Here is a 1,063,867-nt window from a genome sequence, read left to right as displayed (position 1 = left end):
GGAAATCCGCCGCTTCTCGGCTGGTGTTGCAGATAAATGTCACAGATTTCGGGGGAGAGTCATTTCCCTTCCCCGGGGAGGTGAGCAGTTGTTACACCCCCCTGTCCTCAGGTCTCTCTGCCTCTCTTGCACGGTGCTGGATCTCTGCCCCTTGCCTTTCGCTACTGTATTCACTCACATCTGCAGTTCACAAACCCATGGCAGCGCTTCCTCCAGTGAGTCTCTCCCCCTTTGCCTCCCCACCAAAGCAAAAACAACATCCAGGGAAACTGGACGCCTCTGAGTCGAGAAGTATCCAAGTGGTGCGAGTGCGCTCTGTCCCGCAAGGTTCAAATTGGTTTGAGCTCAGCGTTGGAGGAGGCTGCCTTTCACTCTCGCCCCAGTAATGCATTCCATCTCTGCCTTCCTTAAATTCAAATCAACAACAGCACCGAGTTTTTAAAAAAAACAACCGCGTTTGCACATTTTGAGCTCTCCTGCAGTCAATCACGATTCACTGAGACTTTCGCTGGGAAAATAACTACTACTTGCAAATGTTAGCATTTTAAATTTGTTTAAAAAAATTGTTTCTCTTGTCTGTCAGAGGAAGTGGTCTGCGAGTTTGGTTATAAACTTCCCGATCTTCGGGTCACAACATATTCCCATGGGTTGAGTAGTTTTTCGATTGGGCTAATCTGGAAAGTTTGAGATAGTTTCGGTCGGAGACAGGATTGCAAACAAAGCACTTTTCTGCTCTCGTGTGCCTTTGGCTGATAAGGATTAGCAGTGAGCGATGAGACCGACCCGGCCACCACACGATGCCACAATGTACCTTTCAGCAAATTGAAATTGGAACAAAAAGTATTAGAATCAAACGGCATTCAAAATATGTAGGACCCCTTCACAAAGGTTAATTTCCGCCTTAACCAAGTGCCAATCACACCACTGTGTGTGCCCAGGAAGTTATAATTTCAATGCCACAATTGAATACTGCACTGTTGTAGATGACACACTTTCTGCAGTAGATGACAGGCAGCCTCACTCACTCCCTATTCATTTACACCAGGTGGCAGGCACGGCAGCACAGTCCCTATTCAATTTACCATGTAGCCGTGCCAATTTAGTACATCATTCAATGGAATGAATGGCTGTGCCAGTCGTGGCTGCATTCAATTGAAGAGGTAGCCATGCCAACCTTGATCAGATTCATCTAACTAGGTGGGCAGTTTTCCACAAGTCTGCAACATTAAGCATGGAACCTCCCTCGGTTGCATTTCAATTAAGTTTTACTTAACCGAGAAAGATGTCCCTTTGTAACCTTTTCCTGGTTTGCACACAGTTGTTCAGACACGCCAAATCCATTCACATTTTGTTTCTAAATCTGGAATTATATTCCTACATTCCTCTCCTCACCAAGGGGATGCAATCATTTTTTCTTCACACAGCATTTGTTCATCTTTTTAGACAATAGACAATAGGTGCAGGAGGAGGCCATTCGGCCCTTCGAGCCAGCACCGCCATTCAATGTGATCATGGCTGATCATTCTCAATCAGTACCCCGTTCCTGCCTTCTCCCCATACCCCCTGACTCCGCTATCCTTAAGAGCTCTATCTAGCTCTCTCTTGAATGCATTCAGAGAATTGGCCTCCACTGCCTTCTGAGGCAGAGAATTCCTCAGATTCACAACTCTCTGACTGAAAAGGTTTTTCCTCATCTCCGTTCTAAATGCCCTACCCCTTATTCTTAAACTTGTTCTCGTTCTTGTTCTTGAACCAACACATTGTGGTATGATGCTATTGCGGGACAGCTAATTTTGAGCCTTTAGTTGAGAAGGGCAGCAGGGATAAGTCAGAAAAACTACAGGCCAGTGAGCCTTTCATTAGTGGTGGGAAAATTACTAGATGGGACTCTCGGACAGGATTCATTCACATTTGGAAAGGCAAGGACTGATTAAGGATCGCCAACATGGCTTGGCACTGAGAAGTGATGTCTCAACAAACTGATTGAATGTTCAAAAGTCTTCCAGAAAGCAGGATTTCCTTCCGCCATATCAGAGCGGGACAGATGTTCAGACATTCACCACTTCTACGCTGATGTTGCAGATAAATGTTACAGATTTTGATTGAATGTTTTTAAAGAAATGTCCAACAGGATTGATGAGGGCAGGGCAGTAGACGTTATCCACATGGACTTTGGAAATGCCTTTGATAAGCTCCAACATGGTAGGCTTGTCTGGAAGGTTAGAACACATGGGATTCAGGGTAAATTAGCCAACTGGATACAAAATTAGAATGGTGGTAGGAGGCAAAGGGGGGTAGTGTAGAGCAGCTTGGTCAGGAAGTTGAGGACCCAGTTGGGGAGATGAGTGCTGTAGTACAAAGTTCACTTAAAATGGGAATATAGGTAGATCGGTTAGAGAGGAAGGTGTATAGCTTAAAAGGACACAGAGTGCTGGAGTAACTCAGGGGGTCAGGCAGCATTTGTGGAGAACATGGATAGGTGATGTTTTGAATCAGGACCTGAAACATCATCTAGCCATGTTCTCCAGAGATGCTGCCTGACCTGCTGAGTTGCTCCAGCATTTTATGTCCTTTTCTGCAAACCAGCATCTGCAGTCTCTTGTTTCTACATTTTGACTGCTCCACAGCAAAATCTCTCCAAGATATGTCTACTTTGAAGAAATTTTGGACCAGTCTGAAGAAGAGTCACGACCTGAAACGACATCTATCCATGTTCTCCAGAGATGCTGCCTGACCCACTGGGTTACTCCTGCAATCTGTGTCCGTGTGTAAACCAGCAACTACAGTTCCTTGTTTCTACAAGGTGCATAGCTTGTTTGCCAACTGAAGCATTGAGTACAAGAGTCGGGTTGCATGTTACAGCTGCATAAATGTCAGTTAAAAAGCGTCTGTCCCACTTAGGCGTTTTTGTAGGCAACTGCCGGCGACTGTCATAGTCGTAGCAGGTCGCCGAAAAAACGGTGACTGGATCCCCCCTACGACAATGTCTACGACAAGCGACAACAACCTACCACCTAGTCGACGTCAAGTTACGGCAAGCTACTGACAACCAGCGACCCAATCGTCGCGAGCAGGACGTCCACCTGCGACCGCACCTACGACCACACAGGCGACAACCTACAACAACCGAAGTCAACCTACGTCCACCCGTGACAAACTACAACAAGCTAGGACCCTGTCGGCGACAACTGAAGACAATTCACATCATTTTCGCCTCCGGATTTGACGCCGGTACCTGTCGCCAGTTGACCTAGGTTGACGTAGGTAGTCGCCATTGGAATTCACCGAAGTCAGCACCGACGACCACTTACATCACCTGGCGACAACCTGGCGACAACCTACGACAGCACCTATGTTAGGATACGTCAAGCTACGATTATTGGCATCAACCCCAATGTCGCCAACATTTTTTCAACATTCTGAAAATCCAGCGGCGACCAGAAAGACGCTACAATTCTTTGGAGACTACTCATGACCATATAGGCGACACCCCGGCAACCATGTGGCAACAGCCTAGTCACCTATAGTCGCCTAAAAAATAGCCTGCCTGAGTGGGACAGGTCCCAGGCTGCACTGGATTATTGCATGCAGTTCTGGTCACAACACAATGCAGTTCACAGAGCTGCAATGTAGTGATATATTAATGTGGACAGCTGGAAAAGAAAGAACATCTGGATGTCAGTTGGTGAGAATGATAGCATGGCGATACTTTGAGTTTAAACGCAGTTTAACGCGTATCCTAACCAGTTTATTCACACGTTTTTTGCTAATATCTAAAAGAACTATTTGATATTATCGTCTTGACATTTGTGAAGCATAACTCTAGGTAATTTATCTGTTGCATTCACTATAATATAAGCTTGATTGAACTCCTGAATCAGAAGGGAAAATAGAAGGACATATGGATGAACATATATTAATGAAGGAGAGTTGTGTTGACGGTAAACGACTGCATTGACCTGCTGGGCTGAATGATCTGTGTCTGTGTTGTACATACTGTACAATGTTTAAATGGCCGTAAAAGGTACAGGGATATTCTGAGGTCATGAAAGACCCTCTGAAGAAGGGTCCCAACCCAAATCATTACTTGTCCATGTTCTCCAGATTACTGTGTTGCTCCAGCACTGTATACATAATTTTTTTTCTACTTCATGTTCTTTTCATGCTCCACTCAGTACACAAAGTGCCAGCCTTTGTTACTGAATGTCATTGGAACATTGTACGTGACACTCAATTTATTTTCCTTAACAATGCCGTGTCACATTGCTAATTGTTAACCCCTGTTGACACACCCAAATATCTTTCTCCCCTTCAATTCAATTATGTTAAGTCTTTAACTATTTTAGCACCAGTGTGTTTAGCTTCTATTTCTTGTACCCAAGTATTGTTTGTCATCTACCTACCAAATTGCTGAAGGGGCTGTTTATTGCTTCTGAGGGTTTAGTTTAGTTTAAAGATACAGCAAGGAAAAAGATGCTTCGGCTGGAGAAAAACAAATAATAGAAAAGTACCCTTTTAATGCTAAATTTACTTTAAAAATAACTTCCTTCATACCGAAGGATAATTCTTTTTCCTATACTATTTTAACATTTAGGTGAATTAAAAGGTGAAATGTTATTTATAGGATCTTTAAATGCAAATCAGCTGATGAATGTGAGGTTATGTAGATAAGTGTGAGGTTATTCACTTTGGAAGTAAGAATAGAAAGGCAGATTATTATCTGAATGGTGTCAAGTTATCGAGATCTGGGTGTCCTAGTGTATCAGTCACTGAAAGGAAGCATGCAGGTACAGCAGGCAGTGAAGAAAGCCAATGGAATGTTGGCCTTCGTAACAAGAGGAGTTGAGTATAGGAGCAAAGAGGTCCTTCTACAGTTGTACCGGGCCCTGGTGAGACCGCACCTGGAGTACTGTGTGCAGTTTTGGTCTCCAAATTTGAGGAAGGATATTCTTGCTATTGAGGGCGTGCAGCGTAGGTTCACTAGGTTGATTCCCGGAATGGCGGGACTGTCGTATGTTGAAAGGCTGGAGCAATTAGGCTTGTATACACTGGAATTTAGAAGGATGAGGGGGGATCTTATTGAAACGTATAAGATAATTAGGGGATTGGACACATTAGAGGCAGGAAACATGTTCCCAATGTTGGGGGAGTCCAGAACAAGGGGCCACAGTTTAAGAATAAGGGGTAGGCCATTTAGAACGGAGATGAGGAAGAACTTTTTCAGTCAGAGAGTGGTGAAGGTGTGGAATTCTCTGCCTCAGAAGGCAGTGGAGGCCAGTTCGTTGGATGCTTTCAAGAGAGAGCTGGATAGAGCTCTTAAGGATAGCAGAGTGAGGGGGTATGGGGAGAAGGCAGGAACGGGGTACTGATTGAGAGTGATCAGCCATGATCGCATTGAATGGCGGTGCCGGCTCGAAGGGCTGAATGGCCTCCTCCTGCACCTATTGTCTATTGTATTGAATGAATGCAATAAGAAAATGACCATTTAGTACAAATAAGTCTAAACTTCATTTCATTTTGACTCATTTCCATAGACACATAGAAAATAGGTGCAGGAGTCGGCCTTTGGGCCCTTCGAGCCAGCACAGCCATTCAATCTGACCATGGCTGATGATCCCAAATCAGTACTCCGTTCCTGCTTTCTGCCCATATCCCTTGATTCCGTTAGCCCTAAGAGCTGTATCTAACACTCTCTGAGCAACACATTAGGTATTGCTGGAAGTCATTGGAAGAGCACGTTTCTCTGATGGATCCTGACAATGTAGAGAGAGCGAGAGAGAGAGAGAGACACTTGGGCAGTTTGCCAACTGAATAGAAAACAAGTTTGTTGATGGTGACTCCAACTTACCTTTAGATTTTATAGTACTTTCAACTGTTTTTGTTTAAAGTGAAGTTTTAAGTTGATCCACTGGTTGTTCTCCTGGACTTTTCCCTCAGAAGACATTCCTTAAATTTGACACTGGGTTTTACAAAGAATATTGGGGTTGAACTGACACATGACAATAACCTTAAAGGTAGACCTTATTCTGCAGAGGATGTGTGATAAATGGTATTATTGTATTTACATTGGAATTAAATCAATTCTCGTCAATAAAGCAAAGTTTGACCTGGTGACTACCTAATTGCTATATACGTGAGCATTAACTTAGGCAACTGTTTTTGTTGCAGATAAATTTATATTTACCTACACCACAAATGCGTCTTGAAAATAACTTTGAATTGTTTTCTTTTCAAGACCTGGTAACATTTATTTATATCACGAGGGAACTATCCGATAATTGTTCAGCTATCCTGTTCAGTAACAACTTGTAAGCTCACAGAGAGATTCAGCAGAGAAACAAGATCCTTGGCCCGAGTTCTCACTCATTAATCCTACATTAAACCCATTGCTCTATCAGTCACTGCACACGAGGAGCAATTTACGGAGGCTAATTAATCTGCCACTCTGAAGATGTACAAGTGTATAGATTAATTGGCTTTGGTAAAATTGTAGATTGTCCCCAGTGTGTAGGATAGTGTTGGTGGTTGGTGCAGACTTAGTGGGCCGAAAGGCCTGCTTTCCGCTGTACCTCTAAAGGTCTGTAGAACTGTGAGTCAGCAGCACTACCAGCTGATACTGTGCATCCCGAGACTGACAGCCAACAGGAATTACCAATGTTTGATTGCTCATAACATTGGTAGCATTTCCATGGCACCTCCAAGTGAATGAAAAGTTGTCACAACATCAAACCCACTAGAGAGCAACAACGTTCCCTTATGACAGCAGAGAAGACAAAAATATTTGACTAAAACAAAACTGATCGTCTTTCCCCTGGTCGACCATAACTTTGCTCCCTGTTAACATACAGCTGTGCATTGCTGAGTTAAAGCTATTCTCCTAACGTCTAAAATTAAAATTTGGCACAAAACAGTTCTCAGCTGTAGAGTTCTTGTGCTCAAACTGTTATTGAGAAGGAACTAACACCCTCGATGAAAAATTGGCAGTTTGGTTTGCAGCATGCAAGAACATTCCGGTATAAAAACCTATCCACACGATGCTGGTTTATTTGGCACTCCCTGATTGAAAATGTATTTCTCCTCAAAATGAAATGTGATATCATTATGGACAAAGCAGCCTGACTTAATTCACACCCCATCCAGCACCATAAACATCCATTCCCTCTATCATTGCAGTGTACACATCCACACATGCAAAACCATTACTCAGCCAGGCTGCTCCAAAAGCATCTTCCAAAGCCACAAATGTTATCTCCAAGGCCTAACATGTGATTCAAACTATTAAAGATCTGTATGTTCCTCTCCAAGTGGCAAACAATCCTGACTTTGAAAGGCATTGTTCTTTCATTAACACTGGATCTAGATCCTGGAAATCTTTACCCAACAGTGCTGTGGAAGCTTCTTAGACAATAGACAATAAGTGCAGGAGTACGCCATTCGGCCCTTCGAGCCAGCACTGCCATTCAATGTGATCATGGCTGATCATTCACAATCAGTACCCCGTTCCTGCCTTCTCCCCATACCCCCAGATCTTCTCTGGGAAGGAGACATCTGTTCAAGAAGGCAGTACACCACTACTTTCACGGGTTAGTATGAAGGGGCAATATGTACTGGTCTTGCCAAGGACACCCAAATTCCAAGAAATAAAATAAAACTTCCTATATCAGGCTGGAATCTCCAATAAGGTAAATCACATAATCCAATTGGAGGTGTGGGTTCGGATCCCACTTCTGACACCGTGCAACAAAGTACTTAAGTATATGCTAAGATACAACGCATCATTTTATTGAAGCACTTACAGCATAGGACCTGCATACATTACAGCTCCGAGCTGCTACATCTATTACCTGACGTAGGCGAGTTCTTAATATTAAAAAGCACGTACCAGGCGGGACTACTACTAACAAGCACTACGATTGGTTAGCATGCAATAGCCCATCTACACTTATCTTCTATCCTTTCAGACAATCTCTGGCCAGCCATCAATGTGACTCACCACAGATGGCATGTCCTCAACTCCTTTAACAACCTTGTTGCAGGCACAATCATTCCCATGCACCCTGATGAAACTCATTAGTCCAGTTTAGTGTATTGTTGTCACACGTACCGGGGTACAGTGAAAAGCTTTTTTGTTGCATGCGATCCCGTCAGTGAAAAGATTATACACGATTACAATCAAGCCGTCCACAGTGTACAGATACAGGATAAAGGGTACAACGTTTAGTGCAAGATCATTTGACTGACAATTATTTGACTGAGGCATCAGCCTTCCCACTCCCAATCCCCAAGGGTCCCACACACCAATTCTAATACCATCAGCATTCAGTCATCCCGGCGTGGACAAAGTGATATGGAGAGGATGTTTCCACTCGTGGGAGAGTCCAGGACCAGAGATTAGAGCCCCAGAATAAAAGGGCCTTCCTTTGGGAAGGAGATGAGGAGGAATTTCTTTAGTCAGAGGACGGTGAATCTGTAGAATTCTTTGCCACAGAAGGCTGTGGAGGCCAAGTCAATTGATATTTTAAAGGCAGAGATGATAGATTCTTGATTAGTACAGGTGTCAGGGGTTATGGGGAGAAGGCAGGAGAATGGGGTTGAGGGGGAGTGATAGATCAGCCATGATTGAATGGCAGGGTAGACTTGATGGGCCGAATGGCCTAAATTTGCTCCTAGAACTCATGAACATGAAATATGACTCTGACCTGGATCTCCTGACCCTCTGACGGGCTTGATTTCACCTTACACTCGAGATTATTTTCTTCCAATGGCCGAACAGACAGCCAACTTCCATCCGCCCGTCTCCCACTGTCCAAATGATCCGGATTCTCTCCTGGCTAATCACTTCCATCCAACCTCAAAGTTTTCTCCACCCTAAAACCCAATCTCCCAGCAGCTGACTAGACTGTTACAACCCCACGATCCTCATTTTCCAGCAGCTGGTCCAATCCACACTGTTGAGTCCCCGGTCTCCTCAATGGTCAAATGGACCATTGACCCTGCATGCTTCATTTGGTTTCTTGTTGCCATCCTTGGGAGTTAAACAAGCAAGCAAAAGGTGATTGGCATTCTACACTACACACATAAAGCAAAGCTGTTATGGACCCTTCTCTTGCAGCTGTTAACTCAAGTTGATAGTGTCTCATACGGATGGTCCAGTGTCAACACAACTGGGCAGGTTGGACTGGATACGTAGTATTTGACCTTTTGTCAATCTTATACATTTGTAAACTTACTAGAGCTTTGGCAAGTGGAAGCAAAAGATGGCACCATGCAGTGTACTACAGGTCAGTCATTTATTTGAATCAATTTGTAGCTGCTTCTGGTGGCTGCTCAAACCCCCTTCTTGAATGGAGACCATTCCTTTGTGCTCCAAGGGAGCCCAATGTTTCGTTTCAAACAAGCAGGCCCGACCGATCCAGCCCTTTGCTTTTAATTAGAAGTCAAGAGTAGGGAATCATCTCAGCACACTTACAGTGTCACCAACATGGAGGCAAGAGGCAAAGATTCACTCTGTTCTCACCTTGCTGCGAAGGTAAACAGGTGGAAATTGCAAACATAATAAATACAGGTGCACAGATATCAGGACAAGTGAGCAATGGAGATCACATCCTATGTTTAAATTTGGTTTATTATTGTCACTGTGAAAAGCTTTTGTTTGCTTGCTATACAATTAAATCAGATAATACTATACGATTACAATCAAGTTCACGAACAATAGGCACAAGAAAGACAAACGTACTAGAGTGCAGAATATAATTTTTCAGCATTGTAGTGTCATGGTTCCGGAGAACAAATCCTATTTCCCCAAAAGAGGTAGGTTGGAAAGTCAGGACTGTCACCTAGGTTTGGTTTAGTTTAGAGATACAGCACGGAAACAGACCTTTGGCCCACTGAGTCCACACCGACCAGTGATACACGCACACTAACACCATCCTAAACGCACTAGGGACAATTTACATTCATACCGAGCCAATTAACCAACAAACCTGTACATTTTTGGAGGGTGTGAGGAAACCAACAATCTCGGAGAAAACCCACGCAGGTCACGGGGAGAACGTACAAACTCCGTACAGACAAGCAGCCGTTGTCAGCATCGAACCCGGATCTCTGGCGCCGTAAGGCAGTAGCTCCACCACTATGCCCCATGGTTTTGGAAGACCGTCCGGAGGTCTGATAACACAGGGAAAGAATCACTCAGCGTCTTTGGTCAGCCACAGCTGAATTCTTTGTTGGTATTGATAGAATAAAACCTGCAGACTCACTAAGATGCCTTGCTGGACAAGGAATCATAGCTGTTGCTCCCTTTACAGAGAACCCGCTGACATTGGAGAGCCACCAGAGAATAAGTATTTCCCCGAAAAAATGTCAGCACTGTCTACCGGAGCCACTTTCATACCTCTGATCCAGTGTGTTGCATGTTTGGAGCTGTGGAAAAGTGAGGAATATGCAGGAGAATGCACAGATGCTGAATAAAAGCAAATAGAAACACCGTCAAGAGAAAGATGTGAAACAAGGAACTGAGGATGCTGGAATCTTGAGCTTCCTCTTGGAGCAACCCAATGGGTCAGGCAGCATCGGAAAGGGAATGGAGAGGTGATGTTTCACATCACGACCTGCAGTTACTTTTGGCCTATCCGCAATTCAATTTGGATTATTAATACAAGGACACTGCCATTTTATACATCTCATTTGATGTTTTTGGCAATTTCAAGTTGCACATGAAGTTACCTCCTCCGGCAGGTCGTTCCATACATTTACCCCCCTTTGCGTGAAGGTTACCCCTCAGATTCCTATTCAATCTTTCTCCCCTCACCTATGTCCTCTGGTTCTCGATTCCCTTACTCTGAGCAAGCGACTCTGTGCGTCTACCCGATCTAATCCTCTCATGAGTTTATGGTGGGAGATTAGGCTATTTGGTATCGAGGAAGTAGTGAGGCAGAAATGACACAGTGATCACATGAAGAAAACAAATAACAATGAGCCTGCCTGTGACGTGTTGTGTTGGCTGTTTGAGACAACAAAAGACCATATCTGGGTTCTGTACCACAGATGGAGCATTTAAAGCAGCATAACACAAACGTTTTGAAGATTACAGGCAACACATTAGCAATGTCTTCTCTACTTCATGTAAAATGCCACAGAAGGATTGACTTCGTACAAGACACAATGATCCAGAAACAGGGAACATGCAGACCTGAAAGGCCTAAGAGAGAAGTTCTGATAGTGTATAAGTAGTTGTTTAAGTACATGAAGGGAGAATGATCAAATATCTATTTGCAGTTTAACAACTTTTCTGAAAGAAGTTTGTTTGCTCATTAAAAGATTCGTTGTATTCTTTGGGAATTATTTCAGATGCTCTTGATTATCCAAACCATACATTATAGGTATTTATGACCTTAGTTTAATATTTCAATTTGTCTCATTACTAGGATCTATTACATTCCCATCATTTCTATGTAGTTACCAAAGCTATGTTTTAAAAAACAGCAATGTAAAAGTGCATATTACATTAGAAAAGGTCATCCAAGAAGTACTTTGAGTTACAGTATTCTAAGATCTTTAAGAGCCAAAGCTACATTTTGTGAAAAGTTTACACAAACTTTATTTTAGAAATGACAAAACTTTGAACTTATGTGAAAATGAACCTTGGGGATTGGCGAGTATAAGACCTGTGTTGTACCCTCATTGTGATTACAAAGAAAAAGCTTCAATGCTGACTTCTTTGGACACCTGAACTACTATACGAATGAAACCCTGCAATTTTTTGGCAAGAATCTAAACATGCTAAAAGGCAGCACAACTGGTAGAGCTGCTGCTTCAAGGCACCAGAGACCCAGGTTTAATCCTGATCTTGGGTGTTATCCGTGTTGAGTTTGCACATAGGGCAGCATGGTGGCACAGTGGTAGAGCTATTGCCATACAGCACCAGAGATCCGGGCTCGATCCTGACTACAGGGGCTGTCTGTATGTAGTTTGTACGTTCTCCCCGGGACCCGCATGGGTTTTCTCAGAGATCTTCGGTTTCCTCCCACACTCCAAAGACGTACAAGTTTGCAAGTTAATTGGCTTGGTGTAAATGTAACATTGTCCCCAGTGTGTCTAGGGTAGTGTTAGTGTGCGGGGTTCACTGGTCGGTGCGGACTCGGAGGGCCAAAGGGCCTGTTTCCACTCTGTATTGCTAAATTAAACTAAGCTAAACTATAATTCTTCCTGTGATCTTGTGGGTGTCCTCCAGGCGCTCCGGTTTCCGTCCACATCACAAAAGCATGCAGGTTTGTAGGTTAATTGGCTTCTGTAAGTTGTTACTGGTGTGGAGGGAGTGGACGAGAAAGTGGGATAACATTGAACTGGTGTGAATAAGGGGTCAGCGTGCACTCTGTGAGCCAAAGGGCCTATATCCATGTTGTATCTCTGAACAAAACGACCAAGCGTACTTACAAAGAGCAGATGGAGGAGACCAGTCTCACACGCAGCCAAATGAGATCCTGATCCGTACACACAATGCACATCGGTAGACACTTTCATACATCTCTGGCTTAACAAGCACCACCTGTCATTACTTAATTTAAATGGCCACTCGCACAAGTAATTGGGGCAGCAATTATGTCAACAGATGAATGCATTTAACTTTAAAGAATTAGATTAATCTCTGCACAAAATCAATAATCTTTTGAAGTGGCTGTGGTGATTTTGTTTATTAATCATTTATTCACAATATATGTAGGCGTCATTGGCCTGGCCCACATTTCATGCCCTCCCCCCCCCCCTCCTTGTGTACTTAAGTATTAGAAGCAACCTACATTTGCAACATTCATTTATTTCCATGTAAGGATGAGAGGGGATCTTATTAAAACATAAGATTATTAAGGGATTGGACACGCTAGAGGCAGGAAACATGTTCCCGATGTTGGGGGAGTCCAGAACCAGGGGCCACAGTTTAAGAATAAGGGATAGGCCATTTAGAATGGAGATGAGGAGAAACTTTTTCAGTCAGAGAGTTGTAAATCTGTGGAATTCTCTGCCTCAGAAGGCAGTGGAGGCCAATTCTCTGGATGCTTTCAAGAGAGAGTTAGATAGAGCTCTTAATGATAGTGGAGTCGGAAGGTATGGGGAGAGGGCAGGAATGAGGTACTGATTGTGGATGATCAGCCACGATCACATTGAATGGTGGTGCTGGCTCAAAGGGCCAAATGCCCTACTCCTGTACCTATTGTCTATTGTCTATAATATTAAAATTAAATATTACACTTTAAATAATTTTCCTTCCATGTTGTTGTGGCATATGACAAACATTAATTTTTGAAAATTGTCATACAGCACAAACTAATTCAGACAACATTATTTGTATATGTAAAGGTGGGAACAAATAGTCAGGGGAATACTGTCTGGCTGATTTGTCTGAACTTATCAGGTCTCACCTTGATCACCTGAAGAAGAGAATGTTAAACTTTAAGTGATTGTTTCTCCTGATCGTAATGGTTTATAATGAGCATTAATTAATTAGTCATTAGGAGAGAAGGAATGGGTGACGTTTCGGGTCGAGACCCTTCTTCAGGCTGATGTCAGGGGAGGGGGCGGGACAACGATAGGATGTAGACGGAGACAGGAAGACTAGTGGGAGAACTGGGAAGGGGGAGGAGATAGAGAGAGGAAGCAGGGACTACCTGAAGTTAGAGAAGTCAATGTTCATACTGCTGGGGTGTAAACTGCCCAAGCGCAATATGAGGTGCTGTTCCTCCAAAGTGCGCTGGGCCTCACTCTGACAATGGAGGAGGCCCAGGACAGAAAGGTCAGATTGGGAATGGGAAGGGGAGTTGAAGTGCTGAGCCACCGGGAGATCAGGTAGGTTGAGACGGACTGAGTGGAGGTGTTGAGCGAAACGATCGCCGAGCCTGCACTTGGTCTCGCCGATGTAGAGAAGGCATCTGGAACAGCGGATACATTAGATGAGGTTGGAGGAGGTGCAGGTGAACCTCTGCCTCACCTGGAAAGACTATTTGGGTCCTTGGATGGAGTTGAGGGACAGGTGTTGCATCTCCTGCGGTTGTTGGGGACAGTACCTGGGAATGGAATGGTTTGGGTGGGAAGGGACGAGTAGACCAGGGAGTTTCGGAGGGAGCGGTCTCTGCGGAAAGCGAAAGGGGTGGAGATGGAAATATGTGGTCGGTAGTGGGATCCCGTTGGAGGTGGTGGACTAATGTTATACTAATTACTGCATGCTTCATTTCTGACAATCATTCAACCAAAGACTTTTTAAAACCTTTTTTTTTTACAAACAAAAGGTGGGGCAGCACTGTGGCGCAGGACTAGAGTTGTTGCCTTACAACACTGGAGACGTTCTCCCTGTGCGCTGCGTGGGTTTTCTCCAGGAGCTCCGGTTTCCTCCCACATTCTAGAGACATACAGGTTTGTAGGTTGACTGGCTTTGGTAAACTTGTAAATTGTTCCAAGTGCATGTAGGATATTAGTCAATAGACAATAGGTGCAGGAGGAGGCCATTCGGCCCTTCGAGCCAGCACCACCATTCAATGTGATCATGGCTGATCATTCTCAATCAGTACCCCGTTCCTGCCTTCTCCCCATACCCCCTGACTCCACTATCCTTAAGAGCTCTATCTAGCTCTCTCTTGAATGCATTCAGAGAATTGGCCTCCACTGCCTTCTGAGGCAGAGAATTCCACAGATTTACAACTCTCTGACTGAAAAAGGTTTTTCCTCATCTCTGTTCTAAATGGCCTACCCCTTATTCTTAAACAGTGGCCCCTGGTTCTGGACTCCCCCCAACATTGGGAACATGTTTCCTGCCTCCAACGTGTCCAACCCCTTAATAATCTTGTATGTTTCGATAAGATCCCCTCTCATCCTTCTCTAGTCTTTCAAGTGTGTAAATGTGCGAGGATCGCTGGTCGCCACGGACTCAGTGGGCTGAAGGGCCACTGTATCTCTAAACTAAACTAAACACATTTCCCCACACGAATGAAAACAATAAAGGATGCCAACACCAGTCCCTTTCAGATATTACTGCCTCTGCTGTGAGACATAACCACTTTCCTTGCATGGCAATCCTACCATCGCTGAATTTAGTCGAGTGACTCTGCCACATTTCTACTCTGTCAAATCATTCTTTCTTAGATAAGGAGATTATGCTGCTAAACACAATGCCCCTCTGACCTATCGTGGAATGAAGCTGGACCTCAAATTTTACATTCTATGATAACCTGGAGGAATCAGATGCCACAAGTAGGACAAGGGTCAACTTGGTCTCCAAATATGTAGGAAGGAATTGCAGATGCAGTTTTACACCAAAGATAGACACAAAATACTGGAGTAACTCAATGGGTCGGGCAGCATCTCTGGAGAGAAGGAATGGGTAAAGTTTCAGGTCGAGACCTATCGTCAGACCCTATTTCTTCGTGAAATAGATAGGCATAGTGATTCTACCCAATGCAATGTAGTTAAGACCTTTATTTATCCAAAGTTAGCAAACAAGTTATAAGGTAATGGTTATCAACACTAAAACAGATGATATTTTACGCAACTGCCAATGTTGAGCAGAAACCAAGCAGTGCAGCAAGGTCTAGAAACATAGAAACATAGAAAATAGGTGCAGGAGTAGGCCATTCGGCCCTTCGAGCCTGCACCGCCATTCAATATGATCATGGCTGATCATTCAGCTCAGTAGCCTGTACCTGCCTTCTCTCCATACCCCCTGATCCCTTTAGCAAAAAGGGCCACATCTAACTCCCTCTTAAATATAGCCAATGAACTGGCCTCAACTACCTTCTGTGGCAGAGAATTCCACAGACTCACCACTCTCTGTGTGAAGAAATGTTTTCTCATCTCGGTCCTAAAAGACTTCCCCCTTATCCTTAAGCTGTGACCCCTGGTTCTGGACTCCCCCAACATCGGGAACAATCTTCCCGCATCTAGCCTCTCCAACCCCTTAAGAATTTTATATGTTCCTCAAGGATGTGACAAGCAGAATTGATAAGCAGGATGTGGTGTGTTTGGATTTTCTGAAGGAGTTTGATAAATTCATGCCGAGATGGTATGTAAACAAGGTTAGAAAATAGCCATTGAGGGCACAATACTAACATGCATTGAGAATTGGTGATCGGAAAGAAACCTAGAATGGGAACGACAGATCCTCCTCAGGCTGTCTGTCAGGGACACTCGAGGTACTGCACAGATCAGTGCTTAGGCTCCGACTATTCACAATCTACGTCAACAATTTGGCTGAAGGGAGCAAATGTCATATAAAGATAAACTGAGTAAGTGTGGGGACATGGCAGATGGAATATATTGCAGGAAATGTGTGGTCATCCACTTTGGTGAACAAGAAAGCAAAGTATTTGTAAATGTCAAGAGGTTGGCTTGTCTGGATATTCAACCTGGGTGTCCTTGTGCACAAATCATTGAAGCTCATCAAGCAGGTGCACCAGGCAATTAGAAGCACAATTGACATGTTGCTCTTCATAACAAGAGGGTTTAATTTGAGAATTAAGGAAATCTGATTGTAATTCTGCTGAGCCTTGATGAGACTGCACCCGAGTATTGTGTAGAAACAAGGAACTGCAGATGCTGGTTTACGAAGAAGAAGAAGACACGAAATGCTGGAGTAACCCAGTGGGTCAGACAGCGTCTCTGGAGAGCATGGAAAGGTGACATTTTGGGTCAGGACCCTTCTTCGGACTGATTGTAAGTGGGTGGAAGAAAGTTGGAAGAGAGGAGGGGCAGGCAGTAGGTGAACACAGGTAGGTGGGTGGGTGGGGGTGATAGGTAGTTGGTTGGACAAAGACCAGAGATGAAAAAAAGGTAGGTGTGGGGGACAAGGGGGGAGAAAGGCGAGCGAAGTGGTGGGGATTTGTTAGAGGTTACCTAGAGTAAAATTGGAGAATTCAATGTTCATACCACTAGGTTGTAAGCCACTCCTCCCGGTGTGTCTGGCCCCACTCTGGCAAAGGAGGAGGCCCACGATAGAGTTCAGTATGGAAATGGGAAGAGGAGTTAAAATGATTAGCAAACGAGAGATACAATAAGCCTTGGCGGACTGAGCGCAAGTGTTCGTGAAGCAGTCTCCGAGTCTACGTTAAGTCTCGTCGATGTACAGGAGGCCAGGGCAGGAAGAGCAGATGCAGAGGATGAGGTTAGATGTGGTGCACGTGAACCTCCGTCTCACCTGGAAGTGCTGCTGGTGTCCCTGGATGGAGGTGAGGGAAGAGGTACAGGGACAGGTGTTGCATCTCGTGCGGCTGCAGGGGGTGATTTGGTGGGAAGGGATGAGTTAACCAAGAAGTTGTGGAGGGAGTGGTCTCTGCAGTAGGTGGAAAGGTGGAGATGGGAAGATAATACTGGTGGAGGGATCACGTTGGAGGTGATGGAAATGTCGGAAGATTATGTGTTGGATGAGGAGATTGGTGTAGTGGAAGGTGAAGACCAGGGAAACTCTATTCATGTTGCTTCTGGTGGCAGTGGGAGCGAGATCCGAACATCGAGCCATGGAGGAGACATGGGTGAGGGATCCATCAATGACAGCAAGGGGGAAACCACATTCACTAAAGGAAGAATTATTCAATATTTTTTTTAATTTACTCAGAAATAAGGTGTGCTTCCCCCCCCCCCCCCCCCCCTTCAGACTGATCAGAAAGACCCACCACAACTCTGCACATCACCCCACTCTGCTAAAGTATATTAGTAGGGGAATCAAAATCCAGGGGACATAGGTTTAAGGTGGGAGGGGAAGGTTTTCTTAGTAACACGATGGACAACGTTTTCACACAGTGGGCGGTGTGTATGTGGAATGAGCTGCCAGAGGGGATGTTGAGGCAGGTACTATAATTATATCGATAAAGCATTTGGACATGTACATGGATAGGAAAGGTTTAGAGGGATATGGGCAAAATGCGGTCAGGTGGGACCAGCGCAGATGCGGCATCTTGGTTGGCGAGGGCAACGTGGGCCGAAGGGCCTGTTTCCGTGCTGTATGCCTTAATAACTATTTTCCCCACCTCTCCACCACATCCAGTGGTTATTAAGCGAGCAGACATTCAGTCTGCGTTCCAGCTGCCTTAGCATTTTAAACTTAGCTTCTCTGTTTCAGCTTCCCAACATTCCTCTCAGTTGTCTCTTGTATTAATGAATACAAGATTTTTCCTCCATATTTTTACAATCAAAGACACATCGTCCTATCCACGAGAATGTCTGCAATCCCTCCTTAACATGTCATGGCAACCCTTCTGGAGGCAAATACTTTATCAATGCAACTTCAATTGGATGAAGCTTGGAAGACCTGTTGAGTTTATCAGAATACCATACAAACACATGGCACCAGATCTAATACGGAATTTTAGTTAAAATCTGCACATACCTTGGGAGATGTAGACACCTACAGTCATGGAGTGATACGGTGTGGAAACTGGCCCTTCGGTCCACCTTGCCCACACCGGCCAACATGTCCCAGTCACACTAGTCCCCCCTGACTGCGTTTGGTCCATATCCCTCCAAACCTGTCCTGTCCTTGTACCTGTCTGACTTTTTCTTAAATGTTGGGATAGTCCCAGCCACAACTACTTCCTCTAGCAGCTTGTTCCATACACCCACCACCCTTTGTGTGAAAAAGGTACCCCTCAGATTCCTATTGAATCTTTTCCTCTTCTCCTTAAACCTTTGTCCTCGAGTCCTCAAAGGACCTGATGGGCAAATGTGCAACTGTGGCCACACAAAACAGAACAACTCGATCCCGGTCCATAAACATGAAGGGTAGATGGCAGCGAAACCATGGCCACTCCTGGCATAATTATCTAGCCCAGCCAACTCAATGTAAAGTTAGAGTTAATGTTCTGTGTCTACATGGCCATGTGAGAGGTGAAGGATTCACATGAAATCTTGTGACCCAACTCAGCTCTTCAGACGCAAGTTGTTGGCCTCATGTGGTGAGTTTATTCGCAGGATGTGGCTAGAGAGAGCTGAGTAAGAACATAGTTTGTCAGCAGATCTGCCTGGAGGAAAAGAAAACCAGGAAGAAAAGTACAGGAAGGAACTGCTCGATGCTAGTTTAAACCAAAGATAGCCACAAAATGCTGGAGTAACTCAGCGGGACAGGCTGCATCTCTGGACCCAAGGATCTCGACCCGAAACGTCACCCATTCCTTCTCTCCAGAGGTGCTGCCTGTCCCGCTGAGTTACTCCAGCATTTTGTGTCTATCTTCAGGAAGAAATGTACCAAATTCTTGGACACAACATGTGGATGAATTCATATAATAATATATGTTGGCTTGATTCATCCACATGTTGTGTCCAAGAATTTGGTACATTTCTTCCTGAAGATAGACACAAAATGCTGGAGTAACTCAACATTTAACATTACTCTTTAACATCACCCTTTAGCATTACTGTAAAGTACCAAAAGCTCGGTTTCCTCTTCATTTGCTTGGAATTATGAAAGTATTTCTGCTTCAGCAATCCACTACCAGAGCTGAAGCCCAGATCACTGCAGGCATTTTGTTCCGAGCCATCTGGCTGTTTATGGAGGGCAATCTGACGACATTGTTCTGAATTTCATCCAACTGCATTGTAAATGTCAACAAGACATTGCTGAAGAAAGTTTAGCTGAGATGACCAAAGTATGGTTGTAAACCACTTCTTAAAATGTGTCTTAAAGGGGGAAAAAATTCAAAGTTCAGACCATAAAACATAGAATACTACAGCATCGGAACAAGTCTTTCAGCCCATGATGTCTGTGCCGAACATTTTGCCAAATTAAATTAACTCCTTCTGTCTGCACTTTAGTTTTATTTCTCCATTCCCTGCATTTTCATGAGTCTATCTTTAAGCTTTCTAAACACAACTATCGTATCCGGGAACCCACCACTATGTAAAAGAAAACCCTGCCCACACTTTACCTTTAAACATTTCCACCTCCCCCCCAAACTCCCCCCCAAACCCCCTCCCACCCCCCCCTCCCTCACCCCCCCCCAACCCCCTCCCACCCCCCCCAAACCCCCTCCCACCCCCCACCATCAACTTAAAGCTATCACCTCCAGAATTTGACATTTCCACCCTGCGGAAAAAAAAAGATTCAGACTGTCAAGACTATACATATGCCTCTCATAATTTTATAAACTTCTATCAGGTCTCCCCTCAGCCTCCGATGCCCCATAGAAAACAATCCAAGTTTGTCCAACCCCTCCTCCTACAGTTGATTTTCTCTAAACCAGGCAGCATCTTGGTAAACGACCAAAGCCTATGCATCCTTCCTGTCATGGGGCTACCAATATTGTACACAATACTCCAAATGCAGTATGATTAAAGTTTTATAAAGCTGCAGCATGACTTAACTCTGGTCTTCAATGCCCTGACTGATGAAGGCGAGCATACAACAAGTCTTCTTTACCATTCTATCTGCCTGCGTTGCTACTTTCAGGGAGCTACGGACCCCAAGATTCCTCTGTACATCAAAGACGTTAAGGATCTCATCATTAATGATATACTATCCCTATACATTTGACCTCCAATGTGCATCACCTCACACTTGCCAAGATTAACACCCCCCCCATGTCTGTAACTGATCTATACCCCAATGTTATCCTTTGTCAGCGTTCTTCGCTGACTGCAAATTCACCAATTTCTGTTTTATCTACAGACTTACTAACCAATCCATCGATATTTTTATTCGTTATTTATATATATATATATATATATATATATATATATATATATATATAATATATATATATACTGATGAGCCAAAACATTATGGCCACCTGCCTAATATGCTGTTGGTCCTCCGTGTGCCGCCAAAACAGCGCCGACCTGCCGAGGCATGGACTCTACGAGACCCCTGAAGGTGTCCTGTGGTATCTGGCACCAAAACATTGGCAGCAGATCCTTCAAGTCCTGTAAGTTGCGAGATGGAGCCGCCGTGGATCGGACTTGTCGATCCAGCACATTCCACAGATTGAGATCTGGAGAATTTGGAGGCCGGGGCAACACCGTGAATACTTCATCATGTTCCTCGAACCATTCCCGAACAATATGTGCAGTGTGGCAGGGCGCATTATCCTGCTAAAAGAGGCCACTGCCATCAGGGAATACCATTGCCATGAAGGGGTGTACCTGGTCTGCAATGATGTTTAGGTAGGTGACACGTGTCAAATTGACGTCCACATGAATGGCCGGGCCCAGGGTTTCCCAACAGAACATTGCCCGGAGCATCACACTCCCTCCATCGGCTTGGCTTCTTCCCACAGTGCATCCTGGTGCCATCACTTCCCCAGGTAAACAGCGCACGTGTACACGGCCATCCACGTGATCTAAAAGAAAACAGGACTCATCAGAACAGGCGACCTTCTTCCACTGCTCCAAGGTCCAGTTCCGACGCTCGCGTGCCCAATGTAGGCGCTTTCGATGGTGGACAAGGGTCATCATGGGCACTGTGTGGCTACGCAGCCCCGTACGCAGCAGGGTGCGATGCACTGTGTATTGTGACACATTCCTCCCATTAAAATTTTCTGTGACTTGTGCCACAGTAGACCTTCTATTGGTTCGGACCAGATGAGATAGCCTTCGTTGCCCTTGCAGATCGATGAGCCTTGGGCACCCAACACCCTGTCGCCGGTTTGTGGTTTATCCTTCCTCGGACCACTGTCGGTAGGTACTCACCACTGCTGACCGAGAGCACCCCACAAGCCTTGCCGTTTCAGAGATGCTCTGACCCAGTCGTCTGGCCATAACAATTTGGCCCTTGTCAAAGTCGCTCAGGTCTTTACTCCTGCCCATTTCTCCTGCATCCAACACATCAACTTCAAGAACTAACTGTTCACTTGCTGCCTAATATATCCCACCCCATTGACAGGTGCCATTGTAACAAGATAATTAATGTTATTCACTTCTCCTGTCGGTGGTCATAATGTTTTGGCTCTTCGGCGTATATATGTACAGAACAAAGGTCCCAGCACTGATCCATGTAGAACAGGCCTCATGTCAAAATTACACCCTTCCACACAACCCTCCATTTTCTGAAGCGTATGAAGAAGGGTCTTGAAGAGTATGAAGAAGGGTCTTCACCTATTCCTTCTCTCCAGAGACGCTGTCTGACCCACTGAGTTACTCCAGCTTTTTGTGTCTATCTTCGGTTTGAACCAGCATCTGCAGTTCCTTCCTACACCTTCATCTTCTAAGACAGTTCTGAATCCAAACTACCAAGTCACTGTGGGTCCCCTGCTTCTTAATTTTCTGGGTCAGCCTGCCATGAGGGATTTTATGCCTTACTAAAGTCCGTGTAGACAACATCCACTGCACTACCCTCATCAATCACTTTTTGTCTCCACCTCAGTGTTTCAGTGAGTTTTCAGCAACAGATAGACTACGGAAGGGACAGATTCAATAATTGCTGCAGAGGTGACTTCTGAACCATAATGGCATGAGATTACAGTATCGTTAGGAACGTACTCCATTCCAATATATTACTTTAACTCCTTCGCAATGCAGCATGCATCTATCTGTATGTAGAATATCAAATAAATAAGTACCATTTGGTTCCACTTAACTTGATGTCCATATCCACTGTCCAATTAATTGGTATGAATCAGAGCTTTGAATTTCTTTCTGAAGATCATTACCAGCAGATAAGTGCAGGAATGTCAGTAACGATAAACAATTGTGGTTCCTTAGAATCAAATACAAGGATATTAACGACCAAGCTCTTAAATAAGGAAATCCTTTTATATAAAATAAAGAACTCACACAGTTTCAAAGGAAGAAGTGAACATAAATGTATACAGAGTTTTTTCTACTTTGCAAATTGCAATATCATCTAATTTTATTTGAGGCTAAAGATTTGATTACTAGAACCAGGAGGAATCTCTTGCAACTCAAAGAACTACAGATGCTAGAGATCTCCACCGCCCTCACCAGGTGCTTTCCTCAGCAACACCACTTCCAATCCCCTCCCCCCCCCCCCTCACCTCGATTCAGGGACCCCGATAACCCTTCCAGGTGAGACAGTGATTTACGAGCATGTCTTCCAACCTTGCCTATTGCGTTCGGTAATCTCGACACGGTCTCCTCTACATGTTCGCAATGGCCCGTTGGAGCGGCAGAACGTTAGCCATTTTAACTCCTCTTTAACTCCCGGCAGGCCGCTGCGGCAGATGCCCCCCGGCGGGCTGCAGAGTAGCCCCCGTGGGTCGGAGCCCGCGGCCGAGGTCAGAGCGTGTGGCTGTCGGAGCACGTGGCTGACAGAGCCTGGGTCGGAGCCACAGAGGCATCCGCAGATGAACCCGGCAGTGATAGTGGAGAGGTCGGCGCGGCGGTCGATGATGGCGCCGACCGACGGACGAGGACGGACCACGTGGAGTGAGGACGCCGCTGCCGGGGGAAGGAACTATGGAGGACCCGGCATGAGGGGGGGGGGGGGGGGAGACCGCCGTGAGGAGGGGAGGGGGAGGGGGAGGAGAAAGGGGGACCTGGTGCGGTTACTGCGTGTACTTTGCAACATTGTCAGTGCCCTTATGTGGAGAGTATTTGCATACCTTGGGTATGCAAGCAAAGAATTTCACTGTGACTTATCACATGTGATAATAAAGTATTTATTCATTCATTCATTCATTCATTCATTCATTCATTCTTCCCCTTCCCTTACCAAACTGTCTGTCCTCTGCCCCCTCCATCACCAGAGTGAGGCCACATGCAAACTGAAAGAATGGACCATATTCCAGCAACCCAGCGGCCCGAACATTGAATTGTGCAATTTCAGGTAAACTCTTCCCCCACCTCCACCCCCATCCACCCCTCACCTACCCAGCCCCCCCCCCCCCCCTCGCCCCATCCCACTGTGGGCACAACTTTTTCTCCACTCCCCATCCCCACATCGACCAGTTCCATTTCCCTCCATTATCCATACATCTCCCATGCCTCCCGACTCCATTCCCATTTGCCAATCCCACCTCTCCTCTCCCTTCCACCCACTATCCCTCACTCTGGTTTTACATTTCGCTCCCCATCTTCCTTCTTATCGTATTCTCCACACTTGCACCCTTTGTCTCCACTTCGCCTCCAGCCATGATTACTATTTCACCCATCCGCCAAATCACCTTGCTTCATTTGAACCTGGAGTACTGTGTGCAGTTTTGGTCTCCAAATTTGAGGAAGGATATTCTTGCTATTGAGGGCGTGCAGCGTAGGTTTACTAGGTTAATTCCCGGAATGCCGGGACTGTCATATGTTGAAAGACTGGAGCGACTAGGTTTGTATACACTGGAATTTAGAAGGATGAGGGGGGATCTTATCGAAACGTATAAGATTATTAAGGGGTTGGACATGTTAGAGGCAGGAAACATGTTCCCAATGTTGGGGGAGTCCAGAACCAGGGGCCACAGTTTAAGAATAAGGGGTAGGCCATTTAGAACAGAGATGAGGAAAAACTTTTTTAGTCAGAGAGTTGTGAATCTGTGGAATTCTCTGCCTCAGAGGGCAGTGGAGGCCAATTCTCTGAATACATTCAAGAGAGAGCTAGATAGAGCTCTTAAGGATAGCGGAGTCAGGGGGTATGGGGAGAAAGCAGGAACGGGGTACTGATTGAGAATTATCAGCCATGATCACATTGAATGGCGGTGCTGGCTCGATGGGCCGAATGGCCTACTCCTGCACCTATTGTCTATTGTCTATTCACTTGCCTTTTCCTGACCCATCCCTTTCTCTCACCTCTTTCTACCAATTATCTCCCCTCCACTTCATCAGTCTAAAGAAAGGTCCTGACCCAAAACATCTTCTGTCCCATATCCCTTCGCAAATGCTGAGTTCCGCCAGCGCCGTTTTTTGCTGACATCACTCAGCAGGTCAGGCAGCATCTGTGAAGGAGAAGCGGAATTAATGTTTCAGGTTAAAGACCCTTCCTCAAAACTGAAAAGTGAGAACAATTATTGGGACATAATAGGGAGGGTGGATAAAGCAAAAGGAATGTCACTGATAGCATGAGGCCAGGGTTGATGTATGGTTTATGAGGTGAGAGGGTGATAATAACAAACACAGAGATTGTGAAATGCAGGTCAGAGTTGTTGCAGAGAACTGAAACCAAAAGGAGGAGTTGGATCAGACAGTGTCTGTGGAGAGAGTAGACATTGTTAAATGTGACAATAAGTCCTGAAGGTTGCAATGTGCCCAGATAAGGCATGTTTCTCAGGCTTACGTTAGGTCTCGTTAGAATTGTCCAGCAGCCAGAGATAGTCAGAAGAATTTACCTGATGGCCAACTGGAAACTCAGAGTCTCCCTTGTGAGCTGAATATCTCTCATTACCCAGCAGGCCAGGCAGCATCTCTGGAGATAGACACAAAATGCTAGAGTAATGCAGCGGGACAGGCAGCATCACTGGAGAAAAGGAATGGGTGACGTTTCGAGTTGAGACCGTTCTTCAGACTGATTGGGGGGGGGGGGAGGGGGAGAAAGCTGGAAGAGAGATAGTGGCAGGACCAGGTCTGGCAAGTGCCTATCAACAACACAATGCACACTGTAATCATTAGCATACGTCAACCAACATTGGGTTTTCCAGGTAAGACTCAGGAAAGATAGATCAACCATGATTGAATGTCGGAGTAGGCTCAATGGGACGAATGGCCTAATTCTGCTCCTCTGACTTATGAACATGAATTTCCACTGCTGAGTTTGGAGCAAACTCTGTCTGGTGCAAATAAACTGATCCTTCTGGGTGATCTCCATGTACTGAACAGAAAGGACATAAACCTCTGGGGAAGTAGGTTTGGCAAGTAATAAAGAGGCAAAGCTCACTCCTCCTGGAAAACGAGCTTATCATCCAAAGCCAAAACAGCCAGGGGCCCAACCATCTGGGGGTCATGAGGTGGAGAGTTTATCAAGATAACAGAGGCAGTCAGCTCTCACTGGAAGGAGCACTTTGAAGAAGAACACGATGGAGACAGAGTTCTTAATGTGGGCATCTTAGCCACCATTCCACGCTGTCCAATCCGGCCAGGCCAGCAGCCGAGAGCTTGATAACCCCACATGCCAAGTAAAAAAACATGAAGGCCTCCAAAGTAATTTTGAGTGTCAAAGAGTGTGCTGGGCAACAGTTATGACTCGACATGACACCAGAAGGTCACTTACACCTCCAGATAACATTTAGATTTAGATTTAGATTTAGAGGTACAGCGCGGAAATAGGCCCTTCGGCCCACCGAGTCCGCACCGCCCAGCGATCCCCGCACATTAACACTATCCTACACACACTAGGGACAATTTTTACATATTACCCAGTCAATTAACCTACATACCTGTACGTCTTTGGAGTGTGGGAGGAAACCGAAGATCTCGGAGAAAACCCACGCAGGTCACGGGGAGAACGTACAAACTCCGTACAGACGGCGCCCGTAGTCAGGATCGAACCTGAGTCTCCGGCGCTGCATTCGCTGTAAGGCTGCAACTCTACCGCTGCACCACCGTGCCGTCCTAAAGCGTGTTGATTTGCAGCAAGAACAGTTTGTTACGCCCAGAGTCCACACGGTATGCTCGATGGATCAGCAGAGAATCCTGACAGCTACTTCCAAGTTTCTGTGTTTCAAGAGTCAAGAGTGTTTTATTGTTAATTACTGCGCACTTATACTCCAGAGGGTTCTGCCATTTTCAGGGTGTAATGATAACGAACTATGATCATGATAACCTCACAATCCTGGCCAAAATAGATCCTTTTAAAATCAGAAGCAGCAGGTAATTACTATTCCCATTAGGCATTAAACTCACAACTGAAATCACAATTAAAACCTTGTCAAAGGTTCAAGATCGGACAAATTATTCGTAGGGGAGCCGCACTTGTTATTATGGTTGATGATGGAAGAAGGGGCTAGGGTTGGGGTGGAGGAGGTTAGGGGATGGGTGGCTGAGTAGGATAGGATCGAGGGAATGGCATGCAAACACCTCGTGAGTTTACTTTTGCACTAAATCATAAAGCTATTTGGAAAATCATTTCTGCTTGGAATGGGGGAGGGAGAGAAAATCAAAAGGAAAGAGTAATCTGGTTTGTGGCAAAAATTCCAATGTTATTGGTCATTTCAAACAGATTTGTATAATGACAGGACGTTATTACGAAATATGGCCAAGTTTAAATTTCAGGGATAGGATGCAGCATTTTTGGTGCCATTACTATAGTTGCACAAACAGTACCAGACATTAATTAGTCACGGACCATGAAAGATTTTATTGTGGACTGTCTCTTCTTATTTTTCACTTTCACATGCACATTTAATATGGTGATTATTGAAATCGGCATGACTTAACTGCCAAAAAAATGCCATTCTACAGAATTTCTGAATCTTGTAATCTGCTGTGTAAAGGAATTGAATCTAAATCCTAAATACTGCTGGTGATCGGGCTCTTTGCATGTGGGCCATGCGGTTTGCGAAATCCTTTACAATTCATAGGATCAGAGGAAATTTGCAATGTAGACGGTGGCCACTCGGCCCATCTGTGTCATATCTGTGCCACTGAAAACAATAACAACTCTGTCTCTTTGCACCTTCAAGCTCTCTGTCCACAGCCCTGTAGGTCACTGCTTTTTAAGTGCACATCCACCTATTTTAGGAATTTGGAAATATCATTTCTGCCTCTGCCACCCTTTCCCGCAGTGAGTTCCAGACTCCTATCACCCTCTGACTGAAGACTTTCCCCCCATCCCTCCTATCATCATGACCAAATAGTTCATGGGCCTTGACTTTTGGCTCATCTGCGAAGAGAAACAGGTTCTTCATAAAACGCTTCATTCCCGGCTCTGCGTAATTTCAGTTGAGTCTCACTCAATTACTCCTGTTCTCAACAACAACCCCCGTCTATGCAAACATTCCTCTCAGCTGAAATCTGCCAGTCCTGGCAACATCCTGTCCTCAATAGCCTCTCCTGTGTAATAACACCTTTCCTGTAATGCGGTGACCAGAGCTGTTTGTAGTAGTTTTTGTTTGAGCTTTGGAGAAACAGCATGGAAACAGGCCCTTCAGCCCACCGAGTTCACACTGACCATCGATTGCCCATTCACACCAGGTATCACAAAATGCTGGAGTAACTCAGCAGGTCAGGCAGCATCTAGGAGAGAAGGGATGGGTGACGTTTCGGGTCGAGACCCTTCTTCGGACTGAAGAAGGAGGGAGGGGAGGAGGGAGGGGGGGAGGGAGGGGGGAGGGAGGGGGGAGGGAGGGGGGAGGGAGGGGGGGAGGGAGGGGGGAGGGAGGGGGGAGGGGGGAGGAGAGGGTGCTGCACCAATGCAGGAGAGGTTTGAGCCCAACAGGTCCACTTGGCCTAGTCTATTATAAAATGTAGCTAAGTATTGAGCTTGTGGAACTCAACTCGGTGGCACGGTGGCGCAGCGGTAGAGTTGCTGCCTTACAGCGAGTGCAGCGCCGGAGACTCAGGTTCGATCCTGACTACGGGCGCCGTCTCTACGGAGTTTGTACGTTCTCCCCGTGACCTGCGTGGGTTTTCTCCGAGATCTTCAGTTTCCTCCCACACTCCAAAGACGTACAGGTATGTAGGTTAATTGACTGGGTAATATGTAAAAATTGTCCCTAGTGTGTGAAGGATAGTGTTAATGTGTGGGGATCGCTGGGCGGCACGGACTCGGTGGACCAAAGGGCCTGTTTCAGCGCTGTATTTCTAAAAAATCTAAAAAATCTAAATCTAAACTGGGAATAGTCTTTCAGACACACGAACACCAGCCATCTATTATTCTTTATCTCCTCTCACTGAGCCAAGTTTGGATCCAATTTGCTGTTTTCCTGTGGATCTCATGGGCGGCACAGTGGCGCAGCGGTAGAGTTGCTGCCTTGCAGCGCCAGAGACCCGGGTTCGATCCTGACTCCTGGTATTGTCTGTATGAAGTTTGTACTGTTTCCCTGTGACAGCGAAGGTTTTCTTCGGGTGCTCCAGTTTCCTCCCACGCTCCAAAGACGTACAGGTGTGTAGGCTAATTGTAAATTGTCCCCAGTGTGTAGGATAGCACTAGTTCATTCGGCATGGACTCGGCGGGCTGAAGGGCCTTTTTCCATGCTGTATCTATAAAGTCTAAAGCCGCTATTATAGATTAGTCTCCTGAGTTGCAAGAATTTCTCCTGCTGTTAACTTCCAACCAATGTACTATGGCTCCCTCCCCTCCCTCCCCCTCCACCCCCCTCTCACCCCCACCCCTACCCCACCTTCACCGCTGAGGTAGATTGGGACCTCTGTACATGCTTCCAGGTCTACTTTCCCAGATTCCTAGCCACCTGCCCAATTGTATCTCCAAACCTCCATCAATATGAACCCTCCACCTCCAGCCAGTCCCTTTCCCAGGATGCCCCCTCCACATCCAGCACCAAATGCTGGCCCTCGATCGAATCACATTTGGGACTTAAATCCCTGAAACCACAGCATGGTACGCAACACCCTCGGCCTATTCCAAACGACCCCAAGGCCCCCAATCGTCACGATCGATCCACAACCAGTCCACTTTCACCGAACCATGTGCACAGTGCAGCCATTTTGCTCCGTTACATTAACAAGGTCTTCTCAAGAACTACTCATTCCCTGGGCTTTATTCATCAACAATTTCCTTCCAAAATTAAAGGAGATGGAAAGACATCATTCACACGCTCTGCGTCACTGTAAACGCCAGCACAAAATTGCCTGACAAAAAATGCTAGAGGAACTCAGCGGGTCAGCCAGCATCTCTGGAGAAAGGGAACAGGTGACATTTTGGGTCAAGACCCTTCTTCAGACTGAGTGTCATGGGCAAGGGAAACTAGAGCTATGGAACTATGAGGACTTTAGTCATTGGTGCCAGCTCTGATCTGTTATATACCTTTTTATACCTTTAGTTTCCCTTGCCCCTGACTTGCAGTCCGAAGAAGGGTCTCCACTCGAAACCTCACCTCTTCCTTTCCTCCAGAGATGCTGTCTGACCCCCTGAGTTACTCCAGCATTTTGTGTTTATCTTCAGTGTAAACCGGCATCCACAGTTCCTTTCTACACAAAGTTGCTTGACACCATCGTCTGCTTTCAGTGACTTATCTGCCCACTAAGTGTCTAATCACCTCTCCACTCTGTAAATCTTCCACAACCACCCTGAAGTAAATGGATGAAAATGAAAAGCTGAAGCTCACAGGGTCTCCAGCAGGTGGAGCTGTTGCACCAGCTAAAAGAATTTCACCAGCAATTGTTCCAGGAACCAAAGTAGATGGGTTGTGGAACCAAGAAAGGGCACTTAGATAAATGTGGATTCGTTTTACTCTTCCCAACAGCTGGAATATTTTGTAACCAGGAAACAAATATTGAAGAATGAACTTTGACATTGCAGAAAAATGCTTTGTTAAAATCAAATCACAGAAAGTCTTTGGAGAGCAAGGTTCTGTTTGGTATCCCAGGCAGAGAGGAAATGCAATTCCCTCTGTCAATAAAAGCTCGACCTTCTGCTAAAGCGCACTTCAAAATCCTCAAGAAATTAACTGATCTTTACATCATTGTTGAGAAACTCACATTTAAGGGCGGGACTGTGCCTTAGTGATGAAGCTACTGCCTTACAGCGCCAAAGATCTGGGTTCGATCCCAAGCACGGGTGCTGTCTGTACAGTTTGTACGTTCTCCCCGTGACCTGCGTGGGTTTTCTCCGAGATCTTCGGTTTCCTCCCACACTCCAAAGACGTACAGGTCTGTAGGTTCATTAGCTTGGTATAATTGTAAATTTGTCCCTGCTGTGTAGGGTGGAGTTAATGTGCGGGAATCATCTGTGCGGACTTGGTGGGCCGAAGGGCCTGTTTCCTCGCTGTACCTCTAAACTAAACTACATTTTCTTTTCAGAAGAAAGGAGGTCAGGTCGGTGGATGGGTGAACTGCAGCTTGTTGGTACAGGGGATCAGACGAGGTTGTGAACTTGAGATTTGTGAGGCTCCGGTATAAATGAATGTGAGTGAAACCTTTGAGAAATGTGCACATCATGTAGTATGACTTTTGAGACATTGTTGGAACAACCATAATAGAGAGACTGTAGAAGCTGGAATCTTGTGCAGAAAAACAAACTGCTGGAGGAACTTAATGGGTCAGGGAATATTTGTGGAGGGAAATGGACAGACAACGTTTTGGGTCAGAACCCTTCTTCAGACTGATAAGCTGAGTTCTCCCGGCAGTTTGTTTTTCACTGCGAGTTGAAGTTTCTTTGGCTATTGTATTCCAACTGACTTCCAAGAGGATTTAGTGAACACGCAGTTGCATCAAGTTTCACTTCTAACTGTTTATGGCTTCATGGTTAAGGTTGGTGCAGAATGGTTTTATTCATCTGAAGCAGGTTATATGGTAGTTATGGAACATGACTATTGATTCAGTGCACTTTTAGTCCAAGCCCCATGACAGACCTGAAGTTGAAATGGTGAGCTTGACCAGAATATGTTCATCATGAAACTCACTGAGTTGTAATGGAAACCCAATCATGTGACTGGTGACATCCATAAAACGTGAAAATGAATTATCTTGTTTAGTTTAGTTTAGAGATACAAATCAGAAACAGGTCCTTCGACCCACCGAGACTATCCTACACACTAGGGACAATTTACAATTTTTACCGAAGCCAATTAACCTACAAACCTGCAAGTTTTTGGAGTGTGGGAGAAAACCGGATCACCCGGAGAAAACCCACACGGTCACAGGGAGAATGTACAGACAGGCAGCACCCGTGGTCAGGATGGAACTCGGGTCTCTGGCGCTGTAAGCCAGCAGCTCTACCACTGCGCCACCATTCTGTGTCTAGGTTTACAGTCAATGGCAACATTGAAGTACAGAGGGATCTTAGGATCCGAGTCCATAGCTCCCTGAAAGTGGCAAAATAAGTAGAGAGTGGTAAAGAAGACCTATGGCTTCATTGGTTGGGGCATGGAGTGTAAGAGTCAGGAAGTCATGTTGCAGCTTAATAAAACTTTGGTTAGGCCCCATTTTAAATATTGTGTTCAGTTCAGATCGTCCCAATATAGAAATGATGTGGAGGCTTTGGAGAGGGTGCAGATGGGGTTTACCAAGATGCTGCCCTGATGAGAGGGTAAGGAGAGTTTGGACAAACTTGGATTGTTTTCTCTGGAGCATTGGAAGTTGAGGAGAGACCCAATGGAAGTGTATAAAATCATGAGAAGCATATATAAGGTAGATTGTCTGAACCTTTTCCCCCAGGGTGGAAATGTCAAAGACTAAAGGGCACAGCTTTGAGATGAGAGGGACAATGTTTAAAGAAAATGTGCGGGGCAAGTTTTTTCTTAAAATGCAGAGAGTACATGGAACAAGCTGCCAGGGGTGGTGGTGAATGCAGATATGATAGTGGTGAGTAAGAGGCTTTTAGATCGGTATATGGATATGCAGGTAATGGAGGGATATGGATCATGTGCAGGTAGAGGAGATTATTTTAGCTTGGCATCATGTTTAACACACACACATTGTGGGCTGAAGGGCCTGGTACTCTACTGTTCTATGTTTTACGTTTTACCTAATTAGGGTGCATGTAACTCTAATCAACAATAAATGTTTGATTCCAAATGCAACCCCCCTTAATGACATGATTATACAACACAAACTGAAGCCACTCTGCTGTTACTCATTTGAAGATTGCTTTGATTAACACGAGCCAGGATGATTTTTTTTTAAACCAGTCTGTGCTCAACCTCAATAATCATTTTCAGCAGTGACAGCTTCCAGATTTGAACCACCGAATGTCGGATGCAATGGAACCAGAGTGCAGGGCAGCCTTGTGGTAGAGCAAGTCAGAACGGTTGCAGATGGAGGATAACAGCACGCAAGTATTGTCACGTCCAATCGTTTTTAGCAACTCAGCAAGTAGGAATCTGAAAGACATGAGTTAACACTCGAGATATCTTTAAGGTAAAATGTTAAACCAAGGCCCTCCGCCCTGTGTAATTGGAAAAGATTCCACAGCTCTATTCACAGGACAGCAGGCAAGTACTTCCTAACCAATATTTATTCACCAGTAAACATCATAAACAAAGGTTATCTGGTCATCATCTCATTACTGCTTGAGGAAGCTTGCTGGTGGAAACAGTCTTATACTGTATTAAAGGTGCACTGTGGATAGAATAATGACAGAATGTGCCAGATCTTTTCCTGGTGGATGAAACAGCACTGAATAAAGCTTGACAACAAATGGATACAAAGACATTTCATTTCTGTATAAATTCCATCATCTTACAAAAAGTCCAGTCCAGCCCCTGAACATAAATGGTGGAAAATCATGAGGACGAGAGGGGATCTTATTGAAATTAAGGGATTGGACCCGCTAGAGGCAGGAAACATTTTCCCGATGTTGGGGGAGTCCCGAACCAGGGGCCACAGTTTAAGAATAAGGGGTAGGCCATTTAGAACAGAGATGAGGAAAAACTTTTTCACTCAGAGAGTTGTGAATCTGTGGAACACTCTGCTTCGGAAGGCAGTGGAGGCCAATTCTCTGGATGCTTTCAAGAGAGAGTTGGATAGAGCTCTTAATGATAGCGGAGTCAAGAGATATAGGGAGAAGGCAGGAATGGGGTACTGATTGTGGATGATCAGCCATGATCACGGTAAATGGCAGTGCTGGCTTGAAGGGCCGAATGGCCTACTCCTGCCCGTATTGTCTATGAGCAAAAACAAATTCACGTAAAAAATAATCCTGAAACTACCTAGTGTTAGTCATCTTCAAGCGAAGATCTCAAGCAAAAAACATTCAATCTTTTATGCCTTTTAGTCAGATTTTTTATCTGAATTTATGACTGTAATTATGATAGTGGTATTCAGAAATTTTGAGAATTTATCCACAATAAAAATGTTTTATGTTGAAATGACAATTGATTTTATTTTCCAACTACTTCTGTGCCTCATAATGCCAAATGCCATAGAGCTCAGAAGACTATCGGAACACAGCTACCAGCCTTGAAGGGCATCTACAACACATGATGCCTCAGAAAAGCCACCAGCATCTACAAAGACTCTTCACACCCCTGCAACAGTCTGTTCGAACTTCTACCATCAGGCAGACGATACAAGGCCTTCTATGCCCGCACCTCCAGACTCAGGAACAGCTTCATCCCCAGGGCCATAGCTGCCATGAACCGGTCCTGCTGAGCCGGATGGTCACATCGCACAGTGAGCCGGCACAGATCTACTTGCACTTTATTCTGTTTTAAAACTGATCTAATTTGTTTCATTGGGTTGTTTAAATTAATATTGATTAGCTCATTGATTTATTGCATCGTATGGGAGGCGCATTCCCAATCTTGTTGTACCCCTGTACAAAGACATATTGTATATTGTATGTTTTACTATCAGGGCTTTAAATGAATATTCACTCTTAGCCCCAACAGCACAACCATGTTGACTTGCCTCTGCTTTATCTCATCAGTCTGGTGAGAGGATGGGGTTGACAAGGACCAGGGTCCAAGATACCCCCGCCCCCATAGACCGAACATGAGTTTCCATGCCGGGGGGGGGGGGGGGGTCCTGAAACAGTACAAAGTAAAAATTGAAAGTGGAAATTGGTATTACACTGAACTCCATCTCTTTCTCCTACCCCAATGCTCGCTGCAGGTCAGGATTCACGTCTGCCCAGATAAATGGCACAACGTTAGCTGCAAGGTTGCCTCTATAAAGCAGACAGCCAAAGGCAAGAACCAGTTTGGACGTTCACTCGTTGACTTTAAGCCAAATGGTTTCCATCTTTGTTGGCGCAGCTTTTCGAAGCTCCGATTAGACTTCCACGTCACCAGAGCTGGGAAACAACGGGAGTACGGCCAGTTGGAGTGTGGATTCTCCATGGGGACCCTGACCAAGCACAGCTGATAGGGTTAATACGCGCAGAGCCCACAGAGCAACACAAGCACATGTCAGACTGCACTGCTTGACAGGATGTGCGGTGAGAGCCAAAGAAAATGATCAGTAAGATTGTCCTTAAAGGCGAAGCGGAGGAGGGGGAGGAAACACTCTTCCTGTTTTTCTGTTGCAAAAGGAATTTTTTAGCAGGCAGGGAAAATCAGATGTTTTTCTGCAATAACAAACCAAAAGGAATTTATTTATATTTTTGACATTTCTTTTACTGAAAAGTTGGACCACTTTTAAAACTTCCGACATTGTTGCTTCAACAACGGCTGTGATCCTTACCGGGTTGCACCATGACACCCATTTTAAAGTCATCTTTTGGGTAAACATTCTTGTTCCCAGGCCTGGTGGTGTAGATGCTGCACAGCCTCCCGGGAGCACAGAATCTGGCTTGGAACCTTTTCGCTAGATCTGCGTCACTTCACAACAGTGCAACTTTGCAACAGGACATTTTTTGACTGACTTGCAGTGATCTGGCTGAACCCATGCCAATTCCTCAGTTATAATGTAACAATGTCGTGAAACAACGCCCATGTGGCTTTCCAGCTGTTTGAAATGAATGGAAAAAGATGTCCCTTCATCCATCTTTAAAGAGACCACTGGCACCAGCAAAACCCTAAAGAAGCCCAATGACATTTTATCTTCCTTCTCGTCCAGATTTTCAGTCATTTTCTTGCTGTTATTTTTAATTTTTTTAATAAAGATGTTTTTACCCGGGTTTTCTGCACTTTGTACAGAAGCTCAATTAAGTTATTTACTGACCTGAATCTTTTTCTCTTATTAAAAAAATTACAAGACTTCAGTCTCTAAATGAGGCATTTACAAGACTTCAGGCGGACAGAAAATGCTGTGGAAAAGGATAGTCGATGATAAAGGAACTCTAACGAGGCCAGGCAAGACATCGGGTGGGGCTAGGAGAGCAAAGGAAGTATAACCTGCCAAAATTAATCTTAACACAGAGTTGAGAGTGTTAATGATCAGCCTACTTCTGCTTTTCATGGAATCTACCACTAGGCATTGGAAGCCAGCCCGTTTCAAGGTGTCAGCCTCTTTTTAAAGTCAAATCATAATCCTACAGCATATATAGGATCCAAATCCAATTTAAGATAAGACCAATCAGAATGTGTCTGACCAGCCAGCAGACCTGGTGGCAGTGACTAGCATGATATGAAGCCCATCCACAAAACTCTAACACAGATACAAAATGCTGGCGTAACTTAGCGGGATTGGCAGCATCTCTGGAGAGAAGGAATGGGTGACGTTTCGGATCGAGACCCTTCTTCAGTAAACCAGCATCTGCAGTTCCTTCCTACACTAACACAGATAATTTGGCTACCCACTTAGAAGGTTGCTATGTTGTAATGATGCCAGGTTCACATTTGTAGCCAAACTGTGTGAAAAGTAAAGGACAGCATACAGAGAGGATCTGAAAGTACTGTTGCCTTGCAAATGGGCAGAAGGCAAGTTGGGGTAGGAATCAGCTCACTGAAGGATAGGATTTCACAGATAATTCATGAGGGTATAGATCACAAAATGCTTGGTGCCAAAAAAATGATTGTTTTTTTAAATATTTGTTTTTGAAGTTCAGCAAATCATTGGCTAGGATGGTTTAATTGTTCATTTCTAATTGTCCCTGAGGAGCTGATGGTGAGTTGCCTTCTTGAATCATTATGGTCCTTCAGGTGATGGTAATCCCAAAGTGATTTTGGATGGAAAGCTCCAGGATTTAGACCCAGTGAGTATGAAGAAACAACAATATACTTCAAAGTCAGGATGGTGTGGATGAGTGACGGTCTAACGCACCCACAAAATTTAGCAGTAGGGTAAGTAGCTTGTTTGATTGGTGCCCCGTCCAACACCCTAAGTGTTCATTTCTCCTCGAGATGCAGTGTGGATGATCTACAAAATGCAGTGCAGTCACTTGCCCAGGAGATTCTGAGAGCACCTCCCAAACCTGTAACCTCTACCCTCATGAATGATTTGGGCAGCAGGATAAAGGCATCACCAACTCTTGAATGTCTTTCTTTGAGCACAGGAACGCAAGAGGTTGCAAAGAGTGGTGGAGTCGGCCCTTGTCTACCATGGACAGTGGCCTCACCATCAACAGCCTCTACATTTGGGCTGCCTTACAAAGGCAGTGTCTATAATCAAGGATCCCCACTATCCGAGCTATGCCTTCTTCTCGGTGCTACCATCGGACAGAAAGCCTGTAGCTACACACCACACAGCTACATTCCCCCAACCACCAGGTTCTTGAAGCAGCCTGCAAACCCTGATCCTTCCTCGGCAACAGAACATGATAGACAATCGCTTGCACTACCATGGACTTGTCTGGCTGCAAAACTCTAGAAGTTCAACAGTTCAACAGTTCAACAGAGCTTTATTTGTCATTCGGTACCGAGGTACCGAACGAAACTACATAGCAGTCACACAAAAAAGAACACAAGACACATAACCCCAACACAAACGTCCATCACAGTGACTCCAAACACCCCCTCACTGTGATGGAGGCAACAAAACTTCCACTCTCTTCCCCACGCCCACGGACAGACACACAGCTCGTCCCCGACCAACCCGCACAGTCCCCGCAAGGGGGTGGAAGTCCCCGCGGCCGAGTCGCACCGGGCGCTGAAACGTCTCGTGGCCGAGCCGGGCGATGGAAGGCCCCGCGACCGAGCCTTGCGCAGCTAAGTCCCACGGCCGAGCCGCACCGGGCGATGTTAAGTCCCGCGGCCGAGCCACACCAGCGATGAAAAGTCCCGCGGTCGTGCCGCACCGGGCGATGTAAAGTCCCGCGGCCGAGCCGCACCGGGCGATGTTAGGCCCCGCGGCCGAGCCGCACCGGGCACTGTTAAGTCCAGCGGCCGAGCCGCACCAGCGATGAAAAGTCCCGCGGCCGAGCCGCACCGGGCGATGTAAAGTCCCGCGGCCGAGCCGCACCGGGCGATGTTAGGCCCCGCGGCCGAGCCGCACCGGGCACCGTTAAGTCCAGCGGCCGAGCCGCACCAGCGATGTAAAGTCCCGCGGCCGAGCCGCACTGGGCGATGAAAAGTCCCGCGGCCGAGCCACACCGGGCACTGTTAAGTCCAGCGGCCAAGCCGCACCGGGCGATGGAAGGCCCCGCGGCCGAGCCGCACCCCGCGCCGTGAGGAAGAGACCTAAAGAGAAAGGTTTCCCCCACCCCCCCACCCTCCCCCGCCACCCCCCCACCCACCCCCGCCACCCACACCACCCACACCACCACCCCCCACACATACACAACCAAAAAAAAACCAACAAAAAAACAAAACAAAAAAAAACCATCCCAACACCGACACACAACAAAAAAAAAGGAAAAAAGACGAACAGACTGCTAGCGAGCTGCAGCCGTTAGGCGCCGCCACTTCCGCGATTACATTGCCAGCTCATCTCTTAACTCAGCTCTGGTTCCCTTCAAGATTAAACAGGAAATTTAAAAGCCCAGCTATCAGCAAAGAAAGGACTAGACAACGTAGTCCGAAGAAGGGTCTCGACATGAGACGTCACCTATCCGTGTTCTCCAGAGATGCTGCCTAACCTGCTGAGTTACTCCAGCACTTTGTGTCCTTTTGTGTAAACCAGCATCTGCAGTTCTATGTTCCTACAAGGCAAGGAACATAATCACCTGACCAAGTTTTACATTCTCAGCCTGTGATGCTGTTCCACAGAAATTTAAATTTATGAAATCCTGCGAGTTTTGCATATATGCATATTTAAAAGAATGTGTCACTTTCGAAAGAAACCACAAGTCCTTCAAATCTCAGAAAGGATCTTCATTTCAGGTTGCTGTCTCTATTATTGATTGTCTTATAATAATTCAACCAAGTTTAAACAAGTTCAGTCATACTTTATTGCAAAATATTCAATCCTATTTTACCACAAGGATTCAATTAATATTTTACTGGAAGAATTGAATTTTTATAAAAAGAATCCAAATATTTTTACTGCAAGAATTCATTCAATATACTGGCACCGTAACATTTTTAGTTGTTCGAGACGAGTGGCTCGAAGCAGTGAGATTGTGCAATTGCCTGTGATGGCATCCTCATGTGTGGAACAGGATCCAAACACTTATATCCAGGATGTTGCTCAAATCCAGTGTGAGCTATAGGGAGAGGTAGAGCAGGTCTCTATTCCTTGGAGTGCAGGAGGATGAGGGGTGATCTTATAGAGGTATACAAAATTGTGAGAGGAATAGATTGGGTAAATGCACAGAATCTCTTGCGCAGAGAAGGAGAATCAAGAACCATCGGTTTAAGTTGAGGAGGGACAGATGTAATAGGAACCCGAGGGGTAACCTTTTTACACACGGGGTTGTGAGTGTAAGGAATGAGCTGCCGGCAGAGTTAGTTGAGGCAGGTACTACCGCAACGTTTAAGAAACATTTAGACAAGTACATGGATAGGACAGCTTTCAAGCAATGTGGGCCAAACGCAGGCAGGTGGGACTAGTGTAGATGAGACATGTTGGTCAGTGTGGGCAATTTGGGCCAATGGGCCTGTTTCCATGCCCTATGACTCTATGTTAGATGCCAACTAACACAAAGCCATGTAACAGTGCAAAGCAATATATTTCCGTCAACATTAGAGAGAAGCAACACAACACATATGGGTTGAGTTTAGATGGAAGATTGGTCGTATTTGTCTACATTTATTGTATGAAAGCCCACAAAGAAGGCCATTGTGGAAAATGACAACGATGTGATAAGCTTGTTCTTGTGAAGATAATAAATTTATTCAGCAGTCAACGATGCCAAAAATAATTACAAATAAATCAATGTTGACACTGTGTGAAATGTATTACTCAAAGTTTCCAGGTTTCCAGGTTAATGTACGGGGATCACTGGGCGGCACGCACTTGGAGGGCCGAAAAGGCCTGTTTCCGGCTGTAGATATATGATATATGATATGATATGATACAACTCCACCCACACATACCCACCAACAGTTGCACAACATATCATTCTCGCTGGTAGAAGGTTTCTTACAGTAAACACAAGGCCAGAAGAATCATTACCCAATGGGTGATTCACTGACTTGTCACCGACACTCATAGTCCAAATTTTAAAACTCATCAACAACATTTATTTTCAAGGATTTTATACAACAGCATCCTTTAGACTTACTTGTTGAAGACCCCAAGGACAACTGTGAGTGGTTGACACTGAATTGTGAAATAGGTGATTCCCTGTTCGGAACACTTTGAAATTGCTGTGCACAAAAATGCACATGCTGACAGAAATACTTCCAGATGTTCCAACAGTTAGTTCCACACTTCTTTTAGTACATATTTACGTTTTGTATAATTAGTTATTTGGCAGGTTCAAAATCCTTTGATCCTGAAATTCCATCTGGGGCATTGTTTGACATGGTGTGGGCTGGATTGGTAAATTTAAGGTCCCTGCACACTCCAGCTGGTGGATGTCCATGGAGACACAAGAGAGACTGCAGATGCTGGAATCTGGACCGACAAACAAACAGCTAACAAACACTCAGCAGGCCAAGCAGCACCCATGGTGGCAGTGGAAATACTCAACATGACCTGATCCAGGATCACGACCAAAATGTCAACCACCCCTCCGCTTCTAAAGATGATGCTTGACCCACTGAGTTCTTCCAACAAACAGTTTGTCCTTTTGCCCACGGATGCCAATTGACATGAGACGTCACCTATCCGTGTTCTCCAGAGATGCTGCCTAACCTGCTGAGTTACTGCAGCACTTTGTTTCCTTTTGTGTAAACCAGCATCTGCAGTTCTATGTTTCTACAAGGCAAGGAACATAATCACCTGACCAAGTTTTACATTCTCAGCCTGTGATGCTGTTCCACAGAAATTTAAATTGATGAAATCCTGCGAGTTTTGCATATAAGCATATTTAAAAGAATGTGTCACTTTCGAAAGAAACCACAAGTCCTTCAAATCTCAGAAAGGATCTTCATTTCAGGTTGCTGTCTCTATTATTGATTGTCTTATAATAATTCAACCAAGTTTAAACAAGTTCAGTCATACTTTATTGCAAAATATTCAATCCTATTTTACCACAAGGATTCAATTAATATTTTACTGGAAGAATTGAATTTTTATAAAAAGAATCCAAATATTTTACTGCAAGAATTCATTCAATATACTGGCACCGTAACATTTTTAGTTGTTCGAGACGAGTGGCTCGAAGCAGTGAGATTGTGCAATTGCCTGTGATGGCATCCTCATGTGTGCAACAGGATCCAAACACTTATATCCAGGATGTTGCTCAAATCCAGTATGAGCTATAGGGAGAGGTAGAGCAGGCCCCTATTCCTTGGAGTGCAGGAGGATGAGGGGTGATCTTATGGAGGTATACAACATTGTGAGAGGAATTGTTGTCAGATCATTGCAGTAAACGGTTTGAGATGCAATCTGATGCTGAGGGGAGTCCAGTTTAATTTAATTGATGGAGAAAAGTTCTTAAAGGCAGTGAGAGACATCCAATGGACACACAGGAGAATATCCAACAGTGGCCTAGAAAAGACCAGCCAGAAATCTATAGCCTATAATTCAGCTCATTTGTAGGTTTAGTTTAGAGATACAGCGCGGAAATAGCCCGTTCGGCCCACTGAGTCCGCAACGACCAGCGATCCACACGCATGTACACTATCCTGCACCAGGGACAAATTTTTACATCTATACCAAGCCAATTAACCTACAAACCTGTATGTCTTTGGAGTGTGGGAGGAAATTGAGGTTCTTGGAAAAAACCCACGCAGGTTGCAGGGAGAACGTACAAACTCCCATAGCCAGGATCGAACCCGTGTCTCTGGCGCTGCAAGAGCTGTAAGGCAGCGACTCTACCGCTGTGCCACCGTGCTGCCCTCATCTCGGACCTCTGCATGTTCAGTCGGACGTGCAAGTCCGGGGCAAGTCAGAGGACATCCACTGTCCTGCTCCACCCCTGGTCCACCACTGAACCCAGTGAGGGAGCACAGAGGCATAGAGAGGGGCCAGATGTCCTTTGCTCGTTTACTCCAAGTAATAGCTAGTTAGATGTCTTTTATTAATGAACTGTTTAAAGTGCAGTTCAGTCAGCTTTGAGGCCATCAGTGTGGCCTGGTGGTAAAGCTTCAGCATCTGGCACCCAGGCCTTGTACAAAGTACTCCATCTTGGGGAATGCCTTTCAAGTGCAGAGTCTCTGTCTTCCCTCCACATTCAAAACAAGTTCGCACAGGCAGGTTGGCACGGTGGGTGGTGAATTCAGGCCGTGGCCTGGAATCCACAGCAAGCCCCCAGAATAATCCTGCCCGATTTATTTTACAAACTAAAATCTACAGTATCAATCTCAACCAAATTTTCAATAAAACGATTTGCAGTAAACATAACTTCATCCTTATCAACAGAATCTAAATGATCACCAGCCCAACAGGAACTTGATTGTGATTTGACATTACCTTACTGTGAACCATTTCTCGGGTGGCACGGTAGACTTGCTGCCTTACAGCGCCAGAGATCAGTGTATGATCCGGACTACGGGTGCTGTCTGTACGGGGTTTGTACTTTCTCCCTGTGACCGCGTGGGTTTTCTCCGGGTGCTCCAGGTTCCTCCCACACTCCGAAGACGTACAGATTTGCTGGCTAATTGGCTAGGTTTAATTGTAATTTGTCCCTAGTCCCTAGTCGCCACTGTGTGTGTAGAGTAGTGTTAGTGAGCAGGGATCGCTAGTCGTCATGGACTCTGCAAGGAATGGTCTGTTTCCGCGCTGCATCCAGGCGGCAGGGTGGCGCAGCGGTAGAGTTGCTGTCTTACTGCGCTTGCGGCGCCGGAGACCCGGGATCGATCCTGACTATGGGTGCTGTCTGTACGGAGTTTGTACGTTCTCCCCATGACCTGCGTGGGTTTTCTCCGAGATCTTCGGTTTCCTCCCACAATAGGCAATAGACAATAGGTGCAGGAGGAGGCCATTCAGCCCTTCGAGCCAGCACCGCCATTCAATGCGATCATGGCTGATCACTCTCAATCAGTACCCCGTTCCTGCCTTCTCCCCGTACCCCCTCACTCCGCTATCCTTAAGAGCTCTATCCAGCTCTCTCTTGAAAGCATCCAACGAACTGGCCTCCACTGCCTTCTGAGGCAGAGAATTCCACACCTTCACCACTCTCTGACTGAAAAAGTTCTTCCTCATCTCCGTTCTAAATGGCCTACCCCTTATTCTTAAACTGTGGCCCCTTGTTCTGGACTCCCCCAACATTGGGAACATGTTTCCTGCCTGTAATGTGTCCAATCCCCTAATTATCTTATACGTTTCAATAAGATCCCCCCTCATCCTAAATTCCAGTGTATACAAGCCTAATTGCTCCAGCCTTTCAACATACGACAGTCCCGCCATTCCGGGAATCAACCTAGTGAACCTACGCTGCACGCCCTCAATAGCAAGAATATCCTTCCTCAAATTTGGAGACCAAAACTGCACACAGTACTCCAGGTGCGGTCTCACCAGGGCCCGGTACAACTGTAGAAGGACCTCTTTGCTCCTATACTCAAATCCTCTTGTTACGAAGGCCAACATTCCATTGGCTTTCTTCACTGCCTGCTGTACCTGCATGCTTCCTTTCAGTGACTGATGCACTAGGACACCCAGATCTCGTTGAACATCCCCTCTTCCTAACTTGACACCATTCAGATAATAATCTGCCTTTCTATTCTTACTTCCAAAGTGAATAACCTCACACTTATCTACATTAAACTGCATCTGCCATGTATCCGCCCACTCACACAACCTGTCCAAGTCACCCTGCAGCCTTATTGCATCTTCCTCACAATTCACACTACCCCCCAGCTTAGTATCATCTGCCTTTCCATTTGCAGAGTAAAACTTATCATGTTGTGATCACTGCCTCCTAATGGCTCTTTTACCTCTAGTCCCCTTATCAGATCAGGATCATTACACAACACTAAATCCAGAATTGCCTTCTCCCTGGTAGGCTCCAGTACAAGCTGTTCTAAGAATCCATCTCGAAGGCACTCTACAAACTCTCTTTCCTGGGGTCCATTTCCAACCTGATTTTCCCAGTCTACCTGCATGTTGAAATCTCCCATAACCACCGTAGCATTACATTTGTGACACATTTGTGGCGTGTGTGGCGAGTGTGCGCACGTGTGTGTGTGTGTGTGTGTGTGTGTGTGTGTGTGTGTCATAGTGTCAATGTGCAAGGATCGCTGGTCGGTGCGGACTAGGTGGGCCGAAGGACCTGTTTCTGCGCTGTATCTCTAAACTAAACTAAAAATCTCAAAACTAAACTAAACTATATTGTAATATAATTCCATTCAACGTCCAAAATTGCAACCTGGTTTAATTGATATTTGATGCATCTGTGTACATTCCTGGGAAACTGTGGGACTGGCCCGCAGCTACTAACCAAATCCTGGACCCTCCTTCAATCTATCCCTCTCAATCTTCAGCAGGTTCCCCTGCAATTGTTACTCCTTGATCTGCATTTCTCCACACAAAATAGCATTAAGTGCAGAAGTTAACTCTGTGACCTCTCGTGGGTGCTATGCCATTAATTAAGATCATGGCTTATCTGAATGTAACCTCAACACCACATGCCTGTTTATTCTCCTGTACTATTATTAATTATTAATTAATTATTAATCATTAATTATCAATTAATTATTAATTAATTAATTATTAATTCATTATTATTCTCCTGTGCTATTCTATTGTTAAAATCCCCTGAGAAATTTCAATCACTCTCACTTTTCTGAACTCCAGCAGATACAAGCTTAGTCTATCCGACCTATCTTCGTAAGACAACTTGCCATTCAACTAGACCTCCTGAATAGTTCTAGTTCGACTAGTAGACCAGAACAGCCTCCCTCTAGAACCTTCAGAAGGGCAGCATTTTTCATCAACCTTTGAATTGTTTCCAATATATTTATAATAATAATAATAATAATAATAATGCATTACATTTATATAGCGCTTTTCAAACACTCAAAGACGCTTTACAGGGATTACTAGAACATAGAGAAGAAAATAAATAGATAAATAAGTAAACGAACAGAAAAAGGAGACAGAAGGTGAGGTGACGGTCAGTGGTTGAAGGCAGTGCTGAACAGGTGAGACTCCAGTGATGTTTTGAATGTGGTGAGTGAGGAGGAATCTCTTGACGGTTTGGGGTAGTGAGTTCCAGAGGGTGGGAGCAGCGATGGAGAAAGCCCTGTCCCCCCAGGATCTGAGTTTGGTCCGGATGGGGGGGGGGGGACAGGAGACAGGGGACAGGATATGTTATATCCTTAACATCCACAACACCATTTTTCCTCCCAGCTAATTTCCTAGCATCTGGTCATTTCTCTTTATTCCTCCCTCATCCAGATCCATCTCCCATCAGCCCCACAGTCAGCAAATAGGAAAACTGGACGCGAGGTGCAGTGTGGTCACAGAGGGTCAGTAAGTCTGTGATCTAACTTCACGTTCAGGAGAGGAGGTCTGGGCAAAACACACAGAGCTTTGATCAGTTGAGAGAACAGCCAAAACAGCAATTGCCTCACAGCATCTACACCCTGCCTAACATGCCCCAGTATTTCTAGACATTTACTTCAATAAGATCTGGATTGTACTTATAGAATAAAATATGCAAAGTGCTGGAGTAACTCAGTGGGTCAGGCAGCAACTCTCGACAACATGGATAGGTGATGTTTAGGGTTGGGTCCCTATAACCAGTGTGAAGAAGGGTCCCGACCCACTGGCTAGCTGCAGCACCACCACCTGGCCATTCCTGGGAGTGCAGGATTACAGCAATCACTGGAGGTCAAATATCAGAGCCTCTGACATCTCATTCTAACCTTGGACTCACCACAGTTAACTGCTGCATCAAGGGACTGGATACACTTCATACTGGATCCATCAGCCTTACTTCAGCTGTTGCTGCAACCTCTAGTACAGCCCTTCCATTTAGTGACGTTTGCCATCCTTCATGAAGAGATAAGCCAAGCTTTTTTGTTCATTTTTTGTTTAATCTTTAAATTATTATTAGGTCAATTTTGAATTACTTCAATCAATTTCAAATGTTCTTGGTTACAACAGGCATTGAAAAAACAGGTTAACAAGTTTTTGGTAGCATGATGGGCCTCAATATGTGGTGTCTAGAGGCCCAGATGCCACTTGTGGCTTGCTTCACTCAAAGGAGTTGGATGGGGGCAGTGTGTGAGAGTGTGAGTGCGAGTATAAGTGTGTGAGAGAGTGAGTGTGAGTGTGTGAGTGTTTGTGTTTGGGGGAGGGAGGGAGGGAGGGAGGGAGGAGGGTGACGGGGGGATCAAATGCAAATGACAGTGTGGATGAAGAATTATTTGACCCCAGAACTGAAGTGCATTGCTTGCTGAACATAAACAGCCACCTGTGTTTTCCGATCACCACTGAAAGTGAATCAGCAGCTGTAAACACTTAGTGACAACTGGACTTAGTATACATTGCACTGCAAATATCGGCTTACACTATTATAATCTAGTTACCAAATACAACTGAAAAATCATTGCATTAATGTATATTTATTTGTTGTGCTGTTGTGTTAATGTGTCTGTAAAGCTGCAGCAAGTAAGAATTCCATTGCCCCATTCCAGGTGCACATGACATTTAAACACTCTTGCGCTCTGGTCTGTGAGAGCCCCTATGAAATAACAAGTCGTTCATTCTCGCTCCTGCAATGGTCATGCCGTGTGTTAAAAAACACGACCAAACGATGGCGCTAGCAGGCAGGAAGAATCACTCTACAATGCTTTTTAAAGAGGTTTCTACCAGTCACCTGCAGGTTTGCCATTCGCATAACCTTTGGATAACATTTTTCTGACCATGAAAACTTCATTCACAACTGACTGCGAGGAGGATTGCCTCATGCTGCCCAGCTTTTGACTTTCTTTCGCAATACATTCTCAGCAGTGGTGGAGGTGATGTCAAGGCTTGAGAATTAAATGAGGGGCTAGTGACCTGCCCTAGCCCATTCAATGAACCGGACAGGTTCTTATTGTAATCTAGTAACCTCCTGATCACCATTACTCAGGTTTTTAAAAAATGTATTAAATCTCCTTTTCCCAGCTGCTTCAAACTAGTGTCTCAGAATTAATAGATCGGAACACAACAACAATGCTACCACATCAATCCATGCACTGTTGGAGTCCCAATGTCCAAGATGCACCATATTGTTCTGCATGCTCCAACTGTAGCCTGGCCTCTCAGTCAAGGGATTTAACTCCCACAGTGTCCAGCTGTCCCATGCCCCCCAACAGTACACCATTCACATCCAGGCCTGATATCCTTGCAGCAGCCACAAGTCAATGATTGATTCCAATAGGCTGCATTGATCCAAATGAGTCTTCATTTTAGGCAGACCACCAGAACAAGAGCTAACCATTCAGACTTGATTCCTGATTCTTGTCAAGAACCTGGTTCATATTTGCCATCTGGCTTACAATGACATCCATGGAATCTATGCTGCCAACAAGAACATTGTTCAGCAGTTGCCCAACTCGCACTTGGACATCTGAGAGAAGTGTTGTGGAACGGCTGCAGATCTGTGCATACCTGTTGCATGCTCTACAACCTTTCTTTGACTATGTTCCCCCATTCAATATGGCGGATCATCCGAATTCATAAATCTGTCTGGTTTCTTGCCTTAAAGCTTGCTCTCTTTAGTCTTTAGAACTCTACCTGCAGTAGTTCTTTCTTGAATCTTGTTAATAATTTGGTCACAACGACCGGTGTATAGAATGCTAGAGGTTCACCACTCATTGAGTAAAGACATTCCCCCACATCTCTGTCCCTGAATGACTCACCCAATTAAACCCGTAATTGAACACTAATCTCCAACGTGGGACTATGTTGAAACCGTTCTTAAACCTCAAATACACCACATTCACATCTTCATTCCATAGGACTACACACTCTTCAAAAAATTCCAGTGGATTTATCAAGTGCGATTTCCATTTCATTAATTCCAGCTGACTTAGACTGATTGTAGAAACAAAGAATGCAGATGCTGGTCAATACATAAAAGGACACAAATGCTGGAGTAACTCAGCAAGTCAAGCAGCATCTCTGGAGAACATGGATTGGTGACATTTTGGACCTTGGTCTTCAGTCTGAAGAAAGGTCTCAACTTGAAATGTTACCTATTCATGTTCTCCAGACAGGCTGTATTACTGACAGTGCTGAGTTACTCCAGCACTTTGTGTCCTAAGACTGATTGTCATTGTTTTCCGAATGGCTCTGGTGTTACATCATTGATAATGGTCTCTAATAATTTCCCTGCTTCTGTCAGACCAACCAGTCTTTAATTCCCTGTTTTCCACATTCCCTCCTTGTTTACATAGTGGGGATTGGTTGGCTATTCGTCAGTCCAAAGAATATTGGAAAATGGTCACCAATGCTGTACTATCTTTAGGTTTAAGGTGAAGTAAGATGCAAACTATTGGGCATTGGGGAACTTCAATCCCATCAATTTCCCCACTGATCTTGATTTCCACCAGTTCCTCTCTTCCATTAGATCTTAGACTTTAGAGATACCACATGGAAACAGGCCCTTCAGCCCACCGAGTCCATGCCAACCAGCGATCACCCATACAATAGCACTATCCTACACGCTAGGAACAATTTACAACTTACAGAAGCCAATTAACCTACGAACCTGTACGTCTTTGGAATGTGGGAGGAAACCAGAGCACTCGGAGAAAACCCACACAGTCACCGGGGGAGCGTGGAAAGTCTGTACAGACAGCAACCTCAGTCAGGATCGAACTCATGTCTCTGGCGCTGTAAGGCAGCAACTCTACCACTGCCCAGGTGCCGCTCATTAGCTTTCTAATATTTCTGGGAGGTTATTTGTGTCCTATTTTGAGAAGTCAGATCAAATATGTTTGTTCAATTAGTCTACTATTTCTTTATTTTCAATTATAAATTCCCCTATTGCTAATTGGAAAGGGTCTACATTTGTATTCAGAATAAGCATGAAGGAGAGCCTTTTAGGACTGAGATATGGAGAAATGTTATTCCCCAGAGAGTGGTAAAAGCTGTGAAAATCTCCATCACAAAAAGCAGTCGAAGCTACATCAATAAATATATTCAAGGGGTTAGGTATTGTTCTTAGGACGAGGGATCAGGAGATACGTGGAGAGAGCTGCATCAGGATACTGACTATCCAGTCCTGAAGCAGGGTCTGGACGTGAGATATTAGCAATCCCTTTGCCTCCTCAGATGCTGCCTGACCAGCTGAGTTCCTCCAGCAGTTTGGTTTTATTCTTTGCTCCAGAATCCAACATTTGCAGTGTCTAGAATCTCATATCATAAATGATAGGAGTAGAATTAGGCCATTTGGCCTATCGTCTGCTCCACCATTCAATCATGGATGATCTATCTCTCTGCCCTAACCCCATTCTCCTGCCTTCTCCCCATAATCTCTGACACCCGTACTAATTAAGAATCTATCTATCTCTGCTTCTCCACTGAACTTAGTTGATCAGCACTGGAGATGAATGGTCTGTGTCTGCTTCTATTTTCTATGACTCTACATTTCTCTCTTTACATATTTTAAAGTAATTATTACAGTCAGTTCTTTTTTACCTTCTCCGCAAGCTTACCCACATGCTTCCAATTTTCCCTTTGGTCTTCCTCTGCTGAATTGTGGGCGGAACACTGGCGCAGCGGGTAGAGCTGCTGCCTCACAGCACCAGAGACCCGGGTTCAATCCTGACATCAGTTGCTGTCTGTGTGGAGTTTGCACGTTCTCTCTGTGAAATGTGTGGGTTTCCTCCAGGTGCTCCAGTTTACTTCCACATCACAAAGATGTGTGGGTTTGTAGGTTAAATGGTCTCTGTAAAGTGCTCCCAATGTGTAGGGGGGTGGGTGAGAAAATGGGACAACATAGAACTAGTCTGAATGGTGATCAACGATCGGCGTGGACAAATGTGGGCCGAAGGGCCTGTTTCCAGGCTGCATCTTTCAATCAATCAATAAATTAGAAACTGTTCCAGTCAGAGGTTTTCGGCTTTCTTGGGGCTATCCAAGTGCCTCTTCCTTGGATCTAACACCATGCATATTTCCCGTTAGCCAAAGACGAGCCATCTTTCTTGTTTCATTTCTAAGTCAGGAAGGAAGGAACGACTATTGCAGTTTTGTCCATGTGCTCCTTGAATGTTTGCCTTTGCTGATCCACCATCAATTGCAGAAGCTAGCATTGCCCAATCTATCCCAGCTAATGTTTGCCTCATAAATCATCCTGACTGTTCGAAAAGTGATGAGGCATCCGTGGGTAACCACTCGTCCCAGAGCAGACAGCGATGGCTCCACACTCAAGTGGTATTCGACATTCAATAAACAATACTTCAAAAGCTATTGGCATAAAGTTGCAGACGGACTCAAAACATCTTAGCTTCCTTGCAACTGCTTTGTATAATGATAGGTTAAACTAATGATATCAGATCAGACTGCAAGAGAAACTGGACATTACCACGTCATTATCTGGTCGTATAAACAGCAATTATTTTGAAAAATGGAGCTTAATGATAAGGCTGGTGATCTTTTACAGCCAAGTATGCAAAATGTTTCCATATAAAAAATATCACTGTTCGCCATATGTAACAATTTGTGCCAGTGCCACCTCAGAACTCTTTTACCTCAGGGTATATGTTAGCAAATGTGCGTGTGAAGTCGATATCCATCTAATGTTGTGAGAAAGATCATATAAACCAGAAGGGGAAAAAAAACATGTCACTCATTCCCACCGAAAAAACATTTCAGTATGTTCAACGCCAGATGTAACACTCAGCTGGAAACAATTAGCAGTTAAAGTTACAAAACCAACTTCTGATTACTGAAGCCATCAACCTCCTCTTTGGAAACGTTTATGTAATCTCAAGTTCTCTGAACGCAACAGTAAAGAGACTTTCACTCACACTGGTCACTGAGAGTGAAGTTGGCATCTTGCAGTTGCTCACATTGTCCGTTCAGTAAATTCATTGAATTGAAGAGGTTCTTAGACATTGCATCGCAGGGATGCTATTGTTGGATTTTGCCATTGGGAGATATTTTGTATTGTATACTTGGCTGTGAATAACTCCCTCTGAAACCTAGTAATCGCCATGACATAACAGCTGATCACATTGATGAAAGGAGGGCCTGGCACAGGATACTTTGTAACTTTGTCAGCGCCCTTTAGGTGGCGACTCTTTGCATACCTTGGATATGCAAAACAAAGAATATCATTGTGACTTGTCACATGTGACAATAAAGACCTTTTTTTTCCCATGCATCATTCATTCATTCAAATCATGAAAGAAGCAGCACAATTTTAAGCGAATATTTTCAAGAAGATAAAGAACATAAAGACTGGAACACGAAAACATAATTTTAGCTCCCACCTAATATCATTACTTAATAACGAATGAATTCTTAAATCCATTTTATGTTGGCATATTTATTGAGGCAGTTGTAAACCATATAGAGTTGAGACTGATAGTTTTTCAGGGTTAGAGAGTTAGTTAAGCAGTAACTATGTTAGTTAATTAAACATAAAATTGACTCTAATTTTTTTAAGTTATTTCCTCAGCAACTAAGTTGTAAACGCCTTAAATTGTTATTAGTTCATTGATTTTCCCTTGTAGATGATGGATAAGTTGGCAAAGAGGAATGCTTTAGCACAGATAGTTATTGTGGGATGCTCATGTTAAACTGAAATTACTGTCAGTGTCAGGGTGAACTCAGGGCAGCACAATGACTGACAGAGATGCTGTCCCACTGGGCCAGAGACCCAGGTTTGATTCTGATCTCGGGTGCTGTGCGTGCAAAGTTTGCATGTTCTCCTTGTGACTGCATGAGTTTCCTCCAGGTGCTTCAGTTTCCTTCCACATCCCAAAGATTTGGAGGTTAATTAGCCTCTGTAAAGTTGTCCCTAGTGTGTAGGGAGTGGATTAGAAAGTGGGAAAACAGAGAACTAGTGTGAACAGATGATTGATGGTCAACGTGGACTCGGTGGACTGAAGGTGCTGTTTCTAAGCTGCATCTCTAAACTAAACTAATGGAAAACATTGATAGTCTTGCCATCTCTCAAGCTGCAAAATCGAGGTAAAAATTTCCAATCAGTGATGAAGTGTCAGCATTTGTTGCTCATAGAGTCATCGAGTGGTTCAACACGGAAGCAAGCCCCTCGGCCCAAATTGCCCATGCCGACCAAGATTCCTTATTTATGCAACTCCCATCTACCCGCATCTCCCTATAAACCTTACATATCCTGAAGAAGCAGCACAATCGTGAAGGAACCTGTCCCCAAAATATCTGTGGTTAGCATCCCCATTTTTTAAAGCATGATTTTATGAAGGAGGCCTCTGATGTCCAGAAGCAGTGAAATGAAACATTGAGAGGCAACCCAATAGCTTAAACAATTCTGACAGATTGTAAAAGCATTCTTTTAAAAGTGTCTCATTTCACAAACTACTGATAATCAATGCAGTTTGTGAAATGAGACAACAATGAGGTGAAGGATGAAATATTGTAAACTTTAAAAATATTATTTCATGGTATCTTGAGATAGTTATTCCAAGGAAATTTCCCTCCACACAAGATTTTCAGAGACAAAGAGGTTGTTCATCCAAAATTATAACTTGATACTCAATATAAAGCAGTCAAATGCTATTCAAGTGTAATTTTTTTAATCTATTTTAAGGTGTGTAAACAATGAACTTCTTGGCAGATATCTGATTATGATGCTGAATTGACCAAAGAGGGGAGCCACAGGACTGCTTGTGAAGCAGCCCATATCATAGCCAGAGGTGCTGGAGTTCCCTGTTTAACTGCAGATGGCGTACTGCAGGCAATGAAATTAAATTTGGCATCTTTATCCAGTCTGGCCTATATGTAACGCCAGATTCACAGTAAAGTGGTTGACGCTCAATGGTTTCCTGAAATGGAAACTTTGAAACATAGAAAAAAAGATGCAGAAGTAGGCCATTCGGCCCTTCTAGCCAGCACCGCCATTCAATATGATCATGGCTGAACATCTAAAATCAGTACCCCTTTCCTGCTTTTTCCCCATATCCCTTGATTCCTTTAACCCTAGACTAAATCTAACTCACTCTTGAAAACATCCAGTGAATTGGCCTCTGCTGCCTTCTGTGGCAGAGAATTCCACAGATTCACAACTCTCTGGGTGAAAAAGATCAGCCATGATCACATTGAATGGTGGTGCTGGCTCGAAGGGCCGAATGGCCTACTCCTGCACCTATTGTCTATTGTCAATGTTAGCAGTGTTATATTTGCCTGAATTATAGTACTAGATAAAAATGTTTCCCTCGACCTGTTGTATGAAGTTACCTTTAAGATATTATGTGCAGAGCTGGTATATGATTCATGCTTGGTTTTTCAATGGAAGTGGGGAGGCACCTCAAGATCCTATTCATAGCCCCAACCCTTCTTACACCAAGAGCATGCAATAAAACTGCATGGTGTGGAACTGAAGATAGTGTAGGATATTGCAGGATCAGGTGGCAACCCCTACCTGGCTGAGCTTTTAATGATAACCTCGCATGTTTTGTGATCATTTACACGTTGTCAGATTCTCAAATTACCATGGCTAGATTCAAAATCAGAACCTCTCATAACCACCTTGTGCTTTAGCTCACTGCTATTGTACAGCCTTTTACACTACAACGGTCTCCCAACATTACCTTGTTGCAGACTAACAACTATCTTTCAAAATTAGAATGTATATTTATGGTACGTTGATAGTTGTCCACCCTCTGCTACTAAAAAAGGTTCCAATGGATTACAAGAACATTGTAACAGGAACAGCTCCATACATTTCTTCACCATTCAACAGCTAATCAACTCTACTTCTTGAAAGTCTTGAAATTTTCTATTGACCCAATAGTTCAACGTACTTTTGGATACTTTTGACATTTGAAAACAACCATAGCTGGGTAACAGTAAGGATGCACATACTCTACCTCAGGTGTTTGTTGAAGGACCAAATCTATTAAAGGACCTACAATAGATAGGTTGCACCTTCACTCATTATCACAACAAAGGTAATTTTACTAACTCTTGCTGTTGTTCAGGGAAAGCAGTAAAATCAACTTTGCATTTTTTCTTTTTATTAAAAATATGTGTGCATGTTAATAACCCTGTTACTTCTATCAGGTATGCAACTATAAACTTCCATTTTAAATGTGATGAATGATTTAAACAGTGTGTACTGCAAAGTTAGAATGGTGTTCTGTGATTTATTATGTTGTTTGCTCAGTTTCCAGACTAATATTGTTGCCAACGCTATATTTAAATTTGTTATGAAACTATAAAAAGAAATCAGTAGTTGTTTATTGCTTAAAAAATTCTGTTTTCTTGAAAAAAGCAAAACAGGTGAATTGTAAAATGGAAAATAGTTACATATCCACCACTTTTCCACTATTTCAAGAGTCAAGAGTGTTTAATTTTCATATGCGCTAAAATGGAACAAGTAATTTCTTACTGGAGCAGCACAACAGGTTTATAAATACTGTAGTCAATAGATAACGCTATAAACAAACAAACAAAAAAAGTCCAATAAATAAAAACCCCCAATAAAGTGTTAATCAAAACCAACCCAAAGTCCACAGTGTAACCAAGACCGTCATAGTGCAAAGTTTAGTTAGTGTTTGGAGTGTTCAGTAGCCTAATGGTTGTTGGGAAGAAGCTGTTCCTAAACATGGAGGTCACGGTTTTCAAAATGAAACACAAATTTCACAGTATGACAACTGTTTGAAGATATGTTTTGATTTTTAAGAAATGAGAACTACACCATATTTGGATGCCAATTGTATCTTCTATATTGTAACATACGAGGCGGCTCTGTTTCAAAATTAGAGCCCAACCCGCATCAAACCTGACGCAGCCAATCCAGACCCAAGCCAAGTGCAATATAGCCTGGTTCCACCAGGACCTCTATCCTAGAGTGCATCCTCATTTTATGTCCAGGCTATAGTGTGACATGGTGGACTACCAACCCGACTTCCTAACCACATATTTTAGGTAAAAAAATGGGAAAATTAAAGTAACTGTTTTTAATCATGGTTTTAAATTAATAAAGGGAGGACATGTTATTCAAAGGATTGCAAAATTGTTTTTTGGATACTTTCTGTATAAGAATGTTTACTACATCATTTAGAACGTTAATGACAACATTGGGTGAGTTGGTGTAACATTTCGATTGAAACAGAATTTGTTGTGTTTCTATTCACATCTTAAGATTTTCTATGTAATTCTAGAAAACAGACAAAATGTGATATCCATGAATTCATGCCATAAGGTAGGATGTTAATCAATACAAACAAGTTAACTAGGTGGATAACTTTATATTCACACAAACACTAGTTTTGCAAACAAGCTATGGTAACCATTTTTAAAAATTAAATCCATTGACTTATAGAATCTATCAGAGCTGTAGAATAAATGAACACCAGTTCAAGAATCTGGAATCAGTAACAAGTAAATTGCAACAATTATCAGCAAACCCATTAATGGTGCCAAAATCTATGTTTATAATAATAAATGCTGGTTTTATATATTTGTTTGTGTAAATGCTTCTTCTAACTAATGATCTATTTTTTTCAGTATAATTAATTATAGAATTACAATTCAATCAATAATCAGTTGCACAGGGCAGCTGATGATGTGGAGTCTACTTAATATTTATTTAGAGGCATTTTTTTATTAAACTGCTAATTTCATCTGAAGAACGGTCTCGACCCGAAATGTCACTGAATCCTTTTCTCCAGAGTTGCTGTCTGACCTGCTGAGTTACTCCAGCTTTTTGTGTCTATCTGTGGTTATAACCAGCATCTGCAGTTCCTTCCTATACAAATGTTATCCATTGTTAGCTGGTCCTATGCCATGGGGTGTGCCTTTCCCCATGAAACAAAATAAGCTCCTGAATGCTTGTATTGAACGTCACAGCATGAGTTTTCTATGGTTTATTGTGTTTTACTGGAAGCCTAAATTATTTTTATTTGGAAAAAAAATCAGACGAGCGAAAAGTATTCAAAGAATTCTCTGAAAGCAATTACAATTTCATTTTATTTTCAAATAGTTGGCCTCCAATGGCACTTTTAATTTTAGTTTCAACAGTGTCTTTGTGTACGTTTCTCTCTGATTCTGTGTACCCTCAATTCTTTGTTCCAAGCAGTACTGTCTATTAGCCTCTCCCTTTCACATCCCATACTACCAACAATGTTAACTCTTACATCCCAAAGACATGTGGATTTGTAAGTTAATTGACTTTGTAAAAGGAAAAATTGCCCCTTGTGTACAGGGAGTGGATGAGAAAGTGGGATAACATCCAACAAGTGCGAATGGGTGATCAATAGTCGGTGTGGACTCGGTGGGCCGAAGGCCTGTTTCCATGGTGAAACTCCCATTCCCCCAACATTTATGCCTCCACAACTTCCCCAAATCACCCCCTGCCTCGAGCAGCCAAAGGGCCACCGCAGTGGGTTCTGTCACCAGATACATCTACCATCACCTCTATTTTCAGCATCCTGAAGAGGCTGAAAATCCCATCACAATTCTTTGGTTCACTCTTGGTTCTGCGCCATCCACTCCCCTTCACATAACACTTTATCATGCAACCATGGGGAAAGTGCAGTTTCACCTCCTCCCTTTCTACTATGCAGGGATCCAAATGGTCTTTAAATCTAGGGTTTGGAAACAATGTTTACAATATGACCTCCTCTGCACTGAAGAGATAAACATAGATTGGATGACTACCTTTCAGAGCAACTGTACTCAGAATTAAGGCATGATCCTGAGCTTCTGGTAGCCATTGAACCTGCCACTATAATTCTCCATCCTACCTCCTTTCTGACCTATTTGCCTGTGGCTCCAAAACAGAGCTAACTATGTCCAATGCAAGCTTGAAGAGTGAACCTTGTCTTCCACGTAGGCACATTGGAGCCAACCTAACAATATTGTTTTTTACAGTTTAAACTGACTAATTTTCTCAGTTTGATCAGAATGGATCAGTTCTCTATATGTTATCTGCCTGCCACTGTATGTTTCTTTTTTTCCTAGTCAGATGTGCAGCACTTTGGTCAACGTGGGTTGTTTTTAAATGTGCTATACAAATAAATTGACTTGACTTGACTTGACTTATCTACCAGTAATATAATGGATGTTCTCGATCAGTTATATATCAGTTTTTCTCTCTTCAGCAATACCACCTGACCTGATGAACATTTCCAACAGGGCTGGCCTGAATTTCTCATGTTTACTTGCTTATTTTCTCTCCATCTCTCACCGCCCATATTCATCCGTCAACCACATAGCTTCATCAACAGCAGTATACGACAACCTAACAGAAATATTCCATTTGACTATCCATCCCTTCTCCACTCTCTCTGCAACTTAACTCTATCTTGTTTTTGCTTTTTCTCAGTTCTTATGAAGAGTACTTGATTGGACACCTTAACTGTTTTACTTTCCACAAATGCTACCCAAGTTGCAGAATGTTTCCAGCATTTTGTGTTTTTATTTCAGAATTCCAGCAACTGTAGTATTTTTAATTGTCAACCTTCCATGATGAACTTTTTATGGTTTACAGTGGGAGTGCATCACGTTTCAGGGTCAGGTGAGAAAAGAATTACACAGGCAGACCGAAACTGAATGACCTAAGTTAAGAATGTATGGAAGAAAAAACATTGTGGAGTATTTTGGAAACTTGAATAAACAGGACACAGGAGTCTAACAATACAGCAACAACAAAAGCAGCATGTAAACATTTTTTTTCCAATTAGAATAACAATGAAATAAAGTATGTATAGGAAGGTGCTGATGCTGATGCTGATTTACACTGAAGACAAACATAAACATAACTAGCGGGTCTCAACCTGAAGCGTCACCCATTCCTTCTATCCAGAGATGCTGCCTGTCCTGCTAAGTTACACCGGCATTTTGTGTCCATCTTCAATGAAATAAAGTAGCAGGAAACAAGTGGTGTGCAGAATGGCATGTTTTGTGTTGTAATTTCTGTCCAATTTTACCTAACCCACCATAAAACGTAATATTCTTCAGAACAACTGCCCCTTGAGAGCAAGCATGAGGCAAATAGAGGAAAAGCAAAGATTCCACTCACCTTGGAGTCCAAGGCCAGCACAAACCCCTGTCAAATTCCTTGGCTCACCACGGCGCCTGGTACCAACTAAGAATCCCAGTAACAATGCTCCAGGCTTCATGAAGTCTCCAGGCCAACCATTAGATGGCACAGCTGCTGCCTCACAGAGCCAGAGACCCAGGTTCCATCCTGACCGCTGGTGCTGCCTGTGTGAAGTTTACACATTCTGCCTGTAACTGTGTGGGTCTCTTTCAGTTGCTCCGGTTTCCTCCCATGTCCCAAAAGACTTGTGGATTTGTAGGTTAATCGCCCTCTGTAAATTGTTCCTGGTGTGTAGGGAGTGGGTGTGAAAGAGGGATAACACAGAGCGGGGTGGTCGATGGTTTGCATTGACACGGTGCATCTTTCAATCAATCAACCAGTTACCATTTGCCACTCAATCATATATTATTGCTGGGAAACAAATGAAAAACTCTTGCTAACTTTTCAGGTTTCCTCATATTATTATGGACATCGTTCATTTGGGACAACCTGCTACAAACTAGGAAGGGCACTTCCACACTTATGTTCTAATGTGCAAGAATTACTCTAAAATATCAACACCACTCACAAATATCTCCATCATTTAAAAAAAATACCTTTCTTACTTAGCAAGGTCCAGTCTGGATCTTCTAGTCTATTTATTCGCCACAAATATCAAACGTGTGAGTTCTTGTGCATATTTAGGCAATTAGTGGCAGGGGATCATATTCCTCGATTGGATAATGGTACAGACCCAAGAAGAAATGAATGGATCGTCTAACAGCGAATAAAGGCCATAATCTATTCAGGGGATTTTAACTTTAAACAACAAACAAAATATATGGTTTAGTCATTTTGCTGTCCATTTGGCAAAATGATATTTTAGAGAAAAAATAATCAGTCCTTTGGGAATGTCAACTCACCTAGAGTTCTGCTTTGGTTTATCACACATTCCGATGATGGGAACGCCCCAGCCAACCTGAGAGTGTGGTGGAAGTGTTTAAAAGCTGTTTGCATCAAGCCGGGAGAATCATCCTCTCAACGGTAGATCGTGGAGCTTCGATGTTTCTCCCTGAAAAACAAAATAAACGTTGTCCACTTCATCCTCACGATGAACGGTGTCCGGATGGTCGTTTACCTGATGCTGTACGTGCTGAAGCCAACTGCCCAAGGACTGCTGCTGGGGGCAGATTTAAGTAAGTTTGGTGAGATTTAACATTGATGTAACGCTCCGAGTTCAAACAAATGTGGGTGTAATCGCTAATTGCGGGGGGCTCCGTTTTCAAGTACAATGAAGCAAGAATCTTCACTTAACCACGGCGATAATGCACCTGAGACCACTTTTCTGATCGCTGGCATTCGGTATTAAGGCTACAATCGTTCTGACGGGTTGTTGCTGTTGCAAATAAAAGCCTATTCCCAAAGTAGCAAAGTTTTAGCTTTTTTTCCGTCAATAGGAAAACAAAGTTTGGCTCCCCTGTACAGTAGAGATTGATTAAAAGCAGTATCGCCTGCGGTAAGTAGTTAATTATCGCAACAATCTCCGCCGTTACAAGGATGCATTCACATGAGGGATGCCTTAACATGAAGGATACATTCACATAAGGGATACATTCACATAAGGGATGTCCGAACTTCGATTGCACTCATTAGTCTAGTCAGGACTCTTCTTCGGACTGGACAGGCGACGTTTTGGGTTGAGATGCTACTTCGGACTCAGTAAAAGGGTGAGATTGGCTCATTGTGAGAGACCTCTATAACAATTATTGCTTCTGCAATGTACTGCTGTGAGCAATAACAATTCATTGCTCTGTTCCAAAATTGCAATGATAATTTGGTTACAGGTTAATAACTCCTCATTTATACTTTAACTGGCTGAGGAACTGGTAATATGAAGCAGGCTTCCCGCTACCTTTAGGTTTTCCCTCATAGCATACAAGGGTAAGAAATCTCAGTAAATGTTTAAAACATATTTAAGCGTCTTTCTCTTCAGAGTAAGATATATAGACTAGTAATCTTACCTGTGTTAAGCCATCCATATTTTTGGAGTTATTAGTTTTTAGATGCTTCAAAGTTTTTCTATCTTTACCCCATGCAAGAGAATGAAAATGTCAGAGAATAGAGGGCATAGCTTTAAGGTGAGAGGGGCAAAGTTTAAAGGAGATGTCGGTGCAAGTTTCTCACATAGGAACGGACTGCCAAGGGTGGTGGTGGAGGAAGATACGATAGTGGTATTTAAGAGGCATATAGATAGGCCCCTGATATGCAGGGAATGGAGGGATCTGAATCATGTGAGCAGATGAGGTTGGTTTATCTTGGCATCATGTTCGGCACAGACATTGTGGGCCGAAGGGCCTATTCCCATGTTGTAGTGTTCTATATTAAGAGGAAACGATGGGGGGAAAGGGGACATTTAATCAGAGATGGATTTGAGAAAGCAAAGCATTGGGGTTCATGGAAGGAATGTCAGTTTGAACACCCAATCATCTGAAAGGCAAGAATATCACTCTCACTCAGTCAAAGGGAAAAGTACCAGTCTGAAGAAGAGAGAGCAGGAAGGTTTAGCGGAAGAGAAGTTGAAGATGTATGAAGGGATAACATCATAAAGGTTCACTTGTAATGGAGAATAGTATTAAAGTCAGAGCTCACCGTGTGATCAAAAAGATATGGAGTAAAGTCACAAAAGTATAGAAGACAGATGCCAGGAATTTAGCAAAAAGAAAACCAAGGTAAATTCAGAGAAAAATACAAAAAATGGAAATGTGCAAGAACACAAAAACAATGACAATAAACATTAATGAGATTCCAAAACTATTTTTTTAGGTCTGCAAATGCAACAGGTTACAAAAGAAGGGTGGCAAATCGGAGACCAAAAAGCACATTTATTCAGAGACTGTGGGTACAGAGAGGTAATTAATGAATAGTTCACATAATGAGAAAAACACAAAAATCTACACAGTCTATTCATGAACATGCTGTTGCATAAACACTAAATCATTCCTCACAAAAAGGTTAGGAGCCGAGAAAAATAAATTAAATATGAGACCGGTGCTGCTAAATGAGTGGAATAACTAATTTCTCATGTCAACGTCCACCGCGTTCAAACCCCTGGGCCTCAAGGGAACAAATTCTCCAAAGATATTCCTGAGCCGAGAAATTAAAGCTTACGTGAGGAAAAAGGCGCCAAACCACAAAGAAGCAGCGAAAAGTAAATATTATCATTGAGGAATGCAAGACAGAGTGAAAAGATGACCAAGAACATTTGAAACCAGAAATGCATACAGTTTGAGACCTATACAATTAATTTGTAGGCTTTCATTTAAGTATTTTTTTAGATACAATAACTAAAATAGATAAAAGAAAAACAAATTTATGGTTGTTTATTAAATCACACCATGTACATTAAGCATAAAGACTAATTGGCAAAGGGCCTTAGCTAAAACTTGGGCTGGTGTGTTTTAAATGGCACGTTTTTGTTTAGTCCTGATTCATTTCTGCTGCTTTCTGCACTGCCACGCTTCTATATTCTCTGTTTAGAGGATGATCTTTTCTGTCGATGACATTACCACGGGTCAGCATAAAGATCAGAAAAGGTGAGGGATTCATGAGAGTTTCATGTGATGATGATTCAAATCTCAATAGAGAGCCATTGCATGTGATGCCCTAGCTGCAATCAGGTAACTACGTGTGGAACCAAGTGCAGACAGGCGGTCAAAACTGTGGAAAGGAGAGATGTTGCAAAACGATCCTGTGATTGCTGCACCAAATTCAACAGAGGCTTGATCACAGAACTGGAGAATATTATTTGACACAGTATTAGTAATGACTGTTTTAATGTTTATAATACTTGCACAAAAATTATAATGTTGTATAGATTACAAAGCAGACATTGGTCAAGTCGAGTTTATTGTCATATGCAGAAGTATGATGGGGTGCAGGTACAATAAAATCCTGCTTGCAGCAGCATCACAGGCATATAGACTCAGACAGCACGCAAAACATACATTATACCAGAGTGAAAAGAAAAAGACTACAAGGACACCATAGTGCAGAATTTATTTATTCGTGTCATTACGAATAAATAAATTCTGCACTAATGTGTTGTTGCAGTTAGAATTAGAAAACAAGTCAATGAAAGTGTAAGAGGTGGTTAATACAAAAGAATCAATCTTTAATGTATTCATGGTAATTGTGTTATTTCCAGTAGAATGGCAACTTGTTGCAACAAAATGTTCTTAAAATGTGGACAAATTCCTGTAAAATTGCACTGTCCCAGTTGGTCATAGAGTGATACAGGCCGACATGTCTAGTCCCACCGCGTTTGATCCATATCCCTCCAAACCTGTCCTATCCATGTAACTGTGCAACTGTCTCTTAAATGTTGGGATTGTCCCTGCCTCAACTATCTCCTCAGGCAGCTTGTCCCATACACCAATCACCCTTTGTGTGAAAAAGTTACCCCTCAGATTCCTGTTAATTTTTTTCCGTTTCACTTTGAACCTGTGTCCTCTGGTCCCCGATTCACCTACTCTGGGCAAGAGACGCGGTGCATCTAAATGAAACCTTGTACGCAATGGTGTTGGGTAGACTGATGGGACTGAAGGCTGATAAATCCCCAGGGCCTGATGGTCTGCATCCCAGGGTACTTAAGGAAGTGGCTCTAGAAATCGTGGATGCATTGGTGATCATTTTCCAATTTTCTATAGATTCAGGATCAGTTGCAGTGGATTGGAGGGTAGCTAATGTTATCCCACTTTTTAAGAAAGGAGGGAAGGAGAAAACGGGAAATTATAGACCAGTTAGCCTGACATCAATTATAAAAGAAGAAATTGCGGAGCATTTGGATAGCAGTAACAGGATCGTTCCGAGTCAACATGGATTTCCGAAGGGGAAATCATGCTTGACTAATCTTCTGGAATTTTTTGAGGATGTAACTAGGAAAATGGACAAGGGAGAGCAAGTGGATGTAGTGTACCTGGACTTTCAGAAAGCCTTTGATAAGGTCCCACATAGGAGATTAGTGGGCAAAATTAGAGCACATGGTATTGGGGGTAGGGTACTGACATGGATAGAAAATTGGTTGGCAGACAGGAAGCAAAGAGTAGGGATTAATGGGTCCCTTTCAGAATGGCAGGCAGTGATTAGTGGGGTCAGGTTGTGTGAGTGGCAGATGCATGGCAGATGCAATGTAACGTGGATAAATGTGTTATCCACTTTGGTGGTAAGAACAGGAAGGCAGATTATTATCTGAATGGTGTCAAGTTAGGAAAAGGGGAAGTACAAAGAGATCTGGGTGTCCTTGTTCATCAGTCACTGAAAGTAAGCATGCAGGTACAGCAGGCAGTAAAGAAAGCTAATGGCATGTTGGCCTTCATGACAAGAGGAGTTGAGTATAGAAGCAAAGAGGTCCTTCTGCAGTTGTACAGGGCCCTAGTGAGACCACACCTGGAATACTGTGTGCAGTTTTGGTCTCCAAATTTGAGGAAGGACATTCTTGCTATTGAGGGAGTGCAGCGTAGGGTCACTAGGTTAATTCCTGGAATGGCGGGACTGTTGTATGTTAAAAGACTGGAGCGACTAGGCTTGTATACCCTGGAATTTAGAAGGATGAGAGGGGATCTTATTGAAACATATATAAGATTATTAAGGGATTGGGCACGTTCAAGGCAGGAAACATGTTCCCAATGTTGGGGGAGTCCAGAACCAGGGGCCAGTTTAAAAATAAGGGGTAGGCCATTTAGAACGGAGATGAGGAAAAACTTTTTCTCATTGTAAATCTGTGGAATTCTCTGCCTCAGAAGGTAGTGGAGGCCAATTCTCTGGATGCTTTCAAGAGAGAGTTAGAGCTCTTAATGATAGCGGAGTCAGGGGGAAGGAACGGGGTACTGATTGTGAATGATCAGCCATGGTCACATTGAATGGCCGTGCTGGCTCAAAGGGCCGAATGGCCTACTCCTGCACCTATTGTCTATAATATCTGGGATTTTTAATTCTCCTCAGCCCAATGTACACCAAATCTGGTGGGGAATCAGTGGCACGAGCCACCATCACTGGGTTGTAAAATTTGCCGCTGCTTGCAACTGGGCAAACATCTCTTCCAAGAATGTGAAACGTGAGTAACTTTTTAAATGCTAACCAGGTTGAACTAGTGTTGAAATGTAAAATCCAAGTAACAAAATTTCTTCTAAGGTCAAATATTACCTTTTGCAAATCTTCCTACGATTTCATAATTTGCAATGATATAATGCTCTGTGAAAAAGATTCTGATCCTCTTACAGGGAGAGTTGGGATAGTGGGGTCTACGTGATGGAGGAAAACTCAATAAATCACAATACCAAAGTGATCAGTGAGAAATAAAGTCCCAAAGACACAGGATGCTCTGAGTAAAAGTACTTTACCTCATCGACTTAAGTAGGCAATCTGTAACTTTGGAATTGTCAAGGGAGTGCAGCCCCTAACTCTAGATTCTTCAACAAAGGAAAACATCCACCTGTCAAGATGCCTCAGTGGGGTTGCTGGGGTCCCTAAATGAATGCAAGGGGGGTGTAAAAACAGGTGTAACTTCTCCAGCTGATGCAGGGAAAAGTACCTAGGGAGGAGGTGGTTTGGGTGGGAAGGGATGAGTGAACCAAGGAATTGCAGAGGGAGTAGTCTATAAAGACAGCAATGGGATCACGTTGAAGGTGGCAGAAATGTAGAATGAGGAGTTGAATGGGGAGGCTGGTGGGGTGAAAGTTAACAAATAGGGGAACCATCCTTGCTCTGTCTGCGGAGGGGGAAGGGGAGCAAAAACAGAACTATGGGACACAGAAGACACGGGTGAGGGATCCATCTATAACAGAAGGGGAGAAACCCCATGTTTACAAGAGCCTCCTCTTGGGAGCAGATGAGACAGAGATTGAGAGCAGGGGATGGCGTCTTTGCAAGAGCCAGGATGGGAGGTGTAGTCCAGATAACTGTGGGAGGATCAAGTAAATGGAACCTATACTCATTAGAGTTTCCATCTCATTGGAGAGGAGGGGCAGGAAGGGGAAAAGGAAAGGGAGAGATCTCGACTAAGGATCCTGCTTTCAGAGTAAGGGCGTCACCACTGAGATTGAAATGAGGGGGGAGTCGAGTTTGACAATTTTTTTATCTGCAAGACTGGAGGATTATAAAGGTACAGATACATAAGTATAAGATCTTGATTTCAACTGCATGATCTTATTGAATTACAGAGCCGGTTCCATTGATGTAGTTCATGTTCCTATCTCATGCCCAAAAGCTTTTTGCAAGTAATGGGCTATTGATTAATTGCGCATGAATCAAAAGAGAAGATGGAGGGAAGGATTGAGGTATTTGAAGCTTTATTGCCACCAATTGAACCAACAGGAAAAATACACGATATCTGCATTACAAAACCACGGGTGTGGTAAAGGTCACCATTCTGACACCAATAATTTTTTATCTATTCCCATTTCTCTTTGCTTCATCTGGACCACTTAACTTTTAAATTTGATTAATTGAAACACTTTCTCAGTCTCCTTCCTTCTGATTTTTCATGCCATGATTTTCAGCCTCAAATCTCCAAAGATAGTTCCAAAAAATGCATACAATTAAGCCAGTACTAACGTGAAACTTAAATCTCTCTAAGGAATGCTTCTATTGACCTCCTTTCTCTATCCTCTTAAGTATTGTGTGCTGCTTCATCCATAGGTTTGTACATTCTCCTTCTGTGCTCCAATTGCTATAGCTATCCATGTTTATCTCCATCTCTGTTACCTTTTGTGTATTTATTACCAGCAGGCTTGTTTGCTTTTGCATTTAGTATTGGAATCTGCTCCTAGAATAAGGTAGCTTTGGAATTAATTTGCTTTATTTTTTTTGCTCCACTCCAGCCAAATATATTCTATTAATAGATTGCAAACTAAAATATACACTTCAATCAACATTATGAATTTGTTCAAACAGGGAACTGCAGATGCTGTTTTACAAATAAAGACACAAAGTGCGAGAGTAACTCAGCAAGTCAGGAAGCATCTCTGAAAAAACAGGGATAGATGGCGTTTCGGGTACCTTCCGCAGTCAATATGATGATTTTTTAAAAACATTTCTGCATATCTTCATTCAAAAGGCACTCCTTGATTAGTACATGTGTCAGAGGTCATGGGGAGAAGGCAGGAGAATGGGGTTAGGAGGGAGATAGATTGAACGAGATAGCCATGATTGAATGATGGAGTAGACTTGATGGGCCGAATGGCCTAATTCTACTCCCATCACTTACAACTTTATTTTTTATCAGGTGGGGTTTAATTCAAAACTAATAAATGAGGACTAGTGTGTTATTTGCAAATCATATTTTTTAGATACTTGATCCATTGTTTCTTACAGACCAATGAGGCCTTCGGCCTGGCCAATTGGATGTGAAAGGGTACGTGTTGGCTGCAACTACACAATAGCAAGAACAAACAGGCCTGACATTCATTGCCCAGGGTGGTCATACACCAGTTACAAATACCTGATCCGAGTGACTGGGTTTGTTTGGGATGCAGAAACTGGCGTGATTGGCATTCCAGGATATAAACGACGTGACTTTACACAACAGTTCATGTCATCAAACATCGAAAGGCAGGAAGAGATCCTGAACACCAGAAGCCCAACTCAGTTAAACAGCATCAAGAAACAAAAAAGACTGCTGAAAGCCAAGTTAGATAATAAAAATGAGAGGAATTAATAGAATCTTTATCAAGAAATCAGATTGTATATAGCTTTACAATTGTTTTATTCACAAAATGCTGGAGTAACTCAGCAGGTCAGGCAGCATCTCGGGAGAGAAGGAATGGGTGACGTTTCGGGTCGAGACCCTTCTTCAATTGTTTTGTTTGCCTTGTACGAACTGTATATCAGCATAACTATGCATATTTAAATAGTTCATTCATACTAAAGAATTAAATACACCTAGAGGCAACCATAAACTTGGCATCATTCGCCAACACTCATGAAATTGCATTTGAAACGGTCGTCCTTGTGAGAGATAAATATGGAAAATACACAGCCAACTTAGCTAGAGTGAATGGATGGGGATGCCTTTCGGTCAGGCAAACTGTAGCAACATGCATGGTAGTGAAGTGGTTGAGTTACTGGACGTATTCATAAGCCAGTACTATAGAATCTTGCATTTAAATTATTTTAGATCTTCCACACCCCACCCCCATTTCCACAGATGTTTGCAAGAAAAGTGACACAATTTTGTTCTTTTTTAGTTTTTACAGGATGTTTAGATAGTCCAGTATACAAAAGGTGTGATATGGTATAAATCAGCTCAAACAATATAGAATATAATAGAACAGAATGAAACAGTTCCTCTACAAATGCCCTTGTGCTTTTACATAATTAAAATTACAGGCTACCCCAGGTTACAAGTAGGCTCCATTTTTACAGGTGTCTACAAGTAGATTTTGTCAGCAAGTTGAAAAACACATAAGTCACTCTATAATATGCATACTTTCTGTGTTTTACTGAATGTCATAATAGAATGAGAGAGAGGTGTCCATATGTGAGGTATTTGTAACCTAGGGATGGCTTGCATACAGCTTTTCCAACCTCAGGAAGATAGATTTAACATGCTCAACTCAAGTTCCTAAAATTGTAAAGGAAGAAATCATCAGCTAATCCACATAGTGAAGTGAATTTAGTCAGAACATATAAAATAAATTGGGATGTTTATCATCCTGACATAGCAAAAGGCAAACATTCTTCTGTTAGAAAGTAAGCTAACCAGCTGAGTCAGGCAAATTCTTGCTGAGCTGGTTGTGATGGAAAATCATTTGCAATCATCTACATGACAGAAGATTCAGGCATAATTCTGTTTGTTTAGGATGACATCCAACTACATTCCAGTGGCTTCAAATTGACAAAGCATAGCAGTGTCCCCCTCCTCCCCCCCCCCCCCCCCCCCATAGGATACTCACATCCAAAGTAGTGCTTTGGTTTGTTAAAACATTGTCAAGTGCAAAGCAGGTTCCATGACTTCAGCCAGAGAAATCAGCAGTCTCCTTCAACATGTCAGAAGCACTATTGTTAGTTCATTGCAGGCAATAAAAGCAACCCCAATGCCTTTGATTTAATTTATCAGTCCAGATGGTGTATAGAGTGGACAGATGAAGTTAAACAGAATTACAGGAGAGAACATATTGTAATAATACTCCAAAAACCAGTAAGTTTCAGTAAAGTTCCTCTTTTTTTAAAAAGTATCTAAGACCAACAACTTTATTTCAAATTATAGCAGCATACGAGAGAAAGCTGTCCATTAGATACAAGCATTATATTTGACATTTCAAAACATACAAGCATAACATGCAATAATGACCTTTTATGTACAGTTTACATTGCATAATATAGCAAGATGCTTCAGTATAAGTATGTGTTCATGTAAAAAATAAACTTTTAAAAGCCCTAGACATCAAAGAAACAACTGGTCTGACTCCCATGGTAGTTACAAGTTCCCCAAGAATGCTGTACATATAACCATTTACGATAAGTACAACTATTATAATTTGCAGGCCATGCTTGGCAACAATGTTAGCCTGTAAGCTCAACTAATAGTTCTCTACTGCAAAGCAGCTCCCACTGTCGAGCGAGCAATGCAATCAGCCTTTCACGACTCTCAGGACTGGCTACAAAGAGGCACCACTGAACTTCATTGTTGGTGCCGCAGTGATTTCTTCTATCTGCAGAGCAGGCATTAAGTGGATGTTCAAAATGGTCGAGCATCATATTACCTATGAAATCCTGATTCTGTACATCATCAAACACAAACGTGATGGCCTGTGGATAGGTCTGGTAACCCATGAGCACTCGATCCAGATCACGAATTCTCCTTGTGTCAGTTAATTGGTATTTGTCCCTCTGTGGCGGTTCTTTTGCAAATTCTGGTAATGGATAGCTGACATAATCTTCTTCAAATAGAAGCATGTTGTAGCTTGTCAAAATTAATGTTTTAGGTTGCAACGGTGGTTTGCAGGAGTGTAAAGAATTCTCCAGAGACTCAACTTGAAATGGCAAAGCGTACAAGAGGATGTTGGATGTCTGGAGATTTAGTTCTTGAACATTTTCTGCGATCATAAATGTCAGATCACCAACTTCCTCTTCACTGGGATAAATAAATTTCACTCGACTAGAGTGAACAATTTCATAATTTTCCATTTGACCTGTTCAGATAGATAAATACACACATACGTGTTAAATATATTCCTTGGGATATTTATGTTTTGCAAATAGAACACTAAGAGGCAGTAGTAGATTAAAAAAGCCATGCAAGTCTGCTGTGCACTGATTCAGTCAGATCATACCTGATCTGATTGGAGGCCTGAACTCCATGTGACTATTTTATTTTTTGTCGAAAAGTAAACTCCTCGCAATACATACTAGAATTAAGTAGTATCTTAAGATCCAATGGGGAATTTTTCAGTAATCTACTTTTGCATTCTGGCTACAGCAAATTTTCAGAATAGGAAGAGACAAGTATGAATAATTCTGCTGTAGCCATTAACAAAGAAGATTTATGAAAGTTACACCAAGGTTGAAGTACAGCATGTTGAATGAAGCATAATGTGCAGAATAAACGAACATATTCAAATTGCTTATTAGTGATGCCCGAAGGAACAGATAACAAGATTTTTCCCTCCCATCACTGAGAAAAATATTGGCTTAGTTAAGCATTCACTATTGGTTCACGAGCAGCTTTGGTAGAACCAACCCTGACAAATTATATCTATTGCCAACAAAAGACAAATTAACCTGAAACAATCAATGTCATCCACATAAAGTGTCCTTTCCATATGCAATACACCTAGGGCATTTGGTCAGTCCATCGATTGAAAATTATTTAGTAAGAGCTTTACAAATTTAATTATATTAATAGTGGCAAACAAATTGCACTGTGGACCCAAGAAATTTGAGATGCTGGAATCGTGAGCAAAAGCAAACTCAGCAGGTCAAACAGCATATTTGGAAGGAATGGACAGACGATGTTTCCGGTTAGGACCTTCAGACTGGATTGAACTGTATATTATCTTCAGGTCTTGGTATTAAATCCAATATACCCAAATCAGTCTTTATTGGTACATTTGAAATGAATGGAAATAGGCACTATTCAGCAGACTGAAACACTGAATATTCTTTACTCTTGATGCAATCTATTACTTTGGTAATGATTAGAAACCGAGAAGAGCACATCACTTAACTGACACTTCTGACAATAACATTTGCCTGCCCACTTATATTTATTTCTAAACACAGTGCAGTAAGACATTAGAAATAAAACCAGATTAAATAGAGAACCACTGAGAACAACCAAAAAGCCTGATGGTAATTTTCAAGTAATGCACCCCACAGAAATTCTGACTTTATTCTAGAACCTCAAATTGAGAAAAGTAAACTAGCCAAAATGTGATGGCAATGTTACCTGTATTTTTCTTTCCAAATTCTGTATAGAAGTCTAGCTCTACTGGCTCTGGTGAAGGTGTTCGTTCCAACAAAGATAATACACCCATTAACTGCTGTACAAACGTATGTGTTGTATAACTGTCCCTGGTCAGGCAAGCAATTGTTTGTTCAGCAGATAGACCTATAACAAAAGTAGAATGGAGCATTTCTAATTAAAATTAAAAACAATTTCTTAGGTTTGTGCTAAATTTGCTAAATCTAGGAGTGCATAATTTGCCATAATTATGCGAGGGTATACATTATTTCCTAATTTTCGAAAACAACTTTAGCAATAGTGAAGTTCTACCTCACACTTCCAACTTGTTAATTAAATCTAAACAGGATTCTCGTGATATAAAGAATGATCAGCACATTGCTTTATGTCTGAGCTTAGATTTTCAAGAGGACATTTTGAAAAAATCCTCAAAAATAATTTGACAGTAACAACTACATAATTAAGGAGCTATTCTACCCATAATAAAAATAAAGCAAAAATAATATTACTGATGGCCAGCTTTTATGCCACTGCACGTACTAGCTCCCAGACAGGCTGCTAAAATGACATAACGTAGCACGTGAAGAGAAAACTGTTTATTAGAGAAGCTAAGATTACTCTCCTTGGAGCAAAAGGAGGGGAGTGGGAGATCTAACATTGTTCAGTTATTAAATAATTCCTTCATAAAGAAGCATGAACATGATCAGAATAGCTCTAGTTGAAAGCAACATCAGAAAGATTTGTAGGAACATCGTCATATCCTAACTTACTAAAGGGTACTGATAAAAGGAAAGAGCAGGATGTGGGTCTAATTTGGAAGTGTTCAAAGAGCTGGTCCGGGTATAAAGGGCAAGTTCTAGGTTAGCAAAATTAAATTAATTAATTAATTAAGAATTAATTTGTTACCATGTCAGAGGAGAGTTCTTAGTACCACTGTACCTCCTAATAGCATAGATTCTCAGGTACCCATGATAATAAATTAAACTAATATTGATTTGTAGCTGCACTAAAATATCCATCAGCAATTTGCTGGTTGGCAAGATAATGTCCACAAATCCAAGGATTCTTAATACAAGTTTCCTGTTATTGCATTCTTAATGCAAGATTCATAAAACAGCCACATAGATAGCAAATATTTTCTAGGAAGCTGGTAGATTGCTAAAGTTAGGAGGGGCGACTCACCAGTGATGCGAAAATACTGATCGAAAAGGCCCAAGTGTATGGACTGCAAATCATTTAATTTCAGGACAAAGCAGAAGGAAAGCAGCAAACCATCCTGCTCACAGTTTGAAGATGACTTTTCTTTCCAACATCCTAATAAAAATTTATGAAACAGACCATCAAATATTATTTGCAACTGGCAAGACACTTGCATTTCCAAGATTATTTTAAAGATTAAATGTTACACTTGCTTGGTTTAAACAATGTATTCTGTACTCCATGGAACCTGCTAAAATATTCAATTACATTGAGCACAACAATTTGTGAGCAACATTAATAGCCACCCAAAACAGGTGCTAAGTTCCACCCATTAAAAATTGCCCAGTGCCTATTTTAGGCTTAATGGCAGAGATTGTTTTGGGATTGTAGGACCGAATTGTTCTGGTCAGTATTCTTCAGAAAATGCTGCAGTTTAATCATAATCATGATTGTAATTTATTAGCCAAGTATGTTTTGCAACATACAAGGAATTTGGTTTGCCATACAGTCATACCAAAAAAGCAACAAGACACACAACTACATAAATATTTGACATAAACATCCACCACAGCGGCTCCTCCACATTCCCCAGTGTGATGGAAGGCAATAAAGTCTTATCTTCTTTCCTCCTTTCCTCCCGTGGTCAGATTAAAGGATGTTCTTTTTAAAAATCAATTTATTTACAAAAGAATTCCCAGAAACAGATATGCTCACAATGATCATGTTAATGAAGTTCATGGCCCAATTATAGTTATAGCTTGGGAGGAGATGAATTTCTACATTTTGAACACTACTTTCATTTTATAATCATCAAATCATTACAGTACAGGAAGTCATTCAACCCACTGAGCCTCTGGCAACTTCTGGATGATAAATTCCATCTGTCCACTCTTTTCCCAATAACTCTGGTAAATACTTTCTTAGAGTACCCATCCATTTCTATTTTGAAAGTCATGTGGACTTCTATTAAAAATTGAGGGAAAATTCGACATATACCTTCTTCTTAAGTTTCTATTCATTCTGCTTCCACCATTTTTACAGATAATCTGTAGAATACTGAAAGTAGTGTTCACATCCACCTTTTACTTTTTTTTACACATTAAATTTAGTATTACAGTATTCAAAGTTCCAGGAGGCTACAATTCACACTTGCAAAATGCATATTAATATAATTGCCCCCACACAAATGCAAATAATACTTAATCAAAAACAAACTTGCCATACCAGTTTGTTCAGTGCCCTCACCGATGGTGTCATCCAACACAAAATATAATGCTTTGGTCGAGAGCATTACGCAGGCAGTAACTTCAAGCTCAGAATTTTTGTAAAATATGACTGAAGACCAAATTAGATGCCTTAGTTCTTCATTTTCAACCTGGAATAGCACAAGAATAATGAAACAACATGGGGAGATAACATAAAATGAGTGCATGTCAATTTTCCGTTCAATTTTGATGTTAGACAATGAGCAGCCTTCCTATGTATTGCATTTTTAAAGTCAAATAGTACTAAGGTATTTCATATTGAACTTCACTTTAACCAAAATGCTGAATTAGTGTGACTTCTTGTCTAACCAAAATTCAATTTTGAGTACTAGATCGACATTTCAAAATAGTTATGATTATACAAACTACAAGGAAAAATTAATTTGTTCAAAAATGTGAAAAAGATTTTTTAAAGTTTGTGAATATCTAGAAGATAGACACAACCAGAGTAACTCAGCGGGACAGGCAGCATATCTGGAGAGAATGGGTGGCTTTTCAGGTCAAGACCCTTCTTCAGACTGAGAGTCAGGGGAGAGAGGGGTCTAGAAATATAGATGGGGCTAGGTTTGAAAGCGACAGATCTTAGTTATAAAAAACTAAGAAAACTTAGTTATAGTCCAAGAGAACATTCAACACCAAGCATACTTCTAAATTGTTTGGTTAACCTGAATCCAATAACAGGAAATCACTCAGTCACCAGCAGGAGTAGCACCAGAGTTAAAAGAAAACAGAGTTAAACAAACATGAATTTAGGCACAGGTCTAAGAATAGTACAACAATCCATGCATTAATTTTTTTTTTTTTTTTTTTTTTTTTTTTTTCATACTGGATTTCTCTTTTTATTCACAACTGTATCCATTCAAAGAAAACTTAGACAAAGAGAAGTTTACAGGAAAAAAGTAAACAGAAGGCACTATAATTTCTTAGAGTGGAACCAACATCATTTTGACTCCCAGCACTTTTTTTAAATACATCTCACAGCGGTCTAAACCCACTGTACCACAATGAGCTCTATTGCTGTTTAGAATACAGCCCTTACACAGATATGAATGAATTTGTACAATTTTAATGTATTCACTGAATACTCCATGCATTAATTTTAATGAGTTAAATATCTCCATGATTTTGAAGTTGAATATTTAGTCAACATGACATAATGGCAGGAACGATTTCATGACATTTAGACCAGTGAAAACTTTGTTACATGTTAGGCAGTTCTCAACATAAGCATTCACTCCAAAAGAAAAGTAGTTCCATGCTTCTTCCCAATTCAAATTGAAAACTTTAATGCATAAAATTATTCCCATCTGTGGCCATCAGTCTATCTAACGAGAAAGGAACCCCCAGGCTATCAAGATTAACAAAACTGACATTATCAGCACAACGACCAGAATTAGTAAAAGTGTCCCACCTCGATACATTTAGGTCAAGTTCGAATTAGAGTTCTACAGCTAATTATGTTAGCTCAGAATGAGGCCCTTCAACAACTGTATATGCGGCACAAAATAGACTAATCCTATTTTGCAGCACTGGGCTGGCAGTTTTTACTATCATGGCATTTCAAGTGCTCATCTCAGTACTTTTTAAATGTTGTGTGTGAACCTGCCTCCATCACCGTCAGACAGAGCGTTCCAGATTTCAACCGCCACCCGAGTTTTTAAAAAGCCTTCCCAAATTCCTTCTAAATCTCCCAGCCCTTGCCTAAAATTCATACCCTTCCATCATAGACATCTGTGCCAAAGGATGTTTCTTTATCACCGGCTAGGCATAGTGAGAGTTAGCATAAAAAGACACCCACCACCAATAAATATTACCTCAGCTACATTATTGTGAAAACATTCCACAATAGCTCTTCCTTTCAAACCTGCCAGGTAATGGAGAGATGGGGAGGTGGAAAGATGCAAAGGACACTGGTTCTCTTCAGTCAGTTTTTGCAGCAATGTCTCAGAAGGATACTGTAGAGAAAGGCTCAAGTCCGATTTGAATTTTTGCTGGTTGCTACATAGATATAAAAGAAAAGATAAAAACTTAAATTTGCATCCCAGGAGAAAGTTGTTAAATCAATGGAAATATTGGGAAAATGTTTATGAAAACCATTTTTACAAGCAACTTTTACAACCCATGTGCATAGGAAGACAGTTCTCTCACGCCAACCGCCACCCCCCCCCCCCACCCCAAATACTTTGGTATTCTGCAAGCATCTGCTGCTGCAATTTGCCATTTAATTTCATTTTAGATTACCATAATAAATTGTTTGCCTTATATTTAACCAAAGTTGATTTCTCAATTCTCATTGATAATGAACAGTTAAGGGGTTAACATTAATAGAAATGAAGATGATGTATGTGCACTCAATTGTTTGTTACCGCCTTGTGGCTAGTGGTAAAGGGCATAAATACAAAAGCGAATATGGTAGAGAAAATATTTTTACTGTGAAGATTATTGAAATTTTGTTACAAATAGTTGTTGAAACAACAAATATTTTTCCGTATGTCGAGATTGGGAGATAAAAGAATCAGATTTGGTGGCTCATAATGCAGCAGCAATGTGGATTAACTTCGGTTATTTGGTAAATTAATAATCCAAGTTATATTTCAGGGGTTAAACATAAGCATTTTGTCACAATATAATTGTTATTACATATGATTATCACAATTGTCTTGGAAAATTCAATTAACATTTTAATTTTGTCAATTTCTATTACTTTACAAATATAAATCATAGGCAGACACCCGGCCACCCCTTTAAAAGAATGTCAGCTGCACAAGGATTAAAGTATTCCAAAACCAGGGACCTAATTAAAAATTAAAGGGTTACTCATTTGAAAGAGAGGAAGCGAAGCATTTTCACACAGGGGAGCCACAAGTCCTTGAAACTCTTTCTCCAAAGACAGTCAATTCAGAGTCTTTGAAAATGTAAGGCAAAATAAGAATTATTCTTGATCTGTCAGCAAAATAAATTTCCTAAAAGAGTGGGGGAAGTGATTAGTTTTTACGCATTTTGATACACAGTAGAACAGAGCTGATTAAGGGAATACTTGAAAGAAGTAAGCAAAACTATTAACTTCCCCTAGTGTACAGGTGAGTGGTAGAATCTGAGAGGAATCGTTGAGAATACGAGGAGAATAAAATAAAATTAATGTAGGATTAGTGTAAATGGGTGGAACTTGGAGGGACAATGGGCCTGTATCTGTGCTGCATTTGTCTATAGTTTACTGCCACTAGACAGAAGTGTGGAATTGTGGTTACAATCACTTCAGTCGTGATCTTGTGAAATGGCAAAGCAGGCTTGAGGGCCAAGAAGCCCATTTCTGCTCCTGTTTTTTTGTACGTTGTAACAACACGCTCTACCAAGAAATCATTACATTGGTGTTCTGCATGAAAATTAGCTCTTTGATTGAAAAGAAAACATGATAGCCATAAACTTACATTAACTGTAGTAGTAACCACACATGACACAAAAAAATAGACTATTATTGTATGAACCACCAAATATAATTGCCAGTCACATACATTGTAAATATTTAATTCTTAAGTATCAAATACAGCATACTGAATATTATATTGGTAATTAATCAAATACATTTAGAAGCTTCAGATTTCACACTGTGCACAGATGTCCAAACTAATTTTAATGTGCCTTATCCATTCCATCAAGTCTAAAAGTTTTAGAATTTGAGATACAGCATGTAAATTGGCCCTCAGCCCAGCGAGTCCACACCGACCACCAATCACCCATTCACACTTGTTACGTTTACCCCAATTTTGCAAGCACTCCCTACACACTAGGGGGAATTTACACAGGCCAATTAACCTACAAATAGATACAAAATGCTGGTGTAACTCAGCGAGACAGGCAACATCTCTGGAGAGAAGGAAAGAGTGACTTTTCGGGTCGAGACCATTCTTCAGACAAACCCGCATGTCCAGGATGTGGGTGGAAACCTGAGTACCCAGAGGAAACCCACACGGCCACAGGGAGAAAGTGCAAGCTCCACATACAAAGCACCCGAGGTCAGGATTGAACCTAGGTCTCTGGCACTGTGAGGCAGCAGATCTACCAGCTGTACCACTGTGCTACCCCTAAAGACAGAGCACTAGGCAAAAGGTGACTATTAATCCCATTTACCGGCAAGCAAAATTAATTAAATAGCTGCGAGAGATCCAAAGAGCCAATGAGACTGCATATGCTAGAATCTGGAGTGAAATAAAACCACTAGAAAAAGTGAATGGCTCAAATAGGATCTATAGAGGCAAAAGATTGCCGTTTCAGCTCAAGACCTTACAGATGCAAATAAATGCAATCCCACTGGTTGGCAGCTAAGAGTTGGGGAAAAATGAAATAAACTTTTGGATTAGACTACCAGCTGTGCTATGTTGGTATTACCTTTTAGTTTCTGGAGAGTGACCAGTTGCATCTGTGTTATGCTTCGTCAAGTAGCAGCGATCTGGACAACTTCTGTGCACTATAATTGATTTGACACCCTGAAAGCTTCCTCTCAGTTGACTAAACATTCGCAGAAAGTGGAACTTCTCATGGGGTAGCACAAAAACTGCTGTCGTGAGTTGGTATCCAATCAAAAATTCAAGTATATGACCATCACAAAATGCCCCTGTTTCAACAGTATGTGATCCTTGCTTTGGATTCAAAAGCAGTGTGGCTAATGAAATTTGTTCTAACTTAAATGGACATCTTGCAATCTCTTCAGGATGAAGACACTTCTTTGTAGCTATGTAGAAATCTATTCTTATGAAATAAAGATACTGGGCTGTCAAAATCAGAAGACAAGGTACACATACAGGTTTTGAATTCTCTTCTTTCCCTGGACGAGTTACCGAACAAACTTCAGAATGCAGAGTGTTCGTGTCCTTTAATTCTGTACCACTGACCACCTCAGTGTGTGAAGCCGAAGGTTGCAACTCTTCTGACCAATCCCATGGTTTGAGGTCATCTCGAATCAAAATATATGCTGCAAAACTCCCTTTAATGCCAGTGTCATTTAGTGCAAGCTGCTGATGTTGTAAAAGCTGAACAATGAAGTCTTTCAGAAGGGGCTCTTCATAACCAAGCTTAGGCAAACTTGATGTAGATGCAGAATATTTATGCAAAACAGCCTTTAAATACGAGCTAAAGTCTTTGAGGTTCTGAGAATCAGATATAAAGAAGAAACATCCATGCGTTTTAATTTTCATTGAAAGGCACATTTCTGGCACTGCAAAGAACACTTCCAAGATGTCTGAATAGGGAAGACAGAGAACAAGCTGCATCTGAGAAATGACATTTTGCATGTTCCGTGGGAGTTCACAGTGAGGAATCTGAAATACAGCTACAGCACTGTCAGTCAGCACAATGCAAGATATAAACAATTTTAATCCCGTGTTCACCTGGACACACAGAGTCCACAGTACCTTCAATATCTCAGCTTCTACATTTGCAGAAATATTGGCAAAATCAATGTTTGAACTACATCTCAAAATACAATCACCTTGATCTGGACCCATTTCAAAATATCCAGCTTCATTACTGCAGACAGGATAATTAACAAGATTTCCTTGACGGTCGAGTATGGTCTCAGTGCGATGCAGTTTCAATACAGCTTGATTAATTATTCCAGATAAATGGGCAGCAAAGTCAACATTGGCGGTATTGTATGACACACACGAAAAAGGCAGCACAAGAGTCACTTCAGGATCGTGTCGTGACTTCAGCACATCAGCTCGAGTAATTGCACGATCCAAGGCCGATCCAAGCCTTTTTTTTAAACGGAGAAGTGGAAGGGGAGAAGACAAAATAGATTTAAAATTAGTGAAAATTGTACAAGTAACACCAATCTAAATTTCATTTCGCCAGAGAATTTCCAGATACCTAATGGCCAGAGTATTGAGTATTTCACAGTCCAGCATATGCTTTCCATCTCCCATTTATCTTGTGCCCATTTTCACATTTTCTCCAGAAAGATCAGCTGATTATCAAGCCTCCAACACCCTCTCTAACCAAGCACCATAATTTGTTTTAAACTGTGTTGGTTGCCATTCTGCTACAAATATTCTGTTTGTCCTTTATATTCCACCCCACCCCCCACCTTCTTTGCGCATTGTTTTCCAATGTCTAATCCTGATTAAAGATCATTAAACTAACATATCAACTCAGTTTCTCTTTCCATAGATGCTGGCTAAACCTGCCAAGCATTTCTAGCATTTTCTTTTGCAGCACTAGACGGAGTCTTTCAGAACCACAAGTGTGCGCTGGCTTTTTGTGGAGCAGTTTGATCAGTCCCGGTTTCCCCACTTTATCTTCAACTTAATTTTCTCTTAGGACTTGGAAGCATTCCATCAATTATTTTCTGCAAACTCTCCAGGACATTTACACCTTTCCTAAACAGTCATGTCAATAAACACAATATTCTAGTTGTGGACTAACCAGTAAGATGGGTATCTGATAATTCAATGCAAAGAATGCATTCCATCTAGGCAGCTTGGAACAGGCCACAGTTCTCAAAAAAATTGACTGCATAATAGATGCGCCTTATTGTGGATATTGGATTTGATTGTGTTTTGGTGGAAAAAAACTAGCTTTGTATTGCAGTTAAAAATTACCTATTCACGTGTACACACGAAAATACAGTGCCCTCAATAATGTTTGGGACAAAGACCCATCATTTATTTATTTGCCTCTGTACTCCACAATTTGAGATTTGTGATAGAAAAAAATCACACGTGGTGAAAGTGCACATTGTCAGATTTTATTAAAGGGTATTTTTATACATTTTGGTTTCACCATGTAGAAATTACCGCTGTGTTTATACACAGTTCCCCCCATTTCAGGGCACCATAATGTTTGGGACATATGGCTTCACAGGTGTTTATAATTGCTCAGGTATGCTTAAATGCCTCCTTTATGCAGGTATAAGAGAGCTCACAGCACCTAATCTTTCCTCCAGTCTTTCCATCACCTTTGGAAACTTGTATTGCTGTTTATTAACACGAGGACCAAAGTTGTGCCAATGAAAGTCAAAGAAGCCATTATGAGACTGAGAAACAAGAATGAAACTGGTAGATACATCAGCCAAACCTTACCAAAATCAACTGTTTGGAACATCATTAAGAAGAAAGAGAGCTTACTAATCGCAAAGGGACTGGCAGGCCAAGGAAGACCTCCAAAACTGAAGACAGAATAATTCTCTCTATAATAAAGAAAAATCCCCAAACACCTGTCCGACAGATCAGAAGCACTCTTCAGGTCAGGTGTGGATTCGTCAATGACCACTGTTCGCAGAAGGCTTCATGAACAGAAATACAGAGGCTACACTGCAAGATGCAAACCACTGGTTAGCCAAGTTACAGTTTGCCAAGAAGTACTTAAGAATAGAATAGAATAGAATAGTTCCTTTATTGTCATTGTAACATGAGCCATGTACAACGAAATTGTAAAATGTCAGCCAGTCAGTGCACCATTCAAACATTTCTAAAAGCTAACGATACATACAAGGTAAAATATTTTAAAAAAGATAAACAACTAAAATAAATATCATGAAAATAGCACGCATAAACACCCAACCCTACATCCTTCTGTCGATTTCACAGTCTCTTATTATGTATCGCCCCTGCGTTCCTTGGCGGCTACATTTAGTGCCTTTATAGCAGTGGGGTAAAAACTATTTTTAAGTCTGTTTGTCACACAGAGTAACCACAGTTCTGGAAAAAGGTCATGTGGACAGATGAGACGAAGATTAACTTATATCAGATGGCAAGAGCAACGTATGGAGGAGAGAAGGATCCAAGATCCAAAGCATACCACCTCATCTGTGAAACACGGTGGTGGGGGTGTTATGGCCTGGGCATGTATGGCTGCTGAAGGTACTGGCTCACTTATCTTCATTGATGATACAATTGCTGATGGTAGTAGCATAATGAATTCTGAAGTGTATAGACATATCATATCATATCATATATCTACAGCCGGAAACAGGCCTTTTTCGGCCCTCCAAGTCCGTGCCGCCCAGTGATCCCCGTACATTAACACTATCCTACACCCACTAGGGACAATTTTTACATTTACCCAGCCAATTAACCTACATACCTGTACATCTTTGGAGTGTGGGAGGAAACCGAAGATCTCGGAGAAAACCCACGCAGGTCACGGGGAGAACGTACAAACTCCTTACAGTGCAGCACCCGACATATCCCATCTGTTCGAGTTCAAACAAATGCCTCAAAACTCATTGGCTGGCAGTTCATTCTACGACAAGACAATGATCCTCAACATACTGTTAAAGCAACAAAGGAGATTTTCAAAGCTAAAAAATGGTAAATTCTTGAGTGGCCAAGTCAATCACCCGATCTGAACCCAAATGAGCATGCCTTTTATATGCTGAAGAGAAAACTGAAGGGGGACAGTCCCCAAAACAAGCATAAGCTAAAGATGGCTGCAATACAGGCCTGGCAGAGATTCACCAGAGAAGACAACCAGCAATTGGTGATGTCCATGAATCGTAGACTTCAAGCAGTCATTGCATGCAAAGGATATGCAACAAAATACTAAACATGACTACTTTCATTTACATGACATTGCTGTGTCCCAAACATTATGGTGCCTGAAATGGGGGGACTATATATAAACACTGCTGTAATTTCTACATGGTGAAACCAAAATATATAAAAATACCCTTTATTAAAATCTGACAATGTGCACTTTAACCACATGTGATTTTTTTTCTATTACAAATTTCAAATTGTGGAGTACAGAGGCAAATAAATAAATGATGGGTCTTTGTCCCAAACATTATGCAGGGCACTGTAGGAGTTGTCACCCGGCCCTGCCAGGCCTGCCTGTCATTCAATATGGCAATGGCTGAACTACTTTTCTGTGCCAGATCTCCAAAGCAATAAATTATTTTAGCTTTCAAACATTTCAAACATTTATCCATCTTCACTTTAAATATTCTTCTATCCTTCACCAATTTCTGGTGCAGAGAATTTCCGAGATTCACTACCCCATCCCAAAGAAATGTTCATGCATCTCAATTTCAAAGCTGTTCCTTATCTTGTAATATATCTGTTTGTTCAAAACTCTCCCACTAGTGAAAACATTTCAGCATCTACTATATCAAGCCCCCTTAGGATCTTTTATTTGAATAAAGTCACCACCCGTTCTTCCAAACTCCCAGGAATACAAGCCTAAATTGTTCACTAAAGGTCTCATCCCAGGAATTGGCTTACTTAATCCCCTTCGGATGTCTTCCAATGTAAATAAATTGTTTTTTTAAGTTAAGGGGACCAAAACTGTTTGCAAATCAAAAGAAACAATCTATACTGTTCCAAGGTTAGAACTTAACGTTTCACTAAACTAAAAAAAATGTCACAAGGCAGTACAACACGATATGTTGGCATTAGTTTCCTCTTCATGGTCTAATTATTTATTTAAACTCTACTTTCATCTTTAGCCAAGGACAGAAAAGGGACACAAAAAAATATCTACATTTGCTGTTGAAGAGCAGAGCCATACTAATTACACAGAAAATTCAACAAATTAAGGATGTCATGCACGTAAAGGAAGTGTTACGTTATATTTCAAACAGAATCTTGAGTTTTAAGATTCGTGAACGATTAATCACCCTTATCCATCAGCAGTTATACAGAAATGTCATACCTTGTTTGTGGGCAGTCAGAATCTTCAAGTGATTTCTTCATAGATTTTAGCTCTGGGTTTGGAACCTTAAATATAATTGTTAGTGCTAAGAAATCAAATTTGATTTTAAATTACACATTTTTCCTTCAAAACCTAGTGATATTTACCACTTTTCTCAACAAACCCTCAAGTGCTTGAAAGGCTATTTAATCAATTTGTTATAAAAAAAAAATTCTCAAGGAGGAATATTACAAAATGATCTTAAATAATGATCTCGATAAGCAAATTACTCTTCTGTCTTACAAACAGCTTTTAAGCTGTTTATAAGATAAGGCATCTTTTCATGACCCAGGAAAAGCCCCAGGAAAGTTGCAGATCTGTTCTACTCAAGGGAACAGTAACACCCTGAAGATGTGGATTTTCTACCCCTGCCACAACATATAATTACCCGTGCTCTGTAAAGAGTCATTAAATCCAGGAGAAGTCAAATGAAAGAGGATTGATTGGAGGTATGAAACAAGGAACGTGCTACTGGAAAGCAAAGGTTAAGGGATCATTACATTACTTTTTCAGTCAGAGAGTTGTGAATCTGTGGAATTCTCTGCCTCAGAAGGCAGTGGAGGCCAATTCTCTGAACGCATTCAAGAGAGAGCTAGATAGAGCTCTTAAGGATAGCGGAGTCAGGGGGTATGGGGAGAGGGCAGGAACGGGGTACTGATTGAGAATGATCAGCCATTATCACATTGAATGGTGGTGCTGGCTCGAAGGGCCGAATGGCCTCCTCCTGCACCTATTGTCTATTGTCTATTAATATCACAAATTTTGATAAGGCGATACAAAAGATCAACTGAAAACAAACATAATAAAAACTAAAATCCTTATACAAAATTGGCAACATATATTAAGAAAAAGACAAACAGAGGCAAGGGAGAAAAACACAAATCAATTGTGTACCTGTTGGAATTCTGTGTTCAGTATCAGGAACTCAGGAAAGATGTAGAGATCATTGAGAGGGTACAAAAAGTTCATGACAATAATACAACATTGGGTTTTTATTAAAGTGGAGAAGCAGGCCACCTTTTGTGAAGTTTGAACAGAGAAAAAAGTAAGCATAATGAGATAATAAAGTGAAAGGAAAACAGCACAGCAGGGAGTGATCCAGGTTTGATTCTGATCTGATGTGAAAGAGCACAATTTACATGAAAATAACCGATGAATGGGATTGATATGAAAGGCCTGGTTCTTTAACAGGAAAATAAGAATTATTAATACGAACTATAGAGAGCAGGAAGTGATAAAAAGATCAGAGATCAAGAGCCTCAAACTCCATTTAGAAAGGCTTTTGAGAAACAGTGATGGAACAGGGTTGAAGGGCATTTTTAAAAACAGTGGCAAAGATAATTATGTACATTCGTTTGTGGTGAGGGGAATAAGGTAAAAAGGAAATGGAAGGGTTTCAATCATTGAATGTTCACAAGCAAATCTTTATATCATTTTTAGGAGGAAGCCAATTGCCCATCAACATCTGTGCTGGCGCTCATAACAATTAATGTATTCCGATGGATTGACACACTCTAAGTTCAGATTTTGAATCCTTGCAGATCCTATGAGCCTTTATATAAATTTGACATTAGTCCTCATGTGACCAAAACCCAATGCCTAATATTCAACTGTAACATCAAAACCATAATTCCTACCATAACTAAACCTACAATTTCAAATTAGCCTTAATCTGATAGTTTCATTTTGGCAAATCTGTGTCTTCACTAACATTTTCTCAGAGATGTGGCAGTTTCATGAGAAATAAATAGATGAAAACATAAATAACACACAATGCAACCAATATTTAAAAAAAGTATAGACAAGATAACTGGCGTTTTTCCATTTTCCATTGGTTATCAACCAATTTTGAAAGGTTTATAATTACCTTGCTCTTGTTTTTTTTGAGATTTGTTGCTTCAGAGTCTCCTGGGGTAATTGTCGAAGCCATAGGAGTCAAACTCTCACTTTGATGTAGATTGATGAGTAGGGCTGATTTAGTATTTATTTCTGAAATAAAGTTTCATCAATAACAAAATTGGCTTTGATATATTGCTCATAAACATTTGGCTTTTTTTCTCCAAACAGAGAACTATCTTGTCTGCACTACCACATTCTGAAAATGTAATTGTGTCTGGTCACAATAACCTGATTTTAGCCCAAATAAAAGTTCAATAGGGATAGCTTTGGAGTGGATGTGTGCCATTGATGAGTTTGGGAAAGTCAGAAGACCAAATACTCCAGATATCCTGAAGATTTTAAACTGCAGAATTTAACCAGAGCTTCCCACTGAAAGTCCCCGACTAGGGACTGGCGTTTCCAACAGTAACTAACTATTTCACACAGGTAAAGCTAGTGTGAATAAGTAGGCTTGTATTTTTATGAGGGGGGGGGGGGAGGAGGTACCATTGAAAAGATCAAAAGGAGTGTGTTGTGGAATTTGTGGATATATGGATATAGGGTTCCACCCTTCGTCAGCACTGACATTCACAAGTACTGATGTCAAATAAAATCATCATTTGCGGCCATGTAGTCAGGGGGGGTTCCGAACCTGTTTTTAAATTTTTTTTTAAAACAGATTTAATTTTACAGCTTTTCTAGCATTTTGTCCTGTAGTTTTTGATTTTCTTTTAAGTTAAAGTAGTACCAGAGGCATCAGTTGTTTTACGGAATACATATTTTTAAAATGGAGGTGAAAAGCACCAGGCACATTTTCTTCAAAAAGGACAAATTAAACTCATAAATTACCATTACTATATTTTTTAACCAGAAAATCTAAATCATTCCTTTTCAGCAACAACCAAGCAAAAACAATTTATTCTACCCAGATTCCAAATATTTCTTACATGCAAGATCCAGAATAAGGTGACTTTCATACAGTTCCACGTAACATAAAGTAAAATCACCACAGAGAACGTGAGGAGGATATGCAAGAGGCCCAAAATTTATGAAAGTTTTAAACAGTAGATAAACAAACTGTTCCACTGACAGTAACCACAGCACCAAAGATTTAGGGAGAACGAGCAAGAAGAATTATGTGGCAAGTTGCACTGATCTGGTCTGGTCTGAATAGTGGTGGAAGCGTATTTGAAGATGGTTCTTTAAAAATGAACACATTGACAGAAAATGGGAAAGAAGCATACCTGCTTCACACACACACATGTTGTTATTTAGCTAATTCATAAGCAAGGATCTAAAAAGTTAGATGCTCAGCTTTTGAGAACCTTGTATGTCAGCCAATTTTGATTTAAAGAATAGAAGGAATGGATCCAATAACATGATGAGTAAGAGGTGGACAGGAGGCCTTATGGTATTTCTAGAAAATATTGCTTTAAAAAAACCCTGGAAACCTGGAAATTTTCAGACATCCACCAAACCCATGATTTTGAAATTATCTTAAAAATACTTGATAAAAGTATTCCAGTTGCAGATATTTTGTGTACAAGTTAGAAATGGCAGTGGTCATTCCTTTAATGCGCACACACATCAATGCAGATAAGCAAGCACTAGAACTAAAGAAAATGGTCCACACCAGCAGCCCGATACATACATGATTACCTTGGCTGGAGCTGGCAGCGTGGTGTAGCAGAGGAGAAGGAGGACAAGCAACATAAGAAGAGTAGCTGGGTTTGGACCCTTGAGCAGCAAGTCGTGTTTCCTCACTGATCTAACAAAAAAATGTACTTATTTAAGAAACACACATTGCCAGGTTTAACAAAGTAGAGTCGGAGACTACTGTGGCAAGCAAGCAAGAAACAAGGGCGGAAAGCATAAAAAAGATCCTGAAACATACCGTTACCTTCCTAATCAAAAGCATTTTGCAAAATAAATTCTGTAATTTAAAGAACATTAGTTTGTCGACACCAATCAAATGCAAGACTCCAAAGTAATTAGATTTCAGGCTCAGTAAAGGATATCAAATCCATTCAACATTATATATAACACTGTTGTTCACTGGAGCTAACTCAGTATTAATTATTCTATACTAAACACCATGATAATTCCAAATTTAATCAGGAGTTTTAATAAAGCAATCTCACTTTTTTATCTGTACTATTCATTCGATCCTTTGCTTCTTTGGCTTTCTGAATTGCCTTCAGCACCTCAACTGTATCAAGTTCTTTTCCTGTTGTAACAGTATTATCCAGACAGACCTATGAGACGATAAGAACATAAGTAAAATTAGAATATGGCAATGCCTCATTCACCATGTCAACAATGTCCAATCCTCAGATTCTCTTACTGGCGTCAAGGATTTTCAAGGATGTGTACAAAATAATATTTCACGTCATCCCATTACCAAGGAAGCTATGTTACCCCAATTCCACACTCTTGAACCAGAATGAACAGCCTCTCAAAACTACCTTGGCAATTCCTGACAGAAGTTTTGTCTCAAAGAAAATATACAACACAAGAGCATAATTGGCCTGTTATATCTGTGCCGGTGGTCACAGAAAAGCTACCAACGTAACCCAACTTCAAGTAATAGATCTGCAGCTCTATAGTGGGGTCAAGGAAAGAACATTCACGTTGCGGCCCTGTTTCCACTAATCTTTCCACCATTATGCACAAGAAGCACAAGACGCCATTGTATGCAGATGCCGTGAAGTGTGCTCAGCTCTGGCTGAACAATTTCTAATCTTGTGATGTGGACTCGATAAGAAGCTCTATAGTTACGGCCATCAAGTATATATCTATATATTAATTTAGTGCAATTTTACACCTTTAACTACTCTTTAGTTATATAAATTAACCACCCATTTTACCGTATGTACGGATGGTGCTACCATTCACTGCAATTAGGGGCGGGCCCTTTTCCCCCACTCGAACTTCACAGTCATAGGGGGGCACAATACTTACGACCGCTCCCGTATCCACTAGGAAAACGATCCCGGTACTCTGATCCGTAGCGTAGAGGCGGTGGTTACGGCCAACCGAGACTGCCTCTACAGTCGATCGGCCCAGAGCCAGCGGGCTCTGAAGCTCCTCCATTTGCCAGACCTGGGGCAGCGGCTGCCGTCGGAGCTGATGTCCGAGATGCTGGCTTTGGCGGGCGACCATCAGCCGTGCATGATATTCGAAGCGGCCTTCCGGGAGAAGCTACCTGGGGACGTCAGGTTGGTGTTGGCGGACGTCCCTTTTGAAGATCCGGTAGCGTTCGCCGAGAAGGCAGACACGCTCGTGAGGGAACGCAACGCCCGAGACGGCTCCGTTAACCGGGTCTCGAGGCCCAGCGGCAGTCGGGGGTGCGGCCGGGAGAGCGACGCATCGGCCGCTATTGCGCAGCCGGCCCGCCAAGAGAGGGCGGCAGCGCCTGTTCATTGGCAGCGGGCTCGACCAACAGAGCCGGATAGGCGTGGCTGGTGCTCTTTCCATCGGCGGTGGGGCAGCGAGGCCCGAAGCTGTAGATCCCCGTGTTCGTTTCCGGGAAACGCCTGGGCCGATCGACTGTAGAGGCAGTCTCGGTTGGCCGTAACCACCGCCTCTACGCTACGGATCAGAGTACCGGGATCGTTTTCCTAGTGGATACGGGAGCGGTCGTAAGTATTGTGCCCTCCTATGACTGTGAAGTTCGAGTGGGGGAAAAGGGCCCGCCCCTAATTGCAGTGAATGGTAGCACCATCCGTACATACGGTAAAAGGACCATGTCCCTGTCCTTCGAGTCCAGGACTTACCGTTGGGAATTCATCGTTGCGGATGTGGGCCAGGCCATATTGGGGGCAGATTTCCTATGGGCGTTTTCCTTGGTCGCAGACGTCCGAGGGAGGGGCCTACAACCCTCGGCTGATGTACGGCCTCGGGATACTGGGCCAGAGGCTTCTACAAGCGCCGCCCCACCCAGCCTAGTCATCCAGTCCATTACCACGGCTCCCGGTCAGTTCGATGCGGTCCTGGCCGACTTCCCGCAGCTCCTCGTCCAGCGTTTTGATTCACCTTCGGAGAAGCACGGGGTCGTCCATTTCATTCCAACCGAAGGGCCGCCGGTTTTTGCCCGGGCACGGCGCCTCCCACCCGACAAGCTGGCCAGGGCGCGAGAGGAGTTCCTAAACTTGGAGAGGTTGGGAATTATTCGGCCTTCGAGTAGTCCGTGGGCCTCCCCCTTGCACATGGTTTCCAAAGCATCTGGGGGGTGGAGACCATGTGGTGACTTCCGTCGACTCAACGCGGCAACACGGCCGGACCGCTACCCGATTCCACACATTCAGGACTTTTCAGCTAGCCTGGAGGGGGCGACAATATTTTCAAAAATTGATTTGGTGCGGGGATACCATCAGATCCCGGTCCACCCGCCGGATATTCCGAAAACAGCGACCATCACCCCGTTCGGACTGTTTGAGTGGTTGCGTATGCCTTTCGGCCTTAAAAATGCAGCTCAGGCATTCCAGCGTCTGATGGACCGGGTGGGTCGAGGGTTGCCGTTTGTCTTTATTTATCTAGACGATATTTTGATTGCCAGCCGTTCGGTCCAGGAGCACTTGGTCCACCTCCGCACGGTGTTCCAGAGGCTGCAAGACCATGGCCTGATTCTCCATCCGGACAAGTGCCAATTCGGCCTGTCCGCGGTGGATTTTTTGGGTCACCGGATTACTCCGGCCGGTGCCATTCCCTTACCAGCTAAGGTGGACGCGGTCCGCTCTTTCCCCCGCCCGACTACCATCAAGGGCTTGCAGGAATTTGTGGGCATGGTCAATTTTTATCATCGGTTCGTGCCTGCAGCAGCTCGGGTTATGCATCCCCTTTTTCAATGTCTCGCAGGTAACCCCGCGGAGTTGGTATGGTCCTTAGCTGCAGAGACGGCTTTTGTTGCGGTAAAAAACAGGCCCTCGCCAATGCCACCATGCTGGTGCACCCGCGCTCCTCCGCCCCCACAGCTCTGACGGTGGACGCCTCAGACGTGGCGGTGGGTGGGGTTTTGGAGCAGCAGGTTGACGGTGAATGGCAGCCTCTTGCGTTTTTCAGCAGGCAGCTCTCTCGAGCGGAGCTCAAGTACAGTGCGTTCGATAGGGAGCTCCTGGCCCTTTATTTAGCAGTCCGGCACTTCCGTTACTTTTTAGAAGGCCGTTCTTTCGTGGCCTACACGGATCACAAACCTTTGACATTCGCTTTTGCTAAGGTTTCTGATCCGTGGTCGGCTCGCCAGCAGCGGCACCTAACCCTCATTTCGGAGTTTACGACCGATGTCCGTCATATTGCGGGTAGGCTGAATGCCGTTGCTGATGCCCTGTCCCGGCCGGCCATTCCCTCCGTAGCCGTGGTTGGTAAACATGTGGATTTCCAGGAGCTAGCGGAGGCTCAGCGCCTGGAAGGAACTGCCGCGGTGTACGCCTCCACAACCTCGGGACTGCGTTTAGAGCAGGTGGCGTGTGGCCCCACAGGTACCAAGTTGTGGTGCGACGTTACTCTCCCACGCCCTCGCCCGGTGGTGCCTGCCGCTCTGCGGCGTAAGGTTTTTGAGGCCATTCATGGCCTGGCACATCCGTCCATCAGGGCGACTTCAGCCATGGCGGCCGACCGGTTTGTCTGGCATGGCCTGCGAAAGCAGGTGGCAGCCTGGGCACGCGCCTGCATTCCGTGCCAGACCTCCAAAGTCCATCGTCATGTCCAGCCCCCGCACCAGACATTCGAGGTTCCCCCCGCCCGTTTTTTCCACATCCATGTGGATTTGGTGGGTCCATTGCCCTATTCTAGGGGTTACACTCATCTACTGACGGTGGTTGATCGGTTCACTCGTTGGCCGGAGGCGCTCCCGTTGTCGGACACCTCGGCGGCCTCCTGTGCACGGGCCCTGGCGTTGCATTGGGTGGCTCGTTTCGGGGTCCCGGCTATCATCACTACAGATCGGGGAGCCCAGTTCACCTCGTCTCTCTGGGCCGCGCTGGCGCAGCTTTATGGTGCTCGATTACAGCAGACCACCGCCTATCATCCCCAAGCCAACGGGATGGTTGAGCGTTTCCATCGGCAGCTGAAGGCGTTCCTCTGTGCTCGCCTGACTGGCTACGATTGGGCTGACCAGCTGCCTTGGGTCCTCCTCGGCATCCGTACGGCCCCGCGGGCTGAGCTGGGCACATCTTCGGCCGAGCTCGTCTACGGTTCGCCCCTGCGGGTGCCGGGCGATATTCTCCCTTCCACTCCCGCCTTGCCGCCATCCGTCACGTCAGTCTTGGGCTCCCTCCGGGAACGGGTGGGTTCTCTGGCTCCAGTCCCCACCTCTAGTCACGGAAGCACAGCAGTTCACGTTCCTTCGGAATTGCGGAGCTGTGATTTCGTGTTTCTTCGGAAAGATTGCCACCGTCCCCCTCTTCAGCCGGTTTACCAGGGCCCGTTCCAGGTGCTCAAAAGAGGGACTGTAACCTTCACCTTGCAGGTAGGAAATCGTCAGGGGCTGGTTTCAGTGTCCCGTCTCAAGCCGGCCCATTTAGACCAGGACCTCCCCGTGTCGGTGGCTCAGCCGCCGCGCCGGGGCCGGCCTGTGGCTGCTCGACTGGTCCCGTCAGCGGCGCCCAGTTTACCACCTCTTGGGCCTCCGCCGCCTATGGTTGGTCCCGGGCTGCCGTTGTTCATCAAGTGCCCCACGTCACCTGCACCCTCCGCTCCAGTGGACCCCCCATCGCCTCCAGCGGCGGCGTCCCCCCCGCCTCCTGTCACGCTGGGGGTATCGGTTTCCCCCATCCGTACACGTTCTGGGCGGGAGGTTCGGCCGCCCGTGAGGTATGGTTTCGAGGGTTCTGGGGGGGGTCATGTAGGGACATAGGGATTGGCCAGGTAATAGAACCCTCGGATTGGGTTACGGTCACGGGGTGAGGAAGCGCGGGGTATTTAAATGCTTGGCGCCAAACGTTAGATTAGAGATTAGATTAGTGAGTGAAGTTAGTGTTTGTCCAGAAAGAAGTCTGTCGCGTTTGTTACGGGTTTTATACTAATAAAGGATTTAGATAATACCACTCGTCTGGACTCACTACAATGTAACCTAACCACAACCCTTGTAACCCTTCAAGCAATTATTACAAATCTAATGACACAAGGAACTGCAGTTGCTGGTTTATAAAGAAAGATACACAAAATGCTATGTAACTCAGTAGGCCAGGCTGCATTTCTGGAGAACTCAGATTTCAGCTTGGGACCCTTCCACAACCCTGAACCACAACACTTCTATGGTCACTCTACATTGTTTGTTGCACTCTCATGGATCTGTCTACTCATAATAACTTAGAACTTATTGTATATTAAATTGTTGTTGTCTTGGGGCTGCAAAGCTGCAGCAAGTAAGACTTTTGTTATTCCAGTTCATATCCAATGCATATAATGTAAAATGACACTTAAAATTGTTGATACCCAATCTTGTGAATTTGCACTTTGCTTCCGCCTAGATAGTCAAAATAACTTCAGTATGGATACCAAAAGTGTACACAGTAAATTAATTCTTGCTAATTTTCATATTCCAACTCCTTCACAATAGGGCCTAATTGCTTCGGGCTCTGCAGGATCCCATGGGCCAAGTTTCTAGTCATGTGAAAATAATGTTTTTCTACTCATCCTCAGCGCAGCACAGTGGAGCAGCAATAGAGTTGCTACCTCACAATGCCAGAGCCCTGGGTTTGATCCTGATCTTGGGCGCTGTCTGTATGGCATTTGTACATTCTCCCTGTGACCACGTGGGTTTTCTCCGAGTGCACCGGTTTCCTCCTACATTTCAAAGACGTACAGCTTTGTAGGTTAATTGGCTGTGGTAAAAATTGTAACTTGCTGCGAGTGTGAAGGATAGTGTTAGAATACGGGGTAATATCTGGGCGGTGCTGACTCAGTGGACCAAAGCGCCTGTTTTCACACTATATCTCCAAACGGAATGAAAATAAACTGAAGTAATTTTACTTCGTCTATTCCCTTCTTTCTCACAGTTATCTGTGCACACAATGCAAACTTCGTGTCCACCATTTAACTCACTATTGCCCTTGGTTCTATATAATTGCAAACATCCTAGTCAATGTGCAGCTTGAGCAGTTATGTTGAGACTCTTGAGGGAGAGAATGGAGGAATTGGGGGGGGGAGAAGAACTTTTTATTTTGCCGCCCCTGCAATCAGTCCGAAGAAGAATTCCGACCCGAAATGTCACCTATTCATGTTCTCCAGAAATGCTGCCTGACCCACTGAGTTACTCAAGCACTATGTCTTCTTTTGTAAACCAGCACCAACAGTTCCTTGATTCTACATTTATAACAGTTAATATCAGATTTTTCTGAACATGACCAGTTTTACAGGGAAGGACTTCTCCACGTTTACATGACAAGAGTATCTCCAAAATGCATAGTAAAAATGTTCCAATAAACTTAATGAAAAGTTTGCCCAAAAATACATTTCTCCAACATTTATGTTGGATTTCAAATAATCAAAAAACCCAACGGTAGAAAATTCAGATTGGCATTAAATGAACAAATTTTACATATTTCTTCTTTCAATTTAACTGATATTGTATTTCTGTTACCTCCGAGGCACGATCTCCAAATTGTGCAAGCACCTTTGTTCTGTAATCAGGAATGATACTCAAGGGGTTGTTAATTAGAACGACCTTCTCCAGACATGGCAAGCTTCCAATGTTTTTGATTTCTTCTATCTGAAAAAAACATTAACCTCTTTTAAGTTATTTGGCATTAAACACTAGGAAACATTATTTTATTACTCTGGACAGTACCTCTGCAAAAAAAGGGCACAACACATATATAGACCAGGATCTTCACCAGGTGTAATATCAAATGCTGAAGAATCAGCCATTAAACTGGATGGTTTAGATCTGGCTCAGGTGTGCAAACCATTCTGTTGGATGGACAATACAGTTATTGAACCAACAGAGATAGTTCTAGACCATTGATCGAGAAACAGAAGTCTGAATGGTAACTTTGCAATTGGGAATTTTAAATCTGTCAATTCCAATGTATTCAGTAATGGTAATCATGAAACTACCAGATTGTTTAATAATAAATACACATCTGATTCAATAATGTTCTATAGGTAAGGAAATGCACTACCCTTACCAGACTTGGCCTAAAAGTTACTCCAAACTAAATGTGGTCTGGAATCACAAATATAGGAGCAATTACATTCAAATGTAATTAACTTTGGACAATAAAGCAACATCAACATTTTAAAAAGGCATTATTAAAACAGTGCTGGAGGGCCTCAGCAGGTCAAGCAGCAACCGTGCAGAGAACAAAGAGACAATGTTTCGGATTGGATATATTCATCAAACTGAAATTATTTTGCTCCTCCTCTTCCTTCATTATCTGGCACCCTTCCCTCTCCATTTAACTTTTAGCCTTTGTTGCTATCTCCATCTGTTAAATCGCCCTTCCTCACCTGCATCCACCTATCCTGTGCCAATTTTTCCATCCTCTTTAATAGCTTTTTCCCCCTTGACTCCATCCGCCTGAAGAAGGGACCAGACCAGAAACATTGTGTTGATTTCCCTCCACAGATGATGCCTGACTTGCTGAGTTCCTCGAACACTGTACTTTGCTCAAGATTCCAGTATCTGTAATCTCTTATGTTTCCAACATACTAAATAGAATAGACTCAGAAGTGACTGTACAAAACTGGGCATCCATGAAATGTTGAGAGTGCACAACAGCAGCAGAAAGGTACACTACCACAATCTGTTACTTCACAAAATGGCAAATCCCTCACTCCACAGTTTCTCTGATCAGCGTGGACCAGTTGAGCTGAAGACCCGTTTCCATGCTGTCCGACTCAGTGCCATCTATATGGTACAAATCACGAACATGATAGAATACTCCCCATAGTCTGGATGAGAGAAGTAGCACAAATCTCAAGCAGCTCCACACCATTCACGACAAAACAGCCCACTTGACTGGCACCCCACCAAATCACCCAAAACATTCATTCCCTCCACCATCTATGCCCAATGGCTGCAATGCATAGCATTTGCAAAGATGCACTATATTTAGTTACCCCGGCTGTTTTGACAGCACCTCCCAAATCCACAATCCCTACTATCAATAATGTTAGCAGGTGCTTTGACAACAACCCCTCCAAAATAAAGCATCACTGTGGCTCAGATATTCTATGCCAGTTCTTCATTGTCATCGGATTTAAACCCTAGAACTCCAGCCCCAATTTCACCATGACAATAACTTAACTAGAACAAGAGTTGCTGCATAAGGTGGCAGCTCACCACCCCCTCCAAGTGCAATTAGGGCCAAGAATAAATATTGCCCGTGTCAGCAAAAAACAAAATCATGAAAGTGAACAAAAAATCTTCAAACCAATTAACCATATTTTTTCTCCGTTTCATTAGTTTCTCATCCCAGAGTAATAAACAACGTTTTTCTGCTACTCTCCAAAGACTTGACATTCTTCCTAAACTATGGTGGCCTGTTTTAAACATAATATTCCAGCTCAGTCCAAAAATTATGACACGAAGTTGAAGGAGTATTTTAAATATTTTACACAAATAGACAAAATTACCCGTGATACTTTATTGGTGCTGAGATCCAAGTTAACCAATGAGTAGAGTTTGTTAAGCCCAGTTAGACTTTCCAATTGGTTTCCTGACAAATTCAAAGTTTTGATATTTCCAAGTTTTGTATGTACACCTTGCAATAATGTAAGCTTGTTGAATGATATATCCAAATGAATGAGATTATAAAGATGCTGAAAAGAAAGAAAACCACAAGAGAACATTAGAATGAGATTATTAATTAACTTGAACTTCTGCTTAAAGTACAAAGTAAGTTTAGTGGCTTTGCTTCATTTCAAAATGTCATATGCACAAGTAGTTCTAATTAGTAAAAAGAAAAACTAACGACCAGTTATACTGCTAAACGTCTTATCCTTCTTGTGTCACTGGCAAAGAAGGGAATGCAATAATGGAGTATGTTACACTGTCAAATAAACCTCAGTTCATGTACCTATATTCCAAATTCCCAGCATTCTTCCACCATTCAATAAGATTACAATTACTGGCCCAATATACCATGAACTCATAATTACATATCTATTCTTTTACCTAGTCTGACTTACATACAACCCCATATATATCAAGGCCAATATCGACTATTAACTGCCCTGTTCACCATCAATTATAGAACTGTTGTGCGGCACTACCCTTGTGCTAAATGGTAAGGGCTCAGAGATCTTATAGTTCAAAATTTGCAGTCGTAAGGCAATGAATGTCAACAACAGCTGCAAAATAAACTCAATGCCTTTGACAAATTATAATCAAAGTGAAGCAGTATCATAATAGTTAACAATATAACTCTGAAGTATTGTGCAGCAAAGAAATAAACAAATCACATGGGCTAGTTAAAGTACAAGTAAAAGCCCAACAAAAGGTAATCCACATTTACTAAAAAAAGACTTGAAATCTTGATATTCCCATCAGCCAAATTCCCGAGATTGGGTGAAAGTGACTTTCTTCAATATCACAACAGCTTCTAATGGAGCGTAACATCAAGGAGCCCTGGTAAAACTGAAGATAATGGACAATGTACTCTGGTTGCAGTCATATCTTTCACCCATAATGAGGGTAGCTGGACGTCAACCATCTAAGCACTGGAACTTCACTGCTGGAGTTTGTCATGACTCTGTCCTAAACCCAACCATCTTCAATGATTGCCCCTGTTCTGCCATCTTAATAGAATTATTATCACTGGTAAAGCAGCAACATTTAATTTCATTTGCAACTCCTCAGCAAAGGAAGCAGTCTGCATGCAGCGAGATCCAGAGAACATTCATGATTAGGCCAATAATTGGCAGGTAACATTCATGGCACATAGATGTCAGGGAATGCCCAACTACAAGAGTGTCTAACCACCTTATTCTTGACATTCAATCGTATTAGCCACATTTTCTGGGTATGCTATCAACGTGCCTTTTCTAAGGCTAAATTTTGGAATGCCCTCTTAAATTGAGCATCTTTCCATCTTCATCTTCCTACAAGTTTCTCCAAAAAACCAAAGATGCTGAATAAATTCAAGATGGTGTAGTAGTCGTTTTTTAAAATAAAGTTAATCATATTGTGCAGTTATCCATTAAATAAAAAAAGACTGCCTGTTAATAAAACAATTCACTGGCAACTTTGGTGGTTAACTGCCGTCAAGTGCAAGTAGTAATTAGCAGTTTTGGCAATTCTCAGAAGACACTCTACCTGTAAATTCTCCATAACTGTTATTTCATTGTAACTTAGATCCAGAAATTCCACTTTAGGTATTAGTCTCTGTAAAATAAAATATGAAATTATAAACTAATATGCAACAGCAAATCAAAAACTAATAGGTTCTATGCATTTTATAGCAAAGTTTGCTGTACATTATTGTGATGCGTGTGAACTCTGGTAAAACCACTTAGGAATGCTTGAAAAGGCTAAAGAACAAATGCAAACAGTTTTACGCTGGGAAACGTCAACAAAATGAATATATCAGAGAATAGTCAACCTGATATTAGAACAGCAACAGAATCCTTGGAACAAGCCCTATACTTAATTGCAAAATGTTTCACTGATCACTCATTGGAATTATTCTCAACAGATGAAAGGGCTATAATCTCGACTTCCTTTTAACAATATTAGGATAGATGAGGCAAGGAAGAGAACAAAAAATTGCTATTTATTTACTATTCCACAACATGATGTGAAATTGTAGTTAATAGGTGCTTCTTCATTTATATAATGGGATCATCATTATTTAATCAAATAATGGCATAATCCGACATTCCTTCATATATTTATATTTCCTTGAACTAGTACATGTATCTGAATTTCCAAATCTCCTTTGGAAAGCCCAATACAACCTTGCTTTCACCTCAAATGATGCTCTACTGTTCATCCATATCTCAGTCTAACCCTTTGCTGTATCTTACAATTTTGCATTTTAAGTTAATTTACACTTCTACCCTGACATACCTCATCAAGCCAAGCCTATCTTAGTCTGCTACCTGCTAAATGTACACAAGCACATTTTGGCTAGTTATTGACAACTAAACCAGCAAGTTCCATTTGGTTACCCTGGATGATGATACAAAGAGACATCTGTCAGCAGCCCAGAACTGCTTAATGTAAATGGTAAGGCTTTTATATATTGCCCTCCAATTCCCACTGGTTTACAGTAGGATCTGTTGAACAAATGGAATAATGAAAATGTCATATCGTAGAAGTAAGCTTTGCAACTTAAGGTCATAAGGAATAGTAGAATTAGGCCATTTGGCCCATCAATTCTATTCCACCATTCAATCATGGCTGATCTATCTCTCCCTCCTAACCCCATTCTCCTGCCTTCTCCCCATAACCTCTCACACCTGTACTAATCAAGAATCTATCTATCTCTGCCCTAAAAATATCCATTGACTTGGCCTCCACAGCCTTCTGTGATAAAGAATACAGATTCACCACCCTCTGACTAAAGAAATCTCTCCTCATCTCCTTCCTAAAGGAACGTCCTTTAACTCTGAGTCTATGACCTCTAGTCCTAGACTCTCCTACCTGAACTCCTGATGTAACCTGTACCTTATATCCTGGCTACTGTTTCTTGGCCTGTAAATAACTCCCATTAGGGTCTTTTTATAGACCTCCCAACATTTGATTTTACAAATTCATCATTTTGACGTCCAAAATTCAGAATTTTACATCAAAATTCATAATATGGCACGTAATGCAACTTTTCAGCAAAAATAAAGTATGCACGCCAAATGCGCATACATTCATGCGTGAAAAACGACTATTATTTCCAACAGTCGGTAGTTCACAATGTCAGGCCTATCATGAATATATTCTGTTATTTATAGAAAGGTTATTGAACAGAGATACTTTTTGCAACACAAAGAAACAATTGTTGTGTTTTGTTTTTTCCATTTTGCTTTTTCCTTACACACCCCAATTCGCATGGTATTGAATAAAAGAACAATGGTTATAAAATGTATGACTAAGTTATGAAGAAAGAGTTGGTATATGTGACTCGACTAAGCATACGGAAGTACTTGTTGAAGTAAATTCACACCTTAATTGATGATCAGCCCAAAAAGGTCGTATCTGGCTTTTCTGCTATGTTATATATTTTAACCCCCTTAATTAATTAATTAATATAGTTATATAATCTTGCAATTAAATTTAATATTTACTCATTACAGTTCCACCACTGATTTTCTGGCACTCTTGGTTCCAGAGCTTTGCTGGTTTATCCAACTGGCCAAGGAAGTCAGCTATGGGGATAGATGTGCTGACCCCAGCTGGGCTAGAGTTCCAGAGCCCCGGCCGCAGGTTTCAAATTCAACCCACCGATCAGCCGTGGAAGTCCCGATGAGGTTGAGCCGAGGTGCCACATTTTCGGAGAGGCTTCCAGGGCGCGGGGGATTTCTCGCGGAACCCCTAGTGACCTCTAGCGGCCGAATTGACAAATTGGCCATGGAAGTCCTGATGAGGTTGAGATTGCCTGCCTTGCCCAGCCGAGGTGCCACATTTTTGGGGAGACTTCCAGGGCGCAGGGGAATTTCTCGCGGAACCCCTAGCGACCGAATTGACAAATTGCAATTGCCGACTGTTTTGCAGAAAAATGTGAGGCGCAATCAGAATGGCGGAAATGAAATAAGAAACAATCCGCCAAATTCGGAAGGGTTGGGAGGGGTGTTTTTTCCGTTATAATTTCTCAGCTCTCCCTACAATGGCTCTACATCTTCAGGTCCTATGTCGCCTCTCTCTAAGGACTGAATTTCATTCCTATCTAACAGAGCTACCCCACCCACCCCACCTCTGCCCACCTTCCTGCCATTCTGATATGATGTATAACCCTGAATATTCAGCTCCCGGCTCCGATCCTCACAGCCACGCCTCTGCAATTCCCACTACATCATACCTACCAATCTCTAACTGTGCTACAAGTTCATCTACTTTGTTTCTTATACCAGCGCATTCAAATACAACACCCTTAATTCGGTATTCACGCACACCCTTCTCACACCGGTCCCGATTTTACCCGACCTTACTCTCTTACCCCTTCTTGAACTTTCCGTCCTGTTAATTTGGGAGACCTGTAACATTTCCTGCACCCTCTTTCCCTTTATCTCCACCCTTACACTTTCAGTTTTCTGACCCCTGCCCCCCACTATTTAGTTTAAAGCTGTATCTGCGGCCCTAGTTATACGGTTTGCCAGGAGTCTGGTTCCAGTCGGGTTCACGTGGAGACCGTCCCGTCTGAACAGTTCCCTCCTTCCCCAATACTGGTGCCAATGTCCCACAAATTCAAAACCACTTCTTCCACATCAGTCTTAGAGCCATGCATTCAACTCTGTTATCCTCTCAATCCGAAGCCAATTTGCACGTGACTCAGGTAGCAATCCAAAGATTATTATCTTTTTGGTTCTGTTTTACAATTTGGTGTCTAGCTGATCAAATTCCGTTAGCAGAACCTCTTTCCTTGTTCTACCTACGTCATTGGTACCCACATGGACCACGACGACTGGGTCTTTCCCCTCCCACTCCAAGATCCTCTGCAACCTTCCTATTATAACATTACAAATATTCCAGTGCATCAATGGATATCTTAACAAGATATGTGGGTTTGATTTTGGTAGACTAGCCTTCAGAAAGTCAATTTTACATATAGCCTGTTCGAGTAAAGTTGTCATAACTAGGGAAAATTTCAATCTTGCACACACCATTTTCCTCTCATCAACTTCAACTTTTAAAAAATGGAAAACATAATTTGAAATCTAGTCTTCAAACAATTCTATTTGTAATAATTCATGGTTAAAAGTGACATGCATAGACCATCAGCATAGCGACACTGCTTGCTTATTAATGTGCAAAATGCTGGAGGGAGATTATTGAAAACTCCAGATTGCTTTTTTGCAGGTATAGGAAGAGAGAAAATGAAAATGAATGGTAGATTACAGAAAATGCAGTTAGTTGAAAGTCAAAGGCAACTGAAACACAAGAATAATGTTTTTTTCTTGGACTGGATGTATACACATCTTTCCTTACCACAGATTCATCAATGTTAGATACTTGATTATGACTCATATCAAGTGTAGTCAGCATATTCCATCTTGGGATAATAGCAGCAACTGGATGCTCAGATGCCATCCCTTCTACCTCCCAATGTTCAAATTCAGAAGCTTCTGGCACAAGAATATCCTGGTTAAAACAAAGCAAGCTCATCAATGCATTGATTCAAAAGAAGTTGAGCACCATCACAAGCAGTAAAGCATTCACAATACTAAATACGTTTGTTGAAAACAAAGTTTATCATGTTAATCATGTTTGTCATGTTAAAAAAATATTGTGAATACAGATTTTCTAAAAGGTCTCACCACAACTCCAAAGTTACAACCTAACCCATGCTCAATGACCAATCAGGAACGATGTTTGAAATAGGGAAGAGGTGATGTGCTATAGGGGATATTCTGAGAAAGATGACTTTCCTCCCCTTCCTACCGCCCCCAAGCAAAATTTTCTGAATTGGGAAAGATTAGGTATTGAGAAACAATGTCAATTTAGCTCAAGGTACCATCTTAATTAAAGAAAAGCATGGTTAGAACATCGAGGAAAATCAATAAGGTGGCAAGTTCTGAACTCATTTTCAATAAAAGAAGAGTTGCTGGCAATCTAGTTATCCATCTCTTTTGAAAGCAATTAGCTGAATTAGAATAAACAAGTTGTCCGTGTCTCAAGCTCTGCTGAAATCATAATCAGCTTTCCTTCCACACTGCTGTACTTTTTGAGACATCTGGAAATTCTGCAAATCCTCAGCCAATTTCTCCCATCAATTCACTTGCTGATTACCCAAGGAGCAAGTGAAATGCCATACTTCTTCTTAGACATTCCCTCGTGATCCAAGACAAATTGCTTCCACTCTAGTTCTGTATTTTCCCGTGGCCAATATGAAGCCATATTGGAATGCCAGAGGTGGTGGTGGAACTTGACAGGCTGGCAGGTGGGTGGCTTGGTAGCTAGTGTTCTCCTTTATTTGTGCATATATTGGGCTGTGTGATGTCAACAGACTATTCTCAATGTCATCTTCCTTCATTCTAAGTGGTCATGGGCCAAGGACTCCCACAAATTGATACAGATGTTACTTTCCAAAGCTTTTAGAATATCCTTTTCCTTTAACCATCTTATAATCTCTTGTGATAGTCAAAAATATTTTATGTTTTGGAAATTTAACATTGAGCAGGCTTCTTGCCCATCAGACATCAATAGGTTAATTTCACTGGGAACATTGGTTTATTTATCCTACCAGTGGATTTGAAGGATTTTATTGGAGCAACATTCATAGTCTTCCTGCCATGCTGTCTAACAGTGGTCACATTGAACAAAGATGCACAATGATTTTACCCAACTATAAGTAGTTCCTTTCGCAGAAACATTACAGAAGGACAAGAATCAACTTCTGCCTGGTAGATCATGACTAGATTTAAGATCAAACTCTATTGCTCAGACAACCAAAGGATCTATTGGCTCATTGAAGGAGATGGTAAATTTCATAAACATTGCCTTTGATCCACAATGGATTTCAAAAATAGTGAATTGCTTCATATTTTTCAGGATCATTATTGATCTTTATTCAAAGTGGCCACTGTTAGACAGTAAGGGACAGGTTCATGGACAAGCAGAGTCTATTGGTTATGATAACAGCGTGCATACTATTGCCTAACAAAGACAAGATGGAAGTGAATCTTTATAGATTCATTTGATAAGGACAACAATTTGATAAGAACAATGGGATTTTGAGAGATCAGAAAGGGTCATTTAAAGGTTAATCCAGCATTTTTGGCATTATCACACAATGAAGATCAAGGTCACGGTACTACTAAATACAACAATCCACAAAAGTGATTAAGAGAAATTCTTGACTACAAGAAGGATGCTCGTATCCATAGTGAACAGCATGGAGGCTTCCTATTAATTAATGCAAAGCAGATTTGCTTTCTGTCTTGAAGATGTTCATGGGTACATGATCCGAGATCCCGTTGTTGGGGAATGAGCTTTTGAATTTGTGATCGAAAAGGTTACAAAAAATGGACTCGATTAACTTCAGCAGCTATACTATGGATTCCTAAGACATTCTTATTTTTAAGTTATTATAAGTCTTTTGACATTTTAAATCAGGAGCGGCAGCGAGGCTGGACTGAAGTATTTGGTGGAGAGCACCCACATCAAGGACAGAATTACTATTGGGGATGACTTATGAAAAATGTCTTCCAGTGAGCAGTGACTGCTTCTGTTCTGATATTTTCAGCTTTTCTTTGGCTCTCAATGGAGCAGGCTTGGATACAGTTGGCCACGGCCAAGTTGATGAATCCCATGTTCGTCATGATTATTTGCAAGTTACTTGACCTCTGGCACTCTATCCATCATCTGTTCCTCAAGTTAAAGGGTGTTCATTAGATATCAACCTTCAAATGTCTATAAAGCCAGGCACCTCCGTCCATCCCCAGGCATGGTTGAATTTTCAATATAGAATGCCTTGGTTTTGTGCTCAATTAATTGTTGAATTTCCTGATCATTCTCATCAAAGCAGTCCTGGCTTTAATGGTCGAGAAGCAAAGGGTTTTCTTCAAATATGGTGCAATGCATTACAGCTCTGACACAGTAGACACCTGGGAGCTCCTGAATGCAGAGTTGTCAGATTGTGCAAAACACATATCAAGAAGAGATAGGTAGACACAAAATATTGGTGCAACTCAGTGGGCCAGGCAGCATCTCTGGAGAGAAGGAATGGGTGGCGTTTCGGGTCGAGACCCTTCTTCAGACAAGGCTGGGTCTGAGCTATAGGGAGAGGTTGAGTAGGCTGGGACTCTATTCCTTGGAGCGCAGGAGGATGAGGGGTGATCTTATAGAATCTACTTTCAAGAAGAGATACTTTTGTGGGATCCTCAACACCATCAGCTTTGAAGTTCTTGAAGCATTTTGGAGCCAGGCTGATGGAAATAACAGATTAATTCATGGTCAGTGAAACTGCCAGTTATCACTTGGTGAAGTGGACATTCTGGCAGTCTTTCATTGTACAAGGACAGTTTATCAGGAGCTAATGCTAGGATTGGGCTTGTGTTCATTTCTCAAGAAAAAAAGGGCGATTATGACAAGCCCATGCTCCAAGCATTTTATCTGAAAGACATCATTAGAGTTAACTTTCCTTCTTTCTTCCTTGCCAATTTACACCTTGTTGGAGGATTGCAGTTTTTCTGAGTCTGGTGCAGAAGTTGCTCAGAAGGATCAGTTTGTCTCTCTGTGTTGTAGGCTGAAGTTGTCCTCAAGCACATTGGTAACTTCCAAGGTTGGTGTGTATGCACTGATAACCATAGCCTGCTGGTTGCAGTTTTGAAAGATCATGAAGTGCTTACTTATCCCACAGGAATCGTAATACCGGAGCAGCCAAGTGTTGATGGAAAACCAACCACAATGGCATTCCTTTACTAGTTCCTTTACCACAAATATGTGCATGTACATGTGTGTGCCTGTGCATCTGTGTCAATGCAACATATATCATTCTGCAAAAATATTGTTCCTAATAATTGCTAGACTGCTAAATATACAGCCAATCATGTTAGTACCTAAAAGTACATTTAAAATTCATGGCTATCAATTACCCCATATTATCCAGACTAAAATCATATTTTTTAAACAGGATATAGGCTTAGGGTTAGGGATTCCACCCATTTGGTGCTTATTTTCGTAATTTCAGAAAGCCAACACCCCAAATTATAATAATGTTATCAACAATGTATCTAAATTCACCCTGCTGCAAAATCCAAGGTGTCAAGAATACCAACAATACAGGTGTTCCTCAGCTTACAATGGGGTTCCGTTCCGAGAATCCCATCGGAAACCTAATATATCGTAAGTCGAAATGCATTTAATACACACGATCACGTGGCCGGAAGCAAGCTGCGCATCGCTACCGTTTGCACCATCGCAAAGTTGAACTATCGCAAGTCGAAGTATCGTAAGTACCTGTAATCATGGATCATCTCAATATAACAATGTACCTTTCAAAATAAATTGGAAACATGACAAATATATTGAAATGTTACCTTCATTGAAGCAGTTGAAAAAGCCACCGTCATTGTAGCCAACGTGTTCTTCAGGGAAGGAAGCCCAATAATTTGTTCAGCTTCACAATTACTTATCTAGAAGACCACAATGTAAAAAAAAAATCTAAACTTACCACCAGGTATCAAACACAATGAAAGTTAGATTAAATATTAAAAATATCATTTATTCTGTAATTATTTTTCAAATAAACTGAACTGTGAAGAAAGATTGTCAGCCATAACAATGTTAAGCATGATATTTAGTCAATTCGAGCGAGGAATCCATTTGATAGAAACTTTGTTTTTTAATGTACATTAAAACGGTGTCATACAATAATTAAGTGGAAGAATATAAATTAAATTGACTCCACCATCAAATCTATTCAAAACTGAATAGAGTTATGAAAGAGAATTCACAGGCAATTGGAATTTTTAAATATAAGTGGAGTCCGGCTACTTCCACAAATAAAAACGATAAGGGATCATCACATAAAATTCATGAAGCACATGGTTCCAAAATGTCTTGGTGCAACAGTTAATATTTGCGTTTGGTTTGTTAAATTGGCAAAAAGATTCTGCCACCAAAACTAGCACATCAAAATTACTAACCTCAATCTGATGAACAGACTTGAAAATTGATAAATCAAAATTAAGGAGATGTTCCTGAATATTGGTGTTACCCACAGATCCTCTAGTGCCCGTGATCTGTTAAAAATACAGACTTTTAGATGAATGGTACTCAACATGTGAATACTTGAGTCTTTAATATTCTTCTGAAGTGAGCATTGATTGTTCAGCATTAACATGATAAATGAAAGTGTAGCAAAGCAGACCCTTTCCGAGAGGTTCGGTTTCATGTTCAGGTAAGTCAAGTCAAGTCAATTTTATTTGTATAGCACATTTAAAAACAACCCACGTTGACCAAAGTGCTGCACATCTGATTAGGAAAAAAAAAAGAAACATACAGTGGTAAGGAGACATTTGGAAAAAGCATCAAACAGCATCAAAGTCAGATAGCAGAACTACAATGAAGGAGAAAATACAAAATGAACTGATGTGGTTCTCTAAACTGCCTAGTCAATAGATGAGCCTTTTGATTTAAGTCCTGTTAATCTATTCTATTCCTCCACATAGATAATTTTGAAGTAAATATTGAAGTAAATGTGAACACTTGTTGCACCTGAGCAATCTTTAGAACCAGCAGATGAAAATTGCAATTGTCCTAATAAAGTAACGGATCAAAAATGTGTCAGTTATAGGCTTTCAGAGGAATAGAAATGTTACCTTCAAATATTTAAGTCTACAAGCAAAGTCCAGGACGTGGCCAAGATCAGTCTTTGCATCTCCACTGGCACAGGTGGGACTGGCTAGTCTCAGTTGTTGAGTGATTGCATACAACTGCAGTGGTCTCAGACAGAATGCTTCGCCAGCTAAGAGCAACTGTTCACCTATTTTAAAAAGACACATTTTAAAGTTGGAAAAGTTTAAAAGATGTATAGATAAATGAACTTGGCAAAATACATGCTAGATTACATGCATTTGGCCAAGACATTAACTTTTGCCTCATGGTTAACTAACAAAATTCTTCAAGACCTTTCTCCCTCTTTTTCAGACAACTATGCCAGAAACAAACAACCGTCCCCAGAACAGAATGCCAAATTAGAATATCAGATAACAAACTCATCTTCCTCCCTTTTTAAAGATATCTGGCAATTAGAGTAAAGTGGAACTGAAACCAAGAGGACTGAAAGTTAGACTACACTTAAATGTTACAGAAAATATTTGGAAATTACATCAATGTATAAACTCCCGATAGATTTTTCATCTTATGTGCTAAAAGAAAATAGGTAGCACATGAATTGTTTTCTAGAATTTCAAAAATTACAATGTACAGCTACAGAAGAAATCTTTTCATCTTATCTATAAGTTTCTTGACTTCAGTAAATATGTTGCTTCATAGATTAAGTGGATTATTGCAATTTTAGGGTAGACCACAGATGATACTTTAGATTGTCATGACAAATGTCAAGAATTAATTTCAAGAACTAAATTTCAAGACATAAAAAATTGAAAACCATACCTTTGTGAAACAGTTGCTCAGCAAGGGCAGCCGTAATGCCATTTATCTCCTTTAAAAGAAATAATGATTGTTAGCGGGGAAAAAAAGGATTTGTATCTATGCATTCCAGATCAATACGAGATTACTTTTATACAAGTGTGTCGGTCATTTTCTTTTGAAAGAAGGTTCATTCTTTTTCTGCACTCTTCAAGTAGGGGATGGATTTAGGCACAATTGACTGGAAAAATTGACTCATGTTGTTTGAGGTTTAAACATCAAGCGGCTGCTTCTTTGCTATTGTAGTTTAAGATTACCATAACAAAGTAAAAGAAGAGCAGCTGATTGGCTGCTTCCTGCCCCTAAAAAATTTCTCTCGATCTCCTTCGAAAAATGTTTTATTCATAGTTCAATCTGATGTCTGACATTTGTGTCACAAGATGAAAATTAATAATGTGTGCCTTGGAAAAATGGTGCTCTTCATGAAGAACTAACAGTGGTTCAGGAAACAAAATCTGCAACTTATGACCACTCAGGTGACAGAATGAGCAAAACTCTGGAATGAGGACCCTTTAACCCAATGTTCCCAATTGGAATGGTGAAAAAATAAGTACAATTATTTATGTTTAAGTAACATTCCCATTTGCTGAGAATGCCAAGTATTGTTCTCAACCTAGAACAACTTGGCTTCATGTTGCAGCTTTATAAAACTTTGATGAGGCTACATTTGTAGTGGCATGTGCATTTGTGGTTGCCCTATAGCTGGACGGATGTGGAGGCTTTAGAGTGAGTGCCGCAGACGTTAAACTGAATGCTGCCAGAATTAGAGGGTATTACCAATCAAGAGAGGCTGGACATACTTGGATTGTTTTCTCAAGAGCATCACAGGTGAGGGTCATCGTTGAGATGCCCATAAGTCAGAAAGTGCATCTGTTCGTACATCTATAAGCACAATACCCGTGCAATGCTTGTAAAAAATCGCAAACACTGCTCACAATATGGCCTTCTCAATATGACTGGCTGGCCTTGGTGTGGGAAACTTGAGATGTGTCCGATCGAGCATTCACAATTAGGAAATTGCTACCTACAGGAACAAATGTGTGTACATATGTCAAACATTTGAATTGATAGGAACTCAATTGTACGTTTGAGATGTCTACAAGTTGGGAGTTTGTAACCCAAGAATGATCAATACTTTTTGCGAAAACAAAATACAAAAAGGATTTCTGAAACTTGTACTGTTTTGTTTTTTTTTAAATGGAAGGCAAAGAGCTTTATCCGAAAAAAAGTGAATGAAAAAATCATGCAATATGCCAAGTTACTGCTATTCCAAATAGTGAATGAATTTCACTTTGTGTATACAAGCTGGACATAGGATAAATTTGTTTTACAAGTAAATTGGGACTCTTGACACAGCTAGGTTTGTGCAGATGAGCAAAAATGATATTGGATATAAAAATACAGTGGACTAGTAATCCAGAAAACACACATCAAAATGTCATCTAAACATGTTAATAATTTGAAATTCTTCTTTTCGAAACAAAAGGAATGTATTTAATAGTAACTAGTTCTAAAACAGATAAAGCCATCAGATTAACAAACATAACCAGCTCATTTTTGAGATGACAATTACCGTGATCACTCCATTGGAGCGTGTAGGATCCCAGCTGAATCTGAATATGTGCTGCACTCTTACCCGTCCTCTGATGTTGCCAAGCAAGCCATTCATTTGTACAAATTGTTGCATCCCGCAGTTCAAACAGAATAACTATCATCATCTATTTACAACAACCAGAGCGGGCTTGTTTCAAGTGATGCCAACATTCATAAAATTATCTCAAGGTTGCGTTTACTGACATGCCATAACCAGCTAGGGTGAGGATTATCAGATAAATCATCTGCCATTCAACATTGGTGACTGAACAGATGTAAGCGGCAGACTGATTTTATTCGTATAATTTAAGATATTTTTAAAACTACACTTTTCTTGAGAAGTTATTCTGCTTTTACTGGGAGCCGGTCCTAGAATTGATTTCCTTCACTTAGCACATTAAATGTTTACTGGTTAAATTATTTGTTGTGTCATAAACCCAGCACCACTTCGCAATACTAAAAAAGAATGACTTTACTTTAAAAAATTGCATAAGGCTTTCTATTGCACGAGAAGGAATGTAAATACTCTCAATGAGGCTTCCTTTACATCAACAAGACCGATGGCTAGCAAATATTTTGCTGAACACTTGCCCTCTGCCTTCCAAAGTCTGCTGGATCTCTCAGTTGCTAACTATTTTAACGCCTCTTCCCAGTCCCATATGGACCCTTCTGTCCTGGCCCCCCTCCATTGTCAAAGTGAGGTTACAGGCAACCAGGAGGAGCAGCACCTTATATTCCACTAGGTAGCTTGCAACCCAATAGTATGAACATAGAATTCTGATTTTAAGTAACACCCACTTTCTTTCCTGTGCCCCAACTCCCCCTCCCCCCCTCCCACCCCACCTCGATGCATACCCATTTTCACCCCTCTCCTGCCCCTTTTCCTTCCCCTTCCACCTGTACACCACCTTCTGGCTTTATATTTCACTCCTCTCCTTATTCAACATCCTTTCATCTCCAGCATTTACTCCATCCATTTGTCAAGCAAGCCCCCCCCTGATCTGTATCCATCTATCACTTGCCAGTCTTTGTCCCAGCCCCACATCTTTTTCAGCTTCCTCCCCCTTACTATTATCAACCTGCAGGGTCCGAATCTAAAACATCACATATCCATTTCCTCCACCGGTGCTGCCTGACACACTGAGGTACTCCAGCACTTTGTTTTTGTCAAGATTCCAGTATCAACAGTTCCTTGTGTTTCCACAAATCTTATTTTTTAATTTCTATTTAATTATCATTTAAATTCCTAGTTTTTAATACATTAATTACTGCATTTAAAAAATGATCACAGAACATTCAATATCTATTTAAAAAAAAACATACTTGAGCATGCAAAATATATACTGCAGAATATATTTTTTAACTTACATATAGATCGAAGTGCAGAAAATGTGACAAAACATTTGGGGCAGCATAAGGAAACTTTGCCAGAAGAGTTTGCAAATAGACTTCCAATTCTTTCTGCCTTTTTTCTACAAACAATTTGGATTTTTTGCCAATGATCTTCTTTGGTGGAAGCAGATTTTTATCTATCTTTTTTCCTGCAGTCAGCTACATATTTTAAAAAAAGGAGAGATGTTAAAGAACAAAAAAAAACATCAGGCGATTCATATTTCAATACATTGCATAAAACACAAGCTACTAGATAGTGGTTTCTAATTTGAATAAAACTTTTCACTCCAGGTACAAAGCATTTACTAGAGAAGGGAGAAGTGTTGATTTGATAAATTTTTCATATCATGGTTATCTTAATAGACTGGGAGAGCAGAGGAAGAGGAAAGAGCATATCAATTATAATAAATCTTTCAAATTGCAGATAAAGAACAGCATTAAAATGATGACAATGGCTCATTTCCTTTATCATCGTTACCTTTTTGCATATCTTTCATTCATTTGTTCTATATCTCTCTACATCACTGTCAAAATCTCTTGTTTCCCTTTCCTCTGACTAGTCTGAAGGGTCTCGACCCAAAACATCACCCATTCCTTCTCTCCAGAGATGCTGCCTATCCCGCTGAGTTACTCCAGCATTTTATGTCTATCTTTGGTTTTAAACCAGCATCTGCAGTTCCTTCCTACACTAAAATGATGACGACTTCTTCAGCAGAGTCAAAAGAAAAAGGTAAAAAGCCAAATTTTGGAGATAACTAGGTATTTAATTTATTTTCTGTGCTCCACAATTAAGAGGTGGTGAGTAAACAAATACGAGATGGGGGAAAACAGATCTTCCTGTGATAAAACGTCCAATTATTGACATCTAATCCATGGAACATGCACTGTTGTTTTTCTATTTACTTCAGTGAAACACAGATAAAGCTATGATGAACTAAAAACGTACAAAGGCCAGTGTGGATAGTTTGATTAATGGCTTTCCCAATATGAATAAAACAAGGCTGTAAAGAATACACCCAAATCTTATACAAATTGAGCAGAGCATCCCACACATTTAGCGACTTGAAAGAATCTACAACACCACAAATGTTTCATAATATGAAAAAACTTGCCTTTTCATGCAGCTCATGAAAATCGCTGTAACGGTGTTTAACTGTCCATTGGTGATTCCCAACTTTCACTTCTATGATATATACCTATAAAAGTTATACTTTCATTAATAAGAGCAACCAACTGCAGCAACAATTTAAATACGCAGGAAAACACATTTTACACTTTGTTAACTATCTAAAATGTAATTAACTTTGTAATGGATAACTCGGAATTACATTTCATCTCACTTATTCTCAATGGTTCAATAGGCTGGTAAAGATACATTTCAGAAAATCATGAATAAAATAAAGCATACTGCTCAAGTAATAACATCTTAGCCTGCTATAGGCTCTATGCTGTCCTTCCTCCTCCTTCTGTTGAAAATTGAGGTCACTGAAAATGCAATCCTCTTTCTTAATGTACACCAGGTCAAATTCACACAGCATTAGCAAAAGCAATCTAAAACGTTGCAATTCGGCTTTCAAATCTTTCTCACCTCTACTATCCGCCAACCCCATAATGCTCCTATTATCTGTGCTCTTGCAATTCTGATCTCCAAATTTCCTTTCTCTACCATTGGTGACTGCGCCTTGAACTGCAACAGTCCAAGTTCTGGAGTCACCTCGCTAAACTTTTATATTTTTCTTTACTCCTTCAAGATGCTCCTTAGAAGCTTCATCTCAAAATAAGCCTATGGTCATCAGATGAATTCCTTGAATAAGGGACGTGTGATGGGGGTTGCAAAATAAGGACAATTAGGCAGATTCTGTTGTAAAAGAATGGGATGTGATGTCAGAAATATGTACATTTAAAACAAAACAGGGCACTACAATTTAAGGATGATGTTTCTTGTTCTGATGAATCTAGAACCAAATGAAAATCAAACAAAAAACTGCTGATGCTAGAAATTTAAAACGAGAACAGAAATTATAGGAAATACTCAGCAGATCTGGCTGCACCTTTGGAAAGAGAAATGCATTAACGTTTCATGCCAAAGACCCTTCATCAGGTTCTAATAAGTTGTCTTTGACCTAAAACATTAATTCTGTTTCTCTTTCCAGAGATGCTGTGTGATTTGATGTATTTACAGCATTTGCTACATTGCTGTCTAGAACCAAGAGTATCCTCAAAATAAGGGGCTTGTGATTCAAGTCAAAAATAAAAATAAATTTCTTCACTTATGGGCATAGTGAAACTTTGAAATTGTCCACCAAAGACAGCTGTGGAAGCAAGTATATTCAAGAGAAAACTAGATTTTTGGATATTAAGGGAAGTCTGCAATACAAGGTAATTGCAATAATGTGGCTTTGAAGCAAAAGATTAGCCATGATCTTGTTCAACCACAAAGCAGATAGGAGAAACTAAACATCCTACTCAAGATTCAATTTTGTTTGTTCTTGTGTTATACCAGAGGTTTGCTTCTATACGGTCTGCATTACAACAATATCACTTTATAAATTCTGGTTTGCCTCAAATCCAAAAATTATCCATGAATAGGACCAAATACAGAAATGTGGAGTTTGAATTTTCATTCTTCATCTCCCACATCCAGCAAACATACATGGATATAACTCAATATGGATGCCATAGAAACAAAAAAAGATCAGCAAAGTCAATACTCTCAAAAATAAATGTATAGATTGCAATCTTCTTAAGCCACATCCTACAGAGCTTCCATGCACATCTGCAAACTTAAAATGCCACTTAATAATGTGATGTTGATTTCCAAGATATAATTTCACCTAACATTAGGTTTGCATGAAACTTTAAAATGTCAGCTTTCTGTCCACCAAAATCCCAAAATGGCCGTCAGGGCTGGCAATCAGGCTATAGGGCAAGAGTGGAGCTGGAGACAGGGTCTGGATGTCAGCGTGTTTTGATAAACCAAAAAAGTATGATAGCAGAATGTTAATAGAAGTGACAGCCAATAATTAAGAAAATCCACTAATTCAGTTTCAACAAAGTCCTGAGAATGCTCTTTTGCTGTTCTCCAACAAGCAATATATCAAAGACTGTCCCAGTTGTGGAGCCAGAAAATAAGCCAACTGGTAAATGGATGATCATTGGTCAGCTTCAACTCAGTGGACCAAAGGGCCTGTTTCCAGGCTCTGTTTTTTATTCAGCAGTGCCAGAACCAGAGAACACTCTTTCCTAATCATTTCCATTAATGTAACTGTATATCTGATAATTGCAGAAATTGCACATAGGGAAATGGCATTAACTCAGGAGGCTACGTCAAATTAAGACCTTCCTTAATTATATTATATTCAAAGATTATATTATATCCAATAATTCAACACTGTATTGATCAGTAAAGTAATTAAACGACTCAATGGAATACACAGATGTGGCCAAATCCCATCCTACATGTCTGCAGTCTGCATTTCATTCCTGGAAAATGAAATGGAGAGAAAGGCAAAGTTATGAAAGAGGTAGTAGGATATGATTCAAACTGAACTCATTTCTTCATTTCGAGACAATACATTAGCCGAAACACTGTTAGGCTAATGTCACAAAATGTTGCTACCAACAGCCCTTGACAATTTGCAAAATATTAAGACAGAGTTAATACAACTGTGACCTGTGGTCATAAACATTAAGAAGATCATGGAAGGGCAGTAATTCATTTTGGTCTTCTCTACTCTCTTTTCATCTGATCTTCATCCTAGATTACTTGCTCCTCTGCAGGTCAAAAAATTTACCAATATTATTAAGAAAACGTTTTTGAGTAGGATTCAGAGAGTGACAGTGCAGAGGGATCCTCTCAGCTTCCAATCCTGGAATACATCCATTTGCTCTTTCCCTCTGGCTCTCCATTCCATCATTTTCTACCTCTGTGCTTTCACTCTTTCACCGTGATCGCCCTCCACCACCTCCCTCATCCTTCCACCATCTCCCTCTCCCCTCCATCACCCCATCGTGATCGCCCTCACTCTCCACCCTGGCCCTCCACTCCCCCCCCCCCCCCCCCATGATCTCCATCTTCCCTCAACCCCACCTCCCTTTAACTACCCCTGGGATCACTCCCTCATTCCCCTCCATGAACTCTCTCACCCTCCACCTCCTCTATGATCTCCATCTCTCCTCCAACCCCACTCTGTTCTCCACCCACCCCATGACTTCCCTCCCACCTCCACCTTCCCACCACTTCACCTCCCTCCCCTTCCATCCCTCCACCTATGCCCGCAATCTCCCCCTCCCCTCCATCTCACCCTTCCACCCCTAAACCCCTTGATTTGCCTCCATCTCCGCAAGTTCCCCCACCCTGCCACCTCCCTACCCCCGATCTCTCTCCACCTTTACCCCCTGATCTCCACCCCCCACCCTGTGGTCTCCCTCCACCTCCCCCCCCCCCCCCCGTGATCTCCCTCTCTCCTCCACCATAACAACCTCCCCTCCTCCCCCACCACCCTCCCCTCCTCCCTCTTCCATCCCCGTGATCTCCCTCTCCCCCACCACCACAACCCCCTCCATCTCCCCGTGACCCTCTCTCCTCCACCACCCCCTCCTCCTCCATCTCCCCATCCTCTCCTCCACCACCCCCACCCCCACCCCTCCTCCTCCATCTCCCCATCCTCTCCTCCACCACCCCCCCCCCCTCCTCCTCCATCTCCCCATCCTCTCCTCCACCACCCCCCCCCCTCCTCCTCCATCTCCCCATCCTCTCCTCCACCACCCCCCCCCCTCCTCCTCCATCTCCCCATCCTCTCCTCCACCACCCCCCCCTCCCTCCTCCTCCATCTCCCCATCCTCTCCTCCACCACCCTCCCCTCCCCTCCTCCATCTCCCCATCCTCTCCTCCACCACCCTCCCATCCCCGTGGTCTCTCTCCCCATCGTCCGAGGTCCGCCGCGAGATCGCCCTCGGCCCTCGGCTCCCTCTCCTCCCCTCTCGCACCCCGACCCCTTGCCCTCCCGCCTAGCCCGAGCAGCCATGAGCTCTCCTCTCGCTCACCGTGTAGTTTTCCACCAGCTCCGACCCGGTAATGCGGATCTCTTTCCGCTCCATGAGCCCTCCCGCAAGTCGTGCCGACTCCTCCATCCCGCTCCCGTCAGTGTCCACAAGGAGGAGGCGGGGAATGGCGGCACGCTCCGCCGCAGTAGCACCCGCTCTCCTACAGTCGCTCAGCCGCGGCTCCGAGCCGCCACCATCTTGTGGCCGCCGCCATGGGCGTCGAGCCACAACAACGCGCGTCATCGCTTTCCCCAATCACGTGCTCCCGTAGCCGCCCCCACGTGATGTTGGTGAAGGGGCCGCTCATTGCTGGGCCCATCTTTGTTGGATGTCAACAGAAAGGTGGTCTAGTTTAGTTTAGGAACAAAAAAACTGCAGATGCTGGTTTAAATCGAAGGTAGACACAAAATGCTGGAGTAACTCAGCGGGTCAGGCAGCATCTCTGGAGAGAAGGAATGGGTGATGTTTCGGGTCGAGACCCTTCTTCAAACCTGAAGAAGGGTCTCGACATAGAAACATAGAAAATAGGTGCAGGAGTAGGCCATTCGGCCCTTTGAACCTGCACCGCCATTCAATATGATCATGGCTGATCATCCAACTCAGTATCCCGTACCTGCCTTCTCTCCATACCCCCTGATCCCACAAGGGCCACATCTAACAACCTCTTAAATATAGCCAATGAACTGACCTCAACTACCTTCTGTGGCAGAGAATTCCACAGATTCACCACTCTCTGGGTGAAAAAAAACGCTCACATCTCGGTCCTAAAAGACATCCCCCTTATCCTTAAACTGTGACCCCTTGTTCTGGACCTGAAACGCCACCCATTCCTTCCCGCCTGAGTTGCTGCTTGACCCGCTGAGTTACTCCAGCATTTTGTGTCTAGTTTAGTTTATAGCCTCGTATACCAAGGCACAGTTAAAAGCTTTTGTTGCATTCTAAACAGTCGGCAGAAAGACAAGTCTGAAGAAGGGTCTTGGCCCAAAACGTCACCCATTCCTTTTCTCCAGAAATGCTGCCAGTCCTGCTGTTACTCCAGCATTTTGTGCCTATAGCAGAAAGATAATACATGATTACACTCAGATCTATTTACAGTGCACGGATACGTGATAAGGGACTAACATTTAGCGCAAGGTAAAGACAGCAAAGTCTGATCAAGGATAGTCCAAGGGTCATCAAAGAGGTAGATAGTAGTTCAGGACAGCTCCGTAACCAGAGAGCAGTCAGATGTTGCTCTCTCCGTGGAGATGGCATTGCCTTGTCCCATGAATGCTGTTAACCCTCGCCTCAGGATTATGGTGGAAGCTATAGCTGCAGATGTTTGAGCCCATGACACTGTCCTGAGAAACCAGTGTTGTCCTGGGGCTGATCTTCAAAAACAAAAGCCATTTTCCTTCGTGCATGGAGACACAAGGAACTGCAAATGCGAGAATCTTGAGCAAAAGACAAGTGCTGGAATCTACTTGATCAAAACACAAAGTGCTGGAGAAGCAACCTTTCTTCTGAAGTAGGGTCACAACCTGAAACGTTACCTATCCGTTCCCTCCCCAGATGCCGACTGACCCAACGAGTTACTCCACCAAAGTGTGTGTTCCTTCACGCAAGTCATGACTTCAATATTTAGACATTGTTTTCCCCTTGATGCCAGTTAATTTAATTGTCACTGAAGCTTCTTGATATCATACTGGGTTGAATACTGCCCAGATGATTCAATGATACTTTATTGTCACATGTACCTAGGCACAGTGAAATCCTTTGTTTTTTGCACACAATCCAGTAAAATCATACAGCAGACCTCACCTAGGCAGTACACGAGTTGCCACGTTTCTGCCGCCGACTAAGTTACAAAAAGTTACTCAAACAGACATCCTCGCAACAACGAACCCGGGGTGCAGCCATACGTGACCACAGGCCCCCTTCGGATCCCCCCTTCATTCTCGCTGACCCCCCCCCTTTGTTCTTGGTGGCCCCCTGCCAGGTACCCCATCATTCTCGCCGGGCCCCCCCTCCGTTTTCGCCGGCCCACCGCTCTTTTAGAAAGGAGATGAAGAGGAACTTCTATAGTCAGAGGGTAGTTAATCTGTGGAACTCATTGCCACAGAGGGCTGTAGAGGCCAAGTCAGTGGATATTTTTAAGGCAGAAATAGACAAATTCTTGATTAGAACGGGTATCAAGGGTTATGGGGAGAAAGCAGGAAAATGGGATTAGGAGGCAGAGATCAGCCATGATTGAATGGCGGAGTAGACTCAATGGGCCAAATAGCCTAATTCTACTCCTATAACTTGTGAACGTGGGTATTATTGTTGATGCTTCTAATGTGCCTGTTAAGCTGCAGTCGATAAGAATTTCATTGTAAACACAAGGAACTGCAGATGCTGGTTTACAAAAAAAAGACACAAATTGCTGGAGTAACTCAGCTGGTCAAGCAGCATCTCTGGAGAACACAGATAGGTGACATTTTGGGTTGGGATCCTACTTAAGGGTTTAATTATTCCTGTTCATATCCAGTGCATAAGGGCTCTTGAGTCTTGACACAATGTGAAATGAATCGAATTGGCCAAGGACTGGAATCTATGATGGTGCAATTTTAGGGAAAGCAAAGATACTTCACAACATCTGGCTGAATGTGATGCTTCAACCTCATCTTGAACACTCACATACTGATTTCCCCCCATCATTAAGGTTGGGGATATTCTTGGGGCATGCTCCTCTTCTTAAGTTTTTAATTATCCACCACTGTTGAAAACTAGCTGTGGCAGGACGACGGAGGTTTGATCAGAATGCTATGTTTTAGAATGGTTTAGAACAATATATTGGATATCATTCCTAATGCTTGGCCTGTACATAGTCAGAATGGTACAAAATGTGACACACAGTAGGCATTTGTCCTCTCATTAAATCAGGATTGGTACCCTGGCTTGATTGTAACAAAGCCAGGCCACCAAGTTACACATTGTAATGATCTACAATTCTGCTGCTGCTAATGAACCTCAGAGATATCCAGTTTCAAGACACTCGATCTGTCCTAAATCTATTCAATTTAACACAAAGTTGGTGTTACACAATACAATACAATACCCTGACAATCTGGATAAAAACTCCACACCACCCCATTCCACCAATACCTCTCTTCATCTCTTCCAGGCAAAGTTCCACAGGAGCAATACTCTGAACACATTGGACCAAAGTGGAGGCAGTGTGACACAATTGACTAACCTGCAGATCTCAAAATTAAGGTGCGTGGCCCCTTCACAACTGTGATCCAGGACAGGGCAGATTCTCATTCCATGCTGAAGTGGAGTAAATGACACCGGGTACATGGAACAGTACAGCACAGGAACAGGCCCTTCCCTCCACAAAGTCAGTGCCAAACATGCTGCCATGATTAAACTAATCTCTCTGTTTGCATGTGGGAACTTGCTGAGTGCAAATTTGCAGTTGCAATTCTACTTCACCATGACTGCACTCAGATACACCAATGAAGTACTTTGGGACGAGGATGTGTAATAGAACCAGAAAATGCTGCAGGCATTCAGCAGCTGATGCAATATCTGGAGATCGACTGTTACTGCCAGATGCGGTGTGTTTCTGCATTTTCTATTTTTAGACTTACAGCAACAGCAGTATTTTAATTTTATTTAAGGTAGTGAAATACATTTTATAAATGTTAATGTTTCACTTCCGTGATCCTTATGAATGTTGGCCAAACATTAACCAAAATGCAAGAATCAAAGCTAACAATTTGGTAAAATTTTATGGGAATAAAGATCCTGTCAACCTGATTGAGAGTTGAGAGTTGGGAAAGTGCATTGCCAAACTAGTGTTGTGTTATGAATATTTTGAAATGATTGTTTGGAGAAATGGGAAAACATATGCATCAAATCTATTTACCTAAACTGTTCTTTATGACAGTGGGCTTCATTTCTTGTGACTCCCTTAAATTATGTATTTAATTTGTTTGTACCTCTTTTTCTACTCTATTACAGAGTTTTGTCATTATAATCTTGAATCCTCTGTTTGTTCGTCCCATTTTCTCAAAGAAAGATTCCTACCATGCATTCATTCTCTTAATATGCATATCTGTCTGGTTCTGGTATCATTCTGGTTAATCCATTGACATCATCTCCAGTGATTTAATGTCTTATTAAAGCCAGAATTGTTCACAATACACTGTATGTAGTCAAACTGAAGTCTGTTGGAAGCTTGACATGGTTTCAATTCAATTTCTGCAGTTTGGAAGTGAAACTGATTTGTATGTACATTTTTTTCTATATGGCCTTATTATCCTGTGTGTGTAGAATCATAGTCATAAAATCATGCAGCACAGAAATAGACCTCCATAAAGTTACTCCGCAGCCTCCTGCGTTCTAGTGAGAATAAACACGGCATATTTAATCTCTCTTTATAATTACAGGCCTCTGTTCCAGGCAACTTCCTGGGAAATCTCTGCCAGTATTTTTTAAAATCTCTGCATTGATAATAGATGGTTAGTATAAACAATGTTCAGTTCCATTCAAAGTCCACATGTAGTGGCACAGAATGTACTCATATGAAGCAAGACCTGGACAACATACAGGCATGCATTGGTACGTGATAATGGGGTTACATAAAGGCTGGACATTGACCAGAAGATACTGCAATATCAACTCTTGACATTCAGCTGCCAGTCTGCTATCATCAACATCTTGAGTCCTATCATTGATCAGAAACGTAACAGGGCCAGCAATGCTAACTCGTTGGCTGAGACTAAATTAAAAGATTGTAATCTGTGGTTAATGAAATCTCCAGACTTTCAAAGGATTTTTTTTCTCCCCATTCCCCTCCCCCTCCTCTTCTGCCTCCCCTTCCCCTTTCCCTTCCCCTTCCCCTTTCTCTCCCCCTTCCCTCCTTCCCCTCCCCCTCCCCTCCCCTTCCCTCTCCTTCCCTCTCCCTCCCCCTCTCTCCCCCTCTTCCTCTCCCTTTCTCTCTCTCTCTGTCTCTCTCTCACATAAAATGACAAAAATCAAGACTATGATGGGATATTGTCCACTTGGCTCAGTGAGTACAGCGACATATAAACTCAACAAGTCTGATACCATCTAAGACAATGCAGGTAACTAATTCTCACTGCATCCACCAACATACAGTGTTCACTCTCTTCACCAGTGACACATGGAGGTCACTGTCCATCACGGAAGGCATATTGGAAAGCCACTACCTGCAATTTTCTCTCTGATCTCATAGACCATCAGCATTCCTTCACCTTGATTGGGTCAAAATCCAGGAATTCTCTTCCTATTAGCACTGTTGGTATACCATTATGATAAGGAACACTGCTGTTTGATAAATTACTTGATCCATAACTGGTTGTGCTGAACTTCAAGAAACAATGTTAAATTCTGGTCATTTCACTATAGGGAGGACTCAGAAAAAAATTATGAGAAATGGTTCCTGGAATTAGGGACATGTTAAAAAGATATGATTAGAGAGAATATAATTATTTTCTTTAGGGAACAGAAGGCTGAAATGAGATCTGATGAAGGAATGGACAATTATGGGGTCTGGATTTTTTCAAAGGTACTTTAGCCTTCCTGGTCATTGGGAACTGGAATAATGTAGGCTCATCCCTGACCCACATGCTTTCCAGATGAGCTTGACTAAATCAGCAGAAACCAAAAAACAAAATCAAGTGTGCACATCTTATTATCACACCTGATTTTATCACTCAGTCTGCAGTGAATCACAGCAGAATATTTTGAAGACATATTTTCACAACTCTTACAGATCAAAATCTTTGTGCAAATGCACCTGCACAAATTTGTGATATTTTCCAATGTTTTACTGAACCTGGAGATTGTAATATTTTACATTAGTTGTTATCTCTGCTTTTTGTAATACATAATGGACTTTATGAAACAATCAAGTTGAATTATTTATAACCTGTAATATAAAAATTCAGGAAATACTCGTGTTTCCTGTGAAAGGAAGAGCCTAAAGATTTTGAAGCTTCTTTTCGAAATGACAGATGCTTTAACAGATAAACCAAATATAATGTAGGTAATACTCATACAATTACAAAGGATATTTCTGAGATGTAAAATATTCTACTGTGATTAATTGTAAATCACAGTTTAATCTGAAATGCTTCCTTTTCTTCAGAAAAAAAGCTTTTGCTTGTATGCTTCCTTTAAATTGCTTCCCTAAGTGAGAGAAGCAAAGTTTAAAGGAAATGTACGGGCAGGTTTTTTTTTACACAGAGGATGATGGGTGCCTGGAACATGCAGCCAGTGGTCATGACAGAGGCAGATCAGATCAGATAATGGCATTTAAGAGGCTTTTAGAAAAGCACATGGATATGGAGGGAAATGGCAGTCTTTAGAACAGGCAGAAGAGAACTATAGGTTTATCTTGGCATCATGTTTGGCATAGACATAGTGGGCAGAAGGGCCTATTGCTGTGCTGAAATGTGCTATGTTCTACATTCTAGTTTTTTTGCCACTCCTTTAATTACTAGTTTTGTTAAATATTTAACTAGTGGAACTTATTTCTTTTGCTGGTATAGCTTTGCAATCAACGCACTATTCCCATCACTATAAATGCCAATTAATCATTCATGCTGGAATATAGCCAATTTATGCACCCCTAACAAGTCCAAATATTCTGCCATTATTATAAATTATTTTGAAATGATTAAATGACTTGATTAGTGATAAATACATAAGCCCATAGAGTTACAGCAATGTGTAAATAAATATTCAATGGATAAACAATACAACAAATTCTGCCAAACGTTATGTTACAGTTATATAAGATGTTGGTGCGGTTGCACCAGGTTCAGTATTGTGTTTAGGTTTGATCAACTACTATAGGAAAGATGTCATTAAGTTGGAAAGAGTGCAGGGAAGATTTACGAGGATGTTGACAGGACTCCAGGGCCTGAGCTACAACAAAAGGTTGGGCAAGCTAGAACTTTCTTTGGAGCGCAGGATGCTGAGAGGTGATCCTTTAGAGGTATACCTCAGGGTTTTTTTTTCACACAAAGGTAGGTGGGTATTTGGAACAGGCTGCCAGAGGAAGTAGTTAAGGCAGACACAATAACAACATTTAAAGGACATTGGGACAGGTACATATTTTTGAAAGGTTTAGAGGGACATGGGCCAAATGTAGGAAAATGGGTTAGATGGGGCATCTTGGTCAGCATTGTTGAGTTGGATGAAGGGTCTGTTTCTGTGCTGTATCATTCGATAACTAAAACATTGCTCTGAGAAACTTCTACAGTGACATACCGGGGCAGTGATGGTTGACATCCAACGATAATAACCATCTTTAAATGTGTCTCAGCAAGACTCAAATTGCTAGGGGTGTAATACCTATCTATGCATGGGTATGAGTGTGGATTCACATACATGCATGTTTATATTTGTTGTGAACCAGTCACCTTTATGTCTGTGTGCACTTTGTGTCAATATCTCCCATTATTGGTCCCTTTGCTTCCCAAATGATTCCGACATGTCACCTGTCACATCTCAGTCTGAAGAGACCTGATCCGAAAACATCACCTCTCCATGCTCTCCAGGAATGCTACCTGACCCGCTAGTTGCTGCCTGTTCAGCACGTTGTGTCCTATGCAAGATTCCAGCATCTGCAATTCCTAGTGTTAGAAAATAACTGCAGATGCTGGTACAAATCGAAGGTATTTATTCACAAAATGCTGGAGTAACTCAGCAGGTCAGGCAGCATCTCAGGAGAGAAGGAATGGGCGACGTTTCGGGTCGAGACCCTTCTTCAGACTGCAATTCCTAGTGTCTGCAATTCCTAGTGTCTACACCCCACATTTCAGATATAGACTTACCCAATAACGGCTGCTCCCAATTTACTCTCCCGTGCTCCTACCTAATAATATTGTTATTTGTCCTCTTCCAATAATCGCTTCTCTGTGAAATAAAAGAGATGGTATTTGTTTTAAAAGAACCAAGATAATCTATTCTTTACATAATGTTGAAAGCTTCCTCTGGCTTATGGCCCAGAACAGATACCTCAGGCCATAAAGTCCACGCCACCCACATACAACCATTTGCACTAATTCTATATCAATCCTATTTTTTTATTCTGCCAATGTTCTTATACACTCCCCGAAGATTCCACTCCTCCCCCACTCGGGGTAATTTACAGCTAGCATCTAACCTACCAACCTGCACATCTTTGGCATGTGGGAGGAAACTAGAGCACTGGAGAAATCCATGTGATCACATGGAGAATATGTAAACTCCACACAGACAATACCCCAGGTCCGGTTTGAAACCAGGTGTCCAGCACAGTGAGATTTAGGTTTATTATTGTCACGTGTAGAGTCATAGAATCATAGAGTGATACAGTGTGGAAACAGGCCCTTTGGCCCAACTTGCCTACACTGGCCAACATGTCCCAGATGCCTGCGTTTGGTCCATATCCCTCCAAACTTGTCTTATCCATGTACCTGTCTGTTTCTTAAATGTTGGAATAGTCCCAGCCTCAACTACCTCCTCAACTACCTCAATCCAGACCAGTTCTCTCTCTCCATACCTACCCCTTCCCAGTTCCCCGACCAGTCTGACAGTTCCTGATTACATTTTATTTCCGTTTGCTTTGTTGTCACCTTCTCCTAGCTAACAATGATCTGTTCTACATTTTCCTTGATCACCACCCCCTTTGATGTCTCTTCTCACTCCTGGACCTTATCTCTGTATCTCCCCCTCCCCTGACTGAAAAACGGTCACGACCCAAAACGTCACCCATTCCTTCTCTCCAGAGATGCTGACTGTCCCGCTGAGTTACTCCAGCATTTTGTGTCTATCTTGGGTTTAACCCAGCATCTGCAGTTCCTTCTTACACATCCAGTTGACATGAACGGTGCAACAATTGATCCATTAGATTCCAAACCAAACTTCATTTTTGCAAAAAAAATGTAATTGACATTAACCCTAAAATTACATTTTCATTGCCAATAGCCACATTTACCAAACAAAAAATAAACTGTGTATTTATAATTAAGTGACTATTTTATTCAGTAGCATTATATAACAAAACCTCTAACCTCTGAATTTTGAGACATCATAATCCTATTTTAATCACAAGGCAGCACTAAATAAAATGAGTCTCATCTCTTCAGCTCAAATGCATTCCATTATGACCCCGAATATTTTGAAAATAGCTTTCTCTTGCACCCAATCGTCAGTAAAACTTTAGCAGGACTTTTAAGGTTGCAGCACCTTGCATTGCCTCCAGTGAAATATGCATGGTGGGCAAGGGGAGGTGAAAGGCCAAGATGCCAGTTTAATTATGTCCAGACATTAGCGTTGCTGCTCTGCCGCTTGTGGCATTCGATTGGTATCTGGCAGGTCGTCAGCGCTGCTGGGTTTGAATGGAAAGCCTGGCGTGTGGTCATCGTGGAATTCGGACCTCCTATAAAAGATGGTGCGGGACTATTGCCTCTCCGTCCATCCACAGCGCTGCATCCATCCTCGACCATGGAAGATATTTACAAAGCGGCGGTGAGTGTACAGTTTCTTTAATTTGCTATCAATTTACTCCAGCCCTGGACAACAAATCGTTTGATGGAGAATCCTTGTGAGGAAAAGATACAAAATGTGATTTATGACCAGCTTGCTTATTTTTGGGCAGAATTTAAATTTATTAGCGGGTCAGACGTGTCGCAGAGAATAAGTTTGTGTGATAAGGCTACGGTTTATAAACAATCCTCTCAATTGAAATACCGCAATAACCTAAAATGTTTAAAATTACATTGGTTTTAACATTTTTTAATTGTTGTAACTGATTTAAAACAATTGTTTACGAGCATTTTGTGAAACTAGTATTTGCCCAATTCACGATGTAATTTGATATTCAAATTTTAGATTTAATATGTCAAAAACAATCAAAGATAAAAACATCAGTAGTTGTTCCCTCTTGATCACATTGCAAAGGATGGCAGGAACTTACCAACCCATTCTCCAAGGGTTTCAGACCTTTCCAGTCTCTACATGTCATATTTAAAAAGTTGCCCAATATGGGTTAATATTTGGAGAATATTTGAGTCTAAAGAAGGGGACCGACCCGAAATGTCACCTATCCTTTTTTTCCCACAGATGCTGCCTGACCCGCTGAGTTGCTCAGCACTTTGTGTCTGTCTTTAAAATTTGGATTCATTGATTGAAGAACTATAATTTACGAGCAGCTACAGCCTCGTAGCATTAATAAAGTGATGATATATCCAAGCGTAAAGTGTGAATGATTTCCAGCCTCGGCGTTGCCTTGTTCCAGTTGGGAATATAAAACAATCAGCAGGTGGCTCTACATTTTGTGCCCTCAGTTGACCTTTGTTGCAAAATCATCTCGCTTACTTATAAAGCATTCTGAAACGAAGAAAAGTAAGAAAGGATTGGAGGAATTCATTCAAAAACGTTAGCCGGAATTGTGAAAGTCTATTGCGTTCGATTTATTGCTGATCCGTGTAAATACAAAACCTTTACACTTTAATTTAGTGGAGTTTATAATTCATTAATTCGAGATGCTCTTTGGTTGTAGTCCTTAGACGTCGCCACGAAGGAATGCGAGGAGATGTTGCCTCTGGATGAAGGCTAATTTTGGGTTGTGCGGAGGCGGTTATCTTGTCGATAACTTCCCCTACGGCCACAAGGGACCCAAATACCCAGACAAAGATTTCAAGGATATATGTGCATGTCAATCAAAGGCTTGGAACAAAAGCAAACTATCCGTAGTATTTGCCTTCGTTCTCCTCAACAGTTGTCTTGTCTTTTACACTGTTAAAAATAACAAGGAGTAGTATTACCAAGGCCACATGCGAACAGGACTTTAAAGGAACTAGTTTCGTGTCAGGAACCCATTCATGCCTAAAGCATCCTGACTTAGATGTGCTGCCTAACAAATGCAACAGCTGCCCCTGCCCCCCCCCCCCACACACCCCCCTCCTCCGTGTGCTCGGAGTTTCACTGAAGGTTAAATGAAGGTGAAAACGTGACCAGACATTCTAATATCTTGCAGCGTTCATTTTGTTTCCTGCTGACAATATATTGCAATGTGTTGCAACTATTTTTTTCTTGTGATTTATGTGACAAGCGCCATCCAAGGGTAAATATGCAGCAGTTGCTAACATACTAATTTAAGAATAAAAAATAAACATGCAAATCTGGGCTATGCTAATAAATAACTTGGATTATTTGGTCTCGACCCGAAACGTTACCCATTCCTTCTCTCCAGAGAAGGTATCACAAAATGTTGGAGTAACTCAGCGGGTCAGGCAGCATCTCTGGAGAGAAGGAATGGGTGACTTTTCGGGTCGAAACCCTTCTTCAGACTGATGTGAGGTGACGTTTGGGATTATTTGGTAGTTGTGAAGTGGTTGAAGGGATAGGTCTCTGCCCCTATATAAAATAATCCAGAAGCTTTAAAACAGTTAGGATCTTAGAGTGGTGGAAAGAATGTGCATTTGTTCCTGAGATTACCTACAGAAGCCATGAGTAAGGGCAAAAGCCATTTAGATTAGTTTATTTCATATACACCAGGGCCCTATGAAAGTCATTGTCCACATGAAGCTCACAGAGTAAACAGTGTACTTACAGTAATTATAAATACAACAAATACAACACAGTCCATTAGAATGACGTTCTATGCACCATTTTAAGCATTCACCCTGTCCAGATTCACGAGATGTGGCTGCAGTGTTACAGTCTACAAAATACACTACAGCAATTCATTAAGACTTCTTCACCAAATCCAAAACTTCCCCTATCGAATAAGACAAAGACAGCATTGGAAGCTTATCAAGTATGTTCCTCTTTAATCCTGCATTAAAACATATCTGCATTGCTTCATTGTCACTTGCTGGAAATCCTCAAATTCCTCACTAATTACATTGCAAGTGAATCTTTATCAGACCAACTGCAGCCCGCTCACCAGTAACCACTCAATTATGGATTGACGATAAATTCACCACCTCAAATGTGGACAAGTCAGTGATATCCACATTTCATAAATGAATTAGAGAAAACAGAGACAGTTGACAATTTGACTCAAGAGAAACACAATGAACTGGAGTGATAAATAAGGTGGAAATGAAATAGAGAAAATGAAAACACCAGAGGTGTGTGGGGAATAGAGGTATGTCAATCATGTGCAGGCAGAGGAGATAACGTCACGTTTTAGCAGGTGATAAATATGTTGACCATATCAGTGCTTGATTTCCTACCTGTCTTAAATGTTGTTTAGAAAATCAGCCGCAGCACATGCTTGTATTTCTGGCACGTTGCTGACAGCTGAGGATCCCCATCAAGAGTGCAAAGTTAAAAATAAATTCCATGTAGGCTATTTGTTCTGTATGCTGTGAAGTCGGGACATAGAAGGGATATGAATGAGAATGTGTGATAAATGAAAATGTGTTTTAATACACAGTTGATGCTTTCCAATAAAGAATCTTTTAATTTCTAATGCAATCTGCAATACCCATTACTATCACTGCTGAGGATGGATTCAGTCTCAGAATATAAAGTACATTTATTGTTGTTTTAATAAATCTTGCAGAATGGCTTTGGTTATTAAGTGTCACATTCCTCTCACAGATGTTTACCAGTGGATGAAATTGGTATTAATTTCTTACCTAGGAAGTATTTCTGTGAGTGAGTAAGTGTACAGCAATTTAAGAGGCTTTTAGAAAGGCACGTGTGTATGCAAGGAATGGAGGGAAATGGATCATATGCAGGTAGAGGAGATTAATTTAACTTGACATCATGTTCGGCACGGATATTGTGGGCTAAAGGGCTGTACTGTTCTATGTTCCATGTACATAACTGAGTATGTAACTAAGCCCACAGCAGCAAAGTAAATAAACACAAAGCCTGCAAATCCTTACTCATTATCTTCAAGTGCTGTACAGAGAACATGGATCAAAGTGCAGGCATGCGATGCTTGGAAAGAAAATTGTGCAGGGAAAGTCTCTAGAAATGTGTCATGTGTCATAGGACTATTGACTATTAGGCCATTCGGCCAATCAAGTCTACGCCTACATTCAATCATGGCTGATCCAGTTTGCCTTCCCAACCCCATTCTCCCACCTTCTCACATAACCTTTGGTGCCCTTACCAATCAAGAGCCTATCAACGTCCACTTTAAAAATACCCAATGACTTGGCCTCCACAGCAATCTGTGGCAATGAATTCCACAGATTCACCACTCTCTAACTAAAGAAATTCCTCCTCATCTCCATTCTAAAGGTACAACGTTTTATTCTGAGGCTGTGCCCTCTCGTCATAGACTCTCCCAATACTGGAAACATCCTCTCCATATTCACTCTATCTAGGCCTTTCATTATTTGGTAAATTTCAATGAAATCTCCCCTCCCCTCATCCTTATAAACTCCAGTAAGTACAGGCCCACAGCCATCAAAAGCCCACCATATGTTAACCCAATACGTTACCCAGGGATCATTAAACCTCCTTTGGACCTTCTCCAACACTAGTACATCCTTCCTCAGGTATGGGGCCCACAACTACTCCCAATATTCCAAATGTGAACTGACCAGCGCCTTGTAAAACCTCAGCATTACATCCTTGCTTTTATGAAATGAATGATAATATTGTATTTACCTTCCTTACTATCGACTAAACCTGCAAATTAACCTTTTGGGAATCCTGCACCAGAAATTCCAAGTTCCTTTCCACCTCTGACTGCTGAATCCCCTCCACATTTATAATATAGTGTACACCTTTATTTCTTCTACTAAAGTGCATGACCATACACTTTGCTACACTGTATTCCATTTGCAACTTCTTTGCCCACTCTCCCAACCTGTCTTGGTCCTTCTGCAGACTCCCTGTTTCCTCAACACTCCCTGCCCGTCCACCTGTCTTCGTATCATCTACAAACTTGGCCACAAAGCTGTCAATTCCATCACCCAGATCATTAACATATAATGTGAAAAGTAGCAGACCTAACACCAACCCTTGCGAAACACTACTATCCACCAGCAGCCAACCAGAAAAGACTACCTTTATTCTGTCAGTCAGTCAGTCAATCTTCTATCCATGCTGGTACCTTGCCTCTAATACCATGGGCTCTTTTCTTGTTTAGTAGCCCCGTGTGCGGCACCTTATCAAAGGCCTTGTGAAAATTCAAGTAAATAACATCCACAAACTCCCCTTTGTCTATCCTGCTTGTTACTCCCTCTAAGAATTCCAACAGATTTGTCCAGCAAGATCTCCCCTTAACTAAACCATGCTGATTTCAGCCTATTTTATCATGTGCTTCCAAGTACCCCAAAACCTCATCCTTAATAAAGGACATTAAAGTTTTACCAACCACCAAAGTCAGACCAACCAGCCTATAATTTCCTTTCTTTTGCCTTGCTCCCTTCTTAAACACTCGAGTTACATTTGTGATTTAACAATCCTCTGGAACCATTCCTGACTCAATTGTTTCTTGAAAGATCACTAATAATGCCTCCAAATCTCAAATCTCCAAATCTACCTCTTTCAGAACTAGGATGCACTCCATCTGGTTCAGGTGACCTATCCACCTTCAGACCTTACAACTTGCGAAGCACCTTATTTTCAGTAATAGCAGCTGCACTCACTTCTATCGTGTGACTCCCTTGAATTTCTGGCATGTTGCTGGTCTCTTCCACTGTGAAGACTGACACAAAAATGTATTCAGTTCATCTGTCATATCTTTGTCATGTGAGTTTATGTGTGTTTCTCACATACTAATGTCTCACCCTTCACCAATCCTGTCAGATGGAAGGTTCGACAGCTTGAAAGTGCTTACCATCAGACTCTTTCCCACTGTTATCAGACTCTTGCACAGCCTTTCATACACTAAGGTTGAATACCTAATATCATATCATCATATCATATCATATATATACAGCCGGAAACAGGCCTTTTCGGCCCACCAAGTCCGTGCCGCCCAGCGATCCCCGTACATTAACACTATCCTACACCCACTAGGGACAATTTTTTACATTTACCCAGCCAATTAACCTACAAACCTGTACGTCTTTGGAGTGTGGGAGGAAACCGAAGATCTCGGAGAAAACCCACGCAGGTCACGGGGAGAACGTACAAACTCCTTACAGTACAGCACCCGTAGTCAGGATCGAACCTGAGTCTCCGGCGCTGCATTCGCTGTAAAGCAGCAACTCTACCGCTCCTATCTACCTCATTGTGTCTCTAGCACTGTTTTTATCTGCACTTCCTCTGTAGCTGTAACACTATATTCTGCATTCAGTTTCTTCTCTCTTGCATTACCTGACGGTACTTACATATTGTGTGATTTGCCTGGATAGCATACAAACCAAGGTTTTTACTTTCAATAGACAATAGGTGCAGGAGTAGGCCATTCGGCCCTTCGAGCCAGCACCACCATTCAATGTGATCATGGCTGATCATTCTCAATCAGTATCCTGTTCCTGCCTTCTCCCCATACCCCCTGACTCCGCTATCCTTAAGAGCTCTATCTAGCTCTCTCTTGAATGCATTCAGAGAATTGGCCTCCACTGCCTTCTGAGGCAGAGAATTCCACAGATTTACAACTGTCTGACTGAAAAAGTTTTTCCTCATCTCCGTTCTAAATGGCCTACCCCTTATTCTTAAACTGTGGCTCCTGGTTCTGGACTCCCCCAACATTGGGAACATGTTTCCTGCCTCTAACGTGTCCACTCAGGTTTCATGTGCAAAGTCATGGTAGCACTATCTCAAGATTTTGTGAGAATGCTACTTGCATAATGGTAAAGGCTTTCAAATACATGCACATTAACTACTTCAGTGTTAAACATATGTTTTGCTTCTTCAAGGTTCCAATTTCCCTTTGAACATGCACTAGATGGCAATGTGCTTTGTTTTGCAATGTTTCATTATCTAACATGGAATAATGCAAAAGCAATCTCCATACAGTACAGCCACAACTCTCAAATGTAATTTGCTTTGATCCACTATTTACAAATGTTGTTTCAATTAAACAGAGCAATATGCACAGAATTAATTGTCTAATTACAATTTGATGAAAGGATTAATTGAAGTTGTTGGTGAGAATCTTGACATTTTTGGTTGCGATTCATATTTTGGTCTAATTGTGTACATATCAAAGAGATGTTTTATGTGGAGAGTTAACAATTCCAATTGAATGCAGCATCATTTGTTAAAATTTGCTCCACTATTTGAACATCTCCTAGGCTAACTTAGAACAGCTAAGAAATAATGTAGTAGGAAGGGTCTCGACTCGAAACGTCACCCATTCTTTCTATCTAGCTGCCTGTCCCACTGAGTTACTTCAGCATTATGTGTCTAGCTAAGAAATAATTTCCAGTTCTCTGCATAGTACCGTTTTGGTGTAAATGTTTTTCTTACAAAAACCTAACTGCTAAGAGAAGCGATACTCAGAGTGTCAGTAGAAAACCTCTGGATACTTAATCCAAATTTTCCACATCATTCTGACATAACTTGCAAAAAATTGCTCTTTTCTAATGAGCCCAACGACTCGCGCTGGCCGTGTACAATAACACAGGTTTCAGTCAGAGAAATGAGGCCTATTCATTGTTCATTAAAGGCTGCTTAACCTTATTTGTGTCCAGAGACTCTGACGTACCCTACTTCTTCTAGATAGGACCTCCTTAAAATGTTCTTTCTTAGTGATTGTTTACAGATAATGCTCCAGATGCTTTAGAGGTCTAGACAGTTGGAGGTTAGGCTGCCAGTGCTGGAACAAAAGCTGGGATACACAAAAATCTAAAGATGGAAGATCATAAAATTACTGGAGGGTGGCAGAACTGGAGGAAATGACATACAAAGGGAAGCCACATACAAGATTTTAAAATTTGAGATTGTTGGACCTGGGTTCAATGTAAGTTATCATGGGTAAAGTTGTCTGATGATTAGCTTGTGTCAAGTGCAATTGAACTTTACATGAGCTGAAATCTATAGACAGTGTGATTAAGAAGAATAAACAGGAGACCATTAAAAAATGTTGTGTTAGAAAATAACTGCAGATGCTGGTACAAATCGAAGGTATTTATTCACAAAATGCTGGAGTAACTCAGCAGGTCAGGCAGTATCTCAGGAGAGAAGGAATGGGTGACGTTTCAGGTCGAGACCCTTCTTTAGACTGATGTCAAAGGAAGGATATAGGTGGAGACAGGAAGACAGTGGGAGATCTGGGAAGGGGGAGGGGAAGAGAGGGACAGAGGAACTATCTAAAGTTGTTTTTTGTGTTGTTAAGGGTAAGAACCAGCTCTGCTAGGCGGAGGACATTTTTTTGTGTTATTAACTTTAGATAGTTCCTCTGTCCCTCTCTTTCCCTCTCCCTTTCCAGATCTCCCACTGTCTTCCTGTCTCCACCTATATCCTTCCTTTGTCCCACCCCCCTGACATCAGTCTGAAGAAGGGTCTCGACCCGAAATGTCACCCATTCCTTCTCTCCTGAGATGCTGCCTGACCTGCTGAGTTACTCCAGCATTTTGTGAATTAAAAAATGTTGAATATGGACTTGACAAAGACATGCCTGAGAGTCTCGGTAGATGATGGAGTGAAGCATTTAGCTTTCAGTTTTTGCTTTAGTAGTGGTTTGTGGAACTCATTGTGTCTTTTCACTACAGGTCGAGCAGCTGACCGAAGAGCAGAAGAATGGTAAGGAGCCATAAATCATTTTAGAAAATTAAGAGCAATTTGAAGAATTTGGTTAAATTTGCTGGAACTGAGGTATTTCTTGTTTTTTTTCTCCAGAATTCAGGGCAGCGTTTGATATTTTCGTGCAGGATGCTGAAGATGGGTGCATTAGCACCAAGGAGCTGGGTAAAGTGATGCGCATGTTGGGTCAGAACCCCACACCGGAGGAGCTGCAGGAGATGATTGATGAAGTGGATGAAGATGGTACAGATGTGAATTATTGTTGTATCATCTGTTAGAATTATTTGGCACCGTAAACATGTTAAATCTTAGAGTCTGAAGAAGGGTCTCGACCCGAAACGTCACCCATTCCTTCTATCCAGAGATGCTGCATGTCCCACCGAGTTACTCCAGCATTTTGTGTCTATCTTCGGTGTAAACCACCATCTGCAGTTCCTTCCTACACATTAAATTTAATGTGTACGATATAAATTTAAAACAATGCCGTACTCAACCTGCATCCTAATACTTATCGAGGAGCATATTTGTATCCTTTATAAGCATTTAGGATTCAATTACATCCTTTTTGTGAATTATAACAAAGTATTATTTGCTTTTGGAACAACAGACATTTGAACTGTTGGCCTCATGAACATTGGGGTGTATTCCATCTAAAACCTCGGTGCTGGTTTCATAGAAACATAGAACATAGAAAATAGGTGCAGGAGCAGGCCATTTGGCCCTTCTAGCCAGCACCGCCATTCATTGTGATCATGGCTGATCATCCACAATCACCAATTTCAACGTGGTACATTTCTCATCTCAGCTTAACCTCCATGAGAATGCCCAGGTATTCATCTTGGAGAAGAAAAAGCAATGGATAATCACCCTTTGGGTGCTCATTTAAAAAAATAAAAAATAAAATAAAATAAACTAATTCAGAGCTTTGGTGTGTAACCTGCAAAGTTTCTGGAAGAAAAGTTTATGCTGCCCCTAAAAATATATTTATCCAAAACCTGTACCCTTTCCAGGACTTTTACTTGCAAGATAACTGTCAAAATGTACACACAAATTGAAATCCCATGTCAGACGAAGGCATAAATGACTGAGGAACAATATGAAGTTATTCATCTTGTAGTTAAGAGTCATTCAAAGCAATCAATGTTCACTATCAATGTTGCATGAAATTAAAACTAACTTGCTGAGTTTGCATCTGCATTGCTTAAAATAAAATACCAGAATGTAAGTGCAGTGAGCCAAGCATGGACACGGCAACCATTTCGCCGATTGCGCTTGGTCCACCAAGGCCGACGGGATCTCCCGGTTGCAAACCATTTTAACTCCCCTTCCCATTCACTGACCTTTTTGGAAGCTATTGCCTTAGTGAGTCCACACGCAAACTGGAGAAACAGCACCTCATATTCCACTTATGTAGTTTACAACCCAATGATATAAACAGTGAATTCTCCAATTTTAGGTACCTAACAAACCCCTAACCCCACCCCCCCAGTGTCCCACCTAGACTCGAACCTATCTCTTCTCCGCACCTCCACCTCCAATCCGTCCTCTGGCTTTACAATTTACAACTCTTCAATCCTTCAGTCTTTTTTTAAATCTCTGGCCTTTGTCCAACCTTCTGCCTATCTAAACCCCACCTTGGCTGCCATGCTTTGTCCTGCTCCTCACCCCTCATAGCTTTCTTTCCCTCCCTTCTCCATACAATCAGTCTGAAGAAGAGTCCCCATCCGAAACGTCACCTATCCATGTTCTCCAGAGATGTTGCCTGACCCGCTGAGGTGCTCTGGCACGTTGTGTAATTTGTTGTAAACCAGCAGTTCCTTGTTTCTGCAGTAATTTCCTAATTCCCCCACAGAGCATTACTCGTTTCAATCTTCTCCAGAATAATCTTGAGAGAGTCTTGATCTGTTAACAAATCAGGTGTTTACCAGCAATTCTTAGTGTAAAATATCACATCTATAAAATGCAAGTGTTTAATGGTCTGAACAGCATTCCGCTGAAATAAGTAAAGAGAATGAGATGGCATTTCCGTTGAGTTATGGAGTTACACAAAATTCCAATAAATATTGTTAAACTAAAAAATCAAAATATTTATCAATTTGAACTATATTGATCATTCTGCATGATTTTTTTTTTTTAAACTAGATTCAAATAAATACAAAATTACTCAAAGTTACTTGCGGGAACATTATCTGTTTTGAACATGTATAGCGACATTTTCCTACAAAATCTGAGCTGCTATATTTCCATGTGTGGGTTAGCCTGACTAACCAAATTCAGTGGTTATTAGCTTTGTTGGCATTTGATGAGGTCCCGCATGGCAGGCCGCTCCAGAGGGTTAGATCGTATGGGATCCAGGAAGAGTTAGTTGACTGGATGGAGAATTGACTTCATGGAAGGAACCAGAGGATGATGGTGGAAGATTGTTTTTCAGACTGGAGGCCTATGCCTAGTGGGGTACCTCCGGGAACAGTGCTGGGCCCATTGTTGTTTGTGGTTTATATAAGTGATATGGATGCGAATGTGCAAGGCATGATTAGTAAGTTTTCAGATGACACTAAAGTGGATAGTATCATAGATAGTGAAGATGGTTATCAAAAATTCTAGCAAGATCTTGCTCATCTGAGCAAGTAGGCTGAGGAATGGTTAATGAGTTTAATGCAGACAAGCGTGTGGTGCATTTTGGGAAGTCAAACCAGGGCAGGGCCTTCACAGTGAATGGCCGGGGGCTGGGGAATGTTGTAGAGCAGAGGAATCTAGGAGTGCAGGTAGATAGTTCCCTGGAAGTGGCATCACTGGTAGACAGGGTGGCCAAAAAGGCGTTCGGTACATTGGCCATCAGGGTACTGATTGGTACTGAGTATGTCTGTAGAAGGGTCTCGATTCAAAACGTCACCTATTCCTTCTCTCCTGCAGAGATGCTGAGTTACTCCTGCATTTTGTGTCTCTCTACTGAGTATAAACGTTGGGATGCAGTTGTACAAATTGTTGGTGAGGCCACATTTGAAGCATTGTATTCAGTTTTGGTCGCCCTGCTATAGAAAGGGTGTTGTTAAGTTCGAGAGAGTGCAGAGATTTACAAGGATGGTGTCAGGAATTGAGAGCCCGAGTTATCCGGAGAGGTTTGGCAAGGCTCATTCCTTGGAGTACAGGAGGCTGAGGGGTGATTTTATAGAGGTGTCTAAGATCATAAGGAAAACAGACTGGTTGAATTCACATAGACATTTACCCAGTGTTCGGGAATCATTAAGCAGAGGACATAGATTTAAGGTGAAGGGGAAAGATTTAATAGGAATCTGAGGGGCAACCTTTTCACACAGAGAGTAGTGGGTATATGGAATAAGCTACCAGAGGAGATCACTGAGGCAGGTACTATAACAGCATTTAAAAGACATTTGGACCACGTACATGGATAGGATAGGTTTAGTGGTATGTGAGCCAAACATGATCCCAGGGGACGAGCATAGATGGGGTATCCTGGTCAGCATGGGCAAGTTGAAACAATGGGCCTGTATGGCTTTATGACTTTTGAGCATTTAGTATTGTACAAAACATATTGAAATATTTTAAAACATTTTAGATAAATTATAAACATGAATTATATAATTTGTATTCATCCTCCACAGGTGTTCTCCATTTAATGGATACTGTAAGTGCCCCCTGAGGTTGGTCCAACCTGGAACAGACTATTTGTGTGCTTGTGTTGGGAACGACTGGGGTGGCACATTGGCACAGCGGTAGAGTTGCTGCCATACAGCGCCAGAGACCCTGGTACAAACCTGAACTCAGATGCTGTTTGTATAGAGTTTGTACGTTCTCCCTGTGACCTGTGGGTTCTCTCTGAGTGTTCCGGTTTTCTCCCACGTTCCAAAGAAGTGCAGGTTTGCAGGTTAATTGGGTTCTATGAATTGCACCGAGAGTGCAGGATGTGAAAATGGGATAACATGGAAGTATGTGGGTGATCGATGGTTACTAACTACTACTACCCACCAACACCCTGACATGATATTGTCCGGGTCTTGCTGTATATAGACATAATCTACCTCTTAACTAATAGAAGATGTGGTGGTTCATAGAGACCAGTGATCTCAGTTTCATAAATGTTGCAGGAGTGTCTCAGGACAGTATAGACAGCATCAGCATGCGCTTCATGAAAGCTCCTCCCTTAAAGATAAGGTCAGAAGTGAGATTTTTCACTCATGAACGAACAGTAATCTTTTTCAATGTAACCTGCATTATTATGAGGTTGCTCTGCAGAAGCATCGACCTATTCAAGTCAAGATGTTAAAAAGCTTAAGTATGATATTCAGTTATTTGTTTGCTAACTTTTTTCCATCTTTAACTACTTTAACTAGTTTCTTAAAAAAAATGAGTACAGGCCCACAAAAATCTGCAGGCAGTTCTGCAACCACTTAGTCTTGTGATCAAATGAACTTTGTTTACATATGCCAACTTTCTGATAATCTCTTTGACCACGGTGCCTTAGAATCACATTCCCGCCCTTTGCAACCACAATGTGCAGAAATTGATTTCCAGTGGCTTTATTCAATAATAACAAAGAATGGGATCTTTATCTCAAGGTGTGTAGCCTATTTTGTTTTTAAGAAAGTGGTATATTTTCACCCTAAGTAATCTGCAACTCACCCACTAGCCTTGCCCAGTGCTGCTGGAGCTCACCGGAGCACCACTCCGGCACCCAGTGACAGCTCCGGCATCTAAAAAATTAGCACTGCAACACTGGCCTTGCCCCAACCCCACCATGAAGTACCCGTAAGGTTAAGTAATTTTCACCAGATGGGATGGAAGTAATGTTGTACTCCATTGATAAACTCACAAATTCACAATTCCAACCTTGCACACTCAAAATCTGTTCTTAGCTCAGTAATCATACTGCACTGGAATTAACTCAACATATCTCCTAAAAACTCAATTGGAAAAATTAAAAACATTGCCTAAAAATATGAAAGTTTTTATTCATTAAACTTCAATACATTCAAAACTCCGCTGCCCGTCTACTCACCCACACCCCGATCCGTGACCATATCACCCCCGTCCTTTACAAACTCCACTGGCTCCCCATCCCCCAGAGAATCCAGTACAAAATCCTCCTCATAACCTACAAAGCCCTCCATAACCTGGCCCCATCCTACCTGACCGACCTCCTCCACAGGCACACTCCCACCTGCACCCTCCGCTCTGCTTGCTGCCAATCTCCTATCCCCCCACATCCGGACCAAACTCAGATCCTGGGGGGACAGGACTTTCTCCATCGCTGCTCCCACCCTATGGAACTCACTACCCCAAACCGTTAGAGACTCCTCCACACTCACCACATTCAAAACATCGCTGAAGTCCCACCTGTTCAGTACTGCCTTCAACCACTGAAGGTCACCTCACCTTCTGTCTCCTTTCTCTGTTCGTTTACTTATTTACTTATTTATCTATTTATTCATTTCCCTATGTTCTCTAAATCTCTGTAAAGCGTCTTTGAGTATATGAAAAGCGCTATATATATATAAAATGCATTATTATTATTATTATTATTATTATTATAAACTTCAGCACATCAATTATTCCATAGTGTCTTACTTTTTTTAACAGCTTATTGTTTTACCTATCTATCGACATCTTCAGCTATTGCTTTGAGCCAAATTGGGAAAAAAATAATTCTGTTATCTGTGTGTTGAAGGTATCACTGAGTTAAAATACTTCTTGTAAATATGTTATTTTAATATGCTTGGGAACAGGGTAAGTATTCAATGCAAAGTAGCAAATTGATACTGTTCATTTTTAGTTGTAAATTTCACTTTTTAATGAAGCAGTAATAATGTATTTTGTAGCCTTTATTTTTTTTCTTCAATACGTTAATTGAAAATATTTCCAATTTTTGTTTTTCATTTAGGCAGTGGTACTGTTGACTTTGATGAGTTCTTGGTCATGATGGTGAGATGTATGAAAGATGATAGTAAAGGGAAATCAGAAGAAGAACTGGCAGACCTGTTTCGAATGTTTGATAAGTAAGTATTCTTGGCTTGAAATATACATGTAAACTCCCTTTTGCTTTCCTGGGTTTTCCTTTCCTCACTCCTATGTGCAATTATTAACTTAGGTAATAAAATGAAAATGCTGTTCACAAAATCATTTAAAATCAACAGAAAGTAATCTATAGATTTTCATTCATTTAAAACCAGCTGGTTCGGTGAAAAGGGATACTCATTATGCATTTTAGAAATAATTGGCAAACTACCAGTGGATTAACATGCAAGTCAGTTAATTTCTATCTTTGTAAACAGAAATTATGGACTGTAATCCTCCATTCCACCAAAATGTGCGCTTGAGTGAAACATTAAGAAATATGAAGTACTAATGCACAAAATAACATTCAGTTGAAAAACGTCCTTACAATTTATTTTACAATTGTAATGTCAATGCATACAACTGTCAATTTCATTGTCGGTAAGTTTTAAACATAGCTAACTAAATCTTAATTATTTTAATGTCCTCTGACTCACCCTGTAGTAATGAAAATAAACTTCTCTGATGTCACATTTCTTTAGATTTTAATTATGATTGAAAAATATTAAAAATACTAACTGTCCGTGGCACTTTTCTCCTTCTCCCATCACCTCTCTCTTAATTTAATTCTTCTCCATTCCTCTTTGTTGATTTCACTTTCTGCACCCCTAGTTGGAAATGAAATTAAATATTTGAACACTTCCTGGGTCAATCTGTATTGTTCATTAACAATTCTTCCGTCTAATTGTTTAGAGACACAAAGGATAAATTTGCCTCCGTTTGCAATGCTATATGGGTGTGAGAATATTGTCAGTTATAATCATTGCTTTCCTTTCTGTTCTATTGACTTCAGTGGAATAGTGTCAACACTTAGTGCTGGGACAAAGGCAAATCTCTCTGTCACATCCTGCAGTTGTTATGCACACAGGCCACAGACACCTTGTTAGAGGAGCAAGATTTTAATTAATTGTAGTGGTCAAAGGACTTGCAAAAGTGCAATTAATGCTTGGTGCCTTCAAAACCCAGCCTTGTTCGCTCCAGGTTGAACTGAGAATGTGATACAAGACATCAGAAATGAATGGATCATAAATTATACCAACTGTTGTGTTGAGATCTTTTATGTACAACATAATGAAAAGTCTTCATAGACTCATTGCCAAAATCATCCTGGTGCTTCCAAGAATCGACTTGGAATAATCCATGTACAGCAACTCAACATTTAGTTTGCAGCATTAGAGCTGCCAACAGTCTAACATGATGGGAAGTAAATGGAGCAGTCTGGATAATTGTCTGGAAAATGGCTGTTCTCTAAATCACAGGAAACTGCAGTGGGGGGGGGGGGGGGGGGGTAGTTGGGTAAACAATGACTGCTAGTGCCAGACTGTGGCGTTTCCTTATTTGTGCTTGTACATTGAACTTCGTCTTCCGTTCAGACTTGCAATAAAGACAAAAACATTCAATAATTGGTGGGAATGTGAGGAGAATCAAATGGGTGAGGGAAGGATTGGAGTAAAAAGGGGTGCTTGATGGTCAGTGCAGCTTTGGTGAACCAAAGGCCCTGTTTCTATAGTGTATCTCTATATGACTATGAATCAATGAGGTCGGGTAACATCTGTGGAAGGGGAAATAATACATCTTAAGTTTTAAGATTCTTTTTCCATTTCTCCGGTGGATGTTGCCTGATCTGCTGAGATGTCTCCAGCATTTCCTGCCTTTTATTTTAGTTTTCCTGCAGCTGCTGATTTTTGATTTTCCATTCAGACGTGCAATAGAGTTTTCACCAAAGATACTCAAAGTGCTGGAGTAACTCAGCAGGTCAGACAGCTTCTCTGGAGAAAAAGAATGGGTAACATTTCGGGTCAGAACCCTTCTCTCACTGCTCCCCCTCTGCGATTCTTACATTCCTTCCTACACATATAGTTTTCACGTTTAATTTGAATTATGGAATCATACAGCAGAGATGGTCGTTGTTTGGCTGTTCATTCCTGTGCCAGATCTTTGAAATACCTACCAGATTAGCCTTATTTCTAAATTCCATTCACAAGGGCCTTATAAATTTCCCATGCCAAAGATCTATGCTATTTTCTTTTGGAAGTTTCTGCTGAATTTGCTTCCACTGTCCTTGGAGGCAGTGCATTCTGGATCACATTGCACACTGTATTAAAAAAAAACTTTCATCTTATCACAATTTCTTTTGCTAATCTCCTTAAATCTGGCCACTTTGGTGACCTTTGCTAATAGAACAAGGTTTACCTTAGTTACGCTATTAAAATTTAAAAAGATTTTAAACAACATTTCACTAATTTTATTTGTAACATAAGAGTTAATGTTAAGCTTTGGCACCTATTCCCCACCCCAACCTCTCCTCCTCTCTTGAGACTAGGATAAATAACTTGAATATTGGTATTGATTTCACTCACATACTACTTCTATTATTGATTCAAAATAGTTTGAAAACAAACCTTATCTCAAGACATAATCAAAGGTAACGAGCTTAAAGATCTTTTCATAAAAATGGCAGTACAAAGTAATCAAACAATTAAGAAAATAAGTGCAGGAAAGAACTGCAGATGCTGGTTTAAATCGAAGGTAGACACAAAATGCTGGAGTAACTCAACAGGACAGGCAGCATCCCTGGAGAGAAGGAATGGGTGACGTTTTGGGTCGAAACCCTTCTTCAAACTGATGTCAGGGGAGTGAGCGGGACAGGGATAGAATGTAGTTGGAGACAGTAAGACTGGTGGGAGAACTGGGAAGTGGGTGGGGATGGAGAGAGAGGGAATGCAAGGGCTATTTGCAGTTAGAGAAGTCAATGTTCATACCACTGGGGTGTAAGCTACCCAATGTGACATATAATAATATGGTCTGACCTTATACTCACCGATATGTTAACAGAAATGCTGATGGTTACATTGACATTGATGAATTAAAGATAATGCTGGAGGAAACAGGTGAATGTATTACTGAAGATGACATTGAAGAGCTAATGCGAGATGGTGATAAAAATAGTGATGGAAGAATAGATTATGATGGTAAGTTACATAACCAATTATCTCTTTACAGGACACAGGCTTTTACTTGTTTGACAACTGAAATAATTCCTTAGATTTATTTTGTACTGAATATTCCCAAATTTTTGAACAAGCAGCATTTTTGCTTCCTTCCCAGAATCTTGGGTCATCCCAGGCAGGGATTTGATATTCAAGCAGATCTGCACAATGATTAATTCAGAACATGTATTGTGATGCGATCTCATCAGCAGCCTATCTTCTCTCCCTAACGCCTGCTTTCAGCAGGAACTACTTTCTCCATCCCTATACCTCCTCCCTCATCTCTATTCAGGGACTCAACATCTCTTCCAGATGAGACAGAGTACATGCACCTCCACCAACCTCGTCCATTGCATTCGTAGTGGTGAGACCATGCGTAGACTAGTCGACCGCTTTGCCAAACCATTTGTGTTCTCTTTACCAGGGCTAGCTGGAGCTCCCGGTTGCAAGACACTGCGATTTTCCTTCCCACTCCCATGCCAATTTGTCTGTCCGCAGCCTCCTCCACTCTCGAGACTGAGGCCAAACACAAACTGGAAGAACCCCACCACATTCCACTTAGGGAGCCTACAAACCCTACCGTATGAATGTGGAACTCTCCAATTTGAGGAAAACCATCCCACCTGCGGTTGCAGCTCCTAGACTGTGGAACAGCATCCCTCTCCCTATCAGAACTGCCCCCTCCATTGACTCCTTTAAGTCCAGGCTCAAAACCTATTTCTACTCCCTAGCGTTTGAGGCCCTTTGAGGGGGCGCTGTGAACTGTTTATGTATGTGCTGTTATGTTTGTGTGCCATTGTATGTTCGTTCTTAGTACCTGAACTGATGTACAGCACTTTGGTCAACGTGGGTTGTTTTTAAATGTGTTATACAAATAAAATTGACTTGACTTGACCTTCCCCTTCCATCAGATTCCACCATTTGCAAGCTTTTGTTTTCTCCACTTATCACCTCCAGCCTAGGTTACTTTATGTACCCTCCTCTACCCCATATGACTCATCTGCTGATCAACCTCTCTTTACCGGGATCCACCGAACAGTTGCCAGCTCTTGTTCCACACATTTTTCTACCAGCTATCTCCCCTCTCCTCAGTCAATCTGAAGAAGGGTCCTGATCCTGAAATGTCATCTGTCTATTTCCATCCACAGATGCTGTCTGACCCACTGAGTTCCTTCATCAGTTTTTTTTTTTACACATTTCGTACTACTTGTATGACACAATGATTTAAAATGTTCACTTAAAATTTAGACATGGTACTCAATACCTTGCAGTATGGAAAGATTTTTAATGTGGGTGGCTGAAGGCAACTTTGTCCTTGAGGATCAGAAGCGCCCTGGAGTTGGCTCCCGACAACAACTGTCCCTAAGGGGAAATCCAGACAACTGAGATCACTGGAACTCTGTGGGCAATATTCTTAGAGGTCAGCAGAGGGTGCTATTGCTTTGCCATTGACCACAAAATCCAAGCTTAAATATGGAGGAAAAGTATGAAAGTATGAAAACTGAAGCTATCCTGGGCCGAGGATTGTAAACACAAAAAAACAGCCCTTTTCAGAAAAGAACTCCAGAACTGAGGGCTTGGAATCAAAGGGAAGGTTGCACTATTTATTGAGCTAAATAATAATAATAATAATAATAATAATAATATAATAATAATAATAATATTCATTTATTGTCATTGCAACGAGTACAACGAAATTAAAAAATAGCCAATCCTGACGGTGCGTACAAACATATATGCAATAAATTCAAAAACAAATAAATACATAAATACAATTATATTAAGTACAAGATTTTTTAACGGTGTTGCCTAGTGCAAAGGTAGTGTTCAGTTCTCGTATGGCCCTGGGGTAAAAACTGTTCTTAAGTCTGTTTGTTCGGGATTTGATCGACCTGACCAGAGGGCAGATGAACAAACAGACGGTGGCCGGGGTGGGATGGATCTTTTATTATTTTGCCTGCTCTACCTCTCTCATCTTCAATTTATATTCTTATTCCATAAATATTAGTGTAGATCGATGCTGACGGACAGTGTAGATGCTGGGCTGTAGAGTATGTTACTGTGTTCCATGGCTATAGACAATAGGTGCAGGAGTAGGCTATTCGGCCCTTCGAGCCATCACCACCATTCAATGTGATTCTACACTGAAAATTTAAAGAAAAAATGAAAACTGGACTTTAATATTTTACACTCTTCTTTTGCAGAATTCTTGGAGTTCATGAAAGGTGTCGAATAAAATTTTATAGAATTATTGTCAGGAATCCAGTTACTTGCTTTGCTGTGAACCCTTTTTAGTCCATCACTAACAAGCATGAAGAACTAAACAACTGATTGACACTACCCTCAAGCCCAAGATTTTTACGGTCATTCCAATAAATATAGAACTTTTTCATTATTGTACATAATTGGATGCTTCGTGTAGCCTTTCAAAATAAATTTATGACAGTTGTTGAAGGCGAAATAAAGTTGTAATCACTGTTGCATGGTGTATTTTTGGATAAACCTACTCTCCTCATATAAACCTCTTGAGAATTGAGTCGCAGCAGGCACTTTATCCACAACTGCAGCAACATAACATCTGAAGCATGGACAGGGTCAACTCAGTTCTCAAAAGCATCACTCATTTGTTTAGTCAGTGATTTCATTCGTCTTTTTTTGGGGGACTGATGGGGCAACACTTGTTATTTAATCACCCATGATGTAGATTTTTTTAAAATGTCATAGTCTACAATGCACCATGGAAATAAAAGGTTCATTGTGGTGAAAAGATGTCAATTCAAATATCAATACAGAGGGAAATAGTAATAGGGGCAACTGCATTTTCATAGAAAAAAAGACACTTGTCAATGTAAAACCCAAAATTCTCAGATCGACCTTATTAAAAAAAGATCACCTCTACTTAACACTCATATGCAATTTTTAAAAATTACTAATATCTATCCAACAATAACTCAGCAATTTAAAAAAACCTTCAGATTTGGAAATTGTGTAATCTGAATAAATTTTAACTGCCATATCGTGACCTGCATGCCGCAGAACTAGTATTTGCATCAGATAAAGCAGTCTTGCAAGGCTAGGCCGAGCAGTTAGAAATTGAGAAAAAAAATGATATTGTAATGACATTTTGCAACTTTATCTGAACATTTTTAGTCCACCAAATCCATACCAAGATTCAATTAATTAGTTGGAATCATAATTCCATCAAATTCTGAAGAACTCGCTGGGGAGCAACTGAGAGCAGCAAAGTGTACAATTTTCCACTCACTGATTATGGGTATGAAGACCACCAGTGATACTCCCATGACTGCTACTACATGGCGATAAATGATTACCAGAGCTTCGGACGCAAGAAGCTCCGTTTTATGCACATGCAAATCTGAAGAAAGAAATCTCGCCAAACACATCTTAGATTCCAAAATTAGGACGGATTGTATCCTGTGGACTTATATAAAAATGCAAACAGTAAACAGAACTCCTACATTGTTTTGTGAAAATTTACATCACCCTTAAAAATTAACTTTGAGGTTTGGCAGTTGGGTGATTGTTCTATTTGGGAGATATTGCAATGAAAGGTCATCAGCCTAAAATGTTGTTCCTCTCCCCACCAACCCTGTCTAATCTGCTGAGTATTTCAAGAATTTTCTGTATTACAATGAGTAATCCTGTAACTGAACCCACCATGTTGATTCAGTTGGCTTAACCCAGGATCCAAGCTCATGGGACCTATCCGTGCTAAATAAAGATGGCACATTGAACAGTTGGCAACATGGACAGTTCCTAAATCCTGATAAATCATGATGACTGATGGAGCACATTCACCACTTTCCCAGTAAAGTTCATTCTTATGTCATTTTGGTACTTATGGGTGGTACCTCACATTCAGGATGCTTCATTTATTCTCAGGCTCTTTGATTATAAATGCTAAATAGCATCCTCAGTTGCAAGTATACATAGCACATAGAACAGAAAAGCATAGGAACAGTCATTAGCTAATCCTGTAGGCAGCAATGTCTAAAGCATGGCCTGATGTCTATTTAAACTACTGGGTATAAGCAACAAAGTTCTATTTGTTCTTTGATATATAAATTATGATTTCTTCCATTGCATTTTGAGCTGGAATGTTTGTAGAGCTGTTCTTAGTTTTCCAGTTTCAGTGCTAGATCCAAAATCAGAAGACCAAGCTCAAATTGTACCTGTGATTAAGGGACACTGTATTTAAACCAATGAACCGATCTGATCTGCTGTATTTAGTATAATACGAGACAAAGTGGACCCGTTGTGCCCAAACCTCTCGTGCATTGGTGCAGCATCCTGTCCTCTCCCCCCCCCTCTCTCCCCTCAACCCCCCCTCTCTCTCCTCTCAACCCCCCCTCTCTCCCCTCAACCCCCCTCTCTCCCCTCAACCCCCCTCTCTCCCCTCAACCCCCCCTCTCTCCCCTCAACCCCCCCCCTCTCTCCCCTCAACCCTCCCTCTCTCCCCTCAACCCCCCCTCTCTCCCCTCAACCCCCCCTCTCTCCCCTCAACCCCCCCTCTCTCCCCTCAACCCCCCCTCTCTCCCCTCAACCCCCCCTCTCTCCCCTCAACCCCCCCTCTCTCCCCTCAACCCCCCCTCTCTCCCCTCAACCCCCCCTCTCTCCCCTCAACCCCCCCTCTCTCCCCTCAGCCCCCCCTCTCTCCCCTCAACCCCCCCTCCCATCTCCCTTCTCCCGCACTCCCCACTTCCCCCCTCCCTCCCTCCTCCCCTTCTTTTAAACTTAAAAATGTGAATAACTTTAAAAATATAACACCGATTTCAATAAAACTACTTGCATTATCACTAAAGTGATAATGGTGAGTAAGGTGGGCCTAAAATTGTTGCGCTATCTTGTACCTTTTTGGCTGAAGTTCAGTCACAAACAAGATAACAAACGAGAGTTTTAGTATATAGATTGCACATTGGTTGGATAGCAGAAATAATAAAACAGAATACGCTGGAAACACCCAGCACCTAAGGCAGTATCTGTGGATGGAGAAATAGTAATGTTTCAGGTCAAAGACTCAAAGTTTGAACAAAGGGTCTTTAACAATAACTTTCCTCCTTTCCCCCCGTTGCTGGCCGACCTACAAAGTGTCGTTTTTATGTTCGGTTTTCCTGCAGATTTGAAAAATTTGTATGAATAGTAAAACAGTCTCATTCGCTGACACTCAGCTTAAAGTCATTTCGAAGAACAGTGGAAATTGGAGGGGGAGTGGTGAGAGAGCGCTCACAAAACTCCTGTCAGAGATGGCGATTTTTTCAGAGGGCAGAACTTGAAGAGATCTCACAGCAGAACACCTAAATAGAGGCATGAAAGACACCAGATGCTGGAATCTGTAGCAAAAAAAAGAGAGCATGTGAAGGAACTCAGTGGGTCAGGCGACATCTGTGGAGGGAAATGGACAGTTGGCGGTTTGGGTCAACACCCAAATGATGCATAGAATCTCTTGCCCAGAGTAGAAGAGGACCAGAGAACATAGGTTTAAGGTGAAGGGGGAAAGATTTAATAGGAATCTGAGGGGTAACTTTTTCACTAAAAGGGCATGGGTGAATGGAACAAACTGCCAGAGGAGGTAGTTGAGGCAGGGACTATCCCGACATTTAAGAAGCAGTTAGACAGGTACATAGATAGGACAGGTTTGGAGGGATATGGACCAAATGCTGGCAGGTGGGATTAGTGCAGCTGCGGCAAGTTGGGACAAAGGGCCTGTTTCCACACTGTATCATTCTGACTCTCTGAACCTACATCTGGACTAAAGGTCCCCTCATTGGGACTCTGTCTAGATGAAGTGTCTCGACCTGAAATGTCAACTGCTCATTTCCCTCCACAGATGCGGCTTAACCCATTGCGTTCCTCGAGCTGTTCTAATATTGGCACTTGATCTCTTCCCCACAATGACAATGCAGTCTGAATTAGGTTACATTGTACTGTGCTGTACTGTGTCACTACAACTATTTTTGTACATGTTATTGTTTCCTTTTATGGGAAAGTATGCCATCTGTAAGCATGGAGTTTATCTTTGATAAGGTGCCTTCCAGGGTAGTGCAGCAAAGGGAAAAAAAAAAACACCATCATAGTCAGAGGAAAGCAATACTACAAGTTATAACCTAACTAAGGTAAAAAAAAATCCTTTCAAACAAACTTTTATTTATGAACTTTCTTCAAAAAATAATAGACCTCTCAGAAATGTCGTTGAATTTCACAAATATAGTGACTTTTGAATATCTCAGCCAACACAATAAAAGTACTCCGACAATGATCACAAAATCATCAATTCTTAAAAAAACCTTGCTCTCCCCCCCACCCCCCTAAGAAGTGGACGTTAAATAGCGGTGGTCGATGGAATTTAATCCAGACAAGTGTGAAATAATGCATTTCAGGATGTCAAATACTGACAGTATATAATACATGAAATAACAGAGAGCTTAGGAGTGTTGATGTATCGAGATATCTTGGGTTGCTCATAGTTCCCTGAAATTTCAACACATAGGTCTTGTGCCATTTGCTATGCTTGCCTTCATAAGCCGAAGCATTAAGCATCAAAGTTGGGCATCATAGTTATACAAAACATTGGATAGGCTGCAGAGTATCGTGTAGTTCCGGTTACCATACTACCATGGTAGAATGTGGCTGCAAGAGAGAATGCAGAAGGGATTTACCAGGATGTTGCCTATAATGATCCACCGGGTTGCGCCAGCAAGTGGCTGTCTCACCAACAGTCTGTCCTTTCTTCTGTATAAGTATTTGTTAAAGAGTATGTTTTAGTGTTCCTTGGTTTGTTTTTTTGTGGGGGGTGGGGGGCTAGGGGAAACTTTTTTCAATGTCTTACCTCGATGGAGATGCAATTTTTTTCCGTATCGTATCTCCGTCCCCACTGCGGTCTAACATCATGGAGTGGCTCAGCCTTTCCTGGAGACCGACCCAGCGCTTCAACCGCGGGCCTGGCACGGACTTACCATCGTGGAGCTTGCGATCCCTTTGCCGGGGATCGACCATGGAAAGCTCCAACCGCAGGCCTGTGGACTTTAACATTGTGGAGCCTGCGGTCCCTGGTGAGAGACCGATTCGGGAGCTCCAACCCGTGGAGAGTTTCAATTGTCCCGTTGCGGGAGTTTTGATCACCCCGACACGGGGGCTTGGGATCGCCGGCTGCGGGAGCTTTGATGGCCCCGACTGCGGATGGTTCGACAACCCTGACCGCGGGAGAATAAAGATGGAGAAGATTGGACTTTATTACCTTCCATCACAGTGAGGAATGTGGGGAGCCGCTGTGGTGGATGTTTATGTTACCTTTTATTTTATGTGGCTGTGTGTCTTGTTGCTTTTCACTTAGTATGGGTGTTTGGTAATTCAAATTTCACTGTACCTTAATTGATACATGTGACAATAAACTGACCTTGAAACCTTGAGACTGGAGACTTTAGTTACAAGGAAAAATTGGATAAACTGTGTTCTCACAGGGACAAAGGTTTGTAAGATTTTGAGAGGCACAGATAGGGTAGATGGTCAGTTTTTACTCCCCAGGTCGGAGAGTCTAAAACAGTGCATAGGTTAAAAGATGGGAGGGAAGAAATTTAGAAGATCAGAGGCAAATTTCCACACAGAGGGCAGTGGATATAAACATAGCACAAAAAGTAAGGACATTTGTGTTTGGTAGATTATTTCTTTGTTGTGACAATGCTTCTTGGCAATAAATCTTATACCGTTGGAAAGCCTGTTTATTTTCCTTTTAAATGGTGCCACATTTGTAAGGAACATGCATTTGTGGGATGAGCAGCAGAGCATGGGTTGCGCCCATGAAAAATTTGCCAAATCTTCTCTGGCAATGCCAAACAGCTTATTCTGCTGTTGCTATTGACTCTTGTTTTGAGCTTCTGGTACCCCCAGGTGCTGACAATCAGGTGCCTGATTGGCACCTGATTGGCAGCATCTGTGAGCATGGGCCCTGCTACAGTGGTCAGTAGGTGTCTGCTCCAAGAATCGGCATGCCACGTTTGACTGATCTGGATAGGGCCCGTGCGATAGGGCAACTTCAAGCTGGTGTTCCGCAAAACCAAGTTGCGGCATTATTTGGAGTGAGCCCTAGTACCATCTCCAAAGTGAAGGCCAAGTTCCATATAACGGGGGATGTCAGAGACAGGCCGCGAAGTGGGCGTCCCAAGAAGACGACACCCGAAGAAGACCGTTTCCTCACCCTGTCAGCACTTAGGAACCGTAGGCTGTCTTCTACAGATTTGCAGTCAAGGTTTGCAGGACGATATGGCCGACGGCTATCTGCCCAGACAATTCAGAACAGACTGCACGCAGCCGATCTCCGGTCTCATAGGGCTGCCAGGAGGCCTGCCATGTCTGCCCTTCACCATCAGGCCCGTTTGCGCTGGTGTCGGCAACACGTGCACTGGAACCTGAACATGTGGAGGAACGTTATGTTCAGCGATGAATCCAGATTCTGCCTATGGCAGTTGGATCATAGGGTCAAAGTGTGGAGAAGACGCGGAGAACGCTATGCTGATTGCTGCACCGATAGAGTAACATCTTTTGGTGGAGGCAGTGTGATGGTGTGGGGTGGCATCTCCCTCACTGGAAAAACGAGGCTTGTCATCATTGGAGGCAATCTCAATGCAGAGAGATGTCAAGATGAGATTCTGCAACCAGTGGCAATCCCATATCTCCACAGTCTGGGACCGAACTCTATCCTCCAAGATGACAATGCTCGCCCCCACAGAGCAGGGTTTCTCAGAGACTACCTCCAGAATTTGGGAGTGGAGAGGATGGAATGGCCTGCCAGCAGTCCTGACCTCAACCCCATTGAACACTTGTGGGATCAGCTTGGGCGTGCTGTTCGTGCCAGAGTGACCAACACAACCACGTTGGCTGACTTGCGACAAATGCTGGTTGAAGAATGGGATGCCATCCCACAACAGTGTGTGACCAGGCTGGTGACCAGCATGAGGAGGAGGTGCCAGGCTGTTGAGGCTGTGTATGGTTCTTCCACACGCTACTGAGGCTCCTGTTTATTAAATGAATAAATTGTTAAATTGCCAATATGTCTTGTTTCTTCAGACTTCAATCATCCAATCCACCCAACAACACCGAACAAGAGTCAATGGCAGAATAAGCTGTTTGGCATTGGCAGAGAAGATTTGGCAGATTTTTCATGGGCGCAACCCACATACTCAGCTCTGCTGCTCATCCCACAAATGCATGTTCCTTACAAATGTGGCACCATTTAAAAGGGAAATAAACAGGCTTTCCAACGGTATAAGATTTATTGCCAAGAAGCATTGTCACAACAAAGAAATAATCTACCAAACACAAATTTCCTTACTTTTTGTGCTATGTTTATGTAAAGGACTGCTGGAGAAGGTGGTAGAGGCAAATATAATTACAATGTTTAAGACGCATATGGACTCAGAAGAGAAAGTAGAGGGATACAGGCCGATTGCAAGCAAATGGCATTAGCGTAGAAAGGCATCAAGGTTGCCATGGATCTTTTCTTACCGAGTACCAACAGGTTTTTTCCCTCATTTTGAACAACAGCTCAGGTTAGTGTTGAGCAATAATTTGCAAAATGTGTTGCAAATCAGAAAACTGAGAAAGGGAAAAAGAAATGAGAACAACTTTACAAACTGCCCATTCCACAGTAAAGACACCACATTTGATCCGTTAGTTGTGCAAAACCTTCTGGATGAGTCAATAAGTTGTGGATCCCAGCCAACCCATTGCATCAATAAGGAAGTTCATAATTTTCATAGATGCTGTTCTTTCGGAGGAGGAATTAAACCAAGGTTGCTTCAGTTGCTTGGGTGAATTTTAACGAGCAAATAAGTATGTCCAATGCCATAATCAAGCAATAACAAAAATACAGACCAGTTTTATTGCTACCTTTGAGATATTGGTTACCCTACGTTTCAATAACGGTTACTGCTCAAAATGTAATTATTTACAGAGGTGGTTATTTGAAAAATTGCGCACACATATTTGTCCATTCTTCAATAGATTTCATCACAGAACTATGAACAAAAATAATCCAATGCATGGATGATTTGCTTCCTCATTAAAGACAGTTTAATTTTGCGTAACAGTCATCAAATTTCTATTAATTTTTTACATATCTGGAAATAATGGACTTCAGAGACATTTATGTTCCATGTAACACCATTCATCTTGAAGACAGGCACAGAATGCTGTAACTCAGTGGGTCAAGCAGTATCTCTGGAGAAAAGGAATAGGTGACGTTTCGGGATGAGGTACTTCTTCAGACTCCAGACTGAGTCTGAAAAAAGGTCTCGATCCGAAATGTCACCTACCCCTTTACTCCAGAGATGCTGCCTGACCCGCTCAGTTTTTCTCCTGTATTTTGTGTCGATCTTTGGTGTAACCTGCATCTGCAGTTCCTTCCTACACATCATTAAAAGGAGTCAGTCAGCCAATGGAGAGTTTTAAAATGAATAGTAATTATTTTTCAAATAGTCACAATTTTTTCAATGATAAATGGGTACCGCAGTGTATATGAGATACAGGGCAGAATACTTATACATCTCATTACATTGTGGTCAAGACTCAAAAGCCAGAATCAATATCTAGAATATTGCACTGGTGGTAAGGTTAATAACCAGAAGACATATTTAAAAATAACAAGAATAGGGCGGTACGGTGGCGCAGCGGTAGAGTTGCTGCTTTACAGCGAATGCAGCGCCGGAGACTCAGGTTCGATCCTGACTACGGGTGCTGCACTGTAAGGAGTTTGTACGTTCTCCCCGTGACCTGCGTGGGTTTTCTCCGAGATCTTCGGTTTCCTCCCACACTCCAAAGACGTACAGGTATGTAGGTTAATTGGCTGGGTAAATGTAAAAATTGTCCCTAGTGGGTGTAGGATAGTGTTAATGTACGGGGATCGCTGGGCGGCACGGACTTGGAGGGCCGAAAAGGCCTGTTTCCGGCTGTATATATATATGATATGATATGATAATACATATTTATGCGTCATTATGACCTGAAATGTACTTACATGCATTATGAAAGTAAATTATATTTCTATGAAGCCTTATGTATTTAACTTGAAGCCATCCAACTTAATAGTTTGTTGCAAGAATTAAATTCAATAGGCCATAATCAAAATTAAAGGTAGCTGATATGTTGAAGATGTAATATATGACAATGTAATTCCATTCATTTTCCTGCAAATGTGACATTCAGAGGTAATTTCAAAATTACATAAAACATTTCTAATAGAAAAATGTTATTATGCTTCGTCCTAACCACACTCCAAAGACGTACAGGTATGTAGGTTAATTGGCTGGGTAAATGTAAAAATTGTCCCTAGTGGGTGTAGGATAGTGTTAATGTACGGGGATCACTGGGCGGCACGGACTTGGTGGGCCGAAAAGGCCTGTTTCCGGCTGTATATATATGATGATGATGATATGATATGATGATATGATAATAGGTGCAGGAGTAGGCCATTCGGCCCTTCAAGCCAGCACCACCATTCAATGTGATCATGGCTGATCATTCCCAATCAGTACCCCGTTCCTACCTTCTCCCCATACCCCCTGACTCTGCTATCCTTAAGAGCTCTATCTCGCTCTCTCTTGAATGCAATCAGAGAACTGGCCTCCACTGCCTTCTGAGGCAGAGAATTCCACAGATTTACAACTCTCTGAGTGAAAATGTTTTTCCTCATCTCCGTTCTAAATGGCCTACCTCTTATTCTTAAACTGTGTCCCCTGGTTCTGGACATCCCCAACATTGGAAACATGTTTCCTGCCTCTAACGTGTCCAACCCCTTAATAATCTTATATGTTTCATGTAGAATGATGTATTACCTCAAAACAGATTTACAAAACACCATAAATGGTTTATAATTTTACATTTATTGTAAACTAAGTTATACAAGACATTAGGAAAATATTTTACATATCAGATGATACAGTGATCCCCCACATTCGACTGGCACAGGACAAATTAATTCACCTATCAATGTATTCCTTTTGAAAATTATGCTTTTTTATTCCTTAAGTATGAATAATCAATCAATGGTACTTCTCAAATCATTTTTGGACTGTTACCTGAGCTATCAGCTGACGAAACCATCACCTGTCAAATATTTTAAACAAAAAGAAATGCTGAGAAGTCTAAAACAGAAATGGAAAATGCTGGAAGCACTTGCACCGTCGAAAAAAAGGTTGATTCTGAAACAATCTTTTTCCTTACTTTTTAGATGCTGCCAGACCGTCTGAGCAATTTTAGAATTTTCCATTTTTGTTCCATGCTGCCTGCAATGTTCTGAAGTCAGTTGGCACAGCATTATTATGGAATCAAGAAATAATGCTTTCAATGCCTCCCTTTCCTTGATAAATCACTCAAGCACAAAAGCGTAACAGTGCACCTTTTTAAATACATTTAAAAAATGCAAATAAAACAAATATGGAGCTGAGGTTCTGCAGTTTACCAGAAAAAAATAAACCACTTGACAATTACATCATTGTAATTTAATGTTCCTGATGCACTTAAGAGTCTAGTGTTAACAAACTGCCAAACTCTACTGTATGGTCAACATTTTTTTTAAAAATTGGATATCTGCAATTTAGAAAGTAAAATATGACATTTGAATGACATTTTGGCAGTGATCGTTGTGACAGATATTGATGTGTTATTAACCAGAAAGTTTTTCCTTTACCACTTGAATCAATGTAAAAGGCATACACAGCTGTGTCCATTGCATCTTCAAAACTATCTAAACTACACTTTAAAAGCAGTTCATTATGATTTCTGTGACTTTCTGTGAAATTAACTTTGCGAAAGATCAACTCAGTTATACCGTGCGACAAATGAATGCACTTAAGTGTGCAATTATCTGTGCTTTACTGAAGGTTTATTTTCCATTCTTGTCCACGGTGCTCTAAGGTCCGTCAGTTTCTACTCCCTGATACTCAGCTTCAGGCTCAGGAGAACACAGCTCTTCCAATGCAATTTCTGAAATAAGATGGCATAGAAATGAGAATGAGGATATTTCAAGCCAAAGGAGTGTTCCAATACCATTTAAAAAAATAGCATATAAACCATTTCAAATAAAATAGAAGGGGTTCAATCTGTGTTACATTTATTCAAAAACCTAATTAGTAATTTTATGGGAAAAGAAACTATGATTCCAAGAAAGATAGTGAAATAAAAGTGATGACATAACAATCGCCGCTCCATTCCACTAACATTCTGATCCTAACAGACATGCCAATCATGTCCAGATGCTATGAGAATAAGGTGACAAACACTGACTAGTTCTGCCTGCGGCACTTGTAATTCCCCCCCAAAAATAAACACATTATATTAAAAAGAGTTAACATGATAAAACATCTCTCACCTTCATTTTCTTCTAGATCTGCTAGCTTTTTAAAAATGGCTTTAATTCCATGCATAACTTGATCATATAGGTGCAGTACAACAAAACAATGGTCTGTAAAATTTTTGTCCCTCTGTGAAAGGCAGTGCAACAGCAGAACAGTTTCTCGTAGGAACTGCACCACAGCTTGATTACCCAATGAAGAGAGATTCTGTGTGGATAGTCGAATGGTAAGCCATTGTCGGTGTAACATAACTATTAAAGTCTTCAAGATCTGCAGAATAAGAAAAATGCATATGATAAATACTATTTGGCCACAAAGTTCAGCCAATATCATGGAACTCGCCAACCAAACTTTCAAATTCAAAATACAAATGCATACATTCTGAAGTATGAAGGAAGAATATCCAGTGCCATGAAACTTCTATATGTCCATCAATATATCTGCCTGTGACAACTCAATGAAGGGAAAAAACAAAATTTGCATTCCAAATGCAAATAAGTCTACGTCTTAAGCTCTGTAAATTAATGTTATAAATGGCTCGCAGGAAATCAATTACACAACTATAAGAGAAGGCACTTAAAAATTGCACATGCAGTAGGATGGATTTTCAATCGCACCATTCACGTTAAGAACATTTTGAGATCATGTTTATACTACAGATGTAACATCATATTTCTGCTTGTGTCATTATCTATTAGTTCCCCAAATCTAGAGTAAAGTCCCGATAAAGGGCATTGTAGCTAGGCCTTAACTTTGAAATAATACTTCAAAACTGTTGATTCTGATGCTCTTCATTCTGATTCTGGACATGCACTGGGTCCGAAAAATAAACATCATTAATTTTTTAATTTGTGAACAATTCTCAAATCCGTTTAGTTAAAAAATCAAAAAGACAGATGTCGAATCTTGTCAATAGAAAAATCAACAGCATTTAAAAATATATACACTTGTTACCTCAGTATTGCACAGACAGTCTGATTCTACTAACACGGCACTGGCACCAGAATGGGACAAACCAAATTTGGCGATGAATCGAACAATCTATCAAAATAGAGAAATAAAAACATTACTCTTGTTTTATAACTGACTAAGCAAAAAAGAGTATTCTATATGCCAAGTAGGACAATTTTGCAATTGTCCAATTTCAAAAAATTATATTCATTTTACAACAACAACAAAAATCAGAGTCGGGGATTACCTCTTGTTCAAGCTGGAGCCAGAGTCCATCTCCAGCAGAGCTGTCAGGTCTGGAGGAAGCATATGTGTATAGATTAAGAAACAGGCACGTTGCTGGAAAGAATAAAAAGTGCATTTATTAAAATTACCGACAACGATGAAAATCAACATAACGCATTACTGCAGGAACATGTCCTGTCAATATTGAAATTCTGAAACAAGAACAGAAATGCTGGAAATACGTAGATTAGTTTGGATATACAGCATGGAAACAGGCCGTTCGGCTCGCCAAGTCCATACCAACCATTGATCACCCATTCACAAAGTTCTACGTTATCCCTTTTTCGCATCCACTTTCTACACACTAGGGGCAATTTATAGAAGCCAATTCACCCACAAATCTGCAGTCTTTGGGATGTGGGAGGAAACCATAGTGCCTGAAGTTAACCCTCATGGCCATGATAGCATTTTAAAGGAAGGAAAAAGTAGTTGATTTCAATAAGACACTCGAACTTGACGAGACACTGGGGTTAGTAGGGATAGATAGATCAGCCAGTGGAGTAGACTTGATGGGCCGAATGGCCTAATTCTACTGCTATCACTTATGACCTTAACTACAATGGAGTTGCAATTGACACAGTTGGTAGTGCCAGTAGCACTGCTTCTAAAATTATGTGCTATTCAATTTCAGAAGCAGAGTGAAGCCCACCATCTTTAAAATATACCACATTTAGAGCCATCAACTAGGATAAAAATCCAGGAATATAAGCTTTTGAATATGGTCACAATGAATTAATTAATATGTGACATAGTCAAATGCGGGAAAGATTAAATAATCAAAGAGTGGTCATGGAACAGGCAACAACAGATGGGACAAGGGTAGGAGAAAATGACAACAGGAGAAGAAACACGACTGATAACCGGAAAATGCTGTCCAAAAAATAATTGGAATGTGTATGCATTGAAATTCTTGAACACAATGAAAGACTGCAAAGCGCTGAGTAAAGGGTCAGAGTACAATTAGAATGCAGCGGAAAATTAAAATGACCACCTACACGAGATTTAGATTTGCTCTTGAGAAATAAACAGAGGTACAACACAAATGATCGTATGGGCTCGTTTGCTTTGCCCAGTGTGGATAATAGAGCATTATGAGCAATGGAACAGGATTAAAAAGTGCCCTCCACAATGTTTGGGACAAAGACCCATCATTTATTTATTTGCCTCTGTACTCCACAATTTGAGATTTGTAATAGAAAAAAATCACATGTGCACGTTGTCAGAATTTAATAAAGGCCATTTTTATACATATTGGTTTCACCATGTAGAAATTACAGCTATGTTTATACATAGTCCCCCATTTCAGGGCACCATAATGTTTGGGACACATGGCTTCACAGGTGTCTGTAATTGTCCAAGTGTGTTTAATTGCCTGCTTAATGCAGGTATAAGAGAGCTCGCAGCACCAAGTCTTTCCCCCAGTCTTTCCTTTGGAAACTTTTATTGCTGTTTATCAACACGAGGACCAAAGTTGTGCCAATGAAAGTCAAAGAAGCCATTATGAGACTGAGAAATAAGAATAAAACTGTTAAGAGACATCAGCCAAACCTTAGGCTTACCAAAATCAACTGTTTGGAACATAATTTTTTTTAAAAGAGAGCACTGGTGAGCTTACTAATCGCAAAGGGACTGGCAGGCCAAGGAAGACCTCCACAGCTGACGACAGAAGAATTCTCTCTCCAATAAAGAAAATTCCCCAAACACCTGTCCGACAGATCAGAAACACTCTTCAGGAGTCAGGTGTGGATTTGTCAATGACCACTGTCCACAGAAGACTTCATGAACAGAAATACAGAGGCTACACTGCAAGATGCAAACCACTGGTTAGCCACAAAAATAGGATGGCCAGGTTACAGTTTGCCAAGAAGTACTTTAAAGAGCAACCACAGTTCTGGAAAAAGGTCTTGTGGACAGATGTGACGACGATTAACTTAGATCAGAGTGATGGCAAGAGCAAAGTATGGAGGAGAGAAGGAACTGCTCAAGATTCAAAGCATACCACTTCATCTGTGAAACACAGTGGTGGGGGTGTTATGGCCTGGGCATGTATGGCTGCTGACGGTACTGGCTTACTTATCTTCATAGATGGTACAACTGCTGATGGTAGCAGCATGATGAATTCTGAAGTGTATGGACACATCCTATCTGCTCAAGTTCAACAAATGCCTCAAAACTCACTGGCCGGCAGTTCATTCTACAGCAAGCCAATGATCCCAAACATACTGCTAAAGCAACAAAGGAGTTTTTCAAAGCTAAAAAATGGTCAGTTCTTCAGTGGCCAAGTCAATCACCTGATCTGAACCCAATTGAGCATGCCTTTTATATGCTGAAGAGAAAACTGAAGGGGACTAGCCTCCAAAACAAGCAAAAGCTAAAGATGGCTGCAATACAGGCCTGGCAGAGCATCGCCCAGCAACTTGGTGATGTCCATGAATCGCAGACTTCGAGCAGTCATTGCATGCAAAGGATATGCAACAAAATACTAAACACGACTACTTTCATTTACATGACATTTCTGTGTCCCAAACATTATGGTGCCCTGAAATGGGGAAAACTATGTATAAACACTGCTGTCATTTCTATGGTGAAACCAAAATGTATAAAAATGGCCTTTATTAAAATCTGACAATGTGCACTTTAACGATATGTGATTTTTTTCTATTGCAAATCTCAAATTGTGGAGTACAGAGGCAAATAAATAAATTATGGGTCTTTGTCCCAAACATTATGGAGGGCACTGTAAATTTAAAGGGATACAACATTTCACCTGGAAGCAATATTTAGAGGATTGGAAAACGAAAACAGCAAGTTACTTAGATGTCCATCATTTTTAATTGTTCCTTTCTGCACATAGAAACATAGAAAATAGGTGCAGGAGTAGGCCATTTGGCCCTTCGAGCCTGCACCGCCATTCAATATGATCATGGCTGATCATTCAGCTCAGTAGCCTGTACCTGCCTTCTCTCCATACCCCCTGATCACATTAGCAAAAAGGGCCACATCTAACTCCCTCTTAAATATAGCCAATGAACTGGCCTCAACTACCTTCTGTGGCAGAGAATTCCACAGACTCACCACTCTCTGTGTGAAGAAATGTTTTCTCATCTCGGTCCTAAAAGACTTCCCCCTTATCCTTAAGCTGTGACCCCTGGTTCTGGACTCCCCCAACATCGGGAACAATCTTCCCGCATCTAGCCTCTCCAACCCCTTAAGAATTTTATATGTTTCTATAAGATCCCCCCTCAGTCTTCTAAATTCCAGCGAGTACAAGCCCAGTCTATCTAGTCTTTCCTCATATGCAAGTCCCGCCACCCCAGGGATCAATCTGGTGAACCTTCTCTGTACTCCCTCCAAGGCAAGAACGTCTTTCCTCAGGTTAGGAGACCAAAACTGCACACAATACTCCAGGTGCGGTCTCACCAAGGCCCTGTACAACTGCAGCAGAACCTCCCTGCTCCTAAACTCAAATCCTCTTGCTATGAATGCCAACATACCATTCGCTTTCTTCACTGCCTGCTGCACCTGCATGCTTGCTTTCAATGACTGGTGCACCATGACACCCAGGTCACGTTGCATCTCCCCTTCTCCCAATCGGTCACCATTCAGGTAATACTCTGCTTTCCTGTTCTTGCCGCCAAAGTGGATAACCTCACATTTATCCACATTATATTGCATCTGCCATGCATTTGCCCACTCGCCTAATCTATTCAAGTCACTCTGCAGCCTCCTAGCATCCTCCTCGCAGCTAACACTGCCACCCAGCTTCGTGTCATCCGCAAACTTAGATGTTGCATTCAATTCCCTCGTCCAAATCATTAATATACACTGTAAATAACTGGGGTCCCAGCACTGAGCCTTGCGGTACCCCACTAGTCACTGCCTGCCATTCCGAAAAGGACCCGTTTATTCCTACTCTTTGCTTCCTGTCCGCCAACCAATTTTCTATCCACCTCAACACTGAACCCTCAACATATATTACCTGACATCAACATTCCCAATATTGTTTCTTTTTAACTGTAAAGCTTTTGTATTTGGAGTTAGCCACCGATTGTGTCAAGTTTAAAACTCTAAATATTCTATGGCATCACTAGAAATACTTCAGCTAATGAAATCAAAATACAATATTAACGACTCAAATAACCAACATTCTTGCTGGTAGGCAGCATTGTGATAGGAAAGAAAACTGTGTTGTTATTAGCACCTCCTATCGTTATTAACAGTACACTTACAATTAAAATATTCACTTGGTGCATTGGCATGCTGAGGTTTGAATGCATTGAACCGGGAGCAAAACTTAAGGCAGCAACTCACATTTTGTGATAATGATAATTTCTGAAGAATACCCTTCAGAGGTTAATCTCTTTCAAAGGGATATTTGGGGGCTGGTTATTCTGAATATATGCATTATTCACATCAGATCTCTATTCCTTACCAGCTGGGAATAGGAGGAACGGAAATGAACCTAGAATCTTGTAAAAGGGTTAACAGACGTACAAGGTTTAATTGACAGAGTACAGCTGACTCGATGGATCAAAACGTCGACGATCTGATATCCAATGTTTTTTTTATTACTCAGGAAGACAAGTAGATTTACATCTGGCTTTCTTGCATCAGATCAGAGTTGCAATCTAAAAAGTTAACTAACATTTTAACAGTGATCCAACAAGTTGTGGTAAGTAACATACCCAAATAAATGAGGATCAGAGTCATGCCTGACTAAATAGTTATAACTAGCAAATCACCATCAATCTCCCAATGCAAACTGTCATTTGTTTCAGATGGCAGATAGTAACTGAAGACAGACATAAAAAGGTGGAGTAACTCAGCAGGACACAGGCAGCATTTCTGGAGAGGAATGGGTGATGTTTTGGGTCAAGACCCTTCTTCAGACGGGGTCGACTTGAAATGACACCCATTCCTTCTCTCCAGAGATGCTGCCTGTCCCGCTGTGTTACTCCAGCATTTTGTGTCTATTTTCGGTTTAAACCAGCATCTGCAGTTTCTTCCTACACATTTAGTAACTGAGGTTCATACAACTTTGAAAAAAGTTCCAGACTAAAACTATATTACCAGGCCACAAGAAAACATATTTTTAATTCATATACTCTTCAAAAATCAAATGTTTTACAATAATTGTACCAAATTTGAACTCTGAGAGACAATAGACAGTAGGTGCAGGAGTAGGCCATTCGGCCCTTCGAGCCAGCACCGCCATTCAATGTGATCATGGCTGATCATTCTCAATCAGTACCCCGTTCCTGCCTTCTCCCCATACCCCCTGACTCCGCTATCCTTAAGAGCTCTATCTAGCTCTCTCTTGAATGTGATAATGATCAGAGCAGTCAGCCAGATCAATCTCTTTCACTGGCACCTAGTGCAACATAAACAGCAATTCTCACTTCCCAGTAATTCAACAGGATGCAATATATGCAGGCATAAGATAACAATTCTTGGTACATATTTATACAAAATTCTTGATTAGTTCCCAAGATAACACAGGTTCTACACAAACTTTGTAACCAGCCAGCATATTATTGATAACTGAATATAGCACACTATGCGACTGCATAGCTGCTTTCAAAAATAAATTCAAAAAGATGGAATCCAAAAGGTACTCAATATGTACGTTCTATCAAATCACAACTTGTCTGTAATGACCTGCAAATTACAGAAATGTGGGTAAATGGAGGTTTCAATGACAACTTGCACTTTGAACACATTGAATTCCCAAGCATTCCCAAAAATCAGCACTTATTTTGACTTTTAGACAATATTTTAAACAACTTAAAAGATTATTAAAATATTACAAAAAGGTTTTTTTTGTATTTCATATTTCCTTGTTGCACAGAGGGCTGTGTCTCTGCCAGCTGTCCATTCACCATCCCACCAACCTATTTCCCAGTAAACTATTCTTTCACATGGATATCAACTCCCCCTCCCAATTCTCCCACGAGCCACATGAAAATGAGGAGCAATTCACAGTAGCCAATTAACTTAAAAGGCCAGCAATATTGGAATGTGGAGGGAAAGCAGAGCACTCACATGGTCACAGTGAGAATATGCAAACTCTACATAGACAGCACCAGAGGTCTCAATCAAATCCCTATCATTGAGTCTGAAGAAGGGTCTCGACCTGAAACATCACCTATTCCTTTTCTCCAGAGATGATGCCTGACTCCCTGAGTTACCCCAGCTTTTTGAGTCTATCATTGGAATGGCTACATGTATGTCTGAGTGCACGGAGGACCACACATTCAGTCCATTATTTCTCACTTTATATCAGGTATGATACTACAAATTTGAAGTCCTCAATATCTTCACATCAAATAGCCTCCTCGCAGAATATGGAAAAGGGGAAAATATGCTTAAATCCAGCATTCATTGTGCAAATTATACTTGGCTTACTAAAAGTAATTTCTGGGGTTTATACTTATCATACCAATAACATGTCTCGGTAGAATATAGCTAAGAATGCTGTGAAATATATTTTTCTACTAAATATACCTTCAAAAATTGAAAGATTAAAAAATGCAGCTGACCAAGGAACATCTATCTAATCAATGTTTTAAAGACCCACAAACATTCATCCAATGTGCTCATAAACAGGACATTTGATTTTTAAAAAAAATCATAAACTGATCAATTTGTTGAGAGCATTTTTGTTTTACCTGACTGGGAGCAAAACCTTGAAGCCAATTCCACGTGATCTGCAAGATTTGCCAGGAGCTGGACAACAAGTAGAACGATGGAACATGAAGAATCTGGAGAAAGGCATCGCAATAGCACTTGGCTGCTTAGTAAATGATGAAACCTGACAGAAAATCCAAATAAAATGTAAGTAACTACTTGAAGCAGTATCTAAATCAATATTTTGTTGATGAATACACTTTTTCATAAGGTCTTCTAAGAACAGATGATAAATTAGCAAGGGTTTTTTGTCATTGGCTCAAAAACAAACTTTAAAAAATAGGGAAAAAAAGCATTTTTGTCTCCTCTTGTTGAACGTTATTAGCTCATCTTTTCACACTCTAGGTCAGTGCTTCTTAAACTCATTCACCCGTGAGCCTTTATCACAAAATTTCATTCACCCTCGACTAAATTTTCTTATGTTTTTTGGTAATTTTCATCTTATTCTGTGTATAATTTTATATATATTAAGTCATTCACCCTTCATGCACCCCTCTAGTTTCATTCACCCGGGTGAACCATTCACAAGTTTAAGAAGCACTGCTCTAGGTTACAATCTAAATCAGTGTAACTCTGTTATGGCATTATTTTAAAACAGTACTGGTACGGTAATGGCGTAGCTATTATGCTACCTCTTAACTCCAGATACGTGAGTTCAATCCTGACCTCTTATTTTGTAGGGTTTACATATTCTTACTGTGACAACCTAGCTTCTTCAGGATGCTCATGTTTCCTCCAACATCCCCAAACAAACTTGCGCGTTGGTAGGTTAATTGACCATTGGCAATAGGGTAGGTAAGTGGGAGAATCTTGGAGACTTTAATGGGAATGTGGAGGAAAATAGGGATAGGAATGGATCAGTGTTTAAAAAAAAAGGAGTGCTTTATGGATGGTGCAGACTTAGTGGGCTAAAGTTTAGATATATAGCATGGAAACAGGCCCTTTGGCCCACTGCTGAACACCCTCGCACTAGTTCTATGCTATCCCAGTTTCGTATCCTACACCCTAGGGGCAATTTACAGAGGGTCAATTAACCTACAAACCTGCATATCCTTGGAATGTGGGAGGAAAGCAGAGCACCCGGAGAAAACCCACACGATCACAGGGAGAATGTGCAAACTGTATAGACAGTACCCGTAGTCAGGATTGAACCTGGATCTCTGGCACTGTAAAACAACAGGTCTATCGCTGCACCGCTGAGCCAACGACTGAGGATTGTTTTGAAATTGGATAAATGATAGGATTCAATTTGGCAGTCATGGGCAAAAAGGACCACAGAGAAGAGAGTATTTTCCAAATGAAGAAAAACTCACAGCAGAGGAGATGAGAATGAATGTCCAATAGGTAGAACATTTAAAATTATGTAGATAGGTAAAAAAATAAATCAAAAAGCGAATAGAACTATGAAATACAAACCCCTAAATGAACTCCATCTGTGGTTCTGCGCAAATCACTCAAAGGAAACACTGTCCTTCGAGGATGTACGACGACATACTCTCAGGACCAGTGGAGGCCATTTCCCATTCAAGTATGTACTGCCATTCGCTAGTTCATAGCTAACTGCAATCTAACTTTATTTACTTGCCTTCCCCTCAAATTTCTCCATTATCAAAAATTTCTTATTATTCCTCCATTATCAAAAGTCAGAATGAATCCCAGGCTTCAAGGATTAAATTATGCAGAGAAGTTAGACAAGTCAGGATTCTGTTTAATGGAAAGGGTGACTGAGTCTTCAAGATATTATGTGATGTCCAGGATAAGGACGTGTAGTCTAATAACTAAGCCAGGCTGCCACGATTTAAGTTAGAAAACATTTCTGCATGCTGGGAGTTGATTGAAATTGGAACAAATGTTCCTTAGGTTGACAGATTTTTGATAATGGAGGAATTTGAGGGGAAGGCAAGTAAATTAAGTTAGATCGTAGTTAGCTATGAACTAGCGAACGGCATTACATACTTGAATGGGAAATGGCCTCCACTGGTCCTGAGAGTTAGAACAGGTTCTAATCATCTTACAAGTGCCCACGATTTAAACTATGGCATAACTAAGGTTAGTCTATAACATCTTGGTTCCAATGATTATTAAAGTCTTTTAAGGGGACTTCAGCATTGGACACCAGCAGTCTAAATACAACCAAAGAGTCAATCAGAAAAATGAATGTAAACTCACCAGATAACAGGCCTGATAATCTACTTTTACAAAGCATACTTAATATAGATGATTGCAAAATCCCGATGAATTAAAGAAGTACAGAAGCGATAAATACCATGTGCAAAATACCCAATTATGTTCAGGAATACGTAGGCCAGAAGCCAAAACAGTTAACTGTTTTCCATATAAGCAATGAAATAAACAGATACACAATGTAATTTAATGCTTGAAGCACAGTTACATTGGTTTATTGTGTAGTCCAGAGCCTTTGGCTCACAAAGTTCTAGAGCATTGAACAGGAACAGGCCTTTAGGCTTATGGTGTCTATGCTGAACATTGTGCCAAATTAATCTAATCCCTTCTGCCTATTAAAATGATGTTCATGAGCGACCTAAAAGCATTTAAAATGTTGTGAGCATATCTGCTTCTATCACAACCCCTAACAGCACGCTCTAGGCACAACACTTTGTTTGAAAAAAACGTGCCCCACACATCCCCTTTAAATTTTCAGCCCTCAGCCTCCGATGCCCCAGAGAAAACAACCTATGTTTGTCCAACCTCTCCTCATACCCTCTAATCTAAGCAGCATCCTGGTAAACATCTTCTTCACCCACTCCAAAGCCTCCAAATCCTTCCTATAATTAGGCAACCAGAAATGTACACAATACTTTCAACGTGGCCTAATCAAAGTGTTATAAAGCTGCAACATGACTTCCAACTCTTCTACTCAATGCCCTGACTTATATTCAATGTCCTAATGATTGAAGACAAGCACAGCGTACGCTTTCTTTACCTCTCTACCTACTTGCGTTGCAAATTCCAGGGAACCATGGACTTGGACCTCTGTACATCAATGCTGTTAAGGGTTCTGCCTGTCACTGCAGCATTACTTAATAAACAATCAACGAGGTAATTTCACAAATCTTAGTTGTAATAGTAAATAAATAAAATAGCTACAAAAATTGTGTTACATAATCCTTTGAAAATCTATTAGGTTATAAAAACATATTAGACACCATAACTTTGTGAATCATCTATGGAGAAAGATCTAAACCAAAGATTACGAATGTAAAACATCAAAACAAAACATTTATTCCGATTCTCTCACCACAGGCGGCACCGCTGTAAAGTTGCTGCCTTTCAGCGCTTGCAGCGTCAGAGACCCGAGTCCAATCCTGACTACGGGTGCTGTCTGTACGGAGTTTGTACATTTTCCCCATGACCTGCGTGAGTTTTCTCTGGGTGCTCCGGTTTCCTCCCACATTCCAAAGACGTACAGGTTTGTAGGTTAATTGGTTCAGTATAAGTGTAAATTGTCCCTAGTGTGTGTAGGATGTGTTAATGAGCAGGGATCTCAGGTCGGTGCAGACTCATTGGGCCAAAAGGCCTGTTTCTACGCTGTATCTCTAAAACTAAAAACTAAAGTCGTTGCCTGACCCGCTGAATATATCCAAAATTTCTTCTTTTAAACTTCCAGCATTTGCAATTTTTATTATTGCTGTTTAATGTGACTATTATGAGACAATGCAGCAACAATCCTTACTTGAATGATGTACATAGATAAATTTTTACTAAAACCCAAGTCTAGACAATCAAATCATTCACCAAGTTAGGTGTCCAAGCCAGAAACTGTTTACAAGTGTGTAATTTTTGACGAGGGCCAATGGATAATAATTAGCAATAAAAAGCAGGGCTCAGAGCCCTGAACAAATTTGCTAGTCCAGAGAAACTGAAACTATTTAGATTATTTATTCCTACTCATTGCAGATTAAGGAATAAAACTGCAACCTTTGTCCAGGAGATGCAAGGAACTGCAGATGCTGGTATACAAAAACCAAAACAAAGTGCTGGATTAATTTAGCTGGTGAGGCAGCATCTCTGGAGAACATGGATGGGTGACGCAGTGTAAAGAAGAGTCCTGACCCAATACGTCACCTATCCATGTTTTCCAGAGATGCTGCCTGACTCGTTGAGTTACTCCAGCACTTTAGGGTAAACCTTTATCCAGGTTGATTTTCAGACAGTCATCTAATAATATAATACATAACCTTGGCTCTTCTTTACCTGTGCAGGAGCGCAGCACTTGCACTTTCAGCAACCTTACCCAAAACTCTCAAGCTTTGGTACTGAACACTCTCTCTTCGATGAGAGATGTTTATAGTCACTGTGTCAGAAAGCTGGAGCAACTTGTTGAACAAGTGATTCGGAGATTGTTCTGAGTCAGCTGATTCCTGCAACTTTACTTGATCCTTATGAAGCCTGGATGAACCGGCTTCTTCTTTGTCATGTTCGACTGGTGGTGTGCTTTTGTGATGTACTTGTGCAGCTGAGCATATGCCACCTCCAGTGCTCTGACTGGAGGGATGGGCCAACAAGGAATTTCCAACCGTTTGACTATGTGAAACAAGATGATGTAGAACTCCAAGTGCAGTAAGTGCAAAGTCTTCCAAATTATGTAAACAATCATCCACATTTGAAGTAGTGAGCTCCCTGGAGTTGGATGAACAGCAATTTCTGCTTCTAGAAGGACTTATTTCTCCCTTTTCAGTTTGCAAAGATTGACAGTAAATATCAAGGTAATATTCTATTAGTGGTAATAGATGAATTGCACCAGGCAAGTCATTGTGTTTTCTTAACTCACGAGGAATTTCTGTGATGTCCAACTTTTTTCTTGATAATTCCTGGTCCAAGATGAGCAGGTTAATGCCATACAATGCTAACTCTTGAAGCTTATGTAGATTAGAAAACATTTCTTTTATCCTTTCTTCAGATTTCTCAGTTGATGAAGAGTCACTGCAAAAATGGAAAATTATTACTACACCAATTTTTTTATTCTCTGCCTTCTCAATTTGTGCGTTATAATAATAAACCAGATAAATTTTCCACAGCAATTACCGTCAATCCACAGGCCGTTGGGTGTGTGAACTGAAAGTATTCATTATCCTATAATCCCATCTATTAAACATGCATGTGTGGGGCCAATTCCAAATATGAATTCAGCTCAGGATTAAACTTTACGTTCACTAGTTGTATTAAAATGCTCTTTGCTGTAGTTATTAGATACTATAGCAACATTTGTGTCGAACAAAAATGCTGCATCAATCACTATTTTAGTTGAATTACTTTAAAATAAGTTTCATTGCATTGAAAGGTTAACACAGATATTCCCTTTCATCTCTCCAGCCTTCTCTGTTAAGTGTAACTAAAAATGATTGATTAATTCTATCAATCATTGGCCATTGTCCAAAAAGAGTGTTTGTCTCTTCACATGATGAGATGATTATCGTCACTGTGTCAGAAAGCTGGAGCAGCCTGTTGAACAAGTGATTCGGAGATTGTTCTGAGTCAGCTGATTCCTGCAACTTTACTTGATCCTGATGAAGCCTGGATGAACCTGCTGAATTTTATTTTGGCATTTTCTGATTTAATTGCGACGCGATGTTGTAACGATTCAATAAAAGGTGTTATATGACAGTTTAAAAGCAAGCAAAAAAGAGACAGAGATATCTTTGATGGACAGAAGGACAAAGAAACATGTATGGAGCAAAGTGGTTATATAATAAAAGCATTTTAAATGCATGGACTGGACAGAAAAGTGTCAGGGTTAGAGAGATACCATTCTCTTGGATTCCTGGTCTAGAATCAAATTTACTCGCCGATCAAACTATGGAAATATTTACAACAAAACCTTGCCTTAAATGGTGTTAGTTTTCTAAAAATACTTCAGGCTGAGAGCATTCAAGCACCATGTATCTCCCCAGAATTCATCTTATTTTCTGAACTAAACCCAACAAGGCAAGTTATACGCTTAAGAAACTTTTGTTCTGTTGAGTAAATTCTAGAAGAAAAATACCTAAAGGGCAACAAAAGAAATTCGGAGTAGAAACAAGGAACTACAGACGCTGGTTTACAAAAAAAAAGACACAAAGTGCTGGAGTAACTCAGCAGTACAGGCATGAAATCAACGGGCCAGGCAGCATCACTGGAGAACCCGGATAGGTGATGTTTTGGGTCAGGACCCTTCTTCAGACGGATGGACAGAAGGACAAAATAAATTACTTCGGGAGCCACGACGTGCAGCAGCAGCGGCAGCGTCTTCGCCCGCCCCGGATCGTGGGGCTGGGGTCGGCCCGCTGTGGACCTTTCACCGTCTGGCGCGGCCTGGAACGTGGCATCTTCAACAGCCTGACCGCGGGAGAAGATGGCAGGGGAAGAGAAAAGACATTCTGGCCTTCCATCACAGTGAGGAGGGGACTGGAGGAGACTCACTGTGATGGATGTTTCTTTTTTTGTGTGTTTTGTGTTGGTTGGGGTTGTGTAGTTTGCTTATTTTATTGCTCTTATTGTTGGACTGTGGGTGACGAAATCTCGTCTAAAAAACTTGTTATTTGGATGACAAATAAAGATATCCTGAATCCTGAAAAGGCCAGATTATGCTATTTTAATTCTATTCATCTATTTCACATTCCATTCCATCCACAAATGGCATATAGCTAATCATAAAAGCAGTTTATGTACACTCGGTTTTATCCCACGAAACAGTGCTACTCTCTAATAAAATAATCAGCAGATACAGCACAAATATTTCCAAAATTTAAAAATTAAATTAACAATTATTTAATAAGATTTGCTTGCATTAGTCACAATAAAAATCTATCAAAGTTCAAGTAGGCATTTAACGATTATTTTACTTCGGCAGCGGTCCGTGGAATTCTATTAGCATTGATAACGAGTTATACTCACGCGCTGCTGCAGAAATTCTGGTGTTGGACCATTCCAGTGAAAGCTTCCGAACTGCAGTGGAGGAGATGGCTCAAACCCAAATTCCGAGGACCAACTGGCTGGCTGAGCAGCATAGTCATCAGTACAGCACCTTAAAAAGTACAAATTAGACACCAAAAATAAGCGTGTATCTAATGCCTGCAACTAAACAAAAGATGAAGGATAGAGGCTTGGATAGAGTGGATGTGGAGAGGATGTTTCCACTAGTGGGAGAGTCTAGGACTAGAGGTCATAGCCTCAGATTAAATGACATTCTTTTAGGAAGGAGATGAGGAGGAATTTCTTTAGTCAGAGTGTGGCGAATCTGTGGAATTCTTTGCCACAAAAGGCTGTGGAGGCACAGTCAGTGGATATATTTAAGGCAGAGATAGATAGATTCATGATTAGTACGGGTGTCTGAGGTTATGGGGAGAAGGCAGGAGAATGGAGTTAGGAAGGAGAGATAGATCAGCCATGATTGAATGGCAGAGTAGACTTGATGGGCCGAATGGCACTAATGAACATGAAATTATGAAGGAAGAAGTATTAAAAGATAATTTATCATCTGCACGATTAATGTCTCATGTATTCAAGTAGGATGGGTGGTCTGTTTTCATCTAATTGTTTCCATACAATTAGACAACTGAGGCAGAAGAGTTGAACCGGTACTTTGGATCTGTCTTCACTGAGGAGGATACAAACAATCTCCCAGATGTTCTAGTGGCCAGAGATCCTAGGATGACAGAGGAACTGGAGGAAATCCACATTAGGCAGGAAAAAGTTTTGGGTAGACTAATGGGACTCAAGGCTGATAAATCCCCAGGGCCTGATGGTCTGCATCCCAGGGTGCTTAAGGAGGTGGCTCTAGAAATTGTGGACGCATTAGTAAATATTTTCCAATGTTCTATAGATTCCGGGTCAGTTCCTGTGGATTGGAGGGTAGCTAATGTTATCCCACTTTTCAAGAAAGGAGGGAGAGAGAAAACGGGAAATTATAGACCAGTTAGTCTGACATCAGTATTGTGGGGAAGATGCTGGAGTCAATTATAAAAGACGAAATTGCGGAGCATTTGGATCGCAGTAACAGGATCGTTCCGAGTCAGCATGGATTTACGAAGGGGAAATCGTGCATGACTAATCTACTGGAATTTTTGAGGATGTAACTAGGAAAATTGACAGGGGAGAGCCGGTGGATGTGGTGTACCTTGACTTTCAGAAAGCCTTCAACAAGGTCCCACATAGGAGATTGGTGGGCAAAATTAGAGCACATGGTATTGGAGGTAGGGTACTGACATGGATAGAAAGTTGGTTGACAGACAGAAAGCAAAGAGTGGGGATAAATGGGTCCCTTTCAGAATGGCAGGCAGTGACTAGTGGGGTACCGCAAGGCTCGGTGTTGGGACCGCAGCTATTTACAATATACATCAATGACTTGGATGAAGGGATTAAAATTACCATTAGCAAATTTGCCAATGATAGAAAGCTAGGTGGCAGTGTGAACTGTGAGGAAGATGCTATGAGGTTGCAGGGTGACTTGGACAGGTTGTGTGAGTGGGCGGATGCATGGCAGATGCAGTTTAATGTGGATAAGTGTGAGGTTGTCCACTTTGGTGGTAAGAATAGGAAGGCAGATTATTATTTGAATGGTGTCAAGTTAGGAAAAGGGGACGTACAACGTGATCTGGGTGTCTTAGTGCATCAGTCACTGAAAGGAAGCATGCAGGTACAGCAGGCAGTGAAGAAAGCCAATGGAATGTTGGCATTCACCACAAGAGGAGTTGAGTATAGGAGCAAAGAGGTCCTTCTGCAGTTGTACAGGGCCCTAGTGAGACCGCACCTGGAGTACTGTGTGCAGTTTTGGTCTCCAAATTTGAGGAAGGATATTCTTGCTATTGAGGGCGTGCAGCGTAGGTTTAGTAGGTTAATTCCCGGAATGGCGGGACTGTCATATGTTGAAAGACTGGAGCGACTAGGTTTGTATACACTGGAATTTAGACGGATGAGAGGGGATCTTATCGAAACGTATAAGATTATTAAGGGATTGGACATGTTAGAGGCAGGAAACATGTTCCCAATGTTGGGGGAGTCCAGAACCAGGGGCCACAGTTTAAGAATAAGGGGTAGGCCATTTAGAACAGAGATGAGGAAAAACTTTTTTAGTGATAGAATCGGAGGGGCAAGAGGTGGGGGTGTTGCATTGCTTGTCAGGGAGGATATCACAGCAGTGCTTTGGCAGGACAGACTAGAAGGCTCGATTAAGGAGGCTGTTTGGGTGGAACTCAGAAATGAGAAAGGTTTAGCAACACTTATAGGGGTGTATTATAGACCGCCAAATAGGGAACGAGAATTGGAAGAGCAAATATGTAAGGAGATAGCAGATATTAGTAGTAAGCACAGAGTGGTGATTGTGGGTGATTTCAATTTTCCGTATATAGACTGGGAATCACATTCTGTTAAAGGGCTGGATGGTTTGGAGTTTGTAAAATGTGTGCAGGATAGTTTTTTGCAGCAATACGTGGAGGTGCCTACCAGAGAAGGGGCAGTGTTGGACCTCCTGTTAGGAAATGAGATGGGTCAGGTGACGGAGGTATGTGTTGAGGAGCACTTTGGGTCTAGTGATCATAATGCCATTAGTTTCAATATCATTATGGAAAAGGTCAAATCTGGACCAAGGGTTGAGATTTTGGATTGGAGAAAGGCTAATTTTGAGGAGATGAGAAAGGATTTAAAAGGAGTGAAATGGAAATTGTTGTTTTATGAAAAGGATATAATAGAGAAATGGAGGATATTTAAAGGTGAAATTTTGAGAGTACAGAGTCTTTATGTCCCTGTTCGGTGGAAAGGAAAGAATAATAATTTGAAAGAGCCGTGGTTTTCCAGGGAAATTGGACACTTGGTTCGGAAAAAGAGGGAGATATACAATAAATATAAGCGGCAGGGAGTAAATGAGGTTCTTGAGGAATATAAAGAATGTAAAAGGAATCTTAAAAAGGAAATTAGAAAAGCGAAAAAAAGATATGAGGCTGCTTTGGCAAGTAATGTAAAAGTAAACCCCAAGGGGTTCTACAGATATGTCAATAGCAAAAGGATAGTGAGGGATAAAATTGGTCCATTAGAGAGTCAGAGTGGACAGCTATGTGCTGAGCCGGAAGAAATGGGGGAGATATTAAACAATTTCTTTTCTTCGGTATTTACCGAGGAGAAGGATATTGAATTATGTGAGGTAAGCGAAACAAGTAGAGTAGTGATGGAAATTAGGAGGATTAAAGAAGAGGAGGTACGGACACTTTTGAAGAATATAAAAGTGGATAAGTCTCCAGGACCTGATAGGATATTCCCTAGGACATTGAGGGAAGTTAGTGCAGAAATAGCAGGGGCTATGACGGAAATATTTCAAACGTCATTAGAAACAGGGATGGTGCCGGAAGATTGGCGCATTGCGCATGTTGTGCCTTTGTTTAAAAAAGGTTCTAAAAGTAAACCTAGCAATTATAGACCTATTAGTTTGACGTCTGTGGTGGGAAAATTAATGGAAAAGATACTTAGGGACAATATATATAATTATTTGGATAATCAAGGCCTGATTAGAAACAGTCAACATGGATTTGTGCCTGGAAGGTCATGTTTGACTAATCTTCTTGAATTTTTTGAAGAGGTTACCAGGGAAATTGATAAGGGCAAGGCTGTGGATGTTGTCTATATGGACTTCAGTAAGGCATTTGACAAGGTTCCACATGGAAGGTTGATTAAGAAGGTTAAATCGTTGGGTATTAATAGTGAGGTTGCAAGATGGATTCAACAATGGCTGAATGGGAGATACCAGAGGGTAACGGTTGACAATTGTATGTCAGGTTGGAGGCCAGTGTCTAGTGGAGTGCCCCAAGGATCTGTGTTGGGTCCACTGTTGTTTGTCATTTACATTAATGATCTGGATGATGGTGTGGCAAATTGGATTAGTAAATATGCAGATGATACTAAGATAGGTGGAGTAGTTGATAGTGAGGTAGATTTTCAAAGTCTACAGAGAGACTTGGGCCTTTTGGAAGGGTGGGCTGAAAGATGGCAGATGGAGTTTAATGCTGATAAGTGTGAGGTGCTGCATTTTGGTAGGACAAATCAAAATAGGACGTACAGGGTAAATGGTAGGGAATTGAGGAATGCAGTGGAACAGAGGGATCTGGGAATAACTGTGCATTGTTCCCTGAAGGTGGAATCTCATGTGGATAGGGTGGTGAAGAAGGCGTTTGGTATGCTTGCCTTTATAAATCAGAGCATCGAGTATAGAAGTTGGGATGTAATGTTGAAATTGTACAGGGCATTGGTGAGGCCGAATCTGGAGTATGGTGTGCAGTTCTGGTCGCCAAATTATAGGAAGGATGTCGACAAAATGGAGAGGGTACAGAGGAGATTTACTAGAATGTTGCCTGGGTTTCAGCACTTAGGCTACAGAGAGAGGTTGAACAGGTTGGGTCTTTATTCTTTGGAGCGTAGAAGGTTGAGGGGGGACTTGATAGAGGTTTTTAAAATTATGAGAGGGACGGACAGAGTTGACGTGGGTAGGCTTTTCCCTTTGAGAGTGGGGAAGATTCCAACAAGGGGACATAGCTTCAGAATTGAGGGACAAAGGTTTAGGGGTAACATGAGGGGGAACTTCTTTACTCAGAGGGTTGTGGCTGTATGGAATGGGCTTCCGGTGGAAGTGGTGGAGGCTGGCTCGATTTTATTATTTAAGAGTAAATTGGATAGGTATATGGATAGGAGGGGATTGGAGGGTTATGGTCTGAGTGCAGGTAGATGAGACTAGGTCAGGGAGAATGGTCGGCGTGGACTGGTAGGGCCGGACAGGCCTGTTTCCATGCTGTAGTTGTTATATGTTTGTTATATGTTATAGTCAGAGAGTTGTGAATCTGTGGAATTCTTTGCCTCAGAGGGCAGTGGAGGCCAATTCTCTGAATACATTCAAGAGAGAGCTAGATAGAGCTCTTAAGGATAGCGGAGTCAGGGGTTATGGGGAGAAAACAGGAACGGGTACTGATTGAGAATGATCAGCCATGATCACATTGAATGGCGGTGCTGGCTCGAAGGGCCGAATGGCCTACTCCTGCACCTATTGTCTATTGTCCATACTTTCCAAACAAAGATTGGAACTCAATCCAGGAAATATCTATGTACCATGCTATGTGCAACTCGGGCACCTCCAGAATCAACAATAGTGTTGTCTAATGGGCCCGATCAATACAATTGAATTTTGGCACTTTCTAACTCTGCCTTACATCTGCAATTAAAACTACCAAGTTATGACCATAAAAGGAGAATGTCAACGATCACATTTGTTTTAGCAACAAATGGTGGAAATATGCTAATATTGAAGACACCGATTCTAAGTCGTCAAAATCAGTGAATCACCTTCAACCCGTCCTCTGCATCTTCTGGATGCCTTTGAAAGATCAGCTTTGGACCAGGCTGCTTGCTTTCCTGCACCAATGCAAATGGAATGTGGGCTAGCAGAACCTAAGGGCCAACAATTTAAAACCATATAAAATATACTGCAAATGTGTCAAATCTGCAGTATAAATGACAAATTTAAATTGTATCTAAATATAAGCAAGTGAGCCCTGTAATGTTAAAAAATGAGAAGCTCAATAAAAAGCCAAATCTAACATACATTTACACTTAACCTTGCACTTTCCAAATCCCCCCAAAACAAAATTAGATTACAACAAACAGCACATTTCATTCCATTGCAATTTTAACTGTGACAACTAACCACACATTTATCAAATCCATGCAACTAACCACAAATCCATGCAATGAAAAGCCCTAGATGAAATTCAGACATTGATAGCAAGAGATGTTTAGGAGTATTCATGGTGAGGAATATGAGTCAAAATGAAGTCTCCAGTGGGCTCATCTAGTGACACATCACGCCTGGTTGTTCTTGAGACATTCATACAGTAGAAAATTACAGTTGAAAGAAGTTACAAGTGTTATTGACTATTCCCCATTCACAGACCTAACCACTTTAACAATTTAACCATTCCTGTAAAATCCAATGCCATTTTATGATCTTGTCGACTGAGGTGTGGACGTGGATAGTTTTTAATTCTCCAAACCCAAAACCCACAGAAAGGCAAGTTCTTCAGAGGCTCTCCTGACAACACACCATATCCACACTGTGTATATTGACCTTGTCATACCAGAATTAGCCTTAAAACCTATGAAGGATAATTTTTGCCACATAAGTGTCACATGGTGGCACAGCGGTAGAGTTGTTGCCTTACAGCGCCAGAGACCTGGGTTCGGTCCTGGCTACAGGTGGGTTGTCTATATGGAGTTTGTACGTTCTCCCCATGGGTTTTAACCGAGAACTTTGGTTTCCTCTCCCACTCCAAAGACATACAGGTTTGTAGGTTAATTGGCCTGGTAAAAATGTGAAATGTCCCTAATGTAGGATAGTGTTAATATGCAGAAGTCGCTGTTCGGTGCAGACTCGGTGGGCCAAAGGGTCTGTTTCCGCGCTGTAACTCTAAACTAAACTAAACAATTTATACTTAAACTATAAAATGTGTTTTTAGAGATTTCTTCTTTGACTAGTGAAGTAACTCCAGTTCCCCAAGGGATGACAATGCCTCCACAGTTTCAGAAACCTATAGAGCTCATACCATCATGACTGACTAGCGTCGAAGAATTCCACCCAATATGTGGAGACTGAAAAAGCTTTACTTCCATTATCTGCCCTTTTTGATGCACTAAGCACCTTTTAATTGTCAAGCACTTACACAAGGAACCTTAAAAAAATGTTTGCCTAGTAAAAAAACTGGATCAGGTGCATTTGTGTTCCATTAATAAAATTGTTTACTCGGCTAAAATAGGCATTGCTTGAAATGGACTACACAAAACATTTTTTTTTTGTTGCAGACTCCACTTTGTGCTGTGCAATAAAATTCAAGAATTATTAAACATAGGCAAAACAATAAAGAAATACTTGATTAAACATTAAGGGATATGCTTATTTAGTTTGGAGATACAGCGCGGCAACAGGCCCTTCGGTCCGTGCCGTGCCGACCAACGCTCCCCGCACACCATCGCTATCCTACGCACACTAGGGACAATTTACAATTTTACTAAGCCAATTAATCTACAAACCTCTACGTCTTTGGAGTGTGGAAGGGAACTCGAGCTCCCAGAGAAAACCCATGGACGTAACGGGGAAAACATACAAAAATCCGGAAGCAGGATCGAACCTGGGTCTCTGGTCCTGTAAGCCAGCACCTCTGCGTCACCGTGCAGCCTATATGACTAAATTTATAATGAAGTAAACGTTGATTATTACGGGTGTCCGGGGTAATGGGATGAAGGCAGGAGAATGGGGTTAAGAGGGAAAGATAGACCAGTCGTGATTAAATGGCACAGTAGACTTGATGTGCCGAATGGCCTAATTCTGCTCATACAACAGGAACTGTAAGGCCATGCCCAGTTTAACAGCATAAACATTATCACAAGAACATTCCATAAGCATGGGTGTACATTTTGCCAATTAATTATATCATGTGTAATTATTTCAAGCACATTAAACTTCAATAATCATTTACCTTCAGAATGTCTGTGGAAGAATTTTCCCTGGATGGAATTAAGCCAAGGACCTTTTTGGGACATTTCCTTCTTGGCATTGTGGAATTCTTTCAAATCTCTTGTCTCTGTTAGTGTAAGAGTTAAGTCAGAAATAATTAATAGTTCCACAATATCACCAATTTCTTTGTGGTTCAGTCACTGTAATCCTTTATTTCCACCTCTAAATCAAAAGCTCTCCTGCCCAGCATCCCATTCTTTGCTCTGCTTAAACTTAAATTTTCAAAACAATTGGCTATGTCCTAATCAGTATACAAATCTCTGGTCTCCATGCCCAATTGTCAAACATCAATATTTGCTTCCAAATGCCTATTTTTCCAAATAAGTCTGTGCCTTCGGGCTTAAAACCTTTTATGGCCTCACCCCCACAACATCTACTCTTCTGATCAGCATCTGCACCTTTAATTGTGTTGTTGTATCCTGGTATTTTATATTAACTGCAAACAGCAGGGGGATCCAACAAAGAGTCTGGCAACACTCATTCACTTGATACATTTCCTCAGGCTGACAAACTATTCTTTCAGCAGAGTTTCATTTTCCAAAATACCCAATGTTTTTTTTAATTTGTAGAGTAAACTTGACCAGGATTTCATTGAAGGCTTTTTCACAGAAAAAAAAAAAAAAATCCTGCTCTGTCAAATGAATGCCACAGTATTATCTATTCTTGACATTGTACTTCAATGAAAGGATTCAATAATTGTCACTGTTGTCGTAACATGTATCCATGAATAGTGGGAAAAAATAAGATAACAATTGTTTGAAAAGATAGTAGATAGAGAAGGCACTCAATCAATGTTGGCTGCAAAATTCTAAACATCGTAGAGCAAAGGCATGATACACTGATTATCCATACCTCCAGGCCTTTAACTATGTTCGTCATGTTCAAGTCATATGCTTCAGCAGATGCCCAATATACAGAGAAGCAATGGCACTTAAACTATCCTGTCTGTCTCTGCATGATCAACAATGATAATAGACAATAGACAATAGACAATAGGTGCAGGAGTAGGCCATTCAGCCCTTCGAGCCAGCACCGCCATTCAATGCGATCATGGCTGATCACTATCAATCAGTACCCCGTTCCTGCCTTCTCCCCATACCCCCTCACTCCGCTATCCTTAAGAGCTCTATCCAGCTCTCTCTTGAAAGCATCCAACGAACTGGCCTCCACTGCCTTCTGAGGCAGAGAATTCCACACCTTCACCACCCTCTGACTGAAAAAGTTCTTCCTCATCTCCGTTCTAAATGGCCTACCCCTTATTCTCAAACTGTGGCCCCTTGTTCTGGACTCCCCCAACATTGGGAACATGTTATCTGCCTCTAATGTGTCCAATCCCCTAATTATCTTATATGTTTCAATAAGATCCCCCCTCATCCTTCTAAATTCCAGTGTATACAAGCCCAATCGCTCCAGCCTTTCAACATACGACAGTCCCTCCATTCCGGGAATTAATCTAGTGAACCTACGCTGCACGCCCTCCATAGCAAGAATATCCTTCCTCAAATTTGGAGACCAAAACTGCACACAGTACTCCAGGTGCGGTCTCACCAGGGCCCGGTACAACTGTAGAAGGACCTCTTTGCTCCTATACTCAACTCCTCTTGTTACGAAGGCCAACATTCCATTGGCTTTCTTCACTGCCTGCTGAACCTGCATGCTTCCTTTCATTGACTGATGCACTAGGACACCCAGATCTCGTTGAACTCCCCCTCCTCCTAACTTGACACCATTCAGATAATAATCTGCCTTTCTATTCTTACTTCCAAAGTGAATAACCTCACACTTATCTACATTAAACTGCATCTGCCATGTATCCGCCCACTCACACAACCTGTCCAGGTCACCCTGCAGCCTTATTGCATCTTCCTCACAATTCACACTACCCCCCAACTTAGTATCATCTGCAAATTTGCTAATGGTACTTTTAATCCCTCCGTCTAAGTCATTAATGTATATCGTAAATAGCTGGGGTCCCAGCCGTAAATAGCTGGGGTCCCAGCCGTAAATAGCAATGATGGCAATACGACCAACACACAAACAAGCAGGAAATCACAGCTTCAGCTCGCCTTTATGGAGCAATTTTAAAAGCAAGATCTGAAGCAGGCAGAAACAGTATTCTTCTGTTTCAGTTTTTGCAATGCAGGATTGTTCTGAAGATTCTTTTTGTTTCTTTATACTCCAACAATGGTTCTCTTGTTTCCTCTACTTTTGAGGATTATCCTCATTGGTTATTTGATATTCACATGCTGACTGATCAAACTATGTAAAAGTTATCTCTGATTTTATACTGTTTGTTTCAAAAATGAACATTTCATTAATCTGTTTTCATGCTGACATGTGTAAGAACAACATTTTATGATAATATATTAATAATATTTTAATCTCAGACTGAAGAAGGGTCTTGACCCAAAACGTCACCCATTCCTTCTCTCCAGAGATGCTGCCTGTCTCCCTGAGTTACTCCAGCATTTTGTGATCAACGTTCGATTTAATCCAGCATTTAAAGACATTACTCAAAGAAAGAAATGCAGTTTCTATATTTTGTGCCAATATTGCGTGCTTTATAACATACAAACTAAACATGTCAATTGTGCCAGTTAGATTTCATTTGGACACGGGTATGGATGATACAAAATTCAACGGGTAAAAAATTTAAAGAAAAATAATATTCAGAATACTCTATGCAAAAATATTGTAACTTGAAATACGCGTACAATATTTAAACAAGCAAAACGTTTAATGCTAATAACAAATTTTAAAATACAAGCTTAAAAAAAAATCACCTTTATCAACTGAGAGTTGGTTAGTTGTTGAAGCAGATAAAACAGAATGCACAGGGGACATCTCTGCAGCAAACGACTTTTTATCAGGAAAATAATTTCTTCCAGTTTGAGGAGAACCACTGGATCTGGACAAACTTTCCCTAGGGCTAAAGATATATATTTTTATATAGCTATATTTGAGAGATTAGTATTTATTACAGAATGCATAAATGCATAGAAACGTTGCCAACAATTTGAAGTTAACATCTTCAAACATCTTGTACATAGAGAATTTATGACATCACAAATTTTGATACAAAAATTGTATTCGCCTTTTTTTGAAGATAAATTTATTAATTAGATATTTGATGCTTGAAAAATGCTTAAACAACAGTAAATAAGACAGGATAACAAAAAAATGTCAAGCTATACAAGTTAATCCTTTTTCCATGAAGAGATAAATATCTAGATAGCAACAAGGCTGACAAGGTCAAAGAAAGTGACCATTGTTATTTCAGACTTTATAGACAGTGGGAATGAATGATAAAAGCTTAAGAAGCAACAATAAAGTGTTACAGTCCTGAAAGTAAATGGTCAAATACATGCAACACAGAACTCTCAGCATTTCCCATTATTGGTGGTCAAATTACACACTTTCTTTGAAAGAACAGCCAGATCAAATAATTCCATAAACTAGAGAAAAAGCAATTAGATGAACATTTGATGTCCTGATTCTTCTAATTTGGAAATTTGAACATTGGTAAGATACAAAATACATCATTAATGAATAAGATTGGCTAAAATAAAAGTGGCAAAAAAGCAAAACACACACTGATACACACAATTTAAGTTGTTATTTATAATAGTCAACGATAAAGGTTTCCCCAATTTGAATAAAATAATGAACGATTCACAGAAGCTACAGAAATTCAGTATACAAAGATTTAATGAAAGTTCAGCTGTATGAATTAACATTTTCCTCATGGGAAATAAACTGATTATTCTCAAGGACTAAGGTTTTCAAATTCCATGTAGATAATAAGTATTGCAGAATTTACATTCCTGAGCTGTTTTATCTATCCTTACATACTTATTTCTGGAGGAAAACCATCCAAATAAGTCTCAAACTTAATCTCTAGTCTTTTGCATATAATAGGATGTGGATATTGTGTAGATATTATGTATTAGCTAACTTTTTATAAAATATTAAAAGGAAAGACCAAAAACAAAAAAAAGTTAAATCAGAAGAATTTATTTTATCCAATGCATCTGGCTGCCACATTTTAAATACATGTCACATACCTGACTTTAGCAACACACGGGATTGGAGACTTGGCGGTTCTTTCACAGCTTTTGAGTTTTGTACGCAGCTCATTCATCTCTGCATCCTTAAATTGCAGTTCAGATTGCAATGACTGCACCTTCAATTTACAAAAGTAGTCAAAGTTACAAGAAATATAATTTACTCAGTGAAGTTAGCTGATTGTCAATTTAAGTTGAGAAAGTACAGGCTGAAATGATCTGTTTATTTGATTATTTCACTAAAAAGATAAAGCAGCAAAAAGCCATAGCTGCTGATTTAGGTAATATCACACTGTTACCATGAGCTTCAGCAGTCCTTGTGGTGGGAATTACCGATTATAACAGGAGTGGAAGAAAATAAAAAGAAAGTGTCTGGGGGTAATGCTCTTTAGTTCATCGAAAGGCGATCTGTAGCAGTATTCGTTCACATTAAGGGGAGAAAAAAAATGATGGCACAAATGTGATAGCCACCGTTACCTATTGATATTCAACACCTTGAAGAATAATCCCATCAGCTAGAGTACTGCCTACAACACGACATAGCACATTCAAGAATCAAGGGAAAACTTAAAAACCAAAGTGTCCTTCATAATAAAAAAAGTGTATTTCCTTTTTGAAAGATGAAAATGCTCTTAAAACAGTGAACAGTGTTAAAATTGTATAAATCCAATGCATTTTAGTAATTGCACACCAGGTGCCATTCCATTTTCTTTATATATGTTTTGTATGCTAACAAGGTCAGATACAGAGAGGTGAGATGATGTTGGTGCAAAGCATAACGCTGGTTCAGCAATTGGGTGGAATTTCTTAGTTATAAGTTATTAATTATTATTATTAATTATTAGTTATAAGGCTCAATGTTACTTAATACAAGTTCCAAATTTAGGCAAGCTGTTAACACAGCTAATGAAGTTTTATTCACAGATAACAGGAAATTAAAAACATTCCGTTATGTCCCTTCTCAGAGATTATAGAATAGCACAACAGAGAAAAGTATGGTGGTGCATAGTTATATACAACTTTTTCTCAGAAATAATCGAGAAATATTCCAGTTTTTGGTCAGAAGCAGAGGTTAAACAAGTTTAAATAGTAGACACAAAATGTTGGAGTAACTCAGCGGGACAGGCACCATCTCTGCAGAGAAGGAATGCGTTTCGTTTCGGGTCCAGACCCGAAACGCCACCCATTCCTTCTCTCCAGATATGCTGCCTATCCCAGCTGAGCTACTCCAGCATTTTATGTCTATCTTCAGTTTAAACCAGTTCCTTCCTACAAGTTTAAATAGAAATTGGTCTTTGATCCACAGTTTTGTGCGCCTCATACCTTTTTGGAGAAGTCCTTTTCTCTTTGGTTTTGTGTTTCACTTGTCTCCTGCTCACTGAGTAAACGCAGTCTTTTCTGTTGATCGTGCTCAGATTCCACACGCCGTAAACAATCTCGCAAAATTTTGATCTCACCTTTTTTAATCTGTAGTTCTTCTTGTACTTCATTAAACTACAGTAATAAGATTGTTTTTTAATGTACAGAGAACATAAAAAACAATAATTAAATAAAACATTTTATATACCAATATTCATTATTCATTAAACATTAAACAATGGTTAGGATACAACAAAAATAATAATTGGTTCAAATGCAAATATTCAAAGACTGAATGAAGACTGCTACTTGGGTACATGCAAGATTTGTTTTAAACTGCAATTGAAGTATATTAATCTCTTAAATGCAGAAATTTAAAAAAAATATTATGGTAATAAACAACTGTATTAATGTACAATTCCATATTGTCACAAGGGAGGACACAGAACTCTAAAGAATCAAACAGCCCAATAAGATTCATCATGAACGCTCCTGTATATCGCATAAACGTGACAATTATATGAACTTGGGCAGGATTGAGCACCTCATCAGACAACAATTTGAAAATCTCTTTGGGAAATGTTGAGCAGAATTTAACAATGAAATGTATAGGGACATTATTTCAGTTCAGTTGATGGAATTAAAAAACGTGCATTGCCAAAATTAATTTTGAGATTCACCCACAGTCATGAACAGTTAAAATAGCGATTAGATTGAAGTTCAAGAAAAAAATAAGATTCAAGACCAATACATAAACCCACAATGACTTAATTTTAAAAGGTTTTTTTGCTGCACTGAATACAAAAACAAAACAAACATAATCTAGCATCAAAGCTTATTTTGCTGTTTCTTGCAATATCTCTGAAATCTCTGAAAATTGAGGTACAGGACTTTCTTTTTGTTCTTCTAATTATTGATGAAAAACACAACTCCTTTTAAGACATGCAAGACTAACCAACAAGGGCTTTTTTGTTCTAATAATAATTGTACATTTCTGATCATTTGTACTCAACCAAAATAGAAAAGGTCCATAGGGGAGAGTGGGGGAAGAATAAGTAAAGCCTTGTTAATAAATGGATCATAAAGATCCAAAACATTATATAATTATACCCAGCTCACAGGATAAAACAATGTGGCTGAATACAATGAAAGTACTATAAAAATTAAAGCCTCTGGCTGTTAAGTAGACTTCTAACTCAGAGATAACAAATCTCTGAAAATGCACTGAAGGTTTATGAATGTTGAAACCAAAGAACATCTGGTTTGTCTTACTGCAGACCACGTCAATTGTTTTGACACAGCCTTGAGATCAGAAATGACTCAATAAATGCATACAAACCCGACATAAACAACAAAATACTTTTAAAATTCAAGCATTTCAGCTTTGCCAAAATCAGTGTAATGACAATTTGAGATCGAACAAATTGCCAGCCACTAGTACAATATGAACACAAGCAGGAATAGTTTAAACATGATCTCTAAGATCTTGATGACAGATCAATTAAGACAGGTAGTAAACAAGCAAATGGCATTCAAAGACTGGATACCAACTGTGGTATTTATCTTCATTGTATTTGCCAGCTTGATTCGCTAAAAAACATAATAGTAGAAAAGCACAATGTACACCACCTGCTCCCTCAGCTTGATGTGTTGTTCTTGAAGAACTTCAAAGCCAAATGAATCAACATTTTTACACACAATGAGACCATTCTCTGTGGAACAAAAAGGAACGGAGTCACTTGCTTATTAAATTGCAATGTGCAGACAAGATATGTAGACTCAACTTGGACATGCACCAGGTGCACATATACAATATCGTTCGTGTCTTTTTCTCTTTACAACTTTCTTAAAATGTGAAACAAAACTCTCTCTTCATACCTTTCTACCCATAACGAATTCAGATTGTTGCCTCACTATTTTCAACCACTCTCGATTTTATTTTTCCACTTTTTTTCCCTCACGACCTTGGTACTAAATTTGTTCCTTTTATGAAAAGCAGGACAGGCAGCATCCCTGAATAGAAGGAATGGGTGACGTTTCGGGTCGAGACCCTTCTTCAGTCTCGATCCAAAATGTCACCCATTCCTTCTATCCAACGAAGCTGCCTGTCCCGCTGAGTTACTCCAGCATATTGTGTCTGTTTTCGGTGTAAACCAGCATCTGCAGTTCCTTCCTACACTTGTTCCTTTTATTCCTCTCTAGGGCCTCCTATTTTTCATTTATCAACAACATATTAATGTTCTCTTTTTACTGCCTCGTTTTAGTACTTTCTCAGAACTCATTTCCATTTCCTACTTTTAGATTATCTCACTTGACATCTCCCACACTCGTACTTTGTTTGTAACTCTAAATTACATCCCCTCTAATACTGTTTTTCCTTTCTCCTCTAAATATACAAAAATGCAGCATTGGTTGATCACATTTGTTCAGCTCACTACACTTGTTTCTTTAACCCTCTAATTCAATTTATAATTTCACTCACACTTGGAATAATACCAGTCTTATAATAACTGAAGGCTATAATTTATTGTATTGGAGAAATGAACTTTGTCAATGGGTGCTTTGCATGCATGCAAATAATAATGACAGAATTATTCATTACAATCCACAGATATTGGTACAAATTGCGACAAGTACTATGGATTGTCAATTCATCACAAAAGAGTAGTCCCAATTATTAACAGATGAATGATGGACCATTACTTAAAAAATAATAAAACCCTGGAATAAAGTTTTATATTATAAAAATTTAATTTAATTATTAGATCCACACTAAACAGATCTGTGGATGACATCCATCTCTATTTCTTCAACACTGCCATTTTTTAAGCAATGTATATACTCTTGGATTGCCTACCCAATTAAAAAAAAATGAATGAATTATTCGATAAACGTTAAGCCATCCGATTCAGTCACCATCAGCTCAATCTACCTACACATCGAGTCGCTAGGTCAGTTGAACAATCTTAAATGCAAATTAAACCTTTACTAAACCACAAACTACCCAATGTTGCTCTTTCAAATTTGTTGCCTCAAGCTTCACACATTTTCATGTCTTTCATTACCTCCTAAGTTCTAAAGAATTAATTTCAAGATCATGTCGAAAGTAGAAACTACTCACTTGAAAATGTGTAAGAATTTTGATTGGTTACAAAATCAATTTCACTACTTTGGGTGGTTACAATATTATTGTGCTACAATACTTAATGGCATACCATGACAAAAAATCGTTCATGGAAGTAGTGCCAAAATAATATGGGCACAGTAGTAGAGCCTTGTCACTGTCATTACTTCTTCTTGTGCCTGCCTCAGTTTTTGCAACAACTCCCTTCCTCAACAAGAACACACAGCCTGTAAAACTACTGCCTCACGGCTGCAGTTCCTGGCCTCTAACTATGTGGCTTTCCTTCTGTTTCTTTCCACATTCAAAATACATGCTAAACTATCAGGTGAATTGGCTCTGCAAATTATTCTTGGTATAAATGGGTGGTTGGAGAGTCAGTGTACAATTGGTGGGCACCTGAAAGAGAATAGGTTACAGAGAAAGAGTGAGAATGGGATAGAGGGGTTGCTCAGAGCCAGCAGAGAAATGCTGGGAAGCAGAAGACTGGACTTCGAGGGAATTTTAAAAAAAGAGAATTAATATATATAATGCTTCACATTTACTATCACAAATACCACAATTTTTTTTAAAAACACATTACCATGAAGTTCCTTTGCTGTATTTTCACTGTTTAATGCTTTTGTGGAAAAAGAGGTATCTTTTGCATTTGCATCATTTTTTACTACTGTCATTTCTTTTTTCTTCTTGTCAGTCACTGATGTTGTTGGAGCATTGGACCCAGGCTTCGTTTCTTGAATTAAAACTTGTGAAGCTAGAATATCCAGTTCCTCCAAGTCATCAGCAGTGAAATCTTCATTATCCCCAAAGGGATCTTCATTTGCTCTTGCATCTTTTGTTTGTTCTCCCTTGTGACGTTTGTTTGGTGGAAATCCTTCACTCCCATGACTTATATTCTTTTTTCCTCGGTTTGACAATCCCGAAAAGGTTGAAACTGGAACTTGTGAAGGCAAATTTTCCACACTATAAATAATAGAAGTGTTTCGTTTCTTTCCCGAGTTCATAAAGAGAGAATTTGATGACATTATTCCCACATTTAACTCTGCAAGACAGAACGACCAACAAATAAAGCATGCATAATCTACTCAAAAGGAAAATACTTCTTTCTTTAAGTCAATAGAAGATCTCTTCATCTCACTCAACAAAATACCAAGAGAAAACATGGAATTCTAAGGGACAAAGTTGATCGCCACATAGAAAGGCAGGGAATGATTAGGGATGGACAGAAAAGTGCCCAACAAATTTGACTAAGAAGTAACTAAGCATATTGATGACAGCAGTGTGGCAGATATCATTCTACACGGACTATAGAAAGGGTTTTGATAAGTCCCCGCGTGGTAGTCTGGTCCAAAATGTGAAAGCCCACAAGATCCAAGGCAGGTACGCAAAATAGTTCTGAAATTGGCTTGGTATTAGGAAACAGATCATTTTTGGTTGCTTTCCTGTTATCAGTGTCTATCACAAGAAATGTTGCTGGAACCCTTAACGTTTGGAAATAACGACATTAGCAACTTGGATGTGAATGTATGAGGCACATAAGTTAGTTTGCAAGATATACCAAAATTGTTGTTGTGGATTTGGGCTGTGAAAAGGGCAGGATATATGCCGTGTATGATATGGCTTTAGAGAGTGTTGATAAACAGAGGGGTAAAGGAATATGTTGATAAATCCCTGAAAGTGGCAGCGCAGGTCAATAGAGTGGAGAAAATATTAATGCCATCATTGGCTGCAGCATAGAAAGTTGGGACATTTTGCAACAGTTTTATAAAACTTTGGTAGGCACAAAATGCTGGAGTAACTCAGTGGGACAGGCAGCATCTCTGGAGAGAAGGAATGGGTGACGTTTTGGGTTGAGACCCTTCTTCAGACTTTTGATTAGGCCATACCTTGAGTATTATGTGCCGGTCTAGACAGCACAGTGGCTGCCTCACAACGCCAGAGACCCAGGTTCGATCCTGACCACGGGTGGTGTCTGTACCGAGTTTGTATATTCTCGCTGTGATCGTGTGGTTTTTCTCCGAGTGCCCCGGTTTCCACCCACATTCCAAAGACATGTAGGTTAATTGGCTTCTGTAAAAATTGACCTCTAGTGTGTAGGATAGAACTAGTGTGTATGAACTAGTGATAGATCACTGGGTGGTGCAGAAACAGTGGGCCGAAGGGCTTGTTTCCCCACTGTATCACTAAACTAAACAAAGCACGCTATAAGAATGGAGAAGGAGATTTGACCAGGATATTGCGTAGATTGAAGCATTAGGGTTGTCGGGAGACTGGATGAGCCAGGTTTACTTTTCCTGCAGCAGAAAAGGTTGAGGATTGACTAGGTAGAGGTATATAAAATAGTGAGGGAGATAGACAGGATAGAAACAGAAACATAGAAAGTAGGTGCAGGAGGAAGTTATTTGGCCCTTTGAGCCAGCACTGCCATTCAATATGATCAGGGCTGATCATCCAGAATCAGTACCCTACTCCTGTTTTTACCCCATATCCCTTGATTCCTTTAGTCCCAAGAGCTATATCTAACTCTCTCTTGAATACATCCAGTGAATTGGCCTCCACTGCATTCTGTGGCAGAGAATTCCACAGATGGGCCATTCTTAGTCACGTGTGTGACCCAAAATGTGACAAATTGTGGAATACATCTCTTCTAATTCTGAAAGCATTACAGGTATATTGCTTTGTACTTGTATATATGACTTTTATATGTCGAAGTTTATCAAGTTAAATTTTTATATGTTATGCACACCTGACCAGTCATATTTGACCTCTCACCCTGAACGAACATTGTCAGCATAACATATAAAAATTTCACTTGATAAACTTCGACATATATAAGTCATATATACAGTACAAAACAATATACCTGTAATGCTTTCAGAATTAGAAGAGATGTATTCCACAATTTTGGTCACACACGTGACTAAGAATGGCCCAGATTCACAATTGTCTGGGTGAAAATGTTTTTCCTCATCTCAGTCCTAAATGGCCTACCCCTTATTCTTAAACTGTGACCCCTGGTTCTGGACTCTCCCAACATTGGGAACATCCTTCCTGCATCTAGCCTGTCCAATCCCTTAAGAATTTTATATGTTTCTATAAGATCCCCCCTCATTCTTCTAAATTCCAGTGAATACAAGCCCAGTCAATCCATTCTTTCAACATATGACAGTCCCGCCATCCCAGGAATTAACCTAGTGAATCTACGCTGCACTCCCTCAATAGCAAGAATGTCCTTCCTCAAATTAGGAGACCAAAACTGCACACAATACTTCAGGTGCAGTCTCACCAGGGGCCTGTACAACTGCAGTAAGACCTCCTTGCTTCTATACTCAAATCCTCTCGCTTTCTTCACTGCTTGCTGCACCTGCGTGCTTACTTTCAGTGACTTATGTGTAAGGCCACCTAGGTCTCGTTGCACCTTCCCTTCTCCTAATCTGACACCATTCAGATAATCTGCCTTTTTGTTCTTGCCACCAAAGTGGATAACCTCACATTTATCCACATAATCCTGCATCTGCCATGCATCTGCCCACCCAATCTATCCAAGTCACCCTACAGTCTCACAGCATCCTCCTCACAGCTCGCTCTGCCACCCAGCTTTGTGTCATCTGTAAACTTGGAGATGTTACATTTAATTCCTTTGTCTAAATCGTTTATATTGTAAATAACTGGGCTCCCAGCACTCAGCCTGGCGAGTTGATAGTAAATTGATTGCAGATAGATAGTGAAAAAAAATTCTAACAGAGGGCTGATAAAGTGAGGGGTTAGAATGGATCTGAGGGGAAACTCAGATGGCGGTTGGAGTCTGGAACGCACTATCGGACAAGGTGGTGGAGCCAGATACTCATACAACATTTAAGAAAGATCACAATAAGAACTTAAATGACAGAGGTATAGAAGGCTATGGAACATACACAGAGAAAAGGAGTTAGTGTACACAACAGATGGCATGCATATGATGGGCCAAAGTGCCTATTTCTATGCTCTATGACACTATGTCCCAAGCAGATCAACAATTATCCTAAAATCCAGTGACTAAAAACCTAATTTGCTCAATTCTTTCTTATAAGACAAAGATTTTGTTCCAGGAATCAACCTGCTGAACCTTCTCTGAATTACCTCTAAATCCAGAATATCCCTCCTTAAATAATGTTCAATACTGTACCAAAGGTCCAGGGACTTGCAAAGAGTGTGTAGTTACAGCAGGACTTTCAAGCATTCAAAGTCTTCAATTCCCTTTGCATGTAAGTAAAACATTCCATTTGCCTTCCTAAATATTTGCTATCCTTCACATTTTTATATATTTTTACAACATTGAAAGCTGTTTGGCCCATTGAGTTATATGCTGATTCTCAAAGCAAATACATCAATCCTATTTCCCCACTTATTTTTCTCCAACCTATTCTCTTTCTAATGCCCATCAACTCCACCCCAATTCTCCTTCTACACAAGGGATAGTTTACAGAAACCAATTAATTCTACCAATCAACATGCCTTTGAAATGTAGGAGGAAACCAGAGCACCTGGGAATATCCACAGGATCACAAGAAGGTGGAACAAACACCAGACAGACAGCACGAGATCAGGATTGAACCGAGGCCCTAGAGCTGTGCACCAGTACTACCTGCTATATCCACATGCTAACTTTCAATATTACTTATACAAAGAGATCCTTTGCACAATTCTACAATCCCCACATATTCTACAATCTCTCTCCATTCAAACAGAAGTCTTCCCAAGTATAACAGATAACCTCACACTTCCCTATATATATTCTGTCTGCAACTATGTTCTACTACATCCCTTTGCAGACAATTTGCATGCTTCTTCGACCTACCTTTGCTTCTGGTGGAACATGCCTTTCTTTTTCCCCCTTTTTGCTTTCATTCGAATATTCTGGCATGCTCAATGTATCTCAGTATACCTGAACATACTTTACAATATTTGCAACTCATTACATATAGCTTAACAGTCCATTCAATGTCTACCACCATATTGCTCCTTTGTTTCAGCTTTTGCCAACACACCCACCTCCTCCCACCTTCTGTTTCTCAAACTAACTTACTTTCTTGGTGTTCAAGAGTCTTCAAGTTGAAACATTAACTGGTGTCTCTTTCCATATTTTCAACATCACTTCCCGAGTTCCAGCATTTCTTCTTTTGTTTCAAATTCCTGCATCTGCAGTTGTTTTCTTAATTTCTGGATCTATTTCTGCCAGCATGGCTCAATAACAAATTAAAATTCACACAAGGCAAGGATTCTAATGGAAAATAAACACTGCAAATAGAGAATTTATACTATTCTACGTTATCACATCCCAATCTCCCTTGCTACATACAGCACAGGAACAAGCCCTTCAGGCCACGATGTTTGTGCCAAACATGATGCCAAGACCAAATCTTATCTGCCTGAACTTAATTCATATTCTTATGCCTCTCTATCTCTATGTTGTTATGGTCCTTATATTTTTTAATCTGCACTTTCTCCGTAGGTGTAACACTATATACTGCACTTTATTTTTTCTTTTGCACTAACTGATGTACTCAAATATGGCATAGTTTTGGTGGATAGCATGCATAACAAAGTTGTCCACTCTATCTCAGTGTCCTCAGCCCATCACATGGTCAGGGTTAAAGAATCAGGAACACAAACCGTCAATGTCAAAAATCAGGAGTGCACAAGTTGATGAAAAACGACCAATTGTTCAGGCAGAACTGGCAGAAAAATAAGTTTCTATTTCAGCTTGATGCCACTGCATAAGAAGAAAATATTGCAGACTTTCACTTTTTCTTCTTTCCCACATCCTCCCTGGTAGATATGCTGCTTGCCCCGTTGAGTTACTCCAGCATTTGTGTATCTATCTCCCTGATACTTGATTAAAACATGTAATGCCTGTAAGACTTTTCTTATATTCCACGAGACCACGAGAGCTCAATGTTTTCACCAAAGAAGGTGCCAAGCCGATTGAGCGTTTCCAGCGTGTTCTGGTTAATGTACAGGTAGGAAAGTGCGTGTCTATCTTAAGAGTTCGCATTGAAAATAGACACAAAATGCTGGAGTAACTCCGCGGGACGGGCAGCATCCTTGGAGAGAAGGAAAGGGCGACGTTTCATCCATTCCTCTCTCCAGAGATGCTGTATGTCCCGCTGAGTTACTCCAGCATTCTATGCCCATCGTGGGTTCCAACCAGCATCTGCAGTTCTTTCCTACACATTAGAGTTCGCATCTCTTTATTGTACAAATCAATGGCTGGGACAAGGTGGCTTGTGCATGCACCGCGTCGCTGCGAGGAATTGAAAGGCTGCAACGTTCCAGATCCAATACTCACCGGCTCTTAAAACGCCAGAAGCCAGTTGCCGCCAACCATGTTGTCCGCAGCTGGCAACGCGACCTCGCCACAGCCAATCGCCGCTTCACTTCTCCCCGGCACCCTCCCGCTCACGTCCCTCCATCAGGCGCTCCGATTGGTGCTCCGGGCGCCCACGGTCTCCTGCAAGGTCCAAACGGGACGGTCCTGCAACGCGTTTTGAATCACTGAGAATAATGCTCTGTGCAAACTATTTTTTAAACTTGTGGAGAATATATATATATATACACCATATATATATATATTTTGTGTCTATCTTCGGTTTAAACCAACGTCTGCAGTTCCTTCCTACAACAAAAGGTCAGTGTTTGGCAACCGGGAGATCGCGTAGCCCAAGGCTCAGCGAAAACGCTTGGTCTCACCGATATACAAGAGTCTACACCTGGAACAGCGGCCTGTAAAACTCTATCACCTAGCCTACAGCAACAATGGACCATTGTGGGCTCCACCTTTCTTTGATCATCATTACTTTATGCATATCTTTCATTCATTTGTTCCATATCTCTCTATATCACCGTCTATTTGTCTCGTTTCTCTTTCCCCTGACTCTCAGGCTGAAGCAGGGTCTTGACCTGAAACGCATCTATTCCTTTTCTCCAGAGATACTGCCTGACCCATTGTCGTTACTCCAGCTTTTTTGTGTCTATCATCAGTTTAAACCAGTTCCTTCCTGCACAATGTTAACATTGTTGTGTTCATATTTCTTCAGTCTCACTTTTCCCCAACTCTATAATCTACTCCAGTCCTTTTATTCTCTAATATATATGGTTTCATTCCCAAATTCTGGTAGCTTGTGTTGCAACCGACTTCAAGTATCACTGATGCTGTAGTTCCCAACTAAATCCTCTGTCACTCTCTTCCTCAAAACCTAGTTCTTTGACCAAACTTTTGAGCATTTACTCTGATATCCTATGGGATGAGCATCATCAGTTTCCTTTTGATAATTGTTCTGGATAGTTCTGGTGCATCCATACAATATCAGTTCTGTACTCAATTTCCTATTTGGGCTGCACTTTATCAAAATCTATCAGGGCCAGGTCTTAGGAAGAATGACTGCACAACTATTCTCAGCAGACACATACCAACAATAATATTGGTTTGCCTCAGATCCGAAGATACAGCTCAACTGTGCTGGTAGCTGCAGTTTACCAAAATGGAAATTTATTAGATGAAACCAGTTTTATTCTCGTCTAGACCTGCTCGTAGTTTAAGATTCTGACCCTTGTTGGAAAAGTCTCTGTCCTGATCACTAGAATATCCAGCTCCGTTGTGGGAGCAGTAAACTAGAGGTGGAAAATGTCCAGCTCGTATCAGCAGAATTCTGTTGCTGTGATTCAGAACTTGATATTTCTTCATTTGGATAAAGTTAATGCACATTTTATCTAACACCATCCACTGCTGTTTCCTATTTTGTGTCATTATATGTGAACTTTGTCAGAGTCTGTCATTGATTGATAAAAAATTTCAGCTCTGCACTCAATTTCCTATTTGGGCTGCACTTTATCAAAATCTATCAGGGCCAGGTCTTAGGAAGAATGACTGCACAACTATTCTCAGCAGACACATACCAACAATAATATTGGTTTGCCTCAGATCCGAAGATACAGCTCAACTGTCAAAAAATTAATAGAGCACAGCTTTGTGTCCTGATGGCAGTGGGCAGTTTTTAGCTAGAACGGTTTGGGTTTAAATTTCATTAGTTAAGTACTTATTTATGTAGAGCTACATTTTCCACAATTCACAGCAGTGAAGTTACCCCATTTCTGATACCACAGAGCTTGATGCACACCTGCTCACTTCAACTAATTTTAATGAAAATTTGTAAATTTACTCACTTTACCAAGTTTCCCCTTTTTATTAAATATGATCCTTTAGTTATTTTGATGAAAAATGAAATCACTATTAATTTCATTCCAGATATTTGATTGAAATAAACAATAGATTTGTGTCGTATACAGTGCTGCCAGTTTGACCCACGGAAAGCTTTTGGAACCTCACTACACCAAATAAGCATTGCAGGTCACTTGATACCCAACACAAATCCCACTTTATCAAGTTAAATATGTGGTCACTCCAAAGGCTGTTAAGGATCATTGCACAAAAAAAGCAGGCTAGAATGTCCTAGGAATTATCCAGCCATGGCACAGAGTTTTCTGAAAATTTCTAGAGACTAGAAAAATGCAGAATCTGGAATATTGAGCAAAATACAAAATGTTGTCCATTTCCTCTACTAATGTTCCCTGACCTGTCAAGTTACTACAGCACTTTGTGTTCTGAAAAATACTGTCTTCATCCAGAACTTAGATCACTGATACATGCACTCAACATCAGCCACTAGTGACCTTCCTATAATCATATCACACCCTACATTCTTCTTTTGTACGTTCAGGAATTTAGCACAAGGTTATCCAGTCTTTTTGTTTTTTGTTGTTCTTTCATGAGATGTGCCCATCATTGTTAAGGGCAGAAACATTTGTCCATCCATAATCTTTCTGATAAGATATTGGTGAGCCAGCAACTTTTGAGACTGTCTGTGAGTGGAAGATAATCTCAGAGTGATGTTTCGTAGAAGAGAGGGACTGCCCAACTACACTTGGAACCTGAAGACCAAGAGATTTGAAGGTAATCTTCTTGGAAAGTTCCCAGATATGCAGGAGATGAATTCCAGTGTCCTGGTCGATATTTATGTGTTAATGGACATAACTAAATGTATACCTACTTAGTTTATACTGACTACTAAATACTATATTTAGACAAATAGAAATAAATGCCAAATACAAGGGTCCCGACCCAAAATGATACCTATCCATATTCTTCAGGGATGATGTCTGGCCCGCTCAGTTACTCCAGCACATTGTTCTCTTTTTTTGTAAACCAGCATCTGCGGTTCCTTGTTTCTCCAGGTTACTTAATGTGATGGAATGCTTTCCATTTAGAATACTTAAAAGGTGAACATAACCTCAGACAAATCAGTCCATCCATTGGCACCCATAAACCATTTTAAGCATTTACCCCTTCTGCCCCACCATTTCTTTGACTGCATCTTGCATTCATATCCTCTCCTGCCATAGAGAGAAAACATTCACTGCAAGCTCCCTCACTCGGTACATACCATACCAACATGGACATATATAATTCATGGGTCAAAATCCTGGAAACCTTAACAGAATATCACCGTAAGATTACCTTAAACTCACAGTGTAGCCATCAAAGCTGGTGGGTCACCACTATCTTATCAAAAGTATTGGGGATGGAATAAAGTTGTTGGCTGTCGCTGGCACATCTCATGAAACAGCAACAGAAAACATAAAGGCAACTATAACCTTGTGCTATATTCTTGAACTTATAAAAAAAATGTGGGTTATGATATGATTTCAGGAAGGACACCACTGCCTGAAAAACAAACATTTAAATTCTGATAAATTGAGGGAGGCAGGGAGTACAAGTATACTGAATATTTCCGGAAATAGATATCTACCAAAATATTAAAACAAAGCCATGAATATGGTTCTAAATAAAGTAAGGAATAAAACTGGAGCATCAAACCATCTGCTACAGAAACTCAAGGGGGTTGAGCAGCATCTGTGAATCAATATAAAGTTGTCACTGTAATAAGTTTCAATATGTGTCTTCTAACTAATCATACACAACAGAAACAGGCCTCTTGACCCACCATGTTTATGCCAGCTGTCATGTGTCAATCTATAGGGCGGCACGGTAGCGCAGCGGTAGAGTTGCTGCTTTACAGCGAATGCAGCGCCGGAGACACAGGTTCGATCCTGACTACGGGTGCTGCACTGTAAGGAGTTTGTACGTTCTCCCCGTGACCTGCGTGGGTTTTCTCCGAGATCTTCGGTTTCCTCCCACACTCCAAAGACGTACAGGTATGTAGGTTAATTGGCTGGGTAAATGTAAAAAAAAAAAAATTGTCCCTAGTGGGTGTCGGATAGTGTTAATGTACGGGGATCGCTGGGCGGCACGGACTTGGAGGGCCGAAAAGGCCTGTTTCCGGCTGTAGATATATGATATGATATGATATACTAATCCCACTTACCATCCTTACCACCCACAGATGCTGCTCGACCCATTGAGTTCCCACAGATTGTTTGTTCCTCAAAATTCCAACATCTACAGTTACTTGTGTCTCCAAGGAATAAAACTGATTGTACATACTCAGTTTACAATTTTTGGTATGTAGCTTACCAGAAAATAAACCAGAAGGAAATTTGAAGCCATTTTATTATTTTTGGAATGAATGTTTAAAAACAAATACTCGATACAAGTTGATTTTCTTGATTCTAGCTTCATCTAAAACCTGATTTAAGTATATCAAATCTCTTACCTATCAAAAATGGAACTACATTTCAAACTGATTAATTGAGTGTGCCGCATATTTAGAAAGTGCAGGGCTGTTTTTTGAGGATGCAAAAAAAGCACTACATAAGCCTTAAACATTTATTATATTATTTTTACTGTCCATCCTGGGCATTTGAACTTTCCAGCTAGAAGTACAAGATGTTGTTTAGTATTCTGAAGCCTTTTGCACAGGGAACCAATACTAATCAACAGTACTGTTCTAAAAAAAACAGTCTATTTGCTTCAAGTGTTTCACTCTGCACAAATAGCAAAAATATCACTTGCTAGTTAATTAGTTTCTGGAGAAGATGAACGGCGGCACGGTGGCGCAGCGGTAGAGTTGCTGCCTTACAGCGAATGCAGCGCCGGAGACTCAGGTTCGATCCTGACTATGGGCGCCGTCTGTACGGTGTTTGTACGTTCTCCCCGCGACCTGCGTGGGTTTTCTCCGAGATCTTCGGTTTCCTCCGACACTCCAAAGACGTACAGGTATGTAGGTTAATTGGCTGGGTAAATGTAAAAATTGTCCCTAGTGGGTGTAGGACTAATGTTGGTGTGCGGGGATCGCTGGGCGGCGCGGACCCGGTGGGCCCAAGGGCCTGTTTCTGTGCTGTATATCTAAATCTAAATCTAAATCTAAAAAAAAAATCCCAGAAACTACAATACACAAATCAGTCTGGATGTTTTACTTTTAATCCAGCATGTGTGGAAACATATTCTAACTAAATTGCTTGTTGATGTGCACTGTGGAAAATTAGATGTTATTTTATTCTGTGTTCAATAATCCCAATACACTCCCAATTCAATGTATACCTAGAAAGTAGTCTCTCCAGCAAACAACTATGAACATAAATGTGATATTTCTACATTATATATTTGTACACTGTGTTCAAGTTTTGCAAGAAGCAACAGTATTCTGCAATCCTCAACAACAGATGCATGCTACTAACTATATTCCATTTAAACGAATAATTTCACAGTCCAGTAAGATGTAAACAGAATTATCAACATCGGGAAATATTTGAAGTGGGATGTCTGTGGATGAAATGCTACAGTTTATAAAGCCTATTCAATTTCGTGACAGAGTCAAAGTATCTTTCATAAAATTATTTTCAAACTATCGTTCTGCTCATTGCTGTTTTGTAAAGACTTGCTGTGCACAGGTTGCCTGTCATGTTTGCCGACAGAACCACAGGGACCACACTTCAAAGGTGATTAATTAGCTGTGAAATACTGTTGAATATCCTCAGGACCATAAAGCAGTATAGTACTGGAATGTATTTCTTTTCTTGTATCTATTTTGAATTGTGTGACCAATGGATTTAGCCTCATGATCTGGACTGAGTATTTCTGTCTTCTCCACATTCTTTCCTCTTCAATCTCACTGCAGCTGCTACATGAAAAGATTTGAAGAAACAAACCCATTGTACAAAACAATGTTGTTTTATTGCACATGATAATGCCAGAATGCATATACATGCTGTCTTTAATGTTAGAAATTGAATGAAAGAAGATATTAGCACAGGTATCAAGAAGGATGTTGTGATTTACTTTTGTCACCGGATAAGTTTCGATGTGTATCTCATAAAGTAATGAACCATAGAAAGAGGGCTTTTGCACCACCATATTTATACTGGCCATCAAGTACCAATCTATACTGATCTCCGAGACCAGAATTTGTTGCATAGCCAACTTTCTTAGACGATTCAAGTATTCACCCAGATGCTTCTTTGGTGCTCTGAGAATACCTGCCTTCAACATCTTCTCAGGTTGTTGAAGTTTGAAGTTCCAGATTTCAAACACCTTCTGGGTGAAAAAGCTTTTCCTCAGATCTGCTCTACACTTCATACACCTCATGTTAAACCTATGTCCTCTGGTCTAAAATACCTCTGTCGTGCTGATTTTTAAAAATCTATCCAATCTATTGCCTTTCGTTATTCTGTACACTTCCATCAGATACCCCCACAGCTTCCTCTGCTCCAAGAAAATCAAACACAGTTTATTCAGTCTCTACATAAGTGAAACATTTCAACCCATGCAACATCTCCTCTACACCCCCTCCAATTCAATGCACCTTCTTCTTTCTCAAAGAAGGAATTTCAAAGCCTTGGGCCTTGAATTTGTATTAAAAACAGTTAGCAATGTTTTAGAGGCCAGAATTAGTGGAACATGGAGTTCCAATTTTGGTTCCAATTTCACAGTGTCAATGCTTAATATTTATTGAGATAATTGTAAAAATCCTTTCTCACTATTAATGATCTTAATTTAAAAGGCAAAGGTTAAAATGTATTTACAAATTTGTTACAGTTAGCTTGGGTACATAATGTTCGAAAGAGTGAAAGTATGTTGAAAAAGAAAATTGCACAATACTAAAAAAAATATGATAAATGATTGGAAAAACACTAGACACATAAATATTATGATGCACATAATGAGTACACACTGCTGTATCCAAATATAAATAAGCTACGAAATGAAATGACTCAAAATGCATTAAAACATAAGATATAATTATTTTCTCAAGCATGCAACATGATTTGATAAAATCACTACAAAGGTAATTACATATGCTATTTTATATCATTTGTAGGAGCCATTTTGCGTTTATTAGCTATCTTAGCATATTATTATATTCCTTGCATCCTCTGTATTAATTTCGGACACCAGGGGGTTGTCGTGAGATAATACTAGTATTACATATATGGACTGGGAGGAACCATGGGAGGGGCCAGAATTATGAGTATAATTTGCCCAGTACTGACGTAATGCTTCAGTGTGACAACGAGGAGTCTGCTGAACAAAGGATTTGGCGGCCCATACAAGTAACATCAGGAGCTGCTAAGATAATAGGGTCTTAGTAGCCATGCAAGTCAAGCCTACTAAACATAGGGTTTTAGTAAGTTTACTAGACCAAGTGGACCCGTTGGGCCCAAACCTCTCCTGCATTGGTGCAGCACCCTCTCGTCCCCCCCACCCCCTCCCCCTCCCTCCCTCCCCCACGCACCTCCCCCTCCCCCCAACTCCATCCCCCTCAACCCCCCTTACCCTCCCCCTCCCTCCCTCCTCCCCCCTCAGGAGATAGATTTAAACTTTAAAATGTGAATAACTTAAAAAATATAACACCAATTTCAATGAAACTTCTTCCATTAGCACCAAAGGGATGACGGTGAGTAAGGTGGGCCTAAAATTGTTGCGCTATGGTGTACCGATTTGGCTGTAGTTCAGGAACACAAACAAACAAATGAGAGTTTTAGTATATAGATATAACAAGATACAAAGGAGTGATGGTGAGATACTAAGTTCTTACCAAACAAGTCAAACAAAGAAGTTAACGACGGGAGATATACTAATCTGTTTTGTATTATTACTTCAATAAACGACGAACTAACTGCAAGTCGTGAAGATCTCTCTGTTGCTGTTATTTGCGTCAAGAACCATCGCTCCTCTCCTTCGTCAACGGTAAGCTTAAGGACTTTATTGGGAAGGACTAAGTTGCCGCTACATCATTAGTCTAAGCTACTCTTTAAAATTGTATTTGGGACAATAAATAATCACAAATGCACAACAAACTGATCTTTTTAGTTTGTATTTGACTTTGGATTTTATGTATTTCAAAAGAAATATGAAATTAAATTCAAAGAGCATACAGTAGTCTCATCAATAATATAAATGTTTAAAAGACTACCATGGTATTCAAACTTTGCTTCCACGCTGCAGTCTGAAGAAGGATCTCGACCCGAAATGACACCCATTCCTTTTCTCCAGAGATGCTGCCTGTCCCGTTGAGTTACTCCACCATTTTGTGTCTACTGCAGCCAAAGTATTCATTCTAAAGAAGTTCAAAGGAAAGTTTTCTGAATCCAAGCTCATGGCAAAGTGTCTTACATATTGTGAATGGGCTTTGTAGAATTTAAGGGGCCCGCTGTCAATGAGCTTCCAGCTATTTAAATGATTACATTTCGGTGTAATTGACATAGAGCATCAACTTTCAAACATTAAAGAAACAATTGGAAAGTTTATTCGCACAAATCACTCTCTGTACTTTGCCAATCATGTGCAAACTTTCAATAAAAAAGCAAAAAGCCAAAAATTTGCACCATTCAAACAGACTTTTCCAGTGACAGATTAAAGAAAGGCAGTCAAACTACTTCGACCAGCACCTTGTTGAAGCTTGAAATTTGTATGATATTGCAGTCTTCTATCAATAAAATCAATTAAATCTTGACTGGTTTTACTCTGTATATTTAAATAATAATTATAACCTGTCGTCTTAAAGCTTCACTCCAGCAGCACAAAAGAACATAACATTATTTTTCTTTCTTTCATTATTCAACATGTCATCTTCTATCCATTGAATGAGAATTCAAAATGACAGAAACACTAATTAGAAAGTTGGCAACCTATATCCACTCTCCACAATATCCTGTGTGCGTATATTAAATACAATGTATTTCTCTGAAAAGGACAGCATTTTTGCTCATTATTCATTTCTACCAAGCAAAAAAACAAACTGCTAGAGTAACTTGTGTAGGAAAGAACTGCAGATGCTGGTTGAAATCGAAGGGACAGTGCCCCCCATAATGTTTGGGACAAAGACCCATCATTTATTTATTTGTCTCTGTACTCCACAATTTGAGATTTGTAATAGAAAAAAAATCACATGTGGTTAAAATGCATATTGTCATGTAAATGAAAGTAGTCATGCTTCGTATTTTGTTGCATATCCTTTGCTTGCAGGGACTGCTTGAGGTCTGCGATTCATGGACATCACCAGTTGCTGGGTGTCTTCTCTGGTGATGCTCTGCCAGGCCTGTATTGCAGTCATTTTTAGCTTATGCTTGTTTTGGGGGCTAGTTCCCTTCAGTTTTCTCTTCAGCATATAAATTTAAAAGGCATGCTCAATTGGGTTCAGATCGGGTGATTGACTTGGCCACTCAAGAATTTACCATTTTTAGCTTTGAAAACTCCTTTATTGCTTCAGCAGTATGTTTGGGATCATTGTCTTGCCGTAGAATGAACCGTCGGCCAATGAGTTTTGAGGCATTTGTTTGAACTTGAGCAGATAGGATGTGTCTCTGCACTTCAGAATTCATTATGCTACTACCATCAGCAGTTGTATCATCAATGAAGATAAGTGAGCCAGTACCTTCAGCAGCCATACATGCCCAGGCCATAACACCCCCACCACCGTGTTTCACAGATGAGGTGGTATGCTTTGGATCTTGAGCAGTTCCTTCTCTCCTCCATACTTTGCTCTTGTCATCACTCTGATATAAGTTAATCTTCGTCTCATCTGTCTACAAGATCTTTTTCCAGAACTGCGGTTGCTCTTTTAAGTACTTCTTGACAAACTGTAACCTGGCCATCCAATTTTTGCGGCTAACCAGCGATTTGCATCTTGTAGCGTAGCCTCTGTATTTCTGTTCATGAAGTCTTCTGCGAACAGTGGTCATTGACAAATCCACATCTGACTGCTGAAAAGTGTTTCTGATCTGTTGGACAGGTGTCTGGGGATTTTTCTTTATTATAGTGAGAATTCTTCTGTCATCAGCTGTGGAGGTCTTCCTTGGCCTGCCAGTCCATTTGCGATTAGTAAGGTCACCAGTGCTCTCTTTCTTCTTAATGATGTTCCAAACAATTGATTTTGGTAAGCCTAAGGTTTGGCTGATGTCTCTAACAGTTTTATTCTTGTTTCTCAGTCTCATAATGGCTTCTTTGATTTTCATTAGCACAACGTTGGTCCTCATGTTGATAAACAGCAATAAAAGTTTCCAAAGATGATGGAAAGACTGGAGGAAAGACTAGGTGCTGAAAGCTCTCTTATACCTGCATTAACAAGGCATTTAAACACACCTGACCAATTACAAATACCTGTGAAGCCATGTGTCCCAAACATTATGGTGCCCTGAAATGGGGGACTATACATAAACACAGCTGTATTTTCTACATGGTGAAACCAAAATATATTAAAATACCCTTTAATAAAATCTGACAATGTGACATGTGATTTTTTTCCTATTACAAATCTCAAATGGTGGAGTACAGAGGCAAATAAATAAATGATGAGTCTTTATCCCAAACATTATGGAGTGCACTGTTCCTTTGATTTCAACCAGCATCTACAATTTTCTTACCAATTTGAATTAACTTATTTATCAATCGTACTATTTTTCTGTCCAGAAAATGGACCGAGGCATTAGAAGCATTGTTTTCTGAAGATAACATACCAGCTTAACTAAGGTATGTGGCCAGAAAATATTGGCGTGAAATCAATTCAAAGACGTGTGAAGTAAAGAAAATAATAGAGCAAACAAGGGCGTTTGGTCAAGTACTGAGATCATTGGAGGATCAATGAATCGTGTATGTATGTCTACAAATGCTTAAAACAGTAAGTCTTGAAGAGAAAGGTTGAAGAAGGCATAAAAGAGATTTTCCATTATTACTCTAATTTTAAGAGCCAGGAGATTACGTTAGAACTGTATAAAACATTAATTGAGCCACAGCTGGGGCAGCAAGTGCAGTCCTGATTACCAAATTTCAAGAAATATGTGAATGTTCTTCAGATGATACAGAGAGGTTTTATGAAGATGCCACAAGAGCTATGGATATGGGTAAAGATTGCATTGCGGAGGGTTGCTTTCATTGGGACACAGCAAAGTTGAGGTGTATAAAGTTATGAGGTTGTGAAGAGGATGGAAAGGCCACAACAAGATGTAAACAGGTTAAGTGAGGAGCAAGTGCTGCCCCCCCCCCCATGGATAGTGTGACAAATTACAGAAACTGACTATCCATAATGTCCACGGGTATCCAAATGAGTAAACCCTGAAACTGAAACTGTCCCTATGAATCTTCCCCATTAATTTCCCTACCACTGATGTAAGGCTCACTTTCCTATAATTTTTTGTTCCCTTTTTGTTCCTCCTCTCTTTTTAAACAAAGGAACAACTATAACAATTTTACAGTCTTCTGTGACCTTGTCCAGTGGTAAAGAGGATACAAAGGTCTCAATCAAGGCCACAGAATTCTCTTCCCATATCTTGGATAGATCCAAGCATGCCCTGTGGACCTATCCAACCAAATGATTTTTCAGAACATACAATACCTCCTCCTTCATAATATTGACATGCTGAAAAATATCAACATACCCCTCCCTAATCTCACCATCATCCTTGTCCTTCTTCACGATGAATACCAATGCAAAGCACTCATTAAAGACCTCACCCACTTCCTCTTTCTCCAATAAATAAATTCACTCATTGTCCTTGAATGGAACTACCCCTTCCCTAGTGGCCCTCTTGCTACTAATATACTGAAGTGCCTTGGGATTCTCCTTAATCCCACTGTCCCAACAGTTTTTAGGCCTCCTAATTCCTTATTTGTTATTTTCTGCTTTCTTTATATTCCTCAAGGGCGTTGTCCCATTTTAGCTTCCGAAACCTTTCAAATGCTTCCTTTGCTTTTTGATGAAATTCATGACATCTCGTCATATCAGGATCCTGAACTTTGCAATCCTTAACTATCTTCCTCAGTCAGTGACATGCTGGTCATGAACTCCAACCAGCTGGCCTTTAAAAGACTCCTACGTGCCAAATGTGAATTTATCCTCAAACATCCATTGCTAAACTACATATTCCACCTCCTGCCTAATGCAATTGTAATTAGTCTTTCCTTAATTTAGCATTTTCAACTGAGGACCAGTCTTGTCCTTATCTTTAACTATAACTGTCTGAAAACTAAGCAAATTATGATTTCTATTCCCACTCTGCACTGGACCACTTGGACAATAAGAACACATAAATCCAGCAACATCGAATACAGCCTGTTTAGGAAGGAACTGCAAGATGCCGGTTTAGACTAAAGATAGTCATAAAATGCTGGAGTAAGTCAGCCAGTCAGGCAGCATTTCTGGGGAGGTGACGTTTTGGGTCGAGACCCTTCTTCAAACACTTGGCTCTTCACTCTTCAGAATTATGTACTATTAGTAGAATCAAGTACTATTCTGTTTTCTTCAGAATGCAGCATGGCGTTCAACACCATCATCCTCTCAAAACATATTTTCAACCACAGAGAACTGGGTCGCGACTCATCCCTATATAATTGGATCCTGAACTTCCTCAGACCAGAATCAGTAAAAGGAGGCATCAAGACATCCTCCTTGATTACCATAAAAACAGGAGCATCTCAAGGCTGTGTAGTCAGTGCCCTTCTCTACTCTCTCTATACCCATGACAGTGCAGCCATCTTTAACTTTCTCAACAATACCGTTATTGGATGAAAAATGGGTAATGATCAATGAGAGTACAGGAGGGGGATTGAAAATTGGATTAAACAGTGCTAGAACAACTATCTTCCTCTCAACATCAGCAAGACCAAGAATCTAATTGTTGACTTTAGGAGGGAAAAACTGAGGGTCTACGAACCACTCTTCATTGATGGGATGGCAATGGAGTGAGAAGTTCCTTGATGTGTATATCTCTGCAAAATCAGTCCTGGGCCGAGCATATCAGTGCCATCGCAAAGAAAGCTCATCCATGCCCCACCCTCCTATGACAGTTGAGAAGATTCAGTATGTCGATGAATTCATTATATTGATTTCAAACTTCTTCAGATGTACGGTGGACAGCATACTGATTGCTTGCAGCATAGCCGGGTTCGGCAAATCAAACGTCTAGGAACAAAGGAGAGTGGTAGACACTGCCTGGTCCATCATGTACTGAGCTCCCACCATGGAAAGGATCTATTGTAGGCTCTCCAAAAAAAGCAGCCAATATGACCAAAGAATGACACCACACTCTCATTTTGCAGTTACCAACGGGAAGAAGGTGCTGGATCCTGAAACGGTGACTATCAGGTTCAAGAAAAGCTTCTTATCAGCAACTATCATGCTCTTGAACCCTACACAATGTTAACCTCAGCAAATATGATCTTCCATTGACTGTGTCCCTACAATGCAACCACTATGGGCTTCGTTTTTTTTTGTTGCACTATTATGGTTAACTTGTATTATGGTTATTAATTTATTATATTTTGATTATTATACATTATCTATGTATTATTGCATTTACAGGCCTATTAAGTTGCAAGTAAGAATTACATTGTTCCGTTGTCAAATTATATGACAATTAAAACACAAGTGATTTTTGACTCTCTTGAATATATTGCCTCAATGAAACTATGACCACCTGGCCTGATTCATTCCCAAGTTTCTGGTCTTTCATGGCCCTTTGCACAGTTAAATCTTCCACATCTTGTTATAAGAAACCCAACTGAATGTTCTTAATAAAGTCTGCCTCTTCTATGCCTCTGGCACCAAGGGAGTCCCAGTTAATATTGTGTTAGGTCAAATCACCCACGACAACAACCCTGTTCATTTTATGTATTGGGATTTGTGGGTTTGCAAAATTCTGGTTTGCAGTGCAGCAAGTAATTAGAAAAGTTAAAGGGATGTCGAAATTTATTGCAAGGGAATGGAACAGAAAACGAGGGAGTTTATGCTCTAATTATATAAACCCATGGTGAGATTGCATCTGGAATTGTGACTTCAGCATCAGTCTCTTCTTTAAAGGAAGATTTATTAATTGAAACCAGTTTGGAGATTACTTTCTAGGTTAAAACCAAGAAAGTAATCTGGTTATATTTGTAGAATTCTCTGCCACAGAAGGCAGTAGAGGCCAATTCACTGGATGAATTTAAAAGAGAGTTAGATATATCTCTTGGGGCTAGCGGAATCAAGGGATATGGGGAGAAGGCAGGCACGGGTTACTGATTGTGGATGATCAGCCACGATCACAATGAATGGCGGTACTGGCTTGAAGGACCAAATGCCCTCCTTCAGCACCTATTTTCTATGTTTCTATGTCATAGGGAAAGGTTGGAAAGCTAGGTCTGCATCTTCTGGAGTTTTGAAAAAAGAAAGGATACTCTATAGAAACACACCAGATCATGAGAAACCTTGACCGGGTGAGTAGGAAAAAGAAGTTTCTTTCTACTCACTTGTGCGTGAATTGAGAACTAGGGGGCCATTGAAGTAAGCGGTCATCCATTTACAATAGAGATGACGTGAAAGATTTCCACTTGGAAGATTGAGTTCTCAGAGCAGTTAAAACAGTCTTTAATATTTTTAAGATGAGGTAGATTGATACTAAAAAGGCTACTGCCAGGAGCGAAAGGTTATTGCATCCAGAGAGGCATGGAGAGTTTAGTTTGTGTTCAGATCATCCACCTGGGTGGTCAAATGACCTCCCTTGCTCCTAATTCATATATATGAGGGACCTTGGTGAAATGACGAGGATGGATTGTTACTCCTTTATAGAGAGATTAGTCAATGGCCAAAAAAGTAAAGTCATTGTTTGTGAGAATTAGACAGATTGAGGGTGCGAGTTTAGAATTCAGTGTGGTTGAGTAGCAGAGGCAGAAATCCTCACATAGTTAAAAAATACTTGAAATGTTGCAACTAACAAGATTAAGGACTTAAACTCAGTCAAGAGTCTGTTTTTATAGGCCACCATTCCAGGCCAGATGGCCTCCTTCTGCACCAAGAATCACTACAAATTTCAAATGATTATTGAAAAAAACGATTTAACAGCATGAGGTATCGTGTGTAATCCAGATCTCATCACTTTACTTCACAGAAATGTGCTCAAATAAATGGGGGAAATCACTGAACAAAAACAGGAGCAGAAGCTTTTGATGAACTTCACTTATTACCCCTCATTCAAAACCTTCAGTGCAGAACAGCTGAATGAGCTCAAAGTTGGGAATTCCAAGGTTTAATAATTGGGTTGGGAATTACCCATGTCCTACAAAACAGCCAAAATTAAGTTACTGACGTTTACACAAGGACAAAAGCATCCAAGGAAAAAAAATATATACAAAGATAATGTTACAAACCATTGAACTGGCAAGCTTTCTGGAAAATAAATAGCAAAGTCCAAATTATTTGTGTTGCAATAATTTCTGAAATCACTGTTTCTCATTAGAGGACATTATAGATCAGTACGAAATCACTTTAGAGAACAGGGTACAACACAGGAATAGGCCCTTCAGCCCACAATTTATGTGCCAAACGCAATGCCAAGGCAAACTCTTATCTGCCTGCACATAATACATAAAACATAGGAACAGGATTAGACCATTTGACCCATCGAGTCGATTCCACTATTCCATCATGTATGACTCATTTTCACCTAGCCCAAAGCTAACAATGTTCCTTCATCTTCATTCCTTTTTTGCATATCTTTCATTCATTCGTTCTATCTCTCATTTTCCTTTCCCCCGACTCTCAATCTGAAGTAGGGTCTCGACCCAAAACGTCACCTATTCCTTCCCTCCAGAGATGCTGCGTGACCAGCTGAGTTACTCCAGCATTTTGTGTCTATCTTCAGTTGCAGTCCCTTCCTACACATTCCATCGTGGCTGATCTATTTTTCCCTTCTCAACCCCACTACGCTCCTGCCTTCTCCACGCAACCTTCTACCACTAATCAAGAGCCTATCAATTGCCGATTTAGACAAGAAACTTCCCTGTATATCTAGAGAAAGAAAAGGGGGTGGAAAATATACACGTGCAGAGTAGGAGGAGGCAGCATCACATGTGGCACAGCACTGAGGGGCCTGCTGAAGCTCTGCTCACACCTGTCCCTATATGTCCTCCCTCAACTGCGTCCAAGGACCCCGACAGTCTTTTCAAGTGAGGCAAAGGTTCACTTGCACCTCATCCAACCTCATCTACTGTATCTGCTGTTCCAGGTGTGGATTCCTATAAATAGGCGAGACAAAATGCAGGCTCAGTAATTGTTTCGCTGAACACCTCCGCTCAGTACTCCTAAACCTACAATAGACAATAGACAATAGGTCCAGGAGGAGGCCATTCGGCCCTTCGAGCCAACACCGCCATTCAATGTGATCATGGCTGATCATTCTCAATCAGTACCCCGTTCCTGCTTTCTCCCCATACCCCCTGACTCCGCTATCCTTAAAAGCTCTATCCAGCTCTCTCTTGAATGCATCCACTGCCTTCTGAGGCAAAGAATTCCACATATTCACAACTCTCTGACTGAAAAAGTTTTTCCTCATCTCAGTTCTAAATGGCCTACCCCTTATTCTTAAACTGTGGCCCCTTGTTCTGGACTCCCCCAACATTGGGAACATGTTTCCTGCCTCTAACGTGTCCAACCCTTAATAATCTTATACGTTTCAATAAGATCTCCTCTCATCCTTCTAAATTCCAGTGTATACAAGCCTAGTCGCTCCAGTCTTTCAACATATGATAGTCTCGCCATTCCGGGAATTAACCTAGTAAACCTATGCTGCACGCCCTCAATAGCAAGAATATCCTTCCTCAAATTTGGAGACAAAAAACTGCACGCAGTACTCCAGGTGCGGTCTCACCAGGGCCCGGTACAACTGCAGAAGGACCTCTTTGCTCCTATACTCAACTCCTCTTGTTATGAAGGCCAACATTCCATTGGCTTTCTTCACTGCCTGCTGTACCTGCATGCTTCCTTTCAGTGATTGATGCACTAGGACACCCAGATCTCGTCGTACCATTCTAACTTGACACCATTCAGATAATACTCTGCCTTCCTATTCTTACCACCAAAGTGGATAACCTCACACTTATCCACATTAAACTGCATCTGCCATGCATCCGCCCACTCACACAACCTGTCCAAGTCACCCTGCAACCTCATAGCATCTTCCTCACAGTTCACACTACCACCCAGCTTTGTATCATCTGCAAATTTGCTAAAGATACTTTTAATCCCTTCATCCAAGTCATTAATGTATATTGTAAATAGCTGCGGTCCCAGCACCGAGCCTTGCGGTACCCCACTAGTTACTGCCTGCCATTCTGAAAGGGACCCATTTATCCCCACTCTTTGCTTTCTGTCTGTCAACCAATTTTCTATCCATGTCAGTACCCTACCTCCAATACCATGTGCTCTAATTTTGCCCACTAATCTCCTATGTGGAACCTTCTCTCCCGAGATGCTGCCTGACCTGCTGAGTTACTCCAGCTTTTTGTGAATAAATCGATTTGTACCAGCATCTGCAGTTATTTTCTTATACTATTTGTCAAAGGCTTTCTGAAAGTCAAGGTACACCACATCCACCGGTTCTCCCCTGTCAATTTTCCTGGTTACATCCTCAAAAAATTCCAGAAGATTAGTCAAGCATGATTTCCCCTTCGTAAATCCATGCCGACTCGGAACAATCCTGCTACTACTATCCAAATGCTCCACAATTTTGTCTTTGATCTCTCAGTTGCTAAACACTTTAACTCCCCCTCCCATTCCCACACTGACCTTTCTGTCTTGGGCCTCCTCCAGTCAGAGTGAGGCCCAGCGCTGATTGGCAGCACAGCACCTCATATTTTGCTTGGACACCCCAGCAGTATGAATATTGACTTCTCTAAGTTCAAAGTAACCCTCTGTCTCCATTCCTCCCCCTTCCTACTTCTCTAACCAGTCTGACTGCCCCCTGATTACATTTTATCTCTGTATGCCTCGTTGTCATCTAACAATGACCTCTTCTAAAGATAGACATAACCAGCATCTGCAGTTCCTTCCTACACTTGATCTCCTACATTTTCCTTGATTTGGCATCCCCTTTGATGTCTCGTTTTCACACCTGACACTTGCTCTATCTCTGTGTCTCCCTCTCCCCCTGACTCTCACTCTGAAGATGGGTCTCGACCCGAAACGTCACCCATTCCTGCGATCCAGAGATGCTGCCTGACCCGGCGAGTTACTCCGACATTTTATGTGTGTCTTCAGACGACTGACTGAGTTGACAGTGGAGGTGGAGGTGGAGGAGGAGGAGGAGGAGGAGAAACAGCGCATGTGCGTGGTATGCAGATGAGGCATTGTGACGTGGGTGAACCCGGTGATTCGATTGGCTGTGAGGCGGCGTGTGTGAGGTCACAGAGGGGCTGCGCTGCGCTGGCGGTGTTTACAGCTCTGCTGCGGGGTTTTGTGTTGCTGGAGATTGGCCGCGGGTCGCGTCGTTGTCGTCGTCCATGTCTCTTCACCCTCTCCATTCACTCGGCTGTGTGTAAGAAAAAAAAAGTATCTCCCTTAGCCGAGTCTCGTCGTTAGAAAAAAAAAAAACACACAACACAAAAAAAACCCACCCGCACACACCGAAGAGACGCTTTTGTAATCAGGAAAAAAACCCCAGAAAGAGCAAAAAGAAAAAAAAGTCGAATTCGTCGCCTTGATCCGAACAAAAGGGGGAAAGAAAGTCCGTCGTGTTTTGTTTCTGGGCCCAGAGAACAAAACCGAGTAAGAACAAGAGGAAAAGCCTGCTCCGTTCAAAACAATAATTAGTTGCCGACATTTGATTGGACATTTTCTTTGGGTGGGGGTGGGGGGAGAAAAAAAAAGTCGATTGAAGAGAAAGAGAGGATCGTTTTTTTCCCCCTTCTGTTTGAGCCAGCTGATGAGTCCTGGAGAAGAGTTGATCAAAATGAAAACTGAAATCACAACTGCCGTGGGCTTTATCACCAGACTGCTGAGGACGACAGGGCTCATTTCAGACGAACAGCTCCAACATTTCAGCGAGTCGTTGGAGAAAGCTTTGGCAGGTAAGGGGGAAAGGGAAGCGCACACAAGGGTTTTTTTTGGGGGGAGAGGAGTGAGTGAGGGCTGGTGGTGTTTTTGTGTGAAGACCTCCAGAGCGTTGTTACCACAACGTCGACCATTTGCCAAACACCACGAAGGAACCGAAATTGTACCCTTTAGAGGAATATAAATCATGAAAAGTGTGGTTCTATTCTTCCCCTCGCCCCCCCCCCCCTTCTGTCTTACAGAAAGGAACAAAGCGCAGTTGGGTTCACAAAGAAAGCAGAGCAGAACGAATTTTGCAGGTCATTTGAATATAACGTTTGTTGTCTTTGTTTGACAGAACACTACCGACACCACTGGTTCCCCCACATGCCCTGCAAAGGATCGGGCTATCGATGCATTAGGATCAACCACAAAATGGATCCTCTGATAGCAAGGGCGTCCAACATCATCGGGCTCAACAGTCAACAACTTTTTCAACTTTTGCCAAGTGAATTGACTCTGTGGGTCGACCCGTTCGAGGTGTCCTACCGAATAGGTGAAGACGGGTCCATTTGTGTTCTTTATGAAAATGTACCCAGCAGCGCGATCTCCCCCTTGGATAGTATGATAAGTTGCAAGGATGAATTTAGAATTGGCAGATCGAGTCCTTCTAAGAGTTACATGATGACTGTTTCAAGTTAATAATCCATTTACACATACAACTGTTATTGTACAGTATGCAGGCCCCTTTGATAATGTAGTGAAATGTTGATCCCTAGTTAACTTTTAGTGCGACTGCCAAAACCTTTGTTTGATGTGGCCAGTGGCTATATGCAAAACTGTTTTTGCACCACATTAAATTCCTGGATTGTATATTGTAAAAACATGTACAGTCAATGGATAATTGTGTTTTACAGATTTATATTTTAAATATAAACCATGGCTGTTTGTAATAAAACATCAAAATGAATCCATATGATGTGTTCAGGATGTCTTTTAATGACTATGAACTGATTTGATAAAATATCTGCACAGTCTTTGAATTGATACTTTAAACATTGCCGTTTTTAAAAAACTGGTCAGCATAGATGTGATCTCTGAATTTAGAGATGATATATGTGGTCCACTTAATGATTGCATGGTACAGTTTACTGAGTTTGACTTTCCTTTTATTTCTTATTTTGGTATGTTGCAGGAACAGTACTGTACATTTTTTTCTTAAATAATAAAGTACTTTGTTCCACCTAATTTACCACTTTTTTAAAAGTGTTTTTTTAAACATTTTGTAGTGAAACTACAAAACAGGGCAATTTCTACATTCCAGGATTATCTGGAAGTCAGGTACTATGTCAAATGAGATGGTAGTTTTATTATTTGACCACATGAGTCATGGAATGGATGAACAAAAGGATCAAGAATGTAAAAAAAGTAATGGATCTGCAATGGATGCAATCAAGAAGGTAAGTTTAATAAACAAGTAATTGAGTTCCTTAATTTATTCAAAGGTTGAAGGCAACAGGAAGAAAATAGGCATTTGCATTTGTGATGCTTTGAGGTTTTTGCACTAATAAAATAGCTGTTTAAAGTGCAATCAATAGTCTAAATATTAGCATAATTAAATCAAGAGTTGCATGCCAAACACCTTCCTACACCAATTGGGGTTTATTTTCATATTTAACAGATTAGGATTTTATTTCCCTTGTTGCCATTTTGAACATTAGCCAGATATTTCAAAGGAGACACAAGTTCTCAATATAATTTCAATGTGGATTCATTATTCATTTATTACTTGCCAAATTATTTCTGTTCTGAATATGACATAAAGATGTCACGCAGTCGACCTCAGTTCATCCATCCATAGAAAGGAATAGGCTATTCAGTTCCTAGAGTTGGAAGTTGGAAAATTGGCTATTATTACAGCTGGAAATTGGCTATTTCAATTCTATTTACTGGTCTCGGATACATAACCCTTAATATCTCTGCTGAATACATTGCTATCCATTTCACTTTGTAAATTGAGAGATGCTCCATAGATCCCTCCAATTTCATTCTTAAGTAATTCAACAGATTTTTTGCCATTTGGAAGTCTATTCCATTTGAAAGTTAGTACATGAAGTACTTCTTGCTATCAGAGTCTTGCTTTTACTATTCTTATTGTTTTCCATTAGTTGGATATATTGAAAGTCTAATCTCTATAAAGATTTAAATGTCTTTATTTTAAACAAGTTGAAAGGTTTTTTTCCCTGCCAATTGAGTTTTTTAAACTCATTTGAATTAAATGTAACCTATTTTTCCAATTGCTTCATACTATTCTTCTCATTCCAAGTTGACACTTTATGTACTTCTAAAATAATACAATACATTTTTCTAATCATGCATATTCAATGAATGCATGTATCATTCTACATAAAGCAACCTTTAAGCAATGGAGTACAAAGGCCTTAAGGGTATCACTGAGTACCATGTAGCAAGTCTGCATTTCTCATCTGCTGAGGCGTAACATAAGCAACCGAGGCAATACTCCACGGTGAAGAGAGTTCCATATTTTACAACGCTATTTTGCGATATCAGCAGAAGTAAAATAGATATTGTGACTACTGAAAAAAATGAGTTAGGTGTTTCCTTAATTAACAGCAGTTCCTTTGTCATTGGTGTAGCTCAGAATTTCTGTGCCATAAAACAGCATTGAGAAAGGAATGATATGTTCCTGTCACAAGATGACACTTAATTGACCACATAGATTAAGTCTGTTTTGTTGGCAACACAAATGGCTGACTTGTACCATTGGGAGTTCCATTGGGAACCACTAACACTCAGCTGTTTGATTCCCAGGCCACAAATACAGGATGTTCACTGCTTGCACTCGCTTTAAGACCAAGATGTTCTGAATCTTTTACAATTGTTTTAAATTATGTATTTTAATCTTTTGTTTTGCTTTTTAAATTTTGAACTGATTCATTTGTCTTGATTAATCAGTTCATGGTTATGAATGATTGGATGTTGCAACATTATTGGATGTTGGAACATTGGATCTTACGTGTTATTCCTATTGGCATATGAAATACGCACCCACTATCACTATGTAATTTATCGCTCCTTGTTCTCATTTTCTCATGCAACTGATTATATATTATTTCCCACGATTATTCTTACAAAGACATATGGAGTTGTCCTCTTGTCAATACTTTTACTGAAACTACGGTCTGCCTTCATTAATAATCAGTGTAAATTTCCTTGTGTTACCATATACATTTGGATATGTCAATTTAGGGTGTCAAAGGTTACAGGGAGAGGGCAGAAGAATGGGGTTGAGGTAAAAATAGATCAGCCATGATTGAATGGGCCAAATGGTCTAATTCTGCTCCTTTGTCTTATAAACCTGTGGGGGCTGAGGTCCAGATCACTATAGAATGCTTTTATGCAGTTTGATAGGATAAAGATGAGATAATTAGTTACTTTGGGGGATCATTTTTCTCCATGATCTGGTCTGGCAGATATTTCTTTGTCTTTCAGATGCAATGTGAAGCAAAGGATCTTTCTGTAGAAACAAGGAACTGCAGATACTTGTTTACAAAAAAGACACAAAGTGTTGGAGTACCTCAGCGTCTTTTCTGTCTTTTCAAGTGAATTCAACAGATCTCATGTATCCTTTTGAAAACGAGCAGTGATTTTTTTCTGCTATCCGGAGCACATTCTTCCCTGTACCAATACAATAAAATGATTACTTAGTCATTTATTCATTTTTTGTTTGTGGTGCTTCTAGATGGCTCTCCATATTTGGCCAGAAAATAATACTGACATCATTGACAAAGCAATCCATTACTTTCAAGTTTCTTGGGATGTTTCTTAAGGACTTAACGTGGAATTTACAGAGGGAATGTAAAAAAACTTTGTGGAAAAATCCTTGAAGGAAGTATTGTTAAATTTACCTTGCTGATGGGGGGCATATTATAGAGAAATGTAGTCTGTTCAGAGAAGTGAGTTGATTTCACTGCATTCAGCAGATTGAATAATGTCATCCATTCAGAAATACAAAATCTATATACTAAAACTCTCGTTTGTTCCTGAACTACAGCCAAAACGGTACACGATAGCGCGACAATTTTAGGTCAAACTTACTCACCGTCGTCCCTTTGGTGCTAATGGAAGAAGTTTCATTGAAATCGGTGGTGTATTTTTAAAGTCATTCAAATTTTAAAGTTTAAATCTATCGCCTAGGGAGGGAGGGGGGAGGAGAGAGGATAAGGGGGGTTGAGGGGAGGGGGAGAGGGAAGGGCGGGGGGGGAGGAAAGGGTGCTGCACCAATGCAGGAGAGGTTTGGGCCCAACGGGTCCACTTGGTCTAGTAATCAATAGATCCCTCAAGGGATATGCTGATGCCAGGAATAATATCGGGTCCTGCTTGGAATATTGTGTTCAAGTCTGGAACACGAATTACAGAAAGAGTATAACTGAGTTCATAAGTGATTGGAGCAGAATTAGGCCGTCCAGCCCATCAAGTCTACTCCGCTATTCAAACATTGTGATCTAACTCTCCTCGTCATTCTCCTGTCTTCTCCCCATAACCTCTGACACTCGTACTATTCAAGCATCTATTTATCTGTGTCTTAAAAATATCCATTGACTTGGCCTCCACAGCCTTCTGTGGCAATGAATTCCACAGATTCGCCATCCTCTGACTGGAGAATTTCCTCATCTCCTTCCGAAAAGAACGTCCTGTAATTCAGAGACTATGACGTCTGGTCCTAGATTCTCCGACCAGTAGAAACATCCTCTCCACATCCACTCTATCCAAGCCTTTCACTTTCCTGTAAGTTTCAATGAGGTCCCCCCTCATCCTTCTCAACTCCAGCAAGTAGAGGCCCAACGCTGTCAAACACTCATAATATGTTAACCTACGTATTCCTGGGATCATTATAAAACCTCTAGACCCTGTCCAGAGCCAGCACATCCTTCCTCAGCTATGGGACCCTAGTTTATTCGCAATATCCAGATGATGCCTCAGCATTACATCCCTGTTTTTGTATTCTAGTTTTCTTGAAATAAATGCTCGCAATGCATTTGCAATCAAGTGCAAATTAACTTTTTGGGAAACCTCTCTCCATTTAGAAAATAATTTACGCCTTTATTCCTACTACCAAAATGCATGACTCCACACTTTGCTGCACTATATTCCATCTGCCCACTCTCCCAAACTGTCCAAGACCTTCTGCAGAGTCCCTACTTTCTCTACACTACCTGTTCCTCCACCTTTCTGCGTATCTTCTGCAAAAGGCCACAAAGTCTTCAATCTCCTCAACCAAAGCATTGATATACAATGTGAAGAGTAGCAACTCTAGCAACAACCTTTGCGGATCTCAGCTAGTCACTGGCAGCCAACCAGAAAAAGCCCCCATTACTGCCACTCTTTGCCTTCTGCCATCCAACCACCCTGCTATCCATGCTAGTATCTTCTCTGATACCATGGGCTCTCATCTTCTTTAGCAGTGTCATGTGGGGCACCTTATGAAAGGCTTTCTGAAATCTAGGTAAACAACATCCACTGACTCTTCTTTGTCTCTCCTGCTATTTACTTCCCCAAAGAATTCCAACAGATTCCCCAGGCAGGATCTCCCCCTCACATAACCATGCTAACGTCTGCCTATTTTATCATTAATTTTAAGTACTTAGAAACCTCCTACTTTATAATGGACTCTAAAATCTTACAACCACTGAAGTCAGGCTAACCGGCCTATAGTTTCCACTCTTCCGCTTTGCTCCCTTCTAGAACAACGGGGTAATATTTGCAATTTCCCAATAGTCTGGAACCACTCCTGATCTAGTGATTCTTGAAAGATCACTTCTAACGCCTCCACAATTTCTAAAGCCACCTCTTCCAGAACCCTGCAGTCCATCCAGTCCAGGTGACTTATCCACCACCAGACTTTATCCACCTTTAGCCCTTTCAGTTTCCCAAGCACCTTCTTAGTAATACCCACTCCACTAATTTCCACCCCCTGACACTCTTGAATTTCAGGCACGATGCTGGTATTTTCTACTGTGAAGACTGCTGCAAAAAAAGTTATTTAATTCCTCTGCCATTTCTTTATTCCCATTATCACTTCTTCAGCATCATTTTCCAGTGGTCCAATTGGCACTTTTACCTCTTTCTTACTCTTTATAACTCTGAAGAAACTCTTGCTATCCTCTTATATTATTGGCTAGCTTACCTTCATATTTCATCTTTTCTCCCTGTACTGCCTTTAGAGTTACCTTCTGTTGTTTTTTAAAAGCTTCCCAATTCTCTAGCTTCCCACTAATCTTTATATGCCTTCTCTTTTAATTTTATGCTGCCTTTGACTTCCCATGTCAGCCACGCTTGCCTCATTCTCCCCCTAGAATCTTTCTTCCTCTTTGGAATGGAAAGATCCTGCATCTTCCAAATTGTTCCCAAAAATTCTTGCCATTGCTGTTCCATTGTAATTCCTGCTAGGGTCCCTTTCCAGTCCACTTTGGCCAGCTCCTCCCTCATGCATCTGTAGTCCCCTTTGCTCAGCAGTAATACCGACATATCCAATTTTGTCTTCTCCCTCTCAAATTGCAGGTTGATTCTTATCATATTATGATCGCTACCTTCTAGTGGTTCCTTTACAATACAATACAATACAATATATCTTTATTGTCAACGAGATTGGGAATGCGACTTCTATTCAATGCAATAAATTAATTAGCTAATCAGTATTAATTTAAACAACCCAATGAAACAAATTAGAACAGTTTTAAAACAGAATAAAGTGCAAGTAGATCTGTGCCGGTTCACTGTGCGATGTGACCATCCGGCTCAGCAGGACCGGTTCATAGCAGTTATGGCCCTGGGGATGAAGCTGTTCCTGAGTCTGGAGGTGCGGGCGTAGAAGGCCTTGTATCGTCTGCCCGATGGTAGAAGTTCGAACAGACTGTTGCAGGGGTGTGAAGAGTCTTTATGGATGCTGGTGGCTTTTCTGAGGCATCGTGTGTTGTAGATGCCCTCCAAGGCTGGTAGCTGTGTTCCGATAGTCCTCTGAGCTCTATGGACTACCCGCTGAAGAGTTTTCATCTCTGCCTCTGTGCAGCTGAGATACGACACAGGGATGCCACGTGTTAGGATGCTCTCTATGGTGCAGCGGTAGAAGTTCCCTTTATCAAATCCAGTTCATTACACAACACTATCCAAAATTGCCTTTTCCTTGGTAGGCTCCACTACAAGCTGCTCTAAGAAACCATCTCGGAGGCACTGTCCAAATTCCCTCTCTTGGGGTCCAGTACCAACCTGATTTTCCCAGTCAACCTGCATATTAAAATCCCCCATGACTTTCTTATTGTATCTCCTGATGTAATTTGTACCCTATATCCTGGGTACTGTTTGGGGGCCTATAAATAACTCCCATTAGGGTCTTTTTACCCTTGCAGTTTCCCTTGAGCTAGAAAAATGGACGTGGAGCTTTGAGATAAAATATACAAAGGGGTGGAATATTACTGATTTCAAAAAAGAAATGGAAATTTATATTTATGTCGTTCTTTCTTCATCCTTTCAAGATGTCTGCAAGTAGGTCATAGCCAAGAAGCACTTTATGAAGTATTGTGTGAAGCTAATTTTAATTTAACAAGTTACATTAAATGGGAAACATGACCAGAAAAAACAGTTTTAGTAATATTGAGTGAGTGATAAATATTGGGTGAGAGACAACAAAGAAACTTACTTGAAAGTGTCATGGGGATCTTTAACATTTACCTAAGAGAACGGTACAGGTCTTGGGTTAAAATCACATTCAACATCTTCAACATGACAGCATTCCTTTAATACCTAGATTTTCTTGTATAGATTATGAAAATGAGCCTTGAGGCCATAACCTGTGTCTCAAACATGAGGATTGTGTCGACTTTAGGCAAGTGGGGTGTACACTTCAGCCTTACCTGATTGAAATCTTGCAATCAGATTTGACATATTAATATTGTTTTTCCAGAGTGTTAACCCCTTCAGACAATACAATGGACATCATAAAAATACTCAAAATTACTCATTTGCCCACAGGACTCAATATTGTTATGATCTAGCCAGTGTAAGTTCTAAATTTTAACATGCTTTTGGCTAATAAGACCTTACTAAAACTGGTCAAGAAGGCACAACAAAGACTGTTCTACTTAAGAACACTGAAAAAGTCTGGTCTACCCCAACAGCTGCTGACGACCTTCTACCGCTGCACCATAGAGAGCATCCTAACGCATGGCATCCCTGTGTGGTACCTCAGCTGCACGGAGGCAGAAAGGAAAGCTCTACAGCGGGTAGTCCATAGAGCTCAGAGGGCCATCGGAACACAGCTACCAGACTTGGAGGGCATCTACAACACACGATGCCTCAGAAAAGCCACCAGCATCCACAAAGACTCTTCACACCCCTGCAACAGTCTGTTCGAACTCCTTCCATCGGGCAGACGATAAAGGCCTTCTATGCCCGCACCTCCAGACTCAGGAACAGCTTCATCCCCAGGGCCATAGCTGCTATGAACCGGTCCTGCTGAGCCGGATGGCCACAACGCATCGATCAACTTGCACTTTACCCTGTCCAAAACTGTTACAACTGTTTCGTTGGGTTGCTGCTGTCTAAATTACCTAAATTATTGCATCGTATGGGAGGCGCATTCCCAATCTCGTTGTACCCCTGGGTACAATGACAATAAAGATATATTGTATTGTATTGTTATGTCTATCCTTTAGCTAGGATTATTCTGCACCTGTGACAGTATTTATGTTGATGTCTTGATTATTAATTTGCCCTCTAGTTTTGAAATCACTGTTTTTCTCGTGACTAATATAATATGTTCAATGTAAAGCATATTCCTCGTGTTGCTCAAATGCCTCAATATTGTGTAGACCTCCCTTCTCTGCTATTTAACTGGATTTGTTTTCTTTCCATTGCCACAATGCTTGACCATCATTGTTTAGGAGTGCTGTTCTCAGTCTTTGTATACAGTCTTAAACCGTGTGTCATTGCTTTCTACAATAAAAAATGTCTTGTTGGTCTGATTTATATTGAATGATTCCCAATGCAGTAGCAGCAGGATTTCCCATCAGACCAGTGGGTCTTTGCCTACACGTCACATGGCTTGGGCAAGATTAGGTTCTCTTAATTGGTGTTCTGCCATCTTGCAATCTGGAAGTATACTAAAATTGCAGTACCATACCAATCTTTCAGGGTAGTTATTCACCGCCTGAATTCCAGTTATGGGGTTCACCCTTGTAACTTGGCACAATCTCTGATGGGACCAGTTTGAAATGATTTTGTGACTTTGCCATTTCTTTGTTAAATGAGACATTGGTTGCTCCATGATGTGCCAATAAGTTTCCATAAGTTTCTATCCCCTTTTCCACATAGAATAGAGCCTTCTCTTATTCTCATATGTGATTCATTCCAAGCATATTCACCCATGCTTTCCACTTCAGTAATGTTATTCATCAAAGACATTTCTAGCCTTTTGATTTATCAACTGAAGGGCTCCATCGTCTTGATGAAACAACTGAAATCTCCAATATAACTAGTGTCTGACAGGCCTAGCATTTTGTCTTCAACAGTTACTGGGCTTGACTTTTTATTCACACTCGACACTGCATTAAGTGCCTTTGTTTCAGATTTCCTATGCTTAATCATCTAATACGTAATGTAATTCATCAAGTCTGAAGAGTGCTGACCCAAAACCCGTCTGCCAATTTCACTCCACAGATATTGCCCAGCCGGCTGAGTTCCTCCCACGCTGTTTTTTATTGATTTGATTAATTGTGAATTCCACAAACTTATCGTACCAACACAGTTATGTTGTCACCGCTATTGATCTGAAATGTGAATTATGCTACATATGAAGTCTATCTGTTGAATATTTCCAACTCTTTCTGTTTTTATTTTAGAAGAATTATTACAAATATTTTCAGCAGCCTTTTGTGAAAGGACAGATAAGAAAATACCTATAATGTTCCTGAGAGTTTGGTGCAAGTTGCTTTTATATATGAAAATAAGTGGTTTACTTGCCATTTGAGGCCCATCTATAATCATTTATGATGATGTATAAAATTGAAAATGGTGGAAATGCTCAGCAGGTCAGACAGCATCCATGGCGAGAAACAGTCGCCATGAATGACTTTGTCACATTTTATTATCTGTGATACATCACTATCCTCACCACTAATGAACCGTTGGTGGGTTCTTAGCCGGAAACAACATCCATTTAATGAATGAAGCACTAACACCCTCAATCAGGATATGTGTAGTTTATTCAAAGACTTTTCATAGGCTGCTTCCCTGGAATTTCTATTAAACATTGTTGCAATCCAAAGAACACGTGGTATAATCTTTAAAGAGGTGATGGCCTTAAAGTTACAATTATTGTTCCCATCGAACATTATAGAAATCCGAGCTTCAATTCAGACCAGTTCTGAAATTAGCACTCCTAAGTTTTAGCCAAACGAGCTTATACATAAAAGTTACATTTCCCCTCACATCTGTTATTTTATTATGGAAAGGAACTTTAAAATCCAGTTTGTATTCTTTATCATAAGAAATTACACCTTTAGTTATTTCCCCACAGTATCTTGTTTCTCTACTTCATTTAATTTCTTGGTGGAATAAAAACGCTATCTTATAATCCTCCCAAAATACAAAATTGATTTTACTTTTCCATTCACTTGCCATCTCTGCGTGCATTTTTATGTCGTCTGGTAACCTGGTTCAGATATTTACCTTATCAACCAATGCCACTAATATGTTGATCTATTTCGTAGACCACTTAAATGCAAGTTAATCTGGGATAGACCTAAACAATCATTTAGCCCAGGGACAGCTGCAAATAACCCAGAAAGCAAACTAAGGTTCCAAAATACAGATTCTGGTAAACAGCTCAACTAGAACTTGACCTAATTCCCAAAATAGAAAATGAACAAATTCAATAACGTAATTCATATTCCATGGAAAAAATTAAATCACTTCATTAAGTATAACGTGTGGAAATCTTGTCCTAGTTAAGCTGTTGTCTCACAGGTATTTTTTATTTAAATGTCATAATGCATATGTAATGCTCAAATGGTACCTCAGTGTCTTAATGAGCACAGTTAATTCAACCTTAAATCCTGCGTCAGAATAAAAATATTAAATTATTATCAATCTTAAAGTGGTAATTTTGGTTTCTAAATCAATTGAAGGAATATTATGCGCTTTAAATGTTAATGTAGATGAACATTGGAATTATAAGAAATCATAAAATGAAAGCAGTGCATTTCTTCAATTGATTGTTTCATCTACCACATGAGAATTCTACACCATGTATTCAATCTTCAGAATATTTTTGCTCATCTACAGGCATTATCAGTATCTTTATAAAATGTTCATTTATGCTTATAAATTCACTGCCCATGACAGATTCACCAAATTCAGAACTATTCGGTGTGTCAAAATCAAATTATTTCAGTGGTATTGTGCAAATTCATGACACTTTTTCCTCCTGCTGGCTGTTAACATTTCTCTGAATATGTTTCTTTTGAATGACTTTTCAGCAGAACCTCCCACCCCATCCCCTGCAATGTTTAATTCATTTCTTTTCTCATGTTTCCAATTCTGAAACAGGACAATTGAACTGTAGATTTAACTGTACTTCTCTCTCCTCAGATGCAACCTAACTGCTGAATATTTCCAGCTCCTACTGTTTTTATCATGGAAGGGAAAAAAGTGCATACAATTCCACCTGTCTGCAACCTATTATATTTTGAAAGAACATATAAGAGAACACCTTTAATGTTTCTGAAGTTGGTGTAAGCTGCTTTTGTACACAAAAGGTGGCTTACTTTCTATTAAATATACGGTATAAAATTATGTGGGAGATGACACAATCCATTGAAGAGAAACACTGCTTTCAATCTTGACTTCAAATTTCAGCATTTGCATTAATCTCATTTTTCACTTCTTTCATCTGAAGATCTCACTGACTGAAGTGAAGTAAACTAGCACTGGGAATGCACTGCATAAAATGAATATAGATGGTTTGCTTGAGTATGGGCACTCATACTTTTCAGGCACAGACCTTACTTGAACAGGCGCTTCTGATCAATGCCAAGTGTAATTCCCCATGCTCCCATGTACCATTGACCTCCCAATCCCTGGTAAATCTTACCATGTTCTGTCCCTTGGTCAAACCACCCCTCTACATGCTTACAATATTCCACCCCATAAGGAACTCTTCCCAGACTGCTCCAGACCAACATTTTCACCAGATACACTATTCTGGTCCCAGAATTATCTACTGGTCTCTAACTGGTTCCCTTGCCCTCTTCTCTTGGCACATAATTCCAGACTCCAACCTCTTCTACTGATTGAACAGATCTCCAGTGCGGCCACATCCACAATCCCAATCCTTAGGCAAAACACCACACTCAGCCACTGCCTAATCTGATGATGGAATTTCTGTAAGATGCTAACAATAGTCTCATATTGACACCAACCATCAATTGCTCACTGTATGATTACAACTCCTTGTGGATGTCAATTGTCAAGTAGTGTTGACTCTCTTCATTGACATTAAACTAGGCATACGCTGAGACAAATCCAGTTTAGAGAAAACTCTGCAGAAATGGGTGGAGATGGGAAGATGTGACTGTGGGATCACGTTGGTGGTGGAAATGTCAGTGAATGAGGTTATGAAAGCGGAGGCTGGTAGCATGAAAGATAAGGACCAGGAGAACTCTATCCTTGTTCCATCTGTGGGGATGGGGAGTGGGAACAGAACTACTGGACACAGCGGAGACATTGGTAAGGAATCCACCTATGGCAGCACGGGAGAAAACCACAATTACTAAAGGGACATCTCGATAGGACAATATATTGTTCTCTTGAAGAGGACAATGATAAGTTTTAATCTGCAATTTGAGAGGGAGAAGGTGAAATTGGAAGTGTCGGTATTGCAGCTTAACAAAGGGGACCACAGAGGCTTGAGGGAGGAGCTGGCCAAAGTTGACTGGAAAGGGACCCTAGCAGGGATGATGGTGGAACAGCAATTGCAGGAATTTCTGGGAATAATCCGGAAGATGCAGGATCTTTTCATTCCAAAGAGGAAGAAAGATTCTCGGAGGGGAAAAAGGCGACCGTGGCTGACAAGGGATATCAAGGACAGTATAAAACTAAAAGAGAAGGCGTATAACATAGCAAAATTATTGGGAAGCCAGAGGATTGGGAAGCTTTTAAAGAACAACAGAAGGTAACTGAAAAGACAATACGGGGGGAAAAGATGAAATATGAAGGTAAGCTAGCCAATAATATAAAAGAGGATAGCAAGAATTTCTTCAGTTTTATAAAGAATTAGAACGAGGCAAGAGTGGGCGTTGGACCGCTGGAGAATGATGCAGGAGAAATGATAATGGGGATTAAAGAAATGGCAGAGGAGTTTAATAACTTTTTTGCGTCAGTCTTCACGGTGGAAGACACCCACAAAGTGCCTGAAATTCAAGTGAGTCAGGGGGTGGAAGTTAGTGGAATGGCTATTACCAGGGAGAAGGTGCTTGGGAAGCTGAAAGGGCTGAAGGTGGATCTGGATCGGATGGACTGCACCCGAGGGTGCTGAAAGAAGTGGCTTTAGAGATTCTGGTGGCATTGACAATGATATTTCAAGAATCACTAGAGGCAGGTGTGGTCCCAGATGATTGTAAAATTGCCAATATTAACCCACTGCACAAGAAGGGAGCAAAGCAGAATAGTGGGAACTTTTGACCGGTTAGTCTGACTTCAGTGGTTGGTAAGATTTTGGAGTCCATTATAAAGGATGAGGTTACGGAGTACTTAGAAGTTCACGATAAAATAGGTCAAAGTCAGGGAGGTCTTGCTTCACAAATTTGCTGGAATTCTTTGAAATAGCAGGACAAAGGAGAGTCAGTAGATGTGGTTTACTTAGACGTCCAGAAAGCCTTTGATAAGGTGGCGCATGTGAGGTTGCTAAGGAAGATGAGACCCCACGGTATCAAAGGGCAGATACTAACATGGATAGTAGGTTGGCTGGATGGCAGAAGACAAAGAGCGGCAATAAAGAGGGCTTTTTCTGGTTGACTGTCAGACTAGCGGAGTTCAGCAGGGGTCAGTGCTGGGGCTGCCACTCTTCACGTTGTACATTACTGATTTGGACGAGGGGATTGAAGGCTTTGTGGCCAAGCTTGCGGAGAGAAAGCAGGGTCTCTGCTGAAGGACGTGGACAGGTTGGGAGAGTGGGCAGAGAAGTGGCAGATGGAATATAGTGTAGCAAAGTGTGGAGTCATGCATTTTGGTAATAGGAATAAAGGCGTAGACTATTTTCTAAATGGGGAGAGAATCCAGAAATCGGAGGTGCAAAGGGTATTGGGAGTGCTGATGCAGGATTCTCAAAAAGTTAATTTGCAAGTTGAATCGGTAGTAAAGAAAGTAAACTCAATGGTAGGATTAATTTCAAGAGGGTTTGTATACAAAAATCGGGGATGTAATGCTGAGGCTCGAAAAGACACTGTTAAGGCCGCATTTGGAATATTGTGAGAAATTTTGGGCATCATATCTGAGGAAGGATGTGCTGGCTCTGGAGAGGGTCCAGAGGAGGTTTACAAGAATGACCCCAGGAGTGAGTAGGTTTACCTATGATGAGCATTTGTCGGCACTGGCCCTGTACTTGCTGGAGTTTAGAAGAATGGGCGACCTCATTGAAACATACAGGATAGTGAAAGGATTGGACAGAATGTGGAGAGGATGTTTCCACTAGTGGGAGAATCTAGGACTAGAGGTTATAGACTCAGGATTAAAGGACGTTCTTTTAGGAAGGAGATGAGGAGCAATTTCTTTCGTCAGAGGGTGGTGAATCTGTGGAATTCTTTGCCACAGAAGGCTGTGGAGGCCAAGTCAGTGGATATTTTTAAGGCAGAGATAGATAGATTCTTGATTAGTACAGGTGTCAGATGTTATGGGGAAAAGACAGGAGAATGGGGTTAGGAGATAGATTAGCCATGGTTGAATAATATAAGAAAATAACTGCAGATGCTGGTACAAATCAAAGGTATTTATTCACAAAATGCTGGAGTAACTCAGCAGGTCAGGCAGCATCTCGGGAGAGAAGGAATGGGTGACGTTTCTGGTCGAGACCCTTCTTCAGATCTTCAGCCATGGTTGAATGGTGGAGTAGACGTGATGGACCGAATGGCCTAATTCTACTCCTTTCACTTATGACCTTATGATTTTGGATATCTGAGCAAAGGTGGAGGGGATGGAGACATTGAGAATGAAGGATAGCATATTTGCAAGAGGCAGGGTGGGAGAAGGTGTATCCAGATTACTGTGTGAGTCGGCGGATTTGTAGTAGATGTCAGTCTATAGTCTGTCCCCTTTGATGGAAATGGAGAGATGAAAAAAGGGGAGAGAGGTGTCAGAGATAGCCCAAGATAGCCATAGCTTTTATAGATATGTGAAGAGAAAAAGATTAGTTAAAACAAATGTAGGTCCCTTGCAGTCAGAAACAGGTGAATTCATTATGGGGAACAAGGACATGGCAGACCAATTGAATAACTACTTTGGTTCTGTCTTCACTAAGGAAGACATAAATAATCTGCCGGAAATAGCAGGGGACCGGGGGTTAAATGAGATGGAGGAACTGAGTGAAATCCAGGTTAGTCGGGAAGTGGTGTTAGGTAAATTGAATGGATTAAAGGCCGATAATCCCCAGGGCCAGATAGGCTGCATCCCAGAGTGCTTAAGGAGGTAGCCCCAGAAATAGTGGATGCATTAGTGATAATTTTTCAAAACTCTTTGGATTCTGGAGTAGTTCCTGAGGATTGGAGGGTAGCTAATGTAACCCCACTTTTCAAAAAGGGAGGGAGAGAGAAAATGGGGAATTACAGACCAGTTAATCTAACATCGGTAGTGGGGAAAATGCTAGAGTCAGTTATTAAAGATGGGATAGCAGCACATTTGGAAAGTGGTGAAATCATTGGGCAAAGTCAGCATGGATTTATGAAAGGTAAATCATGTCTGACGAATCTTATAGAATTTTTCGAGGATGTAACTAGTAGAATGGATAAGGGAGAACCAGTGGATGTGTTATATCTGGACTTCCAGAAGGCTTTCGACAAGGTCCCACATAAGAGATTAGTATGCAAACTTAAAGCACACGGTATTGTGGGTTCAGTATTGATGTGGATAGAGAACTGGCTGGCAGACAGGAAGCAAAGAGTAGGAATAAACGGGTCCTTTTCAGAATGGCAGGCAGTGACTAGTGGGGTACCGCAAGGCTCAGTGCTGGGACCCCAGCTATTTACAATATATATTAATGATTTGGACGAGGGAATTGAATGCAACATCTCCAAGTTTGCGGATGACACGAAGCTGGGGGGCAGTGTTAGCTGTGAGGAGGATGCTAGGAGGCTGCAACATGACTTGGATAGGTTAGGTGAGTGGGCAAAGGCATGGCAGATGCAGTATAATGTGGATAAATGTGAGGTTATCCACTTTGGTGGCAAGAACAGGAAAGCAGACTATTATCTGAATGGTGGCCGATTAGGAGAAGGGGAGATGCAACGAGACCTGGGTGTCGTGGTACATCAGTCATTGAAAGTAGGCATGCAGGTGCAGCAGGCAGTGAAGAAAGCGAATGGTATGTTGGCATTCATAGCGAGGGGATTTGAGTATAGGAGCAGGGAGGTTCTGCTGCAGCTGTACAGGGCATTGGTGAGACCACACCTGGAGTATTGCGTACAGTTTGGGTCTCCTAATCTGAGGAAAGACATTCTTGCCATAGAGGGAGTACAGAGAAGGTTCACCAGATTGATTCCTGGGATGGCAGGACTTTCATATGAAGAAAGACTGGATAGACTCGGCTTGTACTCGCTGGAATTTAGAAGACTGAGGGGGGATCTTATAGAAACTTACAAAATTCTTAAGGGGTTGGACAGGCTAGATGCAGGAAGATTGTTCCCGATGTTGGGGAAGTCCAGAACAAGGGGTCACAATTTAAGGATAAGGAGGAAGTCTTTTAGGACCGAGATGAGAATGGGTTTTTTCACACAGAGGGTGGTGAATCTGTGGAATTCTCTGCCACAGAAGGTAGTTAAGGCCAGTTCATTGGCTATATTTAAGAGGGAGTTAGATGTGGCCCTTGTGGCTAAAGGCATCAGGGGGCATGGAGAAAAGGCAGGTACGGGATACTGAGTTGGATGATCAGCCATGATCAAATTGAATGGCGGTGCAGGCTCGAAGGGCCGAATGGCCTTCTCCTGCACCTATTTTCTATGTTTCTATGTAAGTGAATGTGAGGGCAGGGTGGAAGTAAGTGGTAAGGTTAATAAAATCAATGAGTTCTGCACAGGAGCAGGAGACAGCCCTGATGCAGTCATTGATGTAGAGGAGAAAGAATTGAGGGATGGTGCCAGTGTTCATTTGGAACAAGGACTGTTTAAAGTGACCAACAAAAATCAAGCATAAGATGGGGCCCATCTTTATCTTGAGGAAAGTGAGAGGAGTGAAAATAAATTGTTGGGGATGAGGACAAATTCTGTCATATGTTAGTAGAGGAAAACTGACTGGGTCTTTGTTCCAAGGAAGAACCAGAGGGCCTTGAGACCTTCCTGGTGGGGGGTGGAGGTATAAATAGACTGGACGTCCATGGTGAAGATGAGGCAATGGGGACCTAGGAGTTGGAAGTTATTGAAGAGTTAAAGGGCATGTGAGGTGTATTGGATGACTGGGCATGGGGGGGGGTGGATAGGATGAGAACATGGTATTTGGAGATTATTTCTATGGGGCAGGAGCAGGCAGAAACAATGGGTCTTCCAGGACAGTCCTCTATGTGAATTTGGGGTCGGAGATCGAAGTGGGTAGTGCAGGGCCTGTGGACTATGAGGTTGGAGGTGGTGGAGGGGAGATCTGTGGATCGTGCTCAAGGGGAAGGTATGAGCAGGTGTCTGAAGCCTGGTGCCTGGCCTCACCATGGCAGATGCCAGCCTGCTAGACTACAACGGCACCTGCCTTGTTATGCGGATGTAATAACAATGTTGGGATTGTTTCTGAGTGAGCAGAGGGCTATGTGTTCAGAAGGGGCAAGATTGGAATGGGTAAGGGGAATGCAGAAGTCAGGATATTTGGTGTCATGGTGAAAATCCGGGTGAGACCCAAGCTTTGAGGATGGCAGAGGTGTGGAGGGAGGCCCAGGAGAGGTACTTGGGTGAATCAAGGAGGCTCAGAGGGGAGGGGGGTGGTGGGTATTGGAAGTTACATGGCTGGCTTAGGGGGAAGGGCAGCAAAACCCTGATGGAAGGGTTTGAGGTCCCCTGATGGAAGGGGGTAGAAGTAGGACCCAGTATCGTCAGTCAAAGTGAAGCTGTTGGAGCGGCAGTGAGGAAGTCCTGGGCCTGGAACCCAGTTGAGTTGACAACCCTTGTCTGCTGGCAGCAGGAGGGGAGGTGAAGGTCGGCAGAATCAGTGACCCCGGTTTTCTGGGCAGTTGGGGGGCAGGTAAGGAACTGCAAAGACAGTGGCCCAAGGCTTGTTGGAACGCAGGGTTACCAATCATTTTAATTCACCTCTCCACACCCATACTGCCTTTCTGTCCTGGACATCCTCCATCGTCAGAGTGAGGCCAAACATAAACCGGAGGAAAAGCATCTCATATTCCACTTTGGTGGCTTACAACTTAAAGGTGTGAACGTTGAATTTGTCCATTTTAGGTGACCAACCTACAACTGCCCCCCTTCCCCTCCTTTCTTCCCCTCCTTTCTTCCCCTTCTTTCCCCTGTGCCCCACCTGGATACACACTAATTTCCCCTTTTTCCCCTTCCCCTCTGCCCCTTCCATCTGTATTCCTTACAACCTTATGGCATGAACATTGAATTCTCCAATTTCATTTGTTCATTAATCAATCAATTAATTAATTGCTTTATTCATTCATTCATCTATTTTTTATGTTTTTGTCAATTTATTTATCTGTCTATAGTTATTTATCTGACTTTTCATTCATCCATTCATTTATCTATTTACTTCTCTATCTCTCTCTCTATCTATCTGTTTATTTATACCTCCCCCCCCCACCCCCACCCCTTCCCTGTTTCCTACCTGGATTTGCTCCCAGTCATCCCCTTCACCCTCCACCTATATTCCGTCCTTTGGCTTCACGTCACTCATCCATCCTTTTCTCACCCTTTTTGCCTTTTTATCTCTGGCCTTTGTTCTGGCAAATTGTCAATCAACACCCCCCACCACCACTTGTATCCACCTATCACTCATCAGGTTTTGTCCTGACCCTACCTCTCTTCAGCCTCCTCCCCCCCCCCCATAGTGCCGCAACACCACACAGTCTTATCTAAACTGGAATGCTCTGGAAGAAGGGTCTCAACCCGAAACGTCACCCATTCCTTCTCACCAGAGATGCTGCCTGTCCCGCTGAGTTACTCCAGCTTTTTGTGTCTATCTCTGGTAGGTATTGTCTGATTCTCTCCCCCTCAACAGCTCATCTTCATTATGGATATACAATCTCTGTACACCTCCATATCCCATCAAAAAGATCTTAGGGCCCTCTTTTTGGGCACTATCGCTGGCAACAAAGCAACACTCGTTGACAAGCTCAATGCATTCTACGTTTGTTTTGAACTGAAGGTCAGTGAAATGAAGTTACTACCCCAAAGCCTTGGGTGCATTTATACCCACGGTTACCATTGCATACATTAGATTGGTCTTTTTGAGAGTAAACCCATAGAAAGCAACTGTCCCATTACCTCAGAACCTGCATGGACCAGCTGGGTAATTGTGGTCATACAATCTGTGGTCATATTTAATCTCTCCAGACTCCATTCTGAAGGTCCCACCTAATTTAAAAAGACCACTACTATCCTTGTGCCAAAGAAAAGCAAGGCAGTGACCCTTAATGACTACTGTCTGGGGGCTCTCATAACCACTAACATAAAGTGCTCAAGCAGCTAATCATGGTGCACATTGACTCCAATCTCCCAGAGATCCAATGCATTTCACCAACCATTGCAACTGATCCATGGGAAACGGCAGTTCCCTGGCCTTAATCTCTTCCCAGGAACATCAAGATCACACTTGAGACTCCAATTTATTGACTATAGTTCCACATTCAACACCATAATTCCAGCCAAACTAATTTCCAAATTCCTGGACCTAGGACTCATCACTAACACCCCTTCCCCCCCTCCCCAACCCACTTCAACAGGAATATTGATTTCCTGACCCATAGATCGCAATTAGTAAATGTAGATGGCAAAGCATCCTTCATGATAATTCTCAACATTGTGAGCAAGGTTGTGTGGACAGCCCTTTAACATACTCCCTATACTCACAACTGCATAGCCAAATTTTGCTCTGACTCAATATACATGTTTGCAGATAAAACCAGATCTTGTACATTGACAAGACAGAGTACAGAGAGGAGAAAGAGAGCTTAGTGACATGGTGCCAAGACAACTCCCTCAATGTCAGCAAAACAAAAGACCAAGTCATTGATCTCAGGAAGTGGGGTATGGGACATGCCTCAGTCTGCATCAGGTGCTGGAATGGGGATAGTCAAGAGCTTCATGTTCCTTTGCATAAACGTCACTAACAGTTTGTCCTGGTCCAACCACATTGACGCTATGGCCAAGAAAACACATCAATGCTTCTACTTGCTCAAAAGGTTAAGGAAATTTGTTATGTCTCCAATGACTGCAACCGATTTCTACAAATGCACCATTGAAAGCATCCTGTCAAAAAGTGTTTTTGCTTGGTTTGGCAACTGGTTTATCCAAGAGTGCAAGAAATACAGAGAGTTGTTGCACAGCCCAGTCCATCATGTAAACCAGCCTCCCCCATCGACTCCATCTATACTTAGAGTTGACCTGGCCAACAAAATCAGGGATTATTTACACCCTGATCATTATCACTTCCCCTCTCTCATGTTGGGCAGAAGATATGCACACAACAAAGATACGCATGCAACAAAAGCTTTTCACTGTATCGTGGTACACATGACAATAAAACTAAACTCAAACTAAATCTATACAGAAGCTTAAAAGCACATACCACTAGATTCAAGAACAGCTTTTTCCCAACAGTTATTGATTCTTGGATATTTCTTCATCAGATAAGGATAGATTCCGATTTCCCAATCTACTTTGTTGCTGCCTTTGCATTTTTATTTATCTGCGCGTTCTCTGTAGCTGTAACATTATATTTTATACTCTCTTTCCTTTCTTGTTTTGCACCACTGTCATAATTGTTCTCGTGTATCATATGATAGAACACACAACAAAGTGTTTACACTTTTACGGTATCTTTTTAAACATGACACTAATAAACCAATACCAACACCTAGTGCACACTTGGCAATCATTTTGTGGAGCACCCACACTCTGCCTACAATGGCCATCTTGAGTTTCCTGTTGCATTCATTTTCACTCTCCTTTCTATTCTCACACCGATCTGTCCATCCCTGGCCTTCTCTGAGTCTAAACACAAATTACAACCAAATGGTCTGAACAATGAATTTTCCAAAATTCACACCAACTGTGTTCTTTCACATGCACTCATCTATGCACCTAGTTTTCGTCTCCCTTTTCTCGTCTTTCCCATCCCTTCCCCTCACTTGGTTCCATCTCTCCATCATCCACTCCCCATCTCATTTCACCTCTTACTGGTCTCTATTCCACATCTCCTTTAGATTGCTAGAGACTGGCAACCTTTCCTCTTTTCCTTCAGTCCTGATGTAGCTCCATCTGAAATGTTCACTAACACCTATTGCCTCTACAGATGTTGCTTGATGGGCTGAGGTCTTCCATTGTTATGTTTCCTGTTGCAGATTCCAGAAACTCATTCTCTTGCGTCTTTATATTTCACCAATATACTGTACCTGTCATGATGGTAGGTAATTACTTATGGTGCTAAAAAAGGCTTTATAAAGGTTGCAGTAAAATATTTAAATTACCACCATCAGATCTTTTTTGTTACCATTTTATTTATCACTCTATAGAGGGCTGTAAACCACATTACTCTGAGTGCCATAAACCTCTCAATTTCTGTTGTTTAAATAATTTAGAATGATTGGATGATTGAATTGATATTAATAACTAGCTTGTCAACAAATGATTCAATACTGAATTGTTGCCAAAAAATGACTCAACGTCAATACATCTCAAGGTACAAGTTAATATTTTGTAACTTAAGAAATCATAGAGATATATAAACAATTTGTTTATATAATTTATCATATGCATCACCAATAACTGTAAATTTGGTTATAAATGCTCCACAATAGAAAATATATTCCAGCATTTGCAGCGTTCACTTCCTCTTTCATAGTGCAAAATTTGTAAACGCCTTTAAGCCTATAAATTATGTTTTTATAAAAGAGGAAGGAACGCTATCAGGACAATTTTCCCTGGGTAGAAAAATACAGCAGTGTACAGATTAACTTCCTTGGCCTTGCATGAAAAAACAAAATAAAAAACTGCACAGATAACAAAAGGGATTAATCATTTACAGTACATTAAGATATTGTGAAAGAGATGTTTGATGGGGTGTGTATGTCTGGACTACTTGCCCAAAACATTGTTTAAAGAAGTAGGTCAAATATTTGTACATGCAATAAGAAGACTCATCTTCAAATTCAAAGACATTGATATTGCTAAAAAAGTAACTTAAAAAAAAGACTGAGGTGCAGTATCAAGAGAAATAGTCATGGAGCATAGCCACAATCCCAGTCCACTTGCATATGGTTTGGGTCTCCAGATTGATGTTTTAAATGGAGATCGTGTATATGTTGCCAATACCATATCAATTCTACATTCAATCTGTAAGTCTACCCCAGCATTAACCAGTTCCTTGGTCAGCAATGATTTCAATTCTTAGTGTCCTATTGTGCAATGTGCATCACTCAGAGCACCTACTTCGGGATATTAGGAACACGCTTCCAGGATAGAGCATGAAAGGGAGAGTAGCTGATGCCACCCGCTGAAGTATTGGTTGGGCTTATCTTTCCCTGAAAGTATTCAGAGGGTGAAAAGGGAAAGAGATGTTGGTATATTTTTTCATGACTAGAACTCACTTTGTTTTTTGAAAGGAACATTCCATAGTTCTGGAGTAACTCAGCGGTTCAGGTAGCATCTCTGGAGAACATAGAGAGGTGACGTTTTGAGTTGCGTGAAGGATCCTGACATGAAACGTCACCTATCTACGTTATCCAGAGCTGCCTGACCCGCTGAGTTATTGCAGTACTTTTATGTGTGTATTTTTTGGCAAAACAGCATCTGCAGTTCCTTGTCTCTCCATTGGCATCTTCCATCATTGGTGCAAAGTGACAATAAAGTAGAGCATCTCTAAAATGTGCCGTAGTAACTAACCAAGTCTTATTCAAGTTGCTTCTCAAATGTCGTGATTCTGCCAGTTAAAAGGACAAGGAAAAGGGGACGCCACCATCTCCAAGTTACCATCAAAGTGTTGCAATATAATCACCAATCCTCTCAATCAGTTAGTCAAAAATCTGAACTCATGACCCTGCATCAACACACCATCCACTTTAGCAGTTCTCACTCATTTAAAAGCACATAACCAAAAAAAACCCCAGCAGTTCCTTGTAATTACATACTCACTCTGTTTTCACTGGGGATATGGGTATCGCATGGTCCAGACAATTAGTGGCAGGTGCAATAAAAAGCAAGCAAAATGTTTTGACGAATTCTTGATTAATGCATCCTTTCCTATTTTGTTGCTTCCAATATCCTCCTTTTTTTTCTTGTGGACAATGAGGATTATTCCCTGAGGAAAAGTAGGTGCTGGCAAGGCCATAATCCATATCGGCCATATATTTCATCCCTGATTGCTCTTGAACTGAGCCCATTTCAGACAACGGCGTTGTTTTGTCACATTTGTTGAGAAAAGTAGGGATTGACGAGACCAAGTGAAGACTGGGCTATCGTTTCACTGAACACCTTCACTCAGTCCACCTTTGCCTACACGATCTTCTGGTTGTCAAACGCCTTAACTCCCCTTCCCATTCCCATACAGATCTTTCTGTCTTGCACCTCCTCCATTGTCAGAGTGAGGCCTCTATATCCACCCCCCCCCCTATTCCCAGCATAATCTAAAGGCCTCTTAAAAGCCACCATTGTATCTGTCTCCACCACCATTCCTGGCATCGTGTTTCAGGCATCCACCAACCTGAGTAAAAAACATCTCCTTTAAACTTCGCCTCTGTCACTGTAAAGATATGCCCATTATATTCCATCTGAATGTATTCCGAGTCATTACTCTAATTGTATTCCAAGTCAGTAATCGTACAAGAGTTGAAATGGAGTTTATAAGCCCACAATGTTTAGTTTGGTTATTGTGCTAATAAGTGAGTTAAAATATTTTGGATTGGACTTTGAATATGAAATGACTGAAATGAAATTAATTTGACAGCCTATCTAATTTCTGTTTAATTGGTCTGAATTATTATCATTATTATTGTGTGGTTTACACCAGGAAGAGGAGAAGAGGCTTGATTTACAGAATGGAAATAAAGGAAACTGCTGACGCAGGAGATTAGAAATAAAACCAGGGTTTGGAAAATTGAGTTTCAATTTTGGTTTTATTATCTTCATATATATGAATCAATTGCATGTGTAATGAATAAAAACAGTTTGGACATGGACCTCAAATGTTAATTGTTGTTTCTTTTCTTAATGTACTGAAGGTGGAAACGGTGCATATAATAAATTTGAAAAGACCCAACAAATTGTCACAAAAATAAAAAATAAGCTATAAATGGGTAGTTTCGGGATGTTGCAACAAAATAGGCAAGTCAAGTCAAGTTAAGTCAATTTTATTTGTCACATACATATACAAGATATGCAGTGAACTGAAAGTGGCAACGCCTATGGATTGTGCTGAAACTACAAAACAGAATAGAATTTTTTTTTTTAACACAAAAAATAATTTAATACAGTAAATTAAATTAGTCCCTGGTGATATGAGAGTTAACAGTCCTGATGGCTTGTGGGAAGAAACTCCGTCTCATCCTCTCTATTTTCACAGCATGACAGCGGAGGCGTTTGCCTGACTGTAGCAGCTGGAACAGTCCGTTGCTGGTGTGGTAGGGACCCCTTAATGTTGCTGGCTCTGGATTTGCACCTCCTGATGTATAGGTCCTGCAGGGGGGCGAGTGTAGTTCCCGTAGCGCGTTCAGCCGAACGCACTACTCTCCGCAGAGCCTTCCTGTCCTGGGCAGAGCTGTTCCCAAACTAGATTGTGATGTTTCCGGACAAGATGCTTTCTACAGCCCCAGAGTAGAAGCACTGAAGGATCCTCAGAGAGACTCTGAATTTCCTCAACTGTCTGAGGTGGTAAAGGCTCTGCCTTGCCTTACTCACCAGTGCGGCAATGTGTGTTGTCCATGTCAGATCCTCTGTGATGTGGACTCCCAGGTATTTAAAGCTGCTCACCCTATCCACAGTAATCCCATTGATCTCCAGTGGCGTGTACGTCCTCAGATGTTGAGCCCTTCTAAAGTCTACAATCAGCTCCTTAGATTTTGTGACATTCACGAGGAGTCTGTTGTCCTGACACCAGAGTGCCAGATCAGCCACCTCCTCCCGGTAGGCTTTCTCTTCGTTATCGGAGATTAGGCCCACCACCACAGTGTCGTCGGCAAATTTGATGATGGAGTTGGAGCTGAACCTGACCACAATAGGAAAATGAAACAAATTTATACAATTCATACCTGATTACTCATACAGTGCAATTTATTCATTAAATATGAAGATTATACAACCACAACTGGAACTCAATTTTCAAAATTCCTGGGAAAATCAAGGCTAATCATTTCACTGCAGGCTTATAGGGTGCCTGTTTCGATCGTACAAGGATACTGATTTAATATCAACAGGAGTCCAAGTAAAACAGTTTGACTACAGAGTCCTTTTTACTGGGGCATTGATCACCTTATATTGGGATCAAGATGGCGGCGCGCACGGACGCAGCGGCTCACAGCTCTCCCTTTCGGTGCGTTTTATGTGTGTTATCTGTGTTATGTCTGTTAGTCAAATTTAGTCATTCAAACCAGGAAAATCAGGCAAATCCTACCTACAACCGAAAGGACCTTCTGATCATCGGATTCCAGTGCAATCGGGACCTTGTGCGCGAATTTCCACACCCGCGAAATATACCGGAAGAGATTGCCAGGACACCGGGCGCTCCGTGGATAGTTGTCGGCGCGAACAGGCGTCGCAGACGGAGGAGAAACAGGAAGCAAAAGCGAGGATGCCGGTCCGGTATACTTGCCAAGCTAAAGAGACAGCCACACAAACCACCGCTACCTAGCATGTTCCTCACCAACGCCAGATCCATCATCAACAAAATGGACGAACTTAAACTACAGATATCAGCAAACAAACTCGTGGAGGACTGTTGCATTCTCTTAGTAACAGAGACATGGCTTCATCCACTTATCCCAGACGGAGCCATTGAGCTAGCCGGGCGCACAGCGTTTCGTTGGGACAGAAACATCGACTCCGGTAAGAGCAAGGGGGGGGGGTTATGCATTTATGTGCACAACAGCTGGTGCACTAATATCCAAACCATAGATAGCCACTGTTCTCCTGATCTGGAGTCCCTAACAGTTAAATGCAGGCCTTTTTACCTTCCTCGCGAATTTACAGGGGTTATAGTAACAGCAGTCTACATCCCACCGAATGCTAACGCTAGCACAGCTTTAGGCTACCTGCTAGGTGCAATAAACTCACAACAGAGCACATATCCAGAAGCAGCCCACATCATAGCCGGGGACTTCAACCATGCAGACCTAAAGTCAGTTCTCCCGAAACTTGAACAACACATAAGATGTGCTACCAGGGGGAAAAACACACTAGACAAGGTTTACTCAAATATTAAGAAGGGGTTCAGGTCAGCACCACTACCACACCTGGGGCAGTCAGATCACCTGTCCATATTCCTAACCCCAGCATACACCCCACTCAGGAGGAAAGCTCCAGTCACCATAAAGACTGTGAAGACATGGCCTGAAGGAGCTTCCTCGCAGCTGCAGGATTGCTTCGAAAGGACCAACTGGGATATTTTTGAGGATCAGGACTTGGAGGAGTACACATCAACTGTACTTTGCTACATCAAAAACTGCGTTGACAATGTCACCGTCGACAAACGCATCCGGTTGTACCCCAATCAAAAACCCTGGATGACAAAGGATGTCAGGTCTCTCCTCAAGGACCGTAACACCGCCTTCAGGTCTAGTGACAGAGCTCTATACAGTGCTGCTAGAACCAACCTGAAGAGAGGCATCAAGGATGCCAAAGCGTCCTACAAGAGGAAGATTGAGGACCACTTTTCCAACAATGACCCACGGCGGGTATGGCAAGGCATCCAGCACATCACCAATTACAAGACCAGCAACCGCACGACTGCCGACGGCGACGCCTCGTTGGCTGAGGAACTTAACTGTTTCTTTGCTCGTTTCGAGGTGAAAGCTACAGTGGCAGACATTACACCCTCTCCAGCACCTGAGAGCAACACCTTCACTGTGCAGGAGTATGACGTTAAGCGAGTGCTCAGAGCAGTGAATCCCAGGAAAGCTGCAGGCCCCGATGGTGTGACGGGCAGAGTGCTGAGGGAATGTGCAGACCAATTATCTGAGGTCTTCACAAAAATCTTCAACCTGTCCCTTTTAAAATCCACCATCCCTCCCTGCCTGAAGTCCGCCATAATCATCCCACTGCCGAAAAAGCCTGTCATCAGCGGTCTTAACGACTACCGTCCGGTAGCACTCACACCGGTCATCACAAAGTGCTTCGAGAGACTGGTCCTGCAGCACATCAAAGCCAGCCTCCCACCCACCTTCGACCCATACCAGTTTGCCTACAGAGCAAATAGGTCTACAGGGGATGCCATCGACACTGCTCTTCACACTGCACTGACCCACCTTGAACACCAGGGGAGCTATGTGAGGATGCTCTTTCTCGACTTCAGCTCTGCCTTTAACACGGTCATCCCGAGCAGACTGGTCACCAAACTTTCCGACCTTGGATTTTCCCTAACCATCTGCAAATGGATCAAGGACTTCCTGACCAACCGCCCCCAGACAGTCAAAATAGGCCCTCACCTCTCCTCCACCATTACACTGAGCACCGGCTCACCACAGGGCTGTGTGTTGAGCCCCATCCTTTACTCCCTCTACACTCACGACTGCGCCCCCACCCATCCCACCAACACCATCATCAAGTTCGCGGATGACACGACTGTGGTTGGACTTATCTCAGAAGGAGATGAGACAGCCTATAGGGATGAAATCCAAAGGCTGGCAGCATGGTGTTCAGTGAACAATCTGGTCCTGAACTCCTCCAAAACAAAGGAACTTATAATTGACTTTAGAAAAACCAGTGGAGATTACGACCCACTCTACATCAATGGGGTCTGCGTGGAAAGGGTACCAGCTTTCAGGTTCCTGGGTACGCACATCGCAGAGGATCTCACCTGGTCTACCAACACCATCACCACAGTAAAGAAGGCACAGCAGAGACTCCACTTCCTGAGGATCCTCAGGAAAACCAACCTGCAGGAGAAGCTCATGTTGTCCTTCTATCGCTGCTCCATCGAGAGTGTGCTGGCATACTGTATAACCACATGGTATGCCAGCTGCTCAGAAAAGGACAGGAAGGCCCTTCAGAGGGTCATCACGACGGCCCAGAAAATCATCGGCTGCTCACTGCCCTCCCTGGAGCACCTGTTCAGCCTGCGCTGCCTCAGTAGAGCAGGCAAAATAATAAAAGATCCATCCCACCCCGGCCACCGTCTGTTTGTTCATCTGCCCTCTGGTCGACGTTTCAGGTCAATCAAATCCCGAACAAACAGACTTAAGAACAGTTTTTACCCCAGGGCCATACGAGAACTGAACACTACCTGTGCACTAGGCAACACCGTTAAAAAATCTTGTACTTAATTTAATTGTATTTATGTATTTATTTGTTTTTGCATTTATTGCATATATGTTTGTACGCACCGTCAGGATTGGCTGTTTTTTAATTTCGTTGTACTCGTTGCAATGACAATAAATGAATATTATTATTATTATTATTATTATCAAACGCACTGAAGTCATTAATGTGAACACTGTTCCTACTCAAGCATAACATAATTCAATGATGCAAATGTGCCTATATTTTTTCTCGATTCCTTTGTAAAGCAATTTTAAAAAATCATGTATAAAATAAGGACTTTCTCTTCAACATTTGCACAAATAGAAAAATATATATGCCCGTTTTGTAAGGTGTAATTATAATAGATTTTCCATGGTAAATGCATTACAGTGTTCAAACCTCTTCATTGGCACTCATAAGGATTTTAAAAATTTATATATAGATGTCAACGGTTCAGTTTTTCTCAGTTTTTTTTTGATCAGCAGTTGTGTTTTAAGGAAGTTCCATTTTCAATGAGGCGTATAATTCTCAAAAAAATGTAGCATATTATAAAAACTGAAAATGAAAAAAAAAGCTTATTTCGAAACAAGGTAGGAAAATATCTGACCATCATCCACAACTCTGAGTTCAGGGGAAAAACTAACGACTGGGAAAGTCTTCCGAGTACCATTGTGCAACCAAGACAATGGAGGCCATCAAACCAACATGAGAGGAACCTCTAAAGCAATGATTGTCCTCAAACTGTTTCACGTAACAAAAACATTTTGGTTGCAGATATAAAAATCCTACCATTTGGAAATAAGATTAGCTTTGCTTCAAATGCTGATATGAAAACAATGGAAATGTCTTTTTTATTGCCTTGTATCACATTTCAAGATTTTAGCACAGAAAGAATTTGGAAAAAAGTTACATCTAAGGTTTTCTTCAAACAAACTATATTAATTGACATTTCTTTCAAAAGACACGGGGGGGGATAACGAGGTTAAATTTCAAATAATCTCTGTTTATTGTCTATTAACAATAAACACCACATATCTCACACCCATTGTAGTAATAGCTACTAGATGTGAGATTGTGGCAGGGCAAATTTGGAATAGGCCTTGCACTTGAAAATGGTGCAGACTTGGTTCCTAAACTGCTTCCCTTTGCACCATGTATTCATTTGTACTCATGTATTGTGGTCATGCATCTCACATTCGGCTTGTGAGATGTGAACTTTCTAACAATCATTCTCTGTCTGGCTTGCTGAAATTCTTTTGTTCCCGACTGCACCATCTCATTCATCCTCAACTGCAAAACCTAAAACCGGTTGCTGCTGAAACACAATTATTCATTGAATAAGTTGTCCTGACCATGATTTCATTCATTTCATTATTCTGAATCCAAACATATGTGATTATATCCAAAGCTACAAGTTATGATGACTAACACCCAGAGTTATGATGTTGAAAAAGTGCTTGATATTCACTCAAATTTATGTTTTGACCAATGAAAGAGGGATCAATATTTTGATCACTGAAATGGATCAATGGTATAAAAACTGTTTTTCTGCTGCATTGATTTGGTATAAAAATGGTATTAATGCTTTGTATAAAATCAATAATAATAATGAAAGCATTAATAATAAAATAATTTTGAACAGTTGATGAATGTAGTAATTGCATGAATTAAATGTGAGTTGAACCCAGATTAAAATGTTTAATTATGAGATTATTCATGTTATTTTTCTAAACCATTTTGATAGCTATAATTATAAATTAAAAACAATATATAACTATAATCTCCCCATCATCGAAGGGATCGATAAGAGGTGCTGTCTTCAAAAGGCAGCCATATCTTCAGGGACCCACACCACCCTGGCCACACTCTCATTTCACTCCTGCTATCGAGAAGAAGGTAGAGAACCCTAAAAATTAACAATCAGGTTCAGGAGCAGCTTCTTCCCAACAACCATCAGGCTATTGAACACTATGAACTCCAACTAAATTCCGAACTACAAACTGGCTTGTTTGCACTAGGGATTTGGCGGCATTGTTTTTGTCTTTGCACTATATTGTTTTTTTTGTTTTTATATATTGAACATCTTTTTGTTGTTTATGATGGTGTCTACTGAGTACTGTGTTTACACATATGTTGTTCTGCTGCAAGTAAGAATTTCATATTCTGTTTTGGGACATATGACTCTTGATTCTTAAACATAAAAACAAACATGGACGCATGTACTCACATTTATGTGACCTTATGTGTGACAAACATTTTTAATATCCTGTTTTTTTTCTTCTTCCCAGGCTATCCCTTGTTATCAAGGATAATATACTTGCACTCCACTTTTGTGCGTTGTGAGGTGGCTAATAAGGCCAATGTAGGAATCACAGATACCGCCACAGGTGGACTAACGGTGGCTGAAGGGCTGGAAGGGTGGGTAGTTTGTGAGATAGTTCACTACTTCTGCCATTTATGCAGGAGCTCTGTTTGGTCCCGATGCATGGCCATGCCATCTCAATGCCCTCAATAATCTTTCTCCATTTTGAACAGACAAAGGCCGGGTGTTCCTAGGAGTCAGTGGGGAAGTTGTATTTTTAAGGAAACATTTAAAACATTTCCCCTGTCCTCCTGGGAATACCTTCCTATGTAGAAATGGGAATAGAGTGCTTGTTCCAGGAATCTGGCCATCAATCATCCATTCATTCTAGTTCTATGTTATCCCACATTCACAACTTACACACTAGGGGCAATTTACAAGCCAATTAACCTACAAATCTGCTCGTCTTTGGAATGTGGGTCGAAACCACTGGTAGAAAACCCACACGGTCACAGGGAGAATGTACAAACTCCGCACAGACCCATAGTCAGGATTGAACCCAGATCTCCAGCGCTGTGAGGCAGCAAGCTCTGCAGCTGTGCCATAGGAACTCTGTTTGGTCCCGATGCATGGCCATGCCATCTCAATGCCCCCAATAATTCTTCTCCATTTTGAACAGACAAAGGCCGGGTGTTCCCAGGAGTAAGTGGGGAAGTTAATTATTCTGGCAAATTTCAGTGGAGTGTTTCGTGTAGCTGCAGTGTAGTATTTTTATCTTGTAATTTAATTTGCTGATTTAAAGTCATAGACTTGTTGTATTGAATGAATCTAATTTATAGTGTTTTAATTGTCCTTTCATTCTTCCCCAAACAAAAAATAGTTGCAGTTAATAGGCTAAAGATTTAGGTAAATGTAGATCAGTGATTTATATGTGTTTATCTGGATTCATTTCTTCGGTCTGAGAAAGGAAGACTTGCCTTCCTCTTACCACCTCTCAGTATCCAATTAGATTTTTTAGGCTTATGTTATAGAACATCCAGGGCTTTTGTTTTAACATCCAGTTGTGCAACTCTCCCCTTGTCCAGAACCAGACTGGCCATCTGGATTTTAATCTTGGAGTTTGAATCACCCTCATACCTGCAAGATGTGATTTTGAATTCCAATTTTGCTAAGCTTATTAAAATTAACCATGCATTTTCATAAGACGCAGGACAATTTGAAATAATTTTAGGCCCGGGCTCATTATCCAGTGAATTTTGGAAATAATACATTTTAAACAAGATAACTGTCCGGCAATGACAGGAGATGTCTAATTCTATAGTTAGCTGGAGTTTTGTTGGACAATTTTGCCTTTGTGTGCAATCTCCAACATTGCAAAGGTACGTACATAAGGCTCAATTCTTCTGCTTCTGGCAATCTGAGTAATCAATTTCTACAAATAATCAACATCCTTACTTTCAATACTGGAAATCTTTCACCTCCTCTGAAAAACCAAAGCTTTTGGTCACAGTAACATCTTCGCTTTTCCTTTTGCCTTCATGATCTACTCACACACACCTCGATCCATGACCATATCACCCCCGTCCTTTATAAACTCCACTGGCTTCCCATCCCCCAGAGAATCCGGTACAAAATCCTCCTCATAACCTACAAAGCCCTCCATAACCTGACCCCATCCTACCTGACCGACCTCCTCCACAGGCACACTCCCACCTGCACCCTCCGCTCTGCCGCTGCCAATCTCCTATCCCCCCACATCCGGACCAAACTCAGATCCTGGGGGGACAGGGCTTTCTCCATCGTTGCTCCCACCCTATGGAACTCACTACCCCAAACCGTTAGAGACTCCTCCACACTCACCACATTCAAAACATCGCTGAAGTCTCACCTGTTCAGTACTGCCTTCAACCACTGAAGGTCACCTCACCTTCTGTCTCCTTTCTCTGTTCATTTATTTATTTATTTATTTATCTATTTATTCATTTCCCTATGTTCTCAAAATCTCTGTAAAGCGTCTTTGAGTATATGAAAAGCGCTATATAAATAAAATGCATTATTATTATTATTATTATTATGATCGTGTCCATTGAAAAAAAATACTCACAGCTCCTTTAAATTCTAAATAAAAAGCTATGCAGCTTAATGTGCCCAGAGCTATCTCTTTGTTTTAACTTTGAAAAGAATATCAGAGTGACCACATTATTTTCCCATAAACCTAACTTTAAATAAAGAGGGTGGCTAGGAGCAATGTGGTCCCATTGAAGACAGTTAATGGTGATGTTGTAGGTAAAAATAAGGAAATGGCATCATTGTTTACAAAAGAGGAAAAGGATAGTGTGCTGCAAATCTTGACAAAGGTAATAGTCACTGAGTCCACACAGATCAGTGATCACCCCGTACACGAGCACTATCCTACACACTAGAGACAATTTACAATTTTACTGAAGCCAATTAACCTACAAATCTGTACGTCTTTGTAATATGGGAGGAAACCGGAGCACACGGAGAAAACTCACATGGTCACAGGGAGAAAATACAAACTCTGTACAGACAGCACCTGTAGTCAGGTTCTAACCCTGGTCTCTGGCACTGCAAGGCAGCAGCTCTACCACTGTGCTGCCACGGCACCAGTTTCTGATAAATGCACTTGACCAAATGGTTTTTATCCTTGAATTTGAAAGGAAAGAGAAGAACATTACAAATGCCTGAGCTACAATCTCTTAAAAATGAAATATTGCATCTGCTGAAAATCTTAAATACAAGTAGGAAGGGTTTAGAAATGTTTAGAATGTATATATATAGAAAAACTGTGTAATATTCCAAGATTATGAAATCAGAATTAGAAATCGTGAGAGATAAAACAAAATGCTGGGAAAGAGAACAAAAGGGAAGGTTTATCAAAGGGAGTAAAAGAGCAGTTTAAAGAAGAAGGGTCTCGACCTGAAACATCACCCATTCCTTCTCTCCAGAGATGCTGCCTGACCTGCTGAGTTACTCCAGCATTTTGTGATACCTTCGATTTGTACCAGCATCTGCAGTTATTTTCCTACACAAAGATTAAAGAACAGTATGTGTGATTATATTAAGTAAAAGGAAGTGGTGATAGAAAATCAAAAGCCGAACACAGTGTAAACACAATATAGCTTTCAATCCTGTCCACACCATGAATTTCCAGTTACTTTTGATTACATACAGTATTCTTTCATTTTGCTTATATAACGATTCCACCCCATTTTCCCATTCTCTGTTTTTTGACAGCAACTTCAACAGTTTCCAATGTATACTTTTTTCTTGATTGTGGATTCACTCAAAAGTCAATGAGATCTTTAATTGTGTCCATTGCAGAAAAGCAATGATCAGTCTCCAACTTTTAAGCTATTAAGATTGCTTGTTTATGAGCTTATGAGCAATGGGAACATTTGGCGTTCAATCACATCTTCTAATATTTCAATTAAAATAGATTAAATAATATTGACATACTTATCTTGTGCCATTTACAGATTAGTGTGTAAAAGAGACTGAAATTAAGGTAGATTATAGTATGTGAATAATAATAATATATTCCTTTATTTGTCCCACACCGGGGAAATTTATCCATATATAACTGGTCTCATCTTGTATGTATAAATATTTGTATGTATGTTCCCGAAAAACAGTCAAGACGATACACGATAGCGCAACTATTTTAGGGCCACCTTACTCACCATTCGCCTGCGGTGTGCAGTATCAAGTTTCGTTCAAATTGTTGCGCTCTCGTGTACCGTTTTGGCTGTATTTTGGACATTTCCCCATAAAATAAACATCTCCGCTGGATCCGCGCGTGCGCAGTTGTGGGAGGGTGCCACGCAGCGTCAGAGAGAAGGTCAAAGAAGATAGCCGCCGGCAGGACGAACATGTGGCAACGCCTTGCGGCCGCTCCTTCTGCTGCCGGCCGCCACGATGGCTGCCCGGGGTCGGGGTGAGTGGCTCCCTCTCCCCTTTCCTCTCCCCCCTCGCCCGCCACCTGCCCCGGGGGAGACTCCCCGACCGACAACGGGTCCACGGGTCGTCAGTTGGGGGAGGGTTGCCGGGCCCGGCAGCGGCCCTCGACCCTGGGATCTTGCTGAGCACTTTTGGGGTAAATTAAATTGTGTTTAGAAGTTTATCAATGCAGGAGAGGTTTGGACCCAAAGGGTCCACGGGTCGTCTAGTCTATATATTACTAAAACTCTCATCTTGTATATTTGTGGGTTTGTGGATAGATTTGTTCCCGAAATACAGCCAAAATGGTACACGATAGCGCAACAATTTTAGGCCCACTCTACTCACCATTCCCTTGCGGTCTCGATTGATCAGGTTTTGTTACGTTTTAAAACCAATTAGCTTAATAAACTTTAATAAATGTGTTCCCCCCCCCCCGTTGGAGGGACTGGCGCCCGTCCCGGCGTGCTCCGCGCCTGACCTTCCTCCCGTGGTGCAGCGCGGTGGCAGAGGGTCAAAGAAGAAGGCCGTCGCCGCTGAGCCGCCGCTGCAGGAGAGGATTACACCCCACGGGTCCATGGCACGCTCTGGCCGATGCGATGGCCGCCCGGGGCCGAGGTGAGTGGCTCCCTCTCCTCTTTCCTCTCACCCCTCGCCCGCCCACGGCCCCAGGGGACACTCCCCGGGAGGCAACGGGTCCATGAATCGGGGAGGGTTGTCGGGCCCGCAGGAGAGGTTTGCACCCAACGGGGGTTGTCATGCCCGCAGGAGAGATTTTGACCCAACGGGTCCTCGCCTGTCTAGTATGCAATAAAATTGCTTGGAATAAAACCTGTTTTGTTAGATGTTACATTGTAGCAAACTATAAGTTTGATACAACGTATCTTCTTTCTTACCAACTATAGGTTTCTTTGTGTTGCTTTATGCATAAGCGAGTAGACAAAGGTTGCATTATAAAGAGAACATAGTTCATTGGCAGTAATTCTCAACTAAACAGCTCTCTAGTACATTGTATCAAAGTTATTCAATAAAGTACATTCAGTTCCTAAAGGCACCCTAAGATTTATTTACACTAACCAGTTTCCCCTTTACAAGAACTGAAACCACACAAATCCACAACATTATACAGTGAGGAAGTGAGATATTTATATATACATGCACTGTTATAAATGTTTATGATATTAAGTTAAATATTTACATGTTTGCACAGTTATAAATTCAACTAGCTATAAACTTAATTGATTTACTTAACTGCTCAATCTCTGAGACCTCAAGAATTACATTTGCCATCCCGAACTTGTGCATTTGGGTACCCTCAATTTGAGTGGATCAACTGTTTATGTAAACTGTGTGTCATTCATTTGGCTGCATCACAGAATCCTGTAATTCACATCTGCACTCATTCTATATTTTATATTCTTGAACACCATCTTCTTAAGTGTCAGTGCATGTAATTTACTTATGTGACACTTCCAACATCTGCCATACATCTTCATATATAAACCCTGAATCCTCGTACTTACACAATTTCCTCACGGCTCCATCTTACTATTATTGCATGTCCAGGAGGTTTCTTTCACATTCTCCCAGTTGAATATGGCCCTCCTGGCCCTCCAGCTGCCTCTCCAACTCAGCCACATTCTCAAGTATCGGCACATCAACATCTTAGTTGGGGAACATCCTGTTGTGCAGCTGCAAATAAGAAGAAATAATGTAAGTCAATCACTTATGTAACTAGTTAAACACATTGTTCAATATTTGCTATTTCATTGATTCTATTTATTCACTCTCCCAATAAAATGGTGAATGGCAGAAGATGTTAAACCGTGCCAGATTCCATTGCAGTGTGGCAAACTGTGCAAACATGAGCAACCAGTTCTTCAGGGAAGCTGTGGGTTGCAAAGATTGGCGTCAGAGGACTACCCTGTTGAGGTGCACAACCCAAATTCTTACCACTCCGAATGGCTCTTGATCTGCAGGAGGAAACACTTCATTCTCAACAGAAAAAGTAGTGGGTGGCCTCTGGGAGGGCTAAGCTAGTCATCTCCATGTTTGTGGGCAACGATGACCTGCAGTGCTGACATGCCAAGCAGGACTTCACTAGATTTTCAATGTCCAGAGGAATCATAGGGCAGCACACAGAGCCTCTTGCCAGTGTTTTGATGTTGACAGGTCCTATATGCTCTGTACGGACAGCTTTCAACATGCATACATGAAGTCACTTTAGAATCACCACAACCATAACTCTTCAATATTTTAATGGCATATAATTTATTTCACATGCAGGAACATGCAGAATCAGAAACTTGTAGCCTGATTCCACTGTGTGAGTAATAAGTGCACCTACTCTCTCACAAGACAGTCTGAAACGACAGTATGAGAACATAAGAAAAAGGCAGGAGTAGGCTATTTGATCCTAGATACTTTCGTCCATGACCTTTTATTGCATGAAATCGCTAATATAGAAATATCTGTTTATCTCCATGTTGAAAATACTCAAAAATGTTTTCTTATGGTTATCAAAAATGGTTAGGAAGTTCTTGATCACCAGGGCAAGTAGGCAGAGGCATGGTGAATGGAGTTTAAAGCAGATAAGTATGAGGTGTTGCATTTTGGGAAATCAAACAAAGGCAGGACCTTCACAGTGAATGGCAGGGCCCTGGGGAATATTGAAGAGCAGATGGATCGAGGAGTGCAGGTACATAGTTCCTTGAAGGTAGTGTCACAGGTAAATCGGATGGTCAAGACAGCTTTTGGCACATTGCCTTCATCAGTCAGGGTATTGGATATGAATATTGGGACATTAATGTACAGTTGTACAAGATGTTCGTGAGGACACATTTGAAGTACTGTGTTCAGTTTTGGTCACCCTACTGTAGAATGGATGCCATTTAGCTGGAAACAGTGCTGAGAAGATTTACAAGGATGTTGGCAGGACTAGAGGAGTTGAGCAAGAGGTTGGGCATACCGAGACTCTATTCCTTGGAGTCTTTTACCCAGGGTGGGGGAATCAAAAACCAAAGGACATGGGTTTATGATGAAAGGGGCAAGATTTAATCAAAACCTGTGGGACGACCTTTTCACAGAGGGTGGTGGGAAAATGGAATGAGCTGCCAGAGGAGATTGTTGAGGCAGGTACTTATAACAGCATTGAAAAGACTCTTGAACAGATACATGGATAAGAACGTTTATAGTGATATGGGCCAAATGAGGGCAAATGGGACTGGCTTCGATGGGGTATCCTCATTGGCATGGCTGAGTTCGGCTGAAGGGTCTGTTTCATTGCTGTATAACTCTGTGACTTGGCCTCAGGTCTGAATCTTTGATCTTTTTCTTTTAATGCAGTGATCCTTGTTTTAAGGCACATTAGGAGTGGAAGCATCAACCCTGCATGTTTCCTGTTAATTCATATTCGAACATAGCATAAATCATAGAACAGAACAGCACAGGAACAGGCCTGTCAGCTGACAATGTCTGTGCTGAACATGATGCCAAGTTAATCTCCCCTGCCTGTATGTGATCCATACTTCTCCATTTCCTGCATATCCATAAAAATCCAATATTGTACCTGCTTCCACCATCACCCTTGGCAGTGCATTCCATTCACCCACCACTGTCCTGGTAAAAAATACATTCCCTCTGTTCTTAAAGCTATGCCCTCTAGCCTTTGATATTTTTACCCTGGAAAATAGGTTATGTCTTCTGTCCTATCTATGCCTTTTATCATTTTATATACCTATCAGGTCTTTCCTCAAACTCTGATGTTCCTAAGAAAATAATCCAAGTTTGTCAACCTCTCATTGTTAATAGCCTCTAATCAAGGCATAATTCTGGTAAATATCTACAGGACCCTCGCGAGAGCCTTCACGTCCTTCCTGGAATGGATGACCAGAATGTATATTGTACTCCAAATGCAGCTGAACCATACTGTATGCCTTATTTATCATTCTATCTATCTGCGTTGCCTCTTTCAGGGAACTATGGCCTTGGACCTCTAGATCTCTCTGTATATCAATGCTGTTAAGAATCCTGCCATTAACGGCGTACATTTCCCTTACACTTGAACTCCAAATGTGCAGCAGCTCACACTTGCTTGGATTAAACTCCATCCACGATTAGATGTGGTAGGAATGCAGCGCTTTGATTGGATCTGTTGGTTGTGAAATCTCTTTGCTGTGTCTGTTGGATTGCTAATTTTGCTATCTAGCGTGCAAACAATCCTGTATGCCACTTCACTAGTTTGACACCTCATCATTTCAGGTGTGCCAGGAGCTGCTGTCAACATACTGCATTCCTTAATGAACTAGAGTTAATCCCTTGGTTCGATTAGATATGGTAGGAATGCAGCGCAGAGTGAGGACTTTACCAGGCTTGAAGTTAAAGATTGCATTGGTGCACATTTTTGCTGCTGCAGTGCCTCATGTATACCCACTTTAGAGTTAGGAGAAATGTTTTGTGCTGAATAATACCATGAAGGCTATCTTCAGAATGATGTCAGAAGTTTCCACAAGGACTCTGTGGTTGTCACTTCTACTAATGCCATCGTAGACAGTTGCATTTGTCACATGTAGTTTGGTGAAGAAATGGTCAAGTAGGCTGAACCCTTGTATTTATTGTTGTCTCTATCTTGTGTTTCTTGCGAACGAGGAATTCCATTGTGACATGATGTATATTGCAATAAACTAATTTGAATCTGATTCACAATCTTCTACAGACCTTGTATGATAGCTACGTATTTCAGAATTTGACCAGCTTGGTTAGTGTTGGTGCTACTCTGCCATTGGTGATGATGGACAGTGGAACCCACCAGCCTCCTTTCTGTGCCCTTGCTTCATTTAGTATTTCCTCCATGTGTTGTTCAACATAAAGGAGCACTGATTCATTCGCTAAGGAAGGATGGTAAGTGATAATCAGGATGAAGTTTCTTTGCCCACATTTGACATGATGCCTTGGGACCTAACAGGGTCTGGAGTCTGTTTAATGCATTGTCACAAACCAATTAAGACAACCCCTTCACCTTTTCCCGTCAAACAACATTCCTGTACTGCTACTCGTTTCAGGAATAATGTTACAAAATCAAAGCCAATTTCTCCTTTGCTATTTTTTTCGTGTTGTTGGAAACATAAATGATTAGATACAAGTACTGATGTACGTAGAACATTCTTCCTGCACATTCCCTGTTGCAAATTTAATGAAAGAAGGAACTAAAGAATTAGACTCCAATTCTTACCACCTTTTCATTTTCACTATGCTTGTGATGCATGCAGTCAATGAGAACAAGGAGCACCCTGAACGCTCTTTATGAAGCTAAATGAAGCATGGTCTGTATTTAGTTTAAAAATTGTTTTATTTTAGAATCGAATTTCACTCAGATAAAAGTAATCTTTTACTTCGATCTTACAATCGAAAGATCGAGAGATTAAGAGGAGAGGCGCAGTCCATTGCTGAAGAACATACCCACAAAACCCGCAAACACTAAACCTTGGTTGGGAAAAATAGCAGATTTCGGTTCTGGTGATAAATCTGATGATAGGGCAAGGTAAGGATCTGAAACATTTGCTCTGTTATTCCTCCACACACGCTACCTGATTTGCTGAATGTCTTTGCAGCACTTGCTGGGAAAGGTTGCCGCAACGAGGGAGACCATTCGGCCCATCGTGAAGGCGACGTCGCGGCTGGTGACAGTTGCAGAGGCACCGCCGACCGGTGTGGGCGGGGCGGCGCGGGGCCGGGGGCGGGGCAGGGCGGGGCGGGGCGGGGCGGGGCGGGGCGGGGCGGGTCAGGGCGGGGTGGAACCAGCCAATCGCGTTGCGGGAACCGCCGAACCGGAAGCTGACCGGCACTACTGGCGATGCTGCAGGCTTGTTTTTTCTTCTCCTTCCTGTATGCGCGAGGGAGGGAGAGAGGCGGACAGACAGACAGATAGAGGCGTCGGTGCGAAAGAGACGGAGGGAAGCCGGCGGTAAAGGGTAGGAAATCGCCACCATCACCGCATCTACTACCCAGCCGACGGGAGGTTATGGAACTGAAGGAACCGGATGAAAACGAGTGGAAGTACCACGGAGAGGGCAACCGAAGTTTGGTCGTGTCTCATGTGCAGGTGGGTGTGGGCGCGCCGGGCTGCACGCGCTCGCTGCTCAAGCCCGCCCGCGCGCACACCTGCACCCTGCCTGGGTGCAAGCAGCGCCAATGCTGCCCCTGGGCGGGCAGCATACCCACAAACCTGCGGCTTCCTCTCCCATTGCACACCCCTAGCCCAGCCCAGTCCCGCGCAATGATCAGATCGGCATCCTGCTTTTTTTTTCTTCTGCGCACCAAGCCAACATTATTGCACCCTCGGGGTGTACGATGGGCCCTTAAAATCGTTGCAGTATCACTTGCTGTTGTGTTGAATGGGTTGCTATTCAAGCTTCCCGAGAGAGCAAATGCACATTCATTGAGCTACTTGTAATGTGTTACAATCTGCAAAAAACAATGAGGGTTTAATGATCAAAACTATTTTAACACTGCAAAAATCAGTTGAACAAGCCAGGGGGAACCATTTGCAGGAAAATGGTGCCCTTCCTTGAAATAAACCACGGTGTGTCTACTTCCTCTCTGCCCACTCTAAACAAATATGAATTGAAACGAATTGCACTTTGTGAGCTTTCCTGATTTTAATGGTCCCAGGAGGAATTTACTAATTGGCGATGTTTTGCTTTAATGTTGCGAAAGCAAAACACGACAGATGCTTTAAAATTGGGATATAAAGATAGTAAGGTCGCATCTGTCGATAGACGAGCAGTTTGCTTTTGAAACTGGTGGCCTTTTTAATGTGTTTACTTCAGTTTTAATGTGTTGCAGTCTTGTAGAACAACGAGGACTTAGTGGGCAAGCTGGTAAATCGTCGCGCATAGAAGTAGAAACTGGTGTCTCTACAATATCCAAAGTGTCTCAATATTTATTTCCCAATCTTTTGAAATTGTAGTAAACAACTCTGAAAATAACCAACTGCGGATACTCGTACTATGAGGTTGATGTATTAGTAATTATGCAACATGTAGGTATATAACATTATGTTACACCTTGTGTTTTAAAACTCCAATAAATGCAGATCCAAATAGTCTAACCTGTCATGAAAGGACAACACTCTCATTCCTGGAATTAGCTTGGTGAATCACCTTTGGACTGCCTCCAATACTGCTATATCATTGTATTTCACAAAATGCTGGAGTAAGCAGATCAGGCAGCATTTTTTGGCAGAAGATGGAGGCGCAGGCAAGATCCAAGAAAGCAGATGCGAGTCTGTGTCAAAATGTGGTCGTAGAACAGGAGGGCAGGAGAAATAACAGGGGGAGCAGCGAGAGAGCATGTTGCTAAACTCTCGTCGAAGAGAGGAGGATAACCTCTTCAAAGTAGACATACCTTGAGGAGAAATCGCAGTGGAGCAACGGGTAGTGTAAGAATATAACTGCAGATACAAATCGAAGGTATTTGTTTCACAAAATGCTCGAGTTACTCAGCAGGTCAGGCTGAGCTATATCCTTGTATGTAAGGGGACCAAAACTGTACATAGTATTCCAGATGTGCCCTCACCAACATCCTGTACAACTCTAACAAAACCTCTCTGTTCTTAAATTTCATACAGCTTATCTTTTCACCAAGATGTGAGATGTGTCTGTTATCTTTCTGTGATTCACGAGAACATTCAGATCCCTCTGACCTTGACTCATTTGTATGTCTTTCTCCTTGTAGATTCTTGTGTCCCATATAATCACAAGGGGATGCCTAGTGCTAGTGGAGCCAGCATTAGTTTGAAGGTTGTAGATGGATTGAAGAGGGATATCAGTTGGCAACTAGAAAAATCTAGCAATTTTAATTACTGTTAGTCACAACAGTAGTAAAGAATGCAAATGCAATGCTCGCATTTATTTCTAGAGGCCTAGAATAGGTTTCAAGGTCAGTTTATTGTCAAATGTACCAATTAAGGTACAGTGATATCCGAATTACAAAAACAGGGATGTAATGCTGAGGCTCTTCCAGGTGCTTGTCAGGCCACATTTGGAATATTATGAGCAATTTTGGACACCAGGAAGAATGTGTTGGTCCTGGAGAGGGTCCAGAGGAGGATTACAAGAATGATTCCAGGAGTGAGTGGGGTAACATATGATGAATGTTTGACGGCACTGGGCCTGTATTCGCTGGAGTTTAGAAGAGTGAGAGGGGACCTCATTGAAAAGTACTGGATGGTGAAAGGCGTGGATGTGGAGAGGATATCTCCACTAGTGGGAGTGTCTAAGACTAGCCTCAGAATTCAAGGAAGTTCCTTTAGGAAGGAAATGAGAAGGAATTTCTTTAATCAGTGGGTAGTGAATCTGGAATTCTTGGCCACAGAAGGTTGTGAAGGCCAAGTCAATGGATATTTTTAAGGCCGAGATAGCTAGATTCTTGATTAGTACGGGTGTCGGGGGTTATGGGGAGAAGGCAGGAGAATTGGGTAAGGAGGGAGAGGCAGATCAGCCATGATTGAATGGCGGAGTAGACTTGATATGCTGAATAGTCTAATTCTGCTCTTATCTCTTGTATTTGAATTTCTCAAGTATTCTGCTTGTGTATATTAAAAAAATCGCCCTTTTTGAAGTCTGAAAATTCAACACCTGCTGAATGAGATTGTCTTCAATACAGTCACAGGAGGTAACTTGTTAGCCATGTTTTTCCTTCTCTCCCTGTGCAGTTTCCTTAAGAATCCATCGGGAACTTATCTTTATCATATCATATCATATATATACAGCCGGAAACAGGCCTTTTCGGCCCACCAAATCCGTGCCGCCCAGCGATCCCCGCACATTAACACTATCCTACACCCACTAGGGACAACTTTTACATTTACCCAGCCAATTAACCGACATACCTGTACGTCTTTGGAGTGTGGGAGGAAACCGAAGATCTCGGAGAAAACCCACGCAGGTTACGGGGAGAACGTACAAACTCCTTACAGTGCAGCACCCGTAGTCAGGATCGAACCTGAGTCTCCGGCGCTGCATTCGCTGTAAAGCAGCAACTCTACCGCTGCGCTACCGTGCCGCCCTGAACTATTTTAAAAGGTTTTGTTAGGCACTAGACTGACATCAGTGTTGTGAGAGCTGCTCACATAGAACGTTGACATGAGTGCACAAGGAAACAAACCACTGCTAATTGGTATAATTGATTATTAACTGATTATTGGGCGCATATCCCTTTTGGTTGTAGTAGAATGCTACCCTTGCAAGTGCTTTACAAATGGCAGAGATTTTATAATGAAGAGAATGAAACAGGATTAAGCATATGACAAGAAGATTCAAATCAATGGCATGTGCCCTGATGATCCAAAATAAAGTACGATCCATATGGCAAGACTTGAAAGAAAGGGGTGGTGGAACTTTTGAAAATGCCGATATGTTCAAGGCCAACTGTGGCTAGTGTCAAAATGTCATAACAAGTGTCTAAACCTAAGGTAGACACAAAATGCTGGGGTAACTCAGCGGGGCAGGAGCATCTCTGGAGAGAAGGAATGGGTGACATTTCGGGTCGAGATCCTTCAGACGAAACCTTAAAGGTTAAGTGTCTAAACCTGCATGATATACATCTTGTGGGGAAGTGGTATGTACAGAAAATGTTGGCGGATTATATGCTGAATGTGATGGCTGATGGGGCGGAAGGTGAGGACAAGGGGGACTCTGCCCTTGTTACGAATGGGGGGAGGGGGAGCAAGAGCGGAGCTGCGGGAGATCGAGGAAACCCTAGTGAGAGCCTCATCTACAATGGAAGAGGGGAACTACCGTTTCCTAAAGAATGAGGACATCTCCGATACCCTGGGATGGAAAGCCTCATCCTGGGCACAGATGCGGCGTAGACAATAGGTGCAGGAGGAGGCCATTCGGCCCTTCGAGCCAGCACCACCATTCAATGTGATCATGGCTGATCATTCTCATTCAGTATCCCATTCCTGCCTTCTCCCCATACCCCCTGACTCCGCTATCCTTAAGAGCTCTATCTAGCTCTCTCTTGAATGTATTCAGAGAATTGGCCTCCACTGCCTCCACTGCCTTCTGAGGCAGAGAATTCCACAGATTCACAACTCTCTGATTGCAAAGGTTTTTCCTCATCTCATTTCTAAATGGCCTACCCCTTATTCTTAAACGGTGCCCCCTTGTTCTGGACTCCCCCAACATTGGGAACATGTTTCCTGCCTCTTAACGTGTCCAATCCCTTAATAATCTTATACGTTTCGATAAGATCTCCTCTCATCCTTCTAAATTCCAGTGTATACAAGCCTAGTCGCTCTGGAGTAGATGGAGGAATTGGGAATGGGGATAGTCTTTACAGGAAGCGGGGTGGGAAGAAGTGTAGTCTATGGGAGTCACCAGGGTGTTGCCTGCATTAGAGGACTTTGTCGGGTGAGGTTAGATAGGCTGGTCTACATTGCTTTACTCTATATCTAGTATTACAAAAACTTAGTTTCACTATTGCCACTGCAGTGAAATACTGTTTTTGAGTCCACGCAGTTGGCAAGTGTAGAGTCATACAGAAACAGCCAGAATGCTTCTTCGAAGCTAGATCCATTTATCTGCATTTGGCATATATCCCTTAAATGTTCTTATCCATGTACCTGTCCAAATGTCTTAAATGTAATTGTTGTACCTGCCTCAACTACTTCCTCTAGCAGCTCGTACCTTATTTACCCACACCCTGTGTGTGAAAATGTAGCCCCTCAGGTTGCCTTTTAATCTTTAGCACTTTGCAGTCCCTCATTCCATTTCCGACCTACGACATTTATGCCATTGTGTACAATGACTTTTCTCTCTTCCCTTTGGCAATGTTCTGTCAGTGCTCCGAGATATCCTGGACCCTGACACCAGGGAGGCAACGCACCATTCAGGATTTCTCTTTGCAGCCACATAATCTCTTCTCTCTCCATCTAACTATCAGGTCTCTTCTATCACTATTGCTATGTCTGCTTCACCCTTCCTTGCTGTACTTCAATGTCAGTCCAAACAGCGCATCCAAAGTCAGTAACCTATCACATATTCTCTACCAAGAATGTCACGGGTGACATGTACATGAGATTTCCACCATTGCCATGTTCTCTCCCATTTGGCAATACTTATTATTGGAAGTACTGGATTAAATAGTGGAGTTGCCCTCTAGGCACAGTGTATGTGCCTTTGCTACAAGGATTACGTTAGTTGGCAGTTGATCACTGTCTTTTGGGGGCAGATTAAGATAGGCAATAAATACTGACCGTGATAGCGATATATCTAATAGATATATCTAGATGATCTAATCTAGATTATATATGTATCAAGATTACCATTGAAAGTTGAAGATTTCTTTTGAAATGTCAAGGAGATTCCTACAGTAGGTCTGAAAGGACACACCAGTATTTATTCTTTTAAAAACACATCTTTGCAACTATTTTTTTACCAGCCATTGATTGTATCCCTTGTTCTTTCACTTACGCACAATTATCAGTAACATCAAATTTTAAAAATTGTTGCTGTCTGGTTTGAAGCTATTATCTTTCATTACCTAGAAAGTTGATTTAGTGATGCCTAACTGATATGGCTTTTCAGCAATGGAGATTTTCATTGAAACGCTAATAAAATATGGGGGGGGTGGGGGTGGGGAATGAGCTGCCTTAATGTGAGATTGTTAAAAATTCTCTAATATGTTTGGTGTGTATTTTCCAGTTTTCACACCATCCATGGGGAGAAAATAAGACAAAGGAGCAGAATTTGGCCATTGAGCCTGTTCTGCCATTCGATCATGGCTGATCTATTTTTCCCCTCAACCCCATTCTCCTGCCTTCTCACTAACATTTGACAAACTTGATAATCAAGAACAATCATTCTCCGCTTTAAGAATACCCAATGATTTGGCCTCCGTTGCTGTTTATGACAATTAATTGTACAGATTCACCATCCTCTGGCTAAAAGAATTCCTCTTCATCACCATTCTAAAGGTAGTGTAGGAAAATAACTGTAGATGCTGGTACAAATCGAAGGTACCACAAAATGCTGGAGTAACTCATCAGGTCAGGCAGCATCTAGGAGGGAAGGAATGGGTGACGTTTCGGGTCCGAAACGTCACCCATTTCTTCTCTACTAGATGCTGCCTGACCATTCTAAAGGTATGTCCTTTTATTCTGAGGCTGTGACCTCTTGCCCCAGACTCTCCCACCGCTGGAAACATCCTTTCCATAATCCACTCTTTCTAGGCCTTTTGTTCTTCTGTAGGTATCGACCATATTTCTGATAACTTCTGTAATTAGTACTTTACATGAAACTGAAGGCTTAATTTTAATCTATTTGACATTTGCTTTGTCTATTGACATTTGGCAAAATCTTCATAGTTTCTTCCCCAGCCTTCTCAACTGATGCTGGAAAATCCTATTTTTAAGGAAGCTGAGTTCAAAACTGTGTACTGCATTAATGTTTTCTGTGAATCCTACTCTGTTTAACATTGGTATTGCTAAGACATCTGACTGGGGAAATCTAATACAGAAAGAAAATTTGAATAATATCTTTTTGATCATTTGACATGGTTCGATAGTGAGATTCTATTGTTTCATGACTTGCATTTAAAGAAAGGAGCAAAATTGAGAATTTAGATTATATTTTCAGGATTGCTTTCCTGATTATAGCTTGTTATTCAGGTATACTAACTGTAATCAAACCAAATTATTGTAGTTTTATAAAAGGCAAAATTTCTGGAATTCTTTGACAGCTACTCTGCTTGTTACATTTTCAATATAGTGTATGTAGTTTTTTGAAGGCATCTGACAAGGTGTCACTTAAAAAGTTAGCGTATAAGATCATGGATCATGGAATTATTGGAAGTTTATCATGAATTGATGATTGGATATCACAGAGAAGATAATGGGCTCTTTCCAGGTTGGAAGAATGTAACTGGTGGGACAAAATTTGGTCACGAGTTATTTATGATTTGGAGTGAGAAGATAGATTATCAAGTATCCAAATTGGCTGGAAGACAATTGCTGATGAGGGAATTGACGCTTAAAGACTTCATAGATTGGTTGAGTGGGTGGGCAAAAACGGAAAATTATGGCTATGCACTTGGGTAAGTCTAATTTAAAGGCAAATTATAACCTATGGAGAAAAATTACAGTAGAGCAAAGTACATAGTGATCCGAGTGTTCTTGCAAAAAATTAGCTGGCAGGTGCAGCAAGTGGTTAGAAAAGCAAATGACATATTGGGCTTTTATTGTAAGAAGGTTAGAGTTAGAAATGGCGGAAGTGTGGTTACAATTTCAGAGTACTAGTGAGGCCACACCTGGAGCATTGTGCACTGTTTTGGACTCTTTTTTGAAAGGAAGAATATACCTATATTGTCTAAAAAGATTCACTTGGCTAATTCCTGGGATGAGAGGGTTATCCTGTTGCGTGCGCAAAAGTAATTTGTTCTGTACTCTTTGCAGTTTAGAAGAATGAGGATTGATGTTATTAGACAACAGGTGCAGGAGTAGGCCCTTCGAGCCAGCACCACCATTCACTATGATCATGGCTGATCATCCACAATCAGTACCCTGTTCCTGCCTTCTCCCCATATCCCTTGACTCCGCTATCTTTAAGAGATCTATCTAACTCTCTTGAAAGCATCCAGAGAATTGTCCTCCAATGCCCCCTGAGGCAGAGAATTCCACAGATTCACAACTCTCTGGGTGAAAAAGTTTTTCCTTATCTCTGTTCTAAATGGCCTACTCCTTATTCTTGTACTGTGGCCCCTGGTTCTGGACTCCCCCAACATTGGGATCATGTTTCCTGTCTCTAGCATGTCCAATCCCTTAATCTTATATGTTTCAATAAGATCCTCTCTCATCCTTCTAAATTCCAGCGTATACAAGCCCAGTCACTCCCTTGTTTTAACATATGTCAGTCCCCCCATCCGGGGAATTAACCTCGTGAACCTACGCTCCAGTCCCTCAATAGCAAGAATGTCCTTCCTCAAATTTGGAGACCAAAACTGCACACAATACTCCAGGTGTGATCTCACCAGGGCCCTTCACAACTGCAGAAAGACCTCTTTGCTCCTATACTCACCTTTTGTTATGAAGACCAACATGCCATTAGCTTTCTTCACTGCCTGCTGTACCTGTATTGTAACATACAAGGTCCTTAAGGGACAGGACAGGTTAGATGTTGTTCAAAAATAAAACTTCTTGAGGAACTCGGCACGCCAAACAATATTTGGGAGGGTTTGTGGTTGGGGGGAGAATGTGGAGGAGGGAGACACTAAGTGCTGGAATAACTCAGTGTCAGGCAGCATCACTGGAACACATGGAGAGGTGAAGTTTCGGGTTGGGACCCTTCTTCAGACTGATTGTAGTGGGGGGGGGGGGAGAAAGCTGGAAACGAAGTGGCATCAGTGCCAAGATGATCCCTGGGCAGAGCCCATGTGTACACACCAAGTTCCTGGTGAGCTACGGCCTTACCCCTGACAGCAGCCCTGGCTCACCTGCCGCAGAACCGGGAAAGTGAAGCTGCCGAGCACGGCCCATGTAGATCCCTGAAGACTGGGAACTGGTGAGGCTGTGGAAGGAGTCAGTGACGGTGGTGGACTCTGGATAAAGGGTTGGTAAAAAGGAACCGGTAGTCTTACCTTCTGTGCCCTCAAGGTCAGCTGCAGTAGGCACCACTTGGGCACGAAGGTTGAAGATGGCCGAGCAAGGAGAGGGACAACGGTTCGCGGGTCGATCGGATGGAGGTAGAAGCTGCAATGGGCCTTGATGGCAAGCTGCAGTTGGGACTTGAAAATGGTGCCAAAACATGGTGAATCCTGCATATAGACTCAGTGGACTATTTCTATGTACTTTGTATTTGTGTATAGCCCACCGTGTGCAAAAAATAATTTCACTGTACTTTGGTGCAGGTGACAAAAAAAACCAATTGAACCACTTGTCACAGCCAATAGTTACACAGGTAATGTACCATACATGCATACATCAACAAGACAAGGCTCACTCTCAGGATGCTTTCTCCTTTAACTTTATCCTCTCTTCCCCATATATATTCATATATTGTCTTCTATTTGCAACTTATCCTTATAGTGTAAGCACCATATTCTGAATGAAAATTAAGTTTATCCCCAAGTGATACATTTCTCTATTGGGAGAAATCAAATCCATGTTTGCAGAACACCTATGTTTGTTCTCTGGAGTGATTCTGATTTTTCCAGTGGCCTGTCACTTTATTTCTCATTTCTCCTCCCTTCTGATTCTTCTATCAATGTCTTCCATCCATTTTTGTATGGCGACGCCCCACAGACTTAACGTTAACAATAACATGTTGCATAGACAAAGAAACATAATGTGATCCTACCAATAACTTGTACCACGTGTGATTTTGTATTGCCACGCTGAAGATGATTCAGTATGTATTCTCTTTGTTCTACCATTCTTCTTCCACCTTCTGTTACTGACAACTTGTTTTCTTTTTCATCAAATGCCATTTGATCCACCGAGTGTTTCCAACATCTTGATTTTTGCATGTTCTTAATCATCGTCTCGATAGAGCAAATCTCGTCAGTTTCCCTTAATCATTTTGTCACAAAGTCACATACCACATTAAAATACTTGGTTTGCGTCAAGAGTTGACGTGATTCTAACGATCTCTAATGATTAGTGTTTTTCTTCTTTAGATGAAAGAAGAAATTCATCCTCTTTCCTTTTGAATTGTATTTTACGAACCCTCTCTTTTTGTATTGCTGGTCTTGTGTTAAAAGGCTTGTTATAAGCTAAGGTTATATAGCTTGATAACGTTGATCCCCGAGAAATAGAGCCTAATGCTTGGTTTGTTTCTTTATACTTGTTCCTTATACTTTGCTATTTTTAGTATTTTGTGTATTCGTTTGCAGGTCCTTTTAAATCTCTCTGGATTTTTGGTTATGTGACCCATTTTTTAACCAGATGTGTTTTATTAGTTCACTTACTGGTGCATTTCTACAGTTCTTTTTTATTTTTTATTTTTTTATATCAAAAAATACTTTATTCAAGTAATAAATATTTACAAAACATCTTCTTTTTAACAACCCCATCCAACATTTCCGGAGGTTACATATTCAATAGTTACTCACTTCCAAATTTACAGACATTTACACAGTATCCCTTATTTGGAGGGGCATCTCCACCAGACCCTGCCCCCCTTGTCCAGCAGCGGAAGGACCCTAGACTGTGGTCCTCCCCCACAGAGCCTTGGCGTTGGCTGCACCAAGCTTCAGTGCGTCCCTCAGCACATACTGCAGTCTGCAGCGGGCCAGTCGGCAACATTCCCCGACGGACAGCTCGCTCCGCTGGGAGGTTAACAAAGCTCGGGCAGACCAAAGAGCGTCTTTCACCGTGTTGATGACCTTCCAGCAGCACTCGATGTCAGTCTCTGAATGCGTCCCTGGGAACAGTCCGTAGATCACAGAGTCCTCTGTGACGGAGCTGCTCGGAATAAATCGTGACAGGGACCCCTGCAAACCTCTCCAGACTCTCTTGGCAAATCCACACTCTGTGAAGAGGTGGGCCACCGTCTCCTCTCCATAGCAGCCGTCCCGAGGGCAGCGTGCGCTGGTAGTGAGGTTCTGGCAGTGCAGGAAGGATCTGACTGGGAGGGCTCCCCTCACCGCCAGCCAAGCCAGGTCTTGGTGCTTGTTGGCGAGTTCTGGTGATGAGGCATTTTGCCAGACAAGCTGGGCAGTCTGCTCTGGGAACCACGCCACAGGATCCATGGAGTCATTTCCCTGCAGGACGTTCCGTGCTGACCACTGCCCGATGGACTTGTGGTCAAAGGTGTTGGTCCGGAAGAACCTTTCCACGAGCGACAGATGGTGCGGCAATGTCCAGCTGACTGGCACATTGCGTGGCATCTGCGCCAGGCCCATCCTTCGCAACACCGGGGACAGGTAGAACCTCAGCAGGTAGTGGCACTTGGTGCCCACGTGCCTTGGCTCTACGCTTCGCCTGATGCAGCCACACATGAAGGTGGCCATCAGGATGAGGGCGACGTTGGGCACGCTTTTACCCCCGTTGTCTGCTGACTTGTGGCTCGTCGCACCCGGTCCATCGTCGACCCCCAAATGAAGCGGAAGACGGCCCGGGTGATCCTCGTGGCGTAGGAGGGAGGGACGGGCCACACTTGCGCCAAGTACAGCAGCCCCGAGAGCACCTCACACCTGATGACCAGATTTTTCCCTGTGAAGGAGAGGGAGCGCTGCTTCCACAGCTCCAGCTTCTTCCCCACCTTGGCTATCCGCTCCAGCCAATTCTTGTCACACGCCTCAGCCTTACTCTCATTATTGCAGTACTCAGTATAATTATCCTTTTCACAATCTAACATCTGCAAAATGTGTTTTAGATTCTCTCAATACAGCCATGATGACACCATGTTCCTGAATTCCATTAGGATCTTTCCCCATTATGCTATATCTAGAATCATTCTGCAGCAATACCTCAGTAGAATATATTTAATTCAAGCCATATTCCAAAACATTTTTACATATTCAATACTTTAGCATCTTTACAGAACGATGCACCAGATGAACCATACCCCAGAGGGGCACATTCCTGAAAATGCCCATATCCCAGTTGACCCATACCTAAATAGAATTGTATCCAAGTATGAACAGGTTATGTATCCAGTGTATAACCCAATTGTCATACTTCAAACTGGAATTATGGTTTTAAAAGAAATAACATTGTTACATAGAAGGTGAATTAGGACAGCATCAGAGGATAAAAAAGCAAAAGTCTACTTTTGTTTGGCCCTCAAAGCATGATTACAAAATTGAATACCATTTATATCTGGTATTCCTTATGATTAAATGACTTCTCATTGAAGTACAGTCTGGGATGAGAAGGATGTGAGTGCCGAAAAAAATAGTTCTTCATTCTTTGAAATTTAGAAGAATGTGGGATGATATTGAAAAATACAAGATCCTTGCGACGCAAGACAGGATACAATCTGTTGGAGGAATTCACTAGATTGAGCAGAATTTAGGTGGGAAGGAATTGTATAAATTTTTGGTTGAGACACTGCATCAGACTGATGTCTGTGTTTCCATTACAGGTGCTCCTCAGCTTCCGATGGGGTTCCGTTCTTGGAAACCCATCGGAAACCAAAAGTATTGTAAGTCGAAATGCATTGAAAACGCACGATCACGTGTCCGGAAGCGAGTGGCGGCCTGTTACGGGTCGCTGCCGTTTGCACCATCGCAAATTCGAACTATCGCAAGTCGAAACATTGGAAGCTGAGGAGTACCTGTAGTACCATTGAATATAGATGTTGGGATATTATGTTACAGTTGTAAAAGATGTTGAGATTGCATTGGTGTATTTGTGTTCAGATTTGGTCACCCTGTTATAGGAAGGATGTCGTTACACTGGAAAGAGTGCAGAGAAGATTTACAAAGATGTTACCAGAACTTGAAAGCTCCAGAGGGAGGTTGGGCTGGCTATGACTTTATTCCTTGAAGCGCAGGAGACTGAGAGGTGATTTTATAAATGCGTATAAAATCATGAGGGGAATACAGTGAATGCATAGTCTTACCCAGGGCGGGGAATCAAGAACCTGATGACATGGGTTTAAAGTGAGAGGGTAAAAATCTAACATGAACATGTTACACTCTGAGGGTGATAAGTATGTAAACTAAGCAGCCAAAATGGGTACAATTGCAGCATTTAAAAGACCCGTGGGCAGGTACATAGGAAAGGTTAAGATATGGGCCCAACACGGGAGATGGGACTAGTGTAGATGAGGCATCTTGGTTGGCATACACAAGTTTGGGCCAAAGGGCCTGTTTCCATGCTATATGACTCTAGTAGGGGAATCTTGAAAGTGGAGAACTGATGGCTAGTGTTCAGGAAAATGGGAACATCAGTGGTTCTATCAAACCTCCATCATGCAATGTTGGTTGATGTTTAGACAATTCAACCTCAGATGTTTATATTCACTTCAATGTCTTGACATATTCTGATTCCCTTCTATTATAGACAATAAACAATAGGTGCAAGAATAGGCAATTTGGCCCTTCGCACCAGTACCGCCATTCACTGTGATCATGGCTGATCATCCACAATCAGTACCCCGTTCCTGCCTTCTCCCCGTATCCCTGAACTCTGCTATCCTTAAGAGCTCTATCTTACTCTCTTGAAAGCAACCAGAGAATTGGCCTCCAGTGCCTTCTGAGGCAGAGAATTCCGCAGATTCACAACTCTCTGGGTGAAAAAATTCTAAATGGCCTACCCCTTATTCTTAAACTATGGCCCTTGGTTCTGAACTCTCCCAACATTGGGAACATGTTTCCTGCCTCTAGTGGGTCCAATCCCTTAATAATCTTATGTTTCAATAAGATCCCCTCTCATCCTTCTATATTCCAGTGTATACAAGCACAGTCGCTCCCTTCTTTCAACATATGACAGTCCTGCCGTCCCGGGAATTAACTAAGTGAACCTACGCTGCACTCCCTCGATAGCAAGGATGTCCTTCCTCAAATTTGGAGACCAAAAATGGCAAAAATAAGATAATAAAATAATTAGGATCTGTCAAAGGATAGGGCAGGTTGCAGATCAATTGCATACATGGGCAGAGACATGGCAGATTAACTTTAATCTGGGCGAGTGTTAGGTAAGGTGCTCTGGGAGGCCAAATGTAAGGCAAGCATTTAGAGTTATGGCAGGGCCCTTAACAGCATTGACTTACAGAGGAATCTTGGGATACAATCCATAGCTCTGTAGCAACACGTTGATCTAGTAGAGAAGGCACTGTTGCACGTTACACAGTTGTATGTGTCGGGAATGCACTGCAATGGTGGAAGCAGATATTTAAGAGGCTTCTGAATAGGCATATGAACATGCAGAGAATGAAGGATCAAGAGGCAAGAGTGTTTAATTGTCATTTGTACCAAAACTGAAGATCTTGCAGCAGCTTCACAGGCTTGTAAGTGTGATACACACACAATAAATAACTTAAATGTAATAACTTAATACAATCGTAAATGCCCAAAAAACAAGTTTGTAGGGCAACCAAATGCATAGTCTATAGAAATTAATAGTTGCTGAGATTAGAATTGTGCAATATTCTGGAGTTTGATGGGTGCTGGGAAGAATCTGTTCTTCAACATGGTGATCACAGTTTTCAGGCTTCTTTACAGCCTTCCTGACAGAGGGTGGCCGAAGGGAATGTGGGGTGAATGGGATTCGTGTATGGCTAGTGTAAATGGACAGTGACTGTGTGTGATTTCTATTTGTGTACTGTTGTCTGCATTAGATTTCAACTGCCTTTTCATTCTCAAGTACCATGACTTCACCACCTATTTTCCACTTCAATTTATTCTGTATGTTAAATCTTGAATTATACAGGATTTTTTTTTTCTGCAGCTGTAATTCCAGTAATCCTTAATATATCAGGACTTTTATGATGTTTTATTACTTCCAGTCCCATTTATTATTGCGTGTTCACTTTAAAGAAATAAAATTACGCTAGGTAATTGGAAAATAATGATTACCCTTTTGTTTAGGGATTCAACAGATAGAGCTGTTTGTCGTCAGACAATTTTATTATTTCTCCAGCTAGTTATTGATGCATTGCTTTGCTTTGAGCTCAAGGTGTGTAGAAATAGAATTATTAGGCTCTGCTTTACCTTGCAGATAGCTTGTTGCGATTATTGTTGAGCTGCTGCTTAAACTATTGGTATATAAATAATATAACTTAGGAAGTTAGTTGAAATCAGGTCATTTGCTTTTTAAACTGAAGCCTGTTAATTATGGTGGATGCTCCAAACACCCATTTTTACAGTTTTTGCATCAATACAGAGCTGCAATATGGATGGTTAATTTGAATTGCTTGTAATTTTTATGGGCAGTATTTCAACCTGTTAGAAGATAGTGGAGTCAAGGGATATGGGGAGAAGGCAAGAACGGGGTACTGATTGTGGATGATCAGCCATGAACACAGTGAATGGCGGTGCTGGCTCGAAGGGCCTAATGGCCTACTCCTGCACCTATTGTCAAATAGCATTAAGCGAGCATGATGTTATTAGTCTATGACTAGCATGGATAGAAGATTGGCTGAATGGCAGAAAGTGACGAGCGGAAATAAAGTAGGCCTTTTCTTGTTGGCTAACGGTGACTAGTGGTGTTGTGCAGGTGTCTGTCTGTGTTGCGCCACTACTTTTCACGTTATGTATTAATGATTTGGATGATGGAATCGGACATTGTGGCCAAGTTAGCGGCTTATACGAAGATAAGTGGAGGGGCAGGTGCTGTAGAAAGTAGGGAATCTGCTGGTTGGTTGCTGGGAAGAATGTATTCTTGAACCTGGTGGTCACGGTTTTCAGGCTCCTGTATAGCTTTTCCAATTGTAGGAGCGAATTGAGTATGTGCAGGCAGAAAGGATATTTATTTTAACATTGTGTTCAGCGCAGGCGTCGTGGGCCACAGGGCTTGTTCTGGTGCTGTATTGTTCTATGTTCTAATAGTGGGAGAGCTATTAAAGCATGGGTGAATAAACATGGTCAGGTGTATCTGCTTCCCAATTATGAGATTAAACAGGTTATTTGCGTTCTTTGGATTTGGAAACAGCTGATTGCAATATGAGACCCTTAATGGGCATGACAAGGTGGATGTAGAGCAAAGATACTAGAGGAGCAAGATAGACCACTAGACCCTAAAAACCATAGTATGTCATGGCCCCATTTAAGTAGGCAGAAACTTGCAGAAACATTTAAAAAGAAAAATAACAAAAATCTGTGAATTAATATATGAGAGATATTCTGCATTTTAATGGTATCACCACACATACTGTTCCCCCACAACACTGATTACACTGCGAGAGGCATAGTCTTCTTGGAAAGTGGTAAAACTCCTGAATTCTTCATCAGAGTTGTGGATGCTAGCTCATTGGAAATATCTAATGTGGATAGGTAATTTTTTGAAAGATGAGGACTATTGAGCGCTATGGGGGGTCGGGCAGAGAGGTGGAGTGGAGGCTTGCGATGCATCAGCAATGATTATATTGAATGACAGTGGAGGCTTGGCAGGGGACAACAGCCAGCCTATTTTCTTGTGCAGGAAAGAACTGCAGATGCTGGTTTAAATCGAAGGTAGACACAAAATGCTGGAGTAACTCAGCGGGGCATGCAGTATCTCTGGAGAGAAGGAATGGGTGACGTGTCGGGTCGAGACCCTTCTTCAGACTGAAGGGTCTCGACCTGAAATATCGCCCATTCCATCTCCAGAGATGCTGCCAGTCCCGCTGAGTTACTCCAGCATTTTTTGAAAGCCTTTTATCTTGCTACTTGCTGTCCGAGTGCAGTAGGGCCAAGTCATCTGCGTATCCATACTGGCACGAGGTCGTGCGTGGCAGATTGCTGATATAGAGGTTGAAGAGCATGGGGGCCAGTACCGAGCCTTGGGGGACTCCGTTTCTTAGGCATCACAGTCTGCTAGATTGTCCTTCGCTGGTCTTGAGTACAAAACTGTGTTTGGCAATGATGTTGGCAAGGAACCTCACTAAATGACAAATCTGTGAGGAGGGCAAAGGAATTAAGTGTTCTAGTCAAATGGTCTTTTGTCAAAACTCGTGTACTGAACAGCAAAGGTCACTAATTTTAATGTATGCAGTCCTTTTAAAAAAAAAAAAACGTATTCGGATAGGATTTGTGCTTGGCTATTTTGCTAAGATCTCCATTTTTTTCTTTCTAATACATTTTGAATGAAATGGTCTTCCTCATTCTAATTAACTAAAGTACAAAAAATCCGTTTGAAGATAGCTGGAAGAAATTTTAATTGATGTCTTTGCATTAATTTGTGAATACTGCAGATTCGTTGGTGCTGCTAGGTATTAGTTTTGTGATACTAAATATCATAAACATTTTATACTTTTAACTTAAAATTTAAAAAGTGGCAAGTTAAGACTTCTGTTTTTTTTTTCAGCATTGCCAAGTACTGCGTTTTCTAAAGTTTCCCATTGAACTACCACAGCCAAACAAGGTAGGATAATTTCTGTTAAAGTAGTTTGCATTGAGAAAGAGCTTGACTGTTGCACAGTTCAACAAACATCACATTACAATACAATACAATACAATACAATATATCTTTATTGTCATTGTACCCAGGGGTACAACGAGATTGGGAATGCGTCTCCCATACGATGCAATAATTTAAGTAATTAACAGCAACCCAACGAAACGAAACAATTGTAACAGTTTTTAGACAGGGTAAAGTGCAAGTTGATCTATGCGTTGTGGCCATCCGGCTCAGCAGGACCGGTTCATAGCAGCTATGGCCCTGGGGATGAAGCTGTTCCTGAGTCTGGAGGTGCGGGCGTAGAAGGCCTTGTATCGTCTGCCCGATGGAAGGAGTTCGAACAGACTGTTGCAGGGGTGTGAAGAGTCTTTGTGGATGCTGGTGGCTTTTCTGAGGCATCGTGTGTTGTAGATGCCCTCCAAGTCTGGTAGCTGTGTTCCGATGGCCCTCTGAGCTCTATGGACTACCCGCTGTAGAGCTTTCCTTTCTGCCTCCGTGCAGCTGAGGTACCACACAGGGATGCCATGCGTTAGGATGCTCTCTATGGTGCAGCGGTAGAAGGTCGTCAGCAGCTGTTGGGGTAGACCAGACTTTTTCAGTGTTCTTAAGTAGAACAGTCTTTGTTGTGCCTTCTTGACCAGCGCAGCAGTGTTTATTGGACCATGTTAGGTCCTCCAAAATGTGAGTGCCCAGAAACTTGAAGCTGGACACTCTCTCCACACTGTCCCCGTTGATAGAGATCAGGGCATATTCCCCGTTATGTGACCTACGAAAGTTGATGATCAGCTCCTTGGTCTTGGTGGTATTTAGGGACAGGTTGTTATCCGAGCACCAGTCCGCCAGGTTCTGCACCTCCGTTCTATAGTTTGTTTCATCCCCGTTGGTGATAAGCCCGATCACTGTTGTGTCGTCTGCAAACTTGACAATGGTGTTGGTGTCGAATGCAGGAACACAGTCGTGTGTGAAGAGGGAGTAGAGCATGGGGCTCAGAACACAGCCCTGTGGTGTGCCGGTACTCAGGGTGATAGTGGAGGACAGGTGCGGGCCCATTCTCACTGCCTGCGGTCGTTCCAGCAGGAAGTCCAGGATCCAGTCACATAATGACGAGCTGAGGCCTAGCTGGTGGAGTTTGGTGATGAGCTTGGTGGGGATGACCGTGTTGAAGGCGGAGTTATAGTCTATGAATAGCATCCTCACGTACGTGCCCTGTCTCTCTAGGTGAGTCAGGACAGTGTGAAGAGCCAGAGAGATGGTGTCCTCTGTGGATCTATTTGCCCTGTATGCAAATTGATGTGGGTCCAGTGAGTCAGGGATGCTGGATTTGATGTGTGAGAGGACCAGCCTCTCAAAGCACTTCATGACTATCGGCGTTAGGGCAACCGGGCGGTAGTCGTTCAGGTTGGAGATCTTTGCTTTTTTCGGCACCGGAACTATGATAGCCGACTTCAGGCACTTGGGGACCGTAGCTAGAGATAATGACAGGTTAAAGATCCTGGTGAATACTGAAAACATCCAACTTTCCCCTTATACAAACATACAAATGGGGTGCAAAAGTACCACTCTTGGCCCCTGACACAAAATCCAATAAAATCACAGATCATCTGATTAGAATCTCATCTCTGCATTCTCAAGGTTGCCCAGTAATCTTTTAACTGCCTTGCCTATCAAGTGTCTGCCCACTTCCTTTAAAAGTATTCAAGGACTCTGCTTCCACCTCTCCCACCTTGAGGAGAGTTTAAAAGACCCACCCTCGAAAGAAAATGTTGCCTGTGATTTCATTTATTAGCAGACCCATAGTTTTAGATTGTTGGATGTATCCTCTCCATGTCAATCATGTGAAGACCCCTCGTGTTTCTATCAAGTCCTCTTTGACTTTTATAAGTCGCAATAGAGAAAAACCTAGCCTGTCCAACTTTTACTCATGCCGATGTAATCCAGTTAACACTTCAGTATTCTCTGAAACGCTTTCCTATAAATAGTCAAAAAAAGGTGTTAAGTAATTTCACTTCAAAAATTTACACCCTCTGAGATTCTTGGCAATAAATTGAGAACTATTACCAAGAACATCTGCTTAAAATGAATTAACTTCCAGTCAACGAAATTAGTGTTTACCTGGTAAACAAATGTTTTTTTTATGGACAAATGATGCAATTGAATGCTTTGTGTACTCCATGTACATCTGTTACATTGACAATTCATTTGTAGTTCAGTTCAATTCCAGCCCAAACTGAGCTTCCTTATTTTCAAATTGCATTGTGCTGCGAAACTTGTCTTCACAAATATAGAAAAAAATATTTCATTGTGAACCACAAGGGAATATTTTTCACACTTTAACTGGAGAACAAAATCTGACTGAACATCATACTCATCTAAGAAGTGTGTGTAGGGGTGGAATAGTTGATCTGATAAGTTTTTTGCAAGAAAATTGCTTCTTGAACACATTGACTTCAAAGCATGAGTTTTATTTGGTAGCTATTTGGAGATAGTGCGAATCATAGCAATAATTCTCCTTTTATTTATGGCATGCTTCATTGTGTTGTGTCCCAATATTGTCATGCAAATTGGGATGGATTCCAAAACTAGCAGTTCTGAAATGTACTTCCCTGTGTTGCTGTAGACCATCAGCACCAGAAGATTTGTATCCTACCACAATTTGTAAACTTGTGGCCTGCCATATCCATGATATTATCATAGATTCATTTATTTCATGAAAGGGCAAGCCACACCTGCACAATGGCAATTTCTGATTCCAAAATTCAAATTTAATGTGTTATGAATGTTTAAAATGAGACTGAATTGCATGTGCTGCACCATGCTGATGTAATAAGATAACCATAGATCAATATTGCTTTTCAAAATGGATTAATGATTTTGACAATGTAAGGGTGGTTATTTTAAATTTGAAGAGCACTGAGATAATAGACGAAATTAAAAGCATGGTAGAGAATTTTAATGTGCATCAAATGTAAAAAACAAGTTTTAATTGAAGATTGTCAGATGATACTTTGAATATTAATACACAATTTTATATTTTAGGCCTTGGAAGAAGTTCCCCATCGGCTAAACAATATTGTAGAATTTAGTAAACTTGTGATGAAGCCATTATTGGGAGATAACCTTGTGCAACCTGGGGTAAGAGAATTTCAATTTATGAAAGCGTGTAAACATAATAATTTTGGCCAACTGATAAAATCATGTCTGCAATTTGTACAAAAGGACAAGGGCAGATTAAATGAACATTTCACTTATCATTAAAAAGATCTAGCTGCCTTAGGGTTTCCATTCTCTTTCAATTCCCCCCCACTCCCAAAAAAAGTTTTGACCATTTGTGACCACGAGTAGCCACTCCTATGAAAGCCGGCTTTGCAAAGGAATGCTTTATAAACCCCAGAGAGTATTTTAATTCCTTCTTTCCATTTTTGTTGTAACCCTCACTATAACGAACCACGGGGATGGGGGAATGGTGTCCGCTATTCCCAATTGCCCACTATAACCGAGTAAGGGGGGTAAAATACGTATTGGAAAAAACAGCCAAGTGTTGGTGAACAGCCAATAAACATAGATTAAACAAGACACCCTGTAAACAGGATGAGCACACAACAACATTCTGACACTGAGTGGTGTTAAACATGGACTGAGACAGTATTCGCTCCAACCACCTAGTGGTCACTGCATAACACAATGAATTTGGTTCTCTGTTCTGTTCAGAGCACTGTGTGTGGGACTGAGGACTGCAGCTCCCTGATCTGTGCATTCTCGCTTGTTTAACCCCCCCCCCCCCCCCCCACAACACTGCATTTCTTCCCTCCTGGCCTTGCCTTAACATTTACCCCTCTTCCCCTCCCCCACCCATAGCAGACAATCGGCAATAATAGACCCTATGTTAGGAATTTCTATTTTGATATTCATTTATAATTGTGTTCATGTTAGAATTGGACATATTTATTGTTATGGAAGTAAACGGCAAAGGTGAGTGAGTGATTTGGCCATATGTGTAACATTTGTGGGGTGGAAACAGATACTACAAAACAGATTTTAAGGGTTGTACTTTTGTAACAGGAAGAATGCAGAGAAATGAGCAACACATCACTTCTGATGAAAAAGTGACAAGTCTCTGGCGGCAACTTGCAAATAAAAGGTCATTCACACTGTCCAGATTGCCTTACGTGGGACAAACATTTACACAAAATACATTTTGAAAATAAATTACTTGCCAATTAGAAAATTCAGCACATTAGCTGTTTTTGATTAATCTAAATTATTAAAAGACTTGTGACTTTAGGAGATTACTCAACAGTCCAAAGTCAAAACAGGAGGATATTTGCTTTTAAATTGGGTTGCTTGAAATTAAGTTGTAAAGTGATACCAAAATGAGTTAAAAATATATAGAAATATAGTCCTCTTTCTTTTTAGGAGGTTATACAGCTACCACTGGACTTTGTAAGACAACTGGCATTGAAGATCCAGCCAGAAAGGCCAGGTATGATGGAAATTAAATAACAGTTTTTGTTGGGAACTCGGTGGGGTGGAGCAGTCATAATTTAAAAACAAATTATTATCTTGTATGGTGGAAGTCTCTGTTTTCTTCGTAACATTACCAGGGTTAGTTACATTAAGTTTATATGGATTGATACAGGACACTTTGCATTAGTCCCTTTCCCAACAAGGTCGTTCCATTTGGCAGCTCTCTGAGTACCATGCCACCGATTCCCAGGAATCCCCAAGACGGTTCAATTCCTTTAAAAGTGGCCAATGATGTCAAGCAGATGGGTGCTATGGAGAGCAGCGAACATGGAATTACTGCATAAATCTTGCCAGCACTACAGTCCACCAAAGTCGGGGCTGACACTTGACCTATGACCTGCGGTCCATATTGGATAAGAGTCCAAAACCTGGTCCATAACTCTGGTTTTAGAAACAAATGTACAGCATGGGTGGGTACAAATCCACAAACATTTCATTAAAAAAATATTTTGGCTCGTAGAAAGGTACATTTTTGACAAGATTTTCACCGAAAGTTCAAGGCGTTTCTAATATATACATGATACAATTTTACATTCATTGACAACAAATTCAGTTTCATTTATTTCAATCTAGTTGCATGAGCTAAAAATGGTGTCAAAGATGGGAAGATAGATTAGCAATGATTGAATGGTGGACTAGACTTGATGCGCAGAATGGCATAATTCTACTCCTATGACTTATGGACCAAGCAGAATATCAAGAGGAAGACTGGCTCAATGTTTTGTTTTCCCCAAGGACCTCAACTTTTTCAATTATATTTATTAATGATTTGCACTGCTTTAGGAGACAATGTATGTAGAGCTGTCAAGTAGAAATCTAGGGAGAAATGCAAGAAGATGGCCAGTGGGCATAGTGAACAAATATGAGATGACCTTTTTGAATCATGAAAGATAAATTATTAACTATTTGCCAAATGTAGAGGTAAGATTGGTGGTTTGTGAATGTCATTAAAAACAAGCGGACAGCTGCAGAGGATTACATATAAGGCGTGGTGCTGACCTGGGCCATTCTAAAGAATCAGTAGGCCCTTAACATTATCGGGATTTCTCTTGGATACATCAGTGAAATTAGTCTTGATTCTTCCTTAAAATACTACGTTCCACTTTCATCATTATCTGGCTAGAACTGCTTTTAGTGACACTTTTATTAGATTATTATTGATTAGTGTTTCTATAATGGCACTGTTTTGGCTAACCATGCAAGTGAAAGTATTTGGGTACATTCAATAAAACCCCTTAAGAATCATAAAGTCCTCTATTTGGTCCCCTTCACTTTACTGAAGAAAAGAGCTCTGTCCTGTTAAAGTAGTTGCCAATTCTCATCTCAACCATATAAAAATGCTGGTACCATCTTGGGTGTCAGTCTGCTAAACAGAGAAGAGAGTTCTGCAAACTTGCATCTATTTCCATATAATCTCCCCTTTCGTGATAATGCATTGAACTTGACAAGCAGTCAAGCTTTTATTGACATTTGTGCAATGGTTAAACAATGTAACACACAGCTGTAAATATTTTTAGCATGCAGGAACGAAAATAAATTTGCAGCCATCAAAATAAATTATTTTTGAAAATCCCTTGGGGGAAAAATAACTTTGTTATTGCAAGCCTGATGCTCTCTACCCCCTGACCACCTTTTCCCCCATTGAGACAATCGTCTTTATGAAGTGGTTATCTATAACACAAGTCATAGTCATACAGTGTGGAAACAGACCCTTTGGCCCATCTAGACTTGTCCCACCTGCCTGCATTTGGCCCATATCCCATTAAACCATGTACCTGTCCAAATGTTTCTTTAATGTTGTGATAGTACCTGCATCAGTTGCCTCCTCCGGCAGCTTGTTCCATATACCTACCACCCTTTGTGTTAAAAAAAAAGAAGAAAATTGCCCCTCGGGTTCCTATTCAATCTTACACCTGTGTCCTCTGGTTCTCCGTTTCTTTACTTTGGCTAAGAAACTCTGTTCATTTACCCTATCTATTCCTCATGATCTTGCACACCTTTAACATCATCCCTCAGCCTCCTGCGCTTCAAGGAATAAAATCCTTGCCTGTTCAATCTCTCCCTATGTCTCAGGCCATGTGTCCTGGCAAGATCCTGGTAGATCTTTTCTGTACCCTTTCCAGCTTAACAACATCTTATAACAGGGTGACCAAAACTACACACAATACTTTAAATGTGGCCTCACCATTGTCCTTCACAACTGTAAAATGACTTGCTCTGACTGATGAAGGCCACGGTGTCAGAAGCCGCCTTGACCACACTGTCTACTTGTGATGCCACTTTCAAGGAACTCTGTGTCTGCACTCCTAGATCCCCAACACTCTCCAGAGCTCTGTCATTCAATGTGTAGGCCCTGCCCTGGTGTGATGATACAAATGCAACACTTCTCTGTATTAAACTCTTTTAACCATTCCCCAGCCCACCTGCACACCAAATGAAGACCCTGTTGCAATTTTTGACAACCATCTTCGTATCTACAATACCAACTGTTTTAATGTCATCTGCAAACTTACTAATCATGTTCATGAATCATGTTCTCGTCAAAATCATTGATATATATGACAAACAGCAATGGACCCAGCACTGAACCCTGAAGCACGCCACTAATCAGTGTTGTGATGAAGGAATTGAGTCACTTGGAGGCAAGGAAGTGGTGAATATGAAAGTCACTCGTGAAGAGAAACAGACATTCCCATGGAGATCTCCTGCAGAATCTTCAAACCCAATATCCATTGAGATTTTATTTTTTAAGTACAAAGACGACAAATGAGTAACTAGAGTTTCAATGGCTATAACTACCTTCTTGGCTGTAACATTTTAAGTGCATATGGGTAACTTTGCAGAATTGCATATTTACAATGGGAGTACATTGAAGCTGTCTAAGTACCTCTGAAAATTTAAACACTTGCTGGGTCAAAGTAATTCATATGGTTTTGTTAGTGTTGAACGATGGCTCCCTGGATAAACACACAACGGAATATTAAGTGGCAGGGATATACCTTTAATACTATGTTAACACATGAGATGGCCATCAAATGTTTTCCCTGATCTCAAAAAGGTTTCAATGAGAGCCAACTAACATGCACAATCATTTATTGGGGGAAAAAAATGCAGATACTGGTTTAAATCGAAGGTAAATGCAAAATGCTGCAGTAACTCAGCGGGTCAGGCAGCATCTCTGGAGAGAAGGAATATGTGACGTTTCGGGTTGAGACCCTTCTTCAGACTGATGTCAGGGAGGGGGCTGGACAAAGATAGGATGTAGTCGGAGACAGAAAGACTAGTGGGAGAACTGGGAAGGGTGAGGGGATAGAGAGGGAAAGTAGGGACTATCTGAAGTTAGTGAAGTCAATGTTCATACTGCTGGGGTGTAAACAACCCAAGCGAAATATGAGGTGCTGTTCCTCCAATTTGTGCTGGGCCTCATTCACACAATGGAGGAGGCCCAGGACAGAAAGGTCAGAGTGGGAATGGGAAGGGGAGTTGAAGTGCTGAGCCACTGGGAGATCAGGTTGGTTAAGACGGATTGAGCGGAGATGTTCAGTGAAACGATCGCTGAGCCTGCACTTGGTCTCGCCGATGTAGAGAAGTTGACACCTGGAACAGCGGATACATTAGATGAGGTTGGAGGAGGTGCAGGTGAATCTTTCCCTTACCTGGAAAGACTGTTTGGGTCCTTGGATGGAGTCGAGGGGGGAGGCAAAGGGACAGGTGTTGCATCTCCTGCAGTTGCAGAGGAAAGTACCTGGGGAGGGGGTGATTTGGCTGGGAAGGGACGAGTGGACCAGAGAGTTTCAGAGGGAATGGTCTCTGCGGAAAGCAGAAAGGGGTGGAGATGGGAAGATGTGGCCAGTAGTGGGATCCCGTTGGAGGTGGCGGAAATGTTGGAGAGTATAATATGTTGTTTGTGACGGCTGATGGGGTGGAAGGTGAGGACAAGGGGGACTTCATCCTTGTTATGAATAGGGGGAGCAAGAGCTGTGGGTTATTGAAGAGACCCTAGTGAGAGCCTCATCTGTAATGGAAGAGGGGAACCCCCGTTTCCAAAAGAATGAGGACATCTCCGATGCCCTTATATGGAACACCTCATCCTGGGCGCAGATGCGGTGTAGACGGAGGAATTGGGAGTAGGGGATAGAGTTTTTACAGGAAATAGGGTGGGAAGAAGTGTAGTCAAGATGGCTATGGGAGTCAGTAGGTTTGTAGTAGATGTCAGTCACTAGTCTGTCTCCTGTGATGGAGATGATGAGATCCAGAAATGGTAGGGAGATGTCGGAGATGGTCCAAGTAAATTTAAGAGCACGGTGGAAATTGGTGGTGAAATTGATGGTCAGTGAATTCTGCATGGGTACAGGAGGCAGCACCAATGCAGTCGTCAATGTACCAGAGGTAGAGTTCGGGGATAGGGCCAGTGTACACCTGGAACAGGAATTGTGGGATTCTTCGACATACCCTACGAAGAGGCATGCATCGCCAGGGCCCGTGCGAGTGCCCATAGCTACGCCTTGGATTTGGAGGAAGTGGGAGGAGTAGAAGGAGAAGTTGTTGAGGGTAAGAACCAGCTCTGCTAGGCGGAGGAGAGTATTAGTAGATGGAAATTGGCTGGTTCTGCGGTCGAGGAAGAAACGGAGGGCTTTAAGACCCTCCTGGTGGGGGATGGAGGTGTGGTGGGGGCCTGAAAAACGGAAGTTATTGAGGAGACGGAGAGCATGTGAGGTATCTTGGACATAGGTAGGGAGGGATTGGACCAGGGGGGATAGGATGTAGTCGAGGTAGGTGGAAATGAATTTGGTGGGACATGAACAGGCAGAAACAGTGGGTCTGCCAGGACAGTTCTGTTTGTGGATTTTGGGGAGAAGATAAAATCGGGCCGTGCGGGGCTGGGAACGATAAGGTTGGAGGCTTTAGAAGGCAGAGAGCTGGAAGTGATGAGATTAGTAATGGTGTTTGAGATTAAGGCCTGGTGCTCGTCTGTGGGGTCATGGTCCAAGTATAAGTAGGACGAGGTGTGTGAGAGTTGTCGTCTGCCCTCGGAGGTCAGCGCGCCAGACTACCACGGCACCTCCCTTGTCAAGTGGGATGGAGTGAGGAGGGGGGTGAGTGTGGGGGGGGGAGGGGGGGTTCAGAGGTGGGTGAAGGGGATAAGGGGGAGGGGAGGAGGTGGGTTGAGAGGAGGAGGATTTGAGGGGGCGATGGAGTGGGTGAGGAAGGGGGTTCATGGGGAATGGAGTGGGTGAGGGAATGGGAGGGTGGAATGGGTGAGTGGAGGGTGGGGATAAGGAGGGTTCGAGTGGGGGTCGAGGGGCAGTGGGGGAGGAGAGGATGCTGGACCAATGCAGGTTTGGGCTCACTTGGTCTCATTTTTTTAAAAGCTGTTTAATTTAAGCAGACAACGCTTTATTTTAAAGAAAGATTTAGCCACTTTCATTTACATTTTTTTAATTAAAAAAAGTTAATTTAAAAAAACAAAAAAACCTCGTTTAATTTAAATTAAAAACGCTTGGCGACCGATTGGTCCAGGTACCCGGTGGGGGGGAGCGCCGTCGCAGGCTCTTCCTGCTCCAAGTGCCCTGGTTGTCCGTCGGGGCTTCATTGCGGTTTTCATTGAGATTTATTTTTTCTTAAAAGCCATTTATTTTAAAGAAAAAATGTGATTCTCCCACGTCACAATGGGAACCCAACGAGGAATGGGCCCAACGGGTCCACTTGGTCTAGTACTGTATAAAGTTATAAGAGAGGTAGATAGGTTGGATAATCAGTCGTTTTTCTCAAAGTGGAAATGTCAAAAACTATAGGGCATAGCTTAAAGGTCAGAGAGGAAAGTTTTTAAAGGAGATATGAGGCAAGTTTGTGAATGTGCTGCCAAGGGGAGTTATTGGAAGCCAATACGACAGCAATGGTAAAGAGGTGTTTGGCCAAACACATAAACAGGCAGGAAATAGAGGGATAGAGACTATAATTAACATGAACATTATGGGCGGAAGGCCCTGGTTCTGTTCTATACTGATCTATGTTTTAGTTTCGAGATGCAGGATGGAAATGGACCTTTGGTCCACCGAGTCCATGCTGACCATGCTAGTGCCATGTTATTCCACTTTCGCATCGACTCTCAACACATCAGAGGCAATTTAGTAGCCAATTAATCCAAAAATCTGCAGGTTTTTAATTTAACATTCCCATATTACTGCCTTTGTGCTTTTGAAGATTTCAGAAATTTAGTTGAAGATTTACTTTTCTTTCTCTCCAAGATTGGATTCTACATAACTTTGAACCTTTTTGTCCTATCATGAGCAGCAAAAAGAAAGTAGTTCTACGTTGTTTCAAGTGTTCAGGAATGAGGGGTGAACCTATTGAAACGCAAGGCCTTGTTGGAATGTAGATTTTCAACTGTCGGGAGAATCTTGAATAGAAATTTATAGCTGAAATGCCTAAGAATTTCTCATGGGTGGTGAATTGCTGGGATTCTCTAACCACAGGGATGTGGAGTCTGGATCATTAAAGAGGAAGTAGAATTTTGAAAGGTAGGGGATTGAGGGCTAGGGGTATGTTGTACCCAGCAAGTGTTTGGATTCATGCAAATCATCTATATTATATTGCGTAGCATAGGAGACTGTGGGACATAGGACACAGAAGGCTGTGGCCTTCTGATCTTATTTCCATGTGCTCTTAGAGAGTCATAGAGTAATAGTGTGGAAATAGGCCCTTCGGCCCAACTAGTCTACACCGGCCAACATGTCCCAGCTATGCTAGTCCTACCTGCCCATGTTTGGTCCATATCCCTCCAAACCTGTCCTATCCATGTACCTGTCTAACTGTTTCTTAAATGTTGGGTTAGTCCCTGCCTCAAATACCTCCTCCGGCTGCTTGTTGAATACACCCACCACCCTTTGTGTGAAAAAGTTACCCCTCAGATTCCTATTAAACCTTTTGCCCTTCACCTTGAACCTATGTTCTCTGATCTATGTCTGAGAATAGCCAGATAGTTTGTGGTGTAGTCATGATCATGGAGGGATATGGATTAATGTCAAATGGGATAGGTATAATGTTTTTTTTTTTAAAGTGCTGAAGGAACTGGGTGGGTCAGGCAGCATCTGCAGAGGGTAATGGACAGATGCCATCTTGAGTTGGGACCCTTCCGAAGGATGGGTATAGATAGGCATGATCAGTATGAACATAATGGGCTGAAGAGCCTGTTCATCTGCTGCTCAATTGCATGACATGTTCATTCTTCGTGTATACTTTGTTCAATGGAGAATCAACATTTTGGGTTTCTAATTTTAAGATTGCATCAATAATTACAAAATATTTATGTACCATATAATCTAAAATTATAATTTTATTTTATTTTGTAATTGAAAATGCATCTTAATCTTACTTTGCAGAATCACGTTGCAACAAAGTAATGGATGCTTTCAGTGGATATACATTATGCCTTCCGGATCTCACTAAATTCCAAACCTCCCCTCAATTGGAAAAACGACCGCCACTTTGTATAGAAATTAAGGTAATTGCTGTGGAGGAACACACAATTATCTTCAGTGAGATGTTAATAAGTAATGCTGGTTAAAATGTTCGAAAATCTGTTTTTTTTATTCCTGCTAAGAAATTGTATTTTTGGGACATTGTTTCTGAATATCAATTCTGATATTTTTTGTTCCACTTTTTCCATTTTTTAACTTTAATGTACATTCAAGCAAAATGTGGCATCTGCCATTTATATCCACGTTATTGTGATGTTTTGCATTTCTACTACTGAAAGTTAAGTTTGAGCAACAATTTAAAAATTAGCATAAAAATTCCTATCAAGTAGTTAACAGTCAGCCGTACTCTAGTTCATCAAACCATAACTGTGTACAGTATCCTATCCAGAAGTTTAATTCAGGATCTAATTGAAGCACTTTGATCACCTGAACAGACGTGATTTGAGAAAGTGACTGCTGCCATTTTGTAGCATCTTGTGATGCTCAATACAATAACCCCTCATTTTAACAGACTTCTTTATAACTGATTTTGGATATAGCAGACTGACCTGCTGATGCCACCCCCGGCTCACACTGTCTCCCTGACTGTTAAACCCCCGGCTTCCGACCCGCCTATGACTCGTAGTGCACCAGCGAGTCTTTCTTTGCCCACCGCATGGTGTGGTGACACAGCTATTGTGGCCCGTGGGGATAGCGCTTTGATCAGGCCACTGACAGGACACACTTGATCACTGTGGCTCTCACCTGCTGCTTGTTGTTGGCAGTGGCTTTGTCTACTCCCCGCTCAACCATCGCTGCCACCTCCTACTCTTAACCTCTCTGCTTCTTATCCCCACCCCCCCACCCTCACCACTGACTCCCCCAGAGTCACCAGCGTACTCCACCTTGGAAGTGACAGCAAGTGAGAGGGGATGAAGCCCTACAGTGACCAAGCACGTCTTGTCGTTGGTAGCGGCCTGAAGAAATCGCTGCTGGCAAGGGACTACAGCGTGAACTGCAACAACAGCCACATGAACTGGTGAATAAGGGCTTGCTAGTAGAGACCTAGTTTTAAGCTGAAATGACAGTGCTGGAGCAACAGCAAACTGAATCAATCTGAAGAATGGTCCCGACGTCACCTATCCATGTTATGCTGCCTGACCCACTTTTCAGCATTTTGTGTCTCTTTTGTGTATTAACCATCATCTGCAGTTCTTTGTTACAGCTACATACAATGATAATACCGTACTCAGTTATAACGGACAATTGGCAACTGTCCATTCTTCCTCTGGCCCTCTGTTATAACGAGGGTTTACTGTATATGCAGGCTTCATTATTACACACATCATGAAATTTTAACAAGTAATCATTTAAGTTTTGCACTTATGGTAATCGATGAAGGCTTAAAGTAATTTCATGTTTAGTTTAGTTTATTATTGTCACTTGTACTGGAAAAAGTACAGTGAAAAGCTTTTGTTTGTGTGCTATCCAGTCAGAAAAAAAGCTACATGAATACAATCAAGCAGTGCACAAAGAGTAAAGGCTACATCATTTAGTGCAAGATATAACATTGAAGCCAGATTAAAGATAGTTCAAAGGTCTCCAATGAGATAGATGGGTGGTCACTGTTAAATATCTGATAACTTCAGGACAGCTGTGCTAAATACCAAATTGGGAAATAGTTTTTTTTATTTAGTGTTAATTTTTTTTTTGGTTTCCTCAGTGACATTTGCCATTTGTATGTATTTTTAAGATAGACTTGGTGTGGTCTTGCTTCAAATGCATCCATTTTTTAATGAATAACAATGACATGGTTTGGTCTATTGTAATTGTTTAGTTTTCATTTTATTTTCAGCCTAAATGTGGATTTATCCCTTTCTCAAGTCACATTACCAAGGAGATTAAACGGCATGCCTGTCGTTATTGCATGCATCAGCATCTGAAGGTACTTGCAGATTTTTGATGTATTATATTTGAGAAATATAATTGGATTCATATTTGTGTAGTGCTGTTTTCAAGTTTAATATTGCATGTCTAGTTAAGTTTTAAATTCTTTTATGGAGTACATTGTCAAGGTTAAATTTGCATATTTGTAATATCCTCCTTGGTCAAATTCAGGAACTTCATTTCTATAACCCAATCCTGCTTACTGAAAACTAAGGCCCTGCCTACATAATGCGGAGGTAAAATTATAAAAGTATTCAATATGATTGGCTACTCAACCAATGATGACATCGGAGTCAAACATTTATGTCAGAGTTATGGGTTCAATTGAAAATAACTCCAGATGCTGGAAGTCAAATAAACAAAACATTAACAACATTCAGCAGGTAAAGGGCCTTCAATTTAATATGTTAATTTATTTTGTCATGGATGCTGCCTGACCTTTTGAGTGTTTCCCAGCTATTCTCTTTTAATTCTTGGGGCACTGGCATCAGTACATGAGAAAAAAGGATGTATTTCCCTTGGGACAAGTTATACTTAAACCACTGGTTTCCCAGCAGATGGAGCAGTTAAGGTCATAGAGAAGATGCGGGGAAATTTAGAAAGTCAAAGAGCACGGTGGCACAGCGGTAGAGTTGCTGCCATGGCGCTTGCAGCGCAGGAGACCCGGGTTTGATCCTGACTACGGGTGCTGTCTGTACAAATTTGTGCGTTCTCCCCGTGACCGCGTGGGTTTTCTCCGATCTTTGGTTTCCTACAACACTCAAGACATACAGGTTTGTAGGTTAATTGGCTTGGTGTATGTGTAAATTGCCCCCAGTGTAGGATCATGTTAATGTTTAGGGATTGCTGGTTGGTGTGGACTCGGTGGGCCGAAGGGCTTGTTTCCGCGCTGTATCTCTAAACTAAACAAAGAGGAAGGACAATGCATAGCAGCTATGTGACACTGAGAACCAGAGGAACTGGCAGCAAAGTGGGGTGGGGAGTTGAGAACAGAAATGAGTGCACTTGCAAATCAAAATGCTACATTGCAAAATGGTTTAAAGAAAAAGGGAAGTATCTTTATTTGATATGCAGCATTTATGACAAGGTGGAAGGATTAGTCTTGCATCACGGAAACAAGCCCTTTGGCCCAACTTGGCAATGACAACCAAGATGCTCCATCGAAGCTAGTTCCATGTGCTTTCATTTGGCCCTTTCCCCTCTAACCCTTTTCTATCCATGTACTTGTCCAAATATCTTTTAAATATTGTTATTGTACTTTCCTCAAGTACTTCCTCTTGCACAGATCAAAGTGAGTGAGATTTATGGTCATGATGGGCAGCGTAAACATACTTTAGAGAGATGTAAATCAAGCTTATTAGCATTCTATTAAAGGTGCAACGTAGGGTGGATAAATGGAAGCAGTCAGTGTATGCATAATTAGTGTAAAGTTCTTGCACCTTTAGCCATGGAGATAATATGGAGATAATATTTTCCCTTTTATGTACACTTGTGGCAGCTCTTGCGGACTATTTTTATATTTCTTGTTTTTTCTAGTGTATTTTCTTCCATTTTATTAATTACTGCTACTTGTTTTGGAAATTCTCTCTCTGTCACCAATCTTCATTTTTTTCCCATTAATTGATATTTTTAGGTTCTCCACAGACACAAGTTTCACATTTAGGTTTTCCCCTGGTGGTTCATCTGTCTCAACACACATGACCATATCTAAATAGCCTGTTCCCCAGTTAGTTTCATAATGTATTATTCAATGTTGATGTCCCAATAAAAGATGAACTTTCCCTCGAGCCTATTTGTGGTACATTGATTTGTTCAATCTATTTGAAGATTAAATTGTACATGAATTGTACATGATTATTGCAACAACTTCCATTCAATCCCCATCGTTTCTTGATTTACACTTAATTCCACAGCATGACTGCTATTATGAAGTTACTTTCACTAGTGATTTCTACTGTTGCTATTTCTTATGTCGACCCAAACTTGTTTTATATCTTGATCTGCTGGTCAAAGTATGTTCTGCTCTAATCTTGTCCTTCATTAACATAGCTACTCTGCCTCATTCTCTTGTGTGCCATCCCATCTGTCAGTGTCAGCATTGATCACCTTAACTCTGTTCCTGTAATGGGTGTCAAATAAGTGCTAGTTTAGTAGTCAGGTGCATACTTACTTGCCCTACACACCCGCGGGAGAAAGGGGGGCTCGGAAAACCCGCTCGTCGTCAAACTGCGAGCGCATGTAATCTACACGAAACAGCTACTTCTATCTCACACTTTTATAAACTGCAAGCGCATACAACCTACACGATACAGCAACTTCTATCTCACACTTTTATAATTGTTACCTGCACGAGATAGCCCAGCTGTTGGCGGTTGTGTAGTAGGAAACAAACAAAACAGAAAAGAGCCATGAATTTTGTTCCCTTCTCTGCTTTGAATACTTGCCACACTCTTAACTGGAGAACAGAACCATAAGGTGCACTGGTCCCCCTTTGTCGTAATCTGGATATCATTACCCATTTCGCCAACACCACTTTGCCCTTTCCATTTAACGCAGTAAATTTTCCTTGCCTGGACTTACTCTATCAAGCCCACCACTTTTCAACCTTTCCTACTAATGATGTAGTTTTAAGATCTATTTATAGTGATAGTTATTTGATTTGTCAGGAGACTGGTGAACCCTAATTGGCCATAATCTCCTTAACGGGCAGAGTTGACTTGAGGTGTGCTTATTCAAATTTTGATTTTGTTCAAAACTTAATTTGAAACTGGACAGGCAGTAGTCTCAGATCATAACAATTTATTAAAGCAAGGAAGTCAAACATCTTATTTTCTGGAATTTAAAAAAATTTAATAAGTGGAAAATATATTGCTGAATTTGAAATCACGGCGGTTGGGAAAAGTTTGTTTGAACAATGTTGCTGGATAGATTCTGGCAGGGGTAACTGTAGAGATTGTGGAGGTATTAGCAAGAGTCTTGAATGGGTCCAGAGGACTGAAATCGTAAATGTAATTCTATTGTTTAAGAAGAGAGCAAGGCAAAAGAAAGGAGATTTTAGGCTGATTAATTTGACTTCAGTTGTTGGTAACATTCTTGAGTCTATTAAGGATGATGTTTTGGGGCTCATGCAAGTGAATGATAAAATAGGCCAAAGTCAACGGCGAGATGTTGCCTGACAAATCTGTTGACATCCATGCGTCAGTGGATGTTTGCTTGGATTTTCACATGGGCTTTGATAAGGTGCTGTGTATGAGGCTGCCAAACAAAATGGGAGCCCAAGGTATTAGATGCAAAGTACTTTCATGGATACAAGGCTGGCTTACTGGCAGAAGACAAAAAAGTAGGAATAAATGGCCTTTTCTGGTTGGCTGCCAGTGATTAATGGTGTTCTGCAAGGTTTGGCGTTGGGTCTGCTACTTTTCACTTGTATGTTAATGATCTAGATTATGTAATTGATGGCTTGGTGGCCAAGTTTGCAGATGATGCAAGGATTGGGTGGAGAGGTAGGTCGTGTTGAGGAAGCAAGGAATCTGCAGAAGGATTTGGACAGGTTGGGATAGTAGACAAAGAATTGGCAAATGGAATACAGCGTATCAAACTTGGAAGAAGGAATAAAGGTGCAGACTACACTCTGAATGGTGAGAAGATTCAGAAATCTGAGGTGCAAAGGGACTTGAGAATCCTGCACCAGCACTCCAAAGTGTTAATTTGCAGGTTTAGTCAGTGGTAAGGAAAGGAAATGCAATGACAGCATTCATTTTGAGGGTTCCAGAATATATAAGCAAGGCTGTGATGCTGAGACTTTATCAGGCGTAGTAGACATGATGGGCTGAATGGTCTAATTCTGTTCCCATATATTATGGTCATGTTTTTTGAGGTAGCTTTGTGTATTTAATGGAATATTCTGCTTTTTTTTAAAAAGTGAATCTAGTTGTTTAATATAGCTAGATAAATAAAAGTACAAAAATACAGTATGGCTCTGTAGTCCTGTACGTCTCCCACTTTCTTCCTTTATCTGAAATAATGAACTAAAGATGCTGGAAATCTGAAATAAAACAATGCTGGGAGAACTCAACCGATCAAGCAGCATCTGTTGAAAAAGAATTAATGTTTCGGGTTGAAGATTTTTCTTCAATACTGAGAAAGAAAGTAGGTTTGATTTTTGAGTTCTTCAACTTCAGAGAACTCTTGTGTTTGTATCGGGTCTAACTACTGTTTTTGCTGCTGTTTCTCCGTTATTTTTCTGCCACTGGGCAAATCCCCCTAGACCACATTATGCAATATATTACACAAAGGAGTTTAGCTACCCATTTTAATGGTTACATCATTCACCCCATTAGACTTTACTATTAGGCTTCCTGTGTACTTTGTTACCGAGACTATCTTGCTTTATTTTTTCTCTTTTTCTTTATTAGATTAAGGATCTTTAACATGAAATGTTGGCTACTTCTCTTTCCACAGGTGATGTCTGACCTGAGTTTTTCCAACATTTTTTAATTGCTTCCAAAAATTGACAAACGTGAAATACTTTGTATAATTCTTTTGGAAGTAGGGATTCTTTATTGTAAAATCAAAATTCATTTTAAAGTAAAAGTTTTGTGAAATTCATTAACATTTCACATTTTGTATCTCATGAGTAGATCGTTCCTATTTCAATATTTTGGATTCTAACCATATTTCTTTTTTAAAGGTGGCTAATGGAAAATGGAAGAGGATGAGCAAATACTGTCCTCTTGACCTTTTTTCAGGGTAAGATGCAAGTTAAGATAAAATCCTCTATAATTAGTTGCATCTTTTCAGATAAACGGGGGGAAAAAACCTAAGGAAAATCTTGGTCGTTTTGTAATGTTTGCTGAGAGGTTTCAACTTCAAAGGGTTTAAAATGTTTAAGAATTTGCCAGAATCTGTAAATGCAGCGATGAAACTGGTCTTATTTCTCTCAGTTGTATATCATTTCTTCTGACATATGAAGCCATATGGTCCATCAACAACATGCTGAGTCTTGGAGCATTTCCATCAATTTAATTTCCTCGCTTCTGGTCACGTGTTTACTTTTACATGGCAACCAACTTTATTCTTTCACCTTCCACTTCCCAATATTTATGCCACCCGCCTACATTAGTAATTTTAAAATAGCCAATTAACCTACCAGCAGATCCTTGAGATGTGGGAGAAAATCAAAGGAAAAGATAGAAATCCATACAGTCACAAGAAGAATGTGAAAATTACACACACAGGGCACCGGTTGGAATTGAACCCAGGTCACTGGAGCTGTACATCAACTGTACTAACTGCTGCATCACGGTCACCCATGCAAGTAAGATGCTTATATTAAATAGTTGAAAGATACAGTGCAGAAGCAGGCCCTTCGCCCCAACGAGTCCGGGCTGACCAGTGATTGCCCATACACTAATAGTATCTGACACACTGGGAACAACTTTCAATTATACCAAGCCAATTAGCCTAAAAAAACGGTGGTCTTTGGAGTGTGGGAGAAAACCGAGGATCCCTGAGAAAACCCACGTAGGTCATGGAGCAAACGTTCAAATTCAGTAGAGACAAGCACCCGTTGTCAGGATTGAACCCGGGTCTCTGGCGCTGTCAGGCAGTAACTGTACCGATATGCCACCTTGTCACCCTAATGAGGTGAAATATATTGATGAGCTTCAGATCCGTTGATTCATGATCTGATTAAATGCTGGAACAAGACTAAAGAACTGAAGATCCATTTGTGTTTTAACAAGCTCGATTGGCATTTAGCCCTTGAAGTCGTTTAGTGACACATTTGGGAGGCTGAGCCTGTCAGTTTGTTCTGTTCCAGACTCTGCAGTGATGGAGCACCAACCTGCTGAGTCAATTATAAATTGCTTTGGTTAAATATTGAAGATTGTTTTTAATTGTTAAATTAAAAAAATTAATGTATTTTTATGCATGCAATTAAATGTGCCTGAATGTCATGGCCATTTTAAAAGCAACTAAAATATTAACAACTTCTACAGCGATCAGAAGCTGTAAAATACATTTTGTGAGGCAGGGACTCTTGAATATGTCATCAGAGGCCAAGTTGCTGTGCAGATTATGCTGCTTGGCTTTCGTGCAGAGGGCCAGTGTGAAAGGCCCATGATGTGAGCTGTGGGTAAGTGTGGGTGTGATCAGACTGCAGATGGTGATTCTGGATAGAATGGTAGAATAAATGCACTATGTACCTGTGTTCTACATGGGCAATGTGAAAGAAATGGTTTAGGAGTAAGTGACTTGCGTTCTCAGGGCAACAGAGGATCTGCCCCAGTGCAATGGGAACATGTATAATCTAGTTCCAAAGAAATTGACTTGTTATATGGTCAAAGCGTGCTGGCCAGGTCATGTTAAATTAAAATTATACTTCAGTTTGTCGGATGTATTTGGTTGTTTAAGGAATCTTTGACATAAAAAGTTGATTTTGTAAAATGGTAAATTGTTATTTATAATATGTACATTAATTTTGCAGGAATAAACAGCGTATGTACATAGCTTTGAAAAGTTTGCTGCAGGAGCCTCAGAACAATTTGAAGATTTTTAAGGTAAGACAACATACTTGCCTTAAAATATATTGAAGAAATACAACTGAAATATTACCTCTTAAAGATTAATCCAACAGATGTAGGTTTGTAAGATTTATATTTTGATTAAAGGTGCCAGGTTAGCTAAACAGCTGAGAAATAATAAGAATTTTATTGATAAATGACAATTACAAGCACATGGTTTATTGGCATTGGTGAGGGAGTTTGGTCACTGCACCATCCTGCAATGACAGTTACATTCTTGACAGTTCAGACATTGCAGGTGGCAGTTTATTTGCAGTTGCTGAATTGTGAAGATCAAGGTAAAAGCTTAATGTAGTAGTGTGAACAAGAGCTCTATTTCTTTCCTTCACAATCAACCACTTGATATGCCTTATTGTTGGGGGCTAGTGAACAGTTCACATCAGTTGCCATTTTTCATTGTTTCACCATTTAACGTCAGTGAGAGGTAAGTCAGATTAATTCCTCCCAGTGAAGATGTTAGCCTTGTGCAAACATTCATTTGCATATCTTTTGTAGTATATCTTGTTTCTTTATGCATCACCATTAAATAGGAAGAACTTTGCTCCTTTATTCAAATTCAACTGCAGCCTTTTTCATTGGCCATCTGGAACTGTCTTGCTCACATTTAAGAGGAATGTCGACAAAGCTATCGGCTTTGTGTTTTACCATAAGCAGGCAAGCCGTGGGAAATTACTTTAATTGTTAAGAGCAATGGCTAGATCTGATACAAATTATGGATGTTCAAAGACTGGAGCAACTGGGCTTGTATACACTGGAATTTAGAAGGATGAGAGGGGATCTTATTGAAACATATAAGATTATTAAGGGATTGGACAGGCTAGAGGCAGGAAACATGTTCCAAATGTTGGGGGAGTCCAGAACCAGGGGCCACAGTTTAAGAATAAGGGGTAGGCCATTTAGAACAGAGATGAGGAAAAACGTTTTCACTCAGAGTTGTAAATCTGTGGAATTCTCTGCCTCAGAAGGCAGTGGAGGTCAATTCTCTGGATGCTTTCAAGAGAGAGTTAGTTAGAGCTCTGAATGATAGCGGAGTCAGGGGGTATGGGGAGAGGGCAGGAACGGGGTACTGTGTGGATGATCAGCCATGATCACATTGAATGGCGGTGCTGGCTTGAAGGACCGGATGGCCTACTGCACCTATTGTCTATAAATTAATCTCTGTTTCTTGTGAAATTAATGAGCTAGAATTTACTGCAACTGAATAAAACCTTTAGACGTTCACTTGTCTAAGATTTTGCACAACAAATTGATGTGAATTTGACATCAGAATACTTTTTGTAAGGCATGCGAATAGCAATACTGGGAAAATAAAATTTAGAATATTTACTTCAATGTCATAGAGTCATAGAATTATACTGCACGGAAACCTGCAGTATACTGCACGGAACCTGTCCGAGTGTCTTTTCAATGTTATTGCATCTGACTTCACCACTTGCTCAGGCAGCTCTTCCATATACCTATTGTCCTCTTTGGAAGAACCTGCCCTTCAGGCCCCCATTAAAACTTTCACCAATGTGTTCTAGTTTTGAACTTCCCTATCCTGGGTAAAAGACTGATTATCTGCCTTGTCCTATGTTGCTAATTATTATATAAACCTTTAGTTAGGCCATGAATTATTTAAAAAAAACCTTGGCCTGCTTTGCTCCAGGGATAACAGTCCAGTCTTAGTTTAGTTTAGACATATAGCAATTGGCCCACTGAGTCCACGTTGACCATTGATCACCCATCACCCTAGTTCTGTTATCCCACTTTCTTAACCACTCCCTACATATCAGGGGCAATTTACAGAGGCCAATTAACAACAGACCCATGCGTCTTTGGGATGTGGGAGAAATTGGAGCACTGTGAGGAAATCCATGTGATCACCGGGAAAACCTGCAAACTCCCCACACAGACAGCACCTGAGGTCAGGGTGGTAGCTGCGCATCCGGTGCTATGCAGCAGCATCTCTACCAGCTGTGCCACTGCTTGCCCGATCAAGTCTCTCCTTGTAATTCGAGCCCTTCAGTCTGCAATGTCTTTTTTATATTTCTGCATCCCCTAACTTAATCATGTCCTTCCTGTAGTATGGCAACCAGAACTGCACTCAATACTCTGTGCTGACTCAGAGTAAACTTCTTCTATAACTATAATATGACATCCCAACACTTGTACTCGGTCCCCTGTCCGATGAAGGCAAACTTGTCCGAGGCTGCCTTCACCGCCCTATCTAACTGTGTTGCCATTTTCAGGGAGCTGAATAGGTAACCCCACGTCTTTCTGTGCTGCAATACTCGCCAGGGCCTTGCCATTCATGGTGCTTATCACATTGAACTACATTCTCCACTAAACTGTGAAGATATGACAAACAACAGGGGACCCAGAACTGATTCCTGCAACACATTGCTGGTCACAGACCTCCAAACTGAGAAACATCTCTCCACAACCACTGTCTGACTGCTTCCATCAAGCTGTTTTGGTGTCCAAATGGCTAACTCAGCCTGAATCCCAATGTGTTCTCATTTTCTGATCTACTGCACCAGCCTACCATGCAGAATCTTATCAAAAGCAATAAAGGTACATGTGGATAACTACTGCCATCCTGCCCGTATCAATTGTCTTGGTCACCTCTTCAAAAAAATTCAAATTTGTGAGACACTATTTCTCAGGCACAAAGCCATGCCTACTACACCTAATCGGTCCATGCCTTTCAAAATCCAGATAGATCCTATATCTTGGCATTCCCTTCAATAACTTTATCACCACTGATTTTGGGCGCACTGGCCTTTAGTTCGCTAGCTTGTCCCTTGAAGTTCGATAGGGGTTACAAAAGATTGGATTAAGTGAGAGGTAAATATGTTTGAGTTTTTAAACATTTCCAACCATTAAATATTATATTGAAGGAATTACTCTCTACATGTATGATGATCTTTGTAACACTTGACACCAGCATATCCTTTGGAGTACTTCCTTATTTCTTTTGAGAAGTGTTTATCTCTTTGCATTCCCCACCACGTGTTCATGTTTCGCCAGCAATATTTGTATGATTATTTGACTAAGAATCATAGAACTGTATAACAGTCTGTTTGGCCCATCTGTTTCACACAGACCAGTGGGTATCTCTGCATATTAACCCTAGCTCTCCTATGTCTAAGCAATTCAACTGATTATCTAGACACTTAATTGCAATGTAACCCAACTTCAACTTTTAAACTATGTCCAAGTTTGAGAGATATGGACTCCCTCTCTGTTGATGATAACTACCACCTATTTGGGTAATTACTTGCAGCTTAATAGAAACGATTAATTGCCACATGTAGGCACCATTTTAAATTGTTGACTAAAATGATAAAAGGTGTTCAACATGTTTAAGGAAATGTAAATGAAATACTAAATTTTAAATTGAGATCATTTGCTCACCTGTTCCCATTGTGATTAGAAGTTCCTGCATAATGCATTCATCTGGTTACCGTAGTTTCAATCTCCACAATTAGCCTGAAAGAAGAGAATATCTGCAAGTTTCATTAATGAAATTCCTCCCTACCTAGTCGATGGTATTTATTCACAAAATGCTGGAGTAACTCAGCAGGACAGGCAGCATCTCAGGAGAGAAGGAATGGGTGACGTTTCGGGTCGAGACCCTTCTCACTGACTCCTCCCTACCTAGAGTGAATATGGCTTAGAAATCGCTTGTGGAAAAACTTGTTTTAGCTACAGAAACAGAAAATATTGGAATGCTCGAGATATTCACCAATTCAAATTTCATAGCATATAAATTGAAAGTACACATTTATATAATAAGGTAACCTGGAATGCACAAAATAAGAAATCATCCATTAACAAGTTGACATTTAATGCTTAGTAATGCACTGTTTGAAATACTTTAATCTTTTACCCTTATTTTAATGGCTGTTGAAATATTAATTTCCACAGAGGCATTATTTGGCTTTCAATTTGCATTGTAATTTTTCACTTTTATTTCTTCTCATCTTCTCTTGCCTCAACAAAATCCCTCCACGTCTCTGTACTTTTATGGCTAACTTGTGAAGAATGGAGAGTTGATATTTGGCTGTAAGGATGACCAGGACTGCTTGATGGATCTGAATGAACTTGCGAATCATTTGAAAACATACTTCTTCCCTGCTAATGGTATGGTCAGTGGACCACAGTGTACCCGAACTGTTATCACTGAGCTCATTCATGTAATAACAATGGCTTTGTTGAGCAATGCAGACATCCGCAGGACATGTGATATGAAGAGAACACGTATTTCACAGGAAGTAAGGCACTGTGAAGCAAGTCACTTTCGCAAGGATGTTTTGAGAAATAGTAAGTTTGCATCTCAATAGCCTTGCCCTTCTCATTCTTTTGTTTGGCTGCATCCTTTAGATCTTGACAATGTGTGATATAACCTTGTAAATCAAATTTTATAGAACCATATGTGGACCTGTAGATTGGACCAGACAGTGGAAATTGTGCTCTCTGTCATATATTTGCAAATGTAATCCCAGATGCTATCACCTCATAATGTTTAATTAGGCAATAAATGTTGCCATAGCAGATATCAGCACCTACCTCTAAACATATTTTTGTATGAATTCGGCCAACTGGATTTAATGATTGGGAAATAAAGTACAAAGAGGTTAGATTAACAGAACTGACCCTTATCGTCAAGTTACTCTATTTGTGGCACATGTGATATGATTAATGTTTGCTATTTCCAAAGAAGTATCAAGCTAGCTGATTGAACTTGATTACTACCATGTTAAAGCCATAGGGCAGCCCACATTGAATGTTGCGGTATTTAGGCCTACTTCACTAACTCTTCACTTCCACCTAGTGGTAAGGGTTGGTTCTGGAGTTGCAGGACTTGTGTTCAGCAATGACGAATGCATGATACTTCCATGTCAGGGTGTTATTACTTGGAGGGGCTCCTTCAGGAGATGGCATTCCTTTTGCCTCTATCAAAGTAACTACTTTATTCTAGTTTTGTCATTGAGGAATACTTTTTTTATACAGTCGGGTTGTATTCTTTCTCTCAACACTACAGTGGCAGTAGCCATGAATCATATTTATGATGGTGATACTGTGGCGGCTCCCAAGGGTCGGGCCATACTACTACCGACCCCTCGGCACGGGAATGGACCAGTCCCAGGAGGCGGTCCTGGACTCAGGTATAAAAGGACAAGGTTTGGGCGCCAAGCCATTCCGGCAGACTAGACCCGTCCGAGACCCACGAACCAATAAATATACCTTCCCAAAATACCTGGCTCCTTGCCTTTATCAACACGCTACATTGGTGACCTCGACGGTCCATTCATTAGGATGGACAGAAAAACAGAATTCGACCGCCCGTCCGGCTCGCAGGCCGACCAGGCCCCAGCTGTCGACGCGGTAGGCATCAAGCTCCCGACCTTCTGGACCACCCGGGCTCGCATTTGGTTTTACCAAGCGGAGGCCCAGTTCCAGCTGCGGGGCAACATAACGGATGACACCCGGTTTTTCCACCTGGTGGGAGCCCTTGACCAGGACGCGGCCGAAGAGGTAACGGAGTTCCTCCAGGACCCACCGGCCGACGGTAAATATAAAGCCCTTAAGGAGCTGCTGCTCCAAACCTACGGGCTAACCCGAATGGAGCGGGCCGAAAGGCTCCTCCACATGCCAGGCCTCGGTGACCGGCGCCCATCTAGCCTCCTGAAGGAGATGGTCGCGCTGCTCGACGGGCACAGACCGTGCCTAATGTTTGAATATACGTACCTGCACCTGCTGCCGGCCGACATTCGCCTGCAGCTCACCGACGTCTCCTGGGAAGACACCCGGGCCCTCGGCAGGCGCGCGGACGCGCTGTGGGCGGCGCGCCGTGATGACGTCAGTGCGCTAAACGTCACTCGAGAAGCGCCCGATTTTCTCCGGTCGGGCGGGGGAGCTGTGGAAGGAGTGACAGCTACGTCCCGGAGGCCTGCGAGATCGCCCCCGGTGGCCATTGCGGGTCGTGCACCTGCAGTCCCACATCAGCAGGCTCCAGCCAGCACCAGCAAGAGGTACTGGTGTTATTACCACCAGCGCTGGGGTGCGGCAGCCCGACAATGCCGCCAGCCGTGCACATTTCCGGGAAACGCCGGGGCCGGCTACCAATAGTCCCTGCGGTGGCCGGCCAGATTCACCGCCTCTTCGCCTGGGATCGGCGGTCCGGGAGCCGCTTCCTCGTGGATACCGGGGCGGAGCTGAGCGTCCTGCCCCCTTCGCCGCTGGACATTCGTTCTGGGAAGCGGGGGCCCATCCTCACCGCGGCAAATGGGAGCATTATCCAGACGTATGGCGTCCGCACGGTCCACATCGTTTTCGGCGCCAGTCATTTTACCTGGCTGTTTACGATCGCCGACGTCTCCCAGCCGTTGCTCGGGGCCGACTTTCTGCGGGCTCATTCTCTCCTCGTGGACGTCAGGCAGCAGCGCTTGGTCCACTCCGCCACGATGGAGCCCATCGCGTTGCGGCTGAACGACCCCGTTATACGCCCGCTGTCGTCCGTGGACTCCCATTTCGCTCGGGTGCTGGCGGACTTTTCGGATATTATGGCCCCGCAATTCCGGTCATCGACCCCCAAGCATGGGGTGTTCCATTATATCACGACTACCGGCCCACCCCTCCACGCACGAGCACGCCGACTCCCGCCTGAGAAACTACGCCTGGCACGACAGGAGTTCCGTACGATGGAGTCCTTGGGGATCGTCCGCCCTTCCAACAGCCCATGGGCATCTCCACTCCACATGGTCCCCAAGGCAAACGGGGGCTGGAGGCCTTGCGGGGATTATCGGCGGCTGAACGTCGCTACCGCCGAGGACCGATACCCCGTGCCCCACATCCAGGACTTCAACGCCCATTTGGCTGGGGCCACGATATTTTCAAAGGTGGATCTGGTGCGAGGTTACAACCAGATCCCGGTCCACCCGGAGGATGTACCCAAGACGGCAATCATCACGCCGTTCGGACTCTACGAGTTCGTACGGATGCCGTTCGGCCTCGAGAACGCCGCCCAGTCATTCCAACGATTAATGAACGGCGTTTGTCGCGGGTTGGATTTCCTGTTCGTCTACCTCGACGACATCTTGGTAGCCAGCCGCTCGCGGCAGGAGCACTGTGCTCACCTCCGGCAGCTTTTCCAGCGGCTCAGCGAACACGGGTTGGCCATAAACCTCGCCAAGTGCCGCTTTGGCGTGGCCATAATCGACTTTCTCGGCCACCGTGTGTTCTCGCAAGGAGCGGTTCCCCTGCCGGACAAAGTAGACGCCATCCGCCGGTTTCCCCGTCCGTCCTCGGTGCGTGGCCTGCAGGAGTTCGTCGGCATGGTGGCATTTTATCACCGGTTCCTGCCATCCGCGGCCCACATCATGCGGCCGCTATACGAGCTGCTGGCGGGCAAGCGCAAGACCGTCGTGTGGACCGACGAGGCCGTATGAAGGCCCGTACCGGGTGCTGGAGCACGGGCAGACAACCTTTGTTTTGGACATGGGGGGCCGGCCGGAGGCCGTGTCAATTGACCGCCTGAAGCCGGCCCACTTAGACATCGACCAACCGGTACGGGTGGCCCAGCCTCGGCCACGAGGTCGCCCCCCTTTGCGGGTCCCACCGCCTGTCTCTCCAACTGTGCCTCCGCCGGCCCCTCTGTCAACCGATTACCGTACGCGGTCCGGTCGGGTTGTGCGACCACCAGTGCGTTTCGTGCCTCCGGATCTGGGGGGGGTACTGTGGCGGCTCCCAAGGGTCGGGCCATACTACTACCGACCCCTCGGCACGGGAATGGACCAGTCCCGGGAGGCGGTCCTGGACTCAGGTATAAAAGGACAAGGTTTGGGCGCCAAGCCATTCCGGCAGACTAGACCCGTCCGAGACCCACGAACCAATAAATATACCTTCCCAAAATACCTGGCTCCTTGCCTTTATCAACACGCTACAATACATTATTTCTTGTCTCCTATTGCTTTTGAAATGGCTAAGCACACCATTTAATCAGTAATTCTCTCCGTGACCAAGGTTAGTTGGGCAGTCCAGAGTTATTTCCTGCAAACGTTTGGTCAGAGTATCATCACCAATGGCTCCTTTCCTGTCTGCCACTTTTACCTTCAGACCGGGCCTCATAATACTTTTCACATCTGCTTAAATGGGATCATCTTCTACATGTATCACAAATTGATTTTAGTTTTTCTATTGTAAATTTATTCTAGTAATACATTTGGGAGAAAAAAAATGTCATATGCTTCCAGGTATCCATGCAGTGGAGAATTCTGGCTTGCCGAAAGGCTGTGTTCTTTCTCGGATCCTTCAAGTGCAGATGCTTGATATGATGGACATAGATGGAATTTATCCTTTATATTTGAGAGTTCAGCAGCACTTAGAAGAACTTCCAAAAGACAGGTCAGTTGGGATTATGTGATGTGATTGTAGGGGGTTGTGGAACAGAATTGAGTTGTTAATTTTGTGACTATTTATTTCTGAAGTAGTGATAACGTTTCACATCATTCTCTTGCACTGGCTGTCGGCAGTTATCCCCTTTCGATAGAATACCTGTCATTCAATGCATATCTAATTTTACATAATCAATGTGCAGTACTTTATAAGCATCAGTGTTTGGATACAGCTGTTGTACCTAAGCCTTTCTATGCAACAGGTACAAATGCATTTGAAGTTAGAATCCTTTCTCATTATCTGTATAATTAAATATGAAGTTGTGCTGTTCCATATCACTTTGAAATATTTTAAAGAGTAAAATCCCTGCACAATCGGGGGTGAAAGATCTGTTCTCATGCTGTACTGTTCCATGTTTAAATATTTATAGAAACTCGCAGGCTATTTTCATGTCGAATGCAGTATTTTCCTCTTGGCACCATTATCTGGCTTCTGATGCCAAGTTAATTTTCATTCAATTAATACAGCTTTGCGACAGAGAATGAAAGATACTATTAGCAAGTTTCGAACATTAGTTCATCTTTAACATTTGTCGACTGGTAAATTTAAGTTAGCTCCTTTGCAATCTTTAGTTACCTGTATGTCTACTACTGACCACCCGAGGGTGCTATTGGACTAACTGGAAGAAATTCATTCTCTGGAATTGGATGTTGCTGGCAAGAGCAGCATTTATTTCCTATCTGTAGTTCAATCTTTGAAGTTGACAATAACATGCCAACAGTTGTATTGTTGCTATTTGCCAAATAATTAATTAATATTGAGGTTCTATCAAAGAGATTGAAGCTGTGTCCAGGCACCACTTGAAGGTTTGGTCTGCTAACATTCCCAGTAATGAGGCTTAGCATAAAGCATGAAAAATAAAGAGTTAAGTAATTTCAAAACACAATCCTTTCATGTGACTAAATTCCTTTACTTTATTTCATATTTCAGCCAACATTGTGTTTAACCAAGAGCTGTGGAATAGCTCAGTCCAGAAATATTTTAAATCCAGTCTTTTGTTACTCCTTATTTTGGTCAGAAAGGTGTAGTAGGCTTTTTGGTGTAAAACATCAGAACTCTTACAAAAAAATAACTTACTTTTGAGTGTTTATATCCACTATAAGAATCAGATTGTTCTACTGCTAGCTGTTAATGATTTTCTGTCCTGCATCTGGCACTTTCCCACTTCCCAATTCTTCTGTCTCCTCCATATCTGTCCCACTTCCCAGTTCTTCTGTCTCCTCTATATCTGCTCTTCGAAATGTTTTACACAGATGCGTCTGAGATGTCTTCCATTTTCCTTAACTGCAATTTTCTTCCACCAGAGTTGAAAAATCTTGACCACATCTCATCTACTCCTCACACCTCTTTTTAAGCAGTTAGTTTAGAGCTCCTAGGTTCAAACCTTCCACCCCACTAGCCTTAACATTTAACAAATCATTATTGGAAATTTACACTACCTTTAAAGAAGTTTGCATAATCTGGTATTTGCTTTCATTCCTCAACTTTCAGCAATACAAAAAGACCAATCCCTTTGTGATTCTTTGGCCTGCATTTCCATCTCCACCAACTACATCCCTCCTCATGACACTTGCCCATGCAACTGCAGGAGATACAATTTCAGATGGGTTGTTTTTTTATTTGGCTGAGAAGTAACCTTTTCTGCTATAAGACATACATTTGTAATATTAACAGTTTTCCCTTCTCCACAGTCATTACCTAATCTTTGAGGCATTTCTAGCATTCTTTTAGTTTCAGATTTGCATTTCACAGCTTTAACCTGTCTCCTCGATTGTTTTGGCTTTCTAACTTGGTAATCTATAAAACAATGGGCTCTATTACCATTGGGATAACCTATCAGTGAAATTTCTTTTCAGTTGTGATGTTCAGATATTCAACTGGAAAAGTTAATTTTCTCTCTTTTCATAGGTGCTGCCTGACCTGCTGGATATTTTTGGCATTTCAATTTTATTTATGCTTTCATGTAAATTTATTTCCGCTCAATATCTTGATCAGCAGTTAATCAGAAACTATGCGAGTCATAGAGTGATACTGTGTGGAAACTACTTCAACTACTTCCTCTGGCAGCTTGTTCCATACACCAACCACCTATTGTGTGAAAAGGTTACCCTTCAGATTCCTAATAAATCTTTTCCCCTTCACCTTAAACCTATGTCCTCTGGTCCTCGATTAACTTGCTCTGGGCAAGAGACTGTGCATCTACCTGATCTATTCCTTGCATGATTTTATACACCCCAATAAGATCACCCCTCATCCACCTGCACGCCAAGGAATAGAGTCCCAGCCTACTCAACCTCTCCCTGTAGCTCAGACCCTCTAGCCCTGACAACATCCTTGTAAATCTTCTCTGTACCCTTTCCAGCTTGACAACATCTTTCCTGTAACATGGTGCCCAGAACTGAATACAATACTCTAAATGTGGCCTCGCCAACGTCTTATACAACTGCAACATGACCTCCCAACCTGTATACTCAATACTCTGACTGATGACAGTCTAGCAGTCATAGGACACCAGCAGCAATTAACTGATTAATGCTCCATGTACTTGCTTCCTTGTTAATAAAGAGAATGGAAAAAACTGTGGATGCTGGTGTAGTCTAGGTGGTTTTGTTCAGATGAAGGGCCTCGACCTAAAATGTTGTCTGTCCGTCACATCCACACTTGCTGCCTTACCTGCTGAGTTACACCAGCAGTTTATTTTGCTCTGGGTTCCCACATCTTCATTTTCTTGAGTGCAATAAAAACAAAATATTTATTGCACTCAATAATATTCATATGACCTGAAATTTTAACTGTTTCTCTTTCCTCTGCTGCGTGATCTTCATTTGCTTGTTTCCTTCACAACAAAGCCCAGAAAGACATAATTTACTTGTTACATCGGTTGAGAGGCGATTTAATATGAATTACATATAAATGTTCATATGTAGCATATATTTAATTAATTCCATACTTCCCTTTACAGGAGTAGATTGCATTTAGATGGTCCTTACAATGAAACTTTTTATGAAAGTCTATCAGATCTTTCACAAGATGACGACACTGTGGACTATGCAGTTGGAAAGGTAAAATAAGACTTGTTTTCATGCATTATGTAATGGAATTAATAAAGTTCATAAAATGATGATTTTATGTTGATTTGTTAAAAAATGAGTGGTGCTGTCATCCAATGTGGTTTTTTTTTAATGATCCATGGTCCAAATGTCCTCTAAGCTGCGTGGAATGTCAAAGACCTTTTTAATCAGTTGTTTCTCTTGTGATTTGAAGATATTTAGAGTTCGAAAGGAAAGATTGAACATTAAAAAAATTAAATCAACTTCAAAGCTCGTGAAAGGTATTTTGTAAAGGAAAATTAAATTATGAATGAGATAAAGCTGAAAGCCCATGTGGGAAGTGTATTTGGTCACCTGCTGGGTATGGCTATACTCTGGTCCTGGAATCTGTGTGGACTCTAGTGATGGAGCAGAAGCTGAACCTCGTACAGTCAGCAGTAATGGACTGGCAGGGAATTTGGAAATTAGCTGATTTTTGCTTTTTGGAATTGCCAGTAAATACTATGTTTGTTATGAGCTTTTGGCGTAGTCCAATTAGTTCAATTCCTTTTGTATCAAAGTGTAATATGATAATTATTTTAATTTATAAAATTTTGTCAAATTAATGCTATCATGAGTTGGCCTTTCTGACCAGCTTGTCGAGTCTCTTCCCTTCCGCCGCTGAGATGCTGCTGCTCCAGCAGACCACTCCATACAAAATGGCCGATGCAACCACCATGTTGTAGAAGGTGCTTAGGAGTGCCCCCTACACTCCAAAGGACCTGTCTCCTTAGCAGATAAAGTCTGCTCTTGCCCTTTCTGTATAGCGCATCGGTGTTTTCAGTCCAGTTCAGTTTATTGTTGAGGTAGACACCCAGGTACTTATAAGAATCCACCCTCTCGATGTCCATTCCCTGGATGTTCACCGGTGTCGGGGGGACGGGACCTGGCTGTGCCTGTGGAAATCTACCACCATCTCCCTGGTTTTCCCCGCGTTGATCCGGAGGCAGTTCCACTGGCACCAGTCCACAAACTCCACAAAATAGAATAGTTGATCCAATTCTAAGTGATGAACAAAAGGAAAATTGAGATACTAGAGAAAAATAAGGACCAAAAGTATTAGTAAAAAAAAAGTCAAGATTTTATTATAATGAAAATGTGAAGGCAAGCGACTGCATCATTGTAAAAAAAAATGATTGAGGTTATTTAGCAGTGCTTAGGACGTCTCACAAATGGACAAACAAAATTTTGCATTTTATCGTGGCATAAAAAGACTGACTTTGTTCTGACAACAATAAATTTGCTTTAATAGAGCTTCACGGGAAAATCTTCCATCAAATTCCATGTGAAAGATGTATTTTGATGGGGCAGATTCCAGCTCTTTAATTTTAAGTGGGAACTGATTGTCAATAGCATGAGATTGATAGAGCTCCAAAGTAAGAATTGAGTCCAAAATCTATCTGAAGATGACATGATCATTTAAATTGTTCAGAATATTTAGTACTACTACACCATGCGTTTCAATGAATATCATTGAACATTCACACTAGTTGCAATAAGGAATAAAATAAACTGCAGGAGGAACTCGGCAGGTCAGGCAGTATCCATGTGGAGGGAAATGGACAGACGATATTTTTGGGTTGAGACCTTTCTTCTGGCCAGTATAAAGAGATGAGGCAGGTGGGGCATTTATTGGGCTGGATTAGTCATATCTGGCTGGTTAATAATTAAATACTTACACTTTTAAATTTTAAATTAACTGCAACCTTCCTGTCTCCCTCGGGAGACTGTCTCCGTTGAAATAATCCGATGCACATTCAGTACTTGGATTTCCCAATGTAGTTGATGGAAAACTGCAGGAAGTTGATAATCCTCTACTCGTCTCAAACAGCAAACATTTATTGAGGCCTATTTGTGCAAAAATGAAATTCCCAAGATTTGAATTGGGTTGTCATTCTGGTGCAAGTTCAGTTTGTTACTTTGCTAGCAAGAAAGAATCAGTCAGAACACTCCAAGGGAAGTTCACTCATGACAGATTGGCCTGTCAATTATATTGGTAATTAGTAGGCTTCTGCAAAATTAATTGTTCGCAATGCAGCCAGACATCATTCTCCTTTCTTTTCATATGGCTTAACATTGTTGTATACGGACCCAGTGATTAGTTATTAGCCTGATACATGTTTTGACCAGAAAATATTTTATTTTTTATATATATATACAGATACATCAGTACAGGATTGCCACAACAGCCAAGGATTGCTCTATTATGATTGCACTTTCTCCTTGTCTTCTGGAAGAACGGTAATGGGGCTATTTACTTAAAATGTACTAAAATAAGGCCAACTTTATAAATAGATAAATGATGGGGGGGGAGAGAGAAACAGTCCATACAAATCTGTGAAGCGAATTGATACAGGCAAGTTGGAAATTGTTTATTTTAGTTGGATCTGAGAACAATACTAGTTGCTGTGTATTTCAATAATTATTTAATTGGGAGCCGTTTATGATGCAGTCCCAGCTTGCTTCTATCTGGGCATCTCGGTGAATCTCAATTTAAAAAATAAACTTTGGAAAAAAGCTTTCACTGTACCACAGAATAAAGCTCAGAGTAAAATCTGTGTTGTGCAAAGGCTTTGATTGAAATCCACCACTGACTTTCCGGTTAATCACATATATATCACAGCTATTGATTGCACAAAGGTTTACGGTTTCACCTTAATTCATTTCTGGTAAGCTTATTCTTGAATTCATTCATTTTTATGTTAAGTGGATTTGACTGTTTCAATAAATTTTCTTACAATAACATAATCTGAAACAAAATTCCGTTCTATAATCTCGTTGTATCCCTGTCCAATGACAATAAAGATATATTGTAAAGGCAGGTGACCAATATATTTATAAGCGGTATTTAAAATGAGTTAAATCTAAGAAGATTTGTTATATAACTCATCCAACAATCATGCAATTTCCTATTCAAGAAAAGCCTTATTGCTTTTAATCTTAATAATGGAACTGAGGGTTATTATGTATGATTCATAGCTTTACTTATCTTTAATGTGGTTCCATTTGCCAATCTTAATCCAATGTAAAGTGCGCACAGCATTGGATGATTGATGTTTCTGGCACTAAGCTATATAATTCCATGTTTCTATTTGGGGATTTGTTTGAAGTAGAACTGAAGCCTTTTTTTAATGTTTTTTGTTACCATTTTAATGCAAATAGTTTCCTTTATAAATGATGTAACCTCTGCATTAACAACCAGTGTTGGTAAAGAATTGGATGTGTTATAAACATAAGAAATAGAAGCAGGAGTAGATCAAATGGCCCCATGAGCCTGATCCTCCAAAAGAACGACTGATCCTGCACCACCAGTACTCCAATTCTCCAGGTGATTGAAAATCTAACGCAAGTGATTGAAAAACTAGAACCCTCTGAGAAGATATTTCTCCCATTCTTGATGAATGGCACCTTATTCTGTGACTAAGCCCTCAAGTTCTACTTTATCCAGCATAAGCCCTACAGGATCTACAGAAAATGGTGGAAACAATCAGTAGATCAGGCAGCACCCATGGAAAGTGAATCAGTTAAATTTTCAGTTGCAAAACTTTTCACAAGAATGATGAAAGAGAAAATAAGTTGGTTCTCTGTAGCTGACAAGGGATAGGCTTCTATCCTTATCTCACTTTTTTGTCTTTTTATCTTTGGCCTTTGTTCAACCATCTGTCAATCAAAGTCCCCTCGCCTGCATCCACCTATCAATTCCCAAACTTTGTCCTGCCCCCATCTTTCGCCCCTGCCTACTGCAATCAGTTTGAAGAAGAGTCCTAACCTGAAACATCGTCCGTCTGTGTTCTCCAGAGATGTTGCCTGGCCTGCTGAGTTACTCATGCGCTGCGTCACCTTTTGTGTTTTAGTTTCGTTTATTGTCATGTGTACCGAGATATAGTGAAAAGCTTTTGTGTAGTAGCCAGTCAGCGGAAAGACAATATATGATAATAATCGAGCCATCCACAGTGCATAGATACATGATAAGGGAATAATGTTTAGTGCAAGGCAAAGCCTGTAAAAGTCCAATCAAAGATCGTCTGATTGCACTTGTTTGCTTTGATTTGTGTATAGAATTATCTGATTTGATTAGATAGCAGGCAAAATAAGCTTTTCTCTGCACCTCAATACAGGAGGCAATAATAAGCCTAAACCCTAAAGACTTTTTCAAGCCGCCTTCAAGCTTGAATGACACAATGTAATATATTTGTGGTTCTCATGTCTTTTCCTTAAAGGAGTGCCAAGAACTGAATGTGGTGTACCATTTGTGGTATAAAAAGTATGTACAGGAGATGGGTAAATAACTAATTAACCTTTTAATTTTTTTGTTTTGGCAATTCAAAAAAAGGATGAATAATCAGAATTCCTCAGTGATGAAGAACATATGCAAATGTGTGAATTTCTTTTTATTGGAATAAGGTAGAGGATCTTATGTAAATCTAAAGAGGTTTTGAAAAGTAAAAATTTGAAATCAATTGAGTGAGGGGAAAATGGATGAAAAATGGTACCTCCGATATAGTGGCATTCATTCAATCTTGGAGTGTCAGCCTTGATCTTCATAGCAAGTTCTACAAGGACCTGAAACCTACAAGAAAACATTCCATATTTCTTTTTGTAGTGAATGTTAATTCTTTAAGCAATACCTATTTTTTAAAGTATGATGTTTATCTGCTTTCCTTAGTGCTCTAGCAAATTGAATTGGTGCAGAACAGGTTGCAGAGAAGCAAGATTTTTTAAACTGAAATAGCTTAATCTCCAATACTCTGATTTAATTTGCATACATTCAAATTTGTATATTTTGATTCTAGTGGCATGCAATATATCAACAATATTGCTTTTTTTCTTCACAGGCCTGAACCAAGTACCGTAATTAAGACATCAAGAACTTTGTTTGCGTATTCCATCTCCATTCTTGATTTGGATCCCAAACCATATGAGAACATTGCACACCAATATAAATTAGATGGGAAGATCATAAATTATTATTTGCAGAGCACGAGGGCCAAGAAGGAAGTTCCCACTGCTAACTTCTACAGGGGCTATGAAGAGTGCACACTGTTTTTTCATTCAGTATGAGTTTCTGTTGGGCGTTAACATCTAATGTTTAATAAAATGACTGCACTGACAGTGACCCTCAAGTTCAAGTGTGAGAAGTTTAGGAAACAGCTCACCCGAGTCGGTCTGAATATTGAAGGCAGCAAAAATAGCTTTGGATTTTGAACCTTGCTAAATTTTACATTGGATGCTATTATTTGAAAAGCATGCCCTTCCTCATTAATACAATAGCACTAAGGACAGTTTTTTTGGAAAGTTCAGTACTTTTTTTCCAAGAGGAACTGTAGATTGTAAATGTGCGAGCACAATTTTCAGTGATTCTAAGCGAGTTTCAGGAAGGATTCTTAGCGTGGAGAATGGTGCAAGTTCTTTAAAGGCAACTGAAAAAAAACACCTTTAGTTACATAACACTGATAACTAGGAGAGTATTCCATTAACACCAGGGAAGTTATGCACTTTCTCACCATTACAGTTAATTTTCTTTGATTTCAAGTGTGATTTCAGGCTATCACTGGTGACAAACACGATTAAAATAGCTTTTCTTGGCTTTGGCTCATTACTCACTGCTGCTGGTTTTTGGCAGTCTGCGTTTCTATGCCTTTGGTTTTGTGCCATTGTTTCTTCCCAGTCAGTGAGATTTGCTGCTGTTAGTGCAGATAATTGTAACAACTAAATGTAGTTTTACATCTAATCTAACCACTTAAGAATAGTACCACTGAAACTAATTGATAATTTTGTTAGATACTATTGATCTCTTGCACTAAGAACACATCTAATACTGCTTCCAAGTTTTGGATGCTGATTAGCAGTCATGTAGTTCAGGAACTGAAAATGCTAAAGATGCATCAGCATTATTTAACTCTATTCTGAACTTCCAGATTACAATTAAGTTTGAATTTGTCAGACTTTTTTGTTTTGTCTGAGATTTATTTCCCTGTCAGCGGTGGATACACTGTATAACAAATAGTGATATTTACTCTGGAGCAGCAAAAGCTTTGGCAGTTATTAAATATGGCATGTGGGTTCTGTAATTTTATCACTGAAGTGTACTTGGGGAATTGCAGGTATTTGACATTTTTCCGTTCAAGGGTTAAAAATAAATAGCCATCTCCTAGCCTTGCACTAATGACTGTTCCTCAAGTCACCTCCAATATACAGTAAATAAGGATTTTAAAATATTATGTGAAGTCAGACTTGCTATCATTGGGAATCAAAATAAAATTGCAACATCACAAAACTGATAAATTGGACCATCTACTTTGTCATCAGCAGTAAAAGATGATACCTTTCCAGTGAATAGTTTAAAGATGGAGCAATATTAATGATGGCATGTGTGGAATTGCTGTAAAGGAAAAACCTATTGCTAATAGTAATATAACCACGCATAAAAGAATGAATAAAGACATAATCATTAAGCTGTCTTTGTGGCAGATAATGAGTTATTGGAAAAAAGAGTGAGATTAACATATATTCAGGCAAAGCACTGAAAGGATAGAGCCAGGTGCAAGTGTAAGCTGGGAGAAAGTGAAATGAACGTACTGAATTTCCCAAGTAACGTTGAGAGGAATACAGAGCATGACGAACTATTTTGCAGGGATTTGGATTATTTTACTCGTTAATTCTCTTTCAATGGCCTCTCAACTTTACTTGGATTGTCAAATTATCTTCTTGTGCCCTTAAAATTGTGCATAGATTTTACATTTCTAGCCTTGTTTTACCAAAGTTAACTGTTGAGTAATGGACAAAGTGAATGTAGAATTCTTAAACATGGATGTTTATTTATCAGGAATTGCTTGAAACTGAAGACTAATCATAATTTCATTTGTCATTTTAATTGGAGATAATTGTGTAAACAGAAAATAATTACATTTGAAAGGAAACCTTTAAACTTATTGTTCCTAACACTTTTCTTTCCCATTTTGATATTTCACATTGAAGGAATTCATTCATGAGTGAAATGAAACAATATAATTAATTGTCACAGGCTAGTTGAGTTACTCATATTTGAGGCACCAGATTTTCTGTTGCGTCACAATTTCGTGACCTTAGAATTGACTGCAAAAATACATTTGTGGATAAAAATTATATAGAGCAAGCAAAATAACTTATGAAAAATTCTGATGTTTATTTTACTTTAAAAAATAATTATTTCCCAACTCCCAGCTGAGTGAGGTGGACTGATGATGCCATATGGAACCCATTCAATGCTTTTATGCAATTTTCTATATCCTAAATAAAGTTGAGCCAGTTTCTCATTTTGTAGGAGAATGTTATTTTTCTATCACTACTTAGTTCTGCTCTAGTGTTAGTCTTGTTTCTGATGATGATGTCATCCTTGTGCATCTTTCCTTCACAATACACAGAGCAATTGTTGCCCAACAGGATTAAAAGAACCAGAAACAGGTTTTACTTTCTACATTGTCCAGTTGAATCTCAAAAGCAGCAACTCAAAGAATGTTTTATTATCTGGTAGCAGAATCAGAAACCACATGCAGAATCAAGTGCTGACAGTGAACAGTTAAAATGATCTGGGTTTAATTAAGATATCTTGATCTTGAAGAGAATAATATTACAAACTATCTAGGTTTTCAGACATTTATTTTTGACATCTGAGCTAAACAACCCTAGGAATAGTGCTTGATCCCAATGCTGTCCTGGGCGAGTTAATCATTTTAGTTGCACCAGAATGATTGAAGAGTGTGCTGAATACAGCTGGATTAACTTACTGTTCCAATTGATTTTGCATTCATGAAATAAGGTTTACATTTTAGCCAGTGCTGCTGCTCTTTGCCCTGTTCTCAAACAAAGCTTGGTGTAATGGTAACTTCAGTCTTTTGCAGTAAACTCTTTTAGAATTGCCATTACCTCACAGGGAGTGGGAGACTCAGAGCTCCAACAGAGAGATCTTCAAGACATTTTTTCCAGTTTAATAGTTGTTTATTTAAGTAGTTGTACAAACAAGAAAATGAACATACCAGACTACTTATTTCGCATTCAAGTCATTAGCTGGCTGCTCTGTTCTGTTCTCCCCGCTTGCTCACAGCTCTCGTTGTAGGTCTGGTAAGAACTATATCTCACCAAACTTTCCGTGTCTTAACTCCTCCCAGTCCTTGTGTCTCCAGATATATTACCTAGTTCTGGCTCCTCTTAGTACGTTATGCCCATGTATGTATTATTCTAACGACAGCCCCCAAGTGTCCAGAATAAACAGCAAGATATAGACAAAATAATATAATATGCAAACGCAGCCAGCACAAACACAAATGGCTCCTACACACCGGCCCCTAATTGTTCTACGTATATAACAAAACAATTACTAATAAACATTAAAAGGAGCTCTAAAAACTAAACACATAATCCAAAGAAAAGGTATGCACCGTATGTTGGCATCTAATCTACTTTAGTGATTCTTCAATCTACGGCTACCTGTCTTCACTGTACTCAGGTATCAGCTTCTAGGAACAGACATACCTTTGTTAACGGTCTTTCCAAAATGTTGCTCTTAGTCTGAAGTCGAACTGTGCACAAGGCCTTGTGCATCTGGTATGGTCTCCAATATTCTGCCCATTAGCCTGGAGCCTCATGGTGCAGTGGAATCAGCCACCACAACAATGTCACCTGGAGCAAAGCTTTTTACATTCGAACACCGTTATCGTTCTTGGATTAGAGGCAAGTATTCTTGTATCCATCGTTTCCAAATGAGTTCTACCATATATTGTACCTGTCTCCATCTGCGTTTAATGTATTAGTCTTCCGTTACAAAGAGTCCAGGTGGTAGTATTGGCTTGGCTTTCAACAGAAGAAGATGGTTTGATGTGAGTGCTTCCAGATCCATTGGATCATCAGAACTTGGTAATGGGTCGATCATTTAAAATTGCTTCAACTTCACAAATTAAAGTTTGCAATCCTTCATCATCCAGAACTTGTTGGCTAAGAACAGAGCACAGCACATTTCGAACCATGCGGATCAATCGTTCCCATACACTGCCGTGATGGGATCCTACTGGAGGGTTAAAGTACCACCTTGTCCCTTGCTGAAGCATAGCATCCTGGATCTTGTCCTGATTCAAGCTATTGAATGCTTCTCTCAATTCTCTTTCTGCTGCGATACAATTTGTGCCATTGTCTGATCTTAAAGATGAAACTTGACCTTGTCTACAAATAAATCTTTGTAATGCATTGAAGCAGGAATCTGTCAAGTGTATATGCAACTTCAAGATGTACTGCCCTGCTTGCCATGCAGGTGAAGATTACACCATACCTTTTAACAAAACTTCATCCTCTTTTGATCTCTATATGACCAAAGTAGTCTCCTCCTAAATCTGTAAATGGAGGCTTGTCAGGTAGAATTCTCACCACGGACAAATCTGCCATCTTTTGTTTTAATGGTGCCACTCTGCATGTTCCCATTATGAATGCAACATGCACTTCTTTGCGATCGTTTTCCAGTCTTGGATATGAAACAGTACCTTAGCCACTTTCGCTGGCGTCTGAAAAGTGGTGCAGCTGTGCATATTTAATTTGATCAAAGCTAGTGGACTTCGTGGTCCATTTTAAACTCCGCAATCTTGTTGAGATTTGCTTGCCATCCTGTCCATCGCTGAGAAGGTTTGGAATATGTTTTCATCCCATCCAAGTCTTTCCTTGCAGAGCTCCTGCATAATCAGCTTGGCTGGCAGAATAAATGGTGCTAGAAATCCTAAACGGTTGTATATAGAGCCGACTATGGACAAGATGCCATGTCTAGTGTATTGTCGTTCTTGTGCAGCAATTCTGAACTTGAGCACATCTGTTTCAACGCATCAGCGCAATCCCAGTGCTCTTTCCATTGGCAGATTATCTTTGTCCAAGACGAACTCCTTGATCTCTTTGGTTCTATTTTCTTGAGGAATGGATGCCAATACAGCACGGCTGTTGCTGATTTAGTTCGAATTGATTTTGCATTCATGAAATAAGGTTTACATTTTTATTAGTGCTGCAGCTCTTTGCTCTGTGTTCTCAAACAAAGCTCTGTGTAATGGCAACTTCAGTCTTTTGCAGTAAACGTTTATAATTGCCATTACTTCCCTGGGAGTGATCTTGACGCAGAGCTCAAAGAGAGATCTTCAAGATGGTTTTTTCCAGTTTAATAGTTGTTTATTGAAGTTGTACAGACAAGAAGATGAACATACCAGACTAATTTTGCATTCACGTCATAGCTGGCTGCTCTGTTCTCCCCGTCTGCTCCCAGCTCTCGTTGTATGTCTGGTAAGAACTGTATCGCCAAACTTCCCGTGTCTATCTCCTCCCAGTCCTTGTCTCCAGATATATTACCTAGTTCTGGCTCCTCCCAGTATGTTATGCCCATATATGTATTCATCTAACAACAGCCCCCAAGTGTCGAATATAATACGTCAAGATATATTTAGACAAAATAATATATGCTAACGCAGCCAGCACAAACACAAATGGCTCCTACACTCAGATCAAATTCTTCGCCTCGCTAGACTAATTGTTTTTCCCTGGAAGTTGTATTAAATGATCTTCCTGTTCTTAATATGAAAATGCTAAATTTGCACTAACAAGCACCAACTTACAAAAAAAAGTGCATGGGTGATGTTTCCATTTCCTAACTGTTAAACTTATTAGTTTTATCCAGGTGCTTTTTGTTTTTTTATATTTAAATGGGTAAATCATAAATATTCGCTGGTTTAAAAAAAACGTAGGATGATTGTAAAGAAGCTCTTTAATTTGTTGCCCACACTGGCCATTTCAAGAGGACTTTTATCAGCGGCACTTGCTCGTCTCTCCTGCATCAGATCTCCATGGTAGACACAATTCTGGGTTACTCCCGAGTTCAATTCTGTTCCTATCCAATGTTCACACCGAAGTATTTTCCAGTGGAAATTTGCTTATCTGTCCAATTGATGTCCCAATTGAAGTAAATTAACCCATCAGTCATCATGTTCAATCTATTAGTATTGTTGATATTAATGTTAACAATATTATCTCTGACATTGTTTTATTTCCATTTATGATTTCAATATTAACCAGATTTCTGCATTGCTAGTCCATCGAGAAATGGAAAGATATTTGACTTGAATATGAGGCTTTGAGAGAGAAAAAAATAAAATTCTATGATAGCAACATTTTGGCTTGTCTTTTAAGGTGATTTGAAATTTTTGGATATAATAAATTTCTGTAAACATGTATACTTAATAAAAAAGGTTTTTCTAGTTAAATAATTAAAAATAAGTCTTCACTTGAAACTTAATGTTCCTGCTGCTGGCTCGAGTGATGTTTTAAACATTTTTGATTTGACTGGTTGGCATTGTACCTCAGTGTTTAGTGCCAACAGAAATTACACCTGTAAGTAATATTTAATTTTGAAATGGATTGGAGAGGTTTCTTCACTTCTCTTGTAAACATCTCCAGGCATGTTTTATGTATATTAAAATGATGTTATCCAATGCAGTTGTCATACTCAACAGTCTTGTTCCTGTTGCATTACCTATCACTCTCAAACTAAAATAGGCTTTCATGTCCAGTTGCTGAAGTGACCAGGAACATGAGCATTGTGAATGATGATGGTGAGTGGTTTGAATCTGGTTTGTCTGTTAACAATTATGTTTAATTGGGGGGTCTGGATTGTGCTGAATTAGTATTATCAGCAGAAGTGGTTGGATGATTTACTTCATAATACTGTAGTATTTTGCTTTATGGAACACAGCCTAGATAGGGTCTTTTAAAAAAAGGTTTAACATCATTGTTTATAACACTGGTCTTCAGTGCCTTGTGCTTTATTAAACCACCCAATGATTGCTGATTTGTAATTTTAATTTAATCTGGTCCTATTTTACTTGTATAAAATGTCAATTACAATTGGTACAGTTTCTGACCATTGATCGTTCGTACCACTATTTCATTCTGTACTTGAGACTTGTGTACTCAGCACTTATGAAGCTGTGAATTGAACTACCATTGTAAGAGTGAACTTTCAAATGTATTTTTCCATTAGTTCAGACTACTGTGGAAAAGATAACTTGTAGAAATCTTGTACAAATGCAATATGTAAATATTTGGCAATTTATATTTAAATGCTATATTTATTTTTCATGTGACAGTGCCATAGGAGAACATAAATGTAGTTATGGCAAGTCCTGATGTACAAAATTTTACAATAGTACGATTAATAAAAATAATGAGTTAATCAACTTTATTTGCATGAGTCTTTGTTCTGATGCACAGTTGCATAGCTTAGAGAAGATAGTTTAGGGTTCCTTGCACAGTTCAATTAAGCACTCAATGGCAGCTTCTATTCCATGGAGACGTAAAAGACATCTAAAGCTGTTGGGTGCACTGTCCATGACCTTTCTTGTATCGAAGTGGAGTGCTGCAGAGAAAATATTCAGAATTTAAGTTCACAAAATTGTTACAGGTCATGATTAGTAAAACATAAAGAGGAATTGTTAATATGGGTTGTTTCATTTCAAATTCCACCCTCCCTTGAGCTTAACCTGATTTTGTCTCCTTCCCAGTTCTTACAAAAGACTTTGAACTGAAATGTTGATTGTTTCTCTTTCCACTGATGCAGCCCGACCTGCTGAGTAGAGGTCTGTGCCCATTGTTTGTCATGTACATCAATGATTTGCTTGAGAATATAATTCAAACCAGGGAAGGACAGGGTGTGAAGTCAAACCAGGGTAGGACTTAAACAGTGAACAAAAGGAGCCCGAGGAATACTGTTGAGCAGATGAACCTACAAATTCAAAGTTCCCTGAAAATGGCAATACAGGTGAACAGGGTGGTAAAGGCGTTTGGCATGCAGACCTTTATCAGTTAGAGCAATGGGTATAGAAGTTGGGATGTTATGTTGCTGTTGTAGAAAGTGGTGAGGCCACACTTGATGTATTGTTTAATTTTGATCACTGTTATAGGAATGATGTGATGAAGCTGGATAGCGTGCAGAAAAGATTTACATGGATGTTGCCAGGAATTGATGGCCTGGGATATATGGAGAGGTAGGACAGGGTAGGACTTTATTCCCTGGAGTGTTGGAGACTGAGGTCACTATAGAGGTGTATGAAACCATGAGAGGCATACATAGGATTAATGCACAGTCTTTTTCTCAGGAGCCTGGAATCAAGAAGTAGTTGGCATAGGTTTAAGGTGAGATGGAATAGATTTAATAGGAAGCCAAGGAGCAATATTTTTACACAGGTAAATGAAATGAGCTGCCAGATGAAGTGGATGAGCCAGGTACAATGACAACATTTAAAAGATAGTTGGACAGGTACATGGATAGGAAAGATTCAGAAGGATATGGGTTGAATGGGGGAAAAGGGATGAGTTTAGGTGGGCAGTTGGTAGGTGTCGACAGTGGAGCCGCAGTACCTGTTTCTGTGCGAGATGACAATTTTGAGCATTATCTGTTATTTCTGTTGTACCACTTTACTGATGTGAGATGCATTTAGTGTTTTACTTTCATAATAAACTAATACAAGTTAATGTAACAATTGTGCTGCTGTGGAAATTGAATACATTTTCTTCCCCAAATCAGTTGGTGTCCCTGAAACAGCTATGCCTAGAATTTAGGGGCAGTGGAAGCAGCATGTAAATGGACAAAATAAATTTGCACTCTTGGTTAAAGCCACTTTAGTGATCCTTCAGAGTAGTAGTGTGGGATGGAACAAAATCCTATTCTAAAATTTAAAAATCGTATTTATTGGAGCAAAATAACTCAAGGTATTAGCTAAATAGTTTATTTGGAGTGTTCATTATCTTGTCTACTTTGGTGAATTGATATTTCAGCTGGCTGGAATTATTCATGACATAAATGTAGTAATACAATGATTCCTATCAATCATTTCAATTTTGGACACTTACCCTCTGTTGGTATTTTTGTCAGGAGATCCAACACTGGGGTAACAACTCCTTCTTCACTTACAAGTATTTTCCAGAAAATCTTGAGTTCAATCCTGCGTGAGAAAGGAAAAAATAATGGTCGGTGCTTAAGAACTTTGCAATTGTGGCCTGGATCCTGCTTATTCTGAAAAGCTTCCTCTGCTATTTTTGTTCCATATATACGAGAAGCAACCTCATGGTTTCTGTTATTGTGGAGGCCTTGCGACTGAGGGCCTTGATTATCTTAGGCCATTCTGAAACCACCCGCTCCCACACACACTGCTTTCATGACCTTTTTGTTGATCACTGCTGTCAAAAACCTTTGAAATGTTTTAAGATCCTCTGAAGGTCAGTTATTTAAACATTGTAATTAAATCCTTTGAATGCATTTTTAAAAATTACAACAAATGAATTAATCTAAAGGGTAAAGCTGTTCCATTCAATTGAATGGGATGTTCTACATATCCATCTACTAGTCGATAGGATATGCAGGCATGTGTTCTCTGTTGGATGCAGTGGCCATTCAAACAGACTCGTGTAGAGGACTTGGCCAGCAGGTTTCCATAGAACAGTCAGAAATAAGTAGGCTTGGACCAGTTTTTAGTGACTCTAGAGAGCAGTGGAAAAAGCAATGCCCACTAGATAAGCTATATTAACATCTGAAAAGTATTAACATTTTGCAGAGAGAGCTTCCAAACCTCCTTTATGGAACTAATCAAAACAACATGAACACCAGACCATTTGGTACACATCATCAATTCATTAATTGAAAATGAGAACACTTCATGATTTAGATAAACAAGCTTTAACAATGCAATGATTTTAAAAAATAGGTTAATTTATTGAGTGAAAAAACAAGCCTGGAGGAACTGAGTGGGTCAAGCAGCATTTGTGGAGGGAATGTACAGATGAGATTTTGGTCAGGCCCTTCAGATTGTAGCAGTAGGGGAGAGAAAGCTGGAAAAGAGGTGGAGTGAGCTAAACCTGGCAAGTGATGGGTGGTTACAGGTGAAGAGAGGTGAGTGGCTGGGTGGAGTAAGTGACTTGGAGTCAAATGTAACGCCTGAAGGAGGAATATTGAGTGAAAGGGGAGAGGAAAGTGGGGTGATAAATGGGAAACATGGGACTCGGGGATATAGGAGGGGAAAGGAGCATGATGACTAGGGCGGTGGGAGGAATGTGTGCAGTTCGGGGTATTACTTGAAATTGGAGTATTCAATGCTCATGCCATTAGGTTGTAAACCGTCTGAGGAGAATATGAGATCCTATTCCTCCAGTTTTGTGATGACCCCTCTGTGGCAATGCAGGCAGTCCAGGACAGAAAGGTCAATATGTGAAGGGGAATTAAGAGTTCACAGTTGGGAGATCCAGTGAGTCTTGGTGGACTGAGCGCAGGTGTTTAGTAAAATAGTTGCCTAGTCTAAACTGGGGCTTGCTGATGTAAAGAAGGCCACACTGAGCATCAAATGCAGTAGATGAGGTTGGAAGATGTGAACTCGCCTGGAAGGGGTGCTGAGGTTCCTGGATGGAAGTGAGTGAGGAGAAGGTAGGGGCTCATTGTAGGGCAAATTACCTCTGGAGGGGGAGCATTAGGTGGGATGGGATAAGCAAACCAAGGAGTTACAAAGAGTGGTCTCTGCAGAAAGTGGAAAAAACAGGAAGATGTGATGGCTTTAAAAAATTTCCCAAATTTGACCAATTGTGGTCCCAATGTGTTCTCTTTGATGTTGGCGAGATCAAGCGAGCCATAAAAACACTTAACTGCATTTTTAAAATTCAAATTAAGTATAAAATATGAAACTTGGGAGTATATAAGGAAAATAGCAAAGATGCAATTATGGGAAAATAGAGGAAGGAAAGGGAACAGCATCAGGGATAGATTAGAGAGCATAACCCCTAGTATGGATTCGTCTGTAGACATTTACTGCATAAGCATGAAGTTTCAAGGGATTTCAGAAGTGCTGCTTTGTATTTTCTTACATTTAAGATACAGTATGTGCAAAGGAAAAGAACTTCCTCATTTTTGCAAATTAATATTTTAATTAACATCATCATATCAGTACATGTATAGTGAAAATAACATTTTAAAGTGCCACAGCAAACCAGAGTAACCTGGTTCAATGATTAAATCGTATTTGTAGTAACCACTGTGGGAACTTAAGCACAGGAGTTGGATACTTTGCTGCTTAATCACAGTGCCATGTTCTAACTGTATGGCTGATCTTTGACCGAACTCCAAATATCCATCTGTATATGAAGTGTTTGGAAAATTAATTTCCATAAATGCCAAATAAAACCTTATTTTTCCAAACAGAAATATTTCCTAATTAGATTACTGAAAGGCTTGTCTTTTTTTGAAGACACTCAGCCACAGATAATTTAACCAGTGGAAAGTTTCTTTTCTAGCTCAGATTTTCCCCTTACTATGTCATATTTTAATTAAATTCTTGGGAAACTATCAGAGTTTGTAATATCTCACCTTAATTAAATCTATAAAAATGTAGGGAATACACCATGCGTCTAAGCTGTATTCCTTCCAATATTATTATGTTTTCTAAGGGATGGGGTTAGTATAGTGCTCAAGATGTGATCCAACAGGAACATTGTACACCTGTAGATTACCTTTATTGTTTTCTGAATCTCTGTCACTGAAGTGCAGCACCCCACTGACTTTTTATTTGATTATTTTCTGCAGTTGCACATAGTTTTTGTAGTCCTAAAGTGTTTACATTGGAAATTAAGATAGAAGCAAAACTAGGCCATCATGCCTCTCTTTAGTTAAGATCTTCTCAATGCAGTTTTCAAGCACTATCTTCAGACTTTTTTAATGACAAGAAATCAAGATCTGTGATCTTTAATTAATCTATTGGTAGCTTCCCCAAAAGTTCAACGCCATCTGCCTGAAGAAATTTATCTTTATCTGTTTATACATTTATGGTAAAACTGTCTTTCCTGATCCTGGACTTCCCTGGCTAGGCTTGTATACACTGGAATTTAGAAGGATGAGAGGGGATCTTATCGAAACATATAAGATTATTAAGGGGTTGGACACGTTAGAGGCAGGAAACATGTTCCCAGTGTTGGGGGAGTCCAGAACCAGGGGCCACCGTTTAAGAGTAAGGGGTAGGCCATTTAGAACGGAGATGTGGAAAAACTTTTTCAGTCAGAGAGTTGTAAATCTGTGGAATTCTCTGCCTCAGAAGGCAGTGGAGGCCAATTGTCTGAATGCATTCAAGAGAGAGCTTGATAGAGCTTTTAAGGATAGCGGAGTCAGGGGGTATGGGGAGAAGGCAGGAACGGGGTACTGATTGAGAATGATCAGCCATGATCACATTGAATGGTGGTGCTGGCTCGATGGGCCGAATGGCCTACTCCTGCACCTATTGTCTATTGAATCTAGCCGGCCAACACTTAAAATAATTTTGTAAGCTCCAATCCAATCTCCCTATATTTTTCTAAACTTGTGTGAATATACTTGCATATTTAAGTTCTCCTCGTACACAATCACAAAGTGCTCAATAAGATAGTTTTATATGTCCAATATGGATAACATTCTTTGTCAGTTTTTCCCATTCACTTATTAACCTACATATTAATAAATTGCTTCCAATCATTGTTGTCATGTGTACTCTTGGATGTATGGTTCAAGCATAATTTAAGTCGTCAATACTGCGAGTAGTTGCCGATACCACACATGCTTGTAGATGCCAATAATCACATCCTATAAATTAGAGTGTCTGTCTCTTAACCTACTTTCACTCACACCAATCATTTATTTTCTATTTCCTGGCCAGGCCAGAAATTGAGCACAATTCTTAATACCTCTGGAAGTCTACATTGGGAAGTTCTGTAGAAATTTCTCTGACCACTATTTATGCCAAATCTCCAAAATTCAGTTAGGTTCTCAATCATGCATGCTTTCTCAGATCTGGTCTATAATTTCCTGAGTTTCTCTTCTCAATCTTATTAAGATAACCGTGGTGGCACGGAGGCGCAGCGATAGAGTTGCTGCCTTACAGCGAATGCAGCGCCGGAGACTCGGGTTCGATCCTGACTACGGGCGCCGTCTGTACGGAGTTTGTACGTTCTCCCCGTGACCTGCGTGGGTTTTCTCTGGGATCTTCGGTTTCCTCCCACACTCCAAAGACGTACAGGTATGTAGGTTAATTGACTGGGTAAATGTAAAAATTGTCCCTAGGGTGTGTAGGATAATGTTAATGTGCGGGGATCGCTGGGCGGCGCGGACTCGGTGGGCCGAAGGGCTTGTTTCCGCGCTGTATCTCTTAATCTAAAAAAAAATCTAAATCTAAAATGAACATGAACAATTTACCAATGTAAAGGTATGTTCTAAATTAATAAGTGTGGAAGATAATAACTTGGGTATTCCTTTAAAACCACAGGATGGTGACCACCTGACCTTCGGGATTTATTAGTCTTTACTGCTACTGTGCTAATAATAAATTTGGTGATAACCAGTGCCATATTCACCATTATTTCTGCTGAATATAAAGCACGCTGTCCTCTTTCTCTGCTGCATATATATTAAAAACTCGTAATTATTCTCTGTGCCTGCTATTTCTCTTTTTAGTGCCAATTATCAACTTGAGGGTTCCATTGCTGCTGCCTATCTTTTTCCAAATATGGTAGTATTTTTTGTTTGATTTTAATGATTCTTACGTGAATTCTTGCAAATTGTTCCCTGTCTACCCTCTTTGTTGCTGTTGCCTGGATTTCACCTTAAGTTATTTGTATTTCTATGTCATCAGAATTTGTGGTATGTTTGTGGTATATGTCATGATATATGCACCATACCATAATGTTAATGTTAAAATACCAACTATGTAGTTAAACAGTCAAAGAGGGATGCAGCTTGGAAACAGGCCCTTCGGTCACAAAGTCTGTGCTAACAGATCATTCACCTATTTACACTAATCCTAAACCGTGCCATTTTTCTCATATTCTCATCAATTTTCCTCGGATTGTACCAACCATCTATGCACTAAAGGCAATTTACAGTGGTCATTAAATGTGCCAACGTGCATGACTCTGGGAAGTAGAGAGAATCAAATCATCTGGAGGAATAACAGTCACCGAGAATGTGCAAACTCCACACAATCAGAACCTGAAGTCAAGATTGAACCTGGTGCCTTGAGCCAGCAGCTCTGCTCACTGCAGCATGGTTACTCCAAATTATTAGCAAATTGCGCTTCCAACCTATTAAAGAGGACTTACCCAGGAAGTTTGGAGCATTTAAGGACCATGTATTCCCCACTTGATCCTTCTGGAAGCTTTACAACTTGAGGGTATTTCTCCTAGGAAAGAAAAAGAGTTTATATATTGAAGCTGCCTTTTGAGAGTCATACTTTGTGGTTTAGTATTCAAATAACATATTATTTAGAAAGCATCATAGGCCCATCTAATGAAAGGGCAAAGGATAACACTGGAAAATATTGGCTCCCATTTTACAACCATTTGGTTGTAAACCAGTAATTAGCAAATAAAACATGAGATAATTTGACCGATACTTTGAAAGCAAGTTGAATTTGACATCTGCTGCCAAGAACTGCACTTTAAGTGGTTTGAAGACGCAGAATAGTAATCTTTTGCCACATCTGGAACATTCCTGGTAAACATTTCTTGGTTATGGATCTTAAGTCCTGGAGGCTCTTCGGAAGATAGACATGTGGCCATTGTGAAATTAACTTTGGTATCTCACTCTCCAACTATGATTTCATTTGACCACATAGAATTTACATTAAAAATACCATGTGTATGTTAGCTCTCTCAAAAGCAATTTAATCATCAGTTGGAATACAAGTGGTTATTTGCTGGTGACATGAGTTTACAGTGAATCTCTTAGGAAAAACAAACTATGATTTAGCTCAATAGTATGGATTGGCTTACTGCCTTAAATTTAACTTAAGTTCTCCCAAAAGTTTCATAAAATCAGAAAAGAAAGTGGCACAAATTTAAAAGTCCACCATAAATACCATATCATCCACACATTAAGTCTAACTGAAATATTCAGTTCGTCTTCCTTATCATACGAGCATCCTTGTCAAGTATTTAAAATTACATACCTTGACTATTAGTACTCAATAAAATTTGAAACTTAACTATCTATATATTATTTTAAAGTCACAATTGTACCTATTATATTTATCTCAGAATGTCACTTTTGGGCACTGTAGATTAACCTTTCGGTCAGTCTTCTGGCTTGGTTTTCATTTTTCATGGGCTATTGAGGACCAAGGCTAAATGAACTATTGTGCTCAAAACCATCGAGTTGGTGAAGATACATAATATCTCAACAACACTAACCAACAGTACTTTTAAAGTAGTTAGCATAAATCACGAGAAACTAGATTTGGCTGCAGCTTTGAAAAATAAAGAACAAACGTCTCTATTTCCTCCAGCTTTGTGAAACAACTTACACAACATATGGCTAAAATCCTATTGTCTCTGATCTGCCAGGATAGAAGTTTGCTTATTTTGTGTATGCTGCAGATGCCTCAATCCATCTGTTTCCCAATAATTGGCATGATTCTGGTTTTGTGCTGGCAAAGCAAATAACCTAATTTTAATCTTGAAGTTGTCTTGATAGCAAGCAGATCAGAGGTTTGAGGATAGTAAAATCAGAGATTGACCTCAATTCTGTGCTGTCTTATCATTTACATATAGAATGCAGGTAGTTCTGCTATAATGCACATTTTCATAACCCGATTTGGTTAAACGCTAGTGATGAATTAAGAAACATTATTGCATAGTGAGGGCCAAATTGGTTATAATGCTTTGAAAACTGACAAGCAGAAAAAAAGTGGTCTTGGATTTAAACAGTATAAGGGAAAACCCTGTTTCTATGTATCCCCCCTGCAGTAATCAGACATCATTGTCTCTTAACATTGCTAAGAGGGTATCTTAGACAGGTGCTACTTTAACCATGCACTGTCATTGAAATTGACATGGGATCATTTCTACTGAGACTTGTGCCATTATAATCTCTATTAAACAATGCAACATAGAGATTTTAAGTATTTTGCCTTGCAGTAACAAAAATTAACTTATTGCTTCTGAAAAGGCCTTTATTGTTTTAAATTATGTGAAAAATAATGTTATTGCGAGTCTCAAACACACTAGCCCCTAACCTCCCTTTCATCCATTGAGACAACTATCTTTATGACACGATTTTTCATAACACATGCTTTCTTAAGAGTACAACTAGCAGATATAGTAGAACTACCTGTACATCATAAAAATGTATGGTATATGTCTTCTTGATTCAGCTGTTAAATAAATAACCCTGTTTAACCCTGTTAAATAAATAAAATTATTAAATAAATAATGAATTCTGTCATGGAACATGGAGCTTCAAAAGAATTTAACTACCAAGGTATAATTCTATTCTCGTGATTCAGCTATTCAAAGAATACCCAAAATAAGGTTGAACTTTTTCACTGTCTTGGCCATGGCCACGATTTGGCATAATTGCCGCATATAGTAATTAATTGTAGTTTGCAGAAGACCCATGATAGGTGAGTTAAGACAAAGCTACACTAGGTTAGATTAACTACAAAGTGGGGAAAAAAGGAACAGCAGCTGGATGCAGCCAATACTGCTGATGCATGGAATATAAAATGCCACATCAAAACAAAAAATATATAAACCTATTCACTTTTATTGAAAGTTAAGAGTTATGCTGATATTCTCAACCTTTTCTCCTTTAAGACGCACCATAATTGCTACTTCTTTGATAATCTGTTTTAATATTTTCTGATGTGGCATGGTGTTAAATTATGTTGAACAATATCCTGTGAAGCACAAATATGTTATTGCTGCATCCCACAAGCTCCATAGATGTTTACTGTACACACACAAGTCTTTCGGTGCCCATCAAGCACTCATCCTACCCTCATTTCTTTTTATTCTCCCTGTATTCACAATAACTCTCCTAGATTCTGATCCTCACCTACACACCGGAGACAATTTACAATGGCCAATTAACCTACCAACCTGCACATCTTTGGAATGTGTGAGAAAAACCCGCGTGGCCAAAGACAGAACGTGAACATTCCCCGCGCACTGCACCGAAGATCAGGATTGAACCTGGGGTGTTGAAGCTGTGAAGCAGCAGCATTATGAACCGCATAAATGTGCTACCCAAACTCGAGTTTGAGTAGAATTTTAAGACGAAAGTTCTTCACAAATTCATAAGTAGATTGAGTTGTGTAAGAAAATAACTGCAGATGCTGGTACAAATCGAAGGTATTTATTCACAAAATGCTGGAGTAACTCAGCAGGTCAGGCAGCATCTCAGGAGAGAAGGAATGGGCGACGTTTCGAGACCCTTCTTCAGTCTGAAGAAGGGTCTCGACCCGAAACGTCGCCCATTCCTTCTCTCCTGAGATGCTGCCTGACCTGCTGAGTTACTCCAGCATTTTGTGAATAAATAGTAGATTGAGTTTATTAATTAAGATCAATGATTTCCAAACTGAAAGATAGTACCTTTTATTTCACCCACTCCCTATACACTTGGGAGCATCTATCATGACTTTGAGGTCAATAAAGGAAGTTGAGTCAGAGCCAAAGTGTTTTAATTTGAGTTGTAAAGAACTTTCTGGGAAAAGAGACCACAATATGATAGAATTTCATGTAAAATTTGTCCGTGCCAGTAATTTACAAAGCCATAGAGCATAGGTTTTAGGTTAAGGGATGGAAGGTTTAGAGGAGATCTGAGGAAATGTTTTTTTTCATCCAGAGGATGGACAGAGAATGGACATATCGTCCAACTGTCACCCCATTTAAGACATTTCTGGACTAGCACTCGAATCAAGCAATTAAAAAGCAATTCGTACAGGTTACGACATATTTCCCCAATGCGGACAAAGCAAATGATATTATTAATTTTACCACTCATAAAAAAAAGTTATCCTGCATATTATCTAGCATCATTCAAGTTGGAGACGCAAGGAACTGCAGATGCTGGTATGTTGAGCAAAACAGAGAGTGCTGGACTGTCAGCGAAGCAGTCGCTGACCCGCTGAGTTACTCCAGTACTTTGTGATTTGCTCATCATTCAAGTTGGGATATAACAAGGCGCAGTTAGCTCTCAATAAACACAGCTCAAAAGAATCATAGTTTAGTCTTGGAGTCAGCGACCCCTCTATATATACAGTAGTTGACTCTTTTCTTAATGATACATGCTATATGCTAAATTATTTATACATGCAGACAGTACTACATGGGGCTGGATTTAAATGGCAATTACATTATTTTTTCTGTTTAAATATCGATACAATTAACTAATACAGTTGTAATAAATGTCTTCAAGGACAATATATCAAGAATCATTTTGGTTTTCTTCTGAAAAATTTGTTTATGAATATCTAATTCTTCTGAAGATTTTTGAAAATGAAGAAACCCTTTTGTTCCCCAGAATATGCATTTTTCTTGAGCAATGAAACACTTATCATACTCTTCAATTTAAGTTACAAAATGATTACACAAGCAATGTATTAAGAGTTAAATTTTGAATGTATCATAAAATGTAGTTGACATACTTTGTCCTGAATGTAACCAACCCACATTTAAGCAGCAAATGTACATATGATTAAAATCTGTCTGTTGAATCCTATAAATTAAACCCAGCTGATTCATGGAAAGCATTGCAAGCACAATTAACTGCTGAGCTGACCATAAATTCCAGTCTTAGAGCCAGCATAAAATGTGATCAAACTGTAGTCCATCTAAATCTTTGCAGTAAATGTTAAACTTTTAGACAATAGACAATAGGTGCAGGAGGAGGCCATTCGGCCCTTCGAGCCAGCACCGCCATTCAATGTGATCATGGCTGATCATTCTCAATCAGTACCCCGTTCCTGCCTTCTCCCCATACCCCCTGACTCCGCTATCCTTAAGAGCTCTATCTAGCTCTCTCTTGAATGCATTCAGAGAATTGGTCTCCACTGCCTTCTGAGGCAGAGAATTCCACAGATTTAACAAGTTCATCTGTATATTATTCTTTGAAAGTAAAATTGCATTTTAAGAAATCTATTCATTAAATGATTTGAATTGACTGAATTACAAAGATTAGCTGAATTGGCTGGCTTCTCTTTATTGACAAACTGTATTCTGCAATTTATCTGAAATCTTTCACTCAAAATCGCTCAAGGAGAAATTACTGTAGTTCTAATGAAATGTGACACAACTTTTCTTTGCAAGGTAGATAGGTTGGGCGGCACAGCAGTTTGGATGGTAGAGCTGTTGAATCCTGAGCTCTGTTGCTGTTGATGTGAAGTTTACACGTTTTCCCTGTGACAGCGTGGGTTTCCTCCAGGTGCTCTGGTTTCCTCCTACATGCCAACGGGTAATTGACCACTGTAATTTACCACTAATGTGTAGGTGAGTGGCAGACCTGGGAAAGTTAATGGAAATATGAAGAAAATGGAATGGGATCAGTGTAAGATTAGTGTAAATGGGTGCTCGATGGTCAGCACAGACCAGCGGGACCAATGGGTCTATTTCCATGTTGTATTACTCTAGAATTATGAACTAGAAAATAGGGCGGCATCATGGTGCAGCTGGTAAAGCTGCAGCCTCACAGTGCCAGACACCCGGGTACTGTCTGTGTGGAGTTTGCACGTTCTCTCTGTGACCATGTGGGTTTCTTCTGGGTGTTCCGGTTTCCTCCCAGATCCCAAAGATGTGCAGGTATGTAGCTTAGTTGGCCTCTGTAAATTGCTCCCAAGTGTATAGGGAGTGGGTGAGAAAGTTGGATAACAGAACTACTGTGAGCAGGCGATCGATGGTTGGCGTGAACTTGGTGGGCCAAATGGCCTGTTTCCATGCTGTAAACTAAAAAGTTAAATTCTAACCGTTACAATTCAAACCATTATTAAGAAACAGTTTTAGTTGTGAGAACCAGATATTGGTGCTCCGTCATATTTAAAGGTATATGAGATGCGGTTTTCTGTTGCTTTCTTACTGCTGCTCTATTGCTCCTCTATGTTGAAGACATGGTCTCCAATCTGGTCCACTCACCCCATCTGCTCTGCTCCTTTCCAAACCTATGCCTAGCAGTACTGCACTACCGTGTTGTACAGTGACAACTTTTCCCACCAGTATTGTGTTGCAGTGTTATACAAATAACAGACCTGCTTCTACTTGTATTGTGTTAAACGTGTGGTCATCTGAATATTGTATTCTAGTGTGACAGACCTGCGCTCACCCAGTACTGTATCCTATGCATCACAGTGACAGACCTCACCCATCAATAGTATATCCCAGTGTTATGGTAGCAGACCTGTGCTCAGCGATGTTAAACCTTAGTGTTATATGGCAAGGAACTTGAAGTTCTATATTGCACTGAAGTTTGAGGTTCTGTATCACACAGTGCAGGATACTGCAGAGGTGACCAAGCAGTATTGCTCGCATTTTATGATAGATATAGAAGGTCTAGACTGAATAGATGGACATTGACTTGGATTTGCACTCAGGTCAAGAAAATCAGACCGGGTTTAATATAGCCCCTGGGTATCTCATCCTTGGGTGTCCTGTCCCAGACTAGTAGGATTCCTGAACCCAAGATAGCAGGACCAGAAAGCTACAACATATGGGATCCAGGTTATTTTGCAAAACTGATCCATATAATTGGAATCGCAATGTTCTACGAACAGATTGTAGACAGAAAGAACTGCAGATGCTGCTTTACACCAAAAAAATCACAAAATGCTGGAGTGACTCAGCAGACCAGGCAGCATCTCTGGAAGACATGGATGGGTTATTTTTTAGGCAAAACCCTTCTTCAGACCAATTGTAGTAGGGAGGAAAAAGCTGGAAAGTGGTGGTGTGGGACAAAGCTTAATGTGCTAGGTGAATACAGGTGGCTGGGTGGGGGGTTATGATTTCAGATGGGTGGTCAAAGGCCAGAGATGAAAAGAAGAAAAAAGGCTGTTGGGAAAAGGAAAGAAGTGGTGAAATGTGAAACCAGAGGAAGGAATATAGGTTGAACGGGATGGGAGGAAGGAGCAAGGAGGATAGTGGGAGATATGGATGGTCATCTGAGTAGGCACAGCAAAGAGAGGGGAGAAAGATCTCTGACACCTCACGTCCCTTTCTCGATCTGTCTCCATCACAAGGGACAGACTACTGACTGATGTCTTCTATGAACTCAGTGACTCCCACAGTTAACTGGACTACACCTCCCACCCGGCCTCTTGCAAAGATCTCATTCCCTATTCTCAATTTTTCTATCTCAGCCTGCATCTGCTCCCAAGATGAGGCATTCCACTATAGGATGTCCTCTTTCTTTACTAAACGGCTTCTCTTTCCCTGCCCCCCGCCCCTCCCCCCATTGTAGATGGATCCCTCACCGGTCTCTCCTCTGTGTCATGGAGTTCTGCTCCCGCTCTCCCGCCCTATGACAGAACAAGGATAGTTCTCCTGATCCTTACCTTTCACCCCACAGCCAATGCATCCAACACACCATGCTTCAACATTTCCACCACCTCCAACATGATCCTAGCACCAGCCAGAGACCACTCCCTCCACACTCCTTGGTTCACCCATCCCTTCACACTCAAACCACCTCCTCATCAGGTATTTTCCCTTGCAACCACAGGAGATGTAACACCTGTCCCTGCATCACCTCCCTCACATCCATCCAAGGATTCAGGTGGACTTTCCAGGTGAGGCAGAGATTCATGTGCACCTCCTGTAACATCATCTATTGCATTTAGTGTTCCCAATGTGGTCTCTTTTAAATCAGTGAGACCAAGCGTAGACCAGTCGACCGTTTCGCCGAACACTGAGTCACTCAGCCTGCCAGCTCTCCGTGTTGTTAACCATTTTAACTTCCCTTCCCATTCCCAGTCTGATCTCTATCCTGGGCCTCCTCCATTGCTCGAGTGAGGCCATACGCAAACAGGAGGAACACACCTCACATTCTGCTTGGGTAGCTTACAAACCAATGGTATGAACAACAAATTTTCCATTTTTAGGTAATAACACATCCCTCCCCCCGCCCCCATCTTCTCTGTGCCCCACCAGATCCGCACCTATTTTTCTCTTTATAGCCCCCCTACCAGTTTCCCTTATATCCCTTCCTCTGGCTTCACATTTCACTCTTCTCTCTTGATCCACCAGCCTTTCATCTTCTTTTCATCTCTGGCCTTTGTCAAGACATCTGCCAATCAAACTTCACTCATCTGTGTCCACCTATTACTTATCAGGCTTTGTAAAGTTGTGAAGTTGGGTTGAGCAGTGGTAGATGGAATTTAATCCAGACATGCATGAGGTAATACATTGGTTTGGCCACCCTTGGAATGCTGTGTGCAGTTCTCATCACCACACACAGAATGGGTGCAGAAGAGATTAATCACAATATTACAGGATAGGAAAAGAATAAACTGATCTGGGCCCAATGCAGGAAAATAGGATTCATGTATATAGGCATCTCAGTCAGCATCATGAGTTGGGCTGAAGGATCTGTTTCTGTGTTGTAAGACTCTATGACTCAATGGAGTAATTAATTGGTCTCTTTTAATTGCCCCTCATGTGTAGGTGAATGATAAAATCCAGGAGGTATTGATGGAAATTGGGAGAAATGAAATAGAATTAGTAGAGTGCTTGATGGTCAGTGTGTGGGCAGATGCATGGCAGATGCAACTGAAGGGCCTCTTTCCGTACAATATGAATTCATGCCTCAATGCACATTAACAAAACAATATAATTTCCTTTGATCTTCACTTAAAACTAATTTTATAATTAAGTTCACTATTCTTGATTTTTGGAAAACAAGAAAATGTTGCTTGGACTCCATCTTATCAAAACCTGTCAACATTTACATTTTTTTTAACCTTCTAGACTCAAGTGAATGTACTTGCGAGCAAAGCACCAAGGCAAATTCCTTGTATTTGGCTAATAAAATTTATTCTATTCAATTCAATTCAATTCAACATAATTTATCCTTAAAGGCCATCAATGATTCCCATGAATCTTTGCTGCAATTTCTCAAAATATTTCCTTAATAAAGAGTGGCACCCAAACTAAACATACAATTAGACTAAGGGTCTATAAATAAGAAGCATGACTTCCTCCTATTTGCATCCAGGCCCCCTTGAGATAATAGCAAAGATCCTATAGCCTTTTGTATAATTTCTACAATAGTCCAGCAAACTTTTAATGATTTTCCATTTGGACTAACAAATCTCTGCTGCTGAACAGTTCCTTATTTCTAATCATGTAGAAAATATTCTGATTTGTCTCTGTTGAGTCCAAAGTGGGTTACCGCATATAAAAATAAGCAGATGAAAAATCTGCTTTTCATCTGCTTATTTCATCTATGTCTCTTACAACATGTGCTTCCATATGTTTTATTTTCTGTCTCTTCTGCCATAGAGTCAGCCACTTGGATATATAACTCTCTTCTTTCTCCAAGTACGCTCTGTTCCTTCCCCTAATTTATCAGCAATAAGTTAAACACAACAGATTACTGAGGAATGTCTCTTGTCACATATTGCCAATTAGATTATGTTCCTCACACAGTCCACTCCATTTCCTCTTGGGATCTCATTCACAACCCATCAATAATCCACCTTCACTCCCATGCCATAATAATTTTTTATAACCATTTTTCATTCGGAATTTGCTAAGACAACTCAGCCATTTAAACATTTATAGAGTTTTTCAGATCTCCAATCATGAAGGTTCATAAGCCGAAAGCGCATTGATAGTTTAAATTGCTGGTTTTTGGAGGAATGCAAGGCAAGTCCTTAATGTCACTGAGCAACCGTCCTCTGGTTGCTGCTGGCCATTTGCGCATACCAACGTGAACCTGCCACAGAAAAGTTACGTAAAGATCCAGGAAAATATTATCACATCAAAATATTAAAACTATATATCAATCAGTGTGTGGAGAATGGGTTTCCAACATTTGGTAAAAGAATACTGAGTAATATGAATTTTTTGGAGGACAATAGCAAGAACAATGCCTAAATTTTTCAGTTATGACAATAGGCTGTTATTTACTTCAAGAAGTATTGGCACAGAAGGGAATTAATTTCAGAGCTTTGGATGTGTTAGTATAAAAGATGATATTCAAATGGTTAGTAATGCCAAAATTGGCTGACAGTTCGATTGGACGAATCATTTTTATTCAGTTTCTGTCTGTGAAACACCAAAAATATAAACTACAGGTTAGAAGAAATTTTTGATAAAATGGTGATGTTTGAGAATGAACAATAATGGAGGCAAACATTGTGGCACATTAGAAAATTGATTATTTTTCCACTGCACTTCTTAAGAGTGGATTGTGAGAAAAATATCATAGATGACCCAGAGAAGTGCGTCAGTATCACATCCTGTCACCTTTACTCAGACAGACGAATTACAGGTCCTTAATGTTGCCTGAACTTGCTCATCTGAAACATTCTTACATACATTTGTGGGATCTTAACCTGATTTTTCTGAAGTTACCATTGCTTTGATCACAGTAAGCCTGAGGTATTTTCTTCACTGTCCTAAATCTGGTTCCATTTAAGTCATGCCTCAATTTTACATTCCCAGACCGGTTTTCACGTTCATCCATAAACTCATTCAATCCTACATCTGTCATCTTCTGCAACTCCACGATTGTCAGTTCTTGGAGCTTCAATTCTGGCATCCTTAGTATATTTGATTTTAATCACTGTACATTTAGTCAGTGGGCCTTCAGCTGGCATGGTTTAGGTTAAGGTTGATTATTGTCACACTTACCGAGATACAGTGAAAAGCATTGTTTTGAATGCTATCCAAACATCATATATATATCATATAAAAATACAATCAAGTCAAACTCAAGTACAATAAATAGAGCAGAGGGGAAGATACAGAGTTCAGAATATAGTTCACGCCATGGCTGGAAATGTTGAGTTTTCCTCTCTAAATATGCCTTGCTATCACTCCTTCCTTTAGATGCTCTTTGTAGGCCACCTCTTTGACCATACTTTTGCCTTGTAGTATAAAACAAATATTGCTTGGTCCAATGTCAAAATTTGTTTAATCATGCCCTAGGAATTTTTCCGTTAAAAGATATTAATACAATTTGTTGTTATGCCATTTGAATAGTAATATGCTTGATTGTATTTTATTGACTTTTTCATATCTACATAAATTATTTTCTGCAATACTTGCTACTGACAAAATACCTTCACAGTGCGGTACATATCTCTGATTCATGATGAATAAATTCTTCACATAAAGCAGCAATAATTACTTTGTGTGGTAGTAAAATGGCTAGCAAGCCAGTGATGCAAGTTCAAATCCTACCATGGGCAATAAATTCTACCGTTGCCAGTGAATCCTAGAAAAGATAGTGTTAAAGTCCATGTATGCCACATCTACCACCTTGTTTTCATCAATCTTCTCGTCAATTTACTCAAAAAAAACCAATCAGATTTATGAGACAGGAATTTCCCTGCACAAAAGCATGCTGATTCCCCCTGAATCTTTTCCGATAGTTTCTCTACCACTAATGCAAGGCTTACCGACCTATAATTTTCATGGCTTTTCCCTTCAATTCTTCCTGACTGCCCTCCCATTTTCTAGTACCTCACCCGGCTAAATGTAATGCAAAAATCTGTTAAAGACCCAGTAATCTCCTCCTTTGCTTCCTATACTCCCCTGGGTTAGACTTCTTTAAGCTCTGGGGGATTTGTCTACTTTGACATAAGACAATATTTCTCACATTTCCTCTTTCAAGGTACGTTCCAGATTATCAGGGTACAGCTCTCTTACCTATCAATTTAGTTTATTGTGATATGTAGCGATGTACAGTGAAAAACTTTTGTTGCGTGCTATCCAGTCAGTGGAAGGACAATACATGATTACAATCAAGCCATTTACAGTGTATAGATACATGGTAAGGAAATTAAGTTTAGTGCAAAATAAAGCCAGAAAAGTAAAAACAAGGATAGTCCAAGGGTCACCAATGAGGTAGATAGTAGTTCAGAACTGCTCTCTGGATATGGTAGGATGATTCAGTTGCCTGAAAACAGCCGGGAAGAAACTGTCCCTGAATCTGGAGGTGTGCATTTCACACTTATATATCTTTTGGCTGATGGGAGAGGGGAGAAGTGGCCAGGGTGCGGCTCGTCCTTGATTACGCTCCCGCCATGGCCTCTGTTTGTAGGGGATGATGGCGTTGAATGGTGTAGCCAGGCACAGTTCCAACGGCGTCTTTAAATCCGCTGACAACACCACCGTTTTCTGCACAAATAACTTGTTCTGCATGCATGTTTGTTGAGAGTATGTTTAGTGGCATGTGTGTGTGTGTGTCGTGTGGGTATATACTGGATGCTACTCTTCAATGTCATCCTTAATAAAGATTATTATTCTTGCTGTAACTTCCATATAGTTAGCACATTTCCTTACAGCATAAAGAGTCATTTCCAACTTTGTCTGAGGCAGCTCACAGAGCAATCCTATTCACAATTAATTTTTCTTGCGACCTATTCTCCCCACATTCTCATCAACTGCCCCAAGGTTCTATCACTGACCTGCACATCACACAATTCACAGTTGCTAATTAACCTATTAATCCACCTGGGGGAGGGAGGGGGGGGGAGGGGAGGGAGGGGGGAGACATGTTCACGGGGAGAATGGTGCCATCTATTTAGAATTTCTACACCGGTTAGCATTGAATCCAGGTCATTGGAGTTGTGAACCAGCACCTATATTACACCCCGGAACACCTAGGTCATTCTATTTATATTTCTGGTAAATTTTCAAGGAAAAGAATACATTTAGACAAATACATTTATAAACATGCAGATTGAATATACTATGATGATCTCTCTTGTGATATTTAATTTATGTATAAGAAGTATTATTTTCAGATATTTCACTGTGCAATGTCAGATAAGGTCTACCTGCATGGATGGCAGTGGATTCCAAACCAACAAGAGAATTCAGATATGATCATAAACTACAAGGGCAAATATTAACCATTTTATAATCTGTTACCTACTCTGGATAATTCCTCTTTCAAATAAAGCTGGTGCTCACAATGCTATAAGTATGAAATTATTTTAATTTGCATGATTTTCCAAGTAGTTATCCTCCATTTTTAAGAAAAAGAAAACCCTGCCTATTTCATCTGCTTTTTAAATAGACTCAGTTTTCTAAGCAAAGTGACAGTGAACCACTCTCAGTCTGAAGAAGGTCCCAATCCAAAACGTCACCTATTCATTTTCTGCAGTGATGCTGTCTGACCCACTGAATTACTCCAGCTTTTTGTGTCTATCTTTGGTTTAAACCAGCATCTGCAGTTCCTTCCTACACAATAGACTATTAAATGTGGCTCACATGCTCCACCCTTCTTCCAACTCATTGGCCGATGCAATGTTGGCAAGAAACAATTTGTCCTCCACATTTCCATCTATAAATAAAAATAAGCCTGCTTGTCAAGGCAATGCTATAACCATGCCGAAAGGTCAATATGACCTGACCACAGAAATCTAAGATAAGTTCCACATCCATGGCACTGGATGCAATCTAATAGCCCTTGCACCCTTTCTTTAATTGGCCAAACCATTGTGGAGCATGAAAAGGGAAGTATCAGTTGTCAGGGGCTCGATTGATGGGTTCATGGGGAGAGAGAGAGGACTGGCACTTGAGAGCTAGGCCCCAGCTTCATTTTTGTGTAGGAAAGAACTGCAGACGCTGGTTTAAATGTCACCATGCCACTCCACCCCAGTGCTGTTCAATGCTGTTTAGTCACTAAAAACACTCCAGGTTGATTCAGGTAAGAAGTGAAAAGAAAGATGGGCTTGCATCCAGTTGATTCTGCAGCGAGAGATTTGGGGAGGGAGAAATAATTGGCCAGAAGACTTCAACGTTTGCAGAGGTCTTTTAGAAGAACAGTCACTGATTAAATATATACATAAAATCAATCCCAGTCAGTTTTAATAGTGTGATCATTCCCCACCTCCATTTCAGACAATACCCACTTTATAAGGCAGGGTACATTCCAAGAAAATGGTCTGTCCCACGATTTTCCATAATGCAATGCATGCATCAAGAAACATGAGTTGAAATGGTTAAAAAATGTTTATTTATTTTTGTTCCACATAAATTGAAAACAGGCAATTCGGCTCAACTTGCTCATGATGACTAAGATGGCCCATCCACACTCGTCACACCTAGGGTTGCCAACTATCCCGTATTAGCCGGGCCATCCCGTATTTTGGGCTAAATTGGTTTGTCCCGTATGGGACCGCCCTTGTCCCGTATTAGGCCCAGGGGGCACTGTCGGCCTGGGCGCTTTAGGCCCGGACACTGTAGGTCCGGACAGTATAGGTCCGGAGGCCCGGGCGCCGCCTAACGGAGGTTGCATAGCAACCTGCCTCCCGGCTCGGGTGGCCGCCATTGGTGGAACGGGAGCATGTGGCCGCTGGCTGGGTGAGGTCACCTTGCCACTTATTTGGGAGTTGAAATAGTTTGCACCCCTAGTCACACCTGCCCTCATTTGACTCATAAACCTTTCCTATCCATGTACCTGTCCAAATGTCTTTTACATGTTGTTATGATAACTGCCCCAACTACCTCCTTTGGCAGCTCTTTCCATATCCCACCACCCCCTGTGTGAAAAAGTTACCCCTCAGGTTCCTATTAAATCTTTCCTCTCTCACCTTAAACCAATGTAAAGAATTGAAACTTGGTTGTTGCCTGCTCAAGGTTAAAGCTTGTATATTCAATGACATCTATATTCAAATTGTTCTAGTTACAGACTCAGTTAGGCTTGCCAACTGTCCCATATTAGCCGGGACATCCCCTATTTTGGGCTAAATTGGCTTGTCCCGTAAGGGCCAGCCCTTGTCCCGTATTAGGTCCGGGGGTGGGGGAGGGCGCTGTAGGCCCGGACGCAGTCTAACGGAGGTTGCGTAGCAACCCGCCTCCAGGCCCTGGCATCCGCCAATGGCGGAGTGTGGGTGGGAAGAGTCCTGTCCCATTCCGGTGCGGGGATGTTCAGTGCGTTGGGTAGACGGTGGCGGCTCTCCCACTGACGGCCCTTGGGGGGGGGGGCCAGAGCATGTTGCTGCGCCGATGACGCTGGACCTTGTGTGGCGTGGGGAAGGTGCTGAGCCGGCCAGGGAGAGGAGGGGGTATGGGGGAGCCGAGGGCAGGCCCAGCGCCAGGCCCAGGTCTTGGTCTCCACCTCCACTAACGCCCGGCCTCACCACCGCTGCTGCTGCTGCCGCCTTTCCCCTTGGTCCATTTCAGGCTCACGGTTACCCAGTCACGTCCAGGCCCAGGCCCAGGCTCTGGCTGCTTCCCCCGGCACCAGGCCTGGCTCTCCCGCCACTACGGAGCCGGCAAACCCGCCCCCAAGAGACAAGCGGCTGAGCCCTGCTCGTACCTGAGGGCAAGGAGGAGGGCAAAGAGAAAGCGGGGGCCCGTGCCGGGTCACAGCCCTGACCACGGCAAAAATACTGTGTAAGTTCTGAACCGGGCAAAGTAAACTAAACTGCATCACTGACAATGGCATCTGGAATCAGTCTGAGCAAAGCAGGAAATGGATCTTGATTTTTATGCAGAAAAGACATTGATTAAAATAATGTAGATATATATGGAATTTTTATTCTACAAAAGATAACGAATTTAATAAAAGTTTAAAAATCTGGAAAAAAATGGTGGCCGCTGGCTGGGTGAGGTCACGAGGGGCGCGGGGTGGTGACATCACCTTGTCTCGTATTTGGGAGTGCTATAGTTGGCATCCCTAGACTCAGTGGACCAATTATTTGCTTTGACTAAGTTACACAAGAAAACAACAAACACACTGAAATTTTTACTACAGAAACCACCGTTTTGATTTACATGATCACCAACCAATTATAATGAATGCACCCTTTAATTAGAGGTAAGTATTCGATGAATACTACCAAGCCGAAAAGATAACATTCCATGTTTAGGAGCTCACTGATCAGTTCACTGATAAATGATTAAAAGCAGTAATTGCAGTCTTCAACTTCCCTTTGTAATGATCTATAATTTTTTTTTAAATTTATCTTTAAAGTTAAGCAAACCAAGTTTTAAAAATGCAGTGCATCTGCTTTTAACATTTGTCACTACTGAAATTCTTCAGACGTTTGTTTGTACTTGGCTCTGATCAAACTAAATTAACAAAGGCTGCAAGAAGTGCTTGGCCTCACGTAATGACTGAAGAGTTGTGGTAATGTACTTGTTGTTCTTTTGTGTTTAAAATGCTCTTTCCATTTGCGGCCTTTGGGTTAGTATTCCCGAATTATTTGATGGTATTAGATTTCAGGAAATAACTATGTGTGGATATGCCTCCAGTTAGCTGTTTTTGTAGCAGGACCTAAGTTTATAGCTTGCAAAAATAAACTCAAAACGAATGAAGCACGATTAAGTTGTAGCTTTCTTCATTAATCAAGTTTTGAGTTGTTCTATTTCATCAATGATTCTGTTGGAACTGAAATAGAAAATTAATGTAAATGGGTGAACTTGAAAAATATTTATGGATTTATACATTTTTGAAAAGGGAGTTTGCCAAATCTTTGTAAAGTTACATCAGTTGAAAATTCAAGTAAGTTTAATACTCGGTTCACAGCACAATTAGTTGCTTTGCCAGACTTAATAACTGCAGCTAAGATTTCCAATAGCCATTACACTCTCAGAATTTTCCAGCTGAGCCTTGCTATCCCAAGGCCCACCGAATGAAAGCTTTCCACTAGAACAGACTTTTTGTTTCTTCAGTAACCCTGCCTTTGATTCTTTATTACAAACCACATTCTTATACCCCAGGGATGCAGGCTGTTAAAAATACTGAAGAGTGTAAGCCAGCTTATTCTTAAAAAAACATCTCGATTAGGTGTAGAAACTATGCGTGTGTCTGGTGGGAGGGGGAGCTGGTAAGTTCACTCCTCTTGTTTTACCCTTTTCTTTTTGCAGTGGCTGTTTTAAAAATTAATATTTAAATCCCGAATGGCAAAATACAAATTAGGCAACCATTCATCGGCTTCTAGGAGCACCGGCTGGAACAGGCAGACAGATTAAGTGTCCAGAGGTTTTCTTCTATGTTGCAGAAAATTGATTCCTCCTTGTTTTAAGAGACTGTTTCTTAGATTGTTGCTGGTAATGGGAAGTGTGGTGGAGCAGGGATTTCAGCCGCGACCTACAATTGCCAGGTGTTCTGGGGTGTATTATCTCTTTATAGGAACAAAGGTTATCTTTGAGCTTTTAGATAACATTCACATTTCTGTTACCATATTGTGGAACTGCTGAGCAGGTTAATGCGCTAACACAACCAACAAGAACACAACATTGGTAAAGCAGCGTCAATGTAGATGTTGAAATATAAAGCTACTGACAAAACTATAAACAAATCTAAGAAACATTGGATAGGAACACAGTTCCAATAGGTGGAGGACACCTCATAAATAAGCATAATATATTTTACTGTGAAATTCTTTTGATTTTGTTTCCAGAGGGCATGGACTCAGATGGGTTAATCATTTGAGATGGTGTTGTTGTTCCCTTTTTGATCCCAGTTCTCTGGAAATTGAATAGACCTCGACATAGAAAGAAAACATTTGGCTATTGATGGTCTGCACCATATGGTCAAGAGGGATGAATTGATTGGAGGGCTATCACATTCCTATGGGGCTCAAATCGCACCATTAGGTCGCAAGCAAGCCATTATCCCTCATGGTCCCTGACACTACCCACCAACATGATCTGGTACACGGAAGTAATCAACACATTAAATGGACATCCTTTTCCACAAACCTGTAACATGTAAACCTGTCATGCCTACATTTTTCCCATGCACATCAACTCATATTCATATGGACATAACCAACATTTCAAGAACCTTTTATTACTCCTTTAACAAATGTTCCATATATTACCACTGGAACTTCCATGCCTCAGCCATGTTGAGATTTTAAAGAAGGAAGAAACCCACACCAGACCCAGGGAAGGTTGCTCTGGTTTGGATCTAGAGCCCCAACAATGGTGATGCTGGGAGAATCGCGAACATGTGAACTGCTGGTGTCATGGTATTATCATGATCATCATGAAGATGGGCATAACTGAGGATGCTTTCTTTGGACATGTTTGTCTTAATTTCACCCAAACCAAATCTTCTCCATCTCTGCTCTAAAATATCAAGGAAAGGGTGTCAGATTTCCAGAGGAGGCTGCAGCAAAAATAGGTTTTCTGGCTTTCCAGTGGCCACCTCTTCAATGGATGTATGAGAATAGCACAGGCTTTATATCCGAACATGAACTTTGCTCGTAGATCAGAAATCATGGCAGTGACCATCTGGGATCAGCAGCTGATTTGGACAGTGAGATCTTTCCTTGTCTTTAATGCAACCAATAAATTTAAAGAAGGGAAGTGTAGCTGAGTGCCTTTATGAAGTACACCACTCCTTCCCTCGTAGCTGCCCATCAGATACCCCTGCTGCCTGTAAGAAAGTAATATTTTCCCTCGACACACATTCAATTAAAATCTATAATGATCTGGTAATAATTTATGATTAAGGGGTGCCTTCTTTCTGGACCATAAAAACTGATAAAACTATGATATCTTATTACAATTGCAGTGAAGGGAAATTCACAAGGAATGTGATTACATCCACAAATTGCCAATTCAATTTTCTCCAACAATGGTGAAAAGTGTGCAGTGGTAGCATTGAGTTTCCCAGGTTCCTGTGATCCCTACTCTACTGCACGTTTCTGAGATCTGCACTACCTTCGGCAGTAATTTTTTTTAAGTGTGTAGAAAATTTATTTTCTATGGTCTTCAATACACTTAGAAAATAAACTGTCAAAGCTACCTCAACAAAATCTTCCAAATTAACTGGAAGGATAATCAAACCAACATTATTGTCTTCTCCCAGGCCAACATTACTTTCGTGTTCAGTACCTGAAACGGGAACTCGATTCTTGGTTCTCTTGTGGGATGAGAAGGCCAAAAGAAGATTATTCAAAGATGTACTCAAAATCTCCTTGTACAGATATAAGGATAGGAAGGGATTCGTGGGGTAGAAGCCAAACGCAGGCAAATGGGAATAGCCCACAATGCCAACTTGGTCTCATGGCTAGTTGGGCCACAGTCCCTGTTTCCATGATGTGTATCTCTATGATTCTATGACTAAGAAGTGCTACATTCCCATCAAGTGACGGGAATCCTTGGCCAAGATTTTTCAAAGTGGAGAATGATCATTTGAATTGTTAAATAGGAAATGGTGGGAGGATTTCACCAACTCACATTCCATCCACCGCCTGCCAGTCAAATCACCTCCTGGCCCATCGGTGGAAGGATATGATTTACACATTGACTACATTAGCCACCACAGAATCCACAATTCCATAGTGGAAACAAGTCATTATTGATTTTGTGTGACTGCCTGAGAAGTAGGGAGGAGTGGTAGAGTTTGGTCTCCATTTATCAATGTACTTTCACCTGTTTTAATAGTTCATCAAATCAATTCGCAATTTAGAATAAGGGCAAATTTAAAATTGCTTTGGTTATATATTTTGTTTAAACATGAAAAGAATTATAATAATTTTAGTAATAGTATGGACACCCCACATATATATAATAATATAAATCAGGCAAGCCCCCAACTAAAAGCCACTTTTAGACAGCATTGTCACTGCATTTGCTTTGATGACCTGAAATATTTAAAAACTACTAAAAATTGTCTAATACCCGAAGCTACATTTGTTTTAATATAACCAACTGAAAACACTTATTTAATTAACACAAAACAAATGCAACATATTCTTCCACGTCTTCCACAGAGCTGCATTATTATTGTTCAAATGAAAGGTGTCACAGATCCTGTAATGGCACTTGAGAGTTTAGCTCCCGCATAAGTGCTGGGGAATCTCAGGAAGATCCTGCACCACCACTGTACTCCACATGGAGGCAAGAAGCAAGGTGCATCAAGGAAATTGTCAGCGGAACACCGCAGGCAGGCGTGGGACTTGCACGTTTCGAGTCCAAAGCCTGAAAACACATGTGTAAATGTTGACAATAGCATACCCAACCTCTGGAAAAACTCGTCAGAATCTGGCCCCATACATTCTGCAATTTTTGTTTCGCCTATTGGTAATCTCCTGGGACCTTGAGACAGTTTTTGATTTCTAATTTGAATGACTGCTTCATTGATAATCAATTATTTAACAGCATATTCCTTTAAATTTGGGTTCTGTTCAGGGTTGTTTAGTTTTTAATAGTTTTTTAGTACATTTTTATGTACTTTTATTTATTCCAAAAAAATTGGTTGAATAAATTTTTGAATAAATGTTATTAGCCAAATATGTTTCCATACAAGGAATTTGCCTTGGTGCTTTGATCGCATGTAACAACATGTTATACAGTAGGCAATTAAAAGTAAAACATTATAATTTAAACATGTGAAGAATGAAATAAAATACCAGAGCACAAGGAGGCTACAGACTTTTGGCTGTTGAGTAGAGCTACTGCTCGTGGAAAAAAAGCTGTTTTTATGTCTGGCTGTGGTGGCTTTGACAGTCCGGAGTCGCCTTCCAGAGGGAAGTGCTTCAAAGAGTTTGTGGCCAGGGTGAGAGGGGTCAGAGATAATCTTACCCGCTCTCTTCCTGGCCCTTGCAGTGTACAGTTTGTCAATGGGGGGGAAGGTTGCAGCCAACAACCTTCTCGACTGATCGAATGATGCACTGCAGCCTCCGGATGTCATGCTTGGTGGCTAAGCCAAACCAGACCATGATGGAGAAGGTGAGGACAGACTCTATGATGGTAGTATAAAACTGGACCATCATTGCCTGTGGCAGATTGTGTTTTCTCAGCTGCCACAGGAAGTACAGCCTCTGTTGGGCCTTTCTGACTGTGGAGTCGATGGTGGCCTCCCATTTAAGGTCCTTGGAGATGATGGTTCCAAGGAACTGAAATAACTCCACAGATGTGACTGGTGTTGTTGACGATGAGTGGGGCGAGGGGAGGGGGAGCTCTCCTAAAGTCCTAAAGTGGAGAGATTATTCAACTTTCAATCTCTTTCAGCAATTGAATTAAAGAAGGGATGCTATAAAGATGCACACAATATTATACCAGTTTACTAAAATTTATCATAATCAATCAGATCAACACCATCACGCCACGTCAATCCAAAACAATTATCCCTATTTCCTCAAGTAAACCTTTGTGTTTTTCAGAGGTTTTAAACAGTTAAAACTCAACAATGAAATTGGCATAATTTCTGACCCTGATTTCGCTCTCTTTGTAGAATTTCAAACATTAATCAAGGATTGCTCTTATGAATATTTCTTCATAACTTCAAATGAATATATCAGTGGAAAAATTAATTACATATGAGCGGCCAGAACATCATTCCCTCCCGACATAGTTTGAACTCTCATTTTCCATGCTAGACTGTTCCATGGGAATTAAATATGGAAAGAAAAATGTCTACATATCTCAAATGCGCCTTTTGCAATTTCTGTAGCAGTTGATTAGGTTAAGAGGGAATTCACATCTCCATCTAACATCAAGTATTTTTCCCCAAAGCCTACAATTACATATTTTTGGTTTCATTCACTGCAATAAAGGACAATATCAGTAAATCAGGCAGCAATGAAACTCAAAACTTCAAATGATTTCATGACTTTAAAGATTAAAACTGCCTTGAAATTGTATGAAGTAAAAACACCTCATGGGTTCTTATACTGCCTTGATTCCAGTATATCAAGATCTTTTCCAACTATACTATATACAATACAATACAATACAATATATCTTTATTGTTATTGTACAGGGTACAACGAGATTGGGAATGCGCCTCCCATACGATGCAATAAATCAATTAGCTAATCAGTATTAATTTAAACAACCCAATGAAACAAATGAGAACAGTTTTAAAACAGAATAAAGTGCAAGTAGGTCTGTGCCGGTTCACTGTGCGATGTGACCATCCGGCTCAACAGGACCGGTTCATAGCAGCTTGGCCCTGGGGATGAAGCTGTTCCTGAGTCTGGAGGTGCGGGCGTAGAAGGCCTTGTATCGTCTGCCCGATGGTAGAAGTTCGAACAGACTGTTGCAGGGGTGTGAAGAGTCTTTGTGGATGCTGGTGGCTTTTCTGATGCATCGTGTATTGCAGATGCCCTCCAAGGCTGGTAGCTGTGTTCCGATAGTCCTCTGAGCTCTATGGACTACCCGCTGAAGAGCTTTCCTCTTGGCCTCCGTGCAGCTGAGATGCCATGTGTTAGGATGCTCTCTATGGTGCAGCGGTAGAAGGTCGTAGGCAGCTGTTGGGGCAGACCAGACTTTTTCAGTGTTCTTAGGTAGAACAGTCGTTGCTGCGCCTTTTTGACCAGCGCAGCAGTGTTAGTGGACCATGTTAGGTCCTCCGAAATGTGAGTGCCCAGAAACTTGAAGCTGGGCACTCTCTCCACACTGACCCCATTGATAAGGATTGGGGCGTATTCCCCGTTGTGTGACCTATGGAAGTTGATGATCAGCTCCTTGGTCTTGGTGGTATTTAGGGACAGGTTGTTATCAGAGCACCAGTCCGCCAGGTTCTGCACCTCCGCTCTGTAGTTTGTTTCATCAGCATTGGTGATCAATATTATGGATGTTTTGCCAGCATAATGCATTGGATAGAATGATCGGCTTTTTGTGTTCTAATCGCATGTACTTAATGTACTTTGCAAGACGTAGCATGTCAAAGGGGATTTGTTTAATTTCCACCTTTCCCATAATGTCTTTGCTATTTCTATCAAAACATTTTTATATTGAACAATGCAAATTTAAGTGTATAATCTTGATCCTTGAAACTGAGTTTACTCTCGCCTGCATTTTATTCACCATCTTGTGTAATCCTCTGCTACAAATCTTTATCTTGCTTTCTCTTTAAAAAATTGCTGTATTCTCCTCAACCTTGCTCAATGCTACAGACATTTCTCAAGAACTTTCTCTCACTTTCTGAAGTAACAGTTTTAATCATTGGTACTTTTTATTCATTTTCTACAATTCGATGAAATAGACTTTCTCCACTCACCTAATCAAAAGATATTAGTTAAATAAACATACTTTTAGTCTATCCTATTATTACAACAATATTTTCCAAAATCTCAAGATGATTCCCATAACATTTTCCCATCATTGTCTTCATCCTGACAAATCAATAACGATCAAAATCACTTTATTGTCCTAAAGAGAGCTTGTTCTCCCTTGATTATTGATGTTCAATATTTTCATATTCATGCATTTTATAATTTCCAGAAATACCTCCCAAAGGTTAATTCCATCAGTTAAAATAACATTTCAAGGACAGTTTTTCTGGTTATTTCTCACTAATTGCAACTGCATTGTGAGTAATCTCAATGCCCTTTCATTGAGAATATGTACAGCTGCACTATTGTCATAACAAGATTTGCTCTAGGTACGATACCTTGTTATTCTTTCCTCTCCACTTCTCTGTCTGTACGTTGTAATTGTTCACAAAAAGCTTTCCATCTAAATTCCGAAATAGTAACTTGTTCTGCATACATGTTTCTGAATTAGCTAATTTGTATTACTGACTGAACTGACATTTATCGGATTTAATTGTATTAGACTACCAAAGAGGTTTGGCAGCCTTACAATCAAGCAATCATTTAAAAAAAAGATTTGGATTTATTACTTTGAGCATGAACAGATTTTATATTTTTGTTAAAGTTTGTTTTTGTTGGTAAGCTTCTTAATTCAATTGAAAGAAAATACAATTTAAAAATCTTTTTTTTGTTGTTGTTTTTAAAAAAATTTTTTAAAATTTTAACAAAACAAATACATGTATGAACTCATAGTACACGATGGTACCTACATTATAAATTCGATTATACATTTAAATTCGATTATACCTGTATTGTTCTGTATTATCTCCCCACCCACAACCCCCCTCCCCCCACCCCCCAGTTAGAAAAAAGAGGAAAAAGGAGAAGAAGATAGATAAAGAAATAAAAATTTTAAAAAAGGAAAGAAAGAAAGAAAGAAAGAAGAAAGAAGGGAACCTGGAGACAAGAAGGAAACACTTCCGGCTAATTTCTTATTAAATTCTTTTTAGGGGTATCAAAACAATCCTGAAATTAAATATTTCCAATTCTTAATCCTAGTTTTAAAGTGAATGGGTTCCAAAGTTTCAAAAAGAAATCATATTTATCTCTCAGATTATAAGTAGCTTTTTCTAATGGGATACAACTACGCATTTCTGCATACCATCTTGCAATTCTTATTTCATTGTGATCTTTCCAAGTGACCGCCACACATTTTTTTGCTATTGCTATTGCTATTTTGAGAAATCTTTCCTGATATTTATCTAAAATTAATCTTGGTAATATTCCTTTAGTATCTCCCAATAAAAACAACCTTGAATCCAATGGTATGGTCTTATTCATCACTTGTTCCAAAAAGTTTTTTAGGTCTTTCCAAAAAGGAGTTACCTTAGGACATGCCCAAAGCTTCATCAATCACATCAAGATAAAATTTGGTCTTTGCATGAAAACACAATTGAAATTAGCATTATGGCTGTAACTAAACATTTCCACCACAAATAATGTTCCACACAAACTTGGTATTGAAAGTGTGTGAAACTTATGTCCTTGTTTTTCTTCTTTTCAGGTGATAACTAATAAAAAATGAATCTAAACACTTTCATTTTATTCTGCCTTCTACTCAACATTTGTGTCATTTTTGGTGCAAAAAAGAATAAGACACCAAACAGGGTTTTGAGAAGGAGGTTCCATCATGGAGGACGACAACAAGCTGGCTATGTGAACCGTAACTCAGCCAGACTATACAAACCAAGACGGCCACACTTTGCTGCCAAGGTTCCAACCATTAATGCAGATGAAAGCACTTTGCCCTTCATTGATTCATTAATAACTGTTGATGAAATTGAGCCCGGCTACCAGGTACTACCAGGTTAGTGGAAAACTGATAAAATATAAAACTTATTTTCAACATCCGTTAAGGTATAATTCATCAATGACCGAGAGAAATGCACTGCCATCTTAAATATATAGTGGCTTATTTTGGGAATACAGTAAATCAAGAATTTACAGTCATTATTTTCAGACCAGTGTTTGCAAGTTTCAAACAAATATTTCAATGCCACCTTCAAATGAATATGTTTGAGAAAATATGAATACTTTACAAGTATACTGATTATTGTTCAGTGTCAGATAAAAAATAATTCAGCCCTGTTTAATTTTGTAAAGAATGGATTATTCCTGCAATTTCAATGGTTAACGGCAATATATTATTCTTGCACATGCAGCATATATATGTTCATATTTGTGCTGATGTCAGTTAGTCATTGCTATTGCAATAACACACTTCGTTATTCTAAAGCCTTTCGTGACTACTTGAGCTTAAACTCAAATCTTGTAGAAACAGATGGGCAATCTCCCAACAAACATTCCCACCTAACAAGTCACTTTAACTCTACCATGAGGGCAATAATACTTTTCATTAAACTAGCAGAACTATAAATAGATTTTTTCCTTTTGAAAATAATTACAAGCTGATCTATTAACCATATACTAGATTCTCATACCACATGTTGGTGTGCATCCATTATGCACATTTGCAAAATATTATCCCATCTGGAATCCTTTTGATGCCAGAAGCAGGAAATACTTCAACTGTCCTTAACCATCAGTTAAGATTTTATAGTTTAGTATAGTTTACAGAATCATAGAATCTTGGTGGAGCCAAGATTCCCTTATTAGATTCCCTTGCTTTTTCTCTACTGCCCTGCCGATTATTTTTCCGCAAGTGCCTTCGGGTGATTGATTCTATTTCCATTACTCCCACTGACTGTGAATTCCAGATCATAATATTCCTTGCATTTAAAAATGTCGTTTCCTTACACTCCTCTCATTTCTTTTGCTCAGGTTTATAAATCTGTGTCCCTTGATTGTGGAACTAATGATAACATAATTTAATCAGTCTAAAAGTGTCACGATCCTGAATGTAAACAAATCTCCTCTTTATCCTTCTGTGCTACAAGGAAAGCAACTCCTGGTTCTCTTGTCTGATTTTCCAGTTCTGTCCTTAATCCTGGTAACACACATACTGTGAAATATAAATGGCAAGATTTTGTGTTCATTGGAAAGTTATTTCAATAGAAAATTTTCTTCATTGCAGCATTTAAAAACACATCAAATTCAAAAAAAGCAATTTAAATGAACTTTTAAAATGTTATATGCATCAGCTGTAATGGTGGAATACAGTGGAATCCAACTGTAATGACTATTTTACAAATATGTCATAAACTCAAAATATGTTTCAAGGCCAACCTAGAAAAAATGATGAAGATGGTTAGGCAATCACTTAAAGAACATTTGCAGAGATATCCTTCAATAAACATAATTTTATTGACTTGAACCACAAGAGTGTCTCAAAGGTCTCAAACTGAAACGTCACCCATTCCTTCTCTCCGGAGATGCTGCCTGTCCCGCTGAGTTACTCCAGCTTTTTGTGTCTATCTTTGGTTTAAACCAGCATCTGCAGTTCCTTCGTACACAAGGGTGTTTGCCAGCTGACTTCAGTTTTACGCAGGTTCTGTATGTTCTGCATATAGTCAAATAGTACCTTCATGTCAAACGATGTCAATCTTACCTCTCCTCTGGAATTTAGCTCTTTGGTCCATGTTTCAGCCCAGTGTATGTAGGTATGTGTTTTTGTGGTCTGCTGAGACCCAAACTGAGCACTAGTCAGTAGATTATTGGTGAGCAAGTTCTGCTCAATAGCATTGTTGACAGCAACTTCCAACATTTAGCTGATGACAGGGCAAAGACTAACTAGGTGGTTTTCAGCTGGATTTGTTTGTCTTGTTTTCTGTGGACAGGACATGCCCACAGAATGTTCCACATTATTGGATAGATGCCAGTGTTGTCAACACACTGGCACAATATAACTAGAGGATAACTAGCTTTGTAGTGCAGATCTTCAGTACGAGGGCCAGAATGTTGTCCAATCTTATAGCCTTTACTGTCACCAGTATTTTCAGCCATTATTGGTATGTCATGCTATGACTCAAATAGCTGAAAATGGATTCCTGGTATGGTGAGGATTCCAAGAGAAAGCCAAGATGGATCATCTAGCCAGAATGTCTGGCTGACCATGCCTGCAAATAATTCAGATTTGTCTTTACCACTGACTTACTTGTTCCTGTCACCGTTGAAGGTGGAACGTTCCTCCAAGACTCCTCCTGCCATTAACTTTTTCAACTGCATTCCACCATTACAGCTAAATGCAGTAGAATTGCAGAGTTTTTATCTGATCCATTTGTTAAGACTACTTAGCTCTGACTATTGCCTGCTGTTTTACAGACTTGAAGACCTTCTCAAAATTAACACCCTGTGAATAGGCAAGATTAGTGTTGCTCCCAGCATGCTTTTTTGCATTAATCAAATAACCAAAGTTGGGCATGTGGCTTGATATTAATGGTTGAGTGTGTCAGAGAGTCATATCCTTCTAAACCTATGCTATCCATGTACTTCCTCTGGCAGCATGTTCCATATACTTACCACCCTTTGTGTAAAAAAGTTGCCCCTCAGGTTCCTATTAAATCTTTCCCCTCTCACCTTAAACCTATATCATAAGTTCATAAGTGATAGGAGCAGAATTAGACCATTCGGCCCATCAATCATGGCTGATCTGTCTTTCCCTCTCAACCCCATTCTCCTGCCTCCTCCCCATAACCCCTGACACCTGTACTAATCAAGAATCTATCTATCTCTGCTTTAAAAATATCCATTGACAGCTTCCACGGCCTTCTGTGGCAATGAATTCCACAGATTCATCATCCTCTGACTAAAGAAATTCCTCGTCATCTTGTCCTTTTATTCTGAGGCTATGACCTCTTGTCCTAGATTCTCCCACGAGTGGAAACATCCTCTTCACATCCAAGTTTCAATGAGGTTCCCTCCTCATTCTTCTAAACTCCAGAGAGTAGAGGCCCAGCATATCTGGTTCTTGATTCCCATACTCTGGGTAAAAGACTCTGTGCATTTGTTCAATCTATTCCTCACATGATATTAAAGGCCTCTATAAGATCACTCCTCAAACTCTTGTGCGCTAAGAAATAAACTCCTAAACTGCTCAATCTCTCCCTATAGCTCAGGCTCTCGAGTCCTGGCAACAACATTATAAATCTTCACTGCACTCTTTCTAGCTTAACAACATCTTTCCTACAACAGGGGGCCCAAAACTGGACACAATACTTTAAACGTGGCCTTACCAATGTCTTGTACAACTGTAACATAACCTCCCAACTTCTATACTTAATAGTTTGACTGAAGGACAATGTGCTGAAAGCCTTCATTACCACCCTATCTACCTGTGACAAACAGCAAGTGGCCCAGCTCCGAAACCTGAGACACACTACTAGTCACTGGCCTCCAATCCGAAAAACAACCTTTCCCCTTCACTCTCATGAAGTCAATTTTATATCCAGTCTCCTTGGGTCTCATGCGATCTCACCTTCCAGCCTACCATGCGGAACCCTGTCAAATGCCTTGCTGAAATCCATACATAACTTAAGTCTATAACTTTGTCTATAACTTTGCCCTCATAAACCTTTTTCGTTACATTTCCAAAAAACTCAGATTTGTGAGAAACGATCTCCCACGTACAAAACTGTGCTGACTATCCCTAATCAGCCCTTGTCTATTTAAATGCAGGTATATCTTATCCCTCAGAATACGTTCTAGTAACTTCAACCACAGATATTAGACTCACTGGCCTTTAGCTCCCAGCTTTTCCTTGCAGACCTTCTTAACTAGAGGCACATATTTGCCACTCTCCAGTCTTCCAGTAGGTCACCCGTATTTAATAATGACTCATAAATCTCGGCCAGGCCACCTGTAATTTCTTCTCTAGCTTCCCACAATGTCCTTGGATATATCTGATCAGGCCTGGGTGATTTGTTTACCTTCATACATATTAGGACCTTCAGCACCTCCTTGACACTAATATTGACTGCCCTAAAAAACCCCCGTTAGACACCACAAGTTCCCTGGTCTACATGTCTTTCTCTACGGTAAAGACAAATACCGATTGAGGACCATGCCCATCTCGTGTGGCTCCATACAGTTGACCGCTTTGATTTCTGACGGGCCCTGTCCAGATTATAGATTGTGATCCTGCATATTTCTGCTGATGTTGATGGGCCATAATGCTTCACGAAAGTCCACTTTTGAGCTCACAGATTTGTTCCAGCTAACTGATTTTTTTCTAGGACTATCCCGTGTGGTTCAATTGTCTTACGACATGACACAATAGTGTGTGTTCTTGGTATGAAGATGATGCTGTGCCTCCACAAGGACTGTGCAGTGGTCAATCAACCAATACTTGGCTGATTTATTTGCCACAGATAGATTGGTAAGGTCAAAATCAACATGGTTTATTCTTTACGTTGGTTCATTCATTATCAATCTGGCAACTACATTCTTCAGGACACAGTCAATCTAGTCTGTGGTGATGTGCATTAAACTACTGAATCTGAAATATGGCCCGAGGCCGTGATGATTTTGAGTGTTTCTTCCAAGGATTGTTCAGGATGAAAGAAGCCTCCTTTATCAAATGAGGAAGGATGGCGAGTGGCAATCAAGAGGCTTCTTTTCCCATATTTGATCTGACCATGTCAGAAATTAACGTTGAATAATCCCAGGACTATTTTCTCCCATTTTTATGCCACTGTGCTGCTACATCTATCCTACTGGTTATCCTATCCGATCCTAATTCTCGCTTACCAACCTGAACTTCAGAACTGTACTGCATCGAATTAATCCGGCACCAGACATCCCTTTTCTCCAATCCTAGCCCGCTGAGTTACTCCAGCACTTTGTATCTATCTTTGGTATAAAACAGCATCTGCAGCTCTTTGTTTCTACATAATATTAATCTATGAACTACAACAATAATACAAAACAGTGTCATATCATTCCCTAGTCTGTACTCTGGTAATTTAAAGGCAGGTGTATTTAAGTTATAACTGTTGCAGAAAACAACAATCTAAATTTATGTCACACTTGTATTGAAAAAGTTATGAAGTAGAATATGACACTGGGAAATAAAGGCAATTATGAGAACTTTAGGACAAGTGTTCAAAGAGGTAGGTATTAAGCAGCATCTTAAAGGCAAAATGAGTGGAGACATTTGGGAAATGAGTATAAGCTGTAAGCATGGGTGCCATCGGTAAGCCAAAATAAATCAATGTACAAGAGGCCAGAACTGGAGCTACACATAATTTTCTATGGGTTTCAGAGATATAGTTCCTTTCCATCCCAGTTCCTGAACAAGCAAAATGGAATCCCTTATTCCCGCGCTAATCTTCTAGCCATGCATTCTCCATGTTGATCCACCTAATCCTATCAGTACGTGGCTCAGTCAGTAATCCCAAAATTACCATCTGTCAGGTGGTATTTTTAAACCTCTGGAGTTTTCTTTGCCTGACTTTCTCCGTTTTCTTCCCTGTGCCATTATCTCACAACAACGAATCATGCTACATAATACAAGCTCTTCTCCAGATGCTTCAAGGTAGTCTTTACTTTGCAGACATAAATACATCCTTTGGGTCCCTTCAGTCCATGTGGCCTCTGTAATATTTTCCTGAAAATAATCAAATCTCCCATTGTTTTAATTGTTTGCTTCTCGCCCTACTTCCTTCACGCCACCTCCGGAGACTGTCTCCTATTTCATCATGTTATGGTTTACATCTGGCTGTTCAACCCACAGCTTTTATCCTTGGCTTCACAGGTGGCAAATACATTGCCCTTTTGGGGCATGTATAAACAATAAATCTAAATATATCTTCTTTTTGGGTAGAAAAACCAAGTTGAATCAACAAAAGAGGGCAAAAACCATACAATGACTGAAGTTCACAGTCAAACAAAACATGAAATTTTGTTTCTCTTTATTAATTGTTGAGAACGTGAGACACTTTCCAATATGGCAAGAAAAGAGTTTGTGGACAGCGGCAGGCAACAGCTATTTATGTATCATAAACTTTGAAATTTAAATTATTTTAAAATTCCTTACTCTTTTAAATATCTGTATGATGAAATTATAATACACATAGATAAAACCATACGGCCAAATAGTTTGCTGCTTGGTAATTATGGTTCAGTATGCTATTAAAAATGCATTTAGATTTCATGTAACAAATCTTAAAGCTTACAGCAGGACTAATTCATTACTAGCTAACATCCACATCTACTTTAGAGATTTCCTTAGTTTGCGATGGAGAGTGTTTCGAAGGACATGGATAGTGTTGGGATGCAGAATCAGAGACAAAGATCTAAGGATTAAACTATGCATACACTGACTTTACTGAAGTTACTGTGTCATGGAGCATTGATGCCAATAATTCCTCTGACATTATTAATGTAAACTCCAGAATATTAGTAGATAATTTCTTTCTTTCATGTAGTTTGTTACACTTGAAATAATTTTAATTATTCTGACCAATCAAGCAACACAACACATTAACCTGAACAACTATCAAGCTGAGGTAATACTAAGATTAAATCATTTATTAACCAAGGTTGCTGGACTAACCCAGTGGATCAGAAAGCATCCCTGGAGAAAAGGAATCGGTGACATTATGGGTCGAGACTCTTCTTCAGTCTGAAGAACGGTCTTGACACGAAACATCACCTATTCCTTTTCTCCAGAGATGCTGTCTGACACGCTGATTTACTCCAGCTTTTTGTGTCTATTTTCGATTTAAACCAGCATCTTCAGTTCCTTCCTACATGCTGTTGGGTTACTTGTTCACTTGCTGAAATGTCTACTCATTGACAAGTAATTAAGAATTACTTCACAATAGCATAATAATCCTTTTTGTGTTGTGATATCATTTTTCATGGCTTCAATCTGAATATTTAAGCAAAGGAGAATTTCAACCAAACTTCAATAATAACCCAATTTTGTTTACTTTCTATCATTAGGCAGGCAAGGGCACTGCAAAGCCAATGGAATGATCATGTATGACAATTCAGCCTGGTCTCCCAAACCTTGTCTAACCTGCCTGTGTTCAAGGGGAAAAATAGTTTGTGATGAAATGAGCTGCCCTGATATAAAATGTGCAAGGAGCATTATACCAACAGGAGAATGTTGCCCAATTTGTACTGCAAATGGTATGTTATTCTTTCATCCAGCTAAGTTTAAAGTCATAAATGTTACTCAAATATTTACTAACTGAAGGGTGATTTTATGCATTTATACATAGTTGTAAACAAATGTTTTGAGAAAAAATGTGACATTGAAATATGTTATTAATTAAGTAGTTTACAGCCTATTTAAAAATTATTACTAAATATCACAGAATGATTACACATAACAAACACTTATGAAACAACTTTGAATGTGCTATTTATCATCAAAAAATAACTTATCGTGAATAGGAGATCATAAAGAACCATAATTGCCATTCAAAAGTTCATTTAGGTGGTACAAAACACAACCTCTGGAGCAAAATATTATTGTGTAGTATGATATTTAAAAATACAATGTAATGTAACATTTTAGTAACTGTTTTGTAGCTAACCCATTTTGAAGATGCATGGTTATGTCCAAGTTAAATTTCCTGTGAGACACCATGTTACAGCATGGATATTACAAGAATGCTGTATTAATGTAACTTACATTACTTTCTAAAGATAATACCGATATATACTTGAAAATATTATAATGGGCAGTAAGACCATTTGACCTTGATATCTAATTGCAATTAATTCTGAACATGTTTTCGTGCTGATATGCAAATGTTAATCTACTCCTTTTACTATTCTTGATTATTGCTACTTTATGACTTGAATGGAAGTAACAGTATTAATAGAGTATATTATTAATTGTTAATTTTACCAACATAAAAATGATCTGAAACCATATTTCTGAGGTGTGCACTCCATTTCTGTAAAGTGTCAAATCATAACTAGAACATTAATATTGTTCTTTATAATTTCTTTACTTACCTTTATCTCTGTGTTATAACATTTAAAGTTACTCAAAATGTAAGATAACCCCACGTTAAATGGCATGCCCTTAATTGTTTTTGTTTATTTAGTAATCATATAAAGGTTTAAAATATCATTGCTTTTCTACAGAGCCTAATGATTCAAGTGAAACATATTCTGTAATCTTCAATAATCAGAATTTGCAGTTAGGCCAAGAGCAAATAAGGAAAGAAGAGAAAGAACTGGAAGAAGATGCATTACACAGAAATGATACGAAACACAAAGAGAATGAAAATATTAATGAAGATGAAACAAAGCAAAGTGAATTGGATGAAGAAAATATGAGACAAATGGAAGAGAGAGAGTTACAAATCGCACTTGAAACGGAACAGACACCTTTACAGAAAGAAAACAAGGAAAGTAAAGAAAAGGAAGTGAAGCCACGAGTGGAAGAAATAAAAAATAATTCCAGCACCATGGAAGTGGAAAACCAGCAGTCTGAAAATCATATGTACAATTATGGAAATGAGCAAGGGGTGGAACAAACAGAGCACCAAAAGGTGGAGGAGGCGGAATGGGAGGGACAAAAGGAAGAGCGAGAGATGGAGAAAAAGCAAGAGGAAACAGAAGGTGTTGGAGAAACAGAGGTGTTGGAGGAGCAAGTGAAGAGGAAAGTGGATGAAGAGGGCCAAATGGTGGAAGAGCAGCAAGTGGAGGAGGGGCAGGTGGAGGAAGAGGGGCTCGTGGTGGAAGAGGGACAAGTGGAGGAAGAGGAGCAAATGGTGGAAGAGGGGCACGTGGAGGAAGAGGGGCAAATAGTGGAAGAGGGGCACGTGGAGGAGGGGAAAACAGAGGAAGGGCTAGTAGTGGAAGAGGGGCAAGTAGTGGAAGAGGGGCAAGTGGGAGAAATAGAGGAGTCAGAAGAAAAATTAGAGAAAGCTGAAGAACAAATTGTGGGAAAAAAAGAGCAAGAGGTGGAGAAACTGGAGGGACAAGAAAAAATACAGGAGGAGTACAAGGAGAAAGTGTGGGAGGAGCAGTGGGAAGAGGAGGTGGATGTGGAAGGTTCGGCAGAGGGGGGCCTGATGGAGGGAAGGGAGGCACAGGGAGGGAAGGCTGAAGGAGGGGATGTGGAGGATGAGGGGGCAGAGGATGAAGAGGACAATACAGAGATGATGGAGGAGGAGGAGGAGGAGGAGGAGGAGGAGAGGAGGAGGAGGAGGAGGAGGAGGAGGAGGAGGAGGAGGAGGAGGAGGAGGAGGAGGAGGAGGAGGAGGAGGAGGAGGAGGAGGACGACGAGGAGGAGGAGGAAGAGGAAGACGATTATCAAGATATTTTTCAGTTGCCATCATTCCCTTCCATATTACAATTTATTTCACAACAGCTCAATGAGTACATTCCAAGATTTTCTTTCCCTGCTGGCTGTAATTTGGCGGATATCACTATAAACTGCGATAACGAAAAGTTGACTGAAATACCTCCAATAATGGATCTGGGGATCAAACATCTTCGGCTTGCAGGTAATCAATGCTTCTAGATAGAGAACATATATAGTTGCACAGCTGATGCCGAAGAGCTTAAAAGGGGAAAGATATCTCTTCCATAAAACATTTTGCATAATTAAAATTTATATCTGTTATTTGATCATTTGAAGTACCCAGTTAGAAACTAAGAAAACATGTGACCTGTGCAAGCAGGTTCTTCACTGGGCTCCTTCATGTGAGTACATTTCATCAAACAGTTTGAGTAAAGCACAAAGTGTTGGAGTAACTCAGTGGGCCAGGTAGCATCTGCGGAGAGAATGGATAAACAATTTTCAGGTTAGGACCATTCTTCAAACTGATCCAAGACCCTTCTTCAGACTTCAATCAGTTTGGATAAGGGTCCCGACCCAAAATGTTGCAATATTAGTCTAAAGAAGTGACCTGACCTGCAAAGTTGCCTATCCATTCCCTCCACCGAGCCACTGACTCAGGTTGAAGAAAGGTCTTGACTGGAAACATCACCTATTCCTTTACTCCAGAGATGTCGTCTGACCCGCTGGGTTACTCCAGCTTTTTGTGTCTATCCTCCACAGATGCTGCCTGACCTGCTGAGTTACTCCAGCACTTTGTGTTTTGCTCAATATTCCAGCAGTTGCAGTTCCTTTCATTTCCATTTGACTGCCAAACACCTTTGTTGTCCATTTCTTAGTTTTGCTTTCTGCATGTTCCAAACTCGATTATTAATTCGCTGCCTTCCTACCTGCTCTATCTCCCCCCTCCCACCCCCTTCCGGAATCTACTTTCAGGTTATTACTGCTTTTGGGCAACCTTTAACCATGAATTATTTATTAAATTCTAAATGACACAATGGTAAAATATTATGCTATAAAAAAAAGCTCAATCAATCGAAAATTTCCATCCTTGCAGGAAATTCAATCACAGCTATTCCAGCAGAAGCGTTTAATGGGTATCCTAATCTTGAATTAATTGACCTCAGCAGAAACAGGATTCTTTCCTCCAATATAGACAAAGCAGCTTTCAAAGTAAGTTTTACAAATTCTTTCAAAGAAATTGTTAAATATTTGAAAGTAATTATACATAAGATTTGTGCAGATTTTAACCTTATCTAGGAAGGACTGTTGGGGTATTTAAACTAACCAAAAATATTGACACCCTAAATTTTTTCCACAAATACCTTATTTGTAAATACATTACAAATGATCAATTAAATGTTATAAAATGTTGATTCTCAAGATTATGTTGGTGGGCCAGCAAAGCTTTAAAGAGGAGACAAAGCAAAGTATGACAATAGACAATAGACAATAGGTGCAGGAGTAGGCCATTCAGCCCTTCGAGCCAGCACCGCCATTCAATGCGATCATGGCTGATCACTCTCAATCAGTACCCCGTTCCTGCCTTCTCCCCATACCCCCTCACTCCGCTATCCTTAAGAGCTCTATCCAGCTCTCTCTTGAAAGCATCCAACGAACTGGCCTCCACTGCCTTCTGAGGCAGAGAATTCCACACCTTCACCACTCTCTGACTGAAAAAGTTCTTCCTCATCTCCGTTCTAAATGGCCTACCCCTTATTCTTAAACTGTGGCCCCTTGTTCTGGACTCCCCCAACATTGGGAACATGTTTCCTGCCTCTAATGTGTCCAATCCCCCCTCATCCTTCTAAATTCCAGTGTATACAAGCCTAATTGCTCCAGCCTTTCAACTGTTCCTATAAGATGGCAGAGAAACTAATCCTGATGAAGAGATACTTATTGCTCCAGCTATAAAGGCATGCATATGGCAGGGGGGGGGGGGGGGCATGGGACTGGGAATGATGGATCACTGGTGACATCCTTGAAAACTGATCTACAGTCTTTTTAGTTTACTCGATGCCCGCATGTGTTGCTAGCTGGAATAAAGAACTAAAACACATCTTCAGCTCCAGCTTCATTCAGAAGCACATCAATCTGCTCCACATTTTGTAATCAGGCTTTCATTTATATCATTGGATTGAAAAGCCTTAACCTATGTCATCAGTTCAGTGTGACAGTGTTACACTATTCTTTTTTATGCTCATTCTCGGTACTTTTCAGGACAATGGAGCACACCATCCTTGTTCAACACTTTACCTCTATTACCCAATTTAGCTGGAGTGCTCTCCTTTGGTTTGCCACACGACCTTCAGCAAAGACATTTCTTTCAACCCATCTTATTTTATCCCTCAGCATTCAGCATGCTGAGAGATAGATAATGATTAATTTTCACATCAATTCCAGATCTATAGATAAGCTACACACTTCTCATAACATATTTCCATGACAAGCAATAATGGTGGCTGATTGTGTTATTGTGGCCGATCCGTTTCTATGAAAGGGATTTATCTCCTTCTTTGAAGAACTTCTGCATCAAGAACAAATTTAGAGTTGGAGTCATGATTAATCAAATGTTGTGCAACATTTGTTTCTGAGGATGTTTTTAAAGAAATCAAATAACAGTAGTTATGAAATTAGAAATTTCACGAGAGATTCCCGTATTAATATACTACTCCCTCATGAGACTGCCTTGTGATGTGTATTGACGACAACATTACTAGCATTAGCAGCATGATTCAAAATTCACAATTTATTTTTGGCTTGCAAAATCCATCAAATTCATTGAACTTAAAATGGTTTTAACATAAGCAGCAAACAAATACAACCCAAAATGTTAAATGAAAAACTGGCATAAATCAAGAATCTTTCTCTAGCTACATTAATGGGTATGAATGAGATGACAACACTTAAAATACCAAAAACTTATACCACACACACACAAATTTTAAAATATTTAATCTAACTTCAATTAAATTTATGTAGCATGTCAAAGCATCAAAGGATGCGAACATAAAACGCAATTTGCCCAAAACATACAAAACATAACAAGTAATTACTTGTTTGGCTGAATTACTTGATACATTGTGGGTGTACCAATGACCCTGTCATTATGTTCAAATGACATTAAAAAGGATCTCAGATTAATTGGTACGCTTATTTCTTTTATTTCTTTTAGAAATTAAAAAAACTGGAACGCCTATACTTGGATGGAAATTTGTTACTCCAGATTCCTCCTCAACTCCCTCGAACACTGGTAGAACTAAAAGTAAATGAAAACCTTCTTCAACGACTGGATGAACAAGATTTTCATGGTAATTTTGTTTCAAAATCTAAAAGTGCTTGTGCCTTAGTGCATTGGTTAATGCAGCTAAAAAAAAGTTTATACAAAAATAACCCATTTCTTTTGATAACAATGACTATTCCAAAATCAGATTATAAGTAATTTGAGAATTACTATTTAAATTACCTGTTTAACGACCTGGATACAGCCACTAACAAGTTATGTTGGTGAACAGTTGGCAATTTTTCAAAAACAAAATTATGTAAAAATTGTAAAAAACGTAACTCCTATTGTTCTTGTGCTCAATGGTTTGTAAATGGTAATTGATGTAATCTGAAGCTAAGAACTCCCTTGCAATGTAGGTTGTGGTGGCAGAGTTGCAAATTACCAGCAGGCATAGGGTGGAGCAGTGGTTGAGTTGCTGCCTGACAGCGCCAGGGACCAGGTTCGATCCTGACTGCTGGTGCTGTCTGTACAGAGTTTGTACGTTCTCCCCATGACCTACGTGGTTTTCTCTGGGATCTCTGGTTTCTTCCCATACTCCAAAGATGTATAGGATTGTAGGTATAAATGTGAATTTGGTATAAATGTGAAATTGTTCCTAGTGTGTAGGAATGTGCGGGGATCGCTGGTCGGTCAGTGGGCCGAATGGTCTGTTTCCGCGCTGCATCTCTAAACTAAACTAAATCATGAACTTGGATGGTGTAATTGTGCTATTGTTTGATTAACTTTTACATCAAAATTGAACAGGTCTAAGTAAAATAGTCAATTTGGAGCTAGAAGGAAATAAACTCAGTGAAAGTAACGTTCAACCCCTCGCCTTCAGACCACTGAAGCGACTCGCTTACTTGCGACTGGGAAGGAATAAATTCAGAATCCTACCACAAGGTCTTCCTCCTTCCATTGAGGTAAACAAAAATCTTATGTTTTCAAACTGTTTAAGGGTTTACATTTAGGAATGTGTTTGTATTTTTGTTGTGCACACAATTATTATTCTGGAAACTTGTGTTTTGTGATAAAAATCAGGAAATTTGACTTCATGTGATTTTTACCATGTTTGGAAGCTTGAGGAACAGCACCTCAATTTTCTTGAGGAACAGCACCTCAATTTTCTATTTGGTATATTACAACCTACTAAAATCAACACTGCGTTTAATATCACAAAATGTTGGAGTAACTCAGCAGGTCAGGCAGCATCTCAGGAGAGAAGGAATGGGTGACGTTTCGGGTCGAGACCCTTCTTCAGACTGATGTCGGGGGGGCGTGACAAAGGAAGGATATAGGTGGAGACAGGAAGATAGAGGGAGAACTGGGAAGGGGAGGGGAAGAGAGGGACAGAGGAACTATCTAAAGTTGGAGAAGTCAATGTTCATACCGCTGGGGCAAGCTGCCCAAGCGAAATATGAGGTGCTGTTCCTCCAATTTCCGGTGGGCCTCACTATGGCAATGGAGGAGGCCCATGACAGAAAGGTCAGACTGGGGGTGGGAGGGGGAATTGAAGTGCTCAGCCACCGGGAGATCAGGTTGGTTAAGGCGGACTGCGTTTAATATCATCACCACTACGGGATGTCTGAGCTCGGACATGGGAGTCCATAATATGTCTGTGAATATTAGAGAAAATTCAAGACTGGGAATGGGGTCAAGGGTAAGCGGTTTCTGAAAAAGGGTTGAAAACAGCTTTGCCTCATCTTGAGTTCATCATAGCGAATGAAGATCATTCAGACATTTGATTTTTATTTATTAAACATTGTATCAACTATAATAGCAGGTTTTTCCAAATCATCAGTTAAAATTCATTATTATTTCAGAGACCATGCATTTTTGAAGATTCAAATTGTTGTAAATGCACAAAACATTAGTAATAAGCTGATCGCTTAAATGCACAAATGTGGTATCGAAATTAAATCAGCACTCATGTTTGCCTTTCAGAAATGACAAACAATATCTTTTTGTGAAATGTTGCAACATAATGTTAGTTTTCCATACCTTATTCACATCCTTTACAAAAGGTAAATAATCAGCCATTTCAAGTTAATCGTATCTGGCCACATATCTTGTGCATATTTACAATAATGATATTGCAATATTAGGGAAACTGAACAAATCACTGGATTTGAATCACAGTAAGTTTTACAAGTTTCTCAGATTTTATAAAATTTGCCAACGATCACAGCAGAACCAGGCCGATAAAATGAATTGCTGAATTACTTGTATATTTATCAAAAATACTTTAGTTTAGTTTTAGTTTACTTCAGTTTTACACATACTCTGTGGAGTATGGGAGGAAACCAAAGATCTCAGAGAAAACTCACGCAGTCACGGGGAGAACGTACAAACTCCATACAGACAGCACCCGTAGTCGTGATCGAACCCGGAACTCCGGCGCTGTAAGGCAGCAACTCTACCGCTGCGCCACCACTGATACATTTTGCAGATGGGCCATATTTACCTCTCCTCTTTTGATATGAAATATATATTTTTTTTAAATGCAGGAACTCTACCTTGAACATAATGAAATTGAAGAGATATCTGAAATAAGTTTGAATAAGACAACCAATTTGAATGTAATTGTTCTGAGGAATAACAATCTTGATGAAATCAGAATAGCACCAATGGCTTGGATAATGCTTGAGTGAGTATTTTGATTCTAACTAAAGCCGCAGTTTACCTAATAACTGACCCAGTCACATACATATGTTGAAATGAGAGATGACAATTGTAGAATCTCTTGAACAAAGCAATAAATGCATTATATTTTAAAAATATATTCCAATGCCCATCAAATAGATGTAACCAGGAGTTCTATATTTAATATTTTCTCATGACCTGCAAGGAGGCCATTTGGCTCCTTGTATCTATACTCAATCCATGTTTCCTGAGGCAAGATTTCAATTCCAGCTTGGCAATTGATTTCCTTGTTAGCCTTACCCTCTCACATACCCATTAACTCCACTTTCATTCTTTATCCTATCACCTACTTTGAATAGGAACAAGTTAGTGTGATAAAGTAACCTACCAACTGGTGTATTTGAAAGGTGGGAAGAAACTGCAGCACTTGGGGGAAATCTTCGAGACCGAGAACTTGAAAACTCCACGCAGGCAGCACCAGAGGTCAGGAATGAACCTGAGTTGCTGGAGCCGTGCTGCTGGCTACTCATAGCTAATGTACCCCTATTAGCCGATCTCTGCAAGACCATCTGATTATATGCTTCCAAGTGCCAAATCTAAAGCAATATATCTATTATAATTAAATTCAATAGATAATGTATGTTCTTTTATAAAACCAATTGTGTATCGTATAAAAAGTTTATATTGAAGAGAAAATGAATGTAATTATTTGACTTAAAATAGAGCAGTGAAAAATGACATGATTAACGTCAGAAGGTATACCTTTTGACATTTATAGGCTATAGTTCTCTGCCTCTTAAAGAGATTTTCCAAGTTAAGAAATTGTGTTTAAAGTAAACTAATACTCCTGTTCATTATTTAGGAATCTAGAAGCCCTGGACCTCTCGTATAACAAGATTGTTCATGTTCCATCATTCCTACCGAAGGGTCTGCTGTATCTTGTACTTGTTCATAACCAGATCGAGCGAATTCCAGGATTTGTGTTTGCTCACATGGAACCAGGGCTGGAAACCCTGTACCTCTCTTTCAACAAACTAACCAATGGTGGAATTGACCCAGTTTCTTTCTTTGGAACTTTTGGTTCAATGAGGGAATTGTTTTTAGATCATAATATGTTGAAAAGAGTTCCAGCTGGAATTGCCCAAATGAAAGCGCTTCACTTCTTGAGACTGAATGACAACTTCATCAGGTAATAGAAAAAATATTCAATGTACCACATTTGGTTACCTGTCTGCTCATTTTGTGGTTATGAAGACATAGATATCTGAATCCGATGTAGTAAGATTAAGCCCATATTCATGAAATCAGCAATAATCTAGGCTAATTTCACAATGGAAATACCACGGGTGCTCTGTACAACAGATGCTATGGAACTCATTTGTTTCGTGGGCTTTAAAGATCCCAAGATATTCTTTGAAGAGGAGCAGCTCATTCTCCCATGAGCTAAGCAGCAATCCTATTTGAGTAACAAAAATAGACTGCTAAATTCATTATCAACTGAACCATCTTATTTTGAACAAAACAATTGTTGTATTTTCCTTTGTAACAGGAACCATTGTAAGATGAATGTCAGCTGCGGCTTTATAAAAACACCAATGGCCATGAAGTGCTTTATCACTGTTGTGATGCAGGAAACGCGGTAGCCAATTTGCACAGAAAACTTCCACAAATAGAAATGAATATAATTAAATAAGTTGATTTAGTGATATTGGGTATGCGGTTAACTTTGAAGATTTACGAGGATGTTGCCAGGACTAGAGGGTCTGAGCGATAGGCACAGGTTGAGTAGGCTTGGACTCTATTCCTTGGAGCGCCGAAGGATGAGGGCTGATCTTATAGAGGTGTATAGATCAGGAGAGGAATAGATCGGGTAGATGCACCAAGTCTCTTGTTCAGAGTAGGTGAATCGATGTCCAGAGACATAGGTTTAAGGTGAAGGGGAAAAGATTTAATAGGAATCTGAGGGGTAACTTTTTCACACAAAAGGTGGTGGATGTATGGAACAAGCTGCCAGAGGAGGTAGTTGAGTCAGGGTCTATCCCGACATTTAAGAAGCAGTTAGACAGGTACATGGATAGGATAGGTTTGGAGGGATATCGACCAAATGCTGGCAGGTGGGATTAGTGTTGCTGGGGCATGTTGATCAGTGTGGGCAAGTTGGACCGAAGGGCCTGTTTCCACACTGTATCACTCTATGAGTTTAAACTCTTTAGTTTAAAGATACAGCACGGAAACAGGCCCTTCAGCACATGCCGACCAGTGACCATTCCCGTACACGAGCAGTAGGAACAATTTACACGCACTAGGGACATTTAACAATTCGTACTGAAACCTGTAGGTCTTTGGAGTGTGGGAGGAAATCAGATCACCCGGAGAAAACCCACGCAGGGAGAACGTACAAACTCCGCACACACAGCACCTGTAGTCAGGATCGAATCTGTGTCTCTGGCGCTGCAAGGCAGCAACTTTAGCGCTGTGCCACCATGCTCTGCATTAAAAGAGTGCAGAATTACATCTTTACGGAGAGATTTGGTTGTTTCACATTTGAAAGATGGCACCTCTGAGAAATCAGTACTCTTCTGTTGTCACCCTAGATTATTTGCTCAGTTGTTCCAACACAGAGCTTTCTGACAGATGGGTAAAAGCACTCACAATCAAATTAATCCGTGTCAACTGGAATAAAATTTCACCTCTCAGTCAAAAGGCTAAAGGTTCAGAATCTGCTTTAGAAATTCAAATATAGAACCTAGGCTAACTTTAGGGCTTGCTGTACCATCAGAGGTGCCATCGTTTTGTGGTAAGGTTAAAGTAAGATCTCATCTGCTCACTCAGATCGAGATTAAATAGAGAAGAGCTGGCAAGTTATACCTAACGTCCTGGACAAAATTAATCTTTCAAGCAATGTCTGTAAACAATTTATCTGGTCTTTATCACATCATTGTTTCTGGGAGCATACTTTGGCCATAACTCTTACATTACAGTGAGTGGATTTAAAAACACTGTTTAATTAGTTTTTCATAAATTCATAAATTCCAGGAGCAGAATTAGGCCATTTGGCGCATCGTCCACTTCGCCATTCAATCATGGCTGATCTATCTTTCCCTCTCAACCCCATTCTCCTGCCTTCACCCCAGAAGGCAGAATACTCTAAATAATACTGGGACATCCTGATGTTACATAAAAGAATATTTAAATCTAAATCTTCCTTTTTATGGTATGCCAAGATAATTAATGTATTTGATCGAAAATAATGAGATGTGTAATCTCAACATTTTCTCCTGTAATTCAAAATCACAGTATTTCAAAAGTGTTTGCATCTTTACATCAAAGGTAATTCAATATTTCCAAATCAATATTGGAATGCATTTTAGTCAGTTTCTGGCAAGCCTGGTAAACTATTTAATCAATGACTCAGGTTTTCCCAGACACTTGAACCCATGCCATTTTATAACTAAATCTCATAGGCACAAATATAGTTTATAAATCCTCACCCATAATGCAACCAAGCCTTCGAAAACTAAATTCTGTTGAAAGCAAAATACCAATACATTACCAAATAAAATTAGTTTTTAAATCATGTAAAAATTTTGATGTTTCACTAGGAACGTTCAACTGGAAGCCGTCTGCGATGCAAATGATGAAGAGGACTCAAATATTCGAACTCTTCACCTGGAAAACAATTACATAAATACACGAAGAATTCCACCAACTGCCTTCAGCTGCATCAAATTATATTCAGCTGTGGTCTTAACACCACAAAAGGTCAAAAAATAACCATTCCAGGTGTGAAAATCAATTTAATTTGTATATCTTGCAACAACATTTACAAGTTTGATAACACCCTTGGCTAGGAAATATCAACATTTTCCAGATATTAACAAGCAACTTTTTAGTATACCTGTAACTAACATACAGTTTATATGCTAATTGTTATTAGTGAATCCATATTGGGAATGAATATTCTCTGGATATGCCATAAATTACAGGCCATTATAAAGATTTATTGTATTCCCCTTGGGTTGCGGGAGGTGTTCACTATTCAAAACTAGTCATTCAGTAAACATTATAAAATTTAATAGAACGTCACTACTCTGAATAAGTCAGAAACAAACAAATCAGTGCTTAAAATTTGATGTACAAAATATTGATTGGTTAATAGATATTGTGGTAGTGTGAGAAAGTTTTAGTATTTACTTCAAGATGAAGAATTGGTGTTTAAACAAAGTATCCAATTGTCAGTGGAATGCATGCAGTACCTCTCAGCCTCCTTATATTTAAACAATGCTCTTTAATTTCATTCTGCAATTGATTTGCTCTTCATAAAAATTAAAAAGTTCAAGAATGGAATTCAATGCCTAGAATTTACTTTTTTATGAATGATGTTAATCTAACACAACTTGTGCTTAAAGAATGCCTTTAATGTAATAAAATATTCCGTTCGACACACGCATGTTACAAAACTAAAATGGAGTCTGCATTGATCATCAACTATGCATTTACACTAATCCCATAATAATTCATTTTTAAACATTCTTCCCACATACCCATTAACCTTTGTGTAATAAGGAACTGCAGATGCTGGTTAACACCGAAGATAGACACAAAATGGTGGAGTAACTCACTGGGTCAGGCCACGTCTCTGGTGAAATTGAATAGGGTCGAGACCCTTCCATCAGACTGAGAGTCAGGGAGGGGAAAACTAAAGGTATTAGAAGGTACAGAAGAAATCAGAGCCTGCATCGATGACTCAGAAAAGGTAGAACCCACAATGGTCCATTGTTTGCTGAGGACGAGATGATAACGAAGGGATACAAATGGTGAAATTGACAAGAGGACTAGGATGGGGGAAGGACAGAGAGAGGGAAAGCAGGGGTTACTTGAAGTTTGAGAAATCGATATCCATGCTGCTAGGTTGTGAGCTGCCGACGTGAAACATGAGGTGCTGTTCCTCCGATTTGTGTGTGGCCTCACTCTGACAGTGGAGGAGATCCAGGACAGAACCTGAAACCACCTATTCCTTTTCACCAGAGATGGTGCCTGACCTGCTGAGTTACTTCAGCATTTTGCTTCTAGCTACCTATTAACCTTCTCCACTCCAATCCAGATGCCACCATTCACCTACACACAAGGGCAATTTATCGTTACCAATTACGTCGGCACAGTGGTGTAGCTGGTAGAGCTGCTACCTCACAACACCAAAGATGCGGGTTCGATTCCAACGTTGGGTGCTGTCTGTGTGGGGGTTGCAAGTTCTCCTTGTGACTGCATAGATTTTGTCCAATACTCCAGTTCCCTCCCACATTCCAAAAAAGTGCGGGTTTATAGGTCAATTGAATGCTCTAAATTTCCCCTAGTTTGTAGGGCGTGGATGTGAAAGTGGGATAACAGAACTGTTGTGAATGTGTGATCGATGGTCAACTCGGTCTCGGTGGGCCGAAGGGCCTGTTTCCATGTTGTTTCAATCAATTTCAATTAATCTCACAATCCACCCGTCTCTGGGATGAGGGAGAAATCCAGAGCACTTGCAGGAAATCCACGTGATCACAGGGAAAACATGCAACCACAACAGAGACAGCCCTTAGGTCGGGACGGAATATGTAGTCTCTGGCACTGTTAAGCAGCAGCTTTACTAACTGTGCCACCCAGAGAAGTACTGAGGAAAGATTAGGGGAGGAAATAGAATAGATATGAAATTGGATGGTGACTGGGCACAATAGATTATTCTCTTCACAATTACTATAATGACACAAATGGCATACATACCATATATGCAGTTTTGGTATTGGGTCAAAGTTGGTAACCATATTTGAGGGATTCAAGACCTTTAAGTGTTAATGGGCAGGCATTTGTGACAGCACAGCATATTTGAGGACTGGAGAGGAAAGCAAGGCTGCGGGTAATGCAAGTTTGCAAGGATGTTGGCTCAGAGATTTAGCGGAGGATTCAGAGGAAAGAATCAAGATGCAACACGGGACAGCATGATAGCATTTGCTAACAAGTACAAAAGACAATCAGCTACAGAAAATATACAGCATGTAAGAACCACAAAGTGGAATAGAATTTGCCTAGAAGAAAGTTCTAACCATTTTCACTTGTCTCACACTGGTCTTCAAAATCTCTGGAGAGAGAATAAAGTAAATAACTGGGATACTGAGCTATCTTGCTAAATCAGTTAATTTTAAAACAGAGATCATGTTTTATTTAGGCAGCCCAATGGTATAAATGCATCTCTTATTAAAGGAGAGGCTTATTATAGCCAGGCTTACACAAGCTGCTCCCTTTATTTTTCATGAGGGAAATGTGAAAGGAAAGCGATCTTATTAAATGTGTCTCCATGCTGGGAGAAATGCAGAGCAAAACCCTCATATCGCAAAGAGTAACCAGGACGTCAACCATTGACACAGTTTGAAGAGCCAAGTGGTGTACTTTTAGAGATCTGTGTTGATGACTCCTGGGTCCATTACTTACTGATGTTGACTAATGGTATTTGTAATAAGGTATCTGATAGTACTGGTAAAGAGCTGGACATTTAGGAAAAATTAATATTAAATAATCTTGAAAATATTAGAATTCTTTCATTTTTTGATTGTTAATATTTAACAATTTAAAAAATATTTGCTATAACTTCCCAAATCTAAATAATATTTTAAAGTACAGATACTAAGGATATTTAATTTTGGGAGCTGTGTGGAAAGTGCAAATTTTCAAACGTGACCTTCCTTAACAGTGGTTCTCCATGAACAGACGCGGACTTGAATTAAAATGCATGTACAAAGAAATGATGGACCAAACACGCAAAGGAGAAAGCTGATGGTGATCTCTGTTCAGAAAACAAGTTGAAATTATTTTTCAGTATGTTCTCTTTTGATTTATAAGGACACAGAAGTTTTTAATGGTGTTTACCTTCTGACATTATTAGTAATATGGATTTAATATTGGAAAAAAAGCATTGAAAATGGAAGAGTTTGAGTAAACTACACCAAATCCATTACAATAAACATTCAATATAATATTAAAGAATCATTACAACTCAAAGCAGATACCAGATTAATTTACAGTCTTCTCTGCCAGAGTGCAATGAAATTACTTGTTCACACGAATCTCACAGTAGGAGATAGGACCACCAATAATCGAGCCGAACTAGTGAGGAAACAATGTGTACTAAGAAGATTCTTTGACAAATGAAGAACTAATTTAGTCACAGTCAAATAGTAAAAACAACTTGAAGAACAGATGTTTCTGGTTCAGATGCGCAAAGATGTTAGTTTATAACAATGTGAGGAAAGATATAACTATTTGGGAGTACCTTGTTTGTAATCAATACCATGGGAGCCTATGGGCAGGATTGATGGATGAAAAATGTGGCTGTAAATGTGAATTCTTGAGCTTTTATAGATATGTGCAAGGACTTTAAAGAAATGGGCAAGGTGCACGATTTCTGAGAATACAGAACTCTTTTCAGCAATCTAAAAAGCAATAGCATGAATTATTATTGAAATCTTGGATGAGAGTTTCAACAAATGTGCCAAGATTTTATACAGGTTTACATGCTATAGGCTTACCCAGAGCTCGACACTGTGGAAATGGCCATATAAGAATTAAGAAATTCAATTATGCTTCCCAGTAATATTTGTGAATATATTCCATGAATATCTAGGAAAATCCATAATTTATTTGGAAAATTATTACTCTGAATTGATTAATTTTAAATGTTGAAACTTTGATCAATGAATTTAATATGAAGAATTCAAATAAATCAGAGATTTAATCTTTCACCTTGACAGGACAGAAAACGCAAGTTAATGGATCAGCCTTCCATTATTAAACATGCATCATGACTTTCATTACAACTGGCCTTAGAGCAGTTATATAGCCATAGCCATTATATTTGGCTCATGTGATGCATACAGTTTTCACTTTACTGAAGTTGGAAATCTATGATACCTCTTCATCTTTACAACCCTTTTCAGGAAAAAACATGTCGCTTCTATCTTCATGCACACAAAGATTTATGTTTCTGGAGATTCGTAATCTTGAAATTTTTGGATTACATTGGATTTCATTTTGGTTTCGAAAATATTTAAGTGAACCTCCATAAATCTTTACCTTAACTCAGAGCCTCAGATCTTTTATGGGTTTCCATTTCCAGACTTTAAGGTCATACGGAATAAGAGTAGAATTAGGCCATTTGGCCCATCAAATCTACTCCCCATTCAATCATGGCTGATCCATCTCTTCCTCCTAATCCCACTCTCCTCCCCATAACCTCTGATACCTGTACTAATCAAGAATCTATCTATCTCTGCCTTAAATATATCCACTGACTTGGCCTTCACCGCCTTCTGTGGCAGAGAATTCCACAGATTCACCACCCTCTGACTAAAGAAATTTCCTCATCTCCTTCCTAAAAGAATGTCCTTTAATTCTGAGGCTATGACCTCAAGTTCTCGACTCTCCCATTAATGGAAACATCCTCTCCACATCCACTCTGTTGAAGCCTTTCACTACTCTGTATGTTTCAATGAGGTCCCCACTCATTCTTCTAAACTCCAGTGAGTACAGGCCCAGTACCGACAAATGCTCATCATCGGTTAACCTACTCATTCCTGGGATAATTCTTGCAAACCTCCTCTGGACCCTCTCAGCACATCCTTCCTCAGATATGGTGCCCACAATTGCTCACAATATTCCAAATGCAGCCACAACTGGAGTTGTTTAACTTCTCTGCTATTTCTTTATTCCCCATTATCACTTCTTCTGCATCATTCTCCAGTGGTTCAACATCCACTCTTGCCTCTTTCTCGCTCTTTAAATAACTGAAGAAACTCTTGCTATCCTCTTTTATATTATTGTCAACTAACCTTCGTATTTCATATTTTCTCCCCGAATTTTCTTTTTAGTTAACCTCAGTTATTCTTTAAAAGCTTTCTAATCCTCTGGCTTCCCACTAATCTTTGCTACGTTATATGCCTTCTCTTTTAGCTTTATACTGTCCTTGACTTCACTTGTCAGCCACGATCACCTCTTTCTTCACCTAGAATCTTTCTTCCTCTTTGGAATGAATAGATCCTGCATCTTCTGGATTATTCCTAGAAATTCCTGCCATTGCTGTTCCACCGTCATCCCTGCGAGGGTCTCTTTGCAGTCAACTTTGGCCAGCTCCTACCTCATTAGTCTCCTTTGCCCAGCTGCAAAGCCGACACATCGATTTCACCTTCTTCCTCTCAATTTGCAGATTAAAACTGTGGTCGCTACTTCCTAATGGTTCCTTTACCTTGCGTTCCCTTATCAAATCCGGTTCATTACATTATGGCGAGTCTGGAGGCTCGTTCTTTGTTGAAGAAGTTTATTGCGACAGCAAGATTCGATCACAAAGTTTACTTAACGAGATTACAGACAACCATTAAAACTAACTGTTCTCTTCGAAGAAGTCTCCCAACTGACTCTTTTGGGCGCCAAAACCGCACGTGTCGACGCTGTCCAATCAGCGGTCTCACTCCCTGGACCAATCCCTACGGTCGCACCCACACGTGACCTTGCTGGCCAATCTGAGGGTTCGACACACAGGACCACTCTCTATGGTCGCTACATGACCCCCCCCCAGAACCCGAGGTACGGAACCTAGCAGCGAGTCGGATTTCACGACCAGAACGAGTAAGGAGAGGAGCAGCCGGAACCACAGGAGCGGGGGGTCCTGGACCGGGTGGAACTGCAGGAGCGGGGGGTCCTGGACCGGGTGGAACTGCAGGAGGATGGCCTCGCCGAGGCGGTTGGCCGACCAGGACAGGGCTGTCCGGATCCAAGTGCGCAGGTTTAAGCCTGGACACCGAGACGAGCTCACTCCTGCCGCCCACGTCTAAGGTGAAGGTGACCGTCCCTTTACGCAAAACCCGGAACGGCCCTTCATAGACCCTCTGCAACGGGGAACGATGGGCATCCCTACGCAGAAATACAAACTCACAGTCCTTCAAGGCAGGCGGTTCGTGCACCATGAGACACCCATGACGCGAAGTCGGAACCGGAGCCAGGGAACCCACGCGTGCCCGGAGTGATGCTAAAACCGACGGAACTGAAGGCAGTTGACCAGAGGACTCCGGCAGCAAATCTCAGGGTACTCGAAGTGGCGAGCCATATACTAGTTCCGCGGACGAAGCACCCAGATCCTGCTTAGGAGCGGTCCGAATGCCCAAAAGGACCCAGGGAAGTTGGTCTACCCAGTCCGGGCCCTCCAGCCTCGCACTGAGGGCCGCCTTGAATTGTCGGTGGAACGTCTCCACGAGCCCATTAGCCTGAGGGTGGTACGCCGTGGTGTGTTGCAACCAGGAGCCGTACAGCTCTGCTAGCGTGGCCCAGAGGTGAACTGCGGCCCCCTGTCGGTGGTAATAACTGATGGAACCCCGAAACGGGCCACCCAATGGAGGGCCAGGGCCCTGGCACAAGAGGCAGCGGAGGTATCTGACAATGGGAAAGCCACCGGCCACCGGGTGAACCGATCCACCACCGTGAGCAGATGGGTGTAGCCCCAGGAGGAAGGTAAAGGTCCGACTAAATCCACATGAATAAGGAAAAAACGGACCGCTGGGACCGCAAACTCTTGTACCGGGGGCTGGACATGGCGTTGAACTTTAGCGGTCTGGCAGGGAACGCAGGAATGAGCCCAAGCGGCTACCTGCTTTTGCAGGCCATGCCACACAAACCGAGCGGCTACTAAGGCAGAGGTGGAGCGGATGGACGGGTGCGCCAGCCCGTGAATGGCATCAAACACCCGGCGCTGAAGGGAGGGCGGCACCACCGGCCTGGGACGGGAAAGGGAAACATCACACCAGACTTTTGTGCCCGCTGGCCCGCAGGCCACCTGAGCCAACTTCAACCCTGAAGTGGCAGACTGGTATGCCGAGGCAGTGTCCGCCAGGAGCTGTGCCTCCGCAAGCTCCTGGGGATCCACCTCGCAGTCTACCGCTGAAATGGGGGAAACAGCAGGCCGAGACAGGGCGTCAGCAACGGCACTAAGCTTACCCGCGACATGACAGACATCGGTGGTAAACTCAGAGATGGCAGTCAGGTGCCGCTGCTGGCGGGCCGACCATGGGTCCGACAATTTGGAAAAAGCAAAAGTTAACGGTTTATGGTCCGTAAAGGCCACAAACGGGCGGCCTTCTAGGAAATACCTAAAGTGACGGACAGCTAAGTAGAGAGCCAGAAGCTCTCGGTCAAAGGCGCTATATTTCAGCTCAGCCAAACTCAGTTGCCGGCTGAAAAACGGCAAGGGCTGCCAAAGGCCACCGACCTGCTGTTCCAAAACCCCTCCCACCGCCACGTCTGACGCATCAACCGTCAGGGCCATGGAGGCGGAGGCGCTCGGGTGGACAAGCATGGTGGCGTCTGCCAAAGCCGTCTTAGCTGTTGCAAAGGCCGACTCCGCGGCCGAGGACCACACCAACTCGACAGGTTTACCCGCGAGGCACTGGAAGAGCGGGCGCATGATCCGTGCTGCTGCCGGGACGAACCTATGGTAGAAGTTCACCATGCCCATGAACTCTTGCAGACCCTTCACTGTGGTGGGCCGCGGGAATGCACGGATAGCCTCCACCTTCTCGGGCAAAGGGGTGGCGCCGGCAGCAGTGATTCTGTGCCCTAAGAAATCGAGAGAAGGGAGGCCAAATTGACACTTGGAGGGTTGGATGATGAGCCCGTGGTCTTGGAGCCGCTGGAATACAGTCCGCAAGTGGGCCAGGTGTTCCTGCTCCGAGGGGCTGGCGACCAGGATATCATCTAAATAAATGAACACAAAAGGCAAATCTCGACCAACACGGTCCATGAGTCGCTGGAAGGCCTGTGCCGCGTTCTTTAAACCGAAAGGTATGCGCAACCATTCGAACAACCCGAACGGAGTGATCGTGGCAGTTTTTGGTATGTCCTCCGGACGCACAGGGATCTGGTGGTAGCCCCGCACCAAATCGATCTTGGAGAACACCACGGCACCTTCCAGTCCAGATGAGAAGTCCTGGAGGTGCGGTATGGGGTAGCGGTCAGCCGTGGTGACAGCATTGAGGCGCCAGTAATCGCCGCATGGTCTGCACCCCCCAGATGCTTTGGAGACCATATGCAACGGCGAGGCCCACGGGCTGTCGGACAATGCCCATTTCTTCCATCTTCCTGAATTTTGCCCGCGCCACCACCAGCTTGTCGGGCGGTAACCTCCGGGCCCGAGCGAAAACGGGGGGGCCCTCGGTGCGGATGTGGTGGACCACGCCGTGCCTGGCCGAAGGGGCGTCGAAGCGTTGAATGAGCAGCTCTGGAAACTCCGCCAGGACATCAGCATACGGGTCGGGAGCCGCGACGACGGCCTGGACAGTCGGGCTGGGCGGGGTGGCGGCAGGCGGAGCGGCGGGCTCATCACTGCTGGCGGAGGGTCGAAGGTCGTTACTGCGGACATCGGGGACTAGTGAAAAGGCCCAGAGGAAATCTGCGCCTAGGATCGCCTGGCTGACGTCCACGATAATGAATGGCCATTCGTACGTGCGGATGCCTAAAGCCAGGGACATTGTCCGCGTTCCATACGTGCGGATGGGGCTGCCGTTAACCGCGATGGACCTGTCTTACCCTATCTGGTCTCGAGGGCGGTCGGCGGTACGATACTCACTATGGCTCCCGTGTCAACCAAAAATTCTGTGTCCGTGAATCGATCTCGGACGTAGAGGCGTCGGTTCTGGCCAATCGCAACCGCCTCTATGTATGATCGGCCGAGGCATTACCCGAGAAGGTACAAGGTGAGCGGCAGTTGCGGGATTCTCCACCCCATCGTAGATGGTATAGCACCAGCCGCGCTTGTGCGGATCCTTTTGGCGGTCTTTTGGAGAAATGGCGGGAGACGCGGCGCCATCTTGATGCCGCTGTGGCGTGGCCGCTGTTGCCGAGACATTGTTGATTGAACTGCTTCTTTTGATTTGGACGCCATGAGCGCATCGGCTTTTTCTGCATATGCCACGAGGTCCTTAAAAGAACAATCCGTGAGCATGAGTTTGACATCTTCGGGAAGCTTCTCTCGGAATGCCTGCTCGAACATGAGGCAATCCGTGTGTACACCTGCTAGCGCTAACATTTCAGCGATGAGAACGGACGGCAGCCGATCTCCGAGATCCGGTAGGTGCATAAGGGGGCGTGGCTGTGTTCTGCAGCTGCGGCTCACCGGCAGTCTCTCTGTCTTTTTTTTGTTTTTTTGTCTATTGTCATCGTTTAATGCACGTTTTGTTTTATTTTTAACTCTGTGTATGTGGGGGGGGGGGTGGTGGGGGGGTTTGGGGAAACCTTTTTTCAAATCTCCTCCTCAACGGAGATGCGACCTTTACCGTGTCGTATCTCCGTTCGCGCTACGGCCTAACATCGTGGAGTCGGCGGCCTCCAGCTGGGATCGACCTTGAAGACTCCGGTCGCAGGGCTTGGACTTACCATCTCGGAGGCTTCGGCCGTGGGCCCTGCAGACCGCAACATCGGGTGCTCGCAGGTCCCTGGCTGGCGACCGGTTTTTGGGAGCTCCAGCCGTAGCAGCTTCGACCGCCCCGAAGTGCGAGGTACGATCGACCCGCTCGCAGGCCCTTCATCGCCCTGCGTGGCTTGGCCGCAGCACTTTCCATCGCCCGGTGGGGGCTCAGGACTTTCATCGGCCTGCTTGGCTCGGCCCTGGGACTTTCCATCGCCCGGTGGGGGCTCAAGCCCTTCATTGGCCTGCTCGGCTCGGCCCTGGGACTTTCCATCGCCCGGTGGGGGCTTCAAAAAGTTGGGAGCCTCGATCACCTCGTGGCACCACGGGAGAAGAAATCAGGAGGAGATAAGACTTTGCCTTCCATCACAGTGAGGGTGTGCCTAGAGCAATCACTGTGATGGCTGTTTGTGTAAAAATTGTGTAAAAATTGTATCTGTGTGTCCTGTGCTTTTTGTTGTCTACTGCCGGACCCTGACGTGAGAGGACGCTGGCGTTGTTTATTCGCCGCTTCTCCGTTAGGATAGTTTGTCTGTTTGTTTTTATGTTTGATTGTTTATGTAAGCGCTTTGAGCTTCTGGAAAGGCGCTATATAAAATAAATGCTTATTATTATTATTATTATTATATTATTATAAGCCTCTTAGCTCGGTCATGCCTGCTGAATCCGAAGGTTCGTAACAACAGTGCCTTCATGGCCTCGTACTTGTCTTCTGCGGGAGGGTTGACGATGAACCACATCACCCGTGCGATCGTCTCCGGCGGTAGAGCGCTGACGAGGTAGTAGTACTTTGTCGCGTCTGCTGAGATGTTTCTTAAGTGAAACTAGGCTTCGGTATGGACAAACCAAGATTGTGGTTGATGTGCCCAAAACGACGGAAACTGAACGCTGACCGCGCCGGGCGTAGAAGCCAAAAACGAGGCGTCTTGTTCACTCATGGTAGGTGATCGGCTGGATCACGTCAGGGTCACCAATATGGCGAGTCTGGAGGCTCGTTCTTTGTTGAAGAAGTTTATTGCGACAGCAAGATTCGATCACAAAGTTTACTTAACGAGATTACAGACAACCATTAAAACTAACTGTTCTCTTCGAAGAAGTCTCCCAACTGACTCTTTTGGGCGCCAAAACCGCACGTGACGACGCTGTCCAATCAGCGGTCTCACTCCCTGGACCAATCCCTACGGTCGCACCCACACGTGACCTTGCTGGCCAATCTGAGGGTTCGACACCCAGGACCACTCTCAATGGTCGCTACAACATAATACTAAATCCAAAATTGCCTTTTCCAGTTTGCCTTTCCAGTTGATCTTTTACAGTACTTTTGAAGTATTGAATTGTTTTGGTTGTTTTTTTCCTATTTCTGATTGCTGGATTGTGATGAGTCTTTTAATGAGACATTATTTGCATTTGTCAAGTAAAAATGTGCCTTTCGTTTTGTACGAGAGGTAATAAAAACCCTTGTTATTAGTGAAGCAGCTTAGTACAGTACCACCAAGCTGTAAATGTGAAACATTGCATTTTGGAGAAGGCAATTGTGTGATGTCTGGCTAGTATCTTGAAGTCCTACTTTGTTAAATTTGTGACAATGCTAAAGTGTCACATTTATAACTTAAATAGATTCTATTTTTGTGCTTTCTGATTGGGTTTGCCTTCCTTTGTATCTCATCTTTAAACAGCCAAAGTGATGTGTGCCACATATGTATGAATTCCATTTTGAGCTTTCATCATAGCTGGAAACATACTGTCCTCCTCACCTTTAAAATATCTGTATTCCTTGAGGTGCAATTTTACAGAATTTTCCATTTACCTCCCATTCAGAGAGCTCCTAGGTATTGGAGTTCATACAAATCATCAGAAATAGTCGGAGAATGACATGGAAAATATAGTATATATCGACATCAGCTGTTAAGCCCTCATAGTTGGGATTACAGATCTTACATCTGATTTTCTCTTTTTCGTGTATGCGACTTTTATGCTGAGGTTGCCTTACTCATCTTTATTACTTAAATGACCCAATATCACACAGTTTTGTTAATTATTCTCTACTGCTACAGAATTCTAGTGAAGCAAAAGCCTGGTTGTGCAGAATTGTTGAGTCAATATTAAATTTCAAAGTTTAATAATAACCTGCCAAAACATTTTTTATTGAAAGCAAAGGCAGAATGAGAAGGAGATAACACCTTCAGTTGCATTTGGTGTACTTGAAATAATTTACCATTGTAGACTTGCCATCAGCCTCGAAGCCAGTCTGAAATGGGAAAATCATTGAGGAAAAAAATATGTCAAAATACAATTTAAAAATGTATTCTCAGAAGGGAAAATTCATCAAGCTGATATTCATACAAGGAAACCACAAAATCCAGAATGAATATTCACTCTGTTTCTGTTGATCAAAAACATCCAAAACAGGTCCACCCCCTGGCACTATTCTTATCCCAACCATGATTAACGGCAATGTCCTGGAAAATCAATCAATAGTGCATGTTTTTTTAATGCTGTATATACTTGAATGGAAGTGCAAAATGAGGTCAACGCTAAGTTAGGTCGGCACTACTTTGATCATTTAAGGCACCATGGCAATCTGAGATGAGTATGTCCCGCACTCATGCTGTACGCATACATATAAGATTATGGGAAATAGAATGGAAAGTAGGTCACTCAGCCTCTCACTCTGCTCTACCAGTGGCACTTTGTGCATTAGCTCCACATCCTATAATTCCTTTAATACACCATTTGGATTGCAACTGCAATCCAACCTTTTATGTTTCATATCCATCAATAACTACAAATGTGTGAGACTTGCTTCCCAAATTATATTTTTAACACATCCAAATATCCATGCTCTTTATAAAATTGAAGTTGGCATACACAATGACCAGGGCAAAAGGTTTTATTAAAAGTACTAAGGTCTGCTGGGGTGTATCTTAGAGGACAGCCCTTAATTGTTTAGTCGTGGTGTTTGCCATGGATTCTTCCCTCATGCCCCAAAGGGCCATGTATCTCCAAAGCGCTGGATGGACCTTCCATTTTCTCTGATGAAAAAAAGTGCAAAAGGAATGTTCCTAAACCAAATATCCAGCTCCACTATCACAATATTTGACTGTGTACTCTTCTGTGGTTATGCTGCCTATCCATCATTACACCATGTGATTTAGCTCCACTTCTTGCAATAGCAATCTCTGTTAACCAGAACCACTGGTTTTGGAACACTCACTATGGTTACAAATCACCAAGGCCTATTGGGAATTCCCACACGATTCCACAAATTACATGTTATTCCTGTGCATAATCATGCTCAAGGCTTTTAATTGCACCATTTAAACATGACTCCTTGCACATTGTTTGTGAAAGAAAACCCTTCTCGCTCCAGAAGTCACGACATAAATCTATTACTCAGAAAATAAAATTAATTCCTCCCCCACCCCACCCAACCCAACATTGATCATCTGATGGAGAAAGAAACTTTAAAAATTAATACAACAAATGTGAAATAATGTAAAATAAACAAGGAATGGGAAAGCTTTCAAAATAAGGTACTGATATATATTATTATTGATTACTATAAAGTTTACAAGTGGATGTGCTGGTAGAGGAGACAGGGGAATGCCTTAAATGTGGCCAGAAGGAAATGTTGGTCCTTCAAAATTTCTGCAATGGCCCATGAAAAGAAACAACTTGTTGTTCTTAGTACTTTATGTATCCCCATGATGTTCTAAACTATCTCAGAATTCCTAAATTATTTTTGAAGTCAAATCACATGTAACATGGGCAAACAAGGCAGACAATTCACCTGCACAAGATCCTAGGAAAATGAAGACAAGTTGTGATTTTTTATGTAATTGATTGGGATATAAACACGACAGTTCCCACAGTGCAACTGTACTTGTTATGGTAATGGCAGATTTGAAGGCTCAATTTATCAGTGGAAAGATGGCAGATTGAAAACACAACACTCCCTCCTTAAGCACTTAAGATGGAGAAGATAACAATGAAGATGACTTTATGAAAGTGTTTGGAATTCTGCCTATTGACACTGACAATGTTGTTGCTGTTTTAAGGACCTGATCTGTAAAGTGAATTTCAAGAATCAGTCACATTAGGTAGGTGCAGTGGTATATTATAAATAGTTTTAAAAATGTGGAAAGTTCACATCACGTACATGGAAATGAGATGCTGTCTAGTGATTGGCATTAGTTTAGTTTATTTGTTGTCAAAACTGAACAAAATACAATGACTCGGGATTTGATTTGCAATTTACAACCTTACTTATTGAATTTTTAAGCAAGTGGTCTCAATAACTTGGTGTTAAACCCTTTTATGTTTTATTGGCACTGGGAATGCAAAATAACAACTGTTTTGTTTTTAAAGAACAAAGCCAATATATCATATCATATCATCATATATATACAGCCGGAAACAGGCCTTTTCGGCCAATAACACGAGAGTCAGAAAATGTCAGCTACAAGTGTTGAACATCTGTACTTCCATGTCTCATGTAATAGTTTCATGCCATTATGTTTAAATTATATTACTTTAACTCAAGCACATTTTACATTTGCATGCACAGCAATAAATCACTGAGAACTAACTATGTCGATGATGACTGAATCACAGACCAAATTAAATTTATGAAATAGGATGCTATTAAATTCATGTCAGTTGGAAAACAGTTACCCTGCTTGATTCTACCTTCAAGTACACATCCAAGCACTTCTGAAGGAAAGTTTCTTTCTCCACCACCCTTTCAGGCAGAGTGTTCCTGACCACCTTGGGACGAAGAAAACTTTCAGCAGTCTCTGCTCCAAAAAAAGCAAATCTTACCTGAAATTTCTACATAGTTGTATTATTACAGCCCTGGCAACATCCCAATAATGCATTTATGACATTGCAATTGGATCTTTCCTATATCAGAACTGTATGCATTTAAGAAAACTGTCCTGTATATCCAGAAACCAGCTCTGTATATAGTTTTCATTAATAAGGGAAAGCAACATCTATGCCTTTTGACATCTAAACCTATTGACTCTTCATTTTACTATTAATGACCTGTGGACATAGGCTTCCAGGTCCCTTTCTTATTCACACCACTCAATATCCTCCTATGAATTAGTATGTATTCCTATCCCTTCTTGCACTTCAACTTTTCTGGATTAAGTTCCATTTGGCAATTTTCTGCCCAGCTATCCAAATGTCCTATCTCTTCCTTCAGTGCAATGCTTTGCTTCTCACTGTCACTATAAGCCAATTTCTGTATCATCTACAAAACTTCATTTATGTCAAAATTTATTCCAAAATGCAAGAGTACAAATATCAAGTCCGATGAAATCCCGATGGTAACAGTCTTCCAGTCTGTCAACCATTATTTTTTACTTCCTATCTCTAACACATTTTTATCCAATTTGTTACAGTCCTTTGGATCAGTTTTGATTACCTTCCACTGCAGGACCTTGTCAAAAATACACTGTTCTTCCTTTTCATTGGTCCAAAAGTTCAAACAGTTTACACAGCCAGGATCTTTCCTAAATACTGTAAATCCATGCCGTACCATGCCGTAAAACCGTACCTGATTAATCTTTGTCTTTCTAAATGAAGGTTTATTCCAATAATTGCCCCACCACAGAAATTAACTGGACTGCAATTACCCCATTAATCATTTTCTCCCTTTTTAAACAATAATGCAATCCTCCAAGCACATGCCATCATTCCTGCAGCTGGGGAGGATTGAAAAAATGATGGTCAGGACTACTACAACTTTCTTCCTTGCTTCTTTTTTAACTGCCCAAAAAATATTTCACGTCAATCAAATCACGTATGGGTGATTTGTATCCATTTCTGCGACTTGTAAAATACCATAAAGCAGTGGATAATAAATTATCTTATCCAGTAACATTAATATGTAGAGCCAATTTGTTGTTTTACATTAATAACAATGACTAGCATTTAAGTAGCACCTTATATCATGCCAAGGCTCGTTACAATGCCATAATCAGCCAAAAATGGATGTTCAACTGAAAATGAGATGCAAGCAGAAATAGGTAAAAATCCATCAAAGTCCTGAGTTTTAATATAGTTACCTTAAAGAAAGAATGAGATTGAGATGTGGATGAGTTAGAATCCGAAACAGAATCCCCATCACTGCCCCTCTTCTTTTTCTACCAGTTCTCATCGGATTCCACCATTTGCACCCTTTTGTCTTCTCTATTTATCCAGCCTTGGTTACTATCTCCACCCTTGTTTCCCTCACTTGGTGCCAATCAATTTCTCCTTACCTGGATCCAACTATTGGTTGCCAGTCCTTGCCTCGTCACTTCCCGTCTCCCCTTTCTGCCAGCTATTTCCCCTCTTCTCCATAAGTCTAGAGGTCCAACTTAACTCATCATCTGTCCATTTCCCTCCATGTTATGATTCAATCCCAAAATGTTCAAGTGAAAAGCATAAATGTTTATTCCCAAAGAAAGGGAGTGAAACTGTTGCACACCGCTGTTCTGCTAACAAAAAAAGTCACAAAATATCTGATAATCCACTATCTGATGATTCAGAAACCTTGATTCAGGATCTTGCACACCCGATAACACTTACTCCCTTTTTACTCACTAGGGCCACAGTTCCTGGTCTCCCTTTCAACTCGTTAGAACCTTGCTCCCATGCTCCCTTTCACCTCACTGGCATGATGATTCCCATTCTGTCTTTCCATTGACAGGGACCCATTTCCCATTCTCCATTTAAACTCTCAGGGCCCCAGTTCCCTTGTTTCCTTTCAACTCACAAAGGGTCTGGTTTGCACACTCTTCTTATACTAACTGGGGTCCTGGCTCACAGCTAAGTTTATTATAATCCTGTTTAACATCTAAAAAAGTGACTTTAAAGTATTTGGGGGATTTAATAGAGAATAACTTCAAATTCCTTGGAAAATTTGACAGCCTGGCACCAGCAATGTACCATATTGGGCTTTAAAAGTGCAATCATAGCAAGTTGGTCAGAACACCGAATGGAGTGATCATTGTTTTTAAAGTATCAATAAAAGTGCTGAAATTCTAACATAGCTTTAAAACAGATGAAGCTTCCAATAAAGCTCTAATGCCATAAATTACTTCTCGTTTCCCACATCAACATTTTGGCATGTTAAAGTCATCACTGAATTACGCAGATTTCTATCAAAGTAACCAAACAAAATGAGTACAATTCAACTCAAGCAAATTAAAGCATGGTAATTAAAATACTTTTTCATTAAAGATTTTGATTAAAGCTGGAAAGAGTGCAGAGAGAACTTACAAGAATGTTGCCAGGACCCGATAGCCTGAGCTACAGAGAAAGGTTGGACAGGCTAGGACTTGATTCCTTGGAGAGCAGGAGGCTGTGGGATAATATTGGAGGTGCATAAAATCATGAGGGGAATAGATAGGTTGAATGCACAGAGTATTTTACCCAGGGTAGGTGAATCAAGAACCAGAGGACATAGGTTTAAGGTGATTTAATAGGAGCCTGATGGGCAATTGTTTTAATCAGAGGATGGTGGGTATAAGGGGCGTGGCTGTGTTCTGCAGCTGCAGCTCACCGGCAGTCTCTCTGTCTTTTTTTTGTTTTTTGTCATCGTTTAATGTACGTTTTGTTCTATTTTTAACTCTGTGTATGTGGGGGGGTGGTGGGGGGGTTGGGGGAAACCTTTTTTTCTAATCTCTTCCTCAACGGAGATGCGACCTTTACCGTGTCGTATCTCCGTTCGCGCTACGGCCTAACATCGTGGAGTCGGCGGCCTCCAGCTGGGATCGACCTTGAAGACTCCGGTCGCAGGGCCTGGACTTACCATCTCGGAGGCTTCGGCCGTGGGCCCTGCAGACCGCAACATCGGGAGTTCGCAGGTCCCTGGCTGGCGACCGGTTTTTGGGAGCTCCAGCCGTAGCAGCTTCGACCGAAGCGCGAGGTACGATCGACCCGCTCGCAGGCCCTTCATCACCCTGCTCAGCTCGGCCCTGGGACTTTCCATCGCCTGGTGGGGGCTCAGGACTTTCATCGGCCTGCTCAGCTCGGCCCTGGGACTTTCCATCGCCCGGTGGGGGCTTCAAAAAGTTGGGAGCCTCGATCACCTCGTGGCACCACGGGAGAAGAATGAGGAGGAGATAAGACTTTGCCTTCCATCACAGTGAGGGTGTGCCTAGAGCAATCACTGTGATGGCTGTTTGTGTAAAAATTGTATCTGTGTGTCCTGTGCTTTTTGTTGTCTACTGCCGGACCCTGACGTGAGAGGACGCTGGCGTTGTTTATTCGCCGCTTTTCCGTTAGGATAGTTTGTCTGTTTGTTTTTATGTTGATTGTTTTTGTAAAGTGCTTTGAGCACCCAATAAGGCGCTATATAAAATAAATGAATTATTATTATTATTATTATTATATGAAATGAGCTGCCAGATGAGATATTTGAGGCAGGTACTAAAATGGCATCTAAAAGGCACAGGTACATGGTGAGGAAATATTTAGAGGGATATGGGACTAGCCTAGATGGGGCATCTTGGTCAGCATGGACGTTGGACTGAAGAACTGTTTACGTGCTGCATGACTCTATAACTATGACTCCAATGCCATTATGGTTATTAATCTGATGGGATTCTTCTTATATTCAATTAGCTCAAATAATTATTTTGGTCAGAATTTCACATAAATCAAATGAATCTTTTGTGGAACATTCCCTTTTCACTTACATTTATTGCATAAACATGGGGAAAAGGTAGGACAACTGCTTCAGGTTTCTGTTCTTATTGCAGTTAGTTAGGTTGTTTGTATCATAACAATAATATTTAGTGTGGCAGGGTGCCATCTTTGTATCACCCACGTTGAACCACAGGACTTCATAGCTATTATAGGGATCATCTAGAAATCCAGAGAAGTAACGTCTTGGCCTGGTTACAAGACGTGATGGGAAACATATGAGCACTTACAATGCATTCTGAATATTTGGTTGAGAGTTGCATGAAGTGATGGCCCAGGAGCATTTCTGTTTGAACATGATCTGATTGCTGGAGAAGAACTTCTGTAGATACAGGAATCTTTCCTTGTCAATTAAACGTCTCAATAGATTTCTTCTTATAATAACTTCTGGGATAAAAATTGTAGCCTGCTCATCGGCCTGCTCAGCTCGGCCCTGGGACTTTCCATCGCCCGGTGGGGGCTTCAAAAAGTTGGGAGCCTCGATCACCTCGTGGCACCACGGGAGAAGAATGAGGAGGAGATAAGACTTTGTGCATTTCACCAGCAGCCCTGAGTACCCACAGAGCAACGGACTTGCAGAACGGGCCGTCCGCAGCGCCAAGCATCTGATGGAACAGGCGAGACTTTCCAACACTGATTTGTACTTGGATCTCCTAAACCTCAGGAATGTTTCCAGGGATCCGGCCATGGGGTCACCTGCTCAGCGTCTGATGTCAAGGAATACCAGATCTACTATCCCGATTGCCCAGCGCCAGCTGCAACCTCGGGTGCTGGAGCCTGCCTCCGTGCAGAGGCGTATTCAAGAGAAGCATGACAGCCAGCGGCGTTCCCACGATCGGTCGTGCAGACCACTCGATCCTCTTTTGCCTGGACAGGTTGTTCGGTTGCAGACCGCCGGCGGTCACTCCCGTCTGGCCACCGTGGTTGGGGTGGCCGACTCACCTCGTTCGTACCTGGTGGACCATGAGGGCACCATCTACCGAAGAAGCCGACAACACCTGCTTGCGGTTAATGAGCCAAAGCCGCAGCCCCCGGGACCCTATGCCCCGCCGCTCTCATACCAGCAGCCGGCTGCCGTCCCGGCCAGCGTTCCTTGTATGCTTCGGTCCCCATATCGCGCGCCCGGTTCCCCTCTGCGCGGGTCCCCTGTTGCCGGTTCCCACTCTCCCGGTTCTACCACCGCACCTCCCTTCCCTGGTTCCCCTGCTGCCTCGTGTCCTCCGGTTTCTTCTGCTCTTTCGGGGGGAGGGGGAGACATTCGTACGCGCTCGGGCCGGATTAGTAAGCCACCTGTGCGCTATGGCGATTTTGCTTAATTCTGTTATTAATCCTGTTGTTGTGACAACAATCTGTTTAATTTTCTAGGGGGAAGGATGTAGATGGTTTATATGCAACCAATAACATAGTTACCTCAGTACCATTAACCCCGCCTAGTTAACATCAATCATAACGCCTTCCCTTCCTGGGTACAGTTCAGTAGAGGAACGTAGCCAGTGCTTGAAGATGTATGTAATACGCTGTGCTATCATTAAAAGATGTTGTACGCTTTAAGAGTTTGTGAAGTATTAATTTACAAAAATCTATGTGAATCTTCAAGATTATTTGCCAACAGCAGTCTTTTCTTTGCTTCTGTGAGGTAGGTAAGTTTAAAAGGTACTTTTGATTAAAAAAAATATTGCTTTTAGGTATAGATTAATTGAACTCAAAGTACAAATGAGTAAAAGCAATAGTTCGCAAAGTTAGGTATTTTGTTGTAATCTCTTTATAATTAATCATTAGCCATTAAGTGGTTTAGGACATGCTGAAATAAAAAACAATATATAAATGCATAAGAAAATAACTGCAGATGCTGGTACAAATCGATTTATTCACAAAATGCTGGAGTAACTCAGCAGGTCAGGCAGCATCTCGGGAGAGAAGGAATGGGTGACGTTTCGGGTCGAGGTCTGAAGAAGGGTCTCGACCCGAAACGTCACCCATTCCTTCTCTCCCGAGATGCTGCCTGACCTGCTGAGTTACTCCAGCATTTTGTGAATAAATATATAAATGCATGTTCATCCATATGTAGCTTGGCATACCAAATATGCAAATTGTGAAATTCTACTAATGTGCACTGAAATAATACTTTGTAGTCACATAATCTTACTAAACTATTACAGCGTGCTTGATTGTGACTTTAGATCCAATTCTCTATTTTTTAAAATATTATTGCTATTGTCATGAGAAAGGCAATTTCAAAAGCATTTATTTCATTGAATTTAACATTGTAAAAAGCTTTGTCCAAATTGTAGATTTATCCATTTGTATAATTCTGAAATGTTATTTGTACTTATATATTGTTTGATGTAAACCTACTCATCGGGTATAGTTGGAACTTCCTATCTAAATGCATCTTTCATAATACATTCTTGGCTCACGCACAACAGAGGTATATAATATTGGCAGTCCATTTTAAGTGTGAGAACAAGCTAATATAACATCTACTAACAGCATTCTTTACTTCATGCACAGCTCATTAGTGAACACTTTGACTTATTGATAAAGCTCAGCCTCAACAAATAAGAGACTTTTGTATTTTATTATTACTGGAATTACATCTTTCAAAATTTTCCAGAGACCGCAATGCAATTGATAGTTATTTGTATCCATTGAATTGATAGGATCTGAATGCACTGTCTAAAGGGATAGTGGGAGTGGATTCAGTGGAAATTTGGTAATCCGTTGGAAAAAAAACCAAGACAATAATAAGTGGGCAGCTTTACCAAAAAACTGGCACCTGTCTTATTCTTTGATTTCTGAATATCATATCTCATAGCATGTTTTGTTCTTCAAAACATAATATGATTACTTTATGAAATCTGCCATTTCCAAACAATTGGAAGTAAAAAATAATAGAAGAAATACTCTTAGTATTGGAAAAATATACGATTGACATCACAATCAGAAATTTAATCTGGACAAAAGATTATATTTATTATTGTCCCGAGAAACATCTGTAATATTTTATAACATTTTGAAATCAAAGTAAAAACGCAATGAGGTCCTAATGCAACTGAAAGTAACAAGGACATGATTAAAATAAAGATAACCTATATGAATTGTTCAAAAAATAATTAGCAAATCTTTATTTTTCTAATGCTATTTTTTGTTTTTACCATGTAGGAATTTGAAACTCATATTTAAAATAATAACAAAAATATTAATAATTACTATTAATAGAAGTAATTAAATGCTATATTTTTTGTACCAATGTATAGTTATAATGGCAGAAATTATCTCAGTGATATTAATGGGAATAATGTTAATTATTACAGTAAAATTAAGTCCAACATGATTATATTCATCCACACTCCTTCCCATACCAAATTGTCATTAAAATAGCTCATCACTATAAACTTTATGTAATAGTTATGCATTTTTAACTGACAAGGAAAATAATTCTAATTCAAGTTAAATAAACAATAACAAGGAAAATGAATCCTCAATAATCCTTATGATAAAATTCTCAAAAACATTTGTGGTGCAATTGTGCAGCTGAAATAACTGTTGCCTCACATCTCCAAAGAGCTGGGTTCAATCCTGACATCTGGTGCTATCTGTATGGAGTCTGCCTTCTTCCTGTGACTGTGTGCCTATTGAATTGATTTAAATTGAATACATTTTATCAGCCAAGTATGTTTACATACAAGGAATTTGCCTTGGTGCTTTGTTCGCAAGTATCAACACGATATACAGTAGACAATTAAAATAAAAATATTATAATTTAAACATGTGAAGTATGAAATAAAATACCAGAGCAAAAGGAGGCTACAGACTTTTGGCTGTTGAGTAGAGCTATTGCTCGTGGAAAAAAAGCTGTTTTTATGTCTGGCTGTGGTGGCTTTGACAGTCCGGAGTCGCCTTCCAGAGGGAAGTGCTTCAAAGAGTTTGTGGCCAGAGTGAGAGGGGTCAGAGATGATCTTACCCACTCTCTTACTGGCCCTTACAGTGTACAGTTTGTTGATGGGGGGAAGGTTGCAGCCAACAACCTTCTTGGCTGATCGAACGATGCGCTGAAAGCCTCCAGATGCCATGCTTGGTGGCTGAGTCAAACGAGACCATGATGGAGAAGGTGAGGGCAGACTCTATGATGATGGCAGTTTCAAACTGGACCATCATTGCCTGTGGCAGATGTGCTGTAACTGCCACAGGAAGTACATTCTACAGATGCTCAAGCTTCCTCCCACATACCAAAGAAATGCAGATTCATATGTTAATTGGCCATTGTAAATTGCCCCTGGTGTGTAATTAAGTGGTAGAATACAGGGGGAGAGGATGATAATGAGGAGAAAATGAGATTAATGTAAAAAGTGGTTGATGTTTCAAGCATTCATTGGACCAAAGAACCTGTTTCTGTGCTAAATGTCTCTACAAGTCCATGAACTTCCTTCTAAATTATATTTATCTACTTCAACATATACACAGGCTTCTGATCTCCAAGTTTGTTCTTGGTTGATTTTATCATTAAATTAAGTAATTTATAACTATGGAAGAAGTGTAAATCTGATGCATTTGATGCCTATTGAATTGGTTTTCCACTTCACTGACTGAAAAAACCCCTGAAATTGTGCATAATCATGACCAAATTAGTGTAGTTAGTTTTATCCTTTTGCTGAAGTTCAAAGTTAATCAAGCCTTTGGTTTGGCATTAACTTTAAAAAAAACTGCATGATGCTGACAAGTATTATAATTAATCATGGTCTGACAGAGCCAGCAGTTCATTCCATAAAATGGATACAAACTCTGTGTTTGAGAGCAAGGCTCCTTAATAAGGTATGAAGTTAATAGCTAATTTTTAAACCCAGAATTCAGCATAAAATCAACCAGCACTGTTCTCGTGTTCCCTGGATCATTCAGCATTGATATTGGTATGCACTTTCCCTCATTCAATGCAGAAATAATATTACAATGTAAACTGGATCACCATAACATTTCTGGAAGTGTATAAGTTCTGAGAAATTTTCCAAAATATGAATGTCGGTTTAGGAAAGCCAGCTTCTATTAATATGGAGAATAGTTAGTGCTCGTATGATTAATCATGGTGCAAACATTAAAAGACAAACAAGAGACGGCATATGGTGAACATATTTAGCAGATGTAACTCAAAGCCTTAATCATAGGCTGACTGCACCACTAAAAATTATCTTATACATTTTTGAGCATTCAATTACATTCATGTACTATGTGGTGAATAATAGCTGATGCTGTTTTCTTTAATATGTTCAGTATGCAGGAAAGAACACACTTAGTGCACTGAGAAAGACTAAGTTTTGTAGAGGTTTCCAATTTTGAAATAAAACAGCAAATTTATGGAACACTCAGTAGGTTAGTCACTATGAAAAAATAAATTGAGTTTTCTCATCAGAATTCCAAGATATTACAGATGCATGACATTGAAAAAGATGAGGTAACCCTTATACAAAAAGAAAAAGGATTACCACAAGATACTGAAGTGGAAACCACTCGATTGTTCCTTTGTTTATCACTTCTGCCATTTAACAATGTGAGCAATTAGAGATATGAAGAAATGGATAAATTATCAAAGTTATTGTAGCACCAAAAGGTAGGAAAACAGAGTGGCACCAGTGGGAAGATTCAGCTACCAGGAAGGAGAATAGTACATTGTGCAGTCAGGTAGGTTAGCATCCTTTTCATAAAGGACACAACCCATTCTGACTGCAAAATGTACCATTGGGGTCCCTGTTTATTATTCTCTGCAACACCCAAAATATGTTGACATAACAATATCACAAGTTTATAATTGCTGACAAAAGACAACACGGTTTCCAGATTTAATGTGCAAATTTAATTAAATCAACCTAGATTCCACAATGTGCCCAGTAGAGGGATAAAGAGAAACTCCTGCGAACTGTGCCAAGCCACAACGAAACAGCATTGGTGAACAGAAGTCAGAATGGCTAGTGAATGGGAATTCAAGTGGCAATTACAGAAAGATCAGAGAAGCACTTGAAATTTGCCTGTTAAAGGAGTCACATAATCTGCATTTAATATTCACAATGCAAACAAATCCCAAACTCTCAGTACATGTATGTTGTTGTCTCATTCAGAATGTGTATTTGAGTCCCTGTTCAGGTGCCTAGGAGTTTAAGACAAGGTGGATCTCCTTCATCAACATGAAAAAATAAAAGGGAAAGCAGTGGAGGTGGTAAGGATGGTGGTTGAAGTAACTGGTGTCACCAAGGGAATAACTGAAGCCAGAGCAGGAGGTAGAGGTTTATTTGGTCGTGCTATCACTCTAATATAATCAAAAGGATAGACTACGATCTGGAAAAAGGTGGGTGGTGGAGCATGGTACAGAAATGCGAGCAGAAGTGGGGTGTATGGGGCAACTCATAAGTGGGCCCTATCAATCAAGGTGGAAAGGTAAGCTAAGGTTGAGGAAAAAATCAGAGGTACAATAGAATTAACAAAAGAGACCAGTCAATGTATAGATCTAATGTAATGACACAGATTGAACAATTTAAAGTTTTATTCACACATTTTTAATAATTTTTGCAATGTTATAATTGTGTTTTAATATAAGTGCCCTAACCTTGCTTTATTGTTTTTATTTTCTTCGTTTTGTTGGACAAGGCGTATTATCAAGGAATAATCATGAAAACACTCGTGCTCCTTTCCATTGTGGCACTGAGTTCTGCTACATCTTTATTTGAGAATGAATTTCTTCACTTCCTGAAAGAGTGGGATATTTGGCAACAGGATTCGCCCCAGAACACATCAGATATTAGTCAATCTGAACAAATGTCAATCCCAGCACCCACGGCAGATTATCGATATTTCACATGTCCTTTAAATTGTGTATGCCAAGTGCGTGTAGTCCAATGTTCTGATGCGGGTAAGGACTATCAATTACCATTTGAAATACATGGCTAATGATTTTTGTTTCCTAAATTTTAAAACTATAATTGAATGAATGTATTGATTTGTAAGGAGAAGTTGCAATCAATCTTTTAATCTAACTTCAATATTCTAACATTTTGATTCACATATTGCTGGTGTAACCAACAGAGCAATAACTATCTGGAAGGGCTTTGACTTCCTGCTGCTCAGACGAAATTGATAATATTCATTTTTCATTCATAATAAAATCATTTTTATGGGTTCTCAATAATAATTACAAGTGTGACAATTTTTTTTTTAAAGAGATGAACTGCATGAAAGTAGGCTTAGTGTAGGCGTGTAAAACTCACATTTTAATAAAAGTCATTAAGAACAAGATAAAAATAGACCACATTGCTACTTATTGCCACTTTACATCAGAGAGTACTTTTCTGAAGAACTTCATGGTCTGTGAGATGATCAGAAATTCTGAGATTATGAAGTAGGGTGTATACAATGTTCAATTTCTGTTCACTGCTCAAATGCAAAACAAGGCTACAGTTTCTGAAAATCTGAAATATAGCAAGAGAGTGTTGGGAATGGTCAACAGATCCAACAGCATTCATTGGAACTGTGAAATAATCTGATGAGAGACTATCAACACCAAATGTTAACTGTTTTTTTCTTGGCTTGCAGAGAAATTTCTGGAATTCTCTGTAATTACATCATTAATGCCACTATTTTCCAATTTCCTGTCACACATATTAGATATAGTAAACACTTGCTCCATGAACAAGAGCACCATGCCTGAAATTCCTTTCTCGTGAGGGAATGCATATGTATCGTACCGAGAAACATAATATTAAGCCTCACTGAGTCACAGTGCTTTCATAATTCAAAATGTGCCAAGTTGTTCTGGAAAAGATGCTTTCCCACAGCCTCCTCAAACACCCAATCATTACCCTTGGGTTCTGTGCATGCTTTGCTGCCCCTACATTATGTGTCAATTTAAACATCATGAAGCACCCACTCCAGAACTGAGACCTTGAAGCAAATGTTGATCCTGTAATTTATTAATATCAAATAGAAGTGCTCAGCTCCCAACTCCCCCTCCTACTCCCAGTCTGACCTTTCTGACATGGGCCTCCTCCAGTGTCATAGTGAGGCCCACCGCAAATTGGAGGAACAGCACCTCATATTTCGCTTGGGCAGCTTACAGCCCAGTGGTATGAGCATTGACTTCTCTAACTTTAGATAGTTCCTCTGTCCCTCTCTTCCCCTCCCCCTTCCCAGTTCTCCCACTGTCTTCCTGTATCCACCTATATCCTTTCTTTGTCCCCCCCCCTGACATCAGTCTGAAGAAGGGTCTCGACCTGAAACGTCACCCATTCCTTCTCTCCAGAGATGCTGCCTGGCCCGCTGTTACTCCAGCATTTTGTGATACCTTCGATTTGTACCAGCATCTGCAGTTATTTTCCTCTACACCTTGATTATGAGAGGTTCATTCAAAGAGTCTGGTGATGGCAAGGAAGAAGCTGTTCTTGAAACTGCTGGTGTGTGCTTTCAAGCTTTTGAATCTTTTGCCAGTGGGAGAGGGAGAAGAGAGAATGACCGGGATGTGAGTGTTCCTCGATTGTGTTGGCTGCCTTCCTGAGCAGAGTGAAGTAGAGATGGAGCCGATGGAGGAAGAGACTGGTTTGTTTGAATGCTGCGTTCACAATTCTCAAAATCGTAAGGAATTGACAACACTTTCCCCTCAATAACGATCAACACAGGAGTACCTCAAGGCTCTGTGGTCAGTTCCATGCTCTACTCTCTCACTATATGCAACACTGCGCAGTCACAGCTCCTATGTCATCCTTAATTTGGCAGGCAATACCACCAGACAAATTATTAGGCGTATAATGGGTAATAATGAGTGAGAGAGGAATTGACAATCTGATTGATGGTACCAGAACAACAACCTTGCTCTCAACATTCACAAGACCAAGGAGCTGATTGTTGACTTCAGAAAGGGAGAGTAAATATGAAAGAATCAATCTTCATCAATAGGACAGCAGTCAACAGCTGTAACTTTCTCGCCATGTGAACTTTCTCTACACCTGTCCTGGGCCAACATATTGTTGCAATCATTAAGAAAGTTCATCAACTCATCTACTTCCTCAAAAGATTGATTTCATTTTTATACTATTATGATCTGGTTACCTGATTAATAATTAATTGTATTATTGATTTGTTTGTGTGTTATTGTGCTAATGGACCTGTAAAGCTGCAGCAAGTAAGAATTTAATTGTTCCATTGCTGGTACACATAACAATTAAACACTCTTGACTTTTGAACAAATGCAGTTAAAAATCCAATAATGTGGCACCTTTGGGACTTCGGGGTTTAGTTTTTTAGTTTAGAGATACAGCGCGGAAACAGGTCCTCCGGCCCACCGAGTATACACTGATCAGTGATCTCCGCACATTAACGTTTCCCTACTCACACAAGGGACAATTTTACAATTATGCAATTATACCAAGCCAATTAACCTGCAGATCTGTACGTCTTTGGAGTGTGGGAGGAAACCAAAGATCTCGGAGAAAACCCACGCAGGTCACGAGGAGAATGTACAAGCTCCATATTGACAAGCACTCGTAGTCAGGATCAAACCCGGGTCTCTGGCGCCGTAAGGCAGCAACTCTACTGCTACTCCACCGTGCCGCCCTAACTGGGCTGGCTGATTTGATGCTGAATTGGCAGATTTTCCAGACTACTTTACATTACTCCTATTAATATCCCAACACACATTCAATTCATCTTTTAAAAAAGCTACAGAAAGTGAACTCTGTTAAAAGGAACACAGGAAACACAATGTGATGCATTTACAAAGAACAATAGAGTAAAGGGCCCTGTGAGTTTAAAGGAAGTGTGGGTGAAGTAGCAAAGAAATAGGGTCCTGGTGTGTCTTTAATGAAACATGGGAAAAGGAGCCTGGGAGTGTTTTTAGAGGGAGCATGTGGAGAAAAAGCCCTCGTGTTTTTACAGAGAATGTGGGAAACTGGCCCTGATATGTTTTGGAGGGAGTGCGGGAAACAGGGACCCTGGCGTATTTTAGAGAGACCGGGGAAATGGCCCTGGTGTGTTTTAGACGGAGCATGGAATACCAGCTGAGCCAGATATCAAACCTTTGGGATTTCCCAACAATCAAGTGGTGGATTATAAGAGATTTACTATTCTGCAGCATTGATTCTACATCATTTAGCATTAAGAATACAAATGTTTGAACTAATTTGCATTTAATTTGTACTTGTAATTTAGTTCAAATTGAATTTCTCAAAAAATGCCACAAAGAAAAAAACATAGATTATGTACAACATAATTTTGTCATTTTGTTTTACCTTACCCAACTTGCACGCAATAATAAGAGAGAGCTTACTGAACACTGACAAACTAAAAAACAATAATATAAAATATTTTGCACAATTCCGTGCTAACTTAATCACACTAGGCCTCAGAGAATGGATCTTGAGATTTATCTCAATACCACCTTGACAGTTTGCTGTTATGAAATGCAAATGAAACCTTTCAAAGTCTCTGATGATCAGACAATTAAAAAAAACATTTGATAGAATTAAAGGCAAACAATTGAAGACACATTTGTGATTTTACTGCATCGGAATGAAAACCTAACACTTATTACCAGCGTGGTGCAAAAAGTTAGAAAATTTTAAGTTAAGCATCACCCACACTCACTTTTGATTTTGTTATTGTAATACCCAAATTCAACAGCTAGTACTAACCCTGGACTAAACATTGGCCAACACATTGCTTGGTGTAATGAAAACAAAGATGGAACCTGATAACCCAGGCCAAATGTGGAATAGAAAGTAATTTATATTCTACATTAAAGTAATTTATCAATAAAATTATTCTGCAGTTAATTATTGCTGGAAGAACCTCGAAAGTCATAGCTAACTTTTGTTACATTTAATATGCCCCAGGTTTGAAGTCAGTGCCAACAAACATTCCCAAAGGTACAGTAATGCTTGATCTGCAAAACAACAAGATTAATGAAATAAAAGAAGGTGATTTAAAGAATTTGCCTTCACTCTATGTAAGTTGTTATTTTTTCTTTATTTTAGAAATGATACTATTTGACAAAGTCATGAAGAATATACAAATAGTGTATTACCGCAAGCTGTTGAAATTAGCTTAGCTACAATAATACTACCTTCTTCTTTCTCTGAAAAATTGTAAAATCATTTCTCCTGCAAGTACAGGCACGTTTACACCAGGTCTGAAGTTACAATTTTTAAAACTTTCAAAACTAACCCCAAACTGTTAGTTATGGGTCTAACTGAGGCAGATTGGGAAATGGTCAATCAATTTGTTCTCGGGAAGCGTGTTAGTTATACAGATGTCAACATTTACAAGTTGTTTATTTGTAAACCCATTTCAGAGAAGAAATATTACTGGGTAAGAAGAGGTGAGAAGGGACAGATTACAGTGCCCTCCATAATGTTTGGGACAAATACCCATCATTTATTTATTTGCCTCTATACTCCACAATTTGAGGTTTATAATAGAAAAAAATACATGTGGTTAAAGTGCACATTGTCAGATTTTATTAAAGACCATTTTTTATACATTTTGGTTTCACCATGTAGAAATTACAGCTGTGTTTATACATAGTCCCCCCATTTCAGGGCACCTAAAGCTTGGGACACATGGCTTCACAGGCGTTTGTAATTACTCAGGTGTGTTTAATTGCCTCCTTATTGCAGGTATAAGAGAGCTCGCAGCACCTATTCTTTCCTCCAGTCTTTCCATCACCTTTGGAAACTTTTATTGCTGTTTATCAACATGAGGACCAAAGTTGTGCCAATGAAAGTCAAAGAAGCCATTATGAGACTGAGAAACAAGAATAAAACTGTTAGAGACATCAGCCAAACCTCAGGGTTACTAAAATCGACGGTTTGGAACATCATTAAGAAGAAAGAGAGCACTGGTGAGCTTTCTAATTGCAAAGGGACTGGCAGGCCAAGGAAGACCTCCATAGCTGATGACAGAAGAATTCTCACTATAATAAAGAAAAATCCCTAAACACCTGTCTAACAGAAACACTCTTCAGGAGTCAGGTGTGGATTTGTCAATGACCACTGTCCACAGCAGACTTCATGAACAGAAATACAGACTACACTGCAAGATGCAAACCACTGGTTAGCCACAAAAATAGGATGGCTAGGTTACAGTTTGCCAAGAGTACTTAAAAGAGCAACCAAAGTTCTGGAAAAAGGTCTTCATTGATGATGCAACTGCTGATGAATAGTATCATAATGAATTCTGAAGTGCATAGTATAGACACATCCTCTCTGCTCAAGTTCAAACAAATGCCTCAAAACTCATTGGCCGGCGGTTCATTCTACAGCAAGACAATGATCCCAAACATACTGCAAAAGCAACAAAGGAGTTTTTCAAAGCTAAAAAATGGTAATTTCTTCAGTGGCCAAGTCAATCACCCGAACTGAACCCAATTGAGCATGCCTTTTATATGCTGAAGAGAAAACTGCCCACAAAACAAGCATAAGCGAAAGATGACTGCAATACAGGCCTGGCAAAGCATCACCAGAAAAGTCACCCAGCAACTGGTGATGTCCATGAATCGCCGACTTCAAGCAGTCATTGCACGCAAAGTATATGCAACAAAATACTAAACATGACAACTTTCATTTACATGACATTGCTGTGTCCCAAACATTATGGTGCCCTGAAATGGGGGGACTATGTATAAACACTGCCATAATTTCTACACGGTGAAATCAAAATGTATAAAAATGGCCTTTATTAAAATCCGACAATGTGCACTTTAACCACATGTGATTTTTTTAAATTACAAATCTCAAATTGTGGAGTACGGAGGCAAATAAATAAATGATGGGTCTTTGTCCCAAACATTATGGAGGGCACTGTATATGCAGTTTACTATTCCAAAGGTTTCTTAGCAGCCTTGCCTACAATTTCACGTAACCAAAATTCTGATCTACCTATCTAAAATCACACCAAGTCCCTTCACCCACCATCCGTGTGCTGATCTTTGTGTTGCAGATTGTGGGATTGTTTTGTGAGGCAAAATGAAATATAATATGAAGTCACCCAATCCTCTTAGAAAAAATATTGAATTTTCACATATTAAATAGTGTTAGTGTACAAAAGAACTAAAATGTCATCGCATATAAATCACTCAAAATGAATAAGCAAGGCTAGCAAGCAAAGTGGAATGAAAACACAATGTTGGCTTTTACTACAAGAGGATGAGTTCAAACATTGAGACATCTTGCTTCAATGCTAAGTGACATCAGCGAGATTGCATCCGGAAAACAGTGTGCAGGTCTGATATTCCCTTACAAAGGAAAGAAACATGTGATGGCAGGAATCTAGCAGAGGATTCTCAGATTGATTTCTGGGATCGGGTAGGTTCATTGTACAAGGAGAGATTAAGTGGACAGAGCCTATAATCCTTAAAAGTCTTGCAGGACTTGAAAAAGTGGGGATGATATTTCTCCTGGCTGACTTCTCAAGAATAGTCTATCGTCTCAAAATTATGGGATCAGCCATTCCAGACCAAGATGAGAAGAAACTTCAGCTTCACAGTACTGAATCTATGGCATTTTCTTTCCAAGAAGACTAAGAAGGAATGGTTGCTAAGTATATTCAAGACAGAGAATGAAAAATGTAATGGAATCAAAGGTTATGAGATTATTGCAAGAAAGTGGCACTGAAGTTTAAAAAAATTATGATCATACTGAATGGCCTATGAGTCACAAGGGGAACCTAGCTTCTGTTATGTTCAATTTTTTTTGTTTATCAATCTGTCACATCTTTAAATGGCATGAAGTCAAATGTTACTTCATTTCTTATTGGGAAATGTCAGATTTTAAATTAGACCCAATATAAGTTGCTAGCTTAAAAGCATCTGCTTAGCTTTAACAATTTAAGTCAGAATTATTACCATTGTTATCCCCTTCTATTAACATGAGGTAAAATTCTAATGGAGGCACAAGATAATGCAGAAGAGGGAATCTTGATCAAAAAATAAACTGCCGAGGAACCCAGCAGGTCAGGTAGCATCTGTGTAGGGAAATGGGCAAAGGACTGAAGAATGGTCCTGACCCGGAATGTTGTAAGTTCATGGGAGCAGTTGTATTAGGTAAGTGCAAATCTGACATGCGAGACTCATTTAAAGGCCAGTTGACCAAAGTTCAGGACTGGCATGTTTCTGTTACCTGAACTCATTACTCGACCCGAAACATCACCCATTCCTTCTCTCCAGGGATGCTGCCAGTCTGCAACGCTCAGTCTGAAGAAGGGTCTCAACCCGAAATCTCACCCATTCCTTCTCTCCAGAGATGCTGCCTGTTCCACTGAGTTACCCCAGCATTTTGTGTCTATCTTTGATTTAAACCAGCATCTGCTGTTCTTTCCTACACACTTAGACTGACCAGGATTGTTTTCTCTGGAAAGTAGGATGAAACTCTACCTATTGATTTATCAATTTTTTAATGAAATTGGAAAATATTATACAAATTAGAAAACTTTTCTTTCTTTGCAAGAAGGGTTACAGTTGTTTAAGGGACCCAGTTTATCTGGCAACTTATACTTCAAATGAAAATCACTCAAAGCTCAGGAAACCAGAAATTGGAAACAAAAATAAAAATAAAATGCTAGAAACAAAAATCAGTTGGTCAGGTAGATTTGTGGAAAGTTCATAAGTCATAGGAGCAGAATTAGGCATATTCAGTCCATCGAGTCTACGCCATTCAATCATAGCTGATCTATCTTTTTCTCTCAACCCCATTCTCCTGCCTTCTCTCCATCACCCTTGAAGAGCTGTCTGCTGAATCTGGAACATTAACAATTTCTCTTTGGCAGATGCTGCCTGACCTGCTGAGTCAATTTATCCACCATGTTTTTAAACACAAATTATAACCCAAGGCAGTTTTGTTCATCCATTTCTGTTGTAAAGCATCTGTAGATTCACAGTTAAATATACCTTTAAAACATAATAATGTATATATTCCCTCAATTCTCTCTCTAGGCACTTTTCCTGGTCAACAATCAGATAAGCAAAATCCACCCAAAGGCATTTCGATCTATTAAACACTTGAAATTGCTTTACCTTTCCTGGAATTTGCTACCTCAGATTCCCAATAATTTACCTACATCACTCTTGGAACTTAGAATTGATGAAAACAAAATTAAGAAAATACAAAAGGGAGATTTTCAAGGAATGAAGTATTTACATGTTTTAGGTAAGTGTTGCTTAGTTTATACATATTACTTCATTCATTTACATTTATTTAATGCAAATTATTAAACTGAACAAGCAGTCAAAGCAATTTGTTCCAAAACCAACTCTGTCATATTTTTGTTCAGATTTATTTTGACTGCAATTAAGTACATCAATTATCAGCCTACACCCTAAAAGAGAAGTGGAAAGTACAAAAAATGTTCTGTGTATTTCCAATATTTTCTGTTTTCATTTTAGATCCCAACCATGTGTAGCACTTCACCTCTGTTCCAGGGCAGACGTTCCTGAAATTTTTTTGGTCTGCCTCACTTCAGAAGGGTAACAAGCTCAGTGTTTTCGCTGACTGTTCAACTTATTACCAATGAGAAATCTCTGGGCTGAGAGCAGTGCAGCTGAACGAAATGAGGGGAAGAGAGCAGCTACCATCACATTCAGCAGGAGGTGATGAAACATATTGAGGATCCAGCCGTGTTGGGGTTCCAACACATGGAACTAGTAGTGGCCTGCACACACCATGTTGGCCTGAATGAAACACATCTCAGTATGGCCTCTCATCTACACCTGAGAGGCCATACTGCCCACCCCAACCTGTCCATCAGAAGGCCTCAGCAGCACTCATTGCATTTTAACTTGATAGTGGCCGACTCACTGGATGCATTCAAAAGAGAGTTAGATGGAGATCTTAGGGCAAGCGGAATCAAGGGATACGGGGAGAAGGCAGGAAGGAATGGGGTACTGATTGTGGATGATCAGCCATGATCACATTGAATGGTGGTGCTGGGTCGAACGGCAGAATGGCCCCACTCCGGTACCTATTTTCTATGTATCTATGTAAAATCACTTTATCTGTTTCATTACTGCCGGAGTGCCAATAAAGGTTGAGCCCTCAACCAAGCTCCTGGCCCAACAGCAGGGAAGGCAAGGCTTTGTGCCAGGTTTCTTTATTAGAAACCTGATAGAATTGTTTCCATTCGCTTTTCTGTTCCAGGGAATGTATCCTGAGTGCGAGACAAGGTTTCAGTGTAGTTGAGAGACTATTTTGCTTCCAATCAACCATTTTAACTCAAACCTAATGTTGTATGTAGGTTCAAAGAGGAAAATATTTCATGTTTATATGGTGCCTTTGCATGCCCATGACCATTTCAAATATGTTTTCTCATCCATGTCCAGAATGAATATTGTTTCTTCGGAAGGTGGTAGGTTGATGTTTTGGACATTTTGGATGGGTCATCCAACTAGGTTTCCCAGTTTAGGTTTCCAGAAATCTCCCATATGGTTCATCACCTCCCGTTAGATGTGATGGAAGCTGCTCTCTCCCCCTTTCTTTGTTTGGCTGCACTGTACTCCTCAGCCCAGAGGTTTCTCATTGGTAAGAAGTGCAAAAGTCAGCGATACCACTGTTTTACAAGGAAACACAGAATTTGAGGCATGAATAACAGTCTTGTTTAATTGGACTCAACCTCGCAAGAATCCTTTAGCGTGATATCACCAATTTACATCCTTTACATCCAGTTCATTTACATTATTTTATCTGATTGAACTTTGTTTTGTTGTGATCTACATTAGTGTTTGATCATGGGTGTTTTATATTGAATAAATGTCTTGTGTTATTAACATCCAATTAGAAATGAGAATAACATCATAATCTTAAAGAATTTGAAAGTACAAAGAAATAATTCCATATCCCACTAAACCCTATCCTATTGAACCTGCCTCAACCATTTTCTCTGGCAGTTTGATTCATATAAGCACCATTCTCTAGTGTGAAGTCGTTGCCCCTAAGGTCCTGTTTAAAAATTTCCCTTATTAACTTAACCCTATTGTGTTTGATTCTCCTTCCCTGGTAAAAAAAGACTGTGTGCATTCATCCTATCTGTGCTCCTCATGATTTTATACACTTCTGCAAGGTCACCCCTCAGTATTCCATTCTCCAAGGAATAAACTCCTAGCCTGCTCAACCTTTCCCTATCATTCAGGCCCTCGAGTCCTGGAAAAACTATTCAAAATTTACTTTGCACTTTTCCAGCTTAATGACGCCTTTCCGAAAGCTGGGTAACCACAAATATACACAACATTCCAAGTGCGGCCTCACCATCATCTTAGATTCAGAGAGTCATAGAGTTATACTGTATGGAAACAGGCCCTTTGGCCCATGTTGCCCACACCAACAAACTTCTCCCATCTACACTAGTCCCACCTGTCTGCGTTTGGCTCACAACCCCTCAACCTGTCCTATCCATGCACCTGTCTAATTGTTTCTTAAACATTGCGGTAGTCCATGTCTCAACTACTTCCTCTGGCAGCTCGTTCTATACACACACCACCCTTTGTGTGAAAAAGTTACCCCTCAGATCCCTATTAAATCCTTCCCCCACCGTAAACCTATGTCCTCTGGTTCTCCATTCCCCTACTCTGGGCAAAAGACTGCGCGTCTACCCGATCTATTCTTCTCATGATTTTATATACCTTCATAAGATCACCCCTCATCCTCCTTCACTCCATGGAATAGAGTCCCAGCCTGCTCAAACTCTTCCTGTAACTCAGATCCTCGAGTCCTGGCAACATCCTCGTGAATCCTCTTTATACCCTTTCCAACTTGACACCATCTTACCTGTAACATGGTGCCCAGAACTGAACACAGCACTATAAATGCGGCGGCACCAATGTCTTAAATAACTGCAACACGACCTCCCAATTTCTGCACACTGACTGATGAAGGCCAACATGCTAAAATACATTTTGACCATCCCATCTACCTGTGACGCCACCTTCAAGGAGTTTTGTACCTGCATTCCTATATCCCTCTGCTCTACAACACTTCCCAGAGCCCTACCATTCACTGTGTATGGCCTGCCTCACCTCACATTTCGCTGTATTAAATTCCATCAACCATTCCTCAACCCACATGGTCAACCGATCAATATCCTGCTGCAATTTTTGACAACCCACTTCAGTATCTGCAAAGGAAAGAAATAGATAACATTTTGGGTTGAGACCCTTCAGACTGAGAGTCAGGGGAAAGGGAAATGAGAGATATCGAATGGTGGTATAGATAGATATAGAACATAGAATAGATTGATTAGACACACAGAATCTCTTGCCTAGACTTGGGGAATAGAGAAACAGAGAGCATAGGTTTAAGGTGAAGGGGGGAAGATTTTACAAGAATCTGAGGGGTAACTTTTTCACACAAAGGGGGGTGTTGCATAGAACGAGCTGCTGGATGAGGTAGTTGAGGCAGGAACTATCACAACGTTTAAGAAGCAATTAGACAGGTACATGGAAAGGACTGGTTTAGAGGAACATTGGCCAAATGCAGGCAAATGGGACTAGTGTAGATGGGACATGTTGGTCGGTGTGGGCTAGTTGGGCCAAAGGGCCTGTTTCCATACTGTGTGACTATGACTAGGCAATGTTGTCATCTGTGAAATGCAGCAGCAAAATCCGTGCACATCCAGTGCTTTCACAGAGTAATGCAGTACGAAATGACAACTCATGCTAACTAAGTAATAATTCAATATATTATGTTCTTTTGTTTGCAGAGATTAGTGGAAATCCATTTGATACTACTGATATTGAACCAGATGCATTTAATGGGGTGCAACGATTGATGTACATACGGATATCAGAAGGAAAATTGTCATCAGTTCCAAAGAGTACGTTTATTCTATAAATTTATGCATTATTGTTGTCTACAGGACAAAAATAAAAATAATGCTGGAAATACTCAACAGGTCAGGCAGCATCTGTGATGGTATAGGAGTCAATGTTTCAGAAGGATAGCCATGAAATAGCAAGTAAAATGAGCATCTTTTAGATTGCAGAGACGAAAGAGAGGTGAAGAGGACAAAGGAAAATTTGGTAATAGAGCGGAGACTAAGGGAAATGCAAATAGTGATAATGCCAGTCTAGAGTGCGGGGTGAAGGCTTGTTAATTACAGAGGATACAAAATAGGAGATGAATGACAGCGGAGAGAGAAAAACACTTGACTTATACAGGATTGATCAATGCAGGTACTGAAAAGTTGAAATAAAGGAAAATGTTGGAAATACCAGCAGTACAGGCACCATCTGTGATTAGTGAGTTTGCTTCTCTCCAGAGATGCACTCCATGTGACCTGCTAAATAACTCTGACTCTGAGAGTAAACTGGGAAGAAGCGCATAGGAATGTAGATAGGAAAAGATTCACAACTCCAAATGTGGGTATTTACGGACAGAGACTAAATAATCTATCAATGGGTATTTAGAAAAAAGGGTGCGAAATCAGACATAGTTTGTGCCACCCGTGGATGTGGTGTTTTCAGATTTTTAAAGGATTTTTACTAATAAGATAAGAGCTTTGTTCAAGGAAGATACAAAAATACTGCCACATATACAAGAGAATCAAGGCTTGAGGTACTAGAAAGGTCGGTGAGACTGAAAACAGACGAATCCCAATAATCGACATCTCAGTCTTGACAGAGATAGTTAAAATATATACATTGATTATCATCTTTAAAAATTCTATAGATGTGGTACTTGCAAATTGGAGATGGGAAAAAGTGACTAATTGTTTACAAAAGGAGAGGGAGAAAAGAATGGAACAGCCAATTTGGTAGCCTCAGAAGGAATTATTCAGGAGTCTATAGTAACATTTCAATTGTGAATGACATTAAAAAAAAGCCCATACACCATCTCCGAGGCACAGTTGGAAGCATGATGAACTACTCATTTGTTTGGATGAGGGTAGCTTCAACAAGGGGCTTGACCATACAGGACAATTGATTGCTACTGTATCCACCACCCTCAAAATCCTCTACTATGTTGGCTTGCACTTTTTGCTACAAAAAGTAGGTCCTAAACCTGCAAACCTCTACCATCAAGAAGAACACATAGAGGGAACACCACCACCTGCAGATTGATTACTTACTTGGAAAAACATTCCCTTGACCGAGGTGTGCAAATCCGGGAATTCCATTTCCAACAGTACATTTTGCTTGACTGCGGAGATGCAAGACAGCTGCTTACTTTTTTTAGTGTAATTAGGAATGAAAATTAAACGCCAGCCTTGTCAGCTACATCCACATCCCACAAAATGAATAGATGAAAAAGACTCAAGGTAATCACAATGATCAGGTATGACACTCAAAAGAAGTAATTAATTTTCAGGATCAAGGCTGTCTTTTGTCTGTGCCAAAGTATAGGGAGATAACTTCTGTCTGGCTAACTGTTTTGTTATTATTTACATTTGGTCTCTTAAATTTTTCATCCAAAGATCTACCTTCTAACCTCTATGAGCTGTACCTCGACCACAACAGGATTTCATCAATAAAACGTGAGGATTTTAAACGATATAAAGATTTATGCAGGTAAGACATTTTAGTCCTAAAATTAAAAACATGTTACTTTGCATGTTTTCCTTTAAAACGGAGTTGCAATCTGACAAAATGTAAGGGGAAACACAATAGATCGTCCGAAGGAGAAAGGAACAGAATATATTATGGATTAAGCACATGAGTCAAAACACTGATCTACAAACCAAAAAGTAAGCAAACTGGTCATTGTGAGGTGCATTCATGAATGCTTTAGTCAGTATCTCAGGAATAAATATCACCACCTCCAATTCAAGTCATTATAGTGACTTTTTGTACAAAGTGTGTTTGACATTATCAGTAGAGGTTACAAAACAGATAGACAACAAGCCCATTGATGGGATGTATATGGAGTCAAAATGGACCACAAGGGGTATTTAAATTTTTTTACACAGGATGTTGTTGGCCTGCATTTATTGCCTTATTTTAATTGCCTTTCAGAATGTACTTAGTTAATTAACGTCTTCATCTCTCTTGTTCATTGTTCTTTATCTCTCTACATCATCGTCTATATCTCTCGTTTCCCTTTTCCCTGACTAGTCTGAAGAAGGGTCTCGACCTGAAACGTCACCCATTCCTACTCTCCAGAGATGCTGCCAGTCCTGCTGAGTTACGGCAGCTTTTTGTGTCTATCTTTAATCAATCACCTTCTTTAAATCACTGCTGAAGATACTCCAATTATGTTGTTATAAATGGAATTTTAGCATTTTGACACATAAATGGTGAAGAAATGCCAATATATATGTGTGACTTCAAGGGAAACAGTCCTTCGCAGCAGGGTCTTATGGTCTTGTCAAAGAAGACGTGTGTTAGTTGTTGCAATAACTCCAACAAATGTCACACACTGTCATCATGGTTTAATGGTGGAGAAAGGAGGGACTGTTTAGAGTAGTGTAGCAATCAACTGGATTGCTTTATCCTGATGGCATCAAGCTTCTTGAGGAATCTGGAGGTGCACTCTTTCAGGAAAAGGAATTGTGTACTGGACTCCTGACTTGCAGGTGGAAAGGCTTTGGAACTCAGTGGATGAGTTAATGTCACAGGACATCCATCCTCTGCAGATACAATACTTTATCCTCATTATTATGGACCTCTTTATAATGAATTTTGGATACAGCGGATGGGGTGTCCTCACATTAATCTGACACGACTGTCCCTTTAAGAACCAATATGCTGTCACCTCCTGTAGGTCTGTCCTGCTGAGACAGCATATTCAGAGTCTGGAACATTATTTTAAAATTAAATTAAAATTAACTATACCTTGCCATGCTTTAAGAAAGAAATTAGGTAATTTTGAAACATCCCCAGTAGTTAATGATGAAGATTTTGTAAGCTAAACTGGACAGAATATGCATAAGTAGCATCAATATCCAATGGTGAGTCATCCAGTTCTAATATTATAGCTGATCACGCCTAAGATTTTTGCTCTGCAATTTTAAAAAGTAATTAAAAGTCACGCATATTGCTGGGTATCTAGATCGACATAAAGCTAGACCACGTAAGAACAGATGATTTGCTTTTTCAAAGAACATGAGCGTACAGAATAGGTTTTATGTAAATCCAATATTTGGTCACCAATGCCAATAATACTTTGTCGTGAGAATTTCAATACAAGCATAAAGATGTCTTATGTCATTTACAAAGGAATTTAATGAGACTACAACTGAAGTATTATATAATTATGTTCTTATTTCAGATATATTTGATTACAAGAATGCATGTTACACTTGTGCTTCTGGCCACCAAAGCAATATAGATTCATGACGATAATGCAAGTCTGGGAATATGGAATTATGGATAGAGATTTGAGATACATGGAATATTTCCATTGTGCAGAAAGGTCTAACAGTAAAAGTTCTTGGTAGAATGAATAACAAATGCTCGTGAAAGGAGGTGATAAAATTGTCATTGAGTGCACTTTTCCATCAGGTGGTAGGCTGACAGCCTGATACAAAAAAAACCTGTCACTGCATCACCTAATGATATAACTGATATTAAAGGAAGGATATGGGTTGTTCTTTGGGAACAAACTGATCATTAAAATGTTGAATATGTATGAATCTATAGTCACTTTTTTCACTTTTACAGACTGGATTTGTCATACAACAAAATCAAAGAGGTTGAAAATGGAAGTTTAGCACATCTTCCTTATCTAAGGCTGATTCATCTAGAGAACAACATTATTAAAAAAGTTCCTGCCTGTGTAAAAGAATTGAAATATCTCCAGGTAAAAAACAAATAACTATGGAATAATATATCTTATTCTCATTTCATGTTTTCTGTTAACAATGTGAAAATGCACAATTTGTGAAAGAAGAGTTTTAATAGTAACTAGACGGGTGTGCATCCGTTGGGTGCGAATCTCTGCTGCGGGTGCGGCTGAGGGAGGGGTGATGAGGGGAGGGGGGGATAAGGGGAGGGGGGGATAAGGGGGGGTTGAGGAGGGATGGAGTGGGTGAGTGGGTGGGGGGAGGGGAGGAGGGGGGTTGAAGGGGGGTGGAGTGCGTGAATGGAGGAGGGGAGGGATAAGGGGGGTTCAGGGGGATCGAGTGGGTGAATAGGGGGGATAAGGGGAGATGAGGGGGGATGGAGTGGGGGAGTGGGAGGGGGAAAGAGGGAGGGAGTGGGGGAGGAGAGGGTGCTGCACCAATGCAGGAGAGGTTTAGGTCCAACGGGTCCGGGAAGTGTTCCCTGGGGCCGTGGGTGGGTGAGGGGTGACAGGGAAGGGGAGAGGGAGACACTCACCTCTGCCCCGTGTGGCCAGTGCCGCGGGTAGATCGAGCTATGGAGCCAATATGTCTCCTGCAGCTCGGCGGCGACGGCCATCGGCCAGTGCTGCGGGCAGAGCAAGCCATGGACCCGACACGTCTCCTGCAGCTCGGCGGCAAACGGCGGGGACGGCCATCGGCAGGCGGTCCTGCGGGAGCGGCAATCCCCTTTGGGTGGAAACTTCTCCTGCGGGCCCAGCAACCCTATCGATCCATGGACCCATTGCTGGGCGGGGAGTGTCCCCCGGGGCCGTGGGCAGGCGAGGGGGGACAGGGAAGGGGAGAGGGAGCCACTCACATCGGCCCCGGGTGTCCGTCGTGTCGGCCAGAGCGAGCCGTGGACCAGAAAGCCCGGTGGGGGGGGGGGGGGTGCGCATTTATCAAAGTTTATTAGGTATATAGATGCTGGTCTGAAACTATAAATCTGCAAAATAACTGAGCATTAGGTTTGGGGAGAAAAAGGGCAATTTTGGCTTAAATTTGAGCTCGAAAAGAGAACACAGAAACAGGTCATACAGCCCAACCCATATATGCAGTCCACGTTGCCTACCTGAGCTCGTCCCATTTCCCTCCGAACTTTTACTTTCTTTCACATATTTGTCTAAATGCCTTTTAAATGTTGTAATTGTGCTCACCTGTACCTTATCCACTGGCAGCTTGTTTCACTTACCCATCATACACTGTGTGAAAAAGTTGCCCCTCAGGTCCCCTTTAAATTTTTCTCCTCTCACCTTAAATCCACGCTAGTTTTAGACTCCATGACCCTGGGTAAAAGACCGATTTTTTATATGGCAATAAGGTCACCCTGCAGTCTCCTATGTTCCAGCAAAAAGTGCCCAGTCTATCCAATCTCTCCTTATAACCCAAGCCCTCCAGTCCTACTAACATCCTCCTGATTTTCTTCTACACCATTCCTTAACAACATCCTTCCTATAGCGTGAGAGATGGAAATTACACACAATACTTTGAGAATAGTTATTTTACAGTTGTAACATGACATCCTATTTCACGTACTCAGTGCTCTCTCTAACTGATGAAGGCAAGCATATCAAATGTTTTCTTCACCACCCTATTTAATTGTGTCGACACTTTGAGGGAACTACATACTTCTACCCTGATGTTACTCTGTTCTGTAACATTCTCCAGGTCCTTGTGCATATTCTGCCCTAGTTCAACTTTGCAAAATTTAATAATTTGTAATTGTCCGAGTTAAATTCCATCTGCCATTCCTTGACCCACTATCTCAGTTTTTCTAGCTTGTGTTATAATCTTAACCTCCCCTGTCCACAATACCATACCAATGTTGATGTCACCAACACTTACTAACCGTGCAACTACACTCTCATCCAAATAATTAATATAAATAACGAATAATAATGATTCAGCACCAAACCTTGCAGCACAAGCATCCAATCTAAAATCCTAATTTCTTCCACCAAGCCAAAGGCCTTGCTAAAGTCCACATAGACATGGTCTACTGTTCTGCCCCCAGTAAACCAACATTATCTATAATCTAACATTATTTTTTTAAAAACGATCATGTCATTAGAAGGAGGGATTTGGGCCAGGTGGCTGTGGTGGTTGAAAAGCAAAGGGAATTCACTGGCACGTTTTTGATTTCCATCTGCCTCATCATGGCTTAGTTTCATGTTCCAAACTCTCAAAAAATCCCAGTTTTCTTGTTAGCCAGCATATTTTAAAGAGTGAAATCCTCTGCTACCTCTGATTGTGAGGTTTAGTCCAGATGAGCAATTGCAGTACTGTAATTGTAACATAATTGCTCAGCTTTTAAATACCTAAACTTATTTTCTTGGTGTGCATTACCCTTTTTGAGATTCAAACTCTACCTAGTGCTCTGAAAATAAGGTTGTAGTGATAATTATTAAATCCCTCTCTGTGGGATTTTCAATGTGTAAATATGGAGGTAAGCTTTTTCTTTCTTTTAAACAGGCACTGTATCTTCATAATAACAATATTAGCAACATAGAAGTAGATGACTTCTGTCCAAAAGAATCGGGAGTGAAGAAGCTGCAGTACAGTGGAATCAGTCTTTTTGGTAATCCAGTGAAGTACTGGGAGATTCAGCCAACTTCTTTCCGATGTGTCTCTGGTGCTCATGGAGTTCAACTTGGAAATTTCAAGAAATAAAACTATATAAGGAGCACTCCCCAAAGTAAATAAATGGGCATTAGTCACTGCTGGGTGGCTTTGTAGGTATTTCATGAGGGACCATGGGATTAATATGCAAGTATTTTATTCTCTTGTACATTGAAATTGAGTTTTTGACTGAATAAAAAGGATATTTGACAATTTCAATGATTATTCATTTTGGTTAAGTCTTTTACTGTTCAGGTAAATTACACCTATAATTCTGCTGATAAACAACCAGATTAAAAAGCATTATTGTTCTCAAATCCCTTGGTTTCTCGCTAAGAGTTAACTCTGCAATTTCTCGTGTGAATATTTCTCTCAGCTACATTTATATGATATCAATCAACAAGAACTTCCTTTCTTCATTTACATTTATTATGCTCATTCTGATTATCTTCTATAAATGTTGTGGAAGTCACTTTCAAAAATAGCTCAATCTTAATTTCAGTAAACTTCACATGTACTGCAATAAAAAATATAATGGCCATTTTTGGGGGAAAAAACACTATTTGGTGGCAGGTGTCACAATGCTAATATATCAAATAAAAGAATACTTCTCTTGCTTCCTTTTGAGCAATTACTTTGAATAAAAGAACCATTTACCAATCGGCTATAGTCTGTTTTTTTTGTTAAGAATAAGTGGTTGAAAGGATATTAGGTTGTGGGCCAGAGTTTGTTTCACAGTGCAGGCACAAGAGATTACAGATGCTGGAATCTTGAGCAAAAATCAAATTTCTAAAAGAACTCCACAAGCCATGTAGCATCTGTGGAGGAAGTCAACAGCTTCAAGTTCCTCGCATATATACATTTCTCTGAATATCTATTCTGGGCCCATCACATAAATGCAATTCCAAAGAAAGCTCTTCAACACCTCTACTCCTTTCGATGATTGAAGAGATTCGGTAGAGAGCATAGTGACTGGTTGCATCATGGTCTGCTTCGGTAACTTGAATGCTCAGGAATTAAATAAGTTAGACAATAGACAATAGGTGCAGGTGCAGGAGTAGGCCATTCGGCCCTTCGAGCCAGCACCACCATTCAATGTGATCATGGCTGATCATTCTCAATCAGTACCCTGTTCCTGCCTTTTCCCCATACCCCCTGACTCCGCTATCCTTAAGAGCTCTATCTAGCTCTCTCTTGAATGCATTACGCAGAGTGGTAGACTTTGCCTGGTCCATAGCAGGTACCAACCTCCCCATCATAGAAGGGATCTAAAGGAGGCACTGCCTCAAAGAGGCAGCCAATTTCAAAGACCCTAACCACTCTCCTGTTAAGCTGTAGCAAGTAAGAATTTGATTCTGTTCTGTTGCCAGTACATATGATAATTAAACACTCTTGACATTATCATGGATAATGTATGTAACCACAGTCTTTTCCCCAGGGTCGCAAAATTTAAAACTAGAGGCCATAGCTTTCAAGGTGAAGTGGGAGAGATTTGAAAGGGACATGAGGAGCAATTTATTCACACAGAGATAATTCATAATGCTGGCAGAGGAAGTGGTAGAGGCAGGTACCATAATGACTATTAAAAAGCACTTAGGCAGGAACATGGAAAGAAAAGGTTTGGAGGGATAGGGGCCAGGTGCAGGCAAGTGGGACCAATTCGGTTACGCAACTTGGTTGGCATGCATGAGTTGGGCCAGAGAACCTGTGTCTGTGCTATGACTCTCCAAAGCTTCCACATCCTTCCTGTAATATGGTGACCAGAACTGCACACTTTACTTCAACTGTGGCCGTCCTAACTTGTATACTCAATGCCCAGACTGATGAAGGCAAGTATGCTGTGTATCTTTTTAATCACCCTATCTGCTTTTTGTGTTGTCACAATCTGGGAGCTGTGGACTTGCACCCCAGCATCTCTTTGTACAATGCTCCCAAGGGCCTGCTCTTTACTGTACATCTTGTGCTTAAATTTGACCTCCCAAAGTGCACCACCTCATACCTGTCCAGATGAAGCCATTTTTCTGTCTATATTTCCAACTGCATCGATTGAAAGCATCTCTTCATCACTAGCCTCTTTGTCTTCTATGGCCAAGTCAATGATGAATCCAATTTACTATATCACTGTGGATACCCTGTGTTTTAACCTTTATTCAGCCTACCGCGAGGGACTTTGCTGAATGCCTAACTAAAGTCCATGTATGTAAACCTTACAGATGTTTCCTTTTTCTTTTTGATTATATTTATATACTCAATGAATTCTAATAAATTTGTTAAACATGATCTCTTTCATAAAACCATCCTAACACGAGTCAGTGGCGAGGAAACAGATTTTGATGGTGTTTTGTAGAAGCAATAGAGGAGGAAGGAAAGATAGAAGAGTGATATTTAGGGATGGAATCTCAGAGCTGGGGCTTTAGTTGAAAGATGTAATTCCACGGATCCTATATATCTGGAGCCTTACATAATTTTACAATAATTTGTGTAGAATGCAAAGACCAAATTGTTGTTTTTTTTTACTGTGATTGCATATTAACTCGCATTGATTCGTGTGCAAAAAGCACAGCTCTTTTTACAACTTTTAAGAACGCAGAATATATCCAATAAATACTCAGTACTTTTTAAAAATGAATGCATGCAACCTTTAAAATTTCCACATTATATGCAGTTCCTATCCATTCACTTACCTGTTCCCCAATGCCTCTCTGCGTTCTCTTCTTACCTGACACTGCGACTCACCTTTGCATCAATAGAAAAACTTAGATATATTACATTTGCGCCCCCCCCCAGCCTGTTTCCACGTACCCCTCCCTGTTTCCATGTAACATTGCTGCAGTAATCATTTGTATCACAGGAACACAGTCTGTCAGATTCACCAATCGTTTCTATCGCCTCTTATGCAATGATAGTCTAATAAACAACTTGACTTGCATCTATTTCTCCCACACTCCTCCTCCTACATTTCTTCCTCTGACTTCACAATTTGTAACTCTTCCATCGTCTGTCTCCCATCTTCCGTTTTAATCTCTGGCCTATGTTCCAACTAACTGCATATCAAAACCCCGGCCCTTGCACGTGTCCACCTATTACCCGCTGTGCTTTGTCCTGCTTCTCCTCTCGCCCAGTTTTCTTACCCTCCCCCCCCCCACAACCAGTCTAAAGAAGGGACCCGACCCATACTGTCACCCATCAATGTTCCCCAGAGATGCTGCCTTGCATCTTACTTTGCATACTTTTGTGTAAACCAGCATCTGCAGTTCCTCGCTTCTACAATGTAACGTACAGCCTTTCGTATCTTTACGTTGCAGTTACAAAAATAAGGTTAGGGCAATTAAAAATACCTTTATTTTTGAAAATCCTATTCTTGCAAGTCCTAATTTCTCTCGTTCCTAACATCCCTTTCCCACTATTGACACATATGTTTTTATAACATAATTTTTTTATGGAACAAGGTTTCTTTTGAAGGCAAGTATTGTCGTAGCAGAACTTACAGTTAAAGCATTTATTTTCTTTATTTTTCCCCTGTGTTTTCTTTCACATCCTTCTCCAGCAACAAAAAATCACCGCTGTATCAATAGGCACCATCAGTATGAGAGCCAGTAAGCCTCTCCTGTCCTCAATAAACATCCTCTGTTATCTCTACCACTCACCCTTCTTTGCATCTTCTAAAATGTTTGATTTCCTGGGTCTAATAAAAGTCACTGCTAATATCTGAATTACTGACTATTTCAGCATTTTCTGTTTTTATTCCTGAGGTTCCTGACTCATGCAGTTAATTCCATGAGTATTTGTAACTGTGACAATGTATCTAAAACCTTAGAGCGGTGATACCTCAGAAGCTTGTGCCTACTTTTGCTTATATACCTGAGGCAAGCAATCACCGTCGCGAAGAAAGCCAACCCCACATTTCCTTTTCTACTGAAACATTTACTTATAGACAATAGACAATAGGTGCAGGAGTAGGCCATTCGGCCCTTCGAGCCAGCACCACCATTCAATGTGATCATGGCTGATCATTCTCAATCAGTACCCTGTTCCTGCCTTCTCCCCATACCCCTTGACTCCGCTATTCTTAAGAGCTCTATCTAGCTCTCTTTTGAATGCATTCAGAGAATTGGCCTCCACTGCCTTCTGAGGCAGAGAATTCCACAGATTTACAACTCTCTGACTGAAAAAGTTTTTCCTCATCTCCGTTCTAAATGGCCTACCCCTTATTCTTAAACTGTGGCCCCTGGTTCTGGACTCCCCCAACATTGGGAACATGTTTCCTGCCTCTAACGTGTCCAACCCCTTAATAATCTTATATGTTTCAATAAGATCCCCTCTCATCCTTCTAAATTCCAGTGTATACAAGCCTAGTCGCTCCAGTCTTTCAACATATGACAGTCCCGCCATTCCGGGAATTAACCTAGTAAACCTACGCTGCACGCCCAAAATAGCAAGAATATCCTTCCTCAAATTTGGAGACCAAAAACTTCACTCCATTGAAACAAAACGACAGCATTCTTTTGCCAGTACATGACTTTTCAAATTGCAGATAGGTATGGCTCTATTCAATGATGCTTAGAAACACACACATAAATTAAATAAATTAAAACTCAAATCTCAAATAGACTAAAGATGAAGTGGGATAGAGACTAAAATCAGAGTTTTAGTTGATACTAGAACAAGTGTGCCCGTTCAAAGCGGGCCCGTTGGGCCCGTCCCCACACTCTCCTCCCCCAGCCCCACTCTTACTCTCCAAGTGTGCCCGTTGGGCCCGTCCTCCTGATCTGTGTATGTCAAGTGACCACTATAACCTTCTTTTTTTTTTTTTTTCCTAATCAGATGTGCAGCACTTTGGTCAACATGGGTTGTTTTTAAATGTGCTATACAAATATAATTGACTTGACTTGACTTGCAATAACAAAACAATCAGTGCTTTTCTGGAAACTTTTCGAAAGCCTTTCGAAACAATGTAGCCGTCACAAGCCACAAGCTGAAAACTAAATCTGCACCGCAGCGCCCCCCTGAAAAAGGGGGGGGGGGGGCAGCGCTTTAAAACCTCTGTAACTTAAAAAACACGCGACCAAATTAAATGAAAATATCACGGCCGAGCGAGCGCGAGATTGGCGATTGAGGCGGTGCGAAAACCGTCGTGCTACGGTCTGCCGTTTTGCTGCAATCGCTGTTACGAATAAATATACATACGATACAGGTCAAACCCAAAAAAAATAAATATATATATTCACAAGATCTGAGTTCATACTAGAACAAGTGTGCCCGTTCAAAGCGGGCCCGTTGGGCCCGTCCCCACACCCCCCATTCTCTCCTCCCCCAGCCCCACTCTTACTCTCCAAGTGTGCCCGTTGGGCCCGTCCTCCTGATCTGTGTATGTCAAGTGATTCTTTTTTTTTTTTTTTCCTAATGAGATGTGCAGCACTTTGGTCAACATGGGTTGTTTTTAATTGAATTGACTTGACTTGACTTGACTTGCAATAACAAAACAATCAGTGCTTTTCTGGAAACTTTTCGAAACAATGTAGCCGTCACAAGCTGAAAACTAAATCCTTTTCTGGAAACTTTTCGAAACAAATGTAGCCGTCACAAGCCACAAGCTGAAAACTAAATCTGCACCGCAGCGCCCCCCTGAAAAAGGGGGGGGGCAGCGCTTTAAAACCTCTGTAACATAAAAAACACGCGACCAAATTAAATGAAAATATCACGGCCGAGCGAGCGCGAGATTGGCGATTGAGGCGGTGCGAAAACCGTCGTGCTACGGTCCGCCGTTTTGCTGCAATCGCTGTTACGAATAAATATACATACGATACAGGTCAAACCCCCAAAAAAAAAATATATATATTCACAAGATCTGAGTTTTAGAAATATACATACGATACAGGTCAAACCCCAAAAAAATATATATATATATTCACAAGATCTGAGTTTTAGTATTATATAGAAGATAGATAGATAGATAGATAGATAGATGTAAAATGAATGCAGAGCATACCAATTTTTAGATTTATCAGTAGGAACAAAACATCTTAACAAATGAAACAAAAATGAAGATAAAAGCAAATGTTCACATGTGCTTCTTTATGCAGCAATGTCATTTCCTAGTAATAATAATATTTGCCATGAGAGGGAGATGTGCACTCAAAAGTCTCTTGGAGGAAGCAAGCACAGCACAAATTGCAAGCAAAAATGGATTAAATAACCATTTATTTACAATGCCACCAATTTTAGAAAACATGAAAAATATACTCAAAGGGAATTTCAACTAAATTTCAGCAACAGAATCAAATATATACCAATGAAGACTGAGCGAATACTCACAGGCATTCAAAACTGAAACATTGAGGATATACTCAATTTGCATTATCTTCAAAAGTAAGGAATTTTTCATAAGAAAATTGCCACAGACAAAAAAAAGCACCGAGAAAAAGACACAGATCAGCAACAGTGGGCAACAGAATGTGAGATAACTAACAATGTGTTTTGAAGAGCCAAGTTGGATTTGAGGGAAGAAAAATAGCTTGATGTTGGAGGGTAAAATTCCATGGTGAAAGGACAATTTCTTCCTCCAGTAATGAAGTAGATGAAATAGAGACTTTGTCAATTTCATAGAGCAAAGGGTAAAAGGTCAATTATGGATCTTGTATGCTTCCAAGTTTTCTATAGTGCAAAGCCAAGGAGGGATTCACAACAAAAGAACAGGATTATGAAGTAATTATTTGGCGAGTAAAGTAAGCTATTTGAACTTAATTACCACAGAGGAATTGGTACAGGAGTTTGAATGATTTGTGGTTTATGTATGTGGGTGGCGCCGCAATGGCTGCCTCGCCAACAGACTGTCTCGTCCTTTTCATTCTTTGTTGTTTTTTAGTATGTGTTAAATGTATGTTTTAGTGTTCTTTAGCGTTGTTTTATGTGGGGGGTGGGGTTACCTCGACGGAGATGTGATTTTTTTCCCGTATCGTATCTCCGTCCGCACTGAGGCCTAACATCGAGGAGCTGGCGACTTGCTGGGGATCGATTTTGGGAGCTCCAACCGTTTGAGCCTGCAGGACTTAACATCGTGGAGCTGGCGGTTGGTCCCTGACGGGGATCGACCTCGGAGCTCCAACCGCAGGAGCCTGCAGGACTTAACATCAGAGAGCTCGCGGTTCCTTGGCTCGGGATTGACTTTGGGAGCTCCAAGCTGCAGGAGCTTCGACCGCCCCGAATGCGAGAGCTTCGGCCGCCCCAACGTGGGGGCTTCGATCGCCGGCTGCGAGAGCTTCGATCGCCCCGACTGCGGATCGTTTGACTGCCCCGACTGCGGGTGAATAAAGAGTGAAAAAGATTAGACTTTAATGCCTTCCATCAGTGAGGAATGTGGGGAATCCGCTGTAGTGGATGTTTATGTTAACTTTTATGTAGTTGTGTGTCTTGTTGCGTTTGGCTGTATGGTAAATCGAGTTTCACTGTACATTAATTGGTACACGTGACAATAAAATACCCTTTGAACCATTTGAACTGGTTAGGTTATTGGAGAACGGAATACTGAGAAGGCAAACTTTGAATATAATAAAGGCTTGATTGATGGGTTTGATATGGTAAAAGACAGAGCATTGCACTGGAGGAATCGCGCAACTTTCGCTTGCACTTCACAATCAACCCAAGGGCAAAGGAATGTGGAAACAAGGAACTGCAAATGCTGCTTTATAAAATAAGACACAGTGCTGGAATAACTCAGCAGATCAGGCAACATCCCTGGAGAACATGGAAAACCATGTTCTCCAGAGATGCTGCCTGACCCACTGAGTTACTATGGCACTTTGTGACTTTTTGTCAGGACAGAGGAGTTCTTACAGTAACAAATCTGAATGTCTGCCCTTGGCTGAAGGAAGCTCTGGTTCATACATAACTGTGCTTATGCTTTTCCAAATTAGTTAAGTATTCTGACCACACTTTTCAAGTGCATTTTATGTTGCTCTTCTCTTTCAGTCCCCCCAATCTGAAACTCATAACGGAATCAGGTCATGAAAATAGCTTATCAGAATTATTTTCTTTCATTGGGTATTATGCAAATTTATTTGCTTATTCACTGCCAATTGGAGGTAGAGTATTCGCCACTTGCACAAAGTGTATTTCTTTCAAATTTAGTGGAACTGGTAGTTAATTTGCTAAGAATCTTAACTTAGTAAGACTTATGGACAAATTTTTGTCTTCCAGGCCCATAAAACCTTTCAATAACCACTGGCCATATTTAACTGCATGTTTGATAGACAATGCAATATTGCGATTGTTGCAAATGCCACATTTTCTTATTCAATATTAGCAGCACCATTGAGATATCATAGCAAATAAATAAAATATAATTTTACATGATCTATGGTTGCCAAAAAATAGATATTTCCGTCAGTGGCTATTCCAAAATAAATCTCGGTGGGATTTTCAAAGGTCAGTTCAATTTTGTATTATTTAAGCATATTCTGTGGTGCAAGCATTTTTTAATATGGCAAACTAAGATTAGATTGCCAAGGAGTATGTCACCATGATGTCAAAACATTGCATACTCTGTTACTTTCATAGGCAGATTCAACTGCTTCTGTGTGACGCTTGGTGGTTGAGTACAGCATCTACTTTATTAAAACCCTTATCAGATATGAAATGACAGCTGGTATGCAAAACGTGGCATGTAGTATACAGGCCAATTTTTGATTTGTTCCACATATGCTTTCTCTTAATAGCTTGGCTTTGAAATGGGTGCACACAAAAAATATTAACTGCATATGTTTGAAACCACTACATTAAACAATTCTTTTCAAAAATCTTCATATAAATAATTTAAATTTTAAATAATGGAAATAACAAATTCTAAATTATGCAATTTTTTCTTATATTTGATAAAAGCAAAGCTTTCTTTTTTTTCCCCAGAAATATTTGTGAAAAACATACTGATTACTATCTTTAAGGACAATAGACAATAGACAATAGGTGCAGGAGTAGGCCATTCAGCCCTTCGAGCCAGCACCGCCATTCAATGCGATCATGGCTGATCACTCTCAATCAGTACCCCGTTCCTGCCTTCTCCCCATACCCCCTCACTCCGCCATCCTTAAGAGCTCTATCCAGCTCTCTCTTGAAAGCATCCAACGAACTGGCCTCCACTGCCCTCTGAGGCAGAGAATTCCACACCTTCACCATTCTCTGACTGAAAAAGTTCTTCCTCATCTCCGTTCTAAATGGCCTACCCCTTATTCTTAAACTGTGGCCCCTTGTTCTGGACTCCCCCAACTGACCTATATTGGCTGCAGCGTTTTGCCATTAACTCCTCAAATCAACAATAACTTATTACAACAATGATGTCAGACATAAAGACCAAGGACTTGTCTTGCTCTGCTAAATGGCTTGATTCTTTTCATGCACATGATTTAATTTATAATTGCTAAATTAACTTTTAGAAATCCAAACATGCTGATGTGACACCAAAAATAATACTAACTTAAATTTGTACACGGGTCCTTCATGGACACAGCCTTCCCCACCATCGAAAACATTTACATGAGCAGGCATCATCTATTATCAAGGATCCCCCATCATCAAGGCAAGGCCCTCTTCTTGCTACCACCATCGGGCACAGGCACAGAAGCCTAAAGAACCTACACAACCAGATTCAGGAACTGGTATCTTCCTACAACTATCAGGTTCTTGAACAGACATGCACAACCATAATCTTTCCTTAGCAATGGAAAACTACAGAACATGGACTTCTGATTGTGTTTTGCACTAATATCTTGTTTTTTTGTACAGTCTTTTTCTTTTTACTGTCCTGCAGAATTGATGTGTAATTTATGTATGATTTATTATCGTCTGTTTTCTAAGTCTATGCACTTGTGATGTTGCTGCAAGATTTCACCTCACTACACTTGTGCATATGCCAATAAACACAACTTGATTTGCATATTATTCTTAGATTATTATATGACTAAATACTTAGAACTATACTTTCCTATTGAATCTTAAGCTAAATATCCATATATCAAAAAGAAGCATGCTCCTTAATTAAAAATAATGTTCAGTTCTCAAATCAATACTTACTACTTCTATTGTTATTTAACTATGCAATACTAGTCATTGTGAAAAATGTGGGCAAAAGGAAATCTAGCAGAGCTTAATAAATGTTCAGAAAAACTGCGGAAGATCACCAAAATGAATCATGAAATCTGTTTCCTTCTCCAGAGATCCTGCATGATCTTCTGAATATTTCCAGCTTTCTATTTTATTGTTCGAAACTAACACAATTTTACTTTTGACTCCATTTACCAGCCATTGCCTTGTTTATTTGTTAATCTTATCAAACTCTTGATTCTTGTGTTGAAACTTTCAATCGAACAATTGATGGGCAAACAATATAGAATTGTGGGTGAAATGCTGTAATTTTAATGATTATCTCCTTGATCTAGATTCCTCCATCAAAGGAAATTGTTTCTTGGTATCTTGTCGAACAAGCACTTGGTAATTTTAAACTTTCTTATGGGAATACAAACCAATTAGTCCAATCTGCATCCCTTAAAATCTAAGGGCAATATTTCCCTTCCTGTGGAGTGTGCCTGACTTGAACATTATGTTCCAACTGGGACCTGACCAAAGCTCAATCAAACTGAAACTTTTCTTCCTTCCCATTTCCCTGGCCATTTTATCAACTTTGCTGTTCTTAACACCACACGGTCCCTATCCAACTTAACCCCTTGCTTTCTCAACTTCTTCATCATTTCAGGGGATAAGCCAGCAACTTGTCTCACATCCGGGCCAAATAACATACCTACTTCATCTTACCCTATTTCTACATCTTCTCTGCAACTTGAAACTTGTTTTTACCTCTGATTTTTCCTAGTTCTGATGAAACATCATCAATCCAAAACACTAATTCAGTTTCTCAGAATATCTCCAGTATCTTAATATATTAAGCATATCTCCAGTATTTTAATATTTATTTCAAATTTCCAGCGACATATATTTGACAATTTGACATTTAAAGTCATGAAGCTCAAGGCAACATTTTTTTAATTGTGTTTGATACGTGTGTGTTTTACTCAAAGAAAAGCTTACAACAGGCAAAAATTATTTCTAAATAATATACTCAGCAACTTTTAGTAGGAGCTAAATTAAAAGCAAACAAAATATCAAGTGAATAGAAACTTTAACTACCTGAATACACAAAATAAGATTTGATAGACTGCAGAAGCTGGAATCTAGAATAAAAATTGTTGGAAGAACTCTGCAGGACAAGCAGCATCTATGGAGGCAAAAGCTGTAAGTTGAGACCCTGGATCAGGATAACAAGGTAGATGATTTGGGAATGAATAAGTCAAGTACAGTGCATTCAGAAAGTATTCAGACCCCTTCACATTTTCCACATTTTGTTACATTACAGCCTTATTTTAAAATGGATTAAATTATTTTTATTTTATCATCAATCTACCCCAGAATGAAGAAGCAAAAACAGGTGTTCAGAAAATTTTGCAAAGTAATTAAAAAGAAATAACTGAAATATCACATTTACATAAGTATTCAGACCCTTTGCTATGACACTCAAAATTGAGCTTAGGTTCATCCTGTTTCCATTGATTATCCTTGAGATATTTCTACAACTTGATTGGAGTCCACCAGTGGTAAATTAAATGTATTGGACATGATTTGGAAAGGCACACACCTGTCTATATAAGGTCCCACAGTTAACAGTGCATATCAGAGCAAAAACCAAGCCATGAAGATGAAGGAAGACACAGCTTGTGCTGGAGCCTACCAGAGAAAGGGCAATTCTGGATTTAGTGTTGTCCAATGAACCAGATTTAATAAGAGAACTTGAGGTAAAGGAGCCGCTTGCAGGGAGTAATCATAATATGATTAGTTTTAATCTGCAATTTGAGAGGGAGAAGATTAAATTAGAAGTGTCAGTATTGCAGTTGAACAAAGGGGACTATGAAGGCATGAGAGAGGAGCTGGCCAAGGTCGACTGGAAAGGGATCCTAGCAGAAATGACGGTGGAACAGCAATGTCAGGAATTTCTGGGCATAATCCGAAAGATGCAGGATCATTTCATTCCAAAGTGGAAGAAAGATTCTAAGGGGAGTAGGAGGCAACTGTGGCTGACAAAGGAAGTTAGGGATGGAATAAAACTAAAAGAAAAGATGTATAACACAGCAAAGAGTAGCAGGAAGTCAGATGACTGGGAAACTTTCAAAGGACAACAGAAGGTCACAAAACAGGCAATACGGGCTGAAAAAATGAAGTACGAGGGGAAGCTGGCCAAAAATATAAAGGACAGAAAAAGCTTCTTTAGATATGTTAAGAGAAAAAGATTAGCAAAGACAAATGTGGGTCCCTTGAAGGCAGACATGGGTGTAATTATTATGGGTAACAAGGAAATGGCAGAAGAGTTGAATAAGTACTTCGGATCTGTCTTCACTAAGGAAGACACAAACAATCTCCCAGATGTACTAGAGAACAGAGGATCTAGGGGGATAGAGGAACTGAAAGAAATTTGCATTAGGCGAGAAATAGTATTGGGTAGACTGAAGGTTGATAAATCCTCAGGGCCTGATGGTCTGCATCCCAGGGTACTCGGGGAGGTGGCTCTAGAAATAGTGGATGCATTGGTGATCATTTTCCAATGTTCAATAGATTCAGGATCAGTTCCTGTGGATTGGAGGATAGCTAATGTTATCCCACTTTTCAAGAAAGGAGCGAGAGAGAGAAAACGGGGAATTACAGACCAGTTAGCCTGACATCGGTGGTGGGGAAGATGCTGGTCAATTTTTAAAGAGGTAATAACGGTGCATTTGGATAGCAGTAAAAGGATAAGTCCAAGTCAGCATGGATTTATGAAAGTGAAATCATCTTGACTAATCTTCTGGAATTTTTTGATAATGTGACAAGTAAAATGGATGAAGGGGAGCCAGTGGATGTGGTGTATCTAGACTTTCAGAAAGTCTTTAATAAGGTCCCACATGGGAGATTGGTGAGCAAAATTAGAGCACATGGTATTGGGGGTAGAGTGTTGACATGGATAAAGAATTGGTTGGCAGACAGGAAGCAAAGAGTAGGAGTAAACTGGTCCTTTTCAGAATGGCAGACATTGGTGAGTAGAATGCCGCAAGGCTCAGTGTTGGGGCCGCAACTATTTACCATATATATTAATGATTTGGATGAAGGAATTAGAAGTAACACTAGCAAGTTTGCAGATGACACAAAGCTGGGTGGCAGTGTGAACTGCGAAGAGGATGTTAGGAGGTTGCAGAGTGACCTGGACAGGTTAAGTGAGTGGGCAGATGCATGGCAGATGCAGTATAATGTAGATAAATGTGAGGTTATCCACTTTGGCGGCAAAAACAAGGAGGCAGTTTATTATCTCAATGGTGTCAGGTTAGGTAAGGGGGAAATGCAGCGAGACCTGGATGTCCTTGTACACCAGTCACTGAAAGTTGGTGTGCAGGTTCAGCAGGCAGTGAAGAAAACTAATGGCATGTTGGCCTTCTTAATGAGAGGGTTTCAGTATAGGAGTAAAGAGGTTCTTCTGCAGTTGAATAGGGCCTTGGTAAGAACACATCTGGAGTATTGTGCACAGTTTTGGCCTTCTAATTTGAGGAAGAATGGCGGTGCTGGTTCAAAGGGCTGAATGGCCCCCTCCTGCACCTATTTTCTATGTTTCTAAAACAATTTCTGCAGTATTGCAGGTCCCGACGAGCACAGTGGCCTCTGTCATTCTTAAATGGAAGAACTTTGGAACCATCAGGACTCTTCATAGAGCTGGCTGCCAGGCCAAACTGAGCAATCGGGGGAGAAGGGCCTTGGTCAGGGAGGTGACCAAGAACCCGATGGTCACTCTGACAGAGCTCCAGAGTTCCTCTGTGAAGATGGGAGAACCTTCCAGAAGGACAACTATATCTACAGCACTCCACCAATCAGGCCTTTAAGGTAGAATGGCCAGACGGAAGCCACTCTTCAGTAAAAGGCATATGACAGTCTGCTTGGAGTTTGCCAAAAGGACTGAGAAACAAGATTCTCTAGTCTGATGAAACCAAGATTGAACTCTTTGGCCTGAATACCAAGCGTCACGTCTGGAGGATATCAGGCACCGCTCATCACCTGGCCAATACCATACCTACGATGAAGCATGGTGGTGGCAGCATCATGCTGTGGGGATGTTTTTCAGCGGCAGGAACTGGGAGATTAGTCAGGATCAAGGGAAAGTTGAACGGAGCAAAGTATAGAGAGATCCTTGATGAAAGTCTGCTCCAGATCGTTCTGGACCTCAGACAGGAGCAGAGATTCACCTTCCAACAGGACAACGACCCTAAGCACACAGCCAAGACAACGCAGGAGTGGCTTCGTGACAAGTCTGTGAATGTCCTTGAGTGGCCCAGCCAAAGCCCGGACTTGAACCCAATCGAACATCTCTGGAGGGATCTGAAAATAGCTATGCATTGACGCTCCCCATCCAACCTGACTGAGCTTGAGAGGATCTGCAGCGAAGAATGGGAGAAATTACCCAAATGCAGATGTGTTAAGCTCATAACGTCATACCCAAGGCTGCCAAAGGTGCCTCAACAAAGTACTGAGTTAAGGGTCTGAATACTTATGTAAATGTGAAACTTCTCCCCATATCCCTTGATTCCACTAGCCCCCAGAGCTCTATCTAACTCTCTCTTAAATTCATCCAGTGATTTGGCCTCCACTGCCCTCTGTGGCAGAGAATTCCACAAATTCACAACTCTCTGGGTGACAAAGTTTTAAATGGCCTCCCCTTTATTCTAAGACTGTGGCCCCTGGTTCTGGGCTCCCCCAACATTGGGGAAAAAATTCCTGCATCTAGCTTGTCCAGTCCTTTTATAATTTTATGTCTCTATATTTCAGTTATTTCTTTTTAATTACTTTGCAACAATTTCTATACACCTGTTTTCGCTTTTATAATTATGGGGTATTGTATGTAGATTGATGATAAAAAAATGAATTTAATCCATTTTAAAATAAGGCTGTAACATATCAAAATGTGGAAAAAGTGAAGGGATCTGAATACTTTCTGAATGCACTGTAAGATTCAAGTAACCAAAACTACAATAAGCATCTGCATCATAAGATCATCATATCAGATGTGGTAGGAGTAAAATTAGGCCATTTGGCCCATCAAGTCTACTCTGTCATTCAATCATGGCTGATCTATTTCTCCCTCCTAATCCCATTCTTCTGCTGTCTTCCCATTACCAATGACACCCGTACTAATCAAGAATCTATCCATCTCTGCTTAAATATATCCACTAACCTTGCCTCCACAGCCTTCTGTGGCAAAGAATTTCACAGATTCACCACCCTCTGACGAAAGAAATTCCTCCGTATCTCCTTCCTAAAAGAACGTCCTTTAATTCTGAGGCTATGCCCTCTAGTCCTAGACTCTCCCACTAATGGAGACATCCTCTCCACATCCACTCTATCCAAGCCTTTCACTATTCTGTACGTTTCAATGAGGTCCCCCACCCCATTCTCCTAAACTCCAGCGAAGAAAGCCCCAGTGCCGTGAAATGCTCATCATATGTTAATCTACTCATCCTGGGATCATTCTTGTAAACCTCCACTGAACCCTCTCCAGAGCCAGCACATCCTTCCTCAGATATAGTGCCCAAAATTGCTCACAATATTCCAAATGTGACCAGCGTCTTATACAACCTTAGCATTACATCCCTGTTTTTGTATACAAGCCCTCTCGAAATAAATGCTACCACTGCGTTTGCTTTCTTTACTGCTGATTTGACTTGCAGATTAACTTTTCAGGAATCCTGCACCAGCACTCCCAAATCCCTTTGTAACTCCGATTTCTGGATTCTCTCCCCATTTAGAAAATAATCTACGTCTTTATTCCTAGAAGAATCTCGAAGAACGAGCACTATCCTACACACTAGGAACAAATTACTGTTTTGCAGAAGTCAAGAGTCTTTTATTGTCAGACAGTAGCCTCATTGGACAATCCCCCAGGAATATCCACACAAAGTACCACAGTGGTATTCTCCCTGATTAAAAATGTAATAAACGTGGAGGACTTTAACCTCCATTGTTGGGCAAGTCACACTGGCAAAAGTGTCTTGAACAATTAGTTTATATAATACATTGGATCTATTTGAGACCAGGATAGCAAGAATCAATGAATAAAATTGTAATCAAATTTGTAATGATTTACAGTGAAAGAAAGACACAGAATCTGTGGATGGAGACTAGAATCTTGAAAAATAAAGCCAACTATAAGAGGTTGAATTGGTCAAAGAAATTTGATGAGAAGTTTTGCCAGGAGTAAACAGATGGAAAACTTTTGAAAAAGACAAAATTGGCACAAAATTTTAAATTATTCAAAGAGCGTCTGCAAACCATGTAAAAAGGAAGAGAACAACCGAAGAGACTGCCAAAGGGACAAAGACTGGAGAATTATTATTGAGGATCTGATGGGAAGGTGAAGTGAAAATAGTGTGAGTCTTTCAAAAAAAAGATTTTGTATCTCTCTACATTGTGCAAGACACAATAACTGATGTAGGGAATTAAAGATCTAATGAGAGGAAGAACTTACAGTGCTTAATACCTTTAAAGAAAAATTAAGATGATTAAAACCAGATGAATTCTTTGAACATGATGGTCTACATGTATAAACCAAATATCCCATAATATCTTCAATGAAAATAGTGCAATGTGCTTCCATTTCAGATGAAAGAAACCTATGACCACAACAAAGAAGCAGAGAATGCAAACGGACATGTATTATGCAAGTATGGAAAAAAGTATTGTTTGATCATTCAAGATTGAATAGACAGTTTGAATTAAATATAATAGAGATGCCGGACTAAAAGAGGAGCTGAGAGCTTACAAGTTTAGTTTAGTTTAGAGCTACTGCACGGAAACAGACCCTCTGGCCCACCAAGTTCATGCTGACCATTGATCACCCGTTCACGCTGATTCTATGTTATTCCACTTTCTCATTCATTCCCTACACAATGGGGGCAATTAACCTACAAACCTGCATGTCATTTGGAGGTGGGAGGAAACTGGAGCAACTGGAGGAAACCCACGCGGTCAAAGGAGAACATACAAACTCCACACAGACAACACCCGAGGTCAGGATCGAACCCGGGTCTCTGTCACTGTGAGGCAGCGACTCTACCAGCTGTGCCACTGTGCTGCCCAACAAGCTAAGAGACTTTTCTCTATTGGAAATTCTACAGTCATAAAGAATTCTGAGATTAAGGATCACCTTGATCGGTTGGCCAGCTGGACTGAGGAATGGTTGATGGGATTTAATACCGAGAAATGTGAGGTGTTGCATTTTGGAAAGTCGAACATGGACTGGACCTACACAGTGAATGGGAGGACTCTTTGGAGTGTTGTAGAGAAAAGGGATCAAGAAGTGCAGGTACATAGTTCCTTGAAGGTGCAGTCACAGGATAATAAGGGTGGTCAAATAGGCTTTTGGCACATTGAGCTTCATCAGTCAGCGTATTGAGTACAGAAGTTGGGAGGTCATGTTGTTGTTATATCAGACATTGGTGAGGCCACATTTGGAGCATTGTGTTCAGTTCTGGGCACCATGTTATAGGAAAGATGTTGCCAAGTTGGAAAAGGTACAGAGAAGATTTACGGGGAGGTTGCCAGGACTTAAGTGTCTGAGCTCTAGGGAGAAATTGAGTACGCTGGAATTCATTCCTTGGAGCGCAGGAGGATGAGGGGATGATCTTATAGAGATGTATAAAATCATGAGAGGAATAGAACAGAGGTGCCAGAGTGGCGCTCCAGTGAGCAGCACTGCACCCCTGGATATGGGCCACAAGCAGGCAGATGGGACAAGTGTAGTTGGGACATGCTGACCGGTGTGGGCAAGTTGGGCCCTGTATCCACGCTGTATGACTCTATCTATTAATGCCAACATGTATTTGTTTAAGCAGAGGATTGGAAGACGTTGGAATTATCTGGCACAGAGATCTGTAGACACTGTATATAAAAAGTCAGTAGATTTTTGAATGCTAAAGAAATTAGAATGTATGGGAGTTGGAAAAAAAAGTGTGTTTGCGCAGCCGTGATAATATTGAACAATAAATAAGTCTGTAATAACCTATTCTATATATCCTAAAGTCTGTCACCACTCATTATTCTCTGCACCACTCAGCGATGACTGAAGCATATCATATTCACAAAGCAACTAGAAGCATACAGCATGAACCTTGCCAATGATGTACAGAACTAGGAAATAAAATGATAATTGGCTGCTACATTAATTTATGGCAATACAGTTCAGTCAGTACAGTATTTACTTCAGTACAGTTTTCTGCTGAGATTTCTAATCTGCAATTGGAGACAGTTTTTATAAGTTCATAAGTAAAATGAGCAGAATTAGGCCATTCGGCCCATCAAGTCCACTCCACCATTCAATCATAGTTGATCTATCTATCCCTCTCAACCCCATTCTCCTGCCTTCTCCCCATAACCCCTGACACCCTGACTAATGATTGGCAGGTGGGTGGATAAAGGCTAAGGATGAAAAGGAACAGAAGAAACGGCAGAAGCTGGAATCTTGAGTGGAAAGCAAAGTGCTGGAGTACTCAGAGGGTCAGGCAACATCTTTGGAGGATATGTATAGGCAAATGAGACAAGGGGACAAAAGCGTGTCTGATAAGAAGAGAAGAGGTGTGAAACAGGAGTGAGATTTAAAGACAGGGAGGAATATAGGGACGGGGAGGGGAAGGGTGCAGGATAGTGTTGTAATATATAAGACAAGGGGGATGTTGTGATATTTCTGGGACTACTTTGTGTATCCAAGGACTACTTTGTATGCCTGTGTATATAACTGATTGGTGTGATTAGGCGGCCGCTCTGGATCCAGGCGGCCTTGGAATAAACAGCCTGGAGTTAAGCTGCACCATGATCACATTTTAAACACGTGTACTCGTGGTCCGTCCAGAGTCACCAAAGGTACCGGACCACGGAGGACAACATGGTGGCAGCGGTTTGGGTGTTTAGCCTAGAAAAGGAAAACAACAAAAACCCCAAGAAAAAAAGGTTAACAAGTGCTTAAAAAAAAAAGAGAAAAAAAAGTTTAACGAAAAGGAACCCAGCAAAAAGGTTAACAGGAAGAAAAGATAGAGCCCTAAAGAACGACAGAAGTTACCCGCTCGGTAAGGGGCCTATATGTGTAGGTATACTTACCTGCTCAGTAGTCAGCGCCGAGCTGCCGACGTGACGCTGCAAGCTGCTGAGGGCGGTGTATGAAGGCCCACATCGTGCCCCAGCACCTGTGCAGGCCCGAGATTGGGAGCCTGCGACTGCTTCGCGGGGGAGAGACCGGAGGCGACCGGGAGACCCGACACCCAGGGAGGTGTGCGGTGACCGGGGAAGACCGACACCCACGGAGGTGTGCGGCGACCAGTGGAGACCGACACCCACGGAGGTGTGCGGCGACCGGAGGCGACCGGGAGACCTGATACCCACGGAGGTGTGCGGTGACCGGGGAAGACCGACACCCAGGGAGGTGTGCGGCGACCGGTAAGACCGACACCCACGGAGGTGTGCGGCGACCAGAGGAGACCGGGAGACCCGACACCCACGGAGGTGTGCGGTGACCGGGAGAGACCGACACCCAGGGAGGTGTGCGGCGACCGGTAAGACCGACACCCACGGAGGTGTGCGGCGACCAGAGGAGACCGGGAGACCCGACACCCACGGAGGTGTGCGGTGACCGGGAGAGACCGACACCCAGGGAGGTGTGCGGTGACCGGAGGGGGTCGGCGACCGGAGGGACCGACCACCCGAGGAGGTGCGGCGGCCGGCAAGGCCGAGGCACTGCGTACTTACCCAGGCGCGGCGACAGGAGAGTCGGGACGGCCCTGGGCCCGAGGCAGCGGCAGCGCGTTCGAATTTGAGCGGCAGCTGCCGGGAGCACCTGTGGGCGGGGCCGGGGAGCACCTGCGGGCGGGGCCGGGAGCACCTGTGGGCGGGGCCGGGGAGCACCTGTGGGCGGGGCCAGCGCGCACTGCAGCGGCAGCGCGTTCGAAGTTGAGCGGCAGCTGCCGGGGAGCACCTGTGGGCGGGGCCAGCGCGCACTGCAGCGAAGGCACGATCGCACCGCGATTCCAGCAGTGGGAGCCCAGCAGTGGGTGCCCAGCAGTGGGACCCCAGCAGTGGGAGCCCAGCAGTGCCAGCCCAGCAGTGGGAGCCCAGCAGTGGGTGCCCAGCAGTGCCAGCCCAGCAGTGGGAGCCCAGCAGTGCCAGCCCAGCAGTGGGAGCCCAGCAGTGCCAGCCCAGCAGTGGGAGCCCAGCAGTGGGAGCCCAGCAGTGGGAGCCCAGCAGCGGGAGCCCAGCAGCGGGAGCCCAGCAGAGGGAGCCCAGCAGTGGGAGACCAGCAGTGGGAGGCCAGCAGTGGGAGGCCAGCAGTGGGAGCCCAGAAGTGCCAGCCCAGCAGTGCCAGCCCAGCAGTGGGAGGCCAGCAGTGGCAGCCAAATCATGGTGGTGGAGCATCTAGAGCCTACACTACGTTTGATCTACACAGCACGTCTTCTTGAGGGGAAGATATGGAACAAAATGAATATTTTGTGTTTAATGATCTGTGTAATGATCTGTGTACTGAAAGCTTAATGGATTATATTTGATGCTTTTGTATATATGTATATATCTGTGGAGTGACCACACGGAGTGAGTGACCACACGGAGATGAGTGACCACCCGGCGTTGAGTGAACTACCGCAGAGGAGTGACCACCATGATGGCGAAAAAAAGCAATTGTGTTTAATTGTGTTTAGTTGTGTTATTGGTTTTGTTTGCAAAAAGCAATGGTGTTTTGGTTTTGTTTGTTAAATATATTTTAGCCCTCGAATGGTAAAGAAAACAATTTTATATAAGACAAGGGGGATGTTGTAATATATAAGACAAGGGGGATGTTGTGATATTGCTGGGACTACTTTGTGTATCCAAGGACTACTTTGTATGCCTGTGTATATAAGTGATTGGTGTGATTAGGCGGCCGCTCTGGATCCAGGTGGCCACGGAATAAACAGCCTGGAGTTAAGCTCCAGCAATGTAACATTTTACACAAGTGTACTTGTGGTCCTACCAGAGTCACTAAAGGTACAACAGGTACCGGACCACGAAGTACAACAGATAGTGGGAGGAATAGGTGCGTACCGGGATGGGGGAAGGAACACAAGAGAGAGGTAAGTTAAAAATAAAAGGGAGGAGTGATATTTAAAGTTGAAGAATTCAATGTTCATGCCATTGGGTTGTTAGCTACCCAACCAGAAGATGAAATGCTGCTCACCAGTTTGTGTGTAGCCTCACTCTGGCAATGGACTTGGTCCATGGCAGAAATGTCAGTATGGGAAAGGAAAGGGGAGTTAAAATGGTTAACAACTGTGAAATCCTGCAAGCCTTGGCAGGCCGTGTGTCAGTGTTCAACAAAATGCTCTTTTTTCAGTAAACATGATGCCCCTCCTGCTATTGTGGATGGATCCCCCAGCTGTGTCTCCTCTACGTCCCACAGTTCTGCTCTCACTTCCCCTCCCCCATGTGGAATAAGAATAGTGTTCCCTTGGTCCTTAACTTTCACCCCTCTAGCCTTCTCATCCAACATATCATCCCCTGACATTTCTGCCAATTGCAATGTGATCCCACCTGCTAGTTACATCTTCCCATCCACAGTGCTTTCTGTAGAGATCATCCCTCTGCACTTCCTTGGATTGCTCATCCGTTCCCACCTAAACTACCCCCTCCCCAAGTACTTTCTCTGGCAACCGTGGGAGAAGTAATGCCTGTCCCTATACCTCCTCCCTCACTTCCATCAAGGGACCCGAGCAGCCCTTCCAGGTGAGACAGAGGTTCATATGCACCTCCTCTACCTCATTATATCCAACCTCCTTTACATTGGCCAGACATAGCATGGACTAGGTGACCATTTTGTCTAACCAACTTGCGGTCGGTCCACCAAGGCCTACTGGGACTCCTGGTTGCTTATAATTTTAACTCCCCTTCCCATTCCGATACTGACCTTTCTCTCCTGGGCCTCCTCCACTGCCAGAGTGAGGCCACGTGAAAACTGAAGAAACAGGTCCTCATATTCTGTCTGGATATCTTACAATCCAACAGTATGAACATTGAATTCTCCAACTTTAGGTAATATCCCCCCCCCCCCCCCCCCCCCCCCAATCCCTTTCCAGCGATTCCCCTCATCTTGGTGTGCATCAATTTCTCCCACTATCGTGCCCCACCACCCCATATCTTTCCACCTATATCCCTCCCTCTGACATTTACATTTCAGTCCTCTTCTCATGTTATACCCTTTTGTTTCCTCGCTTAAATCTGTCAACCTTTTGTCCCTTTTTCACCTACAGCCTTTGTCCACCCATCTGCCAATTAAAACATCCCTCACCCACATCCACCTATCACTTGCCAGGCCTTGTCCCACCACCTCCTCTTCTCCAGTTTTCTCTCCCCTCTACAATCAGTCTAAAGAAGGGTTCCGACCCGAAATGTTACTTATCCAAGTCCTTCAGTGATGTTGCTGCATCTGCTGAGTTACTTCAGCACATTAAACACAACAATTACATTTTAGATGGAATGCAATCTATATATTACTAAAACGCTCTGTTTTGAGTGGGGGAGGGGGGGGGAGTGGGGGTGGCGGGGAGGGGAGAGGGAGGGGGGAGTGGGGGTGGGGGAGAGGGGAGAGGGAGGTGGGGGGGAGGAGGTGGGGAGGGGGGAAGAGGAAGAGTGGGGGGAGGGGAAGAGTAGGGGTGGGGGGAGTGGGGATGGGGGTAGTGGGGGTGGGGATGGGGGTGGGGGTGGGGGGAGGAGGGAGTGGGGGGAAGGGGCTTGGGTCCATGGCTCGCTCTGGCTGCACCGCTGGCAGCACGGGGCTGAGGTGAATGGCACCCTCTCACCTTCCCTGTCCCCCCCTTGCCCGCCCACGACCCCGGGGGACACTCCCCACCCGGCAACAGGCTTCGTCAGTTGGAGAGGGTTGCCGGGCCCGCAGGATCGTAAGATGGGGGAGGGTCGCCCCAGGAGAGGCCCGCAGGAGAGATTTGTCTAGTCATTCTTAAAAATCTTCTTATCTTTATCACTGTGTCAACCAATGGAAAGAATTTATTGCTATTTGCCACATTATAACACTTATGTAATTGAAGACCTTTAAGTTATTCCTTAATTTTCTCAGATGTAGGGAGATAAAAACCTCAAATTTCTATAACTTTCTTCACTACTGAAATCTCTTGGTGAAACTGCCTAGTTTATTTTCTGTATTTTTAACGATATGTCTGAATAAACTGGATGCTATATTCTAGCTTTTCAAGAAGGGCTCATGCAAATTCCTGACTTGAATGTTCTTGGCAGATATTTTTCCTTCTTTTTTACAATTTAGTCTTTCTACCTTTTTGCCTATACATCAGGAAAAATTCCAATTTAGCTGCCTTTTATACTAAACTCCCTGCTCTCTCCTTTGAAATGCATCTATTCCTTCAACTAAACACTTTCAAGTCCTAAAATATTTCCCAAGGCCCCATAAATTGAGTGCTTTCTTCCTGTTACACATGTCTAGACAAGTATTCATTAAGAATTCATTGCTTCATTAAGCAAATACTGGAAACATTCAGTAGGAAACCAACAGTTTTATTTCATGCTTTATTTCCTTTGATCAGATTTAATAGACATTAAAAATATTACATTGGACCAAGCTGTTTGTCTACGACACTGACCAAAGGAAAATGACTTGAGGTGGAAAACATTCAAATAAAAATAAAAGAAAATATGAATTTAAAAGAGAGCTATATAGAGTTCTAGGGGCTAGTGGAATCAAGGGATATGGGGAGAAGGCAGGCACAGGTTTCTGATTGTGGATGATCAGCCATGATCACAATGAATGGCGGTGCTGGCTCGAAGCGCCAAATGGCCTCCTCCTGCACCTATTTTCTATGTTTCTATAATTGCCAGAGAGTAAGAGGTAATAGCCAAAGACAAATGGAGATTTAAAACAAATTATAGAAATTGAAAATAGAGTGGAAAATAGATTCAAAACATGTAATTTAATGGTATATCGATTGCAGTCTTTGTGATTGCTAAATTACTTGCAATGAATTTAGATATGACCAAAGAAAATAAGTTAGTAGTGTGGCGGCTCCCAAGGGTCGGGCCATACCACTACCGACCCCTCGGCACGGGAATGGACCGGTCCAGGGGGGCGGCCCTTTGCTACGGTTATAAAGGACAAGGTTTTGGGCGCGATTTTACTCTGGCAGACTTGACCGGTCTAGCAACCGTATCAAAATCAAACCTCCCGAAATACCTGGCTCCTCGCCTTTATTTCGGGCCTTTTTCGATGCGCCACAATTGGTGACCCCGACGTGATTTGAACACGCAGCCTTCTGATGGCATCCACCGTAAGGGCTGTCGGGGCATCTGCCCGAGCCCTCATAAGGCCTCTGGAGCGGCGTCCGGTGGGCGTCACGGCGCAGGAACACATAGGCGCAGTCCCGGAGGGCCGATGAAACGCACTGGTGGTCGCACAACCCGACCGGACCGCGTTTGAAAATCGGCCAACAGAGGGGCCGGCGGAGGCACGGTTGGAGGGACAGGTGGTGGGACCCGCAAAGGGGGGCGACCTCGTGGCCGAGGCTGGGCAACCCGCACGGTTGGTCGATGTCCAAGTGGGCCGGCAATTGACACGGCCTCCGGCCGGCCACCCATGTCCAAGACAAAGACTTCCAGGCCCTGGCTCGGGCTGTGCTGCTGGTTCACCCATGGGAGCATGCCCCGACAGCCCTTACAGTGGACGCCTCAGAGTCGGCGAGAAGAACCGCCCTCATCCACCTTAAAGCGCCTTCGAGAGCGAGTTGGCAAGCTCGCACCTGTGCCGACGTCCCGCCATGGTACATTCTGCCCGTACATGCCATCGGCCCTCCGGGACTGCGCCTATGTGTTCCTGCGCCGTGACGCCCACCGGAAGCCGATCCAGAGGCCTTATGAGGGCCCGTACCGGGTGCTGGAGCACGGGCAGACAGCCTTTGTCTTGGAGCCGGCCCAATTGGACATCGACCAACCGGTGGTGCAGGTTGCCCAGCCTCGGCCACGAGGTCGCCCCCCTTTGCGGGTCCCACCACCTGTCCCTCCACCCGTCCCTCCAACCGTGCCTCCGCCGGCCCCTCTGTTGGCCGATTTTCGTATGCGGTCCGGTCGGGTTGTGCGACCACCAGTGCATTTTGTGCCTCCGGTTCTGGGGGGGGGGTCCTGTGGCGGCTCCCAAGGGTCGGGCCATACCACTACCGACCCCTCAGCACGGGAATGGACCGGTCCAGGGGGACGGCCCTTTCCTACGGTTATAAAGGACGAGGTTTTGGGTGCGATTTTACTCTGGCAGACTTGACCGGTCTAGCAACCGTATTAAAATCAAACCTCCCGAAATACCCGGCTTCTCGCCTTTATTTCGGGCCTTTTTCGACGCGCCACAGTCGCATCTTTAAGGTGATAATTTCATTATTAATAGGCAGTTAATAGGCAGCTGTACCTAGGAATTTTATTTTGAAATTCATTGGTTCTAAGCATCACCAGGTTGGATTGAATAAATTTCAGGAGGTTTGATCATATATAATTTTCCTTTCATTTAAAAATAGAGAAAGAGTTGCTAGCTTTTGCATGTATTTGTTTCTGGTGTACATAGAGCTCAGAGAATCATGGACTAATGAAGCATGAAAATAGGCCCTTCGGCCCATCTGCATGCTGACCGATATACCCATCTAAACTGGTCCCATTTGCCTGCCTTTGACCTATGTGCATCTCAACTTTTCCTATCCATGTATCTATCCAAATGTCTATTAATGCTGTTATTATACCTGCCTCAACTGCTTCCACTGGCAGTTTATTCCATATACATACCAGTGAAATGGTATTCCAATGAAATATTCCAATGAAAAAGTTGCCCCTCGGATTCTTATTAATTTTTCTTATTTCACCTTAAACTATGCCCCCTCGTTATACATTTCACAACCCTGGGAACATGACTCTGCTTTTACCCTGTCTATGCCTCTTATGAATTCATACACATCTATATGATTACCCCCAAGTCTCCTAAACACCAAGGAATAAAATTCTAGTCTGTCCAATCTCTCCCTAAACCTCAGTACGTTGAGTCCTGGCAAGAACTTCAGTCTGAAGAAGGGTCTCGACCCGAAACGTCACCCATTCCTTCTCTCCCGAGATGCTGCCTGACCTGCTGAGTTACTCCAGCACTTTGTGAATAAATCGATTTGTACCAGCATCTGCAGTTATTTTCTTATACTTCATAAATCTTTACTGTTTCCAGCTTAATGGCATCTTTCCAAAAGCAGGGAGGCCAAAACTGAACTCAATACTCCAAATGCAGCCTCGCCAACATCCTCTACACTGTAACACAAAATCATAACTTCTATTCCATTTGAATAGTTAATCATATTCAATATAGGTACAACCCAATGGTACGGACATTGAATACTCTAATTTCAGGTAACCCCCGACCCCACAATTCCCTTTCTTTTCCCTGTGCCCCACCTGGACATGTACCTTTTTATCCCTTTCCCTTTCCCTCCCCCCACCCCCCTCACCATCCCATTCCACCTATATTCCTTCTTCTGGCTTCACATTTTATGCTTCTTCTATCGTTTACCCACACTTTTAGGCTTTTCATCCCTATCCTTTGGAGAGTATTGCAGAACAGGGAGATCTAGGAATACAGGTATAGGACAGCAGAAGCAGAAGCAGCTTCTGCTGCCTCAAACGTAAGAAAAAGAAAGGGGCAAATCAGATGTACAGTGTGGTGAAGGCAGTGTTTTGCCCGTTTGCTTTCATTGGGAAGGGTATTGAGTGCAAGGATATTGAGTGCAAAGGTATTGAGTGCAAAGGTTGGGACATCAGAATGCAGCTGTACATCGGTGAGACCACACTTGGAGAATTGTGTGCAGTTCTGGTCGCCAGCTATAGGAAGGATGTCGTTACTTGGGCTTGCGGACTTCAATTATAGGGAGAGGTTGGATAGGCTGGGGCTATCCATAGGATGGCTGAGTGGTGAATGTATTAAGATGTACAAGATCATGAGGGACATGGATAAAGTAAACACTCACGGTCTTTTCCCAGGTTAGGGATTCTAAAACTAAAAGGTAGAGACTTAAGAGTGGAGAGATTTAAAAGAGATATCAGGGCAACTTTTCCACTCACAGGGTAGTCCATATCTGAAGCAAGCTTCCAGAGGAAGTTATAGAAGCTGATCCAATTGTGATTTTTAAAAGCCATTATGACAGACAGATAGGAAGGGTTTAGAGGGCTATAGACCAAATGCAGGCAAAATGCGGCATATTACTTCCTGTAGTACACTTTCACCATAGCACTGTCTAACCATCCTTCCCCTCAGTGTCTCAAAGTCAGTCTTGGTGCCACAGGCCCAATTTCTGCTGCTGCTTTCTCCTAAATGGTCATGCTCCCATCAGTATCCAAAATGGTATACCTGCCAACTCCCTTTACCTTTCCTGGTGGTTACCCAGCTACTTTCTGCCTGCATATGAGGCATGAGACCACCTTGCTAAAACTACTACCTTTGAAGCTCTCAGCATCCCAGTCAGTCAGGAACTGCATCAGGACACATTTCCCCCAAGTGTAATTGCAAGGGACACTGGAAGATTCCCCGAACTCCCACATGCTGCAGGAGGAGCATATCATTGCCTAAATGCCATCCTGACTGCGAAAAGACTAAAGGGAAAAGTTATAAAGACCTCTCCTTCTGTTCAGCCTCCTCGCCAAAGCCTCTCGAGCTTAGGCTTCAGCGCTTACCCTCAATCACAACACTTCATCTCAGGCACCATTCCCACAAACAGCTGGTTCAAAATGGCCAGTCCACAAGTGTCTGATTTCCTTTAATACAATACTAGAGGCTTTCACTCTCAGAAACTGCTGTTTCTTAAATTCCATGCACTCGTCCTTTCAGCTCCAAGTCTCTGTTGAAATGAATCTAACCTTTCTCTGATGTTTTTTTTCCAGATCACCCGCACTCCATAGCCCTGTATCTGTTGGAACTATTGCTTTTTTGTTGTTTCTGCAGTTCCATAAATTTTGAACTTAAGAGAGTTGGACAATTGACCTACATTTTGCCATACTTTGGTTCTGGATGGTTGCACGGAATTAGCTGGCTGTCGCTCGGAGGGTTGTGCATCAGTAAAATGCTACCCACAGTTATTTTATCAAGAACAGGAGGGGCATTCCTGACTCCACATGCATTCTCTTCAATAAATTTTGGGACTACGGTGTGCTCTCCGGCAGATAGGCAATAAGTATTGTAATGGATGGAGTGCCAGTAGTGTAACATGTTAACATATATAGAATTGTAAAGATGGCATAACTTTCTAATTTTCATTTTAATGTACTTTCGGAAAGAAGCAATTGATCAAATTGCCTGAGCATTTACAAGTCAGTTAAACATTGATCAGGTGTCAATGTGATGGCAGATTATCAATTTAAAGATTGCATTTGAAGAATGGTTAATGAGATTCTGGAATCTGGAGGATAATACCCCACTTTCTATCAGTCCCAGAGTACCACTTCCCCCTGGTTTATTCCTTTCCTTTTCTCTATAATCACCTTAATCCCCAACCACAACACAAAGAATTTATTTTTCTGTAATTTTTTTTATAGGTTGCAGTTCTACATCTGAAAATAATTAAGAGCTCTTTGTCACTGATTAAAACCAGACGAACAATACAAGTTTTGAACAAAGTTCTCCAAAGGCCCTGAGTTCTGTTAAACACATCTTTATAATCACTGAGAAAAAATGGGGCAGCCATCAAAAAAAAAGTAACCACAGCTGGTTAAGTATTTAATAAAAATACCTTCTGACTTTCCTTCCTTCTGCCAAATACTCTGAAGACCCTTCTTTAGTTGTAACTGCCCTCCCACCAGTATTTCCCCCAGTGCACGCTCCACCCATGGAACTTCTGTCATTCTGCGCACGTCCTTCGCCAACTCTATACTCTGCTGAATCCCCATTCAACCTCTCTACCTCAAAATCCCCAAATTTCTCCTCCTATCTCCCATAAGCCTCACAACTGATAAACTTTACCTTGGACTGATTCTTACCTATCTGGTGCAATCTCTCCATCTAGAGTGCATCTAGTCTACCACATCCAATCCAGCTGAATTCCGCTAGATTAGGAAGAGGAGATTATCAACTAGTATATTCACCCCGATCATCAGATGAAAGTCATATGCACATAGATGGAATTGTTATTTCAGTCGATAACCAATTCCAAAGCTCTTGCATACAAGAAACCACGGGACCCAGAGCAAATTGATTCAGGAATAGGAAGCCTAGGTTGATGGTCAAGGATTGCCTTTGTGATTGGAAGATTGCGACCAATGTTTTCCTTCAGAGACTGTTGCTGTAACCCTATCAGTTTGCTAGACATGTTATCAACTTAGATGTGAATGTAGGAGGTAGGATCAATAATATGATGTGGTTGATAGTAAAGAGCGTAGTCTTTGGCTGATACGGATGAGATGGTAAAATGGATGGAACAGTTGCAAACAGAATTCAATCCTGATAAGTTTGAGAAGATAAAGATACAAGGAACTGCAGATGCTAGTTAACAACAAAAAAACAAAGTGCTGGAATAAGTCAGTAGGCCAGCCATCTTCTCTGGAGAACATAGATCGGGAGAAGTGTCCCGACCCAAAATGTCACCTACCCATGCTCTCCAGAGATGGTGCCAGATCTGCTGAGTTACTCTGGCACTTTGTGTCTAAGCTCGAGAAGATGATTAGCTGCAGCAAAATATATGTGCAGGGATGAATATTAAACATTGATTAGCTTGTCTGCAGTTCTGGGTGCCACATTGTAGGAAGGATTTAATTGCATCGTAGAGAGTGCGGAGGAGACTAACCAAGACATTGCTTGGGCTGGAGCATATCATCAACAAGAAGAGACTGGATTGATTGGGTTTGAGGGCCGACCTGTTGAAATTAGTAATATGAAAAGGGCAAAAGTTGAAGTAACCAGCAAGAAACTTTTCCCATTAGCAGAAGTGTGCCAAACCCATGGGCAGAAGTTTAATGTAAGGAGAATGGGTTCTGAAGATTTTTTTCAAGCTGGAATCTTCTTTGCAAGTTGGAATCGAGAACATATTGACTGAGAGAATAGTGAAGCAGAGGTCCATACCATGTTTAATAAGTAGCTAGTTGAGCATTTGAATATCAAATCATAGAAGTTTTGTGGGCCATGTGCTGGAAAATGGGATGTGTACAGGTGGGAGTTTGATGGCAGGCATAGGTATGGTAGGCTTAATGACCGGTTTCTATGACTGCAAATCTTTGATTCTCATATCATATTTCTATTTCAATAATTACATCCACTATCATAACTAAATTTTCCCACCACCTATGTCAACCAGCATCTTCATTCTCATCACCATCTAATCAAACACTCTGCTCCTTACTCCAGTTTCTAGTTTAGACCCCTGCCTTTGCCTCACCTTCATTTCCTGCATAATCTGAATTTCCTCCCTGAACTCTGACTTCCATGTCCTTGATTTCCTGCACGTTAGAAGTGAGCTACATTACCATCCTAGTCATTGAATCTCTGGCCTTATACTCATGAATGGCCATGGAATACTTTTCTATGTTAACGTGTTATCACAAGCATTTTTCAACATTTTTGTTAAATGAGCATTCTGTCCAAATAAAAAGCCTAAACAGTAGAAATGCATGGCTGGCTTGGGAGCAGCTTTGTTGTTATTTCTGAGTTTCTCATTAGCATGGCTAAGAGGCCCTTGCTTTTCAAATTTCCCTGAGCTGTGTTTAAAGATCATCAAATTACATCAGTGAAAAGGTTATTGCTTTGGACTTCATGAACTCAATTGAATTAACAGTCAAATACACTTGGCATATCTGGAGACAAGAATAAACCCAACCCACATTGTTCCATTTAAGCTCTCGATTAATTCCTTATGTGTCGTCTCAAAGGAAATATTCCAGATTCCTTGTGCACATAAACTGACAAAAAGATTTAACCATAAAGCTGAGCTACAGTCACTGAGCAAATGGCTTTTGGTTTCCGGATTAATCTATACAATGAAGACACCAACAGCTGAGCATTGCTGCTAAGGTGAGGATATATGTAGTAAACAAAACCAATATTAAAGCTCTATTTTTTTGCAACCATATTACAATTTTTGTTATGTGATACATCTCGCCTGAGAGTCTGGGAATAATTTCAGGATCAATGTTTTCCACAACCAAGAATTTTACCAGGTATGAGGAATAGATTTATTCAAAAGCTGAGAATAGCAATTCATTTCATCTTCCATTTTTGTAATAATTCATCTGTCTTGCATGCCATTCAAAGGGATTTTACATGTGTCTCCATGGAAAAAATAATAATAATTTAAGATTCTGTGGCATGTTTAAATAATGGAAAAAGCTTCATTTTCTAAATTTAATTGCAATGCAAATTTTCTATGTTTTAAAAATTATTTTAGGAGTGCTCCTGAGATTAGCTCTGTAAAAATTATTGCATGGCAGTAATATCATTTTAATTAAAAATTCAGACAATGTTTTAGAATCAGCATCAAAATAATCCCAAACTCCAAGAAAATGCTTCAGTTAATGCTGCATTCATATTTAGATGGTTAATTATGTATCTTGATGGTCAAGTACTTCAATTCAAAGAAAGGTGTTTTCTGATGCTATGATCTGACGAGAAAAAGGTTTGTTTTATTTTATTTTCCCTCCAGTTAATATGAAAGTAAACTGATTTCCTGCATCATGCCAGAAGGATTTTCTTTTCTGAAACGGTACTTTAGGTATTCATTCAACTGGAATTTGTAAATGTATGAGTTTTGTTATCACCTATTTTCAGCAATACTTCAGAATTAACTTAATTATTAGTCAAGATTGATTGTTTTCAAGTAGTTTGTCAGTGAGTTATGGCAATTCATGAATAAAATCATATAAGTTGTAAATTATGAGACTATAAATGTTTCTATAATTTTTCCTGTAAAGATTTCAGCATTCAAGAAGTGTAGTCTATAATTTACTTTCCAAAGTATTGTGCTGACACAAATGGCACTGCTGAACAAGAAAAGGAAAACTATATAAAATCTAAAACTTGAATTCAATTCTCTAATCCATAATTTTGTCTGTACCTCAATTGTCAAACAGTATGTTACTAGGCATACACAATATATATTTAACCATTAAGAAAAACTTCTACCCAACATTAATAAAATGCTAAAATCCATAAATAACAGTTCATATTGAACACATTGGATTAGAATGGTCAACCAGCAGAATTTGTCATTAACTCAAAGAAATTAAAATAAAATAGCTAAAAAAAAAGTAATTTAATAACAGCTCTTTGAAAACTAAGGTAATTCAAATGATAAGAAGCAAATATTCTTAAAATTAGAAGAGCAAATTACGTAGGAATGCGTAAATCTAACAGAATTTTCAAAGTTCATGAAAGGAAGTATATAATAATGGATTTGCATTAGAAAAATAAAACAAATTGCAATTTTCTCTTTGTTAAATAAATTTTCTCTATTTTCTACACTGGAATGAAAATCAAATTCAATAAGTACAGTGGGATGTAGGAAAAAAATATAGGAAGTTATATATTTTGAGTTAATTTCCATAGATTAGATGACTGTTAATTCTTAGTATGGTCAAATTATTTTTCATACATAAAACTGGATTGCAAATAGCCATAAATAATTGAACAGTTTGGGATGTTGAGTGTTATGACTAAGCATAATCACAAGCACACTTTTGAAAAATTGTGAATGGGCAACAATCAGAATATTACAGGTTGCTTTCCCCACATCCCAACCCTCCCTCATTTTGGAGAATTCTAATAAAAACTAATACCCCAGTTGCACTGGTCTCACTGACTAGCTGCATCAGCACAGATCAGGAAATGGTTTTAACATACCTTACAAACCACAGTAGATGATATATTTACCAAATGAACCACATTATTATTCATAGAAACATAGAAAATAGGTGCAAGAGTAGGCCATTCGGCCCTTCGAGCCTGCACCGCCATTCAATATGATCATGGCTGATCATTCAGCTCAGTAGCCTGTACCTGCCTTCTCTCCATACCCCCTGATCCCTTTAGCAAAAAGGGCCACATCTAACTCCCTCTTAAATATAGCCAATGAACTGGCCTCAACTACCTTCTGTGGCAGAGAATTCCACAGACTCACCACTCTCTGTGTGAAGAAATGTTTTCTCATCTCGGTCCTAAAAGACTTCCCCCTTATCCTTAAGCTGTGACCCCTGGTTCTGGACTCCCCCAACATCGGGAACAATCTTCCCGCATCTAGCCTCTCCAACCCCTTAAGAATTTTATATGTTTCTATAAGATCCCCCCTCAGTCTTCTAAATTCCAGCGAGTACAAGCCCAGTCTATCTAGTCTTTCCTCATATGTAAGTCCCGCCATCCCAGGGATCAATCTCTGTACTCCCTCTAAGGCAAGAACGTCTTTCCTCAGGTTAGGAGACCAAAACTGCACACAATACTCCAGGTGCGGTCTCACCAAGGCCCTGTACAACTGCAGCAGAACCTCCCTGCTCCTAAACTCAAATCCTCTTGCTATGAATGCCAACATACCATTCGCTTTCTTCACTGCCTGCTGCACCTGCATGCTTGCTTTCAATGACTGGTGCACCATGACACCCAGGTCACGTTGCATCTCCCCTTCTCCCAATCGGTCACCATTCAGGTAATACTCTGCTTTCCTGTTCTTGCCGCCAAAGTGGATAACCTCACATTTATCCACATTATATTGCATCTGCCATGCATCTGCCCACTCGCCTAATCTATCCAAGTCCAAATCCAAGTCACTCTGCAGCCTCCTAGCATCTGTTATGTTAACAACCTTAACTCTTGCCACTAAACATTATCCTATGCATTAGTTTTGCCAGCCCATTTTCCCATTATTAAATACTGATTCATCATCAACAAGCATTTCTAACTAACTTCAAAAAGGGGATCTTGAACAGCTGAGACAGTAGTCATCAAAACTGATTGATTGAGAGCAAAATAAGTAGCATTTTGGAGGGTTATTATAGCTCATCTATTATAGCTTATCATCCATTTCTATTTAATTCCAACTTAACTAGGCCCTATATTTAGTCGGCTATGTTACCTACATGATGCATGGATATCATTGGGCCTTGAATATCATTGGGATCTTAACTATGAATTCAATAGCATTCTGAACAGAATGTCTATCATGAATAATTTCTCCACAACTTCACATGCCAGGAAAGAAGGTCCTGCTGAGGAGACTTAGGAAAGGATTCCCTAAAGAGATGCCCTCTCCCCATCCATGAAAAAGAACTGATTCACGAGCTTTTCCCCAGTTGACTTGACAGACTCAAATGAGATATAAACACTGATGTTGGAAAAATGTGTTGGATGTCCACCCTGTTTAAACATCTTTTCAATTAGAACTCTCCACAATGGAATTTAGGGTTATTGTGTGATGATGCATATTGTGTGACATTTAGAACTGAGATGAGGAAAAACTTTTTCACACAGAGAGTTGTGAATTTGTGGAATTCTCTGCCTCAGAAGGCAGTGGAGGCCGATTCACTGGATTCATTCAAAAGAAAGTTAGATAGAGCTCTTAGTGCTAGTGAAATCAAGAAGTATAGGGAGAAGGCAGGAACAGGGTACTGATTGTGGATAATCAGCCATGATCACATTCGAAGGGCCGAATGGCCTACTCCTGCACAGAGTCTATGTATCCATGTATCTATGTAAGCATCTGCTATTTCACTCACTGCAAACTGTTTGAAACATAGAAACATAGAAAATAGGTGCAGGAGTAGGCCATTCGGCCCTTCGAACCTGCACCGCCATTCAATATGATCATGGCTGATCATCCAGCTCAGTAGCCTGTACCTGCCTTCTCTCCATACCCCCTGATCCCTTTAGCAAAAAGGGCCACATCTAACATCCCTCTTAAATATAGCCAATGAACTGGCCTCAACTACCTTCTGTGGCAGAGAATTCCACAGACTCACCACTCTCTGTGTGAAGAAATGTTTTCTCATCTCGGTCCTAAAAGACTTCCCCCTTATCCTTAAGCTGTGACCCCTGGTTCTGGACTCCCCCAACATCGGGAACAATCTTCCCGCATCTAGCCTCTCCAACCCCTTAAGAATTTTATATGTTTCTATAAGATCCCCCCTCAGTCTTCTAAATTCCAGCGAGTACAAGCCCAGTCTATCCAGTCTTTCCTCATATGAAAGTCCCGCCATCCCAGGGAAACCACTAAGTCAGAAGTTTAAAGGTTTCAGCCCCATTCCTGGAAGTTAGCACATAAAATGTAAGCCAATGCAATAAATATGGAGTGCTGCATTATCAAACATGGCAATAGCTGTTCTGGAGGGACCATAAATAAAATGTAATTTATAACCCTCTTAATTGGATTTTCAAGCAACTAAGATACATTCCTCGTCAACCAACTTTAGATTTTACTTGCATAATACAAATAAATGTGATAGACAATTCACGCAGAACAAAGTTTTGTAAATAAAGCTGAACTAAATGATCAACTAACTACTTTGAGACTGAATGATGGATTATTGTTGGCCAGAATAGTAGAAATTCCATTCTATTATTTTCTTATTCTCAGAAAATATTTTACCTAAGCAAGATTTTCATTGTACCTGTACCTCACTGAACCTGTGCATATGACAATAAACCTGACGACAAATGGAGTATTTGTCTAACATCTCCATCAGTCTAGATTTTGTCTCAATATTCTGTGTTGTATATTTACACAAACCTGTATCAGAGGCAGGATTGCTATAACGGAAGAGATCTGACAATCAAAGACATCGTAAGACGATTTGAAGACCATTTTGCTTGGTGCTTTGCCCTTTCCTCTACCAACTTCCTAAAAGGTAACTGATTCTTTATTTAATTGTCTTCTTATCTGATTTTTCACCAAACAAAAAAAGGTTATATTTGTCTCTCATTGTTCGAAGTTACTCTGGTATCAGATGAACCTGCTCCTAGTCAACTGACTCAAAAGGCATTTTATAAAATACAGTACAATTTTTCATTGTTATTACAGGACGACGTTGATATCTGTATCCAAAATTGTGCTTTACTCTTTGATGAACAATGTACTTTAAACTACCCTGCTGATCTGTAGAAGTCCAGAATATATTCTTAACTTAGATTTGAAAGGAATTGAAGACTTTAGTTTTATCACTTCTCTTAAGAATCTTGCATTTATCAAATCAGTACAACCAATTTCAGAAAGCCCAGTTTTTGGCTGAAAACAATGCTTTTTGGCTAAAAATAATGTAGATATTTTGAAGAATTGCAGAAACACACAGAGAAAATGTTGAAATCTAAGCATTGCTCTACTATGAGCCATGGTAGGCCAAAGAGTAAATAAGGACAATGATCAAACACATCTTGGTACAAGTTAGGAGTCAGACAGCATAATTTCGAATGGGCCGATCTATAGGAAGGGCAGCATACTGTCGCAGCTGGTACAACTGCTGCCTCACATGCCAGGGTCCCCAGTTCGATCCGGAACTTAGGTTCTGTCTGTGTGGAGTTTGCATACATGTGGGTTTCCTCTGGGTGCTCCAGTTTCTTCCCACATCCCAAAGATATGTGGGTTTGCAGGTTAATTGGCCTCTGTAAATATCCCCAAGTATGTAGAGAGAGAATATGAAAGTAAGATAACAGTGTGAATGGGTGATAGGGGATGACATGGCTTGGTGGGACGAAGGACCTGTTTTCATGCTGTATCTTTAAATCAATCAAGCAATCAAAGACCCAGGATAGCCTGACGAAGTGTGGGTTGAAGTCAACATGTTGAAAGATAAGTGAGCATGGGTATGGTTTTCAGGAGATGAGCTGAGGTGGGGCAGAGCAGGCATGGTCATAGAAGTGAAAAAGATGATCTTACTGGTGGCACCGATATGTAGATGAATTCTCAGCTTGGAATCAAACATGACAAATATTGCAAATTGTCTCACTTTGCCTTTCGCATAGGAGGGAAAGGGTGGTGTTAGTTTCTATGGAACAGATTTCGTAGAAACAACTTTATACGTCAGTGACAGGAAATTTCTGCTCCCCCTGTATTAAATTTGACATGTGGTCTGATAATTTAGAGACAGTATTAAGGTTGAATAATGTTGCAATGAACTATTGCATACATATTACACCTTGAATTCTGCAGGATACTTGCAAAGTGCATGGCATTCACATGATCAAAATGATCTACTCTTGCTGCACATGCAGTTAGTTACTTGCCATCATCTGCTCAATACAGATGGTCATAAAAAGGCTTTGGCAATGAGGCAAGTGCACAATAATTCTCCTAAGTACTTTGCTAGGGCCTGGATGACCTGATTTGTAAGAACCAAAATGTTATATATACTTCCAAATGCAGCCTGGGAAAGTGCTCTTCATCATCAAAAGGACACATATTTTTATGGTTGTACTGTCCTGCACTGGCTTTAGTTGAGACTTTGCTGACAATGCAGTTAATCTCATAGAAAATGCTTAAGATCACTGGTGTAGTAGGTTTAAGTGTAAGGATGCCATATTCAGAACTCAACTGCTCTGAATATCTCTTTTATAAATATCCTGAGAGCTGAGATTTGGCTGTCAGGAGCACTTTATATGATGATCATGATCATAATCAGAAAAAATGATGATACTATCGAATGATATTGCACAAAAGAAAATGTTTAAATGAACTGAAATTTAAAATAATCTGTCCATAATTAATTCCAGACTTCACTGTGGTAAAACCAATTGTACAAGAAGAGATCCTTCAGGTGACCTTTTCAGTAAAGCAACTCACTGCTTGCCTCCTATAACAAAACCATGTTTAATAACCACAGCTGCAATATCTACAATTGGAGGATTAACATTTAAAACAGTTGAGGTAGCTCCAGGTTTGATACAGTAGTCATAGAATGCAACACGGAAATAGGTCCTTCACCCCAACCCATCAGGCCGACCAAGATACTCAATCTAAGCTAGTTACGTTTTTCACTAATTTAGCCCATATCCCTCTAAACCTTTTCTATCCATGTACCTATCCAAGTGACTTCTATTCATAATAGATGATTTGTCTTTTCAAAGTTACTATGGTACCTGCCTCAAATATCTCCCCAGGCAGCTCATTCTCTATATTCAGCACCTTCTGAATGAAAAAGATGCCCCTCAGGTTTCCGTTAAATCTTGCCCCCTTCTCATCTTAAAGCTAAGTCCTTTGGCTCTTGATTCCCCAAGCCTGGATTACATACTCTGTAAATTCACCTCATCAATTCCCCTCATGATTTTACACATATCTATAAGATCACCCCTTAGACTCCTGACATCCAAGGAATAAAGTCCTTGCTTGCCCAATCTCGCCCTATAGTTCAGGCCCTTGCATCTTGACAACATTCTCGTAAATCTTCTCTGCACTCTTTCTAGCTTAATAATATCCTTCATATCATAAGATCGTAAGTGATAGGAGCACAATTAGGCCATTTGGCCCATCAAGTCTACTCTGCCATTCAATCATGGCTGATCTATCTCTTTCTCTCCTAATCCCATTCTCCTGCCTTCTCCCCATTACATCTGACACCCATACTAATCAAGAATCTATCTATCTCTGCCTTAAAAATATCTACTGATAGCCTCTAGTGCCTTCTGTGGCAAAGAATTCCACATATTCACCACTCTCTAAGGAAATTCCTCCTCATCTCCTTCCTAAAAGAACGTCTTTTAATTCTGAGTCTATGACCTCTAGCCCTAGACTCTCCCACTAGTGGAAACATCCTCTCCACATCCACTCTATCCAAGCCTTTCACTATTCTGGAAGTTTCAATGAGGTCCCCCTCATTCTTCTAAACTCCAGCGAGTACAGGCCCAGTGCTGTTAAAAGCTCATCACATGTTAACCTACGAATTCCTGGGATCATTTGGAAGCGTGAACACAACAAACACTCCGAATATGACTTCACCAACATCTTTTACAACTGTAACATAACATCCCATTTCTATTCTGAATTCTCTGACAAATGAAGCCAATGTATCTAAAGCCTTCTTTACCACACTATGTACATGTGCCACCACTTTCAGGGAACTGTGTACCTGTACTTCTAGATCCCTCTGGTTCCCAGGGCCCTCCCATTCACTGTAAAATCCTGCCCTGGTTTGACTTGCTAAAATGTACCACCTCATACTTATCTGCACCAGTCTTCTTATTGGTTTGTCGTAAAATATCATTTAGTTATTTCCTTTCTAAAAACTGCTTATTATGCAAATGATTGTGCTTTGTCCATGAACGTTAGTACATTACATCATTCTTCTGCCATATGTATTTGCCTGTTTGATTGGTATATCCAGATTCTCTATCAATTTCTAGATAGGGTAAAGGCGTATTAGACAGGGTCCTGAATTGTGTAAATATGAAATTATAAGAACAGCCTGTTAGATAAGACAGAATGAATCAGAGCTGTCAATGCTCCTGGAATAAAATTAAGGACTGAAAACATCAATACATTGACGAACTTGGGAGTTTTAGTGGTAAGAATAAGTCATGCAGCCCTTCAGATTTGAAGGTAAAGTGCTTATACATAAGCATCAATTTTTCATCTTGTTCGAGTCAAAAGGCATCAATAATGCATGAAATTACTATATAATCAGGCCAAATGCAAAATATGTTTCCGTGATCAGAAAGCATCTAAAAGGAAGGTTGACCTTCAAGTTATTTTGGCCATCCCTGAACTGCTCTATCTGGTTACAGCAGGATATTTTGTTTAAGAATGAATGTTATCTGTTTCTGTATTGAAGGATTGTAGCATTGTCACTGATTATGTTGTCATATTAATTGACTGTTTCTTTATAATTCATTTTCCATTCTCTTGTCTTCATTTTAATTTCAATAGAAACAACATCGTCAACATAAGAATGGCCTTCGTCACAAGGCTGCTAATTTTAATACTTCTCTTTGGTGTAAATATTCTTTGTGAAGAAACCAATGATGATCCATCTACTCCGCAACATCATCGACGCATCCGTACACCCATAGATCTTGAGCTTTATAGATCATTTCCCAGAGAGTGTGCCCATGAATGTCGGTGCTTACAATCATCTCCATTGGCTATGTACTGTAATAATCGAAAACTCAAAAATATTCCCAATATTCCAGTGCATGTGAGACATCTTTTCCTTCAGTTCAATGAAATAGAAAGTGTGCCAGAAAATGCCTTTGTTAACGCAACATTACTTCAAGAAATTAATTTGAGTCATAATAAATTGAAGTCTTCCAAGATAGCCAAAGGTGTCTTTGGTAAACTCAAACATCTGATTATTCTTAATCTGGCATACAACAAAATTGAAGACGTCCCAGCTCCACTACCCAATAGTCTTGAAAGAATTTATTTCAGTTTCAATCAAATTACTAAACTACCTGCTGATACTTTCCGTTCACTGGTAAATGTTACAATTTTGGATCTTGGCTATAACAGACTCCCTGATGGTGCAGTTAAGGGAAATCATCTTGGAAAAATGAAGAGTCTCTTACAGTTAAACCTGTGCAATAATAAACTCAAATCCATGCCCGGAGTCCTTCCAGCTTCTCTACTACAACTTTCAGTTGAAAACAACGACATATCATCTATCCCAGTAAATTATTTCAGAAAAACACCAAATCTCATCACATTGAGGATGACACATAATAAACTCAAACAAGTTCCATATGGCGTGTTCAACCTCTCTAAACTGATGGAACTGAAACTAGGTCACAACCTACTGACTAAAACCTTCTACGTTTCAAGGAATCTAGAACACCTGTATCTCAACAATAATGACTTCACAAGTATGCACACGATTATGATATATTCTCACTAACTGATAGTCATGATGTAAAACAAAGAGTTGCATGTCCACACTGAGGCAGTACTAACCTTAATTTATTTTGGTGAATAGTTTTCAGTACAAAAAGAAATTTGCATCTCATAATAGCACCGTACTGTAGATGCTGGAAATATATATTTTTTAATTATGTAGTTACACCTTAGACCAAAGTAATGTAAATAGTAAATAATCAGCAGATATTATGTATCTGTGAAAAGAAAAACATAATTTTACCATGTTCGTTAATATAATCACACAGGTTTTCACACCCACATTTAGCTATTTCTGTTTTTCTCTGAAATAATTGGACTTTATTTGTATTCAGGTATAAAATCTCACCCCAACCAAGCTGCATGTATAAATATTCATATGGGATTATGATCTGGTCACAATAACTGAACTATTGCTGAAAAATAGATACCACATTTCCAGGATAGGAGGTGTTCAGCAAAATAATAGGACAGAATGATGCAGATAGGGAGAGAGAGAAGAAAGCTTGAGAGAGAAAAAGAGCTTGAGAGAGAAAGAGAGAGAGAGAGTGAGAGTGAGAGTGAGAGAGAGAGAGAGAGAGAGAGAGAGAGAGAGAGAGAGAGAGAGAGGAGAGAGAGAGAGATGAGCCAATTTACGCATCAACACGAGATATCTTGAATACTGAAAGAATGAGACACATAAGTGATATTTCCAGATTTCCACCTTGCATCTTTCATTTCCAAGAGAATGCTGCCAAAATCTCATTCAAAGGGGACGTGCAAGAGAAAGGTCATGGGAGGAGATAACAAAAAAGGCCAGAAAATTTCAGCAGGACAGACAGCTTATTTAGAGAGAGAAACTGAGTTAACATTTCAGGTCCAAGAACCGTTGTTATTTCTGGGAAACAGACAAAACATTTCAATGTTGCATGTTTGCTCTGTGACCATGCAGGCTTCCTCAGGTGCTCTAGTTCTCTCTCACATTCAAAGATGTGGTTACTAGTTGATAAAGTAACTAAGTGAGTTAGCAGCATCACGGAGAACATGAATAGGTGTCAGGAACCCACTTCAGACTGATTGTGGTTGAGGGTTAGGGGGAAGAAAGCTGAAAGAGAGGAGAGGCAGGACAAAGTGTGGCAGGTAATAGCTGGACAAAGGTGAGGGGGATTTTGATAGGCAGATGGTTGGAACAAAGGCCAGAGATAAAAGAGGAAGGTGTGAGACAGGATTGAAGAGTAGAGAATTGTGAAGCCAGGATTGAAGGTTACTTGGTTAATTGGTTACTGTAAACCCACCATCCCTACCACCGATTCTACATTTCACTCCTCACCTTCCTTTCTTAGATTCAAACAATTGCACCTTTTGTCTTCTCCATTATCATTTCCAGCCTTGATTACTATCTCCATCCTTCTCTCCTCCATCTGACACATCTGCCAATTAACTCCCCCTTACCTGGATCCACCTATCACTGATTGGCTCTTGCCTCGCCTATTCCCTTCTTCCAGCAATGTTCCTTCTATTCCATCTGAAGATGGATCTGACTCTAAACATCTTCTGACAATTTTCCTCCACAACGGCTGCCTAAATTGCTGAATTCATCCAGCAGTTAGTTTTTTTGTTGCAAACAGACACACAAGATAGATATTAGTGTAGGAATGGAATTAATGGTGAGACATTGATGAGGCCATACTTGGGTATTGTGTATAGTTTTAGATACCCTGCTTTAGGTAAGAAGTTATCAATCTGGAAAAAGTGCAAAGAAGATTTGTGAATGTTGGTAGGATGAGGCCCTGGGTTATAAAGGGAGGTTGGACCATTGTCATTGGACAATGCCCTAGACCATTGGAACTTTAGGGATGGCCTTGTAGAGGTCACGAGAGGTATAGATAAGATGAATGCCACACGAAAAGAGTCAAAAGAGGGCATATCTGGAATGAGTTGCCAGAGAAAGTGGTTGAGGCAGGTACAATAACAATTTTTAAAAGACATTTGGACATGTACATGGATAGGAATGATTTAGCGGGATTTGTGCCACATGTGGGTAAATAGAACTAGCTTATTAATTAGACATCTCGGTCAGTGTGGACGAGTTGGACCCAAGGAACTGTTTCTGAGCAATATTGCTCAGTTACTCAATAACATTATTACTCTGGGACGTGGTATAAACACCATGAGTCAAATGGTCTTCTTCTGTCATAAGTGAATTTGAAAAATATGTCAAATATGACATATTGCTAGCAGGCAGGGAAAGGGGTGTTTTTATGAACATGCAGGTCCTGCAAATTTAATTCCAGGGTATATTCTTCTAATTACATTTCCTGCTTGTCAATTAAGTAGTTTAATGTTTAAATAGTTAACTGTAGAAAGCTGCTATTGGGGAACATATAGCAACTGAGAAAAAAATGATGCTGGTGAGGTTGAAGCACAGCAGTGGGAATAAGTGAAGGTTAGATCAAGGTAATGTTCAAACTGCTGGGAGGAAAACAAAATTCATAAATAGAAACACCGAGGCTGTGGAGATTGTGGAGATGGTGGAGTTGGTGGAATGCAATGGGGAGGATCCACAGCGAATGCTTAAATCTACTGTTGTTTAAGACGCTTGAGGCACCTGCCATAAATGTGGCTCCCAAAGACTACATGATGTGTCCTTAAGTTCCCACATGTTGCAAAAATTGCAATGAATTATAGAAGTATCCTTCTATAATTCAAGGATCTTTCATCCCTTTTATGAAATTACCTTGATTAAACTAATCAAACCACATATTTTTGTCTTTTTATGTTCTTACTCTTCCAAGTTTAAGCAGGGAGGTTTAAGTTGGAAAGCAACACCTTCAACTGACTCTGACTAAATATCCATATTAAGCAATGTTCAAACCTGCACACTTTCCATATAATTGGAATTTATCCAGATTTTCCAAAATACAAAAGCTGCATCACCTTCTCCCATTTTATCATATTTCCACACAGTTGAAATTCCAAACTAAAACTATGCATCATTAACCATATGTGTTTGTGGGCAAAATTCTACAATAATTCTAATTAGTATTTGGTTCATCTGGCAAATCAGTTAACAGGATACCATCATTAGTAAATTCAGTAGCTACTGTTCATCTGAAACCCTTGACAGTCAATCTCCGAAGACAAATCTACCAAATCTAAATGCAAATTATCCAATCTATCCACCAAATCTCAACCAATCTAAGTTGTGCAAATACATTGTCAGTAATGGAAAGCAAGAAATTTACTTGGACCCTGGCAGATTCTTGTGTGTTTTTACCCATGGAAAAGGTACTGAAAGCCTGGAGGGTGGGTAATGTTTTGTCTTTATTTAAGAAGGGCTGCAAGGACAAGCCAGGGAACTACAGGCCGATGAATCTCATCGAATCTGGAGGGGATTCTGAGAGGCAGGAGCTGTCTGCGTTTGGAAAGGCAAGGACTAATTAGGGATCGTTAGCATGGCTTTGTACACAGCAAATAATGCCTACAAGTTTGATCGAGTTCCTTGAAGATATAACCAGAAGACTGATGGGGACAGGACAGTAGACGATGTCTACATGGAGTTGAGCAAGGTCCCATATCTAGGTTGGTCTGCAAGGCTCGATCACATGGATCCATGGTGAAGTAGTTACTTGGATACAGAATGGGAAATGGTAGGAGTCAGAGGGTGGAGTGTACAGTTGTTTTACAGATTAGAGGCCTGTGACCAGTGATGTGCCGCAGGGATCGATGGTTGTTCTCGATTATTTGTTATGTATATTAATTTAGATGAGAATGTAGTTGGCATGGTTAATAGTTTGTAGATGACACCAAAATTGGTGGTAGTGTGGTGAATGTTGCACAACAAGGAGACCTTGGAGTACGAGTACAGTTCCCTGCAAATGGTAACACGGGGAGGCAGGGAGGTGAAGAAACCATATGGTTTGCGTGTTTTCATCGGTCAGGCACAGGAGTTGGGACATCATGTAACAGCTGTACAAGATATAGGTACAAGATATAGGTGCGACCCCACTTGGTATATTGCACAGTTCTAGTCACCATGCGAGAGGAAGGATGTAATTGTTTTAGAGAAGGTGCAGAGAAGTTTCACTCAGAAGTTCCTAGGACTGCAGGGCTTAACTTTCAGAAGAGAGTGGATACGGTAGGGCTGTATTCCCTGAAGCAAATGAGGCTGAAGGATAACCCTAAAGAGGTTTATAAATTATGAGGTGCATAGATAAGGTGGACATCACAGCCTTTTTTTCAGGGGAGGGATATCTAAAACTTGAGGGCATAGGTTTAAGGTGAGAGAGAAAAGATTTATTGAGTGCCTGAGGGGCAATCTTTTTACACGAGGTGGTAGACTGCCAGAGGAAGCTGCAGAGATGTGTACAATGACAATGTGTAAAAGACAGGCACACAGATAGGACAGGTTTAGAGGGATTTATGGGTCAAATGAAAGAAAATGGGACAAGCTCAGGTAGACCCCTCGATTGGTAATGATAAGACTGAAGCATAACAAAAAGGCAACTTAATTTTTAAAAATTAAATGTGAAACTATGGAATATTATAACTTGAGCCAACACAGAGCTAGCACGGATTATGAGAGATCAAGTATGGGATCTTTTTTCAGCAATAGAGCTCAGCTATTGATTATTAAATCCAACAGATTTGTAATTCCAGCAGAAACAAAAGAGCTTTGATCCATTCAAACACAGTGAGCTTATCGTGAACCCACTGTAATATTTTCTAAAAATTGCAGTAACACCTATGTTTAATGCCTTTTGAATGAAAAATAGAACATACTAAGTCTTTAACACTTAGTTCAACGGATTGCTAATCATGTCTTTCTTTTGCTTTGCAGCACTTAACGTTACTTTGATGTGTCCTACAACTGATATAACAAACCCAAACCATCTGACCTATATTCGGCTTGAGAAAAATAAGCTGCGAGGCCCTTTTAATACGTATCTCTATGCCTGCTTTCCTCGTCTTCGAACCTTTGTTTATGGTGAACAGTATACTGCACCAGTCGTTGAAACCCAAGAAGTTCCTAGATTGGTTGGAATGCCAATATTGCAGCCAAATGGACAATCAAATCGCTGAATCAATTACTAACTATAATCTACATTATGTACTAACAACGTCCAAACATCATGTGAAGCTATTTTTTTTCCTACTGTATAAAAGTCTAAGTCATATGGAAAAAAAGTGCAATTCTTCTTGCTTTTTTTCTCAATCTTCAGAATTTGTCTATAAAACATTTCAAATTATCTCAAAATTATTTTCCAGGAAAGTCAAGTTGCAGACATTTAACACAGCCCTTGTGATATTGCAGAAAATTATTCTGATATTTTCAATTAACTTAAAAATAAGAATTGCAAGGTAGAATTAGCAGGGCACATGAATGTGTCCACTATATTTCCCAAATGTAAGCTCTCATCCCTACTTCTGTCTAGAAACAGGATAAATTTCATTACTCTCATCTTTCACCCAATTATCTTGAAAATTTAATGAGTCAATCCCACCTATTTTCAGAAAATAAAACATATAGGTTAATTAGATAGGACAAGAAAAGTCTATTGTGCCATTGCACTGCAAAATTTATGAAGAAGCAGTACTGACTAAATTTGAAACATAACCATGAAATTGACAAACTCAAAATCAGTAATTCCATGCACATGGCAACCAGGAGAAATCCATTTAACATCTGCATTGAAGTTCTGTGGGATCATATGCTTAGATTTATGTTACTAATTTTAATTCTCAATATTTTTCTTTTAATTTAGCTTATTTCTTGAAATCGTAGCCAAATCTGACATTTCTAACGACACATTCAAGTTGATAATTTTGTACAAAGAACTGCAAGAGAGTGTTATTACTTACACCTCTTCATATGTAATTGTAATATCTTAATTTACTTATATATTGCATATCTTCTAATAGCCTATTACAATATATTTTCAACCAAGTAAGCAATTTCATGTTTTTTCAAAGGTGGAAGATCCATCCACATTTTATCAAGCAATTTTATTTAACTAAATAAAATATGTTTATATCGTGCTGAAATGTTCAAAAACTTTGTATCAACTTTATTGAGTGAAACATTGCTCGAGTACATACCAAGAAAGATTGGACCATGCTTTTCACAACAGCACTTCATGTTGCAGAAGCCAACCTCGCACTTCATAATATAAAAGCTCTTTGTAAAGTACTCTGAAGTGCAGTCACTAAGGGGAACGGGAAAAAGGAAACAGGAACAGTGAAGGAAATGCACAGTAAAAGATAATGTGTGCAATGGGAAAAAGGACAGCACAAAAAAAAGTGGGTTTGGGGGACAGACAAAAAAGGGAGAGAATGGTGGAGAACTGTGGAATATGATCTACATCGACCATCAGTCAGAAAAGATGTTTGGGTAATCTAATTCAGATCTCTAAATAACAATTCAATCATTTGAATTCACACCCCATGCAATCAGGAAATGGCTGTATGTATTGGACAGTATGCAGTGACTACAGCGCCTGATAATACCCTGGCTGTAGTAAAAACATTTTACTAGAATTAAACAATTATATTGCTGCTACAACCTGATATCTAAATGGCAATGTTGGTGGTAGCTCTCCAGTGCTTTGAGGTGTCTGCTGTAGATGGTTCATGTTTCAATGCTATACAGGTAGGCAGAGATCAATGCTGGGTTTGCAGTCTTGATCTTAAAACGCTTTTTCCCTAAGACAGCCTGGGACGCCAATGACGATGATGAATTTCATCACCGGATGTCTGCCTTCATTAAGAGGTGGCTCCCAAGATGTGGGAACCGGGTCACTTTACCGTTGGAGAGTGATGTCTAAATATAATGCCATATTCTCTTACATGCATCAGAGAATGATTCAATAATGACGTAGCTTGAATGTCAATGGTGCATATACCCAAATGTCATCTAGGTACTGCAGATTGATGATGACGTTGGAGTGACATTGGTTCTCAGTAGGCCAAGTGAAACAATATCAGCATCCTCTCCCAAGCTGAACTTGAGGCCCTAACTACATTCAGTCAGTTTTAATATGAAGACCACTTTGGTTGCATGCTCATCATCAAACTCCTCAAACAGGAAGAGATAACCAGATTCCCAGTAGAAAGGATTTAAATACATTTTCAAATCCACCATGTAAAAGAAAGACACCTCCATTGACTCACAAAAGTCGATGGCACATGGACCATTGAAAATGGAGGAGGAGCATTTAGGATGTCATTGAGAACCTTAAATTCATTTTCCATGTACACACAGAAGCCCTGATTAATTCTATAGCTACTCATTGGCCCATCTGATTAAGCACCATCTCCCAACAAGTGGCAGAGAACTTAGAGTGGATGGAAAAGGGGCATATATTGAAATATCTTTATTGAACACTTTGTTGATCTGTGGCATTAAATAATTATTTGATCTTTGAAAAAAGTTAATTATCAAACTAATAATGTGAAAATCTAACCTTGTTCTAACATGCATTAAACCCAAGGATGATTCTTTGCAGATTGTTTATCACCCAATATTGAGAAGCAATACCATTATCACGAAACATGAATAGCACAGCAAATGAATTGGCCCTTTGGCTCACGATGCCTGGCCAAACATGATGCCAAATGAAACCATTCCCTACTGCCTGCACATGGTCCATGCCTCTCCATAAATAATGAAAAAGCATATGTACAAAACATATGTCCCCACACTGTCTACCACACTGGTCTCTATGGAACACCACTGGTCTTAGACCTTCAGCCAGAATGACATTCTTCCAATCAAATGCTATCTTCTATGTGTAAGCCAGTTCTGAATATAATCTACAAAGTCATCATGGATCCCATGAATCTTAACCTTTTGGGATCAGCCTATCATGTGGAACCTTGTCAAATGCCAAACTATATCCATGTAGATAACATTCAGTCATTCCCTTAACAATCACCATTGTGAACTGATCAAAAAATGTAATCAAGTTTGACATCACCTGCCCCAGAGGATGCTCTGCTGACTGTCCTTAATACACCTATTCTCTTCCAAAAGCCCTAGAAAGCAAACCTGATATTCAATTTATTTCCAGTTCACAGATATTTCAAACTGGCGGATGAACCCGATCCCAAACGTCTGCTATTTTTCTACACAATGCTGCCTGACCCACTAGCTTCCTCCAGCCTCTTCCAGCATCTTCCATTTCTTGAGTCTCCAAAGATATTTCCCCTAAAATTCGCAAAGGAATTACAAATTCCGCATTTACATCTGGTGAATGAAGTAAAACACATTTGCAGCAACTTCAGTGGCTGGCTGCCCTTAAAATTTCATCAGAACTGTGCACTTTCATATACTTCCAGGCCCATGAACTGCTGGGCAGTAATGTAACACCATTGATCATCTGTCATAAATATTGAAAATTGGTTTGCATTTACACCAATCAGGTCTCAATATGTTTCAGGAATAATCATTTATTTTTGGAAATATGACCACTATTTTGCAGAAGGAAAATTAGTTTGCACATAGGAAGGTCCCATCAATGGTGTTGGCAATGAAATCAAATTGGCTAAAGCACAAGAAGTACTGATGCATTTTTAAAAGTGACTTTTTTTACATTCCCTGAACGTTTTAACATTATGTGCTATCTGATTTACGACATTGTGAAAATGTTCCCTCGCAGAGTTCAGTGGCAGTGAAGAGCTGGGGAAATGGTTGCGGCAGATAAAGTAACAATATCTATAATATATTTGGATAGATATATGGATAGAAAAAGTTTACAGGGATATTGGTCAAATGCAGGTAAATAGGACTACCATAGGAAAGCACCTTGGTCAGCATGGATGAGTTGGGCTAAAGGGCCTATGTACTATATAACTCTATATTCACTTATTTACTAGTTGAGACTGTAGTTGACAAAGTCAACTTTGTTTGCCCACACATAAATTGTCATGAAGTTCTTTGGTTATAGGATGCTCCTACCAAGATGTTGGGAATTGAGTTCCACAATATTTAAATGTAATAATCAAAAAGGGACAGTAACATATTTCTTAGTAAGCATGCAAGTGATTTGAAGGGAAAGTTGCCTACTGCTCTTGCCTACTGCTCACAACAAACTGGAGTACTGAGATGCTTTCTGCAGTTGCAAGCATGCAAGTCCAATGGGGGTTTGGTGGTGCGGTGAGTCAGCCAAAACTATAAAATCAGGTTTGGGCTGTGTTTTTTCTAATTCCAACGATGAAAACCCAAGCAAGATGACACCAATACTGCAACACCCCCAATTCAGACCAATACCTCACATGCATGTTTGCATTAATGCTTCAATATTTTAGTGCACATGTTTTTTACATTATATATGTAATACTTACCCCCGCAACATATTTTATAAACCAGAAAACCCACAGTTTAGAATTATTTATCAAAATAAGGCCATTTATTGTGCGTTGAACTTAATGGTTAACTCTTACTTCATTTATCCCGTAATGTTCTTTAAAATATTTTGGAATGAGTTATGACAAGCAGAAAGAAATATGAAGGTTTAAAACAATTATTTAGTTATTTTAACATAATTTAGCATAAAGTAATTTTGAGGAGATATGAAACAAAATGTAACATTTATTATGATGGACCTTTAACTTTAGTCATTTGAAACATTGTAAAAAAGAATTCATTTATGGACTTTGTAAACAAATCAATAACACATCCAAGCAGTTAACCTTAAGAATTTCCTCATGTTCTCAAATATTTTACAGACGTAAGTCTGATTTTAACCAGGAAAAATCATCAAGATGGCTCATAATGATCAAAATAGGCTGCATAAAATGGTGGACATTGCCCAGTTCACTATGGGTAGACATCCCCACCATCTAAGGGATGTACAGGGAGTGCTACCTCAAGAAGGCAGCTAACTTCAAAGACTACACCACCGTGTTCACGTTCCCATCTTGCTGTTACCATCAGGAAGAAGATACAGGAGTCTGAGAACCAATACTTTCAAGTTCAAGCTTCTGTACCTCTGCCAAGGTACGACGAGAAGGAGGAATGACTGGAGTGGAGCAAGTCTTTAATTACGTTGATTGCTTTTATGAAGCAGCGTGAAGCATAGATGGAATCAATGGTGGGGAGCCTGGTCTGTGTAATAGACTGGCTACATCGATTACTCCCTGCACTTTCTTGCAGTCTTCACGGATCTGTTCCCAAACCAAGCTGTATATAATGCAACCTGACAGTTTGGCAATATTGTTTGGCATGTACTCCACCATACAAGTCAATAACTAGCTTCTGTGTCTTGCTGGCATTGAAGAAGAGGTTATTGTCTTGACACCATGTTACGAAATGATTGCCTCACCACCACTTCCTGCAGGACATTCCAGGCACCCATCTCCCTCTATGTAAAAAAAAAACTTAGCTCACATATTTAAATTCCCATCTTAAAGCAATGCCCTCTAGCCTTTGACATTGCCACGCTGGGAAAAATGTTGTGACTGTCTACCCTATCGATGCCTCTCATAACTTTATATACTTCTATCAGGTCTCCCCACAACCTCCGGTGTTCCAGAGAAAACAATCCAACTCCGTCCAACCACTTCTTGTAGCTAATTTTTCTCTAATCCATGTAGTTGAAGCTGAACTCACCGAGGAAGTGAGATTATTCCATCACTCCTGACACACATGGTAAACGGTGGAAAGGCTTGGGACATCAATACCTGGCACTACAGTGCTGTGAATGTTATTTACTGCTTTTGCCACCCTCTAGTCTCCAAGCAACTCACTCGTGGTAATCGATGATATAAATATCTCTGCCAATAGCCCGGCAATTTCCTTCATCGCTTCCGACAATGTCATACAATGCACTTGATCAGGAATTTATCTACATTAATACATTTTTTAAGACCTCTAGCACCTCCTGTAATATGGACTCGTTCAAGATATTGTTATCACCTTCCCTGAGTTCTATTTGCACCCATTGCTTTTATTTTAGTTTTAGAAGTACAGCATGGAAGCAGGCCTTTCAGCCCATCGAGTCCACACGGACCATTGCTCACCTGTTCACACATTAGTTATACACACTCCCTACACACTAGGGACGATTTACAGAGACTAATTAACCTACAAACCGCATATCTTTGGGATGTCGTATGAAACCAGAGCACCTGTAGGAAACCCACATGGTCACATGGAGAACATGCAAACTTCACACAGACAGCACAGAGGTCAGGATTGAACTTGGGTCTCTGGCGCTGCAAGGCAGCAGCTCCACTCACTGCGCCACAGCAGTGTAGGTCTTGTTTCTGGTTCTGGATGAATGCCCTCCAACAGGCGCAACTATCTTCCTTTGTACAGTTTATGACCAAGGGAGCGTTTTCCCCTCGGTGTCCATTAATCAGTTTTGCCAGGGCTCCTTGCGACTGCATTTGGTTAAGTTCTGCCATAATATCAAGGAAAGTCTCCCTGGCCTCATCTCTGGAATTCAGCTCTTTGGTCTATGTTTGAACAGCCTAGCACTGTTGGAAATGAGCTGAAACTGGAGTAGAGTGATTATGTTCACAATTGTGAGAGTCGTAGTGTCCATCAGGACAATTTACCAGGTAGTGAAACTCATATTCTGGCATAAGACTCCTCCGAAAAGTTGCATAACATGCAATACTTGCCTCAACTTTCAACTTCACTGGTCTGAGAATTTTTTCATTTTCTCACAGTAGCAAGTCTGAAGAAGGATCGTGACTCGAAACATTGCTTTTCCGTGCCTGACCCACTGAGTTACTCCAGCAATTTGTGGGTTTTTTTGTAAACCAATAACTGTATCTCCTTGTGTCAGCAAGTTTTAATTACCATGTTTCTCCTGAAATTAAGCTGTTTTAAAGGCTAACACCAAACAGTATATTTTGTCCCCATTGAGATCTATGACCTCCCTGCAACCTCACGCATTTTGCCTTAACTGTTTTCCCCTTTAAATATTCTGACTTTACTTGCCTCAGATCACACCAAACCTCTGCCACATCATACAGTTTGCTGCCCTCTGTTGCTTTATGGAAGCATCCAAACTACACGTTTAAAGCGTAAATCATCCACTTTTCTTTCAATCCACAGAAGCAGACAGAGCAAATGTTCCCAAAGTGTAGGCATTTATAGAATACATTCATGTTTTGCAGAGACTTTCAAACAAAGTCAAGCCAAGAATGCTCGCCTGTAGCTCTGGAAGGTCTCTGTGGCCTCGTCGCACAAAGAAAGTGTTTCCTTCAGACACACTTTCACCAGCTTGCTCAGAATCTTTTGACACTCCTGAGAGTCATTCCCCCACTCCTTCCTATCATTGCAAAATCCATGCATTCAGTTGGAACCCCTCCGTACTGGAAGAGTGTTGTTTGTACTGTGTTAATAGATTGCACCTGCCAGACTACATACTGGCAATGCGAGAACTGGCAACAGGGAAAGGCATACATCAATTATGTCAGTTTAACCACGGCATTACACAGGGAAGCATTGAATGTGCTAGATTTCGCAATTAAGGTTCACAGACTTTGTGTGTCTTTCACCACAGCATTAGGGCAATGTACAACTCTATTAACACCAAAAAAATGGTAGTGGAAATATTTCCAGACTATAGTCTAGACTATGGACTTAATCTAAGATATTTGATGTAGTTGGAAGTTCTATCTTCTGCACATGATGTGGGGACACAGCACAGCACAGGAACAGGCCCTTTGGTCCACAATGCCAGTGTTGAATATGATGCCAAATTAAACTAAACTCTTTTACCTGTACATGATCCATATCCCTCTATACCCTGCATATTAAATTCTCCTAAAAACTTCTTAAATGCCACTATTGTATCTGTTTCCACCACCGAGCACCTACCACCTTCTGTATAAAAAAAAACTTGCCATGCATGTATTCTTTAAACTTTCTCCCACTCTCCTTAAAGCTTTGCTCTCAAGTACTTGACAATTCCACTCTGGGATAGAGGTTCAGACTATCTACGCCACTAATGTCTCTCAATTTTATAAACTTCTATCAGGTCTCCCTTCAGTCTCCAGTGCTCCAGAGAAACCAATCTAAGTGTATTGAACTTCTCCTTATAGCTAATACCTTCTAATACAGGAAGCATCCTTGTAAACCTCTTCTGCGCCCTCTCTAAAGCCTCTATCTTTCCTTTTGTAAGGGATGACCACAAGTTAGATGCAGGTATTCTAGATTTTTTCTGTAACCACATTGATTCTTTGGGCCGTCTTAAATTTAAAAATCTACTTTTACGACAACAAATAACATGTTGTATAAGAAATAACTGCAGATGCTGGTACAAATCGAAGGTATTTATTCACAAAATGCTGGAGTAACTCAGCAGGTCAGGCAGCATCTCGGGAGAGAAGGAATGGGTGACGTTTCGGGTTGAGACCCTTCTTCAGACTGAAGAAGGGTCTCGACCCGAAACGTCACCCATTCCTTCTCTCCTCAGATGCTGCCTGACCTGCTGAGTTACTCCAGCATTTTGTGAATAAATACCTTCGACAAATAACATGTTACTCTTCATCCATTAAAATGCACTGAACCAAGGTATCCATTATGGATTTCGCTTACTGAAATGTTTTCAGGGATGCAACTCTTTTGAAAATTGAGGAATGGCGTATTTGAAAAATTAAAAGGGCCAAATTTCGTTTATGAAAATAGGTGCCAAGAAATAAAGCATTAGGGCTTAGAAAAGGTTACTGGCACCACAATTCCATTAACCCCCACAGTTTTACCACAATGTCATTTACAAAAGCTTGACACCACGTGCCCAAATTATTTGCCTGAAACAAGTGGCCATTGTTTGCCCCCAACACAAATTTAAATTCAAACTAGCCGGGCGTGGATCCGTTGGGTCGAAACCTGTCCTGCAGGCCCAGCAACCTTCTGTCCAAACCTCTCCTGCGGGCCCGACAACCCTCCCCCCACTGACGACACTCACCCACTCCATCCCCCCTCAACCACCCTTAAAACTCCCCCAGGGCCGGGAGCGGGCGAGGGGGGAGAGGAAAGGGGAGAGGGAGCCACTCACCCCGGCCCCGGGCGGCCATCGCGTTGGCCAGCAGTAGGAGAGCTCTCCTCACCCCCAACCCCCTCATTGGCCGCCACTCCTGTCACTCGGGCGAGTCCCACCCCCTCCGAGCGGCAACCCTCCCCCAACTGAGCACGCGCGGATCCAGCGGCCATCTTACGGACGTATTAGATCAACGGGCCCCAACTGCACAGGCGTGGTCCCGTTGGGTTCCCATTGTGACGTCGAATACGGAGGTATTACTGCGCAGGCGTGGCTGACAGGCAGGGCAAGTGGAAATGGGATTTATTAAAGTTTAAAAAGTAATTTTTAAAATTTAAATAGTGAATAACTTAAAAAATATAACAACCATTTGAACTGCAGGCCAATGATGAGTAAGGTGGGCCTAAATTGTTGCGTTATCGTGTACCGTTTTGGCAGTATTTCGGGTACGTACAATCAAACTAACAAAGCGACAAACAAACAAACAAGATGAGAGTTTTAATAATATATATATATATATAAATGGAAAAGAGCACAGGTGGCAATTTTGAATCATGTAAGGAAAGAACCTACAACATTAAGTACTCCATTCCAAGTTATAGGTTCCAATCAGGAAATGGCCAGATAAACTAGTAAAAATATCTTTATGGGGATTTTGACAGAGGTGGGTGGAGAGATGGAAATACGGAACGCAAGAGTGCTCCCCTAGTCATGCATAAATATTGCAAACTGGCCATGGCCTGTCTTGCCTTGAAATGGATGCATGTTTCACTTTGCAAATTTGAATATAGTTTGGGCCTTATAATCATGGGTACCCGGCATTCTTTGCCAGGTGGCTGTTCAAAGGTTAAAATCAGGCTCGGTTATACAATTGAACAAAATATATTTAATTCATATGTACTAATTTAAAACACAAGATCCCTAGTGCAATTAAATGTTCACAAAACTGTTTAGCTACCAGTGTAATGAGCTTTTTATTGCTCTGTTAAGAATTTACTGACTGACTGCATGAACCATGACTGCTATTCCAACTGTAACGAAGAGTGGAGTTCAGGGGGTTAAGAAACATCACGCAGTCTCATTCTTCTAAAACTTCTGGCACCAGCTGGTGAAAGCTTTAAATACTGATTTGACAGATTCTACGTCTCGACAGCGAGGGACTGTTCTGTCCAGTATTTCAGCTTTTCAATTTTTCTCAGAACCTATTCTTCTTGGTATTTGATCCAAAATGAATACTGTGTGTCCTATAGTTTTTGTGATTATTTTCATACAATTAGCATTCACAGCACCAGCTAATAAGGATGATTTTTATGTGTATCATATGGAAGTGGATTCTCTTGGTCCAGAATTTCTTTCTGAAGATGAGCCACAAGAATTTAAGCAAGCACAGGTAATACTTTAATATTTAGGTAGCTACATGATTTATATAATTTGATTTTATCTTATCATGAAACTCATGTTTACATTAGCAATGTTAAAAATATGTGGATCGGAAATAATATCTATAGAAATGTCGTTAATGAATGTTATTATTTTGCAGTTAAACAAACAGACTGGAATAATTATTCAGTGATTTAATCAATAATTTATGCTCAAGAATTGCAACATATGTTTTTGGGGCAAAATTATTAAATACTAGTGGTTTAAAATTGTTTAATGTTATGAAATGTGTCATTGAAATTAAGCAAGATCGAGTTTTGAATAAGTTAACCAAAGGAAACATTTGAGAGTTATACCAGTACACCATTATATATTTACCAATTCATTTGACAAACACATTTTGATGTGAACAATCTTAAAGTAGTTACTCCTGACAGAGATAATTACTATCAGGTCCTAACGGGCAGAGGATTACATCCATATTTATTAATTCCAATACTTATCGCATTGTTCAGTGATTGTCAAGTATCTTGCACACAATATGTACAGAAGTTATTTCTAACATGTATAAGCTGTTGGAAACATACCACAGCCTTTGCGCAAAAGAATGAAAATATATGCGGAGAACTTCTGGACCAAATCAGTGTGCGAGTAAAATAATTTTTGTTTTGCTGCTTCTTAAATTTGAATTGCTGTGGCTTAAATCCAATCCAAACTCTAACTGATTCATTACAAATGAGCACAGCATAAAATATCACAATGCAAGTTCATATAGGTTATAAATATTATGAATATTAAGGCAGCACAGTGGCACAACCAGTAGTGGTGCTGTTTCACTGTGCCAGAGACCCAGTTTCAATCCTGTCCTCGGGTGCTGTCTGTGTGGAGTTTGCACATTCTCTCTGCGACAGCATGGATTTCCTCCGGATACACCGGCTTCCTCCCACATCCCAAGACCTTCGGGTTCATAGTTTAATTGGCCTCTACATGTCGCCGCACGTGCGTAAGGAGTGGACGCGACAGTGGAATGATGTGAACCGGTGGTCAATGGTCAACGTGGACTTGGTGGGCCAAAGGGCCTGTTTCCATGCTGTATCTCTCAACAAGTGCGGCACGGTGGTGCAGCGGTAGAGTTGCTGCCTTACAGCGAATGCAGCGGCGGAGACCCTGGTTCGATCCTAATCACGGGTGCTGTCTATACGGAGTTTGTACATTCTCCCCCATGACCCGCGTGGTTTTTCTCCGAGATCTTCGGTTTCCTCCCACACTCCAAAGACGTACAAGTATGTAGGTTAATTGGCTTGGTAAATGTTTTTAAAACAATTGTTCCTAGTGGGTATAGGATAGTGTTAGAAACATAGAAACATAGAAAATAGGTGCAGGAGTAGGCCATTTGGCCCTTCGAGCCTGCACCGCCATTCAATATGATCATGGCTGATCATCCAACTCAGTAACCTGTACCTGCCTTCTCTCCAAACCCCCTGATCCCTTTAGCCACAAGGGCCATATCTAACTCTCTCTTAAATATAGCCAATGAACTTGCCTCAACTACCTTCTGTGGCAGAGAATTCCACAGATTCACCACTCTCTGTGTGAAGAAACGTGCGGGGAACGCTGGTTGGCGCGGACCCGGTGGGCCGAAAGGGCCTGTTTCCGCGCTGTATCTCCACATTTCTTTTAAAATGTAAAAACGAAATTAAACTAAACTAATGTAAATGTTTAAATATGATTCTTTCTTTTCTTTCTTTTCAAATCTTTTTATTTAATTTCAAAAAATGATAAGCATAACAGTGATATTGATACATAGGGATCAGGATTACATTAACAACAAATGTAGCCTTAATATAAATCCAGTTTCAAAATACATATAGGGCATAGACCTCCCAGCTTCTATGTAATTATAGATAAAAGGTTAAAAGAGAACTTATATATATATATTAAAAAAAGATTTAAAAAATAAAAAAAAACTAAACTAAACTAAAAATTTACCCCCCCCCCCAAGCAAACAAACAAAAAACCCCAAAACAAAACAGAATCTGGGCTGCAAAAAAAAAAAATGTCAACAGTTTAATGATTCTTTAAATTGGATTTGGAAATATGGTTAGAAATTAAATCTGACTTTTAGGCATTGATTTTAGTATTATTTTTAACAATCTTCTGTGCAAATAACAGAATCCAATCTGACCACATGCAGCCAGTCTGCAGGTGAAGTGGTAGCGTGCTACACAGGGCATAAATATTATGAGCTAAATGAAAAATTAAATAATCAAGCTCCAGAAAGTACTTATTGTAGACAAACTCTGCTGGAACAGATTACACATCAATGATCTCTATCAAGATCAATGAGGTTCCAGACAATAAAGCCCAAGTAAATACAAGTGGTGAATTTATGGCCATTTGGCTTTGATGGAAACTCACGTAATACATTTCTCATTTCATTTCCTCTAATTCTACACCCAAATTAAAAGGCCAACAATATTAATAATCAATTATTAATTTCAATGCTTTAGTAACAGAATTACACATTGAACTTTAATATTTTTGACTGTCTGAAGAAGGGTCCTGACCCGAAATGTCACCCATTCCTTCTCTCCAGAGATGCTGCCTGGCCCGCTGAGTTACTCCAGCATTTTTTGTCTACCTTTAATATTTTTGACAATTCAGTGATAGTTTTAATTTGAAGAATTTGACATTTTTAGTTATTAAAAAAATCCACTTAAGAGACCCATTAACTTTCAGACACTAGAAAACACAAAGATGGAAATTTGTAATAATGGGGCAGATTGTGTTGAACCTGGCCCACTGCCTGGACTTTTTGCCATGATCATGCACAAACAAACCTATCTTTTCTGGATGCTGGGGCCAAATGAGCTGATGCTCAGCATCTGCGAGAATCCTCATGAGCCAGAAAAGACAATGGAAGACTCCGTCTTTGGGTGATGAGGCTGAAGCTCTATCTCCCCAAATACCTCTATAGCCTTCAACAGCTTGCCACTGTCAAAGGCTTTAAATCTTTGATAGAAACATTAAAAAAAAGATTTTTTTTTTGAAAGATACTAAAAAAAATCACTTAAAAAAACCGACAAATATATATTTTTTAAATCCTCACCTTTCATAAGAGTCAGATTGCGAAGTACATTTGTTCCCTGTCGTAAGCATGCTAGTGCTTGGCTGCCACATGCACAGTGGTGAGTCCATGGCAAAGTCCATATGGCAGCTGTCTCCAGCTTGACTTGGACTTCTGCATTTCATGGGAGTGAGCATTGAAATTTGAGGCTAACCTATCAGAACTGCCAGCAGTCAGTTTAATTGTGTCCATTATCAACTGTACACTACCTCAGGGTTTAATTTAGTTATTTCTGTTACACAATCTTCAATTTATTTTACGTTACAAATAACTTTTAATTCTGCCCCATTAGAGCCCATGCTTTTATTACTCCAACCATTTTCAAGTCTGAGGCTTCCCACAAACAGGTGAATGGAAATGTAAACCCTGCAGTTGCGATTTTTTGTTAGCACAGTTAGCATAGGTTAGCACACAGTGAGCATAGGTTAGCACACAGTGAGCATAGGTTAGCGCAGAGTTAGCATAGGTTAGCCCAGAGTTAGCATAGGTTAGCACAGAGTTAGCATAGGTTAGCACACAGTGAGCATAGGTTAGCACACAGAGTTAGCATAGGTTAGCACACAGTGAAAAAATAAAAAGTTTGCAGGTGTTTTGTTCTTTTTTTTCAAATTAACTACAAAGCCCTAAATATTGAACTGATTAACACCTGTGCTTGTGCTTCCTTTGGGCCTCTTCCAACTTCAGCTAACCAGTCAGCACGTTTCTTAATCCATTCTCCTTCATGCCAGTTATTGAGCTTCCCCAAAAATGCAAAGATGCTGTTTATTTAAGCGTTTCCATGCGGTAGGAATTTTCATGTTCTAATAGTTTTATGTGTAAAAAATGTTTTCCTACATTCCTGATTGCATATGTTAACTGCAGTCTTTACACATCTAATTGAACCGCTATAAGTGATTTAGCATGAACTTCAATTTTGTACCTACTATTTTTAATGTGATCATTAATAATATTAATTTTTAATTGTGCACGACATCATGATTATCATTGAACATTTCCTCTGGTCCGGAAAACTAAATTTTAGCAAGGTGGTGCAGACATTTCACGGCAAAAATTCGACAGATTTTTTAAATGAGTACATTTTTTAAACTATAATATTTCAGTTTATATCTTAGTACCATGCATATATCACTAACTTCATTTTACTTTCTAGAAATCCATTTAAAAATGAGTTATAGAGTCAGGAAGTTCCTGTTTGTGAATTCTTCAGTTTGATTGGTTGCGTATCCTACTTGATGATATTATTGTTCTTGGATCTTATTGCTAGTGTTTGATTGTAAATCATATCAGAAAAGAGAAACTCGCACATTAAATCAGTTTAGTCTTTATGGCAAGTTGCTACAAAGTCAGTGGCTTATGATCAGCAAAAAAGAGATGACCGAAACCTATATGTGAGCTTCCATGTCATTTTTACAAGCACCATAAGCATTATGAATAACAAATTAAAAATATGAACAGGAAACAAAATGGCAACTGGAAATATTTACCAATGAAAACAAATAAATGGCCAAAGATGAGTTTGTGGTAGCATTCTAAGCACAAGGAGTGGTAAAATGATAGGATCATGAGAGGACATCACAGACTGCAAGGGAGTACAAACCAAATTCTGAAGTGATAGAGACCCTGAGTAAAAGCTCTATATTTAATGGACAACAACAGGAAGTTGAAGGCAGAACCTTCACGAGATTGATCCCTGGGATGGCGGGACTGTCAAATGAGGAAAGATTGAAAAGACTAGGCTTGTATTCACTGGAGTTTGAAAGGATGAGAGGGGATCTTATAGAAACATATAAAATTATAAAAGGACTGGACAAGCTAGATGCAGGAAAAATGTTCCCACTGTTGGGCGAGTCCAGAACCAGGGGCCACAGTCTTAGAATAAAGGGAAGGCCATTTAAAATTGAGATGAGAAGAAACTTTTTCACCCAGAGAGTTGTGGATTTGTGGAATTCTCTGCCACAGAGAGCAGTGGAGGCCAAATCACTGGATGGATTGAAGAGAGATTTAGATAGAGCTCTAGGGGCTAGTGGAATCAAGGGATATGGGGAGAAGGCAGACACGGGTTATTGATTGTGGACGATCAGCCATGATCACAATGAATGGCGGTGCTGGCTCGAAGGGCCGAATGGCCTCCTCCTGCACCTATTTTCTATGTTTCTAACCTTGATGAATTGAATAGGGACTGATGCTCAGTACAATGTTTTAAAGAAATGTTCAGGAATAGAACTCAGCCAGTCTTGCAGAAGTGCATGAAAGAAGTAATGGTATCTTGGATGATCTGAAGTTGACAAAGGGAGGAAGACAGGTGCAACAATTGAAATATATAAATAACCCAACTTAAAGATATCAGCAGTGATTGGCATGGAGGTGGGAGATAAAAAGTGAGTGGGGATAAGTAAAAGTGGTGATTGTTTTGTGGAGAGCCTAGTTGACAGTAAAGTCTGACACGTTTGGAGTGAAGAATTAACTGATTGTCGAGAATGCTGTAAGATTAATGCTTAATTAGAATAAATTGTTTCTTAAAGGTGGCAAAGCAATGCAGAAATCAAGAGAACTGTCGAATAAATGGTACCATCAGTATTCAAGTTGGCAAGAGTAAAGTTGATGGATTCCATGTGTGCAAAAGACTGCTCGAGATTAATCACCTGACAATTATCAGCTTATCAGAAAATCCAGCATTCCATCTTCTTGCTTATTTTTCCAAAGCCAACAAAATTATTCAGCCCCCCCAGCCTGTTCTGCGTTAGAATTAGATCAAGGCTGATCCGATCTTTAATACCCCTAACATACAATAAAAAATCAATTTTGAAAGCCTCACATCATTTTTATCTACAGCTTTGAGAGAAAGAGAATTCCAGATATATTCCACCCTTTTTGTGAAAACATGGTTACCAAATGGAATACCTGTAACATTAAAATCATGCCCTGTCATTCTTAGCATCCCCACCAGATCAATTCATTTCTCTTCAGCAACCTTACTGAGTCATGTTAAGCACCCATCTACGAACCTCAAGGAATGCATTAGGTATGTGCATCTCTCAGACCTTCTAAGGATGAGTTTCAAGAATTATAGCTTTACCCAAAGTTCATGAATGAGCTTCATTGGCTTGAAAATAAAAGCATTCCAGACGTCAAAGGATTTGCCAGACAAGTTCTGGATAATTGAGTTTGTCATGTAGGTTGTAATCTCAGACTTCTGAGAAAAATCTAAAAGCAAACTCAATCCTAAAGAATCTACTTATTCAAGGAGCTGCCAGTGTTCAAAGTTTAGTATTCAATACTGAACTTTGAATGATAGCAATTATGACATTGTTTCTCACTGTCATGATATTTTTAGAGATAATTTATTACATTGATCCAGCATTGGACCTCGGTTGCTGAACCTTTTACACTGCCCCAAAGTTCAGCATCTGTCTCAAAATTTCCATAAGATGTTATAGCATCACAGAAAGAAACCCTCTTCAAACTCTGCACATCCCATAGCAATGTACTCAAACTATTCTTCAAAATTGTGGCAACTTATCTTCACTTCTATGTTTCTCATTCCAAAGGATAATATAAATTACCAAATGTTACAATTAATATTGGTTAATGTTCTTTGCTACCTACATGAAAAACAGTGATCAAGAGAACACACAGGTATGGAACTATATCATTCAGGAATTTCTTAAGGCATAATTCAAGCCATAGTGTATAAGTTGTGAAAGCCATAATATTACACAAACTCAGCCAAGGTTTATTAAAAATCATTTTATCGTCTATTGAGAAATTATATTAGATTAACTACTACCTAAACACTATATGAGTGCCTGACAATGCAATTTAGTAGGTCAAGGACATACATATGATCATGGAAATTCATTTCTATATCCTCAGCTAAGATGCTTTGCAGAAACACAAACCAAATGCTGGGTGCACCCAGTCTCATTGTTGTAAACTTTTCATTGTTTTGGGTGGAATCTGCACGTAATTTATTGTTGCTGGTGATGCTGTATGGAAAAAAACAAAACCGTTAATTTGATTATAAACTAATTTCTTATTGTTGGAAGCTAAAAGAAGTGTTCATCTCAAGGCATGATGATACTGACACAAATCATGAACTGCAAGTTTCACGTGTTATCAGGTCTTCAACAATGGCACCAGATGCAGATAATTCGCCTGCTGGTGAGGACCAACTTACTCTTCTAATTCTTTGAATATCTTTTGTATTTAAATGTTAGCGTATTATTGCTTTCACTGCAAGCTAATTTTAGAAAATAGATGAGCTTTTAAAACTTCCAATTGATTTCAATGGCAAATGTTGAACTTAGGTACATTTCCTCACATCCCATTAAATAAATAATGACCCAGTAAAATGAGTTGGCTTTAGAATATTGAATGGATGTATCTGGTAAACAATATTAATTATATTATCTAATTTTACATGAACTAATGCAAAACACACATTTATAATTGTTGGTGAAGCCAAAATTACTTTTGTAAATGGATCCTGTTCTTAAAAACAAAACAAATTCCTAGGGATGGCTCAATAAATATCCAAACTGTGTGCTTTTGTGTTTCATACACAATTAGATTTTCTGATAAATAATTAAACCTATGTTGTTCGACCTTAGCAGTGAAATGAATGCAAGCTGCAACATATTCAATTTTAAATGACAATTACTGGGCAAACATCAAGACTCTCTTAATGATCACCATCCAAGTAAACCACTCAGGTATAATATGGCTATTGCTTCAGTTTAATTGATTAGGTGCAGAGCTACATTGGCCAATAAGTTTGTTTTGCGAATTAGTAATAAACGTTGTTAACAATGTGAAACTAGGAAACTCTATGCCACTGCATATCATACTTAGATGCCAAATTTGATTATTCAAAAGGTTACAGGAATCATAAAGAATTATAACTCAGCTTAAACTGAAGCCAAATATATAAATCCATCGACAAAATATTTTGAAAAACATGATTTACTTTTAGTGCATTAATGATTAAGAAATATATATTTTTTTGTAATACTGACACTCTTATTTAAAAGTACCAATGGGTTGATTTCTTGACCAACTATTTTTCCATTGTTTAATTCTCCAAACTTCTGACAAATAGTTTGTGGATCAGGTTAAAGCAACAAATAGCAGACAAATCCTTGAAAAATATGGAAGCAGGCACAGATTTCACCGATAAGGTGTCAGAGGCTATTAATATGAACGATATTGCTTTACAGCCATTGAAGACATACTTTAACAAACTGTATTTCAGACATGCCAACTTGCCTTCTGTGTGTTTGCCTAACTGGATCTGTATATTGTGATGAGACTGAAATAGAAGAAATCCCAATGTTGCCAAAGGAAACAGCATATCTCTTTGCACGATTCAACAATATCAAAAAAGTCACTGTAAAAGATTTTGCTGATTTCCGTGAGTATATTTTGATATATCTACGAAAAACATAATAAAAATAACAGAAGCATTGAAGATAAATAAATGTAATTACACCGCACTTGACATAGATAATGCACATGGAAAACAGATTTGCATTCAAATATTTTTCTTAATGCTTACTACTTTTGATATAAATCATTGGTCATTCAAAATATTAAAAATATTATTTCACATCAAAAACTATTGAAGAATGTCACTGGAAATAAAAGGTTCTTTGGATTTCAGGAATAGATGCACCTGGATGCTCTAGAAGCACACATAGTAACCAGAAAGTAAAAAGTAATTTTACTTTCCTGAGGAATTTGTGGGGAAGGTTATGATTTTGAAATCTTGGAACAATGCAAGACTCAAGACAAATCCAATTATGTTTTTCCCATTAATTTTAATGATCTGGTAGTCTTTCAGAAAATAAGATACAGAATACACGACAGGATGTTCTTTTTTATTCATGCTCCAGCTCCAAAATCCACGTAGGTGTGGTTGAAGGAATATTGGGTTTAGATTTAATAAGGAACTGCAGATGCTGGTTTTTACCAAAGATAGATGTAACTCAGCGGGTCAGGCAGCATCTAGGGAAAAAATGGATTGGTGACGTTTTGGGTCGGGACCCTTCGTAAGACTGATTGTAGTGGGGGAAGGGGACTTGAAGCGAGAGAAAAAACTAGGACAAATTTGGGCCGACAAAAGATGACCTCTGGCAAAGAGGTTCCCCGATAGGCCAATTGTTGGTGTAGGAGCCATTTTGCGTTTATTAGCTATTTTAGCAGATTGTATTACTCTGTATCCTGCTGTATTCTTTTTAGACATTAAGAGGTTAATATTAAGCTTACGTACAGGACTGAGGTGTGGCTACGGTTATGAGTATAAATTCTTCCAGCACTGATGTAATTATAGTGTGACACCAGGAGCTGCTAAGATAATAAGGTCTTAGTGGCCATACAAGTCAAGCCTGCTAAGATAGGTTTTAGCAAGTATCACAGGATACGTAAGAGTGTCGGTGAGAAACTAAGTTCTTACTACAAACAAACAAGTTAATGACAAGAGATATGTCAATATGTTTTTATTGCAACTTCAAATAAACGACTAACTAACTGCAAAGTCGTGAATATCTCTTGTTGTTATTTGACTCAAGAACCACAAACGGTAAGCTTTGTGACTTTATAGGGAAGGAATATAGCTGGCAGCTACAGTTGGCTACAGATGGTGTGAGCTCAAAAACGTTGCGAACTGTGGAGTTGGTTAATGGACCTTTAGTGGTGAATGGAGAGAAAGGGGAAAAGAGAAGGGAGGTATTTGTGGAAGTTAGTTGAAATTGGAGAATTCTACGTTCATACGTCTGGGTTGTAAGCTACCCAAGCGAAATATGAGGTGTATTCCTCCAATTTGTGTGTGGCCTCACTCTGGCAATGGAGGAGGCCCAGGACAGAAAGATCAGTATGGGGATGGGAAGGGGAATTAATGTGGTTAGCCACTGGAAGATCCAGTAGGCCTTGGCAGACTTGGCATACGTGTTCAGCGAAATGGTCACCGAGTCTACGCTTGGTTTTGCCTATCTACAGGAGGCCACATCGGGAGCACCGGATGCAGTAGATGAGTTTAGAGGTGGTGCATGTGAACCTCTGTGTCACTTGGAAGGATTGTCGGGGTCCCTGGATGGAATCAAGGGAGGAGGAATAATAACAGGTGTTATATCTCATGCGGTTGCAGGGAAAAATACCTAGGGAGCGGGTGGTTTGGTGGGAAGGGATGGGTGAACAAAGGAGTTACGAGTGAGCGAGGTCCTCACCTTTCACCTCACCAACCTCTGCAACCAACACCTCATCCTGTGACACTTCTGTCACCTTCAATATGATCCCACCACAAATCATCACCCCTTTCTGCCTCTGTTGAGACTGGTCCCTCCGCAACTCCTTGGTTCAACATTACCTACTCATTTTCTCCATAGATGCTGCCTGACCTGCTGAGTTATTCCAGCAATTTGTATCTATCATTGGGTTAAGTGTTGAGTACTTGTCTGATGATTACAGAAAATGTCTGTGAGAACTGTGGTGTGACTTTTCTCACCGATTGGAAAAGTTGATTCGAAAAATAAGTGACTCGTCATGGAATATAGTTTAAAGGACACTAAATGCACTATGCATAGATTGTGATTTTATAAGCTATAGAAAGGAAATTGCAAAGGTTGCCAATTCTAATTATCCATAGTCACCAGTACTTTGGTTCCTAGCGGATGCCAATTTAGCCTAGATAACCTTGAAGATGACAATGGGTAGAGGACAAAATATTCCTCAAGCTTCTTCAAATACAACAAATTTCCAATGCATGTCCCAAATATTGCTAAATATATTGATGTCCAAAAATCTTTTTTTTCTATGGCTTATAAATAGGCATTCAATTTAAAAACATATTTTTGACAAAGTACAAATCTAGAATCAAAAACATATGTGAAGATATGGCAAATGTAAATAAAAATTACTGAAATAAATTTCTGATCGATATTGTACTGGCAACAAGCATCAATAGTGTACTGTATATCGACGTGGGAGATTTTAACATGGATTAAATAATAACTGTAGTAGAATACATGGTTGGAACTGAATGGCTGGAATTTCAAAGTGAAAAGCTTGCTGCTAGTCAATTTACCAAAATAAGCTGCTTGCATATAACGTGATGAAGAAATATAGATTTGCGAATACAGATATTGGAGAACGACCTAATAACTAAGTATGAGACCGCACAATTATTATTCAGAGATCAGTGTCTGATATTATTGTGTGTGTGTGAGCGTGCATATTTGTGCGCATGCACGCAGGCACGTGTGTACAGTGGTGCAGAAGGGTAGGGTGCATGTGTGTGTGTGTGAGAGGGGGTGGAGGGGGGTGGGCGGGAGGAATTGCATGCCAGAAGGGTGATAGTTAATGTTTTGCAAAACAGAATTAGAAAAAATGTATTGTGTGTGTAAGAACCTTAATTTTGGTGAAACTATTCTAACCATATAAATAGTAAAACTGACACACAAATGATATTTATTTTCTTTATGCTAAATAAAGCAACTCTGAAAAGGATCGACCTGAGTGGCAACCAAATTACTGAAATAGAAGATAAGGCCTTCTCACAACTTCCAGAACTGGACCATTTGACACTTTCTGAAAACAAACTGATCCGTTTGCCTGCTTTACCACCAAAACTTGAAACACTAAATGCACAATTCAACCGCATCAAAAGCAATGGAATAAAACGTAATGCTTTTAAGGTAATCTTTTGAATATCATTTTAAATCCCCTTTGGGTTTCCCTGCTATTGATTTTTTTTTACTCTTATCCAGCAAATAAGCATGGACAAAAAGTCTGTCCATGTCCATATTTTCATGTCCAATTGTCATTTGAAACAAAAGATAGACACAAAAGTGCTGGATTAACTCAGGCAGCATCTCTGGAGAGAAGAAATGGGTGATGTTTCATGTCGAGACCCTTCTTCAGAGTCAGGGGAGAGAGACACTAAAGATATGGAGGGGGAGGTTGTGAAAACAGCAGTTCAAAGCAGAGTTACTCCAGCATTTTGTGTCAATCTTCGGTATCAACCAGCATCTGTAATTCCTTCCTACACCTGTCATTTGAAACAAGTCAGTTGAATGTCTTTGAGCATCTTGGTATGGCGCCATCTTTGCCACAGCATTGAACAGTACAGTTCAAAGTCACCTATATAACACTGTGACCTTTACTCAGACATCCTTGATTCTCCTCTTTAATCTATTTGCACCCTCTGGCTAAACTTTTCCTACGTCACTCCATCATGATCCAAATTGATGGAAGTGCACTGGCCATGTTCTATTATCTATCCACTCCAAATATTATCAATAATAACTTCCTTGGTGACTGTCAACACAGGTCCACCACAAAGCTGCTTGCTTAGCCCCCTGCTCTATTTGCTTTACACAGATGACTGTGTAGCTAAGCACAGCTTCAAAGCCTTCTAGAAATGTTCCAGCGACACCAACGTTGTTGGCCAAACAACGTGTGGTGATGAGTCAGTATACAAGAAAGAGAACACATGGTTTGGCAGTGCCCCAACAACAACCTCTTGCTCCATGTCAACAAAACCAAGGAACTAATCGTTAACTTCAGAAAGGAGAAGTCAGGACGTTACGTGCAAGTTTTAATTGGTGGGTTGGTTGTGGAAAAAAATTAGCAGCTTCAAATTCCTGGGAGTTAATATTTTGGGTGACTTGCCCTCAGCCATATGTCATCATGAAGAAGGCATACTAGCACTTTTAAATTTTGAGAAGTTTAAAGAGATTCAATACGTTATCAAATACTAACAAACCTCTGCAGATGCAATATGGAAATTATCCTGACTGCTTGCATCATGGCCTGGAATTGAAATTTCTATGCATGGGACAGCAAGAGGCTGCAGAGAGCAGGGGCCTTAGCCCGGTCCATCACTGGTACAGCTCTCCCCACCATCGAAAGCATCTATATGAAGCTCAAGAAGGTGGCATCTAGCATAAAGGATCCTCACCATCCGTACTATGCCATTTTCTACTGTTAGATAGCAGTACAATATCCGACACTATCAGTTTCAAGGACAGCTATTTTCCTACAGCTCTCGGTTTATTGAATAATCTGCAGAACCCTAATCCTACCTCAGCCATGGAATAATATGGCCCATCACTTACATTGCTATTAATCAAGTCAAGACAAGTCAAGTTTATTTGTCACATACACATACAAGATGTGCAGTGAAATGAAAGTGGCAATGCCTGCGGATTGTGCAAAAAATTACAATTACAGCATAAAAATTTAAATTAATACAGAAAAATTTTTAGTCCCTGGAGATATAATAGTTAACAGTCCTGATGGCCTGTGGGAAGAAACTCCGTCTCATCCTCTCCGTTTTCACAGCATGACAGCGGAGGCGTTTGCCTGACCTTAGCAGCTGGAACAGTCCATTGCTGGCGTGGCAGGGGTCCCCCATAATCTTGCTTGCTCTTGATCTGCACCTCCTGATGTATAGGTCCTGCAGGGGGGCGAGTGTAGTTCCCATGGTGCGTTCAGCTGAACGCACTACTCTCTGCAGGGCCTTCCTGGCCTGGGCAGAGCTGTTCCCAAACCAGACTGTGATGTTGCCGGCCAGGATGATCTCTACAGCCCCGGAGTAGAAGCATTGAAGGATCCTCAGAGACACTCTGAATTTCCTCAGCTGTCTGAGGTGGTAAAGGCGCTGCCTTACCCACCAGTGCGGCAATGTGTGTTGTCCATGTCAGATCCTCTTTGATGTGGACTCCCAAGAATTTAAAACTGCTCACCCTATCCACAGTAGACCCATTTATTTCCAGTGGCATGTACGTCCTTGGATGTTGAGCCCTTCTAAAGTCCACAATCAGCTCCTTAGTTTTTTTGACATTCAAGAGGAGGCTATTGTCCCGATCAGCCACCTCCTCCCGGTAGGCCTTCTCATCGTTGTCGTAGATCCGGCCCACCACCACAGTGTCATCAGCAAACTTGATGATGGAGTTTGAGCTGAACCTGGCCACACAGTCATGTGTGTATAGGGAGTACAGTAGGGGGCTAAGGACGCAACCCTGGGGGGATCCTGTGTTCAGGGTGAGGGGGCTAGATGTATGTTTCCCCATCCTGACCACTTGGGGCCTGGCGGTGAGAAAGTCCAGGACCCAGGCACACAGAGGAGTGTTAAGCCCCAGTTCCAGCAGCTTCTCAGCAAGTCTGGTGGGGACTATGGTATTGAAAGTTGAACTGGGATAAGCCCTCCTGGGATAAATAAAGTTCTATCGTATCATACAGTCTCGACCCGAAACGTCACCAATTCCTTCTCCCGAGATGCTGCCTGACCCGCTGAGTTACTCCAGCATTTTGTGTCTATCTTCGATTTAAACCATCATCTGCAATTTTTTCCCCCTACATATCTATTGTATCGTAACTTGTTTTCTAAATGTGTATTTTTATACTAATATCTTATGATTTGCACAGTCATTTTCTTTACACTCTCCATTAGAATTTATGTTTTTGTGTGTTGCCTGAATCTATCTGCCTGTGATGTTGCTCCAAGTTAGATTTTCATTATACCTGTACCTCACCGTACTTTTACATATGGTAATTAACTCGACTTGGAAGGACAGTTAAACATCAAGGAGGTGCTTAACTAGAATATTATTTCGAGCAAGACTGGCCCTTGTATATTCTTCCACAGTTTTCCACCTCAAAGTCCTGTAATCATGACAAAAAGCCCTATCCAGTTTTAAACAAAATGGGATCATGATCTCCCTGTTCCTGTTTTCTATAACATGTCTAATAAAGGCAAGCACTCCAGATGCCTCCTTCACCACCTTATCTACCTTCTGCCATCTTCAGCATTCATTAAACTTGTTCACCAGGGCCTCTCCATTTTGTTAATATTGCAGAGAGGTCTCCATTCATGATGCACATACTATCCTTTTTACTCATTCCAGAATGCAGCATCTTATATCAGGATTAAATTTTATCTACCATTACTCTCTTCCCATTTTGAACTGTACACTGCAAGGGGCAGGAAGCGAGCGGATAAGATCATCTCTGACCCCTCTCGCCCTGGCCACAAACACTTTGAAGCACTTCCCTCTGGATGGCGACTCCCGACTGTCAAAGCCGCCACAGCCAGACATAAAAACTGCTTTTTTTCCATGAGCAGCAGGTCTACTCAACAGCCAAAAGTCGGTAGCCTCCTTTTGCTCTGGTATTTTATTTTATTCTTCACATGTTTAAATTATGTTTTATTTTAAATTGTCTACTGTATATCGTGTTGTTACTTGCGAGCAAAGCACCAAGGCAAATTCCTTGTATGTACACGTACTTGGCTAATAAAATTTATTCAATTCAACTCCATTTTGAATCTAATTTGCCAACCTTCTTTAGATCCCAGGAGCACTAAACCTTTGGATTATATTCCTCATGTGGAACCTTGTTAAAGGCTAAAGGAATGTAAAGTGTCCAAAATGTACAGGTTTATGTCTATACATGAACCCACATTTAATTTAAATCTATAAAATCAATAGTAATGGAATTGTAAATATCATTTGGAAATGAAAAATAGTAATTTAAATCAAGAACATGCCACTTAGCTCTTTGCGCTAGCTACACCATTCAATACCATCATAATGTGTCATTCAAATAACGTACCCTGTTCTTGCTATCGTCCCATATTCCTATCTAGCACTAATATGATTTTTAACTCTTTCTCGGATTTATTTAATGATTTTGCTTGAAATGCATAATGTTGGGTGCATCATTTCTCTGGTACATAATTCCACATGTTTGTCACTCTTCGGTGAAGAAATCTCGCTTCATCTCAATCCAAAATGGCCAACCCTGCCTTTTTATATTGTAATGTCTGTTCAGGATTATCTTTCTTGCATCTAATCTGTCCGGTCGCATCAGGATCTGAAGCGTTTCAAATAGGGCCCCATCTTATTCTTCTAAATTCTTGCATATATATGCATAATTGTCTTAATCATTCTTCATACATCAGTACTGTTATTTCAGGAACCAACCTGTACTGTTTTCAAGATTATGCAAATTATTAGAAAACCGAAAACATAAATATTTCATTTCACAATTTTCAATCTTAAGACAGTGTTGTTCAATTTTCAATCTTATAAATCTGACAACACTGACTTTCTTTCTTTTTTCAGAACTTGTCAAAATTGCGAAATCTTTATCTGGGATTCAATCAACTGGACAAAGTACCTGCTAATTTGCCTCAGAGCCTTCATGTGCTTCACTTACAGGTAATTTGTATAACATTATGTTAAAATTGAAGTAGTGCCTGAGAATATTTCTTTACAGAGTGCAAATATAAAAAAACAGAAGGAAATACAAACATAATATTAATATTCCAACAAGCACTTATACATTCCCCCAAACAATTAAGAGTCATAGTCATACAGCATGGAAACAGGCCCCTCAGTCCAACTTTCCCACAACAACCAATATGTCCCACCTACCCTAGTCCCACATACCAGTATTTGGGCCATAATCCCTCCAAATCTGTCCAATCCATGTACATGTCTAATTGTTTCTTAAACGTTGCAATAATCCCTGGCTCAACTACCTCCTCTGGCAGCACCCTCAACCATCACCCTCTCTGTGAAAACGTTACCCTTAAAATTCCTATTAAATCTTTCCCCCTTCACCTTAAACCTCTGGTTCTCGATTTCCCTACTCTGGGCAAGAGACTCTGTGTGTCCACCCACTATTCCTCTCATAATTTTATACACTTCTATAAGATCACTTTTCATCCTCCTGTGCTCCAAGGAATAGAGTCCCAGCCTGCTCAAACTCTTCCTGTAGTTCAGACCCTCGAGTCCTGGCAACATCCTCGTAAATCTTCTCTGTACCCTTTCCAACTTGGCAACATCTTTCCTGTAACATGGTGCCCAGAATTGAACACAATGCTCTAAATGTGGCTTCACCAATGTGTTATATAACTGCAACATAACCGCACGTTAGACTTTCCAAAATGCAACACCTCACATTTCCCTATATTAAATTCTATCAGCCATTTCTCAGCCCACCTGGCCAACCGATCAAGATCCCAATTGGCTTCCAAAATCAATTTTTCATTTCAGACAAATCTTTTGAACAGAGAGGTTTTATCCCAGCAAAAAAGGCAAAAATTATAAGAATAACAAGACAATATAAAGAATGATCACTCTAGTAAATAACCATTGTACTGTCTTTGTAGGTCTATTTACATGACAGAGCTAATCTTATGGATTGCACAATTATAAACAAGTTTATTCACAGGATTTTTATTTTTATTTTCATGAGCACCATAGTGACTACACAGTCACAAGATTTGTAAAGGCCTCCTAGAATCAGCGACAAACAAACGACATTCTTCACTGCCATGAATGAAAATGACAGGGCTTTTGTGAAAGGATATAAGCAGTCAGCATTTCTACCTAAAATTGAAATTTTGCACTAATTACAGCAGAACTGTCGTTGCAAAGCTCAAAACTGAATGTAGAAAATGCTGTGTTTGGATTGGCATCTTACCCAAAGAACAGTGACTCTAATCAATTAATAGACCACCACTGATGCACAACAAGAGAAATCTGTTGACCACATTTTTCACAGCCTGTATCTCTTCTAAATACTAAGAGATATGCAATGTGCAACCCACATTGCTGCAAGGTGTCTATAGTTATTGAAACTCAAGAAATTCTGATTTATACGAAAACAAATTCAAGTACCTGTAGTCAAAATCTACGAGAAAATATGACCATTTACAATGCAAATAGAAAATTGAAAGCAAATAACTATTCATCAAACAATATTTAATTTCAATATTTTTCAAGGACCACAAAAGCTTTAAATTAATTTAAATCAGAAATTTAACATTTCCTGTAACCATTTATTTTTATTTTTCAGAACAACAATATATCTTCAATTACGGATAATACATTTTGTAAGGCCATGGATGCCAGTTATATTCGAACCCAACTGAGTGAGATACGGCTTGACGAAAATCCGATCAATTTGGCAGAATACCCCAATGGTTACATCTGTTTGCGAAGACTGCCTATTGGGTGGCCATATTTTGGCAGAATACATTAATCCCCAAAAATCTTAACCCTTAATCAGAAACTACTTGGTTATGGGAGATGGTTATGTGAGAATACCAGAGTAAATTCATGGTTATAGCATTGTATCTGTGAACTCTATAATATTATACTCACATCATACCAACATTCTTATATTTAACAACATACTGCTTTTTCTCAAAAGAATTTAATACCCAAGTTTTATTTCATGCCATTGGAAAATTCATAATTCATTTGCTGCAAAAATAATGCAACTGCAAGTTCTTAATTGTTTACTTATATATTGATTAAAGTTACACATATTAACATGTGACTTAATTCCTCAAATACAATAATCTATTGAATTGCATTTGCCAATCAAGATCACATACAACTCAACATATGGTTCTTCGTGTAACCATTTCACAAAAATGTAGCTACACACCACTTGTAAACGTGAACTTTCCTTACATGATTCTATTTATTAAAAAAAATAAAAGAATCTACGGAAACAGTTATGTACATATAATTTTAAATAGATGGAGCAAAAGAAACATATCATACAGTTTCAAAAATGGAATCCCATTAAACTGTTATTATACCCTTTAGCAACTATCACTTAATTTATCACCTTTCCAACAAACTTCCATTCTCCTTCTCTGGTCTATAATGCCATAACCGTCTAAATCGTAAAGTTTATATAATACATAGGAACTACAACTTGGACATTGTATGCCTAAAAGAAGCTACAATAAATAATTTTTATTCAGCACTAATATGTCTATTCAATGTAGAATGGGGAAAATAATTCAATACTATGAGGAGGGACTTTCATGCAGATATTTAATTGCATACATTCAGAAATTAATATATCTAAACTTAAAGGATTATGGGGTAAATTAATTTGAAATAGCATTGTTGCAAATATCTATGTACATTGAGCACGCACATGTTTCTCTTGTCTATGTGCATTACTGTTTGCAAATTTTGAGGCTTCATAGATTCCAGCGACTTACTGCAATACATTGAAGCGAAACAGGCAGAAACTGTCCTACCTTGAAATGTCTGAAAGTAACTTGGCGATATTCATACCATTTTGCAAAGACTGAGATAGTTCTAAAAAACATCAGGAGGTTCTTCCTTTCTTCAGTTCTACAAAAAAAGTGTAATTATATTTTTAAATGGTAGCAAAATCTAAATGGAGTTTCAAACTAAATGACAACACAATGCTGTGCTAAAATTCAGTGCCCACCCAAACAAGTTATGGGCAAAGAAAATCAAAAGAAAATTGCAAACACTGGAAAAAGAAAAAGAAAAAAAAAGGAAAAAAGCAGGAGAAACTCAGCAGGTCAAATAGCATCTGTGGAAAGAGAAACAGTTCATGTTTCAAATGTGGCAGGTTTTTTTAAACACTATACAGAATGGGAAGCAGTGAAATATTTGAAGTTTACCATTTACTTATACAGCAATTTTAACATAAAACATCACGAGTTGCTTCACATTGTAATTGAAAATAAAAGAAAAAAAGCAGATGCTGGAATTCCTAACTAAAAACTGAAATTTATAGAAAAACTCAGATTGGGCATCACATATGAGAGAAACAGAATAATTGTTTTAATTTAAAGATCCTGCATCAGAACTGGGAAATAAATAATACAAGTGGTTTTATGTTTTGGGTGGGTAGAGGATTTGTGGTTGGGACAAAGGGACCATTTGTGAAAGAGAGAGTCGAAATGTACCCAGTGTACAGAGCCAACTGTTAATAGATAAATGAGGGGAGTTTTGGAGTGAGGTGCATGAATATTATTCACATATTAGCCACATTGAGAACTTTTGGTATCCAGTTAGATTGCATCAACTTTGAAAAAATCTCTTGGGAACCTAGTCATAGAATTCGTTAAGATTGGCCAAGTACGTCTCATTTAAAATTATGTAAGAAGGAACTGCAAATGCTGGTTTAAACCGAAGATAGACACAAAAAGCTGGAGTAACTCAGGCAGCATCTCTGGAGAGAAGGAATGGGTGATGTTTCAGAAGAAGGGTCTCGACCCGAAACATCTCCCATTCCTTCTCCAGAGTTGCTGCCTGTCCTGCTGAGTCACTCCAGTTTTTTTGTGTCTATCTTCATTTTAAATTATGGCGTTTTCCCAAAATTAGGCTATTCTGTTATTCTGTTATTCCTTTTAAATGTTATTTCTTCTTTAACAATTACTCATGGAATGTGAAGACCACTGACAATGTCAACATTTGTTTTCAATCTCCAATTGTCCCTGGCATGAGGAGGAAGTTACAAGTTAACCAAATTGATGGCTCTTCTGTCACACATAGACCAGTCCGGTTAAGGAGGCAGATGTTGTTCCCTGAAGACTATGAGTAAACCCAGAAGAGTTTTTAGAACAATGCAATATGGTTTTTGGTAATATGAAACAAAGTTTTTCACTGTGCCTCAGTACACGTTACAACAACAAAACAATAAACTCGATGGGTTGAAGGGCTCGTTTCCATGCTTCATCTCTAAGCTAAACTGAAACCAAATTTTGGTCACTGTATTACAGGAAGGATATAAAAACTTTGGAGAAAGTGCACCATGTTGCCAGGATTAGAGTATTAGCTGAAAGATATATTGCACAAACTTGATTTATTTTATCTGGATCATGTTTGAGTGATGACCAAATGGAAGTACATTAAATTACAAGAGGCCTACATAGGGTTCAATTTCTCCAAGGTGGAAATGTCAAATATGAGAAGGCATAGATTTAAGGTGCAAGGGGAAATCCTGGGAGGTGGTGCAAGCAGATATGACAGCAGTATTTAAGAGATATTCAGGCAGGCACATGAAGAGGCATGGGATGGAGGGGTACAGGCCATGTTCAAGCAGATGGGATTAGTTTAGATTAGCATCATGGTTGGCAAAGACATCAAGGCTAGAAAGACATGTTCCTCCGTTTTGCTGTTCAATGTTCTCACTGCAAACACATTGACATAAGATACCACCGGACAGCTGCAATAAAGATACCATCCAATATTCCAAACCACAATAGACAGATTAGAAGTGGACAACGTATGGGATCTTTGGAAATCTGTGACATAAATAGGTAGTTTTATTTTTTAATTTTTCTTTCCAAATGTGCCTACGACTCCATATTCCAAAAAGGGCTGATGCTCAACTGAGGTATTATAGAGGAAACAAAGCACTTCAATATGTAACAAAATATAGCAACATAAATAATCCGCAGGTTCTATGAATTTTCTAAATACATGATGTAATCTACCTATCTACATATTGCTAAAACTCTGATCTTATATCGGTTTGAAAGGTAATTTTTAAACATTAAAATCTCTAACTTTAAAAATATAAGACCAATTTAAATGAAATTTTAATATATATACATATGTATGAAATTTTTAATGAAATTTTTATATATATACATATGTATATATATAAAAAATTCATTTAAATTGGTCTTATATTTTTAAAGTTAGAGATTTTAAAGTTAAAAAATTACCTTTCAAACTGATTTCTTAAAGGTCTTCAGCGTGTAACGTCACAATGGGACCCGCATGACTATAAGAAATGCACCCCCCCTCCCCTAGAGGACCACCGCCTGTCCCGGCCCACCTGACCTTCCTCCTGTGGCGCCAGAGGCGGGGGCAGAAGGTCTAACAAGGTGGCCATTGCCGCCGCTACGAACTCCCGTTGAACGCCTGATTGGCACGCATCCCCACGTCAGGTCGAATGATTGGTTCTGAGCTCCCGCTCGTCCCCCGATACCTTACCCTGTCCCCCCTCGCCCGCCCACGGCCCCGGGAGACACTCCCTGCCCGGCTGCCCATTTTTGGAAAAGACCTCGGATCCATCTCGGCCGCTTTATTTTACGTAGGATCTTTATTTCATTTTATTTTTTTAAAGAAGCAATTTATTTTAAAGATAAAACACGATTTTCCCAGGTCACAATGGAAACCCTACCCTACGAGGAATGGGCCTGCTGAGGTGAGTGGCACAGACCTCTCCCTTTCCCTGTCCCCCCTCTACGAGGAATGGGCCCAACGAGTCAAAGGTCATAATGGAAACCCCACGAGGAATAGTCCCATTAAAAGTCTCATCTTGTACGTATATATATTTGTATGCATATTCCTGAAATACAGCCAAAAACGGTACATGATAGCGCAACAATTTTAGGCCCACCTCACTCACCATTCGCCTGCGGTGTGCATTTATCAAGTTTCGTTACATTTTAAAAGTAATTCACTTTATCAACTTTAATAAATGTGCTCCCCCCCCCCCCCCAGCGCAGTGGTGGAGGGGACCGGCGCCCGTCACAGCGTGCCCCGGGCTTGACCTTCCTCCCGTGGTGCAGCACGGCAGCAGGGAGTCAAAGAAGATGGCTGCCGGCAGGACGAGCATGCGGCAGCGCCTTGCAGCCGCTCTCCTACTATTGGCTGCCGCTAGACTCCCCGGCCGGCAACGGGTCCAAGGGTTGTCAGTTGAGGGAGGGTTGTCGGGCCCGGTATCCGCGCGTGCGTACTTGGGGAGGCTTGCTGGGCCTGCCGGCGGCCCTCGACCCTGGGATCTTGCTGAGCCCTTTTGGGGTAATAAAATTGTGTTTAGAAATTTATCAATGCAGGAGTGGTTTGGAGGGGCGTCTAGTAAATCCACGGGCGTCCAGTAAAAGTTAAAAACAACTGTTTACCCAGAACTGAGGAGCCACTATGCAGCACAGGGGCTAGGCTGGTACAGCTACTGCCTCACATACAAGAGACCACGACTCAATCCTGACCATACATGCCGTATGTGTAGAGTTTGCAAGCTCTCCCCATGACATGTGGATTTCTCACCCCGTCCCAACGACATGTGGGTAGGTCAGGTAATCAGCCTCTGCATACTGCCCGCAGTGTACAGGTGAGTGATGGAATCGGGGGGAAAGATTGTGGGAGAGTTTTATTTTTAATGGGATTAATATAAATGGGTGTTGGCAGCATGGGCTCAGTGGACCAAAGGACCATAACCATGCCCTACGAATGATTCTATTACACTATTATTAATTTCAAACAATGAAAGACTAATATATTAAGAGGGAAGGGGAAAATGAACTCGAAATACATGAACATTCAGATCGAAATAGTGTTATTTGAACATAACATTTTAGAGCCTACACATTAGAGTGTTGGATACAATGAGAAAAACATTTTCTCAATTGTAATTTATTAAAGTAGACCAATTTTTATACATTATTTTAATGTAGAAAATAAAATAGAAAAGCAAATTTCTTCACCAAGCTGAAAAGTTACACAAGGACTGCTAGGCAGCAATTTTTTAATAACTTATAAACAATAATATGTGAAACAAATTTTGAAGAAAAGTTTATCATCTCAAGTAGAGTTGGTGACTTTCTTTCCCTGCAAAGAATAATCAATTGCAAATGACGGAATACAAATCAGAATAAACCAATTGCAGAAACAAAGAAATACATTTTAAAAGAATCAAAGGAAAGATTGCCAACTATATCCTGAAGAGACAGCTTAATAATTAAGTTGATAGTATAGTCAGGGGAATACACACAATTCTCTGTTGCAAGGATGAAGAGTCTTGAACACTGTGTTGCCTGGCTAGTGCCCGGGTTCAGGACATCTCATCTGACCTGAAGAGAAATTTGGAGTGGGAGGAGAAAGATCTGGCCGTCGTGGTCCATGTGGGTCCCAATGACGTAGGTAGAACAAGGAAAGAGGTTCTGCTGAGGGAATTTGACCTGCTAAGGACAAAATTAAAAAGCAGAAGCAAAAAGGTAATAATCTCTGGATTACTACCTGAGCCATGAGCAAATAAGCGAGTTCAGTATCTTGACTGAGCATGCGCAGGTCATAGTCGCAAGAACTAAACATTCTCGCCGGCTGATCTGCTGCATGTAAACAAACCTGCGTTTCATCCGTATTTTCCAGTTTTGCTTCTTCGAGGTAAGAAAATATTGTTTTGAAAAATATTAATTAGGTGTATTTATGTTTAATTTGTACAAAACTACGATGATCTTGTAGGTTTTATTGCTTTATGCTTTGGTGAGTGAGTGAGATTGTTACGATTTTCTTTTGCATTGTAACTTGTACTGGAGCTGCTCCTCAAGCGGAAATATGTCGCACTTCCCAAACCATGAGTTATTCTTGGTTTTCTCAATCGTTCTTGGATTGTCAGTGATGCAAAAGAAAAACAAATAGTGGGGGGTGGGTGCAACAAATTGGAAATGTATGGATGAAGTTAAAGGGAAGGAGAACGCAGGCGAGGTCACTGAAGTCTCCAGAACTAATAGGACAGAAAGTTTAAAAAGGTACCAATATGTAAAGAGGGGTGAATACTGAACTAAAGGTGTTATATCTGAAAGCACACAGTATAAAGAACAAGGAGGATGAGTTTATAGCGCAGTTAGAAATTGGTAGATACGACATTGTGGGCATCATAGTGACGGGACAGAAAGAGGATCAGAGCTGGGAGCTGAATATTCAAGCTGAATACACATCCTATTGGAAAGACAGGCAAGCGGGTGGAGGGCTCTGCCGGTAATGAATGAAATTCAATCCTTAGCAAGGGATGACATAGATCAGAAGATGTAGAATCCTTGTGCGTACAGTTAAGAAACTACAAGGGCAAAAATTCAAGCTGCAGTTTGAGAGGGAGAAGATGAAATGGGATGTGTCAGTTTTACTGTTGAGTAAAAGGAACTACAGAGGCATGAGGGAGGAGCTGGCTAAAAATCATTGGAAAGGGACTGGAGTAGAAATGACGGTAGAGCAGCAATGGCAGGAATTTCTGGGACCGGAAGTCACAAAATCTTTCATCCCATAGAGGAAGAAAGTTTCTCAGGGGAGAATGAGGCAACCGTGGCTGACGAAGGAAGTCAAACACAGCATAAAAGTAAAAGACAAGGTGTATAATATTGCAAAGATTAATGGGAAGCGAGAGGATTGGAAGATTTAGAAACCAACAGAAGGCAACTAAAAAGACAATAAGAGGAGATGAAAAGATGAAATATGAAGGTAAGCTAGCAAATAATATAAGCTAGCAAATAATATAAAAGAGGATACCAAAAGTTTCCTCAGATATATAAAACGTTTCCTCAGATAAATGTACACTCTTGTACAGAGTGTACATTGAACCGTTGGAAAATGATGATCGAGAAGTAGTAATGGGGAATAAAGAAATGGCATAGAGAATATGTTTTTTGTGTCAGTCTTCATAGTGGAAAACATGCAACATGCCAGAAACTGAAGAAAGTCAGAGGACTGGAAAATTACAAATGTTACTGCACTATTCAAGAAGGGAATGAAGCAAAAGAAGGGAAACTAGTTTAGTTAGTCTGACTTCAGTGGTTGGTAAGATCTTAGAGTGCATTATTAAGGATGAGATTTCCAAGTACTTAGAAGCATATGATAAATCAGCATGGTTTTGTGAAGGGGAAATCTTGCCTGACATATCTGTTGGAATTCAGTGAATCCTCCACAATAAGTAAATAACGGATTTTCAGAAGGCCTATGATTAGGTGCAGGGCATGAGGCTGCTAAACAAGATGAAAGCCAATGGTATTAGAATGAACATACTAGCATGGATAGAATAAGAAAATAACTGCAGATGCTGGTACAAATCGATTTATTCACAAAATGCTGGAGTAACTCAGCAGGTCAGGCAGCATCTCGGGAGAGAAGGAAGGATGGATAGAAGCATGGATCTAGCATGGATAGAAGATTGGCTGAATGGCAGAAAGCAAAGAGTGGACATAAAAGGAGCTTTTTCTGGTTGGCTGCTGGTGGCTAGTAGTGCTTCACAAGGGTTATTATTGGGTCCGCTACTTTTCATGTTATAGTCATAGAGTGATACAGTGTGGAAACAGGCCCATCAGCCCAACATGCCCACACCGGCCAACATGTCCCAGCTACACTAGTCCCACATGCCCATGCTTGGTCCATATCCCTCCAAACCTGTCCTATCCATGTACCTGTCAGACTGTTTCTTAAATGTTGGGATTGTCCCAACCGCAACTACTTCATCTGGAAGCTTGTTCCATACACCCACCACCTTATGTGTGAAAAGGTTACCCTTCAGATACCTATTAAATCATTTCCCCTTCATGAACCTATATCCTCTGGTCCTCAATTCCCCTACTCTGGGCAAGAGACTCTGTGCATCGACCCAATCTATTTCTCTCATGATTTTGTACACCTCTATAAGATCACCCCACATCCTCCTGCGCTCCAAGCCTACTCAACCTCCCCCTATTACTCACACCCACTAGTCCTGGCAACATCCTCGTAAATCTTCTCTGAACTCTTTCAAGCTTGACAATATCTTTCCTATAACATGGTGCCCAGAACTGAACACAATATTCTAAATGCAATCTCCGCAACGTCTTACCCAACTGCAAATGCCCTCACAACTTCTATATACTCTGACTGATGAAGGCCAATGTGCCAAAAGCCTTTTTGACCACCTTATCTACCTGCGACTCGACCTTCAAGGAACCATGCACCTGCACTCCTGGATCCCTGTGCTCGACAACACTCCCCAGAGGCTTACCATTCACTGTGCAGGTCCTGCCCTTGTGAGACATCTCAAAATGCAACACTTCACGCTTCTCTGTATTAAATTCCATCAACCATTCCTCAGCCCACCTGGTCAATCGATCCAGATCCTGCTGCAATCTTTCACAATGATCTTTACTATCTGCAAAACCACCCACTTTTGTATCATCAGCAAACTTGCTAATCCACTTGCTATGTTCTCATCCATATCATTGATGTAGATCACAAACAGTACCGGGCCCAGCACCGAACCCTGAGGCACACCACTAGTCACAGGCCTCCAGTCTGAAAAGCTACCTTCCACCATCACCCTCTGCTTCCTTCCATGGAGCCAATTTGCTATCCAATTTGCAATTAATGATTTGGATGATGGAATTGATGGCTTTGTGGTTAAATTTGCAGACGTTACAAAGATAGATCCAGGGACAAGCAGTGCTGAGGAAGCAGGGAGGCTGCAGAAGGACTTGGACAGGTTGGGAGAGTGGGCAAAGAAGCAAGGAATAAAGGAACACACTATTTTCCAATTGGGGAGAGGATTCAGAAACCGGAAGTGCAATGGGAATTGGGAATACCGGTACAGGATTCCCAAAAGGTTAATTTGCAGGTTAAACTAGGAGTGAGGAAGGCAAATGTGATGTTAGCATTAATTTTGAGAGGACTAAAATATAAAAGCAGGCATGGAATGCTGAGGCTTTATAGGGCACTGGTCAGACCACAGTCTGTTATTTTAGGTAGACTTATTCTGGAATCATATCTGCCTCTGATCTTTGTCCTTCAGGTCACAAGTTTAGAAAGTGCTTTCAGAGGTCATTAAGTTGTTGCAGCGCATTTTGTAACAGTTCAGCCACAATGAAGTAGTTTTTGAGGTAAAGTTTACAAGGTATAAAGGTGCCAATCATACTGGTTGCCGCTGGCCTGAATAGTGTTGAGATTTATGAAAGTGTGTCAGAAGCTTTGGCGATTCACATGTGACAAAACGTGGGGCCTCTAATTTCTTATTGTAGTAATGCGTGGTTAGGGTTCTGGACAATGCTCAGCCATGAGATGTTGATTACATTGGATTTATCAAACTTAATACCTATGTTGTTGACCAGCAAGAAGAGGTATTTAGATAATTTCTTGTTGGCCATTATCTGGCTTCTCGTGTGATACAAATGCTGTTTACCACCTATCAGCCTACACCTGGATGCTCTGCAAGACGTGGCGCATGCAAACAAGGGCGGTTTTATTTTCTGACTAAGTGAGAATATTGAAATCCGTGGAATTAGGGAAAATGAACAAGTGATGGGACTACCTCAGTAGTATCTTGCACAGATCAGATCAAGGACTATTTTCAGTCTGGAAGCCAGTTTTCAACAGTGTTCTCCAAGGGCAAGTTTTGGTTCCATTCCTTTTTTGATATAAAATACTAGAGACAGGTGTCTGGAGTATTTTATTTTGTTGACACACAAAAGGTTTTTCATGTTTTTTTCATTTATTTTGAAGACGATGCTTGTAGACTTCAGGAATGTGGGACTTCAATTATACAGAGGTTTTTTAAGGTTTAAAGCATTCCTCTTAGAACAGGAAAAAGAGAAATGTAACTGTTCTGTACACGGAGTAACAAACTGTTTTTGTTATTTTCTCTCATAATCTGTCCAGGAGCAAAAAATGTTTCAAAACATCCCCAGGGATGCTTTTTTCCTGGCAACGTTACATGTGCAGCGCACTCCAGCTGTGTGTTGGCAGCTGCAAAGTACATATTACTTGTTAAAATAACGTCCGCCTATACTGCAAATGTTATAAGTTAAAAAGAATTAGCTGTGCCAAGTTAGTTATAGGTTGAAAAAATGCAAAACTAGTAAAATATGAGTCTTATCTTCACAAATATAGGTGAAATGTTATATTCATGAAGATTATAATGCTTTACTTGAAACATCAGATTGAGTAAAAGAACAAAGACGTGATGGCCAAAAAAATTCTAGTTTACTTATCTTCATTTAGGTTTTTCAGAAAATATATCTGCATAGATCTTGATAATCAAGAGCGTCAACAGCAATTGCCAGCTCACACTCGTCTTTTACCGTAACTACTTGGCTTTCACCACATAGGAATTTAACATACAGAAGATGCTTATTTCTGTCTTATGTCAATGGCCACGTTTCATGTGCAAGTGTCAGCAGTGCTAGAAAGTGCAAGTCTTTTCTTCACAAACATACCAGAAATGTAGCAGGGTGTCACTCGTGCAGCTGCTAGAGTTGCTATCTCACAGTGCCAGAGACTTAGCCTCAACCCTGATGTGTAGAAAATAAACTGCGGATGCTGGTTTAAATTGAAGGTAGACACAAAATGCTGGAGTAACTCAGCGGGTCAGGCAGCATCTCAGGAGAGAAGGAATGGGTGACCTTTTGGGTCGAGACCTCTGAAGAAGGGTCTCGACCTGAAACGTCACCCATTCCTTCTCTCCTGAGATGCTGCCTGACCTGCTGAGTTACTCCAGCATTTTGTGTCTACCTTCAACCCTGACCTTAGGTGCGGTTTATGACCACGTGGGTTTCATTGCGATGCACCGATTTCCTTCCACATCCCAGAAACATACAGGTTTGTTGATCAATTGGCTTCAATACTGTGTAGGGAGTGAATGCTAAAGTGGAATAACATAGAATTAGTGTAATGGTCAGAGCAGACTCGGTGAGCTGAAGGGCCTGTTTCCAGGTGGTTCTTTTCAATCAATCAAAAAACCATTCAACAATGAAGAAAGTCATATTTAGGTTGAATGCTTTCCTCATGTAATGGCATCAAACTTAATGGGAACCTCTAGTGGACCGGTCAAGGTATGCTACATTACAGCGAGCGATTGTAATTGCTTGCCAGCTTCCTACTGCAAGTGGTATCCTGGAGCAGAGCGTAACTCAAATGACGAGCTCCATAGTTAAAACAAAATATGTTAGCAAATCCTTCTTTCAGAGGTTGGGCTCAATAGATCATCAATCAGTGTTAATTGACACTGGCATTGCAGGTAGAAGAGGGCACTGAAGCCTATTATTTACATGAATGGGGTCAGAAGCAGGAGACAAACACTTGACATTTAATTTAATGGGGAAAGTTGTTGATTTTTAAAAAAAATCAGCATTTGGGGAAAGATTGGGAGCAAGAAGCCAGCTGTGCATTTGCTGACAGGAGCAAGATATTAAATGGGAGTTTGGCAACATGGTTGAGAATGAGAAATAATATACATTAAAAAAAAAAGAAAATCCAAGCAGGAGATGGGTGGGCGGGATTTGGAGTGGAATTAATGTGGGTTTGGAGACAGCTGGGGTTCAGGGAGGGTTGTTTTATTTGAGTCAGGCCGCAACAATGCAGCCAAGTAATTTTTACCTTGCAGGCCTCAAAGTTTGGCAGTGTGCTCAATAGAGCACACACAAGAGGAAAACGTGATCTGTGTTCCCTTGCCCTGAACAGGGAAAGACTTCACCCCAAGAGTCCCCCATAAAGAGATTGCATACAAAGTGCACAGTTGAATTTTCCAAGTGACATGAAATGGCCTAGAAATAAACATAGCACAAAAAGTAAGGAAATTTGTGTTTGGTAGATTATTTCTTTGTTGTAACAATGCTTCTTGGCAATAAATCTTATACCGTTGGAAAGCCTGTTTATTTCCCTTTTAAATGGTGCCACATTTGTAAGGAACATGCATTTGTGGGATGAGCAGCAGAGTTGAGTATGTGGGTTGCGCCCATGAAAAATCTGCCAAATCTTTGCCAATGCCAAACAGCTTATTCTGCCATTGACTCTTGTTCGGTGTTGTTTGGTGGATTGGATGATTGAAGTCTGAAGAAACAAGACATATTGGCAATTTAACAATTTATTCATTTAATAAACAGGAGCCTCAGTAGCGTGTGGAAGAACCATACACAGCCACAACAGCCTGGCACCTCCTCCTCATGCTGGTCACCAGCCTGGTCACACACTGTTGTGGGATGGCATCCCATTCTTCAACCAGCATTTGTCGCAAGTCTGCCAATGTGGTTGTGTTGGTCACTCTGGCACGAACAGCACGCCCATGCTGATCCCACAAGTGTTCAATGGGGTTGAGGTCAGGACTGCTGGCAGGCCATTCCATCCTCTCCACTCCCAAATTCTGGAGGTAGTCTCTGAGAAACCCTGCTCTGTGGGGGCGAGCATTGTCATCTTGGAGGATAGAGTTCGGTCCCAGACTGTGGAGATATGGGATTGCCACTGGTTGCAGAATCTCATCTCGATATCTCTGCATTGAGATTGCCTCCAATGATGACAAGCCTCGTTTTTCCAGTGAGGGAGATGCCGCCCCACACCATCACACTGCCTCCACCAAAAGATGTTACTCTATCGGTGCAGCAATCAGCATAGCGTTCTCCGCGTCTTCTCCACACTTTGACCCTATGATCCAACTGCCGTAGGCAGAATCTGGACTCATCGCTGAACATAACGTTCCTCCACATGTTCAGGTTCCAGTGCACGTGTTGCCGACACCAGCACAAACGGGCCTGATGGTGAAGGGCAAACCTTGACTGCAAATCTGTAGAAGACAGCCTACGGTTCCTAAGTGCTGACAGGGTGAGGAAACGGTCTTCTTCGGGTGTCGTCTTCTTGGGACGCCCACTTCGCGGCCTGTCTCTGACATCCCCCGTTATATGGAACTTGGCCTTCACTTTGGAGATGGTACTAGGGCTCACTCCAAATAATGCCGCAACTTAGTTTTACGGAACACCAGCTTGAAGTTGCCCTATCGCACGGGCCCTATCCAGATCAGTCAAACGTGGCATGCCGATTCTTGGAGCAGACACCTACTGACCACTGTAGCAGGGCCCATGCTCACAGATGCTGCCAATCAGGCACCTGATTGTCAACACCTGGGGGTACCAGAAGCTCAAAACAAGAGTCAATAGCAACAGCAGGATAAGCTGTTTGGCATTGGCAGAGAAGATTTGGCAAATTTTTCATGAGCGCAACCCATATGCTCAGCTCTGCTGCTCATCCCACAAATGCATGTTCCTTACAAATGTGGCACCATTTAAAAGGGAAATAAACAGGCTTTCCAACGGTATAAGATTTATTGCCAAGAAGCATTGTTACAACAAAGAAATAATCTACCAAACACAAATTTCCTTACTTTTTGTGCTATGTTTTTTAGTTGTTTGAGTCTCACTTGAGAGGAAAAAAGTCAATGATGCAGTGTTGATAAAACAGCTGCAGACAATTGAATTTCCAGGCAACTAGCATTTAGGTAAAATCACTGGATAAATGGTAAATCCAGTGTCCACTGGACATACTTTATTTCTGTACCCCTTTTCAGAGATAATAAATCAATGACACTCTTTAAGCAGAGCATATAACAATGTGTGGGGAACATCAATGCCCATCGACAAGAATCATTCTTGCTAACTCAGTTAGCTGCTCTTTTGGAGAAAGAGAGGGATAGGCTGGGTCTCATGTCTGCCCAATTTTGAGCTACTTACAGTGCCCTTCATAATGTTTGGGACAAAGACCCATCATTTATTTATTTCCCTCTGTACTCCACAAATTGAGATTTGTAATAGAATAAAAAATCACATGTGGTTAAAGTGCGCATTGTCAGATTTCAATAAAGGCCATTTTTATACATTTGGGTTTCACCATGTAGAAATGACAGCAGTGTTTATACATAGTTCCCCCATTTCAGGGCACCAAAATGTTTGGGACACAGCAATGTCATGTAAATGAAAGTTGCCATGTTTAGTATTTTGTTGCATATCCTTTGCATGCAATGACTGCTTGAAGTCTGCGATTCATGGACATCACCAGTTGCTGGGTGTCTTCTCTTGTGATGCTCTGCCAGGCCTGTATTGCAGCCATCTTTAGCTTATGCTTGTTTGGGGGCTAGTCCCCTTCAGTTTTCTCTTCAGCATATAAAAGGCATGCTCAATTGGGTTCAGATTGGGTGATTGACTTGGCCACTCAAGAATTTACTATTTTTTAGATTTGAAATACTCCTTTGCTGCTTTCGCAGTATGTTTGGGATCATTATCTTGCTGTAGAATGAACCACCGGTCAATGAGTTTTGAGATATTTGTTTGAACTTGAGCAGATAGATGTGTCTATACACTTCAGAATTCATTCTGCTACTACCATCAGCAGTTGTATCATCAATGAAGATAAGTGAGCCAGTACCTTCAGCAGCCATACATGCCCAGGCCATAACACCCCCACCACCGTATTTCACAGATGAGGTGGTATGCTTTGGGTCTTGGGCAGTTCCTTCTGCTCCATACTTTGCTCTTTCCATCAATCTGATATAAGTTAATCTTCATCTTATCTGCGCACAAGACCTTTTTCCAGAACTGTAGTTGCTCTTTGCAAACTGTAAACTGGCATCCTATTTTTGCAGCTAACCAACGGTTTGCATCTTGCAGTGTAGCCTATGTATTTCTGTTCATGAAGTCTTCTGCGGAAAGTGGTCATTGACAAATCCGCACCTGACTCCTGAAGAGTGTTTCTAGTCTGTCAGACAGGTGTTTGGGGATTTTTCTTTATTAGAGAGAATTCTTCTGTCATCAGCTGTGGAGGTCTTCCTGACCTGCCAGTCCATTTGCGATTAGTAAGCTCACCAGTGCTCTCTTTCTTCTTAATGATGTTCCAAACATTTGATTTAGGTAAGCCTAAGTTTGGCTAATGTTTCTAACAGTTTTATTATTGTTTCTCAGTCTCATAATGGCTTCTTTGACTTTCATTGGCACAACTTTGGTCATGTTGATAAACAGCACTAAAAGTTTCCAACGGTGATGGAAAGATTGGAGGACAGACTAGGTGCTGAGAGCTCTCTTATACCTGCAATAAGGAGGCATTTAAACATTGCCTGAGCAATTACAAACACCTGTGAACCCGTGTGTCCCAAACATTATGGTGCCCTGAAATAGAGGGACTATGTATAAACACAGCTGTAATTTCTACATGGTGAAACCAAAATGTATAAAAATGGCCTTTATTGAAATCTGACAATGCTCACTTTAACCACATGTGATTTTTTCTATTACAAATCTCAAATTGTGGAGTACAGAGGCAAATAAATAAATGGTGGGTCTTTGTTCCAAACATTATGGAGGGCACTATAAGTAGCTCAAAATTGGGCAGACATGAGGCCCATCCTATCCTTCTCTTCTTTCTCCAAAAGAGCAGCAATTTTTTCATCCTCCATTTGTAAAATCAGATATAGCTCAATAATCTAGGTATTTAACTTGGTCATTAAGACGATTGTTGACTTTCAAAGAGGAAGGCCAAGGATCCACAAACCTGTTTTCACTGACGAGTCGGTGAAGGGGAGAGTCAACAACATCAGGTTCCGGGGCTGCATATCTCTGAAGATTTGTCCTGGACCCGGCACATTGATGGAATCATAAAGAATGCCCATCAATGTTTCTACTTCCTCAGAGAAATTAGAAGATTCGCAATGTTGACAAATACTCCTGAACTTCTACAGGTGAACAGTAGAGAGCATATTGACTGGTTGCCACACAGCCTGGTTCAGCAACTCGAATGCCCAGGAATGCAGGGGATAACAAAAAGTGGTGGGCACTGCCAAGTCCATCGCGAGTACTGATCTCCATGTCTTCAAAGGGGTCAATAGGAGGTGCTGCCTCAAAAAGGCAGCCAGCATCATCAAGGACCCACACCATCCTGGCAACGCTCTTATTTCACTCCTGCCATCAGGAAGAAGATATAGGAGTCTGAAAATCGTGACTTCCAAGTTCAGGAATAGCTTCTTCCCAACAACTAACAGGCTATTAAACACGACAAACATCTACTAAACTACAAACTGCTTTAGTTGCAATAGGGACTTCTGTTTTGTTTTTGCACTAATATTCTCTTTTTCTATTTATTGTACTTTTTTTGCTTGTTCATTATATTATCTATTGAGTACTGTGTTTACCAACCTGTTATGCTGCTGCAAGTAAGAATTTAATTGTCCGGTTTGGTACATTTGGCCATTAAACATTCTTGACTCTCTCTCTCGACTCATCCTTTATGTATGCAATGATTTGACCTTTCTACAATTGGGTTATCTTGGAGGTCCGAAAATGGTTTCAAGTACCCAATGATGATGTGGCAGTTTGAACCCAAGCTATGTCCAGGGTTAAGATCTGAGCTGGTTAGATGCTGATCAAGCTAGATGAAGAACAAATCAATGAGGATTGTACAAATAAATATCAGGAAGTAAACCATGCATTCATAGAAAAGTGCCAATGTCCAAGCAATATGCTGTACACAGGACAAAATAGTCCCAAAATCTGCCGATCGTAACAAAGCTCAGAATCTCTGACATGTTCACTAATAGTGGAGTACAATTAGATAGTTAATGGGAGGAAGAAGCCATCTTCAAAACTGACAAAACTCAACCACTCAAAATGAAGACTTCCATGTCATCTTAGTTTGGGTTTTGCCAACAACCATTTCTGATCTTTTTCATTTATATGGTGGCTGTATTGTGGTTGCCAGCTGACTGGTTGTTAGCAAAACCCAACACCAAGATTCAAATGATGCAAGAATAAAGGTTGTTGTTAACACCAAGGCTGAGAGTCTCTGAGAATGGCACCTGGAAGCTGAAGTAAAATTAGATGAGGGACTGGAAAGAGGCTTAGGGATGGGAGAGGGTGAGTGAAGAAACTTTCCAAAGACTGCAATTAGTGATTGCATAGAACATAAAGTACAAACTTTTTTTAAAAAGCAACACGAATAATTTATGCGGTCCCTTGAACCTACTCTGTTGTTTGATAAAGTCTTTGGCCATAAAACCAATTTACAATGGAATCAAAATGTCTTGATTTGGTCACTGATCAAAAGTCCATCTTACCCTCTGAACATATTCAGGAATTCAGTCTCCACAACTTTTGGGAGCAAGGAGTTGTAAATATTCATTACTCTTTGAGAAAATTAATTCTTACTTATCTTAAATGGGCAACACTTAGACTGATTTTATACTTTTTGGTTCTCGACTCTGGTGAGGGATGATTTTTAAGTACTCTGCACTTAATTATTCAGTGCAGCATAGTAGTCCCAGCTAACATCAACAACTATAAATTACCTTCCCTCCATCATAATAACTTTCATTTTCCTAGCACCTTTAACCTAATGTAATTTCCCAACCCGGTTCATAAATATGATATCAAACAAAAATTAAGATGAAATGAGATATTGAGATTTGTGACCAAAAATGTTAAAGGGGCAGAGCAAGAGGGAGATTATGCCACTTGCTCTGGCAAAATCAATCCCATCATGGTGGAGTTATTAAATCAGGGATCCTTAATTGACTTGGATCGGAGGAATGCAGGCATCTTGTGCTCTTGTTTAGTTGTCGGTCTGAGTGAGAATACATAGATCGAGATGAGTCAGGGAGTGAGGTATCCAAAAAGCAGTTTACAAATTCCAAAACCAAAATGTTGCGAAGGAAGATTCACAGCATGAAGGTGACTTTATGTAAGTCACGTATAAACAGCCAAAAATCTAATCAGCACAACTTTTACCTGAACATCAAGCTGATAAGGAGAGGTCGGCCTAGAGAATGTTGGAACAGTCAATCCTAGAGGTAGCAAAGAATATGGACAAGGACCAGCAGCACGTTAGTGGAGGCAGGAGTAGTAGTTATCGGTGGAGAAAGAAGATTGAACAGCCCTTCTAGAACGTTGAAAGAGGAGCAAATGTTGTGGATGACAGCCTGACTAATACAGAGACATGTGGGATGAAGGGCAATCCTAACCAGGTTTTGGGAAGTAACAAAGGCAATAAAGCAAGGGATGTTGGTGGCAAGGACAAAAATACCACAAATGCAAGAAACTAGGTTTAGGACCTTGTCAGCTACAGAGAATAGGAAATCTGTCAACCAGGAAAAAGACATATTGGACTTGCTAGTTTGAAAGATTGCATCATTCCAAAAGGAGCAATGGAGATGGAGAAATTAAAATAGAATAAAGCCATTGGAGCAAGCAGTGCACAAGGAAGCATCTATATAGTCTTTTATGAGATGATCGGCTACCAATTAATATTTGTTACCAGTCTAACCTTTGAAATGGGGAAAGAGGAGGTGAGGCACAAAAGGTAAGATTTTGAAGTTGGATCAGCAACACAGGACTGAAAGGCCTTTGTGAGAGTTAGAATATGGATACCAAAGTTTTGAATGAGATAGTTGAGATTCAAAAGTGGTTTTGAATCACTTTTATCAATGTTGATAAAACTTTTTAGTTCTGAACAAGAGCAGAAAGAAACACCGATATAGTTTTGCACCAATGCGCTTGAAAAAGAGGCAGCTTAAGTAGGTCTGAGAAATGGAAAATAGTTGCACATCCTTATCTATTAACTTAAATAAGACAGCGTGGAAAATGAATCCAATTCACAATTGCTAATTTTGAAAACAATCTAAGATCAATTTCCACCCCGCCCCCCCAATTCCAATTCTGAGGCAGAACAAATGGAAAAATCCTGCATGCAAAACATATAACCTCAATGTGAAAATCATAAATACTTGTCTGAAGTATTCCGTTCTTAAGAAAATATATATTCTTAGGAGAATATAAACCTAACCAAATATACTGACCCTTAAATCTTGGCTAGGATTTATTACCCAGCTGTATTTAATTTTCCTTCACAATTGTGCCAACACAAGTCGGCGTTCAACTTAATATTTACCAGATGTTTCAAAATGTTTCCAAGCTATATAACATACTGGCAAAATAGAAATGCAATTCAACTTTTGCTAGACACCACATCAAGCTGTATATAACACTTTTAGTTTCCAGTTAAGTCTCCAGATGGAACATCTTTGATTTACAAAAAATGAAATCAAATTCAAACTAATATTGTATTCAAAATACATACAATTATTAAAATACAATTATACTGTATGTAATTCCATGGTTCGAGATTTTGTTTCAAGTAATGTTATCCATTTTTCTAAACATAGGTTCATACGTCATAGGATCAGAAGTGGGCCCTTTGGCCCATCGAGTCTACTCCACCATTCAATTATGGCTGATCTATCTTTCCCTCTCAGCCCCATTCTTCTGCCGTCTTCCCATAACCCGTGATATCCTTACTAATGATTATCTGTCAATCTCCACCTTAAAAATACCCAATGACTTGGCCTCCACGGCAGTCTGTGGCAATGGATTCGACAGATTCACTACCCTCTAAGTAAAGAAATTCCTCATCACTGTACTTCCTCAAAGAATTCCAACAGATTTGTCAGACAAGATCTCCCCTTCACGTAACCATGCAGTCTTGGGCTTATTATAATCATAATCAATACATATTTTCAATCTTAACAGCTTGCATTGCTATAGAACCTTGAAGGAAGAAAGAAAGATCACAAAATGACCTGCACAGACTGAAATTATACAAAAATTAATGAAAAGATGAAGTAGTCAATACTTGGAAGAGTCAAAGAAGTGTGCTTTAAGTATAGTTTAAAGGAAGGAGGTGCATATGAAAAATTGTGAAAAGTGGCAGAATGGTTGAAGGAGGAAGCTCGAAAGAACCCAGACAAGAATATTGAAGGTTTGGTGTCAATAGTGGGATAAAAGGAGCAGATTCAGCAAAAGTTCCAGAGCCATTTGGAAGGATCATGGAGCTATGAAAGATTACATAAACGTTTCACATTTTCTCTGACCATCTGTATACTAAGACTCTCGTTTGTTTGTTCCTGAACTACAGCCAAAACGGTACACGATAGCGCAACAATTTTAGGCCCATCTTACTCACCGTCGTCCCTTTGGTGCTAATGGAAGAAGTTTAATTGAAATCGGTGATATATTTTTTAAGTTATTCACATTTTAAAGTTTAAATCGCCTGGGGAGGGAGGAGGGAGGGAAGGAGGGAGTGGGGGAGGAAGAAGGATAAGGGGGGTTGAGGGGGATGGAGTGGGGGGGAGGGGAAGGAGGGAGGGAGGGGGGGAAGAGGAGGGAGAAGGGGAGAAGGGAGGGGAAGGAGGGAGGGGGAAGGGAGGGGAGAGGAGGGAGGGGAGAAGTGAGGGGGAGGAGGGAGGGGAGGGAGGAGGGAGAAGGGGGGTAGAAGGGAGGGGGAGAGGGGAGGGGGAGGAGAGGGTGCTGCACCAATGCAGGAGAGGTTTGGACCCAACTTGATCTAGTATATAATTATAAAGAGGAAAAAATAGGAAAAAGACCACATTTACTTATTAAGCAGTTCATTCTATGTGGGTAATGAATTTCAAATTTCTAGCATCTGCTGCAGAATGCACTTTTGGGGGTTTGGGTAGTGAAAAGGAGGAAAGTCAGATATGCCTTAGTGGGGGGAAGATAAGATCCTCATAGCGTAGTTGCCTGTATATTGGCGATCTGGCTGGGCTGGAAGTCAAGACAGAGGTTTATTGTTGGAAGGAATTCAAAAAATTGTTTCATGGCTGAAGATATAATGAGCATTTTTTGCTCCATCAAAGAGACTAGAATCTGACAATACCAGAGGTCAACATTTTTTGGGTCTTGCAGCATCGAGGAATGGATGGGAAATCTGCAGAGACAACATTTGTTATGACAATAGACAATAGGTGCAGGAGTAGGCCATTCGGCCCTTCGAGCCAGCACCACCATTCAATGTGATCATGGCTGATCATTCTCAATCAGTACCCTGTTCCTGCCTTCTCCCCATACCCCCTGACTCCCCTATCCTTAAGAGTTCTATCTAGCTCTCTCTTGAATGCATTCAGAGAATTGGCCTCCACTGCCTTCTGAGGCAGTGAATTCCACATATTTACAACTCTCTGACTGAAAAAGTTTTTCTTCATCTCCGTTCTAAATGGCCTACCCCTTATTCTTAAACTGTGGCCCCTGGTTCTGGACTCCCCCAACAATGGGAACATGTTTCCTGCCTCTAACGTGTCCAACCCCTTAATAATCTTATGTTTCGATAAGATCCCCTCTCATCCTTCTAAATTCAAGTGTATTCAAGCCGAGCCACTCCAGTCTTTCAACATATGACAGTCCCGCCATTCCGGGAATTAACCAAGTAAACCTACGCTGCACGCCCTCAATAGCAAGAATATCCTTCCTCAAATTTGGAGACCAAAACTGCACACAGTATTCCAGGTGCGGTCTCACTAGGGCCCTGTACAACTGCAGAAAGACCTCTTTGCTCCTATACTCAACTCCTCTTGTTATGAAGGCCAACATTCCATTGGGTTTCTTCACTGCCTGCTGTACCTGCATGCTTCCTTTCAGTGACTGATGCACTAGGACACCCAGATCTCGTTGTACATCCCCTTTTCCTAACTTGACACCATTCAGATAATAATCTGCCTTCTTATTCTTACCACCAAAGTGGATAAACTCACACTTATCCACATTAAACTGCATCTGCCATGCATCCGCCCATTCACACAACCTGTCCAAGTCACCCTGCAACCTCATAGCATCTTCCTCACAGCTCACACTATCACCCAGCTTTGTATCATCTGAAAATTTGCTAATGGTACTTTTAATCCCTTCATCCACGTCATTAATGTATATTGTAAATAGCTGTGGTCCCAGCACCGAGCCTTGCGGTACCCCACTAGTCACTGCCTGCCATTCTGAAAGGGACCCATTTATCCCCACTCTTTGCTTTCTGTCTGTCAATCAATTTTCTATCCATGTCAGTACCCTGCCCCCAATACCATGTGCTCTAATTTTGCCCACTAATCTCCTATGTGGGACCTTGTTGAAGGCTTTCTGAAAGTCGAGGTACACTACATCCACTGGCTCTCCTCTGTCAATTTTCCTAGTTACATCCTCAAAAAATTCCAGAAGATTAGTCAAGCATGATTTCCCCTTCGTAAATCCATGCTGACTCGGAACGATCTGTTACTGCTATCCAAATGCTCCGCAATTTCGTCTTTTATAATTGACTCCAGCATCTTCCCCACCACTGATGTCAGACTAACTGGTCTATAATTTCCCGTTTTCTCTCTCCCTCCTTTCTTAAAAAGTGGGATAACATTAGCTACCCTCCAAACCACAGGAACTGATCCTGAATCTATAGAACATTGGAAAATGATCACCAATGTGTCCACAATTTCTGGAGCCACCTCCTTAAGTACCCTGGGTTGCAGACCATCAGGCCCTGGGTATTTATCAGCCTTCAGTCCCATCAGTCTACCCAACACCATTTCTTGCCTAATGTGAATCTCCTTCAGTTCCTCCGTCACCCTAGGAGCTCTGGCCACTAGAACATTTGGGAGATTGTTTGCATCTTCCTTAGTGAAGACAGATCCAAAGTACCGGTTCAACTCGTCCGCCATTTCCTTGTTCCCCATAATAAATTCCCCTGCTTCTGACTTCAAGGGACCCACATTTGCTTCGATTATTTTTTTCTCTTCACATACCTAAAAAAGCTTTTACTATCCTCCTTTATATTAATGGCTAGCTTACCCTCGTACCTCATCTTTTCTCCCCGTATTGCCTTTGTTAGTTATCTTCTGTTGCTCTTTAAAAGAGTCCCAATCCTCTGGCTTCCCACTCTTCTTTGCTTTAATATACTTCTTCTCTTTTATTTTTATGCTGTCCTTGACTTCCCTTGTCAGCCACGGGTGCCTCTTACTCCCCTTGGAATCTTTCCTCCTCTTTGGGATAAATTGATCCTGCAACTTCTGCATTATTCCCAGGAATACCTGCCATTGCTGTTCCACCGTCTTCCCTGCTAGGGCCTCCTTCCAGTCAAATCTGGCTAGCTCCTGCCTCATGCCTCTGTAATCCCCTTTGCTATACTGTAATACTGACACTTCCGATTCTCCCTTCTCCCTCTCCATTTGTAGAGTAAAACAACATATTGTGATCACTGCATCCTAATAGCTCTTTTACCCCAAGTCCCCTTATCAGATCAGGTTCATTACACAACACTAAATCAGAAATTGCCTTCTCCCTGGTAGGCTCCAGTACAAGCTGTTCTAAGAATCCATCTCGGAGGCAGTCCACAAACTCTCTTTCCTGGGGTCCATTACCAACCTGATTTTCCCAGTCTACCTGCATGTTGAAATCTCCCATAACCACCGTAGCATTACATTTGCGACATGCTCTTGATTCAACTTGCACCCTATGTCCAGGCTACTGTTTGGGGGCCTGTTGATAACTCCCATTAGGGTCTTTTTACCCTTACAATTCCTCATTTCTATCCATACTGATTCTACATCTCCTGATTCTATGTCACCCCTTGCAAGGGAGTGAATATCATTTCTTACCAACAGAGCGACCCCACCCCCTCTGCCCACCTGTCTGTCTTTTCTATACATTGTGTACACCCTGAATATTCAGTTCCCAGCCCTGGTCCTCTTGTAGCCATGTCTCTGTGATTCCCACAACATCATTCTTGCCAATGTCTAACTGAGCCTCAAGCTCATCCACTTTATTTTTCATACTTCGCGCATTTAAATACAACACATTAACTTTGGTATTCACCTCCCCTCTCACACTGATCACCATTGGCCCTGACCTTACTCTCTTATCCCATCTAGAACTTCCCTTCCCATTTATTCGAGAGTCCTTTGTTATTTCTCCTGTATTCGCTTCCCCTTTAACTCCATCTTCATATTCCCAATTTGTCAACCCCTCCCCCGCACTACTTAGTTTAAAGCCACACGTGTAGCACTAGCAAACATGCCTGCCAGAATGTTGGTCCCCCTGCTGTTAAGGTGCAACCCGTCCATTTTGTACAGGTTACCCCTACCCCAGAAGAGATCCCAGTGGTCTAGAAATCTAAATCCCTGCTCCCTGCACCAGCCCCTCAGCCATACATTCATATCCCCGATCTCTCTGTTCCTGCCCTCACCAGCACGAGGTACAGGTAACAGTCCAGAGATAACCACCCTCGACGTCCTACTTCTCAGTCTTCTTCTTAACTCTCTAAACTCACATTGCAGTATCTCCTTCCTCTTCCTCCCGACACCGTTCGTGTCCATGTGCACAACTACTTCCGGTTGATCGCCTTCCCTCGCTAGGATGTTCTGAAGCCGGTCCATGATGTCTTGAACCCTGGCACCAGTGAAGCAACAGACCATCCTCAAGTCCCGCCTGCCACCACAGAATCTACTGTCCATACCTCGGACAATGGAGTCACCCACTACTATGGCTCTTCCTGACTTCAGTCTCCCCGGTCGAGTCTCCTTGCCTGGATTAGAACCGCCAACCTGTCTCACAAACATCCAGTTCCAGGGAATGGGGACACTCAGATAGTCCTAGAGCTGAGCAGTGGTAGTGGAAATTATGCTTAAGATGTCACTGTGAAAACACCAAGGATTTGGACGATGAAGATGGAGTTTCAAAACTGAATGGGAGAGATATTTTAAGTATTTGTTGTAGGATTGTTGTGGTTCAGGAATGTGGTTGTTCTCAGAGCTACAAGAATCGTGGAACACAAAGGAATAGGTCCTTGCAACTGAAAGCAAAAAGAAATGCTTCTAGGGGGTCTGAGGAGAAAGTTTATGCAGTTAATGAATCTAAGGCCTTTGAAGAGAACTACTCCAAAGAAGGTATCAGAGAAACTAGGAGCAAAGGGAATACTCAGATACTATTGAAGAGGACAACTGGCAGCTATCCCTGGAATCTGAGAGCAGAGGGAGAATATTTTGGCTTGAAACAAAAGAGCAAAAGTTGGAGGAAGTTTTGTTTAACTGTAGTTATTTGGTTGGACAATGTTTTGACTTATGCAAAATTATCAGATTTAGATAACAAGGAGACCTTCAAACCGTCAACATATTTCACAGACGTTATCCCTGTGACAAAAGAATAGAATGCCCTTCTTCAGACTGAAACCCGAAACGTCACCCATTTCTTCTCTCCAGAGATGCTGCCTGTCCCGCTGAGTTACTCCAGCATTTTGTGTCTAACTTCCATTTAAAACAGCATCTGCAGTTCTTTCCAACAGGCTCAAACTGTCATTCTAAGGTTTGGAAGATGTCAACATGCCTACATGAAACAAAATTAGGAATTCAAGCCTATATTTGAATGTGGGAAGGAAGATTCCTGGCAATAACTATCTCCAAGGATGTGTTTAAGCACCTCTTAACATTCAATAGCATTCAACTGCCAATGTATCCACCATCATGGATATACCTAATTGGACCAGCCACACAAAGACATGGAACAGAAGATAGATACAAAATGTTGGAGTAACTCAGCAGGTTAGGCAGCATTTCCAGGGAAAGGAATAGGTGGTGTTTTAGGTCGGAACCCTTCCTCCGACTCAAAACGTCACCTATTCCATTTCTCCAGAGAGCTGCCTGACCTGCTGAGTTACTCCAGTATTTTGTGTCTATCATCGGTATAAACCAGCATCTGCAGTTCTTTCCTGCAGCCAAGGACATGGACTACATCAGCAGGTCAGAGGCAAGAGGTTTTGCTATGAATTTCTCTCTTCCGACTCTCCAAAAGATATTCCACCACTTATAAAGAGATATGTCAGGAATGTGATGGATCAGTCTCCAACTGGCTGGATGTGAACCTCCTCTCGGGCATATAACTAGCACGATACCCACTAACTTGTGTACTCATTCCTTGGACACAACAGTGAATGTGGGTCATTCCAGAGGACTAGCTGTATCCAGAACCTACCGTTTCCTTCATCACTCCCTATTGGATGTAATTAAATAAAGCCTCTCCTTCCCTTTTGGAACAGAAAATAGATACAAAATGTTGGAGCGCTCACAAGAGATTTCCGAGATAAGAAGCTCAATGGCCAACAACCACATAACAAGGTGGAGGGTATGGGTATGAGCATTTGAAGCCAAATTTCCAGCACAATGGCATGCATGCAGAGTAAATGGGTTTTTTGAAGTACAAAAGGGGGTACGTAACTGCACTTTTGGAGTCAGTGCCAAACTGACTCATGCTAAACTGGTGTGAGTGTAAACATAACGGTAGCTGATGTTTTTAGACAGAATGAAATGTAAAATGACTATTACTGAATGTCTGAAGAAGGGTCTCGACCCGAAACGTCACCCATTCCTTTTCTCCTGAGATGCTGCCTGACCTGCTGAGTTACTCCAGCATTTTGTGAATAAATACCTTCGATTTGTACCAGCATCTGCAGTTATTTTCTTATATTACTGAATGTGGAAGTGAAAGAGTGTATTTGAAGAGTTAATTGATAAAGATGGGAATAAAACTGTGCAGTTAGTATAAACAGGTCTTCATTTTTAATTTATCTTGTAACAGTCTTACCTGGATATAAATTTGCTCAAATTATAAATGTCGCTTAATTCCAAAATGATGTTCAGATCGGTAACAGTAGTCATGACATCCTTTTCTGTCTGAAAGTGAAAGTTTTATTTGTCAGCGTCTCCATTTTCACCAAAATGCAGTATTAATTGAGCTATGGACCTATGTGCAAATTTTATCCGAAGAGAACTTTAATTCAAAACTAGACGGGTGTGGAACCAAATCTCTCCTGTTGGCCCGGCAACCCTCCGTGCAAACCTCTACTGCGGGCCCGGCAACCCTCCCCTAACTGACGACACTCACCCACTCCACCCCCCCCCCCTCAACCCCCCTTAAAACTCCCCTGGGGCCGGGGGAGGAAGAGGAAAGGGGAGAGGGAGCCACTCGCCCCGGCCTCGGGCAGCCATCGCTGCAGCCAGCAGCAGGAGAGCTCTCCTCACCTCCCCCCCCCCATTGGCCGCCACTTCTGTCACTCAGGCGGGTCCCGCCCCCGGTGGCCATCTTGGGCACCCCCCTCATTGTTCAGTATTGGACTCACTGTATTTGGAATCCATTATCCATTCTAATGTGGACAATAAAATTCATCCATTGAAATGGTCTTATTTATTGGATGGAAACAACAAAAATTTGAAACTTCACAAATACTGAGTCACGCATGGAAAACAGTTTTGAAATTAATTTTTCACATGCGATTATCCACAGCAGTAAGTTACAAAAATACATCAAAATGACTTTAGGCTTATAACCTTTACCATAATGACATTTTTTATTGAAAATGAAAAAATATATACAATGTAGATAAAATCAATGCGAAGCTTGCACTATGGCAATCAGTTTGTTAAGCTGTATATTAAGGAGAAAAGAAAATGTAAAACAGAAGGCAAAACCAGCCTGGACTTCTTAGTTACAATACATATCACAACATAATGCAACCAATTTAACCTATCCCAGCCATTATTAGAAAGAAACAGTAAATTGTAAGGAAGTTAAAAAGAAACAAAGAGACTAATTGGATGACTAAAACTATGTCAGATATCATTGAATATGGGAGACATAAAAGTTAGTCTACTAAAATTGAAGTTGCACAATTTTTACTTTTAAATAGTGAGAAAAGATAGAGGTGTGGAAATTCAATAGAACTAATATGCAAATAAATTAGGCAAATGTACTTTGGAAAAGCATCCAGAAAAAAATCATAGATTAGTTTGTGCTCACAAAATAAAAATTAGTGCACAGGTACAAAGCATAATCAAAAAAGCAAATGGATTTTGGCCTTCATGTCAAATCGGCGAAAGAGCAAGAAGTAACATCTAAGCATTCCAAGACTTTGCACCTAACTTCCACTAAGACCTCTTAGATGCATCTTAAAATTTTTAAATCAGTCTTGCTGCCAAACTTTTCTTCCTTCCCCAACTTCATCTGCCCTTTTGCATTATTATCTCACTACCTCTCTCTGCACTGGAGTCCATTTTGTTTCTCCCTATAAATATCTGTTCAACTTCTACTGGAACGGCGAGGAAGGGCGAGGAAGGGGGAGGGGGAGACTAAGCAAAGGATTAAATCCAGACTAAGACATGGAATAAATTGAGGATTGATCTCGAGATGGCAAAAAAAAGAGAAATAACACAACATTGCAATTGGTTGATCCATGAGGGTTAGGATTTTCCTCACTCTGTAGGCTGTGGAATTGGTGCTAATCAACTATGAGCAAGGTACAGAAAATAGCTAAAATAAAAGAACCTTTGTGCAAATCAACGTTACACGAGGATAGCAATGCAGATCATGCACCATAATTGCAACAAACAAAAAATGGAGATCTGCAAGATTCCAAGTAACACTATCTGAAGTAAAATCTACGCTATAGAGAGCAGGATAGAATATTATTGGAACTATGTAAGTGATCATCATCCCAAAGGTGTTGGTCATTCAAAGGATTTATTTGAGCAGTCGAGATCCAATGGATGCGACTGAGAGTTAGAAGGATTAGGCAATGTTAGAGGTGGTGGAGCTGCCCCAATCCTATTCAGTTGGCATGAGGCATCTCAAAATTTATGATTTCTGCACTGCTGTCTGAACAACATGCAATTTGCAATTAGGTTGCACAAATCAGAGTTACATCCATCTTTCAAAGACAGGAGCTAGAAAAACAGATTTTGAACCATGGGGCAATGCCACTGAGGTGAAGAACATTAATTCATTGCCATGAGCTTCTGATAAAGTGAACCAGGACAAGGATCCTGATGAGTAGCATAACAAGGGGCTGGAGTTTAGGCCTAAAACACAAAATAAAATGAGGGAGAGAGCTCAAATTAAGGAGAAATAAATAGGACAGCTTAGAAAGGTTAACGATATAGAGAATGTGACAGGCAGAGACATTATGTTTTATGGGTGTAATGCATCAATTAGGATCAAATCCAGGAAAAAAACAATTACAAATAATTTATAGCACTTTTTCTGCTGCAACCATACTTGTTTATATAATAATAATAATGATTTAGTTGAATTTTTTTAATTTATTCTAATCAAAATTAATTAAGTATTTGTATATTGACTAAGATTGCTTTCAAGAGAGAGCTAGATAGAGCTCTTAAAGATAGCGGAGTCAGGGGGTATGGGGAGAAGGCAGGAACGGGGTACTGATTGAGAATGATCAGCCATGATCAAATTGAATGGTGGTGCTGGCTCAAAGGGCTGAATGGCCTATTCCTGCACCTATTGTCTATTAGACACTAAATATTTAAGTCCTCAATGTTTCAAAAGGATAAACAAAACGTAACAAGAAAGGTGAGAAAACACAAGAGCAGCAGCAAGGAATGATGTTGGGTTGGAAAATGTGGAAGCTTGGATGTAAAATTAATACACATAAGAGATAAATGATAACACACTGGCGGTGGGGTGTTCGGCCCCTGTACAATTTGCACCTTGCTGGGCAGAATACAGTAATGAAGTACAAAATACTTCTCACAAAAGCAATGTGATATGCAAATAAATTAGGCAAATATAATTTGGAAAGGTTTTGAGAACAAATTCATAGAATTCACCTGAGGACATTTCCTAGCCCTCTATAACTAAGCAGAGAACAGGCAACTTCAGATCCTATTTTGTGTAACATGACATCGGTCATTACCAATTTCACTGTATCAAGAATTCAAGGAAAGAGTGATAACAGTAAAGTTATGGAAAGCATTAGTTTCAAAGAGGCTTATTGGAACTGGCACATTATTGTTACATGTACCAAGTGAAAAGTCATGTTTGCATGCTATCCAGTCAAACCATCGTAAGCCTGAACACAATCAGGTCACAAGCAAATACAACAGGTAGTGCTAAGAGAAAAATACCAACATGCAGAATATAGTATGACGGCATTACAGTTTCAGAAAAACCTATGCAGATAAGCAAAAAGTGCAAAGGCCACAATGAGTTAGGTTGAGAGATTGTGACTACACTCTTAGCTTATGAGAGAACCATTCAATAGTCTGCTTATCAGTAGGAAACCTATTCCTGAATCTGATGGTATTCAATGTATTTTGTCTTCTGCCTGACAGGAGAGAGAAGAACACATGACTGGGTTGTAAATGGTCCTTAATTACATTGACTGCTTTCCTGCAGCAACTGCAGTGTAGATGAAGTCGATGGGGTGAGGGAGGCCAATTTGTGTAATGGACTGGGCCACATGCACAACTCTCTGTAATTTCTTGCAGTCTTGGACTCATTATAAAGAGTTAGTCCATGAAAGTGAGAACGTTTAGAAACTGGTGAAAGAATGGTTAAAACTTTACAATGAAAAAAGCAAAAGGAGAATAATGAACAACATGTTGAACACAAGTACGGAGCCAAGAAAATTTGGGTCCTCTAAAGGCAAAACACTAAAGAAATCATAGAATCAGGAAGTGTTTCAGACTGTAACCTATTAAATTATGGCTGTCCACAGAAACATAATAAACAAAATAACATTGTATGGAATTAATAAATGTGAAAAACTTAAGTACAAGTTTCCTCCATTTTCAAGTATGGTTTTTGAATTTTCATTATGATGCATTTGACTTTTCAACATATACTGTATATCACAATACTTTTTCAGCAATAATGAATAATCCTTAATGTTAACAAAAACAGCCTCAAGTCCACTGAGATATTAATTGCTGTGATAGTGTGATGGGGTGGGGTGGTGGAAGGCAGGAATGAGGGGTAGTAGACATAAAGTGAAATTCAGAATCGGCAAGGAAAAATAGTGAGGAGAAAAGGGTCAATGAGGGGGAAGAGTAATGGGATAGTTTGGATAAATTAAGCTGCCAAGAATTTGGCGGAAAGAGTAGGAGGAGAGACAGTGAGGGGGGGGGGTGGGAGGAGGATAGAGAGAAGAGGCATGGGGAAGAGATTGGGCCTGGGAAGAGTATAGTGCTGTCAACACTCGAGGGTGGGGGTGGAGATGGGGAAAGAAACAGGACTAAACAAAAGCAAGGGGGGAAGATGAGAAAAATAGACATCTTTTGTGTTTCACTTGGTGAATACCTTGAAAGAGTACATAGTCCTAGATATATTTTTTATCTTCTCATTTAATTTCAGATAGCTAAATTAATGTATTTTCTTTAACTGTTTGCATTCTTCAACAGAGATATGTTCTTGACACAATCTAAATTTTATTTTTTTACAAAGAAAGAAATGGCAAATGCTTTTCAATTTAGACACAAGGAATCAATCTGAAGAAGGGTCCCGACCTGAAACACCACCTATCTTCAAAGATGCTGCCTGACCCGCTTACTCCAGCACTGTGTGTCTCGCCTTTTGGATTTATTAATTTTCACTTATAAAATGTTATCCTGAAATGTAACCACTTCAAAAATTGAGAGGATAACTATAATTTTGAGAAAAAAAAACAAGCCAAATTAAAGTTGATAACCACCAAAATCCCTTATACATCATCTAACAATTTCTACAAAATGCAGAAAAATGTAATCCTCAAAACAATAAATCTACCATTAATTTAATAACAATATTTGAATCAGTACAATACCATAACCCTAATCATATTAATCATTAAGAACCACACTGGCTGGTTCCGAACATCACAGGTTCCACTAAAATTTTACAATTACCAATGGTCAGCAAAAGTAAATGGTGCCATCTGCTGGAGATTATTAGTCATGTAGTCAAAGAGCATGGAACAAGCTCTTTGGCACAACTTGCCCATGCTGACCAACATGCTCCGTCTATGCACGTCCCACCTGCCTGCTTTTGGTTCATATCCCTCAAAACCTATCCTAACAATGTACCTTTCTAAATGTTTCTTACGCATTGCGATAGTGCCTGCCTCAACTACCTCTTCCAACAGCTCGTTCCATACATCCACCAGCCTTTGAGTAAAAACGTTACCCCTCAGGTTCCTATTAAATCTTTCCTTCCTCATCTTTAACCTATGTCCTCTGGTTCTCGATTCACCTACTCTGGTCAAAAGACTTTATGTATTTATCCGATCTATTCCTCTCATGATTTTGTACACCACTCAGGCGACCCCTCATCTTCCTGCACACCAACTCAACCTCTCTGTATGGCTCTGGCCCTCAAGTCCTGGCAACATCCTCGTAAATCTTCTCTGCACCCATTCCAACTTGACAAGATCTTTCCTACAACACGGTGACCAAAACTGAACACAATACTCTAAATGTGGCCTCACCAATTGCAACATGACCTCCGAACTTCCATACTCAATCCTCTGACTGATGAAGGCCAATGTGCCAAAATACTTTTTGACCACCCTATCTACCTGTGATGCCACTTTCAAGGAACTATCTACCTGCACTCCTAGATCCCTCTGCTTCACAACACTCCCCAGAATCCTACATTTACTGGGTAGACCTGTGTTAAAACTTCCCAAAATGGAACACCTCATATTTCTCTGCATTAAATTCAATCAACCATTCTCAGCCCACCTGTCCAACCAATCAAGATGGAGATTAAGGAAAATGTAGAATAGATCATTGTTAGCTGGGAGAAGGTAACAACAAAGCAAACAGATAAAATGTAGTCAGAGACAGTAAGACTGGGCGGAGGACTGCGAAGGGGGAGGGATGGAGAGAGAGAGAGAGAGAGAGAGAGAGAGAAAGCAAGGGTTACTTGATGTTAGAGAAGTCAATGTTTATATGGCTGGGGTGTAAGCTGCCCAAGCGAAATATGAGGTGCTGTTCCTCCAATTAGCGCTGGGCCTCACTCTGACAATGGGGGAGGTCCAGGACGGAAAGGTCAGTGTGGGAATGGGAGGGGGCGTTAAAGTGTTTCCAACCGGGAGATCAGGTAGGTTTAGGCAGAGTGAATGGAGGTGATCAGCGAAACGATCGCCGAGCCTGCGCTTGGTCTCGCCGTTATATAGGAGTCTACATCTGGAACAGTGAATACAGTAGATGAGGTTGGAGGAGGTGCAAGTGAATGTCTGTCACACCTGAAAAGACTGTTGGGGTCCTTAGTCTGTCGAGGGGGGAGGTATAGGGACAGGTGTTGCATATCCTACGGTTGCAGTGGAAAGTACCTGTGGAGAGGGTGGTTTGGGTGGGAAGGGACAAGTTGACCAGGCAGTTGGGGAGGGAATGGTCTCTGCGGAAAGTGGAAACGGGTGGAGATGGGAAGATGTGGCTAGTGATGGGATCCAGTTGGAGGTGGTGAAAATGTCAGAGGATTATGTGCTGATGGGGTGGGTGGAAGGGGAGGACAATGGGGACTGTCCCTGTTACGACTGGGGGGGAGGGGGAGCAAGAGCGGAGCTGGGGGATATCGAGGAGACCCTAGTGAGGGCCTCATCTATGATGGTAGAGAGGAACCCCTGTTCCCTAAAGAATGAGGACATCTCCGATGTCCTGCTATGGAACACCTCATCTTGGGTGCAGATGCAGCGTAGACGGAGGAATTGGGAGTAGGGGATAGAGTCTTTATAGGAAGCAGGGTGGGGAGAAGTGCAGTCTAGATAGCTGTGGGAGTCAGTGAGTTTATGATAGATGTCAGTTGATAGTCTCTCTCTGTGATGGAGACTGTGAGATCAAGAAAAGGTAGGGAGATGTCAGAGATAGTCCAAGTGAATTTGAGTGCAGGATGGAAATTAGTAGTGAAAGTAATAAAGTCAGTGAGTTCTACATGGGTGCAGGAGGCAGCACCGATGCAGTCGTCAATGTAGCGGAGGTAGAGTTCTTGGATAGGGCCAGTGTACATCTGGAACAGTGATTGTTCAACGTACCCTACAAAGAGGCAGGTATGTCTGGGGTCCATGCGAATGCCCATCGCTACGCCTTGCATATGGAGGAAGTGGGAGGAGTCGAAGGAGAAGTTGTTGAGGGTAAGGACCAGCTCTGCTAGGCGGAAGAGAGTGTTGGTAGCGGGAAATTGGCAGGTTCTGTGGTCGGGGATACTGAGGGAGGTTGTGCTAAGGCAGAGCTAAATGTTATCAATATACATTTGTAACCCAATCTTATATTTTCCAATGAAATCACCTTGAGGAAAAAAGTAGACAAGAACTTAAAAAGTGCCACATATGGATCTTCAGCCATTCTTCAAAATCGTGTTGGAAGAGAAGCTATTGCAAGTAATTCTTTATCTGTGCCCAGCTGGACAAGAATGAAAGCCCAAAGCAGATTCAACATGGATGTCAAACTGAGGTTTTTTTTTGCAAAATAGTAGATAGCAGTTTTTCCACCATTTCATAATATTAGCATAATGAAAATAAATATAATTGCAATCACCCATTGTTATACATGTCTCTTTTATTGACAAACTTGTAACATTTTTTATAATTTACATACCTGCACCTCAGTTAATTCAAATTCAAGCTCAAAATGCAGTGAATGGCTGCAGCCTGACAATCTGCACTGCTTTGTTTTCTTGTTACCTGCAAATTAATTCAGCATGGTGAATAGGCATTGGTAGAAAATCCAAATAAAGCAGTTAAATGTAGACACAGGGAACTGCAGATCTGGTTTATAAAATAGACACATCTCTTCCAGCATTCTCTACCATGCAACAATAAGTTTGAAAGGTCCCAACTCAAAATGTCATCTGTCCATTTGCTCCAGAGTTGTTGCCTGATCCTCTGAGTTACTCCAGCACTTTGTGTCCTTTTCCATAGTTGAGTTGAAATTAAATTCTGTTCTGATCCAGTGAAACTGTTTTCTTATGCACCTCTCCACGCAAAGGGAAAATCAAGCCAATTTCACACAAAACAAATCCGCAGATCGGAAGCTTTCATCTCTTCAATCCTAGCTGGTATAAAAATGAGTTCCAGGGGATCAAGAATTACAGTGTAATCAGATTACCTTAATAATGAACCAGGCTGTCTACCTACATTTTTCAGAGATTCTCCACAAAATATGAGAGCAGTGTGCAGAACACTGGCACAATTTGGAGAGCTGCTGCCTCACATCTCCAGTAATCTGGATTCAATCCTAATATCTGATGTTGTTAGTGCGGTTAGCATGTTCTCTCTTAAAGGCTTGAAGAACAGATTCCATCCCAAAACATTGTCCATCAAGTTCCTCCAAAGATGCTACCTGACTTGCTGCGTTCCCCCAGCAGTTTTTTCTTTGGTCAAGAATTGGAAACCTTTTGTCAACTCAAGATTTTGTAAACTTGGCCCACCCATGTCATTTTTCTCTGTGTGTAAAGTTTTACCTACTGCCTGCTTGATTTCATACTTCTTCTCAAACCTGTGGGGCACCTGCTGACTGGAATATACCCATATATAAACATTGGTCAAAAAGCTTACCTTCACTGACTGTCGTTACGGTATGTTGATTGAAGCCAATGCCAGTTAACTGGGTTAGCAATGCAATTTGAGATTCAGTCTGTTCAATTTGTGCTTCCAGATCAGTAGTTGATAATTTCCATGGTTCAGGATTTTGCACACCAAACATTTCTTTTTGCAAATGTCTAAATGTAAAAGATAATTACAGTGTTGGCATGTCAACCCATTTGCTAACTCATCACACCAAGATCCATGCAAGCAGCAATAGTGTTTCATAGCTTCGTGGGATATATGGGGCAGGAGCAGGCAAGAGGGGCTGGTTCGATTAGGCAACTTCCTTGTCATGGGAAAGCTGGGCCATAGGATCCATTTCCATGCTGTAAAGCTCTGAGGCTCATTGATATGGTCTACAGAAGCAGCATAACTGTTGAAAACAGTCTAAAATCAAGATGATACTAGGAACATGTTTAAATGCAGTTATGATGGTGATGAGTAAATAATATTATTAAATTAAACGGTAACGTAACTGTTATTCATTACCGTCTGAAAGGTTAAGGGTCATTAACTGACCAGCTGGGTTTTTGCTATTAGTATCAAAAAACATGATATGCTTTAGAACATCAAAACCAAAAAAATATTGAAGTACAAGGCATGCCATTTTAAAGAGAGTGGAAATGTGGTATTAGAGAAGAGATGGTAGGAAAGTAATGGTGAAGTATGTACAGTTATGCAGGTGTTAGAGGAGTGAGAGGGAAGAGTGCAGAAAGAAGAGGGAAAATTGGAAGGGATATGGAGGTACTTTTGTGTTTAAACTAGATGACCAGAAAGTTACCATTGTGTTTTAATTATACCTCTATTTACAAAAATGTTTTTCATTGCAAAGTTATTGATTATATAGTGTAATCAATGAAATAAACTAACATTTCATCTACTTAATGTACAGTACTTTGATTCAAACAAAGAAATTATTTTTTGCAGTTTATAAAATAAAACACACTTATGAAAATACTGAGTATATCAAGCAGCATCAGTGAATAAGGAATCAGAATTAACATTTTAGGTCAATTCCTTTCATCAGAACGGTCAAAATGGTGGGATAAGAACAGGATGAAACAATGGGTCTACCAGGACATTCATTTTGTGGATTGGAGAGAAGGTAGAAATGACTGTGCATGAATGAGACTTGAACCTATGATGGGAAGATCGCCAACGCAAATGAGATCATTGATTGGGAGACAATGGACTGGTGTTCTGTGATAGGGTCTTGGTCCAAAGGAAGGTGTGAGATATCCAGAGCTAGAGTTTAGTACACCAAACAACGCCAGCATTATAGACACAAAAAGCTGGAGTAACTCAGTGGATCAGACATCTCTGGAGAAAAGGAAGAGGTGACGTTTCGGGTCTCGACCCGAAATGTCACCTATTCCTTTTCTCCAGAGATGCTGTCTGACCCGATGAGTTATTCCAGCTTTTTGTATGTATCTTCAGTTTAAACCAGCATCTGCAGTTCCTTCCTACACACAACACCAGCATTATCATTGGAAGCAAGATTGAAAATGATTTGGTCCTAAAGAAGCAGAGTGCTTTAAGTTTAGAGGTGTGGTGGGTTAGAATAAATGTGGAATGCTTAAATTGAGATTGTCAATATCAGGCCAGTAAAATACACTGATAAATAGATCAAAGGAGTGTGATGCCAGAGGGAGAAAGGTGCCCAGATGAAGAGCATAAATTCTCAAGATGAATGAAAGGGTCTTCTGTCTGGGATGAAGACTCCAACTGAAAGATACAGGTACACAGGTGAAAGAAGATGAAGAACTAAATATCATGTTCGGCTTGGAATTAATTGAAGTGGAGATATTAAGCATTGAAGCTGAGACTTGTGCTGAAAATGATTACTGAGGATCAGAGAGCGTAATATCAGAACTGTTAGTGAAACACACCAGAGGGAAATACTAGAGGTCAAAGGAAAGTGAATCAAAATAAATAAGCTGAGTTATTACAATTCTGGAGTTTGCAGTTCATCTTCTTCTACTTACATGGTTTTCAGAAACTCTTGAGAATAAATCTGAGTCTCTTTGGCCTTTTGCTCCAATATTTTAATTTCTTCCTGGAGGCATTCAATCTCATCTTCATAAGCTTGATACAATGTTTCACCCATGTTTTACTAAATAAAAGGAAGCAAAATATCCAGAGATAGTCATATTTCTTTGGTAAGATTGAACTGTAGAACAAAAATAAGATATGCAGTTGTCCACCTTTGTTCAGTAGTGGTATTCTCGCGGACCAATTCAGAATACAATAGGTTCAAATCTCATTCCAGAGACCTGAGCACATAAACGAGGCACTCATTTCAATGGAATACCAAAGAAGTACCAGTTGACAAGAGGCATTAACCAACAGATAACATTTTAAACTGACACTTCCAATTTGTCTTTCAGGTAAAATAAATTCTTTCATATTATATCAGAAGGAGAATCCTTCATATTGTGGTCAATATTTATCCACAGTGCATTTTGGAAATAGAACTCAGAGGGTATTGGTGGAGGGCTACACAGTTATGTGTAGCAGAGTGCGTAGTGGAAGGCTAGAGATTGCATAGAGCAGGGGGGCTGAGCTGAGCAAGCCGCTGTGCTGATGGTTATTGAAGAGGAAGTGCTGTTGCCAATTCGTACCGATTGCGCTACCAGCTGCATCACTAAAACCCCAGACTCTCAATATCACTGCTCTCATTTAGAAACCAAAGATAATTTTTATAATCTAGCCTTCAGACCCCATTCCTAACCTACCCTCCTTTGATCAAATTCAGTTGCTTTGATTATTTTCTAGGAGTAGCAGGTATATTGAAGGCAGTATGCAAATACTTTGAAATATTTATTGAAATGTATAAAATATCATTACTGCAAAGGATAAAATTCCTCTTGACTAATAAGAAAATACAACTGCAAGAAATATTACATTGATGTACGCAAGTTCTTGAACAGAAGAATGTGCAAATTATTTTACCTGTGGATTTAGTTTTAAAAGAGTTTATTTTTGTGCTCACAATCTCTATTTTTTTAAATTTAATTCTCCCCTCTGAGGAAGTATTCTTAAAATTTTCAAAAATTGTATGGTGACAATAAGTGAGCAAATGCAGTGCAATAGCACCATTTAGTGTCAGAAATAGGGTATTACAATAATTCCAGCAACCTATTTATTCTTCAAAGAAACTCACAAGAAACACGATGTTTACATAGTATCTGTAAGCAAAACAAAATTCAAAGCAGTTTCATGCAATGATCAAACCAAGTTTGACACAAAGCCAAACAAGATCTGGATATTGTAGTAATGATGATGAAACTAATTGCATTCACCATCAGTATTGATGTTACCACAGATTTCCACACAACTGGTCATTGTGTGACAGGGCAATAATTTTTGTTTGAAAACACTTGGGTCACTTGTGCCCTTTTAACAGGGAAAATAAGATTCAAATAAAAAGAGGAATATATCATCTATTCCTGATATTCTGGCCACTTATCCTTACGAGGCAGCACAGTGGCGCAGCTCACAGAACTGCTGCCTCGTAGTCAGGGACTCGGGTTCAATCCCGACCTCAGGTGCTGTCTGTATGGAGTTTGCAGGAGGGAGTGAATGGAATTGGAGAGAATGAAAAATAGGATTAATGTAGGATTAATGTAAATGGGCGATTAACGGTTGGGACAGATTTGGTGGGCCGAATGGCTTATTTCTGTGCTACGTCCCCTCTCTCTCACTCTCTTCACAGTTAATAAAACCATACCAGCCTGCTGTTTGTGGGAACTCGGTGCACAAATTGATTGTTACACTTCCAACAATTGCAGTTGCTATTATAAAGTGCTCCAACAGTCTAAAAGCCCTTATCCCGAGAAGGATGGGAAAAGTACCACATATATATTTCATTTGCTGAAGGCTCTTTATAAATGTGCAATTATTCAACGTGAACTAACTAACTGATCTGTTTCCTCAGCAAATTCAAAGATTGTGAATTTGCAATACGGAAGTATAGCTTGGCATATGTCACCCGCATCGAGGTGCTAGCTTCTAAACGATTACATTAGAACCAGCGTAGGTTCCTATTCCACATTTAGTTCACGCACACCAACTTCTTCTCTGAGACATTGATTGAAAGGTACAGAATGGAAACAGATCCTTCGGCCCACCAAGTTCACACTGACCCCCAATCAGTCATCCATACTAGCTCTACTCGTAGTCCGCTCCCTACATGTCAGGGACAATGTATGGCGGCCACTTAACCTACAAACCCATACTTTTGTTAGGAAGTGGAAGAAAATCTATGAGGTCAGTGAGGACGTGCAAACTCCACACAGACAGCACCCGAGGTCAGGATCAAACCTGGGTTTCTGGCACTGCGAGGCAGCAGCTCTACTAGATGCTCCACTGTGCCGCCCCAATGTTCTGCCCGAGTTCCATGTTCCGCTTCTCATTAGAAATAAGGATATGAGAAGATCATAACGTCATAAGTGATAGGAGCAGAATTAGGCTATTCACCCATCAATTCTACCCTGCTATTCAATCATGGCTGATCTATCTCTCCCTCTCCACCCCATTCTCCTGCCATCTCCCCATAACCCTTGACACCTGTGCTAATCAGGAATCTATCCATCTCTGCCGTAAAAGTATCCATTGACTTGGCCTCCACAGCCTTCTGTGGCCAAGAATGACACAGGTTCACCAAGCTCTGACGAAAGAAATCCCTCCTCATTTCCATCCTAATGGTACATCATTTTGTTCTGAGGCTGTGGCCTCTGGTCCTTGACTCTAGACAATAGACAATAGGTGCAGGAGTAGGCCATTTGGCCCTTCGAGCCAGCACCACCATTCAATGTGATCATGGCTGATCATTCTCAATCAGTACCCCGTTCCTGCCTTCTCCCCATACCCTCTGACTCCGCTATCCTTAAGAGCTCTATCTAGCTCTCTCTTGAATGCATTCAGAGAATTGGCCTCCACCGCCTTCTGAGGCAGAGAATTCCACAGATTCACAACTCTCTGACTGAAAAAGTTTTTCCTCATCTCCGTACTAATGGCCTACCCCTTATTCTTAAGCTGTGGCCCCTGGTTCTGGACTCCCCCAACATTGGAAACATGTTACCTGCCTCTAACGTGTCCAATCCCTTAATAATCTTATATGTTTCAATATGATCCCCTCTCATCCTTCTAAATTCCAGTGTATACAAGCCTTGTCGCTCCAGTCTCTCACGAGTGGAAACATCCTCTCCAAATCCACTCTATCCAGACCTTCAACTATTCGGTGAGGTTCCCTTCTTCCCTCCTTCCCACCCCCCAAAGTCTGTTTCCTGCCCTCACTACAAGGCGTGCAGGTGCAGCAAGCAGTGAAGCAAGCGTGCAGGTGCAGCAGGCAGTGAAGAAAGCGAATGGTATGTTAGCATTCACAGCAAGAGGATTTGAGCATAGGAGCAGGGAGGTTTTGATGCAGTTGTACAGGGCCTTGGTGAGACCGCACCTGGAGTATTGTGTACAGTTTTGGTCTCCTAATCTGAGGAAAGACATTCTAGCCTTCGAGGGAGTACAGAGAAGGTTCACCAGATTGATCCCTAGGATGGCGGGACTTTCATATGAAGAAAGACTGGATAGACTAAGCTTATACTTGCTGGAATTTAGAAGACTGAGACTGAATTTAGATCCCCCCGATCTTATAGAAACATATAAAATTCTTAAGGGGTTGGAGAGGCTAGATGTGGGAAGATTGTTCCCGATCATCATATCATATCATATATATACAGCCCGAAACAGGCCTTTTCGGCCCACCAAGTCCGTGCCGCCCAGCGATCCCCGTACATTAACACTATCCTACACCCACTAGGGACACAGCTTAAGGATAAGGGGGAAGTCTTTTAGGACCGAGATGAGAAAACATTTTTTCACACAGAGAGTGGTGAGTCTGTGGAATTCTCTGCCACAGAAGGTAGTTGAGGCCAGTTCATTGGCTATATTTAAGAGGGAGTTAGATGTGGCCCTTGTGGCTAAAGGGATCAGGGGGGTATGGAGAGAAGGCAGGTACGGGATACTGAGTTGGATGATCAGCCAAGATCATATTGAATGGCGGTGCAGGCTCGAAGGGCCGAATGGCCTACTCCTGCACCTATTTTCTATGTTTCTACGACAACTACAGTCCTCACCAGGGTTGAGGTGAACCCCGCAGCGCAGGCTGCCACAAACCGGCCCCGCCCGTTCAAACTGTCTCCGTCAGTCTGAAGAAGGGTCTCGACCCGAAACGTCACCCATTCCTTCTCTCCTGAGATGCCGCCTGACCCGCTGAGTTACTCCAGCATTTTGTGTCTACCTTCAATTTGAACCAGCACCTGCAGTTATTTTCCTGCACCGTCCCGTTCAAACCGCCGCGCCGCGCCGCGCCGCGCGGACTCCACCACCTCTGCGTGCGGGGAAGCACCTCCAGTCAACACAACTCCCCCACCTGCAACACCCCGACGCTGCCTCAGACAGCCCGCATTATACACTCACTGGGAAACGGCAAGCAAAGTGTAAATGTTTTATTCCGTTGATTTGACTTTACCAGCACTAAAGTCTTGTCTTGTGATCTTTATTTATTTCTGGCGCCCCTTTCTGTGAACGTGTGGAGCCGAACCCGCTTGCTTTGCGTGTTACACAATTAAACGCCCCCCCGGTCGCAAAAGCGTTTCATCAGCTGAGTCCTAGTTGAGTATGACATGCGTTTAGAAAGTGACGAGTGGTTTATCAAGGGATCCAAAGCTTGAGATTAGCTCCTGGCTTCATACTGTTGTGGCGTGGCTTTCCTCGCCTCAGACGTTCCCTTTTGTTTACTGTACTTCTCTTACTTTGTCCCCGGAACTGAAGCCGCTGCCCTCCGCCTGTCGGAGCCGATCGCTGGGACGGACGGCAAGTCATGGCAGCGTGAGTGCTGAACTTTACGGGTTTTAACATTTTCGGCGAATGTTGGGGGGGAACTGGTCCAACTGATGTTTGGATGTTATAGTCAACAATTTATACTAACGATAGCTTGCTTCATATTTGACCGCTGTTCCGTTTATTAGACTAAATAGTAGATTAAGAAGGACATTCATGGTTCAAGCCCACCGTTTGACCTGTTGGACAGGCATGGGTTGCTTTCTCTGGTATGCTGAAAGTTACAGGGTGACCTGATAGAAGTATATAAAATTATAGGATAGACAACTGTAACCTTTTTCCCATGATGGAAAAATCAAATACTGGAGGGCATAGCTTTAAGGTGAGTGGAGCAAAGTTTAAAGGAGATGTGCGGGACAATGTTTTTGCACAGAGGGTGGTGAATGCCTGGAAAAAGCTGCTGGAGGTTAATAGTTGAGGCAGATACAATGAAGGCATTTCAGAGACTTATGGATAGTTATATGGAGGGAATGGAAGGACGGGGATTATGCGCAGGTCGATAAGAGTTGATCTTGGCATCGTGTTCGGCACAGCAATTATGGGCTGAAGGGCCTGTTCTTGTGCTGTACTGTTCTATGTTCTATATCTGTGGTCCCATTGAGGAGGTTCTGGTCATTGGAAAACTGGGATATTGATGGTGGGGAATTCAGCAATGAAAATGTTATTTATTGGCAAGAGTAGGTGGTGAGACTCTCTGGAAGATAGTCATTGCATAGCACTTCTGTAGTGTGATTGATGGCCACTTTTCAGCCTGTGCCTACATGTATGTCACCTCTATCTGGCTGTATATATACATACATGGTTTACCTCGTTTGCTGAGGAGTTGCAAAAATTAAGTTTGGACTTAAAGTCAACATTACCAGTCAGGAAAAGCAGCTATTCTCTCACAGGAAATTCTGGGCCATAATTTTTTAATACATTTTGTGGAGTGGCATTGAGCAATGGGAGAAATTATAGTCAGAACTTTCACCAACTGATATGCAGTTGTATGAGGATTCAATCATCGAGAATGTTCAGAATTGTTGCAAAATTTATTCATAGTCAATATTAGTAAGAAATGAAAATGGGAACTGGGCCTGTTGCATGTTGATACTGTTGTTCGATTCAAATATATCATGTCTGATCCAGTGTCTCAATTCCATCTTTTGCTGCCTGATCCACATACTTAATGATAAGAAGAAAGCTAAACATAATCTGTGTGTATCATACCCAGTTCCTGGTCATTTTAAAGTGGGAATTGCAATATGATACTGATTAACATGCTTGTGGTATCAACCGTGTAACTTTAATTACTGCACTGCAGTTTAATGTCCTCTTAAAATCCTGAAGACTGTCAGGAGCATGTTTTGTTTTATTGACATGCGCAACGCATGCAATAGACAATAGGTGCAGGAGTAGGCCATTCAGCCCTTCGAGCCAGCACCGCCATTCACCATGATCATGGCTGATCATGCACAATCAGTACCCCGTTCCTGCCTTCTCCCCATATACCCCTGACTCCGCTATCATTAAGAGCTCTATCTAACTTTCTCTTGAAAGCATCCAGAGAATTGGCCTCCACCGCCTTCTGAGGCAGAGAATTCCACAGATTCACAACTCTCTGACTGAAAAAGTTTTTCCTCATCTCCGTACTAATGGCCTACCCCTTATTCTTAAACTGTGGCCCCTGGTTCGGGGCTCCCCCAACATCGGAAACACGTTTCCTGCCTCTAGCGTGTTCAATCCTTTAATAATCTTATATGTTTCAATAAGATCCCCTCTCATCCTTCTAAATTCCAGTGGAGAAATCGCAGTTTAAAAAAAATTAATTAATTTTAAAATCGGTCCTCATGCCCCCTCTGCTCTGTCAACCCACCACCCCCTCATCATACATCCCCTCCACCTCCGCCTGCCCCCCTGCCTTCATCCGACCCCATGCCCCACAATTGCCGGGTGTTCAAAAAAAAAAAAAGAGCAGTCTGAAGAAGGGTCTCGACCCGAAACGTCACCCATTCCTTCTCTCCTGAGATGCCGCCTGACCTGCTGAGTTACTCCAGCATTTTGTGAATAAATACCTTCTAAATTCCAGAGTATACAAGCCCAGTTGCTCCAGTCTTTCATTCGGGACTGAATGGCGACAGTCCCGCCATTCTGGGAATTAACCTCGTGAACCTACGCTACACTCCATCATGGAGACCAAAACTGCACACAATACTCCAGGTGTGGTCTCGCGAGGGCCCCGTACAACTGCAGAAGGACCTCTTTGCTCCTATACTCAATTCCCCTTGTTATGAAGGTCAACATTCCATTGGCTTTCTTCACTGCCTGCTGTATCTGCATGCTTCCTTTCAGTTACTGATGCAGGACACCCAGATCTCGTTTTACGTCCCCTGTTCCTAACTTGACACCATTCAGATAATAATCTTGTTTCGCTCATTCCTTCTCGCCCAACCTGCCCCCTTTCCGCTGACACCGCAGGAGATATAGCACCTGTCCCCACACCTCTCTCACTCTTTTGCAAAACACTTGTATTCTGTCTGTCAAGGCCTGCTGGAGCACCTGGTTGCTAACCATTTTGACTCCCCTTCCCATCCCAATCAATCGTTCTGTTCTTGGCCTGGCATCGCCAGAGTGATGCCGCATGCAAAATAGAAGAGCCTCACCTTATATTCTGTTTAGGTTGCCGAACCCCAACGGTATGAACATCAAATTCTCCAATTTCAAGTAATTTCATCCCCTTCCCCCCACCCCCCTCTCTTTCCCCTACTCTAGTCCTCTGGAGCGCACACATTTCTCCCACCATCGCTCACCAACCTTGTCACCCTGGTCCTTTCCACTCCTCCACACGCTCAAATCACATCCCCAAATACCATCTTTTCCCCTGTCCTTTCATCCTTCTCCCTCCCTCTGGCCCGACATTGTACTCCTCTCCTTAACTGACAACCTTCTGTCATCTTTTCATCTCTTTAGCTTTTGTCCATCCATCTGCCACTCAACGTACCTATTACTCCCCCTATCCTGCACCTCCTCTCGCCTCCCCTTCCCCTCTCCTCCCACCACACCCCCTTCCACCTATGTCTTTAGCCTTTGTCACTCACTTCATCCACCTCCCAGTCAACCCCCTCACCTATATCCAGCTATCATAGAAACATAGAAAATAGGTGCAGGAGTAGGCCATTCGGCCCTTCGAGCCTGCACCGCCATTCAATATGATCATGGCTGATCATCCAACTCAGTATCCTGTACCTGCCTTCTCTCCATACCCCCTGATCCCTTTAGCCACAAGGGCCACATCTAACTCCCTCTTAAATATAGCCAATGAACTGGCCTCAACTGCCTTCTGTGGCAGTGAATTCCACAGATTCACCACTCTGTGTGAAAAAAAACTTTCTCATCTCGGTCCTAAAAGACTTCCCCCTTATCCTTAAACTGTGACCCCTTGTTCCGGACTTCCCCAAAATCAGGAACAATCTTCCTGCATCTAGCCTGTCCAACCCCTTAAGAATTTTGTAAGTTTCTATAAGATCCCCCCTCAATCTTCTAAATTCCAGCGAGTACAAGCTGAGTCTATCCAGTCTTTCTTCATATGAAAGTCCTGCCATCCCAGGAATCAATCTGGTGAACCTTCTCTGTACTCCCTCTATGGCAAGAATGTCTTTCCTCAGATTAGGAGACCTAAACTGTATGCAATACTCCGGGTGTGGTCTCACCAATGCCCTGTACAACTGCAGCAGAACCTCCCTGCTCCTATACTCAAATCCCCTCGCTATGAATGCCAACATACCATTCGCTTTCTTCACTGCCTGCTGCACCTGCATGCCTACTTTCAATGACTGGTGTACCACGACACCCAGGTCTTGTTGTATCTCCCCTTTTCCTAATCGGCCACCATTCAGATAATAGTCTGCTTTCCTGTTCTTGCCACCAAAGTGGATAACCTCACATTTATCCACATTATACTGCATCTGCCATGCATTTGCCCACTCACCTAACCTATCCAAGTCACGTTGCAGCCTCCTAGCATCCTCCTCACAGTTAACACTGCCCCCCAGCTTTGTGTCATCCGCAAACATGGAGATGTTGCATTCAATTCCCCCGTCCAAATCATTAATATATATTGTAAATAGCTGGGGTCCCAGCACTGAGCCTTGCGGTACCCTTGCTGGACTTTGCCCCACCTACACCTCTCTTTTCCAACTTTCTCCCCTCTACCCCATTAATTTGAAGAAGGGTCTTGACCTGAAACATTGTCCGTCCATTCCCTCCACAAATGCTGACTGACACGCTAAGTTTCTCCAGCACTTTGGTTTTTTTTGCTCTAGATTCAAGCATCTGTAGACTGTTGTGTGACTTAAGTATTTACAAATAGAATTTCTTGGCCACGTCTGCCTCTATAATTTTCCCACATGTTCTTTTTTGGGGAAAAAAATGTGAAACTGAATATATTACTCTTAATTTTGTTTCTTTATTCAGCATGTTTATCCTTTTGTTACAGGGTTCTTCTGGAATTCTCCAATTAAAATGAGCAACAAATAACAAAATGGAGACAGCCAATAGCTTGAAGCGTTTATTTGTTGGGGGATTGCATCACTCGGTTTCTGAAAGTGAAATTAAAGAGATATTTAGCTCATTTGGAGTTGTTACAACAGTAGATATTGTACTCAGGAAAGACAACAAAGGTAATAATGAAATAAACGTTTAGGTTTGGTACAATTGCATTTCAGATACTTTTGACCAAATAACTCCAAATGGTCGGTAATCTCCCCTCGCTTCTCACGCAGCCAAGAGAGTCTGTTTTGTTAAATTGGCTTTCTTATTTCCCTCATAGTCATGTTTCTTCTTAATGCAGTGGAGGCATAATTGACTTATTGGTTCTTTCAATTCTGCATGATTCTATTTATATGATTCTAGAATCATGATATGTTCATTGTATAACTTTGCATTTTCAATATTGCAGATAACTTTATGTACTTGATGGTAAACTCTTGTTTTCTTCTTCCCCTCACCCTTTTCTCACCCAGACGAGCATTGCACAAATGCAATAACTAAATGGGTAATTTATCAGATAATAGAATATGAACTCTAGCATCTGTGTTGAAAATATTTTTTGGCCTTGCATCAACAAGGCTGTCCATTCACTGCAATGTATTGTAAATTGATTCTTTTTAAAAAGGGTTTTGTGTTCTTACAGTCAAACTTAACTATTTATATTTATTTTTCCAGGAAATCCTTTGAAGGCCTTTGGTTATGTAAATGTAAACATCTCAGAAACGGAATTAAAAAGATGTATGTACATCAATTGCATTTATTTAATATATGCATAGTTTATCTTGTATAGAGATTTCTATTTTTTTCCCAGATCATTTTTAAAAAGGACTCCTAATGTGATTGATTTTCCGAAATGACAGTAGATTTAATAGTTTCATGAGTTATGGGCAACAGAATTCCGTAACGTAGTAAAGTGCCTGTAGAGGGTGTGTGAAGCAACTGATTTTATCTGCATTAGTGTTCACAAAAATTTCAGATTTGCTAATGAGTATTTAAGTCTAAACCAAATAAAAGCTAATTCAATTATTTTGGTATGAATCTTTTTTGTTTGTGATTTCATCTCTGCAATTAGCTCTGAAGGTATTCACGTTAAACATTTTAAAATCTATTTTATGATTCCAGGCATGTCAGTTCTGAATAAATCAAAATGGAAAGGTGGAAAGTTACAGATAGAATTGGCCAAAGAGTGCTTTTTGCATCGGTGAGTGGCTTTAGTTTATCGTTACTATTTTACAAATGGTTAATGTTCTGATTCTTGTTCCACTAAATTGACACTATATTGTATTTGTGAAGTGTCTTAGACTTACTAAATGAAGTGCACCTTTGTACAGATCTGAGTACCACAAGTTCATTAGATCCTGTGCATGCAGAAAGTTCTGTGCATGCAGAAAGTTCTGTGCTGATATAATGGTGAGCATTAATAAATGCATGGTAGTTAATGTTGTTTGTTTGGATTTTCAAAAGTGTATTTGATGAAGTTTCACGTGGTATTCTTGTGAACAGAATTAAATTCCTTGGAATTAATGTGACAAACTTCATGTGGCATTGGTTAAGGGACAGAAAGCAGAGAATCATGATTCTTTTTGCTTCAAACTGATCAAGATGGATGGTATTTGATGGTGTACTTTTATTAGTTCATGTTCTGGATTTGATTATATAGGGCATAATTTTAAGATTTGAAGATGTAAATGTAGTAAAATGAGCTGTATATTAATAAAGTTGTAGAGTATATCAACAGCTTGGCATGTAGCTGCCATAATCATCAAAATAAATTTAATGCAGAAAATTCTGAAGGATTGGAATTTGTAGGACGAATCAGGACAAACAAATCGGACAATTTTTATATGGCGCAGGATCAGTGAACCAGAGTGGCTACATACACAAAGGTTGCAAAGTCAATGGGGCAAGATGACAAAGCTGTTTAAAAAAAAAAAAAATCACACACAATTCTTGCCACTTTGGCTTTGGATGGAAAGAAAAGAGTATATTAAACCATTATAAAATACTACACAAGGGCACAGCTAGTGTATTGTTTCCAATCAACTGTGTTTAAGGGGGGCTTAAAGGGGCTTCAGACTAGCTTTATTGGAGTTGAGGGACAGAAGTTGTCCTATTTGCCTGCAGTACTTAGGGTGGCACAGTAGCGCAGTGGTAGAATTGCTGCCTTACAGCGTCAGAGACCAGAGTTCGATCCTGACTACGTAGGGGTGCTGTCTGTACGGAGTTTGCGCGTTCTTCCTGTGACCTCGTGGGTTTCCTCCAAGTGCTCTGGTTTACTCCCACATCCCAAAGGTGTGCAGGTTTCTAGGTTGGTGGGATTCTGTAATTTTTTCCTGGTAGAGGAGAGAACTAGTGTACCGGTGATCGCTGGTCGGCATAGACTAGGTGGGCCGAAGGGCCTGTTTCCACGATGTATCTCTAAACTAAACTAGGGAAAAGGATCAGAAGATATATTTCATTAAAAGTGGGCAAATTATTCAGTCTTGTTAGGTAAACAAGGAGGCCAACTTCCTATGGCAAGGATAAATAAACAGCATAAAATGTGATGGATTGGAAGAAGAACTAGTGGTGGAGTTATGAAAGAACATTTTGGGATTATGCATAGTGATTACTTTGATGTGGAATGCCCTACGTGAAAAATTGTGACGGTAGATTAAACAGCAATCTTCTAAAAGGAATTGGATAAATACTAGAAAGGGAAAAATATACATGCTTATGTGGGAAGAGTGGGCTTGTAGTAACTAGATGGCTCTCAAACAAATGACAGTAGCAAATGAGCCAACCAGCTTTACATGGTAATCTATCACAATGTTCTCATTGCTTGCCATCTCAGGATCAAACAAGAATTAAAACGTTATTAATATTTCGGCTGATTTTACATCTGACCCCATTTTTTCTCCTGCATTATTTGATGTAGACTTGCTCAAGAGCGACAGAATGCAGCTGAAAATAAGCACAAACCACGTGTTGACAGCATCGCAATGGTGATGGAGTCTCTAAAGAAAGCTGGTGTTGAAAATTTTAAGATTAAATCTGCTGTGCCAGGAACAGAAGTACCTGAACATAAGGCAAGAAATTATTCCATAATTTGTTTCTTGTAAAATGTTATCTCGTAGTGGCTAAATTATGAAATTATTTTTTATTTATTTTGAAAAGAATACAAAATTGCATATTATCCAACACAATACAGTAATTATCTAGTAATATTATAGTAATTATACAGTAATTAATTATTTCTGCCTTTAAATGATACCATTCATGATAAAGGCAAATATCAAGATAATTTACACCTTTTGCAAAATTATTAGCTTTTCTGTTGTGCTTTCTACTTTCCTAAATGATTCAAATAATTTTATCCTATCAATGTATGAGGAAAAGCGCAAAAAGCATTGATCACCATTTAACTTGTAGTTAGTGCCTTGGTTTTTAACCATTCTCAGGATATGTTCAGAGTTCTCACCAATTCCACCTTTCCTCACTGAGAAAATTCAAGACTACACATGTAAGATCAGTGTTTTTTAGGGTTAATAAAATTGTTCAACAAAATTATGGCTTACCTTCCCAAACTTCTCACATAACCATTCCCTTGACCTTGCACAATCCTGGTGAATAATGCTCCCAAGTCTTGATCTCCTTTTAAAGGGATGGTGCCAAGCATTGGTCACAATGCAACTGTGATGTGAAGTTTTCTCCCCATTTCCATGCTTTTATAATGAATGGCCCAGAATCTGTGATGTGATGTGAATTATTTTTAAATTAATTTTTAAAAGTTCATGGATATCAGCTTCTGTCTTAATCATGTGTAAATGTCTTGCACATTACTTTTGTCCAAGGTAAAATAATTGAAAGTTTAGTTTAAAATGTTTTACTTTTCATTTGTGTCTGAGAATTATTAATGTTAGCTTGTCAGTATGATTAATCAAACTTGGCAGAAGTCCGAGAATGACTGATACCGGACCCTGACGTGAGAGGACGCTGGCGTTGAGTATTCGCCGCTTTTCCGTCAGGATAGTTTGTCTGTTTGTTTCTATGTTAATTGTATTTGTAAAGCGCTTTGAACATGTGATAAGGCGCTATATAAAATAAATATATTATTATTATTATTATTATTATACCAGGATAGCGCAAATATTGCACAAGTTATTAGGCCTTAACGGTCGGTCTCTCTGAGGTCAATCTGACCTAAAAATCAATCCTTTCGCATTGTGAACCACTATTAAAGTATTTTAAATTACTTTTTTTCAGGACTGGATTGTGAGTAAATTTGGAAGAGTATTGCCCATTCTTCATCTCCAACAAAACAATCAGAAAAAAATATCCTTTATATAAAAATAGTCCTTTTCTCTTCAAGAAATCACTTTACAGCAACTGCAGTACTTTTGCAATGCAATAATCGTTGTTTCAATTTATGAGGTCTGGCAATCATTTTATTCAAAACAAAGTTCTGCAAACAACAATGATATAATCGGATAATCTGCTTTATGGTGTTAGTAGAGAAGTATATTGGCCAAGAAACTAAGGGAAAACGAGTGGCGGCTTGGTGGCACAGCAGTAGAGTTGCTGTCTTACAGCGCTATGGGTGCTGTCAATATCAATATCAATAGTCAATAGTCGTTTATTTGTTACATACACATAAATGTGTAGTAAAATGAAACATTACCCGCAGTTGAACAATAAGACCAATAAGATTAATCAATAAAAATGCAATAACACATACAATCACAACTAACACCAAACAAAAAGAAACATCCATCACAGTGAGTCTCCTCCAGTCCCTCCTCACTGTGATGGAAGGCCAGAATGTCTTTTTCTCTTCCCTGCCGTCTTGTCCCGCGGTCAGGCTGTTGGAGTTGCCACGTCGGGGCGGTCGGGGCTCCCGATATTGAAGCCCCCGCTGGGCGGTGAAAAAAAATCCCGCGGCCTATTTCAGGCCGCGCCGGATGGTGAAAGGTCCGTGGCGGGCCGACCCAAGCCCCGCGATTCGGGGCGGGCGGACACGTTGCCTCTGCCGCTGCCGGAGCTCCCGATGTCGGCCCCCATCCAGGGGCCTGCGGGCTTCCGACGTCCACGCGGCCCGCGCCGGAGCCTCCGGAGACGAGTCGCAGCCGTTCCCGCAGCATTCGCAGGCAGCCAGCGCCGCAGGTGGTGAGTCCGGACCGCGGGCTCTGCGAACCAGAGACCCAGGTGGTCCCAGGTGCATGGCCGGTGGTAGGCCGCAACGGGAACGGAGACACGATACAGAACAAAGGTCGCGTCTCCGTTCTGGAAAGAGAATGTTACAGTTACAGTTCCCGTTCCCTCCCACCCCCCCCCCCCCCAAAACATAACATACAACACTACATCATATTAACACTACAATTGAGACAAAAACAACAAAAAACACAAAAGACAGACGGACTGCAGGCAAGCCGCAGCTGCGACGGCAGCGCTGGAATTTGTACGTTCTCCCCGTGACCATGTGGGTTTTCTCTGAGATCTTCAGTTTCCTTCCACACTCCAAAGATGTGCAGGTTTGCAGGTTAATTGGCTTGGTATAAGTATAAATTGTCCCGAGTGTGTGTCGGATAGTGTTAGTGTGCAGGAATTGTTGGTTGGTGTGGACTCGGTGGGCCAAAGGGCCTGTTTCCGCGCTGTATCTCAACACAAAACGCCAAGGCAATTTTTATGCCTGCCCTGGCAGACAGGTGGACTCTATGGAACATTTTCTCTGAATAACCAATGGTCAATTACATTAACTGTCAAACAACAAATTGTTGGAGGAACTCAACAGTTGGAGCAGCATCTGAGAGGCAGAAAGGAATTGTCAATGTTTCAGGTTAAGACCCTGCCTCAAGATTGAAAATGGAGCGAGAAGCTAGCCGGTTTAAAGAGGTGACAGGGAGGGGTGAAACGGGATCAGTTGGAAATTGGTGGGTGACAAAGTAGTGAAGGATAATGGGCAAATGAAGTCGGGTTGGGGAGAAGGGTTGGAGTTGGCACACAGAGGCAGGTGGACCAGGTGGGGAAAACTCTTTTTTCCTTGTCTGCTTCCACCTAACTCCATGTCCAACTCCACCCCTTCCTCTGCACCAACTGGCTTTATGTGCTCATCATCCCATGCTCCTCGGTCCGCCTATCTACTGGCCCCTGTCACCTTTCCCCAACGCCACTTCATATTGGCTATCTTTCTTCTTAACTATCTGTCCCGATGTAAAATCTCGACTGAAAACCCTTAACAATTTTACATGGGTAGGACAGGTTTAGAGGGATGTGGGCCAAACACTGGCAGTTGGGACTAGTGTAGATGGGACATTTTGGTCTGTTTGGGCCAAAGGGCCTGTTTCCATGCTGTAAGACTCTATGACTAATTCCTTTCCCATTTCACCCACTCCAACCCCCTCACCACCACCTCCTGCAGATGCTGCTTGACCCAGTGAGTTCCTCCAACAGTTTGCTCTGAATTTCAGCATCTGTAGTTTCTTGCATCTACATTAAAACATGAGCCTGCATTAGGACTGAAATCCACCATATTCCGAGGATATATTGTTAATAAACAAAAGAAATCGAATATGCGTTTGTACTTCAAAGATACCATGCATGTTCTATAATACATTATAATCTTTAGAGTATGAAAATAACTAAAGAGGGTTCATATTCGTGTGTTCTGATGCTTTATGGTGCTTTAAAAGGAACACAATTCACACAATCCTTAACTAATTTAACATTATAAAGTATGATCCTTCTAAATATTGTCACAACATCAAGAAGCTTGATCATGTATCTGATTCAGGAATCAAAATGCCAGTAACCAAACTTACATGGCATCTTAATGAGCAGGATGATGAGACAAGTAAGAAAAAACGAGGGATTTTTCCTACTCCAACACAAACTGCAAAGAGGAAGAAGCTATCTCCCAACAAAGACTGTGTGGAGAGTTCCACTAATTCTGACTATAATGTTCAAAGAAATAAAATACTTTCAAACTCAGTCAAACACAATGCCAGTAATGGATTTATTGAGATGACAGGGAACAAGTTTGGTGTTCCCGCATCTGCTTCTTATGCAGGCTTCAAGAAACAGAACCTTGACAAGGAAGAAACTACCGCTTCCGCTCAAAGAAATGATAGATCAAAAGCTCACGTAGCATGCTATGATTCTGATGCTGAAGAACTGGAATTGATTACCGAAGAACAGAAATGCAAAACTAAAGTTTTAAGTGGAACAGATGTAAAAGAACAAGACATTCCATTGGAGGTGGTTGGTGACGATTACCTTTTAAAACACCAAACCCACTGGGCATTAAAGAACTCAAAGAGCCAGACGTCAAAAGACAATAACAATGATACATCGAACAGCAGTGGAAGTGAATATGATTCTGCTGACACGGATGAAATAATTTCAAAAATTATTCCACACAAAAAATTGCCAGAGCCAAAATGTAATAGAAAACCAGATGTTGTGAATAGCAAGACTGAAGTTAACGTTGCAAAAGAGGATTGGGAATCTAGTGGTAATAGCAGTAATGAGGATACAGTCGCTGAGAATTCGCAATCTAGTGTGGATGCTGATTATGAAGAAATGACACGTAATTGTTACCGAATAGAGCTGTCACTAACAGACCTTGAACAATTGGTAAATAAATCCTCCAAACTTGAGGAAACTAGTCAATCGGAGAAAAGTGAAATGGACTTTCCTAAAATTGATTCATTAACCCCTTTTGCAATTAACCTCTTGCCAAATTCAGGCATACCACCTTCACAAGGCACACTTTCCTTGGACCAAAAGACTATACCAGCAAATATATTTTTGGATGTTCAGAATGAAGACAACAGTGACAATGAAATGACATCAAATGAACAGCTAAGTAACTTGCTTCCTTGTAAGGGCACTCAATGCTTTTCTGAAGTAAAGAAAACGAACATGAAAGGAGGCAAAATAATTAATAATGCTTCCCAGTTGAATGTGAGGGATGAAACGCATAAGGAGTCAGTTGACAAAAAGGAGAAAGTTAATGGAACCAGGGACGTGATTTTCGATTCCAATAGTAATTGCAAACCGCCACCTTTCAAAGGTAGAAGATTTCTTCAAATCAACACTTCCACTGCAGTCTCTCCGAGCTTCAGTGTTAAGCATGGTTTGCCTGCAAGTGAAGAAAAATCAAAATCTGAAATGCATAAAATTAACAACTCTGCAATAATGAGTGGAGATGAATTTGAAGAATCCAAAGAGGAAGTAAAAGTTGAGAAAAAAACAACACAGCATATAAAGCCAACCAGCTCTCAGAAGATTGAACAATCATCATCATCATCTGGCACCAAAATTGACCATGAGAGGAATAAGATAGAACCTAGAGCTAGAAATGATGGAAGTGTTCCTGAGTGTCTATTGATTAAAAACGAATCAAGTATTTCCCCCCGCAATGAAAATACTACTTATGGTTTAGCTGCAGAATCTCCTCAAAATTTAGAGAAGCGTTTACTGGACAATCAGAAACGACTGGCTGCTTTACAGAAGAGGCAGGAAGAGACGGCAGTGCAAAAGAAACTCATCCAGGGAGCCCTCTCTGATTTGGTATGTTGAACATTTTCTTTAGGTATATTTTTTAACTGGGATATTTTAGCAAACATTTATTTCCTTGACAAGTATTGTTTTTTTTGCTGTTGATTACTATCTACACTAAATCTGGTTTTATAAGCATTCCAAGCAACCTAATGTTTGCAGATCATTGTAAAAACTTGTCCAGTGAATTACAGTCTGTGCAAAATATTGGTCATTCCATGTGTAACACAGTAGCATTTCATTCAGTATGTTGATTTAATAAGTAGATGTCTTTGCCCTAAATGTTGTACCCTTTATAGTTTACCTGTGCACTGTGGGCACTTGATTGTATTCAGGTATAGTCTTTTGACTGGATAGCATGCAAGCAAAAGCCTTTCACTATACCTTGGTACACATGGCAATAATAAACTAAACTAAACTAAAGATAGACAGACACACAATGCTGGAGTAACTCAGCGTGACAGGCAGCATCTCCGGAGAGAAGGAATAAACTAAAGATACATTTGTCGCACAATGGTTGGGTTTGAATTTTTATTTACTAACTAGACCAAGTGGCCCAAACCTCTCCTGCATTGGTGCAGCACCCTCTCCTCCCCCCTCCCCTCCCTCCCCCTCCCCTCCCCCCATTCCTCTCCACCCCTTCCCCCTCCCCACTCCATCCCCCTCAACTCCCTTATCCTCCCTTCTCCCCCTCCGTCCCTCCATCCCCCCTCCCTCCCTAGGAGATAGATTTAAACTTTAAAATGTGAATAACATTAAAAATACAACACCGATTTCAATGAAACTTATTACATTAGCACCAAAGATGATGGTGAGTAAGGTGGGCCTAAAATTGTCGCACTATCGTGTAACGGTTTGGCTGTAGTTCAGGAACAAACAAACAAACAAACAAACAAATGAGAGTCTTAGTATATAGATCCATACTGATTCTGCCACATGGAAAGTGACCAGTTGGTTTGAAAGAAAAAAAAAGTACTTGGGGGTTAATAATATTTTTTGATTTGTCATTTGCTATTGGTTGTCATTTAAAACTTTCTAAATTGGCATTAAATTAAATATTTATTATATCGTTAAGCAATTTATTTGGTAGTGGTTAATATATTGTATATTTGAATTGTCACATTTAACTATAATTTTAACAAAAATTGTCACATTGAACAAAAATTGTAAAATGTTTACAATTGTTACTGTTATATAAAATTTATAAACAGGTCGTATAAACAAAAATTGAAAGCAACAGTACACATTCCTAAGATAGACACAAAAAGCTGGAGTAACTTGGCGGATCAGGCAGCATCTGTGGAGAAAAGGAATAGGTGACGTTTCAGGTCGAGACCCTTCTTCAGACTGTTTTCTCCAGAGATGCTGCCTGACCTGCTGATGTACTCCAGCTTTTTGTGTCTATCTTAGGTTTAAACCAGCATCTGCAGCTGCTTCCTACAAATTCCTAAGAAGTTGTTTATGGTTATTTAAATCTCCTGATGATAGACTGGTATAAATGTAATTTATTCTTGAGCAGTAGTTAATGGTTAATTTTACTCTTGAACATCTCTAAGTAATTTACGTTAATAATGGACAGTCACATTCCATGAATTCTTCCTTGCTTTATTCCCTGAAGAAAAATGTATTCTTAGTTTTTTTAAAATAATATTTTTACTCCAGACAAGTCAGAAACCTGGCAAAGGAAAGCACGTTGTCTTTGATTCTGAGGAAGAGTTTGAAAGTGTTGAAGACAGTTACAGAGCAGCAGATGCAAATCCATCAGCAGAAAGTCAAGACAAAAAGCTTGTTGCAAAAGTAAGTATTGTGGATAATTTGTATCTTTTTAATTCTCAGCAACAAGCTGTTCTGGTCAGTATAATGTGACTGCCGATCAAATAATCAAATACTTCCTGTGTATTTTGTGTCTCAGTTTCAGGTGTATTTCTAAAATTGCCTAACTGAAACCTTTTCCCGTTGGAGACATTTGAGCCTGATGGTTTCTTTAAATAATGGAAAGTTTTGTACTAGCAATCTGTATCACCAAACAATTGGATGAAATTTTCTACAAGTACAGATGTCTGCTTATTACTGTGTTATTCCGTTACTTTCCTGGGGTTGGTAACAACATGTTAGGTGGTGCACAAAGTTGACTACATTTATAATATAATAAAAATGAACTGTAGGTATTGGTTTATACCAAAGATAGACACAAAATGGGTAGGTGACGTTTCGAGTCACCTATCCATTTACTCCAGAGAACCTGCCTGACCGGCTGAGCTACTCCAGCATTTATTGACTATCTGACTACATTTCTGTTGTATTTTTAATAAAAAATGTCTCAATGGCCTACATAAATACACAATTGGGTAAAAAGAAAGCATAGGAAATCAAAGAATTATTGGAAAGTTGGCTGTGAAATTAGGGAAATGTTCTGTGTTTACTTGGGGCTACAATTGAATGGGTGAGAGAGGAATGAAGCTGAGGAAGAGAATTGGGCGTGATAGCAGAAGAAGTCAAGAAATGTAAACCACAATAATTAAAAACCACATAGCATATAATTTGAAACTGCCAGGAGATATATAAATTAACAGGAAATATTGAGACATGTAATTATGTGAAACATAAGCATGCATTTGGAAGGCAGCAACATGTTCAGAAAAAAAGAGAAGAAGGACAGAAAATGGCACATGGAGCTCACAAGGACAGAGTACTTTCATACTCTTCAGGAGTTGGTAATTCTGACCTTTTTAAAATGTGAGCCCAATATATGAGGAGAATAAACTAGATTTGGTGGATGCTAAAAGCACTTTCGTGTCAGATTGTAGTAATCGGAAACAGAGAGTGAAGATGGAAATCAAGTCTAGGGTGATTGGGTAGAGCCGGTGGATGTGGTGTACCTTGACTTTCAGAAAGCCTTCGACAATGTCCCACATAGGAGATTAGTGGGCAAAATTAGAGCACATGGTATTGGGGGTAGGGTACTGACATGGATAGAAAATTGGTTGACAAACAGAAAGCAAAGATTGGGGATAAATGGGTCCTTTTCAGAATGGCAGGCAGTGACTAGTGGGGTACCGCAAGGCTCGGTGCTGGGACCGCAGCTATTGACAATATACATTAATGACTTGGATGAAGGGATTAAAAGTACCATTAGCAAATTTGCAGATGATACAAAGCTGGGTGATAGTGTGAACTGTGAGGAAGTTGCTATGAGGTTGAAGGGTGACTTGGACAGGTTGTGTGAGTGGGCGGATGCATGGCAGATGCAGTTTAATGTGGATAAATGTGAGGTTATCCACTTTGGTGGTAAGAATAGGAAGGCAGATTATTATCTGAATGATGTCAAGTTAGGAAAAGGGGACGTACAACGAGATCTGGGTGTCCTAGTGCATCAGTCACTGAAAGGAAGCACGCAGGTACAGCAGGCAGTGAAGAAAGCCAATGGAATGTTGGCCTTCATAACAAGAGGAGTTGAGTATAGGAGCAAAGAGGTCCTTCTGCAGTTGTACAGGGCCCTAGTGAAACCGCACCTGGAGTACTGTGTGCAGTTTTGGTCTCCAAATTTGAGGAAGGATATTCTTGCTATTGAGGGCGTGCAGCGTAGGTTTACTTGGTTAATTCCCGGAATGGCGGGACTGTCATATGTTGAAAGACGAGCGACTAGGCTTGTATACACTGGAATTTAGAAGAATGAGAGGGGATCTTATCGAAACGTATAAGATTATTAAGGGGTTGGACACGTTAGAGGCAGGAAACATGTTCCCAATGTTGGGGGAGTCCAGAACCAGGGGCCACAGTTTAAGAATAAGGGGTAGGCCATTTAGCACGGAGATGAGGAAAAGCTTTTTCAGTCAGAGAGTTGTAAATCTGTGGAATTCTCTGCCTCAGAAGGCAGTGGAGGCCAGTTCTCTGAATGCATTCAAGAGAGAGCTAGATAGAGCTCTTAAGGATAGCAGAGTCAGGTGGTATGGGGAGAAGGCAGGAACGGGTATTGATTGAGAATGATTAGCCATGATCACATTGAATGGCGGTGCTGGCTCGAAGGGCTGAATGGCCTACTCCTGCACCTATTGTCTATTGACTTGAGGACAAAACTGTAATCAAAAAGAGGGAATGAAGGATCTCAAAGATGGGAGTAAAGAATGAGTTGAAGAGATCTGTGGCTTTTGATGTTTTTTGTAACTGGAAGCCTAAGGACTCGGCAGTTGGAATTTAAGAAATGCAATTCTTTAAAGTTAGGGTTGGACACAGAATGCTATATTAGAAAGGGCAGAGGAATGTTAGTGGTGATAGATCAGAAATTGTCTGTTGTTAATACCTTGGTGAGTAAAGATCAAGTTCCATCTGAACCTCATTAAAGTGGCTAATTCATAGAAGCCAAATAATAAACATTGACAGTTAATTTTAGTTAAGCTGTATCACAGATCTCAAACTAGTCCAATATTCCTGAACATGAGCTTTCTGTAGAAACATGGAGTTGCCCTGGCCAACTTCTTCAATTTTCCCAACAATTAAATTTTTCATCATCTCAACTGTGGATTTGGAGTTGAATCTGACATTGCTAGCCTTTCTGACAGAAATAAAATCTTAAGTCTCCTTTTTTTCCCTCATTGAGTTGCTGGTCCTACTGTTGCTGTACTATCTCAGGGATTTCCAGTCACTCTTCTGGGTCGTGCTTCATGCAGCCCATTACAATCCAACTATATTCGGTCTTTGCCCAGAATCCACACATAAACCAACAGAATTAGATACTAATCAGATATTTAAATTCTAACAATTTTATGTTGACGGATTCTAGACCTAATTGTACTGTTTTAACTGTCTGAACTTTCCTTGCCTCTTTAACCATATTATCTCTGAATGCAGACAATTGTTCTGGCTTTTAAAAGAAATTTGTTCTCTTTAATTTGTTGCTACTCAAAGCCCACTCTGAGGATTATGTTGTTACTGCCAGTTCATCAAACACAAAAATGTAATACAAATCTTCCAAATCTCGCGTACCAAAAATCTACAACTATCAAATTTTTAATTTACCTCGTCTTTCAGAATTTTACCTCTTCAAACTCTCCAAGAGTTTGAATCAAATTTACTGTAAACGACGAAAAGAATTTCAATTTCTTCTGCATTGTCATTAGGATTTCAAAACTAGAACCGTTGGGAACTTATTTGATAGTGAAGAGGAAGAAAATGACAATGATGATCATGATGAAAGATTCAAAATCAAACCTCAGTTTGAAGGAAAAGCTGGTCAGAAGGTAAGAAATCCAATTCAAGAGATTTTGCACAAATGTTTTGGGGACTTTTTTTGTGTTCCATAGTACTTGGGAGTAAAATATTTTGTGTAATTACTGTCATCAATTTATGTGAAGAATAAATGAATGCTCCCCAATTTGTTTGGTTTTGATTTACTGGTGTATCTCTCACCATAGCCTCACCCAAATGAAAAGTTTGTCTTCTTTACGCCTAAATATAATCGTAATTCTGTTCATTTAATTGACAAGAAACTGTTAACCTTATTAATTTTATATAGAATTTAATTGGCTAGATAGCTAACTATTCATCCATTTACATAGTACATTTCCCTTTCCATGACCTCGTATGATCTTCATTCAGTGCATGTAATATTGTTGGAGGATAGAGCAACAGTCGAAATGAAATGGTAATCTAATTTGAAGCTCTTCAATTACTGTGTTTAAAGTGCTTTTTGCTTGCATTTTCTAACAGTTTATACCACATTTATTGGTCAAATATGATATAAATTGTGACAAATTATTTTTTTATATGTAAAGCAATAAATTCTGCTGTACAATGTGGCTTAATGTTAATTTTGATTTGGGAATCTAAAGAGATATTAAGTGAAATATGGATTTAATAGTAGAGTGAAATTGGAGTGTTTAAATGAATTTTAACTGAAAAGTATGCCCCTATCAGTAACAATGGTGCCGAAATGGAAATGATTGAGAGCTTCAAGTTCCTTGGAGTTAATATTACCAACGATCTGTTGTGAACCAACCACATTGATGTGAGTTAGGAAGGCACACCAACTTCTTGAGTAAATTTGGTGTGTCTCCAATGATTCATTCAAAGTTCCACAGAAGCATACAGTCGAGTGGCATCACAGCTTGGTTTGGAAATAGCTCTGCCAAAGACCGCAAAAAATTGTAGAGATTTGTAAATGTAGCCCAGTCCATTACACAGACCAGACTTTGCACCATTGACTCCATCTGCACTTCACGCTGCCTCAGACAAGCAGCCAACATAATCAACGACTTGTCCCATCCCAGGCATTCTGTCTTCTCCTTGTTCCTGTCCAACAGAAAGTATAGAAGCGTGCAAGCACGCACCACTAGACTCAGGAACATTTTTTTTTTGCCCGCTGTTATCAGATTTATGAATGGTTCTTCCATAAGCTAGGGTATTGTCTGATTCACCCCTACCCAATTGGGGACATTGGACTTTGTCAATGCAACTGATGGACTACGATACTAAAGATGATATTCTGCACTCTGTATTTTCCTGTTTGCACTATCTATTGTACTTGGTTGTATTTATGTACAGTATATCTGATCTGTTTGGATAGCATGCAAAACAAAGCTTTTCACTGTACCTTAGTACACATGACAATAATAAACCTAAGTAATTTGAGGAACATAATTTACTTTTAAATGTTATTTATTCTCTTTTTATTTTGCAGCTCTTGGCCTTACAATCACGATTTGGTACTGATGAAAGGTTTCGCATGGATGAACGATTTTTGGAAAGTGAAGAAGAAAACATGGGTAGCTGTTATAAAATTCTATGCTATACACTCTGTTGGCTGTTTCTACTTTGCTTTTTGACTGTTTAGCATCCATCAAGTTCAGCAATGTTTTTGCATTCATTGGACTATTTTTACATCAATCGAGTTTAAGTGTATCAGTTCTGAATACATCAGAGGTACTTTTAGCCAAAGCCATCCCATTTACATTGAGTCCAGTGAAATGTTTAAGTGGGTGTGAACCAAGCATCTGGACTATTCCTTTAAAGTTCTCCCATAGCTTAGAATATCTTTGTATTTTCTTCTGCCTGTGTCATGTCTGCTCTGTGGTGGCACTCTCTGCTCAAGCTATGCTTCAGAAAGTCAAGCATGTAATCTTTAGAAAAACCCCACAAAGAGCTGGAATAACTGGAGGGAATGGATAAGTGACATTTCATGTTAGGATCTTTCCTCAGTCTGATTGCAGTAGGGGCAAGTGATAGGTGGATACAGATGGGGGGAGGGGTTAAATAGCAGAAAGTTGGAGTTAGTGACAAAGGCTCGAGATGAAAAGGGGATGAAAGGTGTAATCTTTAGAGCCATTTTGGAAATTAATGGAGGAGTTTTGACTCCATTTCCCCATCTTGACCACCAAACAGATAATGTTGTCACCTGTCTCAATATTGATTCGGGGTACTACTGTGGTTAATTGTCATTTTTCCTACCTTACTGACATGACTTTCACCCAGAGAGTTGTGAATTTGTGGAATTCTTTGCCAGAGGGCAGTGGAGGCCAAATCACTGGATGAATTTAAGAGAGAGTTAGATAGAGCTCTGGCGGCTAGTGGAATCAAGGGATATGGGGAGAAGTTGGGCACAGGTTACTGATTGTGGATGATCAGCCATGGTCACAATGAATGGCGGTGCTGGCTCGAAGGGCCAAATGGCCTCATCCTGCACCTATTTTCTATGTTTCTATGACTACATTGTGAAGCAGTTTCGTAAAACCTGATGCTGGAATATGCATCACATAAATCCACTTTTTTTCCCTTAAGTATAAGATTCAGGTTAATGACTTGAGGGTCAAAGGGGAGACTTTTGAGAATTCTTGAGAACAAGGAGAAAAGCTAATGGTATTCTGTTAACTGGGAACATTTGAGAAGTTCCCCAAAAATTGATTTGTTCACAGTGCAGACAAGATTTCCAGTGGACCAGATAATGTAAAGCATCAACTTCAAACTTCAGGATGTTTTCACTGGTGGGAGAGTCTCAGACCAGAGGTCATAGCCTTAGAATTAAAAGGCGCTCTTTTAGAAAAGAGGTGAGAAGGAACTTCTTTAGTCAGAGGGTACTTAATCTGTGGAACTCATTGCCACAGAGGGTTGTGGAGGTCTATTTACTGAATATCTTTAAGGCAAAGATAGCCAAATTCTTGATTAGAATGGGTGTCAAGGGTTATGGGGAGAAGGCAGGAAAATGGAATTAGGAGGCAGAGATCAGCCATGATTGAATGGCAGAGTAGACTCGATGGGCCAAATGGCCTAATTCTACTAGAACTTGTGAACTTCCGAACTATTAGTTTGAGGTGAGATAAATAAGGCACTTAAATTTGCTATTTTCTAAAATCTATTCACCTTCGGTAAGCATATTGTTTATAGATTTTTATGATGGTGAATTTGTTTCTTTCATGCATACCATTAAATTTAGCTCCATGCAGTTATTGATTTTGCTGAGGGTCTTACCTTTATTTGAGGGGAGGAATGAATGCTGTTGGTGATTAGGTAGGAGATTTTCTCCAAGTTTTCTGTCTCACTCTTAGGCAGCACCTCGGAATTGTTTATATTATTTGTGTGGTCTCTGAGTTGATGCCATGGAACAGCTTTGTTTAAGCAAAGTCTCCACTGAGATTTGGTTTGTTGTTGACCTCTCATTGGTGGCTTCTTCCTAAGCAACCTCAGGAGATTCAATATTTGTCTTTTATCTCTTTGTTTTTTGATGTCCAACAACCCAAATAGCCTTTCCAGTTGAAGCAGTAACTTACTTGTATTTTAAATGCACTATATTATCACACAGATAAGGATTACAATTGTTTTTTGCAGAAGAATCTGCAGAAGTTACTGTTGGAAGCCAGAATGCTGAGGAAGATGAGTATGTTGCAGAAAAAAGAAGAGCTCTGAATATCTTGAAAGGTGTTGTTCAAGAAGGCATTGAAAAGACTGAAGACAGGAAAGAACGAGTAAAATCAAAATATTTTAAGTATGTATTCATTAACACTAACTCATGTACGCATGAAACTGGTCACAAAGAACTGGAAACAGAGCAGACTTTACCTGCTGAGGAGACGCAGGTCCTTTGGAGTGCAGGGGGCACTCCTAAGGACCTTCTACAACACTGGTGGCATCAGCCATTTTCTATGGAGTGGTCTGCTGGAGCAGCAGCATCTCAGCAGTGGAGGGGAAGAGACTTGACAAGCTGATCAGGAAGGCCAGCTCTGTCATGGGTCGACTCAGTATAGGCGGTGGGAGAGAGGAGGATGATGGCAAAGATAACATCGCTGCTGGACAACGATTCCCACCCCATGCAGGACACTGTCACTGCACTGAGTAGCTCCTTCAGTGACAGACTCCTTCACCCCAAGTGTGTGAAGGAGAGATATCGGAGATCCTTCCTTCCCGCTGCTGTGAGACTGCACAACCAGCGCTACTCCCAGCAGACCAGTCAACATTAACAGTAAAGGAAAAACACAGTAAATGATGACAATTATTCTTATCTTTATTTTTATTCATAATGAATGTCTCTTGCTATCCACTTTGCTGTTGTAACACTGCAAATTTCCCCAGTGTGGGACAAATAAAGGAATATATTATTATTATAAGGCCTACAATAACGTTTGTTGCAAGCACTGCCAGTGCAGATCTGTTCCTCAACCTACAAATGTTTTAATATTTGATACCGAGTAAAGGCCAACAGATTTATAAATGGCTAGGAGGTCTAGAGTGACTCATTTCGGCTCTTTAAAGCCCTCCTTCTGATTGCATAGAAGTTAGATTCTACTTTGCATAACAAAATTATAACCTACAGCTTTCCAAAGGAAACAATTAACACAACTTTAAACCAAAGGGAAAATAGTGCATTGCTATTCATGTTTTACAGGTTTTACAAAATGCAGCACTTTATTTGCGCTCTTTTTCATATGATAACATGATGTGTATGATATACATGATAAATACTACTATTTATTTTCAAAATCAAAACTCCGATTGATGTAAAATGTTCCATTTTTCCTCAGAGATGTTTCTGCTCTGCATTATGATCCTACGAGAAAAGATCATACAATCTATGAAACCAAGTTGGAGGAATCCAATAAAGAGAGGTAATCATTTTTGTTCTTGAATGCTAAATGGTGCAGTACATAATAATCTACATTTGTTATTTTTTGGATACAGATTAGTTCCATTCTTTTCTGTACCTCTGCCAATTATGGAAATGTTCTGAACCAAATGTATAGTAATTTATTTGTTATATCTAAAATTGAGCATAATTTTGATAATACAATGTCATGGGGGAAATTGCTACAACATACAGAACTGGCCTTTCCTGCTAGAATAGAAAATGTTGCTTGTGTGATGTATTTTGATATATTATGCAGCAGGATGGTGAAAAAGGTTTGTGAATTTGTGTCATACTTCATTAACTTGTGTCATACTTCTGCCAAAGCACATAAACCTTCTCATCCTTTCCAATATAATTGTACCTTGAACAGGGAAAATTTGAGGATTAATTTATTACAAGAATTACATGTATCCGATTCTGTAGCTAAACAAAATTAGGAATTCTGAAGCCAGTGAAATTAAATTGCTTGCCTTAAATTGATAGCTACAGAATCGGATACATGTAATTTTGATAAAGCAAATTTTTAAAGATGTAACTACTGAATTTTGAATGCTAATATAAACTTATTTGTGTGAGAATGTTATTTATTTTCAAGTCAAAGGAATTATTCCTACTTTGAATAGTAATAGACAAATCTTTCAGAGGGAGCAACAGGTAAAATTGAATTTTGGCCTCCTGTTGAAGTTGTATTCGAATTCAACATTTTCTCAGATATAATATTGCCCGATTCAGTTCTACTTCCTGTTGGGATACAGAACTTGAAAACTTCATCCCCTTTTTAACCAACGATCTTGCTCCCACTTTCACCCTGCTAGTTCTTCCCTCACCTTTCGCAACATAGCCCCATTTCTCTCTCTACCCTTGCTGCCCGAGATGCTGAATATTTCCAGAATTTTCAGCTTTTATTACAGATTTTCAGCATCTATATATTTTTACCCCTTTCATAAAACTACTTTGGCTTTGCCTCAACCCATGATGATTCTGTTATGTGTAGGAAAGAACTGCAGATGCTTGTTTAAATCGAAGGCAGATACAAAATGCCGGAGTAACTCAGCGGGACAGGCAGCATCTCTGGAGAGAAGGAATTCCAGTGTATACAAGCCTAGTCGTCCAGTCTTTCAAGATATGAAAGTCCTGCCATTCCTGGAATTAACCTAGTAAACCTATGCTGCACGTCCTCAATAGCAAGAATATCCTTCCTCAAATTTGGAGACCAAAACTTTAGCAAATTTGCAGATGATACAAAGCTGGGTGGTAGTGTGAACTGTGAGGAAGATGCTATGAGGTTGCAGGGTGACTTGGACAGGTTGTGTGAGTGGGTGGATGCATGGCAGATGCAGTTTAATGTGGATAAGTGTGAGGGTATCCACTTTGGTGGTAAGAATAGGAAGGCAGAGTATTATCTGAAAGGTGTCAAGTTAGGAACAGGGGACGTACAATGAGATCTGGGTGTCTTAGTGCATCAGTCACTGAAAGGAAGCATGCAGGTACAGCAGGCAGTGAAGAAAGCCAATGGAATGTTGGCCTTCATAACAAGAGGAGTTGAGTATAGGAGCAAAAAGGTCCTTCTGCAGTTGTACAGGGCCCTCGTGAGACCGCACCTGGAATACTGTGTGCAGTTTTGGTCTCCAAATTTGAGGAAGGATATTCTTGCTATTGAGGGCGTGCAGCGTAGGTTTACTAGGTTAATTCCCGGAATGGCGGGACTTTCATATCTTGAAAGACTGGAGCGACTAGGCTTGTATACACTGGAATTTAGAAGGATGAGAGGAGATCTTATCGAAACATAAGATTATTAAGGGGTTGGACACGTTAGAGGCAGGAAACATGTTCCCAATGTTGGGGGAGTCCAGAACAAGGGGCCACAGTTTAAGAATAAGGGGTAGGCCATTTAGAACTGAGATGAGGAAAAACTTTTTCAGTCAGAGAGTTGTGAATCTGTGGAATTCTCTGCCTCAGAAGGCAGTGGAGGCCAATTCTCTGAATGCATTCAAGAGAGAGCTGGATAGAGCTCTTAAGGATAGCGGAGTCAGGGAGTATGGGGAGAAGGCAGGAACGGGGTACTGATTGAGAATGATCAGCCATGATCACATTGAATGGCGGTGCTGGCTCGAAGCACCGAATGGCCTCCTCCTGCACCTATTGTCTATTGAATGGGACGTTTTGGATCGAGACCCTTCTTCAGACTGATGTCAGGGGAGTGGGCAGGGCAGGGATGGAATGTAGTTGGAGATAGTAAGACTGGTGGGAGAACTGAGAAAGGGGAGGGGATGGAGAGGGAAACCAAGGGCTATTTGAAGTTAACAGGCCCTTCAGCCTAACCCGTCCATGCCGACCAAGATGCTCCATCTAATCTAGTTCATTTTGCCCGCACTTGGTCCACATCCCTCTAAACCTTTCCTATACATGTACCTGCCCAAGTGTCTTTTAAATTTTATTATTGTAACTGCCTCAACTACCTCCTCTGGCAGTCATTCCATATACTCACCACCCTCTGAGTATAAAGTTTGCCCCTCAGGTTCCTATTGAATTTTTCCCCTCTCACCATCCCATTTACTCTGGGCCTGGGTAAAAGACTGTGCTTTCACCCTATCAATTCCCCCTCATGATTTTAAACACCTCTATAAGATCACCTCTTGGCCTCCTGTGCTCCAAGGCATAAAGTCCTACCTTGCCCAATCTCTCCCTATAGCTCAGCCCCTCAAGGCCTGCCAACATCTTTGTAAATCTTTGCACTCTTTCCAACTTAATGACAGACACTCTTTCCAACACTAAACACAATACTCCAAATGTGGCCTCGCCAATGTCTTGTACAACTGTAATCGAATGTCCCAACTTCTATGTTCAACAACCTGATTGATGAAGGGCAATGTCCCAAAAGCCTTCTTTACTTAGAGAATTTGGTTGTCTATCCAAATGTGTTTCTATATACACATATATATATATATATATATATATATATATATATATTATCCCTCAGAATCTGCTCCAGTATTTGACCTACCATAGGTGTTAGACTCACTGTTCCCAGGCTTTTCCTTACAGCCCTTCTTAAATAGCTTAACATTAACCACCCTCCAGTCATCCGGCACCTCACCCGTGTCCAACAATGACTCGTATCTCTCCATCAGTGATCCTGCAATTTCTTTCACCTTTAGAGATACAGCACGGAAACAGGCCCTTCGGCCCACCGAGTCCGCGCCAACCAACAATCACCCTGTACACTAGCCCTATCCAACAAACTGGGGACAATTAGATTTTTTTTTTAACCAAAACCAATTAACCTACAAACCTGTACGTCTTTGGAATGTGGGAGGAAACCGGAGAAAACCCACACGGTCCCAGGGAAAGCGTACAAACTCCATACATTCAGCACACGTAATCAGGATTGAACCTGGGTGTCTGGCATTCTAAGGCAGCAACTGTACTGCTGCGCCATTGTGCCACCCTAAGTCTTGTCGAGCTCCTCACAATGTCCTTGGATATATCTGATCAGGCCCAGGAGATTTATCTATTGTCATACGCCTCAAGATGCCTAACACCTCCTCAACCATAATACGGACTGTCCTCAAGACATCTCCAGTAACTATCCCCAAAGTCTTCATGTCTTTCTCCGCAACAAAAACATAGGAGAAATACTCATTGAGGATGCTGCTCATCTCCTACTGCTCCTCACATAGATGGTTTAGTTTCTGAGGGGCCCTATTTTCTCTCTCTCTAGTTCCCCCCTGCCATATAGTACCTGCAAAATACTTTGGATTCTCCTTGCTTATCTCTTGACTGCTTTTTGCCCTCCTGATTTCCTTCTTAGTATATTGCTCTCTCCCAGGGATGCACTTGATCCCAGCTGTGTATACCTGATCCGTGCCTCCTTGTTCCTGACCAGAGGACTCAATTTCTTTAGTCATCCAGGCTTCCTTACTCCCAAAATAGCAACAAAAAGCTGGAGTAACTCAGCGGGACAAACAGCATCTCTGGAGAGAAGTGTAGGAAAATAACTGCAGATGCTGGTTCAAATCGAAGGTAGACACAAAATGCTGGAGTAACTCAGCGGGTCAGGCAGCATCTCGGGAGAGGAACGGGTGATGTTTCGGGTCGAGACCCTTCTTCAAGTTAGCCTTGCCCCAATTCAGAATCAAAGCAAAAATATGCTATTTTGAGCATAATTATTGTGTTCACATAATATGTTTGTCATGTTAGTATTAGAGGGTATGTGGCAATGTGCGAGGGAGGAAATAAAAATATTTTGCAACAGTACTGAAACTACATGCAAGGTGTTCATGAACATTTAATTTTAAAGAAACATCAGGATATTTTTAATTAAGTTGTATTTTAAAAGAGTTATTAATAATTGAGCTTTTCACAATGTCTTCCAAAATGTTTGACTATTCCAACTTTGTCATTGAACTTGAACTTTGTCATTCACATTGTGATATCTCAAAACAATTACTACAGTTTAAGACATTGTAAACCTGATTTATTTTGTATTATTAAAAAATCAAAAAATCTTAATATTCAGAAAAACATGATTGATAATCTTGCAATAAACAAAATAATTTTTGCGTGCATCGCTGCACAAAATGGAAAAGCACCAAAAAAATCAATCTGCCCGATCTAATTTCCTCAATTACTTAGCATAGTATATTTTATTTTATTTTTGGAGATGTATTTATTTTTCACATCATTCCCCATCCTTTCTATGTTACTCTACTGACAAATGTAAATGTCTACAATGGATTTAGGAAAGACATTGGTAATCTCATTGAGCCCAGTAACATTTCTAAGGTATCACAAAATGCTGGAGTAACTCAACAGATCAGGCAGCATCTCAGGAGAGAAGAAATGGGTGACGTTTCGGGTCTCGACCCAAAACGTCACCCATTCCTTCTCTCCTGAGATGCTGCCTGACCTGCTGAGTTATTCCAGCATTTTGTGATACCTTCGATTTGTTCCAGCATCTGCAGTTATTTTCCTACACCAGTAACATTTCTTAGTATTCAACATGTTCTGATAAAAACATGTTATTCAACATGTTATGATTAAAAAAAAAACCTTGTACCTTTTAACCTGACTTTTGAAGTTTGTGTTCTGCTAAGAAAAGATGCTTTGATCTTGGTCAAATTAATCTGATTTTAACAAGTGACTTGTTTCATAAATGTTGCAGCAAAACAGAAAGAAAGAAAAGGAAAATAGAGGAAGAGAAACTTCCTGAAGTATCAAAAGAAATCTATTATGACATTAATAAGGACTTGAAAGGAATGTTCACTTCCAATACCAAAGAAAAAGAAGTTACATTGGCTAAGAAAGATGAAATTCAGCTCGAAAATCAGTGTCCTGAATCTCGCGAAATGCCAACCATCCAGCACACATTTGATGACCCATCCAGAAATGATGCTGCAAAAGAAGATTCGTCTAATTTTACTTTTTCATTTTTTGAAGCTGCCACCCAAGATGGCAATCAAAAGTCAGGTAAAAATATTTATGACTGTTTGTTCATTCTGCTGATTAGGTTTGGGAATAGAACATATTTTCCCCTAAGCTAACAGGTTTTAACCTCCAGTAACCTTACTTATCGTACAGATCAAAAGCCCAGCAAAATATTTTCTAAAATGCCATACCAATCTGCCCTAAATTTACTGAGATGGATAAAATAGAAAATCGGAACATTTTCTGGAGTGCAAAGGATATTGTGAATAAACTAAAAATAGAAATAGCTGGAAATGCTCTAGTGGGTAGAGAAGTAGTCCTTGTTTCAGATCAATGACCTTTTGTCAGAACTCAAGATTCTGAGTATTTTAGATTTGATAACACTTTGACACTGGAGTGCAAGAAAATGTGACATGGAGTGAACCAGAATTGGAGGAAGGGCAAATACACATCAGGATGCTAGACACGAGAATGTGACAGATTAGACTGGAGAAAGTTAGAGAATGATTAGAAAACAAATGTGGAATAGATACTTTAGTCAATGTATTTTCTACATTTATCATGAAATACAATATAACTTGTTTAATGAAATTATTGATATGGAAACTATGTTCTCAGCCCACACGACAACAATACATTCATATATCCGTACCTGAAAAGTCATCCCAGTTAACAATTTCCTGATTGAATGGGGTGACAGCTGATGGTAAAATATGTGGATTTTAATCAATATTTTAAAAGAGAATGTTGAAGGAAGAGCTGCTGGAGGTGGAGTGATTAAATTGGAAGATGAGTAAAAGACCAGTAATAGAATAATAGAAACTGTAAATATGCCATCCAGTTATGTCAGGAGAGGATGACAGATAGGAAGATTTGAGACCATTGTTTTCAGAGAGAGGATGACGATTTTAAAATCTATCCATATGGGTGCCAGTGTAGCTCAGTGAACATAGGAGTGTTGGGTGGATGAATAAAACTTGTTAGCACACTGGCGTTAGAGCTCTGTATGAACTTTAGTTTATGAAAGAGAACAAAGTTGTGAAGTAACACAAGCATGGATGAAAGTTTCAGTAGCAGCTGAGCTGATTTAGAAGTGAAGTTGGGTGATTACATAGAGGCGGAGTAAGCAATCATGGTGAGAAAACATAGGCAAACCAAAGCGCAACTCTGATTCATTTCCATATAATTGCCGGGGAAAAGGCCTGGAGTCTGTGAAGGGGTTTGGAGATGTTTACTTTGATCAAACCTATATTTAGTTGAAGGACATTTCTGTTCCCAAATACTGAATAATGGTCAAACAGTCCGTCAACTTAGAAACATAGAAAATAGGTGCAGGAGGAGGCCCTTCGAGCCAGCACCGCCATTCATTGTGATCATGGCTGATCACCCACAATCAGTAACCTGTGCCCAACTTCTCCCCATATCCCTTGATTCCACTAGCCCCCAGAGCTCTATCTAACTCTCTCTTAAATTCATCCAGTGATTTGGCCTCCACTGCCCTCTGTGGCAGAGAATTCCACAAATTCACAACTCACTGGGTGAAAAAGTTCCTTCTCACCTCAGTTTTAAATGGCCTTCCCTTTATTGTAAGACTGTGGCCCCTGGTTCTGGACTCCCCCAACATTGGGAACATTTTTTCTGCATCAAGCTTGTGCAGTCCTTTTATAATTTTATATGTCTCTATAAGATCCCCTCTCATCCCTCTAAACTCCAGTGAATACAAGCCTAGTTTTTTCAATCTTTCCTCATATGACAGTCCCGCCATCCCAGGGATCAATCTCGTGAACCTACGCTGCACTGCATCAATTACAAGGATGCCCTTCCTCAAATTAGGAGGCCAAAACTGTACACAATACTCCAGATGTGGTCTTACCAGGGCCCTATACAACTTGAAGGCAATGGAAAGGTGACTGAGAGACAAAGGGAGGTGGTGTTGAGTGAGATACAGCTGTGCATTGTCAGTGTACATTTGAAAACGGGGTGCAATAAATAGATTGTTGGAGGGCTTCGGAAGTATTCATCTGGGAATGGAAAGAGGGAGAATTGTTGATAATTATGGATAAGCCAGGTAAGAATGGAACTGGGCAAGTGCAGACCTACCCATCTGGATTTTGGTAGAAAGATGTTAGAGGAGGATGGTGAGGTTAATCTTGTCACAGGTTGCAGAGAGATGTAACAGGATGATGTTACATGTATTACCTTGGTTACAATCACATGGGATATCCTTATTGATTTGTCAAAAGCCATTTTGATACAGTGGCATGCAAAAAACTTGACTGGAAAGAAGATGGACACAAATCTGAGGGTTGCAACAGGTTTGTGGAGTTTAGAAAAAAATCCATTTGGAGTGTAGATTTAAAAAAAAAACCAAAGCACAAAGTTTGGAGCTCATTCATTTATCCTTCCTTGTACAAGGATGCTGCTGATCATGGGTACTCAACAGAGTGTGGTAATCAAATGTATTACACAAATGAATCTACATTATTATAGATTCAGTTTATAAAACATAAGAAAAGCAGATCTTTTAATTTTTATTTTACTGTTTCAGAACATTATGTAACTGGGCAAGTACCTATGTCGGCTTTTCCATGGCATGAAGATCCTCGATTCCAGGACAGCTCATCTGAAGATGAGGATGATTTAGAAAATTGTGAAAATACCACTGCAAAAAAGTAAAACATTTTTGTTAATTTGGAGTTTTTGGGACAGATCTTCTACATAAGGGGACAGGCCAGCTTTTAAACACTTAAGTATTGGGTGACATGCAGCCTTTTGTTTCATGTATGTGCCAACACCAGCACATCCATCCTGTGCTAGTGGACTCCTCATGGAGTTATCAGGGAAATGCTGACATCTTCAGATTTCCCAGCTCTTTCAGCAGAGAATTCTGCTGGTGGAAACGGCGGATTTTAACACAAAGAAATTAAGTACTGGAGTAACTCAATGGATCGGGCAACATCTCTGGAAAATATGGATTGCCGGCATTTCAGCATGGAAGTCTCGATGATGTCGAAATCGGCCGCCTCCCCTGACCTAGGTGCCATATTTTCAGGGGGACGTCCGGGGGTGGGGGTTAGCAAGTGCGCTTTTGTAATTTTGTCAGGATTAAAAGAGGTGCCGGACCACCAGTTGTCGGAAAATCGGAGGTGGACCAATATTTCTAAGGGTGCTGTCTGTACGGAATTTGTACGTTCTCCCTGTGACCACGTGGGTTTTCTCTGGGTGCTCTGGTTTCCTCCCACAATCCAAAGACGTACATGTCTGTAGGTTAATTGGCATCAATAAAATTGTAAATTATCCCTGGTGTGTAGGATAGTGCTAGTGTAAGTACTATCACGGATAGTGATAGCTAATAGGTAGTGACTAGTGGGGTGCCACAAGGCTCAGTGCTGGGACCCCAGTTATTTACAATATACATTAACGATTTAGACGAAGGAATCAAATGTAACATCTCCAAGTTTGCGGATGACACAAAGCTGGGTGGCAGTGTGAGCTGCGAGGAGGATGCTATGAGGCTGCAGGGTGACTTGGATAGGTTGGGTGAGTGGGCAGATGCAGTATAAAGCGGATAAATGTGAGGTTATCCAATTTGGTGGCAAGAAGGCAGATTATTATTTGAATGGTGTCAGATTAGGAAAAGGGGCAGTGCAACGAGACCTGGGTGTCCTTGTACATCAGTCACTGACTGTAAGCATGCAGATACAGCAGGCAGTGAAGAAAGCAAATGGCATTTTGGCCTTCATAGCGAGAGGATTTCAGTACAGGAGCAAGGAGGTCCAACTGCAGTTGTACAGGGCCCTGGTGAGACCACACCTGGAGTACTGTGTGCAGTTTTGGTCTCCTAATTTGAGGAAGGACATTCTTGCTATTGAAGGTGTGCGGCGTAGGTTTACCAGGTTAATTCCCGGGATGGTGGGACTGACATATGATGAATGAATGGATCCACTGGGCTTATATTGACTGGAATTTAGAAGGATGAGAGGGGATCTCATAGAAACATAAAATTCTTAAGGTTTGCACAGGCTAAATGCAGAAAAACAATTCCGATGTTGGAGGATTCCAGAACCAGGGGTCACAGCTTAAGAATTAGGGGTAGGCCATTTAGGACTGAGATGAGGAAAAACCTTTTCACCCAGAGAGTTGTGAATCTGTGGAATTCTCTGCCACAGAAGGCAGTGAAGGCCAATTAACTGGATGTTTTCAAGAGAGAGGTAGATTTAGCTCTTAGGGCTAACGGAATCAAGGGATATGGGGGAAAAAGCAGAAACGAGGTACTGATTTTGGATGATCAGCCATGATCATATTGAATGGCGATGCTGGCTCGAAGGGCCGAATGGCCTACTCCTGCACCCAGTTTCTATGTTTCTATCCAACATATCATTCTCTGACATTTCCACCATCTTAAACCTTATCCAACACTAGTCACAATTTTCCATCTGCAACCTTTTCCACTTTCTGCAGAGACTGCTCCCTCCACAACTCCTTCCTCACTCACCCTTTCACACTGCAACCACCTCTCCCCTAGGTACCTACTCCAGCAACCACAGGGGATGTAATACCTGTCCCTGTACCTCCTCCCTCACATCGAACCAGAGATCCCATCAGACCTTCCAAGTGAGACAGAGGTTCACATGGATCTCTTCTAACTTCATCTACTGCATTTTGAGCTGCTGATGTGGCCGTCTTTACAGTGGTTAGACCAAGTGTAGGCTAGGATTGTTTCGTTGAACACTTGCACTGGTGTTTCAAGACCTGCTGGATTTCTCAGTTACTAACCCTGTTAACTCTCCTTCCCAATCTCAAACCGACCATTCTGTGCTGGGCCTCTCCTACTGTCATCGTGAGGCCACACTTAAACTGGAGGAATAGCACCTCATATTCCATTTGGCAAGCTTACATCCCAACTGTACGAACATTTTTAAATTTGTGTATCGAACCAACAACAACCCTTTCCCCTTCCTCTGTCTCCTTCCACCTATATCCTTTCCTCTGGCTTGGCATTTCACGCATCTTCTCGCCGTATCTCATAGCCTTTTGTTTTATTCCCATTTCTAGCCAATGTCCAAATATCTGTCAATCAAAACCCCCATCACGTATCACCTACCACGTGCTAGGCTCAGTCCCGTCCTCACCAGCTTTCTTCTTCACGCCCCCCACACCTTACAATTGGATTGAAAAAGGCAAACGACACGAAACGTCACGTGTCCATGTTCTTCAGAGATGCAGCCTGCCCCGCTGAGCTACTCGTGTACAGTATGAATTGACTGACAGCTTGCAGAGATTTTCACTGTATCATGGTACATGTGAGAAAAATAAACCTATACCAAATAGTGTTCCCTAATTCATTTAGTTACGATAATATAATATACGATAATATAATACTATTATAATTATAATTATTATATAATAATAACATAATTAGCATGTGCAAATACACACAATGAAAGAACTACCTGTAATTTTAAAGCCAATCATTTTACAATCACTTTGATATCCTTTTGTGTTTGCCTTTTAAAATTATGGATTATTACAAGAATATTTGAATTAGATTTTATTTTTTTGTAAAATTATAACTTTATTTGTATTTTGTAAATCTTTTAATCCTCTTAATCTTAGTTAGAATTGAGAAAAAAATATTGATTGCTTGTTAACTTTAGTGACATTTATTTTGGATTTGTTTTTACAGTTTGGTGGCATTTCCTGAGAAGAAAACAAATTTATTTTTCTTTTTCAAAGATGACCAAAGACTCATAGGTAAAATAAATGCATTTTAAAATATACTGTTTTGTAGATATATTTGGTTCCTGTACTCTTGTACTGCTGCATATCTGGTGACAACATTTTAAATAGATTATGGCTTAACACAACTCCAACTCATTGCATCTAGATGGCCCTAAGATATTTTGTCGAACTACACATCTGGAAGATGGGAGAGATGCCTGGGAAGAAAACCGAGCTTTACTAATTGAGGTAACTGATTTCATAAATGACTGGGTTCCAACTACCCATCACTCCCTCCCCATTTGATTCCACCTATTACTGACCAGCTTGCATTCCACTCCTACCACTCTTCCCCCCCCCCCCCCCCCCCCACCGTTTTCTGCTGCTACGTGCTGTTTGACCCACTGAGTTCATCCAGCACTCTGATTTTAGATCTTGATTCCAGCATCCAGAGGTTTCTCTTAACATCTGGATGTTTATCTACTCAATCCATTTTTTCCATCATTGTTATTTCACTTAGTTCATCCCATTATCGATTTATATATTCAAAGTAGCATACATCTGGTATGTACCCTGTCTTATACTAACACTATAAACCATTGTGATGTTTCAGACAATCTACAGAGCACCACTTAGTGTCCAAATTATTCTCCCTAAAGAGTGAAGCCCTGAACTAAATACAAAATCTTACAATTAAGAGTCCTAAACCCTTTGTATATCAGCCCCTGATGAGTAAAGATCCTAATGCCAGCTGCAATTTTTTTTTTTCTGTAGCTATCAGTCAGTTTTCATGATAGTTTTGACCCCCAAATGTCTCTGCTCATCTACAGCACTTAGTTTGATTCATTTCTGAAAATGTTTTTCATTGGCCAAAAAGTAAAAGACCGTAAGGTGGGCATTGATAAATAAATCCATGCTATTTCTGTTTATTGTTGTCATAAATATGGAAGAAACATTAATACTTGGAGATTTCAATTTGACCCACTCGGATGCTGGGACATGCATTTGAGTTACTACACATTATTTTTGTGCTACCCTTTTGAATTTTGTCTCTTTCATGGGGAATTGGGTCAATAAGTTGCCGATGTATCTGCACACTTAAAAAAAAAAATCTATATCAAACTTCTATATCAAATTTATCATATGAATATCACAAAAACAATCCAGCACCATTAATGTCACCATTTTCGATGATTCACATGCTTTTTGTGAGGAGGGCTAAATTTTGACACCATCTCATTTCTGAGAACTACCCATTCAATCACATTTGGAGTATTTGGGATTAAGCTGCAGGAAGAATGTGATTAAGCTAGAGAGGGTGCAGAAAAGATTCACAAGGACATTGCCTGGACTGGAGCACTTGAGTTATAACAGACTGGATAGGCTGGAACTGATTTCCCTAGACCGAATGAGGGGTTCGGAGGAGTATGTTTTTTCACATAGAGGGTGGTGGGTATATGGAATGAGCTGCCAGAGGAGATGATAGAGATAAGTACTTTCATAACATTTAAAAAAAACATTTGGACAGGTTTGGAGGGATATGGGTCAAATGCAGGCAAATGGAATTATCTTAGATAACCACCGCAGTTGGCATGGATGAGTTGGGCCAAAAGGCGTGTTTCCTTGCTGTATAACTCTGAATCTTCCTTGGTCCAAGCTACATAACTTCATATTTTCCTGCTTCAATACCATCCAGTGTAGTTTTGTCCAGTCACTTAATCTTTCAAATCATTTTGAGTTTTTCTTTTCTCATTTATAGTATTTGTTATACCACCAAATTTCATAAACTTTACTTTGTGGCTCTCTTCCTTCATTTAGGTTAATCATATTAAAGAGCTTGGTGTTTGTGTCACTGTATTGGCATTTGCCTTGTACCACTAATTTGAGCTGCCTAACTCCGAACCAATTTCTTTGCCAAACCAATAGATTACTGATAATTTAACGCATGCTCATTTTTGTGAACGATATCTTTTGTGGAACCTGAATGAATGTCTTCTGGATAAATAACAAATTTAATCGGACAAATCAGCTCATTATCAATTATCAAAAAAATATTTGTTGTTTATTACTTCACCTTTATAAATTTATTTGGCCTCACTGATTAGTTGTTTGTTGTTCAGAACCTATTAGCAACATATTGCCTAAGAAGTTTTGACATTAGGTTAAGGGCCTATGATTTCTCAATTTATCTCTTGCATCCATCCTTCAGAGAGGGGTAGTATGGAAACATATCTGATACAAGGGGCAGCTCATGACAGAAAGCTTGAGAACTTGTTTAATGAATTATGAATTTCATTACCAACATTGTTTGGCATTTTGGGCGAAAATCCACAGAAACAGATACATTTATCTTTCCTTCAATAATATTATATTGCCATCACCATGTTTTTTTGTTTCGATTATATATCAAATAATTTATCCCTTAACTATGGATATTAATACATGGTGCTCTCACTTCCCTTGATTACGTGAGTGTACTTTTGCTTTGGGGTGGGGGCATTTTATAAGAGTTATATTCATCAAGCAGTTATGGGAAGTGAGAAATTGTATAAAATTATGAGGACGTATGCAAAAGGGAAAAACCATAGTGATTCCCCATATTTGAAAACAAAGAACTGCAGAGGATATTAAAGAAAGTGGCAAGAGTAGCAGTAGAAATAACACAAGAAAAGACATGCATGGGAAATTAAGACAATCCCAGAGGGAAGTCACATCCATCCATTGGTCTCCATCTGTCGGTATTTTTTCATGAATAAATCCCACTGTTCATTTGTGGTTCTATCAATTAGTGGTTCTCCCAAGTATGTTGTGACCAAATCCTGCTTCAAATGTGCTGTGACGAATTCCAGCTTTTTCTAAATTTTAAAACTGGTTCATCCCTTACCCTTTTTTTCAATCCTAATATCGAATACTTGTTATACATACTTTTGCTTGTTCTTTTATCATTGTCAGACCACTTAAGGCTCATTATTCATTATTTTATATCCAAAAATGAGTAGCATTTACTCAGCGCCATTCATTGCTTGTCATTCCAAACTTCTTCACAGCCGAAGAGGTACTTTTGGAGCGGTTGTTATTGTGATGTCGGAACTGCAGTATTTCTATTCAATTCGCACTGGACAAGCTTTCACAAACAGCGCCATAAGCAGAAGAAGATATATCTTTATGATGTTGATTTGACAAATAATTATTAGCGAGGACAGTTCTGGGCACCCATGTTATAGGAAAGATATTGACTGGCTTGAAAAAGTTCAGAAAGATATTGTCAAGCATGAAAGAGTTCAGAAAAGATTTACGAGGATGTTGCCACGGCTAGAGGGTGTAAGCAACAGGGAGAGGTTGAGTAGGCTGGGTCTCTATTCCATGGAGCGCAGGAGGAAGAGGGGAGATCTTATTGAGATATACAAAATCATGAGATGAATAGATCGGGTAGGGTAGATTCACAGTCTTTTGCCCAGAGTAGGGGAATCGAAGACCAGAGGACATAGGTTCAAGGTGAAGGGGAAAAGATTTAATAGGAATCCGGGGGGTAACTTTTTCACACGAAGGGTGGTGGGTATATCGAACAAACTGCCAGAGGAGGTAGTTGAGGAGGACTTTCCCATCGTTTAAGAAACAGACAGGTACATGGATAGGACAGGTTTGGAGGGAAATGGACCAAGCATAGGCCAGTGCGACTAGTGTAGCTGGGACATTATTGGCCGGTGTGGGCAAGTTGGGCCGGAGTCCCTGTTTCCACACTGTATCACTCTATGACTCTATGACACATGGGAAAAAGCACCCTTTACTTCCTCAAAGCCAAGATTAACATTGTTCTTACATTTGCAGCTTTTGGGCCAAGTTGCTCCTTCCTTGTTTCCATGAAAATTAAAGTTTCCTTTTGTAACGTAACCATTTGCAACAACTTCACTGATTTTCATGATTGTGCATCTTGCTACTTCATCACTGATATTTGATTATCTTTAAACTACTCTCATAAAAATCTTGCATGCTTCTTGGCTCTTCACATTGTATTTTTAACTACCCTTACCAAATCCCCACTTTTAAATGCTCGATTGTGTTCATTTTCAGTTAAAGCACATGTTTTTTTCACCGATAGTTTCTTGTTTGACATATGTGGATGCTCTCAATTATTGACTTAAATTTTTTTTTTAATTCCAAGCCATAAAGGCAATAGGTGTCACATATTGTCAAGGCTTTACTTAACCTGATAAAAATTAAATATAATTGAGTTATGTGTACGAATATTTAATTGTCTCTGTACAGTTAATCTCTTGGTATCTTTCTTGTATTTTAAGTATATTGCCCTGGTACAGAGCAAAAATGAGCTTTAAAAAAAAAGTAGCACATAACCATCGGAACAGAATAAGACCATTTAACCCATTTCGTCTGCTCTGCCACTCGATGTTGGATGATCTATTTTTCCATCTCAACTCCATTCTTCTGCCTTCTCTCCATAACATTTGACGTCCTTGCTAATTAAGAGCATATAAATCTCTGCTCATTCCTCCTCATCTCCATTATAAAGGTACGCCCTTTTACTCTGAGGCTGTGCCATCTGAATCTGGACTCTCCCACAACTGGAAATATTCTCTCCAACTCCATTCTATCTAGGCCTTTCATTTTTCATACTTTCAACTAACTTCATATCTTGTTGCCTTACTCACACCAATACATCAATTGTCCCCAAGTTTCCTAACTTCATTATGATCTCCAACATTTCCTTTTTTTTTTTACACATCTTCCTGAATTGTGATTTTAACATCTTAACATTTGGCTCGGGTGAAGTGATTTGGAATTTGATTCTCTCACATTTATTTCTACATCATACGTATCTCAACCACGGTGAGTAATTTATTTTTTGATGCAAGGATATGAGGAAACAGAATGCTCTTAATTATCCTCAATCCCGAGAGAGTGTCTCAGAGAATATACACCAAAAACAGCGTTTGAAATGGATTCCTTGCTGATTATAAGAGGAATTGAATAATTAATTGGAAAAATAAACTGAGTATTTGGAAGGACAAGGAGAAATAGAACTGTGGAGTTGTTACTTTTTCAAAGCTGTCACAGATACAAATATAAAAGGGAACAAGTGCAAATCCAAAATACAAAAATAATGGCATGTTTGGCTGATCAATAAGTAATTTAAGTAGTGTCCCAAGAAAAGGTATTAATCCAACATGAGATGTAATATCATGTTTTATTCCTATTTTTCAGGAGTACCGTAAGAAACACAAAGATGCAAGAAGGAAAATAAAAGACAAGCAATAAATCTTCCTTGAGAATAATATGCTGTGACTTCAAACTATTTGCTATTAATTATTCTTTATAAAGTCTCTTTGATAGATATTCTGTTAATTATAGTTTTTATACCTGTGGTCGTAAACAGGACAGCTACTGTTTACGAGGTTACACGAGGTAAGCAAGAGTGAAAGAGTAAGGGTAGGATTTAAATATTTTGATGTTTGGCATTTTTTATATTAAAAAATGTGATGTTAATATTTCTTATAATATCAAATGCATTTGAATGAGTTAAAAAACTTCAGTTGTGAAAAAGGAGACTTTTGAGAGTTTTGTATATTTTTCTCTCCAAGACTGCCATTTAAATGGCCCAGCAAAAGTTCAACTTTATCAATTTTAAACAATAAATGCTGAGGAGATGGAGAAGACTATTCTGAAAATGGGTGGCATAAATGCGTTTTCTTATCAGAATATTAATTTGTTTTCTTTCCAACTCAGACAATGGACTTGGACAATTTATGTTCTCAATTGTTATATAAAAACAATGCCTCCCACACCAAGACGCTGTCCTCTTGAGCTGATGGTTCATTGTGCCCTTGGGTTGCCACCTGGTGTCACCACATGATCCCCCCCAGAACCAGAGGCGCCAAACGAGGCGGCCCGAACGCGTGGATACAATCCCACGCCAGAGTCTGAGGCGTCCACGGTAAGGGCTGAAGCGGCGTCGGCCGACGGATGCACGAGCATAGTCGCCCGAGCCATGGCCTCCTTCGCCCCTTCAAACGCCGCCGTGGCGACAGCGTCCCACTGTATCCCCCGTTGCTTGCCCGTCAGCAACTGGAAAAGCGCCGCAAAAGTTTGGCAGCCGCCGGAACGAACCGGTGGTAAAATTTTACCATCCCTACGAACCCCCGGAGGCCACACACCGTAGCAGGCTGCGGGAACTGGTGGATTGCCTCAACCCTGTCCGGCAGAGGCACCGCTCCGTGCCGTGTCACCCGATGCCCTAGGAAATTGATGGCCCGAAGGCCGAATTGGCACTTGCCAGGGTTAATTACGAGGCCATGGTCACTGAGGCGCTGGAAGAGTGGGCGCAGTGTTCCTCTCGCGAGCGACTTCCCACCAGGATGTCATCCAAGTAGACAAACAGGAAGTCGAGCCCGCGCACCACGGTGTCCATCAGGCGCTGAAAGGCCTGCGCAGCATTCTTGAGGCCGAGGGGCATCCGAAGGAACTCGAACAACCCGAATGGGGTGACGATTGCCGTCTTGGGGACATCCTCCGGTCGCACAGGGATCTGGTGATATCCCCGGACTAGGTCGATCTTGGAGAAGAACCTAGCCCCGGCCAGATGGGCTGAGAAGTCCTGTATGTGGGGGATAGCGTAACGGTCAGCGATCGTGGCCTCGTTAAGGCGGCAGTCGTTCCCGCACGGCCTCCAGCCCCCGGACACCTTCGGCACCATGTGCAGCGGGGAGGCCCATGGGCTGATGGAGCGTCGAACGATGCCCATGGCCTACATACTCCGAAATGTTTTTCGCCGTGACTCCCACCCAGGATATGACGGATGCTTCTGAAGGTGTTGGGTCTTCTCTCCAGTCTGGCATATGTAGTCCATGCCTCACTGCCGTACAGCAGCGTGCTGATGACACAGGCATTGTAGACTGCTATCTTTGTCTTTACTGTCAGCTTTGGGTTGATCCACACTCGAGTTGAAAGGCGAGCGAGAGTTGTAGCTACCTTCTCGATCCTCTTGTTAATCTCTGTGTCCAAGGAGAGGTTGTCGGTGATGGTGAAGCCGAGGTACATGAACTGATGGAAGGCATAGAGTTTGTGGTCGTTGTTGGTGATGACTGGCAGTGCCTCTGTATCCTGCCCCAGGACGTTCGTCTTCTTCAGGCTGATGGTCAGCCCAAAGTCCTTACAAGCCCAATAGAAGCGGCCCATCAGTGACTGTAGTTCCTGCTGGGTGTGGAACACAACTGCTGCATCATCGGCGAACAGCATGTCTCTGATGAGAGCTTCACGTAATTTTGTCTTGGCTCGGAGGCAGGTGAGGTTGAAGAGTCTGCCATCTGACCTAGTACGCAGGTAGATCCCCTCTGTTGCGGTGCCGAAGGCATGTTTCAGGAGCAGAGCGAAGAAAATCCCAAAGAGTGTGGGAGCGAGGACGCAGCCTTGTTTGACGCCACTGCGGATGTCGAAGGGCTTCGACTAGTGGTGTTCTGCAAGGGTCGATGTTGGGTCCTCTACTTTTCATGTTATATGTTAATGCTCTCAATAACAGAATTGATGGCTTTATGGCCAGGTTTGCAGATGATATAAAAATAGGTGGAGTGGGAGGTAGTGCTGAAGCAGGAAGTCTGCAGAAGGACTTGGACAGGTTGGGAGAGTGAGCAAAGTGGCAGATCCCATGGCTGACTGGGCTAACGCATGAGGAGTGTTTGATGGTTCTTGGTCTGTGCTAGCTGGAGTTTAGAAGGATGAGGGGGATCTCATTGAAACCTATCGAATAATGAAAGGCCTAGATAGAGTGGATATGTAGATGTTTCCTGTCGTGGGAGAGTCTTGGACCAGAGGGAACAGCTTAAGAATACTAGGACGTGGCTTTAGAATAAAGATGAGGAGGGATTTCTTTAGCCAGAGAGTGGTGAATCAGTGGAATTTGCTGCCGCGGACATCTATGGAGGCCGTCATTGGGTATTTTTAAAGCAGAGATTGTTAGGTTCTTGATTAGCAAAAATATCAAAGGTTATGGGGAGAAGGCAGGAAAATGGGGTTGAGAGGGAAAAATAGGTCAACCGTGATTGAATGGCGAGCAGAGTGAGTGGCCTAATGGGGTCCAAAGTCTTAGGATCTTAACTCCCTTGTTCATCGGGATGGATGCCATTTTTAATACAGGTTGCTGAGCCTGCATAGAAATTTGCAATGAGATTCACAAAATGGGCATCGTACCCACGCTAACCTTAGCTTTAAGAATAAGCCCATGGAGCAGAACACTGTAACTAATTCAGTAAAGGTATTGAGAGATATTTTATTGCTGAGAATAACAATATTTTTATTGGATAGCCATAACTTCAAAATCAGGACCTTGTGCTGCTCGTAATGCTTGTAGGGGATCCTAATGCATCTAACCCAAGAAGAAAACATCCTTGCTAATATAGTGATGTCCAGTTTGCACCACTGTGACATCTTTAAAACAGTTGATAGAATTTAAAATATCATCTACTTTTTAAAAAACAATTAAGATTATCATTATTGGCCCAAGATGAGCTTGGACTGAACTTGCCAAATCTGATTTATTATTAAGAACTGTAAAACAAGATTTAAAATGGTCTTCCAGAATACTAATTTTGGAACTGCCAATCAATCTTTCAATTAATCAATCTGCCTCAGATCCACACATTGTGCAAGTATTTTAAATATGTTACTTCTCTTGCAATTAAGTAACCTGTGAAATATTTGTCTAGTGATTTATTTTTATTTATAATAAAACTTACAATGGCCTTATGAACTCTTAGGCTGTGAATTTTTTGGCAGTTCAGTTTTCTGCGTATTTAGATTAATCTAGAATATATAGTGGTATCATGAAAAAAAAGCTCATCAGGTTGTTTTTAACCCATTTGTGACTTGCTGTCACAAATAATTTGTAATAAACATCATAGGAAAGGCAGGTTTATCTATTGGAGCTTATGTTTATAATGAGAATCAATAAATAGTATTGGAAGCTTTATTGAATGAGTTGCATATAACAATAACATATCGTCCAAGACTGAAACAAACCCCGGTATTTTTTAACTTTATATTTAACATGTTGCCTCTGACTGGTCAATTAAGTTGTTGCAGTAATTCCAGACTGACAGGTATAATTGTCAATGCAACTGATTATCTTGCAAAAGGCCACAAATTGCTGGAGTAACTCAGCAGGTCAGGCAATCCTGGACAACATGGATAGGTGATATTTCAGCTCGAGACCCTGAAGAAGAGTTAAGACCTGAAATGTCACCTATCCATATTCTTGAGGGATACTGTATGATCTGCTGAGTTCCTCCAGCACTTTGTATCATTTTATGTATCAACACATATCTACAGTTCTGTGTTTCTACACTGAACATCTTGTAATCCTATACCTCAGCAATGACTTAAATCAGTCAAATCTCAGGGTATTCATGAATGGACAAGTTCTGGCTTTGTCTGAACCCAAACAAAACAAACTTGGGAAATTTACTCTTAATTTTTTTTTTTAAGATTAAAGAAACAAAGGGAAATATTATATTCACTGAAGATTTATTTTGCAGTGCCCCCAAACACCTCTTTTCATACATCAAGATTGCCTCTCAAGCCTATAGTGTGTTCCAAATTGAGTAGATGTCAGAAGAAGTTGCTTAAGTTTTAGTTTTTTATTGATGCAAAAATGTGGAATTGTGACCAGTAATATTATTGTTCATAATTTTCAGTACTGAAGCAAATCAGAAATTTCCCTAACCTCACCCTTTAATTTGTTAATTACTTATTGGAACCTACTTCTAACTAAGCTTTCCTAATGTCCTTTCACCTGATGAATTATTTTCTAGTGAAGCATCGCAGTATGCTTTTTTAATAAAATTTCATTGACATAACTAACCAATATCCTTAAGTACTCATCTTGTGAGTCTATCCGAATGATTAGAGACTTAAATTTCTTATGGATATCAAACAAAAGTGTAAATACATTTCAAAAGAACAAGCACAGGAGCTGAATTGAAGTCTTAGTCTGTTACTCTTCAAATATTCTCATTCTTTTGGAATGACTTCAGTTGATAAAAATGTTACTGCAGAATATGACTTCAACTGGTGATCTTATGACATTCTTGATTTATAGAAAAAGTAGCCTTTATATAATGCTCAAGATAGACACAAAATGCTGGAATAATTCAGCGGGACAGGCAGCGTCTCTGGATACAGAATAAGGAATGGATAACATTTTGGGTCAAGATTCTTCTTTAAACTATTCCCCTTGCAAATGCCAAAGTATTGAGTTAAAACAAATTGTGGTCACTGGTGCAATGGAGGTGACCTAACAACTTTTCATTTTATCCAGAGATTATTTAAAGGTGAGAACCACAGTTCTTCAAATTGTGGTCTGGAATCTTGCAACCATTTGAGATGGTAGATGACAGTGTACCAGAAGCACTTTTATATCTTTACTATTCTCGCATCAAAAATCTCTTTAGAAAAATCATTACAATTGTGATGAGTCAAAAGATCTTTTATGCTGCAAGAACCAATCGATTCCGTTTGGGGCTTTAAAATATAAACTCATGTGACTCCTAGTCTTCTGCCACATTAGTGCATTATGTATCATTGTAACCCACCTCAGGATGGTGAACAGTATTTAATGTAGTATATGATTAAATTCAGAACTCCAAAATTTCTGTTCTCAGGCACTCATTTTAATCAGTACTCTGAAGGAAGCCTTATTATATTTTGTTGCTAATACCAACAGCAGTACTAATATTCACATTCTGAATGCAAATTTGTTACTTTCCATAGTTCCACTTGTTTAATTCAAACCACATTATAGCCATATATGTTTAAGTGGTGCAAAACACAATGTGCTGGAGGAACTCAGTGGGTCAGGCACTATCTGTGGAGGGCACAGACAGATGATATAAACTTTTCTTCAGAGAGAATATCTTCAAAACAGCCATACTTTGAGGAGATTTTGCAGTGGAGCAGCAAAATGGAGACATGAGTGCAGATGATGGAATTTGAGCAACAATGCAAAATGCTGGAGGAACACAGCATGTCCAGTAGCATCTGGGTGATGATCAGCACTTCCCCAGTCAGTCTTTCTGGCATTGGACAAAACTAATTGCATTGAATTCCAGAATGTAGAAACAAAATAAATGACAACATTAAATCTTGATTAAACCTTACCAAGTTAAATCTGGCAATAAATCTGTCATGGGTTACAATTGTTATATGGAGACACCAGAGACTTTTTTTTACTCTAGATTCCCGCATCTGTAGATTGCCAAAGGAACTCAGTAGGCCAGGCAGCATTTGTTTAGGGAATGCAGATGCAAGGAACTGTAGATGCTAGTTTACAAACTAGCAGATGCAAGGAACTGCAGATGCTAGTTCACAAACTAAAGACAATGTGTTGGAGTAACTCAGTGGGTCAGGCTGCATCTCTGGACAACATAGATGGGTGACCCCCCTTGGGTAACTTATAACCCAAGTCTGAACATTGAATTCTCCAATTTTGGGTAACTAATCTGTAGCCAGCCTCCCCCCCCCCCCCCCCCCCCATTTTATCCCCCTAACTCACCCCCTTTGCCACACCTGGACGCACACCCATTTTTCCCCGTCCACCTACATTCCTTCCTCTGGCTTCACAATTCTCACCTCTTCTATTATCTCACATGTTTCAACTTTTCATCTCTGGCCTTTGCCCCATCATCTGCCTATCAAAATCCACCCTCACCTGTATCCACCTCTCAGCCGCTAGGCTTTGTCCTGATCTTTCTTCAGTCATAGAGTGATACAGCATGGAAACGAGTTATTTGGCTCAACTTGCCCACACTGACCAACATGTCCCAGCTACACTAGTCCCACCTGCCTGTGTTTGGTCCATATCCCTCCAAACCTGTCCTATCCATGTACCTGTCTGTTTCTTAAATGTTGGGATAGTCCCACCTTCAACTACATCCTCTGACAGCTTGTTCCATACACCCACTGCCCTTTGTGAGTAAAAGATACCCCTGATTCCTATTAAATATTTTCCTCTTCACCTTAAAACCTATGTCCTCTGGTCCTCAATTCACCTACTCTGGGCAAGAGACTGTGCATCTCCCAGATCTATTCCTCTCATGATTTTATACACCTCTACAAGATCACCCCTCATCCTCCTGCACTCCATGGAATAGTCCCAGCCTAAACATCCTCTCCCTATAGCTCAAACCCTCTAGTCCTGGCAACTTCCTCATAAATCTTCTCTGTACACTTTCCAGCTTGATATCTTTCCTATAATATGGTGCCCAGAACTGAACACAGTACTTTAAATGCAGTCTCATCAATGTCTTATACAACTGCAACATGACCTCCCAACTTCTATACTCAATACTCTGACTGATGAAGGCCAATGTACCAAAAGTCCTTTTGACCACCCTATCTACCTGGAACTCCACCATCCAGGAAACATGCACCTGCACTCCTAGATCCCTCTGCTCTACAACACTCCCCAGAGCCCTACCATTCACTGTGTATGTAGGTCCTGCCCATGTTAAACTTCCCAAAATTCAACACCTCACATTTCTCTGTATTGGATTCAATCAACCATTCCTCAGCCTACCTGCCCAATCCATCAAGATCCTGCTGCATTTTTTCCAACCATCTTCATGATCTGCAAAACCACCCACTTTTGTATCATTAGCAAACTTGCTAATCTTGCCCTGTATGTACTCATCCAAATCATTGATATAGATAACAAACGCTGGGAACGAGCCCAGCACCCAACCCAGAGGCACACCACTGGTCACAGGCCTCCAGTCCGAGAAGTAACCTTCCACCATCACCTTCTGCTTCCTTCCATTAAGCCAATTTTCTATCAACTTAACTATCTATCTATGGATCTTGTTGCTTTCTACCCCCACTTTCTCTCCCCCAACCCCCATCCCATCACTGAAGAGTCCCGAGGTGAAACGTCACCCATCTATGTTCTCCAGGGTGCTGCCGGACCCTCGAGTTACGCCAGCACGCTGCGTCTGTGTCTCTACCTGAAAGTGGCCAAATGAGGGGGTTTGGGTTAGTAACTCGACGTTAACGTTGGTAACTGAGGTGTTAATAATAATAATAATAATGTATTTTATTTATATAGCGCTTTTCATATACTCAAAGACGCTTTACAGAGATTTAGAGAACATAGGGAAATTAATAAATAGATAAATAAGTAAATAAATAAACGAACAGAGAAAGGAGACAGAAGGTGAGGTGACCTTCAGTGGTTGAAGGCAGTACTGAACAGGTGAGACTTCAGCGATGTTTTGAATGTGGTGAGTGTGGAGGAGTCTCTAACGTTTTGGGGTAGTGAGTTCCATAGGGTGGGAGCAGCGATGGAGAAAGCCCTGTCCCCCCAGGATCTGAGTTTGGTCCGGATGTGGGGGGATAGGAGATTGGCAGCAGCAGAGCGGAGGGTGCAGGTGGGAGTGTGCCTGTGGAGGAGGTCGGTCAGGTAGGATGGGGCCAGGTTATGGAGGGCTTTGTAGGTTATGAGGAGGATTTTGTACTGGATTCTCTGGGGGATGGGGAGCCAGTGGAGTTTATAAAGGACGGGGGTGATATGGTCATGGATCGGGGTGTGGGTGAGTAGACGGGCAGCGGAGTTTTGAATGTATTGAAGTTTACTGATGATTTTTGAGGGTGCGCCATAGAGGAGGCTGTTGCAGTAGTCCAGACGGGAGGTGATGAAGGCGTGGATGAGGGTTTCTGCAGCTGTGGAGGAGAGGGATGGACGGAGACGGGCAATGTTTTTGAGGTGGAAGAAGGCTGTCTTTGTGATGTGTTTGATGTGTTTGTCGAAGGAGAGGGCTTGATCAAAGATGATTCCAAGATTCCGGATGTGAGGTGAGGTGGATACTGGGAGACCATCAATGTTGAGGATGAAGTTTTGGGTGGATTTGGTTGAAGGAGGGTCTCGACCCGCAGAGTCCTCTTCGCTCCACAGATGTTGCCGCGCCTGCCGAGTTCCTCCAGCATCTATTTTTTACGATGTTGTACCATCTTTTTGTTAAGTCATGTAACCTTGCTTTTCAAATCAAAGCCAACGTATTTCTATCTGTCGAATTTCAAAGTACTGTGGTTTTAAGAATCGCCGCTCAGCCGCATGAGGCTTAGATACTAAAGTGATAAACATGCAATTAATGCATTCAGGTCGAGCCCTCCGCTTGACATCGCGTTTAAATAACAACTCTGACAAAGGAAGCTCTCAGATATAATGTTTCTCCGTATGTTTTTTTTTGTTACACCCAATCAATATTCTGTAGCTTGGCCCGCCCCTGCAACTAGAAAAATAACAGCATCGAAAGCTTATGCGGTTGGTCAATTCGATGCTACGGATGTGAAAAAAAGTGGTCGTTTCCGCCACTAATGAACCTTCGAAATCCAACGATTAACGAATATAACTGTCAAGGCTGTCCTCTGTTTAATGTTTTTACTCCCAAGCTCTGGTCTTCAATGGTACGTGTGCCTTTTCTGACCTAAAGTAAACGTGTATTTCCCATTATAAAAGTGAATCTCCAGTGTTAACCTACTGAAAATGGAGTTTCACAGCACATATGAAGTATCCCATGACATGAGAAGTATGCAAAGCCTATTAAAAGAAATAAGTTCCAGATACGTGCGGATCAATTTTCCGCCACTCGGCGATCCCTGAGATCAGTAAATCTGGATCTCAATGCTGAATCTAGAGAGAGCTAGATAGAGCTCCAAAGGATAGGAGAGTCAGGGGGTATGGGGAGAAGGCAGGAACGGGGTACTGATTGAGAATGATCAGCCATGATCACATTGAATGGTGGTGCTGGCTCGAAGGGCCGAATGGCCTCCTCCTGCACCTATTGTCTATAATTGGAACATTAAATTGATCTTACAAAACAAAGCTGCAGAGGCTGGGATCTGAAACGAAAATAGCAATGCTGGAAGAATTTAACCAGTCTGTGGAAAAAGAAACCAGCCAACATTTCAGGTCAGGGACCCTTCCTCGGAACTCTACATTCTAGTGTAAACAAAGACTCGACAATGTAAATTTAAAACAAGTTTATTGGCAAAGTACACAATACTTTGTTATTAAAATAGTTCGTAGACGTCACTAGGTGTAATCCCAAAAAAACAGTCCTCCCCGCCCCCTTGGTAATAGCTCGTCTAAAGGCAACTTGATTGTGACACGTTTAATCAATCTTCAAACGTACTGCAGAATGCTGCAAAGTCCCGCAGCATAAAACGTTCACTTCTCACCACGTCGTCCTCTGAAGGAAAATATTGTATGCTCTGATCTTGATCGACCGACTCAAAGAACTCGAAATGTAACAGGTTATCGTCACACGGAGGAGACGTAGTGCAGTCCAGCCCACCACGGGCGTTCTCTAACACACCCAAATACGAGTCGATGTCAATGTCTAGCTCTATTTCTGAGCCACTGTCGTTCCCCGTCGAGTCTGACCTCATATGCATTAACTGATATTTTTCGTGCATCAGAAACTGATTAGTATTTCTGGGTGCTCTCATGCCTGGTGCCCGTTTGCCGTGTATGTTGGCTGGGCGTAATATCACCCCCGAGGCTGTGAACGGCTGGTGTTGGCTGCCACGGCCAAAAACAATGCCCCCTTTGGCACCTTCTGCTCTGCCTCGCCTGTGGCAGCGATGACCCCCTCGTTTAGAACCGGGTCTGTTCTTCGAAAAAACTCTGTTATCGTGCCGCTCTTTATTGGCCTCCCAACGAGCAACGCCGCTTCTGTTGTGGGACATTCTGGCTTCTCTTGATTGAGCGTGCCTTACCTTCTCACATACTCTTCGGCTCCAGAGCCTTTCGATGCGAAGGAATAAAGTTGTTCCTTGAACGATTTACGGTTACCGACGTGCCCTAAGGCAGCACTTCTTTTCGTCTACCTTTTCACTATCCGCCTTAACTTTTTTTTCACCCAACGTTTGCTACAGTGCATGCCCGGGGTTGGGTGAACCTGGACCAGCTTTTAGTGTCGCCAAGGAAATCAGTTGTTTTTTTGTTTTTTTTTGGTAATGCACCGAATTTAATGCAAATTGCTCAAGGCGCTTTCTCCCAAACAGCGAACAGAGAGGCGTGAGCGTAGCAACTACACACCGACGCTCCTCTGTCCACAAGACTGATACTTCTTGTCGCTGGGCTTTCTATTTATCAGCGTTCCGATATCCAACGCGAGGCTGCGTGTCACATGACCGACAACCCCCTCCTGCCTCCACTCTGCATCTCTTCATAAAAACATGGTTGTCTCCTTAATTAGACAGGCAACACACAGAGAGTTGGTTGGGGGAAGTTGTGTGGTTAATTAGACAGGCAACACACAGAGGGGGGGAGTTGTGTGGTGCGAGCAAAGTAAAGAGAATAAAGGTTCCCCTCAAATCGACAACAATCTCGAAAAGAAAAGGCTTTTAAATCGTGCAGTTTATAAATTCGCAGAATACTTGTGAACAAACCCACCTCGATCAAAATGTGCAGCAAGGAAAACTGCAGTTGCTGGTTTACACCGAAGATAAACACAAAAATGCTGGAGTGACTGTCACGCTCCAACATTTTGTGCGTCTGCCTCTTATCAATTTTGGTCGTATGTTAAATGTAACTTTTCGGCACTTTTATTTATGGTTTGGTTTTAAATATGACGCTGGTGAAATAAAATGATTTATTAATCGTAAAGGATCTGTCACGAAATAAGATGGTTGGTGGGGGGGGGGGGGGGGGGGGGGGGGGGGGTGGTCGGGGGTTATTTCATGATCATGTGGTTGCAAAGATTTGCAGAGCCAACCATCGCGAACGTGACCAACGGCTGCTTTCTTCACTGTTTACAACGCTTTTGGCAGGGGAGAACAAATGGGGGAGGGGTCTATGAGAACATGATGTCTTTATAATACAGTACTTCATCTGTACTGAACTCTGCAAGGACAGACGTCCGTCACCTCACGTTTTCTATTTTAATTCTACAATTTTTCGTGAGGGGTCATTAACAGATTTTTGTAGAACAATTCCGAATCACAAAAGGCACTAATTTTCATTAATATTTTCGAGAGTCCCCGCACAGAATAAACCACAGAAACATGTTCCTCAGCTCATCATGTATATGCTGACAATTATCATTTGTAGTAATTTGTAGTATTATCATTTGTAGCCAATCCCCATCGACCAACACTCTCCTCCGCCTAGCAGAGCTGGTTCTTACCCTCAACAACTTCTCCTTTGACTCCTCCCACTTCCTCCAAACCAGAGGCGTAGCTATGGGCACTCGCATGGGCCCTAGCTACGCCTGTCTCTTTGTCGGGTACGTCGAACAATCCCTGTTCCAGACGTACACCGGCCCCATCCCCGAACTCTACCTCCGCTACATCGACGACTGCATTGGTGCTACCTCTTGCACCCATGCAGAACTCACTGACTTCATACACTTCACCTCCAATTTCCATCCTGCCCTTAAATATACCTGGACTATCTCTGACATCTCCCTCCCGTTTCTGGACCTCACCATCTCCATCACAGGAGACAGACTAGTGACGGACATTTACTACAAACCCACCGACTCGCACAGCTATCTGGACTACACTTCTTCCCACCCGGTCCCCCTGCAAAAAGTCTATCCCCTACTCCCAATTCCTCCGTCTACGCCGCATCTGCGCCCGGGATGAGGTGTTTCACACTAGGGCTTCCGAGATGTCCTCATTCTTCAGAAAACGGGGCTTCCCCTCCTCCATTATAGATGAGGCTCTCACTAGGGTCTCTTCTACATCCCGCAGCTCCGCTCTTGCTCCCCCTCCCCCCACTCGCAACAAGGACAGGATCCCCCTCGTTCTCACCTTCCACCCCACCAGCCAGCGGATCCAACATATCATCCACCAACATTTCCGTCACCTACAACGGGACCCCACCACTAGCCATATCTTCCTATCCCCTCCCCTCTCTGCGTTCCGCAGAGACCGTTCCCTCCGTAACTCCCTGGTCCACTCGTCCCTTCCTACCCAAACCACCCCAACCCCGGGCACTTTCCCCTGCAACCGCACGAGATGCAACACCTGTCCCTTTACCTCCCCCCTCAACTCCATCAAAGGACCCAAACAGTCTTTCCAGGTGAGACAGAGGTTCACCTGCACCTCCTCCAACCTCATCTATTGCATCATCTGCTCTAGATGTCAACTTATTTATATTGGCGAAACCAAGCGCAGGCTCTGCGATCGCTTCGCTGAACACCTGCGCTCGGTCCGCATTAACAAAACTGATCTCCCGGTGGCCCAGCACTTTAACTCCCCCTCCCATTCCCAGTCTGACCTCTCTGTCATGGGCCTCCTCCAGTGTCATAGTGAGGCCCGCCGGAAATTGGAGGAGCAGCACCTCATATTTCGCCTGGGCAGTTTGCAGCCCGGTGGTATGAACGTCGACTTCTCCAACTTCAGATAGCTCCTCTGTCCCTCCCTTCCCCTCCTCCTTCCCATATCTCCCTCTATCTTCCTGTCTCCACCCTTATCCTTCCTTTGTCCCGCCCCCCTGACATCAGTCTGAAGAAGGGTCTCGACCCGAAACGTCACCCATTCCTTCTCTCCCGAGATGCTGCCTGACCTGCTGAGTTACTCCAGCATTTTGTGAATAAATCGATTTGTACCAGCATCTGCAGTTATTTTCTTATATCATTTGTAGTAATCCCATTTATCATCACTTGGTCGGTATATGTCTTGGCAATTGTTTGATCAGTGGTCGATGAGCTTGTTCTTAAAAATTGTGAGAGATCCTGCTCCCACTCTCATGCAGCAAAACACGAAGTGCTGGAGGAACTCGGCAAATCTGGCAGCATTTGGAGAAGGAATGGGCCGACAACGGTTTCGTCGGGAGCCTTCTTCAGTCCTGCATGTAGCATGGAAGGCCTGTAGTACAACCAAGCCATGTTTTCTGAAGAAGGGTCTCGACCAGAAACGCCACTCATTCCTTCTCTCAAAGATGCTGCCTGTCCTGCTGAGTTACTCCAGCATTATGTGTCTATCATGTTTTTTATCCTACCGATATGACCTAATTTGAAGCCCTTTTCAGGACATCTTCATTACTGCAATGATGGTTTCTTTAAATCAATATTGCAGCGACCCCTCCTCTTTTACGGCTTCCTCATCACAGCTAGGTTTTTATATCAACTGCAATCCCCCTGACAGCCTAGATCTATGGCAATTCACCTACTTCTGCAACAGATCCATGTCAGAAACCTTCACACTGGCGCTGCCACTCATCACTGGAACACCTGGATAATGAGTGCACCTACAATTCTGAAAAGAGCTGATGTAGTAGGTGCTGAGAAATTATTTTTCTGGGCTAGAAAATCTGGAATTTGAGGGCATGGTCGTAGAATAAGGGTCAGTTGCTAAGGATGAAGAAAAGAAGAAATTCCTTCACTCAGAGGTTTAAAATTCTTTAGAATTCTCCAAACCAGAGGGCTGTGGATACTTACTTAAGTATATTCAAGATTCTATAATCTTAGATTTTGGAATACTAAAGAACATTTTGTATGTCCTTTTCACCTATATACCTATTTTCTATCATATTGCATCTGTTTATTTTTCTAAATCCTATTGGGACACAAAAGGAAAGCAGATTTATAGTATAGGATTGACCAAAATCTAGTTGAATAATAGAGCAGATTGCAAGAAGCTTATGTTTCATGTGAACTTCTGAGCAGGTGGTCAAAGATGCCATGTAAGGTTCATCAATAACCTCCAGGGAAAGAGCCTGTCACTTGGTCTGGCCTATGGATGGCACCAGGGAATATCAATGTGGTTGACTTATAAATGATTTTGAAGTGGCCCAGCAGACAATTTAACTGTAATATAATTGAACTGATAACAGAAGGGAAAATAAAAACCAGATGGACCACCTGGGACTGCCTAAGAGCTGAATTTGGACACAACACAGCTTGCCACTGCTCAGTCAACCTTGCAAATTCCTCTGGTGTCTAAAGTCCAATTTGAATTTTGCCAATCCCATTCTAATCCAGGCCTTATCACATTCATGTTTCATGCATAGTCAACGAGACAAGATGTAAGTAACTGCCCTTGACATTGGGGTAGCAATTGCTCCAGATTGGTATCGATGAACTCTTTAAAATACTGAAATTAATCAACATAAAGCGAAAAGCATTCCAATGGTCAGAATCATCCCTCATACAAAAGATGACGGTTGTGATTTTTAGAGGCCAATCATCCTAATTCTTGTACTGCAAAAAAGTCTTCAGAGGAATATCCTCTGCCCAACCATTATCAGTTGATTCATCAAAGACCATCCTTCTATCTGAAGGAGGAATGTTTGCTGATGATCGTTCAATGCTAAATCCCATACTCCTCAGTACATGAATCTGCAAGCTTGCAAGACCTCAGTAACATTCAGACATTGGCTGATGTGGCAATTAACATTTGGCCACAGAAGAGCTAGACAAACATCATCTCCAATGGGCAGTACAATGTTGCAGCGGTAGAGTTGCTACCTCGCAGCGCCGGAGACTCAGGTTCGATGCTGACTACATGTGCTGTCTGTGCGGAATTTTACGTTCTTCATGTGACCGTACGGGATTCCTCCGGGTGCTCCACTTTCTGCCCACATCCCAAAGACATGCAGGTTTGTAGGGTAATTAGATTCTGTAAATTGTCCCTTGTGTGTAGGATAGAATTAGTGTAAGGGTGATCACGGAGTCGGTGGGCCAAAGGGCCTGTTTCCACACTGTATTTCTAAACTGAACTAAACTAAACTAAGCAAGAACCTAACCACCCAAAAATATGTTCATCATCAAGTCCAAAGACTTTACAACCATCTTCAACCAGTAGTCCCAAACCAATTATTCAACTCAGCCTTATCCTGAAACCCCCACTATAATAGAAGCCTTCCTTGTCCAATTCAATTCACTCCATGTGATATCACAAATCAAATTTGCGTAATAGATTCAGGTCAACCATCAATTTTCCGCATCCTTGGTTCCAGACCCTTTCTGGATTATCCATTTTGCCAGACCGACAGAGGTCACAACCTCGGCGAGGAGTCCAACCATACTGGAACGTAACCATACCGGCCTAGGCCAGAGGAGCTGAGATACCGGCCTGCAAAATCCAACTCGGAAGTCGGCTATGGGAACGGATCTGCTGTCTCCGGCTGGGCCAGAGTTCCAGAGCCCCAGCTGCAGGTGGCAAATTCGACCCACCGATTGGCACGAAAGTCCCGATGAGGTTGAGATCGGTCGCCTTAGGCGCGACATTTTCAGGGAGATTAACAAGGAGGGATTTCTCATAATTTTGTCCGGATTAAAGGAGGTGTGACTACCAGTTGCTGCAAAATCAGTGGTGGACCTGTATAGCAAAGGCTATATAGACGCAGAATTCAAAATGCATTACCGAAAACTCACACCACACTATTCATGTCTTTAGCCAAGTTGTTCTAGCGTAATTACAACAATACCTACACATCAGCCTTTTTTTGTAATAAAGACAACATATAATACAATCTTCTTAATATTGCCAGTTCCCTGTTGTCTACATCCACCCACTATCAAAACCTTCATTGCTGGTTTTATACCTCCATTTTTGATCACTTTAATGTTCTCCCAGCTGGTCTATCACTTAATAACCTCCATAAATGTAGGTTCATATACATACACTGCAATGTTCATCAATTTACTTTTAGCGACACAATGAACTGCAGATGCAGGTTTACAGTTATTACAGTTGAGGAAGTGCCGGACATCGTAAGATGTATGAAGATAGATAAAATCTCCCGATCAAATATATTGAAGGACAATGTGGGAAGCTAAAGAGGAAATTTCAGGAGTCCTGGCTGAGGGATAAGAATCATTATTAGACACAGGTGAGGTACCAGAAGACGAGAGGATGGCTAATGCTGTGCCTTGATTTAAAAAGGATGAAAAGAAAAACCTAGGATCTATGGACCAGTATCCCAGATCACATCAGTGGTAGGAAAGGTACTGGAGAGGATACTGAAGGATAAAATGGGGCACTGTATAAACACAACTGTAATTTCTACATGGTGGAACCAAAATGTATAAAAATACCCTTTAATAAAATCTGACAATGTGCACTTTAACTACATGTGATTTTTTTTCTATTACAAATCTCAAATTGTGGAGTACAGAGGCTAATAAATAAATGATGGGTCTTTGTCCCAAACATTATGGAGGGCACTGTATAAAATTGTGTCAATGTGGAAAAGGGAGTTATGGACTAGAGAGTTTCGGTTGCACAATAATATTTATTTCTTCCACAGGATTGTAAAAAAATTAAAATCTTTTTAATTGCTACGTTTATTTTTGTTACTATACTGAGGACTGTATGTTAGAGTTATAGCGTCATATAGTGTGGAAGCAGGCCCCTAGGCGCAACTTGCCCACACCGACTAACATGTTCCATCCACACTAGTCCGAAGCCTGCGTTTGGCCCATATCCCTCTAAACCTGTTCTATCCATGTACCTATCTAATTGCTTCTTAAACATTGTGATAGTCCATGCCTCAACTACCTCCTCCGGCAGGTCGTTCCACACACACACATATGCGTGAAAAAGTTACCCCTCAGATTCCTATAAAATCTTTCCCCCTTCACCTTAAACCTATGCCCTCTGGTTCTCGATTCCCCCACTCTGGGCAAGAGAGTCTGTGCCTCCCCCCGATCTATTCCTCTCATGATTTTATACACCTCGATAAGATCACCCCTCATCCTCCTATGCTACAGTAAATAGAGTCCCAGCCTGCTCAACCTCCCCCTATAGCTCAGTCCTGGCAACATCCTTGTAAGATTATATTGCTTAATAGAATATCTTAGACAAGTATCAATAGAAGCAAATTGTTGTCAATTTCAATGCCCACTTACAGTGAAATTGACTATGTTCTTAAGAGACAATGGTGTCTGATTACTGCAGGGGCAAGTGGTAGCGATGTTGTGAGATGGAAATGGTTTTTTTTCCCCTCAACTTTTTTTCCAAGACAGCTTTCTTTTCAGCTTGTCAATTTCCAGAGTAACTCTTAGTGTAAGAAAATAACTGCAGATGCTGGTACAAATCGAAGGTATTTATTTCACAAAAGAGAAACACGATTTCTATCAAAAAGTAGAGAACCACTCAAGAGTTACTCTGGAGGTATTTATTTCACAAAATGCTGGAGTAACTCAGCAGGTCAGGCAGCATCTCAGGAGAGAAGGAATGGGTGACGATTCGGGTCGAGACCCTTCTTCAGACCCAGTCGACCCGAATCGTCACCCATTCCTTCTCTCCTGAGATGCTGCCTGACCTGCTGAGTTACTCCAGCATTTTGTGAAATAAATACCTCCAGAGTAACTCTTGAGTGGTTCTCTACTTTCTGATAGAAATCGTGTTTCTGTCAGACTCTGTCAATTCAGCCGGTGTAATTCAAAACCTGACCCGCTGAGTTTTTCCAGCATTTTGTGTCTGTCCTTGGTACTACCTGACCCGTGGCATTACTCCATATTTTGTGTTAGTCGTCTCTGCTACCTGTCCTGCTGAGTTACTCCAGCACTTGGTATCTTCGGTGCTACTTGACCCACTGAGTTCCTCCAGCATTTTGTGTCTATCCTCGGTGCTACCTGACCAGTTGAGTTACTCCAGCATTTCACAGTTGAGTTACTCCAGCATTTTGTGTTTATCTTCAGTGCTACCTGACGCGCTGAGTTACTCCAGCATTTCATGTCTGTCTGTCCTCGGTGCTACCTGACCAGTTGAGTTACTCCAGCACTTTGTGTCTGTCCTCGGTGCTACTTGACCCGCTGCGTTACTCCAGCATTTCATGTCTGTCCTCGGTGCTACCTGACCCGTTGAGTTACTCCACCGTTCCGTGTCCGTCTTCGGGCCGAAGGGCCTGTTGCTCGGCTGCATGGCGACGACACACAGCTGTCGACGGCCCAACCAACGGGCGGCGAGTGCAGTGGGAGGTGCCTCCCTTAGTTACGGAGGAGCCAATGGGCGGCGGCGTTGCTGTGCGGCCGGGGCCGGGGGCGGGTAAGGGGCTGGGGCACCGGGTCGGATCGGCGCAACTGTGGATGCGAGAAGCTGGTGAGTGTGGCGGCAATGCGGCTGCGAGCAACGCGGAGCCGGCTTGTGGCTTTCATCCTTGATCTAGAGGTGCTTTAGTCGCGGGGAACACTCTCCCGTGTGGCGTAGCCACTGAATCTGACCGAGAAAGGCAGCGCTGTCGGATGTTTGGAACCGATTGAGGGAGACAAGCATGACAGCCGGCCGGCTCCTCGCAGCCAGCCCAGGCCCTTCCTTTCCTCACCCCTTCCCTGTGACTGTGCAACCATCGGTCAAATGCACAAACCTCTGCATTAGCTTGGCACCCCACGGAATTGCCGATCTAGGGGCTTTTTTTTCTCTGTAGATACCATGCAAAAAGCAAGTGCCCACTTTCGCTTTACTCTCGATTCGCGTGTCATTCCGATACTTGTGTTGCAAGTTGCCTAAAAAGATTTTAATTTTGTTTAGAATGTAGATCCCTCGTCAAAACTCTAAACTTTCATTTGCTGAAACATTTCCATCGTAATTCGAATATTTGATTTCTTCTTCTAGTTAAAAAAAAAAAATCTATTATAAAGGATTGTAGATCTTGCGACCATTTGCCAATTATTGCATCAGCCTGCAGTGATCGTGCGATGAACTTGTTTTAGAACCGGAAAAGGCAAAGACTACTGTGATTAGATAATTTATAAATTGTCAACTTTTTGTAATTATCCATGCTAAATAAAGCACATCATGAAATAAAATATATTTTCATCTAAAATGATATGTTTTGGTGGTCATTGTTTAACTCTGCATTAGTCTTGCATATTTTCGTAGCTTGTCATTAAATTAGAAAAGTGCGAATGATTTCGGAAAGAACGTGATATTGTGGCGTGTCGTTTTGAAGTAACAGCATTTTGTTTCTCTTTCACAAACCACTTGATTGAAGATTATGCTGTTTACCTGTTTATTTTGAAGTTGTGTCCTTGTCCACGTGTTTATTTAAAAATATAGTTAAATCGATGATGGGGTAGGGATTTTATTGAAACATTATATGCTGTTGCCAATGCACGTAAACAACATCTGTAATTTACCTATACTTTCATTCTTTCATAATTAATTACTTTGATAATAGATTATTTGAAAACTGTTTGTAGATGTGCACTAACAAGTGCAATCTACTTTGGGAGAATTGTTTGTTCTCAAAATTATGATGGCAGTTTTTGTGCCTGCTTTAATGACAGTGTCCACTGATTCATTCGCATCAGTTTAGCATTTTCTTCAATTAACATTGCTGGTAATTCTGACTATGCTTAAGTGCTAGAGTTGGCTTTGATCACCCAAGTGAGAATATTACCACTTAGATGTAATGAGGAAATCTTTATAAATAGCTCTGATGTATTAGTAGAAAGTCCTGGGGGCATGTTGCAGTAGATTAATTTTATTGATTTACATTTCAGCACAATTTAATGAATATTTGCATAATGGTTGTAGAAATGACCAGATGTAAAAATGGTCCTTGTTCCAAACGTACACTGGAACCATCCCCCAACTCTTTCTCTGCTATATTGATAATTACATCGGGGCTGCCTCCTGCGCCTGTGCAGAACCTCTTGATTTCATTAACATCAGCACTAACTTCCACCCTGCCCTCAAATTCACTTGGATTATCTCTGACATCTCTCTCTCCGTCCCATCACAGGGGACAAGCTATCGACTGATGTAAATTATAAACTCACCATATAAATCTGGACTACATTTCCTCCCAACCTACTTCTTGCAAAGAAGCGATCCATTACTCTCAATTGCTGCGTCATGGACATGTGCTTTTTCTTTAGTAAGTGTGATCTTAGCCCTGCTGTCATAGATGGACCCCTCACCCACATCTCCTCTGTGCCCCGCAGTTCAGCTCTTGTTCCCTCTCTTCTCAGATGGAACAAGGTAAAGTTACACTGATTCTCATTTTCACCCCACCAGCCTCCACATCCAATACATCATTCTCCCACATTTCCACCATCCAAACATGATCCCACCACTAGTACGTCTTCCCATCCCTACCTGTTTCTTATTTCTGCAGAGACTGCTTCCTCTGCATCTCCTTGGCTCACTCATCCCTTCCCACCCAAGCCACATGAAACCACCGATGATATAACTCCTCTCTCTATGGGTCTTCCATCATATCTATCCAGTGACTCCTGCAGTCCATCCAGGTGAGACATAGGTTCGCATGCACCTCCTCTAATTTCATCTGCATATGGAGCTCCGAATGTGGCCTTTACATAGGCAAGATCAAGTGTAGATTAGGCGACCATTTCACAGAATACTTGCACTTGGTCCACCAAGGCCTGCTAGATCTCTTTGTTGATTACCATGTTAACTCCCTTTCCCGTTCCTATATTGACCTACCTGTCCTGGGCTCTCTCCATTGCCAGAGTGAGGCCACATTGCAAAACTGGTGAAATAGTATCTTGCGTTCAGTTTGGGTAGCTTACAACTCATTAGTATGAACATTTAATTCACCAATTTTAGGTAACATCAAAACACCACCCCCTCCTATTCCCCCTTCCCCCCCCCCTCTTCCCCCTTCCCTCCCCCCCCCCCCCCCCCCCCCCCCATCCCCGTCCACCTATTTTTCCTCTGGCTTCATATTTCGTGCCTCTTTTATCCATTTCATCACTGACTCTTGTCCAACCATCTGCAAATTTAAAAAAAACACCTATCACGTGCCAAACTTTGTCCCAGCCCATCTCTTCAAGCACTCTTCCCTCCCCCCCACGGCTATGTCTGAAGAATGGTCACAACCTGAACCGTTGCCTATCCATGTTTTCTAGAGATGCCGCCTGACCCGGCAAGTTACTCCAGCACTTGATTGATTGATTTGGGTTGTTCAGGGAAATAGAATTCTATGTTTTCAAATGGAGACCAGATAAACATTTAAAGAAAAGAAGGCATTCAGCAATGATGAACGATCAGTGCTGTAGGATTATTTTTGGATTACACTAGCTAAGAATCCTGGAATAAATGTTTTGTTTTTCAATGATATAAGCAATAATGGTCCTTGCTTAGTTGACATCTTCCAAGACAACGTACGGCTCTCTCCGCTGTTCAGTTCACTTTTTTGTACTATTTCTCGCACAAATTCCATAATGGTTCCTCTGTAGTGGGGAAGGAGAAGGGTGTTGTACAGAAACGTTGATTGCTGGTTGTAGTCAAATGCCCCAGGATGATGTGAATTTGTGTATGCCACTCTGTTCTACTTTGCTGAGTACCATACGCCAACACGGCACTGATTTTTATTCATGTTACACTTACATGTTCTCAGTGCTTCTGATTTCTATGGAATGACTTTTCTTATGGGTTTCAGTAAAGTTCTTTATTTGTTCGTTTTGGCTGTTTTCCTGGATAATTCATTTTATTTTGCATATTGACATCAACTTTTGTTTTTGTCTGATTATTATCTAACTCTTTTCGAGGCTTCTAAATTTGCTTGTTGTGTTTTGATATTTCTTTCTGGTTTAAATTCAGATTTGTGGTTTCTGAGAATTTTGGTTTTGTTGGTTAGGATTTGGATGCCTGTATTGAAAAAGTATTGTCTTCATTCAGAGTGGGTCGTTGTACCAATAGAATTTGTCCTCATGTTTGAAAGACGTCACTGAAGGGAAGAATTATGTCATGGAGGCAAGATGGCGTAAATATAAGAGATAGGTGATCAAGGTTAGATCCTTGGTTGAGAGCTAACTAGAAGTGAAAATAAAATCCACTATTTTTTGGGTCTCTGATAGTGAGCTTATCTTTAGCAGCAACTGCTCAAGCCTCCTTTCTAAACCATGCCATTTTTAAAGTACAATTTCCTCAAAATCAATCAGACCATTCCTTTGTTACTACTTCTAATCCTAATATCAATATCCTTTGTTTTACCTGCAAAGCATCTTTGGGTGTTACTTGCTGTTGTTGTCTACTCTAAGCATGTCATCATTCCTTTGCTCTACTGTCAGTATTCCAAATTTGCCTTGTCTTATGTTGAAGGAAAACAAATAAAATCCTAAAACCATAGTTGGTTCTCTTTAAAGCTCCTTGAAAATTTACAATAAAGATTATGTTTGTTTTGTGTTTTCTTTTGTCACAACTGGTAAATTTTATATGAAACAACTGAAAATGATCAGTTTCCACTAAAAAGAGTCAAACAATTCTCCAATCTCATATAAAATACTACAAAATTACTTTCCCAATCTGAGTAGATGGGATCTCTGATCCAAATTGCCATTCTCCTGCAGATAATTTTCCTGTGACACCATCACTCCGATTCCCAATTCATACTTGACATGGAGTTAATTTGGCCCGCAGTTTCTGTGTTGTCAGATACATTTCTCACCTCATAATTTAATCTGGAGTTCTTTATCCTGTATGTTTGTTCTTGTTCTTCCCTGTTGTAATCTAGTTAAATTGTTTTCTTCTCAAATTAAATTGGCATGTTCTATTCATTTACTTCTCGAATTCCAGCTCTAATTTTTTTGCTCTATTTCTGTTCCATCCTCGTCACAACTCGCATCTTCAACCCATGCTTTTGCCTTGTTTTCCCCATAGCCATCTTTCAATTTCTTTTTCCTTTTGGCATCCTTTTTTGCCATTTACAGGCATTTGATCAGGCTCTTCCTTAGCCCCCACTGAAATTCCATTTTTGCACTATTGTCAGTATTGTTCTCTCAGAGTTCTCAGTGACAGAAAATGGGGCCCCTGTTGTCTGTACAGGATAGAAGAGCAAAGTATTATTTAATTATAGGAATGAACTGCAGATGCTGGTTTACACCGAAGATAGACAGATGCTGCCTTACTCTGCTGAGTCTCTGCTGAGACCTGCTGAGTTACTCCAGCATTTTGTGAATAGACAGATGCTGCCTGTCCTGCTGAGTTACTCCAGCATTTTGTGTCTATCTTCAAAGTATTATTTTAAATGGTGAGAGATTGAAAGGTGTTAACATTGACTGTGTTGCTTTTGTGCTTGAATCACTGGGAGTTAATGTGCAGGTATACCAATAAATGCTTCCCACCGATGGTCAGATTGTGAAAAGTGAATTCATTAAAAAATATGATCCTGTTGAGATCACATCCTCAATTTTGTCTGCAGTTCAGTTTTTCATACCCCAGGGAAAATTTATTTAGTTTGCACAGATTGCAGCAGAATCTTTGGAAGAATGACTCTGGAGATTTAGTAGTTGATTTGTTCCGTAGCGCTAAACAAATTATGTTTTTTATGAGAGCTGAGAACGTTTGTACAGGGCTTTGCAGAGTATACGCAGGGAAGACGTTTCCCCTATTTGGCATGGCTAAGCAAGTTATCACAATAGTCATTGGGTTATACAGCACGTAAACAGGCCCAATTTATCTAAGCCAACCAAGATACCTACCTAAGATAGTCCTATTTACTTGCATTTGGCCTATAATTCCTCAAAGCCTTTCCTATCCATGTACACATCTAATTACCTTATAAACGGTGTCATTCTATCTGCTTCCAAATTTTTCTGGCAGCTTGTTCCAAATACCCACCACCTTCTATGAGAAAAAATTGCCCCTCTAGGCCCTTTTTAATTTTTTCCCTCTCACCTTAAATCTACTCTCTCTAGTTGTTGACTCCCCTACCTTGGGAAAATTACTGTGACCATTCACCATGTCTTTGCACCCTTATGATTTGCTTTAAACCTGTACAAGGTTCATAAATTATAGGAGCAGAATTAGGCCAGTCGACCTATCAAGTCTACTCTGCCATTCAGTCATAGGTGATCTATCTTTCCCTCTCAACATCATTCTCCTGTCTTCTTCCCATACACCCAGACACCGGTACTAATCAAGAATCTGTCAATCTCAACTGCAAAAATATCCATTGACTTGACCTCCACAGCCATCTGTGGCAATGAATTCCACCGATTCACCACCCTCTGACTAATGAAATTCCTCCTAATCTCCATCCAAAATGAACATCCATTAATTCTGAGGCTATGACTTCTGGTCCTAGCTTCTCCCACTAGTGGAAACATCCTCTCCACATCCACTCTATCCAGCCTTTCCACTAATCGATGTTTCAATAAGGTGCCCCCTCATCCTTCTAAACTCCAGCGAGTACAGGGCCACCAGTGCTGTCAAACGCTCATTATATGTTAATCCAATTATTCCTGGGACCATTCTCGTAAACCTCTCCTGGACCCTGTCCAACAACAGCACATCCTTCCGCAGATATGAGGCCCAGAAGTGCTAACAATACTCCAAATGAGGTTTGATCAGTGCCTTATAAAGCTTCAGCATTACATCCTTGTTTTTATATTCTAGTCTTGAAATCAATTGCATTTGCCTGATTACTACTGATTCAAATTGCAAATTACCATTTTGGGAATCCTGCACCAGCACTCTCAAGTCCCTTTGCGCCTCCAATTTCTGAATTCTCTCCCCATTTAGAAAATCGTCTATACCCGTATTCCTACCACCAAAATGCATATTCCATCTGCCACCTCTTTACCCACTCTCCCAACCTGTCCAAGGCCTTCTGCAGAGTCCCTGCTTTCTCTGCACTACCTTCCACCTATCTTCGTAGCATCTGCAAACCTAGCCACAAAGCCTTCAATTTCCTCATCCAAATACAACATGAAGAGTGGCAACCCCAGCACTGATCCCTACAGAACACCGCTAGTCTGGCAGCCAACCAGAAAAAGCCCCCTTTATTGCCTCTCTCTGCCTTCTGCCACCCAGCCAACCTGCTATCTATGCTGATACCTTCCCTCTGATACCTTGGGCTATCATCTTTAGTAGCATTACTTGCAGCACCTTATTAAAGGCCTTCTGAAAATCCAGGTAAACAACATCTCCGTGTGTAAGAAGGAACTGCATATTCTGGTTTGAACTAATGATAGACACAAAAAACTGGTGTAACAGGCAGCATCCCTGGAGAGAAGATTCCTTCTGTTTTGGGTCGAGAACCTTCTGCAGACGGGTCTCGACCCGAAACGTCACCCATTCCTTCTCTCCAGAGGTGCTGCTTATCCCACTGAATTACTCCAGCCTTTTGTGTCTATCTACTGACTCTCCTTGGTGTATCCTGTATTTACTTTCTCAAAGAATTCCAAAAGGTTCGTCAGGCAAGATCTCCCTTTCAGAAAACCATGCTCACTTCGGCCAATTTTATCATGTGTTTCTCAGTACTCAGAAACCTCATCCTTTATAATGGACCCTTATTAAAATCTTACCAACAACTGAAGTCAGGCTAACGGCCTATTGTTTCCATTTTTCAACTCTGCTCCCTTCTTGAACAGGGAGTAATATTTGAAAATTTCCAATCATCTGGAACCACTCGTCACAGTAGTGATTCTTGAAAGATCACTACTAATGCATTCACAATCCCTAATTCAGAACTCTATACGATATCAAAATTGGTCTGAACTGATGTTAGTATTTTAGGTAGAGCCTCTTCCATTCTGTTTTCATAGTTTTAGCCATTGTTCCGTATGTTTTGTACTTCTTACTGTAGAACTCATTCCAATTTTCATATCAAGATACATAAAATGTTTAAATTATAATAAAATCATGCTCTTTATGTCTTGCTTTATTGTCTGAGAATTTTTTAGTACGTTGAATGGTCCTCCTGCTCGATGACTGTAACTGCAGGTCCCAACTGGTACAGATACCCACTGGCTTGAGCAAATATGAAATCCATGCACAGAGATTGTTAGATCTTTAATCTCAGTGAGTTTTTGATCGATTGAAAGATACAGCATGGAAAAGGCCCTTCGGCCCACCAAGTCCACGCCGAGTATCGATTACCTGTCACCACTAGTTCTATGTTATCCCACTTTTGCAACCTGTCCCTACACAACTTGCAGGGGGAGGGGAGTTGGGGGATTTACAGAGGTCAATTAATTTACCAACCTGTATATCTTTGGGATGTGGGAGGAAGCTGTTTGACTTAAATCTTTCAATCACTTGAATGTGATATTAGTATTAACAGCTTGGCAAAATGGGGCCCAAAGTTTCTGATATCTATTGCAGGTTAAGACATGATCATAATTTTTGATCCACTGAGTTGATGAATTTGCTGAATTTGTAACTAATCACTTTGTTCCTTATATTCAAAAGATTATTTCTTTCTCACAAATTAGATGTAAAGAATGGTTCAACCTGTGGCTGAAACCATCAACTTCCCTGCCGAGGAAGAGCAGATACTAAAGATCTGGAAGGAGTTGGACTGTTTTCAGCAATGTCTGAAACAATCTAAAAACAAACCAAGGTAACATTTCTCATGCTTTTGCCCAATAATTAACAGAGCTATTGACATTTTGGTGAGGTTTTCTCCAGTCTTTCTTCATTGTGCAAAAAAGGTACTGGTGACCCCTGCATTATGGAAGTTTGGTTAACGGAAATTTGCCCCTATGGAATTCACAACTCATGATCAGAAAATCTGAGATATGGAATAAAAGTGCATAGACAGAATATATGTGAAACACATAAACACATTTTCTTTTTGTGACACTCATCCAGATGATGTGACCTTGTGTTGTGGAAAATCATGATATGGACTGTTTTCTAGGAATGTGGCTCTTCTTCCCCTCATCTCCCAAACCCTTCAGCCCCCACCCCACCATTATGCAGCCTAATGCCTGCAAAATATATATTATTGCCTTAGTTGCTGAGTGAAATTGTACGACACTTTCAGGTAAAATTTATTTTACTACACAGTTTCATTAGTTTATTTTCTATTTGCTAATGTGTTGTGCTTGAACTCATTAAAACAGCCATGCTTCAAGGTGATGAGAAGTTTAATTTCTTGTGAACAACAGCCATGAAAGAGTGCAAATGCCACTATCATAGCAATATTTATATTTGCTTCTCCTTGATTCTCAATGTCTGTGAGACTTTATATTTTTCTCACCACTGTCTAGTTTTGAATGACTGACTTGACGTCCTTTTGATCTCCATAAACTCAATTTTTAAAAATAATCATCTCTCGGTATTGTCCTTGACATATTCATGGCTGTACATCAGTCTAATCTGCCATCCTGAATTTGTCTCCAGGTACATTCATTGAAAACCCTCATCCTCATTGTTACATTGTGTCATCAATCGGGGCGGCACGGTAGCGCAGCGGTAGAGTTGCTGCTTTACAGCGAATGCAGCGCCGGAGACTCAGGTTCGATCCTGACTACGGGTGCTGCACTGTAAGGAGTTTGTACGTTCTCCCCGTGACCTGCGTGGGTTTTCTCCGAGATCTTCGGTTTCCTCCCACACTCCAAAGACGTACAGGTATGTAGGTTAATTGGCTGGGTAAATGTAAAAATTGTCCCTAGTGTGTGTAGGATAGTGTTAATGTACGGGGATCACTGGGCGGCACGGACTTGGAGGGCCGGAAAGGCCTGTTTCCGGCTATATATATATATGATATATATATATATGAATCATGATTCAACTTCACTATCTGTAAGGTTCTCAGTCTCCAGTCTAACTTTGTTCCGTCAAATCGTTCTTATTTTCTAGAACACACACCTACTCTATTTCTGCCAGTCTACATTAATGTTGGCAAATCTTTCAGCTTTGTTGGAGGTGCATTTTCACACTGTCTATTAACCTCACGCACCTTCCAACTTTTTTCTTTTTTTGAAATGTTTTTCTAAAATATGATTTGTTCTCTTTAAACAAACTTTCAGTCACCTTTTGTGCCCTTTGTCCTTTTATTTTATTGCTTTTGATGTTTGTTTTCCTTTCATAGCAGACAGAAAATATGCCAAAGTATTCCTATATAACTATGTCATTACATTTATTTTCTGTATTGACTGTTGATAATTGAATATGCGCCTGATTTACTGATTTGAATTTAATTGCACATTATTTATTATCAATGTTGGACTTGACAGGTTCACTTTTTATGATGGGCCACCTTTTGCCACTGGCCTTCCACACTATGGCCATATTCTTGCTGGGACCATAAAGGACATAGTGACCAGATTTGCTCATCAGAGTGGATTCAGTGTGGAAAGAAGATTTGGATGGGATTGCCATGGCTTGCCTGTGGTAGGTTGCTGGAATGGATGTTATTTCACCAGATTGTTATTCTATTATGGAATAAGAACGTTAGTGTAGTTTTGTGTATAAATAGATCTGCCCCTTTGCATTTATTCACTTACTCCCATCGTTCATATTTTCGTTCTTACCTTAGCAATTTTTTAAACTGAAGATTTAACAGAGAAGTTGATTGCAGTTTGTCTGATTGTTTCAATACTTGTTATTCATGCCTGAACGGAATTGTGCAGCATTCCCATTTTGCTTAATATACCATTGCTTTATTAAGTTTAAAAAATCTTGCTGAGTTTTGAATGCTTGAGGAAAGAACTTGAAATGCGGGTCAAATTAAACTTTGAGCTCTGACTGTTTTTCATGTATGAAATTCAAAACAAAATTTTATTTCGTGTGTAGGAATATGAAATCGACAAGACGCTGGGTATAAAAGGACCTCAGGATGTAGCAAAAATGGGAATAGCTGAATACAACAGACATTGTCGAAGTATAGTGATGAGATATTCGGGAGAATGGGAGGTAAGTACTGCTGACAGCAAAAACTGGAAATCTAAAATGAAAAAAAACATTGTGAATATGATCTTTCAAAAGATTGAACAACAGAAAACTTAGAAATCAAACATATTTTAAGCTGTAATGGAAGAGGGTTGGAGAAAACAAAAGTGAAGGGACAGTGCCAGCTGAGAAAAGTTGGTGAACACTTATTAATTGCTGCTCATCTGTCAGATAACTGAAATAGAAGATGAATGAGAATGGAGAGAGGGGATAAAAATAATACTGGAATTGTGAGGAACAAAATTGCGATTTCTGAAACCGACTAAAAGAGAAAGCTAAAAATACTCAGTATGTCAGGCAGCATCTGCGCAGAGACAATAAAGTGATTAATGCTATAGCTTGAACTATCCAGGCTGAAAATAACTAAAAAAGGCTGGTGATGTGAATTCATTGAGTCTCGATGGCGGTGATGTGTTTAGATGAGAGACAAGCTGTTGTTCCTTGAATTTCGTCCTCAGAATTTAATACTGAAGATTGCATGCTATAAAGTAATCTTTAACATTTTGTTGGCTAATTATTGAATATAGCATACTCCCTCCCGTATTGGTGTGTATGATTTGGGAAGTCAATAGACAATAGACAATAGGTGCAGGAGTAGGCCATTCGGCCCTTCGAGCCAGCACTGCCATTCAGTGTGATCATGGCTGATCATTCTCAATCAGTACCCCGTTCCTGCTTTCTCCCCATACCCCCTGACTCCGCTATCCTTAAGAGCTCTATCTAGCTCTCTCTTGAATGTATTCAGAGAATTGGCCTCCACTGCCCTCTGAGGCAGAGAATTCCACAGATTCACAACTCTCTGACTAAAAAAGTTTTTCCTCATCTCTGTTCTAAATGGCCTACCCCTTATTCTTAAACTGTGGCCCCTTGTTCTGGACTCCCCCAACATTGGGAACATGTTTCCTGCCTCTAACATGTCCAACCCCTTAATAATCTTATACGTTTCAATAAGATCCCCTCTCATCCTTCTAAATTCCAGTGTATACAAACCTAGTCGCTCCAGTCTTTCAACATATGATAGTCCCGCCATTCCGGGAATTAACCTAGTAAACCTACGCTGCACGCCCTCAATAGCAAGAATATCCTTCCTCAAATTTGGAGACCAAAACTGCACACAGTACTCCAGGTGCGGTCTCACTAGGGCTCTGTACAACTGCAGAAGGACCTCTTTGCTCCTATACTCAACTCCTCTTGTTATGAAGGCCAACATTCCATTGGCTTTCTTCACTGCCTGCTGTACCTGCATGTTTCCTTTCAGTGACTGATGCACTAAGACACCCAGATCACGTTGTACGTCCCCTTTTCCTAACTTGACACCATTCAAATAATAATCTGCCTTCCTATTCTTACCACCAAAGTGGATAACCTCACACTTATCTACATTAAACTGCATCTGCCATGCATCCGCCTACTCACACAACCTGTCCAAGTCACCCTGCAATCTCATAGCATCTTCCTCACAGTTCATACTGCCACCTAGCTTTGTATCATCGGCAAATTTGCTAATGGTACTTTTAATCCCTTCATCCAAGTCATTGATGTATATTGTAAATAGCTGCGGTCCCAACACCGAGCCTTGCGGTACCCCACTAGTCACTGCCTGCCATTCTGAAAGGGACCCATTTATCCCCACTCTTTGCTTTCTGTCTGTCAACCAACTTTCTATCCATGTCAGTACCCTACCTCCAATACCATGTGCTCTAATTTTGCCCACCAGTCTCCTATGTGGGACCTTGTCGAAGGCTTTCTGAAAGTCGAGGTACACCACATCCACCGGCTCTCCCCTGTCAATTTTCCTAGTTACATCCTCAAAAAATTCCAGTAGATTAGTCAAGCATGATTTCCCCTTCGTAAATCCATGCTGACTCGGAACGATCCTGTTACTGCGATCCAAATGCTCCGCAATTTCGTCTTTTATAATTGACTCCAGCATCTTCCCCACCACTGATGTCAGACTAACTGGTCTATAATTTCCCGTTTTCTCTCTCCCTCCTTTCTTGAAAAGTGGGATAACATTAGCTACCCTCCAATCCACAGGAACTGACCCGGAATCTATAGAACATTGGAAAATAATCACTAATGCGTCCACAATTTCTAGAGCCACCTCCTTAAGCACCCTGGGATGCAGACCATCAGGCCCTGGGGATTTATCAGCCTTGAGTCCCATCAGTCTACCCAAAACTTTTTCCTGCCTAATGTGGATTTCCTCCAGTTCCTCTGTCACCCAAGGATCTCTGGCCACTAGAACATCTGGGAGATTGTTTGTATCCTCAGTGAAGACAGATCCAAAGTACCGGTTCAACTCGTCTGCCATTTCCTTGTTCCCCATAATAAATTCCCCTGCTTCTGTCTTCAAGGGACCCACATTTGCCTTGACTATTTTTTTCCTCTTCATATACCTAAAAAAGCTTTTACTATCCTCCTTTATATCATCTTTTCTCCCCGTATTGCCTTTTTAGTTATCTTCTGTTGCTCTTTAAAAGAGTCCCAATCCTCTGGCTTCCCACTCTTCTTTGCTATGTTATACTTCTTCCCTTTTATTTTTATGCTGTCTTTGACTTCCCTTGTCAGCCACGGGTGCCTCTTACTCCCCTTAGAATCTTTCCTCCTCTTTGGGATAAATTGATCCTGCAACTTCTACATTATTCCCAGGAATACCTGCCATTGCTGTTCCAGAGTCTTCCCTGCTAGGGCCTCCTTCCAAAAATTTATGAACTTTTGCTTCAAAAGTAGCATCTTTTTGGCTGGTTTGGCTACATAACATGATGTAATACATTAACAGATCGGGTTAAGTTTTTAAAATTCCTATTATGTTAAAATTTGTGAAATTATTATTTTTTCATTATCAATATTACAAGACAACAAAAAACTGATGTTCATGATTTAGCTTTTGCTGTTTATGATAGAGCTGAATTAAAAATATTTATGAATGTTATTCTTCTCCATCAGACTGCTATCACTAGGTTGGGACGCTGGATTGATTTTAAGAATGATTATAAGACCCTGTACCCATCCTTCATGGAATCTGTCTGGTAAGTCATAAAATAAACAGAAATGATGATTTATAAAATATATACGGTGACTGATTACTCTTATTCACCCATTTAATAAAATATAATTGAATCATTGAATTGGATCATCATTGAAGACAAATAAAAAAGAGAAGCCCATTTAAGATGGAGATGAAGAATTCTTGAGGTTTATGCATTTTTGGAATATTTCACCAAAAGAAAATAAGAGATTGAATCATTGAACATATTTGTGACAGACGTACAGGGATGTTTGCAGTGTTTGGATGTAAATATGCATGTGGAACAGGCAGGAAGATGGTTGCAAGTCCAATGTCAGACTGGCCATATTAAGAGTCATAGGTAAGAGAGCACATATTTAACATTGCAGATCTCTACTGAGTGACTCTAAATTCTGGTGGTGGATTTCCAATTTGCCAACTGCAAATACTCCCATAACAGCTGGCATTTATTAGCTTTTATCTGTATAAGCTTATTCTCTAGCTTCAGAATAGTGTTGACCTTCTGATTCATTGCATGCCAATTCCAGAATTCTGGCAATCCAGTGTGCTGGAACGCTGATTCCTTAGAAGTCAATATACCGATGCTACCTTTAAAATCTTTCAGTGTTTAAAACCCCCTATGCCCGTCAATCAGGATTATGCAGACCTCTGTTGCTGTAGCTAGAGAAACAAGGCCAGGATGTGCCAAGCCATTGTATGTGTTGAATGTTGTATTATTCCTATAATAGACCAGAAAGTGATGATTTTTGAGTTCATTAATGTAAATGATTATTTTCTGTGATTTAGATGTCTTTACACACCTATCTGTATCTGCTGCTGATGTTCACTAGATTCCTGCACACAGCTTTTAAAAATCTCTGTGAAGGCAAACCGAGTTAACGTTTCATTGGCATCATTCAATAAGTAGCTTATTCTACAGTAGAACACTAAGTATAATGGAAGACAGATCTCACAATGAGTTAATGTCCTGTTTGTATACATTTACAAAGCAAATCTATATAATGTGCATTTATAATGGGCCGAAGATAGACCCAAAAAGCTGGAATAACTCAGTGGGACAGGCAGCATCTCTGGAGAGAAGGAATGGGTGACTTTTCGGGAATGGCCCCTTATTGATCTTAAATGCACAAAAAGGTGTGAAATTATTTTGGACCATCTGATGGCTGAAATACAAACTAATATCAGGGTGAGCTGCAGGTGTCTGTTGATGCTTTGAAAGTGTGAGTAATCTAAAAAGATTAATATTTGGCTGTTTGCCACGATAAGATTAGCCTGAAGGTAAATTCCAGATTTGAGTACAGTGAAGTACGGGAAGATAGAGTGGCAGGTGTCAATAATAAATAGCAAGAGAGCCTAGATAGTTCATAAATCTGGCAAGGGGGTCCTGCTGAGTGTCAAGCCTTTCGGGGATGGGATTGGCATCATGATTGGAAAGCCATTATACTGGCTACTGATCTTCAGTTGGATTAGTGGCAGGGGACATCCTGATGAAAATATAGTGTGATTGGGAAAGTTTGGATGATGTTCTAATCATTGAAGATTGACTTCGCTTCAATGCTTTTTCAGTTTAACTGCAATTTGTTGCAAATGTTTTTGGAAATTGTCTTACTTCTGCAATTGTTCTATAATGTTTCACGTTTCACGTTTTAATAAATGTGAAACATTTGTTGACGTTTATATACAACGTAGTAAGTATTTATTTGCTTCCAAAGGACTGAAAGACCACTTTTGCCAATCACCTTTATATGATCAAATAGCTCATTGGCCTGCATCTTCTTTAGTGTAACTCTCTGTTTACCTTTCCTGTTCCCCAGAGTTCCAAATTTACCTTCTGTGGATCAGTAGGGCCGAATTAGCTTGCTGAGATGAGCAGCAAATCCCAGAAGGTAGAAATGTGTCGCTAGAAACGGTCACACCTGCAAAGCTTCTCTGGAGTGACAAATGACAAATCTATATCCCCTGTGTGTCAAGTTTCAATGCTGCCAGTTTGTCATTGTTCTTGAAGAATGAATTAAGAATGAGATTTTAAAATTTACTAACATTTAAAAATCCCCAATTAAAACACTGTTAAATATTTAAACATGTTAAAAGAGACTCATAATTAAAATTTATTCTTTATTCTAGCCATTCTTCCCTGAAGCCCGAATGCTTAAATGTCCTGCTGAGCTTTTCTACCTAGTTGGTTTCTACATGAAGTCCAGTGGCAGAGTGCAGATGGAAATCACAATTGGAGTTTAACAGCAAGATTGAGATTTGCCCATTATTATGTGGGTAAATGTTGAATCTGTCAGTAATTACATGCAAAACCTGGACTCTTGGCTGCCATAGATTTTGCCTGGACATCTCTGTATAATAGACAATAGACACATTGGGTGCAGGAGTAGGCCATTTGGCCCTTCGAGCCAGCACCGCCATTCCATGTGATCATTTCCTCCCACAGCCTTCATTGCTTCTTCTAATCTTCACTGTTTTTGCATCAGTGCTTTGCATCAGTGCTTTGCATCAGTTTAGTTCCTTGTTTCATCATATTCATCGGGCACATCGTTCATTCATTCAATGAGCACATCATTCTATTCAAAAGTTTATTCTTGCACAATCATAAATCACAAATTAATGAGCAATTAAACCAGGTTTAATGCCCAATCCTAATTGGGATACGATGGTGATGTAGTGGTAAAATTCCCAGATTAATAATCTAGTGATTTGGAATAACAATCTTTAGATGCGTTCAAAACTAACAGAGCAGCTATGGAATTTAAATTCAATTAATAATCTGAATTTGGAAATAAAATCTGGTTTTAGTAACATTAAGCACAAATAATTACTGGATTGTTGCCAAAAAATATCTAGTTTGCTATGTTATTTGGGGGAGGATATCTGCTATTCTGAGCCGCCATGACCTCTATGTGCATTTAGAACCATGCCTTGTGGTTAATTCTTAAATGCCTCAGCAAACCACTCAGTTCCATCATTGGTTCTGCATTTAAACAGAGGATAAAACTTGATGAACCACTTAGCATTGATCTAGGCACCAATTATTCCCAGCCCGATCGCTGTGCAAAGTCCTCTTCATAAAGTACCGGGGACTGGTGTATAAATTGGGAGAGCTGTTCCACAGATGAGTTGGGCAACAATCTGACTTGATTGTTTTCACAGAATCACACCTTACAACCAATAGGTGAGATTCATAAGCGCTGGGAAGGTCCTTTCCTGAAAGCTGTTCAATTCCACCAAAAATGGTGGCATCATAGTATGCAGGTGGAGGAATTGGCTCTTGAAGTCCCCGACTTTCTCGGACACTGCAAAGTCAAATGGCAATAGTTCAAATGTGGACAAGATAGCCTCATCCTGATCGCCACCTACTGTCCTCCCTCAGCTGATAAATCAGTGGTCCTTTGTATTGAGCAACACCTGGACGAATTTGTGTCCATCACTAAGATTGTCTTTACAGCAACAGCACTGACTGAGTCTTGAAAAGCAGCTTCCAGTCTGGGTCATCACTTGGGACAAATTTACCTGACAACATCCTCATGAATCTGTCAATGATAGAGTTGGCACAGTCTTTGTGGAGACAACATTCTGTCTCCACATTGAAGATTATGTTGTGCATCACAATCGTACTTAATAATTTGGACTCAGAACAGACCTGGAAGCTGAAAACTGGGCATCCACGAGAACTGGGATATCAGCAGCAGTGTAATCTCATGACCCTGCATATTCTTCACTCAATTATAAAGCAAAATGATCAAGCAAGGTTCAAGCTTCAACCAATAAGTGGCAAATACAGTTGGTGCCACAATAGTGCTAGGCAATGATCATCTTCATGAATGGCTCTGCCTTCAGTACCATAATTCAAACCAAACTTGTCTCCAAACTCATTGACCTAAGATTCAGCACTCCTCTCTGCATATGGATCATTAACTCTCTGACCCATAGAGCATAGGCGACAAAACATCCTCCACGATAATTCTCAACACTGGCAAGGTTGCATTCTTAGCCCCTTACCATACTCTCTATTACATTATTGTGTGACCATATTTCGCTCTCACCTCACTTACAAGTCTGCAGATGACATTATTGTGAGGGGTCATAGAAACATAGAAAATAGGTGCAGGAGTAGACCATTCGGCCCTTCGAGCCAGCACTGACATTTAATATGATCGTGGCTGATCATGTAAAATCAGTATCCCGTTCCTGATTTTCTCCATATCCCTCGAATCCGTTAGCCCTAAGAACTATCTCTTGAAAACATCCAGTGAATTAGTGTCCACTGCCTTCTGTGCAGAGAATTCCACAGATTCACAACTCTCTGGGTGAAAAAGTTTTTCCTCATCTCAGTCCTAAATGACTTACCCCTTATTCTTAAACTGGTTAGGGCGGCACGGTAGCGCAGCGGTAGAGTTGCTGCTTTACAGCGAATGCAGCGCCGGAGACTCAGGTTCGATCCTGACTACGGGTGCTGCACAGTAAGGAGTTTGTACGTTCTCCCCGTGACCTGCGTGGGTTTTCTCCGAGATCTTCGGTTTCCTCCCACACTCCAAAGACGTACAGGTATGTAGGTTAATTGGCTGGGTAAATGTAAAAAATTGTCCCTAGTGGGTGTAGGATAGTGTTAATGTACGGGGATCACTGGGCGGCACGGACTTGGAGGGCCGAAAAGGCCTGTTTCCGGCTGTATATATATGATGATGATATGATGATGGTTCTGGACTCCCCCAACATTGGGAACATTTTTCCTGCATCTAGCCTGTTCAATCCTTTAAGAATTTTATACGTTTCTATAAGATCCCCTCTCATCCTAAATTCCAGTGAATACAAGCCCAGTCGACCCATTCTTTCATCATATGTCAGTCCCGCCATCCCGGGAATTAACCTGGTGAACCTATGGTGCACTCCCTCAATAGCAATAATGTCCTTCCTCAAATTAGGAGACCAAAACTACACACAATACTCCAGCAACGGTCTCACCAGGGCCCTGTACAACTACTGTAGGACCTCCTTGCTCCTAAACTCAAATCGTCTCGCAATGAAGGCCAACATGCCATCAGCTTTCCTCACTGCCTGCTGTACCTGCATGCTTTTTTTTCAGTGACTGATGTACAAGTACACCCAGGTCTCGTTGCACCTCCCCTTTTCTTAATCTGACACCATTCAGATAATAATCTGCCTTACTGTTCTTGCCACCAAAGTGGATAACCTCACATTTATCTACATTATACTGCATCTGCCCACTCAACCAACCTTTCCAAATCATCCCTGCAGCCTCATAGCATCCTCTTCGCATCTCATACTGCCACCCTTCTTTGGTGTCATCCGAAAACTTGGAGATGTTACATTTAATTCCCTCATTTGAATCGTTAATATATATTGTAAATAACTGGGGTCCCAGCACAGAGCCTTGCAGCACCCCACCAGTCACTGCCTGCCATTCTGAAAAGGACCTGTTAATTCCTACTCTTTGCTTCCTGTCTGCCAACCACTTCTCTATCTGTCAATACCCTACCCCCAATACCATGTGCTCTAATTTTGCACACTAATCTCTTGTGTGGGACCTTGTCAAAGGCTTTTTGAAAGTCCAGATACACCACATCCACTGGCTCTCCCTTATCCATTCTACTTGTTACATCCTCAAAAAATTCCAGAAGATTAGTCAAGCATGATTTCCCCTTCATAAATCCATGCTGACTTTGACCGATCCTGTCACTCCTTTCCAAATGTGCTGCTATTACATCTTTAATAATCGACTCGAGCATCTTCCCCACTACTGATGGAAGACAAACTGGTCTATAATTCCCCGTTTTCTCTCTCCCTCCTTTCTTAAAAAGTGGGGTTACATTGGCTACACTCTAGTCCACAGGAAATGATCCAGAGTCTATAGAACATTGGAAAATGTTCACCAATGCATCCATGAGGGCCACCTCCTTGAGTACACTGGGATGCAGACCATCAGGTCCTGGAGATTTATCTGCCTTCAGTCCCAACAGTTTACTTAATGCCATTTCCTGACTAATGTGGATTCCCTTCAGTTCCTCCTTCCCACTAGATCCTCGGTCCCCTAGTATTTCTGTGAGATTGTTTGTGTCTTCCTTCGTGAAGACAGAACCAAAGTACTCGTTTAAGTGGTCTGTCATTTTCCTTGTTTCCCATTATAAATTCACCTGTCTCTGACTGAATGGGACCTACATTTGTCTTCACTTATCTTTTCCCTTTTACAAATCTAACGAAGCTTTTACAGTCAGTTTTTATATTCCCCACAAGCTTTCTTTCATGCTCTTTTTCCCCCCCTTTTAATTAACCCCTTTGTCTTCCTCTGTTGAATTCTAAATTTCTCCCAGTCCTCAGGTTTTCTGCTTCCTCTGGCCAATTTATATGCCTCATCCTTGGATTTTGATCTTTGGATTTAGATCTTAGATCTTCCTTGGTTTGGCCAGATCTCAAACAATGATGAGACTATCAGGAAGGAAATAAGAGACCTTGGTAACATAGTGTCAAAACAGTAAGTTCTCCCTCAATGTGAGCAAAACAAAAGGGCCTGTCCCACTTAGGCGATTTTTTTTTAAGCGACTGCCGGCGACTGTCAAAGTTGTAGCAGATCGCCGAAATTTTCTTTTACCCTATGACAATGCCGAGTCAGGTCGAGATTACACCGTCTTCGGAAACATCACGAAATTCCCACGCTGTCAATGCTTCTCCGGTGTCCTAATTTTCACTGAAATCACTGACAAGTCGGTAATTACTTGAGAGTTTTGAAATATAACATCTTGCCTGGGTTACTTGAAAACCAAGCTTCACGGTAACAAGGCATAAACTGGATTGACTTCCAGTTTACTAATAGCAGTATTAAGAAATTTAATTTAAAAAGTGGTTAAATGGCTTTTTGTGCGGAGTGTGGGCATTCTTTGAAAATGTACGGGAGATGCATATCTGGTTTCTGGGTTGCATATCTGGGTTGGGAGCCTACTTTAAATGTAATCGCTGATGGCCATAAACATTGCGAAAATTCCCACACTTACCTGGCCGTCAAACTGTCGCCTCCAATCTACCTGTCAAATGTCCTGACGGTAAATAAATTGGTTAAACACAAGTATTTTATGGTATCTTTAAATGACTTTACTTAATTTAATATTACGTGCTTCTAAATGCATCTAAGAGAACCTAGCAAACCTGGGGACAGCATGTGACAGCGCCCGCAATAAGCAACGATACCTTGCGATAAGCCAGCTGTCGCCGAGAAATTTCGTACCGGTTGATTTCTCAGCGACGCGCCGAGATGCACTACGATTCTTTGAAGACTCCTCACGATCATGCCCACGACACCCCGGCAAACTGTCAGCGACAGCCTAGTCGCCGGCAGTCGCCTTAAAATCGCCTGTGGGACAGGCCCTTAAGTCATCAACTTAAGAACGCATGGTGGAGTGGACAATCCAATCTGTATCAGAGGTGCTGAAGTGGTGATAGTCGAGAGTTTCAAGTTCCAATGTGTAAATATCACCAATAAGTTGTCCCAGTCCAATCACATTGGCGCTATAGTTACAAAAGCGCGCTGATGTTCCGCTTCCTCAGAAGACTGAGGAGATTCGGCATGACTCCAATGATCCTTACCAATTTCTATAAATGCCCCGTAGAAAGACACTGGATACATCACAACTTGGTATGGAAACTGCTCTGCCCATGACCACAACAAATTGCAAAGAGTTGCATACAGACCACTACGTCATGCAAACCAGCCTCTATCCCCCATCAACTCCATCTACCCCACACATCAGATAGACACCAATATAATCAAGGGCCACTCACACCCTGGTCATTTTTTTTCTTCTCCCCTGTCATAGGGTAGAAAATATAAAAGCTTGAAAGCACTACCACCAGATTCAAGAACAGCTTCTTCCAGCTGTTATCAAACTCTTAAACACAACTCTCATATACTAAAGATGTGCTCTTGATCTCCCATTCTACCCCATTGCAACTCGTGCACTCTTTAAACTATTTTCTCTATAGCTGTAACACTATATTCTGCGGGCTCTTTCTCTCTTGCATACCCTAATGTTCTCACGTATGGTATGATTTGCGTTGGGAGCATTCTCAACAAAGTTTTTCCACTGTTTCTTGGTACACGTGACAATAATAAACCAATGCTAATATCTTCTCCAACAAGAGGAAATTCTATCACCATTGGTATTACTATGGGCAATTTCCCCCACCATCAACATCTCGAGGGTAGAAACTCAACCGAATCAACCTCGGACAGCAGCTGAAAGATCCGGTATCCAGTGGTGAGTGATTCATGTACTGATACTCAGGCCACGTTAGAAACATGACAAAATACTCCCCGCTTTCCTGGATATGTGTACCTCTCTCTGGCCACTCTAAAGCTTGACACTTTCTTGGACAAAGCAAACCGCTTGATAGGCATTCTGTCAAGCACCCTAAACATTCCCTTCACTACCAATTCACAATGGTTACAGTGTGTTCATTCTACACAGTTTACTGTAGTTAAATACCCAGGTATTCTGAAAGTAATTACATCAGTAGGGGAACGCCAGAAGACACATAGCAGTACTGCCACCTGCAGATTCACCATCCTTACATTGAAAAATATTGCCAGTTCTTCATTGTCACTCGTTCTTAACCCTGGAATTCCCTCCCCAACAGCATTCTTCATCTGGACTGTAGTGATTTGAGAAGACGAACTGCCACACATTCCCAAGGGCAATTAGGTGGGGAATAAATGCTATGCCCAGATGCTAGCAATGCCCAGATCCTGAAAAAACGAATACAGGGCTCGTACGGTCCTTGAAAGTCCTTGAAAGTCCTGGAAGTTGAAACAGTTTTTCAAGGCCTTGAAAGTCCATGGATTTATCATAGGTCCTTGAAAGTCCTTGAAAATTCAGTGGAGGAGTGGCACAGATCTTGCTGGCGCTGAGAGGGAGAGAGCAGCCCCCGCAAGTGGTGGCGCTCCTGCACTGGACCCTCTGACACTCTCCCCCTTCCCACGCTCCTGCTCTCACCTGCTGCTCCCTCTACCCAGACTCTCTCCCCCTCTCTCTCCCTCCTCTCTCTCTCCCCCTCTCCACCCCCTCCCTCTCTCCACCCCCTCCCTCTCTCTCTCCCCTCTCTTTCCCAGCACCAGCGAGATCTGCGCCGCTCCTTCACTCTCTTCCTCGGCCCTGTCTCCCTCTAACGCAGCGAAGTAAGAACAAACACAAGTGTTGTAGTTGTTGTTCAGAAGCCCCGGGGTGAGCGGCGGCAGCGAGGAGGGAAGTTTCCTTGAGTTTGGTGTTTGCGAGGGGGCGCTGCGATCTCTCACCTTGTCCTGGCTCTGGGTTGGTGGCGATCCGCTCTCCGGTGAACCTTCGCCAGCAGCTTCTGCCTCCAGTTCCCGCCGCCGCCGCCACGGTTCCACGGCTCCGGGACAAATGAAAGAGTTGGGGAGAGTTGAGGAGAACCCGCCGCATAGAGCAAAAAAATCTACAAAATCATCGTGATTTTTACTAATTAACCATATATACACCAAATTAACAGTTTTGAAAACAGTATTTTCTTACCTAAACGGAGAAAAAATGGAAAAAAACGTCAATGTTTGCTGGATTTTGGTCCTTGAAAATGGGATTTTTGGACCTTGAAAGTCCTTGAAAAGTCCTTGAATTTTTTGCTGTTCCAAGTGTACGAACCCTGTGAATACAATTAGATAGGCGATAGATAATGCTAGAAGGGTTAGTAGAAGGGAAATTAATCAGATACAGTTTGATTCCTGTCCCACAGATGTTGCTAAAAATGGGTTGGACTGGTTTTATAACATTGCTATTATCAGATGGCCAGCAATATTCATGATTTTTTTTCCTGCAAATAATTGGTACTAGGAGAGGTTATGTGGGTGTCTAGCAATTGACGATACTTAGTTGAACAAGGCAATGATCATTTTGGTAATGAGAAATAAAGGAAAATATCTTTCCACCATGTTCTTAACATCGAAAATAATTGTGTCAACCTAAAAAAGGTATTTGATTGATTTGTTTGTAAATCGAATAATATGTTTGGTCAAAGTGAGTGTGCAAAATATAAATCTTTGGTAGTTCCACAAACCTGTGGAACTGTACTTTCATAAGATTTCCAGGAGGTGGTACCATGGATCCTGTAAAGCTGACTGCTGCATTTTAATGTTTTCTAATGTTCCTGGGAGCAGCATTTTTCATTGGGGATTGTGGAAATTGCTGGAAATTCAGCATTTATTGCCCATACTAATTGCCCCTGTTTTCACTGCGTTCAGATGCTTTTGAGATCAGCAAAGCTGTTGAGAGTCTGCACTTCTAGGTAGTACAGACCTGACTGGGGATTGGAGATTTTCTCACTGATAGGACATTGGTGAACTAGAATTCTTAGTACATTTTGTTCGTTTTTTGCTGATCAACACTGAACATGAGATTACTGGATTGTTTGATTAATGTATTTTAATTTTCCCATTGCTAGTTGAATTTTACTATAATTGTTAATGTAATGATTCTGATACTGTCAGTCGATACCACTGATTACGAGTTTTTGTTGAGGATTTGCATGGACTACAGTCTACCTCTGATTCTTTTGCATTTCTACCAATTAAATTTAATTCTAATACTGAGAACCCCATCATTGCACAAGCCAGTCACTGACCAATTTGGTTCACCCTTTGATTCAAGAAACCACTAGATGCACAATTAGACTTAACATAAAAATATAGGAGATGGAAGCAGAAGTAAGCCTTTCAGCCTATTTGCCTGCTTTGTCCTTCAGTAACATCATGGCAAATCATTTTCTCCAGTGCCACTTTACTCCACTCACCGTGTATGCTATGATTGACTTAATATCCAGAAGTTTAGAAATCTCTGTCTTAAATACAGCAAGTCATTGAGGTTCCACAGGCCTCTTAGGTAGATAATTCCAAAGTTTCACTACCCCCGTGAAGATTTTTACTGATCTCAGTCCTGAATATCCAATGTTTTATATTGAGATTGTAACTACCAGGGAAAACAGTGCAGGTAAGAACAGCCCGATAAGAATTTTGTGTGTTCAACAAAATCACACCGCATTCACGTGAATCTTGTTGAAATTAGCTGCAAACACTCCGTCAATCTATCGTCGATAGTAACAGCCCTTGAAAGCAGGTCAGCATTTCACTGAGCATGCCATCAATAAGTTGGGGTAAACTTTAAAGTCAATTGAAGCAAAGCTGGTGGATTGGATTGGATTGGTGGAATAATTGTCATGTTCTGAAGTCATCTTTAACATTTAGGTGGATTGCTATAAACTAATAAATTTGTTCCATAACTTTACAAGTTTTTCAGCTCAATGTTTGTGGCTGTTTTAGACGTCCCTACCCTGGGAAAAAGACTGTGGCTATTCACCTTATCGATTCCCCTCCTAATTTCATTAACCTCCATAAAGTCATCCCTTTACCTCCAAAGCTCAAATGAAAATAGCCCCAGCCTCTCCTTATAACACAAGCCCTTCAGTCCTGGTAACATCCATGTGAATTGTTTTTGCACCCTTCGCAGCTGACGGACTTCCTTCCCATAGCTGGGCGACCAGAAATCTACACAGTACTCCAAGCGTGGACTCACCAACGTCTTGTACAATTGTAATGACGTCTCAACTCCTGAACTCGATACCCTGACCAATGAGGGCAAGGATGCCAAAAGCCAACTTCACTGCTCTGTCTGTGTTGCTATTTCCAGGGAATTATGTACTTGTATCCCTAGGTTGTTCTACAATACTCTTCAGGTCTCTGACATTAAATGTGTACGTCCTATCCTGGATCAACCTCCCAAAATGCAACACTTTGCTCTTATCTGAGGGTATTTCTATCTGCCGTTCCTTTCCTCACTTTTGTATTTAATCGACATCCTGTTGTACCCACAGACCATTTTTATCACTGTCCATAGCACCACCAATTCACAAACTAATCATGCCACCTTACATTCTTATCCAAATAGTTAATATGTATAACAAACAACTGGGGACTCTGATCCCTGCAGCACGCCACTGGTCACATGCCATCAATCTGAAAAATAGTCCACCACTACTTCTACCCTCTGACTCCTTTCACTAAGCTAATATTAGGTAGCTAACCTTAGATCTCATGTGATCTCACCTTCCAGACCAGCCTAGTATGTGGGCTTTAGTGTACAGAATGTGGAGTGCATCAACACAAAGTTGCTGCTTGGTTGAGTTGAAACAAGGAAAAGAAAAATCAGCAGACAAATTTCCCCTTCTGTCATTGAGAGAGCTATGAATTTCATGTAACAAATTGTGACAGAATAAACTTAAATGGACAATAATCTGACTTTGAAATACAAACGTTGCTATAATGTACATTTTTACATCTGTTTTCCTTTCAGGTGGGTGTTTAAGCAACTATATGATAAAGGACTTGTCTACAGAGGTGTAAAAGTTATGCCGTTTTCCACTGCATGCAACACTCCTCTTTCCAACTTTGAAGCACATCAAAATTATAAGGTGATAAACAAACTTTTAATTACAATAATTGTACAAGTGTGGTTCTAGTTATGGTACTAGGGTAGTCTACTTCAAGCTCCTCAGAATTTTGCATTCCAAGACTGGGTGTTTTGTGATTTTAATTGATTATAATTCTGGAAGAAATATAAATCAATAGGAAATGGCTCTTAATGCAAGGGCCTAAAGGTCTGTTCCCATGCTGTTTGACTCTATTACTTTAACTATCGGGTGAAAAGCTTGGTGATTTGCAATTAATCTCTACTCAAAGCATTTATTTCTGCCCTCTTTGAAGAATGGTGCATTGTAATGATTTTTCCCTCAATAATAAATTAAAATTACAAGCCTTATTTGGTTCATATGCTCCAGTTAATTTGTCAGTGGTAAAACAATTTTCAAAGGTTCAAAGGTCAGTTTATTGTCACATGTGCCAATTAAGGTACAGTGAAACTCGAATTTTGTTGGTATATCTACTCAGCCCTAATTGTGAAACTGATTTGATCAAATTCATGAGGAACTTCGTAAATTTGCTGCAATGATAATAAACATTATGTAAAGTTGCTTGCTGGTTAAAGCCCTTCGATCTTTGCGTTATCATCATTGGGTTAATGGCTACCTTTTATAAATTTCCCCCCAAGAGAAAGATTTATTTGAAGAAAGTTATCCTTTTTGATCTCCTGTTGGGATATAATACTTTTGTTCAGAGGCAAAAGTTGCTTTCAAGAGTTGAGTTTAGTGGGGTTAGATCAGAAAGTAGCGAAGTCATTGCGCAGCTGCAAGCTGAGGTGCCCTGGCTTTTTAAAGATTAAATTACTTTTGTAGTGTCATATGCAGCAGATCTAGTTGTGGTAAATCTTATTGGTTTTTATTGACATTTTTGAGAGCCACTTAATATTTCTTAAGGGTGAAGGAATCATTTGGTTCTTTTCGTTTTAAGATGCAGGTTTTGTAAGCAGCCATGGAATTGAAACAAAGGTTTTAATTTCCTTTCTATTTATTCAGTCTTGGTGCCATATTTCCAGTGATATTGGACACGTTATGGATTTTATTTATGAGTTTTGTAATCTGGTTTATTATCAAATATCTGCCTCCACCACTGCCTCCACCACTAACCGCAATGCATTCCAGGCACCCACCACTCTCTGTAAACAAAACTTGCCCCGCACATTTTCTTAAAATGTTCCCCTCTGATGTTGAAGCTATTCCCTCTAGTCTCTGACATTTCTACTCTGGCAAAAAGGTTCTGACTGCCGATCCTTTCTATGCCTCATAATTTTGTATATTCTTATCAGGTCTCCCTTCATCTGCTGAGGCTCCAGAGAGAACAATCCAAATTTATCCAATCTCACTTAATAGCCAATACCCTATAATCCAGGCAGCATTCTGTTAAACCTCTTCTGCACCCTCTCCAAAGCTTCCACGTTCTTCCTGTAATGGGGTGACCAGAAATGCACACAATGCTCCAAATGTGGCCTAATCAAAGCTCTGTAAAGCTCTCAGCACAGTGGTGCAGTTGGTAGTGCTGCTGCCTCACATCGTCCACATATCTGGGTTCGAACCTGTCCTCGTTGCTGTCTGCATGGAGTTTGCATATTCTCCCTGTGACCACGTGGGTTTCCTCTTACAACCCAGACTTGCAGGTTTGTAGGTTATTTGGCCTCTATAAAATAGCTCGCAGTGGATGCAAAAGTAGGTTAACATAGAACTAGTGTGAATGGGTGATCGATGATTGGTGTGGACTCGGTGAGCCGAAGGGCCTATTTCCAAGTTGAATCTCGAAACTAAATTACACATGACTTCCTGACTCTTATACTCCGTGTCCCAATGGATGAAGGCAAGCATATCATTTGCTTTCTTTATTACTCTTGTCCTGAAACATCTTGACAACAATAGCCATTTGGAGAACGTTCATTTTTAATAATTATTCAAAAGTCATGGTAATTGTTAAAAATATAGTTTTGGATGTGATCTCTTCCTATATGTCAATCGAAATGTGCAAATAAATTACACTTTAATGTTAATTCTTCGACTGTGGAAAGATGTATAATTTGGCTTGATTTAATGCTTGTAGGATGTTCAAGATCCTTCTGTGATTGTGACTTTTCCACTGGAGGAGGATGAAAATATTTCATTGGTAGCTTGGACAACAACACCATGGACCTTGCCCAGCAACCTTGCCATTTGCGTCAGCCCTGAATATCAATATGTGAAAATCAAAGGTACATGTTCTGAACTTATGTGCATACGTTTCTAAAGCTTGGAAGATAAAAACAGCTTTCTATTCCACTGTATAATCCAATAAATGTTAACAAATCTTTTATGATGCTGTTTACTAATGAGACAATAGCTGGTTATTAAGAGGAAGTGTGGACATGTGTACTGGAAAGGTGCCAAAAGGCATTTGTAAGAGGAGATAAAGTTAATATTCAGGTTCCAGAAATTTAAGTCATATCCACCTGAGCCCCAGATGCCATCCATTACTTGCACAACTTAATCAAATAGTTTGTTCTAAGTCCATGTGAATTGATGCAGGTCACAAGTGTGGTTCTCATTAGGATCGCCTTGTGTTCTGTGCTCATTGGCAGAGATAGGAATGGTTAATCTTTGGATTGACATCTTTTCATCAAATCTAAGAAAAATTCACAGTGACACAAATTGTAAGGTGTAGACAACGTGGGGACGAGAGAATGAAAGGGAAGTCTGTCATTGAGTGGAGATCAGGAGAAGTTAAATATAAATGGGCAATGCAGCCAAGCGGGAAGGCATTACCGAATAATCAAAAACAGGTTTAGTTTAGTTGAGAGATATAACATGGCAACAAACCCTTTGGCCCACCGATTCCACACTAATCAATAATTACCAGTTCACACTAGTTCTATGTTATCCCACTTTCCTACACGTCAGGGGAAATTTACAGAGGCCAATTAACCCACAAAGCCGCACGTCTTTGGGATGTGGGAGGAAGCCAGAGCACCCGAAGAAAACCCACGCGATCACCGGGAGAGTGTGCAAACTCCACACAGGCAGCACCCGAGGTCAGGATTGAACCTGGACCTCTGGCACTGTGAGGCAGTGGCTCTACCAGCTGCGCCAATGTGCTGCCCACGGTTGGGGTGGGAGAGGTGTGGGGGGGGGTGGGGGTAGAGAAAGGCAAATAAATATATAAAATTAGATATGCCTATTTTTTAATTTTTTAATTGTCTCAGAAAATATGGTAATCATGGTTTTATTATGTACACTGGGAATATTTTACACAAAACGATTATTCCACTTACATTTTTGGAATTGGCTCTTTCCAGATTCTGATCTGTCCACAGTCAATATTATGGTGGTTAGGTTAGTAAGACAGTAATCCAGACAACTGGGGTATGGTATTTCAATTCAATCAGTATTCTGGAAACTTAAGATTATTACAAACATTTCAGATGGGAGGAAATCTGCTGTCCAATCCTGGTCTGGCTAAAATGTGGCTTCAGACCCACAAAATACAGATGATATTTGAATTGCTTCAGAAGCCATTCGCTTCATGGTTAATGATAGACAATAAATGCTGCCTTTTACATTGATGCTTAAATCGCAATAAGAGAGTAATTTAAAAAAAAAATCAACCTTAATTGAGGCAGAGGATGTAGAATTATTCTGTTACCTAATTGATATTATTATCACATGTGGTCAGGTGCCTTTGGGTTCAGGTTGGGTAACTAGGTTGTAGTTCTGGCATATTCTGTAAATTCGTAGCCATCATTTGCTGCAGATAAATAGAATTCCCACTTTAGTGAACCTTTTCATCTGGAAGTGATAGCTGTCACCTTGCTTTCAAGTAAGGTTTGCTTTCAAGTAAGGTTTGCTTTCAAGTAGATTTTGGTTTCAAGTAGTTTTTCAGAGGCAGTGCATCGTCAAATTAAAAGAAGCTAGATTGATGTTCTATTCCTGTTCTGTAGTGCTACGGAGTGGTACAGTGTATGCTTGACACGGTAATGCCTTTCCTCAGTTGAAATGTGCATTTTATTAGCAGAGGTCATATTGTGGTGATATACAAGTTTACTGTTGGAGCATATCTGAACACTACATATGAAAAATGTATATATTATTTTCATCTTGTTGTTAATGTGATTGACAAGAGTGTGATAAATTCCTAACCTCCTACTCTCTGCAAAACGTGGCATCCCAAGTGCCTCCCCACAGGGTTCTCTGATCTCTTAGCTGCTGAAAACAGTCCAGGAATATTCAGTTAAAAACTCTGTTTGCACTGAGTCAAGTTGCTTTTGAGTAAATTTGACAAGAGTCACTCAAACAAAAAGGCAAATCTACAGTTGCTGGGAGCATGAAATAGTAAATAAGGTAGCATCTTTGAAAAGAGAAACAGAGTTATCATTTCAGGTTCTAACAAAGGGTCTCAGAGTTGAAATATTAATACCCTTTCTCTTTCTGCTGATGCTGTCTGATCTGTTTAGTCAGAGAATTATACAGCATAGAAAAAGGCCCTTCGGCCAACTCTTCTATGCCAACTAAGGTGCCCATTTATGCTAATCCCATTTGCTCATGTTTGACTCGTATTCCTCTAAATCTTTCCTATCCATGTACCTGTTCAAATGTATTTTACCGGTGTTACCAGCTTTTTCTGGTTTCATTTTTAAAAAACAATCATTAGGATGTACTGGTATATGTATCTGCACTTTTGGGATTGGGTTTGCCTGCAATGCATCTATAATTCAATAGCCTCCAAATCCTTTGTGTTAAGATACATATTAATAATGAACACTTGAGCAATGTATAGAGGCTAGCACAGATGCTGATGAATATGCACTTAAGCAAGAACTTAATGTTTTCAGGAGAGAACATAAATGAAATTGATCAGAAGAAAATGCCCTTTTTGCTGCACAGTCCCTTTATTTTGAGTCCATGCAGCCTCTGATTTTGTTTTGTCCTTCACTGTCCTTCAATACCCGCGTTGCCATGGTAACAATGTCCTACAATTAGCCCGTATTGCAGGCACTTTTTTTTCAGATGTTGAATCCTGTATGACGCATACGTAGCTTATCAGCTTAGCTCTGCCCATATTTAATTGTAGAATTATTCCTGTTACTTATGTTTTGCTCACCGGCCAGTAACAATTTTTGATGTCTTTGACCCAGATAGAACAATGTTGTTCCCCATCCTCTTCACTCAACAACAAAAGTACGCATTTATAAGGAAGTGGAAGGTACTTCATGGGAGGTTTTTATGAAAAAATTGTCATTGAATGTCAAGAAGATAGAAGATGGTTAAAGAGTTAGATTTTTAAGAAAAGGGTGGAACAGAGACAGTGTCATAGAGAGATGAAGCATTGAAATAGGCCTTTGGCCGATCAAGTCACAGCCTACCATTAACAACCCATTTGCATTAATCCTATATAAATCCTATTTTTTATATCCTTAATTCTCATCAATTTCACACACAAACACACACACAAATTAAAAGAGAAGCAATTTGCACAGGGCAATTATCCTATCCCCCTCCCTCCCGTCCCCGTCCCCCCCCTCCACTCCCCCCTACCTCGGTCCGGACGCCGCATAACGAAGGTTGCGTAGCAACCTGCCTCCTGGCCCGGGCGGCCGCCATTAATGGAGCGGGGGGGGGGGGGGGGGGGGGGGAGAGACTTATCCCGTCCCGGTGCGGGGGTTCAGTGCGGTGGATAGATGGCGGCGCCTCTCCCACTGATGGCCCTCAGGTCGATGCTGCTGGACTCTTTCCCCCCATGCCTCCCGGCCCAAACGGCCGCCGATGCCGCTGGACTTTGGACGGCGTGGGGAAGGCGCTGAGCCGGCCAGGGAGAGGAGGGGGGATGGGGGAGCCGAGGGCAGGCCCAACGTCAGGTCCAGGCCTCGGTCTCCACCAACAGCTGGCCTCACCGCCGCTGCTGCCGCCTTTCCCCTTGGTCCACCCCAGGCTCCGGCTTCCCCCGGCACCAGGCCTGGCTCTACCGCCGCTTCGGAGCCTGCAAACCCGCCCCCAAGAGACAGATGGCTGAGCCCTGCTCCTACCCGAGATCAATGGGCCCCAACTGCACAGGCGTGGATGCGTTTGTTCTGCGCACGAGCGGATGCGGCGGTCATCTAACGTAAGTACCAGATCAACGGGGCCCCAACTGCGCATGCGCGGTTTCTTAAACTTTAAAATGTGAATAACTTAAAAAATATAACACCAATTTCAATGAAACGTCTGCTATAGGACCATGGGTCGACGGTGAGTAAGGTGGGCCTAAAATTGTCTCGCTATCATGTACCCTTTTGGCTGTAGTTCAGGAAAAAGGGAACAAACAAGAGTTTTAGTATACAGATTTCAGAGGGTGTGGATAGCTGCAAAGATGAAATCGGGAAAGAGGAACTAGACACCTGCAAAGATGAAATCGGGATGAACAGGAAACCCATGTTGGAATTTAGGTATTATGGATGTTTTGGTGATAAGAGGAGATGCAGGAACTATTATGGATGAGACCATTGCTTGACAGGGAACCAATAATGATCAGTGAGTGTAGTGATTGGAGTAGTAGTTGTTGGGATAATGCTTTTAATGGATCAAGGATGCAAAATTAGAGACCCACCAGGACAGCATGAGTTCACAGTAAAAAACTGTGTTTGTATGTTTTTAATGTTGGAAAGTACTGAAGTAGCTTCAAAGGATCCTTATCAAATGAAATTTGTCAGCCTATCGCAAGGAGCTATTGGGCCACATATCCAGAAGCCTGGCTGAAGAGAGAGGTTTTAAGAAGCATCTATGTGGAGGTCAGCGAGCACATGTTAATGTGTGGATTGGCATTTAGTAAGAATTAAGGCACAAAAGCTATGGATTGGTTTGTAGGGTTAAAAGTGGCCAGCAATGCATTGAAATAAATAAGTCTGTGTGTGACATAGACATAATTGGGGATTTTAGCAGCAGATGAGCTGAAGTAATGGATAATATCGAGGTTGAACTCGTTAGTCTTCCCACATAGAAAAAGCCCCTTTCAGACCACTTTGTCTATGCCAACTATGATGCCTATTTATACCAATCCAATTTTCCTCCAATTGGCCTATTCCCACTAGACATTTTTCTGTCCAAGCCATTGCCCAAGTACTTTTTACTGTTGTAGTTATATCTGCACCCACCACCTCCTCTGGCAGCTTGTTCCAGATATTCACCTTCATCTAAGTCATTAATGTATATTGTAAATAGCTGCGGTCCCAGCACCGAGCCTTGCGGTACCCCACTAGTCACTGCCTGTCATTCTGAAAGGGAACTGTTAATCCCTACTCTTTGTTTCCTGTCTGCCAACTAAATTTTCTATCCATGTCAGTACCCTACCCCCAATACCATGTGCTCTAATTTTGCCCACTAATCTCCTATGTGGGACCTTATCAAAGGCTTTCTGAGTCCATGTACACTACTTCCACTGGCTCTTCTTGTCCATTTTCCTAGTTACATCCTCAAAAATTTCCAGATTAGTCAAGCATGATTTCCCCTTCGTAAATCCATGCTGACTCGGACCGATCCTGTTACTGCTATCCAAATGTGCCGCAATTTCATCTTTTATAATTGACTCCAGCATCTTCCCAACCACCGATGTCAGGCTAACTGGTCTATAATTCCATGTTTTTCTCTCTCCCTCCTTTCTTAAAAAGTGGGGTAACATTAGCTACCCTCCAATCCACAGGAACTGATCCTGAATCTATAGAACATTGGAAAATGATCACCAATGCGTCCACGATTTCTAGAGCCACTTCCTTAAGTACCCTGGGATGCAGACCATCAGACCTTGGGGATTTATCAGCCTTCAGTCCCATCAGTCTACCCAACACCATTTCCTGCCTAATGTGAATTTCCTTCAGTTTCTCTGTCATCCGAGGTCCTCTGGCCACTAGTACATCTGGGAGATTGTTCGTGTCTTCCTTAGTGAAGACAGATCCAAAGTACCTGTTCAACTCGTCTGCCATTTCCTTGTTCCCCATAATAAATTCACCTGTTTCTGTCTTCAAGGGACCCACATTTGTCTTAACTATTTTTTTCTTCTTCACAAACCTAAAGAAACTTTTATTATCCTCCTTTATATTCTTGGCTAGCTTACCTTCGTACCTCATCTTTTCTTCCCATATTGCCTTTTTAGTTATCTTCTGTTGCTCGTTAAAAGTTTCCCAATCCTCTGACTTCCCGCTCATCTTTGTTATGTTACTTTTCTCTTTTATTTTTATATTGTCCTTGACTTCCCTTGTCAGCCACAGTCGCCTCTTACTCCCCTTAGAATCTTTGGAATGAACTGATCCTGCACCTTCTGTATTATTCCCAGAAATACCTGCCATTGGTGTTCCATTGTCATCCCTGCTAGGGTCTCTTTCCAGAACAGCTTCTCCCTCATGCCTCCATAGTCCCCTTTGCTCAACTGTAATACTGACACTTCCGATTTTCCCGTCTCCCTCTCAAATGGTAGATTAAAACTTACAATATTATGGTCACTAGCTCCTAATGGCTCCTTTACCTTGAGTTCCCTTATCAAATCCAGTTCATTACACATTTGTGTAATTTGTTTAGTAGATATTCAAGAGTGATTTAGTTATTTTGGCATTGGTGCAAGGGGAGAAGCATGATTGTGAAACATCAAGTTCTTACAAAGGAATGAATAAGGTTTCAGAACTGTGTGAGCTAAGGATGTGGTGGGATGATGATGGTGATGATACTTTATTGTCACTTATACCTAGCTAGGTGCAGCAAAATTCTTTGGTTTTGCATACAAAGGATACAAAAGAATCACCGCAAAGGCACCGACAAAGTCACAAAAAGTACTCATCCCTTCTTCGTCCCCCACCCTCCACGCAGGGACCCTTTTGTTCTCAGCAGTGCGGCCCATGCACCTCGGCCCAACCTCGACTTTGGCCTGTCTTGACATCGAGGTTCTGACCCAACTATCCTCGGCCCGACCCGTGCTCGACCGCGGGCGAGTCGGCCCTGCATGCCGAGAGTGCTGGGAATAGCATTATATCAGAGATGACAGTGTGTGATCTTGTTGGTGGACCAGATATTCCACCTGCTACATGCCCCATTTACCCCTCTCATAACTATTCCTGATTGTGGTGCTGAATGGATTTGGCCATGTGTTGTGAGATGTCGTACTAGGAGCACCTGGGTATAATGCCAAAAGTCTCCCAGTATTCAAGCACTCTACAGTAAGAAAAGAGTTCTGATTTATGAAATAGTAAAAGAAGGGATATAAATTGCATTGAGTGCAAACTTGTGGCTGTATCTCTTTATGTTGATTCCTGAAATTCATGAAGGTTAGTGGGACAAGCAAGAATTATTACAACGTTTAGGTCATTCAGTTATTGTACGTTGGCTGATTGCTGGCTAGGCTGTGGATAAAAATGTGTTGAAATGTCCATAGTTGTGATTTATCCAACTGGAATACTGTAATATAGATCTTGTTAGTTTTCAACTGATTATATTGCTCATTTGATGATATAATGGAAGTGAACTTCATGCTTCCAGAAGCTGATTTTTAAAGATGTTCCAAGAACTGCAGTTGGAGTTGGTTTGAAATGAAAGCTTTTTATCCCTTTAGTAGTCCTATGGCTAACTCTAATGATCCATAGTAAGCAAAAATAAAGAACACAACATTCTCAGATTCCAGGTTTTTATTTGTGTGTTTCATGTCAGCCAGTGTAAAGTAACACACTTTTGAGTAGCTAAGAATCAATTAATGTGCTATTCTTGCTGTGCTAAACTGGTTTACCTTTGCTGTGTTTTCCAGCTCATTTGATGATGATAAAGTAACAGAGCAAATGTCTGTAAAATCATATTTTAATTAGAATATTTCAAAAGTTGTTGCGTACAAAACATTTATTATTTTGAGATATAGTGTTAATGCAGGAATGTAACATGATCCGAAAGATCAGCCATGGTCTTGAATCCGAGCCAGTTCAAGGGACCAAATAACCGTGCGTTTATATTTCTTTTTGTCAGCACAACACAGAATAGTGGAACTGTAGTCAGTTAAGAACAATATTTTGCATGGTGTAAATTGAAAGAAAATTTGGCTTAAAATATGCTCCTTATCTGCAATTTATTAAAATTTATCAACTTTGCATTCGCAAGAAAATGCATAAAATGCTACCAGAGTGAGTAAGGGGTCATTTATTCTGAGCTAAGTGATTTGCCTCCTGACTCCCCCAAATATTTGCCCATAAACAAGGATTGCAATGGAATACTTATCATTTGATTTGAAAGAATAAATGCACAATTCAGCACAAAGCAACCTATTCAATTGTCATCCCAATTACCACCCTGAAAATCCACTTCCCTCAGTCGCTTGAGGCACTATGATAGTTGTAAAGTGCACTTCAGCAACTTGTCAATGTTTCTTTAACAATATTCCCTCTAATCTGCAGCTTGTACCACTTAGATAAATAGTGACAAGCAACGATGATCTCCAAATTTTCTTGCTGGCATTTCACCATTCTAACATGGAAATTGATCGTTTTCCACTGCATCTATAGAAGCCATTTACGCTTAATTTAGTTACTGTCATTGTATTATGGCTATGTTTAATATTTCTAGTTTCTGTCTTTTTTGCATGCTTGTGGGTGTGATTTAATACATAATGGGGAGTGTCTACACGGGAGGAGGCTAGCGTAGCGACAGATTGTGGGTCAGTTTAGTCTTGGAGGAAGGAGAGAATACAGTTTTTTACCACACTTACGACTGCCACACTCACGACTGCCACACTCGCGCCAGTCACACTCACAAGGACCACACGGTAACGACTACAAGATTTTTACTGTATTGTTTGAAGAAGAAACAGTTGGTAGGAACGAAAAGTTATGAATTACTCTTTTGATTTGTGCTACTTTAATAAAGACCAATTAATCAAGAAACAGCGTTTGGAAGATTAGTTTTTGTTATCTCAGAGTGCGTAAGCTCTACCTCCATTCCATCCCCGAGAAGTAATGGCTATTGAAGTTGGACATTGAGAAGGTATAGAAACTGCCATTACACTAGAGTAAAAAACTTTTCTCCGAATGGAATTTGAAAAAAACCAACTATTCTCACAGAAGAATCTAAGAAAGACTTGTTCTACAAGCAAAAGGCAATTCAACAGTGGAACTGAAGAAGAAGCTGAATCGCTGCCCGAGATTAGAGCTGAAATCCTGGAACAAAGAATCTGCCAGTCGAAGGCAAGTTGACACGGTCTACACCTGGATCATTAGAAGATTGAAGACTTCATTGACCGGGTACCGTTAGTAGACGACTGCTTAGTCGTAATTTTAAGTTAAGAAGTTTAAAAAACTTAAAAGCCTGTGAGAAAATTCTGCAGAAGTTACTATTTGATACAAGAAGCTTGTTTATGCTACGAGGAGATAAGAAAACCAAACTCACAGAGCACGACCTTGAAAATTAACGATGTTGCGAACTTCTACAAGATAAGGTGCTCAGCTAGCGATTGTTTACCAAAGCGATAAGCACCAATTCATCATGGATCTTCCACCAGGTAAGTATGAAGAACTGCCACAGGAGGGAGATGTGGAGCAAAAATCAAGAAGATATGAGAAAAGAGACATTAAACTTTCGGAAAAGGGAGAGCCTATCTGGAAAGATGCCAGAAGGATAGAGACAAGTTGTGGAAGCAGGTCATCAAATTAATTGAATATCAGAAGGAACTAATGGAATCAGATGAGAATGCGAACATTGTACAATCTAATCTGGATCAACTACTCAACCTTTTGCCATGGGGTTGGAGAAAAACAACACTCAATACTGTGTTTACAACTACCAAAGGAGCAACTTGAATGGCACACTCAGTGGTTCCAAGAGAGGGTGGAATTTTTTGATGGTTTCATGGCTGGCGCGGAGAAGTGGTTGTCTGAAACCATAGCTCAAACATTGCACTCTACAGTAGAAGGTGCTATGCCACAAGGTGTTGAAGTGGGAGAAGAAATTACATCTCAGGATAGTGTCTCAAACGTTTCAACACGAAGATCCATACGTAAATCTGGTTCTGTAGCCAGTTCAACTACGAGGGTCCCTGCTCAAATGGAAGCTGAAGCTGAGATGGCTGCTCTTTCGCTAGAAGCTGCCGCCTTAGAGAAAAAATATGAGATTGGGGAACAAGAAGAACAGCTGAAGAGAGAGGCTGAGAGACAAGCAGAACAGCTGAAGAGACAAGAAGAACAGCTGAAGAGAGAGGCTGAGAGACGAGCAGACCAGCTGAAGAGGGAGGCTGAGAGACAAGAAGAACAACTGAGAAGACAAGCAGAACAGCTGAAGAGAGAGAAGGAACGGTTGGAAATAGCCACGAAGCTGGCAGCTGCTGGAGCAAGGAGGGACATACTGGAAGGCCAAATATCAAAATGCGGCTCGAGAGTATCTCAGAAGAAGAGTTCCTTAATCCAAGAAGGAGCTACTAAGCTGGAAACAGCAGCTAAAGTCAACCCACAGCCAGAGCCAGTCTGGTCTCGTGATGCCAAACTGGCACTGAGTAAGTTGATGGCCGACAAAACTTCACCAAAGCAACCAGGTGCTAGACCGAAGCAACCTACCTTTGGGATGTCTGTTAAGGCTCGAAATGAGCCAACCCAGTACTCTTCTCAGAGGCCTGTTCATCAGCTACCTGCACCCAGCCATAGCCAAACAACTGATTATGGGACCCGTGACAAAATTTATCCGGATCGATCTGCACTAAGCCAGGGATCTCAAAATGAATTCTATGAATTGGTAAGGAATCAAACGAGAATCAGCGAGCTCCTGGTTCAACAAAATCTCTCTTCCACCTTACCCCCAATGGAAATTCCTAAATATGATGGTGATCGTTTACAATATGAAACTTTCATAGTAGCGTTTGAAGAAGGAGTGGAAATTAAAACTACAAGTCACAGAGTTCGTTTACGATTTCTGGAGCAATACACAAGCGGATATTCAAACCAGCTTGTTAAAAGTTGTCGACATTTGCCTGCGGATGAGGGCTATCAAATGGAAAATAAGTTGCTTGAAGAGCATTTTGGTAACAAACAGAAGATTGCTAACGCATACATGAAAAAGGCCTTTGCTTGGTCAGTTATCAAGGCGGAAGATGTGAAGGCTTTGCATGAGTTTGCGATATTTCTTTGGGATTGTTGTAATTCAATGAGAAATAGCATCCACATGGAAAAAAATGAATATCGTTAGTAATATGAAGACTATCATTCTAAAACTGCCCTATAGGCTTAGAGAATAGTGGAGAGATAAAGCAGGCCTGATACAGGAGGTTGATGATAGAGAGGCCATGCTTCCTGAGCTGGTAAGTTTCATGGAAAGAGAAGTACGGTTAATGTCAAATTTACGCCATGGGAATATTCAAGATCCTAAACCAGCAACTGTCAAAGGCTCTGCCTTTACTAAAACAAAGGGAAAATCAGGACCTAAGGAAAGCAGTTTTGCTGCTGCCGTAATTACCCGTAGAAACGAAGGACGGAATGAAAAAAGATGTATCTATTGTTAAGCCACAAGGGTTTTGTTTTTCATGTAATGAAGTTGGTCACACTATAAGATGGTGTCGAAAATTCAAGAAAAAGGAATATAAAGAAAAGATTGACTTCTTGAAGGAGAAAGGAATCTGTTATGGATGTCTGAAGAAAGAACACATGGTTAAAGACTCCAGGAATCGGATAACTTGTAATATATACAAACAAGATCATCCTGAATTGCTTCACATTGAACAGAAGAACAAAAGGAGAAGCCAGCTTCGAGTGATGTTGTTGCCTCACCTCAGTTAAATGTGCATATTGGGGTCAGGGTAGAAACCTGTATTTTCTCCATCTTACCAGTACAGGTAAGGAGCAGCGGGCGAAATACAGTGTTGCAAACATACGCATTTTTGGACAGTGGAAGTTCAGCTACCTTATACACAGAAAGCTTGATGAGAAGGCAGGACATTACAGGAGAAAAGGTTAAGCTTCTCTTGAACACCATGAATGGTCAGAAATGCTGCGATAGTTATCATATCACGTATGAAAATATCTAGTCTGGAGGAAGACAATTTTATACAAATATCTGATGTGTTTACACAAGAGACTATGCCCGTCTCTCATCCAAATATACCTAAGCAAGAAGACGTGGAAAAATGGCCTTACTTGAAGGATGTCAAGATACCTAAAATAAATTTTGATATCGGCCTACTTATCGGAACAAATGCTTTGAAGGCATTAGAACCTAGAAAGGTTGTTACCAGTCAGGGAGATGGACCGTTTGCTGTGAGAACCATACTCGGATAGGTTATCTATGGCTCCTTGAGAAGGAACAACAAAGACAGGAAAAGAAATAACTATACTGCTGCTGTCGTCAATCGAATATCTAGAGGAGTTGTTGACCAAGCAGTATAATCATGACTTCAGTGAAAGAACCAGCAAGGAATCAGAAGAAATGTCCAGAGAAGAAGTGACATTTTTGGAAATTATGAATTACTCAGTAAAGATGATGGAAGGACACTATTGCCGAGACTTACCTTTTGAACAAGAAAATGTTAGTCTGCCAAATAACCGTTGCATTGCAGAACAACGCATTCAGAATCTGAAACGCAAGTTTGGCAAGAATACGAAATTTCATGATGAATATACATCTTTCCTCACAAAGATGATTGATAATGGTTATGCCCAAAAGGGTGCCAGAAGACCAGTTGAATCGAAGTGATGGAGAGCTTTGGTATATCCCACACCAAAGAAAGGAACTTTAAGAGTGGTCTTCGACTGTGCTGTGGTTTTCAAGGGTAAATCACTTAACTGTCAACTGCTGCAGGGTCCAGACTTAACAAACTCACTCATTGGAGTTCTCATCTGATTCAGACAAGAGCCGGTAACTTTGATGGCGGATATCAAGGCAATGTTTCATCAGGTCAAGGTATCGGAAAAGCATGTCGATTACTTGCGATCCCTATGGTGGCCGGATGGTGATGCACAACAAGATCTCGTTGAATACCGGATGAAGGTACATCTCTTTGGAGTAGTGTCATCGCCAAGTTGTGCAAACTTCACATTGAGGAAAACCACTGAGGACAATAAAGCTCATTTTTCTGAAGAAATGACAAACACAGTAAAAAGCAATTTCTATGTGGACGATTGTTTAAAATCCATGTCTACAGAACAAGAAGCGATTCAAATGGTAAAACATTTGACTTCCCTCTGCAACAAGGGAGGATTCATGCTATCGAAATGGATTAGCAACAGCCGTGCTGTATTGGAAACCATTCCACTAGATAACAGAGCCAAGGTGACCCGGGAGTTGGATTTGGACAAAGACAATCTGCCCATGGAGAGAGCACTGGGATTGCACTGGTGCGTTGAAACAGATGTGTTCAAGTTCAGAATTTCGATTCAGGATCGACCATGTACAAGACGGGGCATCCTGTCCGTGATTGGTTCTGTGTACGACCCTTTGGGATTTCTGTAAGAAGAAACTTGGATGGGATGAGAGTAAAACGCAAATCTTCTCTCAGTGATGGACAGAGTGGTTAGAAGACCTCGACAAGATCTCGGAATTCAGAGTGGACCGGTGTATGAAGCCTACAAACTTTGGTTGAATCAAATTTGCTCAGCTGCATCACTTTTCTGACGCAAGTGAAAGTGGTTATGGTACTGTTTCATATCTGAGACTGGTAAATGATAACACTGAAGTACATGCCGCATTCTTAATTGGAAAGGTCAGAGTGGCACTATTGAAGCAAATGACGATTCCCAGAATGGAGCTTACAGCTGCAGTCTTAGCTGTCTTAATTGACATATTCTGCAAAAAGAACTGCAGCTTAAGCTGGAGGAATCTACCTTCTGGACTGATAGCATGACAGTGCATCAATAATGAAAACAAACACTTTGTAGCAAACAGGATCTCTTTTGTAAGGGATGCTACTAATGTATCACAGTGGAAGTATATTAATACCAAGGAAAATCCTGCGGGTGAAGCCTCTAGAGGATTAACAGCAGACCGCTTCTTAAGCAGTAAGAGATGGATCAATGGGCCACAGTTTCTCTGTAAACCAGACCGAGAATGGGCAAAGTTTAACCTGGAAACTGAAATCTCTGCTAATGATCCGGAGATCAAGCAAGACATCTTAGTGAACGCCATTATTAAGGACCCATTGGATTCAACAAACTATTTAATTACCCATTTTTCATCATGGAATAAGTTGAAGAATGTGGTAGCTTGGTTTCTTAAATTAACAACAGTGCTTTTGCAGTGGACTCGTAAGAGAAAGGAAACTCGGGCTGCTGTGAGTAGCTTTGAAACGGATCCTGGCAAGCTGAAAGAAAAGGTTGACAGAGAGATGCAAGTTTTTAAGGCATCATACTGAGTTTATGTCCGGATGATCTTTTTAAGGCAGAAAATGCAGTTATCTCTTTCTGTCAAAGACAAGAATATAAGGAAGAGTTATCAACATTACAAGCTGTTGAACATGGTGTTAAAAGAAGTAGTCATTTATACAGGCTTGATCCGATACTGGATAAAGGACTTATGAGGGTAGGTGGTCGCCTAAATAAACTAGTGATGCCTGAAGAAGCGAAGCATCCTATTATTCTCTCGAAGGACTTTCATATTTCAACATTGCTGTTACGGCATATTCATGAACAGATCAGACATGGAGGAAGAAATCACATGTTGTCGAAACTTCGTAAAAGGACACTGGAGATCATGTCAGACGTTAAAGGTTTTGTGCGTAATGTACGACTTCAGACTAAGGACAACATCTTGGTAAGACCGATAACCAAGATATGTCTGCTTCTTGAAGGTGAAGGAGAAGATTGAAGAATCGCTATAGAAGTTTGAATGCATATTACTTTTGTTTTTGATAAATATTAAGTTTTTATAGCTTCTTTTAATATCTATTGGTAATTGGTTCGTTATATACGCAGAACAATTAGGGGCCGTGTGTAGGAGCCATTTACGCTTAATTTAGTTACTGTCATTGTATTATGGCTATGTTTAATATTTCTAGTTTCTGTCTTTTTTGCATGCTTTGGGTGTGATTTGATACGTAATGGGGAGTGTCTACATGGGAGGAGGCTAGCGTAGCGACAGAGATTGTGGGTCAGTTTAGTCTTGGAGGAAGGAGAGAATACAGTTTTTTACCACACTCATGACTGCCACACTCGCGCCAGCCGCACTCACAAGGACCACACGGTAACGACTACATGATTTTTACTGTATTGTTTGAAGAAGAAACAGTTGATAAGAACGAAAAGTTATGAATTACTCTTTTGATTTGTGCTACTTTAATAAAGACCAATTAATCAAGAAACAGTGTTTGGAAGATTCGTTTTTGTTATCTCAGAATGCGGTGTGTGCATAAGCTCTACCTCCATTCCATCCCCGAGAAGTAATGGCTATCGAAGTTGGACATTGAGAAGGTATAGAAACTGCCATTACAATCTCAATCTAAATTCTGGAATTCCTTGCTTAAGAGCACAGTAGGAATAACTTCATCACAAAGACTTCTCTCCTGAAAGATGTGTGGTTTGGGTATTAAAAGGTAGTCAAACTAGTGATTTTAACATCCCAGCAAAAAAATAGTATCTTAGCAAGAGAGTGACAAATAGTTTTCTGATTTGAGACTCTGTTGCAAAACATATTCTGCCTTCTGATTGATGCTGAGATCCTGTCTTTAAAATTGAATAACCTGGTAGCAATTTATTTCTTATAGGCTGTCAAACTCAACTGATGCCATGTCATTTTTTTTTTAAACAGAGCTCTCTTCTGGAAACATCTACATAATTATGGAAGCCAGACTGGTAGCACTCTTTAAATCTGACACTGAATATGACGTCCTCGAAAGGTTAGTGCAGGATCTCATACTTATCATGTGATGGTGTATTGACTGTTGAAACACGTTCTATTCCTTAAAACACGTTCAGAAATTGAGTGATTCACTGCTGTATTTTTTTGTAAAATAGCAAATTGAATATTACAAAAGTAACTATTTACCAGTCAGTTGTTCATGACAATGCAAATGGACTTCAATATTTGTCTCCCACTCTTGTCTACAAAAACAAAATGCTGCAAACACTCAGCAAGTCAGACAGCATCTGTGGAAATAGAAATAACATAATGTTTTTGCCGAGGACCCTTCTCAGAAAGGTTCTTTTTCCCTTCTCTTTCACTTGTCGTAAAGTTTATCCTTCTTCTGGCAATGATGTACTTAAGGGTCAAGGGTGTTTAACTGTCCAATGCAACAGGACCAGAACAATGAAATACCTGGTTAAGGTATTCAAGAAAGAGGTCAGTTTCAATCTGAGCATGTTTGATTGCAGAGCATGCAAAGTTATTGAACCTGCATAACTATATATATCACACACACAGCTTACTCTATGAGCTTCACGTGAACATGGAATTTCATTGCACACAGGTGTATATGCCAATAAACTAAATCTGACAAGTGAACTCAATAAAACTAAAATGACAAAAGCAGGTTTGTGCCATACAAAGGTTTGCTTCAGAACCAATATATTGAAAAGTTAAAATGGGAAGCAGTGTTTTTTTAGAAGGACAATTTTATTTTGAAACCTAAAATCTTTTATCAATGTAAACATAGAATTAATTAGGGAAAAGTTTGGGTCCTTCTCCAAGAATGTTTTGAGGAATTGCACCACATGCAAATAACAGTGGAGGAGAGATCATTTGTTAATGATTGATATGAAAATGATATATTTTTAAGAAGAACATTGTCTTGGATTGGACATTGTGATGTTGGTTGGTTAGTATTCTGAACAGGCATGAATGGTTAAATATTCTATTTTCTGTTCCAATGCAAAAACCTGGAAAGAAAATGATCATGATTGAGAGGTTCTAGTTAGGTGGAATAATTTGGAACAGTTAATATCATTGTTCTTGGATTGAAGAAGATTGTGAGATGTTGCATAAAAAAGGTTTCAAATTGATTGAAGTTTTGATAGTGAAAATGTATTCCTACTTATGAGCTGACCAGTAACTAGAATTTATAGATTTAAATTTATAGGTGAATTATTTAAAGGAAAGATCAGGAATATTTTAGAGGGGGGGTTAATATTAAGCTGTTTGCATTAGTAAAAATGATTTGTACAGTTAAGCACATGCTCTTTGAAAGCTGCAGTTGAGCTTTGAGCTGGTCAATGGCTGCCTGCTATGTTGCGTTCTATGATTTTACTTCCATTTTTCTTAGTCACTTCATTTCTTCTCTCCTCTGCCAGTTTTCCCCTTGCTTTTATATCTCTTTAATAGTTTTCTTACCTTCTATCAATGTTTAAAGCAATAGAGCGGCACAGTGATGCAGCTGATAGAGCTGCTGCCGCACAGCGCTAGAGAGCACATGAGTGTTCGATCATGACTTTGAGTCCAGACATGAGCTACGATCAGGATTGTGTGGAGTTTGTATGTTGTCCCTGTGACTGTGGGTTTCCTCCCACATCCCAAAGACGCGTGGGTTTGTAGTCTCTGTAAAATTGTCTCGAGCGTGTGTAGAGAGTTGATGAGAAAGTGATAATTGAGAATTAGTATGAACGGGTGATCAATGGTGTGGACTTGTTGGGCTGAAGTGCCTGTTTCTGGGTTTTTTTTATATACAAAAATGAAACTATATGTTATTTACTATTCCAATTCCCAATCTATTTGCATTCAATCTGTCTCAGCCACACACAGAATTTGAGGTCGGCTCCAGGTTCCAGGACCCTTGAGTTGTGTCAAAAACTAATGTCTCCCAACTAAGAAGTCATGGCACAGGGGTGTCTTTGTGAAACCGGATGTTATTTCTGAGGAGTTTAACCATCTCTTGCACAATTGTACCGCTCATACTTGAGTATTTTTATCAGATTTTTAAAAGAAGGAGACTTATTGGTCCATTGACAAAACCCATTGGTCGCTTTCACTCATTTACTTCCTTGTAAAAAAATTCATCCCCACATGCCTTTCATATCCCTTTTTATTTATTTTGCCAAGTACCTGCAGAAAAGGGTACTTTACAGTTACTGGTCAAACTTATAGCATATGATGGGAGGAAACTGGAGCACAAAACGAAACCTATGTGTCATAGGGAGAATGTGCAAATCCTATCAAAACCAGATACGATCTTGATTGAACCAGGTTTTTGGAGCTATGTAACTGCTGTAAATATGTCCAGACAGTTATAAATAAATATGATCAAGTATGAATAGGATTATGATGTGTTGGCGTAAATTTTGATCAGGGTAAAGTAAAACAACTTCAGCACGTTGATAGCCTTAAAAGGTTCAATGAACAAATCCAAATTTTCAACAGTCTGCAACTCTCAGGCAAATTAGATCACTGTCTGGTATTTCCAGAGTTCATTCCACCTAGGGTGGCACGGTGGCGCAACTGTAGAGTTGCTGCCGTACAGCGCCGGAGACCGGCGTACAGCGCCGGATCCTGACTACAGGTGCTTGTCTGTACGGAGTTTGTACGATCTCCCCACGACCTGCGTGGATTTCTCCAGGATTTCCGGTTTCCTCATAAGATTTTCAATTCTTAATGTCCTTTCTTGATTCATTCAATGCAAGGGGTTGAGACAACAATAATAATACACATAATTTGCATAATTTATTCACATATTTGAATAGAGACTAATTCCTGCTTCTCACTGGATCATCAACAGTGCTCTGATGGCTTTAAAAATAGTCAGTTGAAATGGTTAGATGCTGTGAAGATTTAAACTTCTGCCATTGTGACTTGCACTAAATATATTTAATAATGAACAGTCTGGAAAGCAATTAAAATTATTACTGACTATAAATGGCCTGATGCATTTTGCAAAAAATACATTAATTTGCATTGTCAGATTTAGATTGCTTAAAGAACCCAGAGAATTGTATTGAAATGTTCGCATGCTTTCTTCAAATAACTAACATTTCCATATGTATGATCCATGTAAATCAGTAATGCATAATTTTACTTCATCAATGTGATTTGTTTTTCGACAATTAGATTGCCATTGCATTAATGTTAATACAATAGTGTGGAAGTTATTTAGGTGCACATTGATATCAATCATTGATATAAAGTGGCAAGAGAGCTCAGGAGTCAGGAGATTGCTTGACTTCAAAGCACACTGAAACCATTTAAGTGAATATTTTAATGCTTTGATTTACAAAACAAAAATGTTTCTTCTAACTTTCTGAAGCTTTGACCAAAAAGCCAAATGTAATATTCTGTACTGTACTTATTCTTCAGGGTTAGTTCTTCAGGGTTAGTTCTTTTTTGGGAGTAAAAGTGGTTATGAATAAAAATGAAGAGGTGCAGTATTTCATGGATAATTAATTTTGAATGTAGCATTTTAAAATAGAACCAGGAAATACTTAGAGTACTAAGCACATCAGGCAAGATCTGAAGGGAAATTAATTAAGTTTTCAGGTTCATGATCTTTCATCACAACTGGAAAAAGATAGATTCCAAAAGAAGGTTAAGTTGTAGAGAAACTGTGGAAAGGTGTAGAGAACAAAAGGGAATGTTAGAATTGAGGGGAAAGAGATGACTGACAAGTAAGTGGTGGGGAAGCTTTGTGAAAGAGGTTGGTAAATCGTTTGAAATAATGTCTATATTTTAATTGTAGCTAAATGAAATATCAAATTTGCATAAAGGGAAGAAAAATGAATTTGAGAAATGTGAGATACAATGGCTGATTATTTTAAATTATTGAATTCATTTTTAAGTTCAAAAGATTATTTTTGGAGGGTGAAGTATTCTTAAATTTGCATTGAGCTTTGTTTGAACAGAGAGGGAAGCTAAAGATCAGAAGGTAAGAGTGGAGAATTGGTGTCAGAGAAGTAAAGGGTTAGATTCATTCTTGCAGGCTGAATGAGGTATTCTTTAAATCAGTCACTCAATCTGTGCTATGTTTTCTGTAATGCAGAGAATTGTAAGCTGTATACTGAATTAAAAGAAGCATATGTTAATTGCTGCTAGACCTGAAAGATTTTTGGGAGTTTCTGGATGATGGGGATGGATGATGTTTCTGTTGGGATGAAATCAACAATATGCTGCTATAATCCTTCACATGAAGTTGCAACCAAGTATAGTTTGCCTGTGATGTTTCGGAATGATATCAAAGATCCTATGATAGTCGGCGAGGAGATTAAACGATGTTGCCATCATTACTGCAACAATGAATACTACAAAAACAGGAGCTAATAGATTGATTGGGCATTTATCGCCTTCCTGTTTGAAAGTCACATGTTCACTTCCTGAAAGTCACATGTTCACAACAATTTCTTATGTGGCGGTCATTTAATTCAAGTCATTTGTGTTTATAAGCTGCTTTTGAAATATTTGATAGAATTAGAAATCAATGATTTTGTACACAGTTTCACTGTTAGTGTTTGTATCCTTAATGTTTATACATGCTTTGTATCTCATTTTATTCCCTTTCATGGTGAAGATTTTTCTGCAGGTAGAAATAAATGGACAGGTGGAGTGTGGCTTATTATCACGTAATTTAGCTAGAAGTGATAATTGTGATGTATTTTGTTGGCTAGTCTAGAAGAGTCATATCACGTTGTTGACGGTTAAAGAAGGTCAATTTAAAATGATTTTTTTTTCTTTCCCAAATAAAGATTCAAGGGCATTGCACTGAAAGGCAAGAAGTACAAACCATTGTTTGATTATTTCTTAAAGGTAAGGACAGTGGTGCACCCATATACAATTTATCACCATTGCTAATCATTGACAAAACACAAAACGTTACACCATATCATTTATAAAATAATAGACTGCGAACTCAGCAGTGGAAAAGGAAAACGACACTTAAAATCACAGGCAATGTACTCATTAACATATGCGGAGAAAGTTATAATAAGCTGTAAGAACAATGATTATGTTAGTCATAAGAGATGTCTCTGATTTCCTTTTTGTTGAAGAGTGTTGCTAAATCATTAACAAAAAATGAAACGGGTCAGTTGCTGATTAAAGTGCAAAATTGTCAGTAATAAATTGAAACAGAACCCTACTGGTAATCTCTAACAAATCCAGTTGTAGACATATGTTTTATGTCCAATATGTTTCAGTTGAACAACTAACAGTGCGTCAGAATCTGAAGTTTGTAAAGTTATTTGTGTATTCCAGCTCGAGTTATTAGATTTATGCAACGTGAACGTATTAGATTTTGCAACGTGCAAAATGGACCAATTTATAACAAAAACATTGAGAATTTTTCTCTCAATTAAACTCCATCCTCTCTGCATTTCTCTGTGCATTTATGCAGTATATTTTGAGAAATTATCCTTCTGGAGGTTTTATAGATATTTCAAAAACATGAAAGCCTGAACATATAATTGTATTAATTAACTCAAAATGAAGAAAAGGATTAAACTGCGAAATGCCGACAAGATGTTATCTATTGAGTACAGGCACCTCACGTATAACACGGAAGTTACTTGCTTGATAAACAGCATGTACTTCAAAAACGTGTAAATTAAGCATATACATTTCTTTAGACAGAGGGTGGTGAATCTGTGGAATTCCTTTTCTACAGAAGGCTGTGGAGGCCAAGTCAGTGGGTATTTTTAAGGCAGAGATAGATAGATTCTTGATTAGTACAGATGTCAGAGGTAATGGGGAGAAGGCAGGAGAATGGGGTTAGGAGGGAAAGATAGATCAGCCATGGTTGAATGGCGGAGTAGACTTGATGGGCCGAATGGCCTAATTCTACTCTTTTCCTTGTGATCTTATGACCTATATGCGACTACGCTGTCAGTAGTAAATTTGAGAGCGTTATTCTAAAAATATCATCGCATAAATTAAACTTTGGTATTAAAGGAACAAGAGCGTTATTTTAAAAATGCATTAATAATAATAATAATAATAATTCATTTATTTTATATAGCGCCTTATCGCATGCTCAAAGCGCTTTACAAAAACAATTAACATAGAAACAAACAGACAAACTATCGTAAATGTCAAACATGCGTAAATGTGAGGTGCCTGTACTGTGTTTACAAACCTGTTATCTTCTGCAAGGAAGAATTCCATTGTTCCATTTTGGTACATATGACAATTAAACACTCTTGACTCTTGACTCTCTTGGTGGAGGGGAAGCTACAGTTAAGGAAAAGATGGACATTTCAGAGAGATCTGTGTTGGAAGTCTCGTCATCAGCGTAGATATGACGGACGAACTAGGAAATTGGAATGAAGTTCTTGCAAGGAGCAAGTTGTGAGGAAGTAAAGTTGAGATAGGTTGCGAGGCTTGAAATAGATGTTGGTTACTAACCTATCCCCTGAGATAGAGGAGAAGAAATCTGCATAGGGAAAGGAAAAGTCAGGGATGGTCTGTGAGAAAGTGAGAGCAGGTTGGAGGTGGGCAGCAACAGTGACAGCATTTGAAGTTTCTATGAATGGGAGAGTGGCACAACACAAAGAATTGAGGGAGGAGGCAGCGTAGGATTGAATCAGTAGATGTTCCACTAATCCTATTAAGAAAGAGGCAGTTGTAACTTGGGCCCATACAATTTTCCATTGCTACATCTTTGATCAGGAGGATGTAAATTGAATTGAAGTTGGTAGGTTGCATATTCCACTTACCTAATACCATAAATTTGCTGGTAATTGATTATGGTTAATTGGTTTAATTTTGCTTTTTACATGCAAAAAATTAATAGTAAGTAAACCCCATCAATATCCCTGATGCATAGCAATTTTTTTGAATGTCAATTTGATTGCTTTGTTTTTCACTCAGCAGTTATTCTTGCTATTGAGGGTGTGCAGCGTAGGTTTACTAGGTTAATTCCTGGAATGGCGGGACTATCATATTTTGAAAGACTGGAGCGACTAGGCTTGTATACACTGGAATTTAGAAGGATGAGAGGAGATCTTATCGAAACGTATAAGATTATTAAGGGGTTGGACAGGTTAGAGGCAGGAATCATGTTCCCAATGCTGGGGGAGTCCAGAACAAGGGGCCACAGTTTAAGAATAAGGGGTAGGCCATTTAGAACTGAGATGAGGAAAAACTTTTTCAGTCAGAGAGTTGTGAATCTGTGGAATTCTCTGCCTCAGAAGGCAGTGGAGGCCAATTCTCTGATTGCATTCAAGAGAGAGCTGGATAGAGCTCTTAAGGATAGCAGAGTCAGGGGGTATGGGGAGAAGGCAGGAACGGGGTACTGATTGAGAATGATCAGCCATGATCACATTGAATGGCGGTGCTGGCTCGAAGGGCCGAATGGGCTCCTCCTGCACCTATTGTCTATTGTCTATTGTCTATTGTTATGTACTTCTGAAGACAAAAGGTAGACACAAAGTGCTGGAATAACTCAGTGGGTCAGGCAGCATCTCCTGAGAAAAAGGATAGGTGACTTTTTGGGTCGGGACCCTTCTTCAGGCTGAAAGTAGGGGGTGGTGGGGGGCTGGGGGTGGTGAGGAGCTGGACATGAGAAAAGAACAGGACTAATCGGAACTGGCAATAAATGACCAGGTACTGCATGTGTTTGTCTTGTAGTGCAAAGAAGCTGGAGCTTTCTCAGTGCTTGTGGACAATTACGTTAAAGAGGAAGAGGGTACAGGTATTGTACACCAGGCTCCATACTTCGGTGCTGTAAGTATTCTTAACTATTTTCATGGCAAAATTGGGTAACATTTCCAATGTGCTGTCGTACCTTTTGTAAATTCCATTTCTTCTTCCCCATCGGTATATATATCATGTACTCATTGTGGTATATTTTCTGTGTCTCCGATTAATTCTAGTTTCATTTAAGTGACTCTGAATAAGAAAACTATTATTAAAAAAACTCTGGATAAGGAAAAAGGAATAGATTTATTGATGGCTGTTTTGATTTGAATGATTGATGGGGACCATTGCAGTGCCTGGAATTCTTCAGAATGTTAATATTAGCAGTGAACTGAAAATGTAACAATTGGGACCAGTGTGGCATTTGTAGGATATGTATCCTGAATGCTTTTCAATGAACATATTAATCCAGTCTATGTTTCTTTGTGTGAAGTTTTCAATTGAATTACTAAATCTTCGCATTGATGATGATAAAGTATGTTTACCTCTGTGTGAAGTTATGGTTTTCTGAAGAGACAAAATAGATAACTGAAATACCTTGAAGTATATTTTTCAATTGTTTTCAGTTACTTAGAAGCTGTTTCTCAAGTATGAAACAGAATGCCACAAAATTAAAAAATCCACTCCATCTTGTGGCCCTGATAAATTTCACTCAGTTTTGTTATCCATTCCATGAACACACCAGGGAATAATTTTCAGTGACAATATCATCAACCTTAATTTTTTTTTTAAGTACCACACAGAATTTAACATCAGTGTGAAAACCACGCCGTCATTGGTACCACAAGTTCTGACTTGTTTGTGGCTCTGTAATGGCTTAAACCCTATGGTTTCGAACAGGTATGAACAATACACATGGCAGTTTGGTTAAGCTTCTGATCGTAGCCATTTGCAATGGATTGTTCGTGCTAAATCTAACATGATACCTATGTTAGGCCTTCTTGGTAATTCTGCACGGATTCTTAACTGCTGTACCCGCAGGATGGGCTGAGCTTGGGCCCTCCATTCTGCTGGCGCTCAGGATGGCAGTGGGCTACTGCAGGTGGCATTCGTGACTTGAAGAACCAGTGATCTTCACCACCACCACGTGACTTGAAGAACCAGTGATCTTCACCACCACCACCAAGTTGCCTTTCATAGTTCACTGCTTTTAAAGGTCGTTTTCATTATTTTTTGAAAGGACTCATATTTAGGGACATTTAAAAACAGTTTAAATTAAATTAAATTAAAAACACAAATTTTAAAGATAAATACACCTTCACTCTGAAGCAGTGAAGACATTTTAAAGAAAAATATACCTTAACATCACCCTTCCTTATTAATTATTTTCAGCAATCCCATTCAAAGGACTGAGATCATTGTTGGTACACCAGTCAATGCTGGCGTAAAGTATAATGGGGGGGGGGATATGAAGCCCATCCTTTCCCGCATTCCTGTGCGTTTTTGGAACTGTCTCCAATGTGGCAAGTCTGGTGGCAAAGTTGTAGGTCAGGTGACCCAGCTGGTCATTCTGGATGTACTACTTATATCTGAATGTGATCTGGCCCATGAAGTAAGATTCTCTCATGAACAAATTAAGTGAATAGTAGAATACAGGTTACCAGTTGAATTCTGCAGTGTCCACCTCTAATCTCTAAGCACCGCGTGTTGGACGTGAAAACAATTGAGAAAGAATCATCTCATTCTAGGGAGAAAACCAAAAATATACATCAGAGAATGGATTTTGGTATAATTGCCTCTGAGTTACAGATCTTGAGTTTGGGCAATGTGTTCAAAAAATATCTTGTGTCACAGCTAATTTTGCAGAGATCCAAAAAGCAGAGGAGGAGATCATTTGGATGGCGAAGACTCTTTAAATGATTTGTTTTACTGAGTTTTTTTCCCATGACTTGACAGGCTTTCTTTTTGTTACAATCACTGGTTTTGATCAGTTTCCTGTGCATTAGTGGAGTGATCTTTATTGAGTCCGTTTCAGAAATAAGAGAAAAATTGTAAATTAATCATCATTTACCATGCCCAAAACTACTGTCAACACTTTGAAAGGAATAAGTTGTTTTTTATAAGTCTCTCCGAAATCCACCACCCGAACAACCTTAATTTAGTATTTCACCTGCAGGATGATTTTCGTGTCTGTGTGGATTATGGTATAATTCAGAAAGATTCATCCCCTGTGTGCCCTGTGGATGCCTCTGGTTGTTTCACAGCTGAAGTGAAAGACTTTGCTGGACAATATGTGAAGGTTGGTAGTTGTTTCATCATAATCATAATAGTACATTATCATAATCATAATAGTACTTTATTAGCCAAGTATGTTTTGCAACATACGAGGAATTTGATTTGCCATACAGCCATACAAATAAAAAGCAACAAGACACCCAAATAAATTTTTAACGTGAACATCCATCACAGCGACTTCCCCACATTCCTCACTGTGATAGAAGGCAAAAAAATGTTCAATTTTCTTCCCTTCTTCGTCGGGGCACTCGAACTCGTTGTCGGGGCGATCTTGACTCCCGCAACCGCTGATTGAGCCCTCCACATCGGGGCAATCAAGCTCCCGCATCGGAGGGACCTCAGCTCCCCCGTGCCGGGCGATCGGACCCTTGGTCGGGGCTGGTCGAACCTTCTGCGACGGAGCTTCCCGACATCAGTCTCTACCCGAGACTACGAGCTCCTTGATGTTGAAATCCGTTGGAGCATCGATCCCAGGCAAGGGATCGCAGGTTCCGATGGTAAGTCCACGGCCCCGCGGAGGGGCTCAAAGTCAGTCTCGAGCAAGGCCGCCAGCTCCACGATGTTAGGCCGCAGAGCGACCGGAGATACGATCCGGAAAACAATCGCATCTCCGGCAAGGTAAAGAGATTGAAAAAAGTTTCCCCCGACCCCATCCCCCATAAAACAAACCAGAGAACATTAACACATACTTTCATGTTCTGATTGTGCAAAATTTCTGGTTGATTGAGCAGATTAACAGATGGATTAAATGGTAACTAATTGTCAAACTTCCATTCAGTCATGTAAAAAAAGTTACTATGCTGAAGATTCACAGTAAATTTTGTTTCTTCAAAGTGCTAAATATTAAAAGTTTAGAAGATTGCTGCATTAATTTTTGTCATGAATTATGTAGATATATATTTAAAATATTTCAAGGTATGAGTTTTAACTTGAAAGTCTTTAACATTTGGAATTAAATCATGTCTAATTTCCTTTTAGGATGCAGACAAGAACATCATTAAATATCTAAAAGATAAGGGTCGACTGGTTCATGTTGGTACCTTCAATCACAATTATCCATTTTGCTGGAGGTAAGAGCTGATAAAAATGTGTGAAGCCTTCAATCATTCTATGAGGAAATTAAAATTTTGCTTGCTGCCATTTGAGTGACATACCAGGGCTACTGATTATGGACAATTATCGGTGCAAAAAGAGACTGCTCAATTATCAGGGGAAAAAAAGAGCTCATTAAACACCTTATTGTCTTACCCTCTTCATGCAATCACTCTTTGGGAAGTAAACTTTCCCAAGGTGATTCGTTAACTCTAGACCCACAATGGTGTGCTTGACTGAAATATTCCTTTCATATAAAGGGTTCCCCCCTATCTTTTAATTGTATCCTCCAGAATCGGGTGAGGAATTTGCTATCTTAAATCAAAATCTATTGCATTCAGTTGCATCATTTCCATCACTGCCTTAACTAAAATTGATTAAATTAATCAAAGAACCAAACCGAACAAAATGCTCACTGTACACTTGGGAGGTACAGAGGTTAATCTTAAAAATAATCTTGCCATTTAAAAAGTAGTCCAGATTATTATGTAAGTGACCAGGCATTCCAAGGGGTGTAGGCTATTGTAGCAGTGCATATATTACATTGGGATTGGTTATTAAAGAGGTATAAGAGATCGTATAAGTGACATTACAAGTGACATTGCAAACAATTTTCTGGGATTTTTTATTTAATTTATCAAGATCATTGACACAAACCAAGAAAAGAAATGATGATCAGAACTCCATTCAATAGTTACATTAATGAATTTTGGGATAAATTGCATGAAAAGGCTTTTGAGCTGCAAATATTCATTTTACTTCTCATAAAATCATCTTCATTATATCAAGTATGGTTGAAATGTTAAAATGATTTGTCTGAAGTTTTCATGCTATTTCCATAAATACGTTACATTTTTTAATGCCACGAAATTGCCAATAACTTCATAAGATAATTTCAGCTGAAGATGACCTATAAAGCAATATTGTGCTTCTCGACAGTTAAGCTGCTTGAGCTCATTCCAACCTTTCCGTTAATCATGGTTCATTCGAACTTCAACTTTAGTTATCCACAATATCAAAATCAAACTTTTCATTTATTCATGCAACACCCACATCTAATAATGTCAGGAGATGGCTCAGGGTTTTACAAACAATATTTTATATCTAGTCTCAATGAAGCAATATTAGGCCAGATGAGCAGGATTTTTTAAGAACATAGAAAGCAGAACAGTACAACACAGGAACAGACCCTTCAGCCCATGATGTCTGTGCCAAACATGATGCCAAAATATCGGTTAAGGGTCTTGCCATTAATTCTAATAATTATACAATTAATATAATTTCCCCTTACATTTGACCTCCCATAGTGCAACACCTCACACTTTCTTGCATTAAACTCCATCTGCCATTTCTTCACCCGTTTCTTCACCCATATCTGTATCTGATCTACACCTGCTGTATACCTTCACAGCTTTCCCCGTAGTCCTCGACCCCAGCAATCTCGGTGTCATCTGCAAACATACTAACCAATCTGTCTGAAGAAGGGTCACGACCCGAAACGTCAAGCATTCCTTCTCTCCAGAGATGCTGCCTGTCCCACTGAGTTACTCCAACATTTTGTGTCTATCTTACATTTATGTCCAAGTTCATTTAAATATATCACAAATGGCAGAGGTCCCAGCACAGATCCCTGCGGACCTCCACTGGTCACAGACCTCCACCGTGAAATTTGTATTTTCGCCACAAACCTGTGTCTTCTATCAATAAGCCAGTTCTGAATCCATACGACCAAATCACTGTTAATCCCATGCATCTTAATCTTCTTAATCAGCCTACCATTGGGGACTTGATGAAATACTGTACTAAAATCCATGTAGAGAACATCCACTACCGATCACCTCATCGATCACCTTTGTCACCACCTCAAAAAAACTCGATCAAATAAGACATGATCTGTCATAGTTAACTGTCCCTAACTTACCCATTCCTCCGCAAATGGGAGTAAATCCTATCCCTAAGAATCCTCTCCAATTGCTTCCCTACCACTGATGTGCGGCTCACTGGTCTATAATTCCCCAGATTTTGCCTACTTCCCTTCTTAACATTAGTTACTCTCCAGTCCTCCCAGACCTCGCCAAGGCTAGAGAAGACATAAAGATCTTCGTCAACGCTCCCGCAGTCTCATTTCTTGTCTCTCTCAATAACCTGGGATAAATTCAATCAGGTCCTGGGGATTTATTCACCTTACACCTCCTCCCTTTAGTTTAGTTTAGAGATACAGCATGAAAACAGGCCCTTCGGCCCACCGCGCCGACCACAATCGCCCCGTACACTAGTTCTACCCTAAACACAAGGAACAATTTACAGAAGCCAATTAACCTACAAACCAGCACATCTTTGGAATATGGGAGGAAACTGGAGCACCCAGAGAAAACCCACATGGTCACAGGGAGAATGTACAAACTCTGTACAGGCAGCACTCAAAGTCAGGATCAAATCCAGGTCTCTAGCACTGTAAGGCAGAAACTTTACTGCAGCACCCCTGTGCCATCGTCCTCCTTAATTACAAACTGCCCTTGCATATTTGTATTTTCCACACCGATCTCGTTGTACTCATGCACTTCTCCTTGGTGAAACAGTTGCAAAGTGCTCGTTTAGTACCTCATCTGCAACCCAGACTCCAAGCACCAATTCCCTCCTTTATCCTTAAACGGTCCTATTTTCTCCCTGATCACCATCTTGCTTTAAATAACGATATAACACGCTTTGGGATTTTCTTTAATCTGACTCATCAAAGACATTTTGTGGCCCCTTTTGGGCCTTCTAATCACTCGCATGAATTTGTTCCTCATTTGCTTATATTCCTCAAGGGCCCTGTCTGATTCTATCTTCTTAAATCTTGCACGCGCTGCCTTTCTCTTTTTGACTAAATTCACAACCTCTTTGGTCATCCAAGGTTCCCTTACTTTGCCATCCTTATCCCTCCTTCTGACTGGAACATGCCTGTTCTAAACTTCGGTCAACTGGTCTTTAAATGACTCCCACATGTCAGATGTGGACTTACACAATAACAATGGATCCTAATACACTCTTCCGAGCTTTTGCCTAATAACTGTGTTGTTTGCCGTACTCCAATTTAGTACCTTTCCACAAGGTCCAGCCTTCTCCCAATTTAAAACAATCTCGGGAATTGTGCTCACTATCCCACAGTGCCCTGCCATTGAAACACTAGGCACCTTGCCAAGTTTATTTCCCAGGACAAGATGTAGTATGTTCCCTTCTCGAGTTGGACCATCACATACTGTTTCAAGAAACCCTCTTGGATACATCTTGGATACATCTCACAAATTTTGCTCAGTCTAAGCCGTTGGCACTGTGCATCGATATCGGGGAAGTTAAAATCGCTTTGACATCTTGTGATATTCTGTACACACATCTGTTCCTCCATCTCCTGCTTGCTATTGGGGGGCCTATAGTACAATCCTATTAGAGCGCTTTGATCTTTCTTATTTCTAAGCTCTACCCATATTTTCTTAGAGGACGAATGGTCCAGTATGTCCTCTCTGAGTGCAGCCATGATAGTCTCTCTTTTTAGCAGTGCAACTCCTTCACCACTTTTGCCGCTCTTTTGATCACATCAGAATCAACAAAACCCTGGAACATTGAGTTGTGTCCTTCTCCCAACTATGTTTCCGCAATGGCCACAACATTATAGCCCCAAACACTGATTCAGGTTCTCTAAGTTCATTTGCTTTCCCCACAATACTCCTTGCATTGAAATAAACAATCTTCAGCCCATCAGTGTCACCATGTTTCTACACCTCCTTGCCAGTCCTTCCCTTGTGACCTACTGGTCCTATCCATTAACTTCCCATCACTCTTTCCAATTTCTGACCCACTACTCTGGTTCCCACCCCCATTCCTTCTAGTTTATATCCTGTGTTGCACTAGTGAACCTCCCTGACAGGAGAGGATTTCGGAGATTGTTTTGAAACTGGAAAGTTGAAAATAGAAGCAAAGTTGCGTCGGGATAGAATTCCGGACTTTAGGGCCAATGGAGTAAAAGGCTCCCATTGGTGATTTTGCAAAGACCAGAATTGGAGTTATGCAAAGAGCTTGGGAGAGTGCAGATTTGGAGCTTTCAAAGATGGGGAAAGGATTTAGAGTGGTGGCTCATGTTAATAATCACTGGGTTATAAGATTTGGAGCTAAGGAAGAGAGTTTTGCTTGGCTCAAATTGGTGGAGTGTTCAAATGAAGCAGACCACCACATCTTTACAATATCAAATATAATACTGTTTTTGCTGGCAATCTGAAATAAAAACATAAATTTTTTGAAATGGTGATTAGGTCAGACAGCATCTATGGAGAGAGAAATAAGCTGGCATTTCAATTATCCTTCCATCATTTCTGGAGAAGGTTGGAGATAAGATCAGTTTTAAGATGCAGAGAAAGGGATAAGTTAGATTTCAAGTTTGAAAATAATGCAAGGGTCAAAGGATTTGGTAATTCTGTCACTTGTCCTACAATTACTCCCTTTCGATTTGCATCATTGCCCGTTTGTCATTTAGTAGGTCCTCCATTCAACCCCTTCACTGTTCTGTTTCTGTCCTACATCCTTTCCTCAGCAAATAGTCAAAGGGAATGGTTTATGCAGCACAAGAGCAATTTTTTGAGGAGGAAATAGATGGACTTTGTTAAATTAAAAATTGGTGAGTACCAATTCAGGGTTAATTCGAACATTTTGTTGTGTGTGGTCAGGTACAATATTAGACAGTGTCAGTGGGAGAATAAGTTTGTCGCAGGGGAATAAGGTTTAAAAATAGATATCAAACCTAAGGTCTTGCATGGTAAAACACTCGATGGGCTGTCTTGAAATTTTAATTTAGCTGAACATTAATGTCAAGTCAAGTCAAATTTATTTGTCACATACACATACTCGATGTGCAGTGAAATGAAAGTGGCAATGCCTGCGGGTTGTGCACAAAAAGAATTACAGTTACAGCATATAAATAAAGTTAATAAGTTACTAAACATAGCACAAAAAGTGTCGACAAAAATTTAGTCTCTGGGGTTATCAAAGTTGACAGTCCTGATGGCCTGTGGGAAGAAGCTCCGTCTCATCCTCTCCGTTTTCACAGCGTGACAGCGGAGGCGTTTGCCTGACCGTAGCATCTGGAACAGTCCGTTACTGGGGTGGCAGGGGTCCCTCATAATCTTGCTTGCTCTGGATCTGCACCTCCTGATGTATAGGTCCTGCAGGGGGACGAGTGTAGTTCCCATGGTGCGTTCTGCCGAACGCACTACTCTCCGCAGGGCCATCCTGTCCTGGGCAGAGCTGTTCCCAAACCAGACTGTAATGTTGCCGGACAGGATGCTCTCTACAGCCCCAGAGTAGAAGCAATGAAGGATCTTCAGCGACACTCTGAATTTCCTCAGTTGTCTAAGGTGGTAAAGGCGCTGCTTAGCCTTACCCACCAGTGCGGCAATGTGCGTTGCCCACGTCAGATCCTCTGCGATGCGGACTCCCAAGTATTTGAAACTGCTCACCCTATCCACAATAGACCCATTTATCTCCAGTGGCGTGTACGTCCTTGGATGTTTAGCCCTTCTGAAGTCCACAATCAGCTCCTTTGTTTTAGACAATAGACAATAGACAACAGGTGCAGGCGTAAGCCGTTCGGCCCTTTGAGCCAGCACCGCCATTCACCGTGATCATAGCTAATCATCCCCAATCAATACCCCGTTCCTGCCTTCTCCCCATATCCCTTGACTCCGCTATCATTAAGAGCTCTATCTAACTTTCTTTTGAAAGTATCCAGGGAATTGGCCTCCATTGCCTTCTGATGCAGCGAGTTCTACAGCTTTTGGAGCAGAGAGTTCTATCTTTCTAGCAGATTCAATATTAAAATTCTTTCCACATTATATACTCAATTTGCACTGGTCTATTTTCCGATAAGGTCTTATTTGTGCTGTTATTTTTAGGTTCCGCGTGACAGGGTATTGAAAGCCTTTTTGTTACTGTTCCAATTGCACAAATGCGTCAGTATTTTTAATACATTCGGTACCTGAATCTGATCCATGTTTTCTATTGGCAAGGTTCCATCTCCTTTTTAGTAACAAATATAACCATTGTGTAAACATGCTTGGGATTGCTCTGAGAAATGTTGAAAATTGTTGTTCACGTATTGCTTAAGTAATGAATTGGGTTAACAGCTAATTTTCTCAGTTTAAGCTTTTAATAGGAAAGTAATTTTTCCACACCAAAATTGAATTAGCGAAAATATCAGAACAAAATGAACATCAAAGGTCGAAAATGGGAAGGAAAGATATATTACATTATACACATTGCTCTTGTTTTAGTCTTTTGCAAAGTATGCATTGGTAGTGAATGATCTTCAGCAAAGGACTTAGAAGAAAAAATATCAAATTTACTTCCCAGTGGGTTTATTAATACATTTTAATGTTAACCTATCAGTACAGTAAATCTTCAAATTCAAAACATTTGGCATTTAGGGGAGAAATAAAGATGATACGTAATAGTTAAGTGCAATTTTGTCCTAGTGCTGAAGCACAGTGACGAAACAATGGTTAGCCAAATAAAGGAAGCATTTTTGAGATGAAATAGGAACAGAACTTTGGGAGACACAGAAATTTGGTATAACTTCAGATTCTTATTTTATGCAACATTATTGTGAAACAGATTTTATTACTTTTTAATGCACATTACCCAACTCTGATACGCTCTAACACTGTTCATCTGCTCTTAGTCATCATACATTTCACATAATCCAACAGACGAGTGAATAAACTAAAAATAATTACTTGAATGTGATGTGGTATGTGACTTTTACATTGAATTTAGGTTTTCTTCTGCAAACTTGTCAGTAAATTTGTTCCATAATTTATTGGTAAAATAATTTGAAAATGCTGCAACAAGCTTAAAGGAGATTGTAGGGTCACAGAAATGGTGCAGTAAATAGCATTTCATCTACATACATTAAGTGGATCAATAACAGCAGGACTTTAACCATAGAATTCTGAACTTAAGATTGTTCTTGATCTTGAACATAACCACTCCCAGTAAATTGTTTGAGTTTGTTATTTAATGGTCCACTCAAACATTGCATATTTTTGTAAGGAAATGTTAGTCATTTAAGCTACTTGTTCAGTCAAATTTCAGGTGGGTGTGGAAGAGCACTTGACATTGAAGCTTGTTTCACCAAATTTTAGATATGACTCAATGGCAAAAATGTTCTGTTTCAATAACAATATTGCACTTCCCACTGTCCCTCAGAATAGACATCCTACATATAGTACAATACACCCCATGCCAAAGAGGGGTTGTATTCCTAGAAAACTATCACCATTTTCAATCATGCAATCATCCCTTGACAGAAATTGACCATTTTTTGTTTATTTTTCTTTTTTCCCCATAAATTCTGAAAGAGCAATTTTTTATTCCATATCTTAATTTTGGCAATGATTTGTGAATTCCCCAAGGACAAATTGCTGTTACCGAATTGCCTTAATGTGGGGGTACACTGTAATTGTTCTGGTACATTCAGGCAATCCTGATATTTCATTCAAATAAAATTGGTGTTCAAGGTTCATCTCCAGAATTGGTTGGAAATTGAGTGGTGCTTGCACATGCATGCTTACATTTACAGGTTCCTTTTGCACTCATTTCAGAGGAACTTGAAAGGTAATTTTGTTTTTGTCGACATAATGTGGAGCCTGGTGCGGCAGGAGTAATCGATTGCTTCCTTAGGCCATCCATGAAACCTGACTAAGGGGTTGTTACATGCAATGCAAGTAACCCAAAGAGGTCCAGAGAAAACTGACAATCGAGCACGACCAGCAGCTCACTGGAATTATTATCTGCTGGATTAGCTTTTGTGTTGCCTGGGCTATAACATCCTATTTTGTTAGGTTAGAATTGGACTTGCAGTGATGTTACATGTGGCTGTATATTTTTCTGAGCTCTTATTTATGTTTCAGGCCATTATGACCATGTAGTTTGTTTCTTTCATAAGATTCTCCAGAAATGTCATAGGTTATTGTCTTTTCACAGGTCAGACACCCCACTTATTTACAAAGCTGTTCCAAGTTGGTTTGTGCGAGTGGAACACATGGTGGACAAACTGCTGGAGAATAATGACAAATGCTACTGGTAATGAATCATCTAACTGAACATAAATATTAAATTGTGCTGTAGAATTGCGATAGTACCTTAATCATACTGCTTAGTTTAAACTGCATAATGCTCCTGGTTTAGATTGAAGTAGATATATGCTGAGCAGAATACAGTACGATCTAATTCTGAAGCAGCTTTTGCTGCACAGTAATACTTAAGAGTTGCTGTTTCTTTAATGGCATTTGATACAGTTATTGTTGTCCGTATGTGTATCACTTTTCTAGTTCTTGTGGTTAAGTTTCATTTGCCAAAGATGACACAGTTGCAAATCTTTTCCAACATTTACAGGCATCTAAAATTTAAGTATTTTTGAAAACAAATGCATTGGATTCTGCCCCAACTAATTCAACTTTGTGAAGTATTATAAACTAAGAACTATTGAGCTGAGATTTCAGAAACAACTGCATCCATTTGGTGAACATACAACTGAAGTGCTGTTAGGTGGGAAGCACCAGAATTTTGACCAAATGACGAAGAAGTAGCAATGATTTTGTGTCCAACGTGGCCTGTTGCATTATTTGGAGATGATGGCGTGTTGGTGGAAGTTGTAGATTTGAGATTATCTTTGAGCAGCAGTCGGAAAATTGGTGATCTTTTTCTATTACCCATTGTGCTTTCCCCAATGATGAAATTAATGGGATACCAGTTATCAATAGTTTAGAACTTTGAGCACATATTCAATGGATCCTGTCATTTCAGTCTGCAAAGAAGGGAGACATCCCAGTTATTTTGACTGAACTTAGTCCCAAGTTTCCAAAAGTAATGTCACCCCATTCCTTCAATCAATTGACATTTGCATTTACACCACTTAACTTGCACAGCAGAAGAAATCTTTGTATCATGTACACGCCCGCCTTCTGAAAAGGTGAGTATATGAATCAACATTTGAGCTTCAATATTAAGCTATGTGAATCTATCTGAATTGGGTGGAAGAATAGTTAGTGCTGCTGGTAAGCAGCCCTAATGATCAAATTGGAAGTTTTGATCCTAACCTCCAATGCAGTGTGAAATTTGTACTATCTCCCCGACCATGTAGGTTTTTCCCAGGTGCTCTGTTTTGCTCCACATCCCAAAGACGTTGATGGGTTAATTGGCTATGGTAAATTATTGTTGGTGTAGGTCTGTGGCTGGAGAACTGAGCAATGGAGCTGAAAGGGGCAGTTAATAGACATGTGAGAGAGCATAGGTCACACAGAATTGGGAGAATGGGGGAATGTTCAGTCATCATAGATTTGATGTGCTGAATTGCCGCCTTTCTCATAAAACATATAAAGTCGGAAGAGACTCTTTTGATTAGGAATGTTTACAACAAGCAATTGGATCAGAAAGGAGTAGATGGATATGGTCCAAATGCAGTCAAATGGGATTAACATAGGCATCACGATTGACCTTTGGATGAGTTGAAGGACCTGTTTCTTAACATATTGAAGGTACTTTTTAAATGTAAGTTGTTGAGTTAACTTTAGGTTGGAGTGGGTTATAGTGATGGACAGCAGCTGGAGAGCACAGAGGAAAGAGGGAGAGATTGGAGGACAGCTTCACTGAAAGTTTTGACTGGACTGGTGTGAGGAAACTGAAGTTCAGATAATCCTTTGGTGTGGGTCACAGATGATTTAGGAGACTGATGGAAATGCATCATTAACAAAGCTGAAAATGCTGTGGAAGGTCTGACTCAGTCCACCAGTTCCTGAAAGAAAATGAGACATCTAGGTTCAGCAAATTATTGAAATGACCTCCTTTGTTTCTGAGGAGTGGATTCATCACCCTGAGAATTGTACAGCACAGAAATGGGCCCCATTGGCCAACCTCCTCCAGGCCTACCAGGATGCCAACATGTGCTAATCCCATTTGTACGCATTAGCTGGCCCCCTTTTATTCCTTCTTGCCGCAAGTCCCAGTCCAAATGCCATTTAATTGTAATTATATCTGCCTCCATCGCCACTGATGGCAGCTCATTCCAGATATCCACCACCCTTTGTGCAGAAAAAGTAGTCCCTCATATCTTCTTTAATTTTTTCTGCTCTTACTTAAATCTGTGTCTTTCAGCTCTAGACTCCCCTGCCCTGGGAAAAAATACCCTGAATAACTGTCCTATCCATGCCCCTTATAATTTTAGAAATCTATGTAAGGTCATCCTTCTGCCTGCTATGTTCCAGTGAGAATAAATCCAGCCCTATTGAATGTCTTTTTATAACTACATTGTTCCTGACACCCTGGAGAATCTCTTCTGCACCATCTCTATTGCCACCGCATCCGTCCTGTGGTGTGGTGACCAGAACTGTGTACCATTTTGTAAGTGTGGTGTAGCCAATGTTTTGTACAGCTGCAAATGATATCCCAACTCTTGTACTCAGTGCCACGGCCTATGACAGCATGTTAACCATATTGTTTCTTCACTACCCTATCAAGCTCTGTCACCATTTTCAAGACCTAGGCACCCCAATTTCTCTCCGTACATCAATACTCCTGTCATTTACTCTGCATGTCCTACCAGAATTTGACTTCCCAAAGTACAGGTGCTCCTCGACTTACGTTCTGATAAACCCATCGTAAATCGAAAACATCGTAAGTCGAAAATGCATTTACGACACCTGATTACGTGGCCGGAAGCGAGCTGCGGCTCGCTGCCATTGCCCAGCTTTTGCACCATTGTAAAGTCGAAATATCGGAAGTCGAAGCATCGTAAGTCGGGGAGCATCTGTACATGAACTCATATTTATCTATTAATTCCTATTTGACACTGCTCTGCTCAGCTTCCAAGCTGATCTATGTCCTGCTGTAGCCTTACGCTACCTTCCTCTCGATCTACCACTACACCAATTTTTATGTGGTCTTCAATTGCATTAATCAGACTTCCTACAAATTACAAATCTCCAAACTCTGATCCATGTGGTGCCACTGCTTAGAGATTTACAGTCAGAAAAATGAACCCTTCACCACTCTGTAATGAAGATCCCATGTATTATCGTAACGCATGATGCACTTCCAGGGGTAATTTTTTTTTGCTGTTTTCACATTTATTAATTGCATCCAGCGTAGTTTTGAGGCTGACAACTTGCATTGATTTCTTGGAGGCGGTGCAGAGTTTAACTGCTGAGTGTTTTTAAGTAATTTTCAGATGTGCAGAGGGAATTGTGTTGAATCCCTTTAAGTTGGTGGACTCTGTGACCTTGACATTCTCAACAAAGTGGCTTGGGAGAAAGTATGAAATACATTATTGGCAGAGATTGGTTTGCTTTTTGTTAAGAGTAAAAAAGCTTTGTCAATAAGGACACGTAATCTTAATAGTCAATGGTGTCTCCCAAACAATTATAAATCAATTGCGACCTGTATAGGAAAATTAACTTTGCAATGAAATGATAGGTCAGAAAAAATAACAAGCGATGACTTTTTCCCAACTAAAAGTTGATGTTATTTATTTTCTGTGAATAATAAAAGCTGGCTGTTAACTTGTGATTAAAACAAATTCAACATTAATGAAACCACAGCTTCACAATTCAGTGGAATAAAACCATGTTTGATTGGCAGTACAATTAATCCCACTTGACCAAGATACATTGTTGGAGCACAATATTATGTCTGTTAATAATCTGAATTGACCTTGGTCTTTTAACTCATTGCCATGTGAATTTATACCACAAGGTGGAGCCATTTAATGCTTTTGCAGATGACAAATGGAATTTCGAGTGAGCTTTATGTATTTAATAGCTTTTTCAAACTGCCTTTTGCAGATTTCTGCATCTTAGCTCAAATCTATTTTTTGAAGAAAAAAAATTGGTGATTATGTAAAACAGTAATACTAAAGTATCTTCAGAAAGTGCACAGTTCATTTTTTTAATCATAATTTTAGTGAAGCACTGGGGAATGGGGCTACTCGGTTTTGGCTGGTTGCTAATTAAGAAGAATGGCCTGATTTACCTGCATAGGATTTCACCTTCCTGCTATAGTGTAAGAAAATTACTGCAGGTGCTGGTACAAATCTTTTTTTCTTACTGCAGATGCTGGTACAAACCTTCCTGCTATTGTCATTCTTTCATCTTTGCTGGGTCATTATTGTGGGACCTCCTATCAAACAACACAATGGCAATATTTTCAATATTACAGTAATATTACACTCCAAAGACGTACAGGTTTGTAGATTAATTGGCTTGGTATAAGTGTAAATTGTCCCTCGTGTATGTAGGAGAGTGTTAATGTATGGGGATCGCTGGTCGGTGCGGATGGTGGGCCGGAGGGCCTGTTTCTAAGCTGTATCTCTGAACTAAATTAAACTACAGTAGTCCAAGAAGGTAACTGAGCAATGTGTTCTCATGTCATTTTGGAATGAACATTAAATGCCAGCATTTTAAGTTTTCAGCAATTTTGTAAAATCATTTCATGATTAAGAAATAGTCTGAAGAATGGTCTTGACGCGAAACGTCACCCATTCCTTCTCCCAGAGAAATGCCTGTCCCGCATTTTGTGTTTACCTTTGATTTAAACCAGCATCTCCAGCATTTTGTGTCTACCTTCGATTTAAACCAGCATCTGCAGTTCTTTCCTACATATTTCATGATTATGTTGTGTCGCTTGTTGTATGTGCTGACTAATAATGTTTCAATCCCAGTTTGGTAAGGCATAGTGAATTTTTTGAGGTATGACTGGTAGTCTAATATATATGTCATGAAACTCAGATTATTTCTACAGTATTATGAAGTAAAATGTTACTGAGCATACAAGATGACTAGTACTCTGTAGCGAGATGCTCCAGGGTTTTCTTATGTGGACATTTGAAAATCTTACATTTTAGCTCCTGTTACCAAGCGTTTATTCCTAAACTCTTTAGATTGTGTGCTAAATTAATTCTTCTTCAGAAAGAAAAAACTTTTATCACTTTTTAGTGGAGTTTTTAGTATGTTGGTTTGGGAAACTCATGTTCATAGAAATGGGTTTCTAGTTATTTTTGGGTGGCCAAATCAAACTATTGTATTAAATATTAATTTAAAATTTGAAGAATAAGGTGAGATATTTCTGATGGGTTTCTGACTATTTTGGATGGCCATATCAAATTCTTGTATTAAATATAAATTTGAAATTTAAAGAGTAAGGTGAAATATTTCTGAAAGAAATGCCTGATGTTGAAACTAACTTGAATTTTGCAAGAGTACAGTCAAATATGATTAAACATCTAATTCCTCTAAGTATCATGTGAGACGCGAACACTAGTTTCAAACATAATCATTTTTCAGTAAAGACTGTCAGAATTGGAAGCAGACATACTTTTGCAATTTTTCCGAACGATTATGTCGCAATTTTGTCCTGGTTGCTAAATGCAGCGCTTGAAGGATGCAAAATAATTAGTCATTTTACTTGCAGTCATTCATTAGTATGATGCCTCAACTCCACCCAGTAGATCAGCATTGGCAGAAGCTGGGTAGAGATTACTCAGGAAACCGTATGTGTGCAATTTGAGGCAACAAAATGTATTTAAAAGGCGGCGTCAAGGGCTAAGGAGGTAAAAAACAATAAGAGATAGGTGTAATTTTCTGCACTATGGAAGTGAAGTGATTTTTGAATTTTTTGTGTCCTATGGATCACATGTCCTTTATATTTTGCTTAATATCCTTGAAAGGTGTCATCTGAAATGCTTCAGTCTTTTCAGAAATTTAATAATTTACGAAGGTTTGTGATTTCTTTCGTTTGACTTCAATAAGACCCATAATTAGTTTCATTTGCTGTGGTTGAAAAAAATGACAGCTAAATGTAAAAATCCCAGTGCTAGTTATCATTCTGATCCACTTGAATGGAATACGGACTCAGTGGAATGCTGAATCATTCTAAATGGAATTGGTAGCGGCAACTGGCCATTCTAAACAAATTGAGCTCTGCCTGTGAAAATGAATTACTGATAACCTTCCTTCCTCGCTTGCATATGTGTTTGACATGAGCAGACATAGTATAATTTTGAATTTCAGCTCATTGCTTAGAACTGTCCAACATCTGCCTGGTGGAGGTGGTGAAAATTCAAGCACATCTATGCACCATGGTATTCACCTAAAGCTCCTAATGTCTAAACCCCTTGAACAAACAGCAGCGTTGCATTTTTACCTTATTTTGAAATCCAAACATGGCCTGCCCATCCCACTTCTGTAACATCTAACAGATCCACAGAACCCTCTGAGAGACTTGACTGCCAGACCCATTTTCACTCCACCATCCATTTCCACCTTTAAAACCTGCATCTCAGTTTATCTGCTATTCACAGCATTCCCCGGCCATCACAATGAATCCATTGCCATTATATGTTCAAATCCCTTGAGAGCTATTTGAATTGACGATCTCCTGACTCAGAGGCTGGACTGTAAAAAAATTTGAAAGGAACTGCATTATTTATTTTAATTCAATTGCATTCACAATTCCCATGTACAGGGTACCAGAATTTGTCAGAGAAAAAAGGTTTGGGAATTGGTTGAAGGATGCACGCGATTGGGCCATATCTCGGAACAGATATTGGGGAACACCCATTCCTTTATGGGTTAGTGAAGACTTTGAGGAGGTGAGTAGTGAGTTGAAAAAGTAACTAATTCAGATTCCTCAATATCTTTACATGGTTCTCAGATAATATATTTCAAGGAAATAAATGCAAAAGGTTGTGATTATCAGATTTAATAATCTTGTTTATGTATTGATATGTGATTTTTTGACAACTAAATAAATGTAATCCCCTGTGATGCAAAATGACCTGCCCGCAGTTGGCATCTTAAAATATATTTAAAACATCTGTCGACTGGAAACTGAATGGCATTCCAGTTGCCAGAGAATGTTTTGGAAGCATTCCCGTTGAAGTGTACTTTTAAGAAGATTTCATATAATACAGATTTTTTTGGAAGCCTATTTTTTTTTACAAGAGTGTGTCATTGACTGTTGTGGTAAACTTTGTTTTACTTAAGATATACATCATTCTTTTCACCTTGACTCTATTCCACCATCAAATGAGAATCAAGTTAAATCTCTGTTCCCCATAACCCTTGTATCCCTTAATTCTGTTTGGGTTGACAATCATGTTCTCTGTCTTGATTAGTTTGAGCAACTAGAACATGAGAAAGAAATCCAAAGTTTTGCCCCTCTGAGTGCCGAAATATCCAATTTCATTCCTAAATTGCACGCACCATATTCTCGTACCTAATTCCCATTTTTAAATTCTCCAGCAAGAAAATAAATATTTCTGCCATATAGGTTTTTTCAGAATGTTCACAGTCAAGTTGCCCCAAGTTCCCATTCTCTCTTTTAAGAATGTTTTTACCCATTCCCAGAAAAACATTGTGGCAATGCTATAAGGTTCAGTCAATCATACCTTGGGTGTGGAAAACAAAACCACACATGGGAATACAGTGTCCCCCAAAGTCCATACAATTTCAGCAATGTCCTTAATCCTGAATGTTAATCGTGGAATAATCAATTTATGATCCATATTTTATTGGATCGCCTACATTTTTTTGTTGCACCCGTGTGTAAAAATGCACACAGATGCTAGTGAATGTTTTTTTTTAGTGGAATACACCAGCCAGAAGCATGATAGTGGTGACCTCACAGTTATCTATATACTAAAACTCTCGTTTGTTTGTTTGTTCGTGAACTACAGCCAAAACGGTACATAATAGCGCGACAATTTTAGGCCCACCTTACTCACCGTCGTCCCTTTTGCGCTAATGGAAGAAGTTTCATTGAAATCGGTGTTATATTTTTAAAGTTATTCACATTTTAAAGTTTAAATCTATCTCCCAAGAAGGGAGGGGGGTGGAGGGAGGTGGGGGGTTGAGGGGAAGGAGTGGGGCGGAAGAGGGGAAGGGGGGGTGGAGGGAGGAGGGAGGGGAGGGGAGGAAGTGGAGGGGGGAGGGGAGGGGGTGTAGGGGGGAGGAGAGGGGAGGGGGGAGGAGGGAGAGGGGGAATGGGAAATGGGGAGGGGAGGGGGGAGGAGAGGGTGCTGCACCAATGCAGGAGGGATTTGGGCCCAACAGGTCCATTTGGTCTAGTAATATATATAAATGAATGTCATTTTGATTGGCGCATGTTGTTAAGATTTCAATTTAATTGTCTTTTCGGGTGCCTGAAAGTTATGAGGAAAGGGAAAAAATAAGCTGGTACAACAGAATTGGCATGTCAAATCGGGTTTATTGTTTTATGCACAAGTAGGGTGAGATACAGGGTGAGAAAAACTTTGCATCAGCATCACAGGCACAAACACAAAAATACAAATTCCACACAAATCCTACAACAGAGGGAAGAAACATTAGTACAAGACATATATTTTTTAAAGTTCACGATCGTGCAAGAGGTGTATGATAGTATTCCCTTGCTGAGGTAGGATTAGGATTGTGCAGAACCTGCTCGAAGTCTCAGCAGATGGCGGAACCCACCCAAAGGCACGGCGGACCGCGGAGGGAGCCATTGGGGACTTTGGACGTGAGGAGTGGATTAGTAGGAGGGTGCACCTGGGTACCTCCTCCAGTGTCTTCAAGTTCGGCGGCAGGAGGCACCCCCGGGACACAAAGATGGCCGGGCGAGGAGAGACGTCAAAAGCGACAGAGGAAGCCCCTGCTGGAGCCTGGGGCTTACGGGGATCGGGTACTGCTCCAGTAGACCGAGCATGCGGGCTGACTGGTCTTTGGACTTTGGAAATGGCACCAAAACATGGCAGTGTCCGCATGTGTAAATGTGCAAAATAATTTCACTGTGCAGTTGCATATGTGACAAATAAAGCACAATTAACCATTGAGTTCAAGAATCTGTTGATTGTGTGGAAAGTAGCTGTTCCTGAACCTGGTTTTATTGGGGCTAAGACTTTGATATTCCTGCCCAAACGTAACAGTGAGAAGAGGGCATAGCTCAGAAGATAGATACTGCCTTCTTGAGACTATGCCGTTTATCCTGGAGGGTTGTGCCCATGATTGACTGCGTTGAGTCCACTACTCTGCAGCCTTGTGTTCCTATGCTTTGGAATTTTGATTTAAACAGGGAAAGTGAATTGTACACTCTTTACCTCTGATTTACTTATGAGAAAGGAATTAGTAGAATTTTCAGCTCACAAATTGGCCACTTGGCTGAAAGGACCAAACCACACACACCATATTTCACCACTTGCCATTAATGTTATCTACCTTCCATGTAAATGCCACTTGTCTGATCATGACCTGATCCAAGACTTCAACTGAGGAAAGAGATGTGGGCCAGACTGTGCTAAGACAGACCCATATTCAGGAATTGTCGCCTGTAACTTGGCCAGATACAGAGGGCCTATTTCACTGACCTTTGAGTCCAATGACAAAATCTCGATGCCAACTGTACTTTGGGCAGCAGAATGCAGTCCCTTCACACAAAGCAAAACTGGTCTTCTGCTAAAGCTATCACTGATGTTCAATTTTATATCTCTGGTTGTCAGGGATATTTTAAAATAAAATGAAACAATTAACCTGCATTAAACTTTAAAATAGAGAGCTAATTTTACGTTCTGGGAAATTCTGTTACAGTTGTATAATGCGTTGATGTGGCTACTACACTGGGAGTGCTGTGTTTAGTTTTGCTCTGATTGATAGAAATTGATCCATGAAAGATATGTATGGATTTGACTTCACTTCAAAGGCTTTGGAATGGAAAGATGTATGGCTTTGCAGGAAATGAGAGTATGGCCAGGGTGGTGTGGGTCTTTGATATTAGTTGCCTTTTTGAGGCATGCTTTGCCTTGACTCCATGACTGGTGGGGAGATCAATACCTGTGATAAACCAGGCAATGTCCACCAATGTCACCAATAAACCAGGCAATGTCCATCAATTTTTGCAGTCACCTTCAGTCCTGAACGTTTGAATCAGGCCATCATGCAACCAATCAGTTTGCTCACCACTGTAAAAAAGACACCGGAGTAGCTCAGAGGGTCAGGCAGTATATCTGGATAATATGGATGTGACGTTTCTGTTGCAACCCACTTCAGACGGAAAATGCTGCCTTACTGTGTCTTTTTTTTGGTAAACTATCATCTGAAGTTCCTTGTGTCTGCTCTCCCCTGTACACCTGTCAACGTTCAACTGAATGTCTGCGACATGCCAAAGCAAGATTCCGACCCGAAACATCGCATTCATGTTCTCCGGGTATGCTGCCTTAACTTACAGAGTTAGTCCAGCATTTTGTATCTACTTTTATGCCAAATCTTCTCTTGCGTTCCCGATTCAATTTAAGAAAAGATGTGCTTCTGCAAAGTTAGTCTAATGAGGACTAACCAAAGTTAGTCTAATGAGGAACCTTGCTTTGTTAATTGGTTAAATTAACGATCATCCTACATTTGCAGACTCAATTATGATATTAACTTTTTTATTATTGTGCCTTTTATATTGCATTAGTACACCTCTAAAACAAAATGTTGCATCTTGATTGTACACAGAGTTTCATTGCCTGTTGTTTTTCCACAGAAAATTTATTAGAATTTTTCACTAATTATTGTCATGAAAATGGATTGATTCTATGTTCAGAATGTTGTTGTGATTAAAGCCATTATTTTATTGACAGGTGGTATGTGTGGGATCAGTAGCAGAATTGGAAGATCTGAGTGGAATCAAAATTGAAGATCTTCATCGAGAGAGGTGAATCATATTTGAATGCAAACATTGAGGTTCTTCTAAATGTTTGATGATACTGTTTTATTTTTTTGTTGTTGGTCTTACCAGGTTTATCATTTATAAGCTATAAACCATTGAGGTAAAGTTTGGTGACATGAGATCATTTCTCCCTGCAGTTCAACCAGAATGAGTCCAGGGGTAGCACTTCTACTTTTGAGGCAGAAAATTGTAGATTCACAGTTCTGAACACATAACCAAAGCTAACACTTTAGTGCCGTGTGGAGAAAATGCTGCGCTTTCTAAGCTGGCTTTAGATACGACATCACACTGTAATTTCTGTGTCTTTCTTAGGTGGATGTGAGCAATGTGTGGTATTAAGTAGAGCAGAGAGTTGTCCTGATCAATATTTGTCCTTCAACTAGCAGCATTTAAGTCTAAAATCAAATGACCTCGTCACTTATTTAATTGTTGCTGCTGAAATATTTGTTTGGACATATTTGCTGCTATGTTTGCCTGCTTAATAACAACTTGGTTCAAAAGAACTTTGTATTCCCCTGTGTTTGAAGATATCATTCAGAGAAATGTTCCCTAACTAATTGCATATGTCTTTGCAAGTGTTGTAAATGGGACAACGAACATCCCCTTGCATCTATGTACAACCTGTGTAAGACTTGAGAATTAACAGTTGTGTTCCTTTCTTCTTTAAAAATGTATTTTGAAACTATGGAAATCAGACTCTGCTCCTCAGTTTGAGACTTGGTTAAGAGAATTCTTACACGTAGAGAGGCTGAGATATGAATTGTCTGCCAACCCTCAAAAGTTCTTCAACATATGGAACCCAGTGCTGCAGCATATTAAGGACAAGTAAAACTATCCCCTCACGCTTGAATCCAGCAGTGAAAATACGGAAATATTTGACTTGTGAAAATTACCTTGACTCATGTTTTTGTGTTTTTGTCTTTTTTGTCACATTGTAGTTATGTTTTCTTAATTTATTTATATTTATTTATTTGTTTGTTTTTGTTTGTTTGTTTTCATGATTATGTAGGGAAGGGGAGGGATGGGGTTTACTGTTGTTGTTATATGCATTGTAATTAATCAAATTTAAAAAAAAATAATAATAAATAAATAAATAAAAATTCGGATAGCATACCAATTAACAAAGTGTACAGGCTTACTCTGACAATTATGTTTTTAAGTAAATAGAATTGTGAAAGCAGTGTGAATTGGCTTTTTAGAATGCATCCACACAGTTTTGTCAGATCTTCAAAATTAAATCACCTTTCATCAATTTTTGATGAAGAAAAAATCCTGCTGATCCTTGGTTCGATCCACCATGACTTATCCAAATCCAATGCCATTTTTGGTTTTACATTACAGCCATATCTTTGAGATTTTGTGAGGTGTTTGTGTTTTGGGTTATAAAAGTAAAAATGGAAACAGGAGAGGTCCTGGCACATACCCAACTAGTTTATGCCCTTTCTGCGTGCCTGCTTAATGCTCATTCCTTGATTTCCCAGGGGTGAAAAATAAATAACTCATGGTCTACAGTATACACAGTAATGCTGTAGTTGAGACCTTCAAAGATTTAGACCTCTGAATAATTTTCTTGCTATTCCATATCTAAATTTCTGAAACTTCTGAAACATGTCAATTTTATACGCCTCTTCCTTTATTACGTGTGCCATCTGCCCATTGCCCCTCATCTGGTTCAATCTTTTGCCTACATTCTCTATAAACTTTTATGCTGCATCTCTCCACTCTAATTGTTTATCCTGATGCACAGTCTCGGCCGGAATCGTTGACTATGCCTTTGCCTCCACAGATACAGCCTGACCTACTGACTTTGTTCAGCAGTTTGTTCTTTGCTGTAACCTCTGCAGCCTAACAATAAAGTCTTTGTCAACATCTACCCCATTGCTTTATCTTAGATTCTTCTGGAATATTTCAGTGAGCCATTATTCATGAAGCAAGGCTGGCAATCGGTGACTAGTGGGGTTCCGCAGGGGTCGGTGCTGGGACCCCAGCTGTTTACAATTTATATAAATGACTTAGAGTAGGGGACCAAGTGTAATATATCCAAGTTCGCAGATGACACAAAAATGGGAGGAAAAGCAGGGAGTGAGGAGGATAGAAAAAGCCTGCAAAAGGATATAGATAAGCTAGGAGAGTGGGCAGCGACTTGGCAGATGAAATTTAATACTGATAAATGTGAAGTTATGCATTTTGGAGAAAAAAATCATAAAGCAAGTTATTTTCTAAATGGGGAGGAGCTGCGTCGTAATACAACGCAAAGGGACCTGGGGGTACTAGTACAGGAATCACAAAAAATTAGTATGCCGGTGCAGCAAGTGATTAGGAAGGGCAATGGAGTCTTAGCCTTTATTGCCAGGGGGATAGAGTATAAAAGTAGGGAGGTTTTGCTGCAGCTGTATACAGTATTGGTAAGACCGCATTTGGAATACTGTGTGCAGTTTTGGTGTCCATATTTAAGAAAGGATGTACTTGCTCTGGAGGCAGTGCAGAGAAGGTTTACACGGTTAATTCCAGGGATGAGGGGGTTGACATATGAGGAAAGGTTAAGTAGGTTGGGACTTTTCTCATTGGAGTTCAGAAGAATGAGAGGCGATCTTATTGAAACGTATAAGATCTTGAGGGGCCTTGATCGGGTGGATGCGCTAAAGATGTTTCCGATGATTGGGGAGACCAGAACTAGGGGGCATAGTCTTAGAATAAGAGGGGGCTCTTTTAAAACTGAGATAAGGAGAAACTTCTTCACTCAGAGGGTGGTTAGTCTGTGGAATTCGCTGCCTCAGGGAGCTGTGGAAGCAAGAACGTTAAATAAATTTAAAACGGAAATAGATTGTTTTTTAATAGACAAGGAAATTAGGGGTTACGGGGAGCGGGCAGGGAAGTGGACATGAGCTATTGTTAGTATAGTAAGACGTGAGTAATCTGGACAAGTTTCGATCGCCTAGCTTGGGGTTGGAGAGGAATTTCCCGGATTTTTTCCCCAAATTGGCCTAGGTTTTTATCCGTTTTTTTGCCTCTCCCAGGAGATCACACGGTTCTTTTGGGTGGGAAGAAGGGCGATAGTGGGAAGGGGGTTGGGGTAGGATCAGCCATGACCGTATTGAATGGCAGAGCGGGCTCGAGGGGCTCCTGCTCCTATTTTCTTGTGTTCTTGCATCATCCCTTGCTGTGCCATTAACTTATTAGAAATAGTGATGAAGAGGTCATCGTCTGTCCATGCACAAAGAGTGGCTGTTAAGGTGAAGGGCACCAAGATGTTGTTAAACTGTTGTTCAACATCTGTCATTGGCTTTTAAAAAAAAACAAGGAAATTATTTGTGTAATAAAACTAGCTGTTGTATATCGTCTTTCATGATGTTGGAATATCCCCAAATAGTTTATTATCAATGGACTACGTTTGAAATGCAGTCTCTGCTGTACCATAGAAAATGCATGCTTCTGTGGTTGAGAATGTATTTCCTGCAGAGTTTAATAATTACTAATGTAAAGCTTGGCGTTTTCAACTTCCTGAAAGATGTATTGATCATATTATTTTCTAGTGTGGACCACATCACAATCCCATCGCAAGGTGGAAAAGGTGTATTGCGACGGATTTCTGAGGTCTTTGATTGCTGGTTTGAAAGTGGAAGCATGCCGTATGCTCAGGTTCACTACCCCTTTGAAAACCGAAGAGAATTTGAGGACAGCTTCCCTGCAGACTTCATTGCTGAAGGAATTGACCAAACAAGAGGATGGTAAAGATTTAATTTCTATTGCAACAATTTCATCCTTTATTAGTTCTTTATTAGTCCTTTATTAGTTCACAATATCCACAGTGCTTAACAAAGGATAATTCACTAAAACTGATATTCTAATTGGAAAGTAATGCCCTGTTGAATTGTGTTTCATTATAGAAATATAAATATATTTCACTTTTGGTTTGTTTCTGCAAAACAATTTTTTTAGATTATGAGAAGTTTGGGTAAGAACTCAAAGCACAGTCGCCACAACAAGTCGTCATCCCTGATACACAACAATACTTGTTATAACCTATACAATATTTCAATTTCTCATTTTGACTAACTGTCGTGACCCATATAATTTGAAAGTGAGATTTTTGAGTGCTGTGAACTTAAACCCGTTGGGAAATAATTCGAGACTGAGTAAAACATTTAGCAGATGTTGCTGAGTCATGCAATTAAAAAAAGGCTGTGCTTGAACATGAAAATCAATGAACAATATAATATTTTGAAATAAAAACACAAAATCTTGGAAATACTCAGCAGTTTGGGTACATCTGTCGATGGAGAAATAGGGTTAACTTGAACTGCTGACATTTCCATTATTTTCTATTTTTAATTCAGTTCTTCACCATTGAGTACAATATTTTGAGTTCAAGATTCACTAATTAAAGAAAAATTAATAAACTATGAATTAGAAATTATGATTGCAGTCTCTGTCAGATTATGCTCACCAAATTCACTAATTTCCACATGAAAGTTTTTTCTATCTGAATATATTGGATCATTAATGAGGAAAAGCTGGTTAATGCAGAGTTAAGTGTGATCCCATGTTTGCAACAAATATTATAATAGATAAGAAACATGTTAAGATGTTCACTTCCATGTCATTAAATGCATATTTATAATCTTGAGTTAACTAAATTTTCACTACACATCATTATTTGAACATAATTGAAAAGATTGAAAAGACTAGGCAGAGTTTAGAAGGATGAGAGGGGATCTTATAGAGACATATAAAATTATAAAAAGGACTGGACAAGCTAGATGCAGGAAAAATGTTCCCATTGTTGGGGGAGTCCAGAACCAGGGGCCACTGTTTGAGAATAAAGGGGAGGCCATTTAAAACTGAGGTGAGAAGGAACTTGTGGAATTCTCTGCCACAGAGGGCAGTGGAGGCCAAATCACTGGATGAATTTAAGAGAGAGTTAGATAGAGTTCTGGTGGCTGGTGGAATCAAGGGATATGGGGAGAAGTTGGGCACAGGTTACTGATTGTGGATGATCAGCCATGATCACAATGAATGGCGGTGCTGGCTCGAAGGGCCGAATGGCCTCCTGCACCTATTTTCTATGTTTCTATGTAACATTTTTGTAATTTTGGACTTCAAAAGGGGAAACCGAACCAAACCTCATAATTACTTTAAAGGTATGTTAACTTTTCCTCAGTGTTCCTATGAAACCCCCTCATGCTCAGTCTCTGCACAGTTATATACACGCGGTACTGACATTATTTGTATAATTCCTTTTGATATCTTTGTAAAAACATCTTTACAGATGCTGATTAACATACAAAGGGATACAAAGTGCTGGAATAACTTCTCTAGTTTGATATCTTCTCTCGATTAAGAAAAAAATGTGGTTTTAATAAAAACTGGAACAGTATTTAAAGAATTGTTTTCCACCCTTTTTGGTTTGTTCTCATTTATGCACCTTATCTTATTGTGTTCAAAAGATAATGGGCAGAAATGTTTCAAGCATGCATTGGAAATAGAGTAACCACAAAGCTGTTTTATTAGCTGGTGGCTGGAAGAATAGGTGAGAAGAGTGTATATTCATGAAATCAATAACAAACATAGTTTTTTACTGAAGTACATTGATTTGTAATGTTAAATTAGTTTATTTATTCATAGATTTTGTGGCCTTTTGAATATTTTCAGTGTTTGCAATTTCTATAACAGTGTTTTCTAGGGATATGTTGCGCCTCATTCAGGAGACCAGTTGATTGAAAAATTGCTGTGGTTCTCTAAGTGTATGAACTTCTTTTCATAGGTTTTATACCCTCTTGGTACTGTCTACAGCTCTGTTTGGCAAACCACCTTTCAGGAATGTGATAGTAAATGGACTTGTACTGGCATGGTAAGTGTTTCTCATGCACATCAATAATCATTATAAGTATGTTTGAACTCTCTGCATTTAGTGCTCTATCTCAATAGTATGGCAGTCTATGATAAAAATATGCATTCCAAAGATAAATTCTGCAGGTCTTGTACATTGATCACTCATCATCAAATGTTCCAGGGTTCTGCGGATGCTCCAACAGAACCTGTACAATTCAAAACCCATTTTCTGGAAAGCCTGTGTTTGTTTTCTTGATATTGTTCCACTGAAATTCAGCAAGATTTTTGGTGTTTTAAAGTCATTGAGGTGATGTAGGTCACTGGCCAACCAATAATTTCTACTCATTTTTAACTGCCCAAGCGATGGTAGTAATGAACCACATTCTTGAAACGTTTTAATTCAGGTGTCTCTGCTCTCACAGAATTGTGGATAGATAGTTCATTTACACATTTGATACCCCAAAATATGAAGGATGGCCAAATAGTTTCTGGTGAGAAAGGTATATGGTTGGAGGAGAACATACAGGTGGTAATGTCTCTTTCTACCTCTGCTCAGTCTGTTATCTCCATTTAAGAAGGTATTTGTGCAATTGTGTGGGAGCAAGGAATGAGTTGACGGAACGTGGAGGAAAAGGGTTGGGGGATGAAGGAAGGAGAGTCAGAAAAATGTTTGAGCCTATCCAGCTGCAAATATTATTCACTATTAACTTCAAATAAAAAGGGGCTTTGTAAAGTAAGCAAAGTATAATGCAACAGAAGTAAAATATTGTTGCAAAACCCAGATGCTAAACTTTTACATGATGGGTTTTTTGCAAAGAACATTTGAAAAGAGTCCTGGGATTTGCTAAATTTGACAATCAAGTCCAGGGTGACTGGTGCAAGACAACAATATATATTTTGATTCTACTAATTAAAAATGACAGGAAGGGTTAAATAAAGGAGATACAAAAGATAGACACAAGGTACTGCACTTGCGAGAATCTTGAACAAGGCACTGGAGTAATTCAGCAGGTGAGGCATCCTCTCTGGAGAATGGAGAGGTGTCGTGTTGGGTCTTGGCCCTCCTTCAGACTGATTGTTGTAGGGGGAGAAAGCTGGAAGAGAGGTGAGGGCCAGGCAAGTGACAGGTGAATACAGCTGAGAGTGATTGATTGGCAGCAGGGTGTACAGGGTGGAGATGTAAAGGAGCCGAAAGGCTGAGAGTTAAGAAAATAAATGATATGAATTGTGAGGCCAGAGGTAGGGATGTCAGTTGAAGAGTACGGGGGAAGGGTAAAGTGTGCATCCAGGGGAGATAAAAGAGAGGGAGGGGTGGTTGTGTTCTGTGCAAGCGCAAATGTTTGGCGAAATGGTTGTCTCGGCCTACGCTTGGTCTCATCGATGTAAAGAAGGCTACACCAGGAGCACCGAAAGCAGTGGTGAGGTTAGAGGAGGTGCACGTGAAGCTCTGTCTCACCTGGAAGGACTGCTGGGGTCTGGATGAATTTGAGGGAGGAGGTGCAGGGCCTGGTGTTACATGTTCTGCGGTTGTAGGGGAAAGTACCTTGCGGAGGTGGTGATTTGGGTAGGAAGGAATGAGTGAACCAAGGAGTTGTCGAGGGAGTGGTCTCTGGAAAGCTGTGGGGATGAGAATATGCAAAGCCAATTTTCTGTTCAGTCAGCTTACTCTCCCTGGATCCCATGCGGTCTGACCTTCCAGTGCAGCCAGCCATGCAAACCTTATCACATGTCTACGGCTTTGCTCCCATCAACCTTTCTGTTTACTTCTTCAAAAAACTCAATCAGATTCATAAGACACGCTCAGATTCATAAGCCACGATCAGATTCATAGGAGAAATGTACTGCGAGATAGGCAACAAATTCAGTGATGCTACAGTGCCCTCCATAATGTTTGGGACAAAGACCCATCATTTATTTATTTGCCTCTGTACTCCACAATTTGAGATTGTAATAGAAAAAATCACATGTGGTTAAAGTGCACATTGTCAGATTTTAATAAAGGCCATTTTTATACATTTTGGTTTCACCATGTAGAAATTACAGCAGTGTTTATCCATAGTCCCCCCATTTCAGGGCACCATAATGTTTGGGACACAGAAATGTCATATAAATGAAAGTAGTCATGTTTAGTATTTTGTTGCATATTCTTTGCATGCAATGACGGCTTGAAGTCTGCGATTCATGGACATCACCAGTTGCTGGGTGCCTTCTCTGGTGATGCTCTGCCAGGCCTGTATTGCAGCCATCTTTAGCTAATGCTTGTTTTGGGGGCTAGTCCCCTTCAGTTTTCTCTTCAGCACATAAAAGGCATGCTCAATTGGGTTCAGATTGTGTGAATGACTTGGCTACTCAAGAATTGATCATTTTTTAGCTTTGAAAAACTCCTTTGTTGCTTAACAGTATGTTTGGGATCATTGTCTTGCTGTCGAATGAACCACTGGCCAATGAGTTTGGAGGCATGTGTTTGAATGTGAGCAGATAGGATGTGTCCATACACTTCAGAATTCATTATGCAACTACCATCAACAGTTGTATCATCACCTTTTTCCAGAACTGTGGTTGCTCTTTTAAGTACGTCTTGGCAAACTGTAACCTGGCCAACCTATTTTTGCAGCTAATCAGTGGTTTGCATCTGTCAGTGTAGCCTCAGTATTTCTGTTCATGAAGTCCTGTGGACAGTGGTCATTGACAAATCCACACGTGAAGAATGTTTCTGATCTGTCGGACAGATGTTTGGGGATTTTTCTTTATCATAGAGAGAATTCTTCTGTCATCAGCTGTGGAGATCTTCCTTTGTCTGCCAGTCCCTTTGCGATTAGTAAGCTCACCAGTGCTCTTTTTCTTCTTAATGATGTCCCAAACAGTTGAATTTGGTAAGGCCAACATTTGGCTGATGTCTCCAACATTTTTATTCGTGTTTCTCTGTCTCATAATTGCTTCTTTGACTTTCATTGGCACAACTTTGGTCCTCATGTTGATGAACAACAATAAAAGTTTCCAAAGGTGATGGAAAGACTGGAGGAAAGACTAGGTGCTGAGAGCTCTCTTATACCTGCATTAAGGAGGCATTTAAACACACCTGAGCAATTACAAACACCCGCGAAGCCATGTGTCCCAAACATTATGGTGCCCTGAAATGGAGGGACTATGTATAAACATAGCTGTAATTTCTACATGGTGAAACCAAAATGTATAAAAATACCCTTTGATAAAATCTGACACTGTGCACTTTAACCACAAGTGATTTTTTTCTATTCCATATCTCAAATTGTGGAGTATAGAGGCAAATAAATAAATGATGGGTCTTTGTCCCAAACATTATGGAGGGCACTACATCGCATGTTTCAATAAATTCCAGGCATTTATTTCCTCTGTGGAGAAATTGGGTCATATTTTCAGAAGTCCAGGAACATTGTTGTCTGAGGAGATGAACACAAGGAATAGGCGCAGTTTTCTTTTAATATTAAGCATGGCCAAACGGGCTCCCTTTCAGTATTTTGGAGATTAGAATTAAATGCAGCTTTAAAGGCTAGCCTTTTTGAACTAAATTTTAAAACAGCTTTTTGATTTTCTTTTTGACTTCACTGGACTTGAAGGCATCAGTATAAATTTTGAAACCCAAGGGAGGAATTTTACCAAAGATGACAATAGATTGGGTGTTAGATGTTAATAGAGAAGGGCGACTTGAAGCTAAGTTCAAGGATGACAAGATCTTATCAGAAATGGAAACAGAAAGGTTCAATTCAATGTTTTAAGGTCTCACTGTCAATTTATTGTCACATGTACCAATTAAGGTACAGTGAAATTTGAGTTACCAAACAGCCCTACTAAGTGAAAAGCAACACGACACACAGCCACATACAAATGAACATAAACACCCATCACAGTGGATTCCACATTCCTCAATGTGATGGAAGACAATAAAGTTCAAGCTTCTTCCTCTTTGTTCTCCCGCGGTTGGGGCAGTCAAACCATGCATAGTCAGGGCGATCACAGAACGACGATTGAAGCCCCCGTCGGGATGATTGAAACTCCTGCGTCGGGGCTGTTAAAACTCTCTGCGGCATAAAGCTCCTGAGTCGCATCACTGTCAAGGTTAGAGATTGAAAAAAGTCTCCCCCACATAAACAAACCAAGGAACACTAAAACATACTTTTTAACATACTAAAAATAACAAAAAGAAGAAAGGACAGACAGACAGATGGTTGGCGAGGCAGCCACTGCTGGTGGCGCCACCTAGTTGCCCAATGAAATAACATTATTTAATTAGAACACTGTTTCAAAAATGCTAATAATTTTAAATATACAATTATTTGTATCTTATTATTTGCATCCTATTTGTGTTTGTATACATAGTGATGGTCAGAAAATGAGCAAACGCAAGAAGAATTACCCAGATCCAATTAATATTGTTAATAGTTACGGCGCAGACGCACTGAGGTAAGATGCATCTATGAATTCATTGCATCACACTTGATTTGTAAATATGTTACTGGAAAATCTAACTGAACAGTAGCAATTGAGAGTTGCATGTTAGTCAATAACTGCTATGTGACTTGTAGATCACTCTCTGTCTCTCAAAACTGATATTCCGATGTATGATTAAATAATATGAGATGTCAAAAATAAATAGGGAGCTCTAACACATGAATTTATCGATGTAGATAATCATTCAATAACCTTATGACATTTATGCCATCTGTGTTGTTTCTCCTTGTTCATCATTTGTACACACCAAAAAATGGCAAAAGTGTTTTTACCAACAGGTTTTCAAATGAGCTTCTCTTCGTGAAAAAAAAAATCATGTGGTGGTTTTCCTTAGCAGCGATTGATAACGTATGGAATTATAGATAATGTTTCACATGCTATCCCTTTATTGTGTGGTCAATTGTTCTTCCATTTAAGGTGAAGGGGAAAAGATTTAATAGGAATCTGAGGGGTAACTTTTTCACACAAACGGTGGTGCAAGTATGGAACAAGCTGCCAGAGGAGGTAGTTGAGGCAGGGACTATCCCAGCATTTAAGAAGCAGTTAGATAAGTACATGGATAGTACAGGTTTGGCAGGATATTGACCAAATGCTGGCAGGTGTGACTAGTATAGCTAGGACATGTTTGCCGGTGTGGGCAATTTGGACCGAAGGGACTGTTTCCCAACTGTTTCTCTCAATGACTCTATTTGACTTTGCTGCAGTTACCATTTCAGCAGCCAAAGTATTGAAGGTAGAAAGGAAGCAAACATGCAAACTTTGTTTGAAGTCTGAAGAAGGGTCTCGACCCGAAACGTCACCCATTCCTTCTCTCCCCAGACGCTGCCTGACCTGCTGAGTTACTCCAGCATTGTGTGAATAAATCGATGCAAACTTTGTTTGCTGTTTGTTCCGATCAGTTACATCTAATTTCAATCCAAGATCTTGCTCTAAGTTGATCTAGCCAATTCACATTGATATAATTGGAAAAGTTGCTTTTTTGTATCTGATGACCAAATAATCTGATGGATAATATTGAAATACTGCTTTAAAAAATCTGACACTCAATATGAAAAGTGAGATTTGTTTTTGAAACCTATCATCATAATGTGACAAAGATTTTCAAATTTGCGGATGACACGAAGCTGGGTGGCAGTGTGAGCTGCAAGGAGGATGCTCTGAGGCAGCAGGGTGACTTGGATAGGTTGGGTGAGTGGGCAGATGCATGGCAGATGCAGTATAATGTGGATAAATGTGAGGTTATCCACTTTGGTGGCAAGAACAGGAACGCAGATTATTATCTGAATGGTGTCAAATTAGGAAAAGGGGAGGTGCAACGAGACCTGGGTGTGCTTGTACATCAGTCACTGAAAGTATGCATTCAGGAACAGCAGGCAGTGAAGAAAGATAATGGCCTTCATTGCAAGAGGATTTGAGTTTAGGAGCAAGGAGGTCCTACTGCAGTTGTACAGGGGCCTGATGAGCCTGCACCTGGAGTACTGTGTGCAATTTTGGTCTCCTAATTTGAGGAAGGACATTATTGCTATTGAGGGAGTACAGCGTAGGTTCACCAGGTTAATTTCCGGAATGGGGGAACTGACATATGATGAAAGAATGGGTCGATTGGGCTTGTATTCACTGGAATTTCGATGGATGAGAGGGGATCTTATAGAAAATATAAAATTTTTATGGGATTGGACAAGCTAGATGCAGGAAAGAAAATGCCAATGTTGGGAGAGTCCAGAACCAGGGGTCACAGTTTAAGAATAAGGGGTAGGCCATTTAGGACTGAGATGAGGAAAAACATTTTCACCCAGAGAATTGTGAATCTGTGGAATTCTCTGCCACGGAAGGCTTTGGAGGCCAATTCACTGGATGTTTTCAAGAGATGGATGTTTTCCAGAGAGAGTTAGATTTAGTTCTTGCGGCTAAAGGAATATGGGGGGAAAGGGATATGGGGGGAAAGCAGGAATGGGGTACTGATTTTAGATGATCAGCCATGATCATATTGAATGGTGTTGCTGGCTCGGAATGGCCTACTCCTGCACCTATTTTTCTATGTTTCTAAATTTGTATTTTGTGATCAATGGAATAGCAATTTTAATATCTCAAAATTTTGATGCTTACCTAATAGTGAGGAGAAAACTATAATTTGACTTTTTTTTACATGAAGATTTTAAACTTTCAATATTTGCTGTACTAGTTGTGAGTCATGCATTTTATATGGATGGATTCTGTCGCGTCACGTTAATAATAATAATAATTCCTTTATTCGTCCCACACCGGGGAAATTTACAGTTTGAAGTAACCCAGAAGGATAATTCTGTTAACACTGATCAAGTAGAGTAATATTTACTTCTGAGATTGAGTAATGTTGGAAAATAACAGATATTCTTGAATATCTAACAATTTTATCTGAAAATGTTACTTTATTGGAAAGAGGTAAAATTTATCTTATGGGACATAGTTGTCTTAATCTTGAACAACATACTTAATATAATTTTATAATGATTTAGAAAGTAAAAATAAATATATATAATCAGAAATAAAAATGGAAAATGTTCTGTTGCTGGAAATCAGAATTGAAATGCAAATTCTCATCAAGAAGCAACTAAACTTGCCTCAGAATTTTGATTTCAAGTTCCTACTATCTGCAATATTTTTAATTTGGAAAATTAATTGCAAGTCTGTTTTGTGGCTTTTTTCCACGTTTGAAGATGTTAAATCTGAAATGAGTATCTTGTAACTATTTCAAATTATAAGCCAATCACTGGTTAACTTTCATATCAGAGGTCAAATTGAAGTTCAATATTCTTGAATACTTTTGGAAAAATTAACAGTGTTATTGTAATTCATTGTAGGACTATATGTAAAGATACCATTCTTCACACATTATGTTCATATTCTTTTTCAGACTGTATCTTATTAATTCCCCTGTTGTGAGAGCAGAAAACTTACGTTTTAAAGAAGAAGGAGTGAGAGATGTTCTCAAGGATGTCCTCCTGCCTTGGTACAATGCGTACAGATTCCTTATTCAGAATGTTCAGAAACTGCAGAAGGTAATGGAATATGTTTTTGTATATATCTACAAATTATGTACATAACAATATGCACATGTAGAGATTGTTGCTTAATTTTGGTACACTAATGCTGAAGTACATAGCAACATACAAATGGACCATTGGCTAAAGTTCATAATTAGATATTGGTCAATTATTTGTGAACTTCTGATGATTTCTCATTCTAGGAGGAAGGTATTCAGTTCCTTTACAATGAAAACACAGTTGAGGACAGTAACAACATCATGGATAAATGGATACTTTCATTTACACAATCACTCATCCAATTTTTCAAAGCTGAAATGGAAGGTAATTATATATATGAAAACCCATATTCCAAAAGTCTTGATCTAGATTCTTTAATTTTGTTGCGCCCTCAAATGCTAATGACATAATCCCCTTTAAAGTTAACATGTTACCAAATTTTGACTACTTTTCTGAGCCTGCCTTATGCCTGCTTGTCTAGTCTTGAGACACAATTTACTTTGGAGCATTATGCTCGGTTGTAACGTGTCATTTAGAAGATAATAGCCGGGACATTTCTGAAAAGAAAATGTTTAAAATATACAACTACTTTGGATTTTCCTTTAAACATAATTTTGTTTTATCTTAAAGCATACAGGCTCTACACTGTGGTGCCCAGACTTGTCAAATTTGTGGACATGCTAACCAATTGGTATGTGAGAATGAATCGTAAAAGGTTAAAGGTAGGTAATTTTTAAATTCCTTTTCAATGTAACCTGTTAGGATACTAGAATTTATGTATCTTAGGTCCCATTATGTATTGACGTATGAATTAGGAGAAGGAATAATTTACTCAGCCCCTCAAGCAAGCTCTGCCATTCAAATGTCTTCTGATTATAACGTCAACTCTGCATTCCTATCTTACTGCAGTAACTTTCCATAAAACTATTTACAAAATATTTCTCGACTTCTGTTTAAAAGTAATTGGAGACCTGTTTTCAAAGGAATTTGAGGAAGGCATCCAAAAATATAGATTTCCTGAGAACATTTTCACCTTATCACTGTCATAAATGGATGATTAACCTAGTTCTAAATTCTCCAACAAAAGGATTGATACTCTCCACATCCATCTGACAAACCCCTTTCCATGTTTCAAACTATCCTTATTCATTTTTCAAAATGAGTGGATTCAAGTGTCGCCTGTCCAACTTATCTTTGTAAGTCAAGCCTCCTGTTCCTAGGAGAGACAAAATGCTGGAGTAACTCAGCGGGACAGACAGCATCTCTGGAGAAGGCTCTCAATCCAAAACGTCACCTATTCGTTCTCTCCAGAGATGCTGCCTGTCCTGCTGAGTTACATCAGCATTTTGTGTCTACCTTCGATTTACACCAGCATCTGCAGTTCTTTCCTACATACTCCTGTTCAAAGGTTTCAAAGGTCTTTTATTATCACATGTACCCATTAAGATGCAGTGATAGGCGAATTACCATACAGCCATACAGCCATACGAAAAAAAAGCAACAAGACAAGTTAACATACAAGTTAACATAAGCATCCACCACAGCGGATTCCCCACACTCCTCACAGTGAAGGCAAAGAAGTCCAATTTTCCTCTTTATTCTCCTGTGGTCGGGGCCGTCGAACTATCCATCGGGGAGATCAAAGCTCCCACATCGGGGCGGTCGAAGCTCCCGCGTTGGGGCGGTCGAAGCCTCCGCGTTGGGGCGGTGGAAGCTCCTGCATCAGGGCAGTCGAAGCTCCCGTGTCGGGGCGATCGAAACTCCCGCGTCGGGGCGGTCAGAGCTCCTGCGGCTTGGAGTTCCCGAAGTCAGTCTCTGACCAGAGACCGCAACCCCGTGATGTTGTCCGCAAGCACCCACAGTTGGAGCTCCGAGATCGATCCCTGGCAAAGGGATCATGTATTCTGTGATGTTAAAGTCCCGTTGGCTCCCCGCGGTGGAGCTCTCAAGAGTCGGTCTCCAGCAAAGGCCGCCAACTCCTCGATGTTAGGCCGCAATGCGGACGAAGATATGATACGGAAAGAAATTGCATCTTCGTCGAGGTAAGAGATTAGAAAAAGTTTCCCCCAACCACCCCCCCACCACATAAAACAAGCTGAAGAACGCTAAAATAATCCAATAACATACTATTAAAACACAAAGAAAGAAGGGACAGACAGACTGTTGGCAAGACAGCCATTGCTGGCGCCACCCAGTGCCTAATGCTAGTTGAGTAAAACTTTTCTGAATTGCTCAGAAAATATTAATAAGACTATACTCTTGATGTGGTCTCACATGCCCTATCTCCCTGAAGCATAGCACCCTTGCTTTTATGTGCATTTCCCCAGTCACTGAAGAATAAAAATCTATTAATTTCTCAATAAGTTTCTCCGACTGCATTTTACCTTCTGCAAATTGTGTACTGGGCCATCTAGGTCCCTCTCAGAATGTTTTCATTTCACACTATTTTGATAATATACTTTGTAAATCCTAATCTGTTCTCTCATTTTGCGTGGCGCACCACTTGCTACATCTTGACAACCAGACAAAGACTAGTTTTCTAACTGTTAATCAACTGATCTTCTGTCTATACCAAAATGTCCACTCCAACATCAATAGTTTTAGGTGGAATATATAAGTGGAAGAGTTCTCCCTTTGCCCTTCTCCCCTGTCCCCTGTCCTATTCCTTTCTCTGGATTCACATTTCATGCTTTTTCTCTACTTATCTCATTACCTTTTATCTTTTCATCCCTGGCTTTTGTCCAATCATCTGCCAATCAAAATGTATACCCACCTGTATCACCATCACTTGCAGGCTTTGCCCTGCACGCACCTCTCTTCCAACTTTCTTTTCTCTACATAATCAATATGAAGAAGGGTCCTGACCCAAAACATCGCCAATCATATTCTCCAGAGATGCTGCCTGACCCGATAAGTTACTCCAGCAATTTGTATTTTGTAGTTCTGCATCTGCAGTTCCTTGCGCCTACATTTTACTGAGTATAGGTAAAGTTAGAATATGTTAATAGTGACAGCCTGACCCTTATTTCCTTTGGGTGTGAATTTTCTGCTAATTCTGTTTTCTTTTTTACTTCAATAGGGTGAAAATGGTAGTGAAGATTGTGAAAGGGCTTTGGAAACTTTGTTTGCTGTTTTGTTCTACATGTGTCGGCTGATGGTGAGCACATACGAACTCTGTTCTTATACTTAGGACAAATATTTATAATTGTCTGAAATTTGAACTGCTTAAAAACTACTCAATTTACCAATATTTCCTCTTGAAGTCACGTTCTGTAATAATTGCTTAGTTTTATTTTCTGCTCTTTACACAAATAAAATTATCTTTTCTCAATTCAGAAGCAATACATCAGGTCAAACAATACTCGGAGGAGTCTCATAACCAGCAAAACTGCAATAATTAAGTCTCCAAGAAATATTCCTTGACCCTTTGTTATCGCTCTTCTGTTCAGTATATTTACAATTCAATCTTTCTTGTGAGGATTCTTTATTGTCTTTGTTCAGTTAAATATTTGTTTTTTCCTGACTGAATTTATTCAGTTAGGTTGCCTTTACTTTCAGTTAAATTCCCTTGAATGTGGATAACTAAAGAGATAATCTTGTCATCAATGATACAATGGAAATATCAGGATTTTTCAGATAAGATCTGAGGGATGGTAATTAGGTCATTTGTTCTATTTTGAGAAATCCCTTTGAATCACTCACATTGGCATTCATATTGTCTCTTTTTGTTCCAAGGTTTCTGAACAATGAACGGTTGCTTGAATGTCTAAACTCTGATAGGAAAGTGTTGTTTAGATAATGTTTCGAAAATAAGTTTTCTGTTTTACGAGTAAACTGGAAAACAAAAAGATCAATCATTAACATTAAGATACATGGAAATAGGTGGGTGGTGAACTGAACAGAATGCTCTTGAGAACAAGCAAAGAATAAATAGACTGAATTACCTATTTTACAACTTGAAAATATTACATTTTGCTGTGTAAACTACATGCAACCGATAAACACATGCTTTCTTGTCTTTGATTTCTGTCGATTGTTTTTTGTTTGAGCCATGTTATCTAGAGTCTTTCTTCACTACAATTACGTTCATGGTTGTGTTCACCGCTTTAGGTTATGCCAGTTCAACAATCTGTAAAAGTATGGGAAAGACTATATTAAGTAATCGGGTTAGTTAATGGCGAGGAGTTCTCTGTCCATATTGTTGTTACATTTTTTCTTTACTTTGTGGAAAATTGGAATGATTATTAATATTCAACTCTGAGACAATAAAATAATGTAGCTGCAAAGACATTTAAATTCCTTCTATATTTTACCATGTTGAGTGACTGATAGAATTATACGGAGAAAATTTGAAGAAAGCACATTAGCACAGACACAGTAGCTGACATTTACAATAGGCTAATAAGATTGATGCCAATGCAGAAGTCCTGACCAGGGAATTTTAGAAAAGGACTAGAACTGGAATTCCATATTCTGTAGTGAAAACACTCATTGATAACAATCTTTGTAATAGCTAACATGAGGATCCCCTTTCTGACTTCATACACTTTCTGGCTGGGTGTTAAAACCTGCATTCTATTTGTTGCCCGATCATTGATCCATTGATAAACAATTTCCTGTTCATAACCAGTTTGGTTCCCTGACTGCAGCACTTCTCCCAGTGCTGACATCTCATGGAGAGTGACTGGTCTTCCTCTTGACCATGGTAACTTTGTAACTGAGAGGTCTACTTCTAAAGTAAAATCCCACAGCTAAAAATAATAAAAACGTAACCTTTTCCTTTAAGTTAATACTGTTTTCCTATTTTATATCCACCTTAGCCTTGTATTGATTTTATTCAACTCCCGTTTCAGTCCAATGTTAATATTATCATGTTATAATGTTAAATTTCAAGGCCGGGTGATCAAATATAATTTCAGCAGTTACATTGGATTACTTTAATGTTTTGAATGTGGGCAATTAAAAAAAAAATAGATATGTCAAATACCAGAGGGCAGAGATTTAAGGTGAGAGTGGGTAAAACTTTAAAGGAGATTTGTGAGGCAAGTATTTTTACACAGAGTGGTATTGCCTAGAATGTACTGGCAGGGGCGGTGGTGGGCGCAGATAAGGCAACATCTAAGGCATTTAGACAGACACGTGAACAGGTGGAAGATGGAGGGATATAGACCACGTGCAGGCAAATGGGATTAGTTTAAATGGACATCATGGTCATTCCATTTGTCTGTGCTGTCCTATGTTCTATAGTATTATTCCTTAACAAAGAGAGCAAATTTTAAATGATTGGGCAAGTTTGAAGTTTCAGACACTTTTGTTGATGTCAATATTCTGAGGATAGAACCCAGATATCTGCAGAACATGTGTTTATTACAGTGTTATGAAAGCAAGCTGTTTGGTTACCCAGTGCCCTAGAAGTGTGACATGCTGGAACTGGAGCACTGAATCTGAGGAATTTGGATTCTGAAATAGAATTAAGATGTATCAAGACAACACTTGAATTGCCAGGGCATTGAAGGCGAGGGAACGAGTGCTGGTAAATGGAATTAGTGTGTAACTTATAGTTGCTCAGGACATTGTCGCTGTTTGAATGTATGGTGTGACTCTTGAGGCCAGACTTGCTATTTCCCCACTGTCACCCACTCTGCTGTTCTGTTTCTCATAACCCCCAGCTTTCTAAATGTAGTACTAGAGCATGAGAAGAAAGCTACTTTACAGACAATTTCTGGATTTTGCATACCGACTCTGTCTCATTGTGCAGTGCTTAATTCAGGTACTGACAGCTCCTTTCAATGCAGATATTACTACATGATTAGCAGCGAAGAAGAAAACGATGTTTGCTATTCTTGATTGTAGCTGCCCACAGAGATTTTGTGGGGTTTGAGCTAAAATTTGTTCAGTTCCAATGCATGTTCTGGGAAGTCACCCTCTACAGTTAACTATGGCGCGCATCAGCTGGACAGGAAACCATGAGGTTCTAAAACCAATCACGTGGAAGAATCCTCAAGGGTGCACATATAGTCTGAAAGAAATATAGTCAGGAAGAAAAAGATTAAATTAAAAATAGATTTTTAAAGGTTGTGATGAAAAGATAATTTCTTGAATTAATATTACAATTCTGATAAACGTATGCACTTCTGGGGAGAGTGCCCCTCCCACTCCCAGTCTGACCTTTCTGTCATGGGCCTCCTCCATTGTCATAGTGAGGCCCACCGCAAATTGGAGGAACAGCACCTCGTATTTCGCTTGGGCAGCTTACACCCCATTGGTATGAACATTGATTTTTCCAACCAGATAGTTCCTCTGTCCTTCTCTTTCCCCTCCCCCTTCCCAGTTCTCCCACTGTCTTCCTGTCTCCAACTACATCCTATCTTTGTCCCGCCCCCTTCCCTGACATCAGTCTGAAGAAGGGTCTCAACTAATTACTCCAGCATTTTGTGATACCTTTCATTTGTACCAGCATCTGCAGTTATTTACCGACACTCTGGGGAGATAGTCATTCAGAAAGGATATACAGATAAGCAGGAATTTTCCATTTACATTACTGTGGCGTCATTGCATGAAATTGTGTTAGTGATAATTCGGTTATTGCCAAAGATTAAATGTTGACATTGTGATTTCACAGGCACCCTTTACACCGTTTATCACTGAACTAATGTACCAGAACATGAGGCACTTGATAGATTCATCTTCTGTCGAAAATAAGGACATATGCAGCATTCACTACCTCATGCTCCCACAAGTAAGGTATGATGTTTTACATATCATTCCAACACAAGTACATTTTCTTAAAAAATAAGTATAACAAAATTTTGAAAGCAGTGTTATTCTAGTTAAGAATCTTGAAATATATTAAATTATGCAATTATAATTTTTTTTAAATGCTGCTAAGTAACAGAGCTGTCGATATATTTTGAATAAGCTATTTAATTTATAATTTTTGTTACCATTATTGGTCAACATGCAGTATGAACTTCCAAATGTTTAATGATTTAATTTACATAATTCAATTTGAAGCCTTTCATCCTTGTACTTTTACCATTTCCCCTCATCCTATTTGTGTTTCACCTTTAATGTTACCTTCTTGTCTGGTCTCTGCAAGTGATTTCTTTAAAAATGTTAAAATCTGTTTTTCTTATCTGACTCCCAAAATCTACTTGCAAGTTTTTTTTTGGGTGCAAATTGTATTGGCTAACCATTATCTTTAAACAATACCTTATAGCCCATCAGTTATCAGGGAATCTACTGTATGTTAAGTGGTTTGTGATTCTAAAATTGTTACTGTACAGTGGATGTATGAAATAAAAAAGTGTAAATATGTCAAAGAAACCTGAAGAAAATTAATGTTGTGATGAGCTTGTCTATATTTTGTGGCTACTGGTTTGGTGTGCAAGAAAAGGCCAGTTGGATTGCCCCAGATTAAGCTTGGGTACAGTATATTTATGGACCAACATATTATCTGCCATGTTTAAAATTGTACTGAATTATCCTTGAATCTTTTTATGTATTATATGAATGATCACTTTGGATGTTGCTTCGTAAACAAAGCATAGCTTGTAGACTTTTACTTATTGCATTTTCAATTTATTGAATCTCTTGAGCATTTACAGTCTATTCCACTAATCATATTGAAAGTGGTTCAAAATGACTGTTATGCTTGAGAATTTCATTGATATTTAACTTGAGTGACACTGGAAATAAGCAGTTGACATTATCCTTTGGGAATGTGATTGATCTCTATTAGGTAACTGCTTTCTGTTTTCTCATTCTTATTGGATAATAAAAGTCTAAGTGGGGTAGAAGAAAGAAGGGATTGAGGGTACAGATGCATAAATCACTGAAAGTACCAAAGCCAATAAACAAAAAAATAAACTATATTTCAAGAGGAATAAAAAAAACTGAAAAAATTATATATATACATGCGACATTGGTTAGTTTGAAAGTCTCAACAGCAATTCAAATAATTCTTTGTGCTGATCAATGCCCATTCCCATGCATTTCATAATACTTTGGAATATATACCACGTTACTCTGATTTGTTTTGCATCTATTTAGCTTGTCCAGAACTTCCATTTTCTTTGTAGCAAAGTCCTAAATCTTACCGTGATTTCTGTTTGTTAAGTAATCACTTATGACTTGTTTTTCCTCTAGGGAGTCCATTATTGATAGACGCATTGAGACTGCAGTTGCCCAAATGCAGTCAGTTATTGAGCTTGGAAGAGTAATACGAGACAGGAAGACACTTCCAGTTAAGGTCAGTCATTGTGGATTTCGCACCTACACCTTTTATTAAAATCTTTTTTGATTTTGGCTTGAAATATAAACTATTTCATTTACTGTGCTTGTCCAGAGACCCTGACTTTAATTGCAGAGCTTGCAAATTCTCCCTCAGATGATGCTGATTCCACTCGGTGCTTCTGTTTCCTCCCATATCCCACCGCTGTGCTTTAAGGTTAATTGGCAGCTAAGAATTGCCACTTGGTGTAGGTTAATGGCACAGGGAAATTGAAGGGTATGGGAAAGATAACACATTACAGAGCTGCATTGGAAATGGGAAAAAGATTGATGGTAACATGATAATACAGATGGTGGTATCTTGAGCAAATACAAGCCATTAGAAAGATTCAGTGGGCTAGGCAGCATCTCTGGAAGGAAATGGACAGATGATGTTTTAGGTCAGGACCCTTCTTCAGACAGGTGGCAGATAAAGTTGAGGGGAAAATGTGGGTGGATCCAGGTCAGGAGGGATTGATCGGCAGATGAGTCAGATTGGGGAGAGAATGGAGGAGATATTAATCAAGGCTGGAGGTGATAAATGGAGAAAATAAAGGGAGCAAATGATGAAATTTGATAAGAAGGGAAGGTGGGGAGTAAAATGTAGAACTGGAGGAAGGAATGGTGGTGTAATTAGGAACAGGGGAAAAGGAAAAGAAAATGGGGGACTTGGACAGGTGGATGATGTGAATGAAGGAGCAGAAAGGGACCGGGGAAAAGAAAGCTCTTCGGGGGCGAGTGGTGGGGATAAGGAGGGTGGTCTTTACCTGAAATTGGAGAACTTGATTCAACACAAGCATTAATTTCTTCATATTAGATTCTTTGAAATTTTATACAAATTAAATCTTTGAATCTGCATTGTATTTATCAGTAAAGAGATCTTTTCATACCTTTGCAAATATGTTACTTGCTATTTTTGTCAATTGGAGGTTTGTATGTAAATTAAATTTTATTTATCTGTTTTTTACTCATTTGTGGTTCAGCAGTTCAAGAATGGTAAATTAAACACCGTATTATGCCTACAAACTAATTTACTCAATCAAGAAAATGTAATGATATTTCACCTTTTTATTCTAGTGTTAATTTATGTACATTAAAATTCTTACGGTTATAGAGTCGTGGAGTTGTACCGTACAAATAGGTCCTTCGGCCCACTGCGCCTGTGCCAGTCATCATACCTATCATACCCATCATACCATCACACACATACTACTTGCCTGCATTCATTCCATATCCCTCAATGTCATGCTTATTCAAGTATCTGTCGATATTTTAAAAAAATATTGTTGCCTGCTCCCATCGCCTTCTTTGGCAGTTCATTCCAGATATTAATATTACATTTGTGTGCAAAAATTACCTCGTAGATCCCTTTTTAATGTTATTGTCTTTTGGGTCAGTTTCCATATTTGCATCTTTCTCCTTGTTTTTTTCGCTGGCTGCATTTTTCAGTGATGTGGCAAATGTTAGAATTGATGTGGCAAATGTTAGAAATTAGGAAGGCTTCTTCAATTATTTTGTTTTCTAGTATCCTTTGAAAGAAGTTGTGGTTATTCACAAGGATTCAGAAGCACTGAAAGAAATCAGATCCTTGGAAAAATATATTCTCGAGGTATGATCATATTAATTTTAAATTATCTGAGTTTTTAAAATGTAAATATTAAAATTATTTTGAGATGGCCCTCGGTCCTTGGATTTGAGCCATCCTGCGGGGTCAATGCTGATTGCATTTTACTATATATTGTTTTCACTTTTGATTTTTTTCCCATTAACTTTTCTTGTATACCTTTCACCTTTATTTTGCACCTCCTTTGGCAATAATTATTTTCCTCAAACCAATTACTTTATCTCATCCCGTTGTCTCTAATTACTCTGCTCATTTTATTATATAGTCACAAGCTATCCAATTTCACCGCTTAAAACAGGTCGGGACATAACAAATTTAACCAACATTATTTTAAGTTACTTCAGGCTTTAGACTCGTCAATGAATGGCATTCTTGGCATTTACCACATTTGACATTGGTCAATTTTGTGTTCAGTCACTGGTTGAAGTGGTAGTGTGAAGTACTGTCTAAAGCAAGTTTTTCTTCTAACTTAAATAAATTTAATTCTGAGGAATGGAGTTCCTCTTTTTTTGCAAAATGTGTGTGTAGGCATGGCTTGTTGAGAGATGGAAGTCGTGCTTAAGCCCATTGATGATGGCAAGGGAAGAAGTAAAAGGGTGATTTGCTTAGACACACAAAAAATGCCTTGGAAGAGCCAGAAGATGGGATGTTTAACAAAGTTATGGTCACTCTTAAATGTTGAAAGAAGAAGGGTAGGAAAAGTGCTTTTGATGAAGTGATGACACTGGAAGTGGTAGAAATGCTGGAGGTTGACTTGTTGAATGTGAGAATGAGGGATGTTGGAAGGAGAAGACTGGTTGTTATGGGAGGGAAGGGAGGAGAAGAGAGCAGAGGGCTAGAACTGGGGCCGGCATCTTCTCAGCATTGTAAAAAGAGATCTGTTGATGGTGAAGGAGCTGCAAAATGCAATAGTCTAAATGAACCATTTTTGGAAGGAACATTGGCACCTGTGAGAGTTGGTGTGCTAATTATTTTTGGAAGTTAACTAAAATGACAGCCAAGGAATTAGGGAAGGGAAGGGTTGGACAGGGACCATATGAAGGTAAAGTCAAGAGAGTCAAATATGTTTTAATGCCATTTGTATGTTTCAGGAAATTCTTACTTGCTGCAGTTTTACAAACCCATTAATGCAGTAAGTAAACAAATAATACTAAATAATACAACACATTAATGATCAGTAACTAGACCTTAAGAGTGCAAAACCAAAGTACTTAGTGTAACCAAAAGTCCTTAGTAGATCGTTGCTGAGATGGGTTGTGGTTAGGGTTGTGTGGTGTGGTTTTAGAGTCTGATGGTTGCTGGGAAGAAGCTGTTCTTGAACTTGGAGATCACCATTCTCAGATTCCTGTACCACCTTCTCTATGGTAGCAGCAAGATAAGAGTTTGGCCAGGGTGGTGTAGGTCTTTGATACTAGCCATCCCTCCTGTACATCCCTTCATTGATGGAGAGATCATTACCCATGATGCACTGGGCAATTCCTCTCACTTTCTGCAGCCTTCTTCATTCCTAGGATTTCAAGTTACTGAACTAGGCCTTGATGCAACCTGTCAGTATGTTCTCACCAGTAGAAGCTTGATATTTAGGAGTTTGATAGACTTTGGCGACATCAAATCTCCTCAAAAGGTACTGGCGTTGATGATTTTTCTATGTGATTGCATCAATGCGCTGGCTCTAGGACAGATCTTCAGAGATATGCACCCCCAGGATCCAGCAGCTCTTGACAGTGCATTGCCAAACTACTGATGAAGTCAGGTTTATGGATCCTCAGCTTTCCCCTCACAAAGTCAATAATCAGCTCATTGATCTTGCTGACGTTGAATTTTGTTCTGGCAACATTCAATCAGTTTATCAATCTCTCTTCTGTACTCTCAGTAATCGTTACTTATGATTCGTCCAACAACAATGGTGGTATTTGAGCTGTGTCAGGCTGCACAGTCATAGGTATAGAGAGAGCAGAGCAGGGACTAGAGCAGGGACTGAGAACGTAGCCCTGAGGAGCTCCTGTACTGAGGAGGAAGTGTTGATGCCATTTCATAATGATCGAGGTCTGCAGATGAAGAAGGTGAGGGTCCAATTACATTAGGACAAGCAAATTTCCAGTAACCTGTGTTTGATAAGTTTAGAGGAGATGATGGTGTTGAACGGCAAGCTGTAGTTGATATGCGTGTTCTTCTTGTCCAAGTGCTCCAATGCAGTGGACGGTCAGCAAGATCAGATCTGTTGTGCAACAACACTGGGGAACTCCAGAATTATAGTGGTTCTAGGTTCTTACTGAGGCATGAGTTGATTGCATCATAGAAGTGGTTTGGGGGATTCCCTTTCATTGTGGTTGCAGTATTAATTCTGTTTTCTCTTACCCTTGCCCTTCGCAACCAGAATCCAGTCAGGGTTCTTTTACTTACACCTGGCCAGCTTATGCATTCAAAGGATCATTGCTGTTTCAGCCTCTTCAAGTGTAATGCCCCTACTAATATATTTTCCTCTTCTTAAGCATCCTGATGCAATTTCACTGCAACACCTCGATTCACTATCATGTCATCCCTTGGATCTACGGCTAAAAAGCATGCCAGCACTTTTACTTCATTTGAAGGCTAAGGAAATTTGTCTTGTCTCTAGTAACTTATACCAATTTCGACAGTTGGTAGGATTAAGAGTTCTGATGGAGGGTTTTTGATGTGAAACATTAACTCAATGTTTCTTCCCACAACCTGATCACACTGAGTATTCCCAGCAATTCCTTTTTTTATTAATGGGATTAAATTGTCTGTGCATTATAGAACTCAACTGATCCCCATTTCCATTCATCTACTTTTAAAACTTTGGTTTGCTTATTGAACCAATCCACTCCGGTATAGTGTTAATTTATGTACATTAATATTTTTATGGGAGAGACCAGTACTTTATTTGTAGACAAAAAACATGCCATTATGCATATCAATTAAAAATCAGGGCTACATTTATTTTTTGTCCATCCCTTCATTTTAGTAATCTTTTTGTAATAAAATTGAAGAGCATAAAATTAAAATTTGAAAAATATTAAAATCTAGTTTTACACTTTTAGAGGCGCTGGTACCATTACAAAAAGAGTACAAGGAAAGACTATGATCAAACATTTTACCCTATTTGGAAGTAGCCAAATCATTGTTAGAATGTGCTTACACTTTCATAAGTAATAAGTGGAATCCACATCATAAATAATTTAACTTTGTTGAGGCACACGATTGGAATCCCTATTGGATTCTGGCATGTAATTTTGTTTCTCAACACACATAGTTGTTAATACAGTACCTGTGGTTCATCAAGCTAAGTGCTGTCTCTGAATAATGAAGTCAACATTGAAATGTTTCAGTTTATTACCGTGTAGAGAGCTGTTTGAGATTTGTGGTGCCAAAATGCACTATGTCACTTACTGTAAAAATTGGTCTCCTTGTTTAAGGATGTCTGGAACCACGTCAAAGTTGGTTTACTAGACAAGTAACAGGAATCGGTTCTTAACAATCTGAGGAAAAGTTGGAAGTGCTAACCTCTTATCCATTGGAGTTTAGAAGATTGAGAGTATAAGAAAATAACTGCAGATGCTGGTACAAATCGATTTATTCACAAAATACTGGAGTAACTCAGCAGGTCGGGCAGCATCTCAGGAGAGAAGATTGAGAGATGACTTGTTTGAAATGTATAAGATTCTCTGGGCCCTGATAAGATGTACATGGAAAGGATGTTTTTTTTTAGAGTCATAGAGTGATACAGTGCGGAAACAGGCCCATTGGCCCAACTTGCCCATTTTGGCTAACATGCCCCAGCTACACTAGTCCCACCTGCCCGCATTTGGTCTATATCCCTCCAAACCTGTCCTTTCCATGTACCTGTCTAATTGTTTCTTCAATGGTGGGGTAGTCCCTGTCTCGACTACCTCCTCTAGCAGCTTGTTCCATACACCCACCACCCTTTGTGTGAAAGAATTACCCTTCAGATTCCAATTAAATCTTTTACCCTTCACTTTAAACCTATATCCTCTGGTACTCTGGGCAAGGGACTCTGTGTATTGGGCATTTTGTGAGATACTAAATTAGGGAATCACTGCTTAAAAAATAGCAGTTCACTTTTGAAAATGAGATTTAGAGTTCAGCTGCTTTTATAAAGGCTTTGTGACTGAGTTGATTGGTTTAAAGGCTGACAGTATCTTTCTAGACACACTTAGGGAAAACATCATGTAGTCCCCCAATATTTTCTTGATGGAATCTTATTGTCAATATTAAAACTTTTAGTCGATATTTTAATTGATATTTGAATTGATCTGTAGATTTGGTTTATTCCATAATATATTGCGCTACAATGATATTTATGCTACATGATCATTTTTGAGGAATTCCTTCCTAAGTTGAACATTTGCTCCTTAAGATGCATTATTTTACACTAGATTATTGCTACCCGAATACTCATGTCGGCCAATGTCAACAGATGAAAAGTTTTACTTCTCAGATATAATTTATACTAAAACAGCCATTCATCACCTTTAAAATGTGGTTGCAAAAGATGGTGGATCTGTATTGCCATTTATAAATTATTACCATTGCTATAATCCAAATTTTGTCTCTGACATAGTTTGAACAGAATTCTATGAGGCTACACCAGTTGTGTCCAAAAATTCGAAAGTGATGAAAGAGTTTGTGGCACAATTCAAATTAATGCATTAGTCTTTTTCTTTCGTGTCCATCATCCATGTTTCAAATGTTACATCACTGTCATCGTCAGTCTTGAAAAAGGCGCAAGCTTCCGGCGACAATCAGTGGTAGCCATCACTTGTACAATAGATGATGGTGGTAGCAGAATTAGCTCAGGACACATCCAGTTTTCAGCCCCATGACGTGGACGCTTCTGCTATGGGGCCAATGCATTAGTAAAACAGATGAATATTTTGTTAAAATCTCAGGAAGTCTTGAAAAAAAGGATATTAATTCCGTAGCCCAAGCCAATGAAAGGAGTTAAATATTTATAATTTCATAAGAAATCATCTCAACAAATAATATGGTTGCAAGCCACTTCTGTTCTCCTACCATTCCCATACTGACCTGTCTGTTCTCTGCCTCCTCCATTGGAGGCCACATGCAATCTGAAGAACAACATCTCATGTTCTGCTTGGGTAACCTACAAACCAACAGTTAAATTCTCCAATTTTGTGTAACCTTCTCAACCCCCACCCTGATTCTCTCTTCTTCTGATCTAACCAGGTCTTTTAATGCACATCTTTCTTCCCCATCACTCCGTCCTCCCATCTGATTTCACATACCACTCCTTGCCCTCCTTTCTTTTCAGATTTCACTATCCACAGCCCTTTTTTTTCCCCAGTTATCATCTCCAGCCTTTGTGACCATCTCTACCCTTCCCTCCGCCACAGATCCCTTTATCTTTCAACCCTTCCTTTTCTGGATCCACCCACTACTTGCCAGCTCTTGCACCGCCCCTTCCACTTGCCTCTTTCTACCAGCTACCTCCCCTTTACTTGAAGAAGGCGTCTGAACTTGAAATGTCTGAACATTCCTTTCACAGATATTGCCTGACCCGCTGAGTTCCTCCAGCAGTATCTGTTTTGCTCAAGATCACAGCATTTGCAGTCTCTTGTGTTGCAACAAATAACATGATTTTTCATCTTTTCCTACTAAAATGATGCACTTTCATTCATTTATCCAGAGAGTTAAAAAATATGTGTCCAGAAAACTATAATACCCTCTCCATTCCATCTAAAATGTTTGAAACTTTTGGGTCCAGATCTTGTTTAATGTTTGAATAAACATTGTAACACTTTAAGATTAAACAATTTTTGTATTGATGAGCATGTTCAAGTGTAATCTGTCTCAAACTTAATTAAGCAGTTGGCCAAGTGTATGAAGGCATGATTTATGCAGTGAAAATACAGCAAGCTTTTGAACAGGAGGGCTTTTGTTCCCCAGTATATTCTAGCATTCATAATGTTAATTAATAGACAGGAAATAGAAGTGTGACAAGCTGTTGTTTATGGTATGTTATTTTCTGGAAGCCTGATGGTTTTGTTTAAAACCAGAGTAATCATAATTTACTTTAGACAATCAAAATATACTTGAATTCTTAATAATTTTAAGCATTCTTAAATTAAACATAGAATTATAATTTATTAAGGGTTAATTGTGGAACAATGGGCAGCTTGTTCATTTTTTTCAGAAACGTGTTGTTCCACAGCAATAATCCTTTTTAACACTTTATTTTAAAAATCTGTTAACCTGATTTATGATAGCTTTATCCTTTCGATCCTGGAACAAATGAACAAGATTAGTCAATTCAGCCCTTAAACCGTGGTCTGGAATTTAATTACATCATAGCTGATGTGTGACCTTACTCTATTTACCTACTTCACATAACACCAAAGTGTTCCCAAGCGGGTTTTCATTGGCAACAAAGTAGTTTTTGCCAGCTACAGTAATAATACTCCAGAAAACATTTTGACAGGTACATAGATAGGAAAGGTTGAGAGGGATATGGTCCAAATGCTGAAAAAAAAGGACTAGCTTAGATGGGGCATCTTGGTTGGCCAAGACGAGTTGGCTTAAGGGCATGTTTCCGTGCTGTATGATTCTATGATGAAGGCAGGCCAGTAGATGTTGTCCATATAGACTTTAGTAAAATGTGTAGCACATAAATTTGAATAGTACAACACGTAAACAATGACTGCGACAAACATGATGCCAATCTGGTTAAATCCATGGTCCGTATCCCTCTGTTCCCTACCTGTTCATGTCTAAAAGCCTCTTAAATTTTGCTCTTGTATCTACTTCTACCACCTCACCTGGCCATGCATTGCAGGCACCTCCAAGTCACAGTGTAAACAATTTGCTTCACAAATCTTTAATACTTTCCCCTCTCACCTTAAAACTATTCCACCTAGTATTTAACATTTAACAGAACAGAAAACAACACAGGAACAGGCACTTCGGCCCATAATGTCCGTGCCGAACATGATACCACGTTAAACTAATCTCCTCTGCCTGCATGTGATTCATATCTCACCATTCCCTGCATATCTGTGTGTCTATCTAAAACATAGAGCAGTACAGCACAAGAACAGGCCCTTCGGACTTGGACCCAAATTCCCTCTGGACATCAATGATGTTAAGGGTCTTGTTAATAACTCTTGGGTCTTGTTAATAAGGGTCTTGTTAATAAATCATAAGGGTCTTGTTTATACTCTCCCCTTCCGTTCGACCTCCGAAATGTAGTACCTCACACTTGCTCAGATTAAGCTCCATCTCCCATTTTTCTGCCCATTTCAGTATCTGATCTATATCTGTGTATTTTAACAGCATTTCTCATTGTCAATGATTCCACCAATTTTGGAGTCAAGCAAGGTTAAAAGCCTATTCATTGACATTGTGGCAGATCTAATCTGACTTGACCTCAGTACCACTTACTTGCCAGATTTCCATGACTGTTGTCATCTATTGCCAATCAATTCCCCACTCCATTCTTCATCTGCCATCATTTTGCCCTTTTTCTACCTCCTGTGGACATTTTGCATTCTCGCAAATTATTTTTTCAGATATCTTTATATCATCAGCAATTTAATATTTTCCTTTTTAAGGAGCAATGAAAATAAGAAAGTCTCTTCAAAGATTAGTCATTTATGAATCAAATCTATTCAGCCTCATTCCAGAGATAAAGAAGCTGTAAATTTCACCTGTCTCCCAATAGTTAAAAACTGACAGTGACCTTCTTTTCTGACAGCATCTTCGCTTATGCCAGACCAAGTACAAGTTTGCTTTAAATTTCAACAATTAATTGCACATTTCTGCATTGTAACTGTGTCTCTAAGCGCTACAGTTTAATTCACTCCGGCAATTTTATTTTGAGTAATTTAAGTTAGAACCAGAATATCTCACTGGAGTGTTTAGAATAAAATACTACTCATGCTTTTCAAATGACTTGTTTTTTTTTAGCTGCATAGATTTATTTTCTCTTTTCCATGCTGTCCTTTTTGAAGGAGAGGAACAGTAAAAGAAAAATGCGCTTGTTCCTTTTGTATTAAAAAATGGAAACTGTAATCATTCTCCTTGTCAGTGTGCTCACTGATATCCCCATAGTGTCACCTGTTCCTGAATTAGTCGTTATTTATTGAGCCATGATTTAAAAAAAATGATGGACAAGGAATGAATTATTGACCTTGTCAGGGATCTAACTTCATTTTGACTCCCTCCGTATAACACACTGAAACCAAGTACAACATTTATTTTATTTTTATTTTTATTTTCCGGTCAATACAATACAACAGATTGACCATACAGTTGTGAAAGTTGAATAGTGTGAAATCATTGTATCAAAAATAAAACAATATAATCATACATGATATTTTCTGACTGGAAAAAAAGGTGTAGGCAGAAGCCAAAGCTTATTGTGCCTACCCTTAATACTTAACAAAATATAATTTAAAAAAAACACAACATCATAAATCAGAAGCAAACAAACAAAACATAGAAAGAAACACAAATATAGTCAAGAACCATCATTTCTGTCATGTCAGTCTTTTCTCAGTGCTGATCACATATTTTGTAACTTTCAAATATAATATTTTTGAACATTTTCTTGAATTTACACATGTTACTACACTCTTTTAATTCATTGTTGCAACTATTCCATGAATTGACCCCTTTAACAGTTACACATCTATTTTTCACATTTGTTCTTACCCTCATTTTTTCAAATATATAATTACCTAGTGATAGGTCACACCTATCACCTATCTATTACCCCTGAGTGGATCCCTGCTCTCCCTCACTGAAAACAAACCTTGGATACAGTCAGGAAGTGTTCTTTCTTTTGCTCTAAACATTATTTGTAGAGTTTTAAAGTCTACTAGGTCCATATATTTTAGGGCATATGATTTCATAAATAATTGGTTGGTTGGGTCATTATAACCAGCCTTATTGACAATTCTTATAGCTCTTTTTTGCAATATAAAGATTGAATTAATGCTAGTTTTGTAGGTGTTTCCCCATACTTCCACACAGTCTGTAATATATGGAATAATGAGTGAGCAATATAACGTATATAGTGAATTTTGATTCAAGATGGCCTTAGTTTTGTGCAGTATTGCAATGGATTTAGACAGTTTTGATTTGATATATTTTATGTGATGTTTCCAATAGAGTTTATGATCTATTATCACTCTCAAGAATTTATTTTCATACACTCTTTCAATTTCTACATCATCATAAGTGTTACCTTCAAATTTTTCGATTTCCAAACACAATAAATTTTGTTTTATTTAGATTCAATGTACTCTGTACCCCAGAGTATTGTTGAGGCTTGATCGTCGGATGTATTTAAAGATGAAGTGAATAAAGTTTTGTAAATTTGGAGAGATTAGGGCCATTGAAGAAGTGACACAGAAGAGGAGATGAGGCCTTGGGCAGATCAGCCATGATCATATTAAATGACAAGGCAGGCTTGAGAAACAAGTGGCCGACTCCTGCTCTAATTTTCTTACTTCCTGGAGATGTACATTTAAGAAAAGTACTTTTCTTCAGGTGTAGGAAGAGTTAGTGATGTTCAGTCAGATATTGATAGTTCTCATTTATATATTTTGTATCAAAACCTATTATTGGAAAAGCTAAATATGTAAATTAAAAAATGTAAAATGGTATACAGTATTAAAAAAAAGGTATAACTAATACACTAAAGATCTAATGACTGAAAATGTCTAATTAGTCACAACTTTGTTTTATAATTCCTCATAGGAACTAAATGTGCGTCAGCTGACATTGTCCACAGATAAAGACAAGTATGGCATTCAGCTTAAGGCAGAACCAGATCACATGGTGTTAGGAAAGCGCCTAAAGGGGGCATTTAAATCTGTTGCAGCCGCTATCAAGGGACTCCAGAGTGTACAATTGGAAGAATTCCAAAAGACTGGTGAGTATTAGGAAATTATTGCCTTGCTATGACATAATGAAAAGTCCTCTCCTATTTAAACCCTAGTATCTGTGTCATCGCCATATTTTAAAAGAAAGAAAAATCATGTTGCAGTTTTTCTTCTAAGTTTAAATCCAAGTAAAGAACATGGGGACATAGGCAGTCAGTTAAAACTGAGATGATCATTAGAGGATGGTGAATCTCTGGATTTCTGTACCCCAGAGTATTGTTGAGGCTTGATCATTGGGTGTATTTAAAGATGAAGTGAATAAAGTTTTGTAACTTTGGGGAGATCAGGGCCATTGAAGAAGTGACACAGAAGAGGAGATGAGGCCTTGGGCAGATCAGCCATGATCATATTAAATGACAAGGCAGGCTTGAGAAGCAAGTGGCCGACCCCTGCTCTAACTTTCTTACTTCCTTGAGATGTACATTTAAGAAAAGTACTTTTCTTCCGTGAGCAAATTTACCAACACAAAATTTTGCCCAGAGGTGGCGAATTTCCTAGTTTGTTTCATTTAATATCATGTTTAGTTTTAATTTTTACAGAGGTAAACCAGCTTAATCTATTCCTTTACCAATACTTTTCACAGTTTCAAGAACTGGTATTGAGGTCAGTTGTTCCCAATGCATCAATTTGTGGTACCAGCGAAAAGAAGCTGGTGATGCTAATCATTTCCATGGAAAAGTATGTAGGTAGTGAGAATGGTTAAAATTACAATTGGAGGAGTTCCAAAAGTCAAGAACTCAATGTCTATTTCTTGTCACAAATCAGTGGATGTGCTGGTGTGATCCTACATGCTCAGTGTTCTGTTAACAGGCTCCATAATTGTGGAAGGACATGAACTTCATGAGGAGGACTTGCGTCTTATGTATGCATTTGATGCAAGTTCAGCAGGAAGTGCTCAGTACGAAGCTCATTCTGATGTTCAAGTAAGTGCTTTTTTAATGAGGAAAATATATGCCAATTAGTTACAACAGGGCAATTTCAGTTATGGTATTGGTAACATGGTGCAGCAGTAGACCTGCTGCTTTACAGCGCCAGAGACCCAGGTTTGATGCTGACTACGGGTGCAGTCTGTATGGATTTTGAACTTTCTCCGTGTGAACGCAAGGATTTTCTCTGGTTTCCCCACACACGTACAGACGTACAGATTTGTCGATCGATTGGCTTCAGCAAAATTGTAAATTGTTCTAAGTGTGTAAGATAGTGTTAGTGTACAAGGTGATCACTGGTCGGCACGGACTGGGTGGGCCGAAGCGCCTGTTGCCACACTGTATCTCTGAAGTCTAAAGTCCAAAATGGGCCATTGCACAGTATTAGCGATGGAATCTCTAGCATGTTAATTAGAAAACCAAGTAATATCTATGAATTGCTCCCTTAAATACTGGAGGTACAAACTTTGATCTCTTAATTCTCTAAGTTCTCTTGGGTTATTATGAAAAGGAGTAAAATGCCTGATGTTAATCTTCACTTTCACTATTAACACTATTGTAGCTTGTTTGAGCAATATAATAAAATAGTCCCCTTCTGATTCAGAACTCTAAAGCATTAAATGGAAAGGTTTTCTCAGGCTTTACTGTATGATCTAATATACTTTACTTGCTTAATTTGATAGTGTAGAGTGCCAGCATATTGAATAATTTTTCAAAAGGCTTTTACATTTTTTCAGGCTTTGGTTCTTTTAGATGTCACACCTGACCAATCAATGGTGGACGAAGGAGTGGCACGAGAAGTTATAAATCGTATCCAAAAGCTTCGGAAAAAGGCAAGTTCAGTCTATCTTTAAAGAATCACCTGTCTTTTGAAAATCTATAAGCAAAGAGGTGCTCAAGCACTCAGCAAGTCAGGCCACATTGGTGGAAATAGAAGCATGTTTAACATTTTAGTTGAAGATCTAACGACGTGCATTCAACCAAAATGATAACCGTTTCTCTTTCTACTGATGATGTCATAGCTGAGTTTCCAACATTTTCTTTGTAATCATCATCTGCCTTCCTAAATTTTGAATTTTTGCTAAAGTACAATTCCATGCATACCCGGGGTGGAAATATGACCTCCATTTCTATCAGACACACAATATTTTAGAGCGTGGACATTTTACTCTGCTTTTGTTAATAGGTTTTGTTGATGTCAGGGCACAGGCACTGCTATTTTGCACATCAAGTGCAAGTGACAGAGACTCATTTCTATCCAGAGGTATTCTCTGGATTTTCACCAAACTAGCTCTTTGCCTGTGTGAGTCAAGATGGTTAATATTGGCAGACTGTATAGATGTGCACCACAGCAGATCTCGCTTCTCTCCATAGCTGAAAACCCGCAGCACAAGCAGTGCTGATTTTTTTTCCTCACCTGCTCGTTTTCTTACTCCCAAACTCAATTTAACCTCGAGCTGCTGAAGCTAATTTTAAGTTATGGCTGCTGCCGAGGTAGCTTAAGACAGAGTTAAGATTCTCATAATTTGTCTGTCTACTTTACATAGCCACTACTTTAGATAACCCATCAGCTTTTATTTTAAAACCTGTGGTTCTTAATGCTCAAGTAGTGGTGTTATAATAGTGAGGTGACTGCAGAAGCATAATGTTGATTAACTAAATCCCTTCAGGAATGAAATCACAGAATTTTTAAAAGTGCTTCTATTGCTCATCAAATATGAATGCATCTGCCTTTCCCTGCCCCAGCATTTGGAATTCTCTAACCCAAAATACTGCAATTATTCAGCCATCACTGATAGATTCATGGCACTGAGGGAATTGAGGGATTATGGACATAGGACGAAATTTGAGTTGATCTTGAGCATTCGCTCGGATCAACTTGAAAGTAAAGTGGACTTGGAACATGCTGGACACCTCCTACTTGTGTATCATGTGTTCTTACGAAACTAGGTAACAGTTCCTATTAACTTACCAAAATCTCTAGCATGTGCAGGAAAAAGATCATTCATAATTTTTCCTCAGCTTCTAAATGTATTACATTTTTCATTACCCATTGAGGACAATTGAATCCGTCAGCCTTTTATTTTGCTATAAATATGATTAGTTATATTTCCCCATAATAATTCTGTAAAATTTGTGAATGCTCAGTTGTGATTTTTGATCTATTAAATTGATTTACCAAATTAATAAATTAGCATTTATCAATATGTCATTTAAAAAAAGCACTCGAGTGCTCAAAGGAATTTCCTGTTTTAAACCCTTTTTGCAGCTTTTTGTTTAGAGTAGAAAGTGGAAGTGTCAGTCAGAGTTAGCTTGTATCCAGTGGACGGTTTCTGTCAGCTCATTTTCAGTTTTCCTGGAGGGCAAATAATGATTGGTGCCCGAGAAGTTGAAAGAACTGTCAAAATTTAGGTCAGGTAGTGCAAACTATGAAAACCCCAGATGATTAAGTCACGATTAACTCAGTTTTATTAAAGCGCATTATTCAATCAATCCCAGTGCTACAAATTGAATGCCATAATTCTATTGATTACCTGTATCCTAATTGTAGATTTTTGGCAGCTCTACTTTTTGAGTTTACTAAATTAAATAGTTATTAAATAGTTATTTTCTTTTCACAGTTAATGTTTTATGTTCCATGTCATAGTAATAATTACTGAAACTTGTTTGGTAATGGTCAATAAGGGGCGGCATGGTGGCGCAGCAGAAGAGTTACTGCCTTACAGCGCCAGACACCCGGATCCCGGGTTCGATCCTAACTACGGGTGCTGCTGTACGAAGTTTGTACTTTCTTCCCATGACCCACATGGGTTTTCTCCAAGATCTTTGGTTTCCTCCCACACTCCAAACACGTACAAGTTTGTAGGTTAATTGGCCTGGTATAAAATGTTAATTGTCCTCAGGAGGATAGTGTTAAGGGCCTGTCCCACTTAGGCGATTTTTTAGGCGACTGCCGGCCACTGTCAAAGTCGTAGCAGATCGCCAAAATTTTCTTTTACCCTACGACAATGACCACGACAATGCCGAGTCAGGTCGAGATTACAGCGTCTTCGGAAACATCGCGAAAATTCCCATGCTGTCAATACTTCTCCGGCGTCCTAATTTTCGCTGAAATCACTGACAAGTCGGTAAATACTTGAGAGTTTTGAAATATAACATACTTGAAAACCAAGCTTCACGGTAACAAGGCATAAACTGGATTTACTTCCAGTTTACTAATAGCAGTATTAAGAAATTTAATTTTAAAAGTGGTTAAATGGATTTTGTGCGGAGTGTGGGCATTCTTTGAAAATGTACGGGAGATGCATATCTGGTTTCTGGGTTGCATTTCTGGGTTCGGAGCTTACATTAAATGTAATCGCTGATGGCCATAAACATCGCGAAAATCCCCACGCTTACCTGACCGTCAAACTGTCGCGTCCAATCTACCTGTCAAATGTCCTGACAGTAAATAAATTGGTTAAACACAAGTAGTTTATGGTATCTTCAAATGACTTTACTTATTTTAATATTATGTGGTTCTAAATGCATCTAAGAGAACCTAGCAAACCTGGGGACAGCATGCGATAGCGCCCGCAATAAGCAACGATATCTGGCAACAAGCCAGCTGTCACCGAGAAATTTCACTCTGGTTGATTTCTCAGCGATGCGCTGAGATCCACTATGATTCTTGGATTCTTGGATGTCACGATCAAGCCTGCGACACCCCGGCGAACTGTCGACGATAGCCTAGTCGCTGGCAGTCGCCTTAAAATCGCCTAAGTGAGATAGGCCCTTTAATGTGCAGGGATCGTTGGTCGGTGGGCCAAAGGGCCTGTTTCCACGTTGTATCTCGAAACTAAACTAAACTAAATAGCAGTTGTGGTTAAAATGTCCTTATTTTCTTTGAAGTTAAAGTTAAAGAAGAGAACATTCTGAAAAGTTAACAAATAATTATTTTCTGTCCTGAATGTACCTATTCAGAGTAGAAAATAATTATTTTCCAACTATAGACAAAGAAATCAGATTATTTTCCTATCTTGATTTTTATCTGATATATTGTTTTTATCTTCTTGTTTCCAATTACCTAGTCAAGTTAATATTCTGTAAGTTTAATGAGTGATTTTAAAGCAGATAAATGAATTTACTATTGCCATGGCATTGTTGCATTTTATTGATTTGCTTTGAATTTTGAACTGAAGCAAGAACATGAAAACTCAAGTCCATGTCCCAATTATGTTTTTGCTGTTCCTTGATGTAAAATTATGCGTTGACATGTCTTGTTTCTACTTGATATGGAGGTAATTGTATTGAAACCTGCAATTTTGTTTGTTCTGTTCTGATCCTTTAAAGTTGATACTTGGACAGATGGAAATCATTCTGTTTTTTCAACATAGTGCATCATCATATTTCAATACTATTTATTGACTGTATTCAGAAAATAAGCAATTTCCCAATGATGCACATCATTTGCCAATTTACAGAGTATACAGTTTTGTGTACTTCGTGCTGGTTGGCATTGTGAGATCAAGCATTTTAAATTCCTAATGAGCCTACTGTCATTCCATTGTGCATCAATGTCTACACAGACATTTCAACCTGTCCCTGCAAACCTGCACTGTCCCTGCCTGCTTCAAGGTCTCCACTATTGTCCCTGTACCCAAAAAGACAAGGATCATTGGTCTTAATGACTACAGGCCTGTCACACTTACCTCTGTAGTCATGAAGACCTTTGAAAGACTTGTGCTGGCCCAGCTGAAAAACATCACAAACCCCCTGCTGGACCCCGTGCAGTTTGCATATCGGGCCAATAGATCGGTGGACGACGCAGTCAATCTAGGCCTGCACTTCATCCTCCAGCACCTAGACCGCAAGGGGACCTATGCCAGGATTCTGTTTGTGGACTTTAGCTCTGCTTTTAACACCATTGTGCCAGAGCTACTGCACGACAAACTCTCCCAGCTGACTGTGCCTGAACCCCTCTGTCAGTGGATCATCAACTTCCTGACGGACAGGAAGCAGCATGTGAGGCTGGGAAAGCACATCTCGGACCCGCAGACTCTCAGCATAGGAGCTCCGCAAGGCTGCGTACTCTCCCCTCTCCTTTACTCTCTCTACACCAAAGACTGCTCCTCCACAGACTCCTCTGTCAAGCTCCTCAAGTTTGCGGATGACACTACCCTGATTGGACTGATCCAGGATGGGGAGGAATCTGTCTACAGAGGGGAAGTGGCACAGCTGGCGTCCTGGTGCCATCGTAACAACCTGGAGCTCAATGCACTCAAGGCAGTGGAACTAATTGTAGACTTTCAATGAGATCCCCCTCCCCTCCCCCCACTCACTATCAACAACACGGTAGCGCAGCGGTAGAGTTGCTGCTTTACAGCGAATGCAGCGCCGGAGACTCAGGTTCGATCCTGACTACGGGTGCTGCACTGTAAGGAGTTTGTACGTTCTCCCCATGACCTGCGTGGGTTTACTCCGAGATCTTCGGTTTCCTCCCACACTCCAAAGACGTACAGGTATGTAGATTAATTGGCTGGGTAAATGTAAAAATTGTCCCTAGTGGGTGTAGGATAGTGTTAATGTACGGGGATCACTGGGCGGCACGGACTTGGAGGGCCGAAAAGGCCTGTTTCCGGCTGTATATATATGATATGATATGATAACACCACAGTCACATCTGTGGAGTCATTTAAGTTCCTTGGAACCATCATCTCCAGGGACTTTAAATGGGGGCCACCATCGACTCCACAGTCAAAAAGGCCCAACAGAGGATGTACTTTCTGCGGCAACTGAAGAAACACAATCTGCCACAGGCAATGATGGTCCAATTCTATACTGCTATCATTGAGTCCGTCCTCACCTTCTCCATCGTGGTCTGGTTTGGCTCAGCCACCAAGCACGACATCTGGAGGCTGCAACGGATCGTTCGCACAGCTGAGAAGGTTGTTGGCTGCAACCTTTCCCCCATTGACGAACTGTACACTGCAAGGGCCAGGAAACGAGCGGGCAAGATCATCTCTGACCCCTCTCACCCTGGCCACAAACTCTTCGAAGCACTTCCCTCTGGAAGGCGACTCCGGACTGTCAAAGCAGCCACAGCCAGACATAAAAACAGCTTTTTTCCCATGAGTGATAGTTCTACTCAATAACCAAAGTCTGTAGTCTCTTTTTTGCTCTGGTTTATTTTCACCCACATGTTTAGACCGTAATGTTGTATCCTTATTGTTTTGATGTGTTTATGCTTTATTCTTAATTGTTAACTGTATGTTTGTGTTGTCATTTGTGAGCGGAGCACCAAGGCACATTCCTTGTAAATGCATACTTGGCCAATAAACTTATTCATTCATTCATTCATTCATTGTTTGTCAATCTACAACATTTTTCAAGGATATTATCATCAAATTGATACAATAATGATAACAATCAATGACATTGTGTTTTATAAAATTTACACTTACAGGCTCATCTTGTGCCCTCAGATGAGATCACAATTTATTACAGTTCCCAACCAACAGGAGAATATTTGGATAACGTTATTAAGAATCACACTGATTTTATCTTGGGAACTGTGAAATCCTCTCTGAAGCTGTATCCAGTACCAAATTCCGCTGAAGTGATTATACAAGAAAAAACACAGGTAAAATCTTCAAACTCCATTCCCTGTCGTGGATAAATGAATCATGAGAACACGATCCATTACATATATTTGGTTACAATATTATCCTGTTATGCTTGCTCATAAAGTACTGTTTCATCATTGTGCTCATGATTCTTTTTTTAAAACAGAGATGGTGAAAGTAACTTTAATAACAATCAACCGGAGGTGTTGAGAGAGATTGTAGAGTCTGGATGGTCTGTCAACTCATGAAGAAGGTGTTGGCTCACACTCAGGGTGTCAAACAGGGCGAGGGCAGCCTTGAGCCCTCATCTCGATATTGAGCATCCACACTGCTCAACCTGGCCTACCCAATACTAGCTTCACAGAAAGTCATTCCATACAGAGCTATGGGGTGATTCATTGTTAGATCTGCACAGGGTACCAGTACCGCATTTCATGGTAACAGGAAAGGCAGACATTCATGCCGGTTTCCTGGCACAGTACTATTTTCAAAAACTTCTCTCTACTTATAGTCCTATAACGATCCCTTACAATGCTGATTCCATTAGCTTTTTAATTCCTGGGAATGTGTCCTTCTTTCTAAGCAAGATATCAGTGTATATTTGGCAGAAGGAGCATAGCATGCCTAATTCTCTTGAATATCTCTCCTGACATTTACCTTGATAAGATTTGGCTAGTCAGTTTACTAAATGAATGCAAACTCATTTGCCTGGTACACGTGTAAAGGACAATCTGTGCTTTGTTTAGTGGATTTTTAAATGATTTTTATGCAGTTAGTAAGATATATTTCAATGTTAACTTTTACTAGTTTACAGGAAATGAGAGGAGCTCTTTTTATTTTAAGTGAGCCTACCTCTGATTAACAAAGGAGCAGCAATTTATTACACCCAATATTTTGCTGTTGACATTAGAGTGGGAAAAGTGAGACTTTTTCTGAATTGCATACTTTAGGACCCAGTTGAAAGAAAATTAGATTCCTTTCAGGTCTTTCTGTCTCCATGCTATTCAATTTATGTTCATCAGTGACAGGAGTAGAATTAGGCCATTCGGACTGTCTAGTCTACTCCGCCATTCAATCATGTCTGATCTATCTTTCCCTCTTAACCCGTTCTCCTGCCTTCTCCCCATAACCCCTGACACCCATACTAATCACAAATCTATCTCTCTTAAAAATATCATTGACGACCTCCACAGCCTTCTGTGGCAATGAATTCCACATATTCACCACCCTCTGACTAAATAAATTTTTCCTCATCTTCCTAAAGGAACGTTCTTTAATTCTGAGGCTATGAGCTCTGGTCCTAGACTCTCCCATTAGTGGAAACATCCTCTCCTCATCTACTCTATCCAGGCCTTTCACAATTTAATAATTGAAAAGGAAAGTCTAGTTCTAGTAAGAAATGAGGGAGAGAGAAACCGGGGAATTATAGACCAGATAGCCTTACATCGGTAGTGGGGAAGATGCTTTAGTCGATTATTAAAAATGTTACAGCAGCACATTTGGAAAGCAGTGACAGGATCGGTCAAAGTCAGGATGGATTTATGAAGGAGAAATCATGCCTGACTAATCTTCTGCAATTTTTTGAGGATGTAACAAGTAGCATTGATAAGGGAGAGGCAGTGGATATGGTGTATCTGGCAGATGCAGTATAATGTGGATAAATGTGAGGTTATCCACTTTGGTGGCAAGAACATGAAGGCAGATTATTATCTGAATAGTGTCATATTCGGAAAAGGGGAGGTGCAAAGAGACCTGGGTGTGCTTGTATATCCGTCACTGAAAGTAAGCATGCAGGTACAGCTGGCAGTGAAAAAAGCTAATGGCATGTTGGCCTTCATTGCAAGAGGATTTAAGCTTAGGAGGAAGGAGGTCCTACTGCAGTTGTACAGGGCCCTGGTGAGATTGCACCTGGAATATTGTGTGCAATTTTGGTCTCCTAATTTGAGGAAGGACAATATTGCTATTGAGGGAATGCAACGTAGGTTCACCAGGGTAATTCCCGGGATGGGGGGGGCTGATATATGATGAAAGAATGGGTCACCTGGGCTTGTATTCACTGGAATTTAGAAGGAGGAGAGGGGAACTTATAGAAACATAACATTCTTAAGGGATTGGACAGGCTATATTCAGGAAAAATGTTCCCAATGTTGGGGGAGTCCAGAACTAGGGGTCACAGTTTAAGAATAAGGAGTGGGCCATTTAGGACTGAGATGAGGAAAGATTTCTTCACCCAGAGAGTTGTGAATCTGTGGAATTCTCTGCCACAGAAGGCAGCGGAGGCCAATTCACTGGATATTTTCAAGAGAATTTGATTTAGCTCTTAAGGCGAATGAATTCAAGGGATATGGGTAAAAAGCAGGAATGGGGTACTGATTTTAGATGATCAGCATGATCATATTGAATGGTGGTGCTGGCTCGAAGGGCCAAATAGCCTCCTCACCTATTTTTCTATGTTTCACGAAACATATCTTTTATCCAGAGCGACTATTTTGAAAAAACCCTGAAAATACAGGAAACACTCTAACACGGGCAGGACCTACACAGTGAATGGTAGGCCTCTGGGGAGTGTTGTAGAGCACAGGGATCTAAGAGTGCAAATACAAAGTTCATTGAAAGTGGCACCACGGGTAGATAGGATGATCAAAAAGGCTTTTGGCACATTGGCCCTCATCAGTCAGAGTATTGATTATAAAAGTTGGGAGGTCAGGTTGCAGTTAAGATGTTGGTGAGGCCATGTTCAGAGTATTGTGTTCATTTCTGGGCACCATTTTATAGGAAAGGTGTTGCCAAGCCAAATAAGGTGCAGAGAAGATTTCCCACGATGTTGCCAAAACTAGAGGGCCTGAGTTATAGGGAGAGGCGAAGCAGTCTTGGACACTATTCCTTGGAGCGCAGGAGGATGAGGGGTGATCTAATAAAGGTATACAAAATCATGAGAGGAATGGATCGGGAAGACGAACACCATCTCTTGCCCCAAGTAGGGGATTCAAGAACCAGAGGTCATAAGTTTAAGGTGAGGGTGGAAAGATTTAATAGGAACCTGAGGGGTAACCTATTTACACAGACGGTGGTGGGTGCATGGAACAAGCCACCAGAGGAGGTAGTTAAGGCAGGTAATATCATAACATTTAAGAAACAATTGGACAGGTTCATGGAGAGGACAGGTTTAGAGGGATATGGGTCAAACGCAGGCAGGTGGGATGAGTGAAGACAGAACATGTCGGTTGGTGTGGACAAGGTGGGTCGAAGGGCCCGCTTCCACGCTGTAAGACTATGACGCGGCACATCACACACTATCTGTGGGAAGAGAAATAGTTAAAGATTTAGAATAGATATATCTGTGACCTAAATTGTTAACACAGTTTCTTCCATAGATGCTGCCTGATTGCTGAACGTTTCCAGCATTTGTGTTTCTCTTTCAGATTTCTAGAATCTGTATTTTTTAATATTTTCTGTAACTTTGAACCAACCTGCTTGCCAGTGTAAAACATTCTGACACACGTGCACAGAAATATTATTTAATACTTTTTTTTAGTAAAGATTATTCATCATTGGAATTTGGCTTCTCACAATGATGCCCTTTTGAAGGGAATCATTAATGATAGTGGGGAATGTTGAAAGCTGAAAATCATGCTGGAAGTTTCAATAAGAATTCTACAGATAGATTTGTTCACCTGCACTTGATGCTAGAGCATTGACCACCTACTTGGATCCCATCCAAACATTGCATTGACTGCAGGAACCTATTGGCTGAAAACATAGAATGGGCAGCCAGCAGTTTAACAACCATTTATTCACAAAATGCTGGAGTAACTCAGCAGGTCGGGCAGCATCTCGGGAGAGAAGGAATGGGTGACGTTTCGGGTCGAGACCCTTCTTCAGACTGAAGAAGGGTCTCGACCCAAAACGTCACCCATTCCTTCTCTCCCGAGATGCTGCCCGACCAGCTGAGTTACTCCAGCATTTTGTGAATAAATCGATTTGTACCAGCATCTGCAGTTATTTTCTTATAGTTTAACAACCATTTCTGTCTCTCACCGTTATTTTTCTTTTGTCATTAGTTGAAGGGCTCAAATCTTGAGTTGACTCTTGTGAAAGGAACCTCGGATGTTGGTGCTTTACCTTTGGGCCTTAACTGCGCATATGTTAATGTCAAGATTTCTGTGGATGGTAAAAAGCAAGGTAAGGCAAGCAACATCATAATTAAGATACTCTATATTTTTATCAATATACTCTACAATTGACATTATTGTTTAAACATATGGGTGACAATGCTTTGTCATGCTTTGGAACTCCTAAACAGGAAATAGAAAAGCTTTATATATAAGAAAATAACTGCAGATGCTGGTACAAATTGATTTATTCACAAAATGCTGGAGTAACTCAGCAGGTCAGGCAGCTTTCTTTTGCTCACTTGCAAGATTCACCACTGCACCATTTATTATCCATGTAAAAATAGGAAATAGTTGTAAAAGGAAATAGGTGACTTCATTGATGAATTTCTGATCAGCATAAAATCAGTTATGTCAGTGGCCATTAGCCAAACTCCCTTGAAATGTGAGTTAGTGGGGCGATTCACATGATCCTTGCTATAATAAGTTGGTCGTGAGGCAAATTTATATCCGCTATTGGACTTTGATAGAGTTTATTAATACAACTGCAACTAGGAAAGCAAGTTGCCATCAGATATTACATGCATCAGTATTGTGATCAAGAGGATAAGGCCATTTTACGTTGACATTTTATATTTCCTTTACTGTTGATTTGTTTGTAGTTCCTGCATGCGTAGTTAAATCTGAAACATATTTTCCAGTGATCAAAACATTACAACTAATATGGGCAGACCAAGAGTATATCATTTTCAGTTTAAGTTAACCTCAAAGGATTGGAACGGAGTTGACCCTGCCAGCAAACTTGATAATCTGTTTCCTGACCCAGCTCAGATCATGTTATTTTAGGTTATCATAATGTTAATCAACTAATCTTGTTAATTAATTATGTGTAGAGAAGCAGACATAATTTAGATGCATATCAGCAACATCAAGCTTTTCAGGACTCCAAATGCATTTCTGGGTATTCTAGGAGTTTAACTGACAAAGTGCACGCAATGATGAACGTCCTAATATTCATTCTGTCGTTAACTTGTCAAATTAGTTTGAGCGACGAAGGAAGAATCTCATAGCAACTGTCAGGACAGCTTAAGTGAGGTGGCTTCATCCAGGGCTGGAGTGTGGCCTCCATATTAAACATATGAAAAACTAGGAACACAAAAAAATTCCACATGTGAACTTCTCTTAAGATTGATTTGGAGTCTTGTTTATTGATAGGATTCTGCGTATGATAAAAGTTTTGTTCTTCCTGTAAAATACTAAGTCAATGCAATCTAATGAATGACCTACTTAAAGGTGAAAGGATTAACTGAATGTTCTTGAGTTTCCAACTCTGTCAGATAACAACTCATAAAATGTTTACCAATGTAGACCAGATGTCCTTTTAATGATTCCAGTCACTTTTGATGCATAAAGGGACTGAATATAAAATATTAAGTGGCATTGTAAAATTGAATCGGTGGACTACCACAGCAGTTCTCTTTAGCAGAAAAAAAACTTTCTTAATTTATATTTCAGATGGCGTGATACTGCTAGAAAATCCAAGAGGCGATAACATTGTGGACTTGATCAAGCTGAAAAATGTGATTATCAGCATATTCAGGCTGCAGACATCGAAACTGGCTATCTTTCATGAAGAAAAAGGTAAAATCATTGGTATTGGTTCATAATTAATGCATTTATCAGAAGATGAAAAAAAATGTTTTATGTGCTATCCAGTCAAATCATATCACACATGACAACAGTCAAATCATACACGAGTAAAATGGGTAGTACAAAGAGAAAAACTGAACAGAGTGCAGAATTTAGTGTTACAATCGCAAAGTGCAGATTTTTAAGAAATATCCAAGGGTTGCAACGGGTTTGATTGGGAGATCCGTAGTTTCAGGCATTGTATGTTGAAAGATTTTCCAACTAAGTTCTTTGATCTAATGGTTCAGATCTTGAGCATATTATAGGCAAGCTCAATTGGGTTCAGATCGGGTGATTGACTTGGCCACTCAAGAATTTACTATTTTTTAGCTTTGAAAATCTCCTTTTTTGCTTTAGCAGTAAGTTTGGGATCATTGTCTTGCTGTAGAATGAACCACCGGCCAATGAGTTTTGAGGCATTTGTTTGAACTTGAGCAGATAGGATGTGTCTATACACCTCAGAATTCGTTATGCTACCACCATCAGCAGTTGTATCATCAATGAAGATAAGTGAGCCAGTACCTTCAGCAGCCATACATACCCAGGCCATAACACCCCCACCACCGTGTTTCACAGATGAGGTGGTATGCTTTGGATCTTGGGCAGTTCCTTCTCTCCTCCATACCTTGCTCCTGCCACCTTTCTGATATGTTAATGTTCGTCTCATCTGTCCACAAGACCTTTTTCCAGAACTGTGGTTGCTCTTTTAAGTACTTCTTGGCAAACTGTGCCCTGGCCATCCTATTTTTGCAGCTTACCAGTGGTTTGCATCTTGCAGTGTAGCCTCTGTATTTCTTTTCATGAAGTCTTCTGCAGACAGTGGTCATTGACAAATCCACACCTGACTCATGAAGAATGTTTCTGATCTGTCAGACAGGTGTTTGGGGATTTTTGTTTATTATAGAGAGAATTATTCTATCATCAGCAGTGGAGGTCTTCCTTTGCCTGCCAGTCCCTTTGCGGCTAGTAAGCTAGGAGGCTGCAGAGTGACTTGGATAGATTAGGCGAGTGGGCAAATGCATGGCAGATGCAATATAATGTGGATAAATGTGAGGTTATCCACTTTGGCGGCAAGAACAGGAAAGCAGAGTATTACCTGAATGGTGGCCAATTAGGAAAAGGGGAGATGCAACGTGACCTGGGTGTCATGGTGCACCAGTCATTGAAAGCAAGCGTGCAGGTGCAGCAGGCAGTGAAGAAAGCGAATGGTATGTTAGCATTCATAGCAAGAGGATTTGAGTATAGGAGCAGGGAGGTTCTGCTGCAGTTGTACAGGGCCTTGGTGAGACCGCACCTGGAGTATTGTGCACAGTTTTGGTCTCCTAATCTGAGGAAAGATATTCTAGCCTTAGAGGGAGTACAGAGAAGGTTCACCAGATTGATCCCTGGAATGGCAGGACTTTCATATGAAGAAAGACTGGATAGACTAGGCTTATACTCGCTGGAATTTAGAAGACTGAGGGGGGATCTTATAGAAACATATAAAATTCTTAAGGGGTTGGAGAGGCTAGATGCGGGAAGATTGTTCCCGATGTTGGGGAAGTCCAGAACCAGGGGTCACAGCTTAAGGATAAGGGGGAAGTCTTTTAGGACCGAGATGAGAAAACATTTCTTCACATAGAGAGTGGTGAGTCTGTGGAATTCTCTGCCACAGAAGGTAGTTGAGGCCAGTTCATTGGCTATATTTAAGAGGGAGCTAGATGTGGCCCTTGTGGCTAAAGGGATCAGGGGGTATGGAGAGAAGGCAGGTACAGGTTACTGAGCTGGATGATCAGCCATGATCATATTGAATGGCGGTGCAGGCTCGAAGGGCCGAATGGCCTACTCCTGCACCTATTTTCTATCTTTTCTATGTTCATCAGTGCTCTCTTTCATCTTAATAATGTCCCAAACAGTTGATTTTGGTAAGTCTAAGGTTTGGCTGATGTCTCTTAACAGTATTATTCTTGTTTCTCAGTCTCATAATGGCTTCTTTGACTTTCATTGGCACAACTTTGGTCCTCATGTTGATAAATAACAATAAAAGTTTCCAAAGGTGATGGAAAGACGAGGTGCTGAGAGGTCTCTTATACCTGCATGAAGGAGGCAATTAAACACACCTGAGCAATTACAAACGTCTGTGAAGCCATGTGTCCCAAACATTATGGTGCCCTGAAATGGGGGGACTATGTATCACCACTGCTGTAATTTCTACATGGTGAAACCAAAATGTATAAATAGGGCCTTTAATAAAATCTGATAATGTGCGCTTTAACCACATGTGATTTTTTCTATTACAAATCTCAAATTGTGGAGTACAGAGGCAAATAAATAAATGATGGGTCTTTGTCACAAACATTATGGAGGGCATTGTATGACAATAAAACACTCTTGACTCTTGATAAGAGAACATGTATAAATTTGTCAAAGGATTAAGGCAAAAAGGAGGTGAAGTTTGATTTGCAAATGGCCATGACTTGCAAGTCAGATTATGCCATTTCACGAATAAAGGCACCTTTTGTCAAGTGGGAAAGGAGTATTTCCATTTGCCTTTTCTTCCTAAGCCCTTGCCGAGTCACAACAATGGGAAGTTGGCTCAAACTGAGCAGAGCTGGTGGATTCACTCACTGAGTCACTGAAGCTGGTTGACAGCAGCATTTCCCACACCTGCTCGCTCACCCATCACAACCACTTCTGTTCATTTCCACTACTTAAGAACAGTTCAGTTTGCGGACAGTTCTCAGGAACACAACCCTATCGTAACCTGGGGACTTCCTGTGTGAACATGAACATTCAGAAACATTTATCTCCTTCAGGTTGCTTATCTATTCACACACCCACCTGACTTGAAATTATTGGGTTTGATGTTAGGAACCAGAGCACTTTTTAAATTCTAAGCAAGACTTTACCAACATAGCCACCATCTACCAGCAGGGATTAACAACAAAGAAGCATTTTTGTCAGGTGTTCACCACATACTAGGAACAAATATATTAGTCGGGAATTTTAATTTTGATGCAAGACTAAGAAAGTTGAAGAGTATATTTCATTAAAATGTGACGTATTAAAGAATTGCCTTGCATCTAAATTTGAATGGTGCCAAACCGGGGATAATAAATGTCATGCTTTAGTCCCTGGTGCTATACAGATCCTCTCCAGGCTACAACAGGTTTCCAATTCTGAGAACTGTTCATAACCCGAACAGTTTGCAAGTCGGAAATTCGCCCGCCCGGCTATATGTTTAGATAAAAACATCGGCCAAACCAGAGCAACCTGTAGTTAAATGAGGACATTCAACTTAACTATTGATATGTTGCCGCAAACTGAGTTCCCACACGGTAGAAGATGCCTGCAGCCTCATGACAGTCGGCAGACCCCATCCTTCTGGTTTCTAAAACCCTTGTTCATACTTACGGTTGTAGATAAGTTGGATGTTCATAATTTGGGAGGACCTGTAATAATAGTTATTAAGAAATAGATAAAATGGCAGCAGTGATAATAATTGCCTGTTATTCCTCTGTTTTGTGGTCCAGTGTTAGTTGACTATTCTCCGTTCAATAGTTTGTCCAATCTACACATTATTAAAATACTTTCCATACATAACTCATTCTTTGGTATTAACATCACAGCAGCTGGAGAATTTTGGTCTTAAATGTGCGTTTATAATTTATCTGACCATGAGAATGCATTTTTGAGAACTCTGGATTTAATCAGTATAGCAAAATTCAAAACGTTTTGGCTTGGATTTTGCATTCAGAGAAACAGCGAGGCACAGGGCACGTCCCATTATTTGGAAGTATATCGGATACCCAACTGCACCGATACAGTGAATGCAATGTTCAAGAAGTTGCTGTTTGATTTGCCTTGCTCTTTCACAACAATTCTGTAACACTATTTTGCTAAGAAATTAACATTGAATTTACCTTTGAAGTAAATATGTAGTACTAATTCATGAGATTCCCTTAATACTAATCTTCTTTCCTTCAATTTCCCTTTCTGGACAAGATTTGACACGGAATTTAATAGTTGAATTTCCTGATCTTGTTTCAGCTTGTTTGTTTGAGTATTATAAAATCTACTTAATTTAATAGTTAATGCGAGCTGTATAAATACATACCAAAAGCAGTAAGATTTTATTGTTTATGTAACTTCCTAGCCTGATGGATTATTAAATATTTGAACATAAAAGGATCTGTTCCTGTTCAAATTTCCCTTAATTGTCATATTAATATCTATTATGGCTACAGCCAGCCAAGAAAAAACATAAATACATTTTTTTTCTTTGGTTGTTAGACAATAGACAATAGACAATAGGTGCAGGAGTAGGCCATTCAGCCCTTCGAGCCAGCACCGCCATTCAATGCGATCATGGCTGATCACTCTCAATCAGTACCCCGTTCCCCCATACCCCCTCACTCCGCTATCCTTAAGAGCTCTATCCAACTCTCTCTTGAAAGCATCCAACGAACTGGCCTCCACTGCCTTCTGAGGCAGAGAATTCCACACCTTCACCACTCTCTGACTGAAAAAGTTCTTCCTCATCTCCGTTCTAAATGGCCTACCCCTTATTCTTAAACTGTGGCCCCTTGTTCTGGACTCCCCCAACATTGGGAACATGTTTCCTGCCTCTAATGTGTCCAATCCCCTAATTATCTTACATGTTTCAATAAGATCCCCCCTCATCCTTCTAAATTCCAGTGTATACGGGCGGCACGGTAGCGCAGCGGTAGAGTTGCTGCTTTACAGCGAATGCAGCGCCGGAGACTCAGGTTCGATCCTGACTACGGGTGCTGCACTGTAAGGAGTTTGTACGTTCTCCCCGTGACCTGCGTGGGTTTTCTCCGAGATCTTCGGTTTCCTCCCACACTCCAAAGACGTTACAGGTATGTAGGTTAATTGGCTGGGTAAATGTAAAAATTGTCCCTAGTGGGTGTAGGATAGTGTTAATGTACGGGGATCACTGGGCGGCACGGACTTGGAGGGCCGAAAAGGCCTGTTTCCGGCTGTATATATATGATATGATATGATATGATATACAAGCCTAATTGCTCCAGCCTTTCAACATACGACAGTCCCGCCATTCCGGGAATTAACCTAGTGAACCTACGCTGCACGCCCTCAATAATAAGAATATCCTTCCTCAAATTTGGAGACCAAAACTGCACACACAGTTAGATTGTGTCTTTTTCAATAAAAGGACCCAGCACACCACATTACACTGCAATAGACTGTTACAATTCCCAGTGGACACATTGGTCATTTCTTGCTTGGAGCATAATAAAAATAAAAACATGTGAATTTACTGCAGGGACAGATGCTAAGTGATTACCGCAGGGCAGGCCTTGCAAAAATTGAATTGCATTTGGTAATAATAGCAGAGTTCTTGTTTACACCTATTTGTCTTTGCATTTTCATTTTACAGTCAGTTGGAAGATATAAAAAATAGGTCATAGTGCCTTCATATCGTTGCACTGGTATGTTCATTGGATCACCAGGGATTTGAATAATTGTTTCAGATAGAATGGTGAATTTTTGCCTGTTGTGCACAAGACAGGGTAAACAGTGCCTTTTTGTAGCATGTTTGTTGGAGGGTTCTATGTGTCCAGAACAAGGGGCCACAGTTTAAGAATAAGGGGTAGGCCATTTAGAACTGAGATGAGGAAAAACTTTTTCAGTCAGAGAGTTGTCAATCTGTGGAATTCTCTGCGTCAGAAGGCAGCGGAGGCCAATTCTCTGAATACATTCAAGAGAGAGCTGGATAGAGCTCTTAAGGATAACGGAGTCAAGGGGGTATGGGGAGAAGGCAGGAACGGGGTACTGATTGAGAATGATCAGCCATGATCACATTGAATGGTGGTGCTGGCTCGAAGGGCCGAATGGCCTCCTCCTGCACCTATTGTCTATTGTCTATAAAGCTGTGTCCTCTAGCATTTCAATTTCTACCCTAGGATAAATATTCTGAATGTCTTCTCTGTCTATGCCTCATAATTTTACCAAGCATCTACCTGGTCTTCCCTCAATCTCTGATGCTCCAGAGAAAACAATCCAAGTTTGTCCAACCTCTCTTTCCAGCCAATACCCTCTAATCATGGCTGCATTCTGGTAAACCTTTCCAAAATCTCCACATCCTTTCTGCAATGGTGCAACCAAAACTGCACACAATACCCCAAATGCAGAAACCAAAGTTTTATAAAGGTGCAACATGACTACTTGACTCATATACTCAGTGCCTTGACCAATGAAGGCAAGCATACCACATACTTTCTTTGCCCCTCTATCTACTTGCATTGGTACTTTCAGGAAGCTGTGGTCTTGGACCTCAAGATCCCACTGTACATCAATGTTGTGCAGGATTTTATTTTACTTCTGTACTTCTTTAAAAAGAGTTTTAAACATTAACTTGCATATTGAAATGAAAAATACTACAATTGCTGAAATTTGTAATTTAACAAGAAATTCTGGAACTTTGGCTGTCTATTTGGTTTTCAGTATTTTGGTTCATTTAACTAGTGGCTTTCTCCCCTGTGTTTTGTTTGAGAATGGCGGTGTTTTCACCGAGACCATTGAAGCCATGATTCTAATTTTCTTCTCATGAGATAAAGAGAATAATGGAAAGAAGGTCTGACAGGCAGTTTCTCAATCTGAATTGATTCAATCTGAAGTGCTGTTTGCATGGAGAATGCAGACAACACACGTTGAAATGACCTCTTTCCGTGTTGTAATTTGTCACATCCATGGGAATCTTATGAAGGAGGTGGAAGTCTGATTGTGAATTTGCTTCACTAATAACGGATCATTATTTTTAAGCATAACTGTATAAAATCATTTCATCGGGCCAATCTGTTTTACTGTGCTTAAAATTTGTGTTTAACTTTTTCAAAGTTATCATTTCAATGAATGTTTCTGGAATTTTGGTCGGAGCAGATATGATAATGGTGTTTTAGAGGCTTTTTGGTAGGCACATGGATATGCAAAGGATGGTGGAATGTGGATCACAAGCAGGCAGAGGTGATTAGTATAATTTGGCACATACATACATGGTGGGCCAAAGGGGCTATTCCTCTGCTGGAGTGTTCTGTATTTTATGCTCTGTGAATTGCCACACAGTTTCTGCAATCTACCACAGCTTGATATTTCAATGAATTATCATAACTGATTAAAATAATATAGTGCAATCAATTTTGTTTTGAGAGATGTCAATTGGAAAATGCACGTACGAGTTATTTGTTTTTTAGGCCTTAATGTACAATTTGCATGCTCAAACGTCATTAAACCTTTATTTGAGAGAGCTGTAATGTGGAATCATTCTCTTGATAGCAGGATTTATTTTGCATGACGACCAGTGAAAGTGCTTCCTGGAACACTGATTCTGTTTGCCTCTTCCAGAACTAACAAATGAGACTGACCTGATGATCCTCAGTGGAAAGACTGTGTATGTGACAGCTGGAACTGCACCAGTAGAAGCTATTATACAGCCTGATAATCTGCTCTGCAAGTATGTCAATTTGCAGCTAGTGAATGCCAAACCTCAAGGTATGACCAGAAAGAACAATACATTTATTTTATGTATATTTTACAGATTGAATATAATAATTATTTGTTATAATATCTTGCTGCTTTGAGGGTTTTTTTCCCCACTGAAACTCTAGTGAAGCAAGCTAGAATGTTCTACCACGATAAAGATGTTATTAAATTGCAGATTGTCAATATGGAAATTCTTGCACATCCTTACCCTACTGTCAGTTGCTTTTGAGCAACTTCAATATATTGCTGCAACTTTATTATTGATTTATACTATAAAGGGACTTCATACACTGACTTCATACGCTTCACTACCAATTTCCATCCTGCTCTTAAATATACTTGGACTATCTCCGACATCTCCCTACCGTTTCTGGACCTCACCATCTCCATCACAGGAGACAGACTAGTGACCGACATCTACTATAAACCCACTGACTCGCACAGCTATTTGGACTACACTTCTTCCCACCCTGTCCCCTGCAAAAAGTCTATCCCCTACTCCCAATTCCTCCGTCTACGCCGCATCTGCGCCTGGGATGAGGTGTTTCACACTAGGGCATCAGAGATGTCCTCATTCTTCAGGTTACGGGGCTTCCCCTCTTCCATTATAGATGAGGCTCTCACTAGGGGCACTTCTATATACCGCAGCTCCGCTCTTGCTCCCCCTCCCCGTATTCGTTATAGGAACAGATTCCCCCTCGTTCTCACCTTCCACCCCATCAGCCAGCGTATCCAATTTACGGGCACTTTCCCCTGCAACCGCAGGAGATGCAACACCTGTCCCTTTACCTCCCCCCTCAACTCCATCCAAGGACCCAAACAGTCTTTCCAGGTGAGACAGAGGTTCACCTGCACCTCCTCCAACCTCATCTATTGGATCCGCTGCTCTAGCGTGAACACCTCTGCGCTGCTGAAAAAGGTCCAGCAGAGACTGCACTTCCTGAGGGTGCTCAGGAAGAATAACATCACTCAGAGACTGCTGTTGTCCTTTTATCGGTGCTACATTGAGAGCATCCTAACATACTGTGTATGCGTATGGTACACCAGCTGCACAGCGGCTCAGAGGAAAGCGCTCCAGAGGGCCATTGACAACGCCCAGAGGATTGTCGGCTGCCCTCTACTTACCTTGGAGGACTTACACAGTTCCCGCTGCATCAAAAAATCCCAGAGTATTATAAAGGACATTTCCCACCCCGGACACTCCCTGTTTGAACTGTTACCGTCAGGCAGACGGTACAGATCTACAAGGACAAGGACAAACAGACTTAAAAATAGTTTTTACCCCACTGCTATAAAGGCACTAAATGTAGCCGCCAAGGAACGCAGGGGCGATACATAATAAGAGACTGTGAAATCGACAGAAGGATGTAGGGTTGGGTGTTTATGCGTGCTATTTTCATGATATTTATTTTAGTTGTTTATCTTTTTTAAAATATTTTACCTTGTATGTATCGTTAGCTTTTAGAAATGTTTGAATGGTGCACTGACTGGCTGACATTTTACAATTTCGTTGTACATGGCTCATGTTACAATGACAATAAAGGAACTATTCTATTCTATTCTATAGATGTCAACTTCTTTACATCGGCGAAACCAAACGCAGGCTCGGCGATCGTTTCGCTTAACACCTTCGCTCAGTCTGCCTTAACCTACCTGATCTCCCAGTGGCTGAGCACTTCAACTCCCCCTGCCACTCCCAGTCAGACCTTTCTGTCATGGGCCTCCTCCAGTGCCATAGTTAGGCCTACCGGAAATTGGAGGAACAGCACCTCATATTTCGTTTGGGCAGCTTGCAGCCCAGCGGTATGAACATTGACCTCTCCAACTTTAGATAGTTCCTCTGTCCCTCTCTTCCCCTCCCCCTTCCCAGTTCTCCCTCTATCTTCCTGTCTCCACCTATATCCTTCCTTTGTCCCGCCCCCCTGACATCAGTCTGAAGAAGGGTCTCGACCCAAAACGTCACCCATTCCTTCTCTCCTGAGATGCTGCCTGAACTGCTGAGTTACTCCAGCATTTTGTGATATACTATGAAGGGAATCAAGATGTTCAACATGACTTCTACCAGCCTGAAAAGTAAAAGTTGAATAGATTGGGGAATGCACACAATCTTTTACCCAGGCTAGGGGAATCAAGAACCAGAGGACATGGGTTTCAGTTGAGAGGGACAATATTTAATCGGAACCTGAGGGGCAAATTTCTCACTCAATGGGTGGTGGGTATATGGAATGAGCTGCCAGTGGAGATGAGGCAGGTACTACAACAACATTTAAAAAACTCTTGGATAAATACATGAATAGGAAAGATTTAAAGGGATATGGGCCAAACGCGAGCATAGGGGATTATCTCAGATGAGGCATCTTGGTTGGCATGTTCATCTATGCTATATGACACTATGATTCTTAGCATTTTCAAAAGCATATATACACCGTATGTAATCTATTATCTCATTGCCCTAACTAGCCCAAGTCTAAATCAACTACTAAAAAAACAATAGTGCTATCACAGCAAAATTACAGCAAAACAATGATCCTGTTGGGAATGTACCTTTAAATCATGTCGGTTTTCACCTTGTACATATTTGCCTGTGCTTTTGCATGTCAACAATTGTGGGAAGTTAAAAAAAAAGTATTTAAAATTCTTATGTATTTTAGGAATGAGCATCTGGAAATAAGTATAAGTAGTTATTTGAATTCCATCCTGCTGACTTTATGTTCAAGGATAATGGATTCATTTTTGGCCACTTATTAAGATCACTAGTTTGCAACTCACTGGCAGATATATATTAGAATTAATATATGCTGGGTTTAGCAGGGCCAAAATAGGTAGTTGTGGTGGATTATGACAGATCATTTTATTATAAATCTTTGCTGCTCTGTGACCTTTCTGGAAATTTGCTTCTTTGACTTTATTCCAGATAGTTTTATCAAAGCAGCTTTGTAAATAAATTGCAGCCATATCGGTAATCCTAACTTCCTGTTGTAACTTCTCTAAAAATGTCAGGTGGATATGAACATATCTTACTATTTTCTAAACGAAAATATCTCGAGTTTAGGTTGAATGTTCACTGTGTTCAATTGTCCATCAACTTAATAATCATTTGTTAAAATAGCTTGACACTGTTGAACTGTTTTCTTCCACTTCCAAGTGTACTTCATCGTAAACACCATTCTAACTTTAAAATTATCTTAGTTTTGATGTTTAAACTTATAGTTTGACTTTATATCCAAACCAATGTTTATAAAATCTCTGAATTCTGGAGCATTTTAGTAATCCTTGAATTATGCTGCCCTTGCGGTAGGTAGCCTCTAATGCTGAGCTTTCTATCGGCTGGTATAATTTAAATGTTTGTAATGAAGAATTTAGTTTCTAGTTCTGTCATTGTACATGTCTGTCCTTTATCCATTGTTTACTTTTTCCTCTTAAAAGTTGGTTTGAGAATTTCACGCATTTTGACCATTAAGGTTTTCTATGAAACAAGAATGATGTAGGTTTTCACAAAACTGAAAGAACCATATACTGACCAGCATTTAGTTTCCATGACTGTTTCTCTAGTTTCCCAGTGCAGCTTGCTGGGAGGTCCGTGATGAATAATTGCCACAAGCCGCAAGCCCAGAACCATGAGATGCTCTGCTAATTACAAAGGAATTTAAAGGAAATGTTAGATTTCCACAAATTTGCAGTATATTTAAATATCTACAGTGTTTTGTGATTATAAAAATATATATTTCTTCATTATTTTAGATTATTGACTTTTGGGATCTGGGAATCACTCGCAAAGTCAGCATTTATACCCATCTCCAATTGCCCTTGATAAGATGGTGAAGAACCATAGTTTTGAACCTGTTCTTTTGGTCACGGTATTCCCACAGTCCTGAAGGGCAGGGACTTGCAAGATTTAGATTCAGCAACAATGATGCATGAGCAATATATTTCTGAGACGGTGTGTGCCGTGGAAGGGAAATTGCAAGTGGTGGTATTCTCATGCACCTACTGCCCTTGTCTTTCTTGATGGCAGAGGTCCTGGGTTTGAGAGGCACGCTCACAATTTGTGAGTAACTGCGGTGCATTATTGATTGTACACACTGCAGCCACTGTGCAGTGATGGGATTGAAGGTTGTGGTGGTTAAAGGGTGCCAGTCAAGTGGGCTGCCTTGTCCTGGATGTGTTTTTGAGATATTGGAGACGTACGTGTACTGCTCTCCATTTAGACAATAGACAATAGACAACAGGTGCAGGAGTAGGCCATTCAGCCCTTCGAGCCAGCACCGCCATTCAATGCGATCATGGCTGATCACTCTCAATCAGTACCCCGTTCCTGCCTTCTCCCCATACCCCCTCACTCCGCTATCCTTAAGAGCTCTATCCAGCTCTCTCTTGAAAGCATCCAACGAACTGGCCTCCACTGCCTTCTGAGGCAGAGAATTCCACACCTTCACCACTCTCTGACTGAAAAAGTTCTTCCTCATCTCCGTTCTAAATGGCCTACCCCTTATTCTTAAACTGTGGCCCCTTGTTCTGGACTCCCCCAACATTGGGAACATGTTTCCTGCCTCTAACGTGTCCAATCCCCTAATTATCTTATATGTTTCAATAAGATCCCCCCTCATCCTTCTAAATTCCAGTGTATACAAGCCCAATCGCTCCAGCCTTTCAACATACGACAGTCCCGCCATTCCGGGAATTAACCGAGTGAACCTACGCTGCACGCCCTCCATAGCAAGAATATCCTTCCTCAAATTTGGAGACCAAAACTGCACACAGTACTCCAGGTGCGGTCTCACCAGGGCCCGGTACAACTGTAGAAGGACCTCTTTGCTCCTATACTCAACTCCTCTTGTTACGAAGGCCAACATTCCATTGGCTTTCTTCACTGCCTGCTGTACCTGCATGCTTCCTTTCATTGACTGATGCACTAGGACACCCAGATCTCGTTGAACTCCCCCTCCTCCTAACTTTACACCATTCAGATAATAATCTGCCTTTCTATTCTTACTTCCAAAGTGAATAACCTCACACTTATCTCCATTAAACTGCATCTGCCATGTATCCGCCCACTCACACAACCTGTCCAAGTCACCCTGCAGCCTTATTGCATCTTCCTCACAATTCACACTACCCCCCAGCTTAGTATCATCTGCAAATTTGCTAATGGTACTTTTAATCCCTTCGTCTAAGTCATTAATGTATATTGTAAATAGCTGGGGTCCCAGCACCGAACCTTGCGGTACCCCACTGGTCACTGCCTGCCATTCCGAAAGGGCCCCATTTATCCCCACTCTTTGCTTTCTGTCTGTCAACCAATTTTCTATCCATGTCAGTACCTTACCCCCAATACCATGTGCCCTAATTTTGCCCACTAATCTCCTATGTGGGACCTTGTCGAAGGCTTTCTGAAAGTCGAGGTACACCACATCCACTGACTCTCCCCTGTCAATTTTCCTAGTTACATCCTCAAAAAATTTCAGTAGATTTGTCAAGCATGATTTCCCCTTCGTAAATCCATGCTGACTCGGAATGATCCCGTTACTGCTATCCAAATGCTCAGCAATTTCGTCTTTTATAATTGACTCCAGCATCTTCCCTACCACTGATGTCAGACTAACTGGTCTATAAATACCCGTTTTCTCTCTCCCTCCTTTCTTAAAAAGTGGGATAACATTTGCTATCCTCCAATCCACAGGAACTGATCCTGAATCTATAGAACATTGAAAAATGATCTCCAATGCTTCCACTATTTCTAGAGCCACCTCCTTAAGTACCCTGGGATGCAGACCATCAGGCCCTGGGGATTTATCAGCCTTCCCATCAGTCTACCCAAAACCATTTTCTGCCTAATGTGGATTTCCTTCAGTTCCTCCATCACCCTAGGTTCTCCGGCCCCTAGAACATTTGGGAGATTGTGTGTATCTTCCTCAGTGAAGACAGATCCAAAGTAACGGTTTAACTCGTCTGCCATTTCTTTGTTCCCCATAATAAATTCCCCTGTTTCTGTCTTCAAGGGACCCACATTTGCCTTGACTATTTTTTTCCTCTTCACGTACCTAAAAAAACTTTTGCTATCCTCCTTTATATTATTGGCTAGTTTACCCTCGTACCTCATCTTTTCTCCCCGTATTGCCTTTTTAGTTAACTTTTGTTGCTCTTTAAAAGAGTCCCAATCCTCTGTCTTCCCACTCTTCTTTGCTATGTTATACTTCCTCTCCTTAATTTTTATGCTGTCCCTGACTTCCCTTGTCAGCCACAGGTGTCTCTTACTCCCCTTAGAGTCTTTCCACCTCTTTGGAATAAATTGATCCTGCAACCTCTGCATTATTCCCAGGAATACCTGCCATTGCTGTTCTACCGTCTTCCCTGCTAGGGCCTCCTTCCAGTCAATTTTGGCCAGCTCCCGCCTCATGCCTCTGTAATCCCCTTTGCTATACTGTAATACCGACACTTCCGATTTTCCCTTCTGCCTTTCCATTTGCAGAGTAAAACTTATCATGTTGTGATCACTGCCTCCTAATGGCTCTTTTACCTCTAGTCCCCTTATCAGATCAGGATCATTACACAACACTAAATCCAGAATTGCCTTCTCCCTGGTAGGCTCCAGTACAAGCTGTTCTAAGAATCCATCTCGAAGGCACTCTACAAACTCTCTTTCCTGGGGTCCATTTCCAACCTGATTTTCCCAGTCTACCTGCATGTTGAAATCTCCCATAACCACCGTAGCATTACACTTTTGACGCGCCAATTTTATCTCCTGATTCAACTTGCACCCTATGTCGAGGCTACTGTTTGGGGGCCTATAGATAACTCCCATTAGGGTCTTTTTACCCTTACAATTTCTCATTTCTATCCATACTGATTCAACATCTCCTGATTCTATGTCACCCCTTGCAAGGGAATGAATATCATTCCTTACCATCAGAGCAACCCCACCCCCTCTGCCCACCTGTCTGTCTTTTCTATACGTTGTGTACCCCTGAATATTCAGTTCCCAGCCCTGGTTGGGTACTCCTGGGTGAGTACTCCATCACACTTCTGATGTACCTTAGATACTAAAAAGACCCAGAAATGTCAGGATGTTAGTCATTTGCCACAGAATGCTCAAACTGATCTGCTCTTGTTCCTTGGGAATTTGTGTGGTTGATCCATTTGAATTTGTGCTGATGTTGACCTGCCAAGATATTTGTGCTGGGGATATGATAGTGATAATGTCAAGAATGTCAGGTGCAGTTAAACTCTCATGTTGGAGCTGGTCACTGTATGTTAATTTTATTCAGAAATCCTATCACCCATGTCTGAATATAATGCAAGTCTTGCAACATGTAGGATGGGTTACTTCATTTCCTGAGGTGTTGGTAACATTGTGAAATCAGCAAAAATCCCCACTTCTGGCCTGAAGATGGAAGGAAGATTATGGATGAAGTAGTTGAAGATGTTTGGACATAGGGCATTGCCTTTAGGAACTCCTGCATCAGTGAAACTAACCACCTCAACAAACCTCTGCTCTTCCCAGCAAGTAAATCAGAGAATCTATATGGGAATTTGACTTTGAAACAAATCATATTATAGATTTGCCCAAGTGATAGCAATTATATTCCACGATGCATTTTCTGCATTAACATTTAGCACTGAAAACCTTGAATAGTAAAATGTAATTTTAATTGACGAATTATGTTCTTTAATGTAAATCACATCTTTAATGTAATGTAAATGTGGATGTGAGTGATTACCTTTTTCTCGGAGATGCAACCTGACTTGCTGAATATTTTTAGTGTTTTTGACAATTATAATCTGTTTGGAAAACAAATAATTTGCACCCAACACAAAAACTGTAGACAAAAAAATGGCGTCTTGTGTTCTGTTGATTTTAATCTCGTTCAATTTTTGGTAATTTGATTGCAGTCAGATTTGTGTTCTTTCGAAAGCGCCTCCAGTGATTTACTGATGATATCTATTAATACTAGGGTCAGAATTTCTACATTTAAAACATAACAAAAAAGCCAAAGTCCTCTGTGAGGCAACCCACATATTAGTCCAGGGCTCTTCATAATTTATGATCTCATTGTTTCAGTTACATCACCTGAACTAAAAACGTGTAAATGAAATGGTGAACCTTTCATTAGTGATAAAAATAAGATACATTTGGATTTCATGCAAATACAGTCCAACTAATTTTTTACTTTGTAATTTTATGCTTGCATGTGTAATGGAAATCTGATTGTTACTTTCTCAGCACCCTGCTAACAAGTTCTGTTGATCTTTTATAGAATGCCTAAAAGGAACGGTTGGAGCTATTTTGCTGGAGAACCCAGCTGGTGACACTGAGCTGACATACCCAGGACTTCTTCATGAGACGGCCAAAGTATTTGGCCTTCGAAGCAAAAAACTAAGATTGTGCCTTGATGATGCCAAAGCAGAAGGTATGTCCAGCTGATGGTTTAGACAGTACCGGGGAGAGCTGGGGGATAACAAATCTTTTTCACGGTTCATTGGAACATAGAACATAGCAAAGTACAGCATGGGACCAGCCCTTCGGCCCACAATGTCTATGCCGAACATGATGCCAAGATAAACTAATCTCATCTGCCTGCCATAATCCATATCTCTCCATTTGCTCAGGCCCATGTGCCTATCTAAAAGCCTCTTAAATAACACTATCATATCTGCTTCCATCACCGTTTCAGGCACCCATCACCTTCTGTATAAACAAAAACTTGCTCTGTGCATCTCTTTTAAACTTTGCCCCTTTCCCCCTAAAGCTATGCCCTCTACTTATTGATATTTCCACTATGTCCCATAACATCCGGAGAAACCAGAGAAACCAAACCAAGTTTACCTATCCTCTACTTCTAGCTAATACCCTCTATTTCAGGCATCATTCTGGTAAACCTCTTTACACCCTCTCCAAAACCTCCACATCGTTCCTGTCATGGGATACCATTACTGCACACAATATACCAAGTCCGGCCAAACTGTAGTCCTATAAATCTCCATCAAGTCTTCCTGACTTTATACTCAATGCCCCCACCAATGAGGACAAGTGTACCATATACTTTCTTAACCAGTATATCTATTTTTGTTGCCACTTTCAGGAAGCTGGAGAGTTGGACCCCGAGATCATTTTGTACATAATGCTGTTAAGTGTCTTGACATTAACCGTGTACTTACATTAAGTGCAATACCTCATACTTGCTTGGATTCAACTCTCCGCCCATTTCTGTAGCTGATCTGTTTCCTGCAGTCTACTTTGACATTCTTCCTCACAGTCTACAACTCGAGCAATCTTGGTGTTGTCTGAAAACTTACTAACCAACCCATCTATAATTTATGTCCATATCAATTATATAACAAACAGCAGATATCCTGCCACAGATCCCTGCGGAACTCCACTGGTCACAGACATACAACCTGAAGTACACCCTTCCACCGCAACTCTTCCTCTTCAATTAGTAAGACAGTAAGTCAGTTCTGCATCCATATAATTGAGTCACTGAATCTTGAGCATCTTAATCTGCATCAACCTACAATGGGGGACTTTCGCAAATGCCTTACTAAAATCCAAGCAGCCAATCAATATTTATCATTCGACTCTCATTGATCACCTTTGTCACCTCCTCAAAAATCTCGATCAAGTTAGTAGGACCAGACAAGTACAGGTCCATGCCGATTTTTCCTAATTAGCACATTCGCTTCCAAATGAGAATGAATCCTCATCCTGACCTTTCTTCTCCAATAGCTTCCTTACCACTGACATGAGGCTCGGCCTAAGATTCCTGGATTCTCTCTACTTCCTTTCTTAAACAAAGGACCAATATTGGCTACTCTTCATCCTCTAGGACCTCACCTGTGGCCATAGAAGACGTAAAGATCTTCACCAAGGCTTCTGCAATCTCCTCTCTTGCCTCTCTTAATAACCTGATCTCACTGTCCTCCATGTTCTTGGTGAATACAGATGCAAAGTACTCGTATAATATCTCGCCTGCATCTTCTACCTCCAAGCACAAATTCCCTCTTTTATCCTTGAGCTTTCCCATCTTCTCCCTGGTTACCCTCTTGTCTTTCATTTTAGCCAGAATAAAGTGATCAATGGGCCTGGATAATCAGTTAAGGAACAGGCTGGTGGAGTTTAATTCGAGCAAGTGTGAGGTCAAATGTAAGGAGAAAGCATACAGTTAAAGGCAAGATTCTTAACAGCATTAATGAATTGAGGGATCTTGGGGTCCACGTCCATAGCTCCCTGAAAGTGATAACGTAAGTACAGAGTCATAGAGTGATACAGTGTGGAAACAGGCCCTTCAGCCCAACTTGCCCACACCAGTCAACAATGTTCCAACTACACTAGTCCCACTTGCCTGCACTTGGCCCATATCCCTCCAAACCTGTCCTATCCTTGTACCTGTCTAACTGTTTCTTAAACGATGGGATACTCCCAGCCTCAACTACATCCTCTGGCAGTTTGTTCCATATACCCACTACCCTTTGTGTGAAAAAGTTACCCCTCGGATTCCTATTAAATCTTTTCCCCTTCACCTTGAACCTATGTACTCTGGTCCTCGAATCCCCTACTCTGGGCAAGAAACTGTGCATCTACCCGATCTATTCCTCTCATGATTTTATAAATAAAGATTTATTGGTAGATAAAGAAAGCATATGGTATGCTTGAGTTCATCGGTCAGGGCATTGAGTATACGAGTCAGGAAGTCATATTGACCTTTGTGAACTTTGGTTGGGACGCATTTGGAGTATTTTATGCAGTTCTGGTTTCCGCATCATCGGGAAGGATGCAAAGGCTATGGAGAGGGTGTAGAGAGATTTACCAGAATGTTTCCTGAAATAGAGTGTGTTAGCTACAAGGAGAGGTTGGACAAACATAGTTTGTTTTCCCTGGAACGTTGGAGGTTGAGACCTCCAATTATATATAGATGTATATATAATTTTGAGAGCTGTAGATAGGGTAGACAGTCAGAACCTTTTTCCCAGAGTGGAAATATCAAAGACTATAGGTCATAGCTCTAAGGTGAGAGGGGCAAAGTTTAATGGGGATCTGCAAGACAATTGTTTTAATACAGAGAGTCATAGATTTCTAGAACATACGACCAGGAGTGCAGGTGGAATAGGGGCATTTAAGTGGCTTTAAGATAGGCACATGTGTATAGAGTGAATGGAGGTATATGGATCACATGCAGGCAGAGGAGATTAGTTGAACTTGGCATCATGTTCTGCATTAACATTGTGGGCCGAAGGGTCTGTTCCTCTGCGGTACTGTTTTACGATCTAGGTGCCCTTCAACAAATGCATATATTGGTCTGGTTTTCCTCATTGATATGTAATTTAGAGCTTTCTTTACTCCCTGGGGTCCATTTATATTTTTATGATTCTTGCCAAAACTGGATGATCCCCTGTGAGCAAATCCATCTACAGTAAATTAGAGCTGCATTCTAATCAATCCCCTTAGCCATCTGCACATATATTTCTATGCATACAGGTCGAAGAGAGATTCAAAAGAATAGAACACTTGTATTGTATGGCAGTAGATCCTTGTCTAGGAAGAGCACACAAAAGGTCTCCACACTCCAGTGCCATCTGCACTAAATAGTATAGTGATATTGAAAAAAATGTAGCATCTGTAGGGAGAGAAATAGCATTGACATTTCCGGTGGATTGTCTTTTATTAGGAGAAAAACTAAATCAAGCATGTTTTAAGTTTCAAGAAGGGAAAAGGAACATCTGTGGAGACCAAAAGAGAATAAACGATGCAAGTGATGGTGACAGAGAATGGTGGAAGGCTTGGAGAGTGGATACAAATTTTAGTGTGCAAGTTACCGTTAATGGGCTGCATTCGATTCCAACAAAGTGGTGGCTGCTGCATTGGGGAAACCAAATGAAGATCGGTTAACCATTTGACAGAATTGTCTCCTTTTAGTTTACATGGATAAACTTGCACTTTCAGTTGCTTGTGTCTTTAACTATTCATCATACAACTCTGTCCCCTCTGCCCTTGAACTCTTAGTGTTGTAATGAAGTCCAGTTTAAGCTTCAGGAATATCTTCATTGCAGCCGAGAGTATGCATCAATGGATTGCCAGAATCGGCTATTTCAGTTGCAAGGTCACATATCTATACGGTCAATTCATTTTTTCTCTCTCCACAGACAATGCCTTGCCTTCCATGTATTTCCGGCATTGCCTATTATTTCCAGTTTCCAGCAACTGCTGTGTTTTATATCTGACCCTTTTATGATTTTGTTCCCACATTTGTCATTTGTTATTGATCTTGTCTGCATGAATCTCCTACACACAGATCAGCTGTAATCAACAAATCATCTGCATTCTCTCTCAGGCGGTATTTCCATCATTTGTGTTAGACTCTTTCGATCTCCAGCCTATCATAGACTTCCCGTTTGTTCTCTTCACCCATCCCCTTCTCTGAAATTTAAATCATATTTTTACTTCAAACTTTTCGGAATTCTGATGGTCATGGACCAGAAATGTTACCTCTGTTCTGCTTTCCATAAATGCTGCCTGAATTGGTGAGCAATTGCAGCATTTTTATTGAGGAAAAGCTGCAAATAAACAGGATCAAACCTAAGCAGGGATTTGGGAGGGCCAAAAGAAACCATGTGATATCATAAGTAAGTAGGATTAAAGAAAATCCCAAGAATGTTTATAGATACATTAAAATCAAGAGGGTAATTAATGAGATGGTAGGACCACTGAAGGATAAAGGAGGGAATTTATATTTGGAGTCAGGATGTAGGAGAACTAAATTAGTACTGGAATTGGTATCAAGGAGAAGGACATGGAGGATAACAGGGTACATTGATATGCTAGGGCATTTTGAGATCAAGAAAGATGTGGAGTTGGGTCTCTTGAGGTGGATAGGTCATCGGGGCATGATGGGATCTATCCCAGGCTATTAAGAGAGGCAAGAGAAGAGATTGCTGAGGCTTTGGTATCTTCACTAGCCACTGGAAAGTAGCCAATGTTGTTCCTTTGTTTCAGAATGAAAGTAACGGTAATCCAAGAAATTATACGCTACACGCTGATAAGCGTCACATCAGTGTTAGCGAAGCTAATCGAGAGGATATGGAGAGAATGGGCTAATTATGTCCAATCAGCATGGTTTTGTGTGGGTCAGATCATGTCTTGCAAACTCAATTGAGATATTTGAGGAAGCAACAAAGATGATTGATGTCCACATGACTTCAGTAAGGCACTTGACCCCAATGCATGGGATCCACGGTGATCTGATAGTTAGGATTCAAAACTGTCTTGCCCAGAGAAGACAGAGGATAGTGGTGGAAAATTGTGATTTGGTGATCTGTAGCCAGTGGTGTTTTGCAGGGATCAGTGCTGGGACCTCTGTTGTTTGAGTTATACGAAAATAACTTTATCAAAAATGTATGTGAGTTGATTAGTAAGGTTGCAGGTAAAACACAAATTGGTGGAGTTAGTGAGGAATACTGTCAAATGATACAGAGGGATACAAATTAGTTACAGATATGGGCAAAGAAATGCCTGATGGAGTTGGGTCCAGACAAGTACGAGGTGTCACATTTTAGAAGGTCAAATGTAAGGGTCAAGTATAAAGTTAATGGCAGGATCTTCAACGGCATTAATTTACAGAGGGATGGTGGTGGTGGAAGCAGATATGATAGAGGCATTTAAGAGGCGTTTAGATTGGCACATGAATATGCAGAAAGTCGGGGGGGGTGGGGGGGGGGGGGGGGGGGAGGGTAACGGAATATGGATCATGTGCAGGTGGAAGGAGTTAGTTTAATTTGACTTCATGTTCAGCACAAACATTGTGGGCCAAAAAGCCCATTCTTTTGCTGAGATATTCTATGTCCCAGGTTCTTGAATGCAAATTTAATTATGTGGATAACTGACCACGTTATGATGATAGAAATAGTAGCTACATATGTCAATAATGAAAAAGGTACAAAATATTTTCCAAAGCATCAGTTAGAAAACTTTAAAAGAGAAACACTTCACTACTTTCAATTACCTTTAATACTTACCAAATAACAAAGACCTACTGTAGAGCTTCATGCTTAACATGAGAGCATACTGTAAATTGTAATTCTTTTTAAAAAAAGTCATGATCTAATAGTATAATTTAAATAAAATATCATTTGCATTGAAATGTTTACTAATTCAGATCTATTAAGATAATTACAAGTGTCTCAAGGAACCCATGCTGTTAAGGTTCAGTGCTTTGTTAGTCACTCTACTGGCCGTGTTTATTTACACTAATGCGATGAGTTTCCGTCGGCTTATATTTCTTAAAATATTTGAAGATCTGGACGGTTTTCAGTGCTGATGTGATGAATATCAGTAACACCACTGCAGACAGTAAATCTGTTTACCTCTGTGTCTGCAAATTGCCTTCATTGTTTGGTGCTGCTTGTAACTGCCCTGAATAAAACTTCCTTCAGTTTAAAATGAACATTTTACATTCTGAGTCCAGCCACAAATCTGGATTTGTGGGTAAAATATTTGTGGGTAAAATAGATGTGTTAATGATCTAGCGTTTAGTATTTGGGGCGGCATAATGGCGCAGCTGCAGAACTGCTGCCTTACAACGCCAGAGATCCAGGTTTGATCCTGACTATGGGTGCTGTCTGTAAGGAGTTTGTAAGTTCTCTCCGTGACTGCATGGGTTTTCTCCGGGTGCTCCGGTTTCCTCCCACACTCCAAAGATGTGTTTTTATAGGTTAATTGGCTTCGGTGATATTGTAATTGTCTCTTGTGTGTGTTGGATAGTGTTAGTGTGCAGGGATCGCTGGTCGGCTTGGCTCGTTGCTTCGAAGAGCCTGTATCTGTAAATTAAACTAAACTAAAATTTGCAACATCTCAACTTGTATCAGCAATTAAAGGTGAAAATATTAAGTCCATTCATGTTTTTACACTTATTCAACAAAATGTAACAAAAAATCTGGAATGGTATTTCTTTAAGCTTTCCTATGACTATCTGTGTTACTTATGCTAATCATTGCAGTTTTAAAGTAAGTATAGGTGGTGCTTTTTATTTCTGGTACAACTCTATTTGGGCACCATGTTCTCAATTTGAAATAATCCTTGACCTGCAATGTGCAGATGAGTTTTCAGTGCCTTTCAGATAGGCCACTAAAATGGGCTACCTACATTTGTGGAGACTTTTTTAAACTTTAAAATGGGTCAAAGTCTATTGCAGGATCCTCATGAGGGAAGGCACAATTTCAAAGAGAATAGCATTCACATCAAAAGAACATTATTCATTGTACTCACTTTGTTCACTTGGCTTCTAAACAGTTTTTAATGTCGTATGAGTGTCAAGACAGGGTATAGTGTAGAATTAGCAGTGACAACGTGCGACAAGATAACTATTACTGATGTACGGTAGAGTCATTTCAATGAAGATGAATATGAAAGTCAAAATACAAATTGAATCAGAATGATATTAAGTATGCTTCATTTTGGAAAATGTCTAAAATTTTGATCAGTGAAATTTCTGATGCAAATTGAATGTCTGGCTCAACACACCATTAGTTTCAAAGATGTAACCTAAATTGTCCATTAAGATTGAAGTTAACACAAGAGTTATAAATAAACCAACAAAAGATATTTCTACAAATTTCTACATACATTTCGACAAAGAGATTTTATCATTTCTTCAGAGGAGTTCTCTTTTGCAAGTTTATGGTTGACATTAAATGACAAAATCCTGTTTTTAAAATGGTGGTTGTTATTGAATATTTATAATCATGCAAGGCTTAAATAACAACAGGAATGATCAGTAGGTTAGGCAGCATTAACAGAAACATTTAAGTTCAGACTTTTCCATCGAATATCTTTGTGCTACTTACACGATGTGACTGTACGGCATCAATTTGTTTGAAACATTGCACCTACAGTCGAAAATTTATAAGGAAATTATGAATGTGTGTGCTCCAGATAAATCAAAGAGCTATTCCAGAACATTTCACTAGATGGAGACACAAAAGACTGCAGAAGCTGGAAATTAGACCAATGATCTGCTGGAGAAACTCAACAGGTCAAGTCGTGGGGAAAGGTATTCTCAACATTTTGTGTCGAGACCTTGCAACAGGGTGACGTTTCATAGTCTCCTGATGCAGGTTCTTGACCTGAAACGTCAACAGTTCCTCCCCCCACTCCCCAGGGATGATGCTCGACCCATTGTGTTCCTCTGACAGATAGTTTGTCATTTCACTGTTTGCGAAACATTGAATAAAACTATGAAATTGGGGTAGTTTGAATTGGAGATGATGGAGTTTCTGGGAATTAGAATTAGATTGCATTTTATTTAGTTCATCAGTAGTATTTGAGGTTTTTTTAGAATTTAGTCTTTATTCACATTCCATTCAATTTTAACTTGCATGATTCATTGTTTTGGTATAAATTGTATGTCATTCTGGTAGATTATTAAAAAAATTAACCTCAGTTTGGATGTATGACTTTTATATTAGAAAATTATTCATAACCTTTATCTTTCTTCAGGAATTACAAATGACTCTTCTTTGAAAATGTTGAACACAAAGACCATTTACGTTCATGTTTTACCAAGAACAGCTGAATCCTAAGATCTGAACAGATATTTAAGCTTTCATCACTGCATTGCAGCCACCTTCTGGGGTTAATAGAATATTCATATCTGGATTTAATTTTTTTAAAATTGTTTACGGTATTGGTTCATAGAACGTCATTGCACTTAACAGAACTGTTTCATAAACTTATTGAACACTTATTTCACTAGTTTTGGTTGGCTTAATTTAGAACTGATTTTCATTTTGATCCCATAGGAAAATAACTGCAGATGCTGGTACAAATCGAAGGTATCACAAAATGTTGGAGTAACTCAGCGGGTCAGGCAGCATCTCTCGAGCTCTCGAGAGAAGGAATGGGTGACGTTTTGGGTCAAGTCCCTTCTTCAGACTCTCAAGAGATGTTGCCTGACCCGCTGAGTTACTCCAGCATTTTTGATACCTTCATTTTGATCCCAGTTCATACTAATCTGTGGTCAGGCACAAAACTTTGGGAGAAGTGCGAAAAGGGAATATGTAATAAAAAGGAACCGCAGATGCTGGTTTCTACCAAAAATAAACACAAAATGCTGGAGTAACTCAGTGGATCAGTCAGCAGATCTGGAGAAAAGGGATAGGTGACTTCTGCTTGGGACCCTTCCACCTAAGGCTGAACCCGGTCTGTTACTCCAGCATTTTGTGTCTATCTTTTTCAAATAAGGAAGGTCTCAATCATTCTTCAGAGTTTCCAATTTCCATAATACTTTGTCATTTAAGGTTTTGGGTAATGACCAGTCACATTCCCAGAGAGAGGAAAACAAGGGAGTCATTTCTGGGCTACTGTTGCATCCAATTTCTGATTTTACTAGCACTCTTGATGGTTTATGAAGATCAAAATAGAGAGACTGAATTCTCATCAATGTGAATATCCAATATTTGAGATAAAATATTACAAGAACGTCATAACTCTGAAGTAAGTGCTTGAAAATCTTTCGCACTGTTGCTGTTATCCCTGATGTGTTGCAAATTATTACAATTAAGGAAAAGCACAATTTTTCCAAGATTTCACAAACACACATCTATATTTTGTGGAAACATAGCTGCAGTTGCATGGTTTACCCAAAAGTGCAGGAGTATCGCAGCAGGTCAGGCAGCATCTCTGGAGAACAAGGATAGGTGACGTTTCAGGTCAGGACCCTTCTTCAGACCCATTTATGTTGTGACTGTACAGATTATACCCTTAAGCAATTCTGATTTATTAATTAATTCGTTTGTTTGTTATTCCATTCATTACACAATTTGCTTAACAGTACTGTCTTCATCCCTGTTTTCATTAGTTCAGTCAAACATCTTTTACCAATGATAGCATCAGTTTATTTGTGACACTGTAAAAGTAAAAGGGCATTGAATTTTCTCAATTTCAGTGGCACAAGAAGTATTGCGGTTTAGATTCTTTGACGAGTTACTAGTTTTGTAAGAAAAACACTGGGTAACTGCGCGAACAGTTTTCTGTCCTCCACTGTATGTAGTTTTTAAAACACTGCCAGAATGAAAATATAATTAACTTTAGGCTCTAACATTGGGATGAAAAGCTAATAACTAACAATGTCAGTCAATAAGCAATTATCATCTCACAATTCACATGTTTATTTAGTTTCAATTTAGATTCATATTGTATTAACCCCAGCATGCTTTGACTTATGAATTTTAATATAACACCTCTAGAAACAACTTTACACCCTTGTACTTCCAAAAGGCTTTGTAGAGATGAAAATGTTGCATGATGTATTTCAATAATTTCCAAAGAGCCATTGCAACAAAAAATGCCTGACGATATTCCACCATGAAACTACGCAATGCAATTTCGCACTAATGACCAAGAAAAGGATTGGGTACTAAAAATATGCAGCTGACACATTACATTTTGGAAATTCTTTTTTATTTTCTTCTACGGTTCCACATGTGCCTAGGAATTTTACTTAAAGGATTTGTAAAAATCTCGTGGGTCTGTAATAAATATGTTATTGCTCATAGCACAATGTGAATGCAATTGATTGTGAGCTCTCAATTTGCTCTGAAAAATCAAGCTGAAATTGTTTGTTTCTTGATACATGGTGTTAATTTTAAATAAAGATTATTATGTTGCAATGTAATGACAACTTTAATGACTTTGTATAATGCGAGTTTATGATGTAATCGAAAATAAATTGCAACTACCCTAAAATAACCTGACAATGTTAAAAATGTATATTATGAACGGGGTTTTTGCCAAAGCTGTGGTAATTCGATTTCCATGTCCTGAATGTGTAAAAATAAATCAAGGGAATGTAATAAGAAAGATAGTAGCATTCCTAATGCAGATAGGTCCTCCAATTCAAATGGGTTGCTTATGTAAGAGATGTAAGACAAATTACTCAATTATGGTTCAGAATCTTTCGAAGCTCCCAATTTTGTTTTCAAAATACGAGGCAAATGTAACATTGACCGGCTTAGCATCAGTGGAAATATTTGGAATAGCAACATGGATAGACTAACAAAGGAGAGCCAGCATGGATTTCTTTTTAAAAAAAGCATATGTGACCAACTTGAGAGTTTTCTGAAGTTAACATATGTTATTTGTTAAATGTACAGAGAGAAAGGATTGTGTGTATGTGTGCACGCGAGCAAGCAAAGGTTTGAGTAAGCATTAAATAAAGTACTGGATTTGGGTATTTAATATCATTGATGCCAATGCGATACGATGATAATTGCGGAAGGAAAATGTAGTTTCTGGCTGTTTTTTTGTGGCTGATGGGTGGTACATAACTGAATTCCTCAGGGTTTGGTATGTTCTTTTAACATATATAAATGACTGTATTTGAGATGCAAGACATAATTTTGAAGTTAAAAGATTATAGAAGCAATAAGGACATAACAAGACAAAATAGAAGAGCAAGCCTCTTCACCCCTCAAGCTTGCCACGCCATTCACCGTCACCATGGCTGATCTGCCCCAATCCCATCTCTTCCGTGCCAATTCCTCAACCCCTGATCTTTAAAAATTGTATCCACTTTCTCTACAATGAAATACACTTCAGATTTGAATGAAGGCTACCTTCGATTTTAACCAGCATCTGCAGTTTTTTTCCTACACATATTCAGATTTGAATAACTTGCTCAATCTTGCCCAAATCTTCCCTCATTTCACAGGTGGAAATAGTTCAACATCTACCCAATTATGCCCCCTCAAGCAAGTTTCCCTAAGATCATCCCTAATTTTTCTAAACTCCAAAGAATATAGATCAATTTTCTTAGCTGCTTTTATCGATCAATCCTTTCAACCCTGGATATAGCCCAGTGTATCTCTTTTAGGCTGCATCCAGCGCCATATAGCCTAACATAAATAAAGGGACCAACGATGTGCACAGTACTCCAGGTTTGGCCTCATCTGTACCCTGTATCATTGCAACAATACCTATCGAGTGTTAAACTCCAAGTCTCTTGTAATAAAGGACAATATGTCATTTACCTTCCTAACGACTTTCTGCACCTGATTGGATTGGAGGCCTGTGACCAGAGGCATGCTCTAAGGATTAATATTGGGTTTATGTAAATAATATGGACAAAAATGGTTTGTTTATTGTCACAGGTACAGTGAAAAGCTTTTTGTTGCATGCTAACCAGCCAGCGGAAATACTATACATGATTACAATCGAGCCGTCCACAGTGTACAGATACATGATAAAAGGAATAATGTTTAGTGCAAGATAAAGACCAGTAGAGTGTGATTAAAGAGAGTCCCAGGGCCTCCAATAAGGTAGATAGTAGCTCAGGACTGCTCTCTAGTTATTGATAGGATGGTTCAGTTGCCTGATAACGTACGATACATTATGATAGAACTTTATTTATCCCAGGAGGGAAATTGATCTGGCAATAGTCATAAAACACAAAATACATGAAACATGAAATTGATGTGACGAGTGGAAAGGATTGGGGATGTGCAAAGATTTGGGGGGGAGGGGAGGAGTCAGTCATCCCCACAACAAAAGGGGGAGGAGTTGTACAGTTTGATAGCCGCAGGGAAGAAGGATCTCCTGTGGCGTTCTGTCCTGAATATTGGTGGAACCAGTCTGTTGGTGAAGGTACTCCTCGGGTTGACCAGTGTGTCATGGAGGGGGTGAGCTGTATTGTCCAAGATGCTCCACAGTTTGAGGAACATCCTCCCCTCCAAGACCACCTCCCATGAATCCAACTATGCCCCCAGGATGGAGTCATCCTTCCTGATGAGTTTGTTGATCCTCTTGGCGTCCGCAGCCTTCGCCCTGCTGGCCCAGGCACACAGCAGCGAAGAAGATGGTACTGGTTACCACCAATTGGTAGAACATCTGCAGCATCTTACTGCATACATTGAAGGAGCGGAGCCTTCTCAACACGTATAGCCGGCTCCGTCCCTTCTTGTACAGGGCCTCAGCGTTCCTGGACCAGTCCAGTTGACTGTCCAGGTACACTCCAAGGTATTTGTACTCCCTGGTAAACTGCCCATCCACACCATTGATGGAGACAGGACAGGGGTGTTCCTCACCTCCTAACTCGTTAGTCTTGTCGGTGTTGAGCTGCAGGTGATTCAGCACACACCACTCAACAGAGTTATTGACTACACCTCAGTATTCAGCTTCCCTCCCCTCACTGATGCAGCCCATCATTGCAGAGTCATCTGAAAACTTCTGCAGGTGGCAGGAGTCCGAGCTATATCTGAAGTTGGAGGTGTAGATGATGAACAGGAAGGGAGAGAGGACCATCTCCTATGGGGATCCTGTGTTGCTCATTATCTGAGACACAGTTCTGTAGCCTGACATATTGTGGTCGTCCAGTCAGGTAGTTGGTGATCCAGGACACCAATGGAGCATCTTCGTCATTTTGCTCCCTAGCAGTGCAGGCCAGAAGGTGTTAAAAGCAAGTGTTTTAGAAGTCAAAAAACATGACTCACAATGCTTCCCGGCTTATCGAAGTGAGCATAGGAATGATGGGTCAGGTGGATGATGACGTCCTCAACCCCCATCTTTGTTTGGTAAACAAACTGCAGGGGGTCCAGGTAGGGTTCAACCAGGGGTCGCAGCTGAGGGAGCACCAGCCTCTCCAGGGACTTCATGATGTGTGAAGTCAGCGCCACTGGTCGGTAGTCATTGGAGGAGTTGGGGCTGTAGGTGGCATGAGTAGTAAGCTTGCGGATGACACCTAAATTGGTGGTTAGTGGACAGTGACGAAGGTTGTTTAAGGTTGCATCAGGATCTCGATCAACTGGGAAAATTACAAAGGAATGGCAGATGGAATTGAACTCGGACAAGTGCAAGGTGATGCATTTTGGGAACCTAAACCTGAGCATGATATATACAGTGAATGTCAGGGCCATGGGGAGAACAGAGACCAAAGGATACAAATATGTAATTCCCTGAAAGCGGTGACACAGGTGATAAAGGATGCATATGCCATGCTTGCCTTCATTGGTCAGGGGCATTGAGTAGCAGAGTTGGAACATCATATTACAGATACATAAGACATTGGTGAGACTGCACAGGAGTTTTTACTGTGTACAGTTCTGGTGCCATACTGTAGGAAGGATGTGGTTCAGACAGAGCTGATACATAAAGGTTTCACAAGGACATTGCTGGGATTGTGGTACATAGGTTATATGGAGAGATAGGATTCGCTGAGACCGTTTCCCCTGGAGCACAGGAGGCTGACCCCTGTATAAAGCTTTATAAAATCACGAGGGACATAGATAAGATGAATGGTCACATTCTTTTTTCCAGGGTAGGAGATTCTAAAACTAGAGTGCATCAGTTTAAGGGAAGAGGGGACCTGAGCGGCAGATTTTGCCCCATAACGTGTGGTGGCTATATTGAATGAGCTACACATGACCAGGGGATGTGCTTGAGATAGGTAAATTTGCACCATTTAAAAAACATTTAGACAGGTACAGAGAATACTAGAAGGGTGTGCACCCGTTGGGTGCAAATCTCTGCTGCGGACAGTCCTGCGGGTGAGGGGGGGGGGTTGAGGGGGAGTGAGGGAGGAGAGCATGTTGGTCTCAACGAGTCCGGGGAGTGTCCCCCAGGGCCGTGGGTGGGCGAGGGGGGGACAGGGAAAGGGTACTGACCTCGGCCCTGTTTTTCCTGTGGGCCTCTCCTGCAGGCCAGGCAACTGTCCCGCAACTGACAATCCTGCGGGCCCGGCGACCCATGGATGTGTTGCCAGGCGGGGAGCGTCCCCCGGGGCGTGGGCGGGTGAGGGGGGACAGGGAAATGATACAGAGTTCGGTCCAGTGCGCTGCGATCGGGGCGCGTCGGGGAACGGTGGCGACGGCCATCTTGTTGGACCCTCTGCCGCTGCTCTGTACCATGGGAGGAAGGTCAGGTGCGGGGCACGCCGCGACGGGCGCTGGTCCTCCCGGGGGGGGGGGGCATTTGTTAAAGTTTATGAATTGTTTTTAAAAAGTAACAAAAGTCGGTGTAGTCAGTCGGCGGGGGAATGGTGAGTAGGGTGGGCCTAAAATTGTGGCGCTATTGTGTACTGGTTTTTTTCGTCTACCTTTTTTTTGTGGATGAAAAGCGCACAAAGAAATAACTGCACAAAGAAAGGGGCAAACATACAGCAAGTGGGGAACAAACAGTAGGCAAATGGGACCAGCTCATGTAGGCACCATGATGGGCATGGATGAGTTGGGTCGCAGGGCCTGTTTCCATGCTGCGTAATTTATAACGCTGGATAATTGTCTATTGCTAGATTCTTCCCACCAAAACTCAAGTTGCCAAGCTATTATGTACACTCTCACACTATTTATATCTTGTCGCAGAGTCCAAATATCCTCATCGCAACATGACATCCCACCTATTATCATGCCCCCAGCAAAATTGGATACCTTACTGTCTTTATTCTCTTCCAGGTCATTATTATTTTTTGTTTTATAGAAACAGGCCCTTCAGTCCACACTGACTATAAATCACCTGTTCACACTAGTTCTAAGACTAGCATAAGACTAACATAATCTAGGACCAGTCTCACCCAGGTCACTCCCTCTTCTCTCCTCTCCCATCAGGCAGGAAGTACAGATGTTTGCCAGCTGTTATCTGGCAACAGTCCTTTCATCAGCTAGAGTGCAGTCCTGACTTCCCATCTATCTCATTGGAGACCTTTGTATCATCTCTAATTGGACTTATCTTGCACTAAATGTTGTACCCTTTATCTGTACGGTGTGGATGGCTTGATTATAATCATGTATAGTCTTTTCTTCGACTGGATAGCAGGCAAACAAAAGCCTTTCACTGTACCTTGGTACACATGACAATAATAAACTAAATAAACTATGTTATCCTATTATCTCATATACTCATTGGGGGCACTTAACAAAGGCCAATTAATGTACAAACCCACATGACTGGGTTGTGGGAGCACAGAAGACACTAAAGTGGGTGGCATCCTAGATAGTGAAGATGGTTCTTAAAAATTACAGCAGGATCTTGATCATCTATCTGTACAAGAGGGCTAAAGAATGACTATTGGAATTTAATGCAGATAAGTGCGAGGTGTTTCATTTTGGGAAGTCCAACCAGGGCAGGGCAGGGCCCTGGGGAGTGTTGTAAAGCAGTGGGATCTAGGAATACAGGTACACAGTTCCTTGCAAATGGCATCAGAAGGTGGTAAATTGGCCATATGGCACATTGGCCTTCATCTATCTTCACCGAGTATAGAAGTTGGGATGTTTAGTCACGGTTGTATAAGACATTGATAAGGCTGTATTTGGAGTATTCTGTTCGGTTTTAGTCACCCTGCTATCGCAGAGGTGATATTAAACTGGAAAGAGTGTAGATGAGATTTACGAGGATGTTGCCAGGACTCAAAGGCCTGAGCTATAGGGAGAGATAGAACAAGGTAGGATTTTATTCCTTGGAGTGCAGTAGGCTGAGGGGTGATCTTATAGTGGTGTATAAAATCATGAGGGGGATTGATAGAGTGAATTACCCAGTGTAAAGGAATCAAGAACCGGAGGAAATAGGTTTAAGGTGCAAGGGGAAAGATTTAATAGGAACCTGAGGAACAAATTTTTCGCTTGGAGGTTAGTGGGTATATGGAATGAGCTGCCCGAGGAGATAGTTGAGGCAGGTACAATAACAACAAATATGGACAGGTACATGGATAGAAAGGTTTAGAGGGATATGGGTCAAATACGGGCAAATGGGATTAGCTCAGATGGGGCATCTTGGTCAGCATGGATTAGTTGGCCTGAAGGGCCTGTTCCCAAGCTGTATGGGGGAATGTGCAAACTCCACACAGTCAACATCCAAGATCAGGATCAAATCTGTGTGTCCGGTGTTGCAAGGCTGCAGTTCCACCAGCTGTGGCACTCTGCCACCAAATATGAACCATAAATAACTGAGGGACTGGGAAATGTAAAAATGAACATTAAGGAAGTCGGCATTAAAATTCAAACACACCAAATCATGGCTGACCTATATTGGCCTCAACTCCTCAGCTTTGTCATTGCTCCATATCCCTCTCTTATTCAATCTATCATCTGCCAACCACTTTAAATACTTCTCAGGTTGCAGCTTCCATCACTGACTGGGTTAGGCAAATTCACCAACCTCTAAAAAAATAAATTTATACCTACCTCATTTTTAAATGTCTGGCCGTTTGAGTTTTTTTCCCCTTGTTAGAGATTCTCTCAAGTAGATATGGACTATTTCAAATTCAATGTAGAAAAGTGCAAGGTGATACATTTCAGAACGAAGAATGAGGTGAGAATTTAATACAGATTCTATAGTATTAAGTTCAGTTAAACTAAGGACTTTTAAACAGGGGTGGGTGCAAGGAAGGAACTCCGTGTTTGTGCACAAATCTTTGAGAGAGGCAGAACAGATTGGCACAACATTTGGTAAAGCTTAAAGGATTTTGGCTTTTCTAAACAAGGCAAGAAAGTTATTCTAAACTTGTGTAATAAACACAAGATTGCCTTTGCTGAAATATTCTTTTCAATTCTGGACTCCATGCCTTGGGAAGATTGCAAATGTTCCAATATAATTCCAGGAAAAATGGATTACTGATGCCTGGAAAGATTAGAGAATCTAGGCTTACTCTCCTCTGGAGCAGAGAAACCTAAGCCAGCCAATCTGATAATAATGTGTAAAATCATGAAGGATTTAGACCTGGAAAGTAATGGATTAAAGGTCAATAACCAGATGTCACAGATTTACGGTGAATGACAGGAAGCACAGAGGGATCATCAGGAGAAACATTTCTTATACCACGTGTGCTTTAGGTCTGAATTGCCGTGCTTGATGGGAGTGATACAATCAATACAGATTCTATAGTTGCGTTTGAAAGAGTTTTGGATAAATACTTGAGGGAAATGGGAAAGCAAACACATTATTCCAGAAAATCATGAGTGCAGACTGAATGGTCTTCTGCTCTTCTGTGCTAAACCATGTCTTAAACTACTGTGGCTTGCCCATCACTACATCACACCATAATGACATCACAAGTCAATCCACCTCCAAATCTTGTTTTAAAAGAAATTCATCACAAAAGTTGATGGCTATTTGGTTTCATTTCCATCATTACAAACTCACTCCACGTTGTCCACCAGTTAATTTGTGCTGTGTGAAGAGCTCGTTGTGAGGAGAAATTGCTTATCAGTCAGCAGCACTGTCCAATAATGCCCTGGACAGATCTAAGGCTTGATTTTAGTTGATCTTTGAGTCATTAACGGGACCTCTGGCTGTACTACTCTGGCAGGATGCCCCAAACGTTGGCTGGCCTAGATGTCAAACTGATCTACCGTGAGTAACCTGGGTGGCGGGGGAGACCAGATGTGAACAAGTAAGTGAAAAAGATGTATTCCATAGTATCATACACCTGGAAAAGCAGGTTTCCAAAGTCTTGAAAAACATTGTGATCTTGGAGTATTCAAGAGACCAATTATCAATCCGGCATTTTGGAACGATTTTCAAGGGTTCGGATGGTCACATGATCCAACCTAACTCCCTCAAATCAACAATGTGCACATTGTCCAAAATACAAATGCACTACAAGTCAATTTCTTGCACACTTGGCCAAAGACAATTTAAATATTTCTTATTACTCCCCGATACATTGCTTTGGAAGCCATGTGACATCTTGTTTTTCTTTTGTAATATTTTTAGTCCTGCTTTTGCCCTGTGTTATTTTAATGGTTTGTTCAGCAGTTATGGGAAATGTTCCAGAACAACTGAAAGCAGCCGTCTGGCTTGAACTGCTAACCATTTCAATAAGCATGCAAAACGAGAATGTTCTTTTTTTAAAAGAAAGCCAGTTATCAATTGACAAGTCAACATTTAAACAGAAGAAATCATTCCTGGTTAAACAAAGCAAGACTATTATAAAGGACCGCCGAGCCAAGGCTGACACTTAATAATTCGTCTATAAGAGAAATTAAAACAGAGGTCTGGATGAAAGTTTTGGGAAGCTGTCTCCAATCCACCCACTTCTGGATTTAACCTGAGAATTAGCTGGCAATCCTCACAAGGGAGTGGAACTGCCAATTTCAATAACTGATAATGAGGGAAATTAACAACCGCTTTTAACTTTAGCTCGGTTTGCACAGTTTCCTGGAATTTGTCACTGCAAGCAAGGTAAATGCACAAAGACAGATTACAGATTAGTTTATTGTTATGTAGACCAGGATCCAATGAAATTCCTGCTCACATGAATATCACATGAAGTAAACGATGTACAATATGTACATATCAATGTGGGTACTGCTTGTGTTCTCCAGTATATTGTGCCTCAAATGAGGAGACTGATCTTTAGCACAATAAGCAGGAGGCTGCCCAAAACATGCAAAAGTGAAATAATGCTTATGCTGAAAATTAGTAAGAGAAACAAAAAAAACCAGACAATATCAGCCAGCATCTGTGGAGGCAGAAACTGACTCATCAGTTCTTACCAAGATCATCAATCCGACATAGGGTCATACGTTTTGTGTTAGGACCCTTCTCTAGTCTGAAGAAGAGTACTGACCCGAAACATCCATGTTGTCCAGAGATATCGCTTGACCTGCTGAGTTACTCCAGCACTGTGTCTTTTTCTGTAAACCATCATCTGCATTTTCTTGTGTCTACATAGAGCAATACAGCATGGAAATAGAACCTTCAGTGCAACTCAGCCAACCAAGGTGCCCCATTTAAGCTCGTCTCATTTACCCTCATTTGGCCCTTATCTCTCGAGATCTGTCTATTAGTTTAAAAGTTGAAACAAAGAACTGCAGATGCTGGTTTATACCAAAGATAGACACAAAGTGCTGGAGTAACTCAAACTGAGGAAAGGTCCCGACCCAAAACGTTACCCATCCTTAATGCTCCAGAGATGCTGCCTGACCCGCTGAGTTACTCCACCACGTGGTGTCTGGTATTTTAAATGTTGTTATTGTAAACCCTGCTAACTCATGCAAACTCTGTTTCTCTCTCTTACTTCTTGGAACAGGCTTCTTGGTTTAATTAGCAAGCTTCTTTCTCAGCAGGGAATATAATGTTTCTGTCGACTCTGATAGCACACAGCATGACTTCAAGTGAGGTGTCACTGAATCAAGAGTCAATCTTGGCTTCTTTGCAATCCATCTTTGGCATGCTGATTGCTGTGCACCCATTTGCAGAATCCAAGAAATGTCATATTTGCACTGTTCCTTTAAATAGTGCAGCTGAAACTGAGTTTATGCACACAAAAAAATCACACCAGCTTATTCTTGTTGGTTGGAAAATCTGGAAATAACATGTTAATAGAGCAGATGTTGCTGTGAAAATTACTACAGAAATATAGGATTTCTCGCACAGAATTTCACATCTTCTAAAGTTTGAAGCATATGACTACAATAAAATCCAGTTCATGGAGACACAAATGCAGGAGGATAAATTCATTTCCACATCATTGATTCACACAGCTCTTTAATCACTCACCGTGAGCTTTTTTCCCCCACATAAATCTTGCTTATCTTTATTCTTTGAGGTGCATTACATAACAATTTATATTATAAAGCACCCTGAATATAATGCATGTTTCACATGGACCATCAAACAATGTTTGACTTCAGGTGGCATAATCTATGACAACAAGGACGGAAAATGCTGGAATATTCATCAGGGCTATCGGCAGAGGCAGTTAGCTTTTCAGGCCATTGACTTTTCAGCATACCTGGGAATACTTTGTAATAAAATGAGCTTCAAGTGGCGGTGACAGAGAAGAGTGAAACGAATACATGGGAAAGACCGTGACAGTATGGAGGCTGGAAGTGTTTTGGTAACAGAAGTGATAGAGGCACCAGCTTAAATGGAATGGTTAGGGAATAAGAAGTATGTCTGAAGTATGTGTAAATCGAAACATGTAAACATTCCTCTGTGTTTTTCATCATTCTCCTTTTTCTCTGCATTTTAGTACATCTTTAATTTCTAATTTTTCTAGTTCTGAGTAGGTTCTCGAGATTGATCCCTGGGATGGCAGGACTGTCATATGAGGAAAGATTGAAAAGACTGTGCTTGTATTCACTGGAGTTTAGAAGGATGAGAGGAGATCTTATAGAGACATATAATTATAAAAGGACTGGACAAGCTAGAAGCAGGAAAAATGTTCCCAATGTTGGGAGAGTCCAGAATCAGGGGCCATTTAATAAAGGGGAGGCCATTTAATAAAGGGGAGGCCATTTAAAACTGAGGTGAGAAGGAACTTTTTCACCCAGAGAGTTGTGAATTTGTGGAATTCTCTGCCACAGAGGGCATTGGACGCCAAATCACTGGATGAATTTAAGAGAGAGTTAGATGGAGCTCTGGGGGCTGGTGGAATCAAGGGATATGGGGAGAAGTTGGGCACAGGTTACTGATTGTGGATGATCAGCCATGATCACAATGAATGGCGGTGCTGGCTCGAAGGGCCGAATGGCCTCCTCCAGCACCGATTTTCTATGTTTCTAACCAGAATGGAGGGTGCAGACAAATAACAGGAAAGCGCAAGGAAATGTGTCCAGAATATCAGAGGTAACTAATCCAGTAATTCTGTAAAAATGAGCTGCCTCATCACGGTTTTAAATATATTGCACGCTTATTTATATGTAAATGCCATTTAAATTTGATCTCCAGTTTTTGAGCTGCAACTCACTTGCTCAATATCACATTTCTACATCTTATTACAATGGGCAGCATAAGTATAATTTTCATCAATGCATCTTTGTAAACAATTCCTCCTTTTCAAGCTTTTGTGAAAATCATAATCCAAAAATGTATATGTAGAATTTTCAATGTTTGCATAGCCTTTTTGTGGTAGGTGATCAAAAGTGATCAGATCTGGAAGTTACCCCATGCATTGGTATGCATTTAGTGAAATGGATCATTGTGATCCTGGTATTTTAATGGCTTGTTATGTTCATCAATAATGAGATATTGCTTAGCTCATCTGTTTTGAGGTAGATTGGTGTTATCAACTTGAATTATGTGTGTTGTATCTTTTGTGATTATGCCTCAGTGTTAAATTTTACTAATCACTTGTCTGTCATGATGCAGTTTGCCATGCACCAAACCACAGGAAAAATTATTATTTTCCAGATCCCTATTCTAATTCACATGTTTATGATTTTAAGGCCATACCCTTCACTTATCACTTACCAAACCAGCATTAGTAGGTGGTTAATTGCATGACATCAAAGCTGTTATTTTCAGAGCGTAGGGTTTGAAAAGGGGGCCCAGTTTCTACGAAGTGAAAAATTTGACTCAAAGTCATGCATTTTTTGGAGTTTATAATGATTGCATTCAAGTTATACCCATCTGTCTCATCATCAAATTGAAACTTGTGAGTTTACTTTGTTGTTTGAAGGCTTTTAATAATTTAGGGTGCCAAGTGGGAATACATTGTATATTTACTGGTTTCATTTCTACAATAACAAGGATGTTTGATATTTTATCATTATGCAATTTTCCACAAACAAACCCAACTATTTATAAGTATACGGTATTAATTTTGTGCCAGATTAATTCTGGACCACCTACTTTGACTTAAGTATGTAACCCAGGCAGCCCCACATTACGGCTCTTTAAGTTACAGAAATTCACTATTACAGAATTCACAAATCAATATATCAAACCCCAAAATTGGATATCTATATACTAAAACTCTCATTTGTTTGTTTGTTTGTTCCTGAACTACAGCCAAAACGGTGCACGATAGCGCGACAATTTTAGGCCCACCTTACTCATCGTCGTCCCTTTGGTGCTAATGGAGAAGTTCAATTGAAATTGGTGTTATATTTTTAAAGTTATTCACATTTTAAAATTTAAATCTATCTCCTAGGGAGGGAGGGAGGGGGGGGAGGAGGGAGGATAAGGGGGGTTGAGGGGGATGGGGTGGGTGGGGAGGGGAATGGGGGAGCGGGAAGGGGGGGCAGGGGAGGGGGTGGAGGGAGGGGAGAGGAGGGAGTGGATGGAGGGAGGAGGGAGGGGGAGGGGTAGGGAGGGGGAGGAGGGAGGGAGGGGGAAGGGGAGGGAGGGAGAAGGGAATGGGGGGAGGAGGGGGGGGGGCAGAGAGGGGAGTGGGGGAGGAGAGGTTGCTGCACCAATGCAGGAGAGGTTTGGGCCCTACGGGTCCACTTGGTCTAGTATGGAATAAATTTCTCCCACAAAATATTTGTGAAAGAAAAAGTAAATATATTAACACCATTTTTTTTCGACTCCAATTTACATCTATTACATACACACAGATGATACGGCTTCACATTATGGAAAATCATGTTGGGGATTATTTACTGTAAACACAAAGCAGCCCACCACTCCCTCCACTCATATTTGTTAAACTCCATTTGAAATGTTGTGAATTTGTTTTCCCTCTTTTCCAATTAATTGTCAGTGATTCCCAGATACTTTTACAACAATTTTGCAACTAAAGTTCTGGAGTACAAAGTTATGAATACGATCAGGCGTGTACTCAGATTTTGTTGCGAAGCATGGCAGGTTCCCTGTATGTCTTGTAATATGACATTGGCTACATGAAATTGTTCATATACCAGGCAGAGGTTGAACTTTAATGAGATCCAAGTGAGAATAAATATCGAGGCAAAGCGGACAATGATCAGATTCTGAGTAGACTACCTTAACTTACTTGTGCAGTGCATTTCACTTCAGACAATAATGGCAGGTGTCAGATAGCAGATGAATAACGTTAATTGTTTATCCCAATGTAAAAGATGTTGAGAATAGGATAGAATATATCATATCATATCATATCATATATATACAGCCGGAAACAGGCCTTTTCGGCCCTCCAAGTCCGTGCCGCCCAGTGATCCCCGTACATTAACACTATCCTACACCCACTAGGGACAATTTTTTTTTTTTACATTTACCCAGCCAATTAACCTACATATGTGGAATATAGTACAGTATAGCACGGAAACAGGTCATTGGGCCCACAATGTTCACACCAAACGTAATACCAAGTTAAATAAACTCCTCTACCTGCGCATGATCCATATCCCTCTAGTCTTTGCATTGTTCATGTCTATCCAAATGCCTCTTAAATGCCACTATCTACCTCCATTGGCAGCTCATTCCAGGCACCCACTACAGTCTGTCAACTACTTGTCCTATACATCTCCGTTAAACTTTGGCCCTCCCACTTCAAAGCTCTGCCCTCTAATCTTTAACATTTTCATTCTGGGATAAAAATTCGGACTGTCTAGAAAAATTTCTGATTGTCTAAAAGACTTTGATCGGTATGTGATAGATTGTTTAAAGAAGTGAGAAACAATTAAGGTACAATTCTGTAAGAATTGGTTAAATTCGCAGAAGCAATGACATAAATGCAGCACCTCAAAACGGCAGAGAGATGCCTTAGTCTTTGCATGATACAAAAATGAATGTTCGGGAGCCTCCCACTAAGTAAAATAAAGTAAGGTCCATACAACATAGAAAGGAGGGACTATTATCACTCAAGGCTTATGACAGGAGTAGAAGTATTTTTATACACTGAAGAAAGTAACCTTCAGTCGGCCTACTTACCAGAAGTTGTGTCACTTTAGAAGAATATGTGCAGGTACACGTGAAATCTTTCCTCAAGTCGTAACTTCATTTATTAATTGATAGCATAAAGAGTTGGCACAATCTCCCTCTAGAGTTCATCTCATATGTCTCCTGTTGAAAATTCACATTGATGTATCAACTGTTAGCAACACCAGAACTTTAGAGCATTGTCTTATTTGTGTAGGTCATTCTAATTTTGTACCATTTTGTGATTGATGAAACTAATAGATTTTATGACACAATGTTCCATTACGCCCTATTAATAAAAATATGAAAATAAATTAGTCCCATCACAATACATTCCCAAATCAGAGAGCTAATCATATAACAAAGCTAAAGGTATAATGCATCATATAATGTTATTATGCTAATGTCAACTGTAGTAACTGGCATACAGTATATTGACCTTGACAGACCAATTAAAGCTCAAGATACAGTAGCAAAAGTCTAAAGACAAGTAATTATCAAAAAAGTAGTTTCCCCTTCTATATTTCATTGACGACTCTGAATATGTCCCATTCATATTTTGATAATTAGATGCTTAAAACAAAGCCTGCACCATAAAATCTTTATGAGGTAGGTAACCATTAAACTAATTTTCATAAAATTCCATTATATTAAACCTTTTGATTTATTTTGAAATTATGGGCAAATCAGCACATCAGATTGAGAGTACTTAGTGTTATTAATTAAATATTAATTCTGGCACTAAATATTTCCAAGTCAATTAAAATAAATTATTGTGTTGGGGGAAAACATACTTCAACAATGATCTATTAGCTTCATGAGAATGCTTCAGATAAATATGACAAAGTTTTTCCAGTTTTTAATCTGGAAATCCTTATGATCATTTGAGGGCTTTGTCCTTTCATATCCATAAAACTGGGTGTGTTCATTCATTCCTTTACTGTGTTACCAAGTGAGAAAACTTTCACACCCAGGCTTTGAACAATTGGAAGAAGAGAATATATTGCATCCCATTCTACTGCATAAATAAGAATCGTCAAGGTTAAATCTAGAACTTGAGGCATTCTTTTTAGGTTTGTTTATTAATGTCACATGTACCGAGAAACAGTGAAAATCTTTTTTGTTTGTGCACAATTCAGCCAAATAAAAGACTAAACATGAATACAGTCAGGCAGTCTACAGTGATAAACGGCACAACATTTAGTGCAAAGATATAACATTGAAGTCCGATTAAAGATAATTCAAAGATCTCCAATGAGATAGATTGGAAGTCAGGACCACACTCCAGCTGATGAGAGGACTGTTCATTTGCCTGACAACAGCTGGGAGGAAACTGTTCCTGAACTTGGAGGTATGCGTTTTCAAACACCCTGCCTGATGGGAGAAGGGGGAGGAAGGAATGACCGGGTTGAGACCTGTCATTGATTATGCTTGTCAAGGCAGCCTGAAATGTGGATGGAGTCAATGGAAGGGAGGCTGGTTTGTGTGATGGATGATCCATTAAACTGGAATAGAGTCAGACATGTAATGGCAACAAGTGAGCATTTTGCTCGCAGCAAAACAATAAATGATCAGCAAGTCAGGCATTGTCTGTGGAGATAATAGCACAGCTAATGTTTTAGGTTGAGAATCTTTCATCAAAATTGAGAAAAGTTAAAAATATAACGTTTCATGTTGCAGAGAAAGGGGATGAGATAGAAAAATAAAAGGGGAGGGCAAAACAGAAGTATTTTACTTTTGGATTACATGCATGATGCTAAGTATTCCTATTAATTAGCTATACTTACATCTCAAATAAAATATGATGATAACATTCAAATTTTAGCAAACTCGTTCCGATGCCTGCACTGTTTTCAGCCTAACCTGAGACCCAAGCATGTTGGGGAGGGAGTTTGGGAGGGGATGAGGTTGGGGTAGTTGCAAAGAAAGGGTTGAGGAGTTGGCAATATTGGTGCAACTGGCTGTCTGGTTCCACCATCAATCTCCCAGTCTGTTCCCAGCCTAAGCTGAGATTTCTTCCCATTAGAAATATTCTCAATCAAATCCAATAGCAGCAACCTACAGCACTAAGTCCTCTGCCTGAGATTCTTGGTCCTGAAGGCAAGGTAAATCATTTTCTAGAATTTTTAAATGTTCTGTGATACAATATTTGGACTCTAAACGTGTTACACTGCACCAATTGTATAAATAGTCCAATGATTTCCCTACGATCATCAATAATGTCTGGAATAAAATAAAATGATTGAATAATGAGTTGATTTTTTCACCAGGAGAAGGCAAGACAAAGGTATCATTCTTGCACACATGCAAAGTCTGAGATGAATGCAGATAATATGAATAATAAGGGTTTTAACATTTACTGGTGATAAAACTTCATGGGGATGTGTTTGAAAATGGAATAATTTACAATGCAGAATAGAATAAAAAGCTTCACATCCTGTAATCTTGCAGACGTCTTTGGGGATTGTTCAGAAATCAACGCACTATTCATTAAGTTCAAATTTGTATTCATATCTTGCTGCACAGAAATATCATACAAACATGTTAAAAAAATCTCACAAAAATCTCACAAAACTGTCTCACTTAAGTACTTACTTATAATGCATTGTTAGAAGTTATATGTACTTATAATGCATTGATTGGTGGAGGCAGATTTGATAACTTTTAAAGGGAAATCAAATAAAAATAGGAAAGGCAAAAATGTGCACCAATGGAAAATCACAGAAGAGGGGACTTTGATAATTGCCATTAACATTTTTAAAAATGCCATTTATAAAAATTCACATAACATGTTTGAATTGTTAAATCACTATATTACCTTCCCTATATGCTTTGTTGGTTAATTGTGATGCTATTATTTCCAAAATCCTATAATGAAAGATACACTGCTGGAAAAAATAAATAATGTGGTTATAAATAGAAGGATAAGTATTTACATACTGCACTAACTCAGCGGTAGAGCCAATTTTGAAGAAAAATTAGATAAAAAGGATAAAATGACCCAACCAAGGTTTATCAATGTTTCTGGGCATCTGTAAAGTGCAGAACCATTTAAAGAGAAAACTAAACACTTTAAAAGAAAATAATGAAAACAATATTTTTAAAATTTGTTTATCACAAGGCCACTTCTAAGTTATTAAAAACCTGAAACCAAACACATGAAGAAAAATGTAATTTAACTTTCTTCCAGCACTACCATCCCTATGAAATGATGGGCTTGGAAACCCCTTAGATCGGGGCAACTTTTGAAAGGAACTTCGTGTAAATGTTTGAAAATCTCAGAAGCTTATTTGGAAGCCCGAGAGCACATAGCCACTGAGAAATCCACTGTGAACTGAGGTTGGCCTTTAAGTTCAGTATTTCTCTATGGAAAACTGACAGTCCATTACAGAACTGCTAGCTAAACCCAATTAAATCTCGCCTGTTCTTTGCTGCTTGTGTTGTGCTAATGGGACAAACATGTGTGCTGTGCTTCATTTCTGAAGATAATCAAAATTTAATTAATTTGTAATTGTTTCAGGAAGGGAGAGGGGTAGAGAGAATAAAGGGCATGGGTGTGACTGGGTGGTGGGAGCCAAGGGTACCCAGGTGACACAATTACTTTTGGTAAGAAGGAAATAAATATCATATAGTCATAGCAAATCCATGGCTAGTTTATTTATGCAAAACCAAACAATTACAATGCTTCACATCCTTAAATCTTGCAGACGTCTTTGGGGATTGTTGAGAAATCAACGTACTATTCATTAAGTTCAAATTTGTGTTCATATCGTGCCGCACGGAAATATCATACAAACATGTAAAAATAAATCTCACAGTCCAGTTTATTGTGGTGCCACAAAACTGTGGTATTATAAGTACTTACTCACTTAAGTACTTACTTATAATGCATTGTTAGAACAGGCTTGTTTCTCCATTTCCCAGTCCTGAAAGAAATATGTAAAATTATGAGAGGCATAGATAGAGTAGACAGTCCAAAACTTTCTCCCAGGATGGAAACATGCCAATATTTCATATGCCAAATATGCCTCCCTCTGGAAGGCGACTCCGGCGACTCTGGACTGTCAAAGCAGCCACAGCCAGACATAAAAACAGCTTTTTTCGACGAGTGATAGTTCTACTCAATAACCAAAGTCTGTAGTCTTTTTCTTTTGCTCTGGTTTATTTTCACCCACATGTTTAGACCGTAATGGTGTATCCTTATTGTTTTGATGTGTTTATGCTGTATTCTTAATTGTTAACTGTATGTTTGTGCTGTCATTTGTGAGCGGAGCATCAAGGCACATTCCTTGTATATGCATACATGGCCAATAAACTTATTCATTCATTCATTCATTCATTCATTCATTCATTTATTCATTCATATCAAAGGACATAGCTTTAAGGTGAGAGGGACAAAGTGTGAAGGAGATGTGTTGGGCACGTTTTTTTACAAGAGGGTGGTGAGGACCGGGAGCGTGCTGCTGAAGGTGGTGGTGGAGCCAGATACAAAGTGGCATTTAAGAGACTTTTGGATGGACACATGGATATACAGAAAATGGAGGGATATGGATTAGGTGCAAGCAGACAAGAGTTGGTTTTGACATGATGTATGTCACAGATATTGCAGGCCAAAGGACTTGTTCCTGTGTTGTACTGTTCTTTGTTGTTTGATAAAGGGCCATTGACTGAAGTATTAACTTTGTTTCTCTCCAGAGATGCCTGATCTGCTGAGTGCTCTCTCCATTTTATGTTATTATTTCATATTTCCAATAATTATCCTTTTTTTGCTTTTCTATTACAGTGGATTTGTGCCTTGGGACTTGTCTAAAGAAGAGACTTCTATAGACACATTTTTATTTAGAAATCATGATTGTGGTAACATCTGATGGGATAATTGAGACAATAAACAGTGAGAATTTGTCTTCATGCCTTGAAAACTCAGTTTGTGCATTAAATCTGGGGGAAAACACTGAGCCAACAGAGATTCCAGCATTCTTTTCAGTGGGAGCAACTTGCCATGGGCATGATACAAGAGGTTAAGCAACCCCTCTGGAACTGCATCCCAACTAGACATCAAGACAAACAGGGAGAGACATAGAGAAATGTTACTAAAGCAGATGGCAAAGAAGAAAAAACATGCTTATTTACTGCTTTAAACAAATTCTGACAGTTTGTCTAGATGTTAAAGGAAAGTGATGTCAATCCCAATGCGCAATTGCATCAGATCCTTGGTTTCAGGGTGAATTTTCTTTTCAACTTTACATATTGATCACATATGGCAATTTTAAGTCATAAGGCACAAGAGGTAACAGAGTGTGGTCGACTTGGCCTGGTCGAATTTACCATAAGAATAGGTGTCTTAAAATATAACAGTGATTACCTTTTTTACTGATAGGGTAAAAAAAACCCTACTCTTTCACCTTCCTAATAACAAACCTTAAACCATACGTAGGTCTTGCCACCAGCGAGAGCATCTACATGAGACACTGCCTCATGAAGGCAGCATTTATCATCAAGGATCCCCACCATCCGTGCCATGGGTGGGAGGAACAGAAGCCCAAATTTCCTCACTATCAGGTTCAGGAACAGCTACTTACCTATAACTAGCTTACACTGAGCCGCACAACCCTAATTTCACCTCGGCAACAGACCTCTGCGAACCACCATGGTCTAGATTTCCAATTATGTATTTTTGCACCAATGCTGTCTTTTTCCGTTTACTCTTGCAGAAATTCTGTACTTTATATATCTTTTATGTTTTTGTGTGTTGTCTGTCTCTGCCTGTGATGCTGCTACAAGCAAGATTTTTCATTGTACCTGTTCCTCACTGTACTTGTGCATATTGGCAGTAAATTGAACTTGAACTTGACCGAAAGGAGTACGGTTAAATTGACAGATTTTGACGGGTAAAATGCCTATGAATTAAATATTGGCTTAGAATATAGTTCATGGCAGAGTTTCTCCTATTCAAAAAGGGATTAAATAAACCGTAGAAATTTACATCTTTATCCATAAATGTGGTTTGAATCAGTGAAGATTATCTGAAATTATTTAGCTTGACATATATTCCAAGTTAATGAATAATTTGTTCTGATTCAATTATATGTTTGTGGTGGTTTAGAAATTATGATTTGCATATTTTTATATGTTGAAAATATAAAAAGTTACTTTGTGCATTATTAATACCAATGTCTATATTCTTAACTGGAATATGGCCATTGTCCATCAATGGTTAACGGTTTACTTGAAAAATTACAATCCTTCAAAACTTGCATGAGCAAACTTCAGACTGCTGAGCAGGATTATTAGCTTAAATTTTATTTGTGAACATTTGGTGGACAAGCTTGTGATTTTAATTATCAAGATGCCTGCACAGAATTTAACACAAGAATAGGTGTCTTAAAATATAGCAGTGATTTCCTCTTCTACTGATAGGGTAAAAAAAAATCCTACTCTTTGACCTCCCTAATGACTAACCTGAAACTATACCTCAACCAGTATCTACATCATTATTGCTGTCACTCTGTTTTTGAAGTTCAACTCTGATTCATGATTGACCATGAAGTACCCAATATTTCATGATTATGTTATACGTTGCCAACATGTTATGCATCTCACATGTATTTAAGATGCACTGCAGCACTCCGTTCAGTGCACTAACTCCACATTTATCACGAGTCTGAAGAAGGGTCTCGACCTGAAACATCACCCATTCCTTCTCTCCGGAGATGCTTCCTGACCTGCTGAGTTACTCCAGCATTTTATGTCTATTTTCGGTTTAAACCAGCGTTTGCAGTTCCTTCCTACACACATTTGTCGTTCCTGGTCCAATTGGTCCAGTATCACACAAGTATTTTGACACAGTACCTTAACTTTTGCAAAGACTCTTTTCAACTTGCATGTCTTTGATAGTCTTGTTAACAGCAGAACAGTGCACAAGAAGTTGTATGACACACATTTGGTCCTGACTAAAAGATTATGTTTACAAGCAACATTCTGAGGAATTACTTTAATTGCAGTTAGGAGATTATAGACCAAAGTAAGATCTTTTCTCTGTAATCCAGGAACAGAATTCCTATAAAGTTTGTTCTTTTGTGCCAGATTTACCAACGTAATTGAGAATTAATTAAACTTTCAGACTCTCGAGACCCTTCTTCAGACTGAGTTGTATGGAAATAGATACATGTTTTGCTATTGATGTTTTAATTACATTTTATACATTAATGGTTCACTATCACAATTTACTGTCATGTTTTAATAACAATAGCAGGCCTACCTTTTTACCCAATTTACATATTTCTGATTGAGATGGTGTAACGATTCAGTTGCTGTTGAGACTTTGAGATTGTTCAGCATTGTTTTCCACATTGGAAACCATCTACGAACATCACACCCACTGTGTCACTTTCCCAGTGTTTGCTTTCTTTCCTCCACTCTTTCCCAATTCCATTGCCATTTCCTTTCATTGATTTTCTAAGGCTACCCAGGCCACTCATCCAACAAGTCACTCATAGAACCCAAACATATAAAAACAGATAACGATACAGAGCTTGCTGCATTTCCCATCATTGTATTCTGTTGTAAAGCCATTGTTTTTCTTGATCTCTTGACAAGTACCATTATCGGGGTGGAACCTGGGTCTGTCAGGCAGCAACTCTATTGCTGCACCACAGTGCCACCCTCATAGAACCCAAACATATAACCACAGATAATGACACAGAGCTTGGACTCCATCATGTTGGAGTTTAGAATAAAGTTATTCCCACCAAATCAAAATTTGTGAGTTTGCTTAAGGTTTGCTTGAGTTTGAAGGCTTTTACTAATTTTGGTAATCCAAGGACTCAATCACGTCACATATCGCACCTGATCTGATTTTGTTGCATGCAGCCAAAGCTTGCTTCATTATCTGAATCCTTCTTCATTGAAGGGTGGGGGAATGTTTTTTTGCTCAGTACTTCATTGATTGTAAAGTGCATTTTTTCTTCTTTCATGGTGTTCGAATGTTCATTGAAATAAAACAACCATGTCCGATTCTTAGGAAAAAGGTACTGTGCATAAAGTCCTTCTGTAACATTAACTATTCCATGCCTTTCAAAGAAGTGTGGTGATTTCCATCATGCAATATTTTCTAAAGTCAGTAAAGAAGTAAAAATAGGTTGGAACTGCTCTTGTGGAACTCTGTGGATCAATGGGTCATTTTGCAATAATCAAAGTTCACAATAAATGAAGTGAGCAGTGTTGCTTGAACACTATTTTCTTTCCATTGGACTTTGACAACATCACAGTTTAACATAGATGCTGATGATATTTCCATTCTAAAGGTTTTAATTGTTTTTATGGTTCATAGAATCCAATCAACAATTCCTTCACAAATTAGAACATGCAGGAATCTAATACTTAGGAACATAAAGGCCAATGGTTCAACGTAACATTCCATTGGCTGGCATTTTATCCGCCTTAAATTTAGGTGCACTTCAATGTTTTGAGTAATTTAAAATTGATCTTGAGTTAACCCTCAGTTTGGTTATCAGCCACAGGAATAAAGTCTGACCTATTTTTGCCACTGTGGGCTGGATCTCGTTAGACCAAGCCTGCAGTGGATAGGTTGTATGTTCACTCTAGTCTCACTGACACACATTATATCCATTCCATAAGACAAAATGAGCTGGGAGCATTGACTAAGCCTCATAAAGTGCAAACTAGCCTCTTGCCCAGGCACCATCTTAATAGGCATCTGACAGCTGGACTTTTCATGTTTCCAAATCTCCATAAGTTTAATAAAAATAAAGTTTAAAAATCTAAAGCATGTGCCTATCTTAAAGTTTGGTGGCCGATTTAAATGAATGGGGCCAGGCTAGACTCACCAGATATGAAGTATATCCAGTTCCCTATCCACAAAATGCTGGAGTAACTCAGCAGGTCAGGCAGCATCTCGGGAGAGAAGGAATGGGTGACGTTTCGGGTCGAGACCCTTCTTCAGACTGATGGAAGCATCACGGGAGAGAAGGAATGGGTGACGTTTCGGGTCGAGACCCTTCTTCAGACTGACTTCAGTCTGAAGAAGGGTCTCGATCCGAAACGTCACCCATTCCTTCTCTCCCGAGATGCTGCCTGACCTGCTGAGTTACTCCAGCATTTTGTGAATAAATACCTTCGATTTGTACCAGCATCTGCAGTTATTTTCTTATATCCAGTTCCCTAACTCTGGTCATAGTGGAGTGTCGCTCAATTCAATAGGAAATGCAGGGACATTTCTGGAAGTCAGCTACACATGGATGTGACTTCCTTTGACTTCTGGCCTTCTGTGCTGCAAAATCTAATAGGTGTTGAATTGCAAACTGTAGATAACCATTGGTTCCCTCTGCCATCCATCTGTCATTGTGACCTGGCCCAATATATTTCTCAAACATTTCCCAAACATTGCAAGTTGTAACAAATGATGCTGGATGCATGATATGCCTTAGACATCATAGCTGCATGTAGATATTTGGCTGAGAACAATATATTGAGTAGAGATATAAAGATAAGATAGAACAGAAAAATTCCCAGTCGTTAAGTTCCACGAGAAATAATTTAGTTTTTGTATTAGAGCTAAACTCTGAGATGAAAAGGAAAATAATATATCTTAAAATGCATGGATAAAGAACTAGTCCATAAATCTAAACAGACAATTTTTAAAGAAGTGCTTTTCTACTAAATAAACCAATAATCAGTGATTAACATTGAATCTCGTCCTAAATCATTAAAAATGTAGCATATTGTCCATGACGTTAACCACTCTGATATAACCCAGTGCTATTTATCCCTTTGAACAGAGATTTAATGTCTACATGAAAAATTAAAACTGCAATGACCAAGTGATAAATTATCTACCAGATGAATAAAGTTTGGATTTCTTTTAAAAGATGGAATAATTATTTGCATGTTTAATATTTGAAAATCCAAATTGTTGGGAAGACGCAGAGAATTTGAGAATGGTAAAAGTGGGATCAGGTGCTTATATCATGAAAGCTTACTGGTTTGGGCAGGAAAAGTAAGAAAGAACAGTGATAGCCAAAAAGCAGATAGATATATATAGTGAAAGAGTAATTACAGAGTATTTATAGTCCAAATCAGGCACAGGAATACATTTGCATTATTAATGCTCCTTAACTTTTTTGGATCTTGTATCAAGACTGCATGCTATGAAATCAAGTACAGTTCTCCAAAAGTAGGTCTATTTCTCTAAGGTTGTAAGAAATACCACAAATATATTTTTTGAAAAGAAATGCACATGAGAATAAGTAATGTGGACATTTTATTGCAAAGCTAGGGAAAACTCTAATAATAAATACACTCTGATGTAAACTGATTGGAATTACATTCATCATTTAACTTTTCATTCTAAAGTACATTTATATCTCAAGGTTTAATTCTAATGTCTTTACAAATCACACTAGCCTGAGTGCATCGATTCAATGCTGCCTGTTGGGCGACCTTGCTATTAAAGAGCTTGGAGGCAGGGTGATTGTAGCCTAATGTATAGCAGACTCCATCTACTCGAAGGTTAGGTAACATTGGAACAGGACCTTAGAGCCAGCAAAGCAAAACATTGAAGATGCTGAAATCAAATAGATAAAGAAATGGCTGCAAATACCCAAGAAATCAGGCAGATTCCTTGGAGAGAGAAACAGAGTTTAAGTTTCAAGTTGATAATCTATCGTTAATATAACTAACCATATTACAACACTAGGAACTCAATAATTTCAGATATCCAGTTTTTCTAGTTTATATCAGAACTGGCCAGTTCTCTTGAAAGATAATCAACTTGTAATATTAAATACATTGTTCTCTATCAATAGATATTGCTTGAATGATTGAGTATTTTTATCTCTCTCCACTATTTCAGATTTCCAGTAACTACAGTGTTATGCAAGTTACAGGTTTTTAAAAAAAATGTCTTCCTTATTCCTATCACCTTCTAACTACATCTCTTCCAGACAGACCAGCTGAGGACTGGACTGAAAAGTAGAATTGAGCTCAATGATAAGACCAGTTCTAATTTTATTACATAGGCTTGATGGGTTGAATGCCCAGACCCTCTCCTGATTATTCTTTCTTATAACTTAATGTTTGGCAGAACAATAGAAGATAACATTTTTTGATAATCAAATAATGAGCCGCCCCAAACTCCTTGCTAATGGTTGATGCTGGTAAAATTAAATTGATAGAATTCATTTCAAATCAATTCGAGTTTATTGCTATATGCACAAGGTACAGGCACAATGACGATATTGCCTCCACCAGCATCATAGAACTCATACAATACACAAAATACATATTATGCAGAAATTATACAAGACAGTGAAAAGATAAAAAGCCCAAAACAAGATATTAGCGTGAATAGTAAAACATGGGCTCTGGTTGTGCAAACGATGGTCCATGTTATTCGTTGTTGAGCTACAAATATTAGGGTGTTGCATGTTGGTTCTAGAATCAGATGGTTGTAGGAAAGTAGTTGTTTCTGAACCTGGTCTTGTGGAACTTCAGGCTTCCTGCCTGATGGTAGCAGCGAGAAAAGGGCATGGCCCAGATCGTGGGGATCCTCGATGATAGATGCCACCTTCATGAGATAGTGCCCATGTCAAATGTGAGGAACTTTCAAAGGTGAGGATAGCTGTGACCATGATAGACTCTTACCAATCTCTTGTGTTCCTGTGCATTTGAAATGCCAGAAAGATGATGCAAGCAGCTAGGATACTCCCGACAGCGCATCTGTGGAGGTTTATTGAAGTATTTGGTGATGTGCCAAATCTTCTTACACTTCTCAGAATGTATAGATGCTGACATGCCTTCTTCATGCTTACATCTCTGTGCTGGGCTCAGGGCAGGTCATCTGAGATGTTAATGCCCAGGAATTAGAAGCTGCTAACTGTCTCCACCACCGATCCACTATTGAAAACTGGTGTGTGGACTCCCAATTTCCCCTTGCTGAAGTCAATGATTAATTCCTTGGTTTTGTTGACGTTGAGTTTGAACTTGTTGTTGCAGCACAACTCATTCAGGCGTGCTATCTCTCTTCTGTGCATGGACTCATTCACCACCCATGATTTGGCCAACAACTGTGCTGTCATTGGCGAACTTACAGATGGCAGATACAATAATTTTATTTAAACGTGTAGTCTTATTTATTTCTGAAAGGTAGGTCCATGATAGATTATCTGAAAGAAGGGGGACATTAGGGCAGAATTGACTGTTATTACAACAGCCACTGTCTGTTAGTAACAGCTGTCACATCCCTCGGCTGGCTCAACGATTGTATTAAAAAGTCCATGTGGAGAATTGCCAGAAATATTGGACACTACTTTTCCTTCTGATATTCAAAGGATGAATGTTAAATTTTACTTTTCAGTGCCTTGCACTTGAAGTAAAACTAGTTAACAAATACATACAATCAATACACTTAAACCAAGATTTTGATATTGGAAACAATAATTAAGATTCTGGTTCAGAAAAGATCCTAGTTCCTGGCGTAGAAATGAAGTTATTTCTAAGAGAATTTATATTTAGAATAAAACATCTTATTTTCCATTTATCATTTAAGAATGTTTTAACTATTCTAAATTGTTGTGACATCTTTAATAACTGCTCCAAATATTACATCCTCCAAATAAGTTTTAATTTATGATTCTTGTGACAAATAGAAATAACATTGATATATTAAACAACAATATTAAGAGATGTAGCATGAAAAATCTGCTGCTGTTTCTAAGTCTTCTGGTAAACCTCTATTTACACAAAAAGTACTACATTTTGTAGGTTTACTACTTTCCATAAAGGTCTATCTTGCCATTTGTTATGATAACATGCTGATTCTGTGTCATTGCTGTTCCTTAGATTCGTACGGGAGCTTGGTGAGATATTGAGAGATATATTGTGGGCGTAAGGTAATTGGGAAGAAGAATAGCTTTGAATGTATGGATTGTGATTCCTATAAGTTAAAAGTTTATATCAGAAAGGCTGGTTGAACCATTGGTTTTTCCTTTGTATCACTTCTGAAGATCGTTATGGTTTACTGTACAGTGCAGATGAACTCGAAGAAAATTACTCATCGTTGGATAGCTCAGCCAACTTTTGAATGCTTTAACTGGAAGCAACTAGCTAGGCTTACAAACCTGTACTTCTGAATTGTTTTGCTATCTTTAACACTTACTTAACATTTTAAAACTATTACTTGCTTAAAATTATTTTGTTAAAATGTTATAAATGCAGATTCTTTAAACTACTTATACATTCCAACTTTTTATTTTGCTGTTCCATTTGTTGATGTGTCAGCTTTTATAGCTGGATTATCTTTGGATGAATATGGAAGTGAAAATTACATTTCAAGTCTAGGATGCAATGTTGAACATGATAATTATTCTACTTTCGGGAACAATAAGGCAAAGATAAAACTTTCAAAACGAAACCAGTCAGTGTAATAATATGAAATAGCATGACACCATTGTTTCTGATATTATGTAGGACCTAGAGGCTGAGATAATGTATAGGAACTATAAGTTCCATTTATGACTATTAAGCGAGCAACCTAGATATCATCTGATATTTTTAAACAGGCATAGCAAAGATGGAAGATTAAAAATGGCTAAGAATTGGAAATAGCAGGAGATAGGATGATTAAAATAAAACTAAGTGAGGAGACTTTTCTCAACTGTAAATAGTCTTAAAGTCTCCCGGGAATGATTGGATAACGTATGATGAGCGCTTAACACCTCTGGGCCTTTACTTGCTGGAGTTTAGAATGATGAGGGGGAAATCTCATTAAAACTTACCGAATAGTAAAAGGTCTGAATAAAGAAGACGTGGAGAGGATTTTTCCATTAGTGAGCGAATCTAGGACCAGAGGGTATAGCATCAGAATAAAAGGATGTACCTTTAGAAAGGAGACAAGGAGAAATGTCTTTAGTCAGACTGTTTTATGCATTTAGGAAAGTGGTTCACATTTTAACATTATCATGCATGTTTTCAGATTCCTCCTGCAACCCAAGAACATGCCAATTTCTGCTCTCCTTCAATTCTTGACATTAGTGTAGCCCTCATTTTATTCACTGCTCTGTTGGAGACTATTCTTTCAACTGTCTATCCCCTTAACTCCGGAATTCCTTCTCTTCATTACTTTACTTTTTTACTTTCTTGCTTAAATTTTTGATATTCAGTACTAATAATTACTTATGTGAATCAGCATTCAACTTTATAATTATGCTCTTGTGAAGTTTCTTGGGATATTTTATTATGTAGATGGTATGCTATCAAAGCTTGTCCTTGTTTGTTGTTAGCCATATAAAAACCTGTTGGGAGAACATAGATGTGATCTGAAATCTGAAATCCAGCTATTGAATTGGTCTTCAACGTTGGAAATTACCCATTTCATTCTTTATGTAACCATTGAGCCATGTTATGGCTTGTTTCCTTAACAAATCCTTGCCCTTGGTCTCAATAACCAGAGAGTGAGGCACTGGCACAGCTAGAAGAGCTGCTGTCTTACAGTTCTAGCAACCTGGATTTACTCTGAACCTCTGGTGTGCCTGTGTAGGACCTGCAGTTGTATGATCCTCTCTATAGGATTGACTAAAACATGGGTATCTCAGAAAGTACCTAAAATAAGTAGAAATGTCTTCTTCGTTTTCTAGGGCCATTTTCAGTGGAGCTTGAACCCATAATCTTCAGAAACAGAGGTTGCAATGCCTTTACCAAAACTTACTTAACAACTAGATGGACTAATACTGAGGTAATTGATTACCTTGTCAAAACGGAAATCAATTAATTCATGTAACCAAAGATCAGTAAGTCAGGGCACTGGATCTATTATTCAGCAATGAACAAGCACTGATAAGTAACTCAGCACTGAAATAATAACTTTGGGCTTCAGTAATCATTAAGCAGTTAGATTTTGCAACAGGAAGCCAAGTGTCAGAAATAACAAGAAAGGGTTATGGACTTTAGAAGTGGAATGAAGACAGACAAGTTGAGTAATTTTTTCCAACAGAAAAGAAACTAACACTAACTGTTTTTCCCTATGGATAAATATTTGGAGCAGAGGAAGACAAAGAGCTATGTGAAGAAGAAATATTGGGATTAGATTTGGATTATTCTTCAAGAAAGGGGTTCTTTCTTTCATGAGCATTTTTATAGTAAGTCTCATCAGAAAAAAATAGGTAAAAGGGTCATTGTTAGGATTGAGTTGACATGGCACCTGGAAGGAGTAAGCTAAACACATTCTTCTGTCCTGTGTTTTATACTCTTGTATTTATTTAAAGTAAATTATGTTAACTCATGAGTAATTCCTCTTACATTGCCTCCTGTCACATTGTGATAAATTTAGTTGATAAAATGTGATGCAGTTAAAAATGACAGGTTTACTTAAATGAGGAGGGAGAGTAAATTGTGGTAAATTCAGAATCAAAATGTTAAAGGAAGTTTACACATAGGAAGGAGATTTTAGTAGTAATAAATTCCAATATTTGAAATAAAACAAAATATGGCATCAAGGATGCCTCGTAATACTGAAAGCATTGGGATTTGAGGAAAACCCATAGTATCAGGAGTTGTATTTCACACCGAGGAATGTAGAGATGGTTGTTGTGAGCAAGCAAATCATCTTCAGAATATTGTTGCCAGTGTTCCTCAGGACTGTGCCATATATATATATATATATATATATATATATATATATATATATATATATATATATATTCCTTTATTTGTCCCACACCGGGGAAATCTACAGTGTTACAGCAGCAAAGTGGATAACTAGAGATCATTCATGATAAATAAAAGTAAAGACAAGAATAAATTGTCATCAATTTACTGTGTATTCCTTAACTGTTACTGTTGACTCGTCTGCTGGGAGCAGTGCTGGTTGTGCAGTCTCACAGCAGCGGGAAGGAAGGACCTCCTATATCTCTCCTTCACTCACTTGGGGTGAAGGAGTCTGTCACTGAAGGAGCTACTCAGTGCAGTGACAGTGTCCTGCATGGGGAGTCGTTGTCCAGCAGCGATGTTAATTTTGCCATCATCCTCCTCTCTCCCACCGCCTGTACTGAGTCGAGGGGGCAACCCAGGACAGAGCTGGCCTTCCTGACCAGCTTGTCAAGTCTCTTCCCTTCTGCCGCTGAGATACTGCTGCTCCAGCAGACCATTCCATAGAAAATAGTGCCCAGCATTCTTCAACTGTTTCATTAATGACCTTTTATCCAACAAATTCATCCATGATTTACTCTGTTCATAATCGCAATATTTTCTCGTGTGCAGCGAAACCTGGATGTGGATGATAATTGGTAAAAAAAACGAAGAACCCACACAAGTGTTAGGCAACAACTATTGCCAATAAAAAGGGGGCGATGGGATACATTTTATTTGTAGGGATGCTTGGAGCTCCAGCAATACAGAGAGAGTTCATAGCCATCCTGGACAAAGCAGTACAGAGCTTGAGCAAGAAAAAAGGGAAATCTGCTGTAGGAACTCAGGAGATCAGGGAGCATCTGTGGAGGGAAATGGACAGACAACATTTGAGGTTGAGACCCTTTGTCTGGAATCTGGTTTTGCATTCTCTGTGGCACTTTAGACATTCATTCCTTCACCACCAGCTGCAGTGAGAGGCATCTACAAGATGGAATCCAGGAATTCATCAATGGTCCTTCAGCAGTACTTCACAGCTCCTGATCCATACTGCCCAGTATGCAAGGAAAAGTAGGGACTTTAAACACGATTACTTGTAAGGTCCACAGTGAATGGAAGTGTGAAACACACACCACCAGATTCAGGGACAGTTTCTTCCCAGTTGTCATCAGGCGATTAAATCATCCTACCACAACCAGAGAGCAGTGCTGAACTACCATCTACCTCTTTGATGTCCCTCGGACTATACTTGACTGGACTTTGCTGGCTTTACCTTGCACTAAACATTATTCCATCATGTACCTATACACTGTAAATGGATTGATTGTAATCATGTGTTGTCTTTCTTCTGACTGGTTAGCACGCAACAAAAGGCTTTTCGCTGTACCTTGGTACACGTGACAATAAACTAAATTGAAACTGAACTGAACTGAAATGCAAACCAGCTGATTTGACCTGCTGATTCATTACTGTTGCTGATCAAAATGCCGAACCTCTCTCCCTGGTCATCATCACCTAATTTGGGATGGACTGTAAATGTTGATGTGCCAAGGATAACAAAGTTTGCAAAAGCATAATTTTTAAAAGATTGTTGTTAAAAAAAAGTCTCTCTGTGTAAAAAAACCAAGTGTCTCGCTCATGAAATGAGCATCTTACTGATGAAGGTTCTATGTTGATTAACTAATTTGTGGTAAGAATGAACAAAACTGGAAGGATAAGGTTTTCATTTTTCTAGAACAGTCAAACCCAGGCTGGATTTTACAGTAAGGGAGACAGAGATATGGGAGACAGTCCGGGTTATTTTTGGAAATGTGTCAGTTTTCAAATAATCTGCATTATTTCTTTCAATCTTGCAATCCTATACATTTGCAAGATTAAGCAAGATCAAGAGAAACATTCAACTGTAAAATAAATATTGCACCCTGATCCAATTACTGAGTTCATTCTTGTTTTGAAATGACGTAAAATTAAAAGAATTTTCCCATCTGGCTGATGTCCCTTTTGCCATAAAGGGCAATTTGAATACATGCAGCAAGCAAAATGACAAGAGAATGCTATTACAAAAAAACATCAATCCAATTGCCTAATCCTAAAATTGTAATTATTTACAGTTAGAACTTGCCAGCTTCTGGTGGAAGATTGGAGGAAGTGGACTTCAGACTCTTGATTATATAGGTCATTGTCTGGATGCGGAAACATTGCAATGAGTTTTATTTTAATGTACTGAGAGGCGAGGAGGAGGAAATGCATGGGACCATATGTTTGGAGGTTGGAAAGGGCAGGATAAGAAAGTTCAGGGAAACAATTGCTGGAGAAAAATTAATTAGGACAGGGAAGAGGTCAGAGGCTAGAAATAACACAATGATCACATAATAACTGATCATAATTTTCCTGAATCCGATTCAGAGCCTCAGAAGAGTTAATGCAGATGTAGTAGCAGTGTTCAAACCTTTCACATTTGGGATTTGTTGAAACTTATTGAAGAAGGAAAAGCGCAATCTGTTTACCAGATTTATCCAGCTCGGAAATCAACACTTATTTCCACAATTAAATGTTTCTGTGAATCGCACACCCGTGATTTAATAAACCAACTAACTTGCAGTCTCCGAAATAAACGATAATCTCCGGAAGACGAAACGAGAAATAAAGGAGGATAACCTATGGATATTTCGAGAAATTTGAAGGCGTTGATTCTACTACAATCTTCACCTGTGCATTGCGGCGCCATCACGTCTGCCGTGCCCCCCACCCCCCTCAATTACAGTAGTAATAGATGTTAGATACTTAACATCGCAAATTCTACCCGTTTTCATGTTAAAATAATGTAATTCAGCCTGTGCTCTGTGAATGAAAACCAGATTGTTTCCAAACCCCAGCCTCTCTGGGTACGTAATGGAAAAATCTCTGTCACTTTCACAGCAGCAACTTGAACCTCTCCCGCAGACTAGTTTTTACTTGCTAAAAGTCTCCGTTGTTTTCCGCACTTAACGCGAAAGGATGAACATTAGACAAGTAGATGCATCGATCTAATCGCAGGCATGAAATGCATTAGCCACTGGAGGCATAGAGGGGAAAGACACAGACAATGATTAAACGAAGCCAATGCGATTTATATATTTACAGCACAAAAAGTTTTTTTTTTGGAAAGAAAAGTCAATTTGCAAAAAAGTGCATCACATTCGACGTTTTGTGGGGGCATTGAAAGATAACGGATCGGGAGCTGCACCCGTGACAAGTAAGTTTTGTTTTTTTGGGTCAAGTGGGGATGACTTTGTCAGGTGTCGAGAGCCCCCTGTTTGGAATGCGACCCTGGAGCTCGCGCTGCCCGGAGCGGGGAGCCCAGATCCCGGACCCCCAGCTGCAGCCTCATTAAACCTCAACAATTCAACTTTTTCACGTTGCGGTGGAGAGAGAGAGAGAGAGAGCCTCGCCAATCGGCGTGGTACTGCCTCCTCACGTGCCGCGGTGTGTGGCGCTTCAGGAGCATCTCTCTCTCCCTCCCGTTATTTGCAACTGTAATTAAACCTTCTCAATCATTCCAACCAAACGATACCTCATTGCACACCCTTCTATTTTTATCAGAGTCACCCATATAATGTTGCTTACAACTTCCGTTTTTTCCCCCCTCAAAGAAAGCTCATCCATATGTAAATATACACATTGCTTGTGATATGGGTGGTTAGTTGAAGCGCCATTGTGGGTGAGAGTGTTTTTTAAATGGGGGGGGGGGGGTTTTGGTGCATTTTTCAGTCAGTCAGAACTGAGGAGCTGTGGTGACAGCAGCACTCAGTCACACACGCAAACACCCACTCACACACAGGAAGCAGCCGGCACCGTCTGAACACACACTCAGCAGGTAGGAGCATGAACGTTATTCTTTCTGTAGGCACCTCATATTGAACGTGTTAATTTTATATTGTGGGAACACCGCTGCTCTCTTTTTAAAAAATCATTTCAACCTTATTTTGTTTGTTGCCTGACCTTGAGGTGGTGATGATGTACCACATACAGCAGCCTCTAACGCAATGTTGATTCATTTCACCATGTGCAGATTTGAGTTAGCTGGGCAGAGTGTCTAGTTTAGAGGAATGACAAAAAAAAAAGAAATGTTTACAGATAACGCTGCGGTATAATTAATCGTATTATGAACCTCTTGTTATTTTAACATTGACTTCTGCGGCTGATTATCTATTCCGTTTATCAATGGTGGAGAGCGTTTGCATGCAATATTTTACTATTTTGTATCTTGTCAATTTTGATACGATTTAGGATGTTTTATAAGTTATCACCAGTGTTCGATAGTAGAATGTAGATTCTATTGTATTAAAGACAAATACGCTCACTGTCAGAAAATGCACAAATGTTATAAACGTTGCAATTCATTAAGAAAATTTTAACTTTTGATGTGATCTGAGAATCCCAATTCGATTTTTTCCAGCAATACATAAAGTATTCTAGTGGCACCGATCAATTATCAGAATTTGCAACTAATCTATAATTCATGCAGGCAGAAACTTTACATGCGTCAAATTTATATTCATCTCTGTTTCCACAATGTTTAGCTTATCTATAAATAGAACTCTAATGTTTTCCATTAAAAAAACAAAACACTTTTCACATGAAGGGAAAGCAATGAAAATAGCAGTATTTACTTTATAGAGTTTATCTGGAAGAATATAGTAAGTAGACTTTCGTCTATGTAGAGACTCCAGTGAACATCAACATGCTATTGTGATTCTATGCAGTGGTAGAGACAGTAAGGATCAGGAAAATGTTCATAGTTTTGAATAATTTGAAAATCATTGGGTCATGAGAGTTAAAAAATGACCAAACGTTATACTATATTTTATCAACAAGGGATAATTAACTTGCTCCTCCACCTGCCCTAGCTCCTTCATCAAGAAGCAGTTTTGCTTAGCCATTTTACTTTCCCCCAAGTGCATCTTGTATATTTTCTTTATGTTCTAGTAATTTGGAGTGATTTTATTTATTCGTAGACACAGTTGCCTATTTCATTACTTTATTCTTCAGATATTGCTCCATGACCTCAAAATGTTCAACTGTTTTACTAAGTCACTTGTAAAACTGCAATTACTTAATTCTCTATTAAATATTTCAAAGTAATATTTGGGGTTTTTTCTAGGACATTATCACATTGAACTTGTATTTCGGAAACAGTTCTATGAAATAATTTTTCTCATCTGTCAGGACATTGATTAAAATAATGTAATGTTCTTACCTTCTGTGAAGAAAAGTAGCATGTGATCGCAAAGATGGGTATCACTGGCATCTGTTACCTTGCTTTAAAATGATTGTATCTCTAAATACCTTCTTTGCCTTGATATGAATTTGAGATGGATGGACCGTGGATTTTAATTTGGATGGCTCTTCACATATTTGTTCAATAGGGGAACAATCTAAAATCTGAATATATATATTGGTGAAAAATTAAATTTAGTCTTCTATACCATGTCCTGTGATTTAAAAAAAATAAATCTTAATACTTAATCTATGATGCATTTGTATCCCAGAAAGGTATTCTGTTTTATAAATACCTGCAGGTGTAACACCAGGGTTGAATGCACAATTTCCTTTTGTCAGGAATGTAAAAATAGCTCTTACTATGCAAATAATACCTTGTGATGTTTCCGATTTTGTTAAAGCCTAATGGCATCTTATCATGCATAAAACGATTGGATATGTGGTTTGAGCAGAATATCAATCTAGGATGCAGTAGATTCACTGAATTCTCATCATTTGCTTCACATGGACAAGTAGACGGGTGCCTTTTGTGAAGAAAATGCTGGAAATACTCAGCAAGTCGGCAGCTTCTGTGTGGACAGAATCAGAATTAGCTTTTCATGTCGATAACTTTTCATCAGAATCCTTCCATGAAATGGTATACAGATCAATTTTACAACGTGGATTTCCACATGAACTGCAGTGATATTAGTTTTGCATTTTGGGCACTTGATGCTTAATTTTTTCAGGCTTGCTGTCAAGTATGAACATACTAAATGAAATGTAAGTGACATCTGGATTAGACTGGACTGATATCAAATTTTCTCCAGTTGTTGCTGATGTGACCTTGGATGACTCAGACTTAATTAAAAAATAACAACAAAACACAAGTAGATTTACTTGGACTTCTATTTGAATTTGTTGAAAACTCAACAATTTACATTGGTTTGGATATCCCAGGCTTCTTTATCCTAACAGTGATTTTTTGTTGTTGTTAATCTTGGAGAATTATTTGCTGAACTTAAATATATTGAAGGAATATAGAAATGTAATCAACCCTGTACAATGCAATATTATTTATTTCATTTCTTGTTTTAAAAAAAGGTCAAAATTCATATTTTTGGGGTTGTCTGATAATTGTATCCCCATCCTCACCCAAATATGACTCTAGTAAATCTTCTCAGAGAATTCTACCTTCTTTGATAAAATGTGATTTTCAACAAAAATAAACTTGAGATTGGGATCCCTGTGACGTGAATCATCAGATGGTTTGAGTAATTCTGTGAGGGCTGCACGTTTCTTTAATGCCATGGTTCTTTTATGGAGGATCGTCACATTAAAATGTCCATCCCGACAATATGTTTGCAGAGAAGGGTTGTAATGCAGACGGCTTCATTATCGATTTCCATCTGTACTTCAGTGGAAAGTGATTAAGATTGATTCACCGCTAAGTACAAGCAAAACATTGTTGCCAATTGTAGCCATATTTTTGTTTGTTCTTGGAGCATTTTATTGAATATTGTTGGCATTTTGCAGCTACTATGTGAGTAATTAGCTTTGTGTTTGGATGCACAAATCACATTTCCCATCTTTCAGCACAATGGAAACCCACGAAACAGGATTTGTTTTCTAAAGAGGTGTTAAGTCTTCCCTTTTCCCGCTGAAACACTCAGTAAGTTTCAGACAGGACTTTATTAAAATCTTAACTGATGACTCTGATATTTGCCATCATATGGTCATTCAATTGTCCCTTGCAGCATGGAGACTTGCAAAGGTTTCAAAGGTCTTTTATTGTCTCGTGTACCAATTAAGGTACGGTGATATGCGAATTACCATGCAGCCATACCAAAAAAAAAAGCAACAAAACACACAACTACATAAAAGTTAACATAAACATCCACCACAGCGGATTCCCCACATTCCTCACTGTGATGGAAGGCAATAAAGTCCAACTTCTTCCTCTTTATTCTCCCGTGGTTGGGGCAGTCGAACCATCCGTCACAGTGATCGAAGCTCCCACAGTTCGTGGTCAAAGCCCCCACGTTGGGGCGATCGAAACTGCAACATCAGGGTGGTCGAAGCTCCTGCGGCTTGGAGCTCCTGGTCAGTCTCAAACCAGAGACCACGAGCTCCACGATGTTAAAGTCCGCAGGCTCCCGCGGTTGGAGCTCAGAGGTCGATCCTTGGCAAAGGGATCGCGAGCTCCGTGATGGTTAGTCCGCAGGCTCCTGCGGTTGGAGCTCCCAAATCGATCTCTAGCAAAGGCCGCCAACTCCTCGATGTTAGGCCGCAATGTGGGCGGAGATACAAAATGGGAAAAAATCGCATCTCCATCAAGGTAAGAGATTAAAAAAAGTTTCCCCAACCCCCCCCCCCCCAACACCCCCACATAAAACAGGCTGAAGACCACTAAAAACATACATTTAACACATACTATTAAAACAACAAAGAAGGAAGGGACAGGCAGACAGACTGTTGGCGAGGCAGCCATTGCTGGCGCCACTCACTGCAATGAGTATAACTTCAGTTATAAACTTGCTTTAGGAGGTGGTTAATATCATGTTGAAAGAAAGTTTTAAAAATCTTGTTGGTGTTGTGAGCAACCAGCTCATGGGCCAGCACAAACTCTCTGAATTAAATATGTAATTTATCTTTGTTAGAATGAGACTCCACACTTATAAAATTGCATTTTTAATTCGGAGAGGTGGTAATGGCCCATCAATCAATCATGATAACAAAAAATAATGTAACATTTTCTTTGGAAAGAGACTCCACACTTGTGAAAGTCACATTTAAAAAAAAATCATGACTGGTTGTGCTTTTACAATCCCATTCTTTCCAAACACTTTTTCTTCCTGCACTTGATTTAAATGTTTGAACTTTCTGATGTTAACACATTGTGACTCAGTGCAGATCTCTCAATTGTTATTAAAGTTATAATTTTGTAGCACATTCTTATGTTTTCCATACTCTGCATTTTAGTTCTTGTCACCTGTTGGGTCATTTACCAAATTAGTGCTCTTTGCAGACTTTTTTTGCAATGTTTTTTTCTTTTATGAATTATTGGCTCTTCTCCAGTCTAATGCATTTAATGTTACATCTAAGATAAACATTTGGATGTGGAATATTGAATATATGTTGTGCGATGTAGCGACAGCTGATTTATTTCTCTGGTCCTCTGATATCATTTCAATGACCTGTCTAAAAATTTTCAACAAACAATTTGGGGGAAGCCCTGTAATGTTTTAGTGTTTCAAATTTCAAGAGAAGTATAATGTTTAATTTGAGAATGTGCTATTTTGAATGATACGTGGGAATTGATGAAATCGACTCCTGACAGCTGAGACTTTGACAAAATTAGTAGATTGACATAATCACTTGTGAGGCTCGTGTTTAACATAGATAAGCAGTGCTACTGTGATGCTTGGGATAATTAGTATTATGGTTCATCACACTGATGAATCAGTCAGCAATTAATGTAACAACTTTTTACATTGGATCTGGTGGGTTTTAAAAAGGTTTGTGAGCCTTATTTACCAACAGGAAAACGATTGATGTCATGCATTAGTGGGAATCGTGGGAATTTATAATGGGAGCAAAGAAATGGCAGACCATTTAATTACATTTTGCCTTCACAAAGGAGCACAACCATCCAAAATTGTTGGAGAACATCAGGTTTTGTGAGAGGGAGAAACTGAATTAAACTAGAATTGGTAGAAACATTTTGTTGCAGACATTTGATGGGGTTAAAGAACAATGACTCAACTACATGACCGCTACATTCTCTGATGAACATGTGGTCTCAGTTTCTGAGGCTGATGTTGGAGCATCCTTCAAGAGGGTGAATTTACAAAAAGCAACTGGCACAGGCCGCATACCCGGCTGAGTCCTAAAGACCTGCATGGATCAACTGACTGGAGTTTTTAAGGACATTTTTAACCTCTCGCTTCTGAGATTCCTACTCTCTTCAATAGGGCATCTACTGTACCAAGTAGAGCACAGAAACCTGCCTCAATGACTACTGTCCAGTGACACTTGCATCCACTGAAATGAAGTTATTTGAGGGGCTGATTATGGTACGAATCGACTCTTGCCTCAGAGACCTGGATCCATTTAAATTGCCTATTGCCACAACAGGTCACTAGCAGATACTCTCTCACTGGCTGTTAACTCTACTGCAGACTATCTGTATAACGCAAGCACATGTGTCAAGCTGCTGTTCATTAATACAGCTTGGCATTCAACACTATCCTTGCCTCCGAATTCATCACCAAGCTACAAGAAGCTTGGGCCTCTGTACCCTCATTACAGATCTCAATTAGTGCAGAACTTCTCCGTAGGAACATTCAACACAGAAGCGCTTCAAGGCTGCATGCTTACCCCTCTGCTCTACTCTCTTTATAATCATGACTGTGTGGCAAAGCAGAGCTTCAGTGCTATCTATAAACTCTCCCAACGTCACCACTATTATTGGCTGAATCATGGGTGATGATGAGTTAGTGTACAGGAGAGAGATAGAATTCCTGGTTGAGTGGTGCCGTAACAACAACCTCTGGCTCAAGTCATTAAGACCTCGGAACTGTTAACTTCAAAAAGGGGAAGTCAAGAAACCATGCACCTGTTTTTATGTAGTTCGGTGGTGGAGAAAGTTAGCAGCTTCTAATTCCTGGGTTTTAACATCTCCGATGACCTGTCTGGGCAAATAGATGTAATCACAAAGACAGTGAAGGCCAGCACCTCTCATTTCATCAAAGTTTAATGAGATTCAGTATGTCTCCAAATATTCTAACAAACTTCTGCAGATGTATTGTAGAAAGTATCCTGACTGGTTGCATCATGATCTGGAATGACAATTCCAATGAGGCTGCAGAGAGTGGTGGACTCCACCTGGTCCATCACTGACACAGCCCTCCCCACCATTGAAAACATCTACATGAGGCATTGTATCAAAGTATGGCCCAGAGGGTGGGGATCCTTGGATCATCAAGGATCTTCACTAACAGGGCCACACCCTCTTCTCACTGCTATCAATCGGCAGGAGGTTCAAAAGCCTGAAGTCTCACACCGCCAGGTTCAGGAACAGCTACTTTTCTACAACTATCAGTTGTTGAACCCACCTGAACCACCCTAATCCTACCTTGACAACAGACAATATAGTTCACTTTTGCACTACCTTGGACTTGCTTTTTTTCCAATATTTTTTGCACCTTTATCTTTTTTACTCAGTTGTCTTCCATTCAGAAACTGCACATGTAATTTATGTATAATTTGTTTTGTGTTTTCCTGAGTTTGTGTCTATGATGCTGCTGCAAACAAGATTTTTTTATTGTTCCTGTACTTCACTGTACAAGTGTATATGGCAATAAACTTGATTGGCAGCATTTCTGGTGTCTGAGAATCCATATCCAGGAGTACTTAAGGAATTGGTCCTCTCAATAACAAAAACCTTATGATGCATTCTCCTAAATGCTATGGACTGGACATCTCCATGGATTGTCACCTTGTTGTGCTGGAGAAGCTTGTGTGGTCCTGAGATTCTGAGAGCGATGCCGTCTGGAGCTATGCTCCTGGTAGGGTCACCCATGGCGGTAAGGTCGAGGGGGAGGTCCCTGACAAAGAGCAATCCAACCAAGACCTCAACAGTGGAACAGGCGGAGGATGATGGCTGACTTTAGTGGAGCGTCACAACGGCTGGGAAGGCGAATGAAGGCTGCAGCAGGAAAGGGTACCCGGTCGTCTTGGACTCCATGCCACTGGATCCTGACCCAGTTCTGTCAAGGACCATGTGGTGGCTGTCTGTGCACCAGTCTCCCCGCGTTAAACAAAGTCACGCACAGGCGTCCTAAAGAGGACAGTCATACTCGCCTCGAGTGACCGCCGATGATGATGATGATAGACTCTGGAGTAGTCCCAACAAATTGGAGGGTTGCTAATATAACCTTGCCATTTTTTTTAAAAGTTAGAGCGAAAAGGGCATTGTAGTTTGACAGAGATAGTGTGGAAAATGCTTGTCCACTTTATAAGATGCAATAGTGGAAGACTTGGAAAACAATAACTAAGTCGAAGATAGACACAAAAAGAAGCAGGACCTTGTCCTGAAATGTCACTTATTCCTTTTCTCCAGAGATGCTGTCTGACCGGCTGAGTTATTCCAGCTTTTTATGTCTATCTTTGGTTTAAACCAGTTCCTTCCTACACCATAACAAAGTTAACATGGATTACTGAAAGGAAAATGTTGTTAGACAAATCTATTGAAATATTTCTGAGGAAGCAATCAGCAGTATTGAAATGCGGGAAGAGGTGATGTCTTTGGAACATGGGACGCTTTCCGTAAGGTCCCACATAGGGCATCAGCTTGATAAGTACAGCACATGTAACATACCAATGGTATCAATACTAGGACACCAGTTTTGCAGAAACATGCTGTGATGTTGCGGAGAAGCTTCAATGTGATTTGGACTAGTTGAGAACATGGGTGAAAGTATGTCAAATGGAATAGAATATGATGTACTAAGTTGTACACTTTTTGGCAGTAAAAACAAAGAGGCATATTGTAATTTGAATAGTGGCAGATTAGCAAAGGGTGAGGTGGAATAAGTCCTGGGGTCCTTGTGCACATCGATTAAAGTAAACATACAGGTGCAGCAATTGGTTAAGAAGACAAATGGTATGAACACATGAAGAAAGATTGGACAGAGCTATGCATGTACTTACTGGAGTTAAGAACAATCTACAAAATTCCAACAGGACTGGACAGATTGGGATGCAGGAAGGATGTTCCTGATGGTGGAGTCAGCCTCATCTCCATATAGGACTGAGTTGATGAGAAATTTCTTCACCCTGAACCTGCCACAGAAGGCAGTTGAAGCCAAATCATATGTAGGAGCAAAGGATATATGGAGCGGGATCTAAATTTGGATGATCATCAAGAGGAAAATGATTTTCCTTTCATATTTTTGGGGAAGGACAGCTCAATGCCTTTTGTTGAGACTAGACATTAATTCAGGATTTAGAGCGTAAAATGTGTTGGCATCAGCACTGACACAAAAAATGAAGTGTTGTGGTTAATGAAGAGGATGGTCCAAGGCAACAGAAATATATTGATCAGTTGAATTGGACAGAGCGATGGCAGATGGATATTTAATCTTCGTAACTGTGAAGTGAGGCATTTTGCGAGGTCATATAAGGGGAGGACATGCACAATGAATAGCAATGTCCCTGGAAACATTGAGAAACACAGTGACCATGGTGTACAAATCCAAGGATTCCTGAAGGAGGCAGCACAAGTATACAGGTAGTATACAGGATGTCACTCTGGATTTGCCAATGAATAATAATAATAATAATAATACATTTTATTTATATAGCGCTTTTCATATACTCAAAGACGCTTTACAGAGATTTTGAGAACATAGGGAAATTAATAAATAGATAAATAAGTAAATAAATAAATGAACAGAGAAAGGAGACAGTAGGTGAGGTGACCTTCAGTGGTTGAAGGCAGTACTGAACAGGTGAGACTTCAGCGATGTTTTGAATGTGGTGAGTGTGGGGGAGTCTCTAACGGTTTGGGGTAGTGAGTTCCATAGGGTGGGAGCAGCGATGGAGAAAGCCCTGTCCCCCCAGGATCTGAGTTTAGTCCGGATGTGGGGGGATAGGAGATTGGCAGCGGCAGAGCGGAGGGTGCAGGTGGGAGTGTGCCTGTGGAGGAGGTCGGTCAGGTAGGATGGGGCCAGGTTATGGAGGGCTTTGTAGGTTATGAGGAGGATTTTGTACTGGATTCTCTGGGGGATGGGGAGCCAGTGGAGTTTATAAAGGACGGGGGTGATATGGTCACGGATCGAGGTGTGTGTGAGTAGACGGGCAGCGGAGTTTTGAATGTATTGAAGTTTATTGATGATTTTTGAGGGTGCGCCATAGAGGAGGCTGTTGCAGTAGTCCAGACGGGAGGTGATGAAGGCGTGGATGAGGGTTTCTGCAGCTGTGGAGGAGAGGGATGGACGGAGACGGGCAATGTTTTTGAGGTGGAAGAAGGCTGTCTTTGTGATGTGTTTGATGTGTTTGTCGAAGGAGAGGGTTTGATCAAGGATGATTCCAAGATTCCGGATGTGAGGTGAGGTGGATACTGGGAGACCATCAATGTTGAGGATGAAGTTTTGGGTGGATTTGGTGAGCATTTTTGGACCAATGATGATGATTTCAGATTTGTTGCAATTGAGTTTGAGGAAGTTTGATTGAAGCCAAGATTTTATTTCAGTAATGCAGTTTGTCAGTGTAGAGTGTGTGGTGGAGGAGATTGACTTGGTGGAGATGAGGAGCTGGATATCATCGGCGAAGCAGTGGAAGTTGAGACCATGACGGCGGATTAATTGACCAAGGGGGAACAGGTAGAGGATGAAGAGGAGGGGGCCAAGGACTGAGCCTTGGGGGACACCTTGGGGGAGGGGAGCGGTGGGGGATTTACAGTTGGAACATAATAGCAGGGAAGTTATGGTACAGCTTTATAAACATCGGTGAACCGTACTTGGAATACTCTGCGCAGCTTTGGTCACCACAGTATTGAAAGGTGATTACTCAGGAGTGGGTGCAAGGGAGATTTACCAGGATGCTATCGATAACGATCATGAGGAGAGTTTGGAAAGGCTGGTTTTGTTTTCCTTGGAGCAGAGAAGGCTGAAGGAGGGATCTCATAGAAGTGTACAACATTGAGGGTCATAGTTAAAGTAGACAGTAGTAAACCTTTTCACACAGCACTGGCATCTGTAACCAGAAGATATAGATTGAGTGAATACAAGGTAGAATTTATTTCATCCAGTAGCTTGTTGGAATTTAAATGCAGTACCCGAGAAGAATGTGGAGGCTGAGATTTTCTTAAATTTTAAGTATTTAGGTCAGCACTCAAATTATCAAGATACGAACCAAGTGATGGTAAATGGGTAGGGTAGGTTCTGTGCTATATGATTCTTAGACATCAAAATAGATCTGGAAGACTGATGCCATGGATTTTGATCCTGGTCAGAAACTCTGCTGCTTTGTACTCTCTGATCACCCTCCAGGCTGAATCTGAATCAGAAAAGCTGGTATTTTGTTCATTCAAGAACAAGAAATAAAAACCCACTGCTTTTCTTTCACCCAGATAATCCCCCCTCCCCCCCAGTTCTACAGCATTCCTTGTGTTAGTCCTCCTGTTGCTGAAACCCTTATCCATGTTGCCATGTCAAATCTTAATTTATTTCAGTGCTTTTCACTTTCAGCTTTGAATGCCTGGACCTTGTTCATACTGTGCCTTTCCCCTATCTCAAGCCTTGGGTAACTTAGATTCACCTCTCTGACTCGGAGAGTCAGGGAGGTGAATCCAACCATTATCACCTAGTATTTGCAACTGCCTACAATTTTATATTTCCCTTGGTCTTACTTGGACATTTTTTTTCTGCATCATTCCTCTTCCACTAACATCACCTCTATTCATTTCCATTTCCCTCTGCTACTCCACCCAGTGTCTATTCATTGCTCAGGGAGGTAAATAATTTTTGCCCTATGCTTTGCAATAACCACCCAATCTCTTATTTCTCTCTGCTAGTTTAAAAACTCTCCTAAAACCACTTTTTCCTATGGTTTATTTTTTTCTGATTGTAACTTCTTATCTCCCCCTCCTTGTATTTATATGTGTTGTCCAATGTCTTTACATTCCAAAGTGCCAGTTGCCATTTTAATGCAAGTTACTGTTATTTTAAACCAAAGACATGGATCTTCATGAATTTTGCTACTTGTTTATTTCCTCCAGCCTTTCTTTATATGACTGTTCCTAAACATTGTTTTTTTTTTTCAACCATTGCAATGTGACTAAGATTTATATTGGGATAGGAATTCAACCTTCTGGTTAGATCATTAGATTCCCAGGTGGAACATCAACTATTCCAAGGTGGTCTGCTACCCAAGTACAAGCCAAATCTCTGTCTGCTTAACCAAATATTCACACAGAAAGCAATGAGCAAGCTAATCCATTGGTCCCTTACCAAATTATATTCTGCTGCCTTGGAGGACATTATTAACAACTAAAAATATTTCAGTTTGAACTGTATCTGATATGCAATTTCAAGATCATTACAGTGTTTGAAAGCTGTTCACTGTGTGTTGAATGCCCATAAATTATTAAAGTTAGAACAAAACAAATTATAACGTTTGCCTTGGGGAATGAATGGGGGAAAAAAAAAAATGTTTAAATCCCAAGCAGGCAAATATCAAATTGTTGGTCTTTCGTGGAGAACTAGAGTTCGACTCCTGAACCTGGTTGTCAATGAACTGAAGATAGACACAAAATAGTGAAGCAACTCAGTGGGTCAGACAGCATTTCAGGAGAAAAGGAATAGGTGAGGTGTTGGGTCTGAATCTACTTCAGGCTGCTTTCCCTTCAAAAGGGAAGTTTTTACTAATATTAGAAACTGCCATTTAAAGAAAAAATACAACATAGTAGAATGACCAAAGAATTCAACTGCGAATTACCCTTTATGGAATGACATTTTGTTTCCAACACACTGCCTCGTGTGAACATGTGCATTCTGAGCAATTTGTTTTTTTAGCCTGAATTTGGAAAAGCCATCAGCACAAGTTACACCAACACATGCTGAAATTCTGTAAAAGTGGTAGAATGTAATGTCAGTCAATTGAACGTTTGGTGAGCGTTGAACGCCAATTTTGTCAAATTGGAGCCGAGGTTTTCATTTTGCAGCACTTCATGCCACATATTAACCCCTCCTCACCTCCCCCCTTTCCCACCAACATGGCTGTATATGTGGTCAGTACCATATTGACCCTGCACAAGCCTCTATTTAAAAGTGTGCTTCTTCACTTATGCAATGTTTGTTTTGCATGTTTCAAAGGCCAGAAGTAGGTTTAATTTAGTTTAGAGAGACAGCGTGGAAACAGGCCCTTTCGGCCCATTTATTCACAAAATGCTGGAGTAACTCAGCAGGTCAGACAGCATCTCGGGAGAGAAGGAATGGCCCATCGGGTCCGCGCCGATCAGCGATCCCCGCACATTAACACTATCCTATACCCACTAGGGACAATTTTTACATTTACCAAGCCAATTAACCTACATACCTGTATGTCTTTGGAGTGTGGGAGGAAACAGATCTCGGAGAAAACACACGCAGGTCACAGGGAGAACGTACAAACTCCATACAGACAGCACCCCTGGTCGGGTCGAACCTGGGTCTCCGGCGCTGCATTCACTGTAAGGCAGCAGCTCTACCGCTGCGCCACCGTGCCGCCCTGATAGGTAGGAGTACCTTAGAGCCAATTCTGCCATTCATTAAGATCACGGCTGATCTTCTATCTCAGTGCCATATTTGTGCACGGTCCCCACATTCCTTGATTCTTTTAATGACTATAAATGTATTGATATTGGTTTTAAATTTACGCAATGAATAGGCCTCCATTGCCATCCACGGTAGGACATTCCAAAGACTGATGACCCTCTGGGTGAAGAAATAAGGTCATAAGCCATAGGAGCAGAAATAGGCCATTCGGCCCATCGTGTCCACTCTTTCAATAGACAATAGACAATAGACAATAGGTGCAGGAGTAGGCCATTCAGCCCTTCGAGCCAGCACCGCCATTCAATGCGATCATGGCTGATCACTCTCAATCAGTACCCCGTTCCTGCCTTCTCCCCATACCCCCTAACTCCGCTATCCTTAAGAGCTCTATCCAGCTCTCTCTTGAAAGCATCCAACGAACTGGCCTCCACTGTCTTCTGAGGCAGAGAATTCCACACCTTCACCACCCTCTGACTGAAAAAGTTCTTCCTCATCTCCGTTCTAAATGGCCTACCCCTTATTCTTAAACTGTGGCCCCTTGTTCTGGACTCCCCCAACATTGGGAACATGTTATCTGCCTCTAATGTGTCCAATCCCCTAATTATCTTATATGTTTCAATAAGATCCCCCTCATCCTTCTAAATTCCAGTGTATACAAGCCCAATCGCTCCAGCCTTTCAACATACGACAGTCCCGCCATTCCGGGAATTAACCTAGTGAACCTACGCTGCACGCCCTCCATAGCAAGAATATCCTTCCTCAAATTTGGAGACCAAAACTGCACACAGTACTCCAGGTGCGGTCTCACCAGGGCCCGGTACAACTGTAGAAGGACCTCTTTGCTCCTATACTCAACTCCTCTTGTTACGAAGGCCAACATTCCATTGGCTTTCTTCACTGCCTGCTGTACCTGCATGCTTCCTTTCATTGACTGATGCACTAGGACACCCAGATCTCGTTGAACTCCCCCTCCTCCTAACTTGACACCATTCAGATAATAATCTGCCTTTCTATTCTTGCTTCCAAAGTGAATAACCTCACACTTATCTACATTAAACTGCATCTGCCATGTATCCGCCCACTCACACAACCTGTCCAAGTCACCCTGCAGCTTTATTGCATGTTCCTCACAATTCACACTACCCCCCAACTTAGTATCATCTGCAAATTTGCTAATGGTACTTTTAATCCCTTCGTCTAAGTCATTAATGTATATCGTAAATAGCTGGGGTCCCAGCACCGAACCTTGCGGTACCCCACTGGTCACTGCCTGCCATTCCGAAAGGGACCCATTTATCCCCACTCTTTGCTTTCTGCCTGTCAACCAATTTTCTATCCATGTCAGTACCCTACCCCCAATACCATGTGCCCTAATTTTGCCCACTAATCTCCTATGTGGGACCTTGTCGAAGGCTTTCTGAAAGTCGAGGTACACCACATCCACTGACTCTCCCTTGTCAATTTTCCTAGTTACATCCTCAAAAAATTCCAGTAGATTTGTCAAGCATGATTTCCCCTTCGTAAATCCATGCTGACTCGGAATGATCCCGTTACTGCTATCCAAATGCTCAGCAATTTCGTCTTTTATAATTTACTCCAGCATCTTCCCCACCACTGATGTCAGACTAACTGGTCTATAATTACCCGTTTTCTCTCTCCCTCCTTTCTTAAAAAGTGGGATAACATTTGCTATCCTCCAATCCACAGGAACTGATCCTGAATCTATAGAACATTGAAAAATGATCTCCAATGCTTCCACTATTTCTAGAGCCACCTCCTTAAGTACTCTGGGATGCAGACCATCAGGCCCAGGGGATTTATCAGCCTTCAGTCCCATCAGTCTACCCAAAATCATTTCCTGCCTAATGTGGATTTCCTTCAGTTCCTCAATTGTGACTGATCAACCTCAGCCCCATTGTCCTGCCTTCTCCCGTAATATTTGACATGCTTACTGTACACAACACTGTCAATCTCCACTTTAAAAATACACAATGACTTGGCCTCTACAGTCCGACAACGAATTCCACAGATTCACCACCCTCTAACCAAAGAAATTTCTCCTCATCTTCTTTCTAAAAGTATATTATTTTATTCTGAGGCTGTACCCTCTGGTCCTAGACTCTTCAACTAGTGGAAACATTTTCTCCACATCCACTCTATCCAGGCCTTTCAGTAGTCGGTCTGTTGCAATGAGTCCCCTCTTCATCCTTCTAAACTCCAGCGAGTACAGTTGCACAGCCATCAAGCGCTCATAATATCAAACGTCCCCACATCTCATTCCTAGATGGCCTATCTCTTCTTATGAAACTCTGCTCCTTGATCCCAGACTCTTGAATCAGGTGGAATATGTAATCTGCCTGGAGCCCAAGAATTTTGTATATTTCTATGAAATCTTCTTTGAAGTTTCTAAACTTTGGAGAATACAATCCCGGTCTTTTCATCGTGCCTGGAAACAGATAAGCAAATCTTACTGTACTCTCTCTCTCTTTCTTGGTAAGGAAACCAAACTCTACGAGTTACTTCAGGTGTCCTCTTATCAAGCCCCTGTACAATTGCAATAAGACATCCTTATTCCAGTATTCACATCATTGTGTAAGAGTGACTTTCATACCATTCACCCTCTTAATCGCTTGCTTTCCGAGCATGTTGGCCTTCGCTCGGTGGCCTTTATGAACAAGCATATCTAGGTGCTTTGAACATCTCATCATTTAAGAAATCATGTTGCTTTTGTGTGCATCAATATGAATAATTTCACATGTTCCACAATATTATTCCATCTGCCATATTATCATTTACTTGCGCAACTTGTCCATATCCCCTTGAACTCTATCCCATTTCTTCCTACTTACAATCCCACAGTTTTGTATTTCAAGTGAACTTAGAAATAGGACATTGATTCTGTATTGACACAGATTGTTTAAAGATAGGGGCAAGCTGTTGTACTTTAGTCATAGCCTGCCAACCTAAAAAGGATCTGTTCATTTTTGGTCTTTACTCTTTGTTCTCCATCCATTTCAGTATACTACGTCTGATGTCATGTGCTTCAACCTTGTTGATGAACCTGTGGCTCCCTTTTTGAAATGTAGGAGTTTTCCAAACCTTGCTTGCCAGATCCATCTTGTGCTCTAATTTTGATTTCCCTTTTGAGAGTACTCCTACAGAGCAGGAGATGGATCTGGCAGGCAAGGTTTGGAAAATGTTAAGAGATCCTGCTGGTATATTAAAAGGGTGGCCAAGGTGAGAATGTGCCAGGAGATTGCAGACAGCTGCATGTCAAATAAGGTTGTTGGAGTAGGGGATTTTAACTTTCCTAATATAGGCTGGGAAAATCATGGCGTGAAAGGTTTAGATGGGGTGCAATTCCTCAAAGTGTTCAGGAGATTTTTCTTAAGCAGTATGTGGAGGCCCCAGACGTGAGAGGGCAACGCTGATGTACTATTGGGAAATTATGAAGAGAAAGTTAATGAAGTGTGTGTGGAGGAGTCTTTTGAGACCAGTGACCACAGGTTGATTAGGTTTTAGATAGTTATGGATAGGGACGGAGAGGGTCCACGTGTTAAAATGCTCAGCTGGGGTAAGGCCTACTTTGAGGGTAGAAGATAAGGTCTCGCTCAAGTTGACTAGAGCAGGTTATTAGATGGGAAAGGAACATCGGCCAAGTGGGATGTTTTTAAAAGTGTACTGAAGAAAGCTCAGGATATGTACGTCCCCAATAGAGTGAAGGGCAAAGCAGGCAAACGTAAGGAAGCTTGGCTGACGAGGGAAATTGAGAAGTTAGTCAAAAACAAGAAGGACGCATGGGACAGGTATAGGCAGCTGGGATCAAGTGCGTCCATGGAGGAGTTTCGGGAACTAAGGAGTAAACTAAAAAAGGAAATCAGAAGGGCAAAAGGAGCTAGGAGATAGCTCTGGTGGGTAACGTTAAGGACAATCCCAAAAGATTTTACAAATACACAAGGGGGAAATATACAAGGTCACCTCTGTATGGAGCCACATGAGATGGGCAAGGTCCTAAATGAGTATTTCTCCTCTGTATTTACCGAGGAGAAAGAGAGTAGGACGGAGGAAATTGGGGCAGTCCAATGGAAATGTCTTGAGAGCAGTTAGGGTCACTGTCGAAGAAGTGCTGAAGGTACTGTCGTGTTTGAAGGTAGACAAATCTCCAGGGCCTGATCTGATATATCCAAGGACATTGTTGGAAACTAGAGAGGAAATTGCGGGAGCCCTGGTTGAAATTTACGAGTCGTTCTTAAATACAGGTGACTTGCCGAAAGACTGGAGGGTGGCAAATGTTGTGCCTCTTTTCAAGAAAGGCTGCAGGGAAAATGCTAGGAACTATAGGCCGGTGAGCTTAACATCTCTAGTTGGTAAGTTACTGGAGAAATGCAGGAATTTGGATGGGCAAGGGCTGATTAGGGATAGCCAGCATGGTTTTGTAGTGTGGGAGGTCATGCCTCACAAATCTAATTGATTTTTTTGAAGATGTGACCATAAAGATTGATGAGGGCAGAGCTGTAGATGTTGTGTACATGAGACAAAGTTCCGCATGGTAGGCTGCTCTGGAAGGATAGATCGCATGGGATCCAAGGAGAGAAGGCTGAATGGATAGCAAATTGGCTCCATGCAAGGAAGCAGAGGGTAATGGTGGAAGGTTGCTTCTCAGACTTGATACCTGTGACTAGTGGTGAGCCTCAGGGTTCGGTGCTGGGCCCATTACTGTTTGTCATCTACATCAATGATTTGGATGCAAACATACAGGGCAAGATTTGCAAGTTTGCTGATGATACAAAAGTTAGTGGTTTTGCAGAAAGTGAAGATGTTTGTGACCAATTACAGCAGGATCTGGATCGATTGGCCAGGTGGGCTGAGGAATGGTTGATGGAATTTAATACCGAGAAGTGTGAGGTGTTGCATTTTGGGACGTCGAACAAAGGCAGGACCTACACAGTAAATGGTAGGCCTCTGGGTAGTGTTGTAGAGCACAGGGATCTAGGAGTTCAGGTGCATGGTTCCTTGAAGGTCGAGTCACAGATAGATAAGGTGGTTAAAAAGGCTTTTGGGACTTTGGCTTTCATCAGTATTGAGTATAGAAGTTGGGAGGTCATGTTGCAGTTGTATAAGACATTGGTGAGACCACATAGACATAGAGCTGTACAACAGGGGAAATGGCCCTTTGGCCCACCTTGGCCATGCCGACCAAGTTTGCATACTGGGCATGCCCCATTTGCCTCCATTTGACCTATAGCCCTTAAACCTTTATGCACATTTCTGTCCAAATGTCTTTTAAAGTTTGTAATTGTATCCGCTTCTATAGTTTCCTCTGGCAGCACATTCCAGATATGGACTACCCTCTGAGTGACAAGGTGGCCCCTGAGGTCCCTCTGAAAGCTCTTCCCCTTCACCTTAAGCCTATGCCCTCTAGTTTTAGAATCCTCTATCTTAGGAAAAATATAGGCAGTCCGAATGCACATTAAGGTGGATAAATCGACAGCTTCTGACAAATTATATTCTCGGAAATTGTGTAGGTGCTCCTCAACTTACGATGGGGTTACGTTTCGAGAAACTCATCCGAAACCGAAAATATCGTAAGTGGAAATGTATTTAAATACACCTGATCACTTGGCCGGAAGCGAGCTGTGGCTCACTACTGGTCGCTGCCGTTTGCACCAACGCAAAGTCGAAATATCATGTCGAAGCATCGTAAGCCGGGGAGCATCTGTATATCAAACCTATTAGAGTTGTTTGATGTGGAGACGAAGGTTGATGAAGGCAGGACAGTGGATGTTGTTTATATGAATTTTAGCAAGTTCTTTGACAAAAGCCTATATGGTTGGCTAGTCTGGACGGCTAAATCTCATAGGAGCCAGGGAAAACTGGCTATTGGATATGTAATCTGCTTGTTGGAAGGAAGTAGAGGATGGTGGTGCAAGGTTATTTTGTGGTCTCGTGGCGTGTGCCACAGGGGTTGTTGCTGGACCATTCATTGTTCATTATTTATTTAAACAATTTAGATGAAAGGCATGATTAGTATATTTGCAGATCAGTTTCAGTTTAGTTTATTGTCAAGTGTACTAAGGTACAGTGAAAAGCTTTTGTGTGCTAACCAGTCAGCGGAAAGAAATACATGGTTACAATTGATCCATTTACAGTGTATGATTACATGATAAAGGAATAACGTTTAGTGCAAGGTAAAGCCAGCAAAGTCCGGTCAAGGATAGCCTGAGGGTTACCAAAGAGGTAGATAGTAGCCCAGCACTGCTCTGTGGTTGTGGTAGGATGATTCAGTTGCCTGATAACAGCTGGGAAAAAATTGTCCCCAAATCTGGTGGTGTGCGTTTTCACACTTATCATCATATCATATCATATATATACAGCCGGAAACAGGCCTTTTCGGCCCTCCAAGTCCGTGCCGCCCAGTGATCCCCGTACATTAACACTATCCTACACCCACTAGGGACAATTTTTACATTTACCCAGCCAATTAACCTACATACCTGTACGTCTTTGGAGTGTGGGAGGAAACCGAAGATCTCGGAGAAAACCCACGCAGGTCACGGGGAGAACGTACAAACTCCTTACAGTGCAGCACCCGTAGTCAGGATCGAACCTGAGTCTCCGGCGCTGCATTCGCTGTAAAGCAGCAACTCTACCGCTGCGCTTCTATACGTTTTGCCTGATGGCAGAGTCCTGGATTATGCTGGCGGTCTTGCCAAGGCAGCATGAGGTATAAATGAAGTCAATAGAAAGGAGGTTGGTTTGTGTAATGGTCTGGGCTGCGTCCACAATTCGCTGCAATTTCTTGTGGTCTTGGATGGAGTTGTTCCCAAACCAGGCTATGATGCATCCTGATAAAAATGCTCACTATGCTGCATCTGTAGAAGTTAGTGAGAGTTGTTGGGGACATGCCAAACTTCTTAAGCCTTCTAAGGAAGTAGAGTTGTTCGTGTACTTTCTTGGTCGTTGCTTCAATATAGGTGGTCCAGGAGAAGTTGTTGGTGATATTGACTCTAGGAATTTGATGTTTTCCACCATCTCTACTTCCACACCATCAATGCAAACAGGGATATGTGCAGCGCATCGCTTCGAGAAGTCGATCACTATCTCCTTTGTCTTGCTGACATAAAATAGGTCTTATTGACCATGAAGAACGTTATCAAAATTTACAGCACAGGAGGATGAGGGGTGATCTTGTAGAGATATATAAAATCATGAGAGGAATAGATCGTGTGGCTGACTAATGGTAAATGGAATTCAGTTAACATTTAGAGGAAATATGGATAGAACATGGAAAGCAACCATCAAGATCTTGAACAGTTTTCAAACATTAACCTCAACAACTACGATCTTCTCTGGACTATCTTTGGTTGTAATATGGGCTTTGATTTTTGCATCATTATGGTTACTTGTTATTAATTGATTGTGTTTTTGATTATTATATATACTCAGTATGTTATTGCATTTATGGGCCTGTTAAGTTGCAGCAAGTAAAAATTTAATTGTCCCGCTACATATAAGATACATATAAGAATAAACATTCCTAACTTTCTTGAAAGGAAAGGTTTAGAGGGTCATTGGACAAATCCAGGCAGATGGGACTAGCTGGGATAGGCATCTTGAATATGGACCAATTGGGCCGAATGGCCTGTTTCCGTGCTGCATTATTCTATCTCTATGAACACATACCAAAAACGTAACATATATCGGCTCTACCTCATCTGTTCCAATTGTCCCATTTTCAAAGCACTGTAGGAGATTAGAAAATTGATTTTCTCCTCAAGCCCATGTTGGTTCTGATTCATCCTACATTTTTTGAGAGAATCCGTTCATTACAGATCTCATCATTTTCCCTATCTGGCAGGTTTTCTGGGTCTTCCGTGAAAACTGATAGAAAGCAATGGTTGAATTCTGCCGGTTCTTTATTCCACATTATACATCCTCGTGTTTCTGCCTGTAAGAAACCCTCACTTGCCCTCACTGCTCTTTCATGTTTTTATGTATTTTATATGTAAACCTTTATCGTCTACCTGGTTCTTGTTAGTCTCCTCTTATTCTATCTTGCTGTCTTTGCTCCTCCATTGCTGTGGCCAAGAACCTCAGACCTGCTATATCTGGCAGGTTTACAAGCCTCTTCCTTCGATTCATTGCTATCCTTAATTTTCCTCATGCATTTTCATGATGTGTTTTTGTGCCTTCAGGGATTTTTGTTGTTGTTGCAACTTGTGCATTATTTCCTTAAAAACTAATCATTGCCTGTCTACTGTCAACCTTTCCAATGCATACTTAAATCAACCACAGCTGACACTCCATTCATAACTTATCTCATATGGTTACTCTTCCCCAAAGGCCAGTTATCAATTGAACCATTTTTCATTTCAGAAAATGATATTGAAAATGACTTTTGCGTTAACATGTTAATCTAGAAGAGAAAAATATTCCATAAATTCATCTTCCACCTTAACTTTGATTTGTCCAGTCGACAAAGTCTTTCACAATTCTAATTTCTTCATTCATGCCATGCCCAGCATTACAATTGCTATTAGGTGGTCTATAAATAGCTCCTGTTAATGGTTTCTGTCCTTTTGCTACTTCTTTGCTGGATCCACATTGATTCTTGTTCTACATTGAAATGTTTGTCAAGACAAGGTCATTTTTCTTTCTTGCACTGATCTCCTTCCATCTTCCTCATGCCATTCCACCCCATTTTCCATCCTAAATGACAAATGCCCTGTTTTATATTATTCCCAGGTTTGGACGCTCTGCAGTCAGATTTCTGTCACGGCAATGACATCATATTCATTGACTTCTTTTGTGCCAATAATTAAATGCTACTCAGCTACACCGTTTTTTTTAACAATGTGGTGTTAACATTTGACCCTCTTTGTTATTTGACCTTTTTTTGCATTCTCTTTAATTTGATTTTTGTATTTCTAATTTTCTTTTGCTGCTCTTTCCTGTATTCCTTTCAACTCTTTTCCTGAATTCCCTGCCAATCTTCCACAGTAGCACTTGCAAATCCCACTGCAAGAATGTGAGTCCAGGCCCTGCTGAGTGCAATCTGCCTGGAATGTAGGTACCACCTGCTTCAAAAACTGTTCCAGTGCATCAGAAATCTAAAGTCCGCCCTTCTGCACCATCTCTCTAGCCACACATTCATCTCTTCTCACCTTTTACTTCTCTACTCATTAGCACATGGCAGCGAGAGTAATCCTGAGGTTACTTCATTTTGAGGTCTTGCTTTTCAATATTTCCTGGCTATCTAAACTCTGCATCCTTTGTCTACTTGTCATTTGTACCAAAATGGACTGCAGCCCTTGGCTGTACACTCTTTCAGAACACTCTGCAGTTGTTCAATGATATCCGTGACACTGAATAAAACAACATTAAACTGTGGATCATATCTGCAATCCTGGCCTCGCCCTATCAGAGATATTCCTTTATCCTATCTATCTTTTTCCACCTTCTCTGTAACTTAAAACGAACTTGTTTTCCCACTTTCTTAGTCCCGATGAAGGTCCTTCAAACTGGAACCTTAACTTTGTTTCTCTTTCTACAAGAGCTCTCAGCATTTTTGTTTGCACTTCATATTGCAGTGGTTGATAAGATGACAGTGATTCTGAATTTCAAGCACCAGGTTCCTCCAGGCTGAAATTCAAGATTTTGTTGTGGCACAGTTCAAATTGTGTGCATTGTTACATAAGGGCAATCACAGAAGCTTTCTATTCCAAGATATTTGAAGTCGTATCATCCTACATTACAAAAGAACTAGCCAGATGAGCAAATGCGCACATGCTCGACCAAGTTCCTGACTACCTTTTGTGTAAACTGCTTTTGAATGCAGGCATGTTAAATGTAGAGGCAAATCTCAAGTCTAAGATGTACCAAATTTGGAAGGCATTACATTCTCTGGGAACACAGTGCATCATATCATCAAGGTCTAGCTTGCTGTGCTTATTTTATACAAGTCTTCTACAAGAGCTCTCCATCAAAAATATAGCTCTTGGAACCACAATAAAACTCCTATCTCCCACACACACAGACCGCATTCATGTAATGAATGCTGCAGTGACTTGGCATGCACATACAATTCCATTAACGATGACGGTCTGCTTTATGGATCAAGTTTTATGACCTTGAGAGCTTAACCTTTATAACAGCCAAATGATCAGCAGCAGTAGAAACAGGGTAACAGAAAAGGGGAACGTTATCTGAAATATATATTTTTCAGACTGTGTTGACTAACTAGTTAAGCAATTTAGCAAACCCCAAGTTTGAGCATAGACAATAGGTGCAGGAGTAGGCCATTCGGCCCTTCGAGCCAGTGCCGCCATTCAATGTGATCATGGCTGATCATTCACAATCAGTACCCCGTTCCTGCCTTCTCCCCATACCCCCTGACTCCGCTATCATTAAGAGCTCTATCTAGCTCTCTCTTGAAAGCATCCAGAGAATTGGCCTCCACTGCCTTCTGAGGCAGAAAATTCCACAGATTTACAACTCTGACCGAAAAGGTTTTTCCTCATCTGTTCTAAATGGCCTACCCCTTATTCGTAAACTGTGGCCCCTGGTTCTGGACTCCCCCAATATTGGAAACATGTTTCCTGCCTCTCGCATGTCCAATCCCTTAATAATCTTATATTTTCAAAAAGATCCCCTCTCATTCTTCTAAATTCCAGTGTATTCAAGCCTAGTCGCTCCGGTCTTTCAACATACGATAGTCCCGCCATTCCTGGAATTAACCTAGTGAACCTCAATAGTAAGAATGTCCTTCCTCAAATTTGGAGACCAAAACTGCACACAGTACTCCAGGTGCGGTCTTACTAGGGCCCTGTACAAATGCAGAAGGACGTCTTTGCTCCTATACACAACTCCTCTTGTCATAAAGGCCAACATGCCATTAGCTTTCTTCACTACCTGCTATACATGCATGCTAACTTTAAGTGACTGATAAACAAGGACACCCAGATTTCTTTGTACTTCCCCATTTCCTAACTTAACACCATTCAGATAATAATCTGCCTTCCTGTTCTTACCACCAAAGTGGATAACCTCACATTTATCCACATTAAACTGCATCTGCCATGCATCTGCCCACTCACACAACCTGTCCAATTCACTCTGCATCCTCAGAGCATCCTCCTCACAGTTCACTCTGCCACCCAGCTTTGTATCATCCGCAAATTTGCTAATGTTACTTTTAATCCCTTCATCTAAGTCATTAATGTATATTGTAAATAGTCACAAATAACTGGAGTAGAGTCATAGAGTTAAAAAGCCTGGAAACAGGGACTTTAGCCCGACTTGTCCCTACCCGTCCAGAATGTCAAAAGACAAGAGTTCCCAGTATTGACTCCAGGTTCTACGAATTAACTAGGCTTAGAATAGGAGGTTAGGACAAATGTGTGCATGGCTGAAGAACTGGTGCAGAAAGGACTTCCACTACTTGGGCCATTGGGATCCTTACCAGGGCAGTGGTGACCTATACATAGGGACAGATTCCATCTGAACTGGAGGGAGACCAATTTGATTGAGTAGACTACAACCCAACGTTATGAACATTAAATTTTCTAATTTTAGGCAACCCCCCCCCCCCCCACTCCCTCAGCCTTTCTCTGGTCTTCTAATCTACCCAGGTCCTCTCATGGACGCCTTTCTTTTCACTCCCCCTCCCCCTGTCATCCGGTTCCTTTCCCCCCCCTTTTGCTCATCATTTATTTCTACTCCCTCTGGATCCCTACTTTCCTGTTTCCATCTGCTTCCAATTCTACATTTCATTCCTTCCCATTATCAGATTTCACCAATAGTAAACCTTTGCTATCTCCATTACCACCTCTTGCTTTTGACTATCTCTACCCTTCTCTCGTCCAAGTTACTCATTTATCAACCAACCCCTTCTTAACTAGATCCACTTATCATTTGCCAGCTCTTGCCCCTCTCCTTACCATGGATTCTTTCAATGACCTATCTCCCCCTACTCCAGTCTTGAAGAAGGGTTCCGACCTGAAATGTCGTCTGTCCATTTCTCTCCACAGATGCTGCCTGACCTGCTACGTCCCTCCAGCAGTTTATTTTGTTGAAGATTCCAGCATCTGCAGCCTTGTGTCTCTATTGAGTATAAGAGTTGTGACGAAATGCCACAGTTGCACAAAATATTGGCTTTGAGCACACTTGTAGTATAATGTGTAGTTGTGGCTGCAACACTACTGAAAGCGAGAGGGGGGAGATAATTTCCACAGATGCACCATAGAAAGCATTCAATCAGGATGCACCACAACTTTGACAACTGGTCTGCCCAAGACCGCAAAAAAACCTCCAATGTTGTGGATGCAGCACAATCCATCGCACAAACCAGCTTCCCCACCTTCAACCATGTAGACTTTGCTCTGCCTCAGAAAAGCAGCCAATGTAATTAAGGGCCTTTTTCACCTTGGCCATCCTCTCTGCTTCCCTATCCTGTCAGGCAGAAGATACAAAATCTTAAAAGCACATGCCATCAGTCAGAAACCACTTCTTTCCTGCTTTTATCAACCCTGAACGGACTTCTCATAAAGCTAAGGGTATAGTCCCGATTTCCCAATCTACCTCATTGTGACCCTTGCACTTTTTTTATCTGCACTTTCCTCTGTAACTGTAACACTGCAATGATGTTTTCAATATATTCTGCGCTCTGTTATTTTTCTCTTTGCACTACCTGTTGTACTTCTGTATGATTTGATTATACTTGTGAATGGTGTGCTTCAACTGGATAGCATGCAAAGCTAAAGTTTCTCACTGTATTTAAGTGAAGCTAAGCTAATACCAAAACCAAAAGAATCACAAGGGTATTAATAGGATTGGAGGGCTTGACTTAAAATGCAATATTGAATAGGCTGGATCTGGTTCTCTGGACCAAAGGAGGATGTGAGGTGCCATGATTACAAATATATACAATTAAGAGAGACATTGATAGGGTGGTTACCCATTGTTTGCTTCCCATGGTAGGGGTGTATGAAATTGAAGGACAAGCCAAGTCGAATTTAAAGTCTTATGCACAAGTACACGGTACAATGAAAAATCTTTCCTGCAGCAACATCAAAGACATGTAGATTTAGACAACGCACACAACATAAATTATACAAAACTGTGAAGAGAAAAATACTGGTGTGCAAAACAAGACATTGAAGCCAATACACCGTTTAAAAAAAAAAAAATCCATGGTAGAGTAAGAGGCGGTCAGTGGTGTTCTGCTGCTGAGGAAGGATTAAGGTTGTGCAGGTCGATTCAAGAACCTGATGGTTGTAGGAAAGTAGCTGTTCCAGAACCTGGTAGCATGTAAATGCTGGCTTCTGTACTTCCTGCCTGATGGTAGCAGCAAGAAGCGGGCATGCACCGGATGTTGGTGATCCTTGATGATAGATGCATCGTTTCACATAGATGCTTTGGATGGTGAGGACAGCTGTCCTGGTGCGGGAACAAGCAGTGTCCACCGCTCTCTGCAACCATTTGTGTCTTCGCTCTCATGAAGGATACTCTGGCATCGGCCTCGGAGATTGTGATCACTAGGTCGTGAGCGGCTGTGAGAGCTTGTTGGTTTCTCATTGTTCTCTCTTTCAAAACGTGTATAACAGTTATTGAGCCAGAAAAGACATCTGGAAGTGATGTGTCATTGCCACTCATGCCACCTAGATTTGCCTTGCAGGAAGAGATAGCGTGCAAGCCCTGCCACAGCTGTCGAGCGTCCATCTGTGACTAGTTCAAATTGTAATTGTCTCTTTGCATTTGAAAAGGGCTTCTGGAGGTCATGGGGGGACATTGTATTACTCTGTATTGCTGGTCTTAAACGCCACAGTTTCAATAGACAATTGGTGCAGGAGTAGGTCATTCGGCCCTTCGAGCCAGCACCGCCATTCAATGTGATCATGGCTGATCATTCTCAATCAGTACCCCGTTCCTGCCTTCTCCCCATACCCCCTGACTCCGCTATCCTTAAGAGCTCTATCTAGCTCTCTCTTGAAAGCATTATGATCCCACTGGTTCATCCAGTGCCTCTGTTTGGGGAACACTAGTTAGTTTTGTTGGTACACATTATCCATACATTACTTTGTGAAGTCAGAGTTGACTCTGGCTTATTCATTCAGATTTTCTGACAAATCCTTGAACATGACCCAGTCCACTGATTCGAAGCAGTCCCATTACCACTCCTCTGCCTCCCCTGGTCAGATCTTCATGGTCATCTTCATCACTACCACATTCTTCAGTCTCAACCTCTATGCGGGAAGAAGACGACCAATATGTGCGGCTTGTTGGCCTTCTGAAGCTCTATCTGACGAAGCTGCTGCTTCCATGGCTGGACAGCCAGGCCCCAACCTGCCAAAGAACAGGCGAGATCTGGCTACTGACACTGGAACCATGGCTTACAGGTGTAGGAGAAGCCATCTACTCACTGGCCTTTTGCAGGCCCATTGTGGACAAGAACTGTGCTTGGCAAGAGCAGTCAACCTCGTAACTCACCCCCGAGGCTCAACTCAACATAGGGCCGATCTCTGAACACCCGACACCGTGACCCAACATCTGGGCCTGACCAGGCCAAGAGCTTAACTTTCCAGAGTGCCAGACTCCGCAACCTGATTCCTGGAACCCACAGGGGCATTCACCTACCTCATGGAATGACGACTCCATTCACTGACTCCTGGGCCTAACCAGGAGCAGCCACTAATCTAGAATAGGGTGTGGGCAGCTTGGTGGCGCAGCAGTAGAGTTGCTGCCTTACAAGACCAGAGATCCGGGTTCAATCCTGTCTACTGGTGCTGTCTGTACAGAGTTTGTATGTTCTCCCCGTGACCGTGTGGTTTTTCTCCAAGTGTTCTGGTTTCCTCTCACACTCCAAAGATGTATGGGTTTGTAGGCTTCGGTAAAATTGTAATTGTCCCTTATATGTGTAGGATAGTGTTATTGTGTGGGAATCGCTGGTTGACACGGACTCGGTGGGCCGAAGGGCCTGTTTCTGTGCTGTGTCACTAAACTAAACTAAACTACAATCCTTACGGTGACAAAGCCTTTGGGTTGCGCAAAGAACAAGTCAGCTTGCCAATTCTGATTTACTTAAAACATATCTAGCAATTGATGATGAGGTATCCTTGAGGTTTTGTAGGACATCATCACTATTCTCTCACAATCTTTAATTTCCCTTTATTTTGCAATGACCATCTACTCAGGTGACCGACACTAGTTAGTGCACAATGCTGTAGAACAGAACCAGCTGTACAAAAAAGATGCCACCCTGGACTACATTCTTCTGATATAAAGTATATTTCTTGGACACAGTCATATGATCTCCCATGCTTATGAGTGGCCCTGCACACTAGAACAGCAAATATGAGGAGCAGGCACAAATAATACATCTGTCCCCAAGGGTTCTAGAATCCAAGTAGGAAAGGATAAAGCCTTTTCAATCATTTTCAGATAATGAATGGATGATCCATCTTATCTCCTTCAGCCAGTTCAGTTCAGTTCACGTCAAATAATGCCAAGAAATGGCTGACCTCATTAGTAACAGCAAAGGCATTGAGGGCAGATAACATTCCAATGCAATGCTGCAAATCTAGCCAAGTTTCAAACTAAGCTGTTTCAGTATAGCCATGATACTACTATGTATATAATGCAGAATAAGGGAAATAATGGGGGGCACTGTGGCCTAGCTAGTAGAGTTGATATCTCTCAGCTCCAGCGACTTTAAACCCTGGGTGGAGTTTACATGTTGTCTCTGTGACTGTGTGCATTACCTTCAGATGTTCTGATTTCATCTCACATTTGATAGGTGTACAGCTGGATAGGTCAATTGTCTTCCTGTAAATTGCCTCTCGTGTCTTTCGGAGAATGGTAGAATCTGGGAAAGGAGAATTGATGGAAACGAGGAATGAATAAATTGGATTGGTATAAAGTTATTCCAATTTGCGCTTGGTAGTCGGTGTGGGGTGAGGGGCCTGGCTCCATGACTCCATGAAATATGATAGCCTAGAGAAGTCCTGTCCATAAAAGGCACGAACAAATTCAATTGAATCAATCACCTTCCTACTAGCTTACAATCAATCATCATTAAAGTGTTGAAAAAATCAATACCAAATTTGTTGAGCAACACCTTCCCATCAAAAACCTGTCACCATTCAGTTTTGGTTCTGTAAGATTATTTGTCCAGAACTCATTGTAGCCTTGTGGGAAACTGGACAAAAGGGCTGATTGCCTGAAGTGAAGAGAGAGTGATGGCATCATTTAGCCAAATGTCTTCTCAAGGAATCTGAACAGAAATTGGGAGTCATAGGAACATTTCTTCATTCACTGGAGTCATACCCAGCCCAAAGGAAGTCGTGTGTTGAAGGCAAAACAGCTTGGGCCAAGAATGTTGCTGCATTAGTTCCACAAGTGGTGACCTGGGTCAACTATTTTAAGCTGGTTCATAACATAAGTGCACTTGGAGCAGGAGAAGACCATCTGGCCCCTCAAGCCTGCCACGCCGTTCTAAAAGATGAAAGCAGATCTCGCCTCGACTCATCTTCTGTGCCAATTTCCCATCACCCTGAAATCCCTGATCCTTCAGAAAATTATTAATCGCCACTTTGGATGTTTAGTTTAGTTTAGAGATCCAGCATGGAAACAGTCTCCATTATGCCCTATGGTTCATCAAAAATGCATCCTCTACCATCAATGAAAATCGTCATTTTTAATCCCAAGATTTTGCAGTTGGGTACCAATTCAGCTCTGCATTAAATACTAAAAAAGGAAGCGATACGATGTGGTCAACATTTAAGCTTCATATGTAGAAAGTGGCATTTGCATCACTCTTGTATCTCCAATAAAATAATTCAATTACTCTCTTTGGAATTCACTAGTGTTGCCACCGAATTCCCCCACCATCGACATTCTTGGGAATCACAATTGATCAGGTGCTGAACTTGCTTGCTATGCAAGACTAAGAACAGGTGAGAATTTTCAAATGAGCGATACACTATCTGATGTACCAAATAGATATGTGTTGGAATACTCTGGAGAGCAAGATGATTGTCGCTCCTAAATCATTTGAAGCCCAATACCAACCTAAACAAAGCAGCCTCAAAGGCCCCAAACATCCTGACCCACCTGCACCATCATGGACTATATTATCTTCAAATGCACTAACCACGCACCAAGGCTTTTACAATATATCACAAATTAATAATTTATCTTCTACCTTGTAGAAGGAAAAGGGAAGAAAGCCCATGGGAATATCATCATGTCAAAGTTTTAAAGTGCACATTATGCAGAATTGAACATTCATTATTGTTGAGTCAAAGTCCTGGAATTCCTTATCTATCAACACTCTTGGAAATAAATTAATCACTTGCATTGCTCTGCCTCAAGAAGGCAGTTCCTCCCTAGCTTAAGGAAATGTCGTCATGGGGAAACAGGGTAAGCTCGGCAACTGGTAACACATTTAGCTTGGTGATGGGAGTCGAAGGGTAATAGTAGAGGGTTGTTTGTCAAATTTGAGGTCTGAGGTGTGTGTCATGGGGACCAGTACTCGGTCCGCTGTTGTTTAGTTTAATTTAGAGATACAAACGCACAGAGTCCGCACCGACCAGCGATCCCCTCACATTAACACTATCCTACACACACAAGGGATAATTTTTATACTTATACCAAGCCAATTTACCTACAGACCTGTATGTCTTTGGAGTGTGGGAGGAAACCCAAGATCTCAGAGAAAACCCATGCGGTCATGGGGAGAACGTACAGACAGCACCCGTAATCGGGATGGAACCCGGGTCTCTGGCGCTGCAAGCATTGTAAGACAGCAACTCTACCGCAGTGCCACCGTGCCATTCATCATCTCTTTTAATGATTTAGATTAGAATGTTGTTGGCGTGGTTAGTAAGTTTGCGGATGTCTTCAAAATAGCTGGTGCGGCTCGGCTGCGGACTTGACATCGCCCGGTGCGGCTCGACCACGGGACTTAGCTGCGCAAGGCTTGGTCGCGGGCCTTTCATCGCCCGGTTCGGCCGCGAGACGTTTCAGCGCCCGGTGCGGGGACTGTGCGGGTCGGTCGGGGACGAGCTGTCTGTCCGTGGGCGTGGGGAAGAGAGTGGAAGTTTTGTTGCCTCCATCACAGTGAGGGGGTGTTTGGAGTCGCTGTGATGGACGTTTGTGTTGGGGTTATGTGTCTTGTGTTCTTTTTTTTTTTCTATGACTGCTATGTAGTTTCGTTCGGTACTTCGGTACCGAACGACAAATAAAGCTCTGTTATACCTGTTATACCTGTTATATAGCGGATAACGAAGGTTGTCTGAAGTTACAATAGGATCTACATCATCTGGCAAAATGGGCCAAGAAATGGCAAATGAAATGTAACGCTGGCAAGTGTGATGTGTTACATTTTCAGAAGTTAAACCAGAGCACATTAAATGGCAGGACACGGGAGTGTTGTGGGACGGAGAAGTCTTGTGGTAGAAGTACATAGTTCCTTGAAAGTGGCAACATGGGTAAACAGGGTGGTGCAGGTGATGTGTTGGTATGCTTTCTTTCATCGGATAAGACATTGAGAACAAGAGTTGGGATATCATGTTACAATTGTACAAGACATTGGTGAGACCACAGTTTAACTACTGTGTGCAGTGTTGCTCACCCAGCTATAGGAATGATGACATTAAGTTGGAAAGGGCGCAGAAAAGATTACCAGGGATGTTACTGGAACTGGATGGCTTGAGTTATAAACAGATGTAGGATATAATTTTTTCCCCTTGAACATCAAAGGTTGAGGGGGTGATGATACAGAGGTCTGTAAAATCATGAGGGGCATAGATAAGGTGGATGGTCATGGTCTTTTCCCTGGGACAGAGCAGTCCAAAACTCAAAGGCATTTGTTTTTTATAGAGATACAGCATGAAAACAGGCTATTCGGCCCACTGAGTCCATGTTCGCCCGCAATCACCCATACACACTAGGTGCAATTTACAAAAGCCAATTAATCTATAAACCTGCTTGTCTTTGGAATGTGGGAGGAAGCTGGAGCACCTGAAGAAAACCCAGATGGTCACATGGAGAAACTACAAACTCCGTACCGACAGCACCTGTAGTCAGGATCGAACCTTGTTCTCTGGCAATAGAAAGAAAGGCAGCAGCTCTACTGCTGTGCCATGGTGCCACTGTGATTCAATTCTTCAGATTGAAGAAGGGTCTCGACTCGAAACATCACCCATTCCCTCTCTCCGAGATGCTGCCTGACCTGCTGAGTTACTCCAGCATTTTGTGATGCCTTAGACAAGCTGAATTGCTCTTGCACAGTGCTGGTATGGCCATGGTTGGCTGAATGACCTGCTTTTGGGCCGTAATATTTCCATGATATTGTTTTTAATGTTTGTCATTAATATCAATGTGATTGAATGCTCTAAGGAAGAAGCACATCAATAGTGTTTTTTGTAAGTGGATTCCCTTGCAACTGATAATAAATCAGCTTCGATGCATTTCAGGAAAGTGTATTATCTGGAAGATATTGCCCTGTATATTTGAATGCAGCCTTTAAATTAGATCATATTCCATTTGAGTCACTCAGAGTTGGCAGTCATTTTATAATTGGGAAGGACACCTGAACAAGAATAAAATGGAAAATGTTGGATAATTGGAACTGACCACTTAACCTCTCCGGTTTACTCTATCGCTTAATTACATCATTGGGTTTAATAATTTGATCCGTGCAGTACATTTTAAAAATTGCTTGTCTTATGATTTTTTGTGATAACAAAATGATGTGGAAACAAGGAACATGATGTGGGAGCAAACATTCTATGTATTTCTATACTTTTATGAAATTGCAACATTTCCCGATGACACTACATTTTTGTTAACATAGTTCATTGATCAAAAATAACAGCAAATATTTTTGTTTTCCTTTCTGAAGACTTTTTTTCCTTTTCATCTTTTTTGCCTTTCCCCTCTCTCGAACTAAAAAGTAATTGCACAGACAAATTTAACATGTTGATCAATTCTGATCACATGGCAGCATTAGTAGTATATAGAGAATTTCGTGTGTAATATTTTCAGGGGGATTTTTTTAACATCGAACCTGCCCAAATGACATCACTGGTAGTGCAATGCTCAAAATTTGTATTTCTTGTTAGATTTTGCAGCACATTGGTTTTACTAACAACTATTGCTGCTATTTAAAAAGCAGTTTTTTAGTAATGCTGGAGGCTCCAAGTGAATTATATTTATAGTTAGATAATTCTGAGGCTGGGTGACTGTACATGTTTGCATAGGGCAAGTGTCCAGGATCCAAACTGGAATCCCAGGGACCACACCACCTGACGATATCAGCAGATTCTCCTTAAAAATTAAAGGTAGACACAGTGGAAGCAAAAGGTTCATCAGGTGTGGGGCAGAAAGAATATATATTTTTTAAATGCAGAAAAATATCTAGCAAAAGAAATGGCACTAAAAACGACTTCATCAGGATCCCTTAGGGAGGTAATATTTAGCCATCATTTCCTTCAGGGGAAATATCATTGCAGACTACCTATTCATGAAGATGTCCTCACTAGTCTATCATCTCAGAAAATGAGTACCAACTCCTGCAATTATCTGCACTGCTCTCAAAGTCAATGTCAGAATCCTTCTCACTCTGCCAAATGTTAATTCGGGATCCTTCCAGGCTGACTCTGCTGAGATGAGGCACGTATGACACTTTTCTGTGTTCTGCAAGATTGCTAAAATGAAGAAAAGCTCAACCGGTGAACCTTTTGATTTTGGTTAAAGTGACTTCCACATTCTCACCTGGAAGGAGCATTTGGCTGCAATGCAGGGCTCTAGTAATTGTAGGCATTTGTCACACACTTTCAGTCACCTCTTTGACAGCTTCCTGCCAGAAGAAAGCTGTCTACTGCTCACTCTTCAGAAATCTTCATGCTTTATTGTTCTCCCCTGGGACGACTCTGCCAACCCTCCCATCATGCAGCTTGCACTTATTCCTTGCTAATAACCCCCATAATTGAACAAACAATTAAAGTATTGTTTTGGAAGCTTCATGGGTGACATCTTGAAGTCGGAGATGCAGGGAAAGGTGCTACCAATGCAGAAAATTCCAATGTCCCTGAAACAATGTAGCATTGCACAAGGGAACAACTAGGTGTTTTGGATCTGATACTAATGACTTCTGCGATTTTATTGAGAGCTTTTCAAAAGTGCGTTGCGGAGATTGCTACCACTGTTTTAATGTCAGGGAAAAGGCACAAGTCACCTTTTGTGGCTGATTAGAAAATAGTAATTCTTGTATGTTGTTCATCCCCACATTTCCTAGTGTTTTACAGATTTTGTGATTTCATTTAGAATTACAGTGCTACAGAATTACACTTCTGGAAACTTGCTGTGTCCAAACAGACTGCTTCAGGTGTTACATTGTAACATTAACAACACTTCAAAAGTACTTCATTATCTGCAGTGTTTTGTGATACAAGATTGAGGTTTTGAAAGTTGCTATACATATGAAAGCCTTTGTTTGCATTCTAAGTTGCAGTTATGTTGTCACATTAGTTACATTGATAATGTAAATCCGGAGTTAGATAATTTAACTGACTGATATTTTTGACTGTTGTCTAATAATACTCTGGAGAGAAAAGATTTATTTTTAAAGATTCCTTGCATGGCTTTTTTAAAAAACATTTTGGATCAAATCAGGGTACCAATTGCCAGTATGCATTTTAGTGAAATCCCTGGAGCGTAGCAGTTACAACTCTCAAGTCAAATTTGTAGACTTGTCCTGTTGGAAGATAGGCCATTTATAGAAACCTGCTTATAATGACAATACTTCAGCCAGACAGAGTGGAGATGATTGTGTAATTACTCTGTCAATCAGGCTTGGTGCCCACACTGTTGTTGGTGACAGATTAATTCTATGCACATAATTTATATGTAACTGGACCTTGCTCACATATTTTCTAGAAAAATTGCCAGCTTTTACTGTAGGAAGTTGCTGTGGTTTGTTTCCTCCACTTTGTACGTTGGGCAGCCCAGTGGTGCAACTGGTGGAGCTGCAGCCTCACAGTGCCAGTGACCCAGGTTCGATCCTGACCTCGGGTGCTGTCTGTGTGGAGTTTGTACGTTCTCCCTGTGACTGTGTGGGTTTCCTCCGGGAGCTCCGTTTTCCTCCCCCATCCCAAAGATGTGCGGGTTTGCAGGTTAATTAGCCTATGTAAACTTGCGCCTAATGTATGTGAATGGACGAGTAAGTGGAATAACATTGAACTGGTATAAACGAGTGATCAATGGGCCAGTATGGACTTCATATCATATCATATCATATATATACAGCCGGAAACAGGCCTTTTCGGCCCACCAAGTCCGTGCCGCCCAGCGATCCCCGTAACATTAACACTATCCTACACCCACTAGGGACAATTTTTACATTTACCCAGCCAATTAACCTACATACCTGTACGTCTTTGGAGTGTGGGAGGAAACCGAAGATCTCGGAGAAAACCCACGCAGGTCACGGGGAGAACGTACAAACTCCTTACAGTGCAGCACCCGTAGTCAGGATCGAACTTGAGTCTCCAGCGCTGCATTTGCTGTAAAGCAGCAACTCTACCGCTGCGCTACCGTGCTTGATTGACCAAAGGATCTGTTTCCATGCTATTATCAATCGATCGACTGATGAATGAATTAATGAGTTTGTTGTAAAATTGTCTGCTCTGCTCCACCTCCAGTTGTTTAGCTTTACAATAAATATTGTTTATTTGAAAACGATGCTTCATGTTGATATTATTCATATTTCCTTATGGCAGAGGAGGCCATTCTCCTCGTGTATGCTGGCTCCCATTCTGTTGCAACCTATTTCTCCCACTTGCCCATTATACTCCAAGTTTCCTATCATTCACCTATGTCAGGAGTAATTTACAGTGACCAATGGCCTACCAACCAGTACCTCTTTGTAACTTGGGAGGAAATCCATGCATTCACAGGGCGAGCGAGCATGCACACTTCACACAGGGTTGAACCTGAATGACTGGAGCTCTAAGGCAGCAGCATCATCTGCTGCACCATTCTGCTGCCGGTAAAGGTTGATATCAAAGTGTCAGCATGAGTATGGTCACTAATAGTATGGTCTAATTGCTAAGACTACTGTATTAAAATGACTTGCATATTGGAATGGAGACCAAAGTTTCAAAATATGTCAGTTACTAATCTTGGTGGTATAGCAAACATCCTGGATGACATCAATCAAACAGGCTATGAACATGGGGAGAGAAGTAGTAGATGAAATTTGTGTGAGGCATTGCATTTAGTTTAGGGATACAACGTGGAAACAGACCCTTCGGCCCACCGAGTCCACACTGACCAGTGATCCCCGCGCATTAACACTATCCTACACACTGGGGACAATTTACCAAGCCAATTAACCTACAAACCTGTACATCTTTGGAGTGTGGGAGGAAACTGAAGATCTCGGAGAAAACCCATGCAGTCATGTGGAGAACGTACAAACTCCGTACAGACAACACCCGCAGTTGGGATCAAACCCACGTCTTTGGCGCTGAAAGCGCTGTAAGGCAGCAACTCTATTGCTGCACCACTGTGTCGCCCAGATTGGAGAAGCCTGGGTTGCTATCTTTGGAACAATAGTCTGAGAAGGTGTATATGATCAAACCAGGTGTAGATACAATAGAAAATTAAAGCTGCTGTTATTAGCTGTTGGATAAGGACTAGAAGATACATATTTGAGCGTCCCGAATACCTGTAGAAATTGACAACTGGCATAATTCCTACAACAAAAAGGAAGATGACCACTGAGTCTAACCACTGCTGAAAGCCATGTCACTGTCAGAGCAGGGTAGACACAAAATGCTGGAGTAACTCAGCGGGTCAGGCAGCATCTCTGGAGAGAAGGAATGGGTGATGTTTCGGGTCGAGACCCTTCTTCAGTCTGAAGAAGGATCACGACCCGTAACGTCACCCATTCCTTCTCTCCGAGATGCTGCCTGGCCCGCTGAGTTACTCCAGCATTTTGTGTCTACCTTCGATTTAAACCAGCATCTGCAGTTTTCTTTCCTCCCCTCACTGTCAGAGCAGTGCAGTTGGCAGAGATGGTGTGCTGTTTCATTTTCATGAATTTGTACAGGGGCAGCCTGTGCAATGAATGACCCTACTTACTGAGAAAGTACTCTAGTTACTTGACGCTAGTAATACTTATAAAGACTGAATACCATATATATTCCATTCATTTAATTATGAGTTGAGCTAGGGTGATTATTCAATGAAATTAGAGAATTATAGCAAGTACATGATATGGATAGCTGTAGAAATTGTGTCTGTCCCACTTTGGATGAAGTTGGCTTTGGCCAGTTCTCTGTGCGGGTCAATGTTTACGATGCAGGACCTTGTCAAAGACCTTACTCAAGTCAATGTCGATAACATCCAGCTCCCCGCTGTCATCAATGATTTATGTCACCTCTTCAAATTAACTCATTCTAATTTGTGACATATGATTTTCCCTGCATAATGCCATGTTGACTATCCCTAACCCTTGCCTTTCCAAATGATGATGGATCCTATTTCCCCCAGTAACTTTCCTACACTGATGTTGGGTCTGCTGGCCTGAGTTCCCTGGCTTGACCTTGCACCCTATAAAGGCACAAGATTAGTCATCCTCCAGTCTTTTGGTATCTGGTCTAACCTGTGGTTAAAGATGATGCAAATATCTCTGCCAAGGCCTCTGCAATTACTTTCCCAACTTCCCACATGTCTCGGGGCCCCCTTGATCAGGTTTGGGAGATTTATACACCTTAATATGCCTTAAGACTACCCACATCTCTTTTGTAATGTGGGTAAGCTCATATATCACTATTCATTTCCCTAATTCCTTAACCTCCATGGTAAATACAGGTGAGATAATAATCATTTAAGGCTTTGTCCATTTCCTGTGGCTCCACACATGGTTGACCATAGGCCATGAGAAATCTCCTCCTTGAATTGCTTCAGTGCTTGTGAGAGGGAACTCGTGTATGGCTGTTATGAAGGGAAGATGCATTTTTCAAGTGATAGTCTTGTGTGATGGACTCACTTCTCTCATCTGTGTTAAAGGGCTCAAAGAACAGCTGTTCTTGCTTGTCTTGGTCCACTTTCCCAGGGCTCCTTTTTTGTTTGGAAGATTGTGTGCTGGACAGTCGTACACAGTGCAGATATTGAGTTGATGTTAGCCTGTGTGTAAATTTGTGGAGATGGGGGTGCAGTTGACTGTTTTGTGCTGAGAGAAATGGAATTAAATATTTTCATGGTAGCACTGAATGATGCAAGGAGACAGTATTTGGACTGGAGAGAACATCAACCCAGATAGTAGAAACACTTTGTGAAATAGGTTGTTTAGTCCCGGATGAAGCCCCTGATGTCAAATTGCAGCCATATGGTTAAATGTGAGGTCCTATTAATTTCTGGTCAGCCTCTCCCCAGGTGCCTCTTTGTAAAAAGAAGCTGTAGTGATGTCACCGAATGTCATGATGAAATTAATTTTTATTGCTAATGGCCTTTGTTAGGCTGCACTGTTGCATGATGTAACTTGAGAGAGGATAGTGCTTGTTCTCAGGAGCCAGCAGCTCATCGATTGCAGGAGGATTTACCGGCTACATCAGGATGAATGAGCAATCTTAGCCTCCTAGATGCATGATAATGACCGAAACAATTGTATTTTTGGTGACATTAAAATCTGTACATTCAGGGAGTGATGACTCCTACAGTTCATGAAAAGTTCCGGGTTTGCTTATCGACACTGGAGAACCAAGTGAATGCAACCTGTTACTCCATTACAAACCCTCTTGCCTTTGACATCTTCATGTTTCTATTTGAGGAAACGGAAATGAAATCTCTGTGCACAGTTAAACGTGATGTGCACAGAAGCAAACGATTGAAATTGTTTTGTCTTCTGAAGATTACTTCAAGCAATTTTACACAAGAATGTGGTAGTGCAGTGGCACATGAGTTGTTTCACACGAGGGCATCAGAGATGTCCTCATTCTTTAGGAAATGGGGCTTCCCCTCTTCCATTATAGATGAGGCTCTCACTCGGGCCTCCTCTACATCCCGCAGTTCCCCTCTTGCTCCCCCTCCCCTCATTCGTAACAAGGGCAGAGTCCCCCTTGTCCTCACCTTCCACCCCATCAGCCAGCGTATACAACAAATCATCCGCCAACATTTCCGTCACCTCCAATGAGATCCCACTACAGGCCTCATCTTCCCATCCCCTCCCCTTTCTGCGTTCCGCAGAGACCGTTCCCTCCGTAACTCCGTGGTCCACTCGTCCCTTCCCACCCAAACCACCCCTTTCCCAGGCACTTTCTCCTGCAACCGCAGGAGATGCAACACCTGTCCCTTTACCTCCCCCCTCGACTCCATCCAAGGACCCAAACAGTCTTTCCAGGTGAGGCAGAGGTTCACCTGCACCTCCTCCAACCTTATCTATTGTATCCGCTGTTCCAGATGTCAACGTCTCTACATCGGCGAGACCAAACGCAGGCTCGGCGATCGTTTCGCTCAACACCTACACTCAGTCCGCCTGAACCAACCTGATTTTCCGGTGGCTGAGCACTTCAACTTCCCCTCCCACTCCCAGTCTGACCTTTCTCTCATGGGCCTCCTGCAGTGTCATAGTGACACCCACCGCAAATTGGAGGAACAGCACCTCATATTTCGCTTGGGCAGCTTACAGCCCAGCGGTATGAACATTGACTTCTCTAATTTTAGACAGCTCCTCTGTCCCTCTCTTCCCCTCCCCCTTCCCAGTTCTCCCACTGTCGTCCTAACTCCACCTATATCCTTTCTTTGTCCCACCCCCCCGACATCAGTCTGAAGAAGGGTCTCGACCCGAAACGTCACCCATTCCTTCTCTCCAGAGATGGTGCCTGGCCCGCTGAGTTACCCCGGCATTTTGTGATACCTTCCATTATTTGGACTGTATATTTTAAAATGCGAACGTTACCTGCTTTGTGATAAATAAAAAATAATCATAACATTGAGTTGAAATATGAAAAATATAGTAAAAGAATGCAGTTCTGAGAAATCGAAAAGAAATAGAAAATGCTGGAAATAGTCTACAGGTCAGGCCTCATCTGTGGGAACATAACTAAAGCTCTTCAGGAATATTGAACATTACTTGAAACATTAAATAGAGTTCATGTTTCAAGTCAAAGACTCCTTGTCAGTTCTGACAGAATCTTTGACCTGAAAAGTTAAGTCTTCCTTCTCATAGATACGCCTGACCTGGGTATTTCTACATTTTCTGATTTTATGTAAAATTTGCCCTCTACTTTTGACTCTGTGATCATACTGCAAAGTTCCATAGACATATTTAGAGCATTTATAACATGGCAAGAGGCCACTTGGCCCATTGTGTCCATGCAGGTGAAAGCGAGCTACGCAACTTCATTCTATCTTCCAACACAAATGTATGTCAAACACTTTTAAATGTGAGGATGGTTTTTGACTTTGCAACCCTTTTGGCAAGGTGAAAAAATCTTTCCCTCCTATTCCCTCGCATATTCTATCAATTACCTTAAATCGATGAACACTGGTATATTACCCATCTAATCAGTGAAATAATTCCATATTATGGAGGGGTCAGTTTCGGCCCTTCGTCATTTTATGTATCTCAAATAAATTTCTAGTAGACACAAAATGCTGAGTAACTCAGCGGGACAGGCAGCATCTCTGGAGAGAAGGAAATGGGTGATGTTTCGGGTCGAGACCCTTCTATATAAATCTCTTGGCCTTGTCAGTTCCAAAGGTCAACCCTATCTTGTCCAGTATTAACTACAACTTTCAGATCCTTGGAACACATTCATCTGGATCTTTGCTGTACAAAAACAACTGTTCTTTAATGTGATGTCTGTGCTAACTAGTATCGTAAATAATTCTTGCATGGCCTCTATGCTCTTTTTGTCTATGCCCCAGAGAATAGAGGAAAATATCTCATTTTCTTTTAAACCACCCTTTTAACTGTCTTACTTTTCATACTTTGTAGATGCACATAGCCTAATATTTATTGCGCATTACATTGGCCTGCAGCATCTCCCCAAATACATTATCTCACATCTATCTAGATTAAGTTCCATATACAATTATTTCTGCCTATCTACCAGGCTGTATATATTTCTGCCAGTTTTAATCTTTCCTCCTCATATGAAACATGTGGGGAATTTTGGTATCATATGCAAACATCTTTATCATGCTCCTGACATTTTGGACCAAATTATTAATATATCTTACAAAGTGATGGATAGAATACTAAGACCAATGAAATCCCTTTCTGTCACAAAAGTACTTGTCAAGCAATAACATTTTATTTCCGTTCCTCGAGTCAATTTGAGATCCAATTTGCCACAACAGTTTAGATCCTCTGGGCTGTTTCAGAGCAGTGCAGCTGTGGTGACCCATGAGAAGGCTTACTGGCTTTCCAAGCCCATGTAAATGCATCAAATAATTTATCTGAATAATTCATTCCAGTTAGTCAGATGTAATCTTTCTTAATCAAATCCATGCTGACTATCACTGGTTAGTTTTGCTTTTCTAAATGAAGGTTAATGCTTTCCCTGCGAATGGATTCCAGTAATTTGCCCACCATTCAAGTTAATCTAACTGGCCACTAATATATTTTTTAATCTCTGTTTTTAAACAAGGATATGATTTTAGCAGTTCTCCAATCGCTTGGCACCACCCCTGTTGCCAAGAAGGATTGAAAATCATTGTCAGAGATTACAATTATCTCACAGGTTTTAGAGATGTACAGCATGGAAATGGGCCCTTCGGCCCACTGAGTCCACATTGACCATCGATCATCCACTCATGCTAGTTCTCTATTATCCCACTTTCATATCCACTCTTTGTACACTCGGGGCAATAATAATAATAATAATAATAATACATTTTATTTATATAGCGCTTTTCATATACTCAAAGACGCTTTACAGAGATTTTGAGAACATAGGGAAATGAATAAATAGATAAATAAGTAAATAAATACATGAATAGAGAAAGGAGACAGAAGGTGAGGTGACCTTCAGTGGTTGAAGGCAGTACTGAACAGGTGAGACTTCAGCGATGTTTTGAATGTGGTGAGTGTGGGGGAGTCTCTAACGGTTTGGGGTAGTGAGTTCCATAGGGTGGGAGCAGCGATGGAGAAAGCCCTGTTCCCCCAGGATCTGAGTTTAGTCCGGATGTGGGGGGATAGGAGATTGGCAGCGCCAGAGCGGAGGGTGCAGGTGGGAGTGTGCCTGTGGAGGAGGTCGAGAGGGCCAATTAACCTCCAAACCCGCATGTCTTTGGGGTGTGGGAGGAAATTGGAGGAAACCCACACGGTCACGGAGAACATGGAAAATCTGCACAGATTTCTGAGGTCAGGATTAAACCTGGGTCCCTGGTGCCATGAGGCAGCAGCTGTACCATTGTGTTGCCTGTAACATGCTGGAATATGTTTCAACTGGACCAAGTGATATTACCCATTTTCAAAGATGCTAATTCTCTTAATGCTTCCTCTTTTATGATATTTATCCCATATGCAGGATCATTATTGGAAAGCACAGCAAAAATCAAATGCTGCCCCATATAAACTGAACACGTCGGCACCACCAATATCCTTTCACCATCTACAAACATAGAGAAACTGATGGCCATTGGCAGCCATCAGTTTCCAGAAAACACAACCCCAAGTGCCCATTCTCCTTCTTCACCAGCTAAGCAAAAATAGTAAGCTAATAAATAGCTTCAGAGTGGGGGTGAAAACTGCGACAAAGGCTGAGAGCTTGAAACTGGGGGCAAGATAACAAAAAGGTTTAAAGCTGCAGAATTGGACATAGGTTCAGCATATTAACCTGTAAATGGTTTGAAAATTGTTTGCAAATTACTTGACTTTAATTGGAGGGGAAGTGGAATATCCTGGCTGACTTCTAAACCTCAGGCAAATTCACAAAATGAATATTTGGTCTTTGCTGTTTGTCTATAAATAGTCAGCTACCCATCTGGCATTATAACACTTATAACATGACTGCACTTTTTAAAGAACACAAAGTCAGAAAAATGCCCATTCAAATACAAAGTTGAAATCCAAAACTATTTTTTTGCATCTACTCAAATCCTTGCCAGTACCCTTTTCTCTTCCCCAGTGATGCTTCTAGATTTCTCCCTCTAAATTCTTTCCCTTACTGCATCACAGTCTTGACCACCACTGGAATCATGGAGACACAAGAAACTGCAGATGCTGGAATCCTGAGTGGGAAAAAATAGTGCTGGAGGAACTCAGAAGGTCAGTCGGCATCTGTGGATGAAATAGACAGATGGCATTTTTGGTCAGGATCCTTCAGTCCATTCATTTCCTCCACCCACCGAGTTCCTCTAGCACTTTATTTTTCCACTACCTGGTCCTATTTGCCTATTCATTGAACACGGGTGCATTTTGGTACAAGATCCTGTTTTTTTAATGTTTCCTATACATCCAAGCAAATGTATTCAGCCGCTTTAACTGCAGTCTGATGAGAAGTCTTGTGGGAAATGTTGCTTCAGGGCAGAGCTTTAAACATGGGTAAGCTGTATGTTCACATTTATTCTCTCAAGCACTTCTTACATTCCCATTTCTGAGCTGAGTAACAGCCTTGGACCTGAAAAAAGGAACCTGAACTTTAATTGATATGATCTTGCTTATTCCAAAGCACTTTTCATCCAATTAATTATTTTTGAAATAGCTATTTTAATCGGCAGTCATATACAGTAATTAATAATAGAGTCCTGCATCTGTGATGCTGATTGAGGTATCAATGCTAGCCAGAATATCATTGAGAACTTTCTGTTCTTCATTGAACTAATACTGTGGGCTATGAGAGAGCAGACACATTTCAGTCTAACAGCTCACCTGAAAGCCAGCACCTTGGACAGTACAGAACTCTTTGAACTGCACTGTTACTGTACCCACTTACAAGTCACTGAATATCTTAGTTGCATTGTAACATTTAAATTTGTACCGGAATTGATCTCGTGTGGAGTCATTCCTCATGATGAATTCATTGTAAAAAATACAGGATTCTTCCCAACATTTTAACTATCTTTTATGAGCTTGAAACAAAATAAAAAGGTGTCGCTGACTTGGAATAAGAAACACATTGAGTATAAAACAAAATAGAATTTCTCAATCATCTTTTTCTGAGATTGTTTCTTCGTGTTGTTACGTGCCCCAGATAACATCCCAGAAAGCTAGATTTCCACCCACACAGCATTCTGCAGTGTAAAAGAAGATCCACTCTGAGAAGATTACAATGTTTGAGCTCTATTTAAATACAAATGTATTATTTTGTACCTCCTTTAATACAAAAACGTTGTATAATCTGATACATGGATCTTAATGTGATCTTAATTTTGAGATTCTGTCCCTCTGAACCATTATACTAAGTTTACTGAAGAATGACAAACATTTATAAAGTTCTTGCTTTAATGAACAAAACATAAGTCTCTGGGCTTGCTGTGCTGTTGGTCCTGATGAGTAACTGGAGATTATTTGCATCTCTTTTGTAATGTGGGTAAGCTCATATATCACTATTCATTTCCCTAATTCCTTAACCTCCATGGTAAATACAGGTGAGATAATAATCATTTAAGGCTTTGTCCATTTCCTGTGGCTCCACACATGGATGACCAGAGGCCATGAGAGATCTCCTCCTTGAATTGCTTCAGTGCTTGTGAGAGGGAACTCGTGTATGGCTGTTATGAAGGGAAGATGCATTTTTCAAGTGATAGTCTTGTGTGATGGACTCACTTCTCGCATCTGTGTTAAAGGGCTCAAAGAACAGCTGTTCTTGCTTGTCTTGGTCCACTTTTCCAGGGCTCCTTTTTTGTTTGGGAGATAATGCGCTGGACAGTCGTACACAGTGCAGATATTGAGTCGATGTTAGCCTGTGTGTAAAGTCATGATGATTTGTGGGGATGGGGGTGCAGTTGACTGTTTTGTGCTGAGAGAAATGGAAGTAAATGTTTTCATAGCAGCACTGAATGATGCAAGGAGACAGTATTTGGAGATTATTTTTCCAGCAAACCCACTTAAGTTGTGCTGCCTTGCATGAATCAAACTACTTGGAATTACTGTTATAAGATCTGAGAAGGCAGGCACACTACATTCCAACAGTTTATCTGAAAAATGGCATTGTGTATAATGCAGAACTGTTCTTGTACCTCGCTGTATGATTGCATATATGTGCTGAATACCTTGGGTGTTCAATAATACTTAACTGTGACACAAAGAGCTGGAGTAACTCAGCGGGTCAGGCAGCATTCATGGAGATCATGGATAGGTGATGTTTCGGGTCAGGATCCTTCCTTGTTTCTACAATCCTTAAATGTGTGCTGGTAACAATCCAAATTTGAGTCATTCCATGTATTCTGCAGCACACCTTCGACAGGAAAGAAGAATATTGAACATCACCATAATTTCGTGACTTTAGACTTTTTTCTTTCCTCCCCACACTAACCCAATACCCAGGCCTAGCCAGAGCGCAGTGTGTTTTATATTGAAACATATTGCTAGTGCACAGCCGCCTTTGGGAATTGCAATCTTATTCACTTGCCCATGGTATAATAAATGCTGAAAGCAATCCTTGTGCCAATGCTATTTCCAGTCCATTGTTAATTTGACTGGAAATAGTATTGGGACCAAATTTATGTGCAGTCCAAATTGCTCAGGCAAGTTGCCTCCTCTGCCTGACCAATGACATTGATGGAATCCCTGACCCAAGCCATTGGTTATCATATTTTTTAAATTCAGTCAGGGAGTCCTGGCATGAACTGGTCTCAGTAGGAAAATTGATGATTGGGAAGATGAGATATTCAGCAGATTGCTAGAATCGGAAACTGGTTGCACATCTTCTGGGCATGAACACTTTTCAATCCAAAGGCTACAAGTTTTTTTTATTTATAAACCTGAACTCAATTGATTTTTAAATGACACCATTTTTTGTAAAGCAAATGTTGCCTGGTTCATGAGCAAATATGTCAATATCAGCTCAGATTCGGCAGAACGGGTCAATGCTGTGTAAACAATACAGTGTTGCAGTGAACCATCCACAGGGACAATACTACCTGCCTTTACTTTTTGAACATCAGGTCAATGGGCAGATAGGATTGCCAAGGAAATGGCTAAGTAGACGTAAAGATCATACGTTAGCTTTGTCTGAGAAGGTAGGTTCAAAGACACTGCCTCGAAAAGAGAGTTGCACTCCATACATCTCTATTTGCACAGTTCATTGGACTGCCTGTCAGAGTTCTGAGCATTTTGTTTCTTTGCGTGCTTCTTATGTAATGTATTACCATCTGCAGCCTTGCATGTCAGTGGATGTTGCATTTCTGTCTAGCAGGTGGGGGGTAGAAACATAGAAAATAGATGCAGGAGGAGGCCATTCAGCCCTTCGAGCCTTCGATATTCATTGTGATTATGGCTGATCATCCACAATCAGTAACCTATGTTCAGCTTCTCCCCATATCCCTTGATTACACTAGCCCCGAGAGCTCTATCTAACTCTCTCTTAAATTAGTGATTTATTTTGAGTCTTGCTGTCTGCAGGCTCCAACGTCACTTTCTCTTGGACAGACTAAGGTTAAGGGGTTAATTTGGTATTGATCTCTTGCAGTTTGTTTTTTCACAAATGAGAGGGAATCTCCAATTCCACATCAGAGGAAGCTTTGCACCGAATAGTGAACGCGTGCTGTTTCTCAGGTTGGCAGCACAAGTAGACCAGGGCCCCATTCTGAGTCAGTGCCTGTCAGAAGGCTGGAATGTCGCAGTAATCCCCGAGTTGCTGTGGTTTACAGTCATTGAACATGAATATCAGGGGTTGTTAACTGAGCCCCTGCAGCCTTTCAACTGCTCTACTGCAACCATCTTGGAAATCACTATTTGAAACATGTGGATAATTAAGAGAGCAAAAGACAGATATCCAGAATCTCTACAGGTTGATAATTAACACTATGAATTTCCGCTGGTCGGGCCTATTACAATAATTTTTGACATTGTGTGCACTGTTCATCTTGTAACTCTTGACCCTGATCTGTTAATTGACATATATAATAATTTTGATACTTGACTGGTTGCCATTACACTGATGGAATAGAATAGAATACTTGATTGTCACATGTGAGTAGTCACAGTGAAATCCTTTGCTTGCATACCTTGCCAGGGCAAATAGTCGCCCATAAAGGGCACTTGCAAAGTTACAAATTCCCTGCCCCTCCCCCCCCCCCCCCCCCACGGCAGTTCCCACTTTGTTCCTTCCCCGTTGTTCTTCTCCCCACCCCTCCCTCACGGTGGCCCCCCCCCCCACACCGGGCCCTCCTTTCATCCTTCCCTTGGCAGTGGTGTCCTCACTCCATATGTCTGTCCTCGTCCGTCGGTCAGCGCCATCATCGACTGCTGTATCGGCCTCATTGTGGGATGACTGGGAGAGGCTTTTGTCAAAGATTTAATATTGTAAAGCAGCATTGTTCAGCTGGAGCACTCTTCAGACCACTTGCCAAAGCATTATGGCTCCAAACTACTGTTGGAGTAGTCCTGCTTCCATGTCCCCTCTGTTGTTATTATTTTCTAATTCTTTATGCTTCTACTAGACCAAGTGGACCCATTGGGCCCAAACCTCTTCTGCATTGGTGCAGCCCCCTCCCACCCTTCCACCTTTCCCACCCTTCCACCTTTCCCACCCTTCCACCTTTCCCACCCTTCCACCTTTCCCACCCTTCCACCTTTCCACTCCACTCCACCCCCCTCAACCTCCCTTATCCTCCCTCCCTCCCTCCATCCCTCCCTCCCTCCCTCCCTCCCTCCCTCCCTCCTTACTTAGGGGATAGATTTAATCTTTAAAATGTGAATAACTTAAAAATATATAACACCGATTTAAATGAAACTTCTTCCATTAGCACCAAAGGGACGACGGTGAGTAAGGTGGGCCTAAAATTGTCGTGCTGTTGTGTACCATTTTGGCTGTAGTTCAGGAAGAAACAAACAAGAGTTTTAGTATATAGATGTATTCCCATTATACAGTATGTGAAAACTACCCAAGGGATGAAGGGCAGGGAAACTATGTGGCATCCCTGAACTATGCTTTATCAAAAAATGGGAAGAAATATTAGGCTTTTTTTAAACTCAATCCACCCTCAAGGAATAAGATAGGTAGGTGGTTAAAATCACTTTAGAAGTTCCCTGCTCCCAGTATAAAATGGGATTATTTTCTGTGTGCAAGGTGGCTATTTCAACAAAGCAATTTTCAGTTTACAAGGTCACTTTTATACTCGTGCATCATTGTAACCTTTTGTGCTTTAACTTTAAATATATTCTGTCCATTCTTGTGCATAACCAATGAGATTGACATCTGAATGCTCTTTGTTAGCTATTACTGTCTGTTTTTTTAACCAGGAGAGTTTTCATATTTCAGATTGCTACTTCCATGCTTTTGAATTATTTAGTTATCTCTTATGGGTGCTATTGTTGCACCTTTCTTCAATCCATCTGTGTAGAACTGGTGATTTTGCTTATTCCAATGTCCTTTAAAGACTTCTATCAGCAGCTATCATTCCTTCCTTTAAGCTGTAGCTAAGTGGAATCTTTGACTTTTCATGTTGACACTTTTCATTCGAAACTGCACCCACATTGTTTGCGGCCGATATCTGCTGCAGAAGGTGACTGGTGACTTAATTTTAATCCTGACTTTACAACTTTCTAAAAAAATTATTGAGCAAGAAGTAAGGTCATCCAGTTACTAGACCAGGCTGGAGCTGCAGGGGATCAGAGGCACGAAAAAATACTAACTGTCTGGTAATGGAGTAAATGGATTAATCTGCATTAAGGCATTACATCCAACTCCTAGATTTGACAGGTTCAAAATAGATAATAATTGGATCAAAACGGGAAGTGAAAATGCTCGCTCTAATCCTATGCCCATTGACATGGTTCATGGACTATAACCATATTGGTCTCCATGCCATCTTAGCATGAAGGGAATGAACTGCTGCATCTAATTGCGCTCTTCAATGGCACCTTGCCTGCCTGGGAAATCAGGAAAATGGATGCAGCATTTCTTAAAGGGAACTTGTATCTCTTGATGTGGAAGTACTGTGCAAATGCTACAAGTTCCATTTTGAGCGTGACTGGAAAAACTAGCATCGATAGAACAGCCTCCATGCTTTACAGATGTGGCTCGAAAGATGATAACGGAGGTCTGGCAGAAGAGACTTCCTCTTTCTACCCATCAACAAGTAATCTCTCATTACTGTCCAGTAAATTATGCATTTTTTTGGAGTGCCAGCAACTTGTTCCTTCCCTTCCATGCTCCCCACCACTCTTCTCCATTCAATGCAGCATTGCCAGCTCAACGTTCCAGTATGGCTTTCTGGACCTGTTACTTTTTGCGTTATTACTCTGCCCCCACTCCTTGCACCTGCACCATCCACAGCATTCGACAGGCATGCACATTGTCGAACAGCTCGCTGCCTAAATACCAAATGCACCATCTTCTACAGTGCAAACGTAGGTGTACATGTTAGTTAAAAAAGGAGGCCACGAATCCATTAGCAATCTTTGCCCACTTCACTGGGTCTATTAGACATTTGTGCCAAGAATCCATCAATTTTGTTGCTTCTGGAGAGGCTGAAGCAGTTCATGTTTGAATCTCATCTTGCCCTTCACTTTTCACTTAAATATCCTTCTTATGGTATGAATGACAGAGGGTTGGTTCTGCCTTCAGCATCACTCATCTGATAACTTCTGCCATTAATTATTTTTCCCTCTTTTTCAGATCCTAATGCTCTTGAGGGCATAGTGGATGTGAAGAGGTTGTCCCATCAGGAAAATAAGCATTATTCAAGCAAACTCCTTGGGGTCAAGCACTCTTTGATTACTTGAGAGGTGAGACAAAAGAAGTCTGCATGAGATAATTTGAAAGAGGAACAGGAGGGGACAGAGAAATAAAGAAAGGAAAAGGAGAGTTTGCATCTTGTTGCAGAAGGTGGAAGTACAGAATTCAAAGATGCAGAAAGTAGTAGGGTGTTAAATATTTGACAAGCAAAACTTTTAAGTGCATTGGCCTGCTTGCCAGTTAACTTCTGTGCAATGCAGAGAACATGGACCTGTCTTGATCCAACTCTGTGTCAGCTTCTAACAATGTTTTCAGACATTGCAATCAAGCATGAAGAATAAGGCACACTGCATGGGACTCGTAATGATTAAGCCTTAAGCAGTTCTGACAGCTTTGAATCAAGCTCAGACTGCCACCCGCTTGTCTCTGGGCTCTTGTGAGTTGCCTGCTCGAATAGCTTGACAGACCCTGTTGTCTGAAGCTTTGAAAGGCTCTCATGTTTTCAAAATAATGCAGATGCTGAAATCTCAGATTAAATGCAACAGATGCTGGAAATTCTGAGCCGGTCAAGGAACATTTGTGAAAAAATATCATTAATTATGTTTACTTCCCATCAGATCATACCATACCTGCTGAGTATAACATTTTTAAAATGTCATCACTGTTGCATTACAAAGAGGAGTTTGAGTGCAACCTTGTTACTCTGACTTTGGCTTCATGGGCAATGTAGACTTCAATATGCTTGCTTCTCTGCCACACTTTCTCCACCAGTGGCTTTGTTACCTTCTCACTTTCTCAGTCTGGGCAACCCTCTTTCTTCCTTGATATCCCATTGCTGTAACTCATTTTCCTCCAATTCCTCTTAGCCAGACCAAGTGGAATAACTGTGGATAAACAACCTTTGACAAAATGCAGGATCTCCCAGAAATACCAGTGCCCACCAATGAGTGTAAATATTAATTCAAATTCGCCAACGTTCAGCAAAGCAGGAAGCACACAGAGTGGCTTAGCCACGTTGCGTGCTCTTTAAAGAAGGCTTCACAACATGTATGTTGGCTGTCAAAGGAAACATTTCTAGGTCATCCACAGCGTTGTGCAACTTACAAATGGATCCTTATTCAGGAACGAGACCCAACATTTAACAATAGAATCAACAGACCATTTAAAAAAAAAAACTTTCCCTCACCACAATGAAGTAAATTTTGCATATACCATTTTTATTTTGCACATTGGCTTGACTAAATTTTTCCCCCCATCTTGCTGAAGAGTTGTCTTGCGTTTTTCGATAGCCTGCGATGGTTTAGCTAAGATCAGAATCTCTCACTGTATGGAGAATTGAGGTCAAATACCTGACCACTCTGTAATATAACAGTTGTACTTTGATATGCTTTTGAGCTTTGTTTTCACTGATAAGTGCAGCATAAATGCTATGATGCATATGAGCTTTTGTATTGTCTGCTCCAAGGAAGTGTGGTGGGGCACCTGCTCATCAATTGTGTCAAGGTGAAAATGGTTGAGAGTTTCAAATTATCTGGCATAAATATTACCAATTATCTGTTATGGATCAATCACATTGAAGCAACGGCCAAGAAGGCACGGAGACTGAGGAAATTTGGTATGTCTCCAATGTCTCATACAATTTTCTACAGATGCACTATAGAAAGCATACACACTGTTGGGTTGCATTACAGCTTGGTTTGGGAACAGCTCGGTCCAAGATGGCAGAGAGTTGTGGATGTAGCTCAGCCCAACACACAGACCAGATATCCCACCATTGACTCCATCTACACTTTGCGCTGCCTTGGGAAAGCAGCCAATATAATTGAAAGAGTTTTCCCAACCTGGACATTCCCTTTTCTCTTTGCTTCCATCGGGCAGAAAGTACAGAAGTTTGAAAGTGCGCACCACCAGACTTGGGAAACAGCTTCTTCCTTTCTGCTATTAGGGTTCTGAACAGTCCTTTTTATAAGCTGGGGTAAGGTCAAAAGGAATAGGTGTAGAATTAGGCCATTCAGCCCATCAAGTCTACTTCACCATTCAATCATGGCTGATCTATCTCTCCCTCCTAACCCCATTCTTCTGCCTTCTCCCCATAACCTCTGGCACCTGCACTGATCAAGAATCTATCTATCACTGAGTTTAAAATATCCACTCACTTGGCCTCCACAGCCTTCTGTGGCAAAGAATTCCACAGATTCACCACCCTCTGACTAAATAAATTTCTCCTCATCTCCTTCCTAAATTCATCTCCACCTCATTGCAGACATCGGACTTTGTCCCTGGAACTATTGTGCTACAGTACTGAGAACCGTCTCATTCACTCTGTACCTCCCCCTTTGCTCTACCTATTGTACGAGAGTTTAGATTTATGTATAATAGTTTAATGGGATAGCCTGGACCTACTTGATCTCCCGGTTTCCAAACACTTTAATTCCGCTTCCCAATCCCATTCCCATACTGACCTTTCTGTCCTCGGCCTCCTCTATTGTCAAAGTGAGGTCAAACACAAATTGGAGGTACAACATCTCATATTTTGCTTGGGCAGTTTACAACCCAGTGGTATGAATTTGATTTCTCTAACTCTTGCATTCTCTCTCCATCCCTCCCCCATCCAATTCGTACAGGCTTCAAAGACATTTTGTTGAGCCTCATTGTCTGTCCCCGTACTCATCTAGGCCACTGTTAACAATAGTCTGTTTCCTTTATCATCATTACTTTTTTGCATATCTTTCATACATTTGTTCTATATCTCTCCACATTACCGTCTATATCTCTCGTTTCCCTTTTCCCTGACTCTCAGTCTGAAGAAGAGCTTTTCACTGTACTTTGGCACTCATGACTATAATAAATCTTAAAAACAAATGTCAGGATATCATTCAAACATGCAAGGATCTTGGGAGATATCTTTACCTTACCTGAAATTCCTGCGTAGATACCTTTCAGTAGGTATGGTGGGTGACATGGTGATAATCTCTGGATAGTATTGGGAAGCATGAAGGAAAATGATAGTGGTTTCCTCTCCTTCTGATGTTTGTTGGAATCTAATTTTGTAAAACTGGTGCCAACAATGTCAAGAAAGGTACCCATTCCTTTGATTCATCTATAACAAAAGTAACTACTTGATATATATTTGCAGTGTCTAATTCTTTGCAGATGACATTCAAGTAAGTACATTCAGTATTGATAATAGATTAATTATTCACGGCAGTGACAAAGATATATCTAAAAGTTTTATCCTGGTTCTTGTCAAGAAACCGGTTGGAAGTATAACTGTGAAAGCATGAATGGTTTGAAGCGTATGTTGTATCAACATTTCCATGAGTGTCACGTTTCTTGTGTTGAGAACCCATTGATTTTGGCTTTGAGAATGAGCAGGCCATCTCCTTTTCGTCTCATTGCAAGTTTAGCTAAACGTCTCGTATTTGAATTTCATTCCTGTCAGTAAAAATAAATAATTCTGGAGAAGAATATTCAGAGCAGTTAGAAAGTCTTGTGAAGATTTTGTTTATCCATTTTGTCAATCAGTAAATGTTTCACCATATTCATTCGGAAACAGTACAAACATTGCATTCAATATTGTAGAATCGGGTAGGGGTTAAGAGTACAAATGTCAAACCAACAAATGTATTTTTTTGAAGATATTTGAATGTGAATTTTTCTATTATTCAAAACCACAAAGTAAGATAGAAATGTGCCCATTTTGTTATCAGTCAAGAATCAGTGGTCTCTTGCATCATAACTTGCAATATGAACACCTGGCAACAAATATCTAAAACATGCATGAATATTAACTCGAAAAAAAATAGTTTATCCATTCTTTGATCTCGTATCAAAAGAAAATGTGTAGGCATTTTGAAAAGAAAGCCTTGGAAGATTTGAATGGCTTTCCTCTTCTGCAGTGCAAATTGGCTTGTAATTGGGCTTGCAATTTCCAAATATCAGTATGTATTTGTAAAATATGAATGTATTGTATACCTCTATCCTAAAATGGATATACTTTGCTTTGGATAGATTCAGTTAAAATACAAGCATTAAAATAGTTTTTAAAATGTGCATCATATACCCCCAATAATCGAAAAGAATATTAACTATGGGAAATGAATCTCTAATATAAATATTGCCTACTGTTTCAACTATTCCTTTAATAAACTGTAGCAGGTTTATGCTTGGTCTCCAGAGAATTCAGCCTTCCATTCTTGTAAGCGCAGCCTAGATCAGCCATAACATAAACACCCCATCTGTTTATGCTACTTTTCAGAGGAAATGCAAGGTGATCTTCCAACTGCTGTCACAGCTCCCTCGATTTTCTGTACTAGAGCTTGGTTTCATTTATCCATTATAAATAGTGTGTCAATGTGAACAGAGAAGTTTGATAAAATAGCATGATGGATTAGTTTGCCACAAATAGTTTGACATGTGAGCACGTGCCACTGAATGATGGGGCACAGATTTATATTTCATTTTGCTGAATTACTGACTTTAGCAGCTTGCTCCTGAAGGAAATTCACAAAGAACCAGAGATAACCCAAATTGGAGGTAACATTTAGCAGACAGAACTAAATAACTGACCCCAGCTTCACTTGCCTAGATTGTTGGCTGAAGTCTGTGGCAGTTCAGGGTATTTTACATTTATTTCTTTCTTATTCGTGGTGATTTTTGTGTTATGAAGTACTGGGAATTTGAATTGGACCACTGGAAAAAAGTTAACTCTCCATGCCACCTATTTTTGAAATATTCTGAGAAAGATTGCAAAAATGTTGATTGTTCTAAGCACGGGCAAATTATAAATATCATTAAGCCATTAACATGGGGAAGTTGTATTTTTAATGAATTTTAGAGTGGTGCCTCATTTATTTAAGTGATTTGAGCTTTCTGGACACCCTTTACTTTGTCCGATGGAATATGATCTGTTCACAGTTGGCATGATACAAAAGGAATATTGTCAAGCAATGGCACTGCTGGGAATTAATTACTTAATAACTGAGATTTATTACTACTTTTAGACATTTAAACTTTGAGAATTGTTATTTAGGTAATAAAAAATAGTTGCTAAAGCTTTTGGCCATGATTTTGTATTTTTTCAATATATATATAAAATTCTATAAAACTATTAAATCGTCTCCACCTGGCTTTGTTGGGCCCTATTAAAGTGACTGCTTAAGTGAAATTTCAGATTCTTTTCATGAGAAGTATTAATCTACATTTTAAAAAAAAGATCTATAATGACCTGGTGATTGTGTGCTTTCCTCTTCTCATTGTATATAACTTGATGAATTGGTGCATTGAATGTCGGGCACTTTGATTCCAGATTCACAAAATTGGCATTGGAATGTGAATTATATATATCTTATAAAATGGTAGCAGTTTTAAATAATAATCTCCATTGCGCTGATGGGAACACTGCTACTGTGCATGAAATATACAACCAGCATTCAAATCGTTCTTGACGTTAGATCCATTATATATTTTTTAATCTTTGCTGTTTTATAAAGTTAACTCTAAACCAACAGTTGCTGTTTCATCTATTTGCTAGGCCACTAAAGGATGCATGGGTTAATTACCTTGTATAGATTTGTGACTCTTAAGCAAGCTCTCTGCAATATTTTGCTTTTAAAGAGTGTTTTGGGAAATAGTTCCAGCTGTTTAACCTAGTTAAGGCTGCAGCTTATCCTTGTAGCTCAGATTATGAAAGGATAATTGTGAATATGTATCCACTTAATGAAGCACGATATTTCTTGCAGCGTTCAGCATAACAACCGTTATTGTGTTCCAGAACTAATTTGCTGCATGAAATGCTTTCAGATATTCCAAAAATGTGATAAGGCGCTCCCATGTCTACATGTTTAATTTTATTTTACTCATTTGTTTATGCCTCTAATTTTTAATTTCTTCTTAGTTTGTTGCAGTATTTACATTGTACTACTCTTAACATTCTTTGAGCTGCTAATTCAAAAGCCTTAAATAATGGATATTAATATTTTCTTTGGCTTAAATTACTTTTGTCATTATACATGTGATATTTTTTATCAACAGCCAACGTGATACAAGCAGGTAGATTATAGTAAAATGTAAAAACAACTGTAGAACAAGGCAAAGCTTTTTACACAGAAGTTGGTGAGTGCCTAGAATGCACAGCCAAGATTGGTAGTTGAGGCAGATAAGATAAATGGCATTTAAAAGACTTTAGGATAGGCATATCGATATGCAGGGTATCGAAGGATATAAATCATGTTCAGGTTGATGGTTTGAGCATTATGTTCGGCACAGACATTGAAGGTCGAAGGACCTGTTCTTGTGCTGTGCTGTTCTGAGTTTTTAATATGTAGTCCAAGTTGAGTTGGGGCCATACTAGACCTAGTATTGGGAATGAGTATGGCAGGTGATCAAAATGTCACCTGGTGGCTGGGGCAGGGCATTTTGGGAACAGTGACCATAATTCTGTAAGTTTTAAGATTCTTATGGACGAGGGATAAGACAAGTCTTGGATGAAAGTGCTAAATTAATGGAAGGCTAATTACAACAGCATTACACAGGAACTGGTAAAAGTAGATTGGGGGTAAATTCACATCTGACATGGGAATATTTGAAAGGCCATTTGGCCTTTAGTTCAGAAGATGGACACAAAAAGCTGGAATAACTCAGCATGTCAGACAGCATCTCTGGACAAAAGGAATAGGTGAAGTTTCGGGTCGAGACTCTTCTTCAGACTGAGAGTCAGGGGAAAGGGAAACGAGAGATATAGACGGTAATGTGGAGAGATATAGAACAAATGTATGAAAGATATGCAAAAAAGTAATGATGATAAAGGAAACAGACTATTGTTAACTGGCCTAGATGAGTACGGGGACAGACAATGAGGCTCAACAAGACGTCTTTGAAGCTTGTACGAATTGGATGGGGGAGGGATGGAGAGAGAATGCAAGAGTTAGAGAAATCAAATTCATACCACTGGGTTGTAAACTGCCCAAGCAAAATATGAGATGTTGTACCACCAATTTGTGTTTGGCCTCACTTTGACAATAGAGGAGGCTGAGGACAGAAAGGTCAGTATCGGAATGGGATTGGGAAGTGGAATTAAAATGTTTGGCAACCGGGAGATCAGGTAGGTCCAGGCAGACAGAGCAAAGATGTTTAGCGAAAAGATCGCCCAGTCTACGTTTGGTCTCGCCAATGTATAAGAGTCCACACCTTGAACAAAGGATATAGTAGATGAGGTTGGACCAGTTCAAGTTTGCTGGAGCCTTGACAGAAAGCCTTGCTTTCATTTGGTTACAGATTTCCAAGTACATCCGGGTCATTGCTGCTTCTTAGCTGGTGTAGAATAGAATCTCAATTGATTCTATTTCTACCACTATTATATGCATTAGGTTTCCGATCAAAAACATTTAAAAAAAATCATAATCCCCACAGCATCTTTTGCCTATCACTTTTAATATTTTTTCTCCCCTTTCTTTGAACCATTTGATAGTAGGAACATATTTTCTTCGTTTACCCTATATAAACAAATCCTGATCTTGTACAGTGCCCTCCATAATGTTTGGGACAAAGACCCATCATTTATTTATTTGCCTCTACTCCACAATTTGAGATTTGTAATAGAAAAAATCACGTGGTTGAAATGCACATTGTCAGATTTTATTAAAGGCCATTTTTATACATTTTTGTTTCACCATGTAGAAATTACAGCTGTGTTTATACATAGTCGCTCCATTTCAGGTCACCATTATGTTTGGGACACATGGCTTCACAGGCATTTGTAATTGCTCAGGTGTGTTTAATTGCCTCCTAATGCAGGTATAAGAGAGGTCTCAGCACCTAGACTTTCCTCCAGTCTTTCCATCTCCTTTGCTAACTTGTATTGCTGTTTATCAACATGAGGACCAAAGTTGTGCCAATGAAAGTCAAAGAAGCCATTATGAAACTAGAAACAAGAATAAAACTGTTGGAGACATCAGCCAAACCTTAGGCTTACCAAAATCAACTGTTTGGATCATCAGTAAGAAGAAAGAGAGCACATGTGAGTTTACCAATCGCAAAGGGACTGGCAGGCCAAGGAAGACCTCCACAGCTGAGGACAGAATTCTCTCTATAATAAAGAAAAATCCCCAAACACCTGTCCGACAGATCATAAACACTCTTCAGGAGTCAGGTGTGGATTTATCAATAACCACTGTCCGCAGAAGACTTCATGAACAGAAATACAGAGGCTACACTGCAAGATGCAAACCACTGGTTAGCGGCAAAAATAGGATGGCTAGGTTACAGTTTGCCAAGAAGTACTTAAAAGAGCAACCACCATTTTGGATAAAGGTCTTGTGGACAGATGAGACGGAGATTAACTTATATCAGAGCGATGGCAAGAGCAAAATATGGAGGAGAGTAGGAACTGCCCATGATCCAAACCATACCACCTCATCTGTGAAACACGGTGGTGGGGGTTTTATGGCCTGGGCATGTATGGCTGCTGAAGGTACTGGCTCACTTATCTTCATTGATCATACAACTGCTGATGGTAGGAGCATAATTCTGGTGTATAGACATATCCTATCTGCTCAAGTTCAAACAAATGCCTCGAAACTCATTGAATACAGTGTATTCTACAGCAAGACAATGATCCCAAACATACTGCTAAAGCACCAAAAGAGTTTTTCAAAGCAAAAAAATGGTCATTTCTTGAGTGGCTGTCAATCAGCTGATCTGAACCCAATTGAGCATGCCATTTATATGCTGGAGAAAACTGAAGGGGTCTAGCCCCCAAAACAAGCATAATCTAAGGATGACTGCAATACAGGCCTGGCAGAGCATCACCAGAGAAGTCACCCAGCAACTGGTGATATCCATGAATCGCAGACTTCAAGCAGTCATTGCATGCAAAGGATATGCAACAAAATACTAAACATGACTACTTACTTTTACATGACATTGCTGTGTCCCAAACATTATGGTGCCCTGAAATGGGGGGACTATGTATAAACACAGCTAAAATTTCTACATAGTGAAACCAAAATGTATAAAAATGGCCTGATAATTTGCATGTGATTAACTACATGTGATTTTTTTTTCTATTACAAATCTCAAATTGTGGAGTACAGTGGCAAATAAATAAATGATGGGTCTTTGTCCCAAACATTATGGAGGGCACTGTGAAATCTGGCATGCTAAAAAAAAAGAGGGATATGTTGTTTAGTGCGAACCAGGATTTTTTTTTTTTGCACTGGGAAACTAATAAAATGCATGACTAATATTTAGATGCACTGACAGAAAGGAAAGCGACTATCTTAACTGATATAGTTGGTAGTTCATCATTAAGGATATCTATTGTTGAATCCTAAAGCATGAATAATTGAACTGCAGGTTAGAAATTCTGCCAGAGTGGTTGTACATTATCATCAGTGTATGTGCAGAGAAAATACTTTGAACTGGTAAAGACTATTGCTGCTGCTAAAAATGGCAGCACAACCAAGGCAATAAATACATCATTGACTGTTTAATTCTCCAGTTGAACTTGTATAAATTGTATTCTGTAAAATGGAATATTACACAATAATGATAATAAGTTCATTAGTTCTTTGTGCAGTGCTGCTCAAAAAATGGTGTGCAGATTGTTAACATAAACTCAAATCTGGGCCGCTTTCTACCTGTACAGTCAGGCACAATCCCCTCAATTTATTGTGAAGCAGAGAATGCAGCAATTGAAAATACTTCATTTGTATATGTCATTTTGATGTTGCAATAAAGGATTTTTTATCAAGTGCACACTCCAGCATGTACCTGAGAAGATCCATTATAGCTCTCTCCAAAATGTAAAAGTGCACTCAATTCAATGCTTTGCTTGGGATTACAAATTCTGAAATTATCTGCCTGGAAAGTACAAGATGCAAATAAAGTTGTTAATTTATGGAAGCTTAATTACAACTATTTATTAACCATTTTCCAAATTAACACTAATGTTATAAAGAACAGGGTATATGAACCTGTTCATCTGATTTAAATCCTACTGTTATTGGACATAAATGTTTCACCTACTCTTAGACTAAACATATTTATAGCTTTTTAACACTTCATCTGTATTGAGAAAGCTTTTTGACACATTTCTAAACACAATTAATCATTTTATTCCTTTTCTGCTTTAGTTTATGCTCTATGGCAGCACGTTTTAAGTGCCATCTGTTCATATCTCTGTTCATTTTATTTTGGATTTTTGTCCCTTTTCAAAAAGCCAATGTACAGAATACAATATATAAATGCTCTCTACGCATAAGCTGAATGTGTATCTGCCATTGCATGAATGCAAACATATTGAATTATTCAATAATTTTTAAGCTTAAATTTCCTTATCTTTTTTCTGATAAATCCATAGTGAAGCTGTCATTTGATTCATCTCACAAGTTATAGGAGTAGAATTAGGCCATGCAGCCCATCGAGTCTACTCCGCCATTCAATCGTGGCTGATCTCTGCCTCCTAATCCCATTTTCCTGCCTTCTCCCCATAACCCATGACACCCGTTCTAATCAAGAATTTGTCTATCTCAGCCTTAAAAATATCTACTGACTTGGCCTCCACAGCCGTTCATGGCAATGAGTTCCACAGATTAACTACCCTCTGACTAACCTTTCTAAAAGAGCGCCCTTTAATTCTGAGGCTATGACCTCTGGTCCTCGACTCTCCCACCAGTGGAAATATCTATGCCTTTCATTATTCTGTAAGTTTCATTGAGGCCCCCCCCCTCAACCTTCTAAACTCCAGCGAGTACAGGCCCAGTGCTGTAAACGCTCACCATATACTAACCCACTCATTTCTGGAATCATTCTTGTAAACCTCCTCTGGACCTTCTCACATCCTTCCTCAGATACAGGGCCCAAATTTGCTTACAGTACTCCCAATGTGGCCTGACCAGTGCCTTATAGAGCCTCAGCATTACATCTCTGTTTTTGTATTCCAGTCCTCTTGATATAAATGCCAATATTAAATATGCCTTCCTTAAGAGTTCTGCACCAGCACTCCCAAGTCCCTTTGCACCTCTGATTTTGGATTCTCCATTTAGAAAATAGTCTACGCCTTTATCCTTATTACCAAAATGCATGACTCTGCATTTGGTATACTGAATTTCATCTGCCACTTCACTGCCCACTCTCCTAAACTGTCCAAGTCCTTCTGCAGAGTCCTTGCTTCCTCTACACTGCCTGCCCCTCCACCTATTGTATCATCATCTGCAAACTTGGTCACAAAGCCGTCAATCCCCTTATCCAAATCATTAATATACAACTTGAAGAGAAGCTGCCCCAACCTGAAAAAGTGCCTTATATTGCAACTCTTTTTGCCTTCTGCCATCCAGCCAACCCGCTATCCTGCTAGTATCTTCCCTTTAATACCATGGGTTCTCATCTTCCCTTGCAGCCTGACTTGCGGCACCTTATCAAAGGCCTTCTGAAATCTAGGTAAACAACATCTACAGCCTCCCCTCTGTCTGTCCTGCTATATTAACTTCCCCAAAGAACTGCAGCAGATTCGTCGAGCAAGATCTACCCTTCACAAAACCATGCTGACTACAGTCTATTTTATCGTGAACTTCTAAGTTCTGTGTAACCTCATCCTCTATAATTGACTCTAATTGATCTCGCATATGGTTCCGTGCATGTTAAATTTTTTGGAGTTCATTTCAAAGAATATTTTGCTTATTTAAAATTTTAAGCAGTACCCTGAGTGCAGGTTAATTGTTCTTGTTGACATGTTATCTTCCGGTCCATGATGATAAGATTGAATTTTTATACTTTCAGCAACTTATCCCTTCAATTATGATCATACAAAAAATAGCAAGGTATTTGGTGGTGGCCAGGATGGTCTGGGGTGAATTTTGTTCTATCTTTCAACATTTGGTTCCTTCATGTGAAGAATCACCTGTCATTTTTTAACTTGATTCTATGAGATAGTATGAATGATATGGTATTTTTGTGGTTTACTTGCATGATATGCTAGTATGCACGACCAACTACTACATATTATACTTGTACCATAACTTATCAAGTGGAAATATCATGGAATTGGATCAGATGAGAGTTTAGCACTTGCTCATTGTTACTCTCCACTTGACTTCAATGCGAAATAAAATTAAATGTGGCATAAACTGGAACTGTGCCTGATTTCCTCAGTTTATTTTAGTTTCGGTAAACAGCATGGAAATGGGGCCTTTGGCACGCCGAGACTGCACCAACCAGTGATCCACGCACATTAACACTATCCTACATACACTAGGGATAATTTACATTTATACCAAGCCAATTAACCTCCAAACCTGTATGTCTTTGGAGTATGGGAGGAAACTGAAGATCGCGGAGAAAACTCACACAGGTGGGGAGAAAGTACAAACTCCATACAGACAAGCACCCACTGTCAGGATCGAACCCGGGTCTCTGATGCTGTCAGGCAGGAACTCTACCTCTGCGCTACTGTGCCGTCCCATGTTCTGTTAAAATGTGTAGCAAATAAGATTTTTTTTTAAATGAGATGTCAACAGTTCTTAAATATATCCTTTCTTCCCAATTCTCTGTATAATATCCATTTATTTCATGTGAATCATGATCTGGAATTTCCAATTAACTGTGGTTTATTTCTTCAGTTCAATTTGAACGTTTATTAGCATAACCAATGCAAACGATTGTGGAATTTTCAAAGCGATTAGTAGCAATCTTGGAATGCTACCTAATAAGAATGGGATTTAGACTATAAAGTTGTAGCTCTGATAGTGTACAATGAAGGTTTTAACAGCAGTGGAAAAATGCTGCAATTGAGTCATTTGAGGTGCAAATTCTTCATTGAGGAAGTCGGTGTAATTCACAGCAGCATCTTTCCTGAAACTTAACTCTTTTGAAACAATAAAAAAGAGGGATAATTTTTATTGATAAAGTAAAAAAAGACAAACTCTGCATTGAATTGTACCTCTGAGTAGATTTACAAATGTAATGTGAATTGATGCCGAACCTGATGTTCAGGAAAGATACATTGACTTTGTCTCGCTTTTTCAAGTTGAGAGAGTCTGACCGGCTATAAGCTTACTCATTCTAACCTTTCATAACTGAGACACGGGATCAGGTTCAATCCAAGAGGATTTCTGTTAAAAATGTTGCTTATGAAAACCTGACATCAAATACAGAATTAATCTCGTTTTAATTGGGCATGCAGCCATGAAGTACATTGCCTCCAAATTAGCATTAAGATCGACAGTGAAGCTGCTAAATGGAGAAGTAACTGACCCTCAGTGACATAGTGTAATTCATACTTTTATGGCCGAAATAAAGCTTCACAACGTAGATATCTACAATATGATGTCAGCCAAGCACCCTGGAAAAAAAAAACCTATTCATGCGAGGAAATGAATGAATTGCAAGATTTTAATTATCTGAAGTGTAATAAAGAATACTTTAAGGCTGATACTATCTCAAAGTTTGATATACTGCCCGAGAGACACATGGAAGTAGAGGCAAGAATAGCTTTCAAAAGGGAATTGTACGGCAACGCGAAGTGGAAGCTCTGAGGCAGATAACAACAAGTATTTGAGGCTAACTGGATAATTTAGAGCCCGTAGAGACATGTTGGAATACACAACTTCCTTCTGGACCACTTGGCTGTATAAAACAAAGAGAAGAGCACAAGTAAATGATGAAGCCATGTGTTATTTCATTCTGTATTATGTTGAACTTTAAGTTAGGGTAATTTCACAGAGCACATAGAAGACTTTTATTAAAAAATATAGTTCCTTTTTTAAGTATTGTTTCCCACTGGGAGTCTCAACAAATAATACTGGTCTAATTTTATTTTATTTTTTTGCTGATACACATTGCATCCTGTCACTGTAATACTCCTTAATATAGCTCAGAAGGAATGTTGAACAACCATCTGGCTAGAATCTGGGATTTAAATCTATGCTGAGAATTTAGCTAAATTGTTCAGTGGGAAACAAATGAGTGGAAAAAATCAGAACTTGCATATATGACGTGATTAGAAGCTTAATTCTTTTCTCAAAAAGAGCGAAATATATTTCTTGGGAAATCTGCTGGAATGAAATGCTGTTTTTTTAAGCAGTTCTTTCACTTTATTGCTAATGAGGTTTACTCTTAATTGTCCTCTGAAATAGTCGAGCACATCACTCAGTTGTATCATAATGGTTTTGCTAAAATGAAAAAAAAAAATGACGGGCTGCCGAGCATGAACGTGAGCAATGAATGCAGACGCAATAAAGTCGTTTGCAGTTCAGTCAGCTTGGCACAGTCTTGCTTGCAAACCTTTGAGGATGTGTGTCTAAATTGGGAGAGCTTGTCCCAGAAACAAGACGGGCAACAGCTGGATGTAGCTGTGCTCACAGAATCGTACCATACTGATAAGGTACTCAAATTCTCCATCACAATTTCTGTTGCATTCTCATTTACATTGGCTTGATCAACCTGGCCCAGAAGGGCATGTGGAATATTGAAGAGGGGATGGAGTATAAAAGTGGGTCATTCTTGCTTAAACTGCATATGGCTTTAAGTCTGCACCTTGCATAGTTTTGGTCTCCTTCTTTGAGAAAGGATATTCTTTTATTGGAGGCAGTTCAGAGAAGGTTTACATTTAATTCTTGGGATGAAGGCTAAATCTTTACATTGACAGGATCTGTTACACTTTGAATGTAGAAGAATGATAGGTGATATTGAAATATGGAAGGTTCCAAGGCAACTGGACAAAATAGATTCTGAGGGGATGTTTTGCCGTATTAGACAGATCTCAAAGTGGATCACAATTTCAGTAAAGTAGCACATTTAAGAAGTCTACGAGGAGAAACTTTTTCTCAGACAGTCTTGAATCTTTGGAGTTCTTTGGAGTTCTTTACCATTGGAAGGTCTACAGGCTGAATCAACACATACATCAAAAGACAGATCTTGTCTTTGGAGAGTCGAGTGATAACAAACAGGCAGGAAATTGGATCGTCAACCATGATCTTATTGAATGGTGGAGAAGTCTCAAGGTGCTTCATGGACCACTCGTGATCCTATTCTTGTTCTTATCTCCAAGAGACAATCTAGCTCCCTATTTTTAATAGTAAATACCATTATTGTGGTTGTCACTTCACCATATCATAGGGGGCTTAACTTAGATTAGAAGCTTTACTTGACCAATTATCGAAATATTGCTGCAATAGGTGTAGGTCAGGGGTCGGGTGTCCTGTGGTGAGTGGTACATCTCTTTACATTTTAAAGCCTTGGCATCATCTACAAGGTTCAAGGTTGGAGCACGATGGAATACTTGCCACTTGCCCCGAAGCTCAACAACATCCATCCATGGTTTAAGAGAAAGTGTGCTTGATTGGCACCTCATTCATTCCCTCCATCAGGGCAACAATGTGAACCCAAGGTAGACACAAAATGCTGGAGTAACTCAGCGGGTCCGGCAGCATCTCAGGAAAGAAGGAATGGGTGACGTTACAGGTCGAGACCCTTCTTCAGACTGAGTCTGAAGATCAGTCTGAAGAAGGGTCTCAACCCGTAAAGTAGTAGTAGGGGCATTGGAAAAGCAATACATTCAGGTTCCTCTCAAACTTGCATATTCTTCTAACTTGGAAATATATTTATGCTTCTTCATTACCACTTGACTTTAAGACTGGAACTCTGTACCCAAAAGCACCCTCACAAGAAAGATTGCAGTGGTTCAACATCCACAATTATGTTTGGGCAATAAATTCCAGCCTGATCCAAAATGCTCACATTCTGAAAATTGAGTAAATTTATATAAATTGGAAGAAATGTCAGTATCTTGTTCTGGAATACATACTGGCTGCAAAATATGACATTTGGTTTGAATTTGTTTAAGCATTCATTACTGGACACTGGATTGGTGCAGCACTAACAGCACTGTGCAGGTCAGAATCTTGGCTGTCTGCCTTTCCTTATTTTTGCAATAAAGTAAATAGTAGAGTAGTAAATAGTAAATATATGTGCAACAATCTTTTAAGGTTTACATCTCAATAGTAGATTATTGAGATGTAAACCTTAAAAGATTGTTGCACAATATATTGAAATATTGTTTGTTGTGCAATAATGTTTGTTCTGCGAAGAGGTTGCTGGAGCAGGCAATATGACCGAACAATGACGTGTATCATCGTGTCCTCCTATTGATTAAACAGTACATCAAATGGGCATATGCCAAGAATCATATTCTCTGCTTAGTGAAAATCACACCATAATTCCATAGTTTTGTAGCACTCCGCCAACAATTTTCAGTTTGAGATTTGATGGATGAGATTGAAAAATTATGAAACATGGAATTATATTCTGATGGACATTGCCATTGGAAAACCAAAGTATTAAAAAAAAAACTAGTGAAATTGACTCATGCATTTTTAAATGTCTTCCATTAGATTTGAAAGTTAAAATAAGTTGAGGGAAAAATGATGCCTTGTGTTTTCTGTGTGGTCTGATCTTGTGGTTTGAGCAACGCTGGGAGTTCCATGACTGTTGTCCACCTCTGGCTGCCCTGATGTGACAAATTACTTTTGTTTCCGTGAAATTGATAGGTAGAACATTTCTCGTCCTATTGTGCAGTAGTCATGCCAGAATGGCTTAATTTAGACAATAAGATCTTCCCACCGCATTGCTGCTGTAGTTGTCTGTGGTAGAGATTCCAGAACTGGGTAGTGATACAGGGAGTTGCTGACCAGTGTTGAAGCACCAATAAACTGTGATAGAAAGGTCAGGTATTTAGTTAAGAGTGTCATTTTATCTGTTGCCAACCCTGCTGAGTGCTGTAGATAATTCTGAAATTGAATTAATGTGGATGTTGAAGCGTTGAATTTTGGCATCTACCCAAACTGTTATTTTATGATAATCTCATGGAATAGAGGAGATAGTTTATTATACTTCTTGCTGGGTAGAATAGAAGCTGACTGTTCCAATGATTTTGTTAATTATTCTAAAGACAAAAATCAGGTTATTTCCAGGTGAAACGTCACATGTGCATATAGCAGTAAAATCAATTGCCAAACTATTAGAAAATTAACAACTGTATCTCATCATTGGGATATTCCTGTTTTTAAAATCTTTTTCCATGGGTGTATTTGAATAATTAGGTCTAGGTGTTGTGTGTGTGCTGAAACTGTCAATTGGTTAAACTCTCGGGCTCAGAGAGCTGGAAAATGTAGATTAGGATTCAGATGGAAGCCTTTTTATGAATTTAAGCTCTGCGGGGGAATGCCAAATTAAATTTGTGGATTTCACTTTTGGATGGGGGATTTGTTATTTTGACCAGAGGCTAATACTAAGGTCAGACTGAAATAGAAGGCTGTGACATAATGAGCTTTTGTGAGAGGTAAAATTTGTGAGCAACATTGCTGAGGGTAGAAGATTAGAAATGCTGGAGGATAATGAGAAGACATCCTGTTTAAGTCAAGTAAGAAGACTCATTATTTGCCTGTTCTTTACATTTTTCAATTCACAAATGCACTTCATTCTTCACAAAATGCTGGAGTAACTCAGCAGGCCAGGCAGCATCTCGGGAGAGAAGGAATGGGTGACGTTTCGGGTCGAGACCCTTCTTCACTCTTCTTCATTCTTCACTCCTTGTGATCAGAAAAAGCAAGCTTAAAAATGTAATAAAAATATACACCAGTTAATTTGGAGAAAAAAGTAATGTAAAGTAGATTTTTTTAAACTTAAAACAAAAGAATACATAATCCAGCAATTAGTTTCAAGGCAGTTTAGTGTATTATTGTTACGTGTGCCGAGCTACAGTGAAAAGCTTTTGTTTGCGTGCTATTCAGTCAAAGAAAGGACTATACATCAATACAATCAAGCCAACTACAGTGCACTGATAAAGCGTTCAGCATTTCATGCAGGTTAAAGTCTGATTAAAGATAGTTCAAAGGTCTCCATTGGGATGTGAGTCAGGACTGCACTCGAGCCGATGAGAGGACCATTCAGTTGCCTGATAACAACTGAGAAGAAACTGTCCTGAATCTGAAGGTATGCATTTTTAAACTTTTGTACCTCTTGCCTAACAGGAGAAGAGGGTGTGATTGGGGTGAGACTTGTCCTTGATTATGCTGGCAGTCTGGCTGAGGCAGTGTGAAGTGTAGACGGAGTGTAGATGGAGGTTGGTTTGCATGGTGGTCTGGATTTACATCCACAACTCATTGTAAAATGTGTTCTACATCGCATCTGTAGAAGTTGGTGAGGGCTGTTGGGGACATGGTAAATTTCCTAAGCCTTTTAAGGAAGTAGTGGCATTGATGTGCCTTCTTGGCCATGGGTTCGTGGTGGCTGTTCTAGGACGTTGCTGGTGATATCTATTCCAAGGAACTTAAAGCTTTTGACCATCTCTACTTTGATACCATCAATGTATACTGGGATGTGTGTACTGCTTCGCTTCCTGAAATCAATCATAACCTCCTTTGTCTTGCTGACATTGATTTTTTTTTTAGATTTAGAGATACAGCGCGGAAACAGGCCCTTTGGCCCATCGAGTCCGCGCCGCCCAGCGATCCCCGCACATTAACACTATCCTACACACACTAGGGACAATTTAAAAAAAACATTTACCCAGTCAATTAACCTACATACCTGTACGTCTTTGGAGTGTGGGAGGAAACCGAAGATCTCGGAGAAAACCCACGCAGGTCACGGGGAGAACGTACAAACTCCGTACAGACGGCGCCCGTAGTCAGGATCGAACCTGAGCCTCCGGCGCTGCATTCGCTGTAAGGCAGCAACTCTACCGCTGCGCCACCGTGCAGAGAGAGAGAGAGGTTACTGTCTAGGCACCAATTTACAAGATTATTAATCTCCTTTCTGTACTCTATCTCGTCATTATTTGATATGCAGCCCATTATGGTGGTGTTGTCTGCGGACTTGAAGACTGTTGGATTGGTATTGTGCTGTACAATCGTGGGTGTACAAGAAATATAGCATGGGGGTGAGAATGTATCCTTGTTGGGCACCAGTGTTGAGGATTATTGTGGTGGATGAATTGTCACCTGTCCTCACTGTAGTCACTGTTCATCAGGAAGTCGAGGATCCAGTTGCAGAGGGTGTGCTGAGTTTCATGAGTTTGGAGATGAGCTTGGTTGGGATAATAAGATGTGGCAGAGCTATAGTTAATGAAAAGGTGTCTGATGTAGGCGTCCTTCTTACCCAGGTGTTCCAGAGATGAGTGTAGGACCAGTAAGATGGCATCAGTCATGGACCTGTTGTGGTGGTAAGCAAACTGCACTGGATCAAGGCTGCCTGGTAGAGGACCTTAGAAAAGAGTTGCGAGAGATTAAAGATGTCTGAATACTCTTGCTAGTTGTTTTGTGCAATTCCTACAGTGTCTCCTGTGGACTTCTATGGCCCTGAGAATTTCGAAGGAGTGTTTGCAAATATAATTTGATAAAAGCTACATAATAAGTTATTACTTGCAATGACCAAAGTCTTGGTCTAGGAGATGGGTTTTACAGTATGTCCTAAGGAAAGATCAAGAAATAGAAATGGGATGTGAAGAGTTTGATGCTTTGGGAACTTCATAAGGAGGAGCATGCTATGGAGGGATTTAAAAATGAATGAAGACTTTAAAGGGGAGATGTTACTTCACTGGATGTTGATGTGCATTGACAAACACAGTTAATGAGTAAACAGGACTTGGTGTGTGTTAAAAACATGGGTGGCAGAGCTTTGGTTGATCAAGTTTATGAAGCGTAGAATGAGAGAGACTAGTCAGAAAGGTGCTGGAATAGTCGTGCCTTGTGGTAACATATGCTTGGATAAACGTTGGAGCCCTTGGCAGAGTTGGGCAATGTCACAGAGGTGGAGATTTTCTGACATTTGATTATGAGCTCTATGAATAGTGCATGTCTGCCGAGGATTTTTTCGGCTACACTGCACTTATGACCGAATGAATCTTGACTTTGAGTTACTTTTTAATGGGGTTGTAGTGTACAACATATGTCCTGGGGTAAGAATTGCAGTAAGTAAAGACATCTTGCATTATATTTAAGGGACCTGGGAAATAAGGTTTTTTTAAAGCACAGTGCAGAAGAAAAGTATATTTTGGTGTAGCCTTGTCATCCTCCATCGTGAAACTTTTCAAGAAGCTGGTCATATCGGACCTCCCAAACAGCATGGGACCACTTCAATTCGTCTTCTGCCGTAAAGGTTCCACAGCATACACCATTTCCCTGGCCCTATACTTCTCCCGCCAACATCTGGATAATAACGAAACCTACACGAGACCCCTATGATTGACCATTGCTTTGGCATCAACGCTATCATTCCACACTGGATCGAAGACTCGGCATCCCTTTGTTGGATCCTTGAACTCCTGACTCATAGGCTGCAACCAGTAAGGACTGATGCCCTGCAAGGCAGCATTCTCTGCCCCTTGTTGCACACCTTGCACACTTGTGCCTGTGTGCACACATTTTGCTCCAAGTCCATTCCCCAATTTTGCAGATGACAACACTGATGGTAAACAATGACGAGACTGGGTATAGAGAGGAGATGACGAGCTTAGTAGCATGACACCAATCTCTCCCTGAATGTCAGCAAAATTAAGGAGCTAGTCGTTGACTACAGGAAATAGGGTAGAGTACACAACTGGGTCTGTATCAATGGTACTGGAGTGGAGATGGTCGAGAGCTGCAAGTTCTTAGGTGTAAATATTGCCAACAATTTGACTTGGTTCAGCCACATTATTGATAAAGCCAAGAAAGCACACCAATGCCTCTATTTCCTCAGAAGACAAAAAAAATCTGCATGTCTCTTTTGACTCTTACCAATGTCTACTGATGCATCATATAGTGCCCTGCATAATGTTTGGGACAACGACCAATCATTTATTTATTTGCCTCTGTACTCCACAATTTGAGATTTGTAATAGAAAAAATTCACGTGGTTAAAGTGCGCATTGTCAGATTTTATTAAAGGCCTTTTTTATACATTTTGGTTTCACCGTGTAGAAATTACAGCAGTTTTTATACATAGTCCCCCCATTTCAGGGCACCATAATATTTGGGACTCAGCAATGTCATGTAAATGAAAGTAGTCATGTTTAGTATTTTGCTGCATATCCTTTGCTTGCAGTGACTGCTTGAAGTCTGCGATTCATGCACATCACCAGTTGCTGGGTGTCTTCTCTGGTGATGCTCTGCCAGGCCTGTTTTGCAGCCAGCTTTAGCTTATGCTTGTTTTGGGGGCAAGTCCTCTTCAGTTTTCCCTTCAGCATATAAAAGGTATGCTCAATTGGGTTCAGATCGGGTGATTGACTTGGCCACTCAAGAATTGACCATCTTTTAGCATTGAAAAACACCTTTGTTGCTTTCACAGTATGTTTGGGATCATTGCCTTGCTGCAGAATGAACCACTGGCCAATTAGGTTTTAGGCATTGGTTTGAACTTGAGCAGATAGGATGTGTCTATACACTTCAGAATTCATTATGCTACTACCGTCAGCAGTTGTATCATCAATGAACATAAGTGAGCCAGTACCTTCAGTAGCCATACATGCCCAGGCCATAACACCCCCACCACCGTGTTTCACAGATGAGGTGGTATGCTTTGGATCTTGGGCAGTTCCTTCTCTCCTCCATACTTTGCTCTTGCCATCACTCTGATATGTTAATCTTCGTCTCATCTGCCCACAAGACCTTTTTCCAGAACTGTGGTTGCTCTTTTAAGTACTTCTTGGCAAACTGTAACCTGGCCATCCTATTTTTGTGGCCAACCAGTGGTTTGCATCTTGCAGTGTAGCCTCTGTATTTATGTTCACGAAGTCTTCTGCGGACAGTGGTCATTGACAAATCCACACCCGAAGAGTGTTTCTGATCTGTCTGATTAGATGTTTGGGGATTTTCCCTTATTTTTGAGAGAATTCTTCTGTCATCAGCTGTGGAGGTCTTCCTTGGCCTGCCAGTCCCTTTCCGATTAGTAAGCTCACCAATAGGTATCACAAAATGCTGGAGTAACTCAGCGGGTCAGGCAGCATATCTGGAGAGAAGGAATGGGTGATGTTTCAGGTCGAGACCCTTCTTCAGACCGAAGAAATCTGCAGAAGGGTCTCGACCCGAAACGTCACCCATCCCTTCTCTCCAGAGATGCTGCCTGACCCGCTGAGTTACTCCAGCATTTTGTGATACCTTCGATTTGTACTAGCATCTGCAGTTATTTCCTACACAAGCTCACCAGTGCTCGCTTTCTTCTTAATGATGTTCCAAACAGTTGATTTTGGTAAGCCTAAGGTTTGGCTGATGTCTCTAACAGTTTTATTCTTGTTTCACAGTCTCATAGTGGCTTCTTTGACTTTCATTGGCCCAACTTTGGTCCTCATGTTGATAAACAGCAATAAAAGTTTCCAAAGATGATGGAAAGACCGGAGGAAAGACGAAGTGCTGAGAGCACTCTTATACCTGCATTAAGGAGGCATTTAAACACACCTGAGCAATTACAATACCTGTGAAGCCATGTGTCCCAAACATTATGGTGACCTGAAATGGGGGGGGACCTTGTACAAACACAGGTGTAATTTCTACAGGCAGAAACCAAAATGTATAAAAATACCCTTTAATAAAATCTGACAATGTGCACTTTTACCACATGTGATTTTTTTCTGTTACAAATCTCAAATTGTGGAATACAGAGGCAAATAAATAAATGATGGGTCTTTGTCCCAAACATTATGGAGGGCACTGTATATTGCCTTGATTTTAATAGGTGGAGCAGTATAAGTTAGAATCTTAATGGCGAAATGTCTTCTATAAATACAGAGCCCTAGGTCAAATTTAAACTTGCAACTTGCTCAAATAGTATTACTAATCTGTTTCCCTGCTGTGTTTCAATCACAATAAAAGGATACTTTTTTTTAATGGATATTTTCAATCTTGTAAACATGTGCCAACCCACAACATGAACTGCAATCTTTTCCAACATTTTACTATATAAATCTTTACAGAAATAGCTGTCTTCCAGCAATTATACAACATATAAGACAATTTTCTGTGACATTAAAAGTTGTATTTTGGTGACATTAAGTGGAATTTAATTACATGCTTTCTCTGAGCCGTTTTCGAAGAGTTCATGACAGTATAAAATTAAGCATCAGAGTGTGAAGTTGTCACACTCAGCTCCAAGCTAATCTAGATCCAGTTTAATGACTGTCAGGCAGGAAGAGAATCTAAATCTGATAAACTCAACCTGTAAAGAAGAATGTTTTAAGTTTTTAATTCATAAACAAAAGGATAAGAGTGGTTGTTTTTATAAAACTGTCTGTTGCTCACACCACTGCCAACTGCATGTTCCTTTTAGAACGTAAATGCTTTCTTAATTCTTGACAAAAAGAGAAAACATGTACTGATACTGTATGGACTGCTAATGGAGTCTGACTGATTACTAACAATACCAGAAGCAGCCGTAAGTAATGTTCTAGTTGATGGGAATCTTTAATGATGCCTTTATTGGATGTTCACCAAAAGGCGACCAATCACATATTTTTGTGGTGTAACAATCAAAATAATCGTTGATACACATGCATGTCTATCTTGGGCCTTATTTTCTTATAAGTCTTCAATTTGCAGCAAGGATCACAATAAACCATAGCTCATGCAAAACAGAAAATACTTGAAATACTCAATGGGTCAGGCACCATCCCTGGAGAGTATGAGAGAAAGAATATCAACGTTGCAGGTCAATTATCTTCTTGTTTCAGATTCTCCATGACCTGAGTATTTCACATGGAAATCTTGCTGCCCATGTGCTTCATGAATGATGCATGTTTTCAGGAGAAACCTTCTTTAAAAAAACTTAGAAACAGTAGAAAATATACTCTTTCAACCTGCCAAAACCCTGCTGGTTCTCTTTTGCTCAATCTGTATAAGAATAATTTATAACGAAGCAGCCTGTCTGATGCTATTCCCATAACATAATACACCATTGTTCAGTGCAAGATAAGGCACTGTTTAAGACTTTTTGCTTTCATTTGCCAGCCTTCACTGCGTTTTTAAATCTGAAATGAAAGAAATATTGGGAACATTCATCTGTGAAAAGGGAAACAATTAACATTTGGATTGGATACCTTCCATTAGAAATGAGAAAGGGAGAAAACACATTTGGTTTCAGTAGCAGACAGAATGGAATATAACAAAAGGAATATCCCTGTTAAGGAGAGGCCAGGAACTGCTGTAGATGATTATTCCATCTGGTTGATGCATTTTGAGGGTAAAGGGGGAGGGAGGTAGGGAAGAAAGAAACAATAGGTAAAAACTGAAATTATGTTTAAGGGTGTCAAATGACCAGCAGATCAGGAAAAAAAGGCAATATTACATCTAGTTAACCCAGTGTAGATCTAGGCAGACATAAAAAGCTATGTAGCTGAAATTGTTCATTCAAATTTGAGTCTAGAAGGCAACAACATGCCCAGTGGAAGAAAGATGCTGTTCCTCAAACCTGTTTTGAACTTAAACATGGAGCAGGGAGCCGCAGATAGGTAGGTCGGAGTGGGATGGTGAATGAGAATGACAAGCAACTGCAAGCTCAGGGTTGCTCCTGCAGACTAAATGCATGCGATTTGCAAATTATTTATCCAATCTGCATATTGTTTCTCCAATGCAGAGGAGACTACATTATGAACATCAAATGCAATATTACTTGGAAGAAGTACAAATGAATTGATGCCTCACTGGAAAGAATTGTTTGGGTTCATGGATGGTGGGAAGGGAAGCCTTTGTGACATGGTATCAGCAGCAAATGACAAACTTGGGGACAGAGAGATACAGGCATGAGTTGACCTACTTTGCATTTGAAAAATAGATGGACTTATTAAGGAGCTTTTCAAACCCCCTGGTTATGGCAGAAACATTGAGTTCCACTGTCATTCTCAGTGGCGCAGCTGGTAGAGCTACTGCCTCACAGTGCCAGGGACCCAGGTTTGATCCTGACCCTGGGTGCTCTCTGTATGGAGTTTACACTTTCACCCCGCAACTATGTGGATTTCCTCCGGGTGCTCCGGTTTCCTCCTGCGTAACAAAGATGTGCGGGTTTGTTGGTTAATTGGCGTCTGGAAATTGGCCCTAGTGTCTTGACAAAGTAGGATCACATGCAACCTATGCGAATGGGTGATTGATGGTCAGCATGGGCTGAGGGGTCTATTTCCATGCTGGGTGCTTAAACTAAACTAGAGAGTTCAGTGCAATATTCCACATTGCCGATCCAGCAATATGAAGGGATATTTAAAACCAAAACACAAAAAATCAGTGTGGTTGGGAACAAATTCAAAAAACTATTAGTGTTGTAGAATGAATATTTTTTTGCTGATATTCTGCATAATATTGAGATGGCCTTTTATATGTGTCAGTTTGTGTATCTTCATGCTAAATGCAGTGAGATCACGTTTGCCAACCAGTGTTCCATTAATTGATGCGTGCTGTGATGGAAATTGGTTTGTACGATGTTTTTCATTATACATTAGAAAATTGTTTCCTGCAACTTTGAGAAAACAAAATCTGTCAGATGGATTTAATCTTGGCTGCTCTGGCACAACAAAGTAATCTCATTTGGACAAATAAGACTGGTCAAGGGACACGAGCTCACTGTACATTACATGGATTTCAAAGCACATCAAATTTAAAGATAATTTGTAAAAGTCAAGGACTGTAAAATATATTTGGTTAATGTTGTTTAGAAATCAAAACTTTTATTTATAAGGTGATAAATCACTGAACAGGCTGAATAGTACTGATGTAAAAACATATGCAGAGATTGATTATTTTTCTATTGTGAATTCCAAATGCTGTATATAGCAAACCTTTTTCAGATTGGTAATATATTAATACAATTTATGGTTTGACCATTGCACTGGTGAAATAATTGTTTCGTATTTTTGCTGTGGTTTAGATGAACACTGCCATTATATCTGTGCCACGTCTCGCAGTTTGCCTCACTGGTGCATTGGGAGGTCACCCTTGCTCCTCACTCAAGGAGACAAAACTTTATCTATTTTTTCTTCAGCCCACAGGCATGTACATGAGTATTGCTGGAACAGCTCTTAAAAAGGGTAGGTATTTACAGACTGTAATCAGGAAGTTTTATTCCTTGTCTTCTGTGTGGGAACTGTTCTTCACCGACCCATTAAGTTCTTCAGACCCCCAAGAAACCTCTGCCCTTCCAGATCCTCAACTTCCTGACCCACAGACTAAAATCAGTGGGAATCGGTGCAGCCAAATACCAATCCAACTCAATCTACAAGTTCGCAGACAACACCACTGTTACCGACTAATGGGCCGGCTATTGATTAATGATGAGACAAAGGTACAGAAAGGAAATTGAGAATCTTGTAACTTCGTGCCAAGATAACAACCTCTCCCTCAATGTCAGCAAGACAAAGGAGCTTGTGATTAACTTCAGGAAGTGAAGCAGTACACATAGCCCAGTCAACATTGATGGCTCTGAGGTAGAAATGGTCGAAAGCTTCAAGTTTCTAAGAATAAATATCACCAGCAGTTGGTGATATTCTGAACCAACCATATCGATGCTATGGCCATGAAAACACACCAATGTCTTTACTTCCTTAGAAGGCTTAGGAAGCTCGGAGTGTCTCCAACAACCAACTTCTACATTTGCGCGTAGAAAGCACCTTATTGGGAAGCATCACAGCATGGTTTGTGAACAGCTCCATCCAAAATCACAAGAAATTGCAGAGTTGTGGGCATAGCCCAGACTATCCCACAAAGCAGCCTCCTTTCAATTGACCATCTACACCAGCCTACTGAAGGACCAGTCTCACCCCAATCACTCCCTCTTCTCCTCCATCCCATTTGTTAGGAGATGCAGAAGTTTGAACAGTCATCCCTCCAGATTTCGGAACGGTTTCTTCCCAGCTGTTATGAGGCAACTGAATGGTCCTCACATAAGCTTGAGTGCGGCCCTGACCTCCCATCTTCCTCATTCGAGACTTTTGAGCTTTCATTGGATTTTATCAGACTTGATTGTTATATCTTTGCACTAAATGTTGTACCCTTTATCCTTTTGCAATGTGGATGGCTTGATTGTATTCATGTATAGTCTTATTTTTCTGACTGGACGGTACGCAAACAAAAGCTTTTCACCATATCTCAATACATGTGGCAATACTAATAAACTGAACTAAGCGAAAATAAAATTGAGATTCTGCAATGCGTCAATAAATAAAACATGTTAAAGCCGACACACCATGATAGTTCTCAAGAAAATGAGAAAGCCATGTTCTGAGACTTGGGGGTGGGGGTTGGATGGTTGGGAATGGTGCACTAATTAAAATAAATAATTTCTAGACCAGTTCATATCTCCTCTGGCTTGGTGTCCATTTTATTTTCTAATAAATATGTAAGATGCTTGTTATTTTTGTATATTGTGGAGTTAACTCAGTGCTGCATATAGTTGTTGCGATAATAACTGCTTTGAAATGTTTGAACTGGACACAACATATGTGTGAACAGTCCAGGGGCAGCTTATGTCAATTATTCCTTGCAGGATGTGCTGAGTCTTTTAAGAATGCTAAAGTTAGGGATTGCCATGTAAGGAGGAATGTATCTTGCATACCAGTAACTGGAAAAAAAAGTTCACAGAAGGAGATGGTGCCTTTGGAGACGAAACAAAGTGTTCAAAGTGTTGCCAGGATTGACAACCTCATCTGAATCTTTTGATTTATATTCATTTCTTTCCTAATCAACAAGAAAGGCACATAAGCATTATGTTGAGAACCAGTGCAATCGTAAAAGTATTGTCGAGTACACAAGCTAACATTTTATAGAAAGCACATGTAATGAGGTTAATTATTTCCATTGAATACTACACTCGCTGCAGTTTTAATGAAAGGAAATCGATAAGTGACCCTGGGGGCAGTAATATCTTATCTGTGACACATTTGTTCTTCATTAGGTTAAGCTATATAGTTAGGCTATTCGAGTTCTTTGTTGGAAAACATTTTTCTTAAAGGGAAAGCGAGAATAAACTTTATTTCCTTGAATGCAACTTGAAACAAGTTGTTTTAAAACGTTTTTTTTTGCTTGACGTGAAATTTATAGCTTTGCAATTATCTATCACATTTCTGAATGGACAGTTCCATTATTTTAACAATGCATCTACGGAGTCACTTGTTTTGGTCATAAACAGCTAAAAAAATTGAAGTACTATCTTCTGTTTTTCCAAACATTTTTGTAGGGGATGCTGAAATAAGCAATCACTTAGATTATTATTTTGTTATTTTACAACAGAATTAAAAACTGTAGACAATAGACAATAGACAATAGACAATAGGTGCAGGAGTAGGCCATTCAGCCCTTCGAGCCAGCACCGCCATTCAATGCGATCATGGCTGATCACTATCAATCAGTACCCCGTTCCTGCCTTCTCCCCATACCCCCTCACTCCGCTATCCTTAAGAGCTCTATCCAGCTCTCTCTTGAAAGCATCCAACGAACTGGCCTCCACTGCCTTCTGAGGCAGAGAATTCCACACCTTCACCACCCTCTGACTGAAAAAGTTCTTCCTCATCTCCGTTCTAAATGGCCTACCCCTTATTCTCAAACTGTGGCCCCTTGTTCTGGACTCCCCCAACATTGGGAACATGTTATCTGCCTCTAATGTGTCCAATCCCCTAATTATCTTATATGTTTCAATAAGATCCCCCCTCATCCTTCTAAATTCCAGTGTATACAAGCCCAATCGCTCCAGCCTTTCAACATACGACAGTCCCGCCATTCCGGGAATTAATCTAGTGAACCTACGCTGCACGCCCTCCATAGCAAGAATATCCTTCCTCAAATTTGGAGACCAAAACTGCACACAGTACTCCAGGTGCGGTCTCACCAGGGCCCGGTACAACTGTAGAAGGACCTCTTTGCTCCTATACTCAACTCCTCTTGTTACGAAGGCCAACATTCCATTGGCTTTCTTCACTGCCTGCTGAACCTGCATGCTTCCTTTCATTGACTGATGCACTAGGACACCCAGATCTCGTTGAACTCCCCCTCCTCCTAACTTGACACCATTCAGATAATAATCTGCCTTTCTATTCTTACTTCCAAAGTGAATAACCTCACACTTATCTACATTAAACTGCATCTGCCATGTATCCGCCCACTCACACAACCTGTCCAGGTCACCCTGCAGCCTTATTGCATCTTCCTCACAATTCACACTACCCCCCAACTTAGTATCATCTGCAAATTTGCTAATGGTACTTTTAATCCCTTCGTCTAAGTCATTAATGTATATCGTAAATAGCTGGGGTCCCAGCACCGAACCTTGCGGTACCCCACTGGTCACTGCCTGCCATTCCGAAAGGGACCCATTTATCCCCACTCTTTGCTTTCTGTCTGTTAACCAATTTTCTATCCATGTCAGTACCCTACCCCCAATACCATGTGCCCTAATTTTGCCCACTAATCTCCTATGTGGGACCTTGTCGAAGGCTTTCTGAAAGTCGAGGTACACCACATCCACTGACTCTCCCTTGTCAATTTTCCTAGTTACATCCTCAAAAAATTCCAGTAGATTTGTCAAGCATGATTTCCCCTTCGTAAATCCATGCTGACTCGGAACGATCCCGTTACTGCTATCCAAATGCTCAGCAATTTCGTCTTTTATAATTGACTCCAGCATTTTCCCCACCACTGATGTCAGACTAACTGGTCTATAATTACCCGTTTTCTCTCTCCCTCCTTTCTTAAAAAGTGGGATAACATTTGCTATTCTCCAATCCACAGGAACTGATCCTGAATCTATAGAACATTGAAAAATGATCTCCAATGCTTCCACTATTTCTAGAGCCACCTCCTTAAGTACTCTGGGATGCAGACCATCAGGCCCTGGGGATTTATCAGCCTTCAGTCCCATCAGTCTACCCAAAACCATTTCCTGCCTAATGTGGATTTCCTTCAGTTCCTCCATCACCCTAGGTTCTCCAGCCCCTAGAACATTTGGGAGATTGTGTGTATCTTCCTCAGTGAAGACAGATCCAAAGTAACGGTTTAACTCGTCTGCCATTTCTTTGTTCCCCATAATAAATTCCCCTGCTTCTGTCTTCAAGGGACCCACATTTGCCTTGACTATTTTTTTCCTCTTCACGTACCTAAAAAAACTTTTGCTATCCTCCTTTATATTATTGGCTAGTTTACCCTCGTACCTCATCTTTTCTCCTCGTATTGCCTTTTTAGTTAACTTTTGTTGCTCTTTAAAAGAGTCCCAATCCTCTGTCTTCCCACTCTTCTTTGCTATGTTATACTTCCTCTCCTTAATTTTTATGCTGTCCCTGACTTCCCTTGTCAGCCACAGGTGTCTCTTACTCCCCTTAGAGTCTTTCCACCTCTTTGGAATAAATTGATCCTGCAACCTCTGCATTATTCCCAGGAATACCTGCCATTGCTGTTCTACCGTCTTCCCTGCTAGGGCCTCCTTCCAATCAATTTTGGCCAGCTCCCGCCTCATGCCTCTGTAATCCCCTTTGCTATACTGTAATACCGACACTTCCGATTTTCCCTTCTGCCTTTCCATTTGCAGAGTAAAACTTATCATGTTGTGATCACTGCCTCCTAATGGCTCTTTTACCTCTAGTCCCCTTATCAGATCAGGATCATTACACAACACTAAATCCAGAATTGCCTTCTCCCTGGTAGGCTCCAGTACAAGCTGTTCTAAGAATCCATCTCGAAGGCACTCTACAAACTCTCTTTCCTGGGGTCCATTTCCAACCTGATTTTCCCAGTCTACCTGCATGTTGAAATCTCCCATAACCACCGTAGCATTACATTTTTGACACGCCAATTTTATCTCCTGATTTAACTTGCACCCTATTGAAACATATAAGATAATTAGGGGATTGGACACATTAGAGGCAGATAACATGTTCCCAATGTTGGGGGAGTCCAGAACAAGGGGCCACAGTTTGAGAATAAGGGGTAGGCCATTTAGAACGGAGATGAGGAAGAACTTTTTCAGTCAGAGGGTGGTGAAGGTGTGGAATTCTCTGCCTCAGAAGGCAGTGGAGGCCAGTTCGTTGGATGCTTTCAAGAGAGAGCTGGATAGAGCTCTTAAGGATAGCGGAGTGAGGGGGTATGGGGAGAAGGCAGGAACGGGGTACTGATTGATAGTGATCAGCCATGATCGCATTGAATGGCGGTGCTGGCTCGAAGGGCTGAATGGCCTACTCCTGCACCTATTGTCTATTGTCTATTGTCTAAGTCGAGGCTACTGTTTGGGGGCCTATAGATAACTCCCATTAGGGTCTTTTTACCCTTACAATTTCTCATTTCTATCCATACTGATTCAACATCTCCTGATTCTATGTCACCCCTTGCAAGGGAATGAATATCATTCCTTACCATCAGAGCAACCCCACCCCCTCTGCCCACCTGTCTGTCTTTTCTATACGTTGTGTACCCCTGAATATTCAGTTCCCAGCCCTGGTCCTCTTGTAGCCATGTCTCAGTGATCCCTACAACATCATACTTGCCCATGACTAACTGAGCCTCAAGCTCATCCACTTTATTTTTTATACTACGCGCATTTAAGTACAACACTTTAACTTCTGTATTTACCTCCCCTCTCACATCGTTCACAATTGGCCCTGCCCTTAATTTCTTTTCCCCTCTAGAACTTCTGTTCCCATTCTTCCGAGAGTCTTTTGCAATATCTCCTGTATTCCCTTTTACCTCATCTTCATATTCACAATTTGTTAACCCCTCCCCCCCACTACTTAGTTTAAAGCCACAGGTGTCACACTAGCAAACCTGCCTGCCAGAATGTTTGTCCCCCTGCTGTTAAGATGCAACCCGTCCCTTTTGTACAAGTCACCCCTAGCCCAGAAGAGATCCCAGTGGTCCAGAAATCTAAATCCCTGCTCTCTGCACCAGTCCCTCAGCCATAAATTCATACCCTCTATCTCTCTGTTCCTGGCCTCACCAGCACGAGGTACCGGTAGCAGTCCAGAGATAACTACCTTCGACGTCCTACTTCTCAGCGTTTTTCCCAACTCTCTAAACTCCCGCTGTAGCACCTCCTTCCTCTTCCGCCCGACGTCATTCGTGCCCACGTGCACAACGACTTCAGGTTGATCGCCTTCCCTCGCTAGGATTTTCTGAAGCCGGTCTGTGATGTGTAGTTTTGGAGCAATGATCTTCAGGTGTAAAGAAAGACAAAATGATGGAGTAACTCAGTGGGTCAGGCAGCATAGCATGTCAGCGAGCATAGACAGGTGACATTAGGGTCAGGATCCTTGTTCAGACGACTTCAGCCTGAAGACTGGTTTCTACCCAAAATATCACTTATGCATGTTCTCCTGAGATGCTGCCTGACCTGCTTAGTTACTCTTGCATTTTGTGTCTTTATTTGGTATAAACCAGCATCTGCTGTTCCTTGCTAGAACATCAGCTGTAATAGGATTTAAACCATGTGTCGAAGTTATAGACCCCTTGTTCTTCCTTCTTTCATGGACATCATAATTCATACAATGAAACAAGCTCCATTCTCAATATGGAGCATATAAAAGCAGTATATTTTGAATGTGCAACATTATCTTCCAAAATACATTTATGCACGTAATGCCAGAAATGTATTTCCCTGGTGCATTCTGAGCCTTCGGATATTCCCCTTTCTCTTTCAAGAAATGAAATTGAAAAGGTCCAAGGAGAAATGGCAATTTCAAATTATTTGATATTCTTAGTATCTAACCGGATGCATTTTATATTTCAAACAGTCCAGTCTAATCTGATTGCCCCATTATTCAGACATATTGGACATCAATAGAAAGCTGAAATGCAGCCAATCAGATATTGAGCTGTATGCATTAGCATCCCAGCCCAATTCTGTCCAAGTTAAAGCAACTAGATTTGTCCAAAATAGTAAGTGAATCAAGCTGAAGTTCCAAAGACAATGCTCAATGGAATGTTTATACAAATTGCACAGTAGTCTTAAATGGTGAAACATTTGTCAAAGAAGAAGGATTAATACTAGAATAGCTAGCTTATCTTATCATAAATCTTATATAAATAAAGTGAAGATTTATTTTACAAGCATTTGGTTTTAACATTGAATATAAAACAGACTTTCGGTAGCTTTAAAAAAAATCTTTTAACCGAACTTCAGTGCAGAAAACTAAAAACCAAAAACGTATTTAGTGATATCAGACAAAGAATGCATAGCAACACTGCTTTATATGTCATCAATGTTATGGTATGTTTCAAGTTACTTTTCCAGGAGCATTTATGCCTACTTAATCAAGGTAGGCAAAATTAACATGTTATTTTTGTTGAGGTTTTTCAAAGTAAGCATCAGGGCTGTGAGAAGTAGATTCACGAAGAGAACCGTGGGAGGGGCTACGCCTCATGTCAATGGTAGTAATGCATGAGAATGGGAATTGAATCATAACAGTGAAGATGCAAGCTGGAACTTTCTGGATTTGTGGAACATGGATACTTGAGGATGGTAATTCTGAGGGTGAAGAGTAAGAATTTATGACATGGGAATGATGAGAAGTGTAAGGTGTCAGCTGTCATGTTCTGCAGAGTGAGAGGTGGTACAGACTGAAACTGGGAAGCCAAGATTTGGAGCGTTACAGAAGTAGACCTTGCTGGATGCATCTGATAAAGTGGCTGTTGGACCCCAGTAAAGTGGTTTGCTGACTTACTTATTATTAATGAACTGACTTTATGCTTATTATTAATGAACTGCTTGATGCTTATTATTTGTGTAGGAAAGAACTGCAGATGCTGGTTTAAATTGAAGGTAGACACAAAATGCTGGAGTAACTCAGCAGGACAGGCAGCATCTCTGGAGAGAAGGAATGGGTGACGTTTCGGTCGAGACCCTTCTTAGGACTGATGTCACGGGAGTGGGTGGGATAGAGATAGAATGTAGTCGGAGACAGTAAGACTGGTGGGAGGACTGGGATGTAGGAGGGGATGGAGAGAGAAAGCAAGGGCTATTTGAAGTTTGAGAATACCGCTGGGGTGTTAGCTACCCAATGCTTATTATTAATGAACTGCCTTGATGTTTATTATTAATGAATCACTGGGGTCCTAAACCAGCTGGAAACTGGGGAGTGGGAGCCGGATTGTATCACTGAATTTTGGCCAAATGCCAGATGGCAGTGAGGAGGGAAATGAAGGAAAGAGAAGCAATAGAGAGGGGTGAGTAATGTAGGGATAAAAGAGGACCTTCCTCTCCCTCTAACGCCATAAAAAGACAATTGAAAGAGCAAAAATATATTTTCTAAGTTGCAATATTTAGAGACAATAGACGGTTATAATTTAAGAAACGATCTGGTCACCACATAACTGTGTCCAGCTTTACAATCATGAAAGCTTCAACATTGTTTTCTAATGAGCTTCTTCTGTTGGTCCACCATTGGTAGCTGTATCTTTAACCATTAGATTCACCAAAGTCTGAACTCTTTCCCAACCTATGATCTTCGTTTTTAATTCCCACAAATCCAACAGCAAGACTGTATCATTGATGTTCTTGAACAGACTCTGCTGCAACTATTTTTATGTAGTACGCTTTTGTCCACATACATCACTGAGAAAGATCAAAGTATCTCTACATAATGTGCCTCTCACAAGATTTTGTGATCACTGGCACCTTGATGTTCTTGCATCTTGTCATGACCTGGGGCACCAGGCCAGACCATTATGCAACCATGCACATTGCAGAGTTCTCCCCGTCCCCTGCTTTTTGTCTCCATGGCAGCTTTAATGCTTTTGTATTGTGACTACCATGGAGAAAGCATATTGGGGATTTGACTTTCTTCCCAGTTGGCAGCCAAAGAGGTGGCAACCATTGCAGGGATCTGCAACTTGGAAAAATGCAGACATCTTTTTAATAAATAGCGAAAACCATCTGAAAAAATGTTCTCCAATGTTCACCAACTTCCTGAGAACATTGTTACTCAATTGATTGAGATCTGGCATTGCAAGCAATACTCACACGTGAAATTGGGTGAACTCCAACGTTGAAAGTCAAACGTGGATGGACTCCAGAGATGAGTCACAAAATGGCACAAGGTCCAATGCAACATATTTCTGCCATACTATTTCCGATCATTATTTCATTCTAGATCACTGTTGTGGGAATGTGAAACTAAATGGAGCAAGTTTTCTTTTTTATGTAGAATATGGTAGTGCATGGTAGTTGGAGTAAAACCTGACCTGACGGTTGTCGTGAGCGCAACATCTGAAATTCAATGGAATGTAACTGCCTGTGCCTCAGGTCAGCGTTTGCACTGTCACTGCCCTCTCCTTTTCAGAATTTGGGATATCTAACCTGACGTAGCAAACGTGCAGCAGTAACAGGACAAGCAACAGGAATTGTTCTTATTTATTGAAATAGCACATGTGTATTTCTTCGCTGTGATGCATGCTAATAAATATTGCCTATAATGGGGCTCGGTAGAATCTTGATCTCCCGTTTTACTGCTTGAGCATATTATTGCTCAGTTATTAATTTGGGTGAGACTTGCAGTTGTCATCAAATATAACCAAGCAACTTAGTTAGAAAATGAATATTTTATAATGGGACCCTTCCACTTTGATTTACCAAGTCATTCTTTGGTCATTCTGCCATGATTTAATTTCAAACATTTTTTCCTATCAGTATTTTTTCACTTGAATACTTCCAAAAGGCAAAATGCCATTACCGATTGTGCCCTTTGTTGCATGGAAGATATTGAGCTGTCTTTAAGAGCTAGTTGATTATTTTCCCTCCCTTTCCTGGCAGTCACCTTGTAAATTTGGTACAGGGGTGCACTTAAATGCACAATTTTCTTTATTGCCTGATTATTGTCAGGTCGAAAATGGGGCCCCAGAGTAATTATGGAAAACGGTATGGAATCATACTGCTGGCCTTTTGAAAGTTGTAGATGTCTTCTCATTTGCTGCATTTGACAATGGTAGTTATATTGAAAAAGAAAATCTTTTAGAATAAATTTTCAAAAGAGAATCTTTCCAAACATGATTTGTAATAGAGAGAATGCATAGATTGTGATGTTGGCGTATATACTTGTGATATTAAGAAATATTTTCAGAGCTCAGCACAAAAAGGCAAATGTCCATGGATTTCTAGACTTTCACTTTCTGTTTAATTACCTAGTGGGAGGAGTTGGCTGCGCCTAACGGCTGCGGCTCTCTGGCAGTCTGTTGTCTTTTTTTCTTTTTTTTTGTTTGTGTCGGTGTTGGGATGGTTTTTGTTTCTGTTTTTGGCTGTGTATGTGTGGTGGGGGTGTGTGGTGGGGGTGTGGGGTGGGGTGGGGGGGTGGGGCGGGGGGAAACCTTTATTTTATTAGGTCTCTTCCCCGGGGCGCGGCTCGGCTGCGGGCCTTAACATTGCCGGCGCAGCTCGGCTGCGGGACGTTTCAGTGCCCGGTGCGGCTCGGCTGCGGGCCTTAACATTGCCGGCGCAGCTCGGCTGCGGGACGTTTCAGTGCCCGGTGCGGCTCGGCTGCGGGCCTTAACATTGCCGGCGCAGCTCGGCCGCGGGACGTTTCAGTGCCCGGTGCGGCTCGGCCGCTGGACTTAACATCGCCCGGTGCGGCCGCGGGACGTTTCAGTGCCCGGTGCGGCTTGGCCGCTGGACTTAACATCGCCCGGTGTGGCCGCGGGACGTTTCAGTGCCCGGTGTGGCCGCGGGACGTTTCAGTGCCCGGTGCGGCTCGGCCGCTGGACTTAACATCGCCCGGTGTGGCCGCGGGACGTTTCAGTGCCCGGTGCGGCTTGGCCGCTGGACTTAACATCGTCAGCGCTGTTCGGCCGCGGGACGTTTCAGTGCCCGGTGCGGCTCGGCCGTTGGACTTAACATCGCCCGGTGTGGCCGCGGGACGTTTCGGTGCCCGGGGCGGCTCGGCCGGGGGGCCTTCCATCCCCTTGCGGGGGCTGTGCGTGTCGTTTGCCTCGGTAGGGGTCGAGCTGCCTGTCCGTGGGTGCGGGGGGAAGAGAGGGGAAGTTTTGTTGCCTCCATCACAGTGAGGGGGTGTTTGGAGTCACTGTGATGGATGTTTGTGTTGGGGTCGGGTGTCCTGTGTTCTTTTCTTTTTGCTGTATTTTGTGTGACTGCTGAAATTTCGCTCGGTGTTGTGCCGAGTGACAATAAAGTGTTGTTATGTTATGTTATGTTATATCACAGAAGAAGACCAGTTGGATCATTGGATCTCTGGTAGCTCCATTCAATCCCATTCCTCTTCTACTATTTTCCATCTAAACCTCCAACATATTCTGTTGCACATGCCCATCGATTCCCCTTGGCTTCTTTTACCATTTAGCTACATCGAGGGGAAATTCCCAACAGCCATTTTTCCTAGCAGAACATCTTTGGGATATGGAAGGTAACCAGACTATCTGGCAGAAATACTTATTGTCACAGAGAGAACATGCAAACTCCATGGACAGGTAGCACCCCGCTCATTACTGCACTAGTATGTTGTACATAAATAAAAGCAGAGCAGATGCGACTGAACAGCATAGGATTTTTGAACTGATGAATGGTCAAATGAATTTATAGTTGCACTTTATTATTGAGAAAAGTACACATTGTTCTTTGCTATGCAAAACACTTATGCTCAGGATGTTTGTTCAAATTAAGGGATACTCTGAAAGCACTTGAGTAACATATGCATTATAAATAAGTGCTGAAGAGTGGGTAACATTACTAGACCAAAATAATGATTTAAAAAACCCTGATAGTCACTCCCCAGTGAACTACATCGCACCCTTTAACCAGAGAATATTACTCATGGCTGGACAATATTAAGCTGCCTGTTATTGTGCATATTATATTATTAAGGAATACGTTTTTAAAAGTGAAAGCAAGGATGGGCTTTATGGCTGTTTTGCCATGCTTTATTATTCTATAAGATTCTGGCTGAATTTCTCATCTTAGTCCCATATCTTTTGATGCCTACATTCCACCAATTTCAGTCTCTAATATATATTAAAAAAATTATGATAATATACACAACCATCTGGTTTAAAGAATTTGAAACATTCGCGTCCCATGAAATGAAGAATTTTCTCTTCCACGAAATTCTAATTCTAAATGTACAATCAATCCTAAACACTCGACTTCTGATACCAAGGAAACTATCGCTATTACCCTGTTAAACGCTTTAGGAATGTACATGTTTCAGTGAAATTGCTTCTCATTCTGCTAAACATAGATAAGCCCATCCTACTCAGTCTTTACTCATGGCACAGCCCTCTCGTCCCAGGAATCAATTTGTTGCACGGTCTGCAAGGCTGAAACCAGAACTATATATACTTACATTGCGCCTCCATGTAATTCCATTAAGAATTTATTTGCTCTTAGCGGCACGGTGGCGCAGCGGTAGAGTTGCTGCCTTACAGCGAATGCAGCGCCGGAGACTCGGGTTCGATCCTGACTACGGACGCCGTCTGTACGGAGTTTGTACGTTCTGCGTGACCTGCGTGGGTTTTCTCCGAGATCTTCGGTTTCCTCCCACACTCCAAAGGTACTGGGTAAATGTTTTTTAAAAATTGTCCCTAGTGTGTGTAGGATAGTGTTAATGTGCGGGGATCACTGGACGGCGCGGACTTGGTGGGCCGAAGGGCCTGTTTCCGCGCTGTATCTCTAAATCTAAATCTAAATCTAAAAAAAAAAAACTAAACTTCGCTCTTATTGCAGTACAGTGTCATGTATTGATGATTCCTTGTTGAATGTGCATTAACTCTGTGATTAATGTATGAGAATAAACAAGTCTTCCTGGATAGCTCATATATGGCTCGGATCAATCTTCAAAATGTCCCCTTTTTTTTTCAATTTTCCAGCTAGGCTAGGTTTTTTAACACTTTGCAGTTTATCTGCCAAAGTCTTGTCCACACATTTGTTTTGCCGACATCAAATTTACATCTATCTTAGTGATTACTTTCCTGCCAAGGTTTGCATTGCCACTTAAGTCAATAATAAAGATTGTAAATAACTGTGACACAATCCCTGAAGAACGGTTCTGACCATGAATGTCACCTACTCTTTTTCTCCAGAGATGCTGCCTGACACATTGACTTACACCAGCATTTAGTCTATCAATGATTCTCAAACGTTTAATTGTTTCTTGTTCCTCAACCAATACAAATTTCATTCCAAGTGTTGGAATTCCAAGAAATAGTGATTCCGAGGAATAGTGATTTATGTCACAAACAGAAAAATCAGATTTCATTCCACATTACCCATCATCTTGTGGGCACTAAACTTGTGAAATAACCAAATGCGTTCTCCACTATTGGTTCCCCATGTCTATCCTGTTAGTCATGTTCCAATGCATTTTTAAAACAGATTTGTTGAATACTGTCCCTTTATGAAAGAGATATTTGTATGCTTAATTACATTGTGCTTTTCCTATTGCCTTGCCATCTTATGGCTAGGATGGAATTGACTGGCAGAACCTATCAAAGGCAAAGGCTAGAGGTCATAGCTTTAAGGTGAAAGTTGAAAGGAGGTGTGGGGCAGTTTTTTTACACGGAGGATGGTGGGTTTCTCCAGAACGCTGCCGGAGTGGTGACGAAGGCAGAAACGAAAGTGCCGTTTCAGAGGCTTTCAGATAAGCATCATGTATAAGCAAGAAATGGAGGGATATGGATCATGCGCAGGCAGATGAAATCAGTTTATCTTTGCATCATGTTTGGCACAAACATTGTGGGCCGAAGGGGCCTGTTCCTCTGCTGTACTTTTTAATGTTACACGATACTGGCATTATCCTTTTACATGGCACTTGGTTCTCTGTTTTCTCTCTCATTTTTGAACAGCAAGGTCACATTCACAAGTTTCAATCCGAAGTGAGTCATTCTGATTCTGAAAAGTCAAACTGAACTTGTGTAATTTACTTTTTGCATGCAAATTTCTATTAACTACTTTTGATGTACACTCTTCCTTTGCTAGGATGGATGTGTAAGGTTGTCTTGTTCTTCAGCATGATATTAAAAATAATCTTTTTTTTTTCTTTGGGTAATAGAAATAAGAAATATACTCCAATGGCATATCCCAGCGTGCATACGTGAATCTTCCAAAGCATCGCTTTTTAAAAATCAGACAACAATATTCAGTTAACAAAGGTATTAAGTCATCACATTAACTGAAACCTAAGAAGGTAATTATCACAATTCCCCAGACATTTCTGCATCATTCCCAAGTATTAAATCTAATCACTTGTTCCCTCCAGAATGCTTTCCAATATGTCATGTAAAGAAGCAATCATTAAGAGTAAAACAAAGTTTGCATTTCAGCCTTCCTCAGCACTTTGCTCCCCTTCTTCAGACCACCTAATAGAAAAAATCCCTCATGATCACAACACGGCTAATCTAGCTTAGTTTTGTTTAGAGATACAGTGCGGAAACAGTCTCTTCGGCCCAACGAATCCGCACTGACCAGCAATCCCTGCACACTAACACTATCTTACACACACTAAGAACAATTTACAATTCTAGCAAGCCAATAACCCCACAACCCTGTACGTCTTTGGAGGTGGGAGGAAACGCGATTGTGGAGAATACCCACGCAAGTCACGAGGAGAAGGTACAGCCCAACACCCAGAGTCATGATCGAACCCAGGTCCCTGAAGCTGTAAGGCAGCAACCCTACCGCTGCGCCACTATGCCGCCCTTAATTTGCTCTCAGAAATCCTGGGCCAGATCCAACTCCAGTTCCACCTTGCTGACCAGTGTCCTTTGTCAATAATGCATTTTGCAACAGAAGTAACTAGTTCAATCCCATTAGACCAGTCTGCTATCCCATTTCACAATCGAAGCTAGGTCTCTTTTCATAATCCAATTTGTTATTCTTGATTGAAAATGTCGTCAAGTTATTTTTGGTAGTAAACCTTATCTTGGCTTTTGCTTACTTCATGGGTTGCACATTTGCAAACAAATGTGCTGGGAATGCTGTGCTAATTTACCCATTTTGCTCTGTGCCAGTCAACCGGAGGCAAACTCCTTTCGCCCCATGTTTACGCGTTGGCCTCTCTGAATCCAGCTTCTGTGCATTCGCTTCTTCCTCTCCATCATGTTTCAGACATAACAAGAGGAGTTGAGTATAGGAGCAAAGAGGTCCTTCTGCAGTTGTATAGGGTCCTAGTGAGACCGCACCTGGAGTACTGTGTGCAGTTTTGCTCTCCAAATTTGAGGAAGGATATTCTTGCTATTGAGGGCGTGCAGCGTAGGTTTACTAGGTTAATTCCTGGAATGGCGGGACTGTCGTATGTTGAAAGACTGGAGCGGCTAGGCTTGTATACACAGGAATTTAGAAGGATGAGAAGGGATCTTATCGAAACATATAAGATTATTAAGGGGTTAGACACTTTAGAGGCAGGAAACATGTTCCCAATGTTGGGGGAGTCCAGAACCAGGGGCCACAGTTTAAGAATAAGGGGTAGGCCATTTAGAACGGAGATGAGGAAAAAACTTTTCAGTCAGAGAGTTGTAAATCTGTGGAATTCACTGCCTCAGAAGGCAGTGGAGGCCAAGTCTCTGAATGCATTCAAGAGAACTAGATAGAGCTTTTAAGGATAGCGGAGTCAGGGGATAGGGGGAGAAGGCAGGGACGGGATACTGATTGAGAATGATCAGCCATGATCACATTGAATGGTGGTGCTGGCTCGAAGGGCCGAATGGCCTCCTCCTGCACCTATTGTCTATTGTCTATTATCACATTTCTCCATTCAAGATTGTTTACCCCCCACCGCCAAAACAAATCCTCCTTCATATCTCTCCTTCCTTTGGAAGTGTTACTGCTGCTGATTATCAAATAATGGCATCCTTCAATTCATACCAGATTTTTAAATTTGAAGAAATAGCACCTGTTTTAAATTTTGTTAATCTGCAGTGCCATTTTATTATTGCAGCAAAGTATGTTGCCTAATCCTTTATTCATCTTTGTTTTTTTTAAGCATTTACAAGCCTTAATTGTGCACAGGGTTTGGAGAACTCTGGAGCACTTCCTCTGCCATGTAGCATTAAAAATGTTTTCATGCAGTTTTCCCTAATCTGAGAAAAAGAAGGCAAATGTGTGATTCTACGTTCAAAAAGCTAGGAGTGAAATCAATTTGCTTTTATATCATTGGGGAATAGTGATTCATAGCACAGACAGAAAAATCAGATTCAATTTCATGTAAATGGTCCATGGTAATAATGAAATGGAAAGTGCGGTTAAAATGCAGAAATTTGTTTGTCTGATTTTATTTTGGTCTCAATTTGTGTTTTCCTGAGGTGTCGCTACAAACTAAAGAAGTACTGTAAACCCTTGTTTTAATGGACCTCTTAATAATGGATTTGTGTTATAGCCGATGGACCTACCGACGACTGCCGATGCTACCCCTGGCTCACACACCTTCCCCGGCCACTATTGCCCCAGCTGAGTCACCCCGACATCTTCCGCAGGTGCACCAGTGAGCCCTTCTTCACCAGCTGCCACAACGTCAGGTTGAAAGTGTTCTTGTTGCGGCTCACGTTGTAGCTCTTGGGGAATGACACTTTCTTCAGGCTGCTGCCACTGACAGGACGTGCCCAATCGCAGTGGAGCTCCCTCCCCTCTCACCGACTGTTGCTTCTTCCTGTTGTCCTTCGCTTTGTCTGCTCCCCCCTCCTCCACTGCTTCCTCTTTCTCCCGTTGCTATGACACTCTGCCTCCCCCCCCCCCCCCTTCCAACTCCACAGCCTCCTCCTCCTCCCCTGGAGTTACTGACATTTCCACCTTGGAAGACGTCGGCAACAACTGCAGGAGAGACGGTGGAGATGGGAGTGGAGGGGCGAACGGTGGAGTGGACAACAGGATGGTAGAAGGAGGAGGTGGTGGCATTGGAGGGAGGAACGGACAAAGCGATGGCCTAGGGAAAGAAGCGGCAGCCGGTGAGGAGGGAGAGAACCCCACAGAGACCGAGCGCTCCCTGTCATTGTAGCAGCTTGAAGGAAGCTTCGTCGGCAGGAGCTACAACGTGAGCTGCAACAACAGCCGCATCAAGCGGTAGCCGATGAAGAAGGGCTCGCTGCTACAGACCAGTGGCATCTGAGCCCAGTTTTAATGTGAAACGTCACAAAGTCCTGGACTAACTCAGCAAACTGAATCAGTCTGAAGAAGGGTCCAGACCTGAAATGTTATCTGTAATAAAGTGCTTAAGTCCACGCTAAGATACAACGCATCATTTTATTGAAGCACTTACATCATAGGACCTGCAGTACATTACAGCTCCGAGCTGCTACATCTACTGCCTGACGTAGGCGAGTTCTTGATATTATAAAGCACATACTAGGCGGGACTACTACTAACAAGCACTACAATTGGCTAGCATGCAATAGCCCATCTACATCTCTTCTTGTAGAAATAAAGAAACAACGGTAGCTTAAGCAATGAAAACCAAAAATGTGAAGAATATACTAGCAAAGTTACACAAAATTGCCATATCTAACGGGTGGCCTACAAACCCGTCCAGCCCTCGTGCGGTAAGAGACCGCCTCACCTCCTTTCGCGGGAGAACAAGGGGAGGAGAGTGGGGACGCAACAGGCGACTTGACAGGACTAGTGGGAGATGACGTGGGCGCGCCAGGCACCGACCGACGCGGGGAACCCACGGCAGGAACAACGGTTGGTGGTGAATCAACTGTGGGAGTGAACACGAGATGCGGGGCGTCAGGACTCGGAGTCGCAGGACGCGGTTCCTTCACCAAAAGGATGTGTTGACGGTTGCGTCTGTAGATTACCCCGTCCACTTTGACCAGGTATGAACGTGGCTCCTTGGAAGGGCCGTAAATGTGTCCCAGCCATGCATGGCCCTTGTCGGTTTGCAGACGAACCACTTGTCCACGTGCAAGAGGTGTGAGTGGCTTACTGGACCTGTCAAAGAACCGCTTCTGTGTGTCCCGTTGACGTTGTAGTTGCTTCTGCACCACGGGCGGGGACCGAACGTGCGGCTGGAGTAGCTGCTGAGAGACAGGCAGGGGAGCACGGGTTTGGCGAGACATTAGTCACTGGGCTGGCGAGCCTAGGACAGGATCCCGTGCAATGTTCCGTAGATTGAGTAAGTCCAGGTATACGTCGGATTTGGCAAGGTAGGCTCGTTCCATGAATTGTTTCAGATGGCGCGTTCGGCGAGCCCATTGGACTGCGGGTATTCGGGGCTGCTGGTAATGTGTTGGAAGTCCCATCATTTAGCAAAGTTCTTAAATGCTTGACTGGTGAATTGCCTACCGTTGTCAGACTGAATATGTGCAGGGGAGCCATGTACGGAGAGGTGCCGTTGCAGCTTCTCGATCACAGCCTCTGAGGAAATGGTCTGCAGCAGGTCTATCTCGAACCAGCCCGAGTAAGAGTCAACCAAAACCAGGTAGTGTTTCCCGTGCCATTCGAAGATGTCGGTAGCCAATGAGGACCATGGAAGAGGCAGGACCAGTTGGGGCAGTAGGGGCTGCTTCTGCTGATGTGGTGCCAAGCTGTTGCAGACAGCGCACGTTTCGGTTCTCCCACGTATGTATTTAGTCATCCCGGGCCAGTAAAACATGCTTTGCGCCCGTTGAAGGGTTGCCTCAGCGCCGGGGTGACCCCTGTGGACGTCGTTGTAGTATTCATCCCGGAGTGTGGCTGGGGCCACCGCTTTGTGGCCCTTGACTATGATTCCGTCCTGGATGCCGAAAGCTCCTTTTGGCAGATTCCACTTGACCTGGACTCATCCAACCTCACCAGTGTAATAAAGTGCTTAAGTCCACGCTAAGATACAACGCATCATTTTATTGAAGCACTTACATCATAGGACCTGCAGTACATTATAGCTCCGAGCTGCTACATCTACTGCCTGACGGAGGCGAGTTCTTAATATTATAAAGCACGTACTAGGCGGGACTACTACTAACAAGCAATACGATAGGCTAGCATGCAATAGCCCATCTACATTATCTATTCATGTTCTCCATAGCTGCCTGAACTGCTGAGTTACTCCAGCACTTTGTGTCCTTTTGTGTATTAACCAGCATCTGCTGTTCTTTTTACTTCTACTGCATACAATAATAATCCCATGCTCGGTTATAGCGAATAATCGGCAATAATGGGCACCAATTCCCCCCTTTGGTCTGTTATAATGAGAGTATCGTGTATTTCTATTTTGCATGGGACTTCCAGGTGAAAGGTAGCATGCGGCAATGTGAAACTGTGTAATCGCCTTCAAAGTGCCTTTTGCGAAGTACCTGTACACCCAGTGACCGAGCAGCCTGATTGTTATGAATCTTCAGAGAAGGGAAGAACTCTTCAGCAATTCCACAAAATTCATTGCAGCAATGTGATTTGAAGTATTTTTTCATGTGGAGATCAAATGCTGACATGGACTATTAGGGTGAATGACAGATTTTCTTGCAAGTTTTGTTATCACCACTGTGGTAATAAAATAATATGACATTTTAGCTTATTGTGTTTTGGTGTGTTACATATTTTTAAAAGCTCCTGTACAGTTCCCTTATGGACCATTTACTGGTGCATAAGGGAATCCTGAAGAATGTTCAGAATTTGGTGATCGACAGTGAGTTATGCCGCAAGAATTTCAGCTGAAGAGTGGTAGTCAACAAGATTCTTGACAGCTCCTTTTGACACTGCAGTACATTTTGCAATATTCTGTTTAGCTCTTTGCTTTTAGCAGACCTTTGTTTTATCGAATTTCTTTACTGAAGTTCTGCTAATTTTAGTATTGACTTGTATACACTGGAATTTAGAAGGATGAGGGGGGATCTTATTGAAACATATAAGATAATTAGGGGATTGGACACATTAGAGGCAGGAAACATGTTCCCAATGTTGGGGGAGTCCAGAACAAGGGGCCACAGTTTAAGAATAAGGGGTAGGCCATTTAGAACGGAGATGAGGAAGAACTTTTTCAGTCAGAGAGTGGTGAAGGTGTGGAATTCTCTGCCTCAGAAGGCAGTGGAGGCCAGTTCGTTGGATGCTTTCAAGAGAGAGCTGGATAGAGCTCTTAAGGATAGCGGAGTGAGGAGGTATGGGGAGAAGGCAGGAACGGGGTACTGATTGAGAGTGATCAGCCATGATCGCATTGAATGGCGGTGATGGCTCGAAGGGCTGAATGGCCTACTCCTGCACCTATTGTCTATTGTCTATTGTCTATTGTGACTAGACCAAGTGGACCCGTTGGGCCCAAACCTCTCCTGGATTGGTGCAGCACCCTGTCCTCCCCCCCCCATCTCTCCTCAACCCCCCCTCTCCTCGCCCTTCTCCCCCACTCCCCCTTCCCCCCCTCCTCCTTCCCTCCTCCCCTCCCCTCCCCTCCCCTCCTTTTAAACTTTAAAATGTGAATAACTTTAAAAATGTAAGACCAATTTCAATAAAACTACTTGCATTATCACTAAAGTGACAACATTGAGTAAGGTGGTCCTAAAATTGCCGCGCTATCGTGTACCGTTTTGGCTGAAGTTCAGTCACAAACAATATAACAAATGAGTTTTAGTATATAGATTACTGCATGCTTTTGTTGCAATGTAGTTTCTTACTTGAGGTGTAGGAAAGAAAACTGCAGATGTCGGTTTAAATCGAAGGTAGACACAAAATGCTGGAGTAACTCAGTGGATCAGGCAGCATCTCTGGAGAGGAATGGGAGACGTTTCAAGGGTCTCGACCCGAAACGTCACCCATTCCTTCTCTCCAGAGATGCTGCCTGACCCGCTGAGTTACTCCAGCATTTTGTGTCTACCTTCTTACTTGAGGTGGCTTGTGTTTTGAAATACAGACTACTTCTTCCACCACAAAGTTAGCATTGAGTTCTCCTGTCCCCTTGCATTTTCTGAACTTCCAGGCTCCATGTTTCAGAAAATGAACTTCTGCTCCCACATGCACCTCTTCGAGAGCCCTCTCTTGTTTCTCTATTAGTTCCATTACAATTTGATTAGAGCCGTCATCTGTTTCATCCTTTCATTTCCCCTGCCTTTCACTCCATCACATTTTTTTCTTCCATTTCTCTATATTGTAAAGCTTGGTTTTCCAGGTCTGATGAAAAGCCAGCAATCTGAAAACTCAACGCTTTATCTTTCTCTTCGCAGCTAATTAACCAGTTGAATATTTCTAGCAGTAATGGTTAGGTATTGCCATACTTACGAATTGAAGGCTTGTACTTGGAAGAAGTCATTAGTCATGCAGCAAAGAAACAAGCTCTTTGGCCCATTTGTCCATCATGTACCCTTCTCCACTAATCCCATTTTGTTCATCACACATTTCCTCAACACCTCCCAAATTCTACCACCAGCGGCAATTTACAGTGGCCAGGGTGGTAAAGTTGCTGCCTTACAGCACTTGCAGTGCCAGAGACCTGGGTTCGATCCTGACAAAGGGTGCCGTCTGTACGGAGTTTGTATGTTCTCCCCGTGACCTTGTGGGTTTTCTCCGAGATCTTCCGTTTCCTCCCACACTTCAAAGACTTACAGGTTTGTAGATAAATTGGCTTGATATAATTGTAAATTGTCCCGAGTGTGTGTAGGAATGTGTGGGGATCGCTGGTCGGCGTGGACTCAGTGGGCCGAAGAGCCTGTTTCTGTGCTGTATCTCCAAACTAAACTAATTAACCTACAAACCAGTGAACTTTGGGATGTGGGATGAAATTGGAGCACCCAGAGAAAATGTATGTGGTCACAGGAAAAATGTGGAAACCCCCATAGTTAGCACTAGAGGTCAGGGCGAACTGGAGATGTGGGGCAGCAACTATAGATGCCGTTCCACCTCAATTGTAACAATATATCACTGCTGAGATATCATCAAACTGAACTTGGGAGCACAAGTAGAGAGAGGTTACTTAAAATATCTTACCACTCAGTGGTAATCTGCGACCCTACTCCAAACACCTGCCTTTCCCTCTTTTCCTTTAATCACTGTGGTTAACAAAAATATTTAATTTAAAATGAACAATGGACTAGCAGCAATTGACATTCATGGACGAGAGGTGAATTTAAAAAAATGTAGTGCTTCTCAATTTCACTCCAAATGGCTGACTCCAAATTCTTGCATCCCCTGTTTCATTCTTCCCTGTGTCTGAGACGTTCCAACCATCAGTACTAGATGATCTCTATCTCTCCATTCGATTCCCATTCATATCTGCAAAATCTCAAATAATTTCTTAGACTAATAATCTGCAAGGAATGGATTCATTATTTGTGAAATCTTTTGCATTTTTTTTGAAAGAAAGCAAAAATAAGAAGCCTGGAGTTTTTTAAATCTGTGAAGTCCAATGACAATTGAGACAATCGTATTGACTTATTTGAGCTCTGTGTTTTATCCGCGACAATTTATCAATCAGTGGAAATGATCTCGACACTAATGTTTTGGGAGATCATATTTATTGATACCTCAAAAATAATATGAGCATTGAGCAAAGAACATGCTGAACATCAATTTTACAGTTAAGCAGGCTATAACAAATGAAACTCACTCATCTATTCCTTCACATTTGAATTTGTTGGAGATTAAAACAAGGATGTTTTAAAAGCATTTTCTGCCCTCTTGTTACCCTATCTCTCAATCCAATCTTCCTTTCACCCTCGTTGCTTTAAATTCTGTAAACATTCCCGCTGTCTCTCTGGCTCAGAATCTTCACTGATAATGGACGATTCTTCATTCTGATTGTTTAATGGTACACACTTGTTTTTCCTGCTCACAGTAATCCAGGCAGCTCAAGAAAATTGCCAGACTCTTTGAATTTCTTATTTAAAACAAATTTCATGGTAACTTAGCAGACAAGGCCAAGTCTGAGTATAGTAAATTCTATTTTAACTGATGGTGTAATACAAAATCAAATGTTCAATATTGAAATTAAAATTGTGATGTAAATAGTGGCACAATGCAGATGGTTTTACAATGAAAAGTTATTCTTAATCTCTGTGCTTGGTTTTAATTTGTGGACATATTGACCCAGTTGGCTAAATCTTTGTCCTTCTGCGTTTATGAATTCTGATGAAAGCTAAACAAGAAAATTGAAACAATTTTGAGCTTTGCATGTTTAAAAGTGTGTTATTCACAAAAATGCAGTAAATTAACACCTTTGGATTGTCAGTTGACAACCACTGTCACAGGAACAAGGAGTTTTTCAAGATATTGTTTGAACCAATGGCACATGGAACGCTTTACTATATAAATGACCAGTGCTGTAATTGGCTTGGAAAAGTTCTGTGTTTGTATTAGACAGAGAAAAACCTCCATCTTGCAGCACTGGTAACTCTTACTTGGGCAAATGAATTTACTGATTTTAAAATTATGAAAAGATTACAATTTCAATTTCTATAAATTCACAACTTATTTGCATAAAGTTGGAGAAGGTGAACTTGATCTATTTTTTTAAACATGTATATTTATAAATTCAGATGTGCATCAGCCATGTTGAAGGTGTTGCAAGTTAACCTTCTCCAACCTTATGCAAAAAAGCTGTGAATTTACAGATCGTTCAATTTGAATCATTAATCATTCTAATATCATCAACCCCCAATATAGTAGGAAGCAAGTACACATTGCTTCTGGTTGGAAGTATGCCACATGCCACACTGGTTGATTGCTGATGGCAGGGGCACATGCTGGCTCGTATTAAAGTAAAAAATAATTGATTTGAATTAAGATCCTACACTCCTTTCTCAGACCTGTCCTCATCTGTCAAGTTGCCAATCCTACCTGCATTCGCCCAAATATGGAGGCAGGCCCTTCTTCCAATCTCCAAGTCAAAGGAAACCACCCACTATATTTATCCATTCGCCCTCCAACCCTGGGCATGATTGTCCATGTTTATCACTTATACCACATCAGCCATGGCTTATTCTTGAATCATGATTTGCTGGTAGTTTATTGACTCCATTGAAACAGTGATCAAAGCTAATATCTGTCCTACAGGGTTTACTGCTAATTGAACTGCTGTCCTCTTTCACCAACATGAACCTGAATGCGATAATCTTAGGCCATTCCAATGTTCCATAGATTCAGGATCAGTTCCTGTGGATTGGAGGGTAGCTAATGTTATCCCACTTTTTAAGAAAGGAGGGAGAGAGAAAACGGGAAATTATAGACCAGTTAGCCTGACATCAGTGGTGGGGAAGATGCTGGAGTCAATTATAAAAGAAGAAAATTTGGATAGCAGTAATAGGATCGTTCCAAGTCAGCATGGATTTACGAAGGGGAAGAACAGGAAGGTAGATTATTATCTGAATATTGTTAAGTTAGGAAATGGGGAAGTACAAAGTGATCTGGGTGTCCTTGTTCATCAGTCACTTAAAGTTAGCATGCAGGTAGAGCAGGCAGTGAAGAAAGCTAATGGCATGTTGGCCTTTATGACGAGGAGTTGAGTATAGGAGCAAAGAGGTCCTTCTGCAGTTGTACAGGGCCCTAGTGAGACCGCACCTGGAGTATTGTGTGTAGTTTTGGTCTCCAAATTTGAGGAAGGACATTCTTGCTATTGAGGGAGTGAAGCGCAGGTTCACTAGGTTAATTCTCGGAAAGGCGGGACTGTCGTATGTTGAAAGACTGGAGCGACTGGAGTGTACACTGGAATTTAGGATGAGAGGGGATCTTCTTGAAATATATAAGATTATTAAGGGATTGGACACTTTAGAGGCAGGAAACATGTTCCCAATGTTGGCGGAGTCCAGAACCAGGGGCCACAGTTTAAGAATAAGGGGTAGGCCACTTAGAACGAAGATGAGGAAAAACTTTTTCAGTCAGAGATTTGGAGAATGTATATTTTGAGGAAAAGCAATATCTGGGAGCAATGGAATTTGGGTCATTTTCTCGCTTTTGTAGCTGTTCATATAACAGCCTTTCCAATATGAGCAATTCTCTCTTAGCTACCTGATGCGCCATATTTCTGTGTGAGAGGCTGATGGAAAGAGTGATGGCAGGCAGGCATGGTAATTGGGAAAATTATAATTCAGTGATATTTGATAGTGTATGTGTAATGGCAGTTTCTATACCTTCTCAAAGTCCAACTTCGATAGCCATTACTGCTCGGGGATGTGGTGGAGATGTAGCTTACGTACACACCGCACTCTAAGATAGCAAAAACGAATCTTTCAAACGCTGTTTCTTGATTAATTGGTCTTTATTAAAGTAGCACAAATCAAAAGAATAATTCATAACTTATCGTTCTTATCAACTGTTTCCTCTTCAAACAACACCGTCATGACCGTGCGTTTGTTACTGTGTGGTAAAACACTGTTTTCTCTCCATCCTCCGAGACTAAACTGACCACCAATCTCTGTGGCTACACTAGCCTCCTCCCATGTAGACACGTCCCTTTACGTATCAAATCCCACCTTCCAAAGTACAGACAGATAGAAACTAGAAATATTAAACGTGGCCATAATATAACAACAGTAACTAATTTAAGCATAAATGGCTCCTACAGTTTGAAATTTGCTTTGAAAGCTGCATCATTTTAATCTTCAGTCATGAGGTCAATTTATAACTGAAACAAAATAGCTCATTATTAAATTACTTGCATATTTGTTATAATGGAAGCTACATATCATTAAACAATCAGTTATTATCGTCAGGACATTACAACTTTTTTTCATAGTTATTGTGATTGAATAATTAAATTACAGTTTGTTACATGGATGAAATACGGTCTTACATTTTAATAACTGATTTAATCTTCAAGAGTTTTAAATCATGATCATACACTACAAATGTTCTCAGCAATTTATTTATATCCTTCTGTAGATAACTAAAATAAACAAGGAAAAGTAGCCAGGGAATCCCACTGCCAGCACTTAGTACAAAGCCTACATTGCTTTGGCGATCCACGTACTTGTCGAGATGGATGAATCTTAAATGACGTGAGAGCACCTTCCTTCTAAGGCAATTTATTTGCATTCCAGATCACAATCACCCTCTGGGTGGAAATTCTCAGATCTTCTCTAAACCTATCCCATGCCTTAATCCTCTCACAATACACCATAATGTACAAAACCGGTGGAAGCTGTGCCTGCCAGATCCAATTGACTAGTTTACCCTCCTATAGGTAGCTTGAGGAAGTTCTGGAGGCTGAATCTTTGCTTCATATTCAAGACGGAAGGAAATTTAACATTTGCAAAGTGGCAATAAAAATCCTCTCTTAAATTAACTGGTGCTAGAAAACCATGCATTTTCTCCACATCCTAACTGTTCCCTGAAATAACTACTAAAGCTAATTTGGGGGAAAAATGCTAAAGCAGTAAGCGCTGGTTGATACAATGGAGTTGTGACTATTGGGAAACAGCTTTCATTTCAGTGCAACATTAAAATACAAGTATTGCTTGGCAATAAGATCGACAAACAAGAATTTTGCTGGATAACTAGAAACCAGTGCGAAATGGTCACTCCTCAATTTCTACTTTATATGGTGTAACCAAAATCTTTGCCAAATGTATATTTTAACCGTGGGTTTTTGCACCCAAGGTATTTATACTGTTGTACTTGGCACTAGTTTCTCTTCCCTAATGCTATTGCACTTGCATGGGCCTGTATTCAATTTTATCTAACTTTTTCACACGCATGAATATTTTGTTTGACTCAGTTTCCAAATTTTGGGGGATTTTATGTTAGATTGGGCCCCTTGCACTTGATTGGACAATGCCGGAGAGCAGGGGTAGGGGGTGGTGAAGAAAATAACTCCTGTTGCATAGATACTAAATAATTTATAGTTAATCTAATATCAAATTTCTAGTCGTACAATTCTGAACAAGCAAGATTGTAGTAAATAATGTAAAAGCAGAGATGAAATGCAATGTGATCAATGCCATTAGTAATATTGATGTTACCTCAGAAGATCAATTCAGCTTTTTGCTTTATAAGATGTAGCACCAGGCTGAATTAAAGCAATGGAATCATGGCTACTGATTAAACATGTTATGATATTCATAGATAGATACATAGACAATAGGTGAAGGAGTAGGCCATTCGGCCCTTTGAGCCAGCACCACCATTCATTGTGATCATGGCTGATCATCCACAATCAGTACCCTGTTCCAGCCTTCTCCCCATGTCCCTTGATTCCGCTAGCACTAAGTGCTCTATCTAACTCTCTTTTGAATGCATCCAGTGAATCGCTCTCCACTGCCTTCTGAGGCAGAGAATTCCACAAATTCATAATAGACAATAGGTGCAGGAGTAGGCCATTCGGCCCTTCGTGCCAGCACTGCCATTCACTGTGATCATGGCTGATCATCCACAATCAGTACCCCGTTCCTGCCTTCTCCCCATATCCCTTGATTCTGCTATCTTTAAGAGCTCTAACTTTCTCTTGAAAGCATCCAGAGAATTGGCCTCCACTGCCTTCTGAGGCAGAGAATTCCACAGATTCTTAACTCTCGGTGGAAAAAGTTCTTCCTCAACTCCGTTCTAAATAGCCTCCCCCTTATTCTTAAACTGTGGGCCCTGGTTCTGGACTCCCCCAACATCGGGAACATGTTTCCTGCATCTAGCGTGTCCAATCTCTTAATAATCTTATGTTTCAATAAGATCCCCTCTCATCCTTCTAAATTCCAGTGTATACAAGCCCAGTTACTCCATTCTTTCAACGTATGTGTCCCGCCATCCCGAGACTTAACCTCGTGAACCTACGCTGCACTCGCTCAATAGCAAGAATGTCCTTCCTCAAATTTGGAGACCAAAACTGCACACAATACTGCAGGTGTGGTCTCACTAGGGCCCTGTAGAACTGCAGAAGGATCTCTTTGCTCCTTTACTCAACTCTTTACCCAGGCATCTGCCCACTCACCCATCCTGTCCAAGTCACCCTGCATCCTCATTGCATTCTCTTCACAGTTCACACTGCCACCCAGCTTTGTGTCATCTGCAAATTTGCTCGTGTTATTTTTATTCCCTTCATCTAAATAATTCATGTAGATATTGTAAATAGCTGCGGTCCCAGCACCAAGCTTTGCAGTACCTCACTAGTCACTGCCTGCCATTCTGAAAGGGACCCGTTAATCCCTACCCTTTGTTTCCTGTCTGCCAACCAATTTTCTATCCATGTCAGTACCCTTCCCCCAATACCATGTGCTCTAATTTTGCCCACTAATCTCCTCTGTGGGACCTTATCAAAGGCTTTCTGAAAGTCCAGGTACACTACATCCACTGGCTCTCCCTTGTCCATTCTCTTAGTTACATCCTCAAAAAGTTCCAGAAGATTTGTCAAGCATGATTTCCCCTTCGTAAATCCATGCTGACTCGGACCGATCCTGTTACTGCTGTCCAAATGTGCTGCTATTTCATCTTTTATAATTGACTCCAGCATCTTCCCAACCATCGATGTCAGGCTAACTGGCCTATAATTCCCTGTTTTCTCTCTCCCTCCTTTCTTAAAAAGTGGGATAACATTAGCTACCCTCCAATCCGCAAGAACTGATCCTGAATCTATAGAACATTGGAAAATTGTGTAGGAAAATAACTGCAGTTGCTGATACAAATCGAAGGTATCACCAAATGCTGGAGTCCATGATTTCTAGAGCCACTTCCTTAAGTACTCTGGGATGCTGACCATCAGGCCCTGAGGATTTATCAGCCTTCAGACCCCCATTACATGTGGGAGATTGTTTGTGTCTTCCTTAGTGAAGACAGAACAAAAGTAACTGTTCAATTCATCTGCCATTTCCTTGTTCCCGATAATAAATTCATCTGTTTCTGTCTTCAAGGGACCCACATTTGTTTTTTTTTGGTTTTTAATGTTTATTTTTTTAATTGTTAATTTAATTGATTACAGTGCATATAACAACAACAGTAAACCCCATCCCTCCCCTTCCCTACATAGTCATGAAAACAAACAAACAAAAATAAATAAATAAAGAAATAAAATTAAATTAAAAAAAACATAACTACAATGTGACAAAAAAGGCAAAAGCACAAAAACATGAGGCAAGGTAATTTTCACAAGTCAAATATTTCAGTATTTTCACTGCTGGATTCAAAGAAGGTACAAAAGCATGTGGCATTGAGGGGATAGTTTTACTTGTCCTTAATATGCTGCAGCACTGGGTTCCATATGTTGAAGAACTTTTGAGGGTTGCCAGACAATTCATATCTCAACCTCTCTACGTGTAAGATGCCCATTAATTCTCTTAACCAAGTCTCAAACTGAGGAGCAGAGTCTGATTTCCATAGTTTCAAAATACATCTGTTGGCAATTACCATACCATAAACCAAGATTGTGCGAGCATTATGGTCTAGCTTCTCAAGCGTTGTGGAATACCCGAATAGAGCAGTTTCAGGGTCCGGAGTTAAAGTGACGTTTAAAACAGTAGAGTACCATTGAAATAAAAGACACCAAAAGTTGTGAAGTTTTGGACAAGTCCAAAAGTGGTGAGCGAGTGTACCCTCAGCGGTCTTGCATCTATTACACAAAGGTGAGAGATCAGGAAAGATTTTATGCAACTTAACCTTAGAGTAGTGTAATCTGTGTATAACCTTGAATTGAATCAGTTGTAGCCTAGAATTAATAAAACAGGATTTTATACTTTTCAGTACTACCTTCCAGACATCGTCATCAATTTCAATGTTAAGGTCTTCTTCCCAGGTTTGTTTTATTTTTAAAGTAGATTTATCTAGTTTGTTTGAAAAGATACCTACAAAAGATGAGATTAGGTTCTTTGCTTCTGGGGGACCCAGCAAAATTTTGGACAATGAGTCGTCTTCGGGCAGGGACTCAAAAAGCGAATTGTTTTGTCGAACATAATTTCTCAGCTGTAAGTATCTGAAGAATTGAGTTTTGGGCAATGAGAACTTGGATTGTAGCTGATCAAATGATGCAAAGTGTCTATTTATGTAAAGATCTTTTATTGTAACTATCCCTTTACAGCTCCATTCTCTGAACGCTGTGTCTGTAAATGATGGGGGGAAAGCGTGGTTATGCCAGATTGGGCCATGCATTGACGTATTCGGAAGCTCACAAGCTTTCCTAATTTGGAAAATAACTGCAGTTGCTGATACAAATCGAAGGTATCACCAAATGCTGGAGTCCATGATTTCTAGAGCCACTTCCTTAAGTACTCTGTCTTCAAGGGACCCACATTTGTTTTAACTTTTTCAAGTTTCTGTCTTCAAGGGACCCACATTTGTTTTAACTTTTTTTTTTTCCCTCTTCACATATCTAAAGAAGCTTTTACTATCCTCCTTTATATTCTTGGCTAGCTTACCTCATCTTTTCTCCCCTTATTGCCTTTTTAGTTTTCTTCTGTTGCTCTTTAAAAGTGTCCCAATCCTGTGGCTTCCTGCTCATCTTTGTTATGTTATACTTCTCTTTTATTTTTATACTGTCCTTGACTTCCCATATCAGTCACGATCGCCTCTTACTCCCCTTAGAATCTTTCTTCCTCTTTACATTGAACTGATCCTGCACCTTCCGTATTATTCCCAGAAATACCTGCCATTGTTGTACCACTGCCATCCCTGCTAGCGTCTCTTTCCAGTCAACTTTGGACAGCTCCTCCCTCATGCCTCCATAGTCCCCTTTGCTCAACTGTAATACTGACACTTCCGATATTCCCTTCTCCATCTCATATTGTTGATTAAAACATCATATTATGGTCACTACCTCCTAATGGCTCCTTTACCTTGAGTTCCCTTATCAAATCATTTTTTCCTCATCTCAGTTCTCTATGGCCTACCCCTTTTTCCTTAAACTGTGGCCCCTGGTTCTGGACTCCCCTAACATCGGGAACATGTTTCCTGAATCTAGTGTGTTCAATCCCTTAATAATTTTATATGTTTCCCCTTCGTTCAACTGCAATACTGACACTTCCGATTTTACCTTCTCCCTCTCAAATTGCAGATTAAAACTTATCATATTATGGTCACTACCTCCTAAGTTTCTTTATCAAATCCGGTTCATTACACAACACTAAATCCAGAATTGCCTTCTCCGTGGTAGGCTCCAGTACAAGCTGCTCTAAGAATCCATCTCAGAGGCACTGTACAAACTCCCTTTCTTGGGGTCCAGTACCAACCTGATTTTCCCAGTCTACCTGCATGTTGAAATCTCCCATAACCTCTGTAGCATTACCTTTGTCGCATGCCAATTTTAACTCTTGATTCAACTTGCACCCTATCTCCAGGCTACTGTTTGGGGGCCTGTAGATAACTCCCATTAGGATCTTTTTACCCTTACAATTTCTCAGTTCTATCCACAATGACTCTACATCTTCCGATTCGATGTCACCTCTCGCAAGGGACTGAATCTAATTCCTTACCACCAGAGCCACTCCACCCCTTCTGTCCACCTGTCTGTCTTTTTGATAGGACGTATACCCCTGAATATTCAGTTCCCAGCTCTGATCCTCTTGCAGTCATGTCTCTGTAATTCCCACAACATCACACTTACCAATTTCTAACTGAGCCTCAAGCTCATCCACTTTATTTCTTGTGCTTCGCGCATTCATATATAATAACAAACATCATTTCTAAAAATTGCAACATGGCCATTTCATGAGCTGTAGCATCACAACATGTATGGCAAAATAACATATATTGCAAAATTAAGGCATCAGAAAATATTTTGGCCACCTTGCACATCTAACTTTTTCATGCGTGACTGAACAGCTGAATGCCAAGTGCAACCAACGTTTTAATTTGTTTGTCATGGAATTCCGAAGGCAATTTGTCCACAAACTACACTTGCTGAAGCCATTGTGTTGTGCACCACTCCACTTCAACCCTCTTTTCCCACAAGCTAAGCTGAAGCACACTCCATTTGATCATTTTGAGGGTTTCTCTGATGCCATTTCCAACCTCCAAATAATCACAAAATTTAGCAGACAATGCAACCTTTTACGTAAAACTTCAAATATATCCACCCACTTACCACTCTAACATCTAATCCAATAAATATTGACATGTTGAGGCTGTGATTTGTGTTGAAATAGATCATGTTGCCAATCATTTTATCAATATGGTATCAAACATTGTGAAATATTTTAAAGGAATCTGTTTAAAACAGTATTGTTTAAACTATCAAACCCAACATTTAATGAAAGGAAATATATCATGTACAGAAGGACACTGTAAAACACTTATTAATGAGGTATGTTATTTGATCAAGTATATAATTGATGTAGATACAAGGAACTGCAGATGCTGATTTACAATAAAACACAATGCTGGAGTAACTCAGCGGGTCAGGCAGCATCTCTGGAGAACATGAATAGGTGATGTTTTGGGCCAGAACCCTTTTTCAGACAAATGCTACCTGACCCGCTGAGTTATTCCAGCACTTTGTGTCTGTACATAATCAATGTATTTGTTTTATTAGAAACAAAACAACAATTTTATTTTATTTCTTTGATGTTATTCCATGGGTTTCCTCCCCATTTACTCTGCTTTTCTAATTAATTCGTGTCCCATTAAGCTTGACTGTGGGACACAAGTTAAGTTTCCACTATTTCTGCCACAATTCATCCGCTTGAAAACACTCTAATTGCTTATATTCTGCTCAGCAAAACTTTGTTGATAGTTCTATGTTCAGAAAATAATTTTGCCAAAGTTGTCAAATGAAATGTTTTAAACTTTGATTTGATTCAAACTGAATGATGGATTGAAATGTAACTCGCCCATATAGTTTCAATCAATCAATCAATCAGATAGGATCAAATCAAAGTTTCAAATTGATTGGTTTGACAACTTTTGCAAAATTGAGCTGATGAGCAGAAGTCATCTCCTTGTCACTTAGATATGCATTTATTCAGGCTCTCTGAGAAGATAATGATGTATTCCACTAAAAATGTTCCATTAAAATACTAAATTTACTGACAATACCTGTAACAAAACAGTTCCCAATTTCTGCTGACAAGCCACAAATCTACCTGCCATCTACTCAAGGCATTCCTTTATGAGAGATGAGATGGATGTGCATTGCATTTTCTCCCTTAACTTCTGTTCCCATCACTCTTTACGAACACTAATGGTTCTGAATGATTGGAAATTATGTCTCGACTTGTTTTCTTCTTATTTATAATCTAAAATTAACAAACAGTTCCAGTCTTTTGGTGTGTGTAATCAGCATTTTTAACTCTCATGAAACCTGTCCAATATTTAACTTTCTGCAGAGTAAGTAGAACGTGGGATTTTCCATGTATTTATGAAATCAAATCACAGGAGACAGATGTTCATTGAGTAGCACAAGATCGTCTCTGTGGTAGTGGCAATGTGTTCCATTCTGCCTCCAAATTAGTTCTATTAACCTAATTAGCACAGATAAATTTCTTGGCAAATAAACACTTAAATCATGTTAAATTTCACCAGTTTTTTAAATGAGCTTCTTTCAAAATCAATGGGAAAACAAGAGGATTGCGCTGCCTCTATTTGTGAGATCAGGTTACTGTTCAGCTTCAAACAACCCCAAGGGGCACACTATTCTCATACTGTTTTGCATAATAATAGGACAGAACAACATCTTTTGTGATAGATTTTGCTGCATTACTCTAAACTTTTTTTATTGGCTTTAGTACAACCCAAAGTAGTGAGTGATGCTGCATAAATGAGACACTACACACACAATAGTTAAATCAATTAACATGGCAGCCCTCTTTATTCACAGTGAAGTGGTCAAACATCAAAGTGGAGACAAAAAATGTCAAATCTTAATTTATTTTGGTAGTAATTATGTTCTTGCTGAGTGTGGTGATGCAGCCGAGTGGAACTTCACATTTAGTATCAAGTGTAAGCTTTATCGAAGGGCAAGCGACCCTTTTCCAAATAGAAAAAGAAGACTTCATTTTGTCTCAACAATTTTCGCATGGAAAACATGACATTCATATAATAAGATAGACGATAGGTGCAGGAGTAGGCCATTCGGCCTTTCGAGCCAGCACTGCTCGAAGATAATAAGTAAGTGTAATTTATAGGATTAGTTGTAAGGAGAGTAGTGTTGTAGTTCTTGGGGAAAGTTCAATTGCAAGATCGAAACCCACCGAGGATTGAAAGTCTATCGTGGGAGCATGGACTGAGGAGCAAAATGTTACAGAACTGGAGGAACAGAGAAGTGACTTTGCCACAGAAAAAAATAGGTTAAGTTCCTGTAATCTGTTTCCTTTAATTAAATTTTTATCAGTCTCTGCTAATTAGTGTCTCCTTCCTAAGGGGGAGAATAGAAGGAATGCAATTGGAGAAGCTAAGTGGACTCTACAGGCATGTTCCTGTTACTTCTTGTCCATTTTGCTGGACCGATAAATGAGCAATAACTTTCCTGTCTAACATTTGCTTGAACCGCTGCAGTGGATTTCAAGTAGAAGCCCAACATTGGGGAGCGCATTGGGAATTGAAGTTGAGAGGAACATTGTAATTTAATTACAGGAAGTATTTTTAAAGAACAGATGACAAGAGTTATTATAAAGAATGAGTTTGATGATACATGAAATCTATTTGTCAAAACTGTAGTTATGTGTAAGTTTTCTCGTGTTACCTCTTATCTTGGATCTTTTTTTGGGTAGAGCTTCAGTCCATATCTCCCAATGATGATTATCTTATAGGTATATATATATATAAATAGTGCAATGGCAATGCATTAACTTTGATGCAATTTCCGATCTGTCACTTTAGTAGGAAATTATAAGGTTTATGTAAACTCGAAGAGAAAAGCAAACATAATTTGTGATATAAAACTGGTATCACAAGCATAGTGTTGACTGTGATATGATTCCGGGAAAAAAATGGTAGAGTTGGTTGAAGGGGTTGTTTTTCCCCCCACAGCAATAAAACCTGCTTGTACAAACATATTAAAGTTTCTATGAACAATAATTTCTTTGTACAATAATTTCTTACACAGGTGCAACAATGCAGTTTTTCTGTAACAAAAACATTGCAAAATGTAGCTAGCATATACCTCTAAACAAGTATTCAATTTGTAGCTTCGTTGATTCCCAGTGACTGTAGTGTTCTGCCATAAATATTCTGAATGGCACAAATCTCAGGGTTTATGAACTGAAGTATGGTGCATGATTAACCACTGGATAGCTAGTTGTTAGACTCCTTTGCTAATACTATAAATTATGTCAAGATATTATGTCTAAGGCAGACTTGGTTGATCCTGCAAACTCCTAGTTGGGTGGAGTGGTAAGGTGATCAGTTTGCCAACATCAACGGCACCCTTTCTATAACACGTGACTACAAACATGTGATTCTCGTTATGGTGATTTCACAAGGGGGAAGGCATAGGTATTACATGGAGTAGTACATTTTTTTGTGTACTAAGCAATATATTTCCATGAGAAATTGAATGAAAATTGTGGCCTTATGAAATCCACATTTTTCATTCTGGGTTCTTCACTATAACTAGTGCGCACTAGATTATTAAAATGTTTTGAGCTGATAAGCAAACTGATTAGCCTGTTCCGGTGCAGGAAAGAATTGCAGATGCTGGACAATCAGACTGGTCGGAGATCTGGGAAGGGGGAGGAATGGAGAGAGAGGGGATCATACCACTGGAGTTTAAGCTGCCCAAGGAAATTATGAATTATGAGATGGGCAGATTGGGGCCCAGCACAGATTGGAGGAACAGCATCTCATATTTCGCTTGGGCAGCTTATACCCCAGCGGTATGAATATTGACCTCTAACTTCAAGTAGCCCTTGCTTTCCCTCTCTCTCCATCTCTCCCCCTTCCCAGTTCTCAGACCAGTCTGACTGTCTCTGATTATATTTTATCTCTCTTTGCATTGTTGTTACCTTCTCCAAGATAACGATGATCTATCTTACATTTTCCTTGATCTCCACCCCCTTTGATGTCTTGTTCTCACATCTTACACTTCCTTATCTCTGTATCTCCCCCTCCCCTGTCTCTCAGTCTGAAGAAGGGTCTCGACCTGAAATGTCACCCATTCCTTCTCTCCAGAATTACTGCCTGTCCCGCTGAGTTTATCCAGCATTTTGGGTCTATAGCCTGTTTCTGTGCTGGATTCAGACTTTAACTGCAATTTGCTGATGAACATTCCTCCTCCCCTAAAACAACTGGCAAATGCATCCCAAGAGAATGCTTGAAGTGATTCAGGACTGGACTTGCAAAGTCACTTCAACACGAAGTCCACAGCATTATTGCCTTTAAAGTTAATTCTGCTTCTCCTTCTACCGATGCTGATTTTTCTTTTATCCAGCATTCTCTGTTATCATTTTAGATTTCCAGCACCTTCAATTTTTCACCTTTTGACTTTTTTGTATCACATGTTTACAATTGTTTATTTGAAGAAAATTGTGAAGTGTTCCATATGGTTATTCTTTTCTCTTCTGGAAATTGGTAAAACATGTACTAAAATAAAACATGGATTGAAAAATATTAGTCCAAAACTCACAATGTGTGGTGGTGTGGAATGAAATGAGTCACTGGTGTTTACTGGTATTAATGCTATTCAGTGAATCAAAACAATCCCTATAAAGCAAAAGGAATTCCTTGTGGAATTAGAGATGGGCAAGATATGCAAGTTTGTTAATGTCACTGGCGTTTAAAAATCAAACAAAACACTTCAACTGATTTAAAAACTTGCCGATTTCACTCGCCTGATGTTTGCAACTTGTTAAAGCTAAAGCAGTCAAACCAAACCATTCAACAGTCGAAAGATAGTCAATGCTCTACTAAAAAATCACATTGTTGCAAGAAATAAACTCAGAGGTTTAGCCTTTCCTATATTTTGCATATTTTTATCTAATAATCTAGATAAAAACATTTAAGAAATAACAATTATACATTATAAGCTTATCTCACAAAATAATGAACTACTTGTGGCTACAGACAAAGTTATGAGGGAGTCATATTTAGTCCCAGACTATTTCTACACGCAATCGTAATATTTAATACATGTGAACATGTTTTTTATTTTCTTATTTTAAATAATAAAACAAAACTGCTCCATTCCAATACTATTCTTGTGGTATAATGCCTTCACTGTCAATTTGAATCATTTAACATGATCCTTTAGAAATTGCTTGTTTTAGTCATATTATTTTAAACAGGCCAAATCGTGAATAAAATGCATTGACTCAGGAAGTCAGTCATCACTCATTTTTTATGTGGGTGCTTCAACATCATTATTCAAACAAATTATTAACATGCAAATATAGAGCTGGATGAAAAGATAAAATTTGTTTTGGTCCATCAACTCAAACATTTTGTCATGTGGCGTAGGTAACAATAGCTCACCATCCACCAGAATTCATGGAGTCTCGGAGGATTAAACCAAAAACTAATGGTAGATAAAGTATTTTGGCACTTTCTCTCTGAACAAAACCAAAGACAGGTTCTAATAAAAAGGTGATAACAAGAAACATCACCCAACACCTTTGTTCACTTCTGTGTACAGCCACATTATCTTTCACTGGGAACTTACTGTATCCAGCATCTTTCTGAATGCTTGCAATGTATCCCTAACTACTGCACAAACCAACAATTTATTCAAAATGCAAAGACCCTCCTGTGAAAATAATAACCACTGAGATCTCGCATTGTTCAAAGCGCACATCATCGATACACTTCTCCCTTTGTTCTCCCAAATCTGCCCACACATACAAATATGATGTCCTTTCATTCCTTCAACTTTTTGAACTAAGCCTTCCAAAATACTATAGTGAATAAAATGGCTTAACTCGCCAATGCCTGTTGAAGTAATTAAACTTCATAAACCTAATATTAATCTAGAGATCCTCTTCCAAGCATTTATTTTTTTAGCCTTCATGTATAGTACCCACCTCCCACATCCTCTACCCTTGCCTCTGCCTATCTAATCATGAGAGGGGACAAAGTCAAGATTCAGTATTCTATATTGGACCAAATTAGTGGTTAGACAAAACCACAATTGTCTTACAGTTCGTTTCTCAATACAAATACTTTTGAACAGAATGCAAATTTGCTTGGGACCTTTTAGCATGTTTGGAATAATGTAAAGTAGTCAACTTACATGATACTGTAGAGTGCTTTGATAGGTGAAATGTTTTGTATTTTTGCAATCCCCTGATAGAACCCACAGTATTTCAAACTTGCAGAAAGGTGAATGGAATATTTGTAGAGTTTGCTTGCTCAATGGAGCTCCAGTCAATTAATCGGGCTTATTTATCTGCACCCTTAAATTCTGGCTGCAAATCCTGGGAGGGGGGAGAAGTGGGGAGAAGTGGTGTAACAAATGTGAAACCAGAAACACAGGATAATAATAATAATAATAATAATAATAATAATAATGCATTACATTTATATAGCGCTTTTCTAAACACTCAAAGACGCTTTACAAGGTTTCCTAAAACAGAAAAGAAAATAAATAGATAAATAAGTAAACGAAGAGAAAAGGAGAAAGAAGGTGAGGTAACGGTCAGTGATTGAAGGCAGTGCTGAACAGGTGAGACTTCAGTGATGTTTTGAATGTGGTGAGTGAGGAGGAGTCTCTGACGGTTTGGGGTAGTGAGTTCCAGAGTGTGGGAGCAGCGATGGAGAAAGCCCTGTCCCCCCAGGATCTGAGTTTGGTCCGGATGGGGGGGGGGGGGGGGGGGGACAGGAGGTTTGCAGCATCAGAGCGGAGGTTATGGGTTGGAGTGTGTCTGTGGAGGAGGTCAGTCAGGTAGGATGGGGCCAGGTTATGGAGGGTTTTGTAGGTCATGAGGAGGATTTTGTACTGGATTCTCTGGGGGATGGGGAGCCAGTGGAGCTTGTAAAGGACGGGGGTGATATGGTCACGGATCGGGTGAGTAGACAGGCAGCGGAGTTCTGGATGTGTTGGAGTTTGTTGATGATTTTTGAGGGTGAACCATAGAGGAGGCTGTTGCAGTAGTCCAGACGGGAGGTGATGAAGGCGTGGATGAGGGTTTCAGCAGCTGTGGAGGAGAGGGATGGACGGAGACGGGCGATGTTTTTGAGGTGGAAGAAGGCTGTCTTGGTGATGTGTTTGATGTGTTTGTCGAAGGAGAGGGTTTGATCAAGGATGATTCCAAGATTCCGGATGTGAGGGGAGGTGGATACTGGGAAACCATCAATATTGAGGGTGAAGTTGTGGGTGGATTTGGTGAGGGTTTTTGGTCCAATGGTGATGATTTCAGATTTGTCGCAGTTGAGTTTGAGAAAATTGAATTGAAGCCAAGATTTTATTTCAGTGATGCAGTTTGTCAGGGTAGAGTGCGTAGTGGTGGAGATTGACTTGGTGGAGATGAGGAGCTGGATATCATCGGCATAGCAGTGGAACTTGAGACCATGACGGCGGATTAATTGACCAAGGGGGAACAGGTACAGGATGAAGAGGAGGGGGCCAAGAACTGAACCTTGGGGGACACCTTGGGGGAGGGGAGCGGTGGGGGATTTGCAGTTATTAATGGAGATGAACTGGTACCTGTCGGAGAGGTATGATTTGATCCAGGATAGGGCTGTGCCGGTGATGTTAAAGGTGGTTTCAAGTCGGGTGAGGAGGATGGAGTGATTTATGGTGTCAAAGGCGGCGCTGAGGTCGAGTAGGATGAGAATGTTGAGGTTGCCAGCGTCAGAGGAGAGGAGAAGGTCGTTGGTGATTTTGAGGAGTGCAGTTTCAGTACTGTGGTTGGAGCGGAATCCGGATTGGAATGTTTCATACAGGTTATTGGTAGAGAGGTGATGTTTGAGTTAAGAAGCTACAGTGCGTTCCAAAACTTTGGACAGAAAGGGTAGGTTGGAGATTGGCCTGAAGTTGTTTGGGGTGTCAGGGTTGAGTCCAGGTTTTTTCAGAATAGGGGTGACAGCAGCGATTTTGAGGGATGGCGGGACGATGCCAGTGGACAGGGAGGAGTTTATTGTTGCAGTGATAAGTGGAGAGAGAGTAGGAAGGCTGGCCTTGACAAAGCTGGAGGGGATGGGGTTCAGAGAGCAGGTGGCAGTTTTCATTCCTGTGAAGAGGTCAGAGAGGTCGGTGGTGGAGACTGGGGAGAACTGAGACAGGGGTTGACATGATAAGGGGGAGCAGGCGGTTTGAGGGGGAGCAGGTGCGTTGGTGGTTAAGGTGCTGTAGATGTTGTCTATTTTGCTTTGGAAGAATGAAAGGAAAGAGGTGCATTCGTCGACTGTGAATGACTGGGAGATAGTGTCCAGGGGGCTGAGGAGTTTGTTTATTGTAGGGAAGAGTGCTTTTGGGTTTCCGGAGCCAGAGTGAATTATTTGAGAGTAGTAGGCGGAGTGGGCACGGGAGAGGGCATCTTTGTAGTGCTGCAGGTGGTCTTTGTAGGCTTGAGAGTGAATTGTGAGACCTGTTTAACTGAATAATGTGCAATTTAGTACTTCAGATTAAGACTCAGTGGTAGATGATAGTGAATGAAAATTGTGAGAAAAAACATGAAAGCACAATGGGACTAAAGTGGCCTGCCACTGCAAGATTTGTAAGCTATCATTGACATTTCCCCTTCGGGGTAATGTTTTTTACGTTCTATTCCAGCTCAGCATTTTGGAGCATGACTCATGGGTTTGGTTGGTACATTGGTGGAGGTGGCCCACTCTTGCCTGGCACAGGTCCTCACTTCAAAAAATGTTTGGAGGAACTCAGGGGAGGGAATCGACAGGTGGCGTTTTGGGTCAGAATCCTTCTTCAGACCAAAGAAGGCTCCCGACTCCAAACATTGTCTATCCAGTCCCCCGCCAGATGCCGCTGGACTGCTGAGTTCCTCCTGCGTTTAGTGTTTTGCTCAAGATTCCAGCATCAACAGTAGCTTGTGTCTCCAAAGGTTCTTAATTGGCGAGCAGTTTTGCAAAATGGTGTTCATATTTCAAACCCTCAATTCTTGATTAGATGGGCAGTACTGTTTTGAACATATTAGCAACTAGCAAAATTCCCCAAATTCAATTTTATTCTTTGTGTGCTCAGTACTAAATAGTGCTATCTGTACTACAGAGCTAACTCTGTAATACCGATAGAGCTCTGTAATGTTAGATAGAGCTCTAGGAGCTAGCGGAATCAAGGGATATGGGGAGAAGGCAGGCACGGGTTACTGATTGTGAATGATCAGCCATGATCACCATGAATGGCTGTGCTGACAGAATCTTGTGCAGCATTAAGTATAGTATTTTAATTGTGCATGGTATATACAATTACAAAAGTATATCACGTTTAAACAGTAAACAATGGGTGCTGAAGAATAGAACTTGGTCTTTCTTCCAAGCATGTGAAAAGATTGCTTATTGCGTGAGGGTGTGATGGTTTCGGTTTTGAAGTACAAGTGGTCTCAGTTGAAAATATGCTTGTGCAAAACTAATTGGATAATGTTTAGGGTTTTTCCTTTAAGGTAGAAAAAAAAGGATGTGCAAAGACTGGTACTTGGTCTTGCATGTGCAGGGAGTCCTTGATGAGGATTGTAGTCTATTGGGAGTTTGATCTGAATGAAGAATAAGATCATTGTGGGTGTTGCAACCAAAAAGAGTGAAAATGGATGCCTAGAGTTTGCTTTTGAGCTAATCTCTAACACTGTTTGCAGAGGTCTGTGAATACATCATGGTATGTATTTAGACTCTAGTCCATTTCTCCTGAAAGGTCCATTCATGGTTCCATTTCACCCTTCTGCGTTTTTAATTCTCTCAATATTTGGAAAAAAAGTCTTAAAGCCTACGGTGCCATGGAAGGACCATCTGGAGGAGGCCCACGAGAGAAAGAAGACCAAATACAAAGAGCTGGTCATAGACTGCCGTAAGCAGGGCTGGAAGGCAAGGTGCATGCCCATCGAGGTTGGCTGTAGAGGTTTTGCAGGGGAATCGCTCTACAAGAGTGCACGGCATCACCGGAATGGAGAGGAGAGCCATCAAGAACACCACAGAGGCAGCGCAGAAAGCCTGGAGATGGCTCTGGATCAGAAGAGGAGGTCCATGGGGAAGAGTGAATGCCACCTGAACACGTTGTGGTCTGATCAACCACGGCTGGGTCGCCCGGGCGAGGGGGTCTGATGTTGAAAGACCCGAAACACCCAATGACCTCGGGTTACATCACTGATGATGTGTTCAGGAGTATCAAGAGATGTATTTATCAATCAGTTGCACTGCACCCATTACATTTTTTACTCCATGTACATCTTCATATCTAATTCCACTTATTTCTAAATTGCAACGGTGATTACACTTAAAAGAAACTTATTGATTTCAACTTATTGATTTCCGATACCTCAAATGCTCAATAAAATAGAAATTATTTGTGATTCATTGCATTTCTATATCACTGTTATCATAAAATAATGTATTTCCATTATTTCTTGCACATGTAGTATGGGAACTACATAACAATGGTCCAGCAATTACTATACTATATATAAATGCTGTTAAAAACATTTGTAGATCAAAAGATGGTGTAAAGTTATTTTATAACGTTCACAGCAGGATGTTGATGGATCTTCCTGTAGCACTGCTGTGTCAGATTCAGTGCCAAGTTCATTATTAATATAATTAAAGTTTTCACAACTGAGACCTAGATCTCCAAGGGGAAGAATAGTCCTGGCCCAAGCGTGAAGCCATATTTGTGGTTGCCGGAGATTGTGGATCTCAATGTGGACTGAGATTGTGGTTTGGGTATTGTTTTTTCTAAGTAGCATAGTTTCAGTGAAATGGGCTCAATAAAAGTTGGTTTTAGACAATAGACAATAGGTGCAGAAGTAGGCCATTCGGCCCTTCGAGCCAGCACCGCCATTCACCATGATCATGGCTGATCATGCACAATCAGTACCCCATTTTCTATGTGAATAAATAAGAGCTATTTCAGACCATGTTGAAAATAACATTGGAGATGATTTTTTGGGATTTCACTATCACGACTTTAATTTTGGAGATCTGCGAGTGAAATGTGAATCCTGTTTCAACATTGTGGACATAACCTTTGTGCACCCAGAAATAGGTAACATAAAGCGATGAAAGCAAAAGAATGACTTTGTAATTTTTCACTTGGGATTAATTGACACCAATTCACGTTCATCAGGGGTCACAGCTAATGTTTGAAGGAATGTCAACAATTCAGAAAAAATAGTTATTTTGCAGGCAGTATTTAATAGCTTGCGGCAACAGTCAACAAATGGAATGGTACGAAATTGATGGCAAACAAAAATTTGACAACTTTACTGCCTGTCAAAACCCAGAGTCCCTCGATGAAAACATCTGTCTCAAGTGATGCTCTCACACATGTGAAGTGCAATCAATTTGCTGGTAATTTCTGTGTTACTAACAAAAATGGCCTTGCACTGATATTTGCCTCTGATTAGAAAGAGATGTGTACTTGTCTGTTCTCTCTCCATTTTGCCTTCTGTTTCGGAGTAAGAACAATGATTTCGTGAAATTTGTCAGAGCCCGGTGGGTATGGTTCATAAGTTTCAGTGAATCAGCTAAAAGTAACACTGGTTCTCTGGTATTACATTTTGGGCAGATGTGCGTACCATGAAATCCACTAATCAACCTTAACAGTTTTATTTTAAAACTTGTAAACTGATAAGTCAGGAGTTGTGCATAGTTCTAGAGACCCAGCAATGATGAAGAAATGGAGATACATTGTCAATGGAGATACCGTCCGGTAGCACTCACACCGGTCATCACAAAGTGCTTCGAGAGACTGGTCCTGCAGCACATCAAAGCCAGCCTCCCACCCACCTTCGACCCATACCAGTTTGCCTACAGAGCAAATAGGTCTACAGGGGATGCCATCGACACTGCTCTCCACACTGCACTGATCCACCTTTAACACCAGGGGAGCTATGTGAGGATGCTCTTCCTCGACTTCAGCTCTGCCTTTAACACGGTCATCCCGAGCAGACTGGTCACCAAACTTTCTGACCTTGGATTTTCCCAAACCATCTGCCAATGGATCAAGGACTTCCTGACCAACCGCCCCCAGACCGTCAAAATAGGCCCTCACCTCTCCTCCACCATTACACTGAGCACCGGCTCACCACAGGGCTGTGTGTTGAGCCCCATCCTTTACTCCCTCTACACTCACGACTGCGCCCCCACCCATCCCACCAACACCATCATCAAGTTCGCGGATGACACGACTGTGGTTGGACTCATCTCAGGAGGAGATGAGACAGCCTACAGGGATGAAATCCAAAGGCTGGCAGCATGGTGTTCAGTGAACAATCTTGTCCTGAACTCCTCCAAAACAAAGGAACTTATAATTGACTTCAGGAAAACCAGTGCAGAATACGACCCACTCTACATCAATGGGGTCTGTGTGGAAAGGGTACCCGCTTTCAGGTTCCTGGGTACGCACATCGCAGAGGATCTTACCTGGTCTACCAACACCATCACCACAGTGAAGAAGGCACAGCAGAGACTCCGCTTCCTGAGGATCCTTGAAAACCAACCTGCAGGAGAAGCTCATGATGTGCTTCTATCGCTGCTCCATCGATACTGTATAACCACATGGTATGCCAGCTGCTCAGAAAAGGACAGGAAGGCCCTTCAGAGGGTCATCACGACGGCCCAGAAGATCATCGGCTGCTCACTGCCCTCACCGGAGCACCTGTTCAGCCTACGCTGCCTCAGTAGAGCAGGCAAAATAATAAAAGATCCATCCCACCCCGGCCACCGTCTGTTTGTTCATCTGCCCTCTGGTCGACGTTTCAGGTCGATCAAATCCCGAACAAACAGACTTAAGAACAGTTTTTACCCCAGGGCCATACGAGAACTGAACACTACCTTCTGCACGAGGCAACACTGTTAAAACTTTTGTACTTAATATAATTGTATTTATTTGTTTTTGCATTTATTGCATATATGTTTTTACGCACCGTCAGGATTGGCTATTTTTTAATTTCGTTGTACTCGTTGCAATGACAATAAATGAATATTATTATTATTATTATTATTATTAAGTCAGAGTTGTGATTTGGAGTAAAAGATGCAGGTAAATCTATTCCCACAATCTTCTTAAAAGGTTGGGGATCGGCAATGGTAAGCAGTCCATGTCATGGATGGTACACACTGTAGCCACAATGCATAGATTGTAAAAGGAATAAACGTTTGGGGTGGGGTGGGATGAGGTGCTAATCAAGTCAATTGCTTTCTCCTGGATGGCTTAGAACTACTTGAGTGTTGTTGGGCTTTAGTCAAATGTTGATGGGCAACTCGGAAATGGTAAATTGATAGAGCTATTGAATGTCAAGGGTGGGTAATTGGACTCTTTTTCATTGGAGATGGTCATTCTCTGGCTTTTTAGAAGCATCAATGTTGCTTCTCACTCATAGATTTTGCTGTGAGCTATCATTTGATGCAGACTAACAAATGGAATTGAATATTGTATCAATGAACATCCCTGGTTGATGATCTTAAGATGGAAAGAAAGTCATTGGAAAAGCTGAGGATGATTTGAGACCAGGAGGGAGCTTGAGGATCATCTGCATTGATATCCCAGGACTTGGGATGATTGACTTCCAATGATATTTCCCATCTTCCTTAATTCAAGGTATGGCTCCATCACTGATTGCCCATTGACTTCCTTGATGCTACATTTCAGTCAAATGTTACTTTGATCTCGGAGGTGGTCATTCTCACCTTGCCTTGGGAATTCAATTCTTTGTCCAGGTTTGAACCAGTGCTGTGGCAAAACCCAGAGCTATATTGACCCAGCAAAACCCAAAATAGATGTTGGCGAGTAAGCAACGTCTCCTTCCATCAATTACTGTACCCCTGATGTCAAGAGTCAAGAGTATTTTATTGTCATATGTCCCAGATAGAACAATGAAATTCTTACTTGCTGCAGCACAACAGAATATGTAAACATAGTACACTGTAAACAATATGATAAACGAGAAGAAAAAAAAGTTCAGTGTGTGTATACTCACAAGTACACACACACACACACACACACACACACACACACACACACACACACACACACACACACACACACACATAAATATATATACATAGAAGACTGAAGTCTTCTTCAGCTGTGATGTTTACGGATTTTGGCGCAAGGTTATTGTTGCATTGCAAGTTCTTGCATTTTTGGTATTTGACCTTGGACATGTGATCTCCAAAACTAGTGTCATACCACAACGTAAGCAACAGTGTTGCAGTTATAGAAAGTGCTGTTTCCATGTGAAAATTGGAGGTGGGGATATGGGGAATCGTGGGTCTGCATTGGTTGAAGTGTGTAGAAGAGTGAACACTGGTCCCATTGAGCCAGATTGACATGGACAGGCTAGTAAAGCGTTGTGGATGTAGGCTGATTTTTGTGCAAGGAGACCATGGAAACTGTTTGGGGCTCCAGCTAGGTACTCTCGGTAGATGGTTGTTAGGGAGGTCTCTGTATGAAAATGAGTTCAGTCAATGAATTTCTGCACTTAGAGGAAGATTGCAATAGAGAAATTCCCATGCCCCTTTTACTAAGTCCAGTGGGTTGTTTGAAAAGTCTGCTGTTCAGGGGTATAGAGCTCGGGTGCTTTCCTGAACGCAGCAGTTTGTCAGATATGCCTGGAATATCCTGAAGCTAGGAAGCTGATATGAACAGTGACTTTGACTTCTTGAGGCCAGGTACAAAGGTGATGTTGCATTTGGGTTTGTTGGATTGACGTAACTCAGTTAAGGACAATTTGTGGCTTCAAGGCTGGTCCTTTGAAAAGGATACGGGTGAGTGAAACTGAGTACGTAAGAACTCTCTTTAAAAATTTGTTGAGGTTGAAATTCTCACTCGGGTTGAATTTTGACACAATATGACAGTGGCCACATTTGGGGAATTCTGCCTTTGGAGGAATGTGGTCATCAGGTTGAAATGTGATAGGTGCAAAATGGTCATAACATTGCTCAACGTGGATTAGACCAACTTTCAACTTCATAGTTCTTAAGTTGTGTAAAATAACGTAAATTCCATGGCTGTAGTTGTTTTGAAGATTTACCAGTTGCCACCAAGCTCTTATTGAATTAATAATGTGGAAATAGGTACCAATGACCTTTTTGTGTATGGGCAGAGTACTGTTTATTGTGATGAAGCCTTTATAGACAATAGGTGCAGGAGTAGGCCCTTCGGCCCTTCGAGCCAGCACCACCATTCAATGTGATCCTGGCTGATCATTCTCAATCAGTATCCCGTTCCTGCCTTCTCCCCATACCCCCTGACTCCGCTATCCTTAAGAGCTCTATCTAGCTCTCTCTTGAATGCATTCAGAGAATTGGCCTCCGCTGCCTTCTGAGGCAGAGAATTCCACAGATTTACAACTGACTGAAAAAGTTTTTCCTCATCTCCGTTCTAAATGGCCTACCCCTTATTCTTAAACTGTGGCCCCTGGTTCTGGACTCCCCCAACATTGGGAACATGTTTCCTGCTTCTAACGTGTCTAACCCCTTAATAATCTTATATGTTTCGATAAGATCCCCTCTCATCCTTCTAAATTCCTGTTTATACAAGCCTAGCCGCTCCAGTCTTTCAACATACGACAGTCCCGCCATTCCGGGAATTAACCTAGTAAACCTACGCTGCACGCCCTCAATAGCAAGAATATCCTTCCTCAAATTTGGAGACCAAAATTGCACACAATACTCCAGGTGCGGACTCACTTGGGCCCTGTACAACTGAAGACGGATCTCTTTGCTCCTATACTCAAGTCCTCTTGTTATGAAGGCCAACATTCCATTGCCTTTTTTCACTGCCTGCTGTACCTGCATGCTTCCTTTCAGTGACTGATGCACTAGGACACCCAGATCTCGTTGTACGTCTCCTTTTCCTAACTTGATACCGTTCAGATAATAATCTGCCTTCTTATTCTTACCACCAGAATGGATAACCTCACACTTATCCATATTAAACTGCATCTGCCATGCATCCGCCCACTCACACAACCTGTCCAAGTCACCCTGCAACCTCATAGCATCTTCCTCACAGCTCACGCTACCACCCAGCTCTGTATCATCTGCAAATTTGCTAATGGTACTTTTAATCCCTTCATCCAAGTCATTAATGTATATTGTAAATAGCTGCGGTCCCAGCACCGAGTCTTGCGATACCCCACTAGTCACTGCCTGCCATTCTGAAAGGGACCCATTGATCCCTTTCAGTCTGAAGAAGGGTCTGAAGAAGGGTCTCGACCCGAAACGTCACCCATTCCTTCTCTCCCGAGATGCGGCCTGACCTGCTGAGTTACTCCAGCATTTTGTGAATAAACCCATTGATCCCCACTCTTTGCTTTCTGTCTGTCAACCAATTTTCTATCCATGTCAGTACCCTACCCCCAATACCATGTGCTCTAATTTTGCCCACTAATAAAAATAATGCTCTTAATAGAGACATGCTACCCTAAGAGTTACTTATGACAAGAAGGAATACTTTTTCACCGACCCTGTGAAAGCACTGGACTTTGCCAAGAAGATTATGCCATGAGAAGACCCCTGATGCCTCATCATGAATAAATGACTTTGCAGGACTGCATGGAATTGAATTGATGACTAAAGAAGCTGAGAAAGAAGTGGATCGGAAACTCTGCCATGGATACTAATAACTGCGCTACTAATATAATTAACTAATGAATACTAAAATTATACCGCGGTATTTTTAATAATTAGAATCAATAATTATTACTAATGACTAATACTTACTTATAAAGTTACTTATAATGGAATGATCAGAGTTAAATACAGAGCTTGATTTTATTTGTTATGTTTGGAAATCTGCTCTCTTTTTTCTTTTTTATTTCCTGCTAGTAATTTTCATAGTTATTTTTACTTTTATTTTTCCTTTAACTCTGGGTTTTATTATTTGTATCTTAACACTTCCGACTATTGGAACTTGATATACCCCCGGTAAAATATTGCTATGGAATAAAAATTCCAAGAAATATAGGGGCTGGATAAGTTCGAAACATCAACTACGGAAGTCGGTAGATGGGTAGCCATGCTAGTATGGCTAGCACTAACTGCACTAACATTAGATGTAGTTTTTTCTTTCTTTGTGCACAATACTAATTTTTTAACCTAACCTCTTTTTTTTTCTATTACAAATTATCATTATTATTTTCAGTTTGAACGGAGTTATAAATTGGAGCAAAGGAGATATATAGGTGAGAGGCATTTAAGAGTCTTAAAACTCATCTATTCAGAGTTCGGGTGCGGGGTCGGGTCTGTCGAACTGAACCATTGGCTCTATTATAGACCCCCATAGACAAAAAAATGCAAGATTTAAAAATGAATACGGGGAATGAAGGAATAACGTTTTGCAGTTGGAACGTTAAAGGTATTAATGAACCAATTAAGAGAGGTAAAGTATTAGCACATTTAAAAGCAATTAAAGCTGACGTGATTTTCATCCAAGAAACACATTTAAAAAAAGATGCTGAGCATAGGCTGAAAGCTAAATGGATAGATAAAACATATCATTCTTCTTTTACACATAAATCAAGAGGCGTAGCAATATTATTTCGGAAAGGTACTTTATTCAAACATACATCAACTATAACCGATAAGGATGGCAGATACATTATTGTAACAGGAGAATTAAATGCACAAAGAATGATTTTTGTCAATGTATATGGACCAAACTTTGATAGTCCACTGTTCTTTAAGAAAATATTTAACTGCATTCCGGAAATAGCACAACATAACTTAGTAATTGGAGGAGATTTAAATTGTACTTTAGATTCCTATTTAGACAGATCAACAAGACAAAGGAAAACCAAATCACATTCCAGTGACTTATTAAATGCATATATGGATACTAGTAATATTAAAGATGTTTGGAGAGTGGAAAACCCAACTGGACGAGAATACTCATTTTATTCACCTGTACATAAAACCTATTCAAGAATAGATTATTTTTTGGTCGACGCTAAACTTATCTCACTCACTTATAATTCAAAATACCATAATATTACAATCTCAGATCATGCACCTTTAACATTTATGATTAAAATAAATGGTAAAATGGAAAAACGGGGACAATGGAGATTTAACCCACAAATATTAAAAAATAAAACAACTCAGGAATATATTATAGAACAGATTAAGATTTTTTTCGAAATAAATGATAAACCGGAAATATCTTCTGCCCTACTATGGGAAACTTTTAAAGCATATGTCCGTGGAATTATGATATCTTCTCAAGCATTCTATAATAAAAAGAATCGGAGGGAACAACAGGAATTAGAAAAGGAGATTAAACAACTAGATACAGAGAATGCTGCTAATCCATCTATAATAATACATAATAAAATCGCTGCACTGAAATATAAATTAAATAAAATATACTCAGATCAAGTCGTAAAACACTACCAATACACCAAACAATCACAATTTGAATTTGGAGATAAACCTCATAAATTATTGGCTCGTCAACTTAGAAAGATGGAAGGAGAAAAAATAATCCATAGGATTAAATCACATACTGGCGAGCCTTTAGTACAACCTAAAGATATTAATGAGAGATTTCTGCAATATTATAAAAATCTATATTCAGCTAAAACGACAGAAAATAGGATAGGAATAGAAGCATTTAAAAAAAAATGTAATCTGAAGGGGTTGGATTTACAAAATAGAGAATCACTAAATGCGGAAATTTCAGTAAAAGAAGTTGAAGAATCTATCAGATCATTAAAAAATGGTAAAACACCGGGACCAGATGGTATCGGCTCGGAATTTTATAAAACATTTTATGATCTGATCACACCACGTCTGAAGATACTTTATGAAAATATCTATATTTATCAGAAACTACCAGAAACGTTAAATGAATCTATTATAACACTTATACCTAAAATAGACAAAGATCTGGAGGACCCAGGATCATATAGAGCTATAGCTCTTTTAAATACTGATCAAAAGATACTAACGAAAATATTAGCACAAAGATTAAGCACAGTTATTAATAAACTAATTCACCCCGATCAAACAGGATTTATACCAAAACGATATTCCTCATATAACCTCAGACGATTATATAATATTATATATTCGAAAAGAGGTATTAATAAAGACTTAGTAATTATTTCGTTAGATGCGGAGAAAGCCTTTGACCAAGTGGAATGGTCTTATTTGTTTTCGGTTATGGAATTTTTAAATTTGGGAGAGAAGTTTATCACTTGGGTTAAATTATTATATACCAATCCAACAGCTAGAATAATAACAAATCAAATACTATCAAATAAATTTAATCTATTTCGAGGCTGCAGACAGGGTTGTCCTTTATCCCCACTATTGTTTGCACTTGCATTAGAACCTTTAGCTCAACGGGTGAGAATACATCCTGAAATATATGGATATGACACAACGAATACTGAAAATAAAATTTCTTTATATGCGGATGATGTATTACTTTATATCACAAACCCGGAAATTAGTATTCCAAATTTACTAAAATTAATAACTGAATTTGGATCATATTCAGGATATAGTATTAATTGGAATAAAAGTGAACTTATGCCGATAAGGGTAAATAATCTACATATATTACAACAATTTCCTTTTAAGATAGCAAACGAAAAAATAAAATATCTTGGAATTTATGTAACAAAAAGATTTGATTCTTTATTTAAATCTAATTTTCCGCTCTTATTGAATAAATTAAATTAAAATATTTTATATTGGAAAACATTACCAATCTCAATGATAGGTAGAATTAATGCAATAAAAATGATTTTTCTTCCACAATTATTATATCTTTTCCAAATGATTCCGATATATCTTCCTAAAATTTTTTTTAAAAAGATTGATTCCATAGTCACTAACTTTATCTGGGATTATAAGAGCCATAGAATAAAAAAAGAACACTTATGTAAACCAAAAATAAATGGAGGTCTAGCTCTACCAAACTTTACGTTTTATTATTGGGCAGTCAATATTAAAAATATTAACTTTTGGTTAGTAGAGACAGATAAACAACCAACCTGGTTAAAAATGGAAAAAGAAGATTGTTTGCCCTTTGAAATTAGTTCGATTTTATTCGCCAATAATAAAATAAGTAAGAAAACCTATAGTGAAAACCTTATAATAGATAGTGGAATACGTATTTGGAAACAAATAAAGAAAACATTAAAATTGGAATGTATACCACTAGCTCTTACTATTGTAAATAACATCACATTTAAACCTTCAATGATAGATAAAGGTTTTTTACAATGGAAAAACTGTGGAATTAATAAGATGGGAGATCTCTATAGGGAAAATTTTTTCCTTTCATTTCAAGAATTACAACAAATTTATGGATTACATTCAAAAGATTACTTTAGATATTTACAAATTAGAGATTATGTAAAAGCAAATACACATGAAATTAGAAATAGAAAGACAGAGATTTTAGATGAATGTCTGAATAAACACCCAAATACAGAAAAATTGATATCATATATTTATAATATTTTACTGGAAAACGACGCTCCAAAGACAGAAATATATAGACAATCATGGGAAAATGAATTAGGTCAAATTATTAGACCTGATATATGGGATGAAAGTTTACAACACATACATCACTGTTCGCTAAATGCTAGACACTCTCTTATACAATTTAAAATATTACATAGACTACATTATTCAAAAGCTAAATTACATAGTATTTTTCCAAATATATCTGCCATTTGTGACAAATGTCAGCAATTGGAAGCTAACTTAACGCACACATTCACAAACTGTGAAAAAATCACTAAATTCTGGACAGAAATATTTAAAATAATTTCGAATGTTGTTAATATGAAGCTGATCCCTGACTCAAACTTAATAATACTGGGAATATTAGAAACAGATCAATTAATAACAATGAATCAAAGAATTTTTATTGATTATAGTTTAATAATTGGGAAAAAATTAATATTGAAATTCTGGAAAGGTCCTACATCCCCCACAATTAAAATGTGGATTACAGGAATGTCGGAGACACTTCATCTGGAAAGATTGAGACTTGTACTAATGGACAGGTTGAATCTTTTCAGAGGAATATGGTCTCCATTTATTGCATATTTAAAGGGTCAAAATGGCTTGGTGCGAGGACCTGACCGTGGCCTGAATAATGGAATGGAGGAAGAATTATGTATAATAAATCATGGATATATCTCCAATGATAGATAACTTTTTTAATACTCCATTCATTTCTCCAATTTGGATTTCTTATTTTTATTTTATTTTTCTCTATCTTTCCCTCTCTGGAAAAAAAGAAAAAAAGCATAGAAATATGTAAGACATAATTGTTAATATTAATAATATTACGAATGTATGTGATAAGTATATTTTATTAATATGTACTTATGTTTAATAAAAATATTTATCAAAAAAAAATAGAGACATGCAGAAGACACGGGTTCAGTGAAATTGGAAAGGTGATCCTCAATACCAGCGTTATATTATATAGTATCTGTCATCTCACTGTGCTCTACGGTGTAATAGGGAATGCTGTAAGATTTTATTTTCTCTTGAAACGTTAGTCTCTTGCTCTCTGATTGCATTTTAGAGAATCTCATCTCTTTGATACCACATATTTCCTACTTTTTTTTTCAAAATTTACAATCTTATTTCTGTCCATTCGGATTATGGATATTATGAGATTCCTCCTTTTGTTCTAATTTCCATTTTCGACACAATGTCTTGACGTCAGTCATGTAAAAGTCTAATTTACAAGACATTAGATGGATTGAATACATTTCTGTTTGCCTATGCATTATAGAATAACTTTAATATTCTTTTTGGAGGTATCACAAAAAACTGGAGTAACTCAGCGGGTCAGGCAGCATCTCAGGAGAGAAGGAATGGGTGACGTTTCGGGTCGAGACCCTTCTTCAGACTGATGTCGGGGAGGGGGCGGGACAAAGAAAGGATGTAGTTGGAGACAGGAAGACAGTGGGAGAACTGGGAAGGGGGAGGGGAAAGAGAAGGACAGAGGAGCTATCTAAATATTATTGTTGGATATCATTCATCAAGTTGATATAGCAAGAAATTCTGATATATAGCTACAAAATTCTGATAGATAGTGATGAGATTTAAAAATGCTGATTCATACTGTATGCTTCAGCTTTTCCGGGGGAAAATACTTCCTATCTCAGGAAGTGTAATCTTGCGAAGTAATGTGTGAAGAAATGGTATAAAAAGAGAACCGAGTTATTCTCCAAACATTTAATATAACACACTAAAGGAGTAAGTCACTGACTGTTTCATTTCAGTTATGCTGAACACCTGGGAATCATTTGGAAAAGCAAATGTTTCATTTTTATAGATTTCCGTCATTATTAAAATTGTACATCCCACAGGGACTTGCGGGTGCACAACTGCACATCTGTAATCATTATATGTTGGATAAACTATTGATGACATTGATCTGAGAGTGAAGCAGTATGTGCCCTGGTTTAGATAACATCTCCAGTAAAATGTAGAATGGAGGGCATTATGTACATAAAGTTAACCTCATTGGCTAACAATAGTGTGGTCATCAGGTTTGCTTGGCTGCCAAATTATCCAATTATCCTGAACTGGTCTGGGGATTGAATCATTGCAATATGCAAAATCTTAATTGAGAATGGAACAACCCCAGACAACAGAAGGAAATATGCTTTAGGGCTAAAATCATATCATATCATTAACCTACTTAAAAGTGCAGTAATCCAACGAACAAGTACTCGAACTGAACGTGGTATGTATTTCATTAAATCGGGAGAAGAGCTTGAATCTGAAGAAGCTCAGTCTTCACAATAAGAGCTCCTTTCCTGTGCAGTCTATGATTGTGTTTACTGGAATTTTGACTTTAGTTTAGTTTAGAGATACAGCACGGAAACAGGCCCTTCGACTCACTGGATCCACGCCGACCTGAGATCCCCGCATATTAACACTATCCTACACACACAAGGGACAATTTTTACATTTATACCAAGGCAATTTACCTACATACCTGTACGTCTTTGGAGTTCTTTAATGATATGGACTTTGGAGCATATAGAGCACCATTTCCAAATTTGCAGATGGTACGAAATCTGGAGATGTAGTGAACCATAGGAAGAGATACAGATGAAATTTAGTGTTGAGAAATGTAAAATATTTCTTTTGGGTAGGAGAATGGAGAAGAAATAACTAAAAGATCAGGTTGAGAACATTTTTAGAAAAAAATAAGGCTTCCTTGGCTCTATAAATAGAAGAATACCTTGCCCGGGCATGAATGTCTTGTAGAAGCCTTACAAAACATTTGGTTCAACCACAACCACATGCTTCTTGTTCTGGCCTGCTAAACATCAACATTCTTGGTGGTTATCCTTTGACCAGAGGAGGTTGTGGAGGGATTGCAGAGATAACTAAAATCATAAAGGGCGTAGGCAGAGGAGATGATGGTTTTGTTCTCATTATTGTTATCTGCCAATTGTTCTCATCGGCAGAAGTGTTAAGAACCAGTTAACAGAGTTAAGATAATCGGTAAAATGAACGATGTTGACAGAAGGAAAATCTTTTTTTACACAGTGAGCGGCTACTACTTGGAATACTCTGGTAGAGGTTGTCATGCAGTGTTCAAAAGGGGGTTTGAGAAAGGAAATAATTTGTAGGGAGAGGGTGAAGTAGTGGGTTTAGCAGATCTGCAGATCTAGCAAGCAGCCAATGTGGACTTGAAGGGATGAAAGCATTCCATGATGTGACCATCCAATGATTCTGTGATTAAAAAGCCTCGGGGAATTGCAAACTCCATCTACATATTGACTCAGGCAACCAGCTTACAAAGATGACAGGGAAGAATAAATTATCCGATGAATTATAACAGAGACAAATAATAATATGCAAATGAAATCCTGTTTTGGAGCATTGAGTAGGATAATTGTTTGTTTTGACTTCTCTCTTGATGTTCCAATTGACTCAAATGTACCTCTGCTGTTGAACTAGTTGCCTTTGTTGGGACAGTAATATTATCAGACATAAACTTCTGAGCAGCATCATGTCTATTTAACCTCGAGCAATAGCATTGAGTATTCTGACAGTGCACCACTTTACACAGTTGGCAGAAATTGACATCCACACTCTTTACACATACATCCTGCATGGGGAAGGCAAACAGGCCCTTCACTTTGAAAAGGGCGGCACGGTGGCGCAGCGGTAGAGTTGCTGCCTTACAGCGAATGCAGTGCCGGAGACTCAGGTTGGATCTTGACTACGGGCCCCGTCTGTACGGAGTTTGTACGTTCTCCCCGTGACCTGCGTGGGTTTTCTCCGAGATCTTCGGTTTCCTCCCACACTCCAAAGACGTACAGGTATGTAGGTTAATTGACTGGGTAAATGTTTTAAAAAAATTGTCCCTAGTGTGTGTAGGATAGTGTTAATGTGCGGGGATCGCTGGGCGGCGCGGACTCGGTGGGCCGAAGGGATCTGTTTCCGCGCTGTATCTCTAAATCTAAATCTAAATCTAAAAACCCATTCGCCCCCCCTCCCCCTCCCCCCATCTCTACACGCTGCTCCTGTCACCTTTAGTGTCCCCCTAATCATTCCACTCTGGGGATCTCCGCATTGAAGAGGTCATTATTGGGAATCACTGCCACAATCAGACATGTTTTCTCCTCTCAGCATTCTGAAGGCATGGGCATTCTGTGACTGCCCAATTACTTCTTCCATCTCTCAATTCCTCCACTCATCCCATGACTCTACAACTTAAAACATTTGTCACTTGCACTTCTTCCAATTTGGTGCACTGCATTCAGTTCTCCCAGCTTGGTCTTCTCTGGAGATTGCAGAGCACCTCTGTTCGGTCCATATACGTGACCCTGAGCTCACAGCTCACATTAATGCTGTGACCCACTCCCATTATAACCTTGTGTCTTTGGCCACTTACACTTTTCACACAAGACCCAAAACATTGACAGTTTCTCTTTGTCACAGTGCTGCATGACCCAGTGAATATTGCCAGCATTTTCTCACAGTTGTAGATTTCCAGCTCCTACATTTTTTGAGGTTTTCACAGCTATTTATCTCCTGTCCAAACATGTATTGGGATTCTTCGCTGAATTAAATCAGCCTTTTCTGTTTTGTACCAGAACTAAACACAAATTGTGAGAGGAACTCAGCGGGCCAGGCAGCATCGGTTGAGGGAATGGAGAGATGATGTTTTGGGTTGGGATCTTCTTCAGACTACTGAGGAAAGACGTGGTTATAGTGGTGAGTCTGAGTCAGAACATGATCAAGCAGAGGGAGAGCAGTGAGAGAGAGAGAACTTCTGGTGAATAGAAGAGGAGAACGAATGGAAGAGTGGCACGGTGGCACAGCGGTAGAGTTGCTGCCTTATAGCGCTTGCAGTGCCGGAGACCCGAGTTCGATCTCGACTACGGGTGCTGTCTGTACAGACTTTGTATGTTCTCCCCATGACCGCGTGGGTTTTCTCCGAGAACTTTGGTTTCCTCCTACAAGTCAAAGAAGTACAGGTTTGTAGGTTAATTGGCTTGGTACAAGTGTATAAGAAGGGTCTCAACCCAAAACGTCACCCATTCCTTCTCTCCCGAGATGCTGCATGACCCGCTGAGTTACTCCAGCATTGTGTGTCTACCTTGTAAATTGTCCCTAATGTGTAATGTATCCCTAGGGTAGTGTTAATATGCAGGGATCGATGGTCGGTGTGGACTTGGTGGGCCGAAGAGTTTGTTTTCACACTGCATCTCTAACAAAAAACTTCTTCATAGTCGGCGTATTTTGAGATTTTGGTGTGGAGCAGTAAAGTGGAAACACAAAGAACTGTATCTACTAGAAACCTAAGCAAAACACAAAGTGCTGAAGGAACTCAGCAGGTCAGGCAGGGTCTGTGGAGGGTATGGACAGACAGACAATGTTTTGAGAATGATCCCAGGAATGATTGGGTTAACATATGATGAAAGTTTGACAACACTGGGCCTATACTAGCTGGAGTTTAGAAGGATGAGGGGGGACCTCATTGAAACCTACCGAATAGTGAAAGGCCTGGATAGAGTGGATGTGGAGAGGATGTTTCCACTTGTGGGAGAGTCTCGGACCAGAGGCCATAGCCTCAGAATGAAAGGACGTATCTTTAGATATGGAGGAATCTCTTTTGTCGGAGGGTGGTGAATCTATGGAATTCATTGCTACAGCCAGCTGTGGAGGCCAAGTCAATGGTTATTTTTGAGGCGAAGATTGGCAGATTCTTGATCAGTAAGGGGATCAGGGGTTATAGGGTGAAGGCAGTAGAATAGGGTTGAGAGGGAAAAATAGATCGTCCATGGTGGAATAGAAGATGGGCCGAATGGCCTAATTCTGCTCCTATACCTTATGAAAGTTTCGGGTTGGACCCTTTAGTTTAACGAGACAGTGCAGAAACAGGCCCCTTTGGCACACCGAGTCCGCACCGACCAGCGATCCCCGCACATTAACACTATCCTACACACACTAGGGACAATTTACACTTATTACCAAGCCAATTAATCTACAAACCTGTACGTCTTTGGAGTGTGTGAGGAAATGGAAGATCTCGGAGAAAACCCGCTCAGTCATGGGGAGAACGTACAAACTCCGTACAGACAGCACCCATAGTCAGGATCGAACCCAGGTACCCAGCGCTGCAAGCTCTGTAAGGCAGCAACTCTACTGCTGCGCCACAGTGCCACCCTTAAGTAGTTCAATATTTCAGTAGTTTGTGTTTTGCACAAGAATCCAGCTTCTGCAGTTGGATCTCTCTCTTCTTTGTGAGAATTAGCCAGTTTTGCTGAAAAGTCATCAATCTTTTAACTCTAACTTTCTATCTCCAGGGCTGCTGCCTGACCTGCAGAGTATTCCCAGCTTTTCCTTTACGTCAGACTTTCAGTAAACTAAAGTGTTTTGTGTCAACCGTTCCAACAATTTGTTTCCTCTCTGTTCTCAATCATCTTCTAGCTCTTGCAGCTTATCATCTGCAATTAAAACAAGCCATCACCACATTCTCTCACTTTACACCACCATTGTGTCATTTGGTCTCTGTTGATCTCCACCCTTTCACAGACATGCTTTGTTCTCCCAATCTTACCAGCCCTCCCACTTGTCTGCAATTTAAAACATTTTGTAGTACACAAGAGATATTTTACAGATCAACCAGGAATATTTGAATGGCTGCTCTGATTTGAGGGACCGATTGATCTACTCCTGCTCCTATTTTCTTGTGTTCTTATGAAACGTTATCTTTGTACCCTCCAGAAATGCTCTCTGACCTGTCAAGTATTCCCAGATATACTGTTTTCACTTCACACTCAAGTCTTTGCTTAGTGTCATTTTTTTAAATATACCCTTTCATGGTATTCCTTCCACACAATTAAGAGAGTGATAATATAAACCCTTTCAGAAAAAATGCTGCTCGTTTGTAATTAATTATATAAAATTGTGATTTTTTTCCCCGGAAATGTTGACATAAGGAAATCTGAACATGAGATTTCAAACAAATCTAAGAAATACAGACACTTTCCTGATGATTTCATTTAACTTTTTAAATGTTCTTACTTTTTGTGTATTTTAGTTCATACAAGGATCAATGATGTCATATGGTTACTTGTTTGTAAGAATTTGATACTCTGAAATAGCTGAATTAATGCGTTTTTATGTTAATCAGTCTTGTAATTATGATATTGCATGATATCACTTTCTTGTAAAACCTCAATTCCTTCAAATGTCTCCCTCTGTTTGTTTAATATTTGCCATTCTAACAATCATACTTTGATGAAACCTCAAAACAAAACAATGTTACTCAGAGTTCTATGATTTTTACCTAAGGTTTGCTAGCAAAATTGTGAGCATTTGGTAACCATACTCGATGCAAAACTCTCACATACCAAAATGAGCAGAATTAAATGGTACTTAAAAAATAAGTATGGTTTGTTTGTGTCAGTTTAGTGTAAGCGGAGGCTTTGAAGTTAGCAGGGTGATATTATTCACAACTGGTACAATTATATATTTTACTCTGGCTTTAACCAGCATACTAAGTTACAGCAGCAAGAGAAATAGTCACAAAATGTCTTTGAGGTGAAAAACAACATTCTGTTTAGGTTTATACAATGAGTGTCCTTTATTTGCACAAGAATAGATGACCATTTCTCTCCTGCCTTCTCCCTGTAATCTTTGAGGCCCTTGCTAATCAAGAGAACCTATTGATCTCCACTTTAAAAATAGGCCCCCACAGCCGTCTGTGGCAATGAATTCCACAAATTCACCACCCTCTAGCTAAAGAAATTCCTCCTCACCTCCATTCCAAAGGTATATCCTTTTATTCTGAAGCTGCTCCCTCTGACCCAAGTCTCTCCCACAAGTGGAAAGATCCTCTCCACATTCACTTATTACTTGGTAGGTTTCAGTAAGACCCCCTTCATCCTCCAAACCAATTAAACACTAATTGACCTACTATTGTTAAGATTAACGATCAAAAGAGTCAGAAGTTGTGATTACGACATGCAACAGCGAGACAGAATCAATGTACGCACATCAATAGATTTTTTTTGGGTGCCAGGTGGTCACTTGTGGGTACCTGACAGTGTGGGTTTTCTCCGGGTGCGCCAGTTTCCTCCCACATTCCAAAGATGTACAGGTTTGTAGGTTAATTATAATTTGTCCGTAGTGTTTAGGATAGTACCAGTGTATGAGATGATCGCTGGTCAGCATGGACTCGGTGGGCCGAAGGTCCTGTTTCTGCGTTGCTTCTCTCAAGTTTGTAATATGGGGACACTAAATGTTTGGAATGTGGGGACACTATTCTCTGAAAGACACAAAATGCTGGAGTAACTCAGAGGGACAGGCAGCATCTCTGGAGAGAAGGAATGGGTGATATTTAGGGTCGAGACACTTATCAGACTAAAGCATTTTGTGTCTACAATTTAAATCAGCATCTGCAGTTTCTTCCTGGACACTATTCTCTGTTGCAAGGATTGAGTTGAAGGCTGTGTTGCCTGGATAGTGTCTGGGTTTGGACCTACAGAGGAATTTAGAGTGGGAGGGGGGTACATCCACTTGTCATGGCCCATGTTGGTAACAACAACAACATAGATAAAACAACCAAAGAGGGTCTGCTGAGGGAATTTGAGCAGCTAGGAATTAAATTAAAAAGTAGAACCAAAAAGGTAATAATCTCGGGGTTGCTACCCGAGCCACGCGCAAATTGGCATAGAGATGATGAGATTAGAAAGCTAAATGCATGGCTCAACGGTTGGTGTGGGAGAAGAGGGTTTGAATTTTTTGGACATTGGAATCAGTATTGGGGAAGGCGGCAGCTGTTCCGATGGGATGGACTCCACTTGCACAATGCTGGGACCAGGGCTCTGGCAAATCACATAACGAGGGCTGCAGATGGGGCTTCAATCTAAATAGTTGTGGAGGGGGCGTGGTTGTTGGTGAGTGGGTTCATGGGTGAGGTTAAAGGGAAGGAGAATGTAGAAGGAGAAGCCTCCAGAATAAGAAATAAGACAGGAAGTTTAAAAAAGGTAGAAGAATAAACTTCAGGCAACACAGGGACCATTTTATGAAGATGGGTGGCTATTACAGGATTGAAGGTGTTCTATCTAAATGCATGCAGTATATAAAACAAGGTGGATGAGCTTGCAGCACAGTTAGAAATTGGCAGGTACGTCATTGTGGGCATCACAGAGTTGTGGTTGTACTTTTTGAGAAGGCTCTGCTCCTTCAACGTCTGCAGTAAGATGCTGCAGATGTTCTACCAATCGGTCGCAGCCAGTGCTCTCTTCACTGTCATGCGCTGGGGCAGCAGGGCGAAGGCTGCGGACGCCAATAGGATCAACAAACTCATCAGGAAGGATGGCTCCATCCTGGGGGCGGAGTTAGATTCATGGGAGGTGGTCTTGGAGGGGAGGATGTTCCTCAAACTGCAGAGCATCTTGGACAATACAGCTCACCCCCTCCATGACACACTGGTCAACCTGAGGAGTACCTTCAGCAACAGACTGGTTCTACCAAGATGCAGCACAGAACGCCACAGGAGATCCTTCTTCCCTGTGGCTATTAAACTTTACAACTCCTCCCTCTTCTGTCATGGGGTAGACTGAGACCGACTCCCCTCCCACCCCCCCAATCTTTACACATCCCCCAAGCCTTTCCACTCGTCACTTTAATGTCATGTTCCATGTAATTTGTGTTTTTATGACTGTTGGCAGATCAATTTCCCTCCTGGGATAATTAAAGTTCTATCGTATACACATCTTACTGAAAAGACAGGCTGGTGGGCAAGGGTGGTGGGGTGGCTCTGTTGGTAAGGAATAAAATCCAAACCTTAGCAAGAAATGACATAACACCAATAACACCAGTCGAATAATTCTGGGTGTAGCTAAGAAACTGCAAGGGCAATAAGTCCTGATTGGTGTTGTACACAAACCTCCAAATAGTGGTCAGAATGTAGGGCACAAATTACATCAGGAAATAGAAAAGGCATAAGAGAAAATGTTATATAAGAAAATAACTGCAGATGCTGGTACAAATCGAAGGTATTTATTCACAAAATGCTGGAGTAACTCAACAGGTCAGGCAGCATCTCAGGAGAGAAGGAATGGGTGACGTTTCGGGTCGAGACCCTTCATCAGTCTGAAGAAGGGTCTCGACCCGAAACGTCACCCATTCCATCTCTCCTGAGATGCTGCTTGACCTGCTGAGTTACTCCAGCATTTTGAGAGAAAATGTTACAGTGATCGTGGAGGATTTCAATATGCAAGTAGAGTGGGGAAAATCAGGTTGGTACTGAATCCCAAGAGAAGGCGTTGCGGGACAGGGGTGGCCTGCCCAGCCTGGCGGTGGAGGTCGGTAGGTCTGTCCACTATAATCAAAATCCGCTTTAAAGAGGTCTGTAGAAACAAGGGTTTACTGCATTGTGAGCAGTTTTGAGCCCCATATCTGAGGAAGGATGTGCTATCTTTGGAGAGGGTCCAGAGGAGATTTACGAGAATGATCGCAGGGATGATTGGATTCATGTACGTGGAGCGTTTGAAGGCTCTGGGCCTGAACTCGCTGGAGTTTAGCAGGATAAGAGAGAATCACATTGAAACCTGCTGGATAACGGAAGGCCCAGATGGAGTGGATGTGGAAAGGATGGTTCCAGTAGTGGGAGAGTCTGGGACCAGAGGGCACAGCCTCAGAATAAAAGGATTTGATATCTAATTATTTTTAGAATGGAGATGAGCCATTCTTTAGCCAGAGGGTGGTGAATTCATTACCACAGAATCCCGTGCAGGCCAAGACATTGTTTATTTTTAAAGTAGAGATCGATAGGTTCTTGATTGGGAAGGGCGTCAAAGAATATGTAGAGTAGGCAGGAGAATGGGGCTGAGGGAGGAAATAGATCATACATGATTGAATGGTGGAATAGACTAGATGGGCTGAATGACCTAATTCTGCTCCTGTGTCTTATGGTCTTCACTGGTGGAAACAATTATTGGCAACCCAAAATGTTAACGTATCTAAGAAATTGTTTGTTTGGGACATATTCTGTTACCAACACTGCACATTCGTAATGGAGACGAAGAGAATATCGTAGATGCCTGCTTCAAAATGTAACAGTGCTGAAGGATGTTTCTTCAACCCAATTTGAACTTGCTGAGCACTAAAATTATTCTGTTTGTGTAGGATGATTGTAGTAATTGGATTTAAGAGTTCATGAGCAAAGAAGCCTTTTTTATGGCTTGATAACTTCGAAGCAGATGACTTTAGTTCTGTGGATTTGAGAAAATATCAACTGCAGCTTTTCATCAGATTTGATGAGACCTTGTATTTAAAACTAATCTGTTTTTTTTTACATGGAAGTGACAAATTTGTGCCTCAAAAAACATGAATTTCCCCAGGTATTTCATCTTTTAAGTTCTCAGTTGCTTGAGGGTAGGACAAAAGCCTTATCGAAAATTAAGTAAAGGAAACATAGATTAATCTGCACAGAAAACTGATGTGTTGGTCTGCCTTGTCTCAGTTCTAACTTTGTTGTAAATATAGATTATTGCCAACCTAGAAAGTTAATAAGCTTTAAAAAGGCTGACAGCCACAAAACCCTGACCACAAACAAAAATCTTCCTACATTAAAACCTATGATGCATGAAAACAGCAATTATGCTAACAGTATAGTGGGATGAAGTCTTCTAATTTAATTGCATACCCAGCATGCTTTCATATGTATGGGAGGAAACAAAACATTGTTAAAATTGAAGAGGAAATATTGCTGCAAAAAAACATAAGGTTTTGTTTCAGGAGATGAAAGGGCTATTCTCAGAGACCGGAGAGGTCCTCTAGTTGCTGGAACTTTGGAATTATAACGAAGGTAGTCATCGGATTTATTAAAATCTAAAATAGGAGGAATGTGTGCCGAAATAAGCAAACTGATATTCTTTTCAAAAAACAAAGTGCTGGAGGAACCCAACAGGTCATGCAGCATCTGTGGTGGGAAATTAGTGATGCTTTGGGTTCTCCCCCCTCACCCACAAATCCTGTCTGACTCACTGATTTCCTCCAACACTTTACTTTTTGCTCAAGATTCCAGCATCTGCAGTCTCTTGTACCATCATATTATTCATGCAGAACAGTACAACGCAAGACAGGCCCTAAATGTCTGTGTTGAACATATTGCCAATGTATTCACAAAATGCTGGAGTAACTCAGCAGGTCAGGCAGCATCTCGGGAGAGAAGGAATGGGTGACGTTTCGGGTCGAGACCCTTCTTCAGACTGATGTCAGGGGGGCGGGACAAAGGAAGGATATAGGTGGAGACAGGAAGATAGAGGGAGATCTGGGAAGGAGGAGGGGAAGGGAGGGACAGAGGGACTATCTAAAGTTGGAGAAGTCGACGTTCATACCACTGGGCTGCAAACTGCCCAGGCGAAATATGAGGTGCTAGCATCTGCAGTTATTTTCTTATACTATATATTGCCAATGTAAACAAATTCCTTCTTCCTGCGTGCGTTCCATATCCCTCCATGCCATGCATATTCATTTGACTGTGCAAAAGCCATTGAAATCATGCTATCATATATTTTACCACTACCACCCTTGGCAGTATATTCCAGGCACCTACCATTCTTAAAAAAAAAAAAAACTTCCCCTGCTCATCTTCAAACTTTCCCTGCCTCACTTTAAAGCAATGGCTTTTTATATTTGATACTGAGAGTAAGGTTCTGACTGTTTACCTTATCTATGCTTTTCTTAATTTAAAAAAATGTTGTCGCCTCCCCTCTGCTTCCTATGCACCGGACACAATATTTGTCCCTCTTTTCTTTATAGCTAATACCTTCCAATCCAGGCAGTACCCTGGTAAACATCTTCTCCACCCTCTCCACATCCTTCCTGTAATGGGGCAACCAGAACAGCACCCAATACTCCAAAGGCAGATGATCCAAAGTTTTATAAAGCTGCAATATGACATCCTTCCTCTTATACTCAGTACATTGACTGATGGAGGCAAGCCTACCAGATGCCTACGCTTTTAGGGAGCTCTGGATTGGGAGGCCAAGATCTCCCTCTACATCAATGCTATGAAGGGTCCTTCTCTGAACTGTATGGCATGGCACAGAACTTCCTCCAATTAAATGAGAGCAAGTCTGAGGTCATCCTATTCGGCCCCCCCGAATCCATCAAATCGATAACAGGCAGTCTTGGAAGTCTATCCTGCCTAGTCAAACCGCATGTCAAAAACCTCGGCATGATATTTGACTCTGCATTAAAATTTGATAAGCAAGTCAACGCTGTGGTAAAAGCCAGCTTCTTCCAACTTCGAACCATAGCTAAAATCAAACCTTTCCTCCAATTCGACGACACAGAAAAAATCATTCACGCTTTCATTTCCTCCCGCCTAGACTACTGCAACTCCCTATACACTGGGATCAGCCAATCTTCCCTGTCCCGCCTGCAACTGGTCCAAAACGCCGCAGCGAGACTCCTGACGGGTACCCGTAAAAGGGACCACATCACCCCGATTCTGGCCTCTCTCCACTGGCTCCCTGTACGGTACAGAATCAACTTCAAGCTCCTCCTATTCACGTATAAAGCCCTAAATGGACATTCCCCCCCCTACATCAAAAATCTTCTAACCCCCCTCTCTAACTCCAGGTCCCTCAGGTCGGCCGACTTGGGGCTACTCACTATCCCGCGGTCTAGGCTTAAGCTCAGGGGTGACCGCGCTTTTGCGGTTGCAGCTCCTAGACTGTGGAACAGCATCCCTCTCCCCATCAGAACTGCCCCCTCCATCGACTCCTTTAAGTCCAGGCTCAAAACCTATTTCTACTCCCTAGCGTTTGAGGCTCATTGAGGAGGCGCTGTGAACTGTTTGCGTGCTACTGTATGTTTCATTTTTTTCCTTAGTACCTAATCAGATGTACAGCACTTTGGTCAACGTGGGTTGTTTTTAAATGTGCTATACAAATAAAATTGACTTGACTTGACTTGACTTTCCCGCACATTTGACCTCCAAGTGCAGCAGCTTCTTTGGTACTGACGGGGGGGGGGCTCAATTGCGAAGAGCTTCCTGGGTTATCTCTGTTACTCTTCTTAAACAAATGAACAACATTGTCTACAGTCCAGGAGACTATGGCTTGAGAGAATACATAAATCTTTGTCAAGGCCCCAGCAATCTTCTCTCTTAGCTCTCAATAATGTGGGACAGATCTCATCAGGCCCTGGAGACTGATCCACCTTAATGCACTTCCAGAGACTGAACAACCATCTTCTTGATCTCAAAATGCCATTGCATCTCACTATCTTCCCTGTCCTTCTCTTTGGTTAGTACCTTGCCTCCATTCGCTGACTCCCAGCATAAATTATCTTTTGAACATGTGGTCCTACCTTGTGATTCTCTTTAATCTGACTTGCCAATGACATTTCGTGGCCTCTTCTGCTCCCCTAATTCCCCTCGTGTTCTTTCCTGCTTTTTTTATTCCTCAACAATCTTGACTGATTTCATCTTCTATGGACTTTCTCTTTTTGACCAAATTTACAACCTCGTTTATCATCCAAGGTTCCCCTTACCCTTGACATCTTTGTTGCTCCTCCTTAATGGAAAATGCCATTCCTGATCTTTGATCAACTGGCCTTTAAATAACTCCCACATTGTCAAGTATGGACTTGCCCAACTCCTTCTCCCATTTTACTCTCCCTAGCTCCTACCGAATAGTAATTTGCCCGACCCCAATTTAGTACTTATCCCCAAGGTCCAGACTTATCCCTATTCATAACTATCTTAAAACCTGAAATGCTAGTCACCTGGCGAGGCTCATTTCCCAAATGTAGGTCCATAAGTTATTAGAGCAGAATCAGGCCATTCAGCCCATCAAGTCTACTTTGTCATTTAATCAAGGGTGACCTATCTTTCCCGCTCAACCCCATTCTCCTGCTTTCTCTCCATGACTGCTAACACCCCTAATCAAAAATCTATGAATTTCCGCCTTAAATATATCTATCGTCTTGTTCTCCACAGCCTTCTGTGGCAATGAATTCCACCCTCTGACGAAAAAAAATCCTCCTCATCTCCTTTCTAAAGGAACATCCTTTTATTCTTAGGCCACGACCTCTGTTCCTAGACTCTCCCACTCGTGGAAACATCCTCTCCACATCTACTCGACCCAGGCCTTTCACTATTCAAGTAGGTCCAGAATGGTCCTTCCGCTAATTGGACTATCCACATACTGTTTCAAGAAACTGCCTCGGATGCACCTAATGAATTCCTCCAAGTCTAAGCATCTTGTATGAAGAAAGTCCCAGTCGATATATTTTTTCGTGTCTATACGTTAGAGGCAGGAAACATGTTCCCAATGTTGGGGGTGTCCAGAACAAGGGGCCACAGTTTAAGAATAAGGGGCAGGCCATTTAGAACTGAGATGAGGAAAAACCTTTTCAGTCAGAGAGTTGTGAATCTGTGGAATTCTCTGCCTCAGAAGGCAGTGGAGGCCAATTCTCTGAATGCATTCAAGAGAGAGCTGGATAGAGCTCTTAAGGATAGCGGAGTCAGGGGGTATGGGGAGAAGGCAGGAACGGGGCACTGATTGAGAATGATCAGCCATGATCACATTGAATGGCGGTGCTGGCTCGAAGGGCCGAATGGCCTCCTCCTGCACCTATTGTCTATTGTCTATATTTTGTTTTGCTAGTTTCCTACCCACTGAATATCTGGATTAGCAGTTATTAAACTGAAATTTATTTAATTTTCAGAGCCTGAATTAAAAAAAATATTTGTTGATGTTGATTTCTTTGCATTTGGTTATATCGCTGCGATATAAAAATTATTTGCGTCATGGCTTATAAAACATGCACATTTTGTTTTGTCATGGGCTTTCATCCTCTTCTTTTGAATAATAATGGCTATGAATTTACTGAAGTTGAACCCATTTACAGTGAAAAGCTTCATTGTTAGAGAAATATTATTTTAATTAAATGTTCATGTTAATTAATTACCATGAACATTTAGATCATGAATACATATTTTAATTTTTAAAATTAAATTGATGTTATCTTCTGCAGGAGTTTCATGAATTGTTACATGCTGTCATTTAAGGGAAGTCGTGAAATGTTTTATGTTTTTATGTAGTGACTCTGTATATACTGTATATTTGTCAATATATACTGTAATTAATGCCGTTAAATTCATCTTTGTTTTCAAATGCATCCATAATTTGACTCCTGCCGATCTTGTCCAGCCCCACCTTCTTCAAGGCATCTTCAAGGCACCACCATTTTTTTTTCCATTATAGTTTCTACCAGCTCGGACAAAAGTAGAACGCAGAGGAGCATCGCCACCTGCAAGTTGTGCTGCAGATCACTCAATATTCAGTCCTTCCATGCTGGTGTGTTGAAATCCCAGAGCTCTCTACAGAGTAGCATTGTGAGAGAGTTTCCAGCAGGCCAACCAGGGTTCACTGCAACTCTAAAGGCAATTAGAGATGAGAAATAAATAGTGGCCTCACCAAATTAAACTTTTTATGTCCCTTCATTCAGCTGCCTACATTACCTAGAATTCAGCTCCTTAAATTTTTTCCACCTCCCTATTCCTTGAAATCTGCCATCCTGATATAGATTTTTATCACTGGAAATTCTATTGCCTCTCCTTGCTGCGTTTTCAACTTTGTTTGATTAATGCTCTTGTTAAGTGCTTTGAAATGTTTTTCTATTTTAAAAGAGTAATATGAACATAGTTTCTTATTGTTGTAAACACATCCCAGAAATATGACAATCAGTAGCCTGATTGTCCATCCAACTTGTACTCTATATTGTAACTAGTTTCCAATATTATCCTATTAGTATTTTTGTGGTCTACTTCACATTATTGCCCTTTAGGTTTACACATGTTTGAATCGACTCTTTTTGCAGATACAAATAAATGAATTCGTTCTTGGATCCGTTTATTTCTGGAATAAGTGACCAGTGCATCCTATCCTTTATTTAGTCAATGGTCACATAATTTGTGACCAAAATCACTTTCCTTTTGCTTTATTTTAAAAACTTCAGATTAGAACAATTCAGGATAAGCTGTGCATTTTAACCATAGAAAATGCTCTGGTGAGGCATATCTCCAGACTGAGTAGAGCCAAGGTCAGTGACTCCATAAAGATATCTGGATTAAAAAGTACCATTGTACCTTTATAACAAAAAGCCACAGAATTCTAGTGGATGGAATGATAAAAGCAGAGAATGCTGTGAACATGCATTACCATTTTGACTATCATGTTGGTTTTAATTTTGCTATCCACATACCCTGCACTGTTATTGTCTCCATTGCTTTTAATGTTTACAAGTTGTGCTCTTGCTCAGTCTCAATGCGGACGAATGCAGACCTGAGATTACATGATAGCATTAACTCATTGTTTGTTAGTGTAGGCAATTTGTTTAAAATTGATGAATGCTTTGCTTGAAATGGAGAGAAACAATTTCAGATAAGTATGTTAACCATTTGCCCATTGTTAAGGTTTAAACCATTTCAAGTTTTATTGTTCATTCCATTTAAAAACTTCAGATGTAATGAACATTTTTTGATAACGCTGATGCTCCCAAAAATTAAAAAAATAATCTGCTTATTAGATATTATAGACATTTGGACAAGTACATGGTTAGGAAAGGTTTAGAGGGATATAGACCAAATGTGGGCATGTGGGACTGGCGTAGATGGGGCATCTTATTCAGCATGGACAAGTTGGTTCCAAGGTTGTTTCTGTGTTGTACGATCTATGCCTCTATTATAGAAGTTTAAAATTTCAGGTCAAAATATAAATATTATTTTGTATTTTGGTAATTTTGTAACTGGAAAACATAATAAACTTAAGTTTAAATATTCTAACTTGAACAAAGTTGAAGTAGTTAGTAAGTCCCGTTGGACCTTGGGCACTGGCATAACTCTAACAATGCTGTTTGAAATTGCTCATGTTCACATTATTCTGAATTCTAGTATTTGTGCACGGCCAAGTGTCTTGCCCTTAATGCTATCGTAAAATAGAAGATAAATCATATGGAAACAAGGAGGAATGGCCGCTGTCCGACTATCTGCCTATCAAAAGCCCCCCTCGCCTGTGTTCACCAATGACCAGCTATGCTTTGTCCTGCCCCTCTACCCTTCTAGCTTTCTATTCCCACACCCCTTCAATCAGCCTGAAGAAGGGTCCCGACCCGAAATGTCACCTATCCACATTCTCCAGGGATACTGCCTGACCTGCCGAGTTACTTCAGCATTTTGTGTCTATGCTTGGTAAGCCAAGCATAGGCAATTCCTTGCTTCTACAGGGAGGAATCTCATTGGGTTTTTGAGCTAAGTAGTATCCTTACTTCGCTTTCATTGACCTTGTTGCAAGTGAATTTGATATGCGTTGATTAGTCTCACTACACCTAGAAGATCGTCGCTTGGGAGGTAGTTTGAAAGCATGCTTCTGTGTTGGGAAGTCTATTTTGCATTGAGGTTGATGACACAGATAGGCAATTGAAACTATTGTTCAAGCACTTGCTTCAACATTGTGCTGTTTCAGATTCTTATATCTGATAAACTATGATAAACTATTGAAATGATGCAACTGTACTATCCAATTTAGAGCATGTTCATATTCCAGCAGCTATGTTTGACTAGAAAATGTGCAGTATTACAAATAATTGTAAGCAATAGGTATTTGACAATAGACAATAGGTGCAGGAGGAGGCCATTCAGCCCTTCGAACCAGCACCGCCATTCAATGTGATCATGGCTGATCATTCTCAATCAGTACCCCGTTCCTGCCTTCTCCCCATACCCCCTGACTCCACTATCCTTAAGAGCTCTATCCAGCTCTCTCTTGAATGCATTCAGAGAATTGGCCTCTACTGCCTTCTGAGGCAGAGAATTCCACAGATTCACAACTCTCTGACTGAAAAAGTTTTTCCTCATCTCAGTTCTAAATGGCCTACCCCTTATTCTTAAACTTAAACTGAAAAGCAAGGTGCACCCATTAATTCTTACCTTTTCACAGTAGTAGATTTTATTGAACATGGCAGGTGATGGAAGCATTCCTCATTGTTAAATTGATGTCATTGATTAACACAAGGTCATCAAAGTGGCATGGTAGAATTGCAAACTTGTTTCCGAATATATATGGACACTCCTTGACATATGCATAAACTGGGTACCCATTGTTAATTAGTGGTCGCGAATAACACGAGTACCTAAACAGGAAGGTAAATACAAGATAGCCTGTGGGCAGCACAATGGCGTAGCTGGTGGAGCTACTGCACCAGAGACCCGGGTTTGATTATCACCTTGGGTGCTGTGACTGTGGAGTTTGTACGTCCCCCCCTCTGATGGTGTGGGTTCCTCAGGTGTTCCGGTTTCCAAGCACATCCCAAAGATGTGTGTGTTTGTAGGTTAATTGGGCTCTGTAAATTGCCCCTAATGCGTAGGGAGTGGATGGGAAAGTGCAGTAACATAGAACAAGTGCAAATGGGTGATTGATCGTTGGTGTGGACTCATTGGGCCAAAGGGCCTGTTTCCTTGCTGTATCTTTCAATCACTTCAATTCTGAGATCAAAGTCTAAGCCAGTGTTTTGGCATGTTTCACCATGACAAACTTCTCAGATTTGTCCAAAATAAAAGTTTTTACCAATAAAGAGTTCAATTATTTGTCATTAATACTATTGAATCTGCAGTTATTTACTAAATCATACTAAACTGTTAACAAGTTTAATGGTTGCTTTGTTGATTTTGTCAATGTTACATTTGCTGCTGATGTATAATCAACAATTTTAATTTATTATTTCTTCTCATTTTAGGGATTTTGCCTACAAAGGTTTTGTTTCCATTCCACCTCAAGATTCTAATCTCGAGTTCTGCACTTCAATGGTAATTTTTTCCACTCATGTTTTAATATCTCAGTCTTGATTAATTACATATATTTTTGAGGAGTAATAGGTCTCAGTTCCTGCCCAAATAAGGTCAAGTATTGTTTCAGTAATTTAATAGGCATGGTAATATCTGCCCATGAAGTTTGGATAAAACTGTTCTGGAATCATGCCTAGCAGTCTTTTTCCATGATGAATTTAGACAGCACAGCTGCATTTCTTGTACATTTGGTACAAGTATCAACAAATGACTTGCACGTAAAACAAAGCAAATGCAGATTTAGCTTAAGCGCATACTGTTAATAGTCGTGCAATAACAGAACTGGTTTACTTCTAAGATTATTATCATTTATTTTGCTACTGCTTTGATCTCAAAATCCAAATTTATCCTAAGCCACTTTAAGGTCAGTTAGTGCTTTAACTCTTTCCATAGTAGGACGCATACAGATTTACGTTATGGTTTAATATAATTTGCTTTATGCTAATTGTTTTGTCGGTATTCAATTTAACGGACATGATGCAGTAAATTAAATTAGTTAATTCACTTTAACCACTGAAAGCATGTTTGTCAGCTGACCTTTTCCTAAAATCACATTAGTTATGTGAAAGCATGCTTATTGACACAGGCTACTATGAGTTTACATACCATATGTTTTGTATAAAGTGCACGTTCAAAAAGTATTGCTAGGTTGGAATATTGTAAAGGTAGGAAAGTTATGAAAGATTAAGACAATATGTGGTTTATCACATCTTTTAACTATTATATGCAATATCCTTGACCTAACTTCCTCATTATTCTTTGCAGTCCTTAATATTATGTATCACCAGATCTTCTCTGTAAATGTGATAAGTCAAATGATGTGCTCAAGAGAGCAGAATTTAGTTCTATGTTACAGAAATGGCCATTAATCAATGGCTTATTTAACCATCTTGATCATATCAAGGAAAACATTTATTTGTTGGTGCTTTTTAGATGAAGCATTTCCAACTGGTGCTAACGCGTTATACCTAATGCACATCTCCTCCCCTTCCCATTGGACATTGGCACAATGTATTGCTTCATCATGTCAGTAGGGTCGCAAATTCTGGTTAGATATGGTCTCATCACTGTCACCTATTTCAAACAACTTCACCCACTTTAATTGAATCTATCATTGGACCTTGGACATGTTCATTCTTGTAACACCTTGCCTTCTTATGACTTTTGGAGATAGAATGTCAACAAATTCATTTCCCACAAAAATGTTCAATGAAAATTTAAATATAAATTAGTTGACACTGTGATTTTTCTCCTAGATGCTCCAGACTTATCAGGAATGGTTGGCAAACCTGTTTATAAATTCATACTATAATACCAGTAATCCTGCATTCTTCTCATTGATTAAACATTATCAATATTTTTCTCAACTCAATATTCTTAAATGTTGATACAGTCACAATCATACAGCATGGAAACAAGCCATTTCCCCCAATTTATTCCAGCCACCCAAGATGTCCATTTGAACTAGTCCCATTTGAGGTTGACCCACATATCCCTCTAAATCCTTCCTATCAATTTACCTGTCCAGATGTATTTTAAATGTTATTTTACCTGCCTCAACCACTTCTTCTGGCATATCGTTACATTTACCCACTATTTTCTGCGTGAAAAATTGCCCCCTCGGGTTCCTATTATATCTTTCCACTCTCACCTTAAATCAATGGCCTCTAATTATTGATATCCAAACCTGCAGAGAAAGACTGCATTCACCCATATCAAAGCCCCTCGTGATTTTATACACCTCTAAAACATCACCCCTCGGTCTCCTATGCTCAAACGAATAAAACCCCAGCCTGCCCAATCTCTCCCAATAACTCAGTCCCTCGAGTCGGCAACATTCTTGTAAATCTTTTGCGCACTCTTTCCAACTTAATGCCATCTTGTCTATTGCAGGTTGACAAAACTGAACACATTAATCCAAGTGTGGCCTCACCTACGTATTGTTCAACTGCAACAAAACATCACAATTTTTATACCCAGTGCCCTGACTGTTGAAGGCCAGCTTGCCAAAGCTTTTCTATCTACCTCGACACCACTTTCAGGGAACTACGTACTTGTACTTCTACGACTCCCTTTTCTACAACACTCCCCAGGACCCTTTTGTTCACTATGAAAGTCCTACCCTGGTTTGACCTTCCAAAATGCAACACCTCACATTTGCTGCCTGAAGTGAACTCCATTTGCTAATCCTCAAACCTAAGTACCCAGCTGATTAAGATCCTGCTATAATTATTAATAATCTTTATCACTCTCTCAGTGCCACCTATTTTAGTGTCATCTGCAAATTTACTAACCATGCCTTGTACGTTCTCATCCAAATAATTGAGAGATGACAAACAACAATGGGCCCAAGACCGATCCATGAGGCTCACTACCAATCATGTGCCACCAGTCTGAACCACCCACTGCTTCCTACCATCAAAAACCAGAGTGCTGAAGGAACTCAGCAGGCCAGGCAGCATCTGTGGAGAGAAATGGTCAGATGAGGTCACCTCTCTTTACCAGCTTTCTCCCCTGTAATCCAAGAAGGGTCCTAACCCAAAAGATCATCTCTTCATTTCCTTCCACAAATGCTGCCTGGCCTGCTGATATCCTCCAGCACTTTGTTCTTTGCTCATGTATTTAATTAGTTCAATTTGCTAGCTCTCCTTGGATGCCCTGTGATCAACCACTGTCTTTCCAAATGCATGTATATCTTATCCCGCAGAATCCCCTACAGTAATTTCCTTATGACAGATGTTGGCCTATGAGTTATCGCTTCCAGGTTTTTCTTTGCACCCCTTCTTAAATAATGGTGCATCACGAGCTACCCACAAGTCGTCTGGCAACTGTTGCTAATAATGATGCATATATCTCAGCCAAATTCCTGTAATTTCTTCCCTAGACTCCCACAGTATTCTTCAATGCATCTGATCAGGCCTTGGAGATTTACAATATCTATGAATAAATTTATTGGCCAAGTATGTACACATACAAGGAATGTGCCTTGGTGCTCCGCTCGCAAGTAACAACTGAACATACAGTAAACAATTAAGAATAAAGCATAAAACATTAAAAACATTAAAAATACAACATTGCAGTTTAAACATGCAAGTGAAATAAGCCAGAGCAAAAAGAGGCTACAGACTTTTGGTTATTGAGTAGAGCTACTACTCGCGGAAAAAAAGCTGTTTTTATGTCTGGCTGTGGCTGCTTTGACAGTCTGGAGTCGCCTTCCAGAGGGAAGTGCTTCGAAGAGTTTGTGGCCAGGGAGAGAGGGGTCAGAGATGATCTTACCTACTCGCTTCCTGGCTCTTGCAGTGTACAGTTTGTCAATGGTGGGAAGGTTGCAGCCAACAACCTTCTCAGCTGATCAAACAATTTGTTGCAGCCTCCAGATGTCGTGCTTGGTGGCTGAGCCAAACCAGACCATGATGGAGAAGGTGAGGACGGACTCTACGATGGCAGTATAGAATTGGACCATCGTTGCCTGTGGCAGATTGTGTTTCCTCAACTGCCGCAGGAAGTACATCCTCTGTTGGGCCTTTTTGACTGTGGAGTCGATGGTGGCCCCCCATTTAAGGTCCTTGGAGATGATGGCTCCAAGATACTTAAATGACTCCACAGATGTGACTATGGTGTTGTTGATGGTGAGTGGGGGGAGGGGATGGGGAGCTCTCCTAAATTCTACAATCAGTTCTACTGTCTGAAGAGCATTGAGCTCCAGGTTGTTACGAAGGCACCAAGACACCAGCTGTGTCACTTCCCGTCTGGAGGCAGATTCCTCCCCATCCTGGATCAGTCCAATCAGGGTTGTGTTATCCGCAAACTTGAGAAGCTTGACAGAGGAGTCTGTGGAGGTGCAGTCGTTGGTGTAGAGAGAGTAAAGGAGAGGGGAGAGTACGCAGCCTTGCGGTGCTCCTATGCTGAGGGTCTGCGGGTCCGAGATGCGCTTTCCCAGCCTCACATGCTGCTTCCTGTCTGTCAGGAAGTTGATGATCCACTGACAGAGGGGTTCAGGCACAGTCAACTGGGAGAGTTTGTTGTGTAGTAGCTCTGGCACAATGGTGTTAAATGCAGAGCTAAAGTCCACAAACAGAATCCTGGCATCGGTCCCCTTGCGGTCTAGGTGCTGGAGGATGAAGTGCAGGCCTAGATTGACTGCATCATCCACCGATCTATTGGCCCATATGCAAACTGCAGAGGATCCAGCAGGGGGTTTGTGATGTTTTTCAGCTGGGCCAAAGGTCTTCATGACTACAGAGGTCAGTGCGACAGGCCTGTAGTCATTAAGACCAGTGATCCTTGTCTTTTTGGGTACAGGGACAATAGTGGAGACTTTGAAGCAGGCAGGGACAGTGCAGGTTTGCAGGGACTCGTTGAAAATGTCTGTGTAGACTGGTGCCAGTTGTTCGGCACAGAGCTTGAGGGTAGAGGGGGAAACATTGTCTGGTCCTGGAGATTTCCGGTTTTTCTGTCTCCTGAATAGGCTCTCCAGCTCCTCAATTTCTATTATTGGAGATGGAGAAATGGCCAGACTGATGTTGGGCAGCAAGGAGGGGGTGGGTGGTGAACGAGGGCCCAGTCTTTGCAGACTGGAGTCAGGCTATGAAGTGGTGATTGCAGAGGGGTGGGGGGGAAGGGGCCAGTCTTTACAGACTGGAATCAGGCTGTGAGTAGGTGTGAAGTGGTGATTGGGCAGGAGTGGGTGGCGAAGGGTTCAGTCTTTACAGAACAGAGTCAGGGTGTGTATAAGAAAATAACTGCAGATGCTGGTACAAATCGAAGGTATTTATTCACAAAATGCTGGAGTAACTCAGCAGGTCAGGCAGCATCTCAGGAGAGAAGGAATGGGTGACGTTACGGGTCGAGACCCTTCTTCAGACTGAAGTCAGGGTGTGAGTAGGTGTGAAGTGGTAATGATGTGGTTGGGGGGGGGGGGGGATCCCCAGGGTTATGTTTGTGTTTCTCAAACCTGCAGTCGAACTCATTCAGGTCATTGGTCAGCTGATGATTGTCCAAGGAGAGGGGGGCTTTCCTCTTGGAGCTGGTGATTTCTTGCAAGCCCTTCCAAACTGAGGAAGAGTCATTAGCTGAGAACTTGCTCCTCAGCTTCCCGGAGTACCTTTCCTTGGAAGCTCTGATTCCTCTTCTCAGCTTGTACTTTGCCTGCCTGTAGTGGTCTGCATCCCTGCTCTTGTAAGCCTCATCTTTTGACCGGTGGAGCTATCCGAGTTCTGCTGTGAACCAGGCTTGTCGTTGTTGAACTTCAAAACATCCAGCATCTCTTCTACTGTAATGCTGACTATCCCCCAAGACATCCCCTTCAACTTTCCTGAGTTCCCTCATCTTCATGCTGTTCTCGATGGTTAAAACATGTTATTGGATAATAGATTAACATTTTTCGCTTATCACCAAGTCAAAATCATGATCTGCCTCTCTTACAGCACTGTAGGATGGCTTTTGTTGTCTGCAGTGGTTCATAAAGGTGGTCTTCACTTCCTTCATATGGGCATCTCTGAGTTGCCGGTAAATATGTCCTTGTAGTGGTGCCCACAGTCCATGAATTAAACAAACACAGGAGTGGCTTTGGGAGGTCACTTTTAAAATAAATACCTTATTAAGATAAAATGTATTCATGAACAATATGAACTGAACAAAATCTAGTTTTCAGGACTAGGTTCAATACGATTGAAGTTTTCATTTACTCATTGAAAATGATTGCAAATCCAGCTCAAAGTTATTTATGGGAGGGGGAGGGCTTTGTCAGTAACACTTGTTCAAGGCATTTTTATGATTGTGCAGGTAAGTGGATAAGATTAATAATGTTTAGAATTATTATATAATGTATCAGTTTCAATTTGTAACAAAAGAGATGTTTAATGTTCTACATCCCAAGAAAAGGCACCGATAGAAAGGAAATGAGGAGGAATTTCTTTCGTCAGAGGGTGGTGTATTTGTGGAATTTATTGCTGCAGAAAAGGCTGTGGAGGCCGTCATTGGACATTTTTAAGATGGAGATTGATAGATTCCTGATTTGTATGGGTGTCGGGGGTTATGGGGAGATTGCAGGAGAATAAGGTTGAGAGGGGAAGATAGATCAGCGAAGTCGAATTGAAGGGCCGAATGGCCTAATTCTGCTCCTACAATTTATGAACTTATGAAGAATGTAAATTTTATTTGAATATTTTGTTGTTTCTTCATAGATGAGCAACTGTTAATTTATTTATATTTTGTAGAAAAAAAGATATTGGAAGATTCTGTTGTAAATAAGTTCACTTAATCTGATCAATGTTTTTTTGTGCTGCAGAGTGATGGGAAGTGGTTGCCTTATGGTTTTGGGCTAGATGCAGCACATCTATCTATATACTAAAACTCTTGTTTGGTTGTTTGTTCCTGAACTACAGCCAAAACGGTACACGATAGCGTGACAACTTTAGGCCCACCTTACTCACCGTTGCCCCTTTGGTGCTAATGGAAGAAGTTTCATTGAAATTGGTGTTATATTTTTTAAGTTATTCACATTTTAAAGTTTAAACTATCTCCTAGGGAAGGAGGGGGGAGGAGGGAGGGAGGATAAAGGGGGTTGATGGGGATGGAGTGGGGAGGGGGAAAGGGGAGGGAGGAGAGGGGAGGGGAGAAGAGGGGAGGGGAGAAGAGGGTGCTGCACCAATGCAGTAGAGGTATGGCCCAATGGGTCCACTTGGTCGTTTAATTATATACGCAGATACAAGTGTAAGTCATACTTTTTTATGTTTGTGAAATGAGTTTGGACTGGTTCTGGATATCATGATGAATGTTGATACAAAATGCTGGAGTAACTCAGCGGCAGCATTTCTGGAGAGAAGGAATGGATAACGTTTCGGGTCGAGACCCTTCTTCAGACTGGTTCAGCAATTCAGAGAGATCAGCAATTCTTTCCTAATGATGAATGTTAGTAGATGGTATATTATAATGATGACATGTAATTTGAACTGAACTGTTAATATTGTGATTTGAATGGTGGTGATGGTGGGTATTTAATTTAACTGCATGTTATCTTCCGTCTATTATTTCTCTTGCAACTTCCCAGTGGACTTTTATCATCACGTGAAGTCTATTAAAAAAAAAATTAAAGGACTGTTTTCTTGATTTTATGTATGCATATGTAACATCAATTGCAAAGTTAGTAGTCTTCTCCAATTTCATTCCATTAAAAATTGACTGAAATTTCATTTTAGGTATGTGGTTTGGTAAGTTAATTGACATCTGTAAATTGCCCTGAGTACATAGCGGGTAATAGAATCTGGGGGAAATTGATAATAATAAAAATGTCATTAATATGCGCAATTGCTCAAGGGCAGCACAATGGCACAGTTGATTAATGAATGAATGATACTTTTATTAGAGCTCTGCCTCACAGTGTCAGAGACCCGGCTTCGATACTGACCTCGTGTGTTGTCTGTGTGGAGTTTGCACATTCTCCCTGCGACTGCGTGGGTTTCCCCCAGGTGTTCTGATTTTGTAACACATCCCAAAGATGTGCGGGTTTGTAAGAACATTGGCCTGTGTGAATTATGTGTAGGGAATGTATGCAGAAGGGGAATAACGGAACTAGTATGAACGGTTTACCGATGTTCAGCATGGACTAGGTGGGACTAAGGGACTGGTTTCAATGCTGTATCTTTCAATCAATCTATTAATGCAGTGTTAGTGGTTAGTAGACACAAAATGCTGGAGTAACTCGGCGGCAACATCTCGGGAGCGAAGGAATGGGTTGGAGAGATGGATTGAGTGACGTTTCAGGTTGAGACTCTTCTTCAGACCAGTGTTAGTGGTTGATGGCCAGAGTGGACTCAGAGCTGAAGGGTCTCAATCTGAGCTGCATTACTTTGAGTCTTTGAGTTACTCGGCAGCACTGCAAAATGTAAAGCATCTGTCCTATGTTGTACGGCTCTGACCCATCTAAACTCAGAAGATAGGTTGAACTTCTGATCTCTGATTAAATGATTTCTCTGCTCAGATGATGGTGTAAATATTATAATTGGTCATAGCCAGTTGTTGTTACTATTAGATATGCAGTTGTCTTTGTATGAATTGAATCAATCCTAATTGTGTCGGCCTTAATGGATGTAAAAGTCAGTGAATAGACCTTTGGCTTGGGAAAGAAAAATGGTCATTTGGGCTAAGTCTGAGATAATAGTTGAAATCCAGATCTTAATAAATGCTTTAAAGAATAGAAATAACAGGCAGAAAGTTTGTTGAAAAAATGATTAACATTCACTGAAAGAGCTATCTTAAACGTTAAACGTATCTCAATTTAGGGGTGAGTCATAGAGCTACTGAGAATTTTCAGCTTTGTGACTCATTTCTGCTGAAAATAAGCAGAATTAAATGTTCAGATTTACCATGAAGTATATAAAAACCTGCTCTTTGCACATTGCAAGCGCAGAAATGTTGTTCGACAGCCTGACAATCATGTCAAAAGAGAGAAATTATGAAAAATTATTCCACTCTTGAGTCCACTTGAGTTTATAAATCAAAAATATGCTTTTCAAATTGTTTGCAGCATAATTTTTGACTGAACTATGTACTTGGAGCAATTAGAATGTAGCGATTTTCATAATTTGATTATATACAGATCCTGAGTACACCAATAAATTAGCCAAATAGTAATGACTGTCTTGGCCTGTCCAATAATTATAGATTCCATGTGTAAATGATTATGGTTGGTGAATAAAGTCATGATAAGATGATAAGGTTTCATGTCAATAATTTTTGTATTTCAAATCACAATCCAGTACCAGCGGCAATGTTAACACTGTACTTTTGTCACATTAAACTCTGCTCTTCATTAAAATGATTACAAATTTCCTTTTCCATCCAATGTCGAGAATAGATAAACAAATTACATCATACTTACTATAATAATTGCAAAGTTGCATTCTTGTCACTGAACATAGATTGAGTCTCACTCCAGAGACTTGAACATATACGGGCCATTCTTAGTCATGTGTGTGACCACAAATGTGAAAATCTGTGGAATACATCTCTTCTAATTCTGAAAGCATTGCAGATATATTGTTTTGTACTATATATATGACTTATATATGTCGAAGTTTATCAAGTGAAATTTTTATATGTTATGCTGACAATGTTTGTTTAGGGTCAGAGGTCAAGCACGACTGGTCATGTGTGTGACCATGTGAGGTCACACGCGACGATGTGAGGTCACACATGTGACGAAGAATGGCCCTCAATATGTTGGTGCGTCAGTGCAGTGCTGAGGGAATGCAGCACAGGAGGAGTGTCAAGTTTTGTATGGAATTTTCAATTTAGGTATTTGTACAAGATTAAATTTTTGGAGAAGGACGGAGGTGCCTTATCCAATTCTTCATCCTTTACCCATCATTCAAACTGATTATTTGACTGTTGTTTATTGTTAGGCATGAGAGATGGTCAATTTTCAGATTTCCTCACATTTTCAGAGGTCAAGAGATGGTCAGTTTTCAGATTTCCTCACGTTATAACAATGACTATACCTCAAAAGTATTTCATTGGCTTTACAGGGCTTGTAAACATCCTAAGATCATCACAGGCACCTAATAACTAGGAACTGCAGATGCTCATTTACAAAAGAAAAGACGCAAAATGCTGGAGTAACTCAGCAGGTCAGGTAGCATCCTGGGAGAACATGAATTGGTGATGATTTGGGTCAGGACCCTTCTTCAGACCCAAAATATCATCCATCCTTGAGTCTGAATAAGGGTCCCAGCGCTAAATGTCAACCACCCATTTTCTCCTGAGATGCTGCCTGACACGCTGAGTTACTCTGGGACTTTGTTTTTTCTTTCACCAAATACCTAAGTTCTTTTTTGGTGTGTCATTCAGATGACATTAATGTTGGCATTATCAGAGGCACTAAATCAAAGCAAAGTCTTCTCTCAATGATTGACTTTGCCTTTTATTTATTTATTGGAATATGCATTGCTTGTATTTCAGAAATTTTGTTCTCAAAAAAGGGACTATTATGCTAGAAAATATATGAACACATAAGAACATAAATAGGAGCAGAGAAGGCCATCTGCCTCTAATGCCTGCTCTGCCATTAAACAAGATCATGGCTGATTTTCAACCTTGTCTACTCCTGTGATTCCCCAAATTGGCAATAAATCCATTGATCTTCCTTGACAAAGATCAATGACAAAGAGTGCAAAGTCCTATAGCGTGGAGAAGTTTATTTATCTGCATGTAAGCATATTTTAAATAAATTATTAAGAAGTTAATTGCTTTTAATACAGGGCATTCTATTGATAATGCTACCTGTTATTTGCCTTAGCATGCAGCCACACAGCAGATCCTACAGTCATAAAACATGAAACTTGATTTGTGACTGTGCAAAACTAAAAGTGAATTGAGCGAAAACACATTTGGATGAAGGATTGCAACCTACTGACCTCTCTTTAGGGAGAAAGCTTATTGTTTGTTCCCATATTTTAATAAAGATTTCTCAAACATTTAATGCTGCATGGTTATAATTGTCAAGTATTTTACTGGTGGGTGAGATTAGTGATCTGCTGCTGTTTTTGTGCTATTCTCAGGTTAGAGGATTCTAAAACTAGAGGGCATCGGCTTAAGGTGAGAGGGGAGAGATTTAAGAGGGACCTCGGAAGCAAACGTTTCATTCAGAGGGTCATCTGCATCGGGAACGAGCCATCTGAGGAAGCTATTGAAGCGGGTACAATTACAGTATGACTAAAAGTCATATGGAATATTTGGATAGGGATGCTTTAGTGAGATATGGGTCTAACCCAGAATGCCATGGACAAGTTGGGCTGAAGGGCCTGTTTCCATGATGTATGGTTGCATGGCACTGCTTGGGTTTGAAAATAAATCAGTGTTAAATAAAATCTTAAGTATTATTGGTGACTGCAGAACCATGAACTGAAGTAAAATTAATTGTTAAGGTTAATGGAAATAGTACGTAGATCAAAACCTTTTAATTGGTTTACGGTCATAGCTCTTTGCAGTGAATGCTCAAAATAGACTTAAAGTCACATGGGAACCATTTAATTGAATGCACCTTGTACAGCATTATATTCTGAAAACAATATTGCTAATAACTGTTATTCTCTATATTATGCAATTAATTGAATTCTAAATAATTCTTATTTCATAATTATCACATAACTAAGCTGACCTGCAAAATGTTGTAATTGCTCAGGAAACAGTGAAGTCTGCAATATGATCTGACATTTCGGCTTGCACGGCCATCACATGTCTCCTTCCAGGGCAGTACCACTGGTTCATTACAGCAAGAAAGTAGTGAACTCTCTGGGATGAAAGACTTTGTGCACCCACTAGTGGCTTAATGACTGTGTTTGCACTTTGCTCCCACAGTTATGTGCCCACACAACTGTTGCTCAAGCCCAGATAGTGCAGCCTGCCGCTGAGTCACCTTAGTCCAGGACACGGAGGTTTGAAGGTTAATTGGCTTCTGTAAATTGTCTCCAGTGTGTAGGATAGAACTAGTGTTTGGTTGATCGGTGGTCAGCATGGACTTGGTTGGCCGAAGGGCCTGTTTACACACTCTATCTCTCAACTAAACTGTTGGTAATGCACAGTAACATCATGGTGCATCCGTTGAAAGGAAGTAGCTTTCCACCAACCTTCTTGTAGCCACTTCAAGAGCAATAGAAATTGTAAACTCAGAAGCCAAAGTTGTCATTAAAGCATGAGATGATTTATGTTTGCTATCATTGAAAGTGTAACTTCCCATTGATTTTAAATATCATATATTTATGTGAAATATATTTTATGTTGCCCAGGACACACAGCTATTAGTGTCAATGAAATCTGTGGCAGAGCTGATAAAAAAAGTCGTGTTACTGCCTATGTTGATGGCGAAACTCCTATCTTTGAGGTACGAAGCGAACCAGCTCAGGGCAGTGCCATCAATGCCAACCGCGTACCGGAGACGGTCAATAAGGATGGTGTGGTCCAATGTATCGAACGCTGCGCTGAGGTCGAGAAGGAGCAGGATTGCACAGTCGCCGGAGTCGATGGCGAGAAGCTGGTCGTTGTGTACCTTCAACAAGGTAGACTCTGTGCTGTGGTGGGCTCTGAAACCTGACTGGAAACTTTCCAGGATGGTGTTTTGGTGCAGGTAGTTATGCTTTAGAAGTGTTGCAAAGAAAATTCTGATAACTCGAGACGAGGATCCACGAGAAGCATAAACTATAGATTAGTAAACCTAGTGTATGTGGTGAGACAGTTACGTGAGAGGACATAAAATGGTAAGATGTACAGTGTTTGTTGGTGTTTGTCCTTCGGGTTCGAAGATGACCATGACTTCACTTTCAATCTTATTATTTCGACCGCTCATTGGGATCCCCGCCAGCTGCGGTATGCTGGCTGAGGTTGAAGTCATGACTTGCGCTTGACTTGGATTTAAGTGAGGGGGAGTTGCGCAGATCGCCGGCCTCACTCTCTTGTCCCGGCCTATCGGGTTGCAGCAGCAAGACATAGTCGGGAAGGCTGGGGACAGGTCAGGATGCAGTGGATGGTCAGAAATGCCCTACGTATCTCACTCTGCCCTGTTTGCGATCCACGACGCTTTGCTGGGATCGTCTTTCTGCCCGTTGAACCTTCTGGTGGTTTCCTTCATGCAATCAGCCGAACCCTGGCTTGAGATGCTAGGCAGACAAGCCCTAAGCCGCTGGAACCAACGACTTGACGACTGTACTTGTGGCATGCACACAAGACAGTGGAGACATCGTGGGGGCGGGGACAGTCCTGCGGCTGATCCCATGGCTTGGGGGGACGGTCGAGACCGGGGCTGTTCTTCCCGGGCGGTGGTCCGCAGCCCCACGGGCGGGGAGCGCCGGCTGCTGCTGCTCCGCAAGCCCCGGGTACGGGCCCCAGGCCGCTGGCTTGAGCCTCCCTGGGGTGCCGGCGAGGTGTACAATATGTACAATATGTACAGTATGTGTATTTCAAAAGACAGATGTTGGGAATAGAGCCAGAGACATAGTCTATACAGATTTTAGCCTATAGGATTGCTTGTGGTAGGTTAGATCGTTTGTGTCCTCGTGGAGGTGCCCAACAGGATACCGAGTTGGCTTCGTGGCTGGAAGCAGAGTGATGGTGGAAGATTGCTTTTGGGACTGGAGGTCTGTGAATAGTGCGTCACTTGGGGTCCATGTTAGGCCCACTGCTGTCTCATCTGAAGAAATGAATTCGATAGGGATGTCAAGGTATGATTAGCAAGTTTGGACATGTAAGGTTGTGACGCTGAAGCAGAATAGGACCTTCACGTTGAATGGAAAAGCCCCGGAGAGAATCCACGAGTACAATACTTAATTCCCAAAAAATGGCATCATGGGTAGATAGTGGTGAAGGTGGCTTTTGGCACGTTGACTTTAATCATTCGGATAATTCAATGTAGAATTGTAACATATGTTACAGTTGTACATGACATTGGTCGCATATGTATTCTGTTCAGTTTAGTCATCCTATTTCAGAAAAGATAGCATTAAGATGGAAGTTTGTGCAGAGAAAATTTACGTGGATGTTCCTAGTACCCGTGGACATGAGCAATAGAAATAAGTTGGGCAGGCTAGAACTTTATTCTCTGGTGTGCAGGAGACATTATTCTTTGTTCATCTGGATTGTGGTGCTCTTTGGTCTGTACAAAACCTCTTGGGCTCCCAGCTCAGTTGAAATGTTCAAGAGGGAATGTTGGCCCATTCCAGACTGCAGGGCAACATGAGAGGAGGGACTCGGCGGGGGGCACCGAGAACAATGGTGGGACCGGGCAGAGGGCCACCGAGAACAAAGAGGGACTCAAGGGAGGTCGCCGCGAACAAAGATGGGACCCGTCAGAGGGCCACCATGAACAGGGGGATCTCGGGGAGGTCGCTGATAACAAATGGAGATCCAATGGGGGATGGCAGGAACTAAGGGGGCCCAGCGGGTGTGGGGGATGGGTTCCTGTGTTTCCATTCCCCTTTAAAAATGACTTCGGGCACAGAGGGTGGTGGATATGTGGAATGAATTGCTGGTTGAGGCACGTACAATAACACGATTTTACTGACATTTGGGCAGGTACATGGACGAGGAAGGTTTGGAGTGATAAAGGCAAACTTGGACAAATAGGGCTGGCTCAGGTAGGGCAGGTTGGTCGACAAGTCTACGTTTGGCCGAAGCACCTCTGTCTGTGCTGTGTGACTTCCGTGTTTATGCCACGCAGCGAGAGAGAAATAATCTGAAAAGGTCTACAGGCACGGTAGCGCAGCGGTAGAGTTGCTGCTTTACAGCGAATGCAGCGCCGGAGATTCAGGTTCGATCCTGACTACGGGTGCTGCACTGTAAGGAGTTTGTACGTTCTCCCCGTGACCTGCGTGGGTTTTCTCCGAGATCTTCGGTTTCCTCCCACACTCCAAAGACGTACAGGTATGTAGGTTAATTGGCTGGGTAAATGTAAAAATTGTCCCTAGTGGGTGTAGGGGATCGCTGGGCGGCACGGACTTGGAGGGCCGAAAAGGCCTGTTTCCGGCTGTATATATATGATGATATGATATGATATGATATTGTCATATGTCCCAAAAAGGAACAATGACATTCTTGTTCGCAGCAGCACAACAGATATGTAAACATAATATTTTGTAAAACCCATAGTAAACAACAAAAAGATAGTTCAGTATATATATAAAAAACAAACAGAAAAATAAATAGACCATATTTATATAGACATAGACCAAAGATAATGTTTCCAAGTCTATATTGTTTGGAGCCTATTTGGAGGTTGTAGTGTTTAATGGTCTTATGGTCGTTGGGAAGAAGCTGTTCCTGAACCTGGACATTACAGTTTTCAGGCTCCTATACCTTCTTCCTGATGGCAGGAATGAAATGAGAGCGTGACCAGGGTGGTGTGGGTCTCTGATGCTGGCTGACTTTTTGATGCAGCAACTCTTGTAGACCCCATCTATAGTGGGGAGGTCAGTACCTGTGATGGACTGGGCAGTTTTCACACTTTTTGCAATTGTATTCCCTCCTGGGTGTTTGAGTTGCTGAAACAGGCTGTGGTGCAACCAGCCAATATGCTCTCCACTGTACACCTGTAGAAGTTCAAGAGAGTATTCGTTGACATACCAAATTTCCTCAATCTTCTTAGAAAGTAGAGGCATTGATGGGTTTTCTTTATAATTGCTTCAATGTGCTGGGTCCAGTATAGGTCTTCGGAGATGTGCATGCCCAGGTATTTGGAGCTTTTAAAGGGCCTGTCCCAGTTACGTGATTTTTAAGGCGACTGTCAAGATTCTTGTTGAGGTAGGAGTTGATATGGACCATAACCAACCTCTCGAAGCACTCATATCACCATGGAGTTTAGTTCCACCGGTTGGTAGTCAATGAGGCATGTCACCTTATTCTTCTTGGGCACTGGTATGATTGATGGCCTTTTAAAGCAGATGGGAACCTCAGGCCTCAGTAATACGAGGTTGAAGATGTCCGCATAAACTCCAGCTAGTTGGTCTGCGCAGGTTTTAAGAACACGACCAGGTGTACCACCAGCACCAGATGCTTTCAGGGTGCATCCTCCTGAAGGATCTTCTGACATTGGCTACTACGCTAGATGACTACAGAATGACATTTGCATGGTTGAGCTTCAACCAATTTTTAATGTATGTTTTCTAACTCCACTTGTAGCAAGAAGATGAACTTGCTCGGCTTATAAGTGAAATAATAAACGTCATATGGTAATAGTTCTTAAACAAATTAAAGGAACCTTAAGGGCAATTTGCTTGAGTTAGGGTAGACAAGCAAAGGACATCTTTTGCAACATCTGTTGGGTCATTGAAAGATCAACCTCTGGTTCCACATTTAAGGAAATGATTGGTCAATGTGTTCCTGGTTCATCTTCTAGAGTACTTGTTTTCTCAGCATTTGGAAAAAGTTATTGTCATGTGTATGTCATTGAGCATGTCACTGGTTCATTCTTAAGGTGGAATTATCAGCAAAATGCAATGCATGAAGACTGAGCTTAAAAAAACCCAGACTGTTGTTTGGAAAGGCATTTGCTGTCTTGGTTAAAGTATGGTTCAGTTGATCTATGATCCGCAACAGTTAGAATATTTCCTTTTATTATATGCATGGTACAGCTTCAACTATTTATCAATGCCTGTAAGGCAGAGATACATAGGTAGATTCTTGATTAGTACCAGTGTTGCAGTGCTAATTTTTAAGGTGTCGTTGCTGTCACTGGTGCCGGAGCGGCTGCTGTCAAATTCCCCGCTAGTTAAAATTTCCCCGTGCGCCCCGGCAGCACCGCACCCCTGATTAGTACGGGTGTCGGGTTATCGGGAGTAGGCAGGAGATTGGGGTTAGGAGAGATAGATCAGCCATAATTGAATGATGGAGGAGACTTGATGGGCCGAATGGCCTAATTTTGCTCCTATCCTTATATATATATATATATATATAAGGATAGGAGCAAAATTAGGCCATTCGGCCCATCAAGTCTCCTCCATCATTCAATTATGGCTGATCTATATATATATATATACATGAGTCATGTATAACATGTATATAAGTGACTGCTGGCTGTGACATAATGTGGCGATTGTTGAATACAAGTTCACTAAGTGTTTGATCAAGGAATAGACATGTGGCTGAGGTTGAGGAAACAAGGCAGTGTTGAGGGAAGCCATAATGTTGTGGAATTGGGTATAGTGCAGTGCCTGCATTAAATCATCATAGAACATAATTAGTAAGTGCATTTCAGCATGTGGCTGATTTGAGGGGAAGGAAAGTCACTGGGGACCGCAACTTATGGTAATGAATTGCATTGAAATATATTGGACATTTTGCTGACAACATGACCTTGGGGAATATTCAATAATATTGTTCAATGGCATACACATCACAACAAACCTTTTCATACAATGACGTACATTTTGGGGCCAATTACCGTAGGTTGCCATCACTGCACTATGGTGCCCATATTACTGTGTGTGATTCAGCATGGTGATAGGACAGACAGATGTGGCACAGTCAGCATGACTCCAGTTGAAGCAAAAAGTTAACTCTGCTCAACATATCAAGTCTGATTCTGATATCTTTACTAATGGTTTAGTTTAGAGATACAGCGCAGAGATACGCCCTTCGGCCGACCGGGTCCACACTGACCAGCGATACCCGCACATTAATATGACCCCACACACACACACTAGGGACAATTTTACATTTATACCAAGCCAATTAATCTCCAAACCTGAACATCTTTGGAGTGTGGGGGGAAACCGAAGATCCCTGTGAAAACCCATGCAGGTCATGGGGAAAATGTACAAACTCCGTACAGACAAGCACCCATAGTCAGGATTGAACCTGTGTATCTGGCGCTGTAAGGCAGTAGCTCTACCGCTAAGCTACCCCCTAATGTAACTAGAGAAAATATGTCTTCCAAATAAAGTGTTTGTTCAGACTCTAGGGTCGTGTGAAAGAGGATGAATGATGAACACCCACAAAGTGAAGGAATAATGGCTGCATCAGACTATTCAAGCCATCTTTTCAGGAAGCATTAACCATATAACCATATAACAACTACAGCACGGAAACAGGCCCGTTCGGCCCTACCAGTCCATGCCGACCACTCTCTGACCTAGTCTCATCTACCTGCTCTCAGACCATAACCCTCCAATCCCCTCTTATCCATATACCTATCCAATTTACTCTTAAATAATAAAATCGAGCCTGCCTCCACCACTTCCACCGGAAGCACATTCCATACAGCCACCACCCTCTGAGTAAAGAAGTTACCCCTCATGTTACCCCTAAACTTTTGTCCCTCAATTCTGAAGCCATGTCTCCTTGTTGGAATCTTCCCCACTCTCAAAGGGAAAAGCCTACCCACGTCAACTCTGTCCGTCCCTCTTAAAATTAAAAAAACCTCTATCAAGTCCCCCCTCAACCTTCTACGCTCCAAAGAATAAAGACCCAACCTGTTCAACCTCTCTCTGTAGCTTAAGTGCTGAAACCCAGGCAACATTCTAGTAAATCTCTGTACCCTCTCCATTTTGTCGACATCCTTCCTATAATTTGGCGACCAGAACTGCACACCATACTCCAGATTCGGCCTCACCAATGCCTTGTACAATTTTAACATTACATCCCAACTTCTATATTCGAAATTGTTAAACATTGTTAAATGTTATCATGAGCACCTCAGCTGGGTGATGTGCAATTGGAAAGTCGTATCCCAAAATGGCACTGTATTCATCCTTACCGCCAGGGGCAAATCCTCAAGGATCATCACTGGGGAAAAAAATAAGTGGTACTGATCCCTTAGGGAGATTATCGGCTTGGTTTTTCCAAAATATTGTACAGGAGAATACTGCAGCCTTACAATACGATACGATGTGATGGAACTTTATTTATTCCTGGAGGGAAATTGATCTGCCAACAGTCAAAAAGCCACGAAATACATGAAGCAGAAAATACATGAAAACACAAAATACATCAATTTAAATGAGTATTAAAATGTATCAGAATTCAGAACTTTGTGCCAAGACAGTTTCATTTGGTGCTGTTCCATCCAAGATTTCAGAGGTCTTCGTGAGTCACTGATGTACCACAATTACATCACAAATAGCTCAACAAAATAGCAATTGAATCTGTTGTCATTTACCAGAAAGTAATTTCCCAAAGTTTCCTTTTGTGGTTAGCAATGAAGAGAGGTGTTTGGCTGATTTCCCCCGTCATGAATCTCAACATCGTTAATCTTCTTGATGTCCATGACCAATCTGATAATATTTTATTCACTGAAGCCCAAGTTGTTGTTCCATGAGCAAATGTGGAGTAAGGAGCAATATTATAGGAGTCATTTTCTGTTATGTCATCCCATAGTTATAATACAGTTGTAAATGCTATTTATGATATTTTTTGTCCCATATATCTCAGACTTTTTGCTGTTTCCATAGCTTTGTGGTGAGAGGGGCAAAATCTAAAAGAGATGTATGGGACAAGTTTTATTTTTAAACAGAGGAAAGCGGGTGCCTGGAGAACACTGCCAGGGGTGGTGGAGGAAGCAGGTAGGCCAGTGGCATTTAAGAGGCTTTTAGATGGCCGCAAGGACATGTGGGGAATTATGGGATATTAATCATGTGCAGGCAGAGAAGTTGTGTTTAATATGTCACCTTGTTTAGCATGAACAATGTGGGCCAAAGGGCCTGTTCCTGTGCTGAATTTTTCTATGTTCTGTTTTTCTTTAAGTAAAATCACACTTGTTCAGAGCGTGTACTTGGCCAACCATCCCTCCCCAATATTTGAAATCGATCTTCAAGAACACACATTTGGAATAGACTGACTATATAATATATATATATATATATAAAAATTAAAAAATATATTATTTTAAATTTTAACTGTTGAGTTCTTGTCCAACCATGCAATTTTACTTTATAATCGCCTCAGCTTGATGGTTGAATTCAGTAGTCAACAATTTTGACATCTTAGAAACTACAGCAGTAATTTGAGCATTGGTGTTCAAAATTGAATTATTGCTTGTATTCTACACCCAAACTGGTTACATAAGTTTAGTGACAAAAATAAAACTTGTGAAAAGAGTGATATTTTTGGATAATGCCATTGCAGAGCTTGGAACATGTGTTTAGAAAAAGTTCTAAAGTAGGCTTCTGTTGATTCTTCAAAATTGAGGAGCACTGCACACAGAAATGCAGCCCTGACTTTACATTTTCAATTGAAAATGTCATTCGGATCATTGTGAACAACCAGAGTTAAGTGTAACTCCAAGAATAGCTTGTATTTATTGTGATAATTCAGCTTCCTTCCTGTCTTAACCTTTCAGAGTAATAGAAAATATGTAATCCCTGTAAATCATGAAAATGCTGGTTTACAAAGAACATTCTTATTTGTGACGTATCATTGTTTTTTAACATTGCAGCTTATTGTGTTAGAGGGGAATGTAATAGGTTCTGTACTCCTGATTTGTAATATGAAGAAGTCTGAGTTTTATCCAGGCAAAATGGCGAGATGTGCTGTGTGGGAAGCAAGATGCAATATTAAAGCAGTATGTTCATGCCTCTCCCTTAATCACAGGATTGGAGGAATCCTTTGACAACGTCCACATTCTGCCCTTTAAAAATAGTAGGTGGTGGAGAGTAATAGAACAGATTAAAGAAATAATTGACAATATATTGCAAGTCTTACTCACCAGTTACACGTCTCATTTGACCACTGTACATCAGTTTCTCCTGATGGCGAGAGGATAATTTCAAAGGCATTTAAGTGACATGAGCATTTGTACAAGTGTACGAGTGTTCTGTAATGGCAGTGACACATGAAGACAATCTTTATAAAATGTATTCTTAACTGGAGTTTGTTAAATTTATTGTTTGCTTTGCTCAACCAACATTTATTTTGCAGATTATTCTGGGCAGATAACTGGGTTCTTGCTAATTAATGCTATTTGGCAGCAAGAGAAAGGTGAATTCACATGCCATAGAGTCATCGAGTGATACATGGTGGAAACAGGCCCTTCGGCCCAACATGTCCCAGCTACACTAGTCCCGCCTGCCTGGATTTGACCTATATCCCTCCATGTGCATGTCTTTAACTGTTTCTTAAACATTGGGATAGTCCCTGCCTCAACTACCTCCTCTGGCAGCTTGTTCCATACATCCACCACCCTTTGTGTGAAAAAGTTACCCCTCAGATTCGTATTAAATCTTTTCCCCTTCACCTTAAACCTATGTCCTCTGGTTCGCGATTCACCTACTCTGTGCAAGAGACTCTGCATCTATAGGATCTGGATGAAAAGATAGATTAATAACTAAAACCAAATTTAATCCACTGCTGATAGATGTGGAATACTGTAGTACATTTTGGGGGAAGAACCCAGGAAATTGCATGTAATTTAGCACGTAAAGGTCTTAGTGATGTACAGGATCAGAAAAATGTGTGGAAGCATAATTTTAAAGATAAATTTACATGTAAGAAAGTCAATCACAATTGTGGCAATTGGGATTCTGGTTTTGCGTATGGCACTTGGAAACAAAAGTGTAAATTGCTGATGAAACTTTATGATATACTAATTAGATCACTGCTTGTAATACTATGTGTAGGTAATCAGAGTTAACTGTGTCTCTACTATCCCTTCTAAACATCAGTAGAGAAATAGCAAATCAATAATTTAGTTGTAATTAAATCATGGGTGAATGCATTAACACCATTTGGACCAAAAATTACTTTAGTATTTATTTAGGATATTTTACCTTGCGATCTCGGCTTGTGTTGTTATTTGTAAAGATTCACAAAGGTAACCCCATTTTTCCAAGGTTTATTCAACTTGAGGTGGGTGAGCTGCTCCAGCCATATCCTGTTGACCAGATATTGCTCAGATATTGGATTACTGAGTCTACCACGGAGCACAGAGTCTACTACGGCGGCACGGTGGCACGGTGGCGCAGCGGTAGAGATGCTGTCTTACAGCGAATGCAGCGCCGGAGACTCAGGTTCGATCCTGACCTCGGGCGCCATCTGTACGGAGTTTGTACGTTCTCCCCGTGACCTGCGTGGGTTTTCTCCGAGATCTTCTGTTTCCTCCCACACTCCAAAGACATACAGGTTTGCACGTTAATTGACTGGGTAAATGTAAAAATTGTCCCTAGTGTGTGTAGGATGGTGTTAATATGCGGGGATCGCTGGGCGGCGCGGACTCGGTGGCCCGAAGGGTCTGTTTCCGCGCTGTATCTCTAAATTTAAATCTAAATCTTCACCAGCCAATTTGTTACTTTGGACGCAACTGAATCCTAATGCCCCTCACCAGGCTAAAATATTAAGATTTAATTGGGAAAAAAGCAGGGAAGTGAGATTATTGTAGCATATTAATATTCTTGATGTTCTCTATGTATGCAAGGCAAATTTGCCATTCTGTGGCTTTTCTATGTGGAATTCAGTTCTGTGCTATTCCAGTTCCTCAAAAGTCAGATCCCTTTGAATGAACTGTCACGAGATACATACAAGCACAGAATTCAACAACAGCCATGAAATGTTTGAAATCTGCGAATCCTAACTCATTGTACAGAGCCAAACTATATATCCTATTGTAGAAATAAGAGGATTTATTAGATTTTCTTAGACATGGGAAATACTCCTTGAAGATTATTATCTGGTGATGATAAAATTAGACTAACACATATTTCAAATAAAGAGAGTTGGTAGGTTAAAAATCTGAGCATTAAACGAAGTATTAAGCCAGGCATGTCAGTTTTTCTCACTGTCAGTTTGTATTCCAAATTCTTGCATGCAATAATCTATCCAGATTGGATTTTAAATACATTACTTTTATTATGTGAAGATCACTTTTCATTTTTCAGCACTTCAAAATGAAATAGAATGCATACTAGTTTTCTTCAGTACCTTTAGCAATTTTCTGCCAGGAGTTTTGACGGGCCATGCAACATTGGCACTTAATATTGGATGGCCAGTCTAGTTTGGCCGTTAATGACTGTATGAATTGGCTTCTAAGATTTCTATGAAGAATGGCTAGTATTGATTCATGTACACATTTTCCATTTCTGTCTCACTGTTTCACATGACTTAGAGTCATGGAATAGATAGGATAAATGCACACAGTCTTTTACCAGGGCGGCACGGTGGCGCAGCGGTAGAGTTGCTGCCTTACAGCGAATGCAGCGCCGGAGACTCAGGTTCGATCCTGACTACGGGCGCCGTCTGTACGGAGTCTGTACGTTCTCCCCGTGACCTGCGTGGGTTTCCTCCGAGATCTTCGGTTTCCTCCCACACTCCAAAGACGTACAGGTATGTAGGTTAATTGGCTGGGCAAATGTAAAAATTGTCCCTAGTGGGTGTAGGATAGTGTTAATGTGTGGGGATCGCTGGGCGGCGCGGACTCGGTGGGCCGAAAGGGCCTGTTTCCGCTCTGTATCTCTAAATCCAAAAGAAAATCTTTAAAAATCTACCCAGTGTAGGGGTAATCGAAAATCAGAAGACATGGGTTTAAGGTGAGGGGGGAAAGATCTAATAGGAACCTGAGGAGCAACGTTTTTACACAAAGGATGATAGGTGGACGGAACGAGCTGCCAGAGGAGGTAGATGAGGCAGGTACTATCAGAGCATTTAAGAAACATTTAGACAGGTACATGGATAAGATAGTTTTAGAGGGATATGGGCCAAATGCTGGCTGGTGCGGCTAGGGCAGATGGGGCATATTGGTCGGGGTGGGCAAGTTGTGGTGAACGACCTGTTTCCATGCTGCATGACTCCATGACTCTCAGAGATTTGAATGCTTGAAAGCTCATGTCTGCAAGAGCAGCAGTGAACCGTTCTTGACCCCATGCACTGGTCCCCATCCACTGTATGTTGCATTATCAATGGTGTCAGCTGTGGCTCAGTTTTGTAGCACTACCTTTTAAGTCACAGTGTTCTTGAGTTCATTTCATACAGTAGCAAATTTAGCTTAAAATATGATTCATATTATTCACACAGTATTTTTTCAGATTAATGTTGTTTTTGTGGAAGGTCTGTGCACAAATTGGCACCCGTGTTTTCCACATAATAACAGTGATTACGCTGCTAAAGTTATGTACTTTGTTGACAATAAATCTGTTTTGGTCATTCTGGAATTTTCGTGAAATGTACTCATTTTATTTTTATCATCTGTAAATTTAGCTTTTCTAATGATCCAAAATTGTATCTTGTCAAGTGAATCTACATTGAATGATTGAACTCAAATATTTGGTTCTAGGGCAATGCAAATATGCATTAATATAAATAATACACATTTTCATTGCAATTCATTTATAGCAGATGGACATTGCTGGAACTGCCAGTATTTGTTGCCTATCCTTAACTGCTGTTAAGGTGAAGGTAAGAAATTGCTTTCCTGAACCACCCTTGTGTAGTGAAGGTAATTGGAGACCCAATAGATGGCATATTCCAGTTCAGTTACAACACCGGCCCGCACCACCTACCTACCTAGCTGCTTCCAGCCGGACTCTTGACCTTCGCTGCCAGACCCGGCTACCAACACCAACACCAGCCCCAGCTCACATCACCACCTTGGGCACTTTCTGGCTGGGCTGCCGCATCACCTGCTGGCCCACACAGCTTCCTCCACCTTTTCCAGGACACGCCTGCCGCTATCGCCAACCCTTACCTGCAATCCAGCCGCCAGCAGTCCATGATCAATGATTCTACCGATCGTCGCCTCTCCTCCGGCCACCAGTAGGCCGGACCCGTCATCTCACCTGGATTCCAGGCCCAGTTCCAGACCGAGAGCCCAAAGAAGGGTCTTGATCCGAGACATCACCTACTCATGTTCTCCAGAGACGCTGCGTGATCTGTTGAGTTACTCCAGCACTCTGTCCATTTTGGATATTAGCCATCGTCTGCAGTTTCTTGTTTCTACTACTTGTACAATGATAATCCCTTACTCTGTTAAAGCGAACAATCGGCAATGACGGATATCATTCCCCCCTTCACTTTGTTCTGTTATAATAAGGGTTTACTGTACTTAGACCGAGTTCCAATTATGCAACAGAAATTATTTCCTGTTATTGTGTGCCACTTGAAAAGGAACTCAAAGCAGGCAGCAAAGTTTTGTGCCTTCTGCCCTTGCCCTTCCTGGTGGTTGTCATCATCACAGGATTGGGAGATGTTTTTGAAGAAGCTTCGAGTAGCTGCAGTGAATTTTGTGGATGGTGTACACTGTAAATGTTTTAACCTGTTAGTCTACATGTGACAATCCTTGGCACTGTAACTCTGCTTGGTTACCAACTTGGCTGTCAGGCTGTTAGATTGTAGGTATTATCAAAAGCACACATGCCCACCCACCACTCTACTCCAATCCTCCCTGAGTCATTACTTTCTTTTTTTCTAAAAATAGGCCTATGCATTTCTCACTTTTCACACAGGCATGCAAAACATCACTTAATTTCATTTTTGATTGTAATGAGCAGCTGAATGATAATTGGCCTCCCACTATTCTTGTTTATGTCCTTTCTGTTCCTGCTCTGTTCTTGGCCGTTATCCCTTTCCTGTGATGTACTTCCCATTCTAAAAACACAACAACTTTGAAGCCTATGTCCCTGAGAGTTCATCTGATGGAAGTCTTTAAATAACTATAAGATCCTTAGGAGGAGAAGTTAATTTAGATTTGTTTGTTGTATTTCTCAGTTTTTCAGCAAGAACTCCATGATTAATACTAAAAATAACGAATTGGGTTCTAAAATATTTCAATGCCGACTGAGTACATGATGACTCTTGCCATTTGAATGAAAGATAAAGGAATGAAAAGAAAATAGATTAATGTCATGTGCATTCATGACAATATAATTTGTAACTAAATTACATTTATATTAAAAGCAATATACTAGCTTTTTTTTTTACAATGGAGTGCAGTCTAGTCTTGTATATATAGTCTAGTCATATTTCCACACCATGAATCACTCGGCCAAGAGACAGATTCAAGATTAATACTATCAGTGATTACATTGATTGCCAATAAATAAATATGTAGAGATCAATATTTTTGTCCGATTTAATGAACTAAATGCTTTGCAACTTAATTGTATTAGTTCATATTTTCAATCCCACAACATTTTAATTTCTTGGTAATTAAATGTATGATATTTGCATAATATAAATGTTCATTCATTTAAAAAATAATGTGCTCAGATTGATAGCTTTACTTTAATTACTAATGCGCAAGACTGCAGTAATATATTTGCCACTTAGTTTAGTAAATAGAAGTCATGATGACTTTTGCCATTTGAATGAAAGATAAAGGAATGAAAAATAATAGACCATAATAAAAGCACGAGCATTCATGGCAATATCACCAGTAACTAAATTATATTTATATTAGCAGCAGTACACTCACTTTATTTAAAATAATTCATATTTTAAATTTTATTTATTAGTAATTTATTATTTTTTTCTTATGATTTTACTCAGAAGTTGGGGTGCCAGAGGTTATGGGGAGAAGGCAGGAGAATGGAGTTAGGAGGGAGAGATAGATCAGCCATGATTGAATGACGGAATAGACTTGATGGGCCAAATGGCCTAATTCTACTCCTATCACTTATGATCTTATGATTTACTCAAAACTTTTATTTTGTAGCAACAATGGAGTGCAGTCCAGCCTTGTAGTCATATTTCCACACCACAAATCACTCCCCAAAGAGGGAAGAGATATATTGCCTATAAAATTTAAGCTGCCTTCAACATCCCTTCCTTATCCAGAATTATTGAACTTCTTATAGTTTTCCAAATTACTCCTGCTAGGGTGGAGGCCGATATGACAATGGCATTTAATAGGCTTTTGGATAAGCATATTGACATGCAGGGAATAGAGGGGTATGAATCACGATCAGGCAGAGGGGATTAGTTTAATTTTGGCATCTTATGGGCCGGCGGGCTGTTTCTGTGCTGTTCCATGTTCTATTTACTGTCTGTTCTTTCTGGGAATCTTTGTTTGAATCCATCACTAGTTTCCCATCTTTACCACCACATGAAATGGCTTGCATGAAAGTCACTGATGTAATTTGGCTTGTATGATGATGCTAAACTAAAGCTTGGATCATTTTGATATTGCTCTTCTCCAAAACCACCTCATCATTGTCCAGTTGGGTAGGATAACACTTGCCTGGATTTGTCCAGTTATAATCAAAGATTTCTGGAAAGGCTTTCCTGGAAAGGCTTTTCTGGAAAGGGCTTAATTAGGAAAGGGAAAATAGATTATGAAAGAAAACTGGCAGGGAACATAAAAACTGACTGCAAAAGCTTTTATAGATATGTGAAGAGAAAAAGATTAGTTAAAACAAATGTAGGTCCCTTGCAGTCAGAAACAGGTGAATTGATCATGGGGAACAAGGACATGGCAGACCAATTGAACAACTACTTTGGTTCTGTCTTCACTAAGGAAGACATAAATAATCTGCCGGAAATAGCAGGGGACCGGGGGTCAAATGAGATGGAGGAACTGAGTGAAATCCCGGTTAGTCGGGATGTGGTGTTAGGTAAATTGAATGGATTAAAGGCCGATAAATCCCCAGGGCAAGATAGGCTGCATCCCAGAATGCTTAAGGAGGTAGCCCCAGAAATAGTGGGTGCATTAGTGATAATTTTTCAAAACTCTTTGGATTCTGGAGTAGTTCCTGAGGATTGGAGGGTAGCTAATGTAACCCCACTTTTCAAAAAGGGAGGGAGAGAGAAAACGGGGAATTACAGACCAGTTAGTCTAACATCGGTAGTGGGGAAAATGCTAGAGTCAGTTATTAAAGATGGGATAGCAGCACATTTGGAAAGTGGTGAAATCATTGGACAAAGTCAGCATGGATTTATGAAAGGTAAATCATGTCTGACGAATCTTATAGAATTTTTCGAGGATGTAACTAGTAGAGTGGATAAGGGAGAACCAGTGGATGTGTTATATCTGGACTTCCAGAAGGCTTTCGACAAGGTCCCACATAAGAGATTAGTATGCAAACTTAAAGCACATGTTATTGTAAGTTCAGTATTGATGTGGATAGAGAATTGGCTGGCAGACAGGAAGCAAAGAGTAGGAATAAACGGGTCCTTTTCAGAATGGCAGGCAGTGACTAGTGGGGTACCGCAAGGCTCAGTGCTGGGACCCCAGCTATTTACAATATATATTAATGATTTGGACGAGGGAATTGAATGCAACATCTCCAAGTTTGCGGATGACACGAAGCTGGGGGGCAGTGTTAGCTGTGAGGAGGATGCTAAGAGGCTGCAACGTGACTTGGATAGGTTAGGTGAGTGGGCAAATGCATGGCAGATGCAGTATAATGTGGATAAATGTGAGGTTATCCACTTTGGTGGCAAGAACAGGAAAGCAAACTATTACCTGAATGGTGGCCGATTAGGAGTAGGGGAGATGCAACGAGACCTGGGTGTCGTGGTACACCAGTCATTGAATGTAGGCCTGCAGGTGCAGCAGGCAGTGAAGAAAGGGAATGGTATGTTGGCATTCATAGCGAGGGGATTTGAGTATAGGAGCAGGGAGGTTCTGCTGCAGTTGTACAGGGCATTGGTGAGACCACACCTGGAGTATTGCGTACAGTTTTGGTCTCCTAATCTGAGGAAAGACATTCTTGCCATACAGGGAGTACAGAGAAGGTTCACCAGATTGATTCCTGGGATGGCAGGACTTTCATATGAAGAAAGACTGGATAGACTCGGCTTGTACTCGCTGGAATTTAGAAGATTGAGGGGGGATCTTATAGAAACATACAAAATTCTTAAGGGGTTGGACAGGCTAGATGCAGGAAGATTGTTCCCGATGCTGGGGAAGTCCAGAACAAGGGGTCACAGTTTAAGGATAAGGGGGAAGTCTTTTAGGACCGAGATGAGAACGTTTTTTTTCACACAGAGTGGTGAATCTGTGGAATTCTCTGCCACAGAAGGTAGTTGAGGCCAGTTCATTGGCTATATTTAAGAGGGAGTTAGATGTGGCCCTTGTGGCGAAAGGGATCAGGGGGTATTGAGAGAATGCAGGTACGGGATACTGAGTTGGATGATCAGTATGATCATATTGAATGGCGGTGCAGGCTCGAAGGGTCGAATGGCCTACTCCTGCACCTATTTTCTATGTTTCTATGTTTCCTGTGCCTGTCCGTTTGCCTCTGATGGGCAAGACATGCTGGAGTAACTCAGCGGGACAGGCAGCATCTCTGGAGAGAAGGAATGGGTGACGTTTCGGATTGGGACCCTCCTTCACACTTAACCCAAAACATCACCCATTCCTTCTCCCCAGGGTTGCTGCACCGTCCCGCTGAGCTACTCCAGCTTTTTGTGTCCATCTTTGGTTTAAACAAGCATCTTCCTACACGTTTACCTCTGCTGTTCTCCAAAGGGCAAACTTTGGTCCTCTGCTATTTTTTTAAACCTACATTTTGTCCTTCAGCTGCAGCATCAAAACATTGTTTTTTAGCTTCCATGAACATTGTTGAAACCAATTTACCTTAGTAGGATCTCTCAACATCTCCACCATCTCTAAATTACCTCGGTGTTTGTTCAACAGAATGCAGTGAGGAGGTAAAAAAGTTCCCCCATCAAAATATTGGGAATGTCATACCCATTGTATTTGTTTCTGTCAGAATCTACCTTGCCTAGCCTCGGATTCTATCCCCCCTCCTTGGGATCAAACTAAACCTGAATCAGGCTGTTCTGCTTTTTTTTCATATGTCAAACTGAGATGAATAGTAGACCAAATATCTTTGCCAGGACTTATTATTTATACTTCCTTAACATTCCAAATACATGATAAATAGTAGAGCTGCATACTTACACACCAGACTCGGGTTGGATCTGGACCTTGAGTGCTGTCTGTGTGGAGTTTGCACGTGTGGGTTTATAGGTTGATTGGCCTCTGTACATTTTGTCCAGTGTGTAGGAAGTGGATGAGAAAGTGGGATAACGTAGAACCAATGTGAACAGGTGATCGTTGGTCAGTGTGGACTTGGTGGGCTGAAGGGCCTGTTTCCATGTTGTATATTTCAATCAACTTGCCCGATGAAGCCATCTTTCACACTCTTGAAACTCTTCAAAAATCTACACACTCCTGGTATCTTGTTCCTCCCTTGGTTAGAGCTAAGAGCTTAGAGATACTGCACCACCACTATCACAACATGATTGATGCCTTTGCAGTCAGTTCTCAAAGTTTGAAATGCTTGAATTTATTCTCTAAATCTCACTTTTATCCTTTTAAAAGCTGCTCCTTACAATCTCTTTCCTCTGCCTTGGGATCAATTGCCAAAACCACGGTGTGACCAAGTGTCAAAAATGTTGTTTGATAATACATTTGTTAAATTCCTTGGTCCGTTTTGCTACTTTGAAAGTACCATTACAAGTGGAAGTTTTTGTTGGAACAATGGCAGCTGGATGTGTACGTAGGAACAGCAGATGCTGGTTTAAACCAAAGATAGACACAAAAAGCTGGAGCAACTCAGTGGGACAGGCAGCATCTCTGGAGAGAAGGAATGGGTAACGTTTCGGATCGAGACCCTTCTTCAGACTGCTGCATCTGTTTTAGTCAATAACGTACATGAGCATCATCAAGGCTGAGCTATCTTACAGCTTTTTACCCCACTGTTCAATATGATAGCTGCCTTGATATATAGATGAGCAATCTTAGACTATTGTCCCTGATTGATAGCTCTATATTGGATATAATTTTCACTGTTTTGTACAAAGAACACTTGAAAAGAAAAAAAATAGAACGTTATATTTTTCAATACTGCTGTGTTAGAGTGCCTCTTCAGATAACACTGTCAGTACCAATCTAATCTGCTGTGAATATTTTTGTATCTGTTTATTCAAACCTAAAACCAGATGTTGAGGTTGGATCACTGTACTGTTTTCTGCAGCACAGATTTACCCAAAAGGTAAACATTAAAATTAAGGTTTTTGGAAGCATGTTTTTCCAGGAACTAAATTTGGTAGACTTGAATACAAATACAAAGGAGCTCGTTCTAATGCAAATGATAATGATAAAACCGGGGAGTACTATTACTGAAGAACTGATTCAGCATTTTATATGGAATTACTCACGGAAATTCCATGTTAACGCGACAAGATGCTATGTTATTCCATGGATCATGCTTCATTCTTCGGCTTCTTTGGACAAGGGTTTAACTCGGCTTATTCCCTTTAGATCACACTTTTAGGAATTGTGTATCAATTTTGCAAATTACTTGGAGCAAGATTTGTTAATGCTGGAAAACGGTCACCACTTGAACTATTTGGAACGCATAGACAAATTATATGCTTGGACTCCATTATAATAATAATAATAATAATCATTTATTTTATATAGCGCCTTATCGTGTGCTCAAAGCGCTTTACAAAGACAATCATAACATAAAAACAAACAGACAAACTGTCCTAACGGAAAAGCGGCGAATAAACACGCCAGCGTCCTCTCACGTCAGGGTCCGGCAGTAGACAACAAAAAGCACAGGACACACAGATACAATTTTTACACAAACAGCCATCACAGTGATTGCTCTAGGCACACCCTCACTGTGATGGAAGGCAAAGAAAAGTCTTATCTCCTCCTCATTCTTCTCCCATGGTGCCACGAGGTGATCGAGGCTCCCAACTTTTTGAAGCCCCCACTGGGCGATGGAAAGTCCCAGGGCCGAGCCGAGCAGGCCGATGAAGTTCCTGAGCCCCCACCGGGCGATGGAAAGTCCCAGGGCCGAGCCGAGCCGAGCAGGCCGATGAAAGTCCTGAGCCCCCACCGGGCGATGGAAAGTCCCAGGGCCGAGCCAAGCAGGCCGATGAAAGTCCTGATCCCCCACCGGGCGATGGAAAGTGCTGCGGCCAGGCCACGCAGGACGATGAAGGGCCTGCGAGCGGGTCGATCGTACCTCGCGCTCCGGGCGGTCGAAGCTGCTACGGCTGGAGCTCCCAAAAGCCGGTCGCCAGCCAGGGACCTGCGAACTCTCGATGTTGCGGTCTGCAGGGCCCACGGCCGAAGCCTCCGAGATGGTAAGTCCAGGCCCTACGACCGGTGTCTTCAAGGTCGATCCCAGCTGGAGGCCGCCGACTCCATGTTAGGCCGTAGCGCGAACGGAGATACGTCACGGTAAAGGTCGCATCTCCGTTGAGGAGGAGATTAGAAAAAAAGTTTCCCCCAACCCCCCCACCACCCCCCCACATATACAGAGTTAAAATTAGAACAAAACGTACATTAAACGATGACAATAGACAAAAAAAACAAAAAAGACAGAGAGACTGCCGGTGAGCCACAGCTGCAGAACACAGCCACGCCCCTTTCGCTGATTATGATTGGATCAATAAGCCAGCGTCTGCTGAGCTGTTTGTGAGTGGTTAGTATTCGTGCAGTGAACATAGCTGCAAATGGTGGTTGAATTCATTGCACAGCACTGCAGAAAGTGAGATCTGAAGGTAGCCTTGAATTTATTTGGCATTACACCTGAGATGCCAGTGAATGAAGTTGTAACACTTCCACTCCCACAATGGTGTAGGAAACCATCTAGACATGTAGTGAAATAGCATTTAGAGAATATGCTGCAAGAGTGAAAACCAAGAATGAGACCTTAGTATAAGAAAATAACTGCAGATGCTGGTACAAATCGAAGGTATTTATTCACAAAATGCTGGAGTAACTCAGCAGGTCAGGCAGCATCTCGGGAGAGAAGGAATGGGTGACGTTGCGGGTCGAGACCCTTCTTCAGACTGAGACCTTCATGACCTGAAGTGAGCTGCCTTCAATGTCCCTTCCCTATCCACAAATATTGAACTTGCTATTGTATTCCAAATTACCATCTGCCTCTTCTGGGAATCGTTGCTTGAATCCATCACTAGTTTTTCATCTTTGCCATCACATCAGAATGGCTTGCATCAAGGAACCTAATGTGATGATGATGTTGCTAAACGTCTTGCCTTCCCTGACCAGCTTGGATCATTTTGACATCATGCGGCTCCAAAACCTCACGATCATTCAGTTGGGTAGGACAGCACTTATCTGGATCGGTCTAGTCATAGCCAGAGATTTATGGAATGCCTTTTCATCCTAGGCCTGCATTGTTATCTCTGATGTTCTCCGAGGAACATCCTCTTGATTTAAAAAAAAAAAGTGCAATCTGTCCTTCGGCTACAGGTTCCAAAAATGTATTTTACAGTTTCCCTGAACATTGTTGACATCCAATTTACTTTGTCGTGCTCACTGTCTCTAAGTGTAGGAAAGAACTGCAGATGCTGGTTTAAATCGAAGGTAGACACAAAACTCTAGAGGAACTCAACGGGAGAGGCAGCATCTCTGGAGAGAAGGAATGGGTGACGTTTTGGGTCAGGAAGGTCTTGACCCGAAACGTCACCCATTCCTTCTCACCAGAGATGCTGCCTGCCACTGAGTTACTTCAGCATTCTGTGTCTACCTCCCACTGTCTCTAAATTACTTTGGCACTTGTTGAACGGTGAGTAGGTAAAAGTGCTACCATTAAAATATTGTTAATATCGTAGTTGGAAGAGATTTAAATATTTTTTAATGTCCTCACATGTTGGGCCAAAGCCAATGAGACATGTTTTTCTCCCTTTTCCAATTACTTACCCAATCTGCCTCTCCAGACAGACATGTGCACTTCAGAATAATGTTTGCCTAATACTCACCTGATTGCCACATACATCAAGCTGGTCACTGGCATTATATTCACACTGTTCACACAATTGCCACTCAACCGACCATTGTAACTAAAGATAGACACAAAGTGCTGGAGTAACTCTGCAGGGCAGGCAGCATGTCTGGAGAGAAGGAACGGGTGATGTTTTGGGCTGAGACCCTTTTTCAATCTGAAGAAGCATCTCGACCCAAAACGTTACCCAGAAACTGTAGAAGGGTCTTGACCTGAAACGTCACACATTCCTTCTCTCCAGAGATACTGCCTGTCTCACTGAGCTACTCCAGCATTTTGTGTCTTTCTTTGTGTAAACCAGCATCTGCAGTTCCTTCCGACGCATTCCTAACCATTGTAACTACGTCTCTGAGCTTCTGCAAACTGCTGACTTCTGAAACAATTGCAGCCATGTAAGTCATACAACTTACTTATCCAGATTCTCAGTACGTTACAAGTCAATGGCCTTTGGCACTGTCAAGGAGCTGCTGAACTTTGTAAGACCCCTCACACACTGCCTGTTGTTCCTATCAATGGAGATATGATTTTTGGCTCAACTGGTTAGCTCCTAGAACCTCCTCCAAAACAGAAGAGTGCAGCAAATTGGGAGGTATTGGTTTCTATTTGTATGCTCAAAGGCGAACTGATTCCAAAGCATCCTTCGTTGATAATGTCCTCGCAACCTGTGCCTTACATACACCTGTGCTTCAGAGACCTTTCCCTATTATGATCAACAGCCCATGAAATGAATAGCAATGTTCACATGTCATCAGCCCACAGAATGCGGCAGAATTCTCCTGACAATTGCAAAATTATGCCACAGAACATCTTGAATACCAGTGCGGTCTTTCCAATTTCAAATATGAGCACCTTTTAAAAATTTTAGTCACTCCCCAATCAACCTGCAAATAATTGATGATACCATTGTGTAGTCCAGGAGTTTAGGAGTGCAGCTGGGCAGCATTTCCTTCCAGAATGTTGGGCCCTCCATGGGAATATATTGATTGATGTCAACAATCGTCCACACAGTGGGTATATATTGTGCTATATACCCAGCGTTATGCATTCCAATTTATCAAGAAGCACAACTTAAGCTAGAAAATATGTAATTGTGATTCGTGATTGACATTTAAAACAAATGCATACCTGTGGCACCAAAAGAACTCAAGATATAATTTCCAACTTAGTCCCCTTGAATTTCAAGATCATTGTTTCTTGTTTCGACTCATTTCCCATGGCCTTGATTCTTTTCCTCAAATTGAATCAAGTCTCAGACTCCACAGTGAACTTGGGTCAGGGCGAGACATCAGATTTGTGGCAACTTCCCTTCAGTTTGTTTGTGTCCTCTGTGTTGCAGTGTATCACTGCAGAGGTCTGGAGCGCAGTGCAGTTTGTCTTTAGTTCTCTCAGGATGTTAAAACGTTTCAACAAATTCATACATTTGGCATGAGCCACCGGGCACAGGAAATAAAATATTTTTGAATTGATATCACATCATCATTAAATAATGGTATAACTCAGAGGTTTTTCTGAGACTTTTTTTGGCTTTATTTATCTTTGATTACTTACAATGGATATAGATTCATGATGGAATTTCCCACTCTTTGACATTAATCTGTTAATATAGAAAGTATATAGAGGGGGCGGGGGGGGGGGGGGGGGGGTGGGTAGGGGGCGGGGGGAGGGGTGGGGGCGGGGTGGGGGGGGGGTAGGGAAGAGATTTGTTGACATTTCGAATTAAAACCCTGCACCAGTCCTGATGCAGGGTCTCTTTCTGAAATGTTAACAATTCTTTTTCTTCCACTGATGTTGCATGACCAGTGGAGTTCCTCCAGTAGTTATTTTTGCGCCCGATTCCAGCAACTGCAGCTTTGTGTCTACACTAATCTTAATCTGATCCCATTTTTATTGTCAGTTTTATTTTATTATTTGTGTTCACTCGATGTGGCTAACTACAATTATTCATTCAAGCCGAGGTGAAAACAACTCCTAATTAATTATTATTATTATATATCAATAAAAGTGACCATCTAGTTCGTAGTTATCAAATGATTTCTGTTGATTTTGTTACATTGAACGCTTTGTGCCATGAATAAATATGTCAATGTGAGAATGATAATTTTGTTGCCTCCAAATTTGCTAATATTTTGTGATGGAATGGGCAGAATCCCACAATATTCCCTTGAAACTGTTAAAGAAAATGCAGAATATCAGCTGTTAAATTCAGTCTGGAAAAAATATTATACAAAATTTTCCATTCTCAGCTTTTGTAGATTTTTGCATTGCTACCAGGGGAAAATATGCTTACAAACCCTTGCAGAAAATTCAATAGCCTGAAGGAACTGGTATAAACATTCCATAACAAAGCTTTCAACTCATTTTCTTAAAGATGCTTTCTAAAAATACATTCAAGTGTTTAGGAAAAGGCAGGCAAGATGTGTTTGAATTTTGTTTTAATTCCTCCCTTAACTGTGACCTGGTTTAGGCATTCAGCATTACACAATGTTTTGGATGGAACTTTGCCCAGGACTGAGTGGCAAAATAAGAAAATGGTTTGTGTAGGAAGGAAATGCACAGAAATAGACACAAAATGCACAAGATAGACACAAAAAGCTGGAGTAACTCAACGGGTCAGACAGCATCCCTGGAGAAAAAGAATCGTTGACATTTTTGGTCAAAACCCTTTTTCAGACTGAGAGTCAGGGGAAAGGGAAACAAGAGAGATTGGCGATGATATAGAGAGATACCGATCAAATGAACTATGTACCCACAATTCCTAGATCCCACTGCTCCACAACACTCTCCATGGCCCTGTCATTCACTGTGAAGGTCCTGCCCTGGTTTGACTTCCCAAAATGCACCACTTCACACTTATCTGCATTAAGCTCCATTAACCATTCCTCACCCCACCTGCCCAACTGATCAATATCCCCCAGTAATTTTTGATAACCATCTTTGCCATCTATGATACCACCCACTTTGTTATCAATTGCAAACCTCCTAATCGTGTCTTCGACATTCTCATCCAAATCGTTGAGATAAATCACAAACAGCAATGAGCCCAACACTGATCCCTGAGGCACAACACTAATCACAGGCCTCGGGTCCGAAAAACAATCTTCCATCTTCACCCTCTGTTTTCTTCCATTAAACCATTTTTCTTTCCACATAAAGCCAATTTTCCATCCAAATGAATGAGATGGCGGAGAGATGGGTGGAAAAAGTAAGCAAAGCTGGAGGTGACGAGTGTAGAAGACAAAAGTATGTAAATTATAGAATCTGCAAAGAAAGGAAGGTGGGAGATAAAGAACCAGAGGGAAGAAAGGTGTGTAGAAGGGAATGGGGTTGGAGGGGGCTACAAATGGGGACCTGGAGTAGGGAGGATGGGTAATGAGAAGATGGAGGAAGCGTAAGGTACTTGATGGTGGTGGGGGGGAGGGGGGATGGAAAGAATGGTGTGCAGGGGAGGGGGGAGGCTTGGGGGGAACTGAGTAGATGAGAAGGGGGGGAACATTCTTCACTGAAATTTGAGTATTCTATGTTTGAGCTGTTGGGTTGTAGGTTATTGAGCTGGTGTTCTTCGGGTTTGTGTGTGATCTCACTCTGGCAGTGGAGGAGGCGAAGGAATGACATGTCATTAAGGGAATCGATGAGACTAGACAATGCTTCACGGAACACTTGCTTTGTCTGCCAAGGTTTGCTGGAGTTCCCATTTTAATTCCCTTTCACATTCCTATGACCGACATCCTCCACTGTCAACAGGAAGAACAGCAATCTCCTCCACTGTCAACAGGAAGAACAGCACCTCGTATTCTGCTTTGGTACGAGCATTGAGTTCTGCAATTTCAGGTGACTTACTCACACGTCTCATCGACCTAATTCCCTCACCCCCGTGTCCACCTTTCTTTCCACTCCCTCTACCCCCTTCATCCAGCTCCATCCCCATCCTCTACCTCCTCCATCCATTCATTACCCACTCCTTCCTAACCTGGGTAGCTCTTTTTTCTCGGCCTCCCAACCTGACCCACTGAGTGCGTCTGGTACTTTGCTTTTTGTCTAAGTTTTGTAGTGAATACCCGCAGTGAAGGTGTTAACGTTGTTTTATGATGGCATCTAACCCCAAATAAAGCATATTCAGACTGCATTTTGTTCATTGAAATTATGGTTTGGTGGTTGACTAGCATTTTATTGTACATTTTTAGTGCTTATTTCAACATCTATATAGATTCAATTATTATGTCAATAATCAATCATAAAGATGCCAGTCATGTATTTGAATTTATTTTTGTATATTGCCCATGCTTTGCTGATCGATACACTAATATTGTTTGCCAGCTTAAACTCTTTTAAACTTTGAAATGTAGTTTTTGATTTCTTTAATATTATATCTCTCGAAACTTTGAATTTGATTGTTTCTGGGTGTTCATAAATATACTTTAAAATCGAAAGAGGGATAATTTTATTGAAGGCAGCAATGTTCTTCATAATGGATAAAAGTTGATGAAAGTCCCTTAATGGTCAAAATAAAACAAAATGTACTGGATGTACTCAGCAGTCAAAATCTAACAAAAAACAAAAGCAAGTTAGGGTTTTTGGTGTGTCTCCTTTGCCAGATGAGAGATCCCAAATAAAAACGTAGCATTGGTCCATAACGGATACAGATGGTCTTTAAATTTTGTGGTGTTTGCCAAAGCACCCAAATTTGTACATTTCATTTTATACGCAAGATGATCAAGATTGACTGCATTCCACTTTTTCCCCAGAAAGTTCTCCACTTTCCACGTTCCCCACTGAAGCATGGTTGGGATCTGTAACTCTGGCACTCTTTGGTTGGTATGTTGGAACTGTTGTTTGCCAGTTTTTGTCAAACAAATGGACATAAACACGACACAGTGATGGGAAGAAAAGCAGAAGTAGTATGACTCTGGACCAAGCGATGCAAAGCTTGATACGGCTGCAGGGCTGCTTTTCTTTACAAATGTGCAGTGAATCTCAGCTGTGAAGCTGACTCATTCCAATTAAGGTAAATCCCTGTGAAATCATGTAGCCTAGGCAGTCTGCTTTGATGACCGGGTATTGACCTGAAATTATGGAACGTTTACATCACAGTAGGCGGCCATTTGAACTGTCAAAACCAAACGGGCGGGGTGTAAGAACAATCCAACTAGATCCTCAACTCCACCCTCTCCTGAAAACCCTACAAATACTTTCCTCTCAGATCCTTATCTAGTCCCCTGTGGAATATTCCAGTTTAATCCATCTCTTGATCGTACCACAGACTGCCTACTGACCCTGACCACTCGCCATGTAAAACAATATCACTTTGTGTCATCTTCATCAATCATCTTAATGCTATGTCACCAATTTCTTGACCTCTCTCTGGAAGGGAAATGTTTTTACCAACTTTTCTATCAATGCTGTTTATAGCTACTCACATATTTATTTCATGTCCTGTTTTTCTCTCCAAAGTTGTGGTCCTCTAGCAAGCTCTGGCTTTAATTTTATGGCCTTTCATCCTCTTGGGAATGTACCCAGACTGGAGCTGAAACATCACCACTATAAAGACCTTCCATTGTTCAATTACAGTTCTGTCTGCCAAACGTTGATTCCAGTTTATCTGTGCCAGATCTGTTCTCATCCCATTTAAATTGACCTTTCTCCAATTAACATGTTATTTCTTGGAGTGACCTACATTGTCTTCCACAGCTATTCTACATCTATAAAGTTTTGTCACTATATTCAATATGCTCCCCGATTGATACTTGATCTACCTGGCCTGGCTATTTATTTTTTTCATGACCAAATCTGGATACATCACTTGAATGTTGGACCGGAAACATAATGTTCATGAAAGTTCTCCAGAACATTTCAACAATCTCAAGCCTCTCTTTGTCCTTTATGTTTATAAAATTATGCGCGACATATTTTGGGTAGATAATCAGTCTTTTTTTCCCCAGGTTAGAAATGTCAAACACAAGAGGCTATAGATTTATGGTGTGAGCGGGAATGTTTGAAGGAGATGTGTGTGTGAGGTATGTTGTTTTGCTGAGTGGACGGTGCCTTGAATGTGCTGCCAAGACAGTGGTGCAAGCAGACACAATGGTGATGTTTAGCAAGGTTTTAGACAGATACATGAATGTACAGGGAATAGAGGGAAAAAGATCAGGTTGGCATCATGGTTGGCACAGACCTCATGGACCAAAGGGCCTGTTCCTGTGCTGAACTGTTCTGTGTGTTAACCCAGTCAATATTTGACACTAAATGGATCGATTGTAATCATGTATTGTCATTCTGCTGACTGGTTCGCATGCAACAAAAAGCTTTTCACTCAGTACATGTGACAATATACTAAGCTGAACTGAACTGAACTGGATAGCTGTCTTCAATTGTCACCACTGACTGGCTTTTGCACATCTCTGGAATTTCATTGCAAATGTGTTCCTTAATCTCCTTCTTGCTAGTTAGTAACCTACAGAAAAGCTCCAATAGTGTAATCACAACTTCCCTCTATTTCGAGTTTGGAATGGATTCTGTTTTGTTTGTTCTGGACCATTCTCTCCCTCTGGCACGACAAAATTCTTCTTTAAGTCATCTCTCTGTTATTACTACAACATTAAAATTGCACATGGTTAATTGCAATTCACCATCGTGAATTAAAATGTTTTTGTATTTCCATACATGTGCTGTAAATGAAGTTGAAACTTTTTTTACTCTCTTTCGCTCTCCTGAAAGCTTTTCTTGTTCTGATTCTCTTGCCTCTCCAATCCTTATTGACCATTTTTCACCTTTATTGTGACCTTTCTTGTGTCCACTCCCTGCCAAGTGGTTCAAATGTCCCCGCCATCACCATCCATTACCCCAACACAAGCAGGATTATGTGCGTGTGCACACACTTCGGTTTTATTATCTTGGGGAAAACGGCAGATATAGTCAGTTTCATTTTTCTTGTTCGTGATCAATCCGCAGATAGATCTGTGTTGGTTGTGGATTGTACCTTTCCCTAAGTTACTCCTCCATAAATACTTGAAACCTTTAAAGGTGTCCTTCCAGGGAAGATAGTATCATCCTGCGTTGTTGCACAATCAGCCACGTGGTATTGAATCATGGTTAACGGCAAAATATTGTGATTGCTGGAAATGTGAAATAAGAACCAATGACGTTAAAATAATTCAGAAGAAGGAAGGCCATGACCCTGAAGAGTTAATGTTATATTGCTCTCTGTAGATGCAGACTGATCTGCGGAAATATCACCAGCATTTTCTGAGTGTACAATGGTCAAATCAGACAAAGGGAAACCTTAAATTATGACCTACTGAAAATGAATAGAACAGATAGAAAATGCAATTGTGAGCACGAGCTGCATTATAACACTGAATTACCATCTATTGAAGAGTTTAATGCCTGCAGCTAGTTGTGCGCACAAAGAAAATTAAATATAATTCCTTTTTTTTCGTCAGTAAGTGCCTTTGCATCTCTTGTATGCTTTTGGGTACCAGTTTATTTCTGGTACAGCAGCAAGCTGATAGCATATCTGTGCCCTTGGTATGACCGTGAGCTCTGGCTATTACACTGCAGAGAACTATAAAATGCATGGCACAGAGCATGGGCAGCCTGATAGCAGATCAGTAAGACACCAACTAGAGCTTGTTAGTATGCATCACGCTGCTTCACCTGCTGGTGTTTAATCATATGCTCCATTGTTGTTTAAGCTGTTCATTTAGGCTGCAATGTAGACTTTGTGGCTGAAATGAGTTATACATGAATACATATTAAAATCGAAAATTTAAATTGATTCCTCCTTCTGGCTTAGCCAGCTTTTAAACTTATGAAGGGGCATTCAAGTAAAGCCTTCATAACTGATTGTGACAAACTCACAGTGGCATATTCATTACCTTGCCATTGATACTTGACTATATTTCAGGACAACAACAATGACAACCTGTACCACCTCAATATGTTTTGAACCTGTGGTGTTTTAGTACTGCCCAACAAAAATAAAACACATTCTAGGATGTTTGCTCAGCCAGCTGCATAATCCTTCCTGACAGCAGTAGTTTGCACAGAGCCTTTAGCTAGCGTAAACACAGAGGGGCTGCCCAGCTAATGCAGAATTAAATAGAAGCTAAAAACGGAATCACACAATGCACTAATCAAGGAGCTGCAAACTTCTACGCTGAGAGCATAAGATAATTTAAGAGGTTCAGAGATTCTCTGGCCCTTTACATAGATTTTAAACATGTAATGTACATTTTATAGAAGGCGTGCTATCTTTATGATCATTGTACTTTGGTCTTAAAGCATAGATGCTTGTGAATAGCGACAAATTGCTTTTAAATAAAATTTGCTTGTTAGCTATGGTGGCATTAACGTTAATTTAAATGGACTTACATTTTTATTAAAACAGCATGAAACATCTTATGGAAAATTGCTTACACTCCGCTATGTAATTTGAAATCTAAAATGTTTATTTAAGATGTGGCATGCCACAATTAATATATTATCTGGTGTGTTTCATTTAGTAATCCCTAGTTGAAAATTTTCCAACGTTTTTACTTGTTGACATAAAGTTTGAGTCTGGATGATATAGAGCAGTAGTAATTTGTGGTCATTACCTGCTCTCTACTGATTTTGTTTTAGTGCGTTTTTCTGTTGAGTAATGAATTCACACAGACGGGGAAGACCCCAGAGTCGATTGCAATCTGTGCTGCATTTAGAGGTATGTGGAGGAATTTACATCTTCCTATGTGTGGATGAACATGTAGGAAGAGCATAAACTCAAGAGTGATAGGAGCAGAATTAGGCCATTCGGTCCATCAAGTATACTCCACCTTCCAATCATGGATGATCTATATCTCCCGCTCAACCCCATTCTCCTGCCTTCTCCCCATAACCTCTGACACCCATACTAATCAAGAATCTATCAATCTCTGCCTTAAAAATATCCATTAACTTGGCCTTCACAGCCTTCTGTCGCAAAGAATTCTACACATTCACCACCCATGTAACCTTAATATGTTTGGTGGGCATAGGCGTGGGTGGGTGGCATTCCCTGCTGGTCCACCATCCCTCCATATCTGCCAAGGTTTAACCAACTTTTGTTATCTTAATTTACCAGGTTTGGGAAAGGAAAGATATCTCTCATGTATTACTGATCAGTAACCCATGCTAGAAATATAAGCTTGTGGACATCTTCAACGATGTGACGGGTCTCTATGAGGATATTTCCTGCAGTCAAAAAGCCTGCTGGCACTCGCTGTCATGGCTAACACACGAGTAATGATCACAGGCAAAGAGCCAAAAAAAGCACTATTGCCTGTGGAACGTACCCCAGTGTTTTCAAGAAGGAGAAAGGGGGGAAAATAAATCACAGAAAAAAAATGCTTGTCAAAAATAGGACTTATTTGCACAATTTTAATGAGTGATTTATGCAAAAAAAGCCATTTCGCGCACAATAGATTACAGTAGCAACAATTTCTAGATTAAATAGCAACTTTTGGGATATTGGCCAAGGCATCTCTGACTTTTGCCTGGCAGCATACTAATGCTGTGGCTATTTCTACATTTCAGAATGGGATTAAAAGTATGACCTATGGCCAATGGTCTATTCATTTCATTCATAGTAAAACAAAGATTATCGGATGGTGACAAAGTGCCGATGCTGGAATCTTGAGCAAAACGCAAAGTGCTGGAGAAATAAGCAGGTCAGACAGCATCTGGGGAGGGGATGGACAGGCAATGTTTCAGGTTGGGATCCTTCTTCAGACTGGATTGGACAGACTGGACAAAGATTATCGGAAATGTGTAGGAAGGAACTGCAGATGCTGGTTTACACAGAGGATAGACACAAAATGCTGGAGTAACGCAGCGGGACAGGCAGCATCTCTGGAGATAAGTAATAGATGATGTTTCTCGACCCAAAACGTCACCCATTCCATCTCTCCAGAGATGCTGCCAATTCCACTGAGTTACTCCAGCATTTTGTGTCTATCTAAAGATTATAGGGACCTCACTTTTCTATTGATGTATTGCACCTTGCATCTCACAACCTTGATTTTTATGCTTCAGCATTTTTGTTCCAGCATTTCTGGGCCTACAGTCACTTCTGTTTTGTCGTGGAATTCACGGCACAGAACAATCCTGCAATCTCCGTCAGAGTAATGACGCCTTGCACATTTGCAGCATTGGACTCAGTTTAGTTATATGATGATTACTGGAAATGTTCAGTGGGGAAACAGGGATGGTGATGACAGGTTACTCCCATCCCCGACCATGGCATACTCCCTCATCTCCCTCCACAGATTTTTAATTCTCTGTCCAACTCGCCACATTGTTATATTTTTCCAGAAAAGCCCTGGACTTGGCACATTACAGTCCTCAGACCTTAACAATAAAATCAACAATTTCACATAACAATTCTTTCTAATCTGTAACAGAAGAGACCAATAACATTAACTCTGTTTTCCTTTCTCCACAAATACTGCTTGGCATACTGAACATTTGAAGCATTCTCTGTTTTTATTTCTGATTTCCAGTTTCTGTGGTATTTTGGTTCTCTCTGACTTTCTTCTTTGTTCCCTTTCAATAGACAATAGACAATAGACAATAGACAATAGACAATAGGTGCAGGAGTAGGCCATTCAGCCCTTCGAGCCAGCACCGCCATTCAATGCGATCATGGCTGATCACTCTCAATCAGTACCCCGTTCCTGCCTTCTCCCCATACCCCCTCACTCCGCTATCCTTAAGAGCTCTATCCAGCTCTCTCTTGAAAGCATCCAACGAACTGGCCTCCACTGCCTTCTGAGGCAGAGAATTCCACACCTTCACCACCCTCTGACTGAAAAAGTTCTTCCTCATCTCCGTTCTAAATGGCCTACCCCTTATTCTCAAACTCTGGCCCCTTGTTCTGGACTCCCCCAACATTGGGAACATGTTATCTGCCTCTAATGTGTCCAATCCCCTAATTATCTTATATGTTTCAATAAGATCCCCCCTCATCCTTCTAAATTCCAGTGTATACAAGCCCAATCGCTCCAGCCTTTCAACATACGACAGTCCCGCCATTCCGGGAATTAACCTAGTGAACCTACGCTGCACGCCCTCCATAGCAAGAATATCCTTCCTCAAATTTGGAGACCAAAACTGCACACAGTACTCCAGGTGCGGTCTCACCAGGGCCCGGTACAACTGTAGAAGGACCTCTTTGCTCCTATACTCAACTCCTCTTGTTACGAAGGCCAACATTCCATTGGCTTTCTTCACTGCCTGCTGAACCTGCATGCTTCCTTTCATTGACTGATGCACTAGGACACCCAGATCTCGTTGAACTCCCCCTCCTCCTAACTTGACACCATTCAGATAATAATCTGCCTTTCTATTCTTACTTCCAAAGTGAATAACCTCACACTTATCTACATTAAACTGCATCTGCCATGTATCCGCCCACTCACACAACCTGTCCAAGTCACCCTGCAGCCTTATTGCATCTTCCTCACAATTCACACTACCCCCCAACTTAGTATCATCTGCAAATTTGCTAATGGTACTTTTAATCCCTTCGTCTAAGTCATTACTTTCCCTCAGTTCATATCTCCAGACAGATGAGTTGTAATTTACACGCCTTCAACATCCTCTCACAGCCAGTACCACTACTTGCAGAACTCATTCTCTCTTGGACACTACCACTTCACAGACATTAATGTTGTTCTCTCCACTGACCCCTTTTCCTTGCAATTTAAAACCTATTTAATCTCGAATGTTTTCATTCTCATAAGGTTATCAACTGAAAACACTGTCTGATTCTCTCTCCACAAACGTGACCTGACTTGCCAAGTATTTCCTCCGTGCTCTTTTTTTTAGTTTAGTTTAGTTTATTGTCACATGTACCGAGGTACAGTGAAAAGCTTTTATTACATGCTAACCAGTCAGTGGAAAGACAATGCATGATTACAATCGAGCCACCACAGCGTACACGATAAAGGGAATAACGAGCATCATGTTTAGTGCAAGATAAAGTCCTGTAAAGTCCAATTGAAGATAGCCTGGGTGTCTCCAGTGAGGTAGATAGTATTTTCATATTATTTTTAAGGATCTGATTGGCCTGCCATTGTTTCTGAGACAATGATGCACCAGCCCTAACCTCAACAGGTAGCTGCACGTATAAACCCATGAGAAGAGTTATCACCATATGGTTTTGTTTTACAAGGTTTTACTGATATTTTGCAGATCACTCTATGGGCACAAGCACTGAACACAATGACTATTTAAGCACCAAAAAAAAGAAATCTAAATTCTAAACCTTTTGTTATTCGTCATAAACAGTAGTGTTTTTGTTCTTTCACTTTACATTGTTTACAAAAGACTGCATCTTTAAATTTAAATTTAAAACCAATTTAAAAGCAAGATGAAGTGTGATTAAGATGTCAATGGCCAACTGATTAAATATATTTTGGTAAAATCCAAAAGCAATATGCGATTTATTTGTCCACCACAGTCATTGATGAACAGCTTCGATCCATAGTGTTTAAAAGTTATTGGTCCTGGGTAGTCAGCCAAGGATATCTGGCTGCAAGCAGCACAGCGTAAAATTGGGGCATAAATGCAACATGGATTTTTGAACTGAAAGTTAGTCGTGTAGACTTTGAGGTTAAAAATGTGAGATTATTTTTGAAGTATTTTTGTTCGAGAAAGGCAATTTGGCTCACTGATTTTGAGAAAACAATTTGTTCATGATTTTGTTTTTGTCTGTAAAGACAAATAGTGCTGATTTCAAAGTGAGCAGTGATAACAAGCTTTAACTGAAGAAGGGACCCGACCTGAAACATCACCTATCCAGGTTCTCCAGGGATGCTGTATGACCTGTTGAGATGCTCTAGTACTTTGTGTCTTTTTTTTTTGTGAACCAGCATCTGCAATTCCTTGTTTCTACCACTTAATTCACCAGCTTGATGCCTGAGATTTTTTCATTCTCTTGAGTGTAAAAAGCCTACAAAGTAAAATGTAAGGGAAGCATATGTGTGGCATATCTTAGGACACCGATGTACAGTTGATGCATCCAGGAGATATGTGCCAGTACGAAATAGACTTCACAAAACATGATCATATCCAGAATATAAACAGTATGTTTAAATGATAGGCTAATGAACAAAAACTCAAGGTGTACACAACAGACATGAATTTTTAATTGTATACATATTTATACTAATCACAACACAACTGAAGACTATTTGGCCCATTGAGTCCATGCTGCTTTTTCCCTCCTCATATTCTGCTCTCATACTTCAACTTGTTCTCTCTCACCCAACCACCGACTTTCACTTTCACCATTCACCCCACGAAAGGTTAATTTACAATGACTGTTCAATGCACCAGCAATTCTATCCAAACTCAGCCAGCTAATGGCAATATTAAGCTGCACCGACGCAGCGATAAGGCCTGGGACAAATTAACTGTAATCACATTGTATGTCTGGGCAGGTTTGAAGAGGGGAATGTTTTCTTATGTTCTTTAGGATGTGGGGGGAAACCAGAACATCCAATAGAAATCCATGTGGTCATGAGGTTAATATGCAAACTCCACACAGACGGCACCCAAGGTCTAGACTGAACCCAGATCTTGACCTGTGAGGAAGCTGTGCTAACTAATGCACCTTTGTTATCTTTCCATAGCTTAGATCCATTGGTTTTTCATCAGTCTCATTTGTGGCTTATCTGTCACCTCCTGATTTTATCTATTGCATTAAAAAAAATAATTGTGACAGTGAAACAATTAAGCAGTTATTTCTAATTGGGACCTTACTACAAATATTGACTCACACTTTGATTTAGCAAAGGATGTTTAACTGTTGACTAACCACCTGTAGTGTTAAATTACATGGACGTTTGCACCAAAATCTTTAAGTGGAGAAAAGATTCAAATTGGTTTACAAACTCATTATAACATCACAGCAAATGAGAATATAGTTCCATCATTTGGCATGTTGACAAAAAATAATCCAAGATGGCATAGTTATAGCCACAAACTTAGAAAAATGTTTTGTTTGAGTTTAACATTTTGTTTGAGAATTATTGGTGATTGTGATAAGCTGCCGTGGTGTCTCATGTATATTGGGAAATGTCTCAAATATAAGACAAATAGATGGATAGGGCATTGGAATTTACAAAGCAAATCATGAGATCGTATCAGATGAGTCAATAAAGTAAAGTGTGGATAATGTTTTCAAAGAAGAATGGCTGATTTAGTCGAGGCAGACAGTGCAACCAGTCATTCTTTATGTCGTTGAGAATATGACATTGAAGAGTTTGATCTTTATCAAATAGGACTGAAACTGTCAACAGCTTAGTTTAGACACAAAAAGCTGGAGTGACTCAGTGGGACAGGCAGCATCTCTGGAGTGAAGGAATGGGTGATATTTTGGGTCGCGACCCTTCTTCAGTCTTGAGTAAAACTTGCGTAAGTTAGTAAGACACGGGCTCATTGTGTACAAAACCATATGACTTTCTCTAATTAACCCATTCTCTTCCAAATGGGAATAAATCCTATCCCGAAGAATCCTCTCCAATAGCTTCCCAACCATTGACGTGAGGCTCACCAGTCTACAATTTTCTTGATTATCTCTACCTCTCTTAAATAAAGGAACAACATTAGCCACTATCCAGTGCTCCGGGATTTCACATATGGTTAGAGAAGACAAAGATTTTCACCAAGGCTCCGCAATCTCTTTTGCTTCTCTCAATAACCTGGAATAGATCCCAGCAGGCCCTGGGGATTTGTCCACCTTAATGTTTTTTAAGAACCCCAACACTTTTTCCTCCATAATCCCAAATTGCTATTACATATTTGTATTCTCCACACGGATCTCACTGTCCTCCATATTCGTCTCCTTGGTGAAAATAGATCCAACGTACTTGTTTAATGCCTCACCTACATCTCCTGGCTCCACGCACAGATTCTCTCCTATGTCTTTGAGCAGTCCTACCTTCTCCCTGTTACCCTCTTATATTTAACATAGGTATAAAAGCTTTGGGATTTTCTTTAATCCGACTCACTTTTGTGGCCCCATTTGTCCCTTCTAATCATCTGCTGAGTACTTTAATCTTAGTTTTACATTCCTCAAATGCTCTGTCTAATTTCATCTTCTTAAACCTTGTTTCCTTTTTCTTTTTGACCAAAAACCTACCTCAGGAGACAACTATTCACTTATTACAATAAACCTACTGACTCCCGAAGCTACATAGACTATACATCTTTCCATCCTATCTCTTGTAAGGACACCATCCCTTTCAGTTTTTTTTCATCTCCACCACATTTGTTTTTGAGATGATGCTTTCTGAAATATCCTTATTTTTCAGCAAAAGAGGCTCCCCCCCCCACCCCCCGGCCCTCCAGCTGTGGTTGTCCAAGCCCTCACTCGTATCTTCTCTATCTCTTGCATGTCTGCTCTCACTCCACCTGCCCCCAACAGAACAGGCATAGTCACCCTTAGTTCTTGCCTTCTACCCCACCAGAATGCCTTCCACATCCATCACATCACCCTTCAACATTTGCACAAACTACAACATGATCCCAACACCAGTTATCACTATTTAACTGTTCACAAATTCTTCTTGAATACTCCCAACGTTTTCTGTTTGATATTTCTGTTGATAAAAGGTGTTGAGAGTGGGAAGCCAGGATGGCAGTAATTAGTGTTTGTGGTGCTTTGCAAAAGACACTGCTTTTGTACTATGCATTGACCAATTCAAGGAAAGATTGACATTGAGTGGTAGGTGACAACACATGTTCCAGGACTTTAGAGGTAAAGGTTCATTGGATATGTTTTCTGAAGAGGTAATGACAACAGTATTAAAGAGGAAGGGGCAGTATCAGAAGAGATGGAATTATTTACAATATAAATTAGCATGTGAGCCAGGAATGACGAGAGTGCTCAGAACAGTATTGTGGAATTATAATTTCCCTTCCGACCAACTCTAAACCTTGAAGTTTATTTTCCATTTTTAATTTCTTTCCAGTTAGTGTAATGTTATTATTAAATTTACTTGCAGTGTTCTTATTTTGGAATGATTTCTGGATTATCAGAGCTTCTTGATTGATTTGAAAGGATCTGCCCTCTTGATAGTCCGTTGCCTTCAAAGGCAAAACACACCTCATACTCTTGATTGATTTTTTTTGTGTGTTGTAAGTCTAGTGGGACAATTACTTACCTAAACCTGAATTTATGAAAATTCATAGGAAAGCTTTCAATCTCCATTGATTTGATGACCAACACTTTAGTCTCCATGTTGCAAGATCTGCCTACCTTTCATTCTGTTTCTGTTTGGTCTAATTATTATGTGCCAAGTGGGCACTTAGGTCCAAACACTCTGGGGACCTCTCCAAGCAATATATATTTAGAAACCCCCAAGTGCCCAATTAAAAGCTCAGGATTCACTTGAAATCATCAGTCTGTTGCCCATGTTTGGAACAGTGTCTCATTGATGTGAAACAATTCAATTTTCAATATTTTAATAGTGTGATTTTGGCAGACATTATTGTCTGCTTATTATTTTTAATTGATTAATATTTTTTAAAGTATGGAAACTATTATTTGAATCCTTTGTTTGCCATGCTGACCTTAAGAACTCTATTCAGCTTTTGTCTCTAGCTTGCTTTTAAACTGTGGGCATGATGTATTTCATGATATCGTTGACCTTCTGGCATTGTTGGCCATTATGAGATATTGATATTCACGGGAACAGAAAAAGAAAAAATTTGATGAAAAAAAAAGAATTAAGTAGGGACTGCTTTGAGGTTGCCAGTTTTTGGAGCAGTGTGCAGGAATTTGGACTATAGTTGGTACCTTGGATGGTAGCTAAAACCCTGTTAGCTGGGGTGGGGGGGGGGTGCAGATACAATAGTGATCTTTATGAGAATTTTGGATATGCAGGGAATGGAGGGATATGGATTATGTGAAGGCAAGTAAGAGTTCATCTTGGCAGTATGTTCACCCCATTGTGTGCTAAAGGCTTGTTCTTGGTATGTACCATTCTGCGCTTTAATATATTCACTGGATTCTTTTCATCTACCTTGCAGACTGAAAAAAGTTTAATTGGTATTGATGGTTCACCATTATTTTGGATTTATTTCTTGTGCCATTGGAATTGGACTATCCACCATGCTTTGCATTGATGATTTTCATAGCGAGCCTTGAGGCCGAAAATGTTGTCATCCTTTTTCTCCCAAATCTGCTGTACAGTAAAAGTTAGAGGTGATCTCCCTGGTGGTTAACTTTGAATAAACTGAGGGCTTTTTAATTCCAAAATCTGTGTTTTTGGCACCTGCATTTGAAAACCTTGTGCCAATAGCAATGCATGAGATTAAGGTATATGTGCCTCTTAGAACCAAAAATAAAAACATTATCAAAAGCTTCTGATATGATGTTGCAAAGTTGTAATGAAAACTTCAATGAATCATGATTTTAGAAACTTTTTGAATCATTGATTTCTCTGCCGCATAACGTTTTTTTGAACTTATGACTACCAAATATGCCACCTTGTGGTTTGGAATTGCAATGATAGTTGATAACATTGACTTGACTATTATTTTGGCAAAGGAATATTTAACTTATCATTTGCCCTTGTTCGGGTTTATTTTGTATTTTCAAGAAAAGGCATGTAAATTTTTTTGTGTCTCTCAATCTATATTTAGTACAATCAGAATCTTGCTCCTTGTTTGTGTCATTTCCATCTCTTATGTTTGACTCATTTCCAGACTAGTTATTGTAAGCTGGGTGAGTGCTATCACCCTGGTGCGAAATACATTATTCCCCAAGCGCTCCAGATCACTAGATGTTCATCCACTAAACTCAAGGGTATCTAGAGCTGATCACCTTAGTGCAAATGTGCACAAGCTAACCATCAAGGCCAAGCACAGTGTCAATTCCAGTGAACTGTTCTGAGAGCCTGTTAAGTCATATCCAAAAAGATAGACACAAAATGCTGGGGTAATTCAGCAGGACAGGCACCATCTCTGGAGAGAAGGAATGGGTGATGTTTCGGGTTGAGACCCTTCCTCAGACTCTGAAGGGTCTCAACCCAAAACGTCATCCATTCCTTCTCTCAAGAGATGCTGCCTGTGCTGCTGAGTTAACCCAGCATTTTGTGATAATCTTTGGTGTGAATCAGCATCAGCATAGGTGCTTCCTATGCAAGTCATATCAAAACGTTGAACTATCTGTCCAAGTTGTTAAAGTATTTTAACATACAAATATAGGAATTAGGAGTAGGATTAGAGAATTCTGGTTCTTGTATTTGCTGTGCCATTGAATAGAATCATGGGTGATTTGGTTGTAATCTCTATGCCGCATTCCCACGGTAAACTCTCACCCCTCTATATATCAAGAATCTAATTACCTCTCCCATACCAAAAAATTCAGCAATCTTTGTTCATCTGCCCTTTAAGGAAGAGGATTCCAAAGAGTGACAAACCCCTGGAAAAAGAAAACATCACTTCATCCTTGCCTTAACTAGGAGACCCTTTATTTTTAAATGCTGATCTCTAATTGTATATTTTCCATAAGAGGAAACATTCTTTGCACATCAACCTATGAATATTACGTTGCCACTATTCAAAACGCTGGTAACAGAACATATTTTTCTGACATTTATGATTTTTTTAAAAAATTAAAAATTGAGAATATTATCTGAACTAAAATAATTAAAACACATTTTCAGGCACATTAAACAACAAGATATATTTAAACTAATTCAATTTATTTGAAATATATAAATTGTTTACAGGTTACCTGTCTCCATTATGAGGAGTATAAGAAAATAACTGCAGATGCTGGTACAAATCAAAGGTATTTATTCACAAAATGCTGGAGTAACTCAGCAGGTCAGGCAGCATCTCGGGAGAGAAGGAATGGGTGACGTTTCGGGTCGAGTCTGAAGAAGGGTCTCGACCCGAAACGTCACCCATTCCTTCTCTCCCGAGATGCTGCCTGACCTGCTGAGTTACTCCAGCATTTTGTGAATAAATACCTTCCATTATGAGGAGTGCAGCTTCAGAGTTCTGTTAACTTGACAGTAGGACATGATACAGGTGTTCACAGGAACCTGACACTTTTGTACAGCCAACGTGCTAAAATTTGGCAGATCTGCATGGAGTTGCTGGCTTTTTAATTGAAATTTCAGGACAGTGCAGACCTCCTGCTTAGTTTGCTATGAATCATAATTTTTCAATTTTGGTTAAGTTTTTGATCACTTTATGCATTCTCTTGTTTCACATTTCCGTAGGTAAAACATCATTATCGGTTATTTGTTTTTAATATTTCTATTCATCTGAAAAGTGGCGATAGATTTAGTTTTAAATGCGCCTTAAAAACTGATCTGTATAATGTACTAAAGGAAATAAAATTTGTACTAGTAAATTAATTAAAACATTAAGATACAATGCTTTTGTTTATTTTTTGAAATACAGTCTTAGTCCCTCAATCAATCTCACAATAATAAATGACACAGTCACATTACATTTCTGCTGATGGGAACTTGCTGTGTGCAAACAGGCTACTGCATTCCTATATTTTATAAGTGTCTTATTGAGTGTAGAATGATTTGACAAGTCCAGAAAGAGTTGTGAAAGGAACCATATAAGTGAACTCCTGAAGTTGCTGGAAACATATTGTCTCTTTGTGCCTTTATTTCAGCAGGAGCTCTTTGGTTAAGAATAGTGCAAGGTGTGTGCAGAACTATGCCTCTTCCATGTGATTTCATAAAAAGTTTTAATTTTGATGCTGGAAACAGCTTGATCGAATTGGATTGATCTGAATTGATTTTCTAATTTCTGCTGAAATGTAAATGCAATGGTGAGCTGTGGGCAATTTCCCATTGTGGGCTCCTGCCTACCCAGAGGCAGACTGACACAACTGAGTTGATCTTTCTGACAGATCACATCCATCCTGGTTGCACTGGGATTTGGCTTTTGACCATCTGCACTGCCTTGTCCATCCAAGAGTTACATTTTGTTGTATGTTTTCCTCTGTGTGATGTTTTTTTCTTGCACTTACTGCTCGTGTGACCATTGACAATGAAGATGAGTTTACATTATATCTCAGATGAAATTAAAACTGTCCACCGTCAACTTGGTCAGATCTATCTGATCAGAAATATGACCAAACAAAATATAATTTATTTATTGTGAGTAGATTTAAAAATATCATCCTTCAATTTGTTCTTTCTGAATTTAGGCCCTGTTGGGGTTTAATCCCAATGTTGGAAGCAACCGCTATTTCATAATGATCTGATTTTCTTCCGAGCTAAGGCTGAATAATGAATGAGTCATCCAGCTATTTTGGCTAATCATGAGATGTTGCAGGTAAAACTAATGCTATTTTTGATGAGTTCATATGGAGAACTACTGTACGATTTTCTTTATATGAATCTACTTAAATTGCAATGTTAGTTGCAAGGATGTAAATTTCAAAAAGTAAACTTTGTTGCCATTGTTTAGGTCTTGTTTTCCAGCTGATTAATTTTGGCTCTGCGGCTGCACATTTCCAGATCTCGCAACCTTTCAATTTGATCTAAACAAACAAATCATAAAAATAGCTAATACCCAAAGCGGTTATAATACGTGGTAACCTTTATCTGACAAATAAACCAGTACCCGATGGTTCAGAATAATTTCCCCATTATTGTGTCTTTTCTCTAATAAAATGAAAGCATGCAAAGTACCAGATTTTCGAAGAGGGAAAACGGTTATCAAAATGAAAGTCATACTGAAAAGAAAAATAAGGCTTGCCTCGTGTGTTAAATGCATCGGGCGTTATTTCCTTAAATAGAAATAGGTCTTATGTGATCTGTGAATCTGTCAATGAGAATGCCACAGCCTAAGTAATTGAATCCAGATTGACAGAACAATCATCCAAGAAAATGGCGCTTTGTTATTCACTCTCCTGGGCTAGAAATCAGAGTTCCCTGCGTTAAGGAAACAAGTGTGGCACTTACATTATTTAAGTGATATTGTACTGGTTTTAAAGAATTAATCTGAGTCGATTGTCAAAATCTGAGGACCACGCACATAAAAGGGTAGGGAGGAATGCTGCAGCGTGTATGATTATATAGCGATATGAACTGCAGGATTAGTGACTGTGACAGATGTGTATTTTAGAACTTGACAAGCAGACTGCGTCAGTAATGAATTATGTAATAACCAGGCTCACGAATCCAGAGAAAATATTGAAACCGCATATATATGATCGTAGTTCCTTTTAACAATAACAGAGTCTTCCGTCAATATATTTTGTGTTAATTGTTAGATGTCCAAGTTATGTATGGAGCCCTCACAACCTTGTAAAAATTGTGCCGGCTTTTGAAACAAGGATTTATATTAGAAATGTCTGTCTGGAATTCGTCAACATATTTATCTGACAAAATGTGTATACCTAGTCGTAAAGGAATTCTTCAAAATATATGCTTGATTGATTAATAGTAATTGGACAATATATTAAAGCCACTGGGCATCTTATTTTGCATTGACCATTTTTTAAATGCAACAATGATTAAAAATAAAAAGATTTTGGAATGAGATACACTAAACCCAGTTTTCTATTCATTTACATTAACAAAATATCCATTTGGTTCAGTTGCAGTTGTAGACTTTGGATGTTTAGCTGAACTGGCCCAAATTGAACACTTTTATAGATCTTGAACAGGCAAGTCCTGAATCCTAACATATTTTGTCTCGGCATAATTTTGAATGTGGCCCTCTCAATTACCTATGAAACTAAATATTTCTAAAACTAAATATGCAGCAGGAAGTTCTAAACCTTTACAATTCCTTGTTTCTTGAAATGTTTCCGAGTCTCACTCCAAAAAAATGCCTGGTCCTACTGATGAGAATGAGACCAGTAGGTCTCATCTCAAGATGACAACGTTTTTTTTCCACACAGAGAGTGGTGAATCTGTGGAATTCTCTGCCACAGAAGGTAGTTGTAGCCAGTTCATTGGCTATATTTAAGAGGGAGTTAGATGTGGCCCTTGTGGCTAAAGGGATCAGGGGGTACGGAGAGAAGGCAGGTACGGGATACTGAGTTGGATGATCAGCCTACTCCTGCACCTATTTTCTATGTTCTATGGTGCTACTGTGCCCTGAGACTACATTCAGATTTCCCAACCAGCAGAAATAGTTTCTTGCTAACTGCACAATGAGGTTATCCTTACTATCTTGGAAAAAGTGGAACCAATTCACGTCTTGACCTTCTAATGTACACAAAATACAATTATCCCTTGACAATTTGACACTTGACAATATCACATCAGCAAATCTGTTTGCACTTTCACCCAAGGCCAGTTCGTCTTTCCTATCCTCCTTCCTCATGCCAAGAATTGCTCACAGTTGTCCAGACATGGACTGACCATGGATTTGAGTGAACTTTGCTAATTTCTACTCAAAATTACAAAACTATCATTTATATCATCTTGAAGACACAAGAGGCTGTAGATGCTGGAACCTTGAGCAAAAAACAAACCACTCCAGATAGTTTTGTTCTGGAGAGGGTCCAGTGGAGGGAAATGGACAGATTACATTTTGGGTTGGACAATTCTTCAGATGTTGTCTGTCCATTTCTTTCATAGATGTTGTCTGGCTTACCGATTTTCTTTAGCCTTGTATGATTATTTTCTGTACACCTAGTGACATTTTAAGAACTTTGTACTTCCTCTGCTTTGTGCTTCTCACAAATTAGAAAATATTCCTCTTCAATGTTTTTTTTATTCTTCAAAATGTATTTGCCACAGTGCTAGTCATTCCCTTAGTTTCTTTGGACAGCACAGTGGTACAGCTAATGGATATATTGCCTCAGCTCCAGCGACGCAGGTTTGGTCATGAACTCCGATGCAGTCTGTATAGGTTTTGCACATTCTCCAGTGCATGGATTTCCTCCACAGCACTGGCTTCCTCCCACGTACCAATGACTTGTGGGTTGGTAGGTTTATTGGCCAATGTAATTTGTCTCCAGTAAGTAGAATCTGGAAGAAGTTGATATTGATGTGAGGAGAATGAAATAGGTTAGGGTGTTGTCTTCAATTGTCCGTTGTCTTCAATCATCCCTGGGGATGATAGGGTTAACGTATGATAGCTTTTGACAGCACTGGAACATAAATGAGCGTTTGACGGCACTGGGTCTGTACTCGCTGGAGTTTAGAAGAATGAGGGGGGGGACCTCATTGAAATGTACAGAATAGTGAAAGGCCTGGATAGAGTGGATGTGGAGATGATGTTTCCATTAGTGGGAGAGTCTAGGTCTAGAGGCCTCAGAATTAAAGGACGTTCTTTTAGCAAGGTGATGGGTAGGGATTTCTTTAGTCAGAGGGTGGTGAATCTGTGGAATTCTTTGCCACAGAAGGCTGTGGAGGCAGTCAGTAGATATATTTAAAGCAGAGAAAGATAGATTCTTGAATAGTACAGGTGTCAGAGGCTATGGGGAGAAGGCAGGAGAATGGGGTTAGAGGGAGAGAGATAGATCAGCCATGATTGAATGGTGGTGTAGACTTGATGGGCTGAATGTCCTATTTCTGCTCTTATTTCTTATCATCTTATGATCCTTATCCTGGTCTTTGGCCATTCAATCACTTTTCCTGGCAATGAATTATTTCTGTTCCATTCCATTAGCATCATATTCAGACATCAGTATTTTTCAGAAGGCTTTTCCCGAGTGCCCCCTGTAATTCCAAGTGAAAAACCTGTAGAGAGATTCCTCTGTCATTTCCAAAAATTCAATCAGATCCATAGGGCATGATCCATGCTGTGCAATGCCACGCCACCACCAATCATTTATCTTATTTGTACACTGACAACCTCCCAGTCTCAAACTAATGTTTCTCAGTCTTTTATAAATTTCCTCACTGCTCTTTTCGATATCCCAAATCAATTCACTCTACCTCTTCCTCCTCCCCCCGTAAAGGTGGCCACATGCAGCACTAATGTGCATTTATCCATTAAAGGCCTGTTCGTGTCAAGAAGGCATTTGGTTTCATATTGAATATTGCCAACAGTTGGCATGAGCTGCTTGTACACTTTGAGGAAGAGTACATTGATTAAACCTAGACAGCTGGGCTTTTCATCATGTGATTATGTAATATATCGTTATAATGCGCAGTTATCTTGACTAGTTTCTCTTGTGAACACTTTTGACTGGAGAAAGCTGGTAGATTGAATCAAGATGCAGAATATCCTTGAACTTTTGGAGAGGCAGGATATTCTAGAGGGCTGAATGGTTTCCTTTGGATCCTATGTTCCCAACCATTCAACAGTAGTTGACCTAGCACCCTCTGAGTTTTGTTTCCCCAAGATCATTGCTCAGTGATGGGTATAAATAGCTCTGGAGCAATGGAGTATGATAGTTATAACATACCTTTAAGCGGTCCGAGCTGAATGTAAATTGCAAAGATATTAAGTAAGTTTTGGCAGGTTTGAATCATTCAAACACTTCAGTTACATTAAATTTAACATTCAAAAAACTGATTTAAGAAATCCATAACTCTGGAAATTTTGTTTTTAATCTCTGATATTAAACTACATATTTCACCTTAAATCACTGCAAACACGAGGAACTGACAATACAACAATGCTAATGGTCCTCCTTTCTGTTCACATGTCTGAAGGGATTGATTGACCCGATGTCCCATCTATTGGAATTTTTTAGGCAGTTTTACCTACCATTGCTGACTTGTGTCCAGTTGAATAGTTTTCACAAATGGTTAACTATTTATTTGGAAGCATGAGGTGTGTATCTGCCCAGGAAATATTTAAAATATGTCTCTAATAAGTGTTTATTTTGTATGGTGTTACTTGGGATGAATTTGATCAATAAGCTGATATTCATAAAAATTGCAGATATGGCATTCATTTCCAACTGAAATGAATAGGGTCAAAATAATTATTAACAAGAGTGCAGGGAAGATTTACAAAGATGTTGCCAAGACTAGAAGGGCTGAGCTATAGGGAGAGGTTGGGCACACTAGGACTTTATTCCCTGGAAAGCAGGAGATTGAGGGGTGATCATATAGAGGTGTGTAAAATCATGAGGGATATAGAGGGATCGGGTGAATGCACACAGTCTTTTACCCATGGTAGGGGAATTAAAAAATAACAGAGGACGTAGGTTTAAGGTGAGAGGGGTAAGATTTAACAGGAGCCTGATGGACATCTTTTTTACTCAGAGGATTGTGGGCATGTAGAACATGCTACCAGAGGAGGTAGTTGAGGCAGGTACTATAACAGCATTTAAAAGACAATTGGACATGTGTGGCAAAAGGAAAGATTTATTGGGATAATAATGGCCAAATGTGGGTAAATGGGATTAGTTCAGATGGGGCATCTTGGTTGGCATGGACGAGTTGGGCTGATGGGCCTGTTTCTGTGCTGTACGATCTGGGTACATCTGGAGAGGTCATATAATTTGGTAAAACAGAGAAAGCTGGGCAGCATCTTTGAGAAGAAAAGCACAGTTAAAGTGATGATTATTGCCACATTTGAATATTTCTCACAATCTTTTAAATTTCATATATATATAGAATCTGCAATATATCAATTTTGTATCTCATGAAGGAAATTATTTTTTAATGATATTGCATCGACATTGCTGCTAATGATCAATGAATCTTTGACCATCACAATAAAAAATAAGTATGTTCATTAATTATTTCAGTGTATAATGTATTTTTCATAGTTCTGAGTTCTGCTTGAGCATATTCTGTGAAACTTGAGGTTTTCAATAATATTAGTGCTCTGTTGTTCACCTGGAAAGCACCATCTGTTCAGCCTACTTGGTTACATTTCTCATTTGGAGATGAACATTAGACACATAATTTAAGATGAAGCCTATCCAAAGTCCCTTTATAGTTTTAACATGATATCTGCTAAATTTTCCCAGCTTTAGTCATACAGTAATCCTACATAGATCCTTCACCGAAGTTGATAATTGGATCACAGAAGGATTTGGGTGTTGATTGTTTGGTGCTCCATTTGATCATTTTGTTGCACACTCTATTGCTTTACAGAATGATAAAAGGTGAGAATTAGTGAGTGCTTCTTACAAAATTGTGCGGAGATGTATGAGAGTTATATTTGACTTGCAATTCTGAGAGTGAGTGCGAGAAGCAAAGAGTGGTATGAGGAAGCACAGAACGCCCAGAACAGTCTAAGTATAAAGGAATTATTAGCAAAGATGACATCAATACTGACTGTAGCTGTACGGGGAGCAGGAAGGAATTGGTGAGATGGTAACAATTTAGTCGTCTGTATCCATGTACTGTGTGCTGAAAGAGCTGTAGTTGAAATTGTTGAGTTTGTTTTAGGTAAGGCTTGGATATGTGACTAAAGGGCATAAATAATATACAAACCCTTGTTACTCACGAAGGGCAGTGTATCATACTCAAGCCCTAGAGCTGATCTTTCTGGAGCTCATGCTGCAGCTTCTTGGTATCTCTGCGACATATTGTGTTTTTGGATCCTTTCCCCAGTGACAAGGAAGAGAGTTTCTCACCTCACAACGGGCTCTTCCCAAAAGGATGCCAGGGATATAACAGGGACCTTGCCTGCAACTTTCATTATAAATAAACTGAACTTGTTTCTTTGCTCACCACACAAAACCAAATTAACCCTGCAGATCTTAATCATTTTTAACTTAAAATATGCTGTTTTATAATATGTAGGGCTAGAAATCTGTTCATACAACTGCAAAAAAATCCATTACACAGTTCAAAATTGTGAGCAATTTTGCAAACATTCCTGGATGCGTTAACATTGTTGGTACCTGGATACGTAAGAAGTACCACAGGCAATGATGGTCCAATTCTACACTGCTATCATTGAGCCCGTCCTCACCTTCTCCATCATGGTCTGGTTTGACTCAGCCACCAAGCCCGACATCCGGAGGCTGCAACGGTTCGTTCGATCAGCTGAGAAGGTTGTTGGCTGCAACCTTCCCCCCATTGACGAACTGTACACTGCAAGGGCCAGGAAACGAGCGGGCAAGATCATCTCTGACCCCTCTCACCCTGGCCACAAAATCTTTGAAACACTTCCTTCTGGAAGACGACTCCGGACTGACAAAGCAGCCACAGCCAGACATTAAAACAACTTTCTCCCACGAGTAGTAGTTCAACTCAACCAAAGTCTGTAGTCTCTTTTTTGCTCTGGTTTCTTTTCACCCACATGTTAAGATCATAATGTTGTATCCTTATTGTTTTGATGTGGTTATGCTGTATTCTTAATTGTTAACTGTATGGTTATGTTGTCATTTGTGAGCGGTGCACCAAAGCACATTCCTTGTATATGCACATACTTGGCCAATAAACTTATTCATTCATTCAAGTAGAAGCAGGAGTGAGTGTCACCCTAACCCCCTCCCCCCTCCCGCAATCTCTAGTCATTCAATAGGATCAGGCAGAAATTTGGTACCCAGCATTATTGTTGCAACATGCAACTCTCTGAGGTGATATCAGTAGAAATGGACTGAGCAAAATTTGTCAACAGCAAGAATTTCATCGCTCTCTTTCTGAGAAACACGAGTTGCTGTCTCTCGTAGAAGGACTAGGTTTTACTACTGTGGTTGTTCAGAAGCAGATTAAAGGGCCAATTACAAATGAGCTGCATTGAAGTTGGATAACTGCACTCTGCTGTACATGCTGACAGCTTAGTCTGGACACTGCCCATTTTGAAGAGTGAGCTTTCCTTGGATCTTTGAGCTCTGTCGTACAAGCAAAACTGACTTAGAATGGGAATTTACCTGGAGACATAGAGGCAGAGCTATACAGCATGGAAAACAGCTTGATGCATCAATGCCAACTGAATTGCTAAAATGAACTAACTTGTTTACGCCTGGACCCATATTCCTCCAAACATCTACTACATTAACATGTCTGAGTATATTTGAAATATTGTAATTGGACCTGCCTCTACAACTTCCTTTGGCAGCTCATACCATATACACAGTGCCCTCAACGTGAACCTTTAGTCAGTTGATTTAAATGGCTTCACTCAGCTTAAATGGAAAACATCAAATGAAATTAAACAAATTATTTGGCTGCAAAGGAAACTTGATAAAACAATTAATCAGTATCTATAATGCATCGGAGGTTGAGTAATTTTATGTTTTGGCTTGGAAACCCTACAACTACCCTTGGTGCTTTCTCTTTGCCTGTTGTTTGACCACCGGAAGACTGTCCTCTCTTCATGGCTCTGAGGTGCAGATGCCCATTCAAGATGCCTATGATAAGCTCGTGCTTCTGAATTCTCACTACCAGGCAGACAATAATGTGTGCATCTAGTGTTGTGTAGTGTCACAACCATCAGAGTCTCCAGAAACATGCCGAGGCTAGTAAGTTAACATTGGAACATGCACATAATGTTTGTTCCTAGACATCAGCATTGATGTCTGGAAGATCCTTTACCTGCTCTTCCTAGGAAGTAAAACATAGAACAAAAAGTAAGGAAATTTGTGTTTGGTAGATTATTTCTTTGTTGTAACAATGCTTCTTGGCAATAAATCTTATACCGTTGGAAAGCCTGTTTATTTCCCTTTTAAATGGTGCCACATTTGTAAGGAACATGCATTTGTGGGATGAGCAGCAGAGCTGAGTATATGGGTTGCGCCCATGAAAAATTTGCCAAATCTTCTCTGCCAATGCCAAACAGCTTATTCTGCTGTTGCTATTGACTCTTGTTTTGAGCTTCTGGTACCCCCAGGTGCTGACAATCAGGTGCCTGATTGGTACCTGATTGGCAGCATCTGTGAGCATGGGCCCTGCTACAGTGGTCAGTAGGTGTCTGCTCCAAGAATCAGCATGCCACGTTTGACTGATCTGGATAGGGCCCGTGCGATAGGGCAACTTCAAGCTGGTGTTCCTCAAAACCAAGTTGCGGCATTATTTGGAGTGAGCCCTAGTACCATCTCCAAAGTGAAGGCCAAGTTCCATATAATGGGGGATGTCAGAGACAGGCCGCGAAGTGGGCGTCCCAAGAAGACGACACCCGAAGAAGACCGTTTCCTCACCCTGTCAGCACTTGGGAACCATAGGCTGTCTTCTACAGATTTGCAGTCAAAGTTTGCAGGACGATATGGCCGACGGCTCTCTGCCCAGACAATTCGGAACAGACTGCACGCAGCCGATCTCCGGTCTCATAGGACTGCCAGGAGGCCTGCCATGACTGCCCTTCACCATCAGGCCCGTTTGCGCTGGTGTCGGCAACATGTGTACTGGAACCTGAACATGTGGAGGAACGTTATGTTCAGCGATGAGTCCAGATTCTGCCTACGGCAGTTGGATCATAGGGTCAAAGTGTGGAGAAGACGCGGAGAACGCTATGCTGATTGCTGCACCGATAGAGTAACATCTTTTGGTGGAGGCAGTGTGATGGTGTGGGGCGGCATCTCCCTCACTGGCTCACGAGGCTTGTCATCATTGGAGGCAATCTCAATGCAGAGAGATATCGAGATGAGATTCTGCAACCAGTGGCAATCCCATATCTCCACAGTCTGGGACCGAACTCTATCCTCCAAGATGACAATGCTCGCCCCCACAGAGCAGGGTTTCTCAGAGACTACCTCCAGAATTTGGGAGTGGAGAGGATGGAATGGCCTGCCAGCAGTCCTGACCTCAACCCCATTGAACACTTGTGGGATCAGCTTGGGCGTGCTGTTCGTGCCAGAGTGACCAACACAACCACGTTGCCTGACTTGCGACAAATGCTGGTTGAAGAATGGGATGCCATCCCACAACAGTGTGTGACCAGGCTGGTGACCAGCATGAGGAGGAGGTGCCAGGCTGTTGTGGCTGTGTATGGTTCTTCCACACGCTACTGAGGCTCCTGTTTATTAAATGAATAAATTGTTAAATTGCCAATATGTCTTGTTTCTTCAGACTTCTATCATCCAATCCACTAAACAACACCGAACAAGAGTCAATGGCAGAATAAGCTGTTTGGCATTGGCAGAGAAGATTTGGCAGATTTTTCATGGGCGCAACCCACATACTCAGCTCTGCTGCTCATCCCACAAATGCATGTTCCTTACAAATGTGGCACCATTTAAAAGGGAAATAAACAGGCTTTCCAACGGTATAAGATTTATTGCCAAGAAGCATTGTTACAACAAAGAAATAATCTACCAAACACAAATTTCCTTACTTTTTGTGCTATGTTTATGGCTGGGACTGTTTCCCATCAGAGGGAGAAACCTATTGTCTCAGCAGCTTTCCTTAGCATTGCTATTGTTTAGTCCAGTAGGGTAAACTACATTCAAATGGAGGTTGTATTCTATTAGCACTGTGCCATCTACAAAGAGAACATGGTGGTCTCCTTCTTTCTGCTGGTTATATTGGGCACCAGGCATTTTTGGTGCTTATCCAAGACATGTCTTCCTATTGTGGGACCCTTCTGACCCTCGAATCTGCATACCTGACTGGACTCCATCTGTATAGAGCCTCCCCTTCTCCTGCCTGCCTGAAGCCCACTGGTGCCAATTGTATTCTTCTGTAATCTAATCTCTCCCCTTGCAATAGGCACACTGACATAACGGGGTTCTCTTCTACTGATGTGTTTATGTTCCCTACTGTTGGTCTGTAGTGTAGCTCCTCTGAGGCAGCAAACTACGGATTAAGCCTCTCGTCCCTGCCTGTGTAAATTCTAAAAGGCACACTAATCAACTTTGGGTGGTCACATGGAAATTTTAAATCTCAGCATCAAACATGCCTCATGATGACAATGAGAACATTTGCACACTGATACAACTTGCACCTTGCTGGAAATATTTAATCTCAGATATATTTGAAAGGACTATTTATTACATTGTCAGAGAAATTAGCTTGTGATTAAACTAATATCCATGGATTGGCTGCCGCTACCGGACATGTTTGAAGGAGACAAGAGTTTCAATTAAGGCTGAAATTACCTATGGCTCTTGAAGATCACATTATTTGCCTAATTACAAGCTTTGACCAGTCATCTACAGTACATTGCAGCCTTGGTAAGGGCTTTCACAATGTAGAAACCATATATTGTAAGGCTCCTGTCAGGGTGTACATGAGTAATTTTAGCTTTTACTACTTCATGACATCTGAAGGAGAAAGGAATCTGAGTGCATGTGGAGTCATGTCAGAAGTGAAAGGGGCAAATTAGGCCATTCGGCCCATCAAGTCTACTCTGCCATTCAATTATGGCTGATCTGTCTCTCCATCCTAACCCCATTCTCCTGTCATAGAGTCATAGAGTGATACAGTGTGGAAACAGGCCCTTCGGCCCAACTTGCCCACACCGGCCAACAATGTCCCAGCTACACTAGTCCCACCTGCCTGCGTTTAGTCCATATCCCTCCAAACCTGTCCTATCCATGTCTAACTTGTTTCTTAAATGATGGGCTTCTCCCCATAACCCCTAACACCTGTCCTAATCAAGAATCTATCTATCTCTGCCTTAAAAATATCGATTGGCTTGGCCTCTGCAGCCTTCTGTGGCAAAGAATTCCACAGATTCACCACCCTCTGATTAAAGAAATTCCTCCTCATCTCCTTCCGAACGGAACGTCCTTTAATTCTGAGGCTATGACCTCTGGTCCTAGGTTCTCCTACTGGTGGAAACATCCTCTTCACATCCACTCTATCCAAGCCTTTTACTATTCAGTACATTTCAATGAGGTCCCACCCTCATCCTTCTAAACTCCAGCGAGTACAAGCCCAGTGCCGTCAAACATTCATCACATGTTAACCCACTCATTTCTGGGATCATTCTGGGAGTAGTATTAAATGTATAGATTTTAAATTGCAGTCTTGTAAATATATTTGTTAATGAAAAAATATGGAATGTGCCAGATTGCAGAGGAAGTATTGATAAATGGACATCGTGTAAAGCATAAATCTTTGATTCAGTTGAGGTGTATGTTTGGCCAAGTGCAAGTCAGTGAATGATCTCTAACCATCAACCAACATCCACATTTAATATCCTGCTGACAAATGCAGAAAATAGGAGCAGGAATCGACCAATTCGGTGATTGTGACCTGCTCCATCATTCAATGTGATCATGGTTCATTAGGATTAGTAGCCCATTCCTCCTAACTCCGCATGTTGCTTGATCCCTTTGTTCTTATGAAATATAGCTACCTAATGTCAGGTGGTTCCATGTAGTGAAAGTGCTTACACGCAAGCCCTTTTGGATGCGAGTACATTCCATGTAGGTAGAGTTACATTCTACTGAGGGGATAGGTTGTGCTCAGGTGCAATGAGCTCATTCCTGACAGACTTTGAACACACCTGGCTTTTCTCGGGGTCTGGAGCTCGCCTGTATTACCCACACATGGCCAGCACTTTCCCTTCGAGAGATGTCAAGCTTCTCTCACAAGGTAGGCCCCTCCATTGTGCTGCAGCAACACATATTCCTGGCAGTGGTTGAGCAAACTTGACGTTGTGGCTTCCTTGGAGGATTGTATGGAGTACTGGCTTTCAATAGTTGGGGCATGGGATACAGAAGTTGGGAGATTATGTTCAAACTTTTTTAAACCTCGGTCAGACTTCAGCTGGAGCACTGCTTGCAGTTCTGGTCACTGTGCCACAGGAAGGATTTGATAGCAATGGTGTGTATGCAAGAGCGATTCACCAGAATGTTGCCTGGCATTTGGTTATGGGGCGAGACTGGGGAAGCTTGGTCTCTTTTTCCTGGAACCGAGAAGGTTAAGGGGAGTTCATGATAGAGGTGAATAAAACAATGAGACGTATAAATAGGGTAAACTGCAGGAAACCTTTCTCCATATCAGAGATAGATAAAATGAGAGGACATGGATTTAGGGCAAAAAGTAAGTGATTTATAGTCAATCTGAAAGGGACCTTCTTCAGTCAGAGTGTGATAGGAGCCTGAAAGGCTCTGCTTCAGAAAATGGTTGAAGCTGGGCCACTGACAGCAGTTAAGAAGTGTCTGGATGAGCAGTTGAATCACCCATGTATTGAAAGCTATGAAACCAAGTGAAGGGACATGGGATGAATAGGGAAAGTTGTCCACTGGTTGGCATGGTGACTTGGGCTGAATGCCCTGTTATCATGTGGCACGATTTTATGACTCTACATTAGAATGGAGTTTGAGTGAGTGTGGGGGAGTCGTACAGTGTGGAACAAGGTGTACTGTTGAGTCAAGTGGTATGTGAGTGCGTTGGTACAATGACAGAATAATGATCAGTGTGTATGTTTGAAATGCGATACGTGGGGCAAAAGCAGGGAGCAGAAGCAGCTGTCATGCATGAGTGAGTTAGAAGAAAGCACACAGAATTCCAGAATAAGAGAGATTAAGAGGTTATCATTGAAAGTTTGAGAAGTGAAATTGAATAATAGAAGCTAAAATATTGAAGGTTGCCTCTTGTGTTACGTTATCTCCAATAGCTATATTTTAAATAACATACTCTTGTCATATTCTATGGATTCCTCTCAAGTCCTGTTATATCTAAACTAGCCATAAACCTGCAATGCAATGATTCTCTATCTTGGTGCTTACAGTTATCATATTATGGGAGTTGTTGCTATCCCCCTTGCTTCTCCAATTTTGTTTAAAAGTTTTCTGCCATGAACATACATAAGAGGGTCTATGCTCTCGGTATTCTTATAAAAAAGGAAAATAAGTTACCATGCAATAATTTCCATGCTCTTAACATAAACTGGCATCATAAAATTTGGGTATAAATTTAACGAAACAGCACACATTATCCAGCACAAGATCCATATTAGGCATTTCCTTTGAAAATCATTCTCCTCGATCAGGTTGACATTGCTGCTGATTTTTAGGCTTCAGCTATCTTGCAGTTGTGGACAGTGATTTTCAACATCAATGCTTTTATCAGTTTCTGGACTGGGCATTGGTGCCTTTCTGTGTGGCAAGATCATTTTTACCTGCTGCTTTCATATTTTGTGGAAGCAAATTTGGCTTTTTTTTTTTTACAGCATTCGCCCTCTCCCTTTGCAATGGATGGTTGGTGGTGCTACAATGTTGTATGAGTGAACTCCCTGATAGCTGAAAGCTTTGCAAAAACATCTGCAGCAAGATGTTTTACTATGAACTGTTACAAACTCCTCTGGAGTACCAAGCCTGGCAAACTAAGCTTCAGCATGTTTCCAGCAATTGGGAAAATAATCAACCGTATAGATTTTGGCCTCAATTGTGAAGTGATGTGTTGCTACCATTGGCCATGATCCATCCAGTAACCATGTATTTAGGAACAGGCTCCACCTGTCACTCTGCCTCCACAGATCTGCACATATCACATTTTCCTGTGATATTTTTCATTTTGGCATTCTGTTGTAGTCAGTACAACGATTCACATGCTCTGCTCAAACGACCATTCTCTTCAGGATGTGATAAGTTTATGTGTGTACGTGCACTCGTGTTTCTCTTCTTACAGGTTGTGGTACCACTCACTGCACTGTCACCTCTGAAAAATAACTATTAATCCTATTGCGAGTGGAAAAATAGGCCTGGACTGAATGGGACCTATTGCTGATTCTCTGGATCTCCTGACATAATAACTGTGCAAATCTTGCAGTATTGAATCGTGTGGTGTACCTTGCAGTAACTACTTTATCAATGGGTTTATATTGTCAGATTTTCTTCATGTTTATTTAATCCATTTGTGATCTGTTTTTCCTGCTGGGAAATAGATGTGATTTATTTGTCTGTGATATATTTTTAGCTGTCTGGATTATAGGTAATCTTTGTATCATATGACAGTGAGCATAGAATCAGTTCTTGTAGCCTCTTTGAGACCTGGTTGACTTTTGTCTTCTAAATAATTTTAACTGCACAGGTACAAATGTCCCAGATTTGTAATGGTGAATTTCTCAAACCCAAATAGCAACAGAGCACGTAACTCCAATTCCTAAGCGTATCAGGTATCTCCCTACTGTTCATGTTTATTGCCAGAATAACTACTCCTGACCCTTCTCTTGTTGTGTAAAAAGGAACTGCAGATGCTGGTTTAAACCAAAGATAGACACAAAAAGCTGGAGTAACTCAGCGGGACAGGCAGCATCTCTGGAGAAAAGGAATGGGTAATGTTTCAGGTCGAGATCCTTTTTCAGACTTCTTGTGTTCAGTTCTTTTCTGGTATTGAAAATGAGAAACGCTGGCTCTGCTTTGTCAATCTCTTTGTTTAGTTGGACTGTTCATTTATGGATGTCCATTCAACATATGACTGGCTTCTTTCGTCCATGTTTTTAGAAATGTAATTAAATATTGATTTATTTATTACAGTAAAGTGATGCATGAAATGATCCAAAGACAGTGGAAATAGAGTCTTTAAATATTTTTAAGTCGGGGCTTGATGTAGTCATAATATGCATGTGGGTTAAAGACTATCAGGCGTAGGCATAAATGTGCTTGAGCTTGCAGTCAGATGAACCACACCTTATGTAATGGTGGAACAAGCTCAGGGGACTGAGTGGCAGACTCCTGCTTCTGATTTGTTTGATGCTCAAAAGGTAGGTGCACAACACAGAGATTGGGCCTGCAGTGCAAGTTAGTCCTTGAGTTAGTTCCACTTTACTTCCAGAGCTAGTCCCATTCTTCTGCATTTGGGCCGTATCCTTCTTATCCTTTTCTCTCCATGAACCTAGCCAAATGTCTTTTGAACAATGTAATTGGATCCACCTCTCCCACTTTCTCTGACAGCTTGTTCTACATCCCCACCACCCTCCACCTGAAAAATGTGTCCTCCAGATCCTATTTAAATCTATTCCATCTCATCTTTCAAACTATGCCCTCTAGTTTTTGGCTCCCTGATGCTGGGAAAAAAAACTGTGATCATCCACCTTTTCTATGCCCCTCATTATTTAGTAAACCTCTTTGAGCTCTTTGAGCTCAACCTCTTTCACTCAATGGAAAACAGCCCCATTCTTATCGGTGTATAAAATCATGAGGGGAATAGATGGTGTGAATGTGCAGTCTTTTAACCAGAGTTGGGGATCAAGGACATTAGTGAAAGTTGAGAGGAGAAAGATTTACTTGGAACTTTTTCACACAGGCTGCTGGTAAATGGAACTAATTGCCAGATGAGGTAGTTATTGAGTCATAGAGGGTTACAGTGTGGAAACAGGCCCTTCGGCCCAACCTGCCCACACCGGCCAACATGTCCCAGCTACACTAGTCCCACCTGCTCTGCTCAAACGACATTCACTTCCGGATGTGATAAGTGTATGTGTGTACGTGCACTAGTGCTTCTCTTCTTATGGGGTTTGGTACCACTTACTACTCTGCCACATTTGGTACATATCCCTCCAAACCTGTGCAATCCATGTATCTGTCTAACTCTTACTTAAATGTCGGGATAGTCCTTACCTCAACTACCTCCTCCAGCAACTTGTTCCATACACTCACCACCCTTTGTGTGAAAAAATGATCCCTCAGATTCCTATTAAATCTTTTCCCCTTTACCTTAAAACTATGCCTTCTGGTCCTCGATTCACCTATTCTGAGCATGAGACTGTGCATCTACCCGATCTATTCCTCTCATGATTTTATATGCCTCAATAAGATCACCCCTCATCCTCCTGCACTCCAAGGAATAGAGTCCCAGCCTACTCAACCTCTCCCTGTAGCTCACACCCTCTAGTCCTGGCAATATCCTTGTAAATCTTCTCTGAACCCTTTCCAGCTTAACACCATCTTTCCTATAACATGGTGTCCAGAACTGAACACAATACTTTAAATGCGGCCTCACCAATGTCTTATGCAACTGCAACATGACCTCCCAACTTCTATACTTAATACTCTGACTGATGGCCAATGTGCCAAACACCTTTTTGACCACCCTAACTACCTGCGACTCCACCTTCAAGGAACCATGCACCTGCACTCCTAGATCCCTCTGCTCTACAACATTCCCCGGAGCCCTAACATTCATTTTGTAGGTCCTGCCCATGTTGGACTTCCCAAAATGCACCACCTCACAGGAGTTAGTTGAGGCAGGTATTATAACAACATTCAAAAGACTCTTGGACAAGTACATGGATAGGAAAGATTTAGAAGGGTAACGGCGAAATGCAGACTAGTGTAGATGGAGCATCTTGTTAGGCATGGACAAGGCGGGCCAAAGGGCCTGTTTCGTGCTGTATGATTCTATGACTACATTAACACCTGACACAGCATTGGCTATGAACTGTGCAGAGCAAAATAGTGTATTTTTGGTAAATGACAAGAAACATGAATAGCCTACTGCATATTTAATCAGTTTGTCTCTTTAAAATGAATCATTTTCTTTAAGGGGATTTTTAAAAGGTATGGTTGGTAAATGTTGAGCTTTATCCATGCATCTGATTTACGAGCAATTTATCTAAGCCCTGACAAGTGTTCGTGGACATCAAAGTTTGTTTATTTTGCCTTACTAATTCTGAAAATAAGTAGGTTTGTACGTCACGCTTGTTTATACCTGAACATAGCAAGACAGCAATTTTTCACTACATCAGGAATTTTACTATTAACAGGTCATCATTCAAGAAAGTAGCAGGAAATTAATGCTTAACCAGTACATTATAAAGTGCATTTTATAACATAAGTATTGCATGTAATGGGTATTGGTTTATTTTCATCATGTTCACCACGATGCAATGAAATACTTTTTTGTGTACTATCCAGGTAAATCATACTAGACATGACAGAGGTAGCGCAAAAGAGAAAATAGTATAGAATGTGGTGTTGCAGCCACAGAGAAAATGCTCATTAGCAAAAAAAGATGCAGGGACCATAATCTGATAGATTGGAAGATTGCAAATTCATCCTTAGGATGTGAGAAGTCTGTTCAAGAGTCTGATAATGGTGGGGAAGAAACTGTTCTTGAATCTGGTGTTACATTCTTTCAATCTTTTGCATCTGACAGAGAGGGAGAAGAAGGAATGACTGGGGTATGAATGGTCCTTGATTATGTGGTCTGCTTTCCCGCTGCAACATGAAGTTTAGATGGAGTTGATGGGAGGAAGGCTGGTTTGAATGATAGACAGGGTTGCGTCCATAACACTCTGCAATTCCTTATGGTCTTTTAGGCAGAACAATTACCATACCAAGCTGTGGTGCATCGGATAGGATGCTTTCTATGGTGCATTTGTAGAAATTGGTAGGAATCATTGGAAACGTGGCAACTTTCCTGTTTTCTAAGGAAGCTGAGGCATTGGTGTGCTTTCTTTGCCATCACATCAATGTGGCTAGACCAGGACAAATTGTTAGTGATCATTGTACACAGGCACTTGGAGCTTTTGAATCTCTATTTCGGCAACAGTGATCCAGAGAGGGCTGCGTACTCCACCCCACTTCGTGAAGTTGATGACCAACTCCTCCGATTTGCTAACATTGAGAGAGACATTGTTGTAGGTTTGTGGTCCATAATCGTCATTTTAATGCTGTCACATTTTAAGGAATATGTTGTTTGATTGTTTTTTGGGCTGCAGAATTATGTGTAGAAAGGTAGAAAAATCATCAGAGTGGAAGAAAGCCCCAATAAGAGAGACTGACATCTTTAGTCAGAGGGTAGTTAATCTGTGGAACTCATTGCCACAGAAGGCTGTGGAGGCCAAGTCAGTGGATATTTTTAAGGCAGAGATAGACAAATTCTTGATTAGAACGGGTGTCAAGGGTTATGGGGAGAGGGCAGGAAAATGGGATTTGGAGGCAGAGATGAGCCATGATTGAATGGTGGAGGAGACTCGATGGGCCAAATGGCCTAATTCTACTCCTATAACGTGAACTTGTGACTCCACCTGAATTTTTTTTTAATTGATTTAAATTTCTGACTTTTTAAGGAAGAAATGGAATCACAATCACAAATGAATATGCATACTCAGACTAATTGGAGTACAACAACATAATATGCTTTTTATGTCTTTAGGGAAAACTGCTGTCTTAAGTGCAAGGGTTGCTCCTTACATTTCCCTACATCCTTTGAAGTAAATTGAACAGCTAGAACATGCCTTGGCTTAAAACATGATTCAATAATATTGCATTAAATGTCACCTTAGAATATGTGCTGAACTCTATAGTAAGACTTGAGCATACAAGCTTTTATTTCAGGTGGACATTTTACCAAATAAGCTGCCTGAAGGCTACTACAGAATGTTTTTATTTTATCATTCTGCTGGCTTTCCCTGAAAGACTACAATACTGAGATTAAGTATTGCTTTCTCATTTATAAAAAAAACCCTGAATAAAGATTTTCCTTTTCTTATTTGTAGTTAAACCACTGTATTTTTTAGTAGACAGAAAAATGCTGGTACACATATCGTCCTTGCACTTTGTGTCTATGACAGTTCACCATTTGATAGGCTGTTCGAGGACATAACAAATTAATTACATGTAGTTGACTAATTTTATTTTTTTTGAAACTTCAGGAATCTTTTTGTAATGTTAAAAATTCTAAAAGTTTGATCTAGTTTTTAACTTTTTAGAGGTGCCTGTGTGCTGAACCGCAGTGTGCAGTCACACGTAGAGAAAAGGGTTAAACACATTGTGATGGGAGAAGGTCTGTGAACCACTTAGGGTTAAATGGCCGGAAACAAGTGTTCAAACCTTCTCTATAAGCATGTCATGTAGTCACTTCATTGCCATGCTTGCTTTCACATAAACAGTGAACTGGGACTTTGGAATTTTTCACTGTAAACAGAATGTCGTTAAATTACAATTTATTCTAAACATTTTCCACCGTCTTATGAAAAGATGTAATCACAAATTGTTTAATCCATTTATGAGTAATGAGTAGCTCGGCTGGAGATTATTCTGTTCAAATACATATTGACTTTGAAGAATCACGAAAATCTGATGAAAACTGCATAAACAAATTACTTGGTCTATATTCATATTTCTTCCTTGATATTTCAATTTTTTCTGCATGCACTGACTGTTGATGGGGTAAGATTTGAAGACTACCAGCAATCCACTGCCTCCCAACCTCATTAACCATTCTTCATCTTCGAGTCTAAATGGAAGCCATTGTGAATAAAATACCTCATAGTTAAGCCTTGCAGCAGTTGGCCAATTATTGTTTCCAACAATGTTAGTCAGTAATCACTGGGTAATGATTAGTCACAGAAAACACGACAGTTATGTTGATTTGTTTCCCTTCTCTGGTCCAGATGCCAGCTAAACTGCTTCGAGGATAGGCGCATGATGCTGGAGTAACTCAGCGGGTCAGTCAGCATCTCGGGAAAAAAGAAATAGGTGATGTTTTGGACTTCTTCTTCAGACTGAGAGCCAGGGGAGAGGGGAGCTAGATGTATGAAAAGATACAGAACAAATCAGAGCTGGCACCAATGATCAAGGAAGGGTAAAGCCCACAATGATCCAATGTTGGCTGTGGAAGAAGTAATAGCAAAGGGATACATGAATGCGAACAGTGGAACTGGCAGGATGGCTAGGGCGGGGGAGGGACGGAGAGAGAGGTTACTTGAAATTAGAGAAATCACTAATCATACCGCGAGGTTGTAGGCAGCCCAAGTGAAATATGAGGCACTTTTCCTCCAACTTGCGTGTGGCCTCGCTCTGACAGTGGAGGAGGCCCAGAACAGAAAGGTCAGTGTGGGAAGGGGAATTAAAGTTTTTGGTAATCAGGAGATCGTGTACCTTGATGATGAGTGTGGCATAACTTATTAGGTTATCTAGAGATTGTTAAGAATTACTTCATTTTATGCTCAAAATGAATTATGATTTAAAAATGAAATCTAGTTTTATAAAACATTTACAAAATTCTGGTTAAATGCACCAAAAATGACTTAAAAAAAATGATTTTCTCTTTAACTTATCATTGAGCTGAATGCTTAGTTGACCTACATCGGTACAAGTTATGGAGTCACAGTCATACAGCACTGAAACAGGCCTTTCGGCTCAACGTACCCATGCCGATCCAGATGTCTTTTTTACACTAATCCCACCTACCCATGATTGGCCTGTATCTCTCAACCTTTCCTCTCCATTACCTGTCCAAATGTCTTTAAAATGCTGCCATAGAATCTACCTCAACTACCTCTTCTGGCAGTTTGTTCCATATGCCCACCACGATCTGTGTGGAAAAAGCAGCCCCTCAGGTCCATATTAAATCTTTCACCTTTCACCTTAAACTTATGTCCCCTGGTTCTTCATTCCACAATTCTGGGTAAAAGATTCATTTACCCTCTCTATTGTCCTCATGATCTTATACACCTCTATAAGATCATGCCTCAGTCTCTTGCACTCCAAGGAATAAGATGGAGGAGCAGTGTACGGAAAGCCTTCGTGACCACTCTATCTCCCTGTGACACCACTTTCAGGGAACTATGCACCTGCACTCCCAGATCACTCTGGTCTAGAACAGTCCCTCGGGCCCTACCATAACACTGTGTAGGTCGCGCCCAGATTTGACTTCCCAAAATGCAACACCTCACACTTATCTGCATTAAACTCCATTAACCATTCCTCAGCCCACTTGCCCATCTGATTAAGATCCTTCTGTCATTTTGATAACCACTTTCGCTATCTACGATACCACCCACTTTATTGTCATCTGCCAATTTACTAATCATACCTTCTACATTCTCATCAAAATCTTTTTTATAAACACAAGCAGCAATGGGCCCAGCACCAGTCCCTGGGGTACGCCATGAATCTCAGGCCTCCAGTCTGTAAAAAAATCTTCCACCATCACAGATAGACACAAAGTGCTGGAGTAACTCAGCTGGGTCAGGCAGCATCTCTGGAGAAAATGGACGGGTAATGTCTTGGAATGGAACCCTTCTTCAAATGGTCTACGAACTAACCTTCCAGAGCAGCCTACCATGCTCAACCTTATCAAAGTCCATAAAGAACCTTGCTGAAGTCCATAAAGTCCAACATCTACAGCTTTGCTCTCATCAACCTTTTTGGATGTAACTTCAGAAAACTCAATCAGATTCATTTGACGAGATCCCCCACATACAAAACCATACTGACTATCCCTAATCAGCCCCTGTCTATCCAAATGCCCATGTATCTTATCACTCAGAATACTTTCCAATTACTTACCCACCATAGATATTCGGCTCACTGAACTATAGTCCCAGACTTTTCCTTGCAGTCTTTCTTAAACAGAGGCACACCATTAGCCACCCTCCCTCTTCCAGCAACCCCCCATGTCAAATAATTATGATAATTCATATGTTACAGCCAGGGTGCATGCAATTGCTTTAGCTTCCCACAGTATCCTTGGATATATCTGATCGGGCCTGAGAGATTTATCTATCTTTATGTTCCTTATGATATTCAGGACCTTCTCAACCTTAGTACAGACTGTCCTCAAGCCATTTCCATTAACTGTCCCAAGTTCCCCAGCCCTCATGTCTATCCCCATGATTAAACAAACTAAAGGATAAATACTAATTGAGGACCTTGCCCATCTCCTGCAGCCCAACACAGAGATGATTGCTTTGGAGCTGAGAGGCCCTATTCTCTCTCTTTACATTGAGTTATCCTCTTTCTCTTGCATAAAGTCTTTGGATTTTCCTTAATATTATCTGCCAGAGCTACCTCCTACCCCTTTTTACCCACCCGATTTCCTTCTCAAGTATGTTCCTTAAGAAGGAGCCAAAACTCCTCCAGATCCCAGCTACCTATATCTGTCCCATGCTTCCTCCTTTTTCTGGACTGAGCCTCAATTTATTTCATCATCCAAGCTTCCTTACTCCCACCTATGTTGCCAATCACTCTAAAAGGAACATGCATACCCTGAACTCTTGTTATCATACTTTAAAAAATATCACACTTTCCAGATGTTCTGGCCCCAGGATCTCTCAGGAACTAGAAATTCCCTGTACTTGCTAGGAACTCCCTGAACATTTTTTACATTGGGTCTTTGTATCTTAAACATTCAGTAGTGCAGATGGAAGAGACGGCTGATGCCTTGGTTTAAAGGGCATCTGATGGACAATACCCAAACAATACAACACTTGAGATTTCTGGATTAGGGGAATCTGGATTATTCTGGATTATGTGTATATCTGTGGAGTGGAGGAAATGCTACCAAATGAGCCATGTTGAATGCCTCGGCAATAATTCAACTCTGCCTATGGAGTGAATGATATGTGAAGTAATTGTCTTCTCAGTATGTGGCTTAATGTAGAGCAGAAATATATTCAGCTGCAGTGCATGTGTTGTCTTATCCAAGCAGCACAATCAATACTGAATGAAATGAAGGAAAAGCACTGATTTATTCTTGATAATCACTGAGAGAGAGAGAGAGAATCGGGATGACCCAGATGATCACAGTTTCTCATTGTTATTATTGCTTAGAAATAGGACTCATTTGTGCCCATTTTCTTAGTTGTAAATTGTGCATTAAATGCATTTTGCAACTTGTTTTCAGGGACTGGCACCCATTTCGTTGTGGACGCCTATCTGTCAAAAAGATGGATTGATCTCCTCTTTCACAATTCCCCTAATTCAGGTTTTCATTTACCAGTAGAATTTTGCGTGTGTAATAGCACCCTTAGTATGAATGTGCTCTAATTACTTAATATCATGAAAGGTCCCAATTAATAACGTGTGAATAATTCACAGTAAAATGAGAATAATATTGAGCTGAAAGAAATGATTAAATAAACAATCCTCCACATAACATTATTTTTGTATTTTTTAAAAATCCATGATGGTTTTTATTTTTATTAAAACTCAAGCTGCTGCTGATCGGCCTCTGTAAAGATCTGTAGGTCTGTGAATTTAAAACCTTACTTTGCAAACGTGATGGCTGACATTGATCACAATATTCAGCACTATCATAGTCATGGATGTGATCAAGTAAATTTCGGAGGTGCGGGCATAGTGGAGGGGGATTCTGAAGACTCGTGCACTATCACCATTTCCATTACCATCACCTTTTAGTCAGAGGGTGCTGGGTCTGTGGAATTCATTGCACAGACAGCTGTGGAGGCCAAGCCAATAGATATTTTTAAGGTGGGGATTGACAGATGTTTGATTAGTAAGTGTGTCAGGGGTTTTGTGGTGAAGGCAGGAGAATGGGGTTGAGAGGGAAAGATCGATCAGCCATGATTGAATGGCGGAGTAGACTTGATGGGCGGAATGGCCTTATTCTGCTCCTAGAACTTGTGAACTTATTTCCCCCTGCCTCCTCTATTATCCCCTCCAGAATGGCCATTTCATGTGATTTACTTTTTGTTTTGTTCAATTCTGTGGAAAGATCTTGCTAAGTGTGCTGACCATCTCTTTGGTCAGCATGTGCATGACACTATTGCCTGTAAAATAGATGGATCAAGTTACAATGCTTTTAAAGAAGGGCAAATCACAATAAAAATTTTGAAGCCAGCATGTCCCAATTTCACTGATATTGTGACTTCAGATTTTGCATTAGAAGCACACGTTATGCCAATGTAATTCATTTTCGTATTAAAATATTTTGTTACTGCTGTTTGAAAAGTATAACAGGTTTTGAGGATAAGAACAAGAAGATCTATCTCAGCACTGGTTAATAACCTTTTCTGCAAAGCAGCTGTGGTTGTAGTGCAATCTTTTTGATAAAATTTGTCAAAAATGGCATTGATCTTCGATTTATTGGTGTGCCGTCCATCATAAGCAGAAATCAGCCCACAATAATCAGCAATTGGGTCTGAAGAAGAGTCCTGACCTGAAACGTTGTCTGACCATTTCCCTTCACAGGTGGTGCTTAACTTGCTGAGTTCCTCCAGCAGTTTGTGTTTTGCTCAAGATTCCAGAACCTGCAGTTCCAGCATCTGCAATTACTTGAGTCTTTGTTGTAATGTTGTCTGGCCTTGAAGCCTGTTTGTGCATGGAGCAGATGCCTAGCATAATCTTCAGTTCATTGGCAAGGTCCAATGTGGTGATGGGTTTTTCTCATGATGAAATAGAAAGTCCAGCCCCTGTAATCATTTAAAATGCCCGCTGAGCTCTGCCACGATGCAGTCACAAACTTTAAAAAAACACTGCTTAAAGAATAAAAAAAATGTTAAAACACTAAAATTATTAAAAGTAATTCAAAAGAAAATAATTTAAATGGCTTAAAATAACTATAAAATAATTTAAAGCAATTAACTACATTTAAATGAAAATATAGGGAATTTATCCCACACTTGTTTTCCTTCTACAAGCATGTCTTCAAATAGATTATTAGTGAGCTTGCTAAGCAGGGCAGTGCTGCAGGTTCAGCCAAGTGCTGGGAAATTTGCAAAGGTTTGGAAAACACAGTTATCGTGTGATTTTTACTCGGCTGCACTCAAGTTCAGGACCTGCTTTTCTTATTGGGAATCCTGAACTTGGACGCAGACACGGTCATGCATGCATTGGATAATTATCATCTGCACTCATTTGCAAACATAGCTACATACATAGAACCGGATGTTCAGTGTGAAACTACTAGCTTTTAATCTTACAACCGAGTTGGTGATTCAAATTGTCAACTATAGTAGCATTTTGTGCTTGTATATCTGTCTCTATTTTTGCAAAACTTCATGTGGAGTACATAACTCTCTCCTTCCTCTTTTCTGGACTTGGTGATGGTTCCAATTTTTACTTATTACAGTCCAGTCTCTCAATATTTAAGATCTCATAAGATATAACTAATCAGATGCTCATGTAGTGATCTTGCCATAGTGAGGCCCACTGGAAATTGGAGGAACAGCACCTCATATTTCTCCTGGGCAGCTTGCAGCCCAGTGGTATGAACATCGACTTCTCCCACTTTAGATAGTTCCTCTGTCCCTCTCTTCCCCTCCCCCTTCCCAGATCTCCCTCTATCTCCCTGTCTCCACCTATATCCTTCCTTTGTCCCGCCCCCCTGACATCAGTCTGAAGAAGGGTCTCGACCCGAAACGTCACCCATTCCTTCTCTCCTGAGATGCTGCCTGACCTGCTGAGATACTCCAGCATTTTGTGAATAAATACATTCGATTTGTGCCAGCATCTGCAGTTATTGTCTTATATTTACAAACAAATAAATGTATTTTAATAGCAAAACAGTGAAGAAGCATAAGCATTGTGATCACCAATTACTTTGTAATAATTACACATATTTCCCTGGAATCATGAACTATCTTAATTTAAATTTATTATGTTAGTTTTTTATCCTGTTGAAGTGTCCTGCAGTGTACCTTGGACTCACTTTTATCCTTACTTGGTTCTTCAGATTAATTCAGCAAAAATGTATTCATTCTGACTCATTTACTTGTGCTAACCCTGGTAAATGAGCAATCAACAGGAACATGGCAGTAATAATATCATTTACAATCACATGTTCCTTCCCCAAATTTACTTCATGATTTTCTGGTGCTCTGTTCTCTCCTTGTTTTGATCTTTATGTTTTCAAAAGTGATTCACAGCTACATCACATGGGGTTTGGAGACTCAATGAACTGCAGATGCTGGAATCTTGTGCAAAGTGCAGGAATTACTCAGTGGGTCAGGCAGCATCTCTGGAGGGCTTGTGTGAAGAAGGTATGTAGGTTAATTGGCTTGGTAAATGTAAAAATTGTCCCTAGTGGGTGTAGGATAGTGTTAGTGTGCGGGGATCGCTCGGCGGCGCGGACCCGGTGTGCCGAAGGGCCTGTTTCTGTGCTGTATCTCAAAATCTAAAAAAAGTGTCCCGACCCGAAACGCCACCAATCCCTGCTATCCAGAGATGCTTCCGGACTCGTTGAGTTACTCCAGTACTTTGTGTCATGTGGGCTTTTCCTTGTAACTTGTCTTTTTAATGCAGATTAAGTTATTCAATGTTTGCCCCAACAAAGAACAAGTAATTTGGAAACCCAGAAGCAAAGCAACTATTTTCAGTGCTAATTTACCTACGTTTTTTTTCCCCCCATTGGTGGAATTATACCTATCTCTTTTGGGGTGAAAAAATGTTCTTGAATGGCAATAAATCATAATTTCCCACACAGATCAGGGTAAATATACCCAATGGAGCTGTGGGCTTTACAAGACCATTAACCTGCAGAAATTGCTTTGATAATTTAAAAACTTGATACCTTTAACAATACCACACAAAACTAATAGCTTTTATTTTACTTGGCCAATTAATTTATCGCCATATTTATGCAATACTTCTTTGCTACTGAAGTACTGCTTGTTGAATTCTCTCAGATAAATAAATAATACGTTTTTTTTGTACATATAGCCTTAGGACTCTTTTCAGATTTAGACTTGTCCTATTCTGCTCACTGCTGTAGTACACAATGTCCCCCACAAGCTGCAGAACAGTGCACCCACCTTTCATCAGCAGACCTGCCTCCAGTGCTTTTCTGACTGGTTCATTGACCAGATCACTATCTTATAAATTATGAAATAATTCGTTTGGTCATGATTGGAATTATGAAGGCATTACTCAGGCAGAGATATTGCTTCACAGGTAGAAGTTTTACTTTACTTCCACCACGGTAATCCTACATAACAGTGTCTGGTATCACATTGCCCTTTCCAGTTATGCCAAGTTCTAAAATACTTAAACCGCAGAAAATGCAGATACAAAAACCCCTGGTGACTGGATGGATCGGGAAGGGTGACAAACCTCTGTGGATCAACGTGATTCCCATTAACTTGGAAACTGAGTTGTTAAGGTAGGGTCTAATGTTATCTACCATTCACATAATGGGCACATACATTTACTTAGTTGGGAATATTTGTTCTCGAGCTTTGTCATTGATTTAATATATCACAGGTATTTATCCAAAGCTGCTCTTCAATTAAGTGGGAGCTTCAAATAGGAGTGGAAATGTAGAAAGGCTTAATGTGGACTAGTTATATCAGCACCATAACCATATGAGCAGGTCAGAAAATGAGTACTCTGAGATAGGTGCTCACATCCAGTCAGATGGAAAACATGCCCCTCACCAACTTGCACACAACCACAATGGCACTGACAGGCTCAATATGATTCAGAAGTAAGGAATTGGTAGAATAGGTACTAGTGTTGGTTTCAACATCTATCATGAATGGTGTAGGAAGGAACTGCAGATGCTGGTTTACACCGAAGATAGACACAAAATGCCAGAGTAACTCAGCGGGACAGGCAGGATATCTGTAGAGAAGGAATGGGTGACATTTCGAGTTGAGACCCTTTTCAACCCGAAACGTCACCCATTCCTTCTCTCCAGAGATGCTGCCTGACCCGCTGAGTTACTCCAGCATTGTGGGTCTATCTTCTATCATGAGTGGGATTGTTGCTGTTCTAGACACAGTCCACAAGATGCAAGGCAGCTGCTCTCCATCTTTTACATCTTTTACTTTCTCGACTTCGATGATTGAGAAAGACTGAAGTAGCAATCAAATGCAAAACCCAGCATTTCCAAGTTCTCATCCAAGTCACACCATGAATGGAAAGGAATAAAGGGGTAAGCTGTATAGTGGGAGCTGATCTAATTCTGAGAGGATTCTCAGTATGTTGGAAACAATTTTTTTTTAAATCCTGCTTCAAAAATGGTTATCATCTTTTAATTATACTGTTGAAGTGTCCCAGTGTACAGTATGATTAGCCCATTTTCCTGCACATGGGAGAATTTGCTGTGCATTCTTCATTTTTGTCCATTATCCAGGTTAAAGTTGCAAACCAAAAGCAAAGACAATGGTGTAAGTCTAGGGAGGCAAGACTCCACAAAGTACTCTAAATACTCGTGTTGCCAGGCAGATCTGTGATAAGAGGAACAGAATTAGTACATTGGAATAATGAATTTTCCACCCAAAATTTAAAACATTAGAAATGAAGTGGCTGAGAAAGTGTAGAACAGGAAAGAGAATTGTAAATTGTCCCTAGTGTGTAGGATAATGCAAGTTTTACAGGGTGATCGCTGTTGGTCGCGGACTAGGTGGGCCAAAGGGCCTGTTTCCATGCAGTATCTCTAAACTAAAGGGAAAGTCAGTCTAGGGTAGAGAAGATGAGAGACTGAATGCCACAGGTGTAGGGGATTTGGTGGTGCTGTCTGTAAGAGGGTAGTAAAGACATAAAGAAACATAGAAACATAGTGAGGTAGGCCATTCGGCCCTTCGAGCCAGCGACACCATTCAATGTGATCATGGCTGATCATCCACAATCAGTACCCCATTCCTACCTTCACCCATATCCCTTGATTTGTCTAGCCCTAAGAGCTCTATCTAACTCTCCTTTGAATGTATCCAGTGAATCGGCCTCCACTGCCTTCTGAGGCAGAGAATTCCACAAATTCACAACTCTCTGGGTGAAAAAGTCACCTGACATTCCGTTGCTGAATTTGACAATTAGTTCCTTGGTCTTGTTGATGCTGAGGGAGAGATTGTTATTGTGGCATTAGTCTACCAGATGCCCTATCTCTCCCTTGTACATGGACTCTTCACTACCTGTGATTCGGCCAATTACGGTGGTGTCGTCGGCAATGTATAGATGGCATTGGAGCTGTGCTTGGCTCGACAGTTGTGGGTGTAAAGTGATTGGAGCAGGGGGCGAAGCACAGCCTCGAGACATACCCGTGTTGATGGTCAATGAAGGAGTATTGTTACTGATCTGCATTGATTGAGGTCTGCTGAAGAAGAAGTCAAGGATCGAGTTGCAAAGAGATATACAGAGTCCCTAGTCTTGGAGCTTGGTGATAGTGTTGATTGCTGTGATGTAGCCGATGAACAGCAGCCTGACCTGCGCATTTCTATTATCCATATTGTTCAGAGCAGAGGGAAGGGGTAGTGAAATAGCACCTTCGGTAGACCTGCTAAGGCAAACTGAAGCGGATGCAGGTAAAATCTGAGGCAGGAATTGATTTGTGCCATTACTAATCTCTTGAAATACGTCATTAATGGTGGATCTAAGTGCTTCCGGATGGTAGTCCTCAACACATGTCATTGTGCTGCTCTAGGATAGACTCCCTTGAAGTAGATGGGACTTCAAACTGTAGAAGTGAGAGGTTAAAGGTGTCCTCGCATGCTCCAGCCATTTGGTTTGCACAGATCTTTAGGACAGCTTCTGGGCCAGACACGTTTTGTGAATTAACCTTCCTGAAGATGCTCTGGATTTGGGCTCGTAAACTGAGATGACAGGATCATCAGGGGCTGGGGGCTCATGTCATTATTCTCCATTTCAAAATGTGCATCGAAGGCGTTGAACTCATCCTGAAGTGGTGTCATTGCCATTGATGTTACCTGGTTTCACATTGTAGGTGGTGATCGTGTACAAGCCTTGCCACAGCAGTTGAGTGTCCGTCTGTCATGCCAAATTAGCTCAAAATTGTCTCTTTGTTCTCCCGCTGGCCTTCATACCTGGACTTCCTGTATGATACTGGATTGCCAATCTTAATCACTGCAGATCTTGCCCAGAGCAGATTGAGTCCCATGCTTCATCCAGAGTTTCAGGTTCGGAAGGCTCATAATGTTTTTTTAAGGTCATGTGTTTTTTCATCCACACAATTCTTTATGAAGCCTATTCACTTGGGTCTACTGATGAGTCCTCGAGTGTGGCTCAGTCTATCTATTCGAAGCTGTCCCATAAGCACTCTTCTATCTCCACTGACCAGCTCTTTGTCATCCTCCTCGCTGGTGCCGTCCTCTTCCATCTTTGATATAGGCAGGAAGAATAAACATAGCCAGATGGTCAGATCTTCTAAAGTGCAGGCAAATGATGGAGTGATGGGCATTGCTGATGGTGGTATAACTATGATCGAGAGTGTTGCATCCCCTGGTCTTGTTGGTGATATGTTGCTGATAGTTCAGCAGATATTTCTTCCATCCAGCTTGGTAGAAGTCCCCAGAGGTGATGTGGAGAGCATCAGGATAGGCCATTTTGTGCTTGTTGATCACAGCGCTCAGGTCACCACATGCTAGCTTGATGTCTGCCTGAGATGGGATGTCGACTGCAGTCAGGACAATGCTGGAAAACTGCCTCGGTTGGTAGAATGGTTGGCAAGCAACCACCAGATATTCCAGGCCGGGGGGGGGGGGGGGGGGGGGGAGGCAAGTGGGGATAAAGGGTGGTGGGGGGGAGGACTGGTACAAAACCGTCATGTATGAACATCATGACAAGTATATCATAAACCTGATGCCACCACTGGTTCGTGCAGTAGATGGAAACAGCTTGAGTGCTGTGTCTGGAGATTTGAAAAGAGACCGAGTTAGCCATAATATCACTGTCTTTTATTGTTAGCAATAATGATATGGCTGATTGCAGTTGCTGTTGTTCATTTGATTCCATATGGTCCATATTACTGAATGTATGAAGTTAAGTTCAACCAGCGCCTTACACTTGTAACTGTGTCCAGCACCAGTGATCATGTTAAATTTCCAACACTCACAATTTATCATTTGTTTTTACCTGATTATTTTGAGTTTCGGCTTGTTCCATCTCCCCCCTCAACCTCTTCCCCCTCCCCCTTTTGTCTTCCTGAATTAACGGGTGGTTTGTGGTAAGCAGGAGACATAGTGGTGCTACTTGAGGATCATGATATTATTCCAGAAATCAATTTCTACTGGAGAACTACCGAGTGATTGGCATAATGCAAACATCTCTCCAATTTACAAAAGAGCGATCGCTCAAATCCAGCCAATTATCGTCCGGTATCCTTGACTTCAATAGTCTGAAAACTCCTTGAACATATTATTCGTGGCCATGTTATGAAGCATTTTGAAATACACAATATACTAGCTGACCAGCAGCATGGATTCCGCAAAGGCAGGTCATGCGAGACTCAACTCTCTGTCCTGGTCAATGATCTGCAAACAATTCTGGATAACAGAGGCCAGGCCGATCTTGTTATAATGGACTTTAGCAAGGCCTTCGACACCGTTCCCCACCATAGATTGATGGCTGACCTTCACCACGTTGGCATCTGAAATAACATCTGCTCCTGGATTTATTCACAAAATGCTGGAGTAACTCAGCAGGTCAGGCAGCATCTCAGGAGAGAAGGAATGGGTGACGTTTCGGGTCGAGACCCTTCTTCAGTCTTCTCTACTCCTGGATTGATTCATTCTTCACCAAACGATATCAAAAGGTTGTAGTAGATGGCGAATCATCAGAACAATCTCCAGTTGAGTCTGGCGTGCCACGGGAAATGGTGTTGGGACCCTTGCTGTTCTTGATCTACATCAACGATCTGCCTGACAACCTGTCTTCGAGAGTGAGACTCTTCGCTGACGACTGTATTGTGTATCGAGAGATCAAAGCTGCTGAAGATGCCAAGGTTCTTCAAAATGACATAAACAATCTTTGCAACTGGGAAACCATTTGGCAAAAAGGTTTCAATTACACCAAATGCTTTTCCATGAGAGTTACTCATAAAGTCAAGATGATCATAAACCGGTGCAAGGTGGGAGACAACCTGCTTAAAGAAGTTGATCACCACCCATACCTGGGAGTTGAACTAACATCTGGCTTAGCCTGGAACAGACACAATAATCAGATTGCCACAAAAGCAAACAGAACGTTGGGCCTTCTCCGGTTTATCCGGTTGTGACAAACCAACAAAGGAGGTAGCGTACAAAACACTTGTCCGCCCACTGTTAGCATATTGCCAGACAATATGGGACCCTCACCAGAAAAATAACATTGACACCCTTGACAAGGTTCAGAGGCCTACAGCATGGTTTGTTTGTAACGACTACTAAAGGGAGTCAAGCATTTCCAACATGTTAAATCGCCTTGGCTGGGAGTCGCTGGAGTCAAGACGCACCAAAGCCCGCTTATGTACAGTCTACAAAGAGACTCATGGCATCATCCCCAGTAACATATCTCACTTTATTCAATCCAATACTCAGAAATTTACAAGACAGTCCTCGGGTCACTTCATTTATACTAGAATTAGAGGAAACAAAAATAGCCACCTACAGTCACTATATCCACGGATTATCCCAGAGTGGAACATCCTTCCCGACACCATCAGATGTGCTCCAACCTTGTCACTCTTCAAGTCACAACTCGACAACTTGGTCATGGATCATCTCACCAAACTTGCCCACATAAAAATCTAAATAACCTTTTTGCGACCAGTACCCACGCGAGCGAAACATGCACGAGTTAGCCCAGCTGTTGGCGGTTTTGCAGTAGAAAACAGAAACTGAAACAAATGAGACGATCTGTCAAAAGGCATTGTAGGTTGTGCTGAGTGCTTATAGTTTGTGACCTTCTGGTTAATGGTCGCTATGTTTTCTACTCTATCACCAGGTGGAGCAAGAGGAGAAATTGTCTTAAATATCATGGGAGCAAAAAATCCCAAGAACAGCTTGATTGGTGAATGAATATTATGACATGTCAAATCAGAGGAGAGGAATTAGAAGTCATGGATACTAAATTCCAACATTGTTTATATGTTTCTACATACAGTTATATGGCTTGAAGTTCCTAGTGATCTGGGCAGTCAACATTGGTTAACACGCTAACCAATATCTGAAAGATAATCTCAGCTGGTGTTGCGCATAGAACAGGTGGGGACAACTTTAGTATAGAACTCTTTCATTGATATGCCTTTCGAAACTAGTATCACAAAGAATTAAGAAATCTCTGCAGGTGATTTTTGTTTGCATTTCTATGATATGTTCTACATTTTAAAATACAGCTTCTAAATTGCCGAGAATTGTATTGCTCAAGGAATTACAGCTGACCTATTGCGATATACACACCCTCTCCCAGGGTGACAATCAATAATCTTTCGTACCTGTGCTTGGAATACACAACACAAAAAGTTAAAACATTCTTTTTTTTTAATATGATGAATACAAGTTTTACTAATTCACAAGATGCAGTCAAAAAGGGAGTTAAATTAGCTCATACAATACAAGTAAGATTTGGTAACTTTACAAATAGCTTTGGAGATTTCTTAGATGCCATTTTAAATTCCAATAACCTGTTAAAAAGTGGAAAATGCTGAACATGGGGGCTGATCTTTAATGGAAAATTAAATGCAAAGGGTTAGGTCATAAATTGTACTTAAGTAGCAATGTTCTTAGATAATATGTTGGCTTGAAGCATTTCAAATTGTCATTAAACTTGTCGAGAGGCAGTGACCTTTAGTCTTCTAAGCTATTACATTTTGCGACAGTTCTATTAAAATGAAAACATGTTTTATTAAACCTCTGTTGCACACTAATTTGTACTCCACTAAGAACCTAGGTTGAAGTATTTTCTCCCCAGCACATGAATAGATGAAGGGTTACACATTTAAGTTTAATAAAGGATTACTGCACACAGTTTTTAAAGATGGTTTAAATTAAGTTCTACTTTGACTTAAGGCTTTGTGCTGGATATATTTCTTTCCAGTAATTTAAATTCTACTAATTACTGATTAAATTTATTAAATGTGATTTTCTTTTATCTTAATTTCCATCTGCTTTATTCAACGTGCTTCCGAGGCAGTGCCCTTGTTTCTCTATTTGTGTTGCTGTACATTATTTTAGATGGTGTGGAAATGAAGCATGCCCTATATCTGGAACAGTTTTCTTTTCGGAAGTAATGAAATGAAATGGTTTTCCTTCCAAACATTAAAATTCCAGCAAGTCTATCTTTTGCCTTGGGAATGACTGGATTGTGGGGGTGGAGAGGTGATATTCACTATGGGAAATAACAAATTGAGTCAATCTGTGGAGATTTTTATAATCCAAATCTGTGAGTCCCCTGCAATCACTGAAGTTTGATATCCTTGCTCTCAAAGTCAGAGAATAAAATGGCAGATTCTACAAATTAATGGCAAATTTGAGTGAAATATAATAAAGATGTATGTTGTTTCCACTTTGGCAGTAAACCAACAATGCCCAGAGTAATATTGCTGAGAACCAATCTAATTTTCTGAAGAGTTTACATCTAGAAATATTCAGGATCAACCTGAGTTGTGAATTCCACGTAATTACACACATTCATGAACATATTATGCTGGCCCATGTTAGTCCATCACCATATATAGCTGAAAGAAACAATCGCACATAAAATTCCAACATTCACGTTTTGATCCTGTCTAACACTTGCAAAAGAGCTTTATGGATGAGACCTTCGGCGAGACAAAGCGTAGCACAGGCAACCATTTTACCAAACACCTGAGCTCGGTTCGCCAAGGCCTCTTGGATCTCCCAGTTGCTAACCTTTTTAACTCTCCTTCCCAATCCCACACTGACCTTTCTGCCCTGGCCCACCTCCATTGCCAGAGTAAGGCCACATGCAATCTGAAGGAACAGCAACTCATATTCTGCTTGGGTAGCTTACAGCTGACTGTATAAACATTGAATTCTACAATTTTAGGAACTAAACTACAAACATTTGATGCACACCCATTTCCCCCTCTCCCCCCACCTCCTTCCCCTTCCACCTGCATTCCTATCACCTAGCTTTACATTTCGTACCGGTTTTTGTTTTTTCATCTCTGGGCTTTGTCCAACCATCTGTCAATCGACACCCCCCCCCTCCCCCCCCCCTCCCTCACCTGTATCCACCAATCACTTGCCGGGCTTTCTCCCACCTCTTACCTCTCTTCCAGCTTTCTTCTACCATGACAATCAGTAATGATTGTCTTGAAGGAGAAGGACAATCCTGACCCGAAATGTCACTTATCTATGTTCTCCAGAGATGCTGCCAGACCATTGATTTACTCCAGCTCTTTGTGTCTGTTTTTATGGATGACAAGTCTGACGTCTGCTGGGTACTGCTTTATTTTTAACAGTTTGTTTTTAAGGATACCTATTGTCAGAAACTCTTTAACACAATGCTCATGGATACTTACCATTTGCAGAATATCTAACAAATTAGCTTCATGGCTTATATTTTATTGTCAATGGCAAATCATTTCCCGACTCGCTCTCTATCCTGACCTAGAGTTGGAATTTCCTTATCGAATTTGGATCTGGCACAGTGGCATTGATGATAGAGCTGTTGCCCACAGAGCCAGCAACCTAGGTTTGATTCTGACCTCAGGTGCTGTCTGTATGGAGTTTGCACATTCTCCCTGTGACCGTGTGGGTTTCATCCAGATGCTCTGGTTTCCTCACGCATCCCAAAGTCGTGCGGGTTTGCAGGTTAATTGGCCTCTGTAAATTGTCCCTAGTGTGTAAAGAGTGGATGAGAAAGATGGGTAACATAGAACTAGTGTGAATGGGTGATCGATGGTTGGCTTAGACATGGTGGGCTGAAGGGCCTGTATCTATGCTGTATTTGTAAACCAAAACAAAATTCGGATTTGCTGGCCAAAGCTATCCAGATCCTTAGTGACAAAGGGCACCATGAGTAAAACGAGTCAAACATGTTGTGCCAAGAAACAATTGTAAGAAATATGACAGCCTGCTAAGTTGTGCCCTTGGCGTTAAATCAGTTAAAAGATTTAATAAAGCTTAAAAACGTAATAAAATTCAATTTCAAAGGATGCAATTTATCTAATTTCCTTTCACATCTTTTTTCCTTCCAAATGAATCAAGACATTTTTGGCAAATTTCTTGGGTGGAATTCCAGGGCAATGCTGAGGAATCGGTACAGGTTTGTTCCCTGTTGCTGGGCTGCAGGCTGTCCAAATGGGAAATTGCCAGCCAGCCAAAACTGAGTCTTAAACATTGGTGAGAAAATTGAGAGGACTAAACTTAGTGGCACTTATAAGGGGAAAATACTAATATCTCTGCATGGAAGTACTGCAATTTTACAACAAAATCTGGACTATTTTAGAGACTAGGACAAAATAATATCAATGCTTTGCATGTTGACATTTTAGGCGCCTATTGCTTAGCGCCCTTTTTCTGCACGAAAATGGTGTGCAACAGTGTCTTGCCCAGAGTAGGGGAATCGAGGACCAGAGGACATAGGTTCAAGGTGAAGAGGGAAAAATTTAATAGGAATCCGAGGGGTAACTCGCTGCCAAAGGAGGTAGTTGAGGCTGTGACTATCCCATCGTTTAAGAAACAGTTAGACAGGTACATGGATAGGACAGGTTTGGAGGGATATGGACCAAGCGCAGGCAAGTGGGACTAGTGTGGCTGGGACATTGTTGGCAAGTTGGGCCGAAGGGCTTGTTTCCATACTGTATCACTATGTCTCTAATATATTGATTTTAAAAACATTGAAGAATCATCCTTTCTGAAGTCTTCCTATGAAAAATTCCTGCAAATGGATGATAATATTTGAGCTCTAAAATCTTCAATACATTACATTGTGGTAAATCATTTTTATATGCATGATTAACATTACGATATCAGTAACTGCTAATGTGTGCTCAGTATTGCTGCTGCTGCTATGTTTAAATTATTAGGTTTGTATCTCCATTAGGCATGGAGTTTGCTGAATAAATAGGTCAGGCTTCATACAGGGCGGAACTACTGGATGTATCCTCTTTGAAGTTGCATCGACAAGAAAGTTAGAGTAGGGAATTGTTGTAATGGGTATACTGTATATGGACAGGAACATCATTTACTATAGTAAAAAGACCATTTACTTTACTTTGCAAAAAAATGTATTTAATTCCAGGTGATTACATTGTAAATCTTACTAGATAGATTATCAACAGGTATGGCGTTGTGTTAATTCAAATGGCTAAAATGTCAGGAATGATTGTTAAACTTTGAACCATAGTAGGTTGCCACTTATAAGACTGTCTCACATAGTCAGACTGTAATACATTTGCCGGTGATTACTGTGAGCTCTGTCATGAATAGCTGATGTAAATGTAAACTAACTTTTGTAAATTAACTGCTGACAGCATGTACTTGCAAAGTCCCTTTGGAAGAAGATCGATGGTCACTGAGAAACTTCCATTTTTTCCTGAAAGCATTTAAATATATGGGTCGAAGATAGACACAAAAAGCTGGAGTAACTCAGCGAGTCAGGCAGCATCTCTAGAGACAAGGAATAGGTGACATTTCGTGTCGAGACTCTTCTTCAGGCTGAGCATCTGGAAAGAGGGATTATACTGAGATACGTAGAGAGTTATTCTGTGGGTCTCCAGGTGTGCACATTTTTCTTTTACACAAGGGGTGTAATTACGAGCAAGTTGCACACTAATACGTACATATGTTTGTGATTTGACGATGAAATTACCAAGAACAAAAGCCATATTTAATGGCATAGTTTCTTAACTACTCTTTTCAACACTGAGTTGGTAAATCTGTTAACATGGTCTTCACTGAAGTATTTGGGATAATATTCAACTGAAACGTGAAACAGACCAGTGGCTTGGTAAAGTTGAATTTTAGTTTTTAGTTTTAGTTTTAGAGATACAGGGGGGAAACGGGCCCTTCGGCCCACCGAGTCCGCGCCGACCAGCGATCCCCGCACATTAACACTATCCTACACACACCAGGGACAATTTACACATACACCAAGCCAATTAACCTACATACCTGTACGCCTTTGGAGTGTGGGAGGAAACCGAAGATCTAGGAGGAACCCCACGGGGAGAACGTACAAACTCTGTACAGACAGCATCCGTAGTCGGGATCGAACCAGGGTCTCCTGCACGGCAAGTGCTGTAAGGCAGCAACTCTACCGCTGCACCACTGTGGCAACCCAATGGTCTCATTTTCATCCATGTTTACTGTCACGTTACAGTCCATGCTGTGAAGTTGACGCATTTGTTTTGTAGTTTCTGAATGTAGCCTCAAAAGTGCAGGTGGAAGGGGAGCAAACCAAGAGAAGTGGATTATTGTGGAGTTAGACACATTTTTTAGTTGGATTTTTTTGCATAAAATAGGCCACTAATCTCCTCAGATTTAGAGGATCTGACTTAGTGTGAAGCCATCAACAACTCTAAAATAATTCAAAATCAATTTGTGGTTTTCATTTTGTTTTTGAAAAGGTCACACTTCTAATTGTTTGTGTGATTTGTATTAGCTGGAAACCAAACTTGCATTTTGGAGTACTAATGAGGCGAGGACACATACCATGAGTGGGATGATCAAAGGGAGCTCTGAGGAACCGAGGTACTTTGAGATACAAATCCAAAGATCTTTGAAAGTGGCAGCACAGGTGGATCATGTGGTACAAGGAATGTTGGCCTTTATTAATTGGGCATTGACTAAAAGAGTGGGGAATTTATGTTCCAATTTTATAAAACATGAGCTCGAGTACCCGATTCCTTTCCGATCACCACAATATAGGAAATATGTGACAGTGCTGAAAAGGGTAGAGGAGATTCAGCAGAAAGTTGCATGGAATGGAGCAATTCAGTTAAGAGGAGAGACTGGAGAGGCTTGTTCTGTTTTTTTTTCTTAGAGGGAGGGGGATAAGAGGGGACAGGATGGAAGTATTTAGAATGATGAGGGATATGGATAGGCTAGATTGCAGGAACCTCTTTCCCCATATCAGAGGTAGGTAAAACTAGTGGACATAGATTTGGAGGAGAACTGAGGGAGACCTTCCTCACTCAGAATGTGGTTAGTACCTGGAATACACTGCTGGAGAGAGTGGAGGAAACAGAGTAGTAAATGCCGAAACACTTGAATTTCCCAGGCTTTGAGCGCGATGTTTCAAGTGCTGGGAGATGAGATTAACATGTATAGGTGCTGACAGGTTGGAGTGGGCATGGTGGACTGAATGACTTGTTTCAATGCTGTGTTACTCTTTGCCTATATTATATGGGGCATTTTATATCCCTTTTGTAACCTTCAATAATAGTTTCACAGCCAATGAATTGCTTGTGAGTTATGAAATAAGAAACCAATGTAACGTTTTTTAAGTATAAAACATTTTGCTATTTTACCAACATCACAGAATTTTTATGCTTCTAACATCAAATAATTCTTTGAACTACTTTTTATTTATGAGAGAATGTTATGTGTCAAACTTGGCATAAAGTATAAAATGATTTGCACCTTTAGTTTGCATTTGTACATCACACATATTGGTTCTGTTTGAAAATATCGCACTACCCTACTATCAAAAGAATTTAATCATAAAGCTCCAAGAAGGTTGATACAAGTTGGTGATGTGCATGAAAATTTGCTGCTTGTTCATTATTATGTTGGCATCGAGGTAACCATTGCAATTTTAGCAGAGCTGTGCTGGATATAAGAAAGATTTTCCTCTGCTGTTTGCAGGATCTATAAGTTTATTTTAAATAAGGTAACTCTTCCAAAATTAGGAAGATACAATTAATTTCAGAACTTGCAATTTTACATTTTTACAGACAAAGAATAGCACACGTTTGGAATAAAAAATGCAAGTAGGGGGACAAGGTCAAACGCATCCTATTGCTTGAAGAAGATGGGACTGATTAGATGGGAGAAATATTTTTTACTTCAGTTTGAATCTTTTAGTTGCATTGGTCTGATGAATGGCCACATCCTGAAATACCACTTGTCCATTCCTTCTGCATTTGCTGTTTGACCTGCTGAGTTCCTCCAGCACTTTGGGTTTAGTTCAAGATTTCAGCATCAGCAGTGTCTTGCGTCTCCATGACATTTCCTTTTCTTGTTTGAATGGTGAATGGTCTAAGGGTATTTCTAACATGACCTACTTGTCAAAAACTGGTTGGAATGGCAATGGAAAGAAAAGTCGTGGAGTGGATGCCATGTTGAGTCTTTTCTACTGAGACACAGAGACACCTGAAGGGGAGGAAGTGAACTGGAGAATGAGATGGAAGTAGCTTTCAGATGAATTGTGAAGGCTAGATGTTCCCCTGCTTTCTGAGATGTTTGAATAAGGCTACTTCCAATTTGGCAGTGGCCTGAATAGTGTTACAATTTGGGTATGAGTATCGGCCCCATTAAATTTGTCATATCTTTGTACATTTTATATCTGGAAATGGGCACAATTACTTTTAATGTACACCCCCAGTAGTTGCTATCTTTCTGGATGAAACTTTCTGTAATACTTTTCTTCTTTGGAATATCTAGGTCACTCACCGACTCTGACTGAAGACTGGTAGTTGCATCTGTCCCTTCCAGTAGTGTTGTAAGTAACTGCTGAGATGTACATGGGAGAGCCTAGTTACAGTCCCATCAGTTGGGAAATGACTGGCCTATACTTCAAAGTTTCCCATGGCAGCACTTCAAGGATTGACTAATGCGGTGATATGGGGAATACAATTACAAAGTCATGTCCTACTATTCTGCAGTGCTGTAATTGCTCCCTGTTCACAGGCCTATTTTTAACTGGAAATTAGGTTACTTTCACATCACTTTACCAATGTCAGAGAGGCGTCTTTATCTCTGCATTAGTAGATGCTTCCATCCTAAAAATAGGTCATCCTGGCCAATGTCCAATCAATACATTTATACAGCAGAATACTATTTTTACTGTACAACATAGAATTTAACAAATTTAATGTGCGGGGATCGCTGGGCGGCGCGGACTCGGTGGGCCGAAGGGCCTGTTTCCGCGCTGTATCTCTAAATCTAAAAAAATCTAAAATCTAAAATTTAAGCAAGCAAGTTATTAATTAACTATTTGCTGTCTTCCATTCAAATTGCTTGCAGTAGGACATGGACAGCTATCGATGAGTGGTTGATACCCATTGATTGCATGTTTAGCAGATATAACACACAACACACTTCCATCCATCTGTCTCGTTGGTATCTGGATCATGGCATTTTACGCGTTAGAATCTGTGCTTGGTATATTACCGACTTAGTAGTTTGTTACCTGTTGATTATGAATAGATTAACATTTGAGTGACAACAGCGCAAACAAGCACATTTAGTATTTGTGCATGAATTAATTTGATATAATGCACTGTCCCAAAATGTCAGCTGAAATTATTTTCCTTAATTTTTTTATCTGGATTTTATCCGGATTGGAAAGTAGCGCTTTAAATCTAATATTAGTTAAGCTGCGTTTGATTGAACTGCTCCCATCATATGTGGGCTGCAGAAATAATTAGGAGTCAGTTTGAATATCTGGAACATTCGTCTCTTAACCATTTTTTTTCTCTAATGTGAAATATATTTAGGTGACCTATTTTCTTCCCCTCTGTTCCCATGTGAATAATGTAAAATATTGCCTTCTGATGTTGATGCCTTATTCATACCTGGAATTTTGTAGGATGTGTTAAAAGAATAGAAATCTTCTGGAGAAAATTGGCAGCATTCAGGAAGTTATTTGTATACAAGGCATTTGAATCACAAGGCATAATTAATCCCATTTCAAATCAAGGATGTAGATGAAATTATATAATTTTGTAATTGTTGAGATCTGTGGAACTATGACGAATGAGGTTTGAACGCAATGCAAGCTCAAGTCTTGTCTATATTTCCCATTGACCAAGACTTGAGAATGGTGACCCACCCTGATAGAAGTGTGTGGACCATCTGCAAAAACAAGTAAGGACCTCCAGCTTCAGCTTTACTGCCCTACATGTACTTTTAAGAAATAGTCTTGATGTGTGGTTTTGGACATGATTCAAGGTTTTCTCTAGAGACGATAGCTTTGAGCAAGAGAGGTTTATGCAGATATCCCCATGGCAACAATGTAGAGTTAAACAAGTCAAAATTCGGAGCACTTGACCAAGCCTCCTGATAGGTTATGCAGTGAAAACAATTATTAACAACATTAAGGACTTGCCTTCTCTTTGTAATATCCAACAACTAGATACATTATTGAACATCATAGACCTACAAAACATGAGGCAAAGACAGAAAGATACCTAACTGAGTGTAACTGTAAATGGTCCTACTTGTTGACTTTCCTCAATCTTGACCCTCAGGTTCAAGACAGCTTGTTTCCTACAACCATCAAACTCTTAAACCACGCTGTACAAACAAAACCACAACACTTTCTCAACAATGATCGACTATGGACTTTATTTAGTGTAGGAAAATAACTGCAGATGCTGGTACAAATCGAAGGTATCACAAAATGCTGGAGTAACTCAGCAGGTCAGGCAGCATCTAGGAGAGAGGGAATAGGTGACGTTTCGGGTCGAGACCCTTCTTCAGACTGACTTTATTAAGGTTACTCGACACACTTCAGTTTGCACTATTATTGTCTGGTTACCTATCATTATTGATAGTGCCCTTTGGTTCTTAATTTCTCTTCCCTTGGATCAAGACTTAATGCATTCACCTAATCTCTACCCCCAAGGTAAGTGAATGTTGGGGGTATTATGTAAACTTTTACTCTTTTGCTTCGAGTAGCATGAATGTTTAATTACATAATTAGCAGGAAAAATTGCTGTTTTCAATTCATTCTCTTCATTAGTCTCTCCTCTGCTGAAACTGGGTGTACAGGGTGAATTGTCTTGGAGTCAGTGCAATGGAGGTTCAATAAATGCTGGGGAAAAGATATTGCGATAGGATTCGCCTATACTCATTGGAGTTTAGAAGGCCAAGAGGAGATCCCATTGAAACGTAGGCAAGAGCTTCAGGACATCATGTCAGGATGAGGAGTCAACTTCTGTCAACTTTCTTCTTGTCCCTCCCATACTTGCAGTCTCATTCTCTTTAACTGACTGCTAAGTTCCACGACATACTTGCGTATGCTGTCCCTTACTGGCTCTACTTCCTCTCCCCCCATAACTATTCCATGTGGTAATTGCATTGCTTGTCCCGTCATTAGTTCATAGGGTGATAGTTCGTTTGGGGGTTGCTCGTAATTTTATCAAGACTGTAGGTAGCACATCTACCCATTGTTGTTGCTTCTCCCCTAGGGCCTTGACTGCTATGCCATACAATTTTCATAGGGTGCCCAGGATTGTACTCTGCGCACGCGATACACCATTGACAATATTTGGCAATGTCCCTTCCCATCCATGGTCACCACCAATCCCTTTTGATTAGGTGGGCCATGGTCTACCTTCCAGCATGGTCCATTCCATGGTGGAGGTCGATCAGGGTCTGCTTAATGCAACAGGTGGCTACCACCTTTCCGTTCTTTCTCCATATCCCCTTATCATCAGGGCTGGCTCCCTTTCCTTTCCATGCTTTCTTTTTCCTGTCACTTGTATCCTGATTTTTATTTAGGATTAGGATAATTTCAAAAATGTTCTGATTCTTCCTGTGGACTGTGGATGTTTTGTCATCGAATAATTTGAAAGTGGAGATCAGTAAATTTTAATAGAAAAGACCAAGTTGGGCCCAAACGTCTCCTGCATTGGTGCAGCACCCTGTCCTCCCCCCCCCCTCTCCTCAACCCCGTCCTCCCCTCTCCCTTCTCCCCCACTCCCCCTCCCCTCCTCCCCTCCCCCTCCCCTCCTTTTAAACTTTAATAAGTGAATAACTTAAAAAATGTAACACCGATTTCAATGAAACTACTTGCATTATCACTAAAGTGACAACGGTGAGTAAGGTGGGCCTAAAATTGTCGCGCTATCATGTACCATTTTGGCTGAAGTTCAGTCGCAAACAAGATAACAAACGAGAGTTTTAGCATACAGATGGGTGGTACATAAGGATGTAAATGACATGCAGGAGCAGCTAGATTTTATTGAATGTGGAAGCAGATGAGGAATTTATGATTTTTTTTTCCTGTTAGTTTTTTGCAAGTTCTTATGCCCACATGTATAACTCAGTCAGGCAAAGACTCTTGCCAATCTTTGGCTGTGCTCTTGATGTCATAAAATATTTTATGGGTACATATGGTCCTTTATAATTTTGTTATATCTGTAGCTAACTAGTCAGATAGGAAATATTGCATCAATTCAATACATTTTTCTGATAGTTTTCACTTACTAAACTTTACTAATTGTGAAGAGGGCTGTGATTGTGTGCAGTTCTGGATGCCATGCTAGGGGAAGGATGTGATTAAGTTAGAGAGGGTGCAGAAAAGAATCACAGGCATGTTGGCTGGACTGGAGGGCTTCAGTTACAAGGCAAGGTTAGATAAGTTCATTAGTTCATTAGTGATAGGAGCAGAATGAGGCCATTCGGTCCATCAAGTCTACTCCGTCATTTAATCATGGTTGATCTATCTCTCCCTCCTAACCCCATTCTCTTGCCTTCTCCCCGAAATAAAAGCCAGTATTGCCGAAACCTGGGATTGAACCACGGACCTTTAGATCTTCAGTGTAATGCTCTCCCAACTGAGCTATTTCAGCTGATCTGCTGGGTTTGTTTGCTTCGGAGTGAAGGAGGCTGGGGAATGACCTTATCGAGGTTTATAAGATTACGAGGGGCACAGATAGAGCAGAAAATCACATTCTTCTTCCCAGGATAGGGGAGTCTGAAACTAGAGATTTAAGGTGAGAAGGAATAAATATAAATGGGATCTGAGGGGTATGTTTGTCAGACAGAGTGTGTGGTATATGGAATGAGCTGCCAGAGGAGGTAGTAGAGGCAGGTAAAATGTTAAAAAGACATTTGGACAGGTTCATGGAGAGGAAAGGAATTGAGATGTGGGATGAGGGGGCTGTTCGTGTGCTGTACGTCCCTACATTTTATGTGGGGCCCAAGGCAGGAAAATGCCTGGCATAAGATAGGCATCTTTGTCAGCATGGATGAGTTGAGCTGAAAGGCCTGTTTCTGTACGGTATTAATATATGTATCCATGAATCTAAAGCAAATATAGGTTAACGTGTTTTTATGCACAGCTTAGCTGAGGACAAGAGAGATTTTTATCCAGTTCTGTTTGGTCAACAGTGAGTGGGTAGAGCTATGTACTTACCTACATCATATCTGTACATGCTGTCAATTTCCCCAGTGAGAAATCCCTTCCTGAAATTGTCGTGACATTACTGTCTCACCATGGGGAAAGGAAATGTTTATGGGAATTTGGAAGTGTAGGTTAGGAAAAGAAGAACAAATATTTGACAGACGACCTTTAGCTTAGCTGGCTGTCAAACATGTCAGAAAAATCCTAAATGTTTCTGACTGTCAAAGAAACAAAAATACTAAAACTGAATTAAATTGCTCATATATTTGAACTGCCAAAATAAGGCAAGTACAAATACATGCTAAATTAATTTTATTACATGTATATATTTTATTTTTTACCATCTATACACTAAAACTCTAATTTGTTTGTTTGTTCCTGAACTACAGCCAAAACGGTACACGATAGCACGACAATTTTAGGCCCACCTTGCTCACCGTTGTCCCTTTGGTGCTAATGGAAGAAGTTTCATTGAAATTGGTGTTATATTTTTAAAGTTATTCACATTTTAAAGTTTAAGTCTATCTCCTAGGGGGGAGGAGGGAGGATAAGGGGGGTTGAGGGGATGGAGTGGGGGGAGAGGTGAAGGGGAGAGGGGGGGATGGGGAGGGGGGATGAGGGAGGGGGAGGGAGCGGGGGAGAGAGGAGAGGGGGGAGGGGGGGGAGGAGAGGGTGCTGCACCAATGCAGGCGAGGTTTGGGCCCAATAGGTCCACTTGGTCTAGTATTCACTAAAACTGATGATTCAGTTTAAATTGCTCAGCAGTACTAATGGCTCGTAACTATTTTGATGATGATTTGGCATTTGTGAGAGAGAAGTAGTTATGATTCCTCTTTTTATCATTATTTCTTTAAAGTCACTCAATGTTACTCTTGCATTAAAATAAATGAAGTTGTAACTAAATGATCATCAAAAGGTTGCTGATGCATATTCCCAGTGAATATTTAAGCTGCTATCTTTAATGATTTGGATCAAAGTATCAGGTTATTGTCATTAACAAGCTATCCCAAATCCTGAAGATGCAAAAATCTCATTAGTGCAATCGTCCTTAGAATATTGTGTGCAGTTTGTGTATTATGGCTTCAAAAAAAATGGCGATTTGCAGGGGTGAGATTTTGGGTGTAAAGATGGCTTTATGATTTAACATAGTTAATTATTTGGGCAAGCCTCATTGAATTAGCTTCATACTTACTGGGAAAGAGAACATAATCAAGATCTTCACACTGACAAGATGCATAATTAATGTCGAATTAAATAGTTTATTTGCCAGGATTGTGATTGCAAAGCCAGAAAGTTAATATTGATAACTATTCCCCTACTGTGAAACAAGGGTTGGCCCACTTATGGAATCTTGCTTTGCAATTCTGATAACCTGGACTATGAAATGAAGATAGGTTCAATGCAATCACCAACTGCCACTTATGTGATTCATATATTATTTTTCTCACGTTATTATTCACGGTCTAGTTGTGCAACACTTGCTGAGAACCACTCTGGCCTGTTTCAGCGCTTCTGGAAGTGCAGCTTGAATACTGAGGAAAGTTTACTAATGAGCTCCACTTCAAGAATAGGCTTTGAATTACTTGGTGTGTAATCATTGCTTTGCAAAACTGTGTAGGTTTTGTGACATGTGTACTGAGGTACAGTGAAAAGCTTTGATTTGCATCCTGTCCAATAACATCAGATAATACAATAATAAATACAATCAACCCAACCTCAAGGACGAGTATAATAGATAGGGCAAAGAGGAAATTATATAGTGCAGAATATGGTTCTCAGCATTGTAGTGCACCAGTTCCATCGACAAGTGCAACATCTGCAATGGAGTAGAAGTGAATCAGATAGTACCCTAACTTATGGGGGGAGCATTTAGAAACCTAATAACAGAGAGGAATAAGTTGTTTCGCTAGGCAAATGCATCATCTTTTAACTTCCATAATAAGTTGCAACTGTATTGATAGTGCCATTGATAATATCTGAGCCATCCAATTTGCCTTTGCTGCAAAGTTTTATCATTCCAGGATTTCTTCCATGTAGTGTTACTACACAGTCTATCTACCACAGTCTATTACCTATTGACAAATAAATGTGATTGGTTAGCAATGTATTTAAATATTCTAGATTTTGGGAACATTTTTGAAGCAAATACACGGCTGATGTTATAAAATGGGTGTGTAAAAAATATAACGAAACATAGTATTAAGAACCTGTGGGTGCTCTTTCAGTTACTAATAATTGAAGCTGAAAGTTCAAACCCTATGTCTGATAAAGGAAAGATATTTGCATGAAACAGGTAGTGATGTTCTTGAATTCTAATGGCCAAGGTTTCTTTACATTAGATGTGATTCCAAGCCCTGTTGATAAATCCCACCGGTTCTTTTGGTGTTCCTTGGTGGCATCTTGGCCAAAGGATCCTTCGCTATGAAAGGTAGTTGCTTCCATTGCTTTACAACTCAATTTTGCACCTGGACTAAGATTAGATTGGAATGTGAAGCTTCAATATTCTGATAGAAACAAAATTGAATATCAGTGACCAGGTGGTTTGCAAGTAGATTCTACTTGGTGAGGCCATTAATAACCTCTTGCATCCCTGATTAATTGTGTAGGAAGAGTTATAGCTGTCAATTGGCCAAGTCAACTTCATCTTTTATTTAAAAGATAGATTATATCAGAGGACTTTGGTGTATTGTTGGACAGATGGCAGTCATTGTTGTACTAACACATCTTCATAAGAGCAGTTGTTCGTTCTTGCACAGTTTTACCATGTTATCGGGCTTCACATGTTTTTCTGAGCCTAGTCCACTCAGGTGTCTGATAGAATAACATTGAAGTGTTTTCACACTGAATTGGTAGATACTGGTATCTATAATAATGAGGACTGTGGTAAAAAAGACATCAGATGGCAGTTTTGATAATAATCAGCTTTGTCCCTTATGTTCTCATTTGAAAAGAGGAGACAGATAGACAATAGGGTGTTCACTTCATATTGTTATTAGGAGAGTTCCAAGTCCTGTGTAGCTATTAGAATGCAAAGCATGCAGAGGTGTTATTCAGATCAATGATGAATGAGTCTGGAGCAGTTGTCTATGATGCTCTTGGTTGATTGGGTCAGTGGAACTGGTCTTTCAGATTGGTCACTATTCTCAGATGCTCTGATGACAACTTACCTGATAAGTGACAAAGATTCCTGATAGAGTAAGACAAATCAAATCCTGATAATTTACCTTGATCTTTGTCAATTTGCCACTCAGCTGTCTTACCATTCACCTTCATGATTTTATTTTACTATTTTATTATTGGTGGCTTCCTCATCCATTCCAGAGGGTATTAAAAGTTATCAGTGATATATTGGACTGAAGCCATATACGGACCAATATGGCAGGGATGGAAGATCAACATTTCTTCTATGAAGCTTTATGGGTCAAATTTCTGATGCACTAGCATAGTTTAAGAAATATGAATGAAGGCAGTGGAGGCCAATTCTCTGGATGCTTTCAAGAGAGAGTTAGATAGAGCTCTTAATGATAGCAGAGTCAGGGGATATGGGGAGAAGGCAGGAACGGCCTGATTGTGCATGATCAGCCATGATCACGGTGAATGGCAGTGCTGGTTCGAAGGGCCGAATGGCCTACTCCTGCACCTATTGTCTATTGTCTATTATCATAATTCATCAATTCCCTCAAGTTCGATAGATTGTTGGAAACATTAACGATAACTGAATAGAAATGCATGACTATATGACAGTCCGACAGAAAACATTAAGAAGCTGATTAAGAATGGACTGCTTCTTGGACTCCTCGGGGCTAGTCCACTACAGTGGTACACTTCTTGTCTATAAAAGCAAAGTGAATTTCATCCAACAAATCACTCTCCCATTAGCATTAATAGCAAAGAGATAGAAAGATGCTATTGAGCAGCACCTAACACACCAATAACTTTCTTCCAAATACCCATTTTTGGTATTATCTGTACAAGGTGGTTTCAGACTTCACTGTGACTTGGCTTTGAACATGAATCGAAGAGTTGAATTCCACCAGTGAAGTGAACATGAGTACTAGTGAGTAACCTTTACATCACTACAGTACTTGAGTAAGTCAAGTCAAGTCAATTTTATTTGTATAGCACATTTAAAAACAACCCACGTTGACCAAAGTGCTGTACATCAGTTCAGGTACTAAGAAACGAACATACAATGGCACACAAACATAACAGCACATACATAAACAGTTCACAGCACCCCCTCAGAGGGCCTCAAACGCTAGGGAGTAGAAATAGGTTTTGAGCCTGGACTTAAAGGAGTCGATGGAGGGGGCAGTTGATGGATGGGGAGAGGGATGCTGTTCCACAGTCTCGGAGCTGCAACCGCAAAAAGAGTGACATTGAAGAATCCAGGTATAACTGAAGTCAATGAAGTGAAAACTCCTCACCAGCTGGAAACATGAATCATCTGAAGGAAGGTAATTGTGACAGTGGAGGAGAAATGGGGATACTTATTGTATTCACCCTTAATGCCTGAAATAGCGGACCAATTCGTGTCTGCACATGGTATGGCCAGGATGTGGATTTGGGCTGTTAATTGCCAAGTAATAGTCAATACACAAGTGCAAGGCAATGGCTACTTACTTCTGCCACCCTGTAGCATTACTATCCTCAAGTCTAAAAACAAAGTTGCAGTTGTCCAAAAATGTAACTGGACCAGCTCCAAGTTCTTTAGCTATAAAAGCAGACCAGAGACAAGGTAACTGCAATAACTAACTCACCTCACGGCCAATTAAATTATTTTGCTATCCACTGAGTATAAAGTCTGGGGTATGATGAAAACCTCTCTTGCTGGTGGATAACTGCAGCTTCAACAATGTTGAAGAGATTGACTACCTTTAAGAGAAAAGTAGCTCACCCGATCAGAATGTCCGACACTACTGAGATAAACATGCATGTCTTTCACCATCTGTGCACTGATAGCACTTGCCATCTACAAGGTGCAGTAGCGCAGTTTGTTAAAGCTTGCTTTTCTTTGAAAAACCGTACACACCACAATACTTCCATTATTTAAATGCAGCGGCCAAATGGGAACACCAACTCCAAATTGCTCTCCGTGATATAATATGCAAACTTGGAAATATAACACCATTCCTTCATCATCAATATTGAAAACTTTGAGTTACTTGTTTAACAGCTGACCAGAGACGACAGTGCATTTGAACATATGCTTTGCCATTACTTTCTGAAGGGAATTAGTACTGGCTCTGCTAATGATACCCACTTCCAGTAATCTACTATAAAAAATTTATTCAGTAATGCTAACGTTTCTATTTGGTTGAGAATATAAATAATTTAAGATGGAATAAGTAAATGTGCGGTCAGTGACGCATTTGAAATAACTCTACCATATCGCTACTTTGATTTTTAATCCTTCTTTAGACCAGTGGAAGTTGGGTTTGGAGATATTTTTATAGTAACCAAAGTAAACTGAGTAACAGATGTATTTAATTGAAGAGGAAATTAAATGTAATGGTATATTTATCATTTCCTGAGAGTAAATGAACAATAAATCAATTTAAATAACATGCAAGCCTATCGCTGCGCCATGAAACATGTTACACTGTGACCATGGAGACAGAATTATAAATGTGATTGAATGCCTATTTATTGTTTAACACTAAACTTAGTTACCACAGTAGGAAAATTGTGTTTTCCAAGCAAAATGAGCAATAAGGTTTCCAGAAGTAATTTATTACCAGCTAAGCTACAACCCATGTCAAGATCGTATTTTTTTTAAATGACTTTACATGTTGACAGGAAATTTAAATGCCAAATTCAGAGCCTGAGAGTAGTCTTTATTATAATTTTCTTCATAAAGCAGAGAACTTTTCCTCCACATGCTAATGACCTATAAGTATAATGCAACACATTCATATTTCACTTTTATTTTAAAGCTGAAATAAAGCAAGTGTAATTGAGATAACTTTTTCCGTCAAGCCAAAGGCAACGAAATGGAGTCTTGTGGATTCACTGCAGAAAATAAATCCAATTAATGTACTAAACCTTTTTGGGAGATTACTAACAGTGAAGGATGCTGATAATAAATTGAATAATACCCATTTTTGCAATGTGTAGTTTGAAGGCCACAGGCAACTTAAAATTTCAGATTTTCAGAACTAATTGAATTAAAGGTATCACAAAATCTTCAAAAGAGATAGTTTACTTTAAAAGACATCATCAATTAATTGCCATACAAATCCTTAATTTTAATATATTTGAAAATGAATATAATTGCTCATTAGAAAACTTTAAAAAAAAATTCAGAGCATCTTTGCATTAAATATATTGACCAAAAATCATGACCTACCTCAACTAATGTGCGATGGCTGGATGTGGGCATATTTTGATTTTTATACAGAACATTTCCCACTGGCATCCAAATGGAAATTAAACTAATGTTAGCAAAGTCTCTATATGGTCATGGTTTTGTTGGGCTCCATTCAACGCCTGGTGCATTACTAAAATAGTGGGAGACTGTCAGCAACTTTGCATTGTTTTTCTGAATTGAATTCATATGACTTTACGCTTCAGTTTCCCAGGCAAAGCCGAATATGTTTAAAATAGTTTAAAATTATGTACTGTAACTGGTGCTTGTGTGGTTGTAACAACGTGAAAGGAATTTAAATAGTTTTAATACAGTGCGGCCGTGAGGTGAGTTAGTTATTGCAGATTATCTTGTCTCTGGTCTGCTTTTATAGCTAAAGAACTTGGAGCTGGTCCAGTTACATTTCTGGACAACTGCAACTTTGTTTTTAGACTTGTGGTTTGGGAATGTGTTCGTGACCGTGGACTTTTTCCAGTTTATCTCAATCTGATTCACCAGGTGTATAATATGTCTTTACTCGTCCAATTTTCAGGCATAAAAATGCACATGAAGGAAAAATTATTCCAGTGGCTCCTTTGACTTACATTTATGTCTCCTTTGTTGTGTTCCGTTTTGGTTGGATGTCCTAATATGCGTGTAAAAACATAAAGAATGCAAGGGTATTGTAGCAGGAGGCCATCTGGTCTTCAAGTCTATTCTGCTTTTCATTGTGATCATGGCATATCATAAGCCTCAACCTCATCTCTGCACCAGATCCCAATTCACCTGCCCTTTTAGATATGCAGCTTCCTCCACTCTAAATATCTAAAATGAACTCGCTTCTGCAACTCTCTGGGGCAGAGAATTCCACAGATAGATTGGGGGCAAAGTTAGAAATAGATACATTTTAAGATGCAGAGAGGGAAGTAGAGAAGGCAAGAGATTGCCGATGAAATTTGGCATCAAGCTTAAAGATTTAACAGTTACATGCAGAGGCATGATGCAGCCTTCCAGTCTAATCATTGTTCAACATTTTCAAAAAATTAGTATTTCCAACATTTTTATTTTACTCTTTGAGCATTCAGAGGACCTTCCATAAATCATTTCAGATGATAATTTATCTTCCCATATATATATTTTCACTAATTTTCAAGCTAAATTTTGTTCTCTCATCTGTTCCATCACCTACCTTATTATCCCGTTTGTCATTAATCCTCTCCTGTTGAACACCCTATCAAATTTTTCTATTTATTTCCCCCCTTCACCTTCTCTTTTCTCTCGATCTCAAATTTTGTCCATCCATCCCAACTTTGCTAAACGCTCATTGACCTGAAACATATTGACAATAAATTGCTTTAGCACAAATAGAGTTAACATTTTCTAAATATTGTAGTTTTCAATTTGCATTGGAATTTTATATTTATTTATTTTTAAATTCAATTTCAAGATGTGAGCATCACTTGCAAGGATAATATTACTTCACCCCAAATTACTTGTCCACCTCAAATTGATTTTGAGAAGGTATTCTGCTGAAGGTATTCCTACAGTGTAATTTGTAGGAAGTTCCAGGGTTCAAGTCCAGTAACAAGTCATGATAGTATGCAGACTGGATAAAAAACTGAAGATGGTGGTATTCCACATGGCTGGAGGATGGCATAGCTTTGGGAAGTGCTGTTGGAGTAACATGGGTAAGCACTGATTGTTCCTTTTGTAAAAGGGTACACACAGTAGCTGCTACACATTAGTGATGAAGTGATTGAACTTTTAGGGTGGCTATGGGCAGCAATCAAGCATTTGATCTGGTGTGAAGATTCTTGAGATGTATTAGTGCTACACTCATGCAGGTAAGTGGAAATAATTTCACCATGCTCTTTACATGTGCCTTTAGATGGTGGATACGTCTCATGGTGTTTGAAGGTGTGTCACTTGCCACAGGATATTCAGTCTCTGACCTGTTCTTGGAATGACAGTTTTCATGTGACTGGTTTAGTTTAATTTCCGGTAATAATGACCCCCTAAGTACATTGATGATAGGGATTTGGTGATGGTAATGCCATTGAATAATAAGATTAAGTGATGAGATGCTTGTACTGGGCATGGGCATTTCTTGGCATATTTGTGATGTTAATATTACTCATCATTTATCAACCTATGCCTGAATATTGTCTTGACCTTGCTGCGGCAGGCATATGCTTTTTCATTTGGTGAGGAGATATACTCGTAGAAACAATGTTCAGATTGAGCCTCTGCAGGATTTACTTCTCTGCAGCTAGGTATGGCAGAAAATAGCATTCAAACCAATGACCTAAATTTAATTACTCTGCAAAATTTAAGTAATTATCTTCAGACACAAATTACTTTTAATGTTTTAGAATGTGATATTTATTTTCAATATGAATTTGGTGCACTGACTTCAAATGTAACCCACTGAGACTTTAATAAGAATAAGGATCCGATGACTATTTTCCTGTGACTCTCCTCTAAGGACAATGGCCTGTTTCCTTTATCTTTCTTACTTCTTTGCATATCTTTCATTCATTGGTCTTTATCTCTCCACATCACTGTCTATATCTCTTGTTTCCCTTATCCCTAACCAATCTGAAGAAGGGTCTCGACCCGAAACGTCACCCATTCCTTCTCACCAGAGATATTGCCTGTCCCGCTGAGTTACTCCAGCTTTTTGTCTCTATCCCCTCGGTGAGGCAGGTATGTGAAAAAATAATAATCAAACAGGCAGATAATATGAATTTCATTTTGGATGAAATAGTGGGCAGGGTACCCTATCAATTGTTTCTTGGTGTTTTCAGCATAGGCCCACTCTCACCCACACTCCACCATACTGCCAACGAGACTCTCGCCTCTTTTTATTCTAGCCCTGATTTTAGTCTAACAACTCATTGGCATAATTTTCCCCGAGTATCTCACATTGTCACATTGAATATTAACCAATTTTATTACCTTTTATTTTGAAAGCCTTTTTTAATAAATCTTGTGCCCTTGGAAGGGCAAAATATTAGTTCCGGGAAATTTATATTTTCCCACCTTATGTGGGAAATACAATGCTGGCACAATCTATTTTCAGATCAACATTTTGAAAAATGAAATAATTTATATAGTACCTTCTCTGTTCAGAATATGCAAAGAATCTCTTTCCTCTGTCCCCTTCCACCCTGTCTCGTCTTCAGCATCAGCAATTATTCAATTTTCCTACAAAAAGCCTTTAAGTAAACTCAGAGGAAGATGTTGACATATCTATTAAAGTCAAGTCAAGTTGACTTTATTGTCATGTTTATTGGCATATGCAGGAGGTACTGGTAAATCTAAATGATACATAATTAAACAAATTCCACAGGATGGAGGCGTAAAACAGAATTATAAAACAAGTCCACGGTGGAGCAAGAGGTGGTTTGTCGTGTTCCATTTTCAAGGTAAGGTTAGGGCTATGCAGGTTGGTTTAAAAACCTGATGGTTGCAGGAAAGTAGCTGTTCCTCTACATGGACTTCAGGCTTCTGTACTTCCTGGCTGATGATAACAGCATTAAGAGGGCATGAGCTGGATCCTTGATGATAGATGTGGCCTTCTTGTGGCAACGCCTTATTTCGGAAGCAGGATTAAGAATATCCAACAAGCAGAAGAAACTTTCATGCTATCTGCATTGTGAAAGTTGAATCAGGAGCTTGCCATTACAGGTTTAAGGTGGAATGCACATAAAAACATAAGATGCGCAGATATATTTTAGGGGAAACTATACAAATACATGATGATGAAAGGAATTAGAAAGCTAGATGATGCAATGAGATGGAGTAAGAACAGATCAGGTCAATATGAAATATCTAACACTGTTCCCCCGAGTGATTTTTTGCAGTAAAATACAATACGGACCTTGAGATTTGATCTCAGAAATAAGATGAACAGTTAATTTATTCTGCCTTCCAACTAATTATCTATCAATCAAATCTTTTATCTCCAATATCAATTTTAAATATTTCTGTAAATTTTATAAATTTTAAATATTGCTTCTGTTTTTTTTTCTCACCTTTTATCTTCCATTGCTTATTTGTTTATCTGCAAATTCTTCAATTTTCAAGTAGATATATCCCTTATTATTATCTTCATGTCAATGACATTTATATAAGAATAAGTATCATTTATTTTAATTAACACAACGTTTGAGTTGATAACTTCAGATTGTAGTCAATAAATACATGTTCAATGTCACACGTCAAGTTGAAGATGATCAGAGTATTATATAGGCCACACAAATTGCACATTCATTTTCTATTTTTTGAGCTCTGTTATCTGACCTACCCCGATCTGCCATAATAAGTAGCCTCTATACATATCGGTCAGGTACGGAAAGTTTTCTGCCAAATATTCCCATCTGCATCTCCAATTCATCAGAAAGTCAAATGAGAGGTCACTCAGACAATGTAAACTGAGTTAAAACTGCTAACTTTGATTGGATCCTCTTTCCCCTGAAGTTCAGGAACCTTTGTTCCTACATGTAAATTTTTAAAATTCATATCCAAGACTCAAACTGAGAGATGTTTCACTAACTCGGGATTTCTTTATTGTTTGGACCAACCAGAGCAGCTTCCATTGTGCCACAATAAATTGCGATACCTCAATAAGCAGAATTTATGTTAGGATTTAATGTGAGGTGAATAAATCATCAGATTTCATGTCTTCTTGCAAAGCAAAATAAAATGAGTTTTTGTACATTTGTACATGGGATGTGGGTGTCAATGACCAGACAAGCATTTATTTATTATCATGAATAGTCCTTGAATGGGGTGGCTTGCTTAGACATTTCTGAGATCTGTTAAAACTTCTCAGGTCTGGAGATACATTTAGACTTGTTCAGTAAAGGACGGTAGATTTCTTCCCAGATGGATATTTGATCCTTTCATTCCTCAAAGGCTGATGTGGTTTTGTGCTTAAGCAATCAGACAGTAAGGTTGATAGGTACTGCTACAAAATCAGTAAACATAATTTAATATTTATGCCTACATTTATATGTAGTTTTCTTGAAGGCAGAATATGTAATTACAGTTCATGCAAGGAGGGTATAGTCTTCACCGGCTTACAGAAACCAACAGTTTTGGCCGATATTTTCAGCTAGTCTACAAAGGCAAAAAAGATTACCTGAAAATTTGACCAAATTGTTTTTCCTGACTGTGTAAAGTCCCAATGATCTGTCAAGGAATATGTTTGTGGAAGAGTTATGTGGAGTATGTCTCATTGCAACAATCTACAGTATCATTTAATGGTATCTTTGTTAAAAGTGAGCTTCAGTCGCAGATTTTAAACCATTGGTGGTTAGTTGTGTGCATGTTACATACCTAGTGTGATTGGCCAAGGTTCAACACTCTGCCTACTGCATTTAACTTCCCTCTTCAAGTCTGATGTTCTAAACACTCAAAAATACTCAAACCATGAGAACTATCAAAAGTGAAGCATTTATCTATTTTACACATTTCTGGTTATGAGCAAATTACTATGTTGTGATAAAAAAAGATCAAGGGAGCAATGATAGGCATGTGAGAGAGAGTAAGTTTCAGGGGTAGTGGGCCGTGGGAAGATGGGTAGTGGGAATGACTGGATTATTCTGCTGGGAATTGGCATTGACCTAATGTGCTGAATGGCTTCCTCCCTGTGTTGTGATACATAAAACAAAATATTGTTAGCAGTTTAAATAGTTAAATCCATAGATATCACGAGGAGTTGCATGAAATGTTATCCATTAGGATTTGAGTTGAAGTACAGAGAATGATAAGTATTAAAAACAAAGAAGTATTTTTGCTTTGCATTCTTGCTTCTGATTCGGAAGGTTGTTGTTTCAATTTGAGCAAAAATTTTAAGCTGACAATCCAGGGTGGTATTTAAATATCACTATTTGTCAAAGGTATTGCTGTTTGGTTGGAATCATGAAATGAATTATGCAAATGTAACTTCATTTAATAACATAAATTACTAAATAATATATGATTAGTACTAAGCAGAGCACTGAAAAAATTAATATCCATAGTACTAACATAATATCATGTTATAGTTATTGATTCATATAGCATGGAAATAGACCCTTCGAGCCAACCTGTCCAAGCTGATCATGATGTCATGTCAACATTAGGAAACTCCTCCAGGGATATACTTGATCCAAACTGCCTATACCTGGCCCATACTTCCTTATCTTTCCAGACCAGAACAAAAACTTCTCTCATCATCCAAGCTTCCTTTGACCCACCTACTTTGTCCATCACTCTAACAGGAACATTCTTGTCTTGAACTCTCATCATCACACATTAAATTGCATCCCACAGAATGGATGTCCCTTTGCCTGCAAACAACCAACTCCCATCAAGTTCCTGACTGACATCATCAAAGTCGGCCTTGTTCAAGTTCAGAATTTTAACTCGCAGACCCGCCCAGTCTTTATCCATAACTATTTTAAAGCTAATAGAACTCTTGAAATGTTCAATATAATTAATGACCTTAATAAACTTGTTTTAATGAGTGCCATTTCATTTAGCTGTTACTTTAAAAGAGTGAAAGCTATAAAATTGATCAAAAGGAAAACTAGTATCATTTTGGAAAGATGAAAAACAATGTACAATCATAATACATGAGGATCTCCTAAAATTGCTGGAGGAACTCAGTGGGTCTGGCAGTATCAATGGAGGGAATGAACAGACAACATTTTAGGTTTATCCCAGCCTGCCGAGTTCCTCCAGCCCTTTATGTTTTGCTCAAGATTACAGCTTCTGCAATATTTTTTTTGTGACTCCCATAGCACTGCTAAGTGGGAAATTCTCGGTTTTTGGTACAGCAACAGTGAAGGTTACTGGATTACAAGGATTGCAATTGGGCTAACTCAATACAAGTGTGTAAGAAGGAACTGCAGATGCCGGTGAAGATGGACACAAAAAGCTGGAGGAACTCAACAGTTACTGGGACAGCCAGCATCTCTGGAGAGAAGGAATGGGTGACGTTTCGGGTCGAGAAGGGGAAGGGCCTCGACCCGAAACATCACCCATTCCTTCTCTCCAGAGATGTTGCCTGTCCCACTGAGTTACTCCAGCTTTTTGTGTCCATTTAACTCAATACAAGAGCAGGCCACCAATCGTGCAATATATTTTATATCTTAATATTTCACTGCCTTTAAAAAAAAATCTCTTTTGGCTCTTGGCTCTTTTGCCACTCACCTTCATTCAACATTCTTTGGTTCTTGAGACATAGACATAGAAATTAGGTGCTGGAGGAGACCATTTGGCCCTTTGAGCCAGCACTGCCATTCATTGTGATCATGGCTGATCATCTACAATCAGTAACCTGTGCCTGCCTTCTCCCCATATCTCTTGATTCCACTAGCCATTAGAGCTCTATCTAACTCTCTTTTAAATTCATCCAATGAATTTGCCTCCAGAGAATTCCACAAATTCACAACTCTTTGGGTGAAAATGTTTCTTCTCACCTCAGTTTTAAATGGCCTCCCCTTTATTCAGACTGTGTCCCTTGGTTCTGGACTCCCCCAACATTGGAAACATTTAAAGAGACCACCTCTTTACTAATGAACAACACCAGCTTCTTCAATCTATGTACATAATGAAAGGCCCACTGCACATTGCTGCAGATGGACGAACAGCCACTCCACAGTGCCCGTGCTCGGCCCCTCTCTCTACAGAGGTTGCACTGCCTTCTTCTGACAACATGTGTTTCTTCTGCGATGGTTTCTTCTCCCTTCCCAAAGATGCGTGGGTTGGTAGGTTAATTGGTCACTCTAAATTGTCCCTAGTGTCAGTGTGGGGGGAGAGGTTGGTGAGATTAAAAGTGGTATAAATGTAGGAGTAATGTGAAGGGGTGTTTGGTCTGCGTGGACTTGCTGGGCTACTGTGTGAGGCTACAATAGACAATAGGTGCAGGAGTAGGCCATTCGGCCCTTCAAGCCAGCACCACCATTCAATATGATCATGGCTGATCATTCTCAATCAGTACCCCGTCCCTGCCTTCTCCCCATACCCCCTGACTCCGCTATCCTTAAGAGCTCTATCTAGCTCTCTCTTGAATGCATTCACAGAAATGGCCTCCACTGCCTTCTGAGGCAGTGAATTCCATAGATTTACAACTCTCTGACTGAAAAAGTTTTTCCTCATCTCCGTTCTAAATGGCCTACCCCTTATTCTTAAACTGTGGCCCCTGGTTCTGGACTCCCCCAACATTGGGAACATGTTTCCTGCCTCCAACCCCTTAATAATCTTATATGTTTCGATAAGATCCCCTCTCACCCTTCTAAATTCCAGGGTATACAAGCCTAGTTGCTCCAGTCTTTCAACATACGACAGTCCCGCCATTCTGGGAATTAACCTAGTAAACCTACGCTGCACGCCCTCAATAGCAAGAATATCCTTCCTCAAATTTGGAGACCAAAACTGCACACAGTACTCCAGGTGTGGTCTTCAGTGCAGCATCACACTGTAACTCCACTGCATGCTCACGTCTTTCTTCAAATGTGGTGCCCAAAAGTGAATACGTATTGCAGTTGTAACAGAATTAGTATTTTATCATTGTAACAGAGGGAATGTTCTAGATGGTTTGGAAGTGGGCGATTTATTCCATAGTCCATATTGCATATTCCATGAACAGCCAATAAAGAATTGTCGTTAGGAGGAAAGTGAATAAGAGAAAGATCTGGAGGGACCTTGGAATTCAAGAGCTGTTAAAGTTCTGACTAAGGGTCTTTGACTTTCCATTGATAATGCCTGACCTGCTGAGTGCTTCTAGTATTTTCTGTCTCTCTTTCAGACTTCCAGCATTTGCAGCTTTGTGGTTTTCTTTTATAAAAGTCGACTTGACTGACTAGATGCCTCTATTAATAAAACCTGTTCCCTTGAGAATCTTTGAACAGCGTTCTCAACCTGACCTGTTATTTCCAATGATTTATGCATAAGTACCTTCACATCTCCTTCTGCTCCTGGATCCCTTTTCATGATTGTGCCCTCTCCTTTATATCGCTCTCTTCATTCTTCCAAAACATGACACCTTGCTTTAAATCTCATCAAATGCCTTCTAGTCTATATCCTCTTCAAGTTTACTACTATCTCCTTTGCAGTTCACTACACTTCCATATTTCGTGTTTCTACAGATGCACTACTGAAAGTATTCTGACTGGAAGCATCTCAGTTTGGTACAGAAGCTGTTCCGCTCTTGAACATCTGAACCAACAGGGAGTGCTGAACACAGCTCAGTCCATCACATGTTCATCACTTCCTTTCATTCAGTCCATCTTCACAATGTGTTGCATCTGCAAAGCTGGAAGTATTGTCAAGGATGCTTGGCATGTCACCCAGGCCATTCCCTTTTCTCTCTTCTACCTTCTGGGAGAAGGCACAGTAGATTGAAAACTTGCCTCTTCCCCACTACTATTCAACTCCTGAACTAACCACCTCTTTTATACTTCCTTCCCTGAGGTGTTGCCATGTACTCTACTCTTAACTCTACCTCAATGGTTATTCCATTATTGTACTGCTTTATTCTTTTGTACTCCTTGGTTGGCATGGATGATTTGGTTTGGAGTATCTGTTTCCATGCTGTATAGGTCTACGATTGAGTATATGACTCCACTGATACCCGGGAAACATCACCGTAGAAGTCCCTGAATTCTTGTCATTATTTCTCGTCATTTAACTCATTTTCTATCCATACTGCTCCAATTCTCTTTCATCAGTCTTGATGATTAACTTTTTATGTGGCACTTTTTAAAGTGCCTTTTGAAAGTCCATATACAATATATTAGTGCTCTTCCCCCATTAACTTTACCTCATCACAATCGATTAACCAAGTTAATCAAACACAATTTGCCTTTAAGAAATCCTTCCTTGCTTTCACTCATCAATTCATATAGTCCAAATGATAGCTAGTAATGTCCCTACTTATAATTTCTAACATTTTCTGTAGCACTGACTGGCTTGTTGGTGTTTGGGTGAGAACTTGGATATGGTTACGTTCCTAAACACCTCAACTCTCTAGATGGTGGGACTTGTGGATTTGGGAGTTGTCACGGATACTAAAATAGATCACAACTGGGTTATCCACATTAAGTGACTCATCTCTTTTCTCCCCCAAGACTTCACCATCAACAATTGGATGCAACATAGGGAGGTAATAGTTAATTCTCATTGACTTCAATTTTCCTCTGGGTCCTTACTGAGACTCTTTGAGAAATAATGACTAAATGTGAAGGTCAATTGCTATCATTTCATCTTTGGTAATAAGCTTATTTACCATGTTTTGATCAAGGGTACAAGGGTCTGGAAATGAATTGGCGAGAATTAGTAGTAAGTAAATGCCCCTTACTTGCCCGATTGATGAAAATGTCCTTCTTTCTATTCAGAGTATTGACGGAGGGGGAATTGACTATTATGGATTTGGTCCACTATTAATTGGGTAATTTAACATTTTATTGGGTGGATACCCAAGTTGTAAGGGGGTGATTTATAGAGAGGGAGGGCTACATTTTGAAAACCTCTGTATTATAGCTGGCCTTGATATTGTATGGAGTGAATTTTCTAAAGACCGCTAAAGAACAGTATATATCCCTTCAGAAAGGGATTGTATTCGATTGCAGATTAACATTCCTGTCCAAAAATGGGTTCAAATATTTTATTTATCATCTTTCATTTATTTATGCTTGGCTCTGCCATCACTGAAGATAAGAAAGTTACCAGAGCTTTCTCTTCTTATCAGTTGTTGAATTATCCATCCCCGTGCATAACATGATATAGCAGGTCCTCGGAGCTTTGATCTGATTTGTTGGCTCTGCCATTGGTCACCTGACTTATCAGCATGCTGCTTGGATTTTTCTGTGTTATATCGTCACCAGGTTCCCACCTCTTTCTACATAAGAACTTCAGTCAGCTTGGTCAGTGATGATGTTGGTGAAGGCCTTCCATGTCTGTTGGTAAGAGCACTACCGGCTGAGATGGTGGATTGGAGAATGGGGGATATGGTCACAAGCTGTCCAATTTTGTCTTCACCATGTAGAAATTCCAGCTGTGTTTATACATAGTCCCCCCATTTCAGGGCACCATAATGTTTGGGACACAAGGCTTCACAGGTGTTTGTAATTGCTCAGTGGTGTTTAAATGCCTCCTTAATGCAGGTATAAGAGAGCTCTCAGCACCTCGTCTGTCCTCCAGTCTTTCCATCACCTTTGGAAACTTTTGTTGCTGTTTATCAACATGAGGACCAAAGTTGTGCCAATGGAAGTCAAAGAAGCCATTATGAGACTGATCAACAAGAATAAAACTGTTAGAGACATCAGCCAAACCTTAGGTTTACCAAAATCAACTGTTTGGAACATCATTAAGAAGAAAGAGAGCACTGGTGAGCTTACCAATCACAAAGGGACCTGCAGGCCAAGGAAGACCTCCACAGTTGATGACAAAAGAATTCTCTCTATAATAAAAAAAAATCCTCAAACATCTGACCGACAGATCAGAAGCACTCTTCAGGAGTCAGGTGTGGATTTGTCAATGATCACTGTCCGCAGAAGACTTCATGAACAGAAATACAGAGGCTACACTGCAATATGCAAACTGGTTAGTCACAAAAATAAGATGGCAATGCCTCAAAACTCATTGGCCGGTGGTTCATTCTGCAGCAAGACAATGATTCCAAACATACTGCTAAAGCAACAAAGGAGTTTTTCAAAGCTAAAAAATGGTAAATTCTTGAGTGGTCAAGTCAATCACCCAATCTAAACCCAATTGAGCATGAAAAGAAAACTGAAGGGGACTAGCCCCCAAAACAAGCATATGCTAAAGATGGCTGCAATACAGGCCTGGCAGAGCATCACCAAAGAAGACACCCAGCAACTGGTGATGTGCATGAATCGCAGACTTCAAGCAGTCATTGCATGCAAAGGATATGCAACAAAATACTAAATGACTACTTTCATTTACATGACATTGCTGTGTCCCAAACATTATGGTGCCCTGAAATGGGGGGGAACTATGTATAAACACAGCTGTAATTTCTACAAGGTGAAACCAAAATGTATAAAAATGGCCTTTATTAAAATCTGACCCAAAACGTCATCTGTTTCTTCTCTCCAGAGATGAAGCCTGTCCCGCTGAGTTACTCCAGCAGGTTGTGTCTACCTTCGATTTAAATCAGCATCTGCAATTCCTTTCTATGCATACCAAAGCTTTTGGCTAGCTGGCCTTCATCAGTGAGGACATTAAATGGAGAAGTTGTGAAACTATACTTTGACTCATGACTTTGATGTGACACGTTCTGGCCACCCTACAATTGGAAGAATGCCATGAAGTTGGAAAGAATGCTGAAAAGAAATTACGGTGATGTTGCCAGTACGTGTGGGAGTGAGGTTTTTAAGGAGAGGTTGGGCAAGCTAAGACTTCTTTCCTTGGAGGATAGAAGACTGAGGGGTGATCCCCTACGGGTGTATAAAATCATGAGTGGCATAGATATGGTGAATGTTCATTGTCTTTTTTTTCACCAGGTTGGCTAGAGAGTACAGATTTATAGTGAGGGGAAGGATTTAAGAGGAACCTGAGTGACAACATTGTCATACAGAGGATGGTACATAGATGGCAGATGAAGTGATTGAGGCAGGTACAATAGCAACATTTAAACGACATTTGAACAAATCCACAGATAGCAAATGTTTAGAGGGAAATGGGTCAAATGTGAGAAAACGGAACGAGCTCAGATGGGCATCTTGGCCAATATGGATGAGTTGGGGGTATGGGGGAGATTTCTGTGCTCCATGATTCTAAATGCATTTCTCATTTTAATGTTTCATCTGCTATTATGTTACAGAGATGAATGGGTTAACAGAATGCGATACTTTTAAATTTAGAATAAAAATAGTTTCACTTTGTCATCTTCTATTAAGAATGCTGTCAGAGGTTATGACCAGAGTCTTGTATCTGCACACTGTGGTCTGATTCCAAGATTTTTCCTTCATAGGTCTTCTCACTTCCTCAGTTGCACATTACTTATTTGCCAGTCTCCCATTTTCTTCTCATTTACTCTGTTTGCTTCCTCTTTTAGATGGGAAGGTACAAGAGGTGAAGCTTGCTGGATGAGCTTTTTACTCCATTGGCACTTTTTTCCTCTTCATGTGGAATGAGTCCAGTATTTGGAATCATTGCATCCACCAGACCCAAGGCAAACACTGGGGAATTCTCCATGAATGATAGTTAAAGCTGTCAATTGAGATTGCTTATTAGCATGGGATTATGGTAATTTGTGCTAATACCCAGCATACTGAAATAGGATGGTCAATTTTAACTTGGCCTGAGAACTGAGGGAGAAGCTGAGTTAAAATTGATGCGCATCATTTACTGTCCGGCTAATGCTTAAATGCAGTTTTTCCTGGCTTTCTGCTGAAATGTCTAGGTGCCTGTCTGAGTCAGGTCAGTGTCTCAAACCTTAACATAGATTACTTTCCAACGTTGTGCAACAGACTTGGATGGGATATGCAAGATCTGGGCAGTTAGGAGAACGCCTCAGAAATATTTTGTGTGATCGAGGTGAGCTGTGGTAGCTTCCAAACGTATAACGTGCTCTTCGCTGTGTCAGCTTCCATCTCCCTCACCAGTCCCAGTTCGATTAATTTCAATCCATCCTCATGCCAACCTACCTTCTTACCATCTAGCTAGATTGGTTCTGGGCTGACTGAAGTTAATTGAGCTGATGTTCATTTGGTAGTCACTGTTGACAAGGTAAAGGTTTAGGAGTGAACAAAGTCTCTTGCCACCAGGAACAGGTGGTCCCTTTTGCCTACCTGTTCCATCCTGGAGTTAAAATACTCACCAGTGGTTTTTGTATATCGGTGAGTATTAGGAAAGTTGAATTTCTATGGAACGTTCAATGGTTCTTTTTTTATTGTCATCTGTGCACTGCACAGTGAAATTCTTTTTGCATAGATCACACATGCATGAGTCGCCATACTTTGGCGCCATTTAGAAAAGTCCAAGTCGATGTGCTGGAGCAGCTTCTGATCCAGGTGAACCCCAGGCCACTGCAGGGCCTCCTCCATTGCCCCCACTGGGTCGGCCCGCGAACCGACGTCCTTCTCCTGTGTCCCGGGGGCGCCTCCTGCATCAGGCGCTGGAGGCAGTACCCCAGTTCCTCTCCTACTGGCCCACTCCTCTTGCCTGTCGTCACCAGCGGCTCCCTTTCTGGTCTTCGGGGCTGAGCTCGGCAGCTTCTGAGCTTCCCCCCTGCAGGCAGCGGTCGACTGGGTCGGGAGTCTTAAGCTGCCGCATGGAGCAACCCGGGATCAAAGTGCAGCTAATTAAACTGCATGGAACTCGGCTGTTGGTGTCTTGAGAAAATCAGTTTGCCCCTGATGTTGTTAATATCACGTTCAGATATAGAAATAAGGCATAGGTAGCTGTCTGTGTAGAAAGGAGCTGCAGCTGCTGGTTTATACCAAATATAGGCACAAAATGCTGGCGTAACTCAGCGGGTCACGCAGCATCTTTGGAGAAAATGGATGGGTGGCTTTTCGGGTCAGGACCCTTCTTCAGACATTCCACAGCCTGATGCCATTTGTTTTTTTTTCTCTCTGAGCTTATTTCATTGAGGTTTTATAATGTTAGGCCAAAGGAAAAAAAATTGAACTCATCCTGCCATAGTTGATGAAATGCAGGTTATAAAGACCATTGGATCACATACTACAACTGCATAGTTCAGGTGCACAAATTGATTTTTCCTACCAAAATGTGCAAGAATGGATAACATTTTCAATTTTGTTGTGCATGACAGATTAGTTTGGAATATGGTGACAATAGTGAGATGTTAATTATCTATTTGCTGCATTTCTTTGTGTTTTTTTACTGCCTTGTTGAAAGAAAAAAACAAAATACATCTATGCGGTGTCTTTCATGAACTCAGAATGTCCCAAGGGGCTTAACACACAATTAAATATAAGAAAATAACTGCAGATGCTGGTACAAATCGATTTATTCACAAAATGCTGGAGTAACTGCCTTTCTGCCTTTCTGTGAAATGTTGCCTTGGAATCATATTTGTCCAAAAGCTAGAGATGTGTTTTTTATTTCTTCTGAGAGGTGACACTTTTGACAGTGCCGGCCTGGGTTTGCCAGCCTTAATTATAATACTAGTAAATAAAAGGAAAATGGATATGATCATGACAGGAATAGATGACATTTTTTAAAACTATATAGAAAATCAATGAAATAAGTGACTTTTTTTGCTTTTAATCACTTTTTATTAAATATTTTATACAAATCTTTTATACATTCCTGCAACCCTAAACCACAACTGTGTGCAAGTGTTTTCAAAATATTAAGAGAATATTTGCAGGTTATAATTCCAAACTTTGGAAAATCTAAATCTGGGGATTGGCCTGTTTACATTACATAAACAATTATTAACTGCATGTAAATATGTATTTAAATGTATGAAATAAGCAGAAAAATCTGGGATGTTGAGGAAGCAGTTAACAAGGGGAAAATGTTGAAACAAAGAACTGCCGATTTATACCTTTGCTTGTTTATACCAAAGGTAAACATAAAGTGCTGGAGTAACTTAGCGGGCCAGGCATCATATCTGGAGAAAAAGGATTGGCTGACGTTTCGGGTCGGGACCCTTCTTCACAGTCTGAAGAAGGGTCCCGACCCAAAACGTCATCCATCCTTTTTCTCCAGAGATACTGCATGACCTGCAGAGTTATCCAGCATTTTGTATCGATCTTCAGTTAGCAAGGGAGCTGGGTTTGATCCTAACCTCAGGTGGTATTTGTGCAGAGCTTGCACATTCCTCTCATGACAGGCAGATTTCAGCTGGGGACAGAGGAGACTGCAGTTGCTGGATCTTGAGATCTGACCATAAATGTCATCTGCCCGTTTCACTCCATAGATACTGTCTGATCTTCTGGATTTCAGCTGGGTGGCTGTTTCCTCTCAAGTTCCAAAGATGAGCTGCTAGATTAATTGAAATCTGTAGGTTAACCTTTGGTATGGGTGAAGGACAAAATAAATAATGGGAGTTGTTGGGAGCAAATTGATGGGGAATAGGAAAATAAGAGACAGGTAAAGAGACTGGTAGATGGAGCGGCATAGTGGTGTAACAGTAGAACTTCTGCCTTACAGTGCCAGAACCTGGGATTCGATCCTGACTATGGGTGTTGTTTGTACGGAGTTTGTATATTCTCCCTATGACCGGGTGGGTTTTCTCCGGATGCTCCGGTTTCCTCCTACATTCCTAAGATGTGCAGGTTTTTAGGTTAATTGGCTTCTGTAAATTGTTCACGGTGTGTGGGATAGAATTAGTGCACAGGTGATTGTTGGCGCAGACCCAGTGGGCTGAAAGGCATGTTTCCACGCTGTCTCTCTAAACTGAACTTAACTAAATGGATTGATTTTGTTCCGTATCAAAGTAAGTAAAGTGCTACAAATTATTTGACGAGGAACCATCTCTATGTGGAGAAAGTGTTCAGGTGAATGATTTTTTATCAGAACTGAAAAAATTGCAAGAGAAATTAAATAAGAGGAGAGTTGATGGTTCAAAGCAAAGAGTGATCATGAAATAAAGACAGAAACTGCTGGATAGTGTCAACAGGTCATGCTGCAGATGTGGAAGATGACTTTTCCCTATCCATTACCTCAAATTATATCCTCGCTGATGAGCATTGGAAAAAATTGAAGCAGTTCAGAGAAGATTTATCCAACTTAGACCTGGAATGGGTGGCTGGTCTTATCAGGAAGTGTTGGACAGAATCTAGGTCATGGCTTATTCCTACCTTTCATTTATATGTTTGTATGCTGGAATAAATGTCCATGATGCATTCATTAGAACTTGAAACATTAACCTTTCACTCCCTCCAAGATGCTACCTGACCTGAATATTTTCAGAAAAAATTACTGTGTCAGCAGTTTGTTTTGCTTTTTGAAAATGAGATAGGAAAATGATAAGCCTAGATAAGAAAAGGTGGTATGGAGAAGGAATACATTAGCACTGAAAGAGTGGGGATAAATGGGTCCCTTTCGGAATGGCAGGCAGTGACCAGTGGGGTACTGCAAGGTTCAGTGCTGGGACCCCAGCTATTTACGATATACATTAATGACTTAGATGAAGGGATTAAAAGTACCATTAGCAAATTTGCAGATGATACTAAACTGGGGGGTAGTGTGAATTGCGAGGAAGATGCAATAAGGCTGCAGGGCGACTTGGACAGGTTGTGTGAGTGGGCGGATACATGGCAGATGCAGTTTAATGTAGATAAGTGTGAGGTTATTCACTTTGGAAGTAAGAATAGAAAGGCAGATTATTATCTGAATGGTGTCAAGTTAGGAAGAGGGGATGTTCAACGAGATCTGGGTGTCCTAGTGCATCAGTCACTGAAAGGAAGCATGCAGGTACAGCATGCAGTGAAGAAAGCCAATGGAATGTTGGCCTTCATAACAAGAGGAGTTGAGTATAGGAGCAAAGAGGTCCTTCTACAGTTGTACCGGGCCCTGGTGAGACTGCACCTGGAGTACTGTGTGCAGTTTTGGTCTCCAAATTTGAGGAAGGATATTCTTGCTATTGAGGGCGTGCAGCGTAGGTTCACTAGGTTAATTCCCGTAATAGCGGGACTGTCGTATGTTGAAAGGCTGGAGCAATTAGGCTTGTATACACTGGAATTTAGAAGGATGAGGGGGGATCTTATTGAAACATATAAGATAATTAGGGGATTGGACACATTAGAGGCAGGAAACATATTCCCAAGGTTGGGGGAGTCCAGAACAAGGGGCCACAGTTTAAGAATAAGGGGTAGGCCATTTAGAACGGAGATGAGGAAGAACTTTTTCAGTCAGAGAGTGGTGAAGGTGTGGAATTCTCTGTCTCAGAAGGCAGTGGTGGCCAGTTCGTTGGATGCTTTCAAGAGAGAGCTGGATAGAGCTCTTAAGGATAGCGGAGTGAGGGGGTATGGGGAGAAGGCAGGAACGGGGTACTGATTGAGAGTGATCAGCCATGATCGCATTGAATGGCGGTGCTGGCTCGAAGGGCTGAATGGCCTACTCCTGCACCTATTGTCTATTGTCTATTGTCTATTGCAAGACCATTTTCGACACTTGCTGTTGAAGAAAATGGGAACAGAGGATATGTACCGAATTTGCTGAATTGCAAGCACAGTCTAAAAGGGTATGAAGTCCCAAATTGAAATCGGAGCCTATATTGAGCTTTATTGGAACAGTGAAGGAAATGGGTCACATTGGAATTGGAGTGGTGAATTTTCATGATAGGTGCCCAGAACATTTTATCGTCAACACCTTCTCTTTTGACTCCATTAACTCTATAGGTCAAAGATGTCACCAGAGTAATCCTCGTCGGTCCAAGCCATGTCGGCAATGCTGTGAGATTTGTGATTAATATTTTGGTTAAATCCTGCACTTTTTCTCTCCGTCACCTGTTTTTCTCGCCTATTTACTTTTCTTTCCATCTTTGCATCCAATTTCAATTCTCCTTTCACTGCCATGTAATCCAATCTGAACTCTTCCAAACCCTTCCTCCATTTCTTAGACCACCATGTATGGGAAATGCTCTTGAGAGTGTCTGTTCCATTTCTCACACTTTTTTTCTCACCTATTTCCAACTCTTCCAGGATTGATTCCCCTCGCCTTACCAGTTTGTCCTCGTATACAACTGATCATTGTTTCTCCATCCCCTCCCCTCCCCTCCCCTCCCCTCCCCTCCCCTCCCCTCCCCTCCCACGACAATCAGTTTGAAGAAGGGTTACCTATCCGTGATCTCCAGAGATGCTGCCTGACCTGCTGATGGTTACTCCAGCACTCTGTGCCTGTTTTTGATCATTGGATCTTCAGTACCATGCCACCATCAAAACCATCTTTCTGTCCCCTCAGCTTACTGCATTTTTAAGAAATGGATCCACTTTATTGATAATCTAACAAACTTCCTGTGAAAGCACCAGTTATGCTACAATGTATCTCTTTCCACTATTTCTCAGTGACACAGCAATTTGCTTGTATGTCTCTCATTTTAATGTGCTGTACCGAGTGCTCAAAATGTGGTTTCCTCAATATTAAGCAGACAAAACACAAATTAGATGCTGAATTTGCAGAACACCTCCATTAATTCCCCCAGAGAAAGCTCAAACTTCAAATGACCTATCAACCAATTCTTCACCTTCCCTCTCTGTTCTCTGTCATCTGAAGAACTTCACTTTAAACTTGAATATTACATGATTGATTTTGATGGGCTGTCATTCAGAATGAACATTACATTCAAACAATTTGAGATTAAAACCACGTTTTATTGTTATAGGCTGCATTCTTAGGTAGTGATTCTGCTACAGGTATGCCCATTCAAACCTTCTCTTTACCATTTTTTTTCCAATTTTACCATTTGGCTTTGCAGCATTTGCTGTTTAATCTTTCCTCTCTTCCGAAACTGACTGTCCCATTTCCCTCTCTCATCTCATCACACCTACCTTTCTGCCATTAACATTTTTCAGTTCCGATTATCAATCAATTAAAAGATTATCAATCGAAATATTAGCTCTTATTCTTTAGCCACAGATATTCCTTGAATTGCTCAGTACTCACAATGTTTTCTGTTTCTATTTCAAGATTCTATCAACCAGTGTATTTTGCTTACATATTCAAAGCTTTTTGGAATAGTGCTGCATGTGCATTTCCTCCATGTTGTACAACAAGTATGCCATTTGGAGTGGCAACAACAACTTTTTCTTTATAAATGGAGTAAGAGACTAAATGATTTCATAGAATGAAAAGAGAAAATATTCTTTAGGTCAAGCAATGATAAAGGTGGAAGATGATTAACATGTATTTGTGAATGTTGTGCATTTTGTCCTTTTAAGTACGTTTACAGGCATAATGGGTGCTGCTTGTGTTGGTATGGTTCATTCTAATTATGTTCTGAAAAACAGATGGGTGCAATGGCACCTTCACTGGTTAGGAGGATGTACATGCAGGTATTATGTGTTTAGGTGGGTAGCTTCTATCATAACTGTGGACATGGAAACATTTACAGCAATGTACAGTATGCGTTTAAAAAATATGCAATATAAATAGTGGTGGGGATAGAAACCCTATCTAAAGGTCCCCTAGATTATGTAGAAACAAGAAACTGTAGATGCTGGTTTACACAAAAGGATACAAATTGCTGGGGGAACTCAGCGGGTCAGGCGGCATCTCCAGAGAAGATGGATAAGTGAGGTTTTGGTTTGGGACCTTTCTTTATGCATGGGATACTTGGAAAAGAGGAACCTTTATACAATAACTAGTCACAGGACTTGAGATATCCCATCCTCATAGCATCATTATATTTCAAAGTAAGGATGGTGAGTGACTTGGAGGGGAAATGCAGCTGTTGATGTTGCTGTGTCTGCTGTCCTTGTTTTTCTTGGTGGTGTAGTTTGCAAGTGCTGTCAGAGAAGTTGGGATGAGTATTTGCTGTGTAAGTTGTAGTCACAGAGCACCAGTGGTCGAGAGAATGAGTCCTTAGGGTGGTGCATGGTGTGGCTTTCAAATGGGCTGCCTTGTCCTGGTTGGTGATATGTGGCTTAGAGCTGCAGTCATTCAAACAAGTGGAGACTATTCCATCATGCTCCTGTCTTGTACGTGGCAGGAAGGCATTAGGACATCAAGTGAGTTGCTCAGCACTGGATTCCAGCCTCTGATCGGCACATGTAGCTGGTTGCTATGTGGCTGAGAAGCAAAGGACTGCTAATGATGAGAATCTGAAAAGAAAGCAGAAAATGCCAGTGATACTCAGCAGATTAGGCACATCTGTGGAAAAAGATAGAGAGTTAATCCGTCAGATCTTCGGACAGATGGCACTTCTGTGGCAGCATGCTGCTGTTTTTATTCCTGTGGCTCATCCAGTTAAGTTTCTGGTTTGGTAGTGACTCCCCAGAATGTTGATGGTGCTGGGTGTGGGATGATTCGTAGTGATGGCAATACCATTGAATATCTTGGGTAAATGATTACATTTTCCCTTGTCAGAAACTCCCATTGTCTGGAAATTTCGCAGTGTGGATGTTACGTTCGGTAGTTTCGTTCGGTACTTCAGTACCGAATGACAAATAAAGCTCTGTTATACTGTTATACTGTTATACTTGCCACAGCAACCTGAATGTTGATTTTGATGGAAATGCACACTACCCGAGTCTGATTAAAGTCTTTCCAGTGGTATCACAAAATGCTGGAGTAACTCAGCGGGTCAGGCAGCATCTCAGGAGAGAAGGAATGGGTGACGTTTCGGGTCGAAACCCTTCTTCAGACTGATGTCAGGGGGGCGGGACAAAGGAAGGATATAGGTGGAGACAGGAAGACAGTGGGAGAACTGGGAAGGGGGAGGGGAAGAGAGGGACAGAGGAACTATCTAAAGTTGGAGAAGTCAATGTTCATACCGCTGGGCTGCAAGCTGCCCAAGCGAAATATGAGGTGCTGTTCCTCCAATTTCCGGTGGGCCTCACTATGGCACTGGAGGAGGCCCATGACAGAAAGGTCAGACTGGGAGTGGGAGGGGGAGTTGAAGTGCTCGACCACCGGGAGATCAGGTTGGTTAAGGCGGACTGAGCGAAGGTGTTGAGCAAAGAAAGGATATAGGTGGAGACCGGAAGACAGTGGGAGAACAGTCTGTCCTCAGCAGGGACTCACCTTTGTTCCCCTCCGCCCCCACATCAACGAGTTCCGGGTCCGCCACGATGTGGAGCACTTCTTCCGTCGCCTCCGCCTCCAAGCCTTTTTCCATGGGAAGGTCCTCACCATCCAGTGATGACCCCTTCTCCCATCTCCAGCGGACCCCCTCCTCTTGGACTCCCCCGGTTGGCCAACTACCCTCACTAGAACTTTTCATCTCCAACTGCCGGCGGGACATTAACCGCCTCAAATTCTCCACTCCCCTGACTAACTCGAACCTCTCCCCTCCTGAACGTGCAGCCCTCTACTCATTCTGCAACAACCCCGACTTAGTCATCAAACCCGCTGATAAGGGAGGTGCTGTGGTAGTCTGGAGTGCTGACCTCTACCGGACCGAGGCCAGACGACAACTCTCAGACACCTCCTCCTACTTATCCCTGGACCATGACCCCACCGACGAGCACCAGACCTTAATCACCAACACTATCACTGATCTCACCAATTCCGGCGCTCTGCCCTCTAATGCCTCCAACCTTATCTTTCCCCAGCCCTGCACGGCCCGATTTTACCTTCTACCTAAAATCCACAAACAGAACTGACCCGGCAGACCCATTGTCTCTGCCTGTTCATGTCCCACCAAATTAATTTCCACCTACCTCGACTCCATCCTACCCCCCCTGGTCAAATCCCTCCCCACCTATGTCCAAGACACCTCACATGCTCTCCGTCTCCTCAATAACTTCCGGTTCCCAGGCCCCCACTCCCTCATCTTCACCATGGATGTCCAGTCACTCCACAACTCCATCCCCCACAATGATGGTCTTGAAGCCCTCCGTTTCTTCCTCGACCGTAGAACTAGCAAATCCCCATCGACTAACACTCTCCTCCACCTAGGAGAGCTGGTTCTCACCCTCAACAACTTCTCCTTTGACTCCTCCCACTTCCTCCAAACCCAAGGAGTAGCTATGGGCACTTACATGGGCCCTAGCTATGCTTGCCTCTTTGTCGGGTACGCCGAACAATCCCTGTTCCGGACGTACAATGGCCCCATCCCCAAACTCTACCTCCGCTACATTGACGACTGCATTGGTGCTACCTCTTGTACCCATGCAGAACTCACTGACTTCATACATTTCACCACTAATTTCCATCCTGCTCTTAAATATACTTGGACCATCTCCGACATCTCCCTATCGTTTCTGGATCTCACCATCTCCATCACAGGAGACAGACTGGTGATCGACATCTAGTACAAAACCACTGACTCCCACAGCTATCTTGACTACACTTCTTCCCACCCTGTCTCCTGCAAAAAATCTATCCCTTACTCCCAATTTCTACGTCGCATCTGCGCCCAGGATGAGGTGTTTCACACTAGGGCATCAGAGATGTCCTCGTTCTTTAGGAAACGGGGCTTCCCCTCCTCCATTATAGATGAGGCTCTCACTAGGGCGTCCTCTATATCCCGTAGCTCCGCTCTTGCTCCCCCTCCCACCATTCGTAACAAGGACATAATCCCCCTTGTCCTCACCTTCCACCCCATCAGCCAGCGGATCCAACATATCATCCACCAACATTTCCGTCACCTCCAACGGGTCCCACTACTGGCCACATCTTCCCATCTCCCCCCCTTTCTGCGTTCCGCAGAGACGGTTCCCTCCGTAACTCCCTGGTCCACTCGTCCATACCCACCCAAACCACCCCCTCCCCATGCACTTTCCCCTGCAACCGCAGGAGATGCAACACCTGTCCCTTTACCTCCCCCCTCGGCTCCATCCAAGGACCCAAACAGTCTTTCCAGGTGAGACAGAGGTCCACCTGCACCTCCTCCAACCTCATCTATTGTATCCACTGTTCCAGATGTCAACATCTCTACATCGGCGAGACCAAACGCAGGCTCGGCGATCGTTTTGCTCAACACCTTCGCTCAGTCCGCCTTAACCAACCTGATTGGTTGTTGAAGTGGCCGTGCACTTCAACTTTCCCTCCCACTCCCAGTCTGCCCTTTCTGTCATGGGCCTCCTCCAGTGTCATAGTGAGGCCCACCGCAAATTGGAGGAACAGCACCTCATATTTCGCTTGGGCAGCTAACAGCCCAGCGAAATGAATATTGACTTCTCTAACTTTAGATAACTCCTCTGTCCCCCTCCCCCTTCCCAGTTCTCCCACTGTCTTCCTGTCTCCACCTATATCCTTTCTTTGTCCTGCCCCCCTGACATCAGTCTGAAGAAAGGTGTCGACCTGAAACGTCACCCATTCCTTCTCTCCTGTGATGTTGCCTGACCTGCTGAGTTACTCCAGCATTTTGTGATACCTTCGATTTATACCAGCATCTGCAGTTATTTTCCTACACAAAGTCTTTCCGGTGACTGCTTAGCATGCAACAAAAACTTTTCACTGTACCTCGGTACATCTGACAATAAACGAAACTAACTAAAACGAAACTAACTAAAGGGCAAAGACAGTAGATTAAAATTAACCTCTTGAAGAGGTGCACACCTCTGCATCATAATGTGCTGGGAGTATGAATCTGTAAATTTATATTGTGCACATGGTTATTGTGGAGTACTTGCCCTATCTTTTACAATACCATCCTTGGTCATACTTCTGATATTCAAACCTAAATATTAGCAGCAAAAAAAAACAGCACCAAAGTATGACATCGATGGGTAATTAAAAAGGAATTTTTCAAAATAATTCAACTTAAGCTGAGCATGTGAAAAAAAAAATCTGATTGCAGTGAAAATTTTAAGTGCGTACAATGCCTCTGTGTTATGATTTGGAAATGGGTATAAACTCTTCTGTCCTATCCAAAAAACTGTGTGTTTCGTACAGATCCTCAAATATACAAGGTTTTTGGATGAGCAGCTGTATCCTCCGCATCATGGTGAGTTTATTGTAATTCAGCAGGGCATGACATGATGGGATTCTGCAGCTGCTTTGTGTCACCAGGTGACAACAAGATGACTCAGTGCATTAAGATGTGAAAGCAGTACTGCGGATAGCAATCAAAGTGCAGGCAGAATGGACTGACGGTACAAGGCAATGAATAAGGATAATTTAAGGCAGAGAGTATGTTGGATTTAATGAACCTTTGGCAGTTTAGGAACCCATACTTATGATTTTTGATCATTGCTCTCTTGCTTGACTCAGAACATAGCTTCATTTTTCTTTCACTAACAATTTTTCAGGCAGAGTGGTGACATCCTTTTCCCATAAATTTATAAAATTCAGTTGATGAACACTGCAATAAAATTTATAAGCTGTGTTTGAAATGGAATTTCTATCGCAATGCACTATGGAGTTGTACAGCTATAACTCAGCCATGAGCAGGGATTTTCAATTCTAGTTTAAGACTGGTGTGAAAGCAATGGGAGTACTGAGTCTGTCCAAAGCCAACACCAGGACTTCAGAGCCAACATCAGCATGAGGATTCACTTGATGGAGCAGACAGGTGCAGAAATCGAATCGACTCTACTGAATTGGACCATTTTGGGGCAATTTGACATAACATTACTTATCGTCCATAATCACAGTTAGATGAGGTACACCAGAGTTGGTCCGTCATTTGCACATATGAACAATCTTTTGCTTGCTTTGGTTTGCTTGTGTACAGGGTTGTCTGAAAGTTGATTTAGACATTCAAGAGGAGACTGAGATCATTTCTCAATTTGTAGCTGTGTCTGCTCATTTTTGTTTCTGGCAAGAAATTGAGAGGAGGAAGGTGAAAGATAGGGAGACTGAAAATTACCCAATCTTCTGTCCATACTGAATTTTTGTTAATGTCATTTAACATTTAAAGACATCGGACGGTGGTATTTTTGACATGCCAGAAAAGAAAGCTACTTGTGCGAAAAGAACCTTCATTTCGGTAGTAATTAAAACTGGTAACATTTGGAATTATCAATATTTATAAATATTTTAAGCATATATTCATAAATACTGGATTGCGAGTGACAATAGACAATAGACAATAGACAATAGACAATAGGTGCAGGAGTAGGCCATTCAGCCCTTCGAGCCAGCACCGCCATTCAATGCGATCATGGCTGATCACTATCAATCAGTACCCCGTTCCTGCCTTCTCCCCATACCCCCTCACTCCGCTATCCTTAAGAGCTCTATCCAGCTCTCTCTTGAAAGCATCCAACGAACTGGCCTCCACTGCCTTCTGAGGCAGAGAATTCCACACCTTCACCACCCTCTGACTGAAAAAGTTCTTCCTCATCTCCGTTCTAAATGGCCTACCCCTTATTCTCAAACTGTGGCCCCTTGTTCTGGACTCCCCCAACATTGGGAACATGTTATCTGCCTCTAATGTGTCCAATCCCCTAATTATCTTATATGTTTCAATAAGATCCCCCCTCATCCTTCTAAACTCCAGTGTAAACAAGCCCAATCGCTCCAGCCTTTCAACATACGACAGTCCCGCCATTCCGGGAATTAATCTAGTGAACCTACGCTGCACGCCCTCCATAGCAAGAATATCCTTCCTCAAATTTGGAGACCAAAACTGCACACAGTACTCCAGGTGCGGTCTCACCAGGGCCCGGTACAACTGTAGAAGGACCTCTTTGCTCCTATACTCAACTCCTCTTGTTACGAAGGCCAACATTCCATTGGCTTTATTCACTGCCTGCTGAACCTGCATGCTTCCTTTCATTGACTGATGCACTAGGACACCCAGATCTCGTTGAACTCCCCCTCCTCCTAACTTGACACCATTCAGATAATAATCTGCCTTTCTATTCTTACTTCCAAAGTGAATAACCTCACACTTATCTACATTAAACTGCATCTGCCATGTATCCGCCCACTCACACAACCTGTCCAGGTCACCCTGCAGCCTTATTGCATCTTCCTCACAATTCACACTACCCCCCAACTTAGTATCATCTGCAAATTTGCTAATGGTACTTTTAATCCCTTCGTCTAAGTCATTAATGTATATCGTAAATAGCTGGGGTCCCAGCACCGAACCTTGCGGTACCCCACTGGTCACTGCCTGCCATTCCGAAAGGGACCCATTTATCCCCACTCTTTGCTTTCTGTCTGTTAACCAATTTTCTATCCATGTCAGTACCCTACCCCCAATACCATGTGCCCTAATTTTGCCCACTAATCTCCTATGTGGGACCTTGTCGAAGGCTTTCTGAAAGTCGAGGTACACCACATCCACTGACTCTCCCTTGTCAATTTTCCTAGTTACATCCTCAAAAAATTCCAGTAGATTTGTCAAGCATGATTTCCCCTTCGTAAATCCATGCTGACTCGGAACGATCCCGTTACTGCTATCCAAATGCTCAGCAATTTCGTCTTTTATAATTGACTCCAGCATTTTCCCCACCACTGATGTCAGACTAACTGGTCTATAATTACCCGTTTTCTCTCTCCCTCCTTTCTTAAAAAGTGGGATAACTTTTGCTATTCTCCAATCCACAGGAACTGATCCTGAATCTATAGAACATTGAAAAATGATCTCCAATGCTTCCACTATTTCTAGAGCCACCTCCTTAAGTACTCTGGGATGCAGACCATCAGGCCCTGGGGATTTATCAGCCTTCAGTCCCATCAGTCTACCCAAAACCATTTCCTGCCTAATGTGGATTTCCTTCAGTTCCTCCATCACCCTAGGTTCTCCAGCCCCTAGAACATTTGGGAGATTGTGTGTATCTTCCTCAGTGAAGACAGATCCAAAGTAACGGTTTAACTCGTCTGCCATTTCTTTGTTCCCCATAATAAATTCCCCTGCTTCTGTCTTCAAGGGACCCACATTTGCCTTGACTATTTTTTTCCTCTTCACGTACCTAAAAAAACTTTTGCTATCCTCCTTTATATTATTGGCTAGTTTACCCTCGTACCTCATCTTTTCTCCTCGTATTGCCTTTTTAGTTAACTTTTGTTGCTCTTTAAAAGAGTCCCAATCCTCTGTCTTCCCACTCTTCTTTGCTATGTTATACTTCCTCTCCTTAATTTTTATGCTGTCCCTGACTTCCCTTGTCAGCCACAGGTGTCTCTTACTCCCCTTAGAGTCTTTCCACCTCTTTGGAATAAATTGATCCTGCAACCTCTGCATTATTCCCAGGAATACCTGCCATTGCTGTTCTACCGTCTTCCCTGCTAGGGCCTCCTTCCAATCAATTTTGGCCAGCTCCCGCCTCATGCCTCTGTAATCCCCTTTGCTATACTGCAATACCGACACTTCCGATTTTCCCTTCTGCCTTTCCATTTGCAGAGTAAAACTTATCATGTTGTGATCACTGCCTCCTAATGGCTCTTTTACCTCTAGTCCCCTTATCAGATCAGGATCATTACACAACACTAAATCCAGAATTGCCTTCTCCCTGGTAGGCTCCAGTACAAGCTGTTCTAAGAATCCATCTCGAAGGCACTCTACAAACTCTCTTTCCTGGGGTCCATTTCCAACCTGATTTTCCCAGTCTACCTGCATGTTGAAATCTCCCATAACCACCGTAGCATTACATTTTTGACACGCCAATTTTATCTCCTGATTTAACTTGCACCCTAAGTCGAGGCTACTGTTTGGGGGCCTATAGATAACTCCCATTAGGGTCTTTTTACCCTTACAATTTCTCATTTCTATCCATACTGATTCAACATCTCCTGATTCTATGTCACCCCTTGCAAGGGAATGGCTGCAGGAGAATCGTGGACTCAGACTAGTCCATCACAGCCCCTGCCCCTAGTACCATTGATAGCATCTACATGAGATGCTGCCTCAAGGAAGCTACACCTATCATCACGGATGCTCACCATCTCCTCACTGCTACCAGTGGTAAAGAAACCTGATGCCACACACCACCAGGTTCGGGAACAACTACTTTTCTACAACGATCAGGTTCTTGAACCCTAATGGCACCTCAATGCCAAAACACAGTGGTTCACCTCTGGCACTACCATGTACTTTTTTTCCAATTATATTTTTTGTACCAATATTTTGTTTTTTACACATTCTTTTAGAAATGATACCTTTCATGTGTAATTTGTGTATAATTTGTTTGTATGCTTGTTGGAGTCTATGTCACCGTGATGCTGTTGTAAGCAAGGTTTTTCATTGCACCTGTACCTCATCATACTTGTGCCACTGACAATAAACACGACTTAACTTGACGTATTTTAAGTTTGTAAATTCGAAACTGGAAAGGCCTTGAACATCTTTTGAAAAAATAATTGATTAAAAAATTAAATCGTTTACGTTCTGTTGAGATCTAAAATGTCAGTTTATTGTTTTTATTAGGTTAATATATTAAAAAGATATATTGTGGATTTCCCATTCAGCAATGGTTGATGGAACCAGAACTGTTAGCTTGTCATAAAAGTCACACTGGACTTGAGATCTTGATATGCTGGTGACTCAGCATTAAATTGTTGCCAGCCGGTCTCCTCTCCAGTACTTCTCTCGTTTAAATTCAGGGTGCCACTTATACTGGTCTGAAGCATACTGAAGCCCGGTTTGAATAGTGATAAGACTCTGGCAGTGTAATGAAGAAATTCTGTTATCTCCCCCCAAAAAAGCTTCTGACAATCAGTGTAGCCAGACATAGTTGTTGACTGTAAATGATGTATGAGATTCTTAACAAATATTATTTGGCGAAATTCAAAGACATTTACTAAGTAGTAAACAAGGAGTAAAAATTTAAATATTTTCATATCATATCATATCATATATATACAGCCGGAAACAGGCCTTTTCGGCCCACCAAGTCCGTGCCGCCCAGCGATCCCCGCACATTAACACTATCCTACACCCACTAGGGACAATTTTTACCTTTACCCAGCCAATTAACCTACATACCTGTACGTCTTTGGAGACGTAAAACATCACAAATCATAATATAATTATTGAAAGATATTAAAAATAATCCAACATAGTTGATGAAAAAAGGTTATTCACCGTTTCCTTTTGCCTCCACATTCCAGGCGCTATAAACCCATTAAGGTCAATGGAATCTAGGATTGCACTGTTGTTCTGACCAAGTATAGTAACTGAGCAGCTTTGTCCTTCCCATCGGGACTCCTGTAATGGCCAGAATTGGCCCTTCAAATCTGTTAGTGTGTCTGAGATTTATATTTGACAGGATGCGTGCAGACATCAGGATCAAGCCCAATGTGCTTTTCAGGGCAAGATAACATAGTTTTGGTCCCATGCATCTAATTTTTTTAAATCTGTTAATCTAAATAAAGCTGGTTAATCCACTACAAAAAAAAAATCTCCCGGTTGATAAACACTTGAATTCTCCTTCCCATTATCACCCAGACCTCTCTGTCCTAGGTCTCCTCCATTGTCAGAGTGAGGATAAATGAAAATTGGAGGAACAGCATCTCATATTTCGCTTGGGCAGCTTACAGCCCAGTGGTATGAACATTGATTTCTCTCACTTCGTGTAGCCCCGGCATTCCCTCTTTGTCTATTCCTCCTCCACCCAAGTCACACCAACTTCTTGTTTTCACCCAACAAACAGCAATCAATGGCCAGTTTCCTTATCATCGTTACCTTTTTGCATATTTTTTGTTCATTGTTCTTTGTCTCTCTTTACATCATTGCCTATATCTCTCATTTCCCTTACCCTAACCTGTCTGAAGAAGGGTCTCAAACCGAAACATCACCCATTCACTGCTCTCCAGAGATGCTGCCTGTCCCGCAGAGTTACAGTATTCCAGCTTTTTGTGTCTATCTTCAGTTTAAACTAGCATCTGCATTTCCTTCCGACATAAAAAAAAAGATTGTTTTCTAATGTGGCTTTTTCACAAGATATGAAAGACTGATAAAATTGCAAAATATAAAATTATAGCAGCTTAAATGACCGAAATGCTAGCATTCACTAGCAAGATCTGGGTCATTATTTTTCTCCCTTTCTCTGTTACATGTTACTTTTCATTAAGCTCACAGATCTGTGCTTCTCCAGTACTAGACTCCTGCCTCCCCTTCCTCATTGCTCCAGTACTTTAGATGGCACGTTCACTTCGAAACGCCCTGAGCTCTGAATTTTCCTTCCTAAATCTCTCCACATTTCTACCTGAAGAAGGCTTCCAACCATTTCTGCCTGATGTGCTGAGTTACTCCAGCACTTTGTGTCTTATTTCATAAACCAACATCTGCAGTTTCCTGTATCCTCATTCTTACCTTCTTGATCTTCCTCTGGGATGTTTCCTATGATCAACTCCTTAATATCCCCTGTTTGGTTTCCATGATTGCCAAAATGAAGACTGATTGTAGCATGAAGTTACCATATTGAGAAAGTGGGTTGGTGGCTTGTGCACAAGCAAGTGTTCGCTCTTTTCCATCCCATGGGTTGCTCTCTTTGCTGCATCTATTTTGTCATAATTCTCTGATACATTAGAGAAATATGTGGAGCTGGCTGAATGTGATCTTGCTGCATATGGGTATGACACCAGCAGTAACAAATCTGACCTCTAGTGTAGCTGATGCATATATTAAGCATGCATCAATTAACAGCAAGCAGGATCCTTACCCATGCTATTAAAGTAGAATATGCAGATCCTTTCTTCATCTGTAGAAAGGTTCTGACCTGAAACACTATCTGGCCATTTCCATCCACAAATGCTGCCTGGCTTTTTGAGTACCTCCAGCAGTTTGATTTTAGTTCAGGATTTGTGCATCTCCTTTACTTTTTCCAGATCTCATGCGTTATTGAAGTGGAAAGGAAAGGTTTGGAGGGTATGGATAGAACAGGTTTAGTGGGATATGGGTAAATGGGACTAGCCTAGATGGGGCTTCTAGGTCCTTATGGGCAAGTTGGGTCAAAGGGCTGTTTCTGTGCTGTATGACTCTGTAACTCTAAGTCTAAATTGATTGGTTTTTGCAGAAGGAATGACTGTTTTGACTTCATTATGGATGTAGATGATTTGTTGACTAACATCCTAGGAGTTTAGGATAATTATGAGAATGAAAAGAGGATACAAAAACATATGTAACTGCCAGAAGAGTGTGGGGGGAAAAAAAGTGTTAAGGGGGAAGAAGGGGTACTCTGGCAGGGAAGAAATTAGCAGACAGTGCTTTCACTGACTGTAGTCCAATTCACCATCCCACTATGATTCCCAGATCACTAACACTCTGTTGACAGTTATCACAGTATCTGCTTAGTTACCGTCTCAACATTAAAGCTAACCACAAATTCGCATTCCAAACCACACTCATCACTTTTTTTCCATCCCATCAGTGGCTCTCTTTGCTGCACCTTTTTTGTCGTTGTATTCTAATACGTTACTTCTTACGTGTTTGCAGAATGGGTTTTGGAACATGCATGTCGACACCAAATCAGAAGTGATTGTGTCACGAGAATGATGGAAAGTGTGACAGAGCATAAGGATTGAGATGCCGTCATCTTCTGTGTCTCAGCCCTAGTGCTGGCAATGTTCTTTGTAATGTCCGACCGAATTATGACCAGTCATTGTATGAATCACAACATTTAGTATCTGTATATAGTTATGTAAATGTGTCATGTACAGTAGCTACTTCACCAAGTGCATATAAATGATGAAAGCACCATGTATGTGGAGCTTCTTGTTGCAAGAGTTAGAAAAAACAGTTCTCTTTAATGCTTCGATATTCTGCAACTGTTATGGCACAGAAAACATAGCAGCATTCCAGCAGCATCCAAGGACCAATTTCAGATTAGTTACAATTGGCAAAGAGGATGGAACGTTTAAAATAAAAAATCAAAATAATCAGAAAATCAAAATCAGCCTTGTGCCTTTCAGAGTGGTATTCGTTCGTTCTGAAGAACAAAAGTGTGACAGAAAATGCACCCTGAATGTTGAATTGCCCAACGGCAGGCTGAAGAACTATATTCTGCGTTGAACCCGCTTGTCAGATCAAATGGAGCCAAGGAGAGCTTGCAGGCTTGCTGCAGTGTTCGCTTTACTAGACAGCAGCACTTGTTCTTGAAGCTCACAGAAAGATATTTCAAGCAAAATTAAAGCAAGGTAGATAGTGTAAATCTGCATGTAGTAGACCAAATTGTGAGTCAAAGTGCAAATGCACAGGGGGATTGAGTACTATGAAATCTTTTGGTCGGTACAGAAAGAAAATGGTGGGTCAAAGACAAGGAGCCTTCCCAGCAAGCATGTGGGTATGTAAAAATGTGTGCAAATCATGCACTTCCATGATCATGTGCAGAGGATGCATTGGGGATTTTCCATGGGGAATAGTATTCTTGAACTGAAAAATGATGTTGAAAGTGTGCAAATATTGAATGCAGCAGAGATGGGAAATCACAAAGCAGTCTTCCTCATGGAAATAAGTTTCAAAGTGTGCGTGAAGATGGTGCTGTAAATGCTACAGGTATATCTCTCGGCTGGAGGAACACTGCAATCTACCATTAACTGAGTAGCGTTAAGCCGTAAATTCAGAATACAGTCACAAGCTGCATGAAACCACAGGTGATTACATTGGAGTATGCTCTAGCACTCCTGGCTGTACCCCTTCTACTTTTCCCTCCATTCTTGGCTGCAGATCATCTCACTTCGGATGCCCCATCCCGACCCCTACACACCTGGCTGCAGCCCTACCTTGTTACAGGAGGCTTCAGCAGGCCCCAAAACTTGATGAAGAGGAATTTTGGTGATAAATGTATGATCTCACTTCTCTCGTATTGGAAAAGTTCATGCCAGGACTTCACGATCCCTCGCTTTACTGGGGAAGACATAAACAATCTGCCGGAAATAGCAGGGGACCGGGGGTCTAACGAGATGGAGGAACTGAGGGTAATCCAGGTTAGTCGGGAAGTGGTGTTAGGTAAATTAAATGGATTAAAGGCCGATAAATTCCCAGGGCTAGATAGGCTGCATCCCAGAGTGCTTAAGGAAGTAGCCTCAGAAATAGTGGATGCATTAGTGATAATTTTTCAAAACTCTTTAGATTCTGGAGTAGTTCCTGAGGATTGGAGGGTAGCTAATGTAACCCCACTTTTTAAAACGGGGAATTATAGACCAGTTAGCCTAACATCGGTAGTGGGGAAAATGCTAGAGTCAGTTATTAAAGATGTGATAGCATCACATTTGGAAAGTGGTGAAATCATCGGACAAAGTCAGCATGGATTTATGAAAGGCAAATCATGCCTGACGAATCTTATAGAATTTTTCGAGGATGTAACTAGTAGAGTGGATAAGGGAGAACCAGTCGATGTGTTATATCTGGACTTTCAGAAGGCCTTCGACAAGGTCCCACATAGGAGATTGGGGTACAAACTTAAGGCACACGGTATTGGGGGTTCAGTGTTGAGGTGGATAGAGAATTGGTTGGCGGACAGGAAGCAAAGAGTAGGAATAAACGGGTCCTTTTCGGAATGGCAGGCAGTGACTAGTGGGGTACGGCAAGGCTCAGTGCTGGGACCCCAGCTATTTACAATATATATTAATGATTTGGACGAGGGAATTGAATGCAACATCTCCAAGTTTGCTGATTACACGAAGCTGGGGGGCAGTGTTCGCTGTGAGGAGGATGCTAGGAGGCTGCAACGTGACTTGGATAGGTTAGGTGAGTGGGCAAATGCATGGCCACATATAATGTGGATAAATGTGAGGTTATCCACTTTGGTGGCAAGAACAGGAAAGCAAACTATTACCTGAATGGTGGACGATTAGGAGTAGGGGAGATGCAACGAGACCTGGGTGTCGTGGTTCACCAGTCATTGAAAGTAGGCATGCAGGTGCAGCAGGCAGTGAAGAAAGCGAATGGTATGTTGGCATTCATAGCAAGAGGATTTGAGTATAGGAGCAGGGAGGTTCTGCTGCAGTTGTACAGGGCCTTGGTGAGACTGCACCTGGAGTATTGTGTACAGTTTTGGTCTCCTAATCTGAGGAAAGACATTCTAGCCTTAGAGGGAGTACAGAGAAGGTTCACCAGATTGATCCCTGGAATGGCAGGACTTTCATATGAAGAAAGACTGGATAGACTAGGCTTATACTCACTGGAATTTAGAAGACTGAGGGGGGATCTTATTGAAACATATAAAATTCTTAAGGGGTTGGAGAGGCTAGATGCGGGAAGATTGTTCCCGATGTTGGGGAAGTCCAGAACCAGGGGTCACAGCTTAAGGATAAGGGGGAAGTCTTTTAGGACCGAGATGAGAAAACATTTCTTCACACAGAGAGTGGTGAGTCTGTGGAATTCTCTGCCACAGAAGATAGTTGAGGCCAGTTCATTGGCTATATTTAAGAGGGAGTTAGATGTGGCCCTTGTGGCTAAAGGGATCAGGGGGTATGGAGAGAAGGCAGGTACAGGTTACTGAGCTGGTTGATCAGCCATGATCATATTGAATGGCGGTGCAGGCTCGAAAGGCCGAATGGCCTACTCCTGCACCTATTTTCTATGTTTCTATGTTTTTAGGCAGAGGGGGATTGAGAAGCATCCTTTTCAAGTTTGACTGCAGACATTTGTCTCCATTTGCATCCGTTTCATGATGGTATCCAACCCAGACCCTTAATCAACAGGACCACAGTAGGCCCAATTTCAGTGCAGAGTGATGTGAAGCACACACATTTATCATTATTTATTACCAAATTGTTGTACCTCATTTCATCACTTTTCCCACTGGAATAATGGAAAATGGAATGGATCAAATGAAAAAAATGGATCGCTTCCACTCCCAGAATCAAGGTAACTCCAAACTCTGTCATGAAGGTTCAGCATGCAGGTCATGTGCATGTTTAAAGAGTCATTGTTGAATTCTTCCCTGAAGCAGAGGAGATAATATGCCGTACAATTAACAATGGCAAACCTGAGGTCCTCCATCAAACTGACCTTGCTGTGCATTAATGTCCTTAGACAATAAAGGTGCTCAATGACACCCTTAAAACATGACCAACTCTCCCATATCCCTCTCTATCAAGGAAGATTGCGATGACCAAATTCACCATTACCTTCAATGTACTAGCATAACCATTTGTTATGTTTAGTCACCTCAGACCCAGCACAAAAATCATGGTCAATATGCTCCAGTTACTCTTGCTCTCCGATATTTCTCTGAGACATGGACTACCTGCAGCAGTGAACTGAAAGCAGTAGAAATATCACCATGTCTGTCTCTGCAAAAGGCATTCAAATTTAGTGGTGGAATATGAACCAATGTCAGTGACCTGAGATGGAATGTTTGTTTGTGGTTCGAGTAATTGAAGCAGTGAGGGCAAACAAAATTCTTACTTGATTCGATGAGTGAGATTGTAACGGAGATGGTGGCCAAGAAAACCAGAGTGTTCTATTCTGTGTCAGCCACAGACACATTATGGTCGTAACCAAAGGACTACTCCCAAAGCCTTCCTTCAGTAACAAGGACACATCATGTGACTGCAACCAGTTGGTTTAGATGTACCAGGAATCATAACCACTCTTTTGAAGAGTCCAGGTGCTACCCAATTCAGAAGAAAGGACACAAATAAAAGTTTGTAAAATGAAATATAAGGCAACTGATAGTACAGAGAGAACGTTTATCTTTGGAAATCACAGAAAGGATATCTCCATAATATCATAATAGCTGCAATGATGCGGAAATTGCAATATATGGAATCTATGCTACAGGCCACTGCAGTGTAAGAAAAAGGGGCTATGATCGAGGTTAATCAATATCACTTAAAATAACAGATTATCTGGTTGTTATCACATTGGTGATTGTGGGACTTGGATGTGTGGAGTTTGACCGTACATTTCTACATTACAGCATTTGCAATTGTGAACTTTACATCAAAAAGTATTTCACAGGCTGTAAAGTGCTTTGTGATGTCTTGAGTTTGTATGTCTTTTGCCTGACATTTTTAAATTCCCCATTATTAACCCACAGCTGTGGTTTGAATTTGCATCTATGGATTGTTTTTCATGCATTGAAGTTATCTCTTTGCTTACACTGCCTTAGCCTACATTGTGCCAAAGCCATTAAGATATTGCATCATGAAGTGCATTGGTATTCCAAAGAGCAAGTGATACAGACTGAGATTATATCAGTCTGCTTTTTGGTAGCAATTTAAAGCAATGCATTGTTCAGTTACTAGCAGACATCTCAATGATGGGAGGACCATAAAAGACTGAAGCATTCTTAAAAATATTCATCTAGAAGTCATCAAAATCCATGGCAGTTCCATGCTTAGGCTCATCTGACAGCACCTCCCAAAACCATGACCTCTACCGCCAGGAAGGGCAAGGGCAATGGACAAATGGAACATCCTCGCTTGTCGGTTTCCCCCAAGTTGAGCAGGATCCTGACTTGAAAACCTTTTGTCCTCGTGCATTGCTGAATCCACATCCAATTTAACACCATTATGCATCAAGCATCTGTTTCCACCTGAGATCACCAATGTCACAGAAATCGGGCTTCAATCAATTTGATTTAAAAACAGTCTGGAGCTCTGGAGACTTTAAAGACGGTGGGGCAAGGCAATGTCTTGGCGTCTTTGCTGAGCATTTGGATAGCGGTAACAGGATCATTCCGAGTCAGCATGGATTTACGAAGGGGAAATCATGCTTGACAAATCTACTGGAATTTTTTGAGGATGTAACTAGGAAAATTGACGGGGGAGAGTCAGTGGATGTGGTGTACCTCGACTTTCAGAAAGCCTTCGACAAGGTCCCACATAGGAGATTAGTAGGCAAAATTAGAGCACATGGTATTGGGGGTAGGGTACTGACATGGATAGAAAATTGGTTGACAGACAGAAAGCAAAGAGTGGGGATAAATGGGTCCCTTTCGGAATGGCAGGCAGTGACCAGTGGGGTACCGCAAGGTTCGGTGCTGGGACCCCAGCTATTTACGATATACATTAATGACTTAGATGAAGGGATTAAAAGTACCATTAGCAAATTTGCAGATGATACTAAGCTGGGGGGTAGTGTGAATTGTGAGGAAGATGCAATAAAGCTGCAGGGTGACTTGGACAGGTTGTGTGAGTGGGCGGATACATGGCAGATGCAGTTTAATGTAGATAAGTGTGAGGTTATTCACTTTGGAAGTAAGAATAGAAAGGCAGGTTATTATCTGAATGGTGTCAAGTTAGGAAGAGGGGATGTTCAACGAGATCTGGGTGTCCTAGTGCATCAGTCACTGAAAGGAAGCATACAGGTACAGCAGGCAGTGAAGAAAGCCAATGGAATGTTGGCCTTCATAACAAGAGGAGTTGAGTATAGGAGCAAAGAGGTCCTTCTACAGTTGTACCGGGCCCTGGTGAGACCGCACCTGGAGTACTGTGTGCAGTTTTGGTCTCCAAATTTGAGGAAGGATATTCTTGCTATTGAGGGCGTGCAGCGTAGGTTCACTAGGTTAATTCCCGGAATGACGGGACTGTCGTATGTTGAAAGGCTGGAGCAATTAGGCTTGTATACACTGGAATTTAGAAGGATGAGGGGGGATCTTATTGAAACATATAAGATAATTAGGGGATTGGACACAGTAGAGGCAGGAAACATGTTCCCAATGTTGGAGGAGTCCAGAACAAGGGGCCACAGTTTAAGAATAAGGGGTAGGCCATTTAGAACGGAGATGAGGAAGAACTTTTTCAGTCAGAGAGTGGTGAAGGTGTGGAATTCTCTGCCTCAGAAGGCAGTGGAGGCCAGTTCGTTGGATGCTTTCAAGAGAGAGCTGGATAGAGCTCTTAAGGATAGTGGAGTGAGGGGGTATGGGGAGAAGGCAGGAACAGGGTACTGATTGAGAGTGATCAGCCATGATCGCATTGAATGGCGGTGCTGGCTCGAAGGGCTGAATGGCCTACTCCTGCACCTATTGTCTATTGTCTATTGTCTTGATTGTAGAACTAAAGACTTGCATTTCAGAACCTGCTGCACATCTAGCCAGCACTGGCATCTTCAAGAAAAATGAAAAATTGCCGAGATATGCCAGAACAAAAATAAAGAAATTTAATCAATTGGACGACTACCCAATCTATCTGATGTGAGACATCAGCAGAGTCCTTGAAGGTATCTGATAATACTTTCAAACGACACATACAATAACCTGCAACTAATGCCCCAATAATAATGTCCTTGCGAATACCATAGCAAACCGTGTTGCCCCCTATTGGATAGGAGTGATTGCCCTTGGCCACTCATGGACCTGCGGTTCATTCACTTTTTCTATAGATGCTCAACCTGAAATGCTGAGTATTCCTGGTTGTTCCAATTTCCAACATCTGTAGTACTCTGTTTTTGGATGCATTAACCTATATGCTGAGGAGTTTTCCAAACTTCTGTAATTAAAGTTGGAGTGAACAAATATTTAGAAGTGTTTCCTAATGCCAAGTTGTAGTCCCTGCCCCCAGTTTTAGATTCTCCAACCAGCATTAATTGCTTATGCCTAATTGCTCTGTCATTTTTCCATGACATCTGGAAATTTGATTTGATTTGATCTGTATTTTGGGAATAAAACCCCAGTATGTAATTTAACCTTGAGCATCCAAGTATCATTCAAATAAATCTACACTGTTATCTCTTTAAAGCTGTATTATCCATCTTTTCTCATAGAGTCGTAGAGTTATACAGTGTAGAAGCAGGCCGTTTGGCCCAACTTGCCCATACCGACCAACATGCCCCATCTATACTAGTTCCACCTGCCTGCATTTGGCCCATATCCCTTTAAACCTATCCTATCCATGTACAGGTCTAAATGTTTCTTAAACGTTGTGATAGTACCTGCCTCAACTACTTCCTTCGATGCCTTGTTCCATACACTCACCACCCTTTGTGTATAAAAATGTTACTCCTCAGGTTCCTAATAAATCTTCCCCTCCCTTCACCTTAAACCTATGTCCTCTGGTTCTCAATTCCCCTACTCTGGGCAAGAGACTCTGTGTATTTACCCGATCTATTCCTCTCATGATTTTGCATCCATCTATACTCATCCTCTTGTGCTCCTAGCCTACTCGACCTCTCCCTATAGTTCAGACGCTCAAGTCCTGGCAACATCCTCATAAATCTTCTCTGCATCCTTTTCAACTTGACAACATCTTTCCTTTATCATGGTTCCCAAAACTGAACACAGTACTCTAAATGTGGCCTCACCAACGTCATTTATATCTGCAAAGCGGCCTCCCAACTTCTACACTCAATACTAATTCCCATGTCAGGACTGCTTATAGTTCTTCATGTGAGACTTAACTAGGGCTTTGCGCAGTGTTCTATTCCAGACTCACAGGCTAGCATTTCATTCTCCTCTGATTATTTTCTGCACCTTTTTCATGATCTTTCATCATTATATGTTGGGCTCCCAATCACTTTGTATTTCCATTGTTTCTAACTTTTCATAATTTGGAAAGTATTTCATGGTTTATTTGTGATCTGAAACAGACGGTAATATATTTTCCATGGTGAAAATCTGTTTTTCCATTTGCTTATTGTATCAGTTACTTTATTCCCTAATGCTTCCATCTGCATGTTTTCTTTGCCATCTCTCTGTGTGTTATCAGGAAAATTGGATTTGTGGGTTTTTAAACCATCATCGAAGCAATTTATGAATATGGTTGGCATTTGCATGCCCAACATAAATCCATTCTTGACACCACCAGCAATGTCCTGCCAATTTGAGTCCATTATACGCTATTCCCAGTCTCCTGGCACTCAGCCTGTGTCTTAATCAAGTAAACTGTTTGCTTTCAGATCCTAGATCTTCAACCAGCTAACAGATCTCAAATGTCTTCTAAAAGTCAATGTAAATAATATTCATGGACATTTCCTAGTCCGTTACTTTCTCAACCTCTTCAAAAATCTAATCAACTTTGTCACGTATGAGCCATCCTATTCAAAGCAATGCAGGTTCGCTCTGAATATGTTCAAGATGTTCATTCACACCATTCTTAACCATAGCTTCCAGTCATTTTCTGACAATAAATGATGGTCGCATTGGTCTATGTTTGCTTGGATAAATAGCAAAGCAACATAAACAACAATTCATTTTAATGCAATAGTTGCCAAACCCAGAAAACATTAAGGTATTATAGTTCCACTCTTACGTTACTTTCATTCACTTCTCTTAATACTTGAGATGGAAACAGTCTGGTTCTGAGCATTTGTTTTATTTAATAGCCTTATTTTTTTCTTTGCTGTTGGTAATTGCAATGTTCTATGAAAACTGGCTTAATTTACCAATAAGTTCTTCTACTAATCTACTCACATTGCCCCATTTAAACCCACCAACAATAAAGCCTCACAACTGGCCTCTGGGAAATGTGGATAACTTTCCATATCTCAGGATCCATCTCTTGACAAAGGTCACCACCACCTTCTAAGCATTTTTTGATTGTAGAAAAGTGTTTGAAGGTCAAGACCTTCAGAATTGGCATAAAACATTATTTATTAGGCAGCAATAAAGCCTGCCCTGAATGCTACTGAGACTTGGACTATCTAACATTTGCAGCATGCTGTCTTGGTAAAATCTTCCAATTCACTGCAAGGTTAAGTAAAGCAAAGTCATTGCCCATTCCCAGGCCAACATTCCCAGCCCTGAAACCTTAGTAACCCACAGTTGGCTATCTTGGACTTGTGCCATTTGCATGCTGACACTAGCCTCCTGAAACGACACTCTGTCATTCAAGGTGGTTACCAGGTTGGCAGAAAAAACTATGAAACAATGTGTTACAAGCTTCCTTGAGGAAGTGCAACACCTCTGCTGACTCCTGGGAACTTCTGCTCCCAAGTGGAGAAGAGGCATGTAGGAAGGAATTGAGACCTCGAGGTCCTGTATCAGGAGCCTACAGAGCTTCTGCATCAGAGGCCATAAGATGCACCACCACGCAAACTAACAGCCCACCTGCACCTACTGGCTCATCTATTGAAGCATCCGCAGTTCCATGTTTGTTTCATTTGTCATCTACGAAAGTACCAAACCAAGGTGGAATTAATTCATCTCAACCATTTGAGACGGCCGAGGAGGAAGATGGTGCAAATAGATGTATTAGTCTTTGCAAGACAATGAAAAGTCTCCCAGAAGGGTGGAAACCTGGCATTAATGGCAGTTTCCCTGGCATGTTCATGGGTTCTCCTGTGACTTTCTGCTGGGAGACCTCTGAAAGCCCTGTGGAAAACTGGAGCCTATTTATTTACCTAATTAGATTGTAATTTAGTGCCTTTAATGTGCAAATTCTTGTGGCAGTGTCATTATTTTAGTGCAGGCAGTTAAAGCATTGTGATTAAATGGCATTAAGCCTGGATTAACATTGTATTATTTTATATCTGCTTTTATCCGAAATTTTGCAATTTAAAAAATGTTCCATTTGAAATTAACAAAGTAGCTAACTGGATCATGGTTTAAGTGAGAAAAACAGATGCAAGGTTTGGAAATAGTTATTTTAATGCACAGTTTGCCATAAATTCTTCAGATGCTCAATTTAAGAAGAAAGTAGGTGAGTGCAGAGGTGTGTAATTTGTGCGGTGTTGCTGATGAAGGTTGACGGTCTGTCCTTGAAGGTTTCTCCCTATTCTGATTAAGTGGCATGTTCCTGGTAGTGTGCCATCTTCCATATTTGTCATTGCCCTGCAGGGATAAGCTGAAATTTGCTAAATGATGCTGTGCAGTTTAAAATTAAAACCTTTCCAGTGCATCCTTGCCTGGTGCAGCATCCTATGTCTCCTGATTTAGTCTTGTTCAGAAGGCTGCAGCATAAAGAGCTTAAGTGGTTTCTTCACTCGTGGTTTATTAATAACATATTATCCGAGAAATTCAGGTTCCCCTGCTCCTCTGTTGAGATGGTGCAGTCTGCAGGAGGACTCCTGTAATGTAGTCCTACTTATCAACCCCATACAGATGCTGAACTGTGATTAGTCTGCTGTATAATTGAAATCATTTTGGATTTGTGATTATAACATAGCCAAGTAAGTAAGCAGAGCGGATGAATAAAAATCTGAAGGTTTTTAACTGGCATATAATGTTTGACTTGTTAGGATTTTTGATTTTCTCAGAGACTGTGCCTAGAGAAAATGGTGTGGACACTATTGCTGGGAGAGAGTGATGCATTATGTTTCTGACTGTGTGTGTTGTTAGAAGGTAATTTAATGACAGAAATATTAATTTGGGGGTATCAAAAAGCACATCATATTTTATAAGCTGTTTCTTGCATGCTGCGTATTGGCTGGGAACAGTGAAAGATTTTCTTTTTAATTTCAGTGTGTTTCTGGTGCAATATTATCATTAATGATTTTGCCATCTTTTAATTATGTTTAACCCATTGAGAAAGCAATTGCCTTTTAAATAACCTCTGAAAGCCAACGCGAAAAAAGAACCGGCATCATTGTAGATTCCTTATATTTCCTAGATTTAGTTATTCAGCCTGAAATATCTAGTGTTCACTTCAGAATGCAATGTGTTACAAGTGACCCTGTCTGTTTACAGGCAGAAAAACTGGAAGTGATCTATCTATTTATATTTTTTAGATGGAATGATTTGATTCCTGGTTTAGCATCTTCAGTACGTTAATTCTATGGGCAGTGTGAATTCTCCTGGCATTCAGGGAGGGTAGGGTGGCAGGAAAGCTGTCAATTTGTAGTCTGCAGTAGTTCAGTTCATCGTCTGTCCTTGGACTCCTGCTTCAGTGGCAGCTAAGTGGTTCTGCACAAGTCTAACCAGTGGCTTCGTAGTGCTCTAGATTATGAGATGCTCTAATGTCTTCTGGAAACATGGAGTTATCAGACAAATATGTCTAATGTGTTGCTTTTATCCAAAAGGTAAGCACCAAAGTGAATAAAGCATGTTTTATTGATGTTTCTATTATCAGTAGGCATTTGTTCCTGTATACGTTACTGTCACATTATGGGGGTGGGGGAGGGGAGGGAGACTGAAAACAGATACTGTGAGGCAAGACTTTGCGTTCCTTTTTCCTATACCTGCTTTTAATGTATATTTAAGAATTATTCCGTGGCTTATGCCTTTTGCCTCTTAACATTCAAATTTTGTTTTTTTTGTCATCCTCTCATGTTTGTAACTGCAGTGTATGAATTGCCACCTGCAGGGACGAACTGTATGCTTGCCCTGCAGTATAAGCAGTAGCATATTTCTGCATGATGGTATAGAGACAGCTCGTCCAGAATTGTATCATGCATCTGATTTTATGTTTTGCACTAGGTATCAAATTTTACTTTGCGTTAAAAGAAAACCTAAGTGATTTTTTTTTTAAACCTGTCCTCTACTATTTCTAACAGCCAAACAGGCTAATATTTTATTAATTAAATGTATCCTGTGTACTTTTACTCCGGTGAAAAACAATTGTTTTAATTCCATTGTGGGAAAGTTTGAGTGCTTTTCCTTGTTTCATGTGATATTTCCATCTCCTGAGCCCTCTTATGCAGCATGCATTTATTTGGTGTATGCCGACAGTTGAGAGATTCTGGGCAGCATTCCATGTAACTAACCTTGTCAACTTTAATGTTGATTATTAAATGCCATATTTTACAGTAGTGCATCGGACATAAACAGATCCATAATGGCTCGATAAGAGGAATCTTCTTTTCTTGCGGCTGAGTTCACTGTGACAGGCACCTGCTATTTCGACAATTTATTTTTCTGTCGGGTATTATTATTAATTGGTAACATTTTATTATTATTTTAGTATTTTGATTAACCTTTTGATAAGTCCATAATTATGTTTTAAAATTTTACCGTGGAATTTTGGGTTTCGAAAAACATTCGATATTCTTGTTCCCTAAATTTTTCTTCAATATACACAGACATTTGCCAATAGTATATACCATCATCTTCTGTCAGAGGACAAGCAGGTAACCTGGTTCGACACCTCTGTCAGTGCCATTCATGAATAGGCCACTAGGAGATGCACAAGAGTGGGATGGCTTGTCTCACTTTCCATTCTCCCCCAACCTTCTGTGGGGAAAGGTTTCACAGCATCTTCCAAATGCTGTTCCATTTTAAACCAAATTTACCGAGGCCAGTATTAACTCATTGAGCACCAGATATCCTGTGTAATTATTCCTGTACATCATCAAATACAATGGAGGGATTGTATGCAACCAAAGACTGGGTGTTCTGAAAGCATTTCCTGGGTAAACATTAATGTTTATGTTTATCTTCTAAAGGTCCATTTATTGATCAATGAACATTCCATGCCTAAAGTTAACTGTGAATATGAACACGATCAAAAGGGAATGATCAAGAATTAATCTCGAATGTCATTCGAATATTCCGCTTGGCCTCAAATCCTGTCAGATCTGCGATAGATATTTGATGTAGGTCAGACATTGTGACGCATTGTGATTTCTAACATGTCAGATCTCGAGTACATATTCTGCACTTAGTTTGTTCCCTTTTTTATCATGCATGCCTGAAAAACCTCATCAGTGCTTGCTGGTCCTCATGGCGTAGCTGAGATTGCAAGCATGGCAATAGAGACTCACTGACCCTTGGCTATATCCTAATGCTGTGTGGCCCACAGCTAATCAATATCATCACTTCCCACCTTCTTTTGAAGGTTATTTCGAAAGAAAATGCATTTGCCCAATGAAAAAAATGCACATGGCGAGGCACTTCCAACCTCCCACAATTTAATGCCTTAGCATTGGAAAATTCAGTATACTTCTTAAAACTGCAGCATTGCAGAAGTTGGTCTGAAAAGAATCATAATTTCAAATATTTGTACCGTTTCGATGGTAAATGTAACATCAGAAAACTGTGATGGTAATCACAGTGGCCAGGATAGAGCTCCAAAATACAGTGTCTTATTTGAAAGAAGGCAAAGGTTATTTATTACCATTCTGTGGATGAAGGATATTAAGACTTGAGTAATTTTTCAGTTTGTTCGTTTGAATGCGGTTTTGGACGTGAAATCAAGTGGATGATAATAAATCTAAATAGCCTTTGAGCCTCTAATCGAGCCAGATGCTGCCCAGAAATATGCTAATCTTGACCAAAAGTCAAGTGATATTTGAAAGGGAGAGAAGGCAGACTTGACATATAACTTGAATATATATTTTTCCTTAAACAAAGTTGTTTAAAAGATTCAATTTTCGAACTTCCAAAATTATTTTGATGTTCTTTCTCATTGTCAGCTAATTTGTTCTTTCTTGAATGTTATAGTTTGAGTTGATATAGAACATCGATGACCCAGTCCTCTGTTATTCTGATCAGGAGCAGTGATACATGGTAAAGTACTGGAAAGCTATTTTATCATGATCCGGAATTTAATCTCGCCGGGTTAATGGAGCTGTTTCTGAGCCGATTCCTATTTCTGTATCCCAATTAAATTATGACAATTTCTGTGAAAAGATTTTGTCATGGTTGGTTCAGATCTTACAATCTACTGCATGATGATGCAATCAGGCTGCATGTTATGTCTCTCGAAAGGACTCTGGAGGTGAAAATAAAGCGTAATACCATTTTATTGAAATGTGGATCTGCCTAAAAATGTTAATCAAATGATATGCTTATTTCAGCATTCATGTATGTGTTCTATGGATTAAAAAGTATATGTTTTATGACATCAAAATATATTTTGCTCTGGACACAGTTCCTGCAGTGTTAATGCAAACAACCTAGAGATGGACTTTTGTAGGTGCCATTTTATGGCACTTAACCAACTTTACTTTATGGTCCATTATGGGAACACTTACACAAAGGACAACCAGCTGTATTTTCCAACATGTATCATTTATGAAAAAATATGAATGATTTAGCAAGAATGCAGATTCTAAATCCATTTGAACAGGTCTAAATTTGGAAAATCGCATGGTTTTGCATGCAGCATGGCCTTTTTGCAAGCCCATTGACGGTCTGCAATTATATGAAAATCGTCTGTAGCTTTTCCATTAGTACAGAACACAGATTATAACGAATCTATTTATAACGCAGTGCTTTATAGCACCTAACGGGAAAATTACAAAGAGAACTAATGTATTTTAATTCTGATTTCAAATATCAGACTGCTAAAAAAGTCCATTACATCAAATTCTTGATTGGAAAGTGCAACCAGGCATACAATGTGCATTTAGACATTCCACGTGACAGGCAGCACTAACAAATCTGCAGGCAAACATACCTGCACTTAACATTTTGGACCTTATGTGAGCAGATTTTTCTTTTTTTTAAAAAACAATTGAAACTTAAACAAAAGAAGTCTTGACGATGTGTAACGATAAACAGAGATCAGGGTTGAGATGCCAAAAGAGAGGTATAGTGTGAGTCGAGTTAGATGAGCTGAGCAACACAATCCAACCAATGTGAGCAACTAACTTAATCCCAAATATAGCTGCCAAAATAACATTGAGTTTATTGTGCACATTTTTATTTGGTCATGCTTCAACGTGCGGCAAGGAAGAGATACTTGTGGATTCCAAATTTGCACCTCTTGTGGGTTGATTTACACATTTGTTGTTAACTTTGTGAAGATGGCAGCCTGCCCTCAATCAAGTTCCTGAATTGGTGCTTTACTTGCCAATTAAACTCTCTGCAGGCAGTTGGGGCTGCTACTTAACAATATAATAACCACTTTGATGATAGATTCATATTCCTCCGATACAGCCCAGACCAGAAAGTGAATATCAGAAATCATGTCATCTAATTTCCTCTGGTGTAAATTGTTGCGTATTTGTAAAGTTTATTTATTTTTCTTATTTTACAGTCTTCTTTGCTTTATCGGATCTTTATCTGTTTCTTCTTTTGCACCTAATTGGACTCAAATTCACTTTTTATAAACTCTTTTGGTGATCCTGTGTTTTTTGTCCTGGTCCTTCAATGTCATTTTGTTAAAAAGATATACCACTGATTCTGTCTTTCAACAATGTTCCAGACGCCTGTTTCTTTTGCTATGGTAAAATCAGGTTGCACCTACAGCAGGAACAACTTGAACTTGCATAGCATCTGTCACAAAGTAAAACTTCCCAAGGCACTTCACAGATGAGTAATCAAACAGAATTTGATAGCAAGCAATGTGAAGCAGAGCCAGAATAGATGACAGAAAAAATTAATAATAACAAAAAACACATGAAACGCTGGAATAACCTCTTTAGTCAGAGGGTAGTAAATCTTTGGAACACATTGCCACAGAAGGCTGCGGAGGCCAAGTCAATGGATATTTTTAAGGCGGAGATTGACAGATTCTTGATTAGTATGTGTGTCAGGGGAGAAGGCAGGAGAATAGGGATGAGAGGAAAAGATAGATCAGCCATGATTGAATGGCAGAGTAGGCATGATGGGCTGAATGGCCTAATTCCTCTCCTATAACTTACTAACTTATGAATGGGTCAGGCCACATCTCTGAAAGAAGTGGATCGGCAATGTTTCAGGTTGGGGCCCATATTCAGCAGGGTCCTGAACCATAAGATTACCTATCCATGTCTTTCAGAGATGTGGCCTGACCCGCTGAGTTATTCCAGCTCTTTGTAGGTTTTTTTTGACAAACTAGAATCTGCAGATCACCATGTCTCCTGAAAGTTTTAAGAAGCTGCTTCAAGCCCAATGGCAGAAAGCTTTACGGAGTGAAT

The 1,063,867-nt window shown here is 40.8% G+C and overlaps 13 protein-coding genes, 1 long non-coding RNA gene and 1 other non-coding gene across 35 annotated transcripts in view; 10 read left to right on the top strand and 5 right to left on the bottom strand.

Moving 5' to 3' along the window:
• Positions 1 to 68,231: 68,231 nt before the first annotated feature.
• nisch (nischarin) lies at positions 68,232 to 114,988 on the bottom strand. 4 transcript variants are annotated; one of them, XM_078414031.1, is made up of 21 exons: positions 114,768 to 114,988; positions 110,834 to 110,917; positions 109,698 to 109,880; positions 106,701 to 106,749; positions 105,905 to 106,068; positions 105,230 to 105,325; positions 104,621 to 104,716; positions 100,569 to 100,721; positions 96,747 to 96,815; positions 95,066 to 95,251; positions 93,069 to 93,197; positions 86,629 to 86,742; positions 86,147 to 86,255; positions 84,477 to 84,598; positions 82,571 to 82,635; positions 77,309 to 78,673; positions 74,737 to 74,920; positions 72,882 to 73,032; positions 71,640 to 71,771; positions 70,443 to 70,604; positions 68,232 to 69,186 (listed from the first exon to the last, which is right to left on the bottom strand). In XM_078414031.1, the coding sequence occupies exons 1-21, from the start codon at positions 114,852 to 114,854 to the stop codon at positions 68,558 to 68,560; spliced, it is 4,329 nt and encodes a 1,442-aa protein (XP_078270157.1). In that variant the 5' UTR covers positions 114,855 to 114,988; the 3' UTR covers positions 68,232 to 68,557. The 4 variants fall into 4 exon arrangements, 3 of the variants coding, with proteins under 3 accessions (XP_078270157.1, XP_078270158.1, XP_078270159.1); XM_078414032.1 differs by lacking the exons at positions 68,232 to 69,186; positions 70,443 to 70,604; positions 71,640 to 71,771; positions 72,882 to 73,032 and having other exon boundaries at positions 74,761 to 74,920; positions 78,408 to 78,673; XR_013548361.1 differs by lacking the exons at positions 68,232 to 69,186; positions 70,443 to 70,604; positions 71,640 to 71,771; ... (1 more) ...; positions 74,737 to 74,920; positions 77,309 to 78,673 and having other exon boundaries at positions 82,621 to 82,635; positions 86,139 to 86,255.
• A 3,318-nt stretch (positions 114,989 to 118,306) lies between these two features.
• LOC144601598 (troponin C, slow skeletal and cardiac muscles) lies at positions 118,307 to 143,839 on the top strand. Its single transcript, XM_078413807.1, has 6 exons — positions 118,307 to 118,411; positions 132,386 to 132,416; positions 132,513 to 132,659; positions 138,316 to 138,430; positions 141,324 to 141,460; positions 143,683 to 143,839. Exons 3-6 carry the CDS (start codon positions 132,590 to 132,592, stop codon positions 143,712 to 143,714), a joined length of 354 nt encoding a protein of 117 aa, XP_078269933.1. The 5' UTR covers positions 118,307 to 118,411; positions 132,386 to 132,416; positions 132,513 to 132,589; the 3' UTR covers positions 143,715 to 143,839.
• A 9,527-nt stretch (positions 143,840 to 153,366) lies between these two features.
• atrip (ATR interacting protein) lies at positions 153,367 to 192,222 on the bottom strand. 2 transcript variants are annotated; one of them, XM_078414029.1, is made up of 16 exons: positions 192,180 to 192,222; positions 190,917 to 191,062; positions 186,435 to 186,893; positions 184,360 to 184,442; positions 182,695 to 182,865; positions 181,372 to 181,490; positions 180,091 to 180,236; positions 177,270 to 177,374; positions 175,084 to 175,188; positions 169,660 to 169,789; positions 166,981 to 167,709; positions 162,747 to 162,889; positions 156,041 to 156,132; positions 155,797 to 155,883; positions 154,860 to 155,112; positions 153,367 to 154,474 (listed from the first exon to the last, which is right to left on the bottom strand). In XM_078414029.1, the coding sequence occupies exons 3-16, from the start codon at positions 186,874 to 186,876 to the stop codon at positions 154,401 to 154,403; spliced, it is 2,679 nt and encodes an 892-aa protein (XP_078270155.1). In that variant the 5' UTR covers positions 186,877 to 186,893; positions 190,917 to 191,062; positions 192,180 to 192,222; the 3' UTR covers positions 153,367 to 154,400. The 2 variants fall into 2 exon arrangements, with proteins under 2 accessions (XP_078270155.1, XP_078270154.1); XM_078414028.1 differs by lacking the exon at positions 190,917 to 191,062 and having other exon boundaries at positions 192,180 to 192,219.
• An 18,293-nt stretch (positions 192,223 to 210,515) lies between these two features.
• On the top strand, positions 210,516 to 212,350 carry LOC144601597 (protein BTG1). The gene is made up of 2 exons (XM_078413806.1): positions 210,516 to 211,160; positions 211,481 to 212,350. Exons 1-2 carry the CDS (start codon positions 211,016 to 211,018, stop codon positions 211,822 to 211,824), a joined length of 489 nt encoding a protein of 162 aa, XP_078269932.1. The 5' UTR covers positions 210,516 to 211,015; the 3' UTR covers positions 211,825 to 212,350.
• Positions 212,351 to 236,022: 23,672 nt separating this feature from the next.
• LOC144601596 (uncharacterized) lies at positions 236,023 to 252,019 on the bottom strand. The gene is made up of 3 exons (XR_013548333.1): positions 251,913 to 252,019; positions 247,851 to 248,019; positions 236,023 to 236,817 (listed from the first exon to the last, which is right to left on the bottom strand). It is a non-coding gene; the product is annotated as an uncharacterized LOC144601596 (long non-coding RNA).
• A 206-nt stretch (positions 252,020 to 252,225) lies between these two features.
• Positions 252,226 to 313,641, top strand: ippk (inositol 1,3,4,5,6-pentakisphosphate 2-kinase). Of its 2 annotated transcripts, XM_078414024.1 has the most exons (14): positions 252,226 to 252,427; positions 269,279 to 269,335; positions 272,408 to 272,503; positions 273,785 to 273,851; positions 281,278 to 281,399; positions 283,211 to 283,300; positions 287,993 to 288,051; positions 289,790 to 289,862; positions 293,915 to 294,194; positions 298,127 to 298,277; positions 301,291 to 301,390; positions 303,579 to 303,658; positions 306,253 to 306,474; positions 308,814 to 313,641. In XM_078414024.1, the coding sequence occupies exons 1-14, from the start codon at positions 252,347 to 252,349 to the stop codon at positions 308,977 to 308,979; spliced, it is 1,644 nt and encodes a 547-aa protein (XP_078270150.1). In that variant the 5' UTR covers positions 252,226 to 252,346; the 3' UTR covers positions 308,980 to 313,641. The 2 variants fall into 2 exon arrangements, with proteins under 2 accessions (XP_078270150.1, XP_078270149.1); XM_078414023.1 differs by having other exon boundaries at positions 306,253 to 308,921.
• cenpp (centromere protein P) lies at positions 313,293 to 524,494 on the bottom strand. 2 transcript variants are annotated; one of them, XM_078414026.1, is made up of 9 exons: positions 524,400 to 524,494; positions 520,090 to 520,217; positions 518,075 to 518,238; positions 517,116 to 517,201; positions 509,335 to 509,423; positions 483,640 to 483,736; positions 320,573 to 320,652; positions 315,323 to 315,414; positions 313,293 to 313,829 (listed from the first exon to the last, which is right to left on the bottom strand). In XM_078414026.1, the coding sequence occupies exons 2-9, from the start codon at positions 520,209 to 520,211 to the stop codon at positions 313,708 to 313,710; spliced, it is 852 nt and encodes a 283-aa protein (XP_078270152.1). In that variant the 5' UTR covers positions 520,212 to 520,217; positions 524,400 to 524,494; the 3' UTR covers positions 313,293 to 313,707. The 2 variants fall into 2 exon arrangements, with proteins under 2 accessions (XP_078270152.1, XP_078270153.1); XM_078414027.1 differs by lacking the exon at positions 524,400 to 524,494 and adding an exon at positions 524,236 to 524,392.
• On the top strand, positions 337,140 to 364,361 carry ecm2 (extracellular matrix protein 2, female organ and adipocyte specific). The gene is given in 11 exon segments (XM_078414022.1): positions 337,140 to 337,245; positions 344,978 to 345,280; positions 352,318 to 352,506; positions 353,476 to 354,530; positions 354,533 to 354,845; positions 355,737 to 355,852; positions 357,855 to 357,990; positions 358,710 to 358,867; positions 360,452 to 360,591; positions 361,450 to 361,776; positions 364,190 to 364,361. Coding segments are annotated over 10 exon segments (2,892 nt in total). The 5' UTR covers positions 337,140 to 337,245; positions 344,978 to 344,994.
• Positions 389,422 to 408,207, top strand: aspn (asporin (LRR class 1)). Its single transcript, XM_078413805.1, has 7 exons — positions 389,422 to 389,662; positions 393,633 to 393,745; positions 397,727 to 397,940; positions 401,482 to 401,595; positions 403,195 to 403,288; positions 405,380 to 405,518; positions 408,010 to 408,207. Exons 1-7 carry the CDS (start codon positions 389,422 to 389,424, stop codon positions 408,205 to 408,207), a joined length of 1,113 nt encoding a protein of 370 aa, XP_078269931.1.
• On the top strand, positions 448,156 to 454,154 carry omd (osteomodulin). The gene is made up of 2 exons (XM_078413804.1): positions 448,156 to 449,065; positions 453,913 to 454,154. Exons 1-2 carry the CDS (start codon positions 448,156 to 448,158, stop codon positions 454,152 to 454,154), a joined length of 1,152 nt encoding a protein of 383 aa, XP_078269930.1.
• ogna (osteoglycin, paralog a) lies at positions 464,213 to 483,350 on the top strand. The gene is made up of 6 exons (XM_078414025.1): positions 464,213 to 464,456; positions 471,620 to 471,734; positions 472,825 to 472,983; positions 476,058 to 476,260; positions 480,692 to 480,787; positions 482,433 to 483,350. Exons 1-6 carry the CDS (start codon positions 464,295 to 464,297, stop codon positions 482,616 to 482,618), a joined length of 921 nt encoding a protein of 306 aa, XP_078270151.1. The 5' UTR covers positions 464,213 to 464,294; the 3' UTR covers positions 482,619 to 483,350.
• A 38-nt stretch (positions 524,495 to 524,532) lies between the features above and the next one.
• On the top strand, positions 524,533 to 568,170 carry nol8 (nucleolar protein 8). Of its 4 annotated transcripts, none has more exons than XM_078414017.1 (17): positions 524,956 to 524,989; positions 529,476 to 529,659; positions 530,204 to 530,266; positions 530,651 to 530,729; positions 532,446 to 532,596; positions 533,774 to 533,844; positions 536,233 to 538,078; positions 539,729 to 539,863; positions 543,184 to 543,303; positions 544,743 to 544,827; positions 546,884 to 547,040; positions 548,074 to 548,157; positions 553,342 to 553,646; positions 556,153 to 556,276; positions 559,291 to 559,358; positions 559,492 to 559,574; positions 564,546 to 568,170. In XM_078414017.1, exons 2-17 carry the CDS (start codon positions 529,521 to 529,523, stop codon positions 564,597 to 564,599), a joined length of 3,564 nt encoding a protein of 1,187 aa, XP_078270143.1. In that variant the 5' UTR covers positions 524,956 to 524,989; positions 529,476 to 529,520; the 3' UTR covers positions 564,600 to 568,170. The 4 variants fall into 4 exon arrangements, with proteins under 4 accessions (XP_078270146.1, XP_078270143.1, XP_078270144.1 ...); XM_078414018.1 differs by lacking the exon at positions 524,956 to 524,989 and adding an exon at positions 525,223 to 525,323; XM_078414020.1 differs by lacking the exons at positions 524,956 to 524,989; positions 529,476 to 529,659 and adding an exon at positions 524,533 to 524,598.
• Positions 568,171 to 583,337: 15,167 nt separating this feature from the next.
• Positions 583,338 to 731,058, top strand: iars1 (isoleucyl-tRNA synthetase 1). The gene is made up of 34 exons (XM_078414016.1): positions 583,338 to 583,382; positions 591,467 to 591,594; positions 593,216 to 593,372; positions 593,775 to 593,894; positions 596,880 to 596,962; positions 609,333 to 609,450; positions 611,519 to 611,666; positions 627,160 to 627,247; positions 632,010 to 632,070; positions 634,888 to 634,983; positions 637,073 to 637,195; positions 638,170 to 638,261; positions 646,297 to 646,395; positions 652,828 to 652,954; positions 656,957 to 657,030; positions 660,579 to 660,773; positions 662,810 to 662,896; positions 667,234 to 667,317; positions 670,259 to 670,403; positions 670,592 to 670,712; positions 671,019 to 671,110; positions 673,468 to 673,545; positions 677,011 to 677,132; positions 678,537 to 678,639; positions 680,185 to 680,268; positions 690,046 to 690,220; positions 691,041 to 691,153; positions 691,894 to 691,989; positions 697,602 to 697,778; positions 701,823 to 701,943; positions 703,389 to 703,514; positions 710,928 to 711,074; positions 719,321 to 719,473; positions 727,552 to 731,058. The coding sequence occupies exons 2-34, from the start codon at positions 591,476 to 591,478 to the stop codon at positions 727,632 to 727,634; spliced, it is 3,807 nt and encodes a 1,268-aa protein (XP_078270142.1). The 5' UTR covers positions 583,338 to 583,382; positions 591,467 to 591,475; the 3' UTR covers positions 727,635 to 731,058.
• A 31,961-nt stretch (positions 731,059 to 763,019) lies between these two features.
• atp2b2 (ATPase plasma membrane Ca2+ transporting 2) overlaps positions 763,020 to 1,063,867 on the top strand; it is a 1,022,617-nt gene continuing 721,769 nt past the window's right edge. For 3 of the 12 annotated variants that reach the window (XM_078414012.1, XM_078414014.1, XM_078414013.1), the window contains exon 1: positions 1,058,042 to 1,058,257. The gene's annotated coding sequence lies outside the window, so the exon portion shown is untranslated. Of the gene's footprint in view, positions 763,103 to 910,699; positions 910,770 to 1,058,041; positions 1,058,258 to 1,058,300; positions 1,058,430 to 1,058,905; positions 1,059,107 to 1,063,867 lie in introns of those variants that run through there. The other 9 variants (XM_078414002.1, XM_078414015.1, XM_078414009.1 and 6 more) reach the window with 7 other exon arrangements.
• Positions 1,008,798 to 1,008,870, bottom strand: trnaf-gaa (transfer RNA phenylalanine (anticodon GAA)). The gene has a single exon. It is a non-coding gene; the product is annotated as a tRNA-Phe (tRNA).

Source organism: Rhinoraja longicauda, chromosome 17, assembly GCF_053455715.1.
Source record: "Rhinoraja longicauda isolate Sanriku21f chromosome 17, sRhiLon1.1, whole genome shotgun sequence".
NCBI lineage: Eukaryota > Metazoa > Chordata > Chondrichthyes > Rajiformes > Arhynchobatidae > Rhinoraja > Rhinoraja longicauda.
The sequence above is the reverse complement of the archived record's forward strand: the minus strand, read 5'-3'. Positions and strand labels throughout refer to the sequence as shown.

Coding starts and splice junctions, on each gene's coding strand:
- omd (XM_078413804.1), top strand. CDS start 448,156: ATGGCCTTCGTCACAAGGCTGCTAATTTTAATACTTCTCTTTGGTGTA. Junction 449,066..453,912: donor CAACAATAATGACTTCACAA/GTATGCACACGA, acceptor TTTGCTTTGCAG/CACTTAACGTTACTTTGATG.
- nol8 (XM_078414017.1), top strand. CDS start 529,521: ATGGAGACAGCCAATAGCTTGAAGCGTTTATTTGTTGGGGGATTGCAT. Junction 532,597..533,773: donor CAGAAGTACCTGAACATAAG/GCAAGAAATTAT, acceptor ACTTTTTTTCAG/GACTGGATTGTGAGTAAATT. Junction 556,277..559,290: donor GAAAATACCACTGCAAAAAA/GTAAAACATTTT, acceptor TTGTTTTTACAG/TTTGGTGGCATTTCCTGAGA.
- aspn (XM_078413805.1), top strand. CDS start 389,422: ATGAAAACACTCGTGCTCCTTTCCATTGTGGCACTGAGTTCTGCTACA. Junction 397,941..401,481: donor GAAGTATTTACATGTTTTAG/GTAAGTGTTGCT, acceptor TTTTGTTTGCAG/AGATTAGTGGAAATCCATTT. Junction 403,289..405,379: donor CGATATAAAGATTTATGCAG/GTAAGACATTTT, acceptor TCACTTTTACAG/ACTGGATTTGTCATACAACA.
- ippk (XM_078414024.1), top strand. CDS start 252,347: ATGGAACTGAAGGAACCGGATGAAAACGAGTGGAAGTACCACGGAGAG. Junction 273,852..281,277: donor GATCCAGCCAGAAAGGCCAG/GTATGATGGAAA, acceptor CTTACTTTGCAG/AATCACGTTGCAACAAAGTA. Junction 281,400..283,210: donor CACTTTGTATAGAAATTAAG/GTAATTGCTGTG, acceptor TTTTATTTTCAG/CCTAAATGTGGATTTATCCC.
- iars1 (XM_078414016.1), top strand. CDS start 591,476: ATGGTTCAACCTGTGGCTGAAACCATCAACTTCCCTGCCGAGGAAGAG. Junction 591,595..593,215: donor CAATCTAAAAACAAACCAAG/GTAACATTTCTC, acceptor TGGACTTGACAG/GTTCACTTTTTATGATGGGC. Junction 703,515..710,927: donor TATCTTTCATGAAGAAAAAG/GTAAAATCATTG, acceptor TGCCTCTTCCAG/AACTAACAAATGAGACTGAC.
- atrip (XM_078414029.1), bottom strand. CDS start 186,876: ATGTCATCAAATTCTCTCTTTATGAACTCGGGAAAGAAACGAAACACT. Junction 181,491..182,694: donor AAAAGGACTTCTCCAAAAAG/GTATGAGGCGCA, acceptor TGTAAATTGAAG/GTGCAGTCATTGCAATCTGA. Junction 155,113..155,796: donor ACTGTCTGTGCAATACTGAG/GTAACAAGTGTA, acceptor CTTATTCTGCAG/ATCTTGAAGACTTTAATAGT.
- cenpp (XM_078414026.1), bottom strand. CDS start 520,211: ATGGGTGAAACATTGTATCAAGCTTATGAAGATGAGATTGAATGCCTC. Junction 509,424..517,115: donor TTGAATTAACTGAGGTGCAG/GTATGTAAATTA, acceptor TTTCACTTTCAG/ACAGAAAAGGATGTCATGAC. Junction 320,653..483,639: donor TTACTTTCAGACATTTCAAG/GTAGGACAGTTT, acceptor TTTCTTTCCTAG/GAGAAATACCCTCAAGTTGT.
- LOC144601598 (XM_078413807.1), top strand. CDS start 132,590: ATGCGCATGTTGGGTCAGAACCCCACACCGGAGGAGCTGCAGGAGATG. Junction 138,431..141,323: donor CTGTTTCGAATGTTTGATAA/GTAAGTATTCTT, acceptor ATATGTTAACAG/AAATGCTGATGGTTACATTG. Junction 141,461..143,682: donor TGGAAGAATAGATTATGATG/GTAAGTTACATA, acceptor CTTCTTTTGCAG/AATTCTTGGAGTTCATGAAA.
- nisch (XM_078414031.1), bottom strand. CDS start 114,854: ATGGAGGAGTCGGCACGACTTGCGGGAGGGCTCATGGAGCGGAAAGAG. Junction 109,881..110,833: donor TTCATGAGCTGCATGAAAAG/GCAAGTTTTTTC, acceptor TAAAATATGTAG/CTGACTGCAGGAAAAAAGAT. Junction 106,750..109,697: donor TTCTGCACTTCGATCTATAT/GTAAGTTAAAAA, acceptor TTTCTTTTAAAG/GAGATAAATGGCATTACGGC.
- LOC144601597 (XM_078413806.1), top strand. CDS start 211,016: ATGAGTCCTGGAGAAGAGTTGATCAAAATGAAAACTGAAATCACAACT. Junction 211,161..211,480: donor GTTGGAGAAAGCTTTGGCAG/GTAAGGGGGAAA, acceptor TTTGTTTGACAG/AACACTACCGACACCACTGG.
- ogna (XM_078414025.1), top strand. CDS start 464,295: ATGAATACTGTGTGTCCTATAGTTTTTGTGATTATTTTCATACAATTA. Junction 471,735..472,824: donor TGCAGATAATTCGCCTGCTG/GTGAGGACCAAC, acceptor ACTGTATTTCAG/ACATGCCAACTTGCCTTCTG. Junction 472,984..476,057: donor AAAAGATTTTGCTGATTTCC/GTGAGTATATTT, acceptor TGCTAAATAAAG/CAACTCTGAAAAGGATCGAC.